Source organism: Thamnophis elegans, chromosome 2 (assembly GCF_009769535.1).
Source record: "Thamnophis elegans isolate rThaEle1 chromosome 2, rThaEle1.pri, whole genome shotgun sequence".
In the NCBI taxonomy this organism is placed as follows: domain Eukaryota; kingdom Metazoa; phylum Chordata; class Lepidosauria; order Squamata; family Colubridae; genus Thamnophis; species Thamnophis elegans.
In genome coordinates, this window is record NC_045542.1 from 156,617,589 (window position 1) to 157,688,098 (window position 1,070,510).

The window sequence follows — 1,070,510 nt, forward strand, 5'->3', positions numbered from 1 at the left end:
GCAAAAATCAATAGCATTTATACCAAAAGGGAGTATATGACTACTTTTGCAGAGGGGAGGGATGAATGAAAGATATTTTAGAACAGTGCTTGCCCTAAATGGAGGAAAGTAGAGAGAGAAAAAGGGCAGCCATAAATAAAATCAAGGATTGTTCAGTTCTTGAAGGAAGCGGTGCAGATTTGACCAGGAGCAACCACAGGTAGTCCTCAACTTAGGACTGGTTGCAACACCCCAAAGGATACTTACGACCTTCTTCCAAAGTTCCAACAGCCAAGTCTATCCCCACCTCTCCCCAATGATCACTTGACTGCATTTTAGATGCTTGGCAACCAGCCCACGTTTACAGTTCTTTGCACCATCCTGCAGTCACTTGACGAGTGACATTTCTTGCCAAAAACTGGCATTCATTTCAAGTTTTCGCCAGAAATGCCCCATCGGCAAACAATGGATTCACTTAACAACCATGAATCCGCTTCACAGTCATCATGGTTTGCTTAATGACTGCTACAAAAAAAAAATCGTAAAATCGCATCAGTCACACGATGGCCTGCTTCAGGACTGTCACAATTTATGACTGCAATGGGCAGGCTCCATTATGGCCATAAGTGGAGGATTATCTGTAAAAAGCAGGATTGGGGACCATTTTAACTAAAGGAAGGAGCTGAAGCAAGACACTTGGGGACAAACACGTGTTTGCAAATGGCAGCATTGTGGTGGGAAAATAACAAAGAAAACAGAGTGTTTATGTGTGAAGCATAAAAAGTAGGAATTAATTCAGAAGTGTTTCCGTTCAGCTGCTGGTTTGGGTACGATGGAAGTTCGTTGGATTAGATTATTTCATTAAAAAATATGGATAGAGTAAGTAAATATGGTAAAGCCCATAATTCCCAGGCAGCAGGGAATCATGGGAATCAGGCATTCCCGGAAAGGATCTGGCGAGCATCAAACAATGGACTGAAGAAGGGGAGGGAAAGGATGACCCAGTGAGCAGGATACCGAAGAACAATTAAGGTAAAAGATTTTATTTTAAAGGTTGAAGTGCAAAAATACAGGGCAAACTTTAAAACGGAAAGCGACTTTTCAGTCCCGAGGCTCCATTCAAAGCACAGACCGCAGAAGTACTTTAAACACGGGCGGTTGGGTGGTTCTTCTCCTTCTTCCTGGCAATTAGGCTGTTCATTTCTCCTCTCGTCTTTTAGATCCATCTCTGCTCACCTTCCGAGCAGGGCGGTGGGGAGAGGGAAGAAGAGGTCAACCAATGAAGCTCTTTGGAAATCCCAGGAAGAGGCCAGGCTGCGACTCGCAATCCATGGAATGTTGAGGACTGGTGTGTGTAAATTTGGTTGTCCCCCTCCTCCAAAGCAGTTGTGGGGTCGCTCCCCTGCAGCTCTGGGGCCCCCAAAAGGCGCCTCTTCATCCAGGACAGCTCGGGGAAGGGAACTAACCCAAACCCTGATCGATGCCACGGATCCGGCGAGCCAACTGGATGTCTCTTGGATGGAGGGTGACCCGTTTAGCATGGAGGGTGCACAGGTAGGCGTCTTCCATGAGATGCACCAAAAAGGCTTCAGCTGCCTTGGGAGGGAGAAACACAAGAGACAGAGAGACGTAAGAGACAGAGAGAGAAAGGAAGAGGGGAAGAGAGAGAGAGGGCACACACATACGGTTAATTTGGGGGCCACCACCGCCCCCTTCCTGGCAGGGTACCATTTGTGCCCTCTCTCAAGCTGGCAGAAAGCTCTCCTAGCTTTACCTTTGCTGCCTCCATTACCGATCCATGCCCTGCCCCTGTGATGTTCCTCCAAAATAACAGGCAGGGTCATACAAAGCCCTTGGCACCCAAATTGCCCTGGGCAGAGAATGGCCAGTTTCAGGTGGTTTGTGCTCAATGACAACTCGTAAAGTTGTCATGGTGAGGGAATGGGGGAAGGAGAGCATTCCACGAATACTTTCAGCTAGAGTCGGATCTCGGATGACTGCAGCAGGCTTGGGAGGGGTGCACCTCATTGGGGAATGTGATTTATGACACAGACCGAGGGGAGGGAAGGAACAGGGGCAAAGTTCGGCTATAATTCAAACAAAGCTCAAATCTGACTGCAAAATGGCCTTGCCTAATGGTGCTGCTAATAAATGACTAGTTTTGTACTGAAACTTGGCTTGATACTCATGAATCAATTAGAGTATTTTTAGGAAACCTGACACTCAAACGGGTACAAAATATGACATAGATCCAGGAGGAGGAGTTTTGGGCAGAAGGGTTTGGGGAAAGGGGGAGGAGTGGAAGAGAGAGAGGGAAGGAGAGCAGGAAGGAGAGGGGGGGGAGGAGGTTGTTGAGGAAAAAAAGAGAGGATAGAATGAGGATTTATATTAGATAAATATCTAAGATTGAACAGAGTGGAGTGGAGGCATGGCATGAATGGGAATGAGCACATCACAGCACAGCATAGCAGGCAGCTTAGTCCAAAGAAGCAATGGGGACTTGGCAAATGTCTCAGAAAGTTTGATCATTGCCTACACTGCACCTCCTTCTCCTTCTGTCTCTCAAGGACTTTCTCACAGGGAAAAGAATAAGAATGAAAGGTCGGGGGGGGGGGGAATGTCACCCATCGCTGTTCTTGAAATCAGCCTTCTTGTGACCCCACTCAGCCCTGCCCGAACTCTTACCTCCTGCAAGGCAAGCAGTGCCATAGACTGCCACAACATGTCAAGCCCTCGGGTATATTCCAGGCAGATCTCTCGTACCTGTGGAGGGGTGGAAAAGACACAGGGGAGTTGACAAGAAACCCTGGGGAGAGCTTCCTTTGTTCCAGGTTGCTGAGTAGCTTCGTTAAATTCTGTAGTCTGCTGAGAACTTATTCTCCACCACCCCCTCCGTAAATACAGGTGGTCCTTAACTTATGGCCACAAATGAGCCCCAAATTTATGCTGCTGAGTAATTTGTCAAGTGGGTTTTTGCCCCGTTTTACGACTTTTCTTGCCACATTGGTTAAGTGAATTACTGCAATTGTTAAAATTAGTGACACGGTTGGTTTCTGGGTTTCCCCATGAACGTTGCTCATTAGGTGGTCGCAAAAAGGGATCACGTGACCCCGGGACACTGCAACCGTCACGAATGTGAGTCAGTTGTCAAGCATCCGAATTTTGATCACGAGTATGGGGATGCTGCAACCGTCGTAAGTGTGAAAAACAGTCGCAAGTCACTTTTTTCAGTGCTGTTGCAACTTCGAATGGTCACTAAGCGAACTGTTGTTAAGTCGAGGACTAGCTGCATGAGTAGCAGTCCAGGCAGCTAACCTCTCAATGTATACTGCAAATTCCGTCCTCCCCAGCCAACGTGAGACTGTGTTGAGCTTTGATTCCTGGCAGAAGGAAATGGTTTGCCATTACCTTCCTCTGATTTTGTTTCTTTCTAATTTCTCACCCGAGTTTCCACGTTTAGGAATTCTCATATAGGCTTCAATTGGTCCAGAATGTGGCTGTGCGGGTTATCAGGGGGGCACCTAGGTGCTCCCATGTTGCACCCCTTTTAGGCGGCCTGAACTGGTTGCCGGTTGTCTTCCGGGTACGATTCAAGGTACTAATTAGGACCTTTAAAGCGATCCATGGCTTAGGCCCAGGATACCTGCGAGACCACCTACTGCCACCGGTAGCCTCCCACCGTCCAGTGTGATCCCACAGAGTTAGCCTCCTCAGGATGCCATTGGCCAGTGTCGGCTAGCGACCTCCAGGGGGAGCCCCTTCCCTCTAGAATGAGCTGCCCCCGGAGCTTCGTATAATCCCCGACGTGCCCTAAAAAGTAGGCTTTTCCAGCAAGCCAGCCTGGCCTGAACAAAACAAAATAAATTATTGATTATTGTTAATTTTAATCGAATTCTTTTTTAAAAAATGTTATTGTTAATCTTAATTGGGTTTGTTTTTTGGATATTCTATCTATTTTTTTTTTTTTTTTGTAATATGTGTTTTTTTTTAATGTTGTACGCCGCCCTGAAGAGCTGAGGTGGCGCAGTGGTTAGGGTGCAGTACTGCAGGCCACTTCAGCTGACTGTTATCTGCAGTTCAGCGGTTCAAATCTCACCGGCTCAAGGTTGACTCAGCCTTCCATCCTTCTGAGGTGGGTGAAATGAGGACTCAGACTGTGGGGGCAATATGCTGACTCTGTAAACCGCTTAGAGAGGGCTGAAAGCCCTATGAAGTGGTATATAAGTCTAACTGCTAACTGCTGAATCCTTGGGAGAAGGGCGGCATATAAATCCAATCCAATCCAACAATAAACATGATCTTTATTTTTCATCAGCCAAAGTTGGTAGGTGCTGCCATCTGCTGGGAGGCATTGGCACTTGTGTGGTTTTTAAACCAAAATGCAGGTAGTCCTCAACTTACAGCAGTTTCTGTTTCTTGGATTTATATGCTGCCCTTCTCCCAAAGGACTCAGGGTGGCGTACAACATTAAAAAAACACATATTACAAAAGTTAAAGAGGAAATTAAATAAAGTATCCAAAAAACAAACCCAGTTAATATTAATAAAATTTAAAAAATTTAGATTAAAATTAACAATTAAATTAATCATTTATTTTATTCTGTTCAGGCCAGGCCGGCTTGCTGGAAAAGCCCACTTTTTATTTAGTTCATTTAGTACCCGTTCAAAGTTATGACCATTTTCACGTTTATGACCTTTGCTGCATCCCCACACAATCAAAATTCAGATGTGTGTGTGAAGGCTTATATTCAGTGCATGCACAAATAACACGATAGGGCCTATTTTGGGGAAAACACGGTATATGTGTGTGTGTCCGAAGACATCTCCCTGGTCATGTGGCCGGCATGACTAAACACTGAAGGCGCATGGAACGCTGTTACCTTCCCACCAAAGTGGTCCCTATTTTTCTACTTGCATTTTTTACATGCTTTCAAACTGCTAGGTTGGCAGAAGCTGGGACAGGTAACAGCACACTCTGTTACATGGCACTAGGGATTCCAACCGCCGAACTGCTGAACTTTCTCATTAACAAGCTCAGTGTCTTAGTCACTGAGCCACTGCGTCCTATACACACACTCACACACATATCTATACACATATACACATGTACATACATACATACGTGTATATATTTGTGTGTGTGTACCAGTGGTGGGTTTCAATTTTTTTTAGAACCTCTTCTGTAGGTGTGGCCTGCTTTGTGGGAGTAGCTTGCCAGCCATGTGAGCAGGTGGGAGTGGCTTGATGGCCATGTGACTGGGAGGGAGTGGCTTGCCAGCCATTTGACCAGGTGGAAGTGGCTGATGGCCATGTGACTGGGTGGGAGTGGCTTGCCAGCCATGTGACTGGGTGGGCATGGCCAACTTGTAAAATGTGATGAAACTCACTTAACAACACTCTTGCTTAGCAACCAAAATGTTGGCTCAGAAACTCTGGCATTTGAAGCACGCAAGTCTTAAAGCTGTCAAATTACAAGACCCTTGCACCCCTAACCCTTTAGAAAAAAGAACCCCAGGGGTGTTCAAACTTGACAGCTTTATGACTTGTGGACTTCAACTCCCAGAATCCTCCTCTGGCTCTTTGTCTTGATGATATGCGGACAGGTGGGGGAGGGAGCTGGAACCAGTTCTAAAAGGCACTGTAGATTTGTGGAACCTCTTCTATAGAAGAGGTTAGAACTGGCAGTCCATCCAGTATGCCTAATGGAGAGTTAGAACTGGCTGGAACCCCCCCACACACTCAGTATGTATATTGGTGCTTTTATTTTAACTTTTTTCAAATAGCGTGATATCAAGAATGTAGAGATCAGGCAGAATGTAGAAGCCACAGAAAGAGAGAAGGGGCAAGCAAGTGACCTCCACAGGCACACACTGCTTCCGTCGTGACAGAAATGGAGCACCCCTTTCCGCTGCCCCCTCCCACCCATATATGGTGCTGAATGGGGCATCCTGGGACATCTGCACCGTGAATGGGACCGACAAACAGTGAATCTGACAATCTGTACCAGAGATGGGAAAAATGGGTGGCCTCTGAATCATTATGAAATTTTACAGGGTGTGTGTTAAAGGAGCCTATGGGTATCTTACAGAGAATCATGAAATGCATAATAACCTTCTGAAGGGTCCTTGGTGCTCTCTGAGCTTGGTGGTTTCCTTGCAGACATTCTGCAGGTAACATCACCAGTGCAAACAAAAATCTTAGATAAAAGTTTCATTTTGGACACTGTGGGAACTAAGGAGGCCACATGTAGAGGAAAACAAAATAAAACAAAATAGGGTGCACAATCAACTTACCAAACGAGAAAAGGGCGCCTTGGCAATAAGTAGATTAGTACTTTTTTGATACTTTCTGATCTCCAGCATGGCTCGCTGGCCAGGCCTGTATCTCCGCCTTCTCCGTGGAGCTGCTGATAGGACATAAAGGGGGTGGGGTGTTTAACAAAGAGAGGATGATCCCCCAAGAGGAAGAGAGGTTTCAGTTCAGTAGTTCCCAACTTTGATGGCTTGAAATTCTGGGAATTGAAGTCCGTGCGTTTTTAAAGTCGCCATGATGGAGAACAGCTGCCTTAGCAGCCCAAAATTGCCAGGTATTTATATGGATCAGCTTCCCCCTATGCCATCATAATCTCCAGGCAGTACAGGTAGTCCTTGCCTTATAACAGTTCATTTTGTGACCGTTCAAAGTTGCAACAGCTCTGAAAATAGGGACCCATTACAACAATTAATCCGTGGAACAACTTGCCTCCAGAAGTTGTGAATGCTCCAACAGTGGAAGTTTTTAAGAGATTGGATAATCAACCATGTGTCTGAAGTGGTGTAGGGTTTCCTGCCTAGGCAGGGGGTTGGACTAGAAGACTTCCAAGGTCCCTTCCAACTCTTGTTATTCTATTCTATTCTATTCCATTCCATTTCATTCCATTCTTCACTTACAACCTTTGTAGCAGCCTTCTGATCGTGTGATCAAAATTCAGAAGTTTGGCCAACTGGTTCATACTTATGACCCTTGCAGTATCCCTGAGTCATGTGATCCCCTTTTGCGAATTTCTGACAAGTAATTTCTGAAAATGGGTGTGGGAAGTTATCATCCAGCCCTCTCCCAGAAAAATGAAATATCCTAGGAAATATTGAAAAGGCAGAATATTTCTCTAGATATGAAAAAGAAACATGTTTTTAAAAGACAGAATAGTTGCCTGTAGCTTCCTGCCCATCCAGACAGGTGGGGGAAGGAGCTGGAACCAGTTCTGAGAAAAATAAGGTCACAATCATAGAAAAATAAGATCACAATCATCGCAATACCAGGTGATAGCAGGGTCGCTGAGAAAGAACATGAAAAAATTGCAAATGGGCCAAGCTAGTCCACTTTACATAATAAAGACTTCTCCACTGCAGCCCCAGGGGGGGATGGGAGTAAAGGCATGATAATGTTGGAACTTTACTCAACTGACCACAAGGCAACTGAGAACTCATCACAGCCTAGAGAGTAGCCCCTGCATGGCCCCATGGGAGTCTGACAAGCAATCAGAATACAGTTCTTACACAGGAACAGGAAACAGAGAGGTGGGACTAAACAGGGTATAAAAAGCCTAGCAAGCCCCTCCTTCAGCCCTTTTCTTCTTCTCCACCAACATTGAAGCATGTGATCACCTTTTCTGTTCAGGGATCAAGCCATGTGGTCCTGTCCAACAATAAACCATCTTTCCAAGCAGCCTCCATGTCTCCAGTGTCTTTTTCCCCACTTGGAGTTGAACCCAGAAGGACATTTCTTTCATCATGGGGAAGCCAGATTCACTTACAAACTGGGTTACTAGCCTCAATTGCAGCGATTCCCTTAACAATTAAGGCAAAAAAGGTGGCAAAATGGGGCAATAGTCACATAACAACTGTCTCGCTTAACAACAGACGTTTTGGGCTCAACCTCTATATCACTGCTCCTAAATTGAGGGATTCCGATAAAATCTCCAAAGCTTCAGAAGGGGTAATTTGCCCAGATTAGCTACAGCTGGAAAAAAAAATCCTCTTTCTTTCAACTGCAGGAAAACAGAGTTGGAAGGGACCTTGTAGCTCTTCTATTGCATACAACTTCCCCAGAATCACCAATAAGTTTACGTCTGAGCCCTTGTGTTTTGGGGAAGAGCCTGCGGTAGCGGTTAACCTTAATCCTAATTATCCTAGTTTATTTCGTTATCAAGAAATAGAATAAGAGTTGAAAAGGACCTTGGAGGTCTTCGAGCCCAACCCCCTGCTCAGGCAGGAACCCTAGACTAGTGATGGCTAATCACGTGCCCACACCCATAATACAATGCGTGCACCGCGACTGCCCACGTCCTGTTTTGGACTAGAAGGCCTCCCTGAAGCCTCCTGGGACCAAAAAAGGGCCACGGGGGGGGGGGGGTGTGTGCCACTCCCCCACATGCCTAAGCTGTTATAGGTGTTATGTCAGACTTGTATACAGTTTTATTCCTCTCTAGCATTCATCTCCATTGTTCAGTGATGCATTTCCTGCCTCTCTAGGATTTATCTCTGTCTGCTCCTGTGAGGCACTTCCTGTTCCTGTTGGATGTATACAGTTATAGTCTTGATGGCTTGTATAGTGTTTTGCAGAGACCTGAAAATCAGCTGGCTGTGCTTGGTGGAGCTCAGCTGGGCAGCGGCTCTCGTGCCAGCAGAGAGGCCTCTATGTGCCACATGGGTTCACCATCACGGCCCTATAGCATTTCAGACACATGATTGTCCAATCTCCTCTTAAAAAGTTCCATTGTTGGAGCATCCACAACATCTGGGAGCAAGTTGTTCCACTGATTGTTCTCACTGTCAGGAAATGTCTCCTTAGTTCTAGGTTTCTTCTCTCCTTGATTAGTTTCCCACCCATTGTTTCTTGTCATGCCTTCAGGTGTTTTGGAGTATAGGTTGTCCCCCGCTTCTTTGGGGCGGCCCCTGAGATATTGGAACACTCACTGCTATCGTCACCCCAGTTCTTCTTTTCATTAGGCTTTTTGTTCCAGTCAATGATCCAAATTTCGTACCTTCTCCTTGCGGTGGGGGTTGCCTCGGTCCAGGACGAGAGGGAGAGGGTTGCCCTCGGCGTGGCGATCGGCGGCGGTGCATCCCTAATCATTTGGACGGGTAGATTCCAACATTAGCATCTGTGCTTGCAAACATGGGTAGAAATGCTGAGACTCTTTCAAGTTTTTTTTTAATGATAAGGGGGATATTTCTGTTAATGATCACCCGCATGAGTTTGCTGAATACAGTTAGTAAACCTAATAGCTGAGTTGCAGGGATTAAAGGAGGGGGAGTTCAACAATTAAGGGGCTTGCATAAGCCCATCATGTGCTTACCGTCCCTGTCCTAATGTCCCCATTTATTCATATCCATGTCATGTAATCATAATTACGTTTATACTTATGTTATCTTATAGATGCTTGACAAATAGATAATAATAATAATAATAATAATAATAACACTGGTTGAGAAAAATAAGGTCACAATCATAGACATCGCAATACCAGGTGATAGCAGGGTCGCCGAGAAGGAACATGAAAAAATCGCAAAATACCAGGACTTAAAAATCGAAATTCAACGACTATGGCACAAACCAGCAGTGGTAATTCCAGTGGTAATTGGCACACTGGGTGCTATTCCAAAAGCACTGGAATTACATTTAAAACAGTTAAAAATTGACAAAATCACCATCAGTCAAATGCAAAAAGCTGCACTGCTTGGATCTGCACGCATATTACGAAAATACGTTACGACGTCCTAGGCCCCTGGGTGGGGCCCGACTAGTAACCAATGCCAAATCCGGCGAAACAACTGGCCGCTGTGATACAATTGTACAATAATAATAATAATAAAACTCCGCCATTGCCGGTCCCAAGCCCGGATGAGAAAGGAGGAAGGTTCAAAAAAATGAAATTAGGCTACCAAACAGCCAAAAAAGCTGAAAAAATTTCGCATTTACTATATATGGATGATTTGAAACTCTATGGAAAGTCAGAAATAGAAATCCAATCATTGACAAATACAGTCCGAATATTCAGCACCGATATTTCAATGCAGTTTGGCATGGAAAAATGCGCCACTGTATCCATAAAAAGGGGCAAAATCACTGCATCTGAGGGAATTGAAATGCCCAATGGCCAACTAATTAAATGCAAAGAAAATGAAGCCTACAAATACTTAGGCATTCTGCAGTTGGATAACATCAAGCATGGAGAAGTAAAAACTATTGTCAGACGAGAGTACACCAACAGAGTTAGGAAAATTTTGAAATCTAAATTGAATGGTGGAAATACAATCAAGGCCATAAATACCTGGGCAATACCAGTTATAAGATACACAGCTGGCATAGTTAACTGGACACAAACTGATTTGGACCTTTTGGACCAAAAAACCAGGAAACTAATGACAATGCACTACAGTTTACATCCACGTGGTGATACTGATAGACTCTACCTGCCCCGAAAATCAGGTGGCAGAGGATTATTACAAGTGAAGCAAACAGTTGAAGAAGAAAAACATGCACTGGCTGATTATTTAAAAGAAAGTCAAGAACATCTATTAATCGAAGTAAAGAACAAAAATCTACTGAAGGCCCAACAGACAAAACAAGAATACAGAAAAGATGTGATAAAATCAAGAATGGAGAGTTGGCAGAACAAAGCACTGCATGGTCAATTTCTGGAAAAAATAAAAGATAAAGTGGACAGGGAACAAACTTGGTTATGGTTAAAAACAGGTACATTAAAGAAAGAAACAGAGTCACTAATCCTGGCTGCGCAAGAACAAGCTATCCGCACAAATGCCATTAAGGCCAAAATCTAAAAATCCTCTGATGATGCCAAATGCAGACTTTGCAAAGAAGCTGACGAAACTGTTGATCACATTCTCAGCTGCTGTAAAAAAATCGCGCAGACTGATTATAAATTGCGGCACAATTCAGTAGCACAAATGATCCATTGGAATTTGTGCAAAAATTATAATATTAAAACAGCAACAAACTGGTGGGAACATCAGCCTGAAAAAGTCACAGAAAATCAGATGGTCAAGATCTTGTGGGATTTCCGTATACAAACCAACAAAATACTGGCGCATAATACACCAGACATCACACTGGTTGAGAAAAATAAGGTCACAATCATAGACATCGCAATACCAGGTGATAGCAGGGTCGCCGAGAAGGAACATGAAAAAATCGCAAGATACCAGGACTTAAAAATCGAAATTCAACGACTATGGCACAAACCAGCAGTGATAATTCCAGTGGTAATTGGCACACTGGGTGCTATTCCAAAAGCACTGGAATTACATTTAAAACAGTTAAAAATTGACAAAATCACCATCAGTCAAATGCAAAAAGCCGCATTGCTTGGATCTGCACGCATATTACGTTACGACGTCCTAGGCCCCTGGGTGGGGCCCGACTAGTAACCAATGCCAAATCCGGCGAAACAACTGGCCGCTGTGATACAATTGTATAATAATAATAATAATAATAATAATAATAATAATAATAATAATAATAAGAAGAAGAAGAAGAAGAAGAAGAAGAAGAAGAAGAAGAAGAAGAAGAAGAAGAAGAAGAAGAAGAAGAACAACAACAACAACAACAACAACAACAAAAGCTGTCTCCAGTCCTAAAGGTCCCAGGAAAGAAACAGTTACGTGCAATTCATTAATCGATGCAATTAATTTGTTCATACCTAAAAGCCGGGTAGCAAATGCCGACACAGCCAAACCGCTGCCTGAGCCCCAAAGTGGATTTTTGTTTCTACGGGAGCGATCCTAATTCAGACCTCAGCTAGCCAAGGATGCTAAATAGATTTCGGCCAGGGATCCGCTACCATTCCCGCAAATACTTCAGAAACTTGGGGGTTTTTAACTGTGACGTCACCACCGATGGGAGCAATCCCGTGCCTCTCGTGACGTCACAATGGCACGGATTCCTGGCGGTGACATCACAATGCTCGGAAATTCTCACCTGGGGCGGGGGCGGGAGTGGGGAAGGGCAGCGGCAGCGGCAGCGGGTCCCCGAACGAGCCCCTTTCTTGTTCCCGTCCGCTACATTCAACCTTCGCGCCACGCTTTCCGAGCCCCGCCCCTCGCTAGAGAGCCAATCCGCTCTTTTAGAAAAGGCGTTCGAATCTTCACCGGGGAAGGAGGCGGGCCACTGCTGACCGAATCTCCCAATGAAGAGGCGGGGCTGGGACACCTGGGCGGGGCCGAGACCTGGGCGGGGGAAAGGGATGAGAGCCTCCTTCCGGGAGGTCGATTGATTGACGCTTGGCGCAAGAGGGACTCTTGGCCAATAGACGAGCCAGAATATCTTCTACTCCCCGCCCCGCTGACGCGACCCATCGAATCCATCGTTTTCAATTGGGGCGTTTGAATGTCGCTGTTATCCAATCAGACGGAGAGAAGGAGAAAAACGCACCGTTGATATTCGTGGATGCACGAGCAGTCGGTTGGTCATTTCTCAAGTTGGCGTCTTCCAAGCGCCGTCTAATCAGTGGCTGCGGATAAGGGGCGCTGTAGTCTTAACACAGGGATCCCCCAACCTCTGGGCCGAGGCCCAGTACCGGGCCCGAGGCCTCACAAGGAATAGTTTCCTTTTGAAATGAATACCCCTGGAGATCAGAACTGGCTGCCCAGAGGTGGATAACTTCGCCCTGAACCTTTAGAGGCAGCGATGACCATGAAATAATTTAGCTATTTGGGATTGTTCTCATAGGTGAAGATAAAACGGAGAAAAGTCCTTTAGGGTAGTTTTTGACTTGGGGCTACAATTGAACCCCCAAAAATTATGTTGCTAAATGAAAAATGTTTTCCCTTGTTTTACGATTTTTGTTGCCGCAGTTGTTAAGTGAATCACTGCAGTTAAATTTGGCCACATGATTTAAGTGAATCACTTAAACACACTTTGCGGTGTCAGAAAAAAATGGATCTTGTGACCTGGAGATACTGCAACCATCCTAAAGGTAAATAAGCTATCAAGCATCTGACTGATTAAATCAGGTCACCATGGGGATGCTGCAACGGTTGTAAGTCTGAAAAATGGTCATAAATCATTTTCAGTGCCGTTGTAACTTTGAACAGTCACTAAGCGAAACAAGTTTAAGTCAAGGACTACCTGTAAAAGGAAACAAAACCTGCACCTCGTGCCTGGTGTTCGTTGGCTTCGGCACCTGGCTCAGATCCGAATCGGGGACAACACTTGCTTAGTGTTTCTCAACCTTAGCAAGGGTTATAATGTGTGGACTTCAAACACCAAAATTTTCCACCCACCTATGCTGGATTCCAGGAGCTGAAGTCAGAATCAGAATGGAGCTGGAAGGGACCTTGGAGGTCTTCTAGTCCAACCCCCTGCTCAAGCAGGAGACCCCATACCATTTCAGACAAGTGACTGTTCAGTCTTCATTCTTAAAAACCTCCAGTGATGAATCAGAATCAGAATACAGCTGGAAGGCACCTTGGAGGTCATCTAGTCCAGTCCCCTGCTCAAGCAGGAGATCCTATACCAGTGACAGCTAACCTTTTTGGCACCAAGTGCCGAAACGGGAGTGCGTGTGATCCTTTTCGGCACCGAGTGCCGAAGCGCTTGTGTGCACGAACCAGAAAAGCAGACGATCTTCCCGTTTCTGGTGTGCTTGCACGCATGAACACCAGCTGTCCAGTTGTGCATGTGTTGGTTCTGCCTACCCTTTCGGGGATCCTTTATCTCATCTCACATGAAAGTTTCTGTTTTGATCTTTTTCAATTCTTTGGGTTCGGGGTAATAAGGACTGAAGATGATTTTTTTGAATGTAACATCACTGATATAAATGTATGACAATAAAATAATTATACTATGTAACAAAACAGCTCTGGATGTGCAAAATAATACAGGTAGTCCTAGGCTTACAACAGTTCATTTAATGACCATTACAAAGGCACTTTAAAAAGCATGACCATTTTGCACAGTTACAATCTTTCTAGCATCCCCACGATTGTGTAAGGAAGTAGAGTCACAGCTCCCTTGCTTATTTTATCAGGTACTAGCCATGCTTCGCAACAAAACTATGTGATTGGGCTATTCACAAAAGGTTTCCTCCTGTTATGCACCTTGCCATACATCTCGAAAACGGCCAGAGAGTTTATTTTACCGAGGACAACGTTGTTGAAAGGATCAATAACCCTCCAAAAACAACACTTTGGGGCTTTTTTGAGCTGTGCAAAATTGATGCTTTCGCAAGGACCCTTTTATATTGCGAACTTCCAACTTACTATATATATGGAAAGGCAACCAGTTCTGCAGGAGGAAAAATATAGAGGCCTGAAACACATAAGGGAATATCGCTCCCACCGCCTCGAGTCCGGAAGCAGTTCCATAGGTGGAAGGCGTAGTCATTTTGGTGAGGTACCCAAGTTTACTACTGTAAGGAGCCCCAGACAGCTCATGAGTGACTGCCAGTTTGAACTGAGGTAATGGAATGTGAGACTTCTTTTCAGGTGGGGAGGGGGAATAGAACTCCTTAGCATTCAAGCCTGTTAATTACTGTATAAGAAACACTAATGATCTGATGGTCCTTTTGAAAAATCCTTTCTTAGCGAGCACCTAGACCCCAAGAGGAACTTTCATGCCAAATTTCAAGTTTGCAGGCTTTATGATTACAGGTCAAGGGCCCAAAGTTACAATCAAGGTGATTGCAGGAGGGAGTGACAACCATCATCTCAAATCTGGGTCATAGGTACCCCTAGGGAGGTTCATCATAACAGACGATTGGTAAGCGACCGGTCCTAAGTCCAGCACTGCCTGTAGTAAATTTGGAACTGACACAAAGTTGGAACCAATCAGGTTCCTTGCGATGATTTAGAGATGAAGAAAGTTAGCATCTACCCCTCTCCTAGAAGAATGAAATATTTTGAGAAATATTAAAAAGGCAGAATATTATATTTCCCTGGATGAGACATGGGGAAACATGTTTTTTTAAGCAACCCCCACTTTCTTAATAGCCCCAGCAGATATTTTGTGCCCATTAGGAAAGACTGTATCTACAAAACAAAAGACCTTCAGCTCCAGGATGATAGAATTATCCTTCAGGGCAAAGCCATTCAGCCACAATAGGAATTGCCCAACAAGCCCCTTCATTGCATCAGCCAAACTTCAACCAAGCTTACCTCAGACAAATTCCTAGGATTTATACATGGCCCCATGGGAGTCTGACATCAGCCAATAGAATACATGTTCTTGCCCAGGAACTGGAAGTTCAAGTGCAAAGCCCAAGAAAAGGTATAAATACACCCTCCCCTCAATCTCCATGTGGTCAGCTGCCCAGAACCCATGTGGTTCTGCTTCATTAAACCATCTTTCCAATCAGACTCCACGTTTCCAGTGTCTTTTTCCCAGCTTGGAACTGAAGCAGATGGATATTTATTTCAACAAAGATGAATTTTCAGTCAATGAGCAAATGTATAGGCCACATTTGCAAACTACGTACTGAAGTATTGGGGCTTTCCAAGAATGATCTTTGTCTTCTATGCGTGTGTAATAAATTCACACAATACTTGGGTCAACCAGAAGTAAGATTAAGAGAAGCTGTTTGCAAAGAGCTGGTGACACATTTGCTTGACACAACAACAGAAGCCCACACCAAGTTATAGATCTCAGCATATTTTATACATCCCTCTCACCGGCCACAGGTCCTTTCTATCCTAGCTACACCCTGTTGATAGGTCTGGTTCAGTCACATACTTTCCGACCACCTATAATCTACTAATCACTAAATGTATAAAGTTAGTTAAACCGTTATTGTCACCCAAACTTGCTAAGCAATCAACCCCCTCCTATCCAATCCCTTTGATACTTCCATATCAATTACCTTGCTAGACAAAAATCAAAACATAGCCATAAAACAGGATATTAATTGAGTAGAAACAACATTCAAGGGAGGAGGATGTCAAAGTGAGCTTGAATTAGATACATTCTTACCCCAGTCAAGGCTGAGCTTGACTATTTCCCTTATTTATGGAGACTTGTTAACAGATTAATTGCTTTCCCTGTCAGTTCTGGTCTCAAGCAGGGAGTGAGAGAGAGGGAAGAAGTCCCCTTTCAGGTTAACAGGAAATTATCTGTAAGCAACATTAAAACATGCCTGTAATGTGGCTATATGTTAAGATACTAACTGAAATAGTTTAAACATAGGATATATCTTATATACTGTAAATGCATCAGCCTTTCATAAGCTATGTGGTACTATGTGGTACAACTTCGGCATTCTTTGCAGTGTCTTAGTATATATCCAAGCATGAGAATATGAGGTCTGGCAATCTCATTTCCTTGCAGATTAGGGAGCAGAGAGGAGACACTTCTGGTTTAATTTCTCCCACTAGCAGGTGAAGCTGAATGGGGAATAAGGTCATTCCCAAGAAACAAGGTCATTCTCAGCAAACCAGATCTTTACAGCAATCTGGTTTAGCAGCTAACTAGAAACAACTTGGTTCCTTTCTATGTTCTTTCTTGACCTACACCTACTACACCCACTACAAGCCGTCTTGACATAAAAATAGCAATAGCGCTTAGACATATACCGCTTCACAGTGCTTTTACAGCCCACTCTAAGCAGTTTACAGAGCCAGCATATTCCCCCCAACAATCTGGGTCCTCATTTAACAACCTTGGAAGGATGGAAGGCCAAGTCAATCTTGAGCCTGGTGAAATTTGAACTGCTGAATTGCAGGCAGCCGTCAGGCAGCAAAAGTAGCCTGCCGTATTGCATTAACCATTGCGCCACCAGGCTCAGAGCCTGCCCGTTACAATCATGTCACAACAGTCATAGAAGATGACCAACCCGATGTTACGAACCCATTCATGGCAGTTGTTAAGTAAATCACCACATTTATTAAGCAAAACCTGCCATCATTAAGTAAACATTGTGGTTCTTAAGCAAATTGATGGTTTGCCCAGGGGCCATGGAGGGGGCACGTCCGTCAGAACTCTGAATCTAGGTTGCAACCCCCTTCTTCATGTTGATTGTCACTTCGAGCAAGGACTATCTGTATCTAGCTACTCCGATCGCCTTACTGTCTTTTGTCTAGAGTGCCTCATTATAGCTTCTCCCGGGCATGGATTTTCTGATGCCTGGACAGATTAAAGGAACTAGAGAACATTTTCTTGCATTCGGGGCAACCATATGATTTCTCGCTAGTGTGAGTCCGCATGTGCTTTTTAAGCCCTTGGCTCTGCGGGAAGCTCTTCCCGCATTCAGGACAGATGAAGGGCTTCTCTCCCGTGTGCAACCTCTCATGTTTGGCAAGCTGCAATCGCTGAATGAAACTGTTCCCGCAGAAGGTACACTGGTAGGGCTTCTCGACAGTATGCGTCCTTTTATGGGTGGCGAAGTGAGAACTAGAAATGAAACATTTCCCACAATCCGGGCACTGGTAAGGTTTCTCGCCCGTGTGTATCCGCTTGTGTGTTGTGAAATGATAACTGTAAGTGAAGCATTTCCCGCACTCTGTGCACTGGTACGGTTTCTCCCCAGTGTGAATTCTCTCGTGCTTCCTCAGCTGGCAACTTGAAATGAAACTCTTCCCACAATCGGAGCAGACATACGGCTTTTCCCCAGTGTGGGTCCTCGTGTGCACAACAAGATCTGACCTTTGATTGAAACTTTTGCTGCAGAAGGCACATTGGTGAGGCCTCTCTCCTGTGTGAGTCCATTTATGTATCACCAGATGCCGCATCTGACTGAAGGTTTCTCCACAGTCTGCACATTTATAAGCCTTCTCCCCTTTGTGGGTTCCCTCGTGGATCACTAACTGCGGTCTGTATCGGAAACTCTGGCCGCAGTCTGAGCAACGGTACGGTTTCTCGCCCGTGTGAACTCTCCGGTGCCTCAGGAGGTTGCAGCGAGTGCCAAAGCTCTTCCCGCACTCGGAGCATTTGTACGGCTTCTCCCTGGTGTGAATTCTCTCGTGGATGAGGTGCCTGATTTTATCACTGAAGGTTTTGCCACACAATGAGCATTTGTAGGGCTTCTCCCCGATATGACACCTCTCGTGGATAATCAGAGATTCCTTCTGGATGAAGCTTTTCCCACACTCTGAGCATCTGTGGGGTTTCTCCCCTGTGTGGGTTCGCTCGTGAATAATCAGGTGGGAGCTGAAGTCGAAGAGCTTCCCACAATACTGGCATTTGTGCAGTTTTTCCTTCAGTGGGACTTTCTGGCTCCTTGGAGGAGAGTCAAAAGTGGCCTTCATCCTCCTGTTGCTGTACATTCCCTTGGGCAAGTCTGTCACTTCTCCGAGGCAGTACTCTTGACGATCGGAGCTTCCTAGAAGAACAAGCAAGTTAGGAGGACATCAATTATACTGCACAAAAATTCAACTCAAATCTCTTCAGAGTGGCACTCAATGCCTGCTAATTTCATGGATTAGTTGATACAGGCATCTTGACAGCAACACAGAAACGACAGTTAGTACTCGACTTAAATAATTCATTTAGTGACTATTCAAAGTTACAGCAGCACTGGAAAAAGTGTCTTATGACCATTTTTCTTACTTATGACTATGCAAGCACCCTCATGGTCGCATTCACTTAACAATCGTATGACTAATTTAACAAGTGCAGTTATTCAGTTAACAAGTGTGATGAGAAAAGTTATAAAATGGGGCAAAGCTCATTTAAGTTCTCGCTTAGCAACATAAATTTGGGGCTCGATTGTGGTCGTAAGTCAAGAACTGCCTCCAATTGTCATTTTCTTTTTTCGGAGCACTTTTTATCTCCTTTCACAATCTAGCTTTCAGACTTTTTCAGGCTGTTTTGGGCCCTAATTTCGGGCCATTTTTGGCTGGCAGTGGGTGGAGGCAGGAGACCATGGAGGGTGAAAACAAAACGCAGGGACAGAGGTGGAATTCAGCTGGTTGGCCCAGTTCGGATGAACCGGTTATTAAAATTATACCCAGTTCGACAAACTGGCTGGCCCCACCCCCACCAATTTTCCGGGCTGTTTTTCAGTTATTTTCAGACAGTTTTTCGGTCTGTTTTGGGGGCATTTTCAGGCCATTTTTCAGGGTGTTTTGGATGTTCAGTAGTAGCAAATAAATAGAGATGGAACCCTGTACATTGTTGAGGCCTTTGACTTAATTTCCCTCTCTATTTATTTACTAATAGTGAACATCCAAAACTGGACGAAAACGGCCTGAAAAACGGCCTGAAAATGAAAATTTCAAATCTTCAATTACCTCACTTGAAGCTATATAACAATCTGAATTTGAAAGGTAAAGAGGAATTCATAGCTTGTGTGGGCACACACTTCAGACTTCTCAATACATCATATTTATTGTGCTTTTTCCTTCCCCGCTGAACTAAACTTTTAAACATTTTCTGGCAAACAGAAAGTGAGCCTTCACCCCATTTTCCCCCTTCTGAATTTGGATTATTACACAACCATATGAAATAGTATAAAATCACACTATTAAACACAGTAACACCTGGACTGTAGCAAAACCTTGTGAAAATAATTGATATAATTTCCCATATCCCATATATAGATTATGTTGAACAAATGTAATGTCTTTTGGTTGATTTAAAGCCAAGATATGAAAATAAAGAAAACAAGAAAAGTTCATCAACACCATAATGTTGGTATTCCTAAAGTCCCCTGCTTCCTTTTCTTTGCTTCAATTATAATTTCTGTGCTAATAAACTTTATGTACAGTTTTAGATTAGAACCAATTCTGAGAAGATAAGCTTGAAAGAGGGTCAAAAATACTTCATAGATATGCTGCTCAAGATAGTCTGTAATGTTTTTTTTAAGGAGTCCAAAGCACAGATCCTTAAAAAGGATGTTAATTTGCCCATTTTTGACAGGGTTTTTCAAACTTGCAATCCTAAAATGTGTGGACTTCCAGAATTGCCCACACAGCATTCTGGAAGTTGAAGTCTACACATCTTAAAAGTTGCCAAATGTGAAAAACACTCTTCTATCAGAACATCTAGCTCAGGGGTAACTGGCAACTTTAAAACTTATAGACTTCAAAACGGGCCAAAAAATGGATGCAGGCGGGGCCGGCCAGTGGTAGGATTAGCCTGAACCATTCAGAACCAGTTGAATCTCACTTTTGCCTTTGAGGCTAGTGGCCAGGAGGCAGGGCTTGGTGTGGTGAGTGACGTCAAGTTGGCAATGCCTACCCAGTCACATGACCACCCGGCTAGGCCTACCCAGCCAGTCATTAGGTCAGATAACCTGTTGTTAAATTATTTGAATACCACCACTGCACGGGGGTGGGGTGGGGGTGTACATGGCCCGTTTTGGCCGCCAGAGGCATCAGCAGCTGGTCCTTTGATATTTCCAGGCTGGCCCCAGTGCAGACCTGCTGAATCCCAACCCAACCCTGGGACTGAGCCTGAGGGACATTTCATGGTTGTGGAGAGACTGGAACTTGGGTGTCCCCGCTCCTAGTCCAGCAATAGCATCTTCCCCCCTGCAGCAACCAGCTTTCTAATAGGAAAGCCATTCACAGAGACTCACAATGTGCAGTAGGACTGCACAATGGTGTCCTCCCCATCAACTGCAGGAGGATAAGACTGCAGGGTGGTGGTGAATGAATGTGGGTAGTCCTCATTTAGTGACAATTAGAACCAATAATTCTATCACTAAGATTTGTAGTAAGAAGCACCTTGAAATACCCCAAGGGGCATAATCAAGATGTAATTTCAGATTGATCAACCACATTCCACCTACGCTTCCCAGATTTCATCCCTAGGTATTTCAAAGCATTTTGGTCTACTCACTGTCTCCATCCATGAGGACCTCAACTTTCACAATATCCAACAGTTCCAGTTCAGAATGGGAAGGCTCATCAGGCAAGTCTGCCAGATCTTCCTGTGTGTGAGAAACATGAAGATGTCTAAGGAGACGATTGGGACACCTCTTCTCAGTCTCAGCCAACAGCTGGTATACACAAATCAGGATAAATCAGATTCGTTTCAGCCGTTCTCAAACTGGCAAAATTATTTTCAAAGGCTACAAACCCACTGGGGTTCAGGAAGCAATGATGTGACACAACTAGGCTGCTTTTAAGATTGGTAAAGTTATAAGGAAAAGCAAAGCTTAGTTGTCCAGAACAAGTTTAAAATGTCCTAATTTGAATCAGATTGGCAATGATGGAGAAGACATCTTTGAATCTGAGAAGAATGCCAATCAAAATGGATCCCGTTTAGCTATTCCAATTTCTCAACTGTGCATAAAAAAATATTGTATTTTCATTGAATTTAGCACTGGGGGGAGATTTTAATGCAGCAAATAAATTTAAAGGATGAAGTTCGATGGGTCAGTGTCTTCTGCCATTAGTTTTCTTTTTCCAGGTCTCAACATACACACTGGGTTTATAACCCATTACAGTTGCTGTTTGAGAAGAGGCTTTTAACCAGTTTCTCATGGCTCTGCTTCCCCAAATCTGCATCCCCAAGTCTGTCTCTCAAACTAATTAAAATGGAGTCATGCGGAGAATCAGATTATGAGCCACAAAAGCTGATGTCTTTCAATAAGCCTTTCCTACTGATTTTAGGCTGCTTATTCCATCATTCAAAACACTCCTATGGTGGGCTAAAGATAATCCTCAACTTACAACAGTTCATTTACTGACCGTTTGAAGGCACAACAGCACTGAAAAAGTGACTTATGACCATTATATACACAGATGACCATTGTGTCATTCCAACAGTCACATGATCAAATTCAATAACTTTGGCTATTTATGACAGTTGTAGTGTCCTGGAGTCATGTGATCCCCTTTTGCCACATTCTGGCAAGCAAAGTCAATGGGGAAGCCAGATTCACTTAACAAACATGTTACTAACTTAACAACCGCAAGGACTCGCTTAACAACAAGTCACAAAATGGGGCAAAACTCACTTAACAAATGTCTCACTTAATTTGGGGTTCAATTGTGGCCGTAGGCTGAGCTCTACAAGGGTGCCCAACATGACGAGGTTCCATGCTCACCCTCTGCTCATCTCCTTGTGGCAGCCTCCGAAGGAAGTCCTCGGCCAAAGCCACCGCCTGGCTCCCCTTCTCCGGACACTGTTCCCGAACCCAGTTCTGCATTTCCAGCGGCAGGATCATCAGGAACTGCTCCAAGATCACCAGCTCCAGGATTTGCTCCTTAGAGTGACGCTCCGGCTTCAGCCACTGGCAGCAGAAGTCCCAGAGTTGACCAAACACTTTCTGAGGCCCTTCAGCTTCCTCATAACGAAACTGCCGGAAGCGTTGGCATCTTAACGCCACGCTGAGCTTGCCCTCCTCCACCAGCTCTTCCTTCACTTCCACTGGGGAATCCAGGCCTTTATAAAATTCAGGAACTTCCATGCAGCCCAGGCCTGGCAAGGCTTCGGATGCAGCTTTTCCTCCAAAGGACCGTTGATGGAGATCGGCCTTTCTGCTAAAAGTCGGCCTAGTGTTATTCTCTGGTGAGGACTGAGAAGATGGAGAGTTTCTTCCATCCAAATATGGAGCCCTCAGAGTTTCTCTTTTCTGGATCTCACACAACAAGTCCAGCCCCTCTTCTGGTTCTTGCTTAATCTGAGATGTAGTGAAACCCTTCAGATATTCCCGTGTTGCTACAGTTACACTTTCCCTCACTGGCGCTCTCTTTTCTGCCTGGGATCTAGGCAAGTCCCGTACCTCCATCTTTCTTCCTGGCAAGGATAGAATTTATCATAATTACTCACTTAACAAATGTCTCACTTAGCAACATAAATCTTGGGCTCAATTGTTATCATGAGTGGAGAACTACCTGGTAGAAGTAAAATTGAAAACTTCCACACAGATATCAGTTAGTGGGGCAGAGATAAAGAAGGACGCGGCAGTCACCAGAAAGGGAACCTGGGCATGTAAAAGAGAGGCAGATTCAGGGGCTCCATCTCAAAACAAACCCACCTGGACGCCTCTCAGGTCTCTGTCCCCTGCTTTTAAGATGCCACTGGCCTCCTCCTAGCAGGGTTCATAACCTCGGAGGGAGCCCCTTCAGCCACCTTCCCTCTGAACTCAGTTCTTCCACCTCTTCTATCCCTCCAGACTTACTTTGGGGACCTGATCCTCCCCGTCAGCAGCTGGGGAACAGCAACACTAGGAAGCTACACACTAGGAGCTGTGCTGCACCAAGATGTTGTGCTGATGCGAAGGAAGGAGTCTTGAAGAAAGAATGTCAAGGGGAATCACTCTAGCAGAGGTGCAGCGGCTGCAAGTAAAGATAGGAGAATTCAGAAAGGAAGAGGACCCGCTGTAAAAAGACCATCTCCACGCTTCTCTCCCACCACCACCACCACCCCAGGATTCTCCCCTTCTTTTCCTGCATGTGGGGATTTCCTCTCCTCTGCCTCCTCTCCCCTCCCCATCCTCCCTCTCCGGGTTCCCCCTTGGGCAACCCTCGCCGGCGCGCAGCAGCCAGCAGGGAGCAGAAAACATTGCAAGCAAAGGCGGGGACTCAGAAGGGAAGGGGACCAGCTGTAAAAAGATCGCCTCCACGCTTCTCCCCCTCCCTTCCTGCACCTGGGGATGCCGATTCCGCCTCCCTCCTCTTGCAGCGTCCTTGCCCACCTGGCCCCCTTGCGCGCCCCTCCCCACGAAGAGATCTCCGCAGCCCTGCCATAAGAGATGTCTGGAGATGGGCAGGAAACTGGGCTCACACCCACCCCCTTTCCTGCCTCCTCTCTAGGCGCAAGAGGAAAGCTCTCTGTATTTAACCCCTTCACCGAAGCCGCTGCGGGGAGGGGGGCGGGATTGGGACGTTTCCGAGCAACGCCAGAGAGGCTGACCCAACCCCAACCCCCGCCGAGAAACACCTAAGGATTGAAACTAAGCACCAGGATTCTTTTTTTTAAATAAAAGAGACCGAAAATCATTGCAATAGTAAAAGAAACTTGCATGCGCTAATCCGCAGCTACAATAGCTGCAAATTAGGAAGGCATTGATGCTGAAGAGGGGTGTGGCCTACCTCCTGATGTCATTGGACTACAAGGCCCACCATCCTTCAGCCATGCAATTCTTCTTTAGTGATGCCGCCTTTTCCTCAATATCTAACCTTATAAAGCATGTCAGAAGGAGCTCCTCCTGCAAGACTTTTCACAAAGTTTCTTAGTCTGCAAAGGACCAGATTAACAACCCTACACCATTTCTGACAAATGGCAGCCCAATCTCTTCTTGAAAGTCTCCAGTGAAGCCCCCACAACTTCTGAAGGCAAGCTGTTCCACTGGTTAATTGTCCTCACTGTAAGGAAGTTTCTCCTTATTTCTGGTTGAATCTCTCTATAGGAAGTTATCACCCAGCCCTCTCCCAGAAAAATGAAATATCCTAGGATATATTGAAAAGGCAGAATATTTCTCTGGATGTGAAAAGGAGAAACGTTTTAAAGAGAAACTTCCTGCAGCTTCCTGCTCCCCCCCCCCCCTTTTTGCCAATGGGCCATTAAGGCGGCCTAGCTAGTCCCTTTACATAATAAAGAGTTCTCCACTTCAGATCCAGAGTGATGGGATTAACTAAGGCATGATAATATTGGCCCTTTACCCAACTCACCACATGGCATCTGAAAACTCAACCAAACCTGGATTCAAAACGCAGCCTAGAGAGTTGCCCCTGCATGGCCCCATGAGAGTCTGACAACCAATCAGAATACAAGCTCAAGATCAAAGACCAGAGAGGGCATAAAACCAGGGACTCAGCTTCTCCCCTCCCTTCTCTTCTCCACCAACATTGAAGCATGTGATCACCTTTTCTGTTCAGGACTCAAGCCATATCCACCATTAAAACCATCTTTCCAAGCAGCCTCCATGTCTCTAGTATCTTTTTCCCCACTTGGAGCCGAACCCAGAAGGATATTTCTTCCAACAATCTTGAGCAATTCGAGGCCTTTTGATTTTTTGGCCATTGTAAACCCTCTCTTGTCCTGAGTAGGAGGATCCATTTCCTAGCTTGCTGCTTCTGCTTTAAGGGTTTTCATCTTTCAACATGTTGTGCCCAAAATCAAGCTGATTCCCTTTTCTACTGGTGGAATTGTGTATCCCCAAAGATGAAAGAAAACTAGGCACAGGTATGATAGGACTACACAATAGTGCTGCATCACATTGCCAATCTAACTGAGGAAACTTCATACAGCCCACCCCCCTTCACCAACTGAGATCAGGAATAAGGGGAAAAAACTTCATGTGGGAACATTTTCTCTTCTCTAATTGCACAAATTTTCAGAGATTTCAGATGGGACGAAGAGGCAAAAATGAAGAGGAGAAGATTCAGAACAATGCTTAGTTATGGTTTGATTGACAACAACATATTTAGCATTGAAGGAGATTTGAAACAGCCATCATTTGATTTTTTTTTTTTAAGCATCTCTCTTCGGTTACTAATGTAGTCTACATTAAAGCTCCTGTTTATAGTTCATTGTATAGTTCATTGTGTCACGAACACAAACTTTTGGAGAATCACCCACTCCCTCAAAATGCCCATAACTTTGTAATTCTTCCATTGCAAAATATGGCTTTAATGAAAAATATATATTTGTGTGTGTGCGCAGATAGATAGATGATGGACAGATAGAAGAGGGGAGAGAGAGAGAGAGAGCATCCATGAAACAGATCTAAAACAAGATGGATAGACATCATCAGCAAGTATTGCAGGCCCAATTGTAAAACCTCCGGGATTGGACGGCCTATAAATTTAATAAACAGTTAAAACAAAGCTCAGGATTGTATTGTTGGAAACACGCAGAAGAGGCTATCATCCTGCAGTGGATAGACAATGGATAAAATAATGATTGATAGACAGACAAATAGACAGACAGACAATAGATTGATTGATAGATAGATGGGAGGTATGTGGAATGTTTACAACGAAAAGGAATAAACTCCATTAAATAAATCGGAAGAAGGGAATGCATGATATGATGAAGACTATTTTGAATATAATTGATGTACCTTCTGTGAACAGTACAGAGCCAACAGCTAAATACATAAATTCAAGAATGGGATAGAAGGAAAAGCTACACGGCCATTTTTGATGCAATTTTGGTGCAGAGTTTTTGCCTCTCAATTGGCATCTCAATATCCCATATTTTTTATGTCCCATCAGCTTGTGAGGGAATTGCACAGCAAGTATCCAAATGGGGTACCAAATGACACAAACTTGTAGTCTTATATAAACAATTATATTTAGAGCAAACAAGATAGTCGGCCAAACAAGAGCATCGTGAGGTAAATCAATATAGCAGGAACATCATGAGGTAAATTACAGAGCACACAGGAGGAAAAAAAGGCGGGAAACAAGGAAACTCCCCCTTTACACTCACAGCAACCAATCACAGCTTAGATTACATCATGCAGGATAACGTCCTCACAACCTATCTTTGGAAACTCCCCCTTTACACTCACAGCAACCAATCACAGCTTAGATTACATCATGCAGGATAATGTCCTCACAACCTATCTTTGCAACTGAGCAAAGCTTGAAGAGTGAAGCTTGATCCTACTTAGCTTCTCAAGATTAGGGACGAGTTGTGCTTCGTAAAGGTTTATGAAGGTCTTCTTTGTGTGTGCACAGCCCCAAAAGGATTGTGAGCATCATCCAATATCAGAGTAATGCAATGTAGAACAATACCTCCAAATGTCACAGAATTGTATGGCTGGAAGGCACCTTGGAGGTCTTCTAGCCCAACCCCCTGCCCAAGGCAGGAGTCCTTTTATCATTCCGGATAAATGGTTGTCTAATCTTTTCTTGAAAACCTCCAGCGAAAGAGCACTCGCAACTCCATGAAGCAAGATGTTTTATTTATGAACCAGTAATGCTTCCGAATCGGATCTCGATAGGAGATATTATCTTTCCATCTTCATTCTTGCAAAGTCTAGAGCGTGGTAGAGGGTAGAATTGCTAGCGGTAGGAATAGCACTTAAGACTTATATACCGCTTTACAGACCCCTCTAAGCGGTTTACAGAGTCAGCATATTACCCCCAACAATCTTGGTCCTCATTTTACCGACCTCAGAAGAATGGAAGATTGAGTCAACCTTGAATAAGTGAGAATCGAATTGCCTAACTGCAGTCAGCAGGCAATCAGCAGGTAACCTGTAGTACTGCATTCTAACCACTGTGCCACCATGGCTCAGAGCCTGTCTGTTACAGTCATGGCACAACAGTCACAGAACTTTACCAACCCAATATTATGAACCCTTTCACAGTGGTCGTTAAGAGAATAACCACATTTATTAAGCAAAATCTGCCGTTGTTATGTAAACACCATGGTTCTTAAGCAAACTGATTGTTTACAATGGGTGCAGTTTTGCCAAGTGCTGGTTTTCTGCAACAACCATTACAAAATGGCCAGGTAACCATTGGATACTGCAAATAGCTCTGTTGCCAAATACCCGAAATTTCTGTTACATGACCTTGCGAATCCAGTTTATAAATCCCCTTTTTCGATTGTCACTTCGAATGAGGACTACCTGTATCAAGCTATTCCCATCTCCCTACCATCTTTTGTCTAAAAGTGCCCTATTATAGCTTCTTCTTCGCATGGATTTTCTGATGCCTGGACAGGTTAAAGGAACTTGAGAACGTTTTCTCGCATACGGAGCACCCATATGGCTTCTCACCAGTGTGAGTCCGCATGTGCTTTTTGAGCCCTTGGCTCCACCGGAAGCTCTGCCCGCACTCGGAACAGATGAAGGGCTTCTCTCCCGTATGCGACCTCTCATGTTTGGCAAGCTGCGATCGCTGAATGAAACTGTTCCCGCAGAAGGTACACTGGTGGGGCTTCTCACCAGTATGTGTCCTTTTATGGGTGGCGAAGTGAGAACTAGAAATGAAACATTTCCCACAATCCAGGCACTGGTAAGGTTTCTCGCCCGTGTGTATCCGTTTGTGTGTGGTGAGATGTGAACTGTAAGAGAAGCATTTCCCGCACTCTGTGCACTGGTATGGTTTCTCCCCAGTGTGAACTCTCTCGTGCTTCCTCAGCTGGCAACTTGAAATGAAACTCTTCCCACAATCGGAGCAGACATACGGCTTCTCCCCAGTGTGGGTCCTGGTGTGTACAACAAGATCTGACTTTTGATTGAAACTTTTGCTGCAGACAGCACATTGGTGAGGCCTCTCTCCTGTGTGAGTCCATTTATGTATCACCAGATGCCGCATCTGACTGAAGGTTTCTCCACAGTCTGCACATTTATAAGCCTTCTCCCCTTTGTGGGTTCCCTCGTGGATCACTAACTGCGGTCTGTATCGGAAACTCTGGCCGCAGTCTGAGCAACGGTACGGTTTCTCGCCTGTGTGAACTCTCCGGTGCCTCAGAAGGTTGCAGTGAGTGCCAAAGCTCTTCCCGCACTCGGAGCACTTGTAAGGCTTCTCCCCAGTGTGAGTTCTCTCATGGATGAGGCGCCCGATTTTATCACTGAAGGTTTTGCCACACAATGAGCATTTGTAGGGCTTCTCTCCTGTATGGAACCTCTCATGGATAATCAGAGACTCCTTCCGGGTGAAGCTTTTCCCACACTCTGAGCATCTGTGGGGTTTCTCCCCTGTGTGGGTTCGCTCGTGAATAATCAAGTGGGCGCGGCAGTCGGAGAGCTTCCCACAATATTGGCATTTGTGCAGTTTTTCCTTCAGTGGGACTTTCTGGCTCCTTGGAGGAGAGTCAAAAGTGGCCTTCATCCTCCTGTTGCTGTACATTCCCTTGGGCAAGTCTGTCACTTCTCCGAGGAAGTACTCTTGGCAGTCGGAGCTTCCTAGAAGAACAAGCAATTTAGTGCTTATATTGCACAAAAATTCAACTCAAATCTCTTCAGAGTGGCACTCAATGCCTGCTAATTTCATGGATTAGTCGATACAGGTGTTTTGACAGCAACACAGAAACTACAGGTAGACCTCAACCTACAGCAGTTCATTTAGTGACTGTTCACAGCATTGAAAAAGTGGAATATTCAGAGTCGGTTTTCACCTGTGTCAATAAGGCATATCAAATAAAACTATTCTTTGAGAAAATTAACTGCCTCGGAAGTTTGTTTGCTAAGGGTATGTTACTTGGAACCTGACATTAGAACTCTTCTAAACTTCCCACTCCAACCGGAGCCGCTATCCTAGGTCCTGTGCCCTGGCCACTTACCCAATGTACCTGGGCAAGGGGAAGACTCAGGGAAGATAGAGAAGGGGATTGAAGGCACGGCGGCAGCCTACGGGTTTTGCGGGGGCCCTGTTGAGAGTCTGCCAACCCGCTTGGAGACACAGCAAGTGGCAGAAGCATGGTGGAGATCGCGTGCTAGGCAGGTGCCCGACCCAAGATCTGCACCGTGGTCGGCCGCCAAGGAGGTCTATCAGGTGGAGGGAGACATCAACCACCAACCTGCATTCCAGGAGCAAGTGAGGTACCGGCCCCTGACTTGGACAAAGGAATCACGGACCACAATCCTTGACTGTAGGTTGATGGTGCCTGTAGACCTTAGCAAATCTGGGGATTGGAGATATCAAACCGCAGCACCTAGCCAGATCCTAGAGCCAGGATGGTGAACCTATGCCACGTGTGCCACAGGTGGCACGCGGAGCCATTTGTCAGGGCAAAAAAATCTGATTCTTCCCTGACAATCTAGGGAGATGCATAAAGGAGCAGATGGAGACTGTTATGCCCTGCCTCACCTAAAGCAACTGAATCACTTGGACGATTGCAACGTACAATTATTAAGCATGCGAAATGTTATGGTGCATATTGGATTCCCAGCAATACATTGGCAGCTTACTCAGCAGCTCTGAACTAAAACTGAACCACAGTTGAAATACAGTTGGCTAACTATGCTACAAAGATATACAGAAAGAGCAAGTCAACATGTGAATTTCAGTATGTTAAAATATTTTTGATAATCCCATCTGGGTGACCTCATCATTTATCCCTGTCTACTAGATCACAATGGCAGCTATGTTCTCTGCTCCCTCGCTAGAGAATTTTAAGAAGAGACTGGACAGACTCTTGTCTGAAATAGTATAGGATCATCTGCTTGAGCACGGGGTTGGACTAGAAGACCTCCCAACTCTGTTATTCTGTATCTTGGAATTCCTGTCTGATTCTTCCCCCTTTGGCCACTCAGGGTAAATTTAGCTTTGTGAATGTCTTATAATCATTCACTTATTAACTGTTTGAATTTACAACAGCACTGAAAAAGTGACTTACAATTGGTCCTTGCACTTACAATTGTGTTAGAGTCTTCCTGTGGTGTTGATTTCTTTGGTGTGGTCTATCAAGTGGGGCTGAGCCTGAGGGACCTTTCATGGCTGAGGCGGTGCTGGAACGTGGGTGTCGGCATTCCTAGTCCACCAATAGCACCTTCACTACTGCAGCAGCCCAGCTCTCTAATAGGAAAGCCATCCAGACTCCAGAGAGACTCCCTACTGCACATTGGTGTCCTCCCCATCAACTACAGGGAGAATAAGATGGCAGGGTGGTGATGAATGAACATGGATAGTCCTCACTTAGTGACCACAATTAGGACAGGCAATTCTGTCAGTAAGATTTGTAGTGACAAGTACCTTCAAACACCCTAAGGGGCATGATCAGAATGTAGTTTCAAATTGATCAACCTAGTTCTACCTGCGCTTAGCAGATTTCATCCCCAGGTATTTCAAAGCATTTTGGTCTACTCACTGTCTCCATCCATGAGGACCTCAACTTTCACAATATCCAACGGTTCCAGTTCAGAATTGGAAGGCTCATCAGGCAAGTTCCGCAGATCCTATGTGTGAGAAACGGAGACAATTGGAACACATCTTCTCAATGTCAGCCAACAGCTGGTACACAAACCAGGATCGATCGGGGATTCATTTCAGCCCTTCTTGATCTCTGGCAACATAATTTTCAAAGGCAAAATGGCAATATATGGAGAAGACCATCCCTAAATCTGAGAAGAATGCCAATCAAAATAGATCCCGTTTAGCCATTCCAATTTCTTAACTGCATAAAGAAATGTTGTACTTTCATTGAATTTAGCACTGCAGGCAGATATTAATGCAGCAAATTAATTAGAAAGAGGAAACTTTTGTGAACTGCAATTGATGTCGTCAGAGTCATAGAGTGGTTTGAATCCTGTAGGATTGAAATTGAAAATTTAATTTTATGATGAGAAGAAGCTAAGGAATTCAGGTATGTCTTAACAATTGTAATGTGTTAGAAACTGACACTATGCGTTCAGACCTCTCTTGAACAGTACCACAGACCGAGATTTTGCTGAACTCACAGCAAAAGATTCCAGCCATCTCCAAAAGGACTCACTTTAAATAAAGATATTGATAAGATTAAGCGTGTTCAGAACCAGGCAACAGAAATTGTGCAGGATTTGAGGGTCAAAACATATCGGGAGGATCTGACTATGTACTGTCTGAAGAGAGGTGGTGGCTCAGTGGTTAGAATGGAATACTATAGGCCAGTGTTGGCGAAGCTTTTCAGCACCGAGTGCCAAAACAGGAGCAGCCATGTGGGGGAGCACCGGAAACTTAAAGAGCAGCTCCCTAGCACATATGCACCACCTAGTCTTTTGGTTTCTGACACACATGTGCGTACAAAGACTAGCTGGCTGGCGTCCATGTGCGCACCGGAAACCAGAAGCTCAGCTTCACAGCATGCACATGGGTGCCAGGGAGTTACTCTTCCTGTTTCCAGCACTCCTGTGCTTGTGAAGACCAGTTAGCACACTAGAACCCAGAAGGGCAATGGGCAACAGCTGGCATGCCCAGAGAGATAGTTCTGCATGCCACTTCCGGCATGTGTGCCATAGGCCCGCTATCATGGTTGTAGGCTAATCCTGCCAACTGCAGGCTGCCAGGAGTTCAGCCGTTCAAGTCACACCAGCTGAAGGTTGACTCAGTCTTCCATCCTTCCGAGGACAGTAAGATGAGGAGCCAGATTGTTTGGGTGGTCGTGGTGGAATATGCTGACACTGTAAACCATTTAGAGAGGGCAGTAAAGCCCCGTGTATATAAGTCTAAGTGCTATTGCTATTGCCCGAAAGACAGAAGAAAAAAGGACACGATTGAAATCCTGAAACATAGTAAGAGTACGAATAAGATTCTAGAAGGCAGTGTTTTCAATTTTAAGCAAAAATCAAGAAAACGGTGGCATAATCTCAAACCGGCAGAAGGGAAGTTCAAAAGTATTGTTAGAAAGTATTACTTCCCAGAAAGATTATTGCCAGAGGAGGTAGTGGGTAAAAGAGTTTAAACGTACTTGAGATAAACACATGCCTGTCATCCGACAAAAATTAAAAGAATAACTCAAAGGAAAGACCCAATGGCTCACTAATCTCTTCTGCCATCGGTTTTCTATGTTTCCATGTCTCAACATATTCACTGGGTTTATAACCCATTACAATTGCTGTTTGATAAGAGCCTTTTAACCAGTTTCTCATGGCTCTGTTTTCTGACATCTGCATCCCCAAATCTGTCTCTCAAAACTAATTAAAATTTAGCCATGATGAGCATCCGGTGATGAGCTGCTGTTCACAAAAGCTGATGTCTTTTAATAAAAAGTGTTACGTGGAAACACATCATCAGATTCCTCCTGAATTTTTCATCATTAAAAACACTCCCTTGGCAGGCTATAGGTAGTCCTCAACATACAACAGTTCATTTAGTGACAGTTTGAAGTTAAAACAGCACAGAAAAAGCGACTTATGACCATTTTTTACACTTATGACAGTTACGCTATTCCAACAGTCACGTGATCAAATTCAGAAACCTTGGCAACTGACTCACATTTATGAGAGTTGCAATGTCCTGGGGCTATGGGGCTCTCTATGAGAGAGTCGAGGTGGCGCAGTGGTTAAATGCAGCACTGCAGGCTACTTCAGCTGACTGCAGTTCTGCAGTTCGGCTGTTCAAATCTCACCGGCTCAGGGTTGACTCAGCCTTCCATCCTTCCGAGGTGGGTAAAATGAGGACCCGGATTGTTGGGGGCAATATGCTGACTCTGTAAACCGCTTAGAGAGGGCTGAAAGCCCTATGCAGCGGTATATAAGTCTAACTGCTATTGCTATGTGATCTTCTTTACGAGGTTACAAGGAAAACCACAGCTTAGTTGTCCAGAACAAGTTTAAAATGTCCTAATTTTAAAATGTCTGACTGGCAATGATGGAGGAGACCATCTCTGAATCTGAGATGTCCTGGGGCCATGTGATCTTCTTCTGCCACCTTCTGACAAGGAAGTTCAACAGGGAAGCCAAATTCACTTAAGAAATGTGTTACTAACTTAACTGCCACAATGATTTACAAGAATAAAAGTTGCAAAATGGAGCAAAACTCACTTAACAAATGTCTCATTTAGCAACAGAAACTTGGCGCTCAATTCTGAGCTCTACAAGGGTGCCCAACATGACGAGGTTCCATGCTCACCCTCTGCTCATCTCCTTGTGGCAGCCTCCGAAGGAAGTCCTCGGCCAAAGCCACCGCCTGGCTCCCCTTCTCCGGACACTGTTCCCGAACCCAGTTCTGCATTTCCAGCGGCAGGATCATCAGGAACTGCTCCAAGATCACCAGCTCCAGGATTTGCTCCTTAGAGTGACGCTCCGGCTTCAGCCACTGGCAGCAGAGGTCCCAGAGTTGACCAAACACTTTCTTAGGCCCTTCAGCTTCCTCATAGCGAAACTGCCGGAAGCGTTGGCATCTTAACGCCACGCTGAGCTTGCCCTCCTCCACCAGCTCTTCCTTCACTTCCACTGGGGAATCCAGGCCTTTATAAAATTCAGGAACTTCCATGCACCCCAGGCCTGGCAAGGTTTCGGATGCAGCTTTTCCTCCAAAGGACCGTTGATGGAGATCGGCCTTTCTGCTAAAAGTCGGCCTAGTGTTATTCTCTGGTGAGGACTGAGAAGATGGAGAGTTTCTTCCATCCAAATATGGAGCCCTCAGAGTTCCTCTTTTCTGGATCTCACACAACTGGTCCAGCCCCTCTTCTGGTTCTTGCTTAATCTGAGATGTAGTGAAACCCTTCAGATATTCCCGTGTTGCCACAGTTTGAACAGTTCCCCTTGCTGGTGCTTCCTTTCTTGCCTGTGACCCGGACGAGTCCTGTAGCTCCATCTTTCTTCCTGGCAGGAATAGAAATTATCATAATTACTAATGCACAAAAGGGAAGCCAAGGATCCATAAAGGTCTGTTTCTCCGCAGTGCTTCTTGATGATCTGAATCCAGTTGATTTTCTACAAGAATAATTTTTTAGGGCGAAATCAACATTCACCATTCAAGCTACTGTGATGCCCTGTGTGTACAAAACAGGAATATAAATCAAACTGATAAAGACATAATGTTAAGGCAAACTGACGTCCTTTTGGGATAAAGTCAGCTTTTAATATTTGAAATAGGAGATTTTTGCCTCTGCATGCTGAAAGCCCCACCGATTCTGAGAATTCCCTCCTGAAACAGTCCTGGCTGTACAGATGATTTAATTTGATCACTGCTTTTAAATTTACCCTGTTAAAATACTGCTTGACATTTCACAGATCTTGGGAAATTAAACAGGGGCGCACATGATACATATACATAGGTGACCATGAAATTTTGGAATTGAACATTAAATCATGAAGTCAAACAAATTTCAGAAGAGGACACTGGCAAGAAAGCAATCCAAATGCCATTCGGAGTAAAATCTGGCTCCTTTCTTTCTAAATTGTTGTAAAGTTCTCCATATTTTAGCAGTTGTAAAAATAGCAGGTTGTTTTTTTCTCCAGTCCAAACAAACCACCCATAAAAGAAATACAGGTAGTCCTTGATTTACAACTGTTCATTTAGTGACTGTTCGAAGTTACAATAGCACTGAAAAAAGAGACTTATGACCGTTTTTCACACTTACGACCATTGCCGCATTGATCATTGGTCACGTGATCAAAATTCAGCTCCTTGGCAACTGACTCATATTAATGACGGTCGCAATATCCTGCAGTCATGTCTTCTGCACCCTTCTGACAAGCAAGGTCAATGGGGGAGCCCAGATTCACTTAACAACAGTGTTACTAAGCTTAACAACTGCAGTGATTCGCTTAACAACAGGAGCAAGAAAAATTGTAAAATGGGTCAAAACTCACTTAACAATTGTCTGTGGTGGCAAGTCGAGAACTACCTGGTAGAAGTAAAATTGAAAACTTCCACACAGTTAGTGGGGCAGAGATGAAGAGGGAGGCAGCAGTCATCAGAAAGTTTATCTGGGCATGTAAAAGAGAGGCAGATTCAGGGGCTGCATCTCAAAACAAACCCACCTGGATGCCTCTCAAGTCTCTGTCACCTGTCTTTCAGATGCCACTGGCCTCTTCCTTGCAGGGTTCATAACCTCGGAGGGAGCCCCTTCAGCCACCTTCCCTCTGAACTCCGATCTCCCCAGTTCTTCCACCTCTTCTATCCCTCCAGACTTACTTTGGGGACCCGATCCTCCACCATCTGCAGCCCGGGAACGTGGGAACGGCAACGCCGGGAAGCCACACGCTGGGAGCTGTGCTGCACCAAAATGTTGGGCTGAGGGGAAGGAAGGAGCCTTGGAGGAAGAATTTCAAGGGGAATCAGAGTCAAGCGGAGGCGCAGCGCCCGGCAGGGAGCAGAAAACTTTGCAAGCCAAGGCGGGGACTCAGAAGGGGACCAGCTGTAAAAAGATCCACCTCCACGCGCGCACACAAGCGTTTTCCCTTCCTGCACCTGGGGATGCCGATTCCTCCTACCTCCTCTTGCAGCGTCCTTGCCCACCTGCCGCCCCTTACGCGCCCCTCCCCAGGAAGGGATCTCCGCAGCCCTGGCGTAAAGGATTTCTGGAGATCAGGAAGGGGTGGGAGGGCAGGAAACTGCGCTCCCCCCCACTTTCCTTCCTCCTCTCTAGGCGCAAGAAGAAACCTCTCTGCATTTAACCCCTTCGCTGAAGCCGCTGCGGAGAGGGGGCGACTGGGGTGCCGACGAGCAATGCCAAAGTCCGGATTTAAACAGAGAGAGAGGGAGAGGGAGAGGGAGGGAGAGAGAGAGAGAGAGAGAGAGAGAGAGAGAGAGATCACCAACAATAATTTGCATGGCCTAGTCCAGTGGTCTCCAACCTTGGCAACTTTAAGACTTGTGAACTTCAATTCCCCGAGTTCCTCAGCCAGCTTTTCAACTCTGGGAGTTGAAGCCCACAGGTCTTAAAGTTGCCAAGGTTGGAGACCACTGGTCTAGTCCATTAGGAAGGCATTCGTGCTGAAGAGGGGCGAGCAGACCTGCCGAAGTCGCTGGACTACAACATCCTTCAGCCCAGCAATTCTTGGCTGGAGATGCTGCCATTTCTTCAATCACTAACCTTCTTCATAATGTCAGAAGGAATCTGCTAGCACCTTTTCTAACCCCTTGTATTAATAGGCACAGCTCCTGCAAGGCTTTTCACAAAATTTCTTAGTCAGCAAAAGAAGGCAATTTGATGCCTTCTGATTTTTTGGCCACTGTAGTCTCCCAGGTTTTCTTATTCTGAATAGGAGGATCCATTTCCTAGCTTTTTCTCTCTCTCCCGTTTTAAGGGTTTCCATCTTTCAACATGTTGTGCCCCAAAAACAAGTTTTCTACCGGTGGAATTGGGTATCCCCAAAGACGAAAGAAACCTAGGCACAGGTGTGATAAGACTACACAATAGTGCTGCATCACTTTGCCAATCTAACTGAGGGAACTTCATACGATGCCCTTCACAAACTGAGATCCGGAATAAGGGGGGGGACAGGACTTCACATGGGAACATTTTCTTTTCTCTAATTGCATTAATTTTCAGAGATTTCAGATGGGAAGAAGAGGCAAAAATTAAGAGGAGGTTCAGAACAATGCTTGTTTTTGGTTTGATCGACAGCAACATATTTAGCACCGAAGGAGATTTGAAACAGCCATTATCTTATTTCTTACCATCTTTCTTCTGCTACTAATGTAACCTACAGCAGGGCTGTCAAATTCGCGGTCCTCTGCTGGTCAGCCCACGCCCAGTTTAGCGAAGGGAGGAAGTCACGACACATGACGATGCCGTGATGACATGGGTTTTACACCCCTGGTCTACATTAAAGCTCCCATTTATAGTCCATTGTATCACCAACATTAGCATTTGGAGAAGCACCCCTGCATCAAGTTGCTCATAACTTTGTAATTCTACTATTGCAAAATATGACCTTCAACTTAGAGAATTATAAATTTGGGCAGGGGAGAGGGAGAGAGAGCAGATGCTAAAGAGAAACATGCAGAAGAGACCTTCATCCTGCAATGGATAAACAATGGCTAAATGATTATATATCTATCCATCAACAGATACTGATTAACAGAGTTCGAAGGGATCCCGCCCAAGCAGACCTTACACCATTTCTGACAGATGGCAGTCCAGTCTCTTCTTGAAAGCTTCCAGTGATGAAGCTCCCACAATTTCCAAAGGCAAACTGTTCCATTAGTTGATTGCTCTCTCAGTCAGAAAATTTCTCCTTATTTCCAGGTTGAATCTCTCCTTGTTCAGTTTCCATCCATTATTCCTTGTCTGACCTTTAGGTGCTTTGGAAAATAAGTTGACATCCCTCCTCTGTGTGACATCTTCTCAAGTATTGGAAGACTGCTAGCATGTCACCCTTGGTCCTTCTCTTCAATAAACTAGCCATGTGCAATTTTTTTTTACTACAGGTTTTGTGGGCGTGGCAGGGGAAGAATACTGCAAAATCCCGATTCCCACTTCACTCCAGGGGAAGGATAGTAGCAATAGCAGTAGACTTATATACCGCTTCATAGGCCTTTCAGGCCTCTCTAAGCGGTTTACAGAGAGTCAGCATATTGCCCCCAACAATCTGGGTCCTCATTTTACCCACCTCGGAAGGATGGAAGGCTGAGTCAACCCTGAGCCGGTGAGATTTGAACCGCTGAACTGCTGATCTAGCAGTAGCCTGCAGTGCTGCATTTAACCACTGCGCCACCTTGGCTCTTGGCAAGGATAGTGCAAAATCTCCATTCCCACTCCACTCTGGGGAAAGGATACTGCAAAATCTCCATTCCTACTCCACTCTGGGGAAAGGATACTGCAAAATCCCCATTCCCACTCCACTCCGGGGGAAGGATACTGCAAAATCTCCATTCTCACTCCACTCCAGGGGAAGGATACTGCAAAATCTCTATTCCCACCCCAGTCTGGGGCCAACCAGATGTGGTAGTTGCCGGTTCGCTGAACTCAAAATGTCCGCTACCGGTTCTCCAGAACCTGTCAGAACCCGCTGAATTTCACCGCTGGGTTATATGTGATGTTCCCAACAAGCCAGATTTGCTCCTGGAGGAGATTTTCAGTCTGCGAAATGCTAAATGTCATGTGCATCTATAAATTCCCATGAAAAAGAAGTATTTCTTAAGTCAATCTGAGAGAGAGAGACACATACTCAGCAAAGCCAAGAGAAAGGCAAACATAGCGTTCTAAAATATTTCCAAAAAGCACTTTCAAAACATTGTAAAAAGGTTGGCAATATAGAAGTCCATGCAAAACTGTATAAAAGTCGCCCCACTCTTTGATGGATACATTCCTTTTTTCATAAAAATTTGAATTTTTAAATCTAATATAAATACAAAACAAACAGAGAGAAAACAGCATCTGTCGCTAGAGGGCGTTATATCGCTCAGCAATGCTCGGGATGAGGGAACTGTGTCGGCGGACACAGTTACGGTGGTAAACTGAAAGGAATGGAAAGTGTAGCGTATTAATTTGGTAGAGAGGACGTCGGAGAAGACGAGAAAGAGGGTAGAAGGACTCCTTCCGGCTCAGCAATGTGAGTATGGTGGTGGTGTAGTAGGCTCTCGTGCTCTTCCCAGGGTCGAAGCGGCTGCTGGAAGGTGAGTCGAAGAATCGGAGCAGAAATCAGAAAGCAAGTAGGGCTGTTTGGTTCCCTCCACGGTGTAGAAGCAGGGAAGCAGCTAGGCTGAAACTCATCGGCTGCTGCATATTTTTATAAACCAAATAAATTCTACTCCACTGGGGCTGCACGCTTTAAAAGCGCCGCCTGCAATTTTCTGGTGGTTGGAAGATTTACCAAGTCTCCTTCAAGTTAGGTTTGACTCCTGGTGGTTTTAGGGTGGGGTTTGTTTTACTGGCAACAATGCGAGGCTGATCTACTTATTGCCCTCTTCTGGGATTTTTCTTCTTCTTACTTTCATGCCTAACTAACACACACTGGATTTCCCAGGGGTGCCCCATCTGTGTATTCACCAGGTTCAAATGTGCTTAACCCCGCACTTGTTTAAAAATAGCTTTCGAACATCATTTGGAATTTTCAGTTGTATACATAGTCCTACTTTCCTCCCCCCCCCCCCACCCTTCAGAAATAACAGCAGCGCTGAACAAGGGAGATTTACACCTCGTCCTCAAAAGTTGTGGCCATTGCAGTTATTGGGGTGCTGGCACCGGCTTGCAGTTGCGACAGTTGTGATGTCCCACAGTCATGGAATCACCACAACTGGGACCTTCACAGTTGGCTTCCTCCAAACAAAGCCAATTGGGAAACTTGCGAGTCATGTTACGTTGCACCTAACAATCCACCGTGATTTGCTTAATGATCATGATCGAACAGGTGTTGTAAATTGGCACTGTCATGTGACATCATGCTTAAGGACCACACTGTTTAGAAGTTGCCTGTCAGTAGTTGTGGTGATCAGTGAGGGCAATGTACGTTGTGATGTCATCGGAGGGCTTAAAGCCTTTCTAAAATTAGAGCAAATATATTTTGAAAGAAACCATTGCATGTCTAGAAAGGAGTGACTGACGGTAGTCAACAAATGAATCTCTTGACTCAGTGGATATTTGAACTTGGGTATCACTAGATTATAGACTTATACAAACAGAAAATGAACCTTAAGTAATGTAAGAGATTTTATTAACATTTTGTAATGTTTGCTTATTAATTGTAATTTATCCCTTTTGGTTTTATTATGTTGACTAACCATTTTATAAACCATAATTAAACTCACCCTCTTATGTGAATCTTGTAGACAAAGAGAATGCCAGTCAGAGCACTTTGGACAACTGAGAATAACAAGCAGCATTGAAAAGCAAAGCAAATGAAGCCAACTATCAAAATAATTTCTATTTTCTCCAGAAAACCAGAGCCTTTTCTTCACTAGTTTCCAAATTCAAAAAACACGGGATGTCAGCAGGAAGGGGAAAAAATCACTTGGATAGCCATGTAGGGTGGAGAGCACTGCAGGCCTCACCTGTGCGGAAGGAAACACTAGCTTGAGTCAAAACTCCATCCAACAAGAGATCCAAACAATTTTTAACTTCCTTGAGAATCCAAGAATGTCAATGGTGGAAAAACACCATAGATGTACATATTGTGGAGAAAGCATGGATAGTAAATCACAGTTGATAATACACCATGTATGAGTGTCCAGTTTGTGGAAAAACTTTCAGTCAGAATTCCAGCCTGATAATACACCAATGGACACATACAGGAGACAAACCATATGAATGTCCTGAATGTGGGAAAGGTTTCCGTCAGAATTCCCACCTGGTGATACACCAGAAGATTCACACAGGTGAGAAACCATATGAATGTCCAGATTGTTCGAAATGTTTCATTCGGAATTGTGACCTGGTGATACACCAGAGGACACACACAGGAGAGAAACCATATGAGTGTTTGGATTGTGGAAAATGTTTCAGTCAGAATTTTGACCTAGTGATACATCAGAGGACTCACACAGGAGAGAAACCATATGAGTGCCCAGTTTGTGGGAAAAGTTTCAATTGGAATTCACACTTGGTGGTACACCAGCGGACTCACACAGGAGTGAAACCATATGTGTGTCCAGATTGTGGGAAAAGTTTCAATTGGAATTCGCACTTGGTGGTACACCAGCGGACTCATACGGGAGAGAAGCCATATGAGTGTCCAGATTGTGAAAAAAGTTTCATTCGGAATTCTGACCTGGTGAGACACCATGCAACACACACAGGAGAGAAACCATATGAGTGCCTGATTTGTGGGAAAAGTTTCAGTCGGAATTCTTACCTGCTAATACACCAGAAGATTCACACAGGAGAGAAACCATATAAGTGTCTGGAGTGTGGGAAAGGTTTCAGTCAGAATTCCTCCCTGGTGATACATCAGAGAACTCACTCAGGAGAGAAACCTTATGAGTGTCTAGACTGTGGGAAATGTTTTAGTCAAAATTCCAGCCTGGTGAGACACCAGAGGAGTCACACAGCAGACAAAGTATATGAATGCCCAGATTGTGGAGAAGGTTTCTGTCTGAATTCCCACCTGGTGATACACCAGAAGATTCACACAGGGAAGAAACTCTATGAGTGTCCAGATTGTTGGAAATGTTTCCTTCGGAATTCTGAGCTGGTGATACACCAGAGGACTCACACAGGAGAAAAACCGTATGAATGTCCAGACTGTGGGAAAGATTTCAGTACTAGGTCTAACCTTATAAATCATGTGCGTATACACACAGGGGAGAAACCATTTAAGTGCCCCGACTGTGGACAGTGCTTCAGGAAACATTCCACCCTTATCGCACACAAGAAAATCCACATGAAGCCCAAAGTGCTGAATATAGAGGAGGCTTGAATTTCCTTTCTAAAGTCCCATTCTTTTTAGTCAAATACATCATGGTTTTAGATGTGAAGAAGGGGAGAAATTTAATAATAGCAGTTAGACTTATATACCGCTTCATAGGGCTTTTAGCCCTCTCTAAGCGGTTTACAGAGTCAGCATATTGCCCCCAACAATCCGGGTCCTCATTTTACCCACCTCGGAAGGATGGAAGGCTGAGTCAACCTTGAGCCGGTGAGATTTGAACAGCCGAACTGCAGCTAACAGTCAGCTGAAGTAGCCTGCAGTGCTGCATTCTAACCACTGCGCCACCTCGGCTCTTACCACTGCGCTACCTAGCCATTAGCAGCAGACATTGCTGGATATTTATTGTTGCAGAGATGTAGAATTCTGCAAAAAAAAAAAATAGCGCCGTTCTATACATTTTTATCATGATAGAATACAAAATGTCACTTGAGTCCCAGCCTTCTACCTGAGTGTCTTCGAGGTTTTGAGCCACAGAATTCCCCAACCAGCATATCTTCAGGGTCGGGACACTCTTAACACAGCCTGCAGTTAAGAGATTGTAGGTCCTCATATATTGAGAAAGAGAGAGAAGAAACAGCGGTTTCAAAGTTCATCCTTTTCTAACTGTTCCAGGAATTCAGTGCACCAAACATTTTTGTTCAGATTATGTCAAGAATGAGGTACATAAGTCGAAGAAACCATATGAATAGCAAATATATTGGGGGAATTTGGGTCCGTGACAAAACCAGTGTAAAATTTCAGCTATAAAGGCTATTCTGCCTTGCAGGTGATTTCAGTGGAGAAGAGCTGAGTGAATGTTGAGGAGAAAAGGGATCGTGGTTTTGTGCACAAGATCTCCAGGTTTATTCGCATCTCCTATGATCTTTGTTTGCAAGTGCCTTCTTGTTAGCCTTTGATGGCTGGTGGGTGAGAGCAGAACCAAGGGGATGATACTTTTGTGGTCTCCCCTTCTTGGGGAAATATGAGGGAAAAATTGTACAGTAGATGCTTCATTGCTAAAAGAGCATTGTATAAGAATCATGAATAGCTTCCGAGAAAGATAAATAAAGGCAGGTGTCGGCATTTCTGTAAACATTGGGACAAATGTGTTCCCAACACATGGGAGATATTTCCTGTTCTTTCACTTTTCTTAATATTTTTTCAAAATTTCAATCAAATAAAGAGAGGAACTTTTTTTTTTGTAGCAGCAAAAGTGATTTTAGCAATGCAGACAAATGATCCTGATTTTGCTGGGATCAGAAGGCACCAAAGAATTCCACATTTGTTCATTTCTGTAACACAGTTCAAAAGGGCAGGTTACAATTAGCAGGAGGACACACAGTGACCAGGAGCAGATCAAGACTGGTGTCTGGAGGAACTAAGAGGCTCTCTTGGCCTGAGTCTCAACCTCCAAGTGACTTTGGATTTCATGTGCAAAATTTCTAAACTTTAAAATAGTAAAATTATATTCAATCAATTTTCCTTCCTCTCTTTCTTTGGTGTCATATTTTAGTGCACATCTTTATCGTGTCTCATTATGATCATTGCAAACCCTTGCAATGATCTCAAAGCCTCTGAATCTCTTGCAGGGCTATTTCAAAATATCAGATAAAATCAAATAAAGCCTACTTGAAGAATCAGAGGGGGGTGGTCTACAGGGCGGGTCCACAGGCCGGATGCATCATGTGCTGGCCACGCCCTGTTTAATGAAGGGGGGGGAGTCACGATATGTCATGTAATGCCACCGTGACAACGTTAGTTGGTCTACAGGGTGAGTTCAAAAGCCATAAGTTCCCCATCAGGAACAGTCCATTTCTTCAGAATCTAACTTTGAAGCTCAGACTGAAATACCCTATACAACAGGAGCAAACACACATACACTAGTTCAGTGTTTTTCAACCTTTTTTGTGCAAAGGCACACTTTTTTCATGAAAAAAATCACGAGGCACACCACCATTAGAAAATGTTAAATTTTTTTAACTCTGTGCCTATATTGACTATATATAAAGTAATTTTCCCACGGCACACCTTACACTATGTCACGGCACACTAGTGTGCCGCGGCACAGTGGTTGAAAAACACTGCACTAGTTGATAGGGACCCACCAAGCCACTTGGAGGGGAGTCAAAAATTGTTCTCCTCCTCCTCCTGCTGTACGTTCCCTTGGGGAAGGTCTATGACTTCTCTGAGGAAACAGTTGATGGCGGGAGCCTCCAAAACAACAAGCAAGTTAGAAGGACAACAAAGATGAATAGGGGACTGGAGACTAAAACGTGAAGAACGGTTGCAGGAACTGGGTATGTCTAGTTTAATGAAAAGAAGGACTAGGGGAGACATGATAGCAGTCTTCCAATATCTCAGGGGTTGCCACAAAGAAGAGGGAGTCAAGCTATTCTCCAAGGCACCTGAGGGTAGAACAAGAAGCAATGGGTGGAAACTAATCAAGGAGAGAAGCAACTTAGAACTAAGGAGAAATTTCCTGACAGAACAATTAATCAGAGGAACCGCTTGCCTCCAGAAGTTGTGAATGCCCCAACACTGGAAGTTTTTAAGAAGATGTTGGATGACCATTTGTAGTGGTGTAGGGTTTCCTGCCTAAGCAGGGGGTTGGACTAGAAGACCTCCAATATCCCTTCCAACTCTCCTATTCTAATTATGCTGCAGAAAAGGTTGACCCAAGTCTCTTTGGAGCAGTTTGGTGATTTCAAGGATTAATCATTGCTGGTTTCTTGACAGCAATACACAAATTGTCATTTCCTTCTTCAGGGTGTTTTCTGTCTCACACACAATAGCAATAGCAATTAGACTTATATACCGCTTCATAGGGCTTTCAGCCCTCTCTAAGCGGTTTACAGAGTCAGCATATCGCCCCCACAGTCTGGGTCCTCATTTCACCCACCTCGCAAGGATGGAAGGCTGAGTCAACCTTGAGCCGGTGAGACTAGAACCGCTGAACTGCAGATAACAGTCAGCTGAAGTGGCCTGCAGTACTGCACCCTAACCACTGCGCCACCTCAGCTCTTATAAACACAAACAGCCCCGGGGACCTTACAAACATTTCAGCAAGAGCAACCTGACTATCCCCTGGCAGTCAAAGGGGGAGGAAGAGAGAGAAAAGGGAGAAGCATAAAGGAAGACAATATTGGGGCCAAAACCTGCCTCATGTAAAGCAACCAAACCACTTGCAAGATTCAGCATATATTAAAATATTGAAACGATCTCTGTGCACACTGGATTCCAGCAAAGCATTGGCAGCTTTCTGAGCCGTGACCCGTCAAAACCGCGGTCCACAAAAGTGCGCTCGACAAAAGCGCGTACGTGACGTCATCACAGCGTGACGAAAAAAATTAAAAATTGAAATAAAAATAAAATTAAAGCAAGCCGATTCACATAAAGGTAAGGGTTAGGGTTAGGGTTAGGTTAAGGGTTAGGGTTAGGTTTAGAGCGTTAGGGTTACGTTTAGCGTTAGGTTAAGGGTTAGCGTTAGGTTTAGCGTTAGGTTAAGGGTTAGGTTTAGGATTAGGTTAAGGGTTAGGGTTAGGTTTGGGGGGGTTAGGGTAAGGTTTTCGCTTTAATTTTACATTTATCGATCACAGCGCGATGTTTTCGTCGCGCTGTGATGTCACGTACGCGCTTTCGTCAAGCGCGCTTTTGTCTAACGTGGTTTTGTGGTGGAACCTTCTGAGCAGCCCCCACCTAAAGCAGAACTGCAGCTTATATACCATTGGCCCACTATATTAGATATATAAACAGACAGGAACCCTATAGAGTACAGCATAATGTTGGAATATTTTTGATAATCCAACTTGAGAGACCTCATTATTTATCCTTTCCTACAAGGTATGCATGGCAACTATGCTCTCTGTGAAATATTGTCAGGGAATGTAAATAGTTTGACTCGCTGGTCCAGAAATTCCTGTCTGATTCTTCCTCCTGTGCCCACTCAGGCCCAATTCAGCTTGTCCTCAATGTTTACTTACAAAGACTTTTAAGCACTCTATACAAGTATGGGATTCAAAAATGTTTACTACCTGTTCTGTGGGTGTGGCTTGGTGGGCGTGGCAGGGAAAGGATACTGTAAAATCTCCATTCCCACCCCACTCCAGGGGAAGGTTACTGCAAAATCCCCATTTCCTCCTGATCAGCTGGGACTCAGGAGGCAGAGAATAGATGGGGGTGGGGCCAGTCAGAGGTGGCATTTACTGGTTCTCCGAACTACTCAAAATTTCCACTACCGGTTCTCCAGAACTAGTCAGCACCTGCTGAATACCACCTCTGCACATCTCAGAGGGTTGATAGTGAATGTAACTCTATGATCTGTATGAATAATCAATGGGCACTTGACTGGGTGGCAAACACACTGTATCTCTCACATTTCTCACTGCTGCTAGCCCAGCACTGTCACCCACACTTTTCCTATGCCCAGAAGCCTCCAGTGCAGAGAATAAAGCAGGGGTGTCCAAACTTGGGAACTTTAAGATTCGTGGATTTCAACTCCCAGAATCCCCCAGCCAGCATGGCTGGCTGGCTGGGGAATTCTGGGAGTTGAAGTCCACAAGTCTTAAAGTTCCCAGGTTTGGACACCCTTGGAATAAAGAAAATGGCATTGAAAGATATGCAAACTCCAGTACTAAAGAGAAGGGGCGTGGGGAAACACCTCCCAAGTCTGCAGCACACATATTTTACACAGAAGAGACTCAGATTGACACCTCTTTAATTCACAGAAGTAGAAGGGCGTGGGGGAGAAGATACAGCCCAATCAAAATTGCAAGGTTTTCTCATTACATCTAGTTTCAATGAGGAAAAAAAGTGATGTGTTCTTCTGCAGTTGATCCCTTGGTCTGCTCTCCCACGCTGCAGTCTTCAATTCTTCAATTTTGGACATGAGATTGAACTAGAGAAGTGGCAGAAATTGTGGTCTCAAAATTATAAAATGACAATGTCAACAGCATATAAGGAAAATTTGTATAAGATGTTTTACAGGTGGCATTTACCCCCAATGTTCAAGAACAAATTGGAAAAGTGTTGGAAATGTCATCAGACACCGGGTTTATACTACCGTATGTTGTGGACTTGCACAGAAGCGAAAAGATATTGGACTAAAATCCACACGTGGTTGGAGAAAACGATACTAAAACAAAGATATTTTTTTTATTGGGAATTATACCGGAAATATACAAGAGACCTGAAATATTTGAATGTAAATGTTTTAATGGCAGCTAAAATTGTATTTGCAAAAAATTGGAAAAATGAGAAAATACCAACGCAGGAGGAAGTTATTCGAAAAATAATGGAATGTGCTGAAATAAGCAAATTGACATTTGAAATTAGAGAACAAGAAGATGAACAATTATATAAGGTATGGGATTTGTTCTATTAGTGATTAGATTAAAAAAACATGGAAATGAAAAATGTTGGAGAATTGTTTATACTGTTAAGAATAATAGAACGATATAGGTGATATCATAAAGGCATATTATTATTACATAGACGAAGAATGATGCAATGGAATGTTGGTATATATACAAATCCAATACCTAGAATATTTTGATGGGAGCACCCACAACCTCTGGAGGGAAGCCATTCCCAAAGAATCCTCCTTAATTTAAAAAGAGGTTTTAAAAATCTTCCCACCAGGAGGAAAATTGCAGCCACCAGTTTCACAGCGTGCAGACCCAGTGGGCTTAAATTCGGGAAGGAACCTGCAGCAGCAGCAGCTGAGATGCTTCAGCCCAGTTGCTTCTCTGCTTCCAGGACTCTCCTCCCACCCGCCCTCAACTCACCTTCCAGCTGCTGCTTCGACCACGGGAAGAGCACAAAAGCCGCTCTGCACACCACTCTCCTCCCATGAGTGATCAGGAAGAGGAAGTTGCTCTGCGCTTCTCCTCTTCTATCCTTTCTAGCAATGAAGAACTCAATGGTTTAAAAACTCCTTTTTAAAGCTCAAGCTCGGATGGCATTACTGAATCGATGCCTTTCTAGGCCCAGATGTTTCCTGACCGCCATCTAGCGACGGGAGGTGGGAAAACCACGCTTGTCCAATCTCCACCAAGGCGTTTGGGAGAGATGTTTTCACCCATTACATGGCATCGAGTCCTTTTTATTTCCTTGCAACCGACCTTTGCAACTGAGCCAAGTGAAATAGTGAAACGTGACTCTACTTAGCCCCCCTTTTACTGCCTTTGGGTCAGTCTTGATGTCTGGCCTTGTAGTTTCCTTGGCAAGGGTTTTTGGAAGTGGTTTTCCCCCTTTCCTTCACCATTTCACCAAACTAGACCACCTTCCTCCCCACAAAATCTACCCGTTGACCTTTTTCTGCTGCTCCCAGAACAAATTCAAGGCTCCAGCTTTCAAGATCAACCAATCAATCAATGACAATAGAGCTGGAAGGGACTGTTGGAAGAAATGTCCTTCTGGGTTCAGCTTCAAGTGGGGAAGAAAGACACTGGAGACATGGAGGCTGATTGGAAATATGGTTTTAATGGTGGACAGGACCACATGGCTTGAGTCCTGAACAGAAAAGGTGGTCACCTGCTTCAATGTTGGTGGAGAAGAGAAGCGGGGACTGAGATGCTGAGTCCCTGGTTTTATGCCCTCTCTGGCCTTTGATCTTGAGCTTGTATTCTGATTGGTTGTCAGACTCCCATGGAGCCATGCAGGGGCAACTCTCTAGGATGTGGTTTGAATCCAGGTTGGTTAAGTTCTCAGATGCCTTGTGGTGAGTTGGGTAAAGGGCCAATATTATTTCACCAAAAATAGGCCTGTTTTTACCAAAAATGGGGACGTTTATGAGCTCCCAAGTCCTCCGTGCATTGCAGTTTCGCCCTCCCAGGCCCCCAGAAGCACTCTGCAGGCCAAGAACGGATGTGTTTTTGGTGAAAACAGGTGCGTTTTTGGCAAAAATGGGCCATGCGGTATACTATAGAGTGTTTCTGGGGGCCTGGAAGGGCAAAAACGTGTTGCACAGAGAGCTTGGGAGCCCATACCAGTCCTGCTTTTGGCGAAAATGGGCCCATTTCTGATTAAAACGGGCCGTGCGGAGCACTGCAGAGTGCTTCTGGGGGCCAGGAAAGGCGTAACCACGATGCATGGAGGGCTTGGCAATGCACAGAAGCCAAAAAATATTTTTTCATGTTTTCCCTCTGTAAATTTAGGTGTGTCTTATAGTCCAGTGCATCTTATAGTCTGAAAAACACACTAAGTGTGATGGCCGCAACTTTGAGGAACAATTGTAAGACTACTTTTTCAGCACCATTGTAAGTGGTAGGCGAGGACTGTCTATAAAACTGAACATCCCAAAAGGTACTCGATAACTATTATTTAGAAAATCTTAGGTTAAGCACAGTTGTGTCGGATTGTGCACCACTAGAAAATCCTGTGTTTGTTTGTTAGGTATGGAAGTTTTAAAAAAGCACAGAAGGCAGCATTGGCATTATCAGTTCCATATTGTTTCCAAGTGAAGAAACTTAGCACATGCGCGCGCACACACACACACACACACACACACACACACGCTCTTAGAAGAATGAAATATGTTAGAAAATATAAAAAAGGCAGAATATTATATTTTCCCTAAAGGAGAAACATGCTTATAAAGACAGATTCTCAAAGCCTCAGCTCTCTGCCCCAAGGAGAAACAAAGGGGCCAACTTTTAGAAATGCATATTTGGTAATCCATTCAAGACAGGAATAAAACCCCAAGGAAATCAGAATCTAGGATTAATTACATTTGCTAAACAAGATTAAAAGCCCCAACTCATTGCCGGCCTTTGGGAGACAAACTACCATATTTTTCGAAGTATAAGAAGCACCTTTTCCCCCCTCAAAAAAGAGGGTGAAAATCTGGGTGCATCATACACTGAATACAGCATTTTTTGGCCTCTGGAAACCCCGCTCCTTTTGCAAAAATGGCCATGCATAGGAGGCTTCCAGAGTGGGGGGCTGGAGAGAGCAAAAATGAGCGACAAATGGGCTGTTTTTTGCTTGTTTTTGTCCCCCCAGCCCCCAGGAGCACTCTATAAGCCTCCTAAAGGCTATTTTGTCTCCCATATTTGAGGTCTACCTATGATGTCAATTACAAGCCTCTCTCATCTTTTTAAGTGGGAGAACTTGCACAATTGGTGGCTGTCTAAATTCTTTTTTGCCCCACTGTAGGTTAAAAGTTGTGCAATGTGTGCAGCCAGGAAACAAAGACCAGGGGGACCTCCCAGGGTGCTGCAGCAAATGGCAGACCTGCTCGGGCCCTGGGAGGAGATTGCTATGGATTTTATCGTTGAGCTCCCTGAGAGCAGTGAAATGGGGTTAGTAGACCTGTTCTCCAAGCCGTTTTCTGCCTTTGTTAAGATTTTTTTTCTCCATTTCTCCTTTGTGGAAATATACTATTCTGCCTCTTTTTAATATTCCCCAAAATATTTCATATTCTGGTGTGGGGGGGGGTGCGCGTACGTTTGTGCGTGTGTATTTACCGTATTTTTTGGAGTATGACGCACCAAGATTTTGAAGAGGCAAATTTTAAAAAAAGTTTTTGCACTCTGCAGACCTTCCAAAAACAACCCATTTTTCATGAAAACAGGCTCGTTTCTTCTCAAAAAAAGGGGAAGAATAGCCTTTAGGAGGCTTGTAGAGTGCTCCTGGGGAGTGGGCCCCCCACAAACCAAGCAAAAATTGGACCCATATTTTGTCACAAAAGGGGGGCATGTATAGCCTTTAGAAGGCTTATAGAGTGCTCCTGGGGGATGGGGGGCAAAAATGAGCAAAAAATGGCCCATTTTTCGCTCATTTCTGCCCTCCCCAGGATCACTCTATAAGCCTCCTAAAGGCTTTGCATGGCCATTTTGGTGAAGGGGGTGGGATTTCGGGAGGCAAAAAGTGCTGAATTGAGTGTATAAGACGCACCCAGGTTTTCAGCCTCTTTTTTCAGGGAAAAAGATGTGTCTTAGCCTCCCAAAAATACAGTACTCCTTACAGCACACTCATACTTTTTGATCTAACTTTAGAGGAAGGGGGGGGATGTTCATTGATGAAATGATCCCAAGAGATTCAGCGAGATTAAAGGACCGGATTTGCCCACAGAAGTCGACTGGAGGTTTTCAAGAAGAGACTGTGTGAAATGGAACCGGGTCCCCTGCCTTGAGCAGGAGGGTTTGGACTAGAAAACATGTAATGTCCAACTCTGATACTTTGTGTAAATACAGGCAGTCCTTGATTTAGAACAATTGATCCCAAAATTTCACTTGCTAAGTGAGACATCTGTTAAGCAAGTTTTGCTCCATTTTAACCACTTTTCTTGCTACAGCTAAGTGAATCATTGCTGTTGTTAGTTACGTGGTTGTTAAGCTAATCTGGCTTCCATATTGAATTTGCTGGTCAAAAGGACATAGAAGAGAATCACACGACTCTGGTTCACTGCGACCTGTATTTGGCATTTCTATCATCTATCACCATAAGAATGCATATAACACTCCAAAATAGATTTCTGCATAATTGCAGAGTTTCTGCAAAAAAAAAAAAAATTCAGCAACTTCTTATGCTGAAGGTGTAAGGGTGGAATGTTTTCTGAAGCAAAGGTGACACTCAGGGCATTCAAATGATTTCTCCCCTCTGTGTATAAGGACATAATTTATAAGGTTAACCCTAGTACGAGATCTTCCCCACTGTCTGGACACTCATAAGGTATCTCACCTGTGTGAGTCCTCTGGTGACTCACCAGGCTGGAATTCTGACTGTAACGTTTCCCACAATCAGGACACTCAAAGGGTTTCTCTCCTGTGTGACTCCTCCTGTGCATCATCAGGTTAGAACTGTTACTGAAGCTTTTCCCACAATCAGGACATTCAAAGGGTTTCTCCCCTGTGTGAGTCCTCTGGTGTTTAACCAGACTAGAATTCTGACTGAAACTTTTCCCACAATCAGGACACTCAAAGGGTTTCTCTCCTGTGTGAGTCCTCTGGTGTTTAACCAGACTAGAATTCTGACTGAAACTTTTCCCACAATCAGGACACTCAAAGGGTTTCTCTCCTGTGTGAGTCCTCTGGTGTGAAACGAGATGAGAATTTTGACTGAAGCTTTTCCCACAATCAGGACACTCAAAGGGTTTCTCTCCTGTGTGAGTCCTCTGGTGTCTAACCAGACTGGAATTCTCACTGAAACATTTCTCACAATCAGGACACTCAAAGGGTTTCTCTCCTGTGTGAGTCCTCTGGTGTCTAACCAGACTGGAATTCTCACTGAAACATTTCTCACAATCAGGACACTCAAAGGATTTCTGTCCTATGTGAACCCTCTGGTGTATCACCAGCCAGGAATTGGTATTGAAACTTTTCCCACAATCAAGACATTCAAAGGGTTTCTCTCTTGTGTGAGTCCTCTGGTGTTTAACAAGATTGGAATTCTGACTGAAACATTTCTCACAATCAGGACACCCAAAGGGTTTGTCTCCTGTGTGAATGCTCTGGTGTGAAACGAGATGAGAATTTTGACTGAAGCTTTTCCCACAATCAGGACACTCAAAGGGCTTCTCTCCTGTGTGAGTCCTCTGGTGTCTAACCAGACTGGAATTCTCACTGAAACATTTCTCACAATCAGGACACTCAAAGGGTTTCTCTCCTGTGTGAATGCTCTGGTGTCTAACCAGATTAGAATTCTGACTGAAACTTTTCCCACAATCAGGACACTCAAAGGGTTTCTCTCCTGTGTGAGTCCTCTGGTGTCTAACCAGACTGGAATTCTCACTGAAACATTTCTCACAATCAGGACACTCAAAGGGTTTCTGTCCTGTGTGAACCCACTGGTGTATCACCAGCCAGGAATTGGTATTGAAACTTTTCCCACAATCAGGACATTCAAAGGGTTTCTCTCCTGTGTGAGTCCTCTGATGTGTCACCAGGCTGGAATTGTTACTGAAGCTTTTCCCACAATCAGGACATTCAAACGGTTTTTCTCCTGTGTGAGTCCTCTGGTGTTTAACAAGACTAGAATTCTCACTGAAACATTTCTCACAATCAGGACACCCAAATGGTTTCTCTCCTGTGTGAATGCTCTGGTGTGAAACGAGATGAGAATTTTGACTGAAGCTTTTCCCACAATCAGGACACTCAAAGGGTTTCTCTCCTGTGTGAGTCCTCTGACGTGTCACCAGGCTGGAATTATTACTGAAGCTTTTCCCACAATCAGGACATTCAAAGGGTTTCTCTTTGGTGTGAGTCCATGTTGCCATGCTAAAGCATTTACCGCAATGGGAGCACTTGTATGGCTTTTCTCCAGTCTGGATCCTCTCAGGCATAATCAGCTATGAGTTGCAAGTGATATCTTTCTCACAACAGGCACGTCTACGGAGCTTTTCCACAACTCATGTTCCCGAGGAGATCAAAAATATAGATAATTCCTTGTTCAGTGGTGCTTTGATTTAGTGGTGATTTTCTTCTTCCAAAAACAAGGCCTACCACACCAGTAACTTCAAGATATTTCCCTTTTTTGCTCAATGGAAAAATAATCTCCCTTGACTTTTCATGTAACGTATGCTTGAGTTTTGCATACTCTTCTTTATCCAGATAGAAATCTCTTCTTAGTTTTCTTTTTTTTATTCTCCCTCATCTGCTTAGGAAGATTGTATAGTTTTCAGAAGGAAAAGGGAAATATTTTGATTTCTGGCCTGACTTGCTTTGCTGTTCAGTGTTGCTTGTTATCCTCAGTTGCCCAGAGTGCTCTTACTGCCATCTTCTTTGTCTATAAGATTCAAATAAAAGTGTATCTTTAATTGTGCATAGAATAGTTGCAGAAGATGAGAAAAAAAAGAGAAAAGCTTATGTTACAATGAAATAGCAAACATGCCACAATCCTATAATAATTTTACATTAATCACGATTCATTTGACACATGAAAAACTACCCAGATCCAAGTTCAAATATCCATTCAATGAAGAAATTGGTTGTGGACTTGGTCAATCAATGAATTCTTAGCAGTGCAAAGGGTTGTTTTCAAACACAGGTGTTATAAAATTTTAAAACACTAAAATAGAAATGCAAACATGCAACCACAATTTTGCTTTGAATCAAAACTTTATTTTTTCATGGTTAGCTGAAACATGAAAAATGCCAGAGATTTGCATTAGTACTTCAGTCAGACTGCATTTACTTGATTCACGTTGCAACACGGGTCAGAGATAGAGACTACATCTATAAAAGCCAAAGTGTAGGAGTTTCCTAATCTCTGACATTGAGGTTTGTGTTAAGACAATGCCAAAGAGTAAAGACCTCAGCTATGATCTTAGAGAAGCAATTGTTGCTGTACATCAATTTGGGAAGGTTTAAAAGGCCATTTCCAGATACCATATTTTTTGGAGTATAAGATAAACCCTTTTCCCTCAAAAAAAAAGGGTGAATATCTGGGTGCATCTTATACAGTAAATACAACATTTTTGGCCTGCTGAAACCCCGCCCTCTTCACCAAAATGGCTGTGCATAGCCCTTAGGAGGCTTCCAAAGTGCTCCTGGGGGCAGGTGAGGGCAGATATGAGCTAAAACGGGCCGTTTTTCGCTCATTTTTGCTCCCCCAGCCCCCAGGAGCACTCTATAAGCCCCTTAAAGGCTGTGCATGCCCTTTTTGGGGGGATACAAAAATGGGCAAGTTTTTGAGAGAAACGGGCTGTTTTTGGGTGGTCTGCAGACTGCAAAAACTTTTTTAAAAAATTTGTCTCTTCAAAGTCTCGGTGCATCTTATACTCTGGTGCATCTTATACTCAAAAAAATACCGCAATTTAAAATCCATCATTCTACACTGAGGAAGATTATTCAGAAGAGGAAACATTCAAGACAGTTGCCAATCTTCCCAGGACTGGACATTCAAGAAAATTAACCACAACGCCAGACAGTTCAATGCCCAGAGATATTGGTAAAAAAAGGGGGTTATATCCCAGACTCTATGTCAGCCTGTGCTTCACTTACTTGCTTTCGGCTGCCATGGCAACGGGGGGGGGGGCATGGTATTTGGGTTGGGAATAAATGGTGCAGGAGTGATAGTCAAAAAGGGAGTTTTGTTCTCACCTTCTTCCTAACATGTTATTGGCCGATGTTTGGACCTGGTCAAGGCCAACCGTCCTGCATACCAACCTGATGATGGTTCTAGGAGATGCAACCCCCATGACACATAAGGGAGTTGCAGATTGGGCAATGGGGTGGGGGTTGTTGGAGGGAGGGGGCTGGGCAATGTTTGATATGTATGATTTTGCGCTTTTCTGACTCAGACCTTGTTTTACTTTCGCAGCTATCTTTTCATAACCAGTAAAAGTATTTTAATTCCACAAACAATGGAGTTAGGAGTTTTCTTTCTTGGTTATTGAGGGAGGCATGCCTGACATTAAGCAAGGTCTCAGCTCGCACCCATCCTGGAGTTAAGTTTCCGTGGGGGGGAGCACCCAAATGTCTAACCCCTGCAGCAAGCAGGAGAAGATAATGACAAGGGTCACAAACAGCCGAAAACCAGAGGATGACTGGCAGGCAGCTGAAAGAGAGGCTCTCATGATGACCCATGCTTCACACCTTCTTCAGGAGGCTTGGGAGCGATGACACGTCCGTGTAAGTCTTGATAAAAGGGAAAGTGAATTAGCCAAGCAGGCGGAGGGAGGAGCAGAAGACCTGGTTAGCTCTGAAATGTCCCTGAGAACAGCTACCGGAGCTGGGCAAGAGGGAGGGGCCCCAGCCACAGCAGCAGGTCATGCTCCCCCAAGGAGGAGGGAAACCCCCAAAGGCACCAAATGCTCAGATCCTCCACATGGAGTGAAGTACAGAGGGGATCCCAAAGAACTGGGGGTTTTTTTACTGCAAGTTTGGAATTACCTGCAGGAGTTTGGGGAGGTTTTTTGTCGGAAGTTGCCAAAGTGAGAAGTGTTACTATGGCTTTGGAAGGAAAAGCGGCTGCCTGGATGGTAGCCTTGCATAATGATGTTTCCCCCCTGCTGAGGGATTACAAGGGGTTTATGACTGCCTTCATGACCCCCCCCCCGCCCCTAAATCAAAAGGCGAAAAACAGGATGAAACCCTTAACCCAGGAGGGGAGGCCTGAGGCTGAGTACACACAGGAGTTTCGTGAGCTGTTGGTGTGCATGCGGGGGAGGTCTGAGGAGGCACCAAAAGCAGGAAAGGAGGGGCACTGGGAACCCAACTGCTACGCTAGACATCTCCCAAAACTGACCCCGGCTGTTAGGGAGGAACCTGACTGGCAATTAGAGAGACGCTGTGAAACTGCCCTGGAAAGCGTGGAAGGTGCTGATGTCCTTTAGGAACCTTCCTCTTCTGTGAAACTGATTCAGATGAGGACCACTCAGTGAATCCCCAATCGGGCCCCATGACCATTCCAGTAGGACTTAAAGTGCCCTCTATTGGATCCATAAAGAACTCTCTGACAAATTGAAAGACAAAGAAGATAAGAATAAAATGTGGAAAGGGGAGGACTTAACTAAGGCATTATGCAAACACAAATAGTAGAACAAATATCAGCAAATAGCCCGAGCATGTAAAGAAGAAGCGCGGAAAGCTAAGGCTCACAATGAAGAAAGGCTTGCTACAAAAGTAAAAAATAACAAAAAAGCTTCTTCAACATGTTAAAAACAAGAAAAAGATTAAGGAAATAATTGGTCCATTGCTGGGAAAAAGTGGCAAGAAAGTGACAAGCAACAGGAAGAAAGCAGAACTATTTAACTCATGTTTTGCATCTGTCTTTACACAAAGGGATAAAACAGTCTAACCTATCAAAAACAGCACCACAAAAATCAGATTAGGAACACAAGTTGAAATAGGAAGGAAAATGGTAAGTGAGCACATGTCTACCCTAGACGAGTTCAAATCGCCAGGACCGGATGGATTACACCCCAGGGTTCTGAAGGAACTGGCAGACGAGATCCCAGAACCACTGAAGTATATCTTTCAGAGATCCTGGAGCACTGGGGAATTACCAGAGGACTGGAAAAGAGCTTATGTGGTTCCCATCTTCAAAAAAGGGGAAATAAACAGATCCAGGAAACTACAGACCTATCAGCCTGACCTCAATACCAGGAAAGATTCTGGAAAAGATAATCAAACAATGAATTAGCAAACACCTAGAAGCAAACAAAGTAATAGCCAAAAGCCAACATGTGTTTCTCAAAAACAGATCATGCCAGACTAATCTTATTGCATTCTTTGATAATGTGACAAAATTAGTGGACCAGAGGAATGCCGTCGATATTGTTTACTTGGACTTCAGTAAGGCATTTGGTAAGGTAGACCATAACCTACTACTAGATAAAGTAGAAGAATGTGGGTTAGATAGCATCACCACCAGATGGATTTGTAACTGGCTGACCAACCACACTCAACATGTAGTCCTCAATGGAACTGCATCTTCATGGAGGGAAGTATGCAGTGGAGTACCCCAAGGCTCTGTTTTGGGCCCAGTACTCTTCTACATCTTCATCAATGATTTGGATGAGGGAATAAATGGGGAACTCATCAAATTTGCAGATGACACCAAGCTGGCAGGAATAGCCAACACTCCAGAAGACAGGCTTAAGATACAGAAGGATCTTGACAAACTTGAACATTGGGCACTATCTAATAAAATGAAATTCAATGGTGAAAAAAGTAAGGTTCTACATTTAGACAACAAAAACGAAATGCTCAGGTACAGTATAGGTGGTACCTTGCTCAACAGTAGTAACTGTGAAAGGGATCTTTGAGTCCTAATGGACAACCATTTAAATATGAGCCAGCAGTGTGCAGCAGCTGCCAAAAAACACCAACACACTTCTAGGCTGCATAAACAGAGGGATAGAATCAAGATCACGTGAAGTGTTAATACCACTTTATAATGCCTTGGTAAGGCCACACTTGGAATACTACATTCAGTTTTGGTCACCACGATGTAGAAAAGATGTGGAGACTCTAGAAAGAGTGCAGAGAAGAGCAACAAAGATGATTAGGGGACTGGAGACTAAAACATATGAAGAAGGGTTGCAGGAACTGGGGATGTCTAGTTAAATAGAAAGAAGGACTAGGGGAGACATGATAGCAGTGTTCCAAAATCTCAGGGGTTGTCACAAAGAAGAGGGAGTCAAACTATTTTCCCAGGCACCTGAGGGTAGAACAAGAAGCAATGGGTGGAAACTAATCAAGGAGGGAAGCAACTTAGAACTGAGGAGAAATTTCCTGACAGTTAGAACAATTAATCAGTGGAACAGCTTCCCTCCAGAAGTTGTGAATGCCCCAACACGGGAAGTCTTTAAGAAGATGTTGGATAGCCATTTGTGTGAAATGGTATAGAGTTTCCTGCCTAGGCAGGGGGTTGGACTACAAGACCTCCAAGGTCCCTTCCAACTCTGCTATTGTATTGTATTGTATTGTATTGTATTGTAATGCTGAGGGTAAATTGCAACCATGCGCTTACATCTCACGTAAGCTTACAGAGATAGAAAGGAGATGGGCCCTATGGGAAAAGGAAGCTTTTGCTGTCAGGTGGGCTTTGATGACCTAGCAACACTTCCTAGAGGGAACGAAACACCCTTTAGAAGTATGGACTGATCATAAAAATTTAGAAGTGTTGAAGACCCCGCGTAAGCTGTCACCTAAACAAGTGCATTGGGCACAGCACTTCAACCATTTCAACTTTACCCTCAAGTATATCCCCTGGGGGGGAAGAACTTTATCGCTGATGCCTTGTCCAGGCTTCCCCAGTACAACAGCTCTAGTTAAATGTGGTTCATCCAGTCATTCCAGCTTAATATCTGGCTGTCCCAATGGTTACTAGGAGCCAAAGCCCAGTGGACTTAGATGTGACTATGGACCTAATGAACAAACTCAAAGAGGGCCTTGACTCCGATGACTGGTTCAAGAAACATTCTGATGAATGCACCATGAAAGATGGACTGGCTTAGGTAGGAGCTAAACTATATGTTCCTGCCAATCTGAAACCTGTCATACTTCAACGGGCCAATGATTCAAAAATGGCAGGCCATTTTGTATTTGTAAAGACTTTGCATTTGATTAAAAGGCAATTTTAGTGGCCTTCATTGAAAAAAAACATGGAGTCCTACATAGCCAGTTGTCCTGTCTGTGCGGCCACAAAAAGGCCACCAGGGAAGCCCCAAGTTCTTCTCCAAAATGTTGCCTGTCCTGGGACCCCATGAAAAGAGATATTGATGGACTTTATTGTCGAGTTATCAGAAAGTCTGGGGAATATCATTATTTGAGTTATCACCTATCTGTTTTCCAAACAGGTTCATTTTGTGCCTCTCTCCAAGATCCCATCAGTAAAGTCATTGGCTAAATTGTTTATTTTACATGTATATAGGTTACATGGAGTGCCTGAACACATTATTTTGGACAGGGGGTTCCAATTCCCCTTCCTCTTTTGGAAGGAATTCCTGAAATTGATTGGCTCCACCCAGGGGCTAAGCTCTACCCACCATCCTCAAACTAATGGAGCTTGCGAACAGAATAACTTGGTTTTGGAGCAGTACATCTGATGTTTCATCAATTATCAACAGGATAATTGGGCTGAACTGTTACCATATGCAGAGGTGGCATACAATAATTCTGTACACAGTAGTACCGGCATGACCCCTTTTAAAGTTGTGTTTGGACAGGACTTTGTGACAATTCCTGAATTGCCTCAAAAGAAACTGCAAATTGTTCCTGGGGGCGTGGCCTGTTGCCGAGGAGGGCTCAACCGAGCTCCTCTCAGGGATCTGGTCTGTATATCTAAATAAGATCATAGATATCACCCCTTTTTGGCTAAGAAAGGGGCAGGGAGTAGCTCTGTATGCTAGGGTCTATTCGTAATCCACAGCCTTTTTCTTTTTTTTTGGCTGTGGACAGAGATTAGATCCAGCGGGAGCGGAGCTTTTATCTCCAGCCAGTTCTTCTCAGCTGCCTTTTTGGCAGCCCCAGACAGGCTAGCCCCCCCCCCAGGACAAAGCAAAGTTTTTTCAAGCTAGGTTAATATGGGCGGGTCCCACTCCTGTGAGATTTATGCTTTTATTACTATCTTAAATACCAGCACCATTTGTCTTAGAGACTTCTTTGTCTAAACGGATCCAAAATGGCGATTTCTCTCCGTTGGTGATTGATAGCGGATGTACTTAGCCGGTTTTACCTTCCTGCAGACCGCTCCTTAACAAAATAAACTCTTTTTCTTTGGAAACAGAGGGGAGCAAAAGCGCTGCTTATTTGTTTATTTATTATGGCACCCAGGTCAAAGAAGCGTCTTGCTACAAATGTGCCTAAAGAATCTAAAGAATTTTTACTGGAGCCACAGCCTTTGTCTCCTATGCCCTCTACTGGAGAATTTTTAACACAGGAATATTTCTTTAAAATGTTTAATGATTTTAAACAAGAAATCAAGGAATTTGTATTGGAACTATATGATGATTTAAAGTCTAAAATTAACCAAATGAAGGCGAATACGTTCGCAGCCGTGTCTGCCCTGTCAGATTATTCTGCTGAAATAGAGAATAAATTGGAAAGCTTGGAGAAGGCTAATTTTAATTTGACTACTAATATTCAAATATTACAACAAAAAATTAGAGACACTGAAGAACAGCTCGTGATGATAAATTTTAATAGGAAGGCATTTGCAATAAGAGTTAGAGGATTCCGTGAAAAGGAGCAAGAGAATCTGAAACAGACCTTTGCTGAAGCCTTCAGCCATGCGGTGGGAAGCCCGGGACTTAACTTTGATTGGCAGATTCGGAAAATCTATCGCCAGAACTCATTGGTAGCGGAACAGCGACAGCTCCCGAGGGACATAATTATATATTTCTCCACAAAAGAATCCAGAAACGCGATTGTGCAAAAGTTTCATAATAACAGTCTCCGAGTTGATGACCAGGACCTGATTGTCTTCAAAGATATACCTTTCCAGATGTTGAGAGCAAGAAGGGACTACGCCTTTTTAACTAAAGAGCTTAGGAGTCAACAGATTCGATACAAATGGGAGGCCCCTGCCGGCATTACGGTCACATTTGAGAATCAAAGATTTCGTCTTAACTCTGTTTCGGAGGCCCGAGATTTCTATTGTAGGACTTTGAAGGCGGGACTTCCTGACTTACTTGGAAGAGAGGAGAGACAAGCGGAAGGAGAAGGCAAGCGGCAGGCCGCGTGGCTTCAAGATGGAGGGGGTAGCCTTTCCTCCCTCGTAGAAGCAGAAAAACGGAGATCGAGAATTTAGACATTTTAAAATATTTGCCAAAGTTGTGGACCGAATGGGGGTTTGCGACCTCTCTCCGGTAGAAAAAGCGGATTAATTCTTATTAGAAGGGAAAGTTGGGTGAAATTACTTTGAGCTAGATCTTAAACTAACGTCAGCATAAATTTGATAGTGGTAAACATCAGACAAGCAAGGGATGAGGGTAAAATATATGCGGAATGATTTACGTTGTTTAAAGCTTATTAGAAGAGAAAGCCGGTTGGGATTATCTTAAGATAGATGTAAAATGAATGCGGAATGAATTATGTTGTTTAAATTTTGTTAGAAGGGACTACTTTAAAACAGAAGGTTAACTGACTTTTGTTGAAAGTATTATTTGAATATGTGGAATGATCCATGCTATTTAATTCTTATTAGAAGGGAAAGTTGGTTGAAATTACTTTGAGCTAGATCTTAAACAAATGTCTGCATAAATTTGATAGTGGTAAATATCAGACAAGCAAGGGATGAGGGTAAAATGCATGCGGAATGATTTACGTTATTTAAATTCTATTAGAAGAGAAAGTCGGTTGGGATTATCTTAAGATAGAAACTGATTTTTGTGTAAAGTAATACTTGATCTACGCTGCTTAAACTTTACTAAGAAGGGGAAGCTTGGTTAGATTATTTTGAATTATTGTTTGAAAAGGAGGTTAAGAAAGATTATTTACGCTGTTTAAATTTTATTAGAAGGGAAAGTTTGATTATTCTTCTGTAAAGTAATATTTGAATATGTGGCATGAACCACGTTGCTTAAATTTTATCGGAAGGGATCATTTTTGGTTAGATTGTATATTGATGCCTACACAAATTTGTATAAATGTTTATCTGAATATAAGGTTTAGGAAGAGGAACGGGAGAGTCTACAGAAGGTTGGGGTAAATAACAAAGAAGTAAGAGACGAGAATAAAATATAGATAGAATGACTTATACTATTTAAGCATAGATAAAGATGGGGGGCTGAGATCAACACAAAGAGTGGTTTCTTTTTTTTTTCTTTTCTCTTTTCTTTTCTTTCTTTTTTTCTTGTTTTTCTCTCTTTTGACATATTACTTTTATTTTTAATCCATACGTATACAAGATACTTTAGACAGAAGGTAGTGCCAGGTGTGGGCCCTGGGAAGTCGGGAGGATTAGGGATGGGGATTTGTGGGGTGGGGGTGGGGGGGTGTTAACATAGTCTCAATAAGAACAAGAATGTATTTATATACGGTGGTTTTTTTTTCTTTTCTCTCTTTTTTCTTTCTTTATATATTTTTTTCCCTTGGTTTATTTTACTTTTATCAGATTAAACAACACTCGAATAAAGGCATACACCAAGGAGGGAGGTAGAGGGAAAGAAGAGGGAGGAGCAAGGAAGGAGTAAGGGGAATGTAAGGAGGGCGTGTGGGGAGTAAGGGGAGAAGGAAGGTTTGAGGGGAAAGGGAAGTAGGAGGGGAGTGTTAGAGGGAGAAAGGAAAGTTGGAGGGGGTAGATGGGGTGTATGGAGGATGGAAGTGTTAGGTGGGGTTGTGAATGATGAGTTGTGTTTCCTTTTTATTTTATTTCTTTTTTTTTTCTTTTCTTATAGCAAATACCCTGTATATAAGTGATTGCAAATGGAATGTGAAAATGAATAAAATATATTTAAAAAAAAAAAAAAAGAAACTGCAAATTTAATCCTTGTCTGAATGGAGTGATCAACTTCAGCAATTTTGGCCCATAACCCGCAAAGCATTAGATGCGGCTCACCAGACTCACAAAAAACAGGCAGATAAGGGTTAAACGTAAAGAGTACCATGTTGGGGATAGAGTGTTTTTGTCCACCAAGTTCCTACAAACCACCCAAAAATCGAAGAAGCTGGGGCCAAAGTACTTAGGTCCGTTACCCATTGTAAAAATCATAAATTCTGTGTTGGTGAAGTTGGAGCTGCTGAACAACCTTAGAAGAATTTATCCTGTATTTCATGTGAACCTGTTGAAACCAGAGGACACTTATTCCTGGCTAGGTCAATCTTCACATCTGCTGCCAGCTTGTACCAGTGTTGCAGGTTGCATGGGGCCCCTCTGTTAACACAGTTGTGGTATATATCTTGGTTCAGGCCATCCATAAAACTGTCCATTAAAGCCTCCTCGGACCACTCCCACATAAGCAATGACAGCTCACGAAAGTCTTGGATGTACTCAACTACTGGACTTCTTCCCTGAGTAAGAGTTTTCATCTTGGCTTTCGCCTTACGCTCGACTAGCGGATCATCAAAGTGCTTCCTCAGGGCGGCCATAAACACATTGTAATTCCTCAGCAGGAGGGAGTCATCATTATGCAAGGCGACCATCCAAGCTGCCGCCTATTCTCCAATGCTATCGTCACAGCTTTCACCTTTCTTTCCTTGTTGGGGAAATCTTCTCCAAACTGTTGCATGAAATTCCAGACCTGGACCAGGAATAATCCCAGTTCTGTGGGGTCCCCTCCAAATTTCACACCAAGAGGAGGAACTTTTGCCATTCGGCGTCTTCAGGGGGCTCCCCCCCTTGGAGGGGCTCGTGTGGCTGCTGCTGCTGCTGGGGCTCTCCGATCCTGATCAGCTCTGCTGTCTGCCCCCAGGGTCCCCCCTCCCCGCAGGGTGAGACAGGTCCTCTGCACGTTTCTCTTCTTGATCAGGAAAATCAGCTTCCCTCTCAGCCTGGCGCTTACAAAAACATTTCTCCCAATTGGAAGAATTTCATAGTGTGGGACATCATGAGATCCTCTTCTTCGGCTTCCTGCCAGGCAGCTGCAGGTCGCCAGTGTCGGCTGGTGGTAACTCCAACAGGGATTTCCTCAGGATCATATCTCTGCCCCACTCCCAACGACCACCAAGGGAGAACGGATCTTTCCTCCAAATCCAGTTCCTCTGTCTGCTCTGTTTCCAAGGGGCATGAGGATCTGGCAGCCCCCATGTTCTCCTCCTGGTCACTGCCTGGGTTGGACATTTCTATGAAAGTTTTGTTTTAATTGCACTCCCCTCGGAAGGTGTTAGCTCCGGGATGAGCGCGATCCGAGACCTTGCTTATTGTCAGGCGTGCCTCCTTCAGTAACCAAGAAAGAAATCTCTCAACTCCATTGTTTGTGGAATTAAAAGTACTTTTATTCCCACCCCAAATACCATGCCACCCTCCTTGTTTCCATGGCAGCTGAAAGCAAGCAAGCAAGCGAAGCAGAGGCTGACATCTGCAAGGGATTGATAAAGTCATACAGAAAAGAATTATTTCTAGTTATTGCTGCTAAGAGTGTCTCTACATATTATTGAGTCATATTTTTTTCACACACTTCTCCATTTTTTAAAATAAAATGATGACCTGATGTAATATGTCACGTGTTGTTGTTGTTCATCAGTGGTTGTATTTACCTACTTTTAAGAACTACTAAGTTCTTAACTATGTCATGATTTCTACTATGTCCTGATAAGTAAAATCATAAAAGTCAAGGAGACTTTTTTACATGACTGTATATCTGGAAGTCCTGGGGATAGAGTATACATTTCCAGATACACTCAGAGAGAAATACAAATACACACACCTACAACATGGAGAAAATCCATGTCTTTCAAGCCTGAAAAATATCTCTGGCTAGTCAAACCTTTTGTGCTAATGTTAATCACACATTTGATGAATTTCATGATTGCTCATATGTTGAGATGGCAAGGCTGAAGTTTAGGCCTCAACAGGTTTCTGCTAGTCTGAAATGAAAGTAAAGAAATGTATAAATATTTGTCTTGCACTATGCTCAGGGTTCCTTCCTCCTTAGGAGGGACCCGTCACTTCTTACGTTGAAGGCCCATCTAATACCACAACATATTTGCCTACAAAAAAATCAGGCAAAGTCTTCAAATCAGTCAGTTTCTCAGCTGGACACAAAATGGGAGATTAGAAATGAAATTCAAACCATCTCTACACTCATCATTTTGGGTCACGTGGGTTTTCTCGTGTGCAATAAGGATGGAACATTTCCTGAAGCACTGATCACACTCAGGGCACATAAATGGTTTCTCCCCTGATTTGTATAAGGACATGATTTCCCACAGAGCTCTTTCCCACAGTCATAAGGGAAAGTCTCATAAGGTGTCTCATAAGATGGGAACGGTGATTGAAATTTTCTCCCACAATCGGGACATCCAAAGTGTGATAGGAAAATTCCAACAGGGAAACAAACGCAACAACACAAGCAAAAATTCTTACTTTAAGATAAGAGGTTTATTGTTTCTAATAATTTGGAACATTAGAAATGAATAGATAATAGCAATAATACACTGCATTAATATATTAATGCAGAGAGCCAATGAGAAATAGCAAGTCCTACAAGCACTGCTATAAATCAAAGAATCCCGAGCCGATCTTGAACCTTATCTTTTATACTATTCTTCTAACCACATCCTTGCTTCACAACCTCACAAACTGTCACTCTCTGTGAACATCAGTGTAACATTACTTTCAATTCTTTATTTCCAACAGTTTCATTCTTCCTATTTTAAACGAATGCATACAAGTGCATATTTTGCAAAAACATATTTCAGAGTTAGCAACGGTTCAGCAGGATTACAAATATTTCTGGTAAATTTTGAAATCATCCGAGCTGAAAACTTTGGTTCATATCACTTTCTTCTGGGGCCTTCTATTATCCATAGGACTTATTGAATCTAATACATCAATAGGCTATATTTCTTGATTCTCACAAAATAGCAATAACAATAGCAGTTAGACTTATATAGGATTTCTTTCCTCTGTGAACCTTGTTTGTCACCAGTCTAGAATTGTTATTGAAATTTTCCTCACAATCAAGACATTTAAACAGTTTCTTTCTTGTGTGTGTCCTCAGGTGTTTCAGAAGTCTGGAATTTTGACTGAAACATTTCACATTCAGGACATTCAAAGGGTTTGTCTCCAGTGTGTATAAACATATGATTTAGAAGGCTAGTCATACTACTGACATATTTCCCACAGACACTCATATGGTTTCTCTCCTGTGTGAGTTCTCTGGTGTGCCAACAGGCTGGAGTTCTGACTGAAACTTTTTCTGCAATTAGGACATTCAAAGGGTTTCTCTCTGGTGTGACACCAGGCTGGAATTGGTACTGAAACGTTTCCGAAAATCGGAACATTCAAAGGGTTTTTCTCCTGTGTGAGTTCTCTGGTGTGTCACCAGGTTTGAATTCTGACTGTAACCTTTCCCACAATCAGGACATTCAAAGGGTTTCTCTCCAGTGTGTATAAGCATATGATTTAGAAGGCTAGTCATACTGCTGAGCTCTTTCCCACAGTCTGGACACTCATATGGTTTCTCTCCTGTGTGAGTTCTCTGGTGTGTCACCAGGGTGGAATTCTGACTGAAACTTTTCCCGCAATCAGAACATTCAAAGGGTTTTTCTCCTGTGTGAGTTCTCTGGTGTGCCACCAGGCTGGAGTTCTGACTGAAACTTTTTCCACAATCAGGACATTCAAAGGGTTTTTCTCCTGTGTGAGTTCTCTGGTGTTTCACCAGGGTGGAATTCTGACTGAAACTTTTCCCGCAATCAGAACATTCAAAGGGTTTTTCTCCTATGTGAGTTCTCTGGTGTGCCACCAGGCTGGAGTTCCGACTGAAACTTTTTCTGCAATTAGTACATTCAAAGGGTTTTTCTCCTGTGTGAATCCACTGGTGTGTCACCAGGCTGGAATTCTGAGTGAAGCTTTTCCCACAATTAGGACATTCAAACGGTTTCTCTCTTGTGTGAGCACTCTGATGTTTAATCAGTTGGGAATTCTGACTGAAACATTTCCCACAGTCAGGACACTCAAATGGTTTCTCCCCTGTGTGTATAAGCATATGATTTAGAAGGCTAGTCATACTACTGAGATCTTTCCCACAGTCTGGACACTCATATGGTTTCTCTCCTGTATGAGTTCTCTGGTGTGTCACCAGGTTGGAATTCTGACTGAAACTTTTTCCGCAATCAGAACATTCAAAGGGTTTTTCTCCTGTGTGAGTTCTCTGGTGTGCCACCAGGCTGGAGTTCTGACTGAAACTTTTTCTGCAATTAGGGCATTCAAAGGGTTTTTCTCCTGTGTGAGTTCTCTGGTGTTTCACCAGGGTGGAGTTCTGACTGAAACTTTTCCCGCAATCAGAACATTCAAAGGGTTTTTCTCCTGTGTGAGTTCTCTGGTGTTTCACCAGGCTGGAATTCTGACTGAAACTTTTTCCGCAATCAGAACATTCAAAGGGTTTTTCTCCTGTGTGAGTTCTCCTGTGCGTCACCAGGGTGATATTCTGACTGAAACTTTTCCCGCAATCAGAACATTCAAAGGGTTTTTCTCCTGTGTGAGTTCTTTGGTGTGCCACCAGGCTAGAGTTCCGACTGAAACTTTTTCCGCAATGATGACATTCAAAGGGTTTTTCTCCTGTGTGAGTTCTCTGGTGTCTCACGAATTTGGAATTTTGACTGAAACATTTCCCACAATCAGGACATTGAAACAGTTTCTCTCCCGTGTGAATCCTCCGGTGTTGAACCAGGGTCGAATTGGTACTGAAACTTTTCTCACAATCAGGACATTCAAACGGTTTCTTCTTGGTATGAGTCCATGTTGCCATGCTTGCTAAAGAATTTACTGCATTGGGAGCACTTGAAGGGCTTTTTTTCTTGTGTGGATCCTTCCCTGAATCACAACAGAGTTGTTCTGACCAAAGGTTTTGCCACATTCTCCAGTTTTCTCCAGTTTGGATTCCTCTCAGGCATAAACAGCTATGAGTTGCAAGTTGTATCTTTTGCACAACAGGCACGTCTATGGAGCTTTTCCACAACTCATATTCCTGAGGAGATCAAAATTATGGAAGATCCCTTGTTTAGTGGTGCTTTGATTTAGTGGTGAGATTCTTCCTCCCAGAGTGAGGCTTGCCCCACTTTCTGCCCAGTAACTTCTAGATATTTCCCTTTTTTGCTCAATAGAACAATAATCGCCCTTGAGTTTTCATGTAACATATACTTGAGTTTTGCATAATCTACTTTCTCCAGGTAGAAATCTCTTCTTTATTTTCTCTTTTTTCTTTCTTACCTGCCTAGGAAGGTGAAGAATTGTGTGTTTTTCTGGAGGAAGTGGAAAACATTTTGATTTCTGGACTGATTTGTTTTCCTTTTCAATGTTGCTTGTTTTCCTCAATTGTTCAGCGTGCTCATATTGCCATCCTCTTTGTCTGTAGGATTCAAATAAAAGTGTATAATTGTGCATAAAATGGTTGCAGAAGATGAGAAAAAAAGAAAAAAGCTTATGTTACAATGAAAAAACAAACATGCCACAGAGCTACAATAAATTTATATTAATCATTATTCATTTGACACACGGAAGACTACCCAGATCCATTTAATGATGAAATTCGCTTGTTGACTGGGTCAATCAATGAATTCTTAGCAGCGCAAAGGGTTGTTTTCAAATACAGTCCAGTGAAAAAGAAACTACACCCTCTTTGATTTCTATGGTTTTACTTATCAAGACATAATAAATATCATTGCAACAGAAGAGAAGAGAATAACAGAATTGGAAGGGACCTTGGAGGTTTTCTAATCCAAGCCCTGCTAAAGCAGGAGACCATATACATGTGATTGTCACTTCTGGTTTGCTTGTAGGACCGGTTTTTGGCCTCCCGAGGCTTCAGGGAAGCCTCCTGAAGGTTCCGGAGGTTGAAAATCGGAGCTATGGACAAACTGGAAGTTCCCATTTCCTGAATGTGACTTCCGGTTTGTCCATAGATCCATTTTTTGCCCTCTGGAGGCTTCATCGGCCCTACAGGGAACCCGGAAGTCATCATTCCCAAACTTCCGGGTTCCCCATAGGTCCTTTTTCACCCTCCAGAGGCTTCAGGGAAGCTCCTGAAGCCTCCGGAGGGCCTCGGGGGGGTGGGGGGAGAGGCTGTTTTCACCCTCCTCAGGCTCCTAGAAAGCCTCTGGAGCCTGGGGAGGGCGAAAAAACTGTGCCAAAAGCGATGGGTGGTTTGCTGGTTGCCTGCACATGCGCGGGGGTGTTCCGCGCATTGAAATATGGGTGTGTGCATGCCCGCACATGATCCCCACTGCTCTACTCTCACTTTTGGCACGGGAGCCAAAAAAGGTTAGCCATCACTGCCCTATACCGTTTCAGAGAAGTCACTCTCTTGTGTCTTTTGAAAAGCCTCCAGTGATGGAGCACCACAGTGACAGCCAAGCCCTGCTAATAAAGTGCCCTCAATCTATTGATGTGATTGCTGCTGCAAACTCTGACCTATCAATTGATCATTAGCATCATAAGACGAACCTTTTTTCCTCAAAAAAGAGGCTGAAAATCTGGGTGCATCTTATACACCGAATATAAAACTTTTTTGCCTTCTGAAGCCCCACCCCTTCACCAAAATGGCCATGCATACCCTTGTGGAAGCTTTCAGAGAGCTCCTGGGGGCTGGGGAGGGCAGAAATAAGCCAAAAATGGCCCATTTTTGCTCCCCCACCAGCAGCACTCTAGAAGGCTATGTATGCAGGTTTTTTTGACGAAAACCTTTTGTGAAAAACAAACCATTTTTTACTCGTTTTTGCCACCCCCGGAGCACTCTGCAAGCCCCCCCCCCCCAGGCTGTCCTTGCCTTTTGTTTGAAAAAAAAGGGCTCATTTTCGCGAAAAAAGAACTGTTTTGGGGAGGTTTGCAGAGTGCAAAAACTTTTTTTTTCCTTTTCAAAAGCTCTTTAACTGATTGATGAGAATTACATTGATCAAGTGCTGTGCCAGCAGAAACAAGGTGCTTCAGATTGTCAGCTGTTTCCTTCTCGGGCACATGGATAAATACACCTGGAAACATCTACGTACCTTTCTCCCTACCTACCTACTGTATTTCTCTCTTTCTCCCTATCTCTCGATCTACCTACCTACCTACTCTCCCTACTGATCTATTGTATTTTTCTCTTTCTATTTCTCTCTATCCGTCTACCCACCCACCTACCTACCTACCTACCTATACACACTCTCTCCCTACCTATCTACTTTATTTCTCTCTCTTTATTCCTCTACCTACCTACCTACCTACCTACCTACCTACACTCTCTCTCCCCACCTATCTACTGTATTTCGCTTTCTATTTCTCTCTCTCTATCCCTCTACCTACCTACCTACTCTCTCTCTCCCTACCTACTGTATTTCTCTCTCTTTCTCTCCCTCTCTATAACTCTATCTACCTACCTACTTTTTTTAATTTGCCCCTTCAAAACCTTGGTGTGTCTTATACTCCGGTGTGTCTTATTCTCCAAAAAATACGGTAGTTGCCAATCTTCCCAGGAGTCAACATCCAAGAAAATTCACCCCAAGGCCAGACGGTGCAATGGCCAGAGCAATTTTTTTTAAAAAAGGTTATATATCAGGCTCTACTGGCTTCAGTTAGCATGTTAAATATCTAAATTCATGACAGTGCAATTAGAAAAAACTGAACAACTATGATTCATTTGGAAGGGTTGCTCTTCTCTCTAAAAAGGTCATAGCAACATGGCTGAGGTTTGCAAAGTTGCACCTGGACAAATCACAGGACTTCTGGAACACTGTCCTTTGCACAGACCAGACCAAAGTGGAGATGTTTGGCCGTAATGCACAGTGACATGTTTGACAAAAATCAAACACAACATATCAGTACAAGCAACAAACAGCTGTTCAATCTCCCCTGAAAACCCTCCAGTGATGGCAGCACCAACAACCTCCGGAGGGAAGCCATTCCCAAAGAATCAACCTTAATTAATACAATAGCAGAGTTGGAAGGGACCTTGGAGGTCTCCTAGTCCAACCCCCTGCTAAGGCAGGAAACCCTATACCCTTCCAGACAAATGGCTATACAACATCATCTTAAAGACTTCCAGTGTTGGGGCATTCACAACTTTTGGAAGGAAGCTGTTCCACTGATCAATTGTTCTAACTGTCAGGAAATGTCTCCTCAGTTCTAAGTTGCTTCCCTCCTTGATTAGTTTTCACCCATTGCTTCTTGTTCTACCCTCAGGTGCCTTGCAAAATAGTTGAACTCCCTCTTCTTTATGGCAACCCCTGAGATATTGGAAGACTGCTATCATGTCTCCCCTTGTCCTTCTTTCTATTAAACTAGACATACCCAGTTCCTGCAACCGTTCTTCATATGTTTTAGTCTCCAGTCCCCTAATTTAAAAGGTTTTCTCAATCTTCCCACCAGAAGGAAAATTGCAGCCACCAGTTTCACAGCGTGCAGCACCAGTGGGCTTAAATTCGGGGAGGGGAGGAACCTGCAGCTGCAGCAGCTGAGATGCTTCAGCCCAGTTGCTTCTCTGCTTCCAGGCCGTGGAGGGAACTGAACAGCCCGACTTGCTCCAGGACTCTCCTCCCACCGGCCCTCCACTCACCTTCCAGCTGCTGGCTTCGATCCTTGGAGGAGCAGAAGAGGCGCCCTTCACACCTCCTTCCTCCCATGAGTCATCCGGAAGAGGAAGTTCCTCTGCGCTTCTCTCCTCCTATCCTTTCTAGCAATGGTTTAAAACTCCTTTTTTAAGCGCAAGCATGGTGTAGATGGCTTTCTGGGCACAGATATTACCTGACCGCCATCTAGCGACAGGAGATGGAAACACACACTTGTCCAATCTCCATCAAGGTATTTGGAAGATGTTTTCAGTGATTCCATGGCAGCAGGTCCTTTTCGATTCCTCGAATCTCTCTTTGATCAGTTTCCATCCATTGTATCCTAAAAGGTCCTTAAAAATCCTGTCCTTAGAATTTGGGTGGGGGAAGGCAAATTTTAATCCCATCAACTGGAGCTGAAGGTTTTTTCTTTGTGAATAGGCTGGCCTGGATTTCTTAATGGGCACAAAATCTCTGAAGATACTTTTCTCCATTTCTCCTTTGGGTAAATATAATATTCTGCCTCTCTTTAATATTCCCCAAAACATTTTATTCTCGGGGTGGGTGGGTTTGTGATTACTTCTCACAGTACACCGACACACATAACCATGCCAACTTACAATATCTGTTGTAGCTGTGGTCATTAAGCAAATCACCATGTTCCGTTCAGTGCAATGTACCATGACTGTGACTTACAACTTCCTGTCATTTTTGTTTCTTGGAGGCCAATTGTGAAGGTTCCAAATGGTGATTCCATGACTGTGGGACACAGCAACTATCGTAATTGCAAGCCAGTGCCACCCGCAAATAACTATGTTGGCCACAACTTTGAGAAACACTTGTAAGTCTACTTTTTCAGTACCAGTGTAATTGTGAAGGCTGAGTAGTAAGCTCTATAAAACTGAAGAACCCAAAAAGTGCTTGATAGCTGCTATTTAAAAAAAATCCTAGTTTAAACACAGTTGTGTCAGGATTATAAATGGATAGTGCACCACTACAAAATCTTACGTTTTGTTTGCTAGGTATGGAAGTTAAAAAAATCACAGAAGACAGCAGTGGCATTATCAGCTCCATATTGTTTCCAAGAAAAGAACATATATACAAAATCACAAGTTAACCCTAATATGAAGGAGAACCAGTTTTAAAGCATGTACCACCAATGGAATGAAATCTCGGGAGTGGAGAAATATGTAGTGTAGAAAGTTAGCACTGACTCCTCTCCTAGAATAATGAGGTCTCTTAAATGAGATTATCAAAAATATTCCAACATCAAGTTGATTCCTACCCGTTTTATATCTTTGTAATGTAGAACACCCACGATATGTAAGCTGCAGTTCTGCTTTAGGTCAGGGCTGTTCAGTGGACTGGCAATTCTTTTGTGGAATCCAGTGTGCAGAGTGTATCAAGCTTCAAATGGCGTTTTTGCTGTTGCAAGTATTATCATGCACATCTGTATTAACAATCTTTCTTCCAACCCTTTGAAATGCCTTTTGGAAACATTTCTCTCAGCATATATAGACAGTCATCTCCTCTTCCCAAGCCCCCCTTTTCTAGCCCTGCTAGTTATGTGATTTCCTCTCTTTGACCTAATGAAAACTTCTGTGTATGCAAAGTTACAGATGCACAAGACATTTAGCATGGGTGCCCTTGGAAGCATCTCTGGCCAGCACGAATGAAGTTGGCTTCCTTTAGTCTCTCACCCATTGAAACTCTTTGATCCTAAATCCTTGGCAGCGACCACTCCAAAAAGATTTTTACAATTTCTACAAAAATAAATACAGGTAATCCTTGGGTTACAAGTGTTCTCTTAGCAAATGTTCAAAGTTACACGATAAGCCCCCACTTCCCCCCAGCATCATTTACAAACAAATCCCGAAATTATGAATACTGGAGCACCACAGCTGTTGTTCATCCTTACGAACGACCGCAGAGGCTCTGTTATATTCACCCCTATTCTCCCACCCCCAGCTGAGTCTTCACAGGCATTTTTCCTGTGGAGAGTGACTTACCTTGCAAAGATCTCTCTGCTGTGCTTTATTTGCCAGCATTCACAGAGGACAGAGTCCTAACGTACTGCGAGATCACGCAAGGTCAGTAGTCTTGAGTAATCTGACACTTTAGGGATCTATTCTCTGTGAATTGAGGCATGGACGTTTGCAAATGGAGGGAAGACTTCAGTCTTTCAGGCCTTCCCTCTATTTGCCGTTTCCTTGCCAAGGCCTGCTGGGAGATTGCATTTGTCACTGGCTTAAAAACTTCTCTTGTTTCTTTTGAGGATTTTGTGATATCCCCGAGATCAGCAAGACGTATTCTTAGGTTTAGGTTTATTCGATTTATATGCCGCCCTTCTCACAAGGACTCAGGGCGGCGTACAACATTAAACACATAATACAAAAGTTAAAAAAAAACTTTAAAATAAACTTTAAAAAAATACTGAAATTCTTCCTGTTCACCATCTCTTCAGGACAGTTTAGGTCCATTTGGACCACCCAGTGGCAAAAGTATTGGCTATGGTCTCAGATCATTGAGACCACACAACCATCTCGTCGCGACATTGGCTCCTCCCTGGAAGATTGCATTCCTATAGGGCGTCAGCAGCCCTTTCCAAACTGCCTTTGTTGGCACCAACTGAGCTTGGGAGGAGTGGGTGTGTCCCTCCGAGGTCCTGTTCCTACAGGCAAAGGCTTTTTCCAAAGGGCTGCCAAAGCCTACAGGAACGCAATCCTCAAGTGATTTGCCAATGAGAAAGCAACCCTAAGAAATCGCGTACAGCCTCTCAGGGCTGCTTTCTTGGCGCCAGATGCCTTGTCAAGCTGATCTGGAGCAAGAAAACAATGAACGTGTGGGCGAAAGCAGGGAGTGATGTCGTTCAATGTACAAGATTCAATCCCACAACTTCTCAAGTTTCGGATGGAAAGGGCAGGATCCATTACATCCGTAACCTGAGAACTACCCATATCCAGCAAGTTCTGCTGCTAATGACCAGATAGGCATTATCACACTTAACATGTTGCCATTTTTTCCTTCCTCCTTCCCGTTTAATACCATTACATATTTGCCTACAAAAAAGTAGGCAAATTCTTTGTAGTCAAATTAAATAGTCAGTTTCTCAGTTGGATTTAGAGAGGGACTTTAGAAATGAAATTCAAACCTTTTCTACACTCATCACTTGGGGCCTCATGTGGATTTTCTTGTGTGCAATAAGGGTGGATTTTCTCCTGAAGCACCATCCACATTCGGGGCACTCAAATGGTTTCTCCCCTATGTGTATAAGCATATGATTTAGAAGGCCAGTCCTAATAGTGAAATCTTTCCCACATTCTGGACACTCATATGGTTTCTCTCCTGTGTGAGTTCTCTGGTGTTTCACCAGGCTGGAATTCTGACTGAAACTTTTTCCGCAATGAGGACATTCAAAGGGTTTTTCTCCTGTGTGAGTTCTCTGGTGTGTCACCAGGTTGGAATTGTTACTGAAACTTTTCCCACAATCAGGACATTCAAAGGGTTTCTCTCCTGTGTGAGTCCTCTGGTGTCTCATCAGGCTGGAATTCCAACTGAAACTTTTCCCACAATCAGGACATTGAAAGGGTTTCTCTCCTGTGTGAGTCCTCTGGTGTGTCATCAGGATGGAATTCTGACTAAAACTTTTACCACAATCAGGACATTTAAAGGGTTTCTCTCCTGTGTGAGTCCTCTGGTGTCTCACCAGGCTGGATTTATCACATAAACATTTCCCGCATTCAGGACATTCAAACAGTTTCTCCTTGGTGTGAGTCCACATTGCCATACTTGCTAAAGCATTTATTGCATTGGGAGCACTTTTAGGGCTTCTGTCCTGTGTGGGTCCTTCCATGAAACAAAACGGAGTTGTTGTGACCAAAGGTTTTGCTACATTCAGAGTATTCGTATGGTTTTTCTCCAGTCTGGATCCTCTCATGCATAATCAACTGTGATTAGCAAGTTGTATCTTTCCCACAACTGGCATGGCTAAGGAGCTTTTCCACAACTCATATTCCTGAAGAGATCAAAAATATGGATGGTCCCTTGTTTGGTGGTGTTTTGTTTCAAGCCGTTTTCTTAATCCATGTCTTTCAAGCCTGAAAAAATAATTAAAATGGTTACAGTCAAACCTTCTGCACTAATGTTAATTGGGAACCTGATGAATTTGATGATTGCTCATGTTTTCAGATGGCAAGGCTGAAGTTCAGGCCTCAACAGGCTTCTGGGGCCATGGAAACTTTCATTGGAAAGTTTTTGTTCAGATAAAGAAAAGCATTGGCTTCTCAACAGACACACTTGATTTTACTGAGCCACACCTGTCAATCTGCATGACACTAACTTTACAGATGTGAGGACTTTAATGGATGAAATGATGCTGAAAGCCTCTGCAAGATTTGAAGCAACAGCTGAAGCCATGAGCTCAAAGTAAGGGGAGTAAATACTTTCCACAACCCCTTTGGTGACATCCCAATTGAAGTAGTCTTCACTTACTGACTGCAGCTGGGCCTGGAATCTGTGTCACTAAGCGACCCAATCATGAAGCATGATGTCACAGGACAGAGCCAAGTTACATCTACACCTTTAATGTATTTTAATATGTATGTATCTTTTATGTCTCTAAGCCCCTCCATAGTTATGTCATGGTAAGGTTGGTGGCCAATAAATTTTATAAATGAATACAACTGAATAATAAAAACATTCCAAATGTTCATTTTTTAAGACATGTGCTGTGTTAAGCACAGTTGAAGCTGGTGAATACAGGGAGGGGGGCACCAATAGGAAACACGGTGCTTGTTAGTTAGAAATGGAAGTAAAACAAAACAACCCAGAAAAGACCAGAGGAAAATTAGTCCGACCTTGTTGCCCAGAAAACATCAGGTCCATAACAGAATAATTGAGTTTGGGGGGACCTTGGAGGTCTTCTAGTCCATCCTCTGTTCAGGTAGGAGACCCTATTCGATTCTGAACAATTGGCTGTCCAATCTCCTCTTAAAACCCTCCAGTGAAGGGAGCAACCACAACTTCTGGAGGGAAGCCACTCCCAAAGAATCCTCCTTAATTTAAAAGAGATTTTTAAAATCTTCCCACCAGGAGGAAAATTGAAGCCACCAGTTTCACAGCGTGCAGCCCCAGTGGGCTTAAATTCGGGGAGGGAAGGAACCTGCAGCAGCAGCAGCTGAGATGCTTCAGCCCAGTTGCTTCTCTGCTTCCAGGCCGTGGAGGGAACCGAACAGCCCGACTTGCTCCAGGACTCTCCTCCCACCGGCCCTCCACTCACCCTCCAGCTGCGGCTTCGATCCTGGGAAGAGCACAAAAGCCGCTCTGCACACCTCCTTCCTCCCATAAGCGATCCAAGAGGAAGTTTCCCCTGAGCTTCTTCTCTACTCTCATTCTTTCTAGCAATGATGTACTCGATGGTTTTTTCAAGCTGAAGCAGGGCTGACACTACTGAATTGATGCCTTTCTAGGCACAGATGTTGCCTGACCGCCCTCAAGCGACAGGAGGTGGGAAAACATGCTTGTCCAATCTCCACCAAGGCGTTTTGGAAGATGTTGTAGTGATTATATGGCAGCCGGGCTTTTTCGATTCCTAGCGACCCACCTTTGCAACTGAGCCCCGTGAAGTAGTGACACGTGACGCTACTTAGCTTCGTTTTTAGCGCCTTTGGGTCAGTCTGTAATGTCTGGCCTTGCAGTTTCCATTGAAAGGGTTTTTGGAGTGGTTTCCCCCCCTTTCCTGCTTCCTAAACTTGAGAGGACTGGCTAAAGTTCAACAGATGGTTTTGCTCTTCAGGTGGGGCTGGAACTGAGTGTTTCTCTGTCTCTAACCTGGTGCCTTCACCACTACACCCTTTTTTCTACGTGTTTCACTTTTCTTCTTTATAACTGCTATTCTAATAGAAAATCCTTCATAAAAGTTATTGCAGTACATTCTTGATTAAAATATCTTTTCACTGATATATAATTTTATGGTATTCCCCCCCCCCCAAAAAAAAGTGTTATTAGCCATCAAACCTCAAAAATAAACTTTTCCCAAAAGGTTTCCACAATTCTGGCCACTACTGTAGGTTGTGATCTACATTATCAAATTCTTTACTGAAATCTAAGTATATGATATCCACAGCATTTTGCTGGTCCACTAATTAGTCATTTTGTCAAACAATTAAATAAGGTTTGTTTGGCATAATGTTTTAAACCAACCCTACTGGTTACTGGTTATAATTTTGTTTCCTTCTAGGTGTTCACAGATTTATTGTCTGGATATGTTTTCCAAGATGTTACCAGGTATTAATGTCAGGCTGATCTGTCTGTAAGTTCCTGGATTTGTTTTTTCCCCCTTTTTTGAAGATGGTGTTAAATGGAAAAAGGTTTCCTCTGCGGATTCGGATTTCCCGGCTGGGAGAGCGTCACTGGCTGAGTGAATGAATTTAGGATCAAAGCAAGCTGCGTTTGAAAGCAAGTTGTCTTTATTATTTCAGGAAAGCAAGACCAACAGTGATGTTGATCAGTGTTCCTGGGTGAGCTGACCCAGTCATACAGTAGTATGTACAGTAAGTATATTTTTATACCATTTTCCTCCTTGAAGTCCTTTTGTTTTCTTTGTACTATTATTTGTGTCTCTTTGCTAACGGTTCTAATCCTGTCTTGTGTTTTGTTATTCCTCTGCCTTAAAGTACTTCCCATGGGGCAGGGATGAGCTCTAGTGTCTTCTACTGTATTTCCTATTTTTACATCTTCGCCCTGAGCTAATCAGTCTTTGTTGTCACTCTGACCTTTTCCTCTCTTAACGGTAACTTCTTCCTGCACTTCCTAGGTCTTTTGTATTATTTTGTACTCTGCAGCTATTTCTAATTGTCCTGATATCCCAATAATTATTCTCAGGAGGTTTGTTAATGTATCCTGGCTTTGTTATTCTAGTGACTTCCAGTTTGGTTATGGGCTGTACTGGTCTTCCTAATGGAACACTTGGTGAAGTTCCCTTCCCACAGAGGTTAAAAAAATCACAGAAGACAGCAGTGGCATTATCAGTTCCATATTGTTTCCAATTGAAGAAAGTTAGCAACACCCCCCCCCCTTTAGAAGAATGATATATGTTAGGAAATATTAAAAAGGCAGAATATTATATTTTCCCTAAGGGAGAAACATGTTTATAAAGAAAGATTCTCAAACCCTCAGCTCTCTGCCCCAAGGAGAAACAAAGGACCAACTTTTAGAAATGCATATTTGGTAATCCATTCAAGACAGGAATAGAACCCCAAGGAAGTCAGCATCTAGGATTAATTACTTTTTTAAAAAAAAATTATTTTATCAATTTCATATATACATTCGCAATTATATGATCTCATAACTGTTATTAATAATATGTACTTATAACAATTTTTTCCCTACAGTTGACAATCTACTTGAAATTGCTTTCTTACCATCCCATAAATCCATCTTATCTTACAACGGTCCTACTTCTTCTTCCCTCCCTCCCTCTTTCCTTCCCTCATTTCTTCTCTCCTACTCTCCTTCCTTCCCTCCTTTCTTCCCTCCCTCCTTCCCCCCCTCCTTTCTTCTCTCCTTCCCTCCTTCCTTCCCTCCTTCCTTCCTTCCCTCCTTCTCTCTTTCCTTTCCCCCTTCCTTCCCTCCTTCCTTCCCCCTTCCTTCTCTCCTTCCTTCCCTCCTTCCTTCCCTCCTTTCTTCTCTCCTTCCCTCCTTTCTTCTCTCCTTCCTTCCCTCCTTCCTTCCCTCCTTGCTTCCCTCCCTCCTTCCTTCCCCCTTCCTTCTCTTTCTTCTCTCCTTCCTTCCTTCCTCCTCTCCTTTCCCTTCTTTCCTTCCCCTTCCTCCCCTTTACCCTTTCCCTCTTCTTCCCTTTCCTCCCCTCTTTCCTACTCTTACATTCCCTCCAATTCTTCCTCTGCCTTTCCCTTTCTCCTATTCCTCTCCTTTCTCCTCTCCTTCCTATCTTTCTTTCTACTCCTCCCTCCATCCACTCTATCTGTTGTTGTGTTTACATATTCTCCTCTTCAGGGGATGGCCTGGTTCTCTTTTTTTTCCCTTATTTGAAAGTTATATATAAAAAAAGGCAAGATTTACAAAATACAAGATACAAAAAGAGATAAAACTCTTTACATATTTTCATCTCCCATAGCTCATCTCGCTTTACTTAGTATAAGACTAGGTTGCTAATTCCCTGCAGGTAGTTTTAACGAATTTCCTATCAGCTTTTCAAGTTTTTCCAACGTTGTGGTCTAATGGTATTACTCGTCGGTGAAGTCTCACCTCTAATACATTTCTACTCTCATTTGTCACTCTGTCTTTGTGTATTGTATATTTGAGTTGTTGCTTAGATCATTTTAAGTTAGTCAACTATCTCCTTTTATATCTTAATCCTCACTGTCTCATCAAGCCATTTGTATAATTTCTCCCAGACTTTGTAGAAGTCTGTGTCTTCTTTTTCGTTAATCCGCATTGTCAATCTTTTCATTTCCGCAATTTCTAAGATTTTATTCATCACCATTGTACTAGTGGAGGCATTTTCACTCTTCCAGCACTGCGCGTAAGCGATCCTTGCTGCCGTCAAGATATGGACAAGAAGGTATTGATTGGTTTTACCTATTTTTTGATCTGTTATCCCTAATAGAAACATTTCCGGCTTGAGACTTAATTTAATTGACATTTCATTCAGCCATCTTAGCGTTCGCTTCCAATGTGTCTTAGCCACCGGACACGTCCACCACATGTGGTAGTACGTACCCAGTGTTGTTTTGCATTTCCAGCATTTGGCCGATAATTTTGAGGAAATTTTTGCCAGTCTTGTCGGAGGGAGATGCCAGCGGTAGAACATTTTGTATACATTTTCTTTATAGGCCGGCGACTTCGTTAATTTCAGGTTCCACTCCCATACCCTTTCCCAGTCATCCAGGTCAATTGTGTGGCCGATATTCTGGGCCCAAGTTACCATAACTTCTTTCACTCTTTCTGCTTCCATTTTTCAGATCAGCAAACAGTTATATATTTTCGAGATTAATTTCTCGTCTGGTCCTATTAAGATTTTATCCAATTCCTGGTCCTTGTCCTGAAACCAAATTGTGCTAGATCTGATTTGTATTTATTTTGTATTTGAAAATATGGCCACCAATCAATATTTATTCCCATTTCAGCCAAATTTTCCCTGGAATTTAGTCTATTTTGGTCATCTAACAGTTGTTTGTAAATAACATTTTTGTCAAAATTTATCAGATTGGGGTATATCAGGGCTTCCGTCGGGGATATCCATTTGGGTAGTTGGATATAGAATTTGCTTCTAATTTCCAGCCAATCCTTAATCAGTACCCCTCTTAAATGGTGTCTTTTAAAATAATTGTGGACTTTGTTTCCCTCACACCATAAGTAATTGTGCTACCCCCATTGCAAGTCGCGGCCCTCTATTGTTAGGATTCTTTTGTTGGTTAACATTACCCACTCCTTTATCCACATTGTTGCTGCTTGATGATATGCTTTCCATTCCAGTAGGCCCATTCCACCTTGCGCTCTTTTATCTTGAAGATGCTTATATTTTATTCTAGGCTTTTTGCCTAGGATTAATTACATTTACTAAACAAGATTAAAAACCACAAATCATTGCCGGCCTTTGGGAGACCAACTACCATATTTTTCAAAGTATAAGAAGCACCTTTTTCCCCTCAAAAAAGAGGGTGAAAATTTGGGTGTGTCATACACTGAATACAGCCTCTGGAAACCCCACCTCTTTTGCAAAAATGGCCATGTATAATCTTTAGGAGGCTTCCAGAGTGCTCCTGGGGGCTGGAGAGAGGAAAAATGAGCAAAAACGGGCCTTTTTTGCTTATTTCCTCCCCCAGCCCCCAGGAGCACTCAATAATGTGACCAGACGTCCCACTTTTGGCGGGACAGTCACGATTTTTCAAAATTTGTCCCGTGTCCCACGGCATGTTTAAAAAGTCCCAATTTTCCAAAAGAAAGAAAAGACGGCAAATCATCAATTTTGAAAAGGACGCCGTTAAAAAAAAAGTTTTTATTTCTCTGAAGTGTCATTCCCAATGTGGCCTTAGAGGGCAGTGGTTTCTCTCCCTCCGCTCGGCTTGCTCGCAGCGCCCGACGAGGGGCAAGCTTCCCTCCCCTCCTGCACGTTTTTGCAACAGCTATACAGCGGCCGCAGGCCAGGGGGGGGGCTTTCCAGCGGTGGCATTGCGGCGAGGAGGAGACTCTTCCAAACATGATCATATCTCCCTTCCTTTCAATCTGATTGCTTTTCTCTGGTCTCCTTTTGGCGAGGGGGGGCGGCGGGAGGGGGGAGAAGATCTGTCATTTTCCTTCCTTTAAAAAAAAGGGGGGACCCAGGATTTATTGCAAATAAAGAAATCCACCCCAAATGGATCAGGAGGCGGGATGGGGGGGGGAGTGGGAATTAGGGGAAAGGGGGATTTTCCTCCCATGCCTTGGATTTCATTTATTTATTTATTTATTTATTTATTTTTTAAAAAGCTGCTTTTCTTATATTTCCTTTGCTCGTTTGTTTGGTTGAGGGGGGGGATGAGTGGAGAAAAAAAGAGAGAGATCTGGGAGCTTGAATTGGTGCGGCTGGAATTGGGGCTGCAGGATGGGGAGGGCAGTGTCTATGTGTATAATTTGGAAGAGGCGGGGGGATGGAGATTTCCTTCTCTCCGCTACTCTTCTCTCGTCTCCTTCTGTTGGATGGGGTTGGGGGTGGGGGATATGATCCCCTCTTATTTTTTTAATCTATCCCTTTCCTACCTTGTGATCTCCGATCCCAGCCCCAGTTGCAGCTGTTGTGGGCGGCAGCTATCCTGGGGCTGGGATCGGAGGTGTGTTTGCTCAGGAGGAAGCCTGGCACGGTGGGACCGGGTAGCCTAGGTAGGGAGAGGCAAAAGGGAACCTGGGTTTAAAGAGGGGGGTTAATATTGGGGTTGGCTCAACCAGCCCCCGCAGGATCGGTCAAAGCCGAGCTGGGGAGATTCCCCTCCCTCCCCCACGCCACCTCCCCAGGTTCCCCCATTCCTCCTGAGATCTCGTAATTGTTGTAACCGAGCACTTAACAGCTGCAAATAAAAGACCCTGCTAACAATTCCCCTTTTGTTGCTGGTAAAAATCGTATATGCACACACACACATTTTGACTCCTCTTTTTGTGCATCCAGTGTGAAGTGAGCAGGAATGAAGACTGGGACACACACACACACACACACAGATTAATAACCCCCGTTTTGCAGCCCCAGACTCTTAAAAACTCATCCATCCTCCCCCATTTTCATCCATCCATCCCTCTTCATTCTTTACATTTCTCTACACATTTCTCTATTTATCGTACTAAGTCTATCTCTTTTTTAAAATTATTATTCTGCTGGTCTTCCTGGGCAGCCTTGACGCCCCCCCTCCCCCCCAAAAAAGAGGCAAGTTAGAAATTTGTGCTTTATCCAATTTTCTCCTCTTGATCTTCTGTGGGCAAGGGCAGTCTACCTGCCAGCATCAGGAGTCCTGGGAAAGGAGCAATAGGGGGATTTGCAAACTATATTCGTGTAGACTTTCTAAAGAGATTTAGCGATGATGGCATAATAAGATGTGACAAGGCTTGCGTGATGCCATATAATGAACTTGGCTGCATTGAGTCATTAAAAAAAAACTTACTTTTTTTAAAGGGGGCATTCTATTTAGGAACCGTCTCCCTCCTTCCCCTCAGCAGATTCTGCTTTATGCTCCCCAACCAGTGGTCCGTGGTGGACCACTGGTGGTCTGTGAGAAAATTTTGGTGGTCCGCAGAAAAATGATTTGCATTTTTTATTTTATTATTTGCACTATTTATCTTTTTTTTAAAAATCATATTAGTGGTCCTCGGGATTTAAAAGTATGAATTTAGTAGTCCCTGAGGTCCAAAAGGTTGGTGACCCCTGCTTTAAAGGACCCTCTTCTCCCCACACCCTTGCCTCCAGGAGAGCTAGCTGTCCCTTTAACTACTTGGGTTCCCACAACCTTTGCAAACCCTCTTTACTGTGTTTAGACCCCCAAGGATAAACATTTCCAGCTGTCGCACACGGTCCTGCTTCATGGAGTGTGCTGAATCCAGACCCCTGCCTCTCCAAGGGAGTTGTGGGAATTGACGAGGAGAAGACCTCCTGGAGCAGCAGAGACTCGGCTATCGCTGCCATAGCCACCTCTCTGCTGCCATTTTTTTTATCTTCCCTGGAGAGAGACGGAATCCACTCCGTGGGAAACAGAGGTGTTAGAATCCCGTGTTTCTCTCCCATGGGTGAAGACCAGAGTCTCCTGCTTTTCCCTCGGACGTCACCATGGAGATGAAATTCTTCCATCATCATCATCATCACGGGAAGGTGGTCTTCTGCTCGTCACCTGGACAAGGCTGGGGTGGCGAGGAGAGGAATTCCTACCCTACTGGCACTTGCAAATCCCGTTCAAAAAAATGCTCCGATTCCCATGGCAGGAAGTCCCGTGTATTTTGGAATAGACAGAGGGGTGTGTGCAAAGTGGATAAATTTAATCAATAAAATAAAGCTACCCCTGTGTGCAGTTGCCTTGCATAGAATCCCTGAATGAGGAGGGACCTCTGAGGTCATCCAGTCTAGCCCCATCCTCGGCACAGGAAAGCATTCCCCAGCCATCAAAATCTTCATGTATTTGAACCATGAATATTTTTGCAGGGTACTTCGGTTAATTCCTATTTTTGCGACAGCCGTCCGGCGGCCTCGGGCAGGAGGGACTTTCCAGCAGTGGCAGCGCGGCGAGGAGGAGGCTTGGTCCCGGGCAAAGCGGCTCAGCTGTCACAAGTTTTTTTTTTTTTTGCCCACTTCTCTCGGGCGCCGCTCTCTCTGCAGCCATGCCGTGCAAGCCGCTGTCAGCAACCTGGTCTGGGTGAGCCGAGGGGAGGCAGGCGAGGATCCGGTTGGGAGAGGCTGGCGATGGGGGTGGCTTTTGAAAGGGTTTTTTCCAGAGAGTGCTGTAAAGAGAGGGCTGTAAATAAAAGCACCATGAAACAATACCCCTGCCGCTGCCGCCACTGCCGCCATGCTTTTGAGGAGCCATGAGGCCACGGGAGCCAGTAGAAGGCGGCGGAGGGGACGGGAGCAGGAAAAAAAAGGCCCCATGCTCCTCAAAAGCACGGCGGAGGAGGCGGCAGCGGCAGCAGGGTTAACGCTTCATGGGTTTACAGCCCTCTTTTTTTTTAAAAACAGCTCAGGTACTCCGAGCCCCCTCCCCCCCCCCCCGGTCAATGGTGTCCCGCTTTACCCATCTTAAAATCTGATCACTTTACTCTATAAGCCTCCTAAAGGCTATGCATGCTTCCCACTTTTTTTTTTTTTTTTTTTACAAAAAATGGGCCTGTTTTCATAATTCCCCTTTTCCTCTCAGCCCTACAAAACCAGAAATCTCTGGTTTCAGTCTGCAGCCATCACCACCCTCAGCACGGTCGATAACCTAGAGGGTGAAGAAGCAGAGTGGGTGACCCAGCTCCATGACAAGGGGGCCCCAGAGCTCGAAGACATAGATGACTTCCTGCAGGAACTAAGGTTGAGATTTGCGGACTCGGCCCACGGTCATGAAGCAGAAGCGGAGATGAAGGTGATTAAGCAAAAGAGCCACCCAGCTAAAGAGTATGTTGTGGAGTTTTGGAGGCTTGCGGCACTGGCCCAAACACTTCCTGGTCCACTACTTCAAGGACGGTCTGGACCAGGAGATGCGCAATGCCAGTGTCAACTTCTAAAGCGTTGCCATGACTATTATCAGGCTGGCATGGAAGAGGAAATTCCATGCATGCCTTCGGCCAGAGTCAGGTCTCATGTCTACAGCCTAGTTGGAGAATATGAATTATGATGCAGGACAGAAGGGAGGAGATACAGGGGGTAAAGTTCAAACGCAATTAAGCGAAAGCAGTTTCGGCTCCACAGGAGTCCACGCCAGAATGTCGATCCTAATAAATAGCAGTAGATTGGATTTCTTTTGAACTTTGTCTGGAGGCTCATAAATGATTAGGTCGTGTTCTGGGAACTTCACAGAGGGTCGAAACTGACTTTTAAAAAATCTATTACGATTTCCGGGTTTCCTGAATCCCAGGCTCTCCGAGCACTCCCCCAATATTTAGGGTGCTTGGAGGGAAAATCAGGCAACAGGAGGCTGGAGAAAAAAACTGATTACAGCGGGAGGTATGCAGCAATGCCAAGCAGCGATGTCTTTCCCAGCAGCAGAATCAAGAAAAGATTAGTACTTTTGAAAATCAACCCCTAAAGCAGCTGAGCTGGAATTCCCTTGCGGTAGTCCCCAGATACAGGGAAGGGTCTCAAGCAAGGTGGCAAGGGTGGACTGGGGGTGGGACTGGAAACAAGCCAGGCTGATGGAATCCCTAGGGAGTGCAATAGAGCAACTGAAGGAGGATCTTGACCAGGCCACCCTTGCTGATGAGGGGCCATCATGCTGCCCAAAAGAGAGGGGAGGGACATCTGATCTTGTTGGGGGGAAGAGATGCAGACTGGAGTGCAGCCCCCCTCCCCCTCCTGTTAGGAGAAAGAGCCCAAAACGGCAACCAGTGCCTCTCCCACGCAGCAGGCAGGCTGCCAAGAGCAGGCAACCCTCTCCCTCTCTCCGAACTAGGGGTGAAGAAGATGACCAGCCATATCAGGCGCAAGCATACCAAGGGCGACAGGAGGCTGGGGGATTAGGGCTGAATGACCCATCCCAATTCATGGGAAAGTTTGACGGAGACTCAGATAGCCGTATTCCTTGATTCAGCTGATATCCACCTAGAACGCTATTGGCGCCTCTACCCATCCCCCATAACGATGGTCAATACCATCGCAGAGGGTCTAGAGGGAGAAGCAAGGGAATGGCTAGCCGTCCTCCACAAGAGGAGAGTCCCCCAACTGCAAGACATAGATGACTTCCTGCAACTGCTAGAGGCCAGATTTGAGGAGGTGGAGGAGGACTCATATGCGGAAGAGGAACTCAGCAACCTAAAGGAGAGAGGCCGCTCCATCAGAGAGCACATCCGTGCATTTAGGAGGGTCATAGGAAGGCTACCCACTTTACCAGAGCGGCTGCTGGTGTATTTTTTCAGAACAAGCCTGGACAAGCAAATTGCTCAGGTAACTGCATACTGCGACATCCCAAATCAACTCTCTGAGTGGTTCTGAGTAGCAAAAGTCGACAGCGGGCTGTGCACCAATGAAATGAGAAAGCAACTGGACACACAATAGAGTGGTCAACCCAACCTGAAACCACCCAGCCAGCGGGGAACCACAGCACCACAGGCCCGGAGACCAGCCCACCCTTGAATTCCGCTAAAATGCTACAGATGCAGGAGGATGGGCCACATGGCAGCTGCATGCCCAACCCCAGCCCCAAAACCAAGGCCAGACCCACCACTCAAGGCACGACCAGAACGAGACCCCAAATGGACCACCAACAGGTTTGGGAAAGCCCTCCAGGCTGCAGACGCCCCTTCCACCACCCCCCGGCGAAAGTGGTAGAACCCCAGGCAACGACAACCAGTCGCCCAAAACATACGACAGCGAGGACGAGGGAGAAAATGACCCAATGGTGAGTGAATCAATTCACCCTTTCCTTTTTCCAATACACCTCAGAGCCCCAAAACAGGAAGCCAGGGGAATTTTCAAGCCCTAATAGACTCAGGCTTTACCTCTCCACAAAATATTTGAGATTAAAACTGCCTAGCAAGAAACTAGGTCCGAAGTTTATGGGACCATTCCCTATAGTAAAGATCATCAACCCAGTCACAGTGCAATTGAAACTACCTTGATTGTTGGGGAAGATACACCCAGCGTTTCATAGTAGCCTCTTAAAACCTGTGATCGGATCCACTCTGAGACCACTACTCCAGGAGCACCCGGGCCCTATGGTCATAGGGAGCCAAACCCATTATGAAGTTCAACGAATCCTCGATTCAAGGTGGCACAGGAGACAACTCCAATACTTAATCAAGTGGAAGGGCTACCCATTATCGGAGGCATCTTGGGTGAAAAGTAGAAATATCCAGGCTGATCGCCTCATAGCAAAATTCCATGCAGAAAATCCAAGCAAGCCTGCGGGAGGGATACATCCCTAAGTTATATACCTGTACTCAAATTGTCTGTGTGTCACACAGGTCGCTTTCGGGAAGTGAGGGGAGCCGGATGTCAACTTCTGAAGCATTGCCATGACTATTATCAGGCTGGCATGGAAGGGGAAATTCCATGCATGCCTTTGGCCGGAGTCAGATCTCATGTCTACAGCCTAGTTGGAGAATATGAATTACGACGCAGGACAGAAAGAAGGAGATGCAGGGGGTAAACTTCAAACACAATTAAGCAAATGCAGTTTCGGCTCTACAGGAGTCCATGCCAGAATGTCAATCCTAATAAATGATTGGATTTCTTTTGAACTTTGTCTGGAGGCTCGTAAATTAATTAGGTCGTCTTCTGGGAACTTCCCAGCCAGCATCTTCTAGGGAGTCCCTGACTGCATCCATGACTGGTACTCAATGGTTGTGGCCATGGACCTTGAAGCCCACCCGCACCACAAAGAAATGTCAGAGAGAAAACGCAAGAGAACTTTCCAGGTGACACACTTTCCGCCACCCTGGAGGACCTCAATGGTCCCGATTAAGTACTTTTGATGTGGGCAGCAAGGTCACCATGTGTTAGAGTGCCTGACATTGGTGTCCCCCCAGCCAAACGTTCCTGGACCGGCAAAGCATAAGAAGCCACCATGGAGGTTGGCAGAAGAGGGGAGAATAGCCAACCAAGCCATCGAGGTCTCCCATCTCCCGCAAAGAGAGGGGGAAACTCTGGCAAAAGGAACATCGCCACTGATGGCCAATGACAGCACTGACAGTAGCAAGGATGACCCGATGGTGAGTCACTCAATCCGTCCCTTCACTATAAAATCGAGACTGGTAGTGCCACTCTGATCACCGAGTCAATATGCTTGTAAATGGGCCGCAACTGGGAACTGATCGATTTGTAGTGGCTACAAAAATGCCTGAGTCGATCATCCTTGGACTGGCATGGCTAAAGAAGTGGTGCCCCACCATCTCCTGGGAGGACAGCTATCAAAAAATAAAGCTGGGAATACCCCCCCCCCCAATGCAGAGGGGGGAAATGTAGAAAAGTCACCAAGTGGCAAAAAAAGCCACCACCACAGAGCCACACCCAGGAAGCCCACAATTCCCAAGGAGTATCAGGAACTAGCAGAAACGTTTAGTAAGGAAGAATGCAATGCACTCTCACCTCATCAACTGCTCCATAGAATTCATACCAGGGGCTAAACTACCTAAACCAAGATGTACTCCATGCCCCCAAAAGAGATGACTGAATTAAGGGAGTACATTGACACCAATCTAGCCCAAGGGTCCATCCAACCTGCTAAGTTCCGGGTAGCTGCCCCATCCTCTTTAAGGGAAAGAAAGATGTGTCGATGAGATTGTGTATGGACTTTAGGAGTATTAATGTGGTATGCATGGAAGTTCTGTTTGAGGTGTGGATCCACCACAAAAACCTAGAAGCACTAAAACCCCACAAAGGCTCACCGGGTAAACAGGTTCACTGGTTGCAGTACTTCAAAAGGTTCAACTTTGACCTAAAATACACCCCTGGGGTGGGGAGAACCTCCTGGTAGGTCCCTGTCATGCAAGCCACAATAAGACAGCAAAAGAGAAGTTGTTCACGCCCCAATTCTCCTCCCCAAACAACTTCTTAAGACATGATCCGTGATCAAGCTAGACGGGATGGAGCTACAAGCAGGGGGGGGGGGGGGAATGACTGATAAGTTAAAAAGTGAGCTGTTTGCTGACACATGGTACAAAGAGCCACTAAAAGATGGACTTGCCTGGAAAGGCTCAACGCTGTATGTGCCTGCCATCTTGCGGCTTCAAGTTCTCCAGCAGAGCCATGACTCCAAACAGGTAGGGCATTTTGGCTACTTAGAAACCCTGCACCTGGCCAGGAGACAATTCAGGTGGCAAAAATAAAAAAAGAAGTTGAGGACTATGCTAAAAGCTGTGCAATGTGTGTGGGCAGGAAATAAAGACCAGGGGGACCTCCCAGGCTGCTGCAGCAAATAGCAGACCTGCTCCGGCCCTGGGAGGAGATTGCTATGGATTTTATCATTGAGCTCCCTGAGAGCAGTGAAATGGGGTTAGTAAGCCTGTTCTCCAAGCCGTTTTCTGCCTTTGTTAAGATTTTTTTTCTCCATTTCTCCTTTGTGGAAATATACTATTCTGCCTCTTTTTAATATTCCCCCAAATATTTCATACTCTGGTGGGTGTGGGTGCGCGCGTGCATTTGTGCATGTGTATTTACCGTATTTTTTGGAGCATAAGACGCACCAAGATTTTGAAGAGGCAAATTTTTAAAAAAAGTTTTTGCACTCTGCAGACCTCTTAAAAATAACCCATTTTTCATGAAAACAGGCTCAGTTCTTCTCAAAAAAAGGGAATGAATAGTCTTTAGGAGGCTTGTAGAGAGCTCCTGGGGAGTGCCCCCCCCCACAAAACAAGCCTTTAGAAGACTTATAGAGTGTTCCTGGGGGATGGGGGGGGCAAATTTGAGCAAAAAAATGGCCCATTTTTCGCTCATTTCTGCCCTCCCCAGGCCCCAGGAGCACTCTATAAGCCTCCTAAAGGCTTTGCATGGCCATTTTGGTGATGGGAGTGGGATTTCGGGAGGCAAAAAGTGCTGTATTCAGTGTATAGGATGCACCCAGATTTTCAGCCTCTTTTTTCAGGGAAAAAGGTGTGTCTTATCCTCCAAAAAATACAGTACTCCTTACAGCACACTCATACTTTTTGATCTTAACTTTAGAGCAAGGGGGGGGATGTTCATTGATGAAATGATCCCAAGAGATTCAGCGAGATTAAAGGACCGGATTTGCCCACGGAAATCGACTAGAGGTTTTCAAGAAGAGACTGTGTGAAATGGAACCGGGTCCCCTGCCTTGAGCAGGAGGGTTTGGACTAGAAAACATGTAATGTCCAACTCTGATACTTTGTGTAAATACAGGCAGTCCTTGATTTGCAACAATTGACCCCAAAATTTCACTTGCTAAGTGAGACATTTGTTAAGTAAGTTTTGTTCCATTTTAACCACTTTTCTTGCTACAGCTAAGTGAATCATTGCTGTTATTAGTTACGTGGTTGTTAAACTAATCTGACTTCCATATTGAATTTGCTGCTCAAAAGGACATAGAAGAGAATCACACGACTCTGGTTCACTGCAACCTGTATTTGGCATTTCTATCATCTATCACCATAAGAATGCATATAACACTCCAAAAAAGACTTTTGCATAATTACAGAATTTCTACAAAAATAATAACAATTCAGCAACTTCTTATGCTGAAAGTGTACGGGTAGAATGTTTTCTAAAGCAAAGGTCACACTCAGGGCAATCAAATGGTTTCTCCTCTCTGTGTATAAGGACATAATTTATAAGGTTAACCCTAGTATGAGATCTCCTCCACGGTCTGGACACTCATAACCCCCTGTGTGAGTACTCCGGTGCATCAAAAGGTTGGAATTGGTACTGAAGCTTTTCCCACAATCAGGACACTCAAAGGGTTTCTCTCCTGTGTGAGTTCTCTTGTGTGACACCAGGCTAGAAAACTGACTAAAACTTTCCCCACAATCAGGACATTTAAAAGGTTTCTCTCCTGTGTGAGTCCTCTGGTGTTTCACCAGGGTGAAATTATGACTAAAACTTTTACCACAATCAGGACACTCAAAGGGTTTCTCTCCTGTGTGAGTCCTCTGGTGTCTCACCAGGATGCCTCTCTGACTAAAACAGTTCCCACAATCAGGACATTCAAATGGTTTCTCTCCACTGTGAGTTCTCTGGTGTCTAACCAGTTTGGATTTATCACAGAAACATTTCCCACATTCAGGACATTCAAAGGGTTTCTCTCCTTTGTGAGTCATCTGGTGTCTCACCAGGATGGAATTCCAACTGAAACTTTTCCCACAATCAGGACACTCAAAGGGTTTCTCTCCTGTGTGAGTCCTCTGGTGTATCACCAGGTTAGAATTGTCACTAAAACTTTTACCACAATCAGGACACTCAAAGGGTTTCTCTCCTGTGTGAACCCTCTGGTGTCTAACCAGACTGGAATTGGTATTGAAACTTTTCCCACAATCAGGACACTCAAAGGGTTTCTCTCCTGTGTGAACCCTCTCGTGTGTCACCAGCATGGAATTGGTATTGAAACTTTTCCCACAATCAGGACACTTAAAGGGTTTCTCTCCTGTGTGAGTCCTTTGGTGTTTCACCAGGGCGGAATTGTCACTAAAACTTTTACCACAATCAGGACACTCAAAGGGTTTCTCTCCTGTGTGAGTCCTTTGGTGTTTCAACAGGGCAGAATTGTCACTAAAACTTTTACCACAATCAGGACACTCAAAGGGTTTCTCTCCTGTGTGAACCCTCTGGTGTCTAACCAAACTGTAATTGGTATTGAAACTTTTCCCACAATCAGGACACTCAAAGGGTTTCTCTCCTGTGTGAACCCTCTGGTGTGTCACCAGCATGGAATTGGTGTTGAAACATTTCCCACAAACAGGACACTCAAAGGGTTTCTCTCCTGTGTGAACCCTCTGGTGTCTAACCAGACTGTAATTGGTATCGAAACTTTTCCCACAATCAGGACACTCAAAGGGTTTCTCTCCTGTGTGAGTACTTTGGTGTGTCACCATGCTGGAATAGTGACTAAAACTTTTACCACAATCAGGATATTCAAAGGGTTTCTCTCCTGTGTGAGTCCTCTGGTGTGTCACCAGACTGGAATTGGTACTGAAACTTTTCCCACAATCAGGATATTCAAAGGATTTCTCTCCTGTGTGAGTCCTCTGGTGTGTCACCAGACTGGAATTGGTACTGAAACTTTTCCCACAATCAGGACATTCAAAGGGTTTCTCTCCTGTGTGAGTCCTCTGGTGTGTCACCAGCCTGAATTTGGTACTGAAACATTTCCCACAATCAGAACACTCAAAGGGTTTCTCTCCTGTGTGAATGCTCTGGTGTGTCACCAGACTGGATTTCATACTGAAACTTTTCCCACAATCAGGACATTCAAAGGGTTTCTCTCCTGTGTGAGTCCTCTGGTGTGTCACCAGACTTGAATTGGTACTGAAACTTTTCCCACAATCAGGACACTCAAAGGGTTTCTCTCCTGTGTGAGTCCTCTGGTGTGTCACCAGACTGGGTTTGGTACTGAAATGTTTCCCACAATCAGGACACTCAAAGGGTTTCTCTCCTGTGTGAATGCTCTGGTGTGTCACCAGACTGGATTTGGTACTGAAACATTTCCCACAATCAGGACATTCAAAGGGTTTCTCTCCTGTGTGAATGCTCTGGTGTGTCACCAGATTGGATTTCATACTGAAACTTTTCCCACAATCAGGACACTCAAAGGGTTTCTCTCCTGTGTGAGTCCTCTGGTGTGTCACCAGACTGGGTTTGGTACTGAAACGTTTCCCACAATCAGGACACTCAAAGAGTTTCTCTCCTGTGTGAGTCCTCTGGTGTGTCACCAGACTGGAATAGTGACTAAAACTTTTACCACAATCAGGATATTCAAAGGGTTTCTCTCCTGTGTGAACCTTCTGGTGTCCAACCAGACTGGAATTGGTATTGAAACTTTTCCCACAATCAGGACACTCAAAGGGTTTCTCTCCTGTGTGAGTCCTTTGGTGTGTCACGAGGCTGGAAATCCGACTAAAACTTTTCCCACAATCAGGACACTCAAAGGGCTTCTCTCCTGTGTGACTCCTCCTGTGTACCACCAGGTTAGAATTGTTAGTGAAGCTTTTCCCACAATCAGGACATTTAAACGGTTTCTCTCCTGTGTGAGTCCTCCTGTGTATCACCAGGCTGAAATTGGTACTGAAACCTTTCCCACAATCAGAACATTTAAAGGGTTTCTCTCCTGTGTGAGTCCTCTGGTGTTTCTCCAGGGTGAAATTGTGAGTAAAACTTTTACCACAATCAGGACACTCAAAGGGTTTCTCTCCTGTGTGAGTCCTCTGGTGTGTCACCAGACTGAATTTGGTACTGAAACGTTTCCCACAATCCTGACATTCAAAGAGTTTGTCTCCTGTGTGAAATCTCTGGTGTGTCACCAGCCTGAATTTGGTACTGAAACGTTTCCCACAATCATGACATTCAAAGGGTTTCTCTCCTGTGTGAGTCCTCTGGTGTGTCACCAGACTGGAATTGGTACTGAAACTTTTCCCACAATCAGGACACTCAAAGGGTTTCTCTCCTGTGTGAGTCCTCTGGTGTGTCACCAGACTGGGTTTGGTACTGAAACGTTTCCCACAATCAGGACACTCAAAGTGTTTCTCTCCTGTGTGAATGCTCTGGTGTGTCACCAGACTGGATTTCATACTGAAACTTTTCCCACAATCAGGACACTCAAAGGGTTTCTCTCCTGTGTGAGTCCTCTGGTGTGTCACCAGACTGGATTTGATACTGAAATGTTTCCCACAATCAGGACATTCAAATGGTTTCTCTCCTGTGTGAGTCCTCTGGTGTGTCACCAGGTTGGAATTCTTGCTGAAGCTTTTCCCACAATCAGGACATTCAAAAGGTTTCTCTTTGGTGTGAGTCCATGTTGCCATGCTCGCTAAAGCATTTACCGCAATAGGAGCACTTGTATGGCTTTTCTCCAGTCTGGATCCTCTCAGGCATAATCAGCTATGAGTTGCAAGTTGTATCTTTCCCACAACAGGCACGTCTACGGAGCTTTTCCACAACTCATGTTCTTGAGGAGATCAAAAATATAGATGATACCTTGTTTAATGGTACTTTGATTTAGTGGTGATTTTCTTCCTCCCAGAGTGAGGCCTGCAACACTGTCTGCCCTGCATGGCTTTCCAATTCACCTTTTCCTTCCCACTGACTTCGAGATATTGCCTTCCTTTGCTCAATGGAAAAATAATCTCCCTTGACTTTTCATGTAACGTATGCTTGAGTTTTGCATACTCTGCTTTCTCCAGATACAAATCTCTTCTAGGTTTTCTTTTTTTTTCTCCCTCATCTGCTTAGGAAGATTGTATAGTTTTCAGAAGGAAAAGGAAAATATTTTGATTTCTGGACTGACTTGCTTTGCTGTTCAGTGTTGCTTGTTATCCTCAGTTGCCCAGAGTGCTCTTACTGCCATCTTCTTTGTCTATAAGATTCAAATAAAAGTGTATCTTTAATTGTGCATAAAATAGTTGCAGAAGATGAGAAAAAAAGAAAAAAGCTTATGTTACAATGAAATAGCAAACATGCCACAATCCTACAATAATTTTACATTAATCATGATTCATTTGACACATGAAATACTACCCAGATCCTAGTTCAAATATCCAATCAATGAAGAAATTGGTTGTGGACTTGGTCAATCAATGAATTCTTAGCAGTGCAAAGGGTTGTTTTCAAACACAGGTGTTATAAAATTTTAAAACACTAAAAATAGAAATGCAAACATGCAACCACAATTTTGCTTTCAATCAAAACTTAATGTTTTCATGGTTAGCTGAAACATGAAAAATGCCAGAGATTTGCATTAGTACTTCAGTCAGACTGCATTTACTTGATTCACGTTGCAACACGGGTCAGAGATAGAGACTACATCTATAAAAGTCAAAGTGTAGGAGTTTCCTAGTCTCTGACATTGAGGTGTGTGTTAAGACAATGCCAAAGATTAAAGACCTCAGCAATGATCTTAGAGAAGCAATTGTTGCTGTACATCAATTTGGGAAGGTTTAAAAGGCCATTTCCAGATACCATATTTTTTGGAGTATAAGATGCACCCTTTTCCCTCAAAAAAGGGTGAAAATCTGGGTGCATCTTATACAGTAAATACAACATTTTTGTATTTGCCCGCTTCACCAAAATGGTTGTGCATAGCCTTTAGGAGGCTTCCAAAGTGCTCCTGGGAGCAGGCGGAGGCAGATATGAACTAAAATGGGCCGTTTTCCCCTCATTTTTGCTCCCCTTGTCCCCAGGAGGACTCTATAAGCCCCTTAAAGTCTGGGCATACCCATATTTTTTTTATACAAAAATGGCCCAGTTTTTGCAAGAAAAGGGCCGTTTTTGGTGATCTGCAGAGTGCAAAAACTTTTTAAAATATTTGCCTCTTCAAAGTCTTGGTGCATCTTATACTCTGGTGCATCTTACACTAAAAAAAATACGGTAATTTAAAATCCATCATTCTACACTGAGGAAGATTATTCAGAAGAGGAAACATTCAAGACAGTTGCCAATCTTCCCAGGAGTGGACATTCAAGAAAATTCACCCCAAGGCCAGACAGTTCAATGCCCAGAGATATTGGTAAAAAAGGGGGTTATATCTCAGACTCTATGTCAGCCTGTGCTTCGCTTACTTGCTTTCGGCTGCCATGGCAACGGGGGGGGGCATGGTATTTGGGTTGGGAATAAATGGTGCAGGAGTGATAGTCAAAAAGGGAGTTTTGTTCCCACCATCTTCTTAGCATGGTATTGGCCGATGTTTGGACCTGGTCAAGGCCAACCGTCCTGCATAGCAACCTGATGATGGTTCTAGGAGATGCAACCCCCATGACACCTAAGGGAGTTGCAGTGGGCAATGGGGTGGGGGTTGTTGGAGGGAGGGGGCTGGGCAATGTTTGATATGTATGATTTTGCGCTTTTCTGACTCAGACCTTGCTTTGCTTTCGCAGCTATCTTTTCATAACCAGTAAAAGTATTTTAATTCCACAAACAATGGAGTTAGGAGTTTTCTTTCTTGGTTATTGAGGGAGGCATGCCTGACATTAAGCAAGGTCTCAGCTCGCACCCATTCCGGAGTTAAAAGTTTCCATGGGGGGAGCACCCAAATCTCTAACCCCTGCAGCAAGCAGGAGAAGATAATGGCAAGGGTCACAACCAGCCGAAAACCAGAGGATGACTGGCAGGCAGCTGAAAGAGAGGCTCTCATGATGACCCATGCTTTACACCTTCTTCAGGAGGCTTGCGAGCGACGACGCATCTGTGTAAGTCTTGATGAAAGGGAAAGTGGATTAGCCGAGCAGGCGGAGGGAGGAGCTGAAGACCTGGTTAGCCCTAAAACATCTACCGGAGCTGGGCAAGAGGGAGGAGCCAGAGCCACAGCAGCAGCAGCACTTCATGCTCCCGCAAGGAGGGGGGAAACTCCCGAAGGAACCAAATGCCTCAGATTCCTGAAGAATTACACACCTTCTTCAGGAGGCTTGGGAGCGACGACACGTCCGTGTAAGTTTTGATAAAAGGGAAAGTGAATTAGCTGAGCAGGCGGCGGGAGAAGCAGAAGACCTGGTTAGCCCTGAAATGTCCCTGAGAACAGCTACCGGAGCTGGGCAAGAGGGAGGGGCCACAGCCACAGCAGCAGTTCATGTTCCCCCAAGGTGGGGGAAAACCTCTGAAGACACCAAATGCCTCAGATTCCTCCACCTGGAGTGAAGTACGGAGGAGATCCCAAAGAACTGGGTTTTTTTTTATACTGCAAATTTGGAATTACCTGCAGGAGTTTGGGGAGGTTTTCTCATCGGAAGTTGCCAAAGTGAGAAGTGTTGCTATGGCTTTGGAAGGAAAAGCAGCTGCCTGGATGGTAGCCTTGCACAATGATGATTTCCCCCCTGCTGAGGGATTACAAGGGGTTTATGACTGCCTTGAGGAAACGTTTTGATGACAGCCCCCCCCCCGCCTAAATCAAGGCGAAAAGCAGAATGAACCCCTTAACCCAGGAGGGGAGGCCTGAGGCTGAGTACACACAGGAGTTTTGTGAGCTGTTGGTGCGCATGCAGGGGAGGTCCGAGGAGGCACCAAAAGCAGGAAAGGAGGGCCATTGGGAACCCAACTGCTACGCTAGACATCTCCCAAAACTGACCCCGGCTGTTAGGGAGGAACCTGACTGGAAATTAGGGAGACGCTGTGAAACTGCCCTGGAAGGCATAGAAGGTGGTGATGTCCTTCCTCCAGGCCAGGAGGAGAAGGAACCCTCCTCTTCAGTGGGAGAAGGTGAAACGGATTCAGATGATCACCACTCAGTGAATCCCCGATCGGGCCCCATGACAATTCCAGTAGGACTTAACGTGCCCTCTACTGGATCCCAAGGAAAAATGCTAGCCCTCTTGGACTCTGGATGAACGCGTTGCGTAGTTAGCCCGGAAGTGGTGGAGAAAATGGGATTGAGACTGAGAATTTTGAAAGTGCCCATTGCTTTTTGCCAGTTGGACGGGTCTGTGGCTGGGGTCTGCCCACTTTGTAACTGAACCAATAGAAATGTGGATGGGGGGGTCACCAAGAGACTTTGAGTTTCATCATTGCACCAGAGATGGATCCGCCCCTCATACTGGGATTACCCAGGCTACGTAAATGGAACCCATACATGAATTGGAGAAAAGGATGGTTGCGTATCTGTTCCGCTAAACCCCTGGAGGGGAAGAGGAGGGTCTCCTACATAGCTAAGGCTGAACCAAACTTAGCGGCTGCAGTGCAGGGAAAAATTGAAGGGGAAGAGAAAATCCCAAGGAATATTGGGACCTCAAGGAAGATTTCAGTGAAAAGGCTTCACATTGCCCCCTCCCCACCGTGCTTCTGGTTGCAGCATTGAGATCATCCCAGGGGAAAAACTCCCTAAGCCCCAGATTTACTCGATGACCCCACGTGAAATGGAGAAATTATGGAAGTTTATTGACAAAAACTTTAAAAGGGGTTTCATAGAACCTGCTAGGCCATGGGTGGCTGCACTTGTATTGTTCAGAGTAAAGAAAGATGGCTCCTTTGTTTATGTGTTGATTACAAAAACCTTAAGGGAATTTGCGTGGAAAATGTATACCCCCTGCCATTCATGAAGGATATGTTGGCCCACTTGGGGAAGGGGAAGATTTTGATGAATTTGGACCTAAGGGAGGCCTGCTACAGAGTAAGAATCAAAGAGGGGGATGAGTGGAAAACTGATTTCAATTGCCCTTTGGGATGCTTCCAATTCAGAGTACTCCCGTTTGGACTGCAGGGGGCGCCAGCAGTTTTCATGCAATTGATAAATGAAGTTTTGCATGAGCACCTGTACAAGGGCATGTTAGTCTACCTTGACGACATCCTTATCTACATGGAAACACGCGATGAACATGTGACTTTGGGGCGCTCAGTCCTCAAAAAACTCTGGGCCGCTGAACTTTAACAAAATTATCTAAATGTGAATTTCATCAGAAGATCGATTACCTAGGATAACGCATCTCCCACAAAGGCATTGAGATGGACCCAGCAAAAGTCCAAGCTTTCACAGATTGGGCACCTCCTTGCACCCGCAAGCAATTGCAAAGTTTTCTGGAATTTGCAAATTTTTATCGTCAATTTATTCCCTCGTTTGCTAGCATTGCACTGCCCATTACTTTTTTTCTTTTTTTTATAATTTTTAATAATTTTTTTGTTACATAAACAACACATACCCACAATAGTGGGGGGGGGGAAATCAAAACAAAAAAGAACAAAAAACAAAACAGAGAGGGAAAAAACACAAGTATATGTTATAAAAAAGTATATCAGCTGGTTACAACAAGTTTTTGTGCATCTCTTCCATTAATTCATATTAATTCAAATATCTTAACTCAAATGTTTACCATATTAACATCATCATACCTCCACTTTCAATTGACTACAGTTGTTTAAACATTCTTCATCCTTAACTATACCAAAGATTTAATCCATAACCACATACTGGCATTTCATTTACTTGTTTATAAAATCCTCCATTAACATCAAATCCTCATATCCTGTTTTAGCTAAACATCCATAATATTTAATACTAAAAATTTCATCCTCCATGTATATAATTTATTATCATTCTCCTTTCTTTATTTAATTATATCATATATCATAGCATTTTCCCCATATTAGTTAAGATTTAACTATATAGTTTATTTTATCTTTTATAATAATTATTATTGTGATTAATAACCTTTATATATAGTCCAAAGATATTTCTAACCTTCCCTTCTCATATCCAATTATTATTTATCAGAGCAACTCAACATTATATACATTACTATCATTATCAATTATTATTCAACTATATCTATTACAAATGAATTTAACTAGGTTTAGCTAGTTTTAAATTATACTCTTCCATCTATCAGCCTGTGTCTCTCCAGTAACAGAACCGCCTTAAATCTGTTGCCATTCGTGGGTCCAATTCTCCAAACATCTTTATGAGCAAGTCCATACAAAGAAATCTTTTCACCTTTTTGCTTATGGTGCCTCTCATATAATGCTGCCATCCTCCTTTTATTTCCTTTATCAGCTTGTCTTTAATTCTCAGTGGTGGTATCAAAAGTTTTACAAATGGTATTTCATAAAGTATAAATTCTTTAATGCTTCTCACTCTTCCTGTGCCCTGTCTTTCGAAGTAAATCTTCTGTGTGGCTGCTCCCCCTTCAGACATTCCATCTTTTTCTCCCTCAGAGATAAACCAGTTGCCCCGAATATCAGCAAATTGAAAATCTTTATCTCTGACATCCTTAGTTTGTATTTGAAGAACATTCAAACGTTCAACATTCTCATTTTTTTCCTCATATTTTGTTGCTAGAAACACCAGATAATCCAGTTTCCTCTCAATTCTATCATGTGTGGTAGATAATTTCTGTAGTGCCAAAAAAATCATTTGAATAGAGGCTTGAATAGACGCCATATTTGTACGCAGTTAGTATTTTTTCTTGAGAGCTCTGAAGTATTTGCAAATAAAAACAAGCTGGGAACTGTGCAATCTTATCAGATCTTAGACCAATCCAGCCAAGCAATAAAAGTGTCAAGTTGTAAGCAGCCAAATTATAGTGAATTGGTTTACAGCCTGCTTGCAGAGGATCAGAGGAGATGTTGGAGTAATCTATCCTTTGTCCGTGTGAATAGCATTTAAAACATTTAAAAAGTAGGATAACCACCGTCCATAAACCAATAAAGAGATCAAAATCGCCGCTAGATTCTTCTGTTCTTTAATTTAAATTAGCTTGAATTTTTAGGCGGACTGTCTTTCTCTGAGTAATAAAATCATCTTACCAGCTGGAAATACTTTTGCCATTCTTTGGGGCTATCTGCAGTTTCAGTTAGCCTTATGGCTAATCCGGAAGTCACTGGCAAAGGAGGTTAATTTCCAAGTCCCCAGAGACTTTGCGAATGTCTCTGGGGCCACTGGATCTCCTCCTACCTTTCACTGTCTCTCCGGGACAGCTTGGGTCCAAAAAGGGACCATCCATATGCTTCGGAATAGAGGAATTTCAGGAATAGCCTGAAAATATGTCTTCTCACTGCTAAGCCCCGCCTTCTTCTGCACTGCCCATTACTAATCTCCTAAAATCAAAGGGAGAAACCAAACCTAGGCCGGGCAAGCCTTTGAACTGGACTATGGAGTGTCTAGCCACTTTCGATAAATTAAAGTGACTCTTTGCAGCGGAACCAGTTTTGAAACACCCTAATATAGATGCACCATTCGTGGTACAAGCTGATGCTAGTGACATAGCGGTGGGGCAGTATTACTTCAAACACTTTTTGGGAAACAAAGTTGTCTGCTAGGTTTGTTAGGAACCTGTTGGAACAAACTCTGCACCAAGTGGAAGAAAGGCTTGCCACAAAAGTAAAAAATAACAAAAAAGCTTCTTCTAACATGTTAAAAACAAGAAACAAAGTTAAGGAAACAATTGGTCCATTGCTGGGGAAAAGTGGCAAGAAGGTGACAAGCAACAGGAAGAAAGCAGAACTATTTAACTCATGTTTTGCATCTGTCTTTACAGAAAGGGATAAAACACTCCAACCTATCAAAACAGCACCACAAAAATCAGATTAGGAACACAAATTGAAATAGGAAGGAAAATGGTAAGTGAGCACCTGTCTACCCTAGACAAGTTCAAATCGCCAGGACCGGATGGATTACACCCCAGGGTTCTGAAGGAACTGGCAGACGAGATCTCAGAACCACTGAACTATATCTTTCAGAGATCCTGGAGCACCGGGTAACTACCAGAGGACTGGAAAAGAGCTGATGTGGTTCCCATCTTCAAAAAATGGGGGGGGGGGAGGAAACCACAGACCTATCAGCCTGACCTCAATACCAGGAAAGATTCTGGAAAAGATAATCAAACAACAAATTAGCAAACACCTAGAAGCAAACAAAGTAATAGCCAAATGCCAACATGGGTTTGTCAAAAACAGATCATGCCAGACTAATCTTATTGCATTTTTTGATAATGTGACAAAATTAGTGGACCAGAGGAATGTAGTTGATATAGTTTACTTGGACTTCAGTAAGGCATTTGATAAGGTAGACTATAACCTACTACTAGATAAAGTAGAAGAATGTGGGTTAGATAGCATCACCAGCAGATGGATTTGTAACTGGCTGACCAACCGCACTCAACATGTAGTCCTCAATGGAACTGCATCTTCATGGAGGGAAGTATGCAGTGGAGTACCCCAAGGCTCTGTTTTGGGCCCAGTAGTCTTCAACATCTTCATCAATGATTTGGATGAGGGAATAAATGGGGAACTCATCAAATTTGCAGATGACACCAAGCTGGCAGGAATAGACATCACTCCAGAAGAGAGGCTAAAGATACAGAAGGATCTTGACAAACTTGAACATTGGGCACTATCTAATAAAATGAAATTCAATGCTGAAAAGAGTAAGGTTCTACATTTAGGCAAAAAACCCGAAATGCACAGGTACAGTATAGGTGGTACCTTGCTCAACAGTAGTAACTGTGAAAGGGATCTTGGGAGTCCTAATGGACAACCATTTAAATATAAGCCAGCAATGTGCAGCAGCTGCCAAAAAAGCCAACACAGTTCTAGGCTCCATAAACAGAGGGGTAGAATCAAGATAACGTGAAATGTTAATACCACTTTATAATGCCTTGGTAAGGCCACACTTGAAATACTGCATTCAGTTTTGGTCACCACGATGTAGTAAAGATGTAGAGACTCTAGAAAGAGAGCAGAGAAGAGCAACAATGATGATTAGGGGACTGGAGACTAAAACATATGAAGAACGGGTGCAGGAACTGGGTATATCTAGTTTAATAGAAAGAAGGATTAAGGGAGACATGATAGCAGTGTTCCAAAATCTCAAGGGTTGCCACAAAGAAGAGGGAGTCAAACTATTTTCCCAGGCACCTGAGGGTAGAACAAGAAGCAATGGGTGGAAACTAATCAAGGAGAGAAGCAACTTAGAACTAAGGAGAAATTTTCTGACAGTTAGAACAATTAATCAGTGGAACAGCTTGCCTCCAGAAGTTGTAAATGCCCCAACTTTGAAGTCTTTAAGAAGAAGTTGGATAGCCAATTGTCTGAAATGGTATAGGGTTTCCTGCCTAGGAAGGGGGTTGGACTAGAAGACCTCCAAGGTCCCTTCCAACTCTGCTATTGTATTGTAATGGTGAGGGTAAATTGCAACCATGCTCTTACACCTCACGTAAGCTTACAGATATAGAAAGGAGATGGGCCATATGGGAAAAGGAAGCTTTTGCTGCTAGATGGGTTTTGATGACCTGGCGACACTTCCTAGAGGGAAATGAGCAAATACAGCAATTTTGGCCCATGACCCGCAAAGCATTAGATGCAGCTCACCAGACTCACAAAAAGCAGGCGGATAAGAAAAGAGTTAAACCTAAAGAGTACCAAGTTGGGGATAGAGTGTTTTTGTCCACCAAGTTCCTACAAACCGCCCAAAAATCGAAGAAGCCGGGGCCAAAGTACTTAGGTCCATTCCCCATTGTAAAAATCATAAATTCTGTGTCGGTGAAGTTGGAGCTGCTGAAGAACCTTAGAAGAATTTATCCTGTATTTCATGTGAACCTGTTGAAACCAGAGGACACTTCTTACTTTCGTCCGCCTCAACCTTCACCTCCGGTCCCTCTTCTTATTGAGGGAGAGCAACATTTTGAAGTTAAAGAAATCGTAGACTCCAGAAAACATAGAGGTCGCATTCAGTATTTGGTCTCCTGGAAACATTTCCCAGATTTTTACCTTTATCACTGTCTCCCCAGTATTTATTCCTGGCTAGGTCAATCTCCACATCTGCTGCCAGCTCGTACCAGCCGTGCAGGTTGTGTGGGGCCCTTCTGTTAACACAGTTGTGGTATATATCTTGGTTCAGGCCATCCATAAAACTGTCCATTAAAGCCTCCTCGGACCACTCCCGCATACGCACCGACAGCTCACGAAACTCTTGGATGTACTCAGCCACTGGACTTCTTCCCTGAGTAAGAGTTTTCATCTTGGCTCTCGCCTTATGCTTGGCTAGCGGGTCATCAGAGCGCTTCCTCAGAGCGACCATAAACACATTGTAATTCCTCAGCAGGAGAAGTCATCATTATGCAAGGCGGCAGCTTGGATGGTCGCTTATTCTCCAATGCTATTGTCACAGTTTCACCTTTCTTTCCTCGTTGGGGAAATCTTCTCCAAACTGTTGCATGAAATTCCAGACCTGGACCAGGAAAATTCCCAGTTCTGTGGGGTCCCCTCCGAATTTCATACGAAGAGGAGGAACGTTTGTCATTCGATGTCTTCGCCCCCCCACCTCTTGGAGGGGCTCCTGTGGCTCCTGCTGCTGCTTCTGGGGCTCTCCCATCCTGACCAGCTCTGTTGTCTGCCCACCCACCCCCCAGAGTGAGACAGGTCATCTGTAGGTTTCTCTTCTTGATCAGGAAAATCAGCTTCCCTCTCAGCACGGCGCTCATAAAAACGACGTTTCTCCCAAGCCTCTTGGAAGAGTTTCATAACTTGGGACATCATGAGATCCTCTTCTTCGGCTTCCTGCCAGGCAGCTGCAGGTCGCCGGTGTCAGCTGGTGGTAGCTCTGGCAGGGATTTCATCAGGATCATATCTCCTTCAGTAACCAAGAAAGAAATCTCTCAACTCCATTGTTTATGGAATTAAAAGTACTTTTACTGGTTATGAATAGATAGCAGCAAAGTAAAGCAAAGTCTGAGTCAGAAAAGCACAAAATCATACATATCAAACATTTGCCCAGCCCCCTCCCTCCAACAACCCGCACCCCATTGCCCAGTCTGCAACTCCCTTAGGTGTCATGTGGTTGCATCTCTAAGAACCATCATCAGGTTGGTATGCAGGATGGTTGGCCTTGACCAGGTCTAAACATCGGCCGATACCATGCTCAGAAGATGGTGAGAACAAAACTTCCTTTTTGACTATCAGTCCTGCACCATTTACTCCCATCCCAAATACCATGCCCCCCTCCCCATTTCCATGGCAGCCGAAAGCAAGCAAGCGAAGCAGAGGCTGACATCTGCAAGGGATTGATAAAGTCATACAGAAAAGAATTATTTCTAGTTATTGCTGCTAAGGGTGGCTCTGCATATTATTGAGTCATACTTTTTTCACACACTTCTCCATTTTTTAAAATAAAATAATTGATGATCTGATGTAATATGTCATGTGTTGTTGTTGTTCATCAATGGTTGTATTTACCTACTTTTAAGAACTTCTAAGTTCTTAACTATGTCATGATTTCTACTATGTCCTGATAAGTAAAATCATAAAAATCAAGGAGAGTGTACTTCCTTTTTTACATGACTGTATATCTGGAAGTCCTGGGGATAGAGTATACATTTCCAGATGCACCCAGAGAGAAATACAAATACACACACCTACAACATGGAGAAAATCCATGTCTTTCAAGCCTAAAAAATATCTCTAGCTAGTCAAACCTTTTGTGCTAATGTTAATCACACATTTGATGAATTTGATGATTGCTCATATGTTGAGATGGCAAGGCTGAAGTTTAGGCCTCAACAGGTTTCTGCTAGTCTGAAGTGAAAGCAAAGAAATGTATAAATATCTGTCTTGCACTATGCTCAGGGTTCCTTCCTCCATAGGAGGGACCCGTCACTTCTTACGCTGAAGACCCATCTAATAACACAACACATTTGCCTACAAAAAAATCAGGCAAAGTCTTCAAATCAGTCAGTTTCTCAGCTGGACTCAAAATGGGACATTAGAAATGAAATTCAAACCATCTCTACACTCATCACTTTGGGTCATGTGGGTTTTCTCGTGTGCAATAAGGGTGGAACATTTCCTGAAGCACTGATCACACTCAGGGCACATAAATGTTTTCTCCCCTGATGTGTATAAGGACATGATTTATACCATTAAACCTACTACTGAGATCTTTCCCACAGTCATAAGGTTTTACTCCTGTGGTGTCTCATAAGATGGGAACGGTGATTGAAATTTTCCCACAATCGGGACATCCAAAGTGTGATAGGAAAATTCCAACAGGGAAACAAAGGCAACAACACAAGCAAAAATTCTTACTTTTAAGATCAGAGGTTTATTCTTTCTAATAATTTGGAACATTAGAAATGAATAGATAATAGCAATAATACACTGCATTAACATATTAATGCAGAGGGCCAATGAGAAATAGCAAGTCCTACAAGGATTGCTATAAATCAAAGAGTCACAAAGCCGATCTTGAACCTTATCTTTTATACTATTCTTCTAACCACATACTTGCTTCCAGTGCCATGCAGTGAGATTTATGGCTGGTGAGGCAGTCCTCTCCCCCGACAATCCACTTTCTAAATTGCTTTCTTTCTTTCGCCCGCCTGAGCTGACAGTAGATAGGTAGGTAGAGTGAATAGGTAGGTAGGTAGATAGAGGGATAGAGAGAAAGAGAGAAATACAGTAGCTGGGTAGAAAGAGAGAGAGTAGGTAGGTAGGTAGATAGAGGGATAGAGAGAAAGAGGGAGAAATACAGTAGACAATGGGGTGTCGGGGGAGAGGAGAGAAGGCCTAAGCACTTTCTTTCTTTCACCCACCTCATCTCTGACTGGTAGGCGAAAGAAAGCAACAGCCCGCCAGCACAGGCCGGTGACAGACTTTCTTCCGCCAACCTGCATCCGCGGCAGCCCACCAGCAGAAATGGGCGAAAGATGTGCCTCTGCTGGCGGGCTGCCGCAGATGCAGGTCTGCGAAAGAAAGTCTCTTTCTCCGGCCTGTGCTGGCAGGCTGCTGCAGATGCAGGTCAGCGAAAGAAAGCAGCAGCCCACCAGCACAGGCCGGAGAAAGAGACTTTTTTTGCCGACCTGCGTCCGTGGCAGCCCATCATCAGAGGCAGGTCTTTCGCCCGCCTCTGCTGGCTTTTTTCTTGTGTGGATCCTTCCATGAATCACAACAGAGTTGTTCTGACGAAAGTTTTTGCCGCATTCAGAGTATTAGTATGGCTTTTCTCCACTTTGGATTCCTCCCAGGCATAATCAGCTATGAGTTGCACGTTGTATCTTTCACACAACAGGCACGTCTATGGAGCTTTTCCACAACTCATATTCCTGGGGAGATCAAAAATATGGACGATCCCTTGTTTAGTGGTGCTTTGATTTAGTGGTGATATTCTTCCTCCCAGAGTGAGGCTTGCCCCACTTTCTGCCCAGTAACTTCTAAATATTTCCCATTTTTGCTCAATAGAACAATAATCCCCCTTGACTTTTCATGTAACATATACTTGAGTTTTGCATACTCTGCTTTCTCCAGGTAGAAATCTCTTCTTTATTTTCTCTTTTTCCTCTCTTACCTGCCTAGGAAGGTGAAGAATTGTGTGTTTTTCTGGAGGAAGTGGAAAACATTTTGATTTCTGGACTGATTTGTTTTCCTTTTCAACGTTGCTTGTTATCCACAATTGTTCAGAGTGCTCATATTGCCATCCTCTTTGTCTATAGGATTCAAATAAAAGTGTATCTTTAATTGTGCATAAAATGGTTGCAGAAGATGAGAAAAAAAGAAAAAAAGCTTATGTTACAATGAAAAAGCAAGCATGCCACAATGCTACAATAATTTTACATTAATCATGATTCATTTGATACATGGAAAACTACCCAGATCCAAGTTCAGATATCCATTTAATGATGAAATTCGCTTGTTGCCTGGGTCAATCAATGAATTCTTAGCAGGGCAAAGGGTTGTTTTCAAATACAGTCCAGTGAAAAAGAAACTACACCCTCTTTGATTTCTATGGTTTTACTTATCAAGATATAATAAATATCATTGCAACAGAAGAGAAGAGAATAACAGAATTGGAAGGGACCTTGGAGGTCTTCGAATCCAAGCCCTGCTCAAGCAGGAGACCATATACATGGTCACTTCTGGTTTACTTGTAGGGCTGGTTTTTGTCCTCCCGAGGCTTCAGGGAAGTCTCGCGGAGGCTCCTGAATGTTCCGGAGGTTGAAAATCGAAGCTACGGACAAATTAGAAGGTCCCATTCCCTAAACTTCCAAGTTCCCCATAGGTCCATTTTTCACCCTCTGGAGCCTTCAGAAACCTTCAGGAGGCTTCCCTGAAGGCTCCAGAGGACAAAAACTGCCCCTATGAGCAAAGCGGAAGTGACTTCCGGTTTGTCCGTAGATCCGTTTTTTGCCCTCTGGAGGCTTCATCAGCCCCATGGGGAACCCGGAGGTCACCATTCCCAAACTTCCAGGTTCCCCATAGTTCCTTTTTCACCCTCCAGAGGCTTGAGGGAAGCTCCTGAAGCCTCGGGGGGGGGGAGGCTGTTTTCACCCTCCCCAGGCTCCTAGAAAGCCTCTGGAGCCTGGGGAGGGCAAAAAAACTGTGCCGAAAGAGATGGGTGGTGTGCTGATTGCACGTGCATGCACGGGGGTGTTGCACACATAGAATTATCGGTATGACTACATCTATAAAAGCCGAAGTTGTAGGAGTTTCCTGGTCTCCGGCATTGAGGAGTGTGTTAAAACAGTGCCAAAGAATAAAGACATCAGCAATGATCTTAGAGAATCAATTGTTGCTGCTCATCAATTTGGGAAGGTTTAAAAGGCCATTGTATTTGATTATTCATGTTATAACAGCAGCTAGGATTGCATTTGCACAAAATTGGAAAAGTGAAGAGATCCCTAAAGAGGAGAATGTGATTAAGAAAATATTAGAATGTGCAGAAATGGAACAGTTTGACACTGGCTATCAAAGAGAAAGAACAAACTGATTATTATTCAATTTGGGAATCTTTTTACAGGTGGTTACAGAATAGACATATTTTTGGGGAATGTTTACAAGGCCATTTGCAAACAATTTAAAATCCATCTTTCTACACTGAGGAAGATTATTCATAAGTGGGAAACATTCCAGATACCGTATTTTTCGGAGTATAAGATGCACCTTTTTCCCGCAAAAAAGAGGCTGAAAATCTGGGTGCGTCTTATACACCGAATATAGCACTTTTTTGCCTTCTGAAGCCCCGCCCCTTCACCAAAATGGCCATGCATACCCTTGTGAAAGCTTTCAGAGAGATCCTGGGGGTTGGAGGGGGGCAGAAATAAGCAAAAAACGGCCAGTTCCCCCCCCCCAGCAACACTCTATAAGGCTTTGTATACAGGGTTTTTTTTGACAAAAAATGGGCTCCTTTTCGTGAAAAATGAGCAATTTTTTGCTCGTTTTTGCCACCCTCGGAGCACTCTGCAAGCCCCCCAAGGCTGTTCTTGCTTCTACTGTATTTTTCTTTCTATTTCTCTCTATCCCTCTACCTACCTACTCTCTCTACCTACTGTATTTCTCTCTTTCTTTCTATCCCTCTACCTACCTACCTACCTACTCATTCTACCTACCTATCTACTGTATTTTTCTTTCTATTTTTCTCTATCCATCTACCTACCTACTCTCTCTCCCTACCTACCTACTGCATTTCTCTCTTTCTCTCTATCCCTCTATCTACCTACCTATAAATAATAAAACCATAACCAAACCATACCTACTCTCTCCCCCTACCTAACTACTGTATTTCTCTCTTTCTCTCTATCCCTCTATCTACCTACCTACTTACCTACCAACTCTCTCTCCCTACCTATCTACTGTATTTTTCTTTCTATTCCTCTCTAGCCATCTAGCTACCTACTCTCTCTCCCTACCTATCTACTGTATTTCTCTCTCACTTTCTATTTCTCTCTCTCTATCTCTCTACCTACCAACGCACACAATCTCTCTCCCTACCTACCTATTGTATTTCTCTCTCTTTCTCTCCCTCTCTATCCTTCTCTCTACCTACCTACTTTGTTTTAATTTGCCCCTTCAAAACCTTCATGGGTCTTATACTCCAAAAAATATGGGAGTTGCCAATCTTCCCAGGAGTCGACATCCAAGAAAATTCACCCCAAGGCCAGATGATGCAATGGCCAGAGCAATTTTTTTTTAAAAAAAAGGTTATATATCAGGCTCTACTGGCTTCAGTTAGCATGTTAAATATCAAGATTCATGACAGTGCAATTATAAAAAAACGGAACAACTATGGTTCGTTTGGAAGGGTTGCTCTTCTCTCTAAAAAGGTCATAGCAACATGGCTGAGGTTTGCAAAGTTGCACCTGAACAAACCACAGGACTTCTGCAACACTGTCCTTTGCACAGACCAGACCAAAGTGGAGATGTTTGGCCGTAATGCACAAGTACAAGCAACAAACGGCTGTTCAATCTCCCCTGAAAACCGTCCAGTGATGGCAGCACCCAAAACCTCCGGAGGGAAGCCATTCCCAAAGAATCAGCCTTAATTAATACAATAATATAATAGCAGAGTTGGAAGGGACCTTGGAGGTCTTCTAGTCCAACCCCCTGCCTAGGCAGGAAACCCTATACCATTTCAGACAGATGGCTATCCAACATCTTAAAGACTTCCAGTGTTGGGGCATTCACAACTTCTGGAGGGAAGCTGTTCCACTGATTAATTGTTCTAACTGTCAGGAAATTTCTCCTCAGTTCTAAGTTGCTTCTCTCCTTGATTAGTTTCCACCCATTGCTTCTTGTTCTGCCCTCAGGTGCCTTGCAAAATAGTTGAACTCCCTCTTCTTTGTGGTAAACCCTGAGATATTGGAACACTGCTGTCATGTCTCCCCTGGTCCTTCTTTCTATTAAACTAGACATACCCAGTTCCTGCACCCGTTCTTCATATGTTTTAGTCTCCAGTCCCCTAATTTAAAAAAGGTTTTTAAAATCTTCCCACCAGAAGGAAAATTGCAGCCACCAGTTTCACAGCGGGCAGCACCAGTGGGCTTAAATTCGGGGAGGGAAGGAACCTGCAGCAGCAGCAGCAGCTGAGATGCTTCAGCCCAGTTGCTTCTCTGCTTCCAGGCCGTGGAGGGAACCGAACAGCCCGACTTGCTCCAGGATTCTCCTCCCACCGGCCCTCCACTCACCTTCCAGCTACTCCTTCGATCCTTGGAGGAGCAGAAGAGCCGCCCTGCACACCTCCTTCCTCCCATGAGTCATCCGGAAGAGGAAGTTCCTCTGGGCTTCTCTCCTCCTATCCTTTCTAGCAATGGTTTAAAACTCCTTTTTTAAACGCAAGCATGGTGTAGATGGCTTTCTAAGCACAGATGTTACCTGACCGCCATCTAGCGACAGGAGGTGGAAACACATACTTGTCTAATCTCCATCAAGGTGTTTGGAAGATATTTTCAGTGATTCCATGGCAGTAGGTCCTTTTCGACTCCTCGAATCTCTCTTTGATCAGTTTCCATCCATTGTATCCTAAAAGGTCCTTTAAAATCCTGTCCTTAGAATTTGGGTGGGGGAAGGCAAATTTTAATCCCATCAACTGGAGCTGAAGGTTTTTTCTTTCTGAATAGGCTGGCCTGGATTTCTTAATGGGCACAAAATCTCTAAAGATACTTTCTTCCTTTGTTAAGATTTTTTTTCTCCATTTCTCCTTTGGGTAAATATAATATTCTGCCCCTCTTTAATATTCCCCAAAACATTTCATTCTCAGGGTGGGTGGGTTTGTGATTGCTTCTCACAGTACACTGACCACATAACCATGCCAACTTACAATAGCTGTTGTAGCTGTGGTCATTAAGCAAATCACCATGTTCCGTTCAGTGTAATGTACCATGACTGTGACTTACAACTTCCTGTCATTTTTGGTTCTTAGAAGCCAATTGTGAAGGTCCCAAATGGCGATTCCATGACTTCAGTGGCATTATCAGTTCCATATTGTTTCCAAGAAAAGAACATGTCTACAAAATCACAAGTTAACCCTAATATGAAGGAGAACCAGTTTTAAACCATGTACCACCAATGGAATGAAATCTCGGGAGTGAAGAAATATGTAGTGTAGAAAGTTAGCACCGACTCCTCTCCTAGAATAATGAGGTCTCTCAAATGAGATTATCAAAAAAATTCCAACATCAAGTTGGTTCCTACCCATTTTATATCTTTGTAATGTAGTGCACCCACGATATATAAGCTGCAGTTCTGCTTTAGGTCAGGGCTGATCAGAGGGCTTCCAATACTTTTGTGGAATCCAGTGTGCAGAGTGTGTCAAGCTTCAAATGGTGTTTTTGCTGTTGCAACTATTATCGTTTCTCAGTTTGCAAAAAAACTATGGGGAGACAGAAGGGGGGAGATAGAACAAAGCTCCAGACATCGATGCCAGCCATGGGAACCAAGGATGTTTTGGCAGGTTTACCAGAGCAAAAAAAGACTTTCTCACAACAACACTAGAAGTCTCCATTGGACAATGTGTCCTGGCCTAATAGCAGGGAGGGAAAACTTGGAATTTTAACTATCTGCATTTGCACGGGAAATAGTCAGTTCTTCTTTTGCCCTCATCTTTGCCGATATGATGTATTCATTAAAGCTTTGCTGCTTGCTATCTGTGCATAGAGAAAACCTCCCTGTTCCTATGAACAATGTGAAAGAGAAATGTTGGACTGGATTACTGTGAGGAATGGACTTTAGGACAGGATCTATTTCCAAGGAAGATTTTATTCTGGTAAACTGAGCAGAGGTAATTTCCAAAGAGGAATGGGTGATGACAATTTCTCAACGGAGAAAAAGGCGGAAGGTGCATTATATCATGTTTTATTTTTTTCGACTCCTTTCCTGCTTCTCTGTATCAATTGTTTTAGTTTGTTTTGCATACTTTATTAATTAAAATTTTGAATTAAAAAAAGGAATGTGTATCAAACAAAGAGTGGGGCAACTTTGATACATTTTTGTATGCACATCTGTATTACCAATCTTTCTTCCAACCTTTTGAAATGCCTTTTGGAAACATTTCTCTCAGCATATATAGACAGTCATCCCCTCTTCCCAAGCCCCGCTTTTCAAGACCTGCTGGTTCTGTAATTTTCCCTCTTTGACCTAATGAAAACTTCTGTGTATGCAAAGTTACAGACGCACAAGACATTTAGCATGGGTGCCCTTGGAAGCATCTCTGGCCAGCACAAATGAAGTTGGCTTCCTTTAGTCTCTCACCCATTGAAAATCTTTGATCCTAAATCCTTGGCAGCAACCACCCCAAAAAGATTTTTACAATTTCTACAAATATAAATACAGGTAATCCTTGGATTACAAGTGTTCTCTTAGCAAATGTTCAAAGTTACACGATAAGCCCCCCCTTCCCCCCAGCATTTACAAACAAATCCTGAAATTATGAATACTGGAGCACCACGGCTGTTGTTCATCCTTACGAACAACTGCAGAGGCTCTGTTATATTCACCCCTATTCTCCCAACCCCAGCTGAGTCTGGCATTTTGCCTGTGGAGAGTGACTTAACTTGCAAAGATCTCTCTGCTGTGCTTTATTTGTCAGCATTCACAGAGGACAGAGGCCTAACGTACTGCGAGATCACGCAAGGTCAGTAGTCTTGAGTAATCTGACACTTTAGGCATCTATTCTCTGTGAATTGAGGTGTGGACGTTTGCAAATGGTGAGAAGACTTCATTCTTTCAGTCCTTCCCTCCATTTGCCATTTCCTTGCCAAAGCCTGCTGGGAGATTGCATTCCTATAGGGCCTCAGCAGCCCTTTGCAAACTGACTTTGTTGCCACCAACTGAGCTTGGGAGGAGTGGGTGTGTCCCTCCAAAGTCCTGTTCCTACAGGCAAAGGCTTTTTGCAAAGGGCTGCCAAAGGTTTCAGGAACGCAATCCTCAAGTGATTTGCCAATGAGAAAGCAACCCCAAGAAGTCGCGCACAGCCTCTCAGGGCTGCTTTCTTGGCGCCAGATGCCATGTCAAGCTGATCTGAAGCAGGAAAACAATGAACGTGTGGGCGAAAGCAGGGAGTGATGTTGTTCAATGTACGAGATTCACTCCCACAACGTCTCACGCTTCAGATAGAATGGGCAGGATCCACTACATTCGTAACCCAAGAACTACCCATATCCAGCAAGTTCTGCTGCTAATGACCAGATAGCATTATCACACTAATATGTTGCCATTTTTTCCTTCCTCCTTCCCGTTTAACACCACTACATATTTGCCAACAAAAAATTAGGCAAATTCTTTGTAGTCAAATTAAATAGTCAATTTCTCAGTTGGATTTACAGAGGGACTTTAGAAATGAAATTCAAACCTTTTCTACACTCATCACTTGGGGCCACATGTGGATTTTCTTGTGTACAATAAGGGTGGAATTTTTCCTGAAGCACCATCCACATTTGGGACACTCAAATGGTTTCTCCCCTGTGTCTATAAGCATATGATTTAGAAGGCTACTGCTAATACTGAAATCTTTCCCACAGTCTGGACACTCATATGGTTTCTCTCCTGTGTGAGTTCTCTGCTGTGCCAACAGGTTGGAATTCTTACTAAAACTTTTACCACAATCAGGACACTCAAAGGATTTCTCTCATGTGTGAGTCCTCTGGTGTTTCACCAGGTTGGAATAGTGACTAAAACTTTTACCACAATCAGGACACTCAAAGGGTTTCTCTCCTGTGTGAGTCCTTTGGTGTGTCACTAGGCTGGAATTGGTACTGAAACTTTTACCACAATCAGGACACTCAAAGGGTTTCTCTCCTGTGTGAGTCCTTTGGTGTGTCACCAGTATGGAATTGGTACTGAAACTTTTCCCACAATCAGGACACTCAAAGGGTTTCTCTCCTGTGTGAGTCCTTTGGTGTGTCACCAGGCTGGAATTCCGACTAAATCTTTTCCCACAAGCAGGACATTCAAATGGTTTCTCTCCTGTGTGAGTTCTCTGGTGTGTCACTAGGCTGGAATTGGTACTGAAACTTTTACCACAATCAGGACACTCAAAGGGTTTCTCTCCTGTGTGAGTCCTTTGGTGTGTCACTAGGCTGGAATTGGTACTGAAACTTTTCCCACAATCAGGACACTCAAAGGGTTTCTCTCCTGTGTGAGTCCTCTGGTGTGTCACCAGGTTGGAATAGTGACTAAAACTTTTACCACAATCAGGACACTCAAAGGGTTTCTCTCCTGTGTGAGTCCTCTGGTGTTTCACCAGGCTGGAAAGCTGACTAAAACGTTTACCACAATCAGGACATTTAAAGGGTTTCTCTCCTGTGTGAGTCCTTTGGTGTGTCACCAGGATGGAATTCTGTCTAAAACTTTTCCCACAATCAGAACATTGAAAGGGTTTCTCTCCTGTGTGAGTCCTTTGGTGTCTCACCAGGTTGGAATGCTTACTGAAACTATTCCCGCAATCGGGACATTCAAACGGTTTCTCTCCTGTGTGAGTTCTCTGGTGTGCAACAAGGTGTGATTTATCACAGAAACATTTCCCACAATCAGGACACTCAAATGGTTTCTCTCCTGCGTGAGTTCTCTGGTGTGTAACCAGGCTGGATTTATCACAGAAACATTTCCCACATTCAGGACATTCAAACAGTTTCTTCTTGGTGTGAGTCCACATTCCCATACTTGCTAAAGCATTTATCACATTGGGAGCACTTTTAGGGCTTCTGTCCTGTGTGGGTCCTTCCATGAAACAAAATGGAGTTGTTGTGACCAAAGGTTTTGCTACATTCAGAGTATTCATATGGCTTTTCTCCAGTCTGGGTCTTCTCATGCATAATCAACTGTGATTTGCAAGTTGTATCTTTACCACAACTGGCACGTCTATGGAGCTTTTCCATAACTCATATTCCTGAGGAAATCAAAAATATGGATGGTCCCTTGTTTGGTGGTGTTTTGTTTCAAGCAGTTTTCTTCTTCCCAGAGCAATGCCTGTCACACAGTCTGCTCTACGTGGTTTTCCAATTCTCCTTTTCCTCCCCAGTAACTTCCAGATATTTCCCTCTTTTGCTGAATGGAAAAATAATCTCCCTTGACCATTCATGTAATATATGCTTGAATTCACACGCTCCGTTTCCCAGCTAGAAACCTTTTCTTGATTTTCTCTCGTTTCTCTCTCACCTACTGAGGAAGTTGGAGAATTGTGTGGCTCTCTGAAGGGAATGGAAAATATTTTGATTTCTGGACTAATTTGTTTTCCTTTTCAATGTTGCTTTTATCCTCAGTGTCCAGAGTGCTCCTATTGCCATCTTCTGTGTCTATAAGATTCAAATAAAAGTGTATCTTTAATTGTGCATAAAATGGTTGCAGAAGATGAGAAAAAAGAAAAAAGCTTATGTTACAATGAAAAAGCAAGCATGCCACAAGCCTACAATAATTTTACATTAATCATGATTCATTTGACACATGGAAAACTACCCAGATCCAAGTTCAAATATCCATTCAATGAAGAAATTGGTTGTTGACTGAGTCAATCAATGAATACTTAGCAGTGCAAAGGGTTGTTTTCAAACACAGGTGTTATAGAACTTAAAAACACTAAAAATAAAAATGCAAACATGCAACCACAATTTTGTTTTGAATCAAAACTTTATTTTTTCATGGTTAGCTGAAACATGAAAAATGCCAGAGATTTGCATTAGTACTTCAGTAAGACTGCATTTACTTGATTCACGTTGCAACACGGGTCAGAGATAGAGACTACATCTATAAAAGCCAAAGTGTAGGAGTTGCCCAACCCACTCGCCCCAACCCACTCGGCGGGTCACATGCTCGACCTCGTATTTCTCTCGGAGCAGTGGACTTGTGATCTTGGTCTGAGGGGTAGTGAGATCGTACCCCTGTCGTGGTCAGACCACTACCTACTGAGGCTTGACTTTCGGAGACCAAACCCCCACTGTAGGGAGGAGAAACCGACCAGGTGGTTTCGCCCCAGGCGACTTATGGACCCTTTGGGGTTCCAAACGGAGCTTGGGGTTATTCCTGATACCCTCGCCCGCAGTCCGGCGGAGACTCTGGTTGCTGCTTGGAACTCGGCAGCGACGGAGTCTCTTAACCGGATTGCGCCTCTACGGCCGCTCTGAGGCAGTGGATCCAGGAGGGCTCCTTGGTTTACTGAGGAACTCCGGGAGATGAAGCGCCGAAAGAGACGCCTAGAGCACCATTGGAGATCCAGTAAATCCGAATTGAACCGAGCACTTTTAACATCCTGCATCAGAGAGTACATCCGGGCAATCAGGACGTCAAAAAGAACTTACATTGCCACTCTGATTGCTTCCGCTGAGTCGCGCCCAGCCGCCCTGTTCAGGATAACCCGTTCCCTCCTAAATAGCTGGGTTATCACCGATCTGTTTTCCAAACTGGTTCATTTTGTGCCTTGCTCCAAGATCCCATCAGCAAAGTTAATTATTTTTTACTATATTTTATTTTTAACGACTACTGTGGGGTGTGTCTGTGCAGAATGTTTGTTGAGTGAATATGATAGGTCTGGGAGTGCGAACTGGAGCCCCCTCCACTGAGTGCAGAAGCAGAAGTGGATGGGGGCCCGGATCCGCCCCTCGCCCCAGAGTGAATGGCGTGTGTGGCCTGCCGGCAAGAATGGGAGCCATGAGAGGGGGGGGTCTACAGGGGGGGAGAGGGTCAGAGCATCTTGGTTACAACTGGGGGGGGCAGATACGATGGGAGCTGTAGGGCTAGCCATTACCGGGGAAGAAGGACTCACTACATTACAGCGATTCCTTGTTTCGGCCCTTCAGGCTCACCTCAAGAACCTGGAGGCAGGGGAGATCACGGCCCTGGTCTCAGGTTGCTGCTGCTAAATGCCAGGTTTGTTGTGAATAAGGCTCCCCTCGTCCAGGATTTAATATTAGACGGGGGGGCAGACCTGGCATGTATAACTGAAACCTGGCTGGGCCAAGAGGGAGGAGTCCCCCTCTCAGAAATGTGCCCAGATGGGTTCCAGATGCTCCACCAACCGCGACACCAGAGAAAGGGGTGGGGGAGTAGCAGTGGTTATCCGGGAGTCATTAGTTCCCCGCAGGAGCCCTGCCCCGGAGATTGTGGGGTGTGAGTCTCTTCCCTTGAAGTTGGACCTAGGGGTTCAAGTGGGCTTGTTCTTGACGTACCTACCTCCCAGCTGCGTCACGGCAGCCCTGCCTGTGCTGCTAGAGGCAGTAGCCGGGTTGGCGGTAGAGTTCCCCAGACTAATGGTGCTGGGGGACTTTAATCTACTGTCTCTTGGCGAACACTCTGAAGGGGCACAGGAGTTCATGGCCTCCATGACAACCATGGACTTGACCCAAATAGTTCATGGCCCAACTCATAGAGCAGAACACACACTCGACCTTGTATTTCTCTCGGGGCAGTGGAGATGTGATCTGGAATTAAGGGGAATAGAGACCTCCCTCTTGTCATGGTCAGATCAGTCCTTGCTGAGGCTTGACTTCAGGACACTACTCCCCCACTGCAGGGAGGTGGAACCAATTAAGTGGTTCCGCCCCAGGTGCCTGATGGACTCGATGGGATTTCAGAGTGAGCTTGGAGATATACCTGACTCCCTTGCCCGCAATCCGACCGAATCCTTAGTCGCTGCCTGGAATGTTGCGGCGACTGAGGCACTGGATCAGATTGCGCCTTTGAGGCCTCTCTGCGGCAGTGGATCCAGGAGAGCACCTTGGTTCACCGAGGAACTCCGGAAGATGAAGCGCCAAAAGAGACGCCTAGAGTGACGTTGGAGGACTAGTAACTCTGAATCTGATCAAACACTACTAAGAGTCTTCATTAGGACTTATCTAGTGGCGATATGGGCGGCAAAATGCACACATTTTTCCGCTCTTATTGCGTCCGTGGAATCCCACCCAGCCGCCCTGTTTAGGGTGACCCGCTCCTTCCTGAAAGGTGAGGGGTGGGGGAATCCCTGCAGGGAAGAGCTGAGGAATTTGTTCAGTTTCTGTCAGATAAAATCACTCAGCTTCGGACAGACCTTGACTCCGCTTGGGTAATACCAGCCGAGATGCCAAGGGTAAATCTAAGTCGGATTTCCTGGGATGAGTTCGAATTTGTCACCCCTGAGGAAGTGGACAAGGCCATGGGAGCGATGAGCGCCTCCACCTGTTTACTGGACCCATGCCCCTCCTGGCTGGTTTCGACCAGCAGGGAGGTGATACGCGGCTGGCTCCAGGCGATTACCAATGCTTATTTGCAGGAGGGGTCTTTCCCGCAACCACTAAAGGAAGCAGTGATGAGACCCCTCCTCAAGAAGCCTTCCTTGGATCCAGCCGTCTTGAAAAACTACCGTCCTGTTTCCAACCTTCCTTTTTTGGGGAAGGTTGTTGAGAAGGTGGTGACGGTTCAACTCTGACGGACCTTGAATGAAGCGGATTATCTGGATTCCTTTCAGTCTGGTTTCAGGCCTGGGTACAGCACAGAAACCGCTTTGGTCGCTCTGATCGATGATCTCTGGCGGGCCAGGGATAGAGGACATTCCTCTATCCTGGTGCTTCTTGACCTCTCAGCGGCTTTCGATACCATTGACCATGGTATCCATCTGCGACGTCTAGAGGAGGTGGGAGTGGGAGGCACCGTTTTACGGTGGTTCTCCTCTTACCTCTCCGGTAGGTCGCAGTCGGTGTTGGTCAGGGGACAGAGGTCGACCCCTAGGCCCCTCAAGTGTAGGGTGCCGCAGGATTCGGTCCTGTCTCCCCTCCTATTTAACATCTACATGAAACCGCTGGGTGAGATCATACAACGGCACTGGATAAAGTACCATCATATGCAGATGATACGCAATTGTATCTATCTGTCCCGTGCTAGCTCAGTATAGCAGCGGACGTGATGTGCCGATGCCTGGAAGCTGTCAGGATCTGGATGGGGATGAACAAATTGGTGCTCAATCCCGATAAGACCGAGTGGCTATGGATGTTACCCCCGAAAGACAGTTCAGACAGTCCGTCCTTGATCCTGGGGGGTGAAGACTTACACCTTTCAGAGAGGGCTCGCAATTTGGGGGTCCTCCTGGATTCACAGCTGACACTGGAACACCATCTGTCGGCTGTGACCAGGGGGGCCTTTGGCCAGGTTCACCTGGTACAACAATTGTGGCCCTACTTGGACCGGGGGGGCACTTCAAATGGTCACTCACGCCATTGTCACCTCAAGGCTGGATTATTGCAATGCGCTCTACATGGGACTACCCTTCAAAAGCGTTCAGAGACTACAGCTAGTCCAGAATGCAGCCGCGCGAGCGATTTTGGGTGTACCAAGATACACGCATATTACACCTGTCCTCCGCGAGCTGCACTGGCTGCCAATTGGTCTCCGGACGCAATTCAAGGTGTTGGTTATCACCTTTAAAGCCCTACATGGCTCAGGACCAGCGTATCTGCGAGACCGCCTACTGCCACACACCTCCCAACGGCTGATAAGATTCCACAGGGTTGGCCTCCTTTGGATGCCGTCAGCCGGACAGTGTCAGCCGGCAGGCCCCCGGAGGAGAGCCTTCTCTGTGGCTGCTCTGACCCTGTGGAACCAGCTACCCCCAGAGGTCCGGACCTTACCCACTCTCATGGCCTTCAGAAAAGCTGTTAAAACCTGACTGTTCCGGCAGGCCTGGGGCTGTTGACCTTATTGTAAAGGTCCAGCCCCGATTAGAAATGTATGTGTGTTGGGAATTTTAAATTATTCTTTTTTTGCTTTTCTTTTTTTCTTTCTTTGTAAGCCGCCCGGAGTCCTCCAGGATTGGGCGGCCTAGAAATTTAACAAACAAACAAACAAACAAATAAATATTAGAAAAAATGACCAGAAATATTTGATGAATGCAAGACTGGCCCAACATTTTGTGACCTCTGCTTCGGAGAAGAAAAATGGTATAGTTATATACCTAAGAAAGGATATAAAGGCTGAACTAATTGAAGCAGACTCTCAAGGAAGATATATTGCAATAGAACTATTATTAGAAGGAAAAAAGATACTCTTAATGTGAGTATATGCCCCTAATCAACAAGAAGAAAAATTCTACAAGACGCTCCATACCAAGTTAATACAATGGGACTACAGATCCTGCATACTAATGGGTGACTGGAATGGAGTTTTGGATACCAAGAAAGATAAGAAGGATGTTTTGTAAAATACTCAAACACGTGCAAAACTACCTAAGTCCTTTTTCGATATGATGGATGATTTGGAGCTAAGAGATATTTGGCGAGAAAGGAATGCTAAAGAACAGGACTTTACATTTTTTTCTGATAAACATCAATCTTTTTCCAGGATTGACTTTATACTAACTACAAATGATTTGCTTTCTAAGGCAAAGAAGACGAAGATATGTTCCAAAGTCTTAACAGATCATAACCCGGTTTGGATGGAATTGGAAAATGGGAAGGAATCTAGAAGGTGTTGGAGGTTAAATGAAAATTTATTTAGATATGTGAAAAATGTCAATGAATGTAAAAAACTGTTGAGAGAATATTTTGTTTTCAATATGAACAAGGGTACATCTATGGAAATGGTTTGGGATGCAAGCAAAGCGTATGTGAGAGGAGTTCTAATAAATTTAAATAAGCTACATAGACATAGACGGGGGGGGGAGGAAGGAACTAGAGGAAGAGATAAAGAAGAAAGAGCAGGAGTTAATATTCAACCCAGGTGATAAGAAGACAAAAGAGGCAACCACCTTATTACGAGCGCAATTTAATATATTGATGTCAGACCAGGTGGCTACTAATCTGTTATATGCTAAACATAATACTTTTTGCAATGCAAATAAACCAGGCAGATGGTTAGCATATATGACGAAGAAAAAACAAAAATCTCGTACCATACAAAAAATAGACCATAAAGGTAAAGAAGTTCATCAACAGGATATGATCAAAAAGGTCTTCTTAGAATTTTACACAAAACTGTACACTGGTGATAAAATACAAGGCTTAGATATAGATAGATACTTGGAGAAAGAAAAAAATATCTATAGTTAAAGATGAGCAAAGGGAGAGATTGAACCAACCAATAACTTCGGAGGAAATCCTCCAGGTAATTAAACAGTTAAAAGTTGGGAAAGCACCTGGTACAGATGGTTTGACAGTGGTTTATTATAAACATTTACAATTAGAAATGGTAGAACCCCCTAAGGAATTATTTAACATTATCCAAATGGAAGGAAAGGTATCTCCATCTTAGAGAACAGCTTTTATATCCTTGATCCCCAAAGAAGATCAAGATCTTAGTCAGCCAAAAAATTATAGGCCTATATCATTACTCAATACAGATTACAAAATTTTTGCCAAAATACTAGCAAACAGGTTGATGTTAGCTACTCAGCAACTGATTCACAATGATCAAACTGGTTTTATACAAGGAAGATAAATGAGAAGTAATGTAAGACAAATTGTTAATATATTGGAGTATCTGGGAAAGAATAACCAAGTCCCCACAGTGCTTATATTTCTGGACGCGGATAAAGCATTTGATCGAGTGAATTGGCAATTTTTAATGAAAACAATGCAAAAGATGCAAATTGGAGAGTATTTTCTACAATCAATCAATGCAATATATCAGGAACAAACAGCAAAAATTATAGTTAATGAAAGTTTAACAGAATCTTTTAAAACCGAGAAAGGTACAAGACAGGGTTGCCCCCTATTGCCATTATTGTTTATTATAACCTTGGAGTTATTGCTGAATAAAATACGGGGGTCAGATGATTTACAGGGAATTAAGATTAGGCATCACGAATATAGATTACGAGCATTTGCGGACGACTTGGTTATAACTTTAACCCAACCAGGGAAATCTACTAAGATCTTAATGAATATGATTAATCAATATGGCCAAGTATCTGGGTTTAAAATAAATCTAGGGAAAACAAAGATGTTAGTTAAAAATATGAACACTAATCAAAGGGAAGAATTAGAAAGAATAACAGGATGTGAGATAGTTAAAAAGGTTAAATATTTAGGAGTTTATATTACAACTTCAAATGGGAAACTATATAAGTATAATTATGAACCATTATGGCATAGAATACAGGTAGAGATGAAAAATTGGTTAGAGCCTTCTTCGTATTCTCCCATTCCTTCTTTAATGTGTCCATCCATTCATTCAGAGACAAGGAGGAGGGAGGTTCTTTTGGCAGCTCAGGCATGGGAACGAACTCCATGCCACTGGTAATCTGGAACAGAGTTAAACCGGTACTGCTGTGGACCGCATTGTTGTATGCCACTTCAGCAAAGGGTAGTTAGTCTGACCAGTTGTCTTGCTGATAGTCATAACACTGGAGGTATTGTTCCACCATCACATTGGCCCTCTCTGCTGCGCCATTTGTGCTAGGATGAAATGCCAAGCTGAGTCCCTGTGTGGATCCAATTGATTTGAGGAACTCTCTCCAGAACTTAATGGTGAACTGAACTCCGTGATCTGAAATGACCCTTTTTGGCACCCTGTGCAGGCAATAAATGTGTTTCACAAACATTTCCGATAATTTCTTTGCAGATGGCAACCCTGAGCAAGCGAAGAAATGCGCTTGCTTGGAAAACAAATCAATAACTGTCCAGATTACTCTATTACCGTCGCTGTTTGGAAGCTCGATGATGAAATCCTTGGCGATCTCTTCCCATGGTCGGCTGAGGCTGGCCACTCATTGTAGTAGTCCAGGGGGTTTTCCCGCCGGGTTTTCATTGTGGCACAAGTAGCACAGCTTTTTACATAATCTTCCACCTCTGATTTCATCTTTGGCCACCAAAATTGATGTCTGGTAAGGTGGAGTATTTTTAGGAATCCGAAGTGGCCTCCTAGTTTCGCATCATGCCTCCACTGTAGCACTTGCAGCCTCATCTCTGCAGGAACGTATAGCTTGGACCCCTTCCAGGCTAAACCATCGCTCACCGTTAGGATGTCCTTGTTGTGGTTGAACCATGGGTTCGTCCGGAGAGCTGCCTTCAGCTTGGTCGTCAACTTATCTTGGCTCCGAGTGATGACTTGAGCTGCTTTTTGGTGAGAGGGAGATATGATGGGGTAGTCGATTTCTTCCTTCTTACTGTCATATTGCGGTTTTCTCGACAGAGCATCTGCTAACAAGATGGGATGTGTTTAATTTCGAATTTGAACTTTGGAAGTATTGTGCCCAGTGAACTTGCTTAGGGGATAACCTCCGATGAGCTAAAAGTGCTACGAGGTTTTTATGATCAGTCCAGATCTCGAATGGTATGTCCCTTCTAGGAGATGTCTCCAGATGAGCATGCTCCACCTGATTGTGAATTCCTCTTTCTCCCAAATGGGCCACCTTCTTTCAGTAGGGGTGAGTTTCTTGGAGGTATAAGCGCAAGGCAAGAGGTAGCCTTCTTTACTTTTTTGCAGTAGTACTGCAGCTATTGCTACATCACTGGCATCCGTCTGGATTATAAATGGTTGTTCTGGGTCGGGATGCTGCAAGATGGGATGCTGCATTTTAATTTTTCAAAGGCTTTTTGATAGTCCATCATCCACTTAGTGGTTGGTTTGCTTTTGGCTTTGTTGGAGAAGGACCCGTCTTTAGTAGCTCAGTTAATGGTAGGGCAATTTCAGTGAAAGTTGGGATGAACTGCCTATAAAAATTCACAAATCCAAGGAAGCTTTGTAGTGGTTTGCGAGTACTGGGAGGTTTCCAATCCAACACTGCTTTTACTTTTCCTGGATCCATTTCTACTCCTTCGTTGGAGATACCCCAGGTAATCTAGCGAGGTCTTGTGGAACTCACACTTTGACAATTTGACGTACAGCTTGGCAGCTAGAATTTTTTTCAGAACTTGACGCACCAGTTTTACATGTTCTTCTAGGGTCTCAGAGAAAATCAAGATGTCATCTAAATAAATGAGTACTCCGCAGTATAGGTGGTCATGTAATACCTCATTTATGTACTGCATGAGGACTGTGGGTGTCCTTGTAGTCCAAAAGGCATGACTTTGTACTGGAAGCTTTTCAGGGGACTGTTAAATGCAGTTTTCCACTCATCCCCCTTTTGGATTCGTATGCGATAATATGCCTCTCTCAAGTCCAGCTTGGTGAAGATTTTGCCTTTAGCCAAGTGGTTCAACATATCCTTCATGAGGGAGAGAGGATAGGTGTTCTTTTCGCATACTGCATTCAAGGCTCGCAGATCTACACAGAGACGAACTCTGCCATCTTTCTTTTCTCTGAAGAGCACTGGGGCCACTACTTTCGACTTTGCTGGTTCAATAAAACCCCTTTTTAAATTGGAATCGATGTACTTCCTCAATTCAATCATCTCCTTGGGAGTCATAGAGTACATTTTTGGTTTTGGTAAGGCTACCCCTGGTTTGAAGTCTATCGCACAGTCTGTGGGGCGGTGAGGTGGAAGGTAGTCTCCGTCTTCCTCACCGAACACCCCCCCCAAGTCTCAGTAGACCTTTGGCACTCGTTGGATCCCTGGAGGTTTGGTGTCTGCTGCGGGGGCTGCAGGTTCTAGATGGTTTGGGCTGTTGGTTCTAATTGTTCCTGGGTGGCCTTTAGGCTCCACGGTTGGTAATGGCCCAAAATCAATGATCAATTTTCTAACACCGTCCTCCCACTTGATAGTAGGTGCCCACTTGTCCAACCATGAAAGTCCCAAGATAATTGACTCCTGCATTTTGGGGGCTACAATGAATCTGATGAACTCATTGTGGCGGCCTATCTTCAACTTTACTAATTCAGTGATTTTTGTGGCCGGGGCGCCTCCAATTAGGGTTCCATCTACTTGCTCGAATTGAATAGGGTGGTTTATGGGTCTTGTGCGTATACCTAGCTGCTCCACTATTGACATGCTGATTAAGCATCTGGTGCAGCTGGTGTCTATGATCGCCCCAACTTCCCCTTCTACCCCCATTCTGGGTACTTGGAGTTGGGATTTTATGTTAAAGGAGGGAATAGGTGCACTCACCATTGGGTTGTCTTCGGCATTTTCATCCTCCTTCTCCAAGGCCCCAGGGGCTTCTTCAAAAGCAGGGCTCTCTACCTCCATTGGCTGCTGTAGTAAACGGCTCTTTTCAGGTGGCTTTTGGGGTTTTTTCTTCATTGCGCTGGCAGGAGGTTGGTGCTGTTGTGGAACAGGAGCTGGAGCCAGGCATTCTGTTGCTCTGTGCCCCATCTGACCGCATCGGTAGCACTTTATAAAGGCCCCACGAGGGGTTGGTAGAGCCCTCTCAGCTCGCTGCCTCTGCGTACGTTGGCCTAAAGGCTTTTTGGCAGGGGAACCGGTACCAGGCTTTTGATAGGTGTTAATCTTGTGGTCTAGTATGATTGCAGTGGTATACCAATCTTGGAGACGTTCCGGGATCCCCCTTACGGCACAAGCTTCTTTCAGTTTGGGATCTAAGGCTTTTTTGAATGTGTAGACCAAGAGTCTTTCTGGCCAATAGCATAGTCTCCCAGCTATACTCCGGAACTCCCAAACTAATTCCTTCATGGGATGACCAGCCTGTCACAATTCGTGGATCTGGTCTTCCGCATCCACATTTTGGATCACATCGCTAAACCTGGCATGCATCACTTGGATGAACCCATTTATATCATCTAGGTCAGGAGCCGCTTCCTCATAAAGCTCCGCTATCCACTGCGCAGCCTCCTTTTCATTCATTCCCTCTGCTATCTCTTGGATCAACCCTCGATCAGATGGGTATTGTGGGCCCACTTGATCAAAGTACGCCCGTACTTGATTCAGGAAATAAGCCAGCTTATTTGGGGACCCATCAAATGTTGGACGGAACTGTGGGGGTGTGGGGGGAGGGGGCGGTGGTGGTTGAACAGGGGCAGCTTGTTGGTTTGCTGCTGGGGGTGGTAAGCCCCTCTGCTGACCCACACCCATCGGTTGGGCAAAAGCCTGTGGAGGCATTGCCGGGGTGGGGCTGGACCTGGTGGCGGTCCCATTTTCTGGGTTTGTCCAGGAGCAGTTATCTGGGAAGGCGCCATCTGCTGGAAGAGGGCAGGCGTCCATTGGCATTGAGCCCATCCATGACCCAGGTTTGTTTGATTCATGGGTTCGGAGTCACCCCTTTGCAGCTGTGGGGAGGTGCATGTGTTCCAGGCCTCTTTCTGCCGGCTGGATTGACCTCCCTTAATTGGAGGGGGGTCTGGTTGCACTCCAGTAGGAGGGAGGGGTGCTGATGTGACTGCTCAAGGCATTAATCCAGCAGCAAGGGTGTGGGTTGATTCATTAGCTACTGTATGGAAGGAGCCCATGTCTCCGCTCCACTTGGCAGAAATTTCTCTTCGAGGAAAGGAGAATGTGGGTGGTGCCAGGTTCCACTGAGGGGTTTCTGAAGAGGGGAGGGTTTTTATTTCACTCATAGTTAGCTGTAGGAAATGGTCTGGAAGGCCCATTAGAGAAGGGCTGCGGGAGGGCAGCTGAGTTCTCCATTCATCAGATCTTCTGGTAATCATCCAGTCATCTGTCGAAGTTTCCCTGGCAACCCCCTCTTCTTCTAGCAGGCATTCCTTAGAAGTCATAAATCTTGAGGTCTCCTCACGGAACTCCTTTTGCCGGTCCCCCAATTCCCTAATCTCTGCAGTTTCTATTAATTCCTTAAGAGGCACATCTTGAGCCTCGGCCAAATTAATTGAGCCGTAAATTTTAGCTTTCTCAGAGCATGTTTTTCTTCCTCCATTTTCACTGAATTTTCGTACTGCCCAGGGTTGGGTCAGAACTGGGATTCAGTACCCCCTGACAGCTTCCCAGCTTGGTATGCTGATAACTTATCTTAGTGGAGAGTTGGAATAGTGTCAGCGTTCCAAATATCATGCAGAATTAAATCAGAGTCAAAGGCAAATCTATGCTTAAAGTTCCAATTTAATAAGGCAGGCATATTGGCATCGTGCTGTGGGATTCCAACTCTGGAAGTTACATCAGAATCCCACCCAGTTAAAAGTTCATGATCTTGTCCCTATACCCACAGTCCATCACATGGTCCAATCTTCTTCTTCCACGTTAGCACCTACGCCCAACTGGTTCCGATCAGGTGCAAAGGTTTGGGAGAAAAAAGATGACCTTGAGCTTCTAGGAAGGAATTTTTTATTTTGAAAACAATACATTCTATCCTTTGCTAAATCCCCCCTTAATAAGAGTGTGGCAGGCCAAAGATTCTTAAAGGAACCGCTGCAGGCCTGACAATACCTATGTGGGCATTTCCCAGACATGCAATAGAAAAAGAAGCATAGCACAAAAACAGGATGTAACCACATACAGACAGCTTCTTACTATAGAACAAAGTGTACTACAGCTAAAACCTTTGAATGTACTAAAGGAGGAAAGGGTAATCCAAACATGGTTTCAGTATGGACAGTTACAGGTTAGATGGAAAAAAGATCAGAAAATTGGTATTATGCAAGATGAGGACAATCTACTAAAACAAATTAGGGATCAAAGTAAAATGCATATAAACAGGTTATATAATATATTAATAGAAATGGATTCTGAAACAGAATTAGTTAAAGACTGTATGATAAAGTGGGCACAAAATTTTGACAAACCAATAATGCTGGATACATGGGAAAAGATATGGGTAAGAAATGTAAAATTCACGCAAGCCCAAAATCTGACGGAGAATTTCTACAAGATGTTTTATAGATGGCATTTAGATCCCAAAAAATTGGCTTGTGTGTACCCAAACCTACAACCTAAATGCTGGAGATGTGATTGTGCTGATGCTATGTATTATCATATATGGTGGACTTGCAAAAAGGTTAAAGCATTCTGGATAAAAATATGGTGAATTATGCAAAATATCTTTAAAAAGAAGATAAAGTTTACCCCTCAGTTATTCTTGTTAGGTATAACTACTGATTGTACTGTTATAGAGACTACTTTGATTCTGAATTTAATAACAGCAGCAAGACTGTTGGTGGTGCAATATTGGAAGAAGGAAGATTTGGCTACTATTCAAGAATGGACATTAAAAGTAACAAACTTAGCAGAGATGGCTAAAATATCAGCATATCTCAAGGATCATTCAGACGAGAAATATAAGCTGGAGTGGAGAAGATGGATTGATTATATTCAAAATAAATATGGGACTAAGAAACTTCAGAGAGCTTATGATTGAAGAAGCAAGGAATGATATAATTTCTTTAGAGTTAGCTCAACAAGAGGGGAGTTAAAGTACAAGTGAAGGATGACGCTAAAGTCTGTTAGTTCACTTTAGAATATGATTGTTAAAGATGTATACCCTGTATTTGCTCCGGGAGGTGGGGGGGGGTTTGGGGTAGATGGGTTTGGGTGGGGGAGGGTGGGGAGGGGAGGTAAATATTTGTAAAAGCTTTTAAAAATTTTAATAAAAAAAGATCCTGTCCTTATAATTTGGGTGGGGGAAGGCAAATTTTAATCCCATCAACTGGAGCTTAAGGTTTTTTCTTTGTGAATAGGCTGGCCTGGATTTCTTAATGGGCACAAAATCTCTGAAGATACTTTCTTCCTTTGTTAAGATTTTTTTTTTCTCCATTTCTCCTTTGGGTAAATATAATATTCTGCCTCTCTTTAATATTCCCCAAAACATTTCATTCTCAGGGTGGGTGGGTTTGTGATTACTTCTCACAGTACACTGACATATAACCATGCCAACTTACAATATCTGTTGTAGCTGTGGTCATTAAGCAAATCACCATTTTCCATTCAGTGCAATGTACCATGACTGTGACTTACAACTTCCTGTCATTTTTGTTTGTGGGAAGCCAATTGTGAAGGTTCCAAATGGCGATTCCATGACTGTGGAACTCAGCAACTATCGTAATTGCAAGCCAGGGCTGCCCCCAAATAACTGTGATGGCCACAACTTTAAGAAACACTTGTAAGTCTACTTTTTCAGTACCAGTGTAATTGTGAAGGCTGAGTAGTAAGTGGTAAGCAAGGACGGTCTATAAAACTGAATAATCCAAAGAGTGCTCGATAGCTGTTATTTAAAAAATCCTAGGTTAAACACAGTTGTGTCAGGATTATAAATGGATAGTGCACCACTACAAAATCTTATGTTTTGTTTGCTAGGTATGGAAGTTAAAAAAAATCACAGAAGACAGCAGTGGCATTATCAGTTCCATATTGTTTCCAAGAAAAGAACATGTCTACAAAATCACAAGTTAACCCTAATATGAAGAACTAGTTTTAAAGCATGTACCACCAATGGAATGAAATCTCGGGAGTGAAGAAATATGTAGTGTAGAAAGTTAGCACCGACTCCTCTCCTAGAATAATGAGGTCTCTCAAATGAGATTATCAAAAAAATTCCAACATCAAGTTGGTTCCTACCTGTTTTATATCTTTGTAATGTAATGCACCCACGATATATAAGCTGCAGTTCTGCTTTAGGTAAGGGCTGCTCATTGAGCTGCCAATGTTTTTGTGGAATCCAGTGTGCAGAGTGTATCAAGCTTCAAATGGCGTTTTTGGTGTTGTAACTATTATCGTTTCTCATTTTGCAAAAAAACTATGGGGAGACAGAACAAAGCTCCAGACATTGATGCCAGCTATGGGAACCAAGGACGTTTCGGCAGGTTTACCAGAGCCAAAAAAGACTTTCTCAAAACAATACTAGAAGTCTCCATTGGACAATGTGACCTGGCCTAATAGCAGGGAGGGAAAACTTGAACTTTAACTATGTGCATTTGCGCGGGAAATAGATCTGCTTTTGCCCCCATCTTTGCCGATATAATGTATTCATTAAAGCTTTCCTGCTTTCAACCTGTGCATAGAGAAAATCTCCCTGTTCCTATGAGCAATGTGAAAGTGAAATGTTGGACTGGATTACTGTGAGGAATGGACTTTAGGACAGGATCTATTTCCAAGGAAGATTTTATTCTGGTAAACTGAGCAGAGGTAATTTCCAAAGAGGAATGGGTGATGACAATTTCTCAACGGAGAAAAAGGCGGAAGGTGCATTATATTATTTTTTTTCTTCTTTTCGACTCCTTTCCTGTTTCTCTGTATCAATTGTTTTTCTTTGTTTTGCATACTTTATTAATTAAAATTTTGACTTAAAAAAAGGAATGTGTATCAAACAAAGAGTGGGGCAACTTTGATACATTTTTGTATGCACATCTGTATTACCAATCTTTCTTCCAAACCTTTGAAATGCCTTTTGGAAACATTTCTCTCAGCATATATAGACAGTCATCTCTTCTTCCCAAGCCCCCCTTTTCTAGCCCTGCTGGTTATGTTATTTTCCCTCTTTGACCTAATGAAAACTTCTGTGTATGCAAAGTTACAGACGCACAAGACATTTAGCATGGGTGCCCTTGGAAGCATCTCTGGCCAGCACCAATGAAGTTGGCTTCCTTTAGTTTCTCACCCATTGAAACTCTTCGATCCTAAATCCTTGGCAGCGACCACTCCAAAAAGATTTTTACAATTTCTACAAAAATAAATACAGGTAATCCTTGAGTTACAAGCGTTCTCTTAGCAAATGTTCAAAGTTACACAATAACCCCCCCTTCCCCCCAGCATTTACAAACAAATCCCGAAATTATGAATACTGGAGCACCACGGCTGTTGTTCATCCTTACAAACGAACGACCGCAGAGGCTCTGTTATATTCACCCCTATTCTCCCCACCCCCACCCCTAGCCGAGTCTTCACAGGCATTTTGCCTGTGGAGAGTGACTTACCCTGCAAAAATCTCTCTACTGTACTTTATTTGCCAGCATTCACAGAGGACAGAAGCCTAACCTACCGCGAGATCGCGCAAGGTCAGTAGTCTTGAGTAATCTCACACTTTAGGCATCTATTCTCTGTAAATTGACCCATGGATGTTTGCAAATGGAGGGAAGACTTCAGTCTTTCAGGCCTTCCCTCCATTTGCGGTTTCCTTGCCAAAGCCTGCTAGGAGATTGCATTCCTATAGGGCCTCAGCAGCCCTTTGCAAACTCCCTTTGTTGGCACCAACTGACCTTGGGAAATGAAGTTCAAACCTTTTCTACACTCATCACTTGGGGCCTCATGTGGATTTTCTTGTGTGCAATAAGGGTGGAATTTTTCCTGAAGCACCATCCACATTCGGGACACTCAAATGGTTTCTCCCCTGTGTGTATAAGCATATGATTTAGAAGGCTAGTCCAAATACTGAAATCTTTCCCACAGTCTGGACACTCATATGGTTTCTCTCCTGTGTGAGTCCTTTGGTGTATCACCAGGATGGAATTGGTACTGAAACTTTTTCCACAATCAGGACATTTAAAGGGTTTCTCTCCTGTGTGAGTCCTCCTGTGTATCACCAGGTTAGAATTGTTACTGAAGCTTTTTCCACAATCAGGACATTTAAAGGGTTTCTCTCCTGTATGAGTCCTCCTGTGTATCACCAGGTTAGAATTGTTACTGAAGCTTTTTCCACAATCAGGACATTTAAAGGGTTTCTCTCCTGTGTGAGTCCTCCTGTGTATCACCAGGCTGGAATTGGTACTGAAACTTTTCCCACAATCAGGACACTCAAAGGGCTTCTCTCCTGTGTGAGTCCTTTGGTGTGTCACCAGGCTAGAATTGGTACTGAAACTTTTCCTACAATCAGGACATTTAAAGGGTTTCTCTCCTGTGTGAGTTCTCTGGTGTTTCACCAGGCTGGAATTCTGACTAAAACTTTTACCACAATCAGGACACTCAAAGGGTTTCTCTCCTCTGTGAGTCCCTTGGTGTGTCACCAGGCTGGAATGCTGACTAAAACTTTTCCCACAATCAGGACATTTAAAGGGTTTCTCTCCTGTGTGAGTCCTCTGGTGTTTCACCAGGCTGGAATTGTGACTAAAACCTTTACCACAATCAGGACACTCAAAGTGTTTCTCTCCTGTGTGAGTACTTTGGTGTGTCACCAGGCTGGAATGATGACTAAAACTTTTTCCACAATCAGGACACTCAAAGGGTTTCTCTCCTGTGTGAGTCCTTTGGTGTGTCACCAGGCTGGAAATCCGACTAAAACTTTTCCCACAATCAGGACATTCAAACGGTTTCTCTCCTGTGTGAGTCCTCTGGTGTTTCACGAGGGTGGAATTGTGGCTAAAACTTTTACTACAATCAGGACACTCAAAGGGTTTCTCTCCTGTGTGAGTCCTTTGGTGTGACACCAGGCTGGAATGATGACTAAAACTTTTTCCACAATCAGGACATTGAAAGGTTTTCTCTCCTGTGTGAGTTCTCTGGTGTCTCAACAGGATGCCTCTCTGACTAAAACATTTCCCACAATCAGGACATTCAAGCGGTTTCTCTACTGTGTGAGTTCTCTGGTGTGTAACCAGGCTGGATTTATCACAGAAACATTTCCCACATTCAGGACATTCAAAGAGTTTCTCCTTGGTGTGAGTCCACATTGCCATACTTGCTAAAGCATTTGTCGCGTTTTAGGGCTTCTGTCCTGTGTGGGTCCTTCCATGAAACCAAACGGAGTTGTTGTGACCAAAGGTTTTGTTACATTCAAAGTATTTGTATGGCTTTTCTCCAGTATGGATCCTCTCATGCTTAATCAACTGTGATTTGCAAGTTGTATCTTTCCCACAATGGGCACGTCTATGGAGCTTTTCCACAACTCATATTCCTGAGGAGATGGAAATATGGATGGTCACTTGTTTGGTGGTGTTTTGTTTCAAGCCGTTTTCTTCCTCCCAGAGCACCGCCTGTCACACTGTCTGCTCTACGTGGTTTTCCACACTTTACGTTTCCCAGTTAGAAATCTTTTCTTGATTTACTCTTGTTTCTCTCTCACCTGCTGAGGAAGTTGGAGATTTGTGTGGCTCTCTGAAGGAAATGGAAAATATTTTGATTTCCGGACTGATTTGTTTTCCTTTTCAATGTTGCTTGTTATCCTCAGTGTCCAGAGTGCTCCTATTGCCATCTTCTTTGTCTATAAGATTCAAATAAAAGTGTAGCTTTAATTGTGCATAAAATGGTTGCAGAAGATGAGAAAAAAAGAAAAAAGCTTATGTTACAATGAAAAAGCAAACATGCCACAATCCTACAACCACAATTTTGCTTTGAATCAAAACTTTATTTTTCATGGTTAGCTGAAACATGAAAAATGCCAGAGATTTGCATTAGTACTTCAGTAAGACTGCATTTACTGAATTCACGTTGCAACACGGATCAGAGATAGAGACTACATCTATAAAAGCCAAAGTGTAGGAGTTTCCTAGTCCCTGACATTGAGGTTTGTGTTAAGACAATGCCAAAGAGTAAAGACCTCAGCTATTATCTTAGAGAAGCAATTGTTGCTGTACATCAATTTGGGAAGGTTTAAAAGGCCATTTCCAAAGTCTTGGTGCATCTTATACTCTGGTGCATCTTATACTAAAAAAAATACGGTAATTTAAAATCCATCATGGCTTAATGTCTCCCCTGGGATCCCCTTCCCAGCACTCCTGGCCCGCGCCCATTAGTTAGTTCTGGCCTGTGCCCTGACAGACTCCCCCCCCCAAGCCTGTCTGAGCCATCTAAATCAAGCCCCCCCATGCCCCCCTTAAAATTTGATCAAAAACCCCCTGTAAAAAACCCCTAAGAAGTCTCTTCTTTGCATGCCACCTCTTGGGATCCCAAAAGCCGTCATTAAGGAAGCCTCTTGATAGGCAAGTAGGCCATCCCTGGGAAAGGGGGAGTTCCAGAAGGGAATAAAGTTCTGTCGCAGCATAACATAGAGGAGAGTGTGGCATCAACCAAACGAGATGACATCACAGGGAGATGGAACGAGGAGGGGAGAGGGGCAGCCAACAGTGTTCAAGAGGGGTAGCGGGAAGCTTATGTCCATCATAACAATGGTCGGTGTTCAGGACAATATGTAACAGTAACAACCAGATGTCAAAAACGCAGCAGATGATGAATTGAGAGGTGGTGAAGCGGCCAGTAATGGTGGCGATGAGGACAGCATTGTCAGTAGTGGCTGCTCCAACTTCAACAACTCCAGCAGCTCGACTCCGTCCACGTCAGCTGCATTCATATCCATCTCCAGGGCCGCACTCCATTAACCCAGTCCATATTGTCATAAGAGTAGGGGTCAAATGGCCAAATGACACAGTACGGTGGCCCAGGCAACGGTGGTGATACCGGAGGGGGCCAAAACAAAGGAACCCCACTCCAACCGCACCCATGCCAACTACCGAAGTCATCTTCTGCTGGCATCAATATCCATGTCAGCTGCCTCAGCCACTCCCCTCTGATCCAATTTATCATGTCCATAAGCAAGGGGGGGCAATCGCTATAACACCACAATGTGGGGAGCGGCAGCTGCAGAGATCGCAAGCCAGGCGTCCCACCGCCGCTGCCGCTGACCACACCCACGCCGGCTTCAGAGACCTCAGGCCAGGTGTCCCCCCGCCGCCGCTGACCACACCCACGCTGAAGGAACTGGCAGACGAGATCTCAGAACCACTGAACTATATCTTTCAGAGATCTTGGAGCACTGGGGAACTACCAGAGGACTGGAAAAGAGCTGATGTGATTCCCATCTTCAAAAAAGGGGGAAAAACAGATCCAGGAAACTTTACCCTCAGGTACATCCCCGGGGGGAAGAACTTTATGGCTGATGCCTTGTCCAGGCTTCCCCAGTACAACAGCTCTAGTTAAGTGTGGTTCATCCAGTCATTCCAGCTTAAAATCTGGCTGCCCCAATGGTTACTAGGAGCCAAAGCCCAGTGGACTTAGATGTGACTACGGACCTAATGAACAAACTCAAAGAGGGCCTTGACCCTGATGACTGGTTCAAGAAACATTCTGATGAATGCACCATGAAGGATGGACTGGCTTAGGTAGGAGCTTAACTATATGTTCCTGCTAACCTGAAACCTGTCGTACTTCAACGGGCCCATGATTCAAAAATGGCAGGCCGTTTTGGATTTGTAAAGACTTTGCATTTGATGAAAAGGCAATTTTGGTGGTCTTCATTGAAAAAAGACATGGAGTCCTGCATAGCCAGTTGTCCTGTCTATGCAGCCGCAAAAAGGCCACCGGGGAAGCCCCAAGTTCTTCTCCAAAGGGTTGCCTGTCCTCGGGCCCCATGGAAAGAGATATCAATGGACTTTATTGTCGAGTTACCAGAAAGTTTGGGGAATACCATTATTTGGGTTATCACCAATCTGTTTTCCAAACAGGTTCATTTTGTGCCTTGCTCCAAGATCTCATCAGCAATTACCTCCACTAGACCGATTAGATCCCACAGATTAGGCCTCCTCCGAATTCCATCCGCCGGCCAGTGTCGACTGGCGACTACCCAGAGGAGAGCCTTCTCTGTGGCTGCTCCGACCCTCTGGAACGAACTCCCCATGGAGATTCGAACCCTCACCACCCTCCAGGCCTTCCGCAAAGCCCTCAAAACCTGGCTGTTCCGACAGGCCTGGGGCTAAAGAGCTGTTGCCCCCGTCTCGAATGGTATGACTGTTGTGAGTTTTAAATTATATATTGTTATGCTTGTTGTTTTTTTAAATTTTTTGTCTGTATCCTCCTTCCCTGGTTCGAGTTGTGAGCCACCCTGAGTCCCCTTCGGGGGAAAAGGGCGGCATATAAATACAATAAACTGAACTGAACTGAACTGAAAGTCATTGGTTAATTTGTTTATTTTACATGTATATAGGTTACATGGAGTGCCTGAACACATTATTTTGGACAGGGGGGTCCAATTCACCTCCCTCTTTTTGAAAGAATTTCTGAAATTGATTGGCTACACCCAGAGGCTAAGCTCTGCTCACCATCCTCAAACTAATGGAGATTGTGAATGGCTAACTCGATTTTGGAGCAGTACATCTGATGTTTCATCAATTATCAACAGGATAAGTGGGCTGAACTATTACCATATGCAGAGGTAGTGTACAATAATTCTCTACACAGCAGTACCAGCTTCACCGCTTTTAAAGTTGTGATTGGACAGGACTTTGTGACAATTCCTGAATTGCCTCAAGAGAAACTGCAAATTTTATCGTTGTCTGAATGGAGCAATCAACTTCAGCAATTTTGGCCCATGACCTGCAAAGCATTAGATGCCGCTCACCAGACTCACAAAAAACAGGTGGATAAGAAAAGGGTTAAACCTAAAGAGTACCAAGTTGGGGATAGAGTGTTTTTGTCCACCAAGTTCCTACAAACAACCCAAAAATCGAAGAAGCTGGGGCCAAAGTACGTAGGTCCATTCCCTATTGTAAAAATCATAAATTCTGTGTTGGTGAAGTTGGAGCTGCTGAAGAACCTTAGAAGAATTTATCATGTATTTCATGTGAAAATGTTGAAACCAGAGAACACTTCTTCCTTTGGTCCGCCTCAACCTTCACCTCCGGTCCCTCTTCTTATTGAGGGAGAGCAACATTTTGAAGTAAAAGAAATTGTAGACTCCAGAAAACATAGAGGTCGCATTCAGTATTTGGTCTCCTGGAAACATTTCCCAGATTTGTACCTTTATCACGGTCTCCCCAGTATTTATTCCTGGCTAGGTCAATCTCCACATCTGCTGCCAGCTCATACCAGCGTTGCAGGTTGCGTGGGGCCCCTCTGTTAACACAATTCTGATATATATCTTGGTTCAGGCCATCCATAAAACTGTCCATTAAAGCCTCCTCGGACCACTCCCACATAAGCACTGACAGCTCACAAAACTCTTGGATGTACTCAACCACTGGACTTCTTCCCTGAGTAAGAGTTTTCATCTTGGCTCTCGCCTTACGCTCGGCTAGTGGATCATCAAAGTGCTTCCTCAGGGCGACCATAACACATTGTAATTCCTCAGCAGGAGGGAGTCATCATTATGCAAGGCGACCATCCAAGCTGCCGCCTTATTCCCCAATGCCATTGACACATCTTTCACCTTTGTTTCCTCGTTGAGGAAATCTTCTCCAAACTGTTGTATGAAATTCCAGACCTGGACCAGGAAAAATCCCAGTTCTGTGGAGTCCCCTCCGAATTTCACACGAAGAGGAGGAACTTTTGCCATTTGGCATCTGTGGGGGGGGCTCCCCCCCCTTGGAGGTGTTCATGTGGCTGCTGCTGCTGCTGGGGCTCTCCCATCCTGATCAGCTCTGCTGTCTGCCTCCAGCCCCCCCTTGATCAGGAAAATCAGCTTCCCTCTCACATCCCAAGTGTGATAGGAAAATTCCAATAGGAAACAAAGGCAACAATAGAAGGAAAAATTCTTACTTTAAGATCAGAGATTTATTGTTTCTAACAATTTATACTATTCTTCTAACCACATACTTGCTTCCAGTGCCACGTGGTGAGGTTTATGGCTGGTGAGGCAGTCCTCTCCCCCGACAATCCACTGTCTAAATTGCTTTCTTTCACCTGCCTGAGCTCTGACAGGCGGGCAAAAGAAAGAAAGCGCTTTAGACAATTGGATGTTGGGGGAGAGGAGAAAATGCCTAAGCATTCTCTTCTCTCCTCCAACACCCCACCATCTAAAGCGCTTTCTTTCTTTCGCCTGCCTAAGGTCTGAGTGGCGGGCGAGAGAAAGCGGCAACCCGGCAGCACAGGCGGGCTAAAGAGACTTTCTTTCGCCGACCTGCGTCCGAGGCAGCCCGCCAGAAGAGGCGGGTCTTTCGTCCGCCTCTGCTGGCAGGCTGCCACGGACGCAGGCGGGCAAAAGAAAGTCTCTTTTGCGACTTCCTGGGGGCGTGACCTGTTGCCGAGGAGGGCTCAACCGAGCTCCTCAGAGATCTGGTCTGTATATCTAAATAAGATCATAGATATCACCCCTTTTTGGCTAAGAAAGGGGCAGGGAGTAGCTCTGTAGGCTAGGGTCTATTCATAATCCACAGCCTTTTTCTTTTTTTTGGCTGTGGACAGAGATTAGATCCAGCCGGAGCGGAGCTTTTATCTCCAGCCAGTTCTTCTCAGCTGCCTTTCTTTTTTGGCAGCCCCAGACAGGCTAGCCCCCCCCCCCAGGACAAAGCAAAGTTTTTTCAAGCTAGGTTTGATACGGGCGGGTCCCACTCCTGTGAGATTTATGCTTTTATTACTATCTTAAATACCAGCACCATTTGTCTTAGAGACTTCTTTGTCTAAACGGACTTCAAAATGGCGATTTCTCTCCGTGGGTGATTGATAGTGGATGTACTTAGCCGGTTTTACCTTTCTGCAGACCGCTCCTTAACAAAATAAACCCTTCTTCTTTGGAAATAGAGGGGAGCAAAAGCGCTGCTTATTTGTTTATTTATTATGGCACCCAGATCAAAGAAGCGCCTTGCTACAAATGTGTCTAAAGAATCTAAAGAATTTTTATTGGAACCACAGCCTTTGTCTCCTATGCCCTCTACTGGAGAATTTTTAACACAGGAATATCTCTTTAAAATGTTTAATGATTTTAAACAAGAAATTAAGGAATTTGTATTGGAACTATATGATGATTTAAAGACTAAAATAAATCAAATGAAGGTGAATACGTTCGCAGCCGTGTCTGCCCTGTCAGATTATTCTGCTGAAATAGAGAATAAATTGGAAAGCTTGGAGAAGGCTAATTTTAATTTGACTACCAATATTCAAATATTACAACAAAAAATTAGAGTCACTGAAGAACAGCTTATGATGATAAATTTTAATAGGAAGGCATTTGCTATAAGAGTCAGAGGATTCCATGAAAAGGAGCAAGAGAATCTGAAACAGACCTTTGCTGAAGCCTTCAGCCATGCGGTGGGAAGCCCGGGACTTAACTTTGATTGGCAGATTCGGAAAATTTATCGCCAGAATTCATTGGTAGCGGAACAGCGACAGCTCCCGAGGGACATAATTATATATTTCTCTACAAAAGAATCTAGAAATGCGATTGTGCAAAAGTTTCATAATAACAGTCTCCGAGTTGATGATCAGGACCTGATTGTCTTCAAAGATATACCTTTCCAAATGTTGAGAGCAAGAAGGGACTACGCCTTTTTAACTAAAGAGCTTAGGAGTCAACAGATTCGATACAGATGGGAGGCCCCTGCCGGCATTACGGTTACATTTGAGAATCAAAGATTTCGTCTTAACTCTGTTTCGGAGGCCCGAGATTTCTATTGTAGGACTTTGAAGGCGGGACTTCCTGACTCATTTGGAAGAGAGGAGAGACAAGCGGAAGGAGAAGGCAAGCGGCAGGCCACGTGGCTGCAAGATGGAGGGGGTAGCCCTTCCTCCCTCGGAGAAGCAGAAAAACGGAGATCGGGAATTTAGACATTTCAAAATATTCGCCAAAGTTGAGGACTGAATGGGGGTTTGAGACCTTTCTCCGGTAGAAAAAACGGATTAATTTTTATTAGAAGGGAAAGTTGGGTGAAACTACTTTGAGCTAGATCTTAAACTAATGTCAGCATAAATCTGATAGTGGTAAACATCAGACAAGCAAGGGATGAGGGTAAAATATATGCGGAATGATTTACGTTGTTTAAAGTTTATTAGAAGAGAAAGCCGGTTGGGATTATCTTAAGACAGATGTAAAAAGAATGCGGAATGATTTATGTTGTTTAAATTTTGCTAGAAGGGACTACTTTAAAACAGAAGGTTAACTGACTCTTGCTGAAAGTATTATTTGAATATGTGGAATGATCCATGCTATTTAACTCTTATTAGAAGGGAAAGTTGGTTGAAATTACTTTGAGCTAGATCTTAAACAAATGTCTGTATAAATTTGATAATAGTAAATATCAGACAAGCAAGGGATGAGGGTAAAATGTATGTGGAATGATTTACGTTATTTAAATCCTACGCTGCTTAAACTTTACTAAGAAGGGGAAGCTTGGTTAGATTATCTTGAATTATTGTTTGAAAAGGAGGTTAAGAAAGATCATTTATGCTGTTTAAATTTTATTAGAAGGGAAAGTTTGATTATAAATTTGATAATAGTAAATATCAGACAAGCAAGGGATGAGGGTAAAATGTATGTGGAATGATTTACGTTATTTAAATCCTATGCTGCTTAAACTTTACTAAGAAGGGGAAGCTTGGTTAGATTATCTTGAATTATTGTTTGAAAAGGAGGTTAAGAAAGATCATTTATGCTGTTTAAATTTTATTAGAAGGGAAAGTTTGATTATTCTTTTGTAAAGTAATATTTGAATATGTGCATGAACCACGTTGCTTAAATTTTATTGGAAAGGATCATTTTTGGTTACACAAATTTGTATAAATGTTTATCTGAATATAAGGTTTAGGAAGAGGAACGGGAGAGTCTACAGAAGGTTGGGGTAAATAACAAAGAAGTAAGAGACGAGAATAAAATATAGATAGAATGAATTATACTATTTAAGCATGATAAAGATGGGGGGCTGAGATCAACACAAAGAGTGGTTTCCTTTTTTCTTTCTTTCTTTCCTTTCTCTTTTCTTTTCTTTCTTCTTTTCTCTTGCTTTTCTTTCTTTTGACATATTACTTTTATTTTTAATCCATATGTATACAAGATATTTTAGACAGAAGGTAGTGCCAGGTGTGGGCCCTGGGAAGTCGGGAGGATTAGGGATGGGGATTTGTGGGGGGTGGGGTGGGGGGGTGTTAACATAGTCTTAATAAGAACAAGAATGTATTTATATACGGTGGTTCTTTTTTTTTCTTTTATATATATATATTTTTTCCTTGGTTCATTTTACTTTTATCAGATCAAACAACACTCGAATAAAGGCATACACCAAGGAGGGAGGTAGAGGGAAAGAAGAGGGAGGAGTAAGGAAGGAGTAAGGGGAATGTAAGGAGGGTGTCCGGGGGGTAAGGGGAGAAAGAAGGTTTGAGGGGAAAGGGAAGTAGGAGGGGAGTGTTAGAGGGAGAAAGGAAAGTTGGAGGGGGTAGATGGGGTGTATGGAGGATGGAAGTGTTAGGTGGGGTTGTGAATGATGAGTTGTATTTCCTTTTTATTTGTTTGTATTATTTCCTTTTTTTTTCTTTTCTTATAGCAAATACCCTGTATATAAGTGATTGCAAATGGAATGTGAAAATGAATAAAATATATTAAAAAAAAAAAAAGTCTCTTTTGCCAGCCTGTGCTGGCGAGCTGCTGAGGACACAGAGGTGGGTGAAAGAAAGTGGCAGGCCATTTTGATTTCTGGACTGATTTGTTTTCCTTTTCAATGTTGCTTGTTATCCTCAATTGTTCAGAGTGTTCATATTGCCGTCCTCTTTGTCTATAGGATTCATATAAAAGTGTATCTTTAATTGTGCATAAAAAGGTTGCAGATGAGAAGATGAGAAAAAAAGAAAAAAGCTTATGTTACAATGAAAAAGCAAATATGCCACAATGCTACAATAATTTTACATTAATCATGATTCATTTGATACATGGGAGACTACCCAGATCCAAGTTCGAATATCCATTCAATGATGAAATTTGCTTGTTGACTGGGTCAATCAATGAATTCCTAGCAGCGCAAAGGGTTGTTTTCAAATACAGTCCAGTGAAAAAGAAACTACACCCTCTTTGATTTCTATGGTTTTACTTATCAAGACATAATAAATATCATTGCATCAGAAGAGAAGAGAATAACAGAATTGGAAGGGACCTTGGAGGTCTTTCTAATCCAAGCCCTGCTCAAGCAGGAGACCATATACATGGTCACTTCTGGTTTGCTTGTAGGGCCGGTTTTTGCCCTCCGGAGGCTTCAGGGAAGTCTCGTGGAGGCTCCTGAAGGTTCCGGAGGTTGAAAATCGGAGCTATGGACAAACAGGAAGTTCCCATTCCCAAAACTTCCAGGTTCCCCGTAGGTCGATTTCCCCCCCCTCTGGAGCCTTCAGGGACTTCCGGTTTGGCCGTAGATCCGTTTTTTGCCCTCTGGAGGCTTCATCGGCCCCATGGGGAACCTGGAAGTCACCATTCCCAAACTTCCAGGTTCCCCATAATTCCTTTTTCACCCTCCAGAGGCTTCCGGAAGCCTCCAGGGGGCCTCTGGTTGGGGGAGGGGCTGTTTTCACCCTCCCCAGGCTCCTAGAAAGCCTCTGGAGCCTGGGGAGGGCGAAATAACTGTGCCGAAAGCGATAGGTGGTTTGCTGGTTGCACGCACATGCACGGAGGTATTGCGCGCATTGAATTATGGGTGTGGGCATGCCCGCAGACAACCCCCCCTGCTCTCCCCCAGCTTTTGGCACGGGGGCCAAAAAAGATTAGCCATCACTGCCCTATACTGTTTCAGACAAGTCACTCTCTCGTCTGTTTTGAAAAGCCTCTAGCGATGGAGCACCACAGTGACAGCCAAGTACTGCTAATAAAGTGCCCTTGATCAATTGATGTGACTGTTGCTGCAAACTTGACCTGATCAATTGATCATCAGCAAGTATGACTATATCTATAAAAGCCGAAGTTGTAGGAGTTTTCTGGTCTCCGGCATTGATGTGTGTGTTAAAACAAGGCCATTATATTTGATGTTATAACAGCAGCTAGGATTGCATTTGCACAAAATTGGAAAAGTGAAGAGATCCCTACAGAGGAGAATGTGATTAAGAAAATATTAGAATGTGGCGGCTTCCGATGGCAACGTAGGCTTTGACGGACGTCTCTCTGGGATGTTCCAGCCCCGGGATCGCATTTAGCTGCCAGAACAATGTACATCAACTGTCTGACAGCCTGAAAACTCTCCCTTCGGGAAAAGAGGGGGAAAAGAGTTGCCGAGCGTGGGTAGAGCTCCCTTAAACCCCCAGGAGCAATTTTCTGGGGCTTGGAAGGTGTGAGCTCCCCTGTAGCTCGACACACTCCGCTCTCGGGATGCATCTGCTTTTTGCAGAAAAAAAAAGAGCCACGTCCACACCTGCAATCAATGTTTTGATCTACATTTGAATAAGAAGCAGGCAGTGCAAATACTGGAGAGTTCCACAATCGCAAGTATTTCTAAACTTAAACTCCGATTTACCAGAATTCCTTCTGTTAAAATTAATGAGATAGAAGTGAAAATGGCGCCTGAATATTAAGGTGTGGCTATAACGAACTTAACAAGCAATTACATCTTGTTTGTTTTGTTTGGTTGGTTTGTTTTATTAGCTTTGTATGCCGCCCACTCCCGAAGGACTCCGGGCGGCTCACAATAAAACAGGGAAAGGGGATAAATAGGACGATACAACAATTTAAAAATACACAACATTCACAATTGAAGCGGGGCTGGATACTTCAACAGCCCCCGGCCTGTCGGAACAGCCAGGACTTAGTAGCTTTACGGAAGGCCGGGAGGGTAGTAAGGATCCGGATTTCCACGGGGAGCTCGTTCCAGAGGGCCGGAGCAGCAACAGAGAAGGCTCTTCCCCAGGGGATCGCCAGCTGACATTGGCTTGCAGATGGGACCCGGAGAAGGCCAAGCCTGTGCGATCGAATCGGTCTTTGGGAGGTAATTGGCAGGAGGCGGTCTCTCAGGTACCCAGGTCCGATGCTATGCAGGGCTTTATAAGTAACGACTAGCACCTTGAAGCGTGTCCGGAGACCGATAGGCAGCCAGTGCAGCTCACGGAAGATAGGTATAACGTGGGTGTACCTAGGTGCACCCACGATCGCTCACGCGGCTGCATTCTGGACTAGGTGAAATCTTCGAACACTTTTCAAGGGCAGCCCCATGTAGAGCACGTTACAGTAATCCAGTCTTGAGGTGACGAGGGCGTGAGTGACTATCTGAAGTGCCTCCCGGTCCAAGTAGGGTCGCAATTGGTGCACCAGGCGAACCTGGGCAAAGACCCCCCCTGGTCACAGCCGACAGATGGTGATCTAAAGTCAGCTGTGGATCCAGGAGGACTCCCAAATTGCGAACCCTCTCTGAGGGGCGTATAATTTCACCCCCAAGACTGAGAGATGGAATAGTTAGCCAATCTTTGGGAGGGAGCATCAATAGCCATTCAGTCTTGTCGGTATTGAGTGCAAGCTTGTTCGTTCCCATCCAGACCCTAACAACCTCCAGGCACTGGCACATCACTTCTACCGCTTCACTGAGTTGGCACGGGGCGGACAGATACAATTGTGTATCATCCGCATATTGATGGTATTTAATCCCGTGCCACCGTATGATCTCACCCAGCGGCTTCATGTAGATGTTAAATAGGAGGGGGGACAGGACCGAGCCCTGCGGTACCCCATAATTGAGGGGCCTAGGGGTCGACCTCTGCCCTCCAACCAACACCGACTGCGACCTGTCCGAGAGGTAGGAGGAGAACCACCGAAGAACGGTGCCTCCCACTCCCACCTCTCGCAACCGTCGCAGAAGGATACCATGGTCGATGGTTTCGAAGGCCGCTGAGAGGTCAAGGAGCACTAGGATAGAGGACTGACCCCTATCCCTGGCTCGCCAGAGATCATCGATCAGCGCGACCAAAGCAGTTTCTGTGCTGTAACCAGGCCTGAAACCGGACTGAAAGGGATCTAGATAATCGGTTTCATCCAAGGACCGTCGGAGTTGAGAGGCCACCATTTTCTCAACAACCTTCCCTACAAAGGGGAGGTTGGAGACCGGACGATAGTTGCTCAAAATGGCTGGGTCGGTTTCTTTAGGAGGGGTCTCACCACTGCATCCTTTAGGAGGATCAGGAAGGATCCCTCCCGGAGAGAGGTGTTAATTATAGTCTGGATCCAGCCATGTGTCACCTCCCTGCTGGTCGAAACCAGCCAGGGAGGGCAGAGGTCCAGTATACAAGTGGAGGCGCTCACTGCTCCCATGGCCTTGTCCACTTCCTCAGGCGCGACAAGTTGAAACTCATTCCATAAGCTCCGCTCAAGACCTTCCCCCGGTACCTCGGCTGGTACTGTGCAATTGGAGTCCAGGTCTGTCTGAATCCGAGCGACTTTATCCATTAAATACTGGACAAATTCCTCAGCTCTACCTTGTAAAGGTTAATCCGCATCCCTCCTTTTCAGGAGGGAGCGGGTTATCCTAAACAAGGCGGTTGGGAGCAATTCAGCGGATGCAATAAGAGCGGCAAAATGCAAACATTTCGTCGCCCGTATGGCCACGAGATCGGCTCTGATATAGGGTCTCATCAGTGCTCTTAAGTGCTTTCTAACGTAGTTAAAAGAACTAAGAGTTTAAGACCACTCAAAACAGCATTGACTTACTAATAAGCTACAAGATTTAATAATTGGACTAAGTGGTTTGTTTGGACTTAACAATTTGGCAGAAGATAAGTCTAATTGAATAGTTGAAATGGCTTCAAAACAAGTTAGAACAACAACCACTTCAAAGAGCCCTGGCAGTTCTCCAGCTCCGACTAATAAATTACAGTCACTTTTACCTCCCCCTGCTGCTGAGGTTTTAACTCTTGATGTGCTGCAAGGAGCCTTAAAAGACGCCTTAAAGGAACAGGCTGCAGCTATAGAACTCAAAATAGAGGAAAAAGTTACATCTGCCTTTAAGGAGGTCTCGGAGGAAATATCTAGCATCCAGGAGCTAATTCAGACTTGTAACCAGCAAATTAGAGAGGATATAGTGGAAGCCTTTAAAAGGTTTGGCTGGCTATATATCCTCACTGCATGATAGAGTGGAAGAGATCAACCAGTCCAATGTCAATTTAGAATGCAAAATTGAAGAAGTTCAAAACAAGACTGATAAATCAGAAGCAGAAATTACAATGATACAATACAGAGCGATGGAATTTGCTTTGAGAATTAGAGGCCTCAAAGAGAACAATCAAGAAAATCTGAAGGAGATTCTTGCAGATGACAATTAAATTTTTAACCTGGACTGTCACCACAAAAAAGGAAAAAAATATATCACTATTTGAAACAATTTAAAAACAATGTAATTTGCCATCAAGAAACACATATTAGAATAAATGATCAGAAATATTTGATGAATGCAAGATTGGGACAACATTTTGTAGCTTCTGCCCTGGAGAAAAAAATGGCATAGTTATATAATTAAGAAGGGATATAAAGGCTGAATTAATTGAAGCAGACTCTCAAGGAAGATATATTGCAATTGAACTACTATTAGAAGGAAAAAAGATACTCTTAATGGGAGTTTACACCCCCAATCAACAACAAGAAAAACTTTATAAGTTGCTCCTTACTAAGTTAATACAATGGGATTACAGATCGTGTATATTACTGGGTGATTGGAATGGAGTATTGGACACCAAGAAAGACAAGAAGGGTCTATTGCAAAATATTCAAGTACGTGAAAGATTACCTAAGTCTTTCTTTAATACGATGGACGATATTGAGCTGAGAGACATCTGGCGGGAAAGGAATGCTAAAGAACAGGACTTTACATTTTTTTCTGATAGGCATCAATCCTTCTCTAGGATTGACTTTATATTAATTACAAATGATTTTCTTTCTAAGGTAAAGAAGACGAAGATATGTTCGAGAGCATTAACAGATCATAACCCGGTTTGAATGGAACTGGAATATGGGAAGGAATCTAGAAGGTCTTGGAGGTTAAATGAAAATTTATTTAGATATGAGAAAAATGTCAATGAATGTAAAAAACTGTTGAAAGAATATTTTGCTTTTAATATGAATAAGGGAACATCTATGGAAATGGTTTGGGATTCAAGTAAAGCATATATGAGAGGAGTTTTAATAAATTTAAGTAATCTATATAGATATAGGCGGGGGGGAAATGAAAGGAATTAGAGGAAGAGATAAAGAAGAAAGAGCAGGAGCTAATAAGAAGACAAAAGAGGCAATCATTTTACTAAGAGCGCAATTTAATATGTTGATGTCAGATCAGATGGCTACTAATTTGTTATATGCTAAACATAATACTTTTTACAATGCAAAAGTTGGGAAGGCACCTGGTACAGATGGATTGACAGCGGTTTATTATAAAAATTTACAATTAGAAATAGTAGAACCTCTTAAGGAAATATTTCACAGAATTCAATTAGAAGGAAGGGTTCCTCCATCTTGGAGAACAGCATTTATCTCCCTGATCCCAAAAGAAGATCAAGATCTCAGCCAGCCAAAAAATTATAGGCCTATGTATCCGAACTTACAACCTAAATGCTGGAGATATGATTGTGCTGATGCTACGTATTATCATATATGGTGGACTTGTAAAAAGGTCAAAGCATTTTGGATAAAAATATGGTGGATTATGCAAAATATTTTTAAAAAGAGGATAAAGTTTACTCCTCTGTTATTCTTATTAGATATAATTAAAGACTGTACAGTTAAAGAGACTACTATGATTCTGAATTTAATAACGGCAGCAAGACTGTTGGTGGCGTAGTACTGGAAGAAGGAAGAATTGCCTACTATTCAAGAATGGACATTAAAAGTAACAAACTTAACAGAGATGGCTAAAATATCAGCATATCTTAAGGACCATGCAGATGAGAAATACAAGCTGGAATTGAGAAGATGGATTGATTACATTCAAAATACATATGGGACTAAGAAATTTCAGTTACCTTATGAATGATTGAACAAGGAATGTTACAACTTATCTAAAGTTAGCTTTACAAAAGGGGAATTAAAGTACAAGTGAGGGATGATGCCAAAGTTAGTTAGTTTATTTTAGAATATGGTTGTTAAATTTTTTTATCCTGTATTTGCTCTGCGAGGTTGTGCGGGGTGGTGGTGGGTGAGAGGGGATTTGGGGTGGGGGGGGAGGGAAGATAGATATTTGAAAAACTCTTTAAAATTTTCAATATTAAAAAAAAAGAAAATATTAGAATGTGCAGAAATGAACAGTTTGACACTGGCTATCAAAGAGAAAGAACCAACTGATTATTATTCAATTTGGGAATCTTTTTACAGGTGGTTACAGAATAGACATATTTTTGGGGAATGTTTACAAGGCCATTTCCAAACAATTTAAAATCCATCATTCTACACTGAGGAAGATTATTCACAAGTGGGAAACATTCCAGATACCGTATTTTTCAGAATATAAGATGCATCTTTTTTCTCAAAAAAGAAGCTGAAAATCTGGGTGCATCTTATACACCGAATATAGCACTTTTTTTGCCTTCTAAAGCCTTGCCCCTTCACCAAAATGGCCATGCATACCCTTGTTTGAAGCTTTCAGAGAGCTCCTGGGGGCTGGGGAGGGCAGAAATAAGCAAAAAACTGCCCATTTTTTGTCCCCCCCGCAGCACTCTATAAGGCTATATATCTACTGTATTTCTCTATTTCTCTCTATTCGTACACCTACCTACCTACACACTCTCTCTCTCCCTACCTACCTACTGTATTTCTCTCTCTCTCTATCCCTCCATCTACCTACCTACCTTTCTCTCCCTACCTATCTACTGTATTTCTCTCTATTTCTCTATCTCTCTACCTACCTACGCACAAACTCTCTCTCTCTCCCTACCTACCTACTGTATTTCCCTCTCTCTCCCTTTATCTACCTACCTACCTACCCTCTCTCTCTCTCCCTACCTACTGTATTTCTCTCTCTTTCTCTCCCTCTCTAACTCTATCTACCTACCTACTTTTTTTTTAATTTGCCCCTTACCAAATCTTAGTGTGTCTCATACTCCGGTGTGTCTTATACTTCAAAAAATACGGTACTTGCCAATCTTCCCAGGAGTGGACATCCAAGAAAATTCACCCCAAGGCCAGACGATGCAATGGCCAGAGAAATTGGAAAAAAAAGAGTTATATCTCAGACTCTACAGGCTTCAGTTAGCATGTTAAATATCAAGATTCATGACAGTGCAATTAGAAAAACCGGAACAACTATGGTTCATTTGGAAAAGTTGCTCTTCTTTCTAAAAAGGTCATAGCAACATGGCTGAGGTTTGCAAAGTTGCATCTGAACAAATCACAGGACTTCTGGAACACTGTCCTTTGTGGTGTTCGGCCGTAATGCACAGTGACATGTTTGACAAAAATCAAGCACAGCAAATGGCTATCCAACATCATCTTAAAGACTTCCAGTGTTGGGGCATTCACAACTTTTGGAGGGAAGCTCTTCCACTGATTAATTGTTCTAACTGTCAGAAAATTTATCCTCAGTTCTAAGTTGCTTCCCTCCTTGATTAGTTTCCACCCATTGCTTCTTGTTCTGCCCTCAGGTGCCTTGCAAAATAGTTCAACTCCCTCTTCTTTGTGGCAGCCCCTGAGATATTGGAAGACTGCTATCATGTCTCCCCTTGTCCTTCTTTCTATTAAACTAGACATACCCAGTTCCTGCAACCGTTCTTCATATGTTTTAGTCTCCAGTCCCCTAATTTAAAAGAGATTTTTAAAATCTTCCCACCAGGAGGAAAATTGCAGCCACCAGTTTCACAGCGGGCAGCACCAGTGGGCTTAAATTCGGGGAGGGAAGAAACCTGCAGCTGAGATGCTTCAGCCCAGTTGCTTCTCTGCTTCCAGGCCGTGGAGGGAACCGAACAGCCCGACTTGCTCCAGGACTCCACCGGCCCTCCACTCACCTTCCAGCTGCTGCTTCGATCCTTGGAAGAGCAGAAGAGGCGCCCTTCACACCTCCTTCCTCCCATGAGTCATCCGGAAGAGGAAGTTCCTCTGCGCTTCTCTCCTCCTATCCTTTCTAGCAATTGTTTAAAACTCCTTTTGTAAGCGCAAGGATGGTGTAGATGGCTTTCTAGGCACAGATGTTGCCTGACTGCCATCTAGCGACAGGAGGTGGAAACACACACTTGTCCAATCTCCATTAAGGTCTTTGGAAGATGTTTTCAGTGATTCCATGGCAGTAGGTCCTTTTCGACTCCTCCAATCTCTCTTTGATCAGTTTCCATCCATTGTATCCTAAAAGGTCCTTAAAAATCCTGTCCTTAGAATTTGGGTGGGGGAAGGCAAATTTTAATCCCATCAACTGGAGCTGAAGGTTTTTTCTTTGTGAATAGGCTGGCCTGGATTTCTTAAGAGCCGAGGTGGCGCAGTGGTTAAATGCAGCACTGCAGGCTACTGCTAGATCAGCAGTTCAGCGGTTCAAATCTCACCGGCTCAGGGTTGACTCAGCCTTCCATCCTTCCGAGGTGGGTAAAATGAGGACCCAGATTGTTGGGGGCAATATGCTGACTCTCTGTAAACCGCTTAGAGAGGGCTGAAAGCCCTATGAAGCGGTATATAAGTCTACTGCTATTAATGGGCACAAAATCTCGAAAGATACTTTCTGCCTTTGTTAAGATTTTTTTTCTCCATTTCTCCTTTGGGTAAATATAATATTCTGCCTCTCTTTAATATTCCCCAAAACATTTCATTCTCGGGATGGGTGGGTTTGTGATTGCTTCTCACAATACACTGACCACATAACCATGCCAACTTACAATATCTGTTGTAGCTGTGGTCATTAAGCAAATCACCATGTTCCGTTCAGTGCAATGTACCATGACTGTGACTTACAACGTCCTGTAATTTTTGTTTCTTGGAAGCCAATTATGGTCCCAAATGGCGATTCCATGACTGTAGGACACAACAACTATCGTAATTGCAAGCCAGTGCCACCCGCAAATAACTATGTTGGCCACAACTTTGAGAAACACTTGTAACTCTACTTTTTCAGTACCAGTGTAATTGTGAAGGCTGAGTAGTAAGTGGTAAGTGAGGACAGTCTATAAAACTGAAGAACCCAAAAAGTGCTTGATAGCTGCTATTTTAAAAAAATCCTAGTTTAAACACAGTTGTGTCAGGATTATAAATGGATAGTGCACCACTACAAAATCTTACGTTTTGTTTGCTAGGTATGGAAGTTAAAAAGATCACAGAAGACAGCAGTGGCATTATCAGTTCCACATTGTTTCCAGGAAAAGAACATGTCTACAAAATCACAAGTTAACCCTAATATGAAGGAGAACCAGTTTTAAACCATGTACCACCAATGGAATGAAATCTCGGGAGTGAAGAAATATGTAGTGTAGAAAGTTAGCACCGACTCCTCTCCTAGAATAATGAGGTCCCTTAAATGAGATTATCAAAAAAATCCCAACATCAAGTTGGTTCCTACCCGTTTTATATCTTTGTAATGTAGAACACCCACGATATATAAGCTGCAGTTCTGCTTTAGGTCAGGGCTGCTCATTGGGCTGGCAATGTTTTTGTGGAATCCAGTGTGCAGAGTGTGTCAAGCTTCAAATGGCATTTTTGGTGTTGTAACTATTATCATTTCTCAAGTCTCCATTGGACAATGTGACCAGGCCCAATAGCAGGGAGGGAAAACCTGAACTTTAACTATATGCATTTGCGCGGGAAATAGTCAGATCTTCTTTTGCCCTCATCTTTGCCGATATGATGTATTCATTAAAGCTTTCCTGCTTGCTATCTGTGCATAGAGAAAATCTCCCTGTTCCTATGAGCAATGTGAAAGAGAAATGTTGGACTGGATTACTGTGAGGAATGGATTTCAGGACAGGATCTATTTCCAAGGAAGATTTTATTCTGGTAAACTGAGCAGAGGTAATTTCCAAAGAGGAATGGGTGATGACAATTTCTCCACGGAGAAAAAGGCGGAAGGTGCATTATATTATTTTTTCTTTTTTTCGACTCCTTTCCTACTTTTCTTTATCAATTGTTTTTGTTTATTTTGCATATTTTATTAATTAAAATTTTGACTTAAAAAAAGGAATGTGTATCAAACAAAGAGTGGGGCAACTTTGATACATTTTTGTATGCACATCTGTATTACCAATCTTTCTTCCAATCTTTTGAAATGCCTTTTGGAAACATTTCTCTCAGCATATATAGACAGTCATTTCCTCTTCCCAAGCCCCCCTTTTCTAGCCCTGCTGGTTACGTGATTTCCTCTTTGACCTAATGAAAACTTCTGTGTATGGAAAGTTACAGACGCACAAGACATTTAGGATGGGTGCCCTTGGAAGCATCTCTGGCCAGCACCAATGAAGTTGGCTTCCTTTAGTCTCTCACCCATTGAAACTCTTTGATCCTAAATCCTTGGCAGCGACCACTCCAAAAAGATTTTTACAATTTCTACTAATATAAATATAGGTAATCCTTGGGTTACAAGTGTTCTTTTAGCAAATGTTCAAAGTTACACGATAAGCCCCCTCCCCCCCCAGCATTTACAAACAAATCCCGAAATTATGAATACTGGAGCACCACGGCTGTTGTTCATCCTTACGAACGACCGCAGAGGCTCTGTTATATTCACCCCTATTCTCCCAACTCCAGCTGAGTTTTCACAGGCATTTTGCCTGTGGAGAGTGACTTACCTTGCAAAGATCTCTCTGCTGTGCTTTATTTGCCAGCATTCACAGAGGACAGAGTCCTAACTTACCGCAAGATCACGCAAGGTCGTTAGTCTTGAGTAATCTTACACTTTAGGCATCTATTCTCTGTGAATTGAGGCGTGGATGTTTGCAAATGGAGGGAAGACTTCAGTCTTTCAGGCCTTCCTTCCCTCCATTTGCCGTTTCCTTGCCAAAGCCTGCAGGGAGATTGCATTTGTCACCCACTTGAAGAACTTCTCTTGCTTCTTTTGAGGATTTTGCTATATCCTCAAGTTCAGCAGGACGTATTCTTCCTCTTCACCGTCTCTTCTGGACAGTTTAAGTCCATTTGGACCACCCAGTGGCAAAAGTATTGGCTGTGGTCTCAGAGCATTGAGACTACACAACAATCTTGTTGCGACATTGGCTCCTCCCTGGAAGATTGCATTCCTTTTTTTTTTTTTTTGCAGTTTTATTATTTTTTCCTTTCTACAACACCTTACAGTCATTACATCAACATTGCTATGTCATACCTGTACATATATATATTTCGCTTTTCGCTTTTATATTTACACACCTTTATACAGTTCTATATATATTTATATATATATTCTTTTTTGGCTTAATTAATTTTATTCCTGTTTTGCAGCCATTTGTACCAATTGTTCCAAATTTCATAATATTCCAACTCTTCTTTATCTTTTAATCTCAGTGTTAATTTGTCCATCTCTGCACAAATTTTTTGTTTCTTTTTTTATCACTAATTCGTCTGAAGGGATAATATTTTGTTCCCAGCATTGGGCAAATGCTATTCTAGCTGTAGTTAGCAGATGTGTTAATATGTACTTAATTTTCTTTGTATATTTCCCTTTGATTATTCCCAGTAAAATGATTTCGGGTTTGTATTTTATCTGTTCTCCTGTAATTTCTTGCACTCATTTCCAAATTTTTGTCCAATATTTTTATGGGGATTGTCTGAAATAGGTATAATAGTCTGGGTAGTACATTCATTTTTATTGCTGCTATTTTCCCTAATAATGTTAGTTGTAGTTTCCCCCATAGTTCTAGATCTTTTTTTATTTGTTGCACTAATTTTGCATAATTATTTTCTTTTATAGTTGAGCACTTTGCAGTTAGCCATATTCCAAGATATTTACCTTTCTTTGTCACTTGCAGTCCTATTATCCTTTCTAATTCTTTATTTTGTTCTTCCTTCAAATTTTTAGTTATCATTTTAGTCTTTTCTCTATTAATCTTTAAACCTGCTACATCTCCATATTTTCCTAGTTCTCGCATTAAGCTATTTCCTGTTTCATTTTGGTCTGGATGTATATAGCCATTTAATAGTTTTTTCAATCTCTCGGCTATTATTGTTGTGAATATTTTATAGTTGGCATTCAACAACGAGATTGGCCTATAGTTTTGAATCTGTTTTTTATCTGCACCTTCTTTAAAGAATTAAATATTTAAATATTAATGTAATATGTGCTTCTCTCCATGAGCCCAGTATTTTTGCTTTCATTAGTGCCTCATTATACATTGCCAGCATCAAGGGTTCTATCAATTCGTTCAATTCATCTATTATTTTGTACCATTCTGCTGGGAATCCATCTGGGCCTGGCATTTTATTATTTTTCTGTTTCTGAATCACCTGTTTCAATTCTAGTTTCGTTACTTTTTGACAACATTTCTTTCATATCTTCTGCTATTGTCGGGGTTTCTTCTCCATTTAAATATTCTTTTATTTGTTTGCATCTACTTGTTCCCCTTTATACAGATTCTCAAAATACTTGTATGCAATCTTTTTCTCCCCTTCTATTGTATGTTGAAGTTTGCATTCCTATAGGGCCTCAGCAGCCCTTTGCAAACTGCCTTTGTTGGCACCAACTGAGCTTGGGAGGAGTGGGTGTGTCCCTCCGAGGTCCTGTTCCTACAGGCAAAGGCTTTTTCCAAAGGGCTGCCAAAGCCTACAGGAACGCAATCCTCAAGTGATTTGCCAATGAGAAAGCAACCCTAAGAAGTCGCGCACAGCCTCTCAGGGCTGCTTTCTTGGTGCCAGATGCCTTGTCAAGCTTATCCGGAGCAAGAAAACAATGAACATGTGGGCAAAAGGAGGGAGTGATGTCGTTCAATGTACGAGATTCACTCCCACAACTTCTCAAGTTTTGGATCGAATGGGCAGGATCCATTACATCTGTAACCCGAGAACTACCCATATCCAGCAAGTTCTGCTGCTAATGACAAGATAGGCATTATCACACTAATATGTTGCCATTTTTTCCTTCCACCTTCCCGTTTAATACCTTTATAAATTTGCCAACAAAAAATTAGGCAAATTCTTTGTAGTCAAATTAAATAGTCAATTTCTCAGTTGGATTTAGAGAGGAACTTTAGAAATGAAATTCAAACCGTTTCTACACTCATCACTTGGGGCCTCATGTGGATTTTCTTGTGTGCAATAAGGGTGGAATTTTTCCTGAAGCACCATCCACATTCGGGACACTCAAATGGTTTCTCACCTATGTGTATAAGCATATGATTTAGAAGGCTAGTCCTAATACTGAAATCTTTCCCACAGTCTGGACACTCATATGGTTTCTCTCCTGTGTGAGTTCTCTGGTGTGTCACCAGCCTGGAATTCTCACTGAAACTTTTTCCGCAATCAGAACATTCAAAGGGTTTTTCTCCTGTGTGAGTTCTCTGGTGTGCCAACAGGTTGGAATTCAGACTAAAACGTTTACCACAATCAGGACATTGAAAGGGTTTCTCCCCCGTGTGAGTCCTTTGGTGTGTCACCAGGCTGGAATTGGTACTGAAACTTTTCCCACAATCAGGACATTGAAAGGGTTTCTCTCCTGTGTGAGTCCTCTGGTGTCTTACCAGGCTGGAATTGGTACTGAAACTTTTCCCACAATCAGGACATTTAAAGGGTTTCTCTCCGGTGTGAGTCCTCTGGTGTGTCACCAGACTGGAATTGTGACTAAAACTTTTACCACAATCAGGACACTCAAAGGGTTTCTCTCCTGTGTGAGTTCCTTGGTGTGTCACCAGCCTGGAATGATGACTAAAACTTTTCCCACAATCAGGACACTCAAAGGGTTTCTCTCCTGTGTGAGTTCTTTGGTGTGCCAACAGGTTGGAATTCAGACTAAAACTTTTACCACAATCACGACACTCAAAGGGTTTATCTCCTGTGTGAGTCCTTTGATGTGTCACCAGGCTGGAATTGGAACTGAAACTTTTTCCACAATCAGGACATTTAAAGGGTTTCTCTCCTGTGTGAGTCCTCCTGTGTATCACCAGGTTAGAATTGTTACTGAAGCTTTTCCCACAATCAGGACACTCAAAGGGTTTTTCTCCTGTGTGAGTCCTTTGGTGTGTCACCAGGCTGGAATGATGACTAAAACTTTTCCCACAATCAGGACACTCAAAGGGTTTCTCTCCTGTGTGAGTCCTTTGGTGTGTCACCAGGCTGGAATAGTGACTAAAACTTTTACAACAATCAGGACACTCAAAGGGTTTCTCTCCTGTGTGAGTTCTTTGGTGTGTCACCAGGCTGGAAATCCGACTAAAACTTTTCCCACAATCAGGACATTCAAACGGTTTCTCTCCTGTGTGAGTCCTCTGGTGTTTCACCAGGGTGGCATTGTGACTAAAACTTTTCCCACAATCTGGACACTCAAAGGGTTTCTCTCCTGTGTGAGTCCTTTGGTGTGTCACCAGGCTGGAATGATGACTAAAACGTTTTCCACAATCAGGACATTGAAAGGGTTTCTCTCCTGTGTGAGTCCTCTGGTGTCTCACCAGGATGCCTCTCTGACTAAAACAGTTCCCACAATCAGGACATTCAAACGGTTTCTCTCCTGTGTGAGTTCTCTGATGTGTAACCAGGCTGGATTTATCACAGAAACATTTCCCACATTCAGGACATTCAAACAGTTTCTCCTTGGTGTGAGTCCACGTTGCCATACTTGCTAAAGCATTCTCTGCTCTACGTGGTTTTCCAATTGTCCTTTTCCTCCCCAGTAACTTCCAGATATTTCCCTCTTTTGCTGAGGAAGTTGGAGAATTGTGTGGCTCTCTGAAGGGAATGGAAAATATTTTGATTTCTGGACTGATTTGTTCTCCTTTTCAATGTTGCTTGTTATCCTCAGTGTCCAGAGTGCTCATTGCCATCTTCTTTGTCTATAAGATTCAAATAAAATAAATAAAAGATTCAAATAAAAGTGTATCTTTAATTGTGCATAAAATGGTTGCAGAAGATGAGAAAAAAAGAAAAAAGCTTATGTTACAATGAAATAGCAAACATGCCACAATCCTACAATAATTTTACATTAATCATGATTCATTTGACACATGGAAAACTACCCAGTAGTTCAAATATCCATTAAATGAAGAAATTGGTTGTTGACTGGGTCAATCAATGAATTCTTAGCAGTGCAAAGGGTTGTTTTCAAACACAGGTGTTATAAAATTTAAAAACACTAAAAATAGAAATGCAAACATGCAACCACAATTTTGCTTTGAATCAAAACTTAATTTTTTCATGCTTAGCTGAAACATGAAAAATGCCAGAGATTTGCATTAGTACTTCAGTAAGACTGCATTTACTTGATTCACGTTGCAACACGGGTCAGAGATAGAGACTACATCTATAAAAGTCAAAGTGTAGGAGTTTCCTAGTCTCTGACATTGAGGTGTGTGTTAAAACAATGGCAAAGAGGAAAGACCTCAGCAATTATCTTAGAGAAGCAATTGTTGCTGTACATCAATTTGGGAAGGTTTAAAAGGCCATTTCCAGATACCATATTTTTTGGAGTATAAGATGCACCCTTTTCCCTCAAAAAAAGGGTGAAAATCTGGGTGCATCTTATACAGTAAATACAACATTTTTAGCCTCCTGAAACCCCACCCCCTTCACCAAAATGGATGTGCATAGCCCTTAAGAGGCTTTCAAATTGGTCCTGTGGGCTGGGAAGGGCAGATATGAGCTAAAACAGGCCGTTTTTTGCTCATTTTTGCTCCCCCAGCCCCCAGGAGCACTCTATAAGCCCCTTAAAGGCTGTGCATGCCCTTTTTTTGGATACAATAATGGGCCAGTTTTTAATAGAAATGGGCCATTTTGGGATGGTTTGCAGAGTGCAAAAAACTTTTTTTAAAAATTGTCTCTTCAAAGTTGAGTTGAGTCAAAGTTGATATTTGAGTTGAGTCTTGGTGCATCTTATACTCTGGCATATCTTATACTTAAAAAAATACGGTAATTTAAAATCCATCATTCTACACCGAGGAAGATTATTCAGAAGAAGAAACATTCAAGGCAGTTGCCAATCTTTCCAGGAGTGGACATTCAAGAAAATTCACTCCAAGGCCAGACAGTTCAATGCCCAGATATATTGGTATAAAAAGGGGGTTATATCTCAAACTCTATGTCTGCCTGTGCTTCTCTTCCTTGCCTTCGGATGCTGTGTCAACGGGGGGGGGGGGGGCATGGTATTTGGGATGAAAATAAATGGTGTAGGAGTGATAGTCAAAAAGGGAGTTTTGTTCTCACCATTTTCTGAGCATGCTATTGGCCGATGTTTGGACCTGGTCAAAGCCAACCGTCCTGCATACCAACCTGATGATGGTTCTAGGAGATGCAACCCCCATGACACCTAAGGGAGTTGCAGATTGGGCAATGGGGTGCGGGTTGTTGGAGGGAGGGGGGCTGGGCAAATTGGTTTGGTTTGGCTTAGTTTATTGGATTAATATGCCGCCCTTCTCCCAAGGACTCATGGCGGCATACATCATTAAAAAAACCACATATTACAAAAGTTAAAAAAAGATTAGATAGAATATCCAAAAAACAAACTGAATTAAGATTAACAATAACATTTTTTTAAAAAAAATTGATTAAAATTTACAATAATAATTTGTTTTGTTTTGTTCAGGCCAGGCTGGCTTGCTGGAAAAGCCACCTTTTTAGGACCAGAGGTCAGGGATTATACGAAACTCCGGGGGCAGCTCATTCCAGAGGGAAGGCGCTCCCACAGAGAAGGCTCTCCCCCTGGGGGTTGCTAGCCAACACTGTCTGGCCGACGGCACCCTGAGGAGACCAACTCTGTGGGATCACACTGGACGGTGGGAGGCTACCAGTGACAGTAGGTGGTCTCGCAGGTATCCTGGGCCTAAGCCATGGAGTGCTTTAAAGGTCATAATTAGTACCTTGAATCTCATCCAGAAGACAACTGGCAACCAGTGCATGCCACCTAAAAGGGGTGCAACATGAAAGCACCTAGGTGCCCCCATGATAATCAACGCAGCCACATTCTGGACCAGTTGAAGCTTCCGGGTGCTCTTCAAGGGCAGCCCCATGTAGAGAGGGTTACAGTAGTCCAGGCAAGAAAGGATGAGGGCATGAGTGACTGTGCACAGAGCATCCCGATCCAGGAAGGGACGCAACTGACATACCAGGCGAACCTGGTAAAAGACCCCCCTGGTCATGGCCATCAGGTGTTCTTCTAAAGTAAAGCCACATAGCCAGATTGGACTCCCAGATTGCAGGCCCTCTTTGAGGGGGCTAAAATTTCTCCCCCTATCATCAGAGATGGAACAAGATGCACAAATTGGGATGACGGAAACCACAGCCACTCAGTCTTGGAGGGATTGACCTTGAGCCTGTTCCTCCCCATCCAGATCCGCACAGTCTCCAGGCATCGGGACATCACGTCGAGGGCATCGTTTGGGTGGTTTGGGGTAGAGATGAAAAGTTGGTTATCATCAGTATATTGATGATACCGTACCCCCAAACCACAGATGATCTCACCCAGTGGTTTCATATATATGTTGAACAGGAGGGGTGAGAGAACCGACCTCTGGGGCACCCCACAAGTGATGCATCTCAGGGTCTATCCCTGCCCTCCAATCAACACAAACTGCGACCGATCCGACAGGTAGGAGGAGAACCACCATAAAACGGTGCCCCCCACTACCAACCCCCCGAGTCATCGCAGTAGGATACCATGGTCAATGGTATCGAAAGCTGCTGAGAGGTCTAATAGGACCAGGACAGAGGAGCAGCCCCTGTCCCAGGCCCACCAGAGATCATTGACCAACATGACCAATGCCGTCTCCGTGCTGTATCCAGGCCTGAAACCCGACTGAAATGGATCCAGGTAGACAGCTTCATCCAGGTACTGGGGAAGCTGACGTGCTACTGCACTCTCGACAACCTTCGCTACGAAGCGAAGATTGGAGACCGGACGATAGTTGGCTAAAGAAGCTGGGTCCAGCAAGGCTTCTTAAGGAGGGGCCTCACCACTGCCTCCTTCAAGGCGGTGGGAAAGAATCCCTCTCTCAATTAAGTGTTGGTAATCACCTCGTGTCACCTTCTGGGAAGCCGAGACTAACCAAGAAGGACACGGGTCCAGCACACAAGTGGCAGCACTGAGTCTCCCCATAATCCTGTTCATGCCCTCAGGGGTCACAGGATCAAACTCCTCCCAGATGGTATCCACAAGATTCATCCCCGTCGACTTGCCCGAATCTACCCAGTCAGAGTCCAAGCCTGTCCGGACCTGAGCGATTTTATCCGGCAGATACTGAAAAAAATTCTTCAGCCCTATCCTGCAAGGGGTCTTTCCCAGTTCCTTGGTTAAGTAAGGAGTGGGTCATCCTAAACAGGGCGGCTGGGCAGTTATCTGCGAACGCAATAAGAGCGGAAAAATGTTGCCGTTTTGCTGCTTTTATCGCCATTAAGTAGGATTTACTATGAATTCTTACTAGTGTTCGATCAGATTCGGACCAGCTGGCCCTCCAACCACTCTCTAGGTGTCTTTTCCGGTGTTTCATCTCCCGGAGCTCCTCGGTAAGCCAGGGAGCTACTTGGGATCGACACCGGGTCAGAGGCTGCAAAGGCACAACACGATTCAAGGCCCCAGTGGCCGCCCTATCCCAGGCTTCCACTAGGGCTTCTGTCGAGTTATGAGCAAGGGATTCAGGAAAAGTCCCAAGCTCCATCAGGAACCTTTCAGGGTCCATCAGGCACCTGGGGGGGAACAATCTAGTCAGTTCCGCCTCCCTGCGGTGAGGGGTAGCAGTATGGAAGTCAAGACTGATGAGGAAATGATCTGACCGTGAGAAGGGTTGGATAGAAATAACCCCTAAATCTAGATCATCCATCCACTGCCCAGAGACAAAAATCAGATCGAGCTTGTATCCCCCATTATGGGTGGGGTCTTGAATTAACTAATTCAGGTCCATAGCCGTCATGGAAGCCATGAACTCCCAAGCTTACTCGGATGTCTCGCCAATGGAAGGCAGATTGAAATCCCCCAGGATCATAAGCCAGAAACCAGAGAACACTTCTTCCTTTGGTCCGCCTCAACCTTCACCTCCGGTCCCTCTTCTTATTGAGGGAGAGCAACATTTTTGAAGTTAAAGAAATCGTAGACTCCAGAAAACATAGAGGTCGCATTCAGTATTTGGTCTCCTGGAAACATTTCCCAGATTTTTACCTTTATCACTGTCTCCCCAGTATTTATTTCTGGCTAGGTCAATCTCCACATCTGCTGCCAGCTCGTACCAACGTTGCAGATGGCATGGGGTCCCTCTGTTAACACAGTTGTGGTATATATCTTGGTTCAGGCCATCCATAAAACTGTCCATTAAAGCCTCCTCGGACCACTCCCACATAAGCAACGACAACTCCCAAAACTCTTGGATGTACTCAGCCACTGGACTTCTTCCCTGAGTAAGAGTTTTCATCTTGGCTCTTGCCTTACGCTCAGCTAGCGGGTCATCAAAGCGCTTCCTCAGGGCGGCCATAAACACACTGTAATTCCTCAGCAGGAGGGAGTCATCATTATGCAAGGCGACCATCCAAGCTGCCGCCTTATTCTCCAATGCCATTGTCACAGCTTTCACCTTTGCTTCCTCGTTGGGGAAATCTTCTCCAAACTGTTGCATGAAATTCCAGACCTGGACCAGGAAAAATCCCAGTTCTGTGGGGTCCCCTCTGAATTTCACACGAAGAGGAGGAACTTTTGCCATTCGGCGTCTTCGGGAGAGGGGTTCCCCCCCTTGGAGGTGCTCGTGAGGCGGCGGCTGCTACTGCTGCTGGGGCTCTCCCATCCTGATCAGCTCTGCTGTCTGCCCCCAGTCTCCCCACCCCCAGGGTGGGACAGGTCCTCTGCACGTTTCTCTTCTTGATCAGGAAAATCAGCTTCCCTCTCAGTCTATGAAAGTTTTGTTTTAATTGCACTCCCCTCGAAAGGTGTTAACTCCGGGATGAGCACGAACTGAGACCTTGCTTATTGTCAGGCATGCCACCTTCAGTAACCAAGAAACAAATCTCTCAACTCCGTTGTTTGTGGAATTAAAAATACTTTTACTGGTTATGAATAGATAGCAGCAAAGTAAAGCAAAGTCTGAGTCAGAAAAGCATGAAATCATACATATCAAACATTTGCCCAGCCCTCACCCTCTAACAACCCCCACCCCATTGCCCAATCTGCAACTCCCTTAGGTGTCATGTGGTTGCATCTCCAAGAACCATCATCAGGTTGGTATGCAGGACGGTTGGCCTTGACCAGGTCCAAACATCGGCCAATACCATGCTCAGAAGATGGTGAGAACAAAACTCCCTTTTCGACTATCACTTCTGCACTATTTATTCCCATCCCAAATATCATGCCCCCTTCCCTGTTTCCATGGCAGCCGAAAGCAAGCAAGCGAAGCAGAGGCTGAAATCTGCAATGGATTGATAAAGTCATACAGAAAAGAATTATTTCTAGTTATTGCTGCTAAGGGTGGCTCTGCATATTATTGAGTCATACTTTTTTCACACACTTCTCCATTTTTTAAAATAAAATGATGATCTGATGTAATATGTCACGTGTTGTTGTTGTTCATCAGTGGTTGTATTTACCTACTTTTAAGAACTTCTAAGTTCTTAACTATGTCATGATTTCTACTATGTCCTGATAAGTAAAATCATAAAAGTCAAGGAGAGTGTACTTCCTTTTTTACATGACTGTATATCTGGAAGTCCTGGGTATAGAGTATACATTTCCAGATACACTCAGAGAGAAATACAAGTACACACACCTACAACATGGAGAAAATCCATGTCTTTCAAGCCTGAAAAATATCTCTGGCTAGTCAAACCTTTTGTGCTAATGTTAATCACACATTTGATGAATTTGATGATTGCTCATATGTTGAGATGGCAAGGCTGAAGTTTAGGCCTCAACAGGTTTCTGCTAGTCTGACGTGAAAGCAAAGAAATGTATAAATATCTGTCTTCCACTATGCTCAAGGTTCCTTGTACTCAATCCAGATAAGACCGAGTGGCTGGTGTGTTTCCCTCCTACTAATTGGCCAAGTGTTCCATCTCTCAGGCTGGGGGGTCAAACAGTACGCCCCTCAGACAGGGTCCGCAATTTGGGAGTCCTCCTGGACCCACAGCTGACTTTCGAACACCACTTGTCAGCTGTGACCAGGGGTGCATTTGCCCAGGTTCGCCTGGTGCACCAGTTGCGTCCCTACCTGAACCGGGAGGCCCTCACAACAGTCACTCGCGCCCTTGTGACCTCTAGACTGGACTACTGCAACGTGCTCTACATGGGGCAGCCCTTGAAGAGCATTCGGCGACTCCAGCTTGTCCAGAATGCAGCCACGCAAGCAATTGTGGGTGCACCTCGGTTCACCCACGTAACACCTATCCTCCGCGAGCTGCACTGGCTGCCTATTGGTCTCCGGATACGCTTCAAGGCGCTAGTTGTCACTTATAAAGCCCTTCATGGTATTGGACCTGGGTACTTGAGAGACCGCCTGCTGCCAATTACCTCCACCAGACCAATTAGATTCCACAGATTAGGCCTCCTCCGAATTCCATCCGCCGGCCAGTGTCGACTGGCGACTACCCGGAGGAGAGCCTTCTCTGTGGCTGCTCCAACCCTCTGGAACGAACTCCCCATGGAGATTCGAACCCTCACCACTCTCCAGTCCTTCCCCATCAATTTGGGAAGGTTTAAAAGGCCATTATATTTGATTATTAATGTTATAACAGCAGCTAGGATTGCATTTGCACAAAATTGGAAAAGTGAAGAGATACCTACAGAGGAGAATGTGATTAAGAAAATATTAGAATGTGGCGGCTTCCGGTGGCAACGTAGGCTTTGACGGCCATCCCTCTGGGATGTTCCAGCCCCGGGATCGCATTTAGCTGCCAGAAAAACGTACATCAACTGTCTGACAGCCTGAAAACTCTCCCCTTGGGAAAAGAGAGGGAGAAGAGTTGCTGAGCGTGGGTAGAGCTCCCTGAAACCCCAAGGAGCAATTTTCTGGGGCTTGGAAGGTGTGCGCTTCATTGTAGCTCGACACACTCTGCTCTTGGGACGCATCTGCTTTATGCAGAACACCTGCAATCAATATTTTGCTCTATATTTGAATAAGAAGCAGGCAGTGCAAATACTGGAGAGTTCCACAATCGCAAGTATTTCTAAACTTTAACTCCGATTTACAAGAATTCCTTCTGTTAAAATTAATGAGATAGAAGTGAAAATGGCGCCCGAATATTAAGGTGTGGCTGAAACAAACTTAACAAGCAATTACATCTTAAGTGCTTTCTAACATAGTTAAAAGAACTAAGAGTTTAAGACCACTCAAAACAGCATTGACTTACTAATAAGCTACAAGATTTAATAATTGGACTAAGTGGTTTGTTTGGACTTAACAATTTGGCGGAAGATAAGTCTAATTAAATAGTTGAAATGGCTTCAAAACAAGTTAGAACAACAACCACTTCAAAGAGCGCTGGCAGTTCTCCAGCTCTGACTAACAAATTACAGTCACTTTTACCTCCCCCTGCTGCTGAGGTTTTAACTCTTGATGTGCTGTAAGGAGCCTTAAAAGACGCCTTAAAGGAACAAGCTGCAGCTATAGAACTCAAAATAGATGAAAAAGTTACATCTGCCTTTAAGGAGGTCTCGGAGGAAATAGCTAGCATCAAGGAGCTAATTCAGACTCGTAACCAGCAAATTAGAGAGGATATGGTGGAAGCCTTTAAAGGTTTGGCTGGCTATATATCCTCAGTGCATGATAGAGTGGAAGAGATCAGGTGCGCTGCCAGCGCTGCCATTATCTTCATAAATACCCTCGGGGCCGAAGACAGCCCGAAGGGGAGGGCCCACTACTGATAGTGGTGTCCCATGTAGCAAAACCTGAGATACCTGCGGTGATCCTGGGCAATGAGAACGTGCAGGTAGGCCTCTGTGAGGTCTATGGAGATGAGAAAATCTCCATGCCTAACCCCCTCCAAGATAGAGTGCAGAGAGTGCATCTTGAACCTCCTATAACGAATGGAACGGTTCAGGCGTTTCAGATCAAGGATCGCTCTCCAGCCCCCTGAGGCCTTGGGGATGACAAACAGAATGGAGTAGTGCCCCTGACCCTGTTGCTTTGGAGGCACCGGCTGGATCGCCCTGATCTCCAACAGGTGTTGGATGGCCTTCTGCATCAGCAACCTCCAGGTCGGGTACTTTGAAACCGGACATATCTGGAAGCTCGGGGGATTGGAAAGAAATTCGAGTGAAAGGCCATGCCTGATGGTCTTCTACACCCAGCAGTCGGCGAAGTGCGCTAAGCACCCCCCAATGGGGAGAACGCTGGGCCTAGCTTAATTTTTTTGCGGAAGAAGCGCCCCCTCAGCCTCCTCCACCCCCTCGAAAGGGCTGCTTCTGCTGCCTGCCTCTCTGCTGTCTGGGTACCTCTGCCTAGCAGGGAATCCCCCCTGGTACTGCCTGTTTCCAGAGAACCCTGCCTCTGACCTCCTAAAGAAATCCTGACCCTGAAAGAAGGAACCAGATCCTGACCCCAGGAGTAGGAGCGTCTGGGGTATGGAGTCGTCCTGAAGCTGCCTTTCTTCTGGGCGGTGGCCAGGACCTTCCTCTTGTCCTTGTTCTCAATCAGGAACCGGTCCAGAACTGAGCAAAAGGGGGAGTCCCCTGTGAAGGGGGCCGAAGCCAGGCGCCACTTGTGACGAACCTCTGCCTGGCACTGCCATAGCCACAGCAACCTGCATGATGCCACCGATGATGCGATCGCCCTGGAAGCAAATCTGGCTGCCACCAGCTTGTTGATGTCCTGATGTGACTGGACATCTGTTATGGGAGTGCGTTGCTGTAGCTCCTGCAGCCACAGCAAGGATGATCTGTTGATGAAGAATGCTGTGGTGGCTGCTTCCACAGCCCAGGCCGCAGCTTGATGAATCCTCTGCAAGGTGAGGTCCGCCTTCTTGTCCTCCATCTTCAAGGCATCCTCTGGCTCCCCAGGCATGCTGGTGGATGTATTATCTCCTGAAAGTTGGGGGCCCCTGAGGGAGGTGCCTATGCCCCCCTGAGCAGCGGGAATGCCCAAGAAGGGAAGTCCAGTAGGCAAGGCTGCCCCCACAGCAGGAGTGGTAGGGGATTGCCACCCCTGAGTAGCACCCCAAAGTCCTGAGGTGTCTATAGGGATCCTTGCTGGCAGGGCTGGATTCTCCACTGTGCCTCCACTGGTAAGGGAGTGCCTGGAGTTTTTCCCCCTTTGCCTGGGGTGGCCTGATGGCTGGCAGCCTTCTTGCAGAGCCTCTCTAAAGTCTTATGCCTCCTCCTCTCGTACTTAGAGGGCTTGAAAGGCTTGTGACCCCCCCCCCCACTCCTCTGGATCTGCCCTGGGGGACCAGTGCTTGCTTTTACATTTAGCCTTTCCTCCCCCATCTCAGGCAGTCTCTGGGGAAGCCACTGACCTGGATGCTTGCTCTTCTGCCCCTCTGGTGGGGTTGCAGTCCATGCTTGCAGCTGCCTGGCACTGCCATAGCCACAGCAACCTGCATGATGCCACCGATGATGCGATCGCCCTGGAAGCAAATCTGGCTGCCACCAGATTCTTCCTGGTAGCTGCTGGGTGCCGCCATCTTGGACCATGTGGGTCCTCCTGGCTTCAAAATGGTGCCGCGCAGCTGGCAAAAGGGGCACAAAATTCAAAGGTACTTGCAGAGTGGCTTGTGCTCCAGGGAGCTGCCGCGCGCCCTCTTAGCCGGATTCTTTTCCTCCTGCCTCTTCTCTGATGCTGCTGTGGCCAGGAAAGGCTTCTTTGGCTTCCTCACGATCCTCTGGCCATGTGGAGGCAGCGCGGGTGCTCCAGGGCGTTTGGGAAGCCCAGGTTCGTCACTCAACCCCTGAGGGGAGCGATGGAGCGCTCCAGCAACTTAGAAGCCTCAGCGACTAGGGCTTGTCTCCAGGAGGCTTGTACCCTCTCCTCCTGCTGCCCATCCAAGGTCCTCATTGAGTGTGCCGCCCAAGGGGGAGCTGGTGGCAGTCCCGATCCTGTAGGAGGAGGCTGTGCGTGGTGCATGGAGGCAAGATTCGATGGGTCCAAATGAATTCTCTTTAAATCCTAGTAAATTGCTGGAGATCCAGAATGTGCAACCTCTCACGATCGGATGAGTCAGAAAAAACTGGGGAACACCTGGTGCCAGGGCGCGTTGCCCAAAGAGCTTATCTGACTCAATCCAATCATGAGAGGATAAGGTCAACCCATTCTGGATACTCCCCCCCCCTCACTATGGAGAACAACCAGTCCAATGTCAATTTAGAATGCAAAATTGAAAAGTTCAAAACAAGTGATAAATCAGAAGCAGAAATTACAATGATACAATACAGAGCGATGGAATTTGCTTTGAGGATAAGAGGCCTCAAAGAGAACAATCAAGAAAATCTGAAGAAGATTCTTGCAGAAGCCTTTGACCAACATTGGCCAACCGAGAGCTGGTTATGACTGGCAAATGGACAAAATATACCGCGTTAATTCATGGAATGCCAGACAGAAACAATTACCAAGAGATATTGTAGTTTATTTTGCTACTAGGAATACAAGGAACCTGATATTACAAGAGTCCTATAAAACTAAGTTGCAGATTGCAGGTCAAGAGGTGATAGTTTTGAAGGAAATTCCACCACAAATGTTGAAGTCTAGGAAAGACTACGCATTCCCAGCGGATGAACTTAAAAACCGCCAGATACAATTTAGATGGGAAGTCCCAGCTGGATTAGTGGTGAATTACTTGGGACAAAGACACCGTCACAACTGAGTTTGGAAGGCCAGAGATTTTTACAGCAACGTATTAAAGGCTGGTTACCCGCCATCCCCAGGACTCAGAGAAAGGGAACAAGCAGGTGAGGCCAGACAGCAAGATACCCAAGGATCATTGGATATGGCCTAAGCTCTGAATCTTCTTGCGGAGACAGAAGGAATTTAGGAGTAAAGACAAACCCGAGCGGCTACCAAACGCAAGGAACAAGAATTAAAAATGCAACAAGCCCAGACAACAACTCAAGAAACTATAAACATCAATTCAGAAGCCGTGGGAGGAGCTAGACCAAAAATTAAATTACAGGATTTTTAGGCGGCTCTTAAAAAGCTTCAGGGAGCTGAAGATGACAATTAAATTTTTAACCTGGAATGTCAATGGTTTAAATTCACCACAAAAAAAAGAAAAAAAAAGATCACTATTTGAAACAATTTAAAAATGATGTAATTTGCCTACAGGAAACACATATTAGAATAAATGATCAGAAATATTTGATGAATGCAAGATTGGGACAACATTTTGTAGCTTCTGCCCCTGAGGAAAAAAATGGCATAGTTATATACTTAAGAAGGGATATAAAGGCTGAATTAATTGAAGCAGACTCTCAAGGAAGATATATTGCAATTGAACTACTATTAGAAGGAAAAAAGATACTCTTAAAGGGAGTATACGCCCCCAATCAACAACAAGAAAAACTTTATAAGTTGCTCCTTACTAAGTTAATACAATGGGATTACAGATCGTGTATATTACTGGGTGATTGGAATGGAATATTGGACACCAAGAAAGACAAGAAGGGTCTACTGCAAAATATTCAAGTACGTGCAAGATTACCTAAGTCTTTCTTTAATACGATGGACGATATAGAGCTGAGAGACATCTGGAGGGAATGCTAAAGAACAGGACTTTACATTTTTTTCTGATAGGCATCAATCCTTCTCTAGGATTGACTTTATATTAATTACAAATGATTTTCTTTCTAAGGTAAAGAAGACAAAGATATGTTCGAGAGCATTAACAGATCATAACCCGGTTTGGATGGAACTGGAATATGGGAAGGAATCTAGAAGGTCTAGGAGGTTAAATGAAAATTTATTTAGATATGAGAAAAATGTCAATGAATGTAAAAAACTGTTGAAAGAATATTTTGCTTTTAATATGAATAAGGGAACATCTATGGAAATGGTTTGGGATGCAAGTAAAGCATATATGAGAGGAGTTTTAATAAATTTAAATAATCTATATAGATATAGACAGAGGGGAAAATGAAAGGAATTAGAGGAAGAGATAAAGAAGAAAGAGCAGGAGCTAATATCTAACCCAGGTGATAAGAAGACAAAAGAGGCAAACATTTTACTAAGAGCGTAATTTAATACGTTGATGTCAGATCAGGTGGCTACTAATTTGTTATATGCTAAACATAATACTTTTTACAATGCAAATAAACCAGGCAGATGGTTAGCATATATGATGAGGAAAAAACAAAAAATTCGTACTGTAGAAAAAATAGATTATAAAGGTAAAGAAGTTTACCAACAGGATATGATTAAAATGGCTTTTTAAAAATTTTATACAAGATTATACACTGGTGATAAAATACAAGGTTTAGACATAGATAGGTGTTGTGACTCAGCAGTTTTGCTGAGAGACTTTTTGGGATATAAGATTCAGTATGCAGCTGGGGCTTGTGGGAGGAAGTTTGGAGATAAAAGGACAGATGCTGCCACGCCCCAGTCGCTGGAGTCAACGTCGTTCCTTCGTGTGTTCCGTGTTTGGTAAAACATTGCTTGATTAATCGTGATTTATGCCTGTTACACTTGGATAAGTGCTTGGGTGTTTCATGTAAACCTGCTTCGTGAAGACGGTGGAAGAAGGGCAGCGTTTGTAAGAGCTTTTGTTTTGAATTCTTATCGGAGAGTTGTGTTTATGTTATTTCTGGGCTCGAAGCCAGTTTGAACTGAAAACTGATAAAGAAAAGTCCTTTTAAGTTGCCTGCCTGCGTTTGTTAACGAGCCGTGAAGGGGGGGGGGTCAGAACAGATAGGTATTTGGAGAAAGAGAAAATACCTAGAGTTAAGGATGAGCAAAGGGAGAGATTGAACCAACCAATAACTTCGGAGGAAATCCTCCAGATAATTTAACAGTTAAAAGTTGTGAAGGCACCTGGTACAGATGGATTGACAGTGGTTTATTATAAAAATTTACAATTAGAAATGGTAGAACCTCTTAAGGAACTATTTCACAGAATTCAATTGGAAGGAAGGATTCCTCCATCTTGGAGAACAGCCTTTATCTCCCTGATCCCAAAAGAACACCAAGATCTCAGCCAGCCAAAAAATTATAGGCCTATATCACTACTTAATACAGATTACAAAATCTTTGCTAAAATATTAGCAAATAGGCTGATGTTAGTTATACAACAAGTGATCCATAATGACCAATCTGGTTTTATACAAGGGAGACAAATGAAAAATAATGTAAGACAAATTGTTAATATATTGGAATATCTGGGAAAGAACAACCAAGTCCCCGCAGCTCTCATATTTCTGGACGCGGAGAAAGCATTTGATCGAGTGAATTGGCAATTTCTAATGAAAATAATGCAAAAGATGCAAATTGGAGAGTATTTTATACAATCTATTAAGGTAATATACCAGGAACAAACAGCACAAATTATAGTTAATGGTAGTTCAACAGAACCCTTTAAAATTGAAAAAGGAACAAGACAGGGTTGTCCCCTATCTCCATTATTGTTTATCTTAACCCTGGAGTTATTGCTGAATAAAATACGAGGGTCAGAAGACCTACAGGGAATTAAGATTAGGCATTAGGAATACAGACTACGAGCATTTGCGGACGATCTGGTTGTAACTTTAACCCAACCGGGGAAATCAACTATGGCTTTAATGAACATAATTAATCAATATGGTCAGATATTCGGGTTTAAAATAAATCTAGGGAAAACAAAGATGATAGTTAAAAATATGAACACAAATCAAAGAGAAGAATTACATATTTTTGGGAATGTTTACAAGGCCATTTCCAAACAATTTAAAATCCATCATTCTACACTGAGGAAGATTATTCACAAGTGGGAAACATTCCAGATACTGTATTTTTCAGAGTATAAGATGCACCTTTTTCTTCAAAAAAGAAGCTGAAAATCTGGGTGCGTCTTATACACCAAATATAACACTTTTTTTGCCTTCTGAAGCCCCGCCCCTTCACCAAAATAGCCATGCATACCATTGTGGAAGCTTTCAGAGAGCTCCTGGGGGCAGGGGAGGGCACAAATAAGCAAAAAACGGCCCATTTTTGCTCCCCCCCCAGCAGCACTCTATAAGTGTTTGTATGCAGGTTTTTTTTCAAAAAACGGGTCCGTTTTCGTGAAAAACGAGCCATTTTTTGCTCATTTTTGCCGCCCCCCCAGAGCACTCTGCAAGCCCCCCCCCCAAATGGACTGTTTTTGGGAGGTTTGCAGAGTTCAAAAACTTTTTTCCCCCTTTTTTTCCTTTCCAAAAGCTCTTTATGTAATTCTCTTGACTGATGGGAATTACATTGATCAAGTGCTATGCCAGCAGAAACAAGGTGCTGCAGATTGTCAGCTGTTTCCTTCTCGGGCACATGGATAAATACATCTGGAAACATCTACGTACCTACCTACCTACCTACCTACCTACCTACCTACCTACCTACCTACCTACTCTCTCTCTCTCCCTACCTACTGTATTTCTCTCTCATACTCCTTTTTTTTGAATATTTTTTATTTCCATTTTCATTTTCATAACACACTCACATGTATACTATACATAGTCCGTATCATATATTATTAAATAATAATTACATCAGTTCCTCTTGTCAACAATGCTCAGAAAAATAGAAACCCATTATAGCTCTTCTGCTCTCCATACAACTCTTTCTTCTACCACCCTCCAACTTTCTATCTTCCCTCCATCATCCTTTTCTACTCTACTTCCCCCCCCTCTTTCTACTGCTCCTCTCTCTACAATCCACTCCTCCTTATCCTTCTCATCTTACCCCCCTTACCCTCTCTCCTATCCTTCTCTTCCCATCTTTCTTCTCCCTTCTATTTCCCACTCCTCCTCTCCTTGGTGTATTTCCGCTACATGTCAATATGCTTAACATATCCTAGTTTTAAAGAAAAAATAGTAATAGTAATGAAAATATAAGAAAAAAAACAGTATACATGTGGGGTCAAATTACATTAAAATCTAACACGTCTCGTCAAACCTGATATATATCCCTCTACCTAACTACACACGAAATCTCTCTCCCTACCTATCTACTGTATTTCGCTCTCTCTCCCTTTATCTACCTACCTACCTACCTACCTACCCCCCTCTCTCCCTACCTACTGTATTTCTCTCTCTCTCTCTCCCTCCATATACCTACCTACCTCTCTCTCCCTATCTACTGTATTTCTCTCTCTCTTTCTATTTCTCTATCTCTCTACCTACCTACAAACACACACTCTCCTTACCTACCTACTGTATTTCTCATTTCTCTATTTCTCTCTCTATCCCTCTACCTACCTACACACGCGATATCTCTCCCTACCTACCTACTCACTCTCCCTACCTATCTACTGTATTTCTCATTTCTCTTTCTATTTCTCTCTCTTTATTCCTCTCCCTACCTACACACGCAATCTCTCTCCCTACCTACCTACTGTATTTCGCTCTCTCCCTTTATCTACCTACCTACCTACCCTCTCTCTCTCCCTACCTACTGTATTTCTCTCTCATACTCTTTATCCCTCTACTTACCTACCTACCTACTCTCTCTCCCTACCTACCTACTGTATTTCTCTCTTTCTATTTCTCTCTATCTGTATACTTACCTACCTACCTACACACTCTCTCCCTACCTACCTACTGTATTTCTCCCACTCTCTATCCCTCCATCTACCTACCTACCTCTCTCTCCCTATCTACTGTATTTCTCTTTCTATTTATTTCTCTATCCCTCTACCTACCTACACACGCAGTATTTCTCCCTACCTACCTACCTACTCTCTCTCCCTACCTATCTACTGTATTTCTCATTTCTATTTCTCTCTATATATCCCTCTACCTACCTACACACGCAATCTCTCTCCCTACCTACCTACTGTATTTCGCGCTCTCTCCCTTTATCTACCTACCTATCTATCCTCTCTCTCTCCCTACCTACTGTATTTCTCTCTCTTTCTCTCTCTCTCTATCCCTCTATCTACCTACCTACTTTTTTTTAATTTGACCCTTCAAAACCTTAGTGTGTCTTATACTCTGGTGTGTCTTATACTCCGAAAAATACGGTAGTTGCCAACCTTCCCAGGAGTGGACATCCAAGAAAATTCACCCCAAGGCCAGACGATGCAATGGCCAGAGAATTTTTTTAAAAAAAAGGTTATATATCAGGCTCTACAGGCTTCAGTTAGCATGTTAAATGTCAAGATTCATGACAGTGCAAATAGAAAAAACGGAACAACTCTGGTTGATTTGGAAGGGTTGCTCTTCTCTCTAAAAAGGTCATAGCAACATGGCTGAGATTTGCAAAGTTGCATCTGAATAAATCACAGGACTTCTGGAACACTGTCCTTTGCACAGACCAGACCAAAGTGGAGATGTTCGGCCGTAATGCATAGTGACATGTTTGACAAAAATCAAGCACAGCACATCAGTACAAGCAACAAATGGCTGTTCAATCTCCCCTGAAAACCCTTCAGTAATGGCAGCACCCACAACCTCTGGAGGGAAGCCATTCCCAAAGAATCAACCTTAATTAATATAATAATACAATAGCACAGTTGGAAGGGACCTTGGAGGTCTCCTAGTCCAACCCCCTGCCTAGGCAGGAAACTCTATACCATTTCAGACAGATGGCTATCCAACATCTTAAAGACTTCCAGTGTTGGGGCATTCACAACTTCTGGAGGGAAGCTGTTCCACTGATTAATTGTTCTGTTAGGAAATTTCTCCACAGTTCTAAGTTGTTTCCCTCCTTGATTAGTTTCCACCCATTGCTTCTTGTTCTGCCCTCAGGTGCCTTGCAAAATAGTTGAACTCCCTCTTCTTTGTGGCAACCCCTGAGATATTGGAAGGCTGCTATCATGTCTCCCCTTGTCCTTCTTTCTATTAAACTAGACATACCCAGTTCCTGCAACCATTCTTCATATGTTTTAGTCTCCAGTCCCCTAATTTAAAAGAGGTTTTTAAAATCTTCCCACCAGGAGGAAAATTGCAGCCACCAGTTTCACAGCGGGCAGCACCAGTGGGCTTAAATTCGGGGAGGGAAGGAACCTGCAGCAGCAGCAGCAGCTGAGATGCTTCAGCCCAGTTGCTTCTCTGCTTCCAGGCCGTGGAGGGAACCGAACAGCCCGACTTGCTCCAGGACTCTCCTCCCACCGGCCCTCCACTCACCTTCCAGCTACTCCTTCGAGCATGGGAAGAGCAGAAGAGTCGCCCTGCACACCTCCTTCCTCCCATGAGTCATCCGGAAGAGGAAGTTCCTCTGCGCTTCGCTCCTCCTATCCTTTCTAGCAATGGTTTAAAATTCCTTTTTTTAAGCGCAAGGATGGTGTAGATGGCTTTCTAGGCACAGATGTTGCCTCACCGCCATCTAGCGACAGGAGGTGGAAACACACACTTGTCCAATCTCCATCAAGGTATTTGGAAGATGTTTTCAGTGATTCCATGGCAGCAGGTCCTTTTCGATTCCTCGAATCTCTTTGATGAGTTTCCATCCATTGTATCCTAAAAGGTCCTTAAAAATCCTGTCCTTAGAATTTGGGTGGGGGAAGGCAAATTTTAATCCCATCAACTGGAGCTGAAGGTTTTTTCTTTGTGAATAGGCTGGCCTGGATTTCTTAATGGACACAAAATCTCTGAAGATACTTTCTGCCTTTGTTAAGATTTTTTTTTCTCCATTTCTCCTTTGGGTAAATATAATATTCTGCCTCTCTTTAATATTCCCCAAAACATTTCATTCTCGGGGTGGGTGGGTTTGTGATTACTTCTCACAGTACACTGACACATAACCATGCCAACTTACAATATTTGTTGCAGCTGTGGTCATTAAGCAAATCACCATGTTCCGTTCAGTGCAATGTACCATGACTGTGACTTACAGCTTCCTGTCATTTTTGTTTCTTGGAAGCCAATTGTGAAGGTCCCAAATGGCGATTCCATGACTGTGGGACACCGCAACTATCGCAATATGCAAGCCAGTGCCACCCGCAAATAACTATGTTGGCCACAACTTTGAGAAACACTTGTAAGTCTACTTTTTCAGTACCAGTGTAATTGTGAAGGCTGAGTAGTAAGTGGTAAGCGAAGATGGTCTATAAAACTGAACAACCCAAAGAGTTTAGGGTTAGGTTTAGGGTTAGGTTTAGGGTACTGAGTGCTTGGGAATGTGCGAATTTGCCCTCCGCGATTATGTCATCGCGGTAGGGTCGTGTTTTTCCTTAGCGCTTAGAACGGCGCGAATTAGTCTTCACGCTTATGTCTCCGCGGATAAGGGCTTTGCGGATTTGTGGTGGAACCGGAGCTCTGCACTGCTGTTTAAAATGACCAGGTTTGTTACAATTAAAAGAGTTACCTTTGGGCTTGCCAAACTTTCCTTTTTGTAAGGTAGCTGCTAAGGCATCCATTTGATGAACATTTGTGCCTATATCAGCGCATGCTTTCAACGTATCAGCCAAGGTGTAATCTTCCCTATTAACAACAGATTGCAATGAGCGGCGGCAATCAGTATTAGCATGTTCATGGCCTAGCCTTTTCATTAATTCTCCGCTAGTTCCTTATTATCTACTTGCCGCTGAACAGCTTCTTGCAATCTATCAATAAAATCCGAATATGTTTGCTGCAAAAGACTTGCTAGGTTTGCCAGAAACTGGCACTCTCTTAAATGCTTTGATCACACAGTGCCCTATCACGGAGTAGGCTGGCGGGGGTGTGCCTGTGGCTTGCTGTTGTATTGTAGCCAAAGCACCAACTCCATACAGTTAGTTTGGTATATATAAACCTCCTGAATTGTTTCCTGCGTGAATTGCTTCTCTCTGGTATTCTGAATCCCAGACAACATATTGTGCTGGTGTAAGAAGCATGCGAAATAAATCCTTCCAATCTTGTGGTATCAAATTATAACCATTAGATATGCCTTCCACCATTCCAACAGTATAGGTGGAATGCAAACCTATCGCTGTGATACTTTTCTTCAGCTCTCTCAAAATTTGATATCACTATCAGGGATTCCACTGATAGTGAGCCTGCCCCTGTGGATTGACTGTCTGTGCGACCGGAAAAGCTTGGAGACCCTCTCCAAGTTCTATCCTAGTGAGTGTTCCCTTTTTCTGCTCTTCCTGAAACCCTGCTCTTACTGCGCTAACTGGCTCCTGTGAAGGAGCGATCTGTAAGGGAGCATTCGGGGATCTAAGCTCCACTGGCTTCAGCATAGCTTCTGCCGACAGAGTTAGCTGCATATATGGTGGAGGGGGAGCAGACCCCACCTCAGGAAGCAAAGAGAGAGATGATGACGGTGCCTTGAGTCTATAAGTCCCCATAACCTCAATTGCTTCCTTACATTTCTGCCATAGCAACAAATGTTGTATTGGTGCTCGTGGTGGCGAATGCAAATGTATTACAATTTTTATCCAGTCTTGCAAATCTAAAGTTCCTGCTTCTGGATACCATGGGCATTGACAACCTATTTCATTTACTAACTGCTCTAAATCACTTAAACTAATTCCTGCTGTTCCATTATTTTAAAGTATTTTTTGCAACTCTTTTGCATGAAACTTCTGCTGAGCTGACAGTTACCCGCCCCCCTCACGAATTTTTGGGAGCGAAGTTCGCTGAGGTGCACCTGGGCTCATCCAGCCTAATGACTGCAGGGGGAATCACGTCGGGGTCACCAGATGTTGTTCCAATGAAGAAAATATGTGCAGGCAGGATGAAGTTTAATGGGAAGGCACTCTCAACAGCTCGTGAGAGCTCCCTTTTTATTGTCATATACAGCTATCGTAGCAAAAACTGATTCATTGATCAAAGTACTGATTGGATTAGCTAGACAAAGTCCAAACTATGGTTGAGAAGGTTAATAAACAACTCATGTTTTCCTGCTGCAAGCGATGGTATGTGCCTACGTGCCAAATCTCATGTCTCACATTTATTAATCATTAAGGATCATTGTGCTGATGTTGCATTCTCAGTGTGGTTTGCCAGCATCTGAGAATGCAAACATCCCCACATAGTGCACCACTACAAAATCCTACGTTTTGTTTGCTAGGTATGGAAGTTAAAAAAATCACAGAAGACAGCAGTGGCATTATCAGTTCCACATTGTTTCCAAGAAAAGAACATGTCTACAAAATCACAAGTTAACCCTAATATGAAGGAGAACCAGTTTTAAACCATGTACCACCAATGGAATGAAATCTCGGGAATGATGAAATATGTAGTGTAGAAAGTTAGCACCGACTCCTCTCCTAGAATAATGAGGTCCGTTAAATGAGATTATCAAAAAAATTCCAACATCAAGTTGATTCCTACCCGTTTTATATCTTTGTAATGTAGTGCACCCACGATATATAAGCTGCAGTTCTGCTTTAGGTCAGGGCTACTCAGCGGTCTGCCAACGCTTTTGTGGAATCCAGTGTCCAGAGTGTGTCAAGCTTCAAATGGCGTTTTTGCTGTTGCAACTATTATCATTTCTCAGTTTTCCAAAAAACTATGGGGAGACAGAAGGGGGAGATAGAACAAAGCTCCAGACATCGATGCCAGCCATGGGAACCAAGGAGGTTTTGGCAGGTTTACCAGAGCCAAAAAAAGACTTTCTCACAACAATACTAGAAGTCTCCATTGGACAATGTGTCCTGGCCTAATAGCAGGGAGGGAAAACTTGGAATTTTAACTATCTGCATTTGCACGGGAAATAGTCAGTTCTTCTTTTGCCCTCATCTTTGCCGATATGATGTATTCATTAAAGCTTTGCTGCTTTCAACCTGTGCATAGAGAAAATCTCCCTGTTCCTATGAACAATGTGAAAGAGAAATGTTGGACTGGATTACTGTGAGGAATGGACTTCAGGACAGGATCTATTTCCAAGGAATATTTTATTCTGGTAAACTGAGCAGAGGTAATTTCCAAAGAGGAATGGGTGATGACAATTTCTCAACGGAGAAAAAGGCGGAAGGTGCATTATATCATGTTTTATTTTTTTCGACTCCTTTCCTGCTTCTCTGTATCAATTGTTTTAGTTTGTTTTGCATACTTTATTAATTAAATTTTTGAATTAAAAAAAGGAATGTGTATCAAACAAAGAGTGGGGCAACTTTGATACATTTTTGTATGCACATCTGTATTACCAATCTTTCTTCCAACCTTTTGAAATGCCTTTTGGAAACATTTCTCTCAGCATATGTAGACAGTCATCTCCTCTTCCCAAGCCCCGCTTTTCTAGCCCTGCTGGTTCTGTGATTTTCCCTCTTTGACCTAATGAAAACTTCTGTGTATGCAAAGTTACAGACGCACAAGACATTTAGCATGGGTGCCCTTGGAAGCATCTCTGGCCAGCACCAATGAAGTTGGCTTCCTTTAGTCTCTTACCCATTGAAACTCTTTGATCCTAAATCCTTGGCAGCAACCACTCCAAAAAGATTTTTACAATTTCTACAAAAATAAATATAGGTAATCCTTGGGTTACAAGTGTTCTCTTAGCAAATGTTCAAAGTTACACGATAAGCCCCCCCCCTTCCCCCCAGCATTTACAAACAAATCCCGAAATTATGAATACTGGAGCACCACGACTGTTGTTCATCCTTACGAACGACCGCAGAGGCTCTGTTATATTCACCCCTATTCTCCCAACCCCAGCTGAGACTTCACAGGCATTTTGCCTGTGGAGAGTGACTTACCTTGCAAAGATCTCTCTGTTGTGCTTTATTTGCCTGCATTCAGAGGACAGAGGCCTAACGTACCGCGAGATCACACAAGGTCAGTAGTCTTGAGTAATCTCACACTTTAGGCATCTATTCTCTGTGAATTGAGGCGTGGACGTTTGCATATGGAGGGAAGACTTCAGTCTTTCAGGCCTTCCCTCCATTTGCCGTTTCCATGCCAAGGCCTGCTGGGAGATTGCATTCCCATAGGGCCTCAGCAGCCCTTTGCAAACTGCCTTTGTTGCCACCAACTGAGCTTGGGAGGAGTGGGGTGTGTCCCTACGAAGTACCTGTTCCTACAGGCAAAGGCTTTTTGCAAAGGGCTGCCAAAACCTACAGGAACGCAATCCTCAAGTGATTTGCCAATGAGAAAGCAACCCTAAGAAGTCGCGCACAGCCTCTCAGGGCTGCTTTCTTGGCGCCAGATGCCTTGTCCAGCTGATCTGAAGCAAGAAAGCAATGACCGTGTGGGCGAAAGCAGGGAGTGATGTCGTTCAATGTAAGAGATTCACTCCCATAACTTCTCAAGTTTCGGATGGAAAGGGCAGGATCCACTACATTCGTAACCCAAGAACTACCCATATCCAGCAAGTTCTGCTGCTAATGACCAGGTAGGCATTATCACACTAATATGTTGCCATTTTTTCCTTCCTCCTTCCAGTTTAATGCCATTACATATTTGCCTATAAAAAATTAGGCAAATTCTTTGTACTCAAATTAAATAGTCAATTTCTCAGTTGGATTTACAGAGGGACTTTAGAAATGAAATTCAAATCTTTTCTACACTCATCACTTGGGGCCTCATGTGAATTTTCTTGTGTGCAATAAGGGTGGAATTTCTCCTGAAGCACCATCCACATTCGGCACACTCAAATGGTTTCTCCCCTGTGTGTATAAGCATATGATTTAGAAGGGTAGTCCTAATACTGAAATCTTTCCCACAGTCTGGACACTCAAATGGTTTCTCTCCTGTGTGAGTTCTCTGGTGTGTCACCAGGCTGGAATTGGTACTGAAACTTTTTCCGCAATCAGAACATTCAAAGGGTTTTTCTCCTGTGTGAGTTCTCTGGTGTTTCACCAGGTTGGAATTGTGACTAAAACTTTTACCACAATCAGGACATTCAAAGGGTTTCTCTCCTGTGTGAGTCCTTTGGTGTGCCAACAGGTTGGAATTCTGACTAAATCTTTTACCACAATCAGGACATTGAAAGGGTTTCTCTCCTGTGTGAGTCCTTTGGTGTGCCAACAGGTTGGAATTCTGACTAAATCTTTTACCACAATCAGGACATTGAAAGGGTTTCTCTCCTGTGTGAGTCCTTTGGTGTGCCAACAGGTGGGAATTCTGACTAAATCTTTTACCACAATAAGGACATTGAAAGGGTTTCTCTCCTTTGTGAGTCCTCTGGTGTTTCACCAGGCTGGAATTGTGACTAAAACCTTTACCACAATCAGAACATTCAAAGGGTTTCTCTCCTGTGTGAGTCCTCTGGTGTGTCACCAGGCTGAAATTTTGACTAAATCTTTTACCACAATCAGGACATTGAAAGGGTTTCTCTCCTGTGTGAGTCCTTTGGTGTGCCAACAGGTTGGAATTCTGACTAAATCTTTTACCACAATAAGGACATTGAAAGGGTTTCTCTCCTTTGTGAGTCCTCTGGTGTTTCACCAGGCTGGAATTGTGACTAAAACCTTTACCACAATCAGAACATTCAAAGGGTTTCTCTCCTGTGTGAGTCCTCTGGTGTGTCACCAGGCTGAAATTTTGACTAAAACTTTCCCCACAATCAGGACATTGAAAGGGTTTCTCTCCTGTATGAGTGCTCTGGTGTAAAACGAGATGAGAATTTCGACTGAAACTTTTCCCACAATCAGGACACTCAAAGGGTTTCTCGCCTGTGTGACTCCTCTGTGTATCACCAGGTTACAATTGTTACTGAAGCTTTTCCCACAATCAGGGCACTCAAAGGGTTTCTCTCCTGTGTGAACCCTCTGGTGTGTCACCAGACTGGAATTGGTATTGAAACTTTTCCCACAATCAGGACACTCAAAGGGTTTCTCTCCTGTATGAACCCTCTGGTGTGTCACCAGCTTGGAATTGGTATTGAAACCTTTCCCACAATCAGGACACTCAAAGGGTTTCTCTCCTGTGTGAGTCCTTTGGTGTGTAACCAGGCTGGAATGACGACTAAAACTTTTTCCACAATTAGGACACTCAAAGGGTTTCTCTCCTGTGTGAGTCCTTTGGTGTCCCAACAGGTTGGAAGTCTGACTAAAACTTTTACCACAATCAGGACATTGAAAGGGTTTCTCTCCTGTGTGAGTGCTCTGGTGTAAAACGAGATGAGAATTTTGACTGAAACTTTTCCCACAATCAGGACACTCAAAGTGTTTCTCTCCTGCGTGAGTTCTCTGGTGTGTAACCAGGCTGGATTTATCACAGAAACATTTCCCACATTCAGGACATTCAAACAATTTCTCCTTGGTGTGAGTCCACGTTGCCATACTTGCTAAAGCATTTATCGCATTGGGAGCACTTTTAGGGCTTCTGTCCTGTGTGGGTCTTCCATGAAACAAAACGGAGTTGTTGTGACTAAAGGTTTTGCTACATTCAGAGTATTTGTATGGCTTTTCTCCAGTCTGGATCCTCTCATGCATAATCAACTATGATTTGCAAGTTGTATCTTTTGCTGAATGGAAAAATAATCTCCCTTGACCATTCATGTAATATATGCTTGAATTCACACTCTCCGTTTCCCAGCTAGAAATCTCTTCTAGATTTTCTCTCGTTTCTCTCTCACCTGCGGAGGAAGTTGGAGAATTGTGTGGCTCTCTGAAGGAAATGGAAAACACTTTGATATCTAGACTGATTTGTTTTCCTTTTCAATGTTGCTTGTTATCCTCAGTGTCCAGAATGCTCCTATTGCTATCTTCTTTGTCTATAAGATTCAAATAAAAGTATATCGTTAATTGTGCATAAAATGGTTGCAAATGGTACAAGAGAAACAGAGAGAGACAGAGAGAGACAGAGATTGTGTGTGTGTGTGTGTTTAGCTTTGTTTTTAGTTCTTTTGGGTCAGTCTGTAATGTCTGTCCTTGCAGTTTCCCTGGCAAGGGTTTTTGGAGTGGTTTCCCCCCTTTCCTGCTTCCTAAACTTAAGAGGACTGGCTAAAGTTTGACAGATGGTTTTGCTCTTCAGGTGGGACCGGAACTGAGTGTTTCTCTGTCTCTAACCTGGTGCCTTCACCACTACACTCTTTTTTCTACGTGTTTCACTTTTCTTCTTTATAACTGCTATTCTAATAGAAAATCTTTCATAAAAGTTATTGCAGTACATTTTTGCTTAAAATATCTTTTCATTGATATATAATTTATGGTATTAACCATAAAATAAAAACCATAACCCCAAAATATGTTATTAGCCATCAAACCTCAAAAATAAACTTTTCCCAAAAGGTTTCCACAATTTTGGCCACTACTGTAGGTTGTGATCTACATTATCAAATGCTTTACTGAAATCTAAGTATATGATATCCACAGCATTTTGCTGGTCCACTAATTAGTCATTTTGTCAAACAATTAAATAAACTTTGTTTGGCATAATGTTTTAAATCAACCCTACTGGTTACTGGTTATGATTTTGTTTCCTTCCATGTGTTCACAGATTTGTTGTCTGGATATGTTTTCCAAGATGTTACCAGGTATTAATGTAAGGCTGATCTGTCTGTAATTTCCTGGATTTGTTTTTCCCCCCACTTTTTTTTGAAGATGGTGTTAAATGGAAAAAGGTTTCCTCTGAGGGTTCGGATTTCTGGCTGGGAGAGCATCACTGGCTGAGTGAATGAATTTAGGATCGAAGCAAGCTGCATTTGAAAACAGGTTGTCTTTATTATTTCAGGAAAGCAAGACTGTCATTGATGTAGATCAGCGTTCCTAGTTGAGCTGACCCCGTCAAACAATAAGTGTATATTTTTTATACCATTTTCCTCCTTGAAGTCCTTTTGTTTTCTTTGTACTATTATTTGATCAGCCCCCAGTAGATGTCAGCATTACAAAGAGATAGATAGCTCTATTTGTTTGTGTCCCTTTGCTAAGGGTTCTAATCCTATCTTTCGTTTTGTTATTCCTCTGCCCTAAAGTACTTCCCATGGGGCAGGGATGAGCTCTAGTGTCTTCTACTGTATTTCCTATTTTTACATCTTCGCCCTGAGCTAATCAGTCTGTTGCCACTCTGATCTTTTCCTCTCTTAAGGTAACTTCTTCCTGCACTTCCTAGGTCTTTTGTATTATTTTGTACTCTGCAGCTATTTCTAATTGTCCGGATATCCGGTAATTATTCTCGGGAGGTTTGTTAATGTATCCTGGCTTTGTTATTCTAGTGACTTCCAGTTTGGTTATGGGCTGTACTGGTCTTCCTAAAGCAACACTGTCTTGGTGAAGTTCCCTTCCCACAGAGGTTAAAAAAATCACAGAAGACAGCAGTGGCATTATCAGTTCCATATTGTTTCCAAGTGAAGAAAGTTAGCAACACCCCCCCCCCTTTAGAAGAATGATATATGTTAGGAAATATTAAAAAGGTAGAATATTATATTTTCCCTAAAGGAGAAACATGTTTATAAAGATTCTCAAAGCCTCAGCTCTCTGCCCCAAGGAGAAACAAAGGGCCAACTTTTAGAAATGAATATTTGGTAATCCATTCAAGACAGGAATAGAACCCCAAGGAGGTCAGCATCTAGGATTAATTACATTTGCTAAACAAGATTAAAAACCCCAAATCATTGCTGGTCTTTGGGAGACCAACTACCATATTTTTCAAAGTATAAGAAGCACCTAATTCCCCTCAAAAAAGAGGGTGAAAATATGGGTGCGTCATACACTGAATACAGCCTCTGGAAACCCCACCCCTTTTGCAAAAATAGCCATGCATAGTCTTTAGGAGGCATCCAGAGTGCTGCTGGGGGCTGGAGAGAGGAAAAATGAGGAAAAATGGGCTATTTTTTGCCTCTTTTTGTGCTCCCCCAGCCCCCAGGAGCACTCTATAACCCTCCTAAAGGCTATGCATGCTCCCCGCTTTTTTTTTTTTTTTTTTAACAAAAAATGGACCTGTTTTCGCAAAAAAAAAACCGGCCATTTTTGGGAGGTCTGCAGAGTGCAATTTTTTTTTTTTTAAAAAAAGCCTCTTCAAAATCTTGGTGCGTCTTATACACCAGTGCGTCTTGTACTCTGAAAAATATGGTAATTAAAATCAAATAACAAAATACACAAAACAAGCCTCCAAATTTCAAAATGCTGTAGAAGAAACTGTATGAAAGTCCATGTGCTCATCAAACCAAGTGTTCAGCTACCCAGAATCACACGTTTGATGGTTCTGCTTCACTATTAAAACCATCTTTCCAATCAGCGTCTATATTTCCAGTGTCTTTCTCCCCACTTGGAACTGAATCCAGATGGACATTTCTTACAACACAAGAAAAGAGCATGCCCATAAAATAACAAAACAACCCTAATATAAAGGAGAACCAGTTTTAAAGCATGCACCGCCAATGGAATAAAATTTGGGGAGTGAAGGAATATGTCGTGTAGAAACTTAGCCCCTACTCCTCTCCTAGAAGAAATATTTAAAAGTCAGAATATTATATTTCCCTACAGGGAGAAAGCATCCCCTACACTCTTTGATAGCCCTCAGATGATGTCAGCACTTACAAATAGATAGATAGCTCTATTCATAAGCAAATACTGTCAACCCTGAAGCTGATCCGGTTGAAGCCATTTTGAGGCATCAGTGCTGCCGCATTAGCGCAAGGTAGTAGGAGGGGGGATTAGAGATAGCTGGGATGGTGGAGTCATAATAAAATATTTTCTCCTGAGAACCAAGAATGTTCTCATACCTGGCCAGATAAAGTAGGAGTGATGTCACCAGACCAGCGGACGCTGCAGTGATTGGGGTATATGACTGTTTGGGATTGAGAGGAAAACTTTTAATTAGGTGAAAACAAGGGGTCCCTCAGAGTTGGTTTTAACCAGATTTGTGCCAATTTGATATTTCCAATAAAGATATTCTTTTAGGAATTTACCTGCCTCTGAGGTTTGCTTGCAATGGATCTATTACTCGGAACCCTGGCATTAAACCAATTCTTCACTAAAATGTCAGGAAACTTTTTGCTCCATTTGGAGCTTCTTATTTGGGGTCCTGAGCCCCAACCGCTTAGCCGGCCTACCAGGCAGCAGGAAGACTCGGGAAAGATGGAGGAGATGGTAGGCACTGATGGAGCTTGTGCAGGGGTTGCTGAAAGCCTACAGTACCCCTCCTTGCCCCAGCAGGTGACTGCCGTGCTTCCCTGCCTTCCACATTGCCTTACTGGCGGTCCTCCATGCCTGCTTGCCTTCTGAGGTCGGCGTCCAGCCCAACCTGGCCAGTCATTGGGCGGACGGCCCTTGGTGGAAATGCAGACCCTGTGCTGGAGCTGTGAGGGGTGGCGGAGATGCCGTGGGAGGGCAAGCAGACATACCGAGGCTGTTGCACATGCACCCGCTCCATTTCTGCAAAGGCAGAGTCCCGCCCGTCTCTGCTGCAGGTCAATCCAAAGAGGGGAGGAGGATGCTGCAGAAAAGGCTGCCTTCCACCCGGGCCCCGTGTGCTTCTCATGCCAGTTCAGCAGGGCTTCACGGGGATTGAGGGCAGGAGCGGTTTGGCACGGTTGTTCCCCAGGCAGCAAAGCAGACCAAATCAAAAAGGATGAAGGGGATCTTCGGTGGAGCTCATCAAGGGAACAACCCCTGGCTTATTGAGTCTAACCATAGTTGATGGACCTTTCCTTGAGGTGGAGGGTAGACCCAAATTGTGCCCCACTGTAAGCATCTCTCAGCCGTTGTATGCATGGAAAACCCTTGCACAGTATAGAAAAAGTTCCCAAGAGTGCAAGAATTTGTTAATTGCAGCAAAGGGAAGGGACTCGGAGCCAGCTTGGAAGGGAGCTGCAGCAGCATGCCTGTCCCTTTCAGGTAATTTGACCTCCGGGAGGGATGTGGCCAGGGGGGACCATAAAGGGAGCAGCAGCTTCACTGTGAATGAAGGGGGAAAAGTTAGGCTTCTCTCTGTCACAGCATTCAACGCTAAGTGCTGCAGCAGATAGAATCCAATTTTTTTCTCTCCCTCCATTCACAGCAGAGCTGCTACAGCCTCCCCCCGCCACATGTTAACCAGTTTTGGGGCTACTCTGTCCTGCAGTATTTGGGTGGGAGGGTCCTCTGTTTGGGGGGAGAATTTGGTTGGAAAAACGTTAAGGGGTGGGCAACCTTGGAGGGCCTGTTCATCATTCCCCTTTTCCTCTCAGCTCTGCAAAAGCAGAAATCTCTGGTTTCCGTCTGCAGCCATCACCACCCTCAGCACGGTCAATAACATAGAGGGTGAAGAAGCAGAGTGGGTGACCCAGCTCCATGACAAGGGGGCCCCAGAGCTCGAAGACATAGATGACTTCCTGCAGGAACTAAGGTTGAGATTTGTGGACTCGGCCCACAGTCATGAAGCAGAAGCGGAGATGAAGGTGATTAAGCGAAAGAACCACCCAGCTAAAGAGTATGTTGTGGAGTTTTGGAGGCTTGCGGCACTGGCCCAAACACTTCCTGGTCCACTACTTCAGGGACGGTCTGGATCAGGAGCTGCGCAATGCCAGTGTCAACTTCTAAAGCATTGCCATGACTATTATCATGGCATGGAAGGGGAAATTCCATGCATGGCTTCGGCCGGAGTCAGGTCTCATGTCTACAGCCTAGTTGGAGAATATGAATTACGATGCAGGACAGAAGGGAGGAGATACAGGGGGTAAAGTTCAAACGCAATTAAGCGAAAGCAGTTTCGGCCCCATAGGAGTCCACGCCAGAATGTCGATCCTAATAAATGATTGAGTTTCTTTTCAACTTTGTCTGGAGGCTCATAAATGATTAGGTCGTCTTCTGGAAACTTCACAGAGGGCCGAAACTGACTTTTAAAAAATCTATTACGATTTCCGGGTTTCCTGAATCCCAGGCTCTCCGAACACTCCCCCAATATTTGGGGTGCTTGGAGGGAAAATCAGGCAACAGGAGGCTGGAGAAAAAGACTGATTACAGCAGGAGGTATGCAGCAATGCCAAGCAGCGATGTCTTTCTCAGCAGCAGAAGCAAGAAAAGATGAGTACTTTTGAAAATCAACCCCTAAAGCAGCTGAACTGGAATTCCCTTGCCGTAGTCCCCAGATACAGGGAAGGGTCTCAAGCAAGGTGGCAAGGGTGGACTGGGGGTGGGACTGGAAACAAGCCAGGCTGATGGAATTGTGACCCGACAAAAGCGCGAACGTCATAAGCGCGCCAACAAAACCGCGGCGCTAAAACCGCGATGTCAAAAGCGCGCCAACAACAGCGCGCCGACAACAGCGCACCGACAACAGCGCGCCGACAACAGCGCGCCGACAGAAGAGCGATTTAAGTTAAGGTAAGGTTTAGGGTTAGGTTTAGGGTTAGGTTTAGGGTTAGGTTTAGGATTACGTTACAGCGTGCTTCTGTCGGAGCGCTTTTGTCGGCGCGCTTTAGGGCTAATTCGTCGCTCATTCGTCGCGCGGTTTTGTCGGCGCGGTTTTGTCACCGCAGTTTAGTCAGGTGTGCTTTTGTTGTTCGCGCATTTGTGGTGGAACCGATGGAATCCCTAGGGCGTGCAATAGAGCAACTGAAGGAGGGTCTTGACCAGGCCACCCTTGCTGATGAGGGGCCATCATGCTGCCCAAAAGAGAGGGGAGGGACATCTGATCCTGTTGGGGAGAAGAGATGCAGACTGGAGTGCAGCCCCCCTCCCCCTCCTGATAGGAGAAAGAGCCCAAAACGGCAACCAGAGCCTCTCCCACGCAGCAGGCAGGCTGCCAAGAGCAGGCAACCCTCTCCCTCTCTCCGAACTAGGGGTAAAGAAGATGACCAGGCATATCAGGCGCAAGCATACCAAGCGCGACAGGAGGCTGGGGGATTAGGGCTGAATGACCCACCCCAATTCAGGGGAAAGTTTGACAGAGACTCAGACCAGGTAGCCCTATTCCTTGATTCAGCTGATATCCACCTAGAACGCTATGGGCACTTCTACCCATCCCCCAGAACCATGGTGAATTCCATCGCAGAGGGTCTAGAGGGAGAAGCAAGGGAATAGCTAGTCGCCATCCACAAGAGGAGAGTCCCCCAACTGCAAGACATAGATGACTTCCTGCAACTACTAGAGGCCAGATTTGAGGAGGTGGAGGACTCATATGCGGAAGAGGAACTCAGCAACCTAAAGCAGAGAGGCTGTCCATTCAGAGAGCACATCCATGCATTTAGGAGGGTCATAGGAAGGCTACCCACTTTACCAGAGCGGCTGCTGGTGTATTTTTTCAGAACAAGCCTGGACAAGCAAATTGCTCAGGTAACTGCATACTGCGACATCCCAAATCAACTCTCCGAGTGGTTCTGAGTAGCAAAAGTCGACAGCGGGCTGCGCACCAACGACAGGAGAAAGCAACTGGACACACAATAGAGAGATCAACCCAACCTGAAACCACCAAGCTGGCGGGGAACCACAGCACCACAGCAGGCCGCGATTCCAGCCCACCCTTGAATTCCAGTAAAATGCTACAGATGCGAGGGGAGGGGCCACATGGCAGTTGCATGCCCAACCCCAGCCCCAAAACCAAGGCCAGACCCACCGCCTGGGGCACGACCAGAACGAGGCCTCAAATGGACCACCAACAAGTTTGGGAAAGCCCTCCAGGCTGCAGACGCCCCTTCCCCCCCCCGGTGAAAGTGGTGGAACCCCAGGCAATGACAACCAGTTGCCCGAAACATATGACAACGAGGACGAGGGAGAAAATGACCCAATGGTCAGTGAATCAATTCACCCTTTCCTTTTTCCAATACGCCTCAGAGCCCCAAAACCGGAACCCAGTGGAATTTTCAAGCCCTAATACACTCAGGCTGCACAAGGTATTTGATCAACCTAACCACAGTCCTGAAACTGGGGATCAGAGCAAAAAGACTGGCCCACCCAATCTGGTTCAACCAGGTCGACGGGTCTCAAATGGGAGGAGCCTATGCAACTCACCTAACTGAACCAGTGAGGCTAGAACTAGCGGATCACTGGGAAGTAATTTGATTCATAATAGTCCCCAAAATGACAGATGCAGTCATACTGGGACTTTCCTGGCTAGACAAGTAGGGACCGACCATCTGGTGGCAAGGGGGTACCCGCAGAGTTAGGAGATCAAGGGCCCCCAATCCCTCCCACACCAGCAAGCAGAAACACCACCCACGCTGGAAACCCCCAAGAGAGCCTACAGAACAACTGGCAACCACATCCGACAAAATCTCAGAGGCCGAACTGATTCCAATAGAATATCAGGACCTTGGAGAAGCATTCAGCAACGCCGAGTGCAATGTTCTGCCTTCCCCGCCGGGAGACAGACTGTGCCATCAAAATCATCCCCGGGGCAAAACTGCCCAGGCCCAAACTGTATACCATGACGCCCCGGGAAATGCAAGAGATGTGCAAATACATAGACAAAATCCTAGCAACGGGGTTTATTAAAAAAAAGATGGAACCATGAGATTATGTGTTGACTTTCGAGGGATAAATGGGGTTGTCCGTACACAACCTATACCTACTCCCCCTCCTGAAGGACATGCTGTCTCATCTGGCCAAGGCAGCTTTCAATTCAAAATGATGCCTTTGGGACTGCAGGGGGCCCTAGTGGTATTCATGGAGTTGATAATCAAGGTGTTGCATGAGCACCTCTACAATGGGGTCCTCATCTACCTAGATAACATCCTTATCTACACTGAGACCATGAATGACCACGTACCCCTGGTCCGCCAAGTACTGGAAAAACTTCTGGCAGCCATACGTCAAGGTATCAAAATGTGAATTCCACCGTGCATGGTTAGACTACCTGGGTTACCGAGTGTCAAATGAGGGAATAGAGATGTGCCAAAGTGCAAGTCATCTTAGGCTGGCAATCCCCTCGCACACCCAGACAACTACAAAGTTTCCTAGGTTGCACGAACGTCTACAGGCAATTCATCCCCTCCTTTATGAAGATTGCCAAACCCCTGGCAGACCTCCTGAAGACAGGGAACCCATGAAACCTCGGCCGAGACAACCCCTACCATTGGACCTAACCGTTCGAGACACTAAAAGAAATGTTTGCAAAGGAGCCAGTGCTGAAGCAACCTTTCGTGATCCAGGTAAATGCCAGCGACATGGCAGTGGGAGGAGTGCTACTCCAAAGAAACAACTAAGGAAACTTACAACCCTGCGCCTACACCTCCCGCAAGCTCACAGACACAGAGAGACGATGGGCTGCATGGGACAAGGAGGCTTTCACAGTGATATGGGCACTGCTAACCTGGAGACACCTGTTGGAAAGGGGCCAGAAACCATTTGAAGTCCTCTGGTGACTCACCAGGCTGGAATTCTGACTGTAACATTCCCAACAATCAGGACATTCAAAGGGTTTCTCTTCTGTGTGAACCCTCTAGTGTGTCACCAGCTTGGAATTGGTATTGAAACTTTTACCACAATCAGGACACTCAAAGGGTTTCTCTCCTGTGTGACTCCTCCTATGTATCACCAGGTTAGAATTGTTACTAAAGCTTTTCCCACAATAAGGACACTCAAAGGGTTTTTCTCCTGTGTGAGTGCTCTGGTGTTTAACCAGACTAGAATTCCGACTGAAACATTTCCCACAATCAGGACATTTAAAGGGTTTCTCTCCTGTGTGAGTCCTCCTGTGCATCACCAGCTTGGAATTGGTATTGAAACTTTTCCCACAATCAGGACACTCAAAGGATTTCTCTCCTGTGTGAACCCTCTGGTGTCTAACCAGACTGGAATTGGTATTGAAACTTTTCCCACAATCAGGACACTCAAAAGGTTTCTCTCCTGTGTGAACCCTCTGGTGTGTCACCAGCTTGGAATTGGTATTGAAACTTTTCCCACAATCAGGACACTCAAAGGGTTTCTCTCCTGTGTGACTCCTCCTGTGTATCACCAGGTTAGAATTGTTACTGAAGCTTTTCCCACAATCAGGACACTCAAAGGGTTTCTCTCCTGTGTGACTCCTCCTGTGTATCACCAGGTTAGAATTGTTAGTGAAGCTTTTCCCACAATCAGGACACTCAAAGGGTTTCTCTCCTGTGTGAGTGCTCTGGTGTTTAACCAGACTAGAACTCTGACTGAAACATTTTCCACACTCAGGACATTTAAAGGGTTTCTCTCCTGTGTGAGTCCTCCTGTGCATCACCAGGTTGGAATTGGTACTGAAACTTTTCCCACAATCAGGACACTCAAAGGGTTTCTCTCCTGTGTGAGTTCTTTGGTGTGTCACCATGCTGGAATAGTGACTAAAACTTTTACCACAATCAGGGCACTCAAAGGGTTTCTCTCCTGTGTGAACCCTCTGGTGTCTAACCAGACTGGAATTGGTATTGAAACTTTTCCCACAATCAGGACACTCAAAGGGTTTCTCTCCTGTGTGAACCCTCTGGTGTCTCACCAGCGTGGAATTGGTATTGAAACTTTTTCCACATCCAGGACACTCAAAGGGTTTCTCTCCTGTGTGAGTGCTCTGGTGTTTAACCAGACTAGAATTCTGACTAAAACTTTTACCACAATCAGGGCACTCAAAGGGTTTCTCTCCTGTGTGAACCCTCTGGTGTGTCACCAGACTGGAATTGGTATTGAAACTTTTCCCACAATCAGGACACTCAAAGGGTTTCTCTCCTGTATGAACCCTCTGGTGTGTCACCAGCTTGGAATTGGTATTGAAACCTTTCCCACAATCAGGACACTCAAAGGGTTTCTCTCCTGTGTGAGTCCTTTGGTGTGTAACCAGGCTGGAATGACGACTAAAACTTTTTCCACAATTAGGACACTCAAAGGGTTTCTCTCCTGTGTGAGTCCTTTGGTGTCCCAACAGGTTGGAAGTCTGACTAAAACTTTTACCACAATCAAAACATTGAAAGGGTTTCTCTCCTGTGTGAGTCCTCTGGTGTGTAACCAGGCTGGAACGCTGACTGAAACTTTTCCCACAATCAGGACATTCAAAGGGTTTCTCTCCTGTGTGAGTCCTCTGGTGTGTAACCAGCTTGGATTTATCACAGAAACATTTCCCACATTCAGGACATTCAAACAGTTTCTCCTTGGTGTGAGTCCACATTGCCATACTTGCTAAAGCATTTATCACATTGGGAGCACTTTTAGGGCTTCTGTCCTGTGTGGGTCCTTCCATGAAACAAAACGGAGTTGTTGTGACTAAAGGTTTTGCTACATTCAGAGTATTTGTATGGCTTTTCTCCAGTCTTGATTGTCTCATGCATAATCAACTGTGATTTGCAAGTTGTATCTTTCACACAACTGGCACGTCTATGGAGCTTTTCCACAACTCATATTCCTGAGATCAAAAATATGGATGGTCCCTTGTTTTTTTGTCATTTTGTTTCAAGCCATTTTCTTCCTCCCAGAGCAATGCTCGTCAACACTGTCTGCTCTATGTGGTTTTCCAATTCTCCTTTTCCTCCTCAGTAACTTCCAGATATTTCCCTCTTTTGCTGAATGGAAAAATAATCTCCCTTGACCTTTCATGTAATATATGCTTGAATTCACACTCTCCGTTTCCCAGCTAGAAATCTGTTCTTGATTTTCTCTCGTTTCTCTCTCACCTGCTGAGGAAATTGGAGAATTGTGTGGCTCTCTGAAGGAAATGAAAAACACTTTGATTTCCGGACTGATTTGTTTTCCTTTTCAATGTTGCTTGTTATCCTCAGTCTCCAGAGTCTATAAGATTCAAATAAAAGTGTATCTTTAATTGTGCATAAAATGGTTGCAGAAGAGGAGGAAAAAAGAAAAGAGCTTATATTGCAATGAAATAGCAAACATGTCACAATCCTACAATAATTTTACATTAATCATGATTCATTTGGCACATGGAAAACTACCCAGATCCAAGTTCAAATATCCATTCAATGAAGAAATTGGTTGTTGACTGGGTCAATCAATGAATTCTTCGCAGTGCAAAGGGTTGTTTTCAAACACAGGTGTTATAAAATTTAAAAACACTAAAAATAGAAATGCAAACATGCAACCACAATTTTGCTTTGAATCCATACTTTATTTTTTCATGGTTAGCTGAAACATGAAAAATGCCAGAGATTTGCATTAGTACTTCAGTAAGACTGCATTTACTTGATTCACGTTGCAACACGGGTCAGAGATAGAGACTACATCTACAAAAGCCAAAGTGTAGGAGTTTCCTAGTCTCTGACATTGAGGTTTGTGTTAAGACAATGCCAAAGATTAAAGACCTCGGCAATGATCTTAGAGAAGCAATTGTTGCTGTACATCAATTTGGGAAGGTTTAAAAGGCCATTTCCAGATACCATATTTTTTGGAGTATAAGATGCACCCTTTTCCCTCAAAAAAAGGGTGAAAATCTGGGTACATCTTATACAGTAAATGCAACATTTTTGGCCTCCTGAAACCCCGCCCGCTTCACCAAAACGGCTGTGCATAGCCTTTAGGAGGCTTCCAAAGTGCTCCTGGGAGCAGGTGAGGGCAGATATAAACTAAAATGGTCCGTTTTTCGCTCATTTTTGCTCCCCTAGCCCCCAGGAGGATTCTATAAGCCCCTTAAAGTCTGTGCATGCCCCCTTTTTTGGATACAAAAATGGCCCAGTTTTTGCGAGAAATGGGCCATTTCTGGGTGATCTGCAGAGTGCAAAACATTTTTTAAATATTTGCCTCTTCAAAGTCTTGATGCATCTTATACTCAAAAAAATACGGTAATTTAAAATCCATCATTCTACACTGAGGAAGATTATTCAGAAGAGGAAACATTCAAGACAGTTGCCAATCTTCCCAGGACTGGACATTCAAGATAATTGTCATAAAGGGAGTTTTGTTCTCACCATCGTCTGATCATGTTATTGGACGATGTTTGGACCTGGTCAAGGCCAACCGTCCTGGCTCAGATCCTCCACTTGGAGTGAAGTATAGAGGAGATCCCAAAGAACTGGGGTTTTTTTTTACTGCAAGTTTGGAATTACATGCAGGAGTTTGGGGAGGTTTTTCATCGGAAGTTGCCAAAGTGAGAAGTGTTACTATGGCTTTGGAAGGAAAAGCGGCTGCCTGGATGTTAGCCTTGCATAATGATGATTCCCCCTGTTGTGGGGTTACAAGGGGTTTATGACTGCCTTCATGACCCCCCCCCCCGCCCCTAAATCAAAAGGCGAAAAACACTGAAGAAGAAGGCGGGGCTTAGCAGTGAGAAGATGGAGTTTCAGGCTACTCCTGAAATTCCTCTATACCAAAGGATTTTTGGACGGGTTCTTTGAACTCTAGCTGTCCCGGAGACGACAGTGAAGGTGGGGAGAGACCCTGGACTCCAGAGATACCCGCAAATCTCTGGGGGAGGGTATTAACTCCCCGTGCCAATTCCTTTTTGGATTAGCTGCGTGCTAATTGAAACTGCAGGTTGCCCCTAAGAATGGAAGAAGTGATGTCATCTGGTAAGCTGATTTTATTATCCAAGAGAGACTGTTCGTGTTAAAAATTAAGCTAATTGAAACCAAACAACAAGAAGATTTAGCGGCGAATTGGCTTTTCTAATGGATTTATGACTGGTGGTTACTTTACTTCTTAAATGCTTCAAGAAACTCCGCGACATCCTCCCCCCTCTGAATCTCCCTAAGTGGATCGTAAAACTTATCTCCTTCTAATTAGCCCGTCACGATTCGACATTTTTACTACTTTACTACCTAGTTCTGTTTACAACTAGATAAGATTGACAGCCTGTAAGAGACAAAAAAAAAAGTGCTTCGAAGCCTGTGGGGGGGGGGGGAAAGAGAGCTTCTAATTTTTAACTGCGACACATCATGGCTTCTAAGATTTCATTTCAGGCTCTTTTCTCTGCGTGTAAAGGACTCTTTGATTCTTACCAAAAACTGGAAAGAACCCTGGATCAACTGATTCGAAAATCTGAAGTTAAAACTGAGATCGTTGAATGCTTAAATGTTCCTGAAACACAAATGGAAAATGTGAGAAATGGTGTCTGGTCTATCTCAGAGGAAGAAAGGGAGGGGGAAGATATAAAGAAGATTCATTTAAAGAGACAAAGTGCAGGAGGAATGGAGAATCCACCCTTGAGAATTAAAGTTAATTTGGGAAATTTTATAAGCCTAAGACAACATTATTATTTCATCACCGACATTCAGAATCCAAAGGTGCCGAAATATTTTTGTTTGGATTTGCTTATGGAAACATTTGGTAAATCTATCCAACGAATGGCTACTGGGCTGAGGAAATCTCATTGTTGGAGGGACACAGGCTGACAGATGGGACATTACAACCAAAAATTAGCTAAATCGGATTACTTCAATTTGTAATAGATATAGCTGAATAATGACTGATATGGATAGCAATATATATAATTTGGAACTGGCTGATAGATTGATGAATACAATTGAAAACTAGTTAAACCTAATTGCTCCTTCTTGTAACAGATATTGCTGAATAATAATGGATACTGATAGTAATATATATAATGTGGAGTTGATATGATAACTGACAATTGGATATGAAAAAACACCTTTAGATTATACATAAAGAGTATTAATTATAATAATTAGCACTATTAAAAAAAACTAAATAAAATTCATACAATTAAATGTTAATCAATACTGGGAAAATGTTATGATATATGATATAATTGAATATTATGGATGTTTAGCTAAAATAGGATATGAGGATTTGATGACAATAGAGGATTTTACAAATAAGTTAATGAATTGTCAGCATGTGCTATGGATTAATTTTTTAGCATAGCTAAGGATGAAGGATGTTTAAATAACCATAATAATTGAAACTGGAGGTATAATGATGTTGATATGGTAAATATTCGAGTTAAGATATCTGAATTAATATGAATTAATGGAAGAGAAGCACCAAAACATGTTGTAACCAGTTGATATACTTCTTTTTTTTTTTCATAACAGACACCTGTGTTTTGTTTTGTTTTCCTGATTATCGTTTTTGTCTTTTTTGTATTATCTACTATTTTTTATCTTAATTTTTATTTTTTATTTGTCCTTTTTTCTTTTCTTTTTCTTTTTTGATTTCTCTCCCCTCCCATAGGTGTGGGTAGGTATTGTTCAAGATTATTACTCCTACCAATACTCCTAAATAATAATTACAGTTAAATGAAAATGGATATATAATAATGCTTGAGTTAATATGAGTTATGTTGGTTGACTGTGGAGGAGATGTACCAAAACTTATTTGTAATCGATTGATATATTAAGAAAGATGCTGTACCCGTTTCAAACTAAAATTAAAAAACATTTAATTAAAAGGCGAAAAACAGGATGAAACCCTTAACCCAGGAGGGGAGGCCTGAGGCTGAGTACACACAGGGGTTTCGTGAGCTGTTGGTGCACATGCGGGGAAGGTCTGAGGAGGCACCAAAAGCAGGAAAGGAGGGGCATTGGGAACCCAACTGCTACGCTAGACATGTCCCAAAACTGACCCTGGCTGGTAGGGAGGAACCTGGCTGGCAACTAGGGAGATGCTGTGAAACTGCCCTGGAAAGCGTGGAAGGTGTTGATGTCCTTTCTCCAGGCCAGGAGAAGGAACCCTCCTCTTCCGTGGGAGAAAGTGAAACCGATTCAGATGATGACCACTCAGGACTTAAAAAGACAAAAAAGGTAAGTATAAAAAGTGGAAAGTGGAGGATATAATTAAGGCATTATGCAAACACAAGTAGTAGAACAAATATCAGCAAATAGCCCGAACATGTAAAGATGAAGTGAGGAAAGCTAAGGCTCACAATGAAGAAAGGCTTGCCACAAAAGTAAAAAATAAAAAAAAGTTTCTTCCAAAATGTTAAAAACAAGAAAAAAATTAAGGAAACAATTGGTCCATTGCTGGGAGAAAGTGGCAAGTAGGTGACAAGCAACAGGAAGAAAGCAGAATTATTTAACTCATGTTTTCCATCTGTCTTTACGCATAGGCATAAAACAGTCCAACCTATCAAAAACAGCACCACAAAAATCAGATTAGGAACACAAGTTGAAATAAGGAAGAAAATGGTAAGTGAGCACCTGTCTACCCTAGATGAATTCAAATTGCCAGGACCAGATGGATTATACCCCAGGGTTCTGAAGGAACTGGCAGACGAGATCTCAGAACCACTTAAGTATATCTTTCAGAGATCCTGGAGCACTGGGGAACTACCAGAGGACTGGAAAACAGCTGATGTGGTTCCCATCTTCAAAAAAGGGGAACAGATCCAGGAAACTACAGACCTATCAGCCTGACCTCAATGCCAGGAAAGATTCTGGAAAAGATAATCAAACAACGAATTAGCGAACACCTATAAGCAAACAAAGTAATAGCTAAAAGCCAACATAGGTTTGTCAAAAACAGATCATGCCATACTAATCTTATTGCATTCTTTGATAATGTGACAAAATTAGTGGACCAGAGGAATGCCGTCGATATAGTTTACTTGGACTTCAGTAAGGCATTTGATAAGGTAGACCATAACCTACTACTAGATAAAGTAGAAGAATGTGGGTTAGACGGCATCACCACCAAATGGATTTGTAACTGGCTGACCAACCACACTCAACATGTAGTCCTCAATAGAACTGCATCTTCATGGAGGGAAGTATGCAGTGGAGTACCCCAAGGCTCTGTTTTGGGCCCAGTACTCTTCTACATCTTCATCAATGATTTGGATGAGGGAATAATTGGGGAACTCATCAAATTTGCAGATGACAACAAGCTGGCAGGAATAGCCAACACTCCAGAAGATAGGCTAAACATACAGAAGGATCTTGACAGACTTGAGCATTGGGCACTATCTAATAAAATGAAATTCAATGCTGAAAAGAGTAAGGTTCTACATTTAGGCAACAAAAACGAAATGCACAGATACAGTATAGGTGGAACCTTGCTCAACAGTAGTAACTGTGAAAGGGATCTTGGAGTCCTAATGGACAACCATTTAAATATGAGCCAGCAGTGTGCAACAGCTGCCAAAAAAGCCTACACAGTTCTATGCTGCATAAACAGAGGGATAGAATCAAGATAACGTGAAATGTTAATCCCACTTTATAATGCCTTGGTAAAGCCACACTTGGAATACTGCATTCAGTTTTGGTCACCACAATGTAGAAAAGATGTGGAGACTCTAGAAAGAGTGCAGAGAAGTGCAACAATGATGATTAGGGGACCGGAGACTAAAACATATGAAGAACGGGTGCAGGAACTGGGTATGTCTAGTTTAATAGAAAGAAGGACTAAGGGAGACATGTTAGCAGTGTTCCAAAATCTCAGGGGTTGCCACAAAGAAGAGGGAGTCAAACTATTTTCCCGGGCACCTGAGGGTAGAACAAGAAGCAATGGGTGGAAACTAATCAAGGAGAGAAGCAACTTAGAACTAAGGAGAAATTTCCTGACAGTTAGGACAATTAATCAGTGGAACAGCTTGCCTCCAGAAGTTGTGAATGCCCCAACTTTGAAGTCTTTAAGAAGAAGTTGGATAGCCATTTGTCTGAAACGGTATAGGGTTTCCTACCTAGGCAGGGGGTTGGACTAGAAGACCTCCAAGGTCCCTTCCAACTCTGCTATTGTATTGTAATGCTGAGGGTAAATTGCAACCATGCACTTACACCTCACGTAAGCTTACAGATATAGAAAGGAGATAGGCCATATGGGAAAAGGAAGCTTTTGCTGTCAGGTGGGCTTTGATGACCTGGCGACACTTCCTAGAGGGAAATGATCAAATTCAGCAATTTTGGCCAATGACCCGCAAAGCATTAGATGCGGCTCACCAGACTCACAAAAAACAGGCGGATAAGAAAAGGGTTAAACCTAAAGAGTACCAAGTTGGGGATAGAGTGTTTTTGTCCACCAAGTTCCTACAAACCGCCCAAAAATCGAAGAAGCCGGGGCCAAAGTACTTAGGTCCGTTCCCCATTGTAAAAATCATAAATTCTGTGTCGGTGAAGTTGGAGCTGCTGAAGAACCTTAGAAGAATTTATCCTGTATTTCATGTGAACCTGTTGAAACCAGAACACACTTCTTCCTTTCATCCGCCTCAACCTTCACCTCCGGTCCCTCTTCTTATTGAGGGAGAGCAACATTTTGAAGTTAAAGAAATCGTAGACTCCAGAAAACATAGAGGTTGCATTCAGTATTTGGTCTCCTGGAAACATTTCCCAGATTTTTACCTTTATCACTGTCTCCCCAGTATTTATTCCTGGCTAGGTCAATCTCCACATCTGCTGCCAGCTCGTACCAACGTTGCAGGTTGTGTGGGGCCCTTCTGTTAACACAGTTGTGGTATATATCTTGGTTCAAGCCATCCATAAAACTGTCCATTAAAGCCTCCTCGGACCACTCCCACATAAGCACCGACAGCTCACGAAACTCTTGGATGTACTCAGCCACTGGACTTCTTCCCTGAGTAAGAGTTTTCATCTTGGCTCTCGCCTTACGCTCGGCTAGAGAGTCATCAGAGCGCTTCCTCAGGGCGGCCATAAACACATTGTAATTCCTCAGCAGGGGAAGTCATCATTATGCAAGGCGACCATCCAAGCTGCCGCCTTATTCTCCAATGCTATTGTCACAGTTTCACCTTTCTTTCCTCGTTGGGGAAATCTTCTCCAAACTGTTGCATGAAATTCCAGACCTGGACCAGGAAAAATCCCAGTTCTGTGGGGTCCCCTCCGAATTTCACACAAAGAGGAGGAACTTTTGTCATTCGATGTCTTCGGGGGGGGGGCTCCCCCCTTGGAGGGTCTTGTGTGGCTGCTGCTTCTTGTGCTGGGGCTCCCCCATCCTGATCAGCTCTGCTATCTGCCCCCAGTCCCACCCCCAGGGTGAGGCAGGTCCTCTGCACGTTTCTCTTCTTGATCAGGAAAATCAGCTTCCCTCTCAGCCTGGCGCTCACAAAAACGTTTCTCCCAAGCCTCTTGGAAGAGTTTCATAGCGTGGGACATCATGAGATCCTCTTCTTCGGCTTCCTGCCAAGCAGCTGCAGGTCGCTGGTATTGGCTGGTGGTAGCTCCGGCAGGGATTTCCTCAGGATCATATCTCTGCCCCACTCCCAACGACCACCTAGGGCGAACGGATCTTTCCTCCAAATCCAGTTCCTCTGTCTGCTCTGTTTCCAAGGGGCATGAGGATCTGGCAGTGCCATGTTGTCCTCCTGGTCACTGCCTGGGTTGGACATTTCTATGAAAGTTTTGTTTTAATTGCACTCCCCTTGAAAAGTATTAGCTCTAGGATGAGCGCGAACTGAGACCTTGCTTATTGTCAGGCATGCCTCCTTCAGTAACCAAGAAACAAATCTCTCAACTCCATTGTTTGTGGAATTAAAAGTACTTTTACTGGTTATGAATAGATAGCAGCAAAGTAAAGCAAAGTCTGAGTCAGAAAAGCACAAAATCATACATATCAAACATTTGCCCAGACCCCCCTCTAACAACCCCCACCCCATTCCCCAATCTTCAACTCCCTTAGGTGTCATGTGGTTGCATCTCCAAGAACCATTATCAGGTTGGTATGCAGGATGGTTGGCCTTGACCAGGTCCAAACATCGGCCAATACCATGCTCAGAAGATGGTGAGAACAAAACTTCCTTTTTGACTATCAGTCCTGCACCATTTACTACCATCCCAAATATCATGCCCCCTTCCCTGTTTCCATGGCAGCCGAAAGCAAGCAAGCGAAGCAGAGGCTGACATTTGCAAGGGATTGATAAAGTCATACAGAAAAGAATTATTTCTAGTTATTGCTGCTAAGGGTGGCTCTACATATTATTGAGTCATACTTTTTTCACACACTTCTCCATTTTTTAAAATAAAATAAATGATGACCTGATGTAATATGTCACGTATTCTTGTTGTTCTACAGTGGTTGTATTTACCTACTTTTAAGAACTTCTAAGTTCTTAACTATGTCATGATTTCTACTATGTCCTGATAAGTAAAATCATAAAAGTCAAGGAGAGTGTACTTCCTTTTTTACATGACTGTATATCTGGAAGTCCTGGGGATAGAGTATACATTTCCAGATACACTCAGAGAGAAATACAAATACACACACTTACAACATGGAGAAAATCCATGTCTTTCAAGCCTGAAAAATATCTCTGGCTAGTCAAATCTTTTGTGCTAATGTTAATCACACATTTGATGAATTTGATGATTGCTCATATGTTGAGATGGCAAGGCTGAAGTTTAGGCCTCAACAGGTTTCTGCTAGACTGAAGTGAAAGCAAAGAAATGTATAAATATCTGTCTTCCACTATGCTCAGGGTTCCTTCCTCCATAGGAGGGACCCGTCACTTCTTACGCTGAAGGCCCATCTAATACAATGGGCTCTACATGGGGTTGCCCTTGAAGAGCACCCGGCGACTGCAGTTAGTCCAGAATGCGGCCGCGCGAGTGATAGTGGGCGCACCAAGGTTCGCCCACATTACACCCATCCTCCGCGAGCTGCACTGGCTACCTGTTGGTCTCCGGGTGCGCTTCAGGGTACTGATGACCACCTTTAAAGCACTCCATGGTAGTGGATCTGGATACTTGAGAGACCGCCTTCTGCCGATTACCTCCCTCCGACCGATTAGATCACACAGGCTGGGCCTCCTCCGGATTCCATCCGCCAGTCAATGCCGACTGGCGACTACACGGGGGAGAGCCTTTTCTGTTGCAGCTCCGACCCTGTGGAACGATCTCCCCGTGGAGATTCGTACCCTCACCACCATCCAGACCTTCCGCACAGCCCTCAAGACCTGGCTCTCCCAGCAGGCCTGGGGATAGGTTTTCAATTTACCCGTCCGAATGTTGATTGTTGAATGTATGTTGTGGTTTACTATTTTATTATTGGTCACTTATTGTTTGTCTTGTTATTGCACACCCTTCCCTTTGTGATTGTAAGCCGCCCTGAGTCCCCTCAGGGAGAAGGGCGGCCTATAAGTCTTATTAAAATCTCAAAATCTTAATACCATAACATATTTGCCTACAAAAAAATCAGGCAAAGTCTTCAAATCAGTCAGTTTCTCAGCTGGACACAAAATGGGAGATTAGAAATGAAATTCAAACCATCTCTACACTCATCACTTTGGGTCATGTGGGTTTTCTCGTGTGCAATAAGGGTGGAACATTTCCTGAAGCACTGATCACACTCAGGGCACATAAATGGTTTCTCCCCTGATTTGTATAAGGACATGATTTCCCACAGAGCTCTTTCCCACAGTCATAAGCAATAGCAATAGCAATAGCAGTGGACTTATATATCGCTTCATAGGGCTTTCAGCCCTCTCTAAGCGGTTTACAGAGAGTCAGCATATTGCCCTCAACAATCTGGGTCCTCATTTTACCCACCTCGGAAGGATGGAAGGCTGAGTCAACCCTGAGCCGGTGAGATTTGAACCGCTGAACTGCTGATCTAGCAGTAGCCTGCAGTGCTGCATTTAACCACTGCGCCACCTTGGCTAAGGGAAAGTCTCATAAGGTGTCTCATAAGATGGGAACGGTGATTGAAATTTTCCCCCACAATCGGGACATCCAAAGTGTGATAGGAAAATTCCAACAGGGAAACAAAGGCAACAACACAAGCAAAAATTCTTACTTTAAGATAAGAGGTTTATTGTTTCTAATAATTTGGAACATTAGAAATGAATAGATAATAGCAATAATACACTGCATTAATATATTAATGCAGAGGGCCAATGAGAAATAGCAAGTCCTACAAGGATTGCTATAAATCAAAGAGTTCCGAGCCGATCTTGAACCTTATCGTTTATACTATTCTTCTAACCACATCCTTGCTTCACAACCTCACTAACTGACACTCTCTGTGAACATCGGTGTAACATTACTTTCAATTCTTTATTTCCAACAGTTTCATTCTTCCTATTTTAAACGAATCCATACAAGTGCATATTTTGCAAAAACATATTTCAGAGTTAGCAACGGTTCAGAAGGATTACAAATATTTCTGGTAAATTTTGAAATCATCCGAGCTGAAAACTTTGGTTCATATCACTTTCTTCTGAGACCTTCTATTATCCATAGGGCTTATTGAATCTTAATTGATCAGTAGGCTATATTTCTTGATTCTCACAAAAGGATTTCTTTCCTCTGTGAACCGTCTTGTGTGTCACCAGCCTAGAATTGTGATTGAAATTTTCCTCACAATCAGGACATTTAAACAGTTTCTTTCTTGTGTGCGTCCTCAGGTGTGTCAGAAGTCTGAAATTTTGACTGAAACATTTCCCACATTCAGGACATTCAAAGGATTTCTCTCCAGTGGGTATAAGCATATGATTTAGAAGGCTAGTCATACTACTGACATATTTCCCACAGTCTGGAAACTCATATGGTTTCTTTCCTGTGTGAGTTCTCTGGTGTATCACCAGGCTGGAATTCTGACTGAAAATTTTTCTGCAATTAGGATATTCAAATGGTTTCTCTCTGGTGTGACACCAGGCTGGAATTGGTACTGAAACTTTTCTGACAATCAGAACATTCAAAAGGTTTTTCTCCTGTGTGAGTTCTCTGGTGTGTCACCAGGTTTTAATTCTGACTGTAACGTTTCCCACAATCAGGACATTGAAAAAGTTTCTCTCCAGTGTGTAAAAGCAAATGATTTAGAAGGCTAGTCACACTACTGAGATATTTCCCACAGTCTGGACAATCATATGGTTTCTCTTCTGTGTGAGTTCTTTGGTGTGTCACCAGGGTGGAATTCTGACTGAAACTTTTTCCGCAATCAGAACATTGAAAGGGTTTTTCTCCTGTGTGAGTTCTCTGGTGTGCCACCAGGCTGGAGTTCTGACTGAAACTTTTTCCGCAATTAGGACATTCAAAGGGTTTTTCTCCTGTGTGAATCCACTGGTGTGTCACCAGGCTGGAATTCTGAGTGAAGCTTTTCCCACAATCAGGACATTCAAACGGTTTCTCTCTTGTGTGAGCACTCTGATGTGTAATCAGTTGGGAATTCTGACTGAAACATTTCCCACAGTCAGGACACTCAAATGGTTTCTCCCCTGTGTGTATAAGCATATGATTTAGAAGGCTAGTCATATTACTGAGATCTTTCCCACATTCTGGACACTCATATGGTTTCTCTCCTGTGTGAGTTTTCTGGTGTGTCACCAGGTTGGAATTCTGACTGAAACTTTTTCCGCAATCAGAACATTCAAAGGGTTTTTCTCCTGTGTGAGTTCTCTGGTGTGCCACCACGAAAGAGTTCCGACTGAAACTTTTTCCGCAATGAGGACATTCAAAGGGTTTTTCTCCTGTGTGAGTTCTCTAGTGTCTCACGAGTTTGGAATTTTGACTGAAAAATTTCCCACAATCAGGACATTGAAACAGTTTCTCTCCCGTGTGAATCCTCCGGTGTTGAACCAGGGTCGAATTGGTACTGAAACTTTTCCCACAATCAGGACATTCATCTTGGTATGAGTCCATGTTGCCATGCTCGCTAAAGAATTTACTGCATTGGGAGCACTTGAAGGGCTTTTTTTCTTGTGTGGATCCTTCCCTGAATCACAACAGAGTTGTTCTGACCAAAGGTTTTGCCACATTCTCCAGTTTTCTCCAGTTTGATTCCTCTCAGGCATAATCAGCTATGAGTTGCAAGTTGTATCTTTCGCACAACAGGCACGTCAATGGAGCTTTTCCACAACTCATATTCCTGGGGAGATCAAAATTATGGAAGATCCCTTGTTTAGTGCTGCTTTGATTTAGTGGTGATATTCTTCCTCCCAGAGTGAGGCTTGCCCCACTTTCTGCCCAGTAACTTCTAGATATTTCCCGTTTTTGCTCAATAGAACAATAATCCCCCTTGACTTTTCATGTAACATATACTTGAGTTTTGCATACTCTACTTTCTCCAGGTAGAAATCTCTTTTTTGTTTTCTCTTTTTTCTCTCTTACCTCTCTTACCCGGAAGGTGAAGAATTGTGTGTTTTTCTGGAGGAAGTGGAAAACATTTTGATTTCTGGACTGATTTGTTTTCTTTTTCAATGTTGCTTGTTTTCCTCAATTGTTCAGCATGCTCATATTGCCATCCTCTTTGTCTATAGGATTCAAATGAAAGTGTATAATTGTGCATAAAATGGTTGCAGAAGATGAGAAAAAAAGAAAAAAGCTTATGTTACAATGAAAAAGCAAACATGCCACAAAGCTACAATAATTTTACATTAATCATGATTCATTTGACACATGGAAGACTACCCAGATCCATTCAATGATGAAATTCGCTTGTTGACTGGGTCAATCAATGAATTCTTAGAGGTTTTCTAATCCAAGCCCTGCTAAAGCAGGAGACCATATACATGTGATTGTCATTTCTGGTTTGCTTGTAGGGCCGGTTTTTGGCCTCCCGAGGCTTCAGGGAAGCCTCCTGAAGGTTCCAGAGGTTGAAAATCGGAGCTACGGACAAACTGGAAGTTCCCATTTCCTGAACTTCCAGGTTCCCCGTAGGACCATTTTTGACCCTCCGGAGCCTTCAGGGACCTTCAGGAGGCTTCCCTGAAGGCTCCAGAGGGCAAAAACTGCCCCTATGAGCAAACCGGAAGTGACTTCCGGTTTGTCCGTAGATCCCTTTTTGCCCTCTAGAGGCTTCATCGGACCCATGGGGAACCCGGAAGTCATCATTCCGAACCTTCTGGGCCCCCATAGTTCCCTTTTCACCCTGTGAAGGCTTCAGGGAAGTTCCTGAAGCCTCCGGAGGGTCTCCGGTGGGGGGAGGCTGTTTTCACCCTCCCCAGGCTCCTAGAAAGCCTCTGGAGCCTGGGGAGGGCGAAAAAACTGTGCCAAAAGCGATGGGTGGTTTGCTGGTTGCCTGCACATGCGCGGGGGTCTTCCGCGCATTGAATTATGGGTGTGGGCATGCCCGCACATGATCCCCACTGCTCTACCCCCGCTTTTGGCACGGGGGCCAAAAAAGATTAGCCATCACTGCCGTATACCATTTCAGACAAGTCACTCTCTTGTGTCTTTTGAAAAGCCTCCAATGATGGAGCGTCACAGTGACAGCCAAGTACTGCTAATAAAGTGCTCTTGATCAATTGATGTGATTGCTGCTGCAAACTCTGACCTATCAATTGATCATCAGCATCATAAGACGCAACTTTTTCCCTCAAAAAAGAGACTGAAAATCTGGGTGCGTCTTATATACCGAATATAGCACTTTTTTGCCTTCTGAAGCCCCGCCCCTCCACCAAAATGGCCATGCATACCCTTGTGGAAGCTTTCAGAGAGCTCCTGGGGGCTGGGGAGGGCAGGAATAAGCAAAAAATGGCCCATTTTTGCTCCCCCACCAGCAGTACTCTATAAGGCTATGTATGCAGTTTTTTTGACAAAACATGGGTCCGTTTTCGTGAAAAACGAGCCATTTTTTGCTCGTTTTTGCCACCCCGGAGCACTCTGCAAGCCCCCCCAGCGCTGTCCTTACCTTTTGTTTGAAAAAAAGGGCCCATGTTCGTGAAAAATGGACTGTTTTGGGGAGGTTTGCATTGTGCAAAAACTTTTCTTTTCCAAAAGCTCTTTAACCGATTGATGAGAATTACATTGATCAAGTGCTGCAGATTGTCAGCTGTTTCCTTCTCCAGCACATGGATAAATACACTTGGATACTACCTACCTACACACACTCTCTCCCTACCTACCTATTGTATTTCTCTCTCTCTATCCCTCTATCTATCTACCTCTCTCCCTACCTATCTACTGTATTTCTCTCTTTATCCCTCGACCTACCTACCTACCTACCTACCCACCCTTTCTCCCTATTTACTGTATTTCTCTCTCTTTTCTATTTCTCTCTATCCGTCTACCTACCTACCTACACTCTCTCACTACCTACCTATTGTATTTCTCTCTCTCTATCCCTCTATGTACGTACCTCTCTCTCCCTACCTATCTACTGTATTTCTCTTTCTATTACTCTCACTCTATCCCTCTACTTACCTACACACGCAATCTCTCTCCCTACCTACCTACTGTATTTCGCTCTCTCGCGCCATCTACCTACCTACCTACCCACTCTCTCTCTCACTCTCTCTAACTCTATCTACCTACCTTTTATAATTAGCCCCTTCAAAACCTTGGTGTGTCTTATACTCTGAAAAATGTGATCGTTGCCAATCTTCCCAGGAGTGGACATCCAAGAAAATCCATCCCAAGGCCAGATGATGCAATGGGCAGAGCAATTTTTTTAAAAAAAGGTTATATATCAGACTCTACAGGCTTCAGTTAGCATGTTAAATATCAAGATTCATGACAGTGCAAATAGAAAAAAAACTGAACAACTCTGATTCGTTTGGAAGGGTTGCTCTTCTCTCTAAAAAGGTCATAGGAACATGGCTGAGATTTGCAAAGTTGCATCTGAAAAAATCACAGGACTTCTGGAACACTGTCGTTTGCACAGACCAGACCATAATGCACAGTGACATGTTTGACAAAAATCAAGCACAGCATATCAGCACAAGCAACACATGGCTGTTCAATCTCCCCTGAAAACCCTCCAGTGATGGCAGCACCCACAACCTCTGGAGGGAAGCCATTCCCAAAGAATCAACCTTAATTTAAGAGAGACTTTTTCAATCTTTCCACCAGAAGGAAAATTCCAGCCACCAGTTTCACAGCGGGCAGCACCAGTGGGCTTAAATTCGGGGAGGGAAGGAACCTGCAGCAGCAGCAGCTGAGATGCTTCAGCCCAGTTGCTTCTCTGCTTCCAGGCCGTGGAGGGAACTGAACAGCCCGACTTGCTCCAGGACTCTCCTCCCACCGGCCCTCCACTCACCTTCCAGCTGCTGCTTCGATCCTTCGACTCTGGATTGGGCAGCATACAAATGTTATTAAACTTCAAACTTGGAAGAGCCGCCCTGCACACCTCCTTCCTCCCATGAGTCATCCGGAAGAGGAAGTTCCTCTGGGCTTCTCTCCTCCTATCCTTTCTAGCAATGGTTTAAAACTCCTTTTTTAAATGCAAGCATGGTGTAGATGGCTTTCTGGGCACAGATGTTGCCTGACCGCCATCTAGCGACAGGAGGTGGAAACGCACACTTGTCCAATCTCCATCAAGGTATTTGGAAGATGTTTTCAGTGATTCCATGGCAGCAGGTCCTTTTCGATTCCTCGAATCTCTCTTTGATCAGTTTCCATCCATTGTATCCTAAAAGGTCCTTAAAAATCCTGTCCTTAGAATTTGGGTGGGGGAAGGCAAATTTTAATCCCATCAACTGGAGCTGAAGGTTTTTTCTTTGTGAATAGGCTGGCCTGGATTTCTTAATGGGCACAAAATCTCTGAAGATACTTTCTGCCTTAGTTAAGATTTTTTTTCCTCCATTTCTCCTTTGGGTAAATATAATATTCTGCCTCTCTTTAATATTCCCCAAAACATTTCATTCTCAGGGTGGGTGGGTTTGTGATTACTTCTCACAGTACACTGACACATAACCATGCCAACTTACAATATCTGTTGCAGCTGTGGTCATTAAGCAAATCACCATGTTCCGTTCAGTGCAATGTACCATTACTGTGACTTACAACTTCCTGTCATTTTTGTTTCTTTGAAGCCAATTGTGAAGGTTCCAAATGGTATTCCATGACTGTGGAACTCAGCAACTATTGTAATTGAAAGCCAGGGCTGCCCCCAAATAACTGTGATGGCCACAACTTTGAGAAATGCTTGTAAGTCTACTTTTTCAGTACCAGTGTAATTGTGAAGGCTGAGTAGTAAGTGGTAAGCAAGGATGGTCTATAAAACTGACTAACCCAAAGAGGGCTCGATAGCTGTTATTTAAAAAATCCTAGTTTAAACACAGTTGTGTCAGGATTATAAATGGATAGTGCACCACTACAAAATCTTATGTTTTGTTTGCTAGGTATGGAAGTTAAAAAAATCACAGAGGACAGCAGTGGCATTATCAGTTCTATATTGTTTCCAAGAAAAGAACATGTATACAAAATCACAAGTTAACCCTAATATGAAGGAGAACCAGTTTTAAACCATGTACCACCAATGGAATGAAATCTCGGGAGTGAAGAAATATGTAGTGTAGAAAGTTAGCACCGACTCCTCTCCTAGAATAATGAGGTCTCTTAAATGAGATTATCAAAAAAATTCCAACATCAAGTTGGTTCCTACCCGTTTTATATCTTTATAATGTAGAACACCCAAGATATATAAGCTGCAGTTCTGCTTTAGATCAGGGCTGATCAGAGGGCTGCCAATGCTTTTGTGGAATCCAGTGTGCAGAGTGTGTCAAGCTTCAAATGGCATTTTTGGTGTTGTAACTATTATCATTTCTCAAGTCTCCATTGGACAATGTGACCAGGCCCAATAGCAGGGAGGGAAAACCTGAACTTTAACTATATGCATTTGCGCGGGAAAGTCAGACCTTCTTTCGCCCTCATCTTTGCCGATATGATGTATTCATTAAAGCTTTGCTGCTTGCTACCTGTCCAGAGAGAAAATCTCCCTGTTCCTATGAACAATGTGAAAGAGAAATGTTGGACTGGATTACTGTGAGGAATGGACTTTAGGACAGGATCTATTTTCAAGGAAGATTTTATTCTGGTAAACTGAGCAGAGGTAATTTCCAAAGAGGAATGGGTGATGACAATTTCTCAACGGAGAAAAAGGCGGAAGGTGCATTATATCATTTTTTCTTTTTTTCGACTCCTTTCCTGCTTCTCTGTATCAATTGTTTTAGTTTGTTTTGCATATTTTATTAATTAAAATTTTGAATTAAAAAAAGGAATGTGTATCAAACAAAGAGTGGGGCAACTTTGATACATTTTTGTATGCACATCTGTATTACCAATCTTTCTTCCAATCCTTTGAAATGCCTTTTGGAAACATTTCTCTCAGCATATGTAGACAGTCATTTCCTCTTCCCAAGCCCCCCTTTTCTAGCCCTGCTGGTTATGTGATTTCCTCTCTTTGACCTAATGAAAACTTCTGTGTATGGAAAGTTACAGACGCACAAGACATTTAGCATGGGTGCCCTTGGAAGCATCTCTGGCCAGCACGAATGAAGTTGGCTTCCTTTAGTTTCTCACCCATTGAAACTCTTTGATCCTAAATCCTTGGCAGCGACCACTCCAAAAACATTTTTACAATTTCTACTAATATAAATATAGGTAATCCTTGGGTTACAAGTGTTCTTTTAGCAAATGTTCAAAGTTACACGATAAGCCCCCCTCCCCCCCCCAGCAATTACAAACAAATCCCGAAATTATGAATACTGGAGCACCACGGCTGTTGTTCATCCTTACGAACAACCGCAGAGGCTCTGTTATATTCACCCCTATTCTCCCACCCCCAGCTGAGTCTTCACAGGCATTTTGCCTGTGGAGAGTGACTTAACTTGCAAAGATCTCTCTGCTATGCTTTATTTGCCAGCATTCACAGAGGACAGAGTCCTAACGTACCGCGAGATCACGCAAGGTCAGTAGTCTTGAGTAATCTGACACTTTAGGGATCTATTCTCTTTGAATTGAGGCCTGGACGTTTGCAAATGGTGAGAAGACTTCATTCTTTCAGTCCTTCCCTCCATTTGCCGTTTTCTTGCCAAAGCCTGCTGGGAGATTGCATTCCCATAGGGTCTCAGCAGCCCTTTGCAAACTGCCTTTGTTGGCACCAACTGAGCTTGGGAGGAGTGGGTGTGTCCCTCTGAGGTCCTGTTCCTACAGGCAAAGGCTTTTTGCAAAGGGCTGCCAAAACCTACAGGAACGCAATCCTCAAGTGATTTGCCAATGAGAAAGCAACTCTAAGAAGTCGCGCACAGCCTCTCAGGGCTGCTTTCTTGGCGCCAGATGCATTGTCCAACTGATCTGAAGCAGGAAAACAATGAGTGTGTGGGCGAAAGCAGGGAGTGATGTCGTTCAATGTAAGAGATTCACTCCCATAACTTCTCAAGTTTCGGATGCAATGGGCAGGATCCATTACATTCATAACCCAAGAACTACCCATATCCAGCAAGTTCTGCTGCTAATGACCAGATAGCATTATCACACTAATATGTTGCCATTTTTTCCTTCCTCCTTCCCGTTTAACGCCATTACATATTTTCCTATAAAAAATTAGGCAAATTCTTTGTAGTCAAATTAAATAGTCAATTTCTCAGTTGGATTTACAGAGGGACTTTAGAAATGAAATTCAAATCTTTTTTACACTCATCACTTGGGGCCTCATGTGGATTTTCTTGTGTGCAATAAGGGTGGAATTTCTCCTGAAGCACCATCCACATTCGGCACACTCAAATGGTTTCTCCCCTGTGTGTATAAGCATATGATTTAGAAGGGTAGTCCTAATACTGAAATCTTTCCCACAGTCTGGACACTCATATGGTTTCTCTCCTGTGTGAGTTCTCTGGTGTGTCACCAGGGTGGAATTGGTACTGAAACTTTTTCCGCAATCAGAACATTCAAAGGGTTTCTCTCCTGTGTGAGTTCTCTGGTGTTTCACCAGGGTGGAATTGATACTGAAATGTTTACCACAATCAGGACACTCAAAGGGTTTCTCTCCTGTATGAGTCCTTTGATGTGTCACCAGCTTAGAATTGGTACTGAAACTTTTTCCACAATCAGGACATTTAAAGGGTTTCTCTCCTGTATGAGTCCTTTGATGTGTCACCAGGCTAGAACTGGTACTGAAATGTTTACCACAATCAGGACACTCAAATGGTTTCTCTCCTGTATGAGTTCTTTGGTGTTTCACCAGCCCCGAATGATGACTAAAACCTTTTCCGCAATCAGGACACTCAAAGTGTTTCTCTCCTGTGTGAGTCCTCTGGTGTTCCATCAGGCCGGAATTCCGACTAAAACTTTTCCCACAATCAGGACACTCAAAGGGTTTCTCTCCTGTGTGAGTTCTTTGGTGTATCACCAGGCTGTAATTCCGACTAAAACTTTTCCCACAATCAGGACACTCAAAGGGTTTCTCTCCTGTGTAAGTCCTTTGGTGTGTCACCAGGCTGGAATTCCAACTATAACTTTTCCCACAATCAGGACATTCAAACGGTTTCTCTCCTGTGTGAGTCCTCTGGGGTTCCATCAGGCTGGAATTTTGACTAAAACTTTTACCACAATCAGGACACTCAAAGGGTTTCTCTCCTGTATGAGTCCTCTTGTGTCTCACCAGGATGCCACTCTGACTAAAACATTTCCCACAATCAGGACATTCAAAGGGTTTCTCCCCTGTATGAGTCCTCTGATGTCTCACCAGGCTGGAATTGCTACTGAAACTTTTCCCACAATCAGGACATTTAAAGGGTTTCTCTCCTGTGTGAGTTCTCTGGTGTGACAACATGTAGGAATTTTGACTAAAACTTTTACCACAATCAGGACACTCAAATGGTTTCTCTCCTGTATGAGTTCTTTGGTGTTTCACCAGCCTGGAATAATGACCAAAAGTTTTCCCACAATCAGGACACTCAAAGGGATTCTCTCCTGTGTGAGTTCTCTGGTGTGACAACAGGTTGTAATTTTGACTAAAACTTTTACCACAATCAGTACACTCAAAGGGTTTCTCTCCTGTGTGAGTCCTCTTGTGTTTCACCAGGATGCCTCTCTGACTAAAACTTTTACCACAATCAGGACACTCAAATGGTTTCTCTCCTGTATGAGTTCTTTGGTGTTTCACCAGCCCCGAATGATCACTAAAACCTTTTCCGCAATCAGGACATTGAAAGGGTTTCTCTCCTGTATGAGTTCTTTGGTGTTTCACCAGATCCGAATGATGACTAAAACCTTTTCCGCAATCAGGACATTGAAAGGGTTTCTCTCCTGTGTGAGTCCTCTGGTGTTGCATCAGGCTGGAATTGTGACTAAAACTTTTACCACAATCAGGACACTCAAAGGGTTTCTCTCCTGTGTGAGTCCTTTGGTGTGACACCAAGCTGGAATTGTGACTAAAACTTTTCCCACAATCAGGACATTCAAAGGGTTTCTCTCCTGTGTGAGTTCTCTGGTGTGACAACAGGTTGTAATTTTGACTAAAACTTTTACCACAATCAGTACACTCAAAGGGTTTATCTCCTCTATGAGTCCATTGGTGTGCCACCAGCCTCGAATGATGACTAAAACCTTTTCCACAATCAGGACATTGAAAGGGTTTCTCTCTTGTGTGAGTCCTTTGGTGTGCCAAAAGGTTGGAATTCTGACTAAAACTTTTACCACAATCAGGACATTCAAAGGGTTTCTCTCCTGTGTGAGTCCTCTGGTGTGTAACCAGTTTGGATTTATCACAGAAACATTTCCCACATTCAGGACATTCAAACTGTTTCTCTTTGGTGTGAGTCCACGTTGCCATACTTGCTAAAGCATTTATTGCATTGGGAGCACTTTTAGGGCTTCTGTCCTGTGTGGGTCCTTCCATGAAACAAAACGGAGTTGTTGTGACCAAAGGTTTTGCTACATTCAGAGTATTTGTATGCCTTTTCCAGTCTGGATCCTCTCATGCATAATCAACTGTGATTTGCAAGTTGTATCTTTCCCACAATGGGCACGTCTATGGAGCTTTTCTACAACTCATATTCCTGAGGAGATCAAAAATATGGATGGTCCCTTGTTTGGTGGTGTTTTGTTTCAAGCCGTTTTCTTCCTCCCAGAGCAATGCCTGTCACACTGTCTGCTCTACGTGGTTTTCCAATTGTCCTTTTCCTCCCCAGTAACTTCCAGATATTTCCCTCTTTTGCTGAATGGAAAAATAATCTCCCTTGACCATTCATGTAATATATGCTTGAATTCACACTCTCCGTTTCACAGCTAGAAATCTCTTCTAGATTTTCTCTCGTTTCTCTGTCACCTGCTGAGGAAGTTGGAGAATTGTGTGGCTCTCTGAAGGAAATGGGAAATATTTTGATTTCTGGACTGATTTGTTTTCCTTTTCAATGTTGCTTGTTATCCTCAGTGTCCAGAGTGCTCCTATTGCCATCTTCTGTGTCTATAAGATTCAAATAAAATAAATAAAAGTGTATCTTTAATTGTGCATAAAATGGTTGCAGAAGATGAAAAAAAGAAAAATGTTTCCATTACAATGAAAAATGATGAAATTCACTTGTTGATTGGATCAACTTAAAAGACTGAAAACAAACTACCTTCAGTTTATCCCATGCCTGCCCTTTGTGGAGGTGTCCGCAATACAGGACAGCAAAACTGTCAAAATGATGGTTCTAATAAGTTGATTAGAACTCCTGTTTTTATTGTGCAACAGCCTTAGCATTTAAGAACAGAAGTAAGTTAGTTGCTTTTCTAGTAATACATAAACATTAAAAGGGCTCTCCTGCAGGAACCCTGCCATGGTCTAATTCAGATTGGAAATATAGCAAAGGAAAATAATATTCCCCACTTCCTTTGTCCTGTTTCCCCTACTGGAAATAGCTGCTTGCAACACACAAGGATGGGAAAGTTTCTTAAGAGCTCACAATTCAAGAATACCAAGGTGCAGATTAGGTATCTCAGGGTGGGGAAGGCCATTGGGGGGGGGGGGGCGTAGTGATAGAACAGGCACTCAAGGCCTCTCCTGCCCACTTGCTTCTCCCTCCTTTCCTGCCCCAAGGACTCACTTACCTTGCATCCTCTGTTTCTTTGCCTCTGAGGAAGGGAGAGGAGATTTGGCTTGGAAAGGCTTTTCATGCTGAGAATGGACGCTCTTGAATGCTATAATATCATGCAGATTCAGGCACCCATCCTCTTCTGCAGAGTCAGGGACCCAGAAACTTTCATTCTCAACGCGAAAAGTGTTTGCCAATCTCCTGCTAGTCTCCCCACTGCAAACTACTTTCCACTTAACTACTTAATGAGACCTTGTTGGGATGTTTGCATGCAAATGGGATGAGACAGAGAGAGAAAGAGGCAGAGAGAGAGAGCGCAGTGTGTGTGTGTGTCTTTATGGGAGAAAGAGCGATCTTCCGCCAGGGCACCCAGGTTGCTGGGACTGAGGCAGTGGGAGTGGAGTACGAATCAAGGCGGAGTGTAGGTATGGAGCTTCCCCTCCAATCCCTGCACCAGCTTAACTGGGTGCCCCGCCAGCAAGGCACCGAAGCGCTGCAACTTCTGCCGCAGCAAGACAGAGAGAGAGAGGAAGGGGGCTCTCCAAACTCTGTTTGTGTGTGTGAATGAGAGAGTACGGATCCCTGCTTCAGTCACGGCATTCAAGTTGCTGGCAGCAGCAGCCGGGGGGGGGGGCAGGAGCCACCTGAGTAGCTGTTTTTCTCCTTGTTCTCCTCCCCACTCAAGCAGTGACAGGCTTTACGGGACAGCAGGGCCTCTCATTTCTCCCCCTGCATGGCGAATACCAGCTTCAGTCAGGGTATTCAAGCTGCTGCTGGCAGTAGCCATGATTGCCCCCTTCCCAACCCAGCCAGCACTGCATGACTTGCTCCCTCCCTGTCCAGCCAGCACAAAGCATCACAGTTCTTCTCCTTCTCATCGTCCTCCCCGCTCATGCAGCAGCAGGGTCCGTGGGACATGGTCTTATTCCTGCCCCCGCGCAGCGAACTCTGGTGGGCTGGACGCGGGTGTGAAGTGCCTGGCCCCGCAGTGCTTGGGTTTAGGTTTATTCGATTTATATGCCGCCCTTCTCCCTATGACTTAGGGAGCTCATTTGAAGGCTTCATTCAGCCTTCAAACAGTAAGGCTGGCCATGTAAGTGAGCAGCGCACCAAGGGCATGGATGACATTGGTTACTGCACCTGTCTGATTCCGATTCCACAGCTTGCCTTACTGTTTGACAGGGAGTTTGCCTTACTCCATGTCCCATGGAGCCGCTGCCGCTTGGGCGGGGAGGACGACAAGGGACCTCAAGAGAGTTGTGCATAAAAAAACACCCACAAATCTTTAATGAACTGAAGCAATATTGTAAAGAAGAGAGGGCCAAAATTCCTCCACAACATTCAAGACACTGATAAAGTCACACAGAAAAGAATTACTTCTAGTTGTTGCTGCTAAAGTTGGTTCTACAAATTATTGAGTCATACATTTTTCACACATGACTTCTCCGTTTTGCCTTTCTTTTTATAAAATAAATGATGACCTGATGTAACATGTCAGGTGTTGTTGATGTTCATCCGTGGTTGTATTTATCTACTTTTAAGAACTTCTAAGGACCAACTGATTTTTACTACGTCCTGATACCTAAAATCATAGAAGTCAAGGAGAGTATACTTTCTTTTCCACATGAGAGATTATACATTTGCAGACAAATACACTCAGAGGGAAATAAAAATACACACATCTACAATAGGGAGATAATCCATGCCTTTCAAGCCTGAAAAAATAATTAAAATTGTTACAGTCAAACCTTCTGCACTAATGTTAATCGGGAACCTGATGAATTTGATGATTGCTCATGTTTTCAGATGGCAAGGCTGAAGTTCAGGCCTCAACAGGCTTCTGGGGCCATGAAAACTTTCATTGGAAAGTTTTTGTTCAGATAAATAAAAGCATTGGCTTCTCAACAGACACATTTGATTTTACTGAGCCACACCTGTCAATCTGCATGACACTAACTTTACAGATGTGAGGACTTTAATGGATGAAATGATGTCGAAAGCCTCTGCAAGATTTGAAGCAACAGCTGAAGCCATGAGCTCAAAGTAAGGGGAGTAAATACTTTCCACAACCCCTTTGGTGACATCCCAATTGAAGTAGTCTTCACTTACTGACTGCAGCTGGGCCTGGAATCTGTGTCACTAAGCGACCCAATCATGAAGCATGATGTCACAGGACAGAGCCAAGTTACATCTACACCTTTAATGTATTTTAATATGTATGTATCTTTTATGTCTCTAAGCCTCTCCATAGTTATGTCATGGTAAGGTTTGTGGCCAATACATTTTATAAATGAATACAACTGAATAATAAAAACATTCCAAATGTTCATTTTTAAGACACGTGCTGTGTTAAGCACAGTTGAAGCTGGTGAATACAGGGAGGGGGGCACCAATAGGAAACACGGTGCTTGTTAGTTAGAAATGGAAGTAAAACAAAACAACCCAGAAAAGACCAGAGGAACACTAGTCCGACCTTGTTACCCAGAAAACATCAGGTCCATAACAGAATAATTGAGTTTGGGGGAACCTTGGAGGTCTTCTAGTCCATCCTCTGTTCAGGCAGGGGACCCCATTCGATTCTGAGCAATTGGCTGTCCAATCTCCTCTTAAAACCCTCCAGTGAAGGGAGCACCCACAACCTCTGGAGGGAAGCCATTCCCAAAGAATCCTCCTTAATTTAAGAGAGATTTTTAAAATCTTCCCAGCAGGAGGAAAATTGCAGCCACCAGTTTCACAGCATGAAGCCCCAGTGGGCTTAAATTTGGGGAGGGAAGGAACCTGCAGCAGCTGAGATGCTTCAGCCCAGTTGCTTCTCTGCTTCCAGGCCGTGGAGGGAACCGAAGAGTCCGACTTGCTCCAGGACTCTCCTCCCACCGGCCGTCCACTCACCTTCCAGCTGCTGCTTCGATCCTGGTAAGAGCACAAAAGCCGCTCTGCACACCTCCTTCCTCCCATAAGTCATCCGGAAGAGGAAGTTCCCCTGAGCTTCTTCTCTACTCTCATTCTTTCTAGCAATGATGTACTCGATGGTTTTTTCAAGCTGAAGCACGGCTGACACTACTGAATTGATGCCTTTCTAGGCACAGATGTTGCCTGACCGCCCTCAAGCGACAGGAGGTGGGAAAACATGCCTGTCCAATCTCCACCAAGGCGTTTTGGAAGATATTGTAGTGATTATATGGCAGCCGGACTTTTTCGATTCCTAGCGACCGACCTTTGCAACTGAGCCCCGTGAAGTAGTGACACGTGACGCTACTTAGCTTCGTTTTTAGTGCCTTTGGGTCAGTCTGTAATGTCCTGGCAAGGGTTTTTGGAGTGGTTTCCCCCCTTTCCTGCTTCCTAAACTTGAGAGGACTGGCTAAAGTTCAACAGATGGTTTTGCTCTTCAGGTGGGACTGGAACTGAGTGTTTCTCTGTCTCTAACCTGGTGCCTTCACCACTACACCATTTTTTCTACGTGTTTCACTTTTCTTCTTTATAACTGCTATTCTAATAGAAAATATTTCATAAAAGTAATTGCATTACATTCTTGATTAAAATATCTTTTCACTGATATATAATTTTATGGTATTCCCCGCCCCCCCCCCCCAAAAGTGTTATTAGCCATCAAACCTCAAAAATAAACTTTTCCCAAAAGGTTTCCACAATTTTGGCCACTACTGTAGGTTGTGATCTACCTTATCAAATGCTTTACTGAAATCTAAGTATATGATATCCACAGCATTTTGCTGGTCCACTAATTAGTCATTTTGTCAAACAATTAAATAAGGTTTGTTTGGCATAATGTTTTAAATCAATCCTACTGGTTACTGGTTATAATTTTGTTTCCTTCCAGTTGTTCACAGATTTGTTGTCTGGATATGTTTTCCAAGATGTTACCAGGTATTAATGTCAGGCTGATCTGTCTGTAATTTCCTGGATTTGTTTTTTCCCTCTTTTTTTGAAGATGGTGTTAAATGGAAAAAGGTTTCCTCTGCGGGTTCGGATTTCCCGGCTGGGAGAACGTCACTGGCTGAGTGAATGAATTTAGGATCGAAGCAAGCTGCGTTTGATAGCAAGTTGTCTTTATTATTTCAGGAAAGCAAGACTGACAGTGATGTAGATCAGCGTTCCTAGTTGAGCTGACCCAGTCATACAGTAAGTTTATTTTTTTTATACCATTTTCCTCTTTGAAGTCCTTTTGTTTTCTTTGTACTATTATTTGTGTCCCTTTGCTAACGGTTCTAATCCTATCTCGCGTTTTGTTATTCCTCTGCCCTAAAGTACTTTCCAGGGATGAGCTCTAGTGTCTTCTACTGTATTTCCGATTTTTACATCTTTGCCCTGAGCTAATCAGTCTGTTGTCACTCTGACCTTTTCCTGTCTTAACGGTAACTTCTTCCTGCACTTCCTAGGTCTTTTGTATTATTTTGTACTCTGCAGCTATTTCTAATTGTCCGGATATCCCGGTAATTATTCTCGGGAGGTTTGTTAATGTATCCTGGCTTTGTTATTCTAGTGACTTCCAGTTTGGTTATGGGCTGTACTGGTCTTCCTAATGCAACACTGTCTTGGTGAAGTTCCCTTCCCACAGAGGTTAAAAAAATCACAGAAGACAGCAGTGGCATTATCAGTTCCATATTGTTTCCAAGTGAAGAAAGTTAGCAACACACACACCCCTTTAGAAGAATGATATATATAAGGAAATATTAAAAAGGCAGAATATTATATTTTCCCTAAAGGAGAAACATGTTTATAAAGAAAGATTCTCAAAGCCTCAGCTCTCTGCCCCAAGGAGAAACAAAGGGGCAACTTTTAGAAATGCATATTTGGTAATCCATTCAAGACATGAATAGAACCCCAAGGAAGTCAGCATCTAGGATTAATTACATTTGCTAAACAAGATTAAAAACCCCAAATCATTGCTGGCCTTTGGGAGACCAACTACCGTATTTTTGGAGGGTTGTAGAGTGCTGCTGGGGACTGGAGAGAGGAAAAATGGGCCATTTTTTGCTTCTTTTTGTGCTCCCCCAGCCCCCAGGAGCACTCTACAATCCTCCTAAAGGCTATGCATGCTCCCCACATTTTTTTTTTTTTTTACAAAAAATGGACCTGTTTTCGCAAAAAAACCCCAGCCATTTTTGGGAGGTCTGCAGAGTGCTTTTTTTTTTTTAAATGCCTCTTCAAAATCTTGGTGCGTCTTATACACCAGGGCGTCTTGTACTCTGAAAAATATGGTAATTAAAATCAAATAACAAAATACACAAAACAAGCCTCCAAATTTCAAAATGCTGTAGAAGAAACTGTATGAAAGTCCATGTGCTCATCAAACCAAGTGTTCAGCTACCCGGAATCACACATGTTTGATGGTTCTGCTTCACTATTAAAACCATCTTTCCAATCAGCGTCTATATTTCCAGTGTCTTTCTCCCCACTTGGAACTGAATCCAGATGGACATTTCTTACAACACAAGAAAAGAGCATGCCCATAAAATAACAAAACAACCCTAATATAAACCCTAAACCAGTTTTAAAGCATGCACCGGCAATGGAATAAAATTTGGGGAGTGAAGGAATATGTCGTGGAGAAACTTAGCCCCCACTCCTCTCCTAGAAGAAATATTTAAAAGTCAGAATATTATATTTCCCTACAGGGAGAAAGCATCCCCTACACTCTTTGATAGCCCCCAATAGATGTCAGCACTTACAAAGAGATAGATAGCTCTATTCATAAGGAAATACTGTCAACCCTGAAGCTGATCCGGCTGAAGACATTTTGAGGCATCAGTGCTGCCGCATTAGCGCAAGGGAGTAGGAGGGGGGATTAGAGATAGCTGGGATGGTGGAGTCATAATAAAATATTTTCTCCTGAGAACCAAGAATGTTCTCATACCTGGCCAGATAAAGTAGGAGTGATGTCACCAGACTAGCGGACGCTGCAGTGATTGGGGTATATGACTGTTTGGGATTGAGAGGAAAACTTTTAATTAGGTGAAAACAAGGGGTCCCTCAAAGTTGGTTTTAACCAGATTTGTGCCAATTTGATATTTCCAATAAAGATATTCTTTTAGGAATTTACCTGCCTCTGAGGTTTGCTTGCGATGGATCTATTACTCGGAACCCTGGCATTAAACCAATTCTTCACTAAAATGTCAGGAAACTTTTTGATCCATTTGGAGCTGCTTATTTGGGGTCCTGAGCCCCAACCGCTTAGCCGGCCTACCAGGCAGCAGGAAGACTCGGGAAAGATGGAGGAGATGGCGGGCACTGATGGAGTTTGTGCAGGGGTTGCTGAAAGCCTACAGTACCCCTCCTTGCCCCAGCAGGTGACTGCCGTGCTTCCCTGCCTTCCACATTGCCTTACTGGCGGTCCTCCATCCCTGCTTGCCTTCTGAGGTCGGCGTCCAGCCCAACCTGGCCAGTCATTGGGCGGACAGCCCTTGGTGGAAATGCAGACACTGTGCTGGAGCTGTGAGGGGTGGCGGCGATGCCGTGGGAGGGCAAACAGACATACCGAGGCTGTTGCACATGCACCCGCTCCATTTCTGCAAAGGCAGAGTCCCGCCCGTCTCTGCTGCAAGTCAATCCAAAGAGGGGAGGAGTATGCTGCAGAAAAGGCTGCCTTCCACCCGGGCCCCGTGTGCTTCTCATGCCAGTTCAGCAGGGCTTCACGGGGATTGAGGGCAGGAGCGGTTTGGCACGGTTGTTCCCCAGGCAGCAAAGCAGACCAAATCAAAAAGGATGAAGGGGATCTTCGGTGGAGCTCATCAAGGGAACAACCCCTGGCTTATTGAGTCTAACCATAGTTGATGGACCTTTCCTTGAGGTGGAGGGTAGACCCAAATTGTGCCCCACTGTAAGCATCTCTCAGCCGTTGTATGCACAGAAAACCCTTGCACAGTATAGAAAAAGTTCCCAAGAGTGCAAGAATTTGTTAATTGCACCAAAGGGAAGGGACTCGGAGCCAGCTTGGAAGGGAGCTGCAGCAGCATGCCTGTCCCTTTCAGGTAATTTGACCTCCGGGAGGGATGTGACCAGGGGGGACCATAAAGGGAGCAGCAGCTTCACTGTGAATGAAGGGGAAAAAGTTAGGCTTCTCTCTGTCACAGCATTCAACGCTAAGTGCTGCAGCAGATAGAATCCAATTTTTTTCTCTCCCTCCATTCACAGCAGAGCTGCTACAGCCTCCCCCACCACATGTTGACCAGTTATGGGGCTACTCTGTCCTGCAGTATTTGGGTGGGAGGGTCCTCTGTTTGGGGGGAGAATTTGGTTGGAAAAACATTAAGGGGCGGGCAACCTTGGAGGGCCTGTTCATCATTCCCCTTTTCCTCTCAGCCCTGCAAAAGCAGAAATGTCTGGTTTCAGTCTGCAGCCATCACCACCCTCAGCACGGTCAATAACATAGAGGGTGAAGAAGTAGAGTGGGTGACCCAGCTCCATGACATGGGGAGCTCGAAGACATAGGTGACTTCCTGCAGGAACTAAGGTTGAGATTTGCGGACTCGGCCCACGGTCATAAAGCAGAAGCGGAGATGAAGGTGATTAAGCAAAAGAACCGCCCAGCTAAAGAGTATGTTGTGGAGTTTTGGAGGCTTGCGGCACTGGCCCAAACACTTCCTGGTCCACTACTTCAGGGACGGTCTGGATCAGGAGCTGCGCAATGCCAGTGTCAACTTCTAAAGCATTGCCATAACTATTATCATGGCATGGAAGGGGAAATTCCATCCATGCCTTCGGCCGGAGTCAGGTCTCATGTCTACAGCCTAGTTGGAGAATATGTATTATGATGCAGGACAGAAGGGAGGAGATACAGGGGGTAAAGTTCAAACGCAATTAAGCGAAAGCAGTTTCGGCTCCACAGGAGTCCACGCCAGAATGTCGATCCTAATAAATGATTGGGTTTCTTTTCAACTTTGTCTGGAGGCTCATAAATGATTAGGTCGTCTTCTGGAAACTTCACAGAGGGCCGAAACTGACTTTTAAAAAATCTATTACGATTTCCGGGTTTCCTGAATCCCAGGCTCTCCGAGCACTCCCTCAATATTTGGGGTGCTTGGAGGGAAAATCAGGCAACAGGAGGCTGGAGAAAAAGACTGATTACAGCAGGAGGTATGCAGCAATGCCAAGCAGCGATGTCTTTCCCAGCAGCAGAAGCAAGAAAAGATGAGTACTTTTGAAAATCAACCCCTAAAGCAGCTGAGCTGGAATTCCCTTGCGGTAGTCCCCAGATACAGGGAAGGGTCTCAAGCAAGGTGGCAAGGGTGGACTGGGGGTGGGACTGGAAACAAGCCAGGCTGATGGAATCCCTAGGGAGTGCAATAGAGCAACTGAAGGAGGGTCTTGACCAGGCCACCCTTGCTGATGAGGGGCCATCATGCTGCCCAAAAGAGAGGGGAGGGACATCTGATCTTGTTGGGGGGAAGAGATGCTGATTGGAGTCCAGCCCCCCCTCCCCCTTCTGATAGGAGAAAGAGCCCAAAACGGCAACCAGAGCCTCTCCCACGCAGCAGGCAGGCTGCCAAGAGCAGACAACCCCCTCCCTCTCTCCGAACGAGGGGTGAAGAAGATGACCAGGCATATCGGGCGCAAGCATACCCAGCGCGACAGGAGGCTGGGGGATTAGGGCTGAATGACCCACCCCAATTCAAGGGAAAGTTTGACAGAGACTCAGACCAGGTAGCCCTATTCCTTGATTCAGCTGATATCCACCTAGAACGCTATGGGCACTTCTACCCATCCCCCAGAACCATGGTGAATTCCATCGCAGAGGGTCTAGAGGGAGAAGCAAAGGAATGGCTAGCCGTCCTCCACAAGAGGAGAGTCCCCCAACTGCAAGACATAGATGACTTCCTGCAACTACTAGAGGCCAGATTTGAGGAGGTGGAGAACTCATATGCGGAAGAGGAACTCAGCAACCTAAAGCAGAGAGGGCCACCATTAAGAGAGCACTTCTGTGCATTTAGGAGCGTCATAAGAAGGCTACCCACTTTACCAGAGCAGCTGCTGGTGTATTTTTTTCAGGACAAGCCTGGACAAGCAAATTGCTCAGGTAACTGCATACTGCGACATCCCAAATCAACTCTCCGAGTGGTTCTGAGTAGCAAAAGTCGACAGCGGGCTGCGCACCAACGACATGAGAAAGCAACTGGACACACAATAGAGAGGTCAACCCAACCTGAAACCACCCAGCCAGCGGGGAATCACAGCACCACAGCAGGCCCCGAGACCAGCCCACTCTTGAATTCCGGTAAAATGCAACAGATGCGAGAGCATGGGCCACATGGCAGTTGCATGCCCAACCCCAGCCCCAAAACCAAGGCCAGACTCACCGCCCAGGGCACGACCAGAACGCGGCCCCAAATGGACCACCAACAAGTTTGGGAAAGCCCTCCAGGCTGCAGACGCCCCTTCCCCCCCCCCCGGGTGAAAGTGGTGAAACCCCAGGCAATGACAACCAGTTGCCCGAAACATATGACAGCAAGGACGAGGGAGAAAATGACCCAATGGTGAGTGAATCAATTCACCCTTTCCTTTTTCCAATACACCTCAGAGCCCCAAAACAGGAAGCCAGGGGAATTTTCAAGCCCTAATAGACTCAGGCTGCATAAGGTGTTTGATCAACCTAACCACAGTCCTGAAACTGGGGATCAGAACAAAAAGACTGGCCCACCCAATCTAGTTCAAGCAGGTTGACGGGTCTCTAATGGGAGGAGCCTATGCCACCCACCTAACTGAATCAGTGAGGCTAGAACTAGCGGATCAATGGGAAGTAATTTGATTCATAATAACCCCCAAAATGACAGACGCAGTCATACTGGGACTTTCCTGGCTAGACAAGTGGGGACCGACAAGTGGTGGCAAGGGGGTACCCGCAGAGTTAGGAGATCAAGGGTCCCCAACCCCTCCCACACCAGCAAGCAGAAACACCACCCACGCTGGAAACCCCCAAGAGAGCCCACAGAACAACTGGCAACCACATCCGACAAAATCCCAGAGGCCGAACTGATTCTAATAGAATATCAGGACCTTGGAGAAGCATTCAGCAACGCCGAGTGCAATGTTCTGCCTCCCCCACCGGGAGACAGACTGTGCCATCAAAATCATCCCCGGGGCAAAACTGCCCAGGCCCAAACTGTATACCATGATGCCCCGGGAAATGCAAGAGATGTGCAAATACATAGACAAAATCCTAGCAACGAGGTTCATTGAAAAAAAGATGGAACCATGAGATCTTGTGTTGACTTTCGAGGGATAAATGGGGTGTCCGTACACAACCTATACCTACTCCCCCTCATGAAGGACATGCTGTCTCATCTGGCCAAGGCAGCTTTCAATTCAAAATGATGCCTTTGGGATTGCAGGGGGCCCCAGCGGTATTCATGGAGTTGATAATCAAGGTGTTGCATGAGCACCTCTACAATGGGGTCCTCTTCTACCTAGATAACATCCTTATCTACACTGAGACCATGAATGACCACGTACCCCTGGTCCGCCAAGTACTGGAAAAACTTCTGGCAGCCAACCTGTACGTCAAGGTATCAAAATGTGAATTCCACCGTGCCTGGTTAGACTACCTGGGTTACCGAGTGTCAAATGAGGGAATAGAGATGTGCCAAAGTGCAAGTCATCTTAGGCTGGCAACCCCCTCGCACACCCAGACAACTACAAAGTTTCCTAGGTTACGCGAATTTCTACAGGCAATTCATCCCCTCCTTTACGAAGATTGCCAAACCCCTGGCAGACCTCCTGAAGACAGGGAGCCCAGGAATGAAACCTGGTCCGGGACAACCCCTACCATGGGACCTAACCTGCCAAGAGGCGTTCGAGACACTAAAATAAATGTTTGCAAAGGAGCCAGTGCTGAAGCAACCTTTCGTGATCCAGGTAGATGCCAGCGACATTGCAGTGGGAGTGCTACTCCAAAGAAACAACTAAGGAAACTTACAACCCTGCGCCTACACCTCCCGCAAGCTCACAGACACAGAGAGACGATGGACTGCATGGAACAAGGAGGCTTTCATAGTGAGATGGGCACTGCTAACCTGGAGACACCTGTTGGAAGGGGGCCAGAAACCATTTGAAGTCTGGACCGACCACAAAAATCTGGAGGTGCTTAGGACCCCACAGAAGCTATCACCCAAACAAGTCCCATGGGCTCAATACTTCAACCCTTTTGATTTTGTTTTAAAGCACATTCCAGGCAGGAGGAACTTATTAGCTGGCGTCCTCTCCTGCATGCCTCAGTACAAATGAGAACGGGAGCACGTAGTGGACGCCATCATTTCCTCTACTCAGCTGCCCAAGTAACCATCAGGCGGCAACGCTGTGAACAGCAAGACCAACCCGCAAGCAACCTAACCACAAGACTCAAAACTGAACTGCTAGCAGACCCCTGGTTCCAAAACAGCCAACACATCTTGATGAAAGGAGATGACCTTGCATGGAAGGGGACGAAATTCTAAGTCCCAGAATCCCTACATACCCTAGTTCTCCAGAGGAGTCATGATGCCAAACCGGCAGGCCACTTTGGGTTCCTAAAGACTTTACACTTAGCCTGGAGGCAATTCTGCTGGCCAAGCATAAAGAAAGATGTGGATAGTTATGTGAAAAGTTGCACCATCTGCGCCACAATGAAGAGACGACCAGGAAACACCCCCCCAGACTGCTGCAAACAGTAGCAGAGACAAGGAGGCCATGGGAGGAGATAGCAAGGGACTTTATAGTAGAGTTGCCAAAAAGTGGGGAAACACAATGATTTGGACTGTAATAGATCTCTTCTCCAAACAGGCACACTTCATATCTTGTAATGGACTACCCTTGGCTCACAAGCTGGCATAACTGTTCATGAAGCATATCTACCGCCTGCATGGAGTATCTTGAAGAATTATCTCAGACAGAGGGGTCCAGTTCACGGCTACGTTCTGGAGGGAGTTCCTGCAGTCTATTGGGTCATCTCAGGGTCTTAGTTCAGCTTTTCATCTGGGCACCAATGGGGTAGCAGAGAGACTGAACACCACGATAGAGCAGTACCTGAGGTGTTACGTGAACTATTAGCAGTACAATTGGGCAGACCTCATAGCAAAATTCCATTCAGGAAATCCAAGCAAGCCTGCAGGAGGGACACATCCCTAAGTTATATACCTGTACTCAAATTGTCTTTGTGTCACACAGGTCGCTTTCGGGAAGTGAGGGGAGCCGTATGTCAACTTCTAAAGCATTGCCATGACTATTATCAGGCTGGCATGGAAGGGGAAATTCCATGCATGCCTTCAGCCGGAGTCAGATCTCATGTCTACAGCCTAGTTGGAGAATATGAATTACGACGCAGGACAGAGGGAAGGAGATGCAGGGTAAATACAGGTAGTCCTTGATTTGCAACAATTCACCCCAAAATTTCACTTTCTAAGTGAGACGTCTGTTAAGAAAGTTTTGCTCCATTTGAACCACGTTTCTTGTTACAGATAAGTGAATCATTGCTGTTATTAGTTACGTGGTTGTTAAGCTAATCTGGCTTCCATATTGAATTTGCTGGTCAAAAGGACATAGAAGAGAATCACATGATTCTGGTTCACTGCAACCTGTATTTGGCAATTTCTATCATCTATCACCATAAGAATGCATATAACACACCAAAAAAGATTTTTGCATAATTTCAGAATTTCTGCAAAAAAAATAAAAATTCAGCAACTTCTTATGCTGAAAGTGTATGGGTGGAATGTTTTCTGAGGCAAAGGTCACACACAGGGCACTCAAATGGTTTCTCCCCTCTGTGTATAAGGACATAATTTATAACGTTAACCCTAGTACGAGATCTTCCCCACTGTCTGGACACTCATAAGGTTTCCCCCCTGTGTGAGTCCTCTGGTGACTCACCAGGCTGGAATTCTGACTATAACATTTCCCACAATCAGGACACTCAAAGGGTTTCTCCCCTGTGTGACTCCTCCTGTGTATCACCAGGTTAGAATTGTTACTAAAGCTTTTCCCACAATCAGGACACTCAAAGGGTTTCTAGCCTGTTTGAGTGCTCTGGTGTTTAACCAGACTAGAATTCTGACTGAAACATTTCCCACAATCAGGACATTTAAAGGGTTTCTCTCCTGTGTGAGTCCTCCTGTGCATCACCAGGCTGGAATTGGTACTGAAACTTTTCCCACAATCAGGACACTCAAAGGGTTTCTCTCCTGTGTGAGTCCTTTGGTGTGTCACCAGACTGGAATAGTGACTAAAACTTTTCTCACAATCAGGACACTCAAAGGATTTCTCTCCTGTGTGAACCCTCTGGTGTCTAACCAGACTGGAATTGGTATTGAAACTTTTCCCACAATCAAGACACTCAAAGGGTTTCTCTCCTGTGTGAGTGCTCTGGTGTTTAACCAGACTAGAATTTTGACTAAAACTTTTACCACAAGCAGGACACTCAAAGGGTTTCTCTCCTGTGTGAACCCTCTGGTGTGTCACCAGCTTGGAATTGGTATTGAAACTTTTCCCACAATCAGGACACTCAAAGGGTTTCTCTCCTGTGTGACTCCTCCTGTGTATCACCAGGTTAGAATTGTTACTGAAGCTTTCCCCACAATCAGGACATTTAAAGGGTTTCTCTCCTGTGTGACTCCTCCTGTGTATCACCAGATTAGAATTGTTAGTGAAGCTTTTCCCACAATCAGGACACTCAAAGGGTTTCTCTCCTGTGTGAGTGCTCTGGTGTTTAACCAGACTAGAACTCTGACTGAAACATTTCCCACAATCAGGACATTTAAAGGGTTTCTCTCCTGTGTGAGTCCTCCTGTGCATCACCAGGTTGGAATTGGTACTGAAACTTTTCCCACAATCAGGACACTCAAAGGGTTTCTCTCCTGTGTGAGTCCTTTGGTGTGTCACCATGCTGGAATAGTGACTAAAACTTTTCCCACAATCAGGACATTCAAAGGGTTTCTCTCCTGTGTGAACCCTCTGGTGTCTCACCAGACTGGAATTGGTATTGAAACTTTTCCCACAATCAGGACACTCAAAGGGTTTCTCTCCTGTGTGAATCCTCTGGTGTCTCATCAGCTTGGAATGGGTATTGAAACTTTTCCCACAATCAGGACACTCAAAGGGTTTCTCTCCTGTGTGAGTGCTCTGGTGTTTAACCAGACTAGAATTTTGACTAAAACTTTTACCACAAGCAGGACACTCAAAGGGTTTCTCTCCTGTGTGAACCCTCTGGTGTGTCACCAAACTGGAATTGGTATTGAAACTTTTCCCACAATCAGGACACTCAAAGGGTTTCTCTCCTGTGTGAGTCCTTTGGTGTCCCAACAGGTTGGAAGTCTGACTAAAACTTTTACCACAATCAAAACATTGAAAGGGTTTCTCTCCTGTGTGAGTCCTCTGGTGTGTAACCAGTTTGGATTTATCACAGAAACATTTCCCACATTCAGGACATTCAAACAGTTTCTTCTTGGTGTGAGTCCACATTCCCATACTTGCTAAAGCATTTATCACATTGGGAGCACTTTTAGGGCTTCTGTCCTGTGTGGGTCCTTCCATGAACCAAAATGGACTTGTTGTGACCAAAGGTTTTGCTACATTCAGAGTATTTGTATGGCTTTTCTCCAGTCTGGATCGTCTCACGCATGATCAACTGTGATTTGCAAGTTGTATCTTTCACACAACTGGCACGTCTATGGAGCTTTTCCACAACTCATATTCCTGAGATCAAAAATATGGATGGTCCCTTGTTTGGTGTCCTTTTGTTTCAAGCCGTTTTCTTCCTCCCAGAGCAATGCTCGTCACACTGTCTGCTCTATGTGGTTTTCCAATTCTCCTTTTCCTCCTCAGTAACTTCCAGATATTTCCCTCTTTTGCTGAATGGAAAAATAATCTCCTTTGACCGTTCATGTAATATATGCTTGAATTCACATGCTCCGTTTCCCAGCTAGAAATCTCTTCTTGATTTTCTCTCGTTTCTCTCTCACCTATTGAGGAAGTTGAAGAATTGTGTGGCGCTCTGAAGGAAATGGAAAATATTTTGATTTCCGGACTGATTTGTTTTCCTTTTCAATGTTGCTTGTTATCCTCAGTGTCCAGAGTGCTCCTATTGTCAACTTCTGTGTCTATAAGATTCAAATAAAAGTTTATCTTTAATTGTGCATAAAATGGTTGCAGAAGAGGAGGAAAAAAGCAAAGAGCTTATGTTGCAATGAAATAGCACACATGTCACAATCCTACAATAATTTTACATTAATCATGATTCATTTGACACATGGAAAACTACCCAGATCCAAGTTCAAATATCCATTCAATGAAGAAATTGGTTGTTGACTGGGTCAATCAATGAATTCTTAGCAGTGCAAAGGGTTGTTTTCAAACACAGGTGTTATAAAATTTTAAAACACTAAAATAGAAATGCAAACATGCAACCACAATTTTGCTTTCAATCAAAACTTTATTTTTTCATGCTTAGCTGAAACATGAAAAATGCCAGAGATTTGCATTAGTACTTCAGTAAGACTGCATTTACTTGATTCACGTTGCAACACGGGGCAGAGATAGAGACTACATCTACAAAAGCCAAAGTGTAGGAGTTTCCTAGTCTCTGACATTGAGGTGTGTGTTAAGACAATGCCAAAGAGTAAAGACCTCAGCTATGATCTTAGAGAAGCAATTGTTGCTGTACATCAATTTGGGAAGGTTTAAAAGGCCATTTCCAGATACCATATTTTTTGGAGTATAAGATGCACCCTTTTCCCTCAAAAAAAGGGTGAAAATCTGGGTGCATCTTATACAGTAAATGCAACATTTTTGGCCTCCTGAAACCCCGCCCGCTTCACCAAAAAGGCTGTGCATAGCCCTTAGGAGGCTTCCAAAGTGCTCCTGGGAGCAGGCAAGGGCAGATATGAGCTAAAATGGGCTGTTTTTCGCTCATTTTTGCTCCCCCAGCCCCCAGGAGGATTCTATAAGCCCCTTAAAGTCTGTGCATGCCCCCTTTTTTGGATACAAAAATGGCCCAGTTTTTGCGAGAAATGGGCCATTTCTGGGTGATCTGCAGAGTGCAAAACATTTTTTAAATATTTGCCTCTTCAAAGTCTTGATGCATCTCAAAAAAATACGGTAATTTAAAATCCATCATTCTACACTGAGGAAGATTATTCAGAAGAGGAAACATTCAAGACAGTTGCCAATCTTCCCAGGACTGGACATTCAAGATAATTGTCATAAAGGGAGTTTTGTTCTCACCATCGTCTGATCATGTTATTGGACGATGTTTGGACCTGGTCAAGGCCAACCGTCCTGCCTCAGATTCCTCCACTTGGAGTGAAGTACAGAGGAGATCCCAAAGAACTGGGTTTTTTTTTACAAGTTTGGAATTACATGCAGGAGTTTGGGGAGGTTTTTCATCGGAAGTTGCCAAAGTGAGAAGTGTTACTATGGCTTTGGAAAGAAAAGCGGCTGCCTGGATGGTAGCCTTGCATAATGATCATTCCCCCTGCTGAGGGGTTACAAGGGGTTTATGACTGCCTTGAGGAAACGTTTTGATGACCCCCCCTAAATCAAAAGGCGAAAAGCAGGATGAAACCCTTAACCCAGGAGGGGAGGCCTGAGGCTGAGTACACACAGGAGTTTTGTGAGCTGTTGGTGCACATGCGGGGGAGGTCTGAGGAGGCACCAAAAGAAGGAAAGGAGGGGCATTGGGAACCCAACTGCTACGCTAGACATCTCCCAAAACTGACCCTGGCTGGTAGGGAGGAACCTGGCTGGCAACTAGGGAGACGCTGTGAAACTGCCCTGGAAAGCGTGGAAGGTGTTGATGTCCTTTCTCCAGGCCAGGAGAAGGAACCCTCCTCTTCCATGGGAGAAAGTGAAACCGATTCAGATGATCACCACTCAGGACTTAAAGTGCCCTCTACTGGATCCATAAAGAACTCTCTGGCAAATTGAAAGACAAAAAACCTCAGAAGTCTGAAATTTTGACTGAAACATTTCCCACATTCAGGACATTCAAAGGATTTCTCTCCAGTGGGTATAAGCATATGATTTAGAAGGCTAGTCATACTACTGACATATTTCCCACAGTCTGGACACTCATATGGTTTCTCTCCTGTGTGAGTTCTCTGGTGTGTCACCAGGCTGGAATTCTGACTGAAACTTTTTCTGTAATTAGGATATTCAAATGGTTTCTCTCTGGTGTGACACCAGGCTGGAATTGGTACTGAAACTTTTCTGACAATCAGAACATTCAAAAGGTTTTTCTCCTGTGTGAGTTGTCTGGTGTGTCACTAGGTTTGAATTCTGACTGTAACGTTTCCCACAATCAGGACATTCAAAGAGTTTCTCTCCAGTGTGTAAAAGCATATGATTTAGAAGGCTAGTCACACTACTGAGATATTTCCCACAGTCTGGACAATCATATGGTTTCTCTTCTGTGTGAGTTCTTTGGTGTGTCACCAGGGTGGAATTCTGACTGAAACTTTTTCCACAATCAGAACATTGAAAGGGTTTTTCTCCTGTGTGAGTTCTCTGGTGTGCCACCAGGCTGGAGTTCTGACTGAAACTTTTTCCGCAATTAGGACATTCAAAGGGTTTTTCTCCTGTGTGAATCCACTGGTGTGTCACCAGGCTGGAATTCTGAGTGAAGCTTTTCCCACAATCAGGACATTCAAACGGTTTCTCTCTTGTGTGAGCACTCTGATGTGTAATCAGTTGGGAATTCTGACTGAAACATTTCCCACAGTCAGGACACTCAAATGGTTTCTCCCCTGTGTGTATAAGCATATGATTTAGAAGGCTAGTCATACTACTGAGATCTTTCCCACATTCTGGACACTCATATGGTTTCTCTCCTGTGTGAGTTTTCTGGTGTGTCACCAGGTTGGAATTCTGACTGAAACTTTTTCCGCAATCAGAACATTTAAAGGGTTTTTCTCCGGTGTGAGTTCTCTGGTGTTTCACCAGGGTGGAGTTCTGACTGAAACTTTTCCCACAATCAGAACATTCGAAGGGTTTTTCTCCTGTTCTCTCATGTGCCACAAGGAAAGAGTTCCGACTGAAACTTTTTCCGCAATGAGGACATTCAAAGGGTTTTTCTCCTGTGTGAGTTCTCTGGTGTCTCACGAGTTTGGAATTTTGACTGAAAAATTTCCCACAATCAGGACATTGAAATAGTTTCTCTCCCGTGTGAATCCTCCGGTGTTGAACCAGGGTCGAATTGGTACTGAAACTTTTCCCACAATCAGGACATTCAAAGGGTTTCATCTTGGTATGAGTCCATGTTGCCATGCTCGCTAAAAAATTTACTGCATTGGGAGCACTTGAAGGGTTTTTTTTCTTATGTGGATCCTTCCCTGAATCACAACAGAGTTGTTCTGACCAAAGGTTTTGCCACATTCTCCAGTTTTCTCCAGTTTGGATTCCTCTCAGGCATAATCAGCTATGAGTTGCAAGTTGTATCTTTCGCACAACAGGCACGTCAATGGAGCTTTTCCACAACTCATATTCCTGGGGAGATCAAAATTATGGAAGATCCCTTGTTTAGTGCTGCTTTGATTTAGTGGTGATATTCTTCCTTCCAGAGTGAGGCTTGCCCCACTTTCTGCCTAGTAACTTCTAGATATTTCCGTTTTTGGCTCAAAAGAACAATAATCACCCTTGACTTTTCATGTAACATATACTTGAGTTTTGCATACTCTACTTTCTCCAGATAGAAATCTCTTCTTTATTTTCTCTTTTTTCTCTCTTACCCGGAAGGTGAAGAATTGTGTGTTTTTCTGGAGGAAGTGGAAAACATTTGATTTCTGGACTGATTTGTTTTCCTTTTCAATGTTGCTTGTTTTCCTCAATTGTTCAGCGTGCTCATATTGCCATCCTCTTTGTCTATAGGATTCAAATTAAAGTGTATAATTATGCATAAAATGGTTGCAGAAGATGAGAAAAAAAGAAAAAAGCTTATGTTACAATGAAAAAGCAAACATGCCACAAAGCTACAATAATTTTACATTAATCATTATTCATTTGACACATGGAAGACTACCCAGATCCATTCAATGATGAAATTCGCTTGTTGACTGGGTCAATCAATGAATTCTTAGCAGCGCAAAGGGTTGTTTTCAAATACAGTCCAGTGAAAAAGAAACTACACCCTCTTTGATTTCTATGGTATAGAGAATAACAGAATTGGAAGGGACCTTGGAGGTTTTCTAATCCAAGCCCTGCTAAAGCAGGAGACCATATACATGTGATTGCCACTTCTGATTTGCTTGTAGGGCCGGTTTTTGGCCTCCCGAGGCTTCAGGGAAGCCTCCTGAAGGTTCCAGTGGTTGAAAATCGGAGCTATGAACAAACTGGAAGTTCCCATTTCCTGAACTTCCAGGTTCCCCGTAGGACCATTTTTCACCCTCCGGAGCATTCAGGGACCTTCAGGAGGCTTCCCTGAAGGCTCCAGAGGGCAAAAACTGCCCCTATGAGCAAACCAGAAGTGACTTCCAGTTTGTCCGTAGATCCCTTTTAGCCCCCTGGAGGCTTCATCGGACCCATGGGGAACCCGGAAGTCATCATTCCGAAACTTCCGGGTTCCCCATAGTTCCCTTTTCACCCTCTGGAGGCTTCAGGGAAGCTCCTGAAGCCTCCGGAGGGCCTCCGGGAGGGGGGAGGCTGTTTTCACCCTCCCCAGGCTCCTAGAAAGCCTCTGGACCCTGGGGAGGGAGAAAAAACTGTGCCAAAAGCGATGGGTGGTTTGCTGGTTGCCTGCACATGCGTGGGGATGTTCCGCGCATTGAATTATGGGTGTGGGCACGCCCGCACATGATCCCCACTGCTCTACCCCCGCTTTTGGCATGGGAGCTAAAAAAGGTTAGCCATCACTGCCCTATACCGTTTCAGAGAAGTCACTCTCTTGTGTCTTTTGAAAAGCCTCCAATGATGGAGCGCCACAGTGACAGCCAAGTGCTGCTAATAAAGTGCCCTTGATCAATTGATGTGATTGCTGCTGCAAACTCTGACCTATCAATTGATCATCAGCATCATCAGCATCATATAGCACTTTTTTGCCTTCTGAAGCCCCGCCCCTTCACCAAAATGGCCATGCATACCGTCGTGGAAGCTTTCAGAGAGCTCTTGGGGGCTGGGGAGGGCAGAAATAAGCAAAAAATGGCCCATTTTTGCTCCCCCTCCAGCAGCACTCTATAAGGCTATGTATGCAGTTTTTTTTGACAAAACATGGGCCCGTTTTCGTGAAAAACGAGCCATTGTTTTGCTCGTTTTTGCCACCACGGAGCACTCTGCAAGGCCCCCCCCCCCCCAAGGCTGTCCTTATCTTTTGTTTGAACATGGGCTCATGTTCGTGAAAAATGGACTGTTTTGGGGAGGTTTGCATTGTGCAAAAACTTTTTTTTTCTTTTCCAAAAGCTCTTTAACCGATTGATGAAAATTACATTGATCAAGTGCTGCAGATTGTCAGCTGTTTCCTTCTCCAGCACATGGATAAATACACTTGGCTACTACCTACCTACACACACTCTCTCCCTACCTACCTATTGTATTTCTCTCTCTCTCTCTCTCTCTCTCTATCTACCTACCTCTCTCCCTATCTATCTACTGTATTTCTCTCTCTTTATCCCTCTACCTACCTACCTATCTACCTACCTACCTACCTACCTACCTACCTACCTACCTACCTACCTACCTACCTACCCTTTCTCCCTATTTACTGTATTTCTCTCTCTTTCTATTTCTCTCTATCCGTCTACCTACCTACCTACACTCTCCCTACCTACCTACTGTATTTCTCTCTCTTTATCCCTCTATCTAAGTACCTCTCTCTCCCTACCTATCTACTAAATTTCTCTTTCTATTACTCTCTCTCTATCCCTCTACTTACCTACACACGCAATCTCTCTCCCTACCTACTGTATTTCGCTCTCTCACGCCATCTACCTACCTACCTACCAACTCTCTCCCTCCCTCTCTCTAACTCTATCTACCTACCTACTTTTTTTTAATTAGCCCTTTCAAAACCTTGGTGTGTCTTATACTCTGAAAAATGTGATCGTTGCCAATCTTCCCAGGTGTGGACATCCAAGAAAATCCATCCCAAGGCCAGATGATGCAATGGCCAGAGCAATTTTTTTTAAAAAAGGTTATATAACAGACTCTACAGGCTTCAGTTAGCATGTTAAATATCAAGATTCATGACAGTGCAAATAGAAAAAAACTGAACAACTCTGATTCGTTTGGAAGGGTTGCTCTTCTCTCTAAAAAGGTCATAGGAACATGGCTGAGATTTGCAAAGTTGCACCTGGACAAACCACAGGACTTCTGGAACACTGTCCTTTGCACAGACCAGACCAAAGTGGAGATGTTCGGCCGTAATGTACAGTGACATGTTTGACAAAAATCAAGCACAGCATATCAGTACAAGCAACAAACGGCTGTTCAATCTCCCCTGAAAACCCTCCAGCGATGGCAGCACCCACAACCTCTGGAGGGAAGACATTCCCAAAGAATCAACCTTAATTTAAAAGAGACTTTTTCAATCTTTCCACCAGAAGGAAAATCGCAGCCACCAGTTTCCCAGCGTGCAGCCCCAGTGGGCTTAAATTCGGGGAGGGAAGGAACCTGCAGCATCAGCAGCTGAGATGCTTCAGCCCAGTTGCTTCTCTGCTTCCAGGCTGAAATTTGGAGGCTTGTTTTGTGTATTTTGTTATTTGATTTTAATTACCATATTTTTCGGAGTACAAGACGCACTGGTGTATAAGACGCATCAAGATTTTGAAGAGGCATTTTTTTTAAAAAAAGAATTGCACTCTGCAGACCTCCCAAAAATGGCCGTTTTTTTGCGAAAACAGGCCCATTTTTTGTAAAAAAAAAAAAAAAAAGTGGGGAGCATGCATAGCCTTTAGGAGGGTTGTAGAGTGCTCCTGGGGGCTGGGGGGGGAACAAAAAGAGGCAAAAAATGGCCCGTTTTTGCTCATTTTTCCTCTCTCCAGCCCCCAGCAGCACTGTGGAAGCCTCCTAAAGACTATGCATGGCCATTTTTGCAAAAGGGGTGGGGTTTCCAGAGGCTGTATGCAGTGTATGATGTACCCATATTTTCATCCTCTTTTTTGAGGGGAAAAAGGTGCTTCTTATACTTTGAAAAATACGGTAGTTGGTCTCACAAAGGCCGGCAATGATTTGGGGTTTTTAATCTTGTTTAGCAAATGTAATTAATCCTAGATGCTGACTTCCTTGGGGTTTTATTCCTGTCTTGAATGGATTACCAAATATGCATTTCTAAAAGTTGGTCCTTTGTTTCTCCTGGGGGCAGAGAGCTGAGGCTTTGAGAATCTTTCTTTATAAACATGTTTCCCCCCTAGGGAAAATATAATATTCTGCCTTTTTAATATTTCCTAACATATTTCATTCTTCTAAAGGGGGTTGCTAACTTTCAATTGGAAACAATATGGAACTCTTTCCGGGGGGCGTGGCCTGTTGCCGAGGAGGGCTCAACCGAGCTCCTCTCAGAGATCTGGTCTGTATATCTAAATAAGATCATAGATATCACCCCTTTTTGGCTAAGAAAGGGGCAGGGAGTAGCTCTGTGTGCTAGGGTCTATTCGTAATCCACAGCCTTTCTCTTTTTTTTCGGCTGTGGACAGAGATTAGATCCAGCGGGAGCGGAGCTTTTATCTCCAGCCAGTTCTTCTCAGCTGCTTTTTTTTGCAGCCCCAGACAGGCGAGCCCCCCCCCCCAGGACAAAGCAAAGTTGTCTCAAGCCAGGATTAATACGGGCGGGTCCCACTCCTGTGAGATTTATGCTTTTATTACTATCTTAAATACCAGCACCATTTGTCTTAGAGACTTCTTTGTCTAAACGGACTTCAAAATGGCGATTTCTCTCCGTTGATGACTGATAGCGGATTTACTTAGCTGGTTTTATCTTCCTGCAGACCGCTCCTTAACAAAATAAACTCTTTTTTTTTTGGGAAACAGAGGGGAGCGAAAGCGCTGTTTATTTGTTTATTTATTATGGCACCCAGGTCAAAATCGAAGCGTCTCTCTACAAATGTGCCTAAAGAATCTAAAGAATTTATATTGGAGTCACAGCCCTTGTCTCCTATGCCCTCTACTGGAGAATTTTTAACACAGGAATCTTTCTCTCAAATGCTTAGTGATTTTAAACAAGAAATTAAGGAATTTGTATTGGAGTTATATGATGATTTAAAGGTTAAAATTGACCAAATGAAGGCGAATACGTTTGCAGCCGTGTCTGCCCTGTCAGATTATTCTGCTGAAATAGAGAATAAATTGGAAAGCTTGGAGGAGGCTAATTTTAATTTGACTACTAATATTCAAATATTACAACAAAAAATTAGAGACACCGAAGAACAGCTTGTGATGATAAATTTTAATAGGAAGGCATTTGCAATAAGAGTTAGAGGACTCCGTGAAAAGGTGCGAGAGAATCTGAAACAGACCTTTGTTGAAGCCTTCAGCCATGCGGTGGGAAGCCCGGGACTTAACTTTGATTGGCAGATTCGGAAAATCTATCGCCAGAACTCGTTGGTAGCGGAACAGCGACAGCTCCCGAGGGACATAATTATATATTTCTCCACAAAAGAATCTAGAAACGCGATTATGCAAAAGTTTCATAATAACAGTCTGCGAGTTGATAATCAGGACTTGATTGTCTTTAAAGAAATACCTTTCCAGATGTTGAGAGCAAGAAGAGACTACGCCTTTTTAACTAAAGAGCTTAGGAATCAACAGATTCAATACAGATGGGAGGCCCCAGCCGGCATTACGGTCACATTTGAGAATCAAAGATTTCATCTTAACTCTGTTTCGGAGGCTCGAGATTTCTATTACAACACTTTGAAGGCGGGACTTCCTGATTTACTTGGAAAAGAGGAGAGACAAGCGGAAGAAGAAGGCAAGCGGCAGGCCGCGTGGCTGCAAGATGGAGGGGGTAGCCTTTCCTTCCTCGGAGAAGCAGAAAAGCGGAGATCGAGGATTTAGACATTTTAAAATATTTGCCAAAGTCGTGGACTGAATGGGGGTTTGCGACCTCTCCCTGGTAGAAAAAGCGGAGCTTATTGGTGGGGTGATATTGATTGTAATGAATGCGGAATGATTTATGTGGTTTAAATTCTGTTAGGTTAACTGACTTTTGTTGAAAGTATTATTTGAATATGTGGAATGATCCATGTTATTTAATTCTTATTAGAAGGGAAAGTTGTGTGAAATTACTTTGAGCTAGATCTTAAACTAATGTCTGCATAAACTTGATAGTGGTAAATATTAGACAAGCAAGGGATGAGGGTAAAATGCATGCGGAATGATTTACGTTGTTTAAATCCTATTAGAAGAGAAAGCCGGTTGGGATTATCTTAAGATAGAACGTAAACTGATTTTTGTGTAAAGTAATACTTGATTCACGCTGCTTAAACTTTACTAAGAAGGGAAAGTTTGGTTAGATTATTTTGAATTACTGTTTTAAAATGAGGTTAAGAAAGATTATTTATGCTGTTTAAATTTTATTAGAAGGGAAAGTTTGATTATTCTTTTGTAAAGTAATATTTGAATATGTGGCATGAGCCACGTTGCTTAAATTTTACCGGAAGGGACTATTTTTGGCTAGACTGCATATTGATGCCTACACAAATCTGTACAAATGTTTATCTGAATACAAGGTTAAGGAAGACGAACGGGAGAGTCTACAGGAGGTTGGGGTAAATAACAAAGAAGTAAGAGACAAGAATAAAATATAGATAGAATGACTTATACTATTTAAGCATAGATAAAGATGGGGGGCTGAGCTCAACACAAAAGAGGTTTTTTTTCCTTTTTTTCCCCTTTTCTTTTTTCTCTTTTCTCTTTTCTTTTCTCTCTTTTTTTTTGTTTTTCTTTCCTTTAATATATTACTTTTATTTTTAATCCATATGTACACAAGATACTTTAGACAGAAGGCAGTGCCAGGTGTGGGCCCTGGGAAGTCGGGGGGATTAGGGATGGGGATTTAGGGGGGGTGGGTGGGTGGGTGTTAACATAGTCTCAATAAGAACAAGAATGTACTTATATACGGTTGTTTTTCTTTTTTCTTTTTTTGTTTTTTTTTCTTTTTCTTTTCTTTCTTTATATTTTTTTTCCTTGGTTTATCAGATTAAACAATACTTGAATAAAGACATACACCAAGGAGGGAGGTAGAGGGAAAGAAGAGGGAGGAGTAAGGAAGGAGTAAGGGGAAATGAAAGGAGGGCGTGTTGGGAGTAAGGGGAGAAGGTTTGAGGGGAAAGGGAAGTAGGAGGGGAGTGTTAGAGGGAGAAAGGAAAGTTGGAGGGGGTAGATGGGGTGTATGGAGGATGGAAGTGTCAGGTGGGGTTGTGAATGAGTTGTGTTTTCTTTTTTATTGTGTTTTCTTTTTTTACCCTGTATATAAGTGATTGCAAAATGAATTTGAAAATGAATAAAATATATTTAAAAAAAAAAGGAAACAATATGGAACTGATGATGCCACTGCTGTCTTCTGTGATTTTTTAACCTCTGTGGGAAGGGAACTTCACCAAGTGTTCCATTAGGAAGACCAGTACAGCCCATAACCAAAGTGGAAGTCACTAGAATAACAAAGCCAGGATACATTAACAAACCTCCTGAGAATAATTACCGGGATATCAGGACAATTAGAAATAGCTGCAGAGTACAAAATAATACAAAATACCTAGGAAGTGCAGGAAGAAGACAAAGATTTCAGCTAGAGTTTTATCAGATCATAATCCAGTTTGGATGGAGTTGGGAGGGGTGACACAAGCAAGAAGGTCTTGGAGATTGAATGAAAATTTATTCAGATATGAAAAATACATTAATGAATGTAAAAAATTGTTAACAGAATACTTTGTTTTTAATATGAATAAGGGCACACCTATGGAAATTGTATGGGATGCAAGTAAAGCGTATATGAGAGGAGCTTTGATAAATATAAATAGATTACATAGACATAAACAAGGGGTAAAACGAACAGAACTGGAAGATGAAATTAGGAAGAGCAAGAGCTAACTTTAAAACCAGGAGATATAAAGATTAAAGAAGCAATTACCATATTAAAGGACCAATTTAATATGTTGATCTCAGACCAGGTAGCCACTAGTCTGTTATATGCAAAACATAATACTTTTTGTAATGCAAATAAATCTGGCAGATGGTTAGCTTATCAGATTAGGAAAAAACAAAATTCTTGAAACATAGCTAAATTGCTCTATAGAGGGAAGGAAGTGTTCCACAGATTCAAAAGATCTTCCGAGAATTTTTTACAGAGCTGTATAAGGGTGACAAAATTAACGGCCTAGATATAGAGAGATACTTGGACAAAGAAAAAATACCCATAGTTAAAGAAGAGCAGAGGCAAAGACTGAATCAACCAATAACTTCGGGGGAAATTTTGCACGTAATTAAGCAGTTAAAGACAGGAAAGGCACCTGGTACAGATGGCTTGACAGCGGCTTACTATAAAAATCTACAATTAGAAATGGTAGAACCTCTTAAGGAATTATTTAATAAGATTCAAACGGAAGGTACCCCCATCTTGGAAGACAGCTTTTATATCCCTGATACCTAAAGAAGACCAAGGTATTACTCAACTAAAAAACTATAGACCTATCTCATTAGTTAATGAAGTTGAAAGTCACAAATTTAGCCGAGATGGCTAAAATATCTGCATATCTTAAGGACCACTCAAACGAGAGATATAAAGGAGACTGGAAAAAATGAAATGATTATATACAAAATAGATACAGGACTAAGAAATTCCAGATAGCTTATGCTTAAGATCAGGAATGATTTAAATTGTTTAAAGTTAGTTTAGCAAGGAGGAGCTAAGTTCAATGTATCAATTTCTTATTCTTTTTCCCAATATATTTTAGACTGTTTTTGTTAAAAATCTATACCGTGTATGGGTTCTGGGAAGTCGGGGGGGGGGGAAGGTTGTGGGGGAGGGTGGGGGGAGGGATATATATCAGGTTTGCCGATACGTGTTAGATTTTAATGTAATTTGACTCCACATGTATACTGTTTTCTCTTATATTTTCATTACTATTATTATGATTATTTTTTCTTTAAACTAGGATATATTAAGCATATTGACATGTAGTGGAAATACACCAATGAGAGGAGGAGTGGGAAACAGAAGGGAGAAGAAAGATGGGAAGAGAAGGATAGGAGAGAGGGTAAGGGGGGAAGATGAGGAGGATAAGGAGGAGTGGATTGTAGAGAGAGGAGCAGTAGAAAGGAAGGGGAAATAGAGTAGGAAAGGATGATGGAGGGAAGATAGAAAGTTGGAGGGTGGTAGAAGAAAGAGGTGTATGGAGAGCAGAAGAGCTATAATGGGTTTTTATTTTTCTGGGCATTGTTGACAAGAGGAACTGATGTAATTATTATTTAATACTATATGATACGGGTTATGTATAGTATACATGTGAGTGTATGTTATGAAAATGGAAATAAAAAAGTATTTTTTTTAAAAAAAAGAACAAAGCTCCAGACATCGATGCCAGCCATGGGAACCAAGGACGTTTTGGCAGGTTTACAAGAGCCTAAAAAGACTTTCTCACAACAATACTGGAAGTCTCCATTGGACAATGTGTCCTGGCCTAATAGCAGAGAGGGAAAACTTGAACTTTATGTGCATTTGCGCAAGAAATAGATCTGCTTTTGCCCTCATCTTTGCCGATATAATGTATTCATTAAAGCTTTGCTGCTTTCAACCTGTGCATAGAGAAAATCTCCCTGTTCCTATGAACAATGTGAAAGTGAAATGTTGGACTGGATAACTGTGAGGAATGGACTTCAGGACAGGATCAATTTCCAAGGAAGACTTTATTCTGGTAAACTGAGCAGAGGTAATTTCCAAAGAGGAATGGGTGATGACAATTTCTCAATGTAGAAAAAGGCGGAAGGTGCATTATATTATTTTTTCTTTTTTTCGACTCCTTTCCTGCTTCTCTGTATCAATTGTTTTTGCTTGTTTTGCATATTTTATTAATTAAAATTTTGACTTAAAAAAGGAATGTGTATCAAACAAAGAGTGGGGCAACTTTGATACATTTTTGTAGGCACATCTGTATTACCAATCTTTCTTCCAACCTTTTGAAATGCCTTTTGGAAACATTTCTCTCAGCATATATAGACAGTCATCTCCTCTTCCCAAGCCCCCCTTTTCTACCCCTGCTGGTTATGTGATTTCTTCTCTTTGACCTAATGAAAACTTCTGTGTATGCAAAGTTACAGACGCATAAGACATTTAGCATGGGTGCCCTTGGAAGCATCTCTGGCCAGCACCAATGAAGTTGGCTTCCTTTAGTTTCTCACCCATTGAAACTCTTTGATCCTAAATCCTTGGCAGCGACCACTCCAAAAAGATTTTTACAATTTCTACAAATATAAATATAGGTAATCCTTGGGTTACAAGTGTTCTCTTAGCAAATGTTCAAAGTTACACGATAAGCCCCCCCTTCCCCCCAGCATTTACAAACAAATCCCGAAATTATGAATACTGGAGCACCACGGCTGTTGTTCATCCTTACGAACGACCGCAGAGGCTCTGTTATATTCACCCCTATTCTCCCAACCCCAGCTGAGTCTTCACAGGCATTTTGCCTGTGGAGAGTGACTTAACTTGCAAAGATCTCTCTGCTGTGCTTTATTTGCCAGCATTCACAGAGGACAGAGTCCTAACGTACCGCAAGATCACGCAAGGTCAGTAGTTTTGAGTAATCTCACACTTTAGGGATCTATTCTCTGTGAATTGAGGCGTGGACGTTTGCATATGGAGGGAAGACTTCAGTCTTTCAGGCCTTGCCTCCATTTGCCGTTTCCTTGCCAAGGCCTGCTGGGAGATTGCATTCCCATAGGGCCTCAGCAGCCCTTTGCAAACTGCCTTTGTTGCCACCAACTGAGCTTGGGAGGAGTGGGTGTGTCCCTACGAAGTACCTGTTCCTACAGGCAAAGGCTTTTTGCAAAGGGCTGCCAAAACCTACAGGAACGCAATCCTCAAGTGATTTGCCAATGAGAAAGCAACTCTAAGAAGTCGCGCACAGCCTCTCAGGGCTGCTTTCTTGGCGCCAGATGCATTGTCCAACTGATCTGAAGCAGGAAAACAATGAGTGTGTGGGCGAAAGCAGGGAGTGATGTCGTTCAATGTACGAGATTCACTCCCATAACTTCTCAAGTTTCGGATGCAATGGGCAGGATCCACTACATTCGTAACCCAAGAACTACCCATATCCAGCAAGTTCTGCTGCTAATGACCAGATAGGCATTATCACACTAATATGTTGCCATTTTTTCCTTCCTCCTTCCCGTTTAACGCCATTACATATTTTCCTATTAAAAATTAGGCAAATTCCTTGTAGTCAAATTAAATAGTCAATTTCTCAGTTGGATTTACAGAGGGACTTTAGAAATGAAATTCAAATCTTTTCTACACTCATCACTTGGGGCCTCATGTGGATTTTCTTGTGTGCAATAAGGGTGGAATTTCTCCTGAAGCACCATCCACATTCGGCACACTCAAATGGTTTCTCCCCTGTGTGTATAAGCATATGATTTAGAAGGGTAGTCCTAATACTGAAATCTTTCCCACAGTCTGGACACTCATATGGTTTCTCTCCTGTGTGAGTTCTCTGGTGTGTCGCCAGGGTGGAATTCTGACTGAAATTTTTTCCGCAATGAGAACATTCAAAGGGTTTCTCTCCTGTGTGAGTTCTCTGGTGTTTCACCAGGCTGGAATTGATACTGAAATGTTTACCACAATCAGGACACTCAAAGGGTTTCTCTCCTGTATGAGTCCTTTGATGTGTCACCAGCTTAGAATTGGTACTGAAACTTTTTCCACAATCAGGACATTTAAAGGGTTTCTCTCCTGTATGAGTCCTTTGATGTGTCACCAGGCTAGAATTGGTACTGAAATGTTTACCACAATCAGGACACTCAAATGGTTTCTCTCCTGTATGAGTTCTTTGGTGTTTCACCAGCCCCGAATGATGACTAAAACCTTTTCCGCAATCAGGACACTCAAAGTGTTTCTCTCCTGTGTGAGTCCTCTGGTGTTCCATCAGGCCGGAATTCCGACTAAAACTTTTCCCACAATCAGGACACTCAAAGGGTTTCTCTCCTGTGTGAGTTCTTTGGTGTATCACCAGGCTGTAATTCCGACTAAAACTTTTCCCACAATAAGGACATTCAAACGGTTTCTCTCCTGTGTGAGTCCTTTGATGTGTCACCAGGCTAGAATTGGTACTGAAACTTTTTCCACAATCAGGACACTCAAAGTGTTTCTCTCCTGTGTGAGTCCTTTGGTGTGTCACCAGGCTGGAATTGTGACTAAAACTTTTCCCACAATCAGGACACTCAAAGGGTTTCTCTCCTGTGTAAGTCCTTTGGTGTGTCACCAGGCTGGAATTCCAACTATAACTTTTCCCACAATCAGGACATTCAAACGGTTTCTCTCCTGTGTGAGTCCTCTGGGGTTCCATCAGGCTGGAATTTTGACTAAAACTTTTACCACAATCAGGACACTCAAAGGGTTTCTCTCCTGTATGAGTCCTCTTGTGTCTCACCAGGATGCCTCTCTGACTAAAACATTTCCCACAATCAGGACATTCAAAGGGTTTCTCCCCTGTATGAGTCCTCTGATGTCTCACCAGGCTGGAATTGCTACTGAAACTTTTCCCACAATCTGGACATTTAAAGGGTTTCTCTCCTGTGTGAGTCCTTTGGTGTGTCACCAGGCTGGAATTTTGACTAAAACTTTTACCACAATCAGGACACTCAAATGGTTTCTCTCCTGTATGAGTTCTTTGGTGTTTCACCAGCCCCGAATGATGACTAAAACCTTTTCCGCAATCAGGACACTCAAAGTGTTTCTCTCCTGTGTGAGTCCTCTGGTGTTGCATCAGGCCGGAATTCCGACTAAAACTTTTCCCACAATCAGGACACTCAAAGGGTTTCTCTCCTGTGTGAGTTCTTTGGTGTATCACCAGGATGCCTCTCTGACTAAAACTTTTACCACAATCAGGACACTCAAATGGTTTCTCTCCTGTATGAGTTCTTTGGTGTTTCACCAGCCCCGAATGATGACTAAAACCTTTTCCGCAATCAGGACATTGAAAGGGTTTCTCTCCTGTGTGAGTCCTCTGGTGTTGCATCAGGCTGGAATTGTGACTAAAACATTTACCACAATCAGGACACTCAAAGGGTTTCTCTCCTGTGTGAGTCCTCTGGTGTTGCATCAGGCTGGAAGTGTGACTAAAACATTTACCACAATCAGGACACTCAAAGGGTTTCTCTCCTGTGTGAGTCCTCTGGTGTTGCATCAGGCTGGAATTCCGACTAAAACTTTTCCCACAATCAGGACACTCAAAGGGTTTCTCTCCTGTGTGAGTTCTTTGGTGTATCACCAGGATGCCTCTCTGACTAAAACTTTTACCACAATCAGTACACTCAAAGGGTTTATCTCCTCTATGAGTCCTTTGGTGTGCCACCAGCCTCGAATGATGACTAAAACCTTTTCCACAATCAGGACATTGAAAGGGTTTCTCTCCTGTGTGAGTCTTTTGGTGTGCCAACAGGTTGGAATTCTGACTAAAACTTTTACCACAATCAGGACATTCAAAGGGTTTCTCTCCTGTGTGAGTCCTCTGGTGTGTAACCAGTTTGGATTTATCACAGAAACATTTCCCACATTCAGGACATTCAAACAGTTTCTCTTTGGTGTGAGTCCACGTTGCCATACTTGCTAAAGCATTTATTGCATTGGGAGCACTTTTAGGGCTTCTGTCCTGTGTGGGTCCTTCCATGAAACAAAACGGAGTTGTTGTGACCAAAGGTTTTGCTACATTCAGAGTATTTGTATGCCTTTTCCAGTCTGGATCCTCTCATGCATAATCAACTGTAATTTGTAAGTTGTATCTTTCCCACAATGGGCACGTCTATGGAGCTTTTCTACAACTCATATTCCTGAGGAGATCAAAAATATGGATGGTCCCTTGTTTGGTGGTGTTTTGTTTCAAGCCGTTTTCTTCCTCCCAGAGCATTGCCTGTTACACTGTCTGCTCCACATGGTTTTCCAATTGTCCTTTTCCTCCCCAGTAACTTCCAGATATTTCCCTCTTTTGCTGAATGGAAAAATAATCTCCCTTGACCATTCATGTAATATATGCTTGAATTCACACTCTCTGTTTCCCAGCTAGAAATCTCTTCTAGATTTTCTCTCGTTTCTCTCTCACCTGCTGAGGAAGTTGGAGAATTGTGTGGCTCTCTGAAGGAAATGGGAAATATTTTGATTTCTGGACTGATTTGTTTTCCTTTTCAATGTTGCTTGTTATCCTCAGTGTCCAGAGTGCTCCTATTGCCATCTTCTGTGTCTATAAGATTCAAATAAAATAAATAAAAGTGTATCTTTAATTGTGCATAAAATGGTTGCAGAAGGTGAAAAAAAGAAAAATGTTTCCATTACAATGAAAAATGATGAAATTCACTTGTTGATTGGATCAATTTAAAAGACTGAAAACAAACTACCTTCAGTTTATCCCATGCCTGCCCTTCGTGGAGGTGTTCGCAATACAGGACAGCAAAACTGTCAAAATGATGGTTCTAATAAGTTGATTAGAACTCCTGTTTTTATTTTGCAACAGCTTTAGCATTTAAGAACAGAAGTAAGTTAGTTGCTTTTCTAGTAATACATAAACATTAAAAGGGCTCTCCTGCAGGGACCCTGCCATGGTCTAATTCAGATTGGAAATATAGCAAAGGAAAATAATATTCCCCACTTCCTTTGTCCTGTTTCCCCTACTGGAAATAGCTGCTTGCAACACACAAGGATGGGAAAGTTTCTTAAGAGCTCACAATTCAAGAATACCAAGGTGCAGATTAGGTATCTCAGGGTGGAGAAGGCCATGGGGTGGGGGGCGCGTAGTGATAGAACAGGCCCTCAAGGCCTCTCCTGCCCACTTGCTTCTCCCTCCCTTCCTGCCCCAAGGACTCACTTACCTTGCATCCTTTGTTTCTTTGCCTCTGAGGAAGGGAGAGGAGATTTGGCTTGGAAAGGCTTTTCATGCTGAGAATGGACGCTCTTGAATGCTATAATATCATGCAGATTCAGGCACCCATCCTCTTCTGCAGAGTCAGGGACCCAGAAACTTTCATTCTCAACGCGAAAAGTGTTTGCCAATCTCCTGCTAGTCTCCCCACTGCAAACTACTTTCCACTTAACTACTTAATGACACCTTGTTGGGATGTTTGCATGCAAATGGGACGAGACAGAGAGAGACAGAGGCAGAGAGAGAGCGCAGTGTGTGTGTGTGTCTTTATGGGAGAAAGAGCGATCTTCCGCCAGGGCACCCAGGTTGCTGGGAGTGAGGCAGTGGAAGTGGAGTACGAATCAAGGCGGAGAGTAGGTATGGAGCTTCCCCTCCAATCCCTGCACCAGCTTAACTGGGTGCCCCGCCAGCAAGGCACCGAAGCGCTGCAACTTCTGCCGCAGCAAGACAGAGAGAGAGAGGAAGGGGGCTCTCCAAACTCTGTTTGTGTGTGTGAATGAGAGAGTACGGATCCCTGCTTCAGTCACGGTATTCAAGTTGCTGGCAGCAGCAGCGGGGGGAGGGGCAGGAGCCACCTGAGTAGCTGTTTTTCTCCTTGTTCTCCTCCCCACTCAAGCAGTGACAGGCTTTATGGGACACCAGGGCCTCTCATTTCTCCCCCTGCATGGCGAATACCAGCTTCAGTCAGGGTATTCAAGCTGCTGCTGGCAGTAGCCATGATTGCCCCCTTCCCAACCCAGCCAGCACTGCATGACCTGCTCCCTCCCTGCCCAGCCAGCACAAAGCATCACCGTTCTTCTCCTTCTCATCGTCCTCCCCGCTCATGCAGCAGCAGGGTCCGTGGGACATGGTCTCATTCCTGCCCCGGCGCAGCGAACTCTGGTGGGCTGGACGCGGGTGTGAAGTGCCTGGCCCCGCAGTGCTTGGGTTTAGGTTTATTCGATTTATATGCCGCCCTTCTCCCTAGGACTCAGGGAGCTCATTTGAAGGCTTCATTCAGCCTTCAAACAGTAAGGCTGGCCATGTAAGTGAGCAGCGCACCAAGGGCATGGATGACATTGGTTACTGCACCTGTCTGATTCCGATTCCACAGCTTGCTTTAATGTTTGACAGGGAGTTTGCCTTACTCCATGTCCCATGGAGCCGCTGCCGCTTGGGCGGGGAGGACGACAAGGGACCTCAAGAGAGTTGTGCATAAAAAAACACCCACAAATCTTAATGAACTGAAGCAATATTGTAAAGAAGAGAGGGCCAAAATTCCTCCATAACACTTCAAGACACTGATAAAGTCACACAGAAAAGAATTACTTCTAGTTGTTGCTGCTAAAGTTGGTTCTACAAATTATTGAGTCATACATTTTTCACACATGACTTCTCCGTTTTGCCTTTCTTTTTATAAAATAAATGATGACCTGATGTAATATGTCAGGTGTTGTTGTTGTTCATCCGTGGTTGTATTAATCTACTTTTAAGAACTTCTAAGGACCAACTGATTTTTACTACGTCCTGATACCTAAAATCATAGAAGTCAAGGAGAGTATACTTTCTTTTCCACATGAGAGATTATACATTTGCAGACAAATACACTCAGAGGGAAATAAAAATACACACATCTACAATAGGGAGATAATCCATGTCTTTCAAGCCTGAAAAAATAATTAAAATTGTTACAGTCAAACCTTCTGCACTAATGTTAATCGGGAACCTGATGAATTTGATGATTGCTCATGTTTTCAGATGGCAAGGCTGAAGTTCAGGCCTCAACAGGCTTCTGGGGCCATGAAAACTTTTATTGGAAAGTTTTTGTTCAGATAAATAAAAGCATTGGCTTCTCAACAGACACACTTGATTTTACTGAGCCACACCTGTCAATCTGCATGACACTAACTTTACAGATGTGAGGACTTTAATGGATGAAATGATGTCGAAAGCCTCTGCAAGATTTGAAGCAACAGCTGAAGCCATGAGCTCAAAGTAAGGGAAGTAAATACTTTCCACAACCCCTTTGGTGACATCCTAATTGAAGTAGTCCTCACTTACTGACTGCAGCTGGGCCTGGAATCTGTGTCACTAAGCGACCCAATCATGAAGCATGATGCCACAGGACAGAGCGAAGTTACATCTGCACCTTTAATGTATTTTAATATGTATGTATCTTTTATGTCTCTAAGCCCCTCCATAGTTATGTCATGGTAAGGTTTGTAGCCAATACATTTTATAAATGAATACAACTGAATAATAAGAACATTCCAAACGTTCATTTTTTTTAAAAAGTGCTGTGTTAAGCACAGTTGAAGCTGGTGAATACGGGGATGGGGGCACCAATAGGAAACACAGTGCTTGTTAGTTAGAAATGTAAGTAAAACAAAACAACCCAGAAAAGACCAGAGGAACATTAGTCCGACCTTGTTGCCCAGAAAACGTCAGGTCCATAACAGAATAATTGAGTTTGGAGGGACCTTGGAGGTCTTCTAGTCCATCCTCTGTTCAGGCAGGGGACCCCATTCAATTCTGAACAATTGGCTGTCCAATCTCCTCTTAAAACCCTCCAGTGAAGGAAGCACCCACAACCTCTGGAGGGAAGCCATTCCCAAAGAATCCTCCTTAATTTAAGAGAGATTTTTAAAATCTTCCCAGCAGGAGGAAAATTGCAGCCACCAGTTTCACAGCGGGCAGACCCAGTGGGCTTAAATTTGGAGAGGGAAGGAACCTGCAGCAGCAGCAGCAGCTGAGATGCTTCAGCCCAGTTGCTTCTCTGCTTCCAGGCCGTGGAGGGAACCGAACACCCCGACTTGCTCCAGGACTCTCCTCCCACCGGCCTTCCAATCACCTTAAAGCTGCGGCTTCGATCCTGGGAAGAGCACAAAAGCCGCTCTGCACACCTCCTTCCCCCCATAAGCGATCCAAGAGGAAATTCCCCTGAGCTTCTTCTCTACTCTCATTCTTTCTAGCAATGATGTACTCGATGGTTGAAAACTCTTTTTTTTTAAAGCTGAAGCACGGCTGACACTACTGAATTGATGCCTTTCTAGGCATAGATGTTGCTTGACCGCCCTCAAGCGACAGGAGGTGGGAAAACATGCTTGTCCAATCTCCACCAAGGCGTTATGGAAGATGTTGTAGTGATTATATGGCAGCCGGGCTTTTTCGATTCCTAGCGACCGACCTTTGCAACTGAGCCCCGTGAAGTAGTGATACCTGACGCTATTTAGCTTTGTTTTTAGTGCCTTTGGGTCAGTCTGTAATGTCTGTCCTTGCAGTTTCCCTGGCAAGGGTTTTTGGAGTGGTTTCCCCCCTTTCCTGCTTCCTAAACTTGAGAGGACTGGCTAAAGTTCGACAGATGATTTTGCTCTTCAGGTGGGACCGGAACTGACTGTTTCTCTGTCTCTAACCTGGTGCCTTCACCACTACACTCTTTTTTCTACGTGTTTCACTTTTCTTCTTTATAACTGCTATTCTAATAGAAAGTCCTTCATAAAAGTTATTGCATTACATTTTTGCTTAAAATATCTTTTCATTGATATATAATTTATGGTATTAACCATAAAATAAAAACCATAACCCCAAAATATGTTATTAGCCATCAAACCTCAAAAATAAACTTTTCCCAAAAGGTTTCCACAATTTTGGCCACTACTGTAGGTTGTGATCTACCTTATCAAATGCTTTACTGAAATCTAAGTATGTGATATCCAAAGTATTTCGCTGGTCCACTAATTAGTCATTTTGTCAAACAATTAAATAAGGTTTGTTTGGCATAATGTTTTAAATCAATCCTACTGGTTACTGGTTATGATTTTGTTTCCTTCCATGTGTTCACAGATTTGTTGTCTGGATATGTTTTCCAAGATGTTACCAGGTATTAATGTCAGGCTGATCTGTCTGTAATTTCCTGGATTTGTTCCCCCCCCCTTTTTTTTTTTGAAGATGGTGTTAAATGGAAAAAGATTTCCTCTGCGGGTTCGGATTTCCCGTCTGGGAGAGTGTCCCTGGCTGAGTGAATGAATTTAGGATCGAAGCAAGCGCCGTTTGAAAACAGGTTGTCTTTATTATTTCAGGAAAGCAAGACTGACAGTGATGTAGATCAGCGTTCCTAGTTGAGCTGACCCAGTCATACAGTAAGTTTATTTTTTTTATACCATTTTCCTCTTTGAAGTCCTTTTGTTTTCTTTGTACTATTGTTTGTGTCCCTTTGCTAACGGTTCTAATCCTATCTCGCGTTTTGTTATTCCTCTGCCCTAAAGTACTTTCCAGGGATGAGCTCTAGTGTCTTCTACTGTATTTTCGATTTTTAGATCTTCGCCCTGAGCTAATCAGTCTTTGTTGTCACTCTGATCTTTTCCTCTCTTAAGGTAACTTCTTCCTGCACTTCCTAGGTATTTTGTATTATTTTGTACTCTGCAGCTATTTCTAATTGTCCTGATATCCTGGTAATTATTCTCAGGAGGTTTGTTAATGTATCCTGGCTTTGTTATTCTAGTGACTTCCAGTTTGGTTATGGGCTGTACTGGTCTTCCTAATGCAACACTGTCTTGGTGAAGTTCCCTTCCCACAGAGGTTAAAAAAATCACAGAAGACAGCAGTGGCATTATCAGTTCCATATTGTTTCCAAGTGAAGAAAGTTAGCAACACACACACCCCTTTAGAAGAATGATATATATAAGGAAATATTAAAAAGGCAGAATATATTTTCCCTAAAGGAGAAACATGTTTATAAAGACAGATTCTCAAAGCCTCAGCTCTCTGCCCCAAGGAGAAACAAAGGGACCAACTTTTAGAAATGCATATTTGGTAATCCATTCAAGACAGGAATAAAACCCCAAGGAAGTCAGCATCTAGGATTAATTACATTTGCTAAACAAGATTAAAAACCCCAAATCATTGCTGGTCTTTGGGAGACCAATTACCGTATTTTTCAAAGTATAAGAAGCACCTTTTTCCCCTCAAAAAAGAGGGTGAAAATATGGGTGCGTCATATACTGAATACAGCCTCTGGAAACCGCACCCCTTTTGCAAAAATGGCCATGCATAGTCTTTAGGAGGCTTCCAGAGTGCTGCTGGGGGCTGGAGAGAGGAAAAATGAGCAAAAATGGGCCATTTTTTGCCTCTTTTTGTCCCCCCCCCCAGCTCCCAGGAGCACTCTACAACCCTCCTAAAGGCTATGCATGCTCCCCACTTTTTTTTTCTTTTTACAAAAAATGGGCCTGTTTTCCCCAAAAAAACGGCCATTTTTGGGAGGTCTGCAGAGTGCAATTTTTTTTAAAAAAAATTGCCTCTTCAAAATCTTGGTGCGTCTTATACAACAGTGCGTCTTGTACTCTGAAAAATATGGTAATTAAAATCAAATAACAAAATACACAAAACCAGCCTCCAAATTTCAAAATGCTGTCGAAGAAACTGTATGAAAGTCCATATGCTCATCAAACCAAGTGCTCAGCTACCCAGAATCACACATGTTTGATGGTTCTGCTTCACTATTAAAACCATCTTTCCAATCAGCGTCTATGTTTCCAGTGTCTTTCTCCCCACATGGAACTGAATCCAGATGGACATTTCTTACAACACAAGAAAAGAGCATGCCCATAAAATAACAAAACAACCCTAATATAAAGGAGAACCAGTTTTAAAGCATGCACCGGCAATGGAATAAAATTTGGGGAGTGAAGGAATATGTCGTGTGGAAACTTAGCCCCTACTCCTCTCCTAGAAGAAATATTTAAAAGTCAGAATATTATATTTCCCTACAGGGAGAAAGCATCCCCTACACTCTTTGATAGCCCTCAGATGATGTCAGCACTTACAAATAGATAGATAGCTCTATTCATAAGCAAATACTGTCAACCCTGAAGCTGATCCGGTTGAAGCCATTTTGAGGCATCAGTGCTGCCGCATTAGCGCAAGGGAGTAGGAGGGGGGATTAGAGATAGCTGGGATGGTGGAGTCATAATAAAATATTTTCTCCTGAGAACCAAGAATGTTCTCATACCTGGCCAGATAAAGTAGGAGTGATGTCACCAGACCAGCGGACGCTGCAGTGATTGGGGTATATGACTGTTTGGGATTGAGAGGAAAACTTTTAATTAGGTGAAAACAAGGGGTCCCTCAGAGTTGGTTTTAACCAGATTTGTGCCAATTTGATATTTCCAATAAAGATATTCTTTTAGGAATTTACCTGCCTCTGAGGTTTGCTTGCGATGGATCTATTACTCGGAACCCTGGCATTAAACCAATTCTTCACTAAAATGTCAGGAAACTTTTTGCTCCATTTGGAGCTTCTTATTTGGGGTCCTGAGCCCCAACCGCTTAGCCGGCCTACCAGGCAGCAGGAAGACTCGGGAAAGATGGAGGAGATGGTAGGCACTGATGGAGCTTGTGCAGGGGTTGCTGAAAGCCTACAGTACCTCTCCTTGCCCCAGCAGGTGACTGCCGTGCTTCCCTGCCTTCCACATTGCCTTACTGGCGGTCCTCCATGCCTGCTTGCCTTCTGAGGTCGGCGTCCAGCCCAACCTGGCCAGTCATTGGGCGGACGGCCCTTGGTGGAAATGCAGACCCTGTGCTGGAGCTGAGAGGGGTGGCGGAGATCCTGTGGGGGGGGCAAGCAGACATACCGAGGCTGTTGCACATGCACCCGCTCCATTTCTGCAAAGGCAGAGTCCCGCCCGTCTCTGCTGCAGGTCAATCCAAAGAGGGGAGGAGGATGCTGCAGAAAAGGCTGCCTTCCACCCGGGCCCCGTGTGCTTCTCATGCCAGTTCAGCAGGGCTTCACGGGGATTGAGGGCAGGAGCGGTTTGGCACGGTTGTTCCCCAGGCAGCAAAGCAGACCAAATCAAAAAGGATGAAGGGGATCTTCGGTGGAGCTCATCAAGGGAACAACCCCTGGCTTATTGAGTCTAACCATAGTTGATGGACCTTTCCTTGAGGTGGAGGGTAGACCCAAATTGTGCCCCACTGTAAGCATCTCTCAGCCGTTGTATGCACAGAAAACCCTTGCACAGTATAGAAAAAGTTCCCAAGAGTGCAAGAATTTGTTAATTGCACCAAAGGGAAGGGACTCGGAGCCAGCTTGGAAGGGAGCTGCAGCAGCATGCCTGTCCCTTTCAGGTAATTTGACCTCCGGGAGGGATGTGACCAGGGGGGACCATAAAGGGAGCAGCAGCTTCACTGTGAATGAAGGGGAAAAAGTTAGGCTTCTCTCTGTCACAGCATTCAACGCTAAGTGCTGCAGCAGATAGAATCCAATTTTTTTCTCTCCCTCCATTCACAGCAGAGCTGCTACAGCCTCCCCCACCACATGTTGACCAGTTATGGGGCTACTCTGTCCTGCAGTATTTGGGTGGGAGGGTCCTCTGTTTGGGGGGAGAATTTGGTTGGAAAAACATTAAGGGGTGGGCAACCTTGGAGGGCCTGTTCATCATTCCCCTTTTCCTCTCAGCCCTGCAAAAGCAGAAATGTCTGGTTTCAGTCTGCAGCCATCACCACCCTCAGCACGGTCAATAACATAGAGGGTGAAGAAGTAGAGTGGGTGACCCAGCTCCATGACATGGGGAGCTTGAAGACATAGGTGACTTCCTGCAGGAACTAAGGTTGAGATTTGCGGACTCGGCCCACGGTCATAAAGCAGAAGCGGAGATGAAGGTGATTAAGCAAAAGAACCGCCCAGCTAAAGAGTATGTTGTGGAGTTTTGGAGGCTTGCGGCACTGGCCCAAACACTTCCTGGTCCACTACTTCAGGGACGGTCTGGATCAGGAGCTGCGCAATGCCAGTGTCAACTTCTAAAGCATTGCCATAACTATTATCATGGCATGGAAGGGGAAATTCCATCCATGCCTTCGGCCGGAGTCAGGTCTCATGTCTACAGCCTAGTTGGAGAATATGTATTATGATGCAGGACAGAAGGGAGGAGATACAGGGGGTAAAGTTCAAACGCAATTAAGCGAAAGCAGTTTCGGCTCCACAGGAGTCCACGCCAGAATGTCGATCCTAATAAATGATTGGGTTTCTTTTCAACTTTGTCTGGAGGCTCATAAATGATTAGGTCGTCTTCTGGAAACTTCACAGAGGGCCGAAACTGACTTTTAAAAAATCTATTACGATTTCCGGGTTTCCTGAATCCCAGGCTCTCCGAGCACTCCCTCAATATTTGGGGTGCTTGGAGGGAAAATCAGGCAACAGGAGGCTGGAGAAAAAGACTGATTACAGCAGGAGGTATGCAGCAATGCCAAGCAGCGATGTCTTTCCCAGCAGCAGAAGCAAGAAAAGATGAGTACTTTTGAAAATCAACCCCTAAAGCAGCTGAGCTGGAATTCCCTTGCGGTAGTCCCCAGATACAGGGAAGGGTCTCAAGCAAGGTGGCAAGGGTGGACTGGGGGTGGGACTGGAAACAAGCCAGGCTGATGGAATCCCTAGGGAGTGCAATAGAGCAACTGAAGGAGGGTCTTGACCAGGCCACCCTTGCTGATGAGGGGCCATCATGCTGCCCAAAAGAGAGGGGAGGGACATCTGATCTTGTTGGGGGGAAGAGATGCTGATTGGAGTCCAGCCCCCCTCCCCCTTCTGATAGGAGAAAGAGCCCAAAACGGCAACCAGAGCCTCTCCCACGCAGCAGGCAGGCTGCCAAGAGCAGACAACCCCCTCCCTCTCTCCGAACGAGGGGTGAAGAAGATGACCAGGCATATCGGGCGCAAGCATACCCAGCGCGACAGGAGGCTGGGGGATTAGGGCTGAATGACCCACCCCAATTCAAGGGAAAGTTTGACAGAGACTCAGACCAGGTAGCCCTATTCCTTGATTCAGCTGATATCCACCTAGAACGCTATGGGCACTTCTACCCATCCCCCAGAACCATGGTGAATTCCATCGCAGAGGGTCTAGAGGGAGAAGCAAAGGAATGGCTAGCCGTCCTCCACAAGAGGAGAGTCCCCCAACTGCAAGACATAGATGACTTCCTGCAACTACTAGAGGCCAGATTTGAGGAGGTGGAGAACTCATATGCGGAAGAGGAACTCAGCAACCTAAAGCAGAGAGGGCCACCATTAAGAGAGCACTTCTGTGCATTTAGGAGCGTCATAAGAAGGCTACCCACTTTACCAGAGCAGCTGCTGGTGTATTTTTTTCAGGACAAGCCTGGACAAGCAAATTGCTCAGGTAACTGCATACTGCGACATCCCAAATCAACTCTCCGAGTGGTTCTGAGTAGCAAAAGTCGACAGCGGGCTGCGCACCAACGACATGAGAAAGCATCTGGACACACAATAGAGAGGTCAACCCAACCTGAAACCACCCAGCCAGCGGGGAATCACAGCACCACAGCAGGCCCCGAGACCAGCCCACTCTTGAATTCCGGTAAAATGCAACAGATGCGAGAGCATGGGCCACATGGCAGTTGCATGCCCAACCCCAGCCCCAAAACCAAGGCCAGACTCACCGCCCAGGGCACGACCAGAACGCGGCCCCAAATGGACCACCAACAAGTTTGGGAAAGCCCTCCAGGCTGCAGACGCCCCTTCCCCCCCCCCCGGGTGAAAGTGGTGAAACCCCAGGCAATGACAACCAGTTGCCCGAAACATATGACAGCAAGGACGAGGGAGAAAATGACCCAATGGTGAGTGAATCAATTCACCCTTTCCTTTTTCCAATACACCTCAGAGCCCCAAAACAGGAAGCCAGGGGAATTTTCAAGCCCTAATAGACTCAGGCTGCATAAGGTGTTTGATCAACCTAACCACAGTCCTGAAACTGGGGATCAGAACAAAAAGACTGGCCCACCCAATCTAGTTCAAGCAGGTTGACGGGTCTCTAATGGGAGGAGCCTATGCCACCCACCTAACTGAATCAGTGAGGCTAGAACTAGCGGATCAATGGGAAGTAATTTGATTCATAATAACCCCCAAAATGACAGACGCAGTCATACTGGGACTTTCCTGGCTAGACAAGTGGGGACCGACAAGTGGTGGCAAGGGGGTACCCGCAGAGTTAGGAGATCAAGGGTCCCCAACCCCTCCCACACCAGCAAGCAGAAACACCACCCACGCTGGAAACCCCCAAGAGAGCCCACAGAACAACTGGCAACCACATCCGACAAAATCCCAGAGGCCGAACTGATTCTAATAGAATATCAGGACCTTGGAGAAGCATTCAGCAACGCCGAGTGCAATGTTCTGCCTCCCCCACCGGGAGACAGACTGTGCCATCAAAATCATCCCCGGGGCAAAACTGCCCAGGCCCAAACTGTATACCATGATGCCCCGGGAAATGCAAGAGATGTGCAAATACATAGACAAAATCCTAGCAACGAGGTTCATTGAAAAAAAGATGGAACCATGAGATCTTGTGTTGACTTTCGAGGGATAAATGGGGTGTCCGTACACAACCTATACCTACTCCCCCTCATGAAGGACATGCTGTCTCATCTGGCCAAGGCAGCTTTCAATTCAAAATGATGCCTTTGGGATTGCAGGGGGCCCCAGCGGTATTCATGGAGTTGATAATCAAGGTGTTGCATGAGCACCTCTACAATGGGGTCCTCTTCTACCTAGATAACATCCTTATCTACACTGAGACCATGAATGACCACGTACCCCTGGTCCGCCAAGTACTGGAAAAACTTCTGGCAGCCAACCTGTACGTCAAGGTATCAAAATGTGAATTCCACCGTGCCTGGTTAGACTACCTGGGTTACCGAGTGTCAAATGAGGGAATAGAGATGTGCCAAAGTGCAAGTCATCTTAGGCTGGCAACCCCCTCGCACACCCAGACAACTACAAAGTTTCCTAGGTTACGCGAATTTCTACAGGCAATTCATCCCCTCCTTTACGAAGATTGCCAAACCCCTGGCAGACCTCCTGAAGACAGGGAGCCCAGGAATGAAACCTGGTCCGGGACAACCCCTACCATGGGACCTAACCTGCCAAGAGGCGTTCGAGACACTAAAATAAATGTTTGCAAAGGAGCCAGTGCTGAAGCAACCTTTCGTGATCCAGGTAGATGCCAGCGACATTGCAGTGGGAGTGCTACTCCAAAGAAACAACTAAGGAAACTTACAACCCTGCGCCTACACCTCCCGCAAGCTCACAGACACAGAGAGACGATGGACTGCATGGAACAAGGAGGCTTTCATAGTGAGATGGGCACTGCTAACCTGGAGACACCTGTTGGAAGGGGGCCAGAAACCATTTGAAGTCTGGACCGACCACAAAAATCTGGAGGTGCTTAGGACCCCACAGAAGCTATCACCCAAACAAGTCCCATGGGCTCAATACTTCAACCCTTTTGATTTTGTTTTAAAGCACATTCCAGGCAGGAGGAACTTATTAGCTGGCGTCCTCTCCTGCATGCCTCAGTACAAATGAGAACGGGAGCACGTAGTGGACGCCATCATTTCCTCTACTCAGCTGCCCAAGTAACCATCAGGCGGCAACGCTGTGAACAGCAAGACCAACCCGCAAGCAACCTAACCACAAGACTCAAAACTGAACTGCTAGCAGACCCCTGGTTCCAAAACAGCCAACACATCTTGATGAAAGGAGATGACCTTGCATGGAAGGGGACGAAATTCTAAGTCCCAGAATCCCTACATACCCTAGTTCTCCAGAGGAGTCATGATGCCAAACCGGCAGGCCACTTTGGGTTCCTAAAGACTTTACACTTAGCCTGGAGGCAATTCTGCTGGCCAAGCATAAAGAAAGATGTGGATAGTTATGTGAAAAGTTGCACCATCTGCGCCACAATGAAGAGACGACCAGGAAACACCCCCCCAGACTGCTGCAAACAGTAGCAGAGACAAGGAGGCCATGGGAGGAGATAGCAAGGGACTTTATAGTAGAGTTGCCAAAAAGTGGGGAAACACAATGATTTGGACTGTAATAGATCTCTTCTCCAAACAGGCACACTTCATATCTTGTAATGGACTACCCTTGGCTCACAAGCTGGCATAACTGTTCATGAAGCATATCTACCGCCTGCATGGAGTATCTTGAAGAATTATCTCAGACAGAGGGGTCCAGTTCACGGCTACGTTCTGGAGGGAGTTCCTGCAGTCTATTGGGTCATCTCAGGGTCTTAGTTCAGCTTTTCATCTGGGCACCAATGGGGTAGCAGAGAGACTGAACACCACGATAGAGCAGTACCTGAGGTGTTACGTGAACTATTAGCAGTACAATTGGGCAGACCTCATAGCAAAATTCCATTCAGGAAATCCAAGCAAGCCTGCAGGAGGGACACATCCCTAAGTTATATACCTGTACTCAAATTGTCTTTGTGTCACACAGGTCGCTTTCGGGAAGTGAGGGGAGCCGTATGTCAACTTCTAAAGCATTGCCATGACTATTATCAGGCTGGCATGGAAGGGGAAATTCCATGCATGCCTTCAGCCGGAGTCAGATCTCATGTCTACAGCCTAGTTGGAGAATATGAATTACGACGCAGGACAGAGGGAAGGAGATGCAGGGTAAATACAGGTAGTCCTTGATTTGCAACAATTCACCCCAAAATTTCACTTTCTAAGTGAGACGTCTGTTAAGAAAGTTTTGCTCCATTTGAACCACGTTTCTTGTTACAGATAAGTGAATCATTGCTGTTATTAGTTACGTGGTTGTTAAGCTAATCTGGCTTCCATATTGAATTTGCTGGTCAAAAGGACATAGAAGAGAATCACATGATTCTGGTTCACTGCAACCTGTATTTGGCAATTTCTATCATCTATCACCATAAGAATGCATATAACACACCAAAAAAGATTTTTGCATAATTTCAGAATTTCTGCAAAAAAAATAAAAATTCAGCAACTTCTTATGCTGAAAGTGTATGGGTGGAATGTTTTCTGAGGCAAAGGTCACACACAGGGCACTCAAATGGTTTCTCCCCTCTGTGTATAAGGACATAATTTATAACGTTAACCCTAGTACGAGATCTTCCCCACTGTCTGGACACTCATAAGGTTTCCCCCCTGTGTGAGTCCTCTGGTGACTCACCAGGCTGGAATTCTGACTATAACATTTCCCACAATCAGGACACTCAAAGGGTTTCTCCCCTGTGTGACTCCTCCTGTGTATCACCAGGTTAGAATTGTTACTAAAGCTTTTCCCACAATCAGGACACTCAAAGGGTTTCTAGCCTGTTTGAGTGCTCTGGTGTTTAACCAGACTAGAATTCTGACTGAAACATTTCCCACAATCAGGACATTTAAAGGGTTTCTCTCCTGTGTGAGTCCTCCTGTGCATCACCAGGCTGGAATTGGTACTGAAACTTTTCCCACAATCAGGACACTCAAAGGGTTTCTCTCCTGTGTGAGTCCTTTGGTGTGTCACCAGACTGGAATAGTGACTAAAACTTTTCTCACAATCAGGACACTCAAAGGATTTCTCTCCTGTGTGAACCCTCTGGTGTCTAACCAGACTGGAATTGGTATTGAAACTTTTCCCACAATCAAGACACTCAAAGGGTTTCTCTCCTGTGTGAACCCTCTGGTGTGTCACCAGCTTGGAATTGGTATTGAAACTTTTCCCACAATCAGGACACTCAAAGGGTTTCTCTCCTGTGTGACTCCTCCTGTGTATCACCAGGTTAGAATTGTTACTGAAGCTTTCCCCACAATCAGGACATTTAAAGGGTTTCTCTCCTGTGTGACTCCTCCTGTGTATCACCAGATTAGAATTGTTAGTGAAGCTTTTCCCACAATCAGGACACTCAAAGGGTTTCTCTCCTGTGTGAGTGCTCTGGTGTTTAACCAGACTAGAACTCTGACTGAAACATTTCCCACAATCAGGACATTTAAAGGGTTTCTCTCCTGTGTGAGTCCTCCTGTGCATCACCAGGTTGGAATTGGTACTGAAACTTTTCCCACAATCAGGACACTCAAAGGGTTTCTCTCCTGTGTGAGTCCTTTGGTGTGTCACCATGCTGGAATAGTGACTAAAACTTTTCCCACAATCAGGACATTCAAAGGGTTTCTCTCCTGTGTGAACCCTCTGGTGTCTCACCAGACTGGAATTGGTATTGAAACTTTTCCCACAATCAGGACACTCAAAGGGTTTCTCTCCTGTGTGAATCCTCTGGTGTCTCATCAGCTTGGAATGGGTATTGAAACTTTTCCCACAATCAGGACACTCAAAGGGTTTCTCTCCTGTGTGAGTGCTCTGGTGTTTAACCAGACTAGAATTTTGACTAAAACTTTTACCACAAGCAGGACACTCAAAGGGTTTCTCTCCTGTGTGAACCCTCTGGTGTGTCACCAAACTGGAATTGGTATTGAAACTTTTCCCACAATCAGGACACTCAAAGGGTTTCTCTCCTGTATGAACCCTCTGGTGTGTCACCAGCTTGGAATTGGTATCGAAACCTTTCCCACAATCAGGGCACTCAAAGGGTTTCTCTCCTGTGTGAGTCCTTTGGTGTGTCACCAGGCTGGAATGACGACTAAAACTTTTTCCACAATTAGGACACTCAAAGGGTTTCTCTCCTGTGTGAGTCCTTTGGTGTCCCAACAGGTTGGAAGTCTGACTAAAACTTTTACCACAATCAAAACATTGAAAGGGTTTCTCTCCTGTGTGAGTCCTCTGGTGTGTAACCAGTTTGGATTTATCACAGAAACATTTCCCACATTCAGGACATTCAAACAGTTTCTTCTTGGTGTGAGTCCACATTCCCATACTTGCTAAAGCATTTATCACATTGGGAGCACTTTTAGGGCTTCTGTCCTGTGTGGGTCCTTCCATGAACCAAAATGGACTTGTTGTGACCAAAGGTTTTGCTACATTCAGAGTATTTGTATGGCTTTTCTCCAGTCTGGATCGTCTCACGCATGATCAACTGTGATTTGCAAGTTGTATCTTTCACACAACTGGCACGTCTATGGAGCTTTTCCACAACTCATATTCCTGAGATCAAAAATATGGATGGTCCCTTGTTTGGTGTCCTTTTGTTTCAAGCCGTTTTCTTCCTCCCAGAGCAATGCTCGTCACACTGTCTGCTCTATGTGGTTTTCCAATTCTCCTTTTCCTCCTCAGTAACTTCCAGATATTTCCCTCTTTTGCTGAATGGAAAAATAATCTCCTTTGACCGTTCATGTAATATATGCTTGAATTCACATGCTCCGTTTCCCAGCTAGAAATCTCTTCTTGATTTTCTCTCGTTTCTCTCTCACCTATTGAGGAAGTTGAAGAATTGTGTGGCGCTCTGAAGGAAATGGAAAATATTTTGATTTCCGGACTGATTTGTTTTCCTTTTCAATGTTGCTTGTTATCCTCAGTGTCCAGAGTGCTCCTATTGTCAACTTCTGTGTCTATAAGATTCAAATAAAAGTTTATCTTTAATTGTGCATAAAATGGTTGCAGAAGAGGAGGAAAAAAGCAAAGAGCTTATGTTGCAATGAAATAGCACACATGTCACAATCCTACAATAATTTTACATTAATCATGATTCATTTGACACATGGAAAACTACCCAGATCCAAGTTCAAATATCCATTCAATGAAGAAATTGGTTGTTGACTGGGTCAATCAATGAATTCTTAGCAGTGCAAAGGGTTGTTTTCAAACACAGGTGTTATAAAATTTTAAAACACTAAAATAGAAATGCAAACATGCAACCACAATTTTGCTTTCAATCAAAACTTTATTTTTTCATGCTTAGCTGAAACATGAAAAATGCCAGAGATTTGCATTAGTACTTCAGTAAGACTGCATTTACTTGATTCACGTTGCAACACGGGGCAGAGATAGAGACTACATCTACAAAAGCCAAAGTGTAGGAGTTTCCTAGTCTCTGACATTGAGGTGTGTGTTAAGACAATGCCAAAGAGTAAAGACCTCAGCTATGATCTTAGAGAAGCAATTGTTGCTGTACATCAATTTGGGAAGGTTTAAAAGGCCATTTCCAGATACCATATTTTTTGGAGTATAAGATGCACCCTTTTCCCTCAAAAAAAGGGTGAAAATCTGGGTGCATCTTATACAGTAAATGCAACATTTTTGGCCTCCTGAAACCCCGCCCGCTTCACCAAAAAGGCTGTGCATAGCCCTTAGGAGGCTTCCAAAGTGCTCCTGGGAGCAGGCAAGGGCAGATATGAGCTAAAATGGGCTGTTTTTCGCTCATTTTTGCTCCCCCAGCCCCCAGGAGGATTCTATAAGCCCCTTAAAGTCTGTGCATGCCCCCTTTTTTGGATACAAAAATGGCCCAGTTTTTGCGAGAAATGGGCCATTTCTGGGTGATCTGCAGAGTGCAAAACATTTTTTAAATATTTGCCTCTTCAAAGTCTTGATGCATCTCAAAAAAATACGGTAATTTAAAATCCATCATTCTACACTGAGGAAGATTATTCAGAAGAGGAAACATTCAAGACAGTTGCCAATCTTCCCAGGACTGGACATTCAAGATAATTGTCATAAAGGGAGTTTTGTTCTCACCATCGTCTGATCATGTTATTGGACGATGTTTGGACCTGGTCAAGGCCAACCGTCCTGCCTCAGATTCCTCCACTTGGAGTGAAGTACAGAGGAGATCCCAAAGAACTGGGTTTTTTTTTACAAGTTTGGAATTACATGCAGGAGTTTGGGGAGGTTTTTCATCGGAAGTTGCCAAAGTGAGAAGTGTTACTATGGCTTTGGAAAGAAAAGCGGCTGCCTGGATGGTAGCCTTGCATAATGATCATTCCCCCTGCTGAGGGGTTACAAGGGGTTTATGACTGCCTTGAGGAAACGTTTTGATGACCCCCCCTAAATCAAAAGGCGAAAAGCAGGATGAAACCCTTAACCCAGGAGGGGAGGCCTGAGGCTGAGTACACACAGGAGTTTTGTGAGCTGTTGGTGCACATGCGGGGGAGGTCTGAGGAGGCACCAAAAGAAGGAAAGGAGGGGCATTGGGAACCCAACTGCTACGCTAGACATCTCCCAAAACTGACCCTGGCTGGTAGGGAGGAACCTGGCTGGCAACTAGGGAGACGCTGTGAAACTGCCCTGGAAAGCGTGGAAGGTGTTGATGTCCTTTCTCCAGGCCAGGAGAAGGAACCCTCCTCTTCCATGGGAGAAAGTGAAACCGATTCAGATGATCACCACTCAGGACTTAAAGTGCCCTCTACTGGATCCATAAAGAACTCTCTGGCAAATTGAAAGACAAAAAACCTCAGAAGTCTGAAATTTTGACTGAAACATTTCCCACATTCAGGACATTCAAAGGATTTCTCTCCAGTGGGTATAAGCATATGATTTAGAAGGCTAGTCATACTACTGACATATTTCCCACAGTCTGGACACTCATATGGTTTCTCTCCTGTGTGAGTTCTCTGGTGTGTCACCAGGCTGGAATTCTGACTGAAACTTTTTCTGTAATTAGGATATTCAAATGGTTTCTCTCTGGTGTGACACCAGGCTGGAATTGGTACTGAAACTTTTCTGACAATCAGAACATTCAAAAGGTTTTTCTCCTGTGTGAGTTGTCTGGTGTGTCACTAGGTTTGAATTCTGACTGTAACGTTTCCCACAATCAGGACATTCAAAGAGTTTCTCTCCAGTGTGTAAAAGCATATGATTTAGAAGGCTAGTCACACTACTGAGATATTTCCCACAGTCTGGACAATCATATGGTTTCTCTTCTGTGTGAGTTCTTTGGTGTGTCACCAGGGTGGAATTCTGACTGAAACTTTTTCCACAATCAGAACATTGAAAGGGTTTTTCTCCTGTGTGAGTTCTCTGGTGTGCCACCAGGCTGGAGTTCTGACTGAAACTTTTTCCGCAATTAGGACATTCAAAGGGTTTTTCTCCTGTGTGAATCCACTGGTGTGTCACCAGGCTGGAATTCTGAGTGAAGCTTTTCCCACAATCAGGACATTCAAACGGTTTCTCTCTTGTGTGAGCACTCTGATGTGTAATCAGTTGGGAATTCTGACTGAAACATTTCCCACAGTCAGGACACTCAAATGGTTTCTCCCCTGTGTGTATAAGCATATGATTTAGAAGGCTAGTCATACTACTGAGATCTTTCCCACATTCTGGACACTCATATGGTTTCTCTCCTGTGTGAGTTTTCTGGTGTGTCACCAGGTTGGAATTCTGACTGAAACTTTTTCCGCAATCAGAACATTTAAAGGGTTTTTCTCCGGTGTGAGTTCTCTGGTGTTTCACCAGGGTGGAGTTCTGACTGAAACTTTTCCCACAATCAGAACATTCGAAGGGTTTTTCTCCTGTTCTCTCATGTGCCACAAGGAAAGAGTTCCGACTGAAACTTTTTCCGCAATGAGGACATTCAAAGGGTTTTTCTCCTGTGTGAGTTCTCTGGTGTCTCACGAGTTTGGAATTTTGACTGAAAAATTTCCCACAATCAGGACATTGAAATAGTTTCTCTCCCGTGTGAATCCTCCGGTGTTGAACCAGGGTCGAATTGGTACTGAAACTTTTCCCACAATCAGGACATTCAAAGGGTTTCATCTTGGTATGAGTCCATGTTGCCATGCTCGCTAAAAAATTTACTGCATTGGGAGCACTTGAAGGGTTTTTTTTCTTATGTGGATCCTTCCCTGAATCACAACAGAGTTGTTCTGACCAAAGGTTTTGCCACATTCTCCAGTTTTCTCCAGTTTGGATTCCTCTCAGGCATAATCAGCTATGAGTTGCAAGTTGTATCTTTCGCACAACAGGCACGTCAATGGAGCTTTTCCACAACTCATATTCCTGGGGAGATCAAAATTATGGAAGATCCCTTGTTTAGTGCTGCTTTGATTTAGTGGTGATATTCTTCCTTCCAGAGTGAGGCTTGCCCCACTTTCTGCCTAGTAACTTCTAGATATTTCCCTTTTTTGCTCAAAAGAACAATAATCACCCTTGACTTTTCATGTAACATATACTTGAGTTTTGCATACTCTACTTTCTCCAGATAGAAATCTCTTCTTTATTTTCTCTTTTTTCTCTCTTACCCGGAAGGTGAAGAATTGTGTGTTTTTCTGGAGGAAGTGGAAAACATTTGATTTCTGGACTGATTTGTTTTCCTTTTCAATGTTGCTTGTTTTCCTCAATTGTTCAGCGTGCTCATATTGCCATCCTCTTTGTCTATAGGATTCAAATTAAAGTGTATAATTATGCATAAAATGGTTGCAGAAGATGAGAAAAAAAGAAAAAAGCTTATGTTACAATGAAAAAGCAAACATGCCACAAAGCTACAATAATTTTACATTAATCATTATTCATTTGACACATGGAAGACTACCCAGATCCATTCAATGATGAAATTCACTTGTTGACTGGGTCAATCAATGAATTCTTAGCAGCGCAAAGGGTTGTTTTCAAATACAGTCCAGTGAAAAAGAAACTACACCCTCTTTGATTTCTATGGTATAGAGAATAACAGAATTGGAAGGGACCTTGGAGGTTTTCTAATCCAAGCCCTGCTAAAGCAGGAGACCATATACATGTGATTGCCACTTCTGATTTGCTTGTAGGGCCGGTTTTTGGCCTCCCGAGGCTTCAGGGAAGCCTCCTGAAGGTTCCAGTGGTTGAAAATCGGAGCTATGAACAAACTGGAAGTTCCCATTTCCTGAACTTCCAGGTTCCCCGTAGGACCATTTTTCACCCTCCGGAGCATTCAGGGACCTTCAGGAGGCTTCCCTGAAGGCTCCAGAGGGCAAAAACTGCCCCTATGAGCAAACCAGAAGTGACTTCCAGTTTGTCCGTAGATCCCTTTTAGCCCCCTGGAGGCTTCATCGGACCCATGGGGAACCCGGAAGTCATCATTCCCAAACTTCCGGGTTCCCCATAGTTCCCTTTTCACCCTCTGGAGGCTTCAGGGAAGCTCCTGAAGCCTCCGGAGGGCCTCCGGGAGGGGGGAGGCTGTTTTCACCCTCCCCAGGCTCCTAGAAAGCCTCTGGACCCTGGGGAGGGAGAAAAAACTGTGCCAAAAGCGATGGGTGGTTTGCTGGTTGCCTGCACATGCGTGGGGATGTTCCGCGCATTGAATTATGGGTGTGGGCACGCCCGCACATGATCCCCACTGCTCTACCCCCGCTTTTGGCATGGGAGCTAAAAAAGGTTAGCCATCACTGCCCTATACCGTTTCAGAGAAGTCACTCTCTTGTGTCTTTTGAAAAGCCTCCAATGATGGAGCGCCACAGTGACAGCCAAGTGCTGCTAATAAAGTGCCCTTGATCAATTGATGTGATTGCTGCTGCAAACTCTGACCTATCAATTGATCATCAGCATCATCAGCATCATATAGCACTTTTTTGCCTTCTGAAGCCCCGCCCCTTCACCAAAATGGCCATGCATACCGTCGTGGAAGCTTTCAGAGAGCTCTTGGGGGCTGGGGAGGGCAGAAATAAGCAAAAAATGGCCCATTTTTGCTCCCCCTCCAGCAGCACTCTATAAGGCTATGTATGCAGTTTTTTTTGACAAAACATGGGCCCGTTTTCGTGAAAAACGAGCCATTGTTTTGCTCGTTTTTGCCACCACGGAGCACTCTGCAAGCCCCCCCCCAAGGCTGTCCTTATCTTTTGTTTGAACATGGGCTCATGTTCGTGAAAAAATGGACTGTTTTGGGGAGGTTTGCATTGTGCAAAAACTTTTTTTTTCTTTTCCAAAAGCTCTTTAACCGATTGATGAAAATTACATTGATCAAGTGCTGCAGATTGTCAGCTGTTTCCTTCTCCAGCACATGGATAAATACACTTGGCTACTACCTACCTACACACACTCTCTCCCTACCTACCTATTGTATTTCTCTCTCTCTCTATCCCTCTATCTACCTACCTCTCTCCCTATCTATCTACTGTATTTCTCTCTCTTTATCCCTCTACCTACCTACCTACCTACCTACCTACCCTTTCTCCCTATTTACTGTATTTCTCTCTCTTTCTATTTCTCTCTATCCGTCTACCTACCTACCTACACTCTCCCTACCTACCTACTGTATTTCTCTCTCTATCCCTCTATCTATGTACCTCTCTCTCCCTACCTATCTACTGTATTTCTCTTTCTATTACTCTCTCTCTATCCCTCTACTTACCTACACATGCAATCTCTCTCCCTACCTACTGTATTTCGCTCTCTCACGCCATCTACCTACCTACCTACCTACCAACTCTCTCTCTCCCTCTCTCTAACTCAATCTACCTACCTACTTTTTTTTAATTAGCCCCTTCAAAACCTTGGTGTGTCTTATACTCTGAAAAATGTGATCGTTGCCAATCTTCCCAGGAGTGGACATCCAAGAAAATCCATCCCAAGGCCAGATGATGCAATGGCCAGAGCAATTTTTTTTTTAAAAAGGTTATATAACAGACTCTACAGGCTTCAGTTAGCATGTTAAATATCAAGATTCATGACAGTGCAAATAGAAAAAAACTGAACAACTCTGATTCGTTTGGAAGGGTTGCTCTTCTCTCTAAAAAGGTCATAGGAACATGGCTGAGATTTGCAAAGTTGCACCTGGACAAACCACAGGACTTCTGGAACACTGTCCTTTGCACAGACCAGACCAAAGTGGAGATGTTCGGCCGTAGTGCACAGTGACATGTTTGACAAAAATCAAGCACAGCATATCAGTACAAGCAACAAACGGCTGTTCAATCTCCCCTGAAAACCCTCCAGCGATGGCAGCACCCACAACCTCTGGAGGGAAGACATTCCCAAAGAATCAACCTTAATTTAAAAGAGACTTTTTCAATCTTCCCACCAGAAGGAAAATCGCAGCCACCAGTTTCACAGCGTGCAGCCCCAGTGGGCTTAAATTCGGGGAGGGAAGGAACCTGCAGCATCAGCAGCTGAGATGCTTCAGCCCAGTTGCTTCTCTGCTTCCAGGCTGAAATTTGGAGGCTTGTTTTGTGTATTTTGTTATTTGATTTTAATTACCATATTTTTCGGAGTACAAGACGCACTGGTGTATAAGACGCACCAAGATTTTGAAGAGGCATTTTTTTAAAAAAAAGAATTGCACTCTGCAGACCTCCCAAAAATGGCCGTTTTTTTGCGAAAACAGGCCCATTTTTTGTAAAAAAAAAAAAAAGTGGGGAGCATGCATAGCCTTTAGGAGGGTTGTAGAGTGCTCCTGTGGGCTGGGGGGGGACAAAAAGAGGCAAAAAATGGCCCGTTTTTGCTCATTTTTCCTCTCTCCAGCCCCCAGCAGCACTCTGGAAGCCTCCTAAAGACTATGCATGGACATTTTTGCAAAAGGGGTGGGGTTTCCAGAGGCTGTATTCAGTTTATGATGTACCCATAATTTCATCCTCTTTTTTGAGGGGAAAAAGGTGCTTCTTATACTTTGAAAAATACGGTAGTTGGTCTCACAAAGGCCGGCAATGATTTGGGGTTTTTAATCTTGTTTAGCAAATGTAATTAATCCTAGATCCTGACTTCCTTGGGGTTTTATTCCTGTCTTGAATGGATTACCAAATATGCATTTCTAAAAGTTGGTCCTTTGTTTCTCCTGGGGGCAGAGAGCTGAGGCTTTGAGAATCTTTCTTTATAAACATGTTTCCCCCCTAGGGAAAATATAATATTCTGCCTTTTTAATATTTCCTAACATATTTCATTCTTCTAAAGGGGGTTGCTAACTTTCTTCAATTGGAAACAATATGGAACTGATGATGCCACTGCTGTCTTCTGTGATTTTTTTAACCTCTGTGGGAAGGGAACTTCACCAAGTGTTCCATTAGGAAGACCAGTACAGCCCATAACCAAAGTGGAAGTCACTAGAATAACAAAGCCAGGATACATTAACAAACCTCCTGAGAATAATTACCGGGATATCCGGACAATTAGAAATAGCTGCAGAGTACAAAATAATACAAAATACCTAGGAAGTGCAGGAAGAAGACAAAGATTTCAGCTAGAGTTTTATCAGATCATAATCCAGTTTGGATGGAGTTGGGAGGGGTGACACAAGCAAGAAGGTCTTGGAGATTGAATGAAAATTTATTCAGATATGAAAAATACATTAATGAATGTAAAAAATTGTTAACAGAATACTTTGTTTTTAATATGAATAAGGGCACACCTATGGAAATTGTATGGGATGCAAGTAAAGCGTATATGAGAGGAGCTTTGATAAATATAAATAGATTACATAGACATAAACAAGGGGTAAAACGAACAGAACTGGAAGATGAAATTAGGAAGAAAGAGCAAGAGCTAACTTTAAAACCAGGAGATATAAAGATTAAAGAAGCAATTACCATATTAAAGGACCAATTTAATATGTTGATCTCAGACCAGGTAGCCACTAGTCTGTTATATGCAAAACATAATACTTTTTGTAATGCAAATAAATCTGGCAGATGGTTAGCTTATCAGATTAGGAAAAAACAAAATTCTTGAAACATAGCTAAATTGCTCTATAGAGGGAAGGAAGTGTTCCACAGATTCAAAAGGTCTTCCGAGAATTTTTTACAGAGCTGTATAAGGGTGACAAAATTAACGGCCTAGATATAGAGAGATACTTGGACAAAGAAAAAATACCCATAGTTAAAGAAGAGCAGAGGCAAAGACTGAATCAACCAATAACTTCGGGGGAAATTTTGCACGTAATTAAGCAGTTAAAGACAGGAAAGGCACCTGGTACAGATGGCTTGACAGCGGCTTACTATAAAAATCTACAATTAGAAATGGTAGAACCTCTTAGGGAATTATTTAATAAGATTCAAACAGAAGGTACCCCCATCTTGGAAGACAGCTTTTATATCCCTGATACCTAAAGAAGACCAAGGCATTACTCAACTAAAAAACTATAGACCTATCACATTACTTAATGAAGTTGAAAGTCACAAATTTAGCCAAGATGGCTAAAATATCTGCATATCTTAAGGACCACTCAAACGAGAGATATAAACGAGACTGGAAAAAATGAAATGATTATATACAAAATAAATACAGGACTAAGAAATTCCAGATAGCTTATGCGTAAGATCAGGAATGATTTAAATTGTTTAAAGTTAGTTTAGCAAGGAGGAGCTAAGTTCAATGTAAAGATGTTATCAATTTCTTATTCTTTTTCCCAATATATTTTAGACTGTTTTTGTTAAAAATCTATACCGTGTATGGGTTCTGGGAAGTCGGGGGGGGGGAGGGTGGGGGGGGAGGGTGGGGGGAGGGATATATATCAGGTTTGCCGATACGTGTTAGATTTTAATGTAATTTGACTCCACATGTATACTGTTTTCTCTTATATTTTCATTACTATTATTATGATTATTTTTTCTTTAAACTAGGATATATTAAGCATATTGACATGTAGTGGAAATACACCAATGAGAGGAGGAGTGGGAAACAGAAGGGAGAAGAAAGATGGGAAGAGAAGGATAGGAGAGAGGGTAAGGGGGGAAGATGAGGAGGATAAGGAGGAGTGGATTGTAGAGAGAGGAGCAGTAGAAAGGAAGGGGAAATAGAGTAGGAAAGGATGATGGAGGGAAGATAGAAAGTTGGAGGGTGGTAGAAGAAAGAGGTGTATGGAGAGCAGAAGAGCTATAATGGGTTTTTATTTTTCTGGGCATTGTTGACAAGAGGAACTGATGTAATTATTATTTAATACTATATGATACGGGTTATGTATAGTATACATGTGAGTGTATGTTATGAAAATGGAAATAAAAAAGTATTTTTTTTTTAAAAAAGAACAAAGCTCCAGACATCGATGCCAGCCATGGGAACCAAGGACGTTTTGGCAGGTTTACAAGAGCCTAAAAAGACTTTCTCACAACAATACTGGAAGTCTCCATTGGACAATGTGTCCTGGCCTAATAGCAGAGAGGGAAAACTTGAACTTTATGTGCATTTGCGCAAGAAATAGATCTGCTTTTGCCCTCATCTTTGCCGATATAATGTATTCATTAAAGCTTTGCTGCTTTCAACCTGTGCATAGAGAAAATCTCCCTGTTCCAAGAGCAATGTGAAAGTGAAATGTTGGACTGGATTACTGTGAGGAATGGACTTCAGGACAGGATCAATTTCCAAGGAAGATTTTATTCTGGTAAACTGAGCAGAGGTAATTTCCAAAGAGGAATGGGTGATGACAATTTCTCAATGTAGAAAAAGGCGGAAGGTGCATTATATTATTTTTTCTTTTTTTCGACTCCTTTCCTGCTTCTCTGTATCAATTGTTTTTGCTTGTTTTGCATATTTTATTAATTAAAATTTTGACTTACAAAAAGGAATGTGTATCAAACAAAGAGTGGGGCAACTTTGATACATTTTTGTAGGCACATCTGTATTACCAATCTTTCTTCCAACCTTTTGAAATGCCTTTTGGAAACATTTCTCTCAGCATATACAGACAATCATCTCCTCTTCCCAAGCCCCCCTTTTCTAGCTCTGCTGGTTACGTGATTTCCTCTTTGACCTAATGAAAACTTCTGTGTATGCAAAGTTACAGATGCACAAGATATTTAGCATGGGTGCCCTTGGAAGCATCTCTGGCCAGCACCAATGAAGTTGGCTTCCTTTAGTCTCTCACCCATTGAAAATCTTCGATCCTAAATCCTTGGCAGCGACCACTCCAAAAAGATTTTTACAATTTCTACAAATATAAATATAGGTAATCCTTGGGTTACAAGCGTTCTCTTAGCAAATGTTCAATAACCCTCCCCCCAGCATTTACATACAAATCCTGAAATTATGAATACTGGAGCACCACGGCTGTTGTTCATCCTTACGAACGACCGCAGAGGCTCTGTTATATTCACCCCTATTCTCCCAACCCCAGCTGAGTCTTCACAGGCATTTTGCCTGTGGAGAGTGACTTACCTTGCAAAGATCTCTCTGCTGTGCTTTATTTGCCAGCATTCACAGAGGACAGAGTCCTAACGTACCGCAAGATCACGCAAGGTCAGGAGTCTTGAGTAATCTTACACTTTAGGCATCTATTCTCTGTGAATTGAGGCGTGGACGTTTGCAAATGGTGAGAAGACTTCATTCTTTCAGTCCTTCCCTCCAGTTGCCGTTTTCTTGCCAAAGCCTGCTGGGAGATTGCATTCCCATAGGGTCTCAGCAGCCCTTTGCAAACTGCCTTTGTTGGCACCAACTGAGCTTGGGAGGAGTGGGTGTGTCCCTCCGAGGTCCTGTTCCTACAGGCAAAGGCTTTTTGCAAAGGGCTGCCAAAACCTACAGGAACGCAATCCTCAAGCCAATGAGAAAGCAACCCTAAGAAGTCGCGTACAGCCTCTCAGGGCTGCTTTCTTGGCGCCAGATGCATTGTCCAACTGATCTGAAGCAGGAAAACAATGAGTGTGTGGGCGAAAGCAGGGAGTGATGTCGTTCAATGTAAGAGATTCACTCCCATAACTTCTCAAGTTTCGGATGCAATGGGCAGGATCCATTACATTCATAACCCAAGAACTACCCATATCCAGCAAGTTCTGCTGCTAATGACCAGATGGGCATTATCACACTAATATGTTGCCATTTTTTCCTTCCTCCTTCCCGTTTAACGCCATTACATATTTTCCTATTAAAAATTAGGCAAATTCTTTGTAGTCAAATTAAATAGTCAATTTCTCAGTTGGATTTACAGAGGGACTTTAGAAATGAAATTCAAATCTTTTCTACACTCATCACTTGGGGCCTCATGTGGATTTTCTTGTGTGCAATAAGGGTGGAATTTTTCCTGAAGCACCATCCACATTCGGCACACTCAAATGGTTTCTCCCCTGTCTGTATAAGCATATGATTTAGAAGGGTAGTCCTAACACTGAAATCTTTCCCAAAGTCTGGACACTCATATGGTTTCTCTCCTGTGTGAGTTCTCTGGTGTGTCGCCAGGGTGAAATTATGACTGAATTTTTTTCCGCAATGAGAACATTCAAAGGGTTTCTCTCCTGTTGTGAGTTCTCTGGTGTTTCACCAGGCTGGAATTGGTACTGAAATGTTTACCACAATCAGGACACTCAAAGGGTTTCTCTCCTGTATGAGTCCTTTGATGTGTCACCAGCCTAGAATTGGTACTGAAACTTTTTCCACAATCAGGACATTTAAAGGGTTTCTCTCCTGTATGAGTCCTTTGATGTGTCACCAGGCTAGAATTGGTACTGAAATGTTTACCACAATCAGGACACTCAAATGGTTTCTCTCCTGTATGAGTTCTTTGGTGTGTCACCAGCCCCGAATGATGACTAAAACCTTTTCCGCAATCAGGACACTCAAAGTGTTTCTCTCCTGTGTGAGTCCTCTGGTGTTCCATCAGGCCGGAATTCCGACTAAAACTTTTCCCACAATCAGGACACTCAAAGGGTTTCTCTCCTGTGTGAGTTCTTTGGTGTATCACCAGGCTGTAATTCCGACTAAAACTTTTCCTACAATAAGGACATTCAAACGGTTTCTCTCCTGTGTGAGTCCTTTGATGTGTCACCAGGCTAGAATTGGTACTGAAACTTTTTCCACAATCAGGACACTCAAAGTGTTTCTCTCCTGTGTGAGTCCTTTGGTGTGTCACCAGGCTGGAATTGTGACTAAAACTTTTCCCACAATCAGGACACTCAAAGGGTTTCTCTCCTGTGTAAGTCCTTTGGTGTGTCACCAGGCTGGAATTCCAACTATAACTTTTCCCACAATCAGGACATTCAAACGGTTTCTCTCCTGTGTGAGTCCTCAGGGGTTCCATCAGGCTGGAATTTTGACTAAAACTTTTACCACAATCAGGACACTCAAAGGGTTTCTCTCCTGTATGAGTCCTCTTGTGTCTCACCAGGATGCCTCTCTGACTAAAACATTTCCCACAATCAGGACATTCAAAGGGTTTCTCCCCTGTATGAGTCCTCTGATGTCTCACCAGGCTGGAATTGCTACTGAAACTTTTCCCACAATCAGGACATTTAAAGGGTTTCTCTCCTGTGTGAGTTCTCTGGTGTGACAACATGTTGCAATTTTGACTAAAACTTTTACCACAATCAGGACACTCAAACGGTTTCTCTCCTGTATGAGTTCCTTGGTGTGTCACCAGCCTGGAATGATGACCAAAACTTTTCCCACAATCAGGACACTCAAAGGGTTTCTCTCCTGTGTGAGTTCTCTGGTGTGACAACAGGTTGTAATTTTGACTAAAACTTTTACCACAATCAGTACACTCAAAGGGTTTCTCTCCTGTGTGAGTCCTCTTGTGTTTCACCAGGATGCCTCTCTGACTAAAACTTTTACCACAATCAGGACACTCAAATGGTTTCTCTCCTGTATGAGTTCTTTGGTGTTTCACCAGATCCGAATGATGACTAAAACCTTTTCCGCAATCAGGACATTGAAAGGGTTTCTCTCCTGTGTGAGTCCTCTGGTGTTGCATCAGGCTGGAATTGTGACTAAAACTTTTACCACAATCAGGACACTCAAAGGGTTTCTCTCCTGTGTGAGTCCTTTGGTGTGACACCAAGCTGGAATTGTGACTAAAACTTTTCCCACAATCAGGACATTCAAACGGTTTCTCTCCTGTGTGAGTTCTCTGGTGTGACAACAGGTTGTAATTTTGACTAAAACTTTTACCACAATCAGTACACTCAAAGGGTTTATCTCCTCTATGAGTCCTTTGGTGTGCCACCAGCCTCGAATGATGACTAAAACCTTTTCCACAATCAGGACATTGAAAGGGTTTCTCTCTTGTGTGAGTCCTTTGGTGTGCCAAAAGGTTGGAATTCTGACTAAAACTTTTACCACAATCAGGACATTCAAAGGGTTTCTCTCCTGTGTGAGTCCTCTGGTGTGTAACCAGTTTGGATTTATCACAGAAACATTTCCCACATTCAGGACATTCAAACAGTTTCTCTTTGGTGTGAGTCCACGTTGCCATACTTGCTAAAGCATTTATTGCATTGGGAGCAGTTTTAGGGCTTCTGTCCTGTGTGGGTTCTTCCATGAAACAAAACGGAGTTGTTGTGACCAAAGGTTTTGCTACATTCAGAGTATTTGTATGCCTTTTCCAGTCTGGATCCTCTCATGCATAATCAACTGTGATTTGCAAGTTGTATCTTTCCCACAATGGGCACGTCTATGGAGCTTTTCTACAACTCATATTCCTGAGGAGATCAAAAATATGGATGGTCCCTTGTTTGGTGGTGTTTTGTTTCAATCCGTTTTCTTCCTCCCAGAGCAATGCCTGTCACACTGTCTGCTCTACGTGGTTTTCCAATTCTCCTTTTCCTCCCCAGTAACTTCTAGATATTTCCCTCTTTTGCTGAATGGAAAAATAATCTCCCTTGACCATTCATGTAATTTATGCTTGAATTCACACGCTCCATTTCCCAGCTAGAAATCTCTTCTTGATTTTCTCTCTCACCTGCTGAGGAAGTTGGAGAATTGTGTGGCTCTCTGAAGGAAATGGAAAATATTTTGATTTCTGGACTGATTTGTTTTCCTTTTCAATGTTGCTTGTTATCCTCAGTGTCCAGAGTGCTCCTATTGCCATCTTCTGTATCTATAAGTTTCAAATAAAATAAATAAAAGTGTATCTTTAATTGTGCATAAAATGGTTGCAGAAGATGAAAAAAAGAAAAATGTTTCAATTACAATGAAAAATGATGAAATTCACTTGTTGATTGGATCAACTTAAAAGACTGAAAACAAACTACCTTCAGTTTATCCCATGCCTGCCCTTCGTGGAGGTGTTCGCAATACAGGACAGCAAAACTGTCAAAATGATGGTTCTAATAAGTTGATTAGAACTCCTGTTTTTATTTTGCAACAGCTTTAGCATTTAAGAACAGAAGTAAGTTAGTTGCTTTTCTAGTAATACATAAACATTAAAAGGGCTCTCCTGCAGGGACCCTGCCATGGTCTAATTCAGATTGGAAATATAGCAAAGGAAAATAATATTCCCCACTTCCTTTGTCCTGTTTCCCCTACTGGAAATAGCTGCTTGCAACACACAAGGATGGGAAAGTTTCTTAAGAGCTCACAATTCAAGAATACCAAGGTGCAGATTAGGTATCTCAGGGTGGGGAAGGCCATTGGGGGGGGGGGCGCGTAGTGATAGAACAGGCCCTCAAGGCCTCTCCTGCCCACTTGCTTCTCCCTCCCTTCCTGCCCCAAGGACTCACTTACCTTGCATCCTCTGTTTCTTTGCCTCTGAGGAAGGGAGAGGAGATTTGGCTTGGAAAGGCTTTTCATGCTGAGAATGGACGCTCTTGAATGCTATAATATCATGCAGATTCAGGCACCCATCCTCTTCTGCAGAGTCAGGGACCCAGAAACTTTCATTCTCAGCGCGAAAAGTGTTTGCCAATCTCCTGCTAGTCTCCCCACCGCAAACTACTTTCCACTTAACTACTTAATGAGACCTTGTTGGGATGTTTGCATGCAAATGGGACGAGACAGAAAGAGGCAGAGAGAGAGAGCGCAGTGTGTGTGTGTGTCTTTATGGGAGAAAGAGCGATCTTCAGCCAGGGCACCCAGGTTGCTGGGACTGAGGCAGTGGGAGTGGAGTATGAATCAAGGCGGAGTGTAGGTATGGAGCTTCCCCTCCAATCCCTGCACCAGCTTAACTGGGTGCCCCGCCAGCAAGGCACCGAAGCGCTGCAACTTCTGCCGCAGCAAGACAGAGAGAGAGAGGAAGGGGGGCTCTCCAAACTCTGTTTGTGTGTGTGAATGAGAGAGTACGGATCCCTGCTTCAGTCACGGCATTCAAGTTGCTGGCAGCAGCAGCGGGGGGGGGGCAGGAGCCACCTGAGTAGCTGTTTTTCTCCTTGTTCTCCTCCCCACTCAAGCAGTGACAGGCTTTACGGGACAGCAGGGCCTCTCATTTCCCCCCCTGCATGGCGAATACCAGCTTCAGTCAGGGTATTCAAGCTGCTGCTGGCGGTAGCCATGATTGCCCCCTTCCCAGCCAACCAGCACTGCATGACTTGCTCCCTCCCTGTCCAGCCAGCACAAAGCATCACCGTTCTTCTCCTTCTCATCGTACTCCCCGCTCATGCAGCAGCAGGGTCCGTGGGACATGGTCTCATTCCTGCCCCGGCGCAGCGAACTCTGGTGGGCTGGACGCGGGTGTGAAGTGCCTGGCCCCACAGTGCTTGGGTTTAGGTTTATTCGATTTATATGCCGCCCTTCTCCCTATGACTCAGGGAGCTCATTTGAAGGCTTCATTCAGCCTTCAAACAGTAAGGCTGGGCCACGTAAGTGAGCAGCGCACCAAGGGCATGGATGACAGTGGTTACTGCACCCGTCTGATTCCGATTCCACGGCTTGCCTTAATGTTTGACAGGGAGTTTGCCTTACTCCATGTCCCATGGAGCCCACTGCCGCTTGGGCGGGGAGGACAACAAGGGACCTCAAGAGAGTTGTGCATAAAAAAACACCCACAAATCTTTAATGAACTGAAGCAATATTGTAAAGAAGAGAGGGCCAAAATTCCTCCACAACACTTCAAGACACTGATAAAGTCACACAGAAAAGAATTACTTCTCGTTGCTGCTAAAGTTGGTTCTACAAATTATTGAGTCATACATTTTTCACACATGACTTCTCCGTTTTGCCTTTCTTTTTATAAAATAAATGATGATCTGATGTAATATCAGGTCGGCATGCAATATTCAACCTTGCACTGGACTACAGACCAGCCACAGACCTGACTGGGTAAATGTGCTGCGCTGGGGCTGAGGAGGAGCGGCATGTGGTTTGTTACCAACTGGACTATGCCTATCATGGTTGGGCGGCTGGTTTGAGCTGCTGCTGTTGCAACAGCCTTCCCATCCTCCCCCAGACTTTCCCACTCTCCATCCCCTCTCCTCTACTACCCATTACTCATCATCTCCGCCCCCTTCTGCTACCCATTATTCATCATTTGCTGCCCCACAGGAAGACTCTTTACGACCATACTCCTGTCTGGGGCAGCTACCACTCCAATTATCCCCGAACTGTTGGACGTTGGACTTTTGGACCCTTTTCCCCCACTGCCCCCCCTTACCCCTGCCATCATTGTTTTGAACATTGCCCTGTTCCTTCTACGCCCCCCTGGGACTGAGCCTGTCTGGACTAACGGCGGAAAATGGCACCTTACCCAACACGGACTTTGGACCTTTGGCCTTGGGTGCCTTTTTGGGACTCGGAGGAAGGGAGAGGAGAGGAGCAGCTCTCCCTCCTCCTTCTATACCACCGTCTATTTTAAAACGCACTAGCGCAGTGCTCCGCAAATTTTACGAATGTGGTGTGGATGGTGTGCCTGTTTGATGTCTGTACCCACTTTTTAAAATCTTATTATTGCTGTATTTTCTGTGTTTTTAACTGACTTATGGGGGACTGTATAGATAAGTGGCTGTGTACGTATGCGAGGATTGGGAGTATAGTCTGGTGCCTCCTCCACTGAGTGCTATTGCAGAAGTGGTAGGGGGGCCAGGCCTACCTCCCATCCTAGAATGACTGATATAAATCGCCTGCCAGAAGGAGCGGACGCCGCGAGAGGGGAAATGAGGTCTACGGTTGCGGGGGTGGGCCGGAGTATTACGGTCAATACGGGGAGGGGCTGGTACGATGGGAACTTCAGGGCTAGCCATTACCGGGGAAGGAGGGTCCGCTACGTCACAGCGATCCCTCCTTCCGGCCCTGTTAGTTCCACTCCAGGGCCAGATGGCGAGAATTGTCAGGGCCCTGGTCTCAGGCTGTTGTTGCTAAATGCCAGGTCTGTGGTTCACAAAGCTCCCCTCGTCCGGGACCTAATATTAGACAAGGGGGCAGACCAGGCATGTATTACTGAAACCTGGCTGGGCCCAGAGAGAGGAGTCCCCCTCACTGAAATGTGCCCAGAAGGATTTCAGGTGCTCCATCAACCGCGACCCCAGCGAAGGGGTGGGGGAGTGGCTGTCATTGTCCGAAGGTCATTAGTTCCTCGTAGGATCCCTGCTCCGGAGCTTGTCGGGTGTGAGTCCCTGTTGATGAAGTTGGACCTTGGGGGTCAAGTGGGCTTGTTGTTAACAGCATTGCAACAGCCCTCCCCTCGCTCCTTGAGTCAGTAGCCGAGCTGGCGGTAGAGTTCCCCAGGCTTATGGTGCTGGGGGATTTCAACCTGCCTATGCTCGGTGAACGCTCTGATGGGGCGCAGGAGTTCATGGCTTCCATGACAGCCATGGACTTGACCCAAGTAATCCAGAGTTCAACTCACTCAGTGGGTCACACACTTGACCTCGTATTCCTCTCGGAGCAGTGGAGGCGTGATCTAGAGTTGAGGGGTACTATGTTCTTGCCCTTGTCATGGTCTGATCACTTCCTACTGAGGCTTGACTTTTGGAAACCAATCCCCCACTGTAGGGAGGATGAACCGATTGGGTGGTTCCGCCCCAGACGCCTGATGGACCCTATGGGATTTCAGACGGCACATGGAGAAATACCTGACACTCTCGTCCACAGTCCGGTGGAGTCCTTAGTCGCTGCTTGGAATACAGCGGCGACGAGGGCTCTAAACCAGATTGCGCCTTTGCAACCTCTCCGAGGTAGCGGATCCAGGAGAGATCCTTGGTTCACCGAGGAACTCCGGGAGATGAAGCGCTGACAGTCCTTGGATGAAACCGATTATCTGGATCCCTTTCAGTCCGGTTTCAGGCCTGGTTACAGCACGAAAACTGCTTTGGTCGCGCTGATCGATGATCTCTGGCGAGCCTGGGATAGGGGTCACTCCTCTATTCTAGTGCTCCTTGACCTCTCAGCGGCCTTCAATACCATTGACCATGGTATCCTTCTGCGACGGTTGCGAGAGGTAGGAGTGGGAGGCACCGTTCTTCAGTGGTTCTCCTACTTCTCGGACAGGTCGCAGTTGGTGTTGGTCGGAGGGCAGAGGTCGACCCCTAGGCCCCTCAATTATGGGGTACCGCAGGGCTCGGTCCTGTCCCCCCTCCTATTTAACATCTACATGAAGCCGCTGGGTGAGATCATACGCCGGCACAGGATTAAATACCATCAATATGCGGATGATACACAATTGTATCTGTCCGCCCCGTGCCAACTCAGTGAAGCGGTAGAAGTGATGTGCCAGTGCCTGGAGGCTGTCAGGGTCTGGATGGGAGCGAACAAGCTTGCACTCAATCCCGACAAGACTGAGTGGCTATTGATGCTCCTTCCAAAAGATTGGCTAACTATTCCATCTCTCAGTCTGGGGGTTGAAATTATACGCCCCACAGAGAGGCTCCGCAATTTGGGAGTCCTCCTTGATCCACAGCTGACTTTAGAACATCATTTGTTGGCTGTGACCAGGGGGGTCTTTGCCCAGGTTCGCCTGGTGCACCAATTGCGACCCTACCTGGACCGGGAGGCACTTCAGATAGTTACTCACACCCTCGTCACCTCAAGACTGGATTACTGTAACACACTCTACATGGGGCTGCCCTTGAAGAGTGTTCGAAGACTTCAGTTAGTCCAGAATGCAGCCGCACAAGCGATTGTGGGTGCACCACGGTACACCCACGTTACACCTATCCTCTGCGAACTGCACTGGCTGCCCATTGGTCTCCGGACACGCTTCAAGGTGCTAGTCATTACTTATAAAGCCCTGCATGGCATCGGACCTGGGTACCTGAGAGACTGCCTCCTGCCAATTACCTCCCAAAGACCGATTCGATCGCACAGACTTGGCCTTCTCCGGATTCCATCTGCCAGCCAATGTCGGCTGGCGACCCCCCGGGGGAGAGCCTTCTCTGTTGCTGCTTCAGCCCTCTGGAACGAGCTCCCCGTGGAGATTCAGACCCTTACTACCCTCCCGGCCTTCCGTAAAGCTACTAAGTCCTGGCTGTTCCCGCAGGCTGGGGGCTGTTGAAGTACCCAGCCCCACTTCAATTATGAATGTTGTTGTATTTTAAATTGTTGCATTGTCTTATTTATCTCCTTTCCCTTTTTTATTATAAGCCGCCTGGAATCCTTCGGGAGTGGGCGGCATACAAAACTAATAAAACCAAACCAATATGTCAGGTGTTGTTGTTCTTCATCCGTGGTTATATTTATCTACTTTTAAGAACTTCTAAGGACCAACTGATTTTTACTACGTCCTGATATGTAAAATCATAGAAGTCAAGGAGAGTATACTTTCTTTTCCCCATGACTCATGAGAGATTATACATTTGCAGACAAATACACTCAGAGAGAAATAAAAATGCACACATCTACAATAGGGAGATAATCCATGTCTTTCAACCCTAAAAAAATAATTAAAATTGTTACAATCAAACATTCTGCACAAATGTTAATCGGGAACCTAATGAATTTGATGATTGCTCATGTTTTCAGATGGCAAGGCTGAAGTTCAGGCCTCAACAGGCTTCTGGGGCCATGGAAACTTTCATTGGAAAGTTTTTATTCAGATAAATAAAAGTATTTGCTTCTCAACAGACACACTTGATTTTACTGAGCCACACCTGTCAATCTGCATGACACTAACTTTACAGATGTGAGGACTTTAATGGATGAAATGATGCCGAAAGCCTCTGCAACATTTGAAGCAACAGCTGAAGCCATGAGCTCAAAGTAAGGGAAGTAAATACTTTCCACAACCCCTTTGGTGACATCCCAATTGAAGTAGTCCTCACTTACTGACTGCAGCTGGGCCTGGAATCTGTGTCACTAAGCAACCCAATCATGAAGCATCATGCCACAGGACAGAGCGAAGTTACATCTGTACCTTTAATGTATTTTAATATGTATGTATCTTTTATGTCTCTAAGCCCCTCTATAGTTATGTCATGGTAAGGTTTGTGGCCAATAACTTTTATAAATGAATACAACTGAATAATAAAAACATTCCAAATGTTCATTTTTTAAGAAATGTGCTGTGTTAAGCACAGTTGAAGCTGGTGAATACAGGGAGGGGAGCACCAATAGGAAACACAGTGCTTGTTAGTTAGAAATGGAAGTAAAACAAAACAACCCAGAAAAGACCAGAGGAACATTAGTCCGACCTTGTTGCCCAGAAAACATCAGGTCCATAACAGAATAATTGAGTTTGGAGGGACCTTGGAGGTCTTCTAGTCCATCCTCTGTTCAGGCAGGAGACCCCATTCGATTCTGAGCAATTGGCTGTCCAATCTCCTCTTAAAACCCTCCAGTGAAGGGAGCAACCACAACCTCTGGAGGGAAGCCATTCCCAAAGAATCCTCCTTAATTTAAAAGAGATTTTTAAAATCTTCCCAGCAGGAGGAAAATTGAAGCCACCAGTTTCACAGCGTGCAGCCCCAGTGGGCTTAAATTCGGGGAGGGAAGGAACCTGCAGCAGCAGCAGCTGAGATGCTTCAGCCCAGTTGCTTCTCTGCTTCCAGGCCGTGGAGGGAACCGAACAGCCCGACTTGCTCCAGGACTCTCCTCCCACCGGCCTTCCAATCACCCTCCAGCTGCGGCTTCGATCCTGGGAAGAGCACAAAAGCCGCTCTGCACACCTCCTTCCTCCCATAAGTCATCCGGAAGAGGAAGTTCCCCTGAGCTTCTTCTCTACTCTCATTCTTTCTAGCAATGATGTACTCGATGGTTTTTTCAAGCTGAAGCAGGGCTGACACTACTGAATTGATGCCTTTCTAGGCACAGATGTTGCCTGACCGCCCTCAAGCGACAGGAGGTGGGAAAACATGCTTGTCCAATCTCCACCAAGGCGTTATGGAAGATATTGTAGTGATTATATGGCAGCCGGGCTTTTTCGATTCCTAGCGACCCACCTTTGCAACTGAGCCCCGTGAAGTAGTGACACGTGACGCTACTTAGCTTCGTTTTTAGTGCCTTTGGGTCAGTCTGTAATGTCCTGGCAAGGGTTTTTGGAGTGGTTTCCCCCCTTTCCTGCTTCCTAAACTTGAGAGGACTGGCTAAAGTTCAACAGATGGTTTTGCTCTTCAGGTGGGACTGGAACTGACTGTTTCTCTGTCTCTAACCTGGTGCCTTCACCACTACACCATTTTTTCTACGTGTTTCACTTTTCTTCTTTATAACTGCTATTCTAATAGAAAATATTTCATAAAAGTAATTGCATTACATTCTTGATTAAAATATCTTTTCACTGATATATAATTTTATGGTATTCCCTGCCCCCCCACAAAAGTGTTATTAGCCATCAAACCTCAAAAATAAACTTTTCCCAAAAGGTTTCCACAATTTTGGCCACTACTGTAGGTTGTGATCTACCTTATCAAATGCTTTACTGAAATCTAAGTATATGATATCCACAGCATTTTGCTGGTCCACTAATTAGTCATTTTGTCAAACAATTAAATAAGGTTTGTTTGGCATAATGTTTTAAATCAATCCTACTGGTTACTGGTTATAATTTTGTTTCCTTCCAGTTGTTCACAGATTTGTTGTCTGGATATGTTTTCCAAGATGTTACCAGGTATTAATGTCAGGCTGATCTGTCTGTAATTTCCTGGATTTGTTTTTTCCCTCTTTTTTTGAAGATGGTGTTAAATGGAAAAAGGTTTCCTCTGCGGGTTCGGATTTCCCGGCTGGGAGAACGTCACTGGCTGAGTGAATGAATTTAGGATCGAAGCAAGCTGCGTTTGAAAGCAAGTTGTCTTTATTATTTCAGGAAAGCAAGACTGACAGTGATGTAGATCAGCGTTCCTAGTTGAGCTGACCCAGTCATACAGTAAGTTTATTTTTTTTATACCATTTTCCTCTTTGAAGTCCTTTTGTTTTCTTTGTACTATTATTTTATCACTTTTTGTGAGTGCCTTTGCTAACGGTTCTAATCCTATCTCGCGTTTTGTTATTCCTCTGCCCTAAAGTACTTTCCAGGGATGAGCTCTAGTGTCTTCTACTGTATTTCCGATTTTTACATCTTTGCCCTGAGCTAATCAGTCTGTTGTCACTCTGACCTTTTCCTGTCTTAACGGTAACTTCTTCCTGCACTTCCTAGGTCTTTTGTATTATTTTGTACTCTGCAGCTATTTCTAATTGTCCAGATATCCCGGTAATTATTCTCGGGAGGTTTGTTAATGTATCCTGGCTTTGTTATTCTAGTGACTTCCAGTTTGGTTATGGGCTGTACTGGTCTTCCTAATGCAACACTGTCTTGGTGAAGTTCCCTTCCCACAGAGGTTAAAAAAATCACAGAAGACAGCAGTGGCATTATCAGTTCTATATTGTTTCCAAGTGAAGAAAGTTAGCAACACACACACCCCTTTAGAAGAATGATATATATAAGGAAATATTAAAAAGGCAGAATATTATATTTTCCCTAAAGGAGAAACATGTTTATAAAGAAAGATTCTCAAAGCCTCAGCTCTCTGCCCCAAGGAGAAACAAAGGGGCAACTTTTAGAAATGCATATTTGGTAATCCATTCAAGACATGAATAGAACCCCAAGGAAGTCAGCATCTAGGATTAATTACATTTGCTAAACAAGATTAAAAACCCCAAATCATTGCTGGCCTTTGGGAGACCAACTACCGTATTTTTGGAGGGTTCTAGAGTGCTGCTGGGGACTGGAGAGAGGAAAAATGAGCAAAAATGGGCCATTTTTTGCCTCTTTTTGTGCTCCCCCAGCCCCCAGGAGCACTCTACAACCCTCCTAAAGGCTATGTATGCTCCCCACATTTTTTTTTTTTTTTACAAAAAATGGACCTGTTTTCGCAAAAAAAAACCCAGCCATTTTTGGGAGGTCTGCAGAGTGCTTTTTTTTTTTAAATGCCTCTTCAAAATCTTGGTGCGTCTTATACACCAGGGCGTCTTGTACTCTGAAAAATATGGTAATTAAAATCAAATAACAAAATACACAAAACAAGCCTCCAAATTTCAAAATGCTGTAGAAGAAACTGTATGAAAGTCCATGTGCTCATCAAACCAAGTGTTCAGCTACCCAGAATCACACATGTTTGATGGTTCTGCTTCACTATTAAAACCATCTTTCCAATCAGCGTCTATATTTCCAGTGTCTTTCTCCCCACTTGGAACTGAATCCAGATGGACATTTCTTACAACACAAGAAAAGAGCATGCCCATAAAATAACAAAACAACCCTAATATAAAGGAGAACCAGTTTTAAAGCATGCACCGCCAATGGAATAAAATTTGGGGAGTGAAGGAATATGTCCTGGAGAAACTTAGCCCCCACTCCTCTCCTACAAGAAATATTTAAAAGTCAGAATATTATATTTCCCTACAGGGAGAAAGCATCCCCTACACTCTTTGATAGCCCCCAGTAGATGTCAGCACTTACAAAGAGATAGATAGCTCTATTCATAAGCAAATACTGTCAACCCTGAAGCTGATCCGGCTGAAGCCATTTTGAGGCATCAGTGCTGCCGCATTAGTGCAAGGGAGTAGGAGGGGGGATTAGAGATAGCTGGGATGGTGGAGTCATAATAAAATATTTTCTCCTGAGAACCAAGAATGTTCTCATACCTGGCCAGATAAAGTAGGAGTGATGTCACCAGACCATCGGACGCTGCAGTGATTGGGGTATATGACTGTTTGGGATTGAGAGGAAAACAAGGGGTCCCTCAGAGTTGGTTTTAACCAGATTTGTGCCAATTTGATATTTCCAATAAAGATATTCTTTTAGGAATTTACCTGCCTCTGAGGTTTGCTTGCAATGGATCTATTACTCGGAACCCTGGCATTAAACCAACTCTCTACTAAAATGTCAGGAAACTTTTTGCTCCATTTGGAGCTGCTTATTTGGGGTCCTGACCCCAACTGCTTAGCCAGCCTACCAGGCAGCAGGAAGACTCGGGAAAGATGGAGGAGATGGCAGGCACTGATGGAGCTTGTGCAGGGGTTGCTGAAAGCCTACAGTAACCCTCCTTGCCCCAGCAGGTGACTGCCATGCTTCCCTGCCTTCCACATTGCCTTACTGGCGGTCCTCCATGCCTGCTTGCCTTCTGAGGTCGGCGTCCAGCCCAACCTGGCCAGTCATTGGGCAGACAGCTCTTGGTGGAAATGCAGACCCTGTGCTGGAGCTGTGAGGGGTGGCGGAGATCCTGTGGGGGGGGGCAAACAGACATACCGAGGCTGTTGCACATGCACCCGCTCCATTTCTGCAAAGGCAGAGTCCCGCCCGTCTCTGCTGCAGGTCAATCCAAAGAGCGGAGGAGGATGCTGCAGAAAAGGTTGCCTTCCACCCGGGCCCCGTGTGCTTCTCATGCCAGTTCAGCAGGGCTTCACGGGGATTGAGGGCAGGAGCGGTTTGGCACGGTTGTTCCCCGGGCAGCAAAGCAGACCGAATCAAAAAGGATGAAGGGGATCTTCGGTGGAGCTGGTCAAGGGAACAACCCCTGGCTTATTGAGTCTAACCGTGGTTGATGGGCCTTTCCTTGAGGTGGAGGGTAGACCCAAATTGTGCCCCACTGTGAGCATCTCTCAGCCGTTGTATACACGGAAAACCCTTGCACAGTAAAGAAAAAGTTCCCAAGAGTGCAAGAATTTGTTAATTGCAGCAAAGGGAAGGAACTCGGAGCCACCTTGGAAGGGAGCTGCAGCAGCATGCCTGTCCCTTTCAGGTAATTTGACCCCCAGGAGGGATGTGGCCAGGGGGGACCATAAAGGGAGCAGCAGCTTCGCTGTGAATGAAGGGGGGAAAGTTAGGCTTCTTTCTGTCACAGCATTCAACGCTAAGTGGTGCAGCATATAGAGTGGGTGGCCCAGCTCCATGACAAGGGCCCCCAGAGCTCGAAGACATAGATGACTTCCTGCAGGAACTAAGGTTGAGCCCAAAACAGCAACCAGTGCCTCTCCCACACAGCAGGCAGGCTGCCAAGAGCAGACAACCCCCTCCCTCTCTCCGAACTAGGGGTGAAGGAGATGACCAGCCTTATCAGGCGCGGTTCCACCACAAAACCGCGATGCCCTTATCCGCGCCGACATAAGTGCGGAGGCAAATCCGCGGCGTCCGAAGCGCTAAGAAAAAAACGACCCTACCGCCGCGACAACAGCGCGGTGACAGAAGGGCGTTCTACATGCTTCGTTCTTTGCCTCCAAAGGTAGCCCTCCTCCTCCAGCTGACAGTGGCAGCGGGCACGGGGCAAAGTGGGCTGCCCAGCAGCAGCAGCCCGTGGGAAGGGTCCAGCTCAGCCGCGGGGGGCAGCAGGAAGCGGAGGAGGATGCGGCAGCGGCGGCGGCTGAGGCTCTCCCGGGGCCGGCGAAGCGGGCTTGCCCGGTGGCGGCGGCCGCCCATCCAAGGAGATGTTGTTGAGGAAGAAGAGGGGGGCCTGCCTCTGCTGGGCGGGGCAGCCCATTTTGCCCCGTGCCCGCTGCCGCTGTCAGCTGGAGGAGGAGGGCTACCTTTGGAGGCAAAGAACGAAGTATGTAGAACGCCCTTTTGTCGCCGCGCTGTTGTCCCCGCGGTGATGACGCGCGGTGATGACATCGCGACTTTAGCGACGCGATTTAATCTCCGCTATTTTGCGTAGCGCGGTTTTGTCGTGCCACGATCAGGCGCAAGCATACCAAGGGCGACAGGAGGCTGGGGGATTAGGGCTGAATGACCTAATGGAATGAATTCCATCGCAGAGGGTCTAGAGGGAGAAGCAAGGGAATGGCTAGCCGCCCTCCACAAGAGGAGAGTCCCCCTACTGCAAGACATAGATGACTTCCTGCAACTGTTAGAGGCCAGATTTGAGGAGGTGGAGGACTCATATGCGGAAGTGGAACTCAGCAACCTAAAGCAGAGAGGCCTCCCATTCAGGGAGCACATCCATGCATTTAGAAGAGTCATAGGAAGGCTACCCACTTTACCAGAGCGGCTGCTGGTGTATTTTTTCAGAACAAGCCTGGACAAGCAAATTGCTCAGGTAACTGCATACTGCGACATCCCAAATAAACTCTCCGAGTGGTTCTGAATAGCAAAAGTCGACAGCGGGCTGTGCACCAACGAGATGAGAAAGCAATTGGACACACAATAGAGAGGGCAACCCAACCTTAAACCACCCAGCCGACGGGGAACCACAGCACCACAGCAGGCCCCAAGACCAGCCCACCCTGAATTCCGCTAAAATGCTACAGATGCGGGGAGATGGGCCACATGGCAGCTGCATGCCCAACCCCAGCCCCAAAACCAAGGCCAGCCCCACCGCCCAGGGCACGACCAGAACGAGGCCCCAAATGGACCACCAACAAGTTTGGGAAAGCCCTCCAGGCTCCAGACACCCCTTCCCCCCCACAAAAGTGGTGGAACCCCAGGCAACGACAACCAGTCGCCCAAAACATATGACAGTGAGGACGAGGGAGAAAATGACCCAATGGTGAGTGAATCAATTCACCCTTTCCTTTTTCCAATACACCTCAGAGCCCCAAAACAGGAAGCCAGGGGAATTTTCAAGCCCTAATAGACTCAGGCTGCACAAGGTCCTTGATCAACCTAACCACAGTCCTGAAATTGGGGATCAGAGCAAAAAAACTGGCCCACCCAATCTGGTTCAAGCAGGTCGACGGGTCCCTAATGGGAGGAGCCTATGCCACCCACCTAACTGAACCAGTGAGACTAGAACTAGTGGATCACTGGGAAATAATTCAATTCATAATAGCCCCCAAAATGACAGACACAGTCATACTGGGACTTTCCTGGCTAGACAAGTGGGGACCGACCATCTGGTGGCAAGGAGGTACCCGCAGAGTTAGGAGATCAAGGGCCCCCACGCCCCGAGAAATGCAATAGATGCACAAATACATAGACAAAAACCTAGCAACGGGGTTCATAGAAAAAAAGATGGAACCATGAGATTGTGGGTTGACTTTCGAGGGATAAATGGGTTGTCTGTACACAAGCTCTACCTGGTCTCCCTCATGAAGGACATGCTGTCTCATCTGGCCAAGGGTAAAGTCTTCACCAAACTAGACCTCAGAGAAGCATACTACTGAGTACGTATCAGAGAGGGAGTTGAGTGGAAAGCAGCGTTCAACTGCCCCCTAGGTAGCTTTCAATTCAAAGTGATGCCTTTGGGACTGCAAGGGGCCCCAGCGGTATTCATGGAGTTGATAATCAAGGTGTTGCATGAGCAACTCTACAATGGGATCCTCGTCTACCTAGATAACATTCTTATCTACACTGAGACCATGGATGACCACGTACCCCTGGTCCGCCAAGTTCTGGAAAAACTTCTGGCAGCCAACCTGTATGTCAAGGTATCAAAATGTGAATTCCACCGTGCACGGTTAGACTACCTGGGTTACCGAGTGTCAAATGAGGGAATAGAGATGTGCCAAAGTGCAAGTCGTCTTAGGCTGGCAACCTGCTCGCACACCTAGACAACTACAAAGTTTCCTAGGTTATGCGAACTTCTATAGGCAATTTATCCCCTCCACAAAATATTTGAGATTAAAACTGCCTAGCAAGAAACTGGGGCCGAAGTTTATGGGACCATTCCCTATAGTAAAGATCATCAACCCAGTCACAGTGCAATTGAAACTACCTTGATTGTTGGGGAAGCTACACCCAGCGTTTCATAGCAGCCTCTTAAAACCTGTGATCGGATCCACTCTGAGACCACTACTCCAGGAGCACACGAGCCCTATGGTCATAGGGGGCCAAACCCATTATGAAGTTCAATGAATCCTCGATTCAAGGTGGCACAGGAGACAACTCCAATACTTAATCAAGTGGAAGGGCTACCCATTATCGGAGGCATCTTGGGTGAAAAGTAGAAATATCCAGGCTGATCGCCTCATAGCAAAATTCCATGCAGAAAATCCAAGCAAGCCTGCGGAAGGGACACATCCCTAAGTTATATACCTGTACTCAAATTGTCTTTGTGTCACACAGGTCGCTTTTGGGAAGTGAGGGGAGCCGGATGTCAACTTCTAAAGCGTTGCCATGACTATTATCAGGCTGGCATGAAAGGGAAAATTCCATGCATGCCTTCGGCCGGAGTCAGATCTCATGTCTACAGCCTAGTTGGAGAATATGAATTACGACGCAGGACAGAAGGAAGGAGATGTGGGGTAAATACAGGTAGTCCTTCACTTGCAACAAAGGATCCCAAAATTTCACTTGCTAAGTGAGACATCTGTTAAGTAAGTTTTGCTCCAATTGAACCACTTGTCTTGTTACAGATAAGTGAATCATTGCTGTTATTAGTTACGTGGTTGTTAAGGTAATCTGGCTTCCATATTGAATTTGCTGGTCAAAAGGACATAGAAGAGAATCACACAACTCTGGTTCACTACAACCTGTATTTGGCATTTCTATCATCTATCACCATAAGAATGCATATAACACTCCAAAAAAGATTTTTGCATAATTACAGAATTTCTGCAAAAAAAAAAAAAAAAGTAAATTCAGAAACTTCTTATGCTGAAAGTGTACGGGTGGAATGTTTTCTGAAGCAAAGGTCACACTCAGGCCACTCAAATGGTTTCTCTCCTCTGTGTATAAGGACATAATTTATAAGGTTAACCCTACTACGAGATCTTCCCCACTGTCTGGACACTCATAAGGATTCCCCCCTGTGTGAGTCCTCTGGGGACTCACCAGGCTGGAATTCTGACTGTAATGTTTCCCACAATCAGGACACTCAAAGGGTTTCACTCCTGTGTGAACCCTCCAGCTTGGAATTGGTATTGAAACTTTTACCACAATCAGGACACTCAAAGGGTTTCTCTCCTGTGTGAACCCTCCAGCTTGGAATTGGTATTGAAACTTTTACCACAATCAGGACACTCAAAGGGTTTATCTCCTGTGTGACTCCTCCTGTGTATCACCAGGTTAGAACTGTTACTGAAGCTTTTCCCACAATCAGGACACTCAAAGGGTTTCTCTCCTGTGTGAGTGTTCTGGTGTTTAACCAGACTAGAATTCTGACTGAAACATTTCCCACAATCAGGACATTTAAAGGGTTTCTCTCCTGTGTGAGTCCTCCTATGCATCACCAGGCTGGAATTGGTACTGAAACTTTTCCCACAATCAGGACACTCAAAGGGTTTCTCTCCTTTTGCTTTTTTTTTCCACAACAGATTTTATTTAGATTTTCATTTTCATAACACGCACTCACATGTATACTTTACATAGCCCACACCATACACCATTAAACAATAATTACATCAATTCCTCTTGTCAACAATGCCCCAGAAAATAGAAACCCAATATAGCTCTTCCGCTCTCCATACACCTCTTTCTTCCACCACCCTCCAACTTTCTATCTTCCCTCTATCATCCCCCTCTATTCTACTTCCCCTCCCCCTCTACCACTCCTCTCTCCACAATCCACTCCCCCCCCCATCCTTCTCATCTCCCCCCCACCCTCTCTCCCATCCCTCTCTGCCCGTCTTTCTTCTTTCCCACTCCTCCTCTCCTTGGTGTATTTACGCTACATGTCAATATACTTGGCCTATCCTATTTTTAAAGAAAAAGTAAAAAGAAAAAAAAAAACAGTATACATGTGGAGTCAAATTACATTGAGATCTAACACATCTTATCTAACCTGATATATATCCCTCTCCCCCCACACTCTCCCCCCCAAACCCCCACAACCTACCTCCCCCCCCCCCGACTTCCCAGAACCCGTACACAGTATAGATTTTTAGCAAACAGAGTCTAAAATATATTGAGGAAAAAAAAGAATTAGAAATTAATAACATCTTTATATTGAGCTTAGCTCCTCCTTGCTAAGCTAACTTTAAACAATTTAAATCATTCCTGATCTTAAGCATAGGCTATCTGAAATTTCTTAGTCCCGTATTTATTTATTTTGTATGTAATCAATCCATTTTTTCCAGTCTCATTTATATCTCTCATTTGAGTGGTCTTTAAGATATGCAGATATTTTAGCCATCTTGGCTAAATTTGTGACTTTCAATGTCCATTCTTGAATTGTTGGCAAGTCTTCCTTCTTCCAGTATTGCGCCACCAACAGTCTTGCTGCCGTTATTAAGTGCAAAATCAAGTTAATCTCTACCGCTGTACAGTCAGTAATTATACCTAACAAAAATAACTGAGGAGTAAACTTTATCCTTCTTTTAAAAATATTTTGCATAATCCATCATATTTTTTATCCAAAATGCCTTAACCTTTTGGCAAGTCCACCATATATAGAAATATGTAGCATTGAGAGAACCACATCTCCAACATTTGGGTTGTAAATTCGAGTACATAGAAGCCAACCTTTTAGGATCTAAATGCCATCTATAGAACATCTTGTAAAAATTTTCTCTCAGGTTTTGGGCTTGTGTAAATTTCACATTTCTTACCCAAATTCTTTCCCATGTGTCCAACATTATTGGTTCTTCAATATTTTGAGCCCACTTTATCATACAATCCTTAACTAATTCTAAGGGTTAGAATTCTCCCTGAAACATTTCTCACAATCAGGACACTCAAAGGGTTTCTCGCCTATGTGAATTCTCTGGTGTCTAACCAGACAAGAATTCTCACTGAAACATTTCTCACAATCAGGACACTCAAACGGTTTCTCTCCTGTGTGAATTCTCTGGTGTGAAACGAGGTGAGAATTTTGACTAAAGCTTTTCCCACAATCAGGACACTCAAATGGTTTCTCTCCTGTGTGAGTCCTTTGGTGTGTCACCATGCTGGAATAGTGACTAAAACTTTTACCACAATCAGAACACTCAAAGGGTTTCTCTCCTGTGTGAACCCTCTGGTGTCCAACCAGACTACAATTCCGACTGAAACATTTCCCACAATCAGGACACTCAAAGGGTTTCACTCCTGTATGAACCCTCTGGTGTGTCACCAGCTTGGAAGTGGTATTGAAACTTTTACCACAATCAGGACACTCAAAGGGTTTCTCTCCTGTGTGACTCCTCCTGTGTATCACCAGGTTAGAATTGTTACTGAAGCTTTTCCCACAATCAGGGCACTCAAAGGGTTTCTCTCCTGTGTGAATCCTTTGGTGTATCACCAGGTTGGAAATCCGACTAAAACTTTTCCCACAATCAGGACATTCAAACGGTTTCTCTCCTGTGTGAGTCCTCTGATGTTTCACCAGGCTGGAATTGTCATTAAAACTTTTACCACAATCAGGACACTCAAATGGTTTCTCTCGTGTGTGAGTCCTTTGGTGTGTCACCAGGCTGGAATAGTGACTAAAACTTTTACAACAATCAGGACACTCAAAGAGTTTCTCTCCTGTATGAATCCTCTGGTGTGAAACGAGGTGAGAATTTTGACTAAAGCTTTTTCCACAATCAGGACACTCAAAGGGTTTCTCTCCTGTGTGAATCCTCTGGTGTGAAACGAGATGAGAATTTTGATTAAAGCTTTTTCCACAATCAGGACACTCAAAGGGTTTCTCTCCTGTGTGAATCCTCTGGTGTGAAACGAGATGAGAATTTTGACTAAAGCTTTTTCCACAATCAGGACATTTAAAGGGTTTCTCTCCTGTGTGAGTCCTCTGGTGTTTCACCAGGCTGGAATTGTCACTAAAACTTTTACCACAATCAGGACACTCAAAGGGTTTCTCTCCTGTGTGAATCCTCTGGTGTGAAACGAGGTGAGAATTTTGACTAAAGCTTTTCTCACAATCAGGACACTCAAATGGTTTCTCTCCTGTGTGAGTCCTTTGGTGTGTCACCAGGCTGGAATGATGATTAAAACGTTTTCCACAATCAGGACATTCAAAGGGTTTCTCTCCTGTGTGAGTCATCTGGTGTGTCAACAGGTTGGAATTCCAACTGAAACTTTTCCCACAATCAGGACATTGAAAGGGTTTCTCTCCTGCGTGAGTCCTATGGTGTTTCACCAGGCTGGATTTATCACAGAAACATTTCCCACATTCAGGACATTCAAACAGTTTCTCCTTGGTGTGAGTCCACGTTGCCATACTTGCTAAAGCATTTATCTGCATTGGGAGCACTTTTAGGGCTTCTGTTGTGTGGGTCGTTCCATGAAACAAAACGGAGCTGTTGTGACCAAAGGTTTTGTCACATTCAAAGTATTTGTATGGCTTTTCTCCAGTCTGGATCCTCTCATGCGTAATCAACTATGATTTGCAAGTTGTAACTTTCACACAACTGGCACGTCTATGGAGCTTTTCCACAACTTATATTCCTGAAGAGATCAAAAATATGGATGGTCCCTTGTTTGATGGTGTTTTGTTTCAAGCCGTTTTCTTCCTCCCAGAGCATTGCCTGTCACACTGTCTGTTCCACGTGGTTTTCCAATTGTCCTTTTCCTCCCCAGTAACTTCCAGATATTTCCCTCTTTTGCTGAATGGAAAAATAATCTCCCTTGACCATTCATGTAATATATGCTTGAATTCACACTCTATGTTTCCCAGCTAGAAATCTCTTCTTGATTTTCTCTCTCACCTGCTGAGGAAGTTGGAGAATTGTGCAGCTCTCTGAAGGGAATGGAAAATATTTTGATTTCCGGACTGATTTGTTTTCCTTTTCAATGTTGCTTGTTATCCTCAGTGTTCAGAGTGCTCCTATTGCCATCTTCTTTGTCTATAAATTCAAATAAAAGTTTATCTTTAATTGTGCATAAAATGGTTGCAGAAGAGGAGGAAAAAAGAAAAGAGCTTATGTTGCAATGAAATAGCAAACATGCCACAATCCTACAATAATTTTACATTAATCATGATTCATTTGACACATGGAAAACTACCCAGATCCAAGTTCAAATATCCATTCAATGAAGAAATTGGTTGTTGACTGGGTCAATCAATGAATTCTTAGCAGCGCAAAGAGTTGTTTTCAAACACAGGTGTTATAAAATTTAAAAACACTAAAAATGGAAATGCAATCATGCAACCACAATTTTGCTTTGAATCAAAACTTAATTTTTTCATGCTTAGCTGAAACATGAAAAATGCCAGAGATTTGCATTAGTACTTCAGTAAGACTGCATTTACTTGATTCACGTTGCAACACGGGTCAGAGATAGAGACTACATCTATAAAAGCCAAAGTGTAGGAGTTTCCTAGTCTCTGACATTGAGGTGTGTGTTAAAACAATGGCAAAGAGTAATGATCTTAGAAAAGCAATTGTTGCTGTACATCAATTTTTGAAGATTTAAAAGGCTATTTCCAGATATATTTTTTGGAGTATAAGATGCACCCTTTTCCCTTTAAAAAAGGTGAAAATCTGGGTGCATCTTATACAGCAAATACAACATTTTTGGCCTCCTGTAACCCTGCCTGCTTCACCAAAATGGCTGTGCATAGCCTTTAGGAGGCTTCCAAAGTGCTCCTGAGAGCAGGCGAGGGCAGATATGAGCTAAAACGGGCCGTTTTTCGCTCATTTTTGCTCCCCCAGCCCCCAGGAGCAGTCAATAAGCCCCCTAAAGGCTGTGCATGCCCTTTTTGGATACAAAAATGGCCCAGTTTATGCGAGAAATGGGCCATTTTTGGGTGATCTGCAGAGTGCAAAAACTTTTTTAAAAAATTTGCCTTTTCAAAGTCTTGGTGCATCTTATACTCAAAAAAATACGGTAATTTAAAATCCATCATTCTACACTGAGGAAGATTATTCAGAAGAGGAAACATTCAAGACAGTTGCCAATCTTCCTAGGACTGGACATTCAAGATAATTGTCATAAAGGGAGTTTTGTTCTCACCATCTTCTGATCATGTTATTGGCCGATGTTTGGACCTGGTCAAGGCCAACCGTCCTGCATACCAACCTGATGATGGTTCTTGGAGATGTAACCCACATGATACCTAAGGGAGTTGCAGTGGGCAATGGGGTGGGGGTTGTTGGAGGGAGGGGGCTGGGCAATGTTTGATATGTAAGATTTTGCGCTTTTCTGACTCAGACCTTGCTTTTCTTTCGTAGCTATCTTTTCATAACCAGTAAAAGTATTTTAATTCCACAAACAATGGGGTTAGGAGTTTTCTTTCTTGGTTATTGAGGAAGGCATGCCTAACATTAAGCAAGGTCTCAGCTTGCACCCATCCCGGAGTTAAAAGTTTCCGTGGGGGGAGCACCCAAATATCTAACTCCTGCAGCAAACAGGAGAAGGTAATGGCAAGGGTCACAACCAGCGGAAAACCAGAAGATGACTGGCAGGCAGCTGAAAGAGAGGCTCTCATGATGACACATGCTTTACACCTTCTTCAGGAGGTTTGGGAGCGACGACACGTCCATGTAAGTCTTGCTGAAAGGGAAAGTGGATTAGCCGAGCAGGCGGAGGGAGGAGCAGAAAACCTGATTAGCCCTGAAACCTCCCTGAAAACAGCTACCGGAGCTGGGCAAGAGGGAGGGGCCCCAGCCACAGCAGCAGGTCATGCTCCCCCAAGGAGGAGGGAAACCCCCAAAGGCACCAAAGGCTCAGATCCTCCACATGGAGTGAAGTACAGAGGAGATCCCAAAGAACTGGGGTTTTTTTTACTGCAAGTTTCGAATTACATGCAGGAGTTTGGGGAGGTTTTTTGTCGGAAGTTGCCAAAGTGAGAAGTGTTACTATGGCTTTGGAAGGAAAAGCGGCTGCCTGGATGGTAGCCTTGCATAATGATCATTCCCTCCTGCTGAGGGATTACAAGGGGTTTATGACTGCCTTGAGGAAACGTTTTCACCGCCCAAATCAAAAGGTGAAAAGCAGGATGAAACCCTTAACCCAGGAGGGGAGGCCTGAGGCTGAGTACACACAGGAGTTTTGTGAGCTGTTGGTGCGCATGCGGGGGAGATCTGAGGAGGCACCAAAAGCAGGAATGGAGGGGCATTGGGAACCCAACTGCTACGCTAGACATGTCCCAAAACTGACCCTGGCTGGTAGGGAGGAACCTGGCTGGCAACTAGGGAGACGCTGTGAAACTGCCCTGGAAAGCGTGGAAGGTGTTGATGTCCTTTCTCCAGGCCAGGAGAAGGAACCCTCCTCTTCCATGGGAGAAAGTGAAACCGATTCAGATGATGACCACTCAGGACTTAAAGTGCCCTCTACTGGATCCATAAAGAACTCTCTGGCAAATTGAAAGACAAAAAAGGTAAGTATAAAAAGTGGAAAGTGGAGGATATAATTAAGGCATTATGCAAACACAAGTAGTAGAACAAATATCAGCAAATAGCCCGAACATGTAAAGATGAAGTGAGGAAAGCTAAGGCTCACAATGAAGAAAGGCTTGCCACAAAAGTAAAAAATAAAAAAAAGTTTCTTCCAACATGTTAAAAACAAGAAAAAAATTAAGGAAACAATTGGTCCATTGCTGGGAGAAAGTGGCAAGTAGGTGACAAGCAACAGGAAGAAAGCAGAATTATTTAACTCATGTTTTCCATCTGTCTTTACACATAGGCATAAAACAGTCGAACCTATCAAAAACAGCACCACAAAAATCAGATTAGGAACACAAGTTGAAATTGGGAACAAAATGGTAAGTGAGCACCTGTCTACCCTAGACGAATTCAAATTGCCAAGACTAGACGGATTATACCCCAGGGTTCTGAAGGAACTGGCAGACGAGATCTCAGAACCACTGAAGTATATCTTTCAGAGATCCTGGAGCACCGGGGAACCACCAGAGGACTGGAAAAGAGCTGATGTGGTTCCGATCTTCAAAAAAGAAGAGTCTTTTGTTCCTCGTAGGATCCCTGCTCCAGAGCTTGTCAGGTGTGAGTCCCTGCTGGTGAAGTTGGACCTCAAGGGTCAAGTGGGCCTGCTGTTAACGTACCTGCCTCCCAACTGCGTTGCAGCAGCCCTCCCCTCGCTCCTCGAGTCAGTAGCCGAGCTGGCAGTTGAGTTCCCCAGGCTTATGGTCCTGGGGGATTTCAACTTGCCTACGCTCGGTGAACACTCTGATGGGGCGCAGGAGTTCATGGCTTCCATGACAGCCATGGGCTTGACCCAGATAATTCGGGGCCCTACCCACTCAGCGGGTCACACGCTTGACCTCGTATTTCTCTCGGAGCAGTGGAGTTGTGATCTTGGTCTGAGATCATACCCCTGTCGTGGTCAGACCACTGCCTACTGAGGCTTGACTTCCGGAGACCAAACCCCCACTGTAGGGAGGAGGAACCGACCAAGTGGTTCCGCCCCAAGCGACTTATGGACCCCTTGAGGTTCCAGACGGAGCTTGGGGTTATTCCTGACACTCTCGCCCACAATCCGGTAGAAACTCTGGTTGCTGCCTGGCACTCGGCAGCATCGGAGTCCCTCGACCGGATTGCGCCACTATGGCCACTCCGAGGTGGTGGATCCCGGAGGCCTCCTTGGTCCACCGAGGAGCTCCAGGAGAGGAAACGCCGAAGGAGACGCCTAGAGCACCTGTGGAGGTCCGATAGATCCGAATCGAACCGAGCACTTTTAACAATCTGCACCAAGGAATACATCAGGGCACTTAGGGCAACAGAAAGAACATACATTGCCTCCTTGGTTGCGTCCGCCGAGTCCCGTCCAGCCGCCCTGTTTAGGATAACCCGTTCCCTCTTAAATAAGAGGGATACGGGGGACCCCTTGCAGAGTAGGGCTGAAGACTATGCCCAGTTCTTGGCGGACAAAGTTGCTCGGTTTCGGTCGGATCTGGACTCCACCCTTGCAGACCCAGCCGAGGCACGAGTAGACGACTTGGTAGACCAGCGCTGGGTTGAGTTTCAAGACGTTACCCCCGGGGACGTGGACAAGGCCATGAGGGCTGTGAGTGCCTCCACCTGTGTACTGGACCCGTGTCCCTCCTGGCTGGTAGCTAACAGCAGGGAGGTGACACGGAGCTGGATCCAAGCGGTTATTACCGCCTCGCTTCGGGAGGGGCACTTCCCCGCCGCACTTAAAACGGCGGTGGTGAGACCCCTCTGGATCCAGCTGTACTCAACAACTATCGTCCAGTCTCCAACCTCCCCTTTATTGGGAAGGTTGTTGAGAAGGTGGTGGCCTACCAGCTTCAGCGGTCCTTGGAGGAAGCCGATTACCTGGACCCCTTCCAGTCCGGCTTCAGACCTGGTTACAGCACAGAAACCGCTTTGGTCGCATTGACCGATGATCTCTGGAGAGCCAGGGATGGAGGTCATCCCTCCATCTTGGTTCTTCTCGACCTCTCAGCGGCTTTCGATACCATCGACCATGGTATCCTTCTGCGACGACTGTGGGAGGTGGGGGTGGGAGGCACTGTTCTGCAGTGGTTCTCCTCCTACCTCTCGGACAGGTCGCAGTCGGTGTTGGTCGGGGGATAGAGATCGACCATGAGGCCCCTAACATATGGGGTGCCGCAGGGGTCGGTCCTGTCCCCCGTACTATTTAACATTTACATGAAACCGCTGGGCGAGATCATTCGGAGGCACGGGATAAGATACCATCAATATGCGGACGATACACAGCTGTATCTGTCTGCCCCGTGCCAACTCAATGAAGCGGTGGACGTGATGAACCAGGGTCTTGAGGCCGTTAGAGACTGGATGCGGGCTAACAAGCTTGTACTCAACCCAGAAAAGACCGAGTGGCTGTTGTGTTTCCCTCCCAACAATTTGGCTAGCATTCCATCACTCAGGCTGGGGGGCCAAATTTTACACCCCTCAGACAGGGTCCGCAACTTGGGAGTCCTCCTGGATCCACAGCTGACCTTTGATCACCACCTATCGTCTGTGACCAGGGGGGCATTCGCCCAGGTTCGCCTGGTGCGCCAGTTGCGACCCTACCTGAATCGGGAGGCACTCACAACAGTCACTCGCGCCCTCGTGACCTCTAGGCTGGAATACTGCAACGTGCTCTACATGGGGCTACCCTTGAAGAGCATCCGGCGACTTCAGCTAGTCCAGAACGCGGCCGCGCGAGTGATTGTGGGTGCACCTCGGTTCACCCACATAACACCTATCCTCCGCGAGCTGCACTGGCTACCTGTTGATCTCCGTGTGCGCTTCAAGGTGCTTCTTACCACCTATAAAACCCTCCATGGTAGTGGATCTGGGTACTTGGGAGACCGCCTCCTGCCGATTACCTCCTCGAGACCGATTAGATCTCATAGATTAGGCCTCCTCTGAGTGCCATCTGCCAGCCAGTGCCGGCTGGCCACTACGCGGAGGAGAGCCTTTTCAGTGGCAGCTCCGACCCTCTGGAACGAGCTCCCCGTGGGGATCCGTACCCTCACCACCCTTCAGACCTTCCGCGCAGCCCTCAAGAACTGGCTATCCTGCCAGGCCTGGGGGTAGAGATTGATCTGCCCCCACCCGAATGTTGGATGAATGTTGTTTACTTTTTAATTATATGTAATGTTATATGTTATTGTCTGTATCCCCCTCCCTGTGAGTTGTTAGCCGCCCTGAGTCCGCTCAGGGAAAAGGGCGGCCTATAAATAAACCCATTCAAAAAGGGGAACAAACAGATCCAGGAAACTACAGACCTATCAGCCTGACCTCAATGCCAGGAAAGATTCTGGAAAACATAATCAAACAACGAATTAGCGAACACCTAGAAGCAAACAAAGTATTAGCCAAAAGCCAACATGGGTTTGTCAAAAACAGATCATGCCATAGTAATCTTATTGCATTCTTTGATAATGTGACAAAATTAGTGGACCAGAGGAATGCCGTCGATATAGTTTACTTGGACTTTAGTAAGGCATTTGATAAGGTAGACTATAACCTACTACTAGATAAAGTAGAAGAATGTGGGTTAGATGGCATCACCACCAAATGGATTTGTAACTAGCTGACCAACCGCACTGATCATGTAGTCCTCAATAGAACTGCATCTTCATGGAGGGAAGTATGCAGTGGAGTACCCCAAGGCTCTGTTTTGGGCCCAGTACTCTTCTACATCTTCATCAATGATTTGGATGAGGGAATAAATGGGGAACTCATCAAATTTGCAGATGACACCAAGCTGGCAGGAATAGCCAACACTCCAGAAGATAGGCTAAAGATACAGAAGGATCTTGACAGACTTGAACATTGGGCACTATCTAATAAAATGAAATTCAATGCTGAAAAGAGTAAGGTTCTACATTTAGGCAACAAAAACGAAATGCATAGATACAGTATAGGTGGAACCTTGCTCAACAGTAATAACTGTGAAAGGGATCTTGGAGTCCTAATGGACAACCATTTAAATATGAGCCAGCAATGTGCAACAGCTGTCTTTTGGGCAGCTTTTTTAGCCTACACAGTTCTATGCTGCATAAACAGAGGGAGAGGATCAAGATCACGTGAAGTGTTAATACCACTTTATAAGGCCTTGGTAAGGCCACACTTGAAATACTGCATTCAGTTTTGGTCCCTACAATGTAGAAAAGATGTGGAGACTCTAGAAAGAGTGTAGAGAAGTGCAACAATGATGATTAGGGCACTGGACACTAAAACATATGAAGAACAGGTGCAGGAACTGGGTATGTCTAGTTTAATAGAAAGAAGGACTAAGGGAGACATGATAGCAGTGTTCCAAAATCTCAGGGGTTGCCACAAAGAAGAGGGAGTCAAACTATTTTCCCAGGCACCTGAGGGTAGAACAAGAAGCAATGGGTGGAAACTAATCAAGGAGAGAAGCAACTTAGAACTAAGGAGAAATTTCCTGACAGTTAGAACAATTAATCAGTGGAACAACTTGCCTCCAGAAGTTGTGAATGCCCCAACTTTGAAGTCTTTAAGAAGAAGTTGGATAGCCATTTGTCTGAAACGGTATAGGGTTTCCTGCCTAGGCAGGGGGTTGGACTAGAAGACCTCCAAGGTCCCTTCCAACTCTGCTATTGTATTGTAATGCTGAGGGTAAATTGCAACCATGCGCTTACACCTCACGTAAGCTTACAGAGATAGAAAGGAGATGGGCCATATGGGAAAAGGAAGCTTTTGCTGCTAGATGGGCTGTGATGACCTGGCGACACTTCCTAGAGGGAAATGATCAAATTCAGCAATTTTGGCCAATGACCCACAAAGCATTAGATGCGGCTCACCAGACTCAAAAAAAGCAGGTGGATAAGAAAAGGGTTAAACCTAAAGAGTACCAAGTTGGGGATAGAATGTTTTTGTCCACCAAGTTCCTACAAACCACCCAAAAATTGAAGAAGCCGGGGCCAAAGTACTTAGGTCCGTTCCCCATTGTAAAAATCATAAATTCTGTGTCGGTGAAGTTGGAGCTGCTGAAGAACCTTAGAAGAATTTTTCCTGTATTTCATGTGAACTTGTTGAAACCAGAACACACTTCTTCCTTTCGTCCGCCTCAACCTTCACCTCCGGTCCCTCTTCTTATTGAGGGAGAGCAACATTTTGAAGTTAAAGAAATCGTAGACTCCAGAAAACATAGAGGTCGCATTCAGTATTTGGTCTCCTGGAAACATTTCCCAGATTTTTACCTTTATCACTGTCTCCCCAGTATTTATTCCTGGCTAGGTCAATCTCCACATCTGCTGCCAGCTCGTACCAACGTTGCAGGTTGTGTGGGGCCCTTCTGTTAACACAGTTGTGGTATATATCTTGGTTCAGGCCATTCATAAAACTGTCTATTAAAGCCTCCTCGGACCACTCCCGCATACGCACCAACAGTGCGTTGGTGTACCATCATGGTGTAACGTACCTGCCTCCCAACAGCGTTGCAGCAGCCCTCCCCTCGCTCCTCGAGTCGGTAGCCGAGCTAGCAATTGAGTTCCCCAGGCTTATGGTCCTGGGGGATTTCAATTTGCCTTCGCTCGGTGAACACTCTGATGGGGCGCAGGAGTTCATGGCTTCCATGACAGCCATGGGCTTGACCCAGGTAATTCGGGGCCGAACCCACTCAGCGGGTCACATGCTCGACCTTGTATTCCTCTCGGAGGAGTGGACTTGTGATCTTGGTTTGAGGGGTAATGAGATCATACCCCTGTCGTGGTCAGACCACTGCCTACTGAGGCTTGACTTCCGGAGACCAAACCCCCACTGTAGGGAGGAGGAACCGACCAGGTGGTTCCGCCCCAGGCGACTTATGGACCCCTTGAGGTTCCAGACGGAGCTTGGGGTTATTCCTGATACTCTCGCCCACAGTCCGGTGGAGACTCTGGTTGCTGCCTGGCACTCGGCAGCATCGGAGTCCCTTGACCGGATTGCGCCACTACGGCCGCTCCGAGGTGGCGGATCCCGGAGGCCTCCTTGGTTTACATCCTGAAACTCAACCCAGCGATGGTCCGCCAAATTATCCTCCTGTGCCTCGGCTGGATCTGCAAAGGTGGAGTCCAAATCCGACTGAAACCGAGCAACTTTGTCCGCTAAGAACTGGACATAGTCTTCAGCCCTACCCTGCAAGGAGTCCCCCGTATCTCTCCTATTTAGGAGGGAACAGGTTATCCTAAACAGGGCGGCTGGGCGAGACTCAGCGGACGCAACCAAGGTGGCAATATACGATCTTTTTGCTGTCCTAAGTGCCCTGATGTACTCCTTGGTGCAAGTTGTTAAGAGTGCTTGGTTCGATTCGGATTTATCGGACCTCCATAGGTGCTCTAGGCGTCTCCTCCGGCGCTTCCTCTCCCGTGCCTGCCAGAAGGGAGCAAAAAAAGAAGCCAGAAACGGATTTCTCCCTCTCGTGAAGGGGAGAGGATCTGGTGCTTTCTCCGCTCCTTTGTTATTGTTCGGGTGATTCATTTGATCTCTTCCTCTTTGGCACCTTCTCGACACCCAGCCAGTTGGCAGAGCGAGGAAGCGGCAGAGGCGACGACGGAGCCTCCAAACTTGTTTATCCCCTTTTATAGTTCCCAGAGCCACAGTTTCGCAAACGCTAGGAGCAAAAGGGACCCCCTCGTTAAAGAGCCGGATGCAGCGAGGTTCAGGCGGACGGCGTTAACGACCGTCGCCCTTCTTCTGCCCTCAGCCCCGAGCCCTTCGGCTTTAAAAAACAAAACCGCTCGGCGACTAAGAGCCTCTCAGATACGGCGAGGCTCGAAGTGCCTCCCGTGAGGAACGGTAGATGCTCTCTCCTCCCCAGCCCCCCAGCTGCACACTTTCCTGTGTGTGTGTCATCTCCCAGATAAAATGCACCGCTTGGGTTGGCCCTGTTAACTGGAGAGAGAAAGGGACGGTGTTTTTTTTTAAAAAAAAAACCAAAATGCTTCGGCAGTGAAGCCCTTTCATAGAGCAAAGCAGAAGAAAGGAGGGTATGTGTGTGTGTGAAAACGGAGTACGGTAGGTCGTTTGGAGCTCTCAAGGCCGCCTCACGTGGCCACTGCTTGCCCTTTTTGTGTCAGCGTCTCACCCCCCCCAAAAGGAGATTCCCTCGTTCCGTGGCGTTTGTGGCAGCCGAGAGGGCGGAGGACGCCGCTCCTCCTGCCGCACGTGTCGTGTGTGTGTGTGTGTGTGTCGTCCCCCAGATAAAATGCACCACTTGGGTTGGCCCTGTTAACTGGAGAGAGAAAGGGACGGTGTTGTGTGTGTGTTTTTTTTTAAACCAAAATGCTTCGGCAGTGAAGCCCTTTCACAGAGCAAAGCAGAAGAAGGGAGGGTGTGTGTGTGTGAAAACAGAGCCACAGCCGCGCCGCCGCCTCCTCCCCTTCCCTTCCTGCCGGACTTCCAAGCCCAGAGAAGGCGAGGAGCTCCAGAATCCGGGCTTCCTCTCACCTCCTGCTTCTTCCTGGTCGCTTCGCCCATAGCCAGGGGCGGGGTTTTCACGAAGGCGTCCCGAAACCCAAGCAGGAAAAGGGAGAAAAGGAGCCCGAGCCGGAAAGCACCAGATCCTCCCCCCTTCACGAGAGGGAGAAAATATCCGTTTCTGGCTTCTTTTTTCGCTCCCTCCCTCCCCTCCGTGCCTGCCACAGTTTTTCGCAAGTTCACGCATCGTTTTAATGTCGGTGGAAGGCTGTCCCAAGAGAGGACGAGCTGTGGCTTAGGTGAAACCGTTAAACTTCTGGTACCTCTACGCGAGCCCATCTCCTGCCCGGAGCTTGTCACGCTTCCCTTCTCTTTATAGGAAGAGTACATTGAAGGGAGGGAAGGAAGGACGCGGGAGAATCGGGATCGTTTGTAGGTGAAGCGTCGGATGCGGCTTTAACGAGGCGGGGGTCCCTTTTGCTCCGAGCGTTCCCCTCCGAGGAAGGGAAGGGGAGGCGGCAAAATAAATAAAGGCAAAACATGCCCTCAATTTACAGCAAGCCCGTGCAGCCCAGCAGCTTTAAGTTTGCCCACAAAGGATTCTTTTTATGTTTCAAAAACATTTTAACCTTTCTCTCCTCTCCCACATTGACGACTAAGAGCCTCTCAGATACGGCGGGGCTCGAAGTGCCTCCCGTGAGGAACGGTAGACGTTCTCTCCTCCCCAGCTCCCCAGCTGCACACTTTCCCAGAGTCCCGGGCCCTTGAGGGTGGGGGTGGGGTGAACCAAAGAGGAAAAAGTGTGTGGGGGGGTGAGGAAGCACCGGGGGCTCCAAGGGCGGAAAAAGGGGTTTCCCCGGAGCTTTCAACGGCCTTTAGAGAACTAACCTCACCAGCCAGTACGGTAGGTCGTTTGGAGCTCTCAAGGCCGCCTCACGCGGCCACTGCTTGCCCTTTTTCTGTCAGCGTCTCACACCCCCCCCCAAAAGGAGATTCCCTCATTGCGTGGCGTTTGTGGCAGCCGAGAGCGCGGAGAATGCTGCTCCTCCTGCCGCACGTGTCGTGTGTGTGTGTGTGTGTGTGTGTGTCGTCCCCCAGATAAAATGCACCACTTGGGTTGGCCCTGTTAACTGGAGAGAGAAAGGGACGGTGTTGTGTTTTTTTTTTTTAAACCAAAATGCTTCGGCAGTGAAGCCCTTTCACAGAGCAAAGCAGAAGAAGGGAGGGGGTGTGTGTGTGAAAACTGAGCCACAGCCGCGCCGCCGCCTCCTCCCCTTCCCTTCCTGCCAGACTTCCAAGCCCAGAGAAGGCGAGGAGCTGCAGAATCCGGGCTTCCTCTCACCTCCTGCTTCTTCCTGGTCGCTTCGCCCATAGCCAGGGGTGGGGTTTTCAGGAAGGCGTCCCGAAACCCAAGCAGGAAAAGGGAGAAAAGGAGCCCGAGCCGCCGAGCCAGCCCACTGCCGCGAGGAAAGTGGTCGTCCCAAGCTCTCCCCTTAGTTAATCTGTGTAAAATATTTTACGTATACCCCGCCCACTTTTATACCCCGCAGGGGGGCGCTGTGCCTCTCTTACCCGGAAGGTGAAGAATTGTGTGTTTTTCTGGAGGAAGTGGAAAACATTTTGATTTCTGGACTGATTTGTTTTCCTTTTCAATGTTGCTTGTTTTCCTCAATTGTTCAGCGTGCTCATATTGCCATCCTCTTTGTCTATAGGATTCAAATGAAAGTGTATAATTGTGCATAAAATGGTTGCAGAAGATGAGAAAAAAAGAAAAAAGCTTATGTTACAATGAAAAAGCAAACATGCCACAAAGCTACAATAATTTTACATTAATCATTATTCATTTGACACATGGAAGACTACCCAGATCCATTCAATGATGAAATTCGCTTGTTGACTGGGTCAATCAATGAATTCTTAGCAGCGCAAAGGGTTGTTTTCAAATACAGTCCAGTGAAAAAGAAACTACACCCTCTTTGATTTCTATGGTTTTACTTATCAAGACATAATAAATATCATTACAACAGAAAAGAAGAGAATAACAGAATTGGAAGGGACCTTGGAGGTTTTCTAATCCAAGCCCTGCTAAAGCAGGAGACCATATACATGTGATTGTCACTTCTGGTTTGCTTGTAGGGCCGGTTTTTGGCCTCCCGAGGTTTCAGGGAAGCCTCCTGAAGGTTCCAGAGGTTGAAAATCGGAGCTACGGACAAACTGGAAGTTCCCATTTCCTGAACTTCCAGGTTCCCCGTAGGACCATTTTTCACCCTCTGGAGCCTTCAGGGACCTTCAGGAGGCTTCCCTGAAGGCTCCAGAGGGCAAAAACTGCCCCTATGAGCAAACCGGAAGTGACTTCCGGTTTGTCCGTAGATCCGTTTTTTGCCCTCTGGAGGCTTCATCGTACCCATGGGGAACCCGGAAGTCATCATTCCCAAACTTCCGGGTTCCCCATGGTTCCCTTTTCACCCTCCGAAGGTTTCAGGGAAGCTCCTGAAGCCTCTGGAGGGCCTCCGGGGGGGGGGAGGGTGTTTTCACCCTCCCCAGGCTCCTAGAAAGCCTCTGGACCCTGGGGAGGGCGAAAAAACTGTGCCAAATGCGATGGGTGGTTTGCTGGTTGCCTGCACATGCGCGGGGGTGTTCCGCGCATTGAATTATGGGTGTGGGCATGCCCGAACATGATCCCCACTGCTCTACCCCCGCTTTTGGCACGGAGGCCAAAAAAGATTAGCCATCACTGCCGTATACCATTTCAGACAAGTCACTCTCTTGTGTCTTTTGAAAAGCCTCCAATGATGGAGCGTCACAGTGACAGCCAAATACTGCTAATAAAGTGCTCTTGATCAATTGATGTGATTGCTGCTGCAAACTCTGGCCTATCAATTGATCATCAGCATCATAAGACGCAACTTTTTCCCTCAAAAGAGACTGAAAATCTGGGTGCGTCTTATATACCGAATATAGCACTTTTTTGCCTTCTGAAGCCCTGCTCCTCCACCAAAATGGCCATGCATACTCTTGTGGAAGCTTTCAGAGAGCTCTTGGGGGCTGGGGAGGGCAGAAATAAGCAAAAATGGTCCATTTTTGCTCCCCCACCAGCAGCACTCTATAAGGCTATGTATGCAGGTTTTTTGACAAAACATGGGCCCGTTTTCGTTTTTGCCACCCCAGAGCACTCTGCAAGCCCCCCCAAGGCTGTCCTTACCTTTTGTTTGAAAAAAAAGGGCCCATGTTCGTGAAAAATGGACTGTTTTGGGGACGTTTGCATTGTGCAAAAACTTTTCTTTTCCAAAAGCTCTTTAACTGATTGATGAGAATTACATTGATCAAGTGCTGCAGATTGTCAGCTGTTTCCTTCTCCAGCACATGGATAAATACACTTGGATACTACCTACCTACACACACTCTCTCCCTACCTACCTATTGTATTTCTCTCTCTCTATCCCTCTATCTACCTACCTCTCTCCCTACCTATCTACTGTATTTCTCTCTCTTTATCCCTCTACCTACCTACCTACCTACCTACCTACCTACCTACCCAAGGTGGCGCAGTGGTTAAATGCAGCACTGCAGGCTACTGCTAGATCAGCAGGTCAGCGGTTCAAATCTCACCGGCTCAGGGTTGACTCAGCCTTCCATCCTTCCGAGGTGGGTAAAATGAGGACCCAGATTGTTGAGGGCAATATGCTGACTCTCTGTAAACCGCTTAGAGAGGCCTGAAAGGCCTATGAAGCGGTATATAAGTCTACTGCTATTGCTGCTATTGCTATTGCTATTCTCCCTATTTACTGTATTTCTCTCTCTTTCTATTTCTCTCTATCCGTCTACCTACCTACCTACACTCTCTCCCTACCTACCTACTGTATTTCTCTCTCTCTATCCCTCTATCTACGTACCTCTCTCTCCCTACCTACCTACTGTATTTCGCTCTCTCACGCCATCTACCTACCTACCTACCCACTCTCTCTCTCCCTCTCTCTAACTCTATCTACCTACCTACTTTTTTTTAATTATCCCCTTCAAAACCTTGGTGTGTCTTATACTCCGGTGTGTCTTATACTCCGAAAAATGTGATCGTTGCCAATCTTCCCAGGAGTGGACATCCAAGAAAATCCATCCCAAGACCAGATGATGCAATGGCCAGAGCAATTTTTTTTAAAAAAGGTTATATAACAGACTCTACAGGCTTCAGTTAGCATGTTAAATATCAAGATTCATGACAGTGCAAATAGAAAAAAAACTGAACAACTCTGGTTCGTTTGGAAGGGTTGCTCTTCTCTCTAAAAAGGTCATAGGAACATGGCTGAGATTTGCAAAGTTGCATCTGAAAAAATCACAGGACTTCTGGAACACTGTCCTTTGCACAGACCAGACCATAATGCACAGTGACATGTTTGACAAAAATCAAGCACAGCATATCAGCACAAGCAACACATGGCTGTTCAATCTCCCCTGAAAACCCTCCAGTGATGGCAGCACCCACAACCTCTGGAGGGAAGCCATTCCCAAAGAATCAACCTTAATTTAAAAGAGACTTTTTCAATCTTTCCACCAGAAGGAAAATTGCAGCCACCAGTTTCACAGCGGGCAGCACCAGTGGGCTTAAATTCGGGGTGGGAAGGAACCTGCAGCAGCAGCAGCTGAGATGCTTCAGCCCAGTTGCTTCTCTGCTTCCAGGCCGTGGAGGAACCGAAGGGCCTGACTTGCTCCAGGACTCTCCTCCCACCGGCCCTCCACTCACCTTCCAGCTGCTGCTTCGATCCTTCGACTCTGGATTGGGCAGCATACAAATGCTATTAAACTTCAAACTTGGAAGAGTCGCCCTGCACAACTCATTCCTCCCATGAGTCGTCCGGAAGAGGAAGTTCCTCTGGGCTTCTCTCCTCCTATCCTTTCTAGCAATGGTTTAAAACTCCTTTTTTAAGCGCAAGGATGGTGTAGATGGCTTTCTAAGCACATATGTTACCTGACCGCCATCTAGCGACAGGAGGTGGAAACGCACACTTGTCCAATCTCCATCAAGGTGTTTGGAAGATGTTTTCAGTGATTCCATGGCAGTAGGTCCTTTTCGATTCCTCGAATCTCACTTTGATCAGTTTCCATCCATTGTATCCTAAAAGGTCCTTAAAAATCCTGTCCTTAGAATTTGGGTGGGGGAAGGGAAATTTTAATCCCATCAACTGGAGCTGAAAGCTTTTTCTTTGTGAATAGGCTGGCCTGGATTTCTTAATGGACACAAAATCTCTGAAGATACTTTCTGCCTTTCTTAAGATTTTTTTTCTCCATTTCTCCTTTGGGTAAATATAATATTCTGCCTCTCTCTAATATTCCCCAAAACATTTCATTCTCAGGGTGGGTGGGTTTGTGATTACTTCTCACAGTACACTGACACATAACCATGCCAACTTACAATATCTGTTGTAGCTGTGGTCATTAAGCAAATCACCATGTTCCGTTCAGTGCAATGTACCATGACTGTGACTTACAACTTCCTGTCATTTTTGTTTGTGGGAAGCCCATTGTGAAGGTTCCAAATAGCAATTCCATGACTGTGGGACACAGCAACTATCGTAATTGCAAGCCAGGGCTGCCCCCAAATAACTGATGGCCACAACTTTGAGAAAGACTTGTAAGTCTACTTTTTCAGTACCAGTGTAATTGTGAAGGCTGAGTAGTAAGTGGTAAGCAAGGATGGTCTATAAAACTGACTAACCCAAAGACTGCTCGATAGCTGTTATTTAAAAAATCCTAGTTTAAACACAGTTGTGTCAGGATTATAAATGGATAGTGCACCACTACAAAATCTTATGTTTTGTTTGCTAGGTATGGAAGTTTTAAAAAATCACAGAGGACAGCAGTGGCATTATCAGTTCTATATTGTTTCCAAGAAAAGAACATGTATACAAAATCACAAGTTAACCCTAATATGAAGGAGAACCAGTTTTAAAGCATGTACCACCAATGGAATGAAATCTCGGGAGTGAAGAAATATGTAGTGTAGAAAGTTAGCACCGACTCCTCTCCTAGAATAATGAGGTCTCTTAAATGAGATAATCAAAAAAATTCCAACATCAAGTTGGTTCCTACCCGTTTTATATCTTTGTAATGTAGTGCACCCAAGATATATAAGCTGCAGTTCTGCTTTAGATCAGGGCTGATCAGAGGGCTGCCAATGCTTTTGTGGAATCCAGTGTGCAGAGTGTGTCAAGCTTCAAATGGCGTTTTTGCTGTTGCAACTATTATCATTTCTCAGTTTGCAAAAAAAACTATGGGGCGACAGAAGGGGGGAGATAGAACAAAGCTCCAGACATCGATGCCAGCCATGGGAACCAAGGACATTTCGGCAGGTTTACCAGAGCCAAAAAAGACTTTCTCACAACAACACTAGAAGTCTCCATTGGACAATGTGTCCTGGCCTAATAGCAGGGAGGGAAAACTTGAATGTTAACTATGTGCATTTGCATGGGAAATAGATCTGCTTTTGCCCTCATCTTTGCCGATATGATGTATTCATTAAAGCTTTGCTGCTTGCTACCTGTGCATAGAGAAAACCTCCCTGTTCCTATGAACAATGTGAAAGAGAAATGTTGGACTGGATTACTCTTGAGGAATGGACTTCAGGACAGGATCAATTTCCAAGGAAGATTTTATTCTGGTAAACTGAGCAGAGGTCATTTCCAAAGAGGAATGGGTGATGACAATTTCTCAATGTAGAAAAAGGCGGAAGGTGCATTATATTTTTTTTTCTTTTTTTCGACTCCTTTCCTGCTTCTCTGTATCAATTGTTTTTGCTTGTTTTGCATATTTTATTAATTAAACTTTTGACTTAAAAAAGGAATGTGTATCAAACAAAGAGTGGGGCAACTTTGATACATTTTTGTATGCACATCTGTATTACCAATCTTTCTTCCAACCTTTTGAAATGCCTTTTGGAAACATTTCTCTCAGCATATATAGACAATAATCTCCTCTTCCCAAGCCCCCCTTTTCTAGCTCTGCTGGTTACGTGATTTCCTCTTTGACCTAATGAAAACTTCTGTGTATGCAAAGTTACAGACGCACAAGACATTTAGGATGGGTGCGCTTGGAAGCATCTCTGGCCAGCACCAATGAAGTTGGCTTCCTTTAGTCTCTTACCCATTGAAACTCTTCGATCCTAAATCCTTGGCAGCGACCACTCCAAAAAGATTTTTACAATTTCTACAAATATAAATACAGGTAATGCTTGGGTTACAAGTGTTCTCTTAGCAAATGTTCAAAGTTACACGATAAGCCCCTCCCTCCCCCCAGCATTTACAAACAAATCCCGAAATTATGAATACTGGAGCACCATGGCTGTTGTTCATCCTAACGAACAACTTCAGAGGCTCTGTTATATTCACCCCTATTCTCCCAACCCCCACCCCACCCCCAGATGAGTCTTCACAGGCATTTTGCCTGTGGAGAGTGACTTACCTTGGAAAGATCTCTCTGTTGTGCTTTATTTGCCTGCATTCAGAGGACAGAGGCCTAACGTACCGCAAGATCACGCAAGGTCAGTAGTCTTGAGTAATATCACACTTTAGGCATCTATTCTCTGTGAATTGAGGCATGGACGTTTGCAAATGGTGAGAAGACTTCAGTCTTTCAGGCCTTCCCTCCATTTGCCATTTCCTTGCCAATGCCTGCTGGAAGATTTGTCACTAGCTTGAAGAACTTCTCTTGCTTCTTTCAAGGATTTTGTGATATCCCCGAGATCAGCAAGACGTATTCTTCCTGTTCACCATCTCTTCAGGACAGTTTAGGTCTGTTTGGACCACCCAGTGGCAAAAGTATTGGCTATGGTCTCAGAGCATTGAGACCACACAACCATCTCGTCGTGACATTGGCTCCTCGCTGGAAGATTGCACTGTTATAGGGCCTCAGCAGCCCTTTGCAAACTCCCTTTGTTGGCACCAACCAACGTGGGAGGAGTGGGTGTGTCCCTCCAAGGTCCTGTTTCTACAGGCAAAAGCTTTTTGCAAAGGGCTGCCAATGCCTACAGGACATTTGCCAATGAGAAAGCAACCCTAAGATGTCACGCACAGCCTCTCAGGGCTGCTTTCCTGGCGCCAGATGCCTTGTCAAGCTGATCTGGAGCAAGAAAGCAATGAACATGTGGGCGAAAGCAGGGAGTGATGTCGTTCAATGTACGAGATTCATTCCCACAACTTCTCAAGTTTCAGATGGAATGGGCAGGATCCACTACATTCGTAACCCAAGAACTACCCATATCCAGCAAGTCCTGCTGCTAATGACCAGATAGGCATTATCACACTAATATGTTGCCATTTTTTCTTTCCTCCTTCCCGTTTAATACCATTACATATTTGCCAACAAAAAATTAGGCAAATTCTTTGTAGTCCAATTAAATAGTCAATTTCTCAGTTGGACTTACAAAGGGACTTTAGAAATGAAATTCAAACCTTTTCTACACTCATCACTTGGTGCCTCATGTGGATTTTCTTGTGTGCAATAAGGGTGGAATTTTTCCTGAAGCACTATCCATATTCGGGACACTCAAATGGTTTTTCCCCTGTGTGTATAAGTTTATGATTTAGAAGGCTAGTCCAAATACTGAAATCTTTCCCACAGTCTGGACACTCATATGGTTTCTCTCCTGTGTGTGTTCTCTTGTGTGTCACCAGGCTCGATGAAACTTTTTCCGCAATCAGAACATTCAAAGGCTTTTTCTCCTGTGTGAGTTCTCTGTTGTGTTTTGTGTTTGTTTGTGTTTTATTAGTTTTGTATGCCGCCCACTCCCGAAGGACTCCGGGCGGCTCACAATAAAACAGGGAAAGGGGGATAAATAGGACAATAAAACAATTTAAAAAATACACAGCATTCACAATTGAAGCGGGGCTGGATACTTCAACAGCCCCCAGCCTGTCGGAACAGCCAGGACTTAGTAGCTTTACGGAAGGCCGGGAGGGTAGTAAGGGTCCGGCTCTCCACGGGGAGCTCGTTCCAGAGGGCCGGAGCAGCAACAGAGAAGGGTCTCCCCCGGGGAATCACCAGCCAACATTGGCTGGCAGATGGAATCTGGAGAAGGCCCAGCCTGTGCGATCGAATCGGTCTTTGGGAGGTAATTGGCAGGAGGCGGTCTCTCAGATACCCAGGTCCGATGTCATGCAGGGCTTTATAAGTAATGACTAGCACCTTGAAGCATGTCCAGAGACCAATGGGCAGCCAGTGCAGCTCGCGTAGGATAGGTGTAATGTGGGTGCACCTAGGTGCACCCACAATCACTCGTGCGGCTGCATTCTGGACTAGCTGAAGTCTTCGAACACTTTTCAAGGGCAGCCCCATGTAGAGCACATTACAGTAATCCAGTCTTGAGGTGATGAGGGCGTGAGTGACTATCTGAAGTACTTCCCGGTCCAGGTAGGGTCGCAATTGGTGCACCAGGTGAACATGGGCAAAGAACCCCCCCTGGTCACAGCCGACAAATGGTAATCTAAAGTCAGCTGTGGGTCCAGGAGGACTCCCAAATTGCGGACCCTCTCTGAAGGGCATATAATTTCACCCCCCCAGACTGAGAGATGGAATAGTTAGCCAATCTTTGGGAGGGAACATCAATAGCCATTCAGTCTTGTCGGGATTGAGTACAAGCTTGTTCGTTCCCATCCAGACCCTAACAGCCTCCAGGCACTGGCACATCACTTCTACCGCTTCACTGAGTTGGCACGGGGCGGACAGACACAGTTGTGTATCGTCCGCATATTGATGGTATTTAATCCCATGCCGTTGTATGATCTCACCCAGCGGCTTCATGTAGATGTTAAATAGGAGGGGGGACAGGACCGAGCCCTGCAGCACCCCATAATTGAGGGGCCTAGGGGTCGACCTCTGCCCTCCAACCAACACCGACTGCGACCTAGGAGGAGAAACACCGAAGAACGGTGCCTCCCACTCCCGCCTCTCGCAACCGTCGCAGAAGGATACCATGGTCGATGGTATCAAAGGCCGCTGAGAGGTCAAGGAACACTAGGATAGAGGATTGACCCCTATCCCTGGCTCACCAGAGATCATCGATCAGCGCAACCAAAGCAGTTTCCATGCTGTAACCAGGCCTGAAACCGGACTGAAAGGGATCTAGATAATCGGTTTCATCCAAGGACCGCCAGAGTTGAGAGGCCACCACTTTCTTAACAACCTTCCCTACAAAGGGGAGGTTGGAGACCGGACGATAGTTGCTCAAAATGGCTGGATCCAGAGACGGTTTCTTCAGGAGGGGTCTCACCACCGCATCCTTTAGGAGGAGCGGGAAGGATCCCTCCCAGAGAGAGGTGTTAATTATCGTCTGGATCCAGCCACATGTCACCTCCCTGCTGGTCGAAACCAGCCAGGAAGGGCACGGGTCCAGTATACAATTGAAGCCGCCCACAGTTGTGTATTGTCTGCATATTGATGATATTTAATCCCGTGCTGGCGTATGATCTCACCCAGTGGCTTCATGTAGATGTTAAATAGGAGCGGGGACAGGACTGAATCCTGCGCATCCCGTAATTGAGGGGCCTAGGGGTCGATCTCTGCCCTCCGACCAACACCGACTGCGACCTGTCCGAGAGGTAGGAGGAGAAACACCGAAGAACGGTGCCTCCCACTCCCACCTCCCGCAACCGTTGCAGAAGGATACCATGGTCGATGGTATCAAAGGCCGCTGAGAGGTCAAGAAGCACCAGGATAGAGGAGTGACCCCTATCCCTGGCTCGCCAGAGATCATCGATCAGCGCAACCAAAGCAGTTTCCGTGCTGTAACCAGGTCTGAAACCGGACTGAAAGGAAACCAGATAATCGGTTTCATCCAAGGACCATCCGAGTTGAAAGGCCACCACTTTCTCAACAACCTTCCCAACAAAGGGGAGGTTGGAGACTGGACGATAGTTACTCAAAATGGCGGGATCCAGAGAAGGCTTCTTCAGGAGGGGTCTCACCACCACATCCTTTAGGAGGTGCGGGAAGGACCCCTCCCGGAGAGAGGTGTTAACTATCGTCAGGATCCAGCCACGTGTAACCTCCCTGCTGGTCGAGACCAGCCAGGAGGGACACGGGTCCAGTATACAGGAGGAGGCACTCACCGCTCCCATGGCCTTGTCCACTTCCTCAGGAGCGACAAGTTGAAACTCGCTCCATAAAATTCACTCAAGACCTTCCCCCGGTACCTCGGCTGGTACCGTGCAATTGGAGTCCAGGTCTGTCCGAATCTGAGCGACTTTATCCGTTAAATACTGGACAAATTCCTCAGCTCTACCTTATAAAAGTTCATCCGCGTCCCTCCCTTTCAGGAGGGAGCGGGTTATCCTGAACAAGGTGGCTGGGCGCGATTCAGCGGATGCAATAAGAGCGGCAAAATGCGCACATTTCGCCACCCTTATTGCCACGAGATAGGTCCTGATAAAGGCTCTCATCAGTGCTCGGTCTGACCCGGAGTTACTGGCCCTCCAGCCTCGCTCTAGGCGTCTCTTTTGGCGCTTCATCTCCCGGAGTTCCTCAGTGAACCAAGGAGCCCTCCTGGATCCACTGCCGCGGAGAGGTCGTAAAGGCACAATCTGGTTTAGAGCCTCCGCCGCAGCTGTATTCCAAGCAGCGACGAAAGACTCAGCTGGACTATGGGCGAGAGAATCAGGTATCTCACCAAGCGCCATCTGAAATCCCATAGGGTCCATCAGGTGCCTAGGGTGGAACCACCTAGTCGTCTCCCCCTCCCTACAGTGGGAGATTGGTTTCCGAAAGTCAAGCCTCAGTAGGAAGTGATCAGACCATGACAAGGGCAAGATCTTAATGCCCTTCAAATCTAGATCACGTCTCCACTGCTCCGAGAGAAATATGAGGTCAAGCGTGTGACTCGCTGTATGAGTCGGACCCTGAATTACCTGGGTCAAGTCCATGGCTGTCATGGAAGCCATGAACTCATGTGCCCTGTCAGAGCGTTCGCCGAGCGACAGCAGGTTGAAATCCCCCAGCACTATAAGCCTGGGGAACTCAATCGCCAGCTCGGCTACTGACTCGAGGAGCACAGGGAGGGCTGTTGTAACGCTGTTGGGAGGTAGGTACGTTAGCAACAAACCCATTTGACCCCCAAGGTCTAACTTCACCAGCAGGGACTCACACCCGACAAGCTCCGGAGCAGGGATCCTACGAGGAACTAATGATCTTCGAGGTGGCGCAGTGGTTAAATGCAGCACTGCAGGCTATTTCAGCTGACTGCAGTTCTGCAGTTCGGCTGTTCAAATCTCACCGGCTCAGGGTTGACTCAGCCTTCCATCCTTCCGAGGTGGGTAAAATGAGGACTCGGATTGTTGTTGGGGACAATATGCTGACTCTGTAAACCGCTTAGAGAGGGCTGAAAGCCCTATGAAGCGGTATATAAGCCTAACTGCTATTGCTGCTATTGCTATGACTGCCACTCCCCCACCTCTTTCTCTGGTGTTGTGGCTGGTGGAGCACCTGAAAACCTTCTGGGCACATGTCAGTGAGGGGGACTCCTCCCTCATGGCCCAGCCAGGTTTCAGTAATACATGTCAGGTCTGCCCTCTCATCTAATATTAGGTCCCAGACGAGGGGAGCTTTATGAATCACAGACCTGGCATTTAGCAACAGCAGCCTGAGACCAGGGCCCTGAGAACTCTCACCATCTGGTCCTGGAGTGGAGCTGATAGGGCCGGAAGGGGGGATCGCTGTAACGTAGCGAACCCTCCTTCCCTGGTAATGGCTAGCCCTATAGCTCCCGTCGAACCTGCCTCTCCCAACAATGACCGGGATGCACCGGCCCATCCCCGCGCCCGTCGGCCCCACCTCCCCTCCCGTAGCCTCCGTTCTCCCCGGCAAGCCATTCAAACCACACATTCTGGGACAAGAGGCGGGTCCAGGCCCCCATCCACTTCTGCTTCTGCACTCAGTGGAGGGGGCACCAGGTCGCACTCTCAATCCCCTCATACACTCCGGCCAGACATTCTGCGCATGCATACCCCACTAATAGTAAAAATGTTAAGATATACAAAAACAAGATAAAAGTTTAAAATTTAAGTCTAAAACACGTGGGAACATTCTCTCAGCCATCCATACCAACATTCACTCCTACACTCAGCAAACAAAGTTGGGCGCCGTTCTTGAGCCGTCAGGCGGTTGGCGCAGCTTTGCGCTAAACAAGTTAGTAATAGTACAAGAGAGGAAAGTCTTTGCGCTCAGGAGCTTCTCCTCCGCTGAGTCCAGTAGGAGGGACAAAGTTCTACATTTTAAAGTGGATGGGGGGTTCACCCCGGTCTGGGGTGAAGAGGGCAAATTCCCTACCCACGTCCTCTTCGTCCTCCGCTTTCCCTTTCTGCAAAGATTGCAAATACAGAGTGGCATTCAAGGCTCTCGACGAAGGTGGGGATCGAAGGACTCCATGGCCGAGCAGCAGCAGCCGGAATGGCAAGGGGGGAGGCCCTCGTGTCCGCGTTGGTGATCTGGATCGGACCAGAAAGCAGAGGAGGGAGTAGGCGAGGGAGGAAGGCGTAGTGCCCGAGCCAAATAATGGCGATGAAAAGGCGACAGACTATTGGTCTCCCGCGCCCAGTTCTCTCCGAAGTAATAGTCCTAGAGACAAAGTGAGGGTGGGTCTATCCTCCACCCATCAACCCATCAACCACGGACCTTGAATGAAGCGGATTATCTAGACTCCTTTCAGTCCGGTTTCAGGCCTGGGTACAGCATGGAAACCGCTTTGGTCGCCCTGATCGATGATCTCTGGCGGGCCAGGGATAGAGGACATTCCTCTATCCTGGTGCTTCTTGACCTCTCAGACCATGGTATCCTTCTGCAACGCCTGGAGAAGTGGGAGTGAGAGGCACCGTTTTACGGTGGTTGTCCTCTTACCTCTCTGACAGGTCGCAGTCGGTGTTGGCCGGGGGGGCAAAGGTCGACCCCTAGGCCCCTCAAATGTGGTGTGCCACAGGGTTCGGTCTTGTCCCCCCTCCTATTTAACATCTACATGAAGCCACTGGGTGAGATCATGCGACAGCACGGGGTAAAGTACCACCAATATGCAGATGATACACAACTGTATCTTTCTGCCCCGTGCCAGCTCAGTGTAGTGGCGGACATGATGTGCCGTTGCCTGGAAGCTGTCAGGATCTGGATGGGGATGAACAAACTTGTGCTCAATCCCGATAAGACCGAGTGGCTTTGGATGCTGCCCCCGAAGGACAGCCTAGACAGTCCATCCTTAACCCTGGAGGGTGAAAATTTACATCCCTCAGAGAGGCCCCGCAATTTGGGGGTCCTCCTGGATTCGCAGCTGACACTGGATCATCATCTGTCGGCTGTGACCAGGGGGGCCTTTGCCCAGGTTCGCCTGGTGCACCAATTGTGGCCGTATTTGGATCAGGAGGCACCTCAAACAGTTAGTTACGCCCTTGTCACCTCTAGGCTGGATTGTTGCAAAGCGCTCTACATGGGGCTACCCTTGAAAAGCATTCAGAGACTGCAGCTAGTCCAGAATGCAGCCGCGTGAGCGATATTGGGTGTACTGAGGTACACCCACGTTACACCTGTCCTCCACGAGCTGCACTGGCTACCAATTGGTCTCCGGACACAATTCAAGGTGTTGGTTATTACCTTTAAAGCCCTACATGGCTTAGGGCCAGCGTACCTCCGAGACCGCCTACTGCCACATACCTCCCAGTGGCCAGTAAGATCCCACAGATTGGGCTTCCTTCAGGTGCCGTCAGCCAGACAGTGTCGGCCGGCAGGCCCCCAGAGGAGAGCCTTCTCTGTGGCTGCTCCGACTCTTTGGAATCAGCTACCCCCAGAGATCCGGACCATACCCACTCTCATGGCCTTCAGGAAAGCTGTTAAAACCTGGCTGTTCCAGCAGGCCTGGGGCTGTTGACCTCATTGTTGTGGTCCAGCCCCGATTAGAATGAATGCATGTGGATTTATGATTTTAAACTGTCTTTTTTCTTATTATTTTTTTCTCTCTTTTTCTTCTTCTTTTGTAAGCCGCCCGGAGTCCTTCGGGATTGGGCGGCATATAAATTTTAATAATAAATAAATAAATAAATAAATAAATAAACAAACAAACAAACAAACAAACAAACAAACCATGGTTAGACTCAATAAGCCAGGGGTTGTTCCCTTACCAGCTCCACCGAAGATCCCCTTCATCCTTTTTGATTCGGTCTGCTTTGCTGCCTGGGGAACAACCGTGCCAAACCGCTCCTGCCCTCAATCCCCGTGAAGCCCTGCTGAACTGGCATGAGCAGCACACGGGGCTCGGGTGGGAGGTAGCCTTTTCTGCAGCATCCTCCTCCCCTCTTTGGATTGACCTGCAGCAGAGACGGGCGGGACTCTGCCTTTGCAGAAATGGAGCGGGTGCATGTGCAACAGCATCGGTATGTCTGCTTGCCCCCCCACAGGATCTCCGCCACCCCTCTCGGCTCCAGCACAGGGTCTGCATTTCCACCAAGGGCCGTCCGCCCAATGACTGGCCAGATTGGGCTGGACGCCGACCTCAGAAGGCAAGCAGGCATGGTGGACTGCCAGTAAGGCAATGTGGAAGGCAGGGAAGCATGGCAGTCACCTGCTGTGGCAAGGAGGGGTACTGTAGGCTTTCAGCAAACCCTGCACACGCTCCATCAGTGCTCGCCATCTCCTCCATCTTTCCCGAGTCTTCCTGCTGCCTGGTAGGCTGGCTAAGCAGTTGGGGCTCAGGACCCCAAATTAGCAGCTCCAAATGGAGCAAAAAGTTTCCTGACATTTTAGTAGAGAGTTGGTTTAATGCCAGGGTTCCGAGTAATAGATCCATCGCAAGCAAACCTCAGAGGCAGGTAAATTCCTAAAATAATATCTTTATTGGAAATATCAAATTGGCACAAATCTGGTTAAAACCAACTCTGAGGGACCCCTTGTTTTCACCTAATTAAAAGTTTTCCTCTCAATCCCAAACACATAGCCCAATCGCTGGACTTTTATACAGTTTCTTCTACAGCATTTTGAAATTTGGAGGCTTGTTTTGTGTATTTTGTTATTTGATTTTAATTACCATATTTTTCGGAGTACAAGATGCCCTGGTGTATAAGACACACCAAGATTTTGAAGAGGCATTTTTTTTAAAAAAAGAATTGCACTCTGCAGACCTCCCAAAAATGGCCGTTTTTTTGCGAAAACAGGCCCATTTTTTGTAAAAAAAAAAAAAAAAAAAGTGGGGAGCATGCATAGCCTTTAGGAGGGTTGTAGAGTGCTCCTGGGGGCTGGGGGGGGACAAAAAGAGGCAAAAAGAGGCTCCGACCCTGTGGAACGACCTCCCCGTCGAGATCCGTACCCTCACCACCATCCAGACCTTCCGCACAGCCCTCAAGACCTGGCTCTCGCATCAGGCCTGGGGATAGGTTCCCAATTTACCCGCCCGAGTGTTGACTGTTGAATGCGAGTTGTGTTTTATTATTTTCTTTCTTTTGTTCACATATTGTTTGTTTCTGATATTGCACCCCCTTCCCTGTGATTGTAAGCCGCCCTGAGTCCCCACAGGGAAAAGGGCGGCCTATAAATCTTAATAAAATGACTCAAAATGACTCAAAAATGGCCCGTTTTTGCTCATTTTTCCTCTCTCCAGTCCCCAGCAGCACTCTGGAAGCCTCCTAAAGACTATGCATGGACATTTTTGCAAAAGGGGTGGGGTTTCCAGGGGCTGTATTCAGTGTATGATGTACCCATATTTTCATCCTCTTTTTTGAGGGGGAAAAGGTGTTTCTTATACTTTGAAAAATACGGTAGTTGGTCTCACAAAGGCCAGCAATGATTTGGGGTTTTTAATCTTGTTTAGCAAATGTAATTAATCCTAGATGCTGACTTCCTTGGGGTTTTATTCCTGTCTTGAATGGATTACCAAATATGCATTTCTAAAAGTTGCCCCTTTGTTTCTCCTGGGGGCAGAGAGCTGAGGCTTTGAGAATCTTTCTTTATAAACATGTTTCCCCCCTAGGGAAAATATAATATTCTGCCTTTTTAATATTTCCTAACATATTTCATTCTTCTAAAGGGGGTTGCTAACTTTCTTCAATTGGAAACAATATGGAACTGATGATGCCACTGCTGTCTTCTGTGATTTTTTAACCTCTGTGGGAAGGGAACTTCACCAAGTGTTCCATTAGGAAGACCAGTACAGCCCATAACCAAAGTGGAAGTCACTAGAATAACAAAGCCAGGATACATTAACAAACCTCCTGAGAATGATTACCGGGATATCCGGACAATTAGAAATAGCTGCAGAGTACAAAATAATACAAAATACCTAGGAAGTGCAGGAAGAAGACAAAGATTTCAGCTAGAGTTTTATCAGATCATAATCCAGTTTGGATGGAGTTGGGAGGGGTGACACAAGCAAGAAGGTCTTGGAGATTGAATGAAAATTTATTCAGATATGAAAAATACATTAATGAATGTAAAAAATTGTTAACAGAATACTTTGTTTTTAATATGAATGAGGGCACACCTATGGAAATTGTATGGGATGCAAGTAAAGCGTATATGAGAGGAGCTTTGATAAATATAAATAGATTACATAGACATAAACAAGGGGTAAAACGAACAGAACTGGAAGATGAAATTAGGAAGAAAGAGCAAGAGCTAACTTTAAAACCAGGAGATATAAAGATTAAAGAAGCAATTACCATATTAAAGGACCAATTTAATATGTTGATCTCAGACCAGGTAGCCACTAGTCTGTTATATGCAAAACATAATACTTTTTGTAATGCAAATAAATCTGGCAGATGGTTAGCTTATCAGATTAGGAAAAAACAAAATTCTTGAAACATAGCTAAATTGCTCTATAGAGGGAAGGATGTGTTCCACAGATTCAAAAGGTCTTCCGAGAATTTTTTACAGAGCTGTATAAGGGTGACAAAATTAACGGCCTAGATATAGAGAGATACTTGGACAAAGAAAAAATACCCATAGTTAAAGAAGAGCAGAGGCAAAGACTGAATCAACCAACAACTTCGGGGGAAATTTTGCACGTAATTAAGCAGTTAAAGACAGGAAAGGCACCTGGTACAGATGGCTTGACAGCGGCTTACTATAAAAATCTACAATTAGAAATGGTAGAACCTCTTAAGGAATTATTTAATAAGATTCAAACGGAAGGTACCCCCATCTTGGAAGACAGCTTTTATATCCCTGATACCTAAAGAAGACCAAGGTATTACTCAACTAAAAAACTATAGACCTATCTCATTACTTAATGAAGTTGAAAGTCACAAATTTAGCCGAGATGGCTAAAATATCTGCATATCTTAAGGACCACTCAAACGAGAGATATAAACGAGACTGGAAAAAATGAAATGATTATATACAAAATAAATACAGGACTAAGAAATTCCAGATAGCTTATGCTTAAGATCAGGAATGATTTAAATTGTTTAAAGTTAGTTTAGCAAGGAGGAGCTAAGTTCAATGTAAAGATGTTATCAATTTCTTATTCTTTTTCCCAATATATTTTAGACTGCTTTTGTTAAAAATCTATACCGTGTATGGGTTCTGGGAAGTCGGAGGAAGGTTGTGGGGGAGGGTGGGGGGGAGGGATATATATCAGGTTTGACAATACGTGTTAGATTTTAATGTAATTTGACTCCACATGTATACTGTTTTCTCTTATATTTTCATTACTATTATTATGATTATTTTTTCTTTAAACTAGGATATATTAAGCATATTGACATGTAATGGAAATACACCAATGAGAGGAGTGGGAAACAGAAGGGAGAAGAAAGATGGGAAGAGAAGGATAGGAGAGAGGGTAAGTGGGGAAGATGAGGAGGATAAGGAAGAGTGGATTGTAGAGAGAGGAGCAGTAGAAAGGAAGGGGAAATAGAGTAGGAAAGGATGATGGAGGGAAGATAGAAAGTTGGAGGGTGGTAGAAGAAAGAGGTGTATGGAGAGCAGAAGAGCTATAATGGGTTTTTATTTTTCTGGGCATTGTTGACAAGAGGAACTGATGTAATTATTATTTAATACTATATGATACGGGTTATGTATAGTATACATGTGAGTGTATGTTATGAAAATGGAAATAAAAAAGTATTTTTTTTTAAAAAAAGAACAAAGCTCCAGACATCGATGCCAACCATGGGAACCAAGGACGTTTTGGCAGGTTTACAAGAGCCTAAAAAGACTTTCTCACAACAATACTGGAAGTCTCCATTGGACAATGTGTCCTGGCCTAATAGCAGAGAGGGAAAACTTGAACTTTATGTGCATTTGCGCGGGAAATAGATCTGCTTTTGCCCTCATCTTTACCGATATAATGTATTCATTAAAGCTTTCCTGCTTTCAACCTGTGCATAGAGAAAATCTCCCTGTTCCAAGAGCAATGTGAAAGTGAAATGTTGGACTGGATTACTCTGAGGAATGGACTTCAAGAGAGGATCAATTTCCAAGGAAGATTTTATTCTGGTAAACTGAGCAGAGGTAATTTCCAAAGAGGAATGGGTGATGACAATTTCTCAACAGAGAAAAAGACGGAAGGTGCATTATATTTTTTTTTATTTTTTTTGACTCCTTTCCTGCTTCTCTGTATCAATTGTTTTTGCTTGTTTTGCATATTTTATTAATTAAAATTTTGACTTAAAAAAGGAATGTGTATCAAACAAAAAGTGGGGCAACTTTGATACATTTTTGTATGCACATCTGTATTACCAATCTTTCTTCCAACCTTTTGAAATGCCTTTTGGAAACATTTCTCTCAGCATATATAGACAGTCATCCCCTCTTCCCAAGCCCCTCTTTTCTAGCCCTGCTGGTTATGTGATTTCCTCTCTTTGACCTAATGAAAACTTCTGTGTATGCAAAGTTACAGACTCACAAGACATTTAGGATGGGTGCCCTTGGAAGCATCTCTGGCCAGCACGAATGAAGTTGGCTTCCTTTAGTCTCTCACCCATTGAAACTCTTTGATGCTAAATCCTTGGCAGCGACCACTCCAAAAAGATTTTTACAATTTCTACAAATATAAATATAGGTAATCCTTGGGTTACAAGTGTTCTTTTAGCAAATGTTCAAAGTTACACGATAAGCCCCCCTCCCCCCCCAGCATTTACATACAAATCCCGAAATTATGAATACGGGAGCACCACGGCTGTTGTTCATCCTTACGAACGACCGCAGAGGCTCTGTTATATTCACCCCTATTCTCCCAACCCCAGCTGAGTCTTCACAGGCATTTTGCCTGTGGAGAGTGACTTAACTTGCAAAGATCTCTCTGCTGTGCTTTATTTGCCAGCATTCACAGAGGACAGAGTCCTAACGTACCGCAAGATCACGCAAGGTCAGTAGTCTTGAGTAATCTGACACTTTAGGGATCTATTCTCTGTGAATTGAGGCATGGACGTTTGCAAATGGTGAGAAGACTTCATTCTTTCAGTCCTTCCCTCCATTTGCCGTTTTCTTGCCAAAGCCTGCTGGGAGATTGCATTCCCATAGGGTCTCAGCAGCCCTTTGCAAACTGCCTTTGTTGGCACCAACTGAGCTTGGGAGGAGTGGGTGTGTCCCTCCGAGGTCCTGTTCCTACAAGCAAAGGCTTTTTGCAAAGGGCTGCCAAAACCTACAGGAACGCAATCCTCAAGTGATTTGCCAATGAGAAAGCAACTCTAAGAAGTCGCGCACAGCCTCTCAGGGCTGCTTTCTTGGTGCCAGATGCATTGTCCAACTGATCTGAAGCAGGAAAACAATGAGTGTGTGGGCGAAAGAAGGGAGTGATGTCGTTCAATGTAAGAGATTCACTCCCATAACTTCTCAAGTTTCGGATGCAATGGGCAGGATCCATTACATTCATAACCCAAGAACTACCCATATCCAGCAAGTTCTGCTGCTAATGACCAGATAGGCATTATCACACTAATATGTTGCCATTTTTTCCTTCCTCCTTCCCGTTTAACTCCATTACATATTTTCCTATAAAAAATTAGGCAAATTCTTTGTAGTCAAATTAAATAGTCAATTTCTCAGTTGGATTTACAGAGGGACTTTAGAAATGAAATTCAAATCTTTTCTACACTCATCACTTGGGGCCTCATGTGAATTTTCTTGTGTGCAATAAGGGTGGAATTTTTCCTGAAGCACCATCCACATTCGGCACACTCAAATGGTTTCTCCCCTGTGTGTATAAGCATATGATTTAGAAGGGTAGTCCTAACACTGAAATCTTTCCCACAGTCTGGACACATATGGTTTCTCTCCTGTGTGAGTTCTCTGGTGTGTCACCAGGCTGGAATTCTCACTGAAACTTTTTCCGCAATCAGAACATTCAAAGGGTTTCTCTCCTGTGTGTCCTTTGGTGTGCCAACATGTTGGAATTCTGACTAAATCTTTTACCACAATCAGGACATTGAAAGGGTTTCTCTCTTGTGTGAGTCCTTTGGTGTGTCAACAGGTTGGAATTCTGGCTAAATCTTTTACCACAATCAGGACATTGAAAGGGTTTCTCTCCTGTGTGAGTCCTCTGGTGTGTCACCAGGCTGGAATTAGTACTGAAACTTTTCCCACAATCAGGACACTCAAAGGGTTTCTCTCCTGTGTGAGTCCTTTGGTGTGTCACCAGGCTGGAATTAGTACTGAAACTTTGCCCACAATCAGGACATTGAAAGGGGTTCTCTCCTGTGTGACTCCTCCTGTGTATCACCAGGTTAGAATTGTTACTGAAGCTTTTCCCACAATCAGAACATTCAAAGGGTTTCTCTCCTGTGTGAGTTCTCTGGTGTGCCAACAGGTGGGAATTCTGACTAAAACAGTTCCCACAATCAGGACATTTAAAGGGCTTTTCTCCTGTATGAGTCCTCTGGTGTTTCACCAAGTTGGAATTGTGACTAAAACCTTTACCACAATCAGAACATTCAAAGGGTTTCTCCCCTGTGTGAGTCCTTTGGTGTATCACCAGGCTGGAATTGTGACTAAAACTTTTACCACATTCAGGACATTCAAAGGTTTTCTCTCCTGTGTGAGTCCTTTGGTGTGTCACCAGCCTGGAATGATGACTAAAACGTTTTCCACAATCAGGACATTTAAAGGGTTTCTCTGTTGTGTGAGTCCCTTGGTGTTTCACCAGGTGGGAATTCTGACTAAATATTTTACCACAATCAGGACATTTAAAGGGCTTTTCTCCTGTATGTGTCCTCTGGTGTTTCACCAAGCAGTAATTGTGACTAAAACTTTTACCACAATCACGACACTCAAAGGGTTTCTCTCCTGTGTGAGTCCTTTGGTGTTTCACCAGGTTAGAATTGTTACTGAAGCTTTTCCCACAATCAGGACATTGAAAGGGTTTGTCTCCTGTGTGATTCCTTTGGTGTGTCACCAGGTTGGAATTAGTACTGAAGCTTTTCCCACAATCAGGACATTGAAAGGGTTTCTCTCCTGTGTGAGTGCTCTGGTGTAAAACGAGATGAGAATTTTGACTGAAACTTTTCCCACAATCAGGACACTCAAAGGGTTTCTCTCCTGTGTGAGTCCTTTGGTGTGAAACCAGGCTTGAAAGCTGACTAAAACTTTTCCCACAATCAGGACATTTAAAGGGCTTTTCTCCTGTATGAGTCCTCTGGTGTTGCACCAAGCTGGAATTGTGCCTAAAACTTTTACCACAATCACGACACTCAAAGGGTTTCTCACCTGTGTGAGTCCTTTGGTGTGAAACCAGGTTGGAATTAGCACTGAAACTTTTCCCACAATCAGGACATTGAAAGGGTTTCTCTCCTGTGTGAGTCCTTTGGTGTATAACCAGGTTGGGATTAGTACTGAAGCTTTTCCCACAATCAGGACATTGAAAGGGTTTCTCTCCTGTGTGAGTGCTCTGGTGTAAAACGAGATGAGAATTTTGACTGAAACTTTTCCCACAATGAGGACACTCAAAGGGTTTCTCTCCTGTGTGAGTCCTTTGGTGTGTCACCAAGCTGAAATAATGACTGAAACTTTTTCCACAATCAGGACATTTAAAGGGTTTCTCTCCTGTGTGAGTCCTTTGGTGTGTCACCATGCTGGAATATTGACTAAAACTTTTACCACAATCAGGACATTGAAAGGGTTTCTCTCCTGTGTGAATCCTCTGGTGTGAAACGAGGTGAGAATTTTGACTAAAGCTTTTTCCACAATCAGGACATTTAAAGGGTTTCTCTCCTGTGTGAGTCCTTTGGTGTGAAACCAGGCTTGAAAGCTGACTAAAACTTTTCCCACAATCAGGACATTTAAAGGGTTTCTCTGCTGTGTGAGTCCTCTGGTGTGTCACCAGGGTGGAATTGTGACTAAAACTTTTACCACAATCAGGACACTCAAAGGGTTTCTCTCCTGTGTGAATCCTCTGGTGTGAAACGAGGTGAGAATTTTGTCTAAAGCTTTTCTCACAATCAGGACACTCAAATGGTTTCTCTCCTGTGTGAGTCCTTTGGTGTGTCACCAGGTGGGAATGATCATTAAAACATTTTCCACAATCAGGACATTCAAAGGGTTTCTCTCCTGTGTGAGTCATCTGGTGTGCCACCAGGATGCCTCTCTGACTAAAACATTTCCCACAATCAGGACATTCGAACGGTTTCTCCTTGGTGTGAGTCCACGTTGCCATACTTGCGAAAGCATTTATTGCATTGGGAGCACTTTTAGGGCTTCTGTCGTGTGGGTCGTTCCATGAAACAAAACGGAGCTGTTGTGACCAAAGGTTTTGTCACATTCAAAGTATTTGTATGGCTTTTCTCCAGTCTGGATCCTCTCATGCGTAATCAACTATAATTTGCAAGTTGTATCTTTCACACAACTGGCACGTCTATGGAGCTTTTCCACAACTTATATTCCTGAAGTGATCAAAAATATGGATGGTCCCTTGTTTGATGGTGTTTTGTTTCAAGCCATTTTCTTCCTCCCAGAGCAATGCCTGTCACACTGTCTGCTCTACGTGGTTTTCCAATTCTCCTTTTCCTCCCCAGTAACTTCCAGATATTTCCCTCTTTTGCTGAATGGAAAAATAATCTCCCTTGACCATTCATGTAATATATGCTTGAATTCACACTCTCCGTTTCCCAGCTAGAAATCTCTTCTTGGTTTTCTTTCTCACCTGCTGAGGAAGTTGGAGAATTGTGCGGCTCTCTGAAGGGAATGGAAAATATTTTGATTTCCGGACTGACTTGCTTTGCTATTCAGTGTTGCTTGTTATCCTCAGTGTCCAGAGTGCTCCTATTGCCATCTTCTTTGTCTATAAGATAGACAAATAAAATGTATCTTTAATTGTGTATAGCATAGTTGCAGAAATGTATCTTTAATTGTTTATAGAATAGTTGCAGAAAATGAGGAAAAAAGAAAAGAGCTTATGTTGCAATGAAATAGCAAACATGCCACAATCCTACAATAATTTTACATTAATCATGATCCTTTTGACACATGGTAAACTACCCAGATCCAAGTTCAAATATCCATTCAATGAAGAAATTGGTTGTTGACTGGGTCAATCAATGAATTCTTAGCAGCGCAAAGAGTTGTTTTCAAACACAGGTGTTATAAAATTTAAAAACACTAAAAATGGAAATGCAATCATGCAACCACAATTTTGCTTTGAATCAAAACTTAATTTTTTCATGCTTAGCTGAAACATGAAAAATGCCAGAGATTTGCATTAGTACTTCAGTAAGACTGCATTTACTTGATTCACGTTGCAACACGGGTCAGATAAAGACTACATCTATAAAAGCCAAAGTGTAGGAGTTTCCTAGTCTCTGACATTGAGGTGTGTGTTAAAACAATGGCAAAGAGTAATGATCTTAGAAAAGCAATTGTTGCTGTACATCAATTTTTGAAGATTTAAAAGGCTATTTCCAGATATCATATTTTTTGGAGTATAAGATGCACCCTTTTCCCTCAAAAAAAGGTGAAAATCTGGGTGCATCTTATACAGTAAATACAACATTTTTGGCCTCCTGAAACCCTGCCTGCTTCACCAAAATGGCTGTGCATAGCCCTTAGGAGGCTTCCAAAGTGCTCCTGGGAGCAGGTGAGGGCAGATATGAGCTAAAATGGGCCGTTTTTCGCTCATTTTTGCTCTCCCAGCCCCCAGGAGCAGTCAATAAGCCCCTTAAAGGCTGTGCATGCCCTTTTTGGATACAAAAATGGCCCAGTTTATGCGAGAAATGGGCCATTTTTGGGTGATCTGCAGAGTGCAAAAACTTTTTTAAAAAATTTGCCTTTTCAAAGTCTTGGTGCATCTTATACTCAAAAAAATACGGTAATTTAAAATCCATCATTCTACACTGAGGAAGATTATTCAGAAGAGGAAACATTCAAGACAGTTGCCAATCTTCCTAGGACTGGACATTCAAGATAATTGTCATAAAGGGAGTTTTGTTCTCACCATCTTCTGATCATGTTATTGGCCGATGTTTGGACCTGGTCAAGGCCAACCGTCCTGCATACCAACCTGATGATGGTTCTTGGAGATGTAACCCACATGATACCTAAGGGAGTTGCAGTGGGCAATGGGGTGGGGGTTGTTGGAGGGAGGGGGCTGGGCAATGTTTGATATGTAAGATTTTGCGCTTTTCTGACTCAGACCTTGCTTTTCTTTCGTAGCTATCTTTTCATAACCAGTAAAAGTATTTTAATTCCACAAACAATGGGGTTAGGAGTTTTCTTTCTTGGTTATTGAGGAAGGCATGCCTGACATTAAGCAAGGTCTCAGCTCGCACCCATCCCGGAGTTAAAAGTTTCCGTGGGGGGAGCACCCAAATATCTAACTCCTGCAGCAAACAGGAGAAGGTAATGGCAAGGGTCACAACCAGCGGAAAACCAGAAGATGACTGGCAGGCAGCTGAAAGAGAGGCTGTCATGATGACACATGCTTTACATCTTCTTTAGGAGGTTTGGGAGCGACGACACGTCCATGTAAGTCTTGCTGAAAGGGAAAGTGGATTAGCCGAGCAGGCGGAGGGAGGAGCAGAAAACCTGATTAGCCCTGAAACGTCCCTGAAAACAGCTACCGGAGCTGGGCAAGAGGGAGGGGCCCCAGCCACAGCAGCAGGTCATGCTCCCCCAAGGAGGAGGGAAACCCCCAAAGGCACCAAATGCTCAGATCTTCCACGTGGAGTGAAGTACAGAGGAGATCCCAAAGAACTGGGTTTTTTTTTACTGCAAGTTTGGAATTACATGCAGGAGTTTGGGGAGGTTTTTTGTCGGAAGTTGCCAAAGTGAGAAGTGTTACTATGGCTTTGGAAGGAAAAGCGGCTGCCTGGATGGTAGCCTTGCATAATGATCATTCCCTCCTGCTGAGGGATTACAAGGGGTTTATGACTGCCTTGAGGAAACGTTTTCACCGCCCAAATCAAAAGGTGAAAAGCAGGATGAAACCCTTAACCCAGGAGGGGAGGCCTGAGGCTGAGTACACACAGGAGTTTTGTGAGCTGTTGGTGCGCATGCGGGGGAGATCTGAGGAGGCACCAAAAGCAGGAAAGGAGGGGCATTGGGAACCCAACTGCTACGCTAGACATGTCCCAAAACTGACCCTGGCTGGTAGGGAGGAACCTGGCTGGCAACTAGGGAGACGCTGTGAAACTGCCCTGGAAAGCGTGGAAGGTGTTGATGTCCTTTCTCCAGGCCAGGAGAAGGAACCCTCCTCTTCCATGGGAGAAAGTGAAACCGATTCAGATGATGACCACTCAGGACTTAAAGTGCCCTCTACTGGATCCATAAAGAACTCTCTGGCAAATTGAAAGACAAAAAAGGTAAGTATAAAAAGTGGAAAGTGGAGGATATAATTAAGGCATTATGCAAACACAAGTAGTAGAACAAATATCAGCAAATAGCCCGAACATGTAAAGATGAAGTGAGGAAAGCTAAGGCTCACAATGAAGAAAGGCTTGCCACAAAAGTAAAAAATAAAAAAAAGTTTCTTCCAACATGTTAAAAACAAGAAAAAAATTAAGGAAACAATTGGTCCATTGCTGGGAGAAAGTGGCAAGTAGGTGACAAGCAACAGGAAGAAAGCAGAATTATTTAACTCATGTTTTCCATCTGTCTTTACGCATAGGCATAAAACAGTCCAACCTATCAAAAACAGCACCACAAAAATCAGATTAGGAACACAAGTTGAAATAAGGAAGAAAATGGTAAGTGAGCACCTGTCTACCCTAGATGAATTCAAATTGCCAGGACCAGACGGATTATACCCCAGGGTTCTGAAGGAACTGGCAGACGAGATCTCAGAACCACTGAAGTATATCTTTCAGAGATCCTGGAACACCGGGGAACCACCAGAGGACTGGAAAAGAGCTGATGTGGTTCCCATCTTCAAAAAAGGGGAACAAACAGATCCAGGAAACTACAGACCTATCAGCCTGACCTCAATGCCAGGAAAGATTCTGGAAAACATAATCAAACAACAAATTAGCGAACACCTAGAAACAAACAAAGTAATAGCCAAAAGCCAACATGGGTTTGTCAAAAACAGATCATGCCATACTAATTTATTGCATTCTTTGATAATGTGACAAAATTAGTGGACCAGAGGAATGCCGTCGATATAGTTTACTTGGACTTTAGTAAGGCATTTGATAAGGTAGACTATAACCTACTACTAGATAAAGTAGAAGAATGTGGGTTAGATGGCATCACCACCAAATGGATTTGTAACTGGCTGACCAACCGCACTGATCATGTAGTCCTCAATAGAATTGCATCTTCATGGAGGGAAGTATGCAGTTGAGTACCCCAGTACTAGGCCCAAAACAGGGTCTGTTTTGGGCCCAGTACTCTTCTACATCTTCATCAATGATTTGGATGAGGGAATAAATGGGGAACTCATCAAATTTGCAGATGACACCAAGCTGGCAGGAATAGCCAACACTCCAGAAGATAGGCTAAAGATACAGAAGGATCTTGACAGACTTGAACATTGGGCACTATCTAATAAAATGAAATTCAATGCTGAAAAGAGTAAGGTTCTACATTTAGGCAACAAAAACGAAATGCATAGATACAGTATAGGTGGAACCTTGCTCAACAGTAGTAACTGTGAAAGGGATCTTGGAGTCCTAATGGACAACCATTTAAATATGAGCCAGCAATGTGCAACAGCTGTCTTTTGGGCAGCTTTTTTAGCCTACACAGTTCTATGCTGCATAAACAGAGGGAGAGGATCAAGATCACGTGAAGTGTTAATACCACTTTATAAGGCCTTGGTAAGGCCACACTTGAAATACGGCATTCAGTTTTGGTCCCCACAATGTAGAAAAGATGTGGAGACTCTAGAAAGAGTGCAGAGAAGTGCAACAATGATGATTAGGGCACTGGACACTAAAACATATGAAGAACGGGTGCAGGAACTGGGTATGTCTAGTTTAATAGAAAGAAGGACTAAGGGAGACATGATAGCAGTGTTCCAAAATCTCAGGGGTTGCCACAAAGAAGAGGGAGTCAAACTATTTTCCCAGGCACCTGAGGGTAGAACAAGAAGCAATGGGTGGAAACTAATCACGGAGAGAAGCAACTTAGAACTAAGGAGAAATTTCCTGACAGTTAGAACAATTAATCAGTGGAACAACTTGCCTCCAGAAGTTGTGAATGCCCCAACTTTGAAGTCTTTAAGAAGAAGTTGGATAGCCATTTGTCTGAAACGGTATAGGGTTTCCTGCCTAGGCAGGGGGTTGGACTAGAAGACCTCCAAGGTCCCTTCCAACTCTGCTATTGTATTGTAATGCTGAGGGTAAATTGCAACCATGCGCTTACACCTCACGTAAGCTTACGGAGATAGAAAGGAGATGGGCCATATGGGAAAAGGAAGCTTTTGCTGCTAGATGGGCTGTGATGACCTGGCGACACTTCCTAGAGGGAAATGATCAAATTCAGCAATTTTGGCCAATGACCCGCAAAGCATTAGATGCGGCTCACCAGACTCACAAAAAGCAGGCAGATAAGAAAAGGGTTAAACCTAAAGAGTACCAAGTTGGGGATAGAATGTTTTTGTCCACCAAGTTCCTACAAACCACCCAAAAATCGAAGAAGCCGGGGCCAAAGTACTTAGGTCCGTTCCCCATTGTAAAAATCATAAATTCTGTGTCGGTGAAGTTGGAGCTGCTGAAGAACCTTAGAAGAATTTTTCCTGTATTTCATGTGAACCTGTTGAAACCAGAACACACTTCTTCCTTTCGTCCGCCTCAACCTTCACCTCCGGTCCCTCTTCTTATTGAGGGAGAGCAACATTTTGAAGTTAAAGAAATCGTAGACTCCAGAAAACATAGAGGTCGCATTCAGTATTTGGTCTCCTGGAAACATTTCCCAGATTTTTACCTTTATCACTTTTTTCCCAGTATTTATTCCTGGCTAGGTCAATCTCCACATCTGCTGCCAGCTCGTACCAACGTTGCAGGTTGTGTGGGGCCCTTCTGTTAACACAGTTGTGGTATATATCTTGGTTCAGGCCATTCATAAAACTGTCTATTAAAGCCTCCTCGGACCACTCCCGCATACGCACCAACAGATCACGAAACTCTTGGATGTACTCAGCCACTGGACTTCTTCCCTGAGTAAGAGTTTTCATCTTGGCTCTCGCCTTACGCTCGGCTAGAGAGTCATCAGAGCGCTTCCTCAGGGCGGCCATAAACACATTGTAATTCCTCAGCAGGGGAAGTCATCATTATGCAAGGCGACCATCCAAGCTGCCGCCTTATTCTCCAATGCTATTGTCACAGTTTCACCTTTCTTTCCTCGTTGGGGAAATCTTCTCCAAACTGTTGCATGAAATTCCAGACCTGGACCAGGAAAAATCCCAGTTCTGTGGGGTCCCCTCCGAATTTCATACGAAGAGGAGGAACTTTTGTCATTCGATGTCTTCAGGGGGGGGGGCTCCCCCCTTGGAGGGGCTTATGTGGCTGCTGCTTCTTGTGCTGGGGCTCTCCCATCCTGATCAGCTCTGCTATCTGCCCCCAGCCCCACCCCCAGGGTGAGGCAGGTCCTCTGCATGTTTCTCTTCTTGATCAGGAAAATCAGCTTCCCTCTCAGTCTGGCGCTCACAAAAACGTTTCCCCCAAGCCTCTTGGAAGAGTTTCATAGCGTGGGACATCACGAGATCCTCTTCTTCGGCTTCCTGCCAAGCAGCTGCAGGTCGCCGGTATTGGCTGGTCGTAGCTCCGGCAGGGATTTCCTCAGGGTCATATCTCTGCCCCACTCCCAACGTCCACCTAGGGCGAACGGATCTTTCCTCCAAATCCAGTTCCTCTGTCTGCTCTGTTTCCAAGGGGCATGTGGATCTGGCAGTGCCATGTTGTCCTCCTGGTCACTGCCTGGGTTGGACATTTCTATGAAAGTTTTGTTTTAATTGCACTCCCCTCGAAAGGTATTAGCTCCAGGATGAGCGCGAACTGAGACCTTGCTTATTGTCAGGCATGCCTCCTTCAGTAACCAAGAAACAAATTTTTCAACTCCATTGTTTGTGGAATTAAAAGTACTTTTACTGGTTATGAATAGATAGCAGCAAAGTAAAGCAAAGTCTGAGTCAGAAAAGCACGAAATCATACATATCAAACATTTGCCCAGCCCCCTCCCTCTAACAACCCCCACCCCATTGCCCAGTCTGCAACTCCCTTAGGTGTCATGTGGTTGCATCTCCAAGAACCATCATCAGGTTGGTATGCAGGATGGTTGGCCTTGACCAGGTCCAAACATCGGCCAATACCATGCTCAGAAGATGGTGAGAACAAAACTTCCTTTTTGACTATCAGTCCTGCACCATTTATTCCCATCCCAAATACCATGCCCCCCTCCCCATTTCCATGGCAGCCGAAAGCAAGCAAGAGAAGCAGAGGCTGACATCTGCAAGGGATTGATAAAGTCATACAGAAAAGAATTATTTCTAGTTATTGCTGCTAAGGGTGGCTCTCCATATTATTGAGTCATACTTTTTTCACACACTTCTCCATTTTTTAAAATAAAATAAATGATGACCTGATGTAATATGTCACATGTTGTTGTGGTTGTATTTATCTACTTTTAAGAACTTTTAAGTTCTTAACTATGTCATGATTTCTACTATGTCCTGATAAGTAAAATCATAAAAGTCAAGAAGAGTGTACTTCCTTTTTTACATGACTGTATATCTGGAAGTCCTGGGGATAGAGTATACATTTCCAGATACACTCAGAGAGAAATACAAATACACACACCTATGTTGAGATCCATTACCAGTTCTGTGTATAGGGCGGCTATTATGGCTGTCTGGAAAACACAGGGCAAAAACATTAACACAGCTACATTTGATTCGCAACACAAAGCCCTGCCATACGTTAGCTATGCTGAAACACGTATGCAATAGAAGTAATGACTAACCATATGATTGGATCAGTAAGACCCACTGTTTACCTCTTAACACTAAGTAAGATCAGCAATCACAGACTCTTAATTATAAGCGTTGATTAAATCAGGGAGTTCGTTAATTAGGTCAGAGGTTACAACTGATTAACTCTCAAACATTAATTAAGGATTAGAAGTTTGCATGCTGGTAAAAGATTTATTTGATGGGCATTCTTTAGGTCTACATGGAAGTAAATGAGTTACCATATACCATAGACTTGTACAACCATGATTGGTCCACATTGATTATGTGAATCCACCCTTTCCTTGTGTATGCTCATTAAAAGAGGCCTCCGGATTCTATTCCGTGTCGGCTCATCACGAAAGAAACCTGCCTCCTTGTCTTCTTTCATCATTGGCTTCATGAGCGACCCACAGAGAAACCGCATCTGGTGACCCCGACGTGATGATCCGTGTCGCCCACCTCATCTCACCCCCAGGCTGGGAAAAGCCTCGCACTCAGGGCCGGCCGTCAGCGAATGAAGCACCCTCCCATTTCGTGAGTATGAGGTCGGGTTTCTCGAAGGAACAGGTAGAAGTTCGGGATATCTGTAAATTTTCTGGTGTAATTATTCAAGCGATGGGCAAGTCGCTTCCCGTTTTCCCCTCAAAAAAAGATCTTACTACATAAAGGTACTTAAAAGAAAAGGGAAAAATGTTGAGGTTTCTTTTTTCTCTTGTCTGTTTGTCTCTTTGTCTTCTATGTAACCACGTGGTTTGTTTGTTAAGATTTGTGCCTTCCCTAATTTAACAGATTTGTGCTGGGAATGTAGGATGTGAAAACCTGAGAGTTCTGTTTTTTTCCCTTCTTATTTTCTCCTTGTTCTTGTGTAAATGTGTGCCTAAGTTTTTGTGCACCCTCAAGGTAATTGTATGTCTTCAATCCAAAAGACAGGGATTTTAAAGTGTTCAAAGAAAGGAGTAAACTGGCAGAAATTCCCTTCCCTCAGTTTGTTTCCCCCCCCCCAAAAAAAAGAGTACAGAGAAGTGTTTTTTTTTCCTTCCTTCCTTCCCTTTGCCTTAAAGTAACAACCCAGGAAATGTTTTAAGTTCATTTACAGGAAAAGTTTCATCCTTGCTTCTGTCGTGTGTTTAAATGATTTTACCTGTTTCTTTCCTGAAGCATGTGAATCCAGACCCCATTTTGCATCTGTGATATCCCCATAATGTTACCAGTTTATCTGTTTAGTAACTGATGATTTTACCCTTTTTTTACTCTGCCTGCAAGCTTTCTACCCTCCCCAAGCCCCTCCCTTACCCGTAATCCCCCAACAATGCCTTTTATGTGGGGGAGGGAACCTTGTTTTCATGTTTTTCAGGCCTGGAAGATTTACTCTTCAGGTGAGTAAAGATTTTTTTTCTTTTGGGGGAGGAGGAGAGTGTTGCCTTGTGTGTGCATGTATAAAATGAAGGAAATTCCTACTAAAGGTTTGCCTTCACCCTGAGTAAAAACCCTCTGCACATCTATCTGGCCAACCTACTCGAAACCTGGCCCCTAGAAGACAAGTTTTAATTTAGATTTTGTAACAAGTTTGCTGATTTTCTGGCCACCATCAGATGAACTGAAGAGAAGTTCCACCTGAGTTTCTTCCCCGAAAGCAATTAAGAAGTCCACAGGGATATGTTAGAAAGCTGTTAATAGTTGTCTTTTAAAAGAAAAGCAGAGCTCGAGCCCCACCCAGATGCAAATGATGTGTTAATAAAATATCTATATATCTTGCTCTTTAAAACTATGCCAGCGTTCTGCTTGGAGAGCTAAGAGTTTGGACCTTTAAAACTATGCCAGCGCTCAGCTGGGAGGACCAAGCTGGAACCCTGGCCAATGCAAATAATGTGGACAAACATCTCTATACATTGTCTCTATAAATCTTGACCTTTAAAAATATGCCAGCGCTGCTGGGAGATCAAGATAGAAACGGAACATCCCAGGGAGAGACAGATATTAACAATCTAGTGCTTAAGGAGATAGAATGGGCATAACTTTGAGCAAAAGTAAGAAATTTAGCAGGTAACGAGGTAAAGCCTGACTGAATGGGAAGACCTAGGTAATTGGACTTGATTACTTTGATGTAATGTCTGTTAAAAAAATTCTTAGGTGTGCATCTAATAACATGTAGAATTGAATTGAATTGATGGTGATATGTTTGATCAGCTAGCTAAATAAATAAATAAGCTTGGGCTTGACGCTGTGGGGGAGGGAAGAGTAGTTAGGATTTAAGCTGCTCTCTGAGTTTCCCCACTGCTTGGAGAATGAGCCACAAGTTCTCCAAGGAAAGAAATTTGAAGATTTAAAGGGACAGAACCTCCCCCAGGCCTGAAAGTGCTGTTTCATGGTATGTGTGCATGTGTGTGTGTAATCATTTTCAGACCTGGAGGGAAGTTGAAATCTCTTAATAATAGAAAATGGAGCTCATTGGCTTATGTACAGCTCCCTGAAATAATTGTAATGATTGCTTTGTATGAAAAAATGAATAAAATGGGATTTTTGTATGTGAAGTTAATTTACACAAGCAGTCTGATTGCAGTGCAAATGTATGTCAATGGTAAAAGTTGGTATGAATGTACTTTAATTCCTTTCATATAAAGAAGCAGTAAGTTGCAAGGTTGTTTAATGGTATGTGTGTGTATTCTTGTGTGTTATCATTTCCAAACCTGAAGGGAGGGTGAGATCCTCTAATAAATAAAATGAAGCTTGGTGGCTTGTGAAAAAGCTTCCTGAAATAATTATAATGATTGGTTGGCATGAGCAAGCATGTGCTCTGATTGCAGTATGAATGTATATGTCCCCAATGCCCCAGAAAGTGATAACTGAAGAGATCCAAAGACCTGTGATTGCCTGCGTGAACCCCCCCCCCCTTTTTTCCCCCTCTGGGTCATTCTTTGGAGGGAAGCAGGAAAGGAGGGGAGAGTGTGTCTGCTCATTTTTACAGTGAACGTGTGTATGAATGCCTCTGTGCATTCCCCCCCCCCTTCTTTCCCTCATTCCTTTTGGGTCATTGAAGGGGGGGTGAAGTTTTTCTGCTCATTTAAACAATTTTTTTTCCTCTCTCTTCTAAGAAATTTGGAGTAAATGGGTGACTTGCTCCTTTACCTTTCGCTGTTATCTTTTCATCTATAAAAGTTATGCAGTTACATTTCCTTTTCTGCTCTGAATGCAATTTTGGTTTTTCTCTTTTCCTTCTGGAAATTTTTTAGGTTTAAAATGCTTAATTATACCTATAAACAGAAATGATTTTGAGATATTTTGCTTACATTTGTAAATGTTCTAACATACTTGATGAGAATTTGCTTCCATCTGAATGGAATCTAATATTTTGGAGCGTTGACTCAAAGTACCTCTTTTTTTAATTGCATTTTTTTAAAAAAAAGCTATTTTTCTTCCCTTTCTCTTTTACACCTGAGTGCAATTTTAAAAGCTTGTGAGTCAAGGTACTCTACCTTATGATATTTTGTTTGTTTGTTTGCAACACAAGTTGTTGTCTCTTTTGAAAATTTACTCATCTTACTGCAAAAGTGTTTCAATCATAGAAGCAGTGGGAATGTCCTGTTCCATGAAATTTACATCATTTACATTGTCTGCCTTCTGGAATAATGTTTGGATTTCCACATTTGGACAGAATGGGTGAGATTCCACAACATGGGACTATGTCTGTATAGAACTGTATATTTGGCCTCTCTTTTTCTTCACCTAAGACACAAAGGACTGCTAACTCTTGAATTGGCTGCTGGTGATTACCTGACATGAGGAGAAAAAATTTAGCCAAGCCTGGGACAGACTCTACCTAGCCTGACTGACCACTCTTATCAGCAAGCTAAGCCTAATGCCATCCAGCAGATATGAAAGAATGGACTCTGAGATGGAGAAGTAAAAGACCAAAGGACTTTCTTTTATCCCCAGAAGACTATAGGGGAGGGTGAAAATTGATCCTAAAGTTTTCTTTCTTTGCTTCCTTCACAGAAATTCATTGTTAGATTTCTTTCTTGTCTCATTTATATTGTAATCAGTTTAATGTATTCATGTAAGAATTGTATTTGTGAATGGCTAGTACAGCAATTCTGAACACCTTGGATTTATGTCTGGTGGGAGGGAAAGTTTGTCCAAAATGTCTGTATTTTCTGTATTGTAGAAGCAGCTACACACACACACACACACACCAAGAAAAACAGAGAGAGAGAGAGAAAGAGAGAGATAAGAGCCTATTCAGAATTAGATTGAAACTATCTCCACACACAGTTTTTCCTAGGTTGATTTTTGCCCCAGGCACAAAAGCCTGGATTGCACATTAGCTAAACTCAATTTGGCCTCAAGAGCCAGGGCAGGTTCAAGAACCATCCTTTTTCTGCTTGTTTAAAACCTGTCTGGAAGCTCACAGAAAATGATATCTGATACTAATTGGCATGGAAAATTGGATACTGTAAATTTCTTTCCAGAAATTTGTACCCTGGTTGCTAGACCTTCATGGTTGAAAGCTATCTGGGAGCCACTGAAGAGATCCTTCTAGTGTCTCTCTCAATGCTTTTTCATCAGAAGAATTAAATTTGAAAGTTTTGAGTTTGAAAGTTTATTTATAGGCCGCCCTTTTCCCTGAGGGGACTCAGGGCGGCTCACAACTCATAATCTCCCTGATCTGACCAATTTTAATCTTTTGTCAAACACATGTGCATTCCACTCACATGTTTTGAAGAAAAAACAAAAAGAAAGGGGGTATGTGGGACATTTAATCTTACAAATTGCTGCTGCATCCAATGCCTACCCTCCCTTTTTCAGCTCTGCAAAGGCCTTTTTTCCTCAACTAGGAAGGACGCTCTTATCAACGAAACTAAATCCCTTCTGGACGCTGAGGACGAATATGAGCTAGACAATAATCTGTGTGTAAAGGTGTTTGCTATAACCAGTGATGATGAAGAATCTGCATTTTGATATGTTTGTTTTCCTCCTTCTCATTTTAAAACAAAATTGAGGAGATGTTGAGATCCATTACCAGTTCTGTGTATAGGGCGGCTATTATGGCTGTCTGGAAAACACAGGGCAAAAACATTAACACAGCTACATTTGATTCACAACACAAAGCCCTACCATACGTTAGCTATGCTGAAACACGTATGCAATAGAAGTAATGACTAACCATATGATTGGATCAGTAAGACCCACTGTTTACCTCTTAACACTAAGTAAGATCAGCAATCACAGACTTTTAATTATAAGCGTTGATTAAATCAGGGAGTTCGTTAATTAGGTCAGAGGTTACAACTGATTAACTCTCAAACATTAATTAAGGATTAGAAGTTTGCATGCTGGTAAAAGATTTATTTGATGGGCATTCTTTAGGTCTACATGGAAGTAAATGAGTTACCATATACCATAGACTTGTTCAACCATGATTGGTCCACATTGATTATGTGAATCCACCCTTTCCTTGTGTATGCTCAATAAAAGAGGCCTCCGGATTCTATTCCGTGTCGGCTCATCACGAAAGAAACCTGCCTCCTTGTCTTCTTTCATCATTGGCTTCATGAGCGACCCACAGAGTAACCGCACACCTACAACATGGAGAAAATCCATGTCTTTCAAGCCTGAAAAATGTCTCTGGCTAGTCAAACCTTTTGTGCTAATGTTAATCACACATTTGATGAATTTGATGATTGCTCATATGTTGAGATGGCAAGGCTGAAGTTTAGGCTTCAACAGGTTTCTGCTAGTCTGAAGTGAAAGCAAAGAAATGTATAAATATCTGTCTTGCACTATGCTCAGGGTTCCTTCCTCCATAGGAGGGACCCGTCACTTCTTACGCTGAAGACCCATCTAATACAACATATTTGCCTACAAAAAAATCAGGCAAAGTCTTCAAATCAGTCATTTCTCAGCTGGACACAAAATGGGAGATTAGAAATGAAATTCAAACCATCTCTACACTCATCACTTTGGGTCACGTGGGTTTTCTCATGTGCAATAAGGGTGGAACATTTCCTGAAGCACTGATCACATTCAGGGCACATAAATGGTTTCTCCCCTGATTTGTATAAGGACATGATTTCCCACAGAGCTCTTTCCCACAGTCATAAGGGAAAGTCTCATAAGGTGTCTCATAAGATGGGAACGGTGATTGAAATTTTCTCCCACAATCGGGACATCCAAAGTGTGACAGGAAAATTCCAACAGGGAAACAAAGGCAACAACACAAGCAAAAATTCTTCCTTTAACATAAGAGGTTTATTGTTTTTAATAATTTGGAACATTAGAAATGAATAGATAATAGCAATAATACACTGCATTAACATATTAATGCAGAGGGCCAATGAGAAATAGCAAGTCCTACAAGGACTGCTATAAATCAAAGAGTCCCGAGCCGATCTTGAACCTTATCTTTTATACTATTCTTCTAATGACATCCTTGCTTCACAACCTCACTAACTGACACTCTCTGTGAACATCGGTGTAACATTACTTTCAATTATTTATTTCCAACAGTTTCATTCTTCCTATTTTAAACGAATCCATACAAGTGCATATTTTGCAAAAACATATTTCAGAGTTAGCAACGGTTCAGAAGGATTACATATATTTCTGGTAAATTTTGAAATCATCCGATCTGAAAACTTTGGTTCATATCACTTTCTTCTGGGGCCTTCTATTATCCATAGGACTTATTGAATCTTAATTGATCAGTAGGCTATATTTCTTGATTCTCACAAAAGGATTTCTTTCCTCTGTGAACCGTCTTGTGTGTCACCAGCCTAGAATTGTGATTGAAATTTTCCTCACAATCAGGACATTTAAACAGTTTCTTTGTTGTGTGCATCCTCAGGTGTCTCAGAAGTCTGAAATTTTGACTGAAACATTTCCCACATTCAGGACATTCAAAGGGTTTCTCTCCAGTGGGTATAAGCATATGATTTAGAAGGCTAGTCATACTACTGACATATTTCCCACAGTCTGGACACTCATATGGTTTCTCTCCTGTGTGAGTTCTCTGGTATATCACCAGGCTGGAATTCTGACTGAAACTTTTTCTGCAATTAGGATATTCAAATGGTTTCTCTCTGGTGTGACACCAGGCTGGAATTGGTACTGAAACTTTTCTGACAATCAGAACATTCAAAAGGTTTTTCTCCTGTGTGAGTTCTCTGGTGTGTCACCAGGTTTTAATTCTGACTGTAACGTTTCCCACAATCAGGACATTCAAAGAGTTTCTCTCCAGTGTGTAAAAGCATATGATTTAGAAGGCTAGTCACACTACTGAGATATTTCCCACAGTCTGGACAATCATATGGTTTCTCTTCTGTGTGAGTTCTTTGGTGTGTCACCAGGGTGGAATTCTGACTGAAACTTTTTCCGCAATCAGAACATTGAAAGGGTTTTTTTCCTGTGTGAGTTCTCTGGTTTGCCACCAGGCTGGAGTTCTGACTGAAACTTTTTCCGCAATTAGGACATTCAAAGGGTTTTTCTCCTGTGTGAGTTCTCTGGTGTGCCACCAGGCTGGAGTTCTGACTGAAACTTTTTCCGCAATCAGAACATTGAAAGGGTTTTTCTCCTGTGTGAGTTCTCTGGTGTGCCACCAGGCTGGAGTTCTGACTGAAACTTTTTCTGCAATCAGAACATTCAAAGGGTTTTTCTCCTATGTGAGTTCTCTGGTGTTTCACCAGGCTGGAGTTCTGACTGAAACTTTTTCCGCAATTAGGACATTCAAAGGGTTTTTCTCCTGTGTGAATCCACTGGTGTGTCACCAGGCTGGAATTCTGAGTGAAGCTTTTCCCACAATCAGGACATTCAAACGGTTTCTCTCTTGTGTGAGCACTCTGATGTGTAATCAGTTGGGAATTCTGACTGAAACATTTCCCACAGTCAGGACACTCAAATGGTTTCTCCCCTGTGTGTATAAGCATATGATTTAGAAAGCTAGTCATACTACTGAGATCTTTCCCACATTCTGGACACTCATATGGTTTCTCTACTGTGTGAGTTTTCTGGTGTGTCACCAGGTTGGAATTCTGACTGAAACTTTTTCCGCAATCAGAACATTTAAAGGGTTTTTCTCCTGTGTGAGTTCTCTGGTGTTTCACCAGGGTGGAGTTCTGACTGAAACTTTTCCCGCAATCAGAACATTCGAAGGGTTTTTCTTCTGTTCTCTCGTGTGCCACAAGGAAAGAGTTCCGACTGAAACTTTTTCCGCAATGCGGACATTCAAAGGGTTTTTCTCCTGTGTGAGTTCTCTGGTGTCTCACGAGTTTGGAATTTTGACTGAAACATTTCCCACAATCAGGACATTGAAACAGTTTCTCTCCCGTGAAAATCCTCCGGTGTTGAACCAGGGTCGAATTGGTACTGAAACTTTTCCCACAATCAGGACATTGGATTCATCTTGGTATGAGTCCATGTTGCCATGCTCGCTAAAAAATTTACTGCATTGGGAGCACTTGAAGGGCTTTTTTTCTTATGTGGATCCTTCCCTGAATCACAACAGAGTTGTTCTGACCAAAGGTTTTGCCACATTCTCCAGTTTGGATTCCTCTCAGGCATAATCAGCTATGAGTTGCAAGTTGTATCTTTCGCACAACAGGCATGTCAATGGAGCTTTTCCACAACTCATATTCCTGGGGAGATCAAAATTATGGAAGATCCCTTGTTTAGTGCTGCTTTGATTTAGTGGTGATATTCTTCCTTCCAGAGTGAGGGTTGCCCCACTTTCTGCCCAGTAACTTCTAGATATTTCCCTTTTTTGCTCAAAAGAACAATAATCCCCCTTGACTTTTCATGTAACATATACTTGAGTTTTGCATACTCTACTTTCTCCAGATAGAAATCTCTTCTTTATTTTCTCTTTTTTCTCTCTTACCCGGAAGGTGAAGAATTGTGTGTTTTTCTGGAGGAAGTGGAAAACATTTGATTTCTGGACTGATTTGTTTTCCTTTTCAATGTTGCTGTCAGCTTCTGCTTGCTGCCGCTTCAGCTGCCATGAAACGGGGAGGGAGGGCATGGTATTTGGGAGGGGTTACTAAATGTGCTGGAGGAATGTTCTGGAGTTCTCTGGATGATCTGACTACGCATGCGTGGGAGTTTCCCGCCAGGACTAACGGCACTGACATTCCATCTTCATGATGCCTTTTGAAGTTATCTCACACCTGACACTTGAAGGACTTATGATTGGACTGAGACTATGATGCCAAGGGGTGAGGAATGTGCTATTCTATATATCAACTGCTTTCGCGCCTAATTAACCAGACTTCGCTATGCCTTGCCTCAACCATTTTTAATTAGTAAAAGTACATTTGATTTCCACGCATGGAGTCTCATGGTCTTACTTTCTTAATTAACGAATGGGGAGGAGCTGACAAGTAGCGAAGTCTCTTAAACACCTTTCCAGGAGACCACAATTTACTGTGGAGGGTGCAACACTTCAAGGGGACAGAACAAGAAGAAAAAGAAATAAACCATGTCTTCGCCAGCCAGCGGTGACGAAAAGGATGAAGAAAAACCCACCGATATCTTGTTCCCTGAGGACTTGGCCCAGCTGCAGATATCATGCCCGGCTGATCCACCTCCCCCTCGATGGTCCACGTCAGTGGGACAAAGAGAGGAGGGGGCAAGCTGGGATGCAGGAGTTACCCACAGAAGACACCAGGAAAGACCGCTGGAGGCGGGAGCTGAACAAAGGCCCCTGGAGAGAGATCAACCTGATTATTTGGAGCAAAGGTACTCTGGGCTAATCTGTGGGGGGGACGAAGAGGCCGAGAGGGATTGAGAGCAAGAAAACCCACGAGCTGATTCACACACCCCCGCTACACCTTTTGCCAGACCAGGGGCCCCACCTCCCAGAAGACGCAGAATGGCTAAAATCCCCCCCCCCTGCCTGTGAGGTATGATGGAAGCCCTACGAAACTTGGGTCTTTCATCATGCAGGTTTATAACTACATGGAGATCTACGGCCCAGATTTTGAATCAGATACCATGAAAATACGCATGGTTCTACTTGCTTTAGACAGTGAAGCCTCTGATTATGGGACTAGCTTATATCAATCGAACTCCCCCCTCCTGAGGAATTTCAATAGGTTTATGGAGGCTTTCAAAAGGCGCTTTGATGACCCCCTTACTGAGAAACGGAGCAAACTGAAATTTATGACCCTCGAGCAGGAGGACAAGCCAGTGTCTCAGTATATTCAAGAGTTTCAGCGCCTTTGCCATTACATGAGGGGGTGGAGTGAGGAAGCCCTTTTGGACAAATTTGCTTTGGGCTTGGATGAAGACATATATCAGCAATGTGTTAATCGTCACCTCCCCAAGCGTTTAACAGTTTGGTTTGAGAACGCTGCTGACATTGAGCTGGACTTAATGAGGCTCCGTTGTGCAAGGGAGGAGAAGCAGAGGAAAAAGGAGAAAGCTGCAAAATCTCCCCCCCCAGCCGGAAAACCCCGTTTGGAGTGAAAGGCGAAGGGAGGGGTGGTCCCTCGGGGAAATCCAGACCAATTACTTGCTTTCGTTGTGGGAAATTGGGCCATCGCGCACCAGACTGCCGAGCCAAGCTACCCTCAACCGCCCAGACCCCTTTCAGATGGGAGGGGAAGTCGGGCAAGTCCCCAGACAAGGAGGAAGGAAGCCGCTTTTGCTGTGGATTCCAAACCCCCACGCTTCAGCCAGGCCTTAGAGGGAGAAGCAGACGTCTCAATGAGCTCCTCTGATGAATCAGATGACAACGCCTTGCCTCGCTGGGTGAGCTCAAACAAAGGCCCCATGCTAATCCCCGTAGAATTAAGAGTTCCGCCCGATGGAGGGCCGGAGGGCCTTCCTGCCTTACTTGACTCCGGCTGTTCCCGATCAATGATCAATCCTGCTATGGTGGAAAAGCTGGGCCTCAAATTACGAACTTTAAAAACCCCCATTGTCTTTTGCCAAATAGATGGATCCATTGTGGGGGGAGGCCCCGCCCATTTTTTTTACTGAGCCCTTGGAGATGAAAATGGGTTCCCATACTGAACTAATCTCTTTTATTGTGGCTCCTGGGATGGACAGGCCACTCATTTTGGGCCTCCCTTGGCTTCGTAAATGGAACCCTCGCATAAATTGGAGGGAAGACTGGTTACGGATTCGCACGCAATCTCCTCTGGAAGGGGAGGGCGTTCCTGAGGAACCTGTTGGCTGCAATCCTGATTTGGCCGCCAGAGGGCAGGAGAGGATTGAAGGAGAGGAAAAAATTGCAAAAGTATATTGGGACCTGAGGGGAGTTTTTAGTGAAAAATCTTCCAACAAACTTCCGCCCCACAGGCCTACTGATTGCTCAATCGACATTTTGCCCAGGGTTAAGCTACCAAAGCCCCAAATTTATTCCATGTCCCCCAGGGAAATGGAAGAGATGAGGAATTTCATAGATAAAAATTTGAAACGGGGTTTCATTGAGCCTGCCCGCCCCAAAGTTGCTGCTCCTGTTCTGTTCCGTGAAAAGAAGGATGGCTCTCTCAGATTATGTGTTAATTTCAAAAATTTGAACACAATATCGGCCCAAAATTTATACCCGCTGCCTTTGATGGACATGTTGGCCCAATTAGGGAAGGACCGCATTTTCACTAAACTGGACCTCAGGGAAGCTTATTATAGGGTCCGCATAAAGGAAGGAGATGAGTGGAAGACTGCTTTCAACTGCCCTCTTGGTTGCTTCCAGTTCCGGGTCATGCCTTTTGGCCTGCAGGGGGCGCCTGCAGTTTTCATGCAATTAATTAATGAAATCTTGCATGACCACCTCTACAAGGGAGTTATTGTATATTTGGACGATATCCTTATCTATACTCGCACCTACGACAAACACGTCGCGCTCGTGCGCACTGTTTTGAAAAAACTCAGAGCCGCTGATCTTTATGCCAAATTATCCAAGTGTGAGTTCAACCAGGCTAAGATTGATTACCTTGGGTATCGCATCTTTCCAGCTGGCATTGAGATGGACCCCGAGAAGGTGAAGGCGGTCACTGAGTGGGAGGCGCCCAGGACTCGTAGACAATTGCAAAAGTTTTTGGGTTTTGCTAATTTCTACCGTCAATTCATTCCTTCTTTTTGCAAAAATTGCGCTTCCTATAACTAATTTGCTGAAATCCAAAGGTGGGCCCAAGCCTAAGCCTAGCAAGCCTCTTGACTGGACCATGGAATGCCAAGCGGCTTTCGAGAAACTGAAACGCCGTTTTGCTGCGGAACCGGTGCTGAAGCATCCCGATATGGACAAGCCTTTCGTCGTTCAAGCTGATGCCGGTGACGTCGCAGTGGGGGCCGTTTTGCTGCAGTCCAACGACCAAGGTAACTTGCAACCTTGTGCATACACCTCCCGCAAGCTCACAGACTCACTGAGAGACGTTGGGCGGTTTGGGAGAAGGAGGCATTTGCAGTACGATGGGCTCTGATCACGTGGCGCCATTTTCTAGAAGGCGCTAAGCACCCTTTTGAAGTGTGGACCGACCACAAAAATTTGGAGGCATTGAGGACTCCACGCCGTCTATCCCCCAAGCAGATGCGGTGGGCCCAACACTTCAACCGTTTTAATTTCACACTCAAGTACATCCCTGGAGGGAAAAATTTCATGGCTGATGCTTTGTCCAGACTCCCTCAATACAACTGCTCTAAACTGAGCATAGTTCAACCGGTGGTTCCCACTTCCAGCCTGGCGGTTCCAGTGGTTACTCGCCAGCAGGCACGCGCGAAAGTGGACGTGCCTCAAGATTTTCTGTCTGACCTCAAATGCGCCCTTCCCCAGGATGACTGGTTCCAGAAGCATCAGGATGAGTGCACGATGAGGGACGATTTGCCGTGGATCGGCGCCAAACTGTATATACCCGCCTCTCTTCGTCTCGTAGTCCTCAGACGGGCTCACGACTCCAAACTGGCGGGTCACTTTGGGTTTGTGAAAACTTTACATTTAGTGAAAAGACAATTTTGGTGGCCCTCTTTGAAAAAGGACATTGAACTTTATGTTGCCAGTTGTCCTGTTTGTGCGGCCGCAAAACAGCCTCCGGGAAAGCCACAAGGCTTGCTCCAGTCTGTCGCCCGCCCAGTTGCCCCTTGGAAGGAGATTTCTATGGACTTCATTGTTGAGCTTCCCGAGAGCCAGGGGCACACCGTCATTTGGGTTGTTACGGATTTGTTTTCCAAGCAAGTTCACTTCGTACCGTGCCACAAGATTCCTTCCGCTAAGGCACTAGCTAAACTCTTCATTTCCCACATTTACCGTTTGCATGGAGTGCCTGATCGCATCATCTCCGATAGGGGTGTCCAATTCACCTCAGTTTTCTGGAAGGAGTTTCTCAAATGTATTGGCTCTGCCCAGGGGCTTAGCTCCGCCTACCATCCTCAGACTAATGGCGCTTGTGAGAGGACTAATTCTGTTTTGGAACAATATTTACATTGTTTTATCAGTTATCAGCAGGATGATTGGGTGGACTTGCTCCCGCATGCTGAGGTGTCCTACAACAATTCTGTCCATTCCAGCACTGGGTTCACGCCTTTCCGTGTTGTTTATGGTCAAGATTTTGTCCCTATTCCTGAATTGCCTTGTGACCAGCCGCAAGTTTCTTCCGTCGCTGACTGGAGCGACCGTCTGAGCCGTGTTTGGCCTTTGATTTTGGCAAGTTTGGATGCTGCCCATCGTGCTCATAAAAAACAGGCTGATAAGAAGCATGCCCAGCCTTATGTTTACCGGGAGGGTGACTTAGTTTACCTGTCCACAAAATTTCTTCACACCACCCAAAAGTCCAAAAAGTTGGGGCCGAAATATGTAGGGCCGTTCCCTATCGTAAAGGTCATCAACCCTGTCTCTGTGCGATTGCAGCTGCCCAAGCACCTCAACCGGATTCACCCAGTGTTCCACATTAACCTCATTAAACCTGTTCGTGTTTCGCACTTGCGTCCCCCTGATGACCCTCTGCCTGCTCCTTTGCTGATTGATGGTGAACAGCACTTTGAAGCTTGTGCAATATTGGACTCTCGCAAGCGGCATATTTTACATTAATCATTATTCATTTGACACATGGAAGACTACCCATCTGCCCATCTGCCAGTCAGTGTCGACTGGCAACTACACGGAGGAGAGCCTTTTCAGTAGTAGCTCCGACCCTTTGGAACGATCTCCCCGTGGAGATTCGTACCCTCACCACCGTCCAGACCTTCCGCACAGCCCTTAAGACCTGGCTAGCCCGTCAGGCCTGGGGATAAAGATAATCTGTCCCCACCCGAATGATGAATGAATGTTGCTTGTTATTTTACTTCTATGTATTGTTTGCATCTATTGTCTGTACCCTCCCTTCCTTATTTTATGTAAGCCGCCCTGAGTCCCCTCAGGGAAAAGGGCAGCCTATAAATACTAATAAACATAAACATAAACAAACATACCCAGATCCATTCAATGATGAAATTCGCTTGTTGACTGGATCAATCAATGAATTCTTAGCAGCGCAAAGGGTTGTTTTCAAATACAGTCCAGTGAAAAAGAAATTACACCCTCTTTGATTTCTATGGTATAGAGAATAACAGAATTGGAAGGGACCTTGGAGGTTTTCTAATCCAAGCCCTGCTAAAGCAGGAGACCATATACATGTGATTGTCACTTCTGGTTTGCTTGTAGGGCCGGTTTTTGGCCTCCCGAGGCTTCAGGGAATCCTCCTGAAGGTTCCAGTGGTTGAAAATCGGAGCTACGGACAAACTGGAAGTTCCCATTTCCTGAACTTCCAGGTTCCCCGTAGGACCATTTTTCACCCTCCGGAGCATTCCCTGAAGGCTCCAGAGGGCAAAAACTACTCCTATGAGCAAACCAGAAGTGACTTCCAGTTTGTGCGTAGATCCCTTTTAGCCCTCTGGAGGCTTCATCGGACCCATGGGGAACCCGGAAGTCATCATTCCCAAACTTCCGGGTTCCCCATAGTTCCCTTTTCACCCTCCGGAGGCTTCAGGGAAGCTCCTGAAGCCTCCGGAGGGCCTCCGGGGGGTGGAGGCTGTTTTAACCCCCCCTGGCTCCTAGAAAGCCTCTGGACCCTGGGGAGGGCGAAAAAACTGTGCCAAAAGTGATGGGTGGTTTGCTGGTTGCCTGCACATGCGTGGGGATGTTCCGCGCATTGAATTATGGGTGTGGGCATGCCCGCACATGATCCCCACTGCTCTACCCCCCGCTTTTGGCATGGGAGCTAAAAAAGGTTAGCCATCACTGCCCTATACCGTTTCAGACAAGTCACTCTCTTGTGTCTTTTGAAAAGCCTCCAATGATGGAGCGCCACAGTGACAGCCAAGTGCTGCTAATAAAGTGCCCTTGATCAATTGATGTGATTGCTGCTGCAAACTCTGACCTATCAATTGATCATCAGCATCATATAGCACTTTTTTGCCTTCTGAAGCCCCGCCCCTTCACCAAAATGGCCATGCATACCCTTGTGGAAGCTTTCAGAGAGCTCTTGGGGGCTGGGGAGGGCAGAAATAAGCAAAAAATGGCCCATTTTTGCTCCCCCACCAGCAGCACTCTATAAGGCTATGTATGCAGTTTTTTTGACAAAACATGGGCCCGTTTTCGTGAAAAACGAGCCATTTTTTTGCTCGTTTTTGCCACCCCGGAGCACTCTGCAAGCCCCCACCCCCAAGGCTGTCCTTACCTTTTGTTTGAAAAAAAGGGCCCATGTTCGTGAAAAATGGACTGTTTTGGGGAGGTTTGCATTGTGCAAAAACTTTTTTTTTCTTTTCCAAAAGCTCTTTAACTGATTGATGAGAATTACATTGATCAAGTGCTGCAGATTGTCAGCTGTTTCCTTCTCCAGCACATGGATAAATACACTTGGCTACTACCTACCTACACACACTCTCTCCCTACCTACCTATTGTATTTCTCTCTCTCTATCCCTCTATCTACCTACCTCTCTCCCTACCTATCTACTGTATTTCTCTCTCTTTATCCCTCTACCTACCTACCTACCTACCTACCTACCCTTTCTCCCTATTTACTGTATTTCTCTCTCTTTCTATTTCTCTCTATCCGTCTACCTACCTACCTACACTCTCTCCCTACCTACCTACTGTATTTCTCTCTCTCTATCCCTCTATCTACGTACCTCTCTCTCCCTACCTATCTACTGTATTTCTCTTTCTATTACTCTCTCTCTATCCCTCTACTTACCTACACACGCAATCTCTCTCCCTACCTACCTACTGTATTTCGCTCTCACGCGCCATCTACCTACCTACCTACCCACTCTCTCTCTCTCTCTAACTCTATCTACCTACCTACTTTTTTTTAATTATCCCCTTCAAAACCTTGGTGTGTCTTATACCCCGAAAAATGTGATCGTTGCCAATCTTCCCAGGAGTGGACATCCAAGAAAATCCATCCCAAGGCCAGATGATGCAATGGGCAGAGCAATTTTTTTTAAAAAAGGTTATATATCATACTCTACAGGCTTCAGTTAGCATGTTAAATATCAAGATTCATGACAGTGCAAATAGAAAAAAAACTGAACAACTCTGGTTCGTTTGGAAGGGTTGCTCTTCTCTCTAAAAAGGTCATGGGAACATGGCTGAGATTTGCAAAGTTGCATCTGAAAAAATCACAGGACTTCTGGAACACTGTCGTTTGCACAGACCAGACCATAATGCACAGTGACATGTTTGACAAAAATCAAGCACAGCATATCAGCACAAGCAACAAACGGCTGTTCAATCTCCCCTGAAAACCCTCCAGTGATGGCAGCACCCACAACCTCTGGAGGGAAGCCATTCCCAAAGAATCAACCTTAATTTAAAAGAGACTTTTTCAATCTTTCCACCAGAAGGAAAATTCCAGCCACCAGTTTCACAGCGGGCAGCACCAGTGGGCTTAAATTCGGGGAGGGAAGGAACCTGCAGCAGCAGCAGCTGAGATGCTTCAGCCCAGTTGCTTCTCTGCTTCCAGGCCGTGGAGGAACCGAAGGGCCCGACTTGCTTCAGGACTCTCCTCCCACCGGCCCTCCACTCACCTTCCAGCTGCTGCTTCGATCCTTGGACTCTGGATTGGGCAGCATACAAATGTTATTAAACTTCAAACTTGGAAGAGCCGCCCTGCACACCTTCCTCCTCCCATGAGTCATCCGGAAGAGGAAGTTCCTCTGCGCTTCTCTCCTCCTATCCTTTCTAGCAATGGTTTAAAACTCCTTTTTTAAACGCAAGCATGGTGTAGTAGATGGCTTTCTAGGCACATATGTTACCTGACCGCCATCTAGCGACAGGAGGTGGAAACGCACACTTGTCCAATCTCCATCAAGGTGTTTGGAAGATGTTTTCAGTGATTCCATGGCAGTAGGTCCTTTTCGATTCCTCGAATCTCACTTTGATCAGTTTCCATCCATTGTATCCTAAAAGGTCCTTAAAAATCCTGTCCTTAGAATTTGGGTGGGGGAAGGGAAATTTTAATCCCATCAACTGGAGCTGAAAGCTTTTTCTTTGTGAATAGGCTGGCCTGGATTTCTTAATGGGCACAAAATCTCTAAAGATACTTTCTGCCTTTGTTAAGATTTTTTTTCTCCATTTCTCCTTTGGGTAAATATAATATTCTGCCTCTCTTTAATATTCCCCAAAACATTTCATTCTCAGGGTGGGTGGGTTTGTGATTGCTTCTCACAGTACACTGACACATAACCATGCCAACTTACAATATCTGTTGCAGCTGTGGTCATTAAGCAAATCACCATGTTCCGTTCAGTGCAATGTACCATGACTGTGACTTACAACTTCCTGTCATTTTTGTTTCTTGGAAGCCAATTGTGAAGGTTCCAAATAGCAATTCCATGACTGTGGAACTCAGCAACTATCGTAATTGCAAGCCAGGGCTGCCCCCAAATAACTGTGATGGCCACAACTTTGAGAAATACTTGTAAGTCTACTTTTTCAGTACCAGTGTAATTGTGAAGGCTGAGTAGTATGTGGTAAGCAAGGATGGTCTATAAAACTGACTAACCCAAAGACTGCTCGATAGCTGTTATTTAAAAAATCCTAGTTTAAACACAGTTGTGTCAGGATTATAAATGGATAGTGCACCACTACAAAATCTTATATTTTGTTTGCTAGGTATGGAAGTTAAAAAAATCACAGAGGACAGCAGTGGCATTATCAGTTCCATATTGTTTCCAAGAAAAGAACATGTATACAAAATCACAAGTTAACCCTAATATGAAGGAGAACCAGTTTTAAACCATGTACCACCAATGGAATGAAATCTCGGGAGTGAAGAAATATGTAGTGTAGAAAGTTAGCACCGACTCCTCTCCTAGAATAATGAGGTCTCTCAAATGAGATTATCAAAAAAATTCCAACATCAAGTTGGTTCCTACCCGTTTTATATCTTTGTAATGTAGTGCACCCACGATATATAAGCTGCAGTTCTGCTTTAGATCAGGGCTGATCAGAGGGCTGCCAATGCTTTTGTGGAATCCAGTGTGCAGAGTGTGTCAAGCTTCAAATGGCATTTTTGGTGTTGCAACTATTATCATTTCTCAGTTTGCAAAAAAAAACTATGGGGCGACAGAAGGGGGAGATAGAACAAAGCTCCAGAAATCGATGCCAGCCATGGGAACCAAGGACATTTCGGCAGGTTTACCAGAGCCAAAAAAGACTTTCTCACAACAACACTAGAAGTCTCCATTGGACAATGTGTCCTGGCCTAATAGCAGGGAGGGAAAACTTGAATGTTAACTATGTGCATTTGCATGGGAAATAGATCTGCTTTTGCCCTCATTTTTGCCGATATGATGTATTCATTAAAGCTTTGCTGCTTGCTACCTGTGCATAGAGAAAACCTCCCTGTTCCTATGAACAATGTGAAAGAGAAATGTTGGACTGGATTACTGTGAGGAATGGACTTTAGGACAGGATCTATTTTCAAGGAAGATTTTATTCTGGTAAACTGAGCAGAGGTAATTTCCAAAGAGGAATGGGTGATGACAATTTCTCAACGTAGAAAAAGGGGGAAGGTGCATTATATCATTTTTTCTTTTTTTCGACTCCTTTCCTGCTTCTCTGTATCAATTGTTTTAGTTTGTTTTGCATACTTTATTAATTAAAATTTTGAATTAAAAAAAGGAATGTGTATCAAAAAAAGAGTGGGGCAACTTTGATACATTTTTGTATGCACATCTGTATTACCAATCTTTCTTCCAACCTTTTGAAATGCCTTTTGGAAACATTTCTCTCAGCATATATAGACAGTCATCCCCTCTTCCCAAGCCCCGCTTTTCAAGACCTGCTGGTTCTGTGATTTTCCCTCTTTGACCTAATGAAAACTTCTGTGTATGCAAAGTTACAGACGCATAAGACATTTAGGATGGGTGCCCTTGGAAGCATCTCTGGCCAGCACCAATGAAGTTGGCTTCCTTTAATCTCTCACCCACTGAAACTCTTTGATCCTAAATCCTTGGCAGCAACCACTCCAAAAAGATTTTTACAATTTCTACAAAAATAAATATAGGTAATCCTTGGGTTACAAGTGTTCTCTTAGCAAATGTTCAAAGTTACACGATAAGCCCCCCCTTCCCCCCAGCATTTACAAACAAATCCCGAAATTATGAATACTGGAGCACCACGACTGTTGTTCATCCTTACGAACGACCGCAGAGGCTCTGTTATATTCACCCCTATTCTCCCAACCCCAGCTGAGTCTTCACAGGCATTTTGCCTGTGGAGAGTGACTTACCTTGCAAAGATCTCTCTGTTGTGCTTTATTTGCCTGCATTCAGAGGACAGAGGCCTAACGTACCGCGAGATCACACAAGGTCAGTAGTCTTGAGTAATCTCACACTTTAGGGATCTATTCTCTGTGAATTGAGGCATGGACGTTTGCAAATGGAGGGAAGACTTCAGTCTTTCAGGCCTTCCCTCCATTTGCCGTTTCCTTGCCAAGGCCTGCTGGGAGATTGCATTCCCAAAGGGCCTCAGCAGCCCTTTGCAAACTGCCTTTGTTGCCACCAACTGAGCTTGGGAGGAGTGGGGTGTGTCCCTACGAAGTACCTGTTCCTACAGGCAAAGGCTTTTTGCAAAGGGCTGCCAAAGCCTACAGGAACGCAATCCTCAAGTGATTTGCCAATGAGAAAGCAACCCTAAGAAGTCGCGCACAGCCTCTCAGGGCTGCTTTATTGGCGCCAGATGCCTTGTCAAGCTGATCTGGAGCAAGAAAGCAATGACCGTGTGGGCGAAAGCAGGGAGTGATGTCGTTCAATGTAAGAGATTCACTCCCATAACTTCTCAAGTTTCGGATGGAATGGGTAGGATCCACTACATTCGTAACCCAAGAACTACCCATATCCAGCAAGTTCTGCTGCTAATGACCAGGTAGGCATTATCACACTAATATGTTGCCATTTTTTCCTTCCTCCTTCCAGTTTAATGCCATTACATATTTGCCTATAAAAAATTAGGCAAATTCTTTGTACTCAAATTAAATAGTCAATTTCTCAGTTGGATTTACAGAGGGACTTTAGAAATGAAATTCAAATCTTTTCTACACTCATCACTTGGGGCCTCATGTGAATTTTCTTGTGTGCAATAAGGGTGGAATTTCTCCTGAAGCACCATCCACATTCGGCACACTCAAATGGTTTCTCCCCTGTGTGTATAAGCATATGATTTAGAAGGGTAGTCCTAATACTGAAATCTTTCCCACAGTCTGGACACTCAAATGGTTTCTCTCCTGTGTGAGTTCTCTGGTGTGTCACCAGGCTGGAACTCTGACTGAAACTTTTTCCGCAATCAGAACATTCAAAGGGTTTTTCTCCTGTGTGAGTTCTCTGGTGTTTCACCAGGTTGGAATTGTGACTAAAACTTTTACCACAATCAGGACACTCAAAGGGTTTCTCCCCTGTGTGAGTCCTTTGGTGTATCACCAGCCTGGAATTGTGACTAAAACCTTTACCACAATCAGGACACTCAAAGGGTTTCTCCCCTGTGTGAGTTCTCTGGTGTGCCAACAGGTGGGAATTGTGACTAAAACCTTTACCACGATCAGGACATTCAAAGGGTTTCTCTCCTGTGTGAGTCCTTTGGTGTGCCAACAGGTTGGAATTCTGACTAAATCTTTTACCACAATCAGGACATTGAAAGGGTTTCTCTCCTGTGTGAGTCCTTTGGTGTGCCAACAGGTGGGAATTCTGACTAAATCTTTTACCACAATAAGGACATTGAAAGGGTTTCTCTCCTTTGTGAGTCCTCTGGTGTTTCACCAGGCTGGAATTGTGACTAAAACCTTTACCACAATCAGAACATTCAAAGGGTTTCTCTCCTGTGTGAGTCCTCTGGTGTGTCACCAGGCTGAAATTTTGACTAAATCTTTTACCACAATCAGGACATTGAAAGGGTTTCTCTCCTGTGTGAGTCCTTTGGTGTGCCAACAGGTTGGAATTCTGACTAAATCTTTTACCACAATAAGGACATTGAAAGGGTTTCTCTCCTTTGTGAGTCCTCTGGTGTTTCACCAGGCTGGAATTGTGACTAAAACCTTTACCACAATCAGAACATTCAAAGGGTTTCTCTCCTGTGTGAGTCCTCTGGTGTGTCACCAGGCTGAAATTTTGACTAAAACTTTTTCCACAATCAGGACATTGAAAGGGTTTCTCTGTTGTGTGAGTCCCTTGGTGTTTCACCAGGTTGGAAAGCTGACTAAAACTTTTCCCACAATCAGGACATTGAAAGGGTTTCTCTCCTGTATGAGTGCTCTGGTGTAAAACGAGATGAGAATTTCGACTGAAACTTTTCCCACAATCAGGACACTCAAAGGGTTTCTCGCCTGTGTGACTCCTCCTGTGTATCACCAGGTTACAATTGTTACTGAAGCTTTTCCCACAATCAGGACATTCAAAGGGTTTCTCTCCTGTGTGACTCCTCCTGTGTATCACCAGGTTAGAATTGTTACTGAAGCTTTTCCCACAATCAGGACATTTAAAGGGCTTTTCTCCTGTATGAGTCCTCTGGTGTATCACCAAGCTGGAATTGTGACTAAAACTTTTACCACAATCACGACACTCAAAGGGTTTCTCTCCTGTGTGAGTCCTTTGGTGTGTCACCAGGTTGGAACTAGTACTGAAACTTTTCCCACAATCAGGACATTGAAAGGGTTTCTCTCCTGTGTGAGTCCTTTGGTGTGTCACCAGGTTGGAATTAGTACTGAAACTTTTCCCACAATCAGGACATTGAAAGGGTTTCTCTCCTGTGTGAGTGCTCTGGTGTAAAACGAGATGAGAATTTTGACTGAAACTTTTCCCACAATCAGGACACTCAAAGTGTTTCTCTCCTGCGTGAGTTCTCTGGTGTGTAACCAGGCTGGATTTATCACAGAAACATTTCCCACATTCAGGACATTCAAACAATTTCTCCTTGGTGTGAGTCCACGTTGCCATACTTGCTAAAGCATTTATCGCATTGGGAGCACTTTTAGGGCTTCTGTCCTGTGTGGGTCCTTCCATGAAACAAAACGGAGTTGTTGTGACCAAAGGTTTTGCTACATTCAGAGTATTCGTATGGCTTTTCTCCAGTCTGGATCCTCTCATGCATAATCAACTATGATTTGCAAGTTGTATCTTTCACACAACTGGCACGTCTAAGGAGCTTTTCCACAACTCATATTCCCGAAGACATTAAAAATATGGATGGTCCCTTGTTTGGTGGTGTTTTGTTTCAAGCCGTTTTCTTCCTCCCAGAGCAATGCTTGTCACACTGTCTGCTCTACGTGGTTTTCCAATTGTCCTTTTCCTCCCCAGTAACTTCCAGATATTTCCCTCTTTTGCTGAATGGAAAAATAATCTCCCTTGACCATTCATGTAATATATGCTTGAATTCACACTCTCCGTTTCCCAGCTAGAAATCTCTTCTAGATTTTCTCTCGTTTCTCTCTCACCTGCGGAGGAAGTTGGAGAATTGTGTGGCTCTCTGAAGGAAATGGAAAACACTTTGATATCTAGACTGATTTGTTTTCCTTTTCAATGTTGCTTGTTATCCTCAGTGTCCAGAATGCTCCTATTGCTATCTTCTTTGTCTATAAGATTCAAATAAAAGTATATCGTTAATTGTGCATAAAATGGTTGCAAATGGTACAAGAGAAACAGAGAGAGACAGAGAGAGACAGAGATTGTGTGTGTGTGTGTGTTTGTGTTTTTATGGGAGAAAGAGCGATCTTCCGCCAGGGCACCCAGGTTGCTGGGAGTGAGGCAGTGGGAGTGGAGTACGAATCAAGGCGGAGAGTAGGTATGGAGCTTCCCCCCCCAATCCCTGTACCAGCTTAACTGGGTGCCCCGCCAGCAAAGCACCGAAGCGCTGCAACTTCTGCCGCAGCAAGACAGAGAGAGAGAGAGGAAGGGTGCTCTCCAAACTCTGTTTGTGTTTGTGTATGAGAGAGAGTGCGGATCCCTGCTTCAGTCGGGGCATTCAAGTTGCTGGCAGCGGCAGCGGGGAGGGGGGGGGCAGGAGCCACCTGAGTAGCTGTTTTTCTCCTTGTTCTCCTCCCCACTCAAGCAGTGACAGGCTTTATGGGACAACAGGGCATCTCATTTCTCCCCCTGCACGGCGAACACTAGCTTCAGTCATGGTATTCAAGCTACTGCTGGCGGTAGCCATGATTGCCCCCTTCCCAGCCCAGCCAGCACTGCATGACCTGCTCACTCCCTGCCCAGCCAGAACAAAGCATCACCGTTCTTCTCCTTCTCATCGTCCTCCCCGCCCACGTAGCAGCAGGGTCTGTGGGACACGGTCTCATTCCTACTAACTAATTTTTACTACGTCCTGATACATGACTCATGATACATGACTCAGATTATACGTTTGCAGACAAATACACTCAGAGAGAAATAAAAATACACACATCTACAATAGGGAGATAATCCATGCCTTTCAAGCCTGAAAAAATAATTAAAATTGTTACAGTCAAACCTTCTGCACTAATGTTAATCGGGAACTTGATGAATTTGATGATTGCTCATGTTTTCAGATGGCAAGGCTGAAGTTCAGGCCTCAACAGGCTTCTGGGGCCATGGAAACTTTCATTGGAAAGTTTTTGTTCAGATAAATAAAAGCATTGGCTTCTCAACAGACACACTTTGACTCTGTCTTTTATTTTACTGAGCCACACCTCCATGTCAATCTACATGACACTAACTTTACAGATGTGAGGACTCTAATGGATGAAATGATGCCGAAAGCCTCTGCAAGATTTGAAGCAACAGCTGAAGCCATGAGCTCAAAGTAAGGTGAGTAAATACTTTCCACAACCCCTTTGGTGACATCCCAATTGAAGTAGTCCTCACTTACTGACTGCAGATGGGCCTGGAATCTGTGTCACTAAGCGACCCAATCATGAAGCATGATGTCACAGGACAGAGCCAAGTTACATCTGCACCTTTAATGCATTTTAATATGTATGTATCTTTTATGTCTCTAAGCCCCTCTATAGTTATGTCATGGTAAGGTTGGTAGCCAATAAATTTTATAAATGAATACAACTGAATAATAAAAACATTCCAAATGTTCATTTTTTAAGACATGTGCTGTGTTAAGCACAGTTGAAGCTGGTGAATACAGGGAGGGGGGCACCAATAGGAAACACAGTGCTTGTTAGTTAGAAATGGAAGTAAAAAAAAAACGCAGAAAAGACCAGAGGAACATTAGTCCGACCTTGTTGCCCAGAAAACATCAGGTCCATAACAGAATAATTGAGTTTGGAGGGACCTTGAAGGTCTTCTAGTCCATCCTCTGTTCAGGCAGGAGATCCTATTCGATTCTGAACAATTGGCTGTGTTAAATATTCATGAGCCATGTAAAATAGGCTCAGATAGTTAATGTTGCTTCAGCACCTTCTCGGAGGCCAGCAACAGCCTCCTGCGTCCAGGAGGCTGTTGCCGGCCGAAAGTTACCTTTAATTGGACCAGGGACTTGACAGCAGTTGCTGCCCAAGTCCCGGGTTCCTATTGGCTGTCTAGTATAAATATAAATACCTTGGCGCGCACCGCGGCCATTTGAATCGCTGTCATAAGTTGCCTGTTAATAAAGAAGTTGTTGTTGCTCACCCTGGTGTCGCGTCCCTCCTTCCAGAATTCAATAGGCTGTCCAATCTCCTCTTAAAACCCTCCAGTGAAGGGAGCACCCACAACCTCTGGAGGGAAGCCATTCCCAAAGAATCCTCCTTAATTTAAGAGAGATTTTTAAAATCTTCCCACCAGGAGGAAAATTCCAGCCACCAGTTTCACAGCCTGCAGCCCCAGTGGGCTTAAATTCGGGGAGGGAAGGAACCTGCAGCAGCAGCAGCTGAGATGCTTCAGCCCAGTTGCTTCTCTGCTTCCTGGCCGTGGAGGGAACTGAACAACCCGACTTGCTCCAGGACTCTCCTCCCACCGGCCCTCCACTCACCTTCCAGCTGCGGCTTCGATCCTGGGAAGAGCACAAAAGTCGCTCTGCACACCTCCTTCCTCCCATAAGCGATCCAAGAGGAAATTCCCCTGAGCTTCTTCTCTACTCTCATTCTTTCTAGCAATGATGTACTCGATGGTTGCAAACTCTTTTTTTTTTTAAAGCTGAAGCACGGCTGACACTACTGAATTGATGCCTTTCTAGGCACAGGTGTTGCTTGACCGCCCTCAAGCGACAGGAGGTGGGAAAACATGCTTGTCCAACCTCCACCAAGGCGTTATGGAAGATGTTGTAGTGATTATATGGCAGCCGGGCTTTTTCGATTCCTAGCGACCGACCTTTGCAACTGAGCCCCGTGAAGTAGTGACACGTGACGCTACTTAGCTTCGTTTTTAGTGCCTTTGGGTCAGTCTGTAATGTCTGTCCTTGCAGTTTCCCTGGCAAGGGTTTTTGGAGTGGTTTCCTCACTTTCCTGCTTCCTAAACTTGAGAGGACTGGCTAAAGTTCAACAGATGGTTTTGCTCTTCAGGTGGGACTGGAACTGAGTGTTTCTCTGTCTCTAACCTGGTGCCTTCACCACTACACCATTTTTTTCTACGTGTTTCACTTTTCTTCTTTATAACTGCTATTCTAATAGAAAATCCTTCATAAAAGTTATTGCATTACATTCTTGATTAAAATATCTTTTCATTGATATATAATTTTATGGTATTAACCATAAAATAAAAACCATAACCCCAAAATATGTTATTAGCCATCAAACCTCAAAAATACACTTTTCCCAAAAGATTTCCACAATTTTGGCCACTACTGTAGGTTGTGATCTACCTTATCAAATGCTTTACTGAAATCTAAGTATATGATATCCACAGCATTTTGCTGGTCCACTAATTAGTCATTTTGTCAAACAATTAAATAAGGTTTGTTTGGCATAATGTTTTAAATCAACCCTACTGGTTACTGGTTATGATTTTGTTTCCTTCCATGTGTTCACAGATGTGTTGTCTGGATATGTTTTCCAAGATGTTATCAGGTATTAATGTCAGGCTGATCTGTTTGTAATTTCCTGGATTTGTTTTTCCCCCCACTTTTTTTTGAAGATGGTGTTAAATGGAAAAAGGTTTCCTCTGCGGGTTCAGATTTCTGGCTGGGAGAGCATCACTGGCTGAGTGAATGAATTAAGATCGAAGCAAGCTGCATTTGAAAACAGGTTGTCTTTATTATTTCAGGAAAGCAAGACTGTCAGTGATGTAGACCAGCGTTCCTAGTTGAGCTGACCCCATCAAACAATAAGTGTATATTTTTTATACCATTTTCCTCCTTGAAGTCCTTTTGTTTTCTTTGTACTATTATTTGATCAGCCCCCAGTAGATGTCAGCATTACAAAGAGATAGATAGCTCTATTTGTTTGTGTCCCTTTCAGAGGTGGGTTCCTACCAGTTCGCGCCTATTCGGTAGAACCGGTTCGTCAAATCTACCGAACCGGTTAGAAGAGGTTCCACCAGTGGACCCGGAAAGCAGGCCACACCTACAGAAGAGGTTCCAAACTTTTTTGAAACCCACCACTGGTCCTTGGATATGATTATTCTATGCTATCATGCTCCTATTTATAAAACTCACTGCCTCTGTGAAAGGTAAGGATGACTACTGCGTTTGTGGTGCAATCAGAACATTGCGTGTGTTGAAGTTGTTTTAACGCAAACCAAAGATGCCTTTTAAAAAACAAGTTGACATCCTATTCTTATGCATGCCAGTGCTGTGTGTGAGGTGATTTAAGGTGGTTCTGACAAGTGTCGTCGGCATCTTCATATCCGGTCACATGGGCGGCAAGCCACTCCCATCCGGTCACATGGGCGGCAAGCCACTCCCACAAAGGAGGCCACACCCACAGAGTAGGTTCGAACAATTTTTGAAACCCACCACTGGTCCCTTTGCTAAGGGTTCTAATCCTATCTTGCGTTTTGTTATTCCTCTGCCCTAAAGTACTTCCCATGGGGCAGGGATGAGCTCTAGTGTCTTCTACTGTATTTCCTATTTTTACATCTTCGCCCTGAGCTAATCAGTCTTTGTTGTCACTCTGATCTTTTCCTCTCTTAACGTAACTTCTTCATGCACTTCCTAGGTATTTTGTATTATTTTGTACTCTGCAGCTATTTTTAATTGTCCGGATATCCTGGTAATTATTCTCAGGAGGTTTGTTAATGTATCCTGGCTTTGTTATTCTAGTGACTTCCAGTTTGGTTATGGGCTGTACTGGTCTTCCTAAAGCAACACTGTCTTGGTGAAGTTCCCTTCCCACAGAGGTTAAAAAAATCACAGAAGACAGCAGTGGCATTATCAGTTCCATATTGTTTCCAAGTGAAGAAAGTTAGCAACACCCCCCACCCTTTAGAAGAATGATATATGTTAGGAAATATTAAAAAGGTAGAATATTATATTTTCCCTAAAGGAGAAACATGTTTATAAAGATTCTCAAAGCCTCAGCTCTCTGCCCCAAGGAGAAACAAAGGGCCAACTTTTAGAAATGCATATTTGGTAATCCATTCAAGACAGGAATAGAACCCCAAGGAAGTCAGCATCTAGGATTAATTACATTTGCTAAACAAGATTAAAAACCCCAAATCATTGCTGGTCTTTGGGAGACCAACTACCATATTTTTCAAAGTATAAGAAGCACCTAATTCCCCTCAAAAAAGAGGGTGAAAATATGGGTGCGTCATACACTGAATACAGCCTCTGGAAACCCCACCCCTTTTGCAAAAATAGCCATGCATAGTCTTTAGGAGGCATCCAGAGTGCTGCTGGGGGCTGGAGAGAGGAAAAATGAGGAAAAATGGGCCATTTTTTGCCTCTTTTTGTGCCCCCCAGCTCCCAGGAGCACTCTATAACCCTCCTAAAGGCTATGCATGCTCCCCACTTTTTTTTTTTTTTTTTACAAAAAATGGACCTGTTTTCGCAAAAAAAACCCGGCCATTTTTGGGAGGTCTGCAGAGTGCAATTTTTTTTTTTTTAAAAAAAAGCCTCTTCAAAATCTTGGTGCGTCTTATACACCAGTGCGTCTTGTACTCTGAAAAATATGGTAATTAAAATCAAATAACAAAATACACAAAACAAGCCTCCAAATTTCAAAATGCTGTAGAAGAAACTGTATGAAAGTCCATGTGCTCATCAAACCAAGTGTTCAGCTACCCAGAATCACACATGTTTGATGGTTCTGCTTCACTATTAAAACCATCTTTCCAATCAGCGTCTATGTTTCCAGTGTCTTTCTCCCCACTTGGAACTGAATCCAGATGGACATTTCTTACAACACAAGAAAAGAGCATGCCCATAAAATAACAAAACAACCCTAATATAAAGGAGAACCAGTTTTAAAGCATGCACCGCCAATGGAATAAAATTTGGGGAGTGAAGGAATATGTCCTGGAGAAACTTAGCCCCCACTCCTCTCCTAGAAGAAATATTTAAAAGTCAGAATATTATATTTCCCTACAGGGGGAAAGCATCCCCTACACTCTTTGATAGCCCTCAGATGATGTCAGCACTTACAAAGAGATAGATAGCTCTATTCATAAGCAAATACTGTCAACCCTGAAGCTGATCCGGTTGAAGCCATTTTGAGGCATCAGTGCTGCCGCATTAGCGCAAGGAAGTAGGAGGGGGGATTAGAGATAGCTGGGATGGTGTAGTCATAATAAAATATTTTCTCCTGAGAACCAAGAATGTTCTCATACCTGGCCAGATAAAGTAGGAGTGATGTCACCAGACAAGCGGACGCTGCAGTGATTGGGGTATATGACTGTTTGGGATTGAGAGGAAAACTTTTAATTAGGTGAAAACAAGGGGTCCCTCAGAGTTGGTTTTAACCAGATTTGTGCCAATTTGATATTTCCAATAAAGATATTCTTTTAGGAATTTACCTGCCTCTGAGGTTTGCTTGCGATGGATCTATTACTCGGAACCCTGGCATTAAACCAATTCTTCACTAAAATGTCAGGAAACTTTTTGCTCCATTTGGAGCTGCTTATTTGGGGTCCTGAGCCCCAACCACTTAGCCGGCCTACCAGGCAGCAGGAAGACTTGGGAAAGATGGAGGAGATGGTAGGCACTTATGGAGCTTGTGCAGGGGTTGCTGAAAGCCTACAGTACCCCTCCTTGCCCCAGCAGTTGACTGCCGTGCTTCCCTGCCTTCCACATTGCCTTACTGGCGGTCCTCCATGCCTGCTTGCCTTCTGAGGTCGGCGTCCAGCCCAACCTGGCCAGTCATTGGGCGGACGGCCCTTGGTGGAAATGCAGACCCTGTGCTGGAGCTGTGAGGGGTGGCGGCGATGCCGTGGGATGGCAAGCAGACATACCGAGGCTGTTGCACATGCACCCGCTCCATTTCTGCAAAGGCAGAGTCCCGCCCGTCTCTGCTGCAGGTCAATCCAAAGAGCGGAGGAGGATGCTGCAGAAAAGGTTGCCTTCCACCCGGGCCCCGTGTGCTTCTCATGCCAGTTCAGCAGGGCTTCACGGGGATTGAGGGCAGGAGCGGTTTGGCACGGTTGTTCCCCAGGCAGCAAAGCAGACCAAATCAAAAAGGATGAAGGGGATCTTCGGTGGAGCTGGTCAAGGGAACAACCCCTGGCTTATTGAGTCTAACCATAGTTGATGGACCTTTCCTTGAGGTGGAGGGTAGACCCAAATTGTGCCCCACTGTGAGCATCTCTCAGCCGTTGTATACACGGAAAACCCTTGCACAGTATAGAAAAAGTTCCCAAGAGTGCAAGAATTTGTTAATTGCAGCAAAGGGAAGGGACTCGGAGCCAGCTTGGAAGGGAGCTGCAGCAGCATGCCTGTCCCTTTCAGGTAATTTGACCCCCAGGAGGGATGTGGCCAGGGGGGACCATAAAGGGAGCAGCAGCTTCACTGTGAATGAAGGGGGAAAAGTTAGGCTTCTCTCTGTCACAGCATTCAACGCTAAGTGCTGCAGCAGATAGAATCCAATTTTTTTCTCTCCCTCCATTCACAGCAGAGCTGCTACAGCCTCCCCCCCCACATGTTAACCAGTTTTGGGCCTCCCCCTCCTGATAGGAGAAAGAGCCCAAAACAGCAACCAGAGCCTCTCCCACGCAGCAGGCAGGCTGCCAAGAGCAGGCAACCCTCTCCCTCTCTCCGAACTAGGGGTAAAGAAGATGACCAGGCATATCAGGCGCAAGCATACCAAGCGCGACAGGAGGCTGGGGGATTAGGGCTGAATGACCCACCCCAATTCAGGGGAAAGTTTGACAGAGACTCAGACCAGGTAGCCCTATTCCTTGATTCAGCTGATATCCACCTAGAACGCTATGGGCACTTCTACCCATCCCCCAGAACCATGGTGAATTCCATCGCAGAGGGTCTAGAGGGAGAAGCAAGGGAATAGCTAGTCGCCATCCACAAGAGGAGAGTCCCCCAACTGCAAGACATAGATGACTTCCTGCAACTACTAGAGGCCAGATTTGAGGAGGTGGAGGACTCATATGCGGAAGAGGAACTCAGCAACCTAAAGCAGAGAGGCTGTCCATTCAGAGAGCACATCCATGCATTTAGGAGGGTCATAGGAAGGCTACCCACTTTACCAGAGCGGCTGCTGGTGTATTTTTTCAGAACAAGCCTGGACAAGCAAATTGCTCAGGTAACTGCATACTGCGACATCCCAAATCAACTCTCCGAGTGGTTCTGAGTAGCAAAAGTCGACAGCGGGCTGCGCACCAACGACAGGAGAAAGCAACTGGACACACAATAGAGAGATCAACCCAACCTGAAACCATCAAGCTGGCGGGGAACCACAGCACCACAGCAGGCCGCGATTCCAGCCCACCCTTGAATTCCGGTAAAATGCTACAGACGCGAGGGGATGGGCCACATGGCAGTTGCATGCCCAACCCCAGCCCCAAAACCAAGGCCAGACCCACCGCCTGGGGCACGACCAGAACGAGGCCCCAAATGGACCACCAACAAGTTTGGGAAAGCCCTCCAGGCTGCAGACGCCCCTTCCCCCCCCCCCCCGGTGAAAGTGGTGGAACCCCAGGCAATGACAACCAGTTGCCCGAAACATATGACAACGAGGACGAGGGAGAAAATGACCCAATGGTGAGTGAATCAATTCACCCTTTCCTTTTTCCAATACGCCTCAGAGCCCCAAAACCGGAACCCAGTGGAATTTTCAAGCCCTAATAGACTCAGGCTGCACAAGGTGTTTGATCAACCTAACCACAGTCCTGAAACTGGGGATCAGAGCAAAAAGACTGGCCCACCCAATCTGGTTCAACCAGGTCGACGGGTCTCAAATGGGAGGAGCCTATGCAACTCACCTAACTGAACCAGTGAGGCTAGAACTAGCGGATCACTGGGAAGTAATTTGATTCATAATAGTCCCCAAAATGACAGATGCAGTCATACTGGGACTTTCCTGGCTAGACAAGTAGGGACCGACCATCTGGTGGCAAGGGGGTACCCGCAGAGTTAGGAGATCAAGGGCCCCCAATCCCTCCCACACCAGCAAGCAGAAACACCACCCACGCTGGAAACGCCCAAGAGAGCCTACAGAACAACTGGCAACCACATCCGACAAAATCTCAGAGGCCGAACTGATTCCAATAGAATATCAGGACCTTGGAGAAGCATTCAGCAACGCCGAGTGCAATGTTCTGCCTTCCCCGCCGGGAGACAGACTGTGCCATCAAAATCATCCCCGGGGCAAAACTGCCCAGGCCCAAACTGTATACCATGACGCCCCGGGAAATGCAAGAGATGTGCAAATACATAGACAAAATCCTAGCAACGGGGTTTATTAAAAAAAGATGGAACCATGAGATTATGTGTTGACTTTTGAGGGATAAATGGGGTTGTCCGTACACAACCTATACCTACTCCCCCTCCTGAAGGACATGCTGTCTCATCTGGCCAAGGCAGCTTTCAATTCAAAATGATGCCTTTGGGACTGCAGGGGGCCCTAGTGGTATTCATGGAGTTGATAATCAAGGTGTTGCATGAGCACCTCTACAATGGGGTCCTCGTCTACCTAGATAACATCCTTATCTACACTGAGACCATGAATGACCACGTACCCCTGGTCCGCCAAGTACTGGAAAAACTTCTGGCAGCCATACGTCAAGGTATCAAAATGTGAATTCCACCGTGCATGGTTAGACTACCTGGGTTACCGAGTGTCAAATGAGGGAATAGAGATGTGCCAAAGTGCAAGTCATCTTAGGCTGGCAATCCCCTCGCACACCCAGACAACTACAAAGTTTCCTAGGTTGCACGAACGTCTACAGGCAATTCATCCCCTCCTTTATGAAGATTGCCAAACCCCTGGCAGACCTCCTGAAGACAGGGAACCCATGAAACCTCGTCCGAGACAACCCCTACCATTGGACCTAACCGTTCGAGACACTAAAAGAAATGTTTGCAAAGGAGCCAGTGCTGAAGCAACCTTTCGTGATCCAGGTAAATGCCAGCGACATGGCAGTGGGAGGAGTGCTACTCCAAAGAAACAACTAAGGAAACTTACAACCCTGCGCCTACACCTCCCGCAAGCTCACAGACACAGAGAGACGATGGGCTGCATGGGACAAGGAGGCTTTCACAGTGATATGGGCACTGCTAACCTGGAGACACCTGTTGGAAAGGGGCCAGAAACCATTTGAAGTCCTCTGGTGACTCACCAGGCTGGAATTCTGACTGTAACATTCCCAACAATCAGGACATTCAAAGGGTTTCTCTTCTGTGTGAACCCTCTAGTGTGTCACCAGCTTGGAATTGGTATTGAAACTTTTACCACAATCAGGACACTCAAAGGGTTTCTCTCCTGTGTGACTCCTCCTATGTATCACCAGGTTAGAATTGTTACTAAAGCTTTTCCCACAATAAGGACACTCAAAGGGTTTTTCTCCTGTGTGAGTGCTCTGGTGTTTAACCAGACTAGAATTCCGACTGAAACATTTCCCACAATCAGGACATTTAAAGGGTTTCTCTCCTGTGTGAGTCCTCCTGTGCATCACCAGGCTGGAATTGGTACTGAAACTTTTCCCACAATCAGGACACTCAAAGGGTTTCTCTCCTGTGTGAACCCTCTGGTGTGTCACCAGCTTGGAATTGGTATTGAAACTTTTCCCACAATCAGGACACTCAAAGGATTTCTCTCCTGTGTGAACCCTCTGGTGTCTAACCAGACTGGAATTGGTATTGAAACTTTTCCCACAATCAGGACACTCAAAAGGTTTCTCTCCTGTGTGAACCCTCTGGTGTGTCACCAGCTTGGAATTGGTATTGAAACTTTTCCCACAATCAGGACACTCAAAGGGTTTCTCTCCTGTGTGACTCCTCCTGTGTATCACCAGGTTAGAATTGTTACTGAAGCTTTTCCCACAATCAGGACACTCAAAGGGTTTCTCTCCTGTGTGACTCCTCCTGTGTGTCACCAGCTTGGAATTGGTATTGAAACTTTTCCCACAATCAGGACACTCAAAGGGTTTCTCTCCTGTGTGACTCCTCCTGTGTATCACCAGGTTAGAATTGTTACTGAAGCTTTTCCCACAATCAGGACACTCAAAGGGTTTCTCTCCTGTGTGACTCCTCCTGTGTATCACCAGGTTAGAATTGTTAGTGAAGCTTTTCCCACAATCAGGACACTCAAAGGGTTTCTCTCCTGTGTGAGTGCTCTGGTGTTTAACCAGACTAGAACTCTGACTGAAACATTTTCCACACTCAGGACATTTAAAGGGTTTCTCTCCTGTGTGAGTCCTCCTGTGCATCACCAGGTTGGAATTGGTACTGAAACTTTTCCCACAATCAGGACACTCAAAGGGTTTCTCTCCTGTGTGAGTTCTTTGGTGTGTCACCATGCTGGAATAGTGACTAAAACTTTTACCACAATCAGGGCACTCAAAGGGTTTCTCTCCTGTGTGAACCCTCTGGTGTCTAACCAGACTGGAATTGGTATTGAAACTTTTCCCACAATCAGGACACTCAAAGGGTTTCTCTCCTGTGTGAACCCTCTGGTGTCTCACCAGCGTGGAATTGGTATTGAAACTTTTTCCACATCCAGGACACTCAAAGGGTTTCTCTCCTGTGTGAGTGCTCTGGTGTTTAACCAGACTAGAATTCTGACTAAAACTTTTACCACAATCAGGGCACTCAAAGGGTTTCTCTCCTGTGTGAACCCTCTGGTGTGTCACCAGACTGGAATTGGTATTGAAACTTTTCCCACAATCAGGACACTCAAAGGGTTTCTCCCTGTATGAACCCTCTGGTGTGTCACCAGCTTGGAATTGGTATTGAAACCTTTCCCACAATCAGGACACTCAAAGGGTTTCTCTCCTGTGTGAGTCCTTTGGTGTGTAACCAGGCTGGAATGACGACTAAAACTTTTTCCACAATTAGGACACTCAAAGGGTTTCTCTCCTGTGTGAGTCCTTTGGTGTCCCAACAGGTTGGAAGTCTGACTAAAAGTTTTACCACAATCAAAACATTGAAAGGGTTTCTCTCCTGTGTGAGTCCTCTGGTGTGTAACCAAGCTGGAACGCTGACTGAAACTTTTCCCACAATCAGGACATTCAAAGGGTTTCTCTCCTGTGTGAGTCCTCTGGTGTGTAACCAGCTTGGATTTATCACAGAAACATTTCCCACATTCAGGACATTCAAACAGTTTCTCCTTGGTGTGAGTCCACATTGCCATACTTGCTAAAGCATTTATCACATTGGGAGCACTTTTAGGGCTTCTGTCCTGTGTGGGTCCTTCCATGAAACAAAACGGAGTTGTTGTGACTAAAGGTTTTGCTACATTCAGAGTATTTGTATGGCTTTTCTCCAGTCTGGATTGTCTCATGCATAATCAACTGTGATTTGCAAGTTGTATCTTTCACACAACTGGCACGTCTATGGAGCTTTTCCACAACTCATATTCCTGAGATCAAAAATATGGACTGTCCCTTGTTTTTTTGTCGTTTTGTTTCAAGCCATTTTCTTCCTCCCAGAGCAATGCTCGTCAACACTGTCTGCTCTATGTGGTTTTCCAATTCTCCTTTTCCTCCTCAGTAACTTCCAGATATTTCCCTCTTTTGCTGAATGGAAAAATAATCTCCCTTGACCTTTCATGTAATATATGCTTGAATTCACACTCTCCGTTTCCCAGCTAGAAATCTGTTCTTGATTTTCTCTCGTTTCTCTCTCACCTGCTGAGGAAATTGGAGAATTGTGTGGCTCTCTGAAGGAAATGAAAAACACTTTGATTTCCGGACTGATTTGTTTTCCTTTTCAATGTTGCTTGTTATCCTCAGTCTCCAGAGTCTATAAGATTCAAATAAAAGTGTATCTTTAATTGTGCATAAAATGGTTGCAGAAGAGGAGGAAAAAAGAAAAGAGCTTATATTGCAATGAAATAGCAAACATGTCACAATCCTACAATAATTTTACATTAATCATGATTCATTTGGCACATGGAAAACTCCCCAGATCCAAGTTCAAATATCCATTCAATGAAGAAATTGGTTGTTGACTGGGTCAATCAATGAATTCTTAGCAGTGCAAAGGGTTGTTTTCAAACACAGGTGTTATAAAATTTAAAAACACTAAAAATAGAAATGCAAACATGCAACCACAATTTTGCTTTGAATCCAAACTTAATGTTTTCATGGTTAGCTGAAACATGAAATATGCCAGATATTTGCATTAGTACTTCAGTCAGACTGTATTTAATTGATTCACGTTGCAACACAGGTCAGAGATAGAGACTACATCTACAAAAGCCAAAATGTAGGAGTTTCCTAGTCTCTGACATTGAGGTGTGTGTTAAGACAATGCCAAAGATTAAAGACCTCAGCAATGATCTTAGAGAAGCAATTGTTGCTGTACATCAATTTGGGAAGGTTTAAAAGGCCATTTCCAGATACCATATTTTTTGGAGTATAAGATGCACCCTTTTCCTTCAAAAAAGGGTGAAAATCTGGGTGCATCTTATACAGTAAATACAACATTTTTGGCCTCCTGAAACACCGCCCCCTTCACCAAAACGGCTGTGCATAGCCTTTAGGAGGCTTCCAAAGTGGTCCTGGGAGCAGGCGGGGGCAGATATAAACTAAAATGGGCCGTTTTTCTCTCATTTTTGCTCCCCTAGCCCCCAGGAGCACTCTATAAGCCCCTTAAAGTCTGTGCATGCCCCCTTTTTTGGATACAAAAATGGCCCAGTTTTTGCGAGAAAAGGGCCATGTTTGGGTGATCTGCAGAGTGCAAAACCTTTTTGAAATATTTGCCTCTTCAAAGTCTTGGTGCATCTTATACTCAAAAAAATACGGTAATTTAAAATCCATCATTCTACACTGAGGAAGATTATTCAGAAGAGGAAACATTTAAGACAGTTGCCAATCTTCCCAGGACTGGACATTCAAGATAATTGTCATAAAGGGAGTTTTGTTCTCACCATCTTCTGATCATGTTATTGGCCGATGTTTGGACCTGGTCAAGGCCAACCGTCCTGCCTCAGATTCCTCCACTTGGAGTGAAGTACAGAGGGGATCCCAAAGAACTGGGGTTTTTTTTTACAAGTTTGGAATTACATGCAGGAGTTTGGGGAGGTTTTTCATCGGAAGTTGCCAAAGTGAGAAGTGTTACTATGGCTTTGGAAAGAAAAGCGGCTGCCTGGATGGTAGCCTTGCATAATGATGTTTTCCCCCTGCTGAGGGATTACAAGGAGTTTATGACTGCCTTGAGGAAACGTTTTGATGACCCCCCCCTAAATCAAAAGGCGAAAAGCAGGATGAAACCCTTAACCCAGGAGGGGAGGCCTGAGGCTGAGTACACACAGGAGTTTTGTGAGCTGTTGGTGCACATGTGGGGGAGGTCTGAGGAGGCACCAAAAGAAGGAAAGGAGGGGCATTGGGAACCCAACTGCTACGCTAGACATCTCCCAAAACTGACCCTGGCTGGTAGGGAGGAACCTGGCTGGCAACTAGGGAGACGCTGTGAAACTGCCCTGGAAAGCGTGGAAGGTGTTGATGTCCTTTCTCCAGGCCAGGAGAAGGAACCCTCCTCTTCCATGGGAGAAAGTGAAACCGATTCAGATGATGACCACTCAGGACTTAAAGTGCCCTCTACTGGATCCATAAAGAACTCTCTGGCAAATTGAAAGACAAAAAACCTCAGAAGTCTGAAATTTTGACTGAAACATTTCCCACATTTAGGACATTCAAAGGATTTCTCTCCAGTGGGTATAAGCATATGATTTAGAAGGCTAGTCATACTACTGACATATTTCCCACAGTCTGGACACTCATATGGTTTCTCTCCTGTGTGAGTTCTCTGGTGTGTCACCAGGCTGGAATTCTGACTGAAACTTTTTCTGTAATTAGGATATTCAAATGGTTTCTCTCTGGTGTGACACCAGGCTGGAATTGGTACTGAAACTTTTCTGACAATCAGAACATTCAAAAGGTTTTTCTCCTGTGTGAGTTGTCTGGTGTGTCACCAGGTTTGAATTCTGACTGTAACGTTTCCCACAATCAGGACATTCAAAGAGTTTCTCTCCAGTGTGTAAAAGCATATGATTTAGAAGGCTAGTCACACTACTGAGATATTTCCCACAGTCTGGACAATCATATGGTTTCTCTTCTGTGTGAGTTCTTTGGTGTGTCACCAGGGTGGAATTCTGACTGAAACTTTTTCCACAATCAGAACATTGAAAGGGTTTTTCTCCTGTGTGAGTTCTCTGGTGTGCCACCAGGCTGGAGTTCTGACTGAAACTTTTTCCGCAATTAGGACATTCAAAGGGTTTTTCTCCTGTGTGAATCCACTGGTGTGTCACCAGGCTGGAATTCTGAGTGAAGCTTTTCCCACAATCAGGACATTCAAACGGTTTCTCTCTTGTGTGAGCACTCTGATGTGTAATCCGTTGGGAATTCTGACTGAAACATTTCCCACAGTCAGGACACTCAAATGGTTTCTCCCCTGTGTGTATAAGCATATGATTTAGAAGGCTAGTCATACTACTGAGATCTTTCCCACATTCTGGACACTCATATGGTTTCTCTCCTGTGTGAGTTTTCTGGTGTGTCACCAGGTTGGAATTCTGACTGAAACTTTTTCCGCAATCAGAACATTTAAAGGGTTTTTCTCCGGCGTGAGTTCTCTGGTGTTTCACCAGGGTGGAGTTCTGACTGAAACTTTTCCCACAATCAGAACATTCGAAGGGTTTTTCTCCTGTTCTCTCATGTGCCACAAGGAAAGAGTTCCGACTGAAACTTTTTCCGCAATGAGGACATTCAAAGGGTTTTTCTCCTGTGTGAGTTCTCTGGTGTCTCACGAGTTTGGAATTTTGACTGAAAAATTTCCCACAATCAGGACATTGAAATAGTTTCTCTCCCGTGTGAATCCTCCGGTGTTGAGCCAGGGTCGAATTGGTACTGAAACTTTTCCCACAATCAGGACATTCGAAGGGTTTCATCTTGGTATGAGTCCATGTTGCCATGCTCGCTAAAAAATTTACTGCATTGGGAGCACTTGAAGGGCTTTTTTTCTTATGTGGATCCTTCCCTGAATCACAACAGAGTTGTTCTGACCAAAGGTTTTGCCACATTCTCCAGTTTTCTCCAGTTTGGATTCCTCTCAGGCATAATCAGCTATGAGTTGCAAGTTGTATCTTTCGCACAACAGGCACGTCAATGGAGCTTTTCCACAACTCATATTCCTGGGGAGATCAAAATTATGGAAGATCCCTTGTTTAGTGCTGCTTTGATTTAGTGGTGATATTCTTCCTTCCAGAGTGAGGGTTGCCCCACTTTCTGCCCAGTAACTTCTAGATATTTCCCTTTTTTGCTCAAAAGAACAATAATCCCCCTTGACTTTTCATGTAACATATACTTGAGTTTTGCATACTCTACTTTCTCCAGATAGAAATCTCTTCTTTATTTTCTCTTTTTTCTCTCTTACCCGGAAGGTGAAGAATTGTGTGTTTTTCTGGAGGAAGTGGAAAACATTTGATTTCTGGACTGATTTGTTTTCCTTTTCAATGTTGCTTGTTTTCCTCAATTGTTCAGCGTGCTCATATTGCCATCCTCTTTGTCTATAGGATTCAAATTAAAGTGTATAATTATGCATAAAATGGTTGCAGAAGATGAGAAAAAAAGAAAAAAGCTTATGTTACAATGAAAAAGCAAACATGCCACAAAGCTACAATAATTTTACATTAATCATTATTCATTTGACACATGGAAGACTACCCAGATCCATTCAATGATGAAATTCGCTTGTTGACTGGGTCAATCAATGAATTCTTAGCAGTACTGTATTTCTCTTTCTATTACTCTCTCTCTATCCCTCTACTTACCTACACACGCAATCTCTCTCCCTACCTACTGTATTTCGCTCTCTCACGTCATCTACCTACCTACCTACCTACCTACCAACTCTCTCTCTCCCTCTCTCTAACTCAATCTACCTACCTACTTTTTTTTAATTAGCCCCTTCAAAACCTTGGTGTGTCTTATACTCTGAAAAATGTGATCGTTGCCAATCTTCCCAGGAGTGGACATCCAAGAAAATCCATCCCAAGGCCAGATGATGCAATGGCCAGAGCAATTTTTTTTTTAAAAAGGTTATATAACAGACTCTACAGGCTTCAGTTAGCATGTTAAATATCAAGATTCATGACAGTGCAAATAGAAAAAAACTGAACAACTCTGATTCGTTTGGAAGGGTTGCTCTTCTCTCTAAAAAGGTCATAGGAACATGTCTGAGATTTGCAAAGTTGCACCTGGACAAACCACAGGACTTCTGGAACACTGTCCTTTGCACAGACCAGACCAAAGTGGAGATGTTCGGCCGTAGTGCACAGTGACATGTTTGACAAAAATCAAGCACAGCATATCAGTACAAGCAACAAACGGCTGTTCAATCTCCCCTGAAAACCCTCCAGCGATGGCAGCACCCACAACCTCTGGAGGGAAGACATTCCCAAAGAATCAACCTTAATTTAAAAGAGACTTTTTCAATCTTCCCACCAGAAGGAAAATCGCAGCCACCAGTTTCACAGCGTGCAGCCCCAGTGGGCTTAAATTCGGGGAGGGAAGGAACCTGCAGCATCAGCAGCTGAGATGCTTCAGCCCAGTTGCTTCTCTGCTTCCAGGCTGAAATTTGGAGGCTTGTTTTGTGTATTTTGTTATTTGATTTTAATTACCATATTTTCCGGAGTACAAGACGCACTGGTGTATAAGACGCACCAAGATTTTAAAGAGGCATTTTTTTAAAAAAAAGAATTGCACTCTGCAGACCTCCCAAAAATGGCCGTTTTTTTGCGAAAACAGGCCCATTTTTTGTAAAAAAAAAAAAAAAAAGTGGGGAGCATGCATAGCCTTTAGGAGGGTTGTAGAGTGCTCCTGGGGGCTGGGGGGGGGACAAAAAGAGGCAAAAAATGGCCCGTTTTTGCGCATTTTTCCTCTCTCCAGTCCCCAGCAGCACTCTGGAAGCCTCCTAAAGACTATGCATGGACATTTTTGCAAAAGGGGTGGGGTTTCCAGGGGCTGTATTCAGTGTATGATGTACCCATATTTTCATCCTCTTTTTTGAGGGGGAAAAGGTGTTTCTTATACTTTGAAAAATACGGTAGTTGGTCTCACAAAGGCCAGCAATGATTTGGGGTTTTTAATCTTGTTTAGCAAATGTAATTAATCCTAGATGCTGACTTCCTTGGGGTTCTATTCCTGTCTTGAATGGATTACCAAATATTCATTTCTAAAAGTTGCCCCTTTGTTTCTCCTGGGGGCAGAGAGCTGAGGCTTTGAGAATCTTTCTTTATAAACATGTTTCCCCCCTAGGGAAAATATAATATTCTGCCTTTTTAATATTTCCTAACATATTTCATTCTTCTAAAGGGGGTTGCTAACTTTCTTCAATTGGAAACAATATGGAACTGATGATGCCACTGCTGTCTTCTGTGATTTTTTTAACCTCTGTGGGAAGGGAACTTCACCAAGTGTTCCATTAGGAAGACCAGTACAGCCCATAACCAAAGTGGAAGTCACTAGAATAACAAAGCCAGGATACATTAACAAACCTCCTGAGAATAATTACCGGGATATCCGGACAATTAGAAATAGCTGCAGAGTACAAAATAATACAAAATATCTAGGAAGTGCAGGAAGAAGACAAAGATTTCAGCTAGAGTTTTATCAGATCATAATCCAGTTTGGATGGAGTTGGGAGGGGTGACACAAGCAAGAAGGTCTTGGAGATTGAATGAAAATTTATTCAGATATGAAAAATACATTAATGAATGTAAAAAATTGTTAACAGAATACTTTGTTTTTAATATGAATAAGGGCACACCTATGGAAATTGTATGGGATGCAAGTAAAGCGTATATGAGAGGAGCTTTGATAAATATAAATAGATTACATAGACATAAACAAGGGGTAAAACGAACAGAACTGGAAGATGAAATTAGGAAGAAAGAGCAAGAGCTAACTTTAAAACCAGGAGATATAAAGATTAAAGAAGCAATTAACATATTAAAGGACCAATTTAATATGTTGATCTCAGACCAGATAGCCACTAGTCTGTTATATGCAAAACATAATACTTTTTGTAATGCAAATAAATCTGGCAGATGGTTAGCTTATAAGATTAGGAAAAAACAAAATTCTTGAAACATAGCTAAATTGCTCTATAGAGGGAAGGAAGTGTTCCACAGATTCAAAAGGTCTTCCGAGAATTTTTTACAGAGTTGTATAAGGGTGACAAAATTAACGGCCTAGATATAGAGAGATACTTGGACAAAGAAAAAATACCCATAGTTAAAGAAGAGCAGAGGCAAAGACTGAATCAACCAATAACTTCGGGGGAAATTTTGGACGTAATTAAGCAGTTAAAGACCTGAAAGGCACCTGGTACAGATGGCTTGACAGCGGCTTACTATAAAAATCTACAATTAGAAATGGTAGAACCTCTTAAGGAATTACTTAATAAGATTCAAACAGAAGGTACCCCCATCTTGGAAGACAGCTTTTATATCCCTGATACCTAAAGAAGACCAAGGTATTACTCAACTAAAAAACTATACACCTATCTCATTACTTAATGAAGTTGAAAGTCACAAATTTAGCCAAGATGGCTAAAATATCTGCATATCTTAAGGACCACTCAAACGAGAGATATAAACGAGACTGGAAAAAATGAAATGATTATATACAAAATAAATACGGGACTAAGAAATTCCATATAGCTTATGCTTAAGATCAGGAATGATTTAAATTGTTTATTAGTTTAGCAAGGAGGAGCTAAGTTCAATGTAAAGATGTTATCAATTTCTTATTCTTTTTCCCAATATATTTTAGACTGTTTTTGTTAAAAATCTATACCGTGTATGGGTTCTGGGAAGTCGGGGGGGGGGGGGAAGGTTGTGGGGGAGGGTGGGGGAGGGATATATATCAGGTTTGCTGATACGTGTTAGATTTTAATCAGAGCCGAGGTGGCGCAGTGGTTAAAGGCAGCACTGCAGGCTACTTCAGCTGACTGCAGTTCTGCAGTTCAGCTGTTCAAATCTCACTGGCTCAGGGTTGACTCAGCCTTCCATCCTTCCGAGGTGGGTAAAATGAGGACCCGGATTGTTGTTGGGGGCAATATGCTAACTCTGTAAACCGCTTAGAGAGGGCTGAAAGCCCTATGAAGCGGTATATAAGTCTAACTGCTATTAATGTAATTTGACTCCACATGTATACTGTTTTCTCTTATATTTTCATTACTATTATTATGATTATTTTTTCTTTAAACTAGGATATATTAAGCATATTGACATGTAGTGGAAATACACCAATGAAAGGAGGAGTGGGAATCAGAAGGGAGAAGAAAGATGGGAAGAGAAGGATAGGAGAGAGGGTAAGGGGGGAAGATGAGGAGGATAAGGAGGAGTGGATTGTAGAGAGAGGAGCAGTTGAAAGAAAGGGGAAATAGAGTAGGAAAGGATGATGGAGGGAAGATAGAAAGTTGGAGGGTGGTAGAAGAAAGAGGTGTATGGAGAGCAGAAGAGCTATAATGGGTTTTTATTTTTCTGGGCATTGTTGACAAGAGGAACTGATGTAATTATTATTTAATACTATATGATACGGGTTATGTATAGTATACATGTGAGTGTATGTTATGAAAATGGAAATAAAAAAGTTTTTTTAAAAAAAAAAAAAAAACAAAGCTCCAGACATCGATGCCAACCATGGGAACCAAGGACATTTTGGCAGGTTTACAAGAGCCTAAAAAGACTTTCTCACAACAATACTGGAAGTCTCCATTGGACAATGTGTCCTGGCCTAATAGCAGAGAGGGAAAACTTGAACTTTATGTGCACTTGCGCGGGAAATAGATCTGCTTTTGCCCTCATCTTTGCCGATATAATGTATTCATTAAAGCTTTGCTGCTTTCAACCTGTGCATAGAGAAAATCTCCCTGTTCCAAGAGCAATGTGAAAGTGAAATGTTGGACTGGATTACTGTGAGGAATGGACTTCAGGACAGGATCAATTTCCAAGGAAGATTTTATTCTGGTAAACTGAGCAGAGGTAATTTCCAAAGAGGAATGGGTGATGACAATTTCTCAATGTAGAAAAAGGCGGAAGGTGCATTGTATCATTTTTTCTTTTTTTCAACTCCTTTCCTGCTTCTCTGTATCAATTGTTTTTGCTTGTTTTGCATATTTTATTAATTAAAATTTTGACTTAAAAAAGGAATGTGTATCAAACAAAGAGTGGGGCAACTTTGATACATTTTTGTATGCACATCTGTATTACCAATCTTTCTTCCAAACCTTTGAAATGCCTTTTGGAAACATTTCTCTCAGCATATATAGACAGTCATCTCCTCTTCCCAAGCCCCACTTTTCTAGCCCTGCTGGTTACGTGATTTCCTCTCTTTGACCTAATGAAAACTTCTGTGTATGGAAAGTTACAGACTCATAAGACATTTAGCATGGGTGCCCTTGGAAGCATCTCTGGCCAGCACCAATGAAGTTGGCTTCCTTTAGTCTCTCACCCATTGAAACTCTTCGATCCTAAATCCTTGGCAGCGACCACTCCAAAAAGATTTTTACAATTTCTACAAATATAAATATAGGTAATCCTTGGGTTACAAGTGTTCTTTTAGCAAATGTTCAAAGTTACACGATAAGCCCCCCCTTCCCCCCAGCATTTACAAACAAATCCCGAAATTATGAATACTGGAGCACCACGGCTGTTGTTCATCCTAACGAACAACCGCAGAGGCTCTGTTATATTCACCCCTATTCTCCCAACCCCAGCTGAGTCTTCACAGGCATTTTGCCTGTGGAGAGTGACTTAACTTGCAAAGATCTCTCTGCTGTGCTTTATTTGCCAGCATTCACAGAGGACAGAGTCCTAACGTACCGCAAGATCACGCAAGGTCAGTAGTCTTGAGTAATCTGACACTTTAGGGATCTATTCTCTGTGAATTGAGGCGTGGACGTTTGCAAATGGAGGGAAGACTTCAGTCTTTCAGTCCTTCCCTCCATTTGCCATTTCCTTGCCAAAGCCTGCTGGGAGATTGCATTCCCATAGGGCCTCAGCAGCCCTTTGCAAACTGCCTTTGTTGGCATCAACTGAGCTTGGGAGGAGTGGGTGTGTCCCTCCGAGGTCCTGTTCCTACAGGCAAAGGCTTTTTGCAAAGGGCTGCCAAAACCTACAGGAACGCAATCCTCAAGTGATTTGCCAATGAGAAAGCAACTCTAAGAAGTCGCACACAGCCTCTCAGGGCTGCTTTCTTGGCGCCAGATGCATTGTCCAACTGATCTGAAGCAGGAAAACAATGAGTGTGTGGGCGAAAGCAGGGAGTGATGTCGTTCAATGTAAGAGATTCACTCCCATAACTTCTCAAGTTTCGGATGGAAAGGGCAGGATCCATTACATTCATAACCCAAGAACTACCCATATCCAGCAAGTTCTGCTGCTAATGACCAGATAGGCATTATCACACTAATATGTTGCCATTTTTTCCTTCCTCCTTCCCGTTTAACGCCATTACATATTTTCCTATTAAAAATTAGGCAAATTCTTTGTAGTCAAATTAAATAGTCAATTTCTCAGTTGGATTTACAGAGGGACTTTAGAAATGAAATTCAAATCTTTTCTACACTCATCACTTGGGGCCTCATGTGGATTTTCTTGTGTGCAATAAGGGTGGAATTTTTCCTGAAGCACCATCCACATTCGGCACACTCAAATGGTTTCTCCCCTGTGTGTATAAGCATATGATTTAGAAGGGTAGTCCTAATACTGAAATCTTTCCCACAGTCTGGACACTCATATGGTTTCTCTCCTGTGTGAGTTCTCTGGTGTGTCGCCAGGGTGGAATTATGACTGAATTTTTTTCCGCAATGAGAACATTCAAAGGATTTCTCTCCTGTTGTGAGTTCTCTGGTGTTTCACCAGGCTGGAATTGGTACTGAAATGTTTACCACAATCAGAACACTCAAAGGGTTTCTCTCCTGTATGAGTCCTTTGATGTGTCACCAGCCTAGAATTGGTACTGAAACTTTTTCCACAATCAGGACATTTAAAGGGTTTCTCTCCTGTATGAGTCCTTTGATGTGTCACCAGGCTAGAATTGGTACTGAAATGTTTACCACAATCAGGACACTCAAATGGTTTCTCTCCAGTATGAGTTCTTTGGTGTTTCACCAGCCCCGAATGATGACTAAAACCTTTTCCGCAATCAGGACACTCAAAGTGTTTCTCTCCTGTGTGAGTCCTCTGGTGTTCCATCAGGCCGGAATTCCGACTAAAACTTTTCCCACAATCAGGACACTCAAAGGGTTTCTCTCCTGTGTGAGTTCTTTGGTGTATCACCAGGCTGTAATTCCGACTAAAACTTTTCCTACAATAAGGACATTCAAACGGTTTCTCTCCTGTGTGAGTCCTTTGATGTGTCACCAGGCTAGAATTGGTACTGAAACTTTTTCCACAATCAGGACACTCAAAGTGTTTCTCTCCTGTGTGAGTCCTTTGGTGTGTCACCAGGCTGGAATTGTGACTAAAACTTTTCCCACAATCAGGACACTCAAAGGGTTTCTCTCCTGTGTAAGTCCTTTGGTGTGTCACCAGGCTGGAATTCCAACTATAACTTTTCCCACAATCAGGACATTCAAACGGTTTCTCTCCTGTGTGAGTCCTCAGGGGTTCCATCAGGCTGGAATTTTGACTAAAACTTTTACCACAATCAGGACACTCAAAGGATTTCTCTCCTGTATGAGTCCTCTTGTGTCTCACCAGGATGCCTCTCTGACTAAAACATTTCCCACAATCAGGACATTCAAAGGGTTTCTCCCCTGTATGAGTCCTCTGATGTCTCACCAGGCTGGAATTGCTACTGAAACTTTTCCCACAATCAGGACATTTAAAGGGTTTCTCTCCTGTGTGAGTTCTCTGGTGTGACAACATGTTGCAATTTTGACTAAAACTTTTACCACAATCAGGACACTCAAAGGGTTTCTCTCCTGTATGAGTTCCTTGGTGTGTCACCAGCCTGGAATGATGACCAAAACTTTTCCCACAATCAGGACACTCAAAGGGTTTCTCTCCTGTGTGAGTTCTCTGGTGTGACAACAGGTTGGAATTCTGACTAAAACTTTTACCACAATCAGTACACTCAAAGGATTTCTCTCCTGTGTGAGTCCTCTTGTGTTTCACCAGGATGCCTCTCTGACTAAAACTTTTACCACAATCAGGACACTCAAATGGTTTCTCTCCTGTATGAGTTCTTTGGTGTTTCACCAGATCCGAATGATGACTAAAACCTTTTCCGCAATCAGGACATTGAAAGGGTTTCTCTCCTGTGTGAGTCCTCTGGTGTTGCATCAGGCTGGAATTGTGACTAAAACTTTTACCACAATCAGGACACTCAAAGGGTTTCTCTCCTGTGTGAGTCCTTTGGTGTGACACCAAGCTGGAATTGTGACTAAAACTTTTCCCACAATCAGGACATTCAAAGGGTTTCTCTCCTGTGTGAGTTCTCTGGTGTGACAACAGGTTGTAATTTTGACTAAAACTTTTACCACAATCAGTACACTCAAAGGGTTTATCTCCTCTATGAGTCCTTTGGTGTGCCACCAGCCTCGAATGATGACTAAAACCTTTTCCACAATCAGGACATTGAAAGGGTTTCTCTCTTGTGTGAGTCCTTTGGTGTGCCAAAAGGTTGGAATTCTGACTAAAACTTTTACCACAATCAGGACATTCAAAGGGTTTCTCTCCTGTGTGAGTCCTCTGGTGTGTAACCAGTTTGGATTTATCACAGAAACATTTCCCACATTCAGGACATTCAAACAGTTTCTCTTTGGTGTGAGTCCACGTTGCCATACTTGCTAAAGCATTTATTGCATTGGGAGCACTTTTAGGGCTTCTGTCCTGTGTGGGTCGTTCCATGAAACAAAACGGAGTTGTTGTGACCAAAGGTTTTGCTACATTCAGAGTATTTGTATGCCTTTTCCAGTCTGGATCCTCTCATGCATAATCAACTGTGATTTGCAAGTTGTATCTTTCCCACAATGGGCACGTCTATGGAGCTTTTCTACAACTCATATTCCTGAGGAGATCAAAAATATGGATGGTCCCTTGTTTGGTGGTGTTTTGTTTCAAGCCGTTTTCTTCCTCCCAGAGCAATGCCTGTCACACTGTCTGCTCTACGTGGTTTTCCAATTCTCCTTTTCCTCCCCAGTAACTTCCAGATATTTCCCTCTTTTGCTGAATGGAAAAATAATCTCCCTTGACCATTCATGTAATTTATGCTTGAATTCACACGCTCCGTTTCCCAGCTAGAAATCTCTTCTTGATTTTCTCTCTCACCTGCTGAGGAAGTTGGAGAATTGTGTGGCTCTCTGAAGGAAATGGAAAATATTTTGATTTCTGGACTGATTTGTTTTCCTTTTCAATGTTGCTTGTTATCCTCAGTGTCCAGAGTGCTCCTATTGCCATCTTCTGTATCTATAAGTTTCAAATAAAATAAATAAAAGTGTATCTTTAATTGTGCATAAAATGGTTGCAGAAGATGAAAAAAAGAAAAATGTTTCCATTACAATGAAAAATGATGAAATTCACTTGTTGATTGGATTAACTTAAAAGACTGAAAACAAACTACCTTCAGTTTATCCCATGCCTGCCCTTTGTGGAGGTGTTCGCAATACAGGACAGCAAAACTGTCAAAATGATGGTTCTAATAAGTTGATTAGAACTCCTGTTTTTATTGTGCAACAGCTTCAGCATTTAAGAACAGAAGTAAGTTAGTTGCTTTTCTAGTAATACATAAACATTAAAAGGGCTCTCCTGCAGGGACCCTGCCATGGTCTAATTCAGATTGGAAATATAGCAAAGGAAAATAATATTCCCCACTTCCTTTGTCCTGTTTCCCCTACTGGAAATAGCTGCTTGCAACACACAAGGATGGGAAAGTTTCTTAAGAGCTCACAATTCAAGAATAACAAGGTGCAGATTAAGTATCTCAGGGTGGGGAAGGCCATGGGGAGGGGGGCGCGTAGTGATAGAACAGGCCCTCAAGGCCTCTCCTGCCCACTTGCTTCTCCCTCCTTTCCTGCCCCAAGGACTCACTTACCTTGCATCCTCTGTTTCTTTGCCTCTGAGGAAGGGAGAGGAGATTTGGCTTGGAAAGGCTTTTCATGCTGAGAATGGACGCTCTTGAATGCTATAATATCATGCAGATTCAGGCACCCATCCTCTTCTGCAGAGTCAGGGACCCAGAAACTTTCATTCTCAACGCGAAAAGTGTTTGCCAATCTCCTGCTAGTCTCCCCACTGCAAACTACTTTCCACTTAACTACTTAATGAGACCTTGTTGGGATGTTTGCATGCAAATGGGACGAGACAGAGAGAGACAGAGGCAGAGAGAGAGCGCAGTGTGTGTGTGTGTCTTTATGGGAGAAAGAGCGATCTTCCGCCAGGGCACCCAGGTTGCTGGGACTGAGGCAGTGGGAGTGGAGTACGAATCAAGGCGGAGAGTAGGTATGGAGCTTCCCCTCCAATCCCTGCACCAGCTTAACTGGGTGCCCCGCCAGCAAGGCACCAAAGCACTGCAACATCTGCCGCAGTAAGACAGAGAGAGAGAGGAAGGGCGCTCTCCAAACTCTGTTTGTGTGTGTGAATGAGAGAGAGTGCGGATCCCTGCTTCAGTCGCGGCATTCAAGTTGCTGGCAGCAGCAGCGGGGAGAGTGGGGCAGGAGCCACCTGAGTAGCTGTTTTTCTCCTTGTTCTCCTCCCCACTCAAGCAGTGACAGGCTTTACGGGACAGCAGGGCCTCTCATTTCCCCCCCCTGCATGGCGAATACCAGCTTCAGTCAGGGTATTCAAGCTGCTGCTGGCGGTAGCCATGATTGCCCCCTTCCCAACCCAGCCAGCACTGCATGACTTGCTCCCTCCCTGCCCAGCCAGCACAAAGCATCACCGTTCTTCTCCTTCTCATCATCCTCCCCGCTCATGCAGCAGCAGGGTCCGTGGGACATGGTCTTATTCCTGCCCCCGCGCAGCGAACTCTGGTGGGCTGGACGCGGGTGTGAAGTGCCTGGCCCCGCAGTGCTTGGGTTTAGGTTTATTCGATTTATATGCCGCCCTTCTCCCTATGACTCAGGGAGCTCATTTGAAGGCTTCATTCAGCCTTCAAACAGTAAGGCTGGCCATGTAAGTGAGCAGCGCACCAAGGGCATGGATGACATTGGTTACTGCACCTGTCTGATTCCGATTCCACAGCTTGCCTTAATGTTTGACAGGGAGTTTGCCTTATTCCATGTCCCATGGAGCCCACTGCCGCTTGGGCGGGGAGGACGACAAGGGACCTCAAGAGAGTTGTGCATAAAAAAACACCCACAAATCTTAATGAACTGAAGCAATATTGTAAAGAAGAGAGGGCCAAAATTCCTCCACAACACTTCAAGACACTGATAAAGTCACACAGAAAAGAATTACTTCTAGTTGTTGCTGCTAAAGTTGGTTCTACAAATTATTGAGTCATACATTTTTCACACATGACTTCTCCGTTTTGCCTTTCTTTTTATAAAATAAATGATGACCTGATGTAATATGTCAGGTGTTGTTGTTGTTCATCCGTTGTTGTATTAATCTACTTTTAAGAACTCCTAAGGACCAACTGATTTTTACTACGCCCTGATACCTAAAATCATAGAAGTCAAGGAGAGTATACTTTCTTTTCCACATGAGAAATTATACGTTTGCAGACAAATACACTCAGAGGGAAATAAAAATACACACATCTACAATAGGGAGATAATCCATGCCTTTCAAGCCTGAAAAAATAATTAAAATTGTTACAGTCAAACCTTCTGCACTAATGTTAATCGGGAACCTGATGAATTTGATGATTGCTCATGTTTTCAGATGGCAAGGCTGAAGTTCAGGCCTCAACAGGCTTCTGGGGCCATGGAAACTTTCATTGGAAAGTTTTTGTTCAGATAAATAAAAGCATTGGCTTCTCAACAGACACACTTGATTTTACTGAGCCACACCTGTCAATCTGCATGACACTAACTTTACAGATGTGAGGACTTTAATGGATGAAATGATGTCGAAAGCCTCTGCAAGATTTGAAGCAACAGCTGAAGCCATGAGCTCAAAGCAAGGGGAGTAAATACTTTCCACAACCCCTTTGGTGACATCCCAATTGAAGTAGTCCTCACTTACTGACTGCAGATGGGCCTGGAATCTGTGTCACTAAGCGACCCAATCATGAAGCATGATGCCACAGGACAGAGCGAAGTTACATCTGTACCTTTAATGTATTTTAATATGTATGTATCTTTTATGTCTCTAAGTGAAGGGAGCACCCACAACCTCTGGAGGGAAGCCATTCCCAAAGAATCCTCCTTAATTTAAGAGAGATTTTTAAAATCTTCCCACCAGGAGGAAAATTGCAGCCACCAGTTTCATAGCGTGCAGCCCCAGTGGGCTTAAATTCGGGGAGGGAAGGAACCTGCAGCAGCAGCAGCTGAGATGCTTCAGCCCAGTTGCTTCTCTGCTTCCAGGCCGTGGAGGGAACCGAACACCCCGACTTGCTCCAGGACTCTCCTCCCACCGGCCTTCCACTCACCTTAAAGCTGCGGCTTCGATCCTGGGAAGAGCACAAAAGCCGCTCTGCACACCTCCTTCCCCCCATAAGCGATCCAAGAGGAAATTCCCCTGAGCTTCTTCTCTACTCTCATTCTTTCTAGCAATGATGTACTCGATGGTTTTTTCAAGCTGAAGCAGGGCTGACACTACTGAATTGATGCCTTTCTAGGCACAGATGTTCCCTCACCGCCCTCAAGCGACAGGAGGTGGGAAAACATGCTTGTCCAATCTCCACCAAGGCGTTATGGAAGATGTTGTAGTGATTATATGGCAGCCGGGCTTTTTCGATTCCTAGCGACCCACCTTTGCAACTGAGCCCCGTGAAGTAGTGACACGTGACGCTACTTAGCTTCGTTTTTAGTGCCTTTGGGTCAGTCTGTAATGTCCTGGCAAGGGTTTTTGGAGTGGTTTCCCCCCTTTCCTGCTTCCTAAACTTGAGAGGACTGGCTAAAGTTCAACAGATGGTTTTGCTCTTCAGGTGGGACTGGAACTGAGTGTTTCTCTGTCTCTAACCTGGTGCCTTCACCACTACACCATTTTTTCTACGTGTTTCACTTTTCTTCTTTATAACTGCTATTCTAATAGAAAATATTTCATAAAAGTAATTGCATTACATTCTTGATTAAAATATCTTTTCACTGATATATAATTTTATGGTATTCCCCGCCCCCCCCCAAAAAAAGTGTTATTAGCCAACAAACCTCAAAAATAAACTTTTCCCAAAAGGTTTCCACAATTTTGGCCACTACTGTAGGTTGTGATCTACCTTATCAAATGCTTTACTGAAATCTAAGTATATGATATCCACAGCATTTTGCTGGTCCACTAATTAGTCATTTTGTCAAACAATTAAATAAGGTTTGTTTGGCATAATGTTTTAAATCAATCCTACTGGTTACTGGTTATAATTTTGTTTCCTTCCATGTGTTCACAGATTTGTTGTCTGGATATGTTTTCCAAGATGTTACCAGGTATTAATGTCAGGCTGATCTGTTTGTAATTTCCTGGATTTGTTTTTTGCCTCTTTTTTTGAAGATGGTGTTAAATGGAAAAAGGTTTCCTCTGCGGGTTCAGATTTCTGGCTGGGAGAGCATCACTGGCTGAGTGAATGAATTTAGGATCGAAGCAAGCTGCATTTGAAAACAGGTTGTCTTTATTATTTCAGGAAAGCAAGACTGTCATTGATGTAGATCAGCGTTCCTAGTTGAGCTGACCCCGTCAAACAATAAGTGTATATTTTTTATACCATTTTCCTCCTTGAAGTCCTTTTGTTTTCTTTGTACTATTATTTGATCAGCCCCCAGTAGATGTCAGCATTACAAAGAGATAGATAGCTCTATTTGTTTGTGTCCCTTTGCTAAGGGTTCTAATCCTATCTTTCGTTTTGTTATTCCTCTGCCCTAAAGTACTTCCCATGGGGCAGGGATGAGCTCTAGTGTCTTCTACTGTATTTCCTATTTTTACATCTTCGCCCTGAGCTAATCAGTCTGTTGTCACTCTGATCTTTTCCTCTCTTAAGGTAACTTCTTCCTGCACTTCCTAGGTCTTTTGTATTATTTTGTACTCTGCAGCTATTTCTAATTGTCCGGATATCCGGTAATTATTCTCGGGAGGTTTGTTAATGTATCCTGGCTTTGTTATTCTAGTGACTTCCAGTTTGGTTATGGGCTGTACTGGTCTTCCTAAAGCAACACTGTCTTGGTGAAGTTCCCTTCCCACAGAGGTTAAAAAAATCACAGAAGACAGCAGTGGCATTATCAGTTCCATATTGTTTCCAAGTGAAGAAAGTTAGCAACACCCCCCCCCCTTTAGAAGAATGATATATGTTAGGAAATATTAAAAAGGTAGAATATTATATTTTCCCTAAAGGAGAAACATGTTTATAAAGATTCTCAAAGCCTCAGCTCTCTGCCCCAAGGAGAAACAAAGGGCCAACTTTTAGAAATGCATATTTGGTAATCCATTCAAGACAGGAATAGAACCCCAAGGAAGTCAGCATCTAGGATTAATTACATTTGCTAAACAAGATTAAAAACCCCAAATCATTGCTGGTCTTTGGGAGACCAACTACCATATTTTTCAAAGTATAAGAAGCACCTAATTCCCCTCAAAAAAGAGGGTGAAAATATGGGTGCGTCATACACTGAATACAGCCTCTGGAAACCCCACCCCTTTTGCAAAAATAGCCATGCATAGTCTTTAGGAGGCATCCAGAGTGCTGCTGGGGGCTGGAGAGAGGAAAAATGAGGAAAAATGGGCTATTTTTTGCCTCTTTTTGTGCTCCCCCAGCCCCCAGGAACACTCTATAACCCTCCTAAAGGCTATGCATGCTCCCCGCTTTTTTTTTTTTTTTTAACAAAAAATGGACCTGTTTTCGCAAAAAAAAAAACCGGCCATTTTTGGGAGGTCTGCAGAGTGCAATTTTTTTTTTTTTTAAAAAAAGCCTCTTCAAAATCTTGGTGCGTCTTATACACCAGTGCGTCTTGTACTCTGAAAAATATGGTAATTAAAATCAAATAACAAAATACACAAAACAAGCCTCCAAATTTCAAAATGCTGTAGAAGAAACTGTATGAAAGTCCATGTGCTCATCAAACCAAGTGTTCAGCTACCCAGAATCACACGTTTGATGGTTCTGCTTCACTATTAAAACCATCTTTCCAATCAGCGTCTATATTTCCAGTGTCTTTCTCCCCACTTGGAACTGAATCCAGATGGACATTTCTTACAACACAAGAAAAGAGCATGCCCATAAAATAACAAAACAACCCTAATATAAAGGAGAACCAGTTTTAAAGCATGCACCGCCAATGGAATAAAATTTGGGGAGTGAAGGAATATGTCCTGGAGAAACTTAGCCCCCACTCCTCTCCTAGAAGAAATATTTAAAAGTCAGAATATTATATTTACCTACAGGGAGAAAGCATCCCCTACACTCTTTGATAGCCCCCAATAGATGTCAGCACTTACAAAGAGATAGATAGCTCTATTCATAAGGAAATACTGTCAACCCTGAAGTTGATCCGGCTGAAGACATTTTGAGGCATCAGTGCTGCCGCATTAGCGCAAGGGAGTAGGAGGGGGGATTAGAGATAGCTGGGATGGTGTAGTCATAATAAAATATTTTCTCCTGAGAACCAAGAATGTTCTCATACCTGGCCAGATAAAGTAGGAGTGATGTCACCAGACTAGCGGACGCTGCAGTGATTGGGGTATATGACTGTTTGGGATTGAGAGGAAAACTTTTAATTAGGTGAAAACAAGGGGTCCCTCAAAGTTGGTTTTAACCAGATTTGTGCCAATTTGATATTTCCAATAAAGATATTCTTTTAGGAATTTACCTGCCTCTGAGGTTTGCTTGCAATGGATCTATTACTCGGAACCCTGGCATTAAACCAACTCTCTACTAAAATGTCAGGAAACTTTTTGCTCCATTTGGAGCTGCTTATTTGGGGTCCTGAGCCCCAACCACTTAGCCGGCCTACCAGGCAGCAGGAAGACTCGGGAAAGATGGAGGAGATGGTAGGCACTTATGGAGCTTGTGCAGGGGTTGCTGAAAGCCTACAGTACCCCTCCTTGCCCCAGCAGGTGACTGCCGTGCTTCCCTGCCTTCCACATTGCCTTACTGGCGGTCCTCCATGCCTGCTTGCCTTCTGAGGTCGGCGTCCAGCCCAACCTGGCCAGTCATTGGGCGGACGGCCCTTGGTGGAAATGCAGACCCTGTGCTGGAGCTGAGAGGGGTGGCGGAGATCCTGTGGGAGGGCAAGCAGACATACCGAGGCTGTTGCACATGCACCCGCTCCATTTCTGCAAAGGCAGAGTCCCGCCCGTCTCTGCTGCAGGTCAATCCAAAGAGGGGAGGAGGATGCTGCAGAAAAGGTTGCCTTCCACCCGGGCCCCGTGTGCTTCTCATGCCAGTTCAGCAGGGCTTCACGGGGATTGAGGGCAGGAGCGGTTTGGCACGGTTGTTCCCCGGGCAGCAAAGCAGACCAAATCAAAAAGGATGAAGGGGATCTTCGGTGGATCTGGTCAAGGGAACAACCCCTGGCTTATTGAGTCTAACCGTGGTTGATGGGCCTTTCCTTGAGGTGGAGGGTAGACCCAAATTGTGCCCCACTGTAAGCATCTCTCAGCCGTTGTATGCATGGAAAACCCTTGTACAGTATAGAAAAAGTTCCCAAGAGTGCAAGAATTTGTTAATTGCAGCAAAGGGAAGGGACTCGGAGCCAGCTTGGAAGGGAGCTGCAGCAGCATGCCTGTCCCTTTCAGGTAATTTGACCTCCGGGAGGGATGTGGCCAGGGGGGACCATAAAGGGAGCAGCAGCTTCACTGTGAATGAAGGGGGAAAAGTTAGGCTTCTCTCTGTCACAGCATTCAACGCTAAGTGCTGCAGCAGATAGAATCCAATTTTTTTCTCTCCCTCCATTCACAGCAGAGCTGCTACAGCCTCCCCCCGCCACATGTTAACCAGTTTTGGGGCTACTCTGTCCTGCAGTATTTGGGTGGGAGGGTCCTCTGTTTGGGGGGAGAATTTGGTTGGAAAAACGTTAAGGGGTGGGCAACCTTGGAGGGCCTGTTCATCATTCCCCTTTTCCTCTCAGCTCTGCAAAAGCAGAAATCTCTGGTTTCCGTCTGCAGCCATCACCACCCTCAGCACGGTCAATAACATAGAGGGTGAAGAAGCAGAGTGGGTGACCCAGCTCCATGACAAGGGGGCCCCAGAGCTCGAAGACATAGATGACTTCCTGCAGGAACTAAGGTTGAGATTTGTGGACTCGGCCCACAGTCATGAAGCAGAAGCGGAGATGAAGGTGATTAAGCGAAAGAACCACCCAGCTAAAGAGTATGTTGTGGAGTTTTGGAGGCTTGCGGCACTGGCCCAAACACTTCCTGGTCCACTGCTTCAGGGACGGTCTGGATCAGGAGCTGCGCAATGCCAGTGTCAACTTCTAAAGCATTGCCATGACTATTATCATGGCATGGAAGGGGAAATTCCATGCATGGCTTCGGCCGGAGTCAGGTCTCATGTCTACAGCCTAGTTGGAGAATATGAATTACGATGCAGGACAGAAGGGAGGAGATACAGGGGGTAAAGTTCAAACGCAATTAAGCGAAAGCAGTTTCGGCCCCATAGGAGTCCACGCCAGAATGTCGATCCTAATAAATGATTGAGTTTCTTTTCAACTTTGTCTGGAGGCTCATAAATGATTAGGTCGTCTTCTGGAAACTTCACAGAGGGCCGAAACTGACTTTTAAAAAATCTATTACGATTTCCGGGTTTCCTGAATCCCAGGCTCTCCGAACACTCCCCCAATATTTGGGGTGCTTGGAGGGAAAATCAGGCAACAGGAGGCTGGAGAAAAAGACTGATTACAGCAGGAGGTATGCAGCAATGCCAAGCAGCGATGTCTTTCTCAGCAGCAGAAGCAAGAAAAGATGAGTACTTTTGAAAATCAACCCCTAAAGCAGCTGAACTGGAATTCCCTTGCCGTAGACCCAGATACAGGGAAGGGTCTCAAGCAAGGTGGCAAGGGTGGACTGGGGGTGGGACTGGAAACAAGCCAGGCTGATGGAATTGTGACCCGACAAAAGCGCGAACGTCATAAGCGTGCCAACAAAACCGCGGCGCTAAAACCGCGATGTCAAAAGCGCGCCAACAACAGCGCGCCGACAACAGCGCACCGACAACAGCACGCCGACAACAGCGCGCCGACAGAAGAGCGATTTAAGTTAAGGTAAGGTTTAGGGTTAGGTTTAGGGTTAGGTTTAGGGTTAGGTTTAGGATTACGTTACAGCGTGCTTCTGTCGGAGCGCTTTTGTCGGCGCGCTTTAGGGCTAATTCGTCGCTCATTCGTCGCGCGGTTTTGTCGGCGCGGTTTTGTCACCGCAGTTTAGTCAGGTGTGCTTTTGTTGTTCGCGCATTTGTGGTGGAACCGATGGAATCCCTAGGGCGTGCAATAGAGCAACTGAAGGAGGGTCTTGACCAGGCCACCCTTGCTGATGAGGGGCCATCATGCTGCCCAAAAGAGAGGGGAGGGACATCTGATCCTGTTGGGGAGAAGAGATGCAGACTGGAGTGCAGCCCCCCTCCCCCTCCTGATAGGAGAAAGAGCCCAAAACGGCAACCAGAGCCTCTCCCACGCAGCAGGCAGGCTGCCAAGAGCAGGCAACCCTCTCCCTCTCTCCGAACTAGGGGTAAAGAAGATGACCAGGCATATCAGGCGCAAGCATACCAAGCGCGACAGGAGGCTGGGGGATTAGGGCTGAATGACCCACCCCAATTCAGGGGAAAGTTTGACAGAGACTCAGACCAGGTAGCCCTATTCCTTGATTCAGCTGATATCCACCTAGAACGCTATGGGCACTTCTACCCATCCCCCAGAACCATGGTGAATTCCATCGCAGAGGGTCTAGAGGGAGAAGCAAGGGAATAGCTAGTCGCCATCCACAAGAGGAGAGTCCCCCAACTGCAAGACATAGATGACTTCCTGCAACTACTAGAGGCCAGATTTGAGGAGGTGGAGGACTCATATGCGGAAGAGGAACTCAGCAACGTAAAGCAGAGAGGCTGTCCATTCAGAGAGCACATCCATGCATTTAGGAGGGTCATAGGAAGGCTACCCACTTTACCAGAGCGGCTGCTGGTGTATTTTTTCAGAACAAGCCTGGACAAGCAAATTGCTCAGGTAACTGCATACTGCGACATCCCAAATCAACTCTCCGAGTGGTTCTGAGTAGCAAAAGTCGACAGCGGGCTGCGCACCAACGACAGGAGAAAGCAACTGGACACACAATAGAGAGATCAACCCAACCTGAAACCATCAAGCTGGCGGGGAACCACAGCACCACAGCAGGCCGCGATTCCAGCCCACCCTTGAATTCCGGTAAAATGCTACAGACGCGAGGGGATGGGCCACATGGCAGTTGCATGCCCAACCCCAGCCCCAAAACCAAGGCCAGACCCACCGCCTGGGGCACGACCAGAACGAGGCCCCAAATGGACCACCAACAAGTTTGGGAAAGCCCTCCAGGCTGCAGACGCCCCTTCCCCCCCCCCCGGTGAAAGTGGTGGAACCCCAGGCAATGACAACCAGTTGCCCGAAACATATGACAACGAGGACGAGGGAGAAAATGACCCAATGGTGAGTGAATCAATTCACCCTTTCCTTTTTCCAATACGCCTCAGAGCCCCAAAACCGGAACCCAGTGGAATTTTCAAGCCCTAATAGACTCAGGCTGCACAAGGTGTTTGATCAACCTAACCACAGTCCTGAAACTGGGGATCAGAGCAAAAAGACTGGCCCACCCAATCTGGTTCAACCAGGTCGACGGGTCTCAAATGGGAGGAGCCTATGCAACTCACCTAACTGAACCAGTGAGGCTAGAACTAGCGGATCACTGGGAAGTAATTTGATTCATAATAGTCCCCAAAATGACAGATGCAGTCATACTGGGACTTTCCTGGCTAGACAAGTAGGGACCGACCATCTGGTGGCAAGGGGGTACCCGCAGAGTTAGGAGATCAAGGGCCCCCAATCCCTCCCACACCAGCAAGCAGAAACACCACCCACGCTGGAAACCCCCAAGAGAGCCTACAGAACAACTGGCAACCACATCCGACAAAATCTCAGAGGCCGAACTGATTCCAATAGAATATCAGGACCTTGGAGAAGCATTCAGCAACGCCGAGTGCAATGTTCTGCCTTCCCCGCCGGGAGACAGACTGTGCCATCAAAATCATCCCCGGGGCAAAACTGCCCAGGCCCAAACTGTATACCATGACGCCCCGGGAAATGCAAGAGATGTGCAAATACATAGACAAAATCCTAGCAACGGGGTTTATTAAAAAAAAGATGGAACCATGAGATTATGTGTTGACTTTTGAGGGATAAATGGGGTTGTCCGTACACAACCTATACCTACTCCCCCTCCTGAAGGACATGCTGTCTCATCTGGCCAAGGCAGCTTTCAATTCAAAATGATGCCTTTGGGACTGCAGGGGGCCCTAGTGGTATTCATGGAGTTGATAATCAAGGTGTTGCATGAGCACCTCTACAATGGGGTCCTCATCTACCTAGATAACATCCTTATCTACACTGAGACCATGAATGACCACGTACCCCTGGTCCGCCAAGTACTGGAAAAACTTCTGGCAGCCATACGTCAAGGTATCAAAATGTGAATTCCACCGTGCATGGTTAGACTACCTGGGTTACCGAGTGTCAAATGAGGGAATAGAGATGTGCCAAAGTGCAAGTCATCTTAGGCTGGCAATCCCCTCGCACACCCAGACAACTACAAAGTTTCCTAGGTTGCACGAACGTCTACAGGCAATTCATCCCCTCCTTTATGAAGATTGCCAAACCCCTGGCAGACCTCCTGAAGACAGGGAACCCATGAAACCTCGTCCGAGACAACCCCTACCATTGGACCTAACCGTTCGAGACACTAAAAGAAATGTTTGCAAAGGAGCCAGTGCTGAAGCAACCTTTCGTGATCCAGGTAAATGCCAGCGACATGGCAGTGGGAGGAGTGCTACTCCAAAGAAACAACTAAGGAAACTTACAACCCTGCGCCTACACCTCCCGCAAGCTCACAGACACAGAGAGACGATGGGCTGCATGGGACAAGGAGGCTTTCACAGTGATATGGGCACTGCTAACCTGGAGACACCTGTTGGAAAGGGGCCAGAAACCATTTGAAGTCCTCTGGTGACTCACCAGGCTGGAATTCTGACTGTAACATTCCCAACAATCAGGACATTCAAAGGGTTTCTCTTCTGTGTGAACCCTCTAGTGTGTCACCAGCTTGGAATTGGTATTGAAACTTTTACCACAATCAGGACACTCAAAGGGTTTCTCTCCTGTGTGACTCCTCCTATGTATCACCAGGTTAGAATTGTTACTGAAGCTTTTCCCACAATAAGGACACTCAAAGGGTTTTTCTCCTGTGTGAGTGCTCTGGTGTTTAACCAGACTAGAATTCCGACTGAAACATTTCCCACAATCAGGACATTTAAAGGGTTTCTCTCCTGTGTGAGTCCTCCTGTGCATCACCAGCTTGGAATTGGTATTGAAACTTTTCCCACAATCAGGACACTCAAAGGATTTCTCTCCTGTGTGAACCCTCTGGTGTCTAACCAGACTGGAATTGGTATTGAAACTTTTCCCACAATCAGGACACTCAAAAGGTTTCTCTCCTGTGTGAACCCTCTGGTGTGTCACCAGCTTGGAATTGGTATTGAAACTTTTCCCACAATCAGGACACTCAAAGGGTTTCTCTCCTGTGTGACTCCTCCTGTGTATCACCAGGTTAGAATTGTTACTGAAGCTTTTCCCACAATCAGGACACTCAAAGGGTTTCTCTCCTGTGTGACTCCTCCTGTGTATCACCAGGTTAGAATTGTTAGTGAAGCTTTTCCCACAATCAGGACACTCAAAGGGTTTCTCTCCTGTGTGAGTGCTCTGGTGTTTAACCAGACTAGAACTCTGACTGAAACATTTTCCACACTCAGGACATTTAAAGGGTTTCTCTCCTGTGTGAGTCCTCCTGTGCATCACCAGGTTGGAATTGGTACTGAAACTTTTCCCACAATCAGGACACTCAAAGGGTTTCTCTCCTGTGTGAGTTCTTTGGTGTGTCACCATGCTGGAATAGTGACTAAAACTTTTACCACAATCAGGGCACTCAAAGGGTTTCTCTCCTGTGTGAACCCTCTGGTGTCTAACCAGACTGGAATTGGTATTGAAACTTTTCCCACAATCAGGACACTCAAAGGGTTTCTCTCCTGTGTGAACCCTCTGGTGTCTCACCAGCGTGGAATTGGTATTGAAACTTTTTCCACATCCAGGACACTCAAAGGGTTTCTCTCCTGTGTGAGTGCTCTGGTGTTTAACCAGACTAGAATTCTGACTAAAACTTTTACCACAATCAGGGCACTCAAAGGGTTTCTCTCCTGTGTGAACCCTCTGGTGTGTCACCAGACTGGAATTGGTATTGAAACTTTTCCCACAATCAGGACACTCAAAGGGTTTCTCTCCTGTATGAACCCTCTGGTGTGTCACCAGCTTGGAATTGGTATTGAAACCTTTCCCACAATCAGGACACTCAAAGGGTTTCTCTCCTGTGTGAGTCCTTTGGTGTGTAACCAGGCTGGAATGACGACTAAAACTTTTTCCACAATTAGGACACTCAAAGGGTTTCTCTCCTGTGTGAGTCCTTTGGTGTCCCAACAGGTTGGAAGTCTGACTAAAACTTTTACCACAATCAAAACATTGAAAGGGTTTCTCTCCTGTGTGAGTCCTCTGGTGTGTAACCAGGCTGGAACGCTGACTGAAACTTTTCCCACAATCAGGACATTCAAAGGGTTTCTCTCCTGTGTGAGTCCTCTGGTGTGTAACCAGCTTGGATTTATCACAGAAACATTTCCCACATTCAGGACATTCAAACAGTTTCTCCTTGGTGTGAGTCCACATTGCCATACTTGCTAAAGCATTTATCACATTGGGGGCACTTTTAGGGCTTCTGTCCTGTGTGGGTCCTTCCATGAAACAAAACGGAGTTGTTGTGACTAAAGGTTTTGCTACATTCAGAGTATTTGTATGGCTTTTCTCCAGTCTGGATTGTCTCATGCATAATCAACTGTGATTTGCAAGTTGTATCTTTCACACAACTGGCACGTCTATGGAGCTTTTCCACAACTCATATTCCTGAGATCAAAAATATGGACTGTCCCTTGTTTTTTTGTCGTTTTGTTTCAAGCCATTTTCTTCCTCCCAGAGCAATGCTCGTCAACACTGTCTGCTCTATGTGGTTTTCCAATTCTCCTTTTCCTCCTCAGTAACTTCCAGATATTTCCCTCTTTTGCTGAATGGAAAAATAATCTCCCTTGACCTTTCATGTAATATATGCTTGAATTCACACTCTCCGTTTCCCAGCTAGAAATCTGTTCTTGATTTTCTCTCGTTTCTCTCTCACCTGCTGAGGAAATTGGAGAATTGTGTGGCTCTCTGAAGGAAATGAAAAACACTTTGATTTCCGGACTGATTTGTTTTCCTTTTCAATGTTGCTTGTTATCCTCAGTCTCCAGAGTCTATAAGATTCAAATAAAAGTGTATCTTTAATTGTGCATAAAATGGTTGCAGAAGAGGAGGAAAAAAGAAAAGAGCTTATATTGCAATGAAATAGCAAACATGTCACAATCCTACAATAATTTTACATTAATCATGATTCATTTGGCACATGGAAAACTCCCCAGATCCAAGTTCAAATATCCATTCAATGAAGAAATTGGTTGTTGACTGGGTCAATCAATGAATTCTTAGCAGTGCAAAGGGTTGTTTTCAAACACAGGTGTTATAAAATTTAAAAACACTAAAAATAGAAATGCAAACATGCAACCACAATTTTGCTTTGAATCCAAACTTAATGTTTTCATGGTTAGCTGAAACATGAAATATGCCAGATATTTGCATTAGTACTTCAGTCAGGCTGTATTTAATTGATTCACGTTGCAACACGGGTCAGAGATAGAGACTACATCTACAAAAGCCAAAGTGTAGGAGTTTCCTAGTCTCTGACATTGAGGTGTGTGTTAAGACAATGCCAAAGATTAAAGACCTCAGCAATGATCTTAGAGAAGCAATTGTTGCTGTACATCAATTTGGGAAGGTTTAAAAGGCCATTTCCAGATACCATATTTTTTGGAGTATAAGATGCACCCTTTTCCTTCAAAAAAGGGTGAAAATCTGGGTGCATCTTATACAGTAAATACAACATTTTTGGCCTCCTGAAACACCGCCCCCTTCACCAAAATGGCTGTGCATAGCCTTTAGGAGGCTTCCAAAGTGGTCCTGGGAGCAGGCGGGGGCAGATATAAACTAAAATGGGCCGTTTTTCTCTCATTTTTGCTCCCCTAGCCCCCAGGAGCACTCTATAAGCCCCTTAAAGTCTGTGCATGCCCCCTTTTTTGGATACAAAAATGGCCCAGTTTTTGCGAGAAAAGGGCCATGTTTGGGTGATCTGCAGAGTGCAAAACCTTTTTTAAATATTTGCCTCTTCAAAGTCTTGGTGCATCTTATACTCAAAAAAATACGGTAATTTAAAATCCATCATTCTACATTGAGGAAGATTATTCAGAAGAGGAAACATTTAAGACAGTTGCCAATCTTCTCAGGACTGGACATTCAAGATAATTGTCATAAAGGGAGTTTTGTTCTCACCATCTTCTGATCATGTTATTGGCCGATGTTTGGACCTGGTCAAGGCCAACCGTCCTGCCTCAGATTCCTCCACTTGGAGTGAAGTACAGAGGAGATCCCAAAGAACTGGGTTTTTTTTTTACAAGTTTGGAATTACATGCAGGGTTTTGGGGAGGTTTTTCATCGGAAGTTGCCAAAGTGAGAAGTGTTACTATGGCTTTGGAAAGAAAAGCGGCTGCCTGGATGGTAGCCTTGCATAATGATGATTCCCCCTGCTGAGGGATTACAAGGAGTTTATGACTGCCTTGAGGAAACGTTTTGATGACCTCCCCTAAATCAAAAGGCGAAAAGCAGGATGAAACCCTTAACCCAGGAGGGGAGGCCTGAGGCTGAGTACACACAGGAGTTTTGTGAGCTGTTGGTGCACATGCGGGGGAGGTCTGAGGAGGCACCAAAAGAAGGAAAGGAGGGGCATTGGGAACCCAACTGCTACGCTAGACATCTCCCAAAACTGACCCTGGCTGGTAGGGAGGAACCTGGCTGGCAACTAGGGAGACGCTGTGAAACTGCCCTGGAAAGCGTGGAAGGTGTTGATGTCCTTTCTCCAGGCCAGGAGAAGGAACCCTCCTCTTCCATGGGAGAAAGTGAAACCGATTCAGATGATGACCACTCAGGACTTAAAGTGCCCTCTACTGGATCCATAAAGAACTCTCTGGCAAATTGAAAGACAAAAAACCTCAGAAGTCTGAAATTTTGACTGAAACATTTCCCACATTCAGGACATTCAAAGGATTTCTCTCCAGTGGGTATAAGCATATGATTTAGAAGGCTAGTCATACTACTGACATATTTCCCACGGTCTGGACACTCATATGGTTTCTCTCCTGTGTGAGTTCTCTGGTGTGTCACCAGGCTGGAATTCTGACTGAAACTTTTTCTGTAATTAGGATATTCAAATGGTTTCTCTCTGGTGTGACACCAGGCTGGAATTGGTACTGAAACTTTTCTGACAATCAGAACATTCAAAAGGTTTTTCTCCTGTGTGAGTTGTCTGGTGTGTCACCAGGTTTGAATTCTGACTGTAACGTTTCCCACAATCAGGACATTCAAAGAGTTTCTCTCCAGTGTGTAAAAGCATATGATTTAGAAGGCTAGTCACACTACTGAGATATTTCCCACAGTCTGGACAATCATATGGTTTCTCTTCTGTGTGAGTTCTTTGGTGTGTCACCAGGGTGGAATTCTGACTGAAACTTTTTCCACAATCAGAACATTGAAAGGGTTTTTCTCCTGTGTGAGTTCTCTGGTGTGCCACCAGGCTGGAGTTCTGACTGAAACTTTTTCCGCAATTAGGACATTGAAAGGGTTTTTCTCCTGTGTGAATCCACTGGTGTGTCACCAGGCTGGAATTCTGAGTGAAGCTTTTCCCACAATCAGGACATTCAAACGGTTTCTCTCTTGTGTGAGCACTCTGATGTGTAATCAGTTGGGAATTCTGACTGAAACATTTCCCACAGTCAGGACACTCAAATGGTTTCTCCCCTGTGTGTATAAGCATATGATTTAGAAGGCTAGTCATACTACTGAGATCTTTCCCACATTCTGGACACTCATATGGTTTCTCTCCTGTGTGAGTTTTCTGGTGTGTCACCAGGTTGGAATATTGACTGAAACTTTTTCCGCAATCAGAACATTTAAAGGGTTTTTCTCCGGTGTGAGTTCTCTGGTGTTTCACCAGGGTGGAGTTCTGACTGAAACTTTTCCCACAATCAGAACATTTGAAGGGTTTTTCTCCTGTTCTCTCATGTGCCACAAGGAAAGAGTTCCGACTGAAACTTTTTCCGCAATGAGGACATTCAAAGGGTTTTTCTCCTGTGTGAGTTCTCTGGTGTCTCACGAGTTTGGAATTTTGACTGAAAAATTTCCCACAATCAGGACATTGAAATAGTTTCTCTCCCGTGTGAATCCTCCGGTGTTGAACCAGGGTCGAATTGGTACTGAAACTTTTCCCACAATCAGGACATTCAAAGGGTTGTTTCATCTTGGTATGAGTCCATGTTGCCATGCTCGCTAAAAAATTTACTGCATTGGGAGCACTTGAAGGGCTTTTTTTCTTATGTGGATCCTTCCCTGAATCACAACAGAGTTGTTCTGACCAAAGGTTTTGCCACATTCTCCAGTTTTCTCCAGTTTGGATTCCTCTCAGGCATAATCAGCTATGAGTTGCAAGTTGTATCTTTCGCACAACAGACACGTCTATGGAGCTTTTCCACAACTCATATTCCTGGGGAGATCAAAATTATGGAAGATCCCTTGTTTAGTGCTGCTTTGATTTAGTGGTGATATTCTTCCTTCCAGAGTGAGGCTTGCCCCACTTTCTGCCTAGTAACTTCTAGATATTTCCCTTTTTTGCTCAAAAGAACAATAATCCCCCTTGACTTTTCATGTAACATATACTTGAGTTTTGCATACTCTACTTTCTCCAGATAGAAATCTCTTCTTTATTTTCTCTTTTTTCTCTCTTACCCGGAAGGTGAAGAATTGTGTGTTTTTCTGGAGGAAGTGGAAAACATTTGATTTCTGGACTGATTTGTTTTCCTTTTCAATGTTGCTTGTTTTCCTCAATTGTTCAGCGTGCTCATATTGCCATCCTCTTTGTCTATAGGATTCAAATTAAAGTGTATAATTATGCATAAAATGGTTGCAGAAGATGAGAAAAAAAGAAAAAAGCTTATGTTACAATGAAAAAGCAAACATGCCACAAAGCTACAATAATTTTACATTAATCATTATTCATTTGACACATGGAAGACTACCCAGATCCATTCAATGATGAAATTCGCTTGTTGACTGGGTCAATCAATGAATTCTTAGCAGCGCAAAGGGTTGTTTTCAAATACAGTCCAGTGAAAAAGAAACTACACCCTCTTTGATTTCTATGGTATAGAGAATAACAGAATTGGAAGGGACCTTGGAGGTTTTCTAATCCAAGCCCTGCTAAAGCAGGAGACCATATACATGTGATTGCCACTTCTGATTTGCTTGTAGGGCCGGTTTTTGGCCTCCCGAGGCTTCAGGGAAGCCTCCTGAAGGTTCCAGTGGTTGAAAATCGGAGCTGTGGACAAACTGGAAGTTCCCATTTCCTGAACTTCCAGGTTCCCCGTAGGACCATTTTTCACCCTCCGGAGCATTCAGGGACCTTCAGGAGGCTTCCCTGAAGTGACTTCCAGTTTGTCCGTAGATCCCTTTTAGCCCCCTGGAGGCTTCATCGGACCCATGGGGAACCCGGAAGTCATCATTCCCAAACTTCCGGGTTCCCCATAGTTCCCTTTTCACCCTCTGGAGGCTTCAGGGAAGCTCCTGAAGCCTCCGGAGGGCCTCCGGGAGGGGGGAGGCTGTTTTCACCCTCCCCAGGCTCCTAGAAAGCCTCTGGACCCTGGGGAGGGAGAAAAAACTGTGCCAAAAGCGATGGGTGGTTTGCTGGTTGCCTGCACATGCGTGGGGATGTTCCGCGCATTGAATTATGGGTGTGGGCACGCCCGCACATGATCCCCACTGCTCTACCCCCGCTTTTGGCATGGGAGCTAAAAAAGGTTAGCCATCACTGCCCTATACCGTTTCAGACAAATCACTCTCTTGTGTCTTTTGAAAAGCCTCCAATGATGGAGCGCCACAGTGACAGCCAAGTACTGCTAATAAAGTGCCCTTGATCAATTGATGTGATTGCTGCTGCAAACTCTGACCTATCAATTGATCATCATCAGCAGCATCATATAGCACATTTTTGCCTTCTGAAGCCCCGCCCCTTCACCAAAATGGTCATGCATACCCTTGTGGAAGCTTTCAGAGAGCTCTTGGGGGCTGGGGAGGGCAGAAATAAGCAAAAAATGGCCCATTTTTGCTCCCCCTCCAGCAGCACTCTATAAGGCTATGTATGCAGTTTTTTTGACAAAACATGGGCCCGTTTTCGTGAAAAACGAGCCATTTTTTTGCTCGTTTTTGCCACCACGGAGCACTCTGCAAGCCCCCCCCCAAGGCTGTCCTTACCTTTTGTTTGAACATGGGCTCATGTTCGTGAAAAATGGACTGTTTTGGGAAAGTTTGCATTGTGGAAAAACTTTTTTTTTCTTTTCCAAAAGCTCTTTAACCGATTGATGAAAATTACATTGATCAAGTGCTGCAGATTGTCAGCTATTTCCTTCTCCAGCACATGGATAAATACACTTGGCTACTACCTACCTACACACACTCTCTCCCTACCTACCTATTGTATTTCTCTCTCTCTATCCCTCTATCTACCTACCTCTCTCCCTATCTATCTACTGTATTTCTCTCTCTTTATCCCTCTACCTACCTACCTACCTACCTACCTACCTACCTACCTACCTACCTACCTACCTACCCTTTCTCCCTATTTACTGTATTTCTCTCTCTTTCTATTTCTCTCTATCCGTCTACCTACCTACCTACACTCTCCCTACCTACCTACTGTATTTCTCTCTCTCTATCCCTCTATCTATGTACCTCTCTCTCCCTACCTATCTACTGTATTTCTCTTTCTATTACTCTCTCTCTATCCCTCTACTTACCTACACACGCAATCTCTCTCCCTACCTACTGTATTTCGCTCTCTCACGTCATCTACCTACCTACCTACCTACCAACTCTCTCTCTCCCTCTCTCTAACTCAATCTACCTACCTACTTTTTTTTAATTAGCCCCTTCAAAACCTTGGTGTGTCTTATACTCTGAAAAATGTGATCGTTGCCAATCTTCCCAGGAGTGGACATCCAAGAAAATCCATCCCAAGGCCAGATGATGCAATGGCCAGAGCAATTTTTTTTTTAAAAGGTTATATAACAGACTCTACAGGCTTCAGTTAGCATGTTAAATATCAAGATTCATGACAGTGCAAATAGAAAAAAACTGAACAACTCTGATTCGTTTGGAAGGGTTGCTCTTCTCTCTAAAAAGGTCATAGGAACATGTCTGAGATTTGCAAAGTTGCATCTGAAAAAATCACAGGACTTCTGGAACACTGTCGTTTGCACAGACCAGACCATAATGCACAGTGACATGTTTGACAAAAATCAAGCACAGCATATCAGTACAAGCAACAAACGGCTGTTCAATCTCCCCTGAAAACCCTCCAGCGATGGCAGCACCCACAACCTCTGGAGGGAAGACATTCCCAAAGAATCAACCTTAATTTAAAAGAGACTTTTTCAATCTTCCCACCAGAAGGAAAATCGCAGCCACCAGTTTCACAGCGTGCAGCCCCAGTGGGCTTAAATTCGGGGAGGGAAGGAACCTGCAGCATCAGCAGCTGAGATGCTTCAGCCCAGTTGCTTCTCTGCTTCCAGGCTGAAATTTGGAGGCTTGTTTTGTGTATTTTGTTATTTGATTTTAATTACCATATTTTTCGGAGTACAAGACGCACTGGTGTATAAGACGCACCAAGATTTTAAAGAGGCATTTTTTTAAAAAAAAGAATTGCACTCTGCAGACCTCCCAAAAATGGCCGTTTTTTTGCGAAAACAGGCCCATTTTTTGTAAAAAAAAAAAAAAAAAGTGGGGAGCATGCATAGCCTTTAGGAGGGTTGTAGAGTGCTCCTGGGGGCTGGGGGGGGGGACAAAAAGAGGCAAAAAATGGCCCGTTTTTGCTCATTTTTCCTCTCTCCAGCCCCCAGCAGCACTCTGGAAGCCTCCTAAAGACTATGCATGGACATTTTTGCAAAAGGGGTGGGGTTTCCAGAGGCTGTATTCAGTGTATGATGTACCCATATTTTTATCCTCTTTTTTGAGGGGAAAAAGGTGCTTCTTATACTTTGAAAAATACGGTAGTTGGTCTCCCAAAGGCCGGCAATGATTTGGGGTTTTTAATCTTGTTTAGCAAATGTAATTAATCCTAGATGCTGACTTCCTTGGGGTTCTATTCCTGTCTTGAATGGATTACCAAATATGCATTTCTAAAAGTTGGTCCTTTGTTTCTCCTGGGGGCAGAGAGCTGAGGCTTTGAGAATCTTTCTTTATAAACATGTTTCCCCCCTAGGGAAAATATAATATTCTGCCTTTTTAATATTTCCTAACATATTTCATTCTTCTAAAGGGGGTTGCTAACTTTCTTCAATTGGAAACAATATGGAACTGATGATGCCACTGCTGTCTTCTGTGATTTTTTTTAACCTCTGTGGGAAGGGAACTTCACCAAGTGTTCCATTAGGAAGACCAGTACAGCCCATAACCAAAGTGGAAGTCACTAGAATAACAAAGCCAGGATACATTAACAAACCTCCTGAGAATAATTACCGGGATATCAGGACAATTAGAAATAGCTGCAGAGTACAAAATAATACAAAATACCTAGGAAGTGCAGGAAGAAGACAAAGATTTCAGCTAGAGTTTTATCAGATCATAATCCAGTTTGGATGGAGTTGGGAGGGGTGACACAAGCAAGAAGGTCTTGGAGATTGAATGAAAATTTATTCAGATATGAAAAATACATTAATGAATGTAAAAAATTGTTAACAGAATACTTTGTTTTTAATATGAATAAGGGCACACCTATGGAAATTGTATGGGATGCAAGTAAAGTGTATATGAGAGGAGCTTTGATAAATATAAATAGATTACATAGACATAAACAAGGGGTAAAACGAACAGAACTGGAAGATGAAATTAGGAAGAAAGAGCAAGAGCTAACTTTAAAACCAGGAGATATAAAGATTAAAGAAGCAATTACCATATTAAAGGACCAATTTAATATGTTGATCTCAGACCAGGTAGCCACTAGTCTGTTATATGCAAAACATAATACTTTTTGTAATGCAAATAAATCTGGCAGATGGTTAGCTTATCAGATTAGGAAAAAACAAAATTCTTGAAACATAGCTAAATTGCTCTATAGAGGGAAGGATGTGTTCCACAGATTCAAAAGGTCTTCCGAGAATTTTTTACAGAGCTGTATAAGGGTGACAAAATTAACGGCCTAGATATAGATAGATACTTGGACAAAGAAAAAATACCCATAGTTAAAGAAGAGCAGAGGCAAAGACTGAATCAACCAACAACTTCGGGGGAAATTTTGCACGTAATTAAGCAGTTAAAGACAGGAAAGGCACCTGGTACAGATGGCTTGACAGCGGCTTACTATAAAAATCTACAATTAGAAATGGTAGAACCTCTTAAGGAATTATTTAATAAGATTCAAACGGAAGGTACCCCCATCTTGGAAGACAGCTTTTATATCCCTGATACCTAAAGAAGACCAAGGTATTACTCAACTAAAAAACTATAGACCTATCTCATTACTTAATGAAGTTGAAAGTCACAAATTTAGCCGAGATGGCTAAAATATCTGCATATCTTAAGGACCACTCAAACGAGAGATATAAACGAGACTGGAAAAAATGAAATGATTATATACAAAATAAATACAGGACTAAGAAATTCCAGATAGCTTATGCTTAAGATCAGGAATGATTTAAATTGTTTAAAGTTAGTTTAGCAAGGAGGAGCTAAGTTCAATGTAAAGATGTCATCAATTTCTTATTCTTTTTCCCAATATATTTTAGACTGCTTTTGTTAAAAATCTATACCGTGTATGGGTTCTGGGAAGTCGGAGGAAGGTTGTGGGGGAGGGTGGGGGGGAGGGATATATATCAGGTTTGACGATACGTGTTAGATTTTAATGTAATTTGACTCCACATGTATACTGTTTTCTCTTATATTTTCATTACTATTATTATGATTATTTTTTCTTTAAACTAGGATATATTAAGCATATTGACATGTAGTGGAAATACACCAATGAGAGGAGTGGGAAACAGAAGGGAGAAGAAAGATGGGAAGAGAAGGATAGGAGAGAGGGTAAGTGGGGAAGATGAGGAGAATAAGGAAGAGTGGATTGTAGAGAGAGGAGCAGTAGAAAGGAAGGGGAAATAGAGTAGGAAAGGATGATGGAGGGAAGATAGAAAGTTGGAGGGTGGTAGAAGAAAGAGGTGTATGGAGAGCAGAAGAGCTATAATGGGTTTTTATTTTTCTGGGCATTGTTGACAAGAGGAACTGATGTAATTATTATTTGATACTATATGATACGGGTTATGTATAGTATACATGTGAGTGTATGTTATGAAAATGGAAATAAAAAAGTATTTTTTTTAAAAAAAAGAACAAAGCTCCAGACATCGATGCCAACCATGTGAACCAAGGACGTTTTGGAAGGTTTACAAGAGCCTAAAAAGACTTTCTCACAACAATACTGGAAGTCTCCATTGGACAATGTGTCCTGGCCTAATAGCAGAGAGGGAAAACTTGAACTTTATGTGCATTTGCGCGGGAAATAGATCTGCTTTTGCCCTCATCTTTGCCGATATAATGTATTCATTAAAGCTTTCCTGCTTTCAACCTGTGCATAGAGAAAATCTCCCTGTTCCACGAGCAATGTGAAAGTGAAATGTTGGACTGGATAACTCTGAGGAATGGACTTCAAGAGAGGATCAATTTCGAAGGAAGATTTTATTCTGGTAAACTGAGCAGAGGTAATTTCCAAAGAGGAATGGGTGATGACAATTTCTCAACGGAGAAAAAGACGGCAGGTGCATTATATTTTTTTTTATTTATTTTTACTCCTTTCCTGCTTCTCTGTATCAATTGTTTTTGCTTGTTTTGCATATTTTATTAATTAAAATTTTGACTTAAAAAAGGAATGTGTATCAAACAAAAAGTGGGGCAACTTTGATACATTTTTGTAGGCACATCTGTATTACCAATCTTTCTTCCAACCTTTTGAAATGCCTTTTGGAAACATTTCTCTCAGCATATATAGACAATCATCTCCTCTTCCCAAGCCCCCCTTTTCTACCCCTGCTGGTTACGTGATTTCCTCTCTTTGACCTAATGAAAACTTCTGTGTATGCAAAGTTACAGACGCATAAGACATTTAGGATGGGTGCCCTTGGAAGCATCTCTGGCCAGCACCAATGAAGTTGGCTTCCTTTAATCTCTCACCCACTGAAACTCTTCGATCCTAAATCCTTGGCAGCGACCACTCCAAAAAGATTTTTACAATTTCTACAAATATAAATATAGGTAATCCTTGGGTTATAAGTGTTCTTTTAGCAAATGTTCAAAGTTACACGATAAGCCCCCCTCCCCCCCCAGCATTTACATACAAATCCCGAAATTATGAATACTGGAGCACCACGGCTGTTGTTCATCCTTACGAACGACCGCAGAGGCTCTGTTATATTCACCCCTATTCTCCAAACCCCAGCTGAGTCTTCACAGGCATTTTGCCTGTGGAGAGTGACTTAACTTGCAAAGATCTCTCTGCTGTGCTTTATTTGCCAGCATTCACAGAGGACAGAGTCCTAACGTGCCGCAAGATCACGTAAGGTCAGTAGTCTTGAGTAATCTGACACTTTAGGGATCTATTCTCTGTGAATTGAGGCATGGACGTTTGCAAATGGTGAGAAGACTTCATTCTTTCAGTCCTTCCCTCCATTTGCCGTTTCCTTGCCAAAGCCTGCTGGGAGATTGCATTTCCATAGGGCCTCAGCAGCCCTTTGCAAACTGCCTTTGTTGGCACCAACTGAGCTTGGGAGGAGTGGGTGTGTCCCTCCGAGGTCCTGTTCCTACAGGCAAAGGCTTTTTGCAAAGGGCTGCCAAAACCTACAGGAACGCAATCCTCAAGTGATTTGCCAATGAGAAAGCAACTCTAAGAAGTCGCGCACAGCCTCTCAGGGCTGCTTTCTTGGCGCCAGATGCATTGTCCAACTGATCTGAAGCAGGAAAGCAATGAACGTGTGGGCGAAAGCAGGGAGTGATGTCGTTCAATGTAAGAGATTCACTCCCATAACTTCTCAAGTTTCGGATGCAATGGGCAGGATCCATTACATTCATAACCCAAGAACTACCCATATCCAGCAAGTTCTGCTGCTAATGACCAGATAGGCATTATCACACTAATATGTTGCCATTTTTTCCTTCCTCCTTCCCGTTTAACGCCATTACATATTTTCCTATTAAAAATTAGGCAAATTCTTTGTAGTCAAATTAAATAGTCAATTTCTCAGTTGGATTTACAGAGGGACTTTAGAAATGAAATTCAAATCTTTTCTACACTCATCACTTGGGGCCTCATGTGGATTTTCTTGTGTGCAATAAGGGTGGAATTTTTCCTGAAGCACCATCCACATTCGGCACACTCAAATGGTTTCTCCCCTGTGTGTATAAGCATATGATTTAGAAGGGTAGTCCTAATACTGAAATCTTTCCCACAGTCTGGACACTCATATGGTTTCTCTCCTGTGTGAGTTCTCTGGTGTGTCGCCAGGGTGGAATTATGACTGAATTTTTTTCCGCAATGAGAACATTCAAAGGGTTTCTCTCCTGTTGTGAGTTCTCTGGTGTTTCACCAGGCTGGAATTGGTACTGAAATGTTTACCACAATCAGGACACTCAAAGGGTTTCTCTCCTGTATGAGTCCTTTGATGTGTCACCAGCCTAGAATTGGTACTGAAACTTTTTCCACAATCAGGACATTTAAAGGGTTTCTCTCCTGTATGAGTCCTTTGATGTGTCACCAGGCTAGAATTGGTACTGAAATGTTTACCACAATCAGGACACTCAAATGGTTTCTCTCCTGTATGAGTTCTTTGGTGTTTCACCAGCCCCGAATGATGACTAAAACCTTTTCCGCAATCAGGACACTCAAAGTGTTTCTCTCCTGTGTGAGTCCTCTGGTGTTCCATCAGGCCGGAATTCCGACTAAAACTTTTCCCACAATCAGGACACTCAAAGGGTTTCTCTCCTGTGTGAGTTCTTTGGTGTATCACCAGGCTGTAATTCCGACTAAAACTTTTCCTACAATAAGGACATTCAAACGGTTTCTCTCCTGTGTGAGTCCTTTGATGTGTCACCAGGCTAGAATTGGTACTGAAACTTTTTCCACAATCAGGACACTCAAAGTGTTTCTCTCCTGTGTGAGTCCTTTGGTGTGTCACCAGGCTGGAATTGTGACTAAAACTTTTCCCACAATCAGGACACTCAAAGGGTTTCTCTCCTGTGTAAGTCCTTTGGTGTGTCACCAGGCTGGAATTCCAACTATAACTTTTCCCACAATCAGGACATTCAAACGGTTTCTCTCCTGTGTGAGTCCTCAGGGGTTCCATCAGGCTGGAATTTTGACTAAAACTTTTACCACAATCAGGACACTCAAAGGGTTTCTCTCCTGTATGAGTCCTCTTGTGTCTCACCAGGATGCCTCTCTGACTAAAACATTTCCCACAATCAGGACATTCAAAGGGTTTCTCCCCTGTATGAGTCCTCTGATGTCTCACCAGGCTGGAATTGCTACTGAAACTTTTCCCACAATCAGGACATTTAAAGGGTTTCTCTCCTGTGTGAGTTCTCTGGTGTGACAACATGTTGCAATTTTGACTAAAACTTTTACCACAATCAGGACACTCAAAGGGTTTCTCTCCTGTATGAGTTCCTTGGTGTGTCACCAGCCTGGAATGATGACCAAAACTTTTCCCACAATCAGGACACTCAAAGGGTTTCTCTCCTGTGTGAGTTCTCTGGTGTAACAACAGGTTGTAATTTTGACTAAAACTTTTACCACAATCAGTACACTCAAAGGGTTTCTCTCCTGTGTGAGTCCTCTTGTGTTTCACCAGGATGCCTCTCTGACCAAAACTTTTACCACAATCAGGACACTCAAATGGTTTCTCTCCTGTATGAGTTCTTTGGTGTTTCACCAGATCCGAATGATGACTAAAACCTTTTCCGCAATCAGGACATTGAAAGGGTTTCTCTCCTGTGTGAGTCCTCTGGTGTTGCATCAGGCTGGAATTGTGACTAAAACTTTTACCACAATCAGGACACTCAAAGGGTTTCTCTCCTGTGTGAGTCCTTTGGTGTGACACCAAGCTGGAATTGTGACTAAAACTTTTCCCACAATCAGGACATTCAAACGGTTTCTCTCCTGTGTGAGTTCTCTGGTGTGACAACAGGTTGTAATTTTGACTAAAACTTTTACCACAATCAGTACACTCAAAGGGTTTATCTCCTCTATGAGTCCTTTGGTGTGCCACCAGCCTCGAATGATGACTAAAACCTTTTCCACAATCAGGACATTGAAAGGGTTTCTCTCTTGTGTGAGTCCTTTGGTGTGCCAAAAGGTTGGAATTCTGACTAAAACTTTTACCACAATCAGGACATTCAAAGGGTTTCTCTCCTGTGTGAGTCCTCTGGTGTGTAACCAGTTTGGATTTATCACAGAAACATTTCCCACATTCAGGACATTCAAACAGTTTCTCTTTGGTGTGAGTCCACGTTGCCATACTTGCTAAAGCATTTATTGCATTGGGAGCACTTTTAGGGCTTCTGTCCTGTGTGGGTTCTTCCATGAAACAAAACGGAGTTGTTGTGACCAAAGGTTTTGCTACATTCAGAGTATTTGTATGCCTTTTCCAGTCTGGATCCTCTCATGCATAATCAACTGTGATTTGCAAGTTGTATCTTTCCCACAATGGGCACGTCTATGGAGCTTTTCCACAACTCATATTCCTGAGGAGATCAAAAATATGGATGGTCCCTTGTTTGGTGGTGTTTTGTTTCAAGCCGTTTTCTTCCTCCCAGAGCAATGCCTGTCACACTGTCTGCTCTACGTGGTTTTCCAATTCTCCTTTTCCTCCCCAGTAACTTCCAGATATTTCCCTCTTTTGCTGAATGGAAAAATAATCTCCCTTGACCATTCATGTAATTTATGCTTGAATTCACACGCTCCGTTTCCCAGCTAGAAATCTCTTCTTGATTTTCTCTCTCACCTGCTGAGGAAGTTGGAGAATTGTGTGGCTCTCTGAAGGAAATGGAAAATATTTTGATTTCTGGACTGATTTGTTTTCCTTTTCAATGTTGCTTGTTATCCTCAGTGTCCAGAGTGCTCCTATTGCCATCTTCTGTATCTATAAGTTTCAAATAAAATAAATAAAAGTGTATCTTTAATTGTGCATAAAATGGTTGCAGAAGATAAAAAAAAGAAAAATGTTTCCATTACAATGAAAAATGATGAAATTCACTTGTTGATTGGATCAACTTAAAAGACTGAAAACAAACTACCTTCAGTTTATCCCATGCCTGCCCTTCGTGGAGGTGTTCGCAATACAGGACAGCAAAACTGTCAAAATGATGGTTCTAATAAGTTGATTAGAACTCCTGTTTTTATTTTGCAACAGCTTTAGCATTTAAGAACAGAAGTAAGTTAGTTGCTTTTCTAGTAATACATAAACATTAAAAGGGCTCTCCTGTAGGGACCCTGCCATGGTCTAATTCAGATTGGAAATATAGCAAAGGAAAATAATTTTCCCCACTTCCTTTGTCCTGTTTCCCCTACTGGAAATAGCTGCTTGCAACACACAAGGATGGGAAAGTTTCTTAAGAGCTCACAATTCAAGAATAACAAGGTGCAGATTAGGTATCTCAGGGTGGGGAAGGCCATGGGGAGGGGGGCGCGTAGTGATAGAACAGGCCCTCAAGGCCTCTCCTGCCCACTTGCTTCTCCCTCCTTTCCTGCCCCAAGGACTCACTTACCTTGCATCCTCTGTTTCTTTGCCTCTGAGGAAGGGAGAGGAGATTTGGCTTGGAAAGGCTTTTCATGCTGAGAATGGACGCTCTTGAATGCTATAATATCATGCAGATTCAGGCACCCATCCTCTTCTGCAGAGTCAGGGACCCAGAAACTTTCATTCTCAGCGCGAAAAGTGTTTGCCAATCTCCTGCTAGTCTCCCCACTGCAAACTACTTTCCACTTAACTACTTAATGAGACCTTGTTGGGATGTTTGCATGCAAATGGGACGAGACAGAGAGAGACAGAGGCAGAGTGAGAGCGCAGTGTGTGTGTGTGTCTTTATGGGAGAAAGAGCGATCTTCCGCCAGGGCACCCAGGTTGCTGGGAGTGAGGCAGTGGGAGTGGAGTACGAATCAAGGCGGAGAGTAGGTATGGAGCTTCCCCCCCAATCCCTGCACCAGCTTAATTGGGTCCCCCGCCAGCAAGGCACTGAAGCGCTGCAACTTCTGCCGCAGCAAGACAGAGAGAGAGAGAGGAAGGAGGCTCTCCAAACTCTGTTTGTGTGTGTGAGAGAGTTGGATCCCTGCTTCAGTCATGGCATTCAAGTTGCTGGCAGCAGCAGCCGGGGGCGGGGGGCAGGAGCCACCTGAGTAGCTGTTTTTCTCCTTGTTCTCCTCCCCACTCAAGCAGTGACAGGCTTTACGGGACAGCAGGGCCTCTCATTTCCCCCCCTGCATGGCGAATACCAGCTTCAGTCAGGGTATTCAAGCTGCTGCTGGCGGTAGCCATGATTGCCCCCTTCCCAACCCAGCCAGCACTGCATGACTTGCTCCCTCCCTGCCCAGCCAGCACAAAGCATCACCGTTCTTCTCCTTCTCATCATCCTCCCCGCTCATGCAGCAGCAGGGTCCGTGGGACATGGTCTTATTCCTGCCCCCGCGCAGCGAACTCTGGTGGGCTGGACGCGGGTGTGAAGTGCCTGGCCCCGCAGTGCTTGGGTTTAGGTTTATTCGATTTATATGCCGCCCTTCTCCCTATGACTCAGGGAGCTCATTTGAAGGCTTCATTCAGCCTTCAAACAGTAAGGCTGGCCATGTAAGTGAGCAGCGCACCAAGGGCATGGATGACATTGGTTACTGCACCTGTCTGATTCCGATTCCACAGCTTGCCTTAATGTTTGACAGGGAGTTTGCCTTATTCCATGTCCCATGGAGCCCACTGCCGCTTGGGCGGGGAGGACGACAAGGGACCTCAAGAGAGTTGTGCATAAAAAAACACCCACAAATCTTAATGAACTGAAGCAATATTGTAAAGAAGAGAGGGCCAAAATTCCTCCACAACACTTCAAGACACTGATAAAGTCACACAGAAAAGAATTACTTCTAGTTGTTGCTGCTAAAGTTGGTTCTACAAATTATTGAGTCATACATTTTTCACACATGACTTCTCCGTTTTGCCTTTCTTTTTATAAAATAAATGATGACCTGATGTAATATGTCAGGTGTTGTTGTTGTTCATCCGTGGTTGTATTAATCTACTTTTAAGAACTTCTAAGGACCAACTGATTTTTACTACGTCCTGATACCTAAAACCATAGAAGTCAAGGAGAGTATACTTTCTTTTCCACATGACTCATGAGAGATTATACGTTTGCAGACAAATACACTCAGAGGGAAATAAAAATACACACATCTACAATAGGGAGATAATCCATGCCTTTCAAGCCTGAAAAAATAATTAAAATTGTTACAGTCAAACCTTCTGCACTAATGTTAATCAGGAACCTGATGAATTTGATGATTGCTCATGTTTTCAGATGGCAAGGCTGAAGTTCAGGCCTCAACAGGCTTCTGGGGCCATGGAAACTTTCATTGGAAAGTTTTTGTTCAGATAAATAAAAGCATTGGCTTCTCAACAGACACACTTGATTTTACTGAGCCACACCTGTCAATCTGCATGACACTAACTTTACAGATGTGAGGACTTTAATGGATGAAATGATGTCGAAAGCCTCTGCAAGATTTGAAGCAACAGCTGAAGCCATGAGCTCAAAGTAAGGGAAGTAAATACTTTCCACAACCCCTTTGGTGACATCCCAATTGAAGTAGTCCTCACTTACTGACTGCAGATGGGCCTGGAATCTGTGTCACTAAGCGACCCAATCACGAAGCATGATGCCACAGGACAGAGCGAAGTTACATCTGTACCTTTAATGTATTTTAATATGTATGTATCTTTTATGTCTCTAAGCCCCTCCATAGTTATGTCATGGTAAGGTTGGTGGCCAATAAATTTTATAAATGAATACAACTGAATAATAAAAACATTCCAAACGTTCATTTTTTAAGACATGTGCTGTGTTAAGCACAGTTGAAGCTGGTGAATACAGGGAGGGGGGCACCAATAGGAAACACAGTGCTTGTTAGTTAGAAATGGAAGTAAAACAAAACAACCCAGAAAAGACCAGAGGAACATTAGTCCGACCTTGTTGCCCAGAAAACATCAGGTCCATAACAGAATAATTGAGTTTGGGGGGACCTTGGAGGTCTTCTAGTCCATCCTCTGTTCAGGCAGGGGACCCCATTCGATTCTGAGCAATTGGCTGTCCAATCTCCTCTTAAAACCCTCCAGTGATGGGAGCACCCACAACCTCTGGAGGGAAGCCATTCCCAAAGAATCCTCCTTAATTTAAGAGAGATTTTTAAAATCTTCCCAGCAGGAGGAAAATTGAAGCCACCAGTTTCATAGCGTGCAGCCCCAGTGGGCTTAAATTCGGGGAGGGAAGGAACCTGCAGCAGCAGCAGCTGAGATGCTTCAGCCCAGTTGCTTCTCTGCTTCCTGGCCGTGGAGGGAACCGAACAGCCCGACTTGCTCCAGGACTCTCCTCCCACCCGCCCTCAACTCACCTTAAAGCTGCGGCTTCGATCCTGGGAAGAGCACAAAAGCCGCTCTGCACACCTCCTTCCCCCCATAAGCGATCCAAGAGGAAGTTCCCCTGAGCTTCTTCTCTACTCTCATTCTTTCTAGCAATGATGTACTCGATGGTTTTTTCAAGCTGAAGCAGGGCTGACACTACTGAATTGATGCCTTTCTAGGCACAGATGTTCCCTCACCGCCCTCAAGCGACAGGAGGTGGGAAAACATGCTTGTCCAATCTCCACCAAGGCGTTATGGAAGATGTTGTAGTGATTATATGGCAGCCGGGCTTTTTCGATTCCTAGCGACCCACCTTTGCAACTGAGCCCCGTGAAGTAGTGACACGTGACGCTACTTAGCTTCGTTTTTAGTGCCTTTGGGTCAGTCTGTAATGTCCTGGCAAGGGTTTTTGGAGTGGTTTCCCCCCTTTCCTGCTTCCTAAACTTGAGAGGACTGGCTAAAGTTCAACAGATGGTTTTGCTCTTCAGGTGGGACTGGAACTGAGTGTTTCTCTGTCTCTAACCTGGTGCCTTCACCACTACACCATTTTTTCTACGTGTTTCACTTTTCTTCTTTATAACTGCTATTCTAATAGAAAATATTTCATAAAAGTAATTGCATTACATTCTTGATTAAAATATCTTTTCACTGATATATAATTTTATGGTATTCCCCGCCCCCCCCCCCAAAAGTGTTATTAGCCATCAAACCTCAAAAATAAACTTTTCCCAAAAGGTTTCCACAATTTTGGCCACTACTGTAGGTTGTGATCTACCTTATCAAATGCTTTACTGAAATCTAAGTATATGATATCCACAGCATTTTGCTGGTCCACTAATTAGTCATTTTGTCAAACAATTAAATAAGGTTTGTTTGGCATAATGTTTTAAATCAATCCTACTGGTTACTGGTTATAATTTTGTTTCCTTCCAGTTGTTCACAGATTTGTTGTCTGGATATGTTTTCCAAGATGTTACCAGGTATTAATGTCAGGCTGATCTGTCTGTAATTTCCTGGATTTGTTTTTTCCCTCTTTTTTGAAGATGGTGTTAAATGGAAAAAGGTTTCCTCTGCGGGTTCGGATTTCCCGGCTGGGAGAACGTCACTGGCTGAGTGAATGAATTTAGGATCGAAGCAAGCTGCGTTTGAAAGCAAGTTGTCTTTATTATTTCAGGAAAGCAAGACTGACAGTGATGTAGATCAGCGTTCCTAGTTGAGCTGAGCCAGTCATACAGTAAGTTTATTTTTTTTATACCATTTTCCTCTTTGAAGTCCTTTTGTTTTCTTTGTACTATTATTTTATCACTTTTTGTGAGTGCCTTTGCTAACGGTTCTAATCCTATCTCGCGTTTTGTTATTCCTCTGCCCTAAAGTACTTTCCAGGGATGAGCTCTAGTGTCTTCTACTGTATTTCCGATTTTTACATCTTTGCCCTGAGCTAATCAGTCTGTTGTCACTCTGACCTTTTCCTGTCTTAACGGTAACTTCTTCCTGCACTTCCTAGGTCTTTTGTATTATTTTGTACTCTGCAGCTATTTCTAATTGTCCAGATATCCCGGTAATTATTCTCGGGAGGTTTGTTAATGTATCCTGGCTTTGTTATTCTAGTGACTTCCAGTTTGGTTATGGGCTGTACTGGTCTTCCTAATGGAACACTTGGTGAAGTTCCCTTCCCACAGAGGTTAAAAAAATCACAGAAGACAGCAGTGCCATCATCAGTTCCATATTGTTTCCAAGTGAAGAAAGTTAGCAACACACACACACCCCTTTAGAAGAATGATATATATAAGGAAATATTAAAAAGGCAGAATATTATATTTTCCCTAAAGGAGAAACATGTTTATAAAGAAAGATTCTCAAAGCCTCAGCTCTCTGCCCCAAGGAGAAACAAAGGGGCAACTTTTAGAAATGCATATTTGGTAATCCATTCAAGACATGAATAGAACCCCAAGGAAGTCAGCATCTAGGATTAATTACATTTGCTAAACAAGATTAAAAACCCCAAATCATTGCTGGCCTTTGGGAGACCAACTACCGTATTTTTGGAGGATTGTAGAGTGCTGCTGGGGACTGGAGAGAGGAAAAATGAGGGAAAATGGGCCATTTTTTGCTTCTTTTTGTGCTCCCCCAGCCCCCAGGAGCACTCTACAACCCTCCTAAAGGCTATGCAAGCTCCGCACATTTTTTTTTTTTTAACAAAAAATAAACCTGTTTTCGCAAAAAAAATCCGGCCATTTTTGGGAGGTCTGCAGAGTGCTTTTTTTTTTTTTAATGCCTCTTCAAAATCTTGGTGCGTCTTATACACCAGGGCGTCTTGTACTCTGAAAAATATGGTAATTAAAATCAAATAACAAAATACACAAAACAAGCCTCCAAATTTCAAAATGCTGTAGAAGAAACTGTATGAAAGTCCATGTGCTCATCAAACCAAGTGTTCAGCTACCCAGAATCACACATGTTTGATGGTTCTGCTTCACTATTAAAACCATCTTTCCAATCAGCGTCTATATTTCCAGTGTCTTTCTCCCCACTTGGAACTGAATCCAGATGGACATTTCTTACAACACAAGAAAAGAGCATGCCCATAAAATAACAAAACAACCCTAATATAAAGGAGAACCAGTTTTAAAGCATGCACCGCCAAAGGAATAAAATTTGGGGAGTGAAGGAATATGTCCTGGAGAAACTTAGCCCCCACTCCTCTCCTAGAAGAAATATTTAAAAGTCAGAATATTATATTTCCCTACAGGGAGAAAGCATCCCCTACACTCTTTGATAGCCCCCAGTAGATGTCAGCACTTACAAAGAGATAGATAGCTCTATTCATAAGCAAATACTGTCAACCCTGAAGCTGATCCGGCTGAAGCCATTTTGAGGCATCAGTGCTGCCGCATTAGCGCAAGGGAGAAGGAGGGGGGATTAGAGATAGCTGGGATGGTGGAGTCATAATAAAATATTTTCTCCTGAGAACCAAGAATGTTCTCATACCTGGCCAGATAAAGTAGGAGTGATGTCACCAGACCATCGGACGCAGCAGTGATTGGGGTATATGACTGTTTGGGATTGAGAGGAAAACAAGGGGCCCCTCAGAGTTGGTTTTAACCAGATTTGTGCCAATTTGATATTTCCAATAAAGATATTCTTTTAGGAATTTACCTGCCTCTGAGGTTTGCTTGCAATGGATCTATTACTCGGAACCCTGGCATTAAACCAACTCTCTACTAAAATGTCAGGAAACTTTTTGCTCCATTTGGAGCTGCTTATTTGGGGTCCTGACCCCAACTGCTTAGCCAGCCTACCAGGCAGCAGGAAGACTCGGGAAAGATGGAGGAGATGGCAGGCACTGATGGAGCTTGTGCAGGGGTTGCTGAAAGCCTACAGTAACCCTCTTTGCCCCAGCAGGTGACTGCCGTGCTTCCCTGCCTTCCACATTGCCTTACTGGCGGTCCTCCATGCCTGCTTGCCTTCTGAGGTCGGCGTCCAGCCCAACCTGGCCAGTCATTGGGCGGACGGCCCTTGGTGGAAATGCAGACCCTGTGCTGGAGCTGTGAGGGGTGGCGGCGATGCCGTGGGATGGCAAACAGACATACCGAGGCTGTTGCACATGCACCCGCTCCATTTCTGCAAAGGCAGAGTCCCGCCCGTCTCTGCTGCAGGTCAATCCAAAGAGGGGAGGAGGATGCTGCAGAAAAGGTTGCCTTCCACCCGGGCCCCGTGTGCTTCTCATGCCAGTTCAGCAGGGCTTCACGGGGATTGAGGGCAGGAGCGGTTTGGCACGGTTGTTCCCCGGGCAGCAAAGCAGACCGAATCAAAAAGGATGAAGGGGATCTTCGGTGGAGCTGGTCAAGGGAACAACCCCTGGCTTATTGAGTCTAACCGTGGTTGATGGGCCTTTCCTTGAGGTGGAGGGTAGACCCAAATTGTGCCCCACTGTGAGCATCTCTCAGCCGTTGTATGCACGGAAAACCCTTGCACAGTAAAGAAAAGGTTCCCAAGAGTGCAAGAATTTGTTAATTGCAGCAAAGGGAAGGAACTCGGAGCCACCTTGGAAGGGAGCTGCAGCAGCATGCCTGTCCCTTTCAGGTAATTTGACCCCCAGGAGGGATGTGGCCAGGGGGGACCATAAAGGGAGCAGCAGCTTCGCTGTGAATGAAGGGGGGAAAGTTAGGCTTCTTTCTGTCACAGCATTCAACGCTAAGTGGTGCAGCATATAGAGTGGGTGGCCCAGCTCCATGACAAGGGCCCCCAGAGCTCGAAGACATAGATGACTTCCTGCAGGAACTAAGGTTGAGCCCAAAACAGCAACCAGTGCCTCTCCCACACAGCAGGCAGGCTGCCAAGAGCAGACAACCCCCTCCCTCTCTCCGAACTAGGGGTGAAGGAGATGACCAGCCTTATCAGGCGCGGTTCCACCACAAAACCGCGATGCCCTTATCCGCGCCGACATAAGTGCGGAGGCAAATCCGCGGCATCCGAAGCGCTAAGAAAAAAACGACCCTACCGCCGCGACAACAGCGCGGTGACAGAAGGGCGTTCTACATGCTTCGTTCTTTGCCTCCAAAGGTAGCCCTCCTCCTCCAGCTGACAGCGGCAGCGGGCACGGGGCAAAGTGGGCTGCCCAGCAGCAGCAGCCCGTGGGAAGGGTCCAGCTCAGCCGCGGGGGGCAGCAGGAAGCGGAGGAGGACGCGGCAGCGGCGGCGGCTGAGGCTCTCCCGGGGCCGGCGAAGCGGGCTTGCCCGGTGGCGGCGGCCGCCCATCCAAGGAGATGTTGTTGAGGAAGAAGAGGGGGGCCTGCCTCTGCTGGGCGGGGCAGCCCATTTTGCCCCGTGCCCGCTGCCGCTGTCAGCTGGAGGAGGAGGGCTACCTTTGGAGGCAAAGAACGAAGTATGTAGAATGCCCTTCTGTCGCCGCGCTGTTGTCCCCATGGTGAAGACGCGCGGTGATGACATCGCGACTTTAGCGACGCGATTTAATCTCCGCTATTTTGCGTAGCGCGGTTTTGTCGTGCCACGATCAGGCGCAAGCATACCAAGGGCGACAGGAGGCTGGGGGATTAGGGCTGAATGACCTAATGGAATGAATTCCATCGCAGAGGGTCTAGAGGGAGAAGCAAGGGAATGGCTAGCCGCCCTCCACAAGAGGAGAGTCCCCCTACTGCAAGACATAGATGACTTCCTGCAACTGTTAGAGGCCAGATTTGAGGAGGTGGAGGACTCATATGCGGAAGTGGAACTCAGCAACCTAAAGCAGAGAGGCCTCCCATTCAGGGAGCACATCCATGCATTTAGAAGGGTCATAGGAAGGCTACCCACTTTACCAGAGCGGCTGCTGGTGTATTTTTTCAGAACAAGCCTGGACAAGCAAATTGCTCAGGTAACTGCATACTGCGACATCCCAAATAAAGTCGACAGCGGGCTGTGCACCAACGAGATGAGAAAGCAATTGGACACACAATAGAGAGGGCAACCCAACCTTAAACCACCCAGCCGACGGGGAACCACAGCACCACAGCAGGCCCCAAGACCAGCCCACCCTGAATTCCGCTAAAATGCTACAGATGCGGGGAGATGGGCCACATGGCAGCTGCATGCCCAACCCCAGCCCCAAAACCAAGGCCAGCCCCACCGCCCAGGGCACGACCAGAACGAGGCCCCAAATGGACCACCAACAAGTTTGGGAAAGCCCTCCAGGCTCCAGACACCCCTTCCCCCCCCACAAAAGTGGTGGAACCCCAGGCAACGACAACCAGTCGCCCAAAACATATGACAGTGAGGACGAGGGAGAAAATGACCCAATGGTGAGTGAATCAATTCACCCTTTCCTTTTTCCAATACACCTCAGAGCCCCAAAACAGGAAGCCAGGGGAATTTTCAAGCCCTAATAGACTCAGGCTGCACAAGGTCCTTGATCAACCTAACCACAGTCCTGAAATTGGGGATCAGAGCAAAAAAACTGGCCCACCCAATCTGGTTCAAGCAGGTCGACGGGTCCCTAATGGGAGGAGCCTATGCCACCCACCTAACTGAACCAGTGAGACTAGAACTAGTGGATCACTGGGAAATAATTCAATTCATAATAGCCCCCAAAATGACAGACACAGTCATACTGGGACTTTCCTGGCTAGACAAGTGGGGACCGACCATCTGGTGGCAAGGAGGTACCCGCAGAGTTAGGAGATCAAGGGCCCCCACGCCCCGAGAAATGCAATAGATGCACAAATACATAGACAAAAACCTAGCAACGGGGTTCATAGAAAAAAAGATGGAACCATGAGATTGTGGGTTGACTTTCGAGGGATAAATGGGTTGTCTGTACACAAGCTCTACCTGGTCTCCCTCATGAAGGACATGCTGTCTCATCTGGCCAAGGGTAAAGTCTTCACCAAACTAGACCTCAGAGAAGCATACTACTGAGTACGTATCAGAGAGGGAGTTGAGTGGAAAGCAGCGTTCAACTGCCCCCTAGGTAGCTTTCAATTCAAAGTGATGCCTTTGGGACTGCAAGGGGCCCCAGCGGTATTCATGGAGTTGATAATCAAGGTGTTGCATGAGCAACTCTACAATGGGATCCTCGTCTACCTAGATAACATTCTTATCTACACTGAGACCATGGATGACCACGTACCCCTGGTCCGCCAAGTTCTGGAAAAACTTCTGGCAGCCAACCTGTATGTCAAGGTATCAAAATGTGAATTCCACCGTGCACGGTTAGACTACCTGGGTTACCGAGTGTCAAATGAGGGAATAGAGATGTGCCAAAGTGCAAGTCGTCTTAGGCTGGCAACCTGCTCGCACACCTAGACAACTACAAAGTTTCCTAGGTTATGCGAACTTCTACAGGCAATTTATCCCCTCCACAAAATATTTGAGATTAAAACTGCCTAGCAAGAAACTGGGGCCGAAGTTTATGGGACCATTCCCTATAGTAAAGATCATCAACCCAGTCACAGTGCAATTGAAACTACCTTGATTGTTGGGGAAGCTACACCCAGCGTTTCATAGCAGCCTCTTAAAACCTGTGATCGGATCCACTCTGAGACCACTACTCCAGGAGCACACGAGCCCTATGGTCATAGGGGGCCAAACCCATTATGAAGTTCAATGAATCCTCGATTCAAGGTGGCACAGGAGACAACTCCAATACTTAATCAAGTGGAAGGGCTACCCATTATCGGAGGCATCTTGGGTGAAAAGTAGAAATATCCAGGCTGATCGCCTCATAGCAAAATTCCATGCAGAAAATCCAAGCAAGCCTGCGGAAGGGACACATCCCTAAGTTATATACCTGTACTCAAATTGTCTTTGTGTCACACAGGTCGCTTTTGGGAAGTGAGGGGAGCCGGATGTCAACTTCTAAAGCGTTGCCATGACTATTATCAGGCTGGCATGAAAGGGAAAATTCCATGCATGCCTTCGGCCGGAGTCAGATCTCATGTCTACAGCCTAGTTGGAGAATATGAATTACGACGCAGGACAGAAGGAAGGAGATGTGGGGTAAATACAGGTAGTCCTTCACTTGCAACAAAGGATCCCAAAATTTCACTTGCTAAGTGAGACATCTGTTAAGTAAGTTTTGCTCCAATTGAACCACTTGTCTTGTTACAGATAAGTGAATCATTGCTGTTATTAGTTACGTGGTTGTTAAGGTAATCTGGCTTCCATATTGAATTTGCTGGTCAAAAGGACATAGAAGAGAATCACACAACTCTGGTTCACTACAACCTGTATTTGGCATTTCTATCATCTATCACCATAAGAATGCATATAACACTCCAAAAAAGATTTTTGCATAATTACAGAATTTCTGCAAAAAAAAAAAAAAAGTAAATTCAGAAACTTCTTATGCTGAAAGTGTACGGGTGGAATGTTTTCTGAAGCAAAGGTCACACTCAGGGCACTCAAATGGTTTCTCTCCTCTGTGTATAAGGACATAATTTATAAGGTTAACCCTACTACGAGATCTTCCCCACTGTCTGGACACTCATAAGGATTCCCCCCTGTGTGAGTCCTCTGGGGACTCACCAGGCTGGAATTCTGACTGTAATGTTTCCCACAATCAGGACACTCAAAGGGTTTCTCTCCTGTGTGAACCCTCTGGTGTGTCACCAGTCTGGAATTGGTATTGAAACTTTTACCACAATCAGGACACTCAAAGGGTTTCACTCCTGTGTGAACCCTCCAGCTTGGAATTGGTATTGAAACTTTTACCACAATCAGGACACTCAAAGGGTTTCTCTCCTGTGTGAACCCTCCAGCTTGGAATTGGTATTGAAACTTTTACCACAATCAGGACACTCAAAGGGTTTATCTCCTGTGTGACTCCTCCTGTGTATCACCAGGTTAGAACTGTTACTGAAGCTTTTCCCACAATCAGGACACTCAAAGGGTTTCTCTCCTGTGTGAGTGTTCTGGTGTTTAACCAGACTAGAATTCTGACTGAAACATTTCCCACAATCAGGACATTTAAAGGGTTTCTCTCCTGTGTGAGTCCTCCTATGCATCACCAGGCTGGAATTGGTACTGAAACTTTTCCCACAATCAGGACACTCAAAGGGTTTCTCTCCTTTTGCTTTTTTTTCCACAACAGATTTTATTTAGATTTTCATTTTCATAACACGCACTCACATGTATACTTTACATAGCCCACACCATACACCATTAAACAATAATTACATCAATTCCTCTTGTCAACAATGCCCCAGAAAATAGAAACCCAATATAGCTCTTCCGCTCTCCATACACCTCTTTCTTCCACCACCCTCCAACTTTCTATCTTCCCTCTATCATCCCCCTCTATTCTACTTCCCCTCCCCCTCTACCACTCCTCTCTCCACAATCCACTCCCCCCCCCATCCTTCTCATCTCCCCCCCACCCTCTCTCCCATCCCTCTCTGCCCGTCTTTCTTCTTTCCCACTCCTCCTCTCCTTGGTGTATTTACGCTACATGTCAATATACTTGGCCTATCCTATTTTTAAAGAAAAAGTAAAAAGAAAAAAAAAACAGTATACATGTGGAGTCAAATTACATTGAGATCTAACACATCTTATCTAACCTGATATATATCCCTCTCCCCCCACACTCTCCCCCCCAAACCCCCACAACCTACCTCCCCCCCCCCGACTTCCCAGAACCCGTACACAGTATAGATTTTTAGCAAACAGAGTCTAAAATATATTGAGGAAAAAAAAGAATTAGAAATTAATAATATCTTTATATTGAGCTTAGCTCCTCCTTGCTAAGCTAACTTTAAACAATTTAAATCATTCCTGATCTTAAGCATAGGCTATCTGAAATTTCTTAGTCCCGTATTTATTTATTTTGTATGTAATCAATCCATTTTTTCCAGTCTCGTTTATATCTCTCATTTGAGTGGTCTTTAAGATATGCAGATATTTTAGCCATCTTGGCTAAATTTGTGACTTTCAATGTCCATTCTTGAATTGTTGGCAAGTCTTCCTTCTTCCAGTATTGCGCCACCAACAGTCTTGCTGCCGTTATTAAGTGCAAAATCAAGTTAATCTCTACCGCTGTACAGTCAGTAATTATACCTAACAAAAATAACTGAGGAGTAAACTTTATCCTTCTTTTAAAAATATTTTGCATAATCCATCATATTTTTTATCCAAAATGCCTTAACCTTTTGGCAAGTCCACCATATATAGAAATATGTAGCATTGAGAGAACCACATCTCCAACATTTGGGTTGTAAATTCGAGTACATAGAAGCCAACCTTTTAGGATCTAAATGCCATCTATAGAACATCTTGTAAAAATTTTCTCTCAGGTTTTGGGCTTGTGTAAATTTCACATTTCTTACCCAAATTCTTTCCCATGTGTCCAACATTATTGGTTCTTCAATATTTTGAGCCCACTTTATCATACAATCCTTAACTAATTCTAAGGGTTAGAATTCTCCCTGAAACATTTCTCACAATCAGGACACTCAAAGGGTTTCTCTCCTATGTGAATTCTCTGGTGTCTAACCAGACAAGAATTCTCACTGAAACATTTCTCACAATCAGGACACTCAAACGGTTTCTCTCCTGTGTGAATTCTCTGGTGTGAAACGAGGTGAGAATTTTGACTAAAGCTTTTCCCACAATCAGGACACTCAAATGGTTTCTCTCCTGTGTGAGTCCTTTGGTGTGTCACCATGCTGGAATAGTGACTAAAACTTTTACCACAATCAGAACACTCAAAGGGTTTCTCTCCTGTGTGAACCCTCTGGTGTCCAACGAGACTACAATTCCGACTGAAACATTTCCCACAATCAGGACACTCAAAGGGTTTCACTCCTGTATGAACCCTCTGGTGTGTCACCAGCTTGGAAGTGGTATTGAAACTTTTACCACAATCAGGACACTCAAAGGGTTTCTCTCCTGTGTGACTCCTCCTGTGTATCACCAGGTTAGAATTGTTACTGAAGCTTTTCCCACAATCAGGGCACTCAAAGGGTTTCTCTCCTGTGTGAATCCTTTGGTGTATCACCAGGTTGGAAATCCGACTAAAACTTTTCCCACAATCAGGACATTCAAACGGTTTCTCTCCTGTGTGAGTTCTCTGATGTTTCACCAGGCTGGAATTGTCACTAAAACTTTTACCACAATCAGGACACTCAAATGGTTTCTCTCGTGTGTGAGTCCTTTGGTGTGTCACCAGGCTGGAATAGTGACTAAAACTTTTACAACAATCAGGACACTCAAAGAGTTTCTCTCCTGTATGAATCCTCTGGTGTGAAACGAGGTGAGAATTTTGACTAAAGCTTTTTCCACAATCAGGACACTCAAAGGGTTTCTCTCCTGTGTGAATCCTCTGGTGTGAAACGAGATGAGAATTTTGATTAAAGCTTTTTCCACAATCAGGACACTCAAAGGGTTTCTCTCCTGTGTGAATCCTCTGGTGTGAAACGAGATGAGAATTTTGACTAAAGCTTTTTCCACAATCAGGACATTTAAAGGGTTTCTCTCCTGTGTGAGTCCTCTGGTGTTTCACCAGGCTGGAATTGTCACTAAAACTTTTACCACAATCAGGACACTCAAAGGGTTTCTCTCCTGTGTGAATCCTCTGGTGTGAAACAAGGTGAGAATTTTGACTAAAGCTTTTCTCACAATCAGGACACTCAAATGGTTTCTCTCCTGTGTGAGTCCTTTGGTGTGTCACCAGGCTGGAATGATGATTAAAACGTTTTCCACAATCAGGACATTCAAAGGGTTTCTCTCCTGTGTGAGTCATCTGGTGTGTCAACAGGTTGGAATTCCAACTGAAACTTTTCCCACAATCAGGACATTGAAAGGGTTTCTCTCCTGCGTGAGTCCTATGGTGTTTCACCAGGCTGGATTTATCACAGAAACATTTCCCACATTCAGGACATTCAAACAGTTTCTCCTTGGTGTGAGTCCACGTTGCCATACTTGCTAAAGCATTTATCTGCATTGGGAGCACTTTTAGGGCTTCTGTTGTGTGGGTCGTTCCATGAAACAAAACGGAGCTGTTGTGACCAAAGGTTTTGTCACATTCAAAGTATTTGTATGGCTTTTCTCCAGTCTGGATCCTCTCATGCGTAATCAACTATGATTTGCAAGTTGTAACTTTCACACAACTGGCACGTCTATGGATCTTTTCCACAACTTATATTCCTGAAGAGATCAAAAATATGGATGGTCCCTTGTTTGATGGTGTTTTGTTTCAAGCCGTTTTCTTCCTCCCAGAGCATTGCCTGTCACACTGTCTGTTCCACGTGGTTTTCCAATTGTCCTTTTCCTCCCCAGTAACTTCCAGATATTTCCCTCTTTTGCTGAATGGAAAAATAATCTCCCTTGACCATTCATGTAATATATGCTTGAATTCACACTCTATGTTTCCCAGCTAGAAATCTCTTCTTGATTTTCTCTCTCACCTGCTGAGGAAGTTGGAGAATTGTGCAGCTCTCTGAAGGGAATGGAAAATATTTTGATTTCCGGACTGATTTGTTTTCCTTTTCAATGTTGCTTGTTATCCTCAGTGTTCAGAGTGCTCCTATTGCCATCTTCTTTGTCTATAAATTCAAATAAAAGTTTATCTTTAATTGTGCATAAAATGGTTGCAGAAGAGGAGGAAAAAAGAAAAGAGCTTATGTTGCAATGAAATAGCAAACATGCCACAATCCTACAATAATTTTACATTAATCATGATTCATTTGACACATGGAAAACTACCCAGATCCAAGTTCAAATATCCATTCAATGAAGAAATTGGTTGTTGACTGGGTCAATCAATGAATTCTTAGCAGCGCAAAGAGTTGTTTTCAAACACAGGTGTTATAAAATTTAAAAACACTAAAAATGGAAATGCAATCATGCAACCACAATTTTGCTTTGAATCAAAACTTAATTTTTTCATGCTTAGCTGAAACATGAAAAATGCCAGAGATTTGCATTAGTACTTCAGTAAGACTGCATTTACTTGATTCACGTTGCAACACGGGTCAGAGATAGAGACTACATCTATAAAAGCCAAAGTGTAGGAGTTTCCTAGTCTCTGACATTGAGGTGTGTGTTAAAACAATGGCAAAGAGTAATGATCTTAGAAAAGCAATTGTTGCTGTACATCAATTTTTGAAGATTTAAAAGGCTATTTCCAGATATATTTTTTGGAGTATAAGATGCAGCCTTTTCCCTTTAAAAAAGGTGAAAATCTGGGTGCATCTTATACAGCAAATACAACATTTTTGGCCTCCTGTAACCCTGCCTGCTTCACCAAAATGGCTGTGCATAGCCTTTAGGAGGCTTCCAAAGTGCTCCTGAGAGCAGGCGAGGGCAGATATGAGCTAAAACGGGCCGTTTTTCGCTCATTTTTGCTCCCCCAGCCCCCAGGAGCAGTCAATAAGCCCCCTAAAGGCTGTGCATGCCCTTTTTGGATACAAAAATGGCCCAGTTTATGCGAGAAATGGGCCATTTTTGGGTGATCTGCAGAGTGCAAAAACTTTTTAAAAAAATTTGCCTTTTCAAAGTCTTGGTGCATCTTATACTCAAAAAAATACGGTAATTTAAAATCCATCATTCTACACTGAGGAAGATTATTCAGAAGAGGAAACATTCAAGACAGTTGCCAATCTTCCTAGGACTGGACATTCAAGATAATTGTCATAAAGGGAGTTTTGTTCTCACCATCTTCTGATCATGTTATTGGCCGATGTTTGGACCTGGTCAAGGCCAACCGTCCTGCATACCAACCTGATGATGGTTCTTGGAGATGTAACCCACATGATACCTAAGGGAGTTGCAGTGGGCAATGGGGTGGGGGTTGTTGGAGGGAGGGGGCTGGGCAATGTTTGATATGTAAGATTTTGCGCTTTTCTGACTCAGACCTTGCTTTTCTTTCGTAGCTATCTTTTCATAACCAGTAAAAGTATTTTAATTCCACAAACAATGGGGTTAGGAGTTTTCTTTCTTGGTTATTGAGGAAGGCATGCCTGACATTAAGCAAGGTCTCAGCTCGCACCCATCCCGGAGTTAAAAGTTTCCGTGGGGGGAGCACCCAAATATCTAACTCCTGCAGCAAACAGGAGAAGGTAATGGCAAGGGTCACAACCAGCGGAAAACCAGAAGATGACTGGCAGGCAGCTGAAAGAGAGGCTGTCATGATGACACATGCTTTACATCTTCTTTAGGAGGTTTGGGAGCGACGACACGTCCATGTAAGTCTTGCTGAAAGGGAAAGTGGATTAGCCGAGCAGGCGGAGGGAGGAGCAGAAAACCTGATTAGCCCTGAAACGTCCCTGAAAACAGCTACCGGAGCTGGGCAAGAGGGAGGGGCCCCAGCCACAGCAGCAGGTCATGCTCCCCCAAGGAGGAGGGAAACCCCCAAAGGCACCAAATGCTCAGATCTTCCACGTGGAGTGAAGTACAGAGGAGATCCCAAAGAACTGGGGTTTTTTTTACTGCAAGTTTGGAATTACATGCAGGAGTTTGGGGAGGTTTTTTGTCGGAAGTTGCCAAAGTGAGAAGTGTTACTATGGCTTTGGAAGGAAAAGCGGCTGCCTGGATGGTAGCCTTGCATAATGATCATTCCCTCCTGCTGAGGGATTACAAGGGGTTTATGACTGCCTTGAGGAAACGTTTTCACCGCCCAAATCAAAAGGTGAAAAGCAGGATGAAACCCTTAACCCAGGAGGGGAGGCCTGAGGCTGAGTACACACAGGAGTTTTGTGAGCTGTTGGTGCGCATGCGGGGGAGATCTGAGGAGGCACCAAAAGCAGGAAAGGAGGGGCATTGGGAACCCAACTGCTACGCTAGACATGTCCCAAAACTGACCCTGGCTGGTAGGGAGGAACCTGGCTGGCAACTAGGGAGACGCTGTGAAACTGCCCTGGAAAGCGTGGAAGGTGTTGATGTCCTTTCTCCAGGCCAGGAGAAGGAACCCTCCTCTTCCATGGGAGAAAGTGAAACCGATTCAGATGATGACCACTCAGGACTTAAAGTGCCCTCTACTGGATCCATAAAGAACTCTCTGGCAAATTGAAAGACAAAAAAGGTAAGTATAAAAAGTGGAAAGTGGAGGATATAATTAAGGCATTATGCAAACACAAGTAGTAGAACAAATATCAGCAAATAGCCCGAACATGTAAAGATGAAGTGAGGAAAGCTAAGGCTCACAATGAAGAAAGGCTTGCCACAAAAGTAAAAAATAAAAAAAAGTTTCTTCCAACATGTTAAAAACAAGAAAAAAATTAAGGAAACAATTGGTCCATTGCTGGGAGAAAGTGGCAAGTAGGTGACAAGCAACAGGAAGAAAGCAGAATTATTTAACTCATGTTTTCCATCTGTCTTTACGCATAGGCATAAAACAGTCCAACCTATCAAAAACAGCACCACAAAAATCAGATTAGGAACACAAGTTGAAATAAGGAAGAAAATGGTAAGTGAGCACCTGTCTACCCTAGATGAATTCAAATTTCCAGGACCAGACGGATTATACCCCAGGGTTCTGAAGGAACTGGCAGACGAGATCTCAGAACCACTGAAGTATATCTTTCAGAGATCCTGGAACACCGGGGAACCACCAGAGGACTGGAAAAGAGCTGATGTGGTTCCCATCTTCAAAAGAGGGGAACAAACAGATCCAGGAAACTACAGACCTATCAGCCTGACCTCAATGCCAGGAAAGATTCTGGAAAACATAATCAAACAACAAATTAGCGAACACCTAGAAACAAACAAAGTAATAGCCAAAAGCCAACATGGGTTTGTCAAAAACAGATCATGCCATACTAATCTTATTGCATTCTTTGATAATGTGACAGTGGACCAGAGGAATGCCGTCGATATAGTTTACTTGGATTTTAGTAAGGCATTTGATAAGGTAGACTATAACCTACTACTAGATAAAGTAGAAGAATGTGGGTTAGATGGCATCACCACCAAATGGATTTGTAACTGGCTGACCAACCGCACTGATCATGTAGTCCTCAATAGAACTGCATCTTCATGGAGGGAAGTATGCAGTTGAGTACCCCAGTACTAGGCCCAAAACAGGGTCTGTTTTGGGCCCAGTACTCTTCTACATCTTCATCAATGATTTGGATGAGGGAATAAATGGGGAACTCATCAAATTTGCAGATGACACCAAGCTGGCAGGAATAGCCAACACTCCAGAAGATAGGCTAAAGATACAGAAGGATCTTGACAGACTTGAACATTGGGCAGTATCTAATAAAATGAAATTCAGTGCTGAAAAGAGTAAGGTTCTACATTTAGGCAACAAAAACGAAATGCATAGATACAGTATAGGTGGAACCTTGCTCAACAGTAATAACTGTGAAAGGGATCTTGGAGTCCTAATGGACAACCATTTAAATATGAGCCAGCAATGTGCAACAGCTGTCTTTTTGGCAGCTTTTTTAGCCTACACAGTTCTATGCTGCATAAACAGAGGGAGAGGATCAAGATCACGTGAAGTGTTAATACCACTTTATAAGGCCTTGGTAAGGCCACACTTGAAATACTGCATTCAGTTTTGGTCCCCACAATGTAGAAAAGATGTGGAGACTCTAGAAAGAGTGCAGAGAAGTGCAACAATGATGATTAGGGCACTGGACACTAAAACATATGAAGAACGGGTGCAGGAACTGGGTATGTCTAGTTTAATAGAAAGAAGGACTAAGGGAGACATGATAGCAGTGTTCCAAAATCTCAGGGGTTGCCACAAAGAAGAGGGAGTCAAACTATTTTCCCAGGCACCTGAGGGTAGAACAAGAAGCAATGGGTGGAAACTAATCAAGGAGAGAAGCAACTTAGAACTAAGGAGAAATTTCCTGACAGTTAGAACAATTAATCAGTGGAACAACTTGCCTCCAGAAGTTGTGAATGCCCCAACTTTGAAGTCTTTAAGAAGAAGTTGGATAGCCATTTGTCTGAAATAGTATAGGGTTTCCTGCCTAGGCAGGGGGTTGGACTAGAAGACCTCCAAGGTCCCTTCCAACTCTGCTATTGTATTGTAATGCCGAGGGTAAATTGCAACCATGCGCTTACACCTCACGTAAGCTTACAGAGATAGAAAGGAGATGGGCCATATGGGAAAAGGAAGCTTTTGCTGCTAGATGGGCTGTGATGACCTGGCGACACTTCCTAGAGGGAAATGATCAAATTCAGCAATTTTGGCCAATGACCCGCAAAGCATTAGATGCGGCTCACCAGACTCACAAAAAGCAGGTGGATAAGAAAAGGGTTAAACCTAAAGAGTACCAACTTGGGGATAGAATGTTTTTGTCCACCAAGTTCCTACAAACCACCCAAAAATTGAAGAAGCCGGGGCCAAAGTACTTAGGTCCGTTCCCCATTGTAAAAATCATAAATTCTGTGTCGGTGAAGTTGGAGCTGCTGAAGAACCTTAGAAGAATTTTTCCTGTATTTCATGTGAACTTGTTGAAACCAGAACACACTTCTTCCTTTCGTCCGCCTCAACCTTCACCTCCGGTCCCTCTTCTTATTGAGGGAGAGCAACATTTTGAAGTTAAAGAAATCGTAGACTCCAGAAAACATAGAGGTCGCATTCAGTATTTGGTCTCCTGGAAACATTTCCCAGATTTTTACCTTTATCACTGTCTCCCCAGTATTTATTCCTGGCTAGGTCAATCTCCACATCTGCTGCCAGCTCGTACCAACGTTGCAGGTTGTGTGGGGCCCTTCTGTTAACACAGTTGTGGTATATATCTTGGTTCAGGCCATTCATAAAACTGTCTATTAAAGCCTCCTCGGACCACTCCCGCATACGCACCAACAGTGCGTTGGTGTACCATCATGGTGTAATGTACCTGCCTCCCAACAGCGTTGCAGCAGCCCTCCCCTCGCTCCTCGAGTCGGTAGCCGAGCTAGCAATTGAGTTCCCCAGGCTTATGGTCCTGGGGGATTTCAATTTGCCTTCGCTCGGTGAACACTCTGATGGGGCGCAGGAGTTCATGGCTTCCATGACAGCCATGGGCTTGACCCAGGTAATTCGGGGCCCAACCCACTCAGCGGGTCACATGCTCGACCTTGTATTCCTCTCGGAGCAGTGGACTTGTGATCTTGGTTTGAGGGGTAATGAGATCATACCCCTGTCGTGGTCAGACCACTGCCTACTGAGGCTTGACTTCCGGAGACCAAACCCCCACTGTAGGGAGGAGGAACTGACCAGGTGGTTCCGCCCCAGGCAACTTATGGACCCCTTGAGGTTCCAGACGGAGCTTGGGGTTATTCCTGATACTCTCGCCCACAGTCCGGTGGAGACTCTGGTTGCTGCCTGGCACTCGGCAGCATCGGAGTCCCTTGACCGGATTGCGCCACTACGGCCGCTCCGAGGTGGCGGATCCCAGAGGCCTCCTTGGTTTAGATCCTGAAACTCAACCCAGCGATGGTCCGCCAAATTATCCTCCTGTGCCTCGGCTGGATCTGCAAAGGTGGAGTCCAAATCCGACTGAAACCGAGCAACTTTGTCCGCTAAGAACTGGACATAGTCTTCAGCCCTACCCTGCAAGGAGTCCCCCGTATCTCTCCTATTTAGGAGGGAACGGGTTATCCTAAACAGGGCGGCTGGGCGAGACTCAGCGGACGCAACCAAGGTGGCAATATACGATCTTTTTGCTGTCCTAAGTGCCCTGATGTACTCCTTGATGCAAGTTGTTAAGAGTGCTCGGTTCGATTCGGATTTATCGGACCTCCATAGGTGCTCTAGGCGTCTCCTCCGGCGCTTCCTCTCCCGTGCCTGCCAGAAGGGAGCAAAAAAAGAAGCCAGAAACGGATTTCTCCCTCTCGTGAAGGGGGGAGGATCTGGTGCTTTCTCCGCTCCTTTGTTATTGTTCGGGTGATTCATTTGATCTCTTCCTCTTTGGCACCTTCTCGACACCCAGCCAGTTGGCAGAGCGAGGAAGCGGCAGAGGCGACGACGGAGCCTCCAAACTTGTTTATCCCCTTTTATAGTTCCCAGAGCCACAGTTTCGCAAACGCTAGGAGCAAAAGGGACCCCCTCGTTAAAGAGCCGGATGCAGCGAGGTTCAGGCGGACGGCGTTAACGACCGTAGCCCTTCTTCTGCCCTCAGCCCCGAGCCCTTCGGCTTTAAAAAACAAAACCGCTCGGCGACTAAGAGCCTCTCAGATACGGCGGGGCTCGAAGTGCCTCCCGTGAGGAACGGTAGATGCTCTCTCCTCCCCAGCCCCCCAGCTGCACACTTTCCTGTGTGTGTGTCATCTCCCAGATAAAATGCACCGCTTGGGTTGGCCCTGTTAACTGGAGAGAGAAAGGGACGGTGTTTTTTTTTTTTTTAAAAACCAAAATGCTTCGGCAGTGAAGCCCTTTCATAGAGCAAAGCAGAAGAAAGGAGGGTATGTGTGTGTGTGAAAACGGAGTACGGTAGGTCGTTTGGAGCTCTCAAGGCCGCCTCACGCGGCCACTGCTTGCCCTTTTTGTGTCAGCGTCTCACCCCCCCCCAAAAGGAGATTCCCTCGTTCCGTGGCGTTTGTGGCAGCCGAGAGGGTGGAGGACGCCGCTCCTCCTGCCGCACGTGTCGTGTGTGTGTGTGTGTGTGTGTGTGTCGTCCCCCAGATAAAATGCACCACTTGGGTTGGCCCTGTTAACTGGAGAGAGAAAGGGACGGTGTTGTGTGTTTTTTTTTTTTAAACCAAAATGCTTCGGCAGTGAAGCCCTTTCACAGAGCAAAGCAGAAGAAGGGAGTGTGTGTGTGTGTGAAAACAGAGCCACAGCCGCGCTGCCGCCTCCTCCCCTTCCCTTCCTGCCGGACTTCCAAGCCCAGAGAAGGCGAGGAGCTCCAGAATCCGGGCTTCCTCTCACCTCCTGCTTCTTCCTGGTCGCTTCGCCCATAGCCAGGGGCGGGGTTTTCACGAAGGCGTCCCGAAACCCAAGCAGGAAAAGGGAGAAAAGGAGCCCGAGCCGGAAAGCACCAGATCCTCCCCCCTTCACGAGAAGGAGAAAATATCCGTTTCTGGCTTCTTTTTTCGCTCCCTCCCTCCCCTCCGTGCCTGCCACAGTTTTTCGCAAGTTCACGCATCGTTTTAATGTCGGCGGAAGGCTGTCCCAAGAGAGGATGAGCTGTGGCTTAGGTGAAACCGTTAAACTTCTGGTACCTCTACGCGAGCCCATCTCCTGCCCGGAGCTTGTCACGCTTCCCTTCTCTTTATAGGAAGAGTACATTGAAGGGAGGGAAGGAAGGACGCGGGAGAATCGGGATCGTTTGTAGGTGAAGCGTCGGATGCGGCTTTAACGAGGCGGGGGTCCCTTTTGCTCCGAGCGTTCCCCTCCGAGGAAGGGAAGGGGAGGCGGCAAAATAAATAAAGGCAAAACATGCCCTCAATTTACAGCAAGCCCGTGCAGCCCAGCAGCTTTAGGTTTGCCCACAAAGGATTCTTTTTATGTTTCAAAAACATTTTAACCTTTCTCTCCTCTCCCACACTGACGACTAAGAGCCTCTCAGATACGGCGGGGCTCGAAGTGCCTCCCGTGAGGAACGGTAGACGTTCTCTCCTCCCCAGCTCCCCAGCTGCACACTTTCCCAGAGTCCCGGGCCCTTGAGGGTGGGGGTGGGGTGAACCAAAGAGGAAAAAGTGGGGGGGGGGTGAGGAAGCACCGGGGGCTCCGAGGGCGGAAAAAGGGGTTTCCCCGGAGCTTTCAACGGCCTTTAGAGAACTAACCTCACCAGCCAGTACGGTAGGTCGTTTGGAGCTCTCAAGGCCGCCTCACGCGGCCACTGCTTGCCCTTTTTCTGTCAGCGTCTCACACACACCCCCAAAAGGAGATTCCCTAATTGCGTGGCGTTTGTGGCAGCCGAGAACGCGGAGAATGCTGCTCCTCCTGCCGCACGTGTCGTGTGTGTGTGTGTGTGTTTGTGTGTGTGTCGTCCCCCAGATAAAATGCACCACTGGGGTTGGCCCTGTTAACTTGAGAGAGAAAGGGACGGTGTTGTGTTTTTTTTTTTTTAAACCAAAATGCTTCGGCAGTGAAGCCCTTTCACAGAGCAAATCAGAAGAAGGGAGGGGGTGTGTGTGTGAAAACTGAGCCACAGCCGCGCCGCCGCCTCCTCCCCTTCCCTTCCTGCCGGACTTCCAAGCCCAGAGAAGACGAGGAGCTGCAGAATCCGGGCTTCCTCTCACCTCCTGCTTCTTCCTGGTCGCTTCGCCCATAGCCAGGGGTGGGATTTTCAGGAAGGCGTCCCGAAACCCAAGCAGGAAAAGGGAGAAAAGGAGCCCGAGCCGCCGAGCCAGCCCACTGCCGCGAGGAAAGTGGTCGTCCCAAGCTCTCCCCTTAGTTAATCTGTGTAAAATATTTTACGTATACCCCGCCCACTTTTATACCCCGCAGGGGGGCGCTGTGCCTCTCTTACCCGGAAGGTGAAGAATTGTGTGTTTTTCTGGAGGAAGTGGAAAACATTTTGATTTCTGGACTGATTTGTTTTCCTTTTCAATGTTGCTTGTTTTCCTCAATTGTTCAGCGTGCTCATATTGCCATCCTCTTTGTCTATAGGATTCAAATGAAAGTGTATAATTGTGCATAAAATGGTTGCAGAAGATGAGAAAAAAAGAAAAAAGCTTATGTTACAATGAAAAAGCAAACATGCCACAAAGCTACAATAATTTTACATTAATCATGATTCATTTGACACATGGAAGACTACCCAGATCCATTCAATGATGAAATTCGCTTGTTGACTGGGTCAATCAATGAATTCTTAGCAGCGCAAAGGGTTGTTTTCAAATACAGTCCAGTGAAAAAGAAACTACACCCTCTTTGATTTCTATGGTTTTACTTATCAAGACATAATAAATATCATTACAACAGAAAAGAAGAGAATAACAGAATTGGAAGGGACCTTGGAGGTTTTCTAATCCAAGCCCTGCTAAAGCAGGAGACCATATACATGTGATTGTCATTTCTGGTTTGCTTGTAGGGCCGGTTTTTGGCCTCCCGAGGTTTCAGGGAAGCCTCCTGAAGGTTCCAGAGGTTGAAAATCGGAGCTACGGACAAACTGGAAGTTCCCATTTCCTGAACTTCCAGGTTCCCCGTAGGACCATTTTTCACCCTCTGGAGCCTTCAGGGACCTTCAGGAGGCTTCCCTGAAGGCTCCAGAGGGCAAAAACTGTCCGTAGATCCCTTTTTGCCCTCTGGAGGCTTCATCGTACCCATGGGGAACCCGGAAGTCATCATTCCCAAACTTCCGGGTTCCCCATGGTTCCCTTTTCACCCTCCGAAGGTTTCAGGGAAGCTCCTGAAGCCTCCGGAGGGCCTCCGGGGGGGGGGAGGGTGTTTTCACCCTCCCCAGGCTCCTAGAAAGCCTCTGGACCCTGGGGAGGGCGAAAAAACTGTGCCAAATGCGATGGGTGGTTTGCTGGTTGCCTGCACATGCGCGGGGGTGTTCCGCGCATTGAATTATGGGTGTGGGCATGCCCGAACATGATCCCCACTGCTCTACCCCTGCTTTTGGCACGGAGGCCAAAAAAGATTAGCCATCACTGCCGTATACCATTTCAGACAAGTCACTCTCTTGTGTCTTTTGAAAAGCCTCCAATGATGGAGCGTCACAGTGACAGCCAAATACTGCTAATAAAGTGCTCTTGATCAATTGATGTGATTGCTGCTGCAAACTCTGGCCTATCAATTGATCATCAGCATCATAAGACGCAACTTTTTTCCTCAAAAGAGACTGAAAATCTGGGTGCGTCTTATATACCGAATATAGCACTTTTTTGCCTTCTGAAGCCCCGCCCCTCCACCAAAATGGCCATGCATACTCTTGTGGAAGCTTTCAGAGAGCTCTTGGGGGCTGGGGAGGGCAGAAATAAGCAAAAATGGTCCATTTTTGCTCCCCCACCAGCAGCACTCTATAAGGCTATGTATGCAGGTTTTTTGACAAAACATGGGCCCGTTTTCGTTTTTGCCACCCCGGAGCACTCTGCAAGCCCCCCCAAGGCTGTCCTTACCTTTTGTTTGAAAAAAAAGGGCCCATGTTCGTGAAAAATGGACTGTTTTGGGGACGTTTGCATTGTGCAAAAACTTTTCTTTTCCAAAAGCTCTTTAACTGATTGATGAGAATTACATTGATCAAGTGCTGCAGATTGTCAGCTGTTTCCTTCTCCAGCACATGGATAAATACACTTGGATACTACCTACCTACACACACTCTCTCCCTACCTACCTATTGTATTTCTCTCTCTCTATCCCTCTATCTACCTACCTCTCTCCCTACCTATCTACTGTATTTCTCTCTCTTTATCCCTCTACCTACCTACCTACCTACCTACCTACCTACCCAAGGTGGCGCAGTGGTTAAATGCAGCACTGCAGGCTACTGCTAGATCAGCAGGTCAGCGGTTCAAATCTCACCGGCTCAGGGTTGACTCAGCCTTCCATCCTTCCGAGGTGGGTAAAATGAGGACCCAGATTGTTGAGGGCAATATGCTGACTCTCTGTAAACCGCTTAGAGAGGCCTGAAAGGAAAGAGATATAAGTCTACTGCTATTGCTGCTATTGCTATTCTCCCTATTTACTGTATTTCTCTCTCTTTCTATTTCTCTCTATCCGTCTACCTACCTACCTACACTCTCTCCCTACCTACCTACTGTATTTCTCTCTCTCTATCCCTCTATCTACGTACCTCTCTCTCCCTACCTACGTACTGTATTTCGCTCTCTCACGCCATCTACCTACCTACCTATCCACTCTCTCTCTCCCTCTCTCTAACTCTATCTACCTACCTACTTTTTTTTAATCTGCCCCTTCAAAATCTTAGTGTGTCTTATACTCCAAAAAATACGGTACTCGCCAATCTTTTCAAGAGTGGACATCCAAGAAAATTCACCCCAAGGCCAGACGATGCAATGGCGAGAGATTTTTTTAAAAAAAAGGTTATATATCAGACTCTACAGGCTTCAGTTAGCATATTAAATATTAAGATTCATGACAGTGCAATTAGAAAAAATGGAACAACTCTGATTCATTTGGAAGGATTGCTCTTCTCTCTAAAAAGGTCATAGCAACATGGCTGAGATTTGCAAAGTTGCACCTGGACAAACCACAGGACTTCTGGAACACTGTCCTTTGCATAGACCAGACCATAATGCACAGTGACATGTTTGACAAAAATCAAGCACAGCATATCAGCACAAGCAACACATGGCTGTTCAATCTCCCCTGAAAACCCTCCAGTGATGGCAGCACCCACAACCTCTGGAGGGAAGACATTCCCAAAGAATCCACCTTAATTTAAAAGAGACTTTTTCAATCTTTCCACCAGAAGGAAAATTCCAGCCACCAGTTTCACAGCGGGCAGCCCCAGTGGGCTTAAATTCGGGGAGGGAAGGAACTTGCAGCAGCAGCAGCTGAGATGCTTCAGCCCAGTTGCTTCTCTGCTTCCAGGCGGTGGAGGAACCGAAGGGCCCGACTTGCTCCAGGACTCTCCTCCCACCGGCCCTCCACTCACCTTAAAGCTGCTTCGATCCTTCGACTCTGGATTGGGCAGCATACAAATGCTATTAAACTTCAAACTTGGAAGAGCCGCCCTGCACACCTTCCTCCTCCCATGAGTCATCCGGAAGAGGAAGTTCCTCTGCGCTTCTCTCCTCCTATCCTTTCTAGCAATGGTTTAAAACTCCTTTTTTAAACGCAAGCATGGTGTAGATGGCTTTCTAGGCACATATGTTACCTGACCGCCATCTAGCGACAGGAGGTGGAAACGCACACTTGTCCAATCTCCATCAAGGTGTTTGGAAGATGTTTTCAGTGATTCCATGGCAGTAGGTTCTTTTCGATTCCTCGAATCTCACTTTGATCAGTTTCCATCCATTGTATCCTAAAAGGTCCTTAAAAATCCTGTCCTTAGAATTTGGGTGGGGGAAGGGAAATTTTAATCCCATCAACTGGAGCTGAAAGCTTTTTCTTTGTGAATAGGCTGGCCTGGATTTCTTAATGGGCACAAAATCTCTAAAGATACTTTCTGCCTTTGTTAAGATTTTTTTTCTCCATTTCTCCTTTGGGTAAATATAATATTCTGCCTCTCTTTAATATTCCCCAAAACATTTCATTCTCAGGGTGGGTGGGTTTGTGATTGCTTCTCACAGTACACTGACACATAACCATGCCAACTTACAATATCTGTTGTAGCTGTGGTCATTAAGCAAATCACCATGTTCCGTTCAGTGCAATGTACCATGACTGTGACTTACAACTTCCTGTCATTTTTGTTTGTGGGAAGCCAATTGTGAAGGTTCCAAATAGCAATTCCATGACTGTGGAACTCAGCAACTATCGTAATTGCAAGCCAGGGCTGCCCCCAAATAACTGTGATGGCCACAACTTTGAGAAACACTTGTAAGTCTACTTTTTCAGTACCAGTGTAATTGTGAAGGCTGAGTAGTATGTGGTAAGCAAGGAAGGTCTATAAAACTGAACAACCCAAAAAGTGTTCGATAGCTATTATTTAAAAAATCCTAGGTTAAACACAGTTGTGTCAGGATTATAAATGGATAGTGCACCATGGATAGTGTACAAAATCCTATGTTTTGTTTGCTAGGTATGGAAGTTAAAAAAAATCACAGAGGACAGCAGTGGCATTATCAGTTCTATATTGTTTCCAAGAAAAGAACATGTATACAAAATCACAAGTTAACCCTAATATGAAGGAGAACCAGTTTTAAAGCATGTACCACCAATGGAATGAAATCTCGGGAGTGAAGAAATATGTAGTGTAGAAAGTTAGCACCGACTCCTCTCCTAGAATAATGAGGTCTCTTAAATGAGATAATCAAAAAAAATTCCAACATCAAGTTGGTTCCTACCCGTTTTATATCTTTGTAATGTAGTGCACCCACGATATATAAGCTGCAGTTCTGCTTTAGATCAGGGCTGATCAGAGGGCTGCCAATGCTTTTGTGGAATCCAGTGTGCAGAGTGTGTCAAGCTTCAAATGGCATTTTTGGTGTTGCAACTATTATCATTTCTCAGTTTGCAAAAAAAAACTATGGGGCGACAGAAGGGGGAGATAGAACAAAGCTCCAGAAATCGATGCCAGCCATGGGAACCAAGGACGTTTCGGCAGGTTTACCAGAGCCAAAAAAGACTTTCTCACAACAACACTAGAAGTCTCCATTGGACAATGTGTCCTGGCCTAATAGCAGGGAGGGAAAACTTGAATGTTAACTATGTGCATTTGCATGGGAAATAGATCTGCTTTTGCCCTCATTTTTGCCGATATGATGTATTCATTAAAGCTTTGCTGCTTGCTACCTGTGCATAGAGAAAACCTCCCTGTTCCTATGAACAATGTGAAAGAGAAATGTTGGACTGGATTACTGTGAGGAATGGACTTTAGGACAGGATCTATTTTCAAGGAAGATTTTATTCTGGTAAACTGAGCAGAGGTAATTTCCAAAGAGGAATGGGTGATGACAATTTCTCAACGTAGAAAAAGGGGGAAGGTGCATTATATCATTTTTTCTTTTTTTCGACTCCTTTCCTGCTTCTCTGTATCAATTGTTTTAGTTTGTTTTGCATACTTTATTAATTAAAATTTTGAATTAAAAAAAGGAATGTGTATCAAAAAAAGAGTGGGGCAACTTTGATACATTTTTGTATGCACATCTGTATTACCAATCTTTCTTCCAACCTTTTGAAATGCCTTTTGGAAACATTTCTCTCAGCATATATAGACAGTCATCCCCTCTTCCCAAGCCCCGCTTTTCAAGACCTGCTGGTTCTGTGATTTTCCCTCTTTGACCTAATGAAAACTTCTGTGTATGCAAAGTTACAGACGCACAAGACATTTAGCATGGGTGTTCTTGGAAGCATCTCTGGCCAGCACCAATGAAGTTGGCTTCCTTTAATCTCTCACCCACTGAAACTCTTTGATCCTAAATCCTTGGCAGCAACCACTCCAAAAAGATTTTTACAATTTCTACAAAAATAAATATAGGTAATCCTTGGGTTACAAGTGTTCTCTTAGCAAATGTTCAAAGTTACACGATAAGCCCCCCCTTCCCCCCAGCATTTACAAACAAATCCCGAAATTATGAATACTGGAGCACCACGACTGTTGTTCATCCTTACGAACGACCGCAGAGGCTCTGTTATATTCACCCCTATTCTCCCAACCCCAGCTGAGTCTTCACAGGCATTTTGCCTGTGGAGAGTGACTTACCTTGCAAAGATCTCTCTGTTGTGCTTTATTTGCCTGCATTCAGAGGACAGAGGCCTAACGTACCGCGAGATCACACAAGGTCAGTAGTCTTGAGTAATCTCACACTTTAGGGATCTATTCTCTGTGAATTGAGGCATGGACGTTTGCAAATGGAGGGAAGACTTCAGTCTTTCAGGCCTTCCCTCCATTTGCCGTTTCCTTGCCAAGGCCTGCTGGGAGATTGCATTCCCAAAGGGCCTCAGCAGCCCTTTGCAAACTGCCTTTGTTGCCACCAACTGAGCTTGGGAGGAGTGGGGTGTGTCCCTACGAAGTACCTGTTCCTACAGGCAAAGGCTTTTTGCAAAGGGCTGCCAAAGCCTACAGGAACGCAATCCTCAAGTGATTTGCCAATGAGAAAGCAACCCTAAGAAGTCGCGCACAGCCTCTCAGGGCTGCTTTATTGGCGCCAGATGCCTTGTCAAGCTGATCTGGAGCAAGAAAGCAATGACCGTGTGGGCGAAAGCAGGGAGTGATGTCGTTCAATGTAAGAGATTCACTCCCATAACTTCTCAAGTTTCGGATGGAATGGGTAGGATCCACTACATTCGTAACCCAAGAACTACCCATATCCAGCAAGTTCTGCTGCTAATGACCAGGTAGGCATTATCACACTAATATGTTGCCATTTTTTCCTTCCTCCTTCCAGTTTAATGCCATTACATATTTGCCTATAAAAAATTAGGCAAATTCTTTGTACTCAAATTAAATAGTCAATTTCTCAGTTGGATTTACAGAGGGACTTTAGAAATGAAATTCAAATCTTTTCTACACTCATCACTTGGGGCCTCATGTGAATTTTCTTGTGTGCAATAAGGGTGGAATTTCTCCTGAAGCACCATCCACATTCGGCACACTCAAATGGTTTCTCCCCTGTGTGTATAAGCATATGATTTAGAAGGGTAGTCCTAATACTGAAATCTTTCCCACAGTCTGGACACTCAAATGGTTTCTCTCCTGTGTGAGTTCTCTGGTGTGTCACCAGGCTGGAACTCTGACTGAAACTTTTTCCGCAATCAGAACATTCAAAGGGTTTTTCTCCTGTGTGAGTTCTCTGGTGTTTCACCAGGTTGGAATTGTGACTAAAACTTTTACCACAATCAGGACACTCAAAGGGTTTCTCCCCTGTGTGAGTCCTTTGGTGTATCACCAGCCTGGAATTGTGACTAAAACCTTTACCACAATCAGGACACTCAAAGGGTTTCTCCCCTGTGTGAGTTCTCTGGTGTGCCAACAGGTGGGAATTGTGACTAAAACCTTTACCACGATCAGGACATTCAAAGGGTTTCTCTCCTGTGTGAGTCCTTTGGTGTGCCAACAGGTTGGAATTCTGACTAAATCTTTTACCACAATCAGGACATTGAAAGGGTTTCTCTCCTGTGTGAGTCCTTTGGTGTGCCAACAGGTGGGAATTCTGACTAAATCTTTTACCACAATAAGGACATTGAAAGGGTTTCTCTCCTTTGTGAGTCCTCTGGTGTTTCACCAGGCTGGAATTGTGACTAAAACCTTTACCACAATCAGAACATTCAAAGGGTTTCTCTCCTGTGTGAGTCCTCTGGTGTGTCACCAGGCTGAAATTTTGACTAAATCTTTTACCACAATCAGGACATTGAAAGGGTTTCTCTCCTGTGTGAGTCCTTTGGTGTGCCAACAGGTTGGAATTCTGACTAAATCTTTTACCACAATAAGGACATTGAAAGGGTTTCTCTCCTTTGTGAGTCCTCTGGTGTTTCACCAGGCTGGAATTGTGACTAAAACCTTTACCACAATCAGAACATTCAAAGGGTTTCTCTCCTGTGTGAGTCCTCTGGTGTGTCACCAGGCTGAAATTTTGACTAAAACTTTTTCCACAATCAGGACATTGAAAGGGTTTCTCTGTTGTGTGAGTCCCTTGGTGTTTCACCAGGTTGGAAAGCTGACTAAAACTTTTCCCACAATCAGGACATTGAAAGGGTTTCTCTCCTGTATGAGTGCTCTGGTGTAAAACGAGATGAGAATTTCGACTGAAACTTTTCCCACAATCAGGACACTCAAAGGGTTTCTCGCCTGTGTGACTCCTCCTGTGTATCACCAGGTTACAATTGTTACTGAAGCTTTTCCCACAATCAGGACATTCAAAGGGTTTCTCTCCTGTGTGACTCCTCCTGTGTATCACCAGGTTAGAATTGTTACTGAAGCTTTTCCCACAATCAGGACATTTAAAGGGCTTTTCTCCTGTATGAGTCCTCTGGTGTATCACCAAGCTGGAATTGTGACTAAAACTTTTACCACAATCACGACACTCAAAGGGTTTCTCTCCTGTGTGAGTCCTTTGGTGTGTCACCAGGTTGGAACTAGTACTGAAACTTTTCCCACAATCAGGACATTGAAAGGGTTTCTCTCCTGTGTGAGTCCTTTGGTGTGTCACCAGGTTGGAATTAGTACTGAAACTTTTCCCACAATCAGGACATTGAAAGGGTTTCTCTCCTGTGTGAGTGCTCTGGTGTAAAACGAGATGAGAATTTTGACTGAAACTTTTCCCACAATCAGGACACTCAAAGTGTTTCTCTCCTGCGTGAGTTCTCTGGTGTGTAACCAGGCTGGATTTATCACAGAAACATTTCCCACATTCAGGACATTCAAACAATTTCTCCTTGGTGTGAGTCCACGTTGCCATACTTGCTAAAGCATTTATCGCATTGGGAGCACTTTTAGGGCTTCTGTCCTGTGTGGGTCCTTCCATGAAACAAAACGGAGTTGTTGTGACCAAAGGTTTTGCTACATTCAGAGTATTCGTATGGCTTTTCTCCAGTCTGGATCCTCTCATGCATAATCAACTATGATTTGCAAGTTGTATCTTTCACACAACTGGCACGTCTAAGGAGCTTTTCCACAACTCATATTCCCGAAGACATTAAAAATATGGATGGTCCCTTGTTTGGTGGTGTTTTGTTTCAAGCCGTTTTCTTCCTCCCAGAGCAATGCTTGTCACACTGTCTGCTCTACGTGGTTTTCCAATTGTCCTTTTCCTCCCCAGTAACTTCCAGATATTTCCCTCTTTTGCTGAATGGAAAAATAATCTCCCTTGACCATTCATGTAATATATGCTTGAATTCACACTCTCCGTTTCCCAGCTAGAAATCTCTTCTAGATTTTCTCTCGTTTCTCTCTCACCTGCGGAGGAAGTTGGAGAATTGTGTGGCTCTCTGAAGGAAATGGAAAACACTTTGATATCTAGACTGATTTGTTTTCCTTTTCAATGTTGCTTGTTATCCTCAGTGTCCAGAATGCTCCTATTGCTATCTTCTTTGTCTATAAGATTCAAATAAAAGTATATCGTTAATTGTGCATAAAATGGTTGCAAATGGTACAAGAGAAACAGAGAGAGACAGAGAGAGACAGAGATTGTGTGTGTGTGTGTGTTTGTGTTTTTATGGGAGAAAGAGCGATCTTCCGCCAGGGCACCCAGGTTGCTGGGAGTGAGGCAGTGGGAGTGGAGTACGAATCAAGGCGGAGAGTAGGTATGGAGCTTCCCCCCCCAATCCCTGTACCAGCTTAACTGGGTGCCCCGCCAGCAAAGCACCGAAGCGCTGCAACTTCTGCCGCAGCAAGACAGAGAGAGAGAGAGGAAGGGTGCTCTCCAAACTCTGTTTGTGTTTGTGTATGAGAGAGAGTGCGGATCCCTGCTTCAGTCGGGGCATTCAAGTTGCTGGCAGCGGCAGCGGGGAGGGGGGGGGCAGGAGCCACCTGAGTAGCTGTTTTTCTCCTTGTTCTCCTCCCCACTCAAGCAGTGACAGGCTTTATGGGACAACAGGGCATCTCATTTCTCCCCCTGCACGGCGAACACTAGCTTCAGTCATGGTATTCAAGCTACTGCTGGCGGTAGCCATGATTGCCCCCTTCCCAGCCCAGCCAGCACTGCATGACCTGCTCACTCCCTGCCCAGCCAGAACAAAGCATCACCGTTCTTCTCCTTCTCATCGTCCTCCCCGCCCACGTAGCAGCAGGGTCTGTGGGACACGGTCTCATTCCTACTAACTAATTTTTACTACGTCCTGATACATGACTCATGATACATGACTCAGATTATACGTTTGCAGACAAATACACTCAGAGAGAAATAAAAATACACACATCTACAATAGGGAGATAATCCATGCCTTTCAAGCCTGAAAAAATAATTAAAATTGTTACAGTCAAACCTTCTGCACAAATGTTAATCGGGAACCTGATGAATTTGATGATTGCTCATGTTTTCAGATGGCAAGGCTGAAGTTCAGGCCTCAACAGGCTTCTGGGGCCATGGAAACTTTCATTGGAAAGTTTTTGTTCAGATAAATAAAAGCATTGGCTTCTCAACAGACACACTTGGACTCTGTCTTTTATTTTACTGAGCCACACCTGTCAATCTACATGACACTAACTTTATAGATTTGGGGGCTTTAATGGATGAAATGATGCCGAAAGGCTCTGCAAGATTTGAAGCAACAGCTGAAGCCATGAGCTCAAAGTAAGGGGAGTAAATACTTTCCACAACCCCTTTGGTGACAACCCAATTGAAGTAGTTTTCACTTACTGACTGCAGCTGGGCCTGGAATCTGTGTCACTAAGCGACCCAATCATGAAGCATGATGTCACAGGACAGAGCCAAGTTACATCTGCACCTTTAATGCATTTTAATATGTATGTATCTTTTATGTCTCTAAGCCCCTCCATAGTTATGTCATGGTAAGGTTGGTGGCCAATAAATTTTATAAATGAGTACAGCTGAATAATAAAAACATTCCAAACGTTCATTTTTTAAGACATGTGCTGTGTTAAGCACAGTTGAAGCTGGTGAATACAGGGATGGGGGCACCAATAGGAAACACAGTGCTTGTTAGTTAGAAATGGAAGTAAAAAAAAAAAACGCAGAAAAGACCAGAGGAACATTAGTCCGACCTTGTTGCCCAGAAAACATCAGGTCCATAACAGAATAATTGAGTTTGGAGGGACCTTGGAGGTCTTCTAGTCCATCCTCTGTTCAGGCAGGGGACCCCATTCGATTCTGAACAATTGGCTGTGTTAAATATTCATGAGCCATGTAAAATAGGCTCAGATAGTTAATGTTGCTTCAGCACCTTCTCGGAGGCCAGCAACAGCCTCCTGCGTCCTGATTGGCCAGGACGCAGCAGGAGGCTGTTGCCGGCCGAAAGTTACCTTTAATTGGACCAGGGACTTGACAGCAGTTGCTGTCCTATTGGCTGTCTAGTTAATATAAATACCTTGGCGCGCACCGCGGCCATTTGAATCGCTGTCATAAGTTGCCTGTTAATAAAGAAGTTGTTGTTGCTCACCCTGGTGTCGCGTCCCTCCTTCCAGAATTCAATAGGCTGTCCAATCTCCTCTTAAAACCCTCCAGTGAAGGGAGCACCCACAACCTCTGGAGGGAAGCCATTCCCAAAGAATCCTCCTTAATTTAAGAGAGATTTTTAAAATCTTCCCAGCAGGAGGAAAATTGCAGCCACCAGTTTCACAGCATGCAGCCCCAGTGGGCTTAAATTCGGGGAGGGAAGGAACCTGCAGCAGCAGCAGCTGAGATGCTTCAGCCCAGTTGCTTCTCTGCTTCCTGGCCGTGGAGGGAACTGAACAACCCGACTTGCTCCAGGACTCTCCTCCCACCCGCCCTCAACTCACCTTCCAGCTGCTGCTTCGATCCTGGGAAGAGCACAAAAGTCGCTCTGCACACCTCCTTCCTCCCATAAGCGATCCAAGAGGAAGTTCCCCTGAGCTTCTTCTCTACTCTCATTCTTTCTAGCAATGATGTACTCGATGGTTGCAAACTCTTTTTTTTTTTAAAGCTGAAGCACGGCTGACACTACTGAATTGATGCCTTTCTAGGCACAGGTGTTGCTTGACCGCCCTCAAGCGACAGGAGGTGGGAAAACATGCTTGTCCAACCTCCACCAAGGCGTTATGGAAGATGTTGTAGTGATTATATGGCAGCCGGGCTTTTTCGATTCCTAGCGACCGACCTTTGCAACTGAGCCCCGTGAAGTAGTGACACGTGACGCTACTTAGCTTCGTTTTTAGTGCCTTTGGGTCAGTCTGTAATGTCTGTCCTTGCTGTTTCCCTGGCAAGGGTTTTTGGAGTGGTTTCCTCACTTTCCTGCTTCCTAAACTTGAGAGGACTGGCTAAAGTTCAACAGATGGTTTTGCTCTTCAGGTGGGACTGGAACTGAGTGTTTCTCTGTCTCTAACCTGGTGCCTTCACCACTACACCATTTTTTTCTACGTGTTTCACTTTTCTTCTTTATAACTGCTATTCTAATAGAAAATCCTTCATAAAAGTTATTGCATTACATTCTTGATTAAAATATCTTTTCATTGATATATAATTTTATGGTATTAACCATAAAATAAAAACCATAACCCCAAAATATGTTATTAGCCATCAAACCTCAAAAATACACTTTTCCCAAAAGATTTCCACAATTTTGGCCACTACTGTAGGTTGTGATCTACCTTATCAAATGCTTTACTGAAATCTAAGTATATGATATCCACAGCATTTTGCTGGTCCACTAATTAGTCATTTTGTCAAACAATTAAATAAGGTTTGTTTGGCATAATGTTTTAAATCAACCCTGCTGGTTACTGGTTATGATTTTGTTTCCTTCCATGTGTTCACAGATTTGTTGTCTGGATATGTTTTCCAAGATGTTATCAGGTATTAATGTCAGGCTGATCTGTCTGTAATTTCCTGGATTTGTTTCCCCCCCACTTTTTTTTGAAGATGGTGTTAAATGGAAAAAGGTTTCCTCTGCGGGTTCAGATTTCTGGCTGGGAGAGCATCACTGGCTGAGTGAATGAATTTAGGATCGAAGCAAGCTGCATTTGAAAACAGGTTGTCTTTATTATTTCAGGAAAGCAAGACTGTCAGTGATGTAGACCAGCGTTCCTAGTTGAGCTGACCCCATCAAACAATAAGTGTATATTTTTTATACCATTTTCCTCCTTGAAGTCCTTTTGTTTTCTTTGTACTATTATTTGATCAGCCCCCAGTAGATGTCAGCATTACAAAGAGATAGATAGCTCTATTTGTTTGTGTCCCTTTGCTAAGGGTTCTAATCCTATCTTGCGTTTTGTTATTCCTCTGCCCTAAAGTACTTCCCATGGGGCAGGGATGAGCTCTAGTGTCTTCTACTGTATTTCCTATTTTTACATCTTCGCCCTGAGCTAATCAGTCTGTTGTCACTCTGATCTTTTCCTCTCTTAAGGTAACTTCTTCCTGCACTTCCTAGGTCTTTTGTATTATTTTGTACTCTGCAGCTATTTCTAATTGTCCGGATATCCGGTAATTATTCTCGGGAGGTTTGTTAATGTATCCTGGCTTTGTTATTCTAGTGACTTCCAGTTTGGTTATGGGCTGTACTGGTCTTCCTAAAGCAACACTGTCTTGGTGAAGTTCCCTTCCCACAGAGGTTAAAAAAATCACAGAAGACAGCAGTGGCATCATCAGTTCCATATTGTTTCCAAGTGAAGAAAGTTAGCAACACCCCCCCCCCCTTTAGAAGAATGATATATGTTAGGAAATATTAAAAAGGTAGAATATTATATTTTCCCTAAAGGAGAAACATGTTTATAAAGATTCTCAAAGCCTCAGCTCTCTGCCCCAAGGAGAAACAAAGGGCCAACTTTTAGAAATGAATATTTGGTAATCCATTCAAGACAGGAATAGAACCCCAAGGAAGTCAGCATCTAGGATTAATTACATTTGCTAAACAAGATTAAAAACCCCAAATCATTGCTGGTCTTTGGGAGACCAACTACCATATTTTTCAAAGTATAAGAAGCACCTAATTCCCCTCAAAAAAGAGGGTGAAAATATGGGTGCGTCATACACTGAATACAGCCTCTGGAAACCCCACCCCTTTTGCAAAAATAGCCATGCATAGTCTTTAGGAGGCATCCAGAGTGCTGCTGGGGGCTGGAGAGAGGAAAAATGAGGAAAAATGGGCTATTTTTTGCCTCTTTTTGTGCTCCCCCAGCCCCCAGGAGCACTCTATAACCCTCCTAAAGGCTATGCATGCTCCCCGCTTTTTTTTTTTTTTTTAACAAAAAATGGACCTGTTTTCGCAAAAAAAAAAAACCGGCCATTTTTGGGAGGTCTGCAGAGTGCAATTTTTTGTTTAAAAAAAAAAGCCTCTTCAAAATCTTGGTGCGTCTTATACACCAGTGCGTCTTGTACTCTGAAAAATATGGTAATTAAAATCAAATAACAAAATACACAAAACAAGCCTCCAAATTTCAAAATGCTGTAGAAGAAACTGTATGAAAGTCCATGTGCTCATCAAACCAAGTGTTCAGCTACCCAGAATCACACATGTTTGATGGTTCTGCTTCACTATTAAAACCATCTTTCCAATCAGCGTCTATGTTTCCAGTGTCTTTCTCCCCACATGGAACTGAATCCAGATGGACATTTCTTACAACACAAGAAAAGAGCATGCCCATAAAATAACAAAACAACCCTAATATAAAGGAGAACCAGTTTTAAAGCATGCACCGCCAATGGAATAAAATTTGGGGAGTGAAGGAATATGTCCTGGAGAAACTTAGCCCCCACTCCTCTCCTAGAAGAAATATTTAAAAGTCAGAATATTATATTTCCCTACAGGGGGAAAGCATCCCCTACACTCTTTGATAGCCCTCAGATGATGTCAGCACTTACAAAGAGATAGATAGCTCTATTCATAAGCAAATACTGTCAACCCTGAAGCTGATCCGGTTGAAGCCATTTTGAGGCATCAGTGCTGCCGCATTAGCGCAAGGAAGTAGGAGGGGGGATTAGAGATAGCTGGGATGGTGTAGTCATAATAAAATATTTTCTCCTGAGAACCAAGAATGTTCTCATACCTGGCCAGATAAAGTAGGAGTGATGTCACCAGACAAGCGGACGCTGCAGTGATTGGGGTATATGACTGTTTGGGATTGAGAGGAAAACTTTTAATTAGGTGAAAACAAGGGGTCCCTCAGAGTTGGTTTTAACCAGATTTGTGCCAATTTGATATTTCCAATAAAGATATTCTTTTAGGAATTTACCTGCCTCTGAGGTTTGCTTGCGATGGATCTATTACTCGGAACCCTGGCATTAAACCAATTCTTCACTAAAATGTCAGGAAACTTTTTGCTCCATTTGGAGCTTCTTATTTGGGGTCCTGAGCCCCAACCGCTTAGCCGGCCTACCAGGCAGCAGGAAGACTCGGGAAAGATGGAGGAGATGGCAGGCACTTATGGAGCTTGTGCAGGGGTTGCTGAAAGCCTACAGTAACCCTCCTTGCCCCAGCAGGTGACTGCCGTGCTTCCCTGCCTTCCACATTGCCTTACTGGCGGTCCTCCATGCCTGCTTGCCTTCTGAGGTCGGCGTCCAGCCCAACCTGGCCAGTCATTGGGCAGACAGCTCTTGGTGGAAATGCAGACCCTGTGCTGGAGCTGAGAGGGGTGGCGGAGATCCTGTGGGAGGGCAAGCAGACATACCGAGGCTGTTGCACATGCACCCGCTCCATTTCTGCAAAGGCAGAGTCCCGCCCGTCTCTGCTGCAGGTCAATCCAAAGAGGGGAGGAGGATGCTGCAGAAAAGGCTGCCTTCCACCCGGGCCCCGTGTGCTTCTCATGCCAGTTCAGCAGGGCTTCACGGGGATTGAGGGCAGGAGCGGTTTGGCACGGTTGTTCCCCGGGCAGCAAAGCAGACCAAATCAAAAAGGATGAAGGGGATCTTCGGTGGAGCTCGTCAAGGGAACAACCCCTGGCTTATTGAGTCTAACCATAGTTGATGGACCTTTCCTTGAGGTGGAGGGTAGACCCAAATTGTGCCCCACTGTAAGCATCTCTCAGCCGTTGTATGCACGGAAAACCCTTGCACAGTAAAGAAAAAGTTCCCAAGAGTGCAAGAATTTGTTAATTGCAGCAAAGGGAAGGGACTCGGAGCCAGCTTGGAAGGGAGCTGCAGCAGCATGCCTGTCCCTTTCAGGTAATTTGACCTCCGGGAGGGATGTGGCCAGGGGGGACCATAAAGGGAGCAGCAGCTTCACTGTGAATGAAGGGGAAAAAGTTAGGCTTCTCTCTGTCACAGCATTCAACGCTAAGTGCTGCAGCAGATAGAATCCAATTTTTTTCTCTCCCTCCATTCACAGCAGAGCTGCTACAGCCTCCCCCCCCCCCACATGTTAACCAGTTTTGGGGCTACTCTGTCCTGCAGTATTTGGGTGGGAGGGTCCTCTGTTTGGGGGGAGAATTTGGTTGGAAAAACGTTAAGGGGCGGGCAACCTTGGAGGGCCTGTTCATCATTCCCCTTTTCCTCTCAGCCCTGCAAAAGCAGAAATCTCTGGTTTCAGTCTGCAGCCATCACCACCCTCAGCACGGTCAATAACATAGAGGGTGAAGAAGTAGAGTGGGTGACCCAGCTCCATGACATGGGGAGCTCGAAGACATAGATGACTTCCTGCAGGAACTAAGGTTGAGATTTGTGGACTCGGCCCACGGTCATTAAGCAGAAGTGGAGATGAAGGTGATTAAGCAAAATAACCACCCAGCTAAAGAGTATGTTGTGGAGTTTTGGAGGCTTGCGGCACTGGCCCAAACACTTCCTGGTCCACTACTTCAGGGACGGTCTGGACCAGGAGCTGCGCAATGCCAGTGTCAACTTCTAAAGCATTGCCATAACTATTATCATGGCATGGAAGGGGAAATTCCATGCATGGCTTCGGCCGGAGTCAGGTCTCATGTCTACAGCCTAGTTGGAGAATATGTATTATGATGCAGGACAGAAGGGAGGAGATACAGGGGGTAAAGTTCAAACGCAATTAAACGAAAGCAGTTTCGGCTCCACAGGAGTCCACGCCAGAATGTCGATCCTAATAAATGATTGGGTTTCTTTTCAACTTTGTCTGGAGGCTCATAAATGATTAGGTCGTCTTCTGGAAACTTCACAGAGGGACGAAACTGACTTTTAAAAAATCTATTACGATTTCCGGGTTTCCTGAATCCCAGGCTCTCCGAGCACTCCCCCAATATTTGGGGTGCTTGGAGGGAAAATCAGGCAACAGGAGGCTGGAGAAAAAGACTGATTACAGCAGGAGGTATGCAGCAATGCCAAGCAGCGATGTCTTTCCCAGCAGCAGAATCAAGAAAAGATTAGTACTTTTGAAAATCAACCCCTAAAGCAGCTGAGCTGGAATTCCCTTGCGGTAGTCCCCAGATACAGGGAAGGGTCTCAAGCAAGGTGGCAAGGGTGGACTGGGGGTGGGACTGGAAACAAGCCAGGCTGATGGAATCCCTAGGGAGTGCAATAGAGCAACTGAAGGAGGGTCTTGACCAGGCCACCCTTGCTGATGAGGGGCCATCATGCTGCCCAAAAGAGAGGGGAGGGACATCTGATCTTGTTGGGGGGAAGACATGCTGACTGGAGTCCACCCCCCCTCCCCCTTCTGATAGGAGAAAGAGCCCAAAACGGCAACCAGAGCCTCTCCCACGCAGCAGGCAGGCTGCCAAGAGCAGACAACCCCCTCCCTCTCTCCGAACGAGGGGTGAAGAAGATGACCAGGCATATCGGGCGCAAGCATACCCAGCGCGACAGGAGGCTGGGGGATTAGGGCTGAATGACCCACCCCAATTCAAGGGAAAGTTTGACAGAGACTCAGACCAGGTAGCCCTATTCCTTGATTCAGCTGATATCCACCTAGAACGCTATGGGCACTTCTACCCATCCCCCAGAACCATGGTGAATTCCATCGCAGAGGGTCTAGAGGGAGAAGCAAGGGAATGGCTAGCCGCCCTCCACAAGAGAAGAGTCCCCCAACTGCAAGACATAGATGACTTCCTGCAACTACTAGAGGCCAGATTTGAGGAGGTGGAGGACTCATATGCGGAAGAGGAACTCAGCAACCTAAAGCAGAGAGGGCCACCATTAAGAGAGCACTTCTGTGCATTTAGGAGCGTCATAAGAAGGCTACCCACTTTACCAGAGCAGCTGCTGGTGTATTTTTTTCAGGACAAGCCTGGACAAGCAAATTGCTCAGGTAACTGCATACTGCGACATCCCAAATCAACTCTCCGAGTGGTTCTGAGTAGCAAAAGTCGACAGCGGGCTGCGCACCAACGACATGAGAAGGCAACTGGACACACAATAGAGAGGTCAACCCAACCTGAAACCACCAAGCTGGCGGGGAATCACAGCACCACAGCAGGCCCCGAGACCAGCCCACTCTTGAATTCCGGTAAAATGCAACAGATGTGAGAGCATGGGCCACATGGCAGTTGCATGCCCAACCCCAGCCCCAAAACCAAGGCCAGACCCACCGCCTGGGGCACGACCAGAATGAGGCCCCAAATGGACCACCAACAAGTTTGGGAAAGCCCTCCAGGCTGCAGACGCCCCTTCCCCCCCCCCCCCCCGGGTGAAAGTGGTGGAACCCCAGGCAATGACAACCAGTTGCCCGAAACATATGACAGCAAGGACGAGGGAGAAAATGACCCAATGGTGAGTGAATCAATTCACCCTTTCCTTTTTCCAATACACCTCAGAGCCCCAAAACAGGAAGCCAGGGGAATTTTCAAGCCCTAATAGACTCAGGCTGCATAAGGTGTTTGATCAACCTAACCACAGTCCTGAAACTGGGGATCAGAACAAAAAGACTGGCCCACCCAATCTAGTTCAAGCAGGTTGAGGGTCTCTAATGGGAGGAGCCTATGCACCCACCTAACTGAACCAGTGAGGCTAGAACTAGCGGATCACTGGGAAGTAATTTGATTCATAATAACCCCCAAAATGACAGACGCAGTCATACTGGGACTTTCCTGGCTAGACAAGTGGTGGCAAGGGGGTACCTGCAGAGTTAGGAGATCAAGGGTCCCCAACCCCTCCCACACCAGCAAGCAGAAACACCACCCACGCTGGAAACCCGCAAGAGAGCCCACAGAACAACTGGCAACCACATCCGACAAAATCCCAGAGGCCGAACTGATTCTAATAGAATATCAGGACCTTGGAGAAGCATTCAGCAACGCCGAGTGCAATGTTCTGCCTCCCCCGCCGGGAGACAGACTGTGCCATCAAAATCATCCCCGGGGCAAAACTGCCCAGGCCCAAACTGTATACCATGATGCCCCGGGAAATGCAAGAGATGTGCAAATACATAGACAAAATCCTAGCAACGGGGTTCATTGAAAAAAAGATGGAACCATGAGATCTTGTGTTGACTTTCGAGGGATAAATGGGGTGTCCGTACACAACCTATACCTACTCCCCCTCATGAAGGACATGCTGTCTCATCTGGCCAAGGCAGCTTTCAATTCAAAATGATGCCTTTGGGATTGCAGGGGGCCCCAGCGGTATTCATGGAGTTGATAATCAAGGTGTTGCATGAGCACCTCTACAATGGGGTCCTCTTCTACCTAGATAACATCCTTATCTACACTGAGACCATGAATGACCACATACCCCTGGTCCGCCAAGTACTGGAAAAACTTCTGGCAGCCAACCTGTACGTCAAGGTATCAAAATGTGAATTCCACCGTGCCTGGTTAGACTACCTGGGTTACCGAGTGTCAAATGAGGGAATAGAGATGTGCCAAAGTGCAAGTCATCTTAGGCTGGCAACCCCCTCGCACACCCAGACAACTACAAAGTTTCCTAGGTTACGCGAATTTCTACAGGCAATTCATCCCCTCCTTTACGAAGATTGCCAAACCCCTGGCAGACCTCCGGGACAACCCCTACCATGGGACCTAACCTGCCAAGAGGCGTTCGAGACACTAAAATAAATGTATGCAAAGGAGCCAGTGCTGAAGCAACCTTTCGTGATCCAGGTAGATGCCAGCGACATTGCAGTGGGAGTGCTACTCCAAAGAAACAACTAAGGAAACTTACAACCCTGCGCCTACACCTCCCGCAAGCTCACAGACACAGAGAGACGATGGACTGCATGGAACAAGGAGGCTTTCACAGTGAGATGGGCACTGCTAACCTGGAGACACCTGTTGGAAGGGGGCCAGAAACAATTTGAAGTCTGGACCGACCACAAAAATCTGGAGGTGCTTAGGACCCCACAGAAGCTATCACCCAAACAAGTCCCATGGGCTCAATACTTCAACCCTTTTGATTTTGTTTTAAAGCACATTCCAGGCGGGAGGAACTTATTAGCTGGCGTCCTCTCCTGCATGCCTCAGTACAAATGAGAACGGGAGCACGTAGTGGACGCCATCATTTCCTCTACTCAGCTGCCCAAGTAACCATCAGGCGGGAACGCTGTGAACAGCAAGACCAACCCGCAAGCAACCTAACCACAAGACTCAAAACTGAACTGCTAGCAGACCCCTGGTTCCAAAACAGCCAACACATCTTGATGAAAGGAGATGACCTTGCATGGAAGGGGACGAAATTCTAAGTCCCAGAATCCCTACATACCCTAGTTCTCCAGAGGAGTCATGATGCCAAACCGGCAGGCCACTTTGGGTTCCTAAAGACTTTACCCTTAGCCTGGAGGCAATTCTGCTGGCCAAGCATAAAGAAAGATGTGGATAGTTATGTGAAAAGTTGCACCATCTGCGCCACAATGAAGAGACGACCAGGAAACACCCCCCCAGACTGCTGCAAACAGTAGCAGAGACAAGGAGGCCATGGGAGGAGATAGCAAGGGACTTTATAGTAGAGTTGCCAAAAAGTGGGGAAACACAATGATTTGGACTGTAATAGGTCTCTTCTCCAAACAGGCACACTTCATATCTTGTAATGGACTACCCTTGGCTCACAAGCTGGCAAAACTGTTCATGAAGCATATCTACCGCCTGCATGGAGTATCTTGAAGAATTATCTCAGACAGAGGGGTCCAGTTCACGGCTAAGTTCTGGAGGGAGTTCCTGCAGTCTATTGGGTCATCTCAGGGTCTTAGTTCAGCTTTTCATCTGGGCACCAATGGGGTAGCAGAGAGACTGAACACCACGATAGAGCAGTACCTGAGGTGTTACGTGAACTATTAGCAGTACAATTGGGCAGACCTCATAGCAAAATTCCATTCAGGAAATCCAAGCAAGCCTGCAGGAGGGACACATCCCTAAGTTATATACCTGTACTCAAATTGTCTTTGTGTCACACAGGTCGCTTTCGGGAAGTGAGGGGAGCCGTATGTCAACTTCTAAAGCATTGCCATGACTATTATCAGGCTGGCATGGAAGGGGAAATTCCATGCATGCCTTCAGCCGGAGTCAGATCTCATGTCTACAGCCTAGTTGGAGAATATGAATTACGACGCAGGACAGAGGGAAGGAGATGCAGGGTAAATACAGGTAGTCCTTGATTTGCAACAATTCACCCCAAAATTTCACTTTCTAAGTGAGACATCTGTTAAGAAAGTTTTGCTCCATTTGAACCACGTTTCTTGTTACAGATAAGTGAATCATTGCTGTTATTAGTTACGTGGTTGTTAAGCTAATCTGGCTTCCATATTGAATTTGCTGGTCAAAAGGACATAGAAGAGAATCACACGATTCTGGTTCACTGCAACCTGTATTTGGCAATTTCTATCATCTATCACCATAAGAATGCATATAACACACCAAAAAAGATTTTTGCATAATTTCAGAATTTCTGCAAAAAAAAATAAAAATTCAGCAACTTCTTATGCTGAAAGTGTATGGGTGGAATGTTTTCTGAGGCAAAGGTCACACACAGGGCACTCAAATGGTTTCTCCCCTCTGTGTATAAGGACATAATTTATAACGTTAACCCTAGTATGAGATCTTCCCCACTGTCTGGACACTCATAAGGTTTCCCCCCTGTGTGAGTCCTCTGGTGACTCACCAGGCTGGAATTCTGACTATAACATTTCCCACAATCAGGACACTCAAAGGGTTTCTCTTCTGTGTGAACTCTCTAGTGTGTCACCAGCTTGGAATTGGTATTGAAATTTTAACACAATCAGGACACTCAAAGGGTTTCTCCCCTGTGTGACTCCTCCTGTGTATCACCAGGTTAGAATTGTTACTAAAGCTTTTCCCACAATCAGGACACTCAAAGGGTTTCTAGCCTGTTTGAGTGCTCTGGTGTTTAACCAGACTAGAATTCTGACTGAAACATTTCCCACAATCAGGACATTTAAAGGGTTTCTCTCCTGTGTGAGTCCTCCTGTGCATCACCAGGCTGGAATTGGTACTGAAACTTTTCCCACAATCAGGACACTCAAAGGGTTTCTCTCCTGTGTGAGTCCTTTGGTGTGTCACCAGACTGGAATAGTGACTAAAAGTTTTCCCACAATCAGGACACTCAAAGGATTTCTCTCCTGTGTGAACCCTCTGGTGTCTAACCAGACTGGAATTGGTATTGAAACTTTTCCCACAATCAAGACACTCAAAGGGTTTCTCTCCTGTGTGAACCCTCTGGTGTGTCACCAGCTTGGAATTGGTATTGAAACTTTTCCCACAATCAGGACACTCAAAGGGTTTCTCTCCTGTGTGACTCCTCCTGTGTATCACCAGGTTAGAATTGTTACTGAAGCTTTCCCCACAATCAGGACATTTAAAGGGTTTCTCTCCTGTGTGACTCCTCCTGTGTATCACCAGATTAGAATTGTTAGTGAAGCTTTTCCCACAATCAGGACACTCAAAGGGTTTCTCTCCTGTGTGAGTGCTCTGGTGTTTAACCAGACTAGAACTCTGACTGAAACATTTCCCACAATCAGGACATTTAAAGGGTTTCTCTCCTGTGTGAGTCCTCCTGTGCATCACCAGGTTGGAATTGGTACTGAAACTTTTCCCACAATCAGGACACTCAAAGGGTTTCTCTCCTGTGTGAGTCCTTTGGTGTGTCACCATGCTGGAATAGTGACTAAAACTTTTCCCACAATCAGGACATTCAAAGGGTTTCTCTCCTGTGTGAACCCTCTGGTGTCTCACCAGACTGGAATTGGTATTGAAACTTTTCCCACAATCAGGACACTCAAAGGGTTTCTCTCCTGTGTGAATCCTCTGGTGTCTCATCAGCTTGGAATGGGTATTGAAACTTTTCCCACAATCAGGACACTCAAAGGGTTTCTCTCCTGTGTGAGTGCTCTGGTGTTTAACCAGACTAGAATTTTGACTAAAACTTTTACCACAAGCAGGACACTCAAAGGGTTTCTCTCCTGTGTGAACCCTCTGGTGTGTCACCAAACTGGAATTGGTATTGAAACTTTTCCCACAATCAGGACACTCAAAGGGTTTCTCTCCTGTATGAACCCTCTGGTGTGTCACCAGCTTGGAATTGGTATCGAAACCTTTCCCACAATCAGGGCACTCAAAGGGTTTCTCTCCTGTGTGAGTCCTTTGGTGTGTCACCAGGCTGGAATGACGACTAAAACTTTTTCCACAATTAGGACACTCAAAGGGTTTCTCTCCTGTGTGAGTCCTTTGGTGTCCCAACAGGTTGGAAGTCTGACTAAAACTTTTACCACAATCAAAACATTGAAAGGGTTTCTCTCCTGTGTGAGTCCTCTGGTGTGTAACCAGGCTGGAACGCTGACTGAAACTTTTCCCACAATCAGGACATTCAAAGGGTTTCTCTCCTGTGTGAGTCCTCTGGTGTGTAACCAGTTTGGATTTATCACAGAAACATTTCCCACATTCAGGACATTCAAACAGTTTCTTCTTGGTGTGAGTCCACATTCCCATACTTGCTAAAGCATTTATCACATTGGGAGCACTTTTAGGGCTTCTGTCCTGTGTGGGTCCTTCCATGAACCAAAATGGACTTGTTGTGACTAAAGGTTTTGCTACATTCAGAGTATTTGTATGGCTTTTCTCCAGTCTGGATCGTCTCACGCATGATCAACTGTGATTTGCAAGTTGTATCTTTCACACAACTGGCAGGTCTATGGAGCTTTTCCACAACTCATATTCCTGAGATCAAAAATATGGATGGTCCCTTGTTTGGTGTCCTTTTGTTTCAAGCCGTTTTCTTCCTCCCAGAGCAATGCCCGTCACACTGTCTGCTCTATGTGGTTTTCCAATTCTCCTTTTCCTCCTCAGTAACTTCCAGATATTTCCCTCTTTTGCTGAATGGAAAAATAATCTCCTTTGACCGTTCATGTAATATATGCTTGAATTCACATGCTCCGTTTCCCAGCTAGAAATCTCTTCTTGATTTTCTCTCGTTTCTCTCTCACCTATTGAGGAAGTTGAAGAATTGTGTGGCGCTCTGAAGGAAATGGAAAATATTTTGATTTCCGGACTGATTTGTTTTCCTTTTCAATGTTGCTTGTTATCCTCAGTGTCCAGAGTGCTCCTATTGCCAACTTCTGTGTCTATAAGATTCAAATAAAAGTTTATCTTTAATTGTGCATAAAATGGTTGCAGAAGAGGAGGAAAAAAGCAAAGAGCTTATGTTGCAATGAAATAGCACACATGTCACAATCCTACAATAATATTACATTAATCATGATTCATTTGACACATGGAAAACTACCCAGATCCAAGTTCAAATATCCATTCAATGAAGAAATTGGTTGTTGACTGGGTCAATCAATGAATTCTTAGCAGTGCAAAGGGTTGTTTTCAAACACAGGTGTTATAAAATTTAAAAACACTAAAAATAGAAATGCAAACATGCAACCACAATTTTGCTTTGAATCCATACTTTATTTTTTCATGGTTAGCTGAAACATGAAAAATGCCAGAGATTTGCATTAGTACTTCAGTCAGACTGTATTTACTTGTTTCACGTTGCAAGACGGGTCAGAGATAGAGACTACATCTACAAAAGCCAAAGTGTAGGAGTTTCCTAGTCTCTGACATTGAGGTTTGTGTTAAGACAATGCCAAAGATTAAAGACCTCGGCAATGATCTTAGAGAAGCAATTGTTGCTGTACATCAATTTGGGAAGGTTTAAAAGGCCATTTCCAGATACCATATTTTTTGGAGTATAAGATGCACCCTTTTCCCTCAAAAAAAGGGTGAAAATCTGGGTACATCTTATACAGTAAATGCAACATTTTTGGCCTCCTGAAACCCCACCCGCTTCACCAAAACGGCTGTGCATAGCCTTTAAGAGGCTTCCAAAGTGCTCCTGGGAGCAGGAGAGGGCAGATATAAACTAAAATGGTCCATTTTTCGCTCATTTTTGCTCCCCTAGCCCCCAGGAGGATTCTATAAGCCCCTTAAAGTCTGTGCATGCCCCCTTTTTTGGATACAAAAATGGCCCAGTTTTTGCGAGAAAAGGGCCATTTCTGGGTGATCTGCAGAGTGCAAAACATTTTTTAAATATTTGCCTCTTCAAAGTCTTGATGCATCTTATACTCAAAAAAATACGGTAATTTAAAATCCATCATTCTACACTGAGGAAGATTATTCAGAAGAGGAAACATTCAAGACAGTTGCCAATCTTCCCAGGACTGGACATTCAAGATAATTGTCATAAAGGGAGTTTTGTTCTCACCATCTTCTGATCATGTTATTGGACGATGTTTGGACCTGGTCAAGGCCAACCGTCCTGGCTCAGATCCTCCACTTGGAGTGAAGTACAGAGGAGATCCCAAAGAACTGGGGGTTTTTTTTACTGCAAGTTTGGAATTACATGCAGGAGTTTGGGGAGGTTTTTCATCGGAAGTTGCCAAAGTGAGAAGTGTTACTATGGCTTTGGAAGGAAAAGCGGCTGCCTGGATGTTAGCCTTGCATAATGATGATTCCCCCTGCTGTGGGGTTACAAGGGGTTTATGACTGCCTTCATGACCCCCCCCCCGCCCCTAAATCAAAAGGCAAAAAACAGGATGAAACCCTTAACCCAGGAGGGGAGGCCTGAGGCTGAGTACACACAGGGGTTTCGTGAGCTGTTGGTGCACATGCGGGGAAGGTCTGAGGAGGCACCAAAAGCAGGAAAGGAGGGGCATTGGGAACCCAACTGCTACGCTAGACATGTCCCAAAACTGACCCTGGCTGGTAGGGAGGAACCTGGCTGGCAACTAGGGAGACGCTGTGAAACTGCCCTGGAAAGCGTGGAAGGTGTTGATGTCCTTTCTCCAGGCCAGGAGAAGGAACCCTCCTCTTCCGTGGGAGAAAGTGAAACCGATTCAGATGATGACCATTCAGGACTTAAAGTGCCCTCTACAGGATCCATAAAGAACTCTCTGGCAAATTGAAAGACAAAAAAGATAAGCATAAAAAGTGAAAAGCGGAGGACATAACTAAGGCATTATGCAAACACAAGTAGTAGAACAAGTATCAGGAAGTAGCCCGAGCATGTAAAGATGAAGTGAGGAAAGCTAAGGCTCACAATGAAGAAAGGCTTGCCACAAAAGTAAAAAAAAAAAAAAAACTTCTTCCAACATGTTAAAAACAAGAAAAAAATTAAGGAAACAATTGGTCCATTGCTGGGAGAAAGTGGCAAGTAGGTGACAAGAAACAGGAAGAAAGCAGAACTTCTTAACTCATGTTTTGCATCTGTCTTTACACATAGGCATAAAACAGTCCAACCTATCAAAAACAGCACCACAAAATCAGATTAGGAACACAAGTTGAAATAAAGAAGAAAATGGTAAGTGAGCACCTGTCTACCCTAGATGAATTCAAATTGCCAAGATCAGATGGATTATACCCCAGGGTTCTGAAGGAACTGGCAGACGAGATCTCAGAACCACTTAAGTATATCTTTCAGAGATCCTGGAGCACTGGGGAACTACCAGAGGACTGGAAAACAGCTGATGTGGTTCCCATCTTCAAAAAAGGGGAACAAACAGATCCAGGAAACTACAGACCTATCAGCCTGACCTCAATGCCAGGAAAGATTCTGGAAAACATAATCAAACAACGAATTAGCGAACACCTATAAGCAAACAAAGTAATAGCTAAAAGCCAACATAGGTTTGTCAAAAACAGATCATGCCATACTAATCTTATTGCATTCTTTGATAATGTGACAAAATTAGTGGACCAGAGGAATGCCGTCGATATAGTTTACTTGGACTTCAGTAAGGCATTTGATAAGGTAGACCATAACCTACTACTAGATAAAGTAGAAGAATGTGGGTTAGACGGCATCACCACCAAATGGATTTGTAATGGCTGACCAACCACACTCAACATGTAGTCCTCAATAGAACTGCATCTTCATGGAGGGAAGTATGCAGTGGAGTACCCCAAGGCTCTGTTTTGGGCCCAGTACTCTTCTACATCTTCATCAATGATTTGGATGAGGGAATAATTGGGGAACTCATCAAATTTGCAGATGACACCAAGCTGGCAGGAATAGCCAACACTCCAGAAGATAGGCTAAACATACAGAGGGATCTTGACAGACTTGAGCATTGGGCACTATCTAATAAAATGAAATTCAATGCTGAAAAGAGTAAGGTTCTACATTTAGGCAACAAAAATGAAATGCACAGATACAGTATAGGTGGAACCTTGCTCAACAGTAGTAACTGTGAAAGGGATCTTGGAGTCCTAATGGACAACCATTTAAATATGAGCCAGCAGTGTGCAACAGCTGCCAAAAAAGCCTACACAGTTCTATGCTGCATAAACAGAGGGATAGAATCAAGATAACGTGAAATGTTAATCCCACTTTATAATGCCTTGGTAAAGCCACACTTGGAATACTGCATTCAGTTTTGGTCACCACAATGTAGAAAAGATGTGGAGACTCTAGAAAGAGTGCAGAGAAGTGCAACAATGATGATTAGGGCAGTGTTTTTCAACCACTGTGCCGCGGCACACTAGTGTGCCGTGACATAGTGTAAGGTGTGCCGTGGGAAAGTACTTTATATATAGTCAATATAGGCACAGAGTTAATTTTTTTTAACATTTTCTAATGGTGGTGTGCCTCGTGATTTTTTTTCATGAAAAAAGTGTGCCTTTGCACAAAAAAGGTTGAAAAATACTGGATTAGGGGACCGGAGACTAAAACATATGAAGAACGGGTGCAGGAACTGGGTATGTCTAGTTTAATAGAAAGAAGGACTAAGGGAGACATGTTAGCAGTGTTCCAAAATCTCAGGGGTTGCCACAAAGAAGAGGGAGTCAAACTATTTTCCCAGGCACCTGAGGGTAGAACAAGAAGCAATGGGTGGAAACTAATCAAGGAGAGAAGCAACTTAGAACTAAGGAGAAATTTCCTGACAGTTAGGACAATTAATCAGTGGAACAGCTTGCCTCCAGAAGTTGTGAATGCCCCAACTTTGAAGTCTTTAAGAAGAAGTTGGATAGCCATTTGTCTGAAACGGTATAGGGTTTCCTGCCTAGGCAGGGGGTTGGACTAGAAGACCTCCAAGGTCCCTTCCAACTCTGCTATTGTATTGTAATGCTGAGGGTAAATTGCAACCATGCGCTTACACCTCACGTAAGCTTACAGAGATAGAAAGGAGATGGGCCATATGGGAAAAGGAAGCTTTTGCTGTCAGGTGGGCTTTGATGACCTGGCGACACTTCCTAGAGGGAAATGATCAAATTCAGCAATTTTGGCCCATGACCCGCAAAGCATTAGCTGCGGCTCACCAGACTCACAAAAAACAGGCAGATAAGAAAAGGGTTAAACCTAAAGAGTACCAAGTTGGGGATAGAGTGTTTTTGTCCACCAAGTTCCTACAAACCGCCCAAAAATGGAAGAAGCCGGGGCCAAAGTACTTAGGTCCGTTCCCCATTGCAAAAATCATAAATTTTGTGTCGGTGAAGTTGGAGCTGCTGAAGAACCTTAGAATAATTTATCCTGTATTTCATGTGAACCTGTTGAAACCAGAACACACTTCTTCCTTTCGTCCGCCTCAACCTTCACCTCCGGTCCCTCTTCTTATTGAGGGAGAGCAACATTTTGAAGTTAAAGAAATCGTAGACTCCAGAAAACATAGAGGTTGCATTCAGTATTTGGTCTCCTGGAAACATTTCCCAGATTTTTACCTTTATCACTGTCTCCCCAGTATTTATTCCTGGCTAGGTCAATCTCCACATCTGCTGCCAGCTCGTACCAACGTTGCAGGTTGTGTGGGGCCCTTCTGTTAACACAGTTGTGGTATATATCTTGGTTCAAGCCATCCATAAAACTGTCCATTAAAGCCTCCTCGGACCACTCCCACATAAGCACCGACAGCTCACGAAACTCTTGGATGTACTCAGCCACTGGACTTCTTCCCTGAGTAAGAGTTTTCATCTTGGCTCTCGCCTTACGCTCGGCTAGAGAGTCATCAGAGCGCTTCCTCAGGGCGGCCATAAACACATTGTAATTCCTCAGCACGGGAAGTCATCATTATGCAAGGCGACCATCCAAGCTGCCGCCTTATTCTCCAATGCTATTGTCACAGTTTCACCTTTCTTTCCTCGTTGGGGAAATCTTCTTCAAACTGTTGCATGAAATTCCAGATCTGGACCAGGAAAAATCCCAGTTCTGTGGGGTCCCCTCCGAATTTCACACGAAGAGGAGGAACTTTTGTCATTCGATGTCTTCGGGGGGGGGGGGCTCCCCCCTTGGAGGGGCTTGTGTGGCTGCTGCTTCTTGTGCTGGGGCTCTCCCATCCTGATCAGCTCCGCTATCTGCCCACAGTCCCACCCCCAGGGTGAGGCAGGTCCTCTGCACGTTTCTCTTCTTGATCAGGAAAATCAGCTTCCCTCTCAGCCTGGCGCTCACAAAAACGTTTCTCCCAAGCCTCTTGGAAGAGTTTCATAGCGTGGGACATCATGAGATCCTCTTCTTCGGCTTCCTGCCAAGCAGCTGCAGGTCGCTGGTATTGGCTGGTGGTAGCTCCGGCAGGGATTTCCTCAGGATCATATCTCTGCCCCACTCCCAACGACCACCTAGGGCGAACGGATCTTTCCTCCAAATCCAGTTCCTCTGTCTGCTCTGTTTCCAAGGGGCATGTGGATCTGGCAGTGCCATGTTGTCCTCCTGGTCACTGCCTGGGTTGGACATTTCTATGAAAGTTTTGTTTTAATTGCACTCCCCTTGAAAAGTATTAGCTCCAGGATGAGCGCGAACTGAGACCTTGCTTATTGTCAGGCATGCCTCCTTCAGTAACCAAGAAACAAATCTCTCAACTCCATTGTTTGTGGAATTAAAAGTACTTTTACTGGTTATGAATAGATAGCAGCAAAGTAAAGCAAAGTCTGAGTCAGAAAAGCACGAAATCATACATATCAAACATTTGCCCAGGCCCCCCCCTCTAACAACCCCCACCCCATTGCCCAATCTTCAACTCCCTTAGGTGTCATGTGGTTGCATCTACAAGAACCATTATCAGGTTGGTATGCAGGATGGTTGGCCTTGACCAGGTCCAAACATCGGCCAATAGCATGCTCAGAAGATGGTGAGAACAAAACTCTTTTTTTGACTATCACTCCTGCACCATTTATTCCCATCTCAAATACCATGCCCCCCTCCCCATTTCCATGGCAGCCGAAAGCAAGCAAGAGAAGCAGAGGCTGACATCTGCAAAGGATTGATAAAGTCATACAGAAAAGAATTATTTCTAGTTATTGCTGCTAAGGGTGGCTCTACATATTATTGAGTCATACTTTTCTCACACACTTCTCCATTTTTAAAAATAAAATAAATGATGACCTGATGTAATATGTCACGTGTTGTTGTGGTTGTATTTACCTACTTTTAAGAACTACTAAGTTCTTAACTATGTCATGATTTCTACTATGTCCTGATAAGTAAAATCATAAAAGTCAAGGAGAGTGTACTTCCTTTTTTACATGACTGTGTATCTGGAAGTCCTGGGGATAGAGTATACATTTCCAGATACACTCAGAGAGAAATACAAATACACACACTTACAACATGGAGAAAATCCATGTCTTTCAAGCCTGAAAAATATCTCTGGCTAGTCAAATCTTTTGTGCTAATGTTAATCACACATTTGATGAATTTGATGATTGCTCATATGTTGAGATGGCAAGGCTGAAGTTTAGGCCTCAACAGGTTTCTGCTAGTCTGAAGTGAAAGCAAAGAAATGTATAAATATCGGTCTTCCACTATGCTCAGGGTTCCTTCCTCCATAGGAGGGACCCGTCACTTCTTACGCTGAAGGCCCATCTAATACAATGGGCTCTACATGGGGTTGCCCTTGAAGAGCACCCGGCGACTGCAGTTAGTCCAGAATGCGGCCGCGCGAGTGATAGTGGGCGCACCAAGGTTCGCCCACATTACACCCATCCTCCGCGAGCTGCACTGGCTACCTGTTGGTCTCCGGGTGCGCTTCAGGGTACTGATGACCACCTTTAAAGCACTCCATGGTAGTGGATCTGGATACTTGAGAGACCGCCTTCTGCCGATTACCTCCCTCCGACCGATTAGATCACACAGGCTGGGCCTCTTCCGGATTCCATCCGCCAGTCAATGCCGACTGGCGACTACACGGAGGAGAGCCTTTTCTGTTGCAGCTCCGACCCTGTGGAACGATCTCCCCGTGGAGATTTGTACCCTCACCACCATCCAGACCTTCCGCACAGCCCTCAAGACCTGGCTCTCCCAGCAGGCCTGGGGATAGGTTTTCAATTTACCCGTCCGAATGTTGATTGTTGAATGTATGTTGTGGTTTACTATTTTATTATTGGTCACTTATTGTTTGTCTTGTTATTGCACACCCTTCCCTTTGTGATTGTAAGCCGCCCTGAGTCCCCTCAGGGAGAAGGGCGGCCTATAAGTCTTATTAAAATCTCAAAATCTTAATACCACAACATATTTGCCTACAAAAAAATCAGGCAAAGTCTTCAAATCAGTCAGTTTCTCAGCTGGACACAAAATGGGAGATTAGAAATGAAATTCAAACCATCTCTACACTCATCACTTTGGGTCATGTGGGTTTTCTCGTGTGCAATAAGGGTGGAACATTTCCTGAAGCACTGATCACACTCAGGGCACATAAATGGTTTCTCCCCTGATTTGTATAAGGACATGATTTCCCACAGAGCTCTTTCCCACAGTCATAAGCAATAGCAATAGCAATAGCAGTGGACTTATATATCGCTTCATAGGGCTTTCAGCCCTCTCTAAGCGGTTTACAGAGAGTCAGCATATTGCCCTCAACAATCTGGGTCCTCATTTTACCCACCTCGGAAGGATGGAAGGCTGAGTCAACCCTGAGCCGGTGAGATTTGAACCGCTGAACTGCTGATCTAGCAGTAGCCTGCAGTGCTGCATTTAACCACTGCGCCACCTTGGCTAAGGGAAAGTCTCATAAGGTGTCTCATAAGATGGGAACGGTGATTGAAATTTTCCCCCACAATCGGGACATCCAAAGTGTGATAGGAAAATTCCAACAGGGAAACAAAGGCAACAACACAAGCAAAAATTCTTACTTTAAGATAAGAGGTTTATTGTTTCTAATAATTTGGAACATTAGAAATGAATAGATAATAGCAATAATACACTGCATTAATATATTAATGCAGAGGGCCAATGAGAAATAGCAAGTCCTACAAGGATTGCTATAAATCAAAGAGTTCCGAGCCGATCTTGAACCTTATCGTTTATACTATTCTTCTAACCACATCCTTGCTTCACAACCTCACTAACTGACACTCTCTGTGAACATCGGTGTAACATTACTTTCAATTCTTTATTTCCAACAGTTTCATTCTTCCTATTTTAAACGAATCCATACAAGTGCATATTTTGCAAAAACATATTTCAGAGTTAGCAACGGTTCAGAAGGATTACAAATATTTCTGGTAAATTTTGAAATCATCCGAGCTGAAAACTTTGGTTCATATCACTTTCTTCTGAGGCCTTCTATTATCCATAGGGCTTATTGAATCTTAATTGATCAGTAGGCTATATTTCTTGATTCTCACAAAAGGATTTCTTTCCTCTGTGAACCGTCTTGTGTGTCACCAGCCTAGAATTGTGATTGAAATTTTCCTCACAATCAGGACATTTAAACAGTTTCTTTCTTGTGTGCGTCCTCAGGTGTGTCAGAAGTCTGAAATTTTGACTGAAACATTTCCCACATTCAGGACATTCAAAGGATTTCTCTCCAGTGGGTATAAGCATATGATTTAGAAGGCTAGTCATACTACTGACATATTTCCCACAGTCTGGAAACTCATATGGTTTCTTTCCTGTGTGAGTTCTCTGGTGTATCACCAGGCTGGAATTCTGACTGAAAATTTTTCTGCAATTAGGATATTCAAATGGTTTCTCTCTGGTGTGACACCAGGCTGGAATTGGTACTGAAACTTTTCTGACAATCAGAACATTCAAAAGGTTTTTCTCCTGTGTGAGTTCTCTGGTGTGTCACCAGGTTTTAATTCTGACTGTAACGTTTCCCACAATCAGGACATTGAAAAAGTTTCTCTCCAGTGTGTAAAAGCAAATGATTTAGAAGGCTAGTCACACTATTGAGATATTTCCCACAGTCTGGACAATCATATGGTTTCTCTTCTGTGTGAGTTCTTTGGTGTGTCACCAGGGTGGAATTCTGACTGAAACTTTTTCCGCAATCAGAACATTGAAAGGGTTTTTCTCCTGTGTGAGTTCTCTGGTGTGCCACCAGGCTGGAGTTCTGACTGAAACTTTTTCCGCAATTAGGACATTCAAAGGGTTTTTCTCCTGTGTGAATCCACTGGTGTGTCACCAGGCTGGAATTCTGAGTGAAGCTTTTCCCACAATCAGGACATTCAAACGGTTTCTCTCTTGTGTGAGCACTCTGATGTGTAATCAGTTGGGAATTCTGACTGAAACATTTCCCACAGTCAGGACACTCAAATGGTTTCTCCCCTGTGTGTATAAGCATATGATTTAGAAGGCTAGTCATATTACTGAGATCTTTCCCACATTCTGGACACTCATATGGTTTCTCTCCTGTGTGAGTTTTCTGGTGTGTCACCAGGTTGGAATTCTGACTGAAACTTTTTCCGCAATCAGAACATTCAAAGGGTTTTTCTCCTGTGTGAGTTCTCTGGTGTGCCACCACGAAAGAGTTCCGACTGAAACTTTTTCCGCAATGAGGACATTCAAAGGGTTTTTCTCCTGTGTGAGTTCTCTAGTGTCTCACGAGTTTGGAATTTTGACTGAAAAATTTCCCACAATCAGGACATTGAAACAGTTTCTCTCCCGTGTGAATCCTCCGGTGTTGAACCAGGGTCGAATTGGTACTGAAACTTTTCCCACAATCAGGACATTCATCTTGGTATGAGTCCATGTTGCCATGCTCGCTAAAGAATTTACTGCATTGGGAGCACTTGAAGGGCTTTTTTTCTTGTGTGGATCCTTCCCTGAATCACAACAGAGTTGTTCTGACCAAAGGTTTTGCCACATTCTCCAGTTTTCTCCAGTTTGATTCCTCTCAGGCATAATCAGCTATGAGTTGCAAGTTGTATCTTTCGCACAACAGGCACGTCAATGGAGCTTTTCCACAACTCATATTCCTGGGGGAGATCAAAATTATGGAAGATCCCTTGTTTAGTGCTGCTTTGATTTAGTGGTGATATTCTTCCTCCCAGAGTGAGGCTTGCCCCACTTTCTGCCCAGTAACTTCTAGATATTTCCCGTTTTTGCTCAATAGAACAATAATCCCCCTTGACTTTTCATGTAACATATACTTGAGTTTTGCATACTCTACTTTCTCCAGGTAGAAATCTCTTTTTTGTTTTCTCTTTTTTCTCTCTTACCTCTCTTACCCGGAAGGTGAAGAATTGTGTGTTTTTCTGGAGGAAGTGGAAAACATTTTGATTTCTGGACTGATTTGTTTTCTTTTTCAATGTTGCTTGTTTTCCTCAATTGTTCAGCATGCTCATATTGCCATCCTCTTTGTCTATAGGATTCAAATGAAAGTGTATAATTGTGCATAAAATGGTTGCAGAAGATGAGAAAAAAAGAAAAAAGCTTATGTTACAATGAAAAAGCAAACATGCCACAAAGCTACAATAATTTTACATTAATCATGATTCATTTGACACATGGAAGACTACCCAGATCCATTCAATGATGAAATTCGCTTGTTGACTGGGTCAATCAATGAATTCTTAGAGGTTTTCTAATCCAAGCCCTGCTAAAGCAGGAGACCATATACATGTGATTGTCATTTCTGGTTTGCTTGTAGGGCCGGTTTTTGGCCTCCCGAGGCTTCAGGGAAGCCTCCTGAAGGTTCCAGAGGTTGAAAATCGGAGCTACGGACAAACTGGAAGTTCCCATTTCCTGAACTTCCAGGTTCCCCGTAGGACCATTTTTGACCCTCCGGAGCCTTCAGGGACCTTCAGGAGGCTTCCCTGAAGGCTCCAGAGGGCAAAAACTGCCCCTATGAGCAAACCGGAAGTGACTTCCGGTTTGTCCGTAGATCCCTTTTTGCCCTCTAGAGGCTTCATCGGACCCATGGGGAACCCGGAAGTCATCATTCCGAACCTTCCGGGCCCCCATAGTTCCCTTTTCACCCTGTGAAGGCTTCAGGGAAGTTCCTGAAGCCTCCGGAGGGCCTCCGGTGGGGGGAGGCTGTTTTCACCCTCCCCAGGCTCCTAGAAAGCCTCTGGACCCTGGGGAGGGAGAAAAAACTGTGCCAAAAGCGATGGGTGGTTTGCTGGTTGCCTGCACATGCGCGGGGGTCTTCCGCGCATTGAATTATGGGTGTGGGCATGCCCGAACATGATCCCCACTGCTCTACCCCCGCTTTTGGCACGGGGGCCAAAAAAGATTAGCCATCACTGCCGTATACCATTTCAGACAAGTCACTCTCTTGTGTCTTTTGAAAAGCCTCTAATGATGGAGCGTCACAGTGACAGCCAAGTACTGCTAATAAAGTGCTCTTGATCAATTGATGTGATTGCTGCTGCAAACTCTGACCTATCAATTGATCATCAGCATCATAAGACGCAACTTTTTCCCTCAAAAAAGAGACTGAAAATCTGGGTGCGTCTTATATACCGAATATAGCACTTTTTTGCCTTCTGAAGCCCCGCCCCTCCACCAAAATGGCCATGCATACCCTTGTGGAAGCTTTCAGAGAGCTCCTGGGGGCTGGGGAGGGCAGGAATAAGCAAAAAATGGCCCATTTTTGCTCCCCCACCAGCAGTACTCTATAAGGCTATGTATGCAGTTTTTTTGACAAAACATGGGTCCGTTTTCGTGAAAAACGAGCCATTTTTTTGCTCGTTTTTGCCACCCCGGAGCACTCTGCAAGCCCCCCCAGCGCTGTCCTTACCTTTTGTTTGAAAAAAAGGGCCCATGTTCGTGAAAAATGGACTGTTTTGGGGAGGTTTGCATTGTGCAAAAACTTTTCTTTTCCAAAAGCTCTTTAACCGATTGATGAGAATTACATTGATCAAATGCTGCAGATTGTCAGCTGTTTCCTTCTCCAGCACATGGATAAATACACTTGGATACTACCTACCTACACACACTCTCTCCCTACCTACCTATTGTATTTCTCTCTCTCTATCCCTCTATCTATCTACCTCTCTCCCTACCTATCTACTGTATTTCTCTCTCTTTATCCCTCGACCTACCTACCTACCTACCTACCTACCCACCCTTTCTCCCTATTTACTGTATTTCTCTCTCTTTTCTATTTCTCTCTATCCGTCTACCTACCTACCTACACTCTCACACTACCTACCTATTGTATTTCTCTCTCTCTATCCCTCTATGTACGTACCTCTCTCTCCCTACCTATCTACTGTATTTCTCTTTCTATTACTCTCACTCTATCCCTCTACTTACCTACACACGCAATCTCTCTCCCTACCTACCTACTGTATTTTGCTCTCTCGCGCCATCTACCTACCTACCTACCCACTCTCTCTCTCACTCTCTCTAACTCTATCTACCTACCTTTTTTAATTAGCCCCTTGAAAACCTTGGTGTGTCTTATACTCCGAAAAATGTGATCGTTGTCAATCTTCCCAGGAGTGGACATCCAAGAAAATCCATCCCAAGGCCAGATGATGCAATGGGCAGAGCAATTTTTTTTAAAAAAGGTTATATATCAGACTCTACAGGCTTCAGTTAGCATGTTAAATATCAAGATTCATGACAGTGCAAATAGAAAAATAGAACAACTCTGATTCGTTTGGAAGGGTTGCTCTTCTCTCTAAAAAGGTCATAGGAACATGGCTGAGATTTGCAAAGTTGCATCTGAAAAAATCACAGGACTTCTGGAACACTGTCCTTTGCACAGACCAGACCATAATGCACAGTGACATGTTTGACAAAAATCAAGCACAGCATATCAGCACAAGCAACAAACGGCTGTTCAATCTCCCATGAAAACCCTCCAGTGATGGCAGCACCCACAACCTCTGGAGGGAAGCCATTCCCAAAGAATCAACCTTAATTTAAGAGACTTTTTCAATCTTTCCACCAGAAGGAAAATTGCAGCCACCAGTTTCACAGCGGGCGGCACCAGTGGGCTTAAATTCGGGGAGGGAAGGAACCTGCAGCAGCAGCAGCTGAGATGCTTCAGCCCAGTTGCTTCTCTGCTTCCAGGCCGTGGAGGGAACTGAACAGCCCGACTTGCTCCAGGACTCTCCTCCCACCGGCCCTCCACTCACCTTCCAGCTGCTGGTTCGATCCTTCGACTCTGGATTGGGCAGCATACAAATGTTATTAAACTTCAAACTTGGAAGAGCCGCCCAGCACACCTCCTTCCTCCCATGAGTCATCCGGAAGAGGAAGTTCCTCTGCGCTTCTCTCCTCCTATCCTTTCTAGCAATGGTTTAAAACTCCTTTTTTAAACGCAAGGATGGTGTAGATGGCTTTCTAGGCACAGATGTTGCCTGACCGCCATCTAGCGACAGGAGGTGGAAACGCACACTTGTCCAATCTCCATCAAGGTATTTGGAAGATGTTTTCAGAGATTCCATGGCAGCAGGTCCTTTTCGATTCCTCGAATCTCTCTTTGATCAGTTTCCATCCATTGTATCCTAAAAGGTCCTTAAAAATCCTGTCCTTAGAATTTGGGTGGGGGAAGGCAAATTTTAATCCCATCAACTGGAGCTGAAGGTTTTTTCTTTGTGAATAGGCTGGCCTGGATTTCTTAATGGGCACAAAATCTCTGAAGATACTTTTCTCCATTTCTCCTTTGGGTAAATATAATATTCTGCCTCTCTTTAATATTCCCCAAAACATTTTATTCTCGGGGTGGGTGGGTTTGTGATTGCTTCTCACAGTACACAGACCACATAACCATGCCAACTTACAATATCTGTTGCAGCTGTGGTCATTAAGCAAATCACCATGTTCCGTTCAGTGCAATGTACCATGACTGTGACTTACAACTTCCTGTCATTTTTGTTTCTTGGAAGTCAATTGTGAAGGTTCCAAATGGCGATTCCATGACTGTGGAACTCAGCAACTATTGTAATTGCAAGCCAGGGCTGCCCCCAAATAACTGTGATGGCCACAACTTTGAGAAATGCTTGTAAGTCTACTTTTTCAGTACCAGTGTAATTGTGAAGGCTGAGTAGTAAGTGGTAAGCAAGGATGGTCTATAAAACTGACTAACCCAAAGAGGGCTCGATAGCTGTTATTTAAAAAATCCTAGTTTAAACACAGTTGTGTCAGGATTATAAATGGATAGTGCACCACTACAAAATCTTATGTTTTGTTTGCTAGGTATGGAAGTTAAAAAAATCACAGAGGACAGCAGTGGCATTATCAGTTCTATATTGTTTCCAAGAAAAGAACATGTATACAAAATCACAAGTTAACCCTAATATGAAGGAGAACCAGTTTTAAAGCATGTACCACCAATGGAATGAAATCTCGGGAGTGGAGAAATATGTAGTGTAGAAAGTTAGCACCAACTCCTCTCCTAGAATAATGAGGTCTCTTAAATGAGATAATCAAAAAAATTCCAACATCAAGTTGGTTCCTACCCGTTTTATATCTTTGTAATGTAGTGCACCCAAGATATATAAGCTGCAGTTCTGCTTTAGATCAGGGCTGATCAGAGGGCTGCCAATGCTTTTGTGGAATCCAGTGTGCAGAGTGTGTCAAGCTTCAAATGGCGTTTTTGCTGTTGCAACTATTATCATTTCTCAGTTTGCAAAAAAAACTATGGGGAGACAGAAGGGGGAGATAGAACAAAGCTCCAGACATCGATGCCAGCCATGGGAACCAAGGACGTTTCGGCAGGTTTACCAGAGTCAAAAAAGACTTTCTCACAACAACACTAGAAGTCTCCATTGGACAATGTGTCCTGGCCTAATAGCAGGGAGGGAAAACTTGAATGTTAACTATGTGCATTTGCATGGGAAATAGATCTGCTTTTGCCCTCATCTTTGCCGATATGATGTATTCATTAAAGCTTTGCTGCTTGCTACCTGTGCATAGAGAAAACCTCCCTGTTCCTATGAACAATGTGAAAGAGAAATGTTGGACTGGATTACTCTTGAGGAATGGACTTTAGGACAGGATCTATTTCCAAGGAAGATTTTATTCTGGTAAACTGAGCAGAGGTAATTTCCAAAGAGGAATGGGTGATGACAATTTCTCAACGGAGAAAAAGGCGGAAGGTGCATTATATCATTTTTTCTTTTTTTCGACTCCTTTCCTGCTTCTCTGTATCAATTGTTTTAGTTTGTTTTGCATATTTTATTAATTAAAATTTTGAATTAAAAAAAGGAATGTGTATCAAACAAAGAGTGGGGCAACTTTGATACATTTTTGTAGGCACATCTGTATTACCAATCTTTCTTCCAACCCTTTGAAATGCCTTTTGGAAACATTTCTCTCAGCATATATAGACAATAATCTCCTCTTCCCAAGCCCCCCTTTTCTAGCTCTGCTGGTTACGTGATTTCCTCTTTGACCTAATGAAAACTTCTGTGTATGCAAAGTTACAGACGCACAAGACATTTAGGATGGGTGCCCTTGGAAGCATCTCTGGCCAGCACGAAGGAAGTTGGCTTCCTTTAGTTTCTCACCCATTGAAAATCTTTGAACCTAAATCCTTGGCAGCGACCACTCCAAAAAGATTTTTACAATTTCTACTAATATAAATATAGGTAATCCTTGGGTTACAAGTGTTCTTTTAGCAAATGTTCAAAGTTACACGATAAGCCCCCCCTTCCCCCCAGCATTTACAAACAAATCCCGAAATTATGAATACTGGAGCACCACGGCTGTTGTTCATCCTTACGAACGACCGCAGAGGCTCTGTTATATTCACCCCTATTCTCCCAACCCCAGCTGAGTCTTCACAGGCATTTTGCCTGTGGAGAGTGACTTACCTTGCAAAGATCTCTTTGCTGTGCTTTATTTGCCAGCATTCACAGAGGACAGAGTCCTAACGTACCGCAAGATCACGCAAGGTCAGGAGTCTTGAGTAATCTGACACTTTAGGCATCTATTCTCTGTGAATTGAGGCGTGGACGTTTGCATATGGAGGGAAGACTTCATTCTTTCAGTCCTTCCCTCCATTTGCCGTTTTCTTGCCAAAGCCTGCTGGGAGATTGCATTCCCATAGGGCCTCAGCAGCCCTTTGCAAACTGCCTTTGTTGGCACCAACTGAGCTTGGGAGGAGTGGGTGTGTCCCTCTGAGGTCCTGTTCCTACAGGCAAAGGCTTTTTGCAAAGGGCTGCCAAAACCTACAGGAACGCAATCCTCAAGTGATTTGCCAATGAGAAAGCAACTCTAAGAAGTCGCGCACAGCCTCTCAGGGCTGCTTTCTTGGCGCCAGATGCATTGTCCAACTGATCTGAAGCAGGAAAACAATGAGTGTGTGGGCGAAAGCAGGGAGTGATGTCGTTCAATGTAAGAGATTCACTCCCATAACTTCTCAAGTTTCGGATGCAATGGGCAGGATCCATTACATTCATAACCCAAGAACTACCCATATCCAGCAAGTTCTGCTGCTAATGACCAGATAGCATTATCACACTAATATGTTGCCATTTTTTCCTTCCTCCTTCCCGTTTAACGCCATTACATATTTTCCTATAAAAAATTAGGCAAATTCTTTGTAGTCAAATTAAATAGTCAATTTCTCAGTTGGATTTACAGAGGGACTTTAGAAATGAAATTCAAATCTTTTTTACACTCATCACTTGGGGCCTCATGTGGATTTTCTTGTGTGCAATAAGGGTGGAATTTCTCCTGAAGCACCATCCACATTCGGCACACTCAAATGGTTTCTCCCCTGTGTGTATAAGCATATGATTTAGAAGGGTAGTCCTAATACTGAAATCTTTCCCACAGTCTGGACACTCATATGGTTTCTCTCCTGTGTGAATTCTCTGGTGTGTCGCCAGGGTGGAATTCTGACTGAAACTTTTTCCGCAATCAGAACATTCAAAGGGTTTCTCTCCTGTGTGAGTTCTCTGGTGTTTCACCAGGGTGGAATTGATACTGAAATGTTTACCACAATCAGGACACTCAAAGGGTTTCTCTCCTGTATGAGTCCTTTGATGTGTCACCAGGCTAGAACTGGTACTGAAACTTTTTCCACAATCAGGACATTTAAAGGGTTTCTCTCCTGTATGAGTCCTTTGATGTGTCACCAGGCTAGAACTGGTACTGAAATGTTTACCACAATCAGGACACTCAAATGGTTTCTCTCCTGTATGAGTTCTTTGGTGTTTCACCAGCCCCGAATGATGACTAAAACCTTTTCCGCAATCAGGACACTCAAAGTGTTTCTCTCCTGTGTGAGTCCTCTGGTGTTCCATCAGGCCGGAATTCCGACTAAAACTTTTCCCACAATCAGGACACTCAAAGGGTTTCTCTCCTGTGTGAGTTCTTTGGTGTATCACCAGGCTGTAATTCCGACTAAAACTTTTCCCACAATCAGGACACTCAAAGGGTTTCTCTCCTGTGTAAGTCCTTTGGTGTGTCACCAGGCTGGAATTCCAACTATAACTTTTCCCACAATCAGGACATTCAAACGGTTTCTCTCCTGTGTGAGTCCTCTGGGGTTCCATCAGGCTGGAATTTTGACTAAAACTTTTACCACAATCAGGACACTCAAAGGGTTTCTCTCCTGTATGAGTTCTTTGGTGTTTCACCAGCCCCGAATGATGACTAAAACCTTTTCCGCAATCAGGACACTCAAAGTGTTTCTCTCCTGTATGAGTCCTCTTGTGTCTCACCAGGATGCCACTCTGACTAAAACATTTCCCACAATAAGGACATTCAAAGGGTTTCTCCCCTGTATGAGTCCTCTGATGTCTCACCAGGCTGGAATTGCTACTGAAACTTTTCCCACAATCAGGACATTTAAAGGGTTTCTCTCCTGTGTGAGTTCTCTGGTGTGACAACATGTAGGAATTTTGACTAAAACTTTTACCACAATCAGGACACTCAAATGGTTTCTCTCCTGTATGAGTTCTTTGGTGTTTCACCAGCCTGGAATAATGACCAAAAGTTTTCCCACAATCAGGACACTCAAAGGGATTCTCTCCTGTGTGAGTTCTCTGGTGTGACAACAGGTTGTAATTTTGACTAAAACTTTTACCACAATCAGTACACTCAAAGGGTTTCTCTCCTGTGTGAGTCCTCTTGTGTTTCACCAGGATGCCTCTCTGACTAAAACTTTTACCACAATCAGGACACTCAAATGGTTTCTCTCCTGTATGAGTTCTTTGGTGTTTCACCAGCCCCGAATGATCACTAAAACCTTTTCCGCAATCAGGACATTGAAAGGGTTTCTCTCCTGTATGAGTTCTTTGGTGTTTCACCAGATCCGAATGATGACTAAAACCTTTTCCGCAATCAGGACATTGAAAGGGTTTCTCTCCTGTGTGAGTCCTCTGGTGTTGCATCAGGCTGGAATTGTGACTAAAACTTTTACCACAATCAGGACACTCAAAGGGTTTCTCTCCTGTGTGAGTCCTTTGGTGTGACACCAAGCTGGAATTGTGACTAAAACTTTTCCCACAATCAGGACATTCAAACGGTTTCTCTCCTGTGTGAGTTCTCTGGTGTGACAACAGGTTGTAATTTTGACTAAAACTTTTACCACAATCAGTACACTCAAAGGGTTTATCTCCTCTATGAGTCCATTGGTGTGCCACCAGCCTCGAATGATGACTAAAACCTTTTCCACAATCAGGACATTGAAAGGGTTTCTCTCTTGTGTGAGTCCTTTGGTGTGCCAAAAGGTTGGAATTCTGACTAAAACTTTTACCACAATCAGGACATTCAAAGGGTTTCTCTCCTGTGTGAGTCCTCTGGTGTGTAACCAGTTTGGATTTATCACAGAAACATTTCCCACATTCAGGACATTCAAACAGTTTCTCTTTGGTGTGAGTCCACGTTGCCATACTTGCTAAAGCATTTATTGCATTGGGAGCACTTTTAGGGCTTCTGTCCTGTGTGGGTCCTTCCATGAAACAAAACGGAGTTGTTGTGACCAAAGGTTTTGCTACATTCAGAGTATTTGTATGCCTTTTCCAGTCTGGATCCTCTCATGCATAATCAACTGTGATTTGCAAGTTGTATCTTTCCCACAATGGGCACGTCTATGGAGCTTTTCTACAACTCATATTCCTGAGGAGATCAAAAATATGGATGGTCCCTTGTTTGGTGGTGTTTTGTTTCAAGCCGTTTTCTTCCTCCCAGAGCAATGCCTGTCACACTGTCTGCTCTACGTGGTTTTCCAATTCTCCTTTTCCTCCCCAGTAACTTCCAGATATTTCCCTCTTTTGCTGAATGGAAAAATAATCTCCCTTGACCATTCATGTAATATATGCTTGAATTCACACTCTCCGTTTCACAGCTAGAAATCTCTTCTAGATTTTCTCTCGTTTCTCTGTCACCTGCTGAGGAAGTTGGAGAATTGTGTGGCTCTCTGAAGGAAATGGGAAATATTTTGATTTCTGGACTGATTTGTTTTCCTTTTCAATGTTGCTTGTTATCCTCAGTGTCCAGAGTGCTCCTATTGCCATCTTCTGTGTCTATAAGATTCAAATAAAATAAATAAAAGTGTATCTTTAATTGTGCATAAAATGGTTGCAGAAGATGAAAAAAAGAAAAATGTTTCCATTACAATGAAAAATGATGAAATTCACTTGTTGATTGGATCAACTTAAAAGACTGAAAACAAACTACCTTCAGTTTATCCCATGCCTGCCCTTCGTGGAGGTGTCCGCAATACAGGACAGCAAAACTGTCAAAATGATGGTTCTAATAAGTTGATTAGAACTCCTGTTTTTATTGTGCAACAGCTTTAGCATTTAAGAACAGAAGTAAGTTAGTTGCTTTTCTAGTAATACATAAACATTAAAAGGGCTCTCCTGCAGGAACCCTGCCATGGTCTAATTCAGATTGGAAATATAGCAAAGGAAAATAATATTCCCCACTTCCTTTGTCCTGTTTCCCCTACTGGAAATAGCTGCTTGTAACACACAAGGATGGGAAAGTTTCTTAAGAGCTCACAATTCAAGAATACCAAGGTGCAGATTAGGTATCTCAGGGTGGGGAAGGCCATTGGGGGGGGGGGGGGCGCGTAGTGATAGAACAGGCACTCAAGGCCTCTCCTGCCCACTTGCTTCTCCCTCCTTTCCTGCCCCAAGGACTCACTTACCTTGCATCCTCTGTTTCTTTGCCTCTGAGGAAGGGAGAGGAGATTTGGCTTGGAAAGGCTTTTCATGCTGAGAATGGACGCTCTTGAATGCTATAATATCATGCAGATTCAGGCACCCATCCTCTTCTGCAGAGTCAGGGACCCAGAAACTTTCATTCTCAACGCGAAAAGTGTTTGCCAATCTCCTGCTAGTCTCCCCACTGCAAACTACTTTCCACTTAACTACTTAATGAGACCTTGTTGGGATGTTTGCATGCAAATGGGACGAGACAGAGAGAGAAAGAGGCAGAGAGAGAGAGCGCAGTGTGTGTGTGTGTCTTTATGGGAGAAAGAGCGATCTTCCGCCAGGGCACCCAGGTTGCTGGGATTGAGGCAGTGGGAGTGGAGTACGAATCAAGGCGGAGTGTAGGTATGGAGCTTCCCCTCCAATCCCTGCACCAGCTTAACTGGGTGCCCCGCCAGCAAGGCACCGAAGCGCTGCAACTTCTGCCGCAGCAAGACAGAGAGAGAGAGGAAGGGGGCTCTCCAAACTCTGTTTGTGTGTGTGAATGAGAGAGTACGGATCCCTGCTTCAGTCACGGCATTCAAGTTGCTGGCAGCAGCAGCGGGGGGGGGGGGGGCAGGAGCCACCTGAGTAGCTGTTTTTCTCCTTGTTCTCCTCCCCACTCAAGCAGTGACAGGCTTTACGGGACAGCAGGGCCTCTCATTTCCCCCCCTGCATGGCGAATACAAGCTTCAGTCAGGGTATTCAAGCTGCTGCTGGCAGTAGCCATGATTGCCCCCTTCCCAACCCAGCCAGCACTGCATGACTTGCTCCCTCCCTGCCCAGCCAGCACAAAGCATCACCGTTCTTCTCCTTCTCATCATCCTCCCCGCTCATGCAGCAGCAGGGTCCGTGGGACATGGTCTTATTCCTGCCCCCGCGCAGCGAACTCTGGTGGGCTGGACGCGGGTGTGAAGTGCCTGGCCCCGCAGTGCTTGGGTTTAGGTTTATTCGATTTATATGCCGCCCTTCTCCCTATGACTCAGGGAGCTCATTTGAAGGCTTCATTCAGCCTTCAAACAGTAAGGCTGGCCATGTAAGTGAGCAGCGCACCAAGGGCATGGATGACATTGGTTACTGCACCCGTCTGATTCCGATTCCACAGCTTGCCTTACTGTTTGACAGGGAGTTTGCCTTACTCCATGTCCCATGGAGCCGCTGCCGCTTGGGCGGGGAGGACGACAAGGGACCTCAAGAGAGTTGTGCATAAAAAAACACCCACAAATCTTTAATGAACTGAAGCAATATTGTAAAGAAGAGAGGGCCAAAATTCCTCCACAACACTTCAAGACACTGATAAAGTCACACAGAAAAGAATTACTTCTAGATGTTGCTGCTAAAGTTGGTTCTACAAATTATTGAGTCATACATTTTTCACACATGACTTCTCCGTTTTGCCTTTCTTTTTATAAAATAAATGATGACCTGATGTAACATGTCAGGTGTTGTTGATGTTCATCCGTGGTTGTATTTATCTACTTTTAAGAACTTCTAAGGACCAACTGATTTTTACTACGTCCTGATACCTAAAATCATAGAAGTCAAGGAGAGTATACTTTCTTTTCCACATGAGAGATTATACATTTGCAGACAAATACACTCAGAGCGAAATAAAAATACACACATCTACAATAGGGAGATAATCCATGCCTTTCAAGCCTGAAAAAATAATTAAAATTGTTACAGTCAAACCTTCTGCACTAATGTTAATCGGGAACCTGATGAATTTGATGATTGCTCATGTTTTCAGATGGCAAGGCTGAAGTTCAGGCCTCAACAGGCTTCTGGGGCCATGAAAACTTTCATTGGAAAGTTTTTGTTCAGATAAATAAAAGCATTGGCTTCTCAACAGACACACTTGATTTTACTGAGCCACACCTGTCAATCTGCATGACACTAACTTTACAGATGTGAGGACTTTAATGGATGAAATGATGTCGAAAGCCTCTGCAAGATTTGAAGCAACAGCTGAAGCCATGAGCTCAAAGGGAAGTAAATACTTTCCACAACCCCTTTGGTGACATCCCAATTGAAGTAGTCCTCACTTACTGACTGCAGATGGGCCTGGAATCTGTGTCACTAAGCGACCCAATCATGAAGCATGATGCCACAGGACAGAGCGAAGTTACATCTGTACCTTTAATGTATTTTAATATGTATGTATCTTTTATGTCTCTAAGCCCCTCCATAGTTATGTCATGGTAAGGTTTGTCGGCAATACATTTTATAAATGAATACAACTGAATAATAAGAACATTCCAAACGTTCATTTTTTTAAAAAAGTGCTGTGTTAAGCACAGTTGAAGCTGGTGAATACGGGGATGGGGGCACCAATAGGAAACACAGTGCTTGTTAGTTAGAAATGTAAGTAAAACAAAACAACCCAGAAAAGACCAGAGGAACATTAGTCCGACCTTGTTGCCCAGAAAACGTCAGGTCCATAACAGAATAATTGAGTTTGGAGGGACCTTGGAGGTCTTCTAGTCCATCCTCTGTTCAGGCAGGGGACCCCATTCGATTCTGAGCAATTGGCTGTCCAATCTCCTCTTAAAACCCTCCAGTGAAGGGAGCACCCACAACCTCTGGAGGGAAGCCATTCCCAAAGAATCCTCCTTAATTTAAGAGAGATTTTTAAAATCTTCCCAGCAGGAGGAAAATTGAAGCCACCAGTTTCACAGCTGCAGCCCCAGTGGGCTTCAATTCGGGGAGGGAAGGAACCTGCAGCAGCAGCAGCTGAGATACTTCAGCCCAGTTGCTTCTCTGCTTCCAGGCCGTGGAGGGAACCGAACACCCCGACTTGCTCCAGGACTCTCCTCCCACCGGCCCTCCACTCACCCTCCAGCTGCGGCTTCGATCCTGGGAAGAGCACAAAAGCCGCTCTGCACTCCACCTTCCTCCCATAAGCGATCCAAGAGGAAGTTCCCCTGAGCTTCTTCTCTACTCTCATTCTTTCTAGCAATGATGTACTCGATGGTTTTTTCAAGCTGAAGCAGGGCTGACACTACTGAATTGATGCCTTTCTAGGCACAGATGTTCCCTCACCGCCCTCAAGCGACAGGAGGTGGGAAAACATGCTTGTCCAATCTCCACCAAGGCGTTATGGAAGATGTTGTAGTGATTATATGGCAGCCGGGCTTTTTCGATTCCTAGCGACCCACCTTTGCAACTGAGCCCCGTGAAGTAGTGACACGTGACGCTACTTAGCTTCGTTTTTAGTGCCTTTGGGTCAGTCTGTAATGTCCTGGCAAGGGTTTTTGGAGTGGTTTCCTCACTTTCCTGCTTCCTAAACTTGAGAGGACTGGCTAAAGTTCGACAGATGGTTTTGCTCTTCAGGTGGGACTGGAACTGAGTGTTTCTCTGTCTCTAACCTGGTGCCTTCACCACTACACCCTTTTTTCTACGTGTTTCACTTTTCTTCTTTATAACTGCTATTCTAATAGAAAATATTTCATAAAAGTAATTGCATTACATTCTTGATTAAAATATCTTTTCACTGATATATAATTTTATGGTATTCCCTGCCCCCCTCCCCAAAGTGTTATTAGCCATCAAACCTCAAAAATAAACTTTTCCCAAAAGGTTTCCACAATTTTGGCCACTACTGTAGGTTGTGATCTACCTTATCAAATGCTTTACTGAAATCTAAGTATATGATATCCACAGCATTTTGCTGGTCCACTAATTAGTCATTTTGTCAAACAATTAAATCAGGTTTGTTTGGCATAATGTTTTAAATCAATCCTACTGGTTACTGGTTATAATTTTGTTTCCTTCCAGTTGTTCACAGATTTGTTGTCTGGATATGTTTTCCAAGATGTTACCAGGTATTAATGTCAGGCTGATCTGTCTGTAATTTCCTGGATTTGTTTTTTCCCTCTTTTTTTGAAGATGGTGTTAAATGGAAAAAGGTTTCCTCTGCGGGTTCGGATTTCCCAGCTGGGAGAACGTCACTGGCTGAGTGAATGAATTTAGGATCGAAGCAAGCTGCATTTGAAAACAGGTTGTCTTTATTATTTCAGGAAAGCAAGACTTATGAACAGAACTTTTTTATTTTTTCTTTAAAAAAAACACAAATATGTCATCATTTGTCAATCATTAAGACATTGAAGTACAATTTTTTGTTGTTGTGTGTACCCCTCCCTCCCTCCACCCCCCACCCCCCCTCCTCCTTCCCCCCCCCCCGACTTCCCAGAACCCGTACACGCTATGGATTTTTAACTAACACAGTCTAAAATCTATTGAGAAAAAAGAAATAAAGAAATTAATGACATTCTAGATTGACCTTAGCTTCTTCTTACTGAACTGACTTTTAACAGTTTAAATCATTCCTGATCTTAAGCATAGGCTAACTGGAATTTCTTAGTCCCGTATTTATTTTGTATATAGTCAATCCATTTTTTCCAGTCTCGTTTATATATCTCATTTGAATGATCTTTGAGATATGCCGATATTTTAGCCATTTCAGCTAAGTTTGAAAACAGGTTGTCTTTATTATTTCAGGAAAGCAAGACTGACAGTGATGTAGATCAGCGTTCCTAGTTGAGCTGACCCAGTCATACAGTAAGTTTATTTTTTTTATACCATTTTCCTCTTTGAAGTCCTTTTGTTTTCTTTGTACTATTATTTTATCACTTTTTGTGAGTGCCTTTGCTAACGGTTCTAATCCTATCTCGCGTTTTGTTATTCCTCTGCCCTAAAGTACTTTCCAGGGATGAGCTCTAGTGTCTTCTACTGTATTTCCGATTTTTACATCTTTGCCCTGAGCTAATCAGTCTGTTGTCACTCTGACCTTTTCCTGTCTTAACGGTAACTTCTTCCTGCACTTCCTAGGTATTTTGTATTATTTTGTACTCTGCAGCTATTTCTAATTGTCCAGATATCCCAGTAATTATTCTCAGGAGGTTTGTTAATGTATCCTGGCTTTGTTATTCTAGTGACTTCCAGTTTGGTTATGGGCTGTACTGGTCTTCCTAATGGAACACTGTCTTGGTGAAGTTCCCTTCCCACAGAGGTTAAAAAAATCACAAAAAACAGCAGTGGCATTATCAGTTCTATATTGTTTCCAAGTGAAGAAAGTTAGCAACACACACACCCCTTTAGAAGAATGATATATATAAGGAAATATTAAAAAGGCAGAATATTATATTTTCCCTAAAGGAGAAACATGTTTATAAAGAAAGATTCTCAAAGCCTCAGCTCTCTGCCCCAAGGAGAAACAAAGGGGCAACTTTTAGAAATGCATATTTGGTAATCCATTCAAGACATGAATAGAACCCCAAGGAAGTCAGCATCTAGGATTAATTACATTTGCTAAACAAGATTAAAAACCCCAAATCATTGCTGGCTTTTGGGAGACCAACTACCGTATTTTTGGAGGGTTCTAGAGTGCTGCTGGGCACTGGAGAGAGGAAAAATGAGGAAAAATGGGCCATTTTTTGCTTCTTTTTGTGCTCCCCCAGCCCCCAGGAGCACTCTACAACCCTCCTAAAGGCTATGCATGCTCCCCACATTTTTTTTTATTTTTTATTTACAAAAAATGGACCTGTTTTCGCAAAAAAAAACCCGGCCATTTTTGGGAGGTCTGCAGAGTGCTTTTTTTTTTTTAAATGCCTCTTCAAAATCTTGGTGCGTCTTATACACCAGGGCGTCTTGTACTCTGAAAAATATGGTAATTAAAATCAAATAACAAAATACACAAAACAAGCCTCCAAATTTCAAAATGCTGTAGAAGAAACTGTATGAAAGTCCATGTGCTCATCAAACCAAGTGTTCAGCTACCCAGAATCACACATGTTTGATGGTTCTGCTTCACTATTAAAACCATCTTTCCAATCAGCGTCTATATTTCCAGTGTCTTTCTCCCCACTTGGAACTGAATCCAGATGGACATTTCTTACAACACAAGAAAAGAGCATGCCCATAAAATAACAAAACAACCCTAATATAAAGGAGAACCAGTTTTAAAGCATGCACCGCCAATGGAATAAAATTTGGGGAGTGAAGGAATATGTCCTGGAGAAACTTAGCCCCCACTCCTCTCCTAGAAGAAATATTTAAAAGTCAGAATATTATATTTACCTACAGGGAGAAAGCATCCCCTACACTCTTTGATAGCCCCCAATAGATGTCAGCACTTACAAAGAGATAGATAGCTCTATTCATAAGGAAATACTGTCAACCCTGAAGCTGATCCGGTTGAAGCCATTTTGAGGCATCAGTGCTGCCGCATTAGTGCAAGGGAGTAGGAGGGGGGATTAGAGATAGCTGGGATGGTGGAGTCATAATAAAATATTTTCTCCTGAGAACCAAGAATGTTCTCATACCTGGCCAGATAAAGTAGGAGTGATGTCACCAGACCATCGGACGCTGCAGTGATTGGGGTATATGACTGTTTGGGATTGAGAGGAAAACAAGAGGTCCCTCAGAGTTGGTTTTAACCAGATTTGTGCCAATTTGATATTTCCAATAAAGATATTCTTTTAGGAATTTACCTGCCTCTGAGGTTTGCTTGTGATGGATCTATTACTCGGAACCCTGGCATTAAACCAATTCTTCACTAAAATGTCAGGAAACTTTTTGCTCCATTTGGAGCTGCTTATTTGGGGTCCTGACCCCAACTGCTTAGCCAGCCTACCAGGCAGCAGGAAGACTCGGGAAAGATGGAGGAGATGGTAGGCACTGATGGAGCTTGTGCAGGGGTTGGTGAAAGCCTACAGTAACCCTCCTTGCCCCAGCAGGTGACTGTCTGTCTACTGTATTTCTCTGTATTTCTCTCTCTTTATCCCTCTACCTACCTACCTACCTACCTACCTACCTACCTACCTACCTACCTACCTACCTACCTACCTACCCTTTCTCCCTATTTACTGTATTTCTCTCTTTCTATTTCTCTCTATCCGTCTACCTACCTACCTACACTCTCCCTACCTACCTACTGTATTTCTCTCTCTCTATCCCTCTATCTATGTACCTCTCTCTCCCTACCTATCTACTGTATTTCTCTTTCTATTACTCTCTCTCTATCCCTCTACTTACCTACACACGCAATCTCTCTCCCTACCTACTGTATTTCGCTCTCTCACACCATCTACCTACCTACCTACCAACTCTCTCTCCCTCTCTCTAACTCTATCTACCTACCTACTTTTTTTTAATTAGCCCTTTCAAAACCTTGGTGTGTCTTATACTCTGAAAAATGTGATCGTTGCCAATCTTCCCAGGAGTGGACATCCAAGAAAATCCATCCCAAGGCCAGATGATGCAATGGCCAGAGCAATTTTTTTTTTAAAAAAAGGTTACATAACAGACTCTACAGGCTTCAGTTAGCATGTTAAATATCAAGATTCATGACAGTGCAAATAGAAAAAAACTGAACAACTCTGATTCGTTTGGAAGGGTTGCTCTTCTCTCTAAAAAGGTCATAGGAACATGGCTGAGATTTGCAAAGTTGCACCTGGACAAACCACAGGACTTCTGGAACACTGTCCTTTGCACAGACCAGACCAAAGTGGAGATGTTCGGCCGTAATGTACAGTGACATGTTTGACAAAAATCAAGCACAGCATATCAGTACAAGCAACAAACGGCTGTTCAATCTCCCCTGAAAACCCTCCAGCGATGGCAGCACCCACAACCTCTGGAGGGAAGACATTCCCAAAGAATCAACCTTAATTTAAAAGGGACTTTTTCAATCTTTCCACCAGAAGGAAAATCGCAGCCACCAGTTTCACAGCGTGCAGCCCCAGTGGGCTTAAATTCGGGGAGGGAAGGAACCTGCAGCATCAGCAGCTGAGATGCTTCAGCCCAGTTGCTTCTCTGCTTCCAGGCTGAAATTTGGAGGCTTGTTTTGTGTATTTTGTTATTTGATTTTAATTACCATATTTTTCGGAGTATAAGACGCACTGGTGTATAAGACGCACCAAGATTTTGAAGAGGCATTTTTTTTAAAAAAAGAATTGCACTCTGCAGACCTCCCAAAAATGGCCGTTTTTTTGCGAAAACAGGCCCATTTTTTGTAAAAAAAAAAAAAAAGTGGGGAGCATGCATAGCCTTTAGGAGGGTTGTAGAGTGCTCCTGGGGGCTGAGGGGGGGACAAAAAGAGGCAATAAATGGCCCATTTTTGCTCATTTTTCCTCTCTCCAGCCTCCAGCAGCACTCTGGAAGCCTCCTAAAGACTATGCATGGACATTTTTGCAAAAGGGGTGGGGTTTCCAGAGGCTGTATTCAGTTTATGATGTACTCATATTTTCATCCTCTTTTTTGAGGGGAAAAAGGTGCTTCTTATACTTTGAAAAATACGGTAGTTGGTCTCACAAAGGCCAGCAATGATTTGGGTTTTTTAATCTTGTTTAGCAAATGTAATTAATCCTAGATGCTGACTTCCTTGGGGTTCTATTCCTGTCTTGAATGGATTACCAAATATGCATTTCTAAAAGTTGCCCCTTTGTTTCTCCTGGGGGCAGAGAGCTGAGGCTTTGAGAATCTTTCTTTATAAACATGTTTCCCCCCTAGGGAAAATATAATATTCTGCCTTTTTAATATTTCCTAACATATTTCATTCTTCTAAAGAGGGTTGCTAACTTTCTTCAATTGGAAACAATATGGAACTGATGATGCCACTGCTGTCTTCTGTGATTTTTTTAACCTCTGTGGGAAGGGAACTTCACCAAGTGTTCCATTAGGAAGACCAGTACAGCCCATAACCAAACTGGAAGTCACTAGAATAACAAAGCCAGGATACATTAACAAACCTCCTGAGAATAATTACTGGGATATCAGGACAATTAGAAATAGCTGCAGAGTACAAAATAATACAAAATACCTAGGAAGTGCAGGAAGAAGACAAAGATTTCAGCTAGAGTTTTATCAGATCATAATCCAGTTTGGATGGAGTTGGGAGGGGTGACACAAGCAAGAAGGTCTTGGAGATTGAATGAAAATTTATTCAGATATGAAAAATACATTAATGAATGTAAAAAATTGTTAACAGAATACTTTGTTTTTAATATGAATAAGGGCACACCTATGGAAATTGTATGGGATGCAAGTAAAGCGTATATGAGAGGAGCTTTGATAAATATAAATAGATTACATAGACATAAACAAGGGGTAAAACGAACAGAACTGGAAGATGAAATTAGGAAGAAAGAGCAAGAGCTAACTTTAAAACCAGGAGATATAAAGATTAAAGAAGCAATTACCATATTAAAGGACCAATTTAATATGTTGATCTCAGACCAGGTAGCCACTAGTCTGTTATATGCAAAACATAATACTTTTTGTAATGCAAATAAATCTGGCAGATGGTTAGCTTATCAGATTAGGAAAAAACAAAATTCTTGAAACATAGCTAAATTGCTCTATAGAGGGAAGGATGTGTTCCACAGATTCAAAAGGTCTTCCGAGAATTTTTTACAGAGCTGTATAAGGGTGACAAAATTAACGGCCTAGATATAGAGAGATACTTGGACAAAGAAAAAATACCCATAGTTAAAGAAGAGCAGAGGCAAAGACTGAATCAACCAACAACTTCGGGGGAAATTTTGCACGTAATTAAGCAGTTAAAGACAGGAAAGGCACCTGGTACAGATGGCTTGACAGCGGCTTACTATAAAAATCTACAATTAGAAATGGTAGAACCTCTTAAGGAATTACTTAATAAGATTCAAACGGAAGGTACCCCCATCTTGGAAGACAGCTTTTATATCCCTGATACCTAAAGAAGACCAAGGTATTACTCAACTAAAAAACTATAGACCTATCACATTACTTAATGAAGTTGAAAGTCACAAATTTAGCCGAGATGGCTAAAATATCTGCATATCTTAAGGACCACTCAAACGAGAGATATAAACGAGACTGGAAAAAATGAAATGATTATATACAAAATAAATACAGGACTAAGAAATTCCAGATAGCTTATGCTTAAGATCAGGAATGATTTAAATTGTTTAAAGTTAGTTTAGCAAGGAGGAGCTAAGTTCAATGTAAAGATGTTATCAATTTCTTATTCTTTTTCCCAATATATTTTAGACTGCTTTTGTTAAAAATCTATACCGTGTATGGGTTCTGGGAAGTCGGAGGAAGGTTGTGGGGGAGGGTGGGGGGGAGGGATATATATCAGGTTTGACGATACGTGTTAGATTTTAATGTAATTTGACTCCACGTGTATACTGTTTTCTCTTATATTTTCATTACTATTATTATGATTATTTTTTCTTTAAACTAGGATATATTAAGCATATTGACATGTAGTGGAAATACACCAATGAGAGGAGTGGGAAACAGAAGGGAGAAGAAAAATGGGAAGAGAAGGATAGGAGAGAGGGTAAGTGGGGAAGATGAGGAGGATAAGGAAGAGTGGATTGTAGAGAGAGGAGCAGTAGAAAGGAAGGGGAAATAGAGTAGGAAAGGATGATGGAGGGAAGATAGAAAGTTGGAGGGTGGTAGAAGAAAGAGGTGTATGGAGAGCAGAAGAGCTATAATGGGTTTTTATTTTTCTGGGCATTGTTGACAAGAGGAACTGATGTAATTATTATTTAATACTATATGATACGGGTTATGTATAGTATACATGTGAGTGTATGTTATGAAAATGGAAATAAAAAAGTATTTTTTTAAAAAAAAAGAACAAAGCTCCAGACATCGATGCCAACCATGGGAACCAAGGACGTTTTGGCAGGTTTACAAGAGCCTAAAAAGACTTTCTCACAACAATACTGGAAGTCTCCATTGGACAATGTGTCCTGGCCTAATAGCAGAGAGGGAAAACTTGAACTTTATGTGCATTTGCGCGGGAAATAGATCTGCTTTTGCCCTCATCTTTACCGATATAATGTATTCATTAAAGCTTTCCTGCTTTCAACCTGTGCATAGAGAAAATCTCCCTGTTCCAAGAGCAATGTGAAAGTGAAATGTTGGACTGGATTACTCTGAGGAATGGACTTTAAGAGAGGATCAATTTCCAAGGAAGATTTTATTCTGGTAAACTGAGCAGAGGTAATTTCCAAAGAGGAATGGGTGATGACAATTTCTCAACAGAGAAAAAGACGGCAGGTGCATTATATTTTTTTTTATTTTTTTTGACTCCTTTCCTGCTTCTCTGTATCAATTGTTTTTGCTTGTTTTGCATATTTTATTAATTAAAATTTTGAATTAAAAAAAGGAATGTGTATCAAACAAAAAGTGGGGCAACTTTGATAGTATTATCATGCAGATCTGTATTACCAATCTTTCTTCCAACCTTTTGAAATGCCTTTTGGAAACATTTCTCTCAGCATATATAGACAATCATCTCCCCTTCCCAAGCCCCCCTTTTCTGGCTCTGCTGGTTACGTGATTTCCTCTTTGACCTAATGAAAACATCTGTGTATGCAAAGTTACAGACGCACAAGACATTTAGCATGGGTGTCCTTGGAAGCATCTCTGGCCAGCACCAATGAAGTTGGCTTCCTTTAATCTCTCACCCACTGAAACTCTTTGATCCTAAATCCTTGGCAGCGACCACTCCAAAAAGATTTTTAAAATTTCTACAAAAATAAATACAGGTAATCCTTGGGTTACAAGTGTTCTTTTAGCAAATGTTCAAAGTTACACGATAAGCCCCCCTCCCCCCACAGCATTTACATACAAATCCCAAAATTATGAATACGGGAGCACCACGGCTGTTGTTCATCCTTACGAACGACCGCAGAGGCTCTGTTATATTCACCCCTATTCTCCCAACCCCAGCTGAGTCTTCACAGGCATTTTGCCTGTGGAGAGTGACTTAACTTTCAAAGATCTCTCTGCTGTGCTTTATTTGCCTGCATTCAGAAGACAGAGGCCTAACCTACCGCGAGATCACGCAAGGTCAGTAGTCTTGAGTAATCTGACACTTTAGGGATCTATTCTCTGTGAATTGAGGCATGGACGTTTGCAAATGGTGAGAAGACTTCATTCTTTCAGTCCTTCCCTCCATTTGCCGTTTTCTTGCCAAAGCCTGCTGGGAGATTGCATTCCCATAGGGTCTCAGCAGCCCCTTGCAAACTGCCTTTGTTGGCACCAACTGAGCTTGGGAGGAGTGGGTGTGTCCCTCTGAGGTCCTGTTCCTACAGGCAAAGGCTTTTTGCAAAGGGCTGCCAAAGCCTACAGGAACGCAATCCTCAAGTGATTTGCCAATGAGAAAGCAACTCTAAGAAGTCGCGCACAGCCTCTCAGGGCTGCTTTCTTGGCGCCAGATGCATTGTCCAACTGATCTGAAGCAGGAAAACAATGAGTGTGTGGGCGAAAGCAGGGAGTGATGTCGTTCAATGTAAGAGATTCACTCCCATAACTTCTCAAGTTTCAGATGCAATGGGCAGGATCCATTACATTCATAACCCAAGAACTACCCATATCCAGCAAGTTCTGCTGCTAATGACCAGATAGGCATTATCACACTAATATGTTGCCATTTTTTCCTTCCTCCTTCCCGTTTAACGCCATTACATATTTTCCTATAAAAAATTAGGCAAATTCTTTGTAGTCAAATTAAATAGTCAATTTCTCAGTTGGATTTACAGAGGGACTTTAGAAATGAAATTCAAATCTTTTCTACACTCATCACTTGGGGCCTCATGTGAATTTTCTTGTGTGCAATAAGGGTGGAATTTTTCCTGAAGCACCATCCACATTCGGCATACTCAAATGGTTTCTCCCCTGTGTGTATAAGCATATGATTTAGAAGGGTAGTCCTAACACTGAAATCTTTCCCACAGTCTGGACACATATGGTTTCTCTCCTGTGTGAGTTCTCTGGTGTGTCACCAGGCTGGAATTCTCACTGAAACTTTTTCCGCAATCAGAACATTCAAAGGGTTTCTCTCCTGTGTGTCCTTTGGTGTGCCAACAGGTTGGAATTCTGACTAAATCTTTTACCACAATCAGGACATTGAAAGGGTTTCTCTCCTGTGTGAGTCCTTTGGTGTGTCAACAGGTTGGAATTCTGGCTAAATCTTTTACCACAATCAGGACATTGAAAGGGTTTCTCTCCTGTGTGAGTCCTTTGGTGTTTCACCAGGTTACAATTGTTACTGAAGCTTTTCCCACAATCAGGACATTGAAAGGGTTTGTCTCCTGTGTGATTCTTTTGGTGTGTCACCAGGTTGGAATTAGTACTGAAGCTTTTCCCACAATCAGGACATTGAAAGGGTTTCTCTCCTGTGTGAGTACTCTGGTGTAAAACGAGATGAGAATTTTGACTGAAACTTTTCCCACAATCAGGACACTCAAAGGGTTTCTCTCCTGTGTGAGTCCTTTGGTGTGAAACCAGGCCTGAAAGCTGACTAAAACTTTTCCCACAATCAGGACATTTAAAGGGCTTTTCTCCTGTATGAGTCCTCTGGTGTTGCACCAAGCTGGAATTGTGCCTAAAACTTTTACCACAATCACGACACTCAAAGGGTTTCTCACCTGTGTGAGTCCTTTGGTGTGAAACCAGGTGGGAATTAGTACTGAAACTTTTCCCACAATCAGGACATTGAAAGGGTTTCTCTCCTGTGTGAGTCCTTTGGTGTGTCACCAGGCTGGAATTGGTACTGAAACATTTTCCACAATCAGGACACTCAAAGGGTTTCTCTCCTATGTGAGTCCTTTGGTGTGAAACCAGGCCTGAAAGCTGACTAAAACTTTTCCCACAATGAGGACACTCAAAGGGTTTCTCTCCTGTGTGAGTCCTTTGGTGTGTCACCAAGCTGGAATAATGACTGAAACTTTTTCCACAATCAGGACATTTAAAGGGTTTCTCTCCTGTGTGAGTCCTTTGGTGTGTCACCATGCTGGAATATTGACTAAAACTTTTACAACAATCAGGACACTCAAAGAGTTTCTCTCCTGTGTGAATCCTCTGGTGTGAAACGAGGTGAGAATTTTGACTAAAGCTTTTTCCACAATCAGGACATTTAAAGGGTTTCTCTCCTGTATGAGTCCTCTGGTGTGAAACAAGGTGAGAATTTTGACTAAAGCTTTTTCCACAATCAGGACATTTAAAGGGTTTCTCTGCTGTGTGAGTCCTCTGGTGTATCACCAGGGTGGAATTGTGACTAAAACTTTTACCACAATCAGGACACTCAAAGGGTTTCTCTCCTGTGTGAATCCTCTGGTGTGAAACGAGGTGAGAATTTTGACTAAAGCTTTTCTCACAATCAGGACACTCAAATGGTTTCTCTCCTGTGTGAGTCCTTTGGTGTGTCACCAGGCTGGAATGATGATTAAAACGTTTTCCACAATCAGGACATTCAAAGGGTTTCTCTCCTGTGTGAGTCATCTGGTGTGCCAACAGGTTGGAATTCTGACTAAAACTTTTACCACAATCAGGACATTGAAAGGGTTTCTCTCCTGTGTGAGTCCTTTGGTGTGTCACCAGGTTGGAATTAGTACTGAAGCTTTTCCCACAATCAGGACATTGAAAGGGTTTCTCTCCTGTGTGAGTGCTCTGGTGTAAAACGAGATGAGAATTGTGACTGAAGCTTTTCCCACAATCAGGACACTCAAAGGGTTTCTCTCCTGTGTGAGTCCTTTGGTGTGAAACCAGGCTTGAAAGCTGACTAAAACGTTTCCCACAATCAGGACATTTAAAGGGCTTTTCTCCTGTATGAGTCCTCTGGTGTTGCACCAAGCTGGAATTGTGACTAAAACTTTTACCACAATCAGGACACTCAAAGGGTTTCTCTCCTGTGTGAATCCTCTGGTGTGAAACGAGGTGAGAATTTTGTCTAAAGCTTTTCTCACAATCAGGACACTCAAATGGTTTCTCTCCTGTGTGAGTCCTTTGGTGTGTCACCAGGTGGGAATGATCATTAAAACGTTTTCCACAATCAGGACATTCAAAGGGTTTCTCTCCTGTGTGAGTCATCTGGTGTGCCACCAGGATGCCTCTCTGACTAAAACATTTCCCACAATCAGGACATTCGAACGGTTTCTCCTTGGTGTGAGTCCACGTTGCCATACTTGCGAAAGCATTTATTGCATTGGGAGCACTTTTAGGGCTTCTGTCGTGTGGGTCGTTCCATGAAACAAAACGGAGCTGTTGTGACCAAAGGTTTTGTCACATTCAAAGTATTTGTATGGCTTTTCTCCAGTCTGGATCCTCTCATGCGTAATCAACTATAATTTGCAAGTTGTATCTTTCACACAACTGGCACGTCTATGGAGCTTTTCCACAACTTATATTCCTGAAGTGATCAAAAATATGGATGGTCCCTTGTTTGATGGTGTTTTGTTTCAAGCCGTTTTCTTCCTCCCAGAGCAATGCCTGTCACACTGTCTGCTCTACGTGGTTTTCCAATTCTCCTTTTCCTCCCCAGTAACTTCCAGATATTTCCCTCTTTTGCTGAATGGAAAAATAATCTCCCTTGACCATTCATGTAATATATGCTTGAATTCACACTCTCCGTTTCCCAGCTAGAAATCTCTTCTTGATTTTCTTTCTCACCTGCTGAGGAAGTTGGAGAATTGTGCGGCTCTCTGAAGGGAATGGAAAATATTTTGATTTCCAGACTGACTTGCTTTGCTATTCAGTGTTGCTTGTTATCCTCAGTGTCCAGAGTGCTCCTATTGCCATCTTCTTTGTCTATAAGATAGACAAATAAAATGTATCTTTAATTGTGTATAGAATAGTTGCAGAAATGTATCTTTAATTATGTATAGAATAGTTGCAGAAAATGAGGAAAAAAGAAAAGAGCTTATGTTGCAATGAAATAGCAAACATGCCACAATCCTACAGTAATTTTACATTAATCATGATTCTTTTGACACATGGTAAACTACCCAGATCCAAGTTCAAATATCCATTCAATGAAGAAATTGGTTGTTGACTGGGTCAATCAATGAATTCTTAGCAGCGCAAAGAGTTGTTTTCAAACACAGGTGTTATAAAATTTAAAAACACTAAAAATGGAAATGCAATCATGCAACCACAATTTTGCTTTGAATCAAAACTTAATTTTTTCATGCTTAGCTGAAACATGAAAAATGCCAGAGATTTGCATTAGTACTTCAGTAAGACTGCATTTACTTGATTCACGTTGCAACACGGGTCAGATAAAGACTACATCTATAAAAGCCAAAGTGTAGGAGTTTCCTAGTCTCTGACATTGAGGTGTGTGTTAAAACAATGGCAAAGTGTAATGATCTTAGAAAAGCAATTGTTGCTGTACATCAATTTTTGAAGATTTAAAAGGCTATTTCCAGATATCATATTTTTTGGAGTATAAGATGCACCCTTTTCCCTCAAAAAAAGGTGAAAATCTGGGTGCATCTTATACAGCAAATACAACTTTTTTGGCCTCCTGAAACCCTGCCTGCTTCACCAAAATGGCTGTGCATAGCCCTTAGGAGGCTTCCAAAGTGCTCCTGGGAGCAGGTGAGGGCAGATATGAGCTAAAATGGGCCGTTTTTCACTCATTTTTGCTCCCCCAGCCCCCAGGAGCAGTCAATAAGCCCCTTAAAGGCTGTGCATGCCCTTTTTGGATACAAAAATGGCCCAGTTTATGCGAGAAATGGGCCATTTTTGGGTGATCTGCAGAGTGCAAAAACTTTTTTTAAAAATTTGCCTTTTCAAAGTCTTGGTGCATCTTATACTCAAAAAAATATGGTAATTTAAAATCCATCATTCTACACTGAGGAAGATTATTCAGAAGAGGAAACATTCAAGACAGTTGCCAATCTTCCTAGGACTGGACATTCAAGATAATTGTCATAAAGGGAGTTTTGTTCTCACCATCTTCTGATCATGTTATTGGCCGATGTTTGGACCTGGTCAAGGCCAACCATCCTGCATACCAACCTGATGATGGTTCTTGGAGATGTAACCCACATGATACCTAAGGGAGTTGCAGTGGGCAATGGGGTGGGGGTTGTTGGAGGGAGGGGGCTGGGCAATGTTTGATATGTAAGATTTTGCGCTTTTCTGACTCAGACCTTGCTTTTCTTTCGTAGCTATCTTTTCATAACCAGTAAAAGTATTTTAATTCCACAAACAATGGGGTTAGGAGTTTTCTTTCTTGGTTATTGAGGAAGGCATGCCTGACATTAAGCAAGGTCTCAGCTCGCACCCATCCCGGAGTTAAAAGTTTCCGTGGGGGGAGCACCCAAATATCTAACTCCTGCAGCAAACAGGAGAAGGTAATGGCAAGGGTCACAACCAGCGGAAAACCAGAAGATGACTGGCAGGCAGCTGAAAGAGAGGCTGTCATGATGACACATGCTTTACATCTTCTTTAGGAGGTTTGGGAGCGACGACACGTCCATGTAAGTCTTGCTGAAAGGGAAAGTGGATTAGCCGAGCAGGCGGAGGGAGGAGCAGAAAACCTGATTAGCCCTGAAACCTCCCTGAAAACAGCTACCGGAGCTGGGCAAGAGGGAGGGGCACCAGCCACAGCAGCAGGTCATGCTCCCCCAAGGAGGAGGGAAACCCCCAAAGGCACCAAATGCTCAGATCCTCCACGTGGAGTGAAGTACAGAGGAGATCCCAAAGAACTGGGGTTTTTTTTACTGCAAGTTTGGAATTACATGCAGGAGTTTGGGGAGGTTTTTTGTCGGAAGTTGCCAAAGTGAGAAGTGTTACTATGGCTTTGGAAGGAAAAGCGGCTGCCTGGATGGTAACCTTGCATAATGATCATTCCCTCCTGCTGAGGGATTACAAGGGGTTTATGACTGCCTTGAGGAAACGTTTTGATGACACCCCCCCCTAAATCAAAAGGCAAAAAAGCAGGATGAAACCCTTAACCCAGGAGGGGAGGCCTGAGGCTGAGTACACACAGGAGTTTTGTGAGCTGTTGGTGCGCATGCGGGGGAGATCTGAGGAGGCACCAAAAGCAGGAATGGAGGGGCATTGGGAACCCAACTGCTACGCTAGACATCTCCCAAAACTGACCCTGGCTGGTAGGGAGGAACCTGGCTGGCAACTAGGGAGACGCTGTGAAACTGCCCTGGAAAGCGTGGAAGGTGTTGATGTCCTTTCTCCAGGCCAGGAGAAGGAACCCTTCTCTTCCGTGGGAGAAAGTGAAACCGATTCAGATGATGACCACTCAGGACTTAAAAAGACAAAAAAGGTAAGTATAAAAAGTGGAAAGTGGAGGATATAATTAAGGCATTATGCAAACACAAGTAGTAGAACAAATATCAGCAAATAGCCCGAACATGTAAAGATGAAGTGAGGAAAGCTAAGGCTCACAATGAAGAAAGGCTTGCCACAAAAGTAAAAAATAAAAAAAAGTTTCTTCCAACATGTTAAAAACAAGAAAAAAATTAAGGAAACAATTGGTCCATTGCTGGGAGAAAGTGGCAAGTAGGTGACAAGCAACAGGAAGAAAGCAGAATTATTTAACTCATGTTTTCCATCTGTCTTTACACATAGGCATAAAACAGTCCAACCTATCAAAAACAGCACCACAAAAATCAGATTAGGAACACAAGTTGAAATAAGGAAGAAAATGGTAAGTGAGCACCTGTCTACCCTAGATGAATTCATATTGCCAGGACCAGACGGATTATACCCCAGGGTTCTGAAGGAACGTATAGACGAGATCTCAGAACCACTTAAGTATATCTTTCAGAGATCCTGGAGCACCGGGGAACTACCAGAGGACTGGAAAACAGCTGATGTGGTTCCCATCTTCAAAAAAGGGGAACAAACAGATCCAGGAAACTACAGACCTATCAGCCTGACCTCAATGCCAGGAAAGATTCTGGAAAACATAATCAAACAACGAATTAGCGAACACCTATAAGCAAACAAAGTAATAGCTAAAAGCCAACATAGGTTTGTCAAAAACAGATCATGCCATACTAATCTTATGGCATTCTTTGATAATGTGACAAAATTAGTGGACCAGAGGAATGCCGTCGATATAGTTTACTTGGACTTCAGTAAGGCATTTGATAAGGTAGACCATAACCTACTACTAGATAAAGTAGAAGAATGTGGGTTAGACGGCATCACCACCAAATGGATTTGTAACTGGCTGACCAACCGCACTCAACATGTAGTCCTCAATGGAACTGCATCTTCATGGAGGGAAGTATGCAGTGGAGTACCCCAAGGCTCTGTTTTGGGCCCAGTACTCTTCTACATCTTCATCAATGATTTGGATGAGGGAATAATTGGGGAACTCATCAAATTTGCAGATGACACCAAGCTGGCAGGAATAGCCAACACTCCAGAAGATAGGCTAAACATACAGAAGGATCTTGACAGACTTGAGCATTGGGCACTATCTAATAAAATGAAATTCAATGCTGAAAAGAGTAAGGTTCTACATTTAGGCAACAAAAACGAAATGCACAGATACAGTATAGGTGGAACCTTGCTCAACAGTAGTAACTGTGAAAGGGATCTTGGAGTCCTAGTGGACAACCATTTAAATATGAGCCAGCAATGTGCAACAGCTGTCTTTTTGGCAGCTTTTTTAGCCTACACAGTTCTATGCTGCATAAACAGAGGGAGAGGATCAAGATCACGTGAAGTGTTAATACCACTTTATAAGGCCTTGGTAAGGCCACACTTGAAATACGGCATTCAGTTTTGGTCCCCACAATGTAGAAAAGATGTGGAGACTCTAGAAAGAGTGCAGAGAAGTGCAACAATGATGATTAGGGCACTGGACACTAAAACATATGAAGAACGGGTTCAGGAACTGGGTATGTCTAGTTTAATAGAAAGAAGGACTAAGGGAGACATGATAGCAGTGTTCCAAAATCTCAGGGGTTGCCACAAAGAAGAGGGAGTCAAACTATTTTCCCAGGCACCTGAGGGTAGAACAAGAAGCAATGGGTGGAAACTAATCAAGGAGAGAAGCAACTTAGAAGTGAGGAGAAATTTCCTGACAGTTAGAACAATTAATCAGTGGAACAACTTGCCTCCAGAAGTTGTGAATGCCCCAACTTTGAAGTCTTTAAGAAGAAGTTGGATAGCCATTTGTCTGAAACGGTATAGGGTTTCCTGCCTAGGCAGGGGGTTGGACTAGAAGACCTCCAAGGTCCCTTCCAACTCTGCTATTGTATTGTAATGCTGAGGGTAAATTGCAACCATGCGCTTACACCTCACGTAAGCTTACAGAGATAGAAAGGAGATGGGCCATATGGGAAAAGGAAGCTTTTGCTGCTAGATGGGCTGTGATGACCTGGCGACACTTCCTAGAGGGAAATGATCAAATTCAGCAATTTTGGCCAATGACCCGCAAAGCATTAGATGCGGCTCACCAGACTCACAAAAAGCAGGCGGATAAGAAAAGGGTTAAACCTAAAGAGTACCAAGTTGGGGATAGAATGTTTTTGTCCACCAAGTTCCTACAAACCACCCAAAAATCGAAGAAGCCGGGGCCAAAGTACTTAGGTCCGTTCCCCATTGTAAAAATCATATATTCTGTGTCGGTGAAGTTGGAGCTGCTGAAGAACCTTAGAAGAATTTTTCCTGTATTTCATGTGAACTTGTTGAAACCAGAACACACTTCTTCCTTTCGTCCGCCTCAACCTTCACCTCCGGTCCCTCTTCTTATTGAGGGAGAACAACATTTTGAAGTTAAAGAAATCGTAGACTCCAGAAAACATAGAGGTCGCATTCAGTATTTGGTCTCCTGGAAACATTTCCCAGATTTTTACCTTTATCACTGTCTCCCCAGTATTTATTCCTGGCTAGGTCAATCTCCACATCTGCTGCCAGCTCGTACCAACGTTGCAGGTTGTGTGGGGCCCTTCTGTTAACACAGTTGTGGTATATATCTTGGTTCAGGCCATTCATAAAACTGTCTATTAAAGCCTCCTCGGACCACTCCCGCATACGCACCAACAGATCACGAAACTCTTGGATGTACTCAGCCACTGGACTTCTTCCCTGAGTAAGAGTTTTCATCTTGGCTCTCGCCTTACGCTCGGCTAGAGAGTCATCAGAGCGCTTCCTCAGGGCGGCCATAAACACATTGTAATTCCTCAGCAGGGAAAGTCATCATTATGCAAGGCGACCATCCAAGCTGCCGCCTTATTCTCCAATGCTATTGTCACAGTTTCACCTTTCTTTCCTCGTTGGGGAAATCTTCTCCAAACTGTTGCATGAAATTCCAGACCTGGACCAGGAAAAATCCCAGTTCTGTGGGGTCCCCTCCGAATTTCATACGAAGAGGAGGAACTTTTGTCATTCGATGTCTTCGGGGGGGGCTCCCCCCTTGGAGGGGCTTATGTGGCTGCTGCTTCTTGTGCTGGGGCTCTCCCATCCTGATCAGCTCTGCTATCTGCCCCCAGCCCCACCCCCAGGGTGAGGCAGGTCCTCTGCATGTTTCTCTTCTTGATCAGGAAAATCAGCTTCCCTCTCAGTCTGGCGCTCACAAAAACGTTTCCCCCAAGCCTCTTGGAAGAGTTTCATAGCGTGGGACATCACGAGATCCTCTTCTTTGGCTTCCTGCCAAGCAGCTGCAGGTCGCCGGTATTGGCTGGTGGTAGCTCCGGCAGGGATTTCCTCAGGGTCATATCTCTGCCCCACTCCCAACGACCACCTAGGGTGAACGGATCTTTCCTCCAAATCCAGTTCCTCTGTCTGCTCTGTTTCCAAGGGGCATGTGGATCTGGCAGTGCCATGTTGTCCTCCTGGTCACTGCCTGGGTTGGACATTTCTATGAAAGTTTTGTTTTAATTGCACTCCCCTCGAAAGGTATTAGCTCCAGGATGAGCGCGAACTGAGACCTTGCTTATTGTCAGGCATGCCTCCTTCAGTAACCAAGAAACAAAATTTTCAACTCCATTGTTTGTGGAATTAAAAGTACTTTTACTGGTTATGAATAGATAGCAGCAAAGTAAAGCAAAGTCTGAGTCAGAAAAGCACGAAATCATACATATCAAACATTTGCCCAGCCCCCTCCCTCTAACAACCCCCACCCCATTGCCCAGTCTGCAACTCCCTTAGGTGTCATGTGGTTGCATCTCCAAGAACCATCATCAGGTTGGTATGCAGGATGGTTGGCCTTGACCAGGTCCAAACATCGGCCAATACCATGCTCAGAAGATGGTGAGAACAAAACTTCCTTTTTGACTATCAGTCCTGCACCATTTATTCCCATCCCAAATACCATGCCCCCCTCCCCATTTCCATGGCAGCCGAAAGCAAGCAAGCGAAGCAGAGGCTGACATTTGCAAGGGATTGATAAAGTCATACAGAAAAGAATTATTTCTAGTTATTGCTGCTAAGGGTGGCTCTACATATTATTGAGTCATACTTTTTTCACACACTTCTCCATTTTTTAAAATAAAATAAATGATGACCTGATGTAATATGTCACATGTTGTTGTGGTTGTATTTACCTACTTTTAAGAACTTTTAAGTTCTTAACTATGTCATGATTTCTACTATGTCCTGATAAGTAAAATCATAAAAGTCAAGAAGAGTGTACTTCCTTTTTTACATGACTGTATATCTGGAAGTCCTGGGGATAGAGTATACATTTCCAGATACACTCAGAGAGAAATACAAATACACACACCTATGTTGAGATCCATTATCAGTTCTGTGTATAGGGCGGCTATTATGGCTGTCTGGAAAACACAGGGCAAAAACATTAACACAGCTACATTTGATTCGCAACACAAAGCCCTGCCATACGTTAGCTATGCTGAAACACGTATGCAATAGAAGTAATGACTAACCATATGATTGGATCAGTAAGACCCACTGTTTACCTCTTAACACTAAGTAAGATCAGCAATCACAGACTCTTAATTATAAGCGTTGATTAAATCAGGGAGTTCGTTAATTAGGTCAGAGGTTACAACTGATTAACTCTCAAACATTAATTAAGGATTAGAAGTTTGCATGCTGGTAAAAGATTTATTTGATGGGCATTCTTTAGGTCTACATGGAAGTAAATGAGTTACCATATACCATAGACTTGTACAACCATGATTGGTCCACATTGATTATGTGAATCCACCCTTTCCTTGTGTATGCTCAATAAAAGAGGCCTCCGGATTCTATTCCGTGTCGGCTCATCACGAAAGAAACCTGCCTCCTTGTCTTCTTTCATCATTGGCTTCATGAGCGACCCACAGAGAAACCGCATCTGGTGACCCCGACGTGATGATCCGTGTCGCCCACCTCATCTCACCCCCAGGCTGGGAAAAGCCTCGCACTCAGGGCCGGCCGTCAGCCAATGAAGCACCCTCCCATTTTGTGAGTATGAGGTCGGGTTTCTCGAAGGAACAGGTAGAAGTTCGGGATATCTGTAAATTTTCTGGTGTAATTATTCAAGCGATGGGCAAGTCGCTTCCCGTTTTCCCCTCAAAAAAAGATCTTAGTACATAAAGGTACTTAAAAGAAAAGGGAAAAATGTTGAGGTTTCTTTTTTCTCTTGTCTGTTTGTCTCTTTGTCTTCTATGTAACCACGTGGTTTGTTTGTTAAGATTTGTGCCTTCCCTAATTTAACAGATTTGTGCTGGGAATGTAGGATGTGAAAACCTGAGAGTTCTGTTTTTTTCCCTTCTTATTTTCTCCTTGTTCTTGTGTAAATGTGTGCCTAAGTTTTTGTGCACCCTCAAGGTAATTGTATGTCTTCAATCCAAAAGACAGGGATTTTAAAGTGTTCAAAGAAAGGAGTAAACTGGCAGAAATTCCCTTCCCTCAGTTTGTTTCCCCCCCCCCCAAAAAAAAGAGTACAGAGAAGTGTTTTTTTTCCTTCCTTCCTTCCCTTTGCCTTAAAGTAACAACCCAGGAAATGTTTTAAGTTCATTTACAGGAAAAGTTTCATCCTTGCTTCTGTCGTGTGTTTAAATGATTTTACCTGTTTCTTTCCTGAAGCATGTGAATCCAGACCCCATTTTGCATCTGTGATATCCCCATAATGTTACCAGTTTATCTGTTTAGTAACTGATGATTTTACCCTTTTTTTACTCTGCCTGCAAGCTTTCTACCCTCCCCAAGCCCCTCCCTTACCCGTAATCCCCCAACAATGCCTTTTCTGTGGGGGAGGGAACCTTGTTTTCATGTTTTTCAGGCCTGGAAGATTTACTCTTCAGGTGAGTAAAGATTTTTTTTCTTTTGGGGGAGGAGGAGAGTGTTGCCTTATTTGTGCATGTATAAAATGAAGGAAATTCCTACTAAAGGTTTGCCTTCAACCTGAGTAAAAACCCTCTGCACATCTATCTGGCCAACCTACTCGAAACCTGGCCCCTAGACAGTTTTAATTTAGATTTTGTAACAAGTTTGCTGATTTTCTGGCCACCATCAGATGAACTGAAGAGAAGTTCCACCTGAGTTTCTTCCCCGAAAGCAATTAAGAAGTCCACAGGGATATGTTAGAAAGCTGTTAATAGTTGTCTTTTAAAAGAAAAGCAGAGCTCGAGCCCCACCCAGATGCAAATGATGTGTTAATAAAATATCTATATATCTTGCTCTTTAAAACTATGCCAGCGTTCTGCTTGGAGAGCTAAGAGTTTGGACCTTTAAAACTATGCCAGCGCTCAGCTGGGAGGACCAAGCTGGAACCCTGGCCAATGCAAATAATGTGGACAAACATCTCTATACATTGTCTCTATAAATCTTGACCTTTAAAAATATGCCAGCGCTGCTGGGAGATCAAGATAGAAACGGAACATCCCAGGGAGAGACAGATATTAACAATCTAGTGCTTAAGGAGATAGAATGGGCATAACTTTGAGCAAAAGTAAGAAATTTAGCAGGTAACGAGGTAAAGCCTGACTGAATGGGAAGACCTAGGTAATTGGACTTGATTACTTTGATGTAATGTCTGTTAAAAAAATTCTTAGGTGTGCATCTAATAACATGTAGAATTGAATTGAATTGATGGTGATATGTTTGATCAGCTAGCTAAATAAATAAATAAGCTTGGGCTTGACGCTGTGGGGGAGGGAAGAGTAGTTAGGATTTAAGCTGCTCTCTGAGTTTCCCCACTGCTTGGAGAATGAGCCACAAGTTCTCCAAGGAAAGAAATTTGAAGATTTAAAGGGACAGAACCTCCCCCAGGCCTGAAAGTGCTGTTTCATGGTATGTGTGCATGTGTGTGTGTAATCATTTTCAGACCTGGAGGGAAGTTGAAATCTCTTAATAATAGAAAATGGAGCTCATTGGCTTATGTACAGCTCCCTGAAATAATTGTAATGATTGCTTTGTATGAAAAAATGAATAAAATGGGATTTTTGTATGTGAAGTTAATTTACACAAGCAGTCTGATTGCAGTGCAAATGTATGTCAATGGTAAAAGTTGGTATGAATGTACTTTTATTCCTTTCATATAAAGAAGCAGTAAGTTGCAAGGTTGTTTAATGGTATGTGTGTGTATTCTTGTGTGTTATCATTTCCAAACCTGAAGGGAGGGTGAGATCCTCTAATAAATAAAATGAAGCTTGGTGGCTTGTGAAAAAGCTTCCTGAAATAATTATAATGATTGGTTGGCATGAGCAAGCATGTGCTCTGATTGCAGTATGAATGTATATGTCCCCAATGCCCCAGAAAGTGATAACTGAAGAGATCCAAAGACCTGTGATTGCCTGCGTGAACCCCCCCCCCCTTTTTTCCCCCTCTGGGTCATTCTTTGGAGGGAAGCAGGAAAGGAGGGGAGAGTGTGTCTGCTCATTTTTACAGTGAACGTGTGTATGAATGCCTCTGTGCATTCCCCCCCCCCCTTCTTTCCCTCATTCCTTTTGGGTCATTGAAGGGGGGGTGAAGTTTTTCTGCTCATTTAAACAATTTTTTTTCCTCTCTCTTCTAAGAAATTTGGAGTAAATGGGTGACTTGCTCCTTTACCTTTCGCTGTTATCTTTTCATCTATAAAAGTTATGCAGTTACATTTCCTTTTCTGCTCTGAATGCAATTTTGGTTTTTCTCTTTTCCTTCTGGAAATTTTTTAGGTTTAAAATGCTTAATTATACCTATAAACAGAAATGATTTTGAGATATTTTGCTTACATTTGTAAATGTTCTAACATACTTGATGAGAATTTGCTTCCATCTGAATGGAATCTAATATTTTGGAGCGTTGACTCAAAGTACCTCTTTTTTTAATTGCATTTTTTAAAAAAAAAGCTATTTTTCTTCCCTTTCTCTTTTACACCTGAGTGCAATTTTAAAAGCTTGTGAGTCAAGGTACTCTACCTTATGATATTTTGTTTGTTTGTTTGCAACACAAGTTGTTGTCTCTTTTGAAAATTTACTCATCTTACTGCAAAAGTGTTTCAATCATAGAAGCAGTGGGAATGTCCTGTTCCATGAAATTTACATCATTTACATTGTCTGCCTTCTGGAATAATGTTTGGATTTCCACATTTGGACAGAATGGGTGAGATTCCACAACATGGGACTATGTCTGTATAGAACTGTATATTTGGCCTCTCTTTTTCTTCACCTAAGACACAAAGGACTGCTAACTCTTGAATTGGCTGCTGGTGATTACCTGACATGAGGAGAAAAAATTTAGCCAAGCCTGGGACAGACTCTACCTAGCCTGACTGACCACTCTTATCAGCAAGCTAAGCCTAATGCCATCCAGCAGATATGAAAGAATGGACTCTGAGATGGAGAAGTAAAAGACCAAAGGACTTTCTTTTATCCCCAGAAGACTATAGGGGAGGGTGAAAATTGATCCTAAAGTTTTCTTTCTTTGCTTCCTTCACAGAAATTCATTGTTAGATTTCTTTCTTGTCTCATTTATATTGTAATCAGTTTAATGTATTCATGTAAGAATTGTATTTGTGAATGGCTAGTACAGCAATTCTGAACACCTTGGATTTATGTCTGGTGGGAGGGAAAGTTTGTCCAAAATGTCTGTATTTTCTGTATTGTAGAAGCAGCTACACACACACACACACACACCAAGAAAAACAGAGAGAGAGAGAGAAAGAGAGAGAGAGAAAGAGAGAGATAAGAGCCTATTCAGAATTAGATTGAAACTATCTCCACACAGTTTTTCCTAGGTTGATTTTTGCCCCAGGCACAAAAGCCTGGATTGCACATTAGCTAAACTCAATTTGGCCTCAAGAGCCAGGGCAGGTTCAAGAACCATCCCTTTTCTGCTTGTTTAAAACCTGTCTGGAAGCTCACAGAAAATGATATCTGATACTAATTGGCATGGAAAATTGGATACTGTAAATTTCTTTCCAGAAATTTGTACCCTGGTTGCTAGACCTTCATGGTTGAAAGCTATCTGGGAGCCACTGAAGAGATCCTTCTAGTGTCTCTCTCAATGCTTTTTCATCAGAAGAATTAAATTTGAAAGTTTTGAGTTTGAAAGTTTATTTATAGGCCGCCCTTTTCCCTGAGGGGACTCAGGGCGGTTCACAACTCATAATCTCCCTGATCTGACCAATTTTAATCTTTTGTCAAACACGTGTGCATTCCACTCACGTTTTGAAGAAAAAACAAAAAGAAAGGGGGTATGTGGGACATTTAATCTTACAAATTGCTGCTGCATCCAATGCCTACCCTCCCTTTTTCAGCTCTGCAAAGGCCTTTTTTCCTCAACTAGGAAGGACGCTCTTATCAACGAAACTAAATCCCTTCTGGACGCTGAGGACGAATATGAGCTAGACAATAATCTGTTTGTAAAGGTGTTTGCTATAACCAGTGATGATGAAGAATCTGCATTTTGATATGTTTGTTTTCCTCCTTCTCATTTTAAAACAAAATTGAGGAGATGTTGAGATCCATTACCAGTTCTGTGTATAGGGCGGCTATTATGGCTGTCTGGAAAACACAGGGCAAAAACATTAACACAGCTACATTTGATTCACAACACAAAGCCCTACCATACGTTAGCTATGCTGAAACACGTATGCAATAGAAGTAATGACTAACCATATGATTGGATCAGTAAGACCCACTGTTTACCTCTTAACACTAAGTAAGATCAGCAATCACAGACTCTTAATTATAAGCGTTGATTAAATCAGGGAGTTCGTTAATTAGGTCAGAGGTTACAACTGATTAACTCTCAAACATTAATTAAGGATTAGAAGTTTGCATGCTGGTAAAAGATTTATTTGATGGGCATTCTTTAGGTCTACATGGAAGTAAATGAGTTACCATATACCATAGACTTGTTCAACCATGATTGGTCCACATTGATTATGTGAATCCACCCTTTCCTTGTGTATGCTCAATAAAAGAGGCCTCCGGATTCTATTCCGTGTCGGCTCATCACGAAAGAAACCTGCCTCCTTGTCTTCTTTCATCATTGGCTTCATGAGCGACCCACAGAGAAACTGCACACCTACAACATGGAGAAAATCCATGTCTTTCAAGCCTGAAAAATGTCTCTGGCTAGTCAAACCTTTTGTGCTAATGTTAATCACACATTTGATGAATTTGATGATTGCTCATATGTTGAGATGGCAAGGCTGAAGTTTAGGCTTCAACAGGTTTCTGCTAGTCTGAAGTGAAAGCAAAGAAATGTATAAATATCTGTCTTGCACTATGCTCAGGGTTCCTTCCTCCATAGGAGGGACCCGTCACTTCTTACGCTGAAGACCCATCTAATACAACATATTTGCCTACAAAAAAATCAGGCAAAGTCTTCAAATCAGTCATTTCTCAGCTGGACACAAAATGGGAGATTAGAAATGAAATTCAAACCTTCTCTACACTCATCACTTTGGGTCACGTGGGTTTTCTCATGTGCAATAAGGGTGGAACATTTCCTGAAGCACTGATCACATTCAGGGCACATAAGTGGTTTCTCCCCTGATTTGTATAAGGACATGATTTCCCACAGAGCTCTTTCCCACAGTCATAAGGGAAAGTCTCATAAGGTGTCTCATAAGATGGGAACGGTGATTGAAATTTCCCCCCACAATCGGGACATCCAAAGTGTGACAGGAAAATTCCAACAGGGAAACAAAGGCAACAACACAAGCAAAAATTCTTCCTTTAACATAAGGCTTATTGTTTTTAATAATTTGGAACATTAGAAATGAATAGATAATAGCAATAATACACTGCATTAACATATTAATGCAGAGGGCCAATGAGAAATAGCAAGTCCTACAAGCACTGCTATAAATCAAAGAGTCCCGAGCCGATCTTGAACCTTATCTTTTATACTATTCTTCTAATGACATCCTTGCTTCACAACCTCACTAACTGACACTCTCTGTGAACATCGGTGTAACATTACTTTCAATTCTTTATTTCTAACAGTTTCATTCTTCCTATTTTAAACGAATCCATACAAGTGCATATTTTGCAAAAACATATTTCAGAGTTAGCAACGGTTCAGAAGGATTACATATATTTCTGGTAAATTTTGAAATCATCCGATCTGAAAACTTTGGTTCATATCACTTTCTTCTGGGGCTTTCTATTATCCATAGGACTTATTGACTCTTAATTGATCATAGGCTATATTTCTTGATTCTCACAAAAGGATTTCTTTCCTCTGTGAACCGTCTTGTGTGTCACCAGCCTAGAATTGTGATTGAAATTTTCCTCACAATCAGGACATTTAAACAGTTTCTTTCTTGTTTCCTCAGTTTCCTCAGGTGTCTCAGAAGTCTGAAATTTTGACTGAAACATTTCCCACATTCAGGACATTCAAAGGGTTTCTCTCCAGTGGGTATAAGCATATGATTTAGAAGGCTAGTCATACTACTGACATATTTCCCACAGTCTGGAAACTCATATGGTTTCTCTCCTGTGTGAGTTCTCTGGTATATCACCAGGCTGGAATTCTGACTGAAACTTTTTCTGCAATTAGGATTTTCAAATGGTTTCTCTCTGGTGTGACACCAGGCTGGAATTGGTACTGAAACTTTTCTGACAATCAGAACATTCAAAAGGTTTTTCTCCTGTGTGAGTTCTCTGGTGTGTCACCAGGTTTTAATTCTGACTGTAATGTTTCCCACAATCAGGACATTCAAAGAGTTTCTCTTCAGTGTGTAAAAGCATATGATTTAGAAGGCTAGTCACACTACTGAGATATTTCCCACAGTCTGGACAATCATATGGTTTCTCTTCTGTGTGAGTTCTTTGGTGTGTCACCAGGGTGGAATTCTGACTGAAACTTTTTCCGCAATCAGAACATTGAAAGGGTTTTTTTCCTGTGTGAGTTCTCTGGTGTGCCACCAGGCTGGAGTTCTGACTGAAACTTTTTCCGCAATCAGAACATTCAAAGGGTTTTTCTCCTATGTGAGTTCTCTGGTGTGCCACCAGGCTGGAGTTCTGACTGAAACTTTTTCCGCAATCAGAACATTGAAAGGGTTTTTCTCCTGTGTGAATCCACTGGTGTGTCACCAGGCTGGAATTCTGAGTGAAGCTTTTCCCACAATCAGGACATTCAAACGGTTTCTCTCTTGTGTGAGCACTCTGATGTGTAATCAGTTGGGAATTCTGACTCAAACATTTCCCACAGTCAGGACACTCAAATGGTTTCTCCCCTGTGTGTATAAGCATATGATTTAGAAGGCTAGTCATATTACTGAGATCTTTCCCACATTCTGGACACTCATATGGTTTCTCTCCTGTGTGAGTTTTCTGGTGTGTCACCAGGTTGGAATTCTGACTGAAACTTTTTCCGCAATCAGAACATTTAAAGGGTTTTTCTCCTGTGTGAGTTCTCTGGTGTTTCACCGGGGTGGAGTTCTGACAGAAACTTTTCCCGCAATCAGAACATTCGAAGGGTTTTTCTCCTGTTCTCTCGTGTGCCACAAGGAAAGAGTTCCGACTGAAACTTTTTCCGCAATGAGGACATTCAAAGGGTTTTTCTCCTGTGTGAGTTCTCTGGTGTCTCACGAGTTTGGAATTTTGACTGAAACATTTCCCACAATCAGAACATTGAAACAGTTTCTCTCCCGTGAAAATCCTCCGGTGTTGAACCAGGGTCGAATTGGTACTGAAACTTTTCCCACAATCAGGACATTCAAAGGGTTTCATCTTGGTATGAGTCCATGTTGCCATGCTCGCTAAAAAATTTACCGCATTGGGAGCACTTGAAGGGCTTTTTTTCTTATGTGGATCCTTCCCTGAATCACAACAGTTGTTCTGACCAAAGGTTTTGCCACATTCTCCAGTTTTCTCCAGTTTGGATTCCTCTCAGGCATAATCAGCTATGAGTTGCAAGTTGTATCTTTCGCACAACAGGCATGTCAATGGAGCTTTTCCACAACTCATATTCCTGGGGAGATCAAAATTATGGAAGATCCCTTGTTTAGTGCTGCTTTGATTTAGTGGTGATATTCTTCCTTCCAGAGTGAGGGTTGCCCCACTTTCTGCCCAGTAACTTCTAGATATTTCCCTTTTTTGCTCAAAAGAACAATAATCCCCCTTGACTTTTCATGTAACATATACTTGAGTTTTGCATACTCTACTTTCTCCAGATAGAAATCTCTTCTTTATTTTCTCTTTTTTCTCTCTTACCCGGAAGGTGAAGAATTGTGTGTTTTTCTGGAGGAAGTGGAAATCATTTGATTTCTGGACTGATTTGTTTTCCTTTTCAATGTTTAGAGATTTAGAGATTTTTAGAGATTTTTTTAATATTTATAGGCCGCCCTTTTCCCTGAGGGGACTCAGGGCGGCTTACATAAAATGGGGAAGGGAGGGTACAGACAATAGACACAAAATAGTACATAAAAGTAAAATAGTAAACAACATTCATTCATCATTCGGGTGGGGACAGATTATCTTTATCCCCAGGCCTGACAGGCTAGCCAGGTCTTAAGGGCTGTGCGGAAGGTCTGGACGGTGGTGAGGGTACGAATCTCCACGGGGAGATCGTTCCAAAGGGTCGGAGCTGCTACTGAAAAGGCTCTCCTCCGTGTGGTTGCCAGTCGACACTGACTGGCAGATGGTACTCGGAGGAGGCCTAATCTATGCGATCTAATTGGTCGCAGGGAGGTAATTGGCAGGAGGCGGTCTCTCAAGTACGCAGATCCACTACCATGGAGGGCTTTATAGGTGGTGAGTAGCACCTTGAAGCGCACCCGGAGATCAACAGGTAGCCAGCGCAGCTCGCGGAGGATAGGTGTTATGTGGGCGAACCGAGGTGCGCCCACAATCACTCGCGGGGCCGCATTCTGGACTAGCTGAAGTCGCCGGATGCTCTTCACGGGCAGCCCCATGTAGAGCACATTGCAGTATTCCAGCCTAGAGGTCACAAGGGCCCGAGTGACTGTTGTGAGAGCCTCCTGGTTCAGGTAGGGTCGCAACTGGCGTACCAGGCGAACCTGGGCAAATGCCCCCCTGGTCACAGCCGTCAGATGGTGGTCGAAAGTCAGCTGTGGATCCAGGAGGACTCCCAAGTTGCGAACCCTCTCTGAGGGGTATAAAATTTGACCCCCCAGCCTGAGTGATGGAACACTGATCGAATTATTGGGAGGGAAACACAACAGCCACTCGGTCTTCTCCGGGTTGAGTACAAACTTGTTAGCTCTCATCCAGTCCATAACGGCTTCAAGACCCCGGCTCATCACGTCCACCGCTTCATTGAGTTGGCACGAGGCGGACAGATACAATTGAGTATCGTCCGCGTATTGATGGTATTTTATCCCGTGCCTCCAAATGATCTCACCCAGCGGTTTCATGTAAATGTTAAATAGTAGGGGGGATAAGACCGAACCCTGTGGCACCCCATATGATAGGGGCCTAGGGGTCGATCTCTGCCCCCCCACTAACACCGACTGCGACCTGTCCGAGAGGTAGGAGGAGAACCACTGCAAAACAGTGCCTCCCACCCCCACCTCCCGCAGTCGTCGCAGAAGGATACCATGGTTGATGGTATCGAAAGCCGCCGAGAGGTCGAGGATAGAGGGATGGCCTCGGTCTCTGGCTCTCCAGAGATCATCGGTCAATGCGACCAAAGCGGTTTCTGTGCTGTAACCGGGTCTGCCCAAGTGAACGTGCCTCAAGATTTTCTGTCTGACCTCAAATGCGCCCTTCCCCAGGATGACTGGTTCCAGAAGGATGAGTGCACGATGAGGGACGATTTGCCGTGGATCGGCGCCAAACTGTATATACCCGCCTCTCTTCGTCTCGTAGTCCTCAGACAGGCTCACGACTCCAAACTGGCGGGTCACTTTGGGATTGTGAAAACTTTACATTTAGTGAAAAGATAATTTTGGTGGCCCTCTTTGAAAAAGGACATTGAACTTTATTTTGCCAGTTGTCCTGTTTGTGCGGCCGCAAAACAGCCTCCGGGAAAGCCACAAGGCTTGCTCCAGTCTGTCGCCCGCCCAGTTGCCCCTTGGAAGGAGATTTCTATGGACTTCATTGTTGAGCTTCCCGAGAGCCAGGGGCACACCGTCATTTGGGTTGTTACGGATTTGTTTTCCAAGCAAGTTCACTTCGTACCGTGCCACAAGATTCCTTCCGCTAAGGCACTAGCTAAACTCTTCATTTCCCACATTTACCGTTTGCATGGAGTGCCTGATCGCATCATCTCCGATAGGGGTGTCCAATTCACCTCAGTTTTCTGGAAGGAGTTTCTCAAATGTATTGGCTCCGCCCAGGGGCTTAGCTCCGCCTACCATCCTCAGACTAATGGCGCTTGTGAGAGGACTAATTCTGTTTTGGAACAATATTTACGTTGTTTTATCAATTATCAGCAGGATGATTGGGTGGACTTGCTCCCGCATGCTGAGGTGTCCTACAACAATTCTGTCCATTCCAGCACTGGGTTCACGCCTTTCCGTGTTGTTCATGGTCAAGATTTTGTCCCTATTCCTGAATTGCCTCGTGACCAGCCGCAAGTTTCTTCCGTCGCTGACTGGAGCGACCGTCTGAGCCGTGTTTGGCCTTTGACTTTGGCAAGTTTGGATGCTGCCCATCGTGCTCATAAAAAACAGGCTGATAAGAAGCGTGCCCAGCCTTATGTTTACCGGGAGGGTGACTTAGTTTACCTGTCCACAAAATTTCTTCACACCACCCAAAAGTCCAAAAAGTTGGGGCCGAAATATGTAGGGCCGTTCCCTATCGTAAAGGTCATCAACCCTGTCTCTGTGCGATTGCAGCTGCCCAAGCACCTCAACCGGATTCACCCAGTGTTCCACATTAACCTCATTAAACCTGTTCGTGTTTCGCACTTGCGTGCATGACCCTCCTGATGACCCTCCGCCTGCTCCTTTGCTGATTGATGGTGAACAGCACTTTGAAGTTTGTGCAATATTGGACTCTCGCAAGCGGCATATTTTACATTAATCATTATTCATTTGACACATGGAAGACTACCCAGATCCATTCAATGATGAAATTCACTTGTTGACTGGATCAATCAATGAATTCTTAGCAGCGCAAAGGGTTGTTTTCAAATACAGTCCAGTGAAAAAGAAACTACACCCTCTTTAATTTCTATGGTATAGAGAATAACAGAATTGGAAGGGACTTTGGAGGTTTTCTAATCTAAGCCCTGCTAAAGCAGGAGACCATATACATGTGATTGTCACTTCTGGTTTGCTTGTAGGGCCGGTTTTTGGCCTCCCGAGGCTTCAGGGAAGCATCCTGAAGGTTCCAGTGGTTGAAAATCGGAGCTACGGACAAACTGGAAGTTCCCATTTCCTGAACTTCCAGGTTCCCCGTAGGAGCATTTTTCACCCTCCGGAGCATTCAGGGACCTTCAGGAGGCTTCCCTGAAGGCTCCAGAGGGCAAAAACTGCTCCTATGAGCAAACCAGAAGTGACTTCCAGTTTGTCCATAGATCCCTTTTAGCCCTCTGGAGGCTTCATCGGACCCATGGGGAACCCGGAAGTCATCATTCCCAAACTTCCGGGTTCCCCGTAGTTCCCTTTTCACCCTCCGGAGGCTTCAGGGAAGCTCCTGAAGCCTCCGGAGGGCCTCCGGGGGGGGGGAGGCTGTTTTAACCCCCCCTGGCTCCTAGAAAGCCTCTGGACCCTGGGGAGGGCGAAAAAACTGTGCCAAAAGCGATGGGTGGTTTGCTGGTTGCCTGCACATGCGTGGGGATGTTCCGCGCATTGAATTATGGGTGTGGGCATGCCCGCACATGATCCCCACTGCTCTACCCCCGCTTTTGGCATGGGAGCTAAAAAAGGTTAGCCATCACTGCCCTATACCGTTTCAGACAAGTCACTCTCTTGTGTCTTTTGAAAAGCCTCCAATGATGGAGCGCCACAGTGACAGCCAAGTGCTGCTAATAAAGTGCCCTTGATCAATTGATGTGATTGCTGCTGCAAACTCTGACCTATCAATTGATCATCAGCATCATCAGCATCATATAGCACTTTTTTGCCTTCTGAAGCCCCGCCCCTTCACCAAAATGGCCATGCATACTGTTGTGGAAGCTTTCAGAGAGCTCTTGGGGGCTGGGGAGGGCAGAAATAAGCAAAAAATGGCCCATTTTTGCTCCCCCACCAGCAGCACTCTATAAGGCTATGTATGCAGTTTTTTTGACAAAACATGGGCCCGTTTTCGAGAAAAACGAGCCATTTTTTTGCTTGTTTTTGCCACCACGGAGCACTCTGCAAGCCCCCCCCCCCAAGGCTGTCCTTACCTTTTGTTTGAAAAAAAGGGCCCATGTTCGTGAAAAATGGACTGTTTTGGGGAGGTTTGCATTGTGCAAAAACTTTTTTTTTCTTTTCCAAAAGCTCTTTAACTGATTGATGAGAATTACATTGATCAAGTGCTGCAGATTGTCAGCTGTTTCCTTCTCCAGCACATGGATAAATACACTTGGATACTACCTACCTACACACACTCTCTCCCTACCTACCTACTGTATTTCTCTCTCTCTATGGTTTTTTTTTTTTTTTTATGGTTTTTATTAATATTTGTAGGCCGCCCTTTTCCCTGAGGGGACTCAGGGCGGCTCACAGAAAACCAAGGGAGGGGGAACACAACATTAAGACGACAACATATAATAAAATCAACACCATACATTCAATATTCGGGCGGGGTAACGGTCCTTATCCCCAGGCCTGACGGGCGAGCCAGTTCTTCAAGGCTGTGCGGAAGGCTTGGACGGTGGAGAGGGTACGAATCTCCACGGGGAGCTCGTTCCAAAGGGTCGGGGCGACTGCTGAAAAGGCCCTCCTCCTTGTAGTTGCCAGCCGACACTGGCTGGCCGATGGAATGCGGAGGAGGCCCAGTCTATGCGATCTTATAGGTCGTAGGGAGGTAATCGGCAGAAGGCGGTCTCTCAAGTATCCAGATCCACTGCCATGTAGGGCTTTATGGGTGAGTAAAAGCACCCATATCCCTCTATCTACATACCTCTCTCTCCCTACCTATCTACTGTATTTCTCTTTCTATTACTCTCTCTCTATCCCTCTACTTACCTACACACGCAATCTCTCTCCCTACCTACCTACTGTATTTCGCTCTCTCACACCATCTACCTACCTACCTACCCACTCTCTCTCTCTCTCTAACTCTATCTACCTACCTACTTTTTTTTAATTATCCCCTTCAAAACCTTGGTGTGTCTTATACCCCGAAAAATGTGATCGTTGCCAATCTTCCCAGGAGTGGACATCCAAGAAAATCCATCCCAAGGCCAGATGATGCAATGGCCAGAGCAATTTTTTTTAAAAAAGGTTATATATCAGACTCTACAGGCTTCAGTTAGCATGTTAAATATCAAGATTCATGACAGTGCAAATAGAAAAAAAACTGAACAACTCTGGTTCGTTTGGAAGGGTTGCTCTTCTCTCTAAAAAGGTCATAGGAACATGGCTGAGATTTGCAAAGTTGCATCTGAAAAAATCACAGGACTTCTGGAACACTGTCGTTTGCACAGACCAGACCATAATGCACAGTGACATGTTTGACAAAAATCAAGCACAGCATATCAGCACAAGCAACACATGGCTGTTCAATCTCCCCTGAAAACCCTCCAGTGATGGCAGCACCCACAACCTCTGGAGGGAAGCCATTCCCAAAGAATCAACCTTAATTAATATAATAATACAATAGCAGAGTTGGAAGGGACCTTGGAGGTCTCCTAGTCCAACCCCCTGCCTAGGCAGGAAATAGCAATAGCAATAGCAGTAAACTTATATACCGCTTCATAGGCCTTTCAGGCCTCTCTAAGCGGTTTACAGAGAGTCAGCATATTGCCCCCAACAATCTGGGTCCTCATTTTACCCACCTCGGAAGGATAGAAGGCTGAGTCAACCCTGAGCCGGTGAGATTTGAACCGCTGACCTGCTGATCTAGCAGTAGCCTGCAGTGCTGCATTTAACCACTGCGCCACCTTGGCTCCTATACCAAGGTATAGGAAACCCTATACCACTTCAGACAGATGGCTATCCAACATCTTAAAGACTTCCAGTGTTGGGGCATTCACAACTTCTGGAGGGAAGCTGTTCCACTGATTAATTGTTCTAACTGTCAGGCAATTTCTCCTCAGTTCTAAGTTGTTTCCCTCCTTGATTAGTTTCCACCCATTGCTTCTTGTTCTACCCTCAGGTGCCTTGCAAAATAGTTCAACTCCCTCTTCTTTGTGGCAACCCCTGAGATATTGGAAGACTGCTATCATGTCTCCCCTTGTCCTGCTTTCTGTTAAACTAGACATACCCAGTTCCTGCAACGTTTCTTCATATGTTTTAGTCTCCAGTCCCCTAATTTAAAAGAGGTTCCCTCTTCCCACCAGGAGGAAAATTGCAGCCACCAGTTTCACAGCGGGCAGCACCAGTGGGCTTAAATTCGGGGAGGGAAGGAACCTGCAGCAGCAGCAGCTGAGATGTTTCAGCCCAGTTGCTTCTCTGCTTCCAGGCCGTGGAGGAACCGAAGGGCCCGACTTGCTCCAGGACTCTCCTCCCACCGGCCCTCCACTCACCTTCCAGCTGCTGGTTCGATCCTTCGACTCTGGATTGGGCAGCATACAAATGTTATTAAACTTCAAACTTGGAAGAGCCGCCCTGCACACCTTCCTCCTCCCATGAGTCGTCCGGAAGAGGAAGTTCCTCTGCGCTTCTCTCCTCCTATCCTTTCTAGCAATGGTTTAAAACTCCTTTTTTAAACGCAAGCATGGTGTAGAATAGATGGCTTTCTAGGCACAGATGTTGCCTGACCGCCATCTAGCGACAGGAGGTGGAAACGCACACTTGTCCAATCTCCATCAAGGTGTTTGGAAGATGTTTTCAGTGATTCCATGGCAGTAGGTCCTTTTCGATTCCTCGAATCTCACTTTGATCAGTTTCCATCCATTGTATCCTAAAAGGTCCTTAAAAATCCTGTCCTTAGAATTTGGGTGGGGGAAGGGAAATTTTAATCCCATCAACTGGAGCTGAAAGCTTTTTCTTTGTGAATAGGCTGGCCTGGATTTCTTAATGGGCACAAAATCTCTGAAGATACTTTCTGCCTTTCTTAAGATTTTTTTTCTCCATTTCTCCTTTGGGTAAATATAATATTCTGCCTCTCTCTAATATTCCCCAAAACATTTCATTCTCAGGGTGGGTGGGTTTGTGATTACTTCTCACAGTACACTGACACATAACCATGCCAACTTACAATATCTGTTGTAGCTGTGGTCATTAAGCAAATCACCATGTTCCGTTCAGTGCAATGTACCATGACTGTGACTTACAACTTCCTGTCATTTTTGTTTGTGGGAAGCCCATTGTGAAGGTTCCAAATAGCAATTCCATGACTGTGGGAGACAGCAACTATCGTAATTGCAAGCCAGGGCTGCCCCCAAATAACTGATGGCCACAACTTTGAGAAATGCTTGTAAGTCTACTTTTTCAGTACCAGTGTAATTGTGAAGGCTGAGTAGTAAGTGGTAAGCAAGGATGGTCTATAAAACTGACTAACCCAAAGACTGCTCGATAGCTGTTATTTAAAAAATCCTAGTTTAAACACAGTTGTGTCAGGATTATAAATGGATAGTGCACCACTACAAAATCTTATGTTTTGTTTGCTAGGTATGGAAGTTTTAAAAAATCACAGAGGACAGCAGTGGCATTATCAGTTCTATATTGTTTCCAAGAAAAGAACATGTATACAAAATCACAAGTTAACCCTAATATGAAGGAGAACCAGTTTTAAAGCATGTACCACCAATGGAATGAAATCTCGGGAGTGAAGAAATATGTAGTGTAGAGAGTTAGCACCGACTCCTCTCCTAGAATAATGAGGTCTCTTAAATGAGATAATCAAAAAAATTCCAACATCAAGTTGGTTCCTACCCGTTTTATATCTTTATAATGTAGAACACCCAAGATATATAAGCTGCAGTTCTGCTTTAGATCAGGGCTGATCAGAGGGCTGCCAATGCTTTTGTGGAATCCAGTGTGCAGAGTGTGTCAAGCTTCAAATGGCGTTTTTGCTGTTGCAACTATTATCATTTCTCAGTTTGCAAAAAAAACTATGGGGCGACAGAAGGGGGAGATAGAACAAAGCTCCAGACATCGATGCCAGCCATGGGAACCAAGGACATTTCGGCAGGTTTACCAGAGCCAAAAAAGACTTTCTCACAACAATACTAGAAGTCTCCATTGGACAATGTGACCAGGCCTAATAGCAGGGAGGGAAAACCTGAACTTTAACTATGTGCATTTGCGCGGGAAATAGTCAGATCTTCTTTTGCCCTCATCTTTGCCAATATGATGTATTCATTAAAGCTTTGCTGCTTGCTACCTGTGCATAGAGAAAATCTCCCTGTTCCTATGAGCAATGTGAAAGAGAAATGTTGGACTGGATTACTGTGAGGAATGGACTTTAGGACAGGATCTATTTCCAAGGAAGATTTTATTCTGGTAAACTGAGCAGAGGTAATTTCCAAAGAGGAATGGGTGATGACAATTTCTCAACGGAGAAAAAGGCGGAAGGTGCATTATATCATTTTTTCTTTTTTTCGACTCCTTTCCTGCTTCTCTGTATCAATTGTTTTAGTTTGTTTTGCATACTTTATTAATTAAAATTTTGACTTACAAAAAGGAATGTGTATCAAACAAAGAGTGGGGCAACTTTGATACATTTTTGTATGCACATCTGTATTACCAATCTTTCTTCCAAACCTTTGAAATGCCTTTTGGAAACATTTCTCTCAGCATATATAGACAGTCATCTCCTCTTCCCAAGCCCCCCTTCTCAAGCCCTGCTGGTTCTGTGATTTTCTCTCTTTGACCTAATGAAAACTTCTGTGTATGCAAAGTTACAGACGCATAAGACATTTAGGATGGGTGTGCTTGGAAGCATCTCTGGCCAGCACAAATGAAGTTGGCTTCCTTTAGTCTCTTACCCATTGAAACTCTTTGATCCTAAATCCTTGGCAGCGACCACTCCAAAAAGATTTTTAAAATTTCTACAAAAATAAATACAGGTAATCCTTGGGTTACAAGTGTTCTCTTAGCAAATGTTCAAAGTTACATGATAAGCCCCCCCTCCCCCCCAGCATTTACAAACAAATCCCAAAATTATGAATACTGGAGCACCACGGCTGTTGTTCATCCTAACGAACAACCACAGAGGCTCTGTTATATTCACCCCTATTCTCCCAACCCCCAGATGAGTCTTCACAGGCATTTTGCCTTTGGAGAGTGATTTACCTTGCAAAGATCTCTCTGCTGTGCTTTATTTGCCAGCATTCACAGAGGATGGAGTCTTAACGTACCACGAGATCATGCAAGGTCAGTAGTCTTGAGCAATCTCACACTTTAGGCATCTATTCTCTGTGAATTGAGGTGTGGACGTTTGCAAATGGAGGGAAGACTTCAGTCTTTCAGGCCTTCCCTCCATTTGCCATTTCCTTGCCAAGGCCTGCTGGAAGATTTGTCACTGGCTTGAAGAACTTCTCTTGCTTCTTTCAAGGATTTTGTGATATCCCCGAGATCAGCAAGACGTATTCTTACTGTTCACCATCTCTTCAGGAAAGTTTAGGTCTGTTTGGACCATCCAGTGGCAAAAGTATTGGCTATGGTCTCAGAGCATTGAGACCACACAACCATCTCGTTGTGACATTGGCTCCTCGCTGGAAGATTGCACTGTTATAGGGCTTCAGCAGCCCTTTGCAAACTGCCTTTGTTGGCACCAACCAACTTGGGAGGAGTGGGTGTGTCCCTCCGAGGTACTGTTCCTACAGGCAAAGGCTTTTTGCAAAGGGCTGCCAATGCCTACAGGACATTTGCCAATGATTTGCCAATGAGAAAGCAACCCTAAGACGTCGCGCACAGCCTCTCAGGGCTGCTTTCTTGGCGCCAAATTCCTTGTCAAGCTGATCTGGAGCAAGAAAGCAATGAACATGTGGGCGAAAGCAGGGAGTGATGTCATTCAATGTACGAGATTCAATCCCACAACTTCTCAAGTTTCGGATGGAATTGGTAGGATCCATTACATTCGTAACCCGAGAACTACCCATATCCAGCAAGTTCTGCTGCTAATGACCAGATAGGCATTATCACACTAATATGTTGCCATTTTTTCCTTCCTCCTTCCCGTTTAATACCATTACATATTTGCCTACAAAAAATTAGGCAAATACTTTGTAGTCAAATTAAATAGTCAATTTCTCAGTTGGATTTACAGAGGGACTTTAGAAATGAAATTCAAACCTTTTCTACACTCATCACTTGGGGCCTCATGTGGATTTTCTTGTGTGCAATAAGGGTGGAATTTTTCCTGAAGCACCATCCACATTCGGGACACTCAATGGTTTCTCCCCTATGTTTCCGCTCAAGACCTTCCCCCGGTACCTCGGCTGGTACCGTGCAATTGGAATCCAGGTTTGTCCGAATCCAAGCGACTTTATCTGTTAAATACTGGACAAATTCCTCAGCTCTACCTTGTAAAAGTTCATCCCCGTCCCTCCCTTTCAGGAGGGAGCGGGTTATCCTGAACAAGGCGGCTGGGCGCGATTCAGCGGATGCAATAAGAGCGGCAAAATGCGCACATTTCGCCGCCCTTATTGCCACGAGATGGGTCCTGATAAAGGCTCTCATCAGTGCTCGATCTGACTCGGAGTTACTGGCCCTCCAGTGTCGCTCTAGGCGTCTCTTTTGGCGCTTCATCTCCCGGAGTTCCTCAGTGAACCAAGGAGCCCTCCTGGATCCGCTGTCACGGAGAGGCCATAAAGGCACAATCCGGTTTAGAGCCTCCGCCGCAGGTGTATTCCAAGCAGCGACCAAAGACTCAGCCGGACTGTGGGCGAGAGAATCAGGTATCTCACCAAGCGCCGTCTGAAATCCCATAGGGCCATCAGGCCTGCTGAACTGGCAATGAGAAGCACACAGGGCCCGGGTGGAAGGCAGCCTTTTCTGCAGCAGCATCCTCCCCTCTTTGGATTGATCTGCAGCAGAGACGGGCATTTCTGCCTTTGCAGAAATGGAGCGGGTGCATGTGCAACAGCCTCAGTATGTCTGCTTGCCCTCCCACAGGATCTCCGCCACCCCTCTCAGCTCCAGCACAGGGTCATTTTGAGGCATCAATGCTGCCGCATTAGCGCAAGGGGGGGGGATTAGAGATAGCTGGGATGGTGGAGTCATAATAAAATATTTTCTCCTGAGAACCAAGAATGTTCTCATACCTGGCCAGATAAAGTAGGAGTGTTGTCACCAGACCATCGGACGCTGCAGTGATTGGGGTATATGACTGTTTGGGATTGAGAGGAAAACTTTTAATTAGGTGAAAACAAGGGGTTCCTCAGAGTTGGGAGGGCCACAGGATCTCCGCCACCCCTCTCAGCTCCAGCACAGGGTCTGCATTTCCAGCAAGGGCCGTCCACCCAATGACTGGCCAGATTGGGCTGGACGCCGACCTCAGAAGGCAAGCAGGGATGGAGGACCGCCAGTAAGGCAATGTGGAAGGCAGGGAAGCATGGCAGTCACCTGCTGGGGCAAGGAGGGGTACTGTAGGCTTTCAGCAACCCCTGCACAAGCTCCATCAGTGCCCGCCATCTCCTCCATCTTTCCCGAGTCTTCCTGCTGCCTGGTAGTCCGGCTAAGCGGTTGGGGCTCAGGACTCCAAATATGCAGCTCCAAATGGAGCAAAAAGTTTCCTGACATTTTAGTAGAGAGTTGGTTTAATGCCAGGGTTCAGAGAAATAGATCCATCACAAGCAAACCTCAGAGGCAGGTAAATTCCTAAAAGAATATCTTTATTGGAAATATCAAATTGGCACAAATCTGGTTAAAATCAACTCTGAGGGACCCCTTGTTTTCACCTAATTAAAAGTTTTCCTCTCAATCCCAAACATATAGCCCAATCGCTGGACTTTTATACAGTTTCTTCTACAGCATTTTGAAATTTGGAGGCTTGTTTTGTGTATTTTGTTATTTGATTTTAATTACCATATTTTTCGGAGTACAAGACGCCCTGGTGTATAAAACGCACCAAGATTTTGAAGAGGCATTTTTTTAAAAAAAAATTTGCACTCTGCAGACCTCCCAAAAATGGCCGTTTTTTTGTGAAAACAGGCCCATTTTTTGTAAAAAAAAAAAAAAAAGTGGGGAGCATGCATAGCCTTTAGGAGGGTTGTAGAGTGCTCCTGGGGGCTGGGGGGGGACAAAAAGAGGCAAAAATTGGCCCATTTTTGCTCATTTTTCCTCTCTCCAGCCCCCAGCAGCACTCTGGAAGCCTCCTAAAGACTATGCATGGACATTTTTGCAAAAGGGGTGGGGTTTCCAGAGGCTGTATTCAGTGTATGATGTACCCATATTTTCATCCTCTTTTTTGAGGGGAAAAAGGTGCTTCTTATACTTTGAAAAATACGGTAGTTGGTCTCCCAAAGGCCGGCAATGATTTGGGGTTTTTAATCTTGTTTAGCAAATGTAATTAATCCTAGATGCTGACTTCCTTGGGGTTCTATTCCTGTCTTGAATGGATTACCAAATATGCATTTCTAAAAGTTGGTCCCTTTGTTTCTCCTTGGGGCAGAGAGCTGAGGCTTTGAGAATCTTTCTTTATAAACATGTTTCTCCTTTAGGGAAAATATAATATTCTGCCTTTTTAATATTTCCTAATATATATCATTCTTCTAAAGGGGGTTGCTAACTTTCTTCAATTGGAAACAATATGGAACTGATAATGCCACTGCTGTCTTCTGTGATTTTTTTAACCTCTGTGGGAAGGGAACTTCACTAAGACAGTGTTCCATTAGGAAGACCAGTACAGCCCATAACCAAACTGGAAGTCACTAGAATAACAAAGCCAGGATACATTAACAAACCTCCTGAGAATAATTACCGGGATATCAGGACAATTAGAAATAGCTGCAGAGTACAAAATAATACAAAAGACCTAGGAAGTGTAGGAAGAAGTTACCTTAAGAGAGGAAAAGATCAGAGTGACAACAAAGACTGATTAGCTCAGGGCGAAGATGTAAAAATAGGAAATACAGTAGAAGACACTAGAGCTCATCCCTGCCCCATGGGAAGTACTTTAGGGCAGAGGAATAACAAAACACAAGATAGGATTAGAACCGTTAGCAAAAGCACTCACAAAAAGTGATAAAATAATAGTACAAAGAAAACAAAAGGACTTCAACGAGGAAAATGGTATAAAAAAAATAAACTTACTGTATGACTGGGTCAGCTCAACTAGGAATGCTAATCTACATCACTGTCAGTCTTGCTTTCCTGAAATAATAAAGACAACTTGCTTTCAAACGCAGCTTGCTTTGATCCTAAATTCATTCACTCAGCCAGGGACACTCTCCCAGACGGGAAATCCGAACCCGCAGAGGAAATCTTTTTCCATTTAACACCATCTTCAAAAAAAAAAGGGGGGGGGGGAACAAATCCAGGAAATTACAGACAGATCAGCCTGACATTAATAACTGGTAACATCTTGGAAAACATATCCAGACAACAAATCTGTGAACAACTGGAAGGAAACAAAATTATAACCAGTAACCAGTAGGGTTTATTTAAAACATTATGCCAAACAAACCTTATTTAATTGTTTGACAAAATGACTAATTAGTGGACCAGCAAAATGCTGTGGATATCATATACTTAGATTTCAGTAAAGCATTTGATAATGTAGATCATAACCTACAGTAGTGGCCAAAATTGTGGAAACCTTTTGGGAAAAGTTTATTTTTGAGGTTTGATGGCTAATAACATTTTTGGGGTTATGCTTTTTATTTTATGGTTAATACCATAAATTATATATCAATGAAAAGATATTTTAATCAAAAATGTACTGCAATAACTTTTATGAAAGATTTTCTATTAGAATAGCAGTTATAAAGAAGAAAAGTGAAACACGTAGAAAAAATGGTGTAGTGGTGAAGGCACCAGGTTAGAGACAGAGAAACACTCAGTTCCAGTCCCACCTGAAGAGCAAAATCATCTCAAGTTTAGGAAGCAGAAAAGAGGGGAAACCACTCCAAAAACCCTTTCCAGGGAAACTGCAAGGACAGACATTACAGACTGACCCAAAGGCACTAAAAACAAAGCTAAATAGCGTCAAGTATCACTACTTCACGGGGCTCAGTTGCAAAGGTCGGTCGCTAGGAATCGAAAAAGTCCGGCTGCCATATAATCACTAAAACATCTTCCAAAAAACAGGACAAGCATGTTTTCCCACCTCCTATCGCTTGAGGGCGGTCAGGCAACATCTGTGCCTAGAAAGGCATCAATTCAGTAGTATCGTCCGTGCTTGAGCTTAAAAAAAAGAGTTTTCAACCATCGAGTACATCATTGCTAGAAAGAATGAGAGTAGAGAAGAAGCTCAGGGGAACTTCCTCTTGGATCGCTTATGGGAGGAAGGAGGTGTGCAGAGCGGCTTTTGTGCTCTTCCCAGGATCGAAGCAGCAGCTGGAAGGTGAGTGGACGGCCGGTGGGAGGAGAGTCCTGGAGCAAGTCGGGCTCTTCGGTTCCCTCCACGGCCTGGAAGCAGAGAAGCAACTGGGCTGAAACATCTCAGCTGCTGCAGGTTCCTTCCCTCCCCGAATTTAAGCCCACTGGGGCTGCATGCTGTGAAACTGGAAACTCCCCCCAAACTCAATTATTCTGTTATGGACCTGATGTTTTCTGGGCAACAAGGTCGGACTAATGTTCCTCTGGTCTTTTCTGCGTTTATTGTTTTACTTCCATTTCTAACTAACAAGTACCTGTTTCCTATTGGTGCCCCCCTCCCTGTATTCACCAGCTTCAACTGTGCTTAACCCAGCACTTTTTTAAAAAAATGAACGTTTGGAATGTTTTTATTATTCAGCTGTACTCATTTATAAAAGTTATTGGCCACCAACCTTACCATGACATAACTATGGAGGGGCTTAGAGACATAAAAGATACATACATATTAAAATACATTAAAGGTGCAGATGTAACTTGGCTCTGTCCTGTGACATCATGCTTCATGATTGGGTCACTTAGTGACATAGATTCCAGGCCCAGCTGCAGTCAGTAAGGGAGGACTACTTCAATTGGGATGTCACCAAAGGGGTTGTGGAAAGTATTTACTTCCCTTACTTTGAGCTCATGGCTTCAGCTGTTGCTTCAAATCTTGCAGAGGCTTTCGGCATCATTTCATCCATTAAAGTCCTCACATCTGTAAAGTTAGTGTCATGCAGATTGACAGGTGTGGCTCAGTAAAATCAAGTGTGTCTGTTGAGAAGCCAATGCTTTTATTTATCTGAACAAAAACTTTCCAATGAAAGTTTTCATGGCCCCAGAAGCCTGTTGAGGCCTGAACTTCAGCCTTGCCATCTGAAAACATGAGCAATCATCAAATTCATCAAGTTCCCGATTAATATTTGTGCAGAAGGTTTGATGGTAACAATTTTAATTATTTTTTCAGGCTTGAAAGGCATGGATTATCTCCCTATTGTAGATGTGTGCATTTTTATTTCTCTCTGAGTGTATTTGTCTGCAAACGTATAATCTCTCATGAGTCATTTGGAAAAGAAAGTATACTCTCCTTGACTTCTATGATTTTAGGTATCAGGACGTAGTAAAAATCAGTTGGTCCTTAGAAGTTCTTAAAAGTAGATAAATACAACCACGGATGAACAACAACACCTGACATGTTACATCAGGTCTTCATTTATTTTATAAAAGGAAAGCCAAAACGGAGAAGTCATGTATGAAAAATGTATGACTCAATAATTTGTAGAACCAACTTTAGCAACCACAACTAGAAGTAATTCTTTTCTGTGTGACTTTATCAGTGTCTTGAAGTGTTGTGGAGGAATTATGGCCCTCTCTTCTTTACAATATTGCTTCAGTTCATTAAGATTTGTGGGTGTTTTTTTATGCACAACTCTCTTGAGGTCCCTTGTTGTCCTCCCCGCCCAAGCGGCAGCGGCTCCATGGGACATGGAATAAGACAAACTCCCTGTCAAACAGTAAGGCAAGTCGTGGAATCGGAATTGGACGGGTGCAGTAACCAATGTCATCCATGCCCTTGGTGCGCTGCTCACTTACATGGGCCAGCCTTACTGTTTGAAGGCTGAATGAAGCCTTCAAATGAGCAAGGAAGCACTGCAGGGCCATGCCCTTCACACCCACGTCCAACCCACCAGAGTTTGCTGCGCCGGGGCAGGAATGAGACCATGTCCCACGGACCCTGCTGCTGCATGAGCGGGGAGGACGATGAGAAGGAGAAGAACGGTGATGCTTTGTGCTGGCTGGGCAGGGAGGGAGCAGGTCATGCAGTGCTGGCTGGGTTGGGAAGGGGGCAATCATGGCTACCGCCAGCAGCAGCTTGAATACCCTGACTGAAGCTGGTATTTGCCATGCAGGGGGGGGAAATGAGAGGCCCTGCTGTCCCGTAAAGCCTGTCACTGCTTGAGTGGGGAGGAGAACAAGGAGAAAAACAGCTACTCAGGTGGCTCCTGCCCCCCGCCCCCGGCTGCTGCTGCCAGCAACTTGAATGCCGCGACTGAAGCAGGGATCCGTACTCTCTCATTCACACACACAAACAGAGTTTGGAGAGCCCCCTTCCTCTCTCTCTCTGTCTTGCTGCGGCAGAAGTTGCAGCGCTTCGGTGCCTTGCTGGCGGGGCACCCAGTTAAGCTGGTGCAGAGATTGGGTGGGAAGCTCCATACCTACTCTCCGCCTTGATTCGTACTCCACTCCCACTGCCTCACTCCCAGCAACCTGGGTGCCCTGGCTGAAGATCGCTCTTTCTCCCATAAACACACACACTCTCTCTCTCTCTGTGTCTCTGTCTCTGTCTCTCTCTCTCTCTGTCTCTCTGTCTCTCTGTCTCTCTCTCTCTCTCTCTCTCTCTCTCTCTCTCTCTCATCTCATTTGCATGCAAACATCCCAACAAGGTCTCATTAAGTAGTTAAGTGGAAAGTAGTTTGCGGTGGGGAGACTAGCAGGAGATTGGCAAACACTTTTCGCGCTGAGAATGAAAGTTTCTGGGTCCCTGACTCTGCAAAAGAGGATGGGTGCCTGAATCTGCATGATATTATAGCATTCAAGAGCGTCCATTCTCAGCATGAAAAGCCTTTCCAAGCCAAATCTCCTCTCCCTTCCTCAGAGGCAAAGAAACAGAGGATGCAAGGTAAGTGAGTCCTTGGGGCAGGAAGGGAGGGAGAAGCAAGTGGGCAGGAGAGGCCTTGAGGGCCTGTTCTATCACTACGCGCCCCCCTCCCCATGGCCTTCCCCACCCTGAGATACCTCATCTGCACCTTGGTATTCTTGAATTGTGAGCTCTTAAGAAAGTTTCCCATCCTTGTGTGTTGCAAGCAGCTATTTCCAGTAGGGGAAACAGGGCAAAGGAAGTGGAGAAAATTATTTTCCTTTGCTATATTTCCAATCTGAATTAGACCATGGCAGGGTCCCTACAGGAGAGCCTTTTTAATGTGTATTAGTAGAAAAGCAACTAACTTACTTCTGTTCTTAAATGCTAAAAGCTATTGCACAATAAAAACAGGAGTTCTAATCAACTATTAGAACCATCATTTTGACAGTTTTGCTGTACCGTAGTGTGGACACCTCCACGAAGGGCAGGCATGGGATAAACTGAAAGTAGTTTGTTTTCAGTCTTTTAAGTGGCCACAAACTACTAGCAAAAGTGGCATTTGATCACAAGGGAAGGAGGCATTGAGAAATGATTTCCCTTTTGCATGCGAGCATCCAAGAAGGGACAGGAAAGATGAAAAGAGGGGAAGAGAGCAAGGAAGGAAAAAAGAAGGAGAGGAAGGAAGAAGAAAGGAGAATAAAGAGGAAAGGCCGCCAGTTTTACATGCCTGATATTGGGTCTCCTGCTTGAGCAGCGGTTGGATTAAAAGACCTCTACGGTCCCTTCCAATTCCTGTTCTGTTCTGTTGTGATGATATTTTTTATGCCCGGATAAGTATAATTATAGAAATCAAATAGGTTGTACTTTTTTTCCCACTTGACTCTACTTGAAAAGAACCCTTTGCACTGCTAAGAATTTGTGATTGACCCAATCAACAAGTGAATTTCATCATTTTTCATTGTAATAGAAACATTTTTCTTTTTTTCCTCATCTTCTGCAACCATTTTATGCACAATTAACGATATACTTTTATTTGAATCTTATAGACAAAGAAGATAGCAATAGGAGCACTCTGGACACTGAGGATAACAAGCAGCATTGAAAAGGAAAACAAATCAGTCCAGAAATCAAAATGTTTTCCATTTCCTTCAGAGAGCCACACAATTCTTCAACTTCCTCAGCAGGTGAGAGAGAAACGAGAGAAAATCAAGAAGAGATTTCTAGCTGGGAAACGGAGCGTGTGAATTCAAGCATATATTACATGAATGGTCAAGGGAGATTATTTTTCCATTCAGCAAAAGAGGGAAATATCTGGAAGTTACTGGGGAGGAAAAGGACAATTGGAAAACCACGTAGAGCAGACAGTGTGACAGGCAATGCTCTGGGAGGAAGAAAACGGCTTGAAACAAAACACCACCAAACAAGGGACCATTCATATTTTTGATCTCTTCAGGAATATGTGTTGTGAAAAAGCTCCATAGACGTGCCAGTTGTGGGAAAGATACAACTTGAAAATCACAGTTGATTATTCATGAGAGGATCCAGACTGGAGAAAAGCCATACAAATACTCTGAATGTAGCAAAACCTTTGGTCACAACAACTCCGTTTTGTTTCATGGAAGGATCCACACAGGACAGAAGCCCTAAAAGTGCTCCCAATGCAATAAATGCTTTAGCAAGTATGGCAACGTGGACTCACACCAAGGAAAAACTGTTTGAATGTCCTGAATGTGGGAAATGTTTCTGTGATAAATCCAAACTGGTTACACACCAGAGGACTCACACAGGAGAGAAACCCTTTCAATGTCCTGATTGTGGTAAAGGTTTTAGTCAGAATTCCAATCTGTTGGCACACCAAAGGACTCACACAGGAGAGAAAGCTTTTGAGTGTCCTAATTGTGGAAAAAGTTTTAGTCATCATTCCAGCCTGGTGACACACCAAAAGACTCACATAGGAGAGAAACCATTTGAATGCCCTGATTGTGGGAACTGTTTTAGTCAGAGAGGCATCCTGGTGAGACACCAGAGGACTCACACAGGAGAGAAACCCTTTCAATGTCCTGATTGTGGAAAACGTTTTAGTCATCGTTCCAGCATGGTGACACACCAAAGGACTCACACAGGAGAGAAACCCTTTGAATGTCCTGAATGTGGTAAAAGTTTTAATCAGTTTTCCAGCCTGGTGACACACCAAAGGACTCACACAGGAGAGAAACCCTTTGAGTGTCCTGATTGTGGGAAAAGTTTTAGTCATATTTCCAGCCTGGTGAAACACCAGAGGACTCACACAGGAGAGAAACCCTTTGAGTGTCCTGATTGTGGGAAAAGTTTCAATACCAATTCCAGTCTGGTTAGACACCAGAGGGTTCACACCGGAGAGAAACCCTTTGAGTGTCCTGATTGTGGTAAAAGGTTTAGTCACATTTCCAACCTGGTGAAACACCAGAGGACTCACACAGGAGAGAAACCCTTTAAATGTCCTGATTGTGGGAAAAGTTTCAATACCAATTCCAGCTTGGTGAAACACCAGAGGACTCACACAGGAGAGAAACCCTTTCAATGTCCTGATTGTGGGAAAAGTTTTAGTCAGAATTCCAACCTGTTGGCACATCAAAGGACTCACACAGGAGAGAAACCCTTTGAGTGTCCTGATTGTGGTAAACGTTTTAGTCAGAATTCCCATCTGTTGGCACACCAGAGATCTCACACAGGAGAGAAACCCTTTGAGTGTCCTGATTGTGGGAAAAGTTTCAGTGAGAATTCCAGTCTGGTTAGACACCAGAGGATTCACACAGGAGAGAAACCCTTTGAGTGTCATGATTGTGAGAAATTTTTCAGTCAGAATTCTAGTCTGGTTAAACACCAGAGAACTCACAGGAGAGAAACCGTATGAGTGTCTAGACTGTGGGAAAGATTTCAGTATTAGGACTAGCCTTCTAAATCATATGCTTATACACACAGGAGAGAAACCATTTTAGTGTCCCGAATGTGGATGGTGCTTCAGGAAAAATTCCACCTTTATTGCATATAAGAAAATCCACATGAGGCCAAGTGATGAGTTAATCTCGTACATTGAACGACATCACTCCTTGCTTTTGCCCACACATTCATTGCTTTCTTGCTCCAGATCAGCTTGACAAGGCATCTGGCGCCAAGAAAGCAGCCCTGAGAGGCTGTGCGCGACTTCTTGGGGTTGCTTTCTCATTAGCAAATCACATGAGGATGGCGTTCCTGTAGGCTTTGGCAGCCCTTTGCAAAAAGCCTTTGCCTGTAGGAACAGGACCTCGGAGGGACACACCCACTCCTCCCAAGCTCAGTTGGTGCCAACAAAGGCAGTTTGCAAAGGGCTGCTGAGGCCCTATGGGAATGCAATCTCCCAGCAGGCCTTGGCAAGGAAATGGCAAATGGAGGGAAGGACTGAAAGAATGAAGTCTTCCCTCCATTTGCAAACGTCCACGCTTCAATTCACAGAGAATAGATGCCTAAAGTGTGAGATTACTCAAGACTACTGACCTTGCGTGATCTCGCGGTACGTTAGGCCTCTGTCTTCTGTAATGCAGGCAAATAAAGCACAACAGAGAGATCTTTGCAAGGTAAGTCACTCTCCACAGGCAAAATGCCTGTGAAGACTCAGCTGGGGGTGGGGAGAATAGGGGTGAATATAACAGAGCCTCTGCGGTCGTTCGTAAGGATGAACAACAGCCGTGGTGCTCCAGTATTCATAATTTCGGGATTTGTTTGTAAATGCTGAGGGGAAGGGGGGGCTTATCGTGTAACTTTGAACATTTGCTAAGAGAACGCTTGTAACCCAAGGATTCCCTGTATTTATTTTTGTAGAAATTGTAAAAATCTTTTTGGAGTGGTCGCTGCCAAGGATTTAGGATTGAAGAGTTTCAATGGGTGAGAGACTAAAGGAAGCCAACTTCATTGGTGCTGGCCAGAGATGCTTCCAAGCGCACCCATCCTAAATGTCTTGTGCATCTGTAACTTTGCATACACAAAAGTTTTCATTAGGTCAAAGAGAGGAAATCATGTAACCAGCAGGGCTAGAAAAGGGGGGCTTGGGAAGAGGAGATGACTGTCTATATATGTTGAGAGAAATGTTTCCAAAAGGCATTTCAAAGGGTTGGAAGAAAGATTGTTAATACAGATCTGCATGATAATACTTGCAACAGCAAAAACACCATTTGAAGCTTGATACACGCTGCACACTGGATTCCACAAAAGAATTGCCAGTCCACTGAGCAGCCCTGACCTAAAGCAGAACTGCAGCTTACATATCGTGGGTGTTCTACATTACAAAGATATAAAACGGGTAGGAATCAACTTGATGTTGGAATATTTTTGATAATCTCATTTGGAGACCTCATTATTCTAGGAGAGGAGTCGGTGCTAACTTTCTACACTACGTATTTCTCCACTCCCGAGATTTCATTCCATTGGTGGTACATGCTTTAAAACTGGTTCTCCTTCATATTAGGGTTAACTTGTGATTTTGTAGACATGTTCTTTTCTTGGAAACAATATGGAACTGATAATGCCACTGCTGTCCTCTGTGATTTTTTTAACTTCCATACCTAGCAAACAAAACATAGGATTTTGTACACTATCCATGGTGCACTATCCATTTATAATCCTGACACAACTGTGTTTAACCTAGGATTTTTTAAATAATAGCTATCGAACACTTTTTGGGTTGTTCAGTTTTATAGACCTTCCTTGCTTACCACTTACTACTCAGCCTTCACAATTACACTGGTACTGAAAAAGTAGACTTACAAGTGTTTCTCAAAGTTGTGGCCATCACAGTTATTTGGGGGCAGCCCTGGCTTGCAATTACGATAGTTGCTGTGTCCCAAAGTCATGGAATCGCCATTTGGGACCTTCACAATTGGCTTCCAAGAAACAAAAATGACAGGAAGTTGTAAGTCACAGTCATGGTACATTGCACTGAACGGAACATGGTGATTTGCTTAATGACCACAGCTACAACAGATATTGTAAGTTGCCATGGTTATGTGGTCAGTGTACTGTGAGAAGCAATCACAAACCCACCCACCCTGAGAATGAAATGTTTTGGGGAATATTAAAGAGAGGCAGAATATTATATTTACCCAAAGGAGAAATGGAGGAAAAAAAATCTTAACAAAGGCAGAAAGTATCTTTAGAGATTTTGTGCCCATTAAGAAATCCAGGCCAGCCTATTCACAAAGAAAAAGCTTTCAGCTCCAGTTGATGGGATTAAAATTTCCCTTCCCCCACCCAAATTCTAAGGACAGGATTTTTAAGGACCTTTTAGGATACAATGGATGGAAACTGATCAAAGAGAGATTCGAGGAATCGAAAAGGACCTGCTGCCATGGAATCACTGAAAACATCTTCCAAACACCTTGATGGAGATTGGACAAGTGTGTGTTTCCACCTCCTGTCGCTAGATGGCGGTCAGGCAACATCTGTGCCTAGAGAGTCTTCTATACCATGCTTGCGCCTAAAAAAAGGAGTTTTAAACCATTGCTAGAAAGGATAGGAGGAGAGAAGCGCAGAGGAACTTCCTCTTCCGGATGACTCATGGGAAGAAGGAGGTGTGCATGGCGGCTCGTCTGCTCTTCCCATGCTCGAAGGAGTAGCTGGAAGGTGAGTGGAGGGCCGGTGGGAGGAGAATCCTGGAGCAAGTCGGGCTGTTCGGTTCCCTCCACGGCCTGAAAGCAGAGAAGCAACTGGGCTGAAGCATCTCTGCTGCTGCTGCTGCTGCTGCAGGTTCCTTCCCTCCCCGAATTTAAGCCCACTGGTGCTGCCCGCTGTGAAACTGGTGGCTGCAATTTTCCTTCTGGTGGGAAGATTTAAAAAACATCTTTTAAATTAGGGGACTGGAGACTAAAACATATGAAAAACGGTTGCAGGAACTGGGTATGTCTAGTTTAATAGAAAGAAGGACCAGGGGAGACATGATAGCAGTCTTCCAATATCTCAGGGGTTGCCACAAAGAAGAGGGAGTCAACCTGTTCTCCAAGGAACCTGAGGGTAGAACAAGAAGCAATGGGTGGAAACTAATCAAGGAGAGAACAATTTAGAACTGTGGAGAAATTTCCTGACAGAACAATTAATCAGTGGAACAGCTTCCCTCCAGAAGTTGTGAATGCCCCAACACTGGAAGTCTTTAAGAAGATGTAGGATAGCCATTTGTCTGAAATGGTATAGGGTTTCCTGCCTAGGCAGGGGGTTGGACTAGAAGACCTCCAAGGTCCCTTCCAACTTTGCTATTGTATTATTGTATTAATTAAGGTTGATTCTTTGGGAATGTCTTCCCTCCAGAGGTTGTGGGTGCTGCCATCACTGGACGGTTTTCAGGGGAGATTGAACAGCCGTTTGTTGCTTGTACTGATATGCTGTGCTTGATTTTTGTCAAACATGTCACTGTGCATTACGGCCAAACATCTCCACTTTGGTCTGGTCTGTGCAAAGGACAGTGTTCCAGAAGTCTTGTGGTTTGTCCAGGTGCAACTTTGCAAATCTCAGCCATGTTGCTATGACCTTTTTAGAGAGAAGAGCAACCCTTCCAAATGAACCATAGTTGTTCCGTTTTTTCTAATTACACTGTCATGGATCTTGATATTTAACATGCTAACTGAATCCTGTAGAATCTGATACATAACTTTTTTAAAAAATTGCTCTGGCCATTGCATTGTCTGGCCTTGGGGTGAATTTTCTTGTGTTGAAAGAAATGTCCTTCTGGGTTTGGCTCCAAGTGGGGAAGAAGACACTGGAGACATGGAGGCTGCTTGGAAAGATGGTTTATTGTTGGACAGGGCCACATGGCTTGAGCCCTGAACAGAAAAGGTGATCACATGCTTCAATGTTGATGGAGAAGAAGAGAGAAGGGCTGAGGAAGGGGCTTGCTAGGCTTTTATACCCTGTTCAGTCCCACCTCTCTGTTTCCTGTTCCTGTGTAAGAAATGTATTCTGACTGGTTGTCAGACTCCCATGGTGCCATGCAGGGGGCTACTCTCTAGGCTGTGATGAGTTCTCAGTTGCCTTGTGGTCAGTTGAGTAATATCCCTTCCCCCTACAGCTGCAGTGAGGAAAAGTCTTTATTATGTAAAGTGGGCTGGCCTGGTCATCTTAATGGCCCATTAGCTGGGGATGGGCAGAAAGCTATAGGCAACTATTCTGTCTTTTGAAACATGTTTCTTTTCACATCCAGAGAAATATTCTGCCTTTTCAATATTTCCTAGGATATTTCATTTTTCTGGGAGAGGGCTGGATGATAACTTCCCACACTTGGATGTCCAGTCTTGAGAAGATTGGCAACTACCGTATTTTTCGGAGTATAAGACACACCGGAGTATAAGACACACTAAGGTTTTGAAGGGGCAATTTAAAAAAAAGTAGGTAGGTAGATAGAGGGAAAGAGAGGGAGAGAAAGAGAGAGAAATACAGTAGGTAGGGAGAGAGAGAGGGTAGGCAGGTAGATGAAGGGATAGCAAGTGAAATACAGTAGGTAGGTAGGGAGAGAGATTATATGTGTAGGTAGGTAGAGGGATAGAGAGAGAGAAATACAGTAGATAGGTAGGGAGAGAGAGTAGGTAGGGAGAGATATTGCGTGTGTAGGTGGGTAGAGAGATAGAAATAGAAAGAGAGAAATACAGTAGGTAGATAGAGTGTGTAGGTAGGTAGGTATACGGATAGAGAGAAATACAGTAGATAGGGAGAGAGTAGGTAGGTAGGTAGAGGGATAAAGAGTATGAGAGAGAAATACAGTAGGTAGGTAGGAAGAGAGGGTAGGTAGGTACGTAGATGTTTCCAGGTGTATTTATCCATGTGCCCAAGAAGGAAACAGCTGACAATCTGCAGCACCTTGTTTCTGCTGGCACAGCACTTGATCAATGTAATTCTCATCAGTCAGTTAAAGAGCTTTTGGAAAGGAAAAAAAAGTTTTTGCACTCCGCAAACCTCCCAAAAACAGTCCCTTTTGGGGGGGCTTGCAGAGAGCTCTGGGGAGCGGCAAAAACGAGCAAAAAATGGCTTGTTTTTCATGAAAACGGGCCTGTTTTTTGTAAAAAAAAACTATACAAAGCCTTATAGAGTGCTGCTGGGGCGGGGGGCAAAAAACGGGCCATTTTTTGCTTATTTCTGCCCCCCCCTCCAACCCCCAGGAGCTCTCTGAAAGCTTCAACAAGTATATGCATGGCCATTTTGGTGAGGGGGCAGCTCTTCAGAACACAAAAAAGTGCTATATTCGGTGTATAAGACGCACCCAGATTTTCAGCCTCTTTTTTGAGGAAAAAAGGTGCGTCTTATACTTTGAAAAATACGGTATCTGGAATATTTCCCACTTATGAATAATCTTCCTCAGTGTAGAATGATGGATTTTAAATTATTTGCAAATGGCCTTGTAAACATTCCCCCAAAATATGTCTATTCTGTAACCACCTGTAAAAAGATTCCCAAATTGAATAATAATCATGAGCCAAGGTGGCGCAGTGGTTAAATGCAGCACTGCAGGCTGACTGCTAGATCAGCAGTTCAGCGGTTCAAATCTCACCGGCTCAGGGTTGACTCAGCCTTCCATCCTTCCGAGGTGGGTAAAATGAGGACCCGGATTGTTGTTGGGGGCAATATGCTGACTCTGTAAACCGCTTAGAGAGGGCTGAAAGCCCTATGAAGCGGTATATAAAAATCTGCTATTGCTATTGCTATTGTTCTTTCTCTTTGATAGCCAGTGTCAAACTGTTCCATTTCTGCACATTCTAATATTTTCTTAATCACATTCTCCTCTTTAGGGATCTCTTCACTTTTCCAATTTTGTGCAAATGCAATCCTAGCTGCTGTTATAACATGAATAATCAAATATAATGCCCTTAAACCTTCCCAAATTGATGGGCAGCAACAATTGCTTCTCTAAGATCCTTGCTGATGTCTTTATTCTTTGGCACTGTTTTAACACACACCTCAATGCCGGAGACCAGGAAACTCCTACAACTTCGGCTTTTATAGATGTAGTCATACTTGCTGATGATCAATTGACCAGGTCAAAGTTTGCAGCAACAATCACATCAATTGATCAAGGGCACTTTATTAGCAGTGCTTGGCTGTCACTGTGGCGCTCCATCACTGGAGGCTTTTCAAAAGAGACGAGAGAGTGACTTCTCTGAAACGGTATAGGGCAGTGATGGCTAACCTTTTTTGGCTCCCATGCCAAAAGCTGGGGGAGAGCAGGGGGGGTTGTGTGCGGGAATGCCCACACCCAAAATTCAATGCGCGCAACACCCCCGCGCATGTGCGTGCAACCAGCAAACCACCCATCGCTTTTGGCACAGTTTTTTTGCCCTCCCCAGGCTCCAGAGGCTTTCTAGGAGCCTGGGGAGGGTGAAAACAGCCTCTCCCCCCCCCCCCGAGGCCCTCTGGAGCTTCCCTGAAGCCTCTGGAGGGTAAAAAAGGAACTATGGGGAACCCAGAAGTTTGGGAATGGTGACTTCCGGGTTCCCCATGGGGCCGATGAAGCCTCCAGAGGGCAAAAAACGGATCTACGGGCAAACCTGAAGTCACTTCCGGTTTGCTCATAGGGGCAGTTTTTGCCCTCCGGAGCCTTCAGGGAAGCCTCTAGAAGGTCCCTGAAGGCTCCGGAGGGCGAAAAATTGACCTCCGGGGAACCTGGAAGTTTAGGGAATGGGAACATCCAGTTTGTCCGTAGCTCCGATTTTCTTTTTTTTTTAGATATACTTTTTTCCATTTTCATAACATATAATCACATGTGTACTATTACATAGCCAATATCCTATTGTACTAAGTAGTAATTACATCAGTTCCTCTTGCCATCAACGCCCAAAAAGATAACAACCCATTATTAGCTCTTCTGCTCTCCATACACCTCTTTCTTCTACCTCTCTCCTACCTCCTTTCTTCCCTGCATCATCCTTTTCTACTCTACTTCCCCTACCCTTCTCTCTCTTCATTCCACTCCTCCTTATCCTCTTCATCTTCCCCCCTTACCCTCTCTCCTATCCCTCTCTTCCTATCTTTCTTCTCTCCTTTCCCACTCTTCCTCTCATTCACTTGGTGTATTTCAGCTTCTGAGCAAACTCCATTCTATGTTGATGGTATTTATGCTTCCCTATCAATATACTTAACATATCTTAGGTTTAAAGAAAAAATAAGAGAAGACAGTATACATGTGCAATCATATTACATTAAAATCTAACACCCCTCGTCAAGCCTACTATTCATCCCTCCCTCCCCCCCAGCCCCCCCTTCCCTCCCCCGACTTCCCAGAACCCATACACGGTATAAATCTTTAACAAAAACCGTCTAAAATATATTGGAAAAAAAGAATAAAGAATTGATAACAGCTTTACATTGAACTTAGCTCCTCCTTGCTAGGCTAACTTTAAACAATTTATATCATTCCTGATCTTAATCATAAGCTATCTGGAATTTCTTAGTCCCATATTTATTTTGTATATAATCAATCCATTTTTTCCAGTCTCGTTTATATTTCTCGTTTGATTGGTCCTTAAGATATGCAGATATTTTAGCCATCTCGGCTAAATTTATGACTTTCAATGTCCATTCTTGAATTGTAGGCAAATCTTCCTTCTTCCAGTATTGCGCCACCAACAATCTAGCTGCAGTTATTAAATGCAAAATCAAATTAATCTCTACAGCTGTACAATCAGTAATTATACCTAACAAAAATAACTGAGGGGTAAACTTATTCTTTTTTAAAGAACATTTTGCATAATCCACAATATTTTTATCCAAAATGCCTTAACCTTTTCGCAAGTCCACCATATATGAAAATATGTGGCGTCGAGTGAATCACATCTCCAGCATTTGGGTTGTAAGTTCGGATACATAGAAGCCAAATTTTTGGGATCTAAATGCCATCTGTAAAACATCTTGTAAAAAATTTCTCTCAGGTTTTGGGCTTGTGTAAATTTTACATTTCTTACCCAGATCCTTTCCTATGTATCCAACATTATTGTTTCTTCAATATTTTGAGCCCACTTTATCATACAGTCTTTAACTAATTCTGTTTCGGAATCCATCTGTATTAATACATTGTATAGTCTCTTTATATGCATTAAGCTTTGATCTCTTATTTGTTTAAATAAATTATCCTCGAGTTGCATAAAACCAATTTTGTGATCTGTTTTCCACCTGGCCTGTAGTTGTCCATACTGGAACCATATTTGAAGGCTTGGGAGGGCAAAAAACGGCCCAACAAGAAACCCGAAGTGACCATGTATATGGTCTCCTGCTTGAGCAGGGCTTGGATTAGAAGACCTCCAAGGTCCCTTCCAATTCTGTTATTCTCTTCTGTTGCAATGATATTTATTATGTCTTGATAAGTAAAACCATAGAAATCAAAGAGGGTGTAGTTTCTTTTTCACTGGACTGTATTTGAAAACAACCCTTTGCCCTGCTAAGAATTCATTGATTGACCCAGTCAACAAGCGAATTTCTCCATTGAATGGATATCTGAACTTGGATCTGGGTAGTTTTCCATGTATCAAATGAATCATGATTAATGTAAAATTATTGTAGGTTTGTGGCATGTTTGCTTTTTCATTGTAACATAAGCTTTTTTTCTTTTTTTCTCATCTTCTGCAACCATTTTATGCACAATTAAAGATACACTTTTATTTGAATCTTATAGACACAGAAGATGGCAATAGGAGCACTCTGGACACTGAGGATAACAAGCAACATTGAAAAGAAAAACAAATCAGTCCGGAAATAAAAATATTTTCCATTTCCTTCAGAGAGCCACACAATTCTCCAACTTCCTCAGCAGGTGAGAGAGAAAGAGAGAAAATCTAGAAGAGATTCTAGCTGGGAAACGGAGCGTGTGAATTCAAGCATATATTACATGAATGGTCAAGGGAGATTATTTTTCAGTTCAGCAAAAGAGGGAAATATCTGGAAGTTACTGGGGAGGAAAAGGAGAATTGGAAAACCACGTAGAGCAGACAGTGTGAAAGGCATTGCTCTGGGAGGAAGAAAACAGCTTGAAACAAAACACCACCAAACAAGGGACCATCCATATTTTTGATCTCTTCAGGAATATGAGTTGTGGAAAAGCTCCATAGACGTGCCAGTTGTGGGAAAGATACAACTTACAAATCACAGTTGATTATGCATGAGAAGATCCAGACTGGAGAAAAGCCATACAAATACTTTGAATGTAGCAAAACCTTTGGTCACAACAGCTCCGTTTTGTTTCATGGAAGGACCCACACAGGACAGAAGCCCTTAAAGTGCTCCCAATGCGATAAATGCTTTAGCAAGTATGGCAACGTGGACTCACACCAAGGAAAAACTGTTTGAATGTCCTGAATGCGGGAAATGTTTCTGTGATAAATCCAGCCTGGTTACACACCTGAGGACTCACACAGGAGAGAAACCCTTTGCTTGTCATGATTGTGGGAAATGTTTCTGCGATAATTCACACCTGGTTACACATCAGAGAACTCACACAGGAGAGAAACCGTTTGAATGTCCTGATTGTGGGAAATGTTTTAGTCAAAGAGGCATCCTGGTGAGACACCAGAGGACTCACACAGGAGAGAAACCGTTTGAATGTCCTGATTGTGGGAAAAGTTTTAGTCATCATTCCAGCCTGGTGACACACCAAAGGACTCACACAGGAGAGAAACCCTTTGAGTGTCCTGATTGTGGGAAAAGTTTTAGTCACAATGCCACCCTGGTGAAACACCAGAGGACTCACACAGGAGAGAAACCGTTTGAATGTCCTGATTGTGGGAAAAGTTTTAGTCGGATCTCCAGCCTAGTGACACACCAAAGGACTCACACAGGAGAGAAACCCTTTGAGTGTCCTGATTGTTGTAAAAGTTTTAGTCACTATTCCAGCATGGTAACACACCAAAGGACTCACACAGGAGAGAAACCCTTTAAATGTCCTGATTGTAGAAAAAGTTTTAGTCAGCATTCCAACCTGGTGACACACCAGAGAACTCACACAGGAGAGAAACCCTTTGAGTGTCCTGATTGTGGTAAATGTTTTAGTGACAATTCCAGCCTGGTAAAACACCGGAGGACTCACACAGGAGAGAAACCCTTTAAATGTCCTGATTGTGGAAAAAGTTTTAGTCAGCATTCCAGCCTGGTGACACACCAAGGGACTCACACAGGAGAGAAACCCTTTGAGTGTCCTGATTGTGATAAATGTTTTAGTGACAATTCCAGCCTGGTGAAACACCGGAGGACTCACACAGGAGAGAAACCCTTTAAATGTCCTGATTGTGGAAAAAGTTTTAGTCAGCATTCCAACCTGGTGACACACCAGAGAACTCACACAGGAGAGAAACCCTTTGAGTGTCCTGATTGTGGTAAATGTTTTAGTGACAATTCCAGCCTGGTGAAACACCGGAGGATTCACACAGGAGAGAAACCCTTTAAATGTCCTGATTGTGGAAAAAGTTTTAGTCAGCATTCCAGCCTGGTGACACACCAAGGGACTCACACAGGAGAGAAACCCTTTGAGTGTCCTGATTGTGGTAAATGTTTTAGTGACAATTCCAACCTGGTGAAACACCGGAGGACTCACACAGGAGAGAAACCCTTTAAATGTCCTGATTGTGGAAAAAGTTTTAGTCAGCATTCCAACCTGGTGACACACCAGAGAACTCACACAGGAGAGAAACCCTTTAAGTGTCCTGATTGTGGTAAATGTTTTAGTGACAATTCCAGCCTGGTGAAACACCGGAGGACTCACACAGGAGAGAAACCCTTTAAATGTCCTGATTGTGGAAAAAGTTTTAGTCAGCATTCCAGCCTGGTGACACACCAAGGGACTCACACAGGAGAGAAACCCTTTAAATGTCCTGATTGTGGGAAAGGTTTCAGTACCAATTCCAGCCTGGTGACACACCAAAGGACTCACACAGGAGAGAAACCCTTTGAATGTCCTGATTGCGAGTAAAGTTTCAGTACCAATTCCAGCCTGGTGTCACACCAGAGAGAAACCCTTTGAATGTTCTAATTGCAGAAAAAGTTTCAGTCAGAATTCCAACCTGATGACACACCAGAGAACTCATACAGGAGAGAAGCCATATGAGTGTCCAGACTGTGGGAAATATGTCAGTAGTATGACTAGCCTTCTAAATCATATGCTTATACCCACTGGAAAGAAACCCTTTGAATGTCCTGAATGTGGGAAATGTTTCAGTCAAAATTTCAGACTTCTGAGACACCTGAGGACGCACACAAGAAAGAAACTGTTTAAATGTCCTGATTGTGAGGAACATTTCAATCACAATTCTAGGCTGGTGACACACAAGACGGTTCACAGAGGAAAGAAATCCTTTTGTGAGAATCAAGAAATATAGCCTATTCATCAATTAAGATTCAATAAGTCCTATGGATAATAGAAGGCCCCAGAAGAAAGTGATATGAACCAAAGTTTTCAGATCGGATGATTTCAAAATTTAACAGAAATATATGTAATCCTTCTGAACCGTTTCTTACTCTGAAATATGTTTTTGCAAAATATGCACTTGTATGGATTCGTTTGAATGAAACTGTTAGAAATAAAGAATTGAAAGTAATGTTACACCGATGTTCACAGAGAGTGTCAGTTAGTGAGGTTGTGAAGCAAGGATGTGGTTAGAAGAATAGTATAAAAGATAAGGTTCAAGATTGGCTCGGAACTCTTTGATTTATAGCAGTGCTTGTAGGACTTGCTATTTCTCATTGGCCCTCTGCATTAATATGTTAATGCAGTGTATTATTGCTATTATCTATTCATTTCTAATGTTCCAAATTATTAGAAACAATAAACCTCTGATCTTAAAAGTAAGATTTTTTTCTTGTGTTGTTTCCTTTGTTTCCCTGTTGGAATTTTCCTATCACACTTTGGATGTCCTGATTGTGGGGGAAAAATTCAATCACCGTTCCCATCTTATGAGACACCTTATGAGACTTTCCCTTATGACTGTGGGAAAGATCTCTGTGGGAAATCATGTCCTTATCGGCATCAGGGGAGAAACCATTTATGTGCCCTGAGTGTGATCAGTGCTTCAGGAAATGTTCCACCCTTATTGCGCATGAGAAAACCCACGTGACCCAAAGTGATGAGTGTAGAGATGGTTTGAATTTCATTTCTAATGTCCCATTTTGAGTCCAGCTGAGAAATGACTGATTTGAAGACTTTGCCTGATTTTTTTGTAGGAAAATATGTTGTGTTATTAGATGGGCCTTCAGCGTAAGAAGTGACGGGTCCCTCCTAAGGAGGAAGGAACCCTGAGCATACTGGAAGACATATATATATGTTATATTTTATGCTGATACTTTAAATATATATATATATATATATATATATATATATATATATATATATATATATATATATATATATACATACATACATACATACATACATACATACATACATACACACACACACACATATACATATACATATACATACATACATACATATATATATACACACACACACATACATACATACATACATACATACACATTTCTTTGCTTTCACTTCAGACTAGCAGAAACCTGTTGAGGCCTAAACTTCAGCCTTGCCATCTCAACATATGAGCAATCATCAAATTCATCAAATGTGTGATTAACATTAGCACAAAAGGTTTGACTAGCCAGAGATATTTTTCAGGCTTGAAAGACATGGATTTTCTCCATGTTGTAGGTGTGTGTATTTGTATTTCTCTCTGGGTGCATCTGCAAATGTGTACTCTATCCCCAGGACTTCCAGATATACAGTCATGTAAAAAAGGAAGTACACTCTCCTTGACTTTTATGATTTTACTTATCAGGACATAGTAGAAATCATGACATAGTTAAGAACTTAAAAGTTCTTAAAAGTAGGTAAATACACCACTGATGAACAACAACAACAACACGTGACATCAGGTCATCAATTAATTCATTTAAAAGAATGGAGAAGTCATGTGTGAAAAAAAGTATGACTCAATAATATGTAGAGGCACCCTTAGCAGCAACAACTAAAAATAATTCTTTTTTTATTGTTTATTTTATACACATAAGCACATCAACAGGACACATAAACACATTAACAAAAATAACCACATAACTTAACAACATAGGAACAATAAGTTCCATCGTATATCATACAGCAGTTCCGAATCGGTTTCTTTGCAATTAGTGTTTTCCTTTCTATACATTTCTGTCTTGCGTTCATAATCTCGTTACTCATTATCCATTTTTATATACATTTATTTATTTATTTATACTTAGCTACTTATGATCAAGTATTATTTACCTATATTGTGCTTTATATTTTTACTGTCATCTATTCTCTTACATGCAGTTATAGGTATACATTCACATAGTTATTCTTTTTCTTTGCCATTCTTATATTATTATTCTATTTAAAAGGGTATAAGGTATAATTTGGAATGTATTATTTACCATCCTTCACACCTGCTATGACCACTTTCTTTTCTCTTTCTTTTCTCCCTCCCTTCTCTACTTCCTTCCTTCCTCCTCTCCTTCCCCTTCTTCCTTCCCTTACTTCTCCCCTACTTCTACCCTCTTTCTTCTCCTTCCTACCCTCTCTCCTTCTCTTTTTCTCTCTTTCTCCCTCCTCTCCTTCTCTTTCTCTCCCTTCCACCCATCTCTCCTTACTTCTTTCTTCTTCCCCTACCTCTCCTCCACATTTCTTCTTCCTCTCCTACTATCTCTCGTCTCTCTCTCTCTCTCTCTCTCTCTCTCTCTCTCCCACCCTCCACTTCTTTCCTTTCCTTCGTCCCTCCATTCTCTACTTCCTTCCTCCCCTCCTTTCTTTCTTCCCTTCCTTTCTTTTTCTATTGTTATAGGTGTCTTTTTCAAATCCAGTTTATGTTTTCTTGAGGGTGTTATTTCCACAAGTCCATTTTTTTTCATATCATTTCCTTTTTTTCTCTATCATTCTACAGTCTATATGCCAGCTATCATCCTGATTCGATTTCACCAATCATGACCCCCTTGTTTTACTCATAATTATTATTTTTGAGAGTTGTTCTATTCTTTCATTGCTTTTTATTTCTTTGCTCCATCCATCTATACCAATTAACCCATATCTGGTCTACTTTCAATTTCTTAGGAATATTAAACATCTGGGCTCTTTTTTTTTAGTGCGTTCAGTCCATTCAAGTTTATCGACATAATTGTTATTTCTTGATCCATCTTTAGTTGAGATTGTTTCTTTTACTTCTAGTTTGTATCTGACTTTTCCCTCTCGCACCTTCCTTCTCTGCTCTCTCTCTTTCTTGCCTCTGTTCTTCTCTCCTGCTTCTTTTGCTGTCTTCTGATGTTTCTTCCACTTGACCTCTGTATTCTAGTTCCTCTTTGCTTCCTTGTTTTCTTTCCCTATTACAGTGTTCTTCATAGAATTTGTGTGCTTCTTCTAAATTCTCTATCTTATATCTTTTTCCTTGCCAAGATACCAGAACCCCTTCTGGTACCAGCCATCTGTACATTATTCTGTTTTTATTCAACTCGTTTGTTAAAAATTGGTATTGCCTGCGTTGTTCCCGGATTCTCCGTGGAATCTGTTTAAGCGTGGTCAGCTCTTTTCTCTGTAGTATAATCGTCTCTTCTCTGGTTTTTTTGTACACTTCATCTCTGGCAGTTTCTTAGTGAATCTTACAGGTACTTCTCTCAGGAGCCTATGTCTCCTTGCATAATTAGTATTCACCCTGTAAGCCTCATCAATAATTCCTCTCAGTTCCTGTTCTGTTTTTTGCAGAAATTCAGTAAGGATATTAATCATTTTCCCTTTCAGATCTTCCTCCTTCTCTTCTGGTATGTTTTGAAATCTTAGGTAAAATGCCGCTTTTTCATTTTCGAGTCGGATTATTGACAATTCCAATTCTTTATTAAGTTGCCTATATTCTATTTCCATTTTTCCCATCTTCTGATCTGAGTGTTGTATTTTTTTCCCCATACATTGGATATACTGTTCGTTGATTGTTAAGGCATTCTGTATCTTTTCAACTTTATCGTCTACATTTTTTATTGTTCCTTTCAATTCTCCCATTTCCTTTTTTAATTCTTCATGACTTTTCCTTGTCTCTACTTGGCTTATAGCCAAGGTCTCCTGTATCATCTGGAGCATCGATTGCATGTTTTGCATCGTAGGTGCTGGTCCCGCTGATTCTGCCATTTTTTCCCCTTTCTCCAACCCCCACGCACTCTCCATTGTTTTTTGATTTGAGGAGGTGGGCGTTGCTGAACTCACAATGGGTATGGTCTTTTTCCCTAATTTTGATGAGGTTGCCATTTTTAACCCCCTTTTTTGACCTTGCCCACGATTGGTTATAACTTTTACCTTATTTATACCTTGTCATTAATATCAATAATATATTATAATTATTATAATTGTATAAACCAATATTCAACAACAATTCCACAATTATCCTTCCTTGGTATCACCTTTCAATACTTAAGCAGTCCTATGGATTTCCAGCCTGGTGACACATCAAAGGACTCACACAGGAGGGAAACACTTAGAGTGTCCTGATTGTTGTAAAAGTTTTAGTCACTATTCCAGCCTGGTGACACACCAAAGGACTCACACAGGAGAAAAACCCTTTGAGTGTCCTGATTGTGGAAAATGTTTCAGTACCAATTCCAGTCTGGTGACACACCAAAGGACTCACACAGGAGAGAAACCCTTTGAGTGTCCTGATTGTGGTAAAAGTTTTAGTCTGAATTCCAACCTGTTGGCACACCAGAGAACTCACACAGGAGAGAAACCCTTTGAGTGTCCTGATTGTGGGAAAAGTTTCAGTCATCATTCCAGGCTGGTGACACACCAAGGAACTCATACAGGAGAGAAACCCTTTGAGTTTCCTGATTGTGGTAAAAGTTTTAATCACAATTCCAGCCTGGTGATACACCAGAGGACTCACACAGGAGAGAAACCCTTTAAATGTCCTGATTGTGGAAAAAGTTTTAGTCAGCATTCCAACCTGGTGACACACCAGAGAACTCACACAGGAGAGAAACCCTTTGAGTTTCCTGATTGTGGTAAAAGTTTTAATCACAATTCCAGCCTGGTGATACACCAGAGGACTCACACAGGAGAGAAACCCTTTTAATGTCCTGATTGTGGAAAAAGTTTCACTACCAATTCCAGCCTGGTGACACATCAAAGGACTCACACAGGAGAAAAACTCTTTGAATGTTCTGATTGCAGAAAAAGTTTCAGTGAGAATTCCAGCCTGGTGACACACCAGAGAACTCACACAGGAGAGAAACCATATGAGTGTCCAGACTGTGGGAAAGATTTCAGTATTAGGACTAGCCTTCTAAATCATATGCTTATACACATAAGGGAGAAACCATTTGAGTGTCCTGAATGTGGATGGTGCTTCAGGAGAAATTCCACCCTTATTGCACACAAGAAAATCCACATGAGGCCCCAAGTGATGAGTGTAGAAAAGGTTTGAATTTCATTTCTAAAGTCCCTCTGTAAATCCAACTGAGAAATTGACTATTTAATTTGACTACAAAGAATTTGCCTAATTTTTTGTAGGCAAATATGTAATGGTATTAAACGGGAAGGAGGAAGGAAAAAATGGCAACATATTAGTGTGATAATGCCTATCTGGTCATTAGCAGCAGAACTTGCTGGATATGGGGAGTTCTTAGGTTACGGATGTAATGGATCCTCCCCTTTCCATCCGAAACTTGAGAAGTTGTGGGAGTGAATCTCTTACATTGAACGACATCACTCCCTGCTTTCGCCCACACGTTCATTGCTTTCTTGCTCCGGATAAGCTTGACAAGGCATCTGGCGCCAAGAAAGCAGCCCTGAGAGGCTGTGCGCGACTTCTTAGGGTTGCTTTCTCATTGGCAAATCACTTGAGGATTGCGTTCCTGTAGGCTTTGGCAGCCCCTTGCAAAAAGCCTTTGCCTGTAGGAACAGGACTTCGGAGGGACACACCCACTCCTCCCAAGCTCAGTTGGTGGCAACAAAGGCAGTTTGCAAAGGGCTGCTGAGGCCCTATAGGAATGCAATCTTCAACATACAATAGAAGGGGAGAAAAAGATTGCATACAATAGCAATAGCAATAGCAGTAGACTTATATACCGCTTCATAGGCCTTTCAGGCCTCTCTAAGCGGTTTACAGAGAGTCAGCATATTGCCCCCAACAATCTGGGTCCTCATTTTACCCACCTCGGAAGGATGGAAGGCTGAGTCAACCCTGAGCCGGTGAGATTTGAACCGCTGACCTGCTGATCTAGCAGTAGCCTGCAGTGCTGCATTTAACCACTGCGCCACCTTGGCAAATACAAGTACTTTGAGAATCTGTATAAAGGGGAACAAGTAGATGGAAAACAAATAAAAGAATATTTAAATGGAGAAGAAACCCCGACAATAGCAGAAGATATGAAAGAAATGTTGTCAAAAAGTAACGAAACTAGAATTGAAACAGGTGATTCAGAAACAGAAAAATAATAAAATGCCAGGCCCAGATGGATTCCCAGCAGAATGGTACAAAATAATAGATGAATTGAACGAATTGATAGAACCCTTGATGCTGGAGATGTATAACGAGGCACTGATGAAAGCAAAAATACTGGGCTCATGGAGAGAAGCACATATTACATTAATATTTAAAGAAGGTGCAGATAAAAAACAGATTCAAAACTATAGGCCAATCTCGTTTTTGAATGCCGACTATAAAATATTCACAACAATAATAGCGGAGAGATTGAAAAAACTATTAAATGGCTATATACATCCAGACCAAAATGGATTTCTCCCAACAAGACAAATCAGGAATAACACTAGAATAATTGCAAATATTTTAGAGTACTATGAAGCGCATCCAGAGAAACAAGTGGCACTCGTCTTTCTGGATGCACAGAAGGCATTTGACAATTTAAATTGGGAATTCATGATACAACAAATTAAGAATATGAAATTAGGAGACCAATTTGAAAGATTAATAGAAACAATATACGCCACCCAAAAGGCAAATATATTATTAAATGGGGAAAGTACAGAGACCTTTAAAATAATGAAAGGAGTAAGGCAGGGATGCCCACTGTCACCTCTACTCTTCATCCTGATGCTTGAAAGTCTTTTAATAAGAATTAGACAAAATTAGGAGATAAGAGGAACTAAAATTAAAAAAGAGGAATATAAAATCCAGGCCTTTGCAGATGATTTGGTATTCATTATAGAAGACCCACTAGAAACAGGAAATAGCTTAATGTGAGAACTAGGAAAATATGGAGATGTAGCAGGGTTAAAGATTAATGGAGAAAAGACTAAAATGATAACTAAAAATTTGAAGGAAGAACAAAATAAAGAATTAGAAAGGATAATAGGACTGCAAGTGACAAAGAAAGTTAAATATCTTGGAATATGGTAACTGCAAAGTGCTCAACTATAAAAGAAAATAATTATGCAAAATTAGTGCAACAAATAAAAAAAGATCTAGAACTATGGGGGAAACTACAACTAACATTATTAGGGACAATAGCAGCGATAAAAATGAATGTACTACCCAGACTATTATACCTATTTCAAACATAAAATTAGGATTTTTTTCACGGAATTGAATAAGATTATATTAACATTTATCTGGCAAGGGAAGAAAGCCTGGATAAAGTTGAAAGCGCTACAGGATGACAGAAGCAGAGGTGGTATGGGACTCCCAGACTGGGAGCTTTATTACAAAGCAGCAGCACTAACATGGATCAGGGATTGGATAAATTTAAAAACTAAAAGAATACTAACATTAGAGGGCCACGATTTGCAAATGGGATGGCTTTTTTTTCCTATGGGAAGCGGGTAAAAAGAAACAAAAATACTTTCACAGACACTATATTAGAGATGCACTGATACAGGTCTGGAATAAAATTAGAGAAAAATATTATATGAAAATACCGACATGGCTTTCCACTATGGAAGCCATGACACATTCCAATACACTAGATCTATCGAAAATGGTTAGATATAGTGAAATTTTAAACAGCCAAGGGAATTTGAAAACAAATCCAGAATTAAAGGAGCAAAATATAAATATAGATTGGTGGCCATATCTCCAACCACAATCGAGATACAAAAAAGACGTAGAAGAATATGGAATATAAACAGAATTACAACAAATAGATAACATTTTAATTGGCCCGGAAAATAAATTCATAACAAAAATTTACAAATATTTATTAGAAGTAACAGAAGAATAAAAATTTAAAGGTTGCATGATAGCGTGCAAAAACTTTGGCTACAACATAGATCTAGTGGATTGGGAAAGAATTTGGAACACAAATTATAAACTAACACGATCAGCAGCACTTAAAGAAAATGTATACAAAATGTTTTATCGTTGGCATTTATCACCAACAAGATTGGCTAAAATGTACCCAAACATGAAGCCGACCTGCTGGAAGTGTAAAAAAGTACAAGGGACCTATTATCACATATGGTGGACCTGCCCGGAAACACAAAAATATTGGACAAAAATTTGGAAATGGATGCAAGAAATTACAGGAGAACAGATCAAATACAAACCCGAAATCTTTCTATTGGGAATAATCAAAGGGAAATATACAAAGAAAATTAAGTACATATTAACACATCTGGTAACTACAGCTAGAATAGCATTTGCCCAATGCTGGAAACAAAATAATACCTCTTCGGACAAATTAGTGATAAAAAAACCTTTGGATTGTGCAGAGATGGACAAATTAACACTGAGATTAAAAGATAAAGAAGAGTCAGAATATTATGAAATTTGGAACAATTGATACAAATGGCTGCAAAACAGGAAAAAAATTAATTAAGCCAAAAAACAATATATATATTTTTATTTTATTTATTTATCAGCACAAATAAAAACACACACACACACACACACACACACACACACACACACACCACATTATATATATATATATATATATATATATATATATATATATATATATATATATAGAGAGAGAGAGAGAGAGAGAGAGAGAGAACTGTGTATAAAGGTGTGTAAATATAGAAGCGGAATATATATATATATATGTACAGGTATGACATAACAATGTTGATGTAATGACTGTAAGATGTTGTAGAAGGGAAAAAATAATAAAAAATCTGCAAAAAAAAAAAAAGGAATGCAATCTTCCAGGGAGGAGCCAATGTCGCGACGAGATGGTTGTGTAGTCTCAATGCTCTGAGACCACAGCCAATACTTTTGCCACTGGGTGGTCCAAATGGACTTAAACTGTCCAGAAGAGACGGTGAAGAGAAAGAATATGTCCTGCTGATCTCAGGGATATAGCAAAATCCTCAAAAGAAGCAAGAGAAGTTCTTCAAGCCGGTGACAAATGCAATCTCCCTGCAGGCTTTGGCAAGGAAACGGCAAATGGAGGGAAGGCCTGAAAGACTGAAGTCTTCCCTCTATTTGCAAACATCCACACCTCAATTCACAGATAACAGATGCCTAAAGTGTCAGATTACTCAAGACTACTGACCTTGTGTGATCTCGTGGTATGTTAGGCTTCTGTCCTCTGTGACTGCCGGGAAATAAAGCACAACAGAGAGATCTTTGCAAGGTAAGTCACTCTCCACAGGCAAAATGCCTGTGAAGACTCAGCTGGGGTTGGGAGAATAGGGGTGAATATAACAGAGCCTCTGCGGTCGTTCGTAAGGATGAACAACAGCCGTGGTGCTCCAGTATTCATAATTTCGGGATTTGTTTGTAAATGCTGAGGGGAAGGGAGGGGGCTTATGGTGTAACTTTGAACATTTGCTAAGAGAACGCTTGTAACCCAAGGATTACCTGTATTTATTTTTGTATAAATTTTAAAAATCTTTTTGGAATGGTTGCTGCCAAGGATTTAGGATTGAAGAGTTTCAATGGGTGAGAGACTAAAGGAAGCCAACTTCATTCATGCTGGCCAGAGATGCTTCCAAGCACACCCATGCTAAATGTCTTGTGCGTCTGTAACTTTGCATACACAGAAGTTTTCATTAGGTCAAAGAGAGAAAGTCACATAACCAGCAGGGCTAGAAAAGAGGGGCTTGGGAAGAGGAGATGATTGTCTATATATGCTGAGAGAAATGTTTCCAAAAGGCATTTCAAAGGGTTGGAAGAAAGATTGGTAATACAGATGTGCATACAAAAATGTATCAAAGTTGCCCCACTCTTTGTTTGATACACATTCCTTTTTGTAAATCAAAATTTAATTAATAAGATATGCAAAGCAAATAAAAACAATTGATACAGAGAAGCAGGAAAGGAGTCAAAAAAAGGAAAAAAATAATATAATGCACCTTCCGTCTTTTTCTCCGTTGAGAAATTGTCATCACCCATTCCTCTTTGGAAATTACCTCTGCTCAGTTTACCAGAATAAAATCTTCCTTGGAAATAGATCCTGTCCTGAAGTCCATTCCTCAGAGTTATCCAGTCCAACATTTCTCTTTCACATTGCTCATAGGAACAGGGAGATTTTCTCTCTGGACAGGTAGCAAGCAGCAAAGCTTTAATGAATACATCATATCGGCAAAGATGAGGGCAAAAGAAGATCTGTCTATTTCCCGTGCAAATGCACATAGTTAAAGTCCAAGTTTTCCCTCCCTGCTATTAGGCCAGGACACATTGTCCAATGGAGACTTCTAGTTTTGTTGTGAGAAAGTCTTTTTTGGCTCTGGTAAACCTGCCGAAACGTCCTTGGTTCCCATGGCTGGCATCGATGTCTGGAGCTTTGTTCTATCTCCCCCTTCTGTCTCCCCATAATTTTTTTTGCAAAATGAGAAACGATAATAGTTGCAACAGCAAAAACGCCATTTGAAGCTTGACACACTCTGCACACTGGATTCCACAAAAGCATTGCCAGCCCACTGAGCAGCCCTGACCTAAAGCAGAACTTGTAGCTTACATATCGTGGGTGTTCTACATTACAAAGATATAAAACAGGTAGGAACCAACTTGATGTTGGAATTTTTTTGATAATCTCATTTGAGAGACCTCATTATTCTAGGGGAGGAGTCGGTGCTAACTTTCTTCACTCCTGAGATTTCATTCCATTGGTGGTACATGCTTTAAAACTAGTTCTTCATATTAGGGTTAACTTGTGATTTTGTAGACATGTTCTTTTCTTGGAAACAATATGGAACTGATAATGCCACTGCTGTCTTCTGTGATTTTTTTTTTACTTCCATACCTAGCAAACAAAACGTATGATTTTGTAGTGGTGCACTATCCATTTATAATCCTGACACAACTGTGTTTAACCTAGGATTTTTTAAATAATAGCTATCAAGCAGTCTTTGGGTTGTTCAGTTTTATAGACCGTCCTTGCTTACCACTTACTACTCAGCTTTCACAATTACACTGGTACTGAAAAAGTAGACTTACAAGTGTTTTTCAAAGTTGTGGCCATCACAGTTATTTGGGGGCAGCCCTGGCTTGCAATTACGATAGTTGCTGTGTCCCACAGTCATGGAATCGCCATTTGGAACCTTCACAATTGGCCTCCAAGAAACAAAAATGACAGGAAGTTGTAAGTCACAGTCATGGTACATTGCACTGAACGGAACATGGTGATTTGCTTAATGACCACAGCTACAACAGATATTGTAAGTTGGCGTGGTTATGTGTCAGTGTACTGTGAGAAGTAATCACGAACCCACCCACCCTGAGAATGAAATGTTTTGGGGAATATTAAAGAGAGGCAGAATATTATATTTACCCAAAGGAGAAATGGAGAGAAAAATCTTAACAAAGGCAGAAAGTATCTTTAGAGATTTTGTGCCCATTAAGAAATCCAGGCCAGCCTATTCACAAAGAAAAAACCTTCAGCTCCAGTTGATGGGATTAAAATTTGCCTTCTCCCACCCAAATTCTAAGGACAGGATTTTTAAGGACCTTTTAGGATACAATGGATGGAAACTGATCAAAGAGAGATTCGAGGAATCGAAAAGGACCTGCTGCCATGGAATCACTGAAAACATCTTCCAAACACCTTGATGGAGATTGGACAAGTGTGTGTTTCCATCTCCTGTCGCTAGATGGCGGTCAGGTAACATCTGTGCTTAGAAAGCCATCTACCCCATTCTTTCGCTTAAAAAAGGAGTTTTAAACAATTGCTAGAAAGGATAGGAGGAGAGAAGCGCAGAGGAACGTCCTCTTCCGGATGACTCAGGGAGGAAGGAGGCGTGCAGGGCGGCTCTTCTGCTCTTCCAAGGATCGAAGCAGCAGCTGGAAGGTGAGTGGAGGGCCGGTGGGAGGAGAGTCCTGGAGCAAGTCGGGCTGTTCGGTTCCCTCCACGGCCTGGAAGCAGAGAAGCAACTGGGCTGAAGCATCTCAGCTGCTGCTGCTGCTGCAGGTTTCTTCCCTCCCCGAATTTAAGCCCACTGGTGCTGCCCGCTGTGAAACTGGTGGCTGCAATTTTCCTTCTGGTGGGAAGATTTTAAAAACCTTTTTTAAATTAGGGGACTGGAGACTAAAACATATGAAGAACGGTTGCAGGAACTGGGTATGTCTAGTTTAATAGAAAGAAGGACTAGGGGAGACATGATAGCAGTGTTCCAATATCTCAGGGGTTGCCACAAAGAAGAGGGAGTTCAACTATTTTGCAAGGCACCTGAGGGCAGAACAAGAAGCAATGGGTGGAAAATAATGAAGGAGAGAAGCATCTTAGAACTGAGGAGAAATTTCCTGACAGTTAGAACAATTAATCAGTGGAACAGCTTCCCTCCAGAAGTTGTGAATGCCCCAACACTGGAAGTCTTTAAGAAGATGTTGGATAGCCATTTGTCTGAAACGGTATAGGGTTTCCTGCCTAGGCAGGGGGTTGGACTAGAAGACCTCCAAGGTCCCTTCCAACTTTGCTGTTGTATTATTGTATTAATTAAGGTTGATTCTTTGGGAATGGCTTCCCTCCAGAAGTTGTGGGTGCTGCCATCACTGGACGGTTTTCAGGGGAGATTGAACAGCCATTTGTTGCTTGTACTGATATGCTGTGCTTGATTTTTGTCAAACATGTCACTGTGCATTACGGCCGAACATCTCCACTTTGGTCTGGTCTGTGCAAAGGACAGTGTTCCAGAAGTCCTGTGGTTTGTCCAGGTGCAACTTTGCAAATCTCAGCCATGTTGCTATGACCTTTTTAGAGAGAAGAGCAACCCTTCCAAATGAATCAGAGTTGTTCCGTTTTTTTCTAATTGCACTGTCATGAATCTTGATATTTAACATGCTAACTGAAGCCTGTAGAGTCTGATACATAACTTTAAAAAAAAAAATCTCTCGCCATTGGATCGTCTGGCCTTGGGGTGAATTTTCTTGGATGTCCACTCTTGAGAAGATTGGCGAGTACCATATTTTTTGGAGTATAAGACACACTAAGGTTTTGAAGGGGCAAATAAAAAAAAGTAGGTAGGTGGATAGAGAGGGAGAGAAAGAGAGAGAAATATAGTAGGTAGGGAGAGAGATTGCGTGCGTTGGTAGGTAGAGGGATAGAGAGAGAGAAATGGAAAGAGAAATACAGTAGATAGGTAGGGAGAGAGTGTAGGTAGGTAGGTAGGTAGGTAGACAGAGAGAAATAGAAAGAAATACAGTAGATAGGGAGAGAGGGTAGGTAGCAGGGGTGGGTTTCAACCGGTTCGCGGCGGTCCCTGCGATCCGGTTGGTCGCCGAACCAGGAAGTAAGTAACTTCCGGGAACGGCGAAGGGCCCCCCGCGCGCCCGCCCGCACCCGCTCCTTACCCGGTTTTGCCGAATTCTGCGCTTCCACGCATGCGCAGGACGCATACAACGCCTGCGCGATCCTCCAGGAGCAGCTGGAGCATCGCACAGACGCTAGTATGCATGCAAGTGCCGCGTGCGCAAGGACGCCACCGGCCTTGTTCCAACCGAACCGGTTGGAACAGGGCGAGAAACCCACCCCTGGTAGGTAGGTAGGTAGGTAGATAAGGGGAGAGAGAGCGAAATACAGTAGGGAGGGAGAGAGATTGCGTGTGTAGGTAGGTAGACGGATAGAGAAATAGAAAGAGAGAGAGAAATACAGTAGATAGGTGGGGAGAGAGAATTGGTAGGTAGGTAGGTAGAGGAATAGAGAGAAAGAGAGAGAAATACAGTAGGTAGGTAGGGAGAGAGAGCAGGTAGATCGATAGAGAGAAATAGAAAAATACAGTAGATAGGTAGGTAGAGTGAGTAGGTAGGTAGGTAGGTAGGTAGGTAGGTAGGTAGGTAGATGTTTCCAGATGTATTTATCCATGTGCTGGAGAAGGAAACAGCTGACAATCTGAAGCACCTTATTTCTGCTGGCACAGCACTTGATCAATGTAATTCTCATCAATCAGTTAAAGAGCTTTTGGAAAGGAAAAAAAAAGTTTTTGTACTCTGCAAAACTCCCCAAAACAGTCCGTTTTTCGCGAAAATGGACCTGTTTTTTGTCAAAAAAAAAACCTGCATACAAACCCTTATAGAGTGCTGCGGGGGGGGGGGGACTGGCCGTTTTTTGCTTATTTCTGCCCCCCCAGCCCCCAGGAGCTCTCTGAAAGCTTCAACAAGGGTATGCATGGCCATTTTGGTGAACGGGCAGGGCTTCAGAAGGCAAAAAAGTGCTATATTCGGTGTATAAGACGCACCCAGATTTTCAGCCTCTTTTTTGCGGAAAAAGGGTGCGTCTTATACTCCGAAAAATACGGTATCTGGAATGTTTCCCACTTATGAATAATCTTCCTCAGTGTAGAAAGATGGATTTTAAATTGTTTGGAAATGGCCTTGTAAACATTCCCCAAAAATATGTCTATTCTGTAACCACCTGTAAAAAGATTCCCAAATTGAATAATAATCAGTTTGTTCTTTCTCTTTGATAGCCAGTGTCAAACTGTTCATTTCTGCACATTCTAATATTTTCTTAATCACATTCTCCTCTTTAGGGATCTCTTCACTTTTCCAATTTTGTGCAAATGCAATCCTAGCTGCTGTTATAACATGAATAATCAAATATAATAGCCTGTTAAACCTTCCCAAATTGATGAGCAGCAACAATTGCTTCTCTAAGATCCTTGCTGATGTCTTTATTCTTTGGCACTGTTTTAACACACACCTCTCAGCGGCCTTCGATACCATCGACCATGGTATCCTTCTGCGACGGTTGCGAGAGGTGGGGGTGGGAGGCACCGTTTTTCGGTGGTTCTCCTCCTACCTCTCGGACAGGTCGCAGTCGGTGTTAGTTGGGGAGGAGAGGTCGACCCCTAGGCCCCTGAAATATGGGGTTCCTCAGAGTTCGGTCCTGTCCCCCCTGCTATTTAATATCTACATGAAGCCACTGGGTGAGATCATTCGACGGCACGGGATAAAACACCATCAATATGCGGACGATACACAGCTGTATCTGTCCGCCCCGTGCCAACTCAGTGAAGCGGTTGACATGATGTGCCAGTGCCTGGAGGCTGTTAGTGTCTGGATGGGGGTTAACAAGCTTGTACTCAATCCAAACAAGACCGAGTGGCTGTTGTGTTTCCCTCCCAAAAACTTGATCAATATTCCATCACTCAGGCTGGGGGGTGAAAATCTATGCCCCTCAGACAGGGTTCGCAACTTGGGGGTCCTCCTGGATCCACAGCTGACTTTAGAACACCATTTGTCGGCTGTGACCAGGGGGGCATTTGCCCAGGTTCGCCTGGTGCGCCAGTTGCGTCCCTACCTGGACCGGGAGGCGCTTGCAACAGTCACTCACGCCCTCGTGACCTCAAGACTGGACTACTGCAATGCGCTCTACATGGGGCAGCCCTTGAAGAGTATTCGGAGACTTCAACTCGTCCAGAAGGCAGCCGCGCGAGCAATTGTGGGTGCACCTCGGTACATCCACGTTACACCTATCCTCCGCAAGCTGCACTGGTTACCAATCAGTCTCCGGATACACTTCAAGGTGCTAGTCGTAATTTATAAAGCCCTTCATGCTATTGGATCTGGGTACTTAAGAGACCGCCTGCTGCCAATTACCTCCCACAGACCCATTAGATCTCACAGGGTTGGCCTCCTCCGGGTGCCATCTACCAGCCAATGCCATCTGGCTATTACCCGGGGCAGGGCCTTCTCTGTGGCAGCTCCGGCCCTCTGGAATGAACTCCCCACAGGGATTCGGACCCTCACCTCTCTCCAGGCCTTCCGAAAAGCCGTCAAAACCTGGCTTTGCCGGCAGGCCTGGGAGTGATGAGTTCCCTCCCCTCTTGACATGTATGGTTGTGTGACTGTTGCCTATTTTTATTATTTGTATTTCGTTCTTATGTTCCCCCTTTCCCCCTTTTGAATTGTTCGCTGCCCTGACTCCTCCCGGAGAAGGGCGGCATACAAATAATAAAATTCTATTCTATTCTATTCAATGCCGGAGACCAGGAAACTCCTACAACTTCGGCTTTTATAGATGTAGTCATACTTGCTGATGATCAATTGATCAGGTCAAAGTTTGCAGCAACAATCACATCAATTGATCAAGGGCACTTTATTAGCAGTGCTTGGCTGTCACTGTGGTGCTCCATCACTGGAGGCTTTTCAAAAGACACAAGAGAGTGACTTCTCTGAAACGGTATAGGGCAGTGATGGCTAATCTTTTTTGGCTCTCGTGCCAAAAGCTGGGGGAGAGCAGGGGAGGTTGTGTGCGGGCATGCCCACACCCAAAATTCAATGCGCGCAACACCCCCACGCATGTGCGTGCAACCAGCACACCACCCATCGCTTTTGGCACAGTTTTTTTTGCCCTCCCCAGGCTCCAGAGGCTTTCTAGGAGCCTGGGGAGGGTGAAAACAGCCTCCCCCCCTCCCCGGAGGCCCTCCGGAGGCTTCAGGAGCTTCCCTGAAGCCTCTGGAGGGTGAAAAAGGAACTATGGGGAACCTGGAAGTTTGGGATTGGTGACCTCCGGGTTCCCCATGGGGCCGATGAAGCCTCCAGAGGGCAAAAAATGGATCTACGGACAAACCGGAAGTCACTTCCGGTTTGCTCATAGGGGCAGTTTTTGCCCTCTGGAGCCTTCAGGGAAGTCTCCAGAAGGTTTCTGAAGGCTCCAGAGGGTGAAAAATGGACCTACGGGGAACCTGGAAGTTTAGGGAATGGGAACTTCTAGTTTTTCTGTAGCTCCGATTTTCAACCTCCGAAACATTCAAGAGCCTCCGCGAGACTTCCCTGAAGCCTCAGGAGGGCAAAATCCGGCCCTTCAAGTAAACCAGAAGTGACCATGTATATGGTCTCCTGCTTGAGCAGGGCTTGGATTAGAAGACCTCCAAGGTCCCTTCCAATTCTGTTATTCTCTTCTGTTGTAATGATATTTATTATGTCTTGATAAGTAAAACCATAGAAATCAAAGAGGGTGTAGTTTCTTTTTCACTGGACTGTATTTGAAAACATCCCTTTGCCCTGCTAAGAATTCATTGATTGACCCAGGCAACAAGCAAATTTCATCATTGAATGGATATCTGAACTTGGATCTGGGTAGTCTTCCATGTGTCAAATGAATCATGATTAATGTAAAATTATTGTAGCATTGTGGCATGCTTGCTTTTTCATTGTAACATAAGCTTTTTTTCTTTTTTTTCTCATCTTCTGCAACCATTTTATGCACAATTAAAGATACACTTTTATTTGAATCCTATAGACAAAGAGGATGGCAATATGAGCACTCTGAACAATTGTGGATAACAAGCAACGTTGAAAAGGAAAACAAATCAGTCCAGAAATCAAAATGTTTTCCACTTCCCCCAGAAAAACACACAATTCTTCACCTTCCTAGGCAGGTAAGAGAGGAAAAAGAGAAAACAAAAAAGAGATTTCTACCTGGAGAAAGCAGAGTATGCAAAACTCAAGCATATGTTACATGAAAAGTCAAGGGGGATTATTGTTCTATTGAGCAAAAAAGGGAAATATCTAGAAGTTACTGGGCAGAAAGTGGGGCAAGCCTCACTCTGGGAGGAAGAATATCACCACTAAATCAAAGCAGCATTAAACAAGGGATCGTCCATAATTTTGATCTCCTCAGGAATATGAGTTGTGGAAAAGCTCCATAGATGTGCCTGTTGTGTGAAAGATACAACGTGCAACTCATAGCTGATTATTCCTGAGAGGAATCCAAAGTGGAGAAAAGCCATACTAATACTCTGAATGCGGCAAAAACTTTGGCCAGAACAACTCTGTTGTGATTCATGGAAGGATCCACATGAGAGAAAAGCCAGCAGAGGGGGGCAAAAGACCTGCCTCTGATGGCGGGCTGCCACGGGCGCAGGTCGGCAAAAGAAAGTCTCATTCACCGGCCTGTGCTGGTGGGCTGCCACTTTCTTTCGCCCACCAGTCAGAGCTCAGGCAGGCGAAAGAAAGTGATTTAGACAGTGGGGTGTTGGGAGAAAGGACTGCCTCACCAGCCATAAACCTCACCGCACGGCACTGGAAGCAAGAATGTGGTTAGAAGAATAGTATAAAAGATAAGGTTCAAGATCGGCTGGGGACTCTTGGATTTACAGCAGTCCTTGTAGGACTTGCTATTTCTCATTGGCCCTCTGCATTAATATGTTAATGCAGTGTATTATTGCTATTATCTATTCATTTCTAATGTTCCAAATTATTAGAAACAATAAACTTCTTATCTTAAAGTAAGAATTTTTCCTTGTGTTGTTGCCTTTGTTTCCCTGTTGGAATTTTCCTGTCACACTTTGGATGTCCCGATTGTGGGGGGAAATTTCAATCACGGTTCCCATCTTATGAGACACCTTATGAGACTTTCCCTTATGACTGTGGGAAAGATCTCGGTGGGAAATCATGTCCTTATCGACATCAGGGGAGAAACCATTTATGTGCCCTGAGTGTGATCAGTGCTTCAGGAAATGTTCCACCCTTATTGCACACGAAAAAACCCACGTGACCCAAAGTGATGAGTGTAGAGATGGTTTGAATTTCATTTCTAATCTCCCATTTTGTGTCCAGCTGAGAAACTGACTGATTTGAAGACTTTGCCTGATTTTTTTGTAGGCAAATCTGTTGTGGTATTAGATGGGCCTTCAGCGTAAGAAGTGACGGGTCCCTCCTAAGGAGGAAGGAACCCTGAGCATAGTGCAAGACAGATATTTATACATTTCTTTGCTATCACTTCAGACTAGCAGAAACCTGTTGAGGCCTAAACTTCAGCCTTGCCATCTCAACATATGAGCAATCATCAAATTCATCAAATGTGTGATTAACATTAGCACAAAAGGTTTGACTAGCCAGAGATATTTTTTAGGCTTGAAAGACATGGATTTTCTCCATGTTGTAGGTGTGTGTATTTGTATTTCTCTCTGAGTGCATCTGCAAATGTGTACTCTATCCCCAGGACTTCCAGATACACAGTCATGTAAAAAAGGAAGTACACTCTCCTTGACTTTTATGATTTTACTTATCAGGACATAGTAGAAATCATGACATAGTTAAGAACTTAGAAATTCTTAAAAGTAGGTAAATACAGCCACTGATGGACAACAACAACACGTGACATCAGGTCATCAATTAATTCATTTAAAAGAATGGAGAAGTCATGTGTGAAAAAAGTATGACTCAATAATATGGAGAGCCACCCTTAGCAGCAATAACTAGAAATAATTCTTTTCTGTATGACTTTATCAATCCCTTGCAGATGTCAGCCTCTGCTTCGCTTGCTTGCTTTCGGCTGCCATGGAAATGGGGAGGGGGGCATGGTATTTGGGATGGGAGTAAATTGTGCAGGACTGATAGTCAAAAAGGGAGTTTTGTTCTCACCATCTTCTGAGCATGGTATTGGCCGATGTTTGGACCTGGTCAAGGCCAACCGTCCTGCATACCAACCTGATGATGGTTCTTAGAGATGCAACCACATGACACCTAAGGAAGTTGCAGACTGGGCAATGGGGTGGGGGTTGTTAGAGGGAGGGGGCTGGGCAAATGTTTGATATGTATGATTTCATGCTTTTCTGACTCAGACTTTGCTTTACTTCGCTGCTATCTATTCATAGCCAGTAAAAGTACTTTTAATTCCACAAACAATGGAGTTGAGATATTTCTTTCTTGGTTACTGAAGGAGGTACGATCCTGAGGAAATCCCTGCCCGAGTTATCACCAGCTGACACCGGCGACCTGCAGCTGCCTGGCAGGAAGCCGAAGAACAGGATTTCATGATGTCCCACACTATGAAATTCTTCCAATTGGGAGAAATGTTGTTTTTGTAAGCGCCAGGCTGAGAGGGAAGCTGATTTTCCTGATCAAGAAGAGAAACGTGCAGAGGACCTGTCTCACCCTGTGGGGAGTGGGGACCCTGGGGGCAGACAGCAGAGCTGATCAGGATCGGAGAGGCTCAGCAGCAGCAGCAGCCACACGAGCCCCTCCAAGGGGGGGAGCCCCCCTGAAGACGGCGAATGGTAAAAGTTCCTCCTCTTCGTGTGAAATTTGGAGGGGACCCCACAGAACTGGTATTTTTCCTGGTCCAGGCCTGGAATTTCATGCAACAGTTTGGAGAAGATTTCCCCAACGAGGAAGCAAAGGTGAAAGTTGTGACAATAGCATTGGAGAATAAGGCAGCAGCTTGGATGGTCGCCTTGCATAATGATGACTTCCCTTGCTGAGGAATTACAATGTGTTTTTTTTAAAATAATCTTTATTGGTTATACATTTTTTAAGGATAAAACATACAAATACAAATACTGTTTTAAACATACAACCACCACCCGCGCGGTGACAGTCATTCACAGCCCAACTTTTTTTTCCCCTTCCTCGTTGTTTAGTCTCTAAGCAGCATCTTCTCGTTACAAAGTTCAGGGATCTATTACAATACCCATGTTCACTTTTAGTTCCCATTGTTAACAACTGCTATTTAACTTTCCCCGTTTTAAGTCCCTGCTGTTCTCCTTGTCGCCCACATATACCATAGGTTCCGCTAAGATAATGTTCTGTTTCTCCTTTGTCCCTCAGCCAACCCGTCATTCTGTCCATTTCTGCACATTCATAGATCTTTTTAATTATGGCATCTTCCGGCGGTATGGTAGTAGATTTCCAAAATTGGGCATAAGTTATTCTTGCGGCCACAATTATATGTAGGCTCAAATACCATATAGATTTACTCATGTTTTCTGGTTTTATGCTTAGTAAAAAATTCTCGGGTTTCCATTCCATGCTTGCCCCGGTAACCTCTTTTAGCCATTTTTGAATCCTTCTCCAGTATTTCATGGCCTCAGTACAAGACCACCAAATATGGTAGAATGTGCCATCCCTTCTTCCACATTTCCAACACAGTGGAGGTAACCCAGGAAACATTTTGGCTAACCTCGTTGGGGGGAGGTGCCATCTATAAGCCATCTTGTATATGTTTTCTTTAAATGCTGTAGATATTGTAAGTTTAATAGTCTTACTACATAGATCCCACCATTTGCCCATTTCAATCTCATAGCCAAAGTTTCTCTCCCATGTTATTAGAAGGCTTTTATCCATCTCTTCTTTAGCATCTTGACAGGTCAAAAACTGATAAATCTTCGATAACATTTTCTTATCTCCACCAAACAAAATCTTATCTAGCCCCTGAGGGTTGGGTAGATCCCAAACCGTACCTTATCGCTTTTAAACCTATTTCTAATCTGTAAATATTCCCACCATTCCAGATTCTTGCCCTGCTGCTCTAATTCCATCTTTGTTTTCATGTTGCCATCTTCTGTCATAATGTCTTTATATGTTATGTTTCTTGTCCAATTAAATACACTGAGATGCGTTAAGGCCTCTAACGGTGCCAACCAGCATGGAACCCTAACTTAGTATTTTTTCCTCATCTTTTCCCACACCCCCATCAATGTATTTATGGCCGCCCTGAGGAACCGCTTTGATGACCTGCTACCTGAGCGTAAGGCGAGAGCCAAGATGAAAACTCTTACTCAGGGAAGAAGTCCAGTGGCTGAGTACATCCAAGAGTTTCGTGAGCTGTCAGTGCTTATGTGGGAGTGGTCTGAGGAGGCTTTAATGGACAGTTTTATGGATGGCCTGAACCAAGTTATATACCACAACTGTGTTAACAGAGGGGCCCCACGCAACCTGCACGGCTGGTACGAGCTGGCAGCAGATGTGGAGATTGACCTAGCCAGGAATAAATACTGGGGAGACAGTGATAAAGGTAAAAATCTGGGAAATGTTTCCAGGAGACCAAATACTGAATGCGACCTCTATGTTTTCTGTAGTCTACGATTTCTTTAACTTCAAAATGTTGCTCTCCCTCAATAAAAAGAGGGACCGGAGGTGAAGATTGAGGTGGATGAAAGGAAGAAGTGTCCTCTGGTTTCAACAGGTTCACATGAAATACAGGATAAATTCTTCTAAGGTTCTTCAGCAGCTCCAACTTCACCGACACAGAATTTATGATTTTTACAATGGGGAACGGACCTACGTACTTTGGCCCCGGCTTCTTTGATTTTTGGGTGGTTTGTAGGAACTTGGTGGACAAAAACATTCTATCCCCAACATGGTAAAATACTTTTACTGGTTATGAAAAGATAGCTGCGAAAGCAAAGCAAGGTCTGAGTCAGAAAAGCGAAAAATCATACATATCAAACATTTGCCCAGCCCCCTCCCTCCAACAACCCCCACCCCATTGCCCAATCTGCAATTCACTTCAGTGTCATGGGGGTTGCATCTCCAAGAAACCATCATCAGGTTGGTATGCAGGATGGTTGGCCTTGACCAGGTCCAAACATCGGCCAATACCATGCTGAGAAGATGGTGAGAACAAAGCTCCCTTTTTGACTATCTCTCCTGCACCATTTATTCCCATCCCAAGTACCATGCCCCCCCCGTTGCCATGGCATCCGAAAGCAAGTAAGCGAAGCACAGGCTGACATAGAGTCTGAGATATAACCCCCTTTTTTTACCAATATCTCTGGGCATTGAACTGTCTGGCCTTGGGGTGAATTTTCTTGAATGAGCACTCCTGGGAAGATTGGCAACTGTCTTGAATGTTTCCTCTTCTGAATAATCTTCCTCAGTGTAGAATGATGTTTTTTTAATTACCAAATTTTTTGAGTATCAGATGCACCAGAGTATAATATGCACCAAGACTTTCAAGAGGCAAAATTTTTAAAAAAGTTTTTGTACTCTGCAGACCACCCAAAAACGGGCTGTTTCTCGCAAAAACTGGCCCATTTTTGTATCCAAAAAAGGGCATGCACAGCCTTTAAGGGGCTTATAGAGTGCTCCTGGGGGCTAGGGGATAAAAAATGAGTGAAAAATGGCCCGTTTCAGCTCATATCTGCCCTCCCCAGCTCCCAGGAGCACTTTGGAAGCCTCCTAAAGGCTATGCACAGCCATTTTGGTGAAGCAGGCAAGGTTTCAGGAGGCCAAAAATGTTGTATTTACTGTATAAGATGCACCCAGATTTTCACCCTTTTTTTGAGCGAAAAGGGTGCATCTTATACTCCGAAAAATACGGTATCCGAAAATGGCCTTTTAAACCTTCACAAATTGATGTGCAGCAACAATTGCTTCTCTAAGATCATTGCTGAGGTCTTTACTCTTTGGCATTGTCTTAACACACACCTCAATGTCAGAGACTAGGAAACTCCTACACTTTGGCTTTTATAGATGTAGTCTCTCTCTCTGACCCGTGTTGCAACGTGAATCAAGTAAATGCAGTCTTACTGAAGTACTAATGCAAATTCAAGATTCAAGATTTAATGAATTTGTATGCTGCCCAATCCCGAAGGACTCCGGGCGGCTTACATAAAAACAGTTTTAAAAATACTAAAGAATTTAAAATACAAAGACAAAACAAATTAAAAGAACACAACATACACTCAACCTTAGTGGGGCTGGAACTTAATCAAGGGTCAACAGCCCCAGGCCTGCCGGAATAGACAGGTCTTCGTAGACTTTCGGAAGGCCAAGAGAGTGGGGAGGTTCCGGATCTCGGGGTAGATCATTCCATAGGGCTGGGGCAGCTACAGAGAAGACTCTCCCCCGAGGAGCCGCCAGACGACATTGTCTAGTTGACAGCACCTGGAGAAGGCCCATCCTGTGAGATCTTATCGGACGCTGGGAGGTATGTGGCAGGAGACGGTCTCGTAGATATCCAGGTCCTAGGCCATGTAGGGCTTTAAAGGTGATAACCAGCACCTTGAAGTGCGTTCGGAGACCAACGGGGAGCCAGTGCAGCTCGCGGAGGATAGGTGTAACATGGGTGTATCTCGGTACACCCAGTATTGCTCGTGCGGCTGCATTCTGGACCAATTGTAGTCTCCGAACACTTTTCAGGGGCAGCCCCATGTAGAGCGCGTTACAGTAGTTGAGTCTTGAGGTGACAAGGGCATGAGTGACCATTTGGAGTGCCTCCCGGTCCAGGTAGGGCCGCAACTGGTGCACCAGGCGAACCTGGGCAAAAGCTCCCCTGGTCACAGCTGACAAATGGTGTTCTAGTGTCAGCTCCGGATCCAGGAGGACACCCAGGTTGCGGGCCCTCTCTGAGGGGTGTAACATTTCGCCCCCCAGGCTTAAAGATGGAGTATCTGGACTATCCTTGTGGGGGCAACATCCATAGCCACTCGGTCTTCTCAGGGTTGAGTGCAAGCTTGTTCATTCCCATCCAGACCCTGACAGCTTCCAGGTACTGGCACATCACTTCCACCGCCTCACTGAGTTGGCACGGGGTGGACAGATACAGCTGGGTATCGTCCGCATACTGATGGTATTTAATCCCATGCCAGCAAATGATCTCACCCAGCGGCTTCATGTAGATATTAAATAGGAGGGGGGACAGGACCGAGCCCCGCGGCACCCCGTATTTAAGGGGCCTAGGAGTCGACCTCTGTCCTCCGACCAACACCGACTGTGACCTGCCAGAGAGGTAAGAGGAGAACCACCGTAAAACAGTGCCTCCCACTCCCACCTCTTCCAGCCGCCAGAGAAGAATACCATGGTCGATGGTATCGAAGGCCGCTGAGAGGTCAAGAAGCACCAGGATAGAGGAATGTCCTCTATCCCTGGCTCGCCAGAGATCATCGGTCAGCGTGACCAAAGCAGTTTTGGTGCAGTAACCAGGCCTGAAACCAGACTGAAAGGGATCTAGATAATCCACTTCATCCAAGGTCCATCGGAGTTGGAAGGCCACCACCTTCTCAACAACCTGGGGGGAGGTTGGGGACTGGACGACAGTTTTGAAGGGCAGCTGGGTCCAGAGAAGGCTTCTTAAGGAGGGGTCTCACCACTGCTTCCTTCAAAGGTTGCGGGAAAGATCCCTCCTGAAGAGAGGTGTTCACAATCCTCTGGATCCAGCCTCGTGTCACCTTCCTGCTGGTCGAAACCAACCAGGAGGGACACGGGTCCAGCAAATAGGTGGTGGCACTAATCGCTCCCATGGCCTTGTCCACTTCCTCAGGAGTGACAAGCTGGAACTCACTCCACAAAACTTGATCAAGGCCCTCCCTCAGCATCTCTGCTGGCGCTGTCCAAGTGGAGTACAGGTCTGTCCGAATCTGAGTGACTTTGTCCGACAGAAATTGAACAAATTCCTCAGCTCTTCCCTGTAAGGGTTCACCCGCATCCCTCCCTTTCAGGAGGGAGCGGGTTATCCTAAACAGGGCGGCCGGGTGAGATTCTGCGGATGCAATAAGAGCGGAAAAATGAGTACATTTTGCCATCCGTATCGCCACTAAATAAGTCCTAATAAAGGCTCTTAGTAGTGTTCGGTCGGATTCGGAGTTACTAGTCCTCCAGCGTCGCTCTAGGTGTCTCTTTTGGCGCATCATCTCCCGGAGTTCCTCGGTAAACCAAGGTGCCCTCCTGGATCCACTGCCGCGGAGAGGCCGCAAAGGCGCAATCCGATCTAATGCCTCAGCCGCCACTGTATTCCAGACAGGGACCAAGGACTCAGTCGGGTTGTGGGCAAGGGGATCAGGTATCTCCCCAAGCTCCGTCTGAAATCCCGATGGGTCCATCAGGCGCCTGGGGCGGAACCATTTAATCGGCTCCACCTCCCTGCAGTGGGGGAGTAGCTTCCGAAAGTCAAGCCTCAGCAGGAAGTGATCTGACCATGACAAGAGCGAGATCTCTATCCCCTTTAGTTCCAGATCACGTCTCCACTGCCCCAAGAGAAACACAAGGTCAAGCGTATGTCCCGCCACGTGAGTCGGACGCTGAATTACCTGGGTTAAGTCCATGGTTGTCATGGAGGCCGTGAACTCCTGGGCCCCATCGGAGCGTTTGCCAAGAGATGGCAGACTGAAATCCCCCAGTACTATAAGTCTAGGGAATTCAACCGCCAGTCCGGCTACTGGCTCTAGGAGCGCAGGCAGGGTTGTTGTGACGCAGCTGGGAGGTAGGTACGTCAAAAACAAGCCCACTTGACCCTCTAGGTCCAACTTCACAAGGAGGGACTCACACCCGACAGTCTCTGGAGCAGGGATCCTGCAAGGAGCTAATGACTCCCAGATAATAACTGCTACTCCCCCACCCCTTTTTGGTGTCGTGGTTGGTGGAGCACCTGAAACCCTTCTGGGCACATTTCTGAGAGGGGGACTCCTCCCTCATGGCCCAGCCAGGTTTCAGTAATACATGCCAGGTCTGCCCCCTCGTCTAATAGTAAGTCCTGGATGAGGGGAGCTTTATGAATCACAGAGCTCTGGCAAATCTCTGGCACTTTTCATGTTTCAGCTAACCATGAAAAAATAAAGTTTTGATTCAAAGCAAAATTGTGGTTGCATGTTTGCATTTCTATTTTTAGTGTTTGTAAATTTTATAACACCTGTGTTTGAAAACAACTCTTTGCGCTGCTAAGAATTCATTGCTTGACCCAGTAAACAACCAATTTCTTCGTTGAATGGATATTTGAACTTGGATCTGGGTAGTTTTCCATGTGTCAAATGAATCATGATTAATGTAAAATTATTATAGAATTGTGGCATGTTTGCTTTTTCATTGTAACATAAGCTTTTTTTCCTTTTTTTCTCATCTTCTGCAACTATTCTATGCACAATTAAAGATACATTTTTATTTGAATCTTATAGACAAAGAAGATGGCAATAAGAGCACTCTGGACAACTGAGGATAACAAGCAACACTGAATAGCAAAGCAAGTCAGTCCAGAAATCAAAATATTTTCCTTTTCCTTCTGAAAACTATACAATCTTCCTAAGCAGATGAGGGAGAGAAAAAAAAGAAAACCAAGAAGAGATTTGTATCTGGAGAAAGCAGAGTATGCAAAACTCAAGCAAACGTTACATGAAAAGTCAAGGGAGATTATTTTTCCATTGAGCAAAGGAGGGAAATATCTCGAAGTCAGTGGGAAGGAAAAGGTGAATTGGAAAGCCATGCAGGGCAGACAGTGTTGCAGGCCTCACTCTGGGAGGAAGAAAATCACCACTAAATCAAAGTACCATTAAACAAGGTATCATCTATATTTTTGATCTCCTCAAGAACATGAGTTGTGGAAAAGCTCCATAGACGTGCCTGTTGTGGGAAAGATACAACTTGCAACTCATAGCTGATTATGCCTGAGAGGATCCAGACTGGAGAAAAGCCATACAAGTGCTCCCATTGCGGCAAATGCTTTAGCGAGCATGGCAACATGGACTCACACCAAAGAGAAACATTTTGAATGTCCTGATTGTGGGAAAAGCTTCAGCAAGAATTCCAACCTGGTGACACACCAGAGGACTCACACAGGAGAGAAACCATTTGAATGTCCTGATTGTGGGAAACGTTTCAGTACCAAATACAGTCTGGTGATACACCAGAGCATTCACACAGGAGAGAAACCCTTTGAGTGTCCTGATTGTGGGAAACGTTTCAGTATCAAATCCAGTCTGGTGACACACCAGAGGACTCACACAGGAGAGAAACCCTTTGAATGTCCTGATTGTGGGAAAAGTTTCAGTATGAAATCCAGTCTGGTGACACACCAGAGCATTCACACAGGAGAGAAACCCTTTGAGTGTCCTGATTGTGGGAAATGTTTCAGTACCAAATCCAGTCTGGTGACACACCAGAGCATTCACACAGGAGAGAAACCCTTTGAGTGTTCTGATTGTGGGAAATGTTTCAGTACCAAACCCAGTCTGGTGACACACCAGAGGACTCACACAGGAGAGAAACCCTTTGAGTGTCATGATTGTGGGAAAAGTTTCAGTACCAATTCCAGTCTAGTGACACACCAGAGGACTCACACAGGAGAGAAACCCTTTGAATGTCATGATTGTGGGAAACGTTTCAGTACCAAATTCAGTCTGGTGACACACCAGAGCATTCACACAGGAGAGAAACCCTTTGAATGTCATGATTGTGGGAAAAGTTTCAGTCAGAATTCCAGTCTGGTTAGACACCAGAGGGTTCACACAGGAGAAAAACCCTTTGAATGTCGTGATTGTGGGGAAAGCTTCAGTAACAATTCTAACCTGGTGATACACTGGAGGAGTCACACAGGAGATAAATCCTTTGAGTGTCATGATTGTGGGAAAAGTTTCAATACCAATTCCAAACTGGTTAGACACCAGAGGGTTCACACAGGAGATAAACCCTTTGAATGTCCTGATTGTGAGAAATGTTTCAGTCAGAATTCTAGTCTGATTAAACATCAGAGGACTCACACAGGAGAGAAACCCTTTGAGTGTCCTGACTGTGGGAAACGTTTCAGTCAAAATTCTCATCTTGTTTCACACCAGAGCACTCACACAGGAGAAAAACCCTTTGAATGTCCTGATTGTGGGAAAAGCTTCAGTAACAATTATAACCTGGTGATACACAGGAGGAGTCACACAGGAGAGAAATTCTTTGAGTGTCCCGATTGTGGGAAAAGTTTCAATACCAATTCCAGGCTGGTGACACACCAGAGGGTTCACACAGGAGAGAAACCCTTTGAATGTCCTGATTGTGGGAAAAGCTTCAGTAATAATTATAACCTGGTGATACACAGGAGGAGTCACACAGGAGAGATATCCTTTGAGTGCCCTGATTGTTGGAAAAGTTTCAATACCAATTCCAGGCTGGTTAGACACCAGAGGGTTCACACAGGAGATAAATCCTTTGAGTGCCCTGATTGTGGGAAAAGTTTCAGTACCAATTCCAGTCTGGTTAGACACCAGAGGGTTCACACAGGAGAGAAACCCTTTGAGTGTCCTGATTGTGGGAAAAGCTTCAGTAACAATTCTAACCTGGTTAGACACCAGAGGCTTCACACAGGAGAGAAACCCTTTGAGTGCCCTGATTGTGGGAAAAGTTTCAATACCAATTCCAGACTGGTGACACACCAGAGGGTTCACACAGGAGAGAAACCCTTTGAGTGTCCTGATTGTGGGAAACGTTACAGTCAGAATTCCAGCCTGGTGAGTCACCAGAGGACTCACAAAATAGGGAAACCTTATGAGTATCCAGACAGTGGGGAAGATCTCGTACTAGGGTTAATCTTATAAATTATGTCCTTATACACAGAGGGGAGAAACCATTTGAGTGCCCTGAGTGTGACCTTTGCTTCAGAAAACATTCCACCCGTACACTTTCAGCATAAGAAGTTGCTGAATTTTTATTTTTTTTGCAGAAATTTTGCAATTATGCAAAAATCTTTTTGGGAGTGTTATATGCATTCTTATGGTGATAGATGGTAGAAATGCCAAATACAGGTTGCAGTGAACCAGAGTCGTGTGATTCTCTTCTATGTCCTTTTGACCAGCGAATTCAATATGGAAGCCAGATTAGCTTAACAACCACGTAACTAACAACAGCATGATTCACTTAGCTGTAGCAAGAAAAGTGGTGTCAGCGTTCCAAGTATCATGCAGAATTAAATCAGAGTCCAAGGCAAAACGATCCTTTTTGTTCCAATTTAATAAGACAGACATCTTAGGCACCTTTTTCCTCCTCCGAGGCCTCCCCCTGCACCCATACGTACTCAGTAATATGCTTCTCTGAGGTCTAGTTTGGTGAAGACTTTACCCTGGGCCAGATGAGACAGCATGTCCGTCATGAGGGGGAGTAGATATAGGTTGTGTACGGACACCCCGTTTATCCCTCGAAAGTCAACACACAATCTCATGGTTCCATCTTTTTTTCAATGAACCCCGTTGCTAGGTTTTTGTCTATGTATTTGCGCATCTGTTGCATTTCCCATGGCATCATGGCAAACAGTTTGGGTCTGGGGAGTTTTGCCCTGGGGATGATTTTGATGGCACAGTCTGTCTCCCGGTGGGAGGCAGAACATTGAACTCGGCCTCGCTGAATACTTCTCCGAGGTCCTGATATTCTATTGGAATCAGTTCGGCCTCTGGGATTGTGTCGGATGTGGTTGCCAGTTGTTCTCCTGGGGGGTTCCAGCGTAGGTGGTGTTTCTGCTTGCTGGTGTGGGAGGGGTTGGGGGCTCCTAACACTGCGGGTACCCCCTTGCCACCAGATGGTCGGTCCCCACTTGTCTAGCCAGGAAAGTCCCAGTATGACTGCGTCTGTCATTTTGGGGGCTATTATGAATCGAATTACTTCCCAGTGATCTGCTAGTTCTAGCCTCATTGGTTCAGTTAGGTGAGTGGCATAGGCTCCTCCCATTAGGGACTCGTCGACCTGCTCGAACCAGATTGGGTGGGCCAGTTTTTTTGCTCTGATCCCCAATTTCAGGACTGTGGTTAGGTTGATCAAGGACCTTGTGCAGCCTGAGTCTATTAGGGCTTGAAAATTCCCCTGGCTTCCTGTTTTGGGGCTCTGAAGCGTATTGGAAAAAGGAAAGGGTGAATTGATTCACTCACCATTGGGTCATTTTCTCCCCCATCCTCGCTGTCATATGTTTCAGACGACTGGTTGTCGTTGCCTGGGGTTCCACCACTTTTGCCAGGGGGGAAGGGGTGTCTGCAGCCTGGAGGGCTTTCCCAAACCTGTTGGCGGTCCATTTAGGCCTCGTTCTGGTCGTGCCCTGGGCGGTGGGTCTGGCCTTGGTTGTGGGGCTGGAGTTGGGCATGGTGCTGCCATGTGGCCCATCCCCCCTCATCTGTAGCATTTTAGCGGATGTCCCTCCCCTCTCTTTTTGGCAGCATAATGGCCCCTCATCAGCAAGGGTGGCCTGGTCAAGATCCTCCTTCAGTTGCTCTATTGCACTCCCTAGGGATTCCATCTGGGGCTTTGGGAGCCTGGCTTGTTTCCAGTCCCACCCCAAGTCCACCCTTGCCAGCTTGCTTGAGAACCTTCCCTGTATCTGGGGACTACAGCAAGGGAATTCCAGCTCAGCCGCTTTAGGGGTTGATTTCCAAAAGTACTCATCTTTTCTTGCTTCAGCTGCTGGGGAAGACATCGCTGCCTGGCATTTTCATATACCTCCAGCTTTATAAGTCTTTTTCTCCAGCCTCCTGTTGCCTGATTTTCCCTCCAAGCACCCCAAATATTGGGGGAGTGCTTGGAGAGCCTGGGATTCAGGAAACCCGGAAATCGTAATAGATTTTTAAAAAATAAGTTTCAGCCCTCTGTGAAATTCCCAGAAGATGACCTAATTAATTTACGAGCCTCCAGACAAAGTTCAAAAGAAATCCATACATTTATTAGGATCAACATTCTGGCGTGGACTCCTGTGGAGCCGAAACTGCTTTCACTTAATTGCGTTTGAACTTTACCCCCTGTATCTCCTCCATTCTGTCCTGCGTCATAATTCATATTCTCCAACTAGGCTGTAGACATGAGATATGACTCCGGCCGAAGGCATGCATGGAATTTCCTCTTCCATGCCAGCCTGATAATAGTCATGGCAATGCTTTAGAAGTTGACACTGGCATTCCGCAGCTCCTGGTCCAGACCGTCCCTGAAGTAGTGGAACAGGAAGTGTTTGGGCCAGTGCCGCAAGCCTCCAAAACTCCACAACATACTCTTTAGCTGGGTGGCTCTTTTTCTTAATCACCTTCATCTCCGCTTCTGCTTCATGACCATGGGCCGAGTCCACAAATCTCAACCTTAGTTCCTGCAGTAAGTCATCTATGTCTTCGAGCTCTGGGGTCCCCTTGTCATGGAGCTGGGTCACCCACTTTGCTTCTTTACCCTCTAGGTTATCGACCGTGCTGAGGGTGGTGATGTCTGCAGACTGAAACCAGAGATTTTCCGTGCATACAATAGCTGAGAGATGCTCACAGTGGGGCATAATTTGGGTCTACCCTCCACCTCAAAGAAAGGCCCATCAACCACGGTTAGACTCAATAAACCGGGGTTGTTCCCTTGACCAGCTCCACCGAAGATCCCCTTCATCCTTTTTGATTCGGACTGCTTTGCTGCCCGCGGAACAACCGTGTCAAACCGCTCCTGCTCCCAATCCCCGTGAAGCCCTGCGGTTCTGGCATGAGAAGCACACGGGGACCGGGTGGAAGGCAGCCTTTTCTGCAGCATCCTCCTCCCCTCTTTGGATTGACCTGCAGCAGAGACAGGCAGGACTCTGCCTTTGCAGAAATGGAGTGGGTGCATGTGCAACAGCCTTGGTATGTCTGCTTGCCCCCCCACGGCATCGCCGCCACCCCTCTCAGCTCCAGCACAGGGTCTGCATTTCCACCAAGGGCCGTCCACCCAATGACTGGCCAGGTTGGGCTGGACGCCGACCTCAGAAGGCAAGCAGGCATGGAGGACCGCCAGTAAGGCAATGTGGAAGGCAAGGAAGGACAGCAATCACCTGCTGGGGCAAGGAGGGGTACTGTAGGCTTTCAGCAACCCCTGCACAAGCTCCATCAGTGCCCGCCATCTCCTCCATCTTTCCTGAGTCTTCCTGCTGCCTGGTAGGCCGGCTAAGCGGTTGGGGCTCAGGACTCCAAATATGCAGCTCTAAATGGAGCAAAAAGTTTCCTGACATTTTAGTAGAGAGTTGGTTTAATGTCAGGGTTCCGAGTAATAGATCCATCACAAGCAAACCTCAGAGGCAGGTAAATTCCTAAAAGAATATCTTTATTGGAAATATCAAATTGGCACAAATCTGGTTAAAACCAACTCTGAGGGACCCCTTGTTTTCACCTAATTAAAAATTTTCTTCTTAATCCCAAACAGTCATATACCCCAATCACTGCAGCGTCCGCTTGTCTGGTGACATCACTCCTACTTTATCTAGCCAGGTATGAGAACATTCTTGGTTCTCAGGAGAAAATATTTTATTATGACTACACCATCCCAGCTATCTCTAATCCCCACTCCCACTCCCTTGCGCTAATGCGGCAGCACTGATGCCTCAAAATGGCTTCAGCCGGATCAGCTTCAGGGTTGACAGTATTTCCTTATGAATAGAGCTATCTATCTCTTTGTAAGTGCTGACATCTACTGGGGGCTGATCAAATAATAGTACAAAGAAAACAAAAGGACTTCAACGAGGAAAATGATATAAAAAATATACTTACTATACATACTACTGTATGTCGGGGTCAGCTCACCCAGGAACACTGATCAACATCACTGTCAGTCTTGCTTTCCTGAAATAATAAAGACAACCTGTTTTCAAATGCAGCTTGCTTCGATCCTAAATTCATTCACTCAGCCAGTGACGTTCTCCCAGCCGGGAAATCCGAACCCGCAGAGGAAACCTTTTTCCATTTAACACCATCTTCAAAAAAGGGGGGAAAAACAAATCCAGGAACTTACAGACAGATCAGCCTTACATTAATACCTGGTAACATCTTGGAAAACATATCCAGACAACAAATCTGTCAACACATGGAAGGAAACAAAATTATAACCAGTAACCAGTAGGGTTGATTTAAAACATTATGCCAAACAAAGTTTATTTAATTGTTTAACAAAATGACTAATTAGTGGACCAGCAAAATGCTGTAGATATCATATACTTAGATTTCAGTAAAGCATTTGATAATGTAGATCACAACCTACACTAGTGGCCAAAATTGTGGAAACCTTTTGGGAAAAGTGTATTTTTGAAGTTTGATGGCTAATAACATTTTTTTCCGGGGGGTGTGTGTGTTAATACCATAAAATTATATATCAATGAAAAAATATTTTAATCAAGAATGTACTGCAATAACGTTTATGAAGGATTTTCTATTAGAATAGCAGTTATAAAGAAGAAAAGTGAAACACGTAGAAAAAATGGTGTAGTGGTGAAGGCACCAGGTTAGAGACAGAGAAACAGACAGTTCCAGTCCCACCTGAAGAGCAAAACCATCTGTTGAACTTTAGCCAGTCCTCTTAAGTTTAGGAAGCAGGAAAGGGGGGAAACCACTCCAAAAACCCTTGCCAGGACATTACAGACTGACCCAAAGGCACTAAAAACGAAGCTAAGTAGCGTCACGTGTCACTACTTCACGGGGCTCAGTTGCAAAGGTCGGTTGCTAGGAATCGAAAAAGCCCGGCTGCCATATAATCACTACAACATCTTCCAAAACGCCTTGGTGGAGATTGGACAAGCATGTTTTCCCACCTCCTGTCGCTTGAGGGCGGTCAGGCAACATCTGTGCCTAGAAAGGCATCAATTCAGTAGGGTCAGCCCTGCTTCAGCTTGAAAAAACCATCGAGTACATCATTGCTAGAAAGAATGAGAGTAGAGAAGAAGCTCAGGGGAAACTTCCTCTTGGATCGCTTATGGGAGGAAGGTGGAGTGCAGAGCGGCTTTTGTGTTCTTCCCAGGATCGAAGCCGCAGCTGGAGGGTGAGTGGAGGGCCGGTGGGAGGAGAGTCCTGGAGCAAGTCGGGGTGTTCGGTTCCCTCCACGGCCTGGAAGCAGAGAAGCAACTGGGCTGAAGCATCTCAGCTGCTGCTGCTGCAGGTTCCTTCCCTCCCCGAATTTAAGCCCACTGGGGCTGCACGCTGTGAAACTGGTGGCTTCAATTTTCCTCCTGCTGGGAAGATTTTAAAAATCTCTCTTAAATTAAGGAGGATTCTTTGGGAATGGCTTCCCTCCAGAGGTTGTGGGTGCTCCCTTCACTGGAGGGTTTTAAGAGGAGATTGGACAGCCAATTGCTCAGAATCGAATGGGGTCCCCTGCCTGAACAGAGGATGGACTAGAAGACCTCCAAGGTCCCTCCAAACTCAATTATTCTGTTATGGACCTGATGTTTTCTGGGCAACAAGGTCGGACTAATGTTCCTCTGGTCTTTTCTGGGTTGTTTTGTTTTACTTACATTTCTAACTAACAAGCACTGTGTTTCCTATTGGTGCCCCCATCCCCGTATTCACCAGCTTCAACTGTGCTTAACACAGCACGTGTCTTAAATAATGAACATTTGGAATGTTTTTATTATTCAGTTGTATTCATTTATAAAATGTATTGGCCACAAACCTTACCATGACATAACTATGGAGGGGCTTAGAGACATAAAAGATACATACATATTAAAATACATTAAAGGTACAGATGTAACTTCGCTCTGTCCTGTGGCATCATGCTTCATGATTGGGTCGCTTAGTGACACAGATTCCAGGCCCATCTGCAGTCAGTAAGTGAGGACTACTTCAATTGGGATGTCACCAAAGGGGTTGTGGAAAGTATTTACTTCCCTTACTTTGAGCTCATGGCTTCAGCTGTTGCTTCAAATCTTGCAGAGGCTTTCGGCATCATTTCATCCATTAAAGTCCTCACATCTGTAAAGTTAGTGTCATGCAGATTGACAGGTGTGGCTCAGTAAAATCAAGTGTGTCTGTTGAGAAGCCAATGCTTTTATTTATCTGAACAAAAACTTTCCAATGAAAGTTTCCATGGCCCCAGAAGCCTGTTGAGGCCTGAACTTCAGCCTTGCCATCTGAAAACATGGAGCAATCATCAAATTCATCAGGTTCCCGATTAACATTTGTGCAGAAGGTTTGACTGTAACAATTTTAATTATTTTTTTAGGGTTGAAAGACATGGATTATCTCCCTATTGTAGATGTGTGTATTTTTATTTCTCTCTGAGTGTATTTGTCTGCAAACATATAATCTCTCATGAGTCGTGGGGAAAAGAAAGTATACTCTCCTTGACTTCTATGATTTTACGTATCAGGACGTAGTGAAAATCAGTTGGTCCTTAGAAGTTCTTAAAAGTAGATAAATATAATTACGGATGAACAACAACAACACCTGACATATTACATCAGGTCATTTATTTTATAAAAAGAAAGGCAAAACGGAGAAGTCATGTGTGAAAAATGTATGACTCAATAATTTGTAGAACCAACTTTAGCAGCCACAACTAGAAGTAATTCTTTTCTGCGTGACTTTATCAGTGTCTTGAAGTGTTATGGAGGAATTTTGGCCCTCTCTTCTTTACAATATTGCTTCAGTTCATTAAGATTTGTGGGTGTTTTTTTATGCACAACTCTCTTGAGGTCCCTTGTCGTCCTCCCCGCCCAAGCGGCAGCGGCTCCATGGGACATGGAGTAAGGCAAACTCCCTGTCAAACAGTAAGGCAAGCCGTGGAATCGGAATTGGACGGGTGCAGTAACCAATGTCATCCATGCCCTTGGTGCGCTGCTCACTTACGTGGCCCAGCCTTACTGTTTGAAGGCTGAATGAAGCCTTCAAATGAGCTCCCTGAGTCCTAGGGAGAAGGGCGGCATATAAATCGAATAAACCTAAACACTGCGGGGCCAGGCACTTCACACCCGCGTCCAGCCCACCAGAGTTCACTGCGCCGGGGCAGGAATGAGACCATGTCCCACAGACCCTGCTGCTGCGTGGGCGGGGAGGACGATGAGAAGGAGAAGAACGGTGATGCTTTGTGCTGGCTGGACAGGGAGGGAGCAAGTCATGCAGTGCTGGCTGGGCTGGGAAGGGGGCAATCATGGCTACCGCCAGCAGCAGCTTGAATACCCTGACTGAAGCTAGTGTTCGCCATGCAGGGGGGGAAATGAGAGGCCCTGCTGTCCCGTAAAGCCTGTCACTGCTTGAGTGGGGAGGAGAACAAGGAGAAAAACAGCTACTCAGGTGGCTCCTGCCCCCCCTCCCCGCTGCCAGTAACTTGAATGCCGCGACTGAAGCAGGGATCCGCACTCTCTCTCATACACAAACAGAGTTTGGAGAGCCCCCTTCCTCTCTCTCTCTGTCTTGCTGCGGCAGAAGTTGCAGCGCTTCAGTGCCTTGCTGGCAGGGGACCCAATTAAGCTGGTGCAGGGATTGGGGGGGAAGCTCCATACCTACTCTCCGCCTTGATTCGTACTCCACTCCCACTGCCTCAGTCCCAGCAACTTGGGTGCCCTGGCGGAAGATCGCTCTTTCTCCCATAAACACTCACTCACTCTCTCTCTCTGTGCCTCTGTCTCTGTCTCTCTCTCTCTCTCTCTCTCTCTCTTGTCTCATTTGCATGCAAACATCCCAACAAGGTCTCATTAAGTAGTTAAGTGGAAAGTAGTTTGCGGTGGGGAGACTAGCAGGAGATTGGCAAACACTTTTGGCACTGAGAATGAAAGTTTCTGGGTCCCTGACTCTGCAAAAGAGGATGGGTGCCTGAATCTGCATGATATTATAGCATTCAAGAGTGTCCATTCTCAGCATGAAAAGCCTTTCCAAGCCAAATCTCCTCTCCCTTCCTCAGAAGCAAAGAAACAGAGGAGACAGATGTTTGCAAGGTAAGTGAGTCCTTGTGGCAGGAAGGGAGGGAGAAGCAAGTGGGCAGGAGAGGCCTTGAGGGCCTGTTCTATCACTACCCCCCACCCCAATGGCCTTCCCCACCCTGAGATACCTAATCTGCACCTTGGTATTCTTGAATTGTGAGCTCTTAAGAAAGTTTCCCATCCTTGTGTGTTGCAAGCAGCTATTTCCAGTAGGGGAAACAGGACAAAGGAAGTGGGGGAAATTATTTTCCTTTGCTAGATTTCCAATCTGAATTAGACCATGGCAGGGTCCCTGCAGGAGAGCCCCTTTAATGTTTATGTATTACTAGAAAAGCAACTAACTTACTTCTGTTCTTAAATGCTAAAGCTGTTGCACAATAAAAACAGGAGTTCTAATCAACTATTAGAACCATCATTTTGACAGTTTTGCTGTCCTGTATTGCGGACACCTCCACGAAGGGCAGGCATGGGATAAACTGAAGGTAGTTTGTTTTCAGTCTTTTAAGTTGACCCAATCAACAAGTGAATTTCATCATTTTTCATTGTAATGGAAACATTTTTCTTTTTTTCATCTTCTGCAACCATTTTATGCACAATTAAAGATACACTTTTATTTGAATCTTATAGACACAGAAGATGGCAATAGGAGCACTCTGGACACTGAGGATAACAAGCAACATTGAAAAGGAAAAGAAATCAGTCCAGAAATCAAAATATTTTCCATTTCCTTCAGAAAGCCACACAATTCTCCAACTTCCTCAGCAGGTGAGAGAGAAACGAGAGAAAATCTAGAAGAGATTTCTAGCTGGGAAACGGAGAGTGTGAATTCAAGCATATATTACATGAATGGTCAAGGGAGATTATTTTTCCATTCAGTAAAAGAGGGAAATATCTGGAAGTTACTGGGGAGGAAAAGGACAATTGGAAAACCACGTGGAGCAGACAGTGTGACAGGCATTGCTCTGGGAGGAAGAAAACGGCTTGAAACAAAACACCACCAAACAAGGGACCATCCATATTTTTGATCTCTTCAGGAATATGAGTTGCGGAAAAGCTCCTTAGACGTGCCAGTTGTGGGAAAGATACAACTTGCTAATCACAGTTGATTATGCATGAGAGGATCCAGACTGGAGAAAAGCCATACGAATACTCTGAATGTAGCAAAACCTTTGGTCACAACAACTCCGTTTTGTTTCATGGAAGGACCCACACAGGACAGAAGCCCTAAAAGTGCTCCCAATGTGATAAATGCTTTAGCAAGTATGGGAACGTGGACTCACACCAAGGAGAAACAGTTTGAATGTCCTGAATGTGGGAAATGTTTATGTGATAAATCCAGCCTGGTGAAACACCATAGGACTCACACAGGAGAGAAACCGTTTGAATGTCCTGATTGCGGGAATAGTTTCAGTCAGCGTTCCAACCTGGTTACACACCAGAGGACTCACACAGGAGAGAAACCCTTTCAATGTCCTGATTGTGGGAAAAGTTTCCGTTCGAATTCCAGCCTGGTGAGACATCAGATGACTCACAAAGGAGAGAAACCCTTTGAATGTCCTGATTGTGGGAAAAGTTTCAGTCGGAATTCCAACCTGGTGATACACCAGAGAATTCACACAGGAGAAAAACCCTTTGAATGTCCTCATTGCGGAAAAAGTTTCAGTCAGAATTCCAGTCTGGTGACACACCAGAGAACTCACACAGGAGAGAAACCATATGAGTGTCCAGACTGTGGGAAAGATTTCAGTCTTAGGACTAGCCTTCTAAATCATATGCTTATACACACAGGGGAGAAACCATTTGAGTGCGCTGAGTGTGGATGGTGCTTCAGGAAAAATTCCACCCTTACTGCACACAAGAAAATCCACATGAGGCCCCAAGTGATGAGTGTAGAAAAGGTTTGAATTTCATTTCTAAAGTCCCTCTCTAAATCCAACTGAGAAATTGACTATTTAATTTGACTACAAAGAATTTGCCTAATTTTTTGTAGGCAAATATGTAATGGTATTAAACAGGAAGGAGGAAGGAAAAAATGGCAACATGTTAGTCATGAAGCCAACTTCATTGGTGCTGGCCAGAGATGCTTCCAAGCACACCCATGCTAAATGTCTTATGCGTCTGTAACTTTGCATACACAGAAGTTTTCATTAGGTCAAAGAGGGAAAATCACATAACCAGCAGTGCTAGAAAAGGGGGGCTTGGGAAGGGGAGATGATTGTCTATATATGCTGAGAGAAATGTTTCCAAAAGGCATTTCAAAGGGTTGGAAGAAAGATTGGTAATACAGATGTGCCTACAAAAATGTATCAAAGTTGCCCCACTCTTTGTTTGATACACATTCCTTTTTTTAATTCAAAATTTTAATTAATAAAATATGCAAAACAAACTAAAACAATTGATACAGAGAAGCAGGAAAGGAGTCAAAAAGAAGAAAAAAATAATATAATGCACCTTCCGCCTTTTTCTCCGTTGAGAAATTGTCATCACCCATTCCTCTTTGGAAATTACCTCTGCTCAGTTTACCAGAATAAAATCTTCCTTGGAAATAGATCCTGTCCTAAAGTCCATTCCTCAGAGTAATCCAGTCCAACATTTCTCTTTCACATTGCTCATAGGAACAGGGAGATTTTCTCTCTGGACAGGTAGCAAGCAGCAAAGCTTTAATGAATACATCATATCGGCAAAGATGAGGGCAAAAGAAGATCTGACTATTTCCCGTGCAAATGCAGATAGTTAAAGTTCAAGTTTTCCCTCCCTGCTATTAGGCCAGGACACATTGTCCAATGGAGACTTCTAGTGTTGTTGTGAGAAAGTCTTTTTTGGCTCTGGTAAACCTGCCAAAACGTCCTTGGTTCCCATGGCTGGCATCGATGTCTGGAGCTTTGTTCTATCTCCCCCTTCTGTCGCCCCATAGTTTTTTGGCAAACTGAGCAACGATAATAGTTGCAACAGCAAAAACGCCATTTGAAGCTTGACACACTCTGCACACTGGATTCCACAAAAGCATTGGAAGCCCTGACCTAAAGGAGAACTGCAGCTTATATATCGTGGGTGCACTACATTACAAAGATATAAAACGGGTAGGAACCAACTTGATGTTGGAATTTTTTTGATAATCTCATTTGAGAGTCCTCATTATTCTAGGAGAGGCGTAGGTGCTAACCTTCTACACTACATATTTCTCCACTCCCGAGATTTCATTCCATTGGTGGTACATGGTTTAAAACTGGTTCTCCTTCATATTAGGGTTAACTTGTGATTTTGTAGACATGTTCTTTTCTTGGAAACAATATGGAGCTGATAATGCCACTGCTGTCCTCTGTGATTTTTTTAACTTCCATACCTAGCAAACAAAACATAGGATTTTGTAGTGGTGCACTATCCATTTATAATCCTGACACAACTGTGTTTAACCTAAGTTTTTTTAAATAACAGCTATCAAGCACTCTGGGTTGTTCAGTTTTATAGAGCGTCCTTGCTTACCACTTACTACTCAGCTTTCACAATTACACTGGTACTGAAAAAGTAGACTTACAAGTGTTTCTCAAAGTTGTGGCCAACATAGTTATTTGCGGGTGGCACTGGCTTGCATATTGCGATAGTTGCGGTGTCCCACAGTCATGGAATCGCCATTTGGAACTTTCACAATTGGCTTCCAAGAAACAAAAATGACAGGAAGTTGTAAGTCACAGTCATGGTACATTGCACTGAACGGAACATGGTGATTTGCTTAATGACCACAGCTACAACAGATATTGTAAGTTGGCGTGGTTATGTGTCAATGTAAAGTGAGAAATGGAGAAAAAAAAATCTTAACAAAGGAAGAAAGTATCTTTAGAGATTTTGTGCCCAATAAGAAATCCAGGCCAGCCTATTCACAAAGAAAAAACCTTCAGCTCCAGTTGATGGGATTAAAATTTCCCTTCCCCCACCCAAATTCTAAGGACAGGATTTTTAAGGACCTTTTAAGATACAATGGATGGAAACTGATCAAAGTGAGATTCGAGGAATCGAAAAGGACCTGCTGCCATGGAATCACTGAAAACATCTTCCAAACGCCTTGATGGAGATTGGACAAGTGTGTGTTTCCACCTCCTGTCACTAGATGGCAGTCATGTATGTATGTATGTATGTATGTATGTATGTGTATATATATACATTTCTTTACTTTCACTTCAGACTAGCAGAAAACTGTTGAGGCCTAAACTTCAGCCTTGCCATCTCAACATATGAGCAATTCTCAAATTCATCAAATGTGTGATTAATATTAGCACAAAAGGTTTGACTAGCCAAAGATATTTTTCAGGCTTGAAAGACATGGATTTTCTCCATGTTGTAGGTGTGTGTACTTGTATTTCTCTCTGAGTCTATCTGGAAATGTATACTCTATCCCCAGGACTTCCAGATATACAGTCATGTAAAAAAGGAAGTACACTCTCCTTGACTTTTATGATTTTACTTATCAGGACATAGTAGAAATCATGACATAGTTAAGAACTTAGTAGTTCTTAAAAGTAGGTAAATACAACCACTGTAGAACAACAAGAATACGTGACATATTACATCAGGTCATCATTTATTTTATTTTAAAAAATGGAGAAGTGTGTGAAAAAAGTATGACTCAATAATATGTAGAGCCACATTTAGCAGCAATAACTAGAAACAATTCTTTTCTGTATGACTTTATCAATCCCTTGCAAATGTCAGCCTCTGCTTCGCTTGCTTGCTTTCGGCTGCCATGGAAACAGGGAGGGGGGGCATGATATTTGAGATGGGAATAAATAGTGCAGGAGTGATAGTCAAAAAGGGAGTTTTGTTCTCACCATCTTCTGAGCATGTTATTGGCCGATGTTTGGACCTGGTCAAGGCCAACCATCCTGCATACCAATCTGATGATGATTCTTGGAGAGGCAACCACATGACACCTAAGGGAGCTGAAGATGGGGCAATGGGGTGGGGGTTGTTAGAGGGAGGGGGCTGGGCAAATGTTTAATATGTATGATTTCGTGCTTTTCTGACTCAGACTTTGCTTTACTTTGCTGCTATCTATTCATAACCAGTAAAAGTACTTTTAATTCCACAAACAATGGAGTTGAGAGATTTTTTTCTTGGTTACTGAAGGAGGCATGCCTGACAATAAGCAAGGTCTCAGTTCGCGCTCATCCTGGAGCTAATACTTTTCAAGGGGAGTGCAATTAAAACAAAACTTTCATAGAAATTTCCAACCCAGGCAGTGACCAGGAGGACAACATGGGGGCTGCCAGATCCTCATGCTCCTTGGAAACAGAGCAGACAGAGGAACTGGATTTGAAGGAAAGATCCGTTCGCCCTAGGTGGTCGTTGGGAGTGGGGCAGAGATATGATCCTGAGGAAATCCCTGCCGGAGCTACCACCAGCCAATACTGGCAACCTGCAGCTGCTTGGCAGGAAGCCGAAGAAGAGGATCTCATGATGTCCCACGCTATGACACTCTTCCAATAGGCTTGGGAGAAACGTTGTTTTTGTGAGCGCCAGGCTGAGAGGGAAGCTGATTTTCCTGATCAAGAAGAGAAACGTGCAGAGGACCTGCCTCACCCTGGTGTGGGGGCTGGGGACAGATAGCAGAGCTGATCAGGATGGGGGAGCCCCAGCACAAGAAGCAGCAGCCACACAAGCCCCTCCAAGGGGGGAGCCCCCCCCCTGAAGACTTCGAATGACAAAAGTTCCTCCTCTTCGTATGAAATTCAGAGGGGACCCCACAGAACTGGCATTTTTCCTGGTCCAGGTCTGGAATTTCATGCAACAGTTTGGAGAAGATTTCCCCAACGAGGAAAGAAAGGTGAAACTGTGACAATAGCATTGGAGAATAAGGCGGCAGCTTGGATGGTCGCCTTGCATAATGATGACTTCCCCTGCTGAGGAATTACAATGTGTTTATGGCTGCCCTGAGGAAGCGCTCTGATGATTCTCTAGCCGAGCGTAAGGCGAGAGCCAAGATGAAAACTCTTACTCAGGGAAGAAGTCCAGTGGCTGAGTACATCCAAGAGTTTCGTGAGCTGTTGGTGCGTATGCGGGAGTGGTCCGAGGAGGCTTTAATAGACAGTTTTATGGATGGCCTGAACCAAGATATATACCACAACTGTGTTAACAGAGGGGTCCCACGCAACCTGCACGGCTGGTATGAGCTGGCAGCAGATGTGGAGATTGACCTAGCCAGGAATAAATACTGGTGAGACAGTGATAAAGGTAAAAATCTGGGAAATGTTTCCAGGAGACCAAATACTGAAAGCAACCTCTATGTTTTCTGAAGTCTATGATTTCTCTAACTTCAAAATGTTGCTCTCCCTCAATAAAAAGAGGGACCGGAGGTGAAGGTTGAGGCAGACGAAAGGAAGAAGTGTGTTCTGGTTTCAACAGGTTGACATGAAATACAGAATAAATTCTTCTAAGGTTCTTCAGCAGCTCCAACTTCACTAACACAGAATTTATGATTTTTACAATGGGGAACAGACCTAAGTACTTTGGCCCCGGCTTCTTCGATTTTTGGGTGGTTTGTAGGAACTTGGTGGACAAAAACATTCTATCCCCAACTTGGTACTCTTTAAGTTTAACCCTTTTCTTATCCGCCTGCTTTTTGTGAGTCTGGTGAGCCGCATCTAATGCTTTGCGGGTCATTGGCCAAAATTGCTGAATTTGATCATTTCCCTCTAGGAAGTGTCACCAGGTCATCAAAGCCCATCTAGCAGCAAAAGCTTCCTTTTCCCATATGGCCCATCTCCTTTCTATATCTGTAAGCTTACGTGAGGTGTAAGAGCATGGTTGCAATTTACCCTCAGCATTACAATACAATAGCAGAGTTGGAAGGGACCTTGGAGGTCTTCTAGTCCAACCCCCTGCCTAGGCAGGAAACCCTATACCGTTTCAGACAAATGGCTATCCAACTTCTTCTTAAAGACTTCAAAGTTGGGGCATTCACAACTTCCGGAGGCAAGCTGTTCCACTGATTAATTGTTCTAACTGTCAGGAAATTTCTCCTTAGTTCTAAGTTGTTTCTCTCCTTGATTAGTTTCCACCCATTGCTTCTTGTTCTACCCTCAGGTGCCTGGGAAAATAGTTTGACTCCCTCTTCTTTGTGGCAACCCCTGAGATTTTGGAACACTGCTATCATGTCTCCCTTAGTCCTTTCTATTAAATTAGACATACCCAGTTCCTGCACCCGTTCTTCATATGTTTTAGTCTCCAGTCCCCTAATCATCATTGTTGCACTTCTCTGCACTCTTTCTAGAGTCTCCACATCTTTTCTACATCGTGGTGACCAAAACTGAATGCAGTATTCCAAGTGTGGCTTTACCAAGGCATTATAAAGTGGTATTAACATTTCACGTTATCTTGATTCTATCCTGCTGTTTATGGAGCCTAGAACTGTGTTGGCTTTTTTGGCAGCTGCTGCACACTGCTGGCTCATATTTAAATGGTTGTCCACTAGGACTCCAAGATCCCTTTCACAGTTACTACTATTGAGCAAGGTACCACCTATACTGTACCTGTGCATTTAGTTTTTCTTGCCTAAATGTAGAACCTTACTCTTTTCACCATTGAATTTTGTTTAGTTAGATAGTGCCCAGTGTTCAAATTTGTCAAGATCCTTCTGTATCTTAAGCCTGTCTTCTGGAGTGTTGGCTATTCCTGCCAGCTTGGTGTCATCTGCAAATTTGATGAGTTCCCCATTTATTCCCTCATCCAAATGATTGATGAAGATGTTGAAGAGTACTGGGCCCAAAACAGACCCTGTTTTGGGCCCAGTACTTGGGTACTCAACTGCATACTTCCCTCCATGAAGATGCAGTTCTATTGAGGACTACATGATCAGTGCAGTTGGTCAGCCAGTTACAAATCCATCTGGCCCCCGTTTCGAATGGTATGACTGTTGTGTGTTTTTAAATTATGTATTATTATTTTTCATTTTTTTATTTTTTGTCTGTACCCCTCCTTCCCTGATTTGATTTGTTAGCCGCCCTGAGTCCCCTTCGGGGGAAAAGGGCAGCATATAAATATAATAAAATGAAATGAATGAAATGAAATGGTGGTGATGCTGTCTAACCCACATTCTTCTACTTTATCTAGGTTATGGTCGACCTTATCAAATGCCTTACTGAAGTCCAAGTAAACAATATCGACGGCATTCCTCTGGTCCACTAATTTTGTCACATTATCAAAGAATCGAATAAGATTAGTCTGGCATGATCTGTTTTTGACAAACCCAGGTTGGCTTTTGGCTATTACTTTGTTTGTTTCTAGGTGTTCACTAATTCGTTGTTTGATTATGTTTTCTAGAATCTTTCCTGGCATTGGGGTCAGGCTGATAGGTCTGTAGTTTCCTCTATCTGTTTGTTCCCCTTTTTTGAAGATGGGAACCACATCAGCTCTTTTCCAGTCCTCTGGTAGTTCCCCGGTGCTCCAGGATCTCTGAAAGATATACTTAAGTGGTTCTGAGATCTCGTCTGCCAGTTCCTTCAGAACCCTGGGGTGTAATCCGTCTGGTCTTGGCGATTTGAATTCGTCTAGGGTAGACAGGTGCTCACTTACCATTTTCTTCCTTATTTCAACTTGTGTTCCTAATCTGATTTTTGTGGTGCTGTTTTTGATAGGTTGGACTGTTTTATGCCTATGTGTAAAGACAGATGGAAAACATGAGTTAAATAATTCTGCTTTCTTCCTGTTTCTTGTCACCTACTTGCCACTTTCTCCCAGCAATGGACCAATTGTTTCCTTAATTTTTTTCTTGTTTTTAACATGTTGGAAGAAACTTTTTTTTATTTTTTACTTTTGTGGCAAGCCTTTCTTCATTGTGAGCCTTAGCTTTCCTCACTTCATCTTTACATGTTCGGGCTATTTGCTGATATTTGTTATACTACTTGTGTTTGCATAATGCCTTAGTTATGTCCTCCGCTTTTCACTTTTTATACTTATCTTTTTTGTCTTTCAATTTGCCAGAGAGTTCTTTATGGATCCAGTAGAGGGCACTTTAAGTCCTGAGTGGTCATCATCTGAATCGATTTCACTTTCTCCCACGGAAGAGGAGGGTTCCTTCTCCTGGCCTGGAGAAAGGACATCAACACCTTCCACGCTTTCCAGGGCAGTTTCACAGCGTCTCCCTAGTTGCCAGCCAGGTTCCTCCCTACCAGCCAGGGTCAGTTTTGGGACATGTCTAGCGTAGCAGTTGGGTTCCCAATGCCCCTCCTTTCCTTCTTTTGGTGCCTCCTCAGACCTCCCCCGCATGCGCACCAACAGCTCACAAAACTCCTGTGTGTACTCAGCCTCAGGCCTCCCCTCCTGGGTTAAGGGTTTCATCCTGCTTTTCACCTTTTGATTTAGGGGCGGGGGGGGGGTCATGAAGGCATAAACCCCTTGTAATCCCTCAGCAGGGGGGAATCATCATTATGCAAGGCTACCATCCAGGCAGCCGCTTTTCCTTCCAAAGCCATAATAACACTTCTCACTTTGGCAACTTCCGACGAAAAACTTCCCCAAACTCCTGCATGTAATTCCAAACTTGCAGTAAAAAAAACCCCCAGTTCTTTGGGATCTCCTCTGTATTTCACTCCATGTGGAGGATCTGAGCATTTGGTGCCTTTGGGGGTTTCCCTCCTCCTTGGGGGAGCGTGAACTGCTGCTGTGGCTGGGGGCCCTCCCTCTTGCCCAGTTCCGGTAGCTGTTTTCAGGGACGTTTCAGGGCTAACCAGGTTTTCTGCTCCTCCCTCCGCCTGCTCGGCTAATCCACTTTCCCTTTCATCAAAACTTACATGGACGTGTTGTCGCTCCCAAACCTCCTGAAGAAGGTGTAAAGCATGTGTCATCATGAGAGCCTCTCTTTCAGCTGCCTGCCAGTCATCCTCTGGTTTTCGGCTGGTTGTGACGCTTGCCATTACCTTCTCCTGTTTGCTGCAGGGGTTAGATATTTGGGTGCTCCCCCCACGGAAACTTTTAACTCCGGGATGGGTGCAAGCTGAGACCTTGCTTAATGTCAGGCATGCCTCTCTCAATAACCAAGAAAGAAAACTTCTAACCCCATTGTTTGTGGAATTAAAATACTTTTACTGGTTATGAAAAGATAGCTGCGAAAGAAAAGCAAGGTCTGAGTCAGAAAAGCGCAAAATCTTACATATCAAACATTGCCCAGCCCCCACCCTCCAACACCCCTCACCCCATTGCCCACTGCAACTCCCTTAGGTATCATGTGGGTTACATCTCCAAGAACCATCATCAGGTTGGTATGCAGGACGGTTGGCCTTGACCAGGTCCAAACATCGGCCAATAACATGATCAGAAGATGGTGAGAACAAAACTCCCTTTATGACAATTATCTTGAATGTCCAGTCCTAGGAAGATTGGCAACTGTCTTGAATATTTCCTCTTCTGAATAATCTTCCTCAGTGTAGAATGATGGATTTTAAATTACCGTATTTTTTTGAGTATAAGATGCACCAAGACTTTGAAAATTTTTAAAAAAAAGTTTTTGCATTCTGCAGATCACCCAAAAATGGCCCATTTCTCGTAAAAACTGGGCTATTTTTGTATCCCCAAAAAGGGCATGCACAGCCTTTAAGGGGCTTATTGACTGCTCCTGGGGGCTGGGGGAGCAAAAATGAGCAAAAAACGGCCCGTTTTAGCTCATATCTGCCCTCGCCTGCTCCCAGGAGCACTTTGGAAGCCTCCTAAGGGCTATGCACAGCCATTTTGGTGAAGCAGGCAGAGTTTCAGGAGGCCAAAAATGTTGTATTTACTGTATAAGATGCACCCAGATTTTCACCTTTTTTTGAGGGAAAAGGGTGCATCTTATACTCCAAAAAATATGATTTCTGGAAATAGCCTTTTAAATCTTCACAAATTGATGTACAGCAACAATTGCTTTTCTAAGATCATTACTCTTTGCCATTGTTTTAACACACACCTCAATGTCAGAGACTAGGAAACTCCTATACTTTGGCTTGTATAGATGTAGTCTTTATCTGACCCGTGTTGCAACGTGAATCAAGTAAATACAGTCTGACTGAAGTACTAATGCAAATCTCTGGCATTTTTCATGTTTCAGCTAACCATGAAAAAATAAAGTTTTGATTCAAAGCAAAATTGTGGTTGCATGTTTGCATTTCCATTTTTAGTGTTTTTAAATTTTATAACACCTGTGTTTGAAAACAACCCTTTGCACTGCTAAGAATTCATTGATTGACCCAGTCAACAACCAATTTCTTCATTGAATGGATATTTGAACTACTGGGTAGTTTTCCATGTGTCAAATGAATCATGATTAATGTAAAATTATTGTAGGATTGTGACATGTTTGCTATTTCACTGCAACATAAGCTCTTTTCTTTTTTCCTCATTTTCTGCAACCATTTTATGCATAATTAAAGATAAACTTTTATTTGAATTTATAGACAAAGAAGATGGCAATAGGAGCACTCTGGACACTGAGGATAACAAGCAACATTGAAAAGGAAAACAAATCAGTCCAGAAATCAAAATATTTTCCATTCCCTTCAGAGAGCCACACAATTCTCCAACTTCCTCAGCAGGTGAGAGAGAAAATCAAGAAGAGATTTCTAGCTGGGAAACGGAGAGTGTGAATTCAAGCATATATTACATGAATGGTCAAGGGAGATTATTTTTCCATTCAGCAAAAGAGGGAAATATCTGGAAGTTACTGGGGAGGAAAAGGACAATTGGAAAACCACGTGGAGCAGACAGTGTGACAGGCATTGCTCTGGGAGGAAGAAAACGGCTTGAAACAAATCACCACCAAACAAGGGACCATCCATATTTTTAATCTCTTCAGGAATATGAGTTGTGGAAAACTCCTTAGATGTGCCAGTTGTGGGAAAGATACAACTTGCTAATCACAGTTGATTATGCATGAGAGGATCCAGACTGGAGAAAAGCCATACGAATACTCTGAATGTAGCAAAACCTTTGGTCACAACAGCTCCGTTTTGTTTCATGGAAGGACCCACACAAGACAAAAGCCCTAAAAGTGCTCCCAATGCCGATAAATGCTTTAGCAAGTATGGGAACGTGGACTCACACCAAGGAGAAACAGTTTGAATGTCCTGAATGTGCGAAATATTTATGTGATAAATCTAGCCTGGTGAAACACCAGAGGACTCACACAGGAGAGAAACCGTTTGAGTGTCCTGATTGTGGTAAAAGTTTTAGTCAGCATTCCAGCCTGGTAACACACCAAAGGACTCACACAGGAGACAAACCATTTGAGTGTCCTGATTGTGGTAAAAGTTTTAGTCACAATTCCAGCCTGATGGAACACCAGAGAACTCACACAGGAGAGAAACCGTTTGAATGTCCTTATTGTGGGAAAAGTTTTAGTCGGAATTCCAGCCTGGTGATACACCAAAGAACTCACACAGGAGAGAAACCCTTTGAGTGTCCTGATTGTGGGAAAAGTTTTAGTCATCATTCCAGCCTGGTAACACACCAAAGGACTCACACAGGAGACAAACCATTTGAGTGTCCTGATTGTGGTAAAAGTTTTAGTGACAATTCCACCCTGGTGAAACACCAGAGGACTCATACAGGAGAGAAACCGTTTGAATGTCCTGATTGTGGGGAAAGTTTTAGTCGGATTTCCAGCCTGGTGACACACCAAAGGACTCACACAGGAGAGAAACCCTTTGAGTGTCCTGATTGTAGTAAAAGTTTTAGTCACTATTCCAGCATGGTGGCACACCAAAGGTCTCACAGAGGAGAGAAACCATTTGAGTGTCCTGATTGTGGGAAAAGCTTTAGTCAAAATTCTCACCTCGTTTCACACCAGAGCATTCACACAGGAGAGAAACCCTTTGAGTGTCCTGATTGTGAGAAATGTTTCAGTGAGAATTATAGTCTGGTTAGACACTAGAGGATTCACAAAATTGGATTCTATCTGCTGCACCACTTAGCGTTGAATGCTGTGACAGAGAGAAGCCTAACATTTTCCCCTTCATTCACAGCAAAGCTGCTGCTCCCTTTATGGTCCCCCCTGGCCACATCCCTCCCGGAGGTCAAATTACCTGAAAGGGACAGGCATGCTGCTGCAGCTCCCTTCCAAGCCGGCTTCGAATCCCTTCCCTTTGCTGCAATTAACAAATTCTTGCACTCTTGGGAACTTTTTCTTTACTGTGCAAGGGTTTTCCGTGCATACAACGGCTGAGAGATGCTCACAGTGGGGCACAATTTGGGTCTACCCTCCACCTCAAGGAAAAGCCCATCAACCACGGTTAGACTCAATAAGCCAGAGGTTGTTCCCTTGACCAGATCCACCGAAGATCCCCTTCATCCTTTTTGATTCGGTCTGCTTTGCTGCCCGGGGAACAACCGTGCCAAACTGCTCCTGCCCTCATTCCCCGTGAAGCCCTGCTGAACTGGCATGAGAAGCACACGGGGCCCGGGTGGAAGGCAGCCTTTTCTGCAGCATCCTCCTCCCCTCTTTGGATTGACCTGCAGCAGAGACGGGCGGGACTCTGCCTTTGCAGAAATGGAGCGGGTGCATGTGCAACAGCCTCGGTATGTCTGCTTGCCCCCCCCACAGGATCTCCGCCACCCCTCACAGCTCCAGCACAGGGTCTGCATTTCCACCAAGGGCCATCCGCCCAATGACTGGCCAGGTTGGGCTGGACGCCGACCTCAGAAGGCAAGCAGGCATGGAGGACCGCCAGTAAGGCAATGTGGAAGGCAGGGAAGCACGGCAGTCACCTGCTGGGGCAAGGAGGGTTACTGTAGGCTTTCAGCAACCCCTGCACAAGCTCCATCAGTGCCCGCCATTTCCTCCATCCTCTTCTCCATCTTTCCTGAGTCTTCCTGCTGCCTGGTAGGCCGGCTAAGCAGTTGGGACTCAGGACCCCAAATAAGCAGCTCCAAATGGAGCAAAAAGTTTCGTGACATTTTAGTAGAGAGTTGGTTTAATGCCAGGGTTCCGAGTAATAGATCCATCGCAAGCAAACCTCAGAGGCAGGTAAATTCCTAAAAGAATATCTTTATTGGAAATATCAAATTGGCACAAATCTGGTTAAAACCAACGCTGAGGGACCCCTTGTTTTCACCTAATTAAAAGTTTTCCTCTCAATCCCAAACAGTCATATACCCCAATCACTGCAGCGTCCGCTGGTCTGGTGACATCACTCCTACTTTATCTGGCCAGGTATGAGAACATTCTTGGTTCTCAGGAGAAAATATTTTATTATGACTCCACCATCCCAGCTATCTCTAATCCCCCCTCCTACTCCCTTGTGCTAATGCGGCAGCACTGATGCCTCAAAATGGCTTCAACCGGATCAGCTTCAAGGTTGACAGTATTTCCTTATGAATAGAGCTATCTATCTCTTTGTAAGTGCTGGCATCTACTGGGGGCTATCTAAGAGTGTAGGGGATGCTTTCTCCCTCTAGGGACATATAATATTCTGACTTTTAAATATTTCTTCTAGGAGAGGAGTGGGGGCTAAGTTTCTCCACGACATATTCCTTCACTCCCCAAATTTTATTCCATTGGCGGTGCATGCTTTAAAACTGGTTCTCCTTTATATTAGGGTTGTTTTGTTATTTTATGGGCATGCTCTTTTCTTGTGTTGTAAGAAATGTCCATCTGGATTCAGTTCCAAGTGGGGAGAAAGACACTGGAAACATAGACGCTGATTGGAAAGATGGTTTTAATAGTGAAGCAGAACCATCAAACATGTGTGATTCTGGGTAGCTGAACACTTGGTTTGATGAGCACATGGACTTTCATACAGTTTCTTCTACAGCATTTTGAAATTTGGAGGCTTGTTTTGTGTATTTTGTTATTTGATTTTAATTACCATATTTTTCAGAGTACAAGACGCCCTGGTGTATAAGACGCACCAAGATTTTGAAGAGGCATTATTTTTTTTTAAAAAAATTGCACTCTGCAGACCTCCCAAAAATGGCCGTTTTTTTGCGAAAACAGGTCCATTTTTTGTAAAAAAAAAAAAAGTGGGGAGCATGCATAGCCTTTAGGAGGGTTGTAGAGTGCTCCTGGGGGCTGGGGGGGGGACAAAAAGAGGCAAAAAATGGCCCGTTTTTGCTCATTTTTCCTCTCTCCAGCCCCCAGCAGCACTCTGGAAGCCTCCTAAAGACTATGCATGGCCATTTTTGCAAAAGGGGTGGGGTTTCCAGAGGCTGTATTCAGTGTATGATGTACCCATATTTTCATCCTCTTTTTTGAGGGGAAAAAGGTGCTTCTTATACTTTGAAAAATACGGTAGTTGGTCTCACAAAGGCCGGCAATGATTTGGGTTTTTTAATCTTGTTTAGCAAATGTAATTAATCCTAGATGCTGACTTCCTTGGGGTTCTATTCCTGTCTTGAATGGATTACCAAATATGCATTTCTAAAAGTTGCCCCTTTGTTTCTCCTGGGGGCAGAGAGCTGAGGCTTTGAGAATCTTTCTTTATAAACATGTTTCCCCCCTAGGGAAAATATAATATTCTGCCTTTTTAATATTTCCTAACATATTTCATTCTTCTAAAGGGGGTTGCTAACTTTCTTCAATTGGAAACAATATGGAACTGATGATGCCACTGCTGTCTTCTGTGATTTTTTTTAACCTCTGTGGGAAGGGAACTTCACCAAGTGTTCCATTAGGAAGACCAGTACAGCCCATAACCAAAGTGGAAGTCACTAGAATAACAAAGCCAGGATACATTAACAAACCTCCTGAGAATAATTACCGGGATATCCGGACAATTAGAAATAGCTGCAGAGTACAAAATAATACAAAATACCTAGGAAGTGCAGGAAGAAGACAAAGATTTCAGCTAGAGTTTTATCAGATCATAATCCAGTTTGGATGGAGTTGGGAGGGGTGACACAAGCAAGAAGGTCTTGGAGATTGAATGAAAATTTATTCAGATATGAAAAATACATTAATGAATGTAAAAAATTGTTAACAGAATACTTTGTTTTTAATATGAATAAGGGCACACCTATGGAAATTGTATGGGATGCAAGTAAAGCTTTGATAAATATAAATAGATTACATAGACATAAACAAGGGGTAAAACGAACAGAACTGGAAGATGAAATTAGGAAGAAAGAGCAAGAGCTAACTTTAAAACCAGGAGATATAAAGATTAAAGAAGCAATTACCATATTAAAGGACCAATTTAATATGTTGATCTCAGACCAGGTAGCCACTAGTCTGTTATATGCAAAACATAATACTTTTTGTAATGCAAATAAATCTGGCAGATGGTTAGCTTATCAGATTAGGAAAAAACAAAATTCTTGAAACATAGCTAAATTGCTCTATAGAGGGAAGGAAGTGTTCCACAGATTCAAAAGGTCTTCCGAGAATTTTTTACAGAGCTGTATAAGGGTGACAAAATTAACGGCCTAGATATAGAGAGATACTTGGACAAAGAAAAAATACCCATAGTTAAAGAAGAGCAGAGGCAAAGACTGAATCAACCAATAACTTCGGGGGAAATTTTGCACGTAATTAAGCAGTTAAAGGCAGGAAAGGCACCTGGTACAGATGGCTTGACAGCGGCTTACTATAAAAATCTACAATTAGAAATGGTAGAACCTCTTAAGGAATTATTTAATAAGATTCAAACAGAAGGTACCCCCATCTTGGAAGACAGCTTTTATATCCCTGATACCTAAAGAAGACCAAGGTATTACTCAACTAAAAAACTATAGACCTATCTCATTACTTAATGAAGTTGAAAGTCACAAATTTAGCCGAGATGGCTAAAATATCTGCATATCTTAAGGACCACTCAAAGGAGAGATATAAACGAGACTGGAAAAAATGAATTGATTATATACAAAATAAATATGGGACTAAGAAATTCCAGATAGCTTATGCTTAAGATCAGGAATGATTTAAATTGTTTAAAGTTAGTTTAGCAAGGAGGAGCTAAGTTCAATGTAAAGATGTTATCAATTTCTTATTCTTTTTCCCAATATATTTTAGACTGTTTTTGTTAAAAATCTATACCGTGTATGAGTTCTGGGAAGTCGGGGGGGGGGAAGGTTGTGGGGGAGGGTGGGGGGAGGGATATATATCAGGTTTGCCGATACGTGTTAGATTTTAATGTAATTTGACTCCACATGTATACTGTTTTCTCTTATATTTTCATTACTATTATTATGATTATTTTTTCTTTAAACTAGGATATATTAAGCATATTGACATGTAGTGGAAATACACCAATGAGGAGGAGTGGGAAACAGAAGGGAGAAGAAAGATGGGAAGAGAAGGATAGGAGAGAGGGTAAGGGGGGAAGATGAGGAGGATAAGGAGGAGTGGATTGTAGAGACAGGAGCAGTAGAAAGGAAGGGGAAATAGAGTAGGAAAGGATGATGGAGGGAAGATAGAAAGTTGGAGGGTGGTAGAAGAAAGAGGTGTATGGAGAGCAGAAGAGCTATAATGGGTTTTTATTTTTCTGGGCATTGTTGACAAGTGGAACTGATGTAATTATTATTTAATACTATATGATACGGGTTATGTATAGTATACATGTGAGTGTATGTTATGAAAATGGAAATTAAAAAATTTTTTTTTAAAAAAAAGAACAAAGCTCCAGACATCGATGCCAACCATGGGAACCAAGGACGTTTTGGCAGGTTTACAAGAGCCTAAAAAGACTTTCTCACAACAATACTGGAAGTCTCCATTGGACAATGTGTCCTGGCCTAATAGCAGAGAGGGAAAACTTGAACTTTATGTGCACTTGCGCGGGAAATAGATCTGCTTTTGCCCTCATCTTTGCCGATATAATGTATTCATTAAAGCTTTCCTGCTTTCAACCTGTGCATAGAGAAAATCTCCCTGTTCCAAGAGCAACGTGAAAGTGAAATGTTGGACTGGATAACTCTGAGGAATGGACTTCAGGACAGGATCAATTTCCAAGGAAGACTTTATTCTGGTAAACTGAGCAGAGGTAATTTCCAAAGAGGAATGGCTGATGACAATTTCTCAACAGAGAAAAAGGCAGAAGGTGCGTTATATTATTTTTTCTTTTTTTCGACTCCTTTCCTGCTTCTCTGTATCAATTGTTTTTGCTTGTTTTGCATATTTTATTAATTAAAATTTTGACTTAAAAAAGGAATGTGTATCAAACAAAGAGTGGGGCAACTTTGATACATTTTTGTAGGCACATCTGTATTACCAATCTTTCTTCCAAACCTTTGAAATGCCTTTTGGAAACATTTCTCTCAGCATATATAGACAATCATCTCCTCTTCCCAAGCCCCTCTTTTCTAGACCAGCTGGTTATGTTATTTTCCCTCTTTGACCTAATGAAAACTTCTGTGTATGCAAAGTTACAGACGCATAAGACATTTAGGATGGGTGTCCTTGGAAGCATCTCTGGCCAGCACGAATGAAGTTGGCTTCCTTTAGTCTCTCACCCATTGAAACTCTTTGATCCTAAATCCTTGGCAGCGACCACTCCAAAAAGATTTTTAAAATTTCTACAAAAATAAATACAGGTAATCCTTGGGTTACAAGCATTCTCTTAGCAAACGTTCAAAGTTACACGATAAGCCCCCCCCTCCCCCCAGCATTTACAAACAAATCCCGAAATTATGAATACTGGAGCACCATGGCTGTTGTTCATCCTTACGAACGACTGCAGAGGCTCTGTTATATTCACCCTTATTCTCCCCAACCCCAGCGGAGTCTTCACAGGAATTTTGCCTTTGGAGAGTGAGTTACCTTGCAAAGATCTCTCTGCTGTGCTTTATTTGCCAGCATTCACAGAGGATGGAGTCCTAACGTACCACGAGATCACGCAAGGTCAGTAGTCTTGAGCAATCTCACTTTAGGCATCTATTTTCTGTGAATTGAGGCATTTGCAAATGGAGGGAAGACTTCATTCTTTCAGTCCTTCCCTCCATTTGCCGTTTCCTTGCCAAGGCCTGCTGGGAGATTGCATTCCCATAGGGCCTCAGCAGCCCTTTGCAAACTGCCTTTGTTGGCACCAACTGAGCTTGGGAGGAGTGGGTGTGTCCCTCTGAGGTCCTGTTCCTACAGGCAAAGGCTTTTTGCAAAGGGCTGCCAATGCCTACAGGACATTTGCCAATGATTTGCCAATGAGAAAGCAACCCTAAGAAGTCGCGCACAGCCTCTCAGGGCTGCTTTCTTGGCGCCAGATGCCATGTCAAGCTGATCTGAAGCAGGAAAACAATGAGTGTGTGGGCGAAAGAAGGGAGTGATGTCGTTCAATGTAAGAGATTCAATCCCACAACTTCTCAAGTTTTGGATGGAATGGGCAGGATCCATTACATTCGTAACCCGAAAACTACCCATATCCAGCAAGTTCTGCTGCTAATGACCAGATAGGCATTATCACACTAATATGTTGCCATTTTTTCCTTCCTCCTTCCCGTTTAATGCCATTACATATTTGCCTACAAAAAATTAGGCAAATTCTTTGTAGTCAAATTAAATAGTCAATTTCTCAGTTGGATTTACAGAGGGACTTTAGAAATGAAATTCAAATCTTTTCTACACTCATCACTTGGTGCCTCATGTGGATTTTCTTGTGTGCAATAAGGGTGGAATTTTTCCTGAAGCACCATCCACATTCGGGACACTCAAATGGTTTCTCCCCTGTGTGTATAAGGATATGATTTAGAAGGGTAGTCCTAATACTGAAATCTTTCCCACAGTCTGGACACTCATATGGTTTCTCTCCTGTGTGAGTTCTCTGGTGTGTCGCCAGGGTGGAATTATGACTGAAATTTTTTCCGCAATGAGAACATTCAAAGGGTTTTTCTCCTGTGTGAGTTCTCTGGTGTTTCACCAGGCTGGAATTGGTACTGAAATGTTTACCACAATCAGGACACTCAAAGGGTTTCTCTCCTGTATGAGTCCTTTGATGTGTCACCAGGCTAGAATTGGTACTGAAACTTTTTCCACAATCAGGACATTCAAACGGTTTCTCTCCTGTGTGAGTTCTCTGGTGTTTCACCAGGTTGGAATTGGTACTGAAACGTTTACCACAATCAGGACACTCAAAGGGTTTCTCTCCTGTATGAGTCCTTTGATGTGTCACCAGGCTAGAATTGGTACTGAAACTTTTTCCACAATCAGGACACTCAAAGTGTTTCTCTCCTGTGTGAGTCCTCTGGTGTTCCATCAGGCCGGAATTCCGACTAAAACTTTTCCCACAATCAGGACACTCAAAGGGTTTCTCTCCTGTGTGAGTTCTTTGGTGTATCACTAGGCTGGAATTCCGACTAAAACTTTTCCCACAATCAGGACACTCAAACGGTTTCTCTCCTGTGTGAGTTCTCTGGTGTTCCATCAGGCTGGAATTGTGACTAAAACTTTTACCACAATCAGGACACTCAAAGGGTTTCTCTCCTGTGTAAGTCCTTTGGTGTGTCACCCGGCTGGAATTCCAACTAAAACTTTTCCCACAATCAGGACATTCAAACGGTTTCTCTCCTGTGTGAGTCCTCTGGGGTTCCATCAGGCTGGAATTTTGACTAAAACTTTTACCACAATCAGGACACTCAAAGGGTTTCTCTCCTGTATGAGTCCTCTTGTGTCTCACCAGGATGCCTCTCTGACTAAAACATTTCCCACAATCAGGACATTCAAAGGGTTTCTCCCCTGTATGAGTCCTCTGGTGTCTCACCAGGCTGGAATTGCTACTGAAACTTTTCCCACAATCAGGACATTTAAAGGGTTTCTCTCCTGTGTGAGTCCTCTGGTGTTCCATCAGGCTGGAATTGTGACTAAAACTTTTACCACAATCAGGACACTCAAAGGGTTTCTCTCCTGTATGAGTTCCTTGGTGTGTCACCAGCCTGGAATGATGACTAAAACTTTTCCCACAATCAGGACACTCAAAGGGTTTCTCTCCTGTGTGATTTCTCTGGTGTGACAACAGGTTGGAATTCTGACTAAAACTTTTACCACAATCAGGACATTGAAAGGGTTTCTCTCCTGTGTGAGTCCTCTTGTGTCTCACCAGGATGCCTCTCTGACTAAAACATTTCCCACAATCAGGACATTCAAACGGTTTCTCCTTGGTGTGAGTCCACGTTGCCATACTTGCTAAAGCATTTATTGCATTGGGAGCACTTTTAGGGCTTCTGTCCTGTGTGAATCCTTCCATGAAACAAAACGGAGTTGTTGTGACCAAAGGTTTTGCTACATTCAGAGTATTTGTATGCCTTTCCAGTCTGGATTCTCTCATGCATAATCAACTGTGATTTGCAAGTTGTATATTTCCCACAATGGGCACGTCTATGGAGCTTTTCTACAACTCATATTCCTGAGGAGATCAAAAATATGGATGGTCCCTTGTTTGGTGGTGTTTTGTTTCAAGCCGTTTTCTTCCTCCCAGAGCATTGCCTGTCACACTATCTGCTCTACGTGGTTTTCCAATTGTCCTTTTCCTCCCCAGTAACTTCCAGATATTTCCCTCTTTTGCTGAATGGAAAAATAATCTCCCTTGACCATTCATGTAATATATGCTTGAATTCACACTCTCCGTTTCCCAGCTAGAAATCTCTTCTTGATTTTCTCTCTCACCTGCTGAGGAAGTTGGAGAATTGTGTGGCTCTCTGAAGGAAATGGAAAATATTTTGATTTCTGGACTGATTTCTTTTCCTTTTCAATGTTGCTTGTTATCCTCAGTGTCCAGAGTGCTCCTATTGCCATCTTCTGTGTCTATAAGATTCAAATAAAATAAATAAAAGTGTATCTTTAATTGTGCATAAAATGGTTGCAGAAGATGAAAAAAAGAAAAATGTTTCCATTACAATGAAAAATGATGAAATTCACTTGTTGATTGGGTCAACTACTGGAAATAGCTGCTTGCAACACACAAGGATGGGAAAGTTTCTTAAGAGCTCACAATTCAAGAATACCAAGGTGCAGATTAGGTATCTCAGGGTGGGGAAGGCCATGGGGGGGCCCGTAGTGATAGAACAGGCCCTCAAGGCCTCTCCTGCCCACTTGCTTCTCCCTCCCTCCCTTCCTGCCACAAGGACTCACTTGCCTTGCAAACATCTGTCTCCTCTGTTTCTTTGCCTCTGAGGACGGGAGAGGAGATTTGGTTTGGAAAGGCTTTTGATGCTGAGAATGGACGCTCTTGAATGCTATAATATCATGCAGATTCAGGCACCCATCCTCTTTTGCAGAGTGAGGGACCCAGAAACTTTCATTCTCAGTGCGAAAAGTGTTTGCCAATCTCCTGCTAGTCTCCCCACCGCAAACTACTTTCCACTTAACTACTTAATGAGACCTTGTTGGGATGTTTGCATGCAAATGGGACGAGACAGAGAGAGACAGAGGCAGAGAGAGAGAGCGCAGTGTGTGTGTGTGTGTCTTTATGGGAGAAAGAGCGATCTTCAGCCAGGGCACCCAGGTGGCTGGAAGTGAGGCAGTGGGAGTGGAGTACGAAGCAAGGCGGAGAGTAGGTATGGAGCTTCCCACCCAATCTCTGCACCAGCTTAACTGGGTGACCCGTCAGCAAGGCACCGAAGCACTGCAACTTCTGCCGCAGAGACAGAGAGAGAGAGAGGAAGGGGGCTCTCCAAACTCTGTTTGTGTGTGTGAATGAGAGAGTGCGGATCCCTGCTTCAGTCGCGGCATTCAAGTTGCTGGCAGCAGCAGCGGGGAGGGGGGGGCAGGAGCCACCTGAGTAGCTGTTTTTCTCCTTGTTCTCCTCCCCACTCAAGCAGTGACAGGCTTTATGGGACACCAGGGCCTCTCATTTCTCCCCCTGCATGTCGAACACTAGCTTCAGTCAGGGTATTCAAGCAGGGTATTCCACCCACGCAGCAGCACGGTCCGTGGGACATGGTCTCATTCCTGCCCCGGCACAACGAACTCTGGTGGGCTGGATGCGAGTGTTAAGGGGCTCGCCCCACAGTGCTTCCTTGCTCATTTGAAGGCTTCATTCAGCCTTCAAACAGTAAAGCTGGCCGACGTAAGTGAGCAGCGCACCAAGGGCATGGATGACATTGGTTACTGCACCCGTCTGATTCCGATTCCACGGCTTGCCATACTGTTTGACAGGGAGTTTGCCTTATTCCATGTCCCATGGTGCCCACTGCCGCTTGGGCGGGGAGGACGACAAGGGACCTCAAGAGAGTTGTGCATAAAAAAACACCCACAAATCTTTAATGAACTGAAGCAATATTGTAAAGAAGAGAGAGCCAAAATTCCTCCACAACACTTCAAGACACTGATAAAGTCACACAGAAAAGAATTACTTCTAGTTGTTGCTGCTAAAGTTGGTTCTACAAATTATTGAGTCATACATTTTTCACACATGACTTCTCCGTTTTGCCTTTCTTTTTATAAAATAAATGATGATCTGATGTAATATCAGGTCGGCGTGCAATATTCAACCTTGCACTGGACTACAGACCGGCCACAGACCTGACTGGGTAAATGTGATGCGCTGGGGCTGAGGAGGAGCGGCATGCGGTTTGTTACCAACTGGACTATGCCTATCATGGTTGGGCGGCTGGTTTGGGCTGCTGCTGTTGCAACAGCCTTCCCACCCTCCCCCAGACTTTCCCACTCTCCCCCCCTCTCCTCTACTACCCATTACTCATCATCTCCGGCCCCCTCTGCTACCCATTATTCATCATTTGCTGCCCCACAGGAAGATTCTTTACAACCATACTCCTGTCTGGGCCAGCTACCACTCCAATTATCCCCGAACTGTTGGACGTTGGACTTTTGGACCCTTTTCCCCCACTCCCCCCTTACCCCGGCCATCATTGTTTTGAACATTGCCCTGTTCCTTCTACGCCCCCCTGGGACTGAGCCTGTCTGGACTAACGGCAGGAAATGGCACCTTACCCAACACGGACTTTGGACCTTTGGCCTTGGGTGCCTTTTTGGGACTCGGAGGAAGGGAGAGGAGCGGAGCAGCTCTCCCTCCTCCTTCTATATCACCATCTATTTTAAACCGCACTAGCGCAGTGCTCCGCAAATTTTACGAATGTGGTGTGGATGGTGTGTCTGTACCCACTTTTTAAAATCTTATTATTGCTGTATTTTCTATGTTTTTAACTGACTTATGGGGGACTGTATGGATGAGTGGCTGTGTACGTATGCGAGGATTGGGAGTATAGTCTGGTGCCTCCTCCACTGAGTGCTATTGCAGAAGTGGTAGGGGGGCCAGGCCTACCTCCCATCCTAGAATGACTGATATAAATCGCCTCCCGGAAGGAGCAGAGGCCGCGAGAGGGGAAATTAGGTCTACGGTTGCGGGGGGTGGGCCGGAGCATTACGGTCATTACGGGGAGGGGCAGGTACAACGGGAACTTCAGGGCTAGCCATTACCGGGGAAGGAGGGTCCGCTATGTCACAGCGATCCCTCCTTCCGGCCCTGTTAGTTCCACTCCAGGGCCAGATGGCAAGAATTGTCAGGGCCCTGGTCTCAGGCTGTTGTTGCTAAATGCCAGGTCTGTGGTTCACAAACCTCCCCTCGTCCGGGACCTAATATTAGACAAGGGGGCAGACCTGGCATGTATTACTGAAACCTGGCTGGGCCCGGGGGGAGGAGTCCCCCTCACTGAAATGTGCCCAGAAGGATTTCAGGTGCTCCATCAGCCGCAACCCCAGAGAAGGGGTGGGGGAGTGGCTGTCATCGTCCGAAGGTCATTAGTTCCTTGTAGGATCCCTGCTCCGGAGCTTGTCAGGTGTGAGTCCCTATTGATGAAGTTGGACCTTGGGGATCAAGTGAACTTGTTGTTAACGTACCTACCTCCCAACAGCGTTGCAACAGCCCTCCCCTCGCTCAAGTCAGTAGCCGAGCTGGCAGTAGAGTTCCCCAGGCTTATGGTGCTGGGGGATTTCAACCTGACTATGCTCGGTGAACGCTCTGATGGGGCGCAGGAGTTCATGGCTTCCATGACAGCCATGGACTTGACCCAAGTAATCCGGGGTTCGACTCACTCAGCGGGTCACACACTTGACCTCGTATTCCTCTCGGAGCAGTGGAGGCATGATCTAGAGTTGAGGGGTACTAAGATCTTGCCCTTGTCATGGTCTGATCACTTCCTACTGAGGCTTGACTTTCGGAAACCAATCCCCCACTGTAGGGAGGAGGAACCGATTGGGTGGTTCCGCCTCAGACGCCTGATGGACCCTATGGGATTTCAGACGGCACTTGGAGAAATACCTGACACTCTCATCCACAGTCTGGTGGAGTCCTTAGTCGCTGCTTGGAATACAGCGGCGACGAGGGCTCTAAACCGGATTGCTCCTTTGCGACCTCTCCGAGGTAGCGGATCCAGGAGAGCTCCTTGGTTCACCGAGGAACTCCGGGAGATGAAGCGCCAAAAGAGACGCCTAGAGTGCCGCTGGAGGGCCAGTAAATCTGAGTCAGACCGAGCACTGATGAGAGCCTATATCAGAGCCTATCTCGTGGCAATACGGGCGGCGAAATGTGCACATTTTGCCGCTCTTATTGCATCCGCTGAATCGCGCCCAGCCGCCTTGTTTAGAATAACCCGCTCCCTCCTGAAAGGGAGGGACGCGGATGACCCTTTACAAGGTAGAGCTGAGGAATTTGTTCAGTTTTTAAAGGATAAAGTCACTCGGATTCGGACAGCCCTGGACTCCAATTGCATGGTACCAGCCGAGGTACCGGGGGAAGGTCTTGAGCGGAGCTTATGGAGTGAGTTGCAACTGGTCGCTCCTGAGGAAGTGAACAAGGCCATAGGAGCGGTGAGTGCCTCCACTTGTATACTGGACCCATGCCCCTCCTGGCTGGTCTTGACCAGCAGGGAGGTGACACGTGGCTGGATCCAGATGATAGTTAACACCTCTCTCCGGGAGGGATCCTTCCCACTCCTCCTAAAGGATGCGGTGGTGAGACCCCTCCTGAAGAAACTCTCTCTGGACCCAGCCATTTTGAGCAACTATCGTCCAATCTCCAACCTCCCCTTTGTAGGGAAGGTTGTTGAGAAAGTGGTGGCCTCTCAACTCTGACAGTCCTTGGATGAAACCGATTATCTGGATCCCTTTCAGTCCGGTTTCAGGCCTGGTTACAGCACGAAAACTGCTTTGGTCGCGCTGATCGATGATCTCTGGCGAGCCAGGGATAGGGGTCACTCCTCTATCCTAGTGCTCCTTGACCTCTCAGCGGCCTTCAATACCATCGACCATGGTATCCTTCTACAATGGTTGCGAGAGGTAGGAGTGGGAGGCACCGTTCTTCGGTGGTTCTCCTACTTCTCGGACAGGTCGCAGTCGGTGTTGGTCGGAGGGCAGAGGTCAACCCCTAGGCCCCTCAATTATGGGGTGCCGCAGGGCTCGGTCCTGTCCCCCCTCCTATTTAACATCTACATGAAGCCGCTGGGTGAGATCATACGCCAGCACAGGATTAAATACCATCAATATGCGGATGATACACAATTGTATCTGTCCGCCCCGTGCCAACTCAGTGAAGCGGTAGAAGTGATGTGCCAGTGCCTGGAGGCTGTCAGGGTCTGGATGGGAACGAACAAGCTTGCACTCAATCCCGACAAGACTGAGTGGCTATTGATGCTCCCTCCAAAAGATTGGCTAACTATTCCATCTCTCAGTCTGGGGGTTGAAATTATACGCCCCACAGAGAGGGTCTGCAATCCTCCTTGATCCACAGCTGACTTTAGAACATCATTTGTCAGCTGTGACCAGGGGGGTCTTTGCCCAGGTTCGCCTGGTGCACCAATTGCGACCCTACCTGGACTGGGAGGCACTTCAGATAGTCACTCACACCCTCGTCACCTCAAGACTGGATTACTGTAACGCGCTGTACATGGGGCTGCCCTTGAAGAGTGTTCGAAGACTTCAGTTAGTCCAGAATGCAGCCGCGCAAGCGATTGTGGGTGCACCACGGTACACCCACGTTACACCTATCCTCTGTGAGCTGCACTGGCTGCCCATTGGTCTCTGGACACGCTTCAAGGTGCTAGTTGTTACTTATAAAGCCCTGCATGGCATCGGACCTGGGTATCTGAGAGACCACCTCCTGCCAATTACCTCCCAAAGACCGATTCGATTGCACAAACTTGGCCTTCTCCGGATTCCATCTGCCAGCCAATGTCGGCTGGCGACCCCCCGGGGGAGAGCCTTCTCTGTTGCTGCTCCAGCCCTCTGGAACGAGCTCCCCGTGGAGATCCACACCCTTACTACCCTCCCGGCCTTCCGTAAAGCTACTAAGTCCTGGCTGTTCCCGCAGGCTGGGGGCTGTTGAAGTACCCAGACCCACTTCAATTATGAATGTTGTTGTATTTTAAATTGTTGCATTGTCTTATTTATCCCCTTTCCCTTTTTTATTATAAGCCGCCTGGAATCCTTCGGGAGTGGGCGGCATACAAAACTAATAAAACCAAACCAATATATCAGGTGTTGTTGTTGTTCATCCGTGGTTGTATTATCTACTTTTAAGAACTTCTAAGGACCAACTGATTTTTACTACGGCCTGATACGTAAAATCATAGAAGTCAAGGAGGGTATACTTTCTTTTCCACATGACTCATGAGAGATTATACGTTTGCAGACAAATACACTCAGAGAGAAATAAAAATACACACATCTACAATAGGGAGATAATCCATGTCTTTCAACCCTAAAAAAATAATTAAAATTGTTACAGTCAAACCTTCTGCACTAATGTTAATCGGGAACCTGATGAATTTGATGATTGCTCATGTTTTCAGATGGCAAGGCTGAAGTTCAGGCCTCAACAGGCTTTTGGGGCCATGGAAACTTTCATTGGAAAGTTTTTGTTCAGATAAATAAAAGCATTGGCTTCTCAACAGACACACTTGATTTTACTGAGCCACACCTGTCAATCTGCATGACACTAACTTTACAGATGTGAGGACTTTAATGGATGAAATGATGCCGAAAGCCTCTGCAAGATTTGAAGCAACAGCTGAAGCCATGAGCTCAAAGTAAGGGAAGTAAATACTTTCCACAACCCCTTTGGTGACATCCCAATTGAAGTAGTCCTCACTTACTGACTGCAGCTGGGCCTGGAATCTGTGTCACTAAGCGACCCAATCATGAAGCATGATGTCACAGGACAGAGCGAAGTTACATCTGTACCTTTAATGTATTTTAATATGTATGTATCTTTTATGTCTCTAAGCCCCTCTATAGTTATGTCATGGTAAGGTTTGTAGCCAATACATTTTATAAATGAATACAACTGAATAATAAAAACATTCCAAATGTTCGTTTTTTAAGAAATGTGCAGTGTTAAGCACAGTTGAAGCTGGTGAATACAGGGATGGGGGCACCAATAGGAAACACGGTGCTTGTTAGTTAGAAATGGAAGTAAAACAAAACAACCCAGAAAAGACCAGAGGAACATTAGTCCGACCTTGTTGCCCAGAAAACATCAGGTCCATAACAGAATAATTGTGTTTGGGGGACCTTGGAGGTCTTCTAGTCCATCCTCTGTTCAGGCAGGAGACCCCATTCGATTCTGAACAATTGGCTGTCCAATCTCCTCTTAAAACCCTCCAGTGAAGGGAGCAACCACAACCTCTGGAGGGAAGCCATTCCCAAAGAATCCTCCTTAATTTAAAAGAGATTTTTAAAATCTTCCCACCAGGAGGAAAATTCCAGCCACCAGTTTCACAGCGTGCAGCCCCAGTGGGCTTAAATTCGGGGAGGGAAGGAACCTGCAGCAGCAGCAGCTGAGATGCTTCAGCCCAGTTGCTTCTCTGCTTCCAGGCCGTGGAGGGAACCGAACAGCCCGACTTGCTCCAGGACTCTCCTCCCACCGGCCCTCCACTCACCCTCCAGCTGCGGCTTCGATCCTGGGAAGAGCACAAAAGCCGCTCTGCACACCTCCTTCCTCCCATAAGCGATCCAAGAGGAAATTCCCCTGAGCTTCTTCTCTACTCTCATTCTTTCTAGCAATGATGTACTCGATGGTTTTTTCAAGCTGAAGCAGGGCTGACCCTACTGAATTGATGCCTTTCTAGGCACAGATGTTGCCTGACCGCCCTCAAGCGACAGGAGGTGGGAAAACATGCTTGTCCAATCTCCACCAAGGCGTTATGGAAGATGTTGTAGTGATTATATGGCAGCCGGACTTTTTCGATTCCTAGCGACCCACCTTTGCAACTGAGCCCCGTGAAGTAGTGACACGTGACGCTACTTAGCTTCGTTTTTAGCGCCTTTGGGTCAGTCTGTATTGTCTGGCCTTGCAGTTTCCATTGAAAGGGTTTTTGGAGTGGTTTCCCCCCTTTCCTGCTTCCTAAACTTGAGAGGACTGGCTAAAGTTCAACAGATGGTTTTGCTCTTCAGGTGGGACCGGAACTGACTGTTTCTCTGTCTCTAACCTGGTGCCTTCACCACTACACCATTTTTTCTACTTGTTTCACTTTTCTTCTTTATAACTGCTATTCTAATAGAAAATCCTTCATAAAAGTAATTGCATTACATTCTTGATTAAAAAATCTTTTCATGGATATATAATTTTATGGTATTACCTCCCCCCACTCCAAAAAAAAATGTTATTAGCCATCAAACCTCAAAAATACACTTTCCCCAAAAGCTTTCCACAATTCTGGCCACTACTGTAGGTTGTGATCTACTTTATGCTTTACTGAAATCTATGTATATGATTAAGGTGACCAGATTTTCAGATTGGTAAAGAGGGACACCATTGATGCGGGGGGGGGGGGGGGAGGGGGGGTTTGATTAAAAATTTTATTTTTTGTCAAAAGGTCGACCCAGGACACTGAAACCAGCATAAATACGAATCTGTTGCCAAACAAAATTTTGATCACGTGACCATGAGGATGCTGCAACGGTTGCTAAGTGTGAAAATGGTCATCAGTCACTTTTTTCAATGCCATTGTAACTTTGGTCACTAAATGTTTTCCCCCTCCTCGAGACACCTCACTTCTTCCTTCATTCCTCTTGCTTATCTACCTTCACCTTATCCGTCTTCTGCTCTTTCCCTCTCTTCCTTCCTTTCTCCTTCCATCCTCTCTTCTTTCCTCACTCACTCCCTTCCTCCTTTTCTCTTCCTTCCTCCTTCCATTCTTTCAGCTTCATTTCTTTTGCCTATCTACCTTCTCTGTCTTTCTGCTCTTTCCATTTCTCTTCCTCTTCGCTTCTGTTCCTTCCTCCTTCCCTCCTTTCCTATTTCTTCCTTCTTCCTTCCTTCTGCCTATCTACCTTCACCTTCTCTGTCTTTCTGCTCTTTCCCTGTCTTCTCTTTTCCTCCCTCCCTCCCTTCTTTCCTTTCTAGTTCCATCTTTTCTTCTTTCCTCTCTCCCTCCCTTTTTCTTTTTTCCTTCCTTCCTCCTTCCTCTTGCCTATCAACTTCATCCTCTTTGTCTTTCTGCTCTTTCCCTCTCTTCCCCTTTTCTTCCTCCCTTCTTCTTTTTCTTCCTTTCTTCTTCCATCTTCCTCCTTCTCCTTCCATTCTTTCTCCTTCCATCCATCTTTTCTCCTCCCATCTTCTCCCCCCCTCCCTTCTTCTTTTCCTTCCCCCCTCTCTCCTTCCTTCCTCTCCTTCCCTTTCTCGCACACAGGAAGGGGAAGGGGGGCTTTCTAATCACTTTCACAGCATAATTTCTTTATCTAACTTTTAAAAAACAGTGTGCAAATCGAACGAGATTTTCGTAACCTGCGAAGCACCAAGTTATTATCTTCTGTTGTTGTTACAAATTCGCAGCTACTCCATTCTTTCCAATAGGGAACTGCATTTCCCAAGATGCCTCAGGTCCTCAAAGCGCTGAATGCGGTTTTGCAATTGACTCCAGCGAGGGCCGGTAGCCGCCGGCTGGGGTGGCTATCAGGGCACTGATGGCGGAGCGGACGTGCCGTTTGTTACTGCTTCCAGCAATCGAGACAGACGTGGGAAGCAACTGAAACGGACGCCGCCGCAGGAGAGCAAGGCGGCGGGCAGCCGTTTCACCTCCTGGTGAAACCACCTTCCGCCTGGCAGAAGCCCCGGAACCGAGTGGAAGTGCTCTGCGCGACTGAAACGGATGCCATCGCAGGAGAGCGAGGCTGCCAAGAGTTGTCAGCAACCCAAAACCCAACAGGCACAGAAACAAGGCAGAGTTTTCCAATACTGTTTCAAACGGTTGTGTCCTGCAAATGTTCCCTCCCAACTTCCCCACTTATATACTCTCTTGGGAGGGGCCAAGCCACAACCACCTGGGCTTAATTATCATCTCTGAGTCTGCCTCTGCAGCTGCTGCTTCCGTTTCTCCACCCTTCTTAATCTTGCGTCAGAGACAAACTGCCTTGAATCCTCCCCACTGCTCCATGCCTCAGGCACCTTCTGGTGGCCAACCAGCCTCTCTGGTCCCTGCTCTGAGTCTGAACCCTGCCCAGGGTCCTCCACATCTTCCCTGGCAGACTCATATGGTTCCTTGCTATCCGAGTCCATCAGCAGCTCAACTGGATCCTGCTGGGCCACAACACTGATGTATGTAATAGCCATCTTCTCCACGGCAGAACATCAGATATTGGAGAGCATCATAAGCATGGTGCGTCACACTGATTCGTAACAATGTTGTCTCTGTTGTGAAGAACGATATTTCTCTTCTCAAAATCCTGGCGGACAATAAGAACAGCCACTACTGTAGTCATGGGGGCATTGAAATGACTTCGGTGTTCTCCAGGCGGCTTCCTATCAGCATTAATCACCACTTGGAAGTCCTTGTGGCCCTTAGGAACAGGATCAAAAGCAGCCTTAAGTTCCAGAATATACTTGTGTTCACACAACAACTTCTGCATTTAGCTAACCAGTTGTGGATTAATGCCTGGGTAGATTCCACAATGGATGTCTCTCTCATTGTCATCATCACCAACAAAGTATCGTATTTTTGGAGTATAAGATGCACCTTTTTTCCTCAAAAAAGAGGCTGAAAATCTGGGTGCATCTTATACATCGAATACAGCATTTTTTGCCTCCTGAAGCCCCGCCCCTTCATCAAAATGTCCGTGCATACTCTTATGGAGGCTTTCAGAGAGTTCCTGGGGGCTGGGGATGGCAGAAATGAGCAAGAAACAGGCTGTTTTTTACCTCCCCAGCCCCCAGCAGCACTCTATAAGCCTCCATAAGGCTATGCATGCAATTTTTTTGACAAAAAATGGGCCTATTTTTGCAAAAAAAAACAAAAACATTTTTTGCTCATTTTTGCCCCCCCCCTGGAGCATTCTGCAAGCCCCCCCCCCCCAAAAAAAGCTATTCGTGCCTCTTTTTGGGGAAAAACACGGGCCCGTTTTTCCAAAATACAGGCTGTTTTGGGGAGGTTTGCAGAGTGCAAAAACTTTTTTTTCCTTTCCGAAAGCTCTTTAACTGAGGTTCTTGTAACCCACCCATTCCGTGTCGGAACAGCAAATGTCTGCTACATGGCGGAGGATGAGATGGAGGGAACCAAGCACCTTCCTGTGCCCCAAAAGCAGCTTCACCTGGGTGCTAGTGTGGGGACTGGTGATTGCCGTGGCTGCTGGCAGTATGAGTGTGTTGGTAGTGCCTGACTTGCTCCAAGCCAGGAGGATGGAGGTGCGGAGATCGGCCTTGGGTGGCCACCATCTGCTTCATCCTCAGTGGTGAGTTCTGGCACTGCTGGAGAGCTGCCTGGACATCTGAGCCCGGTGGCAGCGGAAAATGCTTGGGCAGCAGCAGCATGAAGTCCCCCAGCAGCCAGGAAAGGGGAGGGTGACAGGTGGCTCTCCAAGGAAGCCACCCTGTGCATGCCTTTGCCACCACCACTCCACAAATCGAAACAGGGCGCCAGCAAGCAGGAATTCTGCCTGGCCAGGAGAGCCGTGGGGGAGGGGACTAGCTTCCCAAATAGCCAAGGAGGCAAGAGCTGCTAAGTTTGGGCCCGAAGCCACTGCCGAAGTACAAGACCGGTATGTGCCCAGGCCAGATGGTGGGCTGCCGAAGAAATTGTGAATCGGCTGGGCCTGACCCAACTTCAGAGGCCACCACGGGGGCAATTGAAACCACCATAGCTTTCCCCGGACAAGGTCGGGTACATGTCAGGGTCATTTTAGATTTGTTGGGGGTTATTTTCGGGTTAGGGTTAGGTGGGTATTTTAGCCGATGTCCTGAAAAGCCCAATTGGGCTTAGTATCAAGACATATCCTATTTTCGGAAAACACAGTAGTCAGTTTCTCAGCTAGACTTACAATGGACATTAGAAATGAAATTCAAGTCTTCTCTACACTAATCGATTTGGTCCTCAAGTGGATTTTCTTGTGTGCAATAAGGGTGGAATTTTGCCTGAACCACCGTCCACACTCGGGGCACTTAAATGGTTTCTCCCCTGTGTGTATATGCATATGATTTATAAGGTTACACCTAGAGCTGAAATCTTTCCCACAGTCTGGACACTCATACAGTTTCTCTCCTGTGTGAGTCCTCCGGTGTTTAACCAGACTAGAATTCTGATTGAAACTTTTCTCACAATCGGGACACTCAAAGGGTTTCTCTCCTGTGTGACTCCTCTGGTGTACCACCAGGCTAGAATTGTGACTGAAACATCTCCCACAATAAGGACATTTAAAGGGTTTCTCTCCAGTGTGAGTCCTCTGGTGTATCATGACTTGGGAACTCTGAGAGAAACGTTTTCCACAAAGAGAACATTCAAAGGGTTTCTCTCCTGTGTGAATCCTCTTGTGGCTAATGAGGTGGGAATTCTCACTGAAACTTTTCCCACAATCAGGACATTGAAAAAGTTTCTCTCCTGTGTGAATCCTCTTGTGGCTAATAAGGTGGGAACTCTTACTGAAACTTTTCTCACAATCAGGACATTCAAAGGGTTTCTCTCCTTTATGACTCCTCTGGTGTATCACAAGCTGGGAACTATGAGAGAAACGTTTTCCACAATCAGAACATTCAAAGGGTTTCTCTCCTGTGTGAATCCTCTGGTGGCTAATGAGGTGGGAATTCTTACTGAAACTTTTCCCACAATCAAGACATTGAAAAGGTTTCTCTCCTGTGTGAGTCCTCTGATGTATCACGAGCTGGGAACTATGAGAGAAACATTTTCCACAATCAGAACATTCAAAGGGTTTCTCTCCTGTGTGAACTGTCTGGTGGCTAATGAGATTGGACATCTCACTGAAACTTTTCCCACAATCAGGACATTCAAAGGGTTTCTCTCCTGTGTGAATCCTCTTGTGGCTAATAAGGTGGGAACTTTGACAGAAACTTTTTCCGCAGTCAGGACATTCAAAGGGTTTTTCTCCAGTGTGAGTCCTCTGGTGTATCACCAGATTGGACTTCCGACTGAAACTTTTCCCACAATAAGGACATTCAAAGGGTTTCTCTCCTGTGTGAATCCTCTTGTGGCTAATGAGGTGGGAACTGTTGCTGAAACTTTTCCCACAATCAGTACATTGAAAGGCTTTCTCTCCTGTGTGAATTCTCTGGTGTATCACCAGACTGGAATTCTGACTGAAACTTTTCCCACAAACAAGACATTGAAACGGTTTCTCTCCTGTGTGAGTTCTGTGGTGTTTCAGCAGGCTGGAATTGGTACTGAAACTTTTCTCACAATCAGGACATTCAAAGGGTTTCTCACCTGTGTGAATTCTCTGGTGTATCACCAGGCTGGAATTCTTACTGAAACTCTTCCCACAAACGGGACATTCAAATGGTTTCTCACCTGTGTGCATCATCTGGTGGCTAATAAGGTTGGAATTGGTACTGAAACTTTTCTTACAATCAGGAAAGTCAAAGGGTTTCTTGCTGTGTGAGTTCTCTGGTATATCATGACCTGGGAATTCTGAGAGGAACTTTTACCACAATCAGGACATTCAAACGGTTTATCCCTGTTATGAGTCCTCTGGTGTTGAACCAGGCTAGAATTGATACTGAAACTCTTACCACAATCAGGATAATGAAAAGGTCCAGGACTCTCCTGTGTGAGTCATCTGGTGTGTCACCAGGTTTTAATTGTGACTGAAATATTTCTCATAATCAGAAAATTCGAACAGTTTCTCCTTGGCCGCATTCAGAGCATTTATACGGCTTCTTTCTAGTCTGGATCCTCTCAGGATTGATCAGCTGTGATTTGCAAGTTGTATATTTCCCACAACAGGAACCTCCATGGAGTTTTTCCACAACTAATATTTCTGAGGCGGTCAAAAATATGGATGGTCCCTTGTTTAGTGGTGTTTTGATTCAAGCTGTTTTCTTCCTCCCAGAGCAAGGCATGCAACACTGTCTGCTCTATGTGACTTTCCAATTTATCTTTTCTTCCAGACTGACGTCCAGAAATTTCCCTTTTACTGAACGGAAAAAATAATCGCCTTGACTTTTCATGTAACGCATGCTTGAATTCCACACTCTACTTTTCCCAACTAGAAATATCTTCTCCGTTTTCTCTGAATTCTTTCTCACCTGCTAAGGGAGTGGTTTTCTGAAGGAAATGGAAAATATTTTGATTTATGGATGAAGTTGCTTTTCTATTCAAGGTTGCTTGTTATCAGTTGTCCAGAGTGCTCTTATTGCTATCTCCTTTGTCTATAAGATAAAAATAAAAATATATCTTTAATTGTGAATAAAAGGGTTGCAAAAGATGAGGGGGGAAAACATTGACATTGCAATGAAAAAGTAAACATGCCACAATGCTCCAATAAGCTCTTACATTAATCATTAGTCATTGATGAGACATGAAAGACTACCCAGATCCAAGTTTGAATATCCATTCAATGACGAAATTCACTTGTTGACTGGGTCAATCACAAATTCTTTGCAGAGCAAAGGATTGTTTACAAATCCAGGCAAGTGGAAAAGAAAGTACATCCTCTTTGATTTCTGTGCTGTCCCAACAGTATATAGCTAATGTAGGAATTAAGAACTGTCTCCTTTAAGAAGTTACCTCATGAGAAATGTAGGCAGAAATGCCTTGTGGGAAATGTAGTTCCATAACATGTGACCACATCTGTGTTCCCTGATTGGGCAGCGGATATTCTGTCCAGGAAAAGTGATTTATTACCGGTCATTCTTTGAATCGCCCTTTGTTAACTGGGATGGAGCAAAACGCGTCTCCCCTCTTCATCTCCGATCTTTTCCGCTCATCAAAAGGAGAGAAAGACCACAGACCTTTTACACTACATGATGGGACAGATCATGGAAAGTCAGAAGTATCTTAACACTGAACTGTAAGATTTGCTATTAAGGATGCCTGATAATAAACTTGATCAAAGGAACATCCTAAGAGTGGAGTTAACCTGCCCACCTCGGCAAACTGACATCACTGGGGCAGAACAATTTCTATGGTTTTACTTATCCATACATTAAAATGTCATTTCAAAAGAAAAGAATAATAGAATTTGAAAGGATCTTGGAGATCTTCTAATCCAGCTCCTGTTGAAGCAGGAAACCCTACACCATTTCAGATAAGTGGCTCTCCAGTCTCTTCCGAAAAGCCTCCAGTGAGGGAGAACCAGAACTTCAGAAGTCCAGCCGTTCTGCTGGTTACTTGTTGGTGAGCATCTGGAAATATCTCACTGCTTCCATAGTATAAAGAGGCCAAGTAGCAACCAAGTACTGTTAATAAAGTGCCCTTGACCAATTGATCATTAGCAAATGTGGCTACATCTATAATAACTGAAGCTGTAAGAGTTTCCTGGTCTAATAAAGGATAAAGAATGAGCAATAATCTTAGAAAAGCAATTGTTGCTCCTCATCAATTTGGGAAGGTTTAAAAGGCCACTTCCAAATAATTCAAAATTCATCATTCTACAGTGAGGAAGATTATTCACAAGTGGAATGTTGAGCCCAAATTTGACATGTGTAGCCATTTTATTTAGCTCTTTATTATACTCATTTATTCTTTTTCTTCCTCTTTACTATGTAAGGGGGGCTTTCAGGCTCACCACATTCTTAAGGTGAGGGAAAGAAGCGAATAGATGGTAAGATTGTTTTGGCTAGGTGACCTTCTTTCCCGTGGGAACAGAGGCTGCTCCTGGTGTGAAGGGAAGGTGGAGTTTGAAGACACCGAGCAATGTGGATTGAGTGTTTATTTGGAAGGGTTGTGAGGAAAAAGGCTCTTCTCACCAAAAAGCCAATAGGAGCACGGCTGAGATTTGCAAAGTTGCATCTGAATACATCACATGACTTCTTGAACACTGTCCTTTGCACAGATCTGACCAAAGTGGAGATGTTTCGCCATAATGCACATTGACACATTTGACAAAAACCAAACACAGCATATCAGCACAAGCATCTCATATAAACCGTCAAGCACGATGGTGGAGCAGTGATGATTTGGGCTTGTTTTGCAGTCTTTGAGTTGACCATGAACTCCTCTGTATACCAAGGTATGATAAGAGTCAAAAGTGAGGCCATCTAGCCAATAGTTAAAGCTTGGCTGTCATATTATTATGCAACAGAACAATGGTCGCAAAAAACATCAGCGAATATAAAACAGAATGGCTGAAAAAGCGAACTCCATACCTCAGTCCAATTGGCAGGACCTCAAGAGACTTGTACATAAATAAACATCCACAAACCTCAATGAACTTAAGCAATTTTGTAAAAAAGATGGGCCAAAATTCCTCCACAACATTGTAAGAGACTGATAAAGTCATACAGAAAAGAATTTTCTAGTTGTTTTTGCTAAACGTGGTTCTACAAATTATTGAATGATACTTTTCTTGACACAGGACTTCTCCATTTTGATTTTCTTTTTATCAAATAAACGATAACCTGATGTAATTTGTCATGTATTGTTCATCTGTGGTTGCATTTACCAACTTTTAAGAACTTCTAAGGAACCAAATGATTTTTACTATGTCCTGATATGTAAAATCATAGAAGTCAAGGAGAGTGTACTTTCTTTTTCACATGACTACATCTGGAAGTCCTGGGGAGAAATTATACATTTGGAGATATAAACATTCAGAGAGAAATAATACACACACCTACAAGGGGACTGGAGACTAAAACATATGAAGAACCGTTGCAGGAACTGGATTTGTCTAGTTTAATAGAAAGAAGGACTAGGGAAGACAGGATAGCAGTGTTCCAATATCTCAGATGTGGGGGCTTTAACTGATGAAATGATGCCTAAAGACTCTGCAATATTTGAAGCACCAGTTTTGCCCATGGTATCACTGAGCTCCAGTAAAGGCAGAAAATACTTTCCACAACCTCTTTGGTGACATCCCAATTGAAGTAGTCCTCCCTTACTGACTGCAATTGGGACTTGCATCAGTGTCACTAAGTGGACCGATCGTGAAGCATGATGCCACAACAGTGCTAACTTACATTTTTCTTCCTACAACTTATTTAGCTTTTAATGTGTATGTATCTTTTTATGTCTCTAAGCTGCCCACAGTAGTATCACGGTAAGGTTGGTGGCCAATAAATTTTATAAATAAATATACTGAACAATCAAAACATTTGTTAAAAAAGTGTTTGGTTAAACACAGTTGAACCTGGTTAAAAATGGATGGTGGCAACAATAGGAAAACAAATGGAGGGGACTTCCGGTGGTGACATCATTCAGAGTCAGGAACATAAAGGAAACTGTTCGCAATGGCTCAAACAGAGCGCCTGTTAGAGAGTCCAATAACCTGTGTAAGTCAACAGGAAGGGTACCTGTGTACCATGGGCGGTTTGAGATTGGAAGCCCCCTTAAGGTATTGCCTGACCATGGGGTGGTGCATCAAACTCTGGTTTCTTCCACACAGGAGAACTGATGAGATGGCTGAAACCTATCTCCTAATTGCGTTAGGAGTAACCCTCTATCCAGGCCCACCTGGAGGAAGTCCAGAACCTATGGCACTGTAGTCTGGATAGGATTGTACCCCCGGGAGTTACACCAAGAGTCAAAGGACCGCCATGTGGAGCCATAGATGCGTTCCGTGAGGGTCTGCGGGCGGCCTGGATAGTCCTTATCACCCTGGGGGAGAAGAGGTCCTTCCTCAGGATGCTCCGCTCAATCACCAAGCGGTCAACTGGAGCCATTAAGGATCTGGGTGCTCCAGCGAATCCTCTCCTGGGGGATTCTCCAGGGCCTCTCCACAGAAAGAGACTGGAGATCTGCAAACCACAGCCTCCGGGTCCAGTGAGGAGCCAACAGAACCACTTCCGCCCCCTCCTGAAGGATCTTCCGTATGACGCTGGGGATCAGGGGCAAGGGAGGAAAGGGATACAGAAGACCCCTGGGCCATGAACTCCGCAGACCATCCGTCCATTCCACCCCCCGTGTCTGGTACCTGGAGAAGAACCTCGGGAGCTAGGTGTTGAGAGGAGTGGCGAACAGATCAACCTCCGGGCGCCCAAAGCGCTCAGCCACCTCCTCAAAGATCACCGGCTGCAGCTTCCACTCTGAGTTGTCCACCTCGGCCCGGCTGAGCCAGTCAGCCCTGGTGTTCTCCACCCCCACTATGTGTGCTGCCCTCAGACCGGCGGTTCCTTTCGGCCCACTGTCCCAGACGTTTGGCCTCCTTCATGAGGGCCCTTGATCTGCCCCCCCCCCCGGCTGTTTATGTGGGCCTTGGTGGTGATATTGTCTGTGAGGACTAATATGTGCTGTCCCCTGACCGAGTTCTGGAAATGTAACAGGGCCAGGAGGACCGCCCTGAGCTCCAACCAGTTTATGTTGTGAGTCCCTTCTGTCTGAGTCCACTGTCCTTGCGCCCTCTGAGCCAGCAGATGGGCACCCCACCCGCTCAGACTGGTGTCCGTCGTTACCGTCAAGCGGTCTGGTGTCCAGAAAGTTTCACCCTTCATGATCGCTGGGGACGTCTACCAAGTCAGGAAGCGGGAGAAAATTTGGCAGAAATAATGAGAATATCCTTGGTAGAAGCACCAGTGATAACCAAAGACAAGCTGATGGAAAGAACAGATGGAGGGTTTCGAGTCTTTAAAAGATATGCAATGAACAATAAGTTGCTAAGAAAAGTCCACATGAGATTTACCAACTAGAATACAGATTTTACAAATGGCAAAAGATATTGGATGGCACTATTTCTGGAAGGATATGGGATGATGAAATATTACAACGAAAATTAAGTTAAACTTAGTTAAATTTTGAGTATTATATATAATACAAAGTAATAATAGTTATAGTTGAATAAATGATTAACAATGATAATAATGTATCTATATAGACTAGAGGGATAATATGGAATTTTATATAAACTGTAAGTGAGAATATAAAGATGTAATACCATTGGATGATTCCAGGATGATATAATGAAATGCCATAATATATAATTTGCTTTAAATTTAGCATGCTTCACATAAAAAGGAGGTAATAATAGTTATACTCAATAAATGTTTTATAATCATAATAATTGTATATCTATATATTTGATTGATGATATGAATAATGGAATGTGCTGAAAGTAGTAAGTTTACATATAAAATTAGAGAACAAGATAAACAATTTTATAGAATATGGGATTTATCTTATCTGTGGTTAGATTAAAAATAAATAAATACACATGGAATTGAAAATTATCAGAGAATGTTACCAAAAATGAATCAGAATAGGGTATAAAAATATTTTATTATTGGATATATTGAAGATGATGTAATGAACTGCGACACTATAAATGAACCCATATTTAGAAAATTGTTTAAAATGAGGAAATAGTGAAAGTCAAATAAATGAAGTACTATAATAACTATGTATATAAGCATATTTGAATGACAATATGTGACTTTATATAAAGTTTAAGTGATGACTATGGAAAGGATGCACAAAAACCTTGTAACCAACCGACACACTGTACGTAATGGAAGATGTTTTTACATTATATGTTTTTGTCTGTCTATGTTTGTTTAAAAATAAAAAACTTTTTTATAAAAAAAAAAGAGGGGAATTGCAATGTACATTAAAGATTGGATAAATGCCAAACAAATTTATGCAGACAAAGAGGGGAGAATCCTGACGATAGAAATAGAATCAGAACAAAAAAGAATGCTTCTCATGGCCATATACGCACCAAATAAAAACCCAAAAGAATTTTACAAGAAAGTTCACAAAAAGATAACAGAAATACAATATGAGAACATATGTCTAATTGGAGATTTCAATGCAATAACAGACACCAAGAAAGACTATAAAAGCAGCCAAAGAAATAAGAAAAAAAAAGAAATAAGAAAAAAAGAACACTACCAACCACATTCTTTGAAATGGCACAGGAACTGAGTTTAAAAGATGTATGGCGAGAAAGAAACACAGAAAACAAACAATACACATTTTATTCCAATCCACATAAGTCACGGTCAAGGATAGATATGGTCTGGATGACAAAACGAATGAGAAGAGATGCAAAGGAAATTGAAATAATGACAAACACCTGGACAGACCATAATCCAATAAAAGTAGTATGGAAAGGAGACAGGGGGGGAAAAAGGAGATGGCAATTAATCAAAAAATACTGAAAGATAAAGAATATACAACGATAGAAAAAGAAATGAAATTCTTTTACAAAGTAAATAAAAAAGAAGTAACATCACTACAAAATTTATGGGATACTACGAAGGCATTTATTAGGGGACTGACAATAGCATCTTTGGCAAGGAAAAATAAAGAAAAGAAACAAAAACAAGAAACACTAGAGAAAGAATTCAGAAAATTGGAAGCAGACCTGCAAAAAGATCCACAAGAAATAAAAATAAAGGAAAAGAGAACTGATAAAATACAAATTGAATTTGATGGCACAAGGGAAGATGGCCCAGAAAATTAAATTTCCTAAACAAAATTTCTTTGAGAATGCGAATAAGCCGGGGAGATGGTTAGTACACAAATTGAACAAAGAAAAGGAAAAAAAACCAACACCAATTACAGGATGAAAAAGGAATTATACAACACCGGAAGGAGGAGAAAAAAATATAATACAGAATTCCTTTTGAAAAATTATATAATAAAGAAAACATAATACAAGAAAATATTGAACAATATTTGAACAAAAGGAATTTGCAAGAAATCAAGGCTGTGAAAAGAGAAATGTTAAACAGGAAAATCACAATGATGGAATTAATGGAAGGAGTGAGGAAACAGAAAAACAAGACACCGAGCCCGGAATACCTGTAGAATTTTATAAAAATATACAAGAGCCAATAGAAACAGTAATGTTATACCTGTACAGCAAAGCACTTACAGAAGCCAGATTACCAAAAACATGGAGGGAAGCGTATATAACACTCATACTTAAAGAAGATTTGGATCACCAACAAATAAAAAATTAAAGACCAATTTCATTATTGAACACAGACTATAAAATATTCACATCGATAATGGCGTAACGACTAAAAAAAATTAAATGAAATCATTCATGCAGACCAAAATGGCTTTTTGCTGAAATGATAGTTAAAAAATAACATAAGAGTAATTATGAACACATTAGAAAACTATGAAGAACACCCAGGAAAACAAGCAGCATTAGTCTTTCTAGATGCCCAAAAGGCCGTTGACAATCTAAATTGGCAGTTTATCATTACACATTACAGATCTGGAGATAACTTTATAAAGATGATTGAAACAATATATTTGACACAAACAGCAAAAGTAATAATAAAGGGAGATGTTACCGAAGAATTTAATATTTAGAAAGGAGTAAGGCAAGGATGTACATTATCACCCTTATTATTTATCCTAACACTAGAGGTGCTATTAATAGTAATTAGAAAGAAACAAGAAATAAAAGGATTTAAAAATTTAAAAGAGGAATATAAAATTCAGGCATTCGCAGACGATATAGCATTCATTTTAGAAGAGCCATTAGAAACACGAGCCAAACTAATTTTAAAAATTGAGGAATTCGGCAAAGTAGCAGGACTTAAAATTAATAAGAGCAAAGCAAAGATTATTTCAAAAAATCTTACTAAAAAGCAAGAGAGAATTAGGAGAGAAGATGGGGATGCAGATAGTAAAAAGGGTGAAATATTTAGGAGTTTGGCTAACAGGGAAATGCTCAACAATTAAAGAAGATAACTATGATAAAACAATACAGAAAATTTTTAAAAGATCTGGAAAATTGGAGAAAATTGCAAATCTCACTAACGGGAAGAATTGTGGCAGTTAAAATGAACATTTTACCGAAAATCCTGTTCCTATTCCTATACACCAATAATTTTTTTTGGGTGGGGGGAATTCCTTGTAGATCTAAACAAATTGATAACACAATTTATTTAGCTAGGGGGAAAACCGCAAATCATTGCAAGACGGTAGAGAGAAAGGAGGTTTTGGACTCCCAGATTGGGTGCTCTATTATCAGGCAGCAGCGCTTACCTGGATAAGGGGCTGGATAAACTTAAAGAACAAAATAATATTAAGACTAAAAGGGCATACATGGTTAAAAAATAGAAGAAAACACTACAATAAAATTCCAATTTGGTTATCTACTATGGAAGCACTAATTTATCCAAATGTATTAGATATAAATAAAATAATAAGATACGAAGATATATTACACAATCAAGGGACACTAAAAAAAAGGCAAGAATTAAAGAATGAGGGAATAGATATAGACTTGTGGCCATACTTACAAACACAGGTGAAGTACAAAAAAGATCAAGAAGTGGATGGATTTTATAAAGAGCCACAAAGATTTTTTTTTTAAATTACAGAGAACCAAAGAAAAATTGATGAAAAAAATATACCACTATTTATTAAGATTTAAGAAGTAGTGAAAGAGACCATGATAACGTGGGCTACGAAAGAAAGAAAAAAGACCAAGAAATGAAAAAAATATACAAAACCACAGGATGAATAAGAGGGGAAAATATAGGATTGATTGTAGATGAAAATAGTATGAAAAAAGGAAATTTAACAGAATCAAATGTACATAAAAGATGTAATGTATGGAATTAGTGGAGAAAAAGATATGCAAAAATGTGTGTCTGTGTGTATGTATGGACACGTAAAAGATGTAGAAGTGCTGCAAAGAAGATATAAATGTATGTATATGTATGTATGAATGTATGTATGAATGTGTATGTATGTATGTATGTATGTATGTGTGTGTGTGTGTATATATATATAAAAATCTAATAGATACCTTTCACCCTGGCTTCGTTGATAACAGATAAGAGCCTGTGGCCTAATGGCTAAGATCTCTGCCTAGTATGCAATATAGCCCAGGTTCAAATCCCAGTAAGGGTATGGCTAGCTGATGAGAGCTAAATAGCTTGAAATAGATCTATACTAGTCTCCCTTTATTTATTTATCAGCACAAATAAAAAAACCCCATATATATATACATACATACATACATACATACATACATACATACACACACACACACACACACACACATTTAGTGTCACAACCCCTGGTATGCCCCAATTATGGGGGGAAGCTAACTGCTTCCATTCTGCCTGACAAAGGCAACAGTAAAAATATTGGGTTTCTGTCTGGATGGTCTCTTGTGATGAGCCAATGGACAGAGAATGGAAGCAGTTAGCTTCCCCCCATAATTGGGGCATACCAGGGGTTGTGACACTAAATATATACCTACCTCCCTGGCTCAGCTGATAACGGAGGAGGATCTGTGGCTTAATGGTTAAGACATCTGCCTAAGATGTAATACAGCACAGGTTCGAATCCCAGTAAGGGTATGGCTAGCTGATGAGAGCTAAATAGCTTGAAATACATCTATATTATATATATGGGGTGCGTGTGTATAGATAAGAGAAACACAATGGACATGTAAAAGATGTAGAAGTGCTGCAAAGAAGATATAAGTGTGTGTGTGTGTGTGTGTGTGTGTGTGTGTGGATAGATAGATAGATAGATAGATAGATAGATAGATAAGAGAAACACAATGGACATGTAAAAAATGTAGAAGTGCTGCAAAGAAGATATAAATGTATAAATAAATAAAAAAATTAGAAAAGGAAAACAAATGGAAGTAAAACAATCCAGAAACGACCAGAGGAACATCAGTCCGATCTTGTTGCCCAGAAAACATCAGGTCCATAAGAGAATAATTGAGTTGGGAGGGTCTTCAAGGCCATCCTCTGTTCAGGCAGGAGACCCTATTCCACCCAGAAAAAATAGCTGTCCAATCTCCCCCTAAAACCCTCCAGTGATGGGAGCACCCACAACCTCTGGAGGGAAACCATTCCCAAAGAATCCACTTTCACTTGGAAGAGACTTTTCCAATCTTCCCACCAGAAGGAAAATTGCAGCCACCAGTTTCACAGCGTGCAGCACCAGTGGGCTTAAATTCGGGAGGGAAGGAACTTGCAGCAGCAGCAGCAGCAGCTGAGATGCTTCCCTGCTTCCAGGCTGTGGAGGGAACCGAACAGCCCGACTTGCTCCCAGATTTTCCTCCCACCCGCCCTCAACTCACCTTCCAGCTGCTGCTTCGACTATGGGAGGAGCACAAAAGCCTCGCTGCACACCTCCTTCCTCCCATGAGTCATCCGGAAGAGGAGATTCCTCTGCGCTTCTCTCCTCCCCCCCATCCTTTCTAGCAATAAAGTACTCAATGGTTTAAAACTCCCTTTTTAAGTGCAAGCACAGATGGCACTATTGTATTGATGGCTTTCTAGGCAGAGATGTTGCCTGACCGCCATCTAGCGACAGGAGGTGGAAAAACACGCTCTTCCAGGCTCCACCAAGGCGTTTGGGAGAGGTTTTCAGTGATGATATGGCAGCAGGTCGTTTTCGATTCCTAGCAACCGACCTTTACAACGGAGCCAATTGAAACGTGACGCTAAGCTTCGTTTTTTGTTCCTTTGGGTCAAGTCTTGATGGTTGGCCTTGCAGTTTCCATTGGAAGGGTTTTTGGAAGTGGTTCCCCCTCCCCCCTTTCCTGCTTCCTAGGCCTGATTGGCCAAAGTTTAACAGATTTTTGCCCTTTGGGTGAGACTGGAACTGAGCGTTTCTCTGTCTCTAATCTGGTGTCTTCATCACTACACCAAACTGGATCTTCTTCCTCCCCACAAAATATGCCCATTGACCTGTTTCTGCTGCTCCAACAGCCAATTCAAGACTGCACTTTTCAAGATTGATCAATTAGTCTACCCTGGCAGGGACCTTGGTGGTCTTCTAGTCCAACCCCCTGCTCAAGCAGACCCTATTTCAGACAAATGATTATTCAGCCTATTTTAAAAAACTTCCCGTGATGACACAGCCACAGCCTCTGAAGGCAAACTGTTTCAGTGGTTAGTTGTTCTCCCTGTTTTTTGTCCTGCCTTCTGGTCTTCGGAAAATAACTTCACCCCTCATCTTTGTGACAGCCACTCAAATATTGAAATTTTGCTATCATGGCCCCCTTTGTCATTCTTTTCATTAGACTAGACCAGTAAACATGTGCCAAAATTGTGCAATAGCGCATGTGCACACCCACAATGTAATGTAGGTTGGCTTTATTTAATTTTGCTTGATATGGTTATATAGTCTTGTAAGAGATTCAGAGGCTTTGGGATCATTGAAAGGGTTTCCGACTCGTTAACTATAATAAGATGAGACATGATAAAGATGACGCACTAAAATGTGACACCAAGGAAAGAAAACAAGGAAAATTGATTAAATATATTTTTACTATTTTAGTGTGATGCGGTGAACTAGAGGTGGAGCTCTCGCTTCACGATCAGGAAGATGTGAGTTCGATCCGAGGTAGAGGCAGATATTTCTCTCTCTGGGCACAATGACAATATATCTGCTGCAAACTCCGCATTGGTGATACAAAAGGCATCCGGCCAGTAAACTCAGCTCCATTCAGTTGTCCCAATACCACCCCGCAACATGTTCAAATTCTAAAGCACTTGGAATTAAGACTCCAGCTAAGAGCCTCTTGGTTTTTCCACACACCAGGCCTGGTCTTAGTTGTTGGGTGTCCTTGAAAGGCATTATATGATTGTGACATACTAAAAAAGATTGTAAAAGGTGCAAGGCCTGAAATTACACCTGAAATTTTACACTGGTTTTGTCACTGTCCCAAATTCCCCCAATATATTTGCTATTCATACGGTATCTTCAATTGCGTGCCTCATTCATGACACAATCTAAACAGACATGCTTGGTGCACTGAATTCCTGGAACTTTTTTGGAAAGATAAACTTTGAACCCCTTCTATTTCTCTTCTCTCATTTTCTATGAGGAGCCACAATCTGTAACTATAGTCTGAGCGTTCCTATCTCCAAGAAATGCTGGATGGAGAATTTTGAGGCTGAAAATCTTGAGGCAGGTAAGAAAGAAAAAAGCTGGGACTCTGTATGTGACATTTCTATTATCTACCAGGATGAACACTCCAAAAATGTTTTTACATAATTGCACAATTTCTGCAAAAATAAATATCCAGCAACTTCTTCTGCTGATGGGCAGGTAACCATGATCAAACTAATACGTTCCAATTTCTTCTTTTCTCCTTCCCATCTAGTATCATTACATATTAGCCTACAAAAAATCAGGCAAATTACTTATAGTCAAATTAAATACCGTGTTTCACTGAAAATAAGACAGGGTGCTGGCCTTATTATCAGGGGAGCTTATTGTTTTCCAGAAGGCGGCAGTTGGGGTGGGTGAGAAGGGCTCTAATCACAAAGCAACTCTGCAGCAGCAAGAACTTTGAATTCACAAGAAGTTTTTTTTACAGTGTTTCCCTTTGTGCCCAAAGTGGACACAATGGTGGGGAACACAACAGAGCTGAAAAGGGGTTGGTAGGTGGGGCATGGGGCAGGGAGGGGCAGAGGCTCCTGCAACCCATCTATTCCCAGTTGGAAGAGCAAATCTCCTCTACTTGCTGGAGGATGAGGTGGCAGGAACCAGGTACCTTCCTGCGCTTCAAAAGCAGATTCGCCCAGGTGCTGGTGCAGGGACTGGTGATGGCCATGGCTGCCGGCAGCGTGAGTGCATTGGAGGTGCCCAACCTGCTGTAGGCCAGGCGGACCAAGGCACTGAGACTGGCCACAGGTGGCCGCCATTTGCTTCATCATCAGTGGTGGGTTCTGGAGCTGCTGCAGTTGCCTGGAGATCTGAGCCCAGTGGTGGCGGAAAATGCTTGGGCCCCAGCGATGTGAAGTCCCCTGGAAGCCAGGATAGGGAAAGGTGACAAGTGGCTCTCCAAGGCAGTTCATGACTGCGCCACCCGCATCACTCCGCTCCACAAATTGAAAAGGGGTGCTGGCAGGCAGGAATTCTGCCGGGCGAGGAGCTGGGGGAGCAACTGGCCTCCCAAATAGCCGAGGAGGCGTCTGCCATGCAAGCATGAGGAGCTGGATTCAGGCCTGAAGCGACCTCCAAAGTGTAAGACAGTTGTGCGACCAGGCCAGATAGCGGGCTGCCAAAGAATTTGTAGATCGGGTGGACCTGGCCCAACTTCCACAGGGGGAGGGCATAGAAACCACCATAACCTTCCCTGCACAAGGTCAGGTTCATGTCAGAGTCCTTTTAGTAGTTTTCGGGGGGTTATTGGGGGGGGGGGCTTATTTTAGCCCATGTCCTGAAACGTTTGGTAGGGCTTAGTATCAGGACATGTCCTATTTTCGGAAAACACAGTAGTCAGTTTCTCGTCTAGACTTACAATGGGATATTAGAAATGAAATTCAAGCCTTCTCTACACACATCACTTTGGGCCACAGGTGGATTTTCTTGTGTGCGATAAGAGTGGAATGTTGCCTAAAGGACCGCCCACACTTGAGGCACTTAAATGGTTTCTCCCCTGTGTGTATAAGCACATGATTTAGAAGGTTAAACCTAGTACTGAAATCTTTCCCACAGTCTGGACACTCATACAGTTTCTCTCCTGTGTGAGTCCTCTGGTGTTTAACCAGACTAGAATTCTGACTGAATCTTTTCCCACAATCAGGACACACAAAGGGTTTCTCTCCTGTATGAGTCCTCTGGTGTATCACCAGGCTGGAATTGTGACTGAAACTTTTCCCACAATCAGGACATTCAAAGGGTTTCTCTCCTGTGTGAGTCCTCTGGTGTATCACGAGCTGGGAACTCTGAGAGAAATGGTTTCCACAAACAGAACATCGAAAGGGTTTCTCTCCTGTGTGAATCCTCTGGTGGCTAATGAGATTGGAACTCTCACTGAAACTTTTCCCACAATCAGGACATTTAAAGGGTTTCTCTCCTGTGTGAATCCTCCTGTGGCTAATGAGGTGGGAACTCTTACTGAAACTTTTCCCACAATCAGGACATTGAAAGGGTTTCTCTCCTGTGTGAATCCTCTGGTGTATTACCAGGTAGCAATTGTGACTGAAAGTTTTCCAACAATCGGGACATTCAAACGGTTTCTCTCCTGTGTGAATCCTCCTGTGGCTAATAAGGTGGGAATTCTGACTGAAACTATTCCCACAATCAGGACATTGAAAGGGTTTCTCTCCTGTGTGAATCCTCTTGTGACTAATGAGGTGGGAACTCTTAATGAAACTTTTCCCACAATCAGGACATTGAAAGGGTTTCTCTCCTGTGTGAGTCCTCTGGTGTGTCACCAGGCTGGAACTCTGACAGAAACTTTTTCTGCAATCAGGACATTCAAAGGGCTTCTCTCCTGTGTGAGTCCTCTGGTGTATCACCAGACTGGAATTCCGACTGAAACTTTTCACACAATAAGGACATTCAAAGGGTTTCTCTCCTGTGTGAATCCTGTGGTGTTTCACCAAGCTGGAATTGGTACTGAAACTTTTCTCACAATCAGGACATTCAAAGGGTTTTTCACCCGTGTGAGTTCTCTGGTGTACCACCAGGCTGGAATTCTGACTGAAACTTTTCCCACAAACAAGACATTGAAACGGTTTCTCTCCTGTGTGAGTTCTGTGGTGTTTCAGCAGGCTGGAATTGGTACTGAAACTTTTCTCACAATCAGGACATTCAAAAGGTTTCTCGCCTGTGTGAGTTCTCTGATGTATCACCAGGCTGGAATTCTTACTGAAACTCTTCCCACAAACTGGACATTCAAATGGTTTCTCTCCTGTGTGAGTCCTCTGGTGTGCAACGAGGTGAGAATTCCGACTGAAACTATTCCCACATTCAAGACATTTACAGAGTTTCTCGCCTGTGTGGATCAGCTGATGGCTTATAAGGTTGGAATTAGTACTGAAACTTTTCTTACAATCAGGACATTCAAAGGGTTTCTCACCTGTGTGAATTCTATGGTGTATCATGAGCTGGGAATTCTGAGAGAAACTTTTACCACAATCAGGACATTCAAAGGGCTTCTCGCCTGTGTGAGTTCTCTGGTGCATCATGAGCTGGGAATTCTGAGAGAAACTTTTACCACAGTCAGGACATTCAAAAGGTTTCTCACCTGTGTGAGTTCTCTGGTGTCTAATGAGGTTGGAATTTCTATTGAAAGATTTTCCACACTCAGGACATTCAAACAGTTTCTCCCTGTTGTGAGTCCTCTGATGTTGAACCAGACTAGAATTCTGACTGAAACCTTTACCACAATCAGGACACTCAAAGAGTTTCTCTCCTGTGTGAGTCATCTGGTGTGTCACCACATTGTAATTGTGACTGAAACATTTTTCATAATCAGAACATTCAAACGGTTTCTCCTTGGTGTGAGTCCACATTGCCATGCTTGCTGAAACAAAGACTGGATTGGGAGCACTTGTAGGGCTTCTCTCCTGTGTGTGTTCTTCCATGGACCACAATGGAGTTATTCTGACCAATGGTTTGGCCACATTCAGAGCATTTGTACGGCTTTTCTCCAGTCTGGATACTCTCAGGTATAATAAGCTGGTGATTTGCAAGTTGTATGTTTCCCACAACAGGAATCTCTATAGAGTTCTTCCACAACTAATATTCCTGAGGTGGTCAAAAATATGGATGGTCCCTTGTTTAGTGGTGCTTTAATTCAAACTGTTTTCTTCCTCCCAGAGCAAGGCATGCAACACTGTCTGCTCTATGTGACTTTCCAATTTATCTTTTCTTCCCGACTGACGTCCAGATATTTCCCTCTTTTGCTGAATGGAAAAAATAATCTCCCTTGACTTTTCATGTAACGCATGCTTGAATTCCACACTCTACTTTTCCCAACTAGAAATCACTTCTCAATTTTCTCTCAATTCTCTCTCATTTGCTGAGGAAGGTGAAGAATTGTGTGGTTTTCTGAAGGAAATGGAAAATATTTTGATTTATGGACGGAGTTGCTTTTCTATTCAAGGTTGCTTGTTAGCCTCAGTTGTCCAGAGTGATCTTATTGCCATCTCCTTTGTCTATAAGATAAAAATAAAAAGGTATCTTTACTTGTGAATAAAAGGGTTGCAAAAGATGAGGGGGGGGACATTTACATTGCAATGAAAAAGTAAACATGCCACAATCCTCCAATAAGCTCCAATAAGCTCCCTGATCATGATTCATTTGAGACGTGGAAGACTACCCAGATCCAAGTTTGAATATCTGTTCAATGACGAAATTCACTTGTTGACTGGGTCAATCACAAATTCCTAGCTGAGCAAAGGGTTGTTTTCAAATACAGGCAAGTGAAAAAGAAAGTACACACTCTTTGATATCTTTGGTTTTACTTATCAGGACATAAAAATATCATCTCAACAGGAAATAATAGAATTTGAAAGGATTTTGGAGATCTTCTAATCCAGCCCCTGCTCAATCAGGAAACCCTACACCATTTCAGATAAGTGGCTCTCCAGTCTCTTCTGAAAAGCCTCCAGTGATGGAGCACCAGAACTGCAGAAGTCCAGCCGTTCCGCTGGTTACTTGTTGGTGAGCATCTGGAAATATCTCACTGCTTCCATAGTATAAAGAGGCCAAGTAGCAACCAAGTGCTGTTAATAAACTGCCCTTGACCAATTGATCATTAGCAAATGTGGCTACATCTATAATAACTGAAGCTGTAAGAGTTTCCTGGTCTAATAAAGGATAAAGAATGAGCAATGATCTTAGAAAAGCAATTGTTGCTCCTCATCAATTTGGGAAGGTTTAAAAGGCCACTTCCAAAGAATTTAAAATTCATCATTCCACAGTGAGGAAGATTATTCACAAGTGGAAGGTTGAGCCCAAATTTGACATATGTGTAGCCATCTTATTTAGCTCTTTATTATACACATTTATTCTTTTTCTTCCTCTTCACTATATAAGGAGGGCTTTTGGGCTCGCCACATTCTTAAGATGAGGGGAAGGTAAGATTGTTTTAGCTAGGTGACCTTCTTTCCCGTGGGAACAGAGGCTTCTCCTGGTGAAAAGGGAAGGTGGAGTTTAAAGACACTGGGCAATGTGGATTGAGTGTTTATTGGATAATGTGACTTTTGATGGAAGTTTCTAACTTACAATAATGTGTGGTGTAATTACGGTTTGTGTCTGTTCCATTCTGGAGAGAAATAGGGTTATTCATGTTAAAGACAAGAACCTGAGCGACTCAATTTTTACACTTTTTATAATGCAAGCAGCAGCTTTGTAACACATTAAACTAAGACCTTATGTAGAGGGTACATTTGGGGGAACAACAAGGCTATAAAGGTGATTGAGAAAAACCAGGCCAGCTAAGCCTGACTTTACTGGAAAGAGCTGGAGTCAGTTTCAAGAAGCTGACGTAAGGGGATTGATTATCTTGTTGTGTTCTTATTATTTCCTAATATGATAGGAAGAGGTCAAGGAACTTTCCACAAAGGGGATTTTTTGGCTGGAAACTGATTGACAAGCCAAGGTATTGTATAACATGAAATTGTATAACATGGACATGTAAGGAGGTAGTCTATTACTCCAAAATATACTTAAACTTTGTATTCAGAGCTAGCCGACATTTTTTTTTAATTTTCTTGTATTTTTATTAAACAAATAACACACACAAAATAATCATCTTACATTACATCTTGTACAAAGTGTGTCAATTGGTTACAATTAGCTTTCGTGCATCTCTTCCACAGTCATTACTTACATTCATATCAAATGTCAAAAATTCTTAATGAGTCTTACTATCAACATATCATAGTTCTCATTTGACTGAGGTTGTTTTAGTGTCCTTTTGCCTAAAATAATCCATGCTTAAAAACACAACCACCTAATGGCATTTCATTAATTATTACAAAGTCATCCAATAGGAGCTCTAGGAGACGCCTAGAGCACCTATGGAGGTCCGATAAGTCCGATTCGAACCGAGCACTCCTAACAACCTGCACCAAGGAATACATCAGGGCACTTAGGGCAGCAAAAAGATCTTATATTGCCACCTTGGTTGCGTCCGCTGAGTCCCGTCCAGCCGCCCTGTTTAGGATAACCCGGTCCCTCCTAAATAGGAGGGATACGGGGGACCCCTTGCAGGGTAGGGCTGAAGACTATGTGCAGTTCTTAGCGGACAAAGTTGCTCGGTTTCGGTCGGATTTGGACTCCACTTCTGCAGATCCAGCCGAGGCACAGGTGGATAATTCGGTATACCATCGCTGGGTTGAGTTTCAGGATGTTGCCCCAGGGGACGTGGACAAGGCCATGAGAGCTGTGAGTGCCTCCACTTGTGTACTGGACCCGTGCCCCTCCTGGCTGGTTGCAAACAGCGGAGAGGTGGCACGGGGCTGGATCCAGGCAGTTATTACCGCCTCTCTTCAGGAGGGGCACTTCCCCACCGCACTTAAAGTGGCGGTGGTGAGACCCCTCCTGAAGAAACCATCTTTGGATCCAGCCGTCCTTAACAACTACCGTCCAGTCTCCAACCTTCCCTTTGTTGGGAAGGTTGTTGAGAAGGTGGTGGCCTCCCAGCTTCAGCGGTCCTTGGAGGAAACCAGCTACCTAGACCCATTCCAGTCCGGCTTCAGACCTGGTTACAGCACAGAAACCGCTTTGGTCGCATTGACCGATGATCTCTGGAGAGCCAGGGATGGAGGCCACGCCTCCATCTTAGTTCTCCTTGACCTCTCAGCGGCTTTCGATACCATCGACCATGGTATCCTTCTGCGACGACTGCAGGAGGTGGGAGTGGGAGGCACTGTTTTGCAGTGGTTCTCCTCCTACCTCTCGGACAGGTCGCAGTCGGTGTTGGTCGGGGGGCAGAGATCGACCCCTAGGCCCCTAACATATGGGGTGCCGCAGGGGTCGGTCCTGTCCCCCCTACTATTTAACATCTACATGAAACCGCTGGGCGAGATCATTCGGAGGCATGGGATAAGATATCACCAATACGCGGACGATACGCAGTTGTATCTGTCCGCCCCATGCCAGCTCAATGAAGCGGTGGACGTGATGAACCGGGGTCTGGAAGCCGTTAGGGACTGGATGAGGGCTAACAAGCTTGTACTCAACCCGGAAAAGACCGAGTGGCTGTTGTGTTTTCCTCCCAATAATTTGGCCAGTGTTCCATCACTCAGGCTGGGGGGGTCAAATATTACACCCCTCAGACAGGGTTCGCAACTTGGGAGTCCTTCTGGATCCACAGCTGACTTTTGATTACCACCTGTCGGCTGTGACCAGGGGGGCATTTGCCCAGGTTCGCCTGGTGCGCCAGTTGCGACCCTACCTGAACCGGGAGGCTCTCACAACAGTCACTCAGGCCCTTGTGACCTCTAGGCTGGAATACTGCAATGTGCTCTACATGGGGCTGCCCTTGAAGAGCATCCGGCGACTTCAGCTAGTCCAGAATGCGGCCGCGCGAGTGATTGTGGGTGCACCTCGGTTCGCCCACAGAACACCTATCCTCCGCGAGCTGCGCTGGCTACCTGTTGATCTCCGGGTGCGCTTCAAGGTGCTACTTACCACCTACAAAGCCCTTCATGGTAGTGGATCTAGGTACTTGAGAAACCGCCTCCTGCCAATTACCTCCTCACGACCCATTAGATCGCATAGATTGGGCCTCCTCCGAGTTCCATCTGCCAGTCAGTGTCGACTGGCAACTACGCGGAGGAGAGCCTTTTCAGTAGCAGCTCCGACCCTTTGGAGCGATCTCCCCGTGGAGATTCGTACCCTCACCACCCTCCAGACCTTCCGCACAGCCCTCAAGACCTGGCTATCCCGTCAGGCCTGGGGTTAAAGATTATAATCCATCCCTGCCCGAATGTTGAATGAATGTTGCTTTACTCTTTTAATTATGTATTGTCCTATATGTCATTGTATGTTTCCCCTTCCTATATAAGTTGTAAGCCGCCCTGAGTCCCCTCAGGGAAAAGGGCGGCCTATAAATAAACTTAACCTAAACCTAAACCTAAACCTTAAACCTTTATAACATATTCTAAACAAAGATTAGTTGACAAAGTTTCTAAGCCCCTTTTCCCCCCAAGTCACTGTTTACAATTTGTGTCCAGGTTCCTTTTGTTATGGTAGTACATATATACTGTATCCCCTATCCTTATCATTCCATTGTTAGTTATTATAATTAATATTGGTTAACAAAAAATCCTTTACTGTTATATCTATTTTCTTTTCATCAAACCAACATATATGTATACTTTATTGCCCTTATCAATTATTTATTTAACATTACAATCTATAAGTTACTAAATTACTACTTACTAATTATAAAACTTAGTTAATTTTTTTGTTATCTGCTTTCATATATCCAATAACATTACACCTTTTTAACATATTCAAAGTAAGAATTAATTAAATTTCTAAACTTTTTCCCCAAATCATTGTTTGCAATTTATATCCAAATTCCTTATGTTAAACTAATATATATGTGTGTGTGCGTGTCTGTCTGTCTGTCTGTCTGTGTGTTTGTGTGTACCATTAACTACATCTCTTATCATTAGTTAACATTTCTAAGCCTTTTTTCCAAGTCACTCTTTACAATTTATATCCAAATTCCTTATATTAAACCAGTACATATATGCCGTTAAGTATATCTCTTATCATTTCATTATTGTTATCATTAATATTTGTTAACGAAATCATTTATTACTTATACCAACCTCCTCACCTCCAGCCAACATATACCTTGTTACCATTATCAACTATTTATTTAACCAAGCAATCTAAAAATTACTAAATTCCTACTTACTAATCATCAAACCTAGCTATTTTTTTTTATTATCAATTTTCATATATCAACCTGTGTCCTTCCAGAAGGCATGTAGTCTTATTTCTTTTGTCATTTGTGAAGTTAATCTTCTGTTTATTTCCTTGGTAAAGTTTTTATGGACATCTCTCCGCACCTTGTTGTTTGTTGGATTGCTCAGGTAATCTCAGCGCCCTTTTGCTACTTTAATTGATTTATCTTTGATTGTCAATCCTGCTTCTGATAAAATTTTTCTCTTTAAGACCATCATTTTTTCCTCTTTTTTCTTCTTTTGTGTCTTGAAATTTGGGGTAGAGCTCCGGACCATCGAATTTCCCTCTCCATACTCCCATTTTTTCGCTTTCAACTACTTTCACTTCAGAAATCAAATCATTAGTTTTCTTATCTTTGTGTTCATTTTTCTCTTCAGTTTTTGGAGCTCCATCTCCCTCATTTTTTTCTGATATAAACTCTATCTTTTTGTCAATTCTCCAAGTTACCTCCAATAACTTTTGAATTGTGTCCCAAATCTTTTGCAAAATTAAAGTTTCCTCTTCTGAAAATTGATCCATGTTTCCAAATTGTAAATTACTGCCACTCTAGCTTTCAAGACATATATATATAGTGTCCCAACCCCTGGTATGCCCAAATATGGGAGGGAGCATACTGCTTCCCTTTTCTATCTATTGGCTCACTCTGGGAGCCATCCAGGCAGAAAGCCATTTTTTTAATGTTGCCTTTGCAATTGTTGCACAATTGCAACACACACAGAAACACACACACACAGCTTAAACACGAAATCAGTTGCAATCTTCACAAGAAAGAGGTTCCATTTTTTTCCCTTCTCCCAGTGCCGATAAGACTCTCAAAGGACAGCTTGGTAAACACTTTGTGCCCTTGGCTCTTATCACTTTTAGTTACGGAGCTTTGAAGTACAAAGACAGTGAAATCAAAGAAGAAGCAGGAACAAATGGGTAGTTTAAAAAAAAACTCTAGCCTCTAGCCTCTGAGTAGCAGAATTCAATTATTTCCTTCACTCTCTTAAATTATTTCAGATTTAAGAGGGTCAAAGCTCTTAAATGGAGTTTAATAGCAAATAATAGACGATTTTTGTTAGAGTAGAGAGGGAGATTTTGATCCTTAAGTTGAAAAATAAAGCAAGAAAAAGCCGAAGAAGAAAAACCCGAAGAAGAAAAACCGGTCCGTTCACTGTAAGAATAGGGGAGAGAGAGAAAAAAATTGCAAGGAGCACTTCAATCCACAAAGTGTAGTTACAAAAAGAAAAGCATACTAACCAAAACAATCCAATGAAGATCAATTCTGCCACTAACTTCTTCTGCTTAAGGATTTAATTTAGCATAAAAAATAAGTTCTTTTAGGCAATTTTTTTCAAAACAGAAAGGATTCACCAGATGATCACACTTTCTCTTTCCGTTTCCTTCCGTTCCTTAGCCGTCCCCACTTCATCAGCCTAGACTGCCTTTTGTCGCCAGTTTGAAGTCCTTCTCTTGTATCAATCAGAGACTTGCATTGTCCCTGAGATCAGCAAGACATCTTCCTGTTCACCGTCTCTTCAGGACGGTTTAGGTCCAATTGGACCAACCAGTGGCAAAAGTATTGGTTGTAGTCTCATCGAGACCGCACATCCATACTGTAGGGACATTGGCTCCTCCTCCCCGACATTCTCTTTCTATCTTTCATGATTGAGAATCCTTTTGCAAAAGTTTATACAATTGTATTTTAAATAAATATGCTTTTTATTGTCCATGGTCTCCTTGTTCTTCTATGAGAGAGGTTGCTTGTCTCACACGGAATTACAACAGACTTTGCCAATTTGATGTTTACCTAAATAAAAGAAATTTGTTTTCGAAGATGGACTTTGCATATTTCTTCTTTGAATGGGTTTCATCACTTGGAAACCTCACATTATTCTCCAAAAACTGATCCCGAGCAGGGATTGCTATTCAGGGTCCTGAGCCCTGGCTGCTCACCTGGAGCATTCCTACTGAGCAACAGCAAAGATTCAGGGAAGATGGCAGAAGAACGACCACCAGGGGTAAACTCTGCGGCGGGCCCTGTCTTGGATTATCAGTCCAGCCACTAGATCCCCAATGGATTCCCCAGGAGACAATCCAAGTGACTGCTGTCGTGGAAGATATCGTGCACCAGATGGAGCCTGCCCAAAATCCCTGGTCAAATGGTCCACAAGCGCAGCGATCCAGCAGATGGAGAGGGACCTGTTCAGCCAAACCACCCTTCCGGACCCACCCATCAATCACCCGATAACAACGGCCTGGGAATCCCGAGCTTGGAGTGGAGGGCAGCCACTGGACCCATAGGATCCATGGTTGATCTCAACAAAATAGCTGAATGGCAATATCAAACTGTTCTGACCTAGGCTTCATGAGAAAGCATAAATCACACTTTTAGTCCCAAAACCCCTCTTTTATTTAAACGGCTATGAATTATGGTCATTCACAGCCCGTAATGATTCACAAACAGTCTGTGAAGAGTCTGACAGATGCCTGCTCGAGTTGCCAAAGTCTTTCAGGTTAATATTGATAAGCATCCACCTTTATCTCCCTTGAAATGCTGCCAGAGACCTAATTGCCAATTAGTTTTGCAAGGCCAAACGTAGCAGTCAAACAGAGCTTCTCAGAGTTTGAACTGACCAGAATGAACTGATTGCTTCCTGCAAAGGCTAACAACTGTTTGCTCCTCTTTTATGTCTTATGGGAGGGGCCAATCATCTCCAAGCCTTGCTCCCGAGCTGCCCCTTTTGTCTTAACTGTTCATGCCTTCTGGCAGCTCTGTGAATGCACACACTGGGAATATGCTCACACTGTTCTTCTGCCTCGCTGATGTCAGACTCTGGAGGCAGCATATTACTATTGGATGGCTTTGGCTCCCTGTCTGCCTCCAACGCAGAGCCTTTGTTCGAGCCTTCCCCAGACTCCAGGACTGGCCCATGTTCCTCCTCACTGTCCATTTCTGCTGCCAGCTCAGCAGACCACAACACCAAACGGTGATGTGCAGCCGGACCTTGGGAGAACTAACCGACCAGCGCATCATTGGACATGAAGGCAGAGGTTCACCAGGGAGGAAAGTACCCCCAAGGAGAGGCCGAACAACATGCGCTTCCAGCCTGTCAACTTTCAGTCTCACCCAGTTGTTGGGAGACCTATCCCCGCTGAGGAGAGGCAGTCTACTGCTGCTGGAGATCTACTGCCATTGCACCATTTGTCCTCAAGAGGAGAACACAGCAGTACGAGAAGAAGGAGAAACCCGCAAAGAACTCATCGAAGAACCATCCCACCCTGCCACACCTTCCACCAGTGGATCAGATTCCTCCAGGATGGGTATTCTATCCGAGTATGGGATGGGTTCGAGACTGGGCTCAAATGGTGCCGGCCCAAGCTCCAGCCCCACCATCACCGCCACAGCCACTTCCATGTGCAAAAGCACTGATGCCTTTCAAGACTATGATTGATGGAACTGCAGGAAAACTTGCATTTTTCCTGAATAGAGCATGGTACTGCATCGATCGGCATGGAGATGAATTCCACGACAACGCACAGCTCGTCCAAGTCCTGGGGGATAATCTGGAGGAGGAGGCATCCAAACAGTTCACCCAGCACCATGATGAAGGCTCACCTGAACTAAACAACATGGACAACTTCCTGAGAGAGCTCAGGGCCCAATTTGAGGATTCTTCCCGAGCACAAGAGGCAGAAGCAGAAATCAAAAGCATCAGGCAGAAGGGAAACCAGCCAAGGAACTAGTGCTTGACACTGGTCAGAGAGAATCCTGGTGCACTATTTCAAGGGAAGCCCAGATGAGAAGCTGCTAAAAATTTGCCTTTGCCGTTGGCTGCCCAAGGAAAGAATCCTTGAGTGTTATTGAGTGGCCACTGCTATGGACAATCCGCTCAAAGAGAACCGCAGAAGCAACATTGAAAGACAACCCTGGACCACTCGGGCACCACTCCATATCACGCCAGAGTGAGGGATGCCAAACAGCAGCCGCCCCCACTTCAGTAAAGTGCTTCCATTGCGGTCAACAAGAGCACCGCGCCTCAGAGTGCTTGGCACCAGTCCCAGTACCTCAAGTGAGAGCACCCACTCCCCAAAAAGGGAAAAAGGCATTGAGAAAACCGTCAAAGATAAGCAAGTTTGCATGCCAAGCCATCGAGGTCCTTAACCCCCAACAAACCACAAGGGAGGGAACTCTGGTGGCGGGATTACCCGTCATACAGGATGGAGATGGCGAAGAAGATGACCCGATGGTAAGTGAAGCCATCCGACCATTTAAAATAAAAGGAATTTTAACTGTGTCCCACACAGGTGTAGAGGGCCCCATAGATATCATTATAGACACTGCAGCTCATGATGCTTCATTAGCCCCGATTCCGTGCACAGCCTAGGTATAGAAACAAAAGCACTAATGACCCCTATTCGATTCCAACAAGTAGATGGATCCATGATAGGGGGAAGTCTGGCCACGCACGTAACCGAAAAAATAAAACTAACTGTGGGAAAGCACTGGGAAATAACCCTGTTTATAGTAGTGCCAAAAATGACTCAATCAGTAATCCTAGGTTTCATCTGGCTAGACAAATGGCGCCCAACAATAAGCTGGGAGGGTAGCTACAGGAGAATTAAATTAGCGCTCGGCCCCAAGTCACCTCCTGAACAAAACAACCAAATTGAACCCCAGGTGACCCCAACAAATTCCCCCCACTATCGAGACCTAGCTGAGGTTTTCAGTGAGGAGGAGTGCAACGTACTACCCGCCCCCCCCCCCCTCATCACATTGACTGTGCCATTGAGTTCATACATACCAAGTTCTTGGGGCCTTTTCAAATAATTAAAAGTAATAAAACCAGTAACTGTGCAACTTAAACTGCCTTGCTTGTTAGGCATCCAGTTTTCCATAGTAGTTTGTTAAAGCCATTTGTTATTTCCTCTTTGTGGCCAACAGATCGTGCGACTCCAAAGGTATTGATTATTGCTGGGCATGAACATTATGAAGTTAAAAGTATATTGGATTCTAGAATTTACAGAGGGCAATTACAATATTTAATTCATTAGAAAAGGATATCCTATTTCAGAAGCCACCTGGGTAAAAAGTCAATGCTAATAGATTGCTTCAGAGGTTCCAAGAAATGTATCCACACAAACCCAAAGGGGATCTTGCGGTTGGCAGGGGAGGTTAGTTTTATATGTATATGTATTGTTGTATTTAACCTAATTGCAATCTTTATATATTCCGCGTCATTGGAGGAGTTTCTTTTCAGTTGAGGGGGGGCAACCTGTCGAGCCCGAATTTGACCTATGTGTAGCCATTTTATTTAGCTCTTTATTATTCTCATTTATTCCTTTTCTTTCTCTTTAGTAGGTAAGGAGGGCTTTCGGGCTCGCCACATTCTTAAGGTGAGGGGAAGGAGCGAATAGGATAGATAGTGAGGATTGTTTTGGCTAGATGACCTTCTTTCCCATGGGAACAGAGGCTGCTACTGGGAAGGTGGAGTTTGAAGACAATGTGGATTGAGTGTTTATTGGAGAATGTGACTTTTGAGGGATATTTCTAACTTACAATACTATGTGGTGTTATTTCAGTTTCCGTTGGATACAGAATTACAACAGATTTTGCCAATTTGATGTCTACCTAGCTAAATAAAAGAAATTTGTGTTTGAAGATGGACTCTGAACATTTCTTCTTTGAATGAGCTTCATAATTTGGAAACCTGACATGGAAAACATTGACAGTTGCCAATCTTCCCAGGAGCGGATGTCCAAGAAAATTCACCCCAAGGCCAGACGATGCAATGGCCAGAGAGATTGAAAAAGAAAAGAGTTATATCTCAGACTCTACAGGCTTCAGTTAGCAAGTTAAATGTTAAGATTCATGACAATAAAATTAGAAAAAAACTGAACAAGTATGGTTTGTTTGGAAGGGTTGCCAGGAGCAACCTAAAAAGGTCATAGCAGCAGAGCTGTGGTTCGCAAAGTTGCATCTGAACAAATCACAGGACTTCTGGAACACTGTCCTTTGCACAGACCAGACCAAAGTGGAGATGTTTGGCCATAATGACATGTTTGTCATTATGTGATAAACAGTGACACATTTGACAAAAACCAAACACAGCATATCAGCACAAGCATTTCATAGAAACCATGAAGCACGGTGGTAGAACAGTGATGATTTGGGCTTGTTTTGCAGCCACAGGACCTGGACACTTTCCAGTCTTTGAGTTGACCAGGAACTCCTCTCTATACCAAAATATGGTAGAGTCGAAAATGAAGCCATCTATCCAACAGCTAAAGCTTGGCTGACAAGGAATTATGGAAGAGGATAGGGACGTAAAGCACATCAGCAAATCTACAACAGAATGGCTGAAAAAGAAAAGCATCAAGGTGTTGCAATGGCAGTCAAACTCCAGACCTCAACACGATTCGCGGAACCTTAAGAGAGTTGTTCATAAAAAAAACACCCACAAACCTCAATGAACTGAAGCAATGTTGTAAAAAAGATGGGCCAAAATTCCTCCGCAACACTGCAAGAGACTGATAAAGTCATACAGAAAAGAATTACTTCTACTTGTTGCTGCTAAAGGTGATTCTACATATTATTGAATCAAAGATTTTTCACACATGAATTCTCCATTTTGGCTTTCTTTTTATAAAATAAATGATGACCTGATGTAATATGTCATGTGTTGTTGTTCATCTGCGGTTGTATTAGCTGACTTTTAAGAATATCTAAGGACCAAATGATTTTTACTATATTCTGATATATAAAATCATAGAAGTTAAGGAGAGTGTACTTTCTTCTCCACATGACTATATATGGAAGTCCTGGCACCAATAGGAAAACAAATCTAAGTAAAACAACCCAGAAACGACCAGAGGCGCATCAGTCCGATCTTGTTGCCCGAAAAACATCAGGTCCATAAAAGAATAATAAAGTTGGGGGGGGGGCAGACTTGGAGGTCTTCTAGGCAGGAGACCCTATTCCATCCTGAACAAATAGCTATCCAATCTCCTCTTAAAGCACTACAGTGATGGGAGCACCCACAACCTCTGGAGGGAAGCCATTCCCAAAGAATCCATCTTCACTTGGAAGAGACTTTTCCAATCTTCCCACCAGGAGGAAAATTGCAGCCACCAGTTTCACAGCGTGCAGCACCAGTGGGCTTAAATTCGGGGAGGGAAGGAACCTGCAGCAGCAGCAGCTGAGATGCTTCAGCCCAGTTGCTTCTCTGCTTCCAGGACTCTCCTCCCACCCGCCCTCAACTCACCTTCCAGCTGCTGCTTCGACCATGGGAAGAGCACAAAAGCCTCTCTGCACACCTCCTTCCTCCCATGAGTGATCCGGAAGAGGAAGTTCCTCTGCCCTTCTCCTCTCCTCACATCCTTTCTAGCAATAAAGTACTCAATGGTTTAAAACTCCCCCTTTAAGCCCAAGAACGAATGGCATTTTGCTGATGATTTTCTAGGCACAGATGTTGCCTGACCGCCATCTAGCGATCGGAGGTGGAAACACACGCTTTTCCAGGCTCCACCAAGGCGTTTGGGAGAGGTTTTCAGCGATGATATGGCAGGAGGTTGTTTTCGATTCCTAGCAACCGACCTTTACAACGGAGGCAATTAAAATAGTGAAACGTGACGCTAAGCTTTGTTTCCCCCCCCTTTGGGTCAAGTCTTGATGATTGGCCTTGCAGTTTCCATTGGAAGGGTTTTTGGAAGTGGTTCCCCCTCCCCCCTTTCCTGCTTCCTATGCCTGAGAGGATTGGCCAAAGTTTAACAGATTTTTGCCCTTCGGGTGGGACTGGAAGTAAGCGTTTCTCTGTCTCTAATCTGGCGTCTTCATCACTACACCAAACTGGATCTTCTTCCTCCCCACAAAATATGCCCATTGACCTGTTTCTGCTGCTCCAACAGCCAATTCACTTGCACCTTTCAAGATCGATCAATCAGGGTAGAGCTGGCAGGGACCTTGGTGGTCTTCTAGTCCAGCTCCTGTTCAAGCAGGAGATCCTATTTCAGACAAATGACTAGTGAGCCTATTTTTAAAAACTTCCCGTGATGGCACAGCCACAACCTCTGAAGGCAAGCTGTTCCAGTGGTTAGTTGTTCATCCTGTTAGGAAGTTTCTCCTTAATTCTAAGTTGCTTCTCTCCTTGATTAGTTTTCATCCAATGTTTCTTGTCCTGCCTTCTGGTCTTTGGAAAATAACTTCACCCTTTGTCTTTGTGACAGCCACTGAAATATTGAAATTTTGCTATCATGGCCCCCCTTGTCATTCTTTTCATTAGACTAGACCAGTGGTGGGGAACCTTTTTGTAAACACATGCCAAAATTGTGTGTGCATGCCAACACACCCACAATGCAATGTGCCCTGCTCACCCACACATGCCTTCACAACCCCTCTGCCTGGGGGGCAGGGGGTCCCCAGGCTTCAAGAAAGCCTCGAGCCTGGCGGAGGGTGAATAATGGGCCCAACAGGCCAACTAGAACTTGGGTTTCCAAACTTCCGGTTGGCCCGTTGGGCCTGTTTTTCACCCTCCCCAGACTCCAGAGGCTTTCCTGAATCCCGGGGAAGGCGAAAAGGCATACCCCAGCCCTCCGGAAGGCTGAAAATCAGCTGGACTGATTTCCAGAAGGCTGAAAATCCAGTGGTGGGTTTCAAAAAATTTTGTAACCTACTCTGTGGGTGTGGCCTGCTTTGTGGGAGTGGCTTGCTGGCTATGTGACTGGGTGGTAGTGGCTTGCCGCCCATGTGACCGGGTGGGAGTGGCTTGCCGGCCACGTGACTGGGTGGGAATGGCCAAGATGATGTCAGCATTCCCAGTCAAGATAGAGGTATAAATTACACAGAAAAGAAAGAGGCATCCATACACATGAATTTAACTTCAAAGCAGTGGCAACAACTTAAATTCATTAAATAATAATGTTTGTTAGGGCTATGCACTGTTTTTGAATATATAGGAATGGAAAGCCCACAGCATCTACTTGGTACTTTTTAAAGCAGCTGCACCTGTTTCCTGGATTCATGAAATATCTACTTTAAAGGGTGGGGTACTATATTTACAGTCTTGTATTCTCTTCAGTACTTTGTTTGAAACAGAATCCAAAGTACCGTGCAGTACTTTGTACTAGCATTTGTACTAAAGCTAGGCAAGTTATTTTACAGGGCTCTGAGCACTCCTCCAGACAACTTTCCAGTGCTTTGAAATCCCACCAAATGATTTATACAAGCCTATTTCATACTTTCTTCTATATGGCAATCAGGGTGGTTTTACATATGGTTCACAGGTGGTCTATTTTCCAAGTACTTAGAGGGCCAAGAACTGCCTTTCCTAGTGTGGGAAGTTATCATCCAGCCCTCTCCCAGAAGAATGAAATATCCTAGGAAATATTGAAAAGGCAGAATATTTCTCTGGATATGAAAAGAAAGAAACATGTTTTAAAAGACAGAATAGTTGCCTGTAGCTTCCTGCCCATCCCCACTGTTAATGGGCCATTAAGAAAGCCAAGCTAGTCTCTTTTACATAATAAAGACTTCTCACTGCAGCCCCAGGGGGGATGGGAGTAAAGGCATGATAATATTGGCCCTTTACTCAACTGACCACATGACATCTGAGAACTCAACCAAATCTGGATTCAAAACACAGCCCAGAGAATTGCCCCTGCATGGCCCTATGGGAGCCTGACAACCAATCAGAATACATTTCTTACACAGAAACAGGAAACAGAGAGGTGGGACTGAACCGGTTATAAAAAGCCTAGCAAGCCCCTCCCTCAGCCCTTCTCTTCTTCTCCACCAACATTGAAGTATATGATCACCTTTTCTGTTCAGGGCTCAAGCCATGTGGCCCTGTCCAACAATAAACCATCTTTCCAAGCAGCCTCCATGTCTCCAGGGTCTTTTTCCCCACTTGGAGCCAAACCCAGAAGGACATTTCTTTCATCACTAGATTGCAGCTTTAGCTTCCTTGAATGTTAACACACCTTCAAGCCATTCAAATGTAGACTAGCTCTGATCCTGGAACCATATCACATGCTTTATATATTAATATCATATTCAATGTAATCATTATTGCTAAAAAAAACAGGCAGCAGTTAGAGTAGTTTGTAACAAAACATGGGCAAGTAACAAGAAGTTGATTCACCACGACCACTTCTATTTTAGCTTATTTCTGTCTTATCTAATATTTTCCTGCAATTTTTTATTAATCCATACTACTAAAAAGAGTTCTACATAATGATACTTTTAAAATAAGTTTGATGTCCAACAGATTTCCTACTTATTAATATGAACAGGTTCTGGCCTGTTGCTTAAAAAAATAAATTCATAAATATATCCCCAATAAAAAAGAATAGTATGTTGGAGTACTGAAAAACTCAGCCAAATGAGAAAATCCAAAGAAAAAAATATTGGACTTCCTGCTAAGAAGTAACAATTTATATATAGTATGCACAATTCTTTTAGTTAAATTATTGCTGAACAATTTATAATAGTTCTATCAAAGTATTATTCTAAGATATTTGCCACTACTACCCTACTTCCTAGATGTTCACTATTGTCTCTCTCTCTCCCCCCCCCTAAGATTTAAGGGCATGTGAAACAGTTTTGATGAAAGTTGTATGATATGAAACTTCTCTCCTTTGAAATAAAGTTTGGTTTTAATTTTCCAATGAATCAAAAGGAATGTTTCACGCTTGTTACACAGCATTTGTTTTAGCTTTCCATAGCTCTCCCCAAAACCAGCCAAGGAAGATAAAACCACAGAAATTTAATACTGTTGTGCACAGCTTTGCACTAAATGATCTGTATAGTAAGCCAAAAATAGTTCAAGATTATAATTAGCCCACCTGTTTCCCCCATTAACATGCAAATACATTTTTCTTGTTCAGAGACTGCATGAGAGATTTCCCAGTCCTTGCAAAATATTACACATCCACATAAAGGGAGCAGCAACTCCTCTGTGAAGGGAGGGAGCTCGGCTTTTCTCTGCCATTTAAAGGCTGCAGCATGGAGAATCCCAACTTTTTTCCTTTCCCTCCATTCAGAGGAGCTGCAGCTCCCTTTATGCTTCCCCAGCCCCCTCCCTCCTGGAGGGGTCGAAGCAATTGAAAGGGACAGGCAGGCTGCCACAGCTTTACTGAGAAGACAAACTTCTTGGGTCTGGCTGCACTGGAGCTGGTATAGCGTTTGTGTGATCAGAGCAACCACATGGCTCATCTGCACTGGCTCTTTCCCTGGCGACGGGCTAGCAGTTGCGGGTGCGCCACACTGCTTCACTGCTTTCACTGATTAAATGGCAGCAGGTCTTTTTCGACTCCTAGCAACCAACCTTTGCAATTGAGCAAGTGAAATAATGAAACGTGATGCTATAGTCTCATTTTTGGTGCCTTTAGGTCAATCTTGATGCCTACCCTTGCAGTTTCCTTGGCAAGGGTTTTTGGAAGGGATTTCTCCCCTTCCCTGCTTTCTAAGCGTGTGAGGACTGGCCAAAGTTGAACAGATAGTTTTGCCCTTCATTTGGGACTGGAACCGAGCGTTTCCTTGACTCTAACCTGGTGCCTTCACCACTACGCCAAACTCGTAACAGCAAATTCAAGGATACAACTTTCAAGATCAATCAATCAATTAATTTGAATAGATCTGAAACCTTGACCTTGGTCAGGAGTCCAACCTCCTGCTCAAGCAGGAGATGCTAAATTGCTTCTCTGTTTGAAGGAAATGGTATTAAGTGACTCTTTTATAAAATGTTAAAAGGATTACTTTTATATTCTTTTATAATGTTAAATGTATAAGACATTATATTCTCGCCTAAAATGTATGTTTGCTAATCACAAAATGTGTTCAGTATTCAGGACAAGATAACCTTTGTTATTCCAAGCCCTTTATAGATGCCTACATATATGTTAGATAGGAAGCCATCTGCTGAGACAAAAGGCATCAGAAAAAACCAAATAAGAGATAGGGGCCTCTCAAGAAATTGTCAAGTTGACCCTTTACAATATGGAATGACAAAAGAAACGACACAAATGAATGAGCATAAGGGGGAGAGTTTATTAGGAGTAAAGTGTATAAAATATATTGTTTGAATGCTATTCTTTGCTCTCCTTGTACTTGATCCACTTGGGAAGGATACTTGGAGTCCACCTTTGCAAATGCTTTTTATTTTTCTGTAAATAAAAGTTTTTGAATTGTGACCCAGACTTGTCTGTGTTGAGAGGATTTAATAATTGAGTTTTTATCTCACATTAGTTTCCATCCATTGTTCCTTGTCTTGCCTTCTGGTGCTTTGGAAAATAAGTTGACTCCCTCCTCTTTATGGCAGCCCCTGAAATATTGGAATACTGCTATCATGTCTCCCACTTCTTTTCAGAGTCTAGTGGTCTGCAACATTAAGCACTCAAAGAGCCATTTGGACCCATTTTCCACAGAAAACACCGGGAGTCACAAAACCTGCATGGATGTGGCCAACTCAATGTCGCTGACTTCCACCCAGTCACATGACACACACACAACCCAGCCATGTCTACACAGGTTGGTGGCTCAGTCATTTCTTTTCTCTGGGAAACAGGTATCTCTGGGAGTGTGTCTCTTCTCTCGCCTTCCCTAGACTTTCTCTCTCTTTCTTTCTCTCTCGCTCTCGTGTGTGTTCCTCAAAAAATAAAACTCTTTTGGTGCCCTGCTGTGGCTTCCTGCTGGCTGAACCTACCACTGGCTGGCCCCACCGCTCCACCTCCCTGTCAGTTCTCGCCTGTCAGAGGTAACGGCAATGGTGGGAGATGGAGACTCGCTCCATATTCCACAGCAGGAGAGAAGCCCTATAGTTACCTCTTCTTCCGGCCCTTCTTGGTGCTGTGGGCACCTCTGTAGTTCAGGGATACGCGTGACTTTCTCTCCGCCCTGAGACACTGGGCTGCCCTGGCTGCAGTTGATGCTCCACTGCAATTGATCTCTCCCACTCTGGAATATGGAGCAAGTCTCCATCCGTTGCCTTCGCCTTTACTCTCTGACAGGCGAGAATCTTTGTGAGGGACTCCAGCTTTTTACGAACTTGATCCCTGGGTTAGGCATGCAAGGTTCGGCAGGACCAGCTGCCTTTCCCCGCCTGAAGACGGAGCATCCTTGCCAAAGATTCTGGCCTGTCAGCTGGGCAACCCGCCAACTCCGTCTGCCTTCGCTGCACGTTGGCCAAGCCCAGCCACTCACATGAGGGTAGCCCCAAGAAAGGCTGCTCAGAGCAACTCTTTTCTCTAGTGAGATTTAAGCTCTGCAAGGATGCAGACAGAAAGAATCTCTCCTATCTAGATGTGGTTTTGAAGCAAGGAGAGTGGATGTTTCCAGATATTGTCCCATGTTTCATGATTCTATTGATCAGATGAAGCTGGAAATCATTTAGCAGCTGTGCACGCAAACAAGAACTTCATAAATATTTATGGCACAACACCTCCCTAATCTTGAGAAGCTAAGTAGGTCAGGCTTCACTCTTCAAGGTTTGTTCAGTTGCAAAAGTAGGTTTTGGGGAGTTATCCTGCACTCCCATTTCCTTGGCAAGGTTTTTTGAAAGCAGATTTCCCCTTTCCCAGGCCTGCAAGGACAGGACAGGCCAAAGTTTGAGATGGCTTTGTGCCTAAAGCATGACCAGAAATGGGCGTCTAGCCTGGTGACCACCAAAATGGGCTTGGTGGCCTGAGTGGGGACTTATGGCTTTTGACCTCACCCTGTGGACCATCCCCTCTGACACTTAGTTTGGCTTTATTTAATTTTGCTTATTATTATTATTATATAGCCCTGTGTAGTGGTGGGATTAGAATAATTTAACAACTGGTTCTCTGGCTGGATAGGCAATTGTGATTGTGTGGGTGATGTCACTAATCACACACAGCCATGCCTCCCGGCCGCTCGCCTCAAAGGCAAAGTAGGATTCAGCCAACTGGCCGCCACTGACTATTTTGGTGGGTGTTTTCAGGCCCCAAAACAGCCAATAAACACCCCGCCAAAAAGCCTGAAAAATGGCAGGGGCAGGGCCAGTGAGTGGTGGGAAATGCTGGTTCACCGAACTGCACAGAATCTTAACTACTGGTTCGCCTGAACAGGTAGCACCCCACCTCTTGCCCTGTGAGAGATTCAGGCGGTAGGGGAACATTGCAAGACTTTCCAACTCCTAAAAATAGTATGATGAGATGGTGCACTAAAATGTGACACCAAGGAGAGAAAAAAACTGTTCTGGTCTTGGTTGTTGTATGTCCATCATGTAATGACAGCAAGAAAAAAAATCGTAACCTGTCTTTTTCACTGGTGTTGGGGAAACAAACAATCTTGGAATTCTTTGATGCCCCATTCCTGACACAATCTGAAAAAAATGCTTGATATACTGAATTCCTGGAACTGTTCGGAAAAGTTGAACTTTGAACTCTTTGTCTTCTCTTGCTTTCTCTTTATAAGTGGAGCCACAATCTGTATCTTTAGCTCCTATCCCCGAGAGATGCTGGCTGGGCAATTCTGGGGCTGAAAATCTCAGGGGCACGCAGGGAGAAAAAGGCTGGGACTCTGTACATGGCATTTCTATCATCCACCATTATAAAGGTGCAAAGAACACTCTAAAAATATTCTTACATCATTGCACAATTTCTACAAAAATAAATACAGGTAATACCCAGAGGTACAATCATTCCCTTAGCAAACATTCCTTACATGATAAGTGCCCCCTAGTGTTTACCAATAAATCCCGAGATTATGAATATTGCAGCCCCACAGCAGTTGTTCACCCTTACAAATGACTGCAGTGGCTCTGCAACATTCACCCCGCATATTCATGTCCCCCCCAAACCAGGTTTCTACAGGAACTTTGCCTGTGGAGAGTCACTTACCTTTCAAAGACCCCCTCTCTGTTGTGGTTTCTTTGCCCGCATTCGCAGAGAACAGATGCCTGACATACTCCGAGATCAGTAGCGTGAGATCTTGTTTAATCTCACACTTTACGCCTCTATTCCCTGTGAATTGAGACCTGGATGTTTGAAATGTTTATTCCATTTGTATGCCGCCCTATCCCGAGGGACTCATGTTTGCAAATGGAGGGAAGGTTTGGCCCTTTATGCCTTCCCACTTTTTGACATTTCCTTACCAAAACCTACAGGGAGGTTGCATTGCTGTAGACAATGCTCAAGTGATATGCGGACAGGAAAGCAGCCCCGAGAGGTTGCTTTCTCGGCATCCAAGGTCTCATCTGGCTAATTTGGGATGAGAAAGCAGGGAATGCAAGGGCGAATGCAGGGAGTGATGTCGTTCAATGTAAGAGATTCACTCCCATGAATTCTTGAGTTACGGATGGAATGGGCAGGATCAAGAACTACGTGTATCCAGCAACTTCTGCTGTTAGTGACCAGATAGGGATTATCATATTGCCATTCTTCCTTCCTCCCATCTAATACCATTACATATTTGCCTATAAAAAATTAAGCAAATTCCTTACAGTCAAATTTAGCAGTCAGTTTGTCAGCTGGATTTACAATGTGACATTACAAATGAACTTTAAATCTTCTCTACACTCATTACTTAGGGCCTCAGGATGATTTTCTTGTGTGCAATAACGGTGGAATGTTTCCTGACGCATCATCCACACTCGGGGAACTCAAAAGGTTTCTTCTCTTTGTGTACAAGCATATGATTGAGAAGGCAAGTCCACAGTCTGGACACTCATATGGTTCCTTTCCTGAGGTAGATTACAAGGTTGGAATTCCATCTAAAACTTTTTCCACAAACGGAACAATCAAACGGTTTCTCTCCTGTGTGAATCATCTGGTGTTGAACCAAGGTAGAATTGTGACTGAAACTTTTCTCATAGTTAGACATTTAAAGGGTTTCTCTCCTGTGTGAGTCCTCTGGTGTGAAATGAGGTGAGAATTTTGACTAAAACTGTTCCCGCAGTCAGGACATTTAAAGAGTTTCTTGCCTATGTGGATCCCCTGGTGTATTATCAGGTTGGAATTATCACAGAAACATTTCTCATAATCAGGACATTCAAATGGTTTCTCCTTGGTGTGAGTCCATGTGGCCATGCTCGCTAAAGCATTTACCACATTGGAAGCACATGTAGGGCTTCTCTTCTGCATGAGTCCTCTGGTGCACCACAAGCTGGGATCTCTGAGAGAAACCTTTCCACAATCAGGACATTCTTGCCAAAATGTTTACCACAGTCAGGCCATTTAAAGGGTTTCCCTCCTGTGTGAATCCTCTGGTGTTGAAGCAGGGTGGAACTCTGACTGAAACTTTTCCCACAGTCGGGACATTTAAAGGGTTTCTCTCCTGTGTGAGTCCTCTGGTGTTCCACGAGGTGTGAATTTTTACTGAAACTTTTCCCACAAACAGGACATTCATAGGGTTTCTCTCCTGTGTGAATCCTCTGGTGTTGAACCAGGGTGGAATTGTGACTGAAACTTTGCCCACAGGCAGGACATTTAAAGGGTTTCTCTCCTGTGTGAGTCCTCTGGTGTTCCATGACGTGGGAATTTTTACTGAAACATTTCCCACAAATAGGACATTCAAACGGTTTCTCTCCTGTGTGAGTCCTCTGGTGTTGAACCAGAGTAGAATTCTGACCAAACCTTTTCCCACAGTCAGGACATTCAAAGGGCTTTTCTCCTGTGTGAGTCCTATAGTGCTTCATGAGGTGGGAATTCTGACTGAAACCTTTCCCACAAACAGGACATTCATAGGGCTTCTCTCCTGTGTGAATCCTCTGGTGGCCAACAACGCTGGAATTCTGACTGAAACTTTTTCCACAGTCAGGACATTTAAAGGGCTTTTCTCCTGTGTGAGTCCTCTGGTGTTTCACCAGGCTGGAATTGTGACTGAAACTTTTCCCACAATCAGGACATTCAAAGGGTTTCTCTCCTGTGTGAATCCTCTGGTGTTGAACCAGGCTGGAATTGGTACTGAAACATTTACCACAATCAGGACATTCAAAGGGTTTCTCTCCTGTGTGAGTCCTCTGGTGTGTCACAAGGCTGGAATTGGTACTGAAACATTTGCCACAATCAAGACATTCAGAGCGTTTCTCTCCTGTGTGAATCCTCTGGTGTCTCACCAGGCTGGAATTCCAACTGAAACTTTTCCCACAATCAGGACATTGAAAGGGTGTCTCTCCTGTGTGAATCCTCTGGTGTTGAACCAGGCTGGAATTCTGAATGAAACATTTCCCACAATCAGAACATTCAAAGGGTTTCTCCTTGGTATGAGTCCATGTTGTCATGCTCGCTAAAGCATTTACCCCATTGGGAGCACTTGTAGAGCATCTCTCCTGTGTGGATCCTTCCATTAAACAAAACGGATTTGTTCTGATCAAAGGTTTTGCCGCAGAGTATATTTAAGGCTTTTCTCCAGTCTAGATCCTCTCAGGCATAATCAACTATGATTTGCAAGTTGTATCTTTCCCACAACTGGTGTGTATATGGAGATTTTCCACAACTCATATTACTGAGAAGGCCAAAAATGTGGATGATTCCTTGTTTAGTGGTGCTTTGATTTAGTGGTGATTTTCTTCCTCCCAGAGTGAGGCCTGCAACACGGTCTGCTCTACATGGCTTTCCAATTGACCTTTACCTCCCCATTGACTTTTTCACTTCCCTCTTTTGCTGAATGGAAAAATTATTGCCCTTCACTTTTCATGTAACGTATGCTTGAATTTCACCCTTTACTTTTCCCAGCTAGAAATAACTCCTTGATGTTCTCTTGTTTCTTTTTCACCTGCTGAGGAATGTGAAGAATTGTGTGGCTCTCGGAAGGAAATTGAAAATATTTTGGTTTCTGGACTGACTTGCTTTGATATTCAATGTTGCTTGTTATCCTCAGTTGTCCAGAGCGCTCTTATTGCCTTCCTCTTTGTCTGTAAGATTCAAATAAAATTGTGCATAAAATGGTTGCATAAGATGAGAAAAAAATATAAAAGTTTACATTACAAAGAAAAAGCAAACATGCTCCAATGCTCCAATAAGCTCTTTCATTAATCATGATTCATTTAACACATGGAAGTATACCCAGATCCAAGTTCGAATATCCATACAATGACAAAATTTACTTGTTGACTGGGTCAATCACAAATTCTCAGCAGTGCAAAAGGTTGTTTTCAAATACAATCAAGTGAAAAAAGAAAGTAGCCCATGGTAGATAATTAAAAAAAACAAAACGATTTTTTAAAATTTAAATAGGATGTTTTTAAAATTTAAATTAAATTGTTTTCATTTAAATTGTTTTTATTTTGATAAATTTGGAGTAAAAATATATCTAAAGATACCGTATTTTTCAGAGTATAAGATGTTCCGAAGTATAAGACACACCTAGATTTTGGGGAGGAAAACAAGGGAAAAGTATCTGCCTCTGCCTCCCAGCAATCTGCCTCCTTGCAACAAACAGTACAGGCAATATACACTGTTTGTAGTGTTATATTTCAGACTATACTCGAACAGATGCTGTTAAAATTGATGTGCTTTCTGGAAGTATAGTTATTCTCTGCTATTTAAAAGAATAACACTTTTTAAAACAATAGCACTGGGCCTCTTCAGATCAAGCATTTATTTTTAAAAGGTTCTTCATTTTCTTAAGTTGTTTGTTAAGTTGTTAAGTTGTCATTTTGTTAAGTTGTCTAAGAAGAAATATCTACGATGAAGACTTGCACCAAAAAGATTTTTCAAAGAGCAGGCAGGTGGCAAGGGAAACTTCCCATTGTGTTACATCATTGGCATAGAATCTCCCGCTCAAAAAAGCTGAATCCCACTCTTCAATTTATGAAGCTCACTCTGGGTCCATAAGAGCCCTGCCGCAAGGAAACCAGACCATTCTGATGAGAGATGCACGAGGTAAGGACTGGACATTCTATAGGCATTTATGGTTGTTGACTTACCTCCTTGCAGCAAACAGCCTGATTAGCACAAGGGGAAAAAAATCTGCCTCTGCCTCCCAGCAATTTGCCTTGTGGAGCAAACAGCAAGTTTCACTTTCAATTTCTCTCAATCATCAGCTGTTTCAGGCGGTTCACCGACACTAGGGCGAACGACAAAACCGTGCCTGACTAAGCTTCGGTGACAAAACCGCATGTTCTAAAGCGCTCTGACGAATGAGCGCTGAATCGTGCCGACAACAGCGTGGCGACAGAAGGGCGCTGTAAAACTAAACCTAACCCTAAACCTAATCCTAAACTTAACGCTAACCCTAACCCTAATGCTAACCCTAAATGTAACGCTAACGCTAACCCTAAACATAACGCTAAACCTAACCCTAAACGTAACACTAAACCTAACCCTAAACCTAACCCTTACCTTAAACCGGCTTTCTGTAGACACGCTGTTATAAAGCGCCCTTCTGTCTCCACACTGTTGTCGGAGCGTTGATGACATCGCGGTTTGAGCGACACGGTTTTGTCAGCGTGCTTTTGTCGTGCGGACTTTTGGCGGGTCACAGTTTCAGGCTGCAGGGATTGCTATAGCTTATTGAAACTTCCACAAGCCCCCGTTTGCTGCAAAGAGGTAAATGGCTGGGAGCAGAGACCAAAGGGTTTGGGCCCATGGGTGGGTGAGTGGGTGGGGCTACATTCAGTATATAAGACGCACCCTAATTTTCACCCTCTTTAGGGGGGGGTGCATCTTATACTCCGAACAATACGGTAGTTTTCTATTTAAGATACATTAATTATTTGGTTTATTTAGCATGAAAAGGAGCTTAATTATGTAACATTTACATTTTTGGTAAACTCATTTAATGAATTCAAGCTCTTCAAGTTATAGAGGAAGCCTTCATTTTGTTTGCAAGTAATAATATAAAAAATTCTAACTACCAGCAAGAAAGAATGCTTACATTTAAAGAGCCAAGGTGGCGCAGTGGTTAAATGCAGCACTGCAGGCTACTGCTAGATCAGCAGGTCAGCGGTTCAAATCTCACCGGCTCAGGGTTGACTCAGCCTTCCATCCTTCCGAGGTGGGTAAAATGAGGACCCAGATTGTTGGGGGCAATATGCTGACTCTCTGTAAACCGCTTAGAGAGGCCTGAAAGGCCTATGAAGCGGTATATAAGTCTACTGCTATTACTTGTCATTTCAGATCCATCATGGCAGCACCTGTTAGCGGACATCCACTCACCTACTGCCCGCCACCTCCCTCATCTTGTTGGGTCATTGCCGCATCACCAATTAAAGGGAATGGGACTGTCAGTGAGTCAACAGTGGGTCAGAGGAGGAGCCGCTGTGGGATAGAGAGGACAGATGCTCTTTCAAAATTATGATTTAAATTGAGTTGATTTAAGTCAAGCCTTTTCACTAGTGAAAAGAAATGTGTTTTTGAAGATGGACTTTGCACATTTCTTCTTTGAATGAGCTTCATAATTTGGAAACCTGACATGGAAAACATTCAGGACAGTTGCCAATCTTCCCAGGAGCAGATGTCCAAGAAAATTCACCCCAAGGCCAGATGATGCAATGGCCAGAGAAATTGAAAAAAAAAAAGAGTTATATCTCAGACTCTACAGGCTTCAGTTAGCATGTTAAATGTTAAGATTCATGACAATGAAATTAGAAAAAAAACTGAACAAGTATGGTTTGTTTGGAAGGGTTGCCAGGAGAAAGCCTCTTCTCTCTAAAAAGGTCATAGCAGCAAGGCTGAGGTTCGCAAAGTTGCATCTGAACAAATCACAGGGCTTCTGCAATACTATCTTTTGCACAGACCAGACCAAAGTGGAGATGTTTGGCCATAATGACATGTTTGTCATTATGTGACAAACAGTGACACATTTGACGAAAACCAAACACAACATATCAGCACAAGCATCTCATAGAAACCATCAAGCATGGTGGCAGAGCAGTGGTGATTTGGGCTTGTTTTGCAGCCACAGGACCTGGACACTTTCCAGTCTTTGAGTTGACCAGGAACTCCTCTGTATACCAAAGTATGGTAGAATCAAAAGTGAGGCCATCACTTCCTGGGAGGAGCCTGCTGATGGTGGCAGCTTAAAATTAGCTGCCTCCGAATTCCTGGTCACGTATCTGTTTAGATGATCATCCATCTGACGTCTTAACAGGTTTTCTTATCCTTCAGGCAAGAAGGGAAGAAGAATAATTTTGCTGGCAAATGCCCTTCGATTTTTGCAGCTTTTGTGCCTGCAGAGAGAGGGGGGCCAGTCCAAAGCAGAACAGCGTCAGTGCTGGGAACTTCAAACTGCCTTGTGCAGTACAAAGTAAGGTCTCCCTCACTCAGTTCAAAGCTTTGATTTACTTGATCTTATCACGAGCTGAATCCGTTTACGTGGACATAAATTGTTTATCAAGATTTTAGCTTCTTTTTATAGCACAAAATATAGCACAAAACCAGGATAGAATTACCTACAGACAGCTTCTTATCTCGGAAAGGGGGGTACTACAATTAAAATCTTTAGAGGTATTAAAAGAGGAGAAGGTAGTTCAAACATGGTTCCAGTATGGGCAATTATAGGCTAGGTGGAAAATAGATTAAAAAATTGGTTTTATTCAAGTTGAGGATAATCTGTTTAAACAAATAAGAGATCAAAGCTTAATGCATATAAAGAGGATATATAATGTATTAATACAGATGGATTCGGAAACAGAATTAGTTGAAGATTGTATGATAAAGTGGGCTCAAAACATTGAAGAACAATAATGCTGGATACATGGGAAAGAATCTGGGTAAGAAATGTGAAATTTACACAAGCTCAAAACCTGAGAGAAAATTTTTATAAGATGTTCTATAGATGGCATTTAGATCCTAAAAAGCTGGCTTCTATGTATCCGAACTTACAGCCTAAATGTTGGAGATGTGGCTCTCTCGATGCTACATATTTTCATATATGGTAGACCTGCCAAAAGGTTAAGGCATTTCGGATAAAAATATGGTGGATTATGCAAAATATCTTTAAAAGAAGGATAAAGTTTACTCCTCAGTTATTCTTACTAGGTATATGTACTGACTTTACAGTGGTAGAGACTAACTTGATTCTGCACCTAATAACGGTAGCAAGACTGTTGGTGGCACAATACTGGAAGAAGGAAGACTTGCTTACAACTCAAGAATGGACATTGAAAGTTACAAACTTAGCCGAGATGGCTAAAATATCGGCATATCTTTTTTTATCCTTCAAAGTTTTATTTCTTTAAAACACAAATATTTCAACATTCCTCAACCAATAAAACATCGAAGTACAATTTTTTTTGTATGCCCCTCCCTCCCTTAGCCATCTCGGCTAAATTTGTGACTTTCAATGTCCATTCTTGAGTTGTAGGCAAGTTTTCCTTCTTCCAGTATTGCGCCACCAACAGTCTTGCTGCCGTTATTAGGTGCAGAATCAAGTTAGTCTCTACCACTGTAAAATCAGTACATATACCTAATAAAAATAACTGAGGAGTAAACTTTATCCTTCTTTTAAAGATATTTTGCAAAAATATCGGCATATCTTAAAGATCACACAAATGAGAGATATAAATGAGACTGGAAAAAATGGATTGACTATACACAAAATAAATACAGGACCAAGAAATTCCAGTTAGCCTATGATTAAGATCAGAAATGATTTAAATTGTTTAAAGTTAGTTCAGTAAGAAGAAGGTAAGGTCAATGTAGAATGTTATTAATTTCTTTATTTCTTTTTTTTCTCAATAGATTTTAGACTGTGTTTGTTAGAAATCCATACCGTGTACGGGTTCTGAGAAGTCGGGGGGGGGGGGAGGAGGAGGGGGGTTGGGGGAGGGAGGGAGGGGTATATGTTAGGCTAGACAAGAATTTGGTGGTAAACTAGAATTATTTTGACATACAAACAATTGTACTTCGATGTCTTACTGATTGAGGAATGATGAAATGTTTGTCTTAAAAGAAATAAAACTTTTGAACTCAAAAGTGAGGCCATCTATCCAATAGCTAAAGCTTGGCTGACATGGAATTATGGAAGATAATGGTCGTAAAACACATCAGCAAATCTACAACAGAATGGCTGAAAAAGAAAAGCATCAAGGTGTTGCAATGGCAATCAAACTCCAGACCTCAACACGATTCGCGGAACCTCAAGAGAGTTGTTCATAAAAAAACACCCACAAACCTCAATGAACTGAAGCAATGTTGTAAAAAAGATGGGCCAAAATTTCTCCACAACACTGCAAGGGACTGATAAAGTCATACAGAAAAGAATTACTTCTACTTGTTGCTGGTAAAGTTGATTCTACATATTATTGAATCAAAGATTTTTCACACATGAATTCTCATTTTGGCTTTCTTTTTATAAAATAAATGATGACCTGATGTAATATGTCATGTGTTGTTGTTCATCTGCGGTTGTATTTGCCGACTTTTAAGAATGTCTAAGGACCAAATGATTTTTACTATATCCTGATATATAAAATCATAGAAGTTAAGGACAGTGTACTTCCTTTTCCACATTACTATATATGGAACTCCTGGGGAGAGATTATACATTTGGAGATATATACATTCAGAGAGAAATAATACACAGCCCTACAATAGGGAGAAATCATATGTTTTTGAAGCCCGAAAAATATCTCAAAATGGTTACAGTCAAACCTTCTGCGCTAAAGTTAATCAGGAATTTAATCAATTTGATGATTGCTCATATGTTGAGATGGCAAGATTGAAGTTCAGGCCTCAACAGAGTTCTGAGGCCATGGAAACGTTCACAGGAAACCACTAGCCTGTGGGTTTGGATATGTGACCAGAACCACAGAAAGCATGCTTGGCTATTTTTATAATTTCTACAGCTTATGTGCCAGCTGCCTCTTAGTGTATGTAAATGAAAGTGAAAGGAAAAAAAATGTACATATCCGCTTTGCACTATGCGCTTGGTTCCTTCCTTCTTAGGAAGGACTCATATTTATTCAGATGAATAAAAACATTATTTAATCAACACACAGGCTTGGACTGTCCTTAATTTTACTGAGCCACACCTGTCAATCAGGATGACACTAGCTTTACAGATGTTGTGGCTTTAACTGATGAAATGATGCCTAAAGACTCTGCAATATTTAAAGCACCTGTTTTGCCCATGGTAGCACTGAGCTCCACTAAAGGCAAAAAATACTTTCCACAACCTCTTTGGTGACATCCCAATTGAAGTAGTCCTCACTTACTGACTGCAATTGGGACTGGCATCAGTGTCACTAAGTGTCCCGATCCTGAAGCATGCCGCCACAACAATGCTAACTTACATTTTTCTTCCTACGATTTATTTAGCTTTTAATGTGTATTTATCTTTTTATGTCCCTAAGCTGCCCACCGTAGTGTCATGGTAGGGTTGGTGGCCAATAAACTTTATAAATAAATACAACTGAACAATCAAAACATTTGTTAATAGCTATTGTTAAAAAAGTGTCGGGTTAAGCAGAGTTGAATCGGGTTAATACATGGATGGGGGCACCAATAGGAAAACAAATAGAAGTAAAACAACCCAGAAACGACCAGTGGGACATCAGTCCGAGCTTGTTGCCCGAAAAACATCAGGTCCATAAAAGAATTATAAAGGGGGGGGGGCTTGGAGGTCTTCTAGGCAGGAGACCCTATTCCATCCTGAACAAATAGCTATCCAATCTCCTCTTAAAGCACTCCAGTGATGGGAGCACCCACAACCTCTGGAGGGAAGCCATTCCCAAACAATCAACCTTAATTTAAAAGAGATTTTAAAATCTTCCCACCAGAAGGAAAATTGCAGCCACCAGTTTCACAGCGTGCAGCCCCAGTGGGCTTAAATTCGGGGAGGGGAGGAACCTGCAGCAGCAGCAGCTGAGATGCTTCAGCCCAGTTGCTTCTCTGCTTCCAGGCCGTGGAGGGAACCGAACAGCCCGACTTGCTCCAGGACTCTCCTCCCACCGGCCCTCCGCTCACCTTCCAGCTGCTGCTTTGATCTGGGAAGAACACAAAAGCCTCTCTGCACTCCACCTTCCTCCCATGAGTCATCCGGAAGAGGAAGTTTTTCTGCGCTTCTCCTCTCCTCACATCCTTTCTAGCAATAAAGTACTCAATGGTTTAAAACTCCCCTTTTAAGCCCAAGAACGAATGGCACTTTGCTGATGATTTTCTAGGCACAGATGTGCCTGACCGCACCTAGCGACCGGAGATGGAAACACACGCTTTTCCAGGCTCCACCAAGGCGTTTGGGAGAGGTTTTCAGTGATGATATGGCAGGAGGTCGTTTTCGATTCCTGGCAACCGACCTTTACAACGGAGCCAATTGAAATAGTGAAACGTGACGCTAAGCTTTGTTTTTCCCCCCCTTTGGGTCAAGTCTTGATGGTTGGCCTTGCAGTTTCCATTGGAAGGGTTTTTGGAAGTGGTTCCCCCTCCCCGCTTTCCTGCTTCCTAGGCCTGAGAGGATTGGCCAAAGTTTTAACAGATTTTTGCCCTTCGAGTGAGACTGGAAGTGAGCGTTTCTCTGTCTCTAATCTGGTGTCTTCATCACTACACCAAACTGGATCTTCTTCCTCCCCACAAAATATGCCCATTGATCTGTTTCTGCTGCTCCAACAGCCAACTCAAGACTGCACTTTTCAAGATTGATCAATTAGTCTACCCTGGCAGGGACCTTGGTGGTCTTCTAGTCCAGTGTTTTTCAACCTTTTTTGTGCAAAGGCACACTTTTTTCATGAAAAAAATCACGAGGCACACCACCATTAGAAAATGTTAAAAAATTTTAACTCTGTGCCTATATTGACTATATATAAAGTAATTCTCCCACGGCACATCTTACACTATGTCACGGCACACTAGTGTGCCGCGGCACAGTGGTTGAAAAACACTGTTCTAGTCCAACCCCCTGCTCAAGCAGACCCTATTTCAGACAAATAACTATTCAGCCTATTTTTAAAAACTTCCCGTGATCACACAGCTACCACCTCCGAAGGCAAGCTGTTCCAATGGTTAATTGTTCTCCCTGTTAGGAAGTTTCTCCTTAATTCTAAGTTGCTTCTCTTCTTGATTAGTTTTCATCCAATGCTTCTTGTCCTGCCTTCTGGTTTTTGGAAAATAACTTCACCCCTCCTCTTGGTGACAGCCACTGAAATATCAAAATTTTGCTATCATGGCCCCCTTTGTCATTCTTTTCATTAGACTAGACCAGTGGTGGGGAACCTTTTTGTAAACATGTGCCAAAATTGTGTGTGCATGTCAACACACCCACAATGCAATGTGCCCTGCTCACCCACACATGCCTTCAAAACCTCTCTGAGTGGGGGGCAGGGGGTCCCCAGGCTTCAAGAAAGTCTCTGGAGCCTGGGGGAGGGTGAATAATGGGCCCAACAGACCAACTAGAACTTGGGCTTCCAAATTTCCAGTTGGCCTGTTGGGCCTGTTTTTCACCCTCCCCAGACTCCAGAGGCTTTCCTGAAGCCTAGGGAGGGTGAAAAGGCATCCATCCCCCGGCCCTCCGGAAGGCTGAAAATCAGCTGGACTGATTTCCAGAAGGCTGAAAATCCAATGTATGCACATTGGAGCTGATGGCTCGGATGCCGGCAGATATGGCTCCATGTGCCACCTGTGGCACACGTGCCATAGGTTTGCAATCACGGAAGTAGACATACCCAGTTCCTGGAACCATTCCATGTTTTAACTTCTAGGCCCCTAATCATCTTTGTTGCTCTTCTCTGCATGCTTTCAAGAGTCTCAATATCTTTTTATATCGTGGTGACAAGAATTGCATGCAGTATTCCAAGTGTGCTCTTACTAAGGCTTTGTAAAGCAGTAGTATAACTTCACATTATCTTAATTATATCCCTCTATTAAACCAGTCTAGGATTGTATTGCTTATTTTGGCTGCTGTGTTGGATCACATTTAATTGATTGTCCTAGGATTTCAAGATCCCAATCAATTACTGGCATTAAACCAGGTTTATACTTAGGTTGTACCTATGCAGTTTGCTTTTCTTTTTCTAACTGTAAATGATTGATTATTGATCTGTGTTGAATATTACTTTCTTAGATAGGGCTCACTGTTCAAGTCTTGTCAAGTCAGTTTGGATCTTGTCTTCTGGGGTGTTGGCAATTCCTGCCAGCTTAGTATTGTCTGCAAATCTGATGAGTTCCCCTCCTATCTCCTTGTCTAGATAGTTTATGAAGATTTTGGTGAATACCGGGCCTAAAACTCAAATCTGGGGATACTTCCCTCCATGTGGGTGTAGTTCCATTGAGGATTACACGTTGAATAGGATTTGTCAGCCAGTTAGAAACCCATCTTGTGGTGTTGTGTATCCCACATTTTTCTAGTTTGCCAAGAAATAGCTTGTGATCTACTTTATCAAATGCTTTACTGAGTGATGCAGAAAATGAAGTTCCCCTGCGCTTCTCCTTTCCTCCCAACCTTTCTAACAATGCAGTACTCAAATGTTTTAAAATTCTTTTTTAAGCTCCAGCATGGATGGCACAAAATGGCTTTCTAGGCACAAATGTTGCCTGCCCACCATCTAGCGACATAAGGTGGAAAAACACAACTGTCCAGGCTCCACCGAGTCGATTGGAAAGATATTTTCGCTGATTAAATGGAAGCAGGTCTTTTTCAACTCCTAGTAACCAACCTTCGCAATTGAGCAAGTGAAATAATGAAACGTGATAATAATGAAACGTGATGCTACACTCTCATTTAGTGGCCTCTCAGCTCCGGCGGTCCTTGGATGAAACCAATTATCTAGACTCCTTTCAGTCTGGATCCAGGCCTGGCTACAGCACGGAAACTGCTTTGGTCGCGCTGACCGATGATCTCTGGAGAGCCAGGGACGGGGGTCATGCCTCCGTCCTAGTGCTCCTTGACCTCTCAGCGGCCTTCGATACCATCGACCATGGTATCCTTCTGCAATGGTTGTGTGAGGTGGAGGTGGGAGGCACCGTTCTTTGGTGGTTCTCCTTCTACCTCTCAGACAGGTCGCAATCGGTGTTGGTTGGAGGGCAGAGATCGACCCCTAGGCCCCTTAAGTGTGGGGTGCCGCAGGGTTCGGTCCTGTCCCCCTTCCTGTTTAACATCTACATGAAGCCACTGGGTGAGATCATTCGACGGCACGGGATAAAATATCACCAGTATGCAGACGATACACAGTTGTATCTGTCCTCCCCGTGCCAACTCAGTGAAGCGGTTGACGTGATATGTCAGTGCCTAGAGGCTGTTAGGGTCTGGATGAGGGTAAACAAGCTTGCACTCAATCCGGACAAGACCGAGTGGCTTGTGTGTTTTCCTCCCAACAATTGGCTAGATATTCCATCTCTCAGGCTTGGGGGTCAAACAGTACGCCCCTCAGACAGGGTTCACAATTTGGGAGTCCTCCTGGACCCACAGCTGACTTTAGAACACCATTTGTCGGCTGTGACCAGGGGGGCATTTGCCCAGGTTCGCCTGGTGCACCAATTGCGTCCCTACCTGAACCAGGAGGCACTTGCAACAGTCACTCATGCCCTTGTGACCTCAAGACTGGACTACTGCAATGCGCTCTACATGGGGCAGCCCCTGAAGAGCATTCGGAGACTTCAGCTGGTCCAGAATGCAGCCGCCCGAGCGATTGTGGGTGCACCCCGGTTCACCCACGTTATACCTATCCTCCGGAAGCTGCTATTGGTCTCCGGATACGCTTCAAGCTGCTAGTCGTCACTTATAAAACCCTTCATGGTATTGGACCTGGATACTTGAGAGACCGCCTGCTGCCAATTACCTCCAACAGACCTATTAGATCCCACAGAGTAGGCCTCCTCCGAATTCCATCTACCGGCCAATGCCGATTGGCTACCACCCGGAGGAGGGCCTTCTCTGTGGCTGCTCTGGCCCTCTGGAACGAGCTCCCCGTGGAGATTCGGACCCTCACCACCCTTCAGGCCTTCCGCAAAGCCCTTAAAAGCTGGCTATTCCGACAGGCCTGGGACTGACGAGTTCTCGTTCCCGCTCGAACTGTGTGGCTGTTGATTGTTTTTAAACTCTTTTGTAGTTGCTTGTTTGTCGTTTTTCCCCTTGTTTGTATTCCCTCCCTTTGATTTGTTAGCCGCCTTGAGTCCCTCCGGGAATAGGGCGGCATATAAGTGCAATCAAATCAAATCAAATTTTTGGCGCCTTTGATGCCTACCCTTGCAGTTTCCTTGGCAAGGGTTTTTGGAAGGGATATCCCCCCCTTCCCTGCCTTCTAAGCGTGTGAGGACTGGCCAAAGTTGAACAGACAGTTTTGCCCTTCATTTGGGACTGGAACTGAGTGTTTCCTTGACTCTAACCTGGTTCCTTCACCACTACGCCAAACTCGTAACAGCAAATTCAAGGATACAACTTTCAAGATCAATCAATCAATTAATTTGAATAGATCTGAAACCTTGACCTTAGAGGTCAGGAGTCCAACCTCCTGCTCAAGCAGGAGATGCTAAATTGCTAATTTAGCAGGAGATGCTAAATTGCTAATTTAGCAGGAGATGCTAAATTAGTGAAGGAAATTGGATTGGATTGGATGTATTCGATTTGTATGCCGCCCTATTCCCCGAAGGGACTCAGGGCGGCTGAACAAAAGCCAAGGGAAGGGGAACAAATACAGAAAAGTAAGACAAAAACAGGGCAACGATACAAACAATTAAAAAAACACAGCAAGCACAGCAAATTTGAGTGGGGGGGGGGGACTCAACCCCAGGCTTGCTGGGACAGCCAGATCTTAACAGCTGTCCGGAAGGGCTGAAGGGTGCCGAGGTCCGAATCTCCACAGGACGCTTGTTCCAAAGGGCCGGAGCAGCCACAGAGAAGGCCCTCCTCCAGGTGGTCAACAGCCCCTAGCCTGAGAGATGGAATACCTAGCCAATTTGTGGGAGGAAACAACACAAGTCACTCGGTCTTGTCAGGATTGAGAGACAGCTTGTTCACCGCCATCCAGACCCTAACATCCTCCAGGCACTGACACATCATGTCACCCGCTTCACTGAGCTGGCATGGGGCGGACAAATACAATTGAGTATCGTCCGCATACTGGTGGTATTTTATCCCGTGACGTTGGATGATCTCTCCCAGCGGCTTCATGTAAATGTTAAGCAGGAGGGGGGACAGGACCGACTCCTGCGGCACCCCATAATTAAGGGGCCTAGGGGTCGACCTCTGTCCTCCAACCAACATCGACTGCGACCTGTCCGAGAAGTAGGAGAACCACCGAAAAATGGTGCCTCCCACCCCCACCTCTCGCAACCGCCGCAGCAGGATACCATGGTCGATGGTATCGAAGGCCGCTGAGAGGTCAAGGAGCATCAGAATGGAGACCCGGCCCCCGTCTCTGGCTCTCCAGAGATCACCGGCCAGTGCGACCAAAGCAGTTTCCGTGCTGTAGCCAGGCCTGAAACCAGATTAGAAGGCATCTAGATAATCGGTTTCTTCCAAGGACCGCCGGAGTTGAGAGGCCACCACTTTCTCAACAACCTTCCCAACAAAGGGGAGGTTGGAGACTGGACGGTAGTTATTTAAAACGGCTGGATCCAAGGATGGTCTGTTCAGTAGGGGTCTCACCAACGCCTCCTTTAAAGGGGGGGAAAGGACCCTTTCCGGAGAGACGCGGTCACTATCGCCTGGATCCAGCCCTGTGTCACCTCCCTGCTGTTCGCGACCAGCCAGGAGGGACACGGGTCCAGTACACATGTGGAGGCACTCACTGCGCCGATGGCCTTGTCCACTTCCTCAGGAGTAACAGACTGGAAATCAATCCAACGATGTCGTTCAAGACCCTCCCCCGGGACATCGGCTGGCTCTGCGCAATTGGAGTCCAGGTTTGCCTGAAGCCGAGCCAATTTATCCGCGAGAAATTGGAGGAACTCCTCAGCCTTACCCTGTAGGGGAGTGCCCGTATCCCTCCCTTTAAGGAGGGAGCGGGCTCTCCTAAACAAGGCGGCTGGGCGTGACTCAGCGGAAGCAATCAGAGCGGCAATGTGAAATGGTATTAAGTGACTCTTCTATAAAATGTTAAAAGGATTACTTTTATATTCTTTTACAATGTTAAATGTATAAGCCATTATATTCTTGCCTAAAATGTATAATGTTGTTATGCGTTTGCTAACCACAAAATGTGTTCAGTATACAGGACAAGATAACCTTTGTTATTCCAAGCCCTTTATAGGTGCCTAAGTATATGTTAGATAGAAAGCCATCTGCTCAGACGAAAGGCACCAGAAATACTAAATAAGAGATAGGGGCCTCTCAAGAAATTGTCAAGTTGACCCTATAGAATATGGAATGACAAAAGAAACGATGTAAATGAATGAGCAGAAGGGAGAGAGTTTCTTAGGAGTAGAGTGTATAAAGTGTATTGTGTGAATGCTATTCTTTGCTCTCCTTGTACTTGACCTACTTGGGAGGATACTTGGAGTGCCCCTTTGCAAACGCTTTTTTTTTTTCTGTAAATAAAAGTTTTTGAATTGTGAACCAGACTTGTCTCTGTATTGTGAGGATTTAATAATTGGGTTTTTATCTTACATTAGTTTCCATCCATTGTTCCTTGTCTCGCCTTCTGGTGCTTTGGAAAATAAGTTGACTCCCTCCTCTTTATGGCAGCCCCTGAAATATTGGAATACTGCTATCATGTCTCCCCTTGTTCTTCTTTTCAGAGTCTAGTAGTCTGCAACATTAAGCACTCAAAGAACCATTTGACACCCATTTTCCACAGAAAACACCGGGAGTCACAAAACCTGGGTGGATGTGGCCAATTCGATGTCACTGACTTCCACCCAGTCACATGACACACACACAACCCAGCCATGTCTACACAGGTTGGTGGCTCACGGTCTTTTCTTTTCTCTGGGAAACAGATCTCTGTGTGTGTGTCTTCTCTCTCTCCTTCTCTAGACTTTCTCTCATCTCTCTCTCTCTCTCTCTTGTGTGTGTGTGTGTGTGTGTGTTCCCCCAAAAATGAAACTCTTTGGACGCCCTGCTGTGGCTTCCTGCTGGCTGAACCTACCACTGGCTGGCCCCACCGCTCCACCTCCCAGTCACTCCTCGCCTGTCAGAAGGTAAGGGCAATGGCGGCAGATGGAGACTCACTCCATATTCCAGAGCAGGAGAGAAGCCCTATACTTACCTCTTCTTCTGGCCCTTCTTGCTGTGCGCACCTCTGTAGCTCAGGGATACGCGTGACTTTCTCTCTGCCCCGAGACATTGGGCTGCCCTGGCTGCAGTTGATGCTCCTCTGCAGTTGATCTCTCCCACTCTGGAATATGGAGCGAGTCTCCATCCGTTGCCTTCGCCTTTACTCTCTGACGGGCGAGCATCTTTGTGAGGGACTCCAGCTTTTTCCGAGCTTGATCCCTGGGTTAGGCATGCAACGTTCGGCAGGACCAGCCACCTTTCCCTGCCTGGAGAAAGACGGAGCGTCCTCGCCGAAGACGCTGGCCTGTCAGCTGGGCAACTCACCAACTCCGTCTGCCTTCGCTGCACTTTGGCCAAGCCCAGCCACTCACATGAGGGTAGCCCCAAGAAAGGCTGCTCAGAGCAACTCTTCTCTCTAGTGAGATTTAAGCTCTGCAAGGATGCAGATAGAAAGAATCTCTCCTATCTAGATGTGGTTTTGAAGCAAGGAGAGTGGATGTTTCCAGTTATTGTCCCATGTTTCATGATTCTATTGATCAGATGAAGCTGGAAATCATTTAGCGGCTGTGCACGCAAACAAGAACTTCATAAATATTTATGGCATAACACCTCCCTAATCTTGAAAAGCTAAGTAGATTAGACTTCACTCTTCAAGATTTGTTCAGTTGCAAAAGTAGGTTTTGGGGAGTTATCCTGCACTCCCATTTCCTTGGCAAGGTTTTTTGAAGCAGATTTCCCCTTTCCAAGGCCTGCGAGGACAGGACAGGCCAAAGTTTGAGATGATTTGGTGCCTAAAGCAGGACCGGAAATGGGTGTCTCTCAAGTTCTAACCTGGTGACTACCAAAATGGGCTCGGTGGCCTGAGTGGGGATTTCTGGCTTTTGACCTCGCCCTGTGGACCATCCCCTCTGATGCTTAGTTTGGTTTTATTTAATTTTGCTTATTATTATTATATAGCCCTGTGTAGTGGTGGGATTAGAATAATTTAACAACTGGTTCTCTGGCTGGATAGGCTATTGTGATTGTGTGGGTGATGTCTCATCACACCCAGCCATGCCTCCCCGCCGCTTGCCTCAAAGGCAAACTAGGATTCAGCCAACTGGCCGCCACTGCCTATTTTTGGGGGTGTATTCAGGCCCCAAAACAGCCGATAAAGACCCCGCCAAAAGCCTGAAAAATAGCAGGGGCAGGGCCAGTGAGTGGTGGGGAATGCTGGTTCACCGAAATGCGCAGAATCTTAACTACTGGTTCGCCTGAACAGGTAGCACCCCACCTCTTGCCCTGTGAGAGATTCAGGTGGTAGGGGAACATTGCAAGCCTTTTCAACTCCTAAAAATGGTATGATGAGATGGTGCACTAAAATGTGACACCAAGGAGAGAAAAAAACTGTTCTGGTCCTGGTTGTTGTATGTCCATCATGTAATGACAGCAAGAAAAAAAATTGTAACCTGTCTTTTTCACTGGTGTTGGGGAAACAAACAATCTTGGAATTCTTTGGTGCCTCATTCCTGACACAATCTGAAAAAATGCTTGATATACTGAATTCCTGGAACTATTAGGAAAAGTTGAACTTCAAAATCTTTGTCTTCTCCTCTTGCTTTCTCTTTATAAGTGGAGCCACAATCTGTACCTTTAGCTCCTATCCCCGAGAGATGCTGGCTGGGCAATTCTGGGGCTGAAAATCTCAGGGGCACACAGGGAGAAAAAGGCTGGGACTCTGTACATGGCATTTCTATAATCCACCATTATAAAAGTGCAAAGAACACTCTAAAAATATTCTTACATCATTGCACAATTTCCACAAAAATAAATACAGGTAATACCTAGAGGTACAATCGTTCCCTTAGCAAAAATTCCTTACATGGTAAGTGCCCCCTAGTGTTAACCAATAAATCCCGAGATTATTAATATTGTATTATATGGGATGAGAAAGCAGGGAATGCAAGGGCGAATGCAGGGAGTGATGTCGTTCAATGTAAGAGATTCACTCCCATGAATTCTTGAGTTACAGATGGAATGGGCAGGATCGAGAACTACGTGTATCCAGCAACTTCTGCTGTTGATGACCAGATAGGGATGATCATATTGCCATTCTTCCTTCTTCCCTTCATTACATACTTGCCTATAAAAAATTAGGCAAATTCCTTACAGTAAAATTTAGCAGTCAATTTGTCAACTGGACTTACACATTTATAATGTGACATTATAAATGAACTTTAAATCTTCTCTATACTCATTACTTAGGGCCTCATGATGATTTTCTTGTGAGCAATAAGGGTGGAATGTTTCCTGACGCATCATCCACATTCGGGGAACTCAAAAGGTTTCTTCTCTTTGTGTACAAGCATATGATTGAGAAGGCTAGTTCACAGTCTGGACACTCATATGGTTCCTTTCCTGAGGTAGATTACAAGGTTGGAATTCCATCTAAAACTTTTTCCACAAACGGGACAATCAAAGGGTTTTTCTCCTGTGTGAGTACACTGGTATCTCATGAATTTAAAAATTCTAACCCAGAAAAAGAACAAGTCAAACGGTTTCTCTCCTGTGTGAATCATCTGGTGTTGATTCAAGGTACAATTCTGACTGAAACATTTCTCATAATCAGGACATTCAAAGGGTCTTGGTATGAGTCCATGTTGCCATACTCGCTAAAGCATTTACCACATTGGAAGCACGTATAGGGCTCCTCTTCTGCATGAGTCCTCTGGTGCACCACAAGCTGGGATCTCTGAGAGAAACCTTTCTTCAATCAGGACATCATTGCTGAAATGTTTACCACAGTCAGGCCATTTAAAGGGTTTCCCTCCTGTGTGAATCTTCTGGTGTTGAAGCAGGGTGGAACTCTCACTGAAACTTTTCCCACAGTCAGGACATTTAAAGAGTTTCTCTCCTGTTTGAGTCCTCTGGTGTTCCACGAGGTGGGAATTTTTAGTGAAACTTTTCCCACGAACAGAACATTCAAACGGTTTCTCTCCTGTGTGAATCCTCTGTTGTTGAACCAGGCTGGAATTGTGACTGAAACTTTGCCTACAGTGAGGACATTTAAAGGGTTTCTCTCCTGTGTGAGTCCTCTGGTGTGAAATGAGGTGAGAATTCTGACCGAACCTTTTCCCACAGTCAGGACATTCAAACGGCTTTTCTCCTGTCTGAGTCCTCTGGTGGTTCATGAGGTGGGAATTCTGACTGAAACTTTCCCCACAAACAGGACATTCATACGGTTTCTCTCCTGTGTGAGTCCTTTGGTGTTTCACGAGGCTGGAATTGTGATTGAAACCTTTCCCACAGTCAGGACATTCAAAGAGCTTTTCTCATGTGTGAGTCCTCTGGTGCTTCATGAGGTGGGAATTCTGACTGAAACTTTTTCCACAAACAGGACATTCATACGGTTTCTCTCCTGTGTGAATCCTCTGGTGCTGAACCAGGCTGGAATTGGTACTGAAACTTTTACCACAATCAGGACATTCAAAGGGCTTTTCTCCTGTGTGAGTCCTCTGGTGCTTTATGAGGTTGGAATTCTGACTGAAACTTTCCCCACAAACAGGACATTCATACGGTTTCTCTCCTGTGTGAATCCTCTGGTGTTTCACGAAGCTGGAATTGTGATTGAAACTTTTCCCACAAACAGGACATTCATACGGTTTCTCTCCTGTGTGAATCCTCTGGTGGCAAATAACGCTCGCATTCTCACTGAAACTTTTCCCACAGTCAGGACATTCAAAGGGCTTTTCTCCTGTGTGAGTCCTCTGGTGCTTCATGAGGTAGGAACTCCGACTGAAATTTTTTCCACAAACAGGACATTCATACGGTTTCTCTCCTGTGTGAATCCTCTGGTGCTGAACCAGGTTGGAATTCTGACTGAAACTTTTCCCACAGTCAGGACATTCAAAGGGCTTTTCTCCTGTGTGAGTCATCTGGTGCTTCATGAGGTGGGAATTCTGACTGAAACTTTCCCCACAAACAGGACATTCATACAGTTTCTCTCCTGTGTGAGTCTTCTGGTGTTTCACGAGGCTGGAATTGTGATTGAAACTTTTCCCACAAACAGGACATTCAAAGGGTTTCTCTCCTGTGTGAATCCTCTGGTGTTGAACCAGGTTGGAATTGATACTGAAACCTTTACCACAATCAGGACATTGAAAGGGTGTCTCTCCTGTGTGAATCCTCTGATGTTGAACCAGGCTGGAATTCTGAATAAAACATTTCCCACAATCAGAACATTCAAAGGGTTTCTCCTTGGTATGAGTCCATGTTGTCACGCTCGCTAAAGCATTTACCCCATTGGGAGCACTTGTAGAGCTTCTTTCCTGTGTGGATCCTTCCATTAAACAAAACGAATTTGTTCTGATCAAAGGTTTTGCCGCAGAGTATATTTAAGGCTTTTCTCCAGTCTAGATCCTCTCAGGCATAATCAACTATGATTTGCAAGTTGTATCTTTCCCACAACTGGTGTGTATATGGAGATTTTCCACAACTCATATTACTGAGAAGGCCAAAAATGTGGATGATCCCTTGTTTAGTAGTGCTTTGATTTAGTGGTGATTTTCTTCCTCCCAGAGTGAGGCCTGCAACACGGTCTGCTCTACATGGCTTTCCAATTGACCTTTACCTCCCCATTGACTTTTTCACTTCCCTCTTTTCCTGAATGGAAAAATTATTGCCCTTCACTTTTCATATAACGTATGCTTGAATTTCACCCTTTACTTTTCCCAGCTAGAAATAACTCCTTGATGTTCTCTTGTTTCTCTTTCACCTGCTGAGGAATGTGAAGAATTGTGTGGCTCTCGGAAGGAAATTGGAAATATTTTGATTTCTCGACTGACTTGCTTTGATATTCAATGTTGCTTGTTATCCTCAGTTGTCCAGAGCGCTCTTATTGCCTTCCTCTTTGTCTGTAAGATTCAAATAAAATTGTGCATAAAATGGTTGCATAAGATGAGAAAAAAATATAAAAGTTTACAAAGAAAAAGCAAACATGCTCCAATGCTCCAATAAGCTCTTTCATTAATCATGATTCATTTAACGCATGGAAGTATACCCAGATCCAAGTTTGAATATCCATTCAATGACAAAATTTACTTGGTGACTGGGTCAATCACAAATTCTCAGCAGTGCAAAAGGTTGTTTTCAAATACAATCAAGTGAAAAAAGAAAGTAGCCCATGGTAGATAATTTTTTTAAAAAAACAAACGATTTTTAAAATTTAAATAGGATGTTTTTAAAATTTAAATTAAATTGTTTTCATTTAAATTGTTTTTGTTTTGATAAATTTGGAGTAAAAATATATCTAAAGATACCGTATTTTTCAGAGTATAAGATGTTCCGAAGTATAAGACACACCTAGATTTTGGGGAGGAAAACAAGGGGAAAGTATCTGCCTCCCAGCAATCTGCCTCTTTGCAAGAAACAGTACAGGCAATATACACTCTTTGTAGTGTTATATTTCAGACTATACTCGAACAGATGCTGTTAAAATTGATGTGCTTTCTGGAAGTATAGTTATTCTCTGCTATTTAAAAGAATAACACTTTTTAAAACAATAGCACTGGGCCTCTTCAGATCAAGCATTTATTTTAAAAAGGTTCTTCATTTTGTTAAATTGTTTTGTTAAGTTGTTAAGTTGTCTAAGGAGGAATATCTACAATGAAGACTTGCACCAAAAAGAATGTTCAAAGAGCAGGCAGGTGGCAAGGGAAACTTCCCATTGTGTTACATCATTGGTATAGAATCTCCCGCTCAAAAAAGCTGAATCCCACTCTTCAATTTATGAAGCTCACTCTGGGTCCATAAGAGCCCCGCCGCAAGGAAACCAGACCATTCTGATGAGAGATGCACGAGGTAAGGACTGGACATTCTATAGGCATTTATGGTTGTTGACTTACCTCCTTGCAGCAAACAGCCTGATTAGCACAAGGGGGAAAAAATCTGCCTCTGCCTCCCAGCAATTTGCCTTGTGGAGCAAACAGCAAGTTTCACTTTCAATTTCTCTAAATCGTCAGCTGTTTCAGGCGGTTCACCGACAAAAGGGCGAACGACAAAACCGTGCCTGACTAAGCCGCGATGACAAAACCGCGTGTTCTAAAGCGCTCCGACAAATGAGCGCTGAATTGCGCCGACAGAAGGGCGCTGTAAAACTAAACCTAACCCTAAACCTAACGCTAAACCTAATCCTAAACGTAACGCTAACCCTAACCCTAAACGTAACGCTAACCCTAAATGTAACGCTAACCCTAACCCTAAACATAACGCTAAACTTAACCCTAAACGTAACACTAAACCTAACCCTAAACCTAACCCTTACCTTAAGTTAAACCGGCTTTCTGTAGACGCGCTGTTATAAAGCGCCCTTCTGTCTCCACACTGTTGTCGGCGCATTGATGACATCGCGGTTTGAGCGACACGGTTTTGTCAGCGCGCTTTTGTCGTGCGGACTTTTGTCGGGTCACGGTTTCAGGCTGCAGGGATTGCTATAGCTTATTGAAACTTCCACAAGCCCCCGTTTGCTGCAAAGAGGTAAATGGCTGGGAGCAGAGACCAAAGGGTTTGGGCCCATGGGTGGGTGAGGCTACATTCAGTATATAAGACGCACCCTAATTTTCACCCTCTTTAGGGGGAGGTGCGTCTTATACTCCGAACAATACGGTAGTTTTCTATTTAAGATACATTAATTATTTGGTTTATTTAGCATGAAAAGGAGCTTAATTATGTAACATTTACATTTTTGGTAAATTCATTTAATGAATTCAAGCTTTTCAAGTTATAGAGGAAACCTTCATTTTGTTTGCAAGTAATAATATAAAAGATTCTAACTCCCAGCAAGAAAGAATGCTTACATTTAAAGAGCACTTGTCATTTCAGATCCATCATGGCAGCACCTATTAGCGGACATCCACTCACCTACTGCCCGCCACCTCCCTCATCTTGTTGGGTCATTGCCGCATCACCAATTAAAGGGAATGGGACTGTCAGTGAGTCAACAGTGGGTCAGAGGAGGAGCCGCAGTGGGATAGAGAGGACAGATGCTCTTTAAAAATTATGATTTAAATTGAGTTGATTTAAGTCAAGCCTTTTCACTAGTGAAAAGAAATTTGTTTTTGAAGATGGACTTTGCACATTTCTTCTTTGAATGAGCTTCATAATTTGGAAACCTGACATGGAAAACATTCAGGACAGTTGCCAATCTTCCCAGGAGCAGATGTCCAAGAAAATTCACCCCAAGGCCAGATGATGCAATGGCCAGAGAAATTGAAAAAAAAAGAGTTATATCTCAGACTCTACAGGCTTCAGTTAGCATGTTAAATGTTAAGATTCATGACAATGAAATTAGAAAAAAACTGAACAAGTATGGTTTGTTTGGAAGGGTTGCCAGGAGAAAGCCTCTTCTCTCTAAAAAGGTCATAGCAGCAAGGCTGAGGTTCGCAAAGTTGCATCTGAACAAATCACAGGGCTTCTGCAATACTATCTTTTGCACAGACCAGACCAAAGTGGAGATGTTTGGCCATAATGACATGTTTGTCATTATGTGACAAACAGTGACACATTTGACGAAAACCAAACACAACATATCAGCACAAGCATCTCATAGAAACCATCAAGCATGGTGGCAGAGCAGTGGTGATTTGGGCTTGTTTTGCAGCCACAGGACCTGGACACTTTCCAGTCTTTGAGTTGACCAGGAACTCCTCTGTATACCAAAATATGGTAGAGTCAAAAGTGAGGCCATCACTTCCTGGGAGGAGCCTGCTGATGGTGGCAGCTTAAAATTAGCTGTCTCCGAATTCCTGGTCATGTATCTGTTTAGATGATCATCCATCTGACGTCTTAACAGGTTTTCTTATCCTTCAGGCAAGAAGGGAAGAAGAATAGTTTTGCTGGCAAATGCCCTTCGATTTTTGCAGCTTTTGTGCCTGCAGAGAGAGGGGGGCCAGCCCAAAGCAGAACGGCGTCCGTGCTGGGAACTTCAAACTGCCTTGTGCAGTACAAAGTAAGGTCTCCCCCACTCAGTACAAAGCTTTGATTTATTTGATCTTATCACGAGCTGAATCTGTTTACGTGGACATTAATTGTTTATCAAGATTTTAGCTTCTTTTTATAGCACAAAATATAGCACAAAACCAGGATAGAATTACCTACAGACAGCTTCTTATCTCGGAAAGGGGGGGTACTACAATTAAAATCTTTAGAGGTATTAAAAGAGGAGAAGGTAGTTCAAACATGGTTCCAGTATGGGCAATTACAGGCTAGGTGGAAAATACATCAAAAAATTGGTTTTATTCAAGTTGAGGATAATCTGTTTAAACAAATAAGAGATCAAAGCTTAATGCATATAAAGAGGATATATAATGTATTAATACAGATGGATTCGGAAACAGAATTAGTTAAAGATTGTATGATAAAGTGGGCTCAAAACATTGAAGAACCAATAATGCTGGATACATGGGAAAGAATCTGGGTAAGAAATGTGAAATTTACACAAGCTCAAAACCTGAGAGAAAATTTTTATAAGATGTTCTATAGATGGCATTTAGATCCTAAAAAGCTGGTTTCTATGTATCCAAACTTACAGCCTAAATGTTGGAGATGTGGCTCTCTCGATGCTACATATTTTCATATATGGTGGACCTGCCAAAAGGTTAAGGCATTTTGGATAAAAATATGGTGGATTATGCAAAATATCTTTAAAAGAAGGATAAAGTTTACTCCTCAGTTATTCTTACTAGGTATATGTACTGACTTTACAGTGGTAGAGACTAACTTGATTCTGCACCTAATAACGGCAGCAATACTGTTGGTGGCGCAATACTGGAAGAAGGAAGACTTGCTTACAACTCAAGAATGGACATTGAAAGTTACAAACTTAGCCGAGATGGCTAAAATATCGGCATATCTTTTTTTATCCTTCAAAAGTTTTATTTCTTTTAAAACACAAATATTTCAACATTCCTCAATCAATAAAACATCGAAATACAATTTTTTTGTATGCCCCTCCCTCCCTCCCTCCCCCCCAACCCCCCTCCTCCTCCCCCCCCCCGACTTCCCAGAACCCGTACACGATATGGATTTTTAACAAACACAGTCTAAAATCTATTGAGAAAAAAGAAACAAAGAAATTAATGACATTCTGCATTGACCTTAGCTTCTTCTTGCTGAGCTAACTTTAAACAATTTAAATCGTTTCTGATCTTAAGCATAGGCTAACTGGAATTTCTTGGTCCCGTATTTATTTTGTATATATTCAATCCATTTTTTCCAGTCTCGTTTATATCTCTCATTTGAGTGATCTTTAAGATATGCCGATATTTTAGCCATCTCGGCTAAATTTGTGACTTTCAATGTCCATTCTTGAGTTGTAGGCAAGTCTTCCTTCTTCCAGTATTGCACCACCAACAGTCTTGCTGCCGTTATTAGGTGCAGAATCAAGTTAGTCTCTACCACTGTAAAGTCAGTACATATACTTAATAAAAATAACTGAGGAGTAAACTTTATCCTTCTTTTAAAGATATTTTGCAAAAATATCGGCATATCTTAAAGATCACTCAAATGAGAGATATAAACGAGACTGGAAAAAATGGATTGACTATATACAAAATAAATACGGGACCAAGAAATTCCAGTTAGCCTATGCTTAAGATCAGAAATGATTTAAATTGTTTAAAGTTAGTTCAGTAAGAAGAAGCTAAGGTCAATGTAGAATGTTATTAATTTCTTTATTTCTTTTTTTTCTCAATAGATTTTAGACTGTGTTTGTTAGAAATCCATACCGTGTACGGGTTCTGGGAAGTCGGGGGGGGGGGGGAAAGGAGGAGGGGGGTTGGGGGAGGGGGGAGGGGTATATATTAGGCTAGACAAGAATTTGGTGGTAAACAAGAATTATTTTGACATACAAACAATTGTACTTCGATGTCTTACTGATTGAGGAATGATGAAATGTTTGTCTTAAATGAAATAAAACTTTTGAACTCAAAAGTGAGGCCATCTATCCAATAGCTAAAGCTTGGCTGACATGGAATTATAGAAGATAATGGTCGTAAAACACATCAGCAAATCTACAACAGAATGGCTGAAAAAGAAAAGCATCAAGGTGTTGCAATGGCAATCAAACTCCAGACCTCAACACCATTCACGGAACCTCAAGAGAGTTGTTCATAAAAAAACACCCACAAACCTCAATGAACTGAAGCAATGTTGTAAAAAAGATGGGCCAAAATTTCTCCACAACACTGCAAGGGACTGATAAAGTCATACAGAAAAGAATTACTTCTACTTGTTGCTGGTAAAGTTGATTCTACATATTATTGAATCAAAGATTTTTCACACATGAATTCTCCATTTTGGCTTTCTTTTTATAAAATAAATGATGACCTGATGTAATATGTCATGTGTTGTTGTTCATCTGCGGTTGTATTTGCCGACTTTTAAGAATGTCTAAGGACCAAATGATTTTTACTATATCCTGATATATAAAATCATAGAAGTTAAGGAGAGTGTACTTCCTTTTCCACATGACTATATATGGAACTCCTGGGGAGAGATTATACAATAGCAATAGCAATAGCAGTAGACTTATATACCGCTTCATAGGCCTTTCAGGCCTCTCTAAGCGGTTTACAGAGAGTCAGCATATTGCCCCCAACAATCTGGGTCCTCATTTTACCCACCTCGGAAGGATGGAAGGCTGAGTCAACCCTGAGCCGGTGAGATTTGAACCGCTGACCTGCTGATCTAGCAGTAGCCTGCAGTGCTGCATTTAACCACTGCGCCACCTTGGCTCCTATACATTTGGAGATATATACATTCAGAGAGAAATAATACACAGCCATACAATAGGGAGAAATCATATGTTTTTGAAGCCCGAAAAATATCTCAAAATGGTTACAGTCAAACCTTCTGCGCTAAAGTTAATCAGGAATTTAATCAATTTGATGATTGCTCATATGTTGAGATGGCAAGATCGAAGTTCAGGCCTCAACAGAGTTCTGAGGCCATGGAAACGTTCACAGGAAACCACTAGCCTGTGGGTTTGGATATGTGACCAGAACCACAGAAAGCATGCTTGGCTATTTTTATAATTTCTACAGCTTATGTGCCAGCTGCCTCTTAGTGTATGTAAATGAAAGGGAAAGGGAAAAAAATGTACATATCCGCTTTGCACTATGCGCTTGGTTCCTTCCTTCTTAGGAAGGACTCATATTTATTCAGATGAATAAAAACATTATTTAATCAACACACAGGCTTGGACTGTCCTTAATTTTACTGAGCCACACCTGTCAATCTGGATGACACTAGCTTTACAGATGTTGTGGCTTTAACTGATGAAATGATGCCTAAAGACTCTGCAATATTTAAAGCACCTATTTTGCCCATGGTAGCACTGAGCTCCACTAAAGGCAGAAAATATTTTCCACAACTTCTTTGGTGACATCCCAATTGAAGTAGTCCTCACTTACTGACTGCAATTGGGACTGGCATCAGTGTCACTAAGTGGCCCGATCATGAAGCATGATGCCACAACAATGCTAACTTACATTTTTCTTCCTACAATTTATTTAGCTTTGAATGTGTATGTATCTTTTTATGTCCCTAAGCTGCCCACAGTAGTGTTATGGTAAGGTTGGTGGTTAGGTTAGGTTTATTGGTTTTGTATGCCGCCCACTCCCGAACGACTCCGGGTGGTCAATAAACTTTATAAATAAATACAACTGAACAATCAAAACATTTGTTAATAGCTATTGTTAAAAAAGTGTCGGGTTAAGCGGAGTTGAATCGGGTTAATACATGGATGGGGGCACCAATAGGAAAACAAATGGAAGTAAAACAACCCAGAAACGACCAGTGGGACATCAGTCCGATCTGGTCGCCCGAAAAACATCAGGTCCATAAAAGAATAATAAAGGGGGGGGGGGCTGGAGGTCTTCTAGGCAGGAGACCCTATTCCATCCTGAACAAATAGCTATCCAATCTCCTCTTAAAGCACTACAGTGATGGGAGCACCCACAACCTCTGGAGGGAAGCCATTCCCAAAGAATCCTCCTTAATTTAAAAGAGATTTTTACAATCTTCCCACCAGAAAGAAAATTGCAGCCACCAGTTTCACAGCGTGCAGCACCAGTGGGCTTAAATTCGGGGAGGAAGGAACCTGCAGCAGCAGCAGCTGAGATGCTTCAGCCCAGTTGCTTCTCTGCTTCCAGGCTGTGAAGGAAACCGAACAGCCCGACTTGCTCCAGGACCCTCCTCCCACCGGCCCTCCGCTCACCTTCCAGCTGCTGCTTTGATCCTGGGAAGAACACAAAAGCCTCTCTGCACTCCACCTTCCTTCCATGAGTCATCCGGAAGAGGAAGTTTTTCTGCGCTTCTCCTCTCCTCACATCCTTTCTAGCAATAAAGTACTCAATGGTTTAAAACTCCCCTTTTAAGCCCAAGAACGAATGGCACTTTGCTGATGATTTTATAGGCACAGATGTTGCCTGACCGCCACCTAGCGACCGGAAGTGGAAACACACGCTTTTCCAGGCTCCACCAAGGCGTTTGGGAGAGGTTTTCAGTGATGATATGGCAGCAGGTCGTTTTCGATTCCTAGCAACCGACCTTTACAACGGAGCCAATTGAAATAGTGAAAAGTGACGCTAAGCTTCGTTTCCCCCCCCTTTGGGTCAAGTCTTGATGGTTGGCCTTGCAGTTTCCATTGGAAGGGTTTTTGGAAGTGGTTCCCCCTCCCCCCTTTCCTGCTTCTTAGGCCTGAGAGGATTGGCCAAAGTTTAACAGATTTTTGCCCTTCGGGTAAGACTGGAACTGTCTCTAATCTGGCGTCTTCATCACTACACCAAACTGGATCTTCTTCCTCACCGCAAAATATGCCCATTGACCTGTTTCTGCTGCTCCAACAGCCAATTCAAGACTGCACTTTTCAAGATTGATCAATTAGTCTATCCTGGCAGGGACCTTGGTGGTCTTCTAGCCCAACCCCCTGCTCAAGCAGACCCTATTTCAGACAAACAACTATTCAGCCTATTTTTAAAAAGTTCTCCTGATGGCACAGCCAACACCTCTGAAGGCAAACTGTTCCAGTGGTTAGTTGTTCACCCTGTTAGGAAGTTTCTCCTTAATTCTAAGTTGCTTCTCTCCTTGATTAGTTTTCATCCAATGTTTCTGGTCTTTGGAAAATAACTTCATCCCTCCTCTTGGTGACAGCCACTGAAATATCAAAATTTTGCTATCATGGGCTCCTTTGTCATTCTTTTCATTAGACTAGACTAGTGGTGGGGAACCTTTTTGTAAACATGTGCCAAAATTGTGTGTGCATGCCAACACACCCACAATGCAATGTGCCCTGCTCACCCACACATGCCTTCACAAACCCTCTGCGTGTGGGGCAGGGGGTCCCCAGGCTTCAAGAAAGCCTCTGGAGCCTGGGGGAGGGTGAATAATGGGCCCAACAGACCAACTAGAACTTGGGCTTCCAAACTTCCAGTTGGCCCGTTGGGCCTGTTTTTCACCCTCCCCAGACTCCAGAGGCTTTCCTGAAGCCTGGCGAGGGCGAAAGGGCATCCCCCGGCCCTCCGGAAGGCTGAAAATCAGCTGGACTGATTTCCAGAAGGCTGAAAATCCAGTGTATGCACATTGGAGCTGATGGCTCAGATGCCGGCAGATATGGCTCTATGTGCCACCTGTGGCACACGTGCCATAGGTTTGCAATCATGGAAGTAGACATACCCAGTTCCTGGAACCATTCCATGTTTTAACTTCTAGGCCCCTAATCATCTTTGTTGCTCTTCTCTGCATGCTTTCAAGAGTCTCAATATCTTTTTATATCGTGGTGATAAGAATTGCATGCAGTATTCCAAGTGTGCTCTTACTAAGGCTTTGTAAAGCAGTAGTATAACTTCACATTATCTTAATTATATCCCTCTATTAAACCAGTCTAGGATTGTATTGGTTATTTTGGCTGCTGTGTTGGATCACATTTAAGTGATTGTCCTAGGATTTCAAGATCCCAATCAATTACTGGCATTAAACCAGGTTTATACTTAGGTTGTATCTATGCAGTTTGCTTTTCTTTTTCTAAGTGTAAATGATTGATTATTGATCTGTGTTGAATATTACTTTCTTAGATAGGGCTCACTGTTCAAGTCTGTCAGTTTGGAGCTTGTCTTCTGGAGTGTTGGCAATTCCTGCCAGCTTAGTATTGTCTGCAAATTTGATGAGTTCCCCTCCTTGTCTAGATAGTTTATGAAGATTTTGATGAATACCGGGCCTAAAACTCAATCTGGGGGGTACCCCACTGCTTACTTCCCTCCATGTGGGTGTAGTTCCATTGAGGATTACACATGGAATAGGATTTGTCAGCCAGTTAGAAACCCATCTTGTGGTGTTGTGTATCCCACATTTTTCTAGTTTGCCAAGAAATAGCTTGTCATCTACTTTATCAAATGCTTTACTGAGTGATGCGGAAAATGAAGTTCCCCTGCGCTTCTCCTTTCCTCCCAACCTTTCTAACAATGCAATACTCAAATGTTTTAAAATTCTTTTTTAAGCTCCAGCATGGATGGCACAAAATGGCTTTCTAGGCACAAATGTTGCCTGCCCACCATCTAGCGACATAAGGTGGAAAAACACAACTGTCCAGGCTCCACCGAGTCGATTGGAAAGATATTTTTGCTGATTGAATGGAAGCAGGTCTTTTTCAACTCCTAGCAACCAACCTTCGCAATTGAGCAAGTGAAATAATGAAACGTGATAATAATGAACCTTAATGCTACACTCTCATTTTAGTGGCCTCTCAGCTCCGGCGGTCCTTGGATGAAACCGATTATCTAGACTCCTTTCAGTCTGGATCCAGGCCTGGCTGCAGCACGGAAACTGCTTTGGTTGCGCTGACTGATGATCTCTGGAGAGCCAGGGACGGGGGTCATGCCTCCATCCTAGTGCTCCTTGACCTCTCAGCGGCCTTCGATACCATCGACCATGGTATCCTTCTGCGACGGTTGTGTGAGGTGGGGGTGGGAGGCACCATTCTTTGGTGGTTCTCCTCCTACCTCTCAGACAGGTTGCAATCGGTGTTGGTTGGAGGGCAGAGATCGACCCCTAGGCCCCTTAAGTGTGGGGTCCCGCAGGGTTCGGTCCTGTTCCCCTTCCTGTTTAACATCTACATGAAGCCGCTGGGTGAGATCATTCGACGGCACGGGATAAAATATCACCAGTATGCGAACGATACAGTTGTATCTGTCCTCCCCGTGCCAACTCAGTGAAGCGGGTGACGTGATGTGTCAGTGCATGGAGGCTGTTAGGATCTGAATGGGGGTAAACAAGCTTGCACTCAATCCGGACAAGACCGAGTGGCTTGTGTGTTTTCCTCCCAACAATTGGCTAGATATTCCATCTCTCAGGCTTGGGGGTGAAATTGTACGCTCCTCAGACAGGGTTCACAATTTTGGAGTCCTCCTGGACCCACAGCTGACTTTAGAACACCATTTGTCGGCTGTGACCAGGGGGGCATTTGCCCAGGTTCGCCTGGTGCACCAATTGCGTCCCTACCTGAACCGCTCATGCCCTTGTGACCTCAAGACTGGACTACTGCAATGCGCTCTACATGGGGCAGCCCCTGAAGAGCATTCGGAGACTTCAGCTGGTCCAGAATGCAGCCATGCGAGCGATTGTGGGTGCACCCCGGTACACCCACGTTACACCTATCCTCCGGGAGCTGCACTGGCTGCCTATTGGTCTCCGGATACGCTTCAAGCTGCTAGTCGTCACTTATAAAGCCCTTCATGGTATTGGACCTGGATACTTGAGAGACTGCCTGCTGCCAATTACCTCCAACAGACCTATTAGATCCCACAGAGTAGGCCTCCTCAGAATTCCATTTACCGGCCAATGCTGATTGGCTACCACCCGGAGGAGGGCCTTCTCTGTGGCTGCTCCCGACCTCTAGAATGAGCTCCCCGTGGAGATTCAGACCCTCACCACCCTTCAGGCCTTCCACAAAGCCCTTAAAAGCTGGCTGTTCCAACAGGCCTGGGACTGACGAGTTCCCGTCCCTGCTCGAACTGTGTGGCTGTTGATTGTTTTTAAACTCTTTTGTAGTTGCTTGTTTGTCGTTTTTCCCCTTGTTTGTATTCCCTCCCTTTGATTTGTTAGCCGCCCTGAGTCCCTCCGGGAATAGGGCGGCATATAAGTGCAATAAAATCAAATCAAATTTTTGGCGCCTTTGATGCCTACCCTTGCATTTTCCTTGGCAAGGGTTTTTGGAAGGGATTTCCCCCCTTCCCTGCCTTCTAAGCGTGTGAGGACTGGCCAAAGTTGAACAGACAGTTTTGCCCTTCATTTGGGAACTGAGTGTTTCCTTGACTCTAACCTGGTGCCTTCACCACTACGCCAAACTCGTAACAGCAAATTCAAGGATACAACTTTCAAGATCAATCAATCAATTAATTTGAATAGATCTGAAACCTTGACCTTGGAGGTCAGGAGTCCAACCTCCTGCTCAAGCAGGAGATGCTAAATTGCTTCTCTCTGTAATTAGTGAAGGAAATTGAATTGGATTTATTCGATTTGTATGCCACCCTATTCCCTGAAGGGACTCAGGGCGGCTGAACAAAAGCCAAGGGAAGGGGAACAAATACAGAAAAGTAAGACAAAAACAGGACAACGATACAAACAATTTAAAAAACACAGCAAGCACAGCAAATTTGAGTAGCGGGGGGAACTCAACCCCAGGCTTGCTGTCACAGCCAGGTCTTAATGGCTGTCCGGAAGGCCTGAAGGGTGGCGAGAGTCCGAATCTCCACGAGGGGCACCCACAATCGCTCACGCGGCTGCATTCTGGACCAGCTGAAGTCTCCAAACACTCTTCAAGGGCTGCCCTATGTAGAGCGCATTGCAGTAGTCCAATCTTGAGGTCACAAGGGCATGAGCGACTGTTGTAAGATCCTCCCGGTTCAGATAGGGACGCAATTGGTGCACCAGGCGAACCTGGGCAAATGCCCCCCCTGGTCACAGCCGACAAAAGGTGATCTAAGGTCAGCTGTGGGTCCAGGAGGACTCCCGAATTGCGAACTCTGTCTGAGGGGCATATAATTTCACCCCCCAGCCTGAGAGATGGAATACCTAGCCAATTTGTGGGAGGAAAAAACAAAAGCCACTCAGTCTTGTCAGGATTGAGAGCAAGCTTGTTCACCCCCATCCAGACCCTAACATCCTCCAGGCACTGACACATCACGTCAATCGCTTCACTGAGCTGGCACGAGGTGGACAAATAGAATTGAGTATCGTCCGAATACTGGTGGTATTTTATCCCGTGCCGTCGGATGATCTCTCCCAGGGGCTTCATGTAAATGTTAAACAGGAGGGGCGACAGGACCAACCCCTGCGGCACCCCATAATTAAGGGGCCTAGGGGTCGACCTCTGTCCTCCAACCAACATCGACTGCGAACTGTCCGAGAGGTAGGAGGAGAACCACCAAAGAACGGTGCCTCGCACCCCCACCTCACACAACCTTCACAGAAGGATACCATGGTCGATGGTATCGAAGGCCACTGAGAGGTCAAGGAGCACCAGAACGGAGACCCGGCCCCCGTCTCTGGCTCTCCAGAGATCATCGGCCAGTGCAAACCAAAGCAGTTTCCATACTGTAGCCAGGCCTGAAACCAAATTAGAAGGCGTCTAGATAATCAGTTTCCTCCAAGGACCGCCGGAGTTGAGAGGCCACCACTTTCTCAACAACCTTCCCAACAAAGGGGAGGTTGGAGACTGGACGGTAGTTATTTAAAACGGCTGGATCCAAGGATGGTCTGTTCAGTAGGGGTCTCACCACCACCTCCTTTAAAGGGGGGGGGAAAGGACCCTTCCCGGAGAGACGCGGTCACTATCGCCTGGATCCAGCCCCGTGTCACCTCCCTGCTGTTCGCGACCAGCCAGGAGGGACACGGGTCCAGTACACATTTGGAGACACTCACTGCTCCGATGGTCTTGTCCACTTCCTCAGGAGTAAAAGACTGGAAATCAATCCAACGATGTCGTTCAAGACCCTCCCCCGGGACATCGGCTGGCTCTGCGCAATTGGAGTCCAGGTTTGCCTGAAGCCGAGCCACTTTATCCGCGAGAAATTGGATGAACTCCTCAGCCTTACCCTGTAGGGGAGTGCCCGTATCCTTCCCTTTAAGGAGGGAGCGGGCTATCCTAAACAAGGCGGCTGGGCGTGACTCAGCGGAAGCAATCAGAGCGGCAATGTGAAATGGTATTAACTCTTCTATAAAATGTTAAAAGGATTACTTTTATATTCTTTTACAATGTTAAATGTATAAACCATTATATTCTTGCCTAAAATGTATAATGTTGTTATGCGTTTGCTAACCACAAAATGTGTTCAGTATACAGAATAACAAGATAACCTTTGTTATTCCAAGCCCTTTATAGGTGCCTACGGATATGTTAGATAGAAAGCCATCTGCTCAGACGAAAGGCACCAGAAATACTAAATAAGAGATAGGGGCCTCTCAAGAAATTGTCAAGTTGACCCTATAGAATATGGAATGACAAAAGAAACGACGTAAATGAATGAGCAGAAGGGAGAGAGTTTCTTAGGAGTAGAGTGTATAAAATGTATTGTGTGAATGCTATTCTTTGCTCTCCTTGTACTTGATCCACTCAGGAAGGATACTTGGAGTGCGCCTTTGCAAACGCTTTTTATTTTTCTGTAAATAAAAGTTTTTGAATTGTGACCCAGACTTGTCTCTGTATTGTGAGGATTTAATAATTGGGTTTTTATCTTACATTAGTTTCCATCCATTGTTCCTTGTCTTGCCTTCTGGTGCTTTGGAAAATAAGTTGACTCCCTCCTCTTTATGGCAGCCCCTGAAATATTGGAATACTGCTATCATGTCTCCCCTTGTTCTTCTTTTCAGAGTCTAGTGGTCTGCAATATTAAGCACTCAAAGAGCCATTTGGACCCATTTTCCACAGAAAACACCGGGAGTCACAAAACCTGGGTGGATGTGGCCAATTCGATGTCACTGACTTCCACCCAGTCACATGACACACAAAACAACCCAGCCATGTCTACACAGGTTGGTGGCTCTCGGTCTTTTCTTTTCTCTGGGAAACAGATCTCTCTGTGTGTATGTCTTCTCTCTCGCCTTCTCTAGACTTTCTCTCATCTCTCTCTCTCTCTCTCTTGTTTGTGTGTGTGTGTGTGTGTGTTCCCCCAAAAATGAAACTCTTTGGACGCCCTGCTGTGGCTTCCTGCTGGCTGAACCTACCACTGGCTGGCCCCACCGCTCCACCTCCCAGTCACTCCTCGCCTGTCAGAAGGTAAGGGCAATGGCGGCAGATGGAGACTCACTCCATATTCCAGAGCAGGAGAGAAGCCCTATACTTACCTCTTCTTCTGGCCCTTCTTGCTGTGCGCACCTCTGTAGCTCAGGGATACGCGTGACTTTCTCTCTGCCCCGAGACATTGGGCTGCCCTGGCTGCAGTTGATGCTCCTCTGCAGTTGATCTCTCCCACTCTGGAATATGGAGCGAGTCTCCATCCGTTGCCTTCGCCTTTACTCTCTGACGGGCGAGCATCTTTGTGAGGGACTCCAGCTTTTTCCGAGCTTGATCCCTGGGTTAGGCATGCAACGTTCGGCAGGACCAGCCGCCTTTCCCTGCCTGGAGAAAGACGGAGCGTCCTCGCCGAAGACGCTGGTCTGTCAGCTGGGCAACTCACCAACTCCGTCTGCCTTCGCTGCACTTTGGCCAAGCCCAGCCACTCACATGAGGGTAGCCCCAAGAAAGGCTGCTCAGAGCAACTCTTCTCTCTAGTGAGATTTAAGCTCTGCAAGGATGCAGATAGAAAGAATCTCTCCTATCTAGATGTGGTTTTGAAGCAAGGAGAGTGGATGTTTCCAGTTATTGTCCCATGTTTCATGATTCTATTGATCAGATGAAGCTGGAAATCATTTAGCGGCTGTGCACGCAAACAAGAACTTCATAAATATTTATGGCATAACACCTCCCTAATCTTGAAAAGCTAAGTAGATTAGACTTCACTCTTCAAGATTTGTTCAGTTGCAAAAGTAGGTTTTGGGGAGTTATCCTGCACTCCCATTTCCTTGGCAAGGTTTTTTGAAGCAGATTTCCCCTTTCCAAGGCCTGCGAGGACAGGACAGGCCAAAGTTTGAGATGATTTGGTGCCTAAAGCAGGACCGGAAATGGGTGTCTCTCAAGTTCTAACCTGGTGACTACCAAAATGGGCTCGGTGGCCTGAGTGGGGATTTCTGGCTTTTGACCTCGCCCTGTGGACCATTCCCTCTGACGCTTAGTTTGGCTTTATTTAATTTTGCTTATTATTATTATATAGCCCTGTGTAGTGGTGGGATTAGAATAATTTAACAACTGGTTCTCTGGCTGGATAGGCAATTGTGATTGTGTGGGTGATGTCTCATCACACCCAGCCATGCCTCCCGGCCGCTCGCCTCAGAGGCAAAGTAGGATTCAGCCAACTGGCCGCCACTGCCTATTTTTTTGGGTGTATTCAGGCCCAAAAACAGCCGATAAAGACCCCGCCAAAAGCCTGAAAAATAGCAGGGGCAAGGCCAGTGAGTGGTGGGGAATGCTGGTTCACCGAAATGCGCAGAATCTTAACTACTGGTTCGCCTGAACAGGTAGCACCCCACCTCTTGCCCTGTGAGAGATTCAGGCGGTAGGGGAACATTGCAAGCCTTTTCAACTCCTAAAAATGGTATGATGAGATGGTGCACTAAAATGTGACACCAAGGAGAGAAAAAAACTGTTCTGGTCCTGGTTGTTGTATGTCCATCATGTAATGACAGCAAGAAAAAAAATTGTAACCTGTCTTTTTCACTGGTGTTGGGGAAACAAACAATCTTGGAATTCTTTGGTGCCTCATTCCTGACACAATCTGAAAAAATGCTTGATATACTGAATTCCTGGAACTATTAGGAAAAGTTGAACTTCAAAATCTTTGTCTTCTCCTCTTGCTTTCTCTTTATAAGTGGAGCCACAATCTGTACCTTTAGCTCCTATCCCCGAGAGATGCTGGCTGGGCAATTCTGGGGCTGAAAATCTCAGGGGCACACAGGGAGAAAAAGGCTGGGACTCTGTACATGGCATTTCTATAATCCACCATTATAAAAGTGCAAAGAACACTCTAAAAATATTCTTACATCATTGCACAATTTCTACAAAAATAAATACAGGTAATACCTAGAGGTACAATCGTTCCCTTAGCAAAAATTCCTTACATGGTAAGTGCCCCCTAGTGTTAACCAATAAATCCCGAGATTATTAATATTGTATTATATGGGATGAGAAAGCAGGGCATGCAAGGGCGAATGCAGGGAGTGATGTCGTTCAATGTAAGAGATTCACTCCCATGAATTCTTGAGTTACAGATGGAATGGGCAGGATCGAGAACTACGTGTATCCAGCAACTTCTGCTGTTGATGACCAGATAGGGATGATAATATTGCCATTCTTCCTTCTTCCCTTCATTACATACTTGCCTATAAAAAATTAGGCAAATTCCTTACAGTAAAATTTAGCAGTCAATTTGTCAACTGGACACACATTTATAATGTGACATTATAAATGAACTTTAAATCTTCTCTATACTCATTACTTAGGGCCTCATGATGATTTTCTTGTGAGCAATAAGGGTGGAATGTTTCCTGACGCATCATACACATTCGGGGAACTCAAAAGGTTTCTTCTCTTTGTGTACAAGCATATGATTGAGAAGGCTAGTTCACAGTCTGGACACTCATATGGTTCCTTTCCTGAGGTAGATTACAAGGTTGGAATTCCATCTAAAACTTTTTCCACAAACGGGACAATCAAAGGGTTTTTCTCCTGTGTGAGTACACTGGTATCTCATGAATTTAAAAATTCTAACCCAGAAAAAGAACAAGTCAAACGGTTTCTCTCCTGTGTGAATCATCTGGTGTTGATTCAAGGTACAATTCTGACTGAAACATTTCTCATAATCAGGACATTCAAAGGGTCTTGGTATGAGTCCATGTTGCCATACTCGCTAAAGCATTTACCACATTGGAAGCACATGTAGGGCTCCTCTTCTGCATGAGTCCTCTGGTGCACCACAAGCTGGGATCTCTGAGAGAAACCTTTCTTCAATCAGGACATCATTGCTGAAATGTTTACCACAGTCAGGCCATTTAAAGGGTTTCCCTCCTGTGTGAATCTTCTGGTGTTGAAGCAGGGTGGAACTCTCACTGAAACTTTTCCCACAGTCAGGACATTTAAAGAGTTTCTCTCCTGTTTGAGTCCTCTGGTGTTCCACGAGGTGGGAATTTTTAGTGAAACTTTTCCCACGAACAGAACATTCAAACGGTTTCTCTCCTGTGTGAATCCTCTGTTGTTGAACCAGGCTGGAATTTTGACTGAAACTTTGCCTACAGTGAGGACATTTAAAGGGTTTCTCTCCTGTTTGAGTCCTCTGGTGTTCCACGAGGTGGGAATTTTTAGTGAAACTTTTCCCACGAACAGAACATTCAAACGGTTTCTCTCCTGTGTGAATCCTCTGTTGTTGAACCAGGCTGGAATTGTGACTGAAACTTTGCCTACAGTGAGGACATTTAAAGGGTTTCTCTCCTGTGTGAGTCCTCTGGTGTGAAATGAGGTGAGAATTCTGACCGAACCTTTTCCCACAGTCAGGACATTCAAACGGCTTTTCTCCTGTGTGAGTCCTCTGGTGGTTCATGAGGTGGGAATTCTGACTGAAACTTTCCCCACAAACAGGACATTCATACGGTTTCTCTCCTGTGTGAGTCCTCTGGTGTTTCACGAGGCTGGAATTGTGATTGAAACCTTTCCCACAGTCAGGACATTCAAAGAGCTTTTCTCATGTGGGAGTCCTCTGGTGCTTCATGAGGTGGGAATTCTGACTGAAACTTTCCCCACAAACAGGACATTCATACGGTTTCTCTCCTGTGTGAGTCCTCTGGTGTTTCACGAGGCTGGAATTGTGATTGAAACCTTTCCCACAGTCAGGACATTCAAAGAGCTTTTCTCATGTGTGAGTCCTCTGGTGCTTCATGAGGTGGGAATTCTGACTGAAACTTTTTCCACAAACAGGACATTCATACGGTTTCTCTCCTGTGTGAATCCTCTGGTGCTGAACCAGGCTGGAATTGGTACTGAAACTTTTACCACAATCAGGACATTCAAAGGGCTTTTCTCCTGTGTGAGTCCTCTGGTGCTTTATGAGGTTGGAATTCTGACTGAAACTTTCCCCACAAACAGGACATTCATACGGTTTCTCTCCTGTGTGAATCCTCTGGTGTTTCACGAAGCTGGAATTGTGATTGAAACTTTTCCCACAAACAGGACATTCATACGGTTTCTCTCCTGTGTGAATCCTCTGGTGGCAAATAACGCTCGCATTCTCACTGAAACTTTTCCCACAGTCAGGACATTCAAAGGGCTTTTCTCCTGTGTGAGTCCTCTGGTGCTTCATGAGGTAGGAACTCCGACTGAAATTTTTTCCACAAACAGTACATTCATACGGTTTCTCTCCTGTGTGAATCCTCTGGTGCTGAACCAGGTTGGAATTCTGACTGAAACTTTTCCCACAGTCAGGACATTCAAAGGGCTTTTCTCCTGTGTGAGTCATCTGGTGCTTCATGAGGTGGGAATTCTGACTGAAACTTTCCCCACAAACAGGACATTCATACAGTTTCTCTCCTGTGTGAGTCTTCTGGTGTTTCACGAGGCTGGAATTGTGATTGAAACTTTTCCCACAAACAGGACATTCAAAGGGTTTCTCTCCTGTGTGAATCCTCTGGTGTTGAACCAGGTTGGAATTGATACTGAAACCTTTACCACAATCAGGACATTCAAAGGGTTTCTCTCCTGTGTGAGTCCTCTGGTGTGTCACCAGGCTGGAATGCCAAGTGAAACTTTTCCCACAATCAGGACATTCAAAGGGTCTCTCCTTGGTACGAGTCCATGTTGTCATGCTCGCTAAAGCATTTACTGCATAGGGAGCACTTGTAGAGCTTCTTTCCTGTGTGGGTCCTTCCATTAAGCAAAACGGATTTGTTCTGATCAAAGGTTTTGCCACAGAGTATATTTAAGGCTTTTCTCCAGTCTAGATCCTCTCAGGCATAATCAACTATGATTTGCAAGTTGTATCTTTCCCACAACTGGTGTGTATATGGAGATTTTCCACAACTCATATTACTGGGAAGGCCAAAAATGTGGATGATCCCTTGTTTAGTGGTGCTTTGATTTAGTGGTGATTTTCTTCCTCCCAGAGTGAGGCCTGCAACACGGTCTGCTCTACATGGCTTTCCAATTGACCTTTACCTCCCCATTGACTTTTTCACTTCCCTCTTTTCCTGAATGGAAAAATTATTGCCCTTCACTTTTCATGTAACGTATGCTTGAATTTCACCCTTTACTTTTCCCAGCTAGAAATAACTTCTTGATGTTCTCTTGTTTCTCTTTCACATGCTGAGGAATGTGAAGAATTGTGTGGCTCTCGGAAGGAAATTGAAAATATTTTGATTTCTGGACTGACTTGCTTTGATATTCAATGTTGCTTGTTATCCTCAGTTGTCCAGAGCGCTCTTATTGCCTTCCTCTTTGTCTGTAAGATTCAAATAAAATTGTGCATAAATGGTTGCATAAGATGAGAACAAAATATAAAAGTTTACATTACAATGAAAAAGCAAACATGCTCCAATGCTCCAATAAACTCTTTCATTTATCATGATTCATTTAACGCATGGAAGTATACCCAGATCCAAGTTCGAATATCCATTCAATGACAAAATTTACTTGTTGACTGGGTCAATCACAAATTCTCAGCAGTGCAAAAGGTTGTTTTCAAATACACTCAAGTGAAAAAAGAAAGTAGCCCATGGTAGATAATTAAAAAAAAAACGATTTTTTAAAATTTAAATAAGATGTTTTTAAAATTTAAATCAAATTGTTTTTATTTAAATTAGATTGTTTTTAGTTTTATCAAATTTATTTTGATAAATTTGGAGTAAAAATATATCTAAAGATACCGTATTTTTCAGAGTATAAGATGTTCCGAGGTATAAGACACACCTAGATTTTGGGGAGGAAAACAAGGGAAAAGTATCTGCCTCTGCCTCCCAGCAATTTGCCTCCTTGCAACAAACAGTACAGGCAATATACACTGTTTGTAGTGTTATATTTCAGACTATACTCAAACAGACGCTGTTAAAATTGATGTGCTTTCTGGAAGTATAGTTATTCTCTGCTATTTAAAAGAATAGCACTTTTTAAAACAATACCACTGGGCCTCTTCAGATCAAGCATTTATTTTAAAAAGCTTCTTCATTTTGTTAAGTTGTCTAGAATAATTTGAACATTCTAAAGGCATTTATAGTTGTTGACTTACCTCCTTGCAGGAAACAGCCTGATTAGCACGGGGGAACAAAAATCTGCCTCTGCCTCCCAGCAATTTGCCTTGTGGAGCAAACAGCAAGTTTCACTTTCAATTTCTCCCGATCATCAGCTGTTTGTGGCTGCAGGAAATGCTATAGTTTATTGAAACCTCCACAAGCCCCCATTTGCTGCAAAGAGGTAAATTGCTGGGAGCAGAGACCAAAGGGTTGGGGCCCGTGGATGGGTGAGTGGGTGGGGCTACATTCAGTATATAAGACGCACCCTAATTTTCACCCTCTTTTGGGTGGGGAAGGTGCATCTTATACTCCGAACAATACGGTAGTTTTCTATTTAAGATACATTAATAATTTGGTTTATTCAGCATGAAAAGGAGCTTAGTTATGTAACATTTACATTTTGGGTAAACTCATTTAATGAATCCAAGCTCTTCAAGTTATATAGGAAACTTTCATTTTGTTTGCAAGTAATAATATAAAAGATTCTAACTACCAGCAAGAAAGAATGCTTACATTTAAAGTGCACCTGTCATTTCAGATCCATCATGGCAGCACCTGTTAGCGGACATCCACTCACCTACTGCCCGCCACCTCCCTCATCTTGTTGAGTCATTGCTGCATCACCAATTAAAGGAAATGGGACTATCAGTGAATCAACAGTGGGTCAGAGGAGAAGCCACTGTGGGATAGAGAGGACAAAAGCTCTTTAAAAATTATGTTTTAAATTGAGTTGATTCAAATTGAGTTGATTTAAATCAAGCCTTTTTACTAGTGATTTAAATCAAAATGATTTAAATCATATATACCCTGAAATAGACCCTCTTTGATTTCTATGGTTTTACTTATCAGGATATCATAAATACCATCGCAGCAGAACAGAAGAGAAGAACAAAATTGGAAGGGACCTTGGAGATGTTCTAGCCAACCCCCCCCCCCCCACCGGATCAAGATGTTGGTCTGTCCCTTCTTAATATACTCCCGTGTCATGCCCCCATTAGAGACTGAATCTGCGGGGGATGATGAGCTGGAACAAGAGGACAGAGAGCATCATTGGAGGAGTTTCTTTTCAGTTGAGGGGGGGGCAACCTGTTGAGCCCGAATTTGACCTATGTGTAGTCATTTTATTTAGCTCTTTATTACTCTCGTTTATTCCTTTTCTTTCTCTTTAGTATGTAAGGAGGGCTTACGGGCTCACCACATTCTTAAGGTGAGGGGAAGGAGCGAATAGGATAGATAGTGAGGATTGTTTTGGCTAGGTGACCTTCTTTCCCATGGGAACAGAGGCTGCTCCTGGGAAGGTGGAGTTTGAAGACAATGTGGATTGAGTGTTTATTGGAGAATGTGACTTTTGAGGGATATTTCTAACTTACAATACTATGTGGTGTAATTTCAGTTTGTGTTGGATCCAGATTTTGCCAATTTGATGTCTACCTATCTAAATAAAAGAAATTTGTTTTTGAAGATGGACTTTGCACATTTCTTCTTCGAATGAGCTTCATAATTTGGAAACCTGACATGGAAAACATTCAGGACAGTTGCCAATCTTCCCAGGAGCGGATGTCCAAGAAAATTCACCCCAAGGCCAGATGATGCAATGGCCAGAGAAATTGAAAAAAAAAGAGTTATATCTCAGACTCTACAGGCTTCAGTTAACATGTTAAATGTTAAGATTCATGACAATGAAATTAGAAAAAAACTGAACAAGTATGGTTTGTTTGGAAGGGTTGCCAGGAGAAAGCCTCTTCTCTCTAAAAAGGTCATAGCAGCAAGGCTGAGGTTCGCAAAGTTGCATCTGAACAAATCACAGGGCTTCTGCAATACTATCCTTTGCACAGACCAGACCAAAGCGGAGATGTTCAGCCATAATGACCTGTTTGTCATTATGTGACAAACAGTGACACATTTGACGAAAACCAAACACAACATATCAGCACAAGCATCTCATAGAAACCTTTGAAGTTTCTAGATTGAAGTTCAGGCCTCAACAGAGTCCTGAGGCCATGGAAATGTTCACAGGAAACCAGTAGCCTGTGGGTTTGGATATGTGACCAGAACCACAGAAAGCATGCTTGGCTATTTTTATAATTTCTACAGCTTATGTGCCAGCTGCCTCTTAGTGTATGTAAGTGAAAGTGAAAGGAAAAAAATGTGCACATCTGCCTTGCAATATGCTCTTGATTCCTTCCTTCTTAGAAAGGACCCATATTTATTCAGACAAATAAAAATTGGTTAATCAACACACACTTGCACTGTCTTGTCAATCTGGATGACACTAGCTTTACAGATGTGGGGGCTTTAACTGATGAAATGATGCCTAAAGATTCTGCAATATTTAAAGCACCTGTTTTGCCCATGGTAGCACTGAGCTCCACTAAAGGCAAAAAATACTTTCCACAACCTCTTTGGTGACATCCCAATTGAAGTAGTCCTCACTTACTGACTGCAATTGGGACTTGCAATCAGTGTCACTAAGTGGCCCGATCGTGAAGCATGATGCCACAACAATGCTAACTTACATTTTTCTTCTTACGATTTATTTAGCTTTTAATGTGTATTTATCTTTTTATGTCCCTAAGCTGCCCACAGTAGTATCATGGTAAGGTTGGTGGCCAATAAACTTTATAAATAAATACAACTGAACAATCAAAACATTTGTTAATAGCTATTGTTAAAAAAGTCGGGTTAAGCAGAGTTGAATCGGATTAATACATGGATAGGGGCACCAATAGGAAAACAAATGGAAGTAAAACAACCCAGAAACGACCAGAGGGACATCAGTCCGATCTTGTTGCCCAAAAAACTTCAGGTCCATAAAAGAATAATAAAGAATAATTGAGCTGGGGGGGACCTTGAGGTCTTCTAGTCCATATCCTGTTCAGGCAGGAGACCCTATTCCATCCTGAAGAAATAGCTATCCAATCTTCTCTTAAAGCACTCCAGTGATGGGACAACCTCTGGAGGGAAGACATTCCCAAAGAATCCATTTTCATTTGGAAGAGACTTTTCCAATCTTCCCACCAGAAGGAAAATTGCAGCCACCAGTTTCACAGCGTGCAGCACCAGTGGGCTTAAATTCGGGGAGGGAAGGAACCTGCAGCAGCAGCAGCTGAGATGCTTCAGCCCAGTTGCTTCTCTGCTTCCAGGCTGTGAAGGAAACCGAACAGCCCGACTTGCTCCAGGACCCTCCTCCCATCGGCCCTCCGCTCACCTTCCAGCTGCTGCTTTGATCCTGGGAAGAACACAAAAGCCTCTCTGCACTCCACCTTCCTTCCATGAGTCATCCGGAAGAGGAAGTTTATCTGCGCTTCTCCTCTCCTCCCATCCTTTCTAGCAATAAAGTACTCAATGGTTTAAAACTCCCCTTTTAAGCCCAAGAACGAATGGCACTTTGCTGATGATTTTCTAGGCACAGATGTTGCCTGACCGCCACCTAGCGACCGGAAGTGGAAACACACGCTTTTCCAGGCTCCACCAAGGCGTTTGGGAGAGGTTTTCAGTGATGATATGGCAGCAGGTCGTTTTCGATTCCTAGCAACCGACCTTTACAACGGAGCCAATTGAAATAGTGAAACGTGACGCTAAGCTTTGTTTCCCCCCCCTTTGGGTCAAGTCTTGTTGGTTGGCCTTGCAGTTTCCATTGGAAGGGTTTTTGGAAGTGGTTCCCCCTCCCCGCTTTCCTGCTTCCTAGACCTGAGAGGATTGGCCAAAGTTTTAACAGATTTTTGCCCTTTGGTTAAGACTGGAACTGTCTCTAATCTGGTGTCTTCATCGCTGTTGTGTTTCCCTCCCAAAAACTTGGTCAATATTCCATCACTCAGGCTTGGGGGTGAAATTCTACGCCCCTCAGACAGGGCTCGCAACTTGGGGTCCTCCTGGATCCACAGCTGACTTTAGAACACCATTTGTCAGCTGTGACCAGGGGGGCATTTGCCCAGGTTCGCCTGGTGCACCAGTTTCGTCCCTACCTGGACAGGGAGGCGTTCGCAACAGTCACTCACGCCCTCATGACCTCAAGACTGGACTACTGCAATGCGCTCTACATGGGGCAGCCCTTGAAGAGTATTCGGAGACTTCAACTTGTCCAGAAGCAGCCGCGCGAGCGATTGTGGGTGCACCTCGGTACACCCACGTTACACCTATCCTCCGCGAGCTGCACTGGTTACCGATCAGTCTCCGGATATGCTTCAAGGTGCTAGTCGTAACTTATAAAGCCCTTCATGGTATTGGATCTGGGTACTTGAGAGACCGCCTGCTGCCAATTACCTCCCACAGACCCATTAGATCTCACAGGGTTGGCCTCCTCCGGGTGCCATCTACCAGCCAATGCCACCTGGCTATTACCCGGGGGAGGGCCTTCTCTGTGGCAGCTCCGGCCCTCTGGAATGAACTCCCCGCAGGGATTCGGACCCTCACCTCTCTCCAGGCCTTCCGAAAAGCCGTCAAAACCTGGCTTTGCCGGCAGGCCTGGGGGTGATGAGTTCCCTCCCCTCTCGACATGTATGGTTGTGCGACTGTTGTCTACTTTTATTATCTGTATTTTGTCTTTTATGTTCCCCTTTTTTCCCCCCTTGAATTGTTCGCTGCCCTGAGTCCTCCCGGAGAAGGGTGGCATACAAATAATAAAATACAAATACAAATACTACACCAAACTGGATATTCTTCCTCCCCACAAAATATGCCCATTGACCTGTTTCTGCTGTTCCAATAGCCAATTCAAGACTGCACCTTTCAAGATTGATCAATTAGTCTACCCTGGCAGGGACCTTGGTGGTCTTTAGTCCAACCCCCTGCTCAAGCAGACCCTATTTCAGACAAACAACTATTCAGACTATTTTTAAAAACTTCCCATGATCACACAGCCACCGCCTCTGAAGGCAAGCTGTTCCAGTGGTTAATTGTTCTCCCTGTTAGGAAGTTTCTCCTTAATTCTAAGTTGCTTCTCTTCTTGATTAGTTTTCATCCAATGCTTCTTGTCCTGCCTTCTGGTTTTTGGAAAATAACTTCACCCCTCCTCTTGGTGACAGCCACTGAAATATCGAAATTTTGCTATCATGGCCCCCTTTGTCATTCTTTTCATTAGACTAGACCAGTGGTGGGGAACCTTTTTGTAAACACATGCCAAAATTGTGTGTGCATGCCAACACACCCACAATGCAATGTGCCCTGCTCACCCACACATGCCTTCACAACCCCTCTGCGTGTGGGGCAGGGGGTCCCCAGGCTTCAAGAAAGCCTCTGGAGCCTGGGGGAAGGTGAATAATGGGCCCAACAGACCAACTAGAACTTGGGCTTCCAAACTTCCAGTTGGCCCGTTGGGCCTGTTTTTCACCCTCCCCAGACTCCAGAGGCTTTCCTGAAGCCTGGGGAGGGCGAAAGGGCATCCCCCGGACCTCCAGAAGGCTGAAAATCAGCTGGACTGATTTCCAGAAGGCTGAAAATCCAGTGTATGTACACTGGAGCTGACGGCTCGGATGCCGGAAGATATGGCTCTATGTGCCACCTGTGGCACACGTGCCATAGGTTTGCAATCACGGAAGTAGACATACCCAGTTCCTGGAACCATTCCATGTTTTAACTTCTAGGCCCCTAATCATCTTTGTTGCTCTTCTCTGCATGCTTTCAAGAGTCTCAATATCTTTTTATATCGTGGTGACAAGAATTGCATGCAGTATTCCAAGTGTGCTCTTACTAAGGCTTTGTAAAGCACTAGTATAACTTCACATTATCTTAATTATATCCCTCTATTAAACCAGTCTAGGATTGTATTGCTTATTTTGGCTGCTGTGTTGGATCACATTTAAGTGACTTTCCTAGGATTTCAAGATCCCAATCAATTACTGGCATTAAACCAGGTTTATACTTAGGTTGTACCTATGCAGTTTGCTTTTCTTTTTCTAAGTGTAAATGATTGATTATTGATCTGTGTTGAATATTACTTTCTTAATAGGGCTCACTGTTCAAGTCTGTCAGTTTGGATCTTGTCTTCTGGAGTGTTGGCAATTCCTGCCAGCTTAGTATTGTCTGCAAATTTGATGAGTTCCCCTCCTATCTCCTTGTCTAGATAGTTTATGAAGATTTTGGTGAATACCGGGCCTAAAACTCAATCTGGGGGTACCCCACTGCTTACTTCCCTCCATGTGGGTGTAGTTCCATTGAGGATTACACGTGGAATAGGATTTGTCAGCCAGTTAGAAACCCATCTTATGGTGTTGTGTATCCCACATTTTTCTAGTTTGCCAAGAAATAGCTTGTGATCTACTTTATCAAATGCTTTACTGAGTGATGCGGAAAATGAAGTTCCCCTGCACTTCTCCTTTCCTCCCAACCTTTCTAACAATGCAGTACTCAAATGTTTTAAAATTCTTTTTTTAAGCTAGCATGGATGGCACTAATGTCTTGAATGGCTTTCTAGGCACAAATGTTGCCTGCCCACCATTTAGCGACATAAGGTGGAAAAACACAACTGTCCAGGCTCCACCGAGTCGATTGGAAAGATATTTTCGCTGATTAAATGGAAGCAGGTCTTTTTCGACTCCAGCAACCAACCTTCGCAATTGAAATAATGAAACATGATGCTACAGTCTCATTTTTGGTGCCTTTAGGTCAATCTTGATGCCTACCCTTGCAGTTTCCTTGGCAAGGGTTTTTGGAAGGGATTTCCCCCCCCCCCACTTCCCTGCCTTCTCAGCCTGTGAGGACTGGCCAAAGTTGAACATATGGTTTTGCCCTTCATTTGGGACTGGAACCGAGCGTTTCCTTGACTCTAACCTGGTGCCTTCACCACTACGCCAAACTCTAACAGTAAATTCAAAGATACTTTAAAGATCAATCAATTAATTTGAATAGATCTGAAACCTTGACCTTGGAGGTCAGGAGTCCAACCTCCTGCTCAAGCAGGAGATGCTAAATTGCTTCTCTCTGTAAATAGTGAAGGAAATGGTATTAAGTGACTCTTTTATAAAATGTTAACAGGATTACTTTTATATTCTTTTACAATGTTAAATGTATAAGCCATTATATTCTTGCCTAAAATGTGTAATGTTGTTATGCGTTTGCTAACCACAAAATGTGTTCAGTATACAGGACAAGATAACCTTTGTTATTCCAAGCCCTTTATAGGTGCCTACGTATACGTTAGATAGAAAGCCATCTGCTCAGACGAAAGGCATCAGAAAAAACTAAATAAGAGATAGGGCCTCTCAAGAAATTGTCAAGTTGACCCTATAGAATATGGAATGACAAAAGAAACGACGTAAATGAATGAGCAGAAGAGAGAGAGTTTTTTAGGAGTAGAGTGTATAAAATGTATTGTTTGAATGCTATTCTTTGCTCTCCTTGTACTTGATCCACTTGGGAAGGATACTTGGAGTCCGCCTTTGCAAACGCTTTTTATTTTTCTGTAAATAAAAGTTTTTGAAATGTGACCCAGACTTGTCTCTGTATTGTGAGGATTTAATAATTGGGTTTTCATCTCACATTAGTTTCCATCCGTTGTTCCTTGTCTTGCCTTCTGGTGTTTTGGAAAATAAGTTGACTCCCTCCTCTTTATGGCAGCCCCTGAAATATTGGAATACTGCTATCATGTCTCCCCTTGTTCTTCTTTTCAGAGTCTAGTGGTCTGCAACATTAAGCACTCAAAAATTGAATTTGAATTGAATTGAATTTATTAAATTTCTATGCCGCCCAATCCCGAAGAACTCTGGGCAGCTTACAGAAATGAAAAAGAAATTAAAGGAACTTAAAAACAATAGGACACACGATGTTATAAAAGGAACGCAACGAACACCCAATCAGAAGGCCTGCCGGAAAAGCCAGGTTTTAATGGCTTTGTGAAAGGCCATGAGAGTGGGTAGGGCTCAGATCTCTGGGGGCAGCTCATTCCATATGCCCGGAGCGGCAACAAAGAAGGCCCTACTCCTAGGCGCTGCCAGCCAGCATTGTCCCGCTGAAGGCACCCGGAGAACGCCCATCCTGTGCGATCTTATTGGTCTAAGGGAGGTATGTGGCAGAAGACGGTCTCATAGGTACCCAGGTCCTGGGCCATGTAGAGCTTTAAAGGTGATAACCAGCACCTTGAATCGTGTTCGGAGACCAATGGGCAGCCAGTGCAACTCGCGGAGGATAGGTGTGATGTGGGTGTACCTTGGCACACCCACTATCGCTCACGCAGCTGCATTCTGGACTAATTGCAGTCTCCGAACACTTTTCAGGGGCAGCCCCAAGTAGAGCGCATTACAGTAATCCAGTCTTGAGATGACGAGGGCATGAGTGACTGTCTGAAGTGCCTCACGGTCCAAATAGGGCCGCAATTGGCAAAGGCCCCCCTGGTCACAGCTGACAGGTGGTGTTCCAAGGTCAGCTGCGGGTCCAGGAGGACCCCCAAATTGCGAACCTCTCTGAGGGGAGCAAGTTTTCTCCCCCCGGGGTTAAGGACGGACTAGATGGATTGTCCTTAGGGGGCAACATCCACAGCCATTCGGTCTTGTCAGGATTGAGTGCGAGTTTGTTCACTCCCATCCAGATCCTAACAGCTTCCAGGCACTGGCACATCACTTCCACTGCTTCACTGAGTTGGCACGGGGCGGACAGATACAAATGAGTATCGTCCGCATACTGGTGGTATTTAATCCTGTGCCGGCAGATGATCTCGCCCAGTGGTTTCATGTAGATGTTAAATAGGAGGGGGGACAGGACCGACCCCTGTGGCACCCCATAATTGAGGGGCCTAGGAGTCAACCTCTGTTCTCCGACCAACACCGACTGCGACCTGTCGGAGAGGTAAGAGGAGAACCACCGTAAGACGGTGCCTCCCACTCTCACCTCTTCCAGCCGTCGCAGAAGGATATCATGGTCGATGGTATCGAAGGCCGCTGAGAGGTCAAGGAGCACAAGGACGGAGGAATGGCCTCTGTCCCTGGCCCGCCAGAGATCATCGGTCAGTGTGACCAAAGCGGTTTCGGTGGAGTAACCAGGCCTGAAACCAGACTGAAAAGGGTTTAGATAATCTGCTTCATCCAACGTCCGTCGGAGTTGGAGCGCCACCACCTTCTCAACAACCTTCCCTAAGAAAGGGAGGTTGGAGACTGGACGATAGTTTTTAAAAATAGCTGGGTCCAGAGAAGGCTTCTTGAGGAGGGGTCTCACCACCGCCTCCTTAAGAGGACGTGGAAAGGATCCCTCCATCAAGGAAGCATTCGTAATTCTCTGGAGCCAGCCTCGTGTTACCTCCCTGCTGGTTGAGAACAGCCAGGAGGGGCACGGATCCAGTAAACAGGTGGAGGCACTCATTGCTCCCATGGCCTTGTCCACTTCATCAGGGGTGGCAAGCTGGAACTCATTCCAGAAAGTCTGAGCAAGACCCTCCCTCGGCATCTCGGCTGGTTCTGTCCAAATGGAGTCAAGGTCTGTCCGAATCTGAGCAATTTTGTCCAACAGAGACTGAGCAAACTACAGCTCGACCCTGCAAGGCATCTCCCGTTTCCCACCCATTCAGGAGGGAACGGGTTATCCTAAACAGGGTGGCTAGGCGCGATTCTGCGGACGCAATGAGAGCGGAAAAATGCACACATTTTGCAGCCCGTATCGCCACGAGATAAGGCTCTTAGCAGTGTTCGGTCGGATTCGGAGTTACTAGCCCTCCAGCGTCGCTATAGGCGTCTCTTTTGGCACTTCATCTCCCGGAGTTCCTCAGTAAACCAAGGAGCCCTCCTGGATCCACTGCTGTGGAGAGGCCGTAAAGGTGCAATCTGATCCAGGGCCCCAGTCGCCGCTGTATTCCAGGCGGCGACCAGGGACTCTGCCGGATTGTGGGCAAGAGTCAGGTATCTCCTGACTTCCACCCAGTCACATGACACACACACATCCCAGCCATGTCTACACAGGTTTGTGGCTCGGTCATTTCTTTTCTCTGGGAAACAGATCTCTCTCTCTCTCTCATCTAGAGCCGAGGTGGCGCAGTGGTTAAATGCAGCACTGCAGGCTACTGCTAGATCAGCAGTTCAGCGGTTCAAATCTCACCGGCTCAGGGTTGACTCAGCCTTCCATCCTTCTGAGGTGGGTAAAATGAGGACCCAGATTGTTGGGGGCAATATGCTGACTCTCTGTAAACCGCTTAGAGAGGGCTGAAAGCCCTATGAAGCGGTATATAAGTCTACTGCTATTGCTATCTCTCTGTCTTGTGTGTGTGTTCTCCCAAAAATGAAACTCTTTGGACGCCCTGCTGTGGCTTCCTGCTGGCTGAACCTACCACTAGCTGGTTCCCCCGCTTCCCCTCCCAGTCACTCCTCGCCTGTCAGAAGGTAAGGGTGGCAGATGGCGACTCACTCCATATTCCAGAGCAGGAGAGAAGCCCTATACTTACCTCTTCTGGCCCTTCTTGCTGTGCGCACCTCTGTAGCTCAGGGATACGCATGACTTTCTCTCTGTCTTGAGACACTGGGCTGCCCTGCCTGCAGGTGATGCTCCTCTGCAGTTGATCTCTCCCATTCTGGAATATGGAGCAAGTCTCCATCCGTTGCCTTCGCCTTTACTTTCTGACGGGCGAGCATCTTTGTGAGGGACTCCAGCTTTTTCCGAGCTTGATCCCTGGGCTAGGCATGCAAGGTTCGGCAGAACCAGCCGCCTTTCCCCGCCTGGAGAAAGACGGAGCATCCTCGCCGAAGACGCTGGCCTGTCAGCTGGGCAGCCCGCCAACTCAGTCTGCCTTCGCTGCACCTTGGCCAAGCCCAGCCACTCACATGAGGGTAGCCCCAAGAAAGGCTGCTCAGAGCAACTCTTCTCTCTAGTGAGATTTAAGCTCTGCAAAGATGCAGATAAAAAGAATCTCTCCAATCTAGATGTGGTTTCGAAACAAGGAGAGTGGATGTTTCTAGATATTATCCCATGTTTCATGATTCTATTGATCAGATGAAGCTGGAAATCATTTAGCGGCTGTGCACACAAACAAGAACTTCATAAATATTTATGGCACAACACCTCCCTAATCTTGAGAAGCTAAGTAGGTCAGACTTCACTCTTCAAGGTTTGTTCAGTTGCAAAAGTAGACTATGGGGAGTTATCCTGCACTCCCATTTCCTTGGCAAGGTTTTTTGAAAGCAGATTTCCCCTTTCCCAGGCCTGCGAGGACAGGACAGGCGAAAGTTTGAGATGGCTTTGTGCCTAAAGCAGGACCAGAAATGGGTGTCTCTCAAGCTCTAACTTGGTGACCACCAAAATGGGCTCGGTGGCCTGAGTGGGGATTTCTGGCTTTTGACCTCGCCCTGTGGACCATTCCCTCTGACGCTTAGTTTGGCTTTATTTAATTTTGCTTATTATTATTATATAGCCCTGTGTAGTGGTGGGATTAGAATAATTTAACAACTGGTTCTCTGGCTGGATAGGCAATTGTGATTGTGTTGGTGATGTCTCATCACACCCAGCCATGCCTCCCGGCCGTTCGCCTCAGAGGCAAAGTAGGATTCAGCCAACTGGCCGCCACTGCCTATTTTTTTGGGTGTATTCAGGCCCAAAAACAGTCGATAAAGACCCCGCCAAAAGCCTGAAAAATAGCAGGGGCAGGGCCAGTGAGTGGTGGGGAATGCTGGTTCACCGAACTGCACAGAATCTTAACTACTGGTTCGCCTGAACCGGTAGCACCCCACCTCTTGCCCTGTGAGAGATTCAGGCGGTAGGGGAACATTGCAAGACTTTCCAACTCCTAAAAATGGTATGATGAGATGGTGCACTAAAATGTGACACCAAGGAGAGAAAAACTGTTCTGGTCCTGGTTGTTGTATGTCCATCATGTAATGACAGCAAGAAAAAAAATTGTAACCTGTCTTTTTCACTGGTGTTGGGGAAACAAACAATCTTGGAATTCTTTGGTGCCTCATTCCTGACACAATCTGAAAAAAATGCTTGATATACTGAATTCCTGGAACTGTTAGGAAAAGTTGAACTTCAAAATCTTTGTCTTCTCCTCTTGTTTTCTCTTTATAAATGGAACCACAATCTGTACCTTTAGCTCCTATACCCGAGAGATGCTGGCTGGGCAATTCTGGGGCTGAAAATCTCAGGGGCACACAGGGAGAAAAAGGCTGGGACTCTGTACATGGCATTTCTATCATCCACCATTATAAAAGTGCAAAGAACACTCTAAAAATATTCTTACATCATTGCACAATTTCTACAAAAATACAGGTAATACCCGGAGGTACAATCGTTCCCTTAGCAAAAATTCCTTACATGGTAAGTGCCCCCTAGTGTTAACCAATAAATCCCAAGATTATTATTATTGTAGCATGGAGCAGTTGTTCACCCTTACAAATGACTGCAGAGGCTCTGCAACATTCACCCCGCATATTCACGCCCCCCCCCCAACCAGGTTTCTACAGGAACTTTGCCTGTGGAGAGTCACTTACCTATCAAAGACCTCCTCTCCTCTCTGTTGTGTTTTCTTTGCCCGCATTCACAGAGAACTGAGGCCTGTCATACTGCGAGATCAGTAGCGTGAGATCTTGTCTAATCTCGCACTTTACGCCTCTATTCTCTGTGAATTGAGACCTGGGTGTTTGCAAATGGAGGGAAGGTTTGGTCCTTCCCTCTTTTTGACATTTCCTTACCAAAGTCTACAGGGAGGTTGCATTGCTGTAGACTTCAGCAGCCCTTTGCAAAAAACATTTGTTGGCACCAGTGAAGTTTGAGAGGAGCGGGCACGTCACCCCAAAATCCTGTTCCTACAGGCAAATGCTTTTTGCAAAGGGCTACCAAAACCTACAAAGAGGCAATGCTCAAGTGATATGCGGACAGGAAAGCAGCCCAGAGAGGTTGCTTTCTCGCCACCCAAGGTCTCATCTGGCTAATTTGGGATGAGAAAGCAGGGAATGCAAGGACGAATGCAGGGAGTGATGTCGTTCAATGTAAGAGATTCACTCCCATGAATTCTTGAGTTATGGATGGAATGGGCAGGATCGAGAACTACGTGTATCCAGCAACTTCTGCTGTTGATGACCAGATAGGGATTATCATATTGCCATTCTTCCTTCTTCCCTTCTAATACCATTACATATTTGCCTATAAAAAATTAGGCAAATTCCTTACAGTCAAATTTAGCAGTCAGTTTGTCAGCTGGACTTACAATGTGACATTATAAATGAACTTTAAATCTTCTCTATACTCATTACTTAGGGCCTCATGATGATTTTCTTGTGTGCAAAAAGTGTGGAATGTTTCCTGACGCATCATCCACATTCGGGGAACTCAAAAGGTTTCTTCTCTTTGTGTACAAGCATATGATTGAGAAGGCAAGTCCACAGTCTGGACACTCATATGGTTCCTTTCCTGAGGTAGATTACAAGGTTGGAATTCCATCTAAAACTTTTTCCACAAACGGGACAATCAAAGGGTTTTTCTCCTGTGTGAGTACATTGGTATCTCATGAATTTAAAAATTCTTACTGAAACGTTTCCCACAAAAAGGACAAGTCAAACGGTTTCTCTCCTGTGTGAATCATCTGGTGTTGATCCAAGGTACAATTCTGACTGAAACATTTCTCATAATCAGGAAATTCAAAGGGTCTTGGTATGAGTCCATGTTGCCATACTCGCTAAAGCATTTACCACATTGGAAGCACGTGTAGGGCTTCTCTTCTGCATGAATCCTCTGGTGCACCACAAGCTGGGATCTCTGAGAGAAACCTTTCTTCAATCAGGACATCCTTGCTGAAATGTTTCCCACAGTCAGGCCATTTAAAGGGTTTCCCTCCTGTGTGAATCCTCTGGTGTTGAAGCAGGGTGGAACTCTGACTGAAACTTTTCCCACAGTCAGGACATTTAAAGGGTTTCTCTCCTGTGTGAGTCCTCTGGTGTTCCACAAGGTGGGAATTTTTACTGAAACTTTTCCCACAGTGAGGACATTCAAACGGTTTCTCTCCTGTGTGAATCCTCTGGTGTTGAACCAGGCTGGAATTGTGACTGAAACTTTGCCTACAGTCAGGACATTTAAAGGGTTTCTCTCCTGTGTGAGTCCTCTGGTGTTCTATGAGGTGGGAATTCTGACCGAACCTTTTCCCACAGTCAGGACATTCAAACGGCTTTTCTCCTGTGTGAGTCCTCTGGTGGTTCATGAGGTGGGAATTCTGACTGAAACTTTTCCCACAAACAGGACATTCATACGGTTTCTCTCCTGTGTGAATCCTCTGGTGGCCAATAATGCTGGAATTATGACTGAAACTTTTCCCACAGTCAGGACATTCAAAGGGCTTTTCTCCTGTGTGAGTCCTCTGGTGCTTCATGAGGTGGGAATTCTGACTGAAACTTTTTCCACAAACAGGACATTCATACGGTTTCTCTCCTGTGTGAATCCTCTGGTGCTGAACCAGGTTGGAATTGGTACTGAAACTTTTACCACAATCAGGACATTCAAAGGGCTTTTCTCCTGTGTGAGTCCTCTGGTGCTTCATGAGGTGGGAATTCTCTCTGAAACTTTCCCCACAAATAGGACATTCATACGGTTTCTCTCCTGTGTGAGTCCTCTGGTGTTTCACGAGGCTGGAATTGTGATTGAAACTTTTCCCACAAACAGGACATTCAAAGGGTTTCTCTCCTGTGTGAATCCTCTGGTGTTGAACCAAGTTGGAGTTCTTGCTGAAACTTTTACCACAATCAGGACATTCAAAGGGTTTCTCTCCTGTGTGAGTCATCTGGTGTGTCACAAGGGTGGAATTGGTACTGAAACTTTTGCCACAATCAAGACATTCAAAGTGTTTCTCTCCTGTGTGAATCCTCTGGTGTCTCACCAGGCCGGAATGCCAAGTGAAATTTTTCCCACAATCAGGACATTCAAAGGGTTTCTCTCCTGTGTGAGTCCTCTGGTGTGTCACAAGGCTGGAATTGGTACTGAAACTTTTGCCACAATCAACACATTCAAAGTGTTTCTCTCCTGTGTGAATCCTCTGGTGTCTCACCAGGCCGGAATGCCAAGTGAAACTTTTCCCACAATCAGGACATTCAAAGGGTCTCTCCTTGGTATGAGTCCATGTTGTCATGCTCGCTAAAGCATTTACCGCATTGGGAGCACTTGTAGAGCTTCTTTCTTGTGTGGGTCCTTCCATTAAGCAAAACGGATTTGTTCTGATCAAAGGTTTTGCCACAGAGTATATTTAAGGCTTTTCTCCAGTCTAGATCCTCTCAGGCATAATCAACTATGATTTGCAAGTTGAATCTTTCCCACAACTGGTGTGTATATGGAGATTTTCCACAACTCATATTACTGAGAAGGCCAAAAATGTGGATGATCCCTTGTTTAGTGGTGCTTTGATTTAGTGGTGATTTTCTTCCTCCCAGAGTGAGTCCTGCAACACGGTCTGCTCTACATGGCTTTCCAATTGACCTTTACCTCCCCATTGACTTTTTCACTTCCCTCTTTTGCTGAATGGAAAAATTATTGCCCTTCACTTTTCATGTAACGTATGCTTGAATTTCACCCTTTACTTTTCCCAGCTAGAAATAACTCCTTGATGTTCTCTTGTTTCTCTTTCACCTGCTGAGGAATGTGAAGAATTGTGTGGCTCTCGGAAGGAAATTGAAAATATTTTGATTTCTGGACTGACTTGCTTTGATATTCAATGTTGCTTGTTATCCTCAGTTGTCCAGAGCGCTCTTATTGCCTTCTTCTTTGTCTGTAAGATTCAAATAAAATTGTGCATAAAATGGTTGCATAAGATGAGAACAAAATATAAAAGTTTACATTACAATGAAAAAGCAAACATGCTCCAATGCTCCAATAAGCTCTTTCATTAATCATGATTCATTTGACACATGGAAGTATACCCAGATCCAAGTTTGAATATCCATTCAATGACAAAATTTACTTGCTGACTGGGTCAATCACAAATTCTCAGCAGTGCCTTTTGCACTGTTTTCAAATACAATCAAGTGAAAAAAGAAAGTAGCCCATGGTAGATAATTTTTTTAAAAAAACCTTTTTTTAAAATTTAAATAGGATGTTTTTAAAATTTAAATCAAATTGTTTTTATTTAAATTAGATTGTTTTTAGTTTTATCAAATTTATTTTGATAAATTTGGAGTAAAAATATATCTAAAGATACCGTATTTTTCAGAGTATAAGATATGATTTAAAATTGATGTGCTTTCTGGAAGTATAGTTATTCTCTGCTATTTAAAAGAATAGCACTTTTTAAAACAATAGTACTGGGCCTCTTCAGATCAAACATTTATTTTAAAAAGCTTCTTCATTTTGTTAAGTTGTCTAGAATAATTTGAACATTCTAAAGGCATTTATAGTTGTTGACTTACCTCCTTGCAGCAAACAGCCTGATTAGCACGGGGGAACAAAAATCTGCCTCTGCCACCCAGCAATTTGCTTTGTGGAGCAAACAGCAAGTTTCAGTTTCAATTTCCCCCGATCGTCAGCTGTTTCAAGCTGCAGGGATTGCTATAGCTTATTGAAACCTCCACAAGCCCCCATTTGCTGCAAAGAGCAGAAACCAAAGGCTTGGGGCCTGTGGATGGGGCTACATTCAGTATATAAGACGCACCCAAACTTTCACCCTCTTTCAGTGGGGGGGAAGGTGCGTCTTATACTCCGAACAATACGGTAGTTTTCTATTTAACATACACTAATAATTTGGTTTATTCAGCTTGAAAAGGAGCTTAATTATGTGTTGTGGCCCGGCAGGAGCCATTGGAGCTGCCACCAGACTCCGACAGTGAGGGGCATATGAGTCGGCCCTGGAGGATGTGGAGGACCCTGGACAGGGTTCAGACTCCGAGCAGGGCACAGAGAGACTGGTTGGCCACCAGGTGGCGCCTGAGCCTTGGATCAGTGGGGAGGAGACAAGAGAGAGTGATCCAGAAACCACCTGTGAGTTGTTTCGGGATGCACGCCGTCGAAGGGCTACTCGGCGTCAAGAACAACTACGTAAATGCAGGAGGTAATTACGCTCAGCTGATGCTCATTAAGCTCCTCTCTAGATTATAAAAGAGACTGCTTGTGCCATGCCCTTCTTGCAGAAGTGAACGTTAGGGACTAACGAGAAACAAACTTGGCAGGCTGGATTGCTGCCAGAGTTTGTTTGCATTGCTGCCAAAGTTTGTAGGACTTGCTGCCAAAGTGCTTATCTCTTTGTTTATTTGGCTTTCAGCCAACGAGAGTCTGGACTTATTAAAAAACATTCTCATTTACGTTTGTCTCGGCTTTCATTCCTGGACGGAGGAGGAGGGTCAGAAAAGTTATGTAACATTTACATTTTTGGTAAACTCATTTAATGAATCCAAGCTCTTCAAGTTATACAGGAAACCTTCATTTTGTTTGCAAGTAATAGTATAAAAGATTCTAACTACCAGCAAAAAAGAATGCTTACAGTTCAAGAGCATCTGTCATTTCAGATCCATCATGGCAGCACCTGTTAGTGGACATCCACTCACCTACTGCTTGCCACCTCCCTCATCTTGTTGAGTCATTGCCGCATCACCAATTAAAAGGAATGGGATTGTCAGTGAGTCAACAGTGGGTCAGGGGAGGAGCCGCTGTGGGATAGAGAGGACAGATGCTCTTTAAAAATTATGATTTAGTTGAGTTGATTTAAATTGAGTTGATTTAAATCAAGCCTTTTTACTAGTGATTTAAATCAAATTGATTTAAATTATATCTACCCTACCCTGAAATAGACCCTCTTTGATTTCTATGGTTTTACTTATTAGGATATTATAAATACCACCGCAACAGAACAGAAGAGAATAACAAAATTGGAAGGGACCTTAGAGGCCTTCTAGTTCAACCCCCCCCCCCCATCAAGACGTTGGTCCATCCCTTCTTAATATACTCCAGTGTCATGCCCCCATTAGAGACTGAATCTGCGGGGGATGATGAGCTGGAACAAGAGGACAGAGATCGAGGGGCAGCTCCACTGGCTTTGTAGGAAAGTGGGAAAGGGCAGGGCTTTTCAAGATCAGAAAAGAATAGTAGACAGGGAGGAGCAGGGACTACCCACTCCTGATCCTAGAGCAAGAAGAGAAGAGAGAAGGAACTGTTTTCACCATTAAGAAATTTCTCACTGCTTCCATAGTATAAAGAGGTGAAGTAGCAGCCAAGTACTGCTATTAAAGTGCCCTTGATCAATTGATCATCCACAAGTATAACCAAATCTATAAAAGCCAAAATTGTAGGAATGTGCTGGTCTCCAGCATTGAGGCGTGTGTTAACACAGTGCCAAAGAATAAAGAATCAGCAATGATCTTATAGAAGAAATTGTTGCTGCCCATCAATTTGAGACAGTTTAAAAGGCCATTTCAAAACAACTTAAAACCCATCATTTCACAGTGAGGAAGATTATTGGAATGGAAAACATTCAGGACAGTTGCTAATCTTCCCAGGGGTGGGACGTTCAAGAAAGTTCAGCTCAAGGTCAGATGGTGCAATGGCCAGAGAAATTGCATAAAGTTATATCTCAGAAACCAGTTGGGTCAGGCGCCGGCCACGACCACTTTAGCGAAAGAGATAAAAGTTGTGTCACATGATGATGCCATGATGATGCGAGCTTGACACCCCTCCACTTCAGGCTTCAGCTAGCATGTTAAATGTTAAGATTCACGACAACGCAATTAGAAAAAGACTGAACAAGTATGGCTCAATTGGAAGGGTTGCTAGGAGAAAGCCTCTTCTCTCTAAAAAGATCGTAGTACCACGGCTGAGGTTTGCAAAGTTGCATCTGAACAAATCACCGGGCTTCTGGAACACTGTCCTTTGCACAGACCAGACCAAAGTGGAGACGGTTGGCCGTAGTGCAATTGGGCCAGAGGCCATCTATCCAATAGCTAAAGCTTGGATGACATGGGATTATGCAACAGGAAAATGGTCACAAAAACACATCAGCAAATCTACAACAGAATGGCTGGAAAAGCAAAGAATCAAGGTGTTGCAAATGGCAGTCAAAGTCCAGACCTCAACTTGATTGGCAGGACTTCAAGAGAGTCATGCATTTAAAAAAAAAAAAACACCCACAAACGTCAATGAACTGAAGCAATGTTGTAAAAAAGATGGGCCAAAATTCCCCCACAACACTATAAGAGACTGATAATGTCATGCAGAAAACAATTGCTTCTAGTCGTTGTTGCTAAAGGTGGTTCTTCAAATTACTGAATCATATATTTTTTTTACACATACTCTCTGTTTTGGTTTTCTTTTTATAAAATAAATGATGACTGATGTAATATGCCACATTGTTGTTGTTGTTGATCTGCGGTTGTATTTGCCGACTTTTAAGAATGTCTAAGGACCAAATGATTTTTACTATGTTCTGATATGTAAAATCATAGAAATCAAGGAGAATGTACTTTCTTTGTCACATTACTGTATATCTGAAAGTCCTGGGGATAGATTATACGTTTTCAAATACTGTATTTTTCAGAGTTGAAAACACTCCGAAGTATAAGATGCACCTAGCTTTTGGGGAGGAAAACAAAAACCATGAAAAACCTGCCTCTCAGCAATTTGCCTCCTTGCCCCAAACCAGTGACGTGCGGTGAGGTTTATAGCTGGTGAGGCACTGACACAGTGGTGGGTTTCAATTTTTTTTAGACTTGTGGACTTCAACTCCCAGAATTCCACAGCCAGGCATGCTCAGTTCCAATTTAAAGAGACAGCATTTGTTTTTCTCCTTTGCGAAAGAAGTTTCCTTCTTTCTTTTTCTTCTCCCTTCCCCTCCTTCCCCCTCTCTCCCTCCCTCCCCCCTCTCTCAAACAAAAAAACAAACAAACACACACACACACACACAGAGAAGTTGGATTGGACTATCTTTCTTACCCCCTTCCCTCTCTCACTCACTCTTTCCCAAACACACACACACACACACACAAAGTTGGATTGAAGGGAGAGCACCAGTGAGACCACCACAGAAGGAGGCAGGAAGCCAGTCAAAGAGCCATACTGGAGCACACACATTTTCCCCCAACCCCGGAAGGATCCAGCCCAGCTTCACTGATTACAGGTTTGAAAAGGCAATGTGGCTCTGCCTGCAATCAAACCACACTTGGGGAGGGATCTACACTTGAGGATGAAGTTTGAATTCCTCCCCCTCCCTCCGACCCACACGTACCTTTTCCAGCTGTTTCAGAGAGGATTTCAACTCTGCTCTTGCCTGTCATCATGAAAAGAAAAAAAATGTAAAAGGAAAAAGGGAAGAGCTGAGGTCAGGCTGAGCTAGTTGCTGCCAGAGTCACCGTGGATGACTCTGATTAACTGTTTAAAAAAGCCTTTACAAAAGTGTCCTCTACAGGAGGAGGCAGGAGAACGACATGCCTCACCTACGTCAGGAATTTTTAGGCTTTTAACCCTTGCTTAACTCTGCTGAAGTGATCACCTAAAGTCAGACTAGATGAGGCACGTTGTTCTCCTGCCTCCTCCTGCAAAGGGCACTTTTTTAGAGGCTTTTTTAAACAGTTAAGCAGAGTCATCCACAGTGACTCTGGCAGCAACTAGTTCAGCCTGACCTCAGTTCTTGCCTTTTTCCTTTTACATTTTTTTTCTTTTCATGATGACAGTGGTGAGGCTCTGCCTCCCCTGACTGCACGTCCCTGCCCCAAACAGCAAACAGTACAGAAGATATACACTGTTTGTGGTGTTACATTTCAGACTATACTTGAACAGATGCCGTTAAAAATTGATGTGGCTTTCCAGAAGTATACATTATTCTCTGCTATTTAAAAGAAGATACAATAACACTGGGCCTCTTCAGATCAAGCAATAATTTGAACATTCTATAGGCATTTATAATTATTGACTTACTTCTTTGCAGCAAGCAGCCGGTTTCAGTTTAGACTGATTTTTTAAAAAAATCTGCCTCTGCCTCCCAGGAAATTGCCTCATTGCAGCAAACAGCAAGTTTCACTTTCAATTTCAGTTTAAGCATCTCCATTGGCTGCAAGGAGGTAAATTGCTGGGAGGCAGAGGCCAAAGGGTGGGGGCCAGTGGGTGGGACTACATTCGGTGTATAAGACGCACCCATATTTTCACCCTCTTTTAGGGGTGGGAAAAGCAATAGCAATAATAATAGCAATAACAGTAGACTTATATACCGCTTCATAGGGCTTTCAGCCCTCTCTAAGCAGTTTACAGAGTCAGCATATTGCCCCCAACAACAATCCGGGTCCTCATTTTACCCACCTCGGAAGGATGGAAGGCTGAGTCAACCCTGAGCCGGTGAGATTTGAACCGCTGAACTGCTGATCTAGCAGTCAGCCTGCAGTGCTGCATTTAACCACTGCGCCACCTTGGCTCAAAAGGTGTGTCTTATACTTCAAAAAGTACGGTATATACACTTAAAAAGAAATAAAAATACACACACCTACAATAGGGAGAAAATCCATGTCTTTTAAGTCTGAAAAATATCTCAGAATGGTTACAGTCAAACGTTCTGTGCTAATGTTAATCAGGAATTTGATGAATGCTCATCTGTTGAGACGGCAAGGCTGAAGTTCAGGCCTCAACAGGCTTCTGAGGCCACGGAAGCTTTCACAGGAGACCACTAGCCTGTGGGTTAGGCATGTGACCAAAACCACAGAAGGCATGCTTGACTATTTTTATAATTTCTATATTTCTATAACATATCTGCCATGTGCCAGCTGTCTCTTATGTAATTGAACAATTGGGCTCTGTCTTTTATTTTACTGAGCCACACCTGTCAGTCTGCATGACACTAACTTTACAGATGTGGGGGCTTTAACTGATGAAACGATGCCTAAAGACTCTGCAAGATTTGAAATATCAGTTTTGACAATGGAAGTCCTGAGCTCCAAGGGCAGGCAGAAATGCCTTCCACAACACCGTTGGTGACATCCGAATTCCTCACTTATTGACTGCAATTGAGACTAGCGTCTTTGTCATTAAACAGCCAGATCATGAAGCATGGTGTCATATGACAGTGCCAACTTCTGTTTCTCTGCAGTTCTTAAACAAATCATGGTAGGTTGTTAAAGGTAATTTCACATGACTCTGGCTTACAACTTCCTGCTGGCATCCCCAGTGAGTTTGCTTGTCAAAAACTAGCTGGGAGGGTCAAAAATGAGGTCATGAGTGTGGGATGCTGCAATCATCATAAATGTCCGCTGGTTGGCAGAACCCGAATTGGTGCAACTCTTTTTCCTGCACCTTCATAACTACGTCTGCTTCTACAGTGCCATTGTAACTTCAAAGGCTCAGTGAACCAATGGTAAGTGAGGGCTATGGTTGTCCTTGATTGAGTAGTATCCCCCTCCCCCATTCCACTCCTGCTTTCCCCATGCATCCTTGGTTTTAATCTCTGGTATCCTTGTGGGGAGCCCCCCTCCCTTCCCCAAAGAATGAAATATGTTGATGAATATTAAAGCAGAATGTTGTATTTCCCCAAAGGAGACATGGAGAAAAAAAATCTTAAGAAAGGCAGAAAGCAGCCCCAACAGTTTCCAGCAGATGCCTGAAATCTTTAGAGATTTTGTGCCCATTAAGAAAGACTGGGCCAATCTATTCACAAACAAAACACCTTCAGCTGCAGCTGATGGGATTAAGAAGGACAGGATATCTACTACATGATACTTCATTGATATTTAGGTCATAAACCCACCACCATCAGAAGAGCAAAAAGACCCAAAACTCACTACATTGCACAACCCCTTTGAGCATTTCAAACACAATACCCCAAATCATTTATAAAACCCCACCTATCCCAACCCCATTTTGTCAGCTGTCCCAGAGCAACATATTGCTATTGGTTCTGCTCATCAATTAAACAGAATCTTTTTTTCCAATCACCTTCCATTTTATTTCCAGATAAAGAAAGCAAAGAGACGGCTGCGAATAAGAAATTGCCTAATGAAGAATGCCTAATGAAGCTGTTAATAAATCACTGGTTTTTGTATTACAATATTGGGTCGCTTATTATGAATCAGGCATTATTAGGAAACTTTGCAGCTCCTTTCTCTGGGCTTGGAACCAGACCAGATTTTTCTTAGTACAGTTTATTTAGTTTTAATGGTTATGGTTTTTGTTTTTTTTATGTTTCTAAGCTGCCCACAGTAGTGTCATGGTAAGGTTGGTGGCCAATAAATTTTATAAATAAATACAACTGAACAATCAAAACATTTGTTAATAGCTATTGTTAAAAAAGTGTCGGGTTAAGCAGAGTTGAACCTGGTTAATAGGGGCACCAATAGGAAAACAAATGTAAGTAAAACAACCCAGAATCGACCAGAGGGACATCAGCCCGATCTTGTTGCCCAGAAAACATCAGGTCCACAACAGAATAATTGAGCTGGGGGGGGGACCTTGAGGTCTTCTAGTCCATCCCCTGTTCAGGCAGGAGACCCTATTCCACCCAGAACAAATAGATGTCCAATCTACTCTTAAAATCCTCCAGTGATGGGAGCACCCACAACCTCTGGAGGGAAGCCATTTCCAAAGAATTCACCTTAATTTAAAAGAGATTTTTAAAATCTTCCCACCAGGAGGAAAATTGCAGCCACCAGTTTCACAGCGTGCAGCACCAGTGGGCTTAAAATTTGGGGAGGGAAGGAACCTGCAGCAGCAGCAGCAGCTGAGATGCTTCAGCTCAATTGCTTCTCTGCTTCCAGGCCGTGGAGGGAACCGAACTTGCTCCCGGACTCTCCTCCCACCTGCGCTTAACTCACCTTCCAGCTGCTACTTCGACCATGGGAAGAGCACAAAAGTCGCTCTGCCCTCCACCTTCCGCCCATGAGACATCCGGAAGAGGAAGTTCCTCTGCGCTTCTCCTCTACTCCCATCCTTTCTAGCAATAAAGTACTCGATGGCTTAAAAACTCTTTTTTTAAGCTCGAGCACCAATGGCACCATTGTATTGATGCCTTTCTAGGCACAGATGTTGCCTGGCTGCCATCTAGCAACAGGAGGTGGAAAAACACACACGTCCTGGCTCCACCAAGTCGGTTGGAAGATATTTTCACAGATTAAATTTCAGCCGGTCTTTTTCGAATCCTAGCAACTGACCTTTGCAACTGAGCCAAGTGAAATAGTGAAACGTGATGCTACTTAGCTTCGTTTTTTGGTGCCTTTGGGTCAAAATTGATGCTTGCAGTATCCTCCTTGGCAAGGGTTTTTGGAAGGAGTTTCCTCCCTTTCCTGCTTCCTAAGCTTGAGAGGACTGGCCAAAGTTGAACAGATGGTTTTGCCCTTCAGGTGGGACTGGAACTGAGCTTTTCTCTCTCTCTAACCTGGTGTCTTCACCACTACACCAAACTCCAGTAGTAAATTCAAGGCTGCAGCTTTCAAGATCAATCAATCAATCAATCAATTCGAATAGATCTGGATGGGACCTTGGAGGTCTTTAGTCCAACCCCCTGCTCAAACAGGAGACACTAAGTTGCTTCTTTCTGTCACTAGTTTCCATCCTTCTGGTGCTTTGGAAAATAACTTAACCCCCTCCTCTTTATGGGAGCGGCTCAGTGTCTCCCCTTGTTCTTCTTTTTATTAGAGTCTAGTGGTATGCAATGTTAAACACTCAAAAGAGCCATTTGTACCCGTTTTCCAGAGAAAAGAAAATACCAGGAGCCACAAAACCTGGGTGGGTGGGGCCAACTCGATGTCACTCACTCCCACCCAGTCACACTACGCACTCTCGCTCTGTGTATGCCTCTCTCTTTCTCTCTCTCACTCATCTCTTTCTCTCCCATGTGTGTGTGTGTGTGTGTTCCCAGATAAATGAAGCTCTTTGGGCCTCCTGCCAGCTGGTCCCCTGGCTGGTCCCATCCCTCCCCCTCCCCGTCACTCCTTGCCCGTCAGAAGGTAAGGGTGGCAGATGGAGACTTGCTTCATATTCCAGAGGAGGAGAGACGCGGCCCTGTACTCGCCTCTTCTTCCAGCCCTTGTTTGTGTTGTGGGCACCTATGTCCCTTGGGGAGACGCCCGGCTTTCTTTCCGCCATGAGACACTGGCCCGACCTGGCTGCAGCTGACACTGCTGCTCTCACCACTTCCATGACCACCTCACTGCTCTTGCAGCACCTTGCGCAGCACACTTGAATTTAGCACACTTCACAATGGGGGAGGAGACTGCATCCCCTGCTCCTACTGGGGCCAATTACGATATGGAGCATCACCTTTACTAGTTCCTTCAGAACTTGGGGGTGTAGTCCGTCCAAACTCAGTGATTTGAATTGGTCTAGAGCTGACAAGGTGTCCTCTTATTTTTACATATTCTAATTTGCATTCTGAATCTGGCACTTATGGTTGTTTTTGATAAGTTGTGTCAGGTTTACTTTTTGGGTGAAAACGCATATAAAGTATCTTTTTTGTACCTTCTCCCCACTCCTTATACTCCTGTGAATTAGGGAGGTGTCTGAGTCTCTTCCGAATAGGATCTATGTGCTGAGGACTTGGGAGATATCCCCCCCCTCACCTTTTTAGTAATGGAGTTTGCATATCTTCCAAGGCCATTTTTTTCAGTCTGAGCATATGGTGAGCATAGGATAGGGTAGGTAATATGCTAGGCTAGTGGCAGGGAGATACAGTTTGGGTTCTTCATTCAGTCATGGAAAGTCCCCAGTGATTATCCTTACAGACCATTGAGTTACATTCACTAGCAAACCTCTGAGATGTCCTTGCACCCCAACAGTTGAATACTGTTAAAGTCTTGTTGTAAGTAAACATTGACAAAAGGCTGAATTGGGCCGGAGGAGGAAGAATCAGACAGGAATTTCTGGACCAATGAGTGAAGGTGTTTACATTCCCTAACCATATCTCACAGAACACATAGTTGCCATGCTGACTTTGTAGTTTCCCAAGTGAGATCATAAAAAAATATTCCATTACGCTGTACTCTATAGGGCGCTTGCCTGTTTCTATATCTTTGTAACGTAATGGACTAACTATATATAAGCTGCGGTTCTGCTTTAGGTCAGGGCTGCTCAGAAAGCTGCCAATGCTTTGGTGGAATCCAGTGTGCAGCGTATCAAGCTTCAAACGGCGTTTCTGTTGTTGCAACTATTATCATTTTTCAGTTTGCCACAAAACTATGGGGAGACAGAACGGGAAGATAGAACAAACCTCCAGACATCAAGATGCCAGCCATGGGAACCAAGGATGTTTCGGCAAGTGTTTACCAGAGCTGAGAGACTCTTTCTCACAATACTAGAAGTCTCCATTGGACAATGTGACTTGGCCTAATTGGGGGGGGGGGGAGGATAAACGTGAACTTTAACTATGTGAGTTTGCATGAGGAAACAGTCAGGTCTACTTTTGCCCTCATTTTTGTCGATATGATGTACTCATTAAAGTTTTACATTAAGAAATTGGATCGTCTCAGCTGTGCTTGCTTTGGTTGACACTTTGATTGTTTGTATGCTTAATATACGTTGAAACCATTTGATTGCTTCAGATGAGGCAGGTTTTGATCACAATATTCTCTTCCTTTGTACATTTCCCTTTTCTCTCTCTTCCTCCCTATTGACTGCCGGGGAGTAGTCAGGTTGCTCTTGCAGAGGTGTTTGTGATGTCCAAGGCTGTGTGTGTGAGAGGGGGGGGAGGGAGAACATCCTGAAGAAGGAAATGAGAGTTTGTGTTGCTGTCAAGAAACCTGCAATCATTAATCACCAAGCATTGAGTGTCGCTCCAAAAAGACTTTCATTAACTTCTTCTGCAGTGTACCTGATGTCTTTCTAACTTGCTTGTTGTTCTGGGAGGCTCCCACCATCAAGAGTGTTTCTTCAGAGAAGTCACAGACCTGCCCCTGGGAACATACAGCCACAGGAGGAGGAAGTGGACTTTTGACTCCCCTCCAAGGTGATTGGTAGGTCCCTACACACTATCGTGTATGTGCAGGTTTGTTCCTGTTGTACATCTGCTGTGGAGTATGAGATCCCTGAGAAACAACAAGTGAAAAACATGGCTTGTTGGTGCCGTCTCATTCCCTAGGATCCCAGCTGGCCCAAGGAGGGCCTGGTTGCTTAATATTGTTATATAGCCCCGTGCAGTGGTGGGATTGGAATAACTTAACAACTGGTCTCTGGCTGGATAGGCATGACCGGTTTGGTCATGTGATTGGGTTGGTGATGTCACTTATCACTCCCATCCCTGCCTCCCGGACATTCACCTCAAAGGCAGAGGTAGGATTCAGCCAGCTGGGATTAATCCCACCACTGGCCGCCCCCATCCCTGCCTATTTTTCTGGCTGTTTTCAGGCACGAAACGGCTGAAAAATGGCCTGAAAAACACCTTGAAAACGGCCCCAAAACAGGATATAAAACAAGTGAGGGCAGGGCCAGCAAGTGGTGGGATTTGCTGGTTTGCCAAACTGCACAGAATCTTAACCATCGGTTTGCCTGAACTGGTGCGAACTGATTGCAGCCCACCTCTGGCCCTGTGAGAGATTCAGAGGTTTTGGGAACATTGCAAGCGTTTCTAACTCCTCACTATGATGAGACATAATAAAGATGGTGCACTAAAATGTGACACCAAGGAGAGAAAAAAGAAAAATTGATTAAATATATTTTTATATTATAAATTTTAGAAATGTTGCACATGTTAAATTTTGAAATCACTTGGACTTAAGACTTGGTTTCTCCACACACCTAGCCTGATTGTTGCATGTCCTTCATGTAATGAGAGTTACTAAAAAATTGTAACCTGTCTTTTTAAGTTGTGTTGGGGAAATAAACAATCTTGGAATTCTTTGGTGCATCTTTCCTGACACAATCTGAACAGATATTCTTGGTGCACTGAATTCCTGGAACTGTTTGGAAAAGATAAAACTTTAAAACCCCTCTACTACTTGTCTCCTCTTGCTTTCTTATATGAGTAGCCACATTCTCTAACTGTAGTCTTAGTGCTCCAATCCTCAAGAGATATTGGCTGGAGAATTCTGGGGCTGAAAATCTCAAGGGCACCCAGGGGAGAAAAAGTCTGGGACTCCGTCTACCATGATAAAAATGCAAAGAACACACCCAAAAAGACTTTTAGATCTTTGCACAATTTCTACTACAATAAACCTGGGGGTACAATTGTTCCCTTAGCAAATGTTCCTTACGCGATAAATGCCCCCCTAGTGTTTACCAACAAATCCCAAGATTATGAATATGACAGCCCCAAAGCAGTTGTTCACCCTTACAAATGACCAGAGACCACATTGACGCCCCCCCCCCCAAACTAGGTCACATTGCCTGTGGAGAGTCACTTACCTTTCAAAGAGCCCCTCCCTGTTGCTGTTTCTTTGCCCACCATTTGCAGAGAACAGAAGCGTAACGTACTATGAGAACAGTAGTGAGATCTTGTGTAATCTCGCACTTTAAGCCTCTATTCTCTGTGAATTAAGACCTGGATGTTTCCAAATGGAGGGAAGGTTTGGTCCGTCAGGTCTTCCCTCTGTTTTCTGTTTCCCTGCCAAAGCCTACAGGGAGATTGCATTCCTGTAGACTTCAGCAGCCCTTTGCAAAAAAAAAAAAAAAAAAAAAACTTTGTTGGCACCAGCGGAGCTTGAGAGGAGCGGGCACGTCCCCCCAAAGTTCTGTTCCTACAGACAAAGGCTTTTTGCAAATGGCTGCCAAAACCTACAAAAAGGCAATCCGCAAGTGAATTGTGGACAAGAAAACAGCCCCAAGAAGCTGCGCACAGCCACCCCAAGGTTACTTTCTTGGAGCCGGAGTTCTCGTCAGGCTGATCTGTGACGATAAAGCATGTAATGTAAAAGCAGGGAGTGATGTGGTTCAACGTACTCCCATGAATTCTTGAGTTACGGATGGATTGGGCAGGATCCATTCCATTGATAACTCGAGAACTACGTGTATCCAGAAACTTCTGCTATTGATGGCCAGAGAGGTATTACCATATTGCCATTTTTTCCTCCTCCTTGTCTATTACTTATTTGCCTATAAAAAATTAGAGAAATTCTTTGCAGTCAAATTTAGCAGTCAATTTGTCAGCTGGCCTTACAATGTGACATTATAAACAAACTTGAAACCTCTACTCTCATTACTTGGGGCCTCACGTTGATTTTCTTGTGTGCAATAAGGGTGGAATGTTTCCTGAAGCACCACCCACAGTCAGGGCACTCAAACGGTTTCTCCCCTGTGAGAGTCCTCTGGTGCATGACCTGGGATCTCTGAGAGAAGCTTTTTCATGATCATGACATTCAAAGGGTTTCTCTCCTATGTGAATCCTCTGGTGTTGAACCAGGTTGGAATTCAGACTGAAACTTTTCCGACAGTCAGGGCATTTGAAGGGTTTCTCTCCTGTGTGAGTCCTCTGGTGTTGAACCAGGTTGGAACTGTGACTGAAACTTTTCCCACAAACAGGACATTCAAAGGGTTTCTCTCCTGTGTGACTCCTCTGGTGACTCACGAGTCTGGAATGGTGACTGAAACCTTTTCCACAATCAGGACACTCAAAGGGTTTCTCTCCTGTGTGAGTCCTCTGGTGTTGAATAAGGCTGGATTTTTGACTGAAAAATTTTCCACAATGAGGACATTCAAAGGGTTTCTCTCCTGTGTGACTCCTCAGGTGGCCAATAAGGCTGGAATCGTGACTGAAACTTTTCCCACAGATAGGACATTTAAAGGGTTTCTCTCCTGTGTGAGTCCTCTGGTGGTTCACCAGGCTGGAATTGTGACTGAAACCTTTTCCACAATCTGGACACTCAAAGGGTTTGTCTCCTGTGTGAGTCCTTTGATGTGAAATGAGGTGAGAATGTCGACTGAAACTTTTCCCACAGTCAGGACATTCAAATGGTTTCTCTCCTGTGTGAATGTTTTGGTGTGAAACGAGGTGAGAATTTCGACTGAAACATTTTCCACAATGAGGACATTCAAAGGGTTTCTCCCCTGTGTGACTCCTTCGGTGGTCAATAAGGCTGGAATTCTGACTGAAACTTTTCCCACAATCAGGACACTCAAAGGGTTTCTCTCCTGTGTGAGTCCTCTTGTGTCTCATGAGTCTGGAATTGTTACTGAAGCTTTTAGCACAATCGGGACACTCGAAGGGTTTCTCTCCTGTGTGAGTCCTCTGGTGTGAAATGAGGTGAGAATTTCGACTGAAACATTTTCCACAATCAGGACATTCAAAGGGTTTCTCTCCTGTGTGAGTTCTCTGGTGGCCAATAAGGCTGGAATTGTGACTGAAACTTTTCCCACAATCAGGACATTCAAAGGGTTTCTCTCCTGTGTGAGTCCTCTGGTGGCCAATAAGGCTGGAATTGTGACTGAAACTTTTCCCACAATCAGGACACTCAAAGGGTTTCTCTCCTGTGTGAGTTCTCTGGTGGCCAATAAGGCTGGAATTGTGACTGAAACTTTTCCCACAATCAGGACACTCAAAGGGTTTATCTCCTGTGTGAGTCCTCTGGTGTCTCACGAGTCTGGAATTGTTACCGAAGCGTTTCCCACAATCAGGACATTCAAAGGGTTTTTCCTTGGTGTGAGTACACGTTGCCATGCTTGCTAAAGCATTTACAGCATTGGTAGCATTTTTAGGGCTTCTGTCCTGTGTGGGTCTTTCCATGAAACAAAACAGTATTGTTCTGACCAAAGGTTTTGCTACATTCAGTCGGGATCCTCTCAGGCAGTCAGCTGTGATTTCTAAGTTGCATCTTTCCAACAACAGGAACCTCTATGGAGCTTTTCCACAACTAATATTCTAGAGGTGGTTAAAAAATATGGATGGTCCCTTCTTTAGTTGTGCTTTGATTCAAGCCGTTTTCTTCCTCCCAGCCTGTAACACAGTCTGTTCTACATGGCTTTCCCATTGACCTTTTCCTCCCCAATGACTTTTTCACTTCCCTCTTTTGCTGAATGGAAAAATAATCTCCCTTGACTTTTCATGTAATGTATGCTTGAGTTTCACATACACTGCTTTCTCCATGCAGAAATCTCTACTTGATTTTCTCTTGTTTCTCTTTCACTGGCTGAGGAAGTTGAAGAATTGTGAGGCTCTCTGAAGGAAATGGAAGATATTGTGATTTCGGGACTGACTTGCTTTGCTATTCAATGTTGCTGGTTATCCACAGTTGTCCAGAGTGCTCATTGCCATCTTCTTTGTCTATAAGATTAAAATAAAAGGGTAACTTTAATTGTACATAAAATGGTTACAGAAGATGAGAAGAAAAGATAAAGGTTTATGTTACAATTAAAAAGCAATAATATGACAATGCTTCAATAAGCTTTTACATTAATCATCGTTCATTTGACATATGGAGGACTATGCAGATTCAAGTTTGAATATCCATTCAATGACGAAATTCACTTGTTGACTGGGTCAATCACAAATTCTTAGCACAGCAAAGGGTTGTTTTCAAATACAGGCAAGTGAAAAAGAAAGTACACCCTTTTTGATTCTATGGTTTTACTCATCAAGGTATCGTAAATATCATTGCAACAGAACAGAAGAGAATAACAAAATTGGAACAGACATTGCAGGTCTTCTAATCCAGCCTCTGGACAAGCAGGAGACCCTATTCGATTGCGAACAAATGGCTCCCCAATCTCCTCTTAAAACCCTCCAGTGATGGACAAGCCACAAGCTCCGGAGTGAAGCCATTCCCAAAAAATCTACCTTCGCTTGGAAGAGACTTTTTCAATCTTCCCACCAGCAGAAAACTACAGCGACCAGTTTCACAGCGTGCAGCACCAAATTCTGTGGATGGAAGGAACCTGCAGCAGCAGCAGCTGAGATGGTTCAGCTCAGTTGCTTCTCTGCTTCTAGGCAATGGAGGGAACCGAACAGCCCGACTTGCTCCCGGACTCTCCTCCTACCTGCCCTCCACTCACCTTCCAGCTGCTGCTTCGAGCATGGGAAGAGCAGAAGAGCCGCCCTGCACACCACCTTCCTCCCATAAGTCATCCGGAAGAGGAAGTTCCTCTGCGCTTCTCTTCTCCTATACTTTCTAGCAATGGTTTAAAACTCCTTTTTTTGAGCTCAAGCATGGTATAGATAGTTTCGAACCGAACAGCCCGACTTGCTCCCGGACTCTCCTCCCACCTGCCAGCTGCTGCTTCGATCCTTGGAAGACCACAAAAGCCGCTCTACACACCATCTTCTTCCCCGGGGCGATCCGGCAGAGGAAATAACTCTGCGCTTCTCTTCTACTCCCATCCATTCTAGCATTGCAGTACTCAATGGTTCAAAGCTCATTTCTTTTTTTAAGCTCAAGCAGGAGCGGCACTAATGTGTTGATGGCTTTCTAAGCACAGACCGCCATCTAGCGACAAGAGGTGGAAAAACACACCCGTCCAGGCTCCACCAAGGCGTTTGAAATATGTTTTCACTGATTATATGGCAGCAGGTCGTTTTCGACTCCTAGCAACCGACCTTTGCAACTAAGCCATGTGAAATGTGATGCTATTTAGCTTCGTTTTTGGTTCCTTTAGGTCAATCTTGATGCTTGCAGTATCCTTGGCAAGGGTTTTTGGAAGGGTTTTCCCCCCTTTCCTGCTTCCTAGGGCTGAGAGAACTGGCCAAAGTTGCACAGGTGGTTTTGCCCTTCAGGTGGGACTGGAACTGAGCTTTTCTCTCTCTCTAACCTGGTTCCTTCACCACTACACACAACTGGATCTTCTTCCTCCACACAAAATCTACCCATTGACCTGTTTCTGCTGCTCCAACAGCAAATCTAAGGCTGCAGCTTTCAAGAGCAATCTATCTGAATACATCTTGAAGGGACCTTGGGGGTTTTTTGAGTTCAACCTCCCTACTCAAGCAGAAGACCTGGTAACATTTCAGACAAACAACTGTCCAGTCTCTTTTTGAAAAGTGATGAAGCACCCACAACCTCTCAAGCCAAGCTGTTCCACTGATTTATTGTTCACACTGTTAGGAAGTTCCTCCTTAGTTCCATGTTTTGTATTTGTATTTGTATTTATTGCACATTTATAGGCCGCCCTTTTCCCTGAGGGGACTCAGGGCGGCTTACAATAAAAATTTTCAAAATGTTTTGAAAATAAGTAGACCCCCTCTTCTTTGTGGCAACCCCTCAAATATTGGAACGCTGCTATCGTGTCACCCTTACTCCTTCTTTTCATTAGACTAGACATACCCAATTCTTGTAATGGTTCTTCGTTTGTTTTAGCTTCCAGTCCCTTCATCATCTTTGTTGCCCTTTGTATGCTTTCCAGAGTCTCAATATCTTTTTATATTGTGGTGACTAAAATTGGATGCAGTATTCCAAGTGTAGTCTTATTAAGGATTTGTAAAGCGGTACTATAATAAAAATCTTGCTGCAGGGAATTTTTGCCTATGAATAGAGCTATTTCTTAAGTGCTGACATCTGCTGTGGGCTATTAAGGATGGTGGGGGCTGCTTTCCAAGAGCATGTTTCTCCATTTCTCATCCAGGGAAATATAATGTTCTGCCTTCTGAATATTTCTCAAAATATTTCATTCTTCTAGGAGGGGTGGATGCTCACTTTCTACAGATTGGTTATTTTGGTTACTGTCACTCACTGTTGCCTCATATTTAAGTGATTGTCCACTAGGACTCCAAGATTCCTCTCACAGATACTGACATTAAGCCAGGTTTCATATAGTTTGTACCTACAGTATACAATTATTTTTAATTGTCTAAATTTAAAACTTTTTTGTTGAATATCATTTTGTTAGATAGGGCCCACTCTTCAAGTCTGTCAAATCATTTTCAAGCTTGAGCTTGTCTTCTGGAGTGTCAGCAATTCCTTCCAGCTTCGTGTTGTCTGAAAATTTGATGAGTTCCCCTTCTGTCCCTTATCTAGATTGTTTATGAAGATTTTGATGAGTGCTGGCTCTAAATGCAACCTGAAGGTACCTCACTGCTTACTTCCCTCCATCTGGGTGTAGTTCTGTTGAGGACAACATGTTGAGTACGATTTGCCACCCAGTTGGAAACCCATTTTGTGGTAGTGCTGTCTATCCCACATTTTTCTAGCTTGCCCAGAAGTAGGTTGTGATCTACTTTATCAACTGCTTTATTGACATCTCAATAATGTCCACAGCATTTCTCTGGTGCAAAGAATGAAATAAGGCTTGTTTGGCCTTATGAACCCATGTTGGCTACTTTTTATAACTTTTCCTCTCCCCTTGTGAGGCTCTCCATAGCAGAACCTGAAAAAGGAATGGGAGGGGCTGGAAACTGGGCTCCCAACACCTTTTTCTGTTTCCCTGCCTCCTCTCTAGTCACAAGAGGAAAACTCTGTGTTTAACCCCTTCACTGAAGCCACTGCAGGGAGGGGGGCCACTGGGGTGCCGCTGGACAATGCCAAAGTCCTCCTGCCAAGCCCCATTGGAGAGGCTCACACATATCACCCACAAGAAAAGCTAAGGGACGAAAAGCAAGCGCCCTGATTTTTCTAAAAAAAATATAGATTGAAAATCATTACACTAGTGAAAGAAACTTGCCTGTGCTAATCACAGCTACAATAGGTGCAAATTAGGAATGCATTGATGTTGAAGAGTGACAAGGCAGGTCTGCAGATGTCATTGGATTACAAGGCACACCATCTTTCACCCATGCAATTCCTGTCTGGAGATGCTTCCATTTCCTCAATAGCTAACCTTATACCGTGTGTCTGGAGGAGTTTGGTAGAGCCTTTTCTAACCCATTGTATTAAAAGGCACAATCCTACTATGAAAGATTTACTAGTTTTAAAGCCGGAACGGTTGGAAAGGGCCCGGCGTCGCCCACATGGATATGCACAGCGTGTGCACACAAGTGCGTCGTACCTGCCAGCGACACATCCACAAGCCTCCGCGATGCTCCAGCTGCTTGGCGGAGCAACATGCAGGCGCTGTATGCACCGTGCGTGGAAGCGCCAAAGGCTTTAAAGGACAGGTAAAGAGTTCAGGCGTGCGGGTGGGCCCTCCAGAGCACTGTACCAGAACAGTACCCAGTGTTCTGAGCAGGCTCCAGTACGCGTGTACTGGGGCGTACCGCCTGCAACCCACCACTGATGTGGCCCTATAAGAGAGCTTGCAAGGGTTTCCAACACTGTTCCCTCTAAGGTGCGCGCGTGCGCAGCCGCGCACATAGAAAGAAATCCCCGCGCAGAAGTTTCTAACTGCCGCGCAGAGATTTCTACCAAAGCAAACATGGGGAAGTCCTTTGCAGGCGGCTAGAACTGGCCTCCCACAAAGGACCTCCCCAGTCTTGTTTTGATGAGCCGCCAGTCCTCTTGCTTCTTCTCCTTCATCAGCAAAGCTCCCACTGGCTTCCCGGCCCATGGCAGTGGTGCCACTCCCTCCACGCGGAGCACCTGAGCTGGCTCCCGCGTTATCCCTCCCCCTTCCTCCTCTGCCGTGCTTTTGAGGCCGCGGGAGCTAGTAGGAAAGCGGCGGAGGTGGAGGCGACGGCAGGGGTAACCCAGAGCCCAGCTGACTCCACCTCAGCTGGGCTCTGGGTTACCCCTGCCGCCGCCTCCACCTCCGCCGCTTTCCTACTAGCTCCCGCGGCCTCAAAAGCACGGCAGAGGAGGAAGGGGGAGGGATAACGCGGGAGCCAGCTCAGGGGCTCCGCGTGGAGGGAGAGGCACCACTGCCATGGGTGGAGGCGCCAGCAGGAGCTTTGCTGGTGAAAGAGAAGAAGCAAGAGGACTGGCGGCTTTGAAATGCAACCCCCTGGTCCCGCCGGCCGCGGATTTGATTCGGCGTAAGTGGGGGCCGAACACATGCTGAGCCGACTTTGCGCAGTGAGGCGGAGTAATTAACCTCCCCCACAAAGAACGTGTGTGTGTGTGTGTGTGTGTGTGTGTGAGAGAGAGAGAGAGAGAGAGAGAGAGAGAGAATTGGATCAAAATTGGTGGCCAAAGGAGTGGAGGGAGGGAGGGAGGGAAGGAAGGGAGGGAGGAAGGAAGCCCTGCCCCCTGTGAAAAAAACTGAAGATGGAGCAGTGAATGAATAAACCATAAAAGCAACAAACAGTTAATGCGTAAGTAAGCTGAGGAGCAAGTTCTCAACTAAGGAAGCAATATAAGAAAGAAATATAAAAAGCTCAATATGCCAAAACACTTATTTTAGTCTTCATTTAATTACTTGTATTGTAGTCTGATGTAACGTCTTTTTAAAGTTAACGTTAGTTAGAAAATATAGGGTACAAAACTTAAATAATAAAAAAATTGTACATTCATTTTGAAAAATAAATGCAATACTTGATTAATTTCATATCTTTATTTAAAATAGTTTTGGCATGGCATATGATTTTATTGACTCAGTTGGAAATGATGTGGATGTTGTATCTGATTCTGAGGTATATATATTCTTAAGTAACATAACATATAGCATATTGTCCAAACTTGCTAGACTATTTAATTGATCTTACTACTTTAAAGGGGGAGAGTTTCATGATAAATTATTTTATTACATTTATGTTGCATTTATATATTATATTTATTACATTTATATTCCACATTATATATTTGTATTGTTATTTTAGTGTATATTGTCAATTTCGATAGATATTATATTGATATATCAATACTGATTTTAATCATACTAAATAACAATTACTGCTATTATTTATCAGCATTACATATTTACAGTTTTTAATATCGAGTTAGTCGTATTTTAGAATAATAGCGTTATCTTTTAATAGGATAATTGGCAAAATCTAATTCACATGTGATGGGTTGCATTCCAAAGGAATGTGAGAGGACAGGTTGCCTGCAAAATGCCAGGACCCAGGACCCAGGACCCTGTTGGTGCCATGTCTCTCTCTAGCCAGTCTAACAATCTAAAAGCTGAGCAGAGAGCCTTTTTTTTTTCAGGGTGAGCGGAAAAGTATAGTCTTTGAGTGGCACTTTTCATGCCTGGCATTCATCAGGCTGAAACCTTGCTAGCAATCGGCGCTTGACGCTTGGTATGTTGTGCAAATGTCCAGCAGACGTGACAGCAGTTCAAACTGTGGCTCTCTTAGGTGCTCAGGCATGAAACTGTGCAGCTCACACACTATACTTTTCCGCTCACACTGAAAAAAAATTAGAGGGAACATTGGTTTCCAACTCCTAACAATAAGATGATGAGACAAGATAAACATATGCACTAACATATAACACCAAGGAAAGTGAGAAAGGAAAAATTATTGAAAATATATTATTTTAAAGTTTAGAAACTTGCACATGTTTAAATTCAAATAAGTTGGAGCTAGAGACTGTAGCCGAAAGAGCCGCTTGGTTCCTCCAGACACTGGTCCTCATCTACTCCTGGTCATTGAGTGTCCTTCTGCAAAGGGACCTAGTAAAAAAACATTGTAACCTGTGTTTTTGAATGGTTTTGGTGAAATGAACAATCTCAGAATTCTTTGGTGTCTTCCTATCCCAGGAATATTGGGATCATTTAACTGCATAGCTAAAATTTCACTTTTGCTGCTACAAATAATGCTCTTCTCTTTATTTGAAGGATGATTTTTTAAAAAACATTAAGGAGCCTTGGGAGAAAAGTGAAAGAATAGGCAACATCTCCCAGGTGTTGGGAAGAGAACTTTGCATTACTTTCCCCACCATATCTCCCCACCAAGGGCGAGACCACAAAAGTACCAGACCCTTGGTGATGCTCAGCTGTCTCAAAGGTTAACAAGGAGGCCCCTAAAAACAAAGATCAACACAGCAGGAGCTGCAAATAAACCTGGAAATCCCGTACTCAAAACCACAATCCCTTTTCTCCCAAACTCAATATTCCTACAGCTTCTCTCCATGAAGGTCACCTGCAGGACAGAACAGCCTTTACATCTGAAATTTTACACTGGTTTTGTCGCTGCCCTGTTGGAAGGAAAAGGTCCTCTTTGGTTCATTCTCTCCAGCCGGAGTGAGCGATCAGCGCTGGCTGAAAAAAGAACTGAGCAGCAGACGGGAAGGAGGAGCCACGTCGCGATGATACATTGTTTGGATTCGGCTGTCCGAATCCATCGATGACACTTTTGCCCCTGGACGGTCCGGTAGGACCTAAACTGTCCTGAAGAGATGGTGACTGGGAAGACAAGACCTTGCTGGTCGCAGGGATATCGCAAAGTCCCTGATCGACCCAAGCGGAGAGCTTCCAACCGGTGGCAAACAGCCGCTCCCCCCCAAAGAGAGAATGAAACAAAAGTGTTTCTACTGGTGTTTTTTTTTTTTTAGATGATTGCCCTAAGGAACTCTTTTCTTAAGCTTAATTAGTCCATTAAGCAAGAACAAAGCGGCATACTTAATCCCCACTGGACTGCCTTAAAAAGTTTTTTCGCTCTTGCTTGTAATCTTTTGTTGATTGAGTGATCTCGTAATGCTCCTGTTTTTTCTGCCTGAAGTGAAGGAATCTCTTTTTTCCTTATTTTATTTCCTTTACCACTTAACTTTTTTGGCTTAAATTAAAACTCTTTTTACTTCAATAAATTTCTTCTTCTACTTGTTGCAATATTATTTTGGAGATACCTAAGGGAAGAGGTTTTAAAAAGGATCGAATCTGCCACTTGAAAGCCCAAATCTGAAGCTTTTTTTTTTGCTGCTGTAACAACTGTTTTCTTTGTTCACTCTTATTTTACTATACTGACTGTAACTGCAACAAAAAGACTTGGAACGTCTCTTTAAAACTTGATAAAGAACCAAGGTTACAAATAGTGGTGTATGGAAAATACTTTGACATTGGAAAAGGAAAGAACCCTCTTTCTTTGAAAACCATAAAAGAACATTCGTCTAAAATAAAAATATATTCTTCAAAATCTGTGATAGGCTAGGGTGGCAGATTGTACCTAAACCCTCTTCTTCTTGCTCTTTCCCCATATTATTTCTTATTCTAAAAAATGGAGCAATACTCAGATGAAGAAAACCTGTTAATCCAAAACATTTTTGCTGGACTTCAAAACATCTCAGGATTTGAGAGATTCCACAAGAAATGGGACAGGCTATGGGATATCACAGAGAAAGATGATGGGGTTATAGCCCCAGAAATTAAGGAAGTGAATGGAAATACAGAAAACAAAGATAAGAACTTAGATGAACTTATAAATGGAGTAAACGTGAGTGAAAGTGGAAAGAAGAGAAGCTGGAAAAGTGACTTTGATAATTTGGTGTTCCACCCCAATCTTCAAGATGTAGGAGAAAAAGAAAGAGTGAAAAAGATGGAGGTAATAAGACAAATCTATTCAGAAACAAACCTGACAACTAAAGTTAAGCTTACATTAATAACAACTCAAGGGCAACAAAACTACATGAGAGATCGTTTAAGCTTCAATGTGCGGAGAGACGTTTTAAACCCTGGAAAGGTTTTGGACATAGAATTGGCACAACAACTGGTGAGAGATGAAAGGCTATATTGTTACTGGAAAGATACTGGTTAATAATCCCAATTGATGGGAAAAAGCTAGTTAATATTTGACTGATTATTAAGGAGAGATGATAATATCTTTTAGAATGTTTTAAATTACCACTGAATGTTTATCCATTAACATAAATTTACTATGATACTAATAGAGAAATAATAACCCTAGTTAGGATAAATAACCAGACCATAGAAATACTAACCTACATTCTGGGTGATTGTCAAGTAGAAATGTTAATATTTCTTAGACTGTCTTAGATGTCTAATGTTTTTTTTTTTTAGCCTGTAATTAACTAATGTGGGATTGAGGGAAAAGTCCTATAAATCTTGTTAATAAATCATTGTTTAAAGACGGTTATAAAGTCATAATGTTGTGTGGGCCTGGAGAGGAGAGGTGAGATAATTAATAAATAATTTTTAGTTAACTACAATAATAGCAATAGCAGTTAGACTTATATACCGCTTCATAGGGCTTTCAGCCCTCTCTAAGCGGTTTACAGAGTCAGCATATTGCCCCCAACAACAATCCGGGTTCTCATTTTACCCACCTCAAAAGGATGGAAGGCTGAGTCAACCCTGAGCCGGTGAGATTTGAACAGCCGAACTGCAGAACTGCAATCAGCTGAAGTAGCCTGCAGTGCTGCATTTAACCACTGCGCCACCTCGGCTCCTCAATAACAATGAAATGTTAATGGACAATATTTAATGATACATACAGGTATGTTGGGGGGAATGCTCAGATATCCTACTTAACCGGATTAATTTTAGACTATGTCATAAAGATGTAATGATATTGGAGATATATTGAAATTGCAAATGAACACCAGTAGATAGTTGTGTCTTCTAATATAAATGGTGGTAACCAAATGAGAATTAAGGTACAGGAATGGTAAAATGTATACCTTTTTTTCCTTGATTTTAAATGTACAACATGATTTAAATGAAATATATGTAAGGACTGTGGAAGAAACGCACGGAATATATTTGTAACCAATCAATACGCTTTCAACAAGATATAACGAAAGATATTTTTTTTCTTTCTGTTTAATTAAAACAATTAAAAAAATTCTCAAAAAAAAAAAAAAAGAACTGAGAAGCAGGCTATGCGGAAAGGACATTGTTTATTCCCCCTAGTCTAGAGCAGATGTTAGGGATGTAACCCTAGTCTTGCCTTGGCAATGTATATAAGCCATGATTGTACCAATGTATCTGTGACTTTAAATGTAAGAGAGAGGTAATTGGATGCTATTGCTTTAAGCAGCCATATAAGGAGGTAGGAACTAGTACAGAGTTCTCCCTGATGCTCCTGATGTTTCCTGATTCTACTGTTGTTCCTGATACTTACTGTTACTGTATGTGCTTAGTAATTGGGGGAGAAGACCGTGTATTGGATGGTGGCTAGTCTGTATGTTAGTCACCTGTCTACATGGCGAATCGTGAGTTGAGCAACTGTAAATTCAACGTGTTGCAAATAGGCTGTTTATATACTATAAGACTGCTTATAGTCTGATTTTGAAGACTATTCTATTTTTGTTACACAAGTAAAGATATTCTTTGTTTTACCTTCGGTGGCTGTGCGTGACTATTCCGCGACTTATCCGTCACTAATTTCTGCTGCAGAACTCTAGTCTCCTAGCAAGGATAGACTTAACAGCAGTGGTTCCCAACGTGGGACCCATGGCCCACAGGGGGCAATTTGATTTTTAATGGGGGCAATTTGAACCTTGTTTAAACCAAGTTAATGGCCTTCTAGGCTTCCTCCACGTGAGTAGAGTTCATTTTCTGAGTAAAGTAAAAAGTTATATGTCACAGGGGGCAGTATCAGGATTTTAAAGATGCTTAGGTGGGGCATGGCCAAAAATAGGTTGGGAAATACTGGTCTAGAGAGATGGTTTCCCCACCAGTCCTAATCCTGTCAAGAAGTGCGGTTTTCTTATTTCTGTTAGATAATTTTACCGTAATCCTGTTAAAGTGGTGTAGTTATTTTTATTCTATTAATTTTGGTTCCTCTGTGACTTTTAGCCAGATTTTATCAATGAGTCAGCCAGCCCAAGATATTGTTATAGTAACCAGAGCTATTCAGTTTACAGAGGAAAAAATGGATCTGTTTCATGAATGGGGCTTGTGCAAACTATTAGCCTGCGGTGATTTCCATAAACAGAAAGGTGAGAAGAAAGAAAACCGGAGATTATTCTCTGTGACCTCTTTTCAGGCTTCTAGTTTTAACCCTTGCTCTTCAGGAAAGAAGCTAAGGGAATAGCATTTTCTTGGGGTTCTCCTTTGGGGGGGGGCACTATTCTTCCCACAGTCGTAACCTCCCCCAAAATACTTGCTATTCATAAGGTTTCTTCCACTTGTGTGCCTCCTTCTTGACACAATCTGAAAAAATGCTTGATATACTGAATTCCTGGAACTGTTAGGAAAAGATGAACTTTGAACTCTTTGTCTTCTCCTCTTGCTTTCTCTTTATAAGTGGAGCCACAATCTGTACCTTTAGCTCCTATCCCCAAGAGATGCTGGCTGGGCAATTCTGGGGCTGAAAATCTCAGGGGCACCCAGGGATAAAAAAGCTGGGACTCTGCATGTAGTATTTCTATCATCTACCATGATAAAAATGCAAAGAACGCTCCCAAAAATATTTTTACATAATTGCCCAATTTCTACAAAAATAAATATCCACCAACTTCTGCTAGTGATGGCCAGATAGCCATAATCAAACTAATATGTTGCATTTTTTTCTTCTCTCCTTTCCATCTAATACTATTACATATTCAGCTAAGAAAAATCAGGCATATTTTATTTAGTCAAACTAAATACCGTATTTTTCAGAGTTTAAGACACATACTTTTCCCTCAAAAAAGAGGGTAAAAATCTGGGTGCAGCATTTTTGGCCTCCAGAAAGCGCGCCCCCTTTGCAAAAAGGGCATGCATAGCCTTTAGGAGGCTTCTAGAGTGCTCCTGGGGGCTGGGGAGGGCAAATATGAGCAACGAATGGGCCATTTTTTGCTCTCCCCCCCCCAGCCCCCAGGTGCATTCTATAAGCTTCCTAAAGGCTATGCATGGCCTTTTTTTTCTTTTTTTGACAAAAACTGGGTCTGTTTTCATGAAAAAAATGGGCCACTTTTGGGAGGTTTGCAGAGTACAAAAACTATTTTTAGTATAAATTTGCCTCTTCAAAACCTTGGTGCATCTTATACTCCGGTGCGTCTTATTCTCCGGAAAATATGGTAGTCCATTTCTCAGCTGGGCTTATAATAGGAAATTAGAAATGAAATTCAAGCCTTCTCTACACTTATCACTTTGGGTCTCGTGTGAAATTTCTTGTGTGCAATAAGGGTGGAATCTTGCCTGAAGAATTGTCCACATTCAGGGCACTGAAATGGTTTCAACTCTGTGCATATAAGCATATCATTTCGAAGGCTAGTCCTCATACTGAAATCTTTTCCATAGGCTGGACACTGCTATGAGTTTTCTCCTGTGTGAGTCTTCTGGTGTTTCACCAGGCTGGGCTGCTGACTGAAACATTTTCCACAATCAGAACATTCAAACGGTTTCTCGCCTATGTGAGTTCTCCGATGTAGCACCAGGTGGGAATGCTGACTGAAACATTTTCCACAATCAGAACATTCAAACGGTTTCTCCCCTGTGTGAGTTCTCTGATGTAGCACCAGTGTAGAATTGCGACTGAAACTTTCCCCACAATCAGGACATTCAAAGGGTTTCTCTCCTGTGTGAATCTTCTGATGATTAATCAGATGGGAATTCTGACTAAAACTTTTCCCACAAAGAGGACATTCAAAGTGTTTCTTTCCTGTGTGAGTCCTCTGATGTATCACCAGGCTGGACTGCTGATTGAAAACATTTCCACAATCTGGACACTCAAAGGGTTTCTCTCCTGTGTGAGTCCTCTGATGTGAAACGAGGTGAGAATTTCGACTGAAACATTTCCCACAATCAGGACACTCAAAGGGTTTCTCTCCTGTGTGAGTCCTCTGGTGATTCACCAGGCTGGAATTGTGACTGAAACTTTTCCCACAATCAGGACACTCAAAGGGTTTCTCTCCTGTGTGAGTCCTTTGGTGATTCACCAGGCTGGAATTGTGACTGAAACCTTTTCCACAATCTGGACACTCAAAGGGTTTCTCTCCTGTGTGAATGATCTTGTGTGAAATGAGGTGAGAATTTCGACCGAAACTTTTCCCACAATCAGGACACTCAAAGGGTTTCTCTCCTGTGTGAGTCCTCTGATGTGAAACGAGGTGAGAATTTCGACTGAAACATTTCCCACAAAGAGGACATTCAAAGTGTTTCTTTCCTGTGTGAGTCCTCTGATGTATCACCAGGCTGGACTGCTGACTGAAACCTTTTCCACAATCTGGACACTCAAAGGGTTTCTCTCCTGTGTGAGTCCTCTGGTGATTCACCAGGTTGGACTGCTGATTGAAACCTTTTCCACAATCTGGACACTCAAAGGGTTTCTCTCCTGTGTGAGTCCTCTGATGTGAAACAAGGTGAGAATTTCGACTGAAACATTTCCCACAATCAGGACACTCAAAGGGTTTATCTCCTGTGTGAGTCCTCTGGTGATTCACCAGGCTGGAATTGTGACTGAAACTTTTCCCACAATCAGGACACTCAAAGGGTTTCTCTCCTGTGTCAGTCCTCTGGTGATTCACCAGGCTGGAATTGTGACTGAAACCTTTTCCACAATCAGGACACTCAAAGGGTTTCTCTCCTGTGTGAATGATCTTGTGTGAAACGAGGTGAGAATTTTGACCGAAACTTTTCCCACAATCAGGACACTCAAAGGGTTTCTCTCCTGTGTGAGTCCTCTGATGTGAAACGAGGTGAGAATTTTGACCGAAACTTTTCCCACAATCAGGACACTCAAAGGGTTTCTCTCCTGTGTGAGTCCTCTGATGTGAAACGAGGTGAGAATTTTGACTGAAACATTTCCCACAAAGAGGACATTCAAAGGGTTTCTCTCCTGTGTGAATCTTCTGATGATTAATCAGATGGGAATTCTGACTAAAACTTTTCCCACAAAGAGGACATTCAAAGTGTTTCTTTCCTGTGTGAGTCCTCTGATGTATCACCAGGCTGGACTGCTGACTGAAAACTTTTCCACAATCTGGACACTCAAAGGGTTTCTCTCCTGTGTGAGTCCTCTGATGTGAAACGAGGTGAGAATTTCGACTGAAACATTTCCCACAATCAGGACACTCAAAGGGTTTCTCTCCTGTGTGAGTCCTCTGGTGATTCACCAGGTTGGACTGCTGATTGAAACCTTTTCCACAATCTGGACACTCAAAGGGTTTCTCTCCTGTGTGAGTCCTCTGATGTGAAACGAGGTGAGAATTTCGACTGAAACATTTCCCACAATCAGGACACTCAAAGGGTTTATCTCCTGTGTGAGTCCTCTGGTGATTCACCAGGCTGGAATTGTGACTGAAACTTTTCCCACAATCAGGACACTCAAAGGGTTTGTCTCCTGTGTGAGTCCTCTGGTGTTTCACCAGGCTGGACTGCTGACTGAAACATTTTCCACAATCAGGACATTCAAACGGTTTCTCGCCTGTGTGAGTTCTCCGATGTAGCACCAAGTGAGAATGCTGACTGAAACATTTTCCACAATCAGAACATTCAAACGGTTTCTCCCCTGTGTGAGTTCTCTGATGTAGCATCAGTGTAGAATTGCGACTGAAACTTTCCCCACAATCAGGACATTCAAAGGGTTTCTCTCCTGTGTGAATCTTCTGATGATTAATCAGATGGGAATTCTGACTAAAACTTTTCCCACAAACAGGACATTCAAAGGGTTTCTCTCCTGTGTGAGTCCTCTGGTGATTCACCAGGTTGGACTGCTGATTGAAACCTTTTCCACAATCTGGACACTCAAAGGGTTTCTCTCCTGTGTGAGTCCTCTGATGTGAAACGAGGTGAGAATTTCGACTGAAACATTTCTCACAATCAGGACACTCAAAGGGTTTATCTCCTGTGTGAGTCCTCTGGTGATTCACCAGGTTGGACTGCTGACTGAAACATTTCCCACAATGTGGACACTCAAAGGGTTTATCTCCTGTGTGAGTCCTCTGGTGTTTCACCAGGTTGGACTGCTGACTGAAACATTTCCCACAATCAGGACACTCAAAGGGTTTCTCTCCTGTGTGAGTCCTCTGGTGTTTCAGCAGGCTGGAATTGTGACTGAAACTTTTACCACAATGTGGACACTCAAAGGGTTTCTCTCCTGTGTGAGTCCTTTGATGTATCACCAGGTTGGACTGCTGACTGAAACATTTCTCACAATCAGGACACTCAAAGGGTTTATCTCCTGTGTGAGTCCTCTGGTGATTCACCAGGCTGGAATTGTGACTGAAACTTTTCCCACAATCAGGACACTCAAAGGGTTTGTCTCCTGTGTGAGTCCTCTGGTGTTTCACCAGGTTGGACTGCTGACTGAAACATTTTCCACAATCAGGACATTCAAACGGTTTCTCTCCTGTGTGAATGATCTTGTGTGAAACGCGGTGAGAATTTCGACCGAAACTTTTCCCACAATCAGGACACTCAAAGGGTTTATCTTTGTGTGAGTCCTCTGATGTATCACCAGGCTGGAATTGTGACTGAAACATTTCCCACAATCAGGACACTCAAAGGGTTTCTCTCCTGTGTGAATGATCTTGTGTGAAACGAGGTGAGAATTTCGACTGAAACATTTCCCACAATCAGGACACTCAAAGGGTTTCTCTTCTGTGTGACACCTCTGGGGTCTCATGAGTCTGGAATTATGTCTGTAACCTTTTCCCACAATCAGGACACTCAAAGGGTTTTGCCTTGGTGTGAGTACACGTTGCCATGCTTGCTATAGCATTTAGCGCATTGGGAGCATTTTTAGGGCTTCTGTCCTGTGTCGGTCCTTCTATGAAACAAAACGTTGTTGTTCTGACCAAAGGTTTTGCTACATTCAGAATATTTGTATGGCTTTTCTCCATTCAGGATCCTCTCAGGCAGTCAGCTGTGATTTGTAAGTTGCATCTTTCCGACAACAGGAACCTCTATGGAGCTTTTCCACAACTAATATTCTTGAGGTGGTTAAAAAATATGGATGGTCCCTTCTTTAGTTGTGCTTTGATTCAAGCTGTTTTCTTCCTCCCAGAGCAAGGCCTGCAACACGGTCTGCTCTTCATGGCTTTCCCATTGACCTTTTCCTTTCCAATGACTTTTTCACTTCCCTCTTTTGCTGAATGGAAAAATAATCTCCCTTGACTTTTCATGTAATGTATGCTTGAGTTTCACATACACTGCTTTCTCCATGTAGAAATCTCTACTTGATTTTCTCTTGTTTCTCTTTCACCTGCTGAGGAAGGTGAAGAATTATGTGGCTCTCTGAAGGAAATGGAAGATATTGTGATTTTGGGGACTGATTTGCTTTGCTATTCAATGTTGCTTGTTATCCACAGTTGTCCAGAGTGCTCACTGCCATCTTCTTTGTCTATAAGATTAAAATAAAAGGGTAACTTTAATTGTACATAAAATGGTTACAGAAGATGAGAAAAAAAGATAAAGGTTTATGTTACAATAAATAAGCAAAAATATGACAATGCTCCAATAAGCTTTTACATTAATCATCGTTCATTTGACATATGGAAGACTATGCAGATCCAAGTTCGAATATCCATTCAATGACGAAATTCACTTGTTGACTGGGTCAGTCACAAATTCTTAGCACAGCAAAGGGTTGTTTTCAAATACAGGCAAGTGAAAAAGAAAGTACACCCTCTTTGATTTCTATGGTTTTACTCATCAGGGTATCGTAAATATCATTGCAACAGAACAGAAGAGAATAACAGAATTGGAACAGACATTGCAGGTCTTCTAATCCAGCCCCTGGATAAGCAGGAGACCCTATTCGATTGCGAACAAATGGCTCCCCAATCTCCTCTTAAAACCCTCCAGTGATGGACAACCCACAAGATCCGGAGGGAAGCCATTCTCAAAGAATCTACCTTCGCTTGGAAGATACTTTTTCAATCTTCCCACCAGCAGAAAATACAGCGACCAGTTTCACAGCGTGCAGCATTAAATTTGGGGAGGGGAGGGAAGGAAGCTGCAGCAGCAGAGATGCTTCAGCCCAGTTGCTTCTCTGCTTCCAGGCCGTGGACGGAACCGAACAGCCCGACTTGCTCCCGGACTCTCCTCCCACCTGCCCTCCACTCACCTTCCAGCTGCTCCTTCGAGCATGGGAAAAGCAGAAGAGCCGCCCTGCACACCACCTTCCTCCCATAAGTCATCCGGAAGAGGAAGTTCCTCTGCGCTTCTCTTCTCCTATACTTTCTAGCACTGGTTTAAAACTCCTTTTTTTAAGCGCAAGCATGGTATAGATAGCTTCGAACCGAACAGCTCGACTTGCTCCCGGACTCTCCTTCCTCCGGCCCTCCACTCACCTTCCAGCTGCTGCTTCGATCCTTGGAAGAGCACAAAAGCCCCTTTGCACACCACCTTCCTCCCAGGATCGATCCGGAAGAGGAAGTAACTCCCATCCTTTCTAGCATTGCAGCACTCAGTGGTTCAAAGCTCCTTTTTTTTAAGCTCAAGCAGGAACGGCACTAATGTGTTGATGGCTTTCTAGGCACAGAGGTTGCCTGACCGCCATCTAGCGACAAGAGGTGGAAAAACACACCTGTCCAGGCTCCACCAAGGCGTTTGGAATATGTTTTCACTGATTATATGGCAGCAGGTCGTTTTCGACTCCTAGCAACCGACCTTTGCCACTGAGCCATGTGATATGTGATGCTATTTAGCTTCGTTTTTGGTTCCTTTAGGTCAGTGTTGATGCTTGCAGTATCCTTGGCAAGGGTTTTTGGAAGGGTTTTCCCTAAGGTGACCAGATATTCAGATTGGTAAAGAGGGACACCTTTGCCCTGGGGTAAATAGTCTAAGACAATTTAAAAAAAAGATTCTATCCAAAATACAAAATACCAGCTGCAGTTATTCACTTAAGAACTGTGGCAAGAAAGGTGGTATAATGGGCTTAGTGACCAAAGTTACAATGACATTGAAAAAAGTGACTGATGACCATTTTTCACACTTAGCGACCATTTTCACACTTAGCGACCGTTGCAGCATCCTCATGGTCACGCGATCAAAATTTTGATATTTGGCAACAGATTCATATTTATGATGATTTCAGTGTCCTGGGGTCATATAATCACCTTTTGACAAAGTCAAATGGGGAAACCAGATTCACTTATGTTACTAACTTATCAGCTGCAGTTATTCACTTAAGAACTGTGGCAAGAAAAGTGGTATAATGGGCTTCGTGACCAAAGTTACAATGGCATTGAAAAAAGTGACTGATGACTATTTTTCACACTTAGCGACTATTTTCACACTTAGCGACCGTTGCAACATCTTCATGGTCACGTGATCAAAATTTTGATGTTTGGCAACAGTTACAATTTATATTTGTAAATTGTAGTTATGTTGAAATAAAAAAATATTACAATACTATTTTTGCGTATAAAATTTTTTGTTGCTCCGTATAAAATTTTTAATCAAGCCCCCACCCCCAGTCAAAGGTGTCCCTCTTTACTGAAAATCTGGTCACCTTGCTGTCTAGATTTGCCATAGCTTTCCTCCCCAGGAGCAAGCGTCTTTTAATTCCTTGGAATTGGGTATGTCTAGTTTAATGAAAAGAAGGACCGAGGTATTGTATTGTGGTTGCTGCAATTAATATACTTAATAACTCCATTTTTATTCTTTATTTTTTAATAATAATTTTCATAATAGTTGCTCCTGTTTTTGTAATTACTGTTTTATATTATTATTTTAATGGATTGTTGTCACCCCTGAGAGTCATTTCTATTGAGATGTACACCTTTGAACAATAAATGTATTTATTTTCATATTTAAGGAAAGGCATTATCTATAAACTAAGCAAAGGTGGTGGTGTAGCTTCCAAAATGTGCCCTTGGGATCTTGAAGTTGGTGGGAATCTACTCAGAGATTAATTGAGGAAAGCTTAATAGCAGGGAGTTCTTAACTTAAATCCACACAGAATAAAACTATTTTAATAAATCCTATGCACAATAAATAAAATATTTTAAAATACATTAAATGAAAAAAAAAACCTCTTACCAGCACGCTTGCACTCCAAGTAAACCCAGAATGATGTAGATATTAATAAAAAGAACTGAGCAAATTGAAATGGTGAAATTAGTTAGGGAAAAATGCCACCATTTTTCGGAGCACATCGCCAACCTCCGTGCCCCTCCCCTCCGGAAAATCCAGGAAGTAAACTCTCTAGCCATTTCCTGCAGCTCTATGGTACTAGATCATTTTTTTCTTATAAAATGAGGTAAAAAGCGGCGCCGGGGGGGGGGGAGGAGGTCCGTTTTGTTGCTTTAACGTTTTAATATCTTCAATGAAAGTACTGAGACAGAGAGAGGGATTAGACAGGGTGTCTTTTGTCTTGCCCCGGTTAGGATTTCTTAAGCAAATCCACTGGGCCTTCAACATGAAGCCAGAAAATCGCGACTTTTAAAAAACGTAACGGGAAACGGGAAAAATTGTTATAAAGCGTGATTGTCACGCTGGTCACCTTAGTTTTCCCCCCTTTCCTGCTTCCTAGGGCTGAGAGAATTGGCCAAAGTTGAACAGATGGTTTTTGCCCTTCAGGTGGGACTGGAACTGAGCTTTTCTCTCTCTCTAACCTGGTTCCTTCACCACTACACCCAACTGGATCTTCTTCCTCCACACAAAATTTACCCATTGTCCTGTTTCTGCTGCTCCAACAGCAAATCTAAGACTGCAGCTTTCTAGATCAATCTATCAGAATACATCTGGAAGGGACCTTGGGGTTTTTTGAGTCCAACCCCTCTGCTCAAGCAGAAGACCTGGTAACATTTCAGACAAACAACTGTCCAGTCTCTTTTTGAAAAGTGATGAAGCACCCACAACCTCTCAAGCCAAGCTGTTCCACTGATTTATTGTTCACACTGTTAGGACGTTTAACCTTAATTCCAAGTTGCTTGTCTCCATTTGTTTCCATCCATTGTGCCTTGTCTTGCCTTCTGGTGCTTTGAAAATAAGTAGACCCCCTCTTCTTTGTGGCCACCCCTCAAATATTGGAACGCTGCTATCATGTCACCCTTACTCCTTCTTTTCATTAGATTAGACATACCCAATTCTTGTAATGGTTCTTTGTTTAGCTTCCAGCCCCTTCATCATCTTTGTTGCCCTTTCTTTGCTTTCCAGAGTCCCAATATCTTTTTATATTGTGGTGACTAAAATTGGATGTAGTATTCCAAGTGTAGTCTTATTAAGGATTGGTAAAGCGGTACTATAACTTTATGTGATCTTAATTCTATCTTTCTTATTAATGCAGTTTTGGATTTGTTGGGAGAATCTGGTTCAGTTCCAAGCCGATTGGAGGCTGATTGGAAAGATGGTTTAATAACCCCACATGGGGCCATGTGGGGTCATGTTTGTCTGAGCTACGTTTGGTTGAAGTTTGCTGTGGGTTGGTGCAGCTGAGATGATGCAATGAGAAAGCTTGCGTTATGAAAGGCTATTCAGTAATTCCTATTATGGCTAAGGGCTAATCCTACCATTGTTCAAACCTTGCTGCAGGGAATTTTTGCCTATGAATAGAGCTATCTCTTAAGTGCTGACATCTGCTGTGGGCTATTAAGGATGGTGGGGGCTGCTTTCCAAGAGCATGTATCTCCATTTCTCATCCAGGGAAATATAATGTTCTGCCTTCTGAATATTTCTCAAGATATTTCATTCTTCTAGGAGAGGGGTGGATGCTCACTTTCTACAGATTGGTTATTTTGGTTACTGTCACTCACTGTTGGCTCATATTTAAGTGATTGTCCACTAGGACTCCAAGATTCCTCTCACAGTTACTGACATTAAGCCAGGTTTCATATAGTTTGTACCTACAGTATACAATTGTTTTTAATTGTCTAAATTTAAAACTTTTTTTGTTGAATATCATTTTGTTAGATAGGGCCCACTCTTCAAGTCTGTCAAATCATTTTCAAGTTTGAGCTTGTCTTCTGGAGAGTCGGCAATTCCTTCCAGCTTCGTGTCGTCTGAAAATTTGATGAGTTCCCCTTCTATCCCCTCATCTAGATTGTTTATGAAGATTTTGATGAGTGCTGGTTCTAAATGCAACCTGAAGGTACCTCACTGCTTACTTACCTCCATCTGGGTGTAGTTCTGTTGAGGACAACATGTTGAGTACGATTTGCCAGCCAGTTGGAAACCCATTTTGTGGTAGTGCTGTCTATCCCACATTTTTCTAGCTTGCCCAGAAGTAGGTTGTGGTCTACTTTATCAACTGCTTTATTGACGTCTCAGTCTACTATGTCCACAGCATTTCTCTGGTCAAAAGAATGAAATAAGCTGTGTTTGGCGTGATGAACCCATGTTGGCTACTTTTTATAACTTTTCCTCTCCCCTTGTGAGGCTCTCCACAGCAGAACCTGAAAAAGGAATGGGAGGGGCTGGAAACTGGGCTCCCAACACCTTTTTCTGTTTCCCTGCCTCCTCTCTAGTCACAAGAGGAAAACTCTGTGTTTAACCCCTTCACTGAAGACACTGCAGGGAGGGGGGCCACTGGGGTGCTGCCGGACAATAGTTTAGTTTATAGTTTTATTGATTTGTATGCCGCCCACTCCCGAAGGACTCCGGGCGGCTTACAATAAAACAAGGGAGGGGGGAATAATACACAAACAACATTAAAATATACAACAATCACAATCTCCGGGGGGCTGGATATATCGAGGGCCCCCCGGCCTGCTGGAGCAGCCAGGACTTCACAGCTTTGCGGAAGGCCGGGAGGGTCCGGATCTCCACGGGGAGATCGTTCCAGAGGGCTGGAGCTGCAACAGAGAAGGCTCTCCCCCGGGGAGTCGCCAGCCGACATTGGCTGGCAGATGGAATCCGGAGACCTAACCTGTGTGATCGAATCGGTCTATGGGAGGTGATCGGCAGGAGGCGGTCTCTCAGGTACCCATGTCTGATGCCATGAAGGGCATTATAGGTAACAACCAGCGCCTTGAAGCAGATCCGGAGACTAATGGGTAACCAGTGCAGCTCACGGAGGATAGGTGTAACGTGGGTGTACCTGGGTGCACCCACAATCGCTCGCGCGGCTGAGTTCTGGACCATCTGGAGTCTTCGAACACTCTTCAAGGGCAGCCCCATGTAGAGCGCATTACAATAATCCAGTCTTGAGGTCACAAGTGTGTGAGTGACTGTCTGAAGGGCCTCCCGATCGAGGCAGGGTCGCAATTGGTGCACCAGGCGAACCTGGGGAAAGGTCCCCCTGGTCACAGCTGACAAATGGTGTTCAAAGGTCAGCTGAGGATCCAGGAGGACTCCCAAATTGCGAACCCTCTCTGAGGGGCGTATAATTTCACCCCCCAGCCTGAGAGATGGAATATTTGGCCAATCTTTGGGAGGGAACATCAGAAGCCACTCGGTCTTGTCTGGATTGAGTGCCAACTTATTTACTCCCATCCAGACCCTAACAGCCTCCAGGCACTGGCACATCACTTCTACTGCTTCGCTGAGTTGGCACGGGACGGACAGATACAGCTGCGTATCGCCCGCATATTGGTGGTACTTAATCCCGTGCCGGCGTATGATCTCACCCAGCGGCTTCATATAGATGTTAAATAGGAGGGGGGACAGCACCGAGCCCTGCGGCACCCCATAATTGAGGGGCCTTGGGGTCGACCTCTGCCCTCCAACCAACACCGACTGCGACCTGTCCAAGAGGTAGGAGGAGAACCACCGGAGAACGGTGCCTCCCACTCCCACCTCTCGCAACCGTCGCAGAAGGATACCATGGTCGATGGTATCGAAGGCCGCTGAGAGGTCAAGGAGCACAAGGATAGAGGGGTGACCCCTATCCCTGGCTCGCCAGAGATCATCGATCAGCGCGACCAAAGCAGTTTCCGTGCTGTAACCAGGCCTGAAACCCGACTGAAAGGAGTCGAGATAATCGGTTTCATCCAAGGACCGTCGGAGTTGGGAGGCCACCACTTTCTCAACAACCTTCCCAACAAAGGGCAGATTGGAGACTGGACGATAGTTGCTCAAAATGTCTGGGTCCAGAGATGGTTTCTTCAGGAGGGGTCTCACCACCGCATCCTTTAGGAGGAGCGGGAAAGTTCCCTCCCAAAGAGAGGTGTTGACTATCGTCCGGATCCAACCGCGAGACCAGCCAGGAGGGGCACAGGTCCAGTATACAAGTGGAGGTACTCACCGCTTCCATGGCCTTGTCCACTTCCTCAGGAGAAGCAAGTTGAAACTCAATCCATAAAGCATGCTCAAGACTTTCCTCCGGTACCTCGGCTGGTACCGTGCAATTGGAGTCCAGCTCAGTCCGAATCCGAGCGACTGTATCTGTTAAATACTGAACAAATTCCTCAGCTCTACCTTGTAAAGGGTCATCCGCATCCCTCCTTTTCAAGAGGGAGCGGGTTATTCTAAACAAGGCGGCAGGGCGCGATTCAGCGGATGCAATAAGGGCGGCAAAATGCGAACATTTCGCCGCCCGTATTGCCACGAGACAGGCTCTGATAAAGGCTCTCATCAGTGCTTGGTCTGACTCAGATTTACTGGCCCTCCAGGGGTGCTCTAGGCATCTCTTTTGGTGCTTCATCTCCCGGAGTTCCTCAGTAAACCAAGGGGCCCTCCTGGATCCGCTGCCTCGGAGAGGTCGCAAAGGCGCAATCTGATTTAGAGCCCCCGCCGCCGCTGTATTCCAGGCAGCGACTAAGGACTCCGCCGGACTGCGGACGAGAGTGTCAGGTATTTCTCCAAGCGCCGTCTGAAATCCCATAGGGTCCATCAGGCGCCTGGGGCGGAACCACCTAATCGGTTCCTCCCTCCTACAGTGGGGGATTGGTTTCCGAAAGTCAATAAGTTGGAGCTAGAGACTGAGGCCGAAAGAGCCCCTTGGTTCCTCCAAACACTGGTCCTCATCTGCTCCTGGTCATTGAGTGTCCTTCTGCAAAGGGACCTAGTAAAAAAAACATTGTAACCTGTGTTTTTGAATGGTGTTGGTGAAATGAACAATCTCAGAATTCTTTGGTGCCTTCCGATCCCAGCAATATCGGGATCATTCAACTGCATAGCTAAAATTTCACTTTTGCTGCTACAAATAATGCTCTTCTGTTTATTTGAAGGATGATTTTTTAAAAAAACATTGAGCCTTGGGAGAGAAGTGAAAGAATAAGCAACATCTCCCAGGTGTTGGGAAAAGAACTTTGCATTACTTCCCCCCACCCTATCTCCCCACCAAGGGCGAGACCACAAAAGTACCAGACCCTTGGTGATGCTCTCACCCACCAGCCGTCTCAAAGGTTAACAAGGAGGCCCCTAAAAACAAAGATCACCACAGCAGGAGCTGCAAATAAACCTGGAGATCCCGTACTCAAAACCACAATCCCTTTTCTCCCAAACTCAATATTCCTACAGCTTCTCTCCATGAAGGTCACCTGCAGGACAGAACAGCCTTTACATCTGAAATTTTACACTGGTTTTGTCGCTGCACTGTTGGAAGGAAAAGGTCCTCTTTGCTTCGTTCTCTCCTGCTGAAAAAAGAACCGAGAACCAGGCTATTTGGAAAGGACATTGTTTATTCCCCTTAGTCTAGAGCAGACGTTAGGGATGTAACCCTAGTCTTGCCTTGGCAATGTATATAAGCCATGATTGTACCAATGTATCTGTGACTTTAAATGTAAGAGAGAGGTAATTGGATGCTATTGCTTTAAGCAGCCATATAAGGAGGTAGGAACTAGTATGGGGTTCTCCCTGATGCTCCTGATTTTTCCCGAGTTTCCTCATTCTACTGGTTCTACTGTTGTTCCTGATAGTTACTGTTACTGTATGTGCTTAGTAATTGGGGGAGAAGACCGTGTATTGGATGGTGGCTAGTCTCTATGTTAGTCACCTGTCTACATGGCGAATCGTGAGTTGAGCAACTGTAAATTCAACGTGTTGTAAATAGGCTGTTTATATACGACAAGACTGCTTATAGTCTGATTTTGAAGACTATTCTATTTTTGTTAGATATTCTTTGTTTTACCTTCGGTGGCTGTGCGTGACTATTCAGCGACTTATCCGTCACTAACTTCTGCTGCAGAACTCTAGTCTCCTAGCGGGGATAGACTTAACAGCAGTGGTTCCCAACGTGGGACCCATGGCCCACAGGGGGCAATTTGATATTTAATGGGGGCAATTTGAACCTTGTTTAAACCAAGTTAATGGCCTTCTAGGCTTCCTCCACGTGAGTAGAGTTCATTTTCTGAATAAGTAAAAAGTTATATGTCACAGGGGGCAGTATCAGGATTTTAAAGATGCTTAGGTGGGGCATGGCCAAAAATAGGTTGGGAAATACTGATCTAGAGAGATGGTTTCCCCACCAGTCCTAATCCTGTCAAGAAGTGCGGTTTTCTTATTTCTGTTAGATAATTTTACCGTAATCCTGTTAAAGTGGTGTAGTTATTTTTATTCTATTAATTTTGGTTCCTCTGTGACTTTTAGCCAGATTTTATCAATGAGTCAGCCAGCCCAAGATATTGTTATAGTAACCAGAGCTATTCAGTTTACAGAGGAAACAATGGATCTGTTTCATGAATGGGGCTTGTGCAAACTATTAGCCTGCGGTGATTTCCATAAAGAGAGAGGTGAGAAGAAAGAAAACCAGAGATTATTCTCTGGGACTTCTTTTCTGGCTTCTAGTTTTAACCCTTGCTCTTCAGGAAAGAAGCCAAGGGAATAGCATTTTCTTGGGGTTCTCCTTTGGGGGGGGCACTATTCTTCCCACAGTCGTAACCTCCCCCAAAATACTTGCTATTCATAAGGTTTCTTCCACTTGTGTGCCTCCTTCTTGACACAATCTGAAAAAATGCTTGATATACTGAATTCCTGGAACTGTTAGGAAAAGATGAACTTTGAACTCTTTGTCTTCTCCTCTTGCTTTCTCTTTATAAGTGGAGCCACAATCTGTACCTTTAGCTCCTATCCCCAAGAGATGCTGGCTGGGCAATTCTGGGGCTGAAAATCTCAGGGGCACCCAGGGATAAAAAAGCTGGGACTCTGCATGTGGTATTTCTATCATCTACCATGATAAAAATGCAAAGAACACTCCCAAAAATATTTTTACATAATTGCCCAATTTCTACAAAAATAAATATCCACCAACTTCTGCTAGTGATGGCCAGATAGCCATAATCAAACTAATATGTTGCAATTTTTTCTTCTCTCCTTCCCATCTAATACTATTACATATTCAGCTAAGAAAAATCAGGCATATTTTATTTAGTCAAACTAAAGACCGTATTTTTCGGAGTATAAGACACACACTTTTCCCTCAAAAAAGAGGTAAAAGTGCATCTTAAACACTGAATACAGCATTTTGGCCTCCTGAAACACGGCCCCCTTTGCAAAAAGGGCATGCATAGCCTTTAGGAGGCTTCTAGAGTGCTCCTGGGGGATGGAAAGAGCAAATATGAGCAAAGAATGGGCCGTTTTTTGCTCATTTTTGCCCCCCCCCAGCCCACAGGAGCATTCTATAAGCCTGCTAAAGGCTATGTATGGCCTTTTTTTTTTTTTTTGACAAAAACTGGGTCTGTTTTCACAAAAAAATGGGCCATTTTGGGGACGTTTGCAGAGTACAAAACCTTTTTTTAAAATAAATTTGCCTCTTCAAAACCTTGGTGCGTCTTATACTCCAGTGCGTCTTATACTCGGGAAAATATGGTAGTCAATTTCTCAGCTGGACTTACAATAGGAAATTAGAAATGAAATTCAAGCCTTCTCTACACTTATCACTTTGGGTCTCGTGTGAAATTTCTTGTGTGCAATAAGGGTGGAATCTTGCCTGAAGGATTGTCCACATTCAGGGCACTGAAATGGTTTCAACCCTGTGCATATAAACATATCATTTCGAAGGCTAGTCCTCATACTGAAATCTTTCCCATAGGCTGGACACTGCTATGGGTTTTCTCCTGTGTGAGTCTTCTGGTGTTTCACCAGGCTGGACTGCTGACTGAAACATTTTCCACAATCAGGACATTCATAGGGTTTCTCGCCTGTGTGAGTTCTCCGATGTAGCACCAGGTGGGAATGCTGACTGAAACATTTTCCACAATCAGAACATTCAAACGGTTTCTCCCCTGTGTGAGTTCTCTGATGTAGCACCAGTGTAGAATTGCGACTGAAACTTTTCCCACAATCAGGACATTCAAAGGGTTTCTCTCCTGTGTGAATCTTCTGATGATTAATCAGATGGGAATTCTGACTAAAACTTTTCCCACAAAGAGGACATTCAAAGTGTTTCTTTCCTGTGTGAGTCCTCTGATGTATCACCAGGCTGGACTGCTGACTGAAAACTTTTCCACAATGTGGACACTCAAAGGGTTTCTCTCCTGTGTGAGTCCTCTGGTGATTCACCAGGTTGGTCTGCTGACTGAAACCTTTTCCACAATCTGGACACTCAAAGGGTTTCTCTCCTGTGTGAGTCCTCTGATGTGAAACAAGGTGAGAATTTCGACTGAAACATTTCCCACAATCAGGACACTCAAATGGTTTATCTCCTGTGTGAGTCCTCTGGTGATTCACCAGGCTGGAATTGTGACTGAAACATTTCCCACAATCAGGACACTCAAAGGGTTTGTCTCCTGTGTGAGTCCTCTGGTGATTCACCAGGCTGGAATTGTGACTGAAACCTTTTCCACAATCTGGACACTCAAAGGGTTTCTCTCCTGTGTGAATGATCTTGTGTGAAACGAGGTGAGAATTTCGACCGAAACTTTTCCCACAATCAGGACACTCAAAGGGTTTATCTCCTGTGTGAGTCCTCTGATGTATCACCAGGCTGGAATTGTGACTGAAACATTTCCCACAATCAGGACACTCAAAGGGTTTCTCTCCTGTGTGAGTCCTCTGGTGATTCACCAGGCTGGAATTGTGACTGAAACCTTTTCCACAATCTGGACACTCAAAGGGTTTCTCTCCTGTGTGAGTCCTCTGATGTGAAACGAGGTGAGAATTTCGACCGAAACATTTCCCACAAACAGGACACTCAAAGGGTTTCTCTTCTGTGTGACTCCTCTGGGGTCTCATGAGTCCGGAATTATGTCTGTAACCTTTTCCCACAATCAGGACATTCAAACGGTTTTTCCTTGGTGTGAGTACACGTTGCCATGCTTGCTATAGCATTTACCGCATTGGGAGCATTTTTAGGGCTTATGTCCTGTGTGGGTCCTTCCATGAAACAAAACGGTGTCGTTCTGACCAAAGGTTTTGCTACATTCAGAATATTTGCATGGCTTTTCTCCAGTCAGGATCCTCTGAGGCAGTCAGCTGTGATTTGTAAGTTGCATCTTTCCGACAACAGGAACCTCTATGGAGCTTTTCCACAACTAATATTCTTGAGGTGGTTAAAAAATATGGATGGTCCCTTCTTTAGTTGTATTTTGATTCAAGCCGTTTTCTTCCTCCCAGAGCAAGGCCTGCAACACGGTCTGCTCTACATGGCTTTCCCATTGACCTTTTCCTCCCCAATGACTTTTTCACTTCCCTCTTTTGCTGAATGGAAAAATAATCTTCCTTGACTTTTCATGTAATGTATGCTTGAGTTTCACATACACTGCTTTCTCCATGTAGAAATCTCTACTTGATTTTCTCTTGTTTCTCTTTCACCTGCTGAGGAAGGTGAAGAATTGTGAGGCTCTCTGAAGGAAGTGGAAGATATTGTGATTTTGGGGACTGATTTGCTTTGCTATTCAATGTTGCTTGTTATCCACAGTTGTCCAGAGTGCTCACTGCCATCTTCTTTGTCTATAAGATTAAAATAAAAGGGTAACTTTAATTGTACATAAAATGGTTACAGAAGATGAGAAAAAAGATAAAAGTTTATGTTACAATAAAAAAGCAAAAATACGACAATGCTCCAATAAGCTTTTACATTAATCATCGTTCATTTGACATATGGAAGACTATGCAGATCCAAGTTCGAATATCCATTCAATGACGAAATTCACTTGTTGACTGGGTGAATCACAAATTCTTAGCAGAGCAAAGGGTTGTTTTCAAATACAGGCAGGTGAAAAAGAAAGTACACCCTCTTTGATTTCTATGGTTTTACTCATCAGGGTATCGTAAATATCATTGCAACAGAACAGAAGAGAATAACAGAATTGGAACAAACATTGCAGGTCTTCTAATCCAGCCTCTGGACAAGCAGGAGACCCTATTTGATTGCGAACAGATGGCTCCCCAATCTCCTCTTAAAACCCTCCAGTGATGGACAAACCACAAGATCTGGAGGGAAGCCATTCCCAAAGAATCCACCTTCGCTTGAAAGAGACTTTTTCCATCTTCCCACCAGCAGAAAATACAGCGACCAGTTTCACAGCGTGCAGCATTAAATTCTGTGGATGGAAGGAACCTGCAGCAGCAGCAGCTGAGATGGTTCAGCCCAGTTGCTTCTCTGCTTCCAGGCCGTGGAGGGAACCGAACAGCCCGACTTGCTCCCGGATTCTCCTCCCACCTGCCCTCCACTCACCTTCCAGCTGCTGCTTCGAGCATGGGAAGAGCAGAAGAGCCGCCCTGCACATCACCTTCCTCCCATTAGTCATTCGGAAGAGGAAGTTCCTCTGCGCTTCTCTTCTCCTATACTTTCTAGCACTGGTTTAAAACTCCTTTTTTTAAGCGCAAGCATGGTATAGATAGCTTCGAACCGAACAGCTCGACTTGCTCCCGGACTCTCCTTCCTCCGGCCCTCCACTCACCTTCCAGCTGCTGCTTCGATCCTTGGAAGAGCACAGAAGCCCCTTTGCACACCACCTTCCTCCCAGGATCGATCCGGAAGAGGAAGTAACTCTACTCCCATCCTTTCTAGCATTGCAGCACTCAGTGGTTCAAAGCCCCCTTTTTTTTAAGCTTAAGCAGGAACGGCACTAATGTGCTGATGGCTTTCTAGGCACAGAGGTTGCCTGACCACCATCTAGCGGCAAGAGGTGGAAAAACACACCTGTCCAGGCTCCACCAAGGCGTTTGAAATATGTTTTCACTGATTATATGCCAGAAGGTCGTTTTCGACTCCTAGCAACCGACCTTTGCAACTGAGCCATGTGAAATGTGATGCTACTTAGCTTCGTTTTTGGTTCCTTTAGGTCAGTCTTGATGCTTGCAGTATCCTTGGCAAGGGTTTTTGGAAGGGTTTTCCCTAAGGTGACCAGATATTCAGATTGGTAAAGAGGGACACCTTTGCCCTGGGGGGGAGGGGGGAAGGGGGGGGCTTGATTAAAATTTTTATACGGAGCAACAAAAATTTTCATACAATGCAAAAATAGTATTGTAATATATTTTTTTTATTTCAACATAACTACAATTTACAAATATAAACTGTAACTGTTGCCAAACATCAAAATTTTGATCACATGACCATGAGGATGCTGCAACGGTCGCTAAGTGTGAAAATGGTCATCAGTCACTTTTTTCAATGCCATTGTAACTTTGGTCACTATACCACCTTTCTTGCCACAGTTCTTAAGTGAATAACTGCAGCTGATAAGTTAGTAACATAAGTGAATCTAGTTTCCCCATTTGACTTTGTCAAAAGGTGATTATATGACCCCAGGACAGTGAAACCATCATAAATACGAATCTGTTGCCAAACATCAAAATTTTGATCGCGTGACCATGAAGATGCTGCAACGGTCGCTAAGTGTGAAAATGGTCGCTAAGTGTGAAAATGGTCATCAGTCACTTTTTTCAATGCCATTGTAACTTTGGTCACTAAGCCCATTATACCACCTTTCTGGCCACAGTTCTTAAGTGAATAACTGCAGCTGGTATTTGGTATTTTGGATAGAATCTTTTTTTAAATACCCTAAGGCAATTTAAAAGATGGTTTAATAACCCCACATGGGGCCATGTGGGGTCATGTTTGTCTGAGCTACGTTTGGTTGAAGTTTGCTGTGGGTTGGTGCAGCTGAGATGATGCAATGAGAAAGCTTGCGTTATGAAAGGCTATTCAGTAATTCCTATTATGGCTAAGGGCTAATCCTACCATTGTTCAAACCTTGCTGCAGGGAATTTTTGCCTATGAATAGAGCTATCTCTTAAGTGCTGACATCTGCTGTGGGCTATTATGGATGGTGGGGGCTGCTTTCCAAGAGCATGTTTCTCCATTTCTCATCCAGAGAAATATAATGTTCTGCCTTCTTAATATTTCTCAAGATATTTCATTCTTCTAGGAGAGGGGTGGATGCTCACTTTCCATAGATTGGTTATTTTGGTTACTATCACTCACTGTTGGCTCATATTTAAGTGATTGTCCACTAGGACTCCAAGATTCCTCTCAAAGTTACCGACATTAAGCCAGGTTTCATATAGTTTGTACCTACAGTATACAATTGTTTTTAATTGTCTAAATTTAAAACTTTTTTTGTTAAATATCATTTTGTTAGATAGGGCCCACTCTTCAAGTCTGTCAAATCATTTTTAAGCTTGAGCTTGTCTTCTGGAGTGTCAGCAATTCCTTCCAGCTTTGTGTTGTCTGAAAATTTGATGAGTTCCCCTTCTATCCCCTCATCTAGATTGTTTATGAAGATTTTGATGAGTGCTGGCTCTAAATGCAACCTGAAGGTACCTCACTGCTTACTTCCCTCCATCTGGGTGTAGTTCTGTTGAGGACAACATGTTGAGTACGATTTGCCACCCAGTTGGAAACCCATTTTGTGGTAGTGCTGTCTATCCCACATTTTTCTAGCTTGCCCAGAAGTAGGTTGTGATCTAATTTATCAACTGCTTTATTGACATCTCAATAATGTCCACAGCATTTCTCTGGTCCAAAGAATGAAATAAGGCTTGTTTGGCCTGATGAACCCATGTTGGCTACTTTCTATAACTTTTCCTCTCCCCTTGTGAGGCTCTCCACAGCAGAACCTGAAAAAGGAATGGGAGGGGCTGGAAACTGGGCTCCCAACACCTTTTTCTGTTTCCCTGCCTCCTCTCTAGTCACAAGAGGAAAACTCTGTGTTTAACCCCTTCACTGAAGCCACTGCAGGGAGGGGGGCCACTTGGGTGCCGCCAGACAATGCCAAAGTCCTCCTGCCAAGCCCCATCAGAGAGGCTCAAAAATATTACCCACAAGAAAAGCTAAGGGATAAAAAGCAAGCGCCATGATTTAAAAAAAAATAGATTGAAAATCATTACACTAGTGAAAGAAACTTGCCTGTGCTAATCACAGGTCAATAGATGCAAATTAGGAATGCATTGATGTTGAAGATTGACAAGGCAGATCTGCAGATGTCATTGGATTACAAGGCACACCATCTTTCACCCATGCAATTCCTGTCTGGAGATGCTTCCACTTCCTCAATAGCTAACCTTATACCGTGTGTCTGGAGGAGTTTGGTAGAGCCTTTTCTAACCCATTGTATTAAAAGGCACAATCCTACTATGAAAGATTTACTAGTTTTAAAGCCGGAACGGTTGGAAAGGGCCCGGCGTCGCCCACATGGATATGCACAGCGTGTGCACACAAGTGCGTCGTACCTGCCAACGACACCTCCGCAAGCCTCTGCGATGTTCCAGCTGCTTGGCGGAGCAACGTGCAGGCGCTGTATGCACCGTGCGTGGAAGCGCCAAAGGCTTTAAAGGACAGGTAAAGAGTTCAGGCATGCGGGTGGGCCCTCCAGAGCACTGTACCAGAACAGTACCCAGTGTTCTGAGCAGGCTCCAGTACGCGTGTACTGGGGCGTACCGCCTGCAACCTACCACTGATATGGCCCTATAAGAGAGTTTGCAAGGGTTTCCAACTCCTAACGACAAGATGATGAGACATGATAAATATATGCACTAACATATAACACCAAGGAAAGTGAGAAAGGAAAAATGATTGAAAATATATTATTTTAAAGTTTAGAAATTTGCACATGTTTAAATTCAAAATAAGTTGGAGCTAGAGACTGTGGCCGAAAGAGCCCCTTGGTTCCTCCAGACACTGGTCCTCATCTGCTCCTGGTCATTGAGTGTCCTTCTGCAAAGGGACCTAGTAAAAAAACATTGTAACCTGTGTTTTTGAATGGTTTTGGTGAAATGAACAATCTCAGAATTCTTTGGTGTCTTCCTATCCCAGGAATATTGGGATCATTTAACTGCATAGCTAAAATTTCACTTTTGCTGCTACAAATAATGTTCTTCTCTTTATTTGAAGGATGATTTTTTAAAAAACATTAAGGAGCCTTGGGAGAAAAGTGAAAGAATAGGCAACATCTCCCAGGTGTTGGGAAGAGAACTTTGCATTACTTTCCCCACCATATCTCCCCACCAAGGGCGAGATCACAAAAGTACCAGACCCTTGGTGATGCTCTCACCCACCAGCTGTCTCAAAGGTTAACAAGGAGGCCCCTAAAAACAAAGATCAACACAGCAGGAGCTGCAAATAAACCTGGAAATCCTGTACTCAAAACCACAATCCCTTTTCTCCCAAACTCAATATTCCTACAGCTTCTCTCCATGAAGGTCACCTGCAGGACAGAACAGCCTTTACATCTGCAATTTTACACTGGTTTTGTCGCTGCCCTGTTGGAAGGAAAAGGTCCTCTTTGGTTCGTTCTCTCCAGCCGGAGTGATCAATCAGCGCTGGCCGAAAAAAGAACTGAGAAGAAGGCTGGGAAGGAGGAGCCACATCGCAACGATACATTGTTTGGATTCGGCTGTCCGAATCCATCGATCACACTTTTGCCCCTGGACGGTCCGGTAGGACCTAAACTGTCCCGAAGAGATGGTGACTGGGAAGACAAGACCTTGCTGGTCGCAGGGATATCGCAAAGTCCCTGATCGACCCAAGTGGAGAGCTTCCAACCGGTGGCAAACAGCCGCTCCCCCCCAAAGAGAGAATGAAACAAAAGTGTTTCTACTGCTGGTTTTTTTTTTAGATGATTGCCCTAAGGAACTCTTTTCTTAAGCTTAATTAGTCCATTAAGCAAGAACAAAGCGGCATACTTAATCCCCACTGGACTGCCTTAAAAAGTTTTTTCGCTCTTGCTTGTAATCTTTTGTTGATTGAGTGATCTCGTAATGCTCCTGTTTTTTCTGCCTGAAGTGAAGGAATCTCTTTTTTCCTTATTTTATTTTCCTTTACCACTTTAACTTTTTTGGCTTAAATTAAAACTCTTTTTACTTCAATAAATTTCTTCTTCTACTTGTTGCAATATTATATTGGAGATACCTAAGGGAAGAGGTTTTAAAAAGGATCGAATCTGCCACTTGAAAGCCCAAATCTGAAGTTTTTTTTTGCTGCTGTAACAACTGTTTTCTTTGTTCACTCTTATTTGACTATACTGACTGTAACTGCGCAACCAAAGGACTTGGAACGTCTCTTTAAAACTTGATAAAGACCCAAGGTTACAAATAGTGGTGTATGGAAAATACTTTGACAATAATTGGAAAAGGAAAGAACCCTCTTTCTTTGAAAACCATAAAAGAACATTCGTCTAAAATAAAAATAGATATATTCTTCAAAATCTGTGATAGGCTAGGGTGGCAGATTTTACCTAAACCCTCTTCTTCTTGCTCTTTCCCTATATTATTCCTTATTCTAAAAAATGGAGCAATACTCAGATGAAGAAAACCTGTTAATCGAAAACATTTTGGCTGGACTTCAAAACATCTCAGAAGGATTTGAGAGATTCCACAAGAAATGGGACAGGCTATGGGATATCACAGAGAAAGATGATGGGGTTATGGTTTCCCCACCAGTCCTAATCCTGTCAAGAAGTGCGGTTTTCTTATTTCTGTTAGATAATTTTACCGTAATCCTGTTAAGTGGTGTAGTTATTTTTATTCTATTAATTTTGGTTCCTCTGTGACTTTTAGCCAGATTTTATCAATGAGTCAGCCAGCCCAAGATATTGTTATAGTAACCAGAGCTATTCAGTTTACAGAGGAAACAATGGATCTGTTTCATGAATGGGGCTTGTGCAAACTATTAGCCTGCGGTGATTTCCATAAACAGAAAGGTGAGAAGAAAGAAAACCGGAGATTATTCTCTGGGACTTCTTTTCTGGCTTCTAGTTTTAACCCTTGCTCTTCAGGAAAGAAGCTAAGGGAATAGCATTTTCTTGGGGTTCTCCTTTGGGGGGGAGGCACTATTCTTCCCACAGTCGTAACCTCCCCCAAAATACTTGCTATTCATAAGGTTTCTTCCACTTGTGTGCCTCCTTCTTGACACAATCTGAAAAAATGCTTGATATACTGAATTCCTGGAACTGTTAGGAAAAGATGAACTTTGAACTCTTTGTCTTCTCCTCTTGCTTTCTCTTTATAAGTGGAGCCACAATCTGTACCTTTAGCTCCTATCCCCAAGAGATGCTGGCTGGGCAATTCTGGGGCTGAAAATCTCAGGGGCACCCAGGGATAAAAAAGCTGGGACTCTGCATGTGGTATTTCTATCATCTACCATGATAAAAATGCAAAGAACACTCCCAAAAATATTTTTACATAATTGCCCAATTTCTGCAAAAATAAATATCCACCAACTTCTGCTAGTGATGGCCAGATAGCCATAATCAAACTAATATGTTGCAATTTTTTCTTCTCTCCTTCCCATCTAATACTATTACATATTCAGCTAAGAAAAATCAGGCATATTTTATTTAGTCAAACTAAAGACCGTATTTTTCGGAGTATAAGACACACACTTTTCCCTCAAAAAAGAGGTAAAAGTGCATCTTAAACACTGAATACAGCATTTTGGCCTCCTGAAACACGGCCCCCTTTGCAAAAAGGGCATGCATAGCCTTTAGGAGGCTTCTAGAGTGCTCCTGGGGGATGGAAAGAGCAAATATGAGCAAAGAATGGGCCGTTTTTTGCTCATTTTTGCCCCCCCCCAGCCCACAGGAGCATTCTATAAGCTTCCTAAAGGCTATGCATGGCCTTTTTTTTGGGGGGGGGGACAAAAACTGGGTCTGTTTTCACAAAAAAATGGGCCATTTTGGGGACGTTTGCAGAGTACAAAAACTTTTTTTAAAATAAATTTCCCTCTTCAAAACCTTGGTGCGTCTTATACTCCAGTGCGTCTTATACTCCGGAAAATATGGTAGTCAATTTCTCAGCTGGACTTACAATAGGAAATTAGAAATGAAATTCAAGCCTTCTCTACACTTATCACTTTGGGTCTCGTGTGAATTTTCTTGTGTGCAATAAGGGTGGAATCTTGCCTAAAGGATTGTCCACATTCAGGGCACTGAAATGATTTCAACCCTGTGCATATAAGCATATCATTTAGAAGGCTAGTCCTCACACTGAAATCTTTCCCATAGGCTGGACACTGCTATGAGTTTTCTCCTGTGTGAGACTTCTGGTGTTTCACCAGGTGGGAACTCTGACTGAAACATTTTCCACAATCAGGACATTCAAACGGTTTCTCGCCTGTGTGAGTCTTCTGGTGTTTCACCAGGTGGGAACTCTGACTGAAATATTTTCCACAATCAGGACATTCAAACGGTTTCTCGCCTGTGTGAGTTCTCCGATGTAGCACCAGTGTAGAATTCTGACTGAAACTTTTCCCACAATCAGGACATTCAAAGGGTTTCTCTCCTGTGTGAATCCTCTGATGGTTAATCAGATGGGAATTGTGACTGAAACTTTTCCCACAAACAGGACATTCAAAGGGTTTCTCTCCTGTGTGACTCCTCCGGTGGCAAATAAGGCTGGAATTGTGACTGAAACTTTTACCACAATCTAGGCACTCAAAGGGTTTCTCTCCTGTGTGAGTCCTGTGATGTTTCACCAGGCTGGACTGCTGACTGAAACCTTTTCCACAATCTGGACACTCAAAGGGTTTCTCTCCTGTGTGAATGCTCTGATGTAAAAGGAGGTGAGAATTTCGAATGAAACATTTCCCACAATCAAGACATTCAAATGGTTTCTCTCCTGTGTGAATGATCTGGTGTGAAACGAGGTGAGAATTTCGACCAAAACGTTTCCCACAATCAGGACACTCAAAGGGTTTCTCTCCTGTGTGAGTCCTCTGATGTATCACCAGGCTGGACTGCTGACTGAAACCTTTTCCACAATCTGGACACTCAAAGGGTTTCTCTCCTGTGTGAGTCCTCTGATGTATCACCATGCTGGAATTGTGACTGAAACATTTTCCACAATCAGGACACTCAAAGGGTTTTTCTCCTGTGTGAGTCCTCTGATGTGAAACGAGGTGAGAATGTCGACTGAAAGTTTTCCCACAATTAGGACACTCAAAGGGTTTATCTCCTGTGTGAATCCTCTGATGTGAAATGAGGTGAGAACTTCGACTGAAACTTTTTCCACAATCAGGACACTCAAAGTGTTTATCTCCTGTGTGAGTCCTCTGGTGTTTCAGCAGGCTGGAATTGTGACTGAAACTTTTACCACAATCTGGACACTCAAAGGGTTTCTCTCCTGTGTGAGTCCTCTGATGTATCACCAGGCTGGACTGCTGACTGAAACCTCTTCCACAATCTGGACACTGAAAGGGTTTCTCTCCTGTGTGAGTCCTTTGATGTATCACCAGGTTGGACTGCTGACTGAAACCTTTTCCACAATCTGGACACTCAAATGGTTTATCTCCTGTGTGAGTCCTCTGATGTGAAATGAGGTGAGAACTTCGACTGAAACTTTTCCCGCAATCAGGACACTCAAAGGGTTTATCTCCTGTGTGAGTCCTCTGGTGATTCACCAGGCTGGAATTGTGACTGAAACATTTCCCACAATCAGGACACTCAAAGGGTTTCTCTCCTGTGTGAGTCCTCTGGTGATTCACCAGGCTGGAATTGTGACTGTAACCTTTTCCACAATCTGGACACTCAAAGGGTTTTTCCTTGGTGTGAGTACATGTTGCCATGCTTGCTATAGCATTTACCGCATTGGGAGCATTTTTAGGGCTTCTGTCCTGTGTGGGTCCTTCCATGAAACAAAACGGTGTTGTTCTGACCAAAGGTTTTGCTACATTCAGAGTATTTGTATGGCTTTTCTGCAGTCGGGATCCTCTCAGGCAGTCAGCTGTGATTTGTAAGTTGAATCTTTCCGACAACAGGAACCTCTGTGGAGCTTTTCCACAACTAATATTCTTGAGGTGGTTAAAAAATATGGATGGTCCCTTCTTTAGTTGTGCTTTGATTCAAGCCGTTTTCTTCCTCCCAGAGTAAGGCCTGCAACACGGTCTGCTCTACATGGCTTTCCCATTGACCTTTTCCTCCCCAATGACTTTTTCACTTCCCTCTTTTGCTGAATGGGAAAATAATCTCCCTTGACTTTTCATGTAATGTATGCTTGAGTTTCACATACACTGCTTTCTCCATGTAGAAATCTCTACTTGATTTTCTCTTGTTTCTCTTTCACCTGCTGAGGAAGGTGAAGAATTGTGTGGCTCTCTGAAGGAAATGGAAGATATTGTGATTTTGGGGACTGATTTGCTTTGCTATTCAATGTTGCTTGTTATCCTCAGTTGTCCAGAGTGCACACTGCCATCTTCTTTGTCTATAAGATTAAAATAAAAGGATAACTTTAATTGTACATAAAATGGTTACAGAAGATGAGAAGAAAAGATAAAAGTTTATGTTACAATAAAAAAGTAAAAATACGACAATGCTCCAATAAGCTTTTACATTAATCATCATTCATTTGACATATGGAAGACTATGCAGATCCAAGTTCGAATATCCATTCAATGACGAAATTCACTTGTTGTTGTTTTCAAATACAGGCAAGTGAAAAAGAAAGTACACCCTCTTTGATTTCTATGGTTTTACTCATCAGGGTATCGTAAATATCATTGCAACAGAACAGAAGAGAATAACAGAATTGGAACAGACATTGCAGGTCTTCTAATCCAGCCTCTGGACAAGCAGGAGACCCTATTCGATTGCGAACAAATGGCTCCCCAATCTCCTCTTAAAACCCTCCAGTGATGGACAACCCACAAGCTCCGGAGGGAAGCCATTCCCAAAGAATCCACCTTCGCTTGGAAGAGACTTTTTCAATCTTCCCACCAGCAGAAAACTACAGCGACCAGTTTCACAGCGTGCAGCACCAAATTTGGGGAGGGAAGGAACCTGCAGCAGCAGAGATGCTTCAGCCCAGTTGCTTCTCTGCTTCCAGGCCGTGGACGGAACCGAACAGCCCAACTTGCTCCCGGACTCTCCTCCCACCGGCCCTCAACTCACCTTCCAGCTGCTGCTTCGATCCTTGGAAGAGCACAAAAGTTACTTTGCACACCACCTTCCTCCCAGGAGCGATCCGGAAGAGGAAGTAATTCTGCACTTCTCTTCTACTCCCATCCTTTCTAGCATTGCAGTACTCAGTGGTTCAAAGCTCCTTTTTTTTAAGCTCAAGCAGGAACGGCACTAATGTGTTGATGGCTTTCTAGGCACAGAGGTTGCCTGACCTCCATCTAGCGACAAGAGGTGGAAAAACACACCTGTTCAGGCTCCACCAAGGCGTTTGAAATATGTTTTCACTGATTATATGGCAGCAGGTCATTTTCGAATCCTAGCAACCGACCTTTGCAACTGAGCCATGTGAAATGTGATGCTTCTTAGCTTCGTTTTTGGTACCTTTAGGTCAATCTTGATGCTTGCAGTATCCTTGGCAAGGGTTTTGGGAAGGGTTTTCCCCCCTTTCCTGCTTCCTAGGGCTGAATGAACTGGCCAAAGTTGAACAGATGGTTTTGCCCTTCAGGTGGGACTGGAACTGAGCTTTTCTCTCTCTCTTACCTGGTTCCTTCACCACTACACCCAACTGGATCTTCTTCCTCCACACAAAATCTACCCATTGACCTGTTTCTGCTCCTCCAACAGCAAATCCAAGGCTGCAGCTTTCTAGATCAATCTATCAGAATACATCTTGCAGGGACCTTGGGGGTTTTTGAGTCCAACCCCCCTGCTCAAGCAGAAGACCTGGTAACATTTCAGACAAACAACTGTCCAGTCTCTTTTTGAAAAGTGATGAAGCACCCACAACCTCTCAAGCCAAGCTGTTCCGCTGATTTATTGTTCACACTGTTAGGACGTTTCTCCTTAATTCCAAGTTGCTTGTCTCCATTTGTTTCCATCCATTGTGCCTTGTCTTGCCTTCTGGTGCTTTGAAAATAAGAAAAACCCCTCTTCTTTGTGGCAACCCCTCAAATATTGGAACGCTGCTATCATGTCACCCCTAGTCCTTCTTTTCATTAGACTAGACATACCCAATTCTTGTAACGGTTCTTCGTTTGTTTTAGCTTCCAGCCCCTTCATCATTTTGTTGCCCTTTGTATGCTTTGACACAATCTGAAAAAATGCTTGATATACTGAATTTCTGGAACTGTTAGGAAAAGTTGAGCTTTGAACTCTTTGTCTTGTCCTCTTGCTTTCTCTTTATAAGTGGAGCCACGATCTGTACCTTTATCTCCTATCCCCAAGAGATGCTGGCTGGGCAATTCCGGGGCTGAAAATCTCAGGGGCACACAGGGAGAAAAAGGCTGAGACTCTGCATGTGGTATTTCTATCATCCACCGTGATAAAAATGCAAAGAACACTCTCAATTTCCCAATTTCTACAACAATAAATATCCACCAACTTCTGCTAGTGATGGCCAGATAGCCCTTATCAAACTAATATGTTGCAATTTTTTCTTCTCTTCTTCCCATCTAATACTATTATACATTCACCTAAGAAAAATCAGGCATATTTTATTTAGTCAAACTGAATACCGTATTTTTCAGAGTATAAGACCTTTTTCCCTCAAAAAAGAGGGTAAAAATCTGGGTGCATCTTAAACACTGAATATAGCATTTTTGGCCTCCTGAAACCCTGCCCTCTTTGCAAAAAAGGCATGCATAGCCTTTAGGAGGCTTCTAGAGTGCTCTGGGGGATGGGGTGGGCAAATGTGAGCAAAGAATGGACCATTTTTTGCTCATTCCCCCCCACCCAGGCCGCAGGAGGATTCTATAAGCCCCCTAAAGGCTATGCATGGCCTTTTTTTTTTTTTTTTTTTTTTTTGACAAAAACTGGGTCTGTTTTCGTGAAAAAATTGGGCGATTTTTGGGAGGTTTGCACAGTACAAAAGCTTTTTTAAAAATAAATTTGCCTCTTCAAAATCTTGGTGCTTCTTATACTCCAGTGTGTCTTATACTCTGAAATATACGGTAGTCAATTTCTCAGCTGGATTTACAATGGGAAATTAGAAATGAAATTCAAGCCTTTTCTACACTTATCACTTTGGGTCTCATGTGAATTTTCTTGTGTGCAATAAGGGGGAATCTTGCCTGAAGGATTGTCCACATTCAGGGCACTGAAATGATTTCAACCCTGTGCATATAAGCATATCATTTAGAAGGCTAGTCCTCACACTGAAATCTTTCCCATAGGCTGGACATGCTATGGGTTTTCTCCTGTGTGAGTCTTCTGGTGTTTCACCAGGTTGGAATTCTGACTGAAACATTTTCCACAATCAGGACATTCAAAGGGTTTCTCTCCTGTGTGAATCCTCTGGTGTAGCACCAGTGTAGAATTGCGACTGAAACTTTTCCCACAATCAGGACATTCAAAGGGTTTCTCTCCTGTATGAATCCTCTGGTGTATCACCAGGCTGGAATTCCGACTGAAACTTTTCCCACAATCAGGACATTCAAAGGGTTTCTCTCCTGTGTGAGTCATCTGGTGTATCACCAGGCTGGAATTCTGACTGAACCTTTTCCCACAATCAGGACATTTAAAGGGTTTATCTCCTGTATGAATCCTCTGGTGGTTAATAAGGTTGGAATTTTTACTGAAACTGTTTCCACAATCAGGACATTCAAAAGGTTTCTCTCCTGTGTGTGTTCTCTGGTGTTCCACCAGGCTGGAATTGTGACTGAAACTTTTACCACAAGCCGGACATTCAAAAGGTTTTTCTCCTGTGTGAGTCCTCTGATGTCTCACAAGTCTGTAATTCTTAGTGAAACTTTTACCACAATCTGGACATTCAAAGGGTTTCTCTCCTGTGTGAGTCCTCTGGTGTTTCACCAGGTTAGAATTCTGACTGAAATATTTTCCACAATCAGGACATTCAAACAGTTTCTCGCCTGTGTGAGTTCTCTGGTGTAGCACCAGGCTGGAATTCCAGCTGAAACTTCTCCCACAATCAGGACACTCAAACGGTTTCTCACCTGTGTGAGTTCTGTGGTGTGCAACAAGATGAGAATTCCAACTGAAACTTTTCCCACAGTCAGGACATTCAAAGGGTTGCTCTCCTGTGTGAATCCTCTGGTGTATCACATTGCCATGTATGCTAAAGCTTTTACTGCATTGGGAGCCGTTGTATAGGTTCTCTCCTGCGTGGGTCCTTCCATGAAACAAAATGGATTTGTTCTGACCAAAAGTTTGGCCACATTCAGAGAATTTGTATGGCTTTTCTCCAGTATGGATCCTGTCATGCATAATCAGTTATGATTTGCAAGTTGTATCTTTCCCACTACAGGTACATCTATGGAGATTTCCTGTAACTCATATTCCTGAGGGATGAATGATCCCTTGTTTAGTGGTGCTTTGATTCAAGTTGTTTTCTACCTCCCAGAGTAAGGCCTTTCCAATTGATCTTTTCCTCCACAGTAACGTCCAGATATGTCCCTCTTTTGCTCAATGGAAAAATAATCTCCCTTGACTTTTCATGTAATGTATGCTTGAGTTTTGCATACTCTTGCTTTTCCCAGCTAGAAATCTCCTCTTGATTTTCTCTTGTTTCTCTCTCACCTGCTGAGGAAGGTGAAGAATTGTGTGGCTCTCTCTCTGAAGGAAATGGAAAATATTGCTTTGCTATTCAATGTTGCTTGTTATCCTCAACTGTTCAGAGTGCCATCCTCTTTGCCTATAAGATTAAAATAAAAGAGTATCTTTAATTGTGCATAGAATAGTTGCAGAAGATGAGAAAAAAATGAAAAAGTTTACATTACATTGAAAAAGCAAACATGACACAATGCTCAGATAAGCTCTTACATTTATCATGACGCATTTGACACATAGGTTGTTCCATGTCAAGTGGTCTGGTGGGGTCCCTGCTCGACCATCACGGATTTTGATGAAATTTTTCTGTGAACATGCACACATATCCCCAATGAACATTGGTAAAATGTTACCTGTGCCGATGCAATACTTGTGGATTTACAGTCATTTGTTTTGAGTTCATACTGCAGCCTTCTACAGTATGACTCTGAGGTTCCAGTAACTTTGAGACATAATATCCATCTAGATAATTTGGAGCAAAGTTGGACGAAAATATTACAGCTTGAAAAAAGGTTAAAGTTTGGCTTTTTATATTTCTGGAAGGAAATGTATGAGAAAAGTGAAACTTTCTTTGTACTATCTTAGCAACACAAGGTTTTCAAATATAAAATTTCATTCTCCTACTTCTTTCCAATAGATTACAAATTGAGTGTAAATTTGATGTTTTTTTGTAAAAACACCAAAAATAGAGTATTTTCAGCCCGCTTTTACAAAAAAAGACCTTCTGGAAACTCTGTTAAATCATTCTCATTAGAAAGAGCATGTTTCAACCCCCCTAAAAAAGTAGGGTTGGTTTTTCATCACTGACATATAAAGCCCTAAAAATAGGGACAAAGTTGAGGACGTTGCTATGGCAACGTGACATGCATTCTATTATTGTTTCATCTTGTTTGTTCTATATAGACATCATTACTACTATTGTATTGCATTGATCCATGGTGACATTATCATTACCAGTTCAGGCACTTGAAGCAACAACCCCATCACCATAAGGGGCATGCCTGATAGCCATGCAATACCAGCCACAGGTGGGTTTCTTCGCTCAGGATCCCAAGCGTGTAGTTTGGTTTCTTCCTCGAGGTTCCAAAGCCTTGTATGGTATCTTCTGGTCCCCAAGCCGACAATTGGGCAGCTTATTCTAGGTTCCCAAGCCCAAAATGGGTATCTTATATGGTTCCCATGCTGAAGTCCGTATTGTTTGTATGAACGGCCAAATTCCAACAATCGCTTATTTATTATTGAATTTATGCACCACGTTCTTTAGCGTCACTTCTGGCCCCTTGGCTGCCCGAAGGTTTTGCACACACAAGGTAAGCTGATGTTGGGATGGCTGGGGCGTCTTTATTGCGCCTCGTTGTCAGGACAACTTATCGTTAAAGTTCAAAGGATTTGGGAGGTTGGGTCTGGGCTAGCTGACCTCTTTCTCATTCAAGTTTCATTTCCATGGAGATCTTTCCACTTTTACAAAAGTGGAAGGCTTTTACAACCACTTAAGGAGTAAGGCTAGGAATCTGCATCAGGTTTCTCTTTCTTTGTTAGGCCACATGTGTTTGGCCTCAACAATAGCAGATCCGATTTCATAGGTTGGGAAAGGATGGGGGTTGCTTTATCATTAAGGTGACCAGACGTTCCGATTTTGGCGGGACAGTCATGATTTCTAACAATTTGTCCTGTGTCCTGGCGGCGTTTTAAAAAAGTCCCAATTTTGGCTTCATGTTGAAAGCGCAGTGGATTTGCTTAAGAAATCCTAACCGGGGCAAGACAAAAGACACTCTGTCTAACCCCTCTCTATGTCTCAGTACTTTCATTGAAGATATTAAAGCAAGAAAACGGAACCCCCCCTGCCCTTTCTACTTCCTTTTATAAGAAAAGATGACCCAGTACCATAGAGCTCCAGGAAATACTTTGGCTAGAGAAGTAGCGACTGTTCCTTCCTGGATTTCCTGGAGGGGAGGGGCACAGAGATTGGAGGTCGGCTCGTGTGGGAAAAATGGTGGCAAGGTTTCTTTGAAAAATATTTCCCTGGGACTAATTTCACCATTTTAATTCGCTCAGTTCTTTGTATTAACATCTACCTCATTCTGGATTGACTTGGAGTGCCTGCCTGCCTGCTGGTAAGTGAGCCGGGTTTTTTCTTTTATTTTTTTAATGTATTTTAAAATAATATTTTATTTATTGTGCATAGGATTTTTTAAAATAGTTTTATTCTGTGTGGATTCTTTTTTTAAATTGTCTTAGACTATTTAAAAAAAGATTCTATCCAAAATAAATTGAAATAAACCATTTTTAAAAATTCTATGAACAATACTTTGAAATGTATTATGCATAGAATTTTTAAAAAATAGTTTTACTTCAATTTATTCTGTGTGGAATAGTTTGAAATGTTTTACTTCAATTTATTCTGTGTGGATTCTTTTTTAAAATTGTCTTAGACTATATTTTAAATAGGAGTCATTGACACTGAATTTGCACTTTTAATAATCAGGAAGCACATACTGAGTTTCTTTGAAAGAAAATCCAATAATTTAAAAATCCAATAATTTGTTTCCTAGTATAATTTGATTGCTTATTAGTAACCTATGACTATCACTAAGTGTTGTAGCTTATGATTCTTGATGAATGTATTCTATTTTATTTTTCTTTATGTACACTGAGAGCATATTCACCAAAGACAAATTCCTTGTGTGTCCAATCACACTTGGCTAATAAACTATTCTATTCTATTCTACTCTATTCATTTCTATTTCAATTCTAATAAGGAGTTTAACTTCTCTCTCTTGAAAATATAAGCTAGCATAAGGCATTATAATGCAAGCTAGCCTTAGCTTTCAAACAGTTCATTTAGTGACCAAAGTTACAATGGCATTGAAAAAAGTGACTGATGACCATTTTTTACACTTAGCGACCATTGCAGCATCCTCAAGGTCACGTGATCAAAATTTTGATGTTTGGCAACAGATTTGTATTTCTGATGGTTTCAGTGTCCTGGGGTCATGTAATCGCCTTGTGTGACCTTTTGACAAAGTCAAAGGGGAAACCAGATTCACTCATGTTACTAACTTATCAGCTGCAGTTATTCACTTAAGAACTGTGGCAAGAAAGGCGGTATAATGGGGTATAATGGGTTTAGTGACCAAAGTTACAATGGCATTGAAAAAAGTGACTGATGATCATTTTTCACACTTAGCAACCATTTTCACACTTAGCGACCATTGCAGCATCCTCATGGTCACATGATCAAAATTTTGATGTTTGGCAACAGTTACAATTTATATTTGTAAATTGTAGTTATGTTGAAATAAAAAAAATATTACAATACTATTTTTGCATTGTATGAAAATTTTTGTTGCTCCGTATAAAATTTTTAATCAAGCCCCCCTCCCCCCCCCCCAAGTCAACGGTGTCCCTCTTTACCAATCGGGAAATCTGGTCACATTACTTATCATGCGATCCTGGATCCCTTCCCCTGGAGCTCAATTAGATGGAAACAAGGTCGATCTTGCTTTCAAACAAGGAGAGAGAGGAAACCTGCTTTTCTAACTTGCAGGACCTGCTTTCTCAGTGTATCAGAGAAGTACAAAAACAGGCTTTTCAGAGGAGATTGAATCAGCTAGTTGGTAGACTTTGCATTTCTCATGCAACTCTTGGCCTCTTCTTAGCACCTCTTCTTAATCACAACAGGGTCCTTCATCTCAGGAGAGATAATCAGCCTTTCTCACTGAAACGGGATGTTCCACTTTGCTCCAGGAGGGGGTGGGGGAAATCCCGGCAGCTGATTTCAGTTAGACTGCCAGCAGAGTTTGGGATTCAAATCCAATGTCTCTTTTACTCGAGGGGAGCTCAAATTAACCCCACCTTTACACTGTTCTGCCTCGGGTGGTTGCCCCATCCCCATGCCTGTAGAGGTAGAAGGGAGGCTTGAGGAGAATACCCTGTAGTGAGGGAGGCTGCCATCCCTTCTTGCTGATGGCCTTATGGCAGATGCGCCCTAGGGCTTTATGCCTCTGCCTTTCATATTTAGAGGCAGGTTTGGGAAGCTTGTAGCTGGAGTTTGCCCCTTTAGCCATCCTGGAGGCAGTGTGCTTCATTTTGCTCTTTGCCTAGTTGCCCTCACCCTTGGATGGACCTTCAGGGGTAATCTCTAACCTGATAGGAGGATCTTCTGCCCCTCCAGTGGGGCTGCCGGCTTTAGAAGTGAGGACTTGATTCCAGCCTGTGTCCTCCGAGCTGCAGGAGGCCGCCATCTTGGGCCACGTGGGGCCTCTCCTCCCCCTTCTTTTCAAATGGCTCTGCTCGGCAAATACAACAGCCCTTCCCGTCAGGGCTTTGAAACAAAACGGCTTGTGCTACTAAGAGCTGCCTCTCACCTGTGGCCTCCTGCTGTTAACAGCTGCTTTCCTTTCTCTTCCTTAAAGGGGAAGTTTTTCCTTAAAGAGAAGACTTTCTTTAAAGGGGAAGCCTCAGCAACCATTTGAGCCTCGTTGCCCTGTCTGGGCTTCTCCGGCTAGTCAGGCACTCAGAAAAGGATTGAATAGGGCTTGCCTAAATCATGATAGCAAGGTTGCCGGAACACAGGATGACAAAGCTCGGGGTGTCAAAGGGAATCCTCACCTGGAGGGAGGGGTCCCCTTCTGCAGCCCTGCCAGGTGAAGAGAAACCTGGTAATCTTTCTAATGAGAATGATTTAACAGAGTTTCCAGGTCTTTTTTTGTAAAAGCGGGCTGAAAATACCCTATTTTTGGCATTTTTACAAAAAAAGTCAACTTTACACTCAATTTGTAAACTATTGGAAAGCAATAGAAGAATGAAATTTTATATTCAAAAACCTTTGTGTTGTTAGGTTATTATGCACAAAGTTTCAGATTTCTTGTAGCATTCCTTCCAGAGATATAAAAAGATATAAAAAATGTTAACCTTTTTTTGAGCCACAATATTTTAGCCAACTTTGCTCCAAATTACCTGGATGAAGATCGCGCATGATAATATTTTTATTATTTTGTTTAATAAAGCACAAAAAAATGTACAAGATGGCCAAGTTTTGTTTCTCTCAACAAAATATCGCCAGAGACATTATGTCTCAAAGTTGCTGGAACCTCAGAGTCATACTGTAGAAAGCTGCGGTATGGGGTCAAACAAATGACTGTGTGCTGCCCAAAGCTGGGGCAGCTCCAAAGAAGAGAATAAAGAAGGACTGAAAATAGAAGAAAAACGGTGTGCTGTCTGGGTGAGAATTTTTTAATATTTTAACATCTGTCAGAAATGCCACTTTCTAGAAAAGATTGACTAACAGTGGGGCTGAAAAAGAAGCTGGGTGGTTCTGTCAAATCTCTACCCTCTGAAACAGCGGCGAATAGGCTCAAAGCAGAAAGAGATCCGAAACAAAAAAGCATAGCAAATAAAATACTGAAGCAGGCAATAGTTGTTAGCCGCCCTGAGTCCCCTCAGGGAAAAGGGCGGCCTATAAATAAACGCAACTACAACTACAACTACAACTACTACTACAATAGACAATGGTTAGATGTTCTTTTTCTATTCTCTAGCAGTGTTTGGTTTTGCCTTTCTCCTCCCTCTTTTTTATTTAAAGCATAGCAACTATAAGGCTGAAACAGGCAAGAAATGATGAAGAGATAATTCCTGGTGTTATTTTGAGCAGCTTCTCTCTCCCTCGCCTGCTTATTTTACTGATATTTTGTTGTTTTTTGAAAAGGGACAAACTGTCAGATAAAAAAGACAGAAGTTAGAAAGGAAGAGATATTAAAAGAGGAAATCTTAAAAAGAATTGTTAAAGCAGAGGGTGTTAAGTATCATTGTGACTATGTTATTGCACAGCTAGTATTATGGTGATGAATGTTATAACAAGAATGAATACTATGTCTGATGAAACATTACTGTACCCAGACCAAACACTGTTTGATGAAAATTAGATTGAATATAAATAAAATCAATAAAAACATTTTTAAAAGCCATTATTCACAAGTAGAAAACTTTCATGACAGTTACCAATCAATGACATAGTAAAAAAAATCATCATTTTTATAACATAAATAATGATCAGATGTAATATGTCATGTGTTGTATTTATCTGTGGTTGTATTTACCTACTTTTAAGAACTTCCAAGGACCAAATGATTTTTACTATGTCCTGACATGTAAAATCATAGAAGTCAACGAGAGTGAACTTTCTTTTTCACATGACTATATCTGGAGGTCCTGGGGATAGATTATATGTTTGCAGAAATGTACATTCAGAGAAAAATAGACACACACACACCTATAATATGGAGATAATCCATATATTTCAAGGCTGTGCTAATGTTTATCAGGAACCTGATGAATTTGATGATTGCTCATATGTTGAGATGGTAAGGCTGAGGTTCAGGCCTCAACAGGCTTCTGAGACCCTGGAATCTTTCGCTGTGGGTTAGACATGTGGCTGAAAATACAGAAGGCATACTTGATAGTTCCAATAATTTTTAAATATTTTTTATAATTTCTATATTTCTATATCTTATCTGTCGTGTGCCAACTGCCTCTTATGTAATGAAGCAAAAGCAAAGAAATGTATAAATATCTGCCTTGCACTACATTCTAGGTTCCTTCCTTCTTAGGAAGAACTCATCAGATGAATAAAAGCATTGGCTTCTCAATACACAAGCTTGGACTCTCTCTTTTGTTTTACTGAGCCACACCTGTCAATTTGCATGACACTAGCTTTACAGATATGGGGGCTTTAACTGATGAAATGATGCCTAAAGACTCTGCAAGATTTGAAGTACAAGTTATGCCCGTGGAAGCACTGAGCTCCAAGTAAGAGCAGAAAATACTTTCCACAACTCCTTTGGTGACATCCCAATTGAAATAGTTCTCACTTACTGACTTCAATAGGGACTGGCATCTGTGTCGCTAAGCAGCCCAATGATGAAGCATGATGTCACATGACAGTGCCAACTTATATCTGTTCCTTTAACTTTAATATGTATGTATTTTTATATCTCTAAGCCATCTACAGTTATGTCATGGTAAGGTTGGTGGCCAATACATTTTATAAATAAATATACCTGAACAGTCAAAACATTCAATAGCTCTCTTTAAAAAGTGCTGGGTTAAGTACAATTCAACCTGGTTAATACAGGGATAGGGACCCCAATAGGAAATACCGTGCTTGCAATCATTTATACAAATGATGGATAAGGAATTAGATATTTTCTTTAAGGAAAACAAGAAGGATCAAACAAGGCTACAAAACCTATGGGATACCGCAAAAGCCTATGTGCAGGGTATAGCAGTAGCATATGCAGCAAAGAGAAATAAGGGAAAAAGGGAACAGCAAACACTATTACAGGAGAAGCTTAAAGAGTTGGAGATCGTGTTGCAGAAAGAACCACAAAATATTAAAATCAAAGAAGAGAGAGATTTGTGGAACACAAAATCAATCTAACACTTCAAGAAGAAATGATACGTAATATAAAAATGGCGAAACAAAACTATTTTGAAACAGCAAATAAACCAGGTAGATGGCTGGCCCACAAATTGAAGGAAGAAAAAACCAAAAAGCTAATATACCAATTACAGAACGAACATGGGAATTTGTTCCATAAAACAGAAGAAGAAAAATGTATAATCCAATTTTTTTTTCAAACTTTATACAGTCAGGAAAATATTTCAGAAAAAGAAATCCAAAATTATTTACAAGAGAAAAACCTATCAAGTATTTCAGAGGAAGCAAGAAAAATGCTAAATGAAAAAATAACTCTAACAGAGATAAAGGAGGCAATTAAGAAACAAACAAACAAACAAAAATCACCAAGACCAGTTGGGATCCCCACAGAGATATATAAAAAATTTCAAAAAACCTTTGAGGTAATCATGTTAGAACTGTACAATGAAGTACTAGAACAAGCAAAAATGCCAAGTTCATGGACTGAGGCATTTATAACATTAATTCCAAAAGAAGAAACAGACAATCAATTGATCCAAAACTATAGGCCAATCTCGCTGCTAAATGCTGACTATAAAATATTTATGACGATCATCGCGGAAAGACTTAAAAAATATTAAATAAAATTATTCATCTGGATGAAAACGGATTCCTACCCAAGAGACAATTAAGAAATAATGCAAGAATTATAATGAATGTATTAGAATATTATGAAGCTCATCCAGAAAAACAATTAGCATTAGTATTGGTAGATGTGCAAAAAGCTTTTGGTAATATAAATTGGCAGTTTCTTATTACACAATTAGCTATTATGAAATTTGGAGAAAAAATTATTAGAATGATTAAGATAATATATGCAAACCAGACAGCTAAAATAATGGTAAATGGAGATCTAACAGACAAAGTCAATATAAATAAAGGGGGTCAGACAAGGATGCCCACTATCCCCTCTTCTATTCATCCTCTCATTGGAGGTTTTACTAACACGGATTAGGGGAAAAGAGGAAATAAAAGGGTTAAAAATTAAAAAAATTTCCCTTGAAACGTGGAAAATATTAATTCAAAAAGTAGAGGAATTTGGTAAAGTTTCAGGCTTAAAAATAAATAAAAATAAAACAAAGATAATTACTAAAAATCTTACACCAAGGCAAAATGAGGAATTAGAGGGAGTATTGGAAATGCAAATACCGGTAGTTAAAATGTAAAATATCTTGGAATCTGGCTAACGGCTAAATGTTCTACCATAAAAGAAGACAATTATTACAACAAATACGAGAGGACTTGGAAAATTGGGCTAAATTACAATTATTGCTGATTGGAAGAATTGCGACCATAAAAATGAGTATCCTACCAAAAAATTTATTTCTATTCCAAACTGTACCGGTAATTATGGAAAAAGATTTCCGTGGAACTACCTAAAATAATTTTAAAATTTATTTGGCTGGGGGAAAAAGCTAGGATAAAATTAAAATTACTACAAGATTCTAGAATTAAAGGAGGATTTGGCCTCCCAGATTGGGAGCTTTACTATCAGACAACAGTGGTAACATGGCTCAAAGAATGGATAGTACTTCAAAATAAAAAAATATTGGCTTTTTTTGTAGGTGATATGGGTGGGTCATGATTTACAGTTGGGTTGGCATGCTTTTATCTGGGAGGGAAAGAGTAAAGCCATAAATATTTCCAGAGGCATAAAGTAAGAGGGATCTTACTAGAAATATGGATGAAAATCAAAAGAAATGTTTACACAAAAATTCCCAGATGGATATCAACCATAGAAGCAATTATCTACCCCAATCTAATAGATTTGAATAGGATATTGACATATAAGGAGTTATTGGGCGGGCAAGAAAAACTTAAAACAAATCAAGAGTTAAAATTACAGGAAACTGAATTAGGCTGGTGGCCGTATCTACAAATTCAAACAAGATACAAAAAGGACTTAGAACAGTACAGATTTCAAAACGAACAACAAGAATTGGACAATATAGTAACAGGAACAGAAGAAAAAATGATTACAATAACATATAATTGTCAAATTTCAAAATGGAGGAGGAAACCGTGAAGGAAATAATGATAATTTGGGCTAAAAACTTTAGGTACAATATTGGAGCACTGGGAAAAAGTATGGGGAAAAATTATAAATTGACAATGTCGGCATCCTATAAGGAAAACATTTACAAAATGTTTTATAGGTGGCATTTACCCCTGGCGAGATTGGCCAAAATGTTCCCAAATAGATCACCAAACTGTTGGAAATGTAACCACACAGGAGACCTTCTATCATATGTGGTGGCCGTGTCCGAAAGCCAAACAATTCTGGACCAAAATTCAAAAATGGTTAGAAGAAATAATAGAACAAAAAATTGACATGAACCCTGAGCTGTTCCTTCTAGGAATAATAAAAAAGTATTAGTAAGGATACCCAATATCCTTAATATGTTTTATATATATTTAATATTAAATAAATACATATTAAATAAAATATATTTAATATTTAACGCTGCTGCCAGAATTTCATATGCCAAAGTTGGAAACTAAAAACCATTCCATCAAATGCAGAAATCGTAAAAAAGGTGTTAGAATGGTCAGAAATGGATAAACTAAGAATGGAACTAAGAGATAGAGAGGAAACAAGAGTACTACAAAATATGGAACAGGTGGTATAACTGGCTTGAAAAGAGATGTAAAATCAATGCATAAGGAACACATAGCAAAAACAATGAAAAGAGATGGCATATATTTAGAAAGCAATAGAGATGGAAATATTGCACATGTATATATTGTAAAAATGAGAAAGTAAACAAAGAAAATAAAATAATAGAATGGAAAACCGATAACAGAAAGCTGTAAAAGTGTAATTGCAATTTGAATGTTTGGAAAATGTCAAATAAAAAATAATAATTTTTTAATAAAAGAAATACTGTGCTTGCAACCTAGAAATGGAAGTGAAACAGCAACCCAGAAAAGATCAGAGGAACATCAGTCCGATCTTGTTGCCCAGAAAACATCAGATCCACTATAGAATAATTGAGTTGGGAGGGACCTTGAAGGTCTTCTAGTTCATCCCTTGTTCAGACAGGAGATCCTATTCCATCCTGATCACATGGCTCTCCAATCTCCTCTTAAAACCCTCCAGTGATGGGAGCACCCACAACCTCTGGAGGGAAGCCATTCCCAAAGAATCCACCTTCACTTGGAAGAGACTTTTCCAATCTTCCCACCAGAAGGAAAATTGCAGCCACCAGTTTCACAGCGTGCAGCACCAGTGGGCTTAAATTCGGGGAGGGAAGGAACCAGCAGCAGCAGCTGAGATGCTTCAGCCCAGTTGCTTCTCTGCTTCCAGGCCGTGGAGGGAACCGAACAGCCTGAACGGCTCCCAGATTTTCCTCCCACCTGCCCTCAACTCACCTTCCAGCTGCGGCTTCGATCCTTAGCACAAAAGACGCTCTGCACACCACCTCCCATCAGTCATCCGGAAGAAGTTCCTCTGAGCTTTTTTCCCCCTCCTTTCTAGCAATGCAGTACTCAATGGTTTAAAACTCCTTTTCTAAGCTTAAGCACGGATGGCACTAACGTGTTGATGGCTTTTTAGGGACAGATGTTGCCTGACCGCCATCTAGCGCCAGAAAGTGGAAAAACACGTGTCTAATCTCCACCCAGGCATTTGGAAGATGTTTTCAGTGATTACATGGTCCTTTTCGACTCCTAGCAACCGACCTTTGCAACTGAGCCAAGTGAAATAGTGAAACGTGACGCTACTTACTTTCGTTTTTGGTGCCTTTGGGTCAATCTTGATGCCTGGCCTTGAAGTTTCCATTGAAAGGGGTTTTGGAAGGGATGTTCCCCCTTCCCTGCTCCCTAAGCTTGAGAGGACTGGCCAAAGTTGAACAGATGGTTTTGCCCTTCAGGTGGGACTGGAACGGAGTGTTTCTCTGTCTCTAACCTGGTGCCTTCACCACTATACCCAACTGGATCTTCTTCCTACCCACAAAATCTACCCATTGACCTGTTCCTGCTGCTCCAACAGCAAATTCAAGGATACAGTTTTCAAGATCAATCAATGACAATAGAGCTGGAAGGGACCTTGGAAGTCTTCGAGTCTAAACCCCTGCTCAAGCAGTATTTCAGAGAAGTGACTATCCAGTCTATTTTTAAAAACCTGAAGTCATGAAGCACCACAAGATCTGGAGGCAAAGCTGTTCCACTGGTTTATTGTTCTCACTGTTAGGAAGTTTCTCCTTAATTCCACGCTTTTTTCTCTCCATTTGTTTACATCCATTGTTCCTTGTCTTGCCTTCTGGTGCTTTGAAAATAAGTAGACCCCTTCTTCTTTGTGGCAACCCCTCAAACATTGGAACACTGCTATCATGTCACCCCTGGTCCTTCTTTTCATTAGACTAGACCCATGATGCTGAACCTATGCCACACGTGCCAGAAGTGGCACATAGAGTCATCTCTCCAGGGATGCAAGCCATCGCCCGTTGCTTATTTTTATTGCTGTCATTCATTGTTGGCTCACATTTTAAGTGATTCTCCACTAGGACTCCCAAGATCCCTTTCACAATTACTGTCATTAAGCCAGGTTTCATATAGTTTGTATCTATAAATTGGTTTTTCTTGTCTAAGTGTACAACTTTAATTTTAAATCTTTTGAATATTATTTTGTTAGAGCCCACTGTTCAAATCTGTCAAGTCATTTTCAATCTTGAGAGTGTCTTCTGGGACGTTGGCAATTCCTGCCAGTTTAGTGTTGTCTGCAAATTTGATGAGTTCTCTATCCCCTTGTTTATGAAGATTTTGATGAGTACTGGGTCTAAAATGCAACCTGAGGGTACCCCATTGCTTACTTCCCTCCATCACTGTTCCCTCTAAGGTGCGCGGCCGCGCACATGGCAAGAAACCCCCGCGCAGAGGTTTCTAACTGCCGCGCAGAGGTTTCTTTCAAAGCAAACGTGGGGAAGTCCTTTGCAGGCAGCTAGAACTGGCCGCCTGCAAAGGACCTCCCCAAACTTGTTTCAGCGGCAGCTCTCAGCCTGGGCGGCAGCGTCACGCAGGCTGTGGAAGGAGGGGGAGGAGGAGGGAACCAAAGAGAGGCTTTTGCCGAGTCTGCACCCCACAGCCAGGACCGTCCTTGCGCCTCAAGCCGCGTTTCTTCCTGCAAAGCCCTTCTGGCGTCAAGCGGAACTCTCAGGTTGCCTGAAGGGCTTTGCAGGAAGAAACGTGGCTTGAGGCGCAAGGACGGTCCTGGCTGTGGGGCGCAGACCCGGTAAAAGCCTCTTTGGTTCCCTTCTCCTCCTCCTCCTCCTCCTTCCACAGCCTGCGTGACGCTGCCGCCATAGGCTGAGAGCTGCCGCTGCCGCTGCCGCACAACTGAAGGAGGGAGAGCGAAAGCAGAGGTAGCCTCAAATTTAATTTAAATTCTTTAAAAGAATTTTTGGATTTCTCCTCACCAAACCTTTAAGACTGAAAGTTTTTCCTAACATGAACTTGAGCTAATATACTTAATATGAGAAAGGTGCAGCAATTAACACTGCTTTTTAAAAAGAATATTTCTCAATTGTTTATCTGTATGAAGTCTGCCTATCTTAAGTTCCTACTATACAAAAGGTATTGCCTTCTAAGGCAACCTGTATACAATACATTAGTGGCCAATGTTACATTGCTCCTAATGACAAAATTAGAGCTGTGTTAAGCCTATGAAAAAAATCCCAAATGAATAAAATCATTATTAAGACCCAATGAAAAAATTACAAAAATTATGCATAAACTTTCATGTTCCCCAAATTTCCAATCCAAAACTTAACCCAGATTCTTCAGACATAGATTTGTAATTCAGAGTCAGACTCGATTATTAGAATGAATGCATTAATCAGGGGTGAATAATGTTGGTGAAATCTCATCTAACCTTCCATAATAATAACATACATACACAAATAGCTGACAGCCACATCTCTGAAACACTATTAAATCTGAACTAAATGTTTATCTAGAACTCAAATAAATAGCTGCTTTTTGGTTTTATTTTTTTTAATATTTATCAGTCTCTCTTTTATTCCATACTTCTGGTTGAAAGACTATTCTATGTCATGCTAAACAAATGCATATTCTAGTGGCGGTGGGGGCTCGTTGGCATCTTCAGCAGCAGCCCTGCCTCCTGTGAAAAAAACCTAAGATGGAGCAGATCCACGCAGATGACGTTGCTGCAACATGACTGGAGGAGGAATTCTGGGAGTCAGCAAGGCTTAAAGCTGTCAGGTTTGAAGATCCCTGGGTTTTTTTTTCCTAAAGGGTTAGGGGTGCAAGGGTCTTGTAACTTGACAGCTTTAAGACTTGCGTGCTTCAATGCCAGAATTTCTGAGCCAACATTTTGGTTGCTAAGCAGGACCGTTGTTAAGTGATACTGATATTATATAACACTTTTAATTAAGCGGGCACCTTGAATAAACATAACTTTGAGTTTCAAATAACACTGATTTCGTTGTTGTCTTAGGTGACATCTGTGAAAAAAAATCAGGTGCTCAGGCATGAAAATGTGCCGCTCAAACACTATACTTTTCCGCTCACACTGAAAAAAAATTAGAGGGAACATTGCCCTCCATGTGGATGTAGTTCCATTGAGGACTAAATCTTGAGTACAATTTGTCAGCCAGATAGGAATCCATCTTGTGGTGATGCTGTCTATCCCAATTTTTTCTAGCTTGCCAAGAAGTAGCTTGTGATCTACTTTATCAAATGCTTTACTGAAATCTAAGTATAAAATGTCCACAGCATTTCACTGGTCTACTCTGTCAGAGTTTGCACAACATGACTGCTATTTTGAGACAACCCAGGAACAAAATACAGGACAGAGGTTTGTCTTACAAACAGTGGTGTGTGCATGCATGTGTACACACACACATTCTAGACACAGCTAGGCAAGCAATCTCCAATTCTACAGCCTCACATGGCCTCCCTTACAAAGACAGCTTCTTAAAGTGACTTGCTGCTGACTTGCTCTTCTTTCATCATATCAGTTTACAGCTGGTCAGCTATTAAATCTTCATTACCCCATACGCTCATTTAGTCACTTTGTCAAAGAATTAAATAAGGTTTGTTTGGCATGATCTGTTTTTGATCAACCCATGTTGGCTACTGTTTATAACTTTTCTTTGCCTCTCCGCAACATAACATGGAAAAGGAATGGGAGGGGCAGGAAACTGAGCTCCCAGTCCCCTTTTCTCCTTTCCTGCCTGCTCTCTAGGTGCAAGAGGAAAGCTCTTTGCATTTAACCCCTTCGCTGAAGCCGCTGCTGGGAGGGGGGCGACTGAGATGCCTCTGGAGAATGCCAAAGTCCTCCTGCCAGGTCCAGAGAAAGGCCTCACCCATATCACCTACACAAAAAGCCAAGGGATGGAAACAAGCACCCAGATTTTTTAAAAAATTGAGACTGAAAATCATTGCACTAGTAAAAGCAACTTGCCTGCGCTAATCCACAATAAATTAGGTGAAAATTAAGAAATTAGGGGTAAATGGATGTTGAAGAGGGGCAGGGAAGACCTGCAGATGTCACTGGATTACAAGGCTCACCATTCTTCACCCATGCAATTCCTGGCTAGTGATGCTGCCATTTCCTCAATATCTAACCTTATAAAGCATGTCAGGAGTCCAGCAGCGCCTTTTTTAACCCATTGTATTAAAAGGTGCAGCACCTATAAGCCTTTTCACAAAATTTCTTAGTCTGCAAAGGAGCAATTCGAGGCCTTCTGATTTTTGCCACCATAGACTTACAGGGTCTCTTCACAATCCTGCAGAGAATGCCTTGCACTGAGTAGGTAGATTTCCTAGCTTTCTCCTACCGTTTAAGGGTTTTCATTTTTCAACGTTGGTGTGCCCAAAAGACAAGCCATTTCCCCTTTTTTACTGGTAGAATTTTGTATCATCAAAGATATCTGTAAGTCCTGGAGAGAGATTATACATGTACACATATATGTGGTTACTGTTGGAAGAAAAATCTGATCCAGCTCTAAGGCAGAAGAAAGATGCTGGGAATAAAATGGAGGCTGACTGAAAAGGATTCTTGTTTATTCATGAGCAGAACCAGCAATATCATGTAGCTCTGGGAAAGCTGAGAAAATGGTTAAATGAGTGGATGGAGCTTTAGGCTTCTGTGAATTTGAAGTATGGACTGTTCTCAGGATTGTGCAATGAAGGGGCTTTAAAGTATTTTGCGATTTCAAGGGTGGTGGGTTAATGCTATTGTGTGCTAAAAGATCACCTCCTGTCCTTAGAATTTGGGTGGAGGAATGCAAATTTTAATCCCATTAATTGGTGTTGAAGGTCTTTTGTTTGTGAATAAACTGGCGTCCATTGTCTTCTCTTACTTTCTCCTTATAGGAGGAGCCACAATCTGTACCTTTAGCTCCTATCCCTGAGAGATACTGGCTGGAGAATTCTGGCTGAAAAACCTGGGAGCACCCAGGGAGAAAAAGCTGGGATTCCTGACATGTAGTATTTATATTATCTACCATTAAAAAAATGCAAAAAACACTTTTGAAAATATTTTTACATACCTAATTGTCCAATTTCTACAAAAATAAATATCCAGCAATTTCTTATGCTGAAGGCCAGATAGCCATTATCAAAATAATATGTTGCAACTTTTTTCTTTCCACTTCCCCAACTAACACCATTACATATTTACCTACAAAAATATCAGGCAAATTCTATTGAATTTAATCAATTTAAATAGTCAATTTCTCAGCTGGACTTACAATGGGACACTAGAAATGAAATTCAAGCCTTCTCTACATTCATCACTTGGGGCAGCATGTGGATTTTCCTGTCTGCGATAAGGGTGGAATATTTCCTGAAGCACCATCCACACTCAAAGCACTAAAATGGTTTCTCCCTTTTGTATACAACAACATGATTTAAAAGGTTAACCCTAGTACTGAGATCTTTCCCACGGTCTGGACACTCATACAGTTTCCCTCCTGTGTGAGTCCTCTGGTGTTTAACCAGACTGGAATTATTACTGAAACTTTTCCCACAGTCAGCACATTCAAATGGTTTCTCTCCTGTATGAGTCCTCTGGTGTTGAACCAAGCTGGAATTCTGACTGAAACTTTTCCCACATTCAGGACATTCAAAAGGTTTCTCTCCTGTATGAGTCCTCTGGTGTTTCATCAGGTTGGAATTATTACTGAAACTTTTACTACAATCAGAACATTCAAAAGGTTTCTCTCCTGTGTGAATCCTCTGGTGCTGAACCAAGCTGGAATTCTGACTGAAACTTTTCCCACAGTCAGGACATTCAAAGGGTTTCTCTCCTGTGTGAGTCCTCTGGTGTTGAACCAGGCTGGAATTATGACTGAAACATTTCCCACAGTCAAGACATTCAAAGGGTTTCTCTCCTGTGTGAGTCCTCTGGTGTTGAATCAGGCTGGAATTCTGACTGAAACATTTTCCACAATGAGGACATTCAAAGGGTTTCTCTCCTGTGTGAGTCCTCTGGTGTTGAACCAGACTGGAATTCTGACTGAAACTTTTCCCACAGTCAGGACATTCAAAGGGTTTCACTCCTGTGTGAGTCCTCTGGTGTTTAACCAGACTAGAATTCTTGCCGAAACATTTCCCACAATCAGGACATTCATACGGTTTCTCTCCTGTGTGAGTCCTCCGATGTTGAAACAGACTTGAAGTATGACTGAAATTTTTCCAGTCTGAAAACTCGTACAGTTTCCCTCCTGTATGAGTCCTCTGGTGTTTAACCAGGCTGGAATTTTGACTGAAACTTTTCCCACAGTCCGGACATTCAAAGGGTTTCACTCCTGTGTGAGTCCTCTGGTGTTGAACAAGGCTGGAATTCTGACTGAAACGTTTCTCACAATCAGGACATTCAAAGGGTTTTTCTCCTGTGTGAATCCTCTGGTGGCCAATGAGGTTGGAATTTTGACTGAAACTTTTCCCACAGTCAGGACATTCAAAAGGTTTCTCACCTGTGTGAGTTCTCTGGTGGCCAATGAGGTTAGAATTCCGACTGAAACTTTTCCCACAGTCAGAACATTTAAATGGTTTCTCTCCTGTGTGAATCCTCTGGTGGCCAATGAGGTTGGAATTTTGACTGAAACCTTTCCCACAGTCAGGGCATTTAAAGGGTTTCTCTCCTGTGTGGATCCTCTGGTGTTGAACCAGGCTGGAATTCTGAATGAAACATTTCCCACAGTCAGGACATTCAAATGGTTTCTCTCCTGTATGAGTCCTCTGGTGTGTCACCAGGTTGTAATTGTTACTGAAACATTTTCCACAATCAGGACATTCAAACGGTTTCTCCTTGGTGTGAGTCCACGTTGCCATGCTCACTAAAGCATTTACTGCATTGGGAGCACTTGTAAAGCTTTTCTCCTGTGCAAGTCCTTCCATGATCCACAATGGAGTTGTTCTTACTAAACGTTTTGCCACATTCAGAGTGTTTGTATGGGTTTTCCCAACTCTGGATCCTATCAGTCATAATCAGCTGTGATTTGCAAGTTGTATCCTTCCCACAACAGGAACGTCCATGGAGCTCTACCAGAACTAATATTCCTGAGAATGTCAAAAATATGTTGTCAAATTTGTTTGGTGGTGTTTTGTTTCAAGCCGTTTTCTTCCTCCCAGAACAAGGCCTGCCACATTGTCTGCTCTACGTGGTTTTCCAATTGTCTTTTTCTTCCCCAGTAACTTCCAGATATTTCCCCCTTTTGCTGGATGGAAAAATAATCTCCCTTGACAATTCATGTAATATATGCTAGAAATTTCCCAGCTAGAAATCTCTTCTTGACTTTCTTTCATTTCTCTCTCACCTGCTGATAAAGGTGAAGAACTGTGTGGCTCTCTGAAGGAAATGGAAAATATTTGAATTTCTTGACTGACTTGCTTTGCTGTTCAAGCTTGCTTGTTATCCTCAGTTGTCCAGAGTGCTCTTATTGCCATCCACTTTGTCTATAAGATTAAAATAAAAGTATATTTAAAGTTCACTGCGTCAATCACAATTTCTTAGCAGTGCAGAGGGTTGTTTTCAAATACAATCAAGTGGGGAAAAAACCATCCTCTTTGATTTCTATTGTTTTCCTTATCAGGGTATCAAAAATATTATCGCAACTGAAGATGAAACTGCTTGTGTTTTGTTGGTATTTACTTTGAAAAACCTGCTTTTGGTAATGTATTGTATATTATTATTATTTTGAATCCTGCTGAATCAGTTATTGTGGTTTCTGAATGTGATTGCTGCTGCAAACTCTGACCAGCAAGGTCAGCTTCAGCACTTACTGCAGTCTGATTCAGCACAGCTGATTGGCAGGTGGATTGGACTGCCAGATTTGCCGCAATCAGCTGCTCCAGGCTTCAGGGATTGTCAAAGACCATTGCTGCCTCCATGCCTTGCATCTTTGGCTTCTGGTGGGGCTACATTTGGTGTATAAGATGCACCCACATTTTCACCATCTTTTTGGGGGGAGAAAGATGTGTCTTATACTCCGAAAAATATGGTATATCTCTCACTCTACAGCAGGAAGCCACTGCTCTCCTATTCCCTTGTCTGCATCAGGTTTGGCCCACAGAAGCCTCTGCTCCCCTATTCCCTTGTCTGCCTCACATTTGGCCCACAGAAGCCTCTGCTCTCCTATTCCCTTGTCTCCCACAGGTTTGGCGCACAGAAGCCTCTGCTCTCCTATTCCCTTGTCTCCCTCAGGTGTGGCCCACATAAGCCTCTGCTCTCCTATTCCCTTGTCTCCCTCAGGTGTGGCCCACAGAAGCCTCTGCTCTCCTATTCCCTTATCTCCCTCAGGTGTGGCCCACATAAGCCTCTGCTCTCCTATTCCCTTGTCTCCCTCAGGTGTGGCCCACAAAAGCCTCTGCTCTCCTATTACCTTGTCTCCCTCAGGTGTGGCCCACAGAAGCCTCTGCTCTCCTATTCCCTTGTCTCCCTCAGGTGTGGCACACAGAAGCCTCAGCTCTCTTATTCCCTTGTTTCCCTCAGGTGTGGCCCATAGAAGCCTCTGCTCTCAAATTCCCTTGTCTCCCTCAGGTTTGGCCCACAGAAGCCTCTGCTCTCCTATTCCCTTGTCTGCCTCAGGTTTGTCCCACAGAAGCCTCTGCATTCCTATTCCCTTGTCTACCTCAGGTTAGGCCCACAGAAGCCTCTGCTCTCCTATTCCCTTGTCTGCCTCAGGTTTGTCCCACAGAAGCCTCTGCTCTCCTATTCCCTTGTCTACCTCAGGTTAGGCCCACACAAGCCTCTGCTCTCCTATTCCCTTGTCTGCCTCAGGTTAGGCCCATAGAAGCCTCTGCTCTCCTATTCCCTTGTCTACCACAGGTTAGGCCCATAGAAGCCACTGCTCTCCTATTCCCTTGTCTACCTCAGGTTAGGCCCATAGAAGCACCTGCTCTCCTATTCCCTTGTCTCCCTCAGGTTAGGCCCATAGAAGCCTCTGCTCTCCTATTCCCTTGTCTCCCTCAGGTTAGGCCCACAGAAGCCTCTGCTCTCCTATTCCCTTGTCTCCCTCAGGTGTGGCCCACAGAAGCCTCTGCTCTCCTATTCCCTTGTCTCCCTCAGGTTTGGCCCACAGAAGGCTCTGCTCTCCTATTCCCTTGTCTCCCTCAGGTGTGGCTCACAGAAGCCTCTGCTCTCCTATTCCCTTGTCTGCCTCAGGTTAGGCCCATAGAAGCCTCTGCTCTCCTATTCCCTTGTCTACCGCAGGTTAGGCCCATAGAAGCCACTGCTCTCCTATTCCCTTGTCTACCTCAGGTTAGGCCCATAGAAGCACCAGCTCTCCTATTCCCTTGTCTCCCTCAGGTTAGGCCCATAGAAGCCTCTGCTCTCCTATTCCCTTGTCTCCCTCAGGTTAGGCCCATAGAAGCCTCTGCTCTCCTATTCCCTTGTCTCCCTCAGGTGTGGCCCACAGAAGCCTCTGCTCTCCTATTCCCTTGTCTCCCTCAGGTTTGACCCACAGAAGCCTCTGCTCTCCTATTCCCTTGTCTCCCTCAGGTTTGACCCACAGAAGCCTCTGCTCTCCTATTCCCTTGTCTGCCTCAGATTAGGCCCACAGAAGCCTCTGCTCTCCTATTCCCTTATCTCCCTCAGGTTTGACCCACAGAAGCCTCTGCTCTCCTATTGCCTTGTCTGCCTCAGATTAGGCCCACAGAAGCCTCTGCTCTCCTATTCCCTTGTCTCTCTCAGGTTTGGCCCCACAGAAGCCTCTGCTCTCCTATTCCCTTGTCTCCCTCAGGTTTGGCCCACAGAAGCCTCTGCTCTCCTATTCCCTTGTCTGCCTCAGATTAGGCCCACAGAAGCCTCTGCTCTCCTATTGCCTTGTCTGCCTCAGATTAGGCCCACAGAAGCCTCTGCTCTCCTGTTCCCTTGTCTCCCTCAGGTTTGACCCACAGAAGCCTCTGCTCTCCTATTGCCTTGTCTGCCTCAGATTAGGCCCACAGAAGCCTCTGCTCTCCTATTCCCTTGTCTCCCTCAGGTTTCTCCCACAGAAGCCTCTGCTCTCCTATTCCCTTGTCTCCCTCAGGTTTGACCCACAGAAGCCTCTGCTCTCCTGTTCCCTTGTCTCCCTCAGGTTTGACCCACAGAAGCCTCTGCTCTCCTATTGCCTTGTCTGCCTCAGATTAGGCCCACAGAAGCCTCTGCTCTCCTATTCCCTTATCTCCCTCAGGTTTGACCCACAGAAGCCTCTGCTCTCCTATTGCCTTGTCTGCCTCAGATTAGGCCCACAGAAGCCTCTGCTCTCCTGTTCCCTTGTCTCCCTCAGATTAGGCCCACAGAAGCCTCTGCTCTCCTATTGCCTTGTCTGCCTCAGATTAGGCCCACAGAAGCCTCTGCTCTCCTATTCCCTTGTCTCCCTCAGGTTTGGCCCACAGAAGCCTCTGCTCTCCTATTCCCTTGTCTGCCTCAGATTAGGCCCACAGAAGCCTCTGCTCTCCTATTGCCTTGTCTGCCTCAGATTAGGCCCACAGAAGCCTCTGCTCTCCTGTTCCCTTGTCTCCCTCAGGTTTGACCCACAGAAGCCTCTGCTCTCCTATTGCCTTGTCTGCCTCAGATTAGGCCCACAGAAGCCTCTGCTCTCCTATTCCCTTGTCTCCCTCAGGTTTCTCCCACAGAAGCCTCTGCTCTCCTATTCCCTTGTCTCCCTCAGGTTTGACCCACAGAAGCCTCTGCTCTCCTATTCCCTTGTCTGCCTCAGATTAGGCCCACAGAAGCCTCTGCTCTCCTATTGCCTTGTCTGCCTCAGATTAGGCCCACAGAAGCCTCTGCTCTCCTATTCCCTTGTCTCCCTCAGGTTTGGCCCACAGAAGCCTCTGCTCTCCTATTCCCTTGTCTGCCTCAGATTAGGCCCACAGAAGCCTCTGCTCTCCTATTGCCTTGTCTGCCTCAGATTAGGCCCACAGAAGCCTCTGCTCTCCTGTTCCCTTGTCTCCCTCAGGTTTGACCCACAGAAGCCTCTGCTCTCCTATTGCCTTGTCTGCCTCAGATTAGGCCCACAGAAGCCTCTGCTCTCCTATTCCCTTGTCTGCCTCAGATTAGGCCCACAGAAGCCTCTGCTCTCCTATTGCCTTGTCTGCCTCAGATTAGGCCCACAGAAGCCTCTGCTCTCCTGTTCCCTTGTCTCCCTCAGGTTTGACCCACAGAAGCCTCTGCTCTCCTATTGCCTTGTCTGCCTCAGATTAGGCCCACAGAAGCCTCTGCTCTCCTATTCCCTTGTCTCCCTCAGGTTTGACCCACAGAAGCCTCTGCTCTCCTATTCCCTTGTCTGCCTCAGATTAGGCCCACAGAAGCCTCTGCTCTCCTATTCCCTTATCTCCCTCAGGTTTGACCCACAGAAGCCTCTGCTCTCCTATTGCCTTGTCTGCCTCAGATTAGGCCCACAGAAGCCTCTGCTCTCCTATTCCCTTGTCTCCCTCAGGTTTGGCCCACAGAAGCCTCTGCTCTCCTATTCCCTTGTCTCCCTCAGGTTTCTCCCACAGAAGCCTCTGCTCTCCTATTCCCTTGTCTCCCTCAGGTTTCTCCCACAGAAGCCCCTGCTCTCCTATTCCCTTGTCTGCCTCAGGTGTGACCCACAGAAGCCTCTGCTCTCCTATTCCCTTGTCTCCCTCAGGTTTCTCCCACAGAAGCCTCTGCTCTCCTATTCCCTTGTCTGCCTCAGGTTTCTCCCATAGAATCCTCTACTCTCCTATTCCCTTGTCTACCTCAGGTTAGGCCCACAGAAGCCTCTGCTCTCCTATTCCCTTGTCTACCTCAGGTTAGGCCCACAGAAGCCTCTGCTCTCCTATTCCCTTGTCTACCTCAGGTTAGGCCCACAGAAGCCTCTGCTCTCCTATTCCCTTGTCTGCCTCAGGTTAGGCCCATAGAAGCCCTTGCTCTCCTATTCCCTTGTCTGCCTCAGGTTAGGCCCATAGAAGCCCTTGCTCTCCTGTTCCCTTGTCTACCTCAGGTTAGGCCCATAGAAGCCTCTCCTCTCCTATTCCCTTGTCTGCCTCAGGTTAGGCCCATAGAAGCCTCTGCTCTCCTATTCCCTTGTCTGCCTCAGGTTAGGCCCATAGAAGCCTCTGCTCTCCTATTCCCTTGTCTGCCTCAGGTTAGGCCCATAGAAACCTCTGCTCTCCTATTCCCTTGTCTGCCTCAGGTTAGGCCCATAGAAGCCTCTGCTCTCCTATTCCCTTGTCTGCCTCAGGTTAGGCCCATAGAAGCCTCTGCTCTCCTATTCCCTTGTCTGCCTCAGGTTAGGCCCATAGAAGCCTCTGCTCTCCTGTTCCCTTGTCTACCTCAGGTTAGGCCCATAGAAGCCTCTGCTCTCCTATTCCCTTGTCTGCCTCAGGTTAGGCCCATAGAAGCCTCTGCTCTCCTATTCCCTTGTCTGCCTCAGGTTAGGCCCATAGAAGCCTCTGCTCTCCTATTCCCTTGTCTACCTCAGGTTAGGCCCATAGAAGCCCTTGCTCTCCTGTTCCCTTGTCTACCTCAGGTTAGGCCCATAGAAGCCTCTGCTCTCCTATTCCCTTGTCTGCCTCAGGTTAGGCCCATAGAAGCCCTTGCTCTCCTGTTCCCTTGTCTACCTCAGGTTAGGCCCATAGAAGCCTCTGCTCTCCTATTCCCTTGTCTGCCTCAGGTTAGGCCCATAGAAGCCTCTGCTCTCCTCTTCCCTTGTCTGCCTCAGGTTAGGCCCATAGAAGCCTCTGCTCTCCTATTCCCTTGTCTGCCTCAGGTTAGGCCCATAGAAGCCTCTGCTCTCCTCTTCCCTTGTCTGCCTCAGGTTAGGCCCATAGAAGCCTCTGCTCTCCTCTTCCCTTGTCTGCCTCAGGTGTGGCCCACAGAAGCCTCTGCTCTCCTATTCCCTTGTCTGCCTCAGGTTAGGCCCATAGAAGCCTCTGCTCTCCTGTTCCCTTGTCTACCTCAGGTTAGGCCCATAGAAGCCTCTGCTCTCCTGTTCCCTTGTCTACCTCAGGTTAGGCCCATAGAAGCCTCTGCTCTCCTATTCCCTTGTCTGCCTCAGGTTAGGCCCATAGAAGCCTCTGCTCTCCTGTTCCCTTGTCTACCTCAGGTTAGGCCCATAGAAGCCTCTGCTCTCCTATTCCCTTGTCTGCCTCAGGTTAGGCCCATAGAAGCCTCTGCTCTCCTATTCCCTTGTCTGCCTCAGGTTAGGCCCATAGAAGCCTCTGCTCTCCTATTCCCTTGTCTACCTCAGGTTAGGCCCATAGAAGCCCTTGCTCTCCTGTTCCCTTGTCTACCTCAGGTTAGGCCCATAGAAGCCTCTGCTCTCCTATTCCCTTGTCTGCCTCAGGTTAGGCCCATAGAAGCCTCTGCTCTCCTGTTCCCTTGTCTGCCTCAGGTTAGGCCCATAGAAGCCTCTGCTCTCCTATTCCCTTGTCTGCCTCAGGTTAGGCCCATAGAAGCCTCTGCTCTCCTCTTCCCTTGTCTGCCTCAGGTTAGGCCCATAGAAGCCTCTGCTCTCCTCTTCCCTTGTCTGCCTCAGGTGTGGCCCACAGAAGCCTCTGCTCTCCTATTCCCTTGTCTGCCTCAGGTTAGGCCCATAGAAGCCCTTGCTCTCCTGTTCCCTTGTCTACCTCAGGTTAGGCCCATAGAAGCCCCTGCTCTCCTATTCCCTTGTCTGCCTCAGGTTAGGCCCATAGAAGCCCTTGCTCTCCTGTTCCCTTGTCTACCTCAGGTTAGGCCCATAGAAGCCTCTGCTCTCCTATTCCCTTGTCTGCCTCAGGTTAGGCCCATAGAAGCCTCTGCTCTCCTGTTCCCTTGTCTGCCTCAGGTTAGGCCCATAGAAGCCTCTGCTCTCCTATTCCCTTGTCTGCCTCAGGTTAGGCCCATAGAAGCCTCTGCTCTCCTCTTCCCTTGTCTGCCTCAGGTTAGGCCCATAGAAGCCTCTGCTCTCCTCTTCCCTTGTCTGCCTCAGGTGTGGCCCACAGAAGCCTCTGCTCTCCTATTCCCTTGTCTGCCTCAGGTTAGGCCCATAGAAGCCCTTGCTCTCCTGTTCCCTTGTCTACCTCAGGTTAGGCCCATAGAAGCCCCTGCTCTCCTATTCCCTTGTCTGCCTTAGGTTAGGCCCATAGAAGCCTCTGCTCTCCTGTTCCCTTGTCTACCTCAGGTTAGGCCCATAGAAGCCTCTGCTCTCCTATTCCCTTGTCTGCCTCAGGTTAGGCCCATAGAAGCCTCTGCTCTCCTGTTCCCTTGTCTGCCTCAGGTTAGGCCCATAGAAGCCTCTGCTCTCCTCTTCCCTTGTCTGCCTCAGGTGTGGCCCACAGAAGCCTCTGCTCTCCTATTCCCTTGTCTGCCTCAGGTTAGGCCCATAGAAGCCCCTGCTCTCCTGTTCCCTTGTCTGCCTCAGGTTAGGCCCATAGAAGCCTCTGCTCTCCTGTTCCCTTGTCTACCTCAGGTTAGGCCCATAGAAGCCTCTGCTCTCCTCTTCCCTTGTCTGCCTCAGGTTAGGCCCATAGAAGCCTCTGCTCTCCTCTTCCCTTGTCTGCCTCAGGTGTGGCCCACAGAAGCCTCTGCTCTCCTATTCCCTTGTCTGCCTCAGGTTAGGCCCATAGAAGCCCTTGCTCTCCTATTCCCTTGTCTGCCTCAGGTTAGGCCCATAGAAGCCTCTGCTCTCCTATTCCCTTGTCTACCTCAGGTTAGGCCCACAGAAGCCTCTGCTCTCCTGTTCCCTTGTCTGCCTCAGGTTAGGCCCACAGAAGCCTCTGCTCTCCTGTTCCCTTGTCTGCCTCAGGTTAGGCCCATAGAAGCCTCTGCTCTCCTATTCCCTTGTCTACCTCAGGTTAGGCCCACAGAAGCCTCTGCTCTCCTGTTCCCTTGTCTGCCTCAGGTTTCTCCCACAGAAGCCTCTGCTCTCCTATTCCCTTGTCTCCCCCTTTTCCCTTGGTCTCACCTCCTCTGTCCCTTCTTCCCACTCTTTTGCTTCTGTCCCATTTTTTCCTCAGCCAAGCCCCTCCTGTCTTCTCTTTCGCTCCCTCTATCTCCTCCCAAACCCTGCTTTTATTCCCTCCCCCCTACTACATATGTAAGGAAGCAGAAGCAAAAAGTGCATAAATATCTGTGTTGCACTATGCTCAGGGTTCCTTCCTTCTTAGGAAGATGAATAAATGCATCGGCTTATCAACACCCACACACTTGGATTCTGCCTTGTATTACACTGAGCCACACCTGTCATTCAGTTATGTCATGGTAAGGTTGGTGGCCAATAAACTTTATAAATAAATGAATAAACTTGTAAGGTCAAAACATTCAATAGCTATCTTTTAAAAAGTGCTGGGTTAAGCACAGCTGAACCTGGTTATTACACTGATAGGGACACCAATAGGAAACACGGTGCTTGTTAGCTAGAAATGGAAGTAAAACAAAACAGCCCAGAAAAGATTCATAAGAGAATAATTGAGTTGGGAATGATCTTGGAGGTCTTCTAGTCCATCCCCTGATTCAGGCAGGAGACCATATTCCATCCTGAACGAATGGCTGTCCAATCTCCTCTTAAAACCCTCCAGTGATGGGAGCACCCACAACCTCTGGAGGGAAGCCATTCCCAGAGAATCCGCCTTAATTTAAAATAGACTTTTTAAATCTTCCCACCAGAAGGAAAACTGCAGCCACCAGTTTCGCAGCGTGCAGCACCAGTGGGCTTAAATTCGGGGAGGGAAGGAACCTGCAGCAGCAGCAGCTGAGATGCTTCAGCCCAGTTTCTTCTCTGCTTCCAGGACTCTCCTCCCACCTGCCCTCAACTCACCTTCCAGCCGCTGCTTCGATCATGGGAAGAGCAGAAGAGCCGCTCTTGCACACGATCTTCGCCCCCATGAGTCATCCGGAAGAGATTTCTCTATGCTTCTCTTCTCCACTCATCCTGTCTAGCAATGCAGTGTTGATGGTTTTCTAGGCACAAATGTTGCCTGATCGCCATCTAGCGTCCTGAAGTGGAAAAACATGCTTGTCCAGGCTCCTCCAAGTCGTTTGGAACAGGGGACTTCAACCATGGCATGTTTAAGAATTGTGGACTTCAACTCCCAGAATTCCTTTGCTTTACTGCTTTGCTGGCTGAGGAATTATGGGAGTTGAAGTAATATATGGCAAAAGGTCCTTTGCAACTGAGCCAAGTAAAATAGCGAAATTTGACACTACATAGCTCCATTTTGGTGCCTTTGGGTCAGTCTTGATGCCTGGCCTTGCAGTTTCCTTGGCAAGGGTTTTTGGAAGGGGTTTTCTCCCTTCCCTGCTTTCTAAGCTTGAGAGGACTGGCCAAAGTTGCACAGATGGTTTTGCCCTTCAGGTGGGACTGGGACTGAGCCTTTCTCTGTCTCTAACCTGGTGCCTTCACCACTACACCAAACTGGATCTTCTTCCTCCCCACAAAACCTACCCATTGACCTGTTCCTGCTGCTCCAACAGCAAATTCAAGGATGCAGCTTTCAAGATCAATCAATTAATCAGAATAGAGCTGGAAGGGACCTTGGAGGTCTTGACTCCAACCCCTGATTAAGCAGGAGACCCTAAGTTGCTTTTCTCTATCATTAGTTTCCATCCATTGTTCCTTGTCCTGCCTCCTGGTGCTTCGGAAAATAAGTTGACCCTCTTTTCTTTATGGCAGGCACTCAAATATTGGAATACTGCTATCATGTCTCCCCTTGTTTTTTTCATTAGACTAGGCATATCTAATTCCTGTAACCATTCTTCCTCTGTTTTAGCCTCCAGCCCCCTAATCATCTTTCTTGCTCTTCTTTGCACTTTCCAGAGTCAGATGGTTTTTCTTGTCTAAGTGTAAAATTGTACACTGCTTACCTCCCCCCATGTGAATGTAGTTCCACCGAGGACTACATGTTGAGTACCATTTGTCAGCTAGTTAGGAAGAATGGCAGAACATTCAAACGTAATGGTCGAACAATACATCCGTTATGTGAATTACCAACAGAACAATTGATCAGACCTGCTACCTTTTGCCAAGTGTCCATTGCAGCACTGGATTAACTCTTTTTCAAATTACCAGTGGCATGGAATTTGTCCCCATGCTTGAGCTGCCCAGAGAAACCCCCTCCTCAATGTCTTTGACTGACTGGATGGACTCTCTCAAAAAGGGGTGGTAGAATACCAAGAAAGCCCTGGTAGATGCAATTTAAGAATATAAAAAAACAAGCAGACAAGCACTTCTTGCTACAACCCCCCACCTTCTGTGTGCAAGATAAAGTTTTTTTATCGACCAAATGCGTACGGTTGAGGATGCCTAGCAAGAAATTGGGAACTAAGTTTTTAGGTTCCTTCCCAATAATAGAAATAATAATAGAAATAACTAACCCAGTGACAGTTTAGCTCTGCCTTCTCCGAATTCTAGGGAAAATACACCCAGTTTTCCAATTGCAGCTTGCTGAATCCTGTGATTGGGTCTAGTTTTGAGACCTCAGACCTAACCACACCCTCCTCCTATAGTAGTACAAGGAGAGATACATTATGAAGTGAAAAAAAAAACTAGACTCCAGATTATACAGAGGTAGTTTGCAATTATGCATTGGAAGGGGTACCCTTTGTTGGAAGCTACAAGGGTAAAGACTTGTGGGTATGGGGCAGGGTCTTGAACTTTCAACTGGGTGGGAAAACCTGGAAGCTTTCTGATTCGAGTTTTCCCAGATATGCCAACATGACATTTCTAATAAAATGAAACTTTGAAGAAACTCAAGCCTCGGAGTTTTCTTTCATTGGGGGTGGTTTCTTGGAACCCTGACAGTAACAAGGTCAGCCAATGAATAGGCATAGCAACTAAATCAGCCAATGAGGGCTGTTTAGAAACCGAAACAGTATTTGCTGGCGACAGGTAGGCGCCTGGGCATGGCTTAGTCCAACTGTTCTGTACTAAAGCTGCAAGTCTGTGCTGAGAAATGAAACCAGCCTGCATTGCTGAATTAAAACTGAAATACAATCTCTCCTCTCTACCACAATGAAGAATCACTCTTGGTATTGTATATATTACTTAAGTGTTATATTAAATATAAAGAAAAGTTAATGAATCCTACTGAATCAGTTACATGTGTGTGCTTTCTGGATTTGATTTCTGCAACAAACTCTGACACAGCGCTGGAGCTCTCGCTTCACAATCAGGCGGCTGTGAGTTTGATCCTAGAAACAGGCAGATATTTCTCTCTCTTTGGGTACAATGAGAATATATCTGCTGCGAATTCAGCATAGGCAACAGGAAGGGAATCTGGCCAGTAAACAGTTCCATTCAGTTGTCCTAACACCACCCCGCAATGCCTACATACAAACACATACAATTTTAAATTTTAGAAAATTTGCACGTGTTCAAATTCTCAAGCACTTGGAATGAAGATTATGGCCAAGAGACTCTTGGTTTCTCCACACACCTGGCCTGGTCCTGGTTATTGGATGTCCTTGAAAGGCCTTATATGATTGTGACATACTAAAACAGATTGTTACCTGTCTTTTTGAATGGTGTTGGTGAAAGAGAGAATCTTAGAATTCTTTGGAGTCTTTTAAGCCCAGCAAAATCAGGATAATCCATCTGCATATTTGAAGGATAGAGTTTTGAAAACAATTAAGGAGCCCTGGGAGAGAAGTTAAAGAACAGGAAACGTCTCCCATGTGTTGGGAAGAGAGCATTGTATTACCATGTTCTTAATGTTTACAGAAATGCTGACCTTTATTTTTTTCTTATTTTTTCTTTCTCAAAAGCTATCCATGATTCTTATGCAATGCAGTTTTAGAAATGAAACATTTATGTCCTATACAATTTTCCGCCCACATCTCCCCACCAGAGGGGAGAGTCACAAAGGTATCATCTCTTAGTGGTACAATCAACCCCCAGCTGTCAAAGTCTAACAAGGAGGCCCCTAAAACAAAGGAGATCAAAGCAGTAGTTGCGAATAAACCTGGAGGTCCTGTGCACAACACCACAATTCCTTTTCTCCTCAACTCTTCTCCATGAAGGTCACTTGCAAGGCACAACAGCCCTTACACCTGAAATTTTAGACTAGTTTTGTCGCTGCCCCTAACTCTCCCAATATATTTGCTATTCATATGGTATCTTTAATTGCTTGCCTCATTCTTGACACAATTGGAACAGACATACTTGGTTGCACTGAATTCCTGGAGCTGTTTTAAAAAGATAAACTTTGAACCCCTTCTACTTCTCTCATTTTCTCCTTATATGGGGAGCCACAATCTGTAACTATAGTCTGAGTATTCCCATCGCCAAGAAATGCTGGATGGAGAATTCTGGGACTGAAAATCTTGAGGCAGGCAAGGAAGAAAAAGGCTGGGACTCTGGACGTGACATTTCTATTATCTACTATGATAAAAATGCAAAGAACACTCCCAAAATATTTTCACATAATTGCAAAATTTCTGCAAAAATTAATACAGGTAATCCCCATGATCAAACTAATACGTTCCAATTTCTTTTCTCCTTCTCATCTAGTATCATTACATATTTGCCTACAAAAAATCAGGCAAATTCTTTGTAGTCAAATTAAATAGTAATTTCTCAGCTGGACTTACAATGGGAATTTAAAAATGAAATTTAAGCCTTCTCTACGCTCATCACTTTGGGCCTCAGGTGGATTTTCTTGTGTGCGATAAGGCTGGAATGTTGCCTGAACCACCGCCCACACTCGAGGCACTTAAATGGTTTCTCCCCTGTGTGTATAAGCATATGATTTATAAGGTTACACCTAGTGCTGAAATCTTTCCCACAGTCTGGACACTCATACGGTTTCTCTCCTGTGTGAGTCCTCTGGTGTGTCACCACGCTGGAATTGTGACTAAAACATTTCCCACAGTCAGGACATTTAAAAGGTTTTTCTCCTGTGTGAGTCCTCTGGTGTATCACAAGCTGGGAACTCTGAGAGAAACTTTTTCCACAATCACAGCATTCAAAAGGTTTCTCTCCTGTGTGAATCCTCTTGTGGCTACTGAGGTGGGAACGCTTACTGAAGTTTTTCCCACAATCAGGACACTTAAAGGGTTTCTCTCCTGTATGAATCCTCTTATGGCTGCTGAGGTAGGAATTCTTACTGAAACTTTTCCCACAATCAGGACATTGAAAGGGTTTCTCTCCTGTATGAATCCTCTGGTGTGTTACCATGTAGTAATTCTGACTAAACCTTTTTCCACAATAAGGACATTCAAAGGGTTTCTCTCCTGTATGAAACCTCTGGTGACTAATAAGGTGGGAATTCTGGCTGAAACATTTCCCACAATCAGGACATTTAAAGGGTTTCTCTCCTGTGTGAATCCTCTGGTGGTCAATGAAGTAGGAATTTCTAGTGAAACTTTTCCCACAATCAGGACATTCAAACGATTTCTTTCCTGTGTGAGTCCTCTGGTGTATCACAAGGCTGGAATTGGTACTGAAACTTTTCCCACAATCAGGACATTCAAAGGGTTTCTCTCCTGTGTGAATTCTCTGGTGTATCACCAGGCTGAAATTCTTACTGAAACGTTTCCCACAAACAGGACATTCAAATGGTTTCTCTCCTGTGTGAGTCCTCTGGTGTATCACAAGGCTGGACCTGGCACTGAAACTTTTCCCACAATCAGGACATTCAAAGGGTTTCTCACGTGTGTGAGTTCTCTGGTGTATCGCCAGGCTGGAATTCTGACTGAAACGTTTCCCACAAACAAGACATTCAAAGGGTTTTTCTCCTGTGTGAATCCTCTGGTGTTTTACCAGGCTGGAATTGGTACTGAAACGTTTCTCACAATCAGGACATCCAAAGGGTTTCTCTCCTGTGTGAGTACTCTGGTGTATCACCAGGCTGGAATTCTGACTAAAACTTTTCCCACAAACAGGACATTCAAAGGGTTTTTCTCCTGTGTGAGTCCTATGATGTTTCACCAGGCTGGAATTGGTACTGAAACTTTTCTCACAATCAGGACATTCAAATCGTTTCTCTCCTGTGTGAGTTCCTTGGTGTGCAACAAGGGGAGAATTCTGACTGAAACTATTCTCACACTCAAGACATTTACAGAGTTTCTCGGCAGTGGGAATGCTCTGGTATGTCACAAGGGTGGAATTGTTACTGAAGCTTTTCCCATAATCAGGACATTCAAACGGTTCCTCCTTGGTGTGAGTCCACATTGCCATGTTTGTAAAAACAAATACCGCATTGGGAGCACCTGTAGGGCTTCTCTCCTGTGTGGGTTCTTCCATGATGCACAATGGAGGGGTTCTGACCAATGTTTGGCTACTTTCAGAATATTTGTACGATTTTTCTTAAGGCTGGATCTTCTCATGCATAATCAGCTGTGATTTTTGTGAGTTGTATCTTTCCCTCAACAGCCACGTCTATGGAGCTTTTCCACAACTAATATTCTTAGGAGATCAAAAATATGGATGGTTCCTATTTGGTGGTATTTTGTTTCAGGCCGTTTTCCTCCTCCCAGAGCAAGGACTGACACACTGTCTGCTCTACGTGATTTTCCAATTGACCTTTTCCTCCCCAGTAACTTCTAGACATTTCCCTCTTTTGCTGGTTGGAAAAATAATCTCCCTTGACTTTTCATGTAAGGTATGCTTGAATTTTACACTCTACTTTTCCCAGCTAGAAATCTTTTCTTGATTTTCTCTTGTGTCTCTCTCACCTGCTGAAGAAGCTGAAGAAAAGTGTGGCTTTCTGAAGGAAATGAAAAATATTTGGATTTCTGGACTGACTTGCTTTTCTGTTCAAGGTTGCTTGTTATCCTCAGTTGTCCAAAGTGCTCGTATTTCTTTCTTCTTTGTCTATAAGATTCAGATAAAAGGGTATCTTTAATTGTGCATAAAATGGTTGCAGAAGATGAGGGAAAAACATTTACATTACAATGAAAAAGCAAACATGCCACAATGCTTTAATAAGCTTTTACATTGATCATGATTCCTTGATGAGACATGGAAGACTACCCAGATCCAAGTTGGAATATCCATTCATAGATAAAATTCACTTGTTGACTGGGTCAATCACAAATTCCTAGCTGAGCAAAGGGTTGTTTTCAAATACAGTCAAGTGAAAAAGAAAGTACACCCTCTTTGATATCTTTGGTTTTACTTATCAGGACATAAAAATATAATCCCAACTGAAAATAATAATAGAATTTGAAAGGATCTTAAAAATCTTCTAATCCAGCCCCTGCTCAATCAGGAGACCCTAAACAAGGGGTCAGCAAACGCCTGGGAGTCTCATGTGGCTCTTTCATCTCTCTGCTGTAGCTCCCTGTTGCCAGAAATTGTGGTGCCAAAATTGCACCACAATTTTGAGAGGAGCTTCAGGTTTGGAGGTGGGAACAGAAACTCAACAAACTCTTCCCTTCCTAAGGTTTGCCTCCCAGAAGCCTCTCCTATACTATACTCCTCCCTCCCTTAGGCTTATCCACAGAAGCCTCTGCTCTCCTGTCCCCTTGTCTTCCTCAGGTTTGGCCCACAGAAGCCTCTGCTCTCCTATTCCCTTGTCTGCCACAGGTTTGGCCCACAGAAGCCTCTGCTCTCGAAGGAGGAGCCATGTTGCGATATTACGTGCAGTCTCGATACTCTGAGACCACCATTGATACTTTTGCCGCTGGAGGGTCCATTGAGACTTAAATCTTCCCGTAGAGACAGTAATCAGGAAGACAAAGCCTTGCTGGTCTCAGGGATATCGCAAAATCCCTGATAGACCCAAGGGAAATGCTTCAAGCCAGCAGTAAACAGGCAGCCCCTAGGCTGATGAAATTGGGACGCTCCGGAAGGAAGGAAGTGAAAAGAGAAAGTGAGTCCATCTGGTGAGGTATTTTCTCTATTTTGCTAAAGACTGCCCAAAGAAAGGTTTCTTTAAAGTCAAATTAGATCCTTAAACAAAAGAACTGAGCCGCGAAAATAATCCTAATTGGATCGCTGTGGAAAGTGTTTTTTTATTTGTAAATATTTTTTGTGGATTGAAGTTCTCGTAACGTTCTTCATCTCTCCTCTTAAAGTGAACAGATTGGTTTTTTTTCCTTCTGCTTCTTGTTGCTCTATTTTTTGATTTCTGGATTAAAACCTTCCTTTTTATTTTAACAATTCTTCCTACTACTTGTTATTAAACCACACTAAAAGAAATGGAAAGAACTTTGTTCCCTATAAAAGGTGAAAATTAACTGCCACTCGGAGGTCAGAGACTGGGGTTTTTGAAACAACGTATCTTTCTTCTTTCATTTGACTTCACTAACTTTGTAGCTGAAGGGTTTGCAACTTGTTTACAGAAACTGATAAAGAACCAAGGGCAGGAATTGTTTTCACAGGTGCCTCAGAGAACTATTTTGGCAGGGAAAGAAAGAAAAAAGAAAGAAAGAAAGAAAGAAAAAAAGAAAGAAAGAAAAAAAGAAAGAAAGAAAGGAAGGAAGGAAGGAAGGAAGGAAGGGAAATAGAACACTTCCCCTTTGAAGAGCATAAAAGAACTTGTGTTCAAGTCAATTTAAAATAAAAAATAAGAGAGACTAGAGTGGCAGTCGCTATTAGTTTTTTTTCTTTTTCTCTCTCTCTTCTGTTTTGGAAACATGGATCAATATAAAAATAAAAAAAATTCAAAAAAAAGAAAAGAAAAAAGAAAAAGGTTAAGGAAACAGTCCGTCCTCTAATGGGAGATGATGGCAAGGAAGTGACAAACAGTAGAGACACAGCTGCTTAATTCATTACAGTATTTTTCGGAGTATAAGACACACTTTTTTACTCCAAAAAGAGGGTGACAATCTGGGTGCGTCTTATACTCCGAATGTAGCCACCTGGGCCGTCTGAAAAAGGGGCAGGCAAAGCGGGCGCTGCAGAGATCGTGATGGCTGGAAAGGAGAGAGGTTTCGCTTTCAGGGCTTCCGGAAGGGCTTAGATGGTGGCAGTGAGGGGAATGATCTCCTTTTTACGAAAGCTTTTCTCAGAATGCTAGATTGGGAGGTTAAAAACCTAGAACGGGACACAATCAAGCTTGATTCAAAGGCTTTGGCTCCTGAGATCGATCCATCCAAAACTCTGGTATCACGATCTGTGCAGGGCCCGCTTTACCTGCCCTTTCTTGGGCGGTTCCAGGCGGCAGAGATCGCAGTAGTAGCATTTCTGGGGGGCAGCACACCGATCTCAGGCTGCATTAACAGAGAGATAGAATCAAGATCACGTGAAGTACTAATACCATTTTATCAAGAGTAAGACTACACTTAGATAATTGCAGACAGTTTGGTCACCATATCATAACAAGATGTTGAGACTCTGGAAAGAATTCAAAAAAAGAGCAACAAAGAGGATTAGGGGGCTGAAAGCTAAAATATAAAGAAGGGTTGCAGGAATTGGGTATGTCTAGTCTAGTGAAGGAAGGACTAAGGGTGACATGATAGCCATCTTCCAATACTTCAGGAGTTGCCACAAAAGAGGTAGGGGTGTCAACCTGTTCTCCAAAGCCCCTGAAAGCAGGACAAGGAACTGCATGGAAACTAATCAAAGAGAAAAGCAACTTAGAACTAAGGAGAAATTTATTAACAGTGAGAACAGTGAACTAATCAAGGAGAGAAGCAACTTCAAACTAAGGAGAAACTTCCTGACACTAAGAACAGTGAACCAGTGGAAGGTTTTCCCTTCAGAGGTTGTGGGGGCTCCATCACTGGTGGCTTTTAATCAGAGACAGGACAGCCATTTCTCTGAAGTGATGTTGGGTCTCCTGCTTGATCAGGGCGTCGGAATAGAAGACCTGCAAGGTCCCTCCCAGCTCTGTCACAAACCCTCCAGTGATGGGAGCCCCCACAACCTCTGGAGGGAAGCCATTCCCAAAGGATCCACCTTCACTTGGAAGAGACTTTTCCAATCTTCCCACCAGAAGGAAAACTGCAGCCACCAGTTTCACAGCGTGCAGCCCCAGTGGGCTTAAATTCGGGGAGGCAAGGAAGCTGCAGCAGCAGCAGCTGAGATGCTTCAGCCCAGTTGCTTCTCTGCTTCCAGGACTCTCCTCCCACCCGCCCTCAACTCACCTTCCAGCTGCTGCTTCGACCCTGGGAAGAGCACAGAAGCTGCTCTGCACACCACTCTCCTCCCATGAGTGATCCGGAAGAGGAAGTTCAGCTGTTCCCAAAGGTGCTTTTTTGAAAAGGCAACTGGACTTTCTTTCTTCTATTCTTCTCGTCGCTTTCCAACCTTTCTAGCAATTCAGTACTCGACGGTTTTAACCCCTTTAAGCTCAAACACAAGTATTATCCGGCTTTCTAGGTACAGGTGTTGCCAGTTTGAGCACCATCTCCAGATTGGAGGCAGAAAAAAAAATCTTTCTCCAGTTTCTACATGAGGCGTTTACAACAAGTTTCCACTGATTAAATGCTATCAAGTGGTTTTTGATTTCTAGCAACCGACTTTGCAGCTGAGCCTAGTGAAATAGTGAAATGTGATGTTAACCTTGTGAAGATTAGCTATGTGCCGAGCCCTAAACGTTCATGAAGGTTTTACAGAATTACACAATCAGCTTTCTTAGGGGTGATTCTCAGTGGAGATCAAACCTCTTTACGTGCCAAAACTTTATGACTCTGAGGCCCCCAGGATTTTAGGGCATGACAGCAGCATCAGGCCAGACACTCCAAGGGAACGAGGTGTTCTGCTGTTTCTCTCATATTAATTTTAATGTGTCTAAGAGAAAAGCAAAGTTCAGTTTCATCTTTCTGCATCCTGAATGTCTTCTGGGTTTTGAGGCCAGAATTTCCTAGCCAGCATCTCCTTTGCACAAAATATCTGTGAGTCATAAGCAGAGTTTCTGAGTGGCCCCAGTAAGTTGCTGAAGCTTCTAAAAATACATGATAAAAAATATGCACAGAGGTTGTAGCTCAAGAAGAAAAAGCATTCTGGTTTTGAGTCCTGGGTTCTTAGGTTCCTGAACAACCCCTGATGTGATCTTGTCTTCTTGGAGGTGCCTGCTTGTTACCCTGGTGGCAGCAGCACCAAGATGCCTCTTATTCGTTGCAAATTTGCTACATCTTCAAATCCCCATAACTTTAACCTTAAACTGCCTACTTACTATTGACCTCACTCCATTCCTAAGGGTTCTGTAAGGGGCGTCCATAAGCGCACCGTTGTGCCTACTGGACCTGTCATATTGTCCCCATTTATTTGTCCCCATTTCATTCATATTCATGTTTATTCTTATACCTATTATCTTGTAAACTATTGACAAATCAAACAAATAAAATAAATAAAAAATAAACTGTCTTGGTGTTGCAGCTATGAAAAAGACATTATATAGTGCCTTGGACTGTGATTTAATTCTGCATGATATTTGGAACTCTGACATCTGCACTTAATCCTTCATCGTGACATAAACTATTATTATTTTTATACTCAGAACCACACCCATTGCTCTTTCTTGCCTTCTGGGGCTTTGGTTCTAAGCATCAGACATCTCCAAGAGAAAAAAAATCACATTCTTTGCAATGAACTCTTGCAACAGCCAGCAAAGCCATAAGCTCTTCCAAGGTCTTCTGTTCCCTATCTTAGTCCGACTTTATTCTCTCGCAAATTCATAACATTTACATGTATATATAGTAATGTTAATGTACTCCATTAGGTATCAATATACATACTATTCCCAATTTCTACTTTTTACGTGTTTTCTAATCTTTAATGAAACTATTGCTATCTTAAGTATTCTATATCTATCCATCACCTCTTGCTCTTTTTAGTATTCTAACTTGTAGGAAGTTATCCCCCACCCCTCTCCTAGAAAAATGAAATCTTCTAGGAAATATTAAAAAGGCAGAATATTATACCTCCCTGGATGAGAAAATGAGAAATATGCTCTTGGAAAGCAGTCCCCACCTTTGTTAACAACCCCAGAAAGACTGGGCCACCTTATCTAGAAGGCAATAGATCTCCATCCTCAGGACATAATAGGATTAGCCCTCTACCCATCTAGCAACAAAACTCACCACATGGAACCTAGGGAGATTGCATCACTCAGCAAGGCTGAGTGTATTTGGGAGTGGCTGACACAGCAAGTTCTGAACCCTTAGATTTTTGTCTGGTTAGAGGGAAATTTATCCAGCATGTCTGTATTGCCTGTATTTTAGATATAGCTGCATACACAAGCACACAGCATTCAGAATTAGACTGAGGTTATCTCTTCACCTACCTGCACAAAAAGCTCCTCCTAGGTTAGTTTTTGCCCTTTGGCATTAAGGTTCAAGCAGTCATATCTCCCTGCTAATCCCTTGAGGAGGAGGCATCCCCCTTACTTAAAGGGATATCAGAAAAGAGATCTCCAAACCCCCAGCCCCGGCTGTGACTCACAAACGATGCTGCCCAGTAAAGCAGGATATGTTGCACTGGTGGTCTCATGAGTAGGATTCCCAGGGCTCATTGTGTGTAATTCTAACAATACTAAATAGCCTGGATTAAGGCTAATCTCAATTTGGAGTCACAAATCCCAAATGCACAAAGGTAAGAGCAGTAACCAACTCTCTTTAGTTATTTAAAGGAAAGCCATGGCTGTGAAGAATTTGGGACTTTTGCTTGCTTGAAACCTGATTGGAAGCTCACAGAAAGTGTTATCAGACCTCTGAAAATAATTTGCATAAAAATGGATACTATAAATTTATCTCCAGAACTTTTGTCCTGGCTGTTAGACCTTCATGGTTGAAAGCTTTCCTTTTGGGAGCAACTGAAGGAATCATTCTCAGATGTCTCTAAGAGTTCCTTCCCCTTTGCATCAGAACAATTAAAAGCACCCTCAGGTCTCTCTGATCTGATCAATTTTTAATCTTTTGCCAATAACATGTGTTCCCCCCCTTCATATTTTGGCATAAAGGAGGGATTGTAAGAAGTTAGCACCCACCCTTTCCCAGAAGAATGAAATATTGTAGGAAATATTAAAAAGGCAGAATATTATACCTCCCTGGATGAGAAGATGAGAAATATGCTCTTGGAAAGCACTCCCCACTTTTATTAACGGCCCCAGAAAGACTGGGCAACCTTATTTACAACACAAAAGATCTCCACCCTCAGAATATAATAGGATTAACCCTCTACCCATCTAGCAACAGAGCTCACCACATGCAACGTGGGGAGATTGTATTGCCCTGCAAGGCTCAATAAGCCTGGGTCTCAAGACAACCAGTCAGAATAAATTTCTTACATAGGAACAGGAAACTCCAAGGCGGCCCAAGAGAGGGTATACTTCTCTCTCACACACAGCCATGTGCTCATTTTCCCCAGGGCCTCAAACCATGTGGTCCTGTCCATCATTACACCATCCCATTTCTTTCATTCTCAAAAGCTATTTAAAGAGCAGCACAATGCTTTTTTAGAAATGAAACATTTTCCACCATATAATTTCTTTCTCACTTCTCCAACACCAAGGCTGTTGCAATAAATTTGTCAGCATCTTGGTGCTGCTACCACCGGGGTAACAAGTAGGCACCTCCAAGAAGAAAAAATCAAAGCAGGATGTTGGAAGAAAAATCCATCTGGTTCAGTTCCAAGCCGGGAGAGAAGATCTGGAAATTAATGAGCAGAACCACAGCATGCAATTCTGGGACAGTTGACAAATTAGCTTGATGAGTGCAAGGGTTTTTATACACTTTACAGTATTTTGTAATTTTTAGGTCTCCTTTGTGTGCTTTCATTATTTGATTATTTTTACTTGTTTCGCAAAGGCTCATGATGGGTCTTAATTATCACTTCCTTGGCCCTAATCCTGTCAAATATATGTGATTGATTTTATCCTGTTATCTATTCCCTCTAGCCTTCCTTCTTTAATGGCTCAATATTGTTTCCATTTTTTTCAATGCATGGGGTTAAGGCATGGGTCCTCAAACTACGGCCTGCAGACCGCATGTGGCCCGCTGAAGCCATTAATCCAGCCCACGCAGGACCACGAGGTTGGCCCGCACACATTGCCCTGCCCACCCTTCAGCCAAGTGCAGGACTTACCTTCGGGAGCCCCGCGGGTTGGAACTGAAAGGTAAAGCCAACAATTTTGGTCTGCAGAATGCTTCTGGAGGTGGGATGTGTGTGAAAGAAGGCCAAAAATGGGTGAAAATGGCCAGGTTTTGGCCAAAAAATGAGTCATTTTGGCCTGCGGAATGCTTCTGGAGTTCTAGAGGGTGAAAAACTAGGTGCATAGGGGCCCAGGAGGCCATAAAAAGGGCAAAAACAGCCCATTTTTCATTCTCTCCACCTCCAGAAGATACATAGCAATAGCAATAGCAGTTAGACTTATATACCGCTCCATAGGGCTTTCAGCCCTCTCTAAGCGGTTTACAGAGTCAGCATATTGCCCCCAACAATCCGGGTCCTCATTTTACCCACCTCAGAAGGATGGAAGGCTGAGTCAACCCTGAGCCGGTGAGATTTGAACAGCTGAACTGCAGAACTGCAGTCAGCTGAAGTAGCCTGCAGTGCTGCATTTAACCACTGCACCACCTCGGCTCTTGAGAGAGATAGACAGAGAAAGAGACACATAGGGAAAGAGAGAGAGAGACAAAAAGCGAGGGAGATAGAGTGATAGAAACAAGAAAATGGGGAACATTAGTGTAGACCTTTTATATAACAAAATGAAAGTAATAACAAGAGAAAATGCAAGGACAAATTGAATGAGACTATAAATTAATATGTATGCATTATTATTAGAAATATATAAGCACATTGAACGCAAGGGTTATGTTTAACCTGATTAGTTGTATTTGTATTAGAATGTATGACACTCAGGTGCTACACTGTACACACATTGTTTTAATGTTTTGATCTAAAAAAATAAAACTTAAAAAGAGAGAGAGAGAGAGAGAGAATAAGACAGAAAGAAAGGGAGAGGAGAGAGAAAAAGAGAGAAAATAAAGACACACACATATAGAGATAGAGACAGGAGGAGAGAGGAGAGAGAGGGAGAGAGAGAGATGTGGATTTTAAGTTCCTTGCGGCTCAGAAGAATTGCTGCAAAACTGAGTTTCCTGAAGTGGACCACTAGACTCCTGAACAATTGAAAAATGATCTAGTAAAAAGAAAAGGCAACAGAAAGAGCAACATGCAAACAAAAGCTAATAAAACACCCACAGGAACAAAACAAATTGAAAGTTTAATTTTTGTGCATGGTTCAAAGGACTGTTGAATTGGCCATGCCCATGTAGTCACATGACCACCTACTCATGCCCACCCAGCTGGACCGGCCCTCCCAACAGTTTGAGGGACCATAAATTGGTCCCATTTTAAAAAGTTTCAGGGCCCCTGGGTTAAGGTCATGTCCTGTCCTTAATCCCAACACCTGGAGATGAGGGTATTTTCTTTGTGAATAGACTGGCCCAGGATTTCTTAATGAGCATCTGCTGTAGGCTATTAGGGAAGATTGGGAGCCGCTTTCTGCCTCTAAGAATGTGTTTCTCCTTTTCTACCTTTTTTAATATTCCCCCAAATATTTCATTCTCGGGAGGGGGGGTTCCCACAATTCCCCCCTTGTGGGCTATATCTATTTACATATATTGGTCAACCTACACACTATTAGAATGGTCTCTGTACTTTCTGTATACCTGGCACACCACAAGGGATATTTGCCTGGCATCCTTACTTGGGGTCTATTGAAATGGGAGGTGATTTTGCAGGCCACTGAGACAAAGGGAAGTACACTGGTGGAGGCAGCAGAGGACTCTCATGATGATTATGACAGTGGCCCCAAAAGGAGAGTTTTCAACCCATGATCTCTAGCAGCCATGTCAGAAATTTTGTTAAGAAGGAAAAAAAAAAACATATAGTGGGCAATTTTCTGTGCCAATTCTTTTTAGATATCTGATGTCACTTTCTAGGAGCTTTCAGTCAGGTTTGAAGCAAGCACATATCCGAAAATTGTTTGCAGCCATGATTCTGCCTTAGTAGATAATCAAAGGCTGCTCATTTCCAAGGATTGCTTCCTGAACCTGCCTTTGTTTATTGCATCCAGGATTTGTGAGGCCAAATTTGGATTAACCAGTGTACAAGCCAGACTATGAATATTTTTGAAGTTCCGCACAAGGAGCCCTGGGACTAATGCAGTGGAAAACCAGTGCAACATATTCTGCTTCACTGGGCAACTGGGCACCATCATTTGTGAGTCACAATCAGGACTAAAGCTTTTCCCACAGTCAGGACATTCAAAGAGTTTCTCTCCTGTGTGAGTCCTCTGGTGTCTCACCAGGTGGGAATTCTGACTGAAACCTCTCCCACAATCAGGACATTCAAAGGGTTTCTCTCTTGTGTGTGTCCTCTGTCTTACCAGATTATTATTATCACTACAGCTTTTCCCACAAATACGACATTCAAAGGGTTTGTCCCCTGTGTGAGTCCTCTGATGTGTCACCAGGCTGGAACTCCGACTAAAACATTTCCCACAATCAGGACATTCAAAGGCTTTCTCTCCTGTGTGAATCCTCTAGTGTCTCACAGGCTGGAATTCTGACTGAAACTTTTCCTACAGATCAGACATTCAAAGAGTTTCTCTCCTGTGTGAGTCCTCTGGTGGGTCACCAGCCTGGAATTATCACTAAAACTTTTCCCACAAATAGGACATTCAAAAGGTTTCTCCCCTGGGTGAGCCCTCTGGTGTTTCACCAAATTGGAATTATTACTAAAGCTTTTCCCACAGATAGGACATTCAAAGAGTTTCTCTCCTGTGTGAGTCCTCTGGTGGATCACCAGCCTGGAATTATCACTAAAACCTTTCACACAAATAGGACATTCAAATGGTTTCTGTTATGTGTGAGTCCTCTGGTGTTTCACAAGATTGGGATTATTACTAAATCTTTTCCCACAGTCAGGACATTCAAAGGGTTTCTCTCCTGTATGAGTCCTCTGGTGTCTCACCAGATTAGAATTATCACTACAGCTTCTCCTACATATAGGACATTCAAAGGGTTTCTCTCCTGTGTGTCCACTGGTGTTTCACCAGGTGGGAATTCTGACTGAAACCTCTCCCACAATCAGGACATTCAAAGGGTTTCTCTCCTGTGTGTGTCCTCTGATGTCTTACCAGATTATTGTTATCACTACAGCTTTTCCCACAGATAGGACATTCAAAGGGTTTCTCCCCTGTGTGAGTCCTCTGGTGGGTCACCAGGCTGGATCTCCGACTAAAACATTTCCCACAATCAGGACATTCAAAGGGCCTTTCTCCTGTGTGAATCCTTTGGTGACTAATCAACCTGGAATTCCGACTGAAACCTTTCCCACAATAAGGACATTCAAAGGGTTTCTCTCCTGTGTGAGTCCTCTGGTGTGTCACCAGATGGGAATTCTGACTGTAACGTTTCCCACAGTCAGGACATTCAAAGAGTTTCTCTCCTGTGTGAATCCACTGATGTGTTATCAGGCTGGAACTCAGATTAAAACCTTTCCCACAATCACGACATTCAAAGGGTTTCTCTCCTGTGTGAGTCCTCTGGTGTTTCACTAGGTGGGAATTCTGACTGAAACCTCTCCCACAATCAGAACATTCAAAGGGTTTCTCTCCTGTGTGAGTCCTCTGGTGTGTCACCAGATTAGAAATATCACTACAGCTTTTCCCACAGATAGGACATTCAAAGGGTTTCTCTCCTGTGTGAGTTCGCTGGTGTGTCACCAGGCTGGATCTCCGACTAAAACATTTCCCACAATCAGGACAATTAAAGGGCCTTTCTCCTGTGTGAATCCTTTGGTGACTAATCAACCTGGAATTCTGACTGAAACCTTTCCCACAATAAGGACATTCAAAGAGTTTCTCTCCTGTGTGAGTCCTCTGGTGTGTCACCAGATGGGAATTCTGACTGTAATGTTTCCCACAGTCAGGACATTCAAAGGGTTTCTCTCCTGTGTGAGTCCTCTGGTGTATTACCAGATGAGAATTCTGACTAAAACATTTCCCACAATCAGGACATTCAAAGGGTTTCTCTCCTGTGTGAGTCCTCAGGTGTGTCACCAGGCTGAAATTCAGACTAAAACTTTTCCCACAATCAGGACATTCAAAGGGTTTCTCTCCTGTGTGAGTCATCTGGTGTGTCACCAGATTGGAATGATTACTAAAGCTTTTCCCACAGATAGGACATTCGAAGGGTTTCTCTCCTGTATGAGCCCTCTGGTGTATCACCAGGTGGGCGTTTCGACTGAAACTTTTCCCACAGACAGGACATTCAAAGGGTTTCTCTCTTGTGTGAGTCTTCCGGTGTTTCACCATGCTAGAATTATCACTAAAGCTTTTCCCACAGTCAGGACATTCAAAGGGTTTCTCTCCTGTGTGCATGGTCTTATGTCTCAAGAGGTGGGAATTTCTAATGAAACTTTTCCCACAATCTCTACACTTATAAGGTTTCTCCATGGAGTGAATCCTCTGATGTGTTACCAGGTGGGAATTACAATTGAAACTTCCCCCAAAGTCTGGACATTGAATGGCTTTTTCTCCTTTACGATTCCTCTGGTGTTTCACAAATTGGAATCAGAACTGAAAGTTTTCCAACAATCAGGACCTTCAAAGCATTTCTCTCCTATGGGAGTCTTCTGGTGTATCACCAGAACTGTGACTTTCCCATAATCAGGACATTCAAAGGTTTTTTCTTCTGTGTGAGTTCTCTGGTGTCTTTTGAGATGGAAATTTCTAATGACGTTTTCCCCACAATCTAGATACTCATAGAGTTTCTCCATGGAGTCAATCTATTGATGTACCACTAGACCTAAATTGTGACTAATTTTTTCCCCACAATTAGGACATTCAAAGGGTTTCTCTTTTGTGGGAGTCCTCAGGTGCTTCACAAGGAAGGGATTCTCACTGAACCTTTTCCCACTGAAAGGATGTTAAAATGGTTTTATTCCTTTGTGTGCATCCTTTAGTATCTCAAGACCTGGGAATTTCTAATGAGACTTTCACACAATCTGCACAGTCATATGTTTTCTCCCTCCTGTGAGTTATCTGATATAGCACCATGTTGCCAGGCTCACTAAAGCATTTACCGCATTGGGAGCACTTTTGTGGCTTCCCTCTTTTGTGGAGGTCCTTCCATGAACAAGGGAGCTTTTGTGACCGTAGTTTTTGCCACATTCAGGTAATTTGTGTGGCTTTCCATCTCCTCTTGTGCATAATCAGCTGTGATTTGCAATGTGTGCTTTTCCCACAATAGGCAAATTTATGAAGCTTTTGCACCACTGATATTCTTGAGGAGGTAAAAAATATGGACAATGCCTTGTTTAAGGGTTCTTTCATTCAAGCTGTCTTTTTCCTCTCAGGGAGAGGCCTGCATTCCTGTCTCTTCTACGTGGCTTTACTATTGATCTTTTCCTTCGAACAGACTTCCAGATATTTCCCTCTTTTGCTGAATTATAAATAATAATTGATCCTTGAGTTCTGCATAATCTGCTTATTCGTTCTTAATTTTCTCTCTTTTGTCAAACAGCTGCTGGAGGAGGAGCAGATTTGTAAGGTTTTCTGCAAGAAATGAAAAATATTTTGATTTTTGGCTTGATTTTCTTCCCTTTTTAACACTGATTATTATTTACAGTTGTTCAGAGTGCTCTTATTGCCATCATGTTCATTTGCTGAATTATGAATAATCTCCCTTCCCCTCTCATTTAATTCATTCTTGAGTTCTACATAATCTGCTTATTCGTTCTTAATTTTCTCTCTTTCGTCAAACAGCTGCTGGAGGAGGAGGAGGAGATTTGTATGGTTTTCTGCAGGAAATGGAAAATATTTTGATTTTTGGCCTGATTTTCTTCCCTTTTCAACACTGATTGTTGTTTACAGTTGTCCAGAGGGCTCTTATTGCCATCCTGTTCACCTGTAAGATACAAAGAAAAATGTAACATTAATTGTTTATAAAATGGTTAGAGATGAGGTGAAAAAAGAAGAAAAGTATACACCACTTTTGCTCATGGAAGTCCTCAGCCACAAATAAGGGCAGAAAATACTGTCTACAACCCCTCTGGTGACTTCCTTGTTCAAATAGTCCTCAGTTAACCACAATTGGAATTGATATTTGTGTCACTAAGCAGCTCTATCATTAAGCATCATGTCACATGACAATGCCAACTTACATCTGTTGTTCCTCTGTAGTTTTTAAACTAATTACTGTGGGTTGTTAAAGGCAATTTCATATGACGGCGACTTGCAATTTCCTGCCAGTACATCCACTGATTTTGCTTGTCAGAAGCTAGCTGGGAAGGTCACAAATGGAGATCATGAGTGTGGGATGCCGCTGCCATCATAAATATGAAACTATTAGCAGAACCCGAATTGGTGCAACTCCTTTTCCTGCATCTTCAAAACCACAGTCACTGCTGACATGCGGTAACGAAACAAGTGCTAGGTTTCGCTTTCAGGGCTTCCGGAAGGGCTTAGGCGGTGGCAGCGATGGGAACGATCTCCTTTTTACGAAAGCTTTTCTCATAACGCTAGATTGGGAAGTTAAAAAACCTAAATGGGACACAATCAGGTTTGGTTCAAAGGTTTTGGCTCCTGAGATTGATCCATCCAAAACACTGGTACCACGATCTCTGCAGGGCCCGCTTTACCTGCCCCTTCTCGGGAGGTTCCAGGCGGCAGAGATTGCGGTAATAGCATTCCTGGGTGGCAGCCCACCAATCTCAGGCTGCATTAACAGAGAGATAGAATCAAGATCATGTCAAGTACTAGTATCACTTTATGAAGAGTAAGACCACACTTAGACAATTGCAGACAGTTTGGTCACCATAGCATAAAAAAGTTATTGAGACTCTGGAAAGAATGCAGAAAAGAGCAACAAAGAGGATTAGGGGCCTGGAGGCTAAAATATAATTAAGGAGTTGCAGGAATTAGGTATGTCCAGTCTAGTGAAAGGAAGGACTAGGGGAGACATGATAGCCATCTTCCAATACTTGAGGAGTTGCCACAAAAGAGGGAGGGGTGTCAACCTATTCTCCAAAGCCCCTGAAAGCACGACAATAAACTGGATGGAAACTCATCAAGGAGAGAAGCAACTTAGAACTAAGGAGAAATTTCCTGACACTAAGAACAGTGAACCAGTGGAAGGTTTTCCCTTCAGAGGTTGTGGGGGCTCCATCCCTGGTGGCTTTTAATCAGAGACAGGACAGCCATTTGTCTGAAATGATATTGGTTCTCCTGCTTGATCAGGGCGTCTGAATACATCACAAACCCTCCAGTGATGGGAGCCCCCACAACCTCTGGAGGGAAGCTATTCCCAAAGAATCCACCTTCACTTGGAAGAGACTTTTCCAATCTTCCCAGCAGAAGGAAAATTGCAGCCACCAGTTTCACAGCGTGCAACACCAATGGGCTTAAATTCGGGGAGGGAAGGAACTTGCAGCAGCAGCAGCAGCTGAGATGCTTCAGCCCAGTTGTTTCTCTGCTTCCAGGACTCTCCTCCCACCCGCCCTCAACTCACCTTCCAGCTGCTGCTTCGACACTGGGAAGAGCGCAAAAGCCGCTCTGCACACCACTCTCCTCATCTGATCCGGAACAGGAAGTTCAGCTGTTCCCAAATGTGCTTTTTTCAAACGGCAATTCGACTTTCTTTCTTCTACTCTTCTCGTCGCTTTCTAACCTTTCTAGCAAGTCAGTACTCAATGGTTTTAACTCCTTTAACCTCAACCACAAGTATTGTCCACTTTCTAGGCACAAGTGTTGCCTGTTTGAGCACCATCTCCAGATAGGAGGCAGAAAAAAAATCCTTCTCCAGTTTCCACTTAAGGCGTTTGCAACAAGTTTCCACTGATTAAATGTTATCAAGTCGTTTTTTACTTCTAGCAACCGACTTTGTAGCTGAGCCTAGTGAAATAGTGAAATGTGATGTTACTTAACCTTGTGAAGATTAACTATGTGTTGTCCCTAAAAGTTCATGAAGCTTTTACAGAATTACACAATCAGCTTCCTTAGGAGTGACTCTCAGTGGAGATCAAAACCCCTCTAATACTCCAACACTTTATGACTGATTTTCTGTGGCTTCCAGGATTTTAGGGCATGGCAGCAGCATCAGGCCAGACACTCCAGCGGAGCTTCACTACTGCAGGCCAGGGCTGCATCCAAGAGCATCAACCACCAAGCTTCATTCTTGGAGAAGAAAATTTTATATCTGCTAAATGCCATGTGTACATTCTGTAAATTTACTTGCACTGAAGTCTCCCATTAGGTCACACAGAGAAACATATGCAGCAGGGCCTAGAAAATGTAGCCCAAGAAAGAGGACCTGATTGCCTATACATGGCAGAAGAAATTTCCCCCCTTCCCCAATGTCTATTTATGTTTTTATTGTATAGCGGGTTTGTTTTTATATATTCTGCCATTTCTCTCATGTTAATTTTAATGTGTCTAAGAGAAAAGCAAAGTTCAGTTTCATCTTTCTGCATCCTGAATGTCTTCCGGGTTTTGAGGCCAGAATTTCCTAGCCAGCATCTCCTTTGCACAAAATATCTGTGAGTCATAAGCAGAGTTTCTGAGAGGTCCCAGTAAGTTGCTGAAGCTTCTAAAAAATACATGTTAAAAAAATATGCACAGAGGTTGTAGCTCAAGAAGAAAAAGCATTGTGGTTTTGAGTCCTGGGTTCTTAGGTTCCTGAACAACCCCTGCTGTGATCTTGTCTTCTTGGAGTTGCCTGCTTGTTACCCTGGTGGCAGCAGCACCAAGATGCCTCTTATTCGTTGCAAATTTGCTACATCTTCAAATCCCCTTAACTTTAACCTTAAATTGCCTACTATTGACCTCCCTTCATTCCTAAGGGTTCTGTAAGGGATGTGCATAAGCACACCATTGTGCTTACTGAACCTGTCCTACTGACCCCATTTATTTGTACCCATTTCATTCATACTCATGTTTATTCTTATACCTATATATAGTAATGTTAATGTATAACTGGGCAGCGGCCAACCGAGGGATTGACCTCCCCACGGGTTCTAGTCTCCCCTGCAATGCCCCAACAGGTTCTTATCCCACCTTCCTACAGAGAAAAGTTCTCCACAATGGAAGAAGGGATTACCAAGGGGGAAGCTACAGAATGTATAGCGGAACAATGTGATGAGGCAGTTCCTAAATCCAGAGATGTAACTAAGTTAAGAATTATAGACCTATTTCTCTGCTAAACTCAGACTATAAAATATTTGCCTCAATATTGGCAGAACGACTCAAAAAATATTTTAACAATTTTATTCAAAATGGGTTTCTACCAAAGAGACAAATCAAAGATAATATGAGAATAATTCTGGACACTTTGGAATATTATGAGGCACATCCTGAAAAACAAATGGCTGTGATGTTCTTAGATGCACAGAAAGCCTTTGACAATGTGAACTGGTGATTTATGTTGTTACAGCTGGAACAGATGGGCTTTGGTAAGAAATTCACCCAAGCTATACAAACTATATACCACAAACAAACAGCAAATATAATGATAAATGGAGAACCAACAGACTTATTGAAATAAAGAAAGGGACGAGACAAGGTTGTCCACTATCGCCTCTGTTGTTTGTCTTAACATTAGAAGTCCTAAATAGAAACATTAGAGAAGAAAAAGACATAAAAGGAATGAAAATTAAAAACAATACAAATTGCAGGCATTTGCAGATGACCTGGTCTTCATCTTACAGGACCCACTAGAAACCGCACCTAAATTGATAAGAAAAAATAGAGGAATATGAAAAAATAGCAGGTTTGAAAATAAATAAAGACAAAACGAAGATTTTGACAACATGTTATTAAGACAAAAGGAAGAATTTGGGAAGCTTTGAAGATCCAAGTCACGAATAAGGTCAAGTATCTGGGGATATATTTGACAGCAAGATGTAGTACACTTAAAGAGAACCATTACCATAAACTCAAACAACAGATTGCGACAGATTTGCCAAAATGGGAAAATTTACAACTATCAATAATAGAGAGAATATCAACAATCAAGATGAATATGCTACCCAGGATTTTATATTTGTTCCAGACAATTCCAATTAGATTAGGGAAAGATTATTTTGACGATTTAAATAAAATAGTGTTGAAATATATTTGGCAGGGAATGAAAGAGAGAATAAAATTAAAATTGTTACAAGATACTAGAATAAGGAGGATTTGTCTATCTATCTGGGAGTTATATTATCAGGCAACAAGTTTGATGTGGGTTAAGGAATGGATAACATCAAGATATTCTAGATTATTGACTGTAGAAGGACATGATTTGCTGTTGGGATGGCACACTTTCTTACGGTACCAGGGAACTAAGACGCAGGGGTATTTTACAAGACATTACATACATGAGGCTTTGCTATTAAATTGGGAAAAGATTAAAAGGCAGCATTATCTAAAAATTCCAGTCTGGTTATCAATTATTGAAGCATTTTCATTTCCAATAACATACAAAAAGGAACAAACAGTTAGATATGGTGAAATATTGAATGCAAAGGATGAACTTAAATCTATGCAAAAACTGGAACAGCAAGGTATAAAGATGAACTGGTTTTCATATGTGCAAATACATTCTAAATATGATAAAGATCTTGAAATGGAAGGTTTCCATGATAAAATGATTGTTGGATAAAATTTTGATAGGTACTGATGAAAAGGTGATTTAAAAAACTGTATGGATACTTATTAGAGGTTAAGTTAGAAGAAGAACAAGTTAAAGAATCTATTATTGCTTGGGGAAAAATTTGGACGTGGGATTGACTTAGAGAATTGGCAGAAATTGTGGTCTCAAAATTGTAAAATGACAATGTCAACAGCATATAAAGAAAAATTTTATAAGATGTTTTACAGGTGGCGATGAGAATAGCAAGAATGTTCAAGAATAAATCGGAAAAGTGTTGGAAATGTCATCAAATACCGGGTTCATATTACCATATGTGGTGGACGTGCATAGAAGCTAAAAGATATTGGGCTAAAAGCCACACTTGGTTGGAAAAAAAAGATACAAAAACATATAGACTTTAAACCAGAGATCTTTTTATTGGGAATCATACTGGAATCATACAATAGAGAATTGAAATATTTGACTGTAAATGTGTTAACAGCAGCTAGAATTGTATTTGCTAAAAAATGGAAAAATGAATAAATACCAACGCAGGAGGAACTTATTCACAAAATAATGGAATGTGCTGAAATGAGTAAATTGATATTTGAAATGAGAGAACAGGAAGATAAACAATTTTACGAGATACAGGATCTATTTTAAAAGTGGTTAGATAAAAAAACATGGAAATGAAAGATGTTAGAGAATGTTATAAATACAAGAATAATAGAATGATACAGAATATAACATAAAGATATATTATTATGGGATAGATTTAAAATGATGTAATGAATTGTTATAATATAAATGAATCCAATACCTAGAATATCTCATTTAAAATGAAGGAATAATAGTGATAGTCAAATAAATGAGGTACAATGATAATAATGTATACAAATATATTTGATTTGATAATATGTGATTTCATATAAATTGTAAGTGATGGCTATGGAAAAATGCACAAAAACCTTGTAACCAATGGACACAATGTATGTAATGGAAGATGGCTTTGTTTTATGTTTTGTTTGTCTATGTCTGTCTAAAAATAAAAACTTTCTTTTAAAAAAGAGAGGGAGATAGAGTGATAGAAACAAGAAAATGGAGAATATTATTGTAGATCTTTTATATAACAAAACAAAAGTAATAACAAGAGAAAATGTGGGCAAATTGAATAATGAGACTATAAATTAAGATAATGATGCATTATTATTAGAAACATATAAGCGTATTGAATGCTAGGGTTATATTTAACATGATTAGCTTTATTTGTATTAGAATGTATGACAGGTGCCACACTGTTCATGCATTGATTTGATATTTTGTTTTTAAAAAGTTGAAACTTAGAGAGAGAATAAGAAAAAGAGATGAAGAGAGAAAGGGAGAGGAGAGAGGAGAGAAAAAGAGAGAGAAAAGACACACACACACACACACACACACACACACACACACAAAGAGAGGAGAGAGAGAGAGAGAGAGAGAGTTGTTGATTTTAAATTTCTTGGGGCTGGGAAGAATTGCTGCAAAACTGCGTTTCCTGAAGTGGACCACTAGACTCCTCAACAACTGAAAAATGACTATTAAAAGAACTTGGGAGTAGCCTGGAAAAGGAGAGATTTCAACCCATGAAGGTCTAGCAACCAGGGCAGAAATTCTGTTAAACAGAAAAGAAATGTATAATGTGCAATTTTCTGTGCCAATTCTTTTAGATGGGTCATTTTTTATGAGCTTTCAGTCAGGTTTGAAGCAAGCACATATCCGAAAATTGTTTGCAGCCATGATTCTGCCTTAGTAGATAATCAAAGACTGCTCATTTCCAAGGATTGCTTCCTGAACCTGCCTCAGTTTATTGCATCCAGGATTTGTGAGGCCAAATTTAGATTAACCAGTGTACAAGCCAGACTATGAATATTTTTGAAGTTGCACACAAGGAGCCCTGGGACTAATGCAGTGGAAAACCAGTGCAACATATTCTGCTTCATTGGGCAACTGAGCACCATCATTTGTGAATCACAATCAGAAGTTGAGGTTTGGAAATCTATTTTCTGCTACCTCTTCAGTGAGGAAATTGATTAAGGGGGCATGTCCCCTCTCCATGGAATTGGGAGACTATTGGTTATGGTTATGGTTATGGTTTATTATTTATAGGCTGCCCTTTTCCCTGAGTCCCCTCAGGGTAAGCCGACTCAGGGCGGCTTAAAATTTATGGGGAGGGGAATACAAGACAGTAAGACATAAAACAATACATAAGTAAAAGTAGAACACAACATTCATTCATCATTCGGGTGGGGACGGATTACAATCTTTATCCCCAGGCCTGACGGGATAGCCAGGTCTTAAGGGCTGTGCGGAAGGTCTGGACGGTGGTGAGGGTACGAATCTCCACGGGGAGATCATTCCAAAGGGTCAGAGCTACTACTGAAAAGGCTCTCCTCCGCGTAGTTGCCAGTCGACACTGACTGGCAGATGGAACTCGGAGGAGGCCTAATCTGTGTGATCTAATAGGTCGTAAGGAGGTAATTGGCAGGAGGCGGTCTCTCAAGTACTCAGATCCACTACCATGGAGGGCTTTATGGGTGGTAAGTAGCACCTTGAAGCACACCCGGAGATCAACAGGTAGCCAGCGCAGCTCGCGGAGGATAGGTGTTATGTGGGCGAACCATGGTGCACCCATAAGCACTCGCGCGGCCGCATTCTGGACTAGCTGAAGTCGCCGGATGCTCTTCAAGGGCAGCCCCATGTAGAGCACGTTGCAGTATTCCAGCCTAGAGGTCACAAGGGCCCGAGTGACTGTTGTGAGAGCCTCCCGGTTCAGGTAGGGTCGCAACTGGCGCACCAGGCGAACCTGGGCAAATGCCCCCCTGGTCACAGCCGACAGATGGTGGTCAAAGGTCAGCTGTGGGTCCAGGAGGACTCCCAAGTTGCGAACCCTGTCTTGAGGGGTGTAAAATTTGGCCCCCCCCAGCCTGAGTGATGGGACACTAGCCAAATTATTGGGAGGGAAACACAACAGCCACTCGGTCTTATCCGGGTTGAGTACCAGTTTGTTAGCCCTCATCCAGTCCCTAACGGCTTTGAGACCCGGTTCATCACGTCCACCGCTTCATTGAATTGGCACGGGGCGGACAGATAAACTGAGTATCGTCCGCGTATTGGTGGTATCTTATCCCGTGCCTCCGAATGATCTCGCCCAGCGGTTTCATGTAGATGTTAAATAGTAGGGGGGATAAGACCGAACCCTGCAGCACCCCATATGTTAGGGGCCTAGGGGTCGATCTCTGCCCCCCAACCAACACGACTGCGACCTGTCCGAGAGGTAGAACCACTGCAAAACAATGCCTCCCACCCCACCTCCCACAGTCGTCGCAGAAGGATACCATGGTCGATGGTATCGAAAGCTGCGAGAGGTCAAGGAGAACCAGGATGGATGCATGGCCTCCATCCCTGGCTCTCCAGAGATCATCGGTCAATGCGACCAAAGTGGTTTCTGTGCTGTAACCAGGTTCTGAAGCCGGACTGGAAAGGGTCAAGGTAACTAGCTTCCTCCAAGGACCGTTGAAGCTGGAAGGCTGGGCGTTCGTGCCACAGAACAAAAACCAACCAGGGGAAGCTTTATGTCAGGAGTCCTCAAACTACAGCTTGCGGGCTGGATATGGCCATGCAACACAATGTATCCATCCTGCGCAGTGGTAGGATTAAGCCCTGCCCCTCGGTTTACAGCCACTCCTTGTGTGGCTGGCTTTTCCCGCCAACCTTACCATCCCTCCTCCAGCCATTGGCCTTATATATACCTTGCAGAATCTAGCAGCTCAGCTGTGTACTTCTGTTCATCGCTGTTCACAAAGGTAAGGACGAAGGGCACAGGCCGGAGTGTGGGTGGGGGAGGGGGAGCTGGCAGATGGGTGATACTGGCAGTGGGTTTACTGACATGTAGTAGGGGAGTATGTGGGAGAATGTGGCATCAAAGCCCTTCTGGGGTGTTTCCTGAAGCCGGTCTGGCCTGCGAGGGGAGCACATGGGGATCACACGCCACTTCTGGGCCAGTTTGGGCAGGGGCGAGAGAGCTTGGCGAGGACTCACCTGAAAAGAATACGGCAGAGCCTTGCAACTTTTATCTGCCATATATATGATAAGGAGAAGACCTGTGGCTTAATGGCTAAGACGTTTGCCTAAGATGCAATACAGCACAGGTTCAAATCCCAGTAAGGGTATGGCTAGCTGATGAGAGCTAAATAGCTTGAAATACATCTATATTAGTCTCCCTTTATTTATTTATCAGCACAAATAAAACACACACACACACACACACACACACACACACACACATATAATGTGTGTGTGTGTGTGTAAGTTATACTAGTAAAAGCAAATTGGATATAAGCTTTAAACTGTGAGTTGGGGGGAAGGGGGGGGGAAATGCTTAGATATCTTACTAACTGAATTTCTTTCAGAATATGCTATAATGGTGTAATATTATTGGAGGTTTATTGAAACTGCGAATGAATGCCAGTAGGTGGTTGTGTCTTTAAATACAAATGATTTTAGATAAAAACATGTTTAAATAATTGTAATTAAATGAGAATTATGGTACAGTGATAAGTAAGATATATAAATTTTCTATTTTGATTTTAAATGTACAATTCAATTTGAATGAAGTATATGTAAGGATTGTGGAAGAAATGCACAAAATGTATTTGTAACCAATCGACACGCCTTCTACAAGATGTAACGAAAGATGATTCTTTTTTTGTGTTTTTGTTTAATTAAAACAATAATACTTTTTCAAAAAAAAATACACTCGATTCCTTGTTGGATGGAGCATAGTCACCATTCCCAAACTTCCAGGTTGCCCGTAGGACTGTTTTTCACTCTCCTGAAGCCTCCGGGCGGATGCTGTAGGCTGTCTTTGCCCTCCCCGGGCTCCTAGAAAGCGTCTGGAGCATGAGGAGGGGAAAAAATCCATGCCAAAAGTGTGGGGACCGGTGGTCGCACACACATGCACGCTGGGGTTGCGCACATAGCATTATGGGTAAGGGACGCTTGAGCACTTCCCACCTGCTCTCCTCCCTGCTTTTGGCACACGATCCAAAAAATGTTCGCCAGCACGGATATACGTCCTTCCCTCCCTCCCCAACATGAGGTTCAGAGATCTTCAAAAGTAAGGAAGAGGAGGGTGTGAAGTCGGGTAGGGTGGGAGTCAGATGTAACGGGGGGGGGGGGAATGGCCAAGGAGACTCAAGGGTTAGGATACAGAGCACAAGGGTGTCTTGGAGGGTAGGGGAGGCATATAGATTCCTACGGCAGGCAAACCTGGCCCTGCACTAGGCCTCCAAGTCTTTTCCCCAGCTTTGAGTAGACAGTGTTCTGCCTAGTGAGTTGCACATTTGATTAATGGCTGCATCAGGGACAGCAGGAGGATTCAGGTAGTTAAGGAAAGCAATTTCACTTAACAGCCATTGGAACATGCAACTGTAATTCAAAGCCCATAATAGTTATATCTTGAGGACTACTTTTATGCGGGCTGTGGAATTCTGGGGCTGAAAATCGGGTGAAACCAAGGTAGAAGACTGAAACTCCACATGTGGGAATTCCATAATCAACAGACAAAAGCTCCACCCAAAATTCCTTTTTGAGGAATTCCATTAATTCTGGAAAAGGAAATATACAGATGGTTCTGCTGATAACCAGAAAGTAGTAGTTAGGCATTTTCCAATTTCCTTTTCACTCCACTTACAAATGTTCGAGCAAAATGAATCAGGCCAAAATTCAAACAATTTCTCACCTAAAATTTCTTTTTTTAAATTTTTTAAAACAAACAAAAACAAAACAACACATACCATAAACTTTCCTCAATTTCATCAAGCATGTCGTTTGGTTAGAAACTTTTGTGCATCAGTTTTTACAATTAAAAATAAGATCACTGGTTATCCATCAAACATTTCTCACCTACACTTTCAATGGGAGATATCAAATGAAATTCAAGCATTCTCTAAACTCATCTACCTTTCTTCATATGGATTATCTTGTGTGCAATAAGGGATGATTTATGCTTGAAGTAATGTCCGCAGAACTGGACATTTCAAAGATTTCTCCACGGTGTGAGTCCCCTGGTGTGTCACCAGATTAGAATGATTGCTAAAACCTTTCCCACAGATAGGACATTAAAAGGGTTTCTCTCATGTATGAGTCCTCTGGTGTCTCACCAGGCTGGAACTCCGAATAAAACATTTCCCACAATCAGGACATTCAAAGGGCCTTTCTCCTGTGTGAATCCTTTGGTGACTAACCAACCTGGAATTCTGACTGAAACCGTTCCTACAATAAAGACATTCAAAGGATTTCTCTCCTGTGTGAGTACTCTGGTGTGTCACCAGGCTGGAATTATCACTAAAACGTTCTCCACAAATAGGACATTAAAAGGGTTTCTCTCCTGTGTGAGTCATCTGGTGTCTCACCAGGCTGGAATTCTGACTGAAACATTTCCCACAATAAAGACATTCAAAGGGTTTCTCTCCTGTGTGAGTCCTCTGGTGTTTTACCAGCTGGGAATTCTGACTGAAACCTCTCCCACAATCGGAACATTCAAAGGGTTTCTCCCCTGTGTGAGTCCTCTGGTGTATCACCAGATTAGAATTATCGCTAAAACTTTTTCCACAAATAGGACATTCAAAGGGTTTCTCTCCTGTATGAGTCCTCTGGTGTGTCACCAGGCTGGAATTATCACTAAAACTTTTTCCACAAATAGGACATTCAAAGGGTTTCTCTCCTGTGTGAGTCATCTGGTGTCTCACCAGGCTGGAATTCTGACTAAAACGTTTCCCACAATAAGGACATTCAAAGGGTTTCTCTCCTGTGTGAGTCCTCTGGTGTTTCACCAGCTGGGAATTCTGACTGAAACCTCTCCCACAATCAGGACAATCAAAGGGTTTCTCTCCTGTGTGAGTCCGCTGGTGTTTCACCAGGCCAGAATTATCACTAAAACCTTTTCCACAGACAGGACATTCAAAGGGTTTCTCTCCTGTGTGAGTCCTCTGGTGTTTTACCAGAGTGGAACTCTGACTAAAACATTTCCCACAATCAGGACATACAAAAGGTTTCTCTCCTGTGTGAATCCTCTCGTGTGTCACCAGAAAGGAACTCCGACTAAAACATTTCCCACAATCAGGACATTCAAAGGGTTTCTCTCCTGTATGAGTCCTCTGGTGTCTCAGCAGGCTGGAATTATCACTAAAATCTTTTCCACAAATAGGACATTCGAAGGGTTTTTCTCCTGTGTGAGTCCTCTGGTGTATGACCAGGTGCGAATTCTGACTGTAACGTTTCCCACATTCAGGACATTCAAAGGGTTTCTCTCCTGTGTGCGTGGTCTTATGTCTCAAGAGATGGGAATTTCTAATGAAACTTTCCCCACAATCTCTACACTTACAAGGTTTCTCCATGGAGTGAATCGTCTGATGTGTTACCAGGTGGGAATTACAATTGAAACTTCTCCCAAAGTCTGGACATTGAATGGGTTTTTCTCCTTTTTGATTCCTCTGGTGTTTCATAAATTGGAATCATAACTGAAAGTTTTCCAACAATCAGGAAATTCAAAGCATTTCTCTCCTATGGGAGTCTTCTGGTGTATCATCAGAATTATGACTTTCCCATAATCAGGACATTCAAAAGGTTTTTCTTCTGTGTTCTCTGGTGTCGCTTGAGATGGAAATTTCTAATGATGTTTTCCCCACAATCTAGATACTCATAGAGTTTCTCCCTGGAGTCAATCTACTGATGCATCACCGGACCTAAATTGTTACTAATTTTTTTTCCACAATCAAGACATTCAAAGGGTTTCTCTTTTGTGGGAGTCCTCAGGTGCTTCACCAGGAAGGAATTCACTGAAACATTTTCCACAGAAAGGATGTTCAAACGGTTTTATTCCTTTGTTTGCGTCCTTTTTGTCTCAAGACCTGAGAATTTCTTATGAAACTTTCATACAATCTGCACAGTCATATGTTTTCTCCCTCCTATGAGTTATCTGATGTAGCACCATGTTGCCATGCTCACTAAAACATTTACCGCATTGGGAGCACTTTTGTGGCTTCCCTCTTTTGTGGAGGTCCTTCCATGAACAACAAGGGAGCTTTTGTGACCGTAGTTTTTGCCACATTCAGGTAATTTTTGTGGCTTTCCATCTCCTCTTGTGCATAATCAGCTGTGATTTGCAATGTGTGCTTTTCCCACAATAGGCAAATTTATGAAGCTTTTGCACCACTGATATTCTTGAGGAGGTAAAAAATATGTACAATGCCTTGTTTAAGGGTTCTTTCATTCAAGCTGTCTTTTTCCTCTCAGGGAGAGGCCTGCATTCCTGTCTCTTCTACGTGGCTTTACTATTGATCTTTTCCTTCGAACAGACTTCCAGATATTTCCCTCTTTTGCTGAATTATAAATAATAATTGATCCTTGAGTTCTGCATAATCTGCTTATTCGTTCTTAATTTTCTCTCTTTTGTCAAACAGCTGCTGGAGGAGGAGCAGATTTGTAAGGTTTTCTGCAAGAAATGAAAAATATTTTGATTTTTGGCTTGATTTTCTTCCCTTTTTAACACTGATTATTATTTACAGTTGTTCAGAGTGTGCTCTTATTGCCATCATGTTCATCTGTAAGATTCAAAGAAAAATGTAACTTTAATTGTTTGTAAAACGGTTAGAGATGAGGTGAAAACAGAAGAAAAGTATAGACAATTTTTGCTCATGGAAGTCCTCAGGTACAAATAAAGACAGAAAATACTGTCTACAACCCCTCTGGTGACATCCTTATTCAAGTAGTCCTCATTTAACCTACCACAATTGGAATTGATATTTGCGTCACTAAGCAGCTCAAACATTAAGCATCATGTCACATGACAGTTCCAACTTACATCTGTTGTTCCTCTGTAGTTTTTAAGCTAATCACTGTGGGTTATTAAAGGCAATTTCATATGACTGTGACTTGCAATTTCCTGCCAGTATAACCACTGATTTTGCTTGTCTGAAGCTAGCTTGGAAGGTCACAAATGGAGATCATGAGTGTGGGATGTTGCCGCCATCATAAATGTGCAACTATTGGCAGAAGCGAAGTTGGTGTAACTCCTTTTCCTGCATCTTCAAAACCACAGTCACTGCTGACATGCAATCACGGAACAAGTGCTGGGATTAACACAAATTGTGCATGTTTGCTTCTACTGTGCCATAGTAACTTTGAAGGATCAGGGAAGAAGTGGTAAGTGAGGACTCCCTGTGCAACCAAAGATGGATTAAGCACAATTGAACCTGGAACATGGATGGGACAGGAAATACCATACGTATTGGCAAGATGTGAAGTAAAAAAACTTGTAAATTTTATTCTTCTGTCATTTTCAATACACGTTTGTATTACAAACTATATTAAGAGGGCAACCTCAAGATATAATGGGAGACTTTAACTACCCTGATATCAACTGGGAGACAAAATCTACAGCAAGTAGGAGATTGAATAGATTCCTAACCAACTTAGCTGACAACTTTGTCATCCAAAAAGTAGAGAAGGGAACTAGAGGAAAAACTATACTCGATCTAATTCTTACTAATAGGGAAGCAATAGAAGGAGTTGAAGTTGTTGGAACCTTGGGCAAGTCACCATGTCTTATTGGAATTCAATATAATGCAAACAGAAGCAATAGAATATAATCCAACAAGTGTCTTAAACTTTAGAAGAGCTGATTTTAAGAAATTCATAGCCTAAGCAAAATTTCATGGATAAAAATCCTTAGGAGAAAACAATGCAAGGATTGTGGGAAATATTGGAAAATCTATATATATATAAAAGCAAAATGCCACTCATGCATTATCACAAAATCTCCAGAACCTTAAAGCCTACAAATCTAAGTTTTCCACATATGTTCCTCTTGGCTTCTAGGTGCTCACTAAAAAAAGGTTTTTCAAAATTACCATCAGAGCATTATTATTTCCTATATTATTATTAACATGCTATCATGCTAACTAGTTCTACTCCCCCTCCTAATCAGAAAAGAAATCTGTTCCAAATACAAAACACAAGCAGAGCAGAGGAGATTCAGTTTCGGTTTTACTTTCACAGCAGGAAGCAGCTGTACTACAGAACAGTTGAGCTAACCAATAGCAGGCCCCTTCCTGTCTCCTTGCTCACACAGCAAATACTGTTTCACTTTCAAAGTAGCCCTCTGATGCTAAGGAGTTCTACTCCCCCTCCCCACCCCAAAAGAGGAGTTTCACTTTCACAGCAGCAAGCAGCTTTACTACAGAACAGTTGAGCTAAGCCACGTCCAGTCTCCTTCCTGTCCCCTTCTTGCTCGCACAGCAAATACTCTGAGTTTCCAAACACCCCTCAACTCTCTCACACACTGACAGGACGCTAGCCAGATGAACACTAATGGATGCTGGTAGGCAGAGGCAGATTCGCCTCCCCTTATTCTCCTCAGTTCAGACGAATCTGTTCCTTCTAGTGTAATACCAGTTAAAGGGAAAAGAGGCAAAAATGCAGAAAAAGATTTACAAATGCAATTAGGAAAACATAAGTAAGGGAAGCTGCACACAAGTATCGTCAAACTCATACCCAAGTCAGTAGAAAGGCTGTAAAAAAGTACACATCTAATAACCCCCAATGCTAATCAGTCATAAATGAGATCAATGCCTTGGACTAATAATTATTTCTCTAGTTTTAAATTTGAACCTCAGAAATAAACAATAAACTACCATGTTTCCCCGAAAATACACGTCCTGATAATAAGGCCATGCCACATTTTTCAGGTGGGAAAAATGTAAGCCCTCCCCACAAAATAAGCCCCCTGGACAACACTCCCTCCAGCTAGTCAGAGCACCACTCACGACCTAGTGGCAGACAGCGGTGTTGTGTTTCAGAATGGCAGGTTGAGGGTCCCGGGATGTGCTACAGTGGTGGTGCACCTCTCTCCCCTTGAACCATACTTCCAAGGACTTCCAAGAGGTGATTAATGCTGATAGGAAGCCTTCTGGAGGGCACCAAAGTCGTTTCAATGCCCCCATGACTACAGAAGTGGCTGTTCTCATTGTCGCCCAGGATTTTGAGAAAAGAGATATCGTTCTCCACAGCAGAGAAAACTGGTTGTTATGAATCAGTGAGATGCACTGTGCCTATGAAGCTCTCCAGTACCCTGTGATGTTCTACCATGGAGAAGATGGCTATTACATGAAATTACCGCAGTGTGAACCAAACACCAAAGTTCCTCTCAAGAAGACCATGTCTGCTGCTGCCTTTTACAGCTACAGGATAATGGAGCATGATGGTGAAGAATGCTACCTATTGCTGTTCCAGTTCCGTAACGAAGCACGGGTATCCAATCGACTAGTATGATCATATAAGCCCAGTCCAACACAATATCACTAAAAAGGGAAAACAAGATATCCAAGAAGAAACCAGCATGGTTGCATCAAGATCTCACTGATAAACTGAATGAAAAAAAGGATCAGTATAAAAAATGGAAAGAGGGACACATAACTAAGGCAGAATAGTAGCATATAGCTTGAATCTGCAAAGATGAAATCAAGGTCATGTTGAAAATGAATTAAAACTTACAACAAATATCAAAAATCATTTTAAAACATGTATAAAACAAGAAAAAGGTTAGGGAAACAGTCAGTCCTCAAATGGGAGATGATGGCAAGGGAGTGACAGACAGTTGAGAGACAGCTACTTAATTCATTACCGTTTTTTTCGGAGTATAAGATGCACTTTTTTACTCCAAAAAGAGGGTGAAAATCTGGGTGCGTCTTATACTCTCAATGTAGCCATCTGGGCCGTCTGAAAAAGGGGCAGGCAAAGCAGGCGCTGCAGAGATCGTGATGGCTGGGAAGGAGAGAGGTTTCGCTTTCAGGGCTTCCGGAAGGGCTTAGGCGGTGGCAGCAATGGGAACGATCTCCTTTTTACGAAAGCTTTTCTCATAATGCTAGATTAGGAAGTTAAAAAACCTAAATGGGACACAATCAGGCTTGATTCAAAGGTTTTGGCTCCTGAGATCGATCCATCCAAAACACTGGTACCACAATCTCTGCAGGGCCCACTTTACCTGCCCCTTCTCGGGCAGTTCCAGGCGGCAGAGATGGCGGTAATAGCATTCCTGGGTGACAGCCCACCGATCTCAGGCTGCATTAACAGAGAGATAGAATCAAGATCATGTCAAGTACTAGTGCCACTTTATGAAGAGTAAGATCACACTTAGATAATTGCAGACAGTTTGGTCACCATATCATAAAAAAGATGTTGATACTCTGGAAAGAATGCAGAAAAGAGCAACAAAGAGGATTAGGGGGCTGGAGGCTAAAATATAATTAAGAGGTTGCAGGAATTGGGTATGTCCAGTCTAGTGAAGGGATTAGGGAAGACATGATAGCCATCTTTCAATACTTGAGGAGTTGCCACAAAAGAGGGAGGGGTGTCAACCTATTCTCCAAATATAGGCTCAAGATAGAGAATCTCGATAGATTTGGCCCATATTTAACAATATGAAATTCAATGAAGGGGAAAAAAAGTTTTACGCTTATTCAAGAAAAACCAAATGTACTAGTACAGAATAGGTAGCACTTGGCTCAAGTAATATAATAACTATGAGAGGAACCTTGAAGTCCTAGTGGACAATCATTTAGATATGGGCCAGGTGTGTATTGTAGTGGCCCAAAAAAGGGCAATACAATACTAGGCTGCGTTAAGAGAGAGATAGAATCAAGATCATTTGAAGTACTAGTACCACTTTATAAAGAGTAAGACCATACTTAGACAATTGCAGACAGTTTGGTCACCATATCATAAAAAGTTATTGAGACTCTGGAAAGAACGCAGAAAAGAGCAACAAAGAGGATTAGGGGCCTGGAGGCTAAAATATAATTAAGGGGTTGCAGGAATTGGGTATGTCTAGTCTAGTGAAAGGAACGACTAGGGGAGACATGATAGCCATCTTGCAATACTTGAGGAGTTGCCACAAAAGAGGGAGGGGTGTCAACCTATTCCCCAAAGCCCCTGAAGGCAGGACAAGGAACTGGATGGAAACTCATCAAGGAGAGAAGCAACTTAGAACTAAGGAGAAACTTCCTGGCACTAAGAACAGTGAACCAGTGGAAGGTTTTCCCTTCAGAGGTTGTGGGGGCTCCATCCCTGGTGGCTTTTAATCAGAGGCAGGACAGCCATTTGTCTGAAATGAGGTTGGGTCTCCTGCTTGATCAGGGCGTCTGAATAGAAGACCTGCAAGGTCCCTCCCAGCTCTGTCACAAACCCTCCAGTGATGGAAGCCCCCACAACCTCTGGAGGGAAGCAGAATCCACCTTCACTTGGAAGAGACTTTTCCAATCTTCCCACCAGAAGGAAAACTGCAGCCACCAGTTTCACAGCGTGCAGCACCAGTGGGCTTAAATTTGGGGAGGGAAGGAACCTGCAGCAGCAGCAGCTGAGATGCTTCAGCCCAGTTGCTTCTCTGCTTCCAGGACTCTCCTCCCACCCGCCCTCAACTCACCTTCCAGCTGCTGCTTTGACTCTGGGAAGGGCACAAAAGCCGCTCTGCACACAACTCGCCTCTCATGAGTGATCCGGAAGAGGAAGTTCAGCTGTTCCCAAAGGTGCTTTTTTTCAATAGGCAACTGGACTTTCTTTCTTCTACTCTTCTCGTCGCTTTCCAAACTTTCTAGCAATTCAGTACTCGATGGTTTTAACTCGTTTAAGTTCAACCACAGGTATTATCCGCTTTCTAGGCACAAGTGTTGCCTGTTTGAGCACCATCTCCAGATAGGAGGCAGAAAAAAAAATCCTTCTCCAGTTCCTACCTAAGGCGTTTGCAAGACGTTTCCACTGATTAAATGCTATCAAGTCGTTTTTTACTTCTAGCAACCGACTTTGTAGCTGAGCCTAGTGAAATAGTGAAATGTGATGTTACTTAACCTTGTGAAGATTAGCTATGTGTTGTGCCCTAAAAGTTCATGAAGGTTTTACAGAATTACACAATCAGCTTTCTTAGGGGTGACTCAGTGGAGATCAAAACCTCTCTACATGCCAAAACTTTATGACTCTGAGGCCCCCAGGATTTTAGGACATGGCAGCAGCATCAGGCCAGACACTCCAGGGGAGCTTCACTCTTGCTGGCCAGGGCTGCATCCAAGAGCATCAACCACCAAGCTTCATTCTTGGAGGAGGAAATTTTATTATCTGCTAAATGCCAGGTGTAAATTATATAAATTTGCTTGCACTGAAGTCTCCCATTAGGTCACACAGAGAAACGTATGCAGCAGGGCCTAGAAAATGTAGCCCAAGAAAGAGGACCTGATTGCCTATACATGGCAGAAGAAAATTTTCCCCTCCCCCAATGTCTATTTATCTTTTTATTCTACAGAGGGTTGTTTTTATATATTCTGGTATTACCTTCATGTTAATTTTAATGTGTCTTAGAGAAACACAATGTTCAGTTTCCTCCTCCTGCATCCTGAAAGTCTTCCGGATTTTGAGGCCAGAATTTCCTAGCCAGCATCTCCTTTGCACAAAATATCTGTGAGTCATAAGCAGAGTTTCTGAGAGGTCCCAGTAAGTTGCTGAAGCTTCTAAAAAATACATGGTAAAAAAATATGCACAGAGGTTGTAGCTCAAGAAGAAAAAGCATTGTGGTATTGAGTCCTGGGTTCTTAGGTTCCTGAACAACCCCTGCTGTGATCTTGTCTTCTTGGAGGTGCCTGCTTGTTACTCTGGTGGTAGCAGCACCAAGATGCCTCTTATTCGTTGCAAATTTGCTACATCTTCAAATCCCCATTACTTTAACCTTAAACTGCCTACTATTGACCTCACTTCATTCCTAAGGGTTCTGTAAGGGGCGTGCATAAGCGCACCATTGTGCCCATCATCCCTGTTCTATTGTCCCCATTTATTCGTACCCATTTCATTCATGTTCATGTTTATTCTTATACCTATTATCTTGTAAACAACAAATCAAACAAATAAAATAAATAAAAAATAAACTGCCTTGGTGTTGGAGCTGTGAAAAAGACATTATATGGTGGAAAACATTGCATTTCTAAAAAAGGCATTAAATAGCTTTTTGAATGAAAAAAAACAGGTATTGTCCACATTGCTGTGAAAGAAGGTTTTTTGGTTGGATGTTCTGCTATTTCCCTCGTGTTTGTTTTAATATCCCCTTTTTGTATATTGAAATTCAATTAATATTTATTTCTAATCTGCACTTAATCCTTCATCGTGACATAAACTATTATTATTTTTATACTCAGAACCACACCCATTGCTCTTTCTTGCCTTCTGGGCCTTTGGTTCTAAGCATCAGACATCCCCAAAAGAAAAAAAAGAAGTCACATTCTTTGCAACAAACTCCTGCAACAGCCAGCAAAGCCATAAGCTCTTCCAAGGTCTTCTGTTCCCTGTCTTAGTCCCACTTTATTCCCTCCCAAATTCACAAATCCAAGGCTGATAAATATAATTTGTCCCCACTGGGGTAGTTTTTTAAAAAATAATTTTATTTACAGTTATTTTTTTATACATCCGTAACAGCTTGGTGAACAGTGTATTGTCTGGGTCAATGTATTTTATACACAACACTAATAATAATATTGTTTCAACTTCTAACGTTTATGTGTATATACAGTAACGTTAACGTACTCCATTATGTATCAATATACATACTATTCCCAATTTCTACTTTCTACGTGTTTTCAGAACAATTAAAAGCACCCTCAAGTCTCTCTGATCTGATCAATTTTTAATCTTTTACCAATAACATGTGTTCCACCCCCATATTTTGGTATAAAGGAGGGATTGTAAGAAGTTAGCACCCACCCTTTCCCAGAAGAATGAAATATTGTAGGAAATATTAAAAAGGCAGAATATTATACCTCCCTGGATGAGAAAAGAAATATGCTCTTGGAAAGCACAACACAAAAGATCTTCACCCTCAGAATATAATAGGATTAGCCCTCTACCCATCTAGCAACAGAACTCACCACATGGAACCTAGGGAGATTGTATCACCCTGCAAGGCTCAACCAAGCCTGGGACTCAAGACAACCAATCAGAATACATTTCTTACACAGGAACAGGAAGCTCCAAGGCGGCCCAAGAGAGGGTATACTCTCTCACACACAGCCATGTGCTCATTTTCCCCAGGGCCTCAAACCATGTGGTCCTGTCCACCATTAAACCATCTTTCCAAGCAGCCTTAAAAGAAGTCCTGAGAGGAATGAAAGAAATAGAAGCATCTCCCATGTGTTGGGAAAACAGCTTCACATTATCTTACCCCCACATTCACAGCAATGCTGCCAATACCCATTTCTTTCATTCTCAAAAGCTATTTAAAGAGCAGCACAATGCTTTTTTAGAAATGAAACATTTTCCACCATATAATTTCTTTCTCACTTCTCCAACACCAAGGCTGTTGCAACAAATTTGTCAACATCTTGGTGCTGCTACCACCGAGGTAACAAACAGGCACCTCCAAGAAGAAAAAATCACAGTAGGATGTTAGAAGAAAAATCCATCTGGTTCAGTTCCAAGCCGGGAGAGAAGGTTTGGAAATTAATGAGCAGAACCACAGCATGCAGTTCTGGCACAGCTGACAAATTAGCTTGTTGAGTGCAAGGATTTTTATACACTTTACAGTATTTTGTAATTTTTATGTCTCCTTTGTGTGCTTTTATTATTTGATTATTTTTACTTGTTTCGCAAAGGCTCATGATGGGACTTAATTATCACTTCATTTGTCCTAATCCTGTCAGACATATGTAATTGATTTTATCCTGTTATCTATTCCCTCTAGCCTTCATTCCTTAATGGGCCGGTATTGTTTCCATTTTTCTCAATGCATGGGGTTAAGGCAGTGTTTCCCAAACTTGGCAACTTGAAGATGTCTGGACTTCAACTCCAAGGGAATGCTGGCTGGGGAATTCTGGGAGTTGAAGTCCAGACATCTTCAAGTTGCCAAGTTTGGGAAACACTGGGTTAAGGCAAGGGTCCGCATATGGCCCACTGAAGCCATTAATCCAGCCCACGCAGGACCACGAGGTTGGCCCGACCGCATTGCCCCGCCCACCCATCAGCCAAGTGCAGGACTTACCTTCGGGAGCTCCACGGGCTGGAACTGAAAGGTAAGGTCAACAATTTTGGTCTGCAGAATGCTTCTGGAGATGGGGTGTGTGTGAAAGAAGCTGAAAAAATGGGTGAAAATGGCCAGGTTTTGGCTAAAAAATGAGCCATTTTGGCCTGCGGAATGCTTCTGGAGCTCTGGAGGGTGAAAAACTGGATGCATAGAGGCCCCAGGAGGCCATAAAAAGGGCAAAACCGGCCTGTTTTTCATTCTCTCCACCTCCAGAAGATACATAAAGAGATAGACAGAGAGAGAGACACATAGGGAAAGAGAGAGAGACAAAAAGCGAAGGAGATAGAGTGATAGAAACAAGAAAATGGGGAACATTAGTGTAGACCTTTTATATAACAAAATGAAAATAATAAGAGAAAATGTGGACAAATTGAATAATGAGACTATAAATTAATATAAATATGTATTATTATTAGAAATATATAAGCACATTGAATGCAAGGGTATGTTTAACTTGATTAGTTGTATTTGTATTAGAATGTATGACACTCAGGTGCCACACTGTTCACGCATTGATTTGATATTTTAATTAAAAAAAATAAAACTTAAAAAGAAAGAGAGAGAGAATAAGAGAGGAAGAGAGAGAGGGAGAGACAGAAAGAAAGGGAGGAGAGAGAAAAAGACAGAGAAAAGAGAGAGACACACATATAGAGGGAGAGACAGAAAGAGAGAAAAAGAGAGAGAGAGAGAGAGAGAGGGAGGGAGGGAGGGAGGGAGAGATGTGGACTGTAAGTTCCTTGCGGCTGAGAAGAATTGCTGCAAAACTTGAAGTGGACCACTAGACTCCTGAACAATTGAAAAATGATCTAGTAAAAAGAAAAGGCAACAGAAAGAGCAACATGCAAACAAAAGCTAATAAAATACCCACAGGAACAAAACAAATTGAAAGTTTAATTTTTGTGCATTGTTCAAAGGACAGTTGAATTGGCCATGCCCATGTAGTCACATGACCATCTAGTCACGCCCAGCTGGTCCAGCCCTCCCAACAGTCTGAGGGACCATAAATTGGTCCCATTTTTAAAAGTTTCAGGGCCCCTGGGTTAAGGTCATGTCCTGTCCTTAATCCCATCACCTGGAGATGAGGATATTTTCTTTGTGAATAGGCTGGCCCAGGATTTCTTAATGAGCATCTGCTGTAGGCTATTAGGGAAGATTGGGAGCTGCTCAATATGAAAATGTGCTGCTCAAACACTATACTTTTCCACTCACACTGAAAAAAAATTAGAGGGAACATTGCACCCAGCGCTTCTCTCGGGTGCCCGGGCCCAACAAGCAGCTTTTCCAAGAATCGGGGAGATGCGCCGGTGGAGGAGACAAGCTTCGATTGCTTGTCGATGGAGCTCCAGGAAGAAGGGCTTGCTTTGGCCCTGGGCAGGAGCAGCAAGGAGGCAATGGCAACGGCATGAAAGGAAGCCCCGTGACTGGAGACTCAGCCACCAGAGCCTGGAAAAAAAATCACCATGTTCGGCACCACGGGTATGATGGACCTGGCCACCCTGATGAAAGCCCTGGAGGTGGGTGGGGCAGTTGGGTGGTCATTGGCAGGGGACAACACAAACGGGTGACCTGTGAAGGGGCTATGAAAGAAGCGCTCACGATGAGGCTGCTTCCCTAAAGAAAGCGGTGCAGCTGCTGACAATTGCAGGGCGTGTACCGTAAGAGCAGCTCCTCGCACTGTGGCTGCTGCAATAAGTATGAGAAGCCCAGCCAATGTTTTGACATTTAACATCTCCAGCCCAATGAGCTTAGGCCTCCCTGTTCCCATAACCAGCCTTTGCTTTGTGGAAAGCATGCCTTTCCTTCCCCGGACATTGCCAGCCTCTGTCCCCATTAAAAAAAAAACCTTCATGCATAAAAAGAATATTGACTTGCTGTGCCAACCACTCCCAAATAGCATTCCTTTCCCCAAAGTCAGGACATTCAAAAGGCTTCTCTCCTGTGTGAACCATCTGGTGCACTGCCAAACTGGAATTTCGACTGAAACATTTCTTACAATCTGGGCATTCATATCGTTTCTCTCTTGTGTGAGTCCTCTGGTGTATTATCAGCTTGGTCTGCTTGCCAGGGAGAGGCAGAGCCTCACCACTGTCATCATGAAAAGAAAAAAAATGTAAAAAGAAAAGGGCTGAGCTAGTTGCTGCCAGAGTCACCGTGTGGATGACTCTGCTTAGTGCTTAACTGTTTAAAAAAGCTTCTAAGAAACTACAGGAGGAAGCGGGAGAAGGAGATGCCTCATCTAGTCTGACTTTATGATCACTCAAGCAGAGCTAAGCAAGGGTTAAAAGCCAAAAACTTCCTGACGTAATGAGGCACGTCATTCTCCTGCCTCCTCCTGTAGAGGGTGCTTTTTTTGAGCGTTTCTTAAACAGTTAAGCAGAGTCATCCACATGGTGACTCTGGCAGCAAATAGCTCAGTCTTCAGCTCTTGTCTTTTTCCTTTTACATTTTTTTCTTTTCATGATGGCAGGCAAGAGCAGAGTAGAAATCCTCTCTGAAACAGCTGGAAAAGGTATGTGATTGCATGCAGAGCTACATTGCTTTACACACACACACACACACACACGGATAAAAGTATATAAGCCCAGCTTCACTGACTACAAGTTTGAAAAGGCAACATGGCTCCACCTGCAATCAAAGGCTCGGATCAGAAGGTAGCAAAGGAATTGGGGGGGGGGGAGTATGGCAGAGGAGCTGCTTTCAAGCCATTGGAAAATATATCCAATCCAACTTCTGTGTTTGTGTTTGAGAGAAGGGGTAGGGAGGAAGAGAGGGAGGAAGGAAGGTGAGGGAGAAAAAAAATGATGGAAACTTTTTCGCAAAGGAGAAAAACAAATGCTGTTGCTTTAAATCGGAACTGAGCATGCCTGGCTGTGGAATTCTAGGAGTTGAAGTCCACAAATCTAAAAAAATTGAAACCCCTGTGTCAGTGCCTCACCAGCCATAAATCTCACCGCACATAACTGCTGCTTGCTATAGCTTTTGCCACATTGGGAAAACTGGTAGGGCTTTTCTCTGGTGTGAGCTTTTCCATGAACAACTGGGAAGCCATTCTGATTAAAGCTTTTGCTGCATTGGGAACACTGATATGGCTTTTCTCCAGTGTGGATCCTCTCAAGCATAATTCTACAATCTTTGCTTTTGTCACAATAGACACTGACATTATTGCATTCTCAAGGACATAAAAAATACTCTTGGAGAAGGAGGAGCCAACGTTGCAACAACACAACGTGCGATCTCGACAGTCCGGTCTCGACAGTCCGAGACCACTGTTGACACTTTTGCCACTGGACGGTCCAGTATGATCTAAGCCATCTCGGAGACATGGTGATCAGGAAGACAAAGCCTTGCTGGTCTCAGGGACACCACAAAGTCCCTGATTGACCCAAGGGAAGCGCTTCAAGCCGGCGGCAAACAGGCAGTCCCCAGGCTGGGGATCCAACGTGTGTGTGTGTGTGTGTGTGTGTGTGTGTGTGTGTGTGTGTGTTGGAGACGGCTCTGGAAGGAAGCAAAAATGAGTCCATTGGGTGAGGTTTTTTTTTTTTACTCTGAGAAAGATTGCCGAAAGAAAAAAAATTTTTAAAGATAAATTAGTCCTTAAAGTAAAAGAATAAAGCGGTGAATTTAATTCTTATTGGACTGCCTTGGAAAGTGTTTGTTCTTTCTTGTAACGATATTTTGTGGATTGAAGGGATTGTAATGTTTCCTGTTTCTCCGCTTGAAGTGAATGGATAGATTTTTTTTCCTCTATTTTTTACCACCTTATTTTTTCGCTTAAATTAAAACTCTCTTTTTTATTTTAACAAATTCTCCCTTCTATTTGTTATTAAATCCCACCAAAGACAATTAAAAAATTTTGTTTTCCATAAAATAGAGAAAAGTATGAAAAAGTGGAATCTGCCATTTGGAAGCCAGAGTCTGAAGTTCCTTCTTTAAAACAATGTATCCTTTGTTTATTCCTATTTGATCTTACTGACTTTGTAACTGAAGGGTTTGCAACTTGCTTACAAAATTTGATAAAGAGTCAAAGAGTCAATTGCTTTTTGCAGATGCTCTTGGAAAATATTTTGGCTAGAGAAGGAAAAGGAAAGAAAAAGATAGAACCCTTCTCCTTTGATGTGTACAAAAGAACTTGTGCTTAAGTTAACCTAAAACAAATAAATAAATAAATACACACACACACACACACACACACACACACACACACACACACACACAAAGACAAAAGAAGCTTGGAAGGCTAGAGTGGCAGTGGCTATCAGACTCCTCTTTTCTTTTTTTTCTACTTAATTTTTTGGGGGGGAAAATGGATCAATATCCAGATGAGGAAACCTTAAAATTTTGAAACATCCTGGCTGGAATTCGAAATATTTTAGAAGGATTTGGGAGATTTGAGAGAAGTTGGATAGACTATTGTTTATCACAACAAAAGATGATGGGGTTGGAGCCCCAAAAATTAAAGAAGAGAATGAAAATATAGAAGATAAAGACAAGACAATAGATGAACTTATTAATGGAGCAAATATGGGTGAAAGCGGAAAGAAGGGAAGATGGAAAAGTGAATTTGACAATTTGGAGCTTTATCCCAGATTTCAAGATATAGGAGGAAAAAAAGGGGTGATAATGATGGAGCTAGTGAGTGATCGTGGGCGCACCACGGTTCGCCCACATAACACCGATCCTCCGTGAGCTGCGCTGGCTATCTGTCGATCTCCGGGTGCACTTCAAGGTCCTACTCACCACCCATAAAGCGCTCCATGGTAGTGGATCTGGCTATTTGAGAGACCGCCTTCTGCCAATTACATCCCTGCGTCCCATCAGATCGCATAGAGCTGGCTTCCTCCGTATTCCATCCGCCAGTCAGTGCCGACTGGCGACTACTCGGAGGAGAGCCTTCTCTGTTGCGGCTCCGACGCTATGGAATAATCTCCCCGTGGAGATTCGTACCCTCACCACCGTCCAGACCTTCCGCACAGCCCTCAAGATCTGGCTAGCCCGTCAGGCCTGGGGATAAGTTTTTACTTTCGCCCCTCCCGAATGTCGAGTGAATGTTGTGTTTTACTGTTTAATTTATTCTCGTTCACACTTCTTTTTGTATTTGTCCTACACTCCCTTTCCCCTTTTATTGTAAGCCGCCCCGAGTCCCCTCAGGGAAAAGGGCGGCCTATAAATGTATAATAAATACAAATACAAAATACAAGCTAAGAAAAGAAACCTATTCAGAAATAAGTTTGACAACCAAAGACAAGCTAATGTTAATAACAATTCAAGGGCAACGAGACTATTTGAGAGACCTTTTAAGCAATAAAGCGTGGAGAGAAGTTTATAAAAACTTTATAAAGGAGCTGAAAAGAGAATTGACAGAACAATTGACAAGAGAGATAAGACTGTTTTGCCATTGGAAAGATACAGGTTGATAATGAAAGTTGATGATAAAAAGTTAGCTAATTTTGGTGATTAATAAGTAGGGATTTTAGTATTTTGTAGATTGTTTTAGATTATTATTGAATGTTTATTCGTTAACATATAATTAACTATGACAATAATGAAATGATAACCTTAATTAGTATAAGTAACCTGGTTATAAATTCTAAATTGGGACTTGGCGAAAAGACATAAATTTTATTAATACATTTTTGTTTAGATCTTGTTATAAAGGTATAATTACTTTGGGTCTGAAGAGAGGAGATGTGATATAAATACTAAATAATTTTTTCGTTAACCACAATAATAACAAGGAAATGTTAATGGATATTTTTGGTGATTAATAAGTAGGAATGTTAGCATTTTGTAGATTGTTTTAGATTTTTATTAAATGTTCATTTGTTAACATATAATTAACTATAACAATAATGAAATAATAATTTTAATTAGTAAAAATAACATGGATATTAATTGTAATTTGGGACTTAGGGAAAAGACCTATAAATTTTATTAATAAATTTTTGTTTAGATCTTGCTATAAAGGTATAATTTCTTTTGGGCCTGATGAGAGGAGATATAAATAGTAAATAAATTTTAGTTAACTACAATAATAACAAGGAAATGTTAATGGATAATGTTTAATGATATATATATATATATATATCATTATATATCTAATATATATATATATTAGATTTTATTTATTTATTTATCAGCACAAATAAAAAAACACACACATATATATGTGTGTGTGTGTGTTTTTTTTTATTTGTGCTGATAAATAAATAATGGGAGACTAGTATAGATCTATTTCAAGCTATTTAGCTCTCATCAGCTAGCCATACCCTTACTGGGATTTGAACCTGGGCTATATTGCATACTAGGCATACTAGGCAGAGATCTTAGCCATTAGGCCACAGGCTCTTATCCGTTATCAGCGAAGCCAGGGTGAAAGGTATCTATTAGATTTTTACAACCCCTGGTAAGCCCCAATTATGGGAGGAAGCTAACTGCTTCTATCATCTGTCATTCGGCTCGTCACAAGAGTCCATCACGACAGAAACTCAATATTTTTACTGTTGCCTTTGTTATATTTGTGTTTTTTTTAATTTGTGCTGATAAATAAATAAAGGGAGACTAGTATAGATCTATTTCAAGCTATTTAGCTCTCATCAGCTAGCCATACCCTTACTGGGATTTGAACCTGGGCTATATTGCATACTAGGCATACTAGGCAGTATATATATGTTATACTAGTAAAAGCAAATTGGATATAAGCTTTAAACTATGAGTTGGGGGGGAAGGGGGGGAAATGCTTAGATATCTTACTAACTGAATTTGTTTCAGAATATGCCATAATGGTGTAATGTTATTGGAGGTTTATTGAAACTGCGAATGAATGCCAGTAGGTGGTTGTGTCTTTAAATACAAATGATTTTAGATAAAAACATGTTTAAATAATTGTAATTAAATGAGAATTGTGGTACAGTGATAAGTAAGATATATAAATTTTCTATTTTGATTTAAAATGTACAATTCAATTTGAATGAAGTATATGTAAGGATTGTGGAAGAAATAGATTCCTACGGCAGGCAAACCTGGCCCTGCACTAGGCCTCCAAGCCTTTTCCACAGCTTTGAGTAGACAGTGTTCTGCCTCGTGAGTTGCACATTTGATTAATGGCGGCATCAGGGACAGCAGGAGGATTCAGGTAGTTAAGGAAAGCAATTTCACTTAACAGCCATTGGAACATGCAACTGTAATTCAAAGCCCATAATAGTTATACCTTGAAGACTACTTTTATGCGGGCTGTGGAATTCTGGGGCTGAAAATCGGGTGAAACCAAGGTAGAAGACTGAAACTCCACATGTGGGAATTCCATAATCAACAGACAAAAGCTCCACCCAAAATTCCTTTTTGAGGAATTCCATTAATTCTGGAAAAGGAAATATACAGATGGTTCTGCTGATAACCAGAAACTAGTAGTTAGGCATTTTCCAATTTCCTTTCACTCCACTTACAAATGTTTGAGCAAAATGAATCAGGCCAAAATTCAAACAATTTCTCACCTAAAATTTCTTTTTTTAAAAAAATTTTTTAAATTTTTTAAAACAAACAAAAACAAAACAACACATACCATAAACTTTCCTCAATTTCATCAAGCATGTCGTTTGGTTACAAACTTTTGTGCATCAGTTTTTACAATTAAAAATAAGATCACTGGTTATCCATCAAACATTCCTCACCTACACTTTCAATGGGAGATAACAAATGAAATTCAAGCATTCTCTAAACTCATCTACCTTTCTTCATATGGATTACCTTGTGTGCAATAAGGGATGATTTATGCTTGAAGTAATGTCCGCAGACTGAACATTTCAAAGATTTCTCCACAGTGTGAGTCTTCTGGTGTGTCACCAGATTAGAATGATTGTTAAAACCTTTCCCACAGATAGGACATTCAAAGGGTTTCTCTCATGTATGAGTCCTCTGGTGTCTCACCAGGCTGGAACTCCAAATAAAACATTTCCCACAATAAGGTCATTCAAAGGGTTTCTCTCCTGTGTGAGTCTGCTGGTGTTTCACCAGGCTAGAATTATCACTAAAACTTTTTCCACAAACAGGACATTCAAAGGGTTTCTCTCCTGTGTGAGTCCTCTGGTGTTTCACCAGACTGGAACTCTGACTAAAACATTTCCCACAATCAGGACATACAAAAGGTTTCTCTCCTGTGTGAGTCCTCTGGTGTGTCACCAGGCTGGAATTATCACTAAAACTTTTTCCACAAATAGGACATTCAAAGGGTTTCTCTCCTGTGTGAGTCATCTGGTGTCTCACCAGGCTGGAATTCTGAATGAAACATTTCCCACAATAAGGACATTCAAAGGGTTTCTCTCCTGTGTGAGTCCTCTGGTGTTTCACCAGCTGGGAATTCTGACTGAAACGTTTCCCACAATCAGGACAATCAAAGGGTTTCTCTCCTGTGTGAGTCCGCTGGTGTTTCACCAGGCTAGAATTATCACTAAAACTTTTTTCACAAACAGGGCATTCAAAAGGTTTCTCTCCTGTGTGAGTCCTCTGGTGTTTCACCAGACTGGAACTCTGACTAAAACATTTCCCACAATCAGGACATACAAAAGGTTTCTCTCCTGTGTGAGTCCTCTGGTGTTTCACCAGAGTGGAATTTTCACTAAAATCTTTTCCACAATTAGGACATTTGAAGGGTTTTTCTCCTGTGTGAGTCCTCTGGTGATTGACCAGGTGCGCATTCTGACTGTAATGTTTCCCACAATAAAGACATTCAAAGGGTTTCTCTCCTGTGTGAGTCATCTGGTGTTTTACCAGGTGGGCGTTTTGACTGAAAGTTTTCCCACAGTCAGGACATTCAAAAGGTTTCTCTCCTGTGTGAGTCATCTGGTGTGTTACCAGCTGGGAATTCCGACTGAAACCTCTCCCACAATCAAAACATTCAAAGGGTTTCTCCCCTGTGTGAGTCCTCTGGTGTGTCACCAGGCTGGAATTATCACTAAAACTTTTTCCACAAATAGGACATTCAAAGGGTTTCTCTCCTGTGTGAGTCATCTGGTGTCTCACCAGGCTGGAATTCCAACTGAAACATTTCCCACAATAAGGACATTCAAAGGGTTTCTCTCCTGTGTGAATCCGCTGGTGTTTCACCAGGCTAGAATTATCACTAAAACATTTTCCACAAACAGGACATTCAAAGGGTTTCTCTCCTGTGTGAGTCCTCTGGTGTATGACCAGGTGCGAATTCTGACTGTAACGTTTCCCACATTCAGGACATTCAAAGGGTTTCTCTCCTGTGTGAGTCTGCTGGTGTCTCAGCAGGCTGGAATTATCACTAAAATCTTTTCCACAAATAGGACATTCGAAGGGTTTTTCTCCTGTGTGAGTCCTCTGGTGTATGACCAGGTGCGAATTCTGACTATAACGTTTCCCACATTCAAGACATTCAAAGGGTTTCTCTCCTGTGTGCGTGGCCTTATGTCTCAAGAGATGGGAATTTTTAATGAAACTTTCCCCACAATCTCTACACTTACAAGGTTTCTCCATGGAGTGAATCATCTGATGTGTTACCAGGTGGGAATTACAATTGAAACTTCTCCCAAAGTCTGGACATTTAATGGGTTTTTCTCCTTTATGATTCCTCTGGTGTTTTACAAATTGGAATCATAACTGAATGTTTTCTGACAATCAGGATATTCAAAGCATTTCTCTCCTATGGGAGTCTTCTGGTGTATCACCAGAACTGTGACTTTCCCATAATCAGGACATTCAAGGGGTTTTTCTTCTGTGTGACTTCTCTGGTGTCTCTTGAGATGGAAATTTCTAATGATGTTTTCCCCACAATCTAGATACGCATAGAGTTTCTCCCTGGAGTCAATCTACTGATGCATCACCAGACCTAAAATTGTGACTAATTGTTTTTCCACAATCAGGACATTCGAAGGGTTTGTCTTTTGTGGGAATCCTCAGGTGCTTCACCAGGAAGAAATTCACTGAAACATTTTCCACAGAAAGGATGTTCAAACGGTTTTATTCCTTTGTTTGCGTCCTTTTTGTCTCAAGACCTGAGAATTTCTTATGAAACTTTCACACAATCTGCACAGACATATGTTTTCTCCCTCTTATGAGTTATCTGATGTAGCACCATGTTGCCATGCTCACTAAAACATTTACCGCATTGGGAGCACTTTTGTGGCTTCCCTCTTTTGTGGAGGTGCTTCCATGAACAACAAGGGAGCTTTTGTGACCATAGTTTTTGTCACATTCAGGTAATTTGTGTGGCTTTCCATCTCCTCTTGTGCATAATCAGCTGTGATTTGCAATCTGTGCTTTTCCCACAATAGGCAAATTTATGAAGCTTTTGCACCACTGATATTCTTGAGGAGGTAAAAAATATGGACAATGCATTTTTTAAGGTGCTTTCATTCAAGCCGTCTTCTTCCTCTCAGGAAGAGGCCTGCATTCCTGTCTCTTCTACGTGGCTTTACTATTGATCTTTTCCTTCGAACAGACTTCCAGATATTTCCCTCTTTTGCTGAATTATAAATAATAATTGATCCTTGAGTTCTGCATAATCTGCTTATTCGTTTTTAATTTTCTCTCTTTTGTCAAACAGCTGCTGGAGGAGGAGCAGATTTGTAAGGTTTTCTGCAAGAAATGAAAAATATTTTGATTTTTGGCTTGATTTTCTTCCCTTTTTAACACTGATTATTATTTACAGTTGTTCAGAGTGTGCACTTATTGCCATCATGTTCATCTGTAAGATTCAAAGAAAAATGTAACTTTAATTGTTTGTAAAACGGTTAGAGATGAGGTGAAAAAAGAAGAAAAGTATAATCAATTTTTGCTCATGGAAGTCCTCAGGTACAAATAAAGGCAGAAAATACTGTCTACAACCCCTCTGGTGACATCCTTATTCAAGTAGTCCTCATTTAACCTACCACAATTGGAATTGATATTTGCGTCACTAAGCAGCTCAAACATTAAGCATCATGTCACATGACAGTGCCAACTTACATTTGTTCCTCTGTAGTTTTTAAGCTAATCACTGTGGGTTGTTAAAGGCAATTTCATATGACTGTGACTTGCAATTTCCTGCCAGTATAACCACTGATTTTGCTTGTCTGAAGCTAGCTTGGAAGGTCACAAATGGAGATCATGAGTGTGGGATGCTGCCGCCATCATAAATGTGCAACTATTGGCAGAAGCGAAGTTGGTGCAACTCCTTTTCCTGCATCTTCAAAACCACAGTCACTGCTGACATGCGGTCACGGAACAAGTGCTGGGATTAACACAAATTGTGCATGTTTGCTTCTACTATGCCATAGTAACTTTGAAGGATCAGGGAAGAAGTGGTAAGTGAGGACTCCCTGTGCAACCAAAGATGGATTAAGCACAATTGAACCTGGAACATGGATGGGACAGGAAATACCATACGTATTGGCAAGATGTGAAGTAAAAAAACTTGTAAATTTTATTCTTCTGTCATTTTCAATACACGTTTGTATTACAAACTATATTAAGAGGGCAACCTCAAGATATAATGGGAGACTTTAACTACCCTGATATCAACTGGGAGACAAAATCTACAGCAAGTAGGAGATTGAATAGATTCCTAACCAACTTAGCTGACAACTTTGTCATCCAAAAAGTAGAGAAGGGAACTAGAGGAAAAACTATACTCGATCTAATTCTTACTAATAGAGGAGTGATAGAGGGAGTTGAAGTTGTTGGAGTGACCATGTCTTACTGGAATTCAATATAATGCAAACAGAAGCAATAGAACAGTGGTGGGTTTCAAAAATTGTTCGAACCTACACTGTGGGTGTGGCCTCCTTTGTGGGAGTGGCTTGCCGCCCATGTGACCGGATGGGAGTGGCTTGCCGCCCATGTGACCGGATATGAAGATGCCGACGACACTTGTCAGAACCACCTTAAATTACCTCCCACACAGCACTGGCATGCATAAGAATATGATGTAAACTTGTTTTTTAAAAGACATCTTTGGTTTGCGTTAAAACAACTTCAACACACGCAATGTTCTGATTGCACCACAAACGCAGTAGTCATCCTTACCTTTCACAGAGGCACTGAGTTTTATAAATATGAGCATGATAGTGTAGAATAATCATATCCAAGGACCAGGAGTGGGTTTCAAAAAAGTTTGGAACCTCTTCTGTAGGTGCGACCTGCTTTCCAGGTCCACTGGTGGAACCTCTTCTAACCGGTTTGGTAGATTTGACGAACCGGTTCTACCGAATAGGTGCGAACTGGTAGGAACCCACCTCTGCAATAGAATATAATCCAACAGAAGAGTTGATTTTAAGAAATTCATAGCCTAAGCAAAATTTCATGGATAAAAATCCCTAGGAGAAAACAATGCAAGGATTGTGGGAAATATTGGAAAATCCATATATATATATATATATATTTTATATATATATATATAAAAGCAAAATGCCACTCATGCATTATCACAAAATCTCCAGAACCTTAAAGCCTACAAACCTAAGTTGTCCACGTATGTTCCTCTTGGCTTCTAGGTGCTGACTAAGAAAAGGTTTTTCAAAATGACCATCAGAGCATTATTATTTCCTATATTATTATTAACATGCTATCATGCTAACTAGTTCTACTCCCCCTCCTAATCAGAAAAGAAATCTGTTCCAAATACAAAACACAAGCAGAGCAGAGGAGATTCAGTTTTGGTTTTACTTTCACAGCAGGAAGCAGCTGTACTACAGAACAATTGAGCTAACCAATAGCCAGGCTCCTTCCTGTCTCCTTCTTGCTCACACAGCAAATACTGTTTCACTTTCAAAGTAGCCCTCTGATGCTAAGGAGTTCTACTTCCCCTCCCCACCCCAAAAGAGGAGTTTCACTTTCACAGCAGCAAGCAGCTTTACTACAGAACAGTTGAGCTAAGCCACGTCCAGTCTCCTTCCTGTCTCCTTCTTGCTCGCACAGCAAATACTCTGAGTTTCCAAACACCCCTCAACTCTCTCACACACTGATAGGACGCTGAATACTAATGGATGCTGGTAGGCAGAGGCAGATTCGCCTCCCATTATTCTCCTCCTCAGTTCAGACGAATCTGTTCCTTCTAGTGTAATACCAGTTAAAGGGAAAAGAGGCAAAATGCAGAAAAAGATTTACAAATACAATTAGGAAAACACAAGTAAGGGAAGTTGCACACAAGTATCGTCAAACTCATCCCCAAGTCAGGAGAAAGCCTGTAAAAAAGTACACATCTAATAACCCCCAATGCTAATCAGTCATAAATGAGATCAATGCCTTGGACTAATAATTATTTCTCTAGTTTTAAATTTGAACCTCAGAAATAAAGAATAAACTACCGTGTTTCCCCGAAAATACATGTCCTGATAATAAGGCCATGCCACATTTTTCAGGTGGGAAAAATGTAAGCCCTCCCCACAAAATAAGCCCCCTGGACAACACTCCCTCCAGCTAGTCAGAGCACCACTCACGACCTAGCGGTATCCCGAAGGCGCCAAGCTGCAATGGGGGGGGGGGCAAAGGCTTGTGCTGTTTGGCGCCTTTGTGATACTGCTAGGTCAGTGAGTGGTGCTGTGCCCAACTGGAGAGGGGGATTGCTGGGCAGTTGCTCCCTTGCAAGCAGGCTCCCGAAGAACCAGGCACAGCCTCAGGGTCAAATGGCTATGTTGCGCTATCGCAGCAGAACTACACAGCAGCCATGAGGTGACCATGCTCAGGAGCAGCCATCTGGCAACCCCCCTTTCCAGCCAGGCACAGCACCATTCACTGACCCAGGGGTATCGCCAAGCAGCGGGAGCACCTGTTCGCCGCCCTCCGGCTCCCACAGCTTGGCGCCTTCGGAATGACCCTAGGTCAGTGAATGGAGCTCTGCATGGCTGGAGAGGAGGGTTGCGTGAGCAGCTTTTCCACTCCCCGCTCATGCACCTCCCAGCCTCACGATGCCCTTGACTAATTCTCCCTGCAGAGCCAGGGCATCTCCACTGCCGCCGCCACCTGCCACTGCTGCATGGTTTTTTCTGCGGCTTGGAAAGCACGGAGGTAGGATGCTGAGTCTTCTGGAAGTTGCCACTCTGGGAATACGCTTTATGGTTGTACGCTCTGGGAGTATGCTCTGCCTCAGCCAGCCCACAACCTGTTCTGTCCCCCGCTTCACGGCTTGTTAGAAACGCAGGCAGGCAACTTAAAAGGAAGTCTTTCTTTATCAGTTCTCAGTTCAAACTGGCTTCAAGCCCAAAAATAACATAAATACAAGTCTCCGACAAGAATGCAAAACAAAAACTCTTACAAGCACTGCACTTCTTCCACAGTCTCCACGGATCAGGTTTACATGAAACACCAAAGCACTTATCCAAGTGTAACAAGCATAAATCACGATTGGATTGAATTGAATTGAATTTATTATATTTCTATGGCCCCTTTTCCCAGAAGGGACTCAGGGCGGCTCACAACCCAAGTCGGGGGGGGGGGGATAGGGGATACAAATAGGGGAAAAAAAGACATAGACAAACAATACCACAATTTTAAAAACAACTCAACAGACACACCATTCGAGCGGGGACAGGAACTCATCAGCCTCAGGCCTGTCGGAACAGCCAGGTTTTAAGGGGTTTGCAGAAATCCTGGAGGGTGGTGAGGGTCCGAATCTCCACGGGGAGCTCATTCCAGAGGGCCGGAGCAGCCACAGAGAGAAGGCCCTCCTCCGGGTGGTCGCCAGTCAGCATTGGCCAGTGGATGGAATTTGGAGGAGGCCTAATCTGTGGGATCTAATCGGTCTATTGGAGGTAATTGGCAGCAGGCGGTCTCTCAAGTACCCAGGTCCAATACCATGAAGGGCTTTATAAGTGACGACTAGCGCCTTGAAGCGTATCCGAAGACCAATAGGCAGCCAGTGCAGCTCGCGGAGGATAGGTGTAACATGGGTGTACCGAGGTGCACCCACAATCGCTCGCGCGGCTGCATTCTGGACAAGCTGAAGTCTCCGAATGCTCTTCAAGGGCTGCCCCATGTAGAGCACATTGCTTAATAATCAAGCAATGTTGTACAAACCAGGAACACACGAAGGAACGTATGTTTACTCCTGCGACTAGGGCGTGGCAGCATCCGTCCTTTTATCTCTCCCAAAACCCCACTAACGAGCCCTAGCTGCATCATTAATCTTGCATTCCGAAAAGACTCACAGCAGACATCTGCTGAGTCACAACACAACCATAGAGTGTACTCCCAGAGCGGCCGCTGCCAAAAGACTCGGCTGTGGATCTCCGGAGTTTGGAAACCGGAGAATAAGTTATGCTCGAAGTGATGTGGCGGCGGCAGCACATTGGTCCTGCAGGGAGAGCTGGGCCAGGGCATGGTGAGGTTGGGAGGTACACCAGGTTGGGATGGAGCAGGCGCTTGCGCAACCTCCCTTTCCAGCCGGGCAGAGCACCATGCACTGACCTAAGGGTATCCTGAATGCGTCAAGCCGCAGGAGCTGGGGCAGGGGCAGAGGATCATGTGGCTTAGGGCCTCTGGAATATCACTAGGTCCATGAGTGGCGCTCAATCCGGCTGGAAAGGGGGGTTGCCGGGTGGCTGCCCGTGAGCATGGTCACCTCATGGCTGGTATGTTGCGCTGTTGCAACAGTCGTTTACCCCTGAGGCTGTGCCTGGCTCTTCATGCGCCCACTCACAAGAGAGCAGCCACCCGGCAACCCCAAAACAATAACCCCCACCCCGATAATTAGACCCAATCAATATTTTGGGGGTCAAAAGAAAATTAGAACCTGTCTTATTTTCAGGGAAACACGGTACACAATTCTCAGTGTGTATTGTTTTATCTTCCACGCTTAGGCACGATCTGAGAAACACCCAGTGATAAGATATAGTGAGATGAAGTCAAAGCTGAAGCCCAGTGCTCCCCTCCCCGTTTAAAACTTCCTGTGACTCCACCCACTGCCCACGCATGCTCACAACGGTCCTAGCCAAGCCACAAGCCATGTGGGTTTGCCGCCTTGCGCAGACAGCGGTGTTGTGTTTCGGAATGGCAGGTTGAGGGACCCGGGATGCGCTACAGTGGTGGTGCACCTCTCTCCCCTTGAACCATACTTCCAAGGACTTCCAAGGGGTGATTAATGCTGATAGGAAGCCTTCTGGAGGGCACCAAAGTCGTTTCAATGCCCCCATGACTACAGAAGTGGCTGTTCTCATTGTCGCCCAGGATTTTGAGAAAAGAGATTATCGTTCTCTACAGCAGAAAAAACTGGTTGTTATGTATCAGTGACATGCACCGTGTGCCGCTATGAAGCTCTCCAGTACCCTCTGATGTTCTACCATGGAGAAGATGGCTATTACATGAAATTACCGTAGTGTGAACCAAACACCAAAGTTCCTCTCAAGAAGACCGTGTCTGCTGCTGCCTTTTACAGCTACAGGATAATGGAGCGTGATGGTGAAGAATGCTACCTATTGCTGTTCCAGTTCCGTAGCAAAGCACGGGTATCCAACCGACTAGTATGATCATAGAAGCCCAGCCCAACACAATATCACTAAAAAGGGAAACAAGATATCCAAGAAGAAACCAGTATGGTTGCATAAAGATCTCACTGATTAACTGAATGAAAAAAAGGATGAGTATAAAAAATGGAAAGAGGGACACATAACTAAGGCAGAATACCAGCATATAGCTTGAATCTGCAAAGATGAAATCAAGGTCATGGTGAAAATGAATTAAAACTTACAACAAATATCAAAAATCATTTTAAAACATGTATAAAACAAGAAAAAGATTAGGGAAACAGTCAGTGCTCTAACGGGAGATGATGGCAAGGGAGTGACAGACAGTAGAGACACACCTACTTAATTCATTACCATTTTTTTCGGAGATGCACTTTTTTATTCCAAAAAGAGGGTGAAAATCTGGGTGCGTCTTATACTCTGAATGTAGCCACCTGGGCCGTCTGAAAAAAGGGGCAGGCAAAGCAGGCGCTGCAGAGATCGTGATGGCTGGGAAGGAGAGAGGTTTCACTTTTAGGGCTTCCGGAAGGGCTTAGGCGGTGGCAGCGATGGGAACAATCTCCTTTTTACTAAAGCTTTTCTCATAACGCTAGATTGGGAAGTTAAAAAACCTAAATGGGACACAATCAGACTTGATTCAAAGGTTTTAGGCTCCTGAGATCGATCCATCCAAAACACTGGTACCACGATCTCTGCAGGGCCCACTTTACCTGCCCCTTCTCGGGCAGTTCCAGGCGGCAGAGATCGCGGTAATAGCATTCCTGGGTGGCAGCCCACCAATCTCAGGCTGCATTAACAGAGAGATAGAATCAAGATCATGTGAAGTACTAATACCATTTTATTAAGAGTAAGATCACACTTAGATAATTGCAGACAGTTTGGTCACCATATCATAAAAAAATGTTGAGACTCTAGAAAGAAAGCAGAAAAGAGCAACAAAGAGTATTAGGGCCTTGGAGGCTAAAATATAATTAAGAGGTTGCAGGAATTAGGTATGTCTAGTCTAGTGAAGGGAAGGATTAGGAAAGACATGATAGCCATCTTCCAATACTTGAGGAGTTGCCACAAAAGAGGGAGGGGTGTCAACCTATTCTCCAAAGCCCCTGAAGGCAGGACAAGGAACTGGATGGAAACTCATCAAGGAGAGAAGCAACTTAGAACTAAGGAGAAACTTCCTGACACTAAGAGCAGTGAACCAGTGGAAGGTTTTCTCTTCAGGGGTTGTGGGGGCTCCATCCCTGGTGGCTTTTAATCAGAGACAGGACAGCCATTTGTCTGAAATGATGTTGGGTCTCCTGCTTGATCAGGGCGTCGGAATACAAGCCCTGCAAGGTCTCTCCCAGCTCTGTCACAAACCCTCCAGTGATGGGAGCCCCCACAACCTCTGGAGGGAAGCCATTCCCAAAGAATCCACCTTCACTTGGAAGAGACTTTTCCAATCTTCCCCGCAGAAGGAAAATTGCAGCCACCAGTTTCACAGCATGCAGCACCAGTGGGCTTAAATTCGGGGAGGGAAGGAACCTGCATTAGCAGCAGCTGAGATGCTTCAGCCCAGTTGCTTCTCTGCTTCCAGGACTCTCCTCCCGCTCGCCCTCAACTCACCTTCCAGCTGCTGCTTCGACCTTGGGAAGAGCACAAAAGCTGCTCTGCACACCACTCTCCTCCCATGAGTGATCCGGAAGAGGAAGTTCAGCTGTTCCCAAAGGTGCTTTTTTTCAATAGGCAACTGGACTTTCTTTCTTCTACTCTTCTCGTCGCTTTCCAAACTTTCTAGCAATTCAGTACTCGGTGGCTTTAACTCCTTTAAGCTCAACCACAGATATTATCCACTTTCTAGGCACAAGTGTTGCCTGTTTGAGCACCATCTCCAGATAGGAGGCAGAAAAAAAATTCCTTCTCCAGTTCCTACCTAAGGCGTTTGCAAGAAGTTTCCACTGATTAAATGCTATCAAGTCGTTTTTGACTTCTAGCAACCGACTTTGTAGCTGAGCCTAGTGAAATAGTGAAATGTGATGTTACTTAACCTTGTGAAGATTAGCTATGTGTTGTGCCCTAAAAGTTCATGAAGGTTTTACAGAATTACACAATCAGCTTTCTTAGGGGTGACTCTCAGTGGAGATCAAAACCTCTTTTACATTCCAAAACTTTATGACTGAGGCTCCCAGGATTTTAGGACATGGCAGCAGCATCATGCCAGACACTCCAGGGGAACGAGCTTCACTCTTGCTGGCCACAGCTGCATCCAAGAGCATCAACTACCAAGCTTCATTCTTGGAGGAGGAAATTTTATTATCTGCTAAATGCCAGGTGTAAATTATATAAATTTGCTTGCACTGAAGTCTCCCATTAGGTCACAAAGAGAAACCTATGCAGCAGGGCCTAGAAAATGTAGCCCAAGAAAGAGGACCTGATTGCCTATACATGGCAGAAGAAATATTTCCCCCTCCCCCAATGTCTATTTATCTTTTTATTGTACAGAGGGTGGTTTTTATATATTCTGCTATTACCTTCATGTTAATTTTAATGTGTCTTAGAGAAACGCAATGTTCAGTTTCCTCCTTCTGCATCCTGAAAGTCTTCCGGATTTTGAGGCCAAATTTCCTAGCCAGCATCTCCTTTGCACAAAATATCTGTGAGTCATAAGCAGAGTTTCTGAGAGGTCCCAGTAAGTTGCTGAAGCTTCTAAAAAATACATGTTTAAAAATATGCACAGAGGTTGTAGCTCAAGAAGAAAAAGCATTGTGGTTTTGAGTCCTGGGTTCTTAGGTTCCTGAACAACCCCTGCTGTGATCTTGTCTTCTTGGAGGTGCCTGGTTGCTACCAACCAAGATGCCTCTTATTTGTTGCAAAATTGTTACATCTTGAAAGCCCCATAACTTTAACCTTAAACTGCCTACTTACTATTGACCTCACTCCATTCCTAAGGGTTCTGTAAGGGGCATGCATAAGCACACCATTGTGCCCATCATCCCTGTCCTATTGTCCCTATTTATTCGTACCCATTTCATTCATGTTCATGTTTATTCTTATACCTATTATCTTGTAAACAACAAATCAAACAAATAAAATAAATAAAAAATAAACTGCTTTGGTGTTGGAGCTGTGAAAAAGACATTATATGGTGGAAAACATTGCATTTCTAAAAAAGGCATTAAATAGCTTTTTGAATGAAAAAAACAGGTATTGTCCACATTGCTGTGAAAGAAGGTTTTTTGGTTGGATGTTCTGCTATTTCCCTCATGTTTGTTTTAATATCCCCTTTTTGTATATTGAAATTCAATTAATATTTATTTCTAATCTGCACTTAATCCTTCATCGTGACATAAACTATTATTATTTTTATACTCAGAACCACACCCATTGCTCTTTCTTGCCTTCTAGGCCTTTGGTTCTAAGCATCAAACATCCCCAAAAGAAAAAAAAGAAGTCACATTCTTTGCAACAAACTCTTGCAACAGCCAGCAAAGCCATAAGCTCTTCCAAGGTCTTCTGTTCCCTGTCTTAGTCCCACTTTATTCCCTCCCAAATTCACAAATCCAAGGCTGATAAATATAATTTGTCCCCACTGGGGTAGTTTCTTTTTAAAATAATTTTATTTACAGTTATTTTTTTATACATCCGTAACAGCTTCGTGAACAGTGTATTGTCTGGGTCAATGTATTTTATACACAACACTAATATTGTTTAGGTATACATAATAATATATTTCAACTTCTAACATTTATGTGTATATACAGTAATGTTAATGTACTCCATTATGTATCAATATACATACTATTCCCAATTTCTACTTTCTACGTGTTTTCAGAACAATTAAAAGCACCCTCAAGTCTCTCTGATCTGATCAATTTTTAATCTTTTACCAATAACATGTGTTCCACCCCCATATTTTGGTATAAAGGAGGGATTGTAAGAAGTTAGCACCCACCCTTTCCCAGAAGAATGAAATATTGTAGGAAATATTAAAAAGGCAGAATATTATACCTCCCTGGATGAGAAAAGAAATATGCTCTTGGAAAGCACCGCCCCCCCCCCCACCTTTATTAACAGCCCCAGAAAGACTGGGCCACATTATTTACAACACAAAAGATCTTCACCCTCAGAATATAATAGGATTAGCCCTCTACCCATCTCGCAACAGAACTCACCACATGGAACCTGGGGAGATTGTATCACCCTGCAAGGCTCAACCAAGCCCGGGACTCAAGACAACCAATCAGAATACATTTCTTACACAGGAACAGGAAGCTCCAAGGCGGCCCAAGAGAGGGTATACTCTCTCACACACAGCCATGTGCTCATTTTCCCCAGGGCCTCAAACCATGTGATCCTGTCCACCATTAAACCATCTTTCCAAGCAGCCTTAAAAGAAGCCCTGAGAGGAATGAAAGAAATAGAAACATCTCCCATGTGTTGGGAAGACAGCTTTACATTATCTTACCCCCACATTCACAGCAATGCTGCCAATACCCATTTCTTTCATTCTCAAAAGCTATTTAAAGAGCAGCACAATGCTTTTTTAGAAATGAAACATTTTCCACCATATAATTTCTTTCTCACTTCTCCAACACCAAGGCTGTTGCAACAAATTTGTCAACATCTTGGTGCTGCTACCACCGAGGTAACAAACAGGCACCTCCAAGAAGAAAAAAACACAGTAGGATGTTAGAAGAAAAATCCATCTGGTTCAGTTCCAAGCCGGGAGAGAAGGTTTGGAAATTAATGAGCAGAACCACAGCATGGAGTTCTGGCGCAGCTGACAAATTAGCTTGATGAGTGCAAGGATTTTTATACACTTGTATTTTGTAATTTTTAGGTCTCTTTGTGTGCTTTCATTATTTGATTATTTTTACTTGTTTCGCAAAGGCTCATGATGGGTCTTAATTATCACTTCCTTGGCCATAATCCTGTCAAATATATGTGATTGATTTTATCCTGTTATCTATTCCCTCTAGCCTTCCTTCTTTAATGGGCCGGTATTGTTTCCATTTTTCTCAATGCATGGGGTTAAGCCATGATCTAGTAAAAAGAAAAGGCAACAGAAAGAGCAACATGCAAACAAAAGCTAATAAAACACCCACAGGAACAAAACAAATTGAAAGTTTAATTTTTGTGCATTCTTCAAAGGACTGTTGAATTGGCCATGCCCATCTAGTCACATGACCACCTAGTCACGCCCACCCAGCTGGTCCGGCCCTCCCAACAGTCTGAGGGACCATAAATTGGTCCCATTTTAAAAAGTTTCAGGGCCCCTGGGTTAAGGTCATGTCCTGTCCTTAATCCCATCACCTGGAGATGTGGGTATTTTCTTTGTGAATAGGCTGGCCCAGGATTTCTTAATGAGCATCTGCTGTAGGCTATTAGGGAAGATTGGGAGCTGCTTTCTGCCTCTAAGAACGTGTTTCCCCTTTTCTACCTTTTTTAATATTCCCCAAAATATTTTATTCTCAGGTGGGGCAGCTTCCCACAATTCCCCCCTTTTGGGCTATCTGTAATTTACATATATACATATAGGAGGCAGCAGAGGACTCTCATGTTGATTATGGCAGTAGCCCAAAAGGAGAGTTTTCAACCCATTATCTTTAGCAGCAAGGTCAGAAATTTTGTTAAGTAGAAAAAAAATATATATAGTGCAATTTTCTGTGCCAATTCTTTTTAGATATCTGATGTCACTTTCTAGGAGCTTTCAGTCAGGTTTGAACCAAGCACATATCCCAAAATTGTTTGCAGCCATGATTCTGCCTTAGTAGATAATCAAGGGCTACCCATTTCCAAGGATTGCTTCCTGAACCTGCCTTAGTTTATTGCATCCAGGATTTGTGAGGCCAAATTTAGATTAACCAGTGTACAAGCCAGACTATGAATATTTTTGAAGTTGCGCACAAGGAGCCCTGGGACTAATGCAGTGGAAAACCAGTGCAACATATTCTGCTTCACTGGGCAACTGGGCACCATCATTTGTGAGTCACAATCAGAAGTTGAGGTTTGGAAGAGATTGGAAATCTCTTTTCTGCTACCTCTTCAGTGAGGAAATTGACTAAGGCGACATGCCCCCTTTCCATGGAATTGGGAGACTAGGTATTTAGGTATTTATTGGGATTTATATGCCGCCCTTTTCCCTGAGGGGACTCAGGGCGGCTTACAACCACAGACTATAGGGCCTTAGTGCCACAGAACAAAAACCAACCAGGGGAAGCTTTATGTCAGGAGTCCTCAAAGTACTTGCGGGCTGAATATGGCCATCCAACACAATGTATCCATCCTGCGTAGTGGTAGGATTAAGCCCTGCCCTTGACTTACAGCCACTCCTTGTGTGCCTGCTTTTTCCCGCCAACCTCATCATTCCTCCTCCAGCTGTTGGCAATGTTCCCTCTATTTTTTTTTCCATGTGTGCGGAAAAGTATAGTGTTCGGGCAGCACATTTTCATGCCTGAGCACCTGAATTTTTTTTAGCCATAATTGCCATCAGAGCAGATGTTGGGAGGGAGGCAAGGAGGAAAAGGGTCCCCTCCCTCTCCCTCAGACCCCCAGGAAGGAAGGGAGGGGAGGGGGAGGGAAAGGAAAGAAAATGGGAAACAAGAAAAGGAAAGGAAAAAGGAAAGGAAATAGAAAAGAAGGAAAGGAAAAAGGAAAGGAAATGGGAAAGAAGAAAGGAAAGGAAAAGAGAAAGGAAAGGAAAAAGAAAAGGAAATGGAAAAGAAGGAAAGGAAAAAGGAAAGGAAATGGGAAAGAAGAAAGGAAAGGAAAAGAGAAAGGAAAGGAAAAAGGAAAGGAAATGGAAAAGAAGGAAAGGAAAAGGAAAAGAAGGAAAGGAAATGAGAAATGAAAGGGAAAGAGGAAATGGAAAAGAAGGAAAGGAAAAGAAGGAAAGGAAAAGAGAAAGGAAAGGAAAGGAGAAAGAAAAGGAAATGGAAAAAAGGAAAGGCAAAGAGAAAGGAAAGGAAAAAGAAAGGAAGTTAGAAGAAGGACAGAAAGGAAAAGGAAAGAGTGGAAAGGATTGGTACTGCTCAAAAATCAAGTCTCAAGATCCCGTGGACCCCTTTGGCTCAGGCAGTCCAATCCCACGCTGCTTCCCTCTCTCCCCAAAGCGAAGGGATTGCAGAAAAAATGCTGAGCCCAGAACGGAGCTTCAGACGAGGCAATGCCTGAGAAACCCCGGATGTGCAGAGAAATGCAGGCTACAACCAGCAAATCCCATTTTCCCAAGAACTGACGAAGCCCCAGAGGACCAATGGGAATTCTCCCTTCTGCAGCGTTATCGGTCTCCGGGCAGAGTCTTCCTTGATTTCACCAATCAGAAATCAGAGTTCAGAAGGGAGGGAAGGGGGATATTTTCAGTCACATTTAAAGACATTAAAAAACACTGCGCTGCACTTTGAAACTTGTGCGTGGTGTTTCTTTGTTACCTGCGCGGCCGCTCACGCGCACAGCTTAGAGGGAACGCTGGCTGTTGGCCTTATATATACCTTGCAGAACCTAGTATCTCAGCTGTGTACTTCTATTCATCGCTGCTCACAAAGGTAAGGACAAAGGGCATGGGCCGGAGGGGGGGGGAGGGTGAGCTGGCAAATGGGTGATACTGGCGGTGGGTGTACTGACATGTGAAGCATGTGAAGGTAGTAGGGGAGCATGCGGGAGACCGTGGCATGGGAGCCCTTCTGGGGTGTTTCCCGAAGCCGGTCTGACCTGCGAGTTGAGCATATGGAGTGATGCAAGCCCTAGAGGTGGGTAGGGCAGGGGGTGGTGATTGGCAGGGGATAACATAAATGGGTGGCCCTGAAGATGCTGCGAAAGGAAGCGCTCAGGATGCGGCTTCTTCCCCAGAGGAAGCGGCGCAACTGCTGACAATTGCGGGGCATGTACCAAAAGAGCAGCTCCTCGCATTTTGGCTGCTGCAATAAGTATGAGAAGCCCAACCAATGTTTTGAGCATGGTTAACATCTCCAGCCCAATGAGTTTAAGCTGCCCTGTTTCAATAACCATTGTTCCCTCTAAGCTGCGTGGCTGCATGGCTGTGCATGTGGAAAGTAAACACCGCGCAGCAGTTTCCAACTGCCACGCAGTGTCGTTTGCCAGACATGGACTGCAGTCTACAAAGCAGCCGCACAATCACGATTGAAACCCCCTCCAGCTAAACAGGAGTCTTGAGGTGCAGCAGGGCAGCAAAGTGACTGTATTGAGGACTTGACATGGTTCGGGCTTCCTGGAGCAACTATTTAGAGGGAACATTGCCCACAGCTGCCTTCGCACAAGTTTAAGAGGGCTAAATTTGCCTCGTTGGGTGGGTGGGGGAGTGATCGACAGAAACTCGCTGAAAGAAAGTTCTTTCTGACCCACGTGATTAATTTAGCCTCCGAGATAAATGTATTGTGTGAAAGCAGCTGGCTTCCCTTCCTCTCTAGCATCCGTGCCTCGATTAACACATAAAAGCCCACAAGGAGTGGGGGCTGGTCACGAACCAAGAACAAGCCAACTAAGCTGAGTGTGGGTTGCTCCCCAGAGGACAACCCACACTCGAGAGAAATGGCAGCAGTGACCTCCTGTCTTCGCTTTCTACCTCTCCACAACGAGGTAGAAAGCGAAGGCAGAAGGCTCACTGCCGCCGTTTCTCTCGAGGCTACCCACCTGAGGCTCACATTGGCAAATCCAGGGCGGCGCAGCAGCAATCCTAAACTCCCACCTAGAGCGCTCGCACCACAGAATCCAAATGCAGGAAGCAGGTCTGTTTCCTCATGCATCTCTCTCTTTCAAAGAAAACCTTCCTTGTTCTACCTCTCCTGGCTGCAATCTCAGCTATCTTTGAGTCTCCAGCCAGTCACATGACATCACGTGATATTTGATAACTCATTGGGATCTTCAAAGTCATTGAGAATAGTTTTGCTTTTCATCTAATTAAACTTCCTATCTGTCAGTTTATCTGTGCAATTTTGTTGGATATTTTGGGTCACTAGTTACTATCACTAGTTATATGCAGAATTGTCTCCCAGAGTTCAGTAGTAGTAGGTTACTGAAACCACCTGTATAGAGAGGAACAAATTGCCACAATTTTTTAAACAATCAGCAAGCATTGTTGAACAGACAGGCAATAAATCCTTGAGTTTACAAATTAATGATGAAAGAAAACTGTTAGATGTGAATGAGACTTTATGCATGGGGATTTTAATCATTTTACTCATTTAAAATAGCAAATTTCATATAATACATTAAAATGAAGTATATCAAGTGAAATTCATTAAAATGAAGTATATCAAACACTTACTATTTTAATATTACCAGTATTAAGTGCTATTTATATATTCATTTCGAAGGTTTTTTTATTTAATCCAAAATGAATTTGAAAAGAGAATTGTAGTGAGTTTGCTTTTGAACAAATATTTCTAAATTTATTCGTTTACTATTTTATTCATTTTAAAATTTTATTAGTTTGATTTTATATAACACTGATTTCGTTGTTGTCTTGGGTGACATCTGTGAAAAAAATTCAGGTGCTCAGGCATGAAAATGAGCCGCTCAAACACTATACTTTTCCGCCCACACTGGAAAAAAAATTAAAGGGAACATTGCCCATAACCAGCCTTTGCTTTGTGGAAAGCATGCCTTTCCTTCCCCAGGAATTGCCAACCTCTGCCCCCATTAAAAAACAACAACCCTACAGCAAAATCTTCACGCATAAAAAGAATATTGACTTGCTGTGCCAACCACTCCTAAATACCATTCCTTTCCCCAAAGTCAGGACATTCAAAAGGCTTCTCTCCTATGTGAACCATCGGGTGTATTGCCAAACTGGAATTTTGACTGAAATATTTCTTACAATCTGGGCATTCATAGCGTTTCTCTCTTGTGTGAGTTCTCTGGTGTATTATCAGCTTGTCCTGCTTGCTATAGCTTTTGCCACATTGGGACAACTCGTAGGGCTTTTCTCTGGTGTGAGTTTTTCCATGAACAACTGGGAAGCCATTCTGACTAAAGCTTTTGCTGCATTGGGAACACTGGTATGGCTTTTCTCCAGTGTGGATCCTCTCAAGCATAATTCTACAATCTTTGCTTTTCCCACAATAGACAGATCTGTGGATCTTTTCCACCACTGACATTCCTGGATTCTCAGGGACACCAAAAATACTCTCAATCCCTTGTTGGATGGAGCATAGATTCAAGTTTCCTTCCTCACAGGGCGAGGCCTGCATTATGGTCTGCCTTATCTGGCTGTCCAAGTGACCTTTTCATTTCCACTGACTTCCAGATATTTCCATCTTTTTCTGAACTAAAAAATTATTCTCCTTAATATTTTGATATGTTTCTTCCAGATACTCCATATTTTGTCCAACTCAAAACTCTTTTCCTAATTTCGTCTTCTTTATCTGTAAGCCGATGGGGAAGAAGAGTTTTGGGGATTTCCAGAGGAACTAATAGGTTTTTGATTGCTGCCTTGGTTTTCTTTGCATTTTAATGCTGCTTGAGATTCAGTTTTCCACAGTGCTCTCTTTGGCATTCTTTTCCCTATAAGATTCACATAAAAGGATTAGTTTAATTATGGTTTATAAAATGGCTGCACAATATTTTTTAAAAAAGAGCTCCAAAGGCATCAATTACAATAGAAGGCAAAGATGCCAAAATGGAATCATAGAAGACTGAAACTCCACATGTGGGAATTCCATAATAAACAGACAAAAGCTCCACCCAAAATCCTTTTTGAGGAAATCCTCTACTTTTGGAAAAGGAAATATCTAGAAGCTTCGCTGATAACCAGAAACTAGTAGTTAGCCATTTTCCATTTTCCTTTTCACTCCACTTACAAATTTAATCCTGAGAAATGTTTGAGCAAAATGAATCAGGCCAAATTCAAACAATCAATTTCTCACCTAAACCTTCAATGGGAGACCACAAATGAAATTCAAGCATTTTCTAAACTCATCTACCTTTCCTCACATGGACTAACATGTGTGCAATAAGGGATGATTTATGCTTGAAGTAATGACTGCAGATTGGAAATTTCAAAGATTTCTCCACAGTGTGAGTTCTCTGGTGTATCATTAGGTAGGAATACTTACTGATTCCTCTCCCACAATCAGGACATTCAAAGGGTTTCTCTCCTGTGTGAGTCCTCTGGTGTGTCACCAGATTAGAATTATTACTAAAGCTATTCCCATAGATATGACATTCAAATGGTTTCTCACCTGTGTGAGTCCGCTGGTGTGTCATCAGGTTGGAATTCTGACTGTAACATTTCCCACAATCAGAACATTCAAAGGGTTTCTCTCCTGTGTGAGTCTTCTGGTGTGCCACCAGATTGGAATGATTGCTAAAGCTTTTCCCACAGATAGGACATTCAAAGGGTTTCTCTCCTGTGTGAGTCCTCTGGTGCATCACCAGGCTGGAACTCAGACTAAAACTTTTCCCACAATCAGGACATTCAAAGGGTTTCTCTCCTGTGTGAGTCCTCTGGTGTGTCACCAGATTGGAATGATTGCTAAAGCTTTTCCCACAGATAGGACATTCAAAGGGTTTCTCTCCTGTGTGAGTCCTCTGGTGTATCACCAGGTAGGAATTCTGACTGTAACGTTTCCCACAATCAGAACATTCAAAGGGTTTCTCTCCTGTGTGCGTCCTCTGGTGTGTCACCAGATGGGAATTCTGACGAAAGCTTTTCCCACATATAGGACATTCAAAGGGTTTCTCTCCTGTATGAGTCCTCTGGTGTCTCACAAGGCGGAAATTATCCCTAAAGCTTTTCCCACAGATAGGACATTCAAAGGGCTTCTCTCCTGTGTGAGTCCTCTGGTGTTTCACCTGGCTGTAATTATCACTAAAACCTTTCCCACAGATAGGACATTCAAAGGGTTTCTCTCCTGTGTGAGTCCTCTGGTGTTTCACCAGATTGGAATTCTGATTAAAGCTTTTCCCACAAATAGGACATTCAAAGGGTCTCTCTCCTGTGTGAGTCCTCTGGTGTACCATCAGGTGGGAATTGTGACTGAAGGTTTTCCTACAGATTGGACATTCAAAGGGTTTCTCTCCTGTGTGAGTCCACTGGTGTTGAACCAGATGGGAATTCTGACTGAAACCTCTCCCACAATCAGGACAGTCAAAGGGTTTCTCTCCTGTGTGAGTCCGCTGGTGTGTCACCAGGCTGGAATTATCACTAAAACTTTTCCCACAAATGGGACATTCAAAGGGTTTCTCTCCTGTGTGAGTCCTCTGGTGTCTCACCAGGTGGAAATTCCGACTGAAACTTTTCCCACAGTCAGGACATTCAAATGGTTTCTCTCCTGTGTGAGTCCTCTGGTGTATCACCAGGTGGGAATTCTGACTGTAACGTTTCCTACAGTCAGGACATTCAAAGGGTTTCTCTCCTGTGTGAGTCCTCTGGTGTGTCAACAGATTGAAATTATTGCTGAAGTGTTTCCCACAGATAGGACATTCAAAGGGTTTCTCTCCTGTGTGAGTCCTCTGGTGTGTCACCAGGCTGGAACTCAGACTAAAACTTTTCCCACAATCAGGACATTCAAAGGGTTTCTCTCCTGTGTGAGTCCTCTGGTGTGTCACCAGATTAAAATTATTGCTAAAGTTTTTCCCACAGGTAGGACATTCAAAGGGTTTCTCTCCTGCATGAGTCCTCTGGTGTATCACCAGGTGGGAATTCCAACTGAAACGTTTCCCACAGTCAGGACATTCAAATGGTTTCTCTCTTGTGTGTGTCTTCTGGTGTTTCACCAGGCTGGAATCATCAATAAAGCTTTTCCCACAATCAGGACATTCAAAGGGTTTCCCTCCTGTGTGCGTGGTCTTGTGTAGGTGGGAATTTCTAATGAAACTTTTCCCACAATCTCCACACTTATAAGATTTCTCCATGTAGTGAATGCTCTGATGTATTATCACGTGGGAATTACGATTGAAACTTCTCCCACAGTCAAGACATTGAATGGATTTTTCTCCTTTATGGTTTCCCTGGTGTTTCACAAATTGGAATCATAACTGGAAGTTTTCCAACAATCAGGACATTCAAAGGGTTTCACTTTTGTGGGATCCTCAGGGGTTTCACTAGGGTGTAATTCTCACTGAAACTTTTCCCACAGAAAGGATGTTCAAATGGTTTTATTCTTTTATATGCGTCATTCAATGTCTCAAGACCTGGGAATTTCTAATGAAACTTTCACACAATCTGCAGTCACATGTTTTCTCCCTCCTGTGAATTATCTCATGTAACACCATGTTGCCATGCTCACTATAGCATTTACTGCACTTTTGTGGCTTCCTTCTTATGTAGAGATGCTTCCCTGAACCACAAGGGAGCTGTTTTTGCCACATCCAGGTAATTTGTATGGATTTTCTCCTTTTTGGCTCCTCTTGTATATAATCAGTTGTGATTCGCAATCTGTGCTTCTTCCACAACAGGCAAATCTATGGAGCTTTTCCACAGCTGATATTCTTGAGGAGGTGAAAAATATGGACAATACCTTGTTTAAGGGTGCTTTCATTCAAGCCGTCTTCTTCCTCACAGGGAGAGGCCTGTCTGTTCTACGTGGCTTTACTATTGATCTTTTCCTCCCAACAGACTTCCAGATATTTATTCCCTCTTTTGCTGAATTATAAACAATCTCCCTTCACCTCTCATTTAATTTATCCTTGAGTTCTGCACAATCTGCTTATTCTTTCTTGATTTTCTCTCTTTTGTCAAACAGCTGCTGGAGGAGGAACAGATTTGTAAGGTTTTCTGCAGGAAATGGAAAATATTTTGATTTTTGACTTGATTTTCTTCCCTTTTCAACACTGATTGTTATTTACAGTTGTCCCGAGTGCTCTTATTGCCATCCTGTTCATCTGTAAGATGCAAAGAAAAATGTAACTTTAATTGTTTGTAAAACGATTAGAGATGAGGTAGAAAAAAAAAGAAAAGTATACACCACTTTTGCTCATGTACATCCTCAGCTGCAAATAAGGGCTGAAAATACTGTCTACAACCCCTCTGGTGACATAATTGTTCAAATAGTCCTCACATAACCTACCGCAATTGGAACTGATATTTGCGTTACTAAGCAACTCAATCATTAAGCATCATGTCACATGACAGTGCCAATTTACATCTGTTCCTCTGTAGTTATTAAGCTAATTACTGCGGGTTGTTAAAGGCAATTTCATATGACTGTGACTTGCAATTTCCTGCCAGTATATCAGAGGTGGGTTTCAGGGGGCATGGTCCGGTTCACAAGAACCGGATCCAGAAATCCGACATGTATTTGTGTACCGGGTCCTCCAGAGGCCGCGTACCGGAACGCTCGCTCAGCTGGCCTGCCCCCTTCACTCACTCCCCCCGCCCATCCAGCTGCCTCCCTCCCTCTCTCTCTCTCTCTCTCTCTCTCTCTCTCTCTCCCTCTACCTGTCCGCACCATGCTTGATCCGCCCACCCACTTTCTTTGCCAGCCCAGCTGGTGGGGCTGCAGCCAGGCCGGCTGAAGGAGCATCTGTCGCGAGCAGTAAGTGAAGCGAGTGGAGTGCCGGTCAGCATCCCTGCCTGAAAGCAAAAGGTCTTTGGAAGCTGCGGCTGCCCCCTCCCCCTCCCTTTTGCAGAAACTTCTCTTGATGCACAATTGGGACCGCCCCAACTTTCCTGACTTTCAACTTCTCTTGTCCAATTATCTTCTCCTGCTCCCTCTCCCCCCTGCACGTTCTCAGTTGCTGCTTGGAGTGGGGGGAGATTTCTGGTTTTGCAGGGCTGAGAGGAAAAGGGGAAGGAGGAACAGGCCCTCCAAGGCTGCCCTCCCTTGGAGTTTTTGCAACCAAATCTCCCCCCCCCCAAAAGAGGATCCCTCCACCAAAATACTGCGGGGCACAGCAGGCTGGCCCCATAACTGGGCAACATGTAGAGAGGCTGCAGCAGCTGCGCTCTGAATGGAGGAGAAAGAAAAAAGTTGTGATTCTCCCTACTACAGCCCTTAAATGGCAGAGAGAAGCCAAACTTTTCCCCCTCCATTCACAGAGGAGCTTCTGCTCCCTTTATGCCCCCCTGACCCCCCTCCCTCCCGGGGGTCGAAACACCTGAAAAGGACAGGCAGGCTGCCACAGCTCCACTGAGAAGGCTTTTCTGAGAGGAGAAAGTGCTCCAGTCCGGCTGCACCCGAGCTGGTGGAGCACCCGTGCGATCGCAGCAACCGCGTGGCTCACCTGCACTGGCTGTCCCCTTGGCGACGGGTGGGCGACCAACTTGCAGGTCCGGAGGAGAAGGCGTGTCTCCGTTTCCGCCCGCCAGGTGATGGCAAGCATTTAATACTACTTGTAATATTTACAATATAAAATCCTAACCATAACAATATGATTATTCAAAGCCAAAGTATTAAGACTTTTGCTGAAAGGCACATAATACACTAATAGGAAATGAGAGGGGAGGGAGGGAAGGAAGGAAGGAAGGAAGGAAGGAAGGAAGGAAGGAAGGAGGGAGCTGGGAATAAGATGGAGGTGTGTGTGTGTGTGTGTGTGTGTGTGTAGGGTGGGGGTATTAGAGAGGGAGGAAGGTGTGTGCATGCACACACGCCTATTCGGGAGGTGGTGGGAAGATTTTAAGAACTTTGGAGTTAATCCAGTATGAGAGAAAGGGAGAGAGGGAGGAGAGTGTGCGCATGCAAACAGGCCTATTTGGGCGGTGGTGGGGAAATTTTATAAGCTTCCGGAGTGAATCCCTTCCCAATTATTTGTCTCCAAAGGTATGTACACAAGTGCCTGGGTCCATCCACTGCTTCCATTCACTTCCTCCCCCCTCTCCCCTTTCCTCGCTGCTTTGATCAAATCAACAGGAGAATCGCTGGGGCTTTGACAAGGGAGAAGTGGGTTTGTGCCAGTGGTGGATTTTTAGGGGAACTGAGGGTGAGAACCCAAAGTCCAGCTGCCCCCCCCCCATTAAAGAGGAAGGAAGGAAGGAAATGAAGGAGCTGGAAATGAGATGGAAGGAAGGAGAGTGGAGGGAGGTGGAAGGAAGAAAGAATTGCATATGGCCCCAAATAATTTTTAGGAAGGGGGGAGGGAGAAGGGAAATATTCTAATGCATTATTACTAGTATGTTTATTAAGAAGATACATTCAAATATTAAGAACTGAACACCTTTCTTTTCTTTCCTTCGTTCCTTCCTACCTTTCTTTCTTCCTTCCTACCTTCTTCCTTCCTTCCTTCCTTTCTCTACTATATTGTTTTGCTCATTTCCACATTCTTAAAAAAAAATCCCTTAAATTATCTAAATGGGATCATTTATAGTCAAGTTAACAAATCTGAGCTAAAGCTTTTGTCATGGAGTACAATCAGTTTTGAACAAGAGTTCTAGAAGTCCTTTAGATGTGATTCCTAAAATGTGTGTGTGTGTGAGAGGGAGAGGAAAGAAAGAAAGGAAGAAAGAGAATGGAAGAAAAAAAGGAAGAAAAAAAGGAAGGAGAAAGGAAGGAGGAAGGAAGGGAGAGAGAGAGAGAGAAGGAGAAAGGAGAGGAAGGTTGGACTGCTACCCTGGCACTAGACATGGCTTTAGAAAATGTTTCGAAACAGCACAGCAATCCAGTGCTGGAAGGGATCTTGGAGGTCCTCTAGTCCAACCCCCTGCCCCAGCAGGGAATCTTATATCATCTGGATTATTTTGGTGCCTCTAAAAGAAAGGAAAATTGCCAGAAAGGAGAAGAAGTTTACTAGGACAAAGCTGCCGTGCAGAGGAAGGCAGAGATAGTCCTTGATTTATGACCACAACTGAGCCCAAAATTTTGTTTGCTAAGCAAGAGTGTTGTTAAGTGAATTTCACCACATTTTCCAAGTTGGCCATGCCCACGCGGTCACACAACCGCCAAGCCACTCCTACCTGGTCACATGACCACAGAGCTACTCTCACAAAACAGGCCACACCTACAGAATAGGTTCTAAAAAATTTTGAAACCCACCACTGCAGTATATCCACTGATTTTGCTTGTCAGAAGCTAGCTGGGAAGGTCACAAATCGGGATCATGAGTGTGGGATGCCGCCGCCATCATAAATGTGCAACTCTTGGCAGAACCCAAGTTGGTGCAACTCCTTTTCCTGCACCTTCAAAACCACAATCACTGCTGACATGCGGTCACGGAACAAGTGCTGGGATTAACATAAATTTTGTGAACCAGGTGCACGTCTGCTTCTACTGTGCCATAGTAACTTTTGAAGGATCAAGGAAGAAGTGGTAAGTGAGGACTAGCTGTGCAACCAAAGATGCCAATAGCTATTTTTTAGAAAGTGCTGGATTAACCACAATTGAACCTGGTTAATACATGGATGGGGCAGGAAATACGATACTTATTGGCAAGACATGGAAGTATAAAAACTTGTAAATTTTATTCTTCTGTCATTTTCAATATACGTATGGATTACAAACTATATTAAGAGGGCAACCTCAAGATATAATGGGTGACTTTAACTACCCTGATATTAACTGGGAGACAAAGTCTACAGCAAGTAGGAGATTGAACAGATTCCTTAGCTGACAACTTTGTCATCCAAAAGGTAGAGGAGGGAACTAGAAGAAAAACTATATCAACCTAATTCTTACTAATAGAGGAGTGATAGAAGGAGTTGAAGTTGCTGGAACCTTGGGCGAGTGACCACGTCTTACTGGAATTCAATAAAATGCAAACACAAGCAATAGAATAAAATCCAACAAGCGTCTTAACCTTTAGAAGAGCTGATTTTAACAAATTCATAGCGTAAGCAAAATTTCATGGATAAAAATCCTTAGGAGAAAACAATGCAAGGAGTGTGGGAAATATTGGAAAATCTAGATATATATAAAAGCAAAATGCCACTCATGCATTATCACAAAATCTCCAGAACCATAAAGCCTACAAACCTCAAATTTTCCACGTATGTTCCTCTTGGCTTCTAGGTGCTCACTAAGAAAGGATTTTTCAAAATGACCAACAGAGTATTAGTATTTCCTATATTATTATTAACATGCTCTCATGCTAATGAGTTCTATTCCCCCTCCTAATCAGAAGAGAAATCTGTTCCAAATGCAAAACACAAGCAGAGGAGAGGAGATTCAGTTTCGGTTTTACTTTCACAGCAGGAAGCAGCTGTACTACAGAACAGTTGAGTTAACCAATAGCCAGGCTCCTTTCTGTCTCCTTGCTCACACAGCAAATACTGTTTCACTTTCAAACTAACTCTCTGATGCTAAGGCAGCGGTTCTCAACCTGTGTGTCTCTGTCTCAGAATTACAGCCTCAGAGACTTTGTAATGGCAGGAATCTGTTCTCACACGCCTGGGCTTCTGCAGAAGCTGCCCTCCGAAGCTCTCCAAAGCCCTCCGAGGATACTGCCAGGTACTTTTAAGAGTGAGTGATTAAGTGAGTGAGACAGACAGACCAGGGATGGGTTGCTCCCTCTTCTCTGGTTTGAATGCGAGCGGGGGGGGGGGGGGGTTAGTGGCCCGCCTTCTCTGCTAGTTCGGGCGGGTAGAGAAAAGAGGCATGCTCCCCTTCGCCCTTGGTGGCAGGTGCTCCTTTTCACAAGCCTCCTTTCTTTGCCTGCCTGCCCGAATGAGTGAAGGGGATGCTAGCCCCAAAGCGCCTGCTTGCCCACATTCAAACCAGCCTGCCCCCTCCTGTCTTTTGGCATGAGGGGGAGGGAGGTTCTTTCCAAAGTCTGGCTTCTTTCCTTCCCTCTTGCGGCTGGAAAGCAGACATTTTCACGGTGGCGGCAGAAACACAATCCTGGGAAGTCAGTTCCGGCTCTCCCTTCCCCAAGCATGTTCCGTTGCTGCTGGATCTGCATTTGCTGAATCCAGCGCGGTGGCGATGGCAAGAAGCGGCTGCCAGCGAAGCTCTCATGGCAAAAGTCCCACCGCCGCACCGGATTCAGCAAAAGTAGCTCCAGCAACAACGGGACCAATAGGGGGTGGGAAATCCATGCAGAGGGAGGAAAACGCATGCATTCCCCACTCCCTCCATTGGAAACGAGGCAACTGTCAAGAGAGAAGAGGGCAGCGTATGCCACGCGGGCTTGTGCAGCAGCCGAAGAACAGGAGGTGACCACAGTGTGTGTATGTGTGTGTGAGAGAGACAGACAGACAGACAGAGAGGGGCACAGAGAGAGAGGAAGGGAGGGGAGAGACAGAGACACACACGCAGAGAGATAGAGATGGGGAGGGAGGAGAGAGAGAGAGAGATACAGAGAATTACAGAGAGAGGAAGGGAGGGGAGAGACAGAGACACACACACAGAGATAGAGAGGAAGGGAGAGAGACAGAGAAACACAGAGATGGAACAGGGAGGAGAGAGAGACAGAGATTCAGAGAGAGAATTACAGAGAGACAGAAAAAGAGGGAGGGAGGGGAGAGACAGAGACACACATAGAGACAGATGGGGAGGGAGGAGAGACAGAGATACACAGAATTACAGAGAGAAACAGAGAGAGGAAGGGAGAGGAGAGACAGAGACACACAAGAGAGACAGAGATGGGGGAGGGAGGAGAGAGAAACAGAGAGAGAATTACAGAAAGGGCGGGAGGGAAGAGACAAAGAGCCACACAGAGAGACAGACAGACAGACACAGAGAGACAGACACAGAGAGACAGAAAGAGAGAGAGAAAGAGGAAGAAAGGAAGAATTGGTGGCTGTTTTGTTTTGTTTCTTTTTAAAAGGCATTCTTTCCACTTAGAGCCAGGAGCCTGCTCTTAAACTTCCCAGACAAAATTTCATTTATTTGTAATTAGAAATAAGTATTTCACAAAATATAATTACATATTTTTTGTCATTAATCTCTATGCTTTAATTATGTTCAATTTATAACAATAAAAATACATCCTGCATATCAGATATTTACATTATGATTCATAACAAGCAAAATTACAGTTATAGAGTAGCAACAAAAATAATTTTATGCTTGGGGGTCACAACATGAGAAACTGTATTAAAGGGTCACAGCATTAGGAAGGTTGAGAACCACTGTGCTAAGGAGTTCTACTCCCCCTCCCCACTCAAAAGAAATCAATTCCAAGCTCTGATGCTAAGAAGTTCTACTCCCCCTCCCTACCTCAAGAGAGGAGTTTCACTTTCGCTTTCACAGCAGCAAGCAGCTTTACTACAGAACAGTTGAGTTAAGCCATGTCCAGGCTCTTTCCTGTCTCCTTGCTCACACAGCAAATACTGTTTGATTTTCCAAACACCCCTCAACTCTCTCACACACTGACAGGATGCTGGCCAGATGCATATCAATGGATGCTGATAGGTAGAGGCAGATTCCCCACCCTCTTATTTTCCTCCTCAGTTCAGATGAATCTGTTCCTTCTACTGTTAACACCAGTTAAAGGGAAAAGAGGCAAAAACACACAGAAAATTTTTTACAGATGTGATTAAGAAAACACACAGGAAGCTGCACAAGTATCGTCAAATTCATCCTCAAGTCAGTAGAAAGGCTGTAAAAAAGTATACATCTAATAAGCCCTATGTTAATCAGTCACAAATGAGATGAATGCCTTGGACTAATAAGTATTTCACTGGTTTTAAATATGAACCTCAGATTGATTACTCCAGGGACAAGGTTGTTGATCTCGGACCCTGGTTACCCTGTGCCTGGTGCCGTGTTCTATGTCAGGTTCCTGTTCGGTGAAGCAGAAATAAACAATAAGCCACACAATTCTCAGTTTTGTTTTATCTTCCAAGCTTCGGCACGATCCGAGAAACACCCAATGATAAGATATAGTGAGATGAAGTCAAGGCTGAAGCCCAGCGCTCCCCTCCACCATTTAAACCTTCCCGCAACTCCACCCACCACCATGCATGCTCACAATGGTTGTAGTCAAGCCACAAGCCATGTTGGTTTGCTGTGTGCAGGCAGACGTGCTGTGTTTCGGATTGGCAGCTTGAGAGTCCCGGGATCTGCTACAATGGTGGTGCACCTCTTTCCCCTTCAGCCATACCCGGAACTCTTAAACAGCCTTCTCACCCACCAGCATCCAATGGCAAAGCACTTTCTGTCTGCTGTCTGGAAGTACAACAGATGCTTCCAAATGATGTCTTTTGGAGTCAGAGAGGTGAAGAAGGGAAATTTTATGCCAACATTCAAAGTGCAGGGGCAGGTATACCACCAGATAGGGGGGTATCATGACGGGGCCTCAGCAGCAGCCTTCATTTCCCCAGATATACTTTGTTGGTGATGATGACAATGAGAGAGACATCCGTTGTGGAATCTACTCAGGTGTTAATCCACAACTGGTTAGCCAACTGCAGAAGTAGCTGTGAGAACACAACAAGTATTTTCTGGAACTTAAGGGTGCTGTTGAGTCTGGTCCTAAGGGCCACAAGGACTTCTAAGTGGTGATTAATGCCGATAGGAAGTCTTCTGGAAAGCATCGAAGTTGTTTCAATGCCCCCATGACTACAGAAGTGGCTGTTCTCATTGTCAGCCAGGATTTTGAAAAGAGAGATATCGTTCTCCACAGCAGAGAAAACAGATTGTTATGAATCAGTGAGTTGCACCGTGCTATGATGCTCTCCAATACCCTCTGATGTTCTGCCATGGAGAAGATGGCTATTACATCAATATACCTCAGTGTGAACCAAACACCAAAGTTCCTCTCAAGAACACCATGTTTGTTGCTGCCTTTTACAGTACAGGATAATGGAGCGTGATGGTGAAGAATGCTACCTATTGCTCTTCCAGTTCCATAGTTAAGCACGGGTATCCAGCCGACTAGTATGATCATAGAAGCCCAGCCCAACACAATGTTACTGAAAAAGAAAAACAAGATATCCAAGAAGAAACCAGCATGGTTGCATAAAGATTTCTTTGAGAAACTGAATGAAAAAAAGGATGTATAAAAAATGGAAAGAGGGACACATAACTAAGGCAGAATAGCAGCATATAGCTTGAATCTGCAAAGATGAAATCAAGCTCATGGTGAAAATGAATTAAAACTTACAACAAATATCAAAAATCATTTTAAAACATGTATAAAACAAGAAAAAAATCAGGAAAACAGTCTGTACTAATGGGAAATGATGGCAAAGAAGTGATAGGAAGTAGAGACACAGCAGAGCTAATTCATTATTTGCATCTATCCAGGTAAAAAGAAAAAATAGCCAAACCTACCAAAACAGAACTGTAAAAGGCAGACTAGGAATACAAATTAAAACAGGCAAGAAAATGGTAAGAGAACACCTGTCCATTCTAGATGAGTTCTAATCATCGGGACCAGATTGATTACATCCCAGAGTTCTGAAGGAGTCGGCAGATGTGATCTAAGAGGCATTGAACCATATCTTTAAAAGATCTTCACGCACAAAGGAACTACAGGTGGATTGGAAAAGACCTGATGTAGTTCCCATCTTCAAAAGAGGGGAGAAAAATAGATCCATAAAACTACAGGCCAATTAGCCTGACATCACTACCTGGGAAGATCCTGGAAAAGATAATACAATACAATAGAGTTGGAAGGGACCTTGGAGGTCTTCTAGTCCAACCCCCTGCCTAGGCAGGAAACCCTATACCATTTCAGACAAATGGCTAGCCAACATCTTCTTAAAGACTTCCGGTGTTGTGGCATTCACAACTTCTGGAGGCAAGCTGTTCCACTGAGTAATTGTTCTAACTGTCAGGAAATTTCTCTTCAGTTCTAATTTGCTTCTCTCCTTGATTAGTTTCCCCCATTGCTTCTTGTTCTACCCTCAGGTGCCTTGAAAAATAGTTCTTTGTGGCAACCCCTTTGTGGAACACTGCTACCATGTCTCCCCTAGTCCTTCTTTCATAATGAAACAAAAGATCTGCAAACACCTAGAAGCAAGCAAATATATAACCAGAAGTCAACATGGGAAGTCAACATGTTATTTCATTCTTACACAAAGTGACAAAATTAGCAGACCAATCAAATATATTGTATAATAGGATTTCAAACCACACTCAAAGTGTATTCCTTAATGGCACTATATCTATATGTAGGGAAGTAAGCAGTGGGCACCCCAAGGTTGTGTTTTAGTACTCTTAAATATTTTTGCAAATGCCTTAGATGAGGGAATCGAATGGGAATGGATAAAATTTGCAAATAACACCAAGTTGGCAGGAATAACCAACACCTCAGAAGATAGGTCAAGAATCTCGATAGATTTGAACACGACGTAATAAAATGAAATTCGATGGAGAAAAAAAAGGTTTTACACATGGAAGAAAAACCAAATGTACTGGTACAGAATAGGTGGCACCTGGCTCAAGCAGTAACTATGAGAGAAACAATAATTTAGATATGGGCCAGCTGTGTATTGCAGTGGGGGAAAAAAGCCAACACAATACTACCGTGTTTCCCGAAAATAAGACAGGATCTTATTTCCTTTTTACCCACAAAATATGGCTTGGGCCTTATTATGAGGGAAGGGTTTATTGTTTTGGGGTTGCTGGGCGGCTGCTCTCTTCGGAGCAGGCTCCCAGAGTCAGGCACAGCCTCATGGGCGAATGGCTGTGTTGCGCTGTCGCAGCAGCGCAACACAACAGCCATGAAGCGACCACGCTTATGAGCAGCCACCTGGCAAACCCCCTTTCCAGCCGGGCACAGCGCCATTCACTGACCTAGGGGTATCGCCAAGCCACGTGAGCACCTGTTCGCCACTGCCCAGCTCCTGCAGCTTGGCACCTTCGAAATGCCAGTGAATGGCACTCTGCACGGTTGGAGAAGGGGGTTATGCGAATGGCTGTTCCACTCTCGCTCACGTGCCTCCCAGCCTAATGATGCCCTGGCCCAACTCTCCTCGCAGAGCCAGGGCACCTCCACTGCCGCATGACTTTTTCTGCGGCTTCCAAACCAAGTCTTCTGGCAGTGGCCATTCTGGGCTCTATGGTTGTACGCTCGGCCGGCAGCTGGCCCACAACCATAGAGTGTACGTCCAGAGCGGCCACTGCCGGAAGACTCGGTTTGGAAGCCGCCAAAAAAGTCATGCAGCGGCAGCGGAGGTACTCTGCCTCTGAGGGGAGAGCTGGCCCAGGGCATCGTGAGCCTGGGGGGCACGGAAGTGGAACAACTGCTCGCGCAACCCCTCTCCAGCCATGCAGAGCGCCTTTCACTGGCTGCCAAAACAGTTTTTGTGGGGGAGGGCTTATATTTTTGCCCACCAGAAAAATGTGGCATAGCCTTATTATCAGGACATGTCGTATTTTCGGGGAAACATGGTAGGCTGCATTAACAGAGAGATACAATCAAGATCATGTGAAGTATTAGTACCACTTTTTATAAAGAATAAGACCACAGTTAGATAATTGCAGAGAGTTTGGCCGCCATATCATAAAAAAGATGTTGAGACTCTGAAAAGAATGCAGAAAAGAGCAAAAAGAGGATTAGGGGGCTGGAGGCTAAAATATAATTAAGAGGTTGCAGGAAATATGGTATGTCTAGTCTAGTGAAAGGAAGGGCTAGTGGACACATGACAGCCATCTTCCAATACTTGAGAAGTTGCCACAAAAGAGGGAGGGGTGTCAACCTTTTCTCCAAAGCCCCTGAAGGCAGGACAAGGAACTGGATGGAAACTCATCAAGGAGAGAAGCAACTTAGAACTAAGGAGAAATTTCCTTAGACTAAGAACAGTGAACCAGTGGAAGGTTTTCCTTCAGAGGTTCTGGGGGCTCCATCACTGGTGGCTTTTAATCAGAGGCAGGACAGCCATTTGTCTGAAATGATGTTGGGTCTCCTGCTTGATCAGGGTGTCTGAATAGAAGACCTGCAAGGTCCCTCCCAGCTCTGTCACAAACCCTCCAGTGATGGGGGCCCCCACAACCTCTGGAGGGAAGCCATTCCCAAAGAATCCACCTTCACTTGGAAGAGACGTTTCCAATCTTCCCACCAGAAGGAAAATTGCAGCCACCAGTTTCACAGCGTGCAGCCCCAGTGGGCTTAAATTCGGGAAGGAACCTGCAGCAGCAGCAGCTGAGATGCTTCAGCCCAGTTGCTTCTCTGCTTCCAGGACTCTCCTCCCACCCGCCCTCAACTCACCTTCCAGCTGCTGCTTCGATCATGGGAAGAGCACAAAAGCCGCTCTGCACACCACTCTCCTCCCATGAGTGATCCGGAAAAGGAAGTTCAGCTGTTCCCAAAGGTGCTTTTTTTCAATAGGCAACTGGACTTTCTTTCTTCCACTCTTCCCGCTTTCCAACCTTTCTAGGAATACAGTGCTCTATGGTTTTAACTCCTTTAAGCTCAACCACAGGTATTATCCACTTTCTAGGCACAAGTGTTGCCTGTTTGAGCACCATCTCCAGATTGGAGGCAGAAAAAATCATCCTTCTCCAGTTTCTACCTAAGGCGTTTGCAACGTGTTTCCACTGATTAAATGCTATCAAGTCGTTTTTTACTTCTAGCAACCGACTTTGCAGCTGAACCTAGTGAAATAGTGAAATGTGATGTTACTTAACCTTGTGAAGATTAACTATGTGTGCTGAGCCCTAAAATTCATGAAGGTTTTATAGAATTACACAATCAGCTTTCTTAGGTGTGATTCTTAGTGGAGATCAAAGCCTCTCTAATATCCCAACACTATGACTGATTTCCTGTGGCTTCCAGGATTTTAGGGCATGGCAGCAGCATCAGGCCAGACACTCCAGGGGAGCTTCACTCCTGCTGGCCAGGGCTGCATCCAAGAGCATCAACCACCAAGCTTCATTCTTGGAGGAGGAAATTTTATATCTGCTAAACGCCAGGTGTAAATTCTGTAAATTTGCTTGCATTGAAGTCTCCCATTAGGTCACACAGAGAAACATATGCAGCAGGGCCTATAAAATGGAGCCTAAGAAAGACGGTCTGATTGCCTCTATAGGACAGAAGAAACATTTCCCCCTTCCCAAAATGAATGTAAAAAAAAGAGGGGCAAAAATAGAATAGCCCATCAAATCACATGGCTAACTGATCACCAGACTAATCTTTTTAGAAAGATACTGTGCAATGCTATTTTTAATGCAGATTTAATAAGGTATGGATGGTGAGGATAATGGCTTTTGGTTCTGGAATCTGTTGTATGGAGGAATCTGGAATAAAATAACCCCAAACTTTTATTGATTTCCTTTTCATTCAAGAACTCAAATGGCATATAAAGCACTTCCTGGGCAGCCTGCTTTAATTTTAGAGGCTAAATGTCCCCCAGACAGCCTACCTACCTACCGTGATATACTTTTTGCTTCTCAATATTCCATAGTTCATATAAGCATGCATTATTTCTTCAATCCACTGCAGTATCCTCGCTAACCATTAGGTGTCATGCTTACTTAGTTTTCCATTTTTACTATTGTATTTATTTTGAAGACACACACAAAAAAACTTTTTAAAGACCATCCAAACTTCACCATAAAATCAGTTCCTTTTTTTTAATGTAGAAAAACAACAGAGCGAACCAGTCCAGGCTTTCCAAATTTTTGACCTGTGCCTCTTCTTTTCTAAATGAGATCAGGCTTTTTCCAGATCTGTCAAAGCAGTGGTGGGTTTCAAAAATTGTTTGAACCTACTCTGTGGGTGTGGCCTCCTTTGTGGGAGTGGCTTGCCACCCATGTGACCGGATGGGTGTGGTTGCTGCCCATGTGACCGGATATGAAGATGCCGACGACACTTGTCATAACCACCTTAAATTACCTCACACATAGCACTGGCATGCATAAGAATATGATGTGAACTTGTTTTTTAAAAGGCATCTTTGGTTTGCATTAAAACAACTTCAACACACGCAAAGTTCTGATTGCACCACAAACACAGTAGTCATCCTTACCTTTCACAGAGGCACTGAGTTTTATAAATATGAGCATGATAGTGTAGAATAATCATATCCAAGGACCAGTGGTGGGTTTCCAAAATTTTTGGAACCTCTTCTGTAGGTGTGGCCTGCTTTCTGGGTCCACTGGTGGAACCTCTTCTAACCGGTTCAGTAGATTTGATGAACCGGTTCTACCGAATAGGTGCGAACTGGTAGGAACCCACCTCTGTGTCAAAGGCTCAAAATCTTAGTCACTGCTAAACTTTGGGGAGTGGGGAATGGAACACCCTGCCTCCCCCTTTTGAGTCACACTGTCATATAAAGGTTATTGGGGAAAATTCCGCCCAAAGGTTAGAAAAAATGAAATCTCACCTAGATCACTCACGCTGCTGTTCAATCTTTTCAATAACTTCTTCTGTTGGGCTGTCCCAGCTTGTTCTGGCCACAATGGCTGTCTTCTTCTCCTGGTGGTTTGAGGGCTTCCTCTGGACCTGCAAGGGATTGCTTTCCTCCTCGCAATCCACAGAGTGTCCCCTCCTCTTCATCACCTCTCCTGAGTGACTTTTGGCCCCCTAGGGGGCCTCCTGACAGGTGGAATTTGGCTGTCTTAGTGGAGCCCCACTAAGTCATTACTGTACTGCAATGATATCCACTCCAAAACAAACTTTTATTACAGTGTAGTTTTTGCTCTTGAATTTTGACTAACCTCTCTGTGGTTTCTTCTCTTGACAGGCAGTCCTTTTCAATTGAGGGGGGCACCTGTCAACCCTGAAGCTGACCTGACTGAGGCCATTTTGAGGCTTCAGTGCTGCTACAACTGGAGCTGAGGGACAGGGGTAGGGGAGTAGGGATAGCTGGGGTAGTGTAGCCAAAACAAAATACTATCTCTTGGGAACCAAGGACATTCTAGCAACTGACTATATCCAGATTGAACCATGTGACTTTTTTGAGAAACTTTTACTTTTAATAAGGTGAAAACCATGGGAACGCTTAGCATCAGTTTTCAATATCCTGTGCCAATATGACATGTCCAATAAAACTATTCTTTGAGGATTCTACTTGCCTCAGAGTTTTGTTCGTTCTGGGTATGTTACTTGGAACCCTGACAGTTTATTTGACATGATCTGTTTATGATCAACCCATGTAGGCTACTGATTATAACTTTGTTTGCCTCTCCCTGCAAGAGGATGTCCACAGCATAACCTGGAAAAGGAACGAGGGGCCAGAAACTGGGCTACCACACCCCTTTTCCACCTTCTCTCTAGGCACAAAAGGAAAGTTCTGTGTTTAACCCCTTCGCTGAAGCCCTTGCAGGAAGGGCTGCAATTGGGGGCTGCCAGGTAATGCCACATCCTCCAGCCGGGCCCCCCAGAGAGGTTTACCCTTATTACCCTCAAGAAAAACCAAGGGATGAAAAGCAAGCACCTGGATTTTTAAAATATAGAGACTGAAAATCACTGCACTAGTAAAAGAAACTTGCATGCACTAATCCACAGCAACAATAGGTGAAAATTAGGAATGCATTGATTGTTGAAGAGGGGCAAGGCAGACTTGCAGATTCATTGGACTACAAGGCCACCCATTCAATTCTTGGGTGGAGATCAGTGGTGGGTTCCTGCCAGTTCTAACCTCTTCTATAGAAGAGGTTCCACAAATCTACAGTGCCATTTAGAACCGGTTCCAGCTCCCTCCCTCCACCCGTCCACACATCTCAAGATGAAGAGTGAGAGGAGGAATTCTGGGAGTTGAAGTTCACAAGTCTTAAAGCTGTCAAGTTTGAACACCCCTGGGGGTTTTTTTCTAAAGGGTTAGGGATGCAAGGGTCTTGTAACTTGACAGCTTTAAGACTTGCGTGCTTCAAAGGCCAGAGTTTCAGAGTCAACATTTTGGTTGCTAAGCAAGAGTGTTGTTAAGTGAGTTTCACCACATTTTACAAGTTAGCCACGCCCACCCAGTCACATGGCTGGCAAGCCATTCCCACCCGGTCATATGGCCGGCAAGCCATTCTTACAAAGCAGGCCACACCTACAGAAGAGTTTCTTAAAAAATTTGAAACCCACTATTGGTGGAGATGCTGCCATTTCCTCAATATCTAACCTTATACAGAATGTCAGGAGTCTGGTAGAGCCTTTTCTAACACATTGTATCAAAAGGTGCAGCTCCTGCAAGCCTTTTCACAAAATTTCTTAGCCTGCAAAGGAGCAATTCGATGCTTTCTGATTTTTGGCCACCAGACACATAGGGTCCCTTCACAATCCTACAGAGATAACCTTGTTCAGAATAGAAGGATCCATTCCTAGCTTTCTTCTGTTTTAAGGGTTTTCATTTTTCAACATGTGGGGCTCAAAAAACAAACCAATTCCCCCTTTTTACTGGTAGAATTATGCATCACTAAAGATATCTGTAAGTCCTAGAGAGAGATAATATGTATACCCATATATGTGGGTAGCGTTGGAAGAAAAATCTGGTCCAGTTCCGTGCCGGGAGAAGGATGCTGGAAATAAAACGGAGGCTGATTGAAAAGAATTCTGTTTATTGATGAGCAGAACCAACAACAGCCTATAGTTCTGGGAAAGCTGACAAAATTGCTGAATGTGTTCACGTGACTTTGAAGTATGAACTGTTCTCAGGATTGTGCAATGAAGGGCGTTTGTGTCTTTTGCTTTTTCAATAGTGGTGGGTTAATCCTATTACGTCCCAAAAGGTCCTGTCTTGTCCTTAGAATTTTTTTTGGGGGGGGGGGTGTTTAATGCAAAGTTTAATCCCCTCAATTGGAGTTGGAGGTGTTTTCTTTGGGAATAGGCTGGCCTGGGTTTCTTAATGGGCACAAAATATTCATCTCTAAAGACTTCAGGCATCTGTTGGAAGCTTTGGGGGCTGCTTTCTGCCTTTGTTAAGATTCTTTTCCCATTTATCCTCACATTCTGCCTCTTTCTAATATCCCCCAAAATATTTCATTCTTGGGAGAGGGTGTTTGTGATTATTTCTTACAGTACGCTCTGTCAAGAGTGTTTGCAGTATGGCTATTGTTTCGAGGCAGGCCCAGGAACAAAATACAGTACACAGAGGTTTTGTCTTTCAAACAGTGGTTTATATACAAGACTTCTACATACATACATACACGTGTTAAGCAAATACTAGGCAAGCAATCTTCAATTCTACATGGAGAACTATAATGGAGATAGAAACACTAGGAGATACACCCTCACATGGCCTCCCCAACAAAGAGAAAGTGACTCCCAAAGTGGCAGTAACCCTGAATGCTTTTAACATATTCATGATGCTTCCCCCCCTCCCCCAATATGTCCTTGCCTCCTGCATTGGTTCCTACTCTCATCGCTACACACATTACTAATACCATTACTACAACTCCTACGTTCTTTATTTACTGACTCTGTACACTCTGTCTCATTCCATCTTATTTACCATCTCTTGGCTGGATACCTTTATTTTCTCTTTTCTCTAGCTCAGTTTTCTCACTTTGCCTGCCTGTCATTCTCTTTAACCTCGGCTTCCTCCATTTATCTCGTTGTTCCTTAGGCAATGACCATGGCCTTATCTCTTGGTACATACAGGGTTCATTATGAATACCACCTACTCTAACCCCACTAGCTGTGAATCACTCAGGAGATATACCTTTATTACACCATTCAGATCTCATTGGTATAAAACTATTTATTTGCCTTGCATTTCTCTTACTCACAGGACATACTCTGTATTTTGCCTCCTTATAAACAAAACACTTGTGGATTATTAGCGATATGCTGACTCGCCCCACTATCCAACAACCAGTTGTTCCTGGTGTTTTCAGATGCTGTCTCTGCCAGGGAAAACGATGCTGGAGAACCACTCCTTGTGTGTTGAGTAGTCCTGTGCCCTTGTCTTATTGCTCCTCTGTTTCTCCTCTCAGGGCAGCGTCTCTGGAGATGCTGAGTAGAACCACACAGGTAGTATCTCTTCACAGTGTAAACTGTCTCAGCTGCTCTGCCGGCATCCTGGACTGTCGCAGATGCTGGCCTGTGCTGTGCGTTCTCTCCTCCCTTTCCTGGTCACCTCTCCAGCTGTTTCTGCTCCTCTTCCAACAATCAACCAGTAAAATATGTCATGGTTAAGTCCCACTCTTGCTTGGGCTCACAAGAACCTCCCATTAACTGTCCAATGAACTGAGTACCACATACACCTTGTGTGCCTCAGGAAATGTCAATCCTCTGTCCTCTAACTCAAGGAATGTCCTTCTCATACCCTGCAGATGTGTGGACATGCTCTCCCCCGGCTTCAGTTGTGCCTTATACAGTCTGTCAGCAATACTTTACTGCCTGTAATCTTTCTCACATACACACTGTACAAAGCCCCTCAGCACTCTTTTGCAGACTGGAGACCCCTCAAGTGTATCAGCCGATGGGTCCTCTATATCCAGAATTATGCTGGCTAATGCTTTTTCATTTCTTCTCTGGTCCCCATCATCCAGGATTGCTGGTGGATTAGTAATTATTGTCCACAACTCCTCTCTTCGCAGGTACGTCTCCATCTTTACACTCCAGGAGAGGTAGTTTTTCTCATTCAGCCAAGACACCAAGAAACCTCATCTCATTATGCCACGGAGCCCATGCTGCCTTTCTTTCACAAGCACTAACCACTATCAAACCACGTTGCACAACCCCTCTGGCTCTGGTGCAAGCTCACTGGGTTTCTCTTCTCTCTAGTCTAGTCACTCTGGCCTTCTCTCTGGACTGGGCCCATAACCTGTCAGAGTGTTTGCAGTGTGACTATTTTGAGACAACCCAGGAGCAAAATACAGTACACAGAGGTTTTGTCTTTCAAACAGTGGTTTATATACAAGACTTCTATATACATACATACACGTGTTGGGAAAATACCAGGCAAGCAATCAATCTTCAACTCTACACGGAGAACTACAATGGAGATAGAAAAACGAAGAGGCACGAGGAGAGAGATACGCCCTCACATGGCCTCCCCACAAAGACAGTCTCCCAAAGTGGCAGTAACCCAGCTGACTCACTCTTTCACCATCTCGGTTTACAGCTGGTCAGCTATTAAATCTTCATTACTCTGACACATTCACACTTTTTGAACTATTTTTAGAACAAGGGCTGGGAGGGGTATTAATTGATGAAATGATCCCAAGAGCATTGGCAAGATTAAAGCACCGGGTTTGCCCATGAAAGTTGACTGGAGGCTTTCAAGAAGAGACAGGACAGCCTCTTGTCTGAAATGGTATTGGGTCTCCTGCCTTGAGCAGGAGGGGTTGGACTAGAAGACCTCTAAAGTCCCTTCCAACTCTGATGCTTTATGTAAATATAGGTAGTCCTTGACTTGCCATAATTGAGCCCAAAATTTCACTGTTGCTAAGTGAGACATCTGTTAAGTGAGTTTTGCTTCATTTTATGACTTTTCTTGCCACAGTTGTTTAATGAATCATTGCAGTTGTTAGTCACATGGTTGTTAAACAAATCTGGCTTCCCTGTTGACATTGCCGGTCAGAAGGTCACAAAAGAGAATCACATGACTCTATCATAAATATGGGTGTTTTCCCAAGCATGGCGATGCTGCAATGGTCATGTGAAAAACAGTCATCAGTCATTTTCTTTTCAGTATTGTTGTGCTGTGTTCATTAAGTGAATCACCATGTTCTGTTTAGTGCAATGTACCATGAGTGTGATTTGCAACTGCCTGTCAATTTTGTTTGTTGGAAGCCAATTGTAAAGGTTCCAAATGGAGATTCCATGACTGTGGGACACTGCAACTATCGCAATTACAAGCCAGTGCGTCCCTTAAATAACTATGATGGCCACAACTTTGAGCAACACTTGTAAGTCAACTTTTCCAGTGTAATTTTGAAGGCTGAGTAGTAAGTGGTAAGCAAGGATGGTTTATAAAATGGAGCATCCCAAAGAGAGCTATTATTAAAAAAAAAAAAATCCTAGTTTAAGAACAGTTCTGCCAGTATAATAAATGGATTGTGCACCACTAGGAAATCCTGTGTTTGTTTGCTTGGTAAAAAAAAAAATCACAGAAGACAGCAGTGGCAAAAGAGTTTCATATTGTATCAAAAAAAGGTGTCCATAAAATCACACCCAGTCAACCCTAATAATGACGGAGAACCCGTTTTAAAGCATATACCACCAATGGAATATAATCTGGGGAGAGAAGGAATATGTAGCAACTGATATATTTCAATCCAATTGTTTCTTATGGCCTTTGAACCATGAAGATCACCTGCAGGTCAGAACAGCCTTTATACCTGAAATTTTACACTGCTTTTTTCACTGCCCCAAATTCCCCCAATATTTGTTATTCACATGTTTCTTCCACTTGCGTGCCTCATGCTTGACACAATCTGAGCAGACATGCTTGGTGCACTGAATTTCTGGAACTGTTAGGAAAAGAATATTAAATACCTTCTACTTCCCTTCTCCTCTTGTTTTCTCCTTATATGGAGAACCACAATCTCTTAACAAATAATCTATCATCTACCATCACAAAAATGCACTCCCCAAAATATTTTTACATAATTGCCCAATTTCTACAAAAATAAATATCCAACAACTTCTTATGCTGAAGGTCAGATAGCCATTATCAAAGTAATATGTTCTAACTTTTTCTTTCCTCTTCCCCATCTAATCCCATTACATATTTGCCTAAAAAAGTCAGCCAAATTCTATTTAATTTAATCAATGTAAACAGTCAATTTCTCAGCTGGACTTACAATGGGCAAATTCAATTTTTCTCTACACTTATCACTTTGGGCATCATGTGGATTTTCCTGTGTGTGATAAGGGTGGAATGTTTCCTGAAGCACCGTCTGCACTTGGGGCACTAAAACGGTTTCTCCCTGTGTGCATATGCACATGATTTAGAAGGTTAACCCTACTACTAAGTTCTTTCCCACAGTATGGACACTTGTATGGTTTCTCTCCTGTGTGAGTCCTCTGGTGTTGAACCAGACTAGAATTCTGACTGAAACATTTTTCACAATCAGGACATTCAAAGGGTTTCTCTCCTGTGTGAGTCCTCTGGTGTTGAACCAGGTTGGACTTATGACTAAAACTTTTTCCACAATCAGGACATTCAAAGGGTTTCTCTCCTGTGTGAATCCTCTGGTGTCGAACCAGGCTGGAATTCTGATTGAAACCTATCCCACAATCAGGACATTCAAAGGGTTTCTCTCCTGTGTGAATCCTCTGGTGTTTAACCAGACTGGAATTCTGACTGAAACATTTCCCACAATCATGACATTCCACGGGTTTCTCTCCTGTGTGAGTCCTCTGGTGTTGAAACAGGCTCGAATGCTGAGCGAAACATTTCCCACAATCGGGACATTCAAAGGGTTTCTCTCCTGTGTGAATCCTCTGGTGTTGAATCAGTGTGGAATTCTGACCGAAACATTTCCCACAATCAGGACATTCAAAGGGTTTCTCTCCTGTGTGAGTCCTCTGGTGTTTAACCATACTAGAATTCTGACTGAAAAATTTCCCACAATCACGACATTCCAAGGGTTTCTCTCCTGTGTGAGTCCTTTGATGTTGAAATAGGCTGGAATTATGACTGAAACTTTTCCCACAGTCAGGACATTTAAAGGGTTTCTCTCCTGTGTGAGTCCTCTGGTGTTGAATCAGGGTGGAATTATGACTGAAACTTTTCCCACAGTCAGGACATTCAAAGGGTTTCACTCCTGTGTGAATCCTCTGATGTTGAACCAGACTGGAATTCTGACTAAAACTTCTCCCACAGTCAGGACATTTAAAAGGTTTCACTCCTGTGTGAATCCTCCTATGTTGAACCAGGCTGGAATTATAATTGAAACTTTTCCCACAGTCAGGACATTCAAAGGGTTTCACTGCTGTGTGAATCCTCTGGTGTTGAATCAGGCTGGAATTCTGACTGAAACGTTTTTCACAATCAGGACATTCAAAGGGTTTTTCTCCTGTGTGAATCCTCTGGTGGCCAATGAGGTTGGCATTCTGACTGAAACTTTTCCCACAGTCAGGACATTTAAAGGGTTTCTCTCCTGTGTGAGTCCTCTGGTGGCCAATGAGGTTGGAACTCTGGCTGAAACTTTTCCCACAGTCAGGACATTTAAAGGGTTTCTCTCCTGTGTGAATTCTCTGGTGTTGAACCAGGGTGAAATTCTGACTGAAACTTTTCCCACAGATAGAACATTTAAAGGGTTTCTCTCCTGTGTGAGTCCTCTGGTGTTTCACCAAACTGGAATTGTGACTGAAACTTTTACCACAATAAGGACATTCAAAGAGTTTCTCTCCTGTGTGATCCCTCTGGTGTATCACAAACTGGGAAGCATTAGAGAAACTTTTTCTACAATCAAAACATTCAAAGGGTTTCTCTCCTATGTGAGTTGTCTGGTGTGTCACCAGGTTGTAATTGTTACTGAAACATTTTCCACAATCAGGACATTCAAACGGTTTCTCCTTGGTGTGAGTCCATGTTGCCATGCTCGCTAAAGCATTTACTGCACTGGGAGCACTTGTAGGGCATCTTTCCTGTGTGGGTCCTTCCATGGAACACAATGGAGTTGTTCTGACCAAAGGTTTTGCCAGATTCAAAGTATTTGTATGGCATTTCTCCAGTCTGGATCTTCTCAGGCATAATCAGCTGTGATTTTCAAGATGTATATTTCCCACAACAGGAACGTTATGGAGCTTTTTCACAACTTATATTCTTGAGGAGGTCAAAAATATGGATGGTGCCTTGTTTAGTTGTGCTTTGATTCAAGCTGCTTTCTTCCTCCCAGAGTGAGGCCTGCAACACTGTCTGCCCTACGTGGCTTTTCAATTGACCTTTTCCTCCACAGTAACTTCGAGCTATTTCCCTCTTTTGCGGAATGGGAAAATAATCTCCATCATATAATGTATGCTTGAATTTCACACACTGCTTTTCCCAGCTAGAAATCTCTTCTTAATTTTCTCATTTCTCTCTCACGTGCCGAGGATGGTGAAGAATTGTGTGGTTGTAATGGAAATGGAAAATATTTTGATTTCTGGACTGACTTGCTTTGCTGTTCGAGGTTGCTTGTTATCCTCAGTTGCCCAGACTGCTCTTATTGGCTTCCTCTTTTGTCTATAAGATTAAAACAAAAGCATATTTAATGTTGCATAAAATGGTTGCAGATGATGAAAAAGAAAAACGTTTACGTTACAGTGAATAAGCAAACATGCTCGAATAAGATTTATGAGTTGACACCTATATTTATTATGATTCATTTAACACATGGAAAACTACCTAGATCAGCAGTCACCAACCGGTGGTCCATGGACCACTAGTGACCAATGAGAAAATTTTGGGGACCTGCAGAAAAAATATTTGCATTTTTTAATATTGCACTAAATACCATTTATCTTTTTAAAAAATTCATATTACTGATCTGCAGGATTTAAAATTGTGAATTTATCCCTGGTCTCTGAGGTCCGAAAAGTTGGTGACTTAGATCCAAGTTTGAATATCCATTCAGTGATGAAATTCACTTGTTGACTGGGTCAACCACAAATTCTTAGTAGCGCAAAGGGTTGTTTTCAAATACAGTCAAGTGAAAAAGAAAGTACATCCTCTTTCATTTCTATGGTTATACTTATCAGGGTATCATAAATATCATTGCAACAGAACATAATGTCAAGCCGGCCTCCCTCAGCAACCAAGAAAGAAACCACTTAACTCCTTTTTGCTGAATTAAGAGTACTTTTACTGGTTATGAAAAGATAGCAGCTAAGCAAAGCAAGATCTGAGGCAAAAGCGCACAAAATCATACACATCAATATGTGACCAACCCCCTCATTTATTAATTGCATGAAAGCAGCTGGGTGTTTCAAAACGGGTTCAGCTGCAAAGAGTCGCTTTAATTTTTCAAAAGCGGCTTGACACTCCATAGTCCAATTCAAAGGCTTACCCGGTAAGGGCTTGGCCTCCCCTTTTAACTTTAGGAGATTGTAATGGGCAGAGCAATGCTGGCGAATGAGGGAATCAATTGACGATAAAAATTTGCAAATCCCAAAAAGCTTTGTAATTGTTTGAGGAGGTGCCTACTCAGTTACAGCCTGGACTTTCACCAGGTCCATCTCGATGCCGTTGTGGGAGATGCAGTAGCCCAGGTAATCGATCTTCTCTTAATGAAATTCACATTTAGACAATTTGGCATAAAGTTCTGTGGTCCGGAGTTTCTTAAGTACTGATCGCACTAAATTCACGTGTTCATCACATGTTTCCCTGTAGATAAGGATGTCGTCAAGGTATGCCCTTGTACAGGTGTTCATGTAAAACTTCATTTATTAATTGCATGAAAACAGCTGGCGCCCCCTGTAGGTTAAATGGAAGTACTCTGAATTGAAAACACCGAAGTGGGCAGTTGAAAGCAGTTTTCCATTCATCTCCCTCTTTGATTCTGACTCTGTAGTAGGCCTCTCTTCAGTCCAATTTCATGAAGATCTTTCCTTTACCCAATTGGGCCAACATATCTTTCATCAGAGGGAGGGAGTATACATTTTCCACGCACACACTGTTAAGATTTTTGTAGTTAACACAGAGATGAAAGAAGCCATCTTTTCTCTAAACAACACAGAGGCGGTCACATGTGGCCTAGCAGGTTCTATAAACCTCCTCTTCAAATTTTTGTCAATAAACGTCCGTAATTCCTCCATTTCGCATGGCGTCATTGAGTAAATCTGGGGTTTTGGAAGTTTTACTCCTGGGAGGATCTCAATGCTGCAATCTGTCGCGCAGTGGGGGGGGGGGTAATTTATCAGAGGATTTTTCACTGAAAACGTCCTTTAGCAATAGCAGTAGACTTATATACCGCTTCATAGGGCTTTCAGCCCTCTCTAAGCAGTTTACAGAGCGGTTTAGGTCCCAATATTCCTTTGGGATTTTCTCCTCCCCCTCAATTTTTTCTTGCATCGCGGCCACTAGGTTAGGTTCAGCGTTGGCAATGTCGGAAACCCTTCCTTCTCCCTCTGGGGGTTTAGCGGATCGGATGCGCAACCACCCTTTCCTCCAGTTGATGTGTGGGTTCCATATATGTAACCAGGGTAAGCCCAGTATGAGAGGCCGGTCCATCCCCGATGCAACAATGAAACTTAATGTTTCCTGATGATCCCCCATCCACATGTCTATAGGTTCAGTCACAAAATGGGCAGGAGCCCCCACCCCAGCTATAGACCCATCTAGCTGGCAAAAAGCAATGGGGACTTTCAAAGTTCTCAGTTTTAAGCCCATTTCTCCACCACTTCCGGGCTAACAATGCAACATGTGCATCCCGAGTCTAAAAGGACCAGCATTTTTGCTTGGGCGCCAGTAGAGGGCACTTTAAGTTCTACTGGGATGGTCATGCGGCCCAATCGGGAACTTACCAGATGGTCATCATCGGAATTGGTTTCACTTTCCCCCAATGAGGACAGTTCTTCTCTTGGGATGGGAGGGAATTGGACAAAAGGTTCCACCCCTTTCATGGCGGTGTCCCTCCTTTTCCCAGGTTGTTTGTCTGGCTTCCTCTCCCCCATGGCAGGGGGCTTTGGGCCAATCTTGGAGCGGCAATTTGCTGCCCGGTGCCCCTCCTTTCCGCATCGGAAGCAGGTGGTAGACCGGTGTTTGCTTGTAGACCACCTTTTTCCTCCTTTCGGACTTCCTTTGGGGGGGTTGGGAGGGGTAGTTTTCTATTTCTCACTGTCTTCACAGTACTTATCTCTGGCTAGATCGATCTCCATGTCTGCTGCCAATTTGTACCAGCGTTGCAAGTTATGCCCCCCCACCCCGTTCACACAGTTTTGGTATCTTTGTTTAAGCCATCCATAAAACTGTCCATTAAAGCTTCTTCCGACCATTCCCGCATATAAATAGACAATTCACGAAATTCAGCCACTGGATTCTTCCCCTGGGTAAGGGCAGCCATAAACCTATTATAGTCTCTCAGCAGGGGGGAGTAATCGTTATGCAAGGCAACCATCCATGCTGCTGCCTTATTCTCCAGCCCCATGGTAACAACTCTTACCTTGGCTTCTTCTGTGGGGAGATCCTCTCCGAAATGTTGCATGAAATTCCAGACTTGGACCAGGAAAAATCCTAGTTCCTTTGGGTCACCTCCAAATTTTACACCAAGCAGAGGAACTTTTGCCATCTGGCATCTGCGGGGGACCCCTCCTCCTCTTGGAAGGTCTCTTGCGGCTGCTGCTGCTGCCAGGGCTTCCACATCCTGATGAGCTCCACTGTCTGCCCCCAGGGCCCCCCTTGGGTAGAACAGGACGTCTGCAGTTCTCTCCTCTAGGTCTGGGAGATCAGCTTCTCTTTCAGGACCGCTCTTGCGTAAACGTTCCCTCCCCTAAGCCTCTCGAAAGAGTTTCATAGCCTGGGACATCATAAGGTTCTCCTCGTTGGTGTCCTGCCAGGTAGCTGGCGGTCGCCAATGTCGCCTTGTGGTAACTCCAGCAGGAATTTCCTCAGGGTCATACTTCTGTCCCACTTGCAATGACCACCTGGGGCGGACGGACCGTTCCTCCAAATTCAGATCCACCATCCGCTCTGTCTCCAAGGAACACAAGGACCCAGCTGCCCACATGTCGCTGCCTGGGTTGGACATTCCTTTGAAGGTTTTGGTTTTATTTACACTCCCCGTGGGAGGTGTTAGCTCCGGGATGTGTGTGAAAGTGAGATCTTGCTTAATGTCAAGCCGGCCTCCCTCAGCAACCAAGAAAGAAACCACTTAACTCCGTTTTGCAGAATTAAGAGTACTTTTACTGGTTATGAGTAGATAGCAGCTAAGCCAAGCAAGATCTGAGGCGAAAGCGCGCGAAATCATACATATCAATATGTGTCCAACCCCCTCCCCCCGGTTACCCTCATCCCACTGTCCAATCTGCAAATCCCTCAGGTGTCATGTGAGTTTCATGTTCAAGGAGCATCATCAGGTTGGTATGCAGGATGGTTGGCCTTGACCAACACCAAGCACCAGTCTCCAGCATGCACAGTAGACGGTGAGAACAAAACTCCCTTTTTACAATCTCTCCTGTACTAAACTTCCCCTCCCAAATACCAAGTCCCCCCCCTCGCCGTTTCAATGGCAGCCGAAAGCAAATAGCGAAGCAGAGGCTGACACATAAGAATATAACAGAATTGGAAAGGATCTTACAGGTCTTCTAATCCAACCGCTGTTTAAGCAGGAGACCCTATACCATTTCAGATAAGTGGCTCTCTAGTCTCTTCTGAAAAACCTCCAGTGAATGGAGTACCACAATTTCTGAGAGCAAGCTATTCTGCTGGTTACTTGTTTTCACCATTAGGAAATTCCACACTGGTTCCATACTATAAAGAGGTGAAGTAGCAGCCAAGTACTGCTAATAAAATGCCCTTGATCAATTGATCATCAGCAAGTATGACTACATCTATACAAGTCAAAGTTGTAGGAGTTTCCTGATCTCCAACATTGAGCTGTGTATTAATACAGTGCCAAAGAATAAAGAATCGGCAATGATCTTAGAAAAGGAATTGTTGCTGCCCACCAATTTGGGAAGGTTTAAAAGGCCATTTCCAAACAATTGAAAACCCATCATTCTACAGTGGCGGATTTTATGCACAAGTGTAAAACATTCTGGAGAGTTGCTAATTTTCCCAGGAGTGGACTTTCAAGGAAATTCAATCCAAGGTCAGACGGTGCAATGGCCACTGAAATTGCAAAGAGTTATATCTCAGACTCTACAGCAGGGCTGTCCTGTGGGCCAGATGAGTCACGCACTGGCCACGTTCTTGTCTGTTTTAGAGAAGGGGGAAAAAGTCATGATGTGTCACATGATGATGCCGTGATGATGCAAGTTTGATACACCTGCTCTACAGGCTTCAGTTAGCATGTTAAATGTTAAGATCATGACAATGCAATTAGAAAAAGACTGAACAAGTATGGATTGTTTGGAAGGGCTGTCAAGAGAAATCCTTTTGTCTATAAAAAGGTGACAGCAGCACGACTGAGGTTTGCAAAGTTGCATCTGAACAAATCACAGGACTTCTGGAACACTGTCCTTTGCACAGACCAGCCCAAAATGGCCATAATGCAATTGGGCCAGAGGCCATCTGTCCAATAGCTAAAACTTGGCAGATATAGGATTAGGCAACAGGATAATGGTTGCAAAACACATCAGCAAATCTACAATAGAATGGCTGAAAAAGAAAAGAACCAAGGTGTTGCAATGGCAGTCAAAGTCCAGACCTCAACACGATTTGCGGGACCTCAAGAGAGTTGTGCATAAAAAGTACACCCACAAACCTCAATGAACTGAAGCAATGTTGTAAAAAAAAAGATGGGCCAACATTCCTCCACAACACTGTAAGAGACTGATAGTCAGTCATACTTCTGTAGTTGTTGCTGCTAAAGGGGGTTCTACAAATTATTGAATCGTACATTTTTTCACACAGGACTTCTCCATTTTGGCTTTCTTTTTATAAAATAAATGATGACCTGATGTAATATGTCATGCATTGTTATTCATCTACGGTTGTATTTACCTACTTTTAAAAACGTCTAAGTCTACTAACCATAACCTAAAATTATATTATGATGCAGTGGCGCTATCCGCAATTAGTGATTGGACCCATTTAACCAATGATAGAATACTGAATATCGAGGGACATGATCTGGTATATGGTTGGCATGCTTACTTGTTATTCAACAAAAAATTGGATAAGAACTTTAAAAGTCATATCTTAAGAAATGCTTTATTGCGGGTCTGGAAAAATATCAACATAAACTAAATGATAAGCTACTCATGTGGGCAATTCCTAGACATGCAATTGAAAATATGAATATAGAACAAAAACACGATAGAACCACTTACAGACAACTTCTCACTTTGGAAAGGGGGGTTCTACAACTAAAATCTTTAGAGGTATTGAAAGAGGAGAAGGTAGTTCAAACATGGTTCCAGTATGGCCAATTACAGGCCAAGTGGAAAATAGACCAAAAAACTGGTTTTATCCAAGTTGAGGATAATTTGTTTAAACAAATAAGAGATCAAAGCTTAATGCATATAAAGAGGATATATAATGTACTAATACAGATGGATTCAGAAACGGAATTGGTTAAAGATTGTATGATAAAGTGGGCTCAGAATATTGAAGAACCAATAATGTTGGACACATGGGAAAGAATATGGGTAGGAAATGTGAAATTTACACAAGCACAAAACCTGAGAGAAAATTTTTATAAGATGTTTTATAGATGGCATTTAGATCCTAAAAAGCTGGCTTCTATGTATCCGAATGTACAGCCTAAATGTTGGAGATGTGGTTCTCTCGATGCTACATATTTTCATATATGGTGGACTTGTCAAAAGGTTAAGGCATTTTGGATAAAAATGTGGTGGATCATGCAAAATATCTTTAAAAGAAGGATAAAGTTTACTCCTCAGTTATTTTTACTAGGTATATGTACTGACTTTACAGCGGTAGAGACCAACTTGGTTCTGCACCTAATAACGGCAGCAAGACTGTTGGTGGCGCAATACTGGAAGAAGGAAGACTTGCCTACAACTCAAAATGGACATTGAAAGTTACAAACCTAGCCGAGATGGCTAAAATATCGGCATATCTTAAAGACCACTCAAATGAGAGATATAAACGAGACTGGAAAAAATGGATTGACTATACACAAAACAAATATGGGACTAAGAAATTCCAGATAGCCTATGCTTAAGATTAGGAATAATTTAAACTGCTTAAAGTTTGTGCAACAGCAAGAAGCTGAGTTCAACGCAGAGATGTTATTGACTTTCTTTTTTTTTTAATTTCCTTTGTCTTAATATATTTTAAACTGTGTTTGTTAAAAAGCTACACCGTGTACGGGCTCTGGGAAGTCAGGGAGGGGAAGGGAGGTGGGGTCTTAGGGGGGAGGGGGAGGGGGATATATAGTATGTGCTAGATTTTAAAGTAACATGATTGCACTTGTATACTGTTGCTCTTTAATTCCAGTGTAAAAATAGGACAAGCTGAATATATTAATAGATAGCAGAAATACACCGAAGGGAGGAGTAGAGGGAAAGAAGAAAGAGGGGTAGAGAGGGTGGGAGAGAGGATTGGAGGGAGGGTGAGAAGGAAGGGAGGGAGTGTATCGGGAGAGGGGAGCCGTAGAGGGGGAGGGAAAGTAGGATAGAGGGGAAGGATGGAGGAAAGATGGAAAGTTGGAGGGGGGTGAAAGAAAGGGTGTATGGAGGGTCGAAGAGGTACATTGGGTTTCTATTTTGGGGGGTATTATTGACAAGAGGAATGGCTGTGTTTATTGTTTAATGTTATATGGCCCCAGTTCTGTACAGTATATGTGTGACTGTACGAAAATGAAAATGGAAAAAAAAAATTTTAAAAAAAAGTCTAAGTCCACATGATTTTCACTGTGTCCTGATACATCAAATCAAGGAGATACATAAAGTCAAGGAGAGTGTATTTTCTTTTTCACATGAATCTTTATCTGGACGTCCTGGGGATATGTTATACGTTTGTAGAAATGTACATTCAGAGAAAAATAAAAATACACACACCTACAATATGGAGATAGTCCATATATTTCAAGGCTGTGCTAATGTTCATCAGGAACCTGATGAATCTGATGATTGCTCATATGTTGAGATGGTAAGGCTGAGGTTCATGCCTCAACAGGCTTTTGAGACCCTGGAATCTTTCACTGTGGGTTAGGCATGTGGCTGAAACTACAGAAGTTCTATAATTTTTTATTAAAAAAATATAATTTCTATATCTTATCTGTCGTGTGCCAACTGCCTCTTATGTAATGAAGTAAAAGCAAAGAAATGTATAAATATCTGCCTTGCACTCTGCTCAGGGTTCCTTCCTTCTTAGGAGGGACCCATCTTTCTTCAGATGAATAAAAGCATTGGCTTCTCAACACACAAGCTTGGACTCTCTCTTTTGTTTTACTGAGCCACACTGTCAATTTGCATGACACTAGCTTTACAGATGTGGGGGCTTTAACTGATGAAATGATGCCTAAAGACTGCAAGATTTGAAGCACCAGTTATGCCCATGGAAGCCATGAGCTCAAAGTAAGGGGAGTAAATACTTTCCACAACCCCTTTGGTGACATCCCAATTGAAGTAGTCCTCACTTACTGACTTCAATGGGGACTGGCATCTGTGTCACTAAGTGGCCCGATCGTGAAGCATGATGTCACATAACAGTGCCAACTTAACTTTAATGGGTACGTATTTTTATGTCTCTAAGCCGCCCGCAGTTATATCATGGTAAGGTTGGTGGCCAATACATTTTATAAATAAATATACCTGAACGGTCAAAACATTCAATAAGTATCTTTTTTAAAAGTGCTGGGTTAAGCACAGTCGAACCTGGGTAATACAAGGATAGGGGCACCAATAGGAAACATGGTGCTTGTTAGCTAGAAATGGAAGTAAAACGAAACAACAGCAACCCAGAAAAGACCAGAGGAACATCAGTCCGACCTTGTTGCCCAGAAAACATCAGATCCACTACAGAATAATTGAGTTGGGGGGACCTTGGAGGTCTTCTAGTCCATCCCCTGTTCAGGCAGGAGGAGACCCTATTCCATCCTGAACAAATCTCCACTTAAAGCCTTCCAGTGATGGGAGCCCCCACAACCTCTGGAGGGAAGCCATTCCCAAAGAATCCACCTTAATTTAAAAGAGACTTTTCCAATCTTCCCACCAGAAGGAAAATTGCAGCCACCAGTTTCACAGCGTGCAGCCCCAGTGGGCTTAAATTCGGGGAGGGAAGGAACCTGCAGCAGCAGCAGCTGAGATGCTTCAGCCCAGTTGCTTCTCTGCTTCCAGGACTCTCCTCCCACCCGCCCTCAACTCACCTTCCAGCTGCTGCTTTGATCCGGAGAAGAGCCGACCATTGAGTGATCCGGAAGAGGAAATTGCTCTGCGCTTCTCTCCTCCTCTCCTGCCATTCTTTCTAGCAACGCAGTATTCAATGGTTTAAAAACTCCCTTTTTAAGCTCAAGTCCGGATGGAACTAATGCGGTGATGGCTTTTTAGGGACAGAATGTTGCCTGACCGCCATCTAGCGCCAGGAAGTGGAAAAACACGCGTGTCTAATCTCCACCGAGGCATTTGGAAGATGTTTTCAGTGATTCCATGGTCCTTTTCGACTCCTAGCAACCGACCTTTGCAACTGAGCCAAGTGAAATAGTGAAACATGACGCTACTCAGGTTCGTTTTTGGTGCCTTTGGGTCAATCTTGATGCCTGGCATTGAAGTTTCCATTGAAAGGGGTTTTGGAAGTGGTTCTCCTACCCCCTCCTGCTTCCTAGGCCTGAGGGGGCCGGCCAAAGTTGGACAAGTAATGACTTAAGACTCTTTTCAGTCCCCAGAAGACAGTTGTAAAGATTATGGTGGGAGGGTGGAAATTCATTGTAAGGTTTTCCTTCTCTCACTTATGTTGTGTTCAGTTAAACGGACTCAATGTAGAGATTGCATTTAGGAGTGGTTGGCGCAGCAAGTTCTGAACACCTTGGACTTCTGTCTGATGGGACAGAAATTTGTCCAGCATGTTTGTATTGCTCATTTTGTAAAAGTAGTTGCATACACATGCACACAAACAGAAACATCCCATTCAGATTAGACTGAAACTATCCTCTTTACCTACCTCCACACAAAACTCCTTTTTGCTCTGTGGCACTAAGGCCCAAGCAGTCAGACTTCACAACCAATTCCATGGGGGAGGGACATCCCCCTCCCTGAAGAAGCCAAAATAACCAATACAATCCTAAACTGCATGAATAGAGAGATGGAATTAAGATCATGTGAAGTTATAGTACCGCTTTACAAAGCCTAAATAAGGCCACACTTAGAAAACTGCATCCAATTCTAGTCTCCACAATATAAAAAGATGTTTAGATTCTAGAAAGAGTGCAGAGAAGAGCAACAAAGATGATTAGGGGGCTGGAGGCTAAAACATATGAAGAATGGTTGCAGGAATTGGGTATGTCTAAGTCCGGGTGTTGGCAACCCACGGCTCTGGAGCTGCATCCAGCTCTTTCATCCCTCTGCTGCAGCTCCCTGTCAGGTGATCCCACCACTGGCTGGCCCTGCCCATCATCCTCACCACCCAGTCAAGAAAGAGGAAGGAAGGAGGGAGGAGAGAAAGAAAAGAGGGAAGAGAGAGTGCAGGATCAAATTCTGGAATGCAAAGGAGTCTTTGAAGGTTGAACGCCGAGAGACATGGATTTCCTCCACCTTCTGCGTTCCCACCCTGTGCTGAAGTGAACCAAACGGGTCTCCCTGCTAAGTGGCCTCACCGAGCCCACTTGCAAACTCCAAGCGTAGCTCCAAACATTTAGTTCGTGCGTCCCTCCCAGTTCCATCCCACCTGCCACAGCACCCACCTCCACCCGGATGGCTGAGCTGGACGGCATGGTGCCTGCCTTCCCTCCCGGAGCGCGGGGGGGGGGGGGCGCACCAACCAGCCTTAGCCTACTTCTTGCTGCCGTCTGGCCCCCCCTCTGCCCAGGAGGTGCTGCACTTCGCCAGCTGGCAAGGAATGCAGGGGCACCAGCAGCCAGAGCTGGGCTGAGCAAGGAGACCTCACCAAGGTTCCCCACAAGGTGCAGCATCCGTCTCTACCTCCTACCTGTGGATAGAGTTCAACCAGTGTCATTGCGGCAGGGGCAGGGAAGGTGCGTGCACTGCCTGTTCTGCTCTTGCTGGCCAGAGGTGGAGCTCTACCACCTCTCAGCTGGAGTTCCGCATTTGTTTGCTTGCTGGCCACCTCTGAGGAAGGAACTGCCCTCAGGCTGCCCTGCCCCCCTTGTGGGGAGAGAGGGAGAGGAAAGGGACAGTTTCTCCCTGACAGGACCCAGGTTGGAGTTGTCTCATTTTCTGTGGATGTCCAACACTTGGCTTTGCCTGACAGCCTCCACTTCCCCTTCACAGCGCAAGTGGTTGGATTCACATGACATGTGAATCTGGGCAGGAGAGCAAGGATAGATAGGTGGGTGGGTGGGTCAGGGGTGGATTGATAGATTGGTGGATAGATAGATGAGACAGAGACAGAGAGAGAGAGACACACACACACAGAGGGAGGAAGGGAGGGAGAGAGAGGGAGGGAGGGAGGGAGGGAGGGAGGGAGGGAGAGGGAGAGAGAGAGAGAGAGAGAGATTTTCCACAGTAAGCACCTGTGTAGGTGTGGTGGTGGTGGGGTGTCATGTGATTGGGGGGGGGGAGTGAGTGATATTGGGTTGGCCATGTCCACCTAGGTTTTGTGGCTCCAAGTGTTTCACTTTTCTGTGGGAAATGGGTCCAAATGGCTCTTTGAGTGTTTAAGGCTGCAGACCCCTGGTTCAGTCTAATGAAAAGAACAACAAGGGGGGGACATGATAGCAGTATTCCAATATTTGAGTGGCTACCACAAAGAAGAGGGGGGGGGGTTTCAAGTTATTTTCCAAAGCACCAGAAGAAAAGACAAGGAACATTGGATGGAAACTAATGGAGGAGAGACATTTCCTGCTTGAGCAGGGGGTTGGACTCAAAACCTCCAAGGTCCTTTCCAGCTCTATCCTGATTGATTGAATGATTTTGAAAGTTGCAGCCTTGAATTTGCTACTGGAGTTTGGTGTAGTGGTGAAGGCACCAGGTTAGAGACAGAAACGCTCAGTTCCAGTCCCACCTGAAGGGCAAAACCATCTGTTCAACTTTGGCCAATCCTCTCAAGCTTAGGAAGCTGGAAAGTGGGAGGGGGACTCCTTCCAAAAACCCTTGCCAAGGAAACTGAAAGGCCAGGCATCAAGACTGACCCAAAGGCACCAAATGCTAAATAGCATCACCTGGCTCAGTTACAAAGGTCAGTTGCTAGGAGTCGAAAATGTAATGTATGTAACCAGTGAAAGTATCTTCCAAACGTCTTGGTGGAGCCAGGAAAAGCCTGTTTTCCCACCTTCTGTCACTAGATGGCGGCCAGGCAACATCTGTTCCTAGAAAGCTATCTACACTGCATTGCTAAAAAGGATGGGAGGAGAGAGAAGCGTACAGGAACTTCCTGTTCCGGATGACTCATGGGAGGAGAGTGGTTTGCAGAGCGGCTCCTATGCTCTTCCCATGGTCAAAGCAGCAGCTGGAAGGTGAGTGGAGAGCAGGTGTGAGGAGAGTCCTGGAGCAAGTAGGGCTATTTGGTTTCCTCCATGGCCTGGAAGCAGAGAAGCAACTGGGCTGAAGCATCTCAGCTGCGGCTGCTGCAGGTTCCTTCCCTCCCCGAATTTAAGCCACTGGTGCTGCACGCTGTGAAACTGGTGGCTGCAATTTTCCTTCTGGTGGGAAGATTGGAAAAGTCTCTTTTAAATTAAGGTGGATTCTTTGGGAATGGCTTCCCTCCAGAGGTTGTTCCCATCATTGGAAGGCTTTAAGTGGAGATTTGTTCAGGATGGAATAGGGTCTCCTGCCTGTCCAGGGGATGGACTAGAAGACCTCCAAGGTCCCTCCCAACTCAATTATTCTGTAGTGGATCTGGTGTTTTCTGGGCAACACGTTCAGACTGATGTGCCTTTGGTCTTTTTTAGGTTGGTGTTGTTTAAATTGCTGGGGTGATTACATTTTTCCAATATTAGCATATATGATCTTTGCTGCTGTTAATATGTGTAAAACTAAATATGTGGTCCCTTTATCATAGCCCTCTGGTAGTCTACCTAGGAGACATGTTTCTGATTTCAACTCAATATTCTGCTTGATTATCATTTCCAGCCAGTTTTGTAGTTTCTCCCGATATTCTCTTGCATTATTACACGCCCATCATTTATGGTAAAAGATACCTGGGGTCTGACTGCATTTCCAACACTTAGCAGAGAGGTTACTAAACATTTTTACCAGCCTTGCAGATGGCAGATGCCACATGTAAAACATTTAATAAAGATTTTCTTTGTAAGCTGAAGCCATAGTCAATTTGTAGTTTCTGTCTCAAAGTTTTTGCCATTTCTCTAGTTCTATATCATGACTAAATTTTTTTGCCCAAAGAATCATCAATTCTTTAACTATTTTTCATCCATTTTATGATTCAATAAGTGTATATGTGTATATGTATATGTGTGTGTGTGTTTTTTTGTAGATTTTCATGGGTGTAGGTATGCTGGACTTGAAGAATTCGGATCTTTTCCCGTGTAAGATTGAGATTGTCTTGGCAATGTTTCAGCACGGTCTCACTCGCCATCTTCAGGCTAGTGTTTTGGGCTTAAAGCATGATTGGAGCTGCCGTCCCTCTACAAACCTTGGGGGGGGGGGGGATGGAGTGCTGGCCCTGTTTCAGCAAGTGGATTGATTGGATGTCTGACTGTATCATGATTGGTAGATTGGTGCTGATTGGTGCTGGCTGTGGGTCCGTTGTTGTTTTGTGTTATAACGGCCTGGGTGATGGGTGGGGCTTGTTTGTTTACCAAAGCTGGTTTCAAGATGTCTGGTAGGTGGGAGGTATCGTCACGTTTATTCATGTTGTGGGGTGTTTCTCTATTTCGATTTCGCTCTGGAGGCTTCAGGGAAGCTCATGAAGCCTCCAGAGGACCTCCCGGGGGTGGGCTCTTTTTGCCCTCCCCAGACTCCTATAAAGCCTCTGGAGCCTGGAGAGGGCGAAAAATGGCTTTAAAAAGGGTGAACTCAGCTAGCCAACGCGTGCATGCACGCTGGCCAGTTAACAGGCAGTGCCTTGCGTGCCCTGACAAATGGCTCCGCATGCCACCTGTAGCACGCGTGTCATAGGTTCGCCATCACTGGTGTAGGGTCTCCTGCTTGAGCATGTGATTGGATTAGAAGATATCCAAGATCCTTTCAAATTCTATTATACTTTTCTGTTGCGATGTTATTTTTATGTCCTGATAAGGAAAGCCATAGAAATGAAAGAGGGTGTATTTTCACTGGACTGTTTTTGAAAACAACCCTTTGCACTGCTTTTGATTGGCGCAGTCAACAAGTGAATTTCATAATTGAATGGATATTCGAACCTGGATCTGGGTTCCATGTGTCAAATGAATCATGATTAATGTAATAAATTATCTGAGCACTGGGGCATTTGCTTATTCATTGTAATGTAAACATTTCTTCTTTTTTCCATCTTTTGCAACCATTTTATGTACAATGTAATTATTTTTTAATCTTATAGACAAAAAGTGGATGACAATCAGAGCACTGCGGACAACTGAGGATAACAAGCAACCTTGAAAAGGAAGACATATCAGTCCAGAAATCAAAATATTTTCCATTTCCTTCAGAGAGCCACACAATTCACTTTCCTCGGCAGGTGAGAGAGAAACAAGAGAAAAATCAAGAAGAGATTTATAGCTTGGAAAAATAGAGTGTGAAATACAAGTATACATTACATGAAAAGTCAAGGAAGATTATTTTTCCATTCAGCAAAAGAGGGAAATATCTGGAAGTTACTGGAGTGGAAAAAGTCAATGGGAAAGTCACGTAGAGCAGACAGTGTTGCAGGCCATGCTCTGGGAGGAGGAAAACAGCTTGAATCAAAGCAGAATTGAAGAAAGAACCATCCATATTTTTGACCTCCTCAAGAACATTAGTTGTGGAAAAGCTCCGTAGAGGTTCCTGTTGTGGGAAAGATACAACTTGCAAATCACAGCTGATTATGCCTGAAAGGATCCATACTGGAGAAAACCCATACAACTACTCTGAATGTATGTAGCCAAACCTATAGTCAGAACAACTCCGTTGTTGATCATGGAAGGACTTGCACAGGTGGGAAACCCTACAAGTGCTCCCAATGTGGTAAATGTTTCAGGGAGTATGGCACCGTGGACTCACACCAAGAGAAAACTGTTTGAATGTCCTGATTGTGAGAAATGTTTCTGTGATAATTCCAGCCTCGTGAGACACCAGAGAACTCATACAGGAGAGAAACCCTTTGAATGTCCTGATTGTGGGAATAGTTTCAGTCGACATTCTCACCTCATTTCACACCAGAGGACTCACACAGGAGAGAAACCATTTGAATGTCCTGTTTGTGGGAAAAGTTTCAGTCACAATTCTAGTCTGGTGATACACCAGAGGACTCACACAGGAGAGAAACCGTTTGAATGTCCTGATTGCAGGAAAAGTTTCAGTCAGCATTCCAATCTCATTGGTCACCAGAGGACTCATACAGGAGAGAAACCCTTTGAGTGTCCTGACTGTGGGAAAAGTTTCAGTCATAATTTCAGTCTAGTGAAACACCAGAGGACTCACACTGGACAGAAACCTTTTGAATGTCCCTATTGTCATAAAAAATTCAGTCACAATTCTAGCCTGATGGTACACCAGAGGACTCACACAGAAGAGAAACCCTTTGAATGTCCTGATTGCAGGAAAAGTTTCAGTTGGAATTCTAGCCTAGTGAGACACCAGAGGACTCACACAGGAGAACACCCCTTTGAATGTCCTGGTTTTGGTAGAGGTTTCAGTCAGAATTCCGACCTGGTGACACACCAGAGGACTCACACAGGAGAGAAACCCTTTGAATGTGCTGATTGTGGGAAAAGTTTCAGTCAAAATTTCTGGCTGGTGATACACCAGAGAATTCACACAGGAGAGAAACCCTTTGAGTGTCTTGATTGCGGGAAAAGTTTCAGTCGGAATTCCAACCTGGTGAGACACCAGAGGACTCACACAGGAGAGAAACCATATGAGTGTCCAGACTGTGGGAAAGATTTCAGTATTAGGACTAGCCTTCTAAATCATATGCTTATACACACAGGGGAGAAACCATTTGAGTGCCCTGAGTGTGGATGGTGCTTCAGGAAACATTCCAGCCTTATTGCGCACAAGAAAATTCACACAAGGCCCCAAGTGATAAGTGTAGATGAGGCTTGAATCTCATTTTTAATGTCCCATTGTAATTCAATCTGAGAAATTGACTGTTTAATTTGACTACAAAGGATTTGCCTATTTTTTTGTAGGCAAATATGTCATGGTGTTAGACGGGAAGGTGGAAGGAAAAATGGCAACATATTTGTTTGATAATGCCTATGTGGCCATCAACAACAGAACTTGCTGGATATGGATAGTCCTCGGGTTACGAATGTAATGGAGCCTGTCCATTCCATCCGTAACTCAAGAATTCATGGGTGTGAATCTCATACATTGAACGATATCACTCCCTGCTTTTGCCTACACATTCATTGCTTTCTTGCCCCAGATGAGCTTGGCAAGGCCTCCAGCTCCCAGAAAGCAGCCCTGAGAATCTGCGCCCAGTCTCTTGGGGCTACTTTCTCATCGGCAAAGCACTTGAGGATTGCTTTCCTTTAAAAAAAAGAAAGAATTTTTTTATTTTTATTACATAGACAACACATACACACAACAATAAAAAAACAAAGAAGAAGAAAAAAAAAACACAAAAAAACCCATCATCACATACAGCATGTCGTTTGGTTACAGGTGTTTTAACATTTATCATTCTTATACATTTATTATTTCATTTAATAGGTTATAATATACAGTTTGGGTTGCTTTGTTTACCATCCCTTCCTCCTGTTGTAACACCACTTTATTTTCCCTTTTCTCCCTCCCTCCCTTCTCTACTTTCTTCCTTCCTCCTCTCCTTTCCCTTCCTTCTTCCTGTACTTTTCTCCTACTCCTGCTCTTCCTCTTCCCCTTCCTACTCTCTCTCCTCCTCTTTCTCTCCTTTCCATCCTCCTCTCCTTACCTCTTTCTTTCCACCCTCTCTCCCTTCTCTACTTCCTTCCTTCCTCTCCTTCCCCTTCCTTCTTCCCTTACCTCTCCTTTGCTCCTGCTCTTCCTCTTTCCCTTCCTACCCTCTCTCCTTCCTTTTCTCTCCCTTCCATCTTGAGGATTGTTTTCCTGTAGGCTTTGGCAGCCCTTTGCAAAAAGCCTTTGCCTTTGGGAACAGGGCTTCGGAGGGACGTTCTTGCTCCTCCCAAGCTCCGCTAGTACCAACGAAGGCTTTTTGCAAAGGGTTGCTGAAGCCTACAGGAACGGAATCTCCCTGCAGGCTCCCGGCAAAAGGAGGGAAGGCCTGAAGAACTGAAGCCTTCCTTCCGTTTGCAAATATCCAGATCTCAATTTGCAGAGAATAGAGGCCTTAAGTGCAAGATTGCACAAGATCTCATGCTACTGATCTCATGGTACGTTAGGCTTCTGTTCTCTGCAAATGTGGGCAAAGAGAGGAGATATTTCCAAGATACGTGACTCTTCACGACCCGGGGTGGGGAATAGGGGTGAATGTTGCAGAGCCACTATGGTCATTCGTAAGTGTGAAGAACATCTGTGGTGCTGCAATATTTATTTGGTGATTTGTTCATAAACCCTAGGGGGCACTTATCTTTGAAGGTTCACTCAGGAAACACTCGCAACCCATGGATTACTTGTATTTATTTTTGCAGAAATTGTGCAATTCTCTGAAAATCTCTTTCTTTTTATCATGGTAAATGATAGCAATGTCACATACAGAGTCCTAGCCTTTTTCTCTCTGCCGGCCCCAAGATTTTCAGCCCCAGAATTCTGTAGCCAGCATCCATTGGGGATTGGAGCACTCAGACTATAGTTAGAGATTGTGGCTCCTCTTATAAGGAGAAAATGAGAGAAGTGAAGAGGTGGGGTTTCAAAGTTCATCTTTTCCTACGAGTTCCAGGAATTCAGTGCACCAAACATTTCTGTTCAGATTGTGTCAGGAATGAGGCACGCAAGTGGAAGAAACCATATGAATAGCAAATATGTTTGGGGTACTGACATAACTAGTGTAACATTTCAGATGTAAAGGCTGTTCTGCCTTGCAGATGACCTTCATGGAGAAGAGCTGTAGGAATATTGAGTTTTGGAGAAAGAGGATTGTGGTTTTGAGCACAGGATTTCCAAGTTTATTTGCAGCTCCTGCTGTGGCGATCTTTGTTTTTAGGGGCCTCCTTGTTAACCTTTGATGCCTTGGGGGTGAGAGCAACACCAAAGGACTGTTACTTTTGTGGTGCCCTCCCACCCCTTGGTGGGAAGATGTGTGGAAAAAAAGTAATGCAAAGCTCTCTTCCCAATATATGGGAGATGTTTCCTGTTCTTTCATTCATCTCCCAAGGCTCCTTAATGTTTTTCAAAAATTCATCCTTCAAATAAAGAGAGGAAGATTATTTCTGGCAGCAAAAGTGACATTTTAGGTATGCTCAGGCTGGGGGGTCAAACAGTACGCCCCTCAGACAGGGTTCGCAATTTGGGAGTCCTCCTGGACCCACAGCTGACTTTTGAACACCATTTGTTGGCTGTGACCAGGGGGGCATTTGCCCAGGTTCGCCTGGTGCACCAGTTGCATCCCTACCTGAACCGGGAGGCCCTCACAACAGTCACTCGCGCCCTTGTGACCTCTAGACTGGACTACTGCAACGTGCTCTACATGGGGCAGCCCTTGAAGAATATTCGGAGACTTCAGCTTGTCCAGAATGCAGCCGCGCGAGCGATCGTAGGTGTACCTCGGTTCACCCACGTAACGCCTATCCTCTGCGAGCTGCACTGGCTGCCTATTGGTCTCCGGATACGCTTCAAGGCGCTAGTCGTCACTTATAAAGCCCTTCATGGTATTGGACCTGGGTACTTGAGAGACCACCTGCTGCCAATTACCTCCACTAGACCGATTAGATCCCACAGATTAGGCCTCCTCCGAATTCCATCCGCCGGCCAGTGTCGACTGGCAACTACCCGGAGGAGAGCCTTCTCTGTGGCTGCTCCGACCCTCTGGAACGAACTCCCCGTGGAGATTCGAACCCTCGCCACCCTCCAGGCCTTCCGCAAAGCCCTCAAAACCTGGCTGTTCCGACAGGCCTGGGGCTAAAGAGCTGTTGCCCCCGTCTCGAATGGTATGACTGTTGTGAGTTTTAAATTATATATTGTTATGTTTGTTTTTTAAATTTCTGTCTGTATCCCCCTTCCCCGGTTCGAGTTGTGAGCCACCCTGAGTCCCCCTTTGGGGGAAAAGGGCGGCATACAAATACAATAAACTGAAACTGAACTGAACTGATGAATGATCCTGATTTTGCTGGGATTGGAAGACACCAAAGAATCCCAAGATTGTTCATTTCACCAACACCATTCAAAAACACAGGCTACAATGTTTTTTTTACGAGGTCCCTTTGCAGGAGGACACTCAATGACCAGGAGTAGATGAGGACCAGTGTCTGGAGGAACCAAGGGGCTCTTTCAGCCTCAGTCTCTAGCTCCAACTTATTTTGAATTTAAACGTGTACAAACTTTAATCATTTTTCCTTTCTTGGTGTCATGATAGTGCATATGTTTATCTCGTCTCATCTCCTTATGGTTAGGAGTTGGATATCCCTGCAAACTCTCTTATTGGGCCACATAAAAATATCAAACAAAAGGTAAGAAAGCCAATCTCAGAGGGGGTGGTCTACAGGGCGAATTCAAAAACCATAAGAAACAATTAGATTGAAACAGGTCAGTTGCTACATATTCCTTCACTCCCCAGATTTTATTCCGTTGGTGGTACATGCTTTAAAACTGGTTGTCCCTCATATTAGGGTTGACTTGGTGTGCTTTTAGGGCTACCTTTTGTTGGAAACAATATGGAACTCTTATGCAACTGCTGTCTTCTGTGATTTTTTTTAACCTATCAAACAAACACAGGATTTCCTACTAGTGCATCATCCATTTATTATCCTGGCAGAACTGTTCTTAACCTAGGATTTTTTAAAAAAATAATAGCTATTGTGCACCCTTTGAGATGTTCAGTTTTATAGACCGTCCTCGCTTACGAGTTACTACTCAGCCTTCAAAATTACACTGGTACTGAAAAAGTAGACTTACAAGTGTTTCTCAAAGTTCTGGCCAACATAGAGTCAGTCCTAGAGGCAGGAGAACGACGTGCCTCATCTAGTCTGGCATTTTATGATCACTCGAGCAGAGTTAAGCAAGGCTTAAAAGCTGAAATATTCCTGATGTAGATGAGGCACGTTGTTCTCATGCCGCCTCCTATAGAAGGTGCTTTTTTAGAGGCTTTTTTAAACAGTTAAACACTAAGCAGAGTCATCCATGGTGACTCTGGCAGCAACTAGCTCAGTCTGACCTCAGGTCTTGCCTTTTTCCTTTTACATTTTTTTTCTTTTCATGATGGCAGGCAAGAGCATAGTTGAAATCCTCTCTGAAACAGCTGGAAAAGGTAGGAATGGGTCGGTGGGAGGAGGAGGAATTCAAACTTCATCCTGATGCAACTTTGTCTGTGTGTGTGTGTGTGTGTGTGTGTGTGTGTGTGTTTGAGAGAGGGGGGAGGAGACAGTTCTTTAGTTTATGCACTATGTAACACTCTAATACTATGCCTTTGGGTCTTCTGAAATTTTAATTATCCAATCATAAGCAAAAACAATTTTTTCAGTAGAATGAATCTCCACTTCTGCTTACACCTGCCAGCCAAAATGCTTCTAGTGGTATTGCTAACATGGGCTGAGGAGGAAAACCTAAATTTTCTGAATCCTGGTGCAACTTTGTGTGTGTGTGTGTGTGTATGTGTGTGTGTGTGTTTGAAAGAGGGGGAGGGAGAGAGAGAGGGAGGAAGGAGGGGAAGGGAGAAGAAAAAGAAAGAAGGAAACTTATTTAGCAAAGGAGAAAAACAAATGCTGTCGCTTTAAATCGGAACTGAGCATGCCTGGCTGTGGAATTCTGGGAGTTGAAATCCACAAGTCTAAAAGAATTGCTGCCTCACCAGCCATAAATCTCATCACACATCACTGGTCTGGGGAGAGGACAGAAAGGCCCGGAGGATGTTTATCACATCTCCTTATGGTTAGAACTTGGATACCCTTGCAAAGTCTCATTGGACGACAGAAAGATAACAAGCAAAATTTAAGAAAGCCTATCTATGAGTCAGAGGGGATGGTCTACAATGTGAATTCAAAAGACATAAGAAGCAATTAGACTGAAAAATGTCACTTGCTTCATATTCCTTCACTCCTCAGATTTTATTCCACGTTTCACTATTTCACTTGGTTCAGTGGCAAAGGTCGGTTGCTAGGAGTCGAAAACGACCTGCTACCATGGAATCAGTGAAAACATTCCAAACGCCTTGGTGGAGATTGGACATCCGTGTTTTTCCACCTCCTGCCGCTAGATGGCGGTCAAGCAAAGTCTGTGCCTAGAAAGCCATCAACACATTAGTGCCACCCGTGCTTGAGCTTGAAAAGGGAGTTTTAAATCATTGAGTACTGTATTGCTAGAAAGGAGGGAAGAAGAGAAGCTCAGAGGAACTTCCTGTTCCGGATGACTCGTGGGAGGAAGGAGGTGTGCAGAGCGGCTTTTGTGCTCTTCCAAGGATCGAAGCAGCAGCTGGAAGGTGAGTGGAGGGCCGGTGGGAAGAGAGTCCTGGAGCAAGTCGGGCTGTTCGGTTCCCTCCACGGCCTGAAAGCAGAGAAGCAACTGGGCTGCAGCATCTCTGTAGCTGCTGCTGCAGGTTCCTTCCCGCCCCGAATTTAAACCCACTGGTGCTGCACGCTGGGAACTGGTGGCTACAATTTTCCTTCTGTAGGAAGATTGAAAAAAATCTCCTTGCAGTTAAAGTGGATTCTTTGGGAATGTCTTCCCTCCAGAGGTTGTGGGTGCTCCCATGACGCTGTGAAACTGGTGGCTGCAATTTTCCTTCTGGTGGGAAGATTGAAAAAGTCTCTTTTAAATTAAGGTGGATTCTTTGGGAATGGCTTCCCTCCAGAGGTTGTGGGTGCTCCCATCACTGGAGGGTTTTAAGAGGAGATTGGACAGCCAATTACTGATGAGCAGAACCAACAGCATCATGTTGTTCTCGGTGACAAAATAGGGTTGGGATAGGTGGGCTTTATACATCCTTTGGGGTTGTGCAATATAGTGAGATTCTATTGTAATGGTCCTGGGTTAATCCTACTATATCCTAAATGTCTTGTCCTTCTTAATCCCATCAGCTGGAGCTGAAGGTGTTTGGTTTGTGAATAGATTGGCCCAGTCTCTCTTAATGGGCACAAAATCTACCTCTCTAAAGACTTCAGGCATCTGCTGTTGCAGGCTGCTTTCACCCTTTGTTTCCATTTCTCCTTTGGAGAAATATAATACTCTGCCTCTTTTAATATTCCCCAAAATATTTCATTGGGGGATGGGGGGGTTCCCACAAAATTAATACCAAAGATTAAAATCAAGGACATATAGGGAAGGCGGGGGTGAATGGGGGGGGGGAAGGTAGGATCTACTACTTGATCAAGGATGAGCATAGGTAGTCCTCACATACCATTGGCTCACTGAGCCTTCCAAGTTACGATGGCACTGTAGAAGCAGATGTAGTTATGAAGGTGGAGGAAAAGGAGTTGCACCAATTTGGATTCTGCCAACTTGTGCACTTTTATATCATGGTCTGAGCATCCAACACTCATAATCCCCATTTGTGACCTTCCAGCTGGCTTCTGACAAGCAAACTCAGGAAGTTGCAAGCCATGGTGATGTGAAATTACCTTTAACAAGCCACAGTGATTTGTTTGAGAACTGCAGAGGAACAAATGTAAGTTGCCACTTTCATGTGACCTCATGCTTCATGATTAGGCTGCTTAGTGGCACAGATGCTAGTCCCAACTGCAGTCAGTAAGTGAGGAGTACTTCAATTGGGATGTCACAAAAGGGGTTGTGGAAAGTATTTTCTGCCCTTACTTGGAGCTCATAGCTTCCATGGACATAACGTGTGCTTCAAATCTTGCAGATGGTTTTGGCATCATTTTGTCAGTTAAAGCATCTGTAAAGTTAGTGTCATGCAGATTGACAGGTTTGTCTAGGTAAAACAAAAGATAGAGTTTACATGTGTGTGTTGATAAGCCAATACATTTATTCATCTGAATAAAGATAGGTCCCACCACTGTGCATGACGGTTTGTGCTAATATGCTGTGTTTGGTTTTCGTCAACATGTCACTGCATTAAGGCTGAACATCTCCACTTTGGTCTGTTCTGTTCAAAGAACAGTATTCCAAAAGTCCTGTGATTTATTCAGATGCCACTTTGCAAATCTCAGCTATGCTGCTTTGACTTTTTTATAGACAAAAGGATTTCTCCTCACAGCCCTTCCAAACAAACCATACTTGTTCAGTCTTTTTCTAATTGCACTGTCATGAATCTTAACATTTAACATGCTAACTGAAGCCTGTAAAGCCGTGGATCTCAACCTTCCTAATGCCGCGACCCTTTAATACAGTTCCTCATGTTGTGGTGACCTCCAACAATAAAAGTATTTAATGTTTTCTGTATTTTTTCAAAAATATGTGTTTTCTGATGGTCTTGGGCTACCCCTGTGAAAGGGTCATTCGACCCCCAAAGGGGTCCCAACTCACAGGTTGAGAACCACTGCTGTAGAGTCTGAGATATAACTCTTTGTTTTTTAGCAATTTCTCTGGCCATTCTATCGTCTGACCTTGGGGTGAATTTTCTTGCATGTCCACTCCTGGGAAGATTGGCAACTGTCTGAAATGTTTCCCACTTGTGAATAATCTTCCTCACTGTCGGCTGGCGACTCCCTGGGGGAGGGCCTTCTCTGTAGCTGCTCCGGCCCTATGGAACGATCTCCCTGTTGAGATCCAGACCCTTACTACCCTTCCGGCCTTCCAGAAAGCGACTAAGACCTGGCTGTTCCGGCAGGCCTGGGCTGTTCATTTATCCAGCCCCATCCTAAGTTATGAATGTTGTGGAATTTTTAATGTTGTCTTTTTTATTCTTTGTATGTCCCCCCCCCCTTCCTTTTTTTACCTGTAAGCCCCCCTGAATCTTCCGAGAGTGGGCGGCATACAAACCAAATAAATACAAATACAATACTGTAGAATGATGGATTTTAAATAGTTTGGAAATGGCCTTTTAAACATTCCCAAATTGATGGGCAGCAACAATTGTTTTTCTTAAGATCATTGCTGATGTCTTTATTCTTTGGCATTGTGTTAACACACACCTCAATGCCAGGCACCACGAAACTCCTACAACTTTGGCTTTTATAGATGTATTCATACTTGCTGATGATCAATTGATCAAGGGTACTTTATTAGCAGTACTTGGCTGCTACTTCGCGTTTTATATTATGGAAGCAGTGAGAATTTTCCTAATGGTGAGAACAAGTAACCAGCAGAATGGCTTGTCTAGAGACTAGAGAGCCATTTATCTGAAATGGTGTAGGGTCTCCTGGTTTAGCAGGTGTTGGATTAGGAGAACTCCAAGGTCCCTTCCAATTCTGTTATTCCCTCCTGTTCTGTTGCAATGATATTTATGATACCCTGGTAAGTTTAACCATAGAAATGAAAGAGGATGTATTTTCTTTTTCAATTGACTGTATTTGAAAACAACCTTTTGCAATTCTAAGAATTTGTGATTGACCCAGTCAACAAGTAGATTTCATCATTGAATAGATATTCGAACTTGGATCTGGGTAGTCTTCCAGTCATGATTAATGTAAGAGCTTCTTTGAGTATTGTGGCATGTTTGCTTTTTCTTTTTTTATAAACAGAACTTTTTTATTTTTCTTTAAAAAAAACACAAATATGTCATTTGTCAATCATTAAAACATTGAAGTACAATTTTTTTTTGTTGTGTGTACCCCTCCCTCCCTCCACCCCCCCTCCTGCTTCCCCCCCCCCCCCCGACTTCCCAGAACCCGTACCCGGTATGGATTTTTAACTAACACAGTCTAAAATCTATTGAGAAAAAAGATAACCAAATCATCCGCAAAAGCGCGGACTCTATATTCTTGCTGCCTAATCTTGATCCCTTTTAAACCATCCAAGCCCCGTATTTTATTCAACAATACTTCCAAAGTTATAATAAACAATAATGGGGACAAAGGACAGCCCTGTCTTGTACCTTTTCCAATTTGAAAAGAGTCTGTTAGACTTCCATTGACTATGATTTGTGCTGTTTGCTGTTGGTATATTGCTTTAATTGACTGTAAAAAATTATCTCCTATCTGCATTTTTTGCAGTATCATCAACAGAAATTGCCAGTTAACTCGATCAAAGGCCTTCTCAGCATCCAAAAATATAAACGCAGCAGGGATCTGGTTGTTCTTTCCCAAATATTCTAATGCATTAATAATTAATCTAACATTACTTTTCATCTGTCTCCCTTGTATAAAACCTGTTTGGTCCGTATGTATCAATTGTTGAGTGACCAACATTAACCTATTTGCTAATATTTTAGTAAAAATTTTATAATCTACGTTCAGTAATGAAATAGGTCTATAATTTTTGGGTTGAGTAGTATCCTGATCTTCTTTGGGTATCAAAGATATAAACGCTGTCTTCCAAGATGGAGGGACTTTACCTTCCGTTTGAATCATATTAAATAATTCTCTAAGAGGTTCTACCATTTCTAACTGTAAGTTTTTATAGTAAACCGCTGTCAAGCCATCTGTACCTGGTGCTTTCCCTGACTTTAATTGCTTAATTACCTGCAGGATTTCCCCCGAGGTTATTGGTTGATTCAATTTTTGCCTGTGTTCTTCTCTAACTGAAGGTATTTTCTCTTTGTCTAAATATTTGTCTATGTCTAAACCATTAATTTTATCCCCTTTATACAGTTCTGTAAAAAATTCCCAGAAAGCCTTTTGAATCTCTTCCTGTTGAAACACCTCCTTCCCTCTATAAATCAGTTTAGATATATTTCGAGTTTTCCTTTTTTTCCTAATCTGATAAGCTAACCATCTGCCAGGTTTGTTTGCATTACAAAAAGTATTGTGTTTTGCATATAATAGATTAGTAGCCACCTGGTCAGAGATCAACATGTCAAATTGAGATTTTAATATGTTAATAGCTTCCTTAACCTTTGTATCGTCTGGGTTCATTGTTAACTCCAGCTCTTTTCTCTTAATTTCCTCTTCCAGTTCTGTTCGTTTTAACCCTTGCTTATTTCTATGTGTTTTATTTATATTCATCAAAACTCCTCTCATATACGCTTTGCTTGCGTCCCATACAAATTCCATAGATGTACCCTTATTCATATTCAAAACAAAATATTCAGATAATAATTTTTTACAATCATTAATATACTTTTCATATCTAAATAAGTTTTCATTCAATCTCCAAGACCTTCTTGCCTGCACTACCCTTCCCAACTCCATCCAAACTGGGTTATGGTCCGAAAGGATCCTAGCTGCAATCTTTGTTTTCTTGACCCTAGAAAGCAAATCATTAGTGGTTAGAATAAAATCAATCCTTGAGAGGGATTGATGCCTGTCCGAGAAAAAAGTGAAGTCACATTCCTCTGCATTTCTTTCTCGCCAAATATCTCTCAATTCAAAATCATCCATAATGTCAAAGAAAGATTTGGGTAACTTTGCTCGCATCTTGGTATTTAGGCGGGAAATCTTCTTATCTTTCTTAGTGTCTATCACTCCATTCCAGTCACCCAATAGTATACAGGAACTATAGTCCCATTGTACTAATTTAGCATGAAGATTTCTATAGAATCTATCTTGCTGTTGATTGGGAGCATAAATTCCCAAAAGTAATGTCTTTTTCCCTTCTAAGATTAAGTCTAAAGCAATATATCTTCCAAAGGGATCTGCTTCTATTAATTCAGCTTTCATGTCTTTTCTTAAGTATACAACTATACCATTCTTCTTTTCCATAGCAGAAGCTACAAAATGTTGACCAAGTTTTGAGTTGATCAAATATTTTTGATCAGTTGATTTGATATGAGTTTCTTGCAAACAAATTACATCGTTCTTAAACTGTTTGAGATAATGAAATATTTTCTTCCTCTTCTGTGGAGAGTTCAGTCCGTTGACATTCCATGTTAAAATCTTAGTTGTCATCTTTGGTTGGTTGAAGCATTTTTAGAGCTTCCTGCACGGCCTGTTTAACCTTAGGTCTAGCTCCTCCCATTGCTTCCAGATTTGTTGTTGTAGATCCTTGATCGATGGCCGATGATTGTTGATGCTGTTGCTTTTTAGCTTGTTTCTCCATACGTCTAGTAGTCATGCGGCTAGGTCTTGGTTCCATAGCACCTTGCACTTCTAGAGAAGAGAGATGCTCCATCTTGTCTGGTGGTTGTGTAGTTTGCTGTCTATCCTGTCCTTCTTGTGGTCTTTCTCTAGGTCCAGATGGTGCAGGGTGTCCGGCCTTCAATATATTATAATAAAAATCTCGGGCTTTCCATACAGAGTTGAGGCGGTATCTTTGCTTATCAAATGTAAATATGATGCCAAATGGTGCATCCCATCTATACTGTATCTGACGATTTCTGAGTTCTTCGACCAAAAAAGTGTAGTCCCTCCTGGCTCTTAACATTTGAGGTGGTATCTCTTTCAAAACAGCCAGGTCTTGACCGCCAATTTGAAGCTTAGTATTATAAGATGCTTGCAGTACCATATTTCTAAACTCTCTTGTAGTAAAATATATAACAATGTCTCGGCATGTTTGCTTTTTCATTGTAATGTAAATGTTTTTCCCCTTCATCATTTGCAACCATTTCATGCAAAGATACATTTTTATTTGTTTCTTCTAGACAAAGAGGATGGCAATAAGAGCAATCTGGACAACTGAGGATAACAAGCAACCTTGAACAGCTAAGCAACTCCGCAGAGAAATCAAAATATTTTCCATTTCCTTCAGAGAGCCACACAAGTCTTCACCTTCCTCAGCAAGTGAGAGAGAAACGAGAGAAAATCAAGAGGAGATTTCTAGCAGGGAAAAATTATAATGTGAAATCCAAAGATATGTTACACTAAAAACCAAGCGAGATTATTTTTCCATTCAGCAAAAGAATGGAATATCTGGAAGTTACTGTGGAGGAAAAGGTCAATTGGAAAGCCACATAGGGCAGACAATGTTGCAGGCCTCACTCTGGGAGGAAGAAAACGTCTTGAATCCATAACTAAACAAGGTACCATCCATATTTTTGACCTCCTCAGGAATATTAGTTGTAGAAAAGCTCCATAGACAAAAGATACATCTTGCAAATCAGAGCTGATTATGCCTGAGAGGGTCCAGACTGGAGAAAAGCCATACAATGCTCTAAATGAGGCAAAACCTCTGATCAGAACAACTCCATTGTGGTTCTTGGAATGACCCACACAGGAGAGAAGCCCTACAAGTGAACCAAAGGAAGTGAATGTTAGCAAGCATGGCAACATGGACTCACACGGAGGAGAAACTGTTTGAATGTCCTGATTGTGAGAAATGTTTTTGTGATAATTCCAACCTGATGATACACCAGAGGATTCACACAGGCGAGGAACCCTTTAAATGTCCTGACTCTGGGAATAGTTTCAGTCAAAATTCTCACCTCGTTTCACACCATAGCACTTATACAAGAGAGAAACCCTTTGAATGTTCTGTTTGTCAGAAAAGTTTCAGTAAGAATTCCAGCTTAGTGACACACCAGAGGACTCACACAGGAGAGAAACCCTTTAAATGTCCTGATTGTGGAAAAAGTTTCAGTCAGCAATCCAGCTTGGTGACACATCAAAGGACTCACACAGGAGAGAAACCTTTTGAGTGTCCTGATTGTGGTAAAAGTTTTAGTCACAATTCCAGCCTGGTCAAACACCAGAGGACTCACACAGGAGAGAAACCCTTTAAATGTCCTGACTGTGGGAAAAGTTTCAGTCAGAATTCCAGCCTAATTGGCCACCAGAGGATTCACACAGGAGAGAAACCTTTTAAATGTCCTGATTGTGGTAAAAGTTTCAGCAAGAACTCCAACTTGATTCAACACCAGAGGACTCACACAGGAGAGAAACCCTTTAAATGCCCAGATTGTGGTAAAGGTTTCAGTCAGAATTCCAACCTTGTAACACACCAGAGGACTTACATCAGGAAGAAATTGTTTGAATGTCCTGAGTGTGAAAAATGTTTCTGTGATAATTCCAACCTGGTGATACACCAAAGGACTCACACAGGAGAGAAACCATTTGAATGTCCTGATTGTGATAAATGTTTCAGTACCAGTTCCAGCCTAGTTAGACATCAGAGGATTCACACAGGAGAGAAACCCTTTGAATGTCCTCATTGTGGTAAAAGTTTCAATACCAATTCCAGCCTGGTGACACACCAGAGGACTCACACAGGAGAGAAACCCTTTGAATGTTCTGATTGTGAAAAATGTTTCGGTGACAATTCCAGCCTGGTTAGACACCAGAGGATTCACACAGGAGAGAAACCCTTTGAATGTCCTGTTTGTGGGAAAAGTTTCAGTAACAATTCCACTCTTGTGACACACCAGAGGACACACACAGGAGAGAAACCCTTTAAATGTCCTGACTGTGGGAAAAGTTTCAGTCACAGTTCCTATCTCATTGGCCATCAGAGGATTCATGCAGGAGAGAAACCGTTTGAATGTCCTGTTTGTGGGAAAAGTTTCAGTCAGAATTCCCACCTCATAGAACACCAGAGGACTCACACAGGAGAGAAACCCTTTAAATGTCCTGAGTGTGGGAAAAGTTTCAGTCAGAATTCCACCCTGGTTCAACACCAGAGGATTCACACAGGAGAGAAACCCTTTGAATGTCCTGACTGTGGGAAGAGTTTCAGTCAGAATTCCACCCTGGTTCAACACCAGAGGATTCACACAGGAGAGAAACCTTTTAAATGCTTTGACTGTGGGAAAAGTTTTAGTCAGAATTCCACCCTGGTTCAACACCGGAGGATTCACACAGGGGAGAAACCGTTTGAATGTTCTATTTGTGGGAAATTTTTCAGTCAGAATTCCCACCTCGTGGAACACCAGAAGACTCACACAGGAGAGAAACTCTTTAAATGGCCTGATTGTGGGAAAAGTTTCAGCAAGAATTTTAAGCTGGTGACACACCAGGGGACTCACATAGAAGAGAGACCCTTTGAATGTCCTGATCTTGGAAAAGTTTCTCTTGGAGATCCTAGCTCATGTACCAGTGGACTCACACAGGAGAGAAACTGTATGAGTGTCCTGTTTGTGGAAAACGTTTCAGCTGCAATTCAAACCTGGTGACACACCACAGGGGAGAAACCATACAAGTGTCCAGACTATGGGAAAGATTTCAGTATTAGGACTAATCTTCTAAATCATATGCTTATAGACACAGGGGAGAAACTATTTGAGTGCCCTCAGTGTGTATGGTGCTTCAGGAAACATTCCACCCTTATTGCACACACATGACACCCCCAAGTGATGAGTGTAGAGAAGGCTTGAATTTCATTTCTAATGTCCCATTGTAAGTCGAGCTGAGATATTGACTGTTAAATCATGACTAATTTACCTTTCTTTGTTATGTAATGGTATTAGATGGGAAGGAGGAAGGAAACATGGCAACATATTAGTTTGATATTGTCGATCTGGCCATGAGCAGCATAACTTGCTGGATATGGGTAGTCCTCGGGTTACGAATGTAATGGAGTCTGCCCATTCCATCCGTAACTCGAGAATTTGTGGGAGTGAATCTCGCACATTGAATGACATCATTTCGCCCACCCATTCGTTGCTTTCTCGTCCCAAATCAGCTTGATGAGGCCTCTGGCACTAAGAAAGTAGCAACGCACAGTTTCTCGGGGTTGCTTTCTCAGCAAAGCACTTGACCATTGCATTCCTGTAGCCCTATGCAAGAACCCTTTGCCTTTAGGAAAAGGGCTTCAGAGAGATGCACCCACTCTTCCCAAGCTCCGCTGGTTTCAACAAAGGTTTTTTGCAAAGGGCTGCCGAATCCTACAAGTACGGAATCCCCCTGCATGCTTCAGCAAAAAAATGGCAAAAGAAGGAAAGGCCTAAAGGACCGAAACCTTCCCTCCATTTGCAAACATCCAGATCTCAATTTGCAGAGAATAGAGACCTTATGATTGAGATTATACAAGATCTTGCGCTACTGATCTCACTGTATGTTAGGCCTCTGTTCTCTGTGGATGTGGGCAAAAAAATTGCAACAGAGAGGAGGTAAGTGAAGTTCCTGTGAAGACTCGGATGGAGGAGGGGCAGAATAGCAATAGCAGTTAGACTTATATACCGCTTCATACGGCTTTCAGCCCTCTCTAAGCGGTTTACAGAGTCAGCATATTGCCCCCAACAACAATCCGGGTCCTCATTTTACCCACCTCGGAAGGATGGAAGGCTGAGTCAACCCTGAGCCGGTGAGATTTGAACAGCTGAACTGCATAACTGCAGTCCGCTGAAGTAGCCTGCAGTGCTGCATTTAACCACTGCGCCACCTCGGCGGGGTGAATGTTGCAGAGCCTTGGGTCATTTGTAAGAGTGAATATGCTGTGGTGCTGCAATATTCATAATTTCAGGATTTTTATGGTAAACACTTGGGGCGCTTATCACATAACAAATATTCGCTAAGGGAACACTCATAATCGGGGGATCACTATATTTATTTCTGTAGAAATTGTGCATAAAAATCTTTTGGGGAGTGTTCTTTGCATTTTTATCCTGGGAGATGATAGAAACGACGCATACAGTGTCCCAACCTTTTTCTACTTGGGTGCCTTTGAGATTTTCAGCCCCAGTATCTCTTGGGGATTGGAGCACTAAGACTACAGTTAGAGATTGTGGCTACTCATATGAGAAAGCAAGAGGAGACAAGTAGTAGAGGGGTTTCAAAGTCTTATCTTTTCCAAATAGTTCCAGGAATTCAGTGCACCAAGAATGTTTGTTCAGATTGTGTCAGGAATGAGGCACCAAAGAATTCCAAGATTGTTTATTTCCCCAACACCAGTCAAAAAGACAGGTTACATTTTTTTTAGTAGCTCTCATATGAAGGATATGCAACAATCAGGACCAGGCCAGGTATGTGGAGAAACCGAGGGGCTCTTGGCCTGAGTCTTAAGTCCAAGTGATTTCATATTTAAACATATGCAAAATTTATAAAATTTAAAATAGTAAACATATATTTAGTCAGACGTGCATTTCCTCAGAATCAAAATTTGAAGCTGAGATTGAAAGGGGTAAAGTATATGTTGTTTGGAGGATACTGGATGTTGAAAACTGCAGCATTAATTTAGGGCTAGAGTAGCAGGAACAGCTGAATGGATAGATTTTGTGGGGAGGAAGAAGGCCCAGTTTGGTAGTCACCATCCTAGAGCCTGAGGGGCGTCATTTCTAGTCCTGCTTTAGGCACAAAGCCATCTCAGAGACCTTGGCGTCTCCAGGCCTCTCAGGCCTTGGAAAGGGGAAATCTGCTTTCAAAAAAACTTGCCAAGGAAACTGCAGGGAAATGGGAGTGCAAAATAACTCCCCAAAACCTATTATTGCAACTGAGTGAAGCTAGAAGAATGAACCATGACCTACTTAGCACCTCAAGATTAGGGAAGTGCTGTGCTATAAACGTTTATGAAGATCTTGCCTGTGTGCTCAGCCACCAAATGATTTCCAGCTTCATCCGATCAATAGGAACAATGAAACGTGGAAAGATAACTGAAAACAGCTATTCTCCTTGCTTCCAAATCACATCTAGATAGGAGATTTTATCTGCCTCCTTGCAGAGCCTAAATCTCAGGAGAGGGAAGAATTGCTCTGAGCAGCCTTCCAATTTCCACAGGAGTTTGAATTATTATTTGGAAACAGTTTGAGCAAAAGACTTGGAGGGCACTACTTTGCAGAAAGCTGATATACATATAGGTTCCTGCACTTATGGGTGACACAATGGAGATCAAAACCTCTACATCCCAAAACTTTATGACTGATTTCCTGTGGCTCCCTAGGATTTAGGACCTGGGAGGATCAGTTGCTCAAATATGTGCAGAGGAACAGGGAGATTTTCTCTACCCACAGGTAGCAAGCAGTAACCAGATCCTCATGGTTGAGTCCCATTTAAGGACTCTGAACGAGGTGGGATCCCAGAGAATGAGACTGGAAAAACAGGCCATGTTTTTCATTGCTTGCTGCCCAGGGCTCAGATGTAGAACAGGAAAACACACATACACACACACTGTAGTTTGCAGGGACCCACGAAGCTCTTTGGAGGGGAGTCAAAAGTCTATTTCCTCCTGCTGCTGCTGTAAGTTCCCTGGGGAAGGTCTGATTTCTCTGAGGAAACACTACTAATGGTGGGAGCCTCCCAGAACAACAAGCCAGTTGGAAGGACATCAATTATGCTGCAGAAAAAGTGAATCCAAGTCTCTCTGGAGTGACACTCAATGCCTAGTGATTTAAAGGATTCCTGATTACAGGTTTCCTGACAGTAACACAAGCTTTTTCAGGTGTTTCTTCCCCCTCCCCTCTGTCTGTCTCTCCCTCTCCCTCCCTCCCTCTCTCTGTCTCTCTCTCTCACACACACACACAACCTGTGGACATCGTAAACATCTCAGTGAGAGCAACCTGCCTACTCTCTGGCAGTCAATGGGGGAGGAAGAGAGATAAAAGGAAGTAGCATAAAGGAAACATAGTTGCCAAAACCTGTCTCATCTAAAGCAACCAAATCAATTGAAAGATTCAACATATATTAAGTATTGAAACTATCACTGTGCACACTGGATCCCAGCAAAGCCACTGGCAGCTTTTTGAGCAGCCCTGACCTAAAGCAGATCCACAGCTTATATACTGTTGGCCCACTACATTATGAAGATATAGAAACACCCTATAGAGTACAACACTATGATTTAAAGGAGAGAAATTCTTTAAATGTCCTGACTGTGGGCAAAGTTTCAGTCTAGAGTTCCAATATCGTTCCACACCAGAGGACTCACACAGGAGTGAAACCGTTTGAATGCCCTGTGGGGAAAATTTCAGTCAGTTCCATCCAGGGTGGGATTGAAAAATGTTAGCAACAGGTTCTCTGCCGGGGATGAAGCTAGACCTGCATACAGTGGGCTGCTCTTGCCCAAGCAGCTCCAAAATTAAATGCTTCCTTTCCTTGCAAATAAGTACAAACATCATTAAAGGGTAAAACGATGAATGAAGAAGGGAAGTTCTGTAACCAGAAAAACTGAGAATGAAAATAATGTATTCCAGTTAAATTAGAAGTGGTTCTTTGTGAAGGATCTGTGAAAGTTTTGGAATATTGAAATAAGGCCCAAGGAAAAAAAATGATTAAATTAATTAGTAAACTGAACACCACTGTAGAACATTTCTCACCAAAAATGCAATTTAAAGGAGAGTAAGATTTTACACTTGGGCAAGAAAATAACCAAATGCATCTGGCTCAACTGGAAGTAACTGTGAGATGGAAACTTTTCAAACAGATCCAATGTAGAAATAAGAAATTTCCTGACAGTGAGAACAATTAATTAGAGGAATGGGATGCCTTCAGAAGCTATGGGATACCATCACTGGAGGTTTTTAAGAAGAAATGTATCCATAATAGTATAGGGCAGGGGTAAGCAACCCACGGTTCTGGAGCCACCTGTGGCTCTTTCATCCTTCTGCTGTGGCTCCCTGTTGCCAGTCGGCACCACAACTTTGAGAGAAGCTTCTGTTGCGGTGGGGAAGCAGGACGTGCCAGGAAGAGACTCTATGGCAAGGGGCGGGTTTTCCAGTCAGCTCCACAATTGCTAGGGCTTTTGGTTAGGACAGGTAGAGCAAAAAGGATGCCACAATAGGAGGAGACTATAGTGGGGAAACCAGACTTCCGGTCGACTCCAGAATTGAACGGGGGGCTTCTGATTAGGATTTTTGTGACTCCTTTGAGTGTTTAGGGTTGCTGAACCCTAGTATAGAATGTTATGCTTGAGCAGGGGTTGGACTAGAAAACCTCCATGGTCCCTTCCAACTCTGTTGTTCTTTATAGATCTCTCCATTCAGTCTTACCAAGAGAATGGTGATAAACAATACTTGGAAATGTACATCAGGTCTTCTGACAGCAAAATCTCATCTTAGTATCAAGGGGAAGATGACTGAAAAAGCTTCTTCTCTCACCATAACATGTAGGACAAGGCGAGGAGAGGCCAGGGGAGGCACCCCTCAATGTGAATGACATCGAGTTGGCCATGGCCACCCAGTCACATGACCCACCCAGCCACATGACCACCCCAAGCCATGCCCACATAGCCACGTCCACCTAACCATGCCCACAGGCCCTGTTGTTAAATTATTTGAATCCCACCACTGTTCAGGGAATGTAAACACTTTAACCAACTGGCCCAGAAATTCCTGTCTCATTCTTCTCTCTTTGCCCACGAAGGCTTTGTGTCAATATTCTCTTACAACCAGATTTTAAGCAGTTCACAACCATTGGGGTGCAGGGGCATCTCAGAGGTTTGCTAATACATGTACCTCAGTGGTCTGACCATTGTAGCACCCCCTCCATGGTCATGTGATTTACGTTCAGATGTTTGGCACCTGGCTCATATTTATGACCGTTGTTCTACCCTGAGGCCAGATGATACCCTTTTGTGACCTGCCTACAAGGAAAGTCAATGGGGGAAGCCAGATTCGCTTAATGACAGTATTACAAATTGAACAACTGCAGTGATTCATTAACAAATGTGGCAAAAAAGTCATAAAATGGGGCATTTCTACTCTATTCTATTCCCTCCAAAGTCCCTTCAGCTCTACCCTGATTGATTGATCTTGAAAGCTGCAGCCTTGAATTTGCTGTGGGAGCAGCAGGAACAGGTCAATGGGTAGATTTTGTGGGGAAGAAGAAGATACAGTTTGGGGTAGTCATTGAAGGCACCAGGTTAGAGATAGATAAACACTCAGTTCCAGTCCCACCTGAAGGGGAAAACCATCCATTCAATTTTGGCCACTCCTCTCAAGCTTAGGAAGGGGGTAAACCCCTTCCAAAAAACTTTGTCAAAGAAGCTGCAAGGCCAGGCATCAAGACTGACCCAAAGGCACCAAAAATGAAGCTAAGTAGTATCAAATTTCACACGGCTCAGTTGCAAAGGTGGGTTGCTAGGAGTCGAAAACGATCTGCTGCCATATAATCAGTGAAAACGTCTTCCAAATGTCTTGGTGGAGACTAGACAGGTGTGTTCTTCCACCTCCTGTCGCTAGATGGCGGTCAGGTAACATCTCAGCTTAGAAAGCCATCAATAATACAATAGTGCCATCTGTGCTTGCACTTAAAAAGGGAGTTTTAAACCATTTAGTACTGCATTGCTAGAAAGGATGGGAGGCGGAGGAGAAAAGTAGAAGAACTTCCTCTTTGAGATCACTCATGGGAGGAAAGTGGTGTGCAGAGCGGCTTTTCTGCTCTTCCCATGGCCAAAGCAGCAGCTGAAGGTGAGTGGAGGGCAGGTGGGAGGAGAGTCCTGGAAGCGGAGAAGCAACTGGGCTGAAGCATCTCAGCTGCTGCTGCTGCAGGTTCCTTCCCTCCCCGAATTTAAGCCCACTGGTGCTGCACGCTGTGAAACTGGTGGCTGCAATTTTCCTTCTGGTGGGAAGATTGGAAAAGTCTCTTCCAAGTGAAGGTGGATTCTTTGGGAATGGCTTCCCTCCAGAGGTTGTGGGTGCTCCCATCAATGGAGGGTTTTAAGAGGAGATTGAAGAGCCATTTGTTCAGGATGGAATAGGGTCTCCTGTCTGAACAGAGGATGGACTAGGAGCTTAATATTCAATATTATGGAACTGATGTTTTCTGGGCAACAAGATCGGACTGATGTTCCTCTGGTCATTTCTGGGTTGTTTTACTTCCATTTGTTTTCCTATTGGTGCCCCCATCGATGTATTTACCAGGTTCAACTGTGCTTAATCCAGCAATGTTTTTTAAAAATGAACGTTTTGATTATTCAGTTCTATTTATTTATAAACTTTATTGGCCCACAACCTTACTATGACTTAACTGTGGATGGCTTAGAGACATAAAAATCCATGCACATTAAAACACATTAAAGGAATAGATGTAGGTTGGCACAGTCATGTGACATCAGGCTTCATGACGGAGCCACTTGGTGACACAGATGCCAGTCCCAACTGCAGTCAGTAAGTGAGGACTACTTCAATTGGGATGTCACCAAAGGGGTTGTGGAAAGTATTTTCTGCCCTTACGTGCAGCTCATGGCTTCCTTGGGCATAACTGTTGCTTCAAATCTTGCAGAAGCTTTAGGCTTCATTTCATCCATTAGAGCCCCCATTTCTGTAAAGTTAGTGTCATGTAGATTGACCGGTGTGGCTCAGTAAAACAAAAGAGAGAGTCCAAGCTTGTGTGTTGAGAAGCCAATGCTTTTATTCGTCTGATGGGGAACCCAGAGCAGAGTGCAAGGCAGATCTTTATAAATTTCTTTGCTTTTGCTTCATTACATAAGAGGCAGCTGGCACACGGCAGATAAGGTATAGAAATATAGAAATTATACAAATTATAGAAATAGTCAAGTATGCCTTCTGTGGTTTTGGTCACATGCCTAACCCACAGGCTAGTGGTTTCCTGTGAACGTTTACATGGCCCCAGAAGCCTGTTGAGGCCTGAATTTCAGCCTTGGCATCTCAAAACATGAGCAATCATCAAATTCATCAGGTTCCCGATTAACATTTGTGCAGAAGGTTAGACTGTAACAATTTTAATTATTTTTTCAGGCTTGAAAGACATGTATTATCTCTATATTGTAGATGTGTGTATTTGTATTTCTGAATGTACATATTTCCAAACGTATGATCTATCCCCAGGACTTCCTCATATACAGTAATGTGAAAAAGGAAGTACACTCTCCTTGATTTTTATGTTTTTACATATCAAGACATAGTAGAAATCATTTGGACTTAGAAGTTCTTAAAAGTAGGTAAATACAACCACAGATGGACAACAACACATGACATATTACATCATTTATTATATCATTTATTTTATAAAAAGAAAGCCAAAATGGAGAATTCATGTGTGAAAAATCTTTGATTCAATAATATGTAGAATCACTTTTAGCAGCAACAACTAGAAGTAATTCTTTTCTGTGTGACTTTATCAGTCCCTTGCAGCATAGTGCAGAAATATTGGCCCACTATTCTTTACAGCATTGCTTCAGTTCATTGAGGTTTGTGTGTGTCTATGTGGGGGGGTGTTATGCACAACTCTCTTGAGGTCCTGCCAATTCAGTTGAGGTCTGGAGTTTGACTGCCATTGCAACACCTTGATACTTTTCTTTTCCAGCCATTCTGTTGTAGATTTGCTGATCTGTTGTGCGACCATTGTCCTGTTCCATAATCCTATGTCAGCCAAGCTTTAGCTATTGGACAGATGGCCTCACTTTTGATTCTAAAATACTTTAGTATACAGAGGAGTTCATGGTCGACTCAAAGAGTGTGAGATGTTTGGGTATTGTGGCTGCAAAGCAAATCCAAATCATAACCCCTCCATCACTCTGCTCGACAGTTTGTATGAGATGCTTGTGCAGATATGCTGTGTTAGGTTTTCATCAAACGTGTCACTTTGCATTATGTTCGAACATCTCCGCTTTGGTCTGGTCTGTGCAAAGGATAGTATTGCAGAAGTCCTGTGGTTTGTTCAGATGCAACTTTGCAAACCTCAGCTGTGCTGCTATGACCTTTTCAGAGGGAAGAAGCTTTCTTTCTCCTGGCAGCTCTTCCAAAGAAACCATGCGTGTTCAGTCTTTTTCTAATTGCACTGTCATGAATCCTAACATTTAACATGCTAACTGAAGCATGCACAGTCTGAGATATAACTCTTTTTTTTTTCAATTTCTCTGGGCATTGCATCATCTGGCCTTGTGGTGAATTTTCTTGGATGTCCACTCCTGGGAAGATTGGTAATTGTCTGGAATGTTTCCCACTTGTGAATAATCTTCCTAATGTAGAATATGGATTTTAAATTGTTTGGAAATGGCCTTTTAAACCTTCCCAAGTTGATGGGCAGCAACAATTTCTTCTATTAATATCATTGCTGATGTCTTTACTCTTTGGCATTGTGGTAACAGATACTTTGCCTCGTTATACTATGGAAGCAGTGAGAAATTTCATAATGGTGAGAACAAGTAACCAGCAGAAGGGCTTGTGGTCAGAAATTGTGCTGCTATATCACTGGAGTCTTTTCAGAAGAGACGAGACAGCCTCTTATCTGAAATAGTTTAAGGCTGGGGTTCTGCAACCTTAAATACTCAAAGAACCACAAAAGTCCTAACTGGAAGCCCTCTGTGGAATTCTGGAGCCGACCGGAAGTCCAGTTTCCCCACCATAGAGTTTCCTCCTAGCACAGCGTCCTTTTTTCTCTACCCTGTTTCCCTGAAAATAAGCCGCCTACTTCAGCGGTCAAAAGTAAATAAGACCCTATCTTATTTTCAGAGAAACACGGTAACTGTCCTAACTGAAAGTCCTATCAATTGTGGAGCTGACTGGAAAACCCACCTCTTGCAATAGTCACCTCCTGGCACAGCCTGCTCCCCCCCCTCCAAACCTGAAGTTCCTCTCAAAATTGTGGTGCAATTTTGGCACCACAATTTCTGGCAACAGGGAGCCACAGCAGAGAGATGAAAGAGCCACATGCGACTCCCAGGCGTTTGCTGACCCCTTGTTTAGGGTCTCCTGATTGAACAGGGGCTGGATTAGAAGATTTTTAAGATCTTTTCAAATTCTATTATTCTTTTCCATTGGGATGATATTTTTATGTCCCGATAAGTAAAACCAAAGATATCAAAGAGGGTGTACTTTCTTTTTCATTTGACTGTATTTGAAAACATCCCTTTGCTCGGCTAGGAATTTGTGATTGACCCAGTCAACAAGTGAATCTTATCATTGAATGGATATTCAAACTTGGATCTGGGTAGTCTTCCATGTCTCATCAATGAATCGTGATTAATGTAAAAGCTTATTGAAGCATTGTGGCATGTTTGCTTTCTCATTGTAATGTAAATGTTTTCCCCTCATCTTCTGCAACCATTTTATGCACAATTAAAGATACCCTTTTATCTGAATCTTATAGACAAAGAAGAAAGAAATACGAGCACTCTGGACAACTGAGAATAACAAGCAACATTGAATATCAAACCAAGTCAGTCCTGAAATCAAAATATTTTTCATTTCCTTCAGAGAGCCACACAGAGACTCACACAGGAGAGAAGCCCTACAAGTGCTCCCAATGCGGTATTTGTTTTAACGAGCATGGCAATGTGGACTGAAACCAAGGGAAAACAGTTTGAATGTCCTGATTGTGAGAAATGTTTCTGTGATAATTCCAGCCTCTTGAGACACCAGAGAACTCATACAGGAGAGAAACCCTTTGAATGTCCTGACCGTGAGAATAGTTTCAGTCGACATTCTCACCTCATTTCACACCAGAGGAGAAAAACCGTTTGAATGTCCTGATTGTGGGAAAAGTTTCAGTCAGCATTCCAATCTCATGGCTCACCAGAGGACTCACACAGGAGAGAAAGCTTTTAAATGTCCTGATTGTGGTAAAAGTTTCAGCAAGACCTGCAACCTGGTTCAACACCAGAGGACTCACAGAGGAGAGAAACCCTTCAAATGCCCTGATTGTGAGAAAAGTTTCAGTACCAATTGCAACCTGGTGAAACACCAGAGGACTCACACAGGAGAAAAACCGTTTGAATGTCCTGATTGCGGGAAAAGTTTCAGTCATCATTCCAATCTCATTGCTCACCAGAGGACTCACAGAGGAGAGAAACCCTTTGAATGTCCTGATTGTGAGAAAAGGTTCACTGCTAGGTCTATCCTGGTGTTACACCAGAGAACTCACACAGGGGAGAAACCGTTTGAATGTCCTGTTTGTGGAAAAAGTTTTAGTCAGAATTCCAGCCTGGTGATACACCAAAGAACTCACACAGGAGAGAAACCCTTTGGATGTCCTGATTGTGGAAAAGGTTTTAGTGACAATTCCAGCCTGGTGAAACACCAGAGGACTCACAAAGGAGAAAAACCCTTTGAATGTCCTGTTTGTGGGAAAGGTTTTAGTGAGAATTCCAGCCTGGTGATACACCAAAGAACTCACACAGGAGAGAAACCCTTTGGATGTCCTGATTGTGGAAAAGGTTTTAGTGACAATTCCAGCCTGGTGAAACACCAGAGGACTCACATAGGAGAGAAACCCTTTAGATGTCCTGATTGTGGAAAAAGTTTTAGTCAGAATTCCAGCCTGGTGATACACCAAAGAACTCACACAGGAGAGAAACCCTTCAAATGCCCTGATTGTGGGAAAAGTTTCATTACCAATTGCAACCTGGTGAAACACCAGAGGACTCACACAGGAGAAAAACCCTTTGAATGTCCTGTTTGTGGGAAAGGTTTTAGTAAGAATTCCAGCCTGGTGATACACCAAAGAACTCACACAGGAGAAAAACCGTTTGAATGTCCTGTTTGTGGGAAAAGTTTCAGTCACAATTCTAGTCTGGTGATACACCAGAGGACTCATACAGGAGAGAAACCGTTTGAATGTCCTGATTGTGGGAAAAGTTTCAGTCAGCATTCCAATCTCGTGGCTCACCAGAGGACTCACACAGGAGAGAAAGCTTTTAAATGTCCTGATTGTGGTAAAAGTTTCAGCAAGACCTGCAACCTGGTTCAACACCAGAGGACTCACACAGGAGAGAAACCCTTCAAATGCCCTGATTGTGAGAAAAGTTTCAGTACCAATTGCAACCTGGTGATACACCAGACGACTCACACAGGAGAGAAACACTTTGAATGTCCTGATTGTGAGAAAAGGTTCACTGCTAGGTTTATCCTGGTGTTACACCAGAGAACTCACACAGGAGAGAAACCGTTTGAATGTCCTGTTTGTGGAAAAAGTTTTAGTCAGAATTCCAGCCTGGCAATACACCAAAGAACTCACACAGGAGAGAAACCCTTTGGATGTCCTGATTGTGGAAAAAGTTTTAGTCAGAATTCCAGCCTGGTGATACACCAAAGAACTCACACAGGAGAGAAACCCTTTGGATGTCCTGATTGTGGAAAAGGTTTTAGTGACAATTCCAGGCTGGTGAAACACCAAAGGACTCACACAGGAGAAAAACCCTTTAAATGTCCTGTTTGTGGGAAAGGTTTTAGTGAGAATTCCAGCCTGGTGATACACCAAAGAACTCACACAGGAGAGAAACCCTTTGGATGTCCTGATTGTGGAAAAGGTTTTAGTGACAATTCCAGCCTGGTGAAACACCAGAGGACTCACACAGGAGAGAAACCCTTTGGATGTCCTGATTGTGGAAAAAGTTTTAGTCGGAATTCCAACCTGGTGATACACCAAAGAACTCACACAGGAGAGAAACCCTTTGAATGTCCTGTTTGTGGGAAAAGTTTCAGTCACAATTCTAGTCTGGTGATACACCAGAGGACTCACACAGGAGAGAAACCCTTTGAATGTCCTGTTTGTGGGAAAAGTTTCAGTCACAATTCTAGTCTGGTGATACACCAGAGGACTCATACAGGAGAGAAACCGTTTGAATGTCCTGATTGTGGGAAAAGTTTCAGTGAGCATTCCAATCTCATGGCTCACCAGAGGACTCACACAGGAGAGAAAGCTTTTAAATGTCCTGATTGTGGTAAAAGTTTCAGCAAGACCTGCAACCTGGTTCAACACCAGAGGACTCACACAGGAGAGAAACCCTTCAAATGCCCTGATTGTGAGAAAAGTTTCAGTACCAATTGCAACCTGGTGATACACCAGACGACTCACACAGGAGAGAAACCGTTTGAATGTCCTGTTTGTGGGAAAAATTTCAGTCAGCATTCCAATCTCATTGCTCACCAGAGAACTCACACAGGAGAGTAACCCTTTGAATGTTGTGATTGTGAGAAAAGGTTCACTGCTAGGTCTATCCTGGTGATGCACCAGAGAACTCACACAGGAGAGAAACCGTTTGAATGTCCTGTTTGTGGGAAATGTTTCAGTAAGAATTCCAACTTGGTGACATACTAGAGGACTCACACAGGAGAGAAACCGTACGAGTGTCCAGACTGTGGGAAAGATTTCAGCACTAGATGTAACCTTATAAATCATATGCTTATGCACACATGGGAGAAACCATTTAAGTGCCTCGAGTGTGGGCGGTGGTTCAGGCAACATTCCAACCTTATCGCACACATGAAAATCCATCAGAGGCCCAAAGGGATGAGCGGAGAGAAAGCTTAAATTTCATTTTTAATGTCCCATTGTAAGTCCAGCTGAGAAACTGACTATTTAATTTGACTACGAAGAATTTGCCTGATTTTTTGTAGGCAAATATGTAATGATACTAGATGAGGAGGAGAAAAGAAGAAATTGGAACGTTATTAGCTTGATCATGGGGATTACCTGTATTTATTTTTGCAGAAATTGTGCAATTATGTGATTTGATTTGATTTGATTTGATTTGATTTAATAAATTTATAGGCTGCCCAATCCTGAAGGACTCCGGGCGGCTTACAGAAAATAAAATTTAAAAAAGTGAAGAGTTAAAAAAACAGAGGAAACAGATTAAAAGAAAAACCACATCATGCACCCAGTCTAATCGGGACTGGACCTCGGTCATGAGGTCAACAGCCCCAGGCCTGCCGGAATAGCCAGGTTTTGATAGCCTTTCGGAAGGCCATGAGAGTGGGTAGGGTCTGGATCTCTGGGGATAGTTCATTCCATAGGGTCAGAGCGGCTACAGAGAAGGCCCTCCCCCTACATTGTCTGGCTGACGGCACCTGGAGAAGGCCCACCCTGTGCAATCTTATCGGCCATTGGGAGGTATGCGGCAGAAGATGGTCTCGCAGATATCCGGGTCCTAGGCCATTTAGGGCTTTAAAGGTAATGACCAGCACCTTGAATCGTGCTCGGAGACCGATAGGGAGCCAGTGCAGCTCGCGGAGGATAGGTATAATGTGGGTGTATCTTGGTACACCCAGTATCGCTCGCACGGCTGCATTCTGGACTAGTTGTAGTCTCCGAACACTTTTCAGGGGCAGCCCCATGTAGAGCCCATTACAGTAGTCAAGTCTTGTGAAAACATTTTGGGAGTGTTCTTTGCATTTTCATCATAGTAGATGATAGAAATGTTATGTACTGTGTCCTACCCTTTTTCCTCCTTTCCTGCCTCAAGATTTTCAGTCCCAGAATTCTCCATCCAGCATTTCTTGGCGATGGGAATACTCAGACTATAGTTACAGATTGTGGCTCCCCATATAAGGAGAAAATGAGAGAAGAGAAGTAGAAGGAGTTCAAAGTTTATCTTTTTAAAACAGCTCCAGGAATTCAGTGCAATCAAGTATGTCTGTTCCGATTGTGTCAAGAATGAGGCAAGCAATTAAAGATACCATATGAATAGCAAATATATTGGGAGAGTTAGGGGCAGCGACAAAACCAGTCTAAAATTTCGGGTGTAAAGGCTTTTGTGCCTTGCAAGTGACCTTCGTGGAGAAGATTTGAGGACAAAAGGGATTGTGGTATTGTGCACAGGACTTCTAGGTTTATTCACAACTACTGCTTTGATCTCCTTTGTTTTAGGAGCCTCCTTGTTAGACTTTGACAGCTGCGGGTTGATTGCACCACTAAGGGACTGATACCTTTGTGACTCTCCCCTCTGGTGGGGAGATGTGGGCGGAAAATTATATAGGACATAAATGTTTCATTTCTAAAACTGCATTGCATAAGAATCATGGATAGCTTTTGAGAAAGAAAAATAAAGTCTCAGCATTTCTGTAAACATTAAGAACAGGGTAATGCAATGCTCTCTTCCCAACACATGGGAGGCGTTTCCTGTTCTTTCACTTCACTCCCAGGGCTCCTTAATTTTTTTCAAAACTGCATCCTTCAAATATGCAGATGGATTATCCTAATTTTGCTGGGCTTAGAAGACTGCAAAGAAATCCAAGATTCTTTATTTCACCAACACCATTCAAAAAGACGGGTTACAATCTTTTTTAGTATGTCACAGACATGTGATACCTTTCAATGACATCCAACAACCAGGACAAGGCCAGTTGTGTGGAGAAACCAAGAGTCTCTTGGCCATAGTCTTCATTCCAAGTGATTTAGAATTTAAAAATGTGCAAAATTTAAAATTGTGTGTATGTGTATGTATAACGTCATTGCGGGGTGTTGTTAGGGCAACTGAATGGAACTGAGTGTTTACTGGCCAGATGCTCTTCCTGTCGCCAATGTCGAGTTCATAGCAAATATATTCTCATTGTGCCCAGAGAGAGAGAAATATCTGCCTCTATCTAGGATCAAATTCACAGCCTCCTGATTGTGAAGCGAGAGCTCCACCTCTAATTCACTGTGTCAGAGTTTATTGCAGAAATCAAATGCAGAAAGCACACACATGTAACTGATTCAGTAGGATTCATTAACTTCTCTTTATATATAATACATAAGTAATATATACAATACTAAGAGTGATTCTTCATTGTGGTAGAGAGGAGAGATTGTATTTCAGTTTCAATTCAGCAGTGCAGTCTCGTTTAGTTTCGTTTCTCAGCAGAGACTTGCAGCTTTAGTACAGAACAGTTGGACTAAGCAACGCCCAGGCGCCTAGCTGTCGCCAGCAAATACTGTTTCAGTTTCTAAACAGCCCTCATTGGCTGATTTAGTTGCTATGCCTATTCATTGGCTGACCTTGTTATTGTCGGGGTTCCAAGAAACACCCCCAATGAAAGAAAACTCTGAGGCTTGAGTTTCTTCAAAGTTCCATTTTATTAGAGATGTCATGTTGGCATATCTGGAAAAACCCGACTCTGAAAGCTTCCAGGTTTTCCCACCCAGTTGAAAGTTCCAGACCCTGCCCCACACCCACAAGTCTATCACACGGCCCAATCCTTCATTGCCACGAAGAAAGATTCCTCCCATCCAAATCCATCCAGGTGCAGGGATAAAGCGACCTTGACTTTCTGAGAAAGAATATTATTATGGCTACACATCCCCCATACTCTGTACAATACCCCCTTCCATTTTCCCACAGTAGAACGTGTGGCAGACCTGAAATCCAAGAAGTAAAAGGGTTTCAGGTCTGACAGGCGGCCTCCCTTCAGAAGACAAGTGTATTCTGTAAAGAGAATAATGCAGGCGGTAAACATTATATAACTAACCACCTCTCCCCCCCACCAGGAGGACCCTTTGGTTTGTCATGGAATTGATTAACTAATCTGTCCATTTCAACTCTTTCCTCATGTTGCTTCCGACAAAGGGTACCCCTTCCAATGCATAATTGTAAACGATCTCTATATAATCCGGAGTCTAGTTTTTTTTTTTCATTTCGTAATGTGTTTCTCCTTGTACTACTATAGGAGGAGGGCGTGGTTGGGTCTGAGATCTCAAACTAGACCCAATCACAGGTTTCAGCAAGCTACAATGGAAAACTGGGTGTATTTTCTCTAGAATTCAGGGAAAGCAGAGCTGAACTGCCGCTGGGTTAGTTATTTTTATTATTGGGAAGGAACCTAAAAAACTAGGTCCCAATATCTTCCTAGGCATCCTCAACCATATGTATGTATTTGGTCAATAGAAAAATCTTGCCCACAGAAAGGGGGGTTGTAGCGGATCCGGGGGGGCGGAGCCTGTTGCCGAGGAGGGCTCAACCGAGCTCCTCTCAGAGATCTGGTCTGTATATCTAAATAAGATCATAGATATCACCCCTTTTTGGCTAAGAAAGGGGCAGGGAGTAGCTCTGTGTGCTAGGGTCTATTCGTAATTCACAGCCTTTCTCTTTTTTTTTGGCTGTGGACAGAGATTAGATCCAGCGTGAGCGGAGCTTTTATCTCCAGCCAGTTCTTCTCAGCTGCCTTTTTTTGCAGCCCCAGACAGGCGAGCCCCCCCCCCCCAGGACAAAGCAAAGTTGTTTGAAGCTAGGATTAATACGGGCGGGTCCCACTCCTGTGAGATTTATGCTTTTATTACTATCTTAAATACTAGCCCCATTTGTCTTAGAGGCTTCTTTGTTTAAACGGACTTCAAAATGGCGATTTCTCTCCGTTGGTGACTGAAAGGGGATGTACGTAGCCGGTTTTACCTTCCTGCAGACCGCTCCTTAACAAAATAATTTTTTTTGTTTTTTTTGGAAACAGAGGGGAGCGAAAGCGCTGTTTATTTGTTTATTTATAATGGCACCCAGGTCAAAATCAATGCGTCTCTCTACAAATGTGCCTAAAGAATCTGTGAAGGAACTTAAAGAATTTACACTGGCATCGCAGCCCTTGTCTCCTACGCCCTCTACTGGAGAATTCTTAACACATGAATTTTTTTTTCAAATGTTTAATGATTTTAAACAAGAAATTAAGGAATTTGTATTGGAGCTATATGGTGATTTAAAGTCTAAAATTGACCAAATGAAGGCGAATACGTTTGCAGCCGTGTCTGCCCTGTCAGATTATACCGCTGAAATAGAGAATAAATTGGAAAGTTTGGAGGAGGCTAATTCTAATTTGACTACTAATATTCAAATATTACAACAAAAAATTAGAGACACTCAAGAACAGCTCGTTATGATAAACTTTAATAAGAAGGCATTCGCAATAAGAGTCAGAGGATTCCGCGAAAAGGAGCGAGAGAATCTGAAACAGATCTTTGTTGAAGCCCTCAGCCATGCGGTGGGAAGCCCGGGACTTAACTTTGATTGGCAGATTCGGAAAATCTATCGCCAGAACTCGTTGGTAGCGGAACAGCGACAGCTCCCGAGGGACATAATCATATATTTCTCCACAAAAGAATCCAGAAACGCGATCATGCAAAAATTTTACAATAATACTTTGAGAGTTGATGGCCAGGACTTGATTGTCTTCAAAGAAATACCTTTCCAGATGTTAAAGGCAAGAAGGGACTATACCTTTTTAACTAAAGAGCTTAGAAATCATCAGATTCAATATAAATGGGAGGCCCCAGCCGGCATTACGGTCACATTTGAGAATCAAAGACTTCGTCTCAATTCTGTTTCGGAGGCTCGAGATTTCTATTACAAGACTTTGAAGGCGGGACTTCCTGATCCACTTGGAAAAGAGGAGAGACAAGCCGAAGGAGAAGGCAAGCAACAGACCACATGGCTGCAAGATGGAGGGGGTAGCTCCCCCTCCCTCGGAGAAGCAGAAAAGCGGAGTTTGAGGATTTAGACATTCTAAAATATTCACCAAAGTTGTGGACTGAATGGGGGTTTGCGACCTCTCTCCGGCAGAAAAAGCGGAATTTATTGGTGGGGTGATACTGAATGTATATATGTAAAATGCATGCAGAATGATTTACGCTGTTTAAATTTTGTTAGAAGGGAAAGTCTGAAGAGATTATTTTAAAATAGAAGGTAAACTGATTCTTGTTGAAACTATTATTTGAATATGTGGAATGATCTATGCTATTTAATTTTTATTAGAAGGGAAAGCTTGGCGAAATTATTTTGAGCTAGATTCTAAACTAATGTTTGCATAAATTTGATAGTGGCAAATATTAGAGAGGCAAGGGATGAGGGTAAAATGCATGCGGAATGATTTACGTATATTGGTGGGGTGATACTGAATGTATATATGTAAAATGAATGCAGAATGATTTATGTTGTTTAAATTCTGTTAGAAGGGAAAGCTGGATGAGATAATTTTAAAACGGAAGGTAAACTGATTCTTGTTGAAAGTATTATTTGAATATGTGGAATGATCTATGCTATTTAATTTTTATTAGAAGGGAAAGCTTGGTGAAATTATTTTGAGCTAAATTTTAAACTAATGTCTGCATAAATTTGATAGTGGTAAATATCAGAGAAGCAAAGGATGAGGGCAAAATGCATGCGGAATGATTTACGTTGTTTAAATCCTATTAGAAGGGAAAGCTGGTCGGGATCATTTCAAGATAGAATGCAAACTGATTTTTGTGTAAAGTAATACTTGATCCACGCTGCTTAAACTTTACTAAGAAGGGAAAGTTTGGTCAGATTATTTTGAATTATTGTTTGAAATTAAGGTTAAGAAAGGGGAAGTTTGATTATTCTTCTGTAAAGTAATATTTGAATATGTGGGATGATCCACGCTGCTTAAATTTTACTAGAAGGGATTATTTTTGAGTTAGACTGTATATGGATGTCTATACAAATTTGGATAAATGTTTATCTGAATACAAGGTTAAGGAAGAGGAATGGGAGAGTCTACAGGAGGTCGGGGTAAATAACAAAGAAGCAAGAGACGAGAATAAAATATAGATAGAATGACTTACACTATTTAAGCATAGATAAAGATGGGGGGCTGAGCTTAACACAAAGAGTTTCTTTTTTTTTCTTTTTTCTTTGTTCTTTTCTTTCTTTTTTTTTTGGTTTTTTTTTTCCTTTAATATATTATTTTTATTTTTAATCCATATGAATATAAGATACTTTAGATAGAAGGCAGTGCCAGGTGTGGGCCCTGGGAAGTCGGGAGGAGTAGGGATGGGGATTTATGGGGGGTGGGTGGGTGGGTGTTAACATAGTCTCAATAAGAACAAGAATGCACTTATATACGGTTGTTCTTTTTTTTTCCTTTTTTTTTCTCTTTTCTTTCTTTAAATTTTTTTTCCCCTTGGTCTATTTTACTTTTTATCAGATTATAATAAACAACACTTGAATAAAGGAATACACCAAGGAGGGAGGTAGAGGGAAAGAGGAGGGAGGAGTAAGGAAGGAGTAAGGGGAATGCAAGGAGGGCGTGTTGGGAGTAAGGGGAGAAGGAAGGTTTGAGGGGAAAGGGAAGTAGGAGGGGAGCGTTAGAGGGAGGAAAGGAAAGTTGGAGGGGGTAGATGGGGTGTATGGAGGATGGAAGTGTCAGGTGGGGTTGTGAATGATGAGTTGTGTTTTATTTTTTATTTTTTTTTATTTTCTTTTATTATTTTTTTCTTATAGTAAATACCCTGTATATAAGTGATTGTAAAATGGAATGTGAAAATGAATAAAATATATTTTAAAAAAAAAAGAAAAAGAAAGGGGGGTTGTAGCGAGTGGTGCTTGTCTGCTTGTTTTTTTATGTTTTTACGCTGCATCTACCAGGGCTTTCTTGATATTCTCCCACTCATTTTTGAGAGACTCCATCCAGTCACTCAAAGACATTGAGGAGGGGGCTTCTCTGGGCAGTTCAAGCATGGGGACAAATTCCACGTCACTGGTAATTTGGAAGGGAATTAATCCCGGGCGGCAATGGACAGCATTGTTATACACCACTTCGGCAAAGGGTAGCAGGTCTGATCAATTGTTCTGTTGGTAATTCACATAACAGATATATTATTCGACAATTGTGTTTGGACGTTCTGCCATTCTTCCTAACTAGCTGCCAAATGGTACTCAACATGCAGTCCTCGGTGAAACCGATGGGGGGAGGTAAGCAGTATAAAATTTTACACTTAGACAAGAAAATCCATCTGACTCTGAAAAGTGTGCAGAGAAGAGCAAGAAAGATGATTACGGGGCTGGAGTCTAAAACACCAGAAGAACGGTTAAAGGAATTGGATATGCCTAGTCTAATGAAAAGAAGAACAAGGGGAGACATGATAGCAGTATTCCAATATTTGAGTGCCTGCCATAAAGAAGAGAGGGTTAACTTATTTTCCAAAGCATCAGGAGGCAAGACAAGGAACAATGGATGGAAACTAAGGACAGAGAGAAGCAACCAGAGGTGGGTTCCTACCAGTTCGCACCTATTCGGTAGAACCGGTTCGTCAAATCTACCGAACCGGTTAGAAGAGGTTCCACCAGTGGAACCGGAAAGCAGGCCACACCTACAGAAGCGGTTCCAAAATTTTTTGAAACCCACCACTGGAAGCAACGTAGTGCAGGTCTCAGAAATCCATCACAGCAGTGATGTGTGCCTGCCTTACGCAGAGTTTATTTGGCTTTTATACAGTTTTAACAAGCAAAGCAAAAGCAGGGTAGCAGCAGCATCTTATTGGTACATTCTCTCTTATTTCCCTTGTCAATCTCGAAGACCATCCCAGCCAAGGTAGAAGCTCCCCATATGCTGGTACTACCTGGTTCTAATAAACAATTGAGGTCATAGATGTTGAGGTAATCAGCCACTGAGATCATTGCAGCTTCCTGCATGTGTCTGTACAGAACCTACCTACGTCTGGTTCTGCTAATTAGGTTATCTCATAGATATTCGAGGTAACCAGCTACTGAGATCATGGTAATTTGACATGTCTTTACGTAAAATTTCCTCTTTTCCTTCAACGTAGGGTGTCTTGCTTGATCAGGGTTTGGAGTCAATAAGGCAGGACATAAAGTGAGATTTGAACATAAGAGAGAGATGAACGGTATAGGGCTTCCTGCCTAGGCAGGGAGTTGGACTGGAGGACCTCCAAGGTCCCTTCCAACTCTGCTATTGTATTGCATTGTAAAGTGAAAGACATTTTCTGAGTCTTGTAGAAAAACAGGAAGCTTAAATGTCAAGCCGTAAAAATAGCACCTGCTGTAACTAGTTCAGTCAACCAAAAGTCCTGTGCCGGAAACTTAGAATAGCTTCTTTGCAAGTCGACTGTGACACAGAAGGGAAACAAGATATTATCTGTTTTCCTAGCATAGTAACAAGCAGCCTAAATTATGTGACCAATTAGCGCCGACCTAGCATATTTCCGTGTTTTACTGTTTTTGAGGAACTATAAGAATGTGTGTCTCCATAAGGAATTTGTTCAGATGTTCAAATGGCTGTCTTGCCTATCTTGCTCTGAACATTGGTATCAAATAAAGCTACTTCTCCTGATCCCGAAGTCTAAGTCTATTAATTTTCTGCAACATCAAGACCTCCAAGGTCCCTTCCAGATCTATTCGGATTAATTGATTGATTTGAATGCTGCATCCTTTAATATGATATTGGAGCACCAGGAACAGGTCAATGGGTAGGTTTTGTGGGGAGGAAGAAGATCCAGTTTGGTGTAGTGGTGAAGGCACCAGGTTAGAGACAGAGAAACGCTCAGTTCCAGTCCCACCTGAAGGGCAAAACCATCTGTGCAATTTTGGCTAGTCCTCTCAAGCTTAGGAAGCAGGAAAGGCGGGAAACCCCTTCCAAAAACCCTTGCCAGGGAAACTGCAAGGCCAGGCATCAAGACTGACTCAAAGGGACCTATGTAGCATCAAATTTCGCTATTTCACTTGGCGCAGTTGCAAAGCTTGGTTGGTAGGAATCGAAAACGATCTGCTGCTATATAATCAGTGAAAATATTTTCCAAATGTCTTGGTGGAGACTGGACAGGCGTGTTTTTCCACCTCCTGTCGCTAGATGGCGGTCAGGCAACATCTCTGCCAAGAAAGCCATCAATACAATAGTGCCATCTGTGCTTGCGCTTAAAAGGGGAGTTTTAAACCATTTAGTACAGCATTGCTAGAAAGGATGGGAGGGGGGAGGAGAAAAGTAGAGGAACTTCCTCTTTCAGATCGCTCATGAGAGTGGTGTGCAAAGCGGCTCTTCTGCTCTTGCCAGGGTCGATGCCGCAGCTGGAAGGTGAGTGGAGGGCAGGTGGGAGGAGAGTCCGGGAGCAAGTCGGGCTGTTCGGTTCCCTCCACGGCCTGGAAGCAGAGAAGCAACTGGGCTGAAGCATCTCAGCTGCTGCTGCTGCTGCAGGTTCCTTCCCTCCCCGAATTTAAGCCCACTGGTGCTGCACGCTGTGAAACTGGTCGCTGCAATTTTCCTTCTGGTGGGAAGATTGGAAAAGTCTCCTTCCAATGAAGGTGGATTCTTTGGGAATGGCTTCCCTCCAGAGGTTGTGAGGGCTCCCATCACTGGAGGGTTTTAAGAGGAGATTGGACAGCCAATTGTTCAGAATCGAATGGGGTCTCCTGCCTGAATCAGGGGATGGACTAGAAGACCCCTGACTCAATTATTCCTCTGGCCGTTTCTGGGTTGTTTTAACTTCCATTTGTTTTCCTATTGGTGCCCCCATCGATGTATTTACCAGGTTCAACTGTGCTTAATCCAGCAATGTTTTTTAAAAATGAACGTTTTGATTATTCAGTTCTATTTATTTATAAACTTTATTGGCCAACAATAAACATAACTGTGACATAACTGTGGGTGGCTTAGAGACATAAAAATGCATGCTCATTAAAACACATTAAAGGAATAGATGTAAGTTGGCACAGTCACGCCACATTAGGCTTCATGACGGAGCCACTTGGTGACACAGATGCCAGTCCCAGCTGCAGTCAGTAAGTGAGGACTACTTCAATTGGGATGTCACCAAAGGGGTTGTGGAAAGTATTTTCTGCCCTTACTTTGAGCTCATGGCTTCCTTGGGCATAACTGTTGCTTCAAATCTTCCAGAAGCTTTAGGTTTCATTTCATCCATTAGAGCCCCCACATCTGTAAAGTTAGTGTCATGTAGATTGACCGGTGTGGCTCAGTAAAACAAAAGAGAGAGTCCAAGCTTGTGTGTTGAGAAGCCAATGCTTTTATTCGTCTGATGGGGAACCCAGAGCAGAGTGCAAGGCAGATCTTTATAAATTTCTTTGCTTTTGCTTCATTACATAAGAGGCAGCTGGCACACGGCAGATAAGGTATAGAAATATAGAAATTATACAAATTATAGAAATAGTCAAGTATGCCTTCTGTGGTTTTGGTCACATGCCTAACCCACAGGCTAGTGGTTTCCTGTGAACGTTTACATGGCCCCAGAAGCCTGTTGAGGCCTGAATTTCAGCCTTGCCATCTCAAAACATGAGCAATCATCAAATTCATCAGGTTCCCAATTAACATTAGTGCAGAAGGTTTGACTGTAACAATTTTAATTATTTTTTCGGGCTTGAAAGACTTGGATTATCTCCATATTGTAGGTGTGTATTTTTATTTCTCTCTGAATGTACATATTTCCAAACGTATGATCTATCCCCAGGACTTCCACCTATGCAGTGGGGCAGAAAAGTATTTAGTCAGCCACCAATTGTGCATGTTCTCCCACTTAAAAAGATGAGAGAGGCCTGTAATTGATATCATAGGTAGACCTCAACTATGAGAGACAAAATGAGACAGTCACATTGTCTGATTTGGAAAGAATTTATTTGCAAATTATGGTAGAAAATAAGTATTGGGTCAATATCAAAAGTTCATCTCAATACTTTGTTATATATCCTTTGTTGGCAATGACAGAGGTCAAATGTTGTCTTTAAGTCTTCACAAGGTTGGCACACACTGTTGCTGGTATGTTGGCCCATTCCTCCACGCAGATCTCCTCTAGAGCAGTGATGTTTTGGGGCTGTCGCTGGGCAACACAGACTTTCAACTCCCTCCAAAGGTTTTCTATGGGGTTGAGATCTGGAGACTGGCTAGGCCACTCCAGGACCTTGAAATGCTTCTTATGAAGCCACTCCTTCGTTGCCCGGGTGGTGTGTTTGGGATCATTGTCCTGCTGAAAGACCCAGCCACGCTTCATGTTCAATGCCCTTGCTGATGGAAGGAGGTTTGCACTCAAAATCTCACGATACATGGCCCCATTCATTCTTTCCTGTACACGGATCAGTCGTCCTGGTCCCTTTGCAGAGAAACAGCCCCAAAGCATGATCTATCCCCAGGACTTCCTCATATACAGTAATGTGAAAAAGGAAGTACACTCTCCTTGATTTTTATGGTTTTACATATCAAGACATAGTAGAAATCATTTGGACTTAGAAGTTCTTAAAAGTAGGTAAATACAACCACAGATGGACAACAACACATGACATATTACATCATTTATTATATCATTTATTTTATAAAAAGAAAGCCAAAATGGAGAATTCATGTGTGAAAAATCTTTGATTGAATAATATGTAGAGCCACCCTTAGCAGCAACAACTAGAAGTAATTCATTTCTGCATCACTTTATCAGTCCCTTGCAACGTTGTGGAGGAATTTTGGCCCATCTTTTTTACAACATTGCTTCAGTTCATTGAGGTTTGTCTTTGTGTCTGTGTGTGTGTGTGTGTTATGCACAACTCTCTTGAGGTCCTCCCAATTTAGTTGAGGTCTGGAATGTGACTGCCATTGCAACACCTGGATTCTTTTCTTTTCCAGCCATTCTGTTGTAGATTTGCTGATCTGTTGTGCGACCATTGTCCTGTTCCATAATCCTATGTCAGCCAAGCTTTAGCTATTGGACAGATGGCCTCACTTTTGATTCTAGAATACTTTAGTATACAGAGGAATTCATGGTCGACTCAAAGAGTGCGAGATGTCTGGATATTGTGGCTGCAAAACAAGCCCAAATCATAACCCCTCCATCACTCTGCTTGACAGTTTGTATGAGATGCTTGTGCTGATATGCTGTGTTTGGTTTTCGTCAAACGTGTCACTTTGCATTATGTTCGAACATCTCCGCTTTGGTCTGGTCTGTGCAAAGGACAGTGTTGCAGAAGTCCTGTGGTTTGTTCAGATGCAACTTTGCAAACTTTGCAAACCTCAGCTGTGCTGCTATGACCTTTTCAGAGAGAAGAAGCTTTCTTTCTCCTGGCAGCTCTTCCAAAGAAACCATGCGTGTTCAGTCTTTTTCTAACTGTCATGAATCTTAACATTTAACATGCTAACTGAAGCATGCAGAGTCTGAGATATAACTCTTTTTTTTTTTCTATTTCTCTGGACATTGCATTGTCTGGCCTTGTGGTGAATTTTCTTGGATGTCCACTCCTGGGAAGATTGGTAATTGTCTGGAATGTTTCCCACTTGTGAATAATCTTCCTAATGTAGAATATGGATTTTAAATTGTTTGGAAATGGCCTTTTAAACCTTCCCAAGTTGATGGGCAGCAACAATTTCTTCTATTAAGATCATTGCTGATGTCTTTACTCTTTGGCATTGTGGTAACACATACTTTGCCTCTTTATACTATGGAAGCAGTGAGAAATTTCATAATGGTGAGAACAAGTAACCAGCAGAAGGGCTTGTGGTCAGAAATTGTGCTGCTATATCACTGGAGTCTTTTCAGAAGAGACGAGACAGCCTCTTATCTGAAATAGTTTAAGGCTGGGGTTCTGCAACCTTAAATACTCAAAGAACCACAAAAGTCCTAACTGGAAGCCCTCTGTGGAATTCTGGAGCCAACCGGAAGTCCAATTTCCCCACCATAGAGTTTCCTCCTAGCACAGCATCCTTTTTTCTCTACCCTGTTTTCCTGAAAATAAGCCGCTTATTTCAGCTGTCAAAAGAAAATCATGGCAATGTCTTATTTTCAGAGAAACACGGTACCTGTCCTAATTGAAAGTACTATTAATTGTGGAGCTGACTGGAAAACCCACCTCTTGCCATAGTCTCTTCCTGGTGCAGCCTGCTCCCCACCCTCCAAACCTGAAGCTCCTCTCAAAATTGTGGTGCAATTTTGGCACCACAATTTCTGGCAACAGGGAGCTACAGCAGAGAGATGAAAGAGCCACATGCGACTCCCAGGCGTTTGCTGACCCCTTGTTTAGGGTCTCCTGATTGAGCAGGGGCTGGATTAGAAGATTTTTAAGATCCTTTCAAATTCTATTATTCTTTTCCATTGGGATGATATTTTTATGTCCTGATAAGTAAAACCAAAGATATCAAAGAGGGTGTACTTTCTTTTTCATTTGACTGTATTTGAAAACAACCCTTTGCTCGGCTAGGAATTTGTGATTGACTCAGTCGACAAGTGAATTTTATCATTGAATGGATATTCAAACTTGGATCTGGGTAGTCTTCCATGTCTCATCAATGAATCATGTTTAATGTAAAAGCTTATTGAAGCATTGTGGCATGTTTGCTTTTTTATTATTAAAATGTTTTTATTTTCCATTTTTTCATTTTCGTACACTCACATATATACTGTGCATAGCCGGGGCCATACAACATTAAACAATAATCACAGCAATTCCTCTTGTTCAACAATACCCCAAAAAATAGAAACCCAATATACCTCTTCCACTCTCCATACACCTCTTTCTTCCAACCCACTCCAACTTTCTATCTTCCCTCCATCATTCCCCTCTACCCTCCTTCCCCTCCCCCTCTACCACTCCTCTCTGCCGATCCACTCCCTCCCTTCCTTCTCACCCTCCCTCCCATCCTCTCTCCCGCCCTCTCTACCCATCTTTCTTCTATCCCACTCCTCCTCCCCTTGGTGTACTTCCACTATATGTCAATGTACTCAACTTGTCCTATTTTTACAGAGAAATTAAAGAGAAACAGTATACATGTGAAGTCGCATTACATTGAAATCTAACACATAGTATATATCCCTCCCTCCCCCCACCCTCCCCCCCAACACCCCACCTCCCTCCCCCCGACTTCCCAGAGCTCTTAACACGGTATAGATTTTTAACAAACACAGTCTAAAATATATTGAGAAAAAAGAAATAAAAAAAAGAGGTTAATAACATATCTATATTAATATTAGCTTCTTCCTGCTACACTAACTTTGAACAGTTTAAATCATTCCTGATCTTAAACATAGGCTATCTGGAATTTCTTAGTCCCGTATTTGTTTTGTATATAGTCAATCCATTTTTTCCAGTCTCGTTTATATCTTTCATTTGAATGATCTTTAAGATATGCTGATATTTTAGCCATCTCGGCTAAATTTGTAACTTTCAATGTCCATTCTTGAGTTGTAGGCAAATCTTCCTTCTTCCAGTATTGCGCCACCAACAGTCTTGCCGCCGTTATTAGGTGCAGAATCAAGTTAGTCTCTAGCATTGTAAAGTCAGTACATATACCTAGTAAAAATAACTGAGGAGTAAACTTTATCCTTCTTTTAAAGATATTTTGCATAATCCACCATATTTTTATCCAAAATGCCTTAACCTTTTGACAGGTCCACCATATATGAAAATATGTAGCATCGAGAGAACCACACCTCCAACATTTAGGCTGTACATTCGGATACATAGAAGCCAGCTTTTTAGGATCTAAATGCCATCTATAGAACATCTTATAAAAATTTTCTCTCAGGTTTTGAGCTTGTGTAAATTTCACATTTCTTACCCAGATTCTTTCCCATGTATCCAACATTATTGTTCTTCAATATTTTGAGCCCACTTTATCATACAATCTTTAACTAATTCTGTTTCTGAATCCATCTGTTATTAATACATTATATATCCTCTTTATATGCATTAAGCTTTGATCTCTTATTTGTTTAAACAAATTATCCTCAACTTGGATAAAACCAATTTTTTGATCTATTTTCCACCTGGCCTGTAATTGCCCATACTGGAACCATGTTTGAACTACCTTCTCCTCTTTTAATACCTCCAAAGATTTTAGTTGTAGTACCCACCTTTCCAAAATGAGAAGCTGTCTGTAGGTAGTTCTATCCTGTTTTTGTGCTATATTCATATTTTCAATTGCATGTCTAGGGATTGCCCACATGGGTATCTTGTCATTTAATTTATATTGGTATTTTTTCCAGACCTGCAGTAAAGCATTTCTTAAAATATGACTTTTAAAATTCTTATCCAATTTTTTGTTGAATAACAGGTAAGCATGCCAACCATATACCAGATCATGTCCCTCGATATTCAGTATTCTATCATTAGTTAAATGAGTCCAATCACTAATTACAGATAGCGCCACTGCATCATAATATAGTTTTAGGTTAGGTAATTTCAAGCCTCCTCTCTCACGTACATGTTGCATTATTTTCCTCTTTACCCTCGGCTTCTTTCCTGCCCATACAAATTTGTTGATACCCTTCTGCCATTCTAAAAGATTCGCATCTTTTTTGAGTATGGGTAACATTTGGAAGAGAAATAAAAATTTTGGTAAGATGTTCATTTTCTTTTTCAATTGACTGTATTTGAAAACAACCCTTTGCTCGGCTAGGAATTTGTGATTGACCCAGTCAACAAGTGAATTTTATCACTGAATGGATATTCAAACTTGGATCTGGGTAGTCTTCCATGTCTCATCAATGAATCATGATTAATGTAAAAGCTTATTGAAGCATTGTGACATGTTTGCTTTTTCATTGTAATATAAATATTTTTCCCTCATCTTCTGCAACCATTTTATGCACATCTAAAGATACCCTTTTATCTGAATCTTATAGACAAAGAAGAAAGAAATACGAGCACTCTGGACAACTGAGAATAACAAGCAACATTGAATATCAAAGCAAATCAATCCAAAAATCCAAATATTTTTCATTTCCTTCACCTTCCTCAGCAGGTGAGAGAGAAACAAGAGAAAATCAAGAAGAGATTTCTAGCTGGGAAAAGTAGAGTGTGGAATTCAAGCATACCTTACATGAAAAGTCAAAGGAGATTATTTTTCCATCCAGCAAAAGAGGGAAATATCGGGAAGTTACTGGGGAGGAAAAGGTCAATTGGAAAATCACGTAGAGCAGACAGTGTGTCAGTCCTTGCTCTGGGAGGAGGAAAAAGGCTTGAAACAAAATACCACCATATAGGGACCATCTATATTTTTGACCTCCTAAGAATATTAGTTGTGGAAAAGCTCCATAGATGTGCCTGTTGTGGAAAAGATACAACTGAAATCACAGCAGATTATGCATGAGAGGATCCAGCCTTAAGAGAAATCATACAAATACTCTGAAAGTGGCCAAACATTGGTCAGAACAACTCCATTGTGCATCATGGAAGGACTCACACAGGAGAGAAGCCCTACAGGTGCTCCCAATGCGGTATTTGTTTTAACGAGCATGGCAATGTGGACTCACACCAAGGAGAAACCGTTTGAATGTCCTGATTGTGGGAAAAGCTTCAGTAACAATTCCACCCTTGTGACATACCATAGCATTCCCACTGGCGAGAAACTCTCTAAATGTCTTGCGTGTAGGAATCGTTTCAATCAGAATTCTCCCCTTGTTGCACACCAAGGAACTCACACAGGAGGGAAACAATTTGAATGTCCTGATTGTAAGAAAAGTTTCAGTAAGAATTCCAGCCTGGTGACACACCAGAGGACTCACACAGGAGAGAAACCCTTTGAATGTCCTGTTTGTGGGAAAAGCTTTAGTCAGAATTCCAGCCTTGTGATACACCAGACAATTCACACAGGAGAGAAACCCTTTGAATGTCCTGATTGTGAGAAAAGTTTCAGTGCTAGGTCCAGCCTGGTGAAACACCAGAGAACACACACAGGAGAGAAACCCTTTGAATGTCCTGATTGTGGTAAAGGTTTCAGTAGCAATTCCAGTCTGGTGACACACCAAAGGACTCACACAGGAGAGAAACCCTTTGAATGTCATGATTGTGAGAAAAGTTTCAGTAGCAATTCCAGCCTGGGGAAACACCAGAGGACTCACACAGGAGAGAAACGCATTGAATGTCTTGTTTGTGGGAAACGTTTTTGTGAGAATTCCAGCCTGGTGAGACACCAGAGGACTCACACAGGAGAGAAACCCTTTGAATGTCCTGATTGTGAGAAAAGTTTCAGTGCTAGGTCCAGCCTGGTGATACACCAGAGAACTCACACAGGAGAGAAACCATTTGAATGTCCTGTTTGTGGGAAACGTTTCATTAAGAGTTCCTACCTCATCAGCCACACGAGGATTCATACAGGAGAGAAACCTTTTCAGTGTCCTGATTGTGGGGAAAAATACAGTAAGCGTTCCCACCTCATTAGCCACCAGAGGATTCATACAGGAGAGAAACCCTTTCAATATCCTGATTGTGGGGAAAAAAATAGTAAGCATTCCCACCTCATTAGCCACCAGAGGACTGACACAAGAGAGAAACCCTTTGAATGCCCCTACTGTCATAAAAAATTCAGTCACTGTTCTAGCCTGATGATACACCAGAGGAGTCACACGGGAGAAAAACCCTTTGAGTGTCCTGATTGTGGTAAAAGTTTTAGTCATAATTCCAGCCTGGTGATACACCAGAGGACTCACACAGGAGAGAAACCCTTTAAATGTCCTCATTGTGAGAAAAGTTTCAGTGCTAGGTCCAGCATGGTGATACACCAGAGAACTCACACAGGAGAGAAACCATTTGAATGTCCTGTTTGTGGGAAACGTTTCAGTAAGAGTTCCTACCTCATCAGCCACAAGAGAATTCATACAGGAGAGAAACCCTTTAAATGTCCTGACTGTGGGAAAGGTTTCAGTCAGAATTCCAGCCTTATTGTCCACCAGAGGACTCACACAGGAGAGAAACCCTTTGAATGTCTTGTTTGTGGGGAACATTTTAGGCAGAATTCCGGCCTGGTGATACACCAGAAGATTCACACAGGAGAGAAACCCTTTCAGTGTCTTGTTTGTGGGAAACGTTTCAGTAAGAGTTCCTACCTCATCAGCCACAAGAGGATTCATACAGGAGAGAAACCCTTTCAGTGTCCTGATTGTGGGAAAGGTTTCAGTAAGAGTTCCTACCTTATCAGCCACAAGAGGATTCATACAGGAGAGAAACACTTTCAGGGTCCTGATTGTAGGGAAAATTTCAGTAAGCATTCCCACCTCATTAGCCACCAGAGGACTGATACAGGAGAGAAACCCTTTAAATGTCCTGACTGTGGGAAAAGTTTCAGCCACAATTCCAGCTTGGTGACACACCAGAAGACCCACATTGAACAGAAACCTTTTGAATGCCCCTATTGTCATAAAAAATTCAGTCACAATTCTAGCCTGATGATACACCAAAGGACACACACAGGAGAGAAACCCTTTGAGTGTCCTGATTGTGGTAAAAGTTTTAGTCACAATTCCAGCCTCGTGATACACCAGAGAACTCACACAGGTGAGAAACCCTTTATATGTCCTGACTGTGGGAAAGGTTTCAGTCAGAATTCCAGCCTTATTGGCCATCAGAGGATTCACACAGGAGAGAAAGCTTTTAAATGTTCTGATTGTGGTAAAAGTTTCAGCAAGAACTTCAACCTGGTTCAACACCAGAGGACTCACACAGGAGAGAAACCCTTTAAATGTCCTGACTGTGGGAAAAGTTTCAGTCACAATTCCAGCTTGGTGACACACCAGAAGACTCACACTGGACAGAAACCTTTTGAATGCCCCTATTGTCATAAAAATTTCAGTCAGAATTCCCACCTGGTGATACACCAGAGGACTCACACAGGAGAGAAACCCTTTGAGTGTCCTGATTGTGGTAAAAGTTTTAGTCACAATTCCAGTCTGGTGATACACCAGAGGACTCACACAGGAGAGAAACCCTTTAAATGTCCTGACTGTGGGAAAAGTTTCAGTCAGAATGCCGGCCTTATTGGCCACCAGAGAACTCACACAGGAGAGAAAGCTTTTAAATGTCCAGACTGTGGTAAAAGTTTCAGCAAGAACTTCAACTTGGTTCAACACCAGAGGACTCACACAGGAGAGAAACCCTTTAAATGCCCTGATTGTGGTAAAGGTTTCAGTCAGAATTCCAACCTTGTGACACACCAGAGAACTTACATCAGAAATAAATTATTTGAATGTCCTGAGTGTGGGAAATGTTTCTGTGATAATTCCAACCTTGTGATACACCAGAAGACTCACACAGGAGAGAACCCATTTGAATGTCCCGATTGAGATAAACGTTTCAGTACCAATTCCAGCCTGGTGATACACCAGAGGACTCACATAGGAGAGAAACCGTACAAGTGTCCAGACTGTGGGAAAGATTTTAGCACTAGATGTAACCTTCTAAATCATATGCTAATACACAGGGGAGAAACATTTTAGTGCCCCAAGTGTGGATGGTGGTTCAGGCAACATTCCAGTCTTATCGCACAGTGACAAAACCAGTGTAAAATTTCAGCTGTAAAGGCTGTTGTGCCTTGCAAGTGACCTTCATGGAGAATAGGAGAAAAGGGATTGTGGTGTTTTGCACAGGACCTCCTGGTTCATTCGCAACTACTCCTTTGATCTTCTTTGTTTTTAGGGGCCTCCTTGTTAGACTTTGACAGCTGGGGGTTGAGAGCACGACTAAGGGACTGATACCTTTGTGACTCTCCCCTCTTGGTGGGGAGATGTGGGCAGAAAATTGTGTAATAGATAATGTTTCATTTCTAAAACTGCATTGCATAAGAATCATGGATAGCTTTTGAGAAAGAAAAATAAAGTGTCAGCACTTCTGTAAACGTTAAGAACACAGTAATGCAAAGAACGTTTCCTGTTCTTTCACTTCTCTCCCAGGGCTCCTTAATTTTTTAAAAAACTATCCTTCAAATATGCAGATGAATTATCCTGTTGGGATGGCATCCTTTTTATGGTATAAGGGAACTAAAACACAGTATTATTTTAGAAGACATATTCAGGAGGGTTTGTTACTAAATTGGGAGAAGATCAAAAGGCATATTACCTAAAAATTCCAATCTGGCTATCAACTATTGAAACTTTTTCATATCTAATAATATATAAAAAGGAACAAACAGAAATATTGAATGCAGAGGGTGAACTTAAATATATGCAAGAATTGAAACAGGAAGGAATAGGAATGAATTGGTTTTCATATGTGCAAATACAATCTAGATATGATAAAGATCGTAAAACGGAAGGTTTCTATGATAAGATGACTGAACTAGATAAAATTCTGACAGGTCCTGATGAAAAAGTAACTAAAAAATTATATGGAGATTTATTAGAGGATAAGAAGGAAGAACAAGTCAAAGAAACCATGATATCTTGGGGGGAAAAAATTGGCCATGGGATTGAATTAGAGAAATGGCAGAAATTATGGTCTTAAAATTATAAAATAACAATGTCAACAGCATATAAGGAAAACTTGTATAAGATGTTTTACAGGTGGCACCTACCCACAACGAGAATAGCAAGAATGTTCAAGAACAAGGCGGAAAAGTGTTGGAAATGTCATCAGACACCAGGCTCATATTACCATATGTGGTGGACTTGCATAGAAACTAAAAGATCCCTGGACTAAAATCCACACCTGGTTGGAGAAAATGACACAAAAACACACAGACCTTAAACGAGAGATTTTTTATTGGGAATTATACCAGAAACATATAATACAGATTTGAAATATTTGATTTTAAATGTTTTAACAGCAGCTAGAATTGTATTTGTAAAAAATTGGAAAAATGAGAAAATACCAATGCAGGAGGAAGTTATTCCAAAAATAATGGAAAGTGCTGAAATGAGTAAATTGACATTTGAAATTAGAGAACAAGAAGATGTACAATTTTATAAGGTATGGGACTTGTTTTATCAGTGGCTAGATAAAAAAGCATGGAAATGAAAAATGTTGGAGAAGTTCTTCATATTGTAAGAATAAATAGAATAAGATAGGTGACATTATAATGTCATATTATTATTAAATAGACTAACAATGATGTAATGGAATATTGGTATATACATTTTGTTTAAAATGAAGGAATAACAATTATATAATGAACAATGTTAACAATGTACCTATGTATACTTAACGGACAATTTGCAATTTTATATACAACTAAAGTAGTGAGGTACAAATATAAAATGGAGAATTCTTTCATATTGTAAAAATAATATAATGAGATAGATTCTATAAAGACATATTATTATTAAATAGACAAATAAGGATGTAATCAAATATTGGTATATATGTGAACTTAATTTCTAGAATAGTTGTTTAAAATGAAGGAATACTAATTATAACTGAACAATATGATGTACAATGATAATAATGTATCTATGTATGCTTGATGGATAATCTGTGACCTTACATATAATTGAAAGTGGTGATGCACAAATGCTTATAACCTAACGACATGGTATATGTAATTGATGAGGATTTCATGTCTTTTTGTCTTTGTTTTAAAAATAAAAAACTTTTAAAAAAGAATTTAAACGTGTGTAAAATTTCTAAAATTTAAAATTGTGTGTATGTGTGTATGTATGACATCGTTGCGGGGTGGTGTTAGGACAAAAGAATGGAACTGAGTGTTTACTGGCTGGATTCCCTTCCTGTTGCCTATGCTGAGTTCGCAGCAGATATATTCTCATTGTGCCCAAAGAGAAAGAAATATCTGCCTCTATCTAGGATCAAACTCACAGCCTCCTGATTGTGAAGCGAGAGCTCCAGCGCTAATTCACCGTGTCAGAGTTTGTTGCAGAAATCAAATCCAGAAAACACACACAGGTAACTGATTCAGTAGGATTCATTAACTTTTCTTTATATTTAATATAACACATAAGTAATATATACAATACCAAGAGTGGTTCTTCATTGTGGTAGAGAGGAGAGATTGTATTTCAGTTTTAATTCAGCAGTGCAGGCTGGTTTCATTTCTCAGCACAGACTTGAAGCTTTACTACAGAACAGTTGGACTAAGCCATGCCCAGGCGCCTAGCTGTCGCCAGTAAATACTGTTTCAGTTTCTAAACATCCCTCATTGGCTGATTTAGTTGCTATGCCTATTCATTGGCTGACCTTGTTACTGTCAGGGTTCCAAGAAACACCCCCAATGAAAGAAAACTCCGAGGTTTGAGTTTCTTCAAAGTTCCATTTTACTAGAGATGGCACGTTGACATATCAGGGGAAAGCCTGAATCTGAAAGCTTCCAGGTTTTCCCACCCAGTTGAAAGTTCCAGACCCTGCCCCACACCCACAAATCTATCACATGCCCCAGTCCTTCATTGCCACAAAGAAAGATTCCGCCCATCCAAGTCCATGCAGGTGCAGGGATAAAGCGACCTTGACTTTCTGAGAAAGAATGTTATTATGATTACATATCCCCCATACTCTGTATAATCCCCCCTCCCATTTTCCCACAGTAGAACGTGTGGCAGAACTGAAATCCAATAAGTAAAAGCTTCCAGGTCTGACAGGCGGCCTCTCTTCAGAAGACAAGTGTAACTAACCACCTCTCCCCCCCCCACCCCACAGGAGGACCCTTTGGTTTATCTGGAAATTTGTCATGGAATTGCTTAACTAATTTGTCCATTCCAACTCTTTACCCATGTAGCTTCCGACAAAGGGTACCCCTTCCAATGCATAATTGCAAACGATCTCTAAATAATCTGGAGTCTGGTATTTTTTTCCCCACTTCATAATGTGTCTCTCCTTGTACTACTGTAGGGGGAGGGCGTGGTTGGGTCTGAGGTGTCAAACTAGACCCAATCACAGGTTTCAGCAAGCTACAATGGTAAGGCAGGACATAAAGCAAGATTTTGGACATAAGAGTGAACATGAAATGGGGTCAAACTAGAGGATCTCCTGGGGTCCCATTTATCCCTTCTATCTCGTTATACATTTTCTAGTCTTGAAGAAAAACAGGAAGTTTGAACTCAGGAAACTTGAATGTCAAACATCTGCTGTAGATCAGCGAGTCAAACGTTATAGCTTAACCACAAAAGCCAGTATGTAACCAGTGCTTCCTGCATGCCAACTGCAGCCTAGACATCAAAGGGCAATGCGGTATAATCTGCTTCTCTGCTTAGAAATAAGGAATTTAGCCAATAGAAATTAATTAGAACATTTCTGTGTTAGCTGTTTTGAGGAAGTTATAAGAACATGCTTCTCCCTAAGAACCTCGCTCAGACATCAAATGTGGGTTTAAATGTCTGAGCCATTTGGCCAAATAAAGTTTTTCTTGATCTCGCAGGCCAAATCTCCTGATTTTCTGCAACAATGGAAAACTGGGTGTATTTTCCCTAGAATTCGGGGAAGGCAGAGCTGAACTGCCACTGGGTTATTATTTTTACTATTGGGAAGGAACCCAAAAATTTAGGTCCCAATTTCTTGTTAGGTATCCTCAACCGTATGTACTTTGTCGATAGAAAAACTTTAACTAGCACAAAGAAGGGGGGGTTGTAGCGAGAAGTGCTTCTTTGCATGTTTTTTTATACGCTGCATCTACCAGGGCTTTCTTGGCATTCTCCCACTCCTTTTTGAGAAAGTCCATCCAGTCAGTCAAAGACATTTTGGAGGGGGAGCTCTCTGGGCAGCTCAGGCATGGGGACAAATTCCATGCCACTGGTAATTTGGAAAGTAGTTAATCAAGTGCTGCAATGGACAGCATTGTTATACGCCACTTCGGCAAAGGGTAGCAGGTCTGATCAATTGTTCTGTTGGTAATCCACATAACGGATGTATTATTCAACAATTGCGTTTGAATGTTCTGCCTTCTTCCTAACTAGCTGCCAAATGGTACTCAACATGTAATCCTCGGTGGAACTACACTCAGATAGGGGGATGTAAGCAGTGTAAAATTTTACACTTAAATAAGAAAAACCATCTAACTCTGGAAAGTGCAAAGAAGAGCAAGAAAGATGATTAGGGGGCTGGAGGCTAAAACACAGGAAGAACGGTTAAAGGAATTGGATACGCCTAGTCTAATGAAAAGAAGAACAAGGGAAGACATGATAGCAGTATTCCAATATTTGAGTGCCTGCCATAAAGAAAAGAGGGTCAACTTATTTTCCGAAGCACCAGGAGGCAGGACAAGGAACAATGGATGGAAACTATGGACAGAGAGAAGCAACCTAGGGTCTCCTGCTTAATCAGGGTTGGAGTCAAGACCTCCAAGGTCCCTTCCAGCTCTATTCTGATTAACTGATTGGTCTTGAAAGCTGCATCCTTTAATATGATATTGGAGCAGCAGGAACAGGTCAATGGGTAGATTTTGTGGGGAGGAAGAAGATCCTGTTTGGTGTAGTGGTGCAGGCACCAGTTTAGTGACAGAGAAACGCTCAGTTCCAGTCCCACCTGAAGGGCAAAACCATTGGCCAGTCCTCTCAAGCTTAGGAAGCAGGAAAGGGGGGGGGGAACCCTTCCAAAATCCCTTGCCAAGGAAACTTCAAGGCCAGGCATCAAGACTGACCCAAAGACACCAAAAACAGAGCTATGTAGTGTCAAACTTCGCTATTTCGTTGGCTCAGTTGCAAAGCTTGGAGTCAAAAAGGACCTGCTGCCATATATTACTGAAAATACCTTCCCAGCCAAGGGAATGGTCTCCAATCTTGGCAACTTTAAGACATGTGGACTTCAACTCCCATAATTCCTCAGCCAGCAAAGCAGCAAAGCAAAGGAATTCTGGGAGTTGGAAGTCCACAATTCTTAAACATGCCATGGTTGGATGTATGAATGGCCATCCCCTGGCTTCCTACATATCAGTTAAATCACAAGTGAGTGCCTCCCATGGGGCTTTTTCAGGTCAAGAAACAGAGGCAACTAAGAAGGCTTCAAAGTAATCAGAGAGACTGCAATTGGGGGGGGGGGAATCTACAGAATAAATATTTTTGGCCACCTTACAACAATAAAAGAACGACTTGGAGGAGCCTGGACAAGCATGTTTTTCCACTTCAGGTCGCTAGATGGCGATCAGGCAACCTCTGTGCCTAGAAAACCATCAACTCTGCATTGCTAGAAAGGATGGGAGGAGAGGAGAAGTGTAGAGAAACTTCCTCTTCCGGATCACTCATGGGAGGAGAGTGGTGTGCAGAGCGGCTTTTGTGCTCTTCCCATGGTGGAAGCAGCAGCTGGAAGGTGAGTTGAGGGCGGGTGGGAGGAGAGTCCTGGAAGCAGAGAAGCAACTGGGCTGAAGCATCTCAGCTGCTGCTGCTGCAGGTTCCTTCCCGAATTTAAGCCCACTGGGTCTGCACGCTGTGAAACTGGTGGCTGCAATTTTCCTCCTGGTGGGAAGATTGGAAAAGTCTCTTTTAAATTAAGGAGGATTCTTTGGGAATGGCTTCCCTCCAGAGGTTGTGGGTGCTCCCATCACTGGAGGGTTTTAAGAGGAGATTGGGGAGCCATTTGTTCAGGATGGAATAGGGTCTCCTGCCTGAACCAGGGGATGGACTAGAAGACCTCCAAGGTCCCTCCAAATTCCATTATTCTCTTATGAACCTTTTCTAGATTGTTTTGTTTTACTTCCATTTCTAAGTAACAAGCACCGTGTTTCCTATTGGTGCATCATCCGTGTATTAACCAGGTTCAACTGTGCTTAACCTAACACTTTTTAAAAGACTGCAATTGAATGTTTTGATTGTTCAGTCTTATTTATTCATTTATTTATAAAATCTATTGGCCACCAACCTTACCGTGACAACTAAGAATGACAGGTGTGGCTAAGTGAAATACAAGGCAGAATCCAAGTGTGTGGGTGTTGATAAGCCGATGCATTTATTAATCCTCCTAAGAAGGAAGGAACCCTGAGCATAGTGCAACACAGATATTTATGCATTTTTTGCTTCTGCTTCCTTACATATGTAGTAGGGGGGAGGGAATAAAAGCAGGGTTTGGGAGGAGATAGAGGGAGCGAAAGAGAAGACAGGAGGGGCTTGGCTGAGAAAAAATGGGACAGAAGCAAAATGGGAAGAAGGGACAGAGGAGGTGAGACCAAGGGAAAAGGGGGAGACAAGGGAATAGGAGAGCAGAGGCTTCTGTGGGAGAAACCTGAGGCAGACAAGGGAATAGGAGAGCAGGGGCTTCTTTTTTTTTAAACAGAACTTTTTTATTTTTCTTTAAAAAAAAACACAAATATGTCATCATTTGTCAATCATTAAGACATTGAAGTACAAATTTTTTTTTTGTTGTGTGTACCCCTCCCTCCCTCCACCCCCCCACCCCCCCTCCTCCTCCCCCCCCCCGACTTCCCAGAACCCGTACAAGGTATGGATTTTTAACTAATACAGTCTAAAATCTATTGAGAAAAAAGAAATAAAGAAATTAATGACATTCTAGATTGACCTTAGCTTCTTCTTACTGAACTGACTTTTAACAGTTTAAATCATTTCTGATCTTAAGCATAGGCTAACTGGAATTTCTTAGTCCCGTATTTATTTTGTATATAGTCAATCCATTTTTTCCAGTCTCGTTTATATATCTCATTTGAATGATCTTTGAGATATGCCGATATTTTAGCCATTTCAGCTAAGTTTGTTACTTTCAATGTCCATTCTTGGATTGTAGGCAAGTCTTCCTTCTTCCAATATTGCGCCACCAACAGTCTTGCTGCAGTTATCAGGTGCAGAATCAAATTGGTCTCTACCACTGTAAAGTCAGTACATATACCTAGTAAAAATAACTGAGGAATAAACTTTATCCTTCTTTTAAAAACATTTTGCATGACCCACCATATTTTTATCCAAAATGCCTTAAACCTTTTGGCAGGTCCACCATATATGATAATATGTAGCATCGAGAGAACCACACCTCCAACATTTAGGCTGTACATTCGGATACATAGAAGCCAACTTTTTAGGATCTAAATGCCATCTATAGAACATCTTGTAAAAATTTTCTCTCAGATTTTGAGCTTGTGTAAATTTCACATTTCTTACCCAGATTCTTTCCCATGTATCCAACATTATTGGTTCCTCAATATTTTGAGCCCATTTTATCATACAATCTTTAACTAATTCTGTTTCCGAATCCATCTGTATTAATACATTATATATCCTCTTTATATGCATTAAGCTTTGATCTCTTATTTGTTTAAACAGATTATCCTCAACTTGGATAAAACCAATTTTTTGGTCTATTTTCCACCTAGCCTGTAATTGCCCATACTGGAACCATGTTTGAACTACCTTCTCCTCTTTTAATACCTCTAAAGATTTTAATTGTAATACCCCCCTTTCCGAGGTAAGAAGCTGTCTGTAAGTAATTCTGTCCTGTTTTTGTGCTGTATTCATATTTTCAATTGCGTGTCTAGGAATTGCCCACATGGGTATCTTGTCATTTAATTTATATTGGTATTTCTTCCAAACCCGCAATAAAGCATTTCTTAAAATATGACTTTTAAAATTCTTATCCAATTTTTTGTTGAATAACAGGTAAGCATGCCAACCAAATACCAGATCGTGTCCCTCAATATTCAATATTCTATCATTGGTTAAATGAGTCCAATCACTAATTACAGATAATGCCACTGCATCATAATATAGTTTTAAATTAGGTAGTTTCAATCCTCCTCTCTCACGTACATCTTGCATTATTTTCATCTTTACCCTCGGCTTCTTTCCTGCCCACACAAATTTGTTGATACCCTTCTGCCATTCTAAAAGGTTCGCATCTTTTTTAAGTATAGGTAACATTTGGAAAAGAAATAAAAATTTTGGTAAAATGTTCATTTTCACTGCCACTATCCTACCCAGCAAAGATAAGTGCAATTTCTCCCATTTTTTCATCTCTGTCTGTATGCTATGCCAAAGTGGTTCATAATTATGCTTATATAATTTCCCATTTGAAGTTAAAATGTTAACTCCAAGATATTTGACTTTTTTAACTACCTCACATCCTAGCATCACTCCTAATTCTTCCTTTTGTTTAATATTCATATTTATAGCTAATATTTTGGTTTTTCCTAAGTTTATTTTAAAGCCCGACACTTGACCATATTGATTAATCGTATTCATTAAAACCATACTGGATTCCTGCGGTTGTTCCAATATTATGACCAAATCATCCGCAAAAGCGCGGACTCTATATTCTTGCTGCCTAATCTTGATCCCTTTTAAACCATCCAAGCCCCGTATTTTATTCAACAATACTTCCAAAGTTATAATAAACAATAATGGGGACAAAGGACAGCCCTGTCTTGTACCTTTTCCAATTTGAAAAGAGTCTGTTAAACTTCCATTGACTATGATTTGTGCTGTTTGCTGTTGGTATATTGCTTTAATTGACTGTAAAAAATTATCTCCTATCTGCATTTTTTGCAGTATCTTCAGCAGAAATTGCCAGTTAACTCGATCAAAGGCCTTCTCAGCATCCAAAAATATAAACGCAGCAGGGATCTGGTTGTTCTTTCCCAAATATTCTAATGCATTAATAATTAATCTAACATTACTTTTCATCTGTCTCCCTTGTATAAAACCTGTTTGGTCCGTATGTATCAATTGTTGAATGACCAACATTAACCTAGCAGGGGCTTCTATGGGCCTAACCTGAAGGAGACAAGGGAATAGGAGAGCAGGGGCGTCTGTGGGCCACACCTGAGGGAGACAAGGGAATAGGAGAGCAGGGGCGTCTGTGGCTTAGTAAGTAAGCCGCCACCCACATCTGCCAGTCGCCTCGGTCCATGTGGCCCAGTGCCTCCTTTGCCGAGCAGACCGCCCGCTCCTGCAATGGCCAGGCGGTACAGGGCTGTGGGCGCATGCCGGATCCCTTAACCGGCCAAGAACTCCTGGAATGTGGTAGAAGTGAATTGCAGCCCATTGTCCAAGACGAGGACGTCCGGCAACCCGTGGGTTGCGAACAACAGGCGAAGGACCCTGACCATACTTTCGGCTGTGGTGGAGGTCATGATGACCAGCTCCACCCACCGAGAGTAGGCATCTACCACAATCAGGAAGTTCTGGCCATGAAAGGGGCCGGCAAAATCGATGTGGAGGCGTGACCACGGGCCTCTCGGAGCCTCCCACTCTCGAGCAGGCCCAGCTGGGGGGTTAAGCCGGGAGAGCTGGCAGGTGGTGCAGCGGCCTAGGTAGGCCGCTATCTCTGTGTCCAGCAAAGGCCACCAGACATAACTGCGAGCTAATGCCTTCATTCGTGCTATGCCAGGGTGGTCCTTGTGGAGCAGAGGCAGGACTTGGGGCCGGAGTGCGGTAGGGATCACGACCCGATCCCCGCAGAAGAGACAGCCCCCGTGGAGGGAGAGCTCAGCTTGCTGGGCCTTGAACGGCCGGAAGCAATCGGCCACCTTGTCCACGGGCCATCCCCTCAGCACCCAAGAGCAGACCTGGGCGAGGACTGGATCGGCCTTAGTGTGGGAAATGGGCAGGCCGGAGGATGCGATCGAGAGGACTGACAGGGAGGGCACGGGGGCGGTGTCAGTCTCCGGCAGGGGGCAGCGGCTAAGGGCATCAGCGTGCCCTAGCTGCTTGCCTGGATGGTAGAGCAGCGTATAGGAATACACTGCGAGGAACTCTGTCCAGCGTGTCATCCTGGGTGATAGGATGGGGGGGGGGGGTCGGCTTGTCGCCTGCCAAAAGCCCAAGGAGAGGCTTATGGTCAGTGACAAGAGTAAAGTGCCGACCATAGAGATAGTCATGGAACTTTTTAACCCCGGACACTGCAGCCAGAGCCTCCTTGTCTATCTGGCTGTAGTTGCGCTCCGTGGAGGAGAGTGTCCGGGAGTAAAAAGCCACGGGGGCTTCTGAGCCATTTGGGAGGACATGGCTCAGAACCGCCCCCAGACCATAGGGGTAGGCGTCACACGCTAACGTCAGTGGCAGCTTGTCACTGTATTGCACTAAGACAGCCACTGACGTAAGCGTGTCTTTGACAGCTGCAAACGCATGCGCTTCACGGCTGCCCCAGCGCCAGGCCGCTGATCGGTCGAGTAACCGATGCAGCAGCTCGACTAGTGACGCCTTGTGCGTATCCAGTTTTGCAAATGTGCAGCCCTGCCCCAGGGAATGGAGCAGGTGCTGCACCACAGGGACTGGATAGGGGTTTGCCTGAAGTGCAAGGTTGATTGCCTGAAGTGCAAGGTTGATCGTTGACTTGTAGTCGGCGCAGATCCACACCGACCCGTCTGGTTTGATTGGGACCACAATTGGGGTCTCCCAGCGCGAATGGTCGACGGGTTTGAGTACGCCCTGCGTCAGAAGTTTGTCAAGCTCAGCGTCAACCTTAGCCCTCAAGGCAAAATGCACCCTGCGGGCCTTAAGCTGAATTGGAGCAACCTGGGGATCGAGGTTGAGGGAGCTAGGGGAGCCCCTGTAAGAGCCCAGCTGGCTGTCAAAAACGTCTGAGAACTCTAAAAGGACATCCTCTAGGGAGGAGGGAACCACCCTATGCACCCCCCCCCCGATAGAGAGACCCAAGGCAGGAAACCAATCAAGGCCAAGCAACGCAGGGAGGGAATTTCTTACAATTAGAATGGGCAGGCGCCCATGAAAAGTCCCATAGTCAACAAGGATGGGGAAAGAACCCAGGGTGAGAATGAGAGTCCCCTGGTAGTCCCTAAGGGAAGTATCCACAGGATGTAGCTGTGCACAGGAGACATCGGCCAATCAGAATGCGTTGGCTGGCTAGCAACAGGCTATGCTGTGCCCTAGCCAATCAGCTCTCAGCATAGGCTGTTGCTGGCCTCCTGGAAAATTTATTTAATACATAACAACAAGGGAATAGGAGAGCAGATGCTTCTATAGGCCACACCTGAGGCAGACAAGGGAATAGGAGAGCAGATGCTTCTATGGGCCTAACTTGAGGCACACAAGGGAATAGGAGAGCAGGGGCGTCTGTGGGACACACCTGAGGCAGACAAGGGAATAGGAGAGCAGATGCTTCTATGGGCCAAACCTGAGGGAGACAAGGGAATAGGAGAGCAGAGGTTTCTGTGGGCCAAACCTGAGGGAGACAAGGGAATAGGAGAGCAGATGCTTCTGCAGGCCACACTTGAGGCAGACAAGGGAATAGGAGAGCCGAGGCTTCTGTAGGCTACACCTGAGGCAGACAAGGGAATAGGAGAGCAGAGGCTTCTATGGGTCAAACCTGAGGGAGACAAGGGAATAGGAGAGCAGAGGTCTCTATGGGCCAAACCTGAGGGAGACAAGGGAATAGGAGAGCAGAGGTTTCTGTGGGCCAAACCTGAGGGAGACAAGGGAATAGGAGAGCAGATGCTTCTGTAGGCCACACCTGAGGCAGACAAGGGAATAGGAGAGCAGAGGCTTCTGTGGGACAAACCTGAGGGAGGCAAGGGAATAGGCGAGCTGAGGCTTCTATGGGCCAAACCTGAGGGAGACAAGGGAATAGGAGATCAGAGGTTTCTGTGGGCCAAACCTGAGGGAGACAAGGGAATAGGAGAGCAGATGCTTCTGTAGGCCACACCTCAGGCAGACAAGGGTATAGGAGAGCTGAGGCTTCTGGGGGACAAACCTGAGGGAGACAAGGGAATAGGAGAGCAGAGGCTTCTATGGGCCAAACCTGAGGGAGACAAGGGAATAGGAGAGCAGAGGCTTCTGTGGGCCAAACCTGAGGGAGACAAGGGAATAGGAGAGCAGAGGCTTCTGTGGGTCAAACCTGAGGAAGACAAGGAAATAGGAGAGCAGAAGCTTCTGTGGGCCAAACCTGAGGGAGACAAGGGAATAGGAGAGCACAGGCTTCTGTGGGTCAAACCTGAGGGAGACAAGGGAATAGGAGAGCAGAGGCTTCTGTGGGTCAAACCTGAGGAAGACAAGGAAATAGGAGAGCAGAGGCTTCTGTGGGTCAAACCTGAGGGAGACAAGGGAATAGGAGAGCAGAGGCTTCTATGGGCCAAACCTGAGGGAGACAAGGGAATAGGAGAGCCGAGGCTTCTATGGGCCAAACCTGAGGGAGACAAGGGAATAGGAGAGCAGAGGTTTCTGTGTGCCAAACCTGAGGGAGACAAGGGAATAGGAGAGCAGAGGTTTCTGTGGGCTGCACCTGAGGCAGACAAGGGAATAGGAGAGCAGAGGTTTCTGTGGGTCAAACCTGAGGGAGACAAGGGAATAGGAGAGCAGAGGCTTCTGTGGGCCAAACCTGAGGGAGACAAGGGAATAGGAGAGCAGAGGCTTCTGTGGGACAAACCTGAGGCCCACAGTGGTTTCCTGTGAAATTTTTCATGGTCTCAAAAGCCTCTTGAAGCCTTAAATTCAACCTTGTCATCTCAACATATGAGCAATAATCAAATCCATCAGATTCCTGATTAATATTAACATAGAAGGTTTGAATTCTATGAGATATTTTTCAGCCTTGAAAGACATGGATTACCTCCGTATTGTAGGTATATGTTTTCTCTCTCTCTCGGAAAGTACATATTTCCAAACGTATAATCTATCCCCCAGGACTTCCACACATACAGTAATGTGAAAAAGGAAGTATAATCTCTTTGACCTTTATGGTTTTACATATCAGGACATCGTAGAAATCATTTGGACTTAGAAGTTCTTAAAAGTAGGTAAATGCAACCACAGATGGACCACAACAGTAAAACCAAAGATATCAAAGAGGGTGTACTTTCTTTTTCATTTGACTGTATTTGAAAACATCCCTTTGCTCGGCTAGGAATTTGTGATTGACCCAGTCAACAAGTGAATTTTATCATTGAGTGGATATTCAAACTTGGATCTGGGTAGTCTTCAATGTCTCATCAATGAATCATGATTAATATAAAAGCTTATTGAAGCATTGTGGCATGTTTGCTTTTTCATTGTAATGTAAATGTTTTCCCCTCATCTTCTGCAACCATTTTATGCACAATTAAAGATACCCTTTTATCTTAATCATATAGACAAAGAAGAAAGAAATACGAGCACTCTGGACAACAGAATAACAAGCAACATTGAATATCAAACCAAGTCAGTTCAGAAATCAAAGACTCACACAGGAGAGAAGCCCTACAAGTGCTCCCAATGCGGTATTTGTTTTAACGAGCATGGCAATGTGGACTGAAACCAAGGGAAAACTGTTTGAATGTCCTGATTGTGAGAAATGTTTCTGTGATAATTCCAGCCTCTTGAGACACCAGAGAACTCATACAGGAGAGAAACCCTTTGAATGTCCTGACCGTGGGAATAGTTTCAGTCGACATTCTCACCTCATTTCACACCAGAGGACTCACACAGGAGAAAAACCGTTTGAATGTCCTGTTTGTGGGAAAAGTGTCAGTCACAATTCTAGTCTGGTGATACACCAGAGGACTCACACAGGAGAGAAACCGTTTGAATGTCCTGATTGTGGGAAAAGTTTTAGTCGGAATTCCAGCCTGGTGATACACCAAAGAACTCACACAGGAGAAAAACCCTTTGGATGTCCTGATTGTGGAAAAAGTTTTAGTCAGAATTCCAGCCTGGTGTTACACCAAAGAACTCACACAGGAGAAAAACCGTTTGAATGTCCTGACTGTGGGAAAAGTTTCAGTCATCATTCCAATCTCATTGCTCACCAGAGGACTCACACAGGAGAGAACCCCTTTGAATGTCCTGATTGTGACAAAAGGTTCACTGCTAGGTCTATCCTGGTGTTACACCAGAGAACTCACACAGGAGAGAAACCGTTTGAATGTCCTGTTTGTGGAAAAAGTTTTAGTCGGAATTCCAGCCTGGTGATACACCAAAGAACTCACACAGGAGAGAAACCCTTTGGATGTCCTGATTGTGGAAAACGTTTTAGTCAGAATTCCAGCCTGGTGTTACACCAAAGAACTCACACAGGAGAGAAACCCTTTGGATGTCCTGATTGTGGAAAAGGTTTTAGTGACAATTCCAGGTTGGTGAAACACCAGAGGACTCACACAGGAGAAAAACCCTTTGAATGTCCTGTTTGTGGGAGAGGTTTTAGTGACAACTCCAGCCTGGTGAAACACCAGAGGACTCACACAGGAGAGAAACCCTTTGGATGTCCTGATTGTGGAAAAAGTTTTAGTCGGAATTCCAGCCTGGTGATACACCAAAGAACTCACACAGGAGAGAAACCCTTTGGATGTCCTGATTGTGGAAAAAGTTTTAGTCAGAATTCCAGCCTGGTGATACACCAAAGAACTCACACAGGAGAGAAACCTTTTGGATGTCCTGATTGTGGAAAAGGTTTTAGTGACAATTCCAGGCTGGTGAAACACCAAAGGACTCACACAGGAGAAAAACCCTTTGAATGTCCTGTTTGTGGAAAAGGTTTTAGTGAGAATTCCAGCCTGGTGGTACACCAAAGAACTCACACACGGGAGAAACTGTTTGAATGTCCTGATTGTGAGAAAAGTTTCATTACCAATTCCAAACTGGTGAAACACCAGAGGACTCACACAGGAGAAAAACCATTTGAATGTCCTGATTGTGGGAAAAGTTTCAGTCATCATTCCAATCTCATTGTTCACCAGAGGACTCACACAGGAGAGAAACCCTTTGAATGTCCTGATTGTGACAAAAGGTTCACTGCTAGGTCTATCCTGGTGTTACACCAGAGAACTCACACAGGAGAGAAACCGTTTGAATGTCCTGTTTGTGGAAAAAGTTTTAGTCAGAATTCCAGCCTGGTGATACACCAAAGAACTCACACAGGAGAGAAACCGTTTGAATGTCCTGTTTGTGGAAAAAGTTTTAGTCAGAATTCCAGCCTGGTGATACACCAGAGGACTCACACAGGAGAGAAACCGTTTGAATGTCCTGATTGTGGGAAAAGTTTCAGTCAGCATTCCAATCTCATGGCTCACCAGAGGACTCACGCAGGAGAGAAAGCTTTTAAATGTCCTGATTGTGGTAAACGTTTCAGCAAGACCTCCAACCTGGTTCAACACCAGAGGACTCACACAGGAGAGAAACCCTTCAAATGCCCTGATTGTGAGAAAAGTTTCAGTACCAATTGCAACCTGGTGATACACCAAACGACTCACACAGGAGAGAAACCGTTTGAATGTCCTGTTTGTGGGAAAAGTTTCCGTCACAATTCTAGTCTGGTGATACACCAGAGGACTCACACAGGAGAGAAACCGTTTGAATGTCCTGATTGTGGGAAAAGTTTCAGTCAGCATTCCAATCTCATGGCTCACCAGAGGACTCACGCAGGAGAGAAAGCTTTTAAATGTCCTGATTGTGGTAAAAGTTTCAGCAAGACCTCCAACCTGGTTCAACACCAGAGGACTCACACAGGAGAGAAACCCTTCAAATGCCCTGATTGTGAGAAAAGTTTCAGTACCAATTGCAACCTGGTGATACACCAGACGACTCACACAGGAGAGAAACCGTTTGAATGTCCTGTTTGTGGGAAAAGTTTCAGTTATCATTCCAATCTCATTGCTCACCAGAGGACTCACACAGGAGAGAAACCGTTTGAATGTCCTGTTTGTGGAAAAAGTTTTAGTCAGAATTCCAGCCTGGTGATACACCAGAGGACTCACACAGGAGAGAAACCGTTTGAATGTCCTGATTGTGGGAAAAGTTTCAGTCAGCATTCCAATCTCATGGCTCACCAGAGGACTCACGCAGGAGAGAAAGCTTTTAAATGTCCTGATTGTGGTAAAAGTTTCAGCAAGACCTCCAACCTGGTTCAACACCAGAGGACTCACACAGGAGAGAAACCCTTCAAATGCCCTGATTGTGAGAAAAGTTTCAGTACCAATTGCAACCTGGTGATACACCAGACGACTCACACAGGAGAGAAACCGTTTGAATGTCCTGTTTGTGGGAAAAATTTCAGGCAGCATTCCAATCTCATTGCTCACCAGAGAACTCACACAGGAGAGTAACCCTTTGAATGTTGTGATTGTGAGAAAAGGTTCACTGCTAGGTCTATCCTGGTGATGCACCAGAGAACTCACACAGGAGAGAAACCTGTGTGTTTGAATGTCCTGTTTGTGGGAAATGTTTCAGTAAGAATTCCAACTTGGTATTCCATACTAGAGGACTCACACAGCAGAGAAACCGTATGAGTGTCCAGACTGTAGGAAAGATTTCGGCACTAGATGTAACCTTATAAATCATATGCTTATACACACAGGGGAGAAACCATTTAAGTGCCTCGAGTGTGGGCGGTGGTTCAGGCAACATTCCAGCCTTATCGCACACAAGAAAATCCATCTGAGGCCCAAAGTGATGAGCGGAGAGAAAGCTTAAATTTCATTTTTAATGTCCCATTGTAAGTCCAGCTGAGAAACTGACTATTTAATTTGACTACGAAGAATTTGCCTGATTTTTTGTAGGCAAATACGTAATGATACTAGATGAGGAGGAGAAAAGAAGAAATTGGAACGTTATTAGTTTGGTCATGGGGATTACCTGTATTTATTTTTGCAGAAATTGTGCAATTATGTGATTTGATTTGATTTGATTTAATAAATTTATAGGCTGCCCAATCCTGAAGGACTCCGGGTGGCTTACAGAAAATAAATTTTAAAAAAGTGAAGAGTTAAAAAAACGGAGGAAACAGATTAAAAGAAAAACCACATCATGCACCCAGTCTAATCGGGACTGGACCTCAGTCATGAGGTCAACAGCCCCAGGCCTGCCGGAATAGCCAGGTTTTGATAGCCTTTCGGAAGGCCATGAGAGTGGGTAGGGTCCGGATCTCTGGGGATATTTCATTCCATAGGCTCGGAGCGGCTACAGAGAAGGCCCTCCCCCGACATTGTCTGGCTGACGGCACCTGGAGAAGGCCCACCCTGTGCAATCTTATTGGCCGTTGGGAGGTATGCGGCAGAAGACGGTCTCGCAGATATCCGGGTCCTAGGCCATGTAGGACTTTAAAGGTAATAACCAGCACCTTGAATCGCGCTCGGAGACCGATAGGGAGCCAGTGCAGCTCGCGGAGGATAGGTGTAATGTGGGTGTATCTTGGTACACCCAGTATCGCTCGCACGGCTGCATTCTGGACTAGTTGTAATCTCCGAACACTTTTCAGGGGCAGCCCCATGTAGAGCCCATTACAGTAGTCAAGTCTTGTGAAAACATTTTGGGAGTTTTCTTTGCATTTTCATCATAGTAGATGATAGAAATGTTATGTACTGTGTCCTATCCTTTTTCCTCCTTTCCTGCCTCAAGTATGTCTGTTCCGATTGTGTCAAGAATGAGGCAAGCAATTAAAGATACCATATGAATAGCAAATATATTGGGAGAGTTAGGGGCAGCGACAAAACCAGTCTAAAATTTGGGGTGTAAAGGCTTTTGTGCTTGCAAGTGACCTTTGTGGAGAAGATTTGAGGACAAAAGGGATTGTGGTATTGTGCACAGGACTTCCAGGTTTATTCACAACTACTGCTTTGATCTCCTTTGTTTTAGGGGCCTCCTTGTTAGACTTTGACAGCTGCGGGTTGATTGCACCACTAAGGGACTGATACCTTTGTGACTCTCCCCTCTGGTGGGGAGATGTGGGCGGAAAATTGTATAGGACATAAATGTTTCATTTCTAAAACTGCATTGCATAAGAATCATGTATAGCTTTTGAGAAAGAAAAATAAAGTCTCAGCATTTCTGTAAACATTAAGAACACGGTAATGCAATGCTCTCTTCCCAACACATGGGAGGCGTTTCCTGTTCTTTCACTTCACTCCCAGGGCTCCTTAATTTTTTTCAAAACTGTATCCTTCAAATATGCAGATGGATTATCCTGATTTTGCTGGGCTTAGAAGACTGCAAAGAAATCCAAGATTCTTTATTTCACCAACACCATTCAAAAAGACGGGTTACAATCTTTTTTAGTATGTCACAGACATGTGATACCTTTCAATGACATCCAACAACCAGGACAAGGCCAGTTGTGTGGAGAAACCAAGAGTCTCTTGGCCATAGTCTTCATTCTAAGTGATTTAGAATTTAAAAATGTGCAAAATTTAAAATTGTGTGTATGTGTATGTATAACATCATTGCGGGGTGTTGTTAGGGCAACTGAATGGAACTGAGTGTTTACTGGCCAGATGCTCTTCCTGTCGCCAATGTCGAGTTCATAGCAAATATATTCTCATTGTGCCCAGAGAGAGAAATATCTGCCTCTATCTAGGATCAAATTCACAGCCTCCTGATTGTGAAGCGAGAGCTCCACCTCTAATTCACTGTGTCAGTTTGTTGCAGAAATCAAATGCAGAAAGCACACACATCTAACTGATACAGTAGGATTCATTAACTTTTCTTTATATTTAATATAACACATAAGTAATATATACAATACCAAGAGTGATTCTTCATTGTGGTAGAGAGGAGAGATTGTATTTCAGTTTTAATTCAGCAGTGCAGGCTGGTTTCATTTCTCAGCACAGACTTGAAGCTTTACTACAGAACAGTTGGACTAAGCCATGCCCAGGCGCCTAGCTGTCGCCAGCAAATACTGTTTCAGTTTCTAAACATCCCTCATTGGCTGATTTAGTTGCTATGCCTATTCATTGGCTGACCTTGTTACTGTCAGGGTTCCAAGAAACACCCCCAATGAAAGAAAACTCCGAGGCTTGAGTTTCTTCAAAGTTTCATTTTATTAGAAATGTCATTTTGGCATATCTGGGAAAACTCGAATCAGAAAGCTTCCAGGTTTTCCCACCCAGTTGAAAGTTCCAGACCCTGCCCCACACCCACAAGTCTATCACATGCCCCAATCCTTCATTGCCAGAAAGAAAGATTCCGCCCATCCAGGTCCATGCAGGTGCAGGGATAAAGCGACCTTGACTTTCTGAGAAAGAATGTTATTAGGATTACATATCCCCCATACTCTGTATAATCCCCCCTCCCATTTTCCCACAGTAGAACGTGTGGCAGAACTGAAATCCAATAAGTAAAAGCTTCCAGGTCTGACAGGCGGCCTCTCTTCAGAAGACAAGTGTAACTAACCACCTCTCCCCCCCCCCACCCCACAGGAGGACCCTTTGGTTTATCTGGAAATTTGTCATGGAATTGCTTAACTGATTTGTCCATTCCAACTCTTTACCCATGTAGCTTCCGACAAAGGGTACCCCTTCCAATGCATAATTGCAAATGATCTCTAAATAATCTGGAGTCTGGTATTTTTTTCCCCACGTCATAATGTTTCTCTCCTTGTACTACTGTAGGGGGAGGGCGTGGTTGGGTCTGAGGTCTCAAACTAGACCCAATCACAGGTTTCAGCAAGCTACAATGGTAAGGCAGGACATAAAGCGAGATTTTGGACATAAGAGTGAACATAAACGGGGTCAAACTAGAGGATCTCCTGGGGTCCCATTTATCCCTTCTATCTCGTTATACATTTTCTAGTCTTGAAGAAAAACAGGAAGTTTGAACTCAGGAAACTTGAATGTCAAACATCTGCTGTAGATCAGCGAGTCAAACGTTATAGCTTAACCACAAAAGCCAGTATGTAACCAGTGCTTCCTGCATGCCAACTGCAGCCTAGACATCAAAGGGCAATGTGGTATAATCTGCTTCTCTGCTTAGAAATAAGGAATTTAGCCAATAGAAATTAATTAGAACATTTCTGTGTTAGCTGTTTTGAGGAAGTTATAAGAACATGCTTCTCCCTAAGAACCTCGCTCAGACATGAAATGTGGGTTTAAATGTCTGAGCCATTTGGCCAAATAAAGTTTTTCTTGATCTCGCAGGCCAAATCTCCTGATTTTCTGCAACAATGGAAAACTGGGTGTATTTTCCCTAGAATTCGGGGAAGGCAGAGCTGAACTGCCACTGGGTTATTATTTTTATTATTGGGAAGGAACCTAAAAATTTAGGTCCCAATTTCTTGTTAGGTATCCTCAACCGTATGTACTTTGTCGATAGAAAAACTTTAACTAGCACAAAGAAGGGGGGGTTTGTAACGAGAAGTGCTTCTTTGCATGTTTTTTTATATGCTGCATCTACCAGGGCTTTCTTGGCATTCTCCCACTCCTTTTTGAGAGAGTCCATCCAGTCAGTCAAAGACATTGAGGAGTGGGGTTCTCTGGGCAGCTCAGGCATGGGGACAAATTCCATGCCACTGGTAATTTGGAAAGTAGTTAATCAAGTGCTGCAATGGACAGCATTATTATACGCCACTTCGGCAAAGGGTAGCAGGTCTGATCAATTGTTCTGTTGGTAATCCACATAATGGATGTATTATTCAACAATTGCGTTTGAACGTTCTGCCGTTCTTCCTAACTAGCTGACAAATGGTACTCAACATGTAGTCCTCGGTGGAACTACACTCAGATAGGGGGATGTAAGCAGTGTAAAATTTTACACTTAAATAAGAAAAACCATCTGACTCTGGAAAGTGCGCAGAGAAGAGCAAGAAAGATGACTAGGGGGCTGGAGGCTAAAGCACAGGAAGAACGGTTAAAGGAATTGGATACGCCTAGTCTAATGAAAAGAAGAACAAGGGGAGACATGATAGCAGTATTCCAATATTTGAGCGCCTGCCATAAAGAAAAGAGGGTCAACTTATTTTCCGAAGCACCAGGAGGCAGGACAAGGAACAATGGGTGGAAACTAAGGACAGAGAGAAGCAACTTAGGGTCTCCTGCTTAAATCAGGGTTGGAGTCAAGACCTCCAAGGTCCCTTCCAGCTCTATTCTGATTAACTGATTGGTCTTGAAAGCTGCATCCTTTAATATGATATTGGAGCAGCAGGAACAGGTCAATGGGTAGATTTGTGGGGAGGAAGAAGATCCTGTTTGGTGTAGTGGTGCAGGCACCAGTTTAGTGACAGAGAAACGCTCAGTTCCAGTCCCACCTGAAGGGCAAAACCATTGGCCAGTCCTCTCAAGCTTAGGAAGCAGGAAAGGGGGGGGGGAACCCTTGCCAAGGAAACTTCAAGGCCAGGCATCAAGACTGACCCAAAGACACCAAAAACAGAGCTATGTAGTGTCAAACTTCGCTATTTTCGTTGGCTCACTTGCACAGCGTGGAGTCAAAAAGGACCTGCTGCCATATATTACTGAAAATACCTTCCCAGCCAAGGGAATGGTCTCCAATCTTGGCAACTTTAAGACATGTGGACTTCAACTCCCATAATTCCTCAGCCAGCAAAGCAGCAAAGCAAAGGAATTCTGGGAGTTGGAAGTCCACAATTCTTAAACATGCCATGGTTGGATGTATGAATGGCCATCCCCTGGCTTCCTACATATCAGTTAAATCACAAGTGAGTGCCTCCCATGGGGCTTTTTCATGTCAAGAAACAGAGGCAACTAAGAAGGCTTCAAAGTAATCAGAGAGACTGCAATTGGGGTGGGGGGGATGTACAGAATAAATATTTTTGGCCACCTTACAACAATAAAAGAACGACTTGGAGGAGCCTGGACAAGCATGTTTTCTCACTTCAGGTCGCTAGATGGCGATCAGGCAACCTCTGTGCCTAGAAAACCATCAACTCTGCATTGCTAGAAAGGATGGGAGGAGAGGAGAAGTGTAGAGAAACTTCCTCTTCCGGATAACTCATGGTGGGAAGGTGGTGTGCATGAGCTGCTCTTCTCCTCTTCCCAAGGTCGAAGCAGCAGCTGAAAGGTGAGTTGAGGGCGGGTGGGATGAGAGTCCTGGAAGCAGAGAAGCAACTGGGCTGAAGGATCTCAGCTGCTGCTGCTGCAGGTTCCTTCCCTCCCCGAATTTAAGCCCACTGGTGCTGCACGCTGTGAAACTGGTGGCTGCAGTTTTCCTTCTGGTGGGAAGATTGGAAAAGTCTCTTCCAAGTGAAGGTGGATTCTTTGGGAATGGCTTCCCTCCAGAGGTTGTGGGTGCTCCCATCACTGGAGGGTTTTAAGAGGAGATTGGGGAGCCATTTGTTCAGGATGGAATAGGGTCTCCTGCCTGAACCAGGGGATGGACTAGAAGACCTCCAAGGTCCCTCCAAATTCCATTATTCTTTTATGAACCTTTTCTATATTGTTTTGTTTCACTTCCATTTCTAAGTAACAAGCACCGTGTTTCCTATTGGTGCATCATCCGTGTATTAACCAGGTTCAACTGTGCTTAACCTAACACTTTTTAAAAGACTGCAATTGAATGTTTTGATTGTTCAGTCTTATTTATTCATTTATTTATAAAATCTATTGGCCACCAACCTTACCGTGACAACGAAGAATGACAGGTGTGGCTATGTGAAATACAAGGCAGAATCCAAGTGTGTGGGTGTTGATAAGCCGATGCATTTATTAATCCTCCTAAGAAGGAAGGAACCCTGAGCATAGTTCAACACAGATATTTATGCATTTTTTGCTTCTGCTTCCTTACATATGTAGTAGGGGGGAGGGAATAAAAGCAGGGTTTGGGAGGAGATAGAGGGAGTGAAAGAGAAGACAGGAGGGGCTTGGCTGAGAAAAAATGGGACAGAAGCAAAAGAGCGGGAAGAAGGGACAGAGGAGGTGAGACCAAGGGAAAAGGGAGACAAGGGAATAGGAGAGCAGAGGCTTCTGTGGGAGAAACCTGAGGCAGACAAGGGAATAGGAGAGCCGAGGCTTCTGTGGGACAAACCTGAGGCAGACAAGGGAATAGGAGAGCCGAGGCTTCTGTAGGCCTCACCTGAGGGAGACAAGGGAATAGGAGAGCAGAGGCTTCTGTGGGTCAAACCTGAGGGAGACAAGGGAATAGGAGAGCAGAGGCTTCTGTGGGACAAACCTGAGGCCCACAGTGGTTTCCTGTGAAATTTTTCATGGCCTCAGAAGCCTCTTGAAGCCTTAAATTCAACCTTGTCAACTCAACATATGAGCAATAATCAAATCCATCAGATTCCTGATTAGTATTAACATAGAAGGTTTGAATTCTATGAGATATTTTTCAGCCTTGAAAGACATGGATTACCTCCATATTGTAGGTATATGTTTTCTCTCTCTCTCTGAATGTACATATTTCCAACGTATAATCTATCCCCAGGACTTCCACACATACAGTAATGTGAAAAAGGAAGTATAATCTCTTTGACCTTTATGGTTTTACATATCAGGACATCGAAGAAAATCATTTGGACTTAGAAGTTCTTAAAAGTAGGTAAATGCAACCACAGATGGACCACAACACATGACACATTACATCAGGTCATCATTTATTTTATAAAAAGAAAGCCAAAATGGAGAATTCATGTGTGAAAAATCTTTGATTCAATAATATGTAGAATCACCTTTAGCAGCAACAACTAGAAGTAATTCTTTTTCTGTGTGATTTTATCAGTCCCTTGCAGTGTTGTGCAGGAATATTGGCCCACTATTCTTTACAACATTGCTTCAATTCATTGAAGTATGTGTGTGGGTGGTGGTGGTGGTGTTATGCACAACCTCTTGAGGTCCTCCCAATTCAGTTGAGGTCTGGAGTTTGACTGCCATTGCAACACCTGGATTCTTTTCTTTTCCAGCCATTCTGTTGTAGATTTGCTGATCTGTTATGCGACCATTGTCCTGTTCTATAATCCTATGTCAGCCAAGCTTTAGCTATTGGACAGATGGCCTCACTTTTGATTCTAGAATACTTTAGTATACAGAGGAGTTCATGGTCGACTCAAAGAGTGCGAGATGTCTGGTATTGTGGCTGCAAAACAAGCCCAAATCATAACCCCTCCATCACTCTGCTTGACAGTTTGTATGAGATGCTTGTGCTGATATGCTGTGTTAGGTTTTCATCAAACGTGTCACTTTGCATTATGTTCGAACATCTCCGCTTTGGTCTGGTCTGTGCAAAGGATAGTATTGCAGAAGTCCTGTGGTTTGTTCAGATGCAACTTTGCAAACTTTGCAAACCTCAGCTGTGCTGCTATGACCTTTTCAGAGGGAAGAGGCTTTCTTTCTCCTGGCAGCTCTTCCAAAGAAACCATACTTGTTCAGTCTTTTTCTAATTGCACTGTCATGAATCTTAACATTTAACATGCTAACTGAAGCATGCAGAGTCTGAGATATAACTTTTTTTTTCAATTTCTTTGGACATTGCATCGTCTGGCCTTGGGGTGAATTTTCTTGGATGTCCACTCCTGGGAAGATTGGTAATTGTCTGGAATGTTTCCCACTTGTGAATAATCTTCCTAATGTAGAATATGGATTTTAAATTGTTTGGAAATGGCCTTTTAAACCTTCCCAAGTTGATGGGCAGCAACAATTTCTTCTCTTAAGATCATTAAGCTGAGGTATTTACTCTTTGGCATTGTGATACACACATCCTCAATGCCGGAGACCAGGAAACTCCTACAATTTCAGCTGTTATAGATTTAGTTATACTTGCTGTTGATCAATTGATCAAGGACACTTTATTAGCAGTACTTGGCTGCTACTTTGCCTCTTTATACTATGGAAGCAGTGAGAAATTTCATAATGGTGAGAACAAGTAACCAGCAGAAGGGCTTGTGGTCAGAAGTTGTGCTGCTATATCACTGGAGGCTTTTCAGAAGAGACGAGACAGCCTCTTATCTGAAATAGTTTAAGGCTGGGGTTCTGCAACCTTAAATACTCAAAGAACCACAAAGTCCTAACTGGAAGCCCTCTGTGGAATTCTGGAGCCGACCGGAAGTCCAGTTTCCCCACCATAGAGTTTCCTCCTAGCACAGCGTCCTTTTTTCTCTACCCTGTTCCCTGAAAATAAGCCGCTTATTTCAGCGGTCAAAAAGTAAATAAGACCCTGTCTTATTTTCAGAGAAACACGCTACCTGTCCTAACTGAAAGTCCTATCAATTGTGGAGCTGACTGGAAAACCCACCTCTTGCAATAGTCTCCTCCTGGCACAGCCTGCTCCCCCCCCCTCCAAACCTGAAGCTCCTCTCAAAATTGTGGTGCCGACTAGCAACAGGGAACTGCAGCAGAGAGATGAAAGAGCCACGTGTGACCCCCAGGCGTTTGCTGACCCCTTGTTTAGGGTCTCCTGATTGAACAGGGGCTGGATTAGAAGATTTTTAAGATCCTTTCAAATTCTATTATATTTTCAGTTGTAATGATGTTTTATGTCCTGATAAGTAAAACCAAAGATATCAAAGAGGGTGTACTTTCTTTTTCATTTGACTCTATTTGAAAACATCCCTTTGCTCGGCTAGGAATTGTGATTGACCCAGTCAACAAGTGAATTTTATCATTGAGTGGATATTCAAACTTGGATCTGGGTAGTCTTCCATGTCTCATCAATGAATCATGATTAATGTAAAAGCTTATTGAAGCATTGTGGCATGTTTGCTTTCTCATTGTAATGTAAATGTTTTCCCCTCATCTTCTGCAACCATTTATGCACAATAAAGATACCCTTTTATCTTAATCATATAGACAAAGAAGAAAGAAATATGAGCACTCTGGACAACTGAGAATAACAAGCAACATTGAATATCAAACCAAGTCAGTCCAGAAATCAAAATATTTTTCATTTCCTTCAGAGAGCCACACAGACTCACACAGGAGAGAAGCCCTACAAGTGCTCCCATGCAGTATTTGTTTTAAACGAGAATGGCAATGTGGACTGAAACCAAGGGAAAACTGTTTGAATATCCTGATTGTGAGAAATGTTTCTGTGATAATTCCAGCCTCTTGAGACACCAGAGAACTCATACAGGAGAGAAACCCTTGAATGTCCTGACCGTGGGAATAGTTTCAGTCGACGTTCTCACCTCATGTCACACCAGAGGACTCACACAGGAGAAAAACCGTTTGAATGTCCTGTTTGTGGGAAAAGTTTCAGTCACAATTCTAGTCTGGTGATACACCAGAGGACTCACACAGGAGAGAAACCGTTTGAATGTCCTGTTTGTGGAAAAAGTTTTAGTCGGAATTCCAGCCTGGTGATACACCAAAGAACTCACACAGGAGAGAAACCCTTTGGATGTCCTGATTGTGGAAAAAGTTTTAGTCAGAATTCCAGCCTGGTGTTACACCAAAGAACTCACACAGGAGAGAAACCCTTTGTATGTCCTGATTGTGGAAAATGTTTTAGTGCCAATTGCAACCTGGTGAAACACCAGAGGACTCACACAGGAGGAAAAACCCTTTGAATGTCCCGTTTGTGGGAAAAGTTTCATTACCAATTCCAAACTGATGAAACACCAGAGGACTCACACAGGAGAAAAACCGTTTGGAATGTCCTGATTGTGGAAAAGTTTCAGTCATCATTCCAATCTCATTGCTCACCAGAGGACTCACACAGGAGGGAAACCCTTTGAATGTCCTGATTGTGACAAAAGGTTCACTGCTAGGTCTATCCTGGTGTTACACCAGAGAACTCACACAGGAGAGAAACCGTTGAATGTCCTGTTTGTGGAAAAAGTTTACTCGGAATTTCAGCCTGGTGATACACAAAGAACTCACACAGGAGAGAAACCCTTTGGATGTCCTGATTGTGGAAAAGGTTTTAGTGACAATTCCAGGCTGGTGAAACACCAAAGGACTCACACAGGAGAGAAACCGTTTGAATGTCCTGTTGTGGGAAAGGTTTTAGTGACAATTCCAGCCTGGTGAAACACCAGAGGACTCACACAGGAGAGAAAGCCTTTGGATGTCCTGATTGTGGAAAAAGTTTTTAGTCGGAATTCCAGCCTGGTGATACACCAGAGAACTCACACAGGAGAGAAACCCTTTGGATGTCCTGATTGTGGAAAAAGTTTTAGTCAGAATTCCAGCTGGTGATACACCAAAGAACTCACACAGGAGAGAACCCTTTGGATTTCCTGATTGTGGAAAAGGTTTTAGTGACAATTCCAGGCTGGTGAAACACCAAAGGACTCACACAGGAGAAAAACCCTTTGAATGTCCTGTTTGTGGAAAAGGTTTTAGTGACAATTCCAGGCTGGTGAAACACCAAAGGACTCACACAGGAGGAAAAACCCTTTGAATGTCCTGTTTGTGGGAAAGGTTTTAGTGAGAATTTCAGCCTGGTGGTACACCAAAGTACTCACACAGGAGAGAAACCCTTCAAATGCCCTGATTGTGAGAAAAGTTTCATTACCAATTCCAAACTGGTGAAACACCAGAGGACTCACACAGGAGAAAAACCGTTTGAATGTCTTGATTGTGGGAAAAGTTTCAGTCATCATTCCAATCTCATTGCTCACCAGAGGACTCACACAGGAGAGAAAACCCTTTGAATGTCCCGATTGTGACAAAAGGTTCACTGCTAGGTCTATTCTGGTGTTACACCAGAGAACTCACACAGGAGAGAAACCATTTGAATGTCCTGTTTGTGGAAAAAGTTTTAGTCAGAATTCCAGCCTGGTGATACACCAAAGAACTCACACAGGAGAGAAACCCTTTGGATGTCCTGATTGTGACAAAAGGTTCACTGCTAGGTCTATCCTGGAGTTACACCAGAGAACTCACACAGGAGAGAAACCGTTTGAATGTCCTGTTTGTGGAAAAAGTTTTAGGTCGGAATTCCAGCCTGGTGATACACCAAAGAACTCACACAGGAGAGAAACCCTTTGGATGTCCTGATTGTGGAAAAGGTTTTAGTGACAATTCCAGCCTGGTGAAACACCAGAGGAGTCACACAGGAGAGAAACCGTTTGAATGTCCTGTTTGTGGGAAAAATTTTCAGTCAGCATTCCAATCTCATTGCTCACCAGAGAACTCACACAGGAGAGTAACCCTTTGAATGTTGTGATTGTGAGAAAAGGTTCACTGCTAGGTCTATCCTGTTGATGCACCAGAGAACTCACACAGGAGAGAAACCTGTGTGTTTGAATGTCCTGTTTGTGGGAAATGTTTCAGTAAGAATTCCAACTTGGTGACATACTAGAGGACTCACACAGGAGAGAAACCGTACGAGTGTCCAGACTGTGGGAAAGATTTCAGCACTAGATGTAACCTATAAATCATATGCTTATACACACAGGGGAGAAACCATTTAAGTGCCTCGAGTGTGGGCGGTGGTTCAGGCAACATTCCAGCCTTATCGCACACAAGAAAATCCATCTGGGGCCCAAAGTGATGAGCGGAGAGAAAGCTTACATTTCATTTTTAATGTCCCATTGTAAGTCTAGCTGAGAAACTGACTATTTAATTTGACTACGAAGAATTTGCCTGATTTTTTGTAGGCAAATATGTAATGATACTAGATGAGGAGGAAAAAAGAAGAAATTGGAACGTTATTAGTTTTATCATGGGGATTACCTGTATTATTTTGCAGAAATTGTGCAATTATGTGATTTGATTTGATTTAATAAATTTATAGGCTGCCCAATCCTGAAGGACTCCGGGCGGCTTACAGAAAATAAATTTTAAAAAACTGAAGAGTTAAAAAAACGGAGGAAACAGATTAAAAGAAAAACCACATCATGCACCCTGTCTAATCGGGACTGGACCTCAGTCATGAGGTCACAGCCCCAGGCCTGCCGGAATAGCCAGGTTTTGATAGCCTTTCGGAAGGCCATGAGAGTGGGTAGGGTTCGGATCTCTGGGGATAGTTCATTCCATAGGGTCGGAGCGGCTACAGAGAAGGCCCTCCCCCGACATTGTCTGGCTGACGGCACCTGGAGAAGGCCCAGCCTGTGCAATCTTATCGGCCGTTGGGAGGTATGCGGCAGAAGACGGTCTCACAGATATCAGGGTCCTAGGCCATGTAGGGCTTTAAAGGTAATGACCAGCACCTTGAATCGCGCTCGGAGACCGATAGGGAGCCAGTGCAGCTCGCGGAGGATAGGTGTAATGTGGGTGTATCTTGGTACACCCAGTATCGCTCGCACGGCTGCATTCTGGACTAGTTGTAGTCTCAGAACACTTTTCAGGGGCAGCCCCATGTAGAGCCCATTACAGTAGTCAAGTCTTGTGAAAAACATTTTGGGAGTGTTCTTTGCATTTTCATCATAGTAGATGATAGAAATGTTATGTACTGTGTCCTACCCTTTTTCCTCCTTTCCTGCCTCAAGATTTTCAGTCCCAGAATTCTCCATCCAGCATTTCTTGGCGATGGGAATACTCAGACTATAGTTACAGATTGTGGCTCCTCATATAAGGAGAAAATGAGAGAAGAGAAGTAGACGGAGTTCAACGTTTATCTTTCTAAAACAGCTCCAGGAATTCAGTGCAATCAAGTATGTCTGTTCTGATTGTGTCAAGAATGAGGCAAGCAATTAAAGATACCATATGAATAGCAAATATATTGGGAGAGTTAGGGGCAGCGACAAAACTAGTCTAAAATTTCGGGTGTAAAGGCTTTGTGCTTGCAAGTGACCTTCGTGGAGAAGATTTGAGGACAAAAGGGATTGTGGTATTGTGCACAGGACTTCCAGGTTTATTCACAACTACTGCTTTGATCTCCTTTGTTTTAGGGGCCTCCTTGTTAGACTTTGACAGCTGCGGGTTGATAGGTGTAATGTGGGTGTATCTTGGTACACCCCAGTATCGCTCGCACGGCTGCATTCTGGACTAGTGTAGTCTCCGAAGGCTTTTGTGCTTGCAAGTGACCTTCGTGGAGAAGATTTGAGGACAAAAGGAATTGTGGTATTGTGCACAGGACTTCCAGGTTTATTCACAACTACTGCTTTGATCTCCTTTGTTTAGGGGCCTCCTTGTTAGACTTTGACAGCTGTGGGTTGATTGCACCACTAAGGGACTGATACCTTTGTGACTCTCCCCTCTGGTGGGGATATGTGGGCAGAAAATTGTATAGGACATAAATGTTTCATTTCTAAAACTGCATTGCATAAGAATCATGGATAGCTTTTGAGAAGGAAAAATAAAGTCTCAGCATTTCTGTAAACATTAAGAACAGGGTAATGCCATGCTCTCTTCCCAACACATGGGAGGCGTTTCCTGTTCTTTCACTTCTCTCCCAGGGCTCCTTAATTTTTTTTCAAAACTGTATCCTTCAAATATGCAGATGGATTATCCTGGTTTTGCTGGGCTTAGAAGACTCCAAAGAAATCCAAGATTCTTTATTTCACCAACACCATTCAAAAAGACGGGTTACAATCTTTTTAGTATGTCACAGACATGTGATACCTTTCAATGACATCCAACAACCAGGACAAGGCCAGTTGTGTGGAGAACCAGAGTCTCTTGGCCATAGTCTTCATTCCAAGTGATTTAGAATTTAAAATGTGCTAAAGTTAAAATTGTGTGTATGTGTATGTATAACATCATTGCCGGGTGTTGTTAGGGCAACTGCATGGAACTGAGTGTTACTGGCCAGATGCTCTTCCTGTCGCCATTGTCGAGTTCATAGCAGATATATTCTCATTGTGCCCAGAGAGAGAGAAATATCTGCCTCTATCTAGGATCAAATTCACAGCCTCCTGATTGTGAAGCGAGAGCTCCACCTCTAATTCACCGTGTCAGAGTTTGTTGCAGAAATCAAATGCAGAAAGCACACACATGTAACTGATTTAGTAGGATTCATTAACTTCTCTTATATATAATATAATACATAAGTAATATATGCAATACCAAGAGTGATTCTTCATTGTGGTAGAAAGGAGAGATTGTATTTCCGTTTCAATTCGGCAGAGCAGGCTAGTTTTGTTTCGTTTCTCAGCACAGACTTGCAGCTTTAGTACAGAACAGTTGGACTAAGCCATGCCAAGGCGCCTAGCTGTCGCCAGCAAATATGGTTTCAGTTCTAAAAAGCCCTCATTGGCTGATTTAGTTGCTATGCCTATTCATTGGCTGACTTTTTATTGTCAGGGTTCCAAGAAACACCCCCAATGAAAGAAACTCCGAGGCTTGAGTTTCTTCAAAGTTCCATTTACTAGAGATGCACGTTAACATATCAGGGGAAAACCTGAATCTGAAAGCTTCCAGGTTTTCCCACCCGTTGAAGTTCTAGACCCTGCCCCACACCCACAAATCTATCACATGGCCCAATCCTTCATTGCCAAATCCATCCAGGTTGCAGGGATTAAAGCGACCTCGACTTTCTGAGAAAGAATGTTGTTATGGCTACACATCCCCCATACTCTGTACAATAACCCCTACCATTTTCCCACAGTAGAACGTGTGGCAGACCTGAAATCCAAAAAGTAAAAGCTTCCAGGTCTGACAGGCAGCCTCTCTTCAGAACACAAGTGTGTTCGGTAAAGCGAATAATGCAGGGGGGGTTACATACATAACTAACACCTCTTCCTCCTCCCCAGAAGACCCTCTTCGGGTTTATTCTGGAAATTTGTCATGGAATTGCTTAACTAATCTGTCCATTCTAACTCTTTACCCATGTAGCTTCCGACAAAGGTACCCCTTCCAATGCATAATTGTAAACGACCTCTATATAATCTGGAATCTAGTATTTTTTTCTAGAGTCTAGTATTTTTTTCCCACTTCATAATGTGTCTCTCCTTGAACTACTGTAGGAGGAGGGCGTAGTTGGGTCTGAGGTCTCAAACTAGATCCAATCACAGGTTTCAGCAAGCTGCAATGGAAAACTGGGTGTATTTTGCCTAGAATTCAGGGAAGGGAGATCTGAGGTGCTGCTGGGTTAATTATTTTAACTATTGGGCATCCTCAATCGTATGTATTTGATCAATAGAAAAGCTTTATCTCTCACACGGAAGGGGGTTGTAGCAAGCGGTGCATGTCTGCTTGTTTTTTTATGTTTTTACTCTGCATCTATCAGGGCTTTTTTGGTATTCTACCACTCATTTTTGAGAGTGTCCATCTAGTCAGTCAAAGACATTGAGGAGGGGGGTTCTCTGGCAGCTCAGGCATGGGGACAAATTCCATGTCACTGGTAATTTGGAAAGTTAATCTAGTGCGGCAATGGACAGCATTGTTTGTTATACATCACTTCGGCAAAGGGTAGCAGGTCTGATCAATTGTTCTGTCACAAGTGGGAAACATTCCAGACAGTTATCAATCTTCCTAGGAGTGGACATCCAAGAAAATTCACCCCAAGGCCAGATGATGCAATTGAAAAAAAAAGAGTTATATCTCAGACTCTGCATGCTTCAGTTAGCATGTTAAATGTTAAGATGCATGGCAATTAGAAAAAGATTGAAAAAGGATGGTTTCTTTGGAAGAGCTGCCAGGAGAAAGAAAGCCTGAAAGGTCATAGCAGCACAGCTGAGGTTTGCAAAGTTTGGAAAGTTGCATCTGAACAAACCACAGGACTTCTACAACACTGTCCTTTGCACAGACCAGACCAAAGCGGAGATGTTCGAACATAATGCAAAGTGGCACGTTTAATGAAAACCAAACACAGCATATCAGCACAAGCATCTCATACAAACTGTCAAGCAGAGTGATGGAGGGGTTATGATTTGGGCTTGTTTTGCAGCCACAATACCCAGACATCTCGCACTCTTTGAGTCGACCATGAACTCCTCTGTATACTAAAGTTTGTTTGTTTGTTTGTTTGTTTATTTATTTGTCTTGTATGCTGCCCACTCCTGAAGGACTCTGGGCGGCTCACAATGAACAAGGGGAGGGAGATAAATAGACAAAACAACACTTAAAAAAAATTGCAACATTCACATTTTCCGTGGGGCTGGATGTTTCACAAGCCCCCGGCCTGCTGGAGCAGCCAGGACTTGGTGGCTTTGTGGAAGGTCGGGAGGGTAGTAAGGGTCCGGATCTCCACGGGGAGATCATTCCAGAGGGCTGGAGCTGCAACAGAGAAGCTCTCCCCCGGGGAGTTGCCAGCCGACATTGGCTGGCAGATGGAATCCGGAGGAGACCTAACCTGTGAGATCTAATCGGTCTATGGGAGGTAATTGGCAGGAGGCAGGAGTATTTTAGAATCAAAAGTGAGGCCATCTGTCCAATAGCTAAAACTTGGCTGACATAGGATTATGGAACAGGACAATGGTCGCACAACAGATCAGCAAATCTACAACAGAATGGCTGGAAAAGAAAAGAATCAAGGTGTTGCAATGGCAGTCAAACTCCAGACCTCAACTGAATTGGCAGGACCTCAAGAGAGTTGTGCATAACCCCCCCCCACACACACACAAACCTCAATGAACTGAAGCAATGCTGTAAAGAATAGTGGGCCAATATTCTTGCACTATGCTTCAAGGGACTGATAAAGTCACACAGAAAAGAATTACTTCTAGTTGCTGCTGCTAAAGGTGATTCTACATATTATTGAATCAAAGATTTTTCACACATGAATTCTCCATTTTGGCTTTCTTTTTATAAAATAAATGATAACCTGATGTAATATGCCATGTGTTGTTGTCCATCTGTGGTTGTATTTACCTAGTTTTAAGAACTTCAAAGTCCAAATGATTTCTACTATGTCCAGATATGTAAAACCATAAAAATCAAGAGAGAGTACTTCCTTTTTCACATTACTGTATATGAGGAAGTCCTGGGGATAGATCATACGTTTGGAAATATGTACATTCAGAAATACAAATACACACATCTACAATAGAGATAATCCATGTCTTTCAAGCCCGAAAAAATAATTAAAATTGTTACAGTCAAACCTTCTGCACAAATGTTAACCGGGAACCTGATGAATTGATGATTGCTCATGTTTTGAGATGGCAAGGCTGAAATTCAGGCCTCAACAGGCTTCTGGGGCCATGGAAACTTTCACAAGAAACCACTAGCCTATGGGTTAGGCATATGACCAAAAGCACAGAAGGCATACTTGACTATTTCTATAATTTTTATAATTTCTAAATTTCTATACCTTATTTGCCGTGTGCCAGCTGCCTCTTATGTAATGAAGCCAAAGCAAAGAAATGTATAAATATCTGCCTTGCACTCTGCTCTGGGTTCCCCATCAGACGAATATAAGCATTGGCTTCTCAGCATACAAGCTTGGACTCTCTCTTTTGTTTTACTGAGCCACACCTGTCAATCTACATGACACTAACTTTACAGATGTGGGGGCTCTAATGGATGAAATGAAGCCTAAAGCTTCTGCAAGATTTGAAGCAACAGTTACGCCCAAGGAAGCCATGAGCTCAAAGTAAGGGCAGAAAATACTTTCCACAAGCCCTTTGGTCACATCCCAATTGAAGTAGTCCTCACTTACTGACTGCAGACTCTCCTCCCACCTGCTCTCCACTCACCTTCCAGCTGCTGCTTCGACCCAGGGAAGAACAGAAAAGCCGCCCTGCACATCACCTTCTTCCTATGAGTGATCTGAAATAGGAAGTTCCTTTACTTTTCTCCTCCCCCCTCCCATCCTTTCTAGCAATCATTACTAAATGGTTTAAAACTCCCTTTTTAAGCGCAAGCACAGATGGCACTATAGTATTGATGGCTTTCTAGGCAGAGATGTTGCCTGACCACCATCTAGCGACAGAAGGTGGAAAAACACGCCTGTCCAGTCTCCACCAAGACATTTGGAAGACGTTTCCACTGATTATATGACAGCAGGTCGTTTTCGACTCCTAGCAACCGACCTTTGCAACTGAGCCATGTGAAATTTGATGCTACTTAGCTTCATTTTTGGTGCCTTTGGGTCAGTCTTGATGCCTCGCCTTGCAGCTTCTTTGGCAAAGGTTTTTGGAAGGGCTTTACCCCAGGGCTGGGTTTCTGCCGGTTCTAAGCTCTTCAGTAGAAGAGGTTCCACAAATCTACCAAACTGGTTAGAAAAGGTTCCCCACGGAGCGCCTGCCCCACCCCCACCCCATGCTCGCTTCCCCCGCCCGTTCCGTCGCCACTCGTGGGTGGTCTCCTAGGACCTCCCTGAACTTGCCTAGGCGGCGGGGCTGCCAGCAAAGCACGGGTGCGTTCCAGGGCGTCCTCCCATTGGTTCCCAACCGCCCTTCCTGGCGAAGTTTTCCAAGGCATGGTTTCAAACGCAGCCTCCCATCTCTTGTGCCCAGCTTCCGCTGAGCTCCGAAAAGGAGAAGATCCTTTGGGGAGGGAGGAGGAGGAGGAGGAGGAGGGAGGAGGCGCGCGCGCAGGGCCGTGCCAGCTGGGCAACCGGCGGTAAGAAAGCACCTCGTAGCTTTTGAAGGGAGGAGGGGCGACGGAAAGAGAGAATGCGGAGTCGCCTTTCAGGGACGCCGAAATGGTGGGAAACCAGCACCACCGCCAGCCAGAGTCCAAAGCTTTCGGCGGCTCCAGACAGGTGAGGCTGGGAGTGGAGACCCAGGCGGTTTCCTTTGCTCCCCCTGCAAGGGAGTAGTAGGCGTCGTTTTTGCATTCCTGCCTCCGCTGGACTTCATGCTCTTCTCCGCGCACTCCTCGCGACTGCAATAGATGTCCAAAAGTGGCGGGGGCTTTCGAGCTAGAAACCCAGGCCCCCATTAGCCCCCAAAGACGCTTCTGGACATCTCTTGCTGTCGCGAGGAGCGCGAGGAGAAGAGCGCAAAGTCCAGTGGAGGCAGGAGGGTTCTCGGCGCTACCCAGTTGCTTTCGTGGCTTCCTGGAGCCCCGAGAACCTTCCTGCCTCCGCTGGACTTTGCGCTCTTCTCCACGCCTCCCGGCAAGCGAGCGAAGATCAGGCTGCCTGATCCTCCATCGCTCACTTGTTCTTTTGCCCACCTGGACCGCTTCGGCGCTGCTCTGGCTACCTAAATCCGTCTGTGTCCGGTAGCTGCAGCGACATCATCAAGAGGAAGAGCAAGAGGCAAGAGCCGGGAGAGGGCCCCGCCGCTGCTTAGGCAGGGCTCCGAGGCACCTTCGCTTCCAAGCCGCTTCGTCTTGACGTCGCCGCAGCTGCCGGGCAAGGACGGATGTAGGTAGCCAGACTGGCGCCGAGGCGATCCAGGTGGGCGAAACAGCGAGCGAGCGATGGAGGATCAAGCAGCCTTTGAATTGTTGTTCTCTCTCTCTAAATATTCAATTTAACTGTATCTTTCACTGCCACTTTTGACTTAGAAGAATCACTTCCAGCTGCGTTTGAGGTTTTGCACACATATTCCGCAGAATCAGTTTTAGTAACTGCTTGGATCTCTAAGAGAGCTGTTCCATTGCCAACCTGAAGCTGCATTTATCAGAGGATCTACACCAGTGTTTCTCAACCTTGGCAACTTGAAGATGTCCGGACTTCAACTCCCAGAATTTCCCAGCCAGATGGGGTTTCTGGGAGTTGAGGTCCAGACATCTTCAAGTTGCCAAGGTTGAGAAAGCTCCAGCTTTGAGCCACTGGATCTTAATGTGCTGTGATCCAACTACATGGCAAGCAAGTTGCAGGATCTTCCCTTTATCTATTGTTAATTGTTTAAGAGGTCGATCAAATACCAGAAGCTTTTTAGGTTCTGAAATGTGATAACATTAAAAAAGCAAGAGGAGGAAACTAGTTAGATTATCATTCATCTTAATTTTTTTTTAAGTACATATCAAGGTAGGAACAAATATGATGCAATGAATTAATTCCATTTTCTCAGTACAATTTTTTTATAGGAAAAAGATTTTTCTGTTTGGTATCATATGGAATTCCAATATTTAGTGAGCATGTTTTAAGATGATATACAAAATGTTTGATATGCAATATCCACTGCCTATCTTTTATGCTAAATGTAACATGAATATTGTCAAGATGAAGGTCATTTTAAATGTGGAAAAAAATCATAGATGGATGAATACTTCTAGCTGGATCATAGATGGGAGACAGCGAAATGAATGTACATTTTATTGGCATACTGTTATCTATAGATGCAGGTGCTGGTGAGTCATAAAATTGTATGTATGTATGTATGTATGTATGTACGTACGTACGTACGTACGTACATACCTGTGGTGGATTTCAAAGATTTTTAGAACCTCTTCTGTAGGGGTGGCCTGCTTTGTGAGAGTGGCTTGCCAGCCATGTGACCGGGTGGGAGTGGCTTGGCAGCCATGTTACTGGGTGGGCATGGCCAACTTGTAAAATGTGGCGAAACTCACTTAACAACGCTCTTGCTTAGCAACCAAAATGTTGGCTCAGAAACTCTGGCATTTGAAGCATGCAAGTCTTAAAGCTGTCAAGTTACAAGACCCTTGCACCCGTAAGCCTTTAGAAAAAAAAACAGGGATGTTCAAACTTGACAGCTTTAAGACTTGTGGACTTCAACTCCCAGAATTCCTCCTCTCACTCTTCATCTTGATGATGTGTGGATGGGCAGGGGGAGGGAGCTGGAACCGGTTCTAAACGGCACTGTAGATTTGTGGAAGCTCTTCTATAGAAGAGGTTAGAACTGGCAGGAACCCACCCCTGGTATGTATGTATGAATGAATGAATGAATTCTGGGAGTTGAAGTCCACAAGTCTTAAAACTGTCAAGTTTACACACTCCTGGGTTTTTTTTCTAAAGGGTTAGGGGTGCAAGGGTCTTGTAACTTGACAGCTTTAAGACTTGCGTGCTTCAAATGCCAGAGTTTCTGAGCCAACATTTGTTAAGTGAGTTTCACATTTTGCAAGTTGGCCTCGTCCACCCAGTCACATGACTGCCAAGTCACTCCCACCCAGTCATATGACCACCAAGCCACTCCCACAAAACAGGCCACAGTTACAGAAGAGGTCCTAAAAATTTTTGAAACCCACCACTGGTTTACCCCCTTCCTAAGCTTGAGAGGACTGGCCAAAATTGAATGGATGGTTTTGCCCTTCAGATAGGACTGGAACTGAGTGTTTCTCTGTCTCTAACCTGGTGATTTCAACCACTACACCAAAATGGTCTCTTCCTCACCACAAAAATCTACCCATTGACCTGTTCCTGACGCTCCCACAGCAAATTCAAGGCTGCAGCTTTCAAGATCAATCAATCAGGGTAGAGCTGGAAGGGACCTCACCTGAATGATGAATGAATGTTGTTTACTATTTTTATTTTTATGTACTGTCTTGTGTCTATTGTCTGTACCCTCCTTCCCCATTTTATGTAAGCCACCCTGAGTCCCCTCAGGGAAAAGGGCGGCCTATAAATACTAATAAATACCTAAATACCTTGGAGGGAATAGAATAGAAATGCCCCATTTATGACTGTTTTGCCACATTTGTTAATGAATCATTGCAGTTGTAAAATTTGTAATACTGTCATTAAGCGAATCTGGTTCCCCCATTGAGTTTCCTTGTTGCCAGGTCACAAAAGAGGATCACCTACCCTCAGGGCAGAACAACGGTCATAAATATGAGCCAGGTGCCAAACATCTGAACGTAAATCACATGACCGGGGGTGTGTGTATAATGGTCAGACCACTGAGGTACATGCATTAGCAAACCTCTGAGATGCCCTGCACCCCAATGATTGTGAACTGCTTAAAATTTGGTTGTAAGAGAATATCGACACAAAGGTGAATTGAGCCTGCCTGCGCACAGGGGGAAGACATCAAAAAGGAATTTCTGGACCAGTGGGTTAAAGTGTTTACAAAGTGTTTACATTCATTCCGTGACCATATCTCACAAAGCGCATGGTTGCCCTGTTGATCTTTTAGGCAGGGATAAACAATGACATCTCCCAAATGGAATTATCAAAAATATTCTAACATCATGCTGTATTCTATAGGGTGCTTGCCTGTTTCTATATCTTCGTAATGTAGTGGGCCAATGGTATATAAGCTGCGGATCTGCTTTAGGTCAGGGCTGCTCAGAAAGCTGCCAGTGGCTTTGCTGGGATCCAGTGTGCACAGTGATAGTTTCAATACTTAATATATGTTGAATCTTGCAATTGATTTGGTTGCTTTAGATGAGACAAGTTTGGGCCACTATGTTTCCTTTTATCTCTCTTCCTCCCCCATTGACTGCCAGAGAGTAAACAGGTTGTTCTCGCTGTGATGTTTGCAATGTCCACAGGTGTGTGTGTGGGGAGAGAGAGAGAGAGAGAGACAGACAGACAGACACAGAGACAGGCAGAAGTGGGGGAGAGAAACACCTTGAAGAAGCTTGTCTGTTGCTGTCAAGAAACCTGTAATAAGGAATCCTTTAAATCACCAGGCATCAAGTGTCGATCCAGAGACACTCGATGCCTAATGTTCCCTCTAATTTTTTTTTGAGTGTGCACAGAAAAGTATAGTGTTTGAGCAGCACATTTTCATGCCTGAGCACCTGATTTTTTTCCAAGCTGCCTCTGTGCCTGCTCAACTCACTCACTTCCACTGCTGACGCTTGGACTGGGCACATGCTCCAATAGACGCTGGGAGCATCCAATCAGAGGAACCCGGACACCGAGACGGCTTTGTGCTGGAGTGTCCCGCCTATTGCTTGTAATTTGACACTCGCCTAATGTCACTCGACCTACATCTGGTCTCCACTCTCCAGACTAAAGTCTAGAGTCCAGCGGCTTGATTTCCATCAAATGTACATCACGCTGTGATTTTCTTGTATGTGTGTGGCCATGCAGCCGCGCAGCTTAGAGGGAACATAGTCCATGCCTGTCTCCCTGATCCTCTGCACACATATGAGCAACTCATCCTCCCAGGTCCTAAATCCTTGGGAGCCACAGGAAATCAGTCATAAAGTTTTGGGATGTAGAGAGGTTTTGATCTCCATTGAGTCACCCATAAGAAAGTGCAGGAATCTATATATCAGCTTTCTGCAAAGTAGTGTCCTCCAAGTCTTTTGCTAAAACAGTTTCTGAATCATAAATTAAACCTGTGGATACTGGGAAGGCTCCTCAGAGCAATTTTCCCCTCTGGTGAGATTTAGGCTCTGCAAGGATGCAGATAAAATCTCCTATCTAGATGTGATTTGGAAGCAAGGAGAGTAAATGTTTTTAATTATCCTTCCATGTTTCATTATTCTATTGATCGGATGAAACTGGAAATGATTTGGTGGCTGTGCATGCAGTCGATTTGCAAAGAAGCTGTTCTCAGTTTCTGGCACAGGACTTTTGGTTGACTGAACTAGTTACAGCAGATGCTACTTTTGCGGCTTGACAATTAAGCTTCCTGTTTTCTACAAGACTCAGAAAATGTCTTTCACTTTACAATACAATAAAATAGCAGAGTTGGAAGGGACCTGGGAGGTCCTCCAGTCCAACTCCCTGCCTAGGCAGGAAGCCCTATACCGTTCATCTCACTTATGTCCAAATCTCACTTTATGTCCTGCCTTATTGACTCCAACCCTGATCAAGCAAGAGACCCTACGTTGAAGGAAAAGAGGAAATATTACGTAAAGACATGTCAAATTACCATGATCTCAGTAGCTGGTTACCTCGAATATCTATGAGATAACCTAATTAGCAGAACCAGACGTAGGTAGGTTCTGTACAGACACATGCAGGAAGCTGCAATGATCTCAGTAGCTGATTACTTCAACATCTATGACCTCAAGTGTTTATTAGAACCAGGTAGTGCCAGCATATGGGGAGCTTCTACCTTGGCTGGGATGGTCTTTGAGATTGACAAGGGAAATAAGAGAGAATGTACCAATAAGATGCTGTTGCTACCATGCTTTTGCTTTGCTTGTTAAAACTGTATAAAAGCCAAATAAACTCTGCGTAATGCAGACAGACACCACTGCTCTGATGGATTTCTGAGATCTATAACCAATTTCGTTGTATTAAGGTACAATGACAATAAAGATTATACTTATACACTATGTTGCTTCTCTCTGTCATTAGTTTCCATGCATTGTTCCTTATCTTGCCTCCTGGTGCTTTGGAAAATAAGTTGACCTCTCTTCTTTATGGCAGGCACTCAAATATTTGAATACTGCTATCATGTCTCCCCTTGTTCTTCTTTTCATTAGACTAGGCATATCCAATTCCTGTAACCGTTCTTCTGGTGTTTTAGACTCCAGCCCTAATCATCTTTCTTGCTCTTCTCTGCACACTTTCCAGAGTCAGATGGATTTTCTTGTCTTAAGTGTAAAATTTTACACTGCTTACCTCCCCCCATGTGAGTGTAGTTCCACCGAGGACTACATGTTGAGTACCATTTTTCAGCTAGTTAGGAAGAAGTTTAGAAGGTTCAAACGCAATGGTCGAATAATACATCCATTATGTGGATTACCAACAGAAAAATTGATCAGACCTGCTACCCTTTGCCGAAGTGATGTATAACAAACAATGCTGTCCATTGCAGCACTAGATTAACTACTTTCCAAATTACCAGTGACATGGAATTTGTCCCCATGCCTGAGCTGCCCAGAGAACCCCCCTCCTCAATGTCTTTGACTGACTAGATGGACATTCTCAAAAATGAGTGGTAGAATACCAAAAAAGCCCTGGTAGATGCAGAGTAAAAACATAAAAAAACAAGCAGACATGCACCGCTTGCTACAACCCCCTTCCGTGAGAGATAAAGTTTTTCTATTGATCAAATACATACGATTGAGGATGCCCAAAATAATTAACCCAGCAGCACCTCAGATTTCCCTTCCCTGAATTCTAGGCAAAATACACCGTTTTCCATTGCAGCTTGCTGAAACCTGTGATTGGATCTAGTTTGAGACCTCACACCCAACCACGCCCTCCTCCTATAGTAGTTCAAGGAGACACATTATGAAGTGAAAAAAAAATACTAGACTCTAGAAAAAAATACTAGATTTCAGATTATATAGAGGTCGTTTACAATTATGCATTGGAAGGGGTACCCTTTGTCGGAAGCTACATGGGTAAAGAGTTAGAATGGACAGATTAGTTAAGCAATTCCATGACAAATTTCCAGATAAACCAAAGGGTCCTTCTGGGGCGGAGGAAGAGGTGTTAGTTATGTAATGTAACCCCCCTGCATTATTCGCTTTACCGAACACACTTGTGTTCTGAAGAGAGGCTGCCTGTCAGACCTGGAAGCTTTTACTTTTTGGATTTAAGGTCTGCCACACGTTCTACTGTGGGAAAATGGGAGGGGGTATTGTACAGAGTATGGGGGATGTGTAGCCATAACAACATTCTTTCTCAGAAAGTCGAGGTCGCTTTATCCCTGCACCTGGATGGATTTGGCAATGAAGGATTGGGCCATGTGATAGATTTGGGGTGGGGCAGGGTCTAGAACTTTCAACGGGTGGGAAAACCTGGAAGCTTTCAGATTCAGGTTTTCCCCTGATATGTCAACGTGCCATCTCTAGTAAAATGGAACTTTGAAGAAACTCAAGCCTCGGAGTTTTCTTTTATTGGGGGTGTTTCTTGGAACCCTGACAATAAAAAAGTCAGCCAATGAATAGGCATAGCAACTAAATCGGCCAATGAGGGCTTTTTAGAAACTGAAACAATATTTGCTGGCGACAGCTAGGCGCCTTGCCATGGCTTAGTCCAACTGTTCTGTACTAAAGCTGCAAGTCTGTGCTGAGAAACGAAACAAAACTAGCCTGCTCTGCCGAATTGAAACTGAAATATAATCTCTCCTTTCTACCACAATGAAGAATCATTGGTATTGTATATTATCTGTATTATATATATAAAGAGAAGTTAATGAAGCCTACTGAATCTTACCTGTGTGTGCTTTCTGCATTTGATTTCTGCAACAAACTGACACAGTGAATTAGAGGTGGAGCTCTCGCTTCACAATCAGGAGGCTGTGAATTTGATCCTAGATAGAGGCAGATATTTCTCTCTCTCTGGGCACAATGAGAATTTATTTGCTATGAACTCGACATTGGCGACAGGAAGAGCATCTGGCCAGTAAACACTCAATTCCATTCAGTTGCCCTAACAACACCCCGCAATGATGTTATACATAAACATACACACAATTTTAAATTTTGCACATTTTTAAATTCTAAATCACTTGGAATGAAGACTATGGCCAAGAGACTCTTGGTTTCTCCACAACTGGCCTTGTCCTGGTTGTTGGATGTCATTGAAAGGTATCACATGTCTGTGACATACTAAAAAAGATTGTAACCCGTCTTTTTGAATGGTGTTGGTGAAATAAAGAATCTTGGATTTCTTTGCAGTCTTCTAAGCCCAGCAAAATCAGGATAATCCATCTGCATATGAAGGATACAGTTTTGAAAAAAATTAAGGAGCCCTGGGAGAGAAGTGAAAGAACAGGAAACGCCTCCCATGTGTTGGGAAGAGAGCATTGCATTACCGTGTTCTTAATGTTTACAGAAATGCTGAGACTTTATTTTTCTTTCTCAAAAGCTATCCATGATTCTTATGCAATGCAGTTTTAGAAATGAAACATTTATGTCCTATATAATTTTCCGCCCACATCTCCCCACCAGGGGAGAGTCACAAAGGTATCAGTCCCTTAGTGGTGCAATCAACCCGCAGCTGTCAAAGTCTAACAAGGAGGCCCCTAAAACAAAGGAGATCAAAGCAGTAGTTGTGAATAAACCTGGAAGTCCTGTGCACAATACAATCCCTTTTGTCCTCAAATCTTCTCCACGAAGGTCACTTGCAAGCACAAAAGCCTTTACACCCGAAATTTTAGACTGGTTTTGTCGCTGCCCCTAACTCTCCCAATATATTGCTATTCATATGGCATCTTTAATTGCTTGCCTCATTCTTGACACAATCAGAACAGACATACTTGATTGCACTGAATTCTGGAGCTGTTTTAAAAAGATAAACTTTGAACCCCTTCTACTTCTCTTCTCTCATTTTCTCCTTATATGAAGAGCCACAATCTGTAACTATAGTCTGAGTATTCCCATCGCCAAGAAATGTTGGATGGAGAATTCTGGGACTGAAAATCTTGAGGCAGGAAAGGAGGAAAAAGGGTAGGACACAGTACATAACATTCTATCATCTACTATGATGAAAATGCAAAGAACACTCCCAAAATGTTTTCACAAGACTTGACTACTGTAATGGGCTCTACATGGGGCTCCCCTGAAAAGTGTTCGGAGACTACAACTAGTCCAGAATGCAGCCGTGCGAGCGATACTGGGTGTACCAAGATACACCCACATTACACCTATCCTCCGCGAGCTGCACTGGCTCCCTATCGGTCTCCGAGCGCGATTCAAGGTGCTGGTCATTACCTTTAAAGCCCTACATGGCCTAGGACCCTGATATCTGCGAGACCGTCTTCTGCCGCATACCTCCCAACGGCCGATAAGATTGCACAGGCTGGGCCTTCTCCAGGTGCCGTCAGCCAGACAATGTCTGGGGAGGGCCTTCTCTGTAGCCGCTCCGACCCTATGGAATGAACTATCCCCAGAGATCCAGACCCTACCCACTCTCCTGGCCTTCCGAAAGGCTATCAAAACCTGGCTATTCCGGCAGGCCTGGGGCTGTTGACCTCATGACCGAGGTCCAGTCCCGATTAGACTTGGTGCATGATGTGATTTTTCTTTTAATCTGTTTCCTCCGTTTTTTTAACTCTTCACTTTTTTAAAATTTATTTTCTGTAAGCCGCCCGGAGTCCTTCAGGATTGGGCAGCCTATAAATTTATTAAATCAAATCAAATCAAATCACATAATTGCACAATTTCTGCAAAAATAAATACAGGTAATCCCCATGATCAAACTAATAACGTTCCAATTTCTTCTTTTCTCCTCCTCATCTAGTATCATTACGTATTTGCCTACAAAAAATCAGGCAAATTCTTTGTAGTCAAATTAAATAGTCAGTTTCTCAGCTGGACTTACAATGGGACATTAAAAATGAAATTTAAGCTTTCTCTCCGCTCATCACTTTGGGCCTCAGATGGATTTTCTTGTGTGCGATAAGGCTGGAATGTTGCCTGAACCACCGCCCAGACTCAAGGCACTTAAATGGTTTCTCCCCTGTGTGTATAAGCATATGATTATAAGGTTACATCTAGTGCTGAAATCTTTCCCACAGTCTGGACACTCGTATTGTTTCTCTCCTGTGTGAGTCCTCTAGTATGTCACCAAGTTGGAATTCTTACTGAAACATTTCCCACAAACAGGACATTCAAACACACAGATTTCTCCTGTGTGAGTTCTCTGGTGCATCACCAGGATAGACCTAGCAGTGAACCTTTTCTCACAATCACAACATTCAAAGGGTTACTCTCCTGTGTGAGTTCTCTGGTGAGCAATGAGATTGGAATGCTGACTGAAATTTTTCCCACAAACAGGACATTCAAACGGTTTCTCTCCTGTGTGAGTCGTCTGGTGTATCACCAGGTTGCAATTGGTACTGAAACTTTTCTCACAATCAGGGCATTTGAAGGCTTTCTCTCCTGTGTGAGTCCTCTGGTGTGAACCAGGTTGGAGGTCTTGCTGAAACTTTTACCACAATCAGGACATTTAAAAGCTTTCTCTCCTGTGTGAGTCCTCTGGTGAGCCATGAGATTGGAATGCTGACTGAAACTTTTCCCACAATCAGGACATTCAAACGGTTTCTCTCCTGTGTGAGTCCTCTGGTGTATCACCAGACTAGAATTGTGACTAAAACTTTTCCCACAAACAGGACATTCAAACGGTTTCTCTCCTGTGTGAGTTCTTTGATGTATCACCAGGCTGGAATTCCGACTAAAACTTTTTCCACAATCAGGACATTCAAACGGTTTCTCTCCTGTGTGAGTCCTCTGGTGTTTCACCAGGCTGGAATTGTCACTAAAACCTTTTCCACAATCAGGACATCCAAAGGGTTTCTCTCCTGTGTGAGTTCTTTGGTGTATCACCAGGCTGGAATTCTCACTAAAACCTTTCCCACAAACAGGACATTCAAAGGGTTTTCTCCTGTGTGAGTCCTCTGGTGTTTCACCAGCCTGGAATTGTCACTAAAACCTTTTCCACAATCAGGACATCCAAAGGGTTTTCTCCTGTGTGAGTTCTTTGGTGTAACACCAGGCTGGAATTCTGACTAAAACTTTTTCCACAATCAGGACATCCAAAGGGTTTCTCTCCTGTGTGAATTCTTTGGTGTATCACCAGGCTGGAATTCTGACTAAAACTTTTTCCACAAACAGGACATTCAAACGGTTCTCTCCTGTGTGAGTTCTCTGGTGTAACACCAGGATAGACCTAGCAGTGAACCTTTTGTCACAATCAGGACATTCGAAGGGTTCTCTCCTGTGTGAGTCCTCTGGTGAGCAATGAGATTGGAATGCTGACTGAAACTTTTCCCACAATCAGGACATTCAAACGGTTTTTCTCCTGTGTGAGTCCTCTGGTGTTTCACCAGTTTGGAATTGGTAATGAAACTTTTCTCACAATCAGGGCATTTGAAGGGTTTCTCTCCTGTGTGAGTCCTCTGGTGTTGAACCAGGTTGGAGGTCTTGCTGAAACTTTTACCACAATCAGGACATTTAAAAGCTTTCTCTCCTGTGTGAGTCCTCTGGTGAGCCATGAGATTGGAATGCTGACTGAAACTTTTCCCACAATCAGGACATTCAAACGGTTTCTCTCCTGTGTGAGTCCTCTGGTGTATCACCAGACTAGAATTGTGACTGAAACTTTTCCCACAAACAGGACATCCAAAGGGTTTCTCTCCTGTGTGAGTTCTTTGGTGTATCACCAGGCTGACATTCTGACTAAAACTTTTTCCACAATCAGGACATCCAAAGGGTTTCTCTCGTGTGTGACTCCTCTGGTGTTTCACCAGGCTGGAATTGTCACTAAAACCTTTTCCACAATCAGGACATCCAAAGGGTTTCTCTCCTGTGTGAGTTCTTTGGTGTATCACCAGGCTGGAATTCTCACTAAAATCTTTCCCACAAACAGGACATTCAAAGGGTTTTCTCCTGTGTGAGTCCTCTGGTGTTTCACCAGCCTGGAATTGTCACTAAAACCTTTTCCACAATCAGGACATCCAAAGGGTTTCTCTCCTGTGAGTTCTTTGGTGTATCACCAGGCTGGAATTCTGACTAAAACTTTTTCCACAATCAGGACACCCAAACGGTTTCTCTCCTGTGTGAGTTCTTTGGTGTATCACCAGGCTGGAATTCCGACTAAAACTTTTTCCACAAACAGGACATTCAAACGGTTTCTCTCCTGTGTGAGTTCTCTGGTGTAACACCAGGATAGACCTAGCAGTGAACCTTTTGTCACAATCAGGACATTCAAAGGGTTTCTCTCCTGTGTGTGTCCTCTGGTGAGCAATGAGATTGGAATGATGACTGAAACTTTTCTCACAATCAGGACATTCAAACGGTTTTTCTCCTGTGTGAGTCGTCTGGTGTTTCACCAGTTTGGAATTGGTAATGAAACTTTTCTCACAATCAGGGCATTTGAAGGGTTTCTTCCTGTGTGAGTCCTCTGGTGTTGAAACAGGTTGGAGGTCTTGCTGAAACTTTTACTACAATCAGGACATTTAAAAGCTTTCTCTTCTGTGTGAGTCCTCTGGTGAGCCATTAGATTGGAATGCTTAGTGAAACTTTTCCCACAATGAGGACATTCAAACGGTTTCTCTCCTGTGTGAGTCCTCTGGTGTATCACCAGACTAGAATTGTGACTGAAACTTTTCCCACAAAGAGGACATCCAAAGGGTTTCTCTCCTGTGTGAGTTCTTTGATGTATCACCAGGCTGGAATTCCGACTAAAACTTTTTCCACAATCAGGACATCCAAAGGGTTTCTCTCCTGTGTGAGTCCTCTGGTGTTTCACCAGGCTGGAATTGTCACTAAAACCTTTTCCACAATCAGGACATCCAAAGGGTTTCTCTCCTGTGTGAGTTCTTTGGTGTATCACCAGGCTGGAATTCTCACTAAAACCTTTCCCACAAACAGGACATTCAATGGGTTTTTCTCCTGTGTGAGTCCTCTGGTGTTTCACCAGGCTGGAATTGTCACTAAAACCTTTTCCACAATCAGGACATCCAAAGGGTTTTTCTCCTGTGTGAGTTCTTTGGTGTATCACCAGGCTGGAATTCTGACTAAAACTTTTTCCACAAACAGGACATTCAAACGGTTTCTCCCCTGTGTGAGTTCTCTGGTGTAACACCAGGATAGACCTAGCAGTGAACCTTTTCCCACAATCAGGACATTCAAATGGTTTTTCTCCTGTGTGAGTCCTCTGGTGTTTCACCAGGTTGGAGTTCTTGCTGAAACTTTTACCACAATCAGGACATTTAAAAGCTTTCTCTCCTGTGTGAGTCCTCTGTGAGCCATGAGATTGGAATGCTGACTGAAACTTTTCCCGCAATCAGAACATTCAAATGGTTTTCCCTTGGTTTCAGTCCACATTGCCATGCTCGTTAAAACAAATACCGCATTGGGAGCACTTGTAGGGCTTCTCTCCTGTGTGAGTCTCTGTTTGGCTCTCTGAAGGAAATGAAAAATATTTTGATTTCTGGACTGACTTGGTTTGATATTCAATGTTGCTTGTTATTCTCAGTTGTCCAGAGTGCTCGTATTTCTTTCTTCTTTGTCTATAAGATTAAGATAAAAGGGTATCTTTAATTGTGCATAAAATGGTTGCAGAAGAGGGGAAAACATTTACATTACAATGAAAATCAAACATGCCACAATGTTTCAATAAGCTTTTACATTAATCATGATTCATTGATGAAACATATCTTTGGTTTTACTTATCAGGACATAAAAATATCATTGCAACTGAAAATAATAAGAATTTGAAAGGATCTTAAAAATCTTCTAATCCAGCCCCTGTTCAATCAGGAGATCCTAAACAAGGGGTCAGCAAACGCCTGGGAGTCGCATGTGGCTCTTTCATCTCTCTGCTGTAGCTCCCTGTTGCCAGAAATTGTGGTGCCAAAATTGCACCACAATTTTGAGAGGAGCTTCAGGTTTGGAGGGGGGGGAGCAGGCTGTGCCAGGAGGAGACTATTGCAAGAGGTGGGTTTTCCAGTCAGCTCCACAATTGATAGGACTTTCAGTTAGGACAGGTACCGTGTTTCTCTGAAAATAAGACAGGGTCTTATTTACTTTTGACCGCTGAAATAAGCGGCTTATTTTCAGGGAAACAGGGTAGAGAAAAAAGGACGCTGTGCTAGGAGGAAACTCTATGGTGGGGAAACTGGACTTCCGGTCGGCTCCAGAATTCCACAGAGGGCTTCCAGTTAGGACTTTTGTGGTTCTTTGAGTATTTAAGGTTGCAGAACCCCAGCCTTAAACTATTTCAGATAAGAGGCTGTCTCGTCTCTTCTGAAAAGCCTCCAGTGATATAGCAGCACAACTTCTGACCACAAGCCCTTCTGCTGGTTACTTGTTCTCACCATTATGAAATTTCTCACTGCTTCCATAGTATAAAGAGGCAAAGTAGCAGCCAAGTACTGCTAATAAAGTGTCCTTGATCAATTGATCATCAGCAAGTATAACTAAATCTATAACAGCTGAAATTGTAGGAGTTTCCTGGTCTCCGGCATTGAGGATGTGTTATCACAATGCCAAAGAGTAAAGACCTCAGCTTAATGATCTTAAGAGAAGAAATTGTTGCTGCCCATCAACTTGGGAAGGTTTAAAAGGCCATTTTCAAACAATTTAAAATCCATATTCTACATTGAGGAAGATTATTCACAAGTGGGAATCATTCCAGACAATTATCAATCTTCCCAAGAGTGGACATCCAAGAAAATCCCCCCAAGGCCAGATGATGCAATGCTCAGAGAAATTGAAAAAAAAAGAGTTATATCTCAGACTCTACAGGCTTCAGATAGCATGTTAAATGTTAAGATTCATGACAGTGCAATAAAAAAAGACTGAACACGTATGGTTTCTTTGGAAGAGCTGCCAGGAGAAAGAAAGCTTCTTCCCTCTGAAAAGGTCATAGCAGCACAGCTGTGGTTTGCAAAGTTTGCAAAGTTGCATCTGAACAAACCACAGGACTTCTGCAACAATGTCCTTTGCACAGACCAGACCAAAGCGGAGATGTTCAAACATAATGCAAAGTGACACGTTTGACGAAAACCTAACACAGCATATCAGCACAAGCATCTCATACAAACTATCAAGCAGAGTGATGGAGGGGTTATGATTTGGGCTTGTTTTGCAGCCACAATACCCAGACATCTCGCACTCTTTGAGTCGAACATGAATTCCTCTGTATACTAAAGTATTCTAGAATCAAAAGTGAGGCCATCTATCCAATAGCTAAAGCTTGGCTGACATTGGATTATGGAACAGGACAATGGTTGCACAACAGATCAGCAAATCTACAACAGAATGGCTGGAAAAGAAAAGAATCCAGGTGTTGCAATGGCAGTCAAACTCCAGACCTCAACTGAATTGGCAAGACCTCAAGAGAGTTGTGCATAAACCCCCCACACACACATATGCACAAACCTCAATGAACTGAAGCAATGTAGTAAAGAATAGTGGGCCAATATTCCTGCACTATGCTGCAAGGGACTGATAAAGTCACACAGAAAAGAATTACTTCTAGTTTTTGCTGCTAAAGGTGATTCATATTATTGAATCAAAGATTTTTCACACATGAATTCTCCATTTTGGCTTTCTTTTTATAAAATAAATGATGACCTGACGTAATATGTCATGTGTTGTGGTCCATCGGTGGTTGTATTTACCTACTTTTAAGAACTTCTAAGTCCAAATGATTTCTACGATGTCCTGATATGTAAAACCATAAAAATCAAGGAGTGTGTACTTCCTTTTTCACATTACTGTATGTGGAAGTCCTGGGGGATAGATTATACGTTTGGAAATATGTAGAAGCCTCTGCTCTCCTATTCCCTTGTCTCCTCAGGTGCGACCTACAGAAACCTCTGCTCTCCTATTCCCTTGTCTCCCTCAGGTTTGGCCCATAGAAGCCTCTGCTCTCCTATTCCCTTGTTTCCCTCAGGTTTGGCCCATAGAAGCCTCTGCTCTCCTATTCCCTTGTCTCCCTCAGGTTTGGCCCATAGAAGCCTCGGCTCTCCTAATCCCTTGTCTCCCTCAGGTGTGGCCTACAGAAACATCTGCTCTCCTATTCCCTTGTCTGCCTCAGGTGTGTCCCACAGATGCCCCTGCTCTCCTATTCCCTTGTGTGCCTCAGGTTAGGCCCATAGAAGCATCTGCTCTCCTATTCACTTGTCTGCCTCAGGTGTGGCCTATAGAAGCATCTGCTCTCCTATTCTTTGTTGTTATGTATTAAATAAATTTTCTAGGAGGCCAGCAACAGCCTATGTTGAGAGCTGATTGGCTAGGGTGCAGCATAGCCTGTTGCTAGCCAGCCAACGCATTCTGATTGGCCGGGGTACTGCGTCAGCAGTTGCTGGACGGTACCTGGCCTCCCATTGGTTCCCTGCTTTAAATGTTATATAAATACCTTGGTGCCGATTTCGCCTTTTTGAATCGCTGTCATCTGTTCTCTTGTACAATAAACCTTGCTGTGTGAAAGTCCTGGCTCCCGCGTCGTCTCTCCAGCCCTCGATCCTCAAAACTGGCGACGAGGGTGGGATTCAGCGATTCCCGCAGAGTCTAGGACAAGAGCGAGAAAGAATTACCCAGCCGCTCAAGCCGCGTCTAAACCGCCGGTGCACGAACGCTAGAAAATTTTTCTCTCCGCTCTTATCTACTTCTATTGAACTGTCTCTATCTTGGTGACCATGGCATCCGCCTTACCGCCTTTCGCACCATTCGGATCTGCTGGTGAAACCTGGGAATGTTTCATGGAGCGGTTCGAATGCTACCTGATTGCGTCCAAGAACCACAATCAGCCTGAAGAAGAAAAATGCAGCTTCTTCTTAAGCTGCTGCGGCCCCGCGATGTTCGCGTCAGCCAGAGCCTTAGCCGCCCCTCGACCAGTGTACCAGCTCAGCTGGGACACGCTGATGACCCGGCTTAAAGGCCACTACGCCCTGGCACCGTCCCTCATCGCTCACCGCTTCGTTTTCGCCGCCGCGTGCAGAAGCCAACAAAGAGGATCAGCCAATTCCTGGAGTCGCTCCACGTAACAGTGGCTCAGTGTGACTTCCAGAATTTGGACGAGAACTTGGTTGAACAGTTTGTGTGCGGCATGAAGGACATAAATCTGAGAAGCCGCCTTTTGCGGCACCACGACATCACCATGCAGCAGCCCGTGGAGGCTTCCAGAGCAGCGGAGCTCTCTGAGCAGTCCACGGCCGACATGGAACACCTGCAGCTGGCATCTCCTACGATGCCGGAGTGCCCTCCACCTGCCGCGCAAGCCTGCCTGGTCGATGAACTGTTGCCGCCCGAGGATCCCTGCAATGAAGTTGTTGGCCAGCTCAGGGCACAGCCCAGGCGTCCACACACCACCGCCACCTCCTGCTGCCCTTTCTGCAACTTTGTGTTGGTTGTGGCGGCCGCCATGACCGCACGGCTTGCCCTTTTAAAAGCACCGTCTGCCGTCGCTGCTCTAAAAAGGGCACATTGCCCAGGTTTGCCGTGCTTCTCTACCTGCGCCATCCTTCCTACAGCAGCCAGCCGCATCCCAAGCGCAGCGTGCCGCCAACTGCTGCGGCCGCTCGGCGGGCTGAAGACTGCCACACCATTTACCAGCCGGAGATCGCCAGTGAAACATCAGCCAGGCGTCCGCCGGAGCCCGAAAGGTTTCTGCCTCGCTCCAACTGGAAGGTCACCCAATTGTGGTCCCAGTCAAACCAACGGGTCGGTGTGGATCTGCGCCGACTACAAGTCAACGATCAACCTTGCCCTTCAGGCAAACCCCTATCCAGTCCCTGTGGTGCAGCACCTGCTCCATTCCCTGGGGCAGGGCTGCACATTTGCAAAACTGGATACGCACAAGGTGTCACTAGTCGAGCTGCTGCATCGGTTACTCGACCGATCGGCGGCCTGGCGCTGGGGCAGCCGCGAAGCGCATGCGTTTGCGGCTGTCAAAGACACGCTTACGTCAGCGCTGTCTTAGTGCAATACAGTGACAAGCTGCCACTGACGTTAGCGTGTGACGCCTCCCCCTATGGTCTGGGGGCAGTTCTGAGCCATGTCCTCCCAAATGGCTCAGAAGCCCCCGTGGCTTTTTACTCCCGGACACTCTCCTCCACGGAGCGCAACTACAGCCAGATAGACAAGGAGGCTCTGGCTGCAGTGTCCGGGGTTAAAAAGTTCCATGACTATCTCTATGGTCGGCACTTACTCTTGTCACTGACCATAAGCCTCTCCTTGGGCTTTTGGCAGGCGACAAGCCGACCCCCCCCCCCTCCTATCACCCAGGATGACACGCTGGACGGAGTTCCTCGCAGTGTATTCCTATACGCTGCTCTAACCATCCAGGCAAGCAGCTAGGGCACGCTGATGCCCTTAGCCGCTGCCCCGCCGGAGACTGACACCGCCCCCCTGCCTCCCTGTCGTCTCTCGATCGCATCCTCCGGCCTGCCCATGCGGGCCCAGCGGATGCATTCGCGGCCCACACACTAAGGCCGATCCAAGTCCTCTTCTCGCCAGGTCTGCGCTGGGGTGTGCTGAGGGGATGGCCCTGTGGCAAAGGTGGCCGATTGCTTAGTCCGGGGCCGTGTTTAAGGCCCGGCAAGCTGATTGTCCCTCCACGGGGGCTGTCTCATCTGTGGGGATCGGTCGATCCCTACCGCACTCCGGCTCCAAGTCCTGCCTCTGCTCCACAAGGACCACCCTGGCATAGCGCGAATGAAGGCATTAACTCGCAGCTATGTCTGGTGGCCTTTGCTGGACCAGAGATGCGGCCTACCTAGGCCGGTGTCCCACCGTGCAGCTCTCCCAGCCCCCCCCCCAGCTGGGGCTGCTCGCGAGTGGGGAGGCTCCGAGAGGCCCGTGGTCCGCATCCACATCGATTTTTTGCCGGCCCTTTCATTTCACGGCCAGAACTTTCTGATTGTGGTATGCCTACTCTCGGTGGGTGGAGCTGGTCATCATGACCTCCACCACAGGCCGAAAGTACGGTCAGTGTCCTTCGCCCGGTTGTTTCGCAACCCACGGGTTGCCGGAACTCTCGTCTCGGACAATGGGCTGCAATTCACTTCTACCACATTCCAGGATTTCTTGGCCGTTAAGGATCGGCATGCGCCCCAGCCCCGTACCGCCCGGCCATTGCAGGAGCGTGCGGTCTGCTCGGCAAAGGAGGCACTGGGCCGCATGGACCGGGGCGACTGGCAGATGTGGATGGCGGCTTACTTACTAAGCCACAGACGCCCCTGCTCTCTTATTCCCTTGTCTCCCTCAGGTGTGGCCCACAGACGCCCCTGCTCTCCTATTCCCTTGTCTGCCTCAGGTGTGGCCTATAGAAGCCTCGCTCTCCTATTCCCTTGTCTCCCTCAGGTTAGAGATTTAGAGATTTTTCGAGATTTTATTATATTTGTAGGCCGCCCTTTTCCCTGAGGGGACTCAGGGCGGCTCACATAAATCGGGGAAGGGGAGATACAGACATTAAGATAAGACATATAATAATAATAAACAACATACATTCATCATTCGGGAGGGAACTATCCTTGTCCCCAGGCCTGACGGTCGAGCCAGTTCTTCAAGGCTGTGCGGAAGGCCTGGACGGTGGCGAGGGTGCGAACTCTACGGGGCTCGTTCCAAAGGTCGGGGCTACTACTGAGAAGGCCCTCCTCCTTGTAGTGCCAGCCGACACTGGCTGGCCGATGGTATACGGAGGAGGCCTATCTATGTGATCTTATTGGTCGCAGGGATGTAATTGGCAGAAGGCGGTCTCTCAAGTATCCAGATCCACTGCCATGTAGGGCTTTATGGGTGACTAATAGCACCTTGAAGCGCATCGGAGATCGACAGGTAGCCAGCGCAGCTCGCGGAGGATAGGTGTTATGCGGGTGAACCGAGGTGCACCCACAATCACTCGCGCGGCCGCATTCTGTACTAGCTGAAGTCGCCGGATGCTCTTCAAGGGCAGCCCCATGTAGAGCACGTTGCAGTATTCCAGCCTAGAGGTCACAAGGGCCCGGGTGACTGTTGTGAGAGCCTCCCGATTCAGGTCGGGTCGCAACTGGCGCACCAGGCGAACCTGGGCGAATGCCCCCCTGGTCACAGCCATTAATGGTGGTTCAAACGATAGCTGTGAGTCCAGAGGACTCCCAAGTTGCGAACCCTCTCTGAGGGTGTAGAATTTGACCCCCCCAGCCTGAGTGATGGAATATTGGTCGAATCTCGGGAGGGAAACACAACAGCCACTCGGTCTTTTCTGGGTTGAGCACGAGCTTGTTAACCCTCATCCAGTCCATAACAGCTTCGAGGCCGCGGTTCATCACGTCTGCCGCTTCATTGAGTTGGCACGGGCGGACAGATACAGTTGAGTATCGTCCGCATATTGATGGTATCTAATCCCGTGCCTGCGAATGATCTCACCCAGCGGTTTCATGTAGATGTTGAATAGTAGGGGGATAAGACCGAGCCCTGAGGTACCCATAAGTTAGGGGCCTAGGGGACGATCTCTGCCCCCACTACAACCGACTGCGACCTGTCCGAGAGGTAGGAGGAAAACCACCGCAACACGGCGCCTCCCACTCCCCCTCCCGCAGTCGTCGCAGAAGGATACCATGTCGATGGTATCGAAAGCCTCTGAGAGGTCGAGGGAACCAGGATGGAGGAATGTCCTCCATCTCTGGCCCTCCAGAGATCATCGATCAATGCGACCAAAGCGGTTTCTGTGCTGTAACCGGGTCTGAAGCCTGACTGGAAGGGGTCTAGATATTTGCTTCCTCCAAGGGACCGCTGGAGCTGGAAGGCCACCACCTCTCAACAACCTTCCCCAGAAAGGAGGTTGGAGACTGGACGATAATTATAAGGATAGCTGGATCCAAAGATGGCTTCTTCAGGAGGGGTCTCACCACCGCCGCTTTCAGTGCGGCGGGGAAGTTCCCCTCCCGAAGTGAGGCGGTGACAACCGCCTGGATCCAGCTCGTGTCACCTCACTGCAGTTAGTAACTACCATGAGGGACACGGATCCAGTACACAGGTGGAGGTACTTACAGCCTCATGGCCTTGTCCACATCCCCGGGGGTAACGTCTTGAACTCAACCCAGAGTTGTTCAAATTGATCCTCCTGTGCCTCGGCTGGAGCTGCAGGGGTGGAGTCCAAGTCCGACCGAAACCGAGCAATTTGTCCGCTAAGAATTGGGCATACTCTTCGGCTCTGCCCTGCAAGGGTTCCCCCGCGTTCCTTTTGTCAGTAGGGAGCGGGTTATCCTAACAGGGCGGCCGGGCGGGACTCAGCGGACGCAACCAGGTGGCTATATGGGATCTTTTGCAGCCCTAAGTGCCCTGGTGTATTCCTGGTGCAGGTGGTTACCATTGCTCGGTTCGCTTCGGACTTATCGGACCTCCAACGGTGCTCTAGGCATCTCCTCCGGCGCTTCATCTCCCGGAGTTCCTCGGTGAACCAAGGAGGTCTCCGGGATCCGCCGCCTCGGAGGGGCCGCAGTGGCGCAATCCGGTCGAGGGTCTCCGATGCTGCCGAGTGCCACGCAGCAACCAGAGTCTCCACCGGACTGTGGGCGAAAGTGTCAGGAATAACCCAAGCTCTGTCTGGAACCTTGACGGTTCCATAAGACGCCTGGGGCGGAACCACCTGGTCGGTTCCTCCTCCCTACAGTGGGGGTTTGGTCTCCGAAAGTCGAGCCTCAGTAGGCAGTGGTCTGACCACGACAGGGGTATGATGTCGTTCCCCTCAGACCAAGATCACAAATCCACTGCTCGAGAGAAATACAAGGTCAAGCATGTGTCCCACCGAATGGGTTGGGCCTCGAATTACTTGGGTCAAGCCCATGGCTGTCATGGAAGCCATGAACTCCTGCGCCCCCTCCGAGTTTTCACCGAGCGACGGCAAATTAAAGTCCCCAGGACCATCAGCCTAGGGAACTCAACTGCCAGCTCGGCTACCGACTCGAGGAGCGAGGGGAGGGCTGCTGCAACGCTGTGGGAGGCAGGTACGTTAACAGCAGACCCACTTGACCCTTGAGGTCCAACTTTAACAGCAAAACTCACACCCGACAATCTCCGGAGCAGGGACCCTACGAGGAACTAACGACTCTCGGTAAAGCGGCCACACCCCCACCCCTTCCCTGGGCTCTCGGCTGATGTAGCACCTGAAATCCTTCTGGGCACAGTTCTACAAGGGGGACTCCTCCCTCTGGGCCCAGCCAGGTTTCAGTAATACATGCCAGGTCTGCCCTCTCATCTAAAATTAAGTCCCGGACGAGAGGAGCTTTATGTACAACAGACCTGGCATTTAGCGACAACAGCCTGAGACCAGGGTCCTGACTGCTTACGCCATCTGGTCTCGGAGTGGGACTCCTAGGGCCGGAAGGAGGGATCTCTGTAATGTAGCGAACCCTCCTTCCCGGTAATGGCCGCCCTAAAGTCCCCGCCGTATCTGCCTCTCCCTGTTACGACCGTAATACCCCGACCCTCTCCCGTGTCTCTAGTCCCTCAACCACCCCCGTGGCCCCCGCATCTCCCGGCAGGTCCTCCGAATCATGCGTACTCATACACTCTTCCAAGCAGTCCCCACGTGAAAGTTAAAAAACACAAAATTTTACAACACATGGTTATAAAAGGGGCCATTCATTCATCTCACACATATCTCATACATATCCCATACAAAGAAAGAAGAGAAAGATGAAAGAAAAGGGAGAAATTAAAAATTGCGCAATTAATTAAGTTAAGTGCGAGTTCAGGTGGTAAATCGGCTCTCAATGTTCAGAGTTGGAATGGCTGGATAAAATCCAAAACAGAAGCCAACAACGGTCCATAGAAGATATATAGATAGTATGCAGGGGAATGTCTGTCTTCCCCCTCGCCTATAGGCCTGAAAGGGTCCAAAGTCTGGTGGTGGCTGGAACAGGTTGAAGAAGAAGGGGGGGTATTTTTGGTGTTAGGACGCCAACTCCCCTCCATATTTCTGCCATCCTCTATCTCTCCTTTCATAAAACATATGCACCACAAAAGCACAGTCCATGGCGTCCTGAGAGTTGTAATTAAGTGGGCGCTGTCCGAGTTGGTATTCCAGGGGCAGTGACGGGTGGCAATGTGGTCAGAGGAGGTCGGATTTGAAAGGCCAAAATCAGATGGTCACAGGCCAGGATAGTGGAGAGCCCATGCTAAGCAAGGGAACAAGTAGAAGCACAGGCAAGCAACAGCAGCAGCAACAGGAGGGGGGGGCAGCAGCTCAGATATCAGCTTCAGCGTTTCTTGGTGAGAGAACAGACTGCCCAGCTCTAATCTCTGGCATACACACACCAGCTCCACGTAGCCCTAGCTAACCAGTTTCCAACGTCTGGCTCCAAGCAGCAACGGGAATAAGCTTCTCCACAGGAGCTTCAATAAATCAAGGCTTCAATAAATCAAGGCTTCCCCACAGCAGCAGTGTCAGCGTTGGCGTTTTCTTTGCCTAACAGCTCCTAGCAGCTCCGAGGAGACAAGTCTCCCCCTACGCTGCTGGCATGTTCTGGGGAGTTTGTTTACCTTCAGCCGAGCTCCTGGGCAGATATATCTTTCATTTAAGCCATTTTTCGGAGGAGTCGAGCTGGAGCGAAAGACTCAGCAGCCATCTTCCAGGGACATGCCACTCCAGGCCCATAGAAGCCCCTGCTCTCCTATTCCCTTGTCTGCCTCAGGTTAGGCCCATAGAAGCCCTGCTCTCCTATTCCTTGTCTGCCTCAGGTTTCTCCACAGAAGCCTCTGCTCTCCTATTCCCTTGTCTCCCCTTTTCCCTTGGTCTCACCTCCTCTGTCCCTTCTTCCCACTCTTTGCTTCTGTCCCATTTTTCTCAGCCAAGCCCCTCCTGTCTTCTCTTTCGCTCCCTCTATCTCCTCCCAAACCCTGCTTTTATTCCCTCCCCCCTACTACATATGTAAGGAAGCAGAAGCAAAAAATGCATAAATATCTGTGTTGCACTATGCTCAGGGTTCCTTCCTTCTTAGGAGGATTAAAATGCATCGGCTTATCAACACCCACACACTTGGATTCTGCCTTGTATTTCACTTAGCCACACCTGTCATTCTTAGTTGTCACGGTAAGGTTGGTGGCCAATAGATTTTATAAATAAATGATAAATAAGACTGAACAATCAAAACATTCAATTGCAGTCTTTTAAAAAGTGTTAGGTTAAGCACAGTTGAACCTGGTTAATACACGGATGATGCACCAATAGGAAACACGGTGCTTGTTACTTAGAAATGGAAGTAAAACAAAACAATCTAGAAAAGGTTCATAAAAGAATAATGGAATTTGGAGGGACCTTGGAGGTCTTCTAGTCCATCCCCTGGTTCAGGCAGGAGACCCTATTCCATCCTGAACAAATGGCTCCCAATCTCCTCTTAAAACCCTCCAGTGATGGGAGCACCACAACCTCTGGAGGGAAGCCATTCCCAAAGAATCCTCCTTAATTTAAAAGAGACTTTTCCAATCTTCCCAGCAGGAGGAAAACTGCAGCCACCAGTTTCACAGCGTGAGCACCCAGTGGGCTTAAATTCGGGGAGGGAAGGAACCTGCAGCAGCAGCAGCTGAGATGCTTCAGCCCAGTTGCTTCTCTGCTTCCAGGACTCTCCTCCCACCCGCCTCAACTCACCTTCCAGCTGCTGCTTCGACCTGGGAAGAGGAAAAGCCGCTCTGCACACCACCTTCCCCCATGAGTGATCCGGAAGAGGAAGTTTCTCTACACTTCTCCTCTCCTCCATCCTTTCTAGCAATGCAGAGTTGATGGTTTTCTAGGCACAGAGGTTGCCTGATCGCCATCTAGCGACCTGAAGTGGAAAACATGCTTGTCCAGGCTCCTCCAAGTCGTTCTTTTATTGTTGTAAGGTGGCCAAAAATATTTATTCTGTAGATTCCCCCCCCCCCAATTGCAGTCTCTCTGATTACTTTGAAGCCTTCTTAGTTGCCTCTGTTTCTTGACCTGAAAAAGCCCCATGGGAGGAACTCACTTGTGATTTAACTGATATGTAGGAAGCCAGGGGATGGCCATTCATACATCCAACCATGGCATGTTTAAGAATTGTGGACTTCCAACTCCCAGAATTCCTTTGCTTTGCTGCTTTGCTGGCTGAGGAATTATGGGAGTTGAAGTCCATGTCTTAAAGTTGCCAAGATTGGAGACCATTCCCTTGGCTGGGAAGGTATTTTCAGTAATATATGGCAGCAGGTCCTTTTGACTCCAAGCTTTGCAACTGAGCCAATGAAATAGCGAAGTTTGACACTACATAGCTCTGTTTTTGGTGTCTTTGGGTCAGTCTTGATGCCTGGCCTTGAAGTTTCCTTGGCAAGGGATTTTGGAAGGGTTTCCCCCCCCCCTTTCCTGCTTCCTAAGCTTGAGAGGACTGGCCAATGGTTTTGCCCTTCAGGTGGGACTGGAACTGAGCGTTTCTCTGTCACTAAACTGGTGCCTGCACCACTACACCAAACAGGATCTTCTTCCTCCCCACAAAATCTACCCATTGACCTGTTCCTGCTGCTCCAATATCATATTAAAGGATGCAGCTTTCAAGACCAATCAGTTAATCAGAATAGAGCTGGAAGGGACCTTGGAGGTCTTGACTCCAACCCTGATTAAGCAGGAGACCCTAAGTTGCTTCTCTCTGTCATTAGTTTCCACCATTGTTCCTTGTCCTGCCTCCTGGTGCTTCGGAAAATAAGTTGACCCTCTTTTCTTTATGGCAGGCACTCAAATATTGGAATACTGCTATCATGTCTCCCCTTGTTCTTCTTTTCATTAGACTAGGCGTATCCAATTCCTTTAACCGTTCTTCCTGTGCTTTAGCCTCCAGCCCCCTAGTCATCTTTCTTGCTCTTCTCTGCGCACTTTCCAGAGTCAGATGGTTTTTCTTATTTAAGTGTAAAATTTTACACTGCTTACATCCCCCTATCTGAGTGTAGTTCCACCGAGGACTACATGTTGAGTACCATTTGTCAGCTAGTTAGGAAGAACGGCAGAACGTTCAAACGCAATTGTTGAATAATACATCCGTTATGTGGATTACCAACAGAACAATTGATCAGACCTGCTACCCTTTGCCGAAGTGGCGTATAACAATGCTGTCCATTGCAGCACTTGATTAACTACTTTCCAAATTACCAGTGGCATGGAATTTGTCCCCATGCCTGAGCTGCCCAGAGAGCTCCCCCTCCAAAATGTCTTTGACTGACTGGATGGACTTCTCAAAAAGGAGTGGGAGAATGCCAAGAAAGCCCTGGTAGATGCAGCGTATAAAAAAACATGCAAAGAAGCACTTCTCGCTACAACCCCCCCCTTCTTTGTGCTAGTTAAAGTTTTTCTATCGACAAAGTACATACGGTTGAGGATACCTAACAAGAAATTGGGACCTAAATTTTTAGGTTCCTTCCCAATAGTAAAAATAATAACCCAGTGGCAGTTCAGCTCTGCCTTCCCCGAATTCTAGGGAAAATACACCCAGTTTTCCATTGTTGCAGAAAATCAGGAGATTTGGCCTGCGAGATCAAGAAAAACTTTATTTGGCCAAATGGCTCAGACATTTAAACCCACATTTGATGTCTGAGCGAGGTTCTTAGGGAGAAGCATGTTCTTATAACTTCCTCAAAACAGCTAACACAGAAATGTTCTAATTAATTTCTATTGGCTAAATTCCTTATTTCTAAGCAGAGCAGATTATACCGCATTGCCCTTTGATGTCTAGGCTGCAGTTGGCATGCAGGAAGCACTGGTTACATACTGGCTTTTGTGGTTAAGCTATAACGTTTGACTCGCTGATCTACAGCAGATGTTTGACATTCAAGTTTCCTGAGTTCAAACTTCCTGTTTTTCTTCAAGACTAGAAAATGTATAACGAGATAGAAGGGATAAATGGGACCCCAGGAGATCCTCTAGTTTGACCCCGTTTCATGTTCACTCTTATGTCCAAAATCTCCTTTATGTCCTGCCTTACCATTGTAGCTTGCTGAAACCTGTGATTGGGTCTAGTTTGAGACCTCAGACCCAACCACGCCCTCCCCCTACAGTAGTACAAGGAGAGACACATTATGAAGTGGGGGAAAAAAATACCAGACTCCAGATTATTTAGAGATCGTTTGCAATTATGCATTGGAAGGGGTACCCTTTGTCGGAAGCTACATGGGTAAAGAGTTGGAATGGACAAATTAGTTAAGCAATTCCATGACAAATTTCCAGATAAACCAAAGGGTCCTCCTGTGGGGTGGGGGGGGGAGAGGTGGTTAGTTACACTTGTCTTCTGAAGAGAGGCCGCCTGTCAGACCTGGAAGCTTTTACTTATTGGATTTCAGTTCTGCCACACGTTCTACTGTGGGAAAATGGGAGGGGGGATTATACAGAGTATGGGGGATGTGTAGCCATAATAACATTCTTTCTCAGAAAGTCAAGGTCGCTTTATCCCTGCACCTGCATGGACCTGGATGGGCGGAATCTTTCTTTGTGGCAATGAAGGATTGGGGCATGTGATAGACTTGTGGGTGTGGGGCAGGGTCTGGAACTTTCAACTGGGTGGGAAAACCTGGAAGCTTTCTGATTCGAGTTTTCCCAGATATGCCAACATGACATTTCTAATAAAATGGAACTTTGAAGAAACTCAAGCCTCGGAGTTTTCTTTCATTGGGGGTGTTTCTTGGAACCCTGACAGTAACAAGGTCAGCCAATGAATAGGCATAGCAACTAAATCAGCCAATGAGGCTGTTTAGAAACTGAAACAGTATTTGCTGGCGACAGCTAGGCCCTGGGCATGGCTTAGTCCAACTGTTCTGTACTAAAGCTTCAAGTCTGTGCTGAGAAATGAAACCAGCCTGCACTGCTGAATTAAAACTGAAATACAATCTCTCCTCTCTACACAATGAAGAACCACTCTTGGTATTGTATATTACTTATGTGTTATATTAAATATAAAGAAAAGTTAATGAATCCTACTGAATCAGTTACCTGTGTGTTTTCTGGATTTGATTTCTGCAACAAACTCTGACACGGTGAATTAGCGCTGGAGCTCTCGCTTCACAATCAGGAGGCTGTGAGTTTGATCCTAGATAGAGGCAGATATTCTCTCTTTGGGCACAATGAGAATATATCTGCTGCGAACTCAGCATAGGCAACAGGAAGGGAATCCAGCCAGTAAACACTCAGTTCCATTCTGTTGTCCTAACACCACCCCGCAACGATGTCATACATACACACATACACACAATTTTAAATTTTAGAAATTTTACACACGTTTAAATTCTTTTTTAAAAGTTTTTTTATTTTTAAAACAAAGACAAAAAGACATGAAATCCTCATCAATTACATATACCATGTTGTTAGGTTACAAGCATTTGTGCATCACCACTTTCAATTAGGTCACAGATTATCCATCAAGCATAAATAGATACATTATTATCATTGTACATCATATTATTCAGTTATAATTGGTATTCCTTCATTTTAAACAACTATTCTAGAAATTAAGTTCACATATATCCAATATTTGATTACATCCTTATTTGTCATTTAATAATATGTCTTTATAGAATCTATCTCATTATATTTTTTTACAATATGAAAGAATTCTCCATTTTATATTTGTACCTCACTACTTTAGTTGTATATAAAATTGCAGATTGTCCGTTAAGTATACATAGGTACATTGTTAACATTGTTCATTATATAATTGTTATTCCTTCATTTAAACAAAATGTATATACCAATCCATTACATCATTGTTAGTCTATTTAATAATATGACACTATAATGTCACCTATCTTTCTATTTATTCTTACAATATGAAGAACTTCTCCAACATTTTTCATTTCCATGCTTTTTTATCTAGCCACTGATAAAACAAGTCCCATACCTTACAAAATTGTACATCTCTTGTTCTCTAATTTCAAATGTCAATTTACTCATTTCAGCACTTTCCATTATTTTTGGAATAACTTCCTCCTGCATTGGTATTTTCTCATTTTTCCAATTTTTTGCAAATACAATTCTAGCTGCTGTTAAAACATTTAAAATCAAATATTTCAAATCTGTATTATATGTTTCTGGTTTAATTCCCAATAAAAAAATCTCTCATTTAAGGTCTATGTGTTTTTGTCATTCTCCAACCAGGTGTGGATTTTAGTCCAGGATCTTTTAGTTTCTATGCAAGTCCACCACATATGGTAATGAGCCTGGTGTCTGATGACATTTCCAATACTTTCCGCCTTGTTCTTGAACATTCTTGCTATTCTCGTTGTGGGTAGGTGCCACCATAAACATCTTATACAAGTTTTCCTTATATGCTGTTGACATTGTTATTTTATAATTTTGAGACCATAATTTCTGCCATTTCTTTCAATCCCATGACCAATTTTTTTCCCCCAAGATATCATGGTTTCTTTGACTTATTCTTCCTTCTTTACCTCTAATAAATCTCCATATAATTTTTAGTTACTTTTTCATCAGACCTGTCAGAATTTTATCTAGTTCAGTCATCTTATCATAGAAACCTTCCGTTTTACGATCTTTATCATATCTAGATTGCATTTGCACATATGAAAACCAATTCATTCCTATTCCTTCGTGTTTCAATCTTGCATATATTTAAGTTCACCCTCTGCATTCAATATTTCTGTTTGTTCCTTTTTATATATTATTAGATATGAAAAAGTTTCAATAGTTGATAGCCAGATTGGAATTTTTAGGTAATATGCCTTTTGATCTTCTCCCAATTTAGTAACAAACCCTCTGAATAATGTCTTCTAAAATAATACTGTGTTTTAGTTCCCTTATACCATAAAAAGGATGCCATCCCAACAGGATAATTCATCTGCATATTTGAAGGATAGTTTTTTAAAAAATTAAGGAGCCCTGGGAGAGAAGTGAAAGAACAGGAAACGTTCTTTGCATTACTGTGTTCTTAACATTTACAGAAGTGCTGACATTTATTTTTCTTTCTCAAAAACTATCCATGATTTTTATGCAATGCAGTTTTAGAAATGAAACATTATCTATTACACATTTTCTGCCCACATCTCCCCACCAAGGGGGAGAGTCACAAAGATATCAGTCCCTTAGTCGTGCTCTCAACCCCCAGCTGTCAAAGTCTAAGAAGGAGACCCCTAAAACAAAGAAGATCAAAGCAGTAGTTGCGAATAAACGAGGAGGTCCTGTGCAAAACACCACAATCCCTTTCCTCCTCTTCTCCATGAAGGTCACTTGCAAGGCACAACAGCCCTTACACCTGAAATTTTACACTGGTTTTGTCACGTGCGATAAGACTGGAATGTTGCCTGAACCACCATCCACACTTGGGGCGCTAAAATGTTTCTCCCCTGTGTATAAGCATATGATTTAGAAGGTTACATCTAGTGCTAATACCTTTCCACAGTCAGGACACTTGTACGGTTTCTCTCCTGTGGAGTCTTCTGTGTATCACAAGGTTGGAATTATCACAGAAACATTTCTCACACTCAGGACATTCAAATAATTTATTTCTGATGTAAGTTCTCTGGTGTGTCACAAGGTTGGAATTCTGACTGAAACCTTTACCACAATCAGGGCATTTAAAGGGTTTCTCTCTGTGTGAGTCCGCTGGTGTTGAACCAGGTTGAAGTTCTTGCTGAAACTTTACCACAGTCTGGACATTTAAAAGCTTTCTCTCCTGTGTGAGTCCTCTGGTGGCCAATAAGGCTGGCATTCTGACTGAAACTTTTCCCACAGTCAGGACATTCAATGGGTTTCTCTCCTGTGTGAATTGTCTGGTGTATCACAAGGCTGGAATTCTGACTAAAACTTTCCCCACAAACAGGAATTCAAAGAGTTCTCTCCTGTGTGAGTCCTCTGTGTTCACCAGGCTGGAATTCTTACTGAAACTTTTCTACAATCAGGACATTCAAATCGTTTCCCTCCTGTGTAGTCGTCCTTGGTGTGCAACAAGGAGAATTCTGATTGAAATGATTCCCACACGCAAGACATTTAGAGAGTTTCTCGCCAGTGGGAATGTTCTGGTATGTCACAAGGGTGGAATTGTTACTGAAGCTTTTCCACAATCAGGACATTCAAATGGTTCCTCCTTGGTGTGAGTCCACATTGCCATGCTCGTTAAAAACAAATACCGCATTGGAGCACCTGTAGGGCTTCTCTCCTGTGTAGTCCTTCCATGATGCACAATTGGTGTTCTGACCAATGTTTGGCCACTTTCAGAGTATTTGTTATGATTTCTTGTTAAGGCTGATCCTCTCATGCTGTGGTTTCAGTTGTATCTTTTCACAACGCACTTCTATGGAGCTTTTCCACAACTAATATTCTTAGGAGGTCAAAAATAAGATGGTCCTCTATTTGGTGGTATTTTGTTTCAAGCCTTTTTCCTCCTCCCAGAGCAAGGACTGCCACACTGTCTGCTCTACATGGTTTTCCAATTGTCCTTTTCCTCCCCAGTAACTTCCAGATATTTCCCCCTTTTGCTGGATGGAAAAATAATCTCCCTTGACTTTTCATGTAATGTACGCTTGAATTCCACACTCTACTTTTCCCAGCTAGAAATCTCTTCTTGATTTTCTCTTGTTTCTCTCTCACCTGCTGAGGAAGGTGAAGAAAAGTGCGGCTCTCTGAAGGAAATGAAAAATATTTGGATTTTTGGATTGACTTGCTTTGATATTCAATGTTATTCTCAGTTGTCCAGAGTGCTCGTATTTCCCTCTTCTTTGTCTATAAGATTCAGATAAAAGGGTATCTTTAGATGTGCATAAAATGGTTGCAGAAGATGAGGGGAAAACATTTACATTACAATGAAAAAGCAAACATGCCACAATGCTTCAATAAGCTTTTACATTAATCATGATTCATTGATGAGACATGGAAGACTACCCAGATCCAAGGTTGAATATCCACTCAATGATAAAATTCACTTGTTGACTGGGTCAATCACAAATTCCTAGCCGAGCAAAGGGTTGTTTTCAAATACAGTCAAATGAAAAAGAAAGTACACCTCTTTGATATCTTTGGTTTTACTTATCAGGACATAAAAATATCATCCCAACAGAAAACAATAATAGAATTTGAAAAAGTCTTAAAAATCTTCTAATCCAGCCCCTGCTCAATCAGGAGACCCTTAACAAGAGGTCAGCAACCCCTGGGAGTCGCATGTGGCTCTTTCATCTCTCTGTTGCAGCTTCCTGTTGCTAGTCGGCACCACAATTTTGAGAGGAGCTTCAGGTTTGGAGGGGGGGGAGCAGGCTGCACCAGGAGGAGACTATAGCAAGAGGTGGGTTTTCCGGTCATCTCCACAATTGATAGTATTTTCAATTAGGACAGGTACCGTGTTTCTCTGAAAATAAGACAGGGTCTTATTTTCTTTTGACTGCTGAAATAAGCGGCTTATTTCAGGGAAACAGGGTAGAGAAAAAAGGATGCTGTGCTAGGAGGAAACTCTATGGTGGGGAAACTGGACTTCCGGTCGGCTCCAGAATTCCACAGAGGGCTTCCAGTTAGGACTTTTGTGGTTCTTTGAGTATTTAAGGTTGCAGAACCCCAGCCTTAAACTATTTCAGATAAGAGGCTGTCTCGTCTCTTCTGAAAAGCCTCCAGTGATATAGCAGCACAACTTCTGACCACAAGCCCTTCTGCTGGTTACTTGTTCTCACCATTATGAAATTTCTCACTGCTTCCATAGTATAAAGAGGCAAAGTAGCAGCCAAGTACTGCTAATAAAGTGTCCTTGATCAATTGATCATCAGCAAGTATAACTAAATCTATAACAGCTGAAATTGCAGGAGTTTCCTGGTCTCCGGCATTGAGGATGTGTTTACCACAATGCCAAAGAGTAAAGACCTCAGCTTAATGATCTTAAGAGAAGAAATTGTTGCTGCCCATCAACTTGGGAAGGTTTAAAAGGCCATTTCCAAACAATTTAAAATCCATATTCTACATTAGGAAGATTATTCACAAGTGGGAAACATTCCAGACAGTTATCAATCTTCCCAGGTGGACATCCAAGAAAATTCTCTCTTTCCGTCGCCCCTCCTCCCTTCAAAAGCTACGAGGTGCTTTCTTACCGCCGGTTGCCCAGCTGGCACGGCCCTGCGCGCGCGCCTCCTCCCTCCTCCTCCTCCTCCTCCCCCTCCCCAAAGGCTCTTCTCCTTTTCGGAGCTCAGCGGAAGCTGGGCACAAGAGATGGGAGGCTGCGTTTCAAACCATGCCTTGGAAAACTTCGCCAGGAAGGGCGGTTGGGAACCAATGGGAGGACGCCCTGGAACGCACCCGTGCTTTGCTGGCAGCCCCGCCGCCTAGGCAAGTTCAGGGAGGTCCTAGGAGACCACCCACGTGGCGACGGAACGGGCGGGGGAAGCGAGCAAGGGGTGGGGGTGGGGCAGGCGCTCCGTGAGGAACCTTTTCTAACCAGTTTGGTAGATTTGTGGAACCTCTTCTACTGAAGAGGTTAGAACCGGCAGAAACCCAGCCCTGGGGTAAACCCTTCCAAAAACCTTTGCCAAAGAAGCTGCAAGGCGAGGCATCAAGACTGACCCAAAGGCACCAAAAATGAAGCTAAGTAGCATCAAATTTCACATGGCTCAGTTGCAAAGGTCGGTTGCTAGGAGTCGAGAACGACCTGCTGTCATATAATCAGTGGAAACGTCTTCCAAATGTCTTGGTGGAGACTGGACAGATGTGTTTTTCCACCTTCTGTCGCTAGATGGCGGTCAGGCAACATCTCTGCCTAGAAAGCCATCAATACAATAGTGCCATCTGTGCTTGTGCTTAAAAAGGGAGTTTTAAACCATTTAGTAATGCATTGCTAGAAAGGATGGGAGGGGGGAGGAGAAAAGTAAAGGAACTTCCTATTTCAGATCACTCATAGGAAGAAGGTGTGCAGGGCGGCTTTTCTTCTCTGGGTCGAAGCAGCAGCTGGAAAAGGTGAGTGGAGAGCAGGTGGGAGGAGAGTCTGCAGTCAGTAAGTGAGGACTACTTCAATTGGGATGTCACCAAAGGGCTTGTGGAAAGTATTTTCTGCCCTTACTTTGAGCTCATGGCTTCCTTGGGCGTAACTGTTGCTTCAAATCTTGCAGAAGCTTTAGGCTTCATTTCATCCATTAGAGCCCCCACATCTGTAAAGTTAGTGTCATGTAGATTGACAGGTGTGGCTCAGTAAAACAAAAGAGAGAGTCCAAGCTTGTGTGTTGAGAAGCCACTGCTTTTATTCGTCTGATGGGGAACCCAGAGCAGAGTGCAAGGCAGATATTTATACATTTCTTTGCTTTGGCTTCATTACATAAGAGGCAGCTGGCACACGGCAAATAAGGTATAGAAATATAGAAATTATAAAAATTATAGAAATAGTCAAGTATGCCTTCTGTGGTTTTGGTCACATGCCTAACCCATAGGCTAGTGGTTTCCTGTGAACGTTTCCATGGCCCCAGAAGCCTGTTGAGGGCTGAATTTCAGCCTTGCCATCTCAAAACATGAGCAATCATCAAATTCATCAGGTTCCCGATTGACATTTGTGCAGAAGGTTTGACTGTAACAATTTTAATTATTTTTTCGGGCTTGAAAGACATGGATTATCTCTATATTGTAGATGTGTGTATTTGTATTTCTGAATGTACATATTACCAAACGTATAATCTATCTCCAGGACTTCCTCATATACAGTAATGTGAAAAAGGAAGTACACTCTCCTTGATTTTTATGGTTTTACATATCAAGACATAGTAGAAATCATTTTGACTTTTAAGTTCTTAAAAGTAGGTAAATACAACCACAGATGGACAACAACACATGGCATATTACATCAGGTTATCATTTATTTTATAAAAAGAAAGCCAAAATGGAGAATTCATGTGTGAAAAATCTTTGATTCAATAATATGTAGAATCACCTTTAGCAGCAACAACTAGAAGTAATTCTTTTCTGTGTGACTTTATCAGTCCCTTGCAGCATAGTGCAGGAATATTGGCCCACTATTCTTTACAACATTGCTTCAATTCATTGAGGTTTGTGTGTGTGTATGTGGGGGGGTGTTATGCACAACTCTCTTGAGGTCCTGCCAATTCAGTTGAGGTCTGGAGTTTGACTGCCATTGCAACACCTGGATTCTTTTCTTTTCCAGCCATTCTGTTGTAGATTTGCTGATCTGTTATGCGACCATTGTCCTGTTCTATAATCCTATGTCAGCCAAGATTTAGCTAGGTGTTAGGTTTTCATTAAACGTGTCACTTTGCATTATGTTCGAACAACTCTGCTTTGGTCTGGTCTGTGCAAAGGATAGTATTGCAGAAGTCCTGTGGTTTGTTCAGATGCAACTTTGCAAACTTTGCAAACCTCAGCTGTGCTGCTATGACCTTTTCAGAGGGAAGAGGCTTTCTTTCTCCTGGCAGCTCTTCCAAAGAAACCATACTTGTTCAGTCTTTTTCTAATTGCACTGTCATGCATCTTAACATTTAACATGGTAACTGAAGCATGCAGAGTCTGAGATATAACTTTTTTTTTCAATTGCATCATCTGGCCTTGGGGGAAATTTTCTTGGATGTCCACTCCTGGGAAGATTGATAACTGTCTGGAATGTTTCCCACTTGTGACAGAACAATTGATCAGACCTGCTACCCTTTGCCGAAGTGATGTATAACAAACAATGCTGTCCATTGCAGCACTAGATTAACTACTTTCCAAATTGTGACATGGAATTTGTCCCCATGCCTGAGCTGCCCAGAGAACCCCCCTCCTCAATGTTTTTGACTGACTAGATGGACACTCTCAAAAATGAGTGGTAGAATACCAAAAAAGCCCTGATTGATGCAGAGTAAAAACATTAAAAAAAACAAGCAGACATGCACCGCTTGCTACAACCCACTTCAGTGTGAGAGATAAAGTTTTTCTATTGATCAAATACATACGATTGAGGATGCCCAATAGTTAAAATAATTAACCCAGCAGCACCTCAGATCTCCCTTCCCTGAATTCTAGGCAAAATACACCCAGTTTCCCATTGCAGCTTGCTGAAACCTGTGATTGGATCTAGTTTGAGACCTCAGACCCAACCACGCCCTCCTCCTACAGTAGTTCAAGGAGAGACACATTATGAAGTGGAAAAAAAATACTAGACTCTAGAAAAAAATACTAGATTCCAGATTATATAGAGGTCGTTTACAATTATGCATTGGAAGGGGTACCCTTTGTCGGAAGCTACATGGGTAAAGAGTTAGAATGGACAGATTAGTTAAGCAATTCCATGACAAATTTCCAGATAAACCAAAGGGTCCTTCTGGGGGAGGAAGAGGTGTTAGTTATGTAATGTAACCCCCCTGCATTATTCGCTTTACCGAACACACTTGTCTTCTGAAGAGAGGCTGCCTGTCAGACCTGGAAGCTTTTACTTTTTGGATTTCAGGTCTGCCACACGTTCTACTGTGGGAAAATGGGAAGGGGTATTGTACAGAGTATGGGGGATGTGTAGCCATAACAACATTCTTTCTCAGAAAGTCAAGGTCGCTTTATCCCTGCACCTGGATGGATTTGGCATTGAAGGATTGGGCCATGTGATAGATTTCTTCTCTTAAGATCATTAAGCTGAGGTCTTTACTCTTTGGCATTGTGATAACACACATCCTCAATGCTGGAGACCAGGAAACTCCTACAATTTCAGCTGTTATACATTTAGTTATGCTTGCTGATGATCAATTGATCACGGACACTTTATTAGCAGTACTTGGCTGCTACTTTGCTTCTTTATACTATGGAAGCAGTGAAAAATTTCATAATGGTGAGAACAAGTAACCAGCAGAACGGCTTGTGGTCAGAAGTTGTGCTGCTATATCACTGGAGGCTTTTCAGAAGAGACGAGACAGCCTCTTATCTGAAATAGTTTAAGGCTGGGGTTCTGCAACCTTAAATACTCAAAGAACCACAAAAGTCCTAACTGGAAGCCCTCTGTGGAATTCTGCAGCCGACCGGAAATCCGGTTTCCCCAACATAGAGTCTCCTCCTAGCACAGCATCCTTTTTTTCTCTACCCTGTTTCCCTGAAAATAAGCCGCTTATTTCAGCAGTCAAAAGAAAATAAGACCCTGTCTTATTTTCAGAGAAACATGGTACCTGTTCTAACTGAAAGTACTATCAATTGTGGAGATGACCGGAAAACCCACCTCTTGCCATAGTCTCCTCCTGGTGCAGCCTTCTTCCTCCCCCCCTTCCAAACCTGAAGCTCCTCTCAAAATTGTGGTGCCGACTAGCAACAGGGAACTGCAGCAGAGAGATGAAAGAGCCACGTGTGACTCCCAGGGTTGCTGACCTCTTGTTAAGGGTCTCCTGATTGAGCAGGGCTGGATTAGAATATTTTTAAGACTCTTTCAAATTCTAATATTATTTCTGTTGGGATAATATTTTTATGTCCTGATTAGTAAAACCAAAGATATCAAAGAGGTGTACTTCTTTTTCATTGACTGTATTTGAAAACAACCCTTTGCTCGGCTAGGAATTTGTGATTGACCCAGTCAACAAGTGAATTTTATCATTGAAGGGAATTCAAACTTGGATCTGGTAGTTTCCATGTCTCATCAATGAATCATGATTAATGTAAAAGCTATGAAGCTGTGTGGCATGTTTGCTTTTTCATTGTAATGTAAATGTTTCCCCCTCATCTTCTTGCAACCATTTTAGCACAATTAAAGATACCTCTTTTATCGAATCTTATAGACAAGAAGCAAGAAATACGAGCACTCTGGAAACTGAGATACAAGCAACATTGAATATCAAACCAAGTCAGTCCTGAAATCAAAATATTTTTCATTTCCTTCAGAGAGCCACACAGAGACTCACACAGGAGAGAAGCCCTACAAGTGCTCCCAATGCGGTATTTGTTTTAACGAGCATGGCAATGTGGACTGAAACCAAGGGAAAACTGTTTGAATGTCCTGATTGTGAGAAATGTTTCTGTGATAATTCCAGCCTCTTGAGACACCAGAGAACTCATACAGGAGAGAAACCCTTTGAATGTCCTGACCGTGGGAATAGTTTCAGTCGACATTCTCACCTCATTTCACACCAGAGGACTCACACACGAGAGAAACCGTTTGAATGTCCTGATTGTGGGAAAAGTTTCAGTCAGCATTCCAATCTCATGGCTCACCAGAGGACTCACACAGGAGAGAAAGCTTTTAAATGTCCTGATTGTGGTAAAAGTTTCAGCAAGACCTGCAACCTGGTTCAACACCAGAGGACTCACAGAGGAGAGAAACCCTTCAAATGCCCTGATTGTGAGAAAAGTTTCAGTACCAATTGCAACCTGGTGAAACACCAGAGGACTCACCCAGGAGAAAAACCGTTTGAATGTCCTGATTGCGGGAAAAGTTTCGTCATCATTCCAATCTCATTGCTCACCAGAAGACTCACAAAGGAGAGAACACCTTTGAATGTCCTGATTGTGGAAAAAGGTTCAACTGCTAGTTCTATCCTGTGTTACACCAGAGAACTCACACAGGGGAGAAACAGTTTGAAATGTCTGTTTGTGAAAAGGTTTAGTCAGAATGCAGCCTGGTGATACACCAAAGAACTCACACAGGAGAGAAAAACCTTTTGGATGTCCATGATTGTGGAAAAGTTTTAGTGACAATTCCAGCCTGGTGAAACCACAGAGGATCACACAGGAGAAAAACCCTTTGACTGTCCTGTTTGTGGGAAAGTTTTAGTGAGAATTCCAGCCTGGGGATACACCAAAGAACTCACACAGGAGAGAACCCTTTGGAGGTCCTGATTGTGGAAAAGGTTTTAGTGACAATTCCAGCCTGGTGAAACACCAGAGGACCCACACAGGAGAGAAACCCTTTGGATGTCCTGATTGTGGAAAATGTTTTAGTTGGAATTCCAGCCTGGGCATACACCAAAGAACTCACACAGGAGAAAAACCGTTTGAATGTCCTGTTTGTGGGAAAAGTTTCAGTTACAATTCTAGTCTGGTGATACACCAGAGGACTCACACAGGAGAGAAACCGTTTGAATGCCCTGATTGTGGGAAAAGTTTCAGTCAGCATTCCAATCTCATGGCTCACCAGAGAACTCACACAGGAGAGAAACCCTTCAAATGCCCCGATTGTGAGAAAAGTTTCAGCAAGACCTGCAACCTGGTTCAACACCAGAGGACTCACACAGGAGAGAAACCCTTCAAATGCCCTGATTGTGAGAAAAGTTTCAGTGCCAATTGCAACCTGGTGATACACCAGATGACTCACACAGGAGAGAAACCCTTTGAATGTCCTGATTGTGAGAAAAGGTTCACTGCTAGGTCTATCCTGGTGTTACACCAGAGAACTCACACAGGAGAGAAACCGTTTGAATGTCCTGTTTGTGGAAAAAGTTTTAGTCAGAATTCCAGGCCTGGTGATACACCAAAGAACTCACACAGGAGAGAAACCCTTTGGATGTCCTGATTGTGAAAAAAAGTTTTAGTCAGAATTCCAGCCTGGTGATACACCAAAGAACTCACACAGGAGAGAAACCCTTTGGATGTCCCTGATTGTGGAAAAGGTTTTAGTGACAATTCCAGGCTGGTGAAACACCAGAGGACTCACACAGGAGAAAAACCCTTTGAATGTCCTGTTTGTGGGAAAGGTTTTAGTGTGACTTCCAGCCTGGTGATACACCAAAGAACTCACACAGGAGAGAAACCCTTTGGATGTCCTGATTGTGGAAAAGGTTTTAGTGACAATTCCAGGCTGGTGAAACACCAGAGGACTCACACAGGAGAGAAACCCTTTGGATGTCCTGATTGTGGAAAAAGTTTTAGTCAGAATTCCAGCCTGGTGATACACCAAAGAACTCACACAGAGAGAAAACCCTTTGAATGTCCTGTTGTGGGAAAAAGGTTCAGTCACGAATTCTAGTCTGGTGATACACCAGAGGACTCACACACGGAGAGAAACCGTTTGAATGTCCTGATTGTGGGAAAAGTTTTCAGTCAGCATTCCAATCTCATGGCTCACCAGAGGACTCACACAGGAGAGAAAGCTTTTAATGTCCTGATTGTGGTAAAAGTTTCAGCAAGACCTGCAACCTGGTTCAACACCAGAGGACTCACACAGGAGAGAAACCCTTCAAATGCCCTGATTGTGAGAAAGTTTCAGTACCAATTGCAACCTGGTGATACACCAGACGACTCACACAGGAGAGAAACCGTTTGAATGTCCTGTTTGTGGGAAAAATTTCAGTCAGCATTCCAATCTCATTGCTCACCAGAGAACTCACACAGGATAGTAACCCTTTGAATGTTGTGATTGTGAGAAAAGGTTCACTGCTAGGTCTATCCTGGTGATGCACCAGAGAACTCACACAGGAGAGAAACCGTTTGAATGTCCTGTTTGTGGAAATGTTTCAGTAAGAATTCCAACTTGGTGACATACTAGAGGACTCACACAGGAGAGAAACCGTACGAGTGTCCAGACTGTGGGAAAGATTTCAGCACTAGATGTAACCTTATAATCATATGCTTATACACACAGGGAGAAACCATTTAAGTGCCTCGAGTGTGGGCGGTGGTTCAGGCAACATTCCAGCCTTATCGCACACAAGAAAATCCATCAGAGGCCCAAAGGATGAGCGGAGAGAAGCTTAAATTTCATTTTTAATGTCCCATTGTAAGTCCAGCTGAGAAAGTGACTATTTAATTTGACTACGAAGAATTTGCCTGATTTTTTGTAGGCAAATACGTAATGATACTAGATGAGGAGGAGAACAGAAAAAATTGGAACGTTATAGTTTGATCATGGGGATTACCTGTATTTATTTTTGCAGAAATTGTGCAATTATGTGATTGATTTGATTTGATTTGATTTAATAACTTTATAGGCTGCCCAATCCTGAAGGACTCCGGGCGGCTTACAGAAAATAAATTTTAAAAAAGTGAAGTGTTAAAAAACGGAGGAAACAGATTAAAAGAAAAACCACATCATGCACCCAGTCTAATTGGGACTGGACCTCGGTCATGAGGTCAACAGCCCCAGGCCTGCCAGAATAGCCAGGTTTTGATAGCCTTTGGGAAGGCCATGAGAGTGGGTAGGGTCCGGATCTCTGGGGATAGTTCATTCCATAGGGTCGGAGCAGCTACAGAGAAGGCCCTCCCCGGGGACCGGCAGCCGACATTGTCTGGCTGACGGCACCTGGAGAAGGCCCACCCTGTGCGATCTTATCGGCCGTTGGGAGGTATGCGGCAGAAGACGGTCTCGCAGATATCCGGGTCCTAGGCCATGTAGGGCTTTAAAGGTAATGACCAGCACCTTGAATCGCGCTCGGAGACTGATAGGGAGCCAGTGCAGCTGCGGAGGATAGGTGTAATGTGGGTGTATCTTGGTACACCCAGTATCGCTCGCACGGCTGCATTCTGGACTAGTTGTAGTCTCCGAACACTTTTCAGGGGCAGCCCATGTAGAGCCCATTACAGTAGTCAAGTCTTGTGAAAACATTTTGAAAGTGTTCTTTGCATTTTCATCATAGTAGATGATAGAAATGTTATGTACTGTGTCCTACCCTTTTTCCTCCTTTCCTGCCTCAAGATTTTCAGTCCCAGAATTCTCCATCCAGCATTTCTTGGCGATGGGAATACTCAGACTATAGTTACAGATTGTGGCTCCCATATAAGGAGAAAATGAGAGAAGAGAAGTAGAAGGGGTTCAAAGTTTATCTTTTAAAACAGCTCCAGGAATTCAGTGCAACCAAGTATGTCTGTTCCGATTGTGTCAAGAATGAGGCAAGCAATTAAAGATACCATATGAATAGCAAATATATTGGGAGAGTTAGGGGCAGCGACAAAACTAGTCTAAAATTTCGGGTGTTAAAGGCATTTGTGCTTGCAAGTGACCTTCGTGGAGAAGATTTGAGGACAAAAGGGATTGTGGTATTGTGCACAGGACTTCCAGGTTTATTCACAACTACTGCTTTGATCTCCTTTGTTTTAGGCGCCTCCTTGTTAGACTTTGACAGCTGTGGGTTCATTGCACCACTAAGGGACTGATACCTTTGTGACTCTCCCCTCTGGTGGGGAGATGTGGGCGGAAAATTGTATAGGACATAAATGTTTCATTTCTAAAACTGCATTGCATAAGAATCATGGATAGCTTTTGAGAAGAAAAATAAAGTCTCAGCATTTCTGTAAACATTAAGAACAGGGTAATGCAATGCTCTCTTCCCAATACATGGGAGGTGTTTCCTGTTCTTTCACTTCACTCCCAGGGCTCCTTAATTTTTTTCAAAACTGTATCCTTCAAATATGCAGATGGATTATCCTGATTTTGCTGGGCTTAGAAGACTGCAAAGAAATCCAAGATTCTTTATTTCACCAACACCATTCAAAAAGACGGGTTACAATCTTTTTTAGTATGTCACAGACATGTGATACCTTTCAATGACATCCAACAACCAGGACAAGGCCAGTTGTGTGGAGAAACCAAGAGTCTCTTGGCCATAGTCTTCATTCCAAGTGATTTAGAATTTAAAAATGTGCAAAATTTAAAATTGTGTGTATGTGTATGTATAACATCATTGCTGGGTGTTGTTCGGGCAACTGAATGGAACTGAGTGTTTACTGGCCAGATGCTCTTCCTGTCGCCAATGTCGAGTTCATAGCAAATATATTCTCATTGTGCCCAGAGAGAGAGAAATATCTGCCTCTATCTAGGATCAAATTCACAGCCTCCTGATTGTGAAGCGAGAGCTCCACCTCTAATTCACTGTGTCAGAGTTTGTTGCAGAAATCAAATGCAGAAAACACACACATGTAACTGATTCAGTAGGATTCATTATCTTTTCTTTATATTTAATATAACACATAAGTAATATATACAATACCAAGAGTGGTTCTTCATTGTGGTAGAGAGGAGAGATTGTATTTCAGTTTTAATTCAGCAGTGCAGGCTGGTTTCATTTCTCAGCACAGACTTGAAGCTTTAGTACAGAACAGTTGGACTAAGCCATGCCCAGGCGCCTAGCTGTCGCCAGCAAATATTGTTTCAGTTTCTAAACAGCCATCATTGGCTGATTTAGTTGCTATGCCTATTCATTGGCTGACCTTGTTACTGTCAGGGTTCCAAGAAACACCCCCAATGAAAGAAAACTCCGAGGCTTGAGTTTCTTCAAAGTTTCATTTTATTAGAAATGTTATGTTGGCATATCTGGGAAAACTCGAATCAGAAAGCTTCCAGGTTTTCCCACCCAGTTGAAAGTTCCAGACCCTGCCCCACACCCACAAGTCTATCACATGCCCCAATCCTTCATTGCCACAAAGAAAGATTCCGCCCATCCAGGTCCATGCAGGTGCAGGGATAAAGCGACCTTGACTTTCTGAGGAAGAACGTTGTTATGGCTACACATCCCCCATACTCTGTATAATCCCCCCTCCCATTTTCCCACAGTAGAACGTGTGGCAGAACTGAAATCCAATAAGTAAAAGCTTCCAGGTCTGACAGGCAGCCTCTCTTCAGAAGACAAGTGTAACTAACCACCTCTCCCCCCCCCCACCCCACAGGAGGGCCCTTTGGTTTATCTGGAAATTTGTCATGGAATTGCTTAACTAATTTGTCCATTCCAACTCTTTACCCATGTAGCTTCCGACAAAGGGTACCCCTTCCAATGCATAATTGCAAACGATCTCTAAATAATCTGGAGTCTGGTATTTTTTCCCCCACTTCATAATGTGTCTCTCCTTGTACTACTGTAGGGGGAGGGCGTGGTTGGGTCTGAGGTCTCAAACTAGACCCAATCACAGGTTTCAGCAAGCTACAATGGTAAGGCAGGACATAAAGCGAGATTTTGGACATAAGAGTGAACATGAAACGGGGTCAAACTAGAGGATCTCCTGGGGTCCCATTTATCCCTTCTATCTCGTTATACATTTTATAGTCTTGAAGAAAAACAGGAAGTTTGAACTCAGGAAACTTGAATGTCAAACATCTGCTGTAGATCAGCGAGTCAAACGTTATAGCTTAACCACAAAAGCCAGTATGTAACCAGTGCTTCCTGCATGCCAACTGCAGCCTAGACATCAAAGGGCAATGCAGGTATAATCTGCTTCTCTGCTTAGAAATAAGGAATTTAGCCAATAGAAATGAATTAGAACATTTCTGTGTTAGCTGTTTTGAGGAAGTTATAAGAACATGCTTCTCCCTAAGAACCTCGCTCAGACATCAAATGTGGGTTTAAATGTCTGAGCCATTTGGCCAAATAAAGTTTTTCTTGATCTCGCAGGCCAAATCTCCTGATTTTCTGCAACAATGGAAAACTGGGTGTATTTTCCCTAGAATTCGGGAAGGCAGAGCTGAACTGCCACTGGGTTATTATTTTTACTATTGGGAAGGAACCTAAAAATTTAGGTCCCAATTTCTTGTTAGGTATCCTCAACCGTATGTACTTTGTCGATAGAAAAACTTTAACTAGCACAAAGAAGGGGGGGGTTGTAGCGAGAAGTGCTTCTTTGCATGTTTTTTTATACGCTGCATCTACCAGGGCTTTCTTGGCATTCTCCCACTCCTTTTTGAGAGAGTCCATCCAGTCAGTCAAAGACATTTTGGAGGGGGAGCTCTCTGGGCAGCTCAGGCATGGGGACAAATTCCATGCCACTGGTAATTTGGAAAGTAGTTAATCAAGTGCTGCAATGGACAGCATTATTATACGCCACTTCGGCAAAGGGTAGCAGGTCTGATCAATTGTTCTGTTGGTAATCCACATAACGGATGTATTATTCAACAATTGCGTTTGAACGTTCTGCTGTTCTTCCTAACTAGCTGACAAATGGTACTCAACATGTAGTCCTCGGTGGAACTACACTCAGATAGGGGGATGTAAGCAGTGTAAAATTTTACACTTAAATAAGAAAAACCATCTGACTCTGGAAAGTGCGCAGAGAAGAGCAAGAAAGATGACTAGGGGGCTGGAGGCTAAAACACAGGAAGAACGGTTAAAGGAATTGGATACGCCTAGTCTAATGAAAAGAAGAACAAGGGGAGACATGATAGCAGTATTCCAATATTTGAGTGCCTGCCATAAAGAAAAGAGGGTCAACTTATTTTCCGAAGCACCAGGAGGCAGGACAAGGAACGATGGATGGAAACTAAGGACAGAGAGAAGCAACTTAGGGTCTCCTGCTTAATCAGGGTTGGAGTCAAGACCTCCAAGGTCCCTTCCAGCTCTATTCTGATTAACTGATTGGTCTTGAAAGCTGCATCCTTTAATATAATATTGGAGCAGCAGGAACAGGTCAATGGGTAGATTTTGTGGGGAGGAAGAACATCCTGTTTGGTATAGTGGTGCAGGCACCAGTTTAGTGACAGAGAAACGCTCAGTTCCAGTCCCACCTGAAGGGCAAAACCATTGGCCAGTCCTCTCAAGCTTAGGAAGCAGGAAAGGGGGGGGGGGAAACCCTTCCAAAATCCCTTGCCAAGGAAACTTCAAGGCCAGGCATCAAGACTGACCCAAAGACACCAAAAACAGAGCTATGTAGTGTCAAACTTCGCTATTTCATTGGCTCAGTTGCAAAGCTTGGAGTCAAAAAGGACCTGCTGCTGTATATTACTGAAAATACCTTCCCAGCCAAGGGAATGGTCTCCAATCTTGGCAACTTTAAGACATGTGGACTTCAACTCCCATAATTCCTCAGCCAGCAAAGCAGCAAAGCAGCAAAGCAAAGGAATTCTGGGAGTTGGAAGTCCACAATTCTTAAACATGCCATGGTTGGATGTATGAATGGCCATCCCCTGGCTTCCTACATATCAGTTAAATCACAAGTGAGTTCCTCCCATGGGGCTTTTTCAGGTCAAGAAACAGAGGCAACTAAGAAGGCTTCAAAGTAATCAGAGAGACTGCAATTGGGGGGGGGGGGGGAATCTACAGAATAAATATTTTTGGCCACCTTACAACAATAAAAGAACGACTTGGAGGAGCCTGGACAAGCATGTTTTTCCACTTCAGGTCGCTAGATGGCGATCAGGCAACCTCTGTGCCTAGAAAACCATCAACTCTGCATTGCTAGAAAGGATGGGAGGAGAGGAGAAGTGTAGAGAAACTTCCTCTTCCGGATAACTCATGGTGGGAAGGTGGTGTGCATGAGCGGCTCTTCTCCTCTTCCCAAGGTCGAAGCAGCAGCTGGAAGGTGAGTTGAAGGCAGGTGGGAGGAGAGTCCTGGAAGCAGAGAAGCAACTGGGCTGAAGCATCTCAGCTGCTGCTGCTGCAGGTTCCTTCCCTCCCCGAATTTAAGCCCACTGGTGCTGCACGCTGTGAAACTGGTGGCTGCAATTTTCCTCCTGCTGGGAAGATTGGAAAAGTCTCTTTTAAATTAAGGAGGATTCTTTGGGAATGGCTTCCCTCCAGAGGTTGTGGATGCTCCCATCACTGGAGGGTTTTAAGAGGAGATTGGGGAGCCATTTGTTCAGGATGGAATAGGGTCTCCTGCCTGAACCAGGGGATGGACTAGAAGACCTCCAAGGTCCCTCCAAATTCCATTACTCTGTTATGAACCTTTTCTAGATTGTTTTGTTTTATTTCCATTTCTAAGTAACAAGCACTGTGTTTCCTATTGGTGCATCATCCGTGTATTAACCAGGTTCAACTGTGCTTAACCCAACACTTTTTAAAAGACTGAAATTGAATGTTTTGATTGTTCAGTCTTATTTATTCATTTATTTATAAAATCTATTGGCCACCAACCTTACCGTGACAACTAAGAATGACAGGTGTGGCTCAGTGAAATACAAGGCAGAATCCAAGTGTGTGGGTGTTGATAAGCCGATGCATTTATTAATCCTCCTAAGAAGGAAGGAACCCTGAGCATAGTGCAACACAGATATTTATGCATTTTTTGCTTCTGCTTCCTTACATATGTAGTAGGGGGGAGGGAATAAAAGGAGGGTTTGGGAGGAGATAGAGGGAGTGAAAGAGAAGACAGGAGGGGCTTGGCTGAGAAAAAATGGGACAGAAGTAAAAGAGCGGGAAGAAGGGACAGAGGAGGTGAGACCAAGGGAAAAGGGGGAGACAAGGGAATAGGAGAGCAGGGGCTTCTATGGGCCTAACCTGAGGGAGACAAGGGAAGAGGAGAGCAGAGGCTTCTGTAGGGATCACCTGAGGGAGACGAGGGAATAGGAGAGCAGAGGCTTCTGTGGGTCAAACCTGAGGCCCACAGTGGTTTCCTGTGAAGTTTTTCATGGCCTCAGAAGCCTCTTGAAGCCTTAAATTCAACCTTGTCAACTCAACATATGAGCAATAATCAAATCCATCAGATTCCTGATTAATATTAACATAGAAGGTTTGAATTCTATGAGATATTTTTCAGCCTTGAAAGACATGGATTACCTCCATATTGTAGGTATATGTTTTCTCTCTCTCTCTGAATGTACATATTTCCAAACGTATAATCTATCCCCCAGGACTTCCACACATACAGTAATGTGAAAAAGGGAGTATACTCTCTTTGACCTTTATGGTTTTACATATCAGGACATCGAAGAAATCATTTGGACTTAGAAGTTCTTAAAAGTAGGTAAATGCAACCACAGATGGACCACAACACATGACATATTACATCAGGTCATCATTTATTTTATAAAAAGAAAGCCAAAATAGAGAATTCATGTGTGAAAAATCTTTGATTCAATAATATGTAGAATCACCTTTAGCAGCAACAACTAGAAGTAATTCTTTTCTGTGTAATTTTATCAGTCCCTTGCAGCGATGTGCAGGAATATTGGCCCACTATTCTTTACAACATTGCTTCAATTCATTGAAGTATGTGTGTGGGTGGTAGTGGTGGTGTTATGCACAACTCTCTTGAGGTCCTGCCAATTGAGTTGAGGTCTGGAGTTTGACTGCCATTGCAACACCTTGATATTTTTCTTTTCCAGCCATTCTGTTGTAGATTTGCTGATCTGTTGTGCGACCATTGTCCTGTTCTATAATCCTATGTCAGCCAAGCTTTAGCTACAGATGGCCTCACTTTTGATTCTAGAATACTTTAGTATACAGAGGAATTCATGGTCGACTCAAAGAGTGCGAGATGTCTGGGTATTGTGGCTGCAAAACAAGCCCAAATCATAACCCCTCCATCACTCTGCTTGACAGTTTGTATGAGATGCTTGTGCTGATATGCTGTGTTAGGTTTTCATCAAACGTGACACTTTGCATTATGTTCGAACATCTCCGCTTTGGTCTGGTCTGTGCAAAGGATAGTATTGCAGAAGTCCTGTGGTTTGTTCAGATGTAACTTTGCAAACTTTGCAAACCTCAGCTGTGCTGCTATGACCTTTTCAGAGAAAAGAAGCTTTCTTTCTCCTGGCAGCTCTTCCAAAGAAACCATACTTGTTCAGTCTTTTTCTAATTGCACTGTCATGAATCTTAACATTTAACATGCTATCTGAAGCCTGTAGAGTCTGAGATATAACTCTTTTTTTTTCAATTTCTCTGGGCATTGCATCATCTGGCCTTGGGGTGAATTTTCTTGAATGTCCATTCCTGGGAATATTGGTAATTGTCTGGAATGTTTCCCACTTGTGAATAATTTTCCTCAATGTAGAATATGGATTTTAAATTGTTTGGAAATGGCCTTTTAAACCTTCCCAAGTTGATGGGCAGCAACAATTTCTTCTATTAAGATCATTAAGCTGAGGCCTTTACTCTTTGGCATTGTGATAACACACATCCTCAATGCCGGAGACCAGGAAACTCCTACAATTTCAGCTGTTATAGATTTAGTTATACTTGCTGATGATCAATTGATCAAGGACACTTTATTAGCAGTACTTGGCTGCTACTTTGCCTCTTTATACTATGGAAGCAGTGAGAAATTTCATAATGGTGAGAACAAGTAACCAGCAGAAGGGCTTGTGGTCAGAAGTTGTGCTGCTATATCACTGGAGTCTTTTCAGAAGAGACGAGACAGCCTCTTATCTGAAATAGTTTAAGGCTGGGGTTCTGCAACCTTAAATACTCAAAGAACCACAAAAGTCCTAACTGAAAGCCCTCTGTGGAATTCTGGAGCCGACCGGAAGTCCAGTTTCCCCACCATAGAGTTTCCTCCTAGCACAGCGTCCTTTTTTCTCTACCCTGTTTCCTTGAAAATAAGCCGCTTATTTCAGCGGTCAAAAGTAAATAAGACCCTGTCTTATTTTCAGAGAAACACGCTACCTGTCCTAACTGAAAGTCCTATCAATTGTGGAGCTGACTAGAAAACCCACCTCTTGCAATAGTCTCCTCCTGGCACAGCCTGCTCCCCCCCCTCCAAACCTGAAGCTCCTCTCAAAATTGTGGTGCAATTTTGGCACCACAATTTCTGGCAACAGGGAGCTACAGCAGAGAGATGAAAGAGCCACATGCGACTCCCAGGCGTTTGCTGACCCCTTGTTTAGGGTCTCCTGATTGAACAGAGGCTGGATTAGAAGATTTTTAAGATCCTTTCAAATTCTATTATTATTTTCAGTTGCAATGATGTTTTTATGTCCTGATAAGTAAAACCAAAGATATCAAAGAGGGTGTACTTTCTTTTTCATTTGACTGTATTTGAAAACATCCCTTTGCTCGGCTAGGAATTTGTGATTGACCCAGTCAACAAGTGAATTTTATCATTGAGTGGATATTCAAACTTGGATCTGGGTAGTCTTCCATGTTTCATCAATGAATCATGATTAATGTAAAAGCTTATTGAAGCATTGTGGCATGTTTGCTTTTTCATTGTAATGTAAATGTTTTCCCCTCATCTTTTGCAACCATTTTATGCACAATTAAAGATACCCTTTTATCTGAATCTTATAGACAAAGAAGAAAGAAATATGAGCACTCTGGACAACTGAGAATAACAAGCAACATTGAATATCAAACCAAGTCAGTCCAGAAATCAAAATATTTTTCATTTCCTTCAGAGAGCCACACAGAGACTCACACAGGAGAGAAGCCCTACAAGTGCTCCCAATGCGGTATTTGTTTTAACGAGCATGGCAATGTGGACTGAAACCAAGGGAAAACTGTTTGAATGTCCTGATTGTGAGAAATGTTTCTGTGATAATTCCAGCCTCTTGAGACACCAGAGAACTCATACAGGAGAGAAACCCTTTGAATGTCCTGTTTGTGGGAAAAGTTTCAGTCACAATTCTAGTCTGGTGATACACCAGAGGACTCACACAGGAGAGAAACCGTTTGAATGTCCTGATTGTGGGAAAAGTTTCAGTCATCATTCCAATCTCATTGTTCACCAAAGAACTCACACAGGAGAGAAACCCTTTGGATGTCCTGATTATGGAAAAGGTTTTAGTGACAATTCCGGGTTGGTGAAACACCAGAAGACTCACACGGGAGAAAAACCCTTTGAATGTCCTGTTTGTGGGAAAGGTTTTAGTGAAAATTCCAGCCTGGTGATACACCAAAGAACTCACACAGGAGAGAAACCCTTTGGATGTCCTGATTGTGGAAAAGGTTTTAGTGACAATTCCAGCCTGGTGAAACACCAAAGAACTCACACAGGAGAGAAACCCCTTGGATGTCCTGATTGTGGGAAAAGTTTCAGTCAGCATTCCAGCCTGGTGATACACCAAAGAACTCACAGAGGAGAGAAACCCTTTGGATGTCCTGTTTGTGGGAAAAGTTTCAGTCACAATTCTAGTCTGGTGATACACCAGAGGACTCACACAGGAGAGAAACCGTTTGAATGTCCTGATTGAGGTAAAAGTTTCAGTCAGCATTCCAATCTCATGGCTCACCAGAGGACTCACACAGGAGAGAAAGCTTTTAAATGTCCTGATTGTGAGAAAAGTTTCATTACCAATTCCAAACTGGTGAAACACCAGAGGACTCACACAGGAGAAAAACCGTTTGAATGTCCTGATTGTGGGAAAAGTTTCAGTCAGCATTCCAATCTCATGGCTCACCAGAGGACTCACACAGGAGAGAAAGCTTTTAAATGTCCTGATTGTGGTAAAAGTTTCAGCAAGACCTACAACCTGGTTCAACACCAGAGGACTCACACAGGAGAGAAACCCTTCAAATGCCCTGATTGTGAGAAAAGTTTCATTACCAATTCCAAACTGGTGAAACACCGGAGGACTCACACAGGAGAAAAACCGTTTGAATGTCCTGATTGTGGGAAAAGTTTCAGTCAGCATTCCAATCTCATTGTTCACCAAAGAACTCACACAGGAGAGAAACCCTTTGGATGTCCTGATTGTGGAAAAGGTTTTAGTGACAATTCCGGGTTGGTGAAACACCAGAGGACTCACACAGGAGAAAAACCCTTTGAATGTCCTGTTTGTGGGAAAGGTTTTAGTGAAAATTCCAGCTTGGTGATACACCAAAGAACTCACACAGGAGAGAAACCCTTTGGATGTCCTGATTGTGGAAAAAGTTTTAGTCAGAATTCCAACCTGGTGAAACACCAAAGAACTCACACAGGAGAGAAACCCTTTGGATGTCCTGATTGTGGAAAAAGTTTTAGTCGGAATTCCAGCCTGGTGATACACCAAAGAACTCACACAGGAGAAAAACCCTTTGAATGTCCTGTTTGTGGAAAAAGTTTTAGTCAGAATTTCAGCCTGGTGATACACCAAAGAACTCACACAGGAGAGAAACCCTTTGGATGTCCTGATTGTGGAAAAGGTTTTAGTGACAATTCGTGCCTGGTGAAACACCAGAGGACTCACACAGGAGAAAAACCCTTCAAATGCCCTGATTGTGGGAAAAGTTTCATTATCAATTCCAAACTGGTGAAACACCAGAGGACTCACACAGGAGAAAAACCCTTTGAATGTCCTGTTTGTGGGAAAGGTTTTAGTGAGAATTCCAGCCTGGTGATACACCAAAAAACTCACACAGGAGAAAAACCCTTTGAATGTCCTGTTTGTGGGAAAAGTTTCAGTCGCAATTCTAGTCTGGTGATACACCAGAGGACTCACACAGGAGAAAAACCCTTCAAATGCCCTGATTGTGGGAAAAGTTTCATTACCAATTCCAAACTGGTGAAACACCAGAGGACTCACACAGGAGAAAAACCCTTTGAATGTCCTGTTTGTGGGAAAGGTTTTAGTGAGAATTCCAGCCTGGTGATACACCAAAGAACTCACACAGGAGAAAAACCGTTTGAATGTCCTGATTGTGGAAAAAGTTTTAGTCGGAATTCCAGCCTGGTGATACACCAGAGAACTCACACAGGGGAGAAACCATTAAGTGCCTCGAGTGTGGGCGGTGGTTCAGGCAACATTCCAGCCTTATCGCACACAAGAAAATCCATCTGAGGCCCAAAGTGATGAGCGGAGAGAAAGCTTAAATTTCATTTTTAATGTCCCATTGTAAGTCCAGCTGAGAAACTGACTATTTAATTTGACTACGAAGAATTTGCCTCATTTTTTGTAGGCAAATACGTAATGATACTAGATGAGGAGGAGAAAAGAAGAAATTGGAACGTTATTAGTTTGATCATGGGGATTACCTGTATTTATTTTTGCAGAAATTGTGCAATTATGTGATTTGATTTGATTTAATAACTTTATAGGCTGCCCAATCCTGAAGGACTCCGGGCCTGCCGGAATAGCCAGGTTTTGATAGCCTTTCGGAAGGCCATGAGAGTGGGTAGGGTCCAGATCTCTGGGGATAGTTCATTCCATAGGGTCGGAGTGGCTACAGAGAAGGCCCTCCCCCTACATTGTCTGGCTGACGGCACCTGGAGAAGGCCCACCCTGTGCAATCTTATCGGCCGTTGGGAGGTATGCGGCAGAAGACGGTCTCGCAGATATCTGGGTCCTAGGCCATGTAGGGCTTTAAAGGTAATGACCAGCACCTTGAATCGCGCTCGGAGACCAATAGGGGGCCAGTGCAGCTCGCGGAGGATAGGTGTAATGTGGGTGTATCTTGGTACATCCAGTATCGCTCGCACGGCTGCATTCTGGACTAGTTGTAGTCTCCGAACACTTTTCAGGGGCAGCCCCATGTAGAGCCCATTACAGTAGTCAAGTCTTGTGAAAACATTTTGGGAGTGTTCTTTGCATTTTCATCATAGTAGATGATAGAAATGTTATGTACTGTGTCCTACCCTTTTTCCTCCTTTCCTGCCTCAAGATTTTCAGTCCCAGAATTCTCCATCCAGCATTTCTTGGCGATGGGAATACTCAGACTATAGTTACAGATTGTGGCTCTTCATATAAGGAGAAAATGAGAGAAGAGAAGTAGAAGGGGTTCAAAGTTTATCATTTTAAAACAGCTCCAGGAATTCAGTGCAATCAAGTATGTCTGTTCTGATTGTGTCAAGAATGAGGCAAGCAACTAAAGATACCATATGAATAGCAAATATATTGGGAGAGTTAGGGGCAGCGACAAAACTAGTCTAAAATTTCGGGTGTAAAGGCTTTTGTGCTTGCAAGCGACCTTCGTGGAGAAGATTTGAGGACAAAAGGGAGATGTGGGCGGAAAATTATATAGGACATAAATGTTTCATTTCTAAAACTGCATTGCATAAGAATCATGGATAGCTTTTGAGAAAGAAAAATAAAGTCTCAGCATTTCTGTAAACATTAAGAACAGGGTAATGCAATGCTCTCTTCCCAACACATGGGAGGCGTTTCCTGTTCTTTCACTTCTCTCCCAGGGCTCCTTAATTTTTTTCAAAACTGTATCCTTCAAATATGCAGATGGATTATCCTGATTTTGCTGGGCTTAGAAGACTGCAAAGAAATCCAAGATTCTTTATTTCACCAACACCATTCAAAAAGACGGGTTACAATCTTTTTTAGTATGTCACAGACATGTGATACCTTTCAATGACATCCAACAACCAGGACAAGGCCAGTTGTGTGGAGAAACCAAGAGTCTCTTGGCCATAGTCTTCATTCCAAGTGATTTAGAATTTAAAAATGTGCAAAATTTAAAATTGTGTGTATGTTTATGTATAACATCATTGCGGGGTGTTGTTAGGGCAACTGAATGGAATTGAGTGTTTACTGGCCAGATGCTCTTCCTGTCGCCAATGTCGAGTTCATAGCAGATAATTCTCATTGTGCCCAGAGAGAGAGAAATATCTGCCTCTATCTAGGATCAAATTTACAGCCTCCTGATTGTGAAGTGAGAGCTCCACCTCTAATTCACTGTGTCAGTTTGTTGCAGAAATCAAATGCAGAAAGCACACACATGTAACTGATTCAGTAGGATTCATTAACTTCTCTTTATATATAATATAATACATAAGTAATATATACAATACCAAGAGTGATTCTTCATTGTGGTAGAAAGGAGAGATTATATTTCAGTTTCAATTGGGCAGAGCAGGCTAGTTTTGTTTCGTTTCTCAGCACAGACTTGCAGCTTTAGTACAGAACAGTTGGACTAAGCCATGCCAAGGCGCCTAGCTGTCGCCAGCAAATATTGTTTCAGTTTCTAAAAAGCCCTCATTGGCTGATTTAGTTGCTATGCCTATTCATTGGCTGACTTTTTTATTGTCAGGGTTCCAAGAAACACCCCCAATGAAAGAAAACTCCGAGGCTTGAGTTTCTTCAAAGTTCCATTTTACTAGAGATGGCACGTTGACATATCAGGGGAAAACCTGAATCTGAAAGCTTCCAGGTTTTCCCACCCAGTTGAAAGTTCTAGACCCTGCCCCACACCCACAAATCTATCACATGGCCCAATCCTTCATTGCCAAATCCATCCAGGTGCAGGGATAAAGCGACCTCGACTTTCTGAGAAAGAATGTTGTTATGGCTACACATCCCCCATACTCTGTACAATACCCCCTCCCATTTTCCCACAGTAGAACGTGTGGCAGACCTTAAATCCAAAAAGTAAAAGCTTCCAGGTCTGACAGGCAGCCTCTCTTCAGAAGACAAGTGTGTTCAGTAAAGCGAATAATGCAGGGGGGTTACATTACATAACTAACACCTCTTCCTCCTCCCCAGAAGGACCCTTTGGTTTATCTGGAAATTTGTCATGGAATTGCTTAACTAATCTGTCCATTCTAACTCTTTACCCATGTAGCTTCCGACAAAGGGTACCCCTTCCAATGCATAATTGTAAACGACCTCTATATAATCTGGAATCTAGTATTTTTTTCTAGAGTCGTAGTATTTTTTTCCCCACTTCATAATGTGTCTCTCCTTGAACTACTGTAGGAGGAGGGCGTGGTTGGGTCTGAGGTCTCAAACTAGATCCAATCACAGGTTTCAGCAAGCTGCAATGGGAAACTGGGTGTATTTTGCCTAGAATTCAGGGAAGGGAGATCTGCGGTGCTGCTGGGTTAATTTTTTTAACTATTGGGCATCCTCAATCGTATGTATTTGATCAATAGAAAAACTTTATCTCTCACACGGAAGGGGGTTGTAGCAAGCGGTGCATGTCTGCTTGTTTTTTTATGTTTTTACTCTGCATCTACCAGGGCTTTTTTGGTATTCTACCACTCATTTTTGAGAGTGTCCATCTAGTCAGTCAAAGACATTGAGGAGGGGGGTTCTCTGGGCAGCTCAGGCATGGGGACAAATTCCATGTCACTGGTAATTTGGAAAGTAGTTAATCTAGTGCTGCAATGGACAGCATTGTTTGTTATACATCACTTGGCAAAGGGTAGCAGGTCTGATCAATTGTTCTGTTGGTAATCCACATAATGGATGTATTATTCGACCATTGTGTTTGAACCTTCTAAACTTCTTCCTAACTAGATGACAAATGGTACTCAACATGTAGTCCTCGGTGGAACTACACTCACATGGGGGGAGGTAAGCAGTGTAAAATTTTACACTTAGACAAGAAAATCCATCTGGCTCTGGAAAGTGTGCAGAGAAGAGCAAGAAAGATGATTAGGGAGCTGGAGTCTAAAACACCAGAAGAACGGTTACAGGAATTGGATATGCCTAGTCTAATGAAAAGAAGAACAAGGGGAGACATGATAGCAGTATTCCAATATTTGAGTGCCTGCCATAAAGAAGAGAGGGTCAACTTATTTTCCAAAGCACCAGGAGGCAAGATAAGGAACAATGTATGGAAACTAATGACAGAGAGAAGCAACATAGTGTATAAGTATAATCTTTATTGTCATTGTACCTTAATACAACGAAATTGGTTATAGATCTCAGAAATCCATCACAGCAGTGGTGTCTGTCTGCATTACGCAGAGTTTATTTGGCTTTTATACAGTTTTAACAAGCAAAGCAAAAGCATGGTAGCAACAGCATCTTATTGGTACATTCTCTCTTATTTCCCTTGTCAATCTCAAAGACCATCCCAGCCAAGGTAGAAGCTCCCCATATGCTGGTACTACCTGTCTCTCTCTCTCTCTCTCTCTCTCACACACACACACACACACACCTGTGGACATTGCAAACATCACAGCGAGAACAACCTGCTTACTCTGTGGCAGTCAATGGGGGAGGAAGAGAGATAAAAGGAAGTAGCATAAAGGAAACATAGTGGCCCAAACTTGTCTCATCTAAAGCAACCAAATCAATTGCAAGATTCAACATATATTAAGTATTGAAACTATCACTGTGCACACTGGATCCCAGCAAAGCCACTGGCAGTTTTCTGAGCAGCCCTGACCTAAAGCAGATCCGCAGCTTGTATAACATTGGCCCACTACATTACGAAGATATAGAAACAGGCAAGCACCCTATAGAATACAGCATGATGTTAGAATATTTTTGATAATTCCATTTGGGAGATGTCATTGTTTATCCCTGCCTAAAAGATCAGCAGGGCAACCATGCGCTTTGTGAGATATGGTCACGGAATGAATGTAAACACTTTGTAAACACTTTAACCCACTGGTCCAGAAATTCCTGTTTGATTCTTCCCCCTGTGCGCAGGCAGGCTCAATTCACCTTTGTGTCAATATTCTCTTACAACCCAATTTTAAGCAGTTCACAATCATTGGGGTGCAGGGGCATCTCAGAGGTTTGCTAATACATGTACCTCAGTGGTCTGACCATTATAGCAGCACCCCCCCCCGGTCATGTGATTTACGTTCAGATGTTTGGCACCTGGCTCATATTTATGACCGTTGTTCTGCCCTGAGGGTAGGTGATCCCCTTTTGTGACCTGGCAACAAGGAAACGCAATGGGGGAACCAGATTCGCTTAATGACAGTATTACAAATTTGACAACTGCAATGATTCATTAACAAATGTGGCAAAACAGTCATAAAATGGGGCATTTCTACTCTATTCTATTCCCTCCAAGGTCCCTTCCAGCTCTACCCTGATTGATTGATCTTGAAAGCTGCAGCCTTGAATTTGCTGTGGGAGCGTCAGGAACAGGTCAATGAGTAGATTTTGTGGTGAGGAAGAAGATCCAGTTTGGTGTAGTGGTTGAAATCACCAGGTTAGAGACAGAGAAACACTCAGTTCCAGTTCTATCTGAAGGACAAAACCATCCATTCAATTTTGGCCAGTCCTCTCAAGCTTAGGAAGGGGGTAAACCAGTGGTGGGTTTCAAAAAAATTTAGGACCTCTTCTGTAGGTGTGGCCTGTTTTGTGAGAGTGGCTTGGTGGTCATATGACTGGGTGGGAGTGGCTTGGCAGTCATGTGACTGGGTGGACGAGGCCAACTTGCAAAATGTGAAACTCACTTAACAAAATGTTGGCTCAGAAACTCTGGCATTTGAAGCACGCAAGTCTTAAAGCTGTCAAGTTACAAGACCCTTGCACCCCTAACCCTTTAGAAAAAAACCCCAGGAGTGTGCAAACTTGACAGCTTTAAGACTTGTGGACTTCAACTTCCAGAATTCATTCATTCATACATACATACATACCAGGGGTGGGTTCCTGCCAGTTCTAACCTCTTCTATAGAAGAGCTTCCACAAATCTACAGTGCCGTTTAGAACCGGTTCCAGCTCCCTCCCCCTGCCCATCCACACATCATCAAGATGAAGAGCGAGAGGAGGAATTCTGGGAGTTGAAGTCCACAAGTCTTAAAACTGACAAGTTTGAACATCCCTGGTTTTTTTTTTCTAAAGGCTTAGGTGCAAGGGTCTTGTAACGACAGCTTTAAGACTTGAGTGCTTCAAATGCCAGAGTTTCTGAGCCAACATTTTGGTTGCTAAGCAAGAGCGTTGTTAAGTGAGTTTCGCCACATTTTACAAGTTGGCCATGCCCACCCAGTAACATGGCTGCCAAGCCACTCCCACCCGGTCACATGGCCGGCAAGCCACTCTCACAAAGCAGGCCACCCCTACAGAAGAGGTTCTAAAAAACTTTGAAATCCACCACGGGTACATACATACATACATACATACATACATACATACATACATACATACATACATACATACATATATACATACAATTTTATGACTCACCAGCACCTGCATCTATAAATAACAGTATGCCAACAAAATGTACATTCATTTCACTGTCTCCCATCTATGATCCAGCTAGAAGTATTCATCCATCTATGATTTTTTTTTACATTTAAAATGACCTTCATCTTGACAATATTCATGTTACATTTAGCATAAAAGATAGGCAGTGGATATTGCATATCAAACATTTTGTATATCATCTTAAAACATGCTCACTAATTATTGGAATTCCATATGATACCAAACAGAAAATTCTTTTTCCTATAAAAAAAATTGTATTGAGAAAATGGAATTAATTCATTGCATCATATTGTTCCTACCTTGATATGTACTTCAAAAAAAAAATTAAGATGAATGATAATCTAACTAGTTTCCTCCTCTTGCTTTTTTAATGTTATCACATTTCAGAACCTAAAAAGCTTCTGGTATTTGATCGACCTCTTAAACAATTAACAATAGATGAAGGCAAGATCCTGCAACTTGCTTGCCATGTAGTTGGATCACAGCACATTAAGATCCAGTGGCTCAAAGCTGGGAGAGAGCTTAGATCAGTGTTTCTCAACCTTGGCAACTGGAAGATGTCTGGACCTCAACTCCCAGAAACCCCATCTGGCTGGGAAATTCTTGGAGTTGAAGTCCGGACATCTTCAAGTTGCCAAGGTTGAGAAACACTGGTGTAGATCCTCTGATAAATGCAGCTTCAGGTTGGCAAATGGAACAGCTCTCTTAGAGATCCAAGCAGTTACTAAAACTGATTCTGCGGAATATATGTGCAAAACCTCAAACACAGCTGGAAGTGATTCTTCTAAGTGAAAAGTGGCAGTGAAAGATACAGTTAAATTGAATATTTAGAGAGAGAACAACAATTCAAAGGCTGCCTGATCCTCCATCGCTCGCTCGCTGTTTCGCCCACCTGGATCGCCTCGGCGCCACTCTGGCTACCTACATCCGTCCTTGCCCGGCAGACGTCAAGACGAAGCGGCTTGGAAGCGAAGGTGCCTCGGAGCCCTGCCTAAGCAGCGGCGGGGCCCTCTCCCGGCTCTTGCCTCTTGCTCTTCCTCTTGATGATGTCGCTGCAGCTACCGGACACAGACGGATTTAGGTAGCCAGAGCAGCGCCGAAGCGGTCCAGGTGGGCAAAAGAACAAGTGAGCGATGGAGGATCAGGCAGCCTGATCTTCGCTCGCTTGCCGGGAGGCGTGGAGAAGAGCGCAAAGTCCAGCGGAGGCAGGAAGGTTCTCGGGGCTCCAGGAAGCCACGAAAGCAACTGGGTAGCGCCGAGAACCCTCCTGCCTCCACTGGACTTTGCGCTCTTCTCCTCGCGCTCCTCGCGACAGCAAGAGATGTCCAGAAGCGTCTTTGGGGGCTAATGGGGGCCTGGGTTTCTAGCTCGAAAGCCCCCGCCACTTTTGGACATCTATTGCAGTCGCGAGGAGTGCGCGGAGGAGAGCATGAAGTCCAGCGGAGGCAGGAATGCAAAAATGACGCCTACTACTCCCTTGCAAGGGGAGCAAAGGAAACCGCCGGGGTCTCCACTCCCAGCCTCACCTGTCTGGAGCCGCCGAAAGCTTTGGACTCTGGCGGTGGTGCTGGTTTCCCACCATTTCGGCGTCCCTGAAAGGCGACTCCGCATTCTCTCTTTCCGTCGCCCCTCCTCCCTTCAAAAGCTACGAGGTGCTTTCTTACCGCCGGTTGCCCAGCTGGCACCGCCCTGCGCGCGCGCCTCCTCCTCCTCCTCCTCCCTCCCCAAAGGCTCTTCTCCTTTTCGGAGCTCAGCGGAAGCTGGGCACAAGAGATGGGAGGCTGCGTTTCAAACCATGCCTTGGAAAACTTCGCCAGGAAGGGCGGTTGGGAACCAATGGGGAGGACGCCCTGGAACGCACCCGTGCTTTGCTGGCAGCCCCGCCGCCTAGGCAAGTTCAGGGAGGTCCTAGGAGACCACCCACGAGTGGCGACGGAACGGGCGGGGGAAGCGAGCAAGGGGTGGGGGTGGGGCAGGCGCTCCGTGAGGAACCTTTTCTAACCAGTTTGGTAGATTTGTGGAACCTCTTCTACTGAAGAGGTTAGAACCGGCAGAAACCCAGCCCTGGGGTAAAGCCCTTCCAAAAACCTTTGCCAAAGAAGCTGCAAGGCGAGGCATCAAGACTGACCCCAAGGCACCAAAAATGAAGCTAAGTAGCATCAAATTTCACATGGCTCAGTTGCAAAGGTCGGTTGCTAGGAGTGGAAAACGACCTGCTGTCATATAATCAGTGGAAATGTCTTCCAAATGTCTTGGTGGAGACTGGACAGGCGTGTTTCTCCACCTTCTGTCGCTAGATGGGGTTCAGGCAACATCTCTACCTAGAAAGCCATCAATACAATAGTGCCATCTGTGCTTGCACTTAAAAAGGGAGTTTTAAACCATTTAGTAATGGATTGCTAGAAAGGATGGGAGGGGGGAGGAGAAAAGTAAAGGAACTTCCTATTTCAGATCACTCATAGGAAGAAGGTGATGTGCAGGGCGGCTTTTCTGTTCTTCTCTGGGTCGAAGCAGCAGCTGGAAAAGGTGAGTGGAGAGCAGGTGGGAGGAGAGTCTGCAGTCAGTAAGCGAGGACTACTTCAATTGGGATGTCACCAAAGGGGTTGTGGAAAGTATTTTCTGCCCTTACTTAGAGCTCATGGCTTCCTTGGGCGTAACTGTTGCTTCAAATCTTGCAGAAGCTATAGGCTTCATTTCATCCATTAGAGCCCCCACATCTGTAAAGTTAGTGTCATATAGATTGACAGGTGTGGCTCAGTAAAACAAAAGAGAGAGTCCAAGCTTGTGTGTTGAGAAGCCACTGCTTTTATTCATCTGATGGGGAACCCAGAGCAGAGTGCAAGGCAGATATTTATACATTTCTTTGCTTTTGCTTCATTACATAAGAGGCAGCTGGCACACGGCAAATAAGGTATAGAAATATAGAAATTATACAAATTATAGAAATAGTCAAATATGCCTTCTGTGGTTTTGGTCACATGCCTAACCCACAGGCTAGTGGTTTCCTGTGAACGTTTCCATGGCCCCAGAAGCCTGTTGAGGGCTGAATTTCAGCCTTGCCATCTCAAAACATGAGCAATCATCAAATTCATCAGGTTCCCGATTAACATTTGTGCAGAAGGTTTGACTGTAACAATTTTAATTATTTTTTCGGGCTTGAAAGACATGGATTATCTCTATATTGTAGATGTGTGTATTTGTATTTCTAAATGTACATATTACCAAACGTATGATCTATCCCCAGGACTTCCTCATATACAGTAATGTGAAAAAGGAAGTACACTCTCCTTGATTTTTATGGTTTTACATATCAAGACATAGTAGAAATAATGTTGACTTTGAAGTTCTTAAAAGTAGGTAAATACAACCACAGATGGACAACAGCACTTGTCATATTACATCATTTATTATATCATTTATTTTCTAAAAAGAAAGCCAAAATGGAGAATTCATGTGTGAAAAATCTTTGATTCAATAATATGTAGAATCACCTTTAGCAGCAACAACTAGGAGTAATTCTTTTCTGTGTGACTTTATCAGTCCCTTGCAGCATTGTGCAGGAATATTGGCCCACTATTCTTTACAACATTGCTTCAGTTCATTGAGGTTTGTGTTTGTGTATGTGGGGGGGTGTTATGCAGAACTCTCTTGAGGTCATGCCAATTCAGTTGAGGTCTGGAGTTTGACTGCCATTGCAACACCTGGATTCTTTTCTTTTCCAGCCATTCTTTTTTTTTATTGTTTTTTTTTTAGTGTCAAATATTTATTTTATTTCTAAAAAAAACAACCACAAATATTTCATCATTTGTCAATCATTAAGACATTGAAGTACAATTTTTTGTTTGTGCCCCTCCCTCCCTCCACCCCCCAACCCCCCTGATCCTTCCCCCCTCCCGACTTCCCAGAACCCGTACATGGTATGGATTTTTAACTAACACAGTCTAAAATCTATTGAGAAAAAAGAAATAAAGAAATTAATGACATTCTACATTGACCTTAGCTTCTTCTTACTGAACTAACTTTTAACAATTTAAATCATTTCTGATCTTAAGCATAGGCTAACTGGAATTTCTTGGTCCCGTATTTATTTTGTATATAGTCAATCCATTTTTTCCAGTCTCATTTATATTTCTCATTTGAATGATCTTTGAGATATGCCGATATTTTAGCCATCTCGGCTAAGTTTGTCACTTTCAATGTCCATTCTTGGATTGTAGGCAAGTCTTCCTTCTTCCAATATTGCGCCACCAACAGTCTTGCTGCAGTTATCAGGTGCAGAATCAAATTAGTCTCTACCACTGTAAAGTCAGTACATATACCTAGTAAAAATAACTGAGGAATAAACTTTATCCTTCTTTTAAAAATGTTTTGCATGACCCACCATATTTTTATCCAGAATGCCTTAACCTTTTGGCAGGTCCACCATATATGATAATATGTAGCATCGAGAGAACCACACCTCCAACATTTAGGCTGTACATTCGGATACATAGAAGCCAACTTTTTAGGATCTAAATGCCATCTATAGAACATCTTGTAAAAATTTTCTCTCAGATTTTGAGCTTGTGTAAATTTCACATTTCTTACCCAGATTCTTTCCCATGTATCCAACATTATTGGTTCCTCAATATTTTGAGCCCATTTTATCATACAATCTTTAACTAATTCTGTTTCCGAATCCATCTGTATTAATACATTATATATCCTCTTTATATGCATTAAGCTTTGATCTCTTATTTGTTTAAACAGATTATCCTCAACTTGGATAAAACCAATTTTTTTATCTATTTTCCACCTAGCCTGTAATTGCACATACTGGAACCATGTTTGAACTACCTTCTCCTCTTTTAATACCTCTAAAGATTTTAATTGTAATACCCCCCTTTCCAAGGTAAGAAGCTGTCTGTAAGTAATTCTGTCCTGTTTTTGTGCTGTATTCATATTTTCAATTGCGTGTCTAGGAATTGCCCACATGGGTATCTTGTCATTTAATTTATATTGGTATTTCTTCCAAACCCGCAATAAAGCATTTCTTAAAATATGACTTTTAAAATTCTTATCCAATTTTTTGTTGAATAACAGGTAAGCATGCCAGCCAAATACCAGATCGTGTCCCTCAATATTCAATATTCTATCATTGGTTAAATGAGTCCAATCACTAATTACAGATAATGCCACTGCATCATAATATAGTTTTAAATTAGGTAGTTTCAATCCTCCTCTCTCACGTACATCTTGCATTATTTTCATCTTTACCCTCGGCTTCTTTCCTGCCCACACAAATTTGTTGATACCCTTCTGCCATTCTAAAAGGTTCGCATCTTTTTTAAGTATAGGTAATATTTGGAAAAGAAATAAAATTTTTGGTAAAATGTTCATTTTCACTGCCGCTATCCTACCCAGCAAAGATAAGTGCAATTTCTCCCATTTTTTCATCTCTGTCTGTATGCTATGCCAAAGTGGTTCATAATTATGCTTATATAATTTCCCATTTGAAGTTAAAATGTTAACTCCAAGATATTTGACTTTTTTAACTACCTCACATCCTAGCATCACTCCTAATTCTTCCTTTTGTTTAATATTCATATTTATAGCTAATATTTTGGTTTTTCCTAAATTTATTTTAAAGCCAGACACTTGACCATATTGATTAATCGTATTCATTAAAACCATACTGGATTCCTGCGGTTGTTCCAATATTATGACCAAATCATCCGCAAAAGCGCGGACTCTATATTCTTGCTGCCTAATCTTGATCCCTTTTAAACCATCCAAGCCCCGTATTTTATTCAACAATACTTCCAAAGTTATAATAAACAATAATGGGGACAAAGGACAGCCCTGTCTTGTACCTTTTCCAATTTGAAAAGAGTCTGTTAAACTTCCATTGACTATGATTTGTGCTGTTTGCTGTTGGTATATTGCTTTAATTGACTGTAAAAAATTATCTCCTATCTGCATTTTTTGCAATATCTTCAGCAGAAATTGCCAGTTAACTCGATCAAAGGCCTTCTCAGCATCCAAAAATATAAACGCAGCAGGGATCTGGTTGTTCTTTCCCAAATATTCTAATGCATTAATAATTAATCTGACATTACTTTTCATCTGTCTCCCTTGTATAAAACCTGTTTGGTCCGTATGTATCAATTGTTGAATAACCAACATTAACCTATTTGCTAATATTTTAGTAAAAAATTTATAATCTACATTCAGTAATGAAATAGGTCTATAATTTTTGGGTTGAGTAGTATCTTGATCTTCTTTGGGTATTAAAGATATAAACGCTGTCTTCCAAGATGGAGGGACTTTACCTTCCGTTTGAATCATATTAAATAATTCTCTAAGAGGCTCTACCATTTCTAACTGTAAGTTTTTATAGTAAACCGCTGTCAAGCCATCTGTACCTGGTGCTTTCCCTGACTTTAATTGCTTAATTACTTGCAGGATTTCCCCCGAGGTTATTGGTTGATTCAATTTTTGCCTGTGTTCTTCTCTAACTGAAGGTATTTTCTCTTTGTCTAAATATTTGTCTATGTCTAAACCATTAATTTTATCCCCTTTATACAGTTCTGTAAAAAATTCCCAGAAAGCCTTTTGAATCTCTTCCTGTTTAAACACCTCCTTCCCTCTGTAAATCAGTTTAGATATATTTCGAGTTTTCCTTTTTTTCCTAATCTGATAAGCTAACCATCTGCCAGGTTTGTTTGCATTACAAAAAGTATTGTGTTTTGCATATAATAAATTAGTAGCTACCTGGTCAGAGATCAACATGTCAAATTGAGATTTTAATATGTTAATAGCTTCCTTAACCTTTGTATCGTCTGGGTTCATTGTTAACTCCAGCTCTTTTCTCTTAATTTCCTCTTCCAGTTCTGTTCGTTTTGACCCTTGCTTATTTCTATGTGTTTTATTTATATTCATCAAAACTCCTCTCATATACGCTTTGCTTGCATCCCATACAAATTCCATAGATGTACCCTTATTCATATTCAAAACAAAATATTCAGATAGTAATTTTTTACAATCATTAATATACTTTTCATATCTAAATAAGTTTTCATTCAGTCTCCAAGACCTTCTTGCCTGCACTACCCTTCCCAACTCCATCCAAACTGGGTTATGGTCCGAAAGGACCCTAGCCGCAATCTTTGTTTTCTTGACCCTAGAAAGCAAATCATTAGTGGTTAGAATAAAATCAATCCTTGAAAGGGATTGATGCCTGTCCGAGAAGAAAGTGAAGTCATATTCCTCTGCATTTCTTTCTCGCCAAATATCTCTCAATTCAAAATCATCCATAATGTCAAAGAAAGGTTTGGGTAACTTTGCTCGCATCTTGGTATTTAGGCAGGAAATCTTCTTATCTCTCTTAGTGTCTATCACTCCATTCCAGTCACCCAATAGTATACAGGAACTATAGTCCCACTGTACTAATTTAGCATGAAGATTTCTATAGAATCTATCTTGCTGTTGATTGGGAGCATAAATTCCCAAAAGTAATGTCTTTTTCCCTTCTAAGATTAAGTCTAAAGCAATATATCTTCCGAAGGGATCTACTTCTATTAATTCAGCTTTCATATCTTTTCTTAAGTATACAACTATACCATTCTTCTTTTCCATAGCAGAAGCTGCAAAATGTTGACCAAGTTTTGAGTTGATCAAATATTTTTGATCAGTTGACTTGATATGAGTTTCTTGCAAACAAATTACATCGTTCTTAAACTGTTTGAGATAATGAAATATTTTCTTCCTCTTCTGTGGAGAATTCAGTCCATTGACATTCCATGTTAAAATCTTAGTTGTCATCTTTGGTTGGTTGAAGCATTTTTAGAGCTTCCTGCATGGCCTGTTTAACCGTAGGTCTAGCTCCTCCCACTGCTTCCAGATTTGTTATTGTAGTTCCTTGATCGATGGCTGATGATTGTTGATGCTGTTGCTTTTTAGCTTGTTTCTCCATACGTCTAGTAGTCATGCAGCTAGGTCTTGGTTCCATAGCACCTTGCACTTCTAGAGAAGAGAGATGCTCCATCTTGTCTGGTGGTTGTGTAGTTTGCTGTCTATCCTGTCCTTCTTGTGGTCTTTCTCTAGGTCCAGATGGTGCAGGGTGTCCGGCCTTCAATATATTATAATAAAAATCTCGGGCTTTCCATACAGAGTTGAGGCGGTACCTTTGCTTATCAAATGTAAATATGATGCCAAATGGTGCATCCCATCTATACTGTATCTGACGATTTCTGAGTTCTTCGACCAAAAAAGCGTAGTCTCTCCTGGCTCTTAACATTTGAGGTGGTATCTCTTTCAAAACAGCCAGGTCTTGACCGCCAATTTGAAGCTTAGTGTTATAAGACGCTTGCAGTACCATATTTCTAAGCTCTCTTGTAGTAAAATATATAACGATGTCTCGAGGAAGCTGCTTCTGCTTTGCCAGCCAGGAGTTAACGTGGTAAGCTTTGTCAATTTGCCAGTCTAGGTTGGTCCCTGGTCTTCCCATCAGGCGGTCAAAAGCTTCCAATAGGAAGCTTTTCAGGTTCTCCTGTTTCTCCTCACGCAGCCTTAATGCGAACTCCATTTGTCGGTACTGTATCATAATAATTTCTTTTTCAGCATTTTCCACTTTTTGTTCCACCACCTCTGTTTTCAATGTCAAGTTAGCATTGGCATCACTAAGAACCTCTAGAGTATCTTCCATTCCAGAAATATGTTCTGTTAATACAGTTACAAGTCTCAGCATGTCATCTCTAATTTTACCAACCTTAGCATCAAATTTCTCATACAGCTCCTGTTAAAGTTCTTTTATTTCACTTTTAATTTCTTCTTTCATTTCTTTTATTTCCTCTTTTCTCTCCTGCTTTACCACCTCTCTATTATCTCTAAACTTATCTTCCATTTTCATTGTCTGTGCATTAAGAGCCTCGCTTAGATTACTCAGGAAAAATTCTTTCGTTAACACATCCCCAGCAGGGAGCGTAGGAAGTGGAGGCTGCAGCTTTGTGCCAGGCACTGAGGATGTGCCCCTGGAAGTAGAGGGTGACGACTTCAAGTTAATATTTGGTTTTGAAGCCATTTCAAAATTTATCTGCCTGCAGTTAATAAAACTCTATTGCCTGAATATGCAGCTTTAAGTAAAGAGGCTGAGTTCCCCTTTTATTTTGAAGTTTAAGGCTTGGCAAAACTTTCAGTGAGTAAACATTGTAACAAGACCGTTCAGCAGATTCATCACCATTTAACTTCCAGATAAGCAAGGTTAATGAAGGAGTAAAATTCTTGTAGAAATGAAACTAATTAAAAAGCTTCTGCTGGTCTATTGTGAAACCAAAACATATGATAAGCAATCTCTTTTGTTTTGAATTCTTGTGAGAATTAACAAAAAGTGTTCGTTATTACCGGAGAAACCAGCCTGCTCGGCGCCATTTTAAAAGCCTCTAAGTAAATAATTTTTCGGAGGAGAAAAAGAAAAGAAGCTAAAATGTTGATAAACAATTATTGTCCACGCAAACGGATTCAGCTTGTGATAAGATTAAATCAAACAAAACTTTGAACTAAGTGGGGGAGACCAACTTTGTCCTGCACAAGGCAGTTTGAAGTTCCCAGCACGGACAGCTGTTCTGCCTTGGGCTAGCCCCGCTTTCCCTGCAAGCACAAAAGCTGCAAAAATCGAAGAGCATTTGCCAGCAAAACAATTTCTTCTTTCCTTCTTGCCTGAAGGATAAGAAAACCTAATAAGACGTCAGATGGAAGATCCTCTAAACAGGTACGTAGCCAGGAATTTGGAGGCAGCTGATTTTTTGCTGCCACCACCAGCAGGCTCCTCCCAGGAAGTCTTTTCCAGCCATTCTGTTGTAGATTTGCTGATCTGTTGTGGGATCATTGTCCTGTTCCCATAATCCTATGTCAGCCAAGCTTTAGCTATTGGACAGATGGCCTCACTTTTGATTCTAGAATACTTTAGTATACAGAGGAGTTCATGGTCGACTCAAAGAGTGCGAGATGTCTGGTTATTGTGGCTGCAAAACAAGCCCAAATCATAACCTCTCCATCACTCTGCTTGACAGTTTGTATGAGATGCTTGTGCTGATATGCTGTGTTAGGTTTTCATCAAACGTGTCACTTTGCATTATGTTCGAACATCTCCGCTTTGGTCTGGTCTGTGCAAAGGACAGTGTTGTAGAAGTCCTGTGGTTTGTTCAGATGCAACTTTGCAAACTTTGCAAACCTCAGCTGTGCTGCTATGACCTTTTCAGAGAGAAGAAGCTTTCTTTCTCCTGGCAGCTCTTCTAAAGAAACCATACTTGTTCAATCTTTTTCTAATTGCACTGTCATGAATCTTAACATTTAACATGCTAACTGAAGCATGCAGAGTCTGAGATATAACTCTTTTTTTTTCAATTTCTCTGGGCATTGCATCATCTGGCCTTGGGGTGAATTTTCTTGGATGTCCACTCCTGGGAAGATTGATAACTGTCTGGAATGTTTCTCACTTGTGAATAATGTTTCTCAATGTAGAATATGGATTTTAAATTGTTTGGAAATGGGCTTTTAAACCTTCCCAAGTTGATGGGAAGCAACAATTTCTTCTCTTAAGATCATTAAGCTGAGGTCTTTACTCTTTGGCATTGTGGTAACACACATCCTCAATGCCGGAGACCAGAAAACTCCTACAATTTCAGCTGTTATAGATTTAGTTATACTTGCTGATGATCAATTGATCAAGGACACTTTATTAGCAGTACTTGGCTGCTACTTTGCCTCTTTATACTATGGAAGCAGTGAGAAATTTCATAATGGTGAGAACAAGTAACCAGCAGAAGGGCTTGTGGTCAGAAGTTGTGCTGCTATATCACTGGAGGCTTTTCAGAAGAGACGAGACAGCCTCTTATCTGAAATAGTTTAAGGCTGGGGTTCTGCAACCTTAAATACTCAAAGAACCACAAAAGTCCTAACTGGAAGCCCTCTGTGGAATTCTGGAGCCGACCAGAAGTCCGGTTTCCCCACCATAGAGTTTCCTCCTAGCACAGCGTCCTATTTTCTCTACCCTGTTTCCCTGAAAATAAGCCGCTTATTTCAGCGGTCAAAAGTAAATAAGACCCTTCTTCCTCCCCCCCTTCAAAACCTGAAGCTCCTCTCAAAATTGTGGTGCCGACTAGCAACAGGGAACTGCAGCAGAGAGATGAAAGAGCCATGTGTGACTCCCAGGGGTTGCTGACCTCTTGTTAAGGGTCTCCTGATTGAGCAGGGGCTGGATTAGAAGATTTTTAAGACTCTTTCAAATTCTAATATTCTTTTCTGTTGCAATGATATTTTTATGTCCTGATAAGTAAAACTAAAGATATCAAAGAGGGTGTACTTTCTTTTTCACTTGACTGTATCTGAAAACATCCCTTTGCTCAGTTAGGAATTTGTGATTGACCCAGTCAACAAGTGAGTCATTGAGTGGATATTCAAACTTGGATCTGGGTAGTCTTCCATGTCTCATCAATGAATCATGATTAATGTAAAAGCTTATTGAAGCATTGTGGCATATTTGCTTTTTCATTGTAATGTAAATGTTTTCCCCTCATCTTCTGCAACCATTTTATGCACAATTAAAGATACCCTTTTATCTGAATCTTATAGACAAAGAAGAAAGAAATACGAGCAATCTGGACAACTGAGAATAACAAGCAACATTGAATATCAAAGCAAGTCAGTCCTGAAATCCAAATATTTTTCATTTCCTTCAGAGAGCCACACTTTTCTTCACCTTCCTCAGCAGGTGAGAGAGAAACAAGAGAAAATCAAGAAGAGATTTCTAGCTGGGAAAAGTAGAGTGTGAAATTCAAGCATATATTACATGAATGGTCAAGGGAGATTATTTTTCCATCCAGCAAAAGAGGGAAATATCTGGAAGTTACTGGGGAGGAAAAGGACAATTGGAAAACCATGTAGAGCAGACAGTGTGTCAGTCCTTGCTCTGGGAGGAGGAAAACAGCTTGAAACAAAATACCACCAAATAAGGGACCATCTATATTTTTGACCTCCTAAGAATATTAGTTGTGGAAAAGCTCCATAGACGTGGCTTTTGAGGGAAAGATACAACTGAAATCACAGCAGATTATGCATGAGAGGATCCAGCCTTAAGAGAAATCATACAAATACTCTGAAAGTGGCCAAACATTGGTCAGAACAACTCCATTGTGCATCATGGAAGGACTCACACAGGAGAGAAGCCCTACAGGTGCTCCCAATGCGGTATTTGTTTTAACAAGCATGGCAATGTGGACTCACACCAAGGGGGAACCGTTTGAATGTCCTGATTGTGGGAAAAGCTTCAGTAACAATTCCACCCTTGTGACATACCAGAGCATTTCCACTGGCGAGAAACTCTGTAAATGTCTTGAGTGTGGGAATAGTTTCAGTCTGAATTCTCCCCTTGTTGCACACCAAGGAACTCACACAGGAGAGAGACGATTTGAATGTCCTGATTGTGGAAAAAGTTTCAATCAGCATTCCACTCTGGCTCAACACCAGAGGATTCACACAGGAGAGAAACCCTTTGAGTGTCCTGATTATGGTAAAAGTTTTAGTCACAATTCCAGCCTTATCGGCCACCAGAGGATTCACACAGGAGAGAAAGTTTTTAAATGTCCTGATTGTGGTAAATGTTTCAGCAAGAACTCCAACCTGGTTCAACACCAAAGGACTCACACAGGAGAGAAACCCTTTAAATGCCCTGATTGTGGTAAAGGTTTCAGTCAGAATGGCAACTTCATTCAACACCAGAGGACTCACACAGGAGAGAAACCCTTTCAGTGTCCTGATTGTGGGAAAAATTTCTGTAACCGCTCCCACCTCATTAGCCACCAGAGGACTCACACAGGAGAGAAACCCTTTGAATGTCCTGTTTGTGGGAAAAGTTTCAATCGGCATTACACTCTGGTTCAACACCAGAGAATTCACACAGGAGAGAAACCCTTTGAGTGTCCTGATTATGGTAAAAGTTTTAGTCACAATTCCAGCCTTATCGGCCACCAGAGGACTCACACAGGAGAGAAAACCTTTGAATGCCCTATCTGTGGGAAAAGCTTTAGTAATAATTCCAACCTGGTTCAACACCAAAGGACTCACACAGGAGAGAAACCCTTTAAATGCCCTGATTGTGGTAAAAGTTTCAGTCAGAATGGCAACCTCATTCAACACCAGAGGACTCACACAGGAGAGAAACCCTTTCAGTGTCCTGATTGTGGGAAAAATTTCTGTAACCGTTCCCACCTCATTAGCCACCAGAGGACTCACACAGGAGAGAAACCCTTTGAATGCTGTTATTGTGGGAAAAGTTTCTCTCAGAGTTCCTACCTTAACTGCCACAAGAGGATTCATACAGGAGAGAAACCCTTTAAATGCCCAGGTTGTGAGAAAAGTTTCAATACCAATTCCAGCCTGGTGAAACACCAGAGGACTCACACAAGAGAAAAACCCTTTGAATGTCCTGTTTGTGGGAAAAGTGTCAATCACCATTCCACTCTGGTTGAACACCAGAGAATTCACATAGGAGAGAAACCCTTTAAATGCCCTGATTGTGAGAAAGGTTTCAGTACCAATTCCAGCCTAGTTAGACACCAGAGGATTCACACAGGTGAGAAACCTTTTGAATGTCCTGATTGTGAAAAAAGTTTCTGTAAGAGTTCCTACCTTATCAGCCACAAGAGGATTCATACAGGAGAGAAACCCTTTCATTGCCCTGATTGTGGGAAAAGTTTCAGTATGAATTCCTACCTTATCAACCACAAGAGGATTCATAGAGAGAAACCCTTTCAGTGTCCTGACTGTGGGAAAAGTTTCAGTCACAATTCCAGCCTTATTGGCCACCAGAAGATTCACACAGGAGAGAAAGCTTTTAAATGTCGTGATTGTGGTAAAAGTTTCAGCAAGAACTCCAACCTGGTTCAACACCAAAGGACTCACACAGGAGAGAAACCCTTTAAATGTCCTGATTGTGGTAAAGGTTTCAGTCAGAATTACATCCTGATTCAACACCAGAGGACTCACACAGGAGAGAAGCCCTTTCAGTGTCCTGACTGTGTGAAAAGTTTCATTCACAATTCCAGCTTGGTGACACACCAGAGGACTCACCATGGACAGAAACTTTTTGAATGCCCCTATTGTCATAAAAAATTCATTCACAATTCTATCCTGATGATACACCAGAGGACTCACACAGGAGAGAAACCATTTGAATGTCCTGATTGTGATAAACGTTTCAGTACCAATTCCAGCCTGGTGATACACCAGAGGACTCACATAGGAGAGAAACCCTTTGAATGTCCTGATTGTGGTAAAAGTTTCAGTATCAATTCCAGCCTAGTTAGACACCAGAGGACTCACACAGGAGAGAAACCGTTTGAATGTCCTGTTTGTGGTAAAAGTTTCAGTACCAATTCCAGCCTGGTGACACACCAGAGGACTCACACAGGAGAGAAACCATATGAGTGTCCAGACTGTGGGAAAGATTTCAGCACTAGAAATAGCCTTCTAAATCATATGCTTATACACACAGGGGAGAAACCATTTAAGTGCCCCGAGTGTGGACGGTGCTTCAGGCAACATTTCAGTCTTACCAAACACAAGAAAATCCACCTGAGGCCCAAAGTGATAGCAGAGAACGCTTAAATTTCATTTTTTTATTGAAAATTTTTTAAAAAGCTTTTAGAAATATTTACCTCCCCTCCCCCACCCTTCCCACCCAAACCCAACCCCCCCAACCTCCCCCCCCCCGACTTCCCAGAACAAATACAGGGTATAAATCTTTAACAAAGATGTTCTAAAATAAGCTTAAAGAAAGTTAGTATCATCTTTCATTTGAGTTTTAACTCCTCTTTTGTTAGGCTAACTCTAAACAGATTATATCGTTCCTCGCTTAAACTATCTGGAATCTCTTAGTCCCATATTTATTTTTAATATAATCAATCCATCTTGTCCACTCCAGTTTATATTTCTCATTTGAGTGGTCCTTAAGATATGCTGATATTTTAGCCGTCTCTGCTAAGTTTGTTACTTTTAATGTCCATTCTTGAATAGTAGGCAAATCTTCCTTCTTCCAGTATTGTGCACCAAGAGTCTTGCCATTACTAAGTACAAAATCAAGTTAGTCTCTATAACAGTACAATCCGTAGTTATACCTAACAGGAATAACTGAGGGTTAAACTTTATCCTTTTTTTAAAGAACATTTTGCATAATCCACCATATTTTTATCCAAAATGCTTTAACCTTTTTACAAGTCCACCATATATGGTAATATGTAGCATCAACACAATCACATCTCCAGCATTTAGGTTGTAAATTCAGATACATGCAGTCCAGTTTTTTAGGATCTAAATGCCATCTATAAAACATCTTATAAAAGTTCTCTCTCAGATTTTGGACTTGTGTGAACTTTACATTTCTTACCCATATCTTTTCCCATGTGTCCAACATTATTGGTTCTTCAAAATTTTGTGCCCACTTTATCATACAATCTTTGACTAGTTCTGTTTCCGAATCCATTTCTATTAATACATTATATAACCTTTTTATATGCATTTGACTTTGATCCCAAATTTGTTTTAGTAAATTATCCTCATTTTGCTAAAACCGATTTTTTGATCTTTTTTCCATCTGGCCTGTAACTGTCCATACTGAAACCATGTTTGAATTACCTTTTCCTCTTTTAGTACATTCAAGTAATACACCTCTTTCTATAGTGAGAAGCTGTCTGTATGTAGTTACATCCTGTTTTCGTACTATACTTATGTTCTCTATTGCATGTCTGGGAATTGCCCACATAGGTATCTTGTCGTTTAGTTTATGTTGATATTTTTTTCCAGACCCACAGTAGAGCATTCCTTAAAATATGATTTTTGAAATTCTTATCCACCTTCTTGTCATATAACAGATAAGCATGCCAACCAAATCATGCCTTTCGATGTTAAGTATTCTATCATCTGTTGAGTTAATCCAATCAGTGATTAGTGATAAAACTACTGCTTCATAATATAATTTTAGATTGGGCAATTTCAAACCTCCTCTCTCACGTACATCTTGCATTATTTTAAGTTTTATTCTCGGCTTCTTCCCTGCCCAAACAAATTTGTTAATACCCTTCTGCAATTTCATTTTTAATGTCCCATTGTAAGTCCAGCTGAGAAACTGACTATTTAATTTGACTACAAAGAATTTGCCTGATATTTTTTAATATTTTTTTTAATTTTTGAATAAACACAAGCAGACAAAACACAACAAACACCACAAAAATATCTTCCATTACAAATTATAAAGAGTGTGTCAGTTGGTTACAAACAGCTTTTGTGCATCCCTTCCACAGTCATCACCTACAATTCATATCAGGTTATATGTTTTAAATCAAATATATATATATATATATATATATATATATATATATATATATATATATATATATATATATATATATATATGTTTTTTATTTTTGCTGATAAATAAATAAAAATCTTATATATATATATATATATATATATATATATATATATATATATATATATATATATATATATATATATATATATATATATATATATTATATTATTTATATATATATATCACAACCCCTGGTAAGCCCCAATTATGGGAGGAAGCTAACTGCTTCCAACATCTGTCAATCGGCTCGTCACAAGAGTCCATCACGACAGAAACCCAATATTTTTACTGTTGCCTTTTGTTATATTTGTGTTTTTATTTGTGCTTTTATTTAAATAAATAAAAATAAAATAAACACACACACACACACACACACACACACACACACACACATATATATATATATATATATATATATATATATATAAGATTTCTTTTACAACCAATTTCTTTTATAAACATATACATACATACATACATACATACATACATACATACATACATACATACATATATATATATATATATATATATATATATATATTACTATCATCATACTCAATCTTCATATGATTATGATTATTTTTACATCCCTTTATATAAAATATTCCAAAATTTAAAGCAAAACCACATGATGGCAGTCCGTTATCTATTCTCAATATTATCCAGCAACATTACATCTTTATGACACTTCTAAATAAAAAAATAATTATGTTTAATAACAAAGTTTCTAGACCTCCTTTCTTAATCACTGTTTACAATTTATATACAATTTCTCTTTTATCATGTCAATACAAATATTACATTATTATCATTATCAATCATTTACTTAACATCCGTCATCGTTTCATTTTTATTTTTTATTTTTTGGTCTTAGTTTAACTAAATGTGACTTACTCTTTTTTAATATTATAAGCTTTTATACATAACAGTTTCTAAACTTTTTTTCATAAACACCATTTAGAATTTATATCAAATTTCCTCTCATCAAACCAATACATATGTATACATTGTTATCATTATCAATTATTTATCTAACTATCCATTATCACTTCATTTTTAATATAATGCTCTAATTTTAATTAAATTTGACTAATATTTTGTTATTAGTTTTCATATCTCAACCTGTGTCTTTCCAGTAATAGTGCAGTCTTATGTCTTTTGCCATTTGTGGAATTAGTCTTCTGGTTATTTCCTGAATCAAATTTGTGTGGACTTCTCTTCTCAACTTGTTGCTTTTTGCATATCTTGTAAAATCTCGAGACCCTCCGTCTGCTTCTTTAATCAGCTTATCTTTGGTTATCAGTAGTGCTTTTGTCAAAGTTTCTCTCCTTGGAGCCATCAATTCTTCTTTTTTTTCTTCTTCTAAACCTTGAAATCTGGGGTAGAGCTCCTTTCCATCTATCTTCCCTTTCCATGTTCCACTCTTTCAGTCTCCAACCACGCTCAGTTCACTGTCAGTACCCATAATTATCTTGCCTCTTTGTTCATTTTCCCTTTGGGCTTTTAGGACTCTAACATCCACTTTTTCCATTTGCTGGATATCTTCAATTTTTCCATCAAATTTTACTGCAGTACAATCTATATTTTTCAATTTCTTTTCAATTTTTCCTGTTGTTTCTAATAATTTTTGAATTTCAAACATAATCTGTTGTAATGTTATGGTTTCTTTTTGTTGTGCCATACTTCCAACTAGTAAACACTGCCACTCTAGTTTCAAAATAAGATTCTGTTTTCATTTCACTCCAACTGCAAAGAAAAATCAGAAGAGCACCTGAATAAACAACCTGTGCTCTTCTCCTTATCTCTTCTGTAAACAAGCTGAAGCCTTTGAAGTGCAAAGTCAAAATGATCAAAGAGAAAAAAGAGAAAGCAATATTTCCCGGACTTAGCCTCCAACCTCCAAGTGGCAGTGTAACTTCTTTTCCCTCTGATGGTACTACCCTCTTTATATTCCTTTTATATCTTCTTTGTATTCCAGGCTTAAAAGAAACAAAATTCTTAAATGAAGCAAAATAAAGAGAAACCCCACCTCCAAACCAGTATTATAAAAATAAAGAAAAAGATTTAATCCATAGATAAAAAAAGAAATAGAGGAAGAAAAACCAATACTTTCACTTTAAAAAGTAGGGAATACTTGCAAAACTTCTGCCCATTAAAAAAAAGGATGACACACTGTCAATATAGCTTAATTTCGCCGCTTACTTTTATTTTCTTTGCAAGTTTCATTTAGCTTAGATTTGGGGGGGGGCAGTCTCTAAGAATAAAATTTCCTCCCCAAATGGACACACTTTCTCTTTCCGCTTTCCTCCTGTTGCGGAGCTGTCCCAACTTCAACAGATTTTGGCTGTGCATCTGTGGCCGGCAAGAAGAGATTCTCTTGGATCAATCAGGGACTTTGCGATGTCCCTGAGATCAGCAAGACCTATTCTTCCCTGTCACCCACGGTTTGTGTCCAAAAGGACCATCCAGAAGCAAAAGTATCTACTGTGATCTCGGAGCTCCGAGATCGCACATCGTGTCGTGACGTCAGCTCCTGTCTCCCCTGAATTTGCCTGATTTTTTGTAGGCAAATATGTAATGATATTAGATGCGAAGGAGAAAAGAAGAAATTAGAACGTATTAGTTTGATCGTGGGAATTACCTGTATTAATTTTTGCAGAAATTTTGCAATTATGTGAAAACATTTTGGGAGTGTTCTTTGCATTTTTATCATGGTAGATGATAGAAATGTCACATCCAGAGTCCCAGCCTTTTTCTTCCTTGCCTGCCTCAAGAGTTTCAGCCTCAGAATTCTTCAGCCAGCATTTCTTGGGGATAGCAACACTCAGACTATAGTAACAGATTGTGGCTCCTCATATAAGGAAAAAATGAGAGAAGTAGAGGGGGTTCAAAGTTTATCTTTTCAGAACAATTCCAGGAATTCAGTGCACCAAGCATGTCTGTTCAGATTGTGTCAAGAATGAGGCAAGCAGTTGAAAATACCATATGAATAGCAAATATATTGGGGGAGTTTGGGACAGTGACAAAACTAGTGTAAAATTTCAGGTGTAAAGTCTGTTTTGCCTTGCAAGTGACCTTCATGGAGAAGAGTTGAGGAGAAAAGGGATTGTGGTATTGTGCACAGGACCTCCAGTTTTATTTGCAACTACTGCTTTGATCTCCTTTGTTTTTAGGGGCCTCCTTGTTAGACTTTTACAGCTGGGGGTTGAGAGCAGCAGCAAGGGACTGATATATTTGTGGTTCTCCCCTCTTGGTGGGGTGATGTGGGCGGAAAATTGTATAGTAGATAATGTTTCATTTCTAAAACTGCATTGCATAAGAATCATGTATAGCTTTTGAGAAAGAAAAATAAAGTGTCAGCATTTCTGTAAACATTAAGAACACGGTAATGCAAATAACGTTTCCTAGTCTTTCACTTCTCTCCCCGGGCTCCTTAATTTTTTTCAAAACTGTATCCTTCAAATATGCAGATGGATTATCCTGATTTTGCTGGGCTTAGAAGACGCCAAAGAAATCCAAGATTCTTTATTTCACCAACACCATTCAAAAAGACAGGTTACAATCTTTTTTTAGTATGTCACAATCATGTGATACCTTTCAAGGACACTCAACAACCAAGACCAGGCCGGTTTTGTGGAGAAACCAAGAGTATCTTGGCCATAGTCTTCATTCCAAGTGATTTAGAATTTAAACATGTAAAATTTCTAAAATTTAAAATTGTGTGTATGTGTATTATGACATCGTTGCGGAGTGGTGTTAGGACAACTGAATGGAACTGAGTGTTTACTGGCCGGATTCCCTTCCTGTTGCCTATGCTGAGTTCGCAGCAGATATATTCTCATTGTGCCCAAAGAGAGAGAAATATCTGCCTCTATCTAGAATCAAACTCACAGCCTCCTGATTGTGAAGCGAGAGCTCCACCTCTAGTTCATCGTGTCAGAGTTTGTTCAAATCCAGAAAGCACACACAGGTAACTGATTCAGCAGGATTCATTAACTTCTCTTTATATAACACATAAGTAATATATACAATACCAAGAGTGGTTCTTCCTTGTGGTAAGAGAGGAGAGATTGTATTTCAGTTTCTTTTTATTATTATTTTTTTATAAATAATTTTTATTTTTTTAAACAAACATAGACAAACAAGACACAAAACATTAAACCATTTTTCATTACATACAGTGCGTTGATTGGTTACAAAGTTTTTGTGCATCCTTTCCATAGTCATTACTTGCAGTTTATATAAAAACACATGTTATCAATTCCGAAATGTTTATATATATTTTTATCAATGTACGTTATTTGTTTGATTATCACTTTTATTGCCTTCATTTTCAACAATTTATACTTAATATTGGATCATTTATGTTGTAATAATTCATTACATCATCTTCAATCTATCCAATAATAATAACAATAACAACAATAATATCTTTATATTATATTCAATATCATTCTATTATTCTTGTATTGATAGCATTCTCCAGTATCTTTCATTTCTATGTATTTTTATCTAGCCATTGATAAAATAAATCCCATGTCTTATAAAATTGTTGATCTTCTTGTTCTCTAATTTCAAATGTCAATTTACTCATTTTAGCACATTTCTTTATTTTGTAGAAAACTTCCTCCTGAGTTGGTATTTTCTCATTTTTCCAATTTTTAGTAAATACAATTCTAGCTGCCATTAATACATTTACAATCAAGTATTTCAATTCTCTATTGTATGTTTCCAACAAAAAGATTTCTGGTTTAAAGTCTATATGTTTTTGTATCATCTTTTCCAATCAAGTGTAGATTTTAGTCCAATATCTTTTAGCTTCTATACAAGTCCACCACATATGATAATATGAACCTGGTATCTGATGACATTTCTAACATTTTTCCGATTTATTCTTGAACATGCTTGCTATTCTCATAGGGGATAGGTGCCACCTATAAAACATCATAGAAGTTTTCTTTGTATGCTGTTGACATAGTCATTTTATAGTTTGGGGACAACAATTTCTGCCAATTCTGTAGGTCAATCCCACATCCAAAATCCCCCCCCCCCCAAGCTATCATGGATTCTTTAACTTCTTCTAACTTAACCTCTAATAAGTATCCATACAGTTTTTTTAATTACCTTTTCATCAGTACCTATCAAAATTTTATCTAGCTCAGTCATTTTATCATGGAAACCTTCCATTTTAAGATTTTTAAGAGCCAAGGTGGCACAGTGGTTAGGGTGCAGTACTGCAGGCCACTTCAGTTGACTGTTATCTGCAGTTCGGCGGTTCTAATCTCACTGGCTCAAGGTTGACTCAGCCTTCCATCCTTCCGAGGTGGATGAAATGAGGACCCAGACTGTGGGGGCGATATGCTGACTCTGTAAACCGCTTAGAGAGGGCTGAAAGCCCTATGAAGCGGTATATAAGTCTAACTGCTATTGCTATTGCTATCTTTATCATATCTAGAATGTATTTGCGCATATGAGAACCAGTTCATCTTTGTACCTTGCTGTTCAAGTTTTTGCATCGATTTAAGTTCATCCTTTGCATTCAATATTTCACCATATCTAACTGTTTGTTCCTTCTTATATATTATTGGATATGAAAAAGCTTCAATAGTTGATAATCAGAGTGGAATTTTTAAGTAATGTTGCCTTTTAACCTTCTCCCAATTTAATAGCAAAACCTCCCATATATAATGTCTTCTGAAATACCCCTGCGTTTTAGTTCCCTGGTACCATAAGAAAGTTGCCATTCCAACAGCAAATCATGTCCTTCTACACTCAGTATTCTAGAATTTCTTAATGTTATCCACTCCTTATCCCACATCAAGAGTGTTGCCTGGTAGTATAACTCCCAGTTAGGTAAGCCAAATCCTCCGCTTATTCTAGCATCTTGTAACAATTTTAATTTTATTCTTGCCTTCTTTCCTTGCCAAATATACTTCAACACTATTTTGTTTAAATTATCAAAATAATCTTTTCCTAACCCAATTGGAATTATCTGGAACAAATATAAAATTCTGCATAATATATTGATTTTGATTGTGGCAGAATTTCTATTGTTATTTCTGCCAAATTTTCTCCATTTTCCTCTTCAATGTTTTGTAATCTGAGATAAAATTCTGATCGATCAATCTCCCATCCCAGTATTCCACTGTCTTTTTCCACCACATTCAATCGGCTGTCGATATCTCCAATTTTCCTATCTCTTTGTTCATCTTTTTCTTCAATTTTTTGAAGTCTTTCTTTGTATTTTATCATCATTTGGTGAATATTCTCAATTTTTTCATCTATTTTCCCTGTTTTTTGTTCAATGTTCTCTGTGTTCTATCCTTTCTAGTCTTTTCTCAATATTTTCTGTTCTCATTTGTATTTTTTGTATTCCTTGCATAATTGCCTGAAGTGTCACTTCCTTGTCCTTGTCCTTGTCCTTTTCCTGTTGCAACCTTGTTTGTATTGATCTTTGTCCTCCTGACGGTAAAGAAGAGGAAGTTGGTATTGCAGAGCCAACCTTCGATATCTTTTTACAAATTTTCAAAGAGTTGATCTAGTTGAGAAGTACAAAATCTTCCAATTCTTCTGTCAGTTATAATCCCAAGTAACCCTAAACGAGAAAAAGGGAGGGAAGAGAGAGAGAAAAAAGCAAAAAACAAAATCCAGCGGAAAAAGAGAAAAGGAGAAAAAAGAAAATAAGTGTCTATATATACATCCCAAAAAATAGGAAGGAAAAGGCAAAAAGGGAACACTTCTTCTTAAAAAGGCAGGGGGAGAAAAGAGCCAAGCTTCTTTGCAGGAAGTCTCAACCAGCTGGCAATGGCTAAATGAGAGGGAAAGTTAGGGGATTGGGGGGAAATGACAAGGAGAAAAACACTGCCACTATGTAAGATCCAAACTCTTATGTTGATTTCAGATAAAATTCACAATTCTCTCTTCAAGATCACAACAGATTTTTTTCTTTTGTTTCCAGACTTTCTTTCACACGTTGATAGTATCCCAAAGGAGCACCTGAATAAACAATTCTCTGTGCTGATTCCATTATCATTTCATAAACAAATTCAAAGTCCTTGAAGGGTAACGCCGGGTCTTAACTTTCCTCTAAACACTCGTACATGAAAAAAGAAAACAATATGTCCAGACCTCTAGGTGGCAGTGTTCTCTTTCGCTTTCCCTTACTTGCTTTATTCTCAAAAAAATTTAAAAAAAACAGAAAAGAAAATTCAAAAAGAAAATATGGTTAATACATTGTATGCAAAAAAAAGTAGGAAAAAGGATCTTTGATGGTGGAAATTGTTATGTAAGTTATTTAAAAAGGAAAAGACAAAGAAAGAAGGAGAGAAAAAACCAGTCCAGTTTAAAAATAAAGGACGTTTGTAGAAATCCAGTTAAATTCCAACAATAAAAAGGGAAAAAACACTTAACTTGACTTTGGTTTAATTTTGCTGCTTAACCACTTCAGTCTTCAATTTTAATTTTAATTTTGGTCTTTTAGGGTGTTCCCTCAAATAATAGTAAATAAAAGTCCTCTCACCAAAACGACACACTTTCTCCTGTTCTCTCTTCCATATCAGAGCTGTCCGCAACTTCAGCAGCTTTAATGGCTGCCTCGCAACCGGCAGAAAGAAAGGCTTTTCCTAGATCAACCAGGGACTTTGCGATATCCCTGGGATCGACAGGATGTACCCTTCACTATCACCCTCTCTACAGGACGGTTTAGGTCCCGAAGGACCGTCCAGCAGGAGAGATATCGACGGCGATCTCAGAGCTACAATGAAAGAAAACTGCGAGGCTTGAGTTTCCTCAAAATTCCATTTTATTAGAAATGTCATGTTGGCATATCTGGGAAAACCCGAATCTGAAAGCTTCCAGGTTTTCCCACCCAGTTGCAAGTTCAACTGCCTCACACCCACAAGTCTATCACATGGCCCAATCCTTCATTGCCACAAAGAAAGATTCCGCCCATCCAGGTCCATCCAGGTGCAGGGATAAAGCGACCTTGACTTTCTGAGAAAGAATGCTATTATGGCTACACATCCCGCATACTCTGTACAATACCCCCTCCCATTTTCCCACAGTAGAAAGTGCGGCAGGCCTAAAATTCAAAAAGTTAAAGATAGCTTCCAGGTCTGACAGGCGGCCTCTCTTCAGAAGACAATTGTGTTCTGTAAAAAGAATAATGCAATGGGTTAACATTACATAACTAACCAACTCTCCCGCTCCCCACAGGAGGACCCTTTGGTTTATCTGGAAATTTGTCATGGAATTGCTTGACTAATCTGTCCATTCCAACTCTTTACCCATGTAGCTTCCGACAATGGGTACCCCTTCCAATGCATAATTGTAAACGACCTCTATATAATCTGGGGTCTAGTACTTTTTCCCCACTTCATAATGTGTCTCTCCTTGAACTACTATAGGAGGAGGGCGTGGTTGGGTCTGAGGTCTCAAACTAGGTTTCAGCAAGCTGCAGTGGAAAAACTGGGTGTATTTTCCCTAGAATTCAGGGAAGACAGAGCTGAACTGCCGCTGAGTTAATTATTTTTACTATTGGGCAGGAACCTAAAAGACTAGGTCCCAATTACTTGTTAGGCATCCTCAACCGTATGTATTTGGTTGATAGAAAAACTTTATCTCGCACACGGAAGGGGGGGTTGTAGCGAGTGGTGCTTGTCTGCTTGGTTTTAATATTCTTACGCTGCGTCTACCAGGGCTTTCTTGGTATTTTCCCACTCCTTTCTGAAAAGTCCATCCAGTCAGTCAAATATATTGAGGAGGGGGAGCTCTCTGGGCAGCTCAGGCATGGGGACAAATTCCATGCCACTGGTAATTTGGAAAGGAGTTAATCCAGTGCTGCAATGGACAGCATTGTTATACGCCACTTTGGCAAAGGGTAGCAAGTCTGATCAATTGTTCTGTTGGTAATCCACATAACGGATGTATTATTCGACCATTGCGTTTGAACCTTCTGCTGTTCTTCCTAACTAGCTGACAAATGGTACTCAACATGTAGTCCTCAGTGGAACTACACTCACATGGAGGGAGGTAAGCAGTGTAAAATTTTACTCTTAGACAAGAAAATCCATCTGACTCTGGAAAGTGTGCAGAGAAGAGCAAGAAAGATGATTAGGGGGCTGGAGGCTAAAACACCAGAAGAACAGTTACAGGAATTGGATATGCCTAGTCTAATGAAAAGAAGAAGAAGGGGAGACATGATAGCAGTATTCCAATATTGAAGAGCCGAGGTGGCGCAGTGGTTAGAGTGCAGTACTGCAGGCCACTTCAGCTGACTGTTAGCTGCAGTTCGGCAGTTCAAATCTCACCGGCTCAAGGTTGACTCAGCCTTCCATCCTTCCGAGGTGGGTAAAATGAGGACCCAGATTGTTGGGGGCAATATGCTGACTCTGTAAACCACTTAGAGAGGGCTAAAAGCCCTATGAAGCTATATATAAGTCTAACTGCTATTGCTATTGCTAATATTTGAGTGGCTGCCATAAAGAAGAGAGGGTCAACTTATTTTCCAAAGCACCAGGAGGCAAGACAAGGAACAATGGATGGAAACTAATGACAGAGAGAAGCAACATAGTGTATAAGTAAAATCTTTATTGTCATTGTACTTAAATACAATGAAATTGGTTATAGATCTCAGAAATCCATCAGAGCAGTGGTGTCTGCCTGCCTTACGCAGAGTTTGTTTGGCTTTTATACAGTTTTAACAAGCAAAGAAAAAGCAGGGTAGCAACAGCATCTTATTGGTACATTCTTATTTCCCTTGTCAATCTCGAAGATCATCCCAGCCAAGGTAGAAGCTCCCCATATGCTGGTACTACCTGGTTCTAATAAACAGTTGAGGTCATAGATGTTGAGGTAATCAGCTACTGAGATCATTGCAGCTTCCTGCACGTTTCTGTGGCTGCCATAAAGAAGAGAGGGTCAACTCATTTTCCAAATCACCAGGAGTAAGGTGACCAGACATCCCGATTTTGGCGGGACAGTCACAATTTCTAACAATTTGTCCTGTGTCCCAGGACGCTTTAAAAAAGTCCTGATTTTCTGGCTTCATGTTGAAAGCCCAGTGGATTTGCTTAAGAAATCCTAACCGGGGCAAGACAAAAGTGACTGATGACCATTTTTCACACTTAGCGACCATTTTCACACTTAGCGACCATTGGAGCATCTTCATGGTCACGCAATCAAAATTTTGATGCTTGGCAACAGATTCGTATTTATGATGGTTTCAGTGTCCTGGGGTCATATAATCACCTTTTGACAAAGTCAAATGGGGAAACCAGATTCACTTACGTTACTAACTTATCAGCTGCAGTTATTCACTTAAGAACTGTGGCAAGAAAGGTGGTATAGTGACCAAAGTTACAATGGCATTGAAAAAAGTGACTGATGACCATTTTTCACACTTAGCGACCATTTTCACACTTAGCGACCGTTGCAGCATCCTCATGGTCACGCAATCAAAATTTTGATGTTTGGCAACAGTTACAATTTATATTTGTAAATTGTAGTTATGTTGAAATTAAAAAAAAATTACAATACTATTTTTGCATTGTATGAAAAATTTTGTTGCTCCGTATAAAATTTTTAATCAAGCCCCACCCCCCGCCCCTGGCCAAAGGTGTCCCTCTTTACCAATCTGAAAATCTGGTCACCTTAACCAGGAGGCAAGACAAGGAACAATGGATGGAAACTAATGATAGAGAGAAGCAACTTAGGGTCTCCTGCTTAATCAGGGGTTGGAGTCAAGACCTTCAAGGTCCCTTCCAGCTCTATTTTGATTAATTGATTGCTCTTAAAGGTGCATCCTTTAATATGATATTGGAGCAGCAGGAACAGGTCAATGGGTAGGTTCTGTGGTGAGGAAGAAGATCCAGTTTGATGTAGTGGTGAAGCCACCAGTTTAGTGACAGAAAAACGCTCAGTTCCAGTCCCACCTGAAGGGCAAAACCATCTGTGCAACTTTGACTAGTCCTCTCAAGCTTAGGAAGCAGGAAAGGGGGAGAGGGACTCCTTCCAAAAACCCTTGCCAAGGAAACCTCAAGGCCA

The 1,070,510-nt window shown here is 43.6% G+C and overlaps 21 protein-coding genes, 2 long non-coding RNA genes and 20 pseudogenes across 38 annotated transcripts; 9 read left to right on the top strand and 34 right to left on the bottom strand.

Annotated features, from left to right (window-relative positions):
• Nucleotides 1-1,037: 1,037 nt before the first annotated feature.
• CENPA (centromere protein A) lies at nucleotides 1,038-12,109 on the bottom strand. Of its 3 annotated transcripts, none has more exons than XM_032212018.1 (5): nucleotides 11,680-12,109; nucleotides 9,001-9,120; nucleotides 6,272-6,381; nucleotides 2,665-2,742; nucleotides 1,038-1,575 (listed from the first exon to the last, which is right to left on the bottom strand). In XM_032212018.1, exons 2-5 carry the CDS (start codon nucleotides 9,080-9,082, stop codon nucleotides 1,441-1,443), a joined length of 405 nt encoding a protein of 134 aa, XP_032067909.1. In that variant the 5' UTR covers nucleotides 9,083-9,120; nucleotides 11,680-12,109; the 3' UTR covers nucleotides 1,038-1,440. The 3 variants fall into 3 exon arrangements, with proteins under 3 accessions (XP_032067909.1, XP_032067908.1, XP_032067907.1); XM_032212017.1 differs by having other exon boundaries at nucleotides 6,272-6,384; nucleotides 9,001-9,084; nucleotides 11,680-12,108; XM_032212016.1 differs by having other exon boundaries at nucleotides 6,272-6,384; nucleotides 11,680-12,108.
• A 4,578-nt stretch (nucleotides 12,110-16,687) lies between these two features.
• LOC116504753 (zinc finger protein 2 homolog) lies at nucleotides 16,688-23,599 on the bottom strand. 3 transcript variants are annotated; one of them, XM_032211977.1, is made up of 5 exons: nucleotides 23,557-23,599; nucleotides 23,041-23,197; nucleotides 21,964-22,655; nucleotides 20,751-20,841; nucleotides 16,688-18,288 (listed from the first exon to the last, which is right to left on the bottom strand). In XM_032211977.1, the coding sequence occupies exons 3-5, from the start codon at nucleotides 22,645-22,647 to the stop codon at nucleotides 17,060-17,062; spliced, it is 2,004 nt and encodes a 667-aa protein (XP_032067868.1). In that variant the 5' UTR covers nucleotides 22,648-22,655; nucleotides 23,041-23,197; nucleotides 23,557-23,599; the 3' UTR covers nucleotides 16,688-17,059. The 3 variants fall into 3 exon arrangements, with proteins under 3 accessions (XP_032067868.1, XP_032067867.1, XP_032067869.1); XM_032211976.1 differs by having other exon boundaries at nucleotides 23,509-23,599; XM_032211978.1 differs by lacking the exons at nucleotides 23,041-23,197; nucleotides 23,557-23,599 and adding an exon at nucleotides 22,754-22,834.
• Nucleotides 23,600-26,140: 2,541 nt separating this feature from the next.
• On the bottom strand, nucleotides 26,141-180,834 carry LOC116502431. The gene is given in 12 exon segments (XM_032208326.1): nucleotides 26,141-28,051; nucleotides 29,067-29,074; nucleotides 51,349-52,828; nucleotides 65,822-67,237; nucleotides 74,293-74,789; nucleotides 90,614-93,721; nucleotides 113,647-114,743; nucleotides 114,814-114,914; nucleotides 131,092-132,397; nucleotides 154,671-155,994; nucleotides 179,070-180,074; nucleotides 180,077-180,834. Coding segments are annotated over 12 exon segments (12,639 nt in total). The 5' UTR covers nucleotides 180,822-180,834; the 3' UTR covers nucleotides 26,141-27,499.
• On the top strand, nucleotides 38,732-41,697 carry LOC116504779 (zinc finger and SCAN domain-containing protein 2-like). The gene is made up of 2 exons (XM_032212008.1): nucleotides 38,732-38,812; nucleotides 39,965-41,697. The coding sequence occupies exon 2, from the start codon at nucleotides 40,351-40,353 to the stop codon at nucleotides 41,548-41,550; it is 1,200 nt and encodes a 399-aa protein (XP_032067899.1). The 5' UTR covers nucleotides 38,732-38,812; nucleotides 39,965-40,350; the 3' UTR covers nucleotides 41,551-41,697.
• An 8,476-nt stretch (nucleotides 180,835-189,310) lies between the features above and the next one.
• LOC116504744 lies at nucleotides 189,311-203,403 on the bottom strand (annotated as a pseudogene).
• A 121-nt stretch (nucleotides 203,404-203,524) lies between these two features.
• LOC116504799 lies at nucleotides 203,525-249,881 on the bottom strand (annotated as a pseudogene).
• On the bottom strand, nucleotides 241,244-264,475 carry LOC116504733 (annotated as a pseudogene).
• Nucleotides 264,476-272,310: 7,835 nt separating this feature from the next.
• Nucleotides 272,311-295,003, bottom strand: LOC116504743 (annotated as a pseudogene).
• Nucleotides 291,036-291,677, bottom strand: LOC116502432 (annotated as a pseudogene).
• LOC116504764 (zinc finger protein OZF-like) lies at nucleotides 292,836-295,009 on the bottom strand. Its single transcript, XM_032211989.1, has 2 exons — nucleotides 294,918-295,009; nucleotides 292,836-294,815 (listed from the first exon to the last, which is right to left on the bottom strand). Exon 2 carries the CDS (start codon nucleotides 294,452-294,454, stop codon nucleotides 292,919-292,921), a length of 1,536 nt encoding a protein of 511 aa, XP_032067880.1. The 5' UTR covers nucleotides 294,455-294,815; nucleotides 294,918-295,009; the 3' UTR covers nucleotides 292,836-292,918.
• Nucleotides 295,010-324,692: 29,683 nt separating this feature from the next.
• LOC116504742 lies at nucleotides 324,693-329,097 on the bottom strand (annotated as a pseudogene).
• A 14,306-nt stretch (nucleotides 329,098-343,403) lies between these two features.
• On the bottom strand, nucleotides 343,404-344,726 carry LOC116502433 (annotated as a pseudogene).
• A 10,756-nt stretch (nucleotides 344,727-355,482) lies between these two features.
• On the bottom strand, nucleotides 355,483-387,945 carry LOC116504795 (zinc finger protein 208-like). Its single transcript, XM_032212025.1, is given in 9 exon segments — nucleotides 355,483-358,590; nucleotides 365,910-365,916; nucleotides 369,536-370,944; nucleotides 371,028-371,362; nucleotides 374,141-374,217; nucleotides 374,302-375,164; nucleotides 381,950-382,155; nucleotides 382,157-384,730; nucleotides 387,858-387,945. Coding segments are annotated over 8 exon segments (6,666 nt in total). The 5' UTR covers nucleotides 384,173-384,730; nucleotides 387,858-387,945; the 3' UTR covers nucleotides 355,483-356,837.
• Nucleotides 387,946-393,756: 5,811 nt separating this feature from the next.
• Nucleotides 393,757-428,549, bottom strand: LOC116502434 (annotated as a pseudogene).
• On the bottom strand, nucleotides 424,439-425,121 carry LOC116504789 (annotated as a pseudogene).
• LOC116504750 (zinc finger protein OZF-like) lies at nucleotides 426,382-610,362 on the bottom strand. Of its 6 annotated transcripts, XM_032211972.1 has the most exons (4): nucleotides 474,718-475,220; nucleotides 471,847-471,989; nucleotides 444,178-446,550; nucleotides 426,382-427,750 (listed from the first exon to the last, which is right to left on the bottom strand). In XM_032211972.1, the coding sequence occupies exons 3-4, from the start codon at nucleotides 446,063-446,065 to the stop codon at nucleotides 426,465-426,467; spliced, it is 3,174 nt and encodes a 1,057-aa protein (XP_032067863.1). In that variant the 5' UTR covers nucleotides 446,066-446,550; nucleotides 471,847-471,989; nucleotides 474,718-475,220; the 3' UTR covers nucleotides 426,382-426,464. The 6 variants fall into 6 exon arrangements, with proteins under 6 accessions (XP_032067863.1, XP_032067862.1, XP_032067858.1 ...); XM_032211967.1 differs by lacking the exon at nucleotides 426,382-427,750 and having other exon boundaries at nucleotides 442,659-446,550; nucleotides 471,856-471,989; XM_032211971.1 differs by lacking the exons at nucleotides 444,178-446,550; nucleotides 471,847-471,989; nucleotides 474,718-475,220 and adding an exon at nucleotides 428,464-428,555 and having other exon boundaries at nucleotides 426,382-428,361.
• On the bottom strand, nucleotides 457,967-484,647 carry LOC116504791 (annotated as a pseudogene).
• Nucleotides 492,358-519,523, bottom strand: LOC116504747 (annotated as a pseudogene).
• On the bottom strand, nucleotides 511,539-644,686 carry LOC116504798 (annotated as a pseudogene).
• On the top strand, nucleotides 527,280-533,873 carry LOC116504771 (zinc finger protein OZF-like). 2 transcript variants are annotated; one of them, XM_032211994.1, is made up of 2 exons: nucleotides 527,280-527,390; nucleotides 531,089-533,873. In XM_032211994.1, exon 2 carries the CDS (start codon nucleotides 531,574-531,576, stop codon nucleotides 532,933-532,935), a length of 1,362 nt encoding a protein of 453 aa, XP_032067885.1. In that variant the 5' UTR covers nucleotides 527,280-527,390; nucleotides 531,089-531,573; the 3' UTR covers nucleotides 532,936-533,873. The 2 variants fall into 2 exon arrangements, with proteins under 2 accessions (XP_032067885.1, XP_032067886.1); XM_032211995.1 differs by lacking the exon at nucleotides 527,280-527,390 and adding an exon at nucleotides 527,414-527,611.
• On the top strand, nucleotides 535,246-544,429 carry LOC116504755 (zinc finger protein 271-like). 2 transcript variants are annotated; one of them, XM_032211980.1, is made up of 3 exons: nucleotides 535,246-535,676; nucleotides 541,699-541,836; nucleotides 541,946-543,984. In XM_032211980.1, exon 3 carries the CDS (start codon nucleotides 542,332-542,334, stop codon nucleotides 543,982-543,984), a length of 1,653 nt encoding a protein of 550 aa, XP_032067871.1. In that variant the 5' UTR covers nucleotides 535,246-535,676; nucleotides 541,699-541,836; nucleotides 541,946-542,331. The 2 variants fall into 2 exon arrangements, with proteins under 2 accessions (XP_032067871.1, XP_032067870.1); XM_032211979.1 differs by lacking the exons at nucleotides 535,246-535,676; nucleotides 541,699-541,836 and adding an exon at nucleotides 544,051-544,429 and having other exon boundaries at nucleotides 541,843-543,980.
• Nucleotides 556,156-917,726, top strand: LOC116504800 (zinc finger protein 850-like). Its single transcript, XM_032212027.1, has 10 exons — nucleotides 556,156-556,262; nucleotides 561,654-561,792; nucleotides 571,027-573,322; nucleotides 578,362-578,374; nucleotides 582,829-583,319; nucleotides 593,597-594,352; nucleotides 879,806-879,818; nucleotides 902,389-902,873; nucleotides 902,958-903,342; nucleotides 915,806-917,726. Exons 3-10 carry the CDS (start codon nucleotides 571,579-571,581, stop codon nucleotides 917,457-917,459), a joined length of 5,541 nt encoding a protein of 1,846 aa, XP_032067918.1. The 5' UTR covers nucleotides 556,156-556,262; nucleotides 561,654-561,792; nucleotides 571,027-571,578; the 3' UTR covers nucleotides 917,460-917,726.
• Nucleotides 649,375-662,288, bottom strand: LOC116504776 (zinc finger and SCAN domain-containing protein 2-like). 3 transcript variants are annotated; one of them, XM_032212004.1, is made up of 3 exons: nucleotides 662,223-662,288; nucleotides 657,471-657,572; nucleotides 649,375-655,225 (listed from the first exon to the last, which is right to left on the bottom strand). In XM_032212004.1, the coding sequence occupies exon 3, from the start codon at nucleotides 654,656-654,658 to the stop codon at nucleotides 653,414-653,416; it is 1,245 nt and encodes a 414-aa protein (XP_032067895.1). In that variant the 5' UTR covers nucleotides 654,659-655,225; nucleotides 657,471-657,572; nucleotides 662,223-662,288; the 3' UTR covers nucleotides 649,375-653,413. The 3 variants fall into 3 exon arrangements, with proteins under 3 accessions (XP_032067895.1, XP_032067894.1, XP_032067896.1); XM_032212003.1 differs by lacking the exon at nucleotides 657,471-657,572; XM_032212005.1 differs by lacking the exons at nucleotides 657,471-657,572; nucleotides 662,223-662,288 and adding an exon at nucleotides 662,033-662,073.
• Nucleotides 672,576-681,740, bottom strand: LOC116504784 (zinc finger protein OZF-like). The gene is made up of 2 exons (XM_032212015.1): nucleotides 681,656-681,740; nucleotides 672,576-674,294 (listed from the first exon to the last, which is right to left on the bottom strand). The coding sequence occupies exon 2, from the start codon at nucleotides 673,725-673,727 to the stop codon at nucleotides 672,714-672,716; it is 1,014 nt and encodes a 337-aa protein (XP_032067906.1). The 5' UTR covers nucleotides 673,728-674,294; nucleotides 681,656-681,740; the 3' UTR covers nucleotides 672,576-672,713.
• On the bottom strand, nucleotides 688,037-695,388 carry LOC116504754 (annotated as a pseudogene).
• LOC116504732 lies at nucleotides 708,302-742,551 on the bottom strand (annotated as a pseudogene).
• LOC116504782 (zinc finger and SCAN domain-containing protein 2-like) lies at nucleotides 751,735-754,913 on the bottom strand. Of its 2 annotated transcripts, none has more exons than XM_032212013.1 (2): nucleotides 754,854-754,913; nucleotides 751,735-753,900 (listed from the first exon to the last, which is right to left on the bottom strand). In XM_032212013.1, exon 2 carries the CDS (start codon nucleotides 753,181-753,183, stop codon nucleotides 752,053-752,055), a length of 1,131 nt encoding a protein of 376 aa, XP_032067904.1. In that variant the 5' UTR covers nucleotides 753,184-753,900; nucleotides 754,854-754,913; the 3' UTR covers nucleotides 751,735-752,052. The 2 variants fall into 2 exon arrangements, with proteins under 2 accessions (XP_032067904.1, XP_032067903.1); XM_032212012.1 differs by having other exon boundaries at nucleotides 754,628-754,888.
• LOC116504738 lies at nucleotides 761,100-767,798 on the bottom strand (annotated as a pseudogene).
• On the bottom strand, nucleotides 783,335-794,699 carry LOC116504765 (zinc finger protein OZF-like). 2 transcript variants are annotated; one of them, XM_032211991.1, is made up of 3 exons: nucleotides 794,538-794,699; nucleotides 785,006-786,249; nucleotides 783,335-784,945 (listed from the first exon to the last, which is right to left on the bottom strand). In XM_032211991.1, the coding sequence occupies exons 2-3, from the start codon at nucleotides 785,689-785,691 to the stop codon at nucleotides 784,162-784,164; spliced, it is 1,470 nt and encodes a 489-aa protein (XP_032067882.1). In that variant the 5' UTR covers nucleotides 785,692-786,249; nucleotides 794,538-794,699; the 3' UTR covers nucleotides 783,335-784,161. The 2 variants fall into 2 exon arrangements, with proteins under 2 accessions (XP_032067882.1, XP_032067881.1); XM_032211990.1 differs by having other exon boundaries at nucleotides 783,335-786,249; nucleotides 794,538-794,696.
• LOC116504763 (zinc finger protein OZF-like) lies at nucleotides 797,009-803,881 on the bottom strand. Its single transcript, XM_032211988.1, has 2 exons — nucleotides 803,750-803,881; nucleotides 797,009-800,531 (listed from the first exon to the last, which is right to left on the bottom strand). Exon 2 carries the CDS (start codon nucleotides 799,959-799,961, stop codon nucleotides 798,330-798,332), a length of 1,632 nt encoding a protein of 543 aa, XP_032067879.1. The 5' UTR covers nucleotides 799,962-800,531; nucleotides 803,750-803,881; the 3' UTR covers nucleotides 797,009-798,329.
• Nucleotides 810,518-813,250, bottom strand: LOC116504780 (zinc finger and SCAN domain-containing protein 2-like). Its single transcript, XM_032212010.1, has 2 exons — nucleotides 811,698-813,250; nucleotides 810,518-811,445 (listed from the first exon to the last, which is right to left on the bottom strand). Exons 1-2 carry the CDS (start codon nucleotides 812,068-812,070, stop codon nucleotides 810,628-810,630), a joined length of 1,191 nt encoding a protein of 396 aa, XP_032067901.1. The 5' UTR covers nucleotides 812,071-813,250; the 3' UTR covers nucleotides 810,518-810,627.
• LOC116504767 lies at nucleotides 824,087-848,856 on the bottom strand (annotated as a pseudogene).
• LOC116504759 lies at nucleotides 842,961-847,439 on the bottom strand (annotated as a pseudogene).
• Nucleotides 861,816-865,042, bottom strand: LOC116503770 (zinc finger protein OZF-like). Its single transcript, XM_032210386.1, has 3 exons — nucleotides 864,962-865,042; nucleotides 863,008-864,514; nucleotides 861,816-862,330 (listed from the first exon to the last, which is right to left on the bottom strand). The coding sequence occupies exons 1-3, from the start codon at nucleotides 865,040-865,042 to the stop codon at nucleotides 862,188-862,190; spliced, it is 1,731 nt and encodes a 576-aa protein (XP_032066277.1). The 3' UTR covers nucleotides 861,816-862,187.
• Nucleotides 865,248-876,923, bottom strand: LOC116504805. The gene is made up of 2 exons (XR_004254847.1): nucleotides 876,797-876,923; nucleotides 865,248-865,651 (listed from the first exon to the last, which is right to left on the bottom strand). It is a non-coding gene; the product is annotated as an uncharacterized LOC116504805 (long non-coding RNA).
• LOC116504760 (zinc finger protein 883-like) lies at nucleotides 883,987-897,453 on the bottom strand. The gene is made up of 2 exons (XM_032211984.1): nucleotides 896,389-897,453; nucleotides 883,987-887,636 (listed from the first exon to the last, which is right to left on the bottom strand). Exon 2 carries the CDS (start codon nucleotides 887,075-887,077, stop codon nucleotides 885,311-885,313), a length of 1,767 nt encoding a protein of 588 aa, XP_032067875.1. The 5' UTR covers nucleotides 887,078-887,636; nucleotides 896,389-897,453; the 3' UTR covers nucleotides 883,987-885,310.
• On the top strand, nucleotides 908,775-930,611 carry LOC116504739 (annotated as a pseudogene).
• Nucleotides 930,612-955,349: 24,738 nt separating this feature from the next.
• On the top strand, nucleotides 955,350-966,809 carry LOC116504735 (annotated as a pseudogene).
• An 8,988-nt stretch (nucleotides 966,810-975,797) lies between these two features.
• Nucleotides 975,798-977,453, top strand: LOC116502435 (zinc finger protein 572-like). The gene is made up of 2 exons (XM_032208327.1): nucleotides 975,798-975,929; nucleotides 977,138-977,453. Exons 1-2 carry the CDS (start codon nucleotides 975,798-975,800, stop codon nucleotides 977,426-977,428), a joined length of 423 nt encoding a protein of 140 aa, XP_032064218.1. The 3' UTR covers nucleotides 977,429-977,453.
• A 16,977-nt stretch (nucleotides 977,454-994,430) lies between these two features.
• Nucleotides 994,431-1,015,858, bottom strand: LOC116502436 (zinc finger protein 850-like). The gene is made up of 9 exons (XM_032208328.1): nucleotides 1,015,779-1,015,858; nucleotides 1,015,394-1,015,470; nucleotides 1,015,141-1,015,187; nucleotides 997,260-998,091; nucleotides 996,835-997,119; nucleotides 996,381-996,669; nucleotides 996,028-996,212; nucleotides 995,767-995,945; nucleotides 994,431-995,711 (listed from the first exon to the last, which is right to left on the bottom strand). Exons 1-9 carry the CDS (start codon nucleotides 1,015,856-1,015,858, stop codon nucleotides 995,136-995,138), a joined length of 2,550 nt encoding a protein of 849 aa, XP_032064219.1. The 3' UTR covers nucleotides 994,431-995,135.
• Nucleotides 1,015,859-1,022,622: 6,764 nt separating this feature from the next.
• LOC116502437 (gastrula zinc finger protein XlCGF71.1-like) lies at nucleotides 1,022,623-1,026,753 on the top strand. The gene is made up of 5 exons (XM_032208330.1): nucleotides 1,022,623-1,022,755; nucleotides 1,023,277-1,023,373; nucleotides 1,023,685-1,024,116; nucleotides 1,024,782-1,024,855; nucleotides 1,026,698-1,026,753. The coding sequence occupies exons 1-5, from the start codon at nucleotides 1,022,623-1,022,625 to the stop codon at nucleotides 1,026,751-1,026,753; spliced, it is 792 nt and encodes a 263-aa protein (XP_032064221.1).
• Nucleotides 1,026,754-1,030,703: 3,950 nt separating this feature from the next.
• LOC116502438 lies at nucleotides 1,030,704-1,057,303 on the top strand (annotated as a pseudogene).
• On the bottom strand, nucleotides 1,041,908-1,044,948 carry LOC116504813. Its single transcript, XR_004254854.1, has 2 exons — nucleotides 1,044,586-1,044,948; nucleotides 1,041,908-1,042,093 (listed from the first exon to the last, which is right to left on the bottom strand). It is a non-coding gene; the product is annotated as an uncharacterized LOC116504813 (long non-coding RNA).
• Nucleotides 1,057,304-1,070,510: the final 13,207 nt, after the last annotated feature.

Excerpts from the sequence above, each read along its gene's own strand:
- LOC116504755 (XM_032211979.1), top strand. The coding sequence starts at position 542,332 with ATGGCAACGTGGACTCACACCAAGGAAAAACTGTTTGAATGTCCTGAA. Across the intron at positions 543,981-544,050 it reads TTTGAATGTCCTGATTGCGA|AAAAAGTTTCAGTCAGAATT; the intron begins GTAAAGTTTCAG and ends TTCTAATTGCAG.
- LOC116504800 (XM_032212027.1), top strand. The coding sequence starts at position 571,579 with ATGGCAACATGGACTCACACCAAAGAGAAACATTTTGAATGTCCTGAT. Across the intron at positions 583,320-593,596 it reads TGAGTGTGGATGGTGCTTCA|GTGATAAATCTAGCCTGGTG; the intron begins GGAAAAATTCCA and ends CGAAATATTTAT. Across the intron at positions 903,343-915,805 it reads CACAAGAAAATTCACACAAG|AGAGAAACCCTTTGAATGTT; the intron begins GCCCCAAGTGAT and ends CACTTATACAAG.
- LOC116504760 (XM_032211984.1), bottom strand. The coding sequence starts at position 887,077 with ATGGAAGGACCCACACAGGAAAGATGCCCTACAAGTGCTCCCAGTGCA.
- LOC116504764 (XM_032211989.1), bottom strand. The coding sequence starts at position 294,454 with ATGCAGATAAATGCTTTAGCAAGTATGGCAACGTGGACTCACACCAAG.
- LOC116502437 (XM_032208330.1), top strand. The coding sequence starts at position 1,022,623 with ATGGCAATGTGGACTGAAACCAAGGGAAAACTGTTTGAATGTCCTGAT. Across the intron at positions 1,024,117-1,024,781 it reads GGAAAAAGTTTTAGTCAGAA|TTTCAGCAAGACCTGCAACC; the intron begins TTCCAGGCCTGG and ends TTGTGGTAAAAG. Across the intron at positions 1,024,856-1,026,697 it reads ACCCTTCAAATGCCCTGATT|GCGCCTCCTTGTTAGACTTT; the intron begins GTGAGAAAGTTT and ends CCTTTGTTTTAG.
- LOC116504771 (XM_032211994.1), top strand. The coding sequence starts at position 531,574 with ATGAGAGGATCCAGACTGGAGAAAAGCCATACAAATACTCTGAATGTA.
- LOC116502435 (XM_032208327.1), top strand. The coding sequence starts at position 975,798 with ATGGCAATGTGGACTGAAACCAAGGGAAAACTGTTTGAATATCCTGAT. Across the intron at positions 975,930-977,137 it reads AACCCTTGAATGTCCTGACC|AACACCAAAGGACTCACACA; the intron begins GTGGGAATAGTT and ends CCAGGCTGGTGA.
- LOC116503770 (XM_032210386.1), bottom strand. The coding sequence starts at position 865,042 with ATGGTGTTACATGAGATAATTCACAGGAGGGAGAAAACATGTGACTGC. Across the intron at positions 864,515-864,961 it reads GTTTCATTAGAAATTCCCAG|AAACCATTTGAATGTCCTGA; the intron begins GTCTTGAGACAT and ends CACACAAGAGAG. Across the intron at positions 862,331-863,007 it reads ACACCAGCGGACTCACACAG|GGAAAAGAATGCCAAAGAGA; the intron begins GTGAGAAACCAT and ends TGAATCTTATAG.
- CENPA (XM_032212017.1), bottom strand. The coding sequence starts at position 9,082 with ATGCACCGCCGCCGATCGCCACGCCGAGGGCAACCCTCTCCCTCTCGT. Across the intron at positions 2,743-6,271 it reads AGGCGCCCTTTTCTCGTTTG|GTACGAGAGATCTGCCTGGA; the intron begins GTAAGTTGATTG and ends ACCCCTCCACAG. Across the intron at positions 1,576-2,664 it reads CACTGCTTGCCTTGCAGGAG|GCAGCTGAAGCCTTTTTGGT; the intron begins GTAAGAGTTCGG and ends CTCCCTCCCAAG.
- LOC116504763 (XM_032211988.1), bottom strand. The coding sequence starts at position 799,961 with ATGGAAGAACCCACACAGGAGAGAAGCCCTACAGGTGCTCCCAATGCG.
- LOC116504750 (XM_032211972.1), bottom strand. The coding sequence starts at position 446,065 with ATGAGAGGATCCAGACTGGAGAAAAGCCATACGAATACTCTGAATGTA. Across the intron at positions 427,751-444,177 it reads GTGTCCAGACTGTGGGAAAG|GTTTTAATCATCATTCCAGC; the intron begins ATTTCAGTATTA and ends ATTGTGGAAAAC.
- LOC116504784 (XM_032212015.1), bottom strand. The coding sequence starts at position 673,727 with ATGGAAGGATCCACACAGGAAAGAAGCTCTACAAGTGCTCCCAATGGG.
- LOC116504779 (XM_032212008.1), top strand. The coding sequence starts at position 40,351 with ATGTATGAGTGTCCAGTTTGTGGAAAAACTTTCAGTCAGAATTCCAGC.
- LOC116504753 (XM_032211977.1), bottom strand. The coding sequence starts at position 22,647 with ATGGAGGTACGGGACTTGCCTAGATCCCAGGCAGAAAAGAGAGCGCCA. Across the intron at positions 20,842-21,963 it reads CACAAGGAGATGAGCAGAGG|GAAGATCTGGCAGACTTGCC; the intron begins GTGAGCATGGAA and ends TCTCACACACAG. Across the intron at positions 18,289-20,750 it reads GGTCCTCATGGATGGAGACA|GAAGCTCCGATCGTCAAGAG; the intron begins GTGAGTAGACCA and ends TTGTTCTTCTAG.
- LOC116504765 (XM_032211990.1), bottom strand. The coding sequence starts at position 785,691 with ATGGAAGGACTTGCACAGGAGAAAAGCTTTACAAGTGCTCCCAATGCA.
- LOC116502436 (XM_032208328.1), bottom strand. The coding sequence starts at position 1,015,858 with ATGGCAATGTGGACTCACACCAAGGAGGAACCATTTGAATGTCCTGAT. Across the intron at positions 1,015,188-1,015,393 it reads TTTTAAATGTCCAGACTGTG|AAGACTCCACAGGAGAGAAA; the intron begins GTAAAGTTTCAG and ends TGTGATACACAG. Across the intron at positions 998,092-1,015,140 it reads AGTGTCCTGACTGTGGAAAG|TTTCAGTCAGCATTCCAATC; the intron begins GTATTAGCACTA and ends TTGCGGGAAAAG.
- LOC116504780 (XM_032212010.1), bottom strand. The coding sequence starts at position 812,070 with ATGGAGAAACCTTATAAGTGTAGAGATTGTGGGAAAAGTTTCATTAGA. Across the intron at positions 811,446-811,697 it reads ATGTCCTGATTGTGGGAAAA|GTTTCAGTCAGAATTCCAGG; the intron begins GTTTTAGTCTGA and ends ATTGTGGGAAAG.
- LOC116504782 (XM_032212013.1), bottom strand. The coding sequence starts at position 753,183 with ATGAGACCCCAGAGGAGTCACACAGAAGAGAAACCCTTTGAGTGTCCT.
- LOC116504776 (XM_032212003.1), bottom strand. The coding sequence starts at position 654,658 with ATGGAAGGATCCACACAGGAGAGATGCTCTACAAGTGCTCCCAATGGG.